Raw genomic sequence first — 1,153,433 nt, forward strand, 5'->3', positions numbered from 1 at the left:
TGCTACATTCTTATCTCCATGGTCTTGGTGGGAGTTATAGAATTCTGTAATTCTGAAAATAGAGTTTCTATTTTGACTGATGTAGAATTTGCAGGTCACAAATTAAGGAAGAAGATGAGTACTAATATTTGGAGTGAAGAAGATTGGGAACAAGTAGTCAGTGGTGTGGTTTAGCACTTAAAATCAAAATTAAAATATAATAATATCACTTGAAGGACTGTACATTTTATTTACATCAATTATAAAACTTTATGATTTCATATTTGAAGACAGAGTTACAATATAGGAAAGAGAATAGCTACATCTTTCTCGGATAGGAGGATTTTGACATGTTAGTTTCTTATCAGCACATTTTATGGCATTTTGTTTTAGATAAAGTGAAGTTGTATGAGATGCACTGTTTACATCAGCAACAAAAATAACTCATGTTCCAGCAAAGGGCTTCATTAGTGCAAATTCAATGACTATATACAAGCATATATGATAACTGTATTTTAAAGCAATCTAAGAAGGAATGTGTTAAACTTTTCTAATATTTTTATTCCACTTCGCAGAATATCTAGATGGTAATCCAGCAATAGACCAGTCTTACCACAGAATGCAAAATAAACATAACCTTCATTATGAGTAACAAAACAAAAAATTATCCACTTTGTAAATTTTAGTATGAGTACTACAATCAAGTACTTTTTAGATTTCCTTTTATTATTTAATCCATAAACTTAATTAGGATATATAAGAAATATTACATTTAAAATAGTTCTTTAAAATATATTTTCACTGGTAACAATTTTGTACATTTTTACAAAATAAAATCTATAAACATTCCTTCATATACACATTAGCAAACAGCAAGTAGTAATTATTCTTTTTATATATAAACATGTTTTAAAGATATTTACAAAAGAAGATAACCATTTTTCTATCCAAAGATAAAGATTTCCAATATCCCTCTTATTCAACAGATATTCTTCTCATTTTTTCAGCTAATTCTTTTCTTACTTCAATATGTTTTTCTAAATTTTGCACTTCATGTGGAAGATTGACGTCCCAAACAGACAAGCAAGATTGTATCTCTAGAAAATTAAAAAACAAATCATGTTACAAAGATCTGCCATGAAACATTTTTATCTTTTGTTAATTTATATTTAGCTGTTGGACCAATGTGTATGTGTGTATATATATGTGTGGGGGTATGTGTGTGTGTGTGTGTGTGTGTGTGTGTGTGTGGTCAGCCGTTCCTGACTCTTTGTGGCCCCATGAACTATAGCCCTCCAGGCTCCTCTGTCCATGGAATTTTCCAGGCAAGAATACTGGAGCAAGTTGCCATGCCCTACTCAAGGGCATCTTGCCGACCCAGAGATTGAACCTGGATCTCTTAATTCTCCTGCACTGGCATCTCGGTTCTTTACCACTAGTGCCACTTGGGACTACATACACACACAGACACACAGACACACACACACACACACACACACACACACTATACACATATTCATATAAAAGTAACATTATTACCATTTATAAGAAATTATATTTGGAAAGTGTTTAAGATGCATTATAGAACTAACTACTAAATTTTAACAATGGACCTTTAGTAACATAAAGCTTCATTTTCTGAAAGAAAAAAGCCTTTTCAAACACTTTTCAAAATCAGACTATTATTTGGATAATACGGAGTAGGTAAGATCTAAGGGAAAATACCCATGTTGGGTTTGAGCTAGTTCTCATTTAATAGTGGTTGCTAGCTCTACTTCACCTGAAAAATATATTACACTGCTAAATCACTAAAACTTAATTTTGAAGATTTATATCTAAATTATTTGAACTATAACAAAGCTATCAATTAAAAATGCCTAAAGTTGTATGCATATGTAATATTTACCTTAAATGTATAAAAACATAATATGTTATAATCATTCATGTCATTTCAGTCTGCTTGGAATATAGTATCCTATTAAACATTACCTTTTTGGTGTTGTGTACCTTCAGCACTTTTCCGGTTATACCCCAAAACCAGCATGACATTTTTAAGGCTTCCTTTATTAAAAAATAAGAGTTCTGTTAAAACAATATAATAAGTTGGACTTTAAAGAGTACAATAGTTCATATTTTAAGACATAAAAACCTTGGAAATTAACTTACAATTCCATTACTTAAGAGATCCCTCAACTGAGTTTGAACAAAAAATACTCTGCAAGGTGATGAACAAAAAATACTCTGCAAGGTGACCAGTATGTTTTTAAAGTTAGAAAATTTGATCTACCTTCTTGTTATGATTCTTATTGTGAGAATCTGAGAAAACAGCTTAAACTCGCTGCAAAATGGGCTCAATAGTTATATATTACTCCTCCAACAAAAGCTATATATGAAAGAGATAGTGTAAGTTCCTTTTACAGGAATGTATTAAAGAGAGACAAATGGAGTTTATGGTCTAGTGATGAGATTAGTTACTAAACAGTAACTAAGTTACGCAGAATGAAACAGCACACACAAAACTTTGAGGTAGGATGAAGCATGGTATTTAAGAGAGGCTGAACTTTCTTCTAGAGCAGAAAGAGCAAAGAAGAATACGGCAAAAGACAAGGGCAAGAGAGCTGAGTTGAAGCTAGATCAAACCATATATTGTACATTATGTTAAAATTATTTTAAAAATCAATTAAACCCATTGAAATTGCCCTATAATGTCAGTAATGAACAACCATTTGGATACCAAGTACATACAAATTAAAGGCTACAACAACCTTGGTGAGTAAGACTAGAGAGACAACCCCCCATCCGCCTACTACTTTGCTTGCATGGACAAGTGTCCTGGCAGTCGTCAATCATGAGGAGCCCGTAATTCTAACTTTCGTGCAACTCTGACACCTATTCATGGGAAATTTGTGAGACTGAAGAGAAACACTGGTCTCTCCTTAATACATTACTGTAAAAGGAGTTTACTGTTGTCTTCATCCTGTTTCGACATTTTTATTATTCATTTGCTAGTTACATCCGTTGATGTTGTTTAGTAGCTAGATCATGTCCAACTCTTTTGTGACCCCATGGATTGTAGCCCACCAGGCTCCTCTGTCCATGGGATCTCCCAAACAACAACTGGAGCAGGTTGCCATGGTCTCCTCCAGGGAATCTTCCTGACCCAGAGATCAAATTCACGTCTCCTGCATTACAGGTGGATTTTTTTTTTTTTTTTTTACTGTGGAGCCACCAGGGAAGCCCCAAAGTTACATAAACTCTAGTTTTATAGAACTTAATCCCATTTTTGTGATCAACTCTGTATAAATACTAAGTCTATTCCCTAAAGCAAATAACTAGTCAAAATAAGAGTTAAGTGTGAGCATCATGTGCTATCATGATTTCTTCATAGTTGAGTAGAAAAGTAGGAACAACAGAAAACATAAAGTAAATAAAACATAATGATTTTCCAATATTTGCATATAGATTATGAAGTATATATTGCTATAAGAATATACACTGGTAGCAATATATACTGTACAAAAATATAAATTTATTTACAGAAAGAAAAACTAAATGGTATTCCTTAACAAGGGTAGAAAGTTTAAACTAAGATCAAAATAGTCATCTGCTTAAATTTCTTTGTCAAAAAGTTAAAAATGCTTAACATATATTTTTTGCCTTGATTATAAAGAAAAGAGAGAAAGTAAGACCTAAATTTAGTGTTCACTTGCAATACCTGCTTCTCTTATGGGACTAAAAACATCTACTCACTTCATGCTTTTAAGGCCCCTACTCAAAATTTCTGAGACACTTCATACAATGTTTGGAAGTGAAGAAAAAACATATTCTTACAGTCTTAAGAGAATATGATAAAAGATTTAAAGGAAGTAAACTTGCCTAACTGTGCAGTCATCATGACTCTAACAGAATCACAAAAGTTGTGAATTATACGTATAATTCGACGAGTTGAAAGATCAAGGAGTAAGATATGGCCTCCTCCAGTTCCTATCCAGAGAGCAGTGTTCTTCTGGAGGCAGAGAGTCTTCACTCTCCCAGAATAAGACATTTTGTGTTTCAATTCCTTGCTTACTCGGACCAGTTCCTCCCTAAACCATAATGAAAGCATGTGTTAATCCTTTTTGTTCAAAAATAAAGAGATAAAATAAATGTGACTATACATACAGATATACACACACATAAATATATATATACAACATTTTGGATTATGAATACATGACAAGATTCATTACATATCATTAAAATTATATGAAACTAATTTTGCTAAATATAGAATGTCAAAGAGCCACATTTTGCTACTTAAAGCATAAATTATCAAAGATAACACAACAATTGCCTCTTAAATTCAAGAAACTCTGAAATAAGATGAATATAATTTTTATATATAACAAACCTATGCAATCCAGCAAAAAATGAATAGTATCTGCTCAATATAAAGAAAAAAGTATTAGTTTCAAAATTTTTTATGAAGTTTAAAAGTTATAAAAGAAAATAAAAACTATAGTCATCTACATGTAAAAGATATGAATCCAAATCACTGAATTTTTCCCTGAGCTAATGAATAATTCATGACAAAAATGAGGTATCCAGAAGCAAAAAAAATTCTTACAATTTTAGAACTCCAGGAAAGGACCTCTTACTAGGCAGAACTGTCAAGTCTTCCAAACAGAAATCTCCTCACCATCCAGAGATAAACTAAAGTGTTAGTAAATTTTGAAATCTCAGTTTATGGATATGGTATATAATAAAAATGTTCTCCAGAAGATAAAAAAAATTCTATACAGTAAAACCAAAATAAAAGTATATAGTAGCTAGCAAATAAGACTGGTGATGGCCCTGGATGCCAGCAGCAGCACACAGTTATACGGGTGATGTGAAGTCTCCTACACACTTGATCCTGGTCAGTCTAGCACATTTTTCACCCATATTTTATATTGTTTTGTGACTTTTTCTTTGTAATACCTTGAGGAAACCATATCTGTTATGATTCTATTTTTTTTACAAAGATGAAATTTGCTGGATACCAACAGATGGTGCCAAAAATTATTAATAATTTTGTTTCTGAATTTTGTTAACATTTATCTATTTAGAAGTATAAAGGAAGAAAAATAAGCCATAATTTCTCCCTCTGTGAAATCTGAAGTGCAAGGACAGTTCTTACAGGCATGAAATAAAGAATCAATGACACTGTACCTACATTCAACAACACAGTGCACACTTAAAAATTTGTTAAGCAGATAGGTCCCATAGTACTCTTTCCACAATAAAATAAATTTAAAAAATATTAATTTACTTTAAAAAGTGCACACAGTCTATTAGTTCGCAGAGTTTTTCAGTCTTCTTATCCCACACTTCCACAAATGGGCTATTTTTCTTAGCAACATAAAGGGCCGTGTCTACCACCACTGCTATGATGTTGGAATCACAGAAAGATGCATAAGAAAATCTAGAGGGAAAGAAAATAATGTCATTTAATTTTTTTATTATTTTAAAATGTAATACAACTTCATATTAGCTCTTAATGCATATAAAGGATTAACACTATTTTGAAAAAGAAACAATTATTTCATATTATCCCCTAACCATTCTGAACAGAATACTTTGATACTTCACCTACTTCTGGTTACTTCATATTTCTTCCTCGATAATAAAATTAAAATTTGTTTCCTATTTTATTAATTTCAGTTTTATCTGGTTATCTATTGAATATTATATTATCTGAATATGTAAAGTATCTTGATTTCTAAGAAAATCATAGTAATATCTATAACTTTATAATACTGCAAAAAAATCCATATTGTCAAGAATGACTGGGATATTAAGGGTCACCCATTTACACTTAAAATCGTAAGACCTTTAAATCCACCTTAGTGGCAGTCTTCAAATATTAAAATCTATCTGCCTCAACACAAGCCAGTCAAGGTATGGGGAAAAAAATCCACAGGGGAAAAAAATCCACACCGTCATCCAAATATTAGAAAGCAAATTGTCATTTTTCTTTCCCCTTTGAAAATAAAGGAAAATGGCAGATATTTTTAAACATCTACCTTCCAACCTAGTATTTTTGGCATTTCATAAACAGATTGGCAACCAAAGGCCCCATCTGCATGGCAAACTCCAAGTTGTACTTCAAGGCTTAATTTAAATGTCAGCTCCTCTCAAATTCTTCCCTGACTTACTGAAACAGACCAGTCATTCCTTTTTCCAAAACTGATGCCTTAAATATAAAATAATAATCTATAGTAATACTCAGTTCAGTTCAGTTCAGTTCAGTCGCTCGGTGGTGTACAACTCTTTGTGACCCCATGAATCACAGCACACCAGGCCTCCCTGTCCATCACCAACTCCCAGAGTTCACTCAGACTCATGACCATTGAGTCAGTGATGCCATCCAGCCATCTCATCCTCTGTCATCTCCTTCTCTTCCTGCCCTCAATCCCTCCCAGCATCAAATATTATTAAATATAAAATCATATTCATTAGTATGTCCTGACACTACCCTGTTTCCTTACCATGGTATCTGCTTAATGGGAGAGAGATATTAGACAATGGGTGACAACTTCTGAGAAGTGCCTGTGATATTTCCAAGTGTATGTGAAACTGGGTCCTAATCTCTTTTTGAAAATGAATATCTTTGAGAGCCTGATATTTATGGCCATTCTATCTAGTAAATCACCTATATTCCAAATCTTTAAGGGAATTTTAGGGGGCTAATTCATACCATGACCTCATAACATTCTATGTAAAATACAAGAATGTGAGGAGGGGAGGGGGCTTTTCTTCTTATATCTTCAGGCCTGTTTAAATTGGTTAAAAGTGGAAATTACAGAATAAGAATGTGCGTGTCTGCTAAACTGCTTCACTCATGTCCGACTCTTTGCAACCTTATAAACTATAGCCCACCTGGCTCCTCTGTCCATGGGATTCTCCAGGCAAGAATACTGGAGTGGGTTGCCATTTCCTTCTCCAGGGGATTTTCCCAACCCAGCAATCAAACCCGTGTCTCTTACATCTCCTACAGTGGGAGGCAGGTCCTTTGCCACTAGCACCACCTGGGAAGCCCGAGTGAGAATATGTTTAACCAAATATTTACCACATGCTAGGCCGGGAGGAGCTACCCCGCGTCTGAGGTCAGGGGTGGCGGCCGGGAGGAGCCACCCCATACCCGAGGCCAGGGGAGGCGGCCAGGAGGAACAACCCCATGTCCGAGGCCAGGGGTGGCAGCTGGGAGGAGCAACCCCACATCCAAGGAGCGGTGGCTGCGTGGGCGCAGGAAGGCCTAGAGGAGTTATCCCACGTTGAAGGTCAGGAAGGGCAGCGGTGAGGAGATACCCATCGTCCAAGGTAAGAGAAACCCAGGTAAGATGGTAGGTGTTGCAAGAGGGCATCAGAGGGCAGACACACTGAAACCATACTCACAGAAAACTAGTCAATCTAATCACACTAGGGCCACAGCCTTGTCTAACTCAATGAAACTAAGTCATGCCTGTGGGGCAACCCATGACAGGTGGGTCATGGTGGAGAGGTCTGACAGAATGTGGTCCACTGGAGAAGGGAATGGCAAACCACTTCAGCATTCTTGCCTTGAGAATATGAACAGTATGAAAAGGCAACATGATAGGATATTGAAAGAGGAACTCCCCAGGTCAGTAGGTACCCAACAGGCTACTGGAAATCAGTGGAGAAATAACTCCAGAAAGAATGAAGGGATGGAGCCAAAGCAAAAACAATACCCAGCTGTGGATGTGACTGGTGATAGAAGCAAGGTCCGATGCTGTAAAGAGCAATATTGCATAGGACCCTGGAATGTCAGGTCCATGAATCAAGGCAAATTGAAGAAGCTCTATACAGTCAACAAAAACAAGACCAGGAGCTGACTGTGGCTCAGATCATGAACTCCTTATTACCAAATTCAGACTCAAATTGAAGAAAGCAGGGAAAACCACTAGACCATTCAGGTATGACCTAAATCAAATCCCTTATGATTATACAGTAGAAGTGAGAAATAGATTTAAGGGCCTAGATCTGACTGATAGAGTGCCTGATGAACTATGGAATGAGGTTTGTAACATTGTACAGGAGACAGGGATCAAGACCCTCCCCATGGAAAAGAAATGCAAAAAAGCAAAATGGCTGTCTGGGAAGGCCTTACAAATAGCTGTGAAAAGAAGAGAGGCAAAAAGCAAAGGAGCAAAGGAAAGATATAAACATCTGAATGCAGAGTTCCAAAGAATAGCAAGAAGAGATAAGAAAGCCTTCTTCAGCGAACAATATAAAGAAATAGAGGAAAGAACAGAATGGGAAAGACTAGAGATTTCTTCAAGAAAATTAGAGATACCAAGGGAACATTTCATGCAAAGATGGGCTCAATAATGGACAGAAATGGTCTGGACCTAACAGAAGCAGAAGATATTAAGAAGAGCTGGCAAGAATACACTGAAAAACTGTGTAAAAAAGATCTTCATGACCCAGATAATCACAATGGTGTGATCACTCATCTAGAGCCAGACATCCAGGAATGTGAAGTCAAGTGGGCCTTAGAAAGCATCACTATGAACAAAACTAGTGGAGGTGATGGAATTCCTATTGAGCTACTTCTAATCCTGAAAGATTATGCTGTGAAGTGCTGCACTTGATATGCCAGCAAATTTGGAAAACTCAGCAGTGGCCACAAGACTGGAAAAGGTCAGTTTTCATTCCAATCCCAAAGAAAAGCAATACCAAAGAATGCTCAAACTACTGCACAACTGCACTCATCTCACATGCTACTAAAGTAATGCTCAAAATTCTCCAAGTCAGTCTTCAGCAATATGTGAACTGTGAACTTCCTGATGTTCAAGCAGGTTTTAGAAAAGGCAGAGGAACCAGAGATCAAATTACCAACATCCTCTGGATCATCGAAAAAGCAAGACAGTTCCAGAAAAACATCTATTTCTGCTTTATTGACTATGTCAAAGCCTTTGACTGTGTGGATCACATTAACTGCGGAAAATTCTGAAAGAGATGGGAATACCAGACCACCTGACCTGCCTCTTGAGAAATCTCTATGTAGGTCAGGAAGCAACAGTTTGAACAGGACATGGAACAACAGACTGGTTTCAAACAGGAAAAGGACTGCGTCAAGGCTGTATATTGTCACCCTGCCTATTTAACTTCTATGCAGAGTACATCATGAGAAACGCTGGACTGGAAGAAACACAAACTGGAATCAAGATTGCCGGGAGAAATATCAATAACCTCAGATATGCAGATGACACTACCCTTATGGCAGAAAGTGAAGAGGAACTAAAAAGCCTCTTGATGAAAGTGAAAGAGGAGAGTGAAAAAGTTGGCTTAAAGCTCAACATTCAGAAAACAAAGATCATGGCATCCGGTCCCATCACTTCATGGGAAATGGATGGGGAAACAGTGGAAACAGTGTCAGACTTTATTTTTCTGGGCTTAAAAATCACTGCAGATGGTGACTGCAGCCGTGAAATTAAAACACACTTACTCCTGGAATAAGGAATAAGATAGTATATTCAAAAGCAGAGATATTACTTTGCCGACTAAGGTCCATCTAGTCAAGGCTATGGTTTTTCCTGTGGTCATGTATGGATGTGAGAGTTGGACTGTGAAGAAGGCTGAGTGCCGAAGAATTGATGCTTTTGAACTGTGGTGTTGGAGAAGACTCTTGAGAGTCCCTTGGACTGCAAAGAGATCCAACCAGTCCATTCTGAAGGAGATCAGTCCTGGGTGTTCTTTGGAAGGAATGATGTTAAAGCTGAAACTCCAGTACTTTGGCCACCTCATGAGAAGAGTTGACTCACTGGAAAAGACTCTGATGCTGGGAGGGATTGCGGGCAGGAGGAGTAGGGGACGACCGAGGATGAGATGGCTGGATGGCATCACGGACTTGATGGACTCGAGTCTGAGTGAACTCCGGGAGATGGTGATGGACAGGGAGGCCTGGCGTGCTGTGATTCATGGGGTCGCAAAGAGTCGGACACGACTGAGCGACTGAACTGAACTGAACTGACTCCTTGGAAGAAAAGTTATGACCAACCTAGATAGCATATTCAAAAGCAGAGACATTACTTTGCTGACCAAGGTCCTTCTAGTCAAAGCTATGGTTTTTCCAGTGGTCATGTATGGATGTGAGAGTTGGACTGTGAAGAAACCTGAGCACTGAAGACTTGATGCTTTTGAACTGTGGTGTTGGAGAAGACTTGAGAGTCCCTTGGACTGCAAGGAGATCCAACCAGTCTATTGTGAAGGAGATCAGCCCTGGGATTTCTTTGGAAGGAATGATGCTAAAGCTGAAACTCCAGTACTTTGGCCACCTCATGACTCATTGGAAAAGACAATGATGCTAGGAGGATTGGGGCAGGAGGAGAAGGGGACGACCGAGGATGAGATGGCTGGATGGCATCACTGACTCTACAGTCGTGAGCCTGAGTGAACTCCGGGAGTTGGTGATGGACAGGAAGGCCTGGTGTGTTGCGATTCATGGGGTTGAAAGAGTCGGACACGACTGAGCGACTAAACTGAACTGAACTGAACTGAACTGAGGAAATAAACTACCGCACAATTGCACTCATCTCAAATGCTAGTAAAGTAATGCTCAAAATTGTCCAAGCCAGGCTTAAGCAGTACATGAACCGTGAACTTCCAGATGTTCAAGCTGGTTTTAGAAAAGGCAGAGAAACCAGAGATCAAATTGCCAGCATCCGAGAGAGTTCCTGAAAGGCATCTATTTCTGCTTTATTGACTATGCCAAAGCCTTTGACTGTGTGGATCACAATAAACTGCAGAAAATTCTTAAAGAGATGGGAATGCCAAGACCACCTGACCTGCCTGTTGAGAAATCTCTATGCAGGTCAGGAAGCAACAGTTAGACCTGGACATGGAACAACAGTCTGGTTTCAAATAGGAAAAGGAGTACGTCAAGGCTGTATATCGTCACCCTGCTTATTTAACTTATATGCAGAGTACACCATGAGAAACGCTGGCCTGGAAGAAGCACAAGCTGGAATCAAGATTGCTGGGAGAAATATAAATAACCTCAGATATGCAGATGATACCTCCCTTATGGCAGAAAGTGAAGAGAAAGTAAAAAGCCTCTTGATGACAGTCAAAGAGGAGAGTGAAAAAGTAGGCTTAAAGCTCAACATTCAGAAAACGAAGATCATGGCATCTGGTCCCATCATTTCTTTGGAAATAGATGGGGAAACAGTGGAAACAGTGTCAGACTTTATTTTTGGGGGCTCCAAAATCACTGCAGCCATGAAATTAAAAGACGTTTACTCCTTGGATGGAAAGTTATGATCAACCTAGATAGCATGTTGAAGAGCAGAACTTTGCCAACAAAGGTCTGTCTAGTCAAGGCTATGGTTTTTCCTGTGGTCATGTATGGATGTGAGAGTTGGACTGTGAAGAAAGCTCAGTGCTGAAGAAATGATGCTTTTGAACTATGGTGTTGGAGAAGACTCTTGAGAGTCCCTTGGACTGCAAGGAGATCCAACCAGTCCATTCTAAAGGAGATCAGTCCTGGGTGTTCTTTGGAAGGAATGATGTTAAAGCTGAAACTCCAGTACTTTGGCCACCTCATGTGAAGAGTTGACTCATTGGAAAAGACTCTGATGCTGGGAGGGATTGGGGGCAGGAGGAGAAGGGGACGATAGAGGATGAGATGGCTGGATGGCATGAGTTTGAGTGCACTCCGGGAATTGGTGATGGAGAGGGAGGCCTGGTGTGCTACAATTCATGGGGTCACAAAGAGTCAGACATGACTGAGTGACTGAACTAACTGAACTGAGGAAACAAATCTCTGGGAAAAATAAAGAATAGAAAATCCTCATGCAGGAGAACTTACCATATATAGCAGTGTATCTGAACTCTGACCACACTTTAGAATCACTTGGGAGACAAACATGGAGGACCCACCCCAGTCTTAATTCATCTGCTTTAATTGCTTTGAGGCAGGTTCCGGACATCAGATTATTTTTAGCTACCTAGTGGCTTCTAATGTGCAGCCAATTAAGAAGCAGTATGTCTAGTGGTATTGAGAAAGTTATTTTTAAAAGTACATTTATAAACTTTTGTGACAGCTATTCTGAGGGGAAATAACAAATACAATGGAAGAAAAACAAATCTAAGGCACCTAAACACCACAGGTGGGATCATAGACAGCCACCCAGAAGTGACTCTTAGACTATAGACAAGAGGCATAGTAGTCATTCAGAAAAACAAAGAACCATATGTAAAGGCTGGAGTGAAAGGGAGCATGCTATCTTCAAAACTGAGACAAATTTATTTTGGCTAAGGCACAGAGGGTAAGGAGGTTGCAAAATATGAGTCTACAGAGATAAGCAAGGACTAAATCATGAAAGTCTGGTAAGTCATCTCAAGGAACTTGGACTTCAGGCAGAGGACATTGGAATACCCTGATCACTTTTAAGCAGGAAAGTAGCATCAGCTTGATTTGCATTTTAGAACAATCCTTCTGCCTGAATGTTCGGAATGAATTGAAGGGAAGACACTCAGAGGTTTGAGAACTCTCTGCTATTGTTAAAATGGCCAGGCCTTTGATGGTAGATGGCAGCTTGGCCCATGGTAGCAGCAATCAAGCAGTAAGAAGTATAAGCATTTGAGAGTCAAGAAGAGTGTAAAGTGGATAAAGAGTTAGAAACAGAAGAATGAAGGATTTTTCCCAAGTTTCAGTCTTGGGCAATTAGACAGATGTTGAAAAACTAGGATATGCCCTGAGATAAAGATTTCTCACTTAAAGCTAATAATAATCATGATAATTATCTAACATTTATTGAGAGCTTACCAAGTACTGGATCTCACATCAAGTTCCTTATATTACTTTTTATTCTTTAGTTTTTCAAGTATCTCTTTGAGACAGGGTACATTACCATCCTCAGGTTAGAGGACCAAAGATTTGAGAAGAGTTTGCCAAGTTCACATAACCAATACATGACAAAGCCAAATAACAATCTATGCTCTTATCCAAACCCTACACTGCTTCTCACTGAGGAATATGATGAATAAGAACCAACTGTAATGCTTTGGTTAAAACACAATTTAAAAAACTGAAACAACAAATTGGAACAAGGTTTATATTTTATTTTATTCTGCTTAAAATTGGTATCACTAACTTTTCTTTTGAGGAAATGTCTGCATAATTATCAACTCTAGAGAGGACTTAATTCCTAAGGTTCGTTTCCTACAATCAATAGTTAAAATTATCCACAGGGCAAGTGTGCCAGATAAGTGGAGGAGAAGACCCTGAGTCGACCTCTTCTCACCGGAACACCATCACAACAATTTGAAAAACAATCATAGATTAAAAAAAGACTAGAACCTACCAGAAAAGATCTTCTACAACCAAAAATACAAAGAAGAAATCAAATTGAGAGAGGTAGAAGGGATTGGGTCATGATATAGTCCAATCCAATACCCCCAAGTAGGAGCTTCACAAACAGGAGAATAGTTACAACTGCAGATGCACTCCCAAAGGAGTGAGAAGTTCAAACCCCAATTCAAGCTCTCCAACTCAGAAGTCCTGCACCAGGAAGATGAGCCCCCAGAGCATCCGGTATTGAATGGCAGTGTGGCTTACTTTCGGGAGTCCCAGAGGGCTGGGGAAAACAGAATTCACACTTAAAGGGCACACACCACATAGTCTGGAATAGAAGGCAGAAGCTGGGGTAGGAGGCAACTGCAGCTCGCCCAGGGGACACAGACACCAGCAGGCCAACAGAAGCTTCAAGAAACCAGAGGCCACACAGCCAGATATTTCAGGAACCAGTCCCACCCACCAACAACATGCTCTGGGACTCCATAGCCCTGAAACAAGAATCCAGGACTTGGTTCTGCCAGTAAGCCACACTAGCTCCATGACTTAGTTTTATCCATTGGCGGGCAGGCAACAGCCCCTAGGTCTTCTGGACCTTGACTCCACCCACAAATAACCCAGCAAAAGTCCAGGGCTCCCAAAAGTTCCACAGTCAGATGCCTGGTAACCCAGTACCACAAACCAGAGGTCATCTCAGCCTCCATACAAGGCAAGATTGAGCAACAAAATGGACCAGAGGCCAACCAAGTTTAGCAGACTGCTCACATGGTCCGTCAGCTGCAACAGAAAGACCTTTGCAGCCCTCATGGGGGAACCTGTAGAGAATACAGCATTGGTGATGAGAGGGGAATACACTGCTGGGAACAAAAGATGTCTCCTGCAAAAGGCCAGTTCTTCAAAGTCAGGAAACATAACCAACCTACCAGATAAGTTAATATAAAAAAGCAATTTAGGCAAAATTAAGTGACAGAGGAACATGTTTCGAATGAAGAAACAAGATAAAACTCTAGAAGAAGAGCTAAGTAATGCTGAGTTAGGCAATCAACCTGAGAAAGAGTTCAGAGTAGTGATCATAAAAATGATCAAAGAACTCAAGAGATTTGATGCACAGAGCAAGACATTAGAAGTTTTAACAAAGATTTATAAAATACAAACAACAACCAAACAGAGATAAAGAATATAAGTGAAATTTAAAATGTACTAGAAGAAATCAATAGTAGATTAAATGATACAGATGAATGAATCAATAACCTGGAAGAAACAGTAGTGGAAATCAATGATGCTTAACAGAAAAAAATAATAATAATGAAAGAAATGAGGACAATTTAAGAGACTTCTGGGACAACATCAAGCCCAATAATATTCACTATAAAGTGAATAAGGGTCCAAGAAGAAGAGAGACAGAAAGAAAGGAGTTGGGAGCATAATATAAGTTATAACAGATGAAAAATTCCCTAACCTGGGAAAGGAAATATATATATATATAAATTCAGAAAGCAGAGTCCCATAGAGGATTAACTCAAAAACAAACATACCAAGACACACTATTTATTTATTTAATTAAAATAAAAGATAAAGATATAGAGATAATATTATAATAAAAGAGAAAAACAACAAATAACATACAAAGGAATTCCCATAAGGTTATCAGCTTATTTTTCAGCAGAAACTCTGCAGGCCAGAAGGAAGTGGTATGATATATTTAAAATGATGAAAGGGAAAAACTTAAAAACCAAGAATACTCTATCCAGCAAGGCTCTCATTCAGAGTTGATGGAGAAATCAAAAACTTCGCAGACAAGCAAAAGCTAAAAAAGTTCAGCACTACCAAACCAGCCTCACAAGAAATGTTAAAGTAACTCTCTAAATGATAAAGGAAGGGCCACAAGAAAATTGAAAATTATAAATTGAAAAACTTCATCAGTAAGGGCAAACTGGTACTAAAGATAGGAAAGCATCCACACACAGAACTAGTAGTAAGGGTAAACGACAAAAGTTGTAAATTTATGCATATCCACAATAAGCATTTAAGAGACATGCAAAGCAATTACATGTAAAATGTGGTATCAAAAAACCATAATTGTGAGAGGAGGAGAGTACAAATGCAAGGGTGATAAAATGTGTTTGAAATTAAGAGATCAGCAACTTAAAACAGTTAAAGACTCTGCCTGCTATGCAGGAGACCTGGGCTTGATCCCTGGGTCGGGAACATCCCTTGGAGAAGGGAATGGCTCCCTACTCCAGTATTCTTGTCTAGAAAATTCAATGGTCAGAGGAGCCTAGCAGGCTACACCATGGGTTGAAAAGAGTCAAGACACAACTGAGAGATTCTCACTTGTATTTTCTTCCATGTATATTTCCACATGTATAACTCACAGTAGTGACAAGCCAAAAGTCTGTAATAGATACAAACAAACAAAAAAAAGGACTTTAAAACAGCACTAAAGATATTATCGAAATACAAGAGAAAAGAACAAAAAAATAAAGGAACAAAAGGCACCTACAAAGACAAACTCAACACATTTAACAAAATGGCAAAAAGAACATACATATGAATAACTATTTAAAATGTAAATTGGACTAAGTGCTTTAATCAAAGACAGAGTGGTAAAATGCATACAGAAACAAGATTTGTATGTTTGCAGCCTACAAAGACCCAATTCAGATATAAAACTGACTGAAAGTTCAGGACAGAAAAAGGTATTCCATGCAAATGGAAATTAAAAAAAGCTGGGCAGCGATACTTATAACAGAAAAATAGATTTCAAAACAAAAACTTTTACAGGAAATAGAGAAGGACATAACATAATGATCAAGGGATCATTCAAAAAAGATATAACAATTATTAATATATTCACTCAACATAGAAAAACCTAAATACATAAACCAAATGTTAACAGAAATAAAGCGAGAAATCAATAGTAATACAGTAATAGTTGAGGACCTTAACACACTACTTACATCAATGGACAGATCATCCATACAGAAAATCAATAAGGAAATACTGGCCTTAAATAACAAATGATACCAGATGAATTTTACATATATATAAACTGAAGCCCATTCTATGCAAAAGCATTTGAATGCACATTCTTTTCAAGTAAACATGTAACATACTCTTGGATAAGTCACATGCTAGGCCAAAAAATAAGCCTCAGTAAATTTAGAAAATTCAGTTTTCAGTTCAGTCGCTCAGTCGTGTCCGACTCTATGCAAACCCATGAACTTCAGCACGCCAGGCCTCCCTGTCCATCACCACCTCCTGGAGCCTACCCAAACTCATGTCCATTGAGTTGGTGATGCCATCGAACCATCTCATCCTCTGTCATCCCCTTCTCCTCCTGCCCTCAATCTTTCCCAGCATCAGGGTCTTTTCAAATGAGTCAGCTCTTAGCATGAGGAGTATTGGAGTTTCAGCTGCAACATCAGTTCTTCCAATGAACACCCAGGACTGATCTCCTTTAGAATGGATGGGTTGGATCTCCTTACAGACCAAGGGACTCTCAAGAGTCTTCTCCAACACCACAGTTCAAAAGCATCAATACTTTGGTGCTCAGCTTTCTTTATAGTCCAACTTTCACACCCATACATGACTACTGAAAAACCCATAGCCTTGACTAGATGGAACTTTGTTGGCAAAGTAATGTCGCTGCTTTTTAATATGCTGGCTAGGTTGGTCATAGCTTTCCTTCCAAGGAGTAAGCGTCTTTTAATTTCATGGCTTCAATCACCATCTGCAGTGATTTTGGAGCCCCAAAAATAAAGTCTGACACTGTTTCCACTGTTTCCCCATCTATTTCCCAAGAAGTGATGGGACCAGATGCCATGATCTTCGTTTTCTGAATGTTGAGCTTTAAGCCAACTTTTTCACTCTCCTCTTTCACTGTCATCCAGAGACTTTTTAGTTCCTCTTCACTTTCTGCCATAAGGGTGGTGTCATCTGCATATCTGAGGTTACTGATATTTCTCCCAGCAATCTTGATTCCGGCTTGTGCTTCTTCCAGCCCAGTGTTTCTCATGATGTACTCTGCATATAAATTAAATAAGATACTACCCATAGAAAATCCTAAAGACACTGCCAGAAAACTAGTAGAGTTCATTAATGAATTCAATAAAGTTGCAGGATACAGAAATCTGTTGTATTTCCGTACACTAACAACAAACAATCAGAAAGAGGAATTAAGGAAACAATTGCATTAGCAACTGAATCAAAAAGAATAAAATAACAAGGAATAAACCTACCTGACCTGCTTCTTGAGAAAACTACATGCAGGTCAGGAAGCAACAGTTAGAACTGGACATGGAACAACAGAATTGTTCTAAATAGGAAAAGGAGTATGTCAAGGCTGTATATTGTCACTCTCTTATTTAACTTATATGCAGAGTACATCATGAGAAACGCTGGGCTGGAAGAAGCACAAGCTGGAATCAAAATTGCTGGGAGAAATATCAATAACCTCAGATATGCGGATGACACCACTCTTATGGCAGAGAGTGAAGAAGAACTAAAGAGCCTCTGGATGACAGTGAAAGAGGAGAGTGAAAAAGTTGGCTTAAAGCTCAACATTCAGAAACGAAGATCATGGCATCTGGTCCCATCACTTCATGTGAAATGGAAGGGTAAAAATGGAAACAGTGATAGATTTCACTTAGGCTCCAAAATCACTGCAGATGGTGACTGCAGCCATGAAATTAAAACATGCTTACTCCTTGGAAGGAAAGTTATGACCAACCTAGATAGCATATTCAAAAGCAGAGACATTACTTTGCCAACAAAGGTCCGTCTAGTCAAGGCTATGGTTTTTCCAGTAGTCATATTAGTCATATATGGATGTGAATGTTGGACTGTGAAGAAAGCTGAGCACTGAAGTATTGATGCTTTTGAACTGTGGTGTTGGAGAAGACTCTTGAGAGTCCCCTGGACTGCAAGGAGATCCAACCAGTCCATCCTAAAGGAGATCAGTCCTGGGTGTTCATTGGAAGGACTGATGGTGAAGCTGAAACTCCAATACTTCACCACCTCATGCAAAGAGTTGACTCTTTGGAAAAGACTTGGATGGTGGGAGGGATTGGGGGCAGGGGAAGGGGACTACATTGGGTCGCAAAGAGTTGGACACAACTGAGCAACTGAACTGAGCAGACAAAAGACTTGTACTCAGAAAACCGTAAGACTGATGAAAGAAACAAGATGACAGAAACCGATGGAAAGATATACCATGTTCATGGACTGGAAGAATTAATAATGTCAAAATGACACATGAAAAGGCACTTACCATCAGTATCATCAGAGAAGCTCAAATTAAAACCACAGTGAAATATTACCTAACACCTGTCAGAATGGCTATCATCAAAAAGACCACAAATAACAAGCATTGGCAAGAGTGTGGAGAAAAGGGAAACCTCATACACTGGTTGTGAAAATGGTGCAGCCACTATGAAAATAAAGTATGAAGATTCATCAGAAAACTAAAAATTGAACTACCATATGACCCAAAAATTCCACTCCTGGGTATTTATCAAAAATATATATATACATATTTGAAATGATACAAGCACTCTAAAATAAGCAAGATATGAAAGCAACCTAAGTGTCCACCATCAGATAAATGAAGAAAGAAGACATGGTATGTATAAATATATAAGAGAATAATACCTACCAATAAAATGATTGAAATTTTGCCATTTGCAACAACATGGATGAACTTAGAGGTTATTATGCTAAGTGAAATAAGTCAAAGAAAGACAAATACTATTTGATCTCACTTATATGTAGAATCTAAAGAATAAAACAAACTGCTCACAGATATAGAGAACAAACTAGTGTTTACCAGTGCAGAGAGGAAAGAGGGGAGGGCCAAGATAATGTTAGGAGATTAAGAAGTACAAATTACTATGTATAAAATAAGCTACAAGGATATACTGTATAACACAGGGAATGTAGCCAATATTTTATAATAACTATAAATGGAATACAATCTTTGAAAATTTCAAATCCCTATGTAGTATAGCTGAAATTTATATAATAGTGTAAATCAATAATACCTCAATAACAAAAGAAAGAACAAAGAAAATTATCCAAAATATATGTGTAAAATTCATATCTTTAGTAAAATAATGAATTGTCTTTCAAATTCCATGTTTAATTTGATATGGAGATAATGAAAATGATAAATATTTAAATTGATAAACACTACAAAATTACCATGGATTTCATGTTTTATCCCAAATGTTATTAGACTGGGTGATTTTTGTAAACATTCCTGTGCTTTCTAAGTTTCATAATGAATATTTACATTTACAACAGAAGAATAATGTATGCATTTTGAAAGATTTTTGTTGGAAATTACAGACAGTATTATTGACATGATTACAAAGAATAAACATTAATAAAATGTTAAGTTAGCTGCACAGAAAGGAATAACTCACCGCTGATTTGTCCTGGTCTCAATGAGTTTCTGAATGGTGAAATCATCAGAAAATGAGAAAACTTTTGTACCACATCCTCCCCACATAATGTTTTTTTCAGTTAAGTTCACAGATTCACTCAAGCACATCAGTGGAGTGCTGACATTTCCTATGTTGAGTATCTTCAAAGGAGAGGCTCCTTTACACTTTGCCAAAAAGAGAAAACACATTCAGTAAATTGAGTATCTACAGAGTGAAACAGTGTAAAATTTCAGCTTCCTAAAAACTGCTTTCCCTCTTAAATGGTTAGAGGTATAAAAATAAAAATTCAGGATACATTTTTCAAATGGCTTATAAAAACAGGATTTAATTCAAATAGTATTCGGTTATCTTTATAACCAATCTCTTCACTTCTCCATGTAAAATTTGTACAGCAGTAACCTAAAAATTCTACTACAATTATTTCTTTGTCTTTCATGAGATAATAAGCTTTTTTGCTAACAAAGAGTATGAATGGGTAGGATGTGAAATGACTAGATGGAACCACAGATGAATGAAGTGTGAAACTGTTCTTTCTGTTCTTAAGAACAGAAAGTCAAATAATTTCTTCAAGATTAAAGAATAGGTTGATAGTAAGCTAGACTTAAAACTTGTTTCCCTTGTCTTTTCTACAATATATTTATAAGAATTTATCTACTTCACTTATATAAAAATGGAATTTTTCCATCACTAACACTATATTATAAATCAGATCTCAATTATCAATTTTTCCTTGGTTCATTCATATACACAGTTAATCAGCAAGTACTTATAGAGAATCTATTGTGTACAAGACTTTCTGAAGCAATGAAAAGATAAAAAGCAGAATACATGATCCTTAGTGTCAGGGAGTTTATAATCAGAAGGAGGGTGTTGATGAACAAACATAAAACAATTTAAAATTTGATGCAGAATGTGTTTAATATTTACCTTAACAGTTTTATCTTCAAAAATCGCTAAGTTGCCATCAGCAGTTCCCACTAAAAGGAAATTTTTTTGCTTGCTGAAAGAAAAAATGTCAAAATTGTTATAAAAAGAATGATTATATTGACCAAGATGGCTTCACATTCCCCCTAGCTTAACTGAACTTTAGACAGGTTTTTTTCCTGGTTATTGGCCCTCACCTCCCTTTCCTTACAGCATTCACTTGAGAAAACGTAAATTGTAACTTCTTTCGCAGTCCATCTAAAATGCAGATCTTCTCCTAGACCCTTGCAAGTTTTATAACTGAAGAATGACTTTCTCAAGGATTTGGGAGCCTTCTCTGAAATGTCATCAGGAAGGATGACATGCCTTCTCTTAGTCTTTGTAAGGCAGTAGGAGCTCAATTTCAATAAGCAATGATCAGCAAACACAGATGGCCTAATCACATTGACCCTCTTCCTCCCCTGAAGTCCTCCAGCACTTTTACACCAGCTAATTAAAGGGTTTAAAAACTCTCCCATCTTTTATTTCAGCAGAGCTGAGTTCAATTCCTCTCCCCTGTTGCAATTATTTTAAATATAAAGTCTTCCTTGCCTATTTGACTTCCTCTGATGAAACTTTTGACAGTATCCAAACAATAATTTTTGGATCATTGCCAATGGAGTTTATAATTCAGCCACCCAAACTTGGACTTCACATTTTTCTAATACTTATTTATTTTCTGGTACTGACTGAAGGATATGACATATAATCTAAATGACTCATGGAAATCATACTGCCCCAAATATTACAGCAACTAATCTATCACTCATATCTGAAATTCTGCCATTTCAGTAACTGATAATGTTTAAGCCATTTTTACCTATAAACAACTTATGAATTCATTTACTGAAGTGTTTTGTTTTTTTTTTTCCAATCTGGTAATTAAGTGCTATGCTTAAGAGGCATATAACAGATTATTGATATACATGCATTCAGAGAAGAATAAGAATTCTTTTTGGTAGAAGCCCTATGAAAGTAAATTGCTGTCATGAGTTGTAAAGCGTTAGAGCCATAGTTGAGCTAAAATGGAGTAAGGCTGGAGGCCTGAAAAAATGACTGACCTATTTTTTAACTACCTCAGCCTGATCTGTATACAGGAAAACACAAATATCTTTGAGGCCTCCTATAATTCCCTTTAATACATGCAACCAATGGGAAAATGTTAAAACTTTGTGAGCTGTGCTGATACTGTAATAATTTTGCATATAATTAAGTCAACTAAAAGATAGGTAATGCTCCTTCAAGGTCAAATTCACTGTCTTACCTTTGCTTGGAAAAGGAATTGCAATACAAGCAAGTAACAGAATCAGTCATCTTTTCAAGGGTATGCCTCTTTCTCCCATCTTCAGTATTAATGACGAGGAGCATGCCAGACTGTGTTCCAGACACAATCCAACTTTCCTTTTCAACAGGAAGATACACCAAGGCAAGGCACAGAATTCTACTATCAGTAACTTCCTATTAAGAAAAGAAAACACACTCTAAAGGACTTTGTTCTACCTTAAATGGCTAGAATTTGTACAGAATTATGTAATCCACATATTTAACTTGTTATTTTCTTGCTTTTAATTTTAAAAACAGTGACGATTTTATTTAACTTGCAACAATAAATGAGTTAACTGGCAAAGAAAAGAAAAATGTCTGTCTAGAATGTACCTGAAGCTAAAATTTAGAAACTGAAAATCATTTTCAGTATCATTTCTCACTCAAAATAACACAAGAACACTGTCCAACCTTCAGAATAATATTTAGGCACAACACATGTCAAAGCAACTATCAAAATATTAAATTTTTTAAGTCTAGAAATTTACCTTATATTTCCCAATACAATTAGTGACCCATCTTGTAGAAGCCAAGCCCAGATCTCCTCTATCAGCCACCCTCAGCTGAGCTCAAAGTTGCACCCTTCATTACCTTCAGCCCACAGGGAGCTGGCTTGTTCAGAAGTGGCTGGGAGATTACCCCACTCCTACCATTGGGCAAATTGTGCTAATGACTGACTGATAGTGGGATTAACATACCAGATCACTTGCCTGGTAAAAGAATTAATCTGTGCTGTTACTACATTCCAGTTTCTTGTGGGTAATGATTGAAAATTGGAGGGCTACATACAGTACATGGAGTCGAAAGACTGAGCATGAATGCACATACACAAAGCTTGAAGCTAGACTTTCTCAGAAACTACATTTTTGCTGAGCTTCTTCCCCTGACCTATGCAGCTTCCCATATCTTCTTTAAAGTTTTTCTCTCCTTGTGTGCTCTGCTTAGTCGTTCAGTCATGTCTGGCTGTTTGCAACCCCATGGACTGTAGTCTGCCAGGCTCCTTTGTACATGGGGATTCTCCAGGCAAGAATACTGCAGTGGGTTGCCATGCCCTCCTCCAGGGGATCTTCCTAACCCAGGGATCAAGTGCAGATCCCCTGCATTGCAGGCGGATTCTTTGCCAGCTGAGCTACCAGGGAACCCTCTCTTTCCTTAAATCACTTATATAAAATCCTGTTTCAGGCTCTGTTTCTAGGGATCCTGACCTAAGACATACATTGTGGTTTTAAAACAAACACATACCACTTAAATCTTGTGAATGTACTTGTTCTAACAGGAAGCTAATTTAATAACAAGTCTATATTAGCCCTTATTTAATTTCTTCCTAAGTAACTTTTTTTTTTTTTTAAGAACCAGTTGAGTTGCTGCAGTTCCACTTGAAAGTCATGGGTAGTGTCGAGAATCTCTCAGACCTCTTTCTTGGCTAGGCCCCAGACAATCACTTTCCACCCAGCAGTCGGACACAGATAGCTCTGTCACTGTGTCCCAAACCAAACACCGTGCCTTCAAGCCCTCCCTTGGCCCTGGCCCCAGCCAGACACTTCATACCTATGCACTGAATGCTCCCAGGTAACTTTTTAATTGGCACAAGCTTTAAAATAGTTCACAAAGTGAGTTTTCTAGAATATCACTAATTTAAAGAGTATTTGGATTTACCTCAGAAGTGTATCTTTCTGTATTTAAGTCAAGAAACGAGAGCTGTCCTTTGTCAGTGTGCCCACAGCCCAGCCAAATCCTCACATTCTTGCTGTTATGATTCGTAGCAACCATGCATTCAACAGTAAAGCTTTTAGGTATTGATATACGTCTCATCAGACAGATTAACTCAGCTGAATTCAAAATGTCAAAGACCTGAGAAGTTTAAAAAACAACACACATCAAGTTAACACATGTCTGCTTGAAAGATTATGATGGTAGTTTAATCGTTAAGTCGTGTCAGAGTCTTTGAGAACTTATGGACTGTAGCCCACTACGCTCCTCTCTCTGTGGGATTTCCCAGGCAACAATATGGAATGGGTTGCCATCTCCTTCTCCAGGGGATCTTCCTGACCCAGGAACCAAACCTGCATTTCCAGCTTGGCAGGTGGATTCTTTATCACCAAGACACCTGGGAAACACCTAGAAAGATCATATCATTATGCATAATGTTACAGTTAAATGTTACAGTTTCATCAAGAAAAATCTAAATTTGATATTTAAACTGTGATCCACCCAGAGCAACAAGATTAACACACTAGAGATAAAATTACATCAAAAAAAATAACTTATTTTTAAACTGTGCATGGTATACACACTTTTTTATGTACGGTGTGTTTTGTAACTTTGAATTCTTTGATAAGAAATCCCCAAAGTGCCAAATTAACAGAAAGTTAGCAGAACCAGGAGCTATTCTTCATTCAGTTTTATACTGCAGAAACACATCACGTTGGAGATAAATATTCAAGCCAACAAGAGACAAGAGCTTCTACCAGTTGAAGGGAAATGAAATTTTGATCTTTGGGAACAAGCTTCCCTGTAGCTCAACTGGTAATGAATCCATTTGCATTGCAAGAGACCACAGTTCAGCTCCTCTGTTGGGAAGATCCTCTGGAGAAGGGATAGGCTACCCACTCCAGTACTCTTGCCTGTAGAATCCCATGGACAGAGGAATCTGGTGGGCTACAGTCTATGGTGTTACAAAGAGTTAGACACAACTGAGCGACTAAGCACAGCATGGCAACAAACTCACAAATCACCTGAAGATTCTGTTTTTGTTTTTCCTTCAAGCACTAAAGAACTAGAGAGATGGCATAAAGCCAGTGTAAGGAAACAATCAGGAGTCAGGAAAACGGAATTAGAGTCTCGCGTCACAGCCACTTGCCTGCCATGAAGGAGACTCCAAGAAAGCTCCTTTTCACCCACTGCCTCATCTGACAAAGGTGTGAGTTTACCTATCTTGCTTAGCACACATGGTATTTTAAATAGGTATGAGAAAATTTTTGAATACTGTCATATGCTAAAAGAAAAAAAACCCTATAAAATACAAGTGAAGTATAAGTAAAAATTAAAACAATAATTAAGCTTTGGAGAATATCACCAAGATATTTTTTTTTAAGTCTGTGTGATTAATTCTGGTAGCAACCAAAATTAAAAAGTAAGACAAGTAGTCAACGTGATTATAGGTTGTTTGATAAAGGTAGTGTACATGTCCTCAGCTATTTCTCAGTAAGAAACTGAACAAAAATTTTTCAGTTAATTATTATACAAAATTAAGAGTCCAAAACATAAAAATACCTCTTATTTTGATATATTAAATGTTTTATTTAAAACACAGTAAGAGGGACTTCTCTGGCAGGCCAGTGGTTAAGACTTCCACTATAGGGGGTGAGGGTTTGATATGGTCAGGAAACTAATATCCTGCATGCCATGCAGTGTGACCAAGAAATAAAAACACAATAAAATTTTAAAAACTGCAAGAGTTATATTTCCAACAATATGATAGAAAAGGTTATTTGGACAATCCTTCCAGCAAACTACAATTTAAAATGCTGAACAAATTATTTTTTTAACCTCTTAAAAACATTAGGGATCTGACAATACCATACAGAATTATCAGGCCAAAATATTAATGAAAGGCAGAATCCAGAGAGGTCAGATGAGCCCCAAAGCCTGATTTTCCCTTAAGGCACTGGTCTACTGAAGTAAAACTGATTTGTGGTTTTGAATGCCTTGTGGGGCTGGTGGGAAAGAGTTAAATCTAGAGATGCCCAAAGTGGAGAATGTAGTACCGAGATAAAACTAGGATCCCAAAGGGCCACACATTCAGAATAAATGAAAACTAGAAATAAAGCCATGCCCCATTCCCACTGGTCTATAAGGAAAGTAGCCTTGGGACTTTACAGACACAGAGTGAAAGAGCAAAAGAACCCTGAGAAACCGTTATTCATAAGCTTGCTCTCAAGATTTACAGATAAGATTCCCATCACCTAGGTGATTCAAAAACATCTCAAGCCAGGAACTGAGTTTTAAGCAATTTATAGCAAAAACAAACAAACAAACAGAAAAAAACCAATAAAAGATGTGCAAGACCTGTATGCAGAATTGCAAAACTTCATTGAAAGATACTTAAAACCTAAACAGAGAGATAACCCACATTCAAGAATACAGTGACTTAATACATTATAAGGCTATTGCCTATAGATTTATTGCAAGTCTAATCCAAAGCACAATAGAATTTTTCAAAAAAGTTAAGAAAGTGATTTAAAAACTTATATGGAAAAACTAGACCAAAGAACAGCTAAGTCATTATTAAAGGATAACAATTATGGGGGGGAAAAGACTATTAAAGCTTCAGGAATTAAGACAGGACTGTATTGGAGGAAAAACAGATAAATTGACCAATGGAAGAGAGTATGCATGTGTGTATCTTTGAGAGTAAATCAAAGAGTGCAAACAGAAAAAACAAAGATCAATGAAAGACAAAGGAAGAAACAAGTTCATAGATGAAACTGGAAAATGGGTTATCCAAATGGAAAAAAGAAAATTGGATCTAGATAAAAATACAATTCCTGATAAATTAAGAACTTTATAAAAAACAAAACTTTTAAACTTTATGAAGAAAACATATGTAAATATTTTTGTGGCTCTGGGAGAGATAAGGACCTTTTAAAACAAGATTCTAAAATTAATAGCTATAAAAGTAAGTACTGTTAAGTTTATCTCTATTAAAATTAAGAAATTCTGTTAAGCAAAAGCCACTCAATAGGAAATAAAAATGGGAACCATGAATTGGGAAAATAAATTTGCAACATACGTAACCAACTAAGTTTTAGCATACAGTATAGAAAAGAAAGAAGCTGTTTATAAATTTCATTTTTATGCAAATAACCTAATATAAAAATGGGAAAAACAATAAACAAGCATTTTCCAGAAGAGAAAACATATATATTACCAATGAATATATAAAGAAATGCTCATCCTTATTAGTAATTAGGAAAATGTAAACCAATGTACAAAACTGAATCCATTTCGAAAAAATTTAAAAATCAGATAGTTACAACATTTAAGGAGAATATATTTTAAAAAAACAGCTACAATAATATACAGGTGATGGAACCGTTAAGCTGGTACAACTTCTTCAGAAAATGATTTAGACATTCCCATATTCCATGATTCTGCAATGCAACTCCTAGATATATAACATAAAGCAATTCTTGTGCAATTTGCACTAGGAGATGTACAACCATTCTCATAACAGTACTGATAATAGCAAAACACTAGAAACGTTGATATGGTCATGGGTAAATACATTGTTGTGCATTCAAACAATGGAATGGAGTAGCTGGGAAAGAAATCAACAGCTATGTTCAACAACATGATGAAGATCACAAAACAATGTTGGGAGAAAAACTGAAAAATCTCAGAACAGATGTGACTGATTTCATTTTAAATAAATTATGAATACAGGAATATTAAACTGGGTAGTGAAACTTTAAAGAGGAAATAATAATGATTATCATGAAAGTTAGGAGAGTGGCTGCACTGATAGGGAAAGAAAGTGATGCAATCAGAAATCAACATATGTGCATTTCTGGGATGTTCGTCCTTTGTTTTGTGCCAAGGTGGTGAGAAGATGTAACAGTTTTGCTTTATAACTGTTTTAAACTGTGAGTGCATTTATATGTTTAAGTATATATATATATTTTTATTATTTTATAAACAGATAAATATTTTATGTTCTATACAAAATATTAATAAATTTTAATGATATGAATACCTGGGCAGAAGTGGGTCTTTCTTGAGGATTTTCTTTCAAACATTTTTTAATTAACTTCTCAACCATAGGCCATGGGGCACAACCATATTCTTTAACTGGATCTAAAACATTAAAAAACCAATTACACTAAAACACTGAACAAATCAGAAAGATTATTTTATTTCTTCTCAATGTGTATGAGAGATCCAGACACTGCAAAGGAAACACTGATTTCTATAATCCCACATTTATTATGAACTGCTTATCACTCTTAAAGCCAATCTTGTTAATTATCTTCCCTAGAAACATCAAAAAAGAGTCCTTGATTTTTATAGTATAAAAAGTGACACAAATACCAATTGAATAAAAATAGATTTTCATTTCATACATTCATTTCAAATAGATTTTGAAAACACTTTTGTTCATATATTAGACTTTTTTGCACATAGTTTTATTTTAATATTCAAAGTAGACAAGCATTCAGTCCTCATATCCCCAGTCAGTTTGTGAACATTTGTTTTTAAGTATGCCATTTTTCTGGTCGGGGTAGAATAGAGACCTGAAAACTTTTCCTGGATACCTAATTGATAAAACGAGGGAGATGACTCAGATTGTGCATGAAGTATTTAGTCAAATAATTATTGATTTCCTTCTGCTGGGAATCTTTAAAGGTCCTCAAAAGGAGATAGTTATCTTCCCTGTAGCTGGAACATAGTGTACACTCAAAACTTTTTTTAAGTGAAAAGCAGAAAATATGAGAAACAACTAAATATATTTAAAAGAATATTTCAGAATGCAAACTGAAGTAACAGTTAAGGAATGAAAGAATAAAGTCCTAGAATTTCTTTAAAGCATGAGTGAAAGTGAAAAGTGAAAGTGAAGTCACTCAGTCATGTCCAACTCTTTGTGACCCCATGGACTCCAGCCCACAAGGCTCCTCCATCCAAGGAATGTTCTAGGCAAGAGTACTGGAGTGGGTTGCCATTTCCTTCTCCAGGGGATCTTCCCAACCTGGGGATCGAACTGTGCCTCATGCATTGAGGGCAGACGCTTTACCGTCTGAGCCACCAGGGAATCCCTTAAAGCATGAGGCAACCATTCAAAATAGATCTGATCTCATGAAACACTCATTTACTAATTCTTGCTAATATTTACTACTAAAAATTATTATAGTCAATAATTTGTTTTCATTCCTGCCTAGAAATTACTTCACTCAAGAAGATGAAAATACTCCAAGCTAATGGACACTTAGTAACTCTTTATGAGAAAAAAGTCACTAACCTGGACTTATGATAATATTTCCTTTCCTGAGTATTCTTCTAAATACAATACCTAATATATCAATATTTAGAATACTAAAAAGAAACCCTATATCTTCTATGTTTTATGCATCAAAGAATTTAAGACTATTCATGCAGTAAACAAAAAAATTATCAGTTGTAAAATGAATTAATATATAAATAAGATTAAATAACTTAGAAATGAAGCTGCTACATTAAAATATAATAATCTTTATTGTAGATAAAACTTACCGGGTAATTTCCCTTGTATTGCCAATTCATCAAACTCATTTGGAAACTTCAAACCCTCTGCTATTCTACCTCCAGTTGTCAAAATGTCATAAAGTAGCAAACCAAATGAATAAACATCAGCTTGTTGGTTATAAATAACATTTCCTCTAGCAACTTCAGGTGCACGAAAACCTGAAAGAAAACAGACATATTAATAAATGTGCTGAAACCCAGGGCTTATACACCCAAAGAAGTATATATTTAGGCCTGTATGCTAATGAATAGAAGATGAGTCTAAACAGGCCATATCATCTCTAAATGGAGATATCTTAAGTCAGTTAAGAGCCATGTACCAAGACATTTCACCCATGGTCAATTTTGAAGAATAATAAGGACAAACATGCAATAAAAAATTATTTAGTAATGTTTCACAATTAAATAAAGCCTAAAAGGGGGAAAAACTATATCCTTCTTAATAATAACTATTCTCAGGGTAGTATTTCAAACAGACGAGGAGGCAGGAGGCAGATTTGCAGATTTTACTCCAAGTCACTTTAACCTGGCTAAAATGTTAATGGACTTATTATTTCAAGAACGTCTGACTCTACTCCTTTAACTCAGTTGAAAACTAAAAAGAAAACCACAACTAAAATGAATAAAAGCCCTCTATCTCAAGTGAAGGTTCATGCCTGAAATTCTTTTATAAGGAAATAAAATCTTTCATCTCATAATAAAGATAAATCATTTTAATCACTTGAGAAAAAAAGAGTAATTTCAACATTACCTATAACAATAAAAACATTAACAATCTAAAGAAATCCAACTATAAAGAAAATAAGTTAAATACTATACACTATGCTATAACTTAATTTTTAAGATGTTATAATGTAAATGAAAAAAATGTATAATTCTGAATAGACAAAATTATCACTTGAATTAATTTTCTTAGCTGTGATAATGGTATGGCTATTATGCAAGCAAACATCCTTATACAATACTAAGAAAATAAATGCAAATACATTTCGGGATGACACGGCATGACATCTTCAACTCAATCTAAAAGACTCATATTCAAACAGAACAGAAAGAGAACAACAAGGTGGCAAAAAGTTAATAATTAAATTATGTGAAGGGTATATAGGTATATATTATACTATTCTTTCAACTTTTTCATAGGCTGAAACATTTTCAAAATAAACAGTTAATGGGAATATGCAAAATTAAAATGACAAAGAAATACATGCAAATGTAATAACAATTATTTCCAAGTATAAAAACTATGAGTAGCTTTTATTTTCCTTTATAATTTCAAATTTTCCACAATGAACATATATGATTGCTATGGTAAATATATAGCCAGGAAAATATAATGAAGTATGAATTCATATCCTTCAAGGAGTAAATGACTGAACTGAGAAACTTTTTAACAGCACTTCTCAGTGAAAGACAAAGCTCGTCAACCCTTCAACAAGCTAGGAGTCAAAAGGATGGAGACAACAAGTTTGAGCATGATAACCTCTACTGAACTAACTGTAAATATTCTCTCATGAACATTTTGCTGCATTTATTCCTCTTCTCTCTTTCTCTGTTACCATTTCCACACATTTGTATCTGTGTGTGTGTGTCTTCTTCCTTCTCTGTCACTCCCTTTCACTCTTTCTCATTCTCTCCTTGTCTTTGTGCATGTACATAAAATATTTGACATTATATTAAGTTGAAGATAAAATATTTCAAACCTAAATATAATATGTATCCTTAAGATAAGGATACATGGGGATCTTTAGGCAAGAATACTGGAGTAGGTGGCCATTTCTTTCTCCAGTGGACCATGCTTTGTCAGAACTCTTTTCTATGACCTGTCCATTTTGGGTGGCCCTGCATGGCATGGCTCATGGCTTCACTGAGTTATACAAGCCACTTTGTCATGACAAGGCTGTGACCCGTGAAGGGGATCTTAAGAATTCTTTGGACTACAAAGAGATCAAATCAGTCAATCCTAAAGGAATCAACCCTGAATATTCATTGGAAGGACTGTTGCTGAAGTTGAAGCTCCAACACTTTGGCCACCTGATGCAAAGAGCTGATTCACTGGGAAAGACCCTTATGCTGGGAGAGATTGAAGGGAATAGGAGAAGGGCGTGGCAGAGGATGAGATGGTAAGATAGCATAACCGACTCATTGGACATGAATTAGAGCAAACTCCAGGAGACAGTGGAGGACATAGGAGCTTGGCATGCTACAATTCACAGGATCACAAAGAGTCAGACACGATTTAACAACTGAACAACAGGATAAGGACATTTTCTAACTTAGCTATAATATAATTCTCACACCTAAGTGAAAGAATTATACAAGTAGTTAAGATAGTTCTAAAATAGATCCCTAATAAACTGTACCTATGACATAATATATATATTTCACAACAGTTCCTAATTTGTATCACTATAGCATTTTACACACACCTTCCTGAATAGGCAGATGAGAACTTTCCATTTTACAAAGAACATAATCATCACGAAAGTGTTAGATGTTTTCCTAAAGACACACAGAAAATAAATGGTAAAGTTAAGAGTACTTAAAAACTGTGGTTGGATCTCACAGCAGGCTGGAGGCCAGCCCTACTCACCAGCATGCTTTAACACCAGCTGCAGTTCTACCACAACTGGAGGGTGTATACAGCCCACATAGAGGATACTCTTTGAGCACCTGCCTCTGGGTGCCATGTGGGACTGCACTTCTGATTCACAGAGTATATCTCCTTAATAAACCTACTCCTTCAAGAACAGGAGAGATCACAGACTTACTCAATACATACAAACAAACACAGAAAATGAGGCAAATGAGAAGACAGAGGAAGCTGTTTCAATTGAAACAACAAAACAAAACTTCAGAAAAATAAACACAGTGATAAGCAATTCACTTGATGAAGCATTCAAAGTAACGGTCATAAAGATGCTCAATGAACTTGAGAGAATAATGAAGGAACACAGTGAGAAACTGAACAAGGAAAAAACATAAAAATTATAAAACAGAGTTTATAACTGAACTGAAAAATCACTAAAGGGGCTCAATAATAGATTAGATGAGGTAGAAGAATAAGTCAGTGATCATTCTAAGATTATGGAAGACAGAGCAATGGAACCCATCCAGATAAAGAAATAACATAAAAATACTGTTTTACATGGACATACATTAAAGTATGTTTGTGACATCATTACCCAGAATAACATCTGCATTATAGAGTTTTCAGAGGGAGAGGAGAGAAAATGGCAGAAAAATTATTTCAAGGAATAGTGGTAACAGTCTATAACAAATATAAACAAAGACATTTCTTTGCCAACAAGTCAAAGCTATGGTCTTTCCAGCAGTCATGTACAGATATGAGAGTTGGATCATAAACTAGGTGGAGTGCTGAAGAATGGATGCTTTTGAATTGTGGTGCTGGAGAAAACTCTACACATGGACATCACCAGACGGTTAATATCGAAATCAGATTAATTCTATTCTTTGCAGCCAAAGACGGAGAAGCTCTATATATTCAGCAAAAACAAGACCTGGAGCTGACTGTGTCTCAGGTCATCAGCTCCTTATTGCAAAATCCAGACTTAAATTGAAGAAATTAGGGAAAAACACAAGGCCATTCAGGTAGAATATAAATCAAATCCCTTATGATTATATAGGAGAGGTGATGAATAGATTCAAGGGACTAGATCTGATAAACCAGTGCCTGAAAAACTATGGATGGAGATTCAGACAATTGTACACAAGGTATTGACTAAAACCATAGCCTCAAAAGATAGATGAAAGAAGGCAGCGTGGTTGTCTGAGGAGGCCTTACATGCAGCTGAGAAAAGAAGAGAAGTGAAAGGCAAAGGAGAAAGATAAACTCGTCTTAATGCAGAGTGCCAGAAAATATCAAGGAGAGATAGGAAAGACTTCTCAAGTAAACAATGCAAAGAAATAGAGGAAAACAACAGAATGGGAAAGATTAGAGATCTAGTCAAGAAAATTAGACACCAAGGGAACACATTTCATGCAAAGATGGGCACAATAACAGAGAGAAACAGCAAAGACCTAACAGAAGCAGAGGAAATTAACAGGTGGCAAGAACACACAGAAGAACTGTTGGAAAAAAAATATCTTAATGACCCAGATAACCACAATGGTGTGGTCCCTCACCAGAGCCGTACATCTTGGAGTGTGAATCAAATGGGCCTTAGGAAGCATTACTGTGAACACAGCAAGTAGAGGTGATGGAATTCCAGCTGAGCTATTTCAAATCCTGAAAGATGATGCTTTGAAAGTGCTGCACTCAATATGCCAGCAAATTTGGAAAACTCAGCAGTGGCCACAGGACTGGAGAAGGTCAGTTTTTATAAAAATCACAAAGAATGGCAATGCGAAAGAATGTTCTAACTACTGAAAGGTTGTGGCTGTGAGCCGTGTGCTACACTGGGATTCATAACCTCCAGAACAAAGGATTTCAAACCAGAGCCAGAGATGAGGCTTGACTACTCAGAGCTTTTTGTGTAGCAAAGTTTTATTGAAGCATAACAGAGACAGGGAAAGTATCTGACATAGACATCAGAAGGGGACAGAAAGACTGCCCCATTGCTAGTTTTTAGCAAGACAATTTGCGTTTGTTAATAAGCTTCTAATCAGAGGAGAGAAATGCCTCAAGGCTGAGGGAGTTTCACCAGGCTCTTCTCCCACAATATTCACTTTTGAGATAGTGCATATAGTGACACAAGGTATGTCATCCCCAGCCATAAAACAATTAACATGAATACTGGTTTGCTGAGCCATTATGTGCTCAAGGTTTGAGGAAAAAAAAAAAGTCTGCCACCTGTAGTTTATTCTTCTTGCCACTTGGGGACCTCCGGCCTTCCTACCTGTTACCCTCTCACTACTGCACAATTGCGCTTATTTCATATGCTGCTGCTGCTGCTAAGTCGCTTCAGTCGTGTCCAACTCTGTGCGACCCCACAGACAGCAGCCCACTAGGTTCCTCTGTCCCTGGGATTCTCCAGGCAAGAATACTGGAGTGGGCTGCCATTTCCTTCTCCAATGCATGAAAGAGAAAAGTGAAAGTGAAGTTGCTCAGTCGTGCCTGACTCTTAGCGACCCCATGGACTGCAGCCTACCAAGCTCCTTCCTCCATCCATGGGATTTTCCAGGCAAGAGTACTGGAGTGGGTGGCCATTGCCTTCTCTGATTATAGCAAGCCCAAAATCCTTCAAGGTATGCTTCAACAATACAGGAACTGAGAATTTCCAGATGTACCAGCTGGATTTAGAAGAGGTAAAGGAGCCTTGTTGTTAATTTATTCAACATCTGTTGCATCATAAGAAAAAGCAATGGGAATTAAAAAAAAAATCTAATTCTGATTCACTGACTACACCAAAAACTTGGACTACGTGGATCACAACAAACTGAAAAATTCTGAAAGAGGTGGAAAAATCAGACCACCTTACCTGCCTGCTAAGAAACCTGTATGCAGCCCCAGAAGCAACAGTTAGAACTGAACATGGAACAACAGACTGGTTCAAAATTGGGAAAGGAGTACGGCAAGGCTATATATTGTCACCATACTTATTTAAACTATATGCACAGAACATCATATGAAATGCCGAGCTTGATGAAGCACAAGCTGGAATCAAGATTGCCAGCAGAAATGTCAACAACCTCAGATATGCAAATGATACTACACTAATGGAAGAAAGCAAAGAGAAACTAAAGAGCCTCTTCATGAGTGTGAAAGAGGAGAGTGAAAAAGCTGGCTTGAAACTGAACATTCAAAAAACTAAAATTGTGGCATCTGGTCCCATTACTTCATGGCAAATGGAAGGGGAAAAAATGGAAACGGTGACAGATTTCACTTGGGCTCCAAAATCACTGCAGATGGTGACCACAGCCATGAAATTATTATACACTTGCTCCTTGGAAGGAAAGCTATGACAAACCTAGATAGTGTATTAAAAGCAGAGACATCAGTTTGCCAACAAAAGTTCATATAGGCAAAGATATGGTTTTTCCAGTAGTCATGTATGGATGTGAGAGTTGGACCATAAAGAAGGCTGAGCACCAAAGAATTGATGCTTTTGAAATGTGGTGCTGGAGAAGACTCTTGAGAGTCCCTTGGACTGCAAGGAGATCCAACCAGTCCATCCTAAAGGAGATAAGTCCTGAATATTCATTGGAAGGACTGATGCTGAAGCTGAAACTCCAACATTTTGGCTACCTGATGCGAAGAACCAACTCATTGGAAAAGACCTTGATGCTGGGAAAGATTGAAGGTGAGAAGAGAAGGGGACAACAGAGGATGAGATGGTTGGATGACATCACTGACTTGATGGACATGAGTTTGAGCAAGCTCCAGAAGATAGTGAAGGACCAGGAAGCCTGGCGAACTACAGCTCATGGGGTCACAAAGAGTCAAATATGACTTAGCGACTGAACAACAATGAAGACTCTTGAGAGTCCCTTGGATAACAAGGATATAAAACCAGTCAATCCTAAAGGAAATCAACCCTGAATATTCATTGGAAGCACTGATGCTTAAGCTCCCATACTTTGGCCACCTGATGTGAAGAGCTGACTCACTGGGAAAGACCTTGATGCTGGGAAAGACTGAAGACAAAAGAAGAGGGAAACAGAAGCTGAGATGGTTGGATAGCATCACTGATCAATGTTCATGAACTTGGGCAAACTCCAGGAGACAGTAAGGGACACAGAGGCCTGCCATGCTGCAGTCCATGGGTTTGCAAACGGTCAGATACGACTTAGCAACTGAATAGCAACAACAAATGGTTGAAAATGTCCCTAATCTGAGGAAGATTTCCCTAATCCAGTCCCCAAACCTCTAAGATAAACAAAAAGAGACACACACCAAGACACATTATCATTAAATGGTAAAAGTTAAGGATACAAGTAGCGAGCAAAGCAACATATTACATACAAGCGAAATCCTATAAGACTATCAGCAGACTCTTTGACAGAAACTTTACATGCCAGAATAGAGTGACACAGCATGTTCACAAAGTGCTCAAAGGGGGGAAAAACAAAACAAAACAACAAAAAAAACAAAAAAAAAAACAACCTTCTAACTAAGAATACTCTACCCAACAAAGTTATCATTGAGAACTGTAGGAAAGATTGGGAATTTCCCGGAGTTCACCACTTTTTCACTCTCCTCTTTCACTTTCATCAAGAGACTTTTGAGTTCCTTTCTGTTTCTGCCATAAGGGTGGTATTATCTAAATAGCTGAAGTGATTGATATTTCTCTCAGCAATCTTGATTCCAGCTTGAGATTCATCCACCCCAGCATTTCGCATGATGTACTCTGCATATAAGTTAAATGAGCAAGGTGACAGTATACAGCCTTGATGTACTCCTTTCCCAATCTGGAACCAGTCCACTGTTACATGTTGTTTCTTGACCTGCAAACAGATTTTTCAGGAGGCAGGAAAGGTGGTCTGGTATTTCCATCTCTTGAAGAATTTTCCACAGTTTGTTGTGATCCACACAGTCAAAGACTTTAGCATAGTCAATGAAGCAGAAGTAGATGCTTTTCTGGAATTCTCTTGCTTTTTCTATGATCCAACGGCTATTGGCAATTTGATTTCTGGTTCCTCTGCCCTTTCTGAATCTGGCTTGAAATTCTGAAGCCTAGCTAGAAGAATTTTGAGCATTACTTTGCTAGTGTGTAAGATGAGTGCAATAGTGTGACAGTCTGAGCCTTCTTTGACATTGCCTTTATTTGGGATTGGAATGAAAACTGACGTTTTCCAGTCCTGTGGGCACCGCTGAGTTTTCCAAATTTGCTGACATATTGAGTGCAGCAATTTCCAAGCATCATCTTTTAGGATTTGTAATAGCTCAGCTGGAATTCTATCACCTCCACTAGCTTTGTTCGTAGTGATGCTTCCTTTTTTTTTCTTTTGTGATGCTTCCTAAGGCCCATTTGACTTCACACTCCAGGATGTCTGCCTCTAGGTGTGTGATCACACCATCGTGATTATTTGGTTATTAAGATCTTTTCTGTATAGTTCTTCTGTGTAGTCTTGCTACCTCTTCTTAATCTCTTTCACTTCTGTTAGGTCCATACCATTCCTGTCCTTTATTGCAACCATCTTTGCAAGAAATGTTCCCTTGGTAGCTCTAATTTTCCTGAAGAGATCTCTAGTCATTCCCATTCTATTGTTTCCATATCATGGCTACTTTATATAATGCTGCAATGATCATTAAACCATGTAAGTCTTTTTGAATTAGTGTTTCTATTTTCTTCAGGTAAATGCCCAGAAGTAAAATGGAAGGATCATACAAAATTTCCATCTTCAATTTTTTGAGTAACTTTCACCCATATAGTTTTTGGAGGCAAAACTAAATCATCCACTTATTTATTATTCATTCAAAAGATTTATTGTGTATCTGTTACATCAAGGTACTATTAAAAATACACAAGGTATTTATTGTATATCTGTTACATCAAGGTACTATTAAAAAACTTAAAACCTTTGACATTTTCCCACTTGACTGTTAGAAACATTAGGATTTAGAATTGTAAGTTCTTAGAGTAGGGAGAGATTTGAGGGGTCACTTTGTTTAAATTTTAATCCATGGCACATAGCTTTTTACATTATTTTTTTTAATCCCTTTAGATAGCAATCCACAGATCTTACGGCTGCAAAACAGGTTACAATTTTTCTCAAAATTAGTCAGAGACAACAAGAAAGATAATTGTGAGGATACAGAAAGGAATATTTACTTCAATAAGGAAATGGTTTCAACCTTCTTATCTTCTCCCTTTCAAAATATAAGTATCTTCACTGACATAATCCCCAGTAGGAGAATGTAGCCTATTTATATAGCCAGGAATTACTTCAATTATTTTTTTTAAAAAAAAGCACTCTTAAGTGCTTCTTGAAATTCAACCAATGAATTTCTAATGATTTTATTTCAACCAATGAACTTTTAATGATCTTATTTCTTGACCATGCTAACAGTTTCTTCTAAAGTTATCTGTGGAAAACAGATGCCTTTAGGAAAAATCTCCCTCAAATAATAAACACTAAATGATGATAGGACTTTAATCCTTCAGATGGACTGGTCTAGATCAAACATATTGTAATAGATAGCAATAAAATGACATTTAATCGAAAAGGTATATGGAATAACGTGAAATATACTATCCACAACTATATCTTTAAATACAAAAATGCATAAAGCATTACTATAATTCGCTTCTCTGAAAATGATAAAGCTATTTGAAAATCATTAATTTCAAGAACTCTGAGTAAATAACACTTTAAATCAGACTGTCCTATAAATTACATACTTAAAACATTGATTACCTAAGCAGAATGAGACAGCACTGAAACTGAATGGAGGACTTAGACCCAAATATGCAGGAAAGACGTGACAAAGGTGACACTCAGAGTAGTGGAGAAAAAGACATAGTTAATTAAATGATAATAGCATAGGTTGTTTGATAAAGAAAAAAGGAGTAGCTACATTATTCAAAACAGCTAATAAACTCTTGATGAACCAAAAGTTTTAATATGAAATGCAAATCTACATTTATGTGGCTGATTCATGTCAACGTATGGCACAAACCACCACAATATTGTAAAGTAATTAGCCTACAATTAAAATAAATATATTTTTTAAGTACTAAAAAATATTCCAATAAAATGGATAAATACTGGAATTTAAAAGGCCTCCCTAATTACTCATCAGAGATGGGTGGTGTAAGCCAACAGGTTGAGAACTGGGGAATACATTGTCTTTGGAGAATTTCAAATAAGCAGCTACCTGCACAGGATAGTTACTACTGACACTGCCTTTGATATATCCCTGACTAAACATGTCAGATGAAGAAGGCAATGGCACCCCACTCCAGTACTCTTGCCTGGCAAATTCCATGGATGGAGGAGCCTGGTAGGCTACAGTCCATGGGGTTGCTAAGAGTTGGACACAACTGAGCAACTTCCCTTTCACTTTTCACTTTCATGCACTGGAGAAGGAAATGGCAACCCACTCCAGTGTTCTTGCCTGGAGAATCCCAAGGACGGGGCAGCCTGGTGGGCTGCCGTCTATGGGGTCGCACAGAGTCGGACACGACTGAAGCTACTTAGCAGCAGCAGCAGCAAACATGTCAGAAAAATTAAAGATTATTTTGTCTAAAAGAATCAAACTCAGAAATAGCATAATACCATAAACAAGTAAAAGACAAACCCTAAACTTAAAAAAATCTGCAATAGATGAGAGACAAAGAATCAACATTAACTGAAATTGGCTTCACAAATAAGTAAGGAAAGTAGATAAATGAGTAAAGACAGAAAAATATACAAAACATGAAAGGAAAAATACATGTCCTATATATAAATAGACATTTGAAAAATAAAAACATTAAACTATCACTTTTTGACTATTAACTTCATGAAGACTAAAAATAATAACAAACCCAGAATGGAAAATAGGTGTTCAAATTCAAGTATTGATGGAATTTGAATTGATAAACCTTTCCAGAAGGCAAGTAGCATTTCAACATTCAAAATATGCCTACCCAGAAGGAAATGGCAACCCACTCTAGTGTTCTTGCCTGGAGAATCCCAGGGACAGGGGACCCTGGTGGGCTGCCGTCTATGGGGTTGCACAGAGTCGGACATGACTGAAGCGACTTAGCAGCAGCAGCAATATGATCCTTAGAAATCTGCTGTTTAAAAATCAGCTTCATAAATGGAAATTTTTTAATTTACAAGTCTTTTAATTAAAGCTTTTTAATATTTCAAAAGGTTTGAAAAATAAATAAACATCAAGGTAAGATATAGTTAAGAGAATCACTAAAATATTATGTAAATGTTAAAACTGATATTTAACAAAGAAAGATTTCCCTGAAATGCTAAGTAGAAAAAGAAAATGAAGTAGAATTTACAATATAATATGTATATAAATCTCTTGCTGCTGCTGCTAAGTCGGTTCAGTCATGTCTGACTCTGTGTGACCCCATAGACGGCAGCCCACTAGGCTCCTCTGTCCCCGGGATTCTCCAGGCAAGAATACTGGAGTGGGTTGCCATTTCCTTCTCCAATGCATGAAAGTGAAAAGTGAAAGTGAAGTCACCCAGTCATGCCCGACTCTTAGCAACCCCATGGACTACAGCCTACCAGGCTCCTCCATCCATGGGATTTTCCAGACAAGAGTACTGGAATGGGGTGCCATTGCCTTCTCCGATATAAACCTCTTAAGCACATCTAAATCTAGATATATCTCTGTGTTACCAAAGTGTTATTATTCCACTAATTTATGAGAAATACATCTCTTGACCTGCTCAGTATCATTCGCTGCTTTCATGCCAGGAACTTACGTTTCGAAAATCAAATCTTAAAAGACTTGCTTGAACTACTCATCATGGAGTCTTTCACCTCAAAAACCAAAATGGGGAGCGGAGGGGGATGGATGGCATTAAAACCTAAGCTACCAATATAACATTTGATTATCAATCTAAACCATAATATCCTCTAAGCTACTCTATATGTATCCTTATCACTGATGACTTCCCTGGAAAAGCAACCGCAATTTCTTCAAAATTTTTTGCCTTGTATTTAACTATGCTGGTGACCATAGTAGGAACAGGAAAAATAACATTTCAAGCCATTTAATGTATTCATCACGAAATTTAATTTGGGGTGAAAATGAATGCTTTTAACATTGCTTGTCATTAGGCTAGAAATAGAAACATTTACTGCCTGTTTACAAAAGGACAATGTTGTCATCTGATCTAATACTGTGAATGATCTATAATGGGTATAGATTGTACTACTGTACCACATGGACAGCCTGTTTAGCATCAGTGACCCTCAAAAACTAGAAATTTTAAGCACTTACTAAATTCCTAAATACACATTGTTGTGTTAGGCTGTTCAAATAAGTCATTTATTTAAATATGTGTCACTTCTACTTCTAGGTAAAATGGAACTAGGGACTAGACTTATTATCCTGCATAAAACAATGAAATAACTAGACAACAAAGACGAAATTCTGAATACTGGGAAAAGTGATCCCTGAGAGAGAGCAAGCAAACAAGGTGGGTTCTCTGAATACCTTTCAGAGGACTGGATAAAGGGAAGGCAAACAGAGCTGGGCCCCCTGGTTAAGAAGACAAAGCAGAAGCTGGGAAAGCAAGGACAGATAAGGAATGTGCCAAGTGCAGTGCTAAACCCTTTATTTTACAACAATCCATAAACAGATACTATTATTAGGTACGGCTGGCAATGGCACCCCACTCCAGTACTCTTCCCTGGAAAATCCCATGGAGGGAGGAACCTGGTAGGCTGCAGTCCATGGGGTCTCTAAGAGTCGGACACGACTGAGCGACTTCACTTTCACTTTTCACTTTCATGCACTGGAGAAGGAAATGGCAACCCACTCCAGTGTTCTTGCCTGGAGAATCCCAGGGACAGGGGAAGCCTGGTGGGCTGCTCTGTGCTCTATGGGGTTGCACAGAGTTGGACACGACTGAAGTGATTTAGCAGCAGCAGCAGCAGCAGCAGCAGCAGCAGCAGCAGCAGCAGCAGCAGCAGCAGCAGCTGTTTAACCAAGGAAAGGAATTAGGTGATTTCTCCAGCCTCAGCTAATAAGTGGTAGAGCAAGGATTTAAACTAAGACACTCTGACTTCATAGCCCAAGTTTAATAGAATCTATTTAAAATAATTCACATTTGCTTCATTTTTGTTTGAACATAAGTCTAAATCCTATACTCACTCTCTTTAACATTTTGTTTATATCACAGGCTCACATTCTCAAAATTTAGAGTAAATTCTTATCATCTTATAAAAATTTTTTTTACAAATAACATTTTCCCTAATGTGAAAGGTACCAAAATTTGACCTGCCTATCTTATAATTGCTTAATATAGGCAATGACACTGTTTATATGATGCAAAGATGGGAATCACTTGGAGATCATTTAAATAGCCTTGATGTCTGGGCTCCATGGTGACTCCATGGTAAAGAATTCACCTGCAATGCAGGAGACCCAGGTTCAATCCCTGGCTCAGGAAAGAGAAGGAAATGGCAACCCATTCTAGTATTCTTGCCTGGGAAATCTCATGGAGAGAGGAGCCTGGTGGGCTACAGTCCATGGGGTCACAAAAAGAGCTGGACACCACTTTGCAACTAAACAACAAATGTCTGGGCTCCACCCAAACTAGTTAAATCAGAATCCTGGGACCCACACTTTGAAAGTCTTCCAGAAGCTTCAAACATGTGCCCACACTGAGGGCTCTTGCTCCACAACTGTAAATGACACAACCCCAGGGGATGCATTCTTAAGCCTACATGCAATCTAGTTACAGCCAGAATTAAAAACACAACCAAATAATCCTCCATCTATCACTTAGAACACAGGGAATTTCTTGCACAAATCATTTTCTACATTAGTACATTTTGCCTGAAATGTCTCTTTCTGCTTTTCTATCAATATTTATTTATTATTTTCTTAAATCTCAAACTTCTCCCTCAAGATGTAATTTCAGAATCACCTCCTCTATGAAGGCAGTCCTAAAGACCTATGGCTCAGTTAAGGACTTGCTCCTCTGCACTACCACTGTGCATTGAAGTATATCTCCTGTTGAAACTGACACAATGTTTTATAATTATTGTTTATAGCCCTATTTTTCCTGGCAAAATGTGTGCTTCTGGAGGAAAAAAATCACATTTATTCAGGCACATTCTCCAAGTTCACCACTAAAGCAACTGCTAACTCACTTGGAGCAACTGCAATATGCCGGTGCTTCTCTATGTTACTTACATGGATTGTTTCATTCTATCCTTACAATAACTCTGTTGAAATAGGCATTATTTTTCTCATCACAATTTACAGAAATGAAAACTGAGTCCCAAAAAATGAATCTTGATGAACACCACACAGCTTTTTAAGTGAGTGAGTGGGTGAAGTCGCTCAGTCCTGTCTGACTCTTTGCGACCCCATGCACTGTAGCCTACCAGGCTCCTCCCTCCATGGGATTCTCCAGGCAAGAGTACTGGAGTGAGTTGCCAAAATACTTAATCTGATGTTAAGGAGTAACACCAGATTGGTATTTGGTGTTTATAACATTCAATATATTATTGCCAAATGTATGAATAAATGAATTAAAAAATAAGAATATTTTCCCTAGAGAATTATTATAACAATTACAATGTTAAAATAATTGGGAAAATATGATTCATCTAGAAACTATATTTTTCAGATAAGGCTGCATTTTTACAAATGGAATGAATTAAGATCCATAAATCAAAGATATGAGAAATTTATAAATTAGGTCTGATTATATATGACTACATGTAAACATATACTTTCTTTTTACTTGCAGAAAAGTCTGAGTAGAGCATGTTTCATAATTCCTATCAGAGGATAGGTATAACCAGAGAATAACACTTTTGTTTACCCAAAGACTGTTGTATTTAGTGGATGTTGACTGAGTGAAAGCCGTCGGTAGGTATCCATCTCAGTCAATAGCACATCTGTCATAAGGTCCGGAATTAACTGTTAATACCAATTGGATATAATATAAACATATCCAATTGACTGAGTTAAAATTGAATTTCTTTAAATTATTTGTAGTTGAAAGTTTCCATCCCATAGTTACCTTTCAAAATGTAGACAGACATGGTGCTGTGGTTCCTGCCAGGAACTGAATTGTTAACACCTTTGCCCACAAGCTGTGATGGTCGCTGGCCGGGGCTGTGCTCTTAGGAGGCACAGGTTTGTATCCTGTGTAACCCTAAACAAATTTTAATAGCCCCTAAGCTTTAGTTTCCTTATCTCTAGACTAGGAATAGTAATACGACTTATGTCAGAGTGTCATAAGGATTAAACAAGACAATCAAGCCATGAAAAGGGTTAAGTGTGAGACAAGCACCACTGTTAATGCCTTGAAAGGTTTGCTCTCATCACCTTCCCTGAGACAAGAGTAATGAACCCACACTCATCACCTTCCCTGAGACAAGAGTAATGAACCCACACTCACAGCCCACATGGGATGAACAGACCACAGTAAGAGTTAGTTCAAAAATATACAAGAGTTTAACAAACACATGGTCTTCTGTTTTTCTAAAATTTCTAAGTTAAACCTTATATTGTGTCTCACAAAGTTTCAAGTACAACATTAACAAAGAAGATTCATCAAAAAGGAAAAGAGAAGCAGAGAACTAAAATCCTTTGAGTGGTAATGATCTTCCACTCGAACATAACTGCTCTAGGGAAGGAATTACCATGGTGCTAGCAGTGGTAGCAATGCTACCAAATTGCAATATTTCAATTTAGTAATTTAAATAACAATTCAGTACAGTTCAGTTCAGTCATGTCCAACTCTTTGCAATCCCATGAATCACAACACGCCAGGCCTCTCTGTCCATCACCAACTCCCAGAGTTCACTCAAACTCACGTCCATTGAGCCAGTGGTGGCATCCAGCCATCTTATCCTCTGTTGTCCCCTTCTCCTCCTGCCCCCAATCCCTTCCAGCATCAGAGTTTTTGCCAGTGAGGCAACTCTTCGCATGAGGTGGCCAAAGGACTGGAGTTTCAGCTTTAGCATCAGTCCTTCCTAAGAAAACCCAGGACCGATCTCCTTCAGAATGGACTGGTTGGATCTCCTTGCAGTCCAAGGGACTCTCAAGAGTCTTCTCCAACACCACAGTTCGAAAGCATCAATTCTTCGGCACTCAGCCTTCTTCACAGTCCAAATTTCACATCCATACATGACCACTGTAAAAATAATAGCTTTGACTAGAGGGAACTTTGTTGGAAAAGTAATGTCTCTGCTTTCAAATATGCTGTCTAGGTTGGTCATAACTTTCCTTCCAAGGAGTAAGTATGTTTTAATTTCATGGCTGTAGTCACCATCTGCAGTGATTCTGGAGCCCCAAAAAATAAAGTCTGACACTGTTTCCACTGTTTCCCCATCTATTTCCCATGAAGTGATGGGACCGGATGCCATGATATTCGTTTTCTGAATGTTGAGCTTTAAGTCAACTTTTTCGCTCTCCTCTTTCACTTTCATCAAAAGGCTTTTTTAGTTCCTCTTCACTTTCTGCCATAAGGGTGGTGTCATCTGCATATCTGAGGTTATTGATATTTCTCCCAGCAATCTTGATTCCAGCTTGTGTTTCTTTCAGTCCAGCGTTTCTCATGATGTACTCTGCATATAAAAGCTAAATAAGCAGGGTGACAATATACAGCCTTGACATACTCCTTTTTCTATTTGGAACCAGTGTGTTGTTCCATGTCCATTGCTAACTGTTGCTTCCTGACCTGCATATAGGTTTCTCAAGAAGCAGGTCAGGTGGTCTGGTATTCCCATCTCTTTCAGAATTTTCCACAGTTTATTGTGATCCACACAGTCAAAGGCTTTAGCATAGTCAATAAAGCAGAAATAGTTGTTTTTCTGGAACTCTCTCGCTTTTTCCATGATCCAGTGGATGTTGGCAATTTGATATCTGGTTCCTCTGCCTTTTCTAAAACCAGCTTGAACATCTGGAAGTTCACGGTTCACGTATTGCTGAAGCCTGGCTTGGAGAAATTTGAGCATGACTTTGCTAGTGTGTGAGATGAGTGCAATTGTGCGATAGTTTGAGCATTCTTTGGCATTGCCTTTCTTTGGGATTGGAATGAAAACTGACCTTTTCCAGTCCTGTGGCCACTGCTGAGTTTTCCAAATTTGCTGGCATATTGAGTGCAGCACTTTCACAGCATCATCTTTCAGGATTTGAAACAGTTCAACTGAAATTCCATCACCTCCACTAGCTTTGTTCATATGCTGCTTTCTAAGGCCCACTTGACTTCAGATTCTAGGATGTCTGGCTCTAGGTGAGTGATCACACCATCGTGATTATCTTTGTTGTGAAGATCTTTTTTGTATAGTTCCTCTGTGTATTCTTGCCACCTCTTTTTAATATCTTCTGCTTCTGTTAGGTCCATACCATTTCTGTCCATTATCGAACCCATCTTTGCATGAAATTTTCCCTTGGTATCTCTAATTTTCTTGAAGAGATCTCTAGTCTTTCCCATTCTGTTGTTTTCCTCAATCTTTGCATTGATCATTGAGGAAGGCTTTCTTATCTCTTCTTGCTATTATTTGGAACTCTGCATTCAGATGCTATATCTTTCCTTTTCTCCTTTGCTTTTCGCTTCTCTTCTTTTCATAGCTATTTGTAAGGCCTCCCCAGACAGCTGTTTTCCTTTTTTGCATTTCTTTTTCTTGGGGGTGGTCTTGATTCCTGTCTCCTGTACAATGTCACAATCCTCTGCCCATAGTTCATCAGGTGCTCTATCTATCAGATCTAGTGCCTTAAATCTATTTCTCATTTCCATTGTATAATCATGAAGGATTTGATTTAGGTCATACCTGTATTGTCTAGTGGTTTTCCCCACTTTCTTCAATTTGAGTCTGAATTTGACAATAAGGAGTTCGTGATCTGAGCCACAGTCAGCTCCTGGTCTCATTTTGGCTGACTGTATAGAGCTTCCCATCTTTGGCTGCAAAAAATATAATCAATCTGATTTCGGTGTTGACCATCTGGGATTCCATGTGTAGAGTCTTCTCTTGTGTTGGTGGAAGAGGGTGTTTGCTATGACCAGTGCATTCTCTTGACAAAACTCTATAAGCCTTTGCCCTGCTTCATTCCGTATCCCAAGGCTAAATTTGCCTGTTACTCCAGGTGTTTCTTGACTTCCTACTTTTGCATTCCAGTCCCGTATAATGAAGACATCTTTTTTGGGTGTTAGTTCTAAAAGGTTTTGTAGGTCTTCATAGAACCATTCAACTTTAGCTTCTTCAGCATTACTGGTTGGGGCATAGACTTGGATTACTGTGATACTGAATGGTTTGCCTTGGAAACAAACAGAAATCATTCTATTGTTTTTGAGATTGCATCCATGTACTGCATTTTGGACTCTTTTGTTGACCATGATGGCTACTCCATTTCTTCTAAAGGACTGTTACTTAAAATATTAAATTTGAGTTTAGGGCTGATGTGATTAAAAGAAAATGCTTCGTATGCAGACTGGGGGAAAAGAGGGCAGAACAGAAAGAATCAGGTTCTGGGTTTTCCTGTCATGATCTTTCTCCTTTACTTGTGTTACTGCACATTGATAGAACAGATTAAAAGGGATCAGGAACAAGTATCTGACTTGTAGCAACCCCATGGACTGTAGCCCACCAGGCTCCTCCATCCATGGGATTTTCCAGGCAAGAGTACCGGAGTGGGGTGCTATTGTTTTTTCTGTTGCATATTAAAGTTGCTTACACCATTGTTGCTTAGTCACTAAGTTGTGTCTGACTGTTTGTGACTCCACGGACTATAGCCCACCAGGCTCCTCTGTCCATAGGATTTCCCAGACAAGAATACTGGAGTGGGTTGCTATTTCCTTCTCCAGGGGATCTCCCTGACGCAGGCATCAAACCCACATCTGCAACTGGATTCTTTACCACTGAGCCACCTGAGAGGCAAAAAAAGACAAATAGCTGTCCTTCCCCACCAACCACAGCCTCTCCACCTTTTCTGCATTACATAGAATATTTTACCATACAAAGAGCTTGCTTTGATTACAAAAAGGCAAGTCTCAGTAAAGATTTGAAAATATTCAATGGTTGGATACTTTCATTTCAAGTAAGAGGTTTTATAAAGGGTTAGCACGTGAAAGAAGCAAGACAAAGCACACCAGCAGCTGTTTCCACATTAAGTGTAAAAGGAAAATATAAATAAGATATTATATCAGGAAAACTTCTTATATTATAGGATGAAATACTTTAAATTTCTCAAGAAAACAATTTTAATTTCTCCAAGGCAGACACTGGGTAACAGCATAAGTCACACCGTACTGCAGTTTATTAATAGCAACAGCATTATGTCTAAAATTAACATACATACCTTAAAGATGGCTTATTGCTAAAAACTGCTAGCCATCATCTGAACCTTTAGCAAGTCATAATACTTTTGCAATACTAACATCAAGGGTCACTGATCACAGACCACCATAACAAGTATAATAATAATGAAAAACTTTGAAATACTGTAAGAATTACCCACATATGACACAGAAACCCAAAGTTAGCAAATGCTATTGAAAACTGGCTCTGATAGCCTGGCTTGATGCATGGTTGCCACAAAAATGCAATTTGTTTAAAAAAAAAAATTTGCAAAGCACAATGAAATAAGGTATAGATTTAAAGATATAGATTTAAAGCCTAAATAGCTCTGGATTCAATTGTCATTTAGATTGAGCTTTGTCTTGGCTACTTACTGCATGACTTTGTGCAAGTTATACAATCTCACTGAGCCTCAGCTTCCTCATTTTACAGATGAGAAGATAAAAGCTAACTTTCAGCCCTGGCATGAGGATAGGATAACCATGTGTCTAATGTACCTGGACCTGAGCCTGGGATATAGCAGGTGCTGGAGAGATGGCAATTATCTTATTTAACAATCCAGAGACACTTGCAGCCAGAAAATATACCTTAAAATATTTATGAGAATGCACACTCTACTTCCAACAGATAGTTATGTAAAATGAAAGAGAGGATGTGTATATAAAAATAATAAAACCAGACACTGGAAGCTGGGACCATTTGCTTATCTAAGGACATAAATTGAGGAAAGGAGAGAGGGTAGGAAACAATTTTGACTACTCAGATAAAGTATTTTCTTCTGTCTTACGAATATGTTTTAATTGAGCTGCAATCGCCAAGATGATGTCAAGCCACTTGCAATTTTATTTACAAACAACCCATGCCTGACTCTTTGTGACCCTTGGACAGTAAGTAGCCTGCACCAAGCTCCTCCGTCCATGGGATTTTCAAGGCAAGAGTACTGGAGTGAGTTGCCATTTCCTTCTCCAGGGAATCTTCCCAACCCAGGGATCGAACCCAGATCTCTCGCATTGTAGACAGATGCTTTACTGGCTGAGCCACCAGGGAAGTCCTTGTAAGATTTCTCTAAGGATAGAGTTGGCCCCACTAAACAGATGTCAACCCTTCAATTTTCTATTCCCACTCAAACTAAAATCTGCAAGATAGGATGTCTATACAGATCACTTGTCCTGTGACAGTTTCATAATAATGAATCTGAGACAAGAAGAGGAATGAGAGCTAAGAAAGGGAGAGAGGATTTCATGTGGAAAGAACATGTCTAAGATCATGAAAACACAAGAACACAGGAAACTGGATTTTCATTGGTATAAAGTCAGTTAACAATTAAAGTAACAGGAGTATTACAGTAGGTTTGGTAAAAAAGGGTTAGAGATGACCCTTAAAAGCAGCATTAACTGATGATCTTATGACCAAGTGTTTTAAAATTTTCTTACAAACTTCCCAAGTATCAAATTTTAATCAAAGTTCTTCTGACTTTCAGCTAACTTTGAGATGCTTTAGAGGGCCCCTGAGGCATATCAGGGAAATATTAACCATATTATTCAGTATGATAAATTACATAGAAAGCATTATCATATATCTACCTAAAAATATACTGTATGAATGAATGCTATTTATACAGACATTCTAACAATTATATGAAGTTTCAAAATTTGGATATGTCCTCAGTTCAGTACAGTTCACTTGCTCAGTACTGTCCAATTCTTTGTGACCCCATGGACTGCATAGGCCAGGCTTCCCTGTCCATCACCAACTCCCAGAACTTGCTCAAACTCATGTCCATCAAGTCAGTGATGCCATCCAACCATCTCATCCTCTGTCACTCCCTTCTCCTCCTGCCTTCAATCCTTCCCAGCATCAGGGTCTTTTCCAGTGAGCCAGTTCTTCGCATCAGGTAGCCAAATTATTGAAGCTTCAGCTTTAGCATCAGCCCTTCCAATGAATATTCAGGACTTATTTCCTTTAGGATTGACTGGTTGGATCTCCTTGCTGTCCAAAGGACTCTCAAGAGTCTTCTCCAACACCATAGTTCAAAAGCATCAATTCTTCAGGGCTCAGCTTTCTTTATGGTCCAACTCTCACCCATACATGACTACTGGAAAAACCATAGCTTTGACTAGGCAGACCTCTGTTGGCACAGTAAAGTCTCTGCTTTTTTTTTTTTCTAATTGGAATGCATTTTATTTTATTTTTAATATACATCCTTTTTTTATTTTTTATTTTTTTGATTAGCTCAACATTAATTCTATTTTATTTTATTTTTTTTTAATTATTTTTTTTTAGTTTTTTATTTTTTTAATTTTAAAATCTTTAATTCTTACGTGCGTTCCCAAACATGAACCCCCCCTCCCACCTCCCTCCCCATAACATCTCTGTGGGTCATCCCCATGCACCAGCCCCAAGCATGCTGTAGGTTGGTCATAGCTTTTCTTCCAAGGAGCAAGTGTCTTTTAATTTCACAGCTACAGTCACCATCTGCAGTGATTTTGGAGCCTAAGAAAAGAAAGTCTGTCATTGTTTCCATTGTTTCCCCATCTGTTTGCCATGACATGATAGGGCCAGTTCCCATGATCTTAGTTTTTTGAATGTTCAGTTTCAAGCCAGCTTTTTCACTCTCCTCTTTCATCAAGAGCCTCTTTAGTTCCTTTTTCTTTCTGCCATAAGGGTGGTGTCATCTGTACAACTGAGGTTAGTGATATTTCTCCCAGAAATCTTGATTGAAGCTTGTGCTTCATCCAGCCCAGCATTTCACATGATGTACTCTGCATATAAGCTATATAACCAGGGTGACAAAATACAGCCTTGACATACTCCTTTCCCAATTTGGAACCAGTCCGTTGTTCCATGTCCACTTCTAGCTGTTGCTTCTTGACCTGCATAGAGATTTTTCAGGAGGCAGGTAAAGTGGTCTAGTATTCCCATTTCTTTAAGAATTTTGCGCAGTTTGTTGTGATCCACACAGTCAAAGGTTTTGGCACAGTCAATAAAGTAGAAGTAGACATTTTTCTGGAATTCTTTTGCTTTTCCTATGATCCAACAGATGTTGCCAATTTGATCTCTAGTTCCTCTGTCTTTTCTAAATCCAGCTTGAACATATGGAAGTTCTCAGTTCAAGTACTGTTGAAGCCTCACTTGGAGAATTTTGAGCATTACTTTGCTAGTGTGTGAGATGAGAGGATCTGTGCAGTAGTTTGAACATTCTTTGGCATTGCCCTTCTTCAGGATTGGAATAAAAACTGATCTTTTCCAATCCTATGGCTATGTCCAAATATAATGCTATAGTTCTATTTGTTATGTTAAAATGTTATATGTCATAACAGTAACCAAACTTCTTTATCAATTATACTGTAATAAAATATTTAAATATTATTTTAAGTCTTTTGTCATTTACAGACAGTTATACTCTGATGCTCTTACAAAAGTGCTTCATTTTCAAAAGGATTCACAGGAAGGCTACAGAGGGTGTAACAACAGTTCCATACCAAGAGGATGGCTATGCAAAGACTCCAGCCCATATTCACACCAAACAAGAAGCCACCCTGCCCCTGAGGCCCCTAGATCAGGCATCCAGAGATCTTTACTCCCTAACAGACAGGGTTGACATCCCTACTCAGCCCTGCAGCATCTACAGAAGATAAACATCACTCATCCACTTCCCATTATATAACAGGAGTAAAATCTCTGAGGGAGTGATTGAGACAGGGAGGTGGCAAGGTACACTCTTTAAAAGAACAATATAGCCCAAGAACGTGACATAAACTGATTAAAACCAACTAGGTCCAAGATGGCAGATGAGTTGACTTTCGCTAGACCTTGAGCCTCAGTATACACTTACTGTAACACACGAGCAAGCTAAATGACACACTCACAGGCAATATGACAGTTCCAAGGCAGACCATAAAGGTCAAAAACTGGGCTGTAGTCCAATGCCTAGAAACCTCCTTCTCTTTCCCAAAATAGCTGGAATACTACTCCTACTCATCAGCCAATGAAATTACTCACCCCGTAAAAACTTACCACCTTCATGGATCACAGCCTTGCTGTGGCAAAATGGCTTGAGTAACTCAATGAAGCTATGAGCCGTGACCTGCAGGACCACCCAAGATGGACAAGTCATAGTGAAAAGTTCTGACAAAATGTGGCACACTAGAGAAAGGAATGGCAAATCACTCCAGTATCTTGCCTCAAGAACCCCATGAATAATATGAAAAGGCAAAAAGAAATGACACCAGAAGATGAACCCTCCAGGTGGGTAGGTGTCCACTATGCTACTGGGGAGTATGAAGAGGCTGGGCTAAAGCAGATACGACTCTCAGTTGTGGATGTGTCTGATGTAAGTAAAGTCCAATGCTATAAAGAACAATATTGTATAGGAACCTGGATGTTAGGTCCATAAACTAAGGTAAATAGGACATGATTAAGCAGGAGATGGACAGAGTGAACATCAGCATCTTTAGAAATTACTGAACTAAAATGGACAGAAATGGGCGAATTTAAATCAGATGTCCATGATATCTACTACTGCGGGTAAGACCCTCTTACAAGAAACGGAGTACTCCTCATGGTCAACAAAAGAGTCCAAAATGTGGTACATGGGTGCTGCCTCAAAAATGACAGAATGATCTCGGTTCATTCCCAAGACAAACCACTCAACATCACAGTAACCCAAGCCTATGCCCAAACCACTAATGCCGAAGAAGTTAAAGCTAAACGGTTCTATGAAGACCTATGAGACCAACTAGAACTAACACCATCAAAGATGTCCTTTTTTCTCATATGGAATTGGAATGCAAAGGTAGGAAGCTAAGATTTACCTGGAGTAATGGCCAAGTTTGTCTTTGGAGTACAAAATGAAGCAGTGCAAAGGTTAACATAGTTTTGTCAAGAGAATACACTGGCCCCAGTAAACATCCTCTTTCAACAACACAAGAGATGACTCTACACATGGACATCACCATAGGGTCAATATCGAAATCAGACTGATTTTATTCTTTGAAGCCAAATTGAAGAAGCTCTACACAGTCAGCAAAAACAAGATCTAAAGCTGACTGTGGCTCAGATCATCAGCTCCTTACTGCAAAATTCAGGCTTAGATTGAAGAATGTAGGGAAAACCCCTAGGCCATTCAGGTATGAAATCCCTTACGATTATACAGTGGAGATGATAAATAGATTCAAGGGATTCAAGGGATCAGATCTGGTAGACAGAGTATCTGAAGAACTATGGACAGGGATTCATAACATTGTATAGGAAGCAGTGAACAAAACCATCCTAAAGGAAAAGAAATGCAAGCAGGCAAAGCAGTTGTCTGAGAAGGCTTTACAAACACCTTAATGCCGGGAGCCAGCGTGAGGAACTCCACCCATGGCAAAGGTCATGAGGAAGGAGGCTTTGGCATACGCAAAGGCGTGATTAAGCCTCAGGAAACCCCCTGTTCCCGAGCATCTATCCCCAAAACCAGAGTCTACCTACTTTACTGTTTCATGCTCTCACCTATACCTCTGGCTTTACGGGGGGCTGATCCTGAAAGATGATGCTGTGAAAGTGCTGCACTCAATATGCCAGCAAATTTGGAAAACTCAGCAGTAGCCACAGGACTGGAAAAGGTCCGTTTTCATTCCAATTCCAAAGAAAGGCAATGGCAAAGAATGCTCAAACTACTGCACAATTGCACTCATCTCACATGCTAGTAAAGTCATGCTCAAAATTCTCCAAGCCAGGCTTCAGCAATACGTGAACCGTGAACTCCCTGATGTTCAAGCTGGTTTTAGAAAATGCAGAGGAACCAGAGATCAAATTGCCAACATCCGCTGGATCATCAAAAAAGCAAGACAGTTCCAGAAAAACAACTATTTCTGCTTTATTGACTATGCCAAAGCCTTTGTGTGGATCACAATAAACTGTGGAAAATTCTGAAAGAGATGGGAATACCAGACCACCTGACCTGCCTCTTGAGAAATCTGTATGCAGGTTAGGAAGCAACAGTTAGAACTGGACATGGAACAACAGACTGGTTCCAAATAGGAAAAGGAGTATGTCAAGGCTGTATATTGTCACCCTGCTTATTTAAATTCTATGCAGAGTACATCATGAGAAATGCTGGACTGGAAGAAACACAAGCTGGAATAAAGATTTCCAGGAGAAATATCAATCACCTCAGATATGCAGATGACACCACCCTTATGGCAGAAAGTGAAGAGGAGCTAAAAAGCCTCTTGATGAAAGTGAAAGAATAGAGTGAAAAAGTTGGCTTAAAGCTCAATATTCAGAAAATGAAAATCATGGCATCTGGTCCCATCACTTCATGGGAAATAGATGGGGAAACAGTGGAAACAGTGTCAGACTTTATTTTTTGGGGCTCCAAAATCACTGCAGATGGTGACTACAGCCATGAAATTAAAACATGCTTACTCCTTGGAAGAAAAGTTATGACCAACCTAGATAGCATATTCAAAAGCAGAGACATTACTTTGCCGACTTAGGTCCGTCTAGTCAAGGCTATGGTTTTTCCTGTGGTCATGTATGGATGTGAGATTTGGACTGTGAAGAAGGCTGAGTGCCAAAGAATTGATGCTTTTGAACTGTGGTGTTGGAGAAGACTCTTGAGAGTCCCTTGGACTGCAAGGAGATCCAACCAGTCCATTCTGAAGGAGATCAACCCTGGGATTTCTTTGGAAGGAATGATGCTAAAGCTGAAGCTCCAGTACTTTGGCCACCTCATGCGAAGAGTTGACTCATTGGAAAAGACTCTGATTCTGGGAGAGATTGAGGGCAGGAGGAGAAGGGGACAACCGAGGATGAGATGGCTGGATGGCATCACTGACTCGATGGACGTGAGTCTGAGTGAACTCCGCGAGATGGTGATGGACAGGGAGGCCTGGCGTGCTGGGATTCATGGGGTCGCAAAGAGTCAGACACGACTGAGCAACTGAACTGAACTGAACTGACCCCCATTACCTCTCTCAGAGAAGGAGTTAGCTTACAGCTCCAAGTGAATAAAAATTCCTGGGCGTGATAAGAGTGTTTCAACTTAGGAACTCGTCTGAACATTATCTAGCCTGCCTGTAGGGGTTCGTCTGGCCACATGTGATTGTTTGCAGCCTCCCAACTGTGAGAGGCACGAGATGTTTTAGACTTACTAAGGGCAGATTCTTTTGGGAAGTTAGAAAATTATTGGTATAGTGGGTTGTTTAGGAATTATATTGATGGAGTGTTTTTCATTTGTTGTGCCAATAATTGCTGCTAATTCCCTGCCCTGGGTATGACAAGGGTGTCTCAGGTCAAACCTCTCTGCTGGCAAACTAGCTTGTGTGACAGGATTATCCATACTCCTGCCACTAGGCCCATGATTGTTTACTACCTCTCAACCTTAAACAGCACAGAGAGTTTGGAGTATCTTGAAAGTCTTAATTAGCATAGGGCTTTTCTCATTGTTGAGTCAATAATTGCCGCCAGGCCTCCATATCCTTAGGCACCTGGGAATATATTAATCAATGTATTTGGAATATAGAAAAGGAAATATAGTAGTTTTTGATGTTAGCAATACTAGACTTTGAGTTAATGAATTTTCTCTTTTTGTTATAGATCACTGTACTTTGTTATAAATAACTGTGTCCTTGCTATGCAAAAATGTAACTTTATCACTATCTTAAGACTAAATAGATCTTAAGGGAAACATTGGTGAAGGGTTTTCATTTTTTGGGCTGATGTTTGCTGCTAAATCTCCATATTCCTTGCCCTTATAATGAATATAATTAGCATATAGGAGAAATAAGTATTAACCTTTAAGCATATAGGAGAAATAAGTATTAACCTTTAAGATTAATCATGTTAACCTTGGGTTAAATAAATTCCTTTCTTGATTGTAACTCACTACACCCTCACCCTATAGGAATGCAACTTTATTTGGAGGGTGGTGCCTGGTTTAAGAAAAAATATCCTTGGGAAAAATAAGTTTTTTGGTTATCAGAAAGAAAGGATCATAAAATGTCAGCAGGCCTCATGGCCAGAAGATGATGTAAAACCCCTAAGACCTTTTTCTATACATTTATGTGAAGCACCTGATTTTGATAAAGGTCAGGACTGCTGACACCCACATGACTCTGTATTCATCCCTATGTATAACAAAAGGTATGTAAGCAAACCTAAAAAATAAAGAAATTGGATCAGTTTCTGGAAAGACTGATTCCCCCATGTCGTTCTTTCTTGCTCCCCGTTTTTCTGGCTGAATTCCCATCTGGTACGTGGGTACTCACAAAGCCTGCTAATTTTGTCTGGGCTTCTAAGATCAGACCGGGGAGGCCTCAGTGCCTCCTCTCCTTCGGGAGAATGGAAAGATGCCTGTGGCCTACGTAGGTGGTGATTGGTATTCCACATAAACCAAGTTATTCAGCCTCTTTTTCTCCACTAATTTTCATACTACACTATCCGTTTCTAATCTCTTCTCTATATATGTAATTAAATAAGTTTTTTCCTAGGACGCCAATCCCGTCCCCACCTTTGAATTACCCTGGACCCACTGGGGCTGGACCCCGAGACCTTAAAGGAAAAAAAAAAAGAGGAGTGAAAAGAAAGGAGAAATGGAAAGATATACCCATCTGAATGCAGAGTTCAAGAGAATAGCAAGGAGAGATAACAAAGCCTTCTTAAATGAACAATGCAAAAGAAAAATAGAAGAAAACAATAAAATGGGAAATACTAGAAATTTCTTCAAGAAAATTGGAGATATCAAGGTGATATTTCATGCAAGGATGAACACGATAAAGGATAGAAACAGTAAGGACCTAACAGAAGCAGAATAGATTAAGAAGAGGTGGTAAGAATACACAGAAGAACTATACAAAGAGGTCTTAATAACCAGTGATAATTGGATGCAGATAACCAGGATGGTGTGGTCAGTCACCTAGAGCCAGATATCCTAGAGTATAAATTCAGGTGGGCCTTAAACAGCTTAACTCCAAAGCTAGTGGAGGTGATGGAATTCCATGTGAGCTATTTAAAATCCTAAAAAGATGATGCTGTTAAATACATGCACTCAATACATCAGCAAGTTTGGAAAACTCAGCAGTAGCCAAATGACTGGAAAAGGTCAGTTTTCATTCTTACCCCAAAGAAGGGCAACGCCAAAGATGTTCAAACTACCGTACAAGGTTTGCTTGTACAGTAAGGTTTTCTTGTACTGCAAGGTTTGTTCAAAATCCATCAAGCCAGGCTTCAGCTGGACATGAGCCAACAACTTCCAGATGTACAAACTAGATTTAGAAAAAGCACAGGAACCAGAGATCAAATTGCCAACATATGCTGGATCATTAGAGAAAGCAAGGGAATTCCAGAAAAACTTCTGCTTCATTGACTACACTAAAGCTTTTGACTATGTGGATACAACAAACTGTAGAAAAATTCTTAAAAAGATGGGAATACTAGATCACCTTACCTGTTTCCTGAGAAACCTGTATGCAGGTCAAGAAGCAACAGCTGGAACCAGACATGGAACAATGGACTAGTTCAAAACTCGTAAAGAAGTCAAGGCTGTTTACTGTCACTATGCTTATTTAACTTCTATGAAGAGTACATCATGCGAAATACCTGGCTGGATGAATCACAAGCTGGAATCAAGATTGCTGGGAGAAATATCAATAACCTCAGATATTCAGATGATATCACTCTAATGTCAGAAAGCAAGAGGAACTCAAGAGCCTCCTGATGAGCATGAAAGAAGAGCATAAGAAAGTTGGCTTGAAACTCAATATTCAAAAAACTAAGATCACAGCATCTAGTGCCGTCACTGCATGGCAAATAGATGGGAAAACAATGGAAACAGTGACAGATTTTATTTTCTTGGCCTCCAAAATCACTGCACACCTTGACTGCAGCCATGAAATTAAAAGACACTTGCTCCTTGGAAGGAAAGCTGACAAACCTAGATAGCAATTTTAAAAGCAGAAATATCACTTTGCTGACAAAGGTCTATATATTCAAAGCTATGGTTTTTCCAACAGTCATGTACAGATGTGGGAATTGGACCATAACCAAGGCTGTTGTTATTTAGTTGCTCATCGTGTCCGACTCTTTGCAACCACATGGACTACAGCCTGCCAGGCTTCTCTATCCATGGGGTTTTCCAGGCAAGAAACTGGAGTGGGTTGCCATTTCCTTCTCCAGGGGTTCTTAATGACCCAAGAATGGAACCCATGTCTCCTTCATTGGCAGGTGATTTCTTTTACCAATGAGTCATCAGGGAATGAAGGCTGAGCCCCAAAGAACTGATGCTTTCAAACTGTGGTGCTAGAGAAGACTGTTGAAACTCTCTTGGACAGCAAGATTTTTTTTCCAGGTGGCGAGAGTGGTAAAGAACCTCCTGCTAAAGGAGGAGACACAAGAGATGCAGGTTTAATCCCTGGGTCCAGAAGATTCCCTGGAGAAGGGCCTGGCAACTCACTCCAGTATGCTTGCTTAGAGAATCCCAAGGACAGAGGAGCCTGGTGGTCTTCAGTCCCTAGGGTCACAAAGAGTTGGCCAGCAAGGAAATGAAACCAGTCAATCCTAAAGAAAATCAATCCTGAGTACTCACTGGAAAGACTGATACTGAAGCTGAGGCTCCAGTACGTTGGCCACCTGATGCAAAGAGCTGACTCACTAGAAAAGACCCTGATGCTGGTACAGATTGAGGACAGGAGAAGCAGGCAAGAGAGGATGATATGGTAGGATAGCATCATTGACTCAATGAATATGAGTTTCAGCAAAGTCTGGAACACAGTGAAGGATAGGGAAGCCTGGCACGCCGAGGTCCACGTGGTCGAAAAGAGTCCAACACGACTTAGTGACTGAATAGCAACAACAACATAAAAACTGACAATCCCATACCCTGGTGCCTCTCTTGCCTTCCAAGATGATCCACACTCTGTCTGTGGAGTGCGTTTCTCTCTGAATAAACCTTCTTTCACTTTAAAGAAAAAAAATGCTACATTAAAATATAAGGTAAGAAAATGATGCTTGTGATTTCTGGAGACCATAATATGACAGTACATATATAATATGATATAATATGCAGAATGGATATGTCTCATTTTACATAATAACCTTGACTCATATTTTTTTACAGGGTCAAAAAGAGACACTATGAAATTTTTAAGTATTTGTGTTAACAATCAATAAACTATGAAGAAAGAAAAATGAAGTTCAGTAGTTAAAGGTTTAAACTCATGTACCGATCAGAACTCTCCTACACTGTTGGTGAAAATGTAAATGGTACAACCACTAGGTAGAAGAGTGTGGAGGTTCATTAAAAGTACTAAAAATAGAGCTAACATATGATTCAGCAATTCCATTCCTACGCTTATATCTGGAGAAAATCATAATTTGAAGAGATACATGTACCCCAATGTTCACTACAATGCTATTTACAATAGCCAAGACATGGTATCAACCTAAATGTCCACTGATAGACAAATGGATAAAGAAGATGTAACACATATATACAATGAAATATTACTCAGCAATAAAAAATAGAATGAAATATAGCCATTTGCAGCAACACCAGATGTACCTAGAGATTACCATACTAAGTCAAAGACAAATGTCATATCACTTATATGTGGAATCTAATTTTTTTTTTGAAATAACACAAATGAACTTATTTATTAAAAAGAAGACAACAGAACTTATTTACACATATCAAAAACAAACTCATGATTACCAAAGGGAAAATGTGGCAGGGAGGGTTAAAGCAGGAGCTTGCAATGAACATACACACACTACTATATGTAAACTAGATAACCAACAAGGACCTACTGTTTAGCACAGGGAATTCTACTCCAGTAAAATTAAAATTTTTTAAATTAAAAAAAATTTTAATTAAAAAATGTACATACGTATATGTACATATATATATATATGTTAAAAAAAAAGAGTAAGAAAGTATGCTTGTATCAAGAAGAGTGCAACAAAGAACTCCAGCAGCACCAAAGTCCTTATCTGAAACTCTTGGCACTACAATTATTTAGGGATTTATACTTTTTAATATTTACAAAAGTTAGTAATAATGCATATAACAAATTACACTAACCTTCAGTGGGATCAGAGCCAGCACCCTATCCTCAAACATGTTTATATTTCTGCCATGAAACATACACATTCACAGTGAGTATGAGAAATAAAGACCATAAAGAGAGTCAATTCCTTTAGGCCAGATTTCACCATGAAATCAGTTATTTAAAAAAAAATCTTTGGATTTTCAAAGTTATTTGGATTTCCTAGTTATAAAAAAAGAAAAAAGGTTTGTGATCCTAAATCTAGTTTGCCTCATTTTATGTAAGTGTCAACAGTAGCCAGATTAAAACTTTGTGGTTCCCTTACCACCTCTTTAGTAATTCAATGTTTTTAAGAAATCCAACTTTTACAAACATAAATTGACATCAAACATACTCTATGTTTTATAATTTGACTTTTTCCCTATAAAATTACATGAGTTGATTTTTTTACCCTACTGGATACAATGATCAAAATCACAAATATACTGGTCACAACTATAAATGAACATCTGTTCACAGTGTGATAGGCTACAGTGTTCTCTTGAGTCTCCTGAACTCACAGCTAAGGGCAGTGGTTACCCATACTGAAGAGAACATTATCAAGCACACCTTGTTACCTACCTGGAGTGCCCTCTGAAGTTTTTATCCCCATTCTACAGCAGTACTGAGCAATCCCATAGTCCGCAATCTTGGCGATGATGGCAGCATTGGGATACAAGGTGAAAAGCAACACATTGTGGGGCTTCAAGTCACGGTATATAATCATGGCCGAATGGAGGTATCTGCCATAAAATGCACAGGAAATTCTATTAAAATGTGCTTATATCATAATATATTTTGGCATTATTTTTTTAAATGTACATATTCACTAGGAAAAGCATCAAAATTCTGTGCTAAGTTTTACCTTCAAAGTTAAAAGATACTGTAGAAGGAAATCAAAATATGTAAGCACAGTTTTACAAAGTTTATGCATTTAAAACAAACTAAAAAATATGTTAAATTCTGATAAGTGATTTAAACTTTAAGGCACAACCACTTTAAGCAGAACATGTATTTTTTTGAGACTTCTTTTCTGTATACTTTAATAATCATTAAAAGGAATTCTGAATTCCCTCAATATCATGCAAATATTTTAACTGGTTTAAAATGAAAATACATTAAATAAGAATTGATAGTATTTTTTATAACTCTCATTTATTTAACAATTTTAGAAGTTCTTCATAGCCTTTAAAATTATCTCTCCTTTTATATTAATTTTTTTCTGAATAAAACAATTCCTAATTTTTTGGAAAATGTTTTCTACTTTTTCAATAGTTAACAAATTAAAATAAAAGACTTTTTCAGCTATTTGTACTGTATCATTTGAAGGTGCAATCTACTTTAAACCCAGATCTACTATGAATTATCAAAGAACAACTTGAATTGAGAGCTGGAGTGAGTAAACCACTGTCTTAGGAAAGGTGATGTGGGGAATTTTAAAGTCTTTCCTTTTAGAAATTGATCCATTCAACCATTGGCAACCAGAGTTTGACATTCACTGTAGGTGAAGAATAAAAACTGGTTAACATAAAAAAACAAAACTAAGTTTTCCTCTTAACCAGGTCTTGTCCATTTTAGAAACATGGCCAAAGAGCTATCCCTAGTTCTAAAGTAATGCTATTACCTTTCCTTACCCATCTAAAAAATTCAGATTTTCCCCCAGCTCTTTTCACCCTACCCGTTGACATCAAATTTGTCATAGTTCTGCACATGACCTCACAACTATATTATGTCCTACCTTGAAGTTACAATTTTTCACAGAACTACAAGGCTGTATATTGTCACCTTGCTTATTTAACTTCTATACAGAGTACATTATGTGAAATGCCAGGCTAGATGAAGCACAAGCTGGAATCAAGATTGCTGGGAGAAATATCAATAACCTCAGATACATAGATGACACCACCCTTATGGCAGAAAGTGCAAAAGACCTAAAGAGCCTCTTGATGAAAGTGAAAGAGTAGAGTGAAAAAGTTGGCTTAAAACTCAACATTCAGAAAACTAAGATCATGGCATCTGGTCCCATCACTTCATGGCAAATAGATGGGGGGAAAATGACAGACTATTTTCTTGGGCTCTAGAATCACTGCAGATGGTGACTGAAGCCATGAAATTAAAAGACACTTGCTCCTTGGAAGGAAAGCTATGACTAATCTAGACTGCATATACAAAGCAGAGACATTACTTTACCAACAAAGGTCTGTCTAGTCAAAGCTATGGTTTTTCCAGTAGTCATGTATGGATATGAGAGTTGAACTATTTAAGAAACCTGAGCAGTGAAGAATTGATGCTTTTGAACTGTGGTGTTGGAGAAGACTCTTGAGAGTCCCTTGGACTGCAAGGAGATCCAACCAGTCCATCCTAAAGGAAATCAGTACTGAATTGGAAGGACTGATGCTAAAGCTGAAACTCTAATACTTTGGCCAACTGATGCAAAGACTAACTTACTGGAAAAGACCCTGATGCTGGGAAAGATTGAAGGCAGGAGGAGAAGGGGACAACAAAGGATGAGATGGTTGGATGGCATCATCAAACTCAACGGACATGAGTTTGAGCAAGCTCCGGGAGTTGGTGATGGACAAGGAAGCCTGGCATGCTGCAGTACATGGGGTTGCAAAGAGTAGGACACGACTGAACTGAACTGAAAATATATTTTTTCACAGAACTTAAGAGAGGTAAATTTAAATCCTTTGTTTGTGGCTTTTGGTATAGGCTCACCGGAGGAGCCTGGTGGGCTGCAGTCCATGGGGTCGTGAAGAGTCAGACACAACTGAGTGACTTCCCTTTCACTTTTCACTTTCATGCACTGGAGAAGGAAATGGCAACCCACTCCACTGTTCTTGCCTGGAGAATCCCAGGGACGGTGGAGCCTGGTGGGCTGCCGTGTATGGGGTCGCACAGAGTTGGACATGACTGAAGTGACTTAGCGGCAGCAGCAGCACCTTATATTAATAAATATTTGCTCCATTACTGAGTACTAATCACTGCTAGAGGGATTAGGAGCAGAGAGGCAGAAATATCCTGAACTTTCCATTGATTGATGACCTAGAATGTATGTATCATTTAACTTCATCAATAAAAGATTCCTTCTCTTCCAGGATGTAGTTACAACATTTGACATTAGGCCTATTCCTTTCAGTAGACATATTTTTGGCTGAAAGTAAGAGAGATATACTAATGAAGCTGACCTTAACAATAAGTAATAGGCTTAAAAGAAAAATTTACTGAGGGCTTACTGAAAGGCCATTAGCTACTCTTATCCTGTTGAAGAGAAAAGCTGGGAGATTAAGTAGAAAAAAGTTAAAGCCAAGTCATACAGTATTGAATAGCATCCAAATCCTTCCTATTGCATGCCTCTTTCAGAATATTTAAAGACTACAGACTCTCTCAAAACAGTTTTCAAAGGTTAAAAAAATTAAACTCAATTTTAAATAATGTCAGCGGGAAGGAAAGATTATCTGGATTAGTTAAAATGTTCAATTACAGAATTTAATCTTAAAAGTACAGTTTTAATAGCTTTAAATAGCAGAATAGCTTTAAAAACATAACAAGTACAGATGTTGCCATAGTAAGAATAATTCAGCCATAATTTATATATTATATGACAATAATCATTTTCAAATATTTTATTAAAACAAACTGGCTAAACTCAATTTAGTTATTTTTAAATTGTGATTGTTATCAGTGTTGCAAAGAAACTTCTTTGAAACTTACAGTAAACCTTATCTCACCCTAAAGAGAATTATTCTAAGAACAGAATATCTTCATTCATTTAACAAATATATATTGGCACCTATAAGGGACAGTCCCTGGGGATATAAAGTCATCCTCGTCTCCTTGATCTTTAGGGCCACAAACAAGAGGGAGACAAGGGTATTCTAACAAGATTGCAAAAATGTGATACTTCCCTAGCATTTGGTATGACTTCTCTGGTAGTTCCAAAGCAGACTCTCCCACTAGACTATAAGTTTTCAATCTTGATAAGAGCAATATAATCTCTATCTTTCTTTTCCCTCTTCAGCAGCCAGTGTAAAGTTCTGTGTGGAGCAGAGTCAAGAAACATGTTTTAGCCAGGTCCACTCTTCACGGTGTAGTCAGTCATCACGGTGAAGACAGTATGTGAGCAAATTCTAAAGGAATATGAGTTTTCTAGGTGGACGATTTTTTTTGACAAGACAGGAATGACAAATGCAAGAATAGACACGGACGCCAATGAGAAGTCAAGTTCTTCAGCATGGTTGGAATGTGGGCAATGGAATGAAAGGAGTCTGGAGAGGCAGGCAAGAGGCATACATAAAGAGTTCTGAGGCTATGACAGGAATTTAGATGTTTTCTCCAGATAACTTGAAATGCTAAGGAGTTCCAAGAATACTTAAATTTTTATTTTGGAATGATATGATATCAGAAATATTCTGATAATTACCTATAAATATCAGACCAAGACAGCAGTAGTGGCATAAAAATAAATTAATCAAGGTTAAAAATAACCTACTGGACAAAGGAGTACTTACTTTTGGGGGGGAGGGAGTAGTCTAGATGTGATTACAAAGACCTTTGTTGACAAATGGGATACAAAATAAAAAACAGATTCATGGTGAAACAAGAGAAAATAAATTCAATTTTGAAAATATTTAAACACAAACTTATAGGAAATATAGGTTACTATATCTTCAAAGGTTTAGTTCAATTCAGTTCAGTTGGTCAGTTATGTCCCACTCTTTGCGAGCCCATGGACAGTCCCAGTGTATCACCAACTCCCAGAGTTTACTCATGTAAACTCATGTCCATTGAGTCGGTGATGCCATCCAACCATCTCATCCTCTGTCATCCCCTTCTCCTCTCTCCTTTAATCTTTCCCAGCAGCGGGGTCTTTTCAAATGAGTCAGCTCTTCACATAAGGTGGCCAAAGAATTGGAGTTTCAGCTTCAACATCAGTCCTTCCAATGAATATTCAGGACCAATTTCCTTTAGGATGGACTGGTTGGATCTTCTTGCAGTCCAAGGGACTCTCAAGAGTCTTCTCCAACACCACAGTTCAAAAGCATCAATTCTTCAGCGCTCAGCTTTCTTTATAGTTCAACTCTCAAATTCATACATGACTACTGGAAAAACCATAGCCTTAACTAAACAGACTTTTGTTGGAAAAGCAATGTCTCTGCTTTTTAATATGCTGTCTAGGTTTGTCATAAGGCAAAAAGATAGGACACTGAAAGATGAACTCCCCAGGTCAGTAAATGCCCAATATGCTACTGGAGATTAGTGGAAAAACAACACTGGATGGAATGAAGAGATGGAGCCAAAGCAAAAACACCACCCAGTTGTGGATGTGACTGGTGCTGGAAGTAAAGTCTGATGCAGTAAAGAGCAATATTTCATAGGAACCTGGAATGTTAGGTCCATGAATCAAGGCAAATTGGAAGTGGTCAAACAGGAGATGGCATGAGTGACCATCAACATTTTAGGAATCAGCAAACTAAAATGGACTGGAATGGGTGAATTTAACTCAGATGACCATTATATCTGCTACTGTGGGCAAGAATCCTTTAGAAGAAATGAGTCCAAAATGCAGTACTTGGATGAAATCTCAAAAATGACAGAATGATCTCCATTTCCAAGGCAAACCATTCAATATCATGGTAATCCAAGTCTATGCCCTGACCAGTAAGGCTAAAGAAGCTGAAGTTGAATGGTTCTATGAAGACCTACAAGACCTTCTAGAACTAACACCCAAAAAAGATGTCCCTTTCATTATAGGGGACTGGAATGCAAAAGTAGAAGTCAAGAAATACCTGGGGTAACAGGCAAATTTGACCTTGGAGTACAGAATGAAGCAGGGCAAAGCCTAGTAGAGTTTTGCCAAGAGAATGCACTGGTCATAGCAAACACCCTCTTCCAATGACACAAGAGAAGACTCTACACATTATCACCAGATGGTCCACATTGAAATCAGATTGATTATATTTGCAGCCAAAGATGGAGAAGCTCTATACAGTCAGCAAAAACAAGACCAGAAGCTGACTGTGGTTCAAATCATGAACTCCTTATTGCCAAATTTAGACTTAAATTGAAGAAAGTAGGGAAAACCACTAGACCATTCAGGTATGACCTAAATCAAATCCCTAACGATTATACAGTGGAAGTGAGAAATAGATTTATGGGACTAGATCGCACAGACAGAGTGCCTGATGAACTACTGATGGAGGTTCGTGACATTGTACAGGAGGCAGTGGATCAAGACCGTCCCCAAGAAGAAGAAATGCAAAAAAGCAAAATGGCCGTCTGAGGAGACCTTACAAATAACTGTGAAAAGAAGAGAAGCAAAAAGCAAAGGAGAAAAGGAAAGATAAATCCATTTGAATGCAGAGTTCCAAAGAATAGAAAGGAGAGATAAGAAAGCCTTCCTCAGTGATTAGTGCAAAGAAATAGAGGAAAACAATAGAATGGGAAAGACTAAAGATCTCTTCAAGAAAATTAGAGATACCAAGGGAATATTTCATGCAAAGACAGGCTCAATAAAGGACAGAAATGGTATGGACCTAACAGAAGCAGAAGATATTAAGAAGAGGTGGCAAGAATACACAGAAGAACTGTACCAAAAAGATCTTCATGACCCAGATAATCATGATGGCATGATCACTCATCTAGAACCAGACATCCTGGAATGTGAAGTCAAGTGGGCCTTAGGAAGCATCACTATGAACAAAGCTAGTGAAGGTTATGGAATTCCAGTTGAGCTATTTCAAATCCTAAAAGATGATGCTGTGAAAGTGCTGCACTCAGTATCTTCAAAGGTAGTTGAGGATTATAATAAAAAGCTCAAAGCAGCAGACAATTTAGAGATACAAGTTAATAGCTGAATGTAGAATATATAAAAGATATGCACAAGAGAGAATATATAACATGAAGAAAGTTCTTGGATGTCACTCTAAACAGCTCCATCATTTAAGGGGCTGCAAAATTATGTGACTTTATTGCCTCTTTCTATCTCTGTAGTTATGACTCTATGCTAAAATATATTTGGGAAGACAAACTCTAATGCTGAGTTTTTTAAATACACTTAGTGCTAGTAGAAGATTGCTAGCTATTAAAATCTATTAGCCTTTTATGGTACAGAACCCAGAAGGTACCTTGGCATTATGCTGAAAACAAATCAGGCAAATGATAGGAAAATATGCTGAGATCATTTACTTTATCAGAAACTGCTGGACTCGTTATTTTAAGTAAGGTCTCTAAGAACCAGAGATCAAACTGCCAACATCCGCTGGCTCATCGAAAAAGCAAGAGTTTCAGAAAATCGTCTACTTTTGCTTTATTGACTACGCCAAAGCCTTTGACTGTGTGGATCACAACAAACTAGAAAATTCTTCAAGAGATGGGAATGCCAGACAACCTAACTTGCCTCCTGAGAAATCTGTATGCAGGTCAAGAAGCAACATTTAGAACTGGACATGGGACAACAGACTGGTTCCAAATAGGAAAAGAAGTACGTCAAGCCTGTATATTGTCACCATGCTTATTTAACTTCTATGCAGAGTACATCATGAGAAATGAATCATGCTGGATGAAGCACAAGCTGGAATCATAATGATGGAAGAAATATCAACAACCTCAGATATGCAGATGATACCACACTTATGGCAGAAAGCGAAGAACTAAACAGCCTCTTGATGAAAGTGAAAGAGTAGAGTGAAAAAGTTGGCTTAAAACTCAACATTCAGAAAACTAAAATCATAGCATCCAGCCCCATCGCTTCATGGCAAATAGAAGGGGAAACAATGGAAAAGGTGAGCAACTTTATTTCTTTTGGGCTCCAAAATCACTGCAGACGGTGACTGCAGCCATGAAATTAAAAGATGCTTGCTCCTTGGAAGAAAAGCTATGACCAACCTAATCAGCATATAAAAAGCAGAGACATTAGTTTGCTAACAAAGGTCCATCTAGTCAAAGCTATGGTTTTTCCAGTAGTCATGTATGGTTGTGAGAGTTGGACTATTTAACCAAGCTGAGCAGTGAAGAATTGATACTTTTGAACTGTGGTATTGCAGAAGACCTTAAGAGTTCCTTGGACTGCAAGAGATCCAACTAGTCAATAAAAGAAATTGGTCCTGAATATTTATTGGAAGGACTGCTGCTGAAGCTGAAACTCCAATACTTTAGCCACCTGATGCAAAGAACCAACTTATTGGAAAAGATCTTGATGCTGGGAAAGATTGAAGGCAGGAGGAGAAGGGGACAACACAGGATGAGATGGTTGGATGGCATCAACAATGTGATGGGATGAGTTTGAGGGCTCAGGGAGTTGGTGATGGAAAGGGAAGCCTGGTGTGCTGCAGTCCATGAGGTCGCAAAGAGTCAGACAAGACTGAGCGACTGAACTGAGCTGAAGAACCAGAAAGTTATATAAAAGATGAGATCTTTCAAACAGTGATGAATTTTTTTAAAAAATCAATTATTCATTTCACAAATAAGTACTTTGGGAATCATGTAGATGATTTAGGAAAAAAACAGGACCTGGAGTAAGTTAAATTAAGGAAAATGACCAATACAAATTTTGAAATAGATAAGACATGGTTGCACTTTTCCTAGATTAATTTAGTACAAGGTTCTCCCTGTTGTTCAAAAGTAGATACAGTAACCCAGATCAAAATGTGCTTTTATGTTTGGAGGGCTTCCCTAGTGGCTCAAAGGGTAAAGAAACTGCCTGCAATGCGGGAGACCAGGGTTTAATCCTCAGGTTGGGAAAATCTCCTGGAGAAGGAAATGGCAAACCACTTCAGAATTTCTGCCTGGAGAATCCAAAGGACAGAGTAGCCTGTCGAGTCACAGTCCATGGGGTTGCAAGGAGTCAGACACAACTGAGCTACAAACACATTTTTGGTAGCTCTAACAGTAAAGAATTTTCCTGCAGTGTGGGAGACCCAGGTTTGACCACTGGGTTGGGAAGATAAAGGGATGGCTAGTCACTCCAGTATTCTTGCTTGGAGAACTCCATGGACAGAGGAGTCCGGCAGGCTACAGTCCATGGGGTCACAAAGAGTAGGACACAACTGAGTGACTTTCACTTATCTTATAATAATCTGTTTTTCAACAGCTTATGGACTTTTTCAGGAAAGGAAATCTACTTATTTTATTCTCCTATTATATTCCTTATACAGTATTAATAGTTAAATCCCATATATCAGCAGTTTAATTTATTTGTGAGAAATGTTTGTTTTCCTTACCATCCATTCCATTTAAGTTTTCTGGATACTGCTCAAAAGGAACAGACACTATTTAAGAAGTGAAGGAAGAGAAGGAAATTTGCATCCACTTTGAGGCTACTACACTCCAGGCAGTCTTCCTTCCTTCCTCTTTCCTCCCTCTCTCCTCAATGCCAACACGTATATTGAGGATATGGTATTCTTGGAGCTACAGTGCAAATGTGAACAAACTGAAAAGTCCTTATGTCATGACACGTAGATTGTGGTGGCAAACATAGACAATAAACAAACTTTTTAAAGGAAAATATAAAGAATACTAGGCAGTGATGATTGCTACAGGTGCCCGAGAGACATGAGGTAGTCAGGGACTTCCATTCTGAGGAATCTGAGTGAAATAAGTGAGTCAAGAGGCTTTCCGCAGGTTAGACATTTCCGGCTGAGAGAAGAGACGGTACAGAGCCCCTGGTATATTCCAGAAACCTCAGGAAGGGTGTGGCTAAGCACGGTGACCAGACATTGTGGTGGGAGAGGTTTGATAACAGAAGAAAGATGTGATCCAGCTTCCATATTAGAACAATCACTCTGGCAGCCATGAGGAGGATGACTCCAGGCTGACTGGAGTTGGGAAGGCGTGGAAAAGGGGGGGATCAAGACTTTAATTTGGGATGTCTTCAATTATTACAGACATACTCAGGACACTATACATTAAGTATTAGACACAGTGTAGAGACTGCAAAAAAACAGAGAATTAGAGAAATAAAATCAAAGGAAAGTAAGTACATTAAGCAGTGATTTATTCCAGTCTCTATCTCCAAAGGCCATGGCCTTTTCTCTCTGCTATGCTGCCTCTCCAAGGCTCTGTCTGGGTACCATCCAGCTGCAGGGCTGGTGTACCTCGGAGATACACTGTGGTCTTTCAGGACAACCTGACTTAAATAACTCCTTTCAGAAATCCGACCTCATCTCTCCTCATCAGAATTATCCATGATAACTGAAACTTTCCTTGATACTTTGAAGCCTCACCCACATGTTTTTAGGGGAGGGAGGTCAGTGCATGGTTAAGATCATGGGTTCTGGAGCAAGACTTCTGGGTTCAGACTGTACTTCTGTTAGCTATGAGGTGCGTGTGCTTTTCTTACTCTTATTTTATGAAACTACAAAATCTGAACAGGGAAATGGTAGTTTTACACTCAAATAGTTTGTGAAATATTACCAGGACACATTGTTACAGGGAAGCGCCGTCCTCAAAGTCTGAGAGCAAAGTTTGGGCTCATATTCATTATGCACTGAATAGAAAACAGCATGACCTAATCAATTACCTCAAGCCATCGGCCACATGTAGCACAATTCTGTGCTGCAGTGTTCTGGTAAGACTGGTTTTGTCTTGCTGAAGCAGGCGGTCCAGGGAACCCTTGGAGGCTAATTCCATCACCAACATTCGAGGACGAATCCCAGCTGCCAGCAAAGATATTAAGCTGGGATGGTGGAGGTGGCAGAGCACCACCAGCTCCTACAAAGTCAAAAATCATTTAAGAGTAAATAGACCATCAGTTCTTACGCAAATGCCTCCTTCCATAAGTCCATCAGCACTTGGAGAACAGTTTTCCCTGAGTGACTGGATTACAGCAAACTTTCCATTTCTTCTTTGAGCTTATTTATATTTTCCATGTGTTCAGAATTAAACCAGTGGTTTTGCAACTACACTGTGAATTAAACATTTAAGTTCTCCTTTTCTGTTTGCTTTGCTTTATCAGAACATTTAATGCTGGGACAATACATACACAGTGGCAACATTAATAGTTCATGTCAGTCTTACCTACTGAATCTTCCTTAGCCACAGATTCCTGAGCAGCCACTACTGATCAACTGCACTTGGTGTCTGAGGAACAGCCTGCCTATTGTCTCTGGTTTGATGACTAGAAAGGTTTATGGAGAAGAGTATCTAAGTCTACAGAAATATGTGACATTGCCCCCCACCTAAAAACTCTCTACTGACTTCCTGTTACTTTTAGATTGAGATCCCATGCACTTACACAGCCTTCATGACCTGACCTGATCGCTCAAACCTCATCTCCTTTCTCTCTCCTCCTTGTTCACCATCTTCCCGTAACACCTGTGTTATTAAATCCCCAAAAGCCCAATCCCAGCATACACCCGGCTTCTTCCTTCCAGCCACAGGGTATTTGCCCTTGATGATCCCTCTGCCTAGAAATCTCTTCAACCTTCACATAGCTAAAGTTTTCTTGCCATTCAGACCTTAGCTTAAAACTCTTACTTCTTCAGAGTGATTGGCCCTGGTAATCCCCAGGTGCAACAATCTCTCTCTAATCCAAGAAGTTAGCTGGAACAGAGAGGTCTTTATCCTGATTCTAGGTCATATCACGTGAGACTTTATAATCTCTTTCATGATATGGTTGTTTTTGAATTCTATACACATATTATTCTGTATATTTCACTCTACTCTGAAACTATATTTACTTGAAATTTATAGCTTCTGTGGTATTAAATTAATTCATCTTTTAAACTATGATTTCATCAGCAGCCCTGCTTCTTAATAACTGGCTTCAAAGATGGGGAGTATCAGTACCAACTGCATTTATCAGGAAACTGAAGTATGAAGAATTCTGCAAGCTGAAGAATAAAGGCTCAGTGCCCTAAGAGGAGATTTTTAAGAACACAGGCTTCAAACTGCAATCATACTTTCAGAGTAGATAAAAATCTTTTTTTTTCCATGTCTGATTAGCTCAGTTGACTAAAATTGATGAGAACAAGTCAATTTAGCTCTGTTTTCTTTCATAGGCACAGACAGAAGCCTAATCCAAATTTCCTATTCTAGAGAAACAGCTCACTGATTGCAGACAGCAAGGAGCAAAAGACTGTAACAGATCAGCCCTGATTCATAACCACAGGTAGAATGACCCTCAAAACGTAGCACTGAACACTGAAGCGTTTTTCTTTTTTTTTTTAAGAAACACATTACATATACCCTTTCTATTTCTATTATTTCCTTGGTTCATCTAGCTGCCTATACACTAATCAGTCCAAAATGCTTTTCTAGTGTTCTGATTTCCAACAAGGTTTCCTGAGCACATTACATAAAATTTGAAACATGTTGAAGACTAATGATCAAGACTGAAAAGTCAATTTATATAACAAACTGCCTACAGACAGAAAAGAGATTGTGCCCAGATTTGGTTCACTGACTTACAAAATAATATATACAAAATGTTTATTAGTTTATTCCTAGAGCTACTGTGTAACCTTTGGTACTAATAATTAAAATTACTCCAGGACATTTTACACAGACATGAAATTTTTTCATTATTCAGAGTAACTAATTTTGCAACTGTACTTTTTGTTTACATTAGTTATTTAGATTCAGACATGGGCACAATTTTTTTTAATAAATCAAGAAAAATAAGAATGAATAGACTGAAAAATACAGTTGAGTTCTGGTGTAAGAATGCAGAATCCACACTGGATTTTATCTGTCTTCACTGTGTCTCTCTCACTCATCCCTACTGCTAGGAAAGACTCAGAAAAAAAGCAATAAATCCCCACCAGTATTCAAAACAAGAAAGGGCAATGGAGTGACTACTCTTGGTTATGCATTCAAACAACTTTCATTCTTCCTAAGAGTATCCTGGACTTTTGCTGTGGTACCCAACCCTCACGTAAACAGCTGATGAACTTTAAGGGGAACTGATTCCAATCAGTTTAAGGGGAACTGATTCCAATCAGTCCATGGGGTCGCAAAGAGTCAGACATGACTAGTGACTGAACTGAACTGACTGCAAGCCCAGCTTCAGGGAAAAAGGGGAATATTTTTAAAAATACCCTGCTCATTACCACAGAGATTGGTTCAACAACATAGGCCTATGCCAGTCAGCAACAGCACTGCCATGAATATCGGTACTTGCTGAAAAAAGAACATGTGACTTAACTGAGTCCAGGAGAAGTTTTCAAATGGACTACTGTTATATGGATTTTGGTTCCTTTGAATTGCAAAAATGCAAAAGAGGTGCCCTCTTTTCTTTTGGACTTGTGAAGCCTGGAACAAGAATTCTCAGAATACTGTCTTTTGTTTGTTTTTCAACAAGAGAAACAAAATAAACCTATTTCACTCCATAAGGAAAGGACAAAAGTGGGATTTTATAACGAAACTCAACTTTGAAAACAGGGTCAATACAAGCATGTGCCAAACAAGGGTTCCAGAAGATTAACGATGTATTATTTAATGTAATAATATTGTTGCATTTCTTACTTGTCTTAACAGCCTAAGTGATGTATGTTTATTAAAAATCTTCACAGCCACTTCTTCTCCTTGGTAGGCTGCTCGATAAACAGATCCAAAACTGCCATCACCTTTCAAAAAGAAAGTACAAAGCACTTGGGTTAATCTGTGCAAGCAGAAAAACTCAACAAATTGTATCTTTTGTAATTATATTTGTTTTGAAGAGAAATCTGACCCACAAGTTTCAGTACATCAAGCCTTCTTTAATGCTTGCTCTTCCTTCTTCTACTCTAGGAACCAAGTTACAACTAAAGATTTTGTCTCTAGCCTTTCTGTCTTCCTTTTACAAACTTCCTACTCAATTACCTTATGTATTCCCTAACTTCATCTATCTCTGAATGCAGAGAATTTTCACATTTAAATCTATAGTCACAGCTACCACGTGAACTCTACCCTATATTTACAGCTCTGTGTTGGAGATAAGCACTGGCGTGCTCTTCTGAATCTCAACTGCATTCCATCAAAAGTCCCATTCATCATCTTTTCTCCAAAATAGTTTTCATCCTGTCTTTCATATATCTGACAAAAACAAAATAAAACTCTTTTTGTGGTCATTCTGGAGTCAAAAACAAAAAAATTATCTCATGCCTCATAAGATAACGTGCCTCATGACAGCCCCACAGCTGACCAGCTCTACTGTGCTGCCTCTCTAATGCCCAAGCCTCCCTTTCCATTTCCACTACAATTGCACCCTCTTGGTACCTTCATGCTTTCTGCCTACACGTGTGGGCCTCATGACTTCATTACCCCTAACTCATTCTCTCTCTCCTGAAAAATTAGCTCTGTAATTGCATTTTGATTATGTCATTCTCTTGCTCAAAAACAAATCATTCTACATTATCTACCAAATTAAATTCAAAATCAAGTTCATATTCATATTGCAGCCCCAAGTTCCCTTTGTGGTTCTCCTCCTGGCTCCACTTCTTTCTATTCTCACTGTCTAGACTCTGGGCCAGTAATTCTCCTCCTAGATTTGGCTTCACAGTGCATCTAAATAGCTTTTTGAACATAGGATAGTCTGAATCTATCCTCAAAGATTCTTACCTGAGCTTTTTGAACATAGGATAGTCTGAATCTATCCTCAAAGATTCTTACCTAATCAATCCTAGGAGGCACAGTTCATCAGGATTTTTTTTCTTTTAACTCTGCTGGTAACAGCATAAACCACCAGGGTTGAGAACAACCGATCTAGCAAGCTGGAATAGTTAACATTTCTTAAACATGCTTTCTATCTTCAGATCTCCATCTCCTTGTTATGCCGTAATTTACAGAGCTCTTGTTTCTCCCTTAGCTCAACCAGTACCTCTCTGACTGTAAAATGTTTTTAGAACAATGTATCTGGTTTGTTTAGGTCAGTGGTTCTCAATTAGGGTGATGATGCGCCTGACCTCTAACCACCACCCTTGACAGTGTTTGCAGATATTTTTGGTTGTCACATCTGGGATGGGGTGAGATATTATTACTGACCTCCAGTGGGTAGAGACCAGGATACTGCTAAATACCATGCAATGCGGAGGACACTCCCTCCAACAAAGAACTATCTAGTTCCGAATAGCAAAAGTGCAGAGGTTAAGAAGCTCTGATCTAGATTGCTTTTTGTAAATAAACATAGAACCTATGAATTTATTGGAAATGGGGTCAGAGTATAAGGAGTACCCATAAGCATTCTCCTATCTGTGTGAAGTGTGTGTGAAGTGAAAGGTCACTCAGTCATGTCCGACTCTTTGCGACCCCATGGACTGTAGCCCACCAGGCTCCTCTGTCCACGGAATTCTCCAGACAAGAATACCGGAGTGGGGAGCCATTCCTTTCTCCAAGGGATCCTCCCAACCCAGGGATCGAACTCAAGTCTCCTGCATTACAGGCAGATTCTTTACTGTCTGAGCCACCTATCTGCTAAATAAAAGCATATAAAACATAGGTGCTTTAGAAGGTAGTCAAAAGGTACAAACTTCCAGTTATAAGTTAAATAAGTACTAGGGATGTAATGTACAGTATGATTACTCTAGTTAACAGTGCTATAAAATACACATGGAAGTTGTTAAGAGAGTAAATCCTAAGAGTTCTCATCAGAACAAATTTTTTTTATTTTTATTTTTTTATATATTAATATATGCAAAGATAGATGCTAATAAAGTTATTGTGGTAATCATTTCACCATATATGTAAGTGAGGTTATTACACTGTACACCTTAAACTTATACAGTGCTATATGTCAATTACACCTCAATAAAACTGGGAAAAAACACAGGTGTTTCAAAAAATGAACTTTTTGAACACTTCTACATAACATTGCTCAAAATGTGTCCATTAACCCAACACACATCTTTTAGTGCAATAAGAGGTATATTTGGAAGAACGGTATGTGATGGCTTGAAAACTCTTTCAGAGAAAGAAAATAGTATGCCTGGTACTTGCCTGTATCTTTCAAATCACAAGTCAAGTTTGGTGTTGGTTAAGACCTAAGATTCAGTGTTGCTAATTCAGCATTTTGCATTAACCTTGTAGTAATAATATATTCACTTCTAGAGTTCTAAGGTATTTAAAATCATCCTAAATTTCCCAATCAATGTAAAAAATAAAGGTACAAGGAGTTTATTTACTCCTACATGTCATATCCTGAATTTTAGACTTGGTTTATTAATAATATTAATATTCTGGCATATATTTTAATCATCCTCTCTGTGAAAGTTTAATTAAAATTAAATGTAAATATTCATAACAGCAACAAATACTCCACAAAGTAAAGTCAGAATTGTCTTTAAATACTTTACATTAAATAAATTCAATACTCTTCTCAGGTCCCAAGGACTCTTGGGAATGTTTAGAACTTGAGTATATTACCAATCTAATACTTTTGAATTTTTAAACCCAAATTGGTTTTTGTGACTCTTTTAATGAAAATTTATGCTTGTTATATACAGTAACATAACTGCCACTATCACTACATAGAGGTGTTTCTCCTTTATTTATTCTTTTTGCAACTGGAAAATGGCTGAATTACTCCTCTGAAAATTTCCTAACTGCCTTCCCTATCACTGACAATCGAACAATTAAAACAAATGCAAGGATATGTTTCATAAATACCTGTGCTTCCACAGAGATGGAAACCTAGCATACAAATGTGTGCAAGCAAAGCAAATTCCAGATTTGTAACACGTTACTTTAAAATATATTATCCCAAAGGAAAAAATTACAAAAATATATGAAGATACTAAAAACTATGACAATGTAATTATATGTGAATATTTGCTAGATTATAAATAAAAACCATACCCTAATTTTTATTCTCAAACCAACAAAAACAGTTACCTAAGAGAAACTCTGGAGCTTGTTCAAATTCCAATTCATCATTATTCAACATAATATTTCTAGGTAGATCAGCCAAAATCAAATCAGGAGCAATCTGAGATATTGGAATTGTGAGTCTTGGTTGATCTGGATTTACTAGGAGGTCTCCTGAGAAGTACATAAAACATTTTTTTAAAAGATAAACCTTTAAGATTGTACATAAATTTGTCCTTTTGATTTACAGAAATAATCACATATTGTCTATGCGTTCCAATCACTCTTAGGTTCACTTTCCAATCTTATTTTTCTCTAGAAAATTTGAGAATGTTTTAAAAGTTGAGTTACTCTCTATTTGGAAGTTTAAAAACTCATTCCTAGGTTCACTCACTAGAAAGTAGAACTCAGAACTGCCTAGGCTATTGATATATGACTAGGAAATTATATATTCTTTACTTTCACAACATTCATGGAACACAGCATATGGCTGACATTACTAAGTTACATCCATGTATCATCTATTCTAATCTTCATAACAATTGTATGGCATAGTTTTGGTTAATAATCTCACTTCACAGATGACATATCATTGCCCAGTAGCCAGTATTCAAACTCTCACACCAACATTTTTTCTTAATCTAAAGTATAAGATCTTACTGGCAATAAATATATTTTTCTGAACTGTTAACTATAATTGAATATAGTATCCTCTAACTTATCCCTTGTAAATAAGAGCAATCAATTTTTACATTTATTTCAAAACTCACTTCGCAAATATTGAAAGAATCACTTAAAAGCATTTGTAAGTTGTGTCAACACATACATACCTTCTTCTGCTTTCTTCATCAAGTTGTCAAGCAATATTTTTTGATGCTCTTCACCATCATTAAAACTATATAATGCCCATTTCTTCAGCAGAGTTTCTCCTTCACCGCAAATATCAATCTCCAGTAATCCAGGAAACCACTCTTCCATGAGAGAATCAATGTGGTCCACAACTTGGCCCAAAAGAATACAGCCTATGTAATCCAAAGAAAACTTGATTAACATCCTAGCTGAACCTTATCCTGTCACAAACTGAAAAGAACTATAGAAACTTTTTAAAAGTTTAGATTTCTTTAGTGGTACAATTCCGTTTTGAATTAATTTCCTTACCTTTTCTACAAGAGGGAACTGTAATTTTTAAGAAACTCTCTGGGTGATGATCTAAAACTTCAGATCCTACCAAGCAGTAAGCTTCAGGAGACCAATTCAAGTAAATGCCTTGTCGCCAGTACATTCTATTTGGGCGAAGTGCTCGTTCTGAAAGAAATTTAAAAGAACCCAAATATAGCTGTTAATTATTTGTTGTTCCATAAACTGTAGGGGAAAAAAGAAATCACTGCACATATTACAAGTGACAGTAACAGAGATGTATTTGTTTTGAAGGAAAGTACTGGAATTGTTAATGATATGTTATCTGTTAAATATAATATTAAATATTTTGTCCTCAATTTTGAAATGAAACAAACAAATGCCCAGTAGATTACCTAAGACAGATTTCAGGTTGATGGTGTCAAGCAGTTTAACATATGTAATAGATGAAAAAGAGAATCATAAACAGGTTCCCATAATTTTTAAAAAGAGGTTGGTGGTAATGCTAAAATCAACACTTTGATGTGATGTAACTATCTGTATGTTGATTAACTGCAAGCAAGATAAGGTTTATTTCAGAATACAGTACCATCTCCATAAAGCTGCTTTTAAGCACAAAACAGAAAAATTATATTTTCCCCCTTGGAGCACTAATATCTCTCTTTCTTCCAGGAGGAAGATCTAGCATTGTCATTTATAATTATAGCAAGATAAAGTCTTTATTCTTTTTTGTAAACCTCTCAGGGACCATGCAGCAGAATAGAGCTATTGTAGTCCCCACAGAGAATGGTTAGGACCTGTTACTCTATTAAACAAAACTCCCTGACTGAGGGGGTGGTCATTTCTAGTTTTTAATTTCTCCACGCGTGCATGACTATTTGTGTGTACGTGCAGGGAGATAGGTGTTTTTACGCCAGTGACTCTGTAATTTCATCTTTTAAAACTGCTGCTTCTAGTCTGCTTTGGCTTGCAAAGCAAGATATTCATACACATTGTGAATGTGCCTAAAGTAAGTACACGTGGACTTTGAGGAATTTTATTCTTAACAAATTTCATGAATTTATCTATGTATATTTTTATATTGGCCATGCTGAGGTCTTTTGAGCTTATTTCCTGATTTTCAGCTGCATTACAAGCCAGTAAACTCTAGGAAAATGACATATTAATTTTAATATGCTTTCTAACTATCTTCTCCAAATATTAATTCTTCATTAAATACATACCTCTTCCTGAAAGCATGTAAGGTGAAATTTCAAGCAACCGATTGATTAATCTTGACCAAAAGCCCATTGGAAAATAAGGCATTTCATACAGTCGAATGATAATTTCAGAGTTCTCACAATGGGGAAGCTCTATTACAGGCCTGTGGTCAGACAAACTAAAGATAAAAGCACACTATCATTATATAGCTTCAGAAAATGCCCAACCATGCTGACCAGAGTGCTTTACTACTTGAAATCAATGAACTGATGATGATAAATATTCTAAGCAACTTTATTTTTTAGTAATGTTATTTTGCTACATACTCTTCCTACTTCAAAATTTAATGGTTAATCAATTCAAATCATGCTCAGATAAAGTGATGTATGAAAATTTTTCAGTAATCCTATTTACATTATAAATAAATTATTATAGTTATGTATAATAAGTAAAGGGATTACATAAAACTTTAAAATATGTATGTCCTAGAATCAAGTGTATATCTGTGTTTAGAATTAGTTACCATCCATCAATCATTGCAATTTGTACTTTTCAATGTCATTTACTTTATAACATTTCCCAGGTTTTATAAGGCAGTAAGAAAAATTTCTACAACACAGTGCTAGAATTTAGGACTCCTTGTGTTGGCCATATCCTCTGAAAATTCACAGTCATAAATTATTTAAAGACTCTGTTGAAAAATCACCATTTCTCCAGAATCTGCCTAATAACTCCTTCAATATCATATGAGGAACATACATACACACACAGCAACACAAACACACACACTCTAATCTCCACTATTAACCTTTCTTAAATAAACTGAGCATTGTCAAATCAAATAATAATTATATATATAAAATCATTTACATCTTTAAACTGTCAAATGTAGTCTTCACCAAAAGAAAATGCTATACTCCAGTACAAAGTTTACACAAGAAGGAAAAAATTAGTACATTCATCATAGACCAAAGTTACTTTCACAACTAAAAGAATATATGGTAAATTTCCATAGAGTAATTAAATTTTTAAGTTTTAGCTTACCTGCTTGGAACCAGTAAATATTCTTCTCCAATTGGCAAGGCAATCTGGAATTTTTCTAGGAGTTTAAAGTACTGTGCCATGTAGTTCTTTGGAAATCTCTTTTTCTTTGAAAGAAATTTTTCCACATCTCTGCGTGAAATAATTCCCTTAGGATGTTTTGGAAAGCCTTCCACTTTTACTGTCAAAATCTGAAAGGTTTAAACGTATACATAATCATAGAATTCATCTGCTGGAAAGTTCTGAATTTAAAGAATTTCCTTTGCTCAGTAAAAATGATCGAAACAATTCTAATGTTGTCAAGTACAACACAGAACCTAATTTCTCTACCTAGCAGCCACATAAACCTAGCATCTTTCACACACACACACTTACACACAGAAATTATTAAAATAAGTGAGTGAATCCAGATCAGAAACGATGGAGATCCTCTGATACCAATGAACCACAAGCCTTCCCCAGTTCAATTAATACATCAGTCCATTACCCCACATGCTTATTACAGTCTCATCAATAATATATTCCGGAGGAAATTATCTTCCAGACTGTTATCACCACAGATTTGCAACAGAAATGTTGCTACATTTATACAATCGGAGGTGGGTTTCCATTAGTGGAAAGAGAGGCAGCTTAGTAAGTTAAGTGATTTTCAAACAAGTAATCACTGAATTTCAGTGGACTCCATGCAGTCTGAGTCATAGGTCAGGGATAAGGCTTGAGAATCTGTTTTTTTAACAAGAAACTCTGAAGATTCTAAAGTGGAGACCATAATTTGAGCATTGATCATCATCACAGCAATTAAAAACATGAGTTGAGAATTCAGGTTCAAATCAAAACTCTACTGCCAGTTGTATGATCTTGAATTTAATTTCTTTACCCACAGTTTCCTTCTTTGTAAAATGAGAAATAAAATTAACTGTCTCTTAGACTGCCATGAGAACAAAATAAGATAACATACATAAAACACATAATATACATATCATTATTTTTAGCAAAGGAAGCCCTCACATTTTACCAATCCTATTTACATATTCATATTTATTTTACTTGGATAAACTAATTTTAAAAAGAGATTTGTGCTTAATTTTATTTAGTAGATCTATAATATTTAAGGGATTCTTAAATAGAAACAAGGGGAAGGAAATGGCAACCCACTCCAGTACTCTTGCCAGGAAATTCCCATGGATGGAGGAGCCTGGTAGGCGGCAGTCCATGGGGTCGCTGACGGTCGGACACAACTGAGTGACTTCACTTTCACTTTTCACTTTCATGCATTGGAGAAGGAAATGGCAACCCACTCCAGTGTTCTTGCCTGGAGAATTCCAGGGATGGGGGAGCCTGGTGGGCTGCCGTCTATGGGGTTGCACAGAATCGGACATGACTGAAGCACTTAGCAGCAGCAGCAGCAGCAGCTGCAGTTTGGCCTCAGGCTAAACTACAGGGCGGGAACACAGCCCCACCCTTCAGTAGAAAATTGTTTTAAAGATTTACTGAGCTTGGCATTGCCCAACAAAAGAAGACCCAGTTTTCCCCACAGCCAGTCCCTCCCATCAGGAAGGCTGCACAAGCTTCTTAATCCTCATCCATCAGGGGGCAGACAGAATGAAAACCACAATCACAGGAAACTAACCAAAGTAATCACCTGGGCCACAACCTTGCCCAATTCAATGAAACAATGAGCCATGCCATGTAGGGAGACCCAAGACAGAAGGGTCATGGTGGAGAGTTCTGACAAAATATTCACTGGAAAAGAGAATGGCGAACCACTTCACCATTCTTGCCTTGAGAATCCCATTAACAGCATGAAAAGGTAAAAAGATATGACACTGACTGTGAATATTCCAGGTAGGTAGGTGTCCAATATGCTACTGGAAAAGAGCAGAGAAAGTTCCAGAAGGAATGAAGAGTCTGAGCCAAATCAGAAACAACGCTCCATTATGAATCAGTCTGGTGGTAAAAGTAAAGCCCGATGCTATAAAGAACAATATCTCACAGGAACCTGGAATGTTAGGTCCATGAATCAATGTAAATTGGATGTGGTCAAACAAGAGATGGCAAGAGTGAACATCAACATCTTAAGAATCAGTGAACTGAAATGGACTGGAATGGGTGAATTTAATTCAGATGGTCATTATATCTACTACTGTGGGCAAGAATCCTTTAGAAGAAATGGAGTAACCCTCATAGTAACAAAAGAGTCCAAAATGCAGTACTTCGGTACAATCTCAAAAACAGAATGATCTTTGTTTGTTTCCAAGTCAACTTATTCAATATCACAGTAATTCAAGTCTATGCCCTAACCACTAATGCAAAAGAAGCTTAAATTGAATGGTTCTGTGAAGACATTTCAAGACCTTCTAGAACTAACACCAAAAGAAGATATCCTTTTCATTATTGGAGACTGGAATGCAAAAGTAGGAAGTCAAGAAACACCTGGAGTAACAGGCAAATTTGGTCTTGGAGTACAAAATGAAGCAGGGCAAAAGCTAACAGAGTTTTGCCAAGAGAACTCACTGATCAGAGCAAACACTCTCTTCCAACAACATAAGAGATGACTCTACACATGGACAACACCAGATGGTCAATAATGAAATCAGATTGATTATATTCTTTGCAGCTGAAGATGGAGAAGTGCCATACAGTCAGCAAAAACAAGACCTGGAGCTAACTGTAGCTCAGATCATGAACTCCTAATGGCAAAATTCAGACTTAAATTGAAGAAAGTAGGAGAAACCATTAAGCCATTCAGGTATGACCTAAATCAAATCCCTTATGATTATACAATGGAAGTGACAGGCAGATTCAAGGGATTAGATCTGATAGAGTGCCTGAAGAACTATGGACTGAGGTTTGTAACATTGTAGAAGGCAGTGATGAAAACCATCCCCAAGAAAAAGAAATGCAAAATGGCAAAATGGTTATCTGTGGAGGAATTACAAATAGCTTAGAAAAGAAAAGAAGCAAAAGGAGAAAAGGAAAGATATACCTATCTCTTCAAGAAAATTAGAGATACCAAAGGAACATTTCATGTAAAGATGGGCTCAATAAAGGACAGAAATGGTCTGGACCTAACAGAAGCAGAAGATATTAAGAAGAGGTGGCAAGAATACAAGGAAGAACTGTACAAAAAAGATCTTCACGACCCAGATAATCATGATGATGTGATCACTAATCTAGAGCCAGACATCTTGGAATGTGAAGTCAAGTGGGCCTTAGAAAGCATCACTACAAACAAAGCTAGTGGGGGTGATGGAATTCCATTTGAGCTGTTTCAAATCCTGAAAGATGATGCTGTGAAAGTGCTGCACTCAATATGCCAGCAAGTTTGGAAAACTCAGCAGTGGCCACAGGACTGGAAAAGGTCAGTTTTCATTCCAATCCCAAAGAAAGGCAATGCAAAAGAATGCTCGAACTACCACCCAATTACATTCATCTCACATGCTAGTAAAGTCATGCTCAAAACTCTTCAAGCCAGACTTCAGCAATCCGTGAACCGTGAACTCCCTGATGTTCAAGCTGGTTTTAGAAAATGCAGAGGAACCAGAGATCAAATTGCCAACAACTGCTGGATCATGGAAAAGGCAAGAGAGTTCCAGAAAAACATCTATTTCTGCTTTATTGACTATGCCAAAGCCTTTGACTGTGTGGATCACAATCAACTGTGGAAAATTCTGAAAGAGATGGGAATACCAGACCACCTAACCTGCCTCTTGAGAAACCTGTATGCAGCTCGGGAAGCAACAGTTCGATCTGAACATGGAACAACAGACTGGTTCCAAATAGGAAAAGGAGTACATCAAGGCTGTATATTGTCACCCTGCTTATTTAACTTCTATGCACAGTACATCATGAGAAACCCTGGACTAGAAGAAACACAAGCTGAATCAAGATTGCTGGGAGAAATATCAATCACCTCAGATATGCAGATGACACCACCCTTACGGCAGAAAGTGAAGAGGAACTAAAAAGCCTCTTGATGAAAATGAAAGAGGAGAGTGAAAAAGTTGGCTTAAAGCTCAACATTCAGAAAACGAAGATCATGGCATCTGGTCCCATCACTTCATGGGAAATAGATGGGGAAACAGTAGAAACAGTGTCAGACTTTATTTTTTGGGGCTCCAAAATCACTGCAGATGGTGACTGCAGCCATGAAATTAAAACACACTTACTCCTTGGAAGAAAAGTTATGACCAACCTAGATAGTATATTCAAAAGCAGAGACATTACTTTGCCGACTTAGGTCCATCTAGTCAAGGCTATGGTTTTTCCTGTGGTCATGTATGGATGTGAGAGTTGGACTGTGAAGAAGGCTGAGTGCCGAAGAATTGATGCTTTTGAACTGTGGGCTTGGAGAAGACTCTTGAGGGTCCCTTGGACTGCAAGGAGATCCAACCAGTCCATTCTGAAGGAGATCAGCCCTGGGATTCCTTTGGAAGGAATGATGCTAAAGCTGAAGCTCCAGTACTTTGGCCACCTCATGCGAAGAGTTGACTCATTGGAAAAGACTCTGATGCTGGGAGAGATTGGGGGTAGGAGGAGAAGGGGATGACCCAGGATGAGATGGCTGGATGGCATCACAAACTCGATGGACATGGGTCTGGGTGAACTCCGGGAGATGGTGATGGACAGGGAGGCCTGGCGTGCTATGACTCATGGGTCGCAAAGAGTCGGACACGACTGAGCGATTGAACTGAACTGAACTGAATACCTATTTGAATTCAGAGTTTCAAAAGATAGCAAGAAGAGATGAGAAAGTCTTCCTAAGTGATCAATGCAAAGGAATAGAAAAAAACAATAGAATGGGAACAACTAGATCTCTTCAAGAAAAATAGAGATACCAAGGGAACATTTCATACAAAGATGGGCACAATAAAGGACAGAAATGGTATGGACCAAACAGAAGCAGAAGTTAAGAAAAAAGTCAATAGAATCCACAGAAGAACTAAACAAAAAAGATCTTAATGACCCAGATAACCACAATGGTGTGATCACTCATCTAGAGCCAGACATCCTGGAGTGCAAAGTTAAGTGGGCCTTAGGAAGGACCAACATAAAGAAAGCTAGTGCAGGTGACAGAATTCCAGCTGAGCTATTTCAAATCCTAAAAGATGATGCTGTGAAAGTGCTGCACTCAGTATGCCAGCCAATTTGGAAAAATCAGCAATGGCCACAGGATTAGAAAAATTGTTTTCATTGCAATCCCAAAGAAAGGCAATGCCAAAGAATGGTCTAACTACCGCACAATTATATTCATTTCACACACGAGCAAAGCAATGCTTAAAATTGTTCAAGCTAGGCTTCAATAGCATGTATACCGAAATCTTCCAGATGTTCAAGCTGAATTTAGAAAAGGCAGAGGAACCAGAGATCAAATGGCCAACATCCCTTGGATTATAGAAAAAGCAAGAAAATTCCAGAAGAACATCTACTTTTGTTTCACTGACTATGCTAAAGTCTTTTAGACAAAGGACAAGGCTGTGTGGATCACAACAAACTGTGAAAAATTCTTCAAGAGATGGGCATACTGGACCACCTTACCTGCCTCCTGAGAAACCTGTATGCAGGTAAGAAGCAACAATTAGAATGGGGCATGGAACAACCCACTGGTTCCAAATTAGGAAAGGAGTACATCAAGGCTGTATATTGTCACCCTGCTTATTTAACTTATATGCAGAGTACATCATGCAAAATGCCAGGTTGGATAAAGCACAAGCTGGTATCAAGATTGCCAGGAGAAATATCCATATCCTCAGAAATGCAGATAACAGCACCATTATGGCAGAAAGTGAAGAAGAATAAGAGCCTCTTGATGAAGTTGAAAGGAGAGAGTGAAAAAGGTGGCTTAAAACTCAACATTCAAAAAACTAAGATCATGTCACCCATTCCCATTACATCATGGCAAACAGATGGGGAAACAATGGAAACAGTGACAGACTTTATATTCTTGGACTCCAAAATCACTGCAGATGGTGACTGCAGCCATAAAATTAAAAGAGAGTTGCTCCTTTGAAGAAAGCTAAGATAAACCTAGATGGCATATTAAAAAGCAGACATCACTTTGCCAACAGAGGTTCTAGACGTCTAGTCAAAGCTATGGTTTTTCCAGTAGTCATGTATGGATGTGAGAGTTGAAATATTTAAGAAAGCTGTGTGCCGAAGAACTGATGCTTTTGAACTGTGGTATTGGAGAAGACTCTTGAGAGTCCCTTGGACTGCAAAGAGATCAAACCAGTCAATCCTACAGGAAATCAATCCTGAATGTTCATTGGAAGGATTAATGCTGAAGGTGAAGCTCAAATAGTTTGGCCACCTGATACAAAGAGAAACTCATTAGAAAAGACCCTGATGCTGGGAAGGATTGAAGGAGGAAGGAGAAGGGGACAACAGAGGACAAAATGGTTGGTGGCATCACTGACTCAAAGGACACGAGTTTGAGCAAGCTCCAGATGCTGAAAGACAGGGAAGCCTGACATGCTGCAGTCCATGGGGTCAGAAAGAGTTGGGCATGACTGAATAACTGAACAACAACAGAGTCACTAAGACCTTGTCTGACAACTCACTCTCCATCCCCAACCACACTTGAAGCTTTCTTTGTAGCAATCTGTACCACCAAACACATTAAGTATTCTTGCTTTGGTTGTTTCCTCCCATTTGAACATCAACTCCATGAATGTAGAAACCTTGTTTTCCCTACTGCTATATAGCCCCAGTACCAGAACAATATCTGGAACATCATTAGGTTCATAATAAATATTGCTGAATGTGTGAATTTTGGGAAAATAAAGTTTTGAGCATTTTATCATTGTGTTAGGCTCTCAGGCACTAGAGTCAAACCACTTAGTTTAAAATCCCAACTCTAATTCTCCCTGAATATGAATAATATTACATTTATCAGTATGTAATTTGATAAATTATTTAACCTCTCTATCAAGTTCTTCATCTTCAAGATGGGCACTCAAATAGTACCGTTTAAAGGAGCCATTCCAAGAATTAAATGAGATAATCTTTGAAAAGCATATAAGTAACCTCTCATATGTCTGCCATTATTACATACTTACTCTATTTTACTTAAGACAAACTGATTTTAAAATAGAAGTTTGTGCTTGATTTTTTTAGATCTATAGTGCACTACCACTATTTGGAAAAGATCCTGGTGCTGGGAAAGATTGAAAGCAAAAGGAGAAGTGGGTGGCAGAGGATGAGATGGTTAGACAGCATCACCAACTCAATGGATATGAATTTGAGCAAACTCTGTGAGACAGTGGAGGACAGAGAAGCCTGGTATGCTTCTCTGTCCATGTGATCTCAAAGGAGTCTAACACAACTTAGCTACAGAACAATAATCACTACTTATAGCAGATAGTTTCCAAAGATGGACACATTAATTTTTTTCTCTCCCTAAGTATGTAGGTTGCTTAATCTGTCAAGATATAAAATCCATACATTTTCCCTTAAATCTGACCAAGACCTGTGGTTGCTCTGGTTACCAGAACATGGCAGAGCTAACATTTTACCAGTTCTGTGCCTGGCCTTTAAGAGGTCTACATATGTATGCGGGGTCACATGGAGGAGAACCAACAAACCAAAACTGTGAATATAGCCTTCCTGGAATCTCCAGACCATCTTAATGAGGAAGTCAAGTGAATGACCCCTGCCAGTGCCATGTGGAGCAGACCCACTTGGCTGAAACCAATAAAGCCACAGAATAGTGAGAAACGATGAACTGTTGATGTTTTTCTCCAATGAACTGTTTACGTTTTTCTCCAAATTTACTTATGTACTCTAAGTTTGTGGGTATCCTGTTACATACCAAAAACTTAAACCTTTTCGTAAGTTTATCACCTTTAAAATACCTCCTATTATTCCTTTAGCTTGGCTATTTCTAAGGCTATCTTAGGCTCATATGCAAGCAAAGAGACTCTTCCAAATTCTTCATACATTTTATCAAGACTAAATCACCATGCAAGTTTTATAATAGGCAACACAATTGATCCAGTGAGTCCCTTTCATATTTCTTTTATCATATAGTTAGTTGAGTTTTGCAAACTTCTTTGTGTGTTGATGGAAACTTATTTAATAAGTTTAGTGACCTAAAAGCTCAGAACACAGAGAGGGTGGATGGGCTCATTAGAGCTTCTGCACCTTAAATTATTTCTGCCCTTGCCTTGATGACCCATGGAGGTGAATACTTCTGTTTATTTTTACTGACTTAGTGTCAGGCAAGTCATTCTCATTTTCACTTGATTACTTATAGCCTTCATTTTCTTTAAACCTTAGTAAAATAACATATTTCAGTATATCAGAATAAATAAAAATGATTTACATTAATAAGAAATTTAAATCACCGTTTACATTACTAAGAAATTTAAATCATTTTACTGACCCTTTAGATCCATCTTTCAAAATAACTTGAGCTGTTCAAATTCCTAACAATTTTCAATTAAATTAACATGCTTATAGTATAACTAACAGTATAAGTATGCTAATGAGAAGAATTTTCATGGAGTTTCCACTTAATTACTCCATAGCATCTTCAGGGATTTTATTTAGTCATGGTGGAAATTTGATTTTGTTAAGAGATAGTGATTTTGATGCAAACCAGTTCATTATTCTATTGAATATGATGTATCCACCCTAATATCCACATGTGTGCAACTTTAAATATTCCCAATTCATAAGGAAACACATGCACTTTTTGGTGCAACTTTAGCCTTTTCTTGACTGTACAGAGTTTAGTTATTTTCTGATAGAATGTGCCACCTAGGGTAACAACTCTTCAGGGTATAATTAAAACTCCCTTTCCTACACAGAATGCATATACCTACACTATATTTCTTTTTATTTATTCCATTCCTGGCACATTTTTCAAAAATGCATGAATACATCTTCATAGTTTTGATGATTTTTCTTTTTTTCTGAAATAAGTATTTAATTACCAAATGGGTTAAATATAAAATTTCACTAAAATTTATTGCTGATTTTTACCAAACTACAATGGCAATGTAGAAGATAATATTGTTATTATTGTTATTTTACAAGGGAAGAAACAACGGCTGAAAACATTAAGAAATGTCAAAGTTGATAAGTATTTAGGACAGATTTGAACACAGGTTGTACTGACTCTAGAGTTTATGCTTAACCACTATAATTTTCTGGCTCCATTCTCATTGAGTAGATGAGTAATATCACATTTTCCATGGCTTATTGCATTAGGGTGAAAGTCTAATTTAAAAATATCTACCAGAATAGTAGTAACTGTCCAATTACAATTAATTGCCAACTGTAATGTTTCAGTATGTTCTCAGGTTCCACGGTATAGGGTTTAGCAGTAAATGAGTTCCCTCTTTAAAATAACTTTTTTTTCCTTAGATGAAATTTAGGGGGGCAGTCCTAAGATGGTAAAGGAATAGGACAGGGAGACCACTTTCTCCCCCACAAATTCATCAAAAGAACATTTGAATGCTGAGCAAAACCCACAAAACAACTTCTGAATGCTGGCAGAGGACATCAGGCACCCAGAAAGGCAGCCCACTGTCTCCAAAAGGAGGTAGGAAAAAATATAAAAGATAAAAAGAGAGACAAAAGAGATAGGGATGGAGATCCATCCCAGGAAGGGAGTCTTAAAAAAGAGAGAAGTTTCCAAACACCAGGAAACACTCTCACCGGTTAATCTGTGGCGAGCCTTGGAACCTCAGAAGGCAACATAACCAGGAGGAAAAATAAATAAATAATTAAAACCCACAGATTACATGCCTAAAGGCAACTCACAGTGGAGAAGCAGTGCAGACACTTGCATCAGCCACTAGCAAGCTAGCAAGAGGGGACTGGACAGGGAAGACTGGGCCTTAATGCCCCAAGGGCAATCTGAGGGAACTAACTAGAGATAGCAAACCAGACTGTGGGATAGCTGTCCCGCGAAAAGCCCTAACCTAAGACGACCAATTCATGGGGTCGCAAAGGGTCGGACACGACTGAGTGATTGAACTGAACTGAACTGAACTGAACTGAACTGAAGACACCACCAGGACAGCTCACAGAACAAAGGACTGAGCAGAGCTAGCTGGCTGCAGACCGGCCCATCCCCCACTGGAGACAGGCACGTGAGGACAGCCAGAGCAGGAAGGGAGCAATCGCAGCCCCAGAGAGGCATCATCTACCAAACTGCAAGCAGGCTTCGTTGCTAACCAAGTTTCCTTGGGATTCTGGATGGTCGACATCCGCCAGGAGGGTCGCAGCCAGAGATCAGCTCCCCAGAAGAGACACAGCACAGCTGAGAAGGCACGCCAGTTGTACACCCAGAAAACCAAGTGGCAGGGACAGGGGAGGTGATAAGTCACAGTGACCACACTCATCAAGCACCTGGTCACCTGAGCTGCTCGGACTGGGGAAAGGCACAAAACGCAGGCCCACTCAAGTCTACACCTTTGTGGCGTACCCGAGAACCTGAACCTGAGTGTCTTAGACCTGGGAAGTGCACTCAACCCAGGGCCCGCCTCAGACAGTTCCCGGCAGAGCAACCTAGAGCCTGAGCAGTGTAGACTGGGAAAATACACGCACCGTGAGCCGGGGCAAACCCATTGTGGCCGAGACACTGGGAGCACTCCCTACAGATGCCACTGATATTTGTTTGCAGTGTTCTTTCCTCCGCACAGCAGGATCGAAAAGGCAAGCCTAAAAAGGTGACCACCACTGCCCCCTTGTGTCAGGGTAGAAATTAGACACTGAAGAGGCCAGCAAACAGGAGAAGCTAAAATAAACAGAGGGAACCACTTTGGAAGTGACAGGTGCAATAGATTAAAACCCTGCAGTTAGCACCAAGTACATAAGAAGGGGCCTATAGATCTTGAGAAGTGTAAGCTGGATCAAGGAACTATCCAAAAATGAACTGACCCCGCACTATCCACAACAACACCAGAGACAGTTCTAGATATATTTTTACTATTATCATTTTTTAACTTAAAAAAATTTTTTTTAATTTTTAAGTCCTCTATTACTCCTTTAATTTTCATTTTTATAACCTACTATTAATATGCAAAAAAAGACCCAATTTTTAAAGCAAACTTCATATATATATATATTTTATAATTTTTGCAACTTTGTTTTTTCCTTTAACATTGTATTTTTGAGAATCTAACCTCTACTCTAGATTTTTAATCTTTGTTTTTTGGTATTTGTTATCAATTTTGTGCCTTTAAGAATCCAATCTTCAGTACCCATTTTTACTTGGGAGTGAGATTACTGGCTGGATTGCTCTCTTCCCCTTTGGACTCTCCTTTTTCTCCATCAGGTAGCCTCTATCTCCTCCCTCCCCCTTCTCTTCTCTACCCAACTCTGTGAATCTCTTTGTGTGTTCTGGGTTGTGGAGAACACCTAGGGAACTGATTACCGGCTGGATCTGTCTCTCTCCTTTTGATTCCCCCCTTTTATCCTCCTGGCCACCTTTGTCTCCTTCCTCCCCCTACTCTTCTCTGTGTAACTCCATGAACATCTCTGAGGGATCCAGACTGTGGAGAGAACATAGGGAAGTGATTACTGGCTAGCTTGTTCTTGCCCCTTTTGATTCCCCCTCTGCTTCTCCTGGTCACCTCTATCTCCCTTCTCCCTCTTCTCTTCCCCATGTAACTCTGTGTACCTCTCCAGGTGTCCCTCACTGTGGAAAAACTTTTCATCATTAACCTAGATGTTTTATCATCAGTGCTGTATAGATGGAGAAGTCTTGGGGCTACTGTAAGTTTGAGACTGAAAATCAGAGGCAGGAGGCTAAAGTCCAAATCCTGAGAACACCAGAGAACTCCTGACTCCAGGGAACATTCATCTATAGGAGCTCATCAAAGGCCTCCATGCCTACACTGAAACCAAGCACCACTCAAGGGCCAACAAGTTTCAGAGCAAGACATACCATGCAAATTCTCCAACAACACAGGAACATAGCCCTGAGCTTCAATATACAGGCTACCCAATGTCACACAAAATCCACTAACATCTCAAAACTCATTACTGGACACTTCAGTGCACTCCAGAGAGAAGAAATCCAGCTCCACCCACCAGAACACAGACACAAGATTTCCTAACCAGGAAAATTTGACAAGCCACAGGTCCAACCCCACCCACAGCTAGGAGCCTCCAAAATAAAGAGGAACCACAAACTGCCAGAATACGGAAAGGCTATTCCAAACACAGCAATATAAACAAGACGAAAAGGCAAAGAAATACTCAGCAAGTAAAGGAACAGGATAAATGCCCACCAAACCAAAGAGGAAGAGATAGGGAAGCTACGTGATAAAGAATTCCAAATAATGATATTGAAAATGATCCAAAATTTTGAAAACAAAATGGAGTTACAGGTAAATAGCCTGGAGACAAGGATCAAGAAGATGCAAGAAATGTTTAACAAGGACCAAGAAGAAATAAAAGAGGCAACATATAATGAATAATGCAATAAATGAGATCAAAAACACTCTGGAGGGAACCAACAGTAGAATAACAGAGGCAGAAGATAGGATTAGTGAGGGAGAAGATAGAATGGTAGAAATAAATGAAACAGAGAGGAAAAAAGAATTAAAAGAAATGAGGACAACCTCAGAGACCTCTGGGACAATGTTAAATGCCCTAACATTTGAATCATAGGAGTTCCAGAAGAAGAAGACAAAAAGAAAGGCCATGAGAAAATACTTGAGGAGAAATAGTTGAAAACTTCCCTAAAATGAGGAAGGAAATAGTCCCCCAAGTCCAAGAAACCCAGAGAGTCCCAAATAGGATAAACCCAAGGTGAAACACCCCAAGACACATATTAATCAAATTAACAAAGATCAAACACAAAGAACAAATAAAAAGCAACAAATAACACAGAAGGGGATTCCCATAAGGATAACAGCTGATCTTTCAACAGAAACTCTTCAGGCCAGAAGGAAATGGCAGGGCATACTTAAAGTGATGAAAGAAAATAAACTACAACCCAGATTACTGTACCCAACAAGGATCTCATTCAAATATGAAGGAGAAATCAAAAGCTTTACAGACAAGCAAAAGCTGAGAGAATTCAGCACCCCCAAACCAGCTCTCCAACAAATGCTAAAGGATCCTCTCTAGACAGGAAACACAAAAAGGGTGTATAAACTCAAACCCAAAACAACAAAGTAAATGGCAACAGGATCATACTTATCGATAATTACCTTAAATGTAAATGGGTAGAATGCCCCAACCAAAAGACAAAGACTGGCTGAATGGATACAAAAACAAAACCCCTATATATGCTGCCTACAAGAGACACACCTTGAAACAAGAGGCACATACTTACTGAAAGTGAAGGACTAGAAAAAAGATACTCCACTCAAATAGAGACCAAAAGAAAGCAGTAGTAGCAATACTCATATCAGATAAAAAGACTTTAAAACAAAGGCAGTGAAAAGAGACAAAGAAGGACACTACATAATGATCAAAGGATCAATCCAAGAAGATTTACATAAATATATATGTATTCAACATAGGAGCACCACAATAAGTAAGACAAATGCTAACAAGTATGAAAGGGGAAATTAATAATACCACAATAATAGTGGGAGACTTTAACACCCCCACTCACACCTATGGATAGATCAACTAAACAGAAAATTAACAAGGAAACACAAACTTTAAATGATACAAGAGACAAGTTAGACCTAATTGATATCTATAGGGCATTTCACCCCCAAAACAATGAATTTCACCTTTTTCTCAAGTGCACATGGAACCTTCTCCAGAATAGGGCCATAAATCTAGCCTTGGTAAATTCAAAAATATTGAAATCATTCCAAGCATCTTTTCTGACCATAATGAAGAGTAAGATTAGATGTCAATTACAGGAGGAAAACTTAAAAAATTCCAACATATGGAGGCTCAACAACATGCTGCTGAATAACCAACAAATCACAGAAGAAATCAAAATATGCATAGGAAAGAATGAAAATGAAAACACAACAACCCAAAACCTATGGGACATTTTAAAAGCAGTGCTAAGGGGAAGGTTCACAGCAATACAGGCTTACCTCAAGAAACAAGAGAAAAGTCAAATAAATAACCTAACTCTACACGTAAAGCAACTAGAGAAGGAAGAAATAACCCCAGGGTTAGTAGAAGGAAAGAAATCTTAAAAATTAGGGCAGAAATAAATGCAAAAGAAACAAAAGAGACCATAGCAAAAATCAACAAAGCCAAAAGCTGGTTCCTTGAGAGGATAACTAAAATTGACAAAGCATTAGCCAGATTCATCAAGAAACAAAAGGAGAAAAATCAACAAAATTAGAAGTGAAAATGGAGAGATCACAACAGACAATACAGAAATACAAAGGATCATAAGAGACTGCTATCAGCAACTATATGCCAATAAAATGGACAACTTGGAAGAAATTGACAACTCTTAGAAAGGTACAACTTTCCAAAACTGAACTGGGAAGAAATGGAAAATCTTAACAGACCCATCACAAGCACGGAAACGGAAACTGTAATCAGAAATCTTCCAGCAAACAAAAGCCCAGGACCAGACGGCTTCACAGCTGAATTCTCAACATGAGAAAAGCTATATATAACAAACCCACAGCAAACATCCTCAATGATGAAAACTTGAAAGCATTTCCCCTAAAGTCAGGAACAAGACAAGGCTGCCCAATCTCACCACTACTATTCAATAGTTTTGGAAGTTTTGGCCACAGCAATCAGAGTAGAAAAAGAAAAGGAATCCAGATTGGAAAAAAAGAAGTAAAACTCTTACTATTTGCAGATGACATGATCCTATACATAGAAACCCTAAAGACTCCACCAGAAAATTACTAGAGCTAATTAATGAATATAGTAAAGTTGCAGGATATAAAATCAACACACAGAAATCCCTTGCATTCCTATACACTAACAATGAGAAAACAGAAGGAGAAATTAAGGAAACAATTCCATTCACCATTGCAAGGAAAAGAATAAAATACTTAGGAATATATCTACCTAAAGAAAAAAAAGACCTATAATAGAAAACTATAAAACACTGGTGAAAGAAATCAAAGAGGACACAAATAGATGGAGAAATATACCGTGTTCATGAATCAGAAGAATCAATACAGTGAAGATGAGTATACTCAAAGCAATCTATAGATTCAATGCAATCCCAATCAAGCTACCAACTGTATTTTTCATAGAACTGCTGCCGCTGCTGCTAACTTGCTTTCAGTTGTGTCTGACTCTGTGCGACCCCATAGATGGCAGCCCACCAGGCTCCCTCGTCCCTGGGATTCTCCAGGCAAAAACACTGGACTAGAACAAATAATTTCACCATTTGTATGGAAATACAAAAAACCTTGAATAGCCAAAGCAATCTTGAGAAAGAAGAATGGAACTGGAACAATCAGCTTGCCTGACTTCAGGCTCTACTACAAAGCCACAGTCGTCAAGACAGTGTCATACTGGCACAAAAACAGAAACATAGATCAATGGAACAAAATAGAAAGCCCAGAGATAAATCCACGCATATATGGACACCTTATCTTTGACAAAGGAGGCAAGAATATACAATGGAGAAAAGACAATCTTTTTAACAACTTGTAAAAAAATGAAACGAACACTTTCTAACATCATACACAAAAATAACTCAAAATGGATTAAGGATCTAAACATAAAGCCAGAAACTATAAAACTCCTAGAGAAAAACATAGGCAAACACCCTGCGACATAAATCACAGCAGGATCCTCTATGACCTACCTCCCAGAATACTGGAAATAAAAGCAAAAATAAACAAATGGGGCCTAATTAAACTTAAAAGCTTTTGCACAACGAAGGAAACTATAAGCAAGGTGAAAAGACAGCCTTCGGAATGGGAGAAAATAATAGCAAAAGAAGCAACTGACAAACAATTAATCTCAAAAATATACAAGCAACTCCTGCAGCTCAATTCCAGAAAAATAAACGACTCAATCAAAAAATGGGCCAAAGAACTAAACAGACATTTCTCCAAAGAAGACATACAGATGGCTAACAAACACATGAAAAGATGCTCAACATCACCTATTATCAGAGAAATGGAAATCAAAACCACAATGAGGTACCATTTCAGACCAGTCAGAATGGCTGCTATCTAAAAGTCTACAAGCAATAAATGCTGGAGAGGGTGTGGAGAAAAGGGAACCCTCTTACACTGTTGGTGGGAATGCAAATTAGTACAGCCACTATGGATAACAGTGTGGAGATTCCTTAAAAAACTGGAAATAGAACTGCCATATGACCCGGCAACCCCACTTCTGGGCATACACACCCAAAGAAACCAGAATTGAAAGAGACACGTGTACCCCAATGTTCATCGCAGCATTGTTTATAATAGCCAGGACATGGAAGCAACCTAGATGTCCATCAGCAGATGAATGGATAAGAAAGCTGTGGTACATATACACAATGGAATATTACTCAGCCATTAAAAAGAATACATTTGAATCAGTTCTAATGAGGTGGGTGAAGCTGGAGCCTATTATACAGAGTGAAGTCAGCCAGAAAGAAAAACACCAATACAGTGTACTAACACATATATATGGAATTTAGAAAGATGGTAATGATACCCCTGTATGCGAGACAGCAAAAGAAACACAGATGTATAGAACAGTCTTTCGGACTCTGTGGGAGAGGGTGAGGGTGGGATGGTTTGGGAGAATGGCATTGAAACATGTATATTATCATATGTGAAACAGATCGCCAGTCCAGGTTTGATGCATGATACAGGGTGGGTGCTCAGGGCTGGTGCACTGGGATGACCCAGAAGGATGGGATGGGGAGGGAGGTGGGAGGGAGGTTGAGGATTGGGAACCACGTGTACACCCGTGGCAGATTCATGTCAATGTATGACAAACCAATACAATATTGTAAAGTAATTAGCCTCCAAAAATAAATAAATAAATTTTTTTAAGACATTTAGGAACTATCATTCAGATTATCTGAAGGGATTTAATTAACATTATGGTTAATTAGAAAAGATATTTCTAATGTAAAAAGATACATTTTAGTAACTATAAATTTTAAGAAAAATAGCTGCCAGTGAGTACACGTGCTGGTGATTCCCTCCCCAAGCTCATTTCAATTCATGATTCATCCAGACACAGTCGTCCTCCCCAAGGTGATTTTGTACTTCCTAAAATATTTGGAAATGTCTGGGCACATTTTGCTTCTCATACTGGGAAAGTACTACTGGCATCTAGAGGGTAGAGGCCAAAGATGCTTCTATCATCCTACAGTGTACAACAAAGAATTACCTACCCCGTAATGTCCATAGGGTTGACATTGAGGAACCCTGAGCTAGTGTGTTGTTTGAGTGGTTTTCTGCAGCAAATCTACAGAGAGGATTATGGTAGCTAATTAATATAAACTCATTGGTACCTGATTATTAGTGATAGAAGAAATCATTTTCCATATGAAATATAGACAGCCATAACTACTTTTCAAAATGCTAAGCACTTATAGTTTTATATTATATTGAAAAGTCACAATTTCCCTCCTTGTTGTCTACACAGAGGTTTCACAGCCTTATCAGGTCCAATTATGTCTGCCAAGCTCCTCTGTTCATGGAATTCTCCAGGCAAGAACACTAGAGTGGGTAGCCATTCCCTTCTCCAGGCCGATCTTCCTCATCCAGGGATCAAACCTGAGTCTCCTGCATTGCAGGCAGATTCTTTACCATCTGAGCTACCAGGGAATCCCAGAGTTTTATATTCCACCGAAGAGTCAAAATTTCCCAACATGTTGTCTAGACAGAGGTTTCACAAGCTCATCTATACAATTTTCTTATACTTATTTACCCCACAGATTTTCACAAAGCTTTCATTCAATTGATTATATCAGTAAACAAGCCAAAAAACTGTGAATATAGAAAATGGAAGAACAATTTGTGTAGACAACTGCATAAAGAAAAACTTTTTGGATCTAGAAAGGTACTATGGAATAGAGCGACACAAACCTCTGTCTATGAATTGAAAACAAAGACATTAAATTCTAAGATATCTTCTCCCCCTCCACAAAGTTCTTCTTTATACACTCTTCTACACAAACTGTTCTACCATTTTCTGTATTCACAGCAGTTTCTACCTTCAGTCAGTTCAGTCACTCAGTTGTGCCCAACTCTTTGCAACCCCATGAACTGCAGGATACCAGGCCTCTCTGTCCATCACCAACTCCTAGAGTTTACTCAAACTCATGCCCATTGAGTTAGTGAAATGCCATCCAACCATCTCATCCTCTGTTGTCCCCTTCTCCTCCTGCCTTCAATCTTCCCCAGCATCAGGGTCTTTATCAATGAGTTAGTTCTTCACATCAGGTGGCCAAAGTATTGGAGTTTCTACCTTAACTAAACACAAACTCTATAAAGCTCAGTACTCTAGGTGTCACCTGAAGTTCATTACCCCCATGCCTCAGAAGTATAATATACCAACCTGTGCCATGACTTTACAAAGCCACTTGGGTTCTACAAAATATAAGTCACTTAACTGCAGTGCTGGGTCTTGAAAATGAAGAAGGACCCCTGTAGGAAAAATCAAAAGTGAAACATGGGATTTAGAATATGAAAATATCAAGGGGCTTCAGAGAGAATCTAGCCCAGTCTCCTCATTTTACAGATTAGAAAACTTCAGCATTGTTGGGATCAGAGCTGAGACCAGAACCAGGGCATCCTAGCTTTCATCTCAGTCAACCATTGATTCTCCAAGTGCCAAGTTAAACCATCACAATAATAATTCTCCTGCGAGTGTACAAATAACTTCCACATACACTAAATTCACTTGATACTATGAAGGATATAGCTTGAACTTAGAGTTTCAGAGCTCCTGAATACTACAGTCAAGCTCTAGAATCCACATGTTTTAACTCTGGCTGAGAGACTTTTTCCACTAGTCGTTAGATAATTTCTAAATTTTTCTCTTATGACATAATATATGATTCAACATCAGTACACATGATGATCTTTCCAAAAGAAAAAAAATCAGCTACCTATTAAAGAATTTTGTCAATATTCTTTTAAATGTAAATCCTATACAAGGGTCAGACACATTTTCACCAACTCTACTGCAGAACTTTGAAAAAATATGTAATAAACAAACCTGATTCATTTAGAAAGTGAACTGCATGAGGAAGCTCATTTTCATCTAACTGCAGCTGATGTTCTCTCACAAGTTGTAATAATCGTTTCCGGTCAATTACAGGAAATTCAATTGGCACATTTTTACGCTCTGATAAAATGATTTTCTCAAGTTCTACATAGCAGTCTGGAATCAGCTGCCCAACAACAGGCTGATCTCGGATCTATGAAATTACAGATGACAAGCTGTAAAAATCCATTTTATGCATCTGTGCGTCAGGTGGTTGGTAAATTCTGCGCTAATCATTCAGAAAATGATTATTTTTAATAAAATCAAGATGCAATGTAAAACTAATTAAATCATGAGAAATAAATAAGATTACCTTAAAATAAGAAAAAAAAAGTGAACACGGAAGCCAATTTGTAAAGAACTATCAAATAACATTGTATGGAAATAATTATCAAGGTATTCAGAAAATCCATGGCGAAATCCAGGACAAATCATTAACCTTAAATAAAGGACCTACTATTTTTTAAGACATTAAATCTACAGGTAACAGATATGCTAACATAAAAGTCAGGATTGTAAGAGCTTTTGGACTTTATTTTTTAGATGAAACTATCCACATCCCAAAGTAAAACTACATTTTGTTCTTGCTATTTGCAAAATGTAATATTAGTGGGATGTACATTTCAACAGTGAAGTCTGGAGACAGACATGAAATTTCCTCATTAAGCTATGCTTTTTCATGGAGACTTGAACTTGGAAAAATAAAAAATCATCTAAACCCAATGATTCTATACGAGAGGATGATTTGGGGTCTCTTACACTTAGAATCTAATTAAAATCAAAATTTTAATAGTATGATCTTATATGAAAGTTTCTGTAATAAAAATATTTCCAAACATTTTTTCTTCTTAAAAATCTAATTTTAAATAGAAATACAACTTTAATAATAGTAAATGCCTTTGCAAACCACCAGGTGGCAAACTCTCCTCATTTCTCAACCCATGAATATATTCTTGACAATAAAGAATAAAATTTCTACTTGAACTCTTCAACTTATTACAAATAGAAATTGGGTTTATTATACCTGCACACACACACACACAAACTTTATACTTGTTCTTTTTCTACTCTTAACTTGATCCTTCAGGAGCCTAATTTATAGCAGCCGTAACCACTACTTACATATTTACTTCCAAACAATCAAGATTGTTTTGAGGTACCCCTTGAACCAGAAAATTAAATATAATTTCACTAACCTCCACTTTTCATATTCCCTCTCTTCATCATTTATAAATTAAGATAAAACAGAACTTCAGATTGAAGTCTGCGTTTAACCCAAGAAGGGAAACCTACATATAAAAGTAAACAAGTTCACACAGTAGTCAAGTAACAAAGGGATGGACTTTACAGAGCTAGATTACAGGGTGAGCAAAGGATCCCACTCTGCTAAGGGGCTGGACAAGCCTGAGAGGGACATTGTTGGCACTGATTTCTATTTTGTCCTACTTCCTTTAACCTTTATCATCGGGTCACCGACAGTCAAAAACAGAAAGCTTTTATTCTAAACTCTGCATGGACACATGTTAATAAGAGTGAGACACACAAAGATTAGAAAAGATCAAGATAAAAGGAAAAGATGAAAAACAAATGAAAGACCAAACAAAAAAGATTTCTAATAGATTAAAAGCTGCTGACTGAATACAGGTTGAGGCACCTCAGGAAGGAAAGAATATTCAAGTTCTGGCAGGCTTATTGTTCTGGGGTCATCTGAATCACTATTCTGCAAAGCAGCCAATTGAATTTTCAAACCAATATAACAGAATGATGTATGCATTTGCAATATATACCTTCCTTCAAATAATAATGCCATTTCTCAAAGCATTTGTTTTTAACCTCCTCATCCGGTATTGCCTTCAGAGTTCACGTACAAGCGCAGAAAACAGACTGGTCTTATCACCAGTAAACTGGTCTAACTTGCTGTTAGCCTAAAGTAGTACCAGTCCAGCTTGATGAATCAACTACTCTTTTCATAGACTTCCTCAACTAAATCCAGATTTTCTCAAAACAAACTCATACTTTAAGAATTCTTTTTTAAAATATGATAAATGGTCTGATATCAATGATAAGAGAGAAGCTATTAAAATATTATAAGTAACAGCAAAGTTCTGTAAGTACAGATATAGTCTCAAAAGGAAATTCCCTGGGTAAAGAGGATATTTAATTGAATATATTAATTTGGTGCATTTGTTTCTTAAAAGTCATATCACTCTTTAATCATATGTCTCACAAAAGAGTAGCAAAAACTAGAGATAAATGATACTTTATTCTTCTAACATAAAATTTCCATTGACCCACATTTGTAAAAGCTTTTATTGATTGTGATAAATGTGTGGAAAGATATAAATGTGCAAATTCTCTCTCTGAGCACCACAAAGACTGGCACACTTATAAATGGCTCATTAAGTTTTAGACAGAGCATAATCTGTGGAAATGGAACAGAACTAAGCTAACTGGATAATGTGTTATAACCAAGGTGACCGTGTAATTTATCATCCAAACTGGAATGCTTCTGAGAATGTAGTGAGACACAATTAATAATTACACTGGGACTGTCCAGGCAAAACAAGACCCTTGTTAGAAGCCACAGCTTTGATCGTTAGTACTAATGAGCTAAACCAATAGAGACTAACGGTGAAATCCACTATTGTGTTTGTCATATGGAACTATTCAAAGTGTTTTTCAGTACAGTTTACCCCTTGCTATCTGTAGAGCCCAGGTAAAATTTCTTTCTCTTTTGTATTAAAAACAAGCATTTGTTAACCAATTTATTTGTGTTTTATGAACTCTATGAACTATATTTGTCTTACCAGAAAGAAAAACTTGGTAAAGCAAAAACGTAACTCTTGACATAAAGTTTGTATGAACTAGAATATTGCTTACACATTGTTAAAAACCAAATTAGTGACCGTGGTGACCAGATGGAAGAGCCTTCTCTCAATATTGAAGGAAAAAAAATATTTGAAAGGGGGAATCACAGTGACAAAGACATGAAGGAACAACAAAGACCAAGACGAGCATAAAACAGAAACTCACAAAGGAGCAGATGGAGAAAAAACAGTCAAAGAAAAATACAAGAAAGATCACTCCAAGACCCCAACATCCATCTTTATCCTTTTGACTGAATCACTACTATAGGATGTTGGGAGAGAAAGGGCATCAAAAACATGTCCCCAGATTCTCTCGGGAACATTCTCTCAGCCTCTCAGATATCCTTTTAGTTTCTCTCAGGATCCTCAATTATTTCTAATTCCCAATTCTGTGAGCTCAAAATTAAGTCCAACATAAATAATTTTAAAATTAAAAGTACTTGAATAATGCTAACAGCTAAGAAAACCCCATACTTTTAAGATAGTTATTCTTTTCTCAAGACTGCTGACATTTCTTAGCAGTTGCAGAATGTAAGAGTTAATAAGTTATATTTATCTACCACCTAGGGTAGGCAATGAACCATGTTACCTTGAAATTAAGGCTCTCATTGATGATGGTTTTCCGAAGTTTTGCCAAAGCATCAGATTCCTCAGTGGCATTCACAAAGTGGTAATCTCGTATTGCAGGAAATCCTCGTTTGTTCAAGAGTTCCTTGGTAATTTTACTGATACAGGCTTTGCGCTGCTTCTCATCAGTAACATCTAAATGTGTACCAACAAGAATCACAGGAGAAGAAGAAGCACGGGCCTATGGGGGAAGATACAAAACACTCTTGTGTTTGTTTTAAAAATCAAGACTGCTTATATTTCCACTGATATTCACTTTCTATGAAATTCACTAGAATCGAAATGAGAATTCAAAAGACTTCAAGAAGAAAATGACAACTGTCTTCCCTTCCTTAAACCTAAGGGAACAAATTAAACTTAAGAAATTTTTAAAAGTCATTTTTATGCTCCTTCTTAATCTAGTTATTGTCACTTTTCAGGTGGTCCATGTGACAGTAATAACACATTTCTTTCCTCTCTGCCCAAAATGGGTTATTCTTTAAGTGTGCTTTGGGCTTCTAGATAAAATAATATTTAATAACACCCAAATAATATCAGAGTAACACAATTTGTTTCATATTTTCTCTTCCTTATCTGTGAATTAAAGCTCATTAATTCATATTATAGTAATTCAGTGTGGCTTCTACAAAGAAAAAACAAGTCACTAAAGTAATAAAGCATTTGGACAGTAATTTGAAGTAGGGGATTTATTTGGCAAAAACAGAACTATGTTCAGCGAGTGGAACTGAACATTATCTTTCATACAAAGTTAAAAGCACATTGTATTTCCGTCCTGACCACTTACCCAGTCCCCATCTCTTTGAGAGAGAAAAACTTCATCTAAATTATTTCATCTGATTGATGACTGTCATTTATAACTTTATTGCTACTTCTGTCTTGGGTATTCCTTTGGAAAAGGTGTATGGATTCATTACATATTCTAATGTATTATCTATAGATTATAAGATAAAGTCAAGCGTGTATCCACTGATACTTTTTAAGTTGATCTGTCTTTATACTTAGAAATGTCTCTTAATAGTAGGCTTCCCTGGTGGCTCAGATTTGCCTCACAGAAGAGCCTACTAGAGCATTATTCAATGACCATTCACTTTTACTTTAGTATCAATTATAAAAAGGCACAGATTTTTAAAACCATATATACATGAAGGAATATCTAACAGCAAGAGACAAAATGGAAAAGTTGCAAAATTTCAAATATATAATATTCATCTGGGACCATTTAAAACTGTAAGTCCCACAGGGCTTTATACTAAATTGCCTCTGAGGAGACAGTTGGTAATGCATAGATTGCTTCTTTTTCTTACTACAGTTTATTTTAAATTAAGGAAATTCATATTATACATAAGTAATAATACCAGGGAGCTCCCTGATAGCCTCGTGGTTAGGATTTGGGGCTTTCACTGCCATGGTCCAAGTACAATCCCTGGTCAGAGAACTGAGATCTTGCAAGCCACACAGTGCAGCCAATAAATAAATAAAATAAAATAAGAAAGAATATAAAAAATAGCCTAACATATATTCTCATTTTTAATAGATTAAAAAAGCTTCAAGTTTCTATGCCTTTCATTAACATAGAACATACTATTTTCATGTCACAACTTAATTACTCCTAAAAATTTCCTAACTCAAAGTTTAAGTGCTTCTAACTTTATTGCAAAAAAAGTATTTGAAAAGTCTGCTTGATGGTACTATTTGCCCCAAATAAATCACCTTATATACAATAAGAAAACTCATGAAATATTTTCTATTCTCAAATTATTAGATCATATCACCTTTATATTGAAAAGCCAAGGCTTCATGGCATCAACTTCTGCTTGTCCTTTGCTGAGGTCATAGACCGCAAGATACAAGGCTCGTTGGGTCATAAAGTGGGGATGAGTGCTGTAGAATTCCTCACGACCTAAATAAAGATTGGAGGACTTTTCAATCTTCCAGAGAATAGACAAGAATTCTCTTCTTCAAAAATAAAGTTAGGTGGCACTACCCACTATATACCATACAAAAAAAAAAAGAGAGAGAGAGAAACAATCAAAAGATAATAGCTACAAGATTACACTGGGTTTTTACTAGGAATTGACAACTTCTTGCTAATGTGTCAGCTATGTAGCTTCAGCTGACACGTGCTGGTTCCTAACATTTCCTTCCATTGCTTCTTCATTCTAGGGGCAAGGGAAGAATTAGGAGAAATAAATGACTTTGGAATAATTCCATATGATCCATCAGGTCTCTGTAGTATTGGAACAGAAAATCCAGTTTTTAAATCCCTGTTTTTAAAAAGATATCTGAATAAAAAATTTTAGCAAAATAAATACCTGCAAAATCCCATACATTCAGAATGAGGTCTTTCTTCCCTTTGCCTCTTATTTGGATGGGCCAGTCTTTCACATCAATGCCAACTGTGGCACCTTGCATCCCAAGATCTGATTTCTTGATTTTCATTAATTGCTGCAATAAGGTGGTCTTGCCACTCCCAGTATTTCCCACAATCATAAGTTTCATTCGGTTATAGGGCACAGCCTTTTTCAACCGCTGCTGAAGAAACCTGGTATTTGAAAAACAAAAATAAAATAATAAACTGCTTAACAGTGTACTTAGGCTATAGGTGAATTCTTATGCACTGAATTATTTTAAATATCAAAATGTCATAATGTACAGTATGCAAAAGAGCACATAACTCATACTAACTTAATAATGCATGTGTCTTTCAATGCATTGTTAATACATCTACTTTGCTAGTGATGTTGGTTGGTCTAGCTGATAATGATCAGAAGCCTCATCAAATATAATGACACGAGAAAGAATCAAAGTATCAAAATATTTGTAATACTCATTAAAATTTTATATAAAACACATACAAAATTTCTTTAAATATCACAAATAAAACTCTAAAAATTATAAAGCATAAAATTTTACAAAGCCCATAGGATAAACAATCAAGGTAGATCTATGTTTAGTTTTTTAAAGAACCTCCATAATGTTCTCCACAGTGGTTATACCAATTTGCATTCCCACTAACAGTGTAAGAGGGTTCCCTTTTATCCACACCCTCTCCAGCATTTATTGCTTATAGATTTTTTGATGATGGCCATTTTGGCTGATGCGAGGTGATACGTCATTGTAGTTTTGATTTGCATTCTCTAAGAATTAGTGATACTGACCATCTTTTCATATGCCTTGTGGCCATCTGTATGTCTTCTTTGCAGAGATGTCTATTTAGGTCTTTTACCCGTTTTTTATTGGATTGTTTGATTTTTTTGATATTGAGCTTCATAGGCTGCTTGTATATTTTAAAGGTTAATCCTTTATCTGTTGCTTCATTTGCAAATATTTCCTCCCATCCTGAGAGTTGTCTTCTCATCTTGTTTATGGTTTCCTTTGCTGTGCAAAAGTTTTTATGCTTAATTAGGTGCCAATTATTTGTTTTTATTGTCATTATTTTACGGGATAAGTCAAAAAAAGATCTTGCTGTGATTTATGTCAAAGAGTATTTTTCCTATGTTTTCCTCTAAGCGTTTTACAGTTTCCAGTCTTTAATCCATTTTGAGTTTATTTTTTTATATGATATGAGGTAGAATTCTAATTTCATTCTTTTACATGTAACTGTCCAGATTCCCCAGCACCACTTACTGAAGAGGCTGTCTTTTCTCTTGCCTCCTTTGTTATAGATTAGGTGACCATAAATATGCGGGTTTATCTCAGGGCTTTCCATCCTGTACTGCTGGTCTATATTTCTATTTTTTGTGCCAGTACTATACTATAGTGTTTTGATTAATATAGCTTTGTAGTATAGTTTGAAGACAGGGAACCTGATTCCTGCTACCCCATTTATCTTTTACAAGATGACTTTAGCTTTTCAAGGTCTTTTGTGTTTCCATACAAACTATAAAATTTTTGTTCTAATTCTGTGAGGAATGCCATTGGTGGCCATTTGATAGGGATTGCACTGAATCTGTAGATTGCTTTGTGTAGTACATTAATTTTCTATCAATTCTATCAATCCTTTCTCTATCAATTCTTCCAATAGAAGAACATGGTATATTTTTCCATCAGTTTGCATCCTCTTTGATTTCTTTCATCAGTGTTTTTTTAGTTTTCTGAGTATAGTTCTTTTGCTTCCTTAGGTAGATTTATTCCTAGGTAATTCTTTTGTTGTGATGGTAAATGTGATTACTTTCTAAATTTCTCTTTTTACTCTTTTGTTGCTAGTGTATAGGAATGCAAGAGATTTCTGTGCATTAATTTTGTATCCTGAAACTTTACCAAGTTCATTGATAACGTCCCAGCAGTTTTCTGGTAGAATCTTTTGGATTCTCTGTATATAGTAACATGTCATCTGCAAACAGTTTTAGTTCTTCCTTTTCAATTTATATTCCTTTTATTTTTTTTCTTCTCTAATTGCCATGGTGAGGGCTTACCAAACTATGTTGAATAAGTGGTGAGACTGGACACCCTTGTCTTGTTCCTGATGTTAGGGGAAATGCTTTCAATTTTTTATCACTGAGAATGATGCTTGCTGTGAGTCTGTTATACACGGCCTTTATTATGTTGAGTAAGTTCCCTCTATGCCCATTTTCTGGAGAAGAAAATGGCAACCTACTCCAGTATTCTTGCCTAGAGAATCCCAGGGACAGAGGAGCCTGGTGGGCTGCCGTCTATGGGGTCACACAGAGTCGGATGCAACTGAAGTGACTTAGCAGCAGCACGATCATTTCTGGAGAGTTTTGATCATAAACAGGTGCTGAAATTTGTCAAAAGATTTTTCTGCATCTATTGAGATGATCATATGATTTTTATTCTTTAGTTTATTAATATGGTATACCACATCGATTTATTTGCATATATTAAAGAATCTTTGCATCCCTGTGATAAACGCCAGTTGATCATGGTATATGATCCTTTTAATTTGTTGCTGGATCCTGTTTGCTAGTATTTTGTTGAGGATTTTTGTGTCCCTGTTCATCAGCGATATTGGTCTATGATTTTCTTTCCTTTTTTTTTTTTTTGGTAGGTCTCCCCTGGTGGCTCCATCTGTAAAGAATCTGCCTGCAATACAAGAGACCCAGGTTTGATCCCTGACTCAAGGGAGATTCCCTGGAGAAGGAATCTTTTTTTGCGGTATCTTTGTCTACTTTAAATATCAGGGTGATGGTGGTCTTGAAGAACAAATTTGGGAATGCTTCTCCTTTTGCAATATTTTGGAAAAGTTTTAAAAGGATAAGAGTTAGCTCTTCATTAAGTGTTTGACAGGATTTGCCTGGGAAGTCATCTGGTGCTGGACTTTTGTGTGTTGGAAGATTTTTAATGACAGTTTAATTTCATTACTTATGATTGGTCTTTTATATTTTCTAATTCTTCCTGGTTCAGCCTCAGACCAATCCCACTGCTGGGCATATACCCTGAGAAAATTATAACTCAAAAAGACACATGTACCCCAGTGTTCCTTGCAGCAGTATTTACAATAGCCAGGAGACAGAAGCAGCCGAGATGTCCATCAATATATGACAGGTAAAGATGTGGTATATATATAATGGAATGTTACTCAGTCATAAAAAGGAATGAGATTGAGTCAGCTGAACTGATGTGGATGAACCTAGAGCTTGTCATAAAAAGTGAAGTAAGTCAGAAAGAGGAAAACAAATATCATATACTAACGCATATATACAGAATCTAGAAAAATAGTACTGATGGACCTATTCGCAGGGCAAGAACAGAGACACAGACATAGAGAACAGACTTGTGGAAACAGGTAGGAAGGAGAGGGAGGATGAATTGAGAGCAGTATTGACATATATATGCTACCATTTTTACAACAGTGAGAAGCTCCTGTATAGCACAGGGAGCTCAGAGCACAGCTCCGTGATGACCTAGATAGGTGGAATGGCAGGGGGAGGCTCCAGAGGGAGGGGATGTATGTATACATAGAGCTGCTTCACAATGTTTTACAGTAGCAACTGACTCAACATTGTAAAGCAATTATATTCCAGCAAAAAATATCAAAAACATCAAGGTAAAGTATACAAGCATACTGTTATATTCATCCTTGATAGTGAGGTTCTATTTGGTACATGTATTCATATATGGTATACATAATGTATATATTCATATATATTGTACATGCATACATATAATGTACACAGAAAGGAAGAGCATATTGGTTAAACTACATTGATACACATAAATGATTTTACTATCAGCAGATAATATGTTGTTATTCCTAACAATTTTAATGCAAAAGTAATTGAAACTTACTAGAAGTGCTACAAGTGGCTAACAATACCACCTTTAAATTAACAAAACATGTAAATGTTCTCAAAAATAAAATGGATACAGAAAAATACATTTAATTATGTTAAAATGTTGCCGCAGTTCAAAATTAGAAAAGTAAACTAAATCATAAGTGAATCTTAGGGAATATTAACTGATTCATTCTCACAATTAATAGGACTCTGAGGAACATTCTTGATAATCTTCATCACCAATAAACAAGAAAATCAAAGTTTCAAATATCTATTTATTAAGACTTCACCATTCTTCGTCATTCTTCAAAGAAGCAAGTGAGAACTACAATTTCTAAATTATTCCAGGTCTATGTTCTCTCTAAAAATGTTTAAAAGGTTTAAAAATATTTAAGTTACGTAGTAGCTTGATAGCATAATACTCTGAAAACTTCTTACAACTAAACATTTAGTAAGAATTGAACAAATTTTATATGAGCATCTTTTCCAGTTTCAGGAAGGAAAATCATGGGAAATAATTATGTAGGATGAGGAGTAGTGTTTTTTAGCATAGCTGCTGACAAACACTTTGATCATAAAATAGAAAGTTAAATGTAAACTAAGAAAATTTAAGGAAGAGAATTAGGTAACTAGATAACTAGGTAATTAGGAACTACAAGTCCACCGATAATGCAACAATTATTAATTGTATGCCAGACTCTGTGTTTGGTGCCACAAATAAAACAGAGAGTAAACACAGCGGATATTAGTCAAGCATACATTGAGAGGTGATAACTGAGTTGAAACCTGTAAGATAAATACAGATAGGAGCAGTTTGTGGAAATAAAAACATGATTTTATGAGTAGGTAACAAGACTAACATACTCAAATGGTAACAAAGAATAGAATAAAGTTCATTATTAACAAAGTTCATAAAGTATAAAATCAGAAACAAGCATACTTGAAAGTTTTGATGGTTTCAAAAATGATCAGATTGAGTAGGTTATCAGCTTCATAGGCAAAACAGAAGTAATTTTATATCCTTTAAGTAACTATAATGCTTTATGATATAATAGACATATGATAAATCCTTCCTACATGAAACCCAGATCGAGAAGCCATTATATTCTGCTCTATTTCTTCAGATTGATAATTGGTAATAAGAGAACAAAGATTAATAATTTCCTTTTAATAAGAAGAAGTAATTTTCTCAACCTTAACTTGGCCAGGAGGAGATAAAAAGCTCTGCAGTGGCACCAAATAAACCCATTCACTAAGTAAAAGGCAAATGACATAGAGTACATTATGCTAGATGGTCCTATACATTCTTTTTTATGAACTGTAAGTATATATCCACCAAAGTAACCAGAAAAGGACATCTGAAATAAATTCAGTTAAAAAAATAAAAATAAAATTATCTAACCTTATGATGTCTTTGGCTTTACATCCTACATGTTTAAAATCAAAATTAAGATGCAGTTCATCCAAAGGAAGATCCCATATTTTGCTTAATTTCCCCATTTCATTGGGAAAGGATCTCAGGTCCAAGTTGTAACTAACATCAAGAGATGTCAGATTTTCAAGACAGCCAATCTCAGGAGGAATCTTAATGAAATAAAAAAGAGCAAACGCTGTTGGTGGGAAGTAAGAAAAGTGTGCTACCAAAAAACAAGATGCTACTAGAAAACAAGAGAGGCTCAGAGAATCTATGAGCAAACTATACAGCCTTCCAACAGAGTTCTGAAACTTTTCAAAGGTTTGTCATAGTTTCCATCAAAAATGTTTGAAAACATAAATATAAAGGACTTACCCAAAACAATCTATGGCATTTGTTTATAATCTTTTAAAACCCATTCTCCCTTGGAAGCATATTTCATCACTTCACAACATTGAAATGAAGAATTTTTTTATATGTATCCAAATCCAATCATCGGTGGCTTCAGGCTATTCCCTCTCACTATGTTCTTCAGCAAAACCAAAGATCTAATCATCACAAATTTACATATAACTTAATATTCTCAAAATACAACTAAATGTTTAAACCTTAGGTGGCATAATAATTGCAATATTCCAAATTTTTGAGTAATACTCATTATTTTTATAATAGCTAACAGTAATCTGATGCAAAAAGAGCTAGGTACCATAACTATGCAGTTATTCTGGAACCTCATAGTTTCAGACACTTTACTCTCTTTGGCTTTTATAGACAATAGGCTTGAAGCTGGCAAAAAATATGTTTTCTGGGATGAATGGACAGTCAATTTCAGATTTATAATAAAGACTGGTCCATTTGGGTGAGGGGGTGGGGGAGTATGATGGAAGAATACAGAAATTTAAGAATGTGGAAAACAATGTCAGCTGAAGAACAAAGGCTATACATGGCCTGGTGAAACTTGAGAAATGCAGCATGTCTGAGAGTCTGTCAACAGATCAGAGATTTCATGGTAAATTGACACAATTAAAGCATTACATGTATTTGCAATTAAACATATATAAATATATATTCAAAATAAAAGAAAGTAAAAAAGGCAATCTTTAAGGAAATTAAGCATGTTAGTATACCCATTTTCCTCAGGGTAGGATTAGATCTTACTCAAAAAGTAAGCAGTATCAAATAACAGATTTCGAAATGATCATCTATGATAACAGACATTACAAAAGCACATTTTTTTAATTGGCAATAATTTTAAACAAATATGATCTCTTTACCTCTTTCAGTTTATTATGAGAAAGATGTAGTTTCTCTATTCTAGACCATGCACATGCTTTTTCACTCAAGTCCAAGATACTGATCTGATTATGACTAAACAAGAGTTCCCTTAAGTTCAAAGATCTCCAGTGCACAGGACCTGGTAGATATCGAATATCATTGTTGCTCATATCTAAGGACCGCAGGCTGAAACAATACAATGTCGAGAATAAAAATCAAATGAGTATTTCCTAAATACATGAAATGACATCACAAACAACTTTCAGCAGAGTGAGAATAAGATATAATTTTAAAACTAATATTATTTAAGTCAGTCCTAATGAGGCAGATGAAACTAGAGCCTATTATACAGAGAGAAGCAAGTCAGAAAAAGAAACAACACTGTTTATTAACGCATATATATGGAATTTAGAAAGACGGTAACAACAATCTTAAATACAAGGCAGCAAAAGAGACACAAATGTAAAGAACAAGCTTTTAACTCTCTGGGAGAAGGCAAGGGTGGTATGATTTGAGAGAACAGCACTGAAACATATGCATTACCATATGTAAAAAGATGACCAGTGCAAGTTGGAAGGCACTCAAAGCCGGTGCTCTGGGACAATCCAGAGGGATGGGGTGGGGAGGGAAGTGGGAGGGGGGTTCAGGACTGGGGGACACATGGGCACCCATGGCTGATTCATTTCGACGTATAGCTAAAACTATCACAATATTGTAAGTAATCATGCTTCAGTTAAAAGAAATTAATGAAAAGAAAATTTAAAAAAAACTTATATATGAGTACACAGGTGTGGTTTTTTTGTATATGTAAAGGTATATGTGGTAGGAAAAAAAAGGCATGTCTTAATACAAACATTTAAATAAGGCCCAATAAAAACTAAATTGAGGTCTAATTTCCCTACTTCAGAAATATAAAAATGTCAATCAGAATGAAAGATTGTATTTTACAAACATTTATGATGCATGAGAAATCATAATCAACAAATGCAAAAACAGTCATTAAAATTCCTGCCTTCTATACAAGATTCACAAATATGTAGCTTCCATTTCTCTCTCCAATCTCATTAAAATCTGGAGGGCTTTTTCAGAGGTCAGGTCCTCAAGTTTATTACCAGCTTGTCTCAGTGTGAAATATATTATAACACTGAGCATGATATCTTGTAAACAGAAGGCCCTCAATGAAAATTTGTTGCTTTCATGCAGGAACAGCTACCCAAAAAGAAAACGAAGCACTCAGTCATGTCCGACTTTTTGCGACCCCATGGACTGTAGCCTACCAGGCTCCTCCATCCATGGGATTTTCCAGGCAAGGGTACCAGAATGGGGTCCCATTTCCTTCTCCAGGGGATATTCCCAAGCCAGGAATTGAACACCCAGGTCTCCTGCATTGCAGGCAGACGCTTTACCGTCTGAGCCACCAGGGAAAAAAGTTTGTAAGAAAAAGCAGGAAAACACATGTCACATATAAGTTGACATGTGTAAAAAGACTAAAGATAGAAACTGTGGTATATTTGACTATGTAAAAGGTTGCCTGGACTTTTACTACTGTTACTGATTCTTTTCACCCAACATATTTAAAGCATGGTAAATTAATTCTAAGATCTGCTAGACCAAGATTCAGATCTATAAAGCAACATTTTTGCTCTACTTTGTAAATGATATTAGATTATGCTCTAGTTACTTTATAAAAAATTTGAAAGTGAAAAAATTAATTTGACTATATGAAAGCCAAGACACATATGTGTGATCAACAATGCGACTGAGACAAAATTGACAACTGTCAAGTTGTTAAAAGGCAATGCCTCTTGGCTTTAAGACTAAGCTTAGAGCCTAAAGGTGGCCAAGTACATGCTCATTTGTGAAACAAGAGAATATATTTAAAGAAATATATATAAACACTGGAAATATACACCTGAAGATAGTGTTTGAAGAATAGTGTAATTCAGTTCAGTTCAGTCGCTCAGTCATGTCCGACTCTTTGCGACCCCATGAATTGCAGCACGCCAGGCCTCCCTGTCCATCACCAACTCCCAGAGTTCACTCAAACTCATGTCCATCGAGTTGGTGATGCCATCCAGCCATCTCATCCTCTGTCGTCAGCTTCTCCTCCTGCCCCCAATCCCTCCCAGCATCAGAGTCTTTTCCAATGAGTCAACTCTTCACATGAGGTGGCCAAAGTATTGGAGTTTCAGCTTCAACATCAGTTTTTCCAAAAAACATCCAGGACTGGTCTCCTTTAGAATGAACTGGTTGGATCTTCTTGCAGTCCAAGGAAATCTCAAGAGTCTTCTCCAACACCACAGTTCAAAAGCATCAATTCTTCGGCACTCAGCCTTCTTCACAGTCTGACTCTCACATCCATACATGACTACTGGAAAAACAATAGCCTTGACTAGACGGATATTAGTCAGCAAAGTAATGTCTCTGCTTTTGAATATGCTATCTAGGTTGGTCATAACTTCTCTTCCAAGGAGTAAGTGTCTTTTAATTTCATGGCTGCAGTCACAATCTGCAGTGATTTTGGAGCCCCCAAAAATAAAGTCTGACACTGTTTCCACTGTTTCCCATCTATTTCCCATGAATTGATGGGACCAGATGCCATGATCTTCGTTTTCTGAATGTTGAGCTTTAAGCCAACTTTTTCACTCTCCTCTTTCAGTTTCATCAAGAGGCTTTTTAGTTCCTCTTCATCCTCTGCCATAAGGGTGGTGTCATCTGCATATCTGAGGTGACTGATATTTCTCCCGGCAATCTTGATTCCAGATTGTGCCTCTTTCAACCCAGCATTTCTCATGAAGTACTCTGCATAGAAGTTAAATAAACAGGGTGACAATATACAGCCTTGATGTACTCCTTTTCCTATTTGGAACCAGTATGTTGTTCCATGTCCATTTCTAACTGTTGCTTCCTGACCTGCATATAGGTTTCTCAAGAGACATGTCAGGTGGTCTGGTATTCCCATCTCTTTCAGAATTTTCCACAGTTTATTGTGATGCACACAGTCAAAGGCTTTGGCATAGTCAATAAAGCAGAAATAGATGTTTTTCTGGAACTCTCTTGCTTTTTCCATGATCCCGCGGATGTTGGCAATTTGATCTCTGGTTTCTCTGTCTTTTCTAAAACCAGCTTGAACATCAGGAAGTTCACGGTTCACGTACTGCTGAGGCCTGGCTTGGAGAATTTTGAGCATTACTTTACTAGCGTGTGGGATGAGTGCAATTGTGCGGTAGTTTGAGCATTCTTTGGCATTGCCTTTCTTTAGGATTGGTTGAAGACTGACCTTTTCCAGTCCTGTGGCCACTGCTGAGTCTTCCAAATTTGCTGGCATATTGCATGCAGCACTTTCACACCATCATCTTTCGGGATTTGAAACAGCTCAACTGGAATTCCATCACCTCTACTAGCTTTGTTCGTAGTGATGCTTTCTAAGGCCCACTTGACTTCACATTCCAGGATGTCTGGCTCTAGGTGAGTGAGCACACCATCATGATTATCTTGGTCATGAAGATCTTTTTTGTACAATTCTTCTGTGTATTCTTGCTATCTCTTCTGAATACCTTCTGCTTCTGCTAGGTCCATACCATTTCTGTCCTTTTTCGAGCCCATCTTTGCATGAAATGTTCCCTTGGTATCTCTAATTTTCTTGAAGAGATCTCTAGTCTTTCCCATTCTGTTCTTTTCCTCTATTTCTTTGCATTGATCACTGAGGAAGGCTTTCTTATGTCTTCTTGCTATTCTTTGGAACTCTGCATTCAGATGCTTATATCTTTCCTTTTCTCCTTTGCTTTTCACTTCTCTTCTTTTCACAGCTATTTGTAAGGCCTCCCCAGACAGCCATTTTGCTTTTTTGCATTTCTTTTCCATGGAGATGGTTGATCCCTGTCTCCTGTACAATGTCACGAATCTCTGTCCATAGTACATCAGGCACTCTATCGATCAGATCTATTCCCTTAAATCTATTTCTCACTTCCACTGTATAATCATAAGGGATTTGATTTAGGTCATACCTGAATGGTCTAGTGGTTTTCCCCACTTTTTTCAATTTTAGTCTAAATTTGGCAATAAGGAGTTCATGATCTGAGCCACAGTCAGCTCCCAGGCTTGTTTTTGCTGACTGTATAGAGCTTCTCCATCTTTGGCTGCAAAGAATATAATCAATCTGATTTTGGCGTTGACCATCTGGTGATATCGACGTGTAGAGTCTTCTCTTGTGTTGGTGGAAGAGGGTGTTTGCTATGACCAGTGTTCTCTTGGCAAAACTCTAGTAGCCTTTGCCCTGCTTCATTCCGTATACCAAGGCCAAATTTGCCTGTTACCCCAGGTGTTTCTTGACTTCCTACTTTTGCATTCCAGTCCCCTATAATGAAAAGGACATCTTTTGGGGGGTTAATTCTAAAAGGTTTTGTAGGTCTTCATAGAACTGTTCAACTTCAGCTTCTTCAGCATTACTGGTTGGGGCATAGACTTGGATTACTGTGATACTGAATGGTTTGCCTTGGAAATGAACAGAGGACTGTATAAATTTCTGGCTCTCTAGGAAGAAACCTTCCTTATGACATTAATCTCCTAATAAATTTTTATAAATAAGTGGTCTCCAAACACATTTTCAGCAAAGCAATATGTTTAAAATATTTGACCATCTATATTCTATAGGTACTTGTATGTCAGAATTAAGAGTCTGAAATCAAACTACCAGTGTGATGGTTTGAACTATGACTTTGGGCAAGTTATTTCCTCTCTTTAATGAAAGAGTGTTCTCATTATAAAGTAGAGATGATAATAGTAACTACTGATATTCATAGGATTATTAGGAAGATTAAAGATATGACACACTGTTAAGCAGTTAGAACAGTGTTCCACACATTTTAATGCTAGTTTTAAATTGACTACTATATATCTGTCTCACACTTTCCATTGCTAAATTACAACTAAGGATTATTTGCCTGTATATGTAAATATATATGCACATGTACCTTTATAGATTTTGCTTATAATATATAACATTAGTAGAATAGTTGTTTATGATGACACCTTTGAAAGCCATTTAATATCTGAATTTTCAGTTAACATGAAACTTTATTTTAATGAAATTAACTAAAAATATTCCCAAATACCTGAAACTACAGAAATTTTCACCAAAAATGTCATTCAAACATAATTGAAATATAATATCAAAGTTAACAGTGTCTTAGCAACATAATCCCCAAAGCAAGTGAAATTTTAAAAGTTAAAGTGACAGCCAGTACAATCTCATTTGATTATAATAATGTGACCATTAATTACTCTTAAACTGTTTCTATGCAACAACACATTAAATTAAAAGTTTAAAAGTCCAAACAACAACTTAGGTATTTTGCCTAATAAAAATCAAACATTCATAGATTTTTAAACATTAAGCTTAGTAGGTTTAGAAATCAATTACATCTATATGTCTAAATTAAAACCAAGTATCTGAAAGTTCTGTTTCAGCTTATGTGGTTTGTAAAATTAAAATAATAAACTTACTGTGGGAGATGTAAAATTGCTTCTGGGACACATGTGAATCTGTTTTGAGATAATTTTAGGCTTGTGATAGAAGAAGGCAAAAAAGGCATAGCAGCTAAGAGAAAATAAAGGTGAGTTAATGGACATTTTAATCACTTTAACTAGATTTCTACCAGATTCACACTAAGACAGCTATCAGTGATCTGACATGTAATTTAATTTCTATTCTTACTCTGATAATAAAAAGTTCTACTTTTAAAATTAGTTAATACTACCACAAAATATTAAAATAATACACCATAATTATAAGAATCTTCTAACTTGAAAGCTCTACAAGTGTCTAAATATAAACTCTTCTAACGTCTGCACAAAGGAAAAATCATTAGAATATTCATTTCAAAGTATGTGTGATATTATGTGACATATACTATGCGTGCGTGCAGCGTGCTAAGTAGCTTCCGTCGTGTCCTACTCTTTCAATCCTATGGACTGTAGTTGGCTAGGCTCCTGTGTCCATGGGATTCCTCAGGCAAAAATGATGGAGTGGGTTGCCATGCCCTTCTCCAGGGAATCTTCCCAACCCAGATATCGAACCCATGTCTCTTATGTCTCCTGCATTGGCAGGTGGGTTCTTTACCACTAGCACCACCTAGGAAGCCCTATATATATTATATGTTAATTCAAACTACTGGAGTAAGTTTAAAAAACCATTTTGGAATATTTTACTAATCTGCAGCATGATATAAAAATTCTCTTTAACACCGTCTTGTAAAGAATATTCTATGGAATAATTATGAAAATGAAATTGAAAGTGAGAGTTGCTCAGTTGTGCCTAACTCTTTGCGACCCCATGAAATGTAGCCTGCCAGGCTCCTCTGTCCATGGCATTTTCCAGGCAAGAATACTGGAATGAGTTGCCATTCCTTTCTTCAGCATATCTTCCTGACCCAGGAATCGAACCCAGGTCTCCTGCATCGCAGGCATATTCTTTACCATCTGAGCCACCAGCAAAGTCCATTGAATAATTATGGATGTTACTTAATAAAAGCATTCTTTGATCATATGATCTTCAGAGAATGGGGAAACATTAGGCCAAATAAAGTGAAATATCTCAAAGCTGTCAACAACCAGGTCTCCTGCCTTACAGGCAGACTCTTAGTCTGAGCCACCAGGGAAGTCACACCAAAGCTGTCAACATTTTAACATATTTTATGAATTTCCAAAAGGGAAATACAGTATTAAAACAAGGTACCTCCAAGGAATAAAATTCTATGGAACATAATTTTGGAAACTAAATTAATCATACTGCCTGTTTTGTTATCTGTAAAAGTGCACCTAACTCAGATGAAGCCTGAGATTGTTTAGCGATCTGAAAATCTGTGGTTCTGTGAAAGTGGTTTGAGAAATTATTTCTTAGCATTTTCAAGGTTAATAATATGGGTTATCCTTTATCAAGAAAATCTTCAAGGGTCAAAATGTTCCAGGACATTACTAGAAGCTGTCTTCCTAACAAGCAGAAAGTTACATGCTATATCTTACCTATTTCCCAAAAGTATTTGTAGCAAAATAAATTAGTATAATAGATGTAATTCTCCATTTAGGAATTAAGAGTCTTTGGGTTCAGAGATTCTTGAGCTTTCTCATTCTATATGAGAAAGACTCATAAAATCAACGAACTGAAACTTCATTTCACAGAGGAATTTTTAATGGTTAGAGTTCCACTGAGGTTATCACATCCATAGGGTGTTTTTCCAAATATAAGGCCATTTCTACAACTATTAAATTTGTGTCCTGCAAAGAAAGCAGATTCCTGAAACAACTAATTAATTAATTCTATGTTCCTGAACATTTCACACAAAAATCTCAGTACTTCAACTTCCTCAATTAGTCAAGCAGAGATCATACTTGCTCCACCCTATAGGATTTTTGTGAGATTCAGCTGAGATGACATATTGACCATATGCTAGCCTCAGGGTCCCTCAGATGCTCTTTTTTCTAGATCTAATTAAATGCAGCAAACACAGACACTTCCCTATCTCCACAGTGTAGATCGGATCCCCTTGAGGTACCCTCGTAGCATCTTGAAACTTATCATCATAGCACTTAGTGCAATATAAAATTACATTCATTTATTCCATCATTACTTACTGTCTGTCTTCTGAACTTAACTACATGTTCCTTAAGGACAGAGTCTGAATTGCTTTGCTCATTAGTGAGTGAATAATTCTATACCCAGTTTCAGGCTCATGGTAAGAACATGGTCAATATTCAAGAGGGTGAAAGGAAGGGAAAGAGAAGGAAAGTAATTTTACATAAATTAATATGGATTTCATTGTTAGTAGTTTCTCGAAAATGTATAAAAATAAAATATTTTAAAGTAAGTAGTCAAACTATATTCTGCTATTTAATAAAATTAAAAATTATTTTACCAAGTAAGGTATAGAATAGGCATTTGGGTGGCAAAGTATGTATGGCCTCCATTAAGGAAGCTAAAATAGGGGGAATGTTCCCATTTATTACCATAAAAGTATTTTGTTCCTCAATGTTAGAATTTGCAGACAGGCTAAAGTGAACATAAATCTCTGCTGTCTCACATGCTAAGAGAACATAGAGTATTCCAGGATTTTTAACAAAAGTGAAAATCATATAGTCCGTGATTATAATATTTTGAACAGAGCAAAAGCTCAATGAATACATATTAAACTAACTAATTTGAAAACTTCTAAATGATTAATTTGATTCCTAAAAAATAATAATAGCACATATACTCCAGAAAACTGATGAACAAATTTCAGTAGGAAACCCAGTATTTCTGCTTCAACCATCTCAGCCAGCCATACTGAAATTTTAGTATAATCACAGAACCATAGATTAATGACTACTTGTACTCCAAGATACTGCAGTCTTGGGTTTCCCTGGTGGCTCAGGGGGAAAGAATCTGCTTGCAGTGCAGGAGACTGGGTTCGATCCCTAGGTTGGGAAGATCCCCCTCAGTTGAAGAGGGAATGTCAACCCACTCCAGTATTTTTGCCTAGAGAATCCCTTGGACAGAGGAGCCCAGCAGGCTACAGTCCATGGGGTCACAAAGAGTTGGACACAACTGAGTGACTAGCACTTTTCATAAGATATTGACATTTGAGTCTATGACAATAACAGCATGTTAAATACCATAATATAATTTTTAATATTTTAGAATTAAAAAACTAGACCAATTTTTAGAGCAGCTTTAGGTTTACAGAAAAAATGAGAGGAAAATACAAAGTTCTCCCATATTCACCTTTTCCCCTCACCACCACCAGCCCAAATGCATACATCTTTTCCCCATTATGAACACCTAGAACAGAATGTGCTGTGTGCTTAGCTGCTCAGTCGTGTCCAACTCTTTGCAACCCCATGGACTGTAGCCCACCAGAATCCTCTGCCCATGGGGATTTTCCAGGCAGGAATACTACAGTGGGTTGCCATGCCCTCCTCCAGGAAATCTTCCCAACCCAGGGATTGAGCCCAGGTCTCCCACATTGCAGGCAGATTCTTTACCATCTGAGCCACCAGGGAAGCCCTAGAGTAGAATAGTTTGGTATATTTGTTATAACTGATGGGTCAATATTATTAAGTAAAGTCCACAGTTTACAACAGAGTTTAGTCTTCATTTACAATAGAGTTTACTCTTTGACAGGACTTCCCTGGTAGCTGAGCTGGTAAAGAATCCACCTGCAATGTAGGACACTCCGGTTCAATTCCTGAGTAGGGAAGACTCCCCTGAAGAAGGGATAGCCCATCCACTCAAGTATTCTTGGGTTACCCTGGTGGCTCCTCCACAAAGCAGGAGACCTGGGTTCAATCCCTTGGTTAGGAGGAGCCCCTGGAGAAGGGAACAGCTACCCACTCCAGTATTCTTGCCTGGAGAAGTCTATGGACAGCCAACACTTTCTCCCTCACTCCAAGATCCTGAAAATTTCTGGTTGTTAGCTTTGCCTTTCCCAAAATATCATACAGCTAAAATTATACAGTGTGTAATCTTTTCAGATTGGCTTCTTTAACTTAGCAATATGTATTTAAGTTCCCTCCACATTTCACGGCTTGACAGCTCATTTCTTTTTATCAGCAACCCACAAAATTTATATTTAAAACTCTAGCATAATATTTAACTGAAACACCACCTTTTAATCCCCACCTAAAATGTTCATACAGGTCTCATATGATTACTTTTATTTGTTTCATTTGACCCATATAACACGCAAAATGACTGGAAAAAGAAGTCTCATAAAAAGTACTTACCAAGAAAATTCATTTTGGCACTTAAAATCTCCAATTTAGGACAAGTCTCAAGGAAGTCCTCTGATAAAGATGAAATGTGGTTTTTACTAAGGTTTAAAATCTTCAGTTCCTTCAGGCTCAAAGGAGAACATATTTCTGATATTTTATTTCTAGTTATAAGAGACAAAGTGAGGATTAAATTGCATAAACTCACAGGCTTTGAAGAAAAACAGTCAACCATCTTCAAAAATAGCATCAAAGCACATTTATTAACTTTTAAATTAATTGTAAAAATTTAAGTCAACTGATAGAAGCTATATTATGAATTGCCTCATTTTTTTATCACTTTACCATGTAAAACTCATTACTATGGAAACAATGTCACTGTGTATCAACCTTATGAAACTTTAATGTGAGGCAACCCTTTTGTCTTCAATGAAGACATGCTTACCCTTCTAAAATGAGCTGTTCCAATTTCTCTATCACATCACCAATGTTCTCAGGAAGAGAAGATATCTGATTATATGACAAGTTAAACTGTTTCAAGGTCGGGCACTTCACAGCAGGGTCCAAAACTACTGAGGGTCCAATGTCATTTCGAGAGACATCAAGGCTAGCAATACAATTCATTTTCAACAAGTAAGTGGGAAACGATGTAAATTTATTACTATGCAGATCCAAATGTGTTAAACATTTCAGAGTCTGAAAAGACAAAATGTTTAAATAAACCATCTGAAAAACTTAAATCTAGCTAATGTTTCTGTCTTCCACATCTCTGGTAACTACAACCATTAGGACTTTTTCAAAAAATTGAAAATACAATCGACAAGATGATTTCAGGATACTCACTAGTCCTATCTGCTCTGCTATAAAATGGGTAAAGACAGGAAAAATATTAATAGGTGGACAGTCAAAAGCAGGCTCACAAAATAAAATTCAGCTTTTGTGGTAAATTATTCTTGCAATGAGTAAATGGAAGAATAATAGGCTCCAACAAATACTTGAACAAATGACTTTATGAATAAGCAGTACAACATAATCCTGGAAATATATTTTTCTCTAGCTTTTACATATTGCTTAACATTTTAATATAAGTAAGATATAAACATAAAGTAGTCATGTATATAATACATGTGTTATTTCATAAACCCTTCTTTCAAATGAAATATTTTGTTTTAAAAGTCTATTTTCTATTTTTAAGATATTATATATTTATTATATTACTAATAATTATATATTTGTTATATTTCTAATGTTTATACTCTATCATTTATTTATACCATTATATATTAATTATATACTTAGGCATCCTAAATATATTATAAATTATATATAAATCTTATAAATTTGTACAATAGACAAATATGTTTAACAAACTATGCATAATATATGAATTTTAAATAATAAGGAAGCTATATGTTATATATAATATATATTATATACCATATTTACAGTATATATGATATATATTACATGCTATATATATAATTATAAGTATATACTATCTTATAATTATAAAATAATAATATATAATATAAAACATGTTATTTTATATATATGATTATATATTTTATAATTTATACAATACATATTATAATCATAAATTAGCATATAATATATAATGTATGAAATGTTATATAAATATAAACATTATTTGAATAATATATAAATGATGTTTATAATTATATATTTATATCATATATATTATATTTATGTGGTACAAATATTATATGTTTATGTATATTATGGACTTCTTAAGTGGCACTAATGGTAAAGAACCTGCTCCCAAGGAAGCAGACATAACAGACATGGGTTCAATCCCTGCGTTAGGAAGATTCCCGGGAGGAGGGCAGGGCACCCCTCTCCAGTAATCTCACTTGGAGAATCCCAAGGACAGAAGAGGTCATAGTATTATATATAAGTATGTAATTATACACTTCAGTTCAGTTCAGTTCAGTCGCTCAGTCGTGTCAACTCTTTGCGACTCCATGAATTGCAGCACGCCAGGCCTCCCTGTCCATCACCAACTCCCGGAGTTCACTCAGACTCACGTCCATCGAGTCTGTGATGCCATCCAGCCATCTCATCCTCTGTCGTCCCCTTCTCCTCCTGCCGCCAATCCCTCCCAGCATCAGAGTCTTTTCCAATGAGTCAACTCTTCGCATGAGGTGGCCAAAGTACTGGAGCTTCAGCTTTAGCATTATTCCTTCCAAAGAAATCCCAGGGCTGATCTCCTTCAGAATGGATTGGTTGGATCTCCTTGCAGTCCAAGGGACTCTCAAGAGTCTTCTCCAACACCACAGTTCAAAAGCATCAATCCCCCGGCGCTCAGCCTTCCTCACAGTCCAACTCTCACATCCATACATGACCACAGGAAAAACCATAGCCTTGACTAGACAGACCTTAGTCAGCAAAGTAATGTCTCTGCTTTATGCTATCTAGGTTGGTCATAACTTTTCTTCCAAGGAGTAAGCGTCTTTTAATTTCATGGCTGCAGTCACCATCTGCAGTGATTTTGGAGCCCCAAAAATAAAGTCTGACCCTGTTTCCACTGTTTCTCCATCTATTTCCCATGAAGTGATGCGACCAGATGCCATGATCTTCGTTTTCTGAATGTTGAGCTTTAATAAGTATATAATTTATATACATAAATACATAAATTTTTATTATAAAAATACATTTTAATATAAATAAGAGTTAACCATAGAGTAATCATGTAGTAATACATGTTTTATTTTATAACCTCCTCTTTCAAATTAATTTTCCAGTTTGCTGTGATTCACACAGTCAAAGGTTTTAGTGTAGCCACTGAAGCAGAAGTAGATGTTTTCCTGGAATTCTCTTGCTTTTTCTATGATCCAGAGGATATTGGCAATTTGATCTCTGGCTCCTCTGCCTTTTCTAAATCAGGTTTGTACATCTGTAAGTTCCTGGTTCATATACTGTTGAAGCCTAGCTTGGAGAATTTTGAGTATAACCTTGCTAGCATGTGCAATGAGTATAATTATGTGGTAGTTTGAACATTCTTTGGCATTGTCCTGCTTTGGGATTGGAATGAAAACACCTTTTCCAGTCCTGTGGGCACTGCTGAATTTTCCAAATGTGAGGGCATATTGAGTGCAGCACTTTAACAGCATCATCTTTTAGGATTTGAAATAGTTCAGCTGGAATTCTATCACCTCCACTAGCTTTGTTTGTACTGATTCTTCCTAAGGCCCATTTGACTTCACACTCCAGGATGTTTGGCTCTAGGTGAATGATCACACTATCATGCTTGTCCAGGTCATTAAGATCTTTTTTGTATAGACCTTCTGTGTATTCCTGCCACCTCTTCTTAATATCTTCTGCTTCTGTTAGGTCCATACCATTCTGTCCTTTATTGAGCCCATCTTTGCATGATTGTTCCCTTGGTATCTCTAATTTTCTTGAAGAGATCTTTAGTCTTTCCCATTCTGTTGTTTTCCTCTATTTTTTTGCATTGTTCATTGAGGAAGGCTTTCTTATCTCTCCCTGCTATTCTTTGGAACTCTGCATTCAGATGGGTATATCTTTTGTTTTCTCCTTTGCCTTTTCCTTCTCTTCTTTTCTCAGTTATTTGTAAGGCCTCCTCAGACAACCCTTTTGCCTTTTTGCATTTCTTCTTGGGGATGGCTTTGACCACTGCCCCCTGTACAATGTTATGAACCTCCATCCATAGTTCTTCAGGCACTCTGTCTATCAGATCTAATCCCTTGAATCTGTCTGTCACTTCCACTGTATAATCGTAAGGAATTTGATTTAGGTCATACATGAATGGTCTAGTGGTTTTCCCTACTTTCTTCAATTTAAGTTTGAATTCTGCAATATGGAGTTCATGATCTGAGTTACAGTCAGCTCCAGGTCTTGTTTTGCTGACTACAGAATCTTTGAATGTCCTAATGTATAATATAAATATTATTTATAATATATAAATGGCATTTATAATTATTTATACTATATATTTATGTATAAATATATAATGCCATGTTCTCTTCATATTTTCTTTGTTTTAGCTGGGCTAAACTCTAGTTTTCCTTTACTGACTCTTTAGTAAATATTTACTGACAGTCAGCCAAGTGACAGTCATTAGTTTCTTCACAAATTACTTCAGTAATCATCTATACAGCCTCTACTGTACTTACTAGGCACTGAGGGAAGGCATGAACAGGTTGAAACAGTTTCTGTTCTGAAGGAGTTTATAACTTAGTGAGGACAATATACCTTAGATTCAAATTTATAGTGTGAGCATTGGAGAAAAAAGAGTGGGTGCCACAGAAATCCAACCTAGCCTGGAGACTAGATCTAAAATGAGCCCCTATAACTTGGAAGATTTAGTCAGGTAAAAGGAAGATAGAGAGGGGCCATATTTTAGACATCATGGTGGGGGTAGGGATCACCTTTCTTTCTTCTCTCCCTTCAGATGCACAAACTTTAAGGGAAATATATCACTTAAATATATTTAAAAATCATACAATTCTGCTTTTAAAGTATCAAAATTATGGTAAATTTTATAAGTTAGAAAAAGGGGAAATGTACTTGCAACAAAATTAGTTTTTTAAAAACATATAATTCTTTATCAAACTTTGCAGTTCAACCCAAGATTTCACTTAATAATTCAAAAGGCAATGTTATGATCATTTTAATTTATAAGCATATCTTTGAATTCTAATCTATAGTACATAAAAATGATGAACAAAGTAAGCAGTCAGAGGACTACCCTATTGGCAGATTACTTTAAAATTTAATTGCTATAAAATAGGAATTTTGAGCGTAAAAATCAATTTTTAAGGTACATATAATATTAAGACTTGATTAATGCCTTGTGGATAGTTTAGCTGAGCCTCTTTGTTTTGCAGACAAGAAAATGAGGGCCTAGAGCAGTGGGAGTGATATGTTCTTATTGTCATACAGTTGGTAGCTGAACAAAGTCAGGACCATCAAACCACATCTAATTTAATTTAAACAGTTTAAGTTGTCTTACTAGAATAAAATAATTGAAGGCATAAACAACATGCAGCCTTGCCAGACTTTAATACATACCATGACTCATTAGGACAGAACCTAGAATTCCTTTTTAATCAGATTTCCGTTCCCACTGTCTACCCGCAAAGATGCATCTGAAAGACCACATGAACTAAGATACTTGTGCGACAACCAGAACAATGGAGGAGTTACTGTCCAATGACACGAAAGTAGAACCTTCTTTCTAAAGACTTAAGCGTACAACTTAGACACAAATGTAGATGATCTTGAAATATCCTGAGAATTATAAGGATAAATTAAATTTACTTCACATAGTTGTTGTGGAAAACTTGTGAGTGCATTCTGGTGAAGCTCCAGCTTTTCAAGATGCTCCAGATGACCACTTATACAGGAGTTCTGGCTCAGGGCATCAACATCTCTTAGTTCATTTGCTGAAAGGTCTAACGATGTGATATATTCTCTCTCAGAAGGCAGGGAAGACATGCTCTCTGAATGCTTCATATGGGACTGGAATTTTGATGCTCCTTTTGTCAAAAACAAACAATGGAGATATAAGTAAGTAATTTAACTTTGCTCAGTAAATGCTTATTGATCATCTACCAGCGTCAGGTTCTCTTCAAGGCACTGGAATAGAGAACCAAACTATGAAACTTTTATTCCAGTGTCAGACATGAAAGTAAATAATAAATATTAAATCAGGTAGTTTAAGTAGTATAAAAAACACCAGACCCAGAGAAGAACATTAAGAGTGGCACTGGTGGAGGGTTTTATTTACATTTTAGGAAAACAGCAGGAAGGATAAAAAGTGTCTGGTATAACATTATAAAAGCTTAAACTTTAAATTTATAGATGTGTTCCTTGGTGGCTCAGACGGTGAAGCATCTGCCTACAGTGCGGGAGACCCAGGTTCAATCCCTGGGTTGGGAAGATCTTCTGGAGAAGGCAACCCACTCTAGTATTCTTGCTGGAAAATCCCATAGACAGTGGAGCCTAGTAGGCTACAGTCCATGGGGTCGCAAAGAGTGGGACACGACTGAGCGACTTCACTTCACTTTCACTTTCATTTTTCTACAGAATGATTTCCGTGGAATCACTAGGTAAATAAAACTTGAGGTTATGTATGATGAAACACGTACCAAGAAAATCTGAATAATCAGAGGAAATTTACAATGTGGTATATTCTGCTCAAAATATCTATTTACTTATGATTACTTTCAACTACTTACTGAGTGAATCATCTGATGAAAATATTTTTCTTTTTCTCTTTATTAAATCTTCATGATCAAAAATGGGTCCCTATTAAACAAATAAACATTTATAATAAAATTACCATCACTGTTTAGAGCAAAGAGAACATTTTCCTGGCTGATTTCTTTAGGAGTCACTATAAGATCACTGGGCTTCTCTTGTGGCTCAGTTGGTAAAGAATCCTCCTGCAGTGCAGGAGACCCTGGTTCAATCCCTGGGTCCAGAAGATCCCTTGGAGAAAGGAATGGCAACCCACTCTAATATTCTTGCGTGGGAAATCTCATGGACAGTGGAGCCAGGCGGGTTACAGTCCATAAGGGTTCAAGTCTCAAACACAATTTAGTGACTAAGCCACTACCACCGTAAGATTATTATTAATAGCTAAAGTACTCATGGAACCAAGCCACACCATAATATACAGACCTAGTCTGTGCTCCACAGACATGATGCTCTACAAAGGAAAAAGAATATAACTATTTCAAAGTGTACAGAGCACATATATGCCCCAGACATGCTCAAAAGTCTATAAACGTAAATTCAAAATAGTATATGCACACATGTATGCACAGACACACACACACACACGTGTGTGTGTGTGTGTGTGTGTGTGTGTATACATACATATATATAGTGGCTCAGCTGGTAAAGAATCTGCCTGCAATATGAGAGAGACATGGGTTCAATACCTGGGTTGGGAAGATCCCCTGGAAAAGAGAAAGGATACCCACTCCAGTATTCTGGCCTGGAGAATTCCATGGACTGTATAGTCCATGGGGTCACAAAGAGTCGGACAGGACTGAGCAACTTTCACTGTCATATACGTACAGAGAGAGCACTTTCACACATTAGGGAGTTTCTGTATCTAGCTCTGACACACAACTTCAGTTATTAAAAGAATGTCAAACAAAATATACAATATTTAAGTACAGGTTTTACAATATAACTTACCAATGAACTGGAATGTCTTTGCAAATTTGGTGAGCAACGCTGCAAGGCAGGATCTTGGTAAAATTCTCCTACGCTAATTGAATTTGATTTCTTTTTCACAAGAAATGAGCCTTCACTTCCTATTTTAAAACAATAACACAAAGGCAAGTAAAAAATGCTGACCTAATCATAAGATGCTAGCATCATAGTTCAATCACAAAACATTTTTAAGCACATTTTCATCAATGGAATTTACCCAACTCCTTTTGTAACATCTTTAAAGTAGAAAAGATAAACTATGCTGGCTTTTCATTTTCAAATTCAACATTTTTTTTCATCCACAGCTATTTATTGAATGGCTGTCACAAGACTAGAAGCTGAGTAAGTGCAGGATAAAGATAAACAGGAAAAGTAACCCAGGCCTTAAGTGAGCTCACAGTATGGCAGGAAAAAGCCAAGAAAAAAAAAAAAGTAGTATAGTTACAAGTGCTAAAATTAATACCTGGAAGCAGAGAAAGTTTATACATAAATCTGATCAGTGTTATTCTTTTCTGTTTCTCTGAATTTTTCTTAAAAATTTTTCAAATCTTGTTTTAAATATTGGAGTCACACTTTAACACTCAGCAAGTTTAAGTACATTTTTATTTAATTACATATTGTGTAGTTTAATTCATGAAATGACATTAAAATAAATACAATGAGTTTAGCTGGCAGTATTGTTTTGAGAGAGAGGTGAGAATTGCTTTAAAATTATAGACTTTCAAGAAAATAAGGATCAAGGCTAAGTTATATTTTAAGGATAAATAATGTAGAGCTACTTTTGAGAACCATGCTATTTTAAATTCTACCACTCTTTATCTTTAAAGCATAAAAACTGTGTCAAAACAAATTGTAAAATTTACCTAACCAAAAATCAAGTCATTTTTGCAGTTGCATTTCTGATATTATCCTTTATTTAAAAACACTTAAAGAAAATTCTTCTTTCAGCCCTGATGATATAACAAACACTGAACTTAACCTCCCCACAACAAATAACTAGAAAATTGGCAATTTTTAAAAAAATAATTGGTTTCAGACATGGGCTTCCCAGTAGCTCAGTGGTAAAGAATCTGCCTGCCAAAGCAGGAGATGTGGGTTTGATCCCTGGGTTGGGAAGATCCCCTGAAGAAGGGAATGGCAACGTACTTCAGTATTATTGCCAGGGAAATCCCATGGACAAAGGAGCCTGGTGGGCTACAGTCCACGGGGTCACAAAAGAACAAGACACAACTTAGCTACTAAACAACAGGCTAACTTAGAAGTGCTCTAGGATCAGTTGGATGCCTAAGGTTCCTTGACCAAACTTCCTTCAGGCTTCCCAGGTGGTGCCTGCCAATGCAGGAGATGTAAAAGACACGGGTTCAAACGCCTGGAGTAGGAAATGGCAACCCATTCCAGTATTCTTGTCTGGAAAATTCCACGGACAGAGGAGCCTGGTGGGCTACAGTCCATGGGGTCACAGAGTCGGATACAACTGAGTGACTTACCACACACATACACACACATACACACACACACACACACATACACACACACATACACACACACAGATATTGGGCTGCAGCCAGCTGCAGCCAGCGTAGGACTGTGTAATCCCTGAAAGAATGAAAACAAATTATGTGAACCTTTTAGGCACCCTAGCTTCCTGCCTGTAGGCAATTTAAGGGCTATGGGCAGTGAAAAGGAATTTAAACAAAGCCCAGTAGCTTTCTTGAGATGAGGAAATGGAGATCAGTGTTCATGGAGATTAACTTAGATGGGAGTTCTAGGGCAGACTCATGGACAGAAAGGAAAACAAATGAAGCAAAAACCTGATTCTTTGAAAAAGATCAGTAAAATTGATAACTTTTAAGTGAGACTGAAAAAGGGAAGAAAAGAAAGACAGAAACTATCAATGTCAAGAATTAAAGATCAGATATCACTAATGATCATATAAGCATTAACAGGATAAAAAGAGAATTATTATAAATATCATTAAACAAACTGGTAACATATAAAGAGGACAGATTTCTTGAAAGTTTCAAAGTATAAAAACTGACAAAAGAAATAATAGAAAATCAAAATAACTGTAAATTGATTACATTTATAATTAAAAATATTCCCCCTCTGCAACAAAAATATATTCTTAACATACAAGGCTTTACTAATGAATTCTACTAAACATTTAAGAATAAGACCTCTCCTGCAAAAAACCTTTCAGAAAACAGTGGAGTCAGGAGCAATTTTCAATTCATTTCAAGAAGTTAGCATTACTCTCATAGTTACAAGGAAACAAAAATACAGACCAATATCCTTCACAGATGCAATATCCTTAATGAAATTTTAGAAAATCAAATAATATTTTAAAAGAATAATACACCATAACCAAGTGAGATGTATCCCAGAAAAACATGTTTGGTTTAACATGAGAAAATCATGGTAATAAACTAAATAACAGAATACAGGGAGAAAATATGTCCATTGCAACAGATGCAGAAAAGCATTTTCTAGCACCCATTATGATAAAAAGTCTCAGCAAATTATTACTAGAAATGAGCTTCCTGAACTTGATGAAGAGTATCTATTAAAAAAAAAAAAACGATAACATCATACTTAATGATGAGACACTGAATGCCTTCCCTCTAAGTTTGGAAACCAGGGAACAATGCCTACTCTTAGCACTTCTATTCAACATAATACTAAAGATTTTAGCCAGTGCAACAGGACATGGAAACATTTTAAAAGACAGATTAGAATGGAAGAAATAAATCTTTTTTAGCAAATGCCATTATTGTGAACATAGAAAAAAATCTATGCAGTCAACAAAAAGCTACTAGAACTCATGAATTTTGCAAGCCCATATAATACATTAATGTACGAAGAAATCAACCACATTTCTGTAAACCAGCAGTGAATGAATTATTGGAAATGAATTTAAAAACAATACTATTTACAATAGCATCAAAAAACATGTAATACAAAACACTGGAGGTAGAAATTTAAATATAAATAAACAGAAATAAATACTACATTTATATCTCAGAAGACTCATTAAAACATCAGTTCTCTCATTTATTTATAGATTTAATCTAAAGCAATTTTTATTGATGTTAATTCTGTATAATATTATTTATACATTAATTTTATATTAAATGTAGATTTAATTCTAATAAAAATCCCAGCATAAAATTAATTGATTCAAAATATAATATATGGAAATGCAAAAAAGAACTAGTATAATAAGAACAATTTTTAAAAAGAATACCACCAGAGAACTTATACTACCAGATTTCAAGACCTGCTATTAAGCTAAAGTAGTCAAGAGAGTATGGCTTTGGATAATGATCTAAATCAATTACACAGAATAAAGAATACATAAATAGAACAACATCTATATGGTCAATTAAATTAGACAAACATGCCATTAACTCAACAAGGAAATAAAGTATATACAACAAATTATGTTAAAACAACTGAATATCTATGTGGAAAAAATTAAATGTCAATTCTTCACTAACACTTTATACCAAAATTAACTTAAAATGGATTATAGACCTAAAGGTAAAAGCTAAGATTTTCATACTTCTATAAGAAAACACAGGAGAAAATATTCACAAATTTGAGATAGGACAAGATATCTTAAATGATATAAAAATAACACAAATCAAAAAAGAAAAAAAGTGAAACACTGCAGTTTTTAAAATTTAACAATTCTGCTCTTTGAAAAATATCAACAAAATAAAAAAGACAAGCTATAACTGATAGAAAATATTTATAGTTCATATATCTGTCAAAGGACTTCTGTTAAGAATATCTAAAGAACTCTTATAATAGCACAATAAGACAATAACACAACTAAAAATTAACAATGATCTGAACAGACACTTTGCAAAAAATATACATGAATGGTCAATAAGAACATGAAAAAAATCTTAATATCAGTAGTTTCCAGGGAAATGAAAATTAAGCCCAAATGTGCTAGGACTACACCCTCAGTAAAATGGCTAAAGTTAAAGTGACATACAATACTAAATGATACAGTAAATGATGAACATTTAGAGAAGCTAGAATTTTTGTATACTGTAATTTTGTATATTTGATGGGAGTATAATATGGCATAACCACTTCAGAAAACAGCCAGAGATAAATAGATATCCTATTTATATGAAAGTTGAGAAAATACTAATTTAGTATACTGTGACAGAAAGCAGACCAGCAGTAGGGGGCAGCTTTTTTGTGAAGAGGCATGTAAAGGGACTCTTTTGGATGACAGAAATGTTGCAGAACCTAACAGTGGTAATGATTACATGGGTATATAAATGAAAATATACACTTAAAATGTGTATATTTTACTGTATGCTAATTACATCTCAATAAAGTTAGTTTCTAAAAATACTTGAACTTGAGACATTAAATTTTTGCAATAATCCTTAGTTATCACCTTCTCAGATACGTTTATTCTATCACCCAAAGTTTTCAATCATACTAATTATACTATTTTAAAAAATCACCTCACCCCATTTTTACCAAACTGCATTATGTTAAATGTCAGCATTAATCACTGCCATTAATATCTTACCATGTCAATTTTTTATCTCGAGTTATTAAAATATTATTTTAATTCTAATAAACATAAAAATATTAATAATATACTTCCTATTTGCAAGCACTCTCTCAGACACTTCACATACATTTTTTCCAAATTCCTATAAATAATCCTGGAAGGTTAGCAATACTACCTTTAATAAGGCTAACAGGTTTACACAAACCACAAAAGGTTCTAGGCAGTGATGGAATATGAAATCCAATTCAAGTCTGAGTCAGTGTTTTCACTGCAATAGCCACCATTCACTGATTTGGGGGAGTACAATAACACTTAAAAGTGCAGAGATATATTTTCTTCATTGCCTCAACTAATGGTTAAGAAACATAGCATTAAGTAGTGAATATAGTTTTCCTCAAGTTTTTCTAAATGAAGTAAATCAGGTTTTTGTCTCAATTTCTATGGTTCCATGCCAGAGTGTGTGTGTGTATATATATATTAGAGCATAAAGGGAACAATTGTTTTGAAATAATCACCTTCACTATCCAGGTCATCACTTTGACCAAACACACTGTCAACATAAGACTCGGGAATGAAGGTCCATTCATCAAATTTATCAACAATTTCTTCAGAAAAATTCCCACTGCTGCCTGAGCCAGCTCCTTCCTCCACAGAACTTTTCATCTGATATCTGAGCACCATCCTTGCCAGGGTGGATCCTATATCTAAAAATAAAGATATATCAACAACTTCTTAGAAATCAGTAATTACACAAATATAAACATATCAAAGTTCCTTATATAGTTTCATGCTGTTACGAGAAATTTTTATTCTTACTTTCAAGTCACTTGACAATCATAACTTCTATAAAGTAGCAGGTAATAAACTTAAATTTTGTTAAAGTCATAAAAATTTACACAAAGCTTTCATGTAGGTGACAAAACTGAGCCATTATAAAACTAACTTGACTCATGAAGGGGCCTGGACGTTGAAGCCTCACAGGCCTGTGTTCAAGTTACTTGCAAGTTGTACAGGCTGCCTGAGTATCAGTGTCCTAATTGGGAAGTACACACAGCACAGGATTACAGAAAAAGTTAAAGAAAATGATGCACATAAAGTTTTTAGAATAACATTGAGGACACAGAAGATAATAAATGATATGCTTATTTTTATAAACTTTGAAAGTGATTCATTCTACTAAGAAATCTGATAAGATTTCAAAATTAACTTGCTGTTTTACTAAATTTTATATTAAGTGATATAATGAATAAACAAGTTGACACAGTTCTCATTGTCCTAAATATATCCTGGAAATTTTCTTCAAATATTACTCTTACAGCTCACATTACAACATGTGTACATAATTCAGCCAAGTACTACCTGGAAAATACTTTAAAGCTTTGAATTAAAAATGTTTTTTACTCAGACCAGCTGTCAAAAAATTTAAGGCTATACCCTGCAATACTAGGAAAGACTTGTCAGTACTTGAAAAATTTCATACAGAACCAAAAGAATACAGTGAATATAAATCTCCCTTCATATCTTCAAAGGGTCCTCAATTCCCTTCCATTAGAAAACAAAGATTAAAGTTAAGCAGGTTGTTGGCATGAGACTGGCTGAAGTGACAAAACATGGAATCTAATCATCTCGCATTAGTTCCCCAGAGAATCCATTTCTGGATTTTTTTTCTGGACATACTATTCTCATATTCAAAATTTATGGTTACAATATCCCAACTGTGTTTTCACCAATACTATTAATAATAATTAAAAAAAACTCTATTCTCTGCTTTTGTTCCCCTTAAGAATACATTCTATCTCGGGACATTTGGATTTGCAAGGTGCTTTTCTCTCAGTGATTGCAAAGCATTACACTGTATGAATATATCAATTTATTATTAATTTGAATAGTTTCTTTGGGAAATATTTAGATTTTTTCCATAATTTTTGTCATTATGAACAATATTTAATGTGTATCCTTGAACATAATTTTTTGTGCACATTAAGAATGCTGTATCAGGGATTTTTATCACTACATTATTTGATTTTTAAAAAGTACATTTGTTGTTGTCCAGTCACTCAGTCATGTCCCTCTCTTTGCAACTCCATGGACTGCAGCAGGCCAGGCTTCCCTGTCCTTCACCATCTCACGGACCTTGCTCAAATTCCTGTCCATTGAGTCAGTGATGCCATTCAACCATCTCGTCCTCTGTCGTCCCCTTCTCCTGCCCAGTCTTTCACAGCAACGGGGGCTTTTCTAATGAGTCACCTTTTCACTCCAGGTGGGCAAAGTATTGGATCTTCATAATCAGTCCTTCCAGTGAATATTCAAGACTGATTTCCTTTAGGATTGACTGGTTTGATCTCCTTGCACTCAAGAGTGTTTTCCAACAACACAGTTTAAGAGCATCAATTCTTTGATACTCAGCCTTCTTTATGGTCCAAATCTCACATCCATACATGACTACTGGAAAAACCACAGCTTTGACTAACAGACTTCTGTTGGAAAGTAATGTCTCTGCCTCTTATTTAATATTCTGCCTAGCTTTATCACAGCTTTTCTTCCAAGGAGCAAGTGTCTTTTAATTTCGTGGTTGCAATCACCATATGCAGTGATCTTGGAGCCCAAGAAAATAAAGTCTGTCACTGTTTCCACTGTTTTGCCATTTTTTGCCATGAAGTGATGGAACTGGATGCCATGATCTTTGTATTCTGAATGCTGAGTCCTAAGCCAGCTTTTTCACTCTCCTTTTTCACCTTCATCAAGAGGCTCTTTAGTTTCTCTTTGCTTTCTGCCATAAAGGTAGTGTCATCTCTGTATCTAAGGGTATGGATATTTCTTCTGGCAATCTTGATTCCAGCATGTGCTTCAACAAGCCTGGAATTTCACATGGTGTACTCTGCATATAAGTTAAATAAGCAGGGTGACAATATACAGCCTTGACATACTCCTTTTCCAACTTGGAACCAGTCCATTGTTCCATTTCCAATTCTAACCATTGCTTCTTCACCTGAATACAGATTTCCAGTAGGCAGGTAAGGTGGTCTGGTATTCCCTTGTCTTGAAGAATTTTCCACAGTTTGTTGTCATCCACACAGTCAAAGGCGTTCATGTATTCAATGATGCAGAAGTAGATGATTTTCTGCAATTCTCTTGCATTTTTATGATCCAATGGATGCTGGCAGTTTGATCTCTGGTGCCTCTGCCTTTTCTAAATCCATCTTGAACATCTGGAAGTTCTCCGTTCATGTACTTTTGAAGTCTAGCTTGGAGAATTTCACCTGCTACACTGCTAGCAGGTGAAATGAGTGCAATTGCGCGGTAGTTGGAACATTCTTTAGCATTGTCCTTCTTTGGGATTGGAAAGAAAACTGACCTTTTTCAGTCCTGTGGCCACTGCTGAGTTTTCCAAACTTGATGGCATATTGAGTGAAGCACTTTCACAACATCATCTTTTAGGATTTGAAATAGTTCAGCGGGAATTCCATCACCTCCACTAGTTTTGTTCATAGTGATACTTCTTAAGGCCCACTTAACTTCACACTCCAAGATGTCTGGCTCTAGGTGAGTGATCACACCAATGTGGTTATCTGGGTCATTGAGTTTTGTTTTTTTTTTTCTAGTTTTCCTGTGTATTCTTGCCACCTCTTCTTAATATCTTCTGCTTCTGTAGGTCAATACCATTTCCATCCTTTTTCGAGCCCATCTTTGCATGACATGTTCCCTTGGTATCTCTAATTTTCTTGAAGAGATCTCTAGTCTTTCCCATTCTGTTGTTTTCCTCTATTTCTTCGCACTGATCATGGAGGAAGGCTTTCCTATTTTTTTTTTTGTTAGTCTTTGGAACTCTGCATTCACATGGATATATCTTTCCTTGTCTCCCTTGCCTTTCACTTCTCTTCTTTTCACAGCTATTTGTAAGGTCTCCTCAGATAATCATTGTTGTATTTCTTTTTCTTGAGGATAGTTTTGATCACTACCTCCTGTAAAATGTTACAAATCTGTGCATATTTCTTCAGGCACTCCGTTTATCAGATCTTATCCTTTGAATCTGTTTGTCACTTCCACTGTATAACTGTAAGGTATTTGATCTAGGTCATATCTGAATAACCTAGTGGTTTCCCCACTTTCTTCAATTTAGGTTCAAGTTTGGCAATAAGGAGTTCAAGATCTGACCCACAGTCAGTTCCCAGTCTTGTTTTTCCTGATTATATAGAGCTTCTCCACCTTTGGCTGCAAAGAGTATTATCAATCGGATTTCAGTATTGACCATCTGGTGATGTCCATGTGTAAAATCATCTCTTGCGTTGTTGAAAGAGGAGTCTGCTATGACCCATATGTTCTCTTGGAAAGCTTCTGTTAGCCTTTGCCCTGCTTCATTTTGTACTACAACGCTAAACTCGCCTGTTACTACAGGTATCTCTTGATTTCCTACTTTTGCATCCCATTCCCCTATGATGAAAAGGACATCTTTTTTTGGTTTTAGCTCTAGAAGGTCTTGTAGGTTTTCATAGAACCATTCAACTTTAGCTTCTTCTGCATTGGTGTTTGGGGCATAGACTTGGATTACTATGATACTGAATGGTTTGCTGTGATTACTGTGATTACTGTGCTACTGAATGGTTTGGACAGCAAGGAGATCCAACCAGCCCATCCTAAAGGAAATCACTCCTGAATATTCATTGGAAGGACTGATGCTGAAGCTGAAGCTCCAATACTTTGGCCACCTGATGTGTAAAACTGACTCGCTGGAAAGGACCCTGATTTGGGGAAAGATTGAAGGTGGGAGGAAAAGGGGACGAGAGAGGATGAGATGGTTGATGGCATCGTTGACACAATGGACATAAGTGTGAGTAAACTCCGGGAGTTGGTGATGGACAGGGAGGCCTGGCATGCTACAGTCCATGGGGTAGCAAAGAGTCAGGCACTACTGAGCAACTGGACTGAAACTGAATGATTTGCCTTGGAAATGAACAGAGATCATTCTGTCATTTTTGAAACTGCACCCAAGTACTGCATTTTGGACTTTCATTGACTTTGAGGGCTACTCTAGGGATTCTTGCCCACAGTAGTAGGTATAATGGTTATCTGAATTAAATTCACCCATTCCGGTCCATTTTAGTTCACTGATTCCTAAAATGTCAATTAAAAAAAATTACATGTACTTTATTAAAGTACCTGGATGTACATTTAAAATATTAATATTGTTCAGTCACTAGGTCATGTCACTTTTTGTGACCCCTTGAATTGCAGCATGCCACACTTCCCTGTCCTTCACTGTGTCCTAAGTCTGTGATGTCACCCCCTCCATCCATGGAATTCTCCAGGCAAGAATACTGGAGTAGGTAACCATTTTCCTCTCCAGGGACTAAATTCAGGACTCTAACTTGGGTCTTCTGTATTGCAGGTGGATTTTTTACCATCTGAGCCACCAGGGAAGCCCCATAACACTAACAGATATTGCCAAAGTTTCCTTACAAAAGGACAATTTGAATTTATATCAATAATGTGTGACATGCCTGTTTCCACTTATGCTTATCAACATAATTTATAACCAAATTTTTCTATTTGAAATGCACTAGTATAGATACTAATGATAACTCACAACTTACTACATACAAGACCTATATTAACTAGAAAACACATCCTTAAGTAAAATGCAAAATATACTAACTTGAAAACACAAAATACATATGTATATTTCTACACATATATTTTAATTCATATGCAAGTCCATGGAAAAAAAATAATCTACATTGATTACCTATAGGTAAAACAGTAAGTTACTGTTATTTTCTTCCTTATGTTATTTAAGTTTTTCTATTTTTAAAGGCACATAGATTATTTTATAATAAAAACTAAAATACTTAACAAAGAAAGGTAACCTCACAGAAAGATCTCAGTTATGATTTATCTTTATAAAATAGGGATTTGCTGGGTCATAAGGAACTTAAATATAATGTCAATTTCAAGCATTTCATGATCAAAAAAAAAAGAAAAAGCTAAGCCTTCACAATATTTTTGCCTTAAGTTGTACCAAATGGAATGAAAACTAAAGGATTAGTGATTTTTAAAAATACTACTAAAATTAATCCTTCTATAAAAGTTTCTTGGAAATCCTTACTTGTCTCTTTTCTTAAATAAGATGTCTTATCTGGAAATAAAGGACCAAGCCAGGAAGGGTCAATTTTTCCCATACAAAATCCTCCAAGACAGATGCTACTATTGGCCAGATCCAGGGCAAGCCTCCTCAAGAGTAAGCTGATTATTTGGCTGTTGCCTTTCCCAATGCTGATTGTCAGAGCTTTCCGAACATCCTGCTCACGAGATCCACTATTCAGTAGCAATTCTACCAGTTTGGGACTGCTTGCTTTCTCACATACCTATCAAAGAAAAAGAGAAGGTAAGCATATATATATTTTTAAAAATCATTTTTCCTTTATAATACTGGTAATCAAACTTGGTGTGACTTTCCCCTACATCTTTAAATTTTCAGTTCAGTTGCTCAGTTGTGTCTGACTCTTAGCAACCCCACTGACGTCAGGCTTCCCTGTACGTCACCAACTCCTAGAGCTTGCTCAGACTCATGTACATTGAGCTGGTGTTGCCATCCAACCATCTCATCCTGTCAACCCCTTCTCCACTGTCTACAATTTTTCACAGCATCAGGGTCTTTTCCAATGAATCAGTTCTTCTCTCAGGTAGCCAGAGTATTGGAGCTTCAGCATCACTCCTTCCAGTGAATATTCAGGACTGATTTCCTTTAGGATTGACTAGTTTGATCTTCATGCTGTCCAAGGGTCTCTCAAGAATCTTCTCCAACATTACAGATCAAAAGCAGCAATTCTTCAGCACTCAGCTTTCTTTATGGTACAACTCTCACATCCATACATGACTACTGGAAAGACCATAGCTTTGACTATATGGACCTTTGTCGGCAAAGTAATGTCTCTGCTTTTTAATATGCTGTCTATGTTGGTCACAGCTTTTCTTCCAAGGAGCAAGCATCTTTTAATTTCATGGCTGTAATCACCATACGCGGTGATCTTGGAGCCCAAGAAAAGAAAGTCTGTCACTGTTTCCATTGTTTCCCCATCTGTTTGCCATGAAGTGGTGAGATTGGATACCATGATCTAGTTTTTTGAAAGTTGACTTTTACATTGGCTTTTTCACTCTCCTTTTTCACTTTCATCAAGAGGCTCTATCGTTCTTCAATTTCTGGTCTTTAAATTTAGAATCAAACAAAATAAGGCAAAACTCATTCTTGAAGTAGAATTAGGAAAATAAAGTAGGATTAGCACCATAACTATCAGAGCAGCATAAATTAAATCTGCCATGTGAGAGCCCGTCACCATGAAGAAGACAACATGTTATGAAGTAAAACTCATAGGCTTGAAGTCAAAATACCTGAGGCTCCATCAATTTACACATTTCTCACACTTTCTGGACTTGTTTGCTTATTGGATGATATCTGGGAAACTGATACCTTAACATAGCAAATGCTACTTCATTTACTTGGCAAATGCCTTCCCTTCATTTGTGATATAGAATAACTAAGTGTGCATATAAATATTAAATTCACCAATGTCACATGCAAAGGACAGTCATCATTCACTGGATTTCCAGGACAAGAATTTGAATTTCTACAAAGATATATGTTGTCTCTCAGTTTTCTACCTTACCCTGAAAGTTATGTTTTCAAAGCACGTCCTCAAAGTGGGTTAACATGGTAACTGCTACAAAAACTAGAGTGACCACAGTAAGCAGAGAAAAGCCTTAGCAACCTGCAGCATAGCACACTGGCCCAACCCCAGCTAAAGCTTCTGAAAGGCAATGGAATCTAACGTTATTAACTACAAGAATGAAATCATAAGTAATAAAATTATGATGTCAGATACTGTGCTACCTTCTATAAACACATGATCTCCGATTATTTTTTAAAAGCCCTATGCCTCTTCTTTTCCAATTTGGATTCCTTTTATTTCTTTTTCTGTTCTGATTGCTGTGGCCAAAACTTCCAGAACTATGTTGAATAGTAGTGGTGAAAGTGGACACCCTTGTCTTGTTCCTGACTTTAGGGGAAATGCTTTCAATTTTTCACCATTGAGGATAATGTTTGCTGTGGGTTTGTCATATATAGCTTTTATTATGTTGAGGTATGTTCCTTCTATTCCTGCTTTCTGGAGAGTTTTTATCATAAATGGATGTTGAATTTTGTCAAAGGCCTTCTCTGCATCTATTGAGATAATCATATGGTTTTTATTTTTCAATTTGTTAATGTGGTGAATTACATTGATTGATTTGCGGATATTGAAGAATCCTTGCATCCCTGGGATAAAGCCCACTTGGTCATGGTGTATGATTTTTTTAATGTGTTGTTGGATTCTGATTGCTAGAATTTTGTTGAGGATTTTTGCATCTATGTTCATCAGTGATATTGGCCTGTAGTTTTCTTTTTTTGTGACATCTTTGTCAGGTTTTGGTATTTGACAATGACGACCCTGTATGCAAGACAGGAAAAAAGACACAGATGTGTATAACGGACTTTTGGACTCAGAGGGAGAGGGAGAGGGTGGGATGATTTGGGAGAATGGGAATTCTAACATGTAAACTATCATGTAAGAATTGAATCGCCAGTCCATGTCTGACATAGGGTGCAGCATGCTTGGGGCTGGTGCATGGGGATGACCCAGAGAGTTGTTGTGGGGAGGGAGGTGGGAGGGGGGGTCATGTTTGGGAACGCATGTAAGAATTAAAGATTTTAAAATTTTAAAAAATAAATAAATAAATAAATAAAGTGTAAAAAAAAAAGTTGGACAATAAAGAAACAAAAATAATGAAAAAAAAATAAATAAATAAAAGCCCTATGCCATAAAAAGTATTACTCCCATTTTATAGATGAATATTTAGGAAAAATATGTGGTTTGTCCAAAATCTTAGAGCTGCTTAATAATACACATGGATTTGAAATCACATCTGCAGATTCCAAAGCTTGTGGTCCTTTCACAACCTAATATTAATGATTTAAAAAAGAAATATATATCTATTTAGGTTTTCTGCCTATTTTTTAACTGAGTGATTTGTTTTGATGATATTAAGCTTCATGAGCTGTTTTTGTAAATTTTAGAAAAATGTGCAGAAGACCGAAATAGACATTTCTCCAGTGGAAACATACAGACAGTCAAGAGATACATGAAAAGATGTTCAGTATGTTAAACTAAATAGAAATGCAAAGCAAAGCTACAATGAGGTATCACCTCACAACAGTCAGAATGGCTATCATCAACAAATCCACAGAAGATGACTTCCTTGGTGGTTAAGGGGTTCAGTGGTTAGGAATTCACCTGCCAAGGTAGGGGATGTGGGTTTGAACCCTGGTCCAGAAGATTCCACAAGGCTTACAACTAAGCTCATGCACCCCAACTACTAAAGCTTATATGCCCTAGAGCTCATGCTCTGCAACAAAAGAAGCCACCACTACAATAAGTCCACACACCACAACTAGAGAGTAGCCACCACGTGTTGTAACTAGGGAAAGCCTATGTGCAGCAACAAAGGCAGCCTAAATATATATATATATACATATATATATATGTATATATATATGTATGTATGTATGTATGTATGTATGTATGTATTTTAATCCACAAACAATAAGGGAACCCTCTTACATTGTTAGTGGGAATGTAAATTGGTGTAGGCACTGTGGAAAACAATATAGAGGTTCCCTGAAAAACTAAAAATAGAGCTACCATATGATCCTGCAATCCCACTCTTAGGCATAAACCCAGAGAAAAACATGGTCCAAAAGGATATATGCACCCCAAAGTTCATTGAAGCACTGTTTACAGTAGTCAAAACATGGAGGCAACAAAAATGTCAATCAACAGAGAAGTGGATAAAGAAGCCATGCTACATATATGTGTTGGAATATTGCTCAGCCATTAAAAAGAACAAAATAATGCCATTTGCAGTAACATGAATGGAGAAAGAGAAATATTGTATAATATCAGTATATGCAGAATCCCCCCAAAATAATACAAATGAACTTATTTACAAAACAGAAACAGACTCATAGACTTAGAGAATAAATTTACAGTTACCTGGGAAGGAGGGATAATTAGGGAGTTTTGTATTGACTGTATATATTGCTATAGTACTTAAATAACCAAAAAGAATCTACCATATTAAAAAAAACATGGAGAAGGGACGTGAGAATGATACAGACAAGATGAGATTAGACATGTATTGATAATTCTTGAAGATAACTGATGGATTCGTAGGGATTTATTACACTACTCCTTCCACTTTGGTGTATGTTAAAAATTTTCTATAATAAAGAAAGTTTGAAAAATTAAAATTAGTTTAAAAAGAAGTGTTTTTTTTTTTTTTTTTTAAGGAAGGAGCAGAGATTAATCTGAGGTGATGGTTCCTGTGGGCCAAAACCTGTCTCTTCCCACCCCTCTAACCACCAGAGAAGCCAGAGGTGGGACCTAGAGCCTGGCACCATCCAATGTGGTCTACTGTGTGCCTAGTCACTCAGTTGTGTCTGACTCTTTGCGACCCCATAGACTGTGGCCCGCCAGGCTTCCCTGTCCATGGGAATTCTCCAGCAAGAATACTGGAGTGGATTGCCATGCCCTTCTCCAGGGGATCTTCCCAAACCAGGGATCGAACCCAGGTCTCCCACACTGCAGGCAGATTCTTTACAGTCTCAGCCACCAAGGAAGCCCAATGTGGTCTATTAAGCAACTTGAAATAAGCATCAAATGAGCTGTAAGAGTAAAATACTCCCTGGATTTTGAAGATCTGGTATTTTAAAATGTAAAATATCTCATTAATAATCCTTATACTGATCACACATTGAATATTTTTGATACATCACAAACTCATCTAATAATATTTTGAAAATATTGATTAAATGAAATATATCATTAAAAGTCTAAATAAATAAAAGGAAAGATCTTAATATTCAGGGTACCAGGTCAGGGGCAAAAGTTGGTTGAGGGAAATTCCTGAATTCTTCAGAATTAATGTGTGTCCAAACATATTTGGGGGCTCCATAATCACTGTAGATGGTGACTGCAGCCATGAAATTAAAAAATGCTTGTTCCTTGGAAGAAAAGCTATGTCCAACCTAGACAGTATATTAAAAAACAGAGACATTACTTTTACCAACAAAGGTCCATCTAGTCAAAGCTGTGGTTTTTCCAGCAGTCATGTATGGGTATGAGAGTTGGACTATAAAGAAAGCTGAGTGCCGAAGAATTGATGTTTTTGAACTGTGGTGTTGGAGAAGACTCTTGAAAGTCCCTTGAACTGCAAGGAGATTCAACGGGGTCAATCCTAAAGGAAATCAGTCCTGAATACTCATTGGAAGGACTGATGCTGAAGCTGAAACTCTAATACTTTGGCCACCTGATACAAAGAACTGACTCATTTGAAAAGACCCTGATGCTGGGAAAGATTGAAGGTGGGAAGAGAAGGGGATGACAGAGGATGAGATACTTGGATGGCATAACCAACTCAATGTGCATGAGTTTGAGCAAGCTCTGGGAGTTAGTGATGAACAGGGAAGCCTTGAGTGCTGCAGTCCATGGGGTCACCAACAGTCAGACACGACTGAGTGACTGAACTGAACTGAACATGTGTCCAAGAAGTTTGAGGGGACAGTGCTCTGGTTTGATGGAATCAGCTAAATGCCCACCAGCCTTCAGGAATACCCCTATCTTCAATCTGTTCTCCCAAGAACTGCTATAGTACTTTTCTAGTCTAGATATAATCAAGTCATTGTACTATGTTAAAATCTTCTAAAACCTTTTGCTCCAGGACACTCCCTCAAATACAACATGCAGTTTTTCAAACCTCATTTATGCTATTTCTATTGCCTCCAATGTCTAATTTTGTTCTTCATCCAGGAAAAAAAATATTTATTCTTGAAGGAATAGCTTTAAAGTCTCTTGCACTAAGTCCTTGCTATAACCTCCCAGGCTACATACCCTTTCTCCTCAGGAGTCCATCCCATTTTGTTTAACACAGCACTTAGCACACTGAACCAGACATGTTTATCTGTTTGATAACTAGCATGAAAGGCATGGATGCTACTGCAATTCAATTTGTACCTCTGTAACCTAGCACAATGCCTACAGAACATATTTAACTTAGCAAACTACTAAAATCCACAGGAGTCTGGCAGGCTACAGTCCATGGGGTCGCAGAGTCAGACACAACTTAGTGACTGAAAAACAACAAAAAATCCACTAAGGGCCCACAGGAAATTTGAAAGGAAGGAAGGAAGGGAGGGAAGGAGAGGCCAAAAAAACTCAATCACAAATGCCTTCTCTTGGAGTCCAGAAAAGTTTTATCTCTAAATTATGATATTTACTGCCTACCTTCTATTAGGGTGATTTATATTTTACTCCCTTATCTTCCAAGTGACACTTTGAAACTATCTTGAAGCAGGACACCCCTTTTATATTCTTTACTAATTATCTAGCAGTGCGCTTTCCAAAGAGAAGATGCTCAACAGATTTTAATAGCAGAATTTTCCTTGGGGGACCCAAACTATCCAAGATGATTTCTGATATATGGTGACATGGAAAGTAAAAGTGAAAGTTGCTCAGTCGTGTCCGATTCTTTGCGACCCCATGGACTATACAGTCCATGGAATTCTGGAGTGGGTAGGTAGCCTTTCCCTTCTCCAGGGGATCTTCCTAACCTAGGGATTGAACCCAGGTCGCCTATGGTGACATGAAGAGAGAAATATTTGTCTTTTATACCAGATAAAAGAATAAACTAAAATTAGGAAAATAATTCATGAGAGGGAAAAAAAACTGCTCAGATACCTTGGTGCTCAAACAGTAAAAGAATCTGCCTGCAATGTCAGCGACGAAAGTTTGAGCCCTAGATCGGGAAGATCCCCTGGAGAAGGAAATGGAAACCCACTCCAATATTCTTGTCTGGAGAATTCCATGTAACCCTGGAGGGCTACAGTCCATGGGGTCTCAAAGAGTTGGACATGACTAAGAGATCAACACTTTCATACACAGTTCTGTATTTTAATAATGGGGATAATTCAACTATATATAATCAAAGTGCAACTTACTATCTTTTCCCATCTTCTCTCTCATACTCTAATTTATAAATAATGCAGCTCACAATCAAAGCCAATTACTTTAAGCTAGCATTCAAGAATGAATGTACAACCCTCTCCCCTACCACCACCACTATCATGAATCTGTTATGTAAACAAGAGACTAAAGCAGGCACAAGAGAGGCAGATTTTCCACTACTTACCTGGAAAGTTAAAGTTAGTCCTCAGGCAAGTTACTTAATCTTTCTGTGCCTCAATTCCTCACATGCCTAATAAGATAAACCCCACTCCAGTACTCTTGCCATGGACGGAGGAGCCTGGTGGGCTGCAGTCCATGGGGTCGCTAAGAGTCGGACACGACTGAGCGACTTCACTTTCACTTTTCACTTTCATGCACTGGAGAAGGAGATGGCAACCCACTCCAGTGTTCTTGCCTGGAGAATCCCAGGGATGCGGGAGCCTGGTGGGCTGCCGTCTGTGGGGTCGCATAGAGTTGGACACAACTGAAGCAACTTAGCAGCAGCAGCAGCAAGAGTACTCCTAAGGTTGTTGTCAGGATTTTACTAAGTAAAGGACTCTGAGCAGGGCCCAGGTGGCAATGAATACCACAGAAGAGCTTGCTATTATTTTTATTCAGAATCCATGATACTTGCTCTTCCCACCATGACCTGATAAGTCTTATTTTCATGTCTCTATTCATGCATTTTCATACCCAATATTAATCCTCCCAGAGCCTAATAAGATTAACTCCACCCTTAATAATGCAACACTGGTACCTGGCTAAGTCTTGACTATGCTACTTTGTACAAAATAAGGTGTGTTCAAACAGTCTACTCACAAAAATCAATGTTTACTATTTGTTAGATATAAATAATCTCTGACAACCAGGATAAATTCTTTACATCTAAAGATCTGATTTTAAGAAGAAAAGATATAAATAAGCACATTAAATTCAAAAGAAATTGGGAAGAAGAAAATAAAAAGCCTTTTGTACAGAAAGATTTGAATAAATAGAGAGAAAAGTAGAAAGCAGTCCCTGAGCAGAATGTAGAGTAACTGTACTTAAGGGCTTTTAGGTGTGTTGTTTCTCTACGAAAGACCTGGAGGAAGCTCCCTGAAAGGATACTGGCATATCCAAGTAACATTAACACAATGATCCGAAGATCACACAAAAGAAATACAATAAAAACATTAAATTATTGAAGGAAATGATTCAGTTACTTTTAATAACAGAGAAGCAACTATTTTCAATGTTGCCTGCTTAGATGAAACTTGACTAAATTTAAATAATCTGATTATGTATTTGGTTTTAATGAATAACTTAACTGTGCATGAAAATGAGTTACACATTCAATTTCTTTTTATGTAGATGGCTAAGTAGTACTACCTTAATCTTACGGTTGACAAATTGATTTGAACACATAGGTGAGTGGAAAATTAAATAAAGTGAGGCTTTAGAAGCAAATTATTGAAAAACACAGCACTCTGTTGGTTATTTAAGGATGCATGTTGAGTTTAGTTCTGTTCAGTCACTTGGTCGTGTCCGACTCTTGGCAACCCTGTAGACTGCAGCACACCAGGCTTTCCTGTCTATTACCAACTCCCAGAGCTTACTCATACTTGTGTCCATTGAGTCAGTGATGCCATCCAACCATCTCATCCTCTGTTGTCCCCTTCCTCTCCCACCTTCAATCTTTCCCAGCATCAGGGTCTTTTCCAATGAGTCAGCTCTTCACATCAGGTGGCCAAAGTATTGGAGTTTCAGCTTCAGTATCAGTCCTTCGAGTGAATATTCAAGACTGATATCCTTCAGAATGGACTGGTTGAATCTCCTTGAAGTCTAAGGGACTCTCAAGAGTCTTCTCCAACACCACAGTTCAAATGCATCAATTCTTTGGTGATCAGCTTTCTTTATAGTCCAACCTTCATATCTATACATGACTACTGGAAAAACCATGCCTTTGACTAGACAGACCTTTGTTGGCAAAGTAATGTCTCTGCTTTTTAATATGCTGCCTAGGTTGATCATAGCTTTCTTCCAAGGAGCAAGCATCTTTTAATTTCATGGCTGCAGTCACCATCTGCAGTGATTTTGGAGCCCAAAAATCTAAAGTCTCTCACTGTTTTCATTGTTTCCCCATCTGTTCGCCATGAAGTGATGGGCCAGATGCCATGATCTTAGTTTTCTGAATGTTGAGTTTTAAGCCAACTTTTTCACTCTCCTCTCACTTTCATCAAAAGGCTCTTTAGTTCTTTGCTTTCTGCCATAAGGGTGGTGTCATCTGCATATCTGAGTTTATTGATATTTCTCCCAGCAATCTTGATTCCAGCTGTGCTTCATCCAGTCAATAAGGCATATTAAATCACTACATAATTGCTTTGTTTGGAAATATTATTATTTAGAAAATATACATAGGGTTACCTGAATACTACTGCAAACTAAAATTTATACAGTGAAGACAAACTGGAAATGATATGTAATGTACTCTGATACTTAATTGAATTTCTACTGTATGTACAACAGTGAGTTAGATATTCTGAATGATACACAGATGAACATTGTATATCTCTACCTTCACACAACTCAGAAACTATAAAGAAGTGTACAAATATTGTCATGGGTTTACACAGCAAGTAAATCTTTATTTTGTATGGAGGTCAGGAAGTGTGGGAAGAGCTTTATTGAGGACAAATAATTTGGTTTATATTTTGAAGGCAGAGCAGAAGAATTAGATAGATGTGTTTGCGCAGTGCGTGAGGGAAGGGAGAGAAGGAAGGCACGACCACAGTGCACTCTACTGCAGGATGGCCCACAGCAGGGCTGTCAATGTGAACAGGCCCCAGAGTGTGCAGTGCACAGGCTGTGAGGCCACCTGTGGTAGCCCTGAAGGCAGAACTTTCTAGAGAGAGAAGTTGAAAACAGAAAGAAAATACTTAAAAGATGAATCGAAACAAAATATAACTGTGTGGTGAGTTCCTGGACAGTGATTCACACAGAGATGCACAGTAGGAGACACATTTAAAGTTATTTATCATTTTAACAAAGTAGGTAAACATGTAAAGGGAATGATTAGATGATAATGCCTAAAGAAATACCCTATTTCTGAAACTCTATGAATCTAAACCCTACTACAAATTACAAGCAATTGGGCCATAAACTGATAAATTCTGTAATGAAGAATCATACGATGTAGGTAAGAGCTATACAATAGCAGGGTCATAGAAAAAAAGACAAAAATGAGTCTTTGAATATTTACCTGACAAATCAAAGAAGTTGCTTCTTTTGCTCGATTGGCATCTGCTCCCAACAGAAGCAGGCATTCAACCATGATGCTATTATTCTGATCACATGCTTTCTCCAGCATCACACTTTTTAACTCATTATCAACGGCCAATTTTGCAAAGCACTTGCAACAAAGGTTTAGAAACTATAAAGAATGGAAATGAGGATTAGAGTCAGCAAAATGTGTAACAATTAGAATACAGGTAAAAAACATTGTACCTGTTGATCCTTTTGCTCCATGATACTGGAAGACAATTGATGGAATATTACTGAATCAAAGGAGTAATCCACCAGTAGCTTGGAAAAAGACACTGACAATTCCAGTATTGTCAAGACTGTCTGAAATCCCTGAAAGTGTGACAAAGTTAATAATAACAAGGTAATTATGGACAAAAAAGAATAAACAAATGATATAAAAGAGAGACTGTATACAGTACTTAAAACTTGAGGTGTTCACTTAGGTAAGTAGATACATTTATTGGGCTTGTACTTTAAAGCTGTAAACTTTGAAACAATGTAATAAATACACCTTGCTCTCTCATTACTAAGAAATAAGAAGACGTACACAGAGAATAAGATGTTAAACTCTCATCTAGCCAAACAGGAAAAAAACCTAAAACACCTAATTTACCAAAATTTGGCTTTTAAAGATTCCTTGCCTAAAGCCATACCTACAGGTTGGAAGTTAGATATTAATCAGGATTAGACAGCAGAGTCAGCAGTGCCACAAACCCAAATAAATCAGTGACTTGAGTTCTTTAATACAAGACGGCAGATCAAGTTCTATAAATAGACTAGCACTTCCCCCAACAATTGTTTTGTGCTATCTTCTGAAATTTTAATCTCAGACAAATGTGAGCTCCTAGACTGTGTTCATCTTGAGAACATTTTATAAAAGCTCTAAAGACACTCTGAGGTTTACATCCTTTCAGCAAATCATTTATAAGGAACTGATCGGACACATCATTACTTTTTAGAACCACTCAAAAAGTTGTCTAGGCTCTATTTATGTGATGTTAAAGAAAGAATGAACTTTAGACTTGCCTATTATATACCTTGGGTACATTCACCAAAGATCAGTTTTACTTGTAAAACGTTCATCTTTCTAAAATATATTAATGAGATCATCTAAATGTTAAAAATTATTATTTTGAGCTCTTCAGACGCTAAGTTTCTATAAATGCTTACTAACATTTGACAAGAGAAGCAGTTTGAGGGGCATGTGGTCCACCCACCTCTAGAGCAGAAGTCCCTGCAGACAAATGAATGCAGCAGCAAAGCAGATAATACAAACAGAGAAGGCAGATAATTCAAACTCAACAGCTTAGAAGCACTGAACTGGTCAAATAAAGTATGCTGGCAGGCAAAATTTAGCCCACTGGTCAACAGTTTACAATCACTACATAAAAATCCTAAAATTTATGCCTAGATGAATAAATACTGAGTGAGAGCTTCATGCCTGCACAAAATAATTTACCTCAGATTACTTATAATCAATTCTGTCTTGGCTTTAGTCAACCTAGGTTCAGGCACATTACAGAAAGCAGATATATAAAACCCATTGTTGGTTCTAATCTAAGAAATGCCATACGTTCAGCACTTTATAATTTAAAATCTTGTATGCATTTTCCCATTTACTAATAATATTCGTGCAAAGATCAGAGCTTAGACATTTTCACTCCTGGCCAATGCTGCCATTTTTGAAAATATTTGCTGAGTATGGTTTATGAAAGTTGTAAACTTCATTACCAAAAACACTACAACCAAGGTAGAAATTCTTAGGAAAAAAAAAAAAACTTCTTTTATTAACATTAAAATAAAAGTACTCTGAAACAATTTACTTCATCTTCCCTGAATTAATCCTAAACCAATATCTTGGATTCCTCATAGACAGCTAATATAGATTGCATTTTAAATTTTGCTTAATGAAGACCGTTTAAAATATTACTTCACTGCAAGAACAAAATTAAGGGGAAAAATTACTAAGTAAGCAGCTCAAAACAAAATGACAAACTTCATAATAATTGTAACTTTTATTTATCTAAAATCTAAGCAAATAAAAGTCCCTTGGACAGGAAGGGGATCAAACCAGTCAATACTAAAGGAAATCCATCCTGAATATTCACTGGAAGGACTGACGCTGAAGCTGAAGCTCCAATACTTTGACCACCTGATGCAAAGAGCTGACTCATTGGAAAAGACCCTGATGTTGGGAAAGATTGAGGGCAGGAGGAGAAGGGGATGACAGAGGATGAGCTGGTTGGATGGCATCACTGACTCAATGGATATGAGTTTGGGCAAACTCCAAGAGACAGCAAGGGACTGGGAAGCCTGGTGTGCTTCAGTCCAAGTCCATGGGGTCACAAAGAGTTGGACATGACTGAGCAACTGAACAACAACAAAGATAATAAAGCTCACCTAGCTGAAACTTCTTTAGCACATGCTCTGCTTTTTCACAGAAAAGACAAACGTACTAATTTGAGAGATTTAGTAATGAAACATAATGATATTTTGAAATTCAACCCAATTCTCTTCATCTACTATAATAAAAATACTATGAAATGATAAATGGCTTTCAATTAACTAGAAAATACTCATTAATGCTAAGTAGGAGTTACATCAGCTGCTCTGAAAAAGAAATCTGTACAAGATCTCGATTCCCTTCAAGATAATGCACATACTTTTATCTGTACTTCACCAATATCCTTAAATCGTTGTAGGGTGGAAATCAGAATTTTTGCCAGCAGATGCCCAGTTCCCACGCATAAATTCTTCTTTGTAATCAAACATCCTATAAGACTTAAACCCAGACACTGAATTTCTAGAAAAATAAAAGAAAAAACAAATGTACTGTTTTAAATCTCAAAGAAGAAAGAATTTAAACATGTTCAACTAATAGCTAAAGGCCTATAAAAATCTAAATCCTGACTTCAGTTGTACCAACCTTGGTCATCTGGATACATCTGCAGTGTATGAAGCACCGAATCAATAGCACCTTCCAGGGATAATACCTCTAATGCATCAGGAAAATGTATTATAGATGATATTACTTTTAATCCACACTTCTGAATCCCAGGATTTCCAATGAACTAAAAGTCAAAAGGATAATTAAGAAAATTTGCTGTGTTAAAAAATGAATTCCAATACTTACCTTAGTTAAAGTCAGCTTATAGGCTGATGAAACATAAACTAAGGAGTCCAAATAAAATTACCATTCTTGATTCTGCCTTGTAGCACTAATTACTTTTATTTATTATTAAGAATAAGGGTTAACATTTTTTGCACTTAATAAGTACCTCTTCTTCACCAGGCACTGTACTAAACAATTTCACATGGTTTTCTTTTCAGAGCATCCTTATTAAATATATACTAATATTATTCCTATTAAAAGATGAGTTCATTGAATGTAGACTGTATACTGCTGAGAAGATACCAAGTCAAAGACATTTGCCCTCACAACCTAAACTCTTAACCATAAAAATGCAATGCTGTCCCTCATCATAAAAAATACTAACTGAGAATTTACTCTTTATATGTTTACATGCTATACTTCATTTATTCCCCATCAAGTTTCATACAATAGGTTCACCAACTTTAATGATGCAGGAAAAAGAGCTCAAATCACATAGCTAAAAATTGTCAGGATTAGAACTTCCCTGGTGGCTCAAACAGTAAAGAATCTGCCTGCAATGCAGGAAACCTAGGTTCGATCCCTGGGTCAGGAAGATTCCCTGGAGGAGGGCATGGCAAGCCACTCCAGTATTATTGCCTGGAGAATCCCCATGGACAGAGGAGCTGGATGGGCTACAGTCCATAAGGTCACAAAGAGGCGGACATGACTGAGCAACAAAGCACAGCGCAGTCAGGACTAGTACTTTAATATAAATGTTTCAAGAATCTTAATCTCTTCCAACCTTTTAAATTCAATTCTTCCAGAATTTGATATTATTTGACAGTTATTCTAATAGAAGCCACTACTTTTCCAAGGCCATCCTTCTCATTGACTAAGAAGAAAACAATCAATAACACACTTTCCAATCATGTGACAATCACAATCACACCTCCTGTCTTTCAATGTCTGTGACATTTACCTGACTCTTACACTCTGCTTTTCCATGGTGCTCTTCATGATGTTCTAGGTGGTCACTCACCTAGAGCCAGACATCCTAGAGTGTGAAGTCATGGGGGCCTTAGGAAGCATTACTACAAGCAAAGTTAGTGGAAGTGATGGAATTCCAGCTGAGAGATTCAAAATCCTAAAAGATGATGCTTTAAAGTGCTAAACTCAATATGTCAGCAAATTTGGAAAACTCATCAGTGGCTATGGGACTGGAAAAGTTCAGTTTTCATACCAATCCCAAAGAAGGGCAACGCCAAAGAATGTTTAAACTACTGTACAATTGCACTCATTTCATATGCTAGCAAGGTTATACTCAAAATCCTTCAAGCTAGGTTTAGGCAGTATGTGAACCAAGAATTTCCAGATGTATAAGCTGGGCTTCAAAGAGACAGAGGAACCAGAGATCAAATTGCCAACATGTGCTGGATCCTAGTAAAAGCAAGAGAATTCCAGAAAAACACCTACTTCATCTTCACTGACTATGCTAAAGCCTTTGACTGCGTGGATCACCAAAAATTGTGGAAAATTCTTAAAGAGATGGAAATACCAGACCACCTTACCTGTCTCCTGAGAAATCTATACATGGGTCAAGCAGTAAACAGCTGGAACTGGACATGGGACAACTGACTTGTTCAAAATTGGGAAAAGAGTAAGACAAGGCTGTATATTGTCACTCTGTTTATTTAACTTCTATGCAGAGTACATTATGTAAAATGTCAGGCTGGATGAATCCCAAGCTGGAATCAAGATTGTCAGCAGAAATATCAACAGCCTCAGATATGCAGATGATACTACTCTAATGGCAGAAACTGAAGAGGAACTCAAGAGCCTCTTGATGAGGGTAAAATAGGAGAGTGAAAAAGGTGGCTTGAAACTCAACATTCAAAAAATTAAGATCATGGCATCTAGTCCCATTCAGTTCAGTTCAGTCACTCAGTCGTGTCCGACTCTTTGCAACCCCGTGAATCGCAGCATTCCAGGCCTCCCTGTTCATCACCAACTCCCAGAGTTTGCTCAAACTCATGTCCATTGTGTCAGTGATGCTATCCAGCCATCTCATCCTCTGCTGTCCCCTTCTCCTCCCGCCCACAATCCCTCCCAGCATCAGGGTCTTTTCCAGTGAGTCAACTCTCATGATGTGGCCAAAGTATTGGAGTTTCAGCTTTAGCATCAGTCCTTCCAATGAATACCCAAGAATGATCTCCTTTAGGATGAATTGGTTGGACCCCCTTGCAGTCCAAGGGACTTTCAAGAGTCTTCTCCAACACCACAGTTCAAAAGCATCGATTCTTCAGCACTCAGCTTTCTTCACAGTCTGACTCTCATGGGAAATAGAGGGGAAATGGTGTCACACTTTATTTTGGGGGGTACAAAATCACTGCAGATAGTGATTGCAGCCATGAAATTAAAAGGTGCTTACTCCTTGAAAGGAAAGTTATGACCAACATAGATAGCATATTCAAAAGCAGAGACATTACTTTGCCAACAAAGGTCTGTCTAGTCAAGGCTATGGTTTTTCCAGTGGTCATGTATGGATGTGAGAGTTGGACTGTGAAGAAAGCTGAGCGCCGAAGAATTGATGCTTTTGAACTGTGGTGTTGGAGAAGACTCTTGAGAGTCCCTTGGACTGAAAGGAGGTCCAACCAGTCCATCCTAAAGGAGATGAGTCCTGGGTGTTCACTGAAACGACTGATGCTACTCCCATTACTTCATGGCAAATAGAAAAGGAAAAAGTGGAAACAGAGATAGATTTTATTTTCTTGGATCCAAAATCACTGTGGACCGTGACTGCAGCCATAAAATTAAGAGATACTTGCTCCTTGGAAGGAAACCTATGATAAACCTCTTCAGTTTATTAAAAAGCAGAGACATCACATCACTGACAAAGGTCCATATAGTCAAAGCTATAGTTTTGCCAGTAGTCTGGTATGGATGTGAGACTTGGAACATAAAGAAGGCTGAGTGCTGTAGAATTGATGCTTTCTAACTGTGGTGCTGGAGAAAACTCTTGAGAGTCCCTTGGACAGCAAGGAGACCAAACCAGTCAATTCCCAAAGGCAATCAACCCTGAATATTCATTAGAAGGACAGATGCTGAAGCTGAAGCTCCAATCCTTTGGCCACCTGATGTAAATAACTGACTCACTGGAAAAGACCCTGATACTGGGAAAGATAGACAGCAGGAAGAGAAGGGGGGTGACAGGATGTGATGGTTGTATAGCATCACTGACTCAATGGACATGAGTTTGAGCAAACTTCGGGAGATAGCAAAGGACAGAGAACTCTTCTGTCCACTGGGTCAAAAAGAGTCAGAAGCCACTTAGCCACTAAATAACATCTTCACTATAGAGCTGAAATAGCTTCCAGTCAGACCTCAAATTCTGATGTCGCCTCTTCAACAAAAACCTACTGCCTTCCAACGTTTTACTTCCCCCTATTGTCACTATTGAACAGATTTTCATTCATTTCCCAATCTAGTCCCTCAATACCTCTCATGTGTTTTGTATTTGCATCTTTCTTTATATAGGTTATGGACAGAAGCATCATTTTCTCATCTTGTATTGTCCTCCTCCAACACTGAACTGCTCAGCTCAGATATCATTTCATCTATCATTTCAACAAGACACTCATATCTTTGTCTCCCTTAGCAGTTTTCCCCACCATTATTTCCATCTTACCAATTCCTTGAGTAGTAAAAGGATATCAGCTTGGAGCCAATTAAATTTGGCTTTAAACTGTCTCATCACTTAAAGAGTTCCATGAATCTCTGGGCCATTAAAAATGAATGAAATAACATTTACTGAGAAGTGGTATTTAGTCAGAAGTATTATTCAAGAACATAAAGAAATTCAAAGTGGTACAAAGTGAAGCTGGAGGGAAGGCTCAGTGTTTGCCCAGGTTTCCTCACCTCGAAAATGATTCTAATAATGCAGTGTTGTTATGAGGGTGAAATGAGATAAATCACCATCCATGCAGTAAACACTGAGTGACGGCATAGTTCAGGCCTTGGAAGGAACGAACAGTCTTCTCAGAAGTGAAAGACTTCTCACTGGGAGAGAATATCCCTAAATTGATCTTTCATTCTATCAAGCTACCACTCCTCTCTCATTTCTAAACGTATTAATAGAAAAGTCTAAACCCACTTCCTCTACATTCTTCCCACCTCTTAATAATCAGGCTTCTGTTCTAACCACTCCAAATTAAAACCATTCAAAGAAAAAAGTTCTTTAACAACTGAATTGCTGCTCTTTCCTCCCTTGATTTCCATGACACAGTAATCTCCCTATTCATTCTCAAACTTTAAAACTATTTATTTATCTATCTCATTCACAATCACTTCTTTCAACTCCAAACTTTGTCCAAAGAACTTTACTTAAAACTCTTTGTTCATGGATGGAATTAATATACCATCATGGCTTCAGGTCACCATAACAACAATAGCAACAACCACAAAGATAACCAAAAACTAAGGAGCATTTGCTATGTGCCAGACATTCTTTTCAGCACTTCATATGTATTAACTCATTTAATCTTTACACTCACCCTATGATGCAGACACACAATTATTATCCCTGTGTTACTGGTGAAAAAAAAATTGAGACACAGAAAACTTTGAGTAGATAACTCAAAGCATAAACTTAAACTCTCTTAAGTTCTAAGTCCATATTTCTCTTTGTTTGACACTAGTATCTTGAACTTAGATGTTCAAAGTTAAAAGTTTATTATTTTCTCAAAGAGAAAAAAGAAAACTCAGACTGCCATTTTGAACTTTCTGTTTTAATTAACAGTACCACCATTTCAAGCCAGGCTTTAGCAATACATGAACCGTGAACTTCCTGATGTTCAAGCAGGTTTTAGAAAAGGCAGAGGAACCAGAGATCAAATTGCCAGCATCCACTGGATCATGGAAAAAGCAAGAGAGTTCCAGAAAAACATCTATTTCTGCTTTATTGATTATGCCAAAGCCTTTGACTGTGTGGATCACAATCAACTGTGGAAAATTCTGAAAGAGATGGGAATACCAGACCACTTGACCTGCCTCTTGAGAAATCTGTACGCAGGTCAGGAAGCAACAGTTTGAACTGGACATGGAACAACAGACTGGTTCCAAATAGGAAAAGGAGTACATCAAGGCTGTATGTTGTCACCCTGCTTATTTAACGTCTATGCAGAGTACATCATGAGAAATGCTGGACTGGAAGAAACACAAGCTGGAATCAAGATTGCTGGGAGAAATATCAATAACCTCAGATATGCAGATGACACCACTCTTATGGCAGAAAGCAAAGAGGAACTCAAAAGCCTCTTGATGAAAGTGAAAGAGGAGAGTGAAAAAGTTGGCTTAAAGCTCAACATTCAGAAAACGAAGATCATGGCATCTGGTCTCATCACTTCATGGCAAATAGATGGGGAAACAGTGGAAACAGTGTCAGACTATTTTTGGGGGCTCCAAAATCACTGTGAATGGTGACTGCAGCCATGAAATTAAAAAAGACGCTTACTCCTTGGAAGAAAAGCTATGATCAACCTAGATAGTATATTCAAAAGCAGAGACATTACTTTGCCAAATTCAAAAGCAGAGACATTACTTTGCCAACTAAGGTCTGTCTAGTCAAGGCTATGGTTTTTCCTGTGGTCATGTATGGATGTGAGAGTTGGACTGTGAAGAAGGCTGAGCACCGAAGAATTGATGCTTTTGAACTGTGGTGTTGGAGAAGACTCTTGAGAGTCCCTTGGACTGCAAGGAGATCCAACCAGTCCATTCTGAAGGAGATCAGCCCTGGGATTTCTTTCGAAGGAATGATGCTAAAGCTGAAACTCCAGTACTTTGGCCACCTCATAAGAAGAGTTGACTCATTGGAAAAGACTCTGATGCTGGGAGGGATTGGGGGCAGGAGGAGAAGGGGACAACCGAGGATGAGATGGCTGGATGGCATCACAGACTCGATGGACATGAGTCTGAGTGAACTCCAGGAGATGGCGATGGACAGGGAGGCCTGGCGTGCTGTGATTCATGGGGTCACAAAGAGTCAGACACGACTGAGCGACTAAACTGAACTGAACTGAACTGAGGGAGGCCAGCTTGAGGCGTACACACATGTGCCGTAGCACAGGTCCCTGTGTTCAGAAGGGCCCCAGACCTGGTTTAATACTCTGCAGCCACCACCTTGAAATTCTTAATAATTTTAAACACAAGGTGCTGCATTTTCATCTTGTACTGGGTTATGTAGCTGACCCTGCCCTTAACCTTAAAATGCACCCATAGGCTTATTTTTATGCTAAAATTAAGTCAAATTGGTACCTGATGGCTCAGATAGTAAAGAATCAGCCTGCAGTGTGAGAGACCCAGGTTCCACCCCAGGGTTGGGAAGATCCCCTGGAGAAAAAAGGAAATGGCAGCCTACTACAGAATTCTTGCCTAGGAAATCCCACGGACAGAGAAGCCTGGTGGGCTACACAGTCCATGACGTTGCAAAGAGTCAGACACAACTGAGCAACTAACACTTTCACTTTCACTTATATTTATAAAGTACCTGTTCTTGTGCTTAATACCATCACCTCTAACAAGTTTCTACTCAACTATTGGTTCTGCTACCTTGAGCTTCCCTAATCTCTATTTCACTTGCAGTTTGATGATGCAACAGGAAATCCATGATTTGTCTATGTAGAAAGGGAATGCAGAGTATCACAGTATCATATGTGATGGAGATCAAATAAACTTTTTGATGATTTTAAATAGTGATATCTGATTTTGACAGTTTCATAAATTTGAAGAGTAAATATCATTATGTATATATGTATATATGATATTTACAAGCCTATAAGGGACTTTCACTTACTTAATGTTCTATCTTGAAAATAGTTATTCATTACACTGTTATTCAAATGGGGATTGAAATTAATTTACTAGCAAGTGTTGTCTACATGAAATTTTTGAAAGTACCAATGTTGGACATCTACAAATATTAATTAGAAACATCCTGTTTACTATGCTTCACAATTTTCCAAGTTTTTTCAAAGACTACAAAAACAATCAAAATATTTTCTCGAGTGAGTCAGCTAGCCAACTCAAGGGGAAAATGCCCACACCAGTCTCTTTCCAAACTGCCAGCCAAGTCAAACTGCAACTCAGAAAAACTTTCCAGAAAAAAAATTAATGTATGGCTAAAAAGAAGATACCATAGTCCAGGACTAACACTGAGATATATCCTAATAAAGTAGATTCCAAGAAAATGAATCCTTTGGGCATCCAGTTAAAAATACTAAACCATTTAAAAATGAGAAAAGAATTAAATTGGTCTCAGACTGTTCCACTAAAACATTCTGTACTACAGAACAGTGAAACACTTAAAAGGTTTTCAAAGAAAAGAAAACAAAACCCCAATACTTTGCAACCAACCAAACTTTTTTCAAGAGTCCAAATATACAGTCAACAACAAAACGTTCAGGAAATGAATTCTTTTAAAAAAGAAACAGACAACTAAAAAATAAATGGAAGAACTGTAGCAACTTGCAGTGAACACTGAATCCACATGACTGTAGGAAGAAGATGAAAACAACTTATTAAGTATGGTTATAGAATTGAATATAAATATTTTAAAACTTGTCAATGTAGAATTAATTCATTTAACAAAAGTTGGTTAGAAAATAGGTAAAAATAGGAAGACGGTGTGAGTACTTCAATCTTCTCATCTTTTATAGCCACAAGTCAAAAGATAGTTTTAAATCTAATAGTAATAATATTAACTAACATTTGCTGACTGTATACCACGTGCCAGGCATTGTATAGAGTACACAGCATGAATTATATAATAAAATTCTTCACAATAACCCTAAGTGAAAAGCCATTTATTACCTCCATATTATAGATAATGTAACAGAGGCTTTAAAAAACTTGTTCAGAATACATTAGTCTGTAGATGGTGAAGCCAGATTCAAATACAGATATCCTGATTCCAGGGGCCACACACATTAGAATACATTATACACTTAAAGATATAAAACTAAAGACCATATAATCTGCTTTAACTGAGTGATAAGGGGAAGAGAGAAGACATAGAGAAGTGAAAATATACTAGTTTCACCAAAAGTATGCATAATGTGCTAATATATGTGAAGGAAAAAAATGAATACCTGGGCAATATATTTGTCATATTCATGAAAAACTGTACATAATTCCTTGGCAACACATTAGGAATCTCACCAAGTTGTTTTTAATTCCTACAAAGAACTACACAGTTTCAAAATATTATAATTTATTTTCTTAGGATCTATTGATAAGGATTGCATTGTCAGGACAGACTAAATTAACCTATAGTAACAACCTCAAAATTACATCAACTGGAAAAAGAAAAGGTTCAATTTGTATTCATGTCTCATATGTGTTACAGATCAGGAGGGGGCCTCTGCTCAGCACAACCACTCTGGGAGCTGTGCTACCTGGGCAACGACCATCTCAAATATCACAGATCACAGTGCCTGACAGTGTTCTATAAGATGCCTCACCAGCAGTTAATGCTTGGTCCAGAAATCACAAATGAAACCTCTACTTACAACTCTTTGGCCAAAACCATTACATGATTCAATCCAACTACAAAAGCACCAATAAATACAATCCCAGAATCACCAGAAGGGGGCAGACAACACTAATGATTACCATGTAAGCATTTAGTTTGCTGCCACATTCTTCTTACTACAAATAATGCCACAATAAATATTCTTGTTAAAAAACTTTGACCACATGTATACATGCATCTATATTATAAATTCTTAGAGTGGAATAGCTGGTCAGAAAACATGTCCATTTTAATGCAGATGAGTATTATTAAATTTCCTTCAACAAGGTTTTTGTTTTATTTTGTTTTTAATTTACATTTCTTTAATAATGATTGTGGGCTTCCTTGGCAGCTCAGACAGTAAAGAATCTGCCTGCAATGTGGGAGACCCAGGTTTGAGCTCTGGGTCGGTAAGATTCCCTGGAGAAGGGAACGGTTACCCACTCCAGTATTCTTCCCTGATTGAGAATCTATGCCAGATTCATTTTTACTTTTAAATCTCATTCACGTGAGATTTGATTCTTTAAATGAGTAATGTAAATACGCAGCTTCCTTTGCTTTCTCCAGATGGCCAGAGAATTAGCTGCTTCAATACAAGTTACTGAGCAATCTTCCACAAGCAATTTTCCCTTGTGGTGGTTGGGAAATCATACACGAATTAAACATGTGCATTTGAGTCTATCTCCTAAATCACCATTATGTGATACTGACCTATCACTAGTGCCAATGTCACACCAGTATAATCATTAAAGTTTTATAATACATTTGATAATCTATTAATACTAGTTAGCCCATATTAATTATCTTCTTTTTCCAAGTTATCTTGATTATTCATGTAATTATCTAATTAATTTTCTCAAAATTTTACATTAGCTTACCTAGTTCCAGAAAATATCACTGTTATTTTTATAAGGATTCATAAATGCAGATAAATTTTCACCTTTTAAAAATTATCAAAACAGAAGGTATATATTTTCCTATGTTTAACTGTTCCTTTGTACTCCCAGTTGAGTTTCGGAGTCTTCTTTGGGGTAGTTCTATAAATTTTTATTTACCTTAGAAGTGAAAGTGACATCACTCAGTCATGTCCAACTCTTTGCAACTCGGTGGACTGTAGCCCACCAGGCTCCTCTGTCCATGGGATTTTCCAGGCCAAGAGTATTGGAGTGGGTTGCCATTTCCTTCTCCAAGGGATCTTCCCAACCCAGGGATCAAACCTGGGTCTCCTGCATTGCAAGCAGACGCTTTACCCTCTGAGCCACCAGGGAGGCCCAAAGTGAAAGTGAAAGTCATTCAGTTGTGTCCAACTCTTTGTGACCCCAATGACTGCATAGTCCATGGAACTCTCCAGGCAAGACTACTGGAGTGGGTAGCCTTTCCCTTCTGCAGGGGATCTTCCCAACCCAGGGGTCGAACCCAGGTCTCCTGCATTGCAGGCAGATTCTTTTCCAGCTGAGCCACAAGGGAAGCTCAATATTTCTTTGAGCCCCCTTTTTGGGGGAGGGGGCAAGAATAGTGGAGTGGGTTGCCATTCCTTTCTTCAGGAGATCTTCCTAACCAAGGGATTGAACCCAGGTCTCCCACATAGGCAGATGCTTTACCGTCTGAGCCACCAGGGAAGTGCTATGTAATTTCTCTTTGTTTTTGTTATTGCTGTTGCTTTCACAAATCAGCTCTTGCTTTCACTATATATTAATCACAATTGAAATATGTATCTTCAGTATTTAAACTGAGTACATTTTGCTTTAAGGTTTTTGAGAAGCTCTTTGATTTGTGTGCATTTAATGAGAAGACTGGCTGACTTCTTAAGTTTCCTGACTGAAGACAGCAGCAGTACCACTGCACACAAAGCACAGATGTGACCAAAATGCTGAGAGCTCTATTTTCCACTGGGTTCTCCAGAGACAATACTGGGTAAATAGATGTCTCTGGAACAGATTACTGAAAGTTTTCATGTGTAGAAAAAGCTAAAAGGATCAAGCATAAATGTAATGTTAATATTTCAGACAGATTTAACTTCAGTCTGAATGTTACTGGATTTATGTACACCTCCAGACACTGATTCACTTTAAAAAATACTTTTAATAATTTTTGCATTGTAAATCTTAGTTGAATCAAAAATTCTACCTTATTTGGAAGTTTGCTATCCAAGAAAAGGCTTATTTTTAATGGCAATTCATTTTACTTCCTCAACAGTATTTGGATCCAAAATCTCTGATGCCTTGTAACATTTATTCAGAGTGACACAAGCAATTATGGGATTTTAGAACTAAAGAAAAAAAAAATACATTCATCTTTTAGAGCATTTTTTTTCTCAACCATGGAAAAGAATTAGGGGAATGACACAGGGGAGATTTTTTAAAATAAAACAGTACCACTTCTGCTTCCCATGACCTTAATTCCTTGCCCACAAATGGCAGTCAGTTTTTAGTGAGATGCTGCGTCATTACCCAGGTGTGGCATGGAAAAGAAAGGGGTAGGGAGCTTCTCGGGTTTCCCTGGTGACTCACAGCAGTAAAGAATCCACCTGCAATCCAGGAGACCCTGGTTTGATCCCTGGCTTAAGAAGATCTCCTGGAGAAGGAAGTGGCAACCCACTCCAGTATTTTTGCCTGGAGAATCCCAAGGAGAGAGTAGTCTAGTGGGCTATAATACACAGGGTCACAAAGAGTTGGACACAACTCAGTGACTAAACAACAACAGGGAGGTTCTCAACCACTTCTCCTGGGATTATATAGCAAAAGAAAGGAAGACCTAGGAGCACGGTGATTTATTGGCATCACAGTACTGACGGCAGTAAGTACAATACTTCTCCCTTGACTGGCAACTCCTTCCACTCTATCATACCTGTATTCAATGATGTTAGGAAAGATGACATAACCAGAATCAAAGTTACCAAAAGGCTTTTCTGGCACCACTTGCTTTTCACCAACACACATCACGAATAAAACTAACTATTCTTTCCTCTAGTACTGAGCTTCTCTGTCAGCTCAGTTGGTGGAGTCTGCCTGCAATGCAGGAGACCGGGTTCAGTCCCTGGGTTGGGAAGATCCCCTGGAGAAGGAAATGGCAACCCACTCGTGTATTCCTACCTGGCAAATCCCATAGACAGAGGAGCCTGGTAGGCTACAGTCCATGGGGTCCCCAGAGTCAGACATAACTTACCATATCTAAAGAACTGTCCATAAAACTAGCGCAGCTCATAAGTGCTAACACCGAACAACTCAGTGTTGCTTTATGTTTCATGCATGGCTGTTACGTCCCCAGCCAGATTACGAGCTCCATTACAGAAGGACACAAAGCATATTCATTTCTGTCTTTCCAGCGCCTAACGTAGTTCCTTCCACATTCTTATTTTCACCAAGTATTTCTAGAATTAAATTCAACCCAAAGCTATATTCAAGAATCATATTAAAGTCTGAGTACAAATGACTCAAATATATCAGATAATTACATTATAAAGTTCAGTTTAAAATGAATGAAGGTCTCTCTGCAGGCTCTTCTATTTAATTCATGACATTTTTCAAAGTATACTATATCAGAAGGAATTATGTCCATTAATTACTTTGACTACCTTTTCCTTTCATAAAAACATTAACCTAATCTTTACATCTTTACCTTTATATCTTTTATAAAGAACCAATTCATCTTATGTTAAACTTCCAAACCATCTTAATTCCATCAATACCTTTTGCATTGTACAACATAAACATAATTCTCCTCTTCTCTTTTTTCAGACTCAGTATGATTATTAATTTATTAATTATACTACATCACTGCAAATGTACATAGTTATGTGCATGCTCAGTTGCTAAGTCATGCCCAACTCTTTGCAACCTCACAGACTGTAGCCCACCAGGCTCCTCTGTCCACGGGATTTTCATAGCAAGAACACTCAAGTGGGTTACCATTTCCTTCTCCAGGGAATCTTCCCAACCCAGGGATCAAACGCATGTCTCCTCCATCTCCTGCATCACAGGCAGATTTTTTACTGCTGAGCCAGCAGGGAAACCCAGTGTTTGTAAATGCCTAATACTAGGAAGAAACAATGAATACTGAGCTATTTCATAGGTTATCTCTAAAGAGTATAATACAAAAAAGCACAGGGAATGAAAAAAAAAAAAAACTTCAATGTTCCTCCCTGTGTGTCTTCATGGACTAAATCTTTCAGCGTGGGACCAGAAAAGAAAGACCAGGAGGACAGAAAAAGGAAACAGCAGCCATGGCTCCTGACATCACTCATGAGGTTAAGGTAAACATCCAGAGTTCTCTCTCTGACTGAATTGACTCAAACGGATTTATCAAAAGAGCCTGTCAAAATCTGTAATTGTGCACTTCTCTTAGCTGGAATGGTACATCTCTTCACCCTCTTACATCCTTACTCTCATCTTACGTTTCTAAACAGATAACTTCTTACTATCATAGTAAACAGAACATGGGAAACAAGCTAATAATAGCCCCCATACATCCCCAAATTTCATATTCTAGTTAAGAGTATAAAGGCAGAATCTTATAATATACATACCCTATTCAAAGCTCCCAGGACCAATTTGTGAATATCATTCCTGAAACACTGCTTTTCAATCATATTTAGCTTGTGCTGATATTCAGTATCTTCCCTGTATTCTTCTGGGATGCCTAAATGTAAAATAAATACAAATCATTTTCTCATAACAGATTTAGGCTGAATAGAATGTCATTTATTAGGAATGATTATAATTAACCCAACAATACATATGTTGTACCTTTTTCTAACCCATGGTTCTTTATCAAAGAAATAACTCTAAAGTTTAAGAAATTTTTTAAAATTGTTCATCACTGAATATAAAATAAATACACTGCATGTGGATGTTTACTGAATTTAAAGTAGCAAGAAGTTACTATGGTGGAGCAATTTTCTGGAACCAACAATCTGTTTTTTGTGTATTAACAAATAGTCTGTACTCATTACAAGAAGCTAGATTTTTATGCAATGGTGGAGGATTTTTAAAAAGTTCAAAGTTATTTGGACTCTAACATAAAAACATCAGATATGAAAGGTAGACATAAAAGAGTAGCAGGAAGAACAGTGGAAAATTCAGCATTATGATGGTAAAGAACATGTAGTTTTATCAAAAGTCCTCTAAGGCTGTATAAAAGTATTAAGTAACTTAAAGAAAACGTACTTTATTAAGCTATATTGTAGCTGAACTATCCCAAAATGGTTGAAAAACAGGAAGTCAAAAAATATTGAACATATACAGAACATATAATAGAACATGAAAGTAAAATAATTGTGAATAATGTTTCTAAAGTCTATGACTATAGAAATAATTATTAATAAACAATACCTCATAATCTTTCATTTCAGTAATTTGTATTAATAAAAGTTATAAGTTGGCTGCATGTAAGTTTTCATTTACTTAACAAAAATTTGAATGCCAACAATACATGCAAAGGATTTTGTTGCATGCTAAGAATACCACAATGAATTTGACAGGCATGATTTTCACCTTCCTGGAACATTCAGTGCTCATTTTAAAATTTATTCAAATAGGTCCTGACATTCACTACAGCTGTATGACCTTGGACAAGCCACTTAAACCCTTAGTGTCTCATTTTCAGTGACCAAGACCACATTAATTTCTAAAGCTGCCTATTATATCACAAGGAGATGTAACCATTAAAAGCAGTCCTGTTGAAATGTAAAAGCTTCATGCCAAATGTAAGGAGTCTTACTAACTGTCTTTCTTACATTAAGACCAAATGAACGCTCCCAAAATTTCATCTCTGGTCTGCCATATCACTTGAGGTTCTACTATCCAGAATCGATATCATTTCCTTACCAGATAATAGTCCTTTAAACTGCTTGAACTGAAAACTTTTTGAAGAGGGGATCTGTAGCCTAATCATCTCCAGATTACCAAGAGTTCCAAGCACAGCTCTTTAGGTATAACAGCTGTTCAACAGCCACTTGTTGCACAAATGTGTCTTTAGAAAGCACCCATTCTGATTCAGGCTGGTGCTGGTGCTAAGTTGCTTCAGTCGTGTCCGACTCTCTATGAACCCCAAGGACTGTAGTCTGCCAGGTTCCACTATCCATGGGACTCTCAAGGCAAGAATACTGGAGTGTGTTGCCATGCCCTTCTCCAGGAGATCTTCCCGACCCAGAGATCGAACCCACGTCTCTTAAGTCTCCTGCATCGGCAGGAGGGTTCTTTACACTAGCACCATCTGGAAAGCCCCTAACTCAGGCTGCCTCTGGTGAAAACCTTCCATTATATAAGCTGTGACCTTAAAATCTTTGTATCTTATGTCTCAGTTTCGTCATTGGTAAAATGGTGAGGCGGTGGGGGGGGCGGGTGGAGAAGGGGTAGAATCTGACTGATGGGTGGCTATGAGAATTTTAAAATTTTATATGAAGTACTTTGAATAATGCCTTACACATTTGTTATTAACTAAATATAAATGAATCAGTTTTAATAGTTTCATAACCTCTTGAAGTATCTCCTCTGCAAAGTAAACAAATTCAGTTTCTCCTACTGTCTGGCTTTATATTCATAATCACTCTCCTCCATACACTTCCCGATATGCATATGTCCTTTCCTAAAGAATTTTGCACTGTTTCCTCTAGAACTGACACAAGACAAGAAGGAACAAGTCAAATGATATTTATTAAAATAAGTAGGTCTTTAGTATTATTCTTTTAAAGCACAGGCTCAATCACTTCAATAAGTTATGTTATAAAAAAGGAGGAAGTGAACAGTACCAGATTGAAAGCAATTTAAGTGACATAATACTAGATGCAATATGTGCTCCTGAATTAGATACTAAATTACACAAATTTGCTATATGCACATCTGCTACAATTAATAGTTTTAATATGGTTTAGTTCATAATTATATACATGTACATCTAAACATCTTATAAGTACTTACTTCAACTTAACATGTCAAAACCATAATCATATTCAACCTTAAAACTACTGGGGTACTGATATTATAGTTACTCCCTGACATACTGAATCATATGCTACAGATGGTATATGCTCAGTTGTTTCAGTCGTGTCCGACTCTCTGTGACCCTATGGACTACAGCCCGCCAGGCTCCTCTGTCCATGAGATTCTCCAGGCAAGAAGATTAAGGTGGATTGCCACGTCCTCCTCCAGGGGATATTCCCAACCCCTAACTACAGGATGGTATAGGATGGCATAATTACAGCATGATAGAATATGGTTATTTGTGTGGTGTGCTATGGTAATACAGTATGTTACCACAGAGTGAAGTAGATGATTAAGCCTTTACCTAATAGAGAAATATATTTATATACTGATATGCTTGTAAGGTCAATAAAGCATAAATAGACCTTATAAGCATAGTTTATTGACTATGCCAAAGCCTTTGTCTATGTGGATCACAATAAACTGTGGAAAATTCTGAAAGAGATGGGAATACCAGACCACCTGACCTGCCTCTTGAGAAACCTATATGCAGGTCAGGAAGCAACAGTTAGAACTGGACATGGAACAATAGACTGGTTCCAAATAGGAAAAGGAGTACATCAAGGCTGTATATTGTCACCCTGCTTATTTAACTTCTATGCAGAGTACATCATGAGAAACACTGGACTGGAAGAAACACAAGCTGGAATTAAGATTGCCGGGAGAAATATCAGTCACCTCAGATATGCAGATGACACCACCCTTATGGCAGAAAGTGAAGAGCAACTAAAGAGCCTCTTGATGAAAGTGAAAGAAGAGAGTGAAAAAGTTGGCTTAAAGCTCAACATTCAGAAAACGAAGATCATAGCATCTGGTCCCATCACTTCACTGCAAATAGATGGGGAAACAGTGGAAACGGTGTCAGACTTTATTTTGGGGGGCTCCAAAATCACTGCAGATTGTGACTGCAGCCATGAAATTAAAAGACACTTACTCCTTGAAAGGAAAGTTATGACCAACCTAGATAGCATATTCAAAAGCAGAGACATTACTTTGCCAACAAAGGTCCATCTAGTCAAGGCTATGGTTTTTCAGTGGTCATGTATGGATGTGAGAGTTGGACTGTGAAAAAAGCTGAGCGCCGAAGAATTGATGCTTTTGAACTGTGGTGTTGGAGAAGACTCTTGAGTCCCTTGGACTGCAAGGAGATCCAACCAGTCCATTCTAAAGGAGATCAGTCCTGGGTGTTCATCAGAAGGACTGATGCTGAAGCTGATTTGGCCACCTCATGCAAAGGGTTGACTCGTTGGAAAAGACCCTGATGCTTGGAGGGACTGGGGGCGGGAGAAGGGGACTACAGAGGCTGAGATGGCTGGATGGCATCACCGACTCAATGGACATGAGTTTGAGTGAACTCTGGGAGTTGGTGATGGACAGGGAGGCCTGGCGTGCTGTGATTCATGGGGTCACAAAGAGTCAGACACGACTGAGTGACTGAACTGGAACTGGATGCTTATAAGGTATGTTTATTAATATATATTTTCATATATAAGTATCACCATGTATTTATAATATCATTTTCCAGGACACCTGTTTAATATACCTAAAAACATTATAAAACTATGATTTATCATTTAAATACATCACTTCATACATATCAATGACACTTTAGGATCACCTCAGAACAATAAAAGAAATTCTATATTCAAAACTTACTTCTTAACTAAAATAGTATTATTTAATTAACATACAATTCTGAATGTCTTTTGGTTATCTTTAAAACTCAAAACCACTCTCAGAAGAAAAAGGTTGACATCTTTAAAGATAATCAAAAGGATTTTGTTTGCTTTTTACAATCTATAACATTTTTTAAAAACTCTCAATAATATCCAAGCAAAATTATGTCTGTTAAATTATATCTCAAAAGTTGTTTGACGATTTGAATGGGACATGATTCAATTCAAAATTTACTGAATTTTTGTCCAAGTTTCCAGGGGATTTAAAAAAAAAAGAAAAACATGGCTAAAGAAAGCCCTTTCCTTGAAAAATTCTATACTCTTATACTCAGAAAAATAAATACCAATATGACTACAGAAAATGGTAGGTTTAGGAAGATTTCATTTAAAAGGATGAAAAAAATGAACTTCAAAAGTACTGGAACTCTCACAGAGCAAAATAATAATAACATCCCTGATATTCAGTAGTCAGAAAATTTTATCAAAGGTGCTCCTAATCACCTCCTACACGCATCCTCTCCTGCTTTCTTGGCTGGGCTTCCACTGTGTCTCATCTGGCCATCCAGCCTCCAGCCTAGTCTCCTTGCAGGAGGCTCTCCCCTGCCCATCATGCTCCACACCATACTACTGCTGTTATAAATGGCAGCTTTAGTTATGACACTGCAACTTTCAAACACCTTTAATAAAATTTTAGATTTGACTTGCATTAAAAAAAGCACAAACTGCTGTCTTCTGTTCAAGGCCCTCCCTCTCAGCCTCTGCCCATCCTGCCACATTCACCCCCAGGCACTGCTCTCCTCAACACCATGCTCCATTCATCCCAGACCATGTGTTCTTTCTCTTTCTGCTTGAAATGTCCCTCCTGGCCTTTTTACCAGCTCAGCCTTACTCACCTGTCAACTGCAAACATTTTCCCTCTAGTTTTATTTTTGGGCTAGTGCAAAGATTTAAATTTGGTTGGCAGAAACCAGTCCTTTAATTTTTGCCTAGAAAGTTGATATTTCATGAAAAGTCAAAAAATTCATTTACAATGACAGCTCTTCCCGCCATCAATTATGTAACTTACCTGGAACTATAAAATGTAACATAGCTCGAAGTGCTTCCAGCTGCACTGATAATGACGTCTCATGACTTTTCATGACTGTTATTATTTTGGGGACCACTGCTGCCATTGTATCCAGGGAAGTGCTACTGGAGATATAATATTGAAATGCTTATCGAAAGTCCAACCTGGTTCCAATACAAAGACCAATTTGAAACAAGTACCAGAAAACAGAACTATTTTATCAGAAAAGGCTATGTGAACTCAGTAATATGAGCAAACACAATTTAAATTCTTATTCGGTTAAACTTTGACTTCAAGAAGTTAAATTCACAGTAAATTGGGAAGTCTTTTACTTAGTTTCCCGAACTAACAACCTCCTTTTGATCTGTACAGGGTCATTGGCAACAACTCCTGAAAAGAAGGTATTATTGGCATTTTCTAGGTAGAGAATTTAGGCTGGTAGAGGTTAAACATCAAAGTCCTTTCACTGGAACACAACAGAGCCAGGGCTGGCATGCAAACTCTGACCGCCAAGTCCAGAGAGCTGTTTACAGCATAACTACCTGCCCTTTCCTGATTAACACCACTGGACTTCCTGTGTGGTAGTCTTAATTAGTTTTATCCGCACTAAAGTCTTGGTTTCTCAAAGGCATTTTAGCTATTATTTAACATACACAAATGTATGTTAATCTACACATAAATGTAGATGTCAGTAGGTCCTACCAAATTTAATAGAGGCAGCCCTTGCTTTTACATAGTACCATACTGACTAAAACTTCTGCATATCAGATCTGGGTCCTCACTTTGCATGGGTCTATGGTTACTGACATACAGTCCCTCTTTACCATCTTAAAGTCCCAGTTTAAACACATCCCCTCTTTGCAGCCTCTCTCCTTTGGTCACCCTAGCTTGATTCACCATACCCTATGATTTTACACATCCCTGTCATTGAATTATCACACTGTATTGTAATCATCTGCTTAAAAATGAGATTTTTAGGGGCAGACACGTTGTCATAGTTAACTCTGAATCCCCAGTCCTGGAAATTTATGCATTTTACATATGAGGAAACAGCCAGGAAGATTAATTGCCCAGAATATACAACATCTTAAACTGTCCATTATTCCACTGTATTTTTCCCTCCTTATAAAGGTTTACACACTGACAGGACAATAAACAATCACAGTTTAACATAAACTTTTCATTTAAATGTCAAGAATAGCATTTAAAAAGAGAGATATTGTTTAAAGTTATGATATATAAACATAAATAGATAAGCTGGGCTTATTAAATTATATTAAATTATTATACTTATATTACATTAAAAACAATGTATTTTTACATTAAAAAACAATGTAATGCTGTTCATTCTAAGTCTGTAAACATGTTACATACAGTTTATCATGCTACATGCATTTCACTTAGTCATATTTGAAAGTGAAAGTGTTAGTCATTCAGTCATTTCTGACTCTCTGAGACCCCAGGCTCTTCTGTCCATGGAACTCTCCAGGCAAGAATACTGGAGTAGGTAGCCATTCCCTTCTCCAGAGGATCTTCCCAATCCAGGAATCAAACCTGGGTCTCCTGCCTAGGAGGCAGAATTTTTACCATCTGAGCCAACAGGGAAGCCCTATTAATATTTAATACCTGTTAGCAAAAACAGTTACATTTTATTGGGGGCTTAAAATTTTCCTAAGTCTTTTGTTCAAACTTATTTAATCTTTATATTATAAGCTAAAAACTTATGAATTTGTTATTATTATTCCTCATCACCAATGAGGATTCTGAAGTTGAGAGATCAAATAGTTGACTCAAACTAGTGGGAAAACCAGGACTCAAAATCAGTTTTTACTGCAACATCTGTGCCATTTGACACAGGACAGTTTTCTAATGCTCTTTTTTTGTTTGAAATTTATTTAGATTATGTCAAAGTTACCTCACATTCTTTGACCTAATAAAGTACAAAAATGTGCTGAGCACATCCTTCAGGAGGAGATAACCCTCTGTATTAATTCAGTTTTAGTCTTTTAAACAAATTTTAGATAAATTCCACTCCCCTTCCCTCCCCACCCCACCACTACTTGCCATTCTACCCCAAACCTGCATTATCCATCCTCAGATAAATGATATGGTCTCTCTGTGCCACAAACTAGACATGTAATTTTAACATCTCTGTGCTTGAACTAAAAGTGTTAAATGCTTCCCCAGGTAAGGAATGAGAGCAGGAAGAAAAGACAAAGCTAATTCTAATGAATGAATATTGATAAATATTAGTTGTGAGAAAGCAACAATTAGAAGCCATATCCTAATTTTATATTTTATATCTTCCACATAACAAAATTTTAAAAATTGTTTAAGGTTATATGCTATATAAGCACCATTTTTCAAAACACAGTCAATACCAATCATAAAGCACAAAAGCAAATTTTCAACATATTTCTATATATAAATAAAATAAGTCTATGCATTACTGACATGAGATTATGTTGCAAAATGTCTCCATCTTCAAATGCCCTGTTTTTCTTTATATTCTTACAATTATGCTCAAAATATTGATATTCTACCTGGTCCAATATTATATATTCTACATAAATTCATAAATATTTATTACCTTTCTTCGAAAAGATGATTTAGCATTTTACAGCCACTTTCAGCCACTTCAGGAGAATGCATATGCTTCTGCATCAACTCCAATACATTCAGATATATTCCTTTTGACAACAGGATCTTTCTAAAATTAACTACAAGATTTTTTAAACATTACTTGAATAAATGAAAGGACATTGTCATAATCTTGCAATAAGACACATACTATTAAAGATAATCAAAGTTCATCAGAATGTATATACAACTATATATTAATTTATATTTCAGTGACAACTTAAATATCATTAATTTTTTTCTTTAAAATATATACTATTTCCAATTTTTTCATATTTATTTACCACTTGAGGTTTTAGTGTGAAAGTTTCATTCACAGAGAAAACTAGGGGAATGTGATTACCATTCATGTGAAAAGAATATTTTTGAAGAAACACATTTTTACATAATGCCCTCCAACATAAGAATGAAAAATAAATTTCATTCTAATTATAAAACAACTTCACAAAAAAACTCAATTGATGTAGAGCAGAGGCTCACTGGTGACCTGGGAATAAGTTATAGATGAGTGAAGATCCTATCAGCTCTTGAGGGAGGGAGGAAGTAAGGCTGAAACCAGGCTGGGTTGCCCTCAGCCTTCTCCACTTACTCCAGTGGACCATGCAAACATCATTTCTATCTGTGCTATGATACACAAAGTTATAAAAAGCACTAATAAAAAACATGTAAAACATAACTACATATTTTCACAAAATAATAACAAAGCTTAAGAAACACATAGATTGCTTTATAATTGATCTCACATTATGTGTGGAAAATGGTTATGAAATAATTTTCCTCTTCATAATAAACTTTCTTAAGTAAATGCAAATCTGGTGTCTTGAAAGTTTCCATAATATCTTAAAGTTTCCATATAAATACCATTTATCTTGAAGACTCTATATAAATATCAATTCCAACACTATAAACTATATTTCAACACTAAAGGTGGCAGGAATGAAACTGAGAAAGCTTTAAATAGTATTTTTTTAAAAATTAGTTTGCATCTGAAATTGAGAATAAAAGAAAAGACCAGACAAAACTCATAAGTAGAAGTAATATATGTATTCTAAATTACTGACAAAATCTGAAACTCATACTTTTTCAAAATCTAAAAAATCATCAAAATATGGTAAGAAGTTGGTTATTCAAGTGTTGGTGAGGAAGTGGATAAAAGGTAATGAAAAATGGTACAGTTGCTATGGATAACTGTATAGAGATTCCTCAAAAAACTATGAACAGAACTACCACATGATCCAGGTATCCCACTTCTGGATACTTATATTTTAAAAAACATGAAAATACCACTAATTTGAAAAGATATATGTACCCCTATGTTCTTCATAGCATTATTTATAATATCCAAATCAGAAGCAACCTAAGTACCTATTAGCCAATGAATGCACAAAGAAGGTACGACATGCATATATGGTATAATACTACTCAGTCATGAAAAAAGATGAAACCTTGTCATTTGCACCAACATGGATGGACCCTGATGGTATTATGCTAAATGAAATCAGTCAGCTGATGAAAGATAAAGACTGTATGATTTCACTCACATGTAGAATATAAAAAACAAAATAAATGAACAAACCAATCAAAAACAGAGTAGCAGTTACCAGAGGGGAAATGCGTAGAGGGGGGTGAAGTGTGTAAAGGGGATGAACAGTATGGTGATAAATGGAAACTAAATTTTTGTTAGTGAGCACACTGCAGTGTATACATAAGTAGAAATAAAATGTTGTACACATAAAACTTGATATAAACAAATGCTAGTCCAATAAAAAAATTTTACTGATTTTTAATTAATCAATTAAAAAAAGAGTAATTTGATTATTTTGCTCAGTCAAATCAAAAGCTTTAATAGCTCCTCCTAAAATGGCTAAATTCTAACTAAAGAAATAATTTACATCATAGAAGTTATTCTAGATCAGCAGTTCCCACACTTCGGAGTTCACAAGAATTCTCTCAGTGATTTGTTAAAACAGATCGCTGAGTTTCAACTACACAGTTTATGATTCACTGGGTGGGGCCCTAGATCTTACATTTTTAAAAAGTTCCCAAAGGATGTTGCTGGTCCAGAGACCACACTTTAACAATCACTGTCTTGGACATTAACTCAATTTGAGATTTGACAATTAAGAACAGAAATTTCATTATACAGTACACCTTGGAGAAAAAATTACAGCATGGAGTCACTTTAGAGTTTACAGAACATTTTACACATCTCATTTACCAGCTCTCTACACCATACTCATGACCTCTTCTACACCATTTTAGCAATAAATTATCTGTTATAAAAGACCAATAACAAAAACAACTTCCTTCAGGCCTTCACTTCAATAGTCACCTTGTTTCCTCACTGCCTAGTCACAATTTTGTCACCTCTGAACACTAACATGTATACACTTTCTTTGCTTCATCTTCTTTTTTGGCTTCACATTCTTTGTGATACAGTCAAGGTTCACATATCATATATATCAATTAGCCTTTTTACTTATCTTTCCCACTAGAGTATAAGGTTCATGAACCTGGGATTTCTATTTATCTGATGTACCTCGGATGTCTAAGGCTCAATAAATACTATTTTATTAACTAATTAATTAAAGAATAAAATGTCACACAAGATGTTTGAACCTTGACCTGGGAACCACCATGACAAAACCCAGTATTGTCGGCCACCAAAAAAATTATTTTCCTATAAAACTATACTCAGCCCTTCCTATGCAATGTTCCCAAGTGTCTTTCAATGGAGACTGGTGAATAAGCTGCTTAAGTTCTTACTATTCTCATAAGGCAGAACTCCAAGGACCATTCAAAGGGATCTGAGGAAAGTTAACACGGCAGGGAACCAAGAACAAAGAAGTATGAAATCAGAAAGACCAGATAACTGAGTCTGAACAAAGAAATCAAGGTTAATTTCAAATGTAACCAATCCTGAGGCATCATAGTAAGAAACAGCCCAGGGAGTGATCAAGATTACACAGAAGATTCTCTTCAGGGAAGACCCTGAACTCACTTCCTCCCATGAGCACACCAAAATTATAACCCCTTACAGTGCAATGATCTATGAAAATGATCTGAAAAAGATATTCCACAAGTAAAGCTATAAAGAAGGAACTACATGAGATGACAGGAAGGATGGGGAATGTGATATAGTAAACACCCACACTACCAGATAAGCAACCAATAAACAAGAGGATAATCACAGAGGTTATTTACAAAAGTTTTCCCTATGAATCAAGGGGTCCAAGCACCTCATTAATCTCTCAAACCTGGAGGTACTGGGCTTGAGCCTCTAGAACATCTAGCTTTAAAATCCAGCAGGGTTTGCACAATGAAAGAGCAAGAGGGCTATAGGAACCAGAGATTTCACTCTTAAAGAGCCCATGAAAAGTCTCATACACTTGGAAACCCAGCATACAATAAGTTTAGAAGAGTCTGGATCAGACCCACTTGCTGATCTTGGAGAGTCTCTCAGGGAGACAGAAGGCAACTGGGACCCCCTTGGGAGACTCTGTCTCCAGCAGATGCTGCTGACAGCCATTTGAGGTAGCATATTTTACCGCAAGGACACTGGTACTGGCAAGTGCCATTTCGGAGTTCCACATTTATCCAATTAGCACTAAGAATCAGCTGTGCTCACCGGCAGGTCGGCACCAGAACTGAATATCCCCAGGGCCCATAGTCAGCTGCCCTGGGACTCCCAGGCTCACAGCCAGCCACCCAGGGACCTTACACTACCAACAAGCATGTTAACTCCAGCTCCAAAACCCTGTGTCTGCAGTTAACTGCCCCAAACCTCCCAGACCTTAAGTCAGCCATGCCAAGACACAGCTCCACTTACCTGTGGGATGGAACCAGTTCCAGAAAGCCCTAGACTGTGCAGTCAGCCATACTATGCCCAGTCTTGAGCACCAATGATTAGCAGCCTCTACACAAGGAGGTCTAAGCAGCTAACCCACCAGAAATGGGCCCCACCTACATCAGCACCACAACATTCAGTGGCCCACTCAGACCCTGCAGAGGGCACCACTAGATCATACAGCTCTGTTAACCAGAAAGGAGTGTACTATAAGGACATTTCTCCAAGATTAGGAAACATAATCAATCTGACTAAATACACAAACAAAAACACAGAATTATGCAAAATGAGGCAACACAGGAATATGCTCCAAATGAAGGAACAAGATAAAATCTCAGAAGAATAATTAAACCAAGTGGAGATAAGCAATCTACCAGACATCAGCTCAAGGTAACGATCATAAAGATCCTCAACAAACTCAGGAGAAGAATGATGAATATAGTGAGTTTATCAAAAAGCTAGAAAACATAAAGAAGAATCAAACAGAGTTGAAACAGGATACAAAAACTGAAATGAAAACTATATACAAAGAATCAACAGTAGATTAAATGATATAGAGGAATAAATCAGTGAACTAGAAAACACTGTAATGAAAATCACACAAGCTGAACAAACAGAAGAAAAGACATTTTAAAATGTGAGAACTCTCAGACAACATCCAGCATACTAACATTTTCATACAGAGATCCAAAAAGGAAAAGAGAGAGAGAGAATGGCAGACAAATTATTTGAAGTGATAATAGCTGAAAAATCCCCTAAACTTGGAAAGGAATAGATATCCAGGTCCAAGAAGTACAAAGTCTCAAACAAGATCAATAGAGAGAGGTCCGTAAAAACACACATTGTAATTAAAATGACAAAACTTTAAGATTAAGAGAATATTAAAGCAAAAAAGAAGCAATAATTATATACAAAGGTACTCCCATAAGTCTGTCAGCTGACTTTTCCAGATAAATTTTGCAGAATACCAGGGAATAGTGGGATCCATTCAAAACGCTGAAAGGAAAAAATAGTCTATCCAGTAAGGTTATCATTTGTTTGAAGGAGGGATAAGAGTTTTACAGACAAGCAAAACCTAAAAAGAGTTCTGCACCACTAAACTAGCTATTAAAAAAATGTTGGAGAGACTTCTCTAAGTGGAAAAAAAGAAGACCACAACTAGAAAAAAAAATCTATGAAAGGGAAATATCATTGGTAAAAGCAAATGAGAGTAGCAGATGACCCACTTAACTAGTAGGAATAGTAAAATTATCTATGTCTACAGTAAGTATACATAGAGATAAACAAAACAAAAAGATGCAAAATATGATGTAAAAAACATTAAATGAGGAGACAGTAGCAAAAATGTAGGGATATTTAAATGCTTTCAAAATAAGGAGATCATCTTCTCAAGAAAGTAATATTGCATAAAAGAAAAATAGTTTAATGCCTTATATGTGCATGTGTCCACATGTATATCTATATACTTATATATGTAGATAGATATCTATCTATTATACCTTCATAACAGTCAAATGCATCCATATTTTATCAATAAAATGATAAAGTAAATGAGAAATAGAAAGTTAAAAGTTGAGATCAACTTAAAATAATTTTATACACGCATATACACATCTCACAGTAATCACAAACTAAAAATCTATAATAGACAAATGATGAAAAAAGAAAGTAATATAAACATAACACTAAAAACAGTCATCAAATCACAAGAGAAGGAAGTAAAAGAAGAGAACAGCAAAAAGAACTACAAAACAAGCATCCAAAACAATGAACAAACAGCAATAAGCACACACTAGACACAAGCTACCCACTCCAGTACTCTTGGGCTTCCCTGGTGGCCTGGATGGTAAAGAATGCACCTGCACAGGAGACCTGGATTTGATCACTAGGTTGGGATGATTCCCTGGAGGAAGGCATAACAACCTACCCCAGTATTCTTGCCTGGAGAAGCCTCATGGACAGAAGAGCCTGGTGGGCTACAGTCCATAGGGTTGCAAAGAGTTGGACATAACTGAGTGACTAAGCACACAGCATAAATAATTACTTCAAATATAAAGGGACTAAATGTTTCAATCAAAAGAAATATAATAGTTGAATGAATAATAAAACAAGATCCATGTATATGCTACCTACAGGAGACTCAATTCACAGACAGGCTGAAAGTGAGGGGATGGAAACAGGTAATCCATGCAATTAGAAAAGAAAAGAAAACTAGAGTAGCAATAATCATATCAGACTAAGTAGAATTTAAATAAAGGCTATAAGAAATGACAAGGAAGGACATTACACAGTAATAAAGGGATCAATCAACAAGAAAATATAAAAACTGTAAATAAATATGTACCCAACATAGTAATAACTAAATGCATAAAGCAAATATTAACAAACATAGAGAAGCTGACAGCAACACAGCAATAGTAGAGAACTTTAACACTTAACTTACATCAATGGGCTGATCATTCACACAGAAAATCAGTAAGAAAACACTGTCCTTAAACAATGAATCAGATGGACTTAATAGATATGTGTTAGCACATTCTACCCAAAAGTAGCAGAATAAATATTGCTTTCAAGTGCACATAGAACATTTTCCAAGATAAATCATGTGCTAGGCCACAAAACTAGTCTCAATAAATTTAGAAAGACTGAAATGATTATCAAGCATCTTTTCCTATGTTCCCTGGTGGCTCAGACTGTAAAGAATCTGCGTGCAATGCAGGAGACCCCAGTTTCATCTCTGGGTCAGGAAGATACCCTGGAAAAGAGAATGGCAACCCACTCCAGTACTCTTGCCTGGAGAATTCCATGGAAGAGGAGCCTGCCAAGCTATAGTCCACAGGATTGCAAAGAGTTGGACCTGACTGAGAGACTAGCACTTTCACACTTTTCCTCCCATGACACTATGGGACTAGACATCAACTATGAGAAAAAATTGCAAATAGCACAAATACATGCAAGCTAAACAACCAATAGGTCTTGAAACAATCAAATTGCAAATGAAAAAATAAATAAAGTAAAAATAAACTAAACAGAGACTAAAATATCAATAGAAAATATTAATGAAACTTAGAGCTGGTCTTCTGAAAAGATAAACTAAATTAGTTTAGTTTGATAAACGGGGCTTCCCAGGTGACGCTAGTGGTAAAGAATATGCCTGTCAATGCGGAAGATGCAAGAGATGAAGGTTTGATCCCTGCATTGGGAAGATCCCCTGGAGAAGGAAATGGTAACCCACTCCAGTATTCTTGCCTGGAAAATCCCAGGGATGGAAGAGCCTGGCGGGCTACAGTCCAGGGGGTCACAAAGAGTCGGACGTGACCAAGCAACTAAGCACACATACACAAACAAAACAGAAACAAACAAACACACACACACACACACAAAAAAAAAAATTATATGGGATGCTGCAGAAACAAACAAAAATTCTATGGGACGCAGCAGAAGTAGTTCTTAGAAAGAATTATATAGCAATACAAGCATGTCTAGGAAACAAGAAACATCTCAAACAACAAACCTAACCTTATACACAAAGGAATGAGAAAAACAAGAACAAACTAAACCCAAAATTAGTACAGGGAAATAAATCATAAAGATCAGAGAAGAAATAAACTAAAAAGAGACTACAAATCAATTGAAAATATTAATGAAACTTAGAGCTGGTCCTCTGAAAAGATAAATTAAATTGGTAAACCAATAACCAGACACGTCCAATAAAAAAGAAAGAGACAGAGAGGACCTGGGCCCAAATCAAAGCAGGACCTAATTAATTTTAAAGGTTTTTGAACAGCAAAGGAAAGTATGCACAACATGAAAACACAACCTTCAAAAAGGGAGAAAATAACTGCAAATGAATCAACTGACACAGGATAATGTCCAAAATATGCAAGGAGCTCATGTAGCTCAATATCAGAAAAAACAAACAACCCGATTAAAAAATGGGCTGAAGACCTAAAGAGATCTTTCTTAAAGACATACAGAGAGCCAACAAACACAGGAAAAGATGCTCGACATCACTTATTATTAGAAAATCAAAACTACAATGAGGTATCACCTCACACCAGGAAGAACAGCTATCATCAAAAAGTCCACAAACAATAAATTCTGCAGAGGATATGGAGAAAAGGGAACCCTCTTACACTGTTGCTGAAAATATAAACTGATACAGCCACTATGGAAAACAGACTAGAGATTCCTTAAGAAACTAGGACTGGAGAAGGCAAGGGCACCCCACTCCAGTACTCTTGCCTGGAAAATCCCATGGGCAAAGGAGCCTGGTAGGCTGCAGTCCATGGGGTCGCTAAGAGTCAGACACAACTGAGCGACTTTACTTTCACTTTTCACTTTCCTGCATTGGAGAAGGAAATGGCAACCCAATCCAGTGTTCTTGCCTGGAGAGTCCCAGGGACAGAGGAGCCTGGTGGACTGCCATCTGTGGGGTAGCACAGAGTCAGACACGACTGAAGTGACTTAGCAGCAGCAGCAGCAAGAAACTAGGATTGAAACTACTATATGACACAGCAATCCCACTTCTGGGCACATACCCTGTGAAAATCCATTAATTCAAAGACACATGTACCCCAAGGCTCACAGCCGCACTACTTATAATAGCCAGGATATGGAAGCAGCCTAGATGAATGGATAAAGAAGAGGTGGTACATGTATACAATGGAATATTACTCAGCCATAAAAAGGAATGATTTTGACTCAGTTGTATTGAGGTGGATGAACCTAGAGCCTGTTTCACATAGTGAAGTAAGTCAGAAAGGGTAAAACAAATATATATTATCACATATATATGGAAACTATAAAAACATTACTGATGAACCTATCTGCAGAGCAGGAATAGAGAAGGAACTATAGAGAACAAATTCGTGGACATGGAGAGGAAGGTGAGGGAACAAACTGAAAAAGTAACATTGACATATATACACTGCTGCTGCTGCTGCTGCTGCTAAGTTGCTTCAGTTGTGTCTGACTCTGTGCGACCCCATAGACGGCAGCCCACCAGGCTCCTCTGTCCCTGGGATCCTGCAGGCAAGAACACTGGAGGGGGTTGCCATTTCCCTCTCCAATGCGTTACTATGTGCAAAACAGATACCTAGTGGGAAGCTGCTATAAACACAGGGAGCTGAGCTTGGTGCTCTGTGACAACCTAGAGGGTGGGATGGTGGGGGTGAGAGGAGGCTCAGGGAGGGGCTATATGTATACATACCACAAATAGCCAAAATCTTGAAAAAGAACAAAACTGAAAGTATCATGAACCCTGATTTCAAACTATACTACAAAACTATAGGAATCAATACAATACGATACTGGCAAAAAAAAAAAAAAAAAAAAAAACAGACACATACAGTGTCTGAGAACAGTCTAGAGAGCCCAGAAATGAAAACTTAGATGTTCATTTAATCTCCAACAAAGTATGCAAAAAATATACAATGGGGAAGACAGTTTATTTCATAAATGGTGTTAGGAACACTGCACAAATACATACAGAAGAATCAAACTAGACTTTTCACATGATATACAAAAATAAACTCAAAACATATAAAACAATTAAATGAAAACCTGAAATCATAAAACTCCAAAAAGAAAAGAAGCAGTATGCTCTTTGACAATGATCTTAGCAATATTTGTTTTTCAATCTGTCTCCTCAAGCAAGGGATGAAAAGTAAAAATGAATAAATGGGACTACATAAAATTAAAAACCTTTTTCCCAATAAAGGAAACCATCAACAAAATGAAATGACCACCTATTGAATGGAAGAAGATATGTGTAAATGATATATCTAATAAGGGGTTCATATTCAAAATATACAAAGAATTCATAAAATTCAAGATCAGAAAAACAACATAGTTAAATTGTGGGCAGAGGACCCTATAAACATTTTTCACAGAAGAATTGGGGATGGCCAACACACACATGAAAAGATGTTCAACATTACTAATCATCAAGGAAATACAAATCTAAACCATAAAAATTTATCACCTCACAACTGTCAGAATGGCTGTCATCAAAAAAAAGCACAAATAAACATTGGCAAGGATGTGCAGAAAAAGGAATCCTCGTGAACGGTTGGCAGAAATCCAAATTGGTGCAAGCATTATGGAAAATAGTACGGACACAGTTCAAAAAATTAAAAACAGAACTACCATATGATCCAGCTATTCCACTCCTGGATATTTACCAAAGAAAACAAAAACACTAATTCCAAAAGATATATGGTCATACTGAGTGGCATAAGCCAGACAAAGAAAGACAAACATGATATTATTTATGTGAGGAATCTAAAAAAGTGATAGTAATGAACTTATTTTCAAAACAGAAACAGACTCACAGACATAGAAAACAAACTTATGGTTACCAAAGGGTGGGGAAGGGATAAATTAGGAGTTTGGGTCTAAAATATACATACTATTATATATAAAATAGATAACCAACAATGACCTGCTGTATGGCACAGGGAACTATACTCAATATTTTATAATAACCTATAATAGAAGAGACTTTAAAAAAGAAAACATATATGTAATGTAAATATATATGAATATATATGTAAATATAATTGAATCACTTTGCTGTATACCTGAAACTAACACATTATACGTCAAATATATTTCAATAAAAATTGGTTTAAAAAAAAGGTATATAGACCTATATGTTCATTGTAGCATTATTCACAGTAGCCAAAATACAGAAGCAACCTAAATGCTCATTGATAGATGCATAAGCAACCTAAATGCTCGTTGATAGATGCATAAATAAAGCAGATGTGAATATTACTGAGCCATGAGAAAAATAAAATCTTGCCACTTGCTGCTGCATGACAGACCTAGGGAATTATGCTAAGTGAAATAATTCAGACAGAGAAAAACACTATATAATTTTACTTCTATGGGGAACCTAAAAAGCAAAAGAACTGAACAAACAAAACAGAAACAGGCTTACAGTACAGTGAACAAACTGGTGGTTGCCAGAGCAGAGGACAGTGGGGGTAAGTGAAATAGGGGAAGGGACTCAAGAGGTACAGACTCCCCATTGCAACATAAAGAAGTCATAGGGATGAAAGTGCAGCATGGAAATATAATCTATAATAATGTACTATTTTTGTATGATGATAGATGATAACTAGACTTATCATGATGATCATTTTGTAATGTACAGAAGTATCAAAGCACTGTATTGTGTACCTAGAAATAATAGGCTGCTGCAGGTCAATTATATTTCAAGAACAGACTAATAGACAAAGAGATCATATTTGTGGTTACCAAAAGAAGGGGGGACTGAATGAAGGTGGTAAGAAGGTACAAACTCCCGTCTATATGACAGATACTAGGGCTGCAAAGTACAATATACAACAGTAAAATATGTTATACTGTTATATGTTATATATGAAAACTGTTAAGAGAGTAAATCCTAATCCTCATCACAAGTAAAACATTTTTTTTCTTTTTCTTTTATTTTGCATCTATATGAGATGACGGATCTTCACTAAACTTACTGGACTAATCATTTCCTGAGGTAAGTAACTCAAATCATTATTCTGTACACCTTAAACTTATACAATGTTTTACATCAATTATATTTCAATGAAAATTGAAGAAAAAAAGAACAAAAAAATTTTTTAAGTAAAAGCTGTACGTCTTCTAACTAAAATACCACTGTCTGCATGGAGCACATGGAGCAGGACAAGCTTTCATCCAGGGACATATCAGTGGTACCAGCTAATCAGAGCATGTAACATCTACCTGGTCACTATAGGCTCCTTATGAACTGAACTACCAGAATTTTAAAAAAAGGGATTAAGCTCACAGCTGACGCGATTGATCCATTTACCAAGAGGAGAGAGGTTTCTATTACACAGTGGCTACAAGGAAGCCTGTCAGATCCAAAGTAATCTTGAGGAGCCTCTTGATGCCTGCATCCACAACAGTAGAAGTGAACTGAAAACTACAGCAACCATCACAGTACTATATATAAAATAGACAACCAACAAGAACCTTCTGTACAGCACAGGGAACTATACTCAATAATTTGTATAATATGTTGTATTTCTATCTCACCTATAATGGAAAATTATTTCAATTCCTAAAAGATGATGCTATGAAAGTGCTGCACTCAATATGCCAGCAAATCTGGAAAACTCAGCAGTGGCCACAGGACTGGAAAACGTCAGATTTCATTCCAATCCCTAAGAAAGGCAATTCCAAAGAATGCTCAAACTACCACACAATTACACTCATCTCACACGCTAGCAAAGTAATGCTCAAAATTCTCCAAGCCAGGCTTCAGCAATACGTGACCTGTGAACTTCCAAACATTCAAGTTCGTTTTAGAAAAGGCAGAAGAACCAGAGATCAAATTGCCAACATCCATTGGATCATCAAAAAAGCAAGAGAGTTCCAGAAAAACATCTATTTATGCTTTATTGACTATGCCAAAGCCTTTGACTGTGGGGATCACCACAATCTGTGAAATATTCTTAAAGAGATGGGAATACCAGACCACCTGACCTGCCTCTTGAGAAACCTGTATGCAGGTCAGGAAGCAACAGTTAGAACTGGACATGGAACAACAGACTGGTTCCAAATAGGAAAAGGAGTACATCACGGCATATATTGTCACCCTGCTAAGTTAACTTATATGCAGAATACATCATGAGAAACGCTGGGCTGGATGAAGCACAAGCTGGAATCAAGATTGCCAGGAGAAATATCAATAACTTCAGATATGCAAATGACACCACCCTTATGGCAGAAAGCAAAGAAGAACTAAGCCTCCTGATGAAAGTAAAAGAGGAGAGTGAAAAAGTTGGCTTAAAACTCAACATTCAGAAAACTAAGATCATGGCATCTAGTCCCATCATTTTTAATGGCAAATCGATTGGGAAACAGTGGAAACAGTGAGAGACTTTATTTTTTTGAGCTCCAAACTCACTGCAGATGGTGACTGCAGCCATGAAATTAAAAGATGCTTACTCCCTGGAAGAAAAGATATGACCAACCTAGACAGCATATTAAAAAGCAGAGATATTACTTTGCCAATAAATGTCCATCTAGTCAAGGTTATGGTTTTTCCAGTAATCATGTATGGATTTGAGAGTTGGACTATAAAGAAAGGTGAGGGCTGAAGAATTGATGTTTTTGAACTGTGGTGTTGGAGAAGACTCTTGAGAGTCCCTTGGACTGCAAGGAGATCAAACCAGAGCATCCTTAAGGAAATCAGTCATGAATATTCATTGGAAGGACTGATGCTGAAGCTGAAGCTCCAATACTTTGGCCACCTGATGTGAAGAACTGACTCATTTGAAAACACCATGATGCTGGGAAAGATTGAAGTTGGGAGGAGAAGGGGACAACAGAGGATGAGATGGTTGGATGGCATCACTGACTCAATGGACGTTAGTTTGAATAAACTCCTCGAGCTGGTAATGGACAGAGAAGCCTGGCATGCTGTATTCCATGGGGTTGCAAACAGTCAGACACGACTGAGCGATTGAACTGAACTGAACTGATGCATGTATTATGTATAAAAGGCTTCCCACGTGTCAGTAGTGGTAAGGAACCTGCCTGCCAATGCCGAATTCATAAGAGACATGGATTCAATCCCCAGGTCGGGAAGATTCCCTGGATGAGGATATGGCAACCCATTCCAGTATTTTTGCCTAGAGAATCCCATGGATAGAGGAGTCTGGCAGGCTACAGTCCATAAGGTCACACAGAGTCAGACATGACTGATGCGACTTAGCACACAGCATATGTATGTCTAAGTGTGCTATATACCTGAAACTAACACAACGTTGCAAATCAACTATACTTCAATAAAAACGAAAACAAAGAAAAAAAAAAGTACAGCAACCAGAAAAGGCAGTATGATTGAGGACTTCGACCTTTCATGGATGAAGGTTTGGGTCACTCCAGAACCAGGAGCCACGGAAGTTCCAACCGAGGGCAAGGGGAATACGCAATGAGGAGGTCAAGACAGAAACTATAGATGCTAACTTTATATATATACACACACCAGCTAGCACCTGGTGGCCAACTACAGAAATGAGTACTGTAGTAGCTTTGGCTAGTCTCTCCATGATTGCTACATGTATGTGTCTATTTGTGCAAAATAGTCCTTCTCTTAAAAAAAAAAAAAAAAACGCAGAGGTTTAACTCTCACAAAATCATGGTCGTATTGTTGAAATATCAAATATTTCGATGGAGTTAAGAACTATAGCACCAGCACAATGTGTTTTGTACATGGTAAAGGTTTGTCTACTCTCTGCTGCTGCTGCTAAGTTGCTTCAGTCGTGTCTGACTCTGTGCTGCCCCATAGACGGCAGCCCACCAGGCTCCACCATCCCTGGGATTCTCCAGGCAAGAACACTGGAGTGGGTTGCCATTTCCTTCTCTAATGCATGAAAGTGAAAAGTGAAAGTGAAGTCACTCAGTCCTGTCCAACTCTTTGCGACCCCATGGACTGCAGCCCACCAGGCTCCTCCGTCCATGGGATTTTCCAGGCAAGAGTACTGGAGTGAGGCGTCATTGCCTTCTCCGGCTGTCTCCACGCTAAGGTGCCTCAACAAAAGCAGCAAAGTCCAGTGTTCATTTTCAAGAGTGAGACCCCTCACCCCACCCCACCGCAACCCAGGCCTCTACCCAGCAGAGGAAGCCAGACTCAAGAAGAGCAGCTCCCCTTTCTGCCACTTCCACTGACTCATTATCCTTTGAGAGCAACCCTGATCAATCTCTCAGGGCTTGGCCAGCCCAAGCCTTTTATGATGGCCTTTTCAGTGCCATCAGAGGTGAAGTGAAAAGAATGAAAACAAAGAAGTGATTTTCCTCTTGACCTGACTTAAATAACCACGTACGGAAACATGCATGAGGAGGCTTTTTTCACTCTACTCGGGTTCTCTACTAAAAGCTGATGCTAACACTGGTCTTTTTTTTTCGAGCTTTCAGTGTTCTGTATTTTTCTCCCTGTGAGCATATCCTTCAAGAGCTGCCAAGTCCTAATGCTTTTATGATTAGTTTTCTCCCAAGATTTTCTGGCCGTATTTCCTATTTGTTAGGGCTGAGCCCTAATAACAGCAGCCTGAGCCTTAATTCTAAACCTCAAGAGTTCTTCCAAAGGTATAACAGCTATTTTTCTCTCCTAAATAATGGAAAGCTGTAAGATTTACATGTAAAGGACTATTTTTTTTTATTTTTATAATGGACAAATTTAGAATATTTTATAATGGTGACTCTCTCTCCATCCACCGCATTCCTAAGAAAAAAACACAGGAACAGTGTACAAAGAAAACTGGGCTAGAAAAGTGACCATTTGGCTACTGTTACAAATATTCAAAACAATACCACTGGACACAAGCTAAAAGTCCATCCGTAAGAAACTGGGACATAAAGGAGGACATAGGTATTAGAAAACTACACAACCATCAAAATGGTAATGTGGGAATTTACATTTGGCAACATAAAAAAAGAAATGCAAAATTTGGTTATAAAAGATTATAATAAGATTCCATTTCTCCACAAAACAAAAAAATGTATATGTCATGTGTAAGTACATACACAGAAATGCAGAAGAAAAACATCAAAATGTTATTTTCTTCTTTCTCTTTCTACCTGCTTGTCAATATACCTATAGATCAGATATATATTTACATATTTGAAGTTTTTACAATTATCGGTTTTATAATTTTAAAAATACCGCAAAACGTGTTTCATTATACTAAAAAATATGGTTTACCTCTTACCATTTTGTTCTAACAGAGTTGACAAAGCATTTGCAGATGCCTGGAAGACTTCTTTTGATGAAGAGTGCATCAGCATGGACAGCATCACTTCCCTGTGAGCTGGGAACCTTTCACAAATTCAACCACAACATTAATAGTAATCTCTTTAATAATTAACTTAAATATTCACTTACTGTTATCTAATCTAACAACCAATAAGGGCAGATAAACAGTATTTTATGCCACCTCTACTCACAGGAGAGCAGTGTTCTATTTACATTATATTCAAATACGTTATTAATAAGGTAGTATTTCTGTTTCTTCAAAGTAGTTAAGCAGTAGAAGGAAAAAATAGAAGACTCGGTAGATATATAAATAGGTGCTAAGAGTAAAAAGATTAAGAGAGAAAAAGGAGATGATGTAAGCAAGAAAGGAAAAATTAAGAATCATAAAGAAGTAGAGTGAAATTTTTTAATTTAGAGCATAAATATGTTTTAATGATGTATTTATTTTAACAATCTCCTGTGAGTTTTAAGGGATTAGTATCTATGAATTGAAATTTTTATAAATTGCAGCATGAACCAACCTTATCCTAACTTCTTTAAAAGATTGCTCAAAGCAGATTAGAAGGCTGGTTTAACACGTATTTTTCAAAATTTACAGTTTCCTTTCAAACTAGAGACATTTAAATAAATAGAATCTGTCATTAACTGCCTTCTAATTGGCAGTAGATCACTATGGAAATGAGGGCTTCCCTGATAGCTCAGTTGGTATAGAATCTGCCTGCAATGCAGGAAACCCTGGTTCGATTCCTGGGTCGGGAAGACCCTTGGAGAAAGGATAGGCTACGCACTCCGGTATTCTTGAGTTTCCCTTATGGCTCAGCTGGTGAAGAATCCGCCTGCAATGCAGGAGACCTGGGTTCGATCCCTGGGTTGGGAAGATTCCCTGGAGAAGGGAAAGGCTACCCACTCCAGTATTCTGGCCTTGAGAATTCCACAGACTGTATAGTCCAGGGGGTCACAAAGAGTCGGACACAACTGAGAGACTTTCAGTTCACATCACTATGGAAACAGGCTGCCAGAATTTGAGGTGCAGAATAATACTATTTAAATTTCCAAGGTAAGTCATTCAAAATTTAAAATTGAGAGGCTATGCAGAGCCAACAGTACAAACATAAGCAGTTGCTCATGGACATGAAACAAATCAGACATACAGAACTCCTGGTTACAATGTGCATCTTTGTCTGGTCTTATAATGTTTAAATGGAGCTCCCATAGAAGCATCCTCGAGAGCTGACAGTTATACAAATAACCCTCTCAAGAGAAGACAGGTTAACATTACCACATAAAGTAGGGAGTCACTAAAGGAGGCTTCTAATCATATCTAATTACTGATATTGACAACCTCCTGGCTAGTAACCACAATAGAAAAGGTCACAGATGGCTCTGCAATTTCTGTCAGTTGAGAATAATTTGTACTTTTAAATTAATAGCCAGAAAACTTAACGGTTCTTGATGATTCATAACTTACTAAATGACTCTTGATTCTAAATTTCTCCATAATAACTCTCACACAAAGAGAGTTTTACTAACTATTGAAGACAACGGGCATCAGAATATTATATACCCACAAGTATTTTATGGCAACACTTAATACAAATACCTATATCAAAAATATTTCAAGCAATAAAAATTTCAGTGAATTGATTAAAACTATGACTAAAATTTTCTATCATATAAAATCAAAACTACTGACTGGCCATCTTCATCTCCAATCTTCTCATGTAAACTGTTTTGATACATAAGGAGATTATTCAGGGCCCAACAGGCAGCCTCCTGGATTCAGGAAGGAAAAAAAGAAACCAGTCAAAAAATAAACTATTGAACAAAAAATTTTGAAGAACTATAAAATTTATGACAGAGTCTAACCTGCACATGCTTGTTCTTTCTATGCCAAGTTAATGCTTTGTAACAGGCTTCCAGCCAAAACAATTTATCTTCTTCATCATCATCATTCTCCTGATTCTCATTCTTTTCCTCTAAGTCTTGATTTAAGAAAATGGTCTCAGCTTTGGAAAAATGAAAACATATAACTTACATATACTTTCAAGTGATCAACTGTTAAGACCATTATTTTCAAACATTATCAACAGAGCACTGGTTAATTAAAAGACCTCTTTAATGTATTACACACTTTATCATATTTATATTCCATGTAGATAAATCAGATGAGGGAGAGGGTACCAAACAAAACTAATAGGCTAGAGAAAGATTAATTAAGAAAATGAACTGCTAATAATAAAGCTAAATCAAGGATGTATTCACTGATATCTGAACTGGGATATTTATCACAACTTTAATTCCCTTGAAAGTATCCTCTATGAGAAAATGTGTTACAGTAGGAAAAGAAAAAGCATTTAAGGGCTCCTTCTCTATATATAACTTTCTTGTTATAATCTTAACATTCAAGATCAAATGCACCTGAAAGAATTTCCTTGTTAGTAAAGTCACTTACTGAGGAGTGCTAAACAGCTGAGTGCTGCGATTTGTAATACTGCATTCTCTGAATACTGCTGCACAGCTTTCACCACAAACACATGCACCTCATTTAACACCAGGATATTAAAAAAATTACCTAAAAGTTAAGTGACATATTAGCAGAATTCTCATCCATGGAACTTATATTACCTTTAATTATGTAACAGTATTTAAATCAACATCTTTGAGTAGTGACAACTATTCTTAATTACATTAAAACATATTTACTGTAATTAAAATCACTTAATGACTACATAAAGAACTAAAAACATTTCATGCACTCATTCAACTCTTGCTTAGACAACAGAAATGACTGGGCCAAAAAACCCTGTATGTTTGAGTTATATAACTTGTGTTGTTTGATTCCGTCTCATGTCATGTTGCTGTTGTTTATTTGCAAAGTCTTGTCTGACTCTTTTGTGACCCCACGGACAGTAGCCCACCAGGCTCCTGTCCACGGGATTTCCCACATGATAATACTGGAGCAGGTTGCCATTTCCTTCTCCAGGGGACCTTTCTAACCCAGGGATAGAACCCATGTCTCCTGCATTGGCAGGTGACTTCTTTACCATGGAGCCACCAGGGAAGTCCCCCTCTTGTCATCATCATACAAAAAACCACGAGGCGGAGACTTCCCTGGTGGTCCAGTGGTTGAGAATCTGCTTTGCAGTGTGGGAAAGGGTTTGATTCCAGGTTAGGGAACTAAGGTCGCATATGCCACAGAGCAACTGAACCGGAGCACCGCAACTTCTGAGCCCATGTGCCCAACTAGAGTCTATGCACCACACTGAAAAACGCCTCATGATTCAGTGAAGATCCTGCGGGCCTCAACTAAGACCCAACACAGTCAAATAAATAAATATTTTTATACATGGCACTACAATATTCAGTGTACAAAACAGCTTAATTTTCCTGTCTTCTAAAAGATAAGGAAAAAACCTCCTTGTCATTAAATGCTTTTACTATAACTCACTAACAATTACCACATTCCCTTGTAGGAATAAGAATTAAACTTCTAGTTAGCTATATGTGTAATTAGATAATCCCTAAGATACACAGCCAAAATTGGAAAAGATCCTATACCATTAAAAGCCTAAAGCCCATACTAAATATTAATCAAAGTTTCAAAATCAAAAAGCAGATTAACTAGTGTAACTCTTCTGTATCAGCATCTTTCTATGTTCATACCTCTTCCACATTCATCCATTAAGCTGACATAATCCCCAGTCCTTAGTCTCTATAGTTTTGGAAAGTCATTTCAAAAAAGATTATTTTCTCCTTTTACTTTTACTTATCTAAACTTCAGCTGTCTTACCCTCTTTTCCCTACTATTATTTCTAAGTCACTGCCAACAGCTGCTCTACCACTGACCAACTTTGTGACTCTAAGCAAATACCAGTGGCCTTATCTTATTCTTATACAATTTAGGTGAAAATACATTATGTTACAAAAGCTGCCATAAAAAGATAAAAATACAGCTCAACATTTTCAATACATATAACTGACCACCAAAACATTATTAGCCAGAACTATGAATCACTTTTTTTAAAAGACAGAATATACTATGGAAAAAACAGAAAAGGGCAAATCAGGTATTCCACAAAAAAGAAAGCATGAAGAGCAAAGAAATATTTGAAAAGATATTCACCTTCCTTTACAATTTTCATGGCAATACAGATGGTAGTAGCATAAAATAAGAAATAAACCAATGTCCATGGATAGGAGAATGGATAAATAAACAGTGGTATACCTACATAATAGAATACTACATACAACAATGCCACGCTTCCCAGGTGGGTCAATGGTAAAGAATCTGCCTGCCAATTCAGGAGATGCAGGTTTCATCCCTGGGTCAGGAAGATCCCCTGGAGGAGGAAATGGCAACCCACTCCAGTATACTTCCCCATGGACAATCCCATGGACAGAGGAGCCTGACGGGCTATAGTTCATGGGGTCACAAACAGTCAGACACAACTGAGACTGAGCACACACACTGCATGCACATATAGCTATGTGCAAAATATTCATGAGTCTCATAAACACAATTTTTAAAAACTTGCAGAGGACAACATTCAGCCTGATACCATTTTTATTAAGCAATAACAAGCAAACATTAACAATTTTATTTACAGAGATATATAAACACAGTAAAATTTAATTTAGATCATAAGGTTTATGCTCTGGAGAGTGCTCACCTCTGTAGAGAAACTGGTAGAAGGGCAGAGTCCCGAGTAGCTTTACCAGCACTGCTGCTGTTGCTAAGTCGCTTCAGTCATGTCCGACTCTGTGCGATCCCAGAGACAGCAGCCCACCAGGCACCCCCGTCCCTGGGATTCTCCAGGCAAGAACACTGGAGTGGGTTGCCATTTCCTTCTCCAATGCATGAAAGTGAAGACTGAATGTGAAGTCGCTCAGTCGTGTCCAACTCCTAGCGACCCCATGGACTGCAGCCCACCAGACTCCTCCATCTATGGGATTTGCCAGTCAAGAGTACTGGAGTGGGTTGCCATGGCCTTCACTAGTAACATACTAATACTTAAATTTGATGAGGAGTTTTTTTGCATTGCACTTCATATTTTCTATATGTTATATTTATTCTTTTGTATGTAATAAATATTTACGTAATACTACTTCAAATATAGCATTAACAATAAGATGAGGCTTCTAATATTGCACACATTTATTTTGCTACTCCTTTTAAAATTCCACCTAAGCATGGCATGACAGTTTGCTCCTTTACAATATTTCCATCCAGGGTATGTTCATCGGCTACCTATCCACCAACATGCAACATATGTATGTTATATACACTTACATCATATAGACTGTGATAAAAAATTAACCAAGAGTTGTAACTTACCTAATGTAAGCCTATGGAGCAAGCAGCAACTCACTTCTTGAATTTTTTCACTGATAGGGAATGCTTTCATGGCTTCTACCACAATATTATAACACCTGACATTGCCACTCATGAGGACTTCAACATTACTACCTAAATTTAAAAAAATCATAATTATCAATATGGCAATAATTTTCCCCATTGAAATATGCATACAAACACATCTCATAGACATTTTAAATACATGGCAGTATAATGGCTACAATACCAAATTTAAATGTCATTTTCTGTCAAACAGCTATAAAAATACTGTTGTTCATTGTTAATATAACAGAATTTAGAACTCATCTCTAGGACTAAGGGAAAGTTGGTTTCTTCCTGTATCTTGGCTTAAAAACGTAAACAAATAGGCAAATCTGAAAAATGCTTTTATGGAAGTCAAAATATGTAAAGTCCTGGCCACTAGTTTTCAAATAAATGAATTTGGGGCCTGTTTCCTAATGAGGCAGTATTTCATTGGATAATAGATTTTAATTGTTCTTTTTTCTCAAACCAGTAGAAAGAAAAGCAACATTATATCACATAACAGAAGAGCTAGAATCAGCCATGATCTATTCCTATTAATTCTAGAAGGGCAGCAGAATAGCCAGTGTAAAAGCCACAAAACCAAACTTCCTGAAGGCTCTGCCACAGACAGGGAAAAGAATGGATGAAGGGGAGAGAAGAGACAAAATATTAAAATATATGACTAAGAGATAAACATAAATGAACCACAAGGAAGGAAAGAATTTACTGGAAAAGGCAATTAATCAATAGAGAGAGTATGTGAAACCACGTGGAGAAAATTAATTTATATGTCTCAATGAAACATTTACTATTCTTAAAACAGACAGAAAAAGGTATGCAAAACAATTTTATTTCTTTTTTGGCACAATCAAACCAACTTTTTTTCCTAAAATTACATTTTTAATGTTCAAATTGTATTTTAAAAAATGCTAAATATGAAAAAAGATGTTGTAATTAAAGAAAATGGCCTCTTAAAACAATTACCTGCTTTTACTCAGAACCACAGATATGATTTGCTCTAGATTCAAAGGTAGTCTAAAACGCTTGCTTATGTATTTTTAGTTGCCACTTTCTTTGACCTTTTCATTATGAATCAGCCCATTTACAGTGAGGATATGTCAATGTGGGTGGAAAAAAATGAATTTCAAAAGAGCCAGTACAAAACAAATAAATATATAGTCAAGGAAAGGCAAAATGAAAACTATATTCAGTTTGTTGGCAGGAGATGGCTCAGAGAAGTTTAAATTCCATTTTCTGGGGGCGGTCCAAACATGGCAGAGGAATAGGATGGGGAGACCACTTTCTCCCCCACAAATTCATTGAAAGATCATTTGAACACTGAGCAAATTCCACAAAACAACTTCTGAACGCTGGTGGAGGACACCAGACACCTGGAAAGGCAGCCCATTCTCTTCAAAAGGAAGTAGGACAAAATATAAAAGATAAAAAGAGAAACAAAAGACTTAGGGACTGCGACCCATCCCAGTGACGGAGTCGTGAAGGAGGCGAATTTCCCAAAAACCAGGAAACCCTCTAACCGGCAGGTCTGTGAGGAGTTTTGGACTCTCAGAGGCAACATAACCATGAGGAAAAAAAAAACAAAAAACTTTCCAAAACTGAACCAGGAAGAACTAGAAAATCTTAACAGACCCATCACAAGCACGGAAATTGAAACTGTACAGAAATCTTCCAGCAAACAGAAGCCCAGGACCAGACGGCTTCACAGATGAATTCTACCAAAAATTTACAGAAGAGCTAACACCTATTCTACTCAAACTCTTCCAGAAAGTTGCAGAGGAAGGTAAACTTCCTAACTCATTCTATGAGGCCACCATCACCCTAATACCAAATCCAGACAAAGATGCCACAAAAAAAAGAAAACTATAGGCCAATATCACTGATGAACATAGATGCAAAAATCCTTAAGAAAATTCTAGCAAACAGAATCCAACATACTAAAAAGATTATATATCATGACCAAGTGGGCTTTATCCCAGGGATGCAAGGATTCTTTAATATATGCAAATCAATCGATGTGATACACCACATTAACAAACTGGAAGATAAAACCATATGATTATCTCAATAGATGCAGAGAAAGCCTTTGACAAAATTCAACATCCATTTATGATAAAAACCCTCAGAAAGCAGGCATAGAAGGAACATACATCAACATAATAAAAGCTATATATGATAAACCCACAGCAAATATTATCCTCAGTGGTTAAAAATTGAAAGCATTTCCCCTAAAGCCAGGAACAAGACAAGGGTGTCCACTCTCACCACTACTATTCAACATAGTTTTGGAAGTTTTAGCCACAGCAATCAGAGAAATAGAAGGAATCCAGATTGGAAAAGAAGTAAAACTCTCACTGTTTGCAGATGACATGATCCTATACATAGAAAACCCTAGAGACTCCACCAGAAAATTACTAGAGCTAATCAATGAATATAGTAAAGTTGCAGGATATAAAATTAACACACAGAAATCCCTTGCATTCTTATACACTAACAATGAGAAAACAGAAAGAGAAATTAAGGAAACAATTCCATTCACCATTGCAATGAAAAGAATAAAATTCTTAGGAATAAATCTACCTAAAGAAACAAAAGACCTATATATAGAAAACTATAAAACACTGATGAAAGAAATCAAAGATGGCACAAATAGATGGAGAAATATACCATGTGCATGAATCGGAAGAATCAATATAGTGAAAATGAGTATACTACCCAAAGCAATCTATAGATTCAATGCAATTCCTATCAAGCTACCAATGGTATTTTTCAGAGAACTACAACAAATAATTCCACAATTTGTGTGGAAATACAAAAAACCTTGAAAAGCCAAAGCAATCTTGAGAAAGAAGAATGGAACTGGAGGAATCAACCTACTTGACTTCAGACTATACTACAAAGCTACAGTCATCAAGACAGTATGGTACTGGCACAAAGACAGACATAGATCAACGGAACAAAACAGAAAGCCCAGAGATAAATCCACACACCTATGGACACCTTATCTTTGACAAAGGAGGCAAGAATATACAATGGAGCAAAGACAATCTCTTTAATAAGTGGTGCTGGGAAACCTGGTCAACCACTTATAAAAGAATGAAACTAGAACACTTTCTAACATCATACACAAAAATAAACTCAAAATGGACGAAAGGTCTAAATGTAAGACCAGAAACTATAAAACTCCTAGAGGAAAACATAGGCAAAACACTCTCTGACATAAACCACCACAGGATCCTCTATGACCCACCTCCCAGAATATTGGAAATAAAAGCAAAAAATAAACAAATGGGACCTAATTAAACTTAAAAGCTTTTGCACAACGAAGGAAACTATAAGCAAGGTGAAAAGACAGCCTTCAGAATGGGAGAAAATAATAGCAAGCAAAGCAACTGACAAGAATTAATCTCAAAAATACACAAGCAGCTCCTGCAGCTCAATTCCAAAAAAATTAATGACCCAGTCAAAAAATGGGCCAAAGAACTAAACAGACATTTCTCCAAAGAAGACATACAGATGGCTAACAAACACATGAAAAGATGATCAACATCACTCATTATCAGAGAAATGCAAATCAAAACCACAATGAGGTACCATTTCACACTGGTCATAATGGTTACTATCAAAAAGTCTACAAACAATAAATGCTGGAGAGGGTGTGGAGAAAAGGAAACCCTCTTACACTGTTGGTGGGAATACAAACTAGTACAGCCACTATGGAGAACAGCGTGGAGATTCCTTAAAAAGCTGGAAATAGAACTATATGACCCAGCAATCCCACTGCTGGGCATACACACTGAGGAACCAAAATTTAAAGAGACACGTGTACCCCAATGTTCATCGCAGCACTGTTTACAATAGCCAGGACATGGAAGCAACCTAGATGTTCATCAGCAGACGAATAGATAAGCAAGTTGTGGTACATATACACAATGGAATATTACTCAGCTGTTAAAACGAATGCATTTGAATCAGTTATAATGAGGTGGATGAAACTGGAGCCTATTATACAGAGTGAAGTAAGTCAGAAAGAAAAACACCAATACAGTATATTAATGCATATATATGGAATTTAGAAAGATAGTAATGATGACCCTATATGCAAGACAGCAAAAGAGACACTGGTGTAAAGAGCAGTCTTTTGGACTCTGTGGAAGAGGGAGAGGATGGGATGATTTGAGAGAATAGCAATGAAACATGTATATTATCATATGTGAACTAGATCGCCAGTCCAGATTCAATGCACAAGACAGGGTGCTCAGGGTTGGTGCACTGAGATGACCCTGAGAGATGGGGTATAGAGGAGGGTGGGAGAGGGATTCAAGATGGGGAACACATGTACTCCTATGGCTGACTCATGTCAATGTATGGCAAAAAACCACTACAATATTGTAAATTAATTAGCCTCTAATTAAAATAAATTAATTTAAAAATAAATAAATTCCATTTTCCATTATTGTTCAGCCCCATCTACTTTTAACAGTTTAACTTTCCATGAATAAGATTTTATAACTATTATTAAGAAAGGGCATTCTTTCACAAAAGTTTTTACTGAAGTCTCATATCTGTAAGATTCCATGTCTGAAATCATACATTTATTACATGTAATATATTTACTACATATATATGAGATACAAAGTATGTAGTAATACTGTCAAAGCTTTAACCACACTGATTATATTACATTATCAGGTACTATTCTACATTTTTAACATTATTTAACTGATTTAATCCTCACAACTTTACACATGTGAAGATGAAATTATTACCAGATAAATGCATGTGTAAATCCTGTACAAGCCCCAATAGGTAATAAACGAAATAAAAAATGCTCATGTACTTACAAAACAGAAGGAATTGAAATCTGAAGTAATAGAAGCATTCACTGGTGGCATACAGAGCAAATTAAATTTTTTGTATTTTTTATTATAAAAGTGGCTAGATTTCAAAGCATCACCAAAATGCTAACCAAGAATCACAAAATAAAGTTCAAACTCCTTCCCGTGACTTTTCAGGCCTTTTAGCATCTGATTATGTCTCCAGCCTCATCCACTAATTCTTATCAAGCCCTTATCTCACCTCCATTAATCAGCATACAAGCAGATGCTCAGGGCTCTACATGTGCATTTCATACACACATGAATCCACACACTTATAAATATATTTACTGAGCTACTTTTATCCTCTTGATATTCCTATGCTTTCTTGCTCTAGGATCTTTACGCTTTAAGATGTCCACCCTTGGGTTACTGCCTGCACCCTACTTCATCTCACACTTTTCTGCACACAAAGCTGTCCTCATCATTCAAGACTCTGCTGAGAGATCTTGCCTCACTCCCTGTTTGTTCTCATAACCCCAGGTACTTCTGCCAACATTTGCCTTATAATACTCTGTAATCTCTTCTGTGCTTGTCTGTATCTTGTGCAGTACTATGGGAATAGAAAGGCAAGAAATATTTATATTTTGCTACTATTTCCCCAGCACAAAGCCCAGAGCCAGCAGCGGTACTAAATCAATAAACAAAAGTTAATCAGATGAATAAACAAATGAATGGCTTTATCACCTACAGGTTTCCAATAAAAACATTTTTGAAACACACTCAGAAAGAACATATACTGTAATTTTCAGGTTCAAGAAAGAAACCGTGCATGCAGGCTACTTACAAGGAATTGCTAAGGAATGTAAACAGTGCAATACATGAAGCACAATTTCCTCTTCATCTTCAAAGTTTTTTAACGCACTGAGCAATATCATATAATCTTTATTCTCAACAAATTCAGTCAGTTGCTCCTCTGAAACTAAAAAATGAAAGACAAAATACTGACAGAGCTAAAACATGATTTGAAAGTTTAGTTACTCAAAAATATAATATTCATGATAATTCATGATGACAGTATATACAACAGATATAAATTAAAGACTATACTTTAGCAAATATCCCTTCCTAGTAATTTTAAAATAGGAAAACGAGCGATTGAGGTAAAATAATTTTGTTTTGACCCATATCAGTTACTATTAGTTACTCCATGTTTTGAAATGTAGTGACTAGTTCTCAGAAAACCAAAATTATTTACAATTTCGTTTGAAAGACTCTAGAGAAAACTAATCTATGACTAATAAAGATGGCCTATTGAAGTGAACATATCACAGTACTTAAAAAGGAGTGGTTAGTGGTACACTGTTGAAGGGCAGCTAAGCTAAATGCATCAGTTTAAGAGGGATGAACTTCAGCAAATGACAAGTAATGAGACTTTGAAATACTCTATCTTAATGGTCTTGATTTCATCAGAGAACAACAAATGTCCTCATTAATTTTCATAACTAGTCTTTGGATCAAGCAGTGAGTTTCATTTAGAGTCATTTTATTGGGTGGGAACCTCAAAAACATGTATAAAAATCTGGTTTATCTAGCCTGAGAATAACACTGACATAAATGTTAGAAAATGCAGCACTCTTCATGATCAACATTAGTTTCTGTTGTTCAACTTTATACCAATAATCCATGTAATATAATGTGAAATTGACTGGGTTCTTTTAATAAATGTGGAGTGTCACCAAATCTTCTCATTTTATGGAACAGTTTCCAGAGCACAGTTTTAAATTTTGAAAATTAACTTTACAGGTGTCATTAAGTCCTGGGGAACCTGATACTCTTCAAAACTTCAGAAGTGTTTCTACTCTACATTTACAATCACAATATTGTTAGCGTTAATCTTTCTATCACAGTAAGATCTTCTTTTCAACATTCCTTGGTGCCTCTTCACAGGTCTTGGATCCCACAACGCTGGAGAGAATTATGTTAACCCTTCTTTCATGAATAATGATGTGCCCTTAAACTCCAGCACAGAAGATTACAAACTCTCAAGACAATAACTCCTCAAATTCTATTCTGCCCAATTCTTATCAAAAGCTTAGTTGCCAGACGTAACATTTAGAGAAGATAGCCTGAGAGACATGCACCTCCTCCATTTCTCTCCTCCACCAAGCCCCTTCATCAGAGAGCTGAGGCCCAGCCCAAGCTGTGCTCTTTGATAGACTTTCACTGAAATGACACTGTGTTCCTTACAGAATGTGTGCATTTTATCACCTCATCCAGGGAGACTCAAGGAGGATTTTGTCCAAGTCTCCCATGATTGCTTCTTCTGATTAATGAGTTTACTTTTATTTCAAGTAACTTTGTAATCAATGATGTTTCTGCCTCTTTCCTTTGCCTGATACAAAGCAAAGAACCAAATTTCTGATCCATCTCTCTGCAAAGATGAGAAGAGGATCTGAAGTAAGCAATAAATTTAACCTACCATCATATTTTCCCTTCACCCACTTCCTCATTCATTTTTCCCCTCTAATGTATTATGAATATCTATAAACTATTTGAAGTCTTTTTGGAATAAGGCAGGAAATTAAACAGTATAAGGTGATCTATTCCATTCCTGGAGCTGCCAGAAACTGGAATAGGTAAACTGGTATGGACACAGGGCCCACTGAGCTTCTTCTTATTCTAAACCCCAACCATTGGCTCTCACAATGACACAAAAGGTGCTCTCAAAAAACTCAGTCAACTGAACTATAATGGAGATAACTAGCTGTGTGCCCTCAGGCAGGTTACTCATTTCACTTCTCTGATCCATTTCCTCATCAAGCCAGTGGAAGAACCAAAGGTTCCAACTAACTATAAAATTACATGATTATCTCTGTCATCAATCTCAGTGTTATGTGATAAAATACATATTAGTCTTATTCCTAAGGGAAATTTTGTAAACTTTCTGTTCTTTAGCCAGAGCCTTGAACAATTTCTAAAATCTCTGGTGATGACTCAACATCATAAACCCAAATTTAACCTGTGCTTGACTTCAGTTTTACTTTTTTCTTTTTTAACTCCTACACATCTAGTTTACAAAGTGAACCTATGCCTTGTTAAGCAATGGAAGAAAGTTTACTACAATTGCATAACTTATAATCCATGAATGAAATTTATTCTGTAAAAAACAAGCAATATTTCTGAATTAACTCCATTACCTATCTTTCACTAACACCTCAAATTTTAATAAATAGTACAGTTTTAAATATCTTATCATGATAATTAATCCTACTTTTCCTACTATAAACCCTTATAAACCCTTTTTTCTTATATAAATATCAAAATAAAGAGTTGGACATTTTTAAATACCTCTCTCAAACAGCACATGTAAAACTTTACATCCAAGTTTCTGGACTTCATCACTGGCTGCAAATGTGCGCATGGCATCGAAGATTAACAAGAAAATATCATTTTCTTCATCCAATATCAGCAAAGTGATTTTACCTGTTTTGAAGAGAATAATAAGCTCCAAGTAAACAGCTGCTTTAACATTTAATGTCTTAATTTTTACATGAGGGCTATGATGGTTTGTGAACTTCTCCTTTTGATGAACCACTTAATTGCCCCAGCTGTTAGCCCTATCAAGATCTATGGTCTTTCTAAATGAGATAAATCCGCAGTACACTCACCTATAACTTTATGATTCCCAATCAATGACCATTACCAAGACCTCTTGCCCCAAACTCCTGAAATATTTCTGCCTCTTAAACAACATTGTCTGAATGCTTCATGGCCACCCCAAACCTCACCTACTCCAATTGCATCTCTTCATCAATGATACCACCTTGGATCCAATAGTTACCAGGGAAATTTAGGTCATCTTCCTTCTTTCATTCTCCCTCTTTCTTCTCATTCTGCCCAATCAAAGAATCAACTCATACTAAGTCCTTCAAGTCTAACCTCTAAATATTTCAAAAATTCCTTTTGAACTAGGCCCCTTCATTTCTATTTTGTTCTGGACCCCACCTCTCATCTAGAATGCAAACACAATTGCTTAACTGCTCTGCTTGGTGCAAACTCCTACCTAACTAGTTGAACCCCTGCACTATATTTCTAAAACACAAATGTGATCTATAATTCCCTTTTAAGTCTTCTAAGACAGTCTCATACTCCTCAGTCTGACAAACGAGACTCTTCACAGATTACATGTATCTCATCAGCCTCACGTCCCTCCCTGCGCTACTGACTCCAAACATGCTAAGCTCTCTGCTCATCACAAACACATTTCTTTTGATATAAATTTTTGCATTTGCACTAGCTAAGTGGAATGCTGTTGCCCTTTTCTACACCAAATATAATGCTACCTTAATGCAAGGCATAACATAAACAGCACCTATTCAGTCAATAAAAACTGTAGGTAGTCATAGCACACACATGTACAGCACATAACACATCAGACATAGGTTGAAACATTGACAGTTTGCTCTAACATCACCACAGCCCCACGAGCCATGTGTAATCTTCATGTCAGAGATGAGAAAACAGCCACAGAATTGACCCAGTAACTCTGCCCAAAGTGAACAAACAAGAGTCAGAGCTGGATTAAAATTTAGACAGGTCATGGACATGCCCTTAAATCCCACAAATAAGCCAAGCTTCTCTCTGTGTTCCTATGGTGGGTGGTTTTCTTCCTATCTCTGTTATGGTACTTTTCTTATTAAACTGAAATTATCTCTTTAAATGCTTTTTATCTCTTTGTTGGGCTGTTCAATTCTGTAGCCACTAATTGCATGAGGCTACTTAAACTCAAATTTAAATTAAGTAAAATTAAATAAAATTAAAATTTAGCTCCTCACATTTCCCATGTTCAACCACCACATATGGCTACGAGCCGTGATTTTAAACATGCACAGTATTTCCTTCATCGCAAAAAGTTATATTAGACCATGCTGCTGGACTGAGAACTTCTTCATTGCAGGAACTCTACCTCAGCTGTCTGAGAGTTCTCTAGTAGCCAGCGTAGCAGTAAGTGCCCAATAACTATCACATCAGTTAACAAATAAGCCAAACAAAAAGTGATTCATAAATTAGCCTTTAATAAAGTATCTGAAATGAACTCTAAAACACGGTAGAAACTTCCCTAAAAACTCAAAATTCTCAATGTTATATGGAAGAAATTAACTAGTCTTTTGCAAAACACACATCAAATTTCTTAACTGTCTGCATGCTGCTAATCTTAACATATTCATATTGCGAGATTTTTCAAATTCATAAACCACCTGTCCACCGCCAAATGGAGAATAAATCTTCACACACTCCCAAAAAAGACTCTCAAGGATGAGTTTAAAATAAATCATGATTAAGACCAGTTCGGAGTAGGAAATGACAAACCACTCCACTATTCTTGCCTGGAGAATCCCATGGACATAGGTGCCTGGTGCGCTACAGTCCGTGGGGTCGCAAGAGTCGGACACGACTTAACAACTAAACCGCCAAGACTAGTCAGCACATTCTGTTACATATTTTAATAAAAGGCTCTGTCTAGTGAAGTGGTGAGGACCTTCAGGCCTTTCCAATCCCTCTTCTTTCATTCTCTAATCTTCACCCTCTGTCTTCCTTTCTCTTTCTCCTAATGGGCCTTCATCACTTGGCAGGGATTATGAAAGCGTTTAAAATCTTACCACCCACACCTCCAGCTCCTCTCATGCTCTCCTCCTAGACCTCTGCAATGCTGCACATGCTGTTCTCTTGACCTAAAGGACCCTTCACACGTTGAAGGAAAGCCTCCCTATCCTTTCTGGTCAGCTTCCCTGTAAGCAGTCTTTCTTCTTAGAATCTTACATCATAGCAAGTGTCCAGCACAGCAATGATCACAATGATTGTACCACAGCAACACTTTTTGTTTCCAGGTCCATTATCCTTCAAGCAGAGTTTTACTCAGGGAAAGAACCTAACACGTGAAATAAGAACCTGCTTCTACTGCTTTTTGCTGAGGCAATCTCTCTGGTTTCAGGGTTCACTCAAGGGATGTTTTGAGGATTATGCTTTTAAAAGCATATGAAGTATTTTACATGTTAAACCTAGCATTTAGCAAGCACAAAAGAAGAAAAGCTATATATTTTTATTATGACATATTACTATTGTCATACTCTAGAACATATTTTATAGAAAATACATTAGAGATACAATGGAGAACAAATACTCATGACAGGACATGTATGGCCAACAAATTAATGGGAACATGAGATGTGGGATCAGATCAGAGGAGCAAAGCTGAGCACAGAAATTAAATTTGGCAATAATATACAAGGTGATGTTTAAGGCCAATATGTTGGGTAGTATTTTTGAGAGAAAAAGTTTAGAGAAAAGGAAAATGGATACACAGAATTTTGGAAATCATCAATATTGAGGTTATAATATTATATTTTTTAAATTCAAATATATTCAGTAAATGGTTTAAATTATTTTTTAACTTGTGTTAACATTAAAAATATGTGCATATATATTACCTGAATTTAGGAGAAGATCTAAGGCCTTCAATCCAACTGTTGTCAGGTTGACACTGGCATTATGAACCGTTAGCATTTTAAGAATCAATCTGTAAGTAAAAACAAAAATCAAGATCATCCTAGATGTTTACTCTTTTAGATATTGTCTTTTACTCATCTACATTTTTATTTATCTCATTGCACTTCATTCCCTATATTGAAGCTAATATGTTTTTTCCCTATAAATCTGAGCCAGGCTTACAATGATTAACAGGGAATTATTATGAGTCTCAACAGAAAAGTTATAACTTTTTCCTCAAAATATTTAAGTTCAATTATTACCTATTTCACTCAATTCTATATTCAAAATAATACAGAACTAAATGTACTAAGGGATTAGTTATTTTATATGTGATACAAACTTGTGAATTTTATGTGACACATATTTATGTATTAAATTATAGAGATGTAATTAAAATGTTAGCTTGTATACAAAAATTAAAAACCATTTGAATATTTAAATTATTGACTTTTTACTATTTTTAAAAGAGAAATTGACATTACAGAAAGTGAACCTAGTCTATCAGTAATATTCAGTTAGTTCAAATACATTTGATTTGAGCCCCTGAGTTATTAATTTTAAAATCTATAGTCTGTAGTCTATTCCTACTCAGGGCTGATTAATTGTAAAATATACAATCTATAGTTTATTCCTACCCAGTGCTGCTTGGCTTTCTATTGTTAGAAAATAGAGCTTCCATGGCTTCACTTAGATTCAAGAAACTCAAGACATGGTCTCCAGCGATGCAGTAAGAAATTGAGAGACTCCTTCAACTCTGTTAATTCTCCTCCTACCTATGCTGCCCCTACCTCTTCTTGAATCATTCCCATTATTCCTGACTTCCTTACCACACAAGAGATTTCTCCATAGTACTGTAAGCCTTTAGGGGGGAAAAAATCCTTGAATATAAGGAGATATGTTTTACAATAACTATTGGCTGGAAATGATCTAATATACTCCACTATAGAGAAGAGTATGTCTATATTGTTCACACTACTTCTGGCCTAAAGGAGGGGTGTAATAAATACAGGATGAACAGAAGATGAATAAATGATGAGTGAGCAAATAAATGAATGAAAAGAAACTTCCTGCAGAAACATTCACGTAAGTTAACTGGAACATTCAGTTTGTACTAAAATATGACTAAGTAAGTTTTCTAAGTCTCCCTAAAGTTACAGATTACAAAGCTTTGGGGATTTTGGAAATTCTCATCCAAACCAAGGGACACACAACTATAACTATTAATTGCAGGCATATTTTGCCTAATTCTTTGTTAAATGCTGTATTCTTTTTTACTGACATAGAATTTCAGGGATTAGTTTGGAGATGAGAATATCTATTATTTGTAAATAGTCTCTTTGCAAAGCACACTCTTTAATGCTAGAAACTGAAAAACAGCAACTCATATTCATCAAAGATGGAAAAATACACAAGCATAGGTATATTCGCCTATGAACAAACAGCTTTTATTTGTCTAAATTTGCAGCCATGATTAAAACTAATACAGATGTAAAACTTAGTTTTGCATTAATTATGTTCTCCACAGCAATATATCTTTGGAAATCATAGTATTCACTTTTCTCAGGTAAAGAAAAGTCACATTAAGTATAAAGAACACCTAAACTTGATGACAGAAGATATTTTATTAAATGTCAAGAAACAAAAATGTTATCCAACAGTTATCCAAAGTTTTCCAAAAAGGATTTTCTTGTAAACACAGGAAAAATTTTCCTAACTAATTATGGCTAAAGAAGTAGTTTCATTTAAGAAGTCATTGTGTTGAAAACTGCAATAACATAGCTAGTAAATAGCTATCAAGATTTGGCTGCAAATGTGCTGAAAAATAATTTCTTCTTTTTCCTTCATTTTGAAAGCTGCAGTTTAAGCTCATTAAATATATACATATGAATATACATAAATGTGCTTTTTAAAGACAGTAAAGCATATATTTCTAAATTACTATTTAGAGAAAATGTTAGCTTCCATATGTTTGTTTTGAAGAAGTAGTGGTTTGTGTCCTATGCATGTGCTAAGTTGCTTCAGTCATGTCCTGCTAGGTGCAACCCTATGGACTGTAGCCACCAGGCTCCTCTGTCCATGGGACTCTCCAGGCAAGAATACTGGAGTGGGTTGCTGGGTCCTCCTCCAGGGGATCATCCCAGCCCAAGGACTGAACCCAGGTCTCTTCAGTCTCCTGTATTGATGGTAGGGTTCTGTCCTAGGAGGCCAGTGTTTTGTGTCAATTCTACCATTAAAAAGTAAAAAAAAGAAAGAAATCTTTTATTCACTTGAATTCATAAGCATTCATCAACAACCTACAATTTAATCAATTGTATGACTATTATTATATTATTAAAATAATAACAACACCTAACATTTTACCTCAAATGTTAGCTTTCTAAGCTGTCTATAAATGTAAATCATTGATTCAAGGAAAACTAGATGTATTTTAAAGGATTTTTATCAGTTTGGCTTGAAGTGCAAATACAACGTATCAAGAAAAGGGCTGTCATACAGATATTTAGTACAGTATATTTTTACATACTTACTGGTGAACCCCAAGGACTTCCCAATCATGTCCAATATCATGGGGTCCCATTAAGCTTTGCATTGTATTTGGACAGATTTCTATTAATTTGCATAAAAGTGACCAACCCACCTAAAAATAAGAAAGGCAAATATTCACATTTTAAAACAAACACTCATATATGGAACATATTTAGTCAAAAATCTCTTCATTATTAATAGACTAGGTGACTATTATTTTAAAATAGTTATTTTAAAACAAAATTATACTAAAAAGGAGTATAACAAAATTATACTCGAAAAGCAAGTCATATAATTGGAAAACATATTTCTCCAAAAATCTGCTGAAAAGGCATACAAAAGTAACATTTCTGAATGATGAAGGAAACAGACTGCCTATTGTCTAAATAAAAAGCAATAAAATAAAACTTTAAAAATAGTTTTAAAGGACATACCAAGACTATGACGTACAAGAAAGGCTAGTCTCTGGGCTTTGTACTTTTTAAGGCACACCCACCTAACAGAATTTATTTTAAATATTTGGGACTTTAATTAAAAGAAGAAATGAAGTAGTTTGGAATGAAAGATTAGGAAAAGCCAGAAATTTTGACAGCCAAGTGTAAATTATCAGGAAAGACTGCTCCCCAGATAATAAAGCTAGGACAAATGGCAAGAGAAGTAGCACTGTCTGATGACAGTGTAACATCTTTCACAGGTGAAAGAGAAAGGCACTATGAGATGGAGAGTAGGTAGAACTTTTCAATGGACTCCTCTAGACTTCTTCAGTGTACCTAAATATGTGTTGATGAGGTCAAGACATCACAAATGTCCTTTAAGTCTTTCATATTTCCAAATGAATTATGATTTTACTGATGCCTTTTAAATATACCTTCATTCAGTTCATTTATACAAGTGATGCCAGATTGAATAAGCTGCTCTTTACTTTTAAAAAATACATTTTTAAATATTAATGATATTTTAATTCCAAACTGGAGATTAACTCACTCTTTCTGCCATATATTTCTCTCCAAATGTAACAACTCTTCAATTCTTTCTACTATGTTACAAAACTACACTCGATATGGTCAGAAAAAGAAGATGCATAGATATTTAGTTCTACTGATTAATGGAGAAGTGCCTAACCATGATGTGTGATAAATACCAAAATTTAATATGAATTTTGAAAGCTGGATTCACTATCAGCTAGAGTTGCTCAGGGAAGAATATAATACAGAAAAAGTGTGACGAGTCAAAAGAACTATAAATTTGGTCACTTAAAACAGTGAAATGGAAACTTTACGCATGTAAGAATTAAAGATTTAAAAAAATAAAAAATAAAAAAATAAAACTGATAAGCTATGAGGAAGAGAAATAAGATGCTAAATATTGAGGAGGCTGCCAGAGAGGGGCCCATTGCTAAATGTGACTGAATGTGTGAGTTGGAGCTGAGTGGCAGAGTTGAATGACCAGGGGAGAAATTTCTATGCATCTGAAGAGGAATAATGGCACACATTTCCTAATTGTTTACAGGAATAAACAAGGGGTATTTAATATGATAAAAGTGTTTATACAAGAGTTCTTTACAAATACTATTTCCAGATCTTTTCTGGACTAAGCATGAATTGCTTTACTCTGTCATTACTTCCTCTTACACAATTTCAAATTCCTTGAAAAGGAAGCAATTTTTGACAGCTATTTTTACCTAAATTTGAGTAGACATCCTCCTCCACATAAGCCGAACAGATATTGACAATCCAGATGCCATAGAAACTGGCTATTTCTGTGCTTTCATAAAATATATCAAGATTTTTTTTCATCTAAGTATTTCAAAAGTAACATTTGGAACAGTTTCTGGTGGGAAATAAATCATAAATCACACAGGATGCTATACTCATCTCTGCACCTGCATGGCTGACTCAAGGAGAAAACCTGTTTTGCTTTGGTTGGTGAAATAGCAGCATCAGTAAAATTGCTTTGCAAAAAGACTGAAGCAACTGAGCTTCTATGATTAAACAGAATCGCTAGCTGCAAAGTAGAGGTATTAATGTATTCAATTAAAAGCTTATCTTTCAAAAAAAGAAACCTCCCATCTTGGACAGTCGTAATACAATTATAATTATTCTGTAAACTCAAGTTATCTAATTAACGCACAATGGGAAACATCTAGGGTTTAAAGAAAATTTTAGTCACTTGCATATATTTCACTCAAATCAAAGATGGAAACTGTGTGAATAAAGTAATGTAAAACTGAAGAACACAGAGAAATGTTCAGATGACTTGCAGGAAAAGAGATTTATAAGACAAATAGCCTAACTACCAATTGTCTAAAGACTATGATTTATTAAGGAGAACTAATAAAGTACGAAAAGACATTGAAAATAAAAATTCAGAGTCAGGAATGTCATGTTAAATTCTGAAAACAAACCTTGATGTTCATTTTTGAAGGGTAATTTAATTCCCTAAATTCATCAAGTGCTTTTACTTCAGTACTTTCAGCTGATTCAATGTATAAAGCTTTAAAGTATATCTATATTAATTTTACCAGTAATATGCATAAATTTGAAGAAGACAATATTTTCTTTTAAGTAGAGTATTAAAACATCCCTTTGATAAGATCAATGATAATTTAAATCAATAACATCAGTAGGCAAAGCATGGCCACAATATTTGTGCCAAACCACTATACTCTTTAGTTATATAAAAAGTTTGTGAATTCAGCACCTATTATATTATGAAAAAAAGATTTTGAAGGTGTGTGAAACTTGAGTTCTGATTCTGTTACTAGCTCTGTGGTCCTAAATGAGCTACTTACTCTGAGAAAAAAATATTCAGTGAGATTTCTGAAAGGGAAGCAGATTTCATCAAGAATCAAATGATAACTACACAAACATAATGCCTTTTGCAGGTTAATATACTGCGCTGCAACAAGTAATTCTATTCCATTAAATCACCAAATCAAAAGACAATTCCTTATTTTCTTCCATACTTTGTCTTTGGTACCTACTGGGCAAGGATATTGAATGACATTCATAACTACCCAAAACAAACATGTCTGGGATCTGGCAGTTTCTAAAATGAGGAAAAATTAGGAGGTGGGTATGTTGGAGACTCCCTTGGATTCTCAAGTCTAGCACTAGCTCCTCTGCAGACCAAGCCTACCCAGGGCCCAGTGTTCAAAGTTGTGCCTGGCAGAGGAGACTCTGCCAAGAACAGAATCCAAGGAATGGGGTCTGACAGACAATGCAATTTTGAACACCAAAGCAGAGGCGAGTAAGAAGGATGATGTGGGTGGAGAGCAGCAAGCACAAAAGGCCAGTGAGGGAGACTGAATGTTTCATAGGCAAAATTTCAGACACTGGGTGTTAAAAGAACAGTGTCTTTATCATGCCTCTGTTTTTTTCTTGATCTTATTTGCTAACAGCCTGAAAATCAATAGTCAGATGGGATATACTTCAATTGAAGAAAAATTAAAGTAACCATTTATCTCACATATATATATCTTCATATAAAAGAAGCTAGGCATATAGTTCATCAAAGCTAGACATAGCTGGACACAGAGATAAGCATAAGATAATTGATACAGACAGAGATTCAGATAATTCTTACATCTGTCTAGCCTCTCAAGTAGATATTAAGAAACATTGCACCTCGATAGAGTTCAAGGTTCAATTCTCTTTCCGTTTAGAATCTAACATGCAAATGAGAAAACTAGCACTACCCAAATCTCAAAATCTACAAAGAAGTTCCCCAAATCTCAAAATCTACAAAGGAAGTTAACCTTAAGCAGTAATTTTGTTTTGACGGTGTATCAGACTTAATTTTCGTCTTAAGGCTCCTTTTCAAATATATCTGATATATTTAACAAATTTCAGGGTTTCCTATGACACAGGTTCTAAAAGGTTCACTTTTACATTCATTTTATATAAAAATAGTTGAGAAGTACAGATTTAAACTTACAAGGGACTCCTAAAACATTACTCTCTTAAGATAATACAAGGTGTACTACAACTGAAGGTTAGAAATCTGTCTTCAAGTTTAAAAAAGAAAACCTTAAACCTATGAGAGTTTGCCAGTAACTTCAATTCATTAATTTAATTATTAATTCTATTACTGTTCATTATTCCTCTTTCCCAAACTATTCACAATGGTGTCATCTCTAGAACATGCTGTACATTGGGAAGAATCTTAGAATAATTTCTTTTAAACACTTAGGAACAAATCTAGCCAATGAAAGAAACCAAACCTCAACCCATTATTATTTCCCTCCCCTCACCATCCATATTCTGTCAGTTAATTATATAAAGTTACATCTTAATGATAATTAAGGAGCACAGAGTAGGCCCTCTTACACCGTTAACATTTGATAATGATTTAACAATGCTTCCTATCTTAAAACCACAGACTGGTTTGTCAGGACAAATCTCAGAAATAACCCTGAACTCTGGGTACAAAGTATCAGTAGAAAAACACCTATTTCCGAAGAAGGGGAAATGGGCGAAATGAAAGCAACTCTTTTACCTGCTGCACACTTGCGACTCTCATATACGAGTCCAAGACGATCAACAGAGGCACGTGGACATTTTTGTCTTGAAATAACTTGGAGGCTGGAAAAGAAGGGGGTTAAGGAAAAGGAGCAAAGTCACGATTCATGGCACCCCTTTTAAGTCTGAAGAGGAGGGAGAAAGCAGAAGAAGTGAGCGCAAGACCTTCCTAGAATTTTAGAATTGTCAGCTCTTGTTTGCCCCAAGAAGTAGAGAGCTTTCGACTTCTCAAGAGTGCAGGTCTGTGTGGCCACAAAGTTGGGAGGAGAAAGTTTGTTTAAAAGGCCTGGGAAAGCGGGAGGCGGGGGAGCGGGGCGGGTGGGGGGGAGCGGCGGGCGGTGCGGGCGGTAAGGAACAGTTTCCAGACAAAAGATTACCGTGATCGGCGTATGTAAACACCAGCATATCCTCCAGGATTTGAACCAGCGTCTCTATCTGTTTTCCTTCCTGGACATTGTTCAGCCTAACTATCAACTTCTTCAGAGATTCCTCGTCCTCCTCCTCGCACCCCTGGCAGCTGCCACTGGCCATGACCGACCCTGCTCCAAACCGGCCGCCCCTCCCGCACTAAGGCAGGCCGCTCCGGGAAGGAAGGAGACGAGCCCAGCTCACCGGCCGTAGCCAGCACTCACAGCCAGCCGCATCAGCACCCACGCCCGCCTGTTTATGCGAAGGCGGCGGCTCCCGCCCTCTCTCGGAGCCCTCCTCCTCAGCGTCCTCCTCCCCCACGCAAGGCCAAAACCCCGAGCAGGAGCCTGCAGGAGAGAAGGCCGAGGTGTGGCCCAGCGCAGAACCTTGCCGGGTGGGCAGGACTCAGCGAGAGCGGCCCGCCCGAGTGAGGCCGCGCCCGTGGCCCCCGCGCGGCCGAGTCGAGACCCTGGGTGGGCGCAGCCTCCCGGGACCGGATCCCGCCTGCCCCGGTGGTGGGGCCGGGAGTCGCGCGGAAGAAACCGACTCAGCGGACTCTGCCGAACGCCCAGGCCCCTGGCACTTCAGAGGCCCGGGAGGCGTGCGGTCCTCACCCCGGGCCACCCCCTGACCCGCCAGCTTGGTCTCCTGCAGCCCGCGGAACCTCTGGGAACTAGGAAGAAGAAAGAAGCCGCCGCAGATCTCCAGATCCAAGAATATAAATCGGGGCCTTGGGAAAAGAGAACGCCGCCCAGTTGGCCCCTTTTAGGAAAACGTTCTCTTTGGAGTTCCCCCTATTGGGAGATGAGGAATTCCCACCCCCCGGCCCCCAAGGATGGACATAGTTAAGCAACCAAAATGTGCTTTTCTATGGTTGCTGCGACTTGTTTGTAGGAAAGGAGATAAAGACATTTTTCCTGTTAACTGAGTCTCTGTTGACCAAAAGGCCACGAAAATTAGCTTTTGAAAATTTGAGTTTGCACTAGGTAAGATTCTGAAAATTGGGGCACACCAAAAAGTAATGGATTCTCATTGCAATTGAAACTAAAGAGAAACAAACACATGGTAAATGATATGAACAGGTGACCTAAACATTGTTCTGTTGATATTCAAAATTACTAAAGTGTTTGAAAAATATATATATAGTAATGTGTTTTTCAAGAAGAGAAACCTGAGCAAGAAAAAAGAAGGACAAGGCTGGGCAGAGATGACCTATTGCCTTCAGATCTGTCCTGGAATAGGGGTGAGGTCATTCACAAAGAAGATTGAACTAGAAGTTAGTACTTCACAATTTAAATCCTTTTATTTCACTTCCGGTATCCAGTTCTGACGACAATTTTGAAATGGGTAAGACAGCTGCTTACCCTTCTTTTACTGTTGAGGAAATGGAGATTTAGAGGAGTCTAATTTAAGGAAAGCATTGTTGGTGTCACAGGGTTGGGAAGTTGAGTCAGGACTTAAATGCAAGTAGATGTCTTAACCTCAAACTGAAGGTTCTTTATACTCTACCACTTTAATCAAGTCATGGCAGTGTTTACCTTAGGGCTTCCCTCATAGCTCAGTTGGTAAAGAATCTACCAGCAGTGCAGGAGACTCCGGTTTGATTCCTGGGTCCCCTGGAGAAGGGATAGGCTACCCACTCCAGTATAGTTAACAGAATGAAAAGGCAAACTTCAAGCACAAATTCATAATAGAAGTAGTGTTCAGTGGAAAATCAAATGGTTCTGGAACAGTTCACTAGCTTCCTGGGAAGAAAAAAATAAAACAGACATTGCTAATTGCATCAAATTACCAAAACAAATTCCAGCTAGATTAAAAAGTTAATGAAAGTAACTAAAAATAAAATGTAAATTAACAGTTATTTTATCTTGGTATGCTGCTAAGTCGCTTCAGTCATGTCCAACTCTGTGCGATCTCATAGACAGCAGCCCACCAGGCTCCCCCCTGTCCCCAGGATTCTCCAGGCAAGAACACTGGAGTGGGTTGCCATTTCCTTCTCCAATGCCTGAAAGTGAAAAGTGAAAGTGAAGTCGCTCAGTCGTGTGTGACTCTTCTCGACCCCATGGACTGCAGCCTACCAGGCTCCTCTGTCCATGGGATTTTCCAGGCAAGAGTACTGGAGTGGGGTGCCATTGCCTTCTCCCAATCTTGGTATAAGGAAACATAAAAACTAAGAAAGAAACTACAGATTGATATATGTGACTCCATAAAAATTCAAATTTTCTGCAATCAAAGAAAACATAAAACTAAAAAAGCAAATGTCAAACTGAACAAAAAATATAATACATATGACAAAAACAATTAGGCTAAATCTTTTAAAAGTTGTTACAAATCAGTGAGGGGAAATCACACTCTACAGGTACCCCAGAAGAAAAATGGATTAAATTTTTGAGCCAGAAATTCACTGTGAATGGGTAATAAGTATAAGAAAAGTATATTCATAATTATACAAAAATTGTAATACACAGTTATAAAATGTAATTTTCTGTGTATATGAGTGTACAGTAATAAAAATGAGAGAGAGAACTGGGAATACATTCCAAAAATATTTCTAAAACCTTTATGAAGAAATTATTAAACTATATTGAAAGGCATTATTAACAAGGTATAAATAAGTGAATAGGCCACATCAATTAATGAGAAGTTTAACTACCAAAAAGATGCCAATTACCCCACAGAGTAATAAAAAACCAGACTAATGAAAATCTAAGCAAGATAGCATTTTTTTTTTTTCCAACGAAACAGACAGGCCTAGAACAGAAGAGACACTTTTGAAAAAGGACAAAGCAGAATTGCCCAATTAGACATTGAATCAGGGAGTCTTAACAGCCTTTATCAGTTTGCCAATGTGGAAAAAGTGCCTGGCAATGTCTTCCTGTGAATTAGAAAAATGTGCACCTCCTCCTAGGCAGACACAGTTCTGTATCAGGGTGCACAAAGGCAGGATTTGGACTTCAGACTCCACTCATCCTGTCACCCTGGTGTCCTAATGCAAGGTATATGAAGGTATACAAAGGTATATGAAGCAATGTGTTGACTGTTATTATGCTGTAAGAGCTAATCTGTGCAAAAACCCAATGAAAGAGTATCTGGAACCCAGAAACATACCCTTACATATATGGAAATTATATGAGAGATGTTGCAGTGTGTAACAGTGGAAAGAGAATAGATTATTTATTTGATAAATGAATCTGAGACTATTGGTTGTAGGAAGAAATATTAAAACCTTTACTTCAGACATCATATTAAAAAATAAATTCCATTGAGCAATTTTCTATGAAAAAATTAAATATTTTGAAAGTTTTGAGGGAGAAATGAAATTTTATGACATTAAGATACTGAAAGGTAAGACATACTCATAACAGTTCATAAAGGAAAAGATTAACAGGGAGCCGAGTACAGGGCTCTGTGACAATCTAGAGAGGTAGGATGAGGGGTGGGGGGTGGAAGGGGCACTCAGGAAGGAGCGCACATATGTATACTTATGGCTGATTCATGTTGTTGAATGGCAGAAACAATACAACATTGTAAAGCAATTATCCTCCAAATTAAAGTAGAAAATAAATAAAGGAAAAGACTGTTAAATTCAAATATATTAAAATTTTAACATGTATACAAAGACCCAACCAACCAAGTTAAAAGATGACCCCAAGCTGAAGTTTTTTGCAACACACATAACCAAGAAAATTTAATAAGAATATGTAAAAAACTATCATAAATTGTTAAGAAAAAGATAGTCTAGTTTATATATGTGTAAAAGACATAAAAGGCATTTACAGAAGATAAAATGCCATTTAAATCTATCAAAGATGCTCAGTTCAGTTCAGTTCAGTTGCTCGGTCGTGTCCGACTCTTTGCGACCCTATGAATCACAGCACGCCAGGCCTCCCTGTCCATCACCAACTCCCAGAGTTCACTCAGATTCACGTCCATCAAGTCAGTGATGCCATCCAGCCATCTCAGCCTCTGTCGTCCCCTTCTCCTCCTGCCCCCAATCCCTCCCAGCATCAGAGTCTTTTCCAATGAGTCAACTCTTCGCATGAGGTGGTCAAAGTACTAGAGTTTCAGCTTTAGCATCAGTCCTTCCAAAGAAATCTCAGGGCTGATCTCCTTCAGAATGGACTGGTTGGATCTCCTTGCAGTCCAAGGGACTCTCAAGATTCTTCTCCAACACCACAGTTCAAAAGCATCAATTCTTTGGCACTCAGCTTTCTTCACAGTCCAACTCTCACATCCATATATGACCACTGGAAAAACCATAGCCTTGAGTAGATGGACCTTAGTCGGCAAAGTAATGTCTCTGCTTTTGAATATGCTATCTAGGTTGGTCATAACTTTCCTTCCAAGGAGTAAGCATGTTTTAATTTCATGGCTGTACTCACCATCTGCAGTGATTTTTAAGCCCCCAAAATAAAGTCTGACACTGTTTCCACTGTTTCCTCATCTATTTCCCATGAAGTGATGGGACCAGATGCCATGATCTTCGTTTTCTGAATGTTGAGCTTTAAGCCAACTTTTTCACTCTCCACTTTCACTTTCATCAAGAGGCTTTTTAGTTCCTCTTCACTTTCTGCCATAAGGGTGGTGTCATCTGCATATCTGAGGTGATTGATATTTCTCCCGGCAATCCTGATTCCAGCTTGTGTTTCTTCCAGTCCAGCGTTTCTCATGATGTACTCTGCATAGAAGTTAAATAAGCAGGGTGACAATATACAGCTTTGATGTACTCCTTTTCCTGTTTGAAACCAGTCTGTTGTTCCGTGTCCAGTTCGAACTGTTGCTTCCTGACCTACATACAGATTTCTCAAGAGGCAGGTCAGGGGGTCTGGTATTCCCATCTCTTTAAGAACTTTCCACAGTTTATTGTGATCCACACAGGCAAAGGCTTTGACATAGTCAATAAAGCAGGAATAGATGTTTTTCTGGAACTCTCTTGCTTTTCCCATGATCCAGCGGATGCTGGCAATTTGATCTCTGGTTCCTCTGCCTTTTCTAAAACCAGCTTGAAAATCAGGAAGTTCACGGTTCACGTATTGCTGAAGCCTGGCTTGGAGAATTTTGAGCATTACTTTACTAGCATGTGAGATGAGTGCAATTATGTGGCAATTTGAGCATTCTTTTGCATTGCCTTTCTTTGGGATTGGAATGAAAACTGACCTTTTTGAGTCCTGTGGCCACTGCTGAGTTTTCCAAATATGCTGGCATATTGAGTGCAGCACTTTCACATCATCATCTTTCAGGATTTGAAATTGCTCAACTGGAATGCCATCACCTCTGCTAACTTTGTTCATAGTGATGCTATCTAAGGCCCACTTGACTTCACATTCCAGGATGTCCTGCTCTAGATGAGTGATCACACCATCGTGATTATCCGGATTGTGAAGATAGGATACTGAACAAGGAACTCCCCAGGTCAGTAGGTGCCCAATATGCTGCTGGACATCAGTGGAGAAATAACTCTAGAAAGAATGAAGAGAGGGAGCCAACGCAAAAACAATACCCAGCTGTGGATGTGACTGGTGATAGAAGCAAGGTCCGATGCTGTAAAGAGCAGTATTGCATAGGAACCTGGAATGGCAGGTCCATGAATCAAGGCAAATTGGAAGTGGTCAAATAAGAGATGGCAAGAGTGAATGTCGACATTCTAGGAATCAGCGAACTAAAATGGACTGGAATGGGTGAATTTAACTCAGATGACCATTATATCTACTACTGTGGGCAGGAATCCCTCAGAAGAAATGGAGTAGCCATCATGGTCAACAAAAGAGTCTGAAATGCAGTGCTTGGATGCATTCTCAGAAATGATAGAATGATCTCTGTTTGTCTCCAAGGCAAACCATTCAATATCACAGTAATCCAAGTCTATGCCCCAACCAGTAACGCTGAAGAAGCTGAAGTTGAACAGTTCTATGAAGATCTACAAGACCTTTTAGAACTAACACCTAAAAAAGATGTCCTTTTCATTCTATGGAACTGGAATGCAAAAGTAGGAAGTCAAGAAACACCTGGAATAACAGGCAAGTTTGGCCTTGGAATATGGAATGAAACAGGGCAAAGACTAATAGAGTTTTGCCAAGAAAATGCTCTGGTCATAGCAAACACCCTCTTCCAACAACACAAGAGAAGACTCTACACATGGACATTACCAGATGGTCAACGCTGAAATCAGATTGATTATATTATTTGCAGCCAAAGATGGAGAAGCTCTATACAGTGAGCAAAAACAAGACCAGGAGCTGACTGTAGCTCAGATCATGAACTCCTTATTACCAAATTCAGACTCAAATTGAAGAAAGTAGGGAAAACCGCTAGACCATTCAGGTATGACCTAAATCAAATCCCTTATGATTATACAGTGGAAGTGAGAAGTAGATTTAAGGGAATAGATCTGATAGATAGAGTGCCTGATGAACTATGGACAGAGGTTTGTGACATTGTACAGGAGACAGGGATCAAGACCATCCCCAAGGAAAAGAAATGCAAAAAAGCAAAATGGCTGTCTGGGGAGGCCTTACAAATAGCTGTGAAAAGAAGAGAAGTGAAAAGCAAAGGAGAAAAGGAAAGATATAAGCATCTGAATGCAGAGTTCCAAAGAATAGCAGGAAGAGATAAGAAAGCCTTCTTCAGCAATCAATGCAAAGAAATAGAGGAAAACAACAGAATGGGAAAGACTAGAGATCTCTTCAAGAAAATTAGAGATACCAAGGGAACATTTCATGCAAAGATGGGCTCGATAAAGGACAGAAATGGTATGGACCTAACAGAAGCAGAAGATGTTAAGAAGAGGTGGCAAGAATAAACAGAAGAACTGTACAAAGATGCTCAGCCCCACTTAAAACAGAATCACAAATCAAAGTCATAATGAGATATGATTTCACACCCCTCACATTAACCAAATATGTAAAATTTCATAATGCCAATGATTTCCTAGAATATAGAGCAACTGTAAGAACTATAGGGGCTTCCCAGATGGCTCAGTGGGTAAAGAATTCTCCTTCAGTGCAGGAGATGCAAGAGACTTGGGTTCAATCCCTGGGTTGGGAGACCCCCCTGGAGGAAGGGCATGGCAGTCCATTCCAGTATTCTTGCCTGGAGAATCCATGGACAGAGGAGCCTGGCAGGCTACAGTCCATGGGATGGCAAAGAGTCAGACACAACTGAAATGACTTATCATGGATATAAGAAATATAGAATACTTATATAATACCTGTGAGACTGTGAATCAAAAAAAAAATCACTTTGGAAATCTATATGGAAGTATCTATAGAGTTGACAATGTAAGCATTATGACCCAGCAGTTTCTTTCTAAGGATATTCCTTGGAGACACTCTCACATATGCATAGGAAATTTGTATTAAAATGTTCAATTTGGCATTTTTTGCTTATAATGAAAATGAAAACCACTTGAATTTCCATCAACACTTATATTTCATATATTTATGTATTAGACTTACATAAATCTGTGAAAATTACTGAACAAGAGCTTCATGAATGCATGCATGCTAAGTCTCTTCAGTTGTATCCAATTCTTTGTGACACTATGGACTGTAAGCCCTCCAGGCTCCTCCATCCATGGGATTCTCCAGGCAAGAATACTGGACTGGGTAGCCATGCCCTTCTCCAGGAGATCTTCCTGACCCAGGGATCAAACCTGCATCTCTTTTTTTCCCTGCATTGGCAGGTGAGTTTTTCATCACTAGTGCCACCTGGGAAGCTCGAATCAACATAACTGGGCTTTTAAAAAGTTGCAGCAGTACTCTTGCCTGGAAAATCCCATATATGGAGGAGCCTGGTAGGCTGCAGTCCATGTGGTCGCGAAGAGTCGGACACAACTGAGCAGCTTCACTTTCACTTTTCACTTTCATGCATTGGAAAAGGAAATAGCAACCCACTCCAGTGTTCTCCCCTGGAGAATCCCAGGGATGGGGGAGCCTGGCGGGCTGCCATCTATGCCGTCTCACAGAGTCGGACACGACTGAGGCAACTTAGCAGCAGCAGCAGGACACATAACCTACTGGGATATCAATACTCTAATACTAAACACGCTAAGTTGCATAGTAAAGTATAAAAATTATGCATGGGACTGATAAATTCTAGCCAGTGGTTACCTCTGGGGAGAGGAAAGAGTAGAAATGCATCCAGGAAGAATACATTGAAGGCTAGAATTGTATCTGTAACTTTTTTTCTTAAGCTTACTTTTGGATACATGAATGTTCATTATATTGTTATCTATGCTCTGTATTCTTATTTCATAATAAAAAAATTAAATGTATTTCAATTTCACTGGTGTTCAAAGTAATAAAGTTAAAAATAGATTAATTCCTTTTATTCACCAAATTGGCAAAGAAATCCTTGAAATTTGTTTGGTAGTTTGTATATGAGGAAATAATAAATTAGTCATAATATATAAAAGTAAAACATAAAACAGCAGGATTTTGATCCAAATTTTGCAAAAATAACCAAAAAAGTACATGTCTAATGAACTACTGAAAGTAGATAAGATAAACACATGAGTAACAAAAATTCTTATGAGGTCATAGAAGTAAAAGCTGCTTTTATGTGGAATATATTTTTCTGTATTTTTCCAATTTTTCACAGCAAATAGTGTATTATAATAAAAAATGGCTTCCCAGGTGGCACAGTGATAAATAATCTGCCTACTAATGCAGGTGACACAGGAGATACAGTTTTGATCCCTGGGTGAGGAAGCTCCCTTGGAGTAGAAAATGCCAACCCACTCCAGTATTCTTGCCAGTAAAATCCCATGAACAGAGGAGCCTGGTGTGCTACAGTCCAAGGAATCACAAAGAGTTGGACATGACTGAACGACTGAACACACATCCACATTTATATGATACGAACTTTATAAGTACAAAACTTATTTGGAGAATATAACTTACCACACCAATAAATATAAAATATTTTATATGGCACAAGCAAAATAGGAAAATTCAAATTGAATTCTAGGAGGTTCACTGAATATATGCAATAATTAAGACTACATAGCCTACAAACGATAATCCAGTAATATAAGCTTGTTTTCAGAAATATTTCACTGATGGCTATAAATTCCTTGAGAGCCTCTTGAGCCTTATTCTATACCCACACGCCAAAATGGTTCCTGGCACAGAGTAGCCATTCCATGAATATCTGTCACTTGGATGAATAAGTGAGTGCAAACCGAAGACCAGAGGAGTAAAACAATCTTTCCAAGTCATCACTAAAAGGCAAAACTGAACTGTGTGACAGGGAGTTCTCAAACTCTCAGCCCAAACTTTTCCCATCATTTTGTTGTTCTTATGTGAGTTTCATTAAACTAGATTAAGGCTGTTTCTAATCTGAAACTGCACTTCCCTTTTACCATCTATGCCTTATATATACAGAAAGCAAGTGTTTTTTCTGGTTTCTGAACTAGAGATAAAAATTTCAACTGTGCTTGTGATGTAATATTCTCCCCTTATCAGTTGAAATAATCTCTCATCATAATCAAATGCAAGTTGCTCTGAGATTAGAACAACAGAGTATCCACAGTCTTCAAGCTTGGTTTGCTCAGGAAATTAGTCTCCAAATTTGTATGCTAATATTATATTTTAGTTTAGAATTTTTAGAAGGGCATATGTATATAAGAGTATTATGCAAAAAAAAAGCAATATCATAGAAAACCAATTCAACATTTATCCCACCCAAAATAGATCATTGCTTTTGTGTTAAATGGACATATTATAGGTAATCAAAAATATTCCTTGAATTGAAAAGACTAAATTATTATTCACAATACCTCTGTTGATAAAATAATATTAAGAACAAGGAAATTAAATGATGCATTTTTTATTACATTTCTTCATTAGAAAAAAGTAACTTGAAATTTCTTTTTAGGAGAAACATTAGTTTTACAACTCAATAATTAAATGGTATCTTAAAAACATAGTTTCATATCCCTTCAAAGGGTAGTTATAAAATAAAGATATACACTTACGTGCCAAATGAGAGGGTATATATCAATGATGTCTTTCACCACTAGTACTAGAGTTTCTAGAAAATTTAGATGACTATCATAGGTAAATGATTTTACTTAAATCTGTTATAAGCATACATCTTTCTAGACTATTTAAAATTTTAATTGCTTAATTAGGTTCGAGTGCTTTTTTGAGATTAATAAGAAGATAAATTTGAACTATAAAAATAAACATATTCTAGGATATTTGGTTATTAAGTCAATAGCTATTGTGTATCTACTGTGTTTGAACTCTGCTTTGTATGTTAGGGACCCAGAAGATAAAGTCTCTACCTAAAGTAGTTCACAGTCTAGTGAGACAGATATTCAAACAATTATGAAACAAAACAGCACAGTGAAAGTGGAAGAAGCCCAGGAGGTACAGGAAGTGGGTAAGAAGGAGGAAAGGGAAGAATGGAGGCAAATGTGTAAACGAGGAAGTGTTTACTGGTGAGTAAGAGCAGGAAGGACTGAGAAGTATGCTCTGGTTTGGGGCACTGAGAGAAGCTACTGATCAGGGTTCTGAGCAGGACAAGCCCTGAGGCCTGAGTGCTCTGCAGATGGAAATGAGTGCTTTACAAGCATAGTTAGTCTTCAGGTATTTTTCAGATCTTAATGAGGTGTCATTTTTCACATTTCTGGCATTCTGAATCTACTTCTTGTTCCTTACTATCTCTCCATTAGCGTCAGTTTTCTGCAGCGAACAGTTGGAAAATGTTGTTTGTTTTATTGCAAACCAGACAAAGCCAAGAGAGAAAAATCTTAATATAATCCTTGTTGTTATTGGCAGCCAAATCATGGGAATTATAGGAGTGAGTTACCAACCTCCACAAGAACTTGGGGGGAAAAAATGAAGCATAAAATCAACAAAAGCAGATGAGGCCAAAAATAATATATTAAAATCACTTCAAAGAGACACAACTGCACCCATGCTGGCAACACTATGTTTAACTAGTTAAATATATTAACATGTCTAAAGAATAAATATATTTATGTGAAGGGGATTGGTAGACAGCCATGAAAAGACAGAAAAAGAACGAAATAGGCAAACTTGAGTGATGCAAACCCAAGGGAGATTCCTATTAAGGTGAACTTTAGTAGAGTGGACCAAAAGCAGACGGCACTGTTGGAGAACATGTCTTAGCCATTGGATTTTGGACCTTCTGATGAAGCCACCCTATTATGAATGAATGAATTTAACATTTATTTGTTGAACCTCTGCCAAGCACTGGGGATATGAAAGTAAACATAAAGTTTACAGTCTAGGGATGTTATAGTGCTGAATGTTAAGTGCTATACTGAGGAATACGTAGGCTACTATGAGAATACATTGAAAAGGGAACTTTGGGGGATAGGGAAATAATGAGAGAAGCCTTTCTTCTATTTTGGAAAGCACCGGCCTGGACGTAACAGAGAGCAAGACAAACATTCTAGAAATTAAACAATATTCAGTATAAACAGAGCCAGGAGTACAAAACAGAGTTCATGCACGTTGGATTCCTCAGGAAGCAGATTCTGAGACTGAGATTAGTGTGAGGAAGGGCTATTAGAGAGCACTCTTTACTAGGAAGTATGGAAGGTTAGGAAGGAAACAGGACTGAGCGGAGAGAAAAGTTGGGCTGTGATGCAGTGTCAACAGAGGGCTCAGCCAAAGCCACAAGGGTTTTGGAGCTGAGATGGCCCTCAGAGAGTTCCAAGTTGAGATAATGGGACCAGGTCTTCATTTCTCCATGTGGACCAGTCATTGAATGAAAGTATTTTGGGGAATGGAGAGTGGTATGACTTTGCGTGAGAGAATTCTCTTTAGCTAAGGCAGTTCTGAAAAGGGATGACAGCTGAGGGCTATCTGCCAACAATAGTCCCAGGAGCTAGCAGAATAAAGCTATAGTCCTCAAGGCAGATATGGTAGCTGACTTAGAGTACAATTACATGACAGGTGGGAGATAAAGCAGGAAAGGTGAGCCAAGGTCACATCATGAAGGGCATTGTAAGTCATGTTAGGGACTTTGGATTTTACATAAGGAAAACAAGGTGGCCAGTGCGGAGTTTTGCTTAAAATAGTGACATATGAAGATTTGTGCTTTCACCATGGCAGGAGTATTGTTCAGGGTAGGAAAAGAAATTGAAAGGACAAAATTGGAGGAAAATAAGATTGCGTTCGGAAACTCTTGAAAGAATCCAGAAGAGAGATGGCAGTGACTTGATTGAGGAGGCTATGGCAGTAAGGATGGAGAACAGCAATGGATTTGAAATAAAGTTCAATCACAGAATAAAATGAACTAGCTTACTGATTTGATTGAAGGTGCAAAGGAAGAAGTACAAAACTCACCAATTAAATGATATGTCAAAAAGATAGCCAACAGGAATTTGCTATACGGCTCAGGAAACTCAAACAGGGGCTCTGTATTAATCTAGAGGGGTGAGATGGGGACAGAGATGGGAGGGAGGTTCAAAAGGGAGGGGCTGTTTGTATACCTGTGGCTGATTCATGTTGAGTTTTGACAGAAAACAACAAAATTCTGTAAAGCAATTATCCTTCAATAAAATATAAACAAATTTAAAAAATAGTGTTAGAGAAGTTATAAATTCCCTAAATAAGACATGGAGCTAGGGTTCAAATATATAACTGTGCAAAATGCTGGACTCAATGAAGCACAAGCTGGAATCAAAACTGAGGGTACAAATATTAATAACATCAGATATGCAGATGACACCACCCTTATGGCACAACTTGAAGAAGAAGCAAAGAGCATCTTGATGAAGGTGGAAGAAGACAGTGAAAAAGCTGGCTTAAAACTCAAACCACTCAAAAAACAGGACATGACATTCAGTCCCATTAGTTCAGTTCAGTTCAGTAATTCAGTCTTGTCCAACTCTTTGCGACCCCATGGACTGCAGCACACCAGGCTTCCCTGTCCATCACCAACTCCCAGAGCTTGCCCAAACTCATGCGCATTGAGTCCGTGATGCCATCCAATCATCTCATCCTCTGTCGTCCCCTTCTCCTCCCACCTTCAATCTTTCCCAGCTCCAGGGTCTTTTCTAACAAGTCAGTTCTTCACATCTGGTGGCCAAAGGATTGGAGCTTCAGCTTTAGATGTCTTTCCAATTAATATTCAGGATTGACTTCCTTTACGATTGACTAATTTGATCTCCTTGCAATCCAAGGGACTTTCAAGAGTCTTCTCCAATGCCACAGTTCAAGAGCATCAGTTCTTTGTCACTCAGCTTTCTTTATGGTCCAACTCTCACATCCATACGTGATTACTGGAAAAACCATAGCTTTGACTATATGGATCTTCAACAACAAACTGATGTCTCTGCTTTTTAATATACTATCTAGGTTTTTCATAGCTTTTCTGCAATGATTTTGGAGTCCAAGAAAATAAAGTCTGTCACTGTTTCCATTGTTCCCATCACTTCATGGCAATAGATGGGGAAAAAATGGAAACAATGAGTCTTTATTTTCTTGGGTTCCAAAACCACAGTGGATGGGGACTGCAGTCATGAAATTAAAAGATGCTTGCTCCTTGGAAGAAAAGCTATGGCAAAACTAGACAGCATATGTAAAGCAGAGACATCACTTTGCCAACAAAGTTTCATCTAGCCAAACCTATAGTTTTTCCAGTAGTCATATACAGATGTGAGAGTTGGACTATAAAGAAAGCTGAACATTGAAGAAGTGATGCTTTTGAACTGTGGTGTTGGAGAAGACTCTTTTGAGTTCCTTGGACTGCAAAGAGGTCAGACCAGTCAATCCTAAAGGAAATCAGTCCTGAATATTCATTGGAAGGACTGATGCTGAAGCTGAAGCTTCAATCCTTTGGCCATCTGATGGGAAGAGCTGACTCATTAGAAAAGACCATGCTGGGAAAGACTGAGGGCAAAAGGGTAAGGGAACAACAGAGGATGAGGTGATTGGATGGCATCACTGACTCACTGGACATGAGTTTGGTCAAACTCTGGGAGATAGCGGAGGACAGGGAATCCTGGCATGCTGCAGTCCATGAGGTTCTAAAGAGTCAAACATGACTGAGTGACTGAACAATAGCAACAGCTGGAAGCAATTCTCACCAGGAAGGACTGGGCTGTATACAATCATCACTCCGTATGGTCAGAAAGGGAGAAACCCCCAGTGAAACGGCAGATCTGGGGCCCAGATCATCATTGCTGTCATTGTTAGCATTTGCTTTGGCTGAAAGCATATCAGCTAAGAGTCTCTGTGACTTTGACTTCTGATTTAGAGTCCACAAAAGGAGAAGATTTATTTTAAAAACTGAGAGCTAAATTTGGGTTCCTACACAGTTAATTTACACATCATAAAATATAACATATTTTATTGGCCACACCAGACTAGGGATCAACAGAGTCAAGCGTCAGTTCTCTGGAGCTGTCATCCCCTGATTTGGACCGATGTCAGTTCCTTCATGGTCTTCCAAATATGCCTGGAGCCCCCAGGATGTATATCACATGTGTTCTCCCAAAGTATTCTTTTGACTACCAAGTAGAAACTAACTTAATCTTTTTCTTTTCTTCTTTGGTTAAATTATAAGCTCTATGATACTCCATGAGTTTTTTTCACTCCTGTGCCTACAGAGTTTAGTCTTTTTTTTTTTTTTCCACAAGGGAAATGGTTTTCTTCATGGAATAGCATTTTATGTTATTTTAATTTTTAGCATTTTATTTTAAATTTAGTGGTGTGCACATGTCAATTCCAAACTCCCAATCTAACCCTTTAATGGCTGAGTAATATTCCATTGTATACGTGTACCACATCTCTATCAATTCATTGGTCTAAATATACAATTCATGTATATTTAGGTTGTTTCCATGTCTTGGTTATTGTAAACAGTGCTGCAGTGAACACTAGCATTCATGTCCTTTCAGACCAGGTTTTTCTCTGGATAAATGCTCAAGAGTGGGACTGCAGGAATTTATGATAGCTCTATACTTAATTTTTAAAGAAACATTCATGGGATTTCCTAGGTGCCTCAGGTAAAGAATTTGCCTGCGATGGGCTATGCTCCCTGGGTCAGGAAGATTCCTGGAGAAGAAAACGGTAACCCACTTCAGTATTCTAACTTGGGAAATCCCATGGACAGAGGAGCTTGGAGGGCTACAGTCTATAGGGTTGCGAAGAGATGGGCATGACTGAGCAACTGAGCACAGAAGGAACCTCAATACTGTTCTCCACAGTGGGTGTACCAAGTTACACTGCCACCAATGGAGTGGGGGGGGGGGTCGGGGGAGGGTTCTCTTCTCCCCACAGCCTCTCCAGCATTTATCGTTTGCAGATTTTTCTGTGATGACCTTTCTGACAAGTGTGATGTGAGGTTGTTTTGATTTACAGTGTCACTTGGCCAATTCTATGTCTTCTTTAGAGAAATGTCTCATTAGATCTTCTGCCTATTTTTTGACTGGGTTGTTGTTTTTTTGATATTGAGCTGCATGGGCTGTTTATAAATTTTGGTGACTAATTCTTTGTCCATTCCATTGTTTGCAAATATTTCCTCCCAATCTGTGGGTTGTCTTTTCCTTTATTTTTATTATATTTGTATATTTGTTGAATAAGTAATTATTTTTTAATTGAAGGATAATTGCTTTACAGAATTGTGTTGGTTTCTGCCAAAGATAAACATGAATCAGCCATAGGTATACATATGTCCCATCCCATACATACCTCCCACCCGAATCCCTCCCTATCCCACCTCTTAGAATGTTACAGAGCCTGTGGGTTGTCTTTTCATTTGTTTATAGTTTCCTTTGCTGTGAAAAAGCTTTTAAGTTTTAATTAGGTCTCATTTGATTATTTTTTGTTTTTATTTCCATTGCTCTGGGAAACAGATCAAAAAAGATTTTGCTGTGATTTATGTCAAAGGGTTTTCTGTCTATGTTTTCCAAAGCTGTCTTGAGAAGGAGAGCTGAAGGAATCAGGCTCCCTGACTTCAGACTATAATTATGAAGTTACAGTCATCAAGAGAGCATGGTACTAGTGCAAAAATGAAACATAAATCAGTGCAACAGGATAGAAAGCCCAGAAATAAACCCATTTATGGTCAATTAATCCACAATAAAGGAGGCAAGCCTTTTGCAGGCTTGGACTAGGAGCAGGACCAGAAAACTGGAGCCCATTCAACCATTTCCTAGATCACATATAAAACTCTGTGAAAGTCACTCCGTTGTATCTGACTCTTTGCGATCCCATAGAGTAAACAGTCCATGGAATTTTCCAGACCAGAATTCTGGAGTGGATAGCTGTTCCAGCGGATCTTCCCAAGACAAGGATCAAACCCAGGTCTCCCACATTGCTGGTGGATTCTTTACCAACTGAGCTACCAGGGAAGCCCTATAAATCTCTGATTCTGTGCAAAAAAACTGCAAAGAAGGATCCAGACCCTAAATGACAGAGACTTAATGCTCTGCCATCCAGTGGAACAGCCACTTATAGTTAGAATTCAGCTATGTTAAAAAAAATAAAATAAAGATAGTGAAAATATTTACATAATTGAGTGTGCCATCTGAGATTTGATCCTGCTGTTACAACTTCTAAAATTTTAAATGTAAAAATTCTTTAATGCTCTGCAATGAACTCATTCATTTAGCAAATACTTACTGAAGGATTCCCAAGTAAGTGCCAGGCATTTGGGATAAAATGATGAAGAGGAGTTATATACCAAGTCTTTCCGCCTAGCAGCAGGATAATCTAATAAGTGAAATTAGATACAGTATGCTAAGAATAATGATAAAGTAAGAGAAACGGAAAAGATATAGGATACCACCTAACTCAGAGATTCACACAAGAGAATGTTCCCCCAGGAACAGCCCTGAGAGAAAGAATACACTGAATACTAGAGAAAGTGAGATAAACATGGTGTTTAAGGTGCAGAGTGGTGAGAACAAATGAGCCCATAAAGGCCACCCAAGGTCCAAATCACTGAAGGCCTTGAAAACAGAATTAAAGGATTTGGGCATTTAATTGGTTACTCCAGCTTTTCATATCTACAAATTTTTATCAAGTTTCTAAAGAAGTTTTCTTAAGAAGCCTTTCCATATATACTGGTTACAGCTATTTATTCAGCAGGAATAGACTCTCCAACGTGTAAATTTTCTGGTTAGTATTTCCGTTTGTGGAAGGGCTGTGCCGTGCAGCATGCAGTAAGAGAAATCTTGAGTCACAAATGTTTTTAACCAGAAAAGGGCCATTTCCAATCTGGCTATTACCTGAAGATGGGCCCTTGTTACACAGGACTCATTTATCTCTGTTTCACTTCCTTTGTTGCAATATCAAACAGCCCCATGATTGCAGCAGCTCAGGTCCACTTCTGTTTAAAATAAGGAAGTGGAAATATGCTTCTACTTTCATTTTAGGTTTATATCATCACTTTTTAATATTTCACTTCTGAAAATGAGGCTACCTTCCAAAACTGACCACATTAACTGATTTACCAGGTTAGGCAGAAGTCTCACAACCCACCCAGAACTACACAGGGTCAGGAAATACGGAAATAGGCACTGGTAGGTGATTTGCTCAAAAGTAGGTACACTGAGCCTTCCTAAAGTGAAAATTTTATATGATCATATTTTAAAAAATATTTCAACTATGTCATTAGCATTTGGAAAATTTAAAACAGTTTAAACATTAACTTTGTAGTTACTGGTTCAAATGCAAGAGGCATTAGCTTAATGATAACTAAAAATTTCCATTTTCCAAAGGCTGGAAAGATTCCAATGGATACCCTACCTGTTCAGGGCAGTTGAATGAACAAATCATTGTTATTTAGCTGAATTTATATGCACAGTTTATAATGGAAATGTAGGTTACAATTTATGAAAGTTACAAACATTTGAGACAAACAATGGATCCAAAAACATCTCAAACCATTTTTTATACTCCTGAATAGTATGAAGCAAATTGAACAAAAGTCACCTACTCAATAATCTCATAGCCAACCAGAGACTGGGAGAGCAACAAGCAGAAAGGCTAGAGGCCCCCAAATGGAGGAAATAGGCTGCATTTCAGACGTTTTTCATCTCTCTCTCTCTTAAGTGGCAGGAGGAAACAAACTACACGTGTCAGATTTTTGTCCCTTCTCTATACAAAATTTAAAGGAGGTTTCCTTTAAAATTCTGTGTTGCTGTGATGACAGCTGGTTCCACCTGAACTTAACTTTTCTCAAAACTTGAGCTAACCAATGCGTTTTTCTTATGGAAATGTTTTTCTTAAGCTACGTTAATGAACTATGTATTTACCCTAGACTCTAAGTCAGTTCCACCTAAGACTCAGAACCAAAAATGGATCAACAAACTAGCATGTTTACTAATACAAATATTCTCTTAAGCTATATTAATGAGGCTACGTATTTGCTTGGAAATCCGCCTTTCTTCAAGATTCATGTCAATCATTTTCTAGCCTGGGATGACTCACCTTGTACCAATGTTATCTCAAAATGCCTGCTGTAGGTGAGGAGCCTGGTGCCACTCTTTGAGTTTTGAGACATTTGGTTTCTCTAATTAGCAGCCTGCTAAGAGGTATATAACTTCCTGCTAAAGACTAGCAGGGGGGCAGTCTTTCTGTCCCCTTCTGATGTCTATGTCAGAAGCTTTCTCTATATCTTTTATACTTTAAATACAACTTTATTACACAAAAGCTCTGAGCAATCAAGCCCCGGATCGAATTCCTCTCCTCCAGAAGCCAAGAATGCTGGTATCATTCATGGCTCAGCAACAACCTTTCAAGACTAAAATTACTTTATAAAGTGATATGCTTTTGAGTTCACTTAGCTTGACAATTTATCTACTACTTTGTTATATTGAACTCAGTTTGTGTGAATTCTACTTGGGACCCATGATATGGGATGCTACAGAGTTTATGTAAATGCCATATTTTCCCTGCTCTGTAATGTACAATAGTGCTGTCCACCAGGTTCTCATGGCATAGGCTGATACTACACAGTGGTATCTGAACCCTAACCATGTAGTCTGGTCTTCTGTGAGTAAAATAGACAGCTTTTGTCAAGGGGCCTGCATGGCCATAGATGTTTTATCAGTTTTAGTCCCTAGTCCTTGAAAGCCAGTAAATTTGCAGTTTGGTTGGAGTCACTGACATAATTTACCAACTCTTTGATTTCAATTGTGTCTGTGAGGTGGGAGCCATCATACGCTCTGGTCATCTTCCAGGGTAACAGACGAGACCAAACATTTAATGATTCAGCATTGCTGTGTGACACCAGAGAAGCAGAACTTTAATCCACAGTTACTCAGGATTTTATTGTGATTCTTTTAATGTGAGACATATTTAAAGCCAGAGTTTGAGCAAACTGTTTTTTTGTGACCTCTTACATTAAATAAGCAAAGGGGAAAAAAATCTTTCATTCCAACAAGCTTGTAAGCTTTAGAACCTTTAGGCAAAATAACTGGAAGTTAGGGGTTATAGAAAAGTAAGCAAGGGAATTCTCTGGTGGTTGCACTTCTACGTGTTCAGGTTCGATCTCTGATTGGGAAACTATCATCCCTCAAGTCCTGAGGTGGAGCCAAAACAAATGAAAACAGCAAGCATAACATCAGGAACTCTACTCAGTATTATTGGTAACCTATATGGGAAAAGGATGAATTGTACATATATATGTATATTCACTTTGCTATGCACCCGAAACTAACACAACATCATACATCAGCTACGTGCTCTGTGTTGTATTTAGTCGCTCAGTGGTGTCTGACTCTTTTCAAGCCCATGGACTGTAACATGCCAGGCTCCTCTGTCCATGGGGGTTCTCCAGGCAAGAATACTGCCATGGGTTGCCATGGCCTCCTCCAGGGGGTCTTCTCCTCCCAGGAATTGAACCCAGGTCTCCTGCACTGCAGATGATTCTTTACAATCTGAGCCACCTATACACCAATAAAAACTAAATAAAAATCGATAAATTATTTTAAAGTAATCAATTAAATTGCTAGACTTATAGTAGAGATTAATGCTATAAGAAAATAAATTATAGTGTTGGAATATTATATTCATTTGAGTTTTATTGGAAAGGAGCATTCTTTCTAAAGTTAAAATATGAAGCTTCTGATTAAACCAAGCTCAACCAATATCCAGAAATAAGATTGTAACAAGGGAGATCAATATAATCTACTAGTCACAAAGTGTCTCTACCACAGCTGTCTAGAAGGTATACGTTATTTTAGGCTGAATACATCATAACAAAGTATACTTGTATGAATAAGCACCTAGTAGCTTTCTTTTTATTGGCATATATTCCTACTATAAAGTTTACCCTAAAATGAATATGCAGATCATTCAAATTTTAGTGGAACTAATCCTATAGAAATATTTTACTATCATTGTTGACAATTTTTACTCTTGAAACTAGGGAGGATTTTAGAAACATAACTTTAAAAATGAACATAAATTAATGAATAGAAAGATGTACTTTTAATGTGGTTTAGAATTAATGGGGAAAGCTTAGAGACATTCCAATTCACATAAATAAGTTTATTAATGAAATACATATTTACAGTACATTTCTCTTATTCTAGGTATTGTGATAGGTGCTAAAGACTAAAAAGAAAAAAAAGCTTTTGGAAATTTTGGGTAGAGCATAAAATAAACCAAAACAACAAAAAAGTAACTATTTGAAAGAGATTCCTTATTTGCAAGTAATATATACATGAGTTTATAAAATCTAAGTGAGTGATTGCAATCTTGTAAAATCAGTTTACTACAAGGACAAAGCACAAGGTTTATGTTTAAAAAGTTCTTCTGTACATTCTTGTCACCTCTTCTTAATATCTTCTGCTTATGTTGGGTCCACATCATTTCTGTCTTTTATTGTGCAAATCTTGGTGTGAAATGTTCCCTTGGTATCTCTAATTTTCTTGAAGAGATCTCTAGTCTTTTCCATTCTATTATTTTCCTCTGTTTCTTTGATTGCTCACTGAGGAAGGCTTTCTTATCTCTCCTTGTTTATCTTTGGAACTCTGCATTCAGATGGGTATATCTTTCCTTTTCTCCTTTGCCTTTGGCTCCTCTTCTTCCCTTAACTATTTATTAGGCCTCTTAGGACAACCATTTTGCCTTTTGGCATTTCTTTTTCTTGGGGATAGTTTTGATCACCACCTCCTATACAATGTTACAAACCTCGGTCCATAGTTCTTCTGGCACTTTATCAGATCTGATCCATTGAATCTACTCATCACTTATACTATATAATCATAAGGGATTTGATTTGAGTCATACCTGAATGGTCTAGTGGTTTTCCCTCTTTCTGCAATTTAAGTCTGAATTTGGCAATAAGGAGTTCATGATCCGAGCCACAGTCAACTCCAAGTCTGGTGTTTGCTGACTGTATAGAGCTTCTCTATCTTCAGCTTGCAGAGAATATAATAAATCTGATTTCGATGTTGACCATCTGGTGATGTTCATGTGTAGAGTCATCTCTTGTGTTGTTGAAAAAGGGTGTTTGCTATATGACCAGTGTATTCTCTTGGCAAAACTCTGTTAACCTTTGCCATGTTTCATTTTTGCACTCCAAGGCCAAATTTGCCTGTTACTCCAGGTATCTCTTGACTTCCTACTTTTGCATTCCAGTCCACTATGATGAAAAAGACATCTTTTTTTGCTGTTAGTTCTAGAAGGTCTTATAGATCTTAATAGAACTTTTCAGTTTCAACTTCTTTGAAATTATTTGTTGGGGCATATACTTGGATTACTGTGATATTGAATGGTTTGCCTTGAAAACAAACATATATCATTCTGTCATTTTTGAGATTGCACACAAGTACTGCATTTCAGACTGTATAAAAGATAGAAATCGTAAGGACCTAACAGAAGCAGAAGATATTAAGAAGAGGTGGAGAGAATACACAGAAGAACTATACAAAAAAGATCTTAATGACCCAGGTCACCACGATGGTGTGATCACTCACGTAGAGCCAGACATCTTGGAGTGCAAAGTCAAGCGGGCCTTAGGAAACATCACTAAGAACAAAGCTAGTGGAGGTGATGGAATTCCAGCTGCACTGTTTTAAATCCTAAAATATGATGCTGTTAAAATGCTGCACGCAATATGCCTGAAAATTTGGAAAACTCAGCAGTGGTCACAGGACTGGAAAGGGTCAGTTTTTATTCCAGTCTCAAAAAAGTGAAGTGAAGAAGTGAAGTTGCTCAGTCGTGTCCGACTCTGCGACCCCATGGACTGTAGCCTACCAGGTTCCTCCATCCATGGGATTTTCCAGGCAAGAGTACTGGAATGGCTTGCCATATCCTTCTCCAGGGGATCTTCCTGACCCAGAGATCAAACCCTGGTCTCCTGCATTGTAGGCAAACACTTTACCATCTGAGCCATTGGAAAATAAGGGGAGTGTCAAAGAATGTACCAACTACCACACAATTGCGCTCATTTCACATGCTTGCAAAGTAATGCTCAAAATTCTCCAAGCCATCTTTCCACCGTATGTGAACCAAGAACTCCCAGATGTTCAAGCTGGATTTAGAAAAGGCAGAGGAACCAGAGATCAAATTGCCAACAGCCGCTGGATCATAGAAAAAGCAAGAGAATTCCAGACAACCATTTATGTATTCTTCATTGACTACGCTAAAGTCTCTGACTGTGTAGATCACAACAAACTGTGGAAAATCCTTCAAAGCATGGGAATAGCAGACCACTTTATCTGCCTCCTGCAAACCTGTATGCAGTTCAAGAAGTAACTGTATACAGGTTACAAAACAACAGTAACAGAACAACAAGCTGTTTCCAAATCAGGAAAGGAGTACGCCAAAGCTGTATATTATCACCCTGCTTATTTAACTTATACACAGAGTACATCATGAGAAATGCAAAGTTTAATCAAGCACTAGCTGAAATCACGATTGCTGGCAGTAACACCAATAACCTCAGACATGCAGATGACACCACCCTAATTGCAGAAAGCAAAGAGGAACTAAGGAGCCTCTTGATGAAGGTGAAAGAGCAGAGTGAAAAAGTTGGCTTAAAACTCAACATTCAAAAAACTGAAATCATAGCATCCGATCCCATCACTTCATGGCAAATAGATGGGGAAGCAATGGAATCAGTGACAGACTTTATTTTCTTGGATTTCCAAATCACTGCAGACGGTGACTGCAGCCATGAAATTAAAAGACACTTGTTCCTTGGAAGAAAAGCTATGACAAACCTAGACAGTGTATAAAAAAGCAGAGACATCACTTTGCCAACAAAGGTTCATCTAGTCAAAGATATGTTTTTTTCAGTAGTCAGGTATGGATGTGAGAGTTGGACCATAAAGAAGGCTGAGACCAAAGAACTGATGCTTTTGAACTGTGGTCTTTGAGAAGACTCCTGAGAGTCCCTTGGACAGCAAGGAGATCTAACCAGTCCATCCTAAACGAAATCAATCCTGAATATTCATTGGAAGGACTGATGCTGAAGCTGAAGCTCCAATACTTTGGCCACCTGATGAAAAGAGCTGACTCATTAGAAAAGACACTGATACCAGGGAAGATTGAAGGCAGGAGGCAAAGGGGCAACAGAGGATGAGATGGCTGGATGCCATCACTCACTCAATGGACATGAGTTTGATGAAGCTCTGGGAGATGGTGAATGACAGGCAGTTCTGTCATGCTGCAGTCCATGGGGTCGCAAAGAGTCAAACACAACTCAGCAACAGAAAAAAACACAATGTTGACAAAGTAGTTTGCAACATAACAACAGTAGAGTTCTTAAATTCAACTGGGAAAAAGGATTTACATAGTTTCATTAACAGAAACAATAACCACTCCCTCCCCAAAAACCTTAAGCATTTTCCTAATAAGAAATGTGTTCAGTGTCTATTAAACACATAAATACACAGAAGAAACATCCTTAAACTTTTTAAAATACCTAATGACTTGGAATAAGTGGATATTCCATGTTTCTGGATGAAATAATTGTTAAAAAGATCTACAAAGCTTTTAATTCATTAAATTAAATTAATTTGCAAATTAATTTTAAATATAACATAATCCCAATTAAAATGTCACTGGTTTTATTAGTGCAATTACATTTATTTTAAAAATACATCTACAAAGGCACATGAGAAAAACTGATAAAATTTTGAAAAAAGAAAATTTAGAGAGAAAATTTGTTCTATTAAAGTATTTTACAAGGCAAAAACAATAGAAGAGTAGATAATTGTTGCAAATATTGTTAAACAACAGTGCAGAATTGATAAATCTAACACAGAATTTAGTGTATACAGGAACTTAGTACTGATCAGAGAAACCTTATGAATTAACAGGGAAGAAATAAGTTTTTAAATAGTTTTGTAGAAACTCAAGATATTCAATGGAAGTAACAAGTTTATTTCTCACATTAGAATAAACATCAGAATAAATTCTAGACAGATTATGAGACTAAATATAAAAATTAAAAATGTAAAATTATTTTCTGAGTATAAATTTTTTTAAACTCTACTATAAAGGATAATGTTATATTCAATTGACTTTTTAAATGTTTAAATACTGTACATACAAATACACTAAACTTTTTCTTGGAAAAGGACAAACAGAGGGAATATATTTGCAAAATATATGGTGGCTAAAAACTTAATATTCTTTCTTCTTTCCTATTTTTTTTTCTTCCCTTCAACAAACATGTATTAAAATTCTGATTAGTCCTCTGTAGGAATTGAAGATGCAAAGGCAGAGAGCATAAATTCAGTCCCTGTGGCTGCTGCTACCCAAAAGTTACTGTGTATGGAAAGAACCTTAGAAAAATGTTCCTCTGATTATTGCAAATTGAGAAATGATCTCAGCCCCATGAATTCTCCTCAGTTGATGCCCGTGGACAAGAAACATGTACAGCTCTGTTTGGTAACTCTCCAGTTCTCCTGCCAAATCAGCAAAAATGTCAAGTACTTGTAAGCAGGCAAGGCAGAAGAGATTAGGGGGCTCTTAAACCTCAGCTGAGGCTTTAGGGAAGATAGCTGGGAGATGTGGAAATTAAATTGTAGGAAAATGTGCAAAATTTACATAGAGAGACACAACAGTGTAAGTGCAAAATTGAGATTCTCATTTTGTAAAGAGCTCTTCTAACCAATAAAGAAAAAAAATGACATCATAATATAAAATTAGGCAAAATACATTGTAATTCATAAAATATTACTCAAAGACCATGAAAAATTTCTTGTTCTCCCAAATAATCAAGGATATGCAAGTTGAACCAGCAACTGAGATGTCAATTTTTCTATAAATTTGAGTTAAAAGCCCTGAAAGAACTTATACCCTTTATTCAAGTAATTTCACTTCTAAAATTCTTATATCAAATAAAACAAAAATGATAGAAACACAAAGACGCGTAAGATTATTCATTGTTAAACTTTGTGTATGCTATTAAAATCAACTGATAAAAAGATAAACAAAATGTAGTGTATGCAATCCAGTCAAGTCCGACTCTGCAGAGTCATTTCAGACTCTTTGAACTGTAGCCCACCAGGCTCCGCCGTCCATGAAATTTTCCAGGCAAGAATACTGGAGAAGGTTGCCACTCTAGACTCCAGAGGACCTTCAGGATTCAGGGATCAAACCTGCATCTCTTGCATCTCCTGAATTTCCTGCATTGGCAAGCAGATTCCTTACCACTAGCGTCACCTGGGAAGCCCTGCGTATCCAATAGAGTAAAGTTCTAACACATGCTATACCATGGATGATCCTTGAAAACATGCAAAATGAAAGAAGCTAGTCACAAAAGACCAAGTAAAGTAGTGATGGTTGCTTAGAGTTAGGGGCTGGGGAAGAAATGGGATGGGTGGACATGGGAGTGGTAACTCAAAAGCATACAGTTTCTTTCAAGATAATTAAAATGTTCTAAAATTGATGGTGGCGATAGTTACACATATTTGTAAATATATTAAAAATCATTGAATGGTATGCTTTATATAGATGAATTGTATGGTATGTGAGTTATTTCTCAATAAAGTGTTTTTTTAAATGGTATGCATGATAACAAATAAGAAAAAAAGAAAGAAAATCCTAATATCCAAAATATTTTAAAATAGTTAATATTTCTACCTAAATCTATCCATCTAATGTTAACATTGGTCATGCAGCTTTTTCTGAATGTTGGTAATTTAGGGTGATTTTTATCTCTTTTTTTCTCACGAAAACTCTTCTGTAGATGAGAGTGAAAGTGAAAGTCATTCAGTCCTGTCTGACTCTTTGCAACCCACGGACTGTAGCCTGCCAGGCTCCTCTGTCCATCTCCAGGCAAGAATACTGAAGTTGGTAGTGGTTCCTTCTCCAGTAGGCATCTGATTATTTTTTACAATTAAAGGAAATGACACATTAAAAAAGAGAGAGATTAAAATGAACTTGTAAAATTTAATAAAATGCTCATAACAAAACTTCTGAAAGAAAAATATAGGACCTAGAAGTTGGGAAAACTAGAAGTAGTTCATTGGATATCTAGTTCATTGGTTCTCTTTTTTTTTAAATTGTGGGTAATATTTTACACAGTTAACTTTATGCCCTACACTTCCTGTGTGAGCCACAAGCTATTTTAAACTTCATTTCTCTCATGTTAGTCATTCAGAAGAAAAAGCAAGCTGTTTGTAAATGATATACAGCTCTAAAAATTCTATGTTCTTGAAATTTCAACATTTTAAGAGAATGATTCAGTAATAAGATTTCTAAGTTGATGATTCACTTAGAAATGAAAAAAAGTAAATGACTACTAACAAAACATTTAAAACTATAACGTACTTTCCTCTTGAAGTATAGAGTTTAAACCACTTAAAAGCAATCTTTTCTAAAACTATCTTCACCATTTCAAAATGGAAAGAACATATTGTGGTTATGCAAGGAAATATCTATAATTTTAGACATTTTTTGTAGGGGTGAATTAATATAATGTCTATCATTTGCTTTGAAATATTTCAGCAATAATATTTCAGAAAGGGGAAAGTGATGGATTAAATAAATGTGGCAAAACTTTGAGAATTCTTAATTTTGACATTTTTATATATTTAAGCTTATTTTGTGTTTTGAAAGTTTTCATAGCAAAATATTTTTGAATGGAAGGGAATTTATAAAGTTCTTTAAAAGAATATAAGTAGAATTTTAAAAAACAGATCAACAAAATATACTGCATATAGTAGAAATTTATAAATCTTAGTTAATATAAATATGCTAAAAACTCATAAATTCATTTTCTGATTCCAAACACCATTTTTTCCAAATGGAAAAAAAGTTTAATTCTCAGTTGAAATTAGAAGAGGTATGAGACTTTATATTGTTTGTCCTAAGAGGTAGAATTCTGACCAATGGATATAAACTAAAGGAGGAAAAATATTCCAGAGATGGACTAGATGGCCTTGAGAAGTTGTAATATACTGCCCCTGAAAATGCAACTAGGCATTCCTTCTCTCAGAAAGTCAACTAAAGAAAGACTTGAACCATCAGATATGGGGTTGGATTAAAAGTTCTTTAACTTTGTTATTCAACCAGAGAGTCAGCGAGGCATAATAATAAGCGGGTTACAAGGTTTATAATTATCAGGCCAATCATGCTAAACCTCTGGGCACCTACGGCAGAGTATCCATCTCTCAGGGTTGTTGTGAGGATTGAATGATAAAATGTATGTAAAGCGTTAGAACCCTGCCTGGTCTATGGACTATAAAATATTTTGCTTTTCTAACTCAAAAATATTAAACTTTATGACGATGATGATTAACATCATAAGCTTTGGAGTCAAATATCTGGTTTGTAACTACAGTTCCAACACTTACTATAATCTCCCTATCTCTCTTATTTAAACCTCAATTATTTTACTTTTCTTGCTTTACTATTTTCCTTTCTTTAGATCTTTCCATGCTAATCTCTAAATAACATGTTAAAATTCAATACTAACTATTGATTTTCCAGTTTATTGTGATACACACAGTCAAAGGTTTTGGCATAGTCAATAAAGCAGAAATAGATGTTTTCTTGGAAATCTCTTGCTTTTTCTGTGATCCACCAGATTTTGGCAATTTGATCTCTGGTTCCTCTGTCTTTTCTAAAACCAGTTTAAACATCTGGGATTTCACAGTTCACATATTGCTGAAGCCTGACTTGGAGAATTTTGAGCATTACTTTACTAACATGTGAGATGAGTGCAACTGTGTGGTAGTTTGAGAATTCTTTGCGTTGACTTTCTTTGGGATTGGAATGGAATTTTTCAATCATGTGGCCACTGCTGGGTTTTCCAAATGTGCTGAAATATTGAGTGCAGCACTTTCATAGCATCATCTTTTAGGATTTGAAATAGCTCAACTGGAATTCCATCACCTCCACTAGCGTTGTTCATAGTGATGCTTCCTAAGGCCACTTGACTTCACATTCCAGGATGTCTGGCTCTAGGTGAGTGATCACACAATCTTGACTAACTGGGTCATGAAGATTTTTTGTACAGTTCCTCTGTGTATTCTTGCCACCTCTTCTTAATATCTTCTGCTTCTGTTAGGTCCATACCATTTCTGTCCTTTAAAGAGCCCACCTTTGCATGAAATATTCCCTTGGTATCTCTAATTTTCTTGAAGAGATCTCTAGTCTTTCCCATTCTGTTGTTTTCCTCTATTTCTTTGCACTAATTGCTGAGGAAGGCTTTCTTATCTCTCCTTGCTATTCTTTGAAATTCTGCATTCAAATGGATGTACCTTTCCTTTTCTCCTTTGCTTTTCACTTCTCTTCTTTTCACAGCTATTTGTAAGGCCTCCTCACACAGCCATTTTGCTTTTTTGCATTTCTTTTTCTTGGGTATGGTCTTGATCCCTGTCTTCTGTACAATATCACAAACCTCTGTCCATAGTTCATCAGGCACTCTGTCTATCAGATCTAGTCCCTTAAATCTATTTCTCACTTCCACTGTATAATCATAAGGGATTTGATTTAGGTCATACCTGAATGGTCTAGTGGTTTTCCCTACTTTCTTCAATTTAAGTCTGAATTTGGCAATATCTGATCTGAGCCACAGTCAGCTCCCAGTCTTGTTTTTGCTGACTGTATAGAGCTTCCCCATCTTTGGCTGCAAAGAATATAATCAATCTGATTTCAGTGTCGACCATTTGGTGATGTCGATGTGTAGAGTTTTCTCCTGTGTTGTTGGAAGAGGGTGTTTGCTATGACCACTGCATTCTCTTGGCAAAACTGTGTTAGCCTTTGCCGTGCTTCATTTTGTACGTCAAGACCAAATTTGCCTGTTACTCCAGGTGTTTCTTGACTTCCTACTATTGCATTCCAGTCCCCTATAAAGAAAAGGACACCTTTTTGGGGTATTAGTTTTAAAAGGTCTTGTAGGTCTTCAATAGAACTGTTTAACTTCAGCTTCTTCAGCATTACTGGTTGGAGCATAGACTTGGATTTCTGTGATATTGAATGGTTTGCCTTGGAAATGAACAGAGGTCATTCTGTCATTTTTGAGAATGCATCCAAATACTGCATTTCAGACTCTTTTGTTGACTATGATGGCTATTCCATTTCTTTTAAGGGATTCCTGCCCTCAGTAGTAGATATAATGGTCGCTGAGTTAAATTCACCCATTTCAGTCCATCTTAATTCGCTGATTCCTAGAATGTCAACGTTCACTCTTGCCATCTCCCGTTTGACCACTTCCAATTTGTCTTGATTCATGGACCTAACATTCCAGGTTCCTGTGCGATATGGCTCTTTACAGCATCGGACCTTGCTTATATCACCAGTCACATCCACAACTGGGTGTTGTTTTTGCTTTGACTTCGTCTGTTCATTCTTTCTGGAGTTATTTCTCCACTGATCTCCAGTAGCATATTGGGCACCTACCAACCTGGGGAGTTCCTCTTTCAGTGTCCTATCTCGTTGCCTTTTTATACTGTTCATGGCATTCTCAAGGCAAGAATACTGAAGTGGTTTTCCATTCCCTTCTCCAGTGGACCACGTTCTGTCAGACCTCTCCACCATGACCCACCCGTCTTGAGTGGCCCCACACGGCATGGCTTAGTTTCACAGAGTTAGACAAGGCTGTGGTCCATGTGATCAGATTGGCTAGTTGTCTGTAATTCTGGTTTCAGTCTGTCTGCCCTCTGATGCCCTCTCTCAGTGCCTATCATCTTACTTCGGTTTTTCTTACCTTGGACGTGGGGTATCGCCTCACAGTCGAGACACCTGACCTTGGATATAGGTTATCTCCTCTTGCCCATGGCTCCTGACCTTGGACATGGAGTTGCTCCTCTCGGGTGCTGCTCCTGACCTTGGACGTGTGGTAGCTCATCTCGGCTGCTGCTTCTGACTTTCAACGTGGGGTATCTCCTCTCCGCCACTCCCAAGAGATGGGAAGACCAAACCACCTGACCTGCCTCTTGAGAAACCTGTATACAGGTCAGGAAGCAACAGTTAGAACTGGACATGGAACAACAGACTGGTTCCAAATAAGAAAAGGAGTACTTCAAGGCTGTATATTGTCACCCTGCTTATTTAACTTATATGCAGAGTACATCATAAGAAACACTGGACTGGAAGAAGCAAGCTGAAGAGAAACAAGCTGGAATCAAGATTGCCAGGAGAAATATCAACAACTTCAGATATGCAGATGACACCACACTTATGACAGAAAGTGAAGAAGAACTAAAGAAGAACTAAGGAGCCTGTTGATGAAAGTGAAAGAGGAGAGTAAAAAAGTTGGCTTAAAGCTCAACATTCAGAAAAACTAAGATCATGGGATCCCATCCTTTCACTTCATGGCAAATAGATGGGGAAAGAGTGGAAACAGTGACTGACTTTATTTTGGGGGGCTCCAAAATCACTGCAGATGGTGATTATAGCCATGAAATTAAAAGACACTCCTTGGAAGAAAAGTTATGGCCAACCTAGACAGCATATTCAAAAGCAGAGACATTACTTTGCCAACAAAGTTCTGTCTAGCCAAGGCTATGTTTTTCCAGTGGTCATGTATGGATGTGAGAGTTCGACTGTGAAGAAAGCTGAGTGCTAAAGAATTGATGCTTTTGAACTGTGGTGTTGGAGAAGACTCTTGAGAGTCCCTTGGACTGCAAGGAGATCCAACCAGTCCATCCTTAAGGAGATCAGTCCTGGGTGTTCGTTGGAAAGACTGATGTTGAAGCTGAAACTTCAATACTTTGGCCACCTGATGCAAAGAGCTGACTCATTTGAAAAGACCCTGATGCTGGGAAAGATTGATGGCAGGAGGAGAAGGGGATCACAGAGGATGAGATGGTTGGATGGCATCACCGACTCAGTGGACATGAATTTGGGTAAACTCCAGGAGTTGGTGATGGACAGGGAGGCCTGGCATGCTGCAGTTCATGGTGTTGCAAAGAGTCGGACACAACTGAGCGACTGAACTAAATTATTGAATATATCCATGACACAGTATTGATACACAACAAATGATGTTCATCTTACTACAACAATGGTGACATTCCTCCACTCAAAAATTGTATAATCCCAAGAAAAAGTAGATGATACTAATTATTTAATATTTGATTTCCTATATTTGTTAAAACTATTATATACTGTGCTTGAAATTTACTTTAAGAAAACAAAACTTACTGTAGAGAGAATTTACTTAAAGACACATTGGTCATTAGCAAAGCTGAGGAACCCTTTGAATCTGCTTCCTCGAACTCCACCAGATTTCATCCACTCACTGACTATTACAGTGTTATTACAGATAACTTATTACAGATTACTTATTCTCTCCAGAGTATCCACATCCTATTGCCAGGAGAAGCTTCCAAAAGTAAAATCTCTGTGGTGTTTATGACTTATTTCAACATCTTTGGGATAAAGGTTAAGAAACATAAAATATGAACATTTAACATATTTAAATATGCTACTACAATTTCATCAGTATCTAAGGGGAAAAAACTGTATTTATCATTCTGATTACTGACTGCCATTCAACAACAGTTTAAGATTTACTAATTTGTTGTTAAAGAGATATTTTTAAGTAAAATCTCTATAGTTCTCTCCATACCCCTGTAACTGAAGCAGAGTCAAAAACTGAGGGCACTTTGATTTAAAATAAGAAGCATTCAATTGGGTATCAGCACCTAGCTTAGTGTTCTTCCTATGGTTAGTGCAAAAAAAAAAAATGCAAAATATAACTGAAAAATGTCCAAAATATATGGCCTTTGCAATTTAGCAATATTAAAGATTTGTGTGTGTTAGTGCACAAGCAGTTGTGTCTGACTCTTTGTGACCCTATGGACTGTAGCCCACCAGGCTCTCATGTTCATGGAATTTTCCAGGCAAGAATACTAGAGCATGTTGCCATTTCCATCTCCAGGTTATCTTCCTGACCCAGAGATTGATCCCATGTCTCTTGTATCTCCTGTATTGGCAGTCAGGTTCTTTACCAGTTGAGCCACCAGGGAAGCCCATATTAAAGACTTATTTTGGAAAAGTATGCATATAAAGCTCACTGTATCAAGTAGTTTTTTTTTTTTTTAACTCTGATAGAATTTATATATGTATATGCTGCTAAGTCACTTCAGTCATGTCCGACTCTGTGCGACCCCATAGACGGCAGCCCACCAGGCTCCCCCGTCCCTGGGATTCTCCAGGCAAGAACCCTGGAGTGGGTTGCCATTTCCTTCTCCAATGCATGAAAGTGAAAAGTGAAAGTGAAGTCGCTCAGTCGTGTCCAACTCTTCGCGACCCTGTGGACTGCAGCCTTCCAGGCTCCTCTGTCCATAGGATTTTCTAGGCAAGAGTACTGGAGTGGGGTGCCATTGCCTTCTCCAATATATGTATGTATGTATGTGTGTATATATATATATAAAGATCTCAAACATCTTACCCATTATAATATCAATGCATATTAACTCAGCATTAAAGTAAAAGAGAATTATGACTTCCATATTTGAACTATATTATCCAGCATGTTCTGTCTTTCTAGATTTTGTTCTAGATTTTGTTCTTAGAGCAAACTATTTCAATTTTAGATGAACATTTTCTCTAGAAGTTTTTCTGACTGTAATAATCCTGGGTTAAAGAGACGAAAATTTCTGGGCAATTTTCTTAAAGTGAAATAGAAAACCTACATTGAGAGACTAAATTAAATTTTTTACTGGGCACACTTTTAACTAATAGATTAAAATCTTTTGTTTTAACTGCAATCTATCAATTACATATTGAAGTTTTAAGATTTAAATTCTCTCAGACACTCTGCAGTATGTCAGCCTTTAGGTTACTAGTGAATGTCAGGAACCACTTAGAATTTGAATCCCACAACGGAAAGAGGCCAAATCCAAAAGTAATACCCAGTTAGGCCTTGGTGATGCCAAGAGCTGACCTCCTCTCACAACTAGGCCTTGCTAGTCTATGCAGCCTAAAATTGCATAGAACATTAACATCAGGCAAGGCTGCTCTGTCACTGTGACAGATAAAGACAAAAACTAGGACACAATGCAATCATGTTTGAAAATACAGAAAACCATGAACTTTGCCTACTCACAAAAATGACCAAATATTCCCTGTCCCAGCTGCTATAGACTGTTTGAATTCATATATTGAAACCAAATCCCCATTGAATTAGAAGGTGTGGCCATTGGAAGGTGATTAGGTTATGAGGGTGGAGCCCGCATGAATGAGATTAGTATCCTTACAAAAGAGACCCCAGAGATACCTCCCTTGCTCTCACTGTCTGAGAACCAGGAAACAGGCTTTCATTAGATACTGAATCTTGAATTTCCAAGCCTCCAGATCTCTAAGGAATAAATTTCTGTTGTTTAAGCCACTTAGAATAATGGTCTTCTACTAGAGTATCTTGAACAGACTAAGACACTGGCTAACAGGAATGATTTTTGATTCTTTATCAATTATATCTTTAGCTTGTGCTGTGCTACACTTAGTCACTCAGTATTGTCTGACTCTTTGCTACCCCGTGGTCTGTAGCCCGTCAAGCTCCTTTCTGCCCATGGGGATTCTCCAGGCAAGAATACTGGAATGAGTAGCCTATTCCTTCTCCAGCACATCTTCTTGACCCAGGAATCGAACTGGGGTCTCATGCACTGCAAGCAGATTTCCTTACCAGTTGAGCTACCAGGGAAGCCCGTTTTTAGCTAAGATCTAGCCTTTTCTTCTAGGGCTTCCCTGGTGGCTCAGGGGTGAAGAATTTGCCTGCAATGCAGGAGACTCAGGTTCGATCCCTGGGTCAGGAAGATCCCCTGGAGGTGGGCAGGGCAACCCACTCCAGTATTCTTCACTGGAGAATGCCACAGATGGAGGAGCCTGGCAGACTTCATTTCACAGGTCACAAAGTTGGACAGGACTGAAGTGACTGAGCATGCAAACTTTTCTCCCAGCTGAGATCTATTTCATACCATTTATGGGGTGCTCAAGGCAAGAATCCGGAAGTGGTTTGCCATTCGCTTCTCCAGTGGACCACATTTTGTCAGAACTCTCCACCACGACCCATCTGTCTTTGATGGCCCTACTCAGCATGGCTCATAGTTTCATTGAATTAGATAAGGCTGTGGTCCATGTGATTAGATTGGTTAGTTTTCTGTGATTGTGGTTTTCAGTCTGTCTGCCCTCTGATGGAGGATAAGAGGCTTATGGAAGATTCCTGATGGGAGAGACTGACTAATGGGGAAACTGGGTCTTGTTCTGATGAGCAGGACCATGGTCAATAAATCTTTAGTCTAATTTTCTGTTGAAGGTGGGCTGTGTTCCCTCCCTATTTTTTGACCTGAGGCCAAACTATGGTGGAGGTAATGAAGATAATGGCGACCTCCTTCAAAAGGTCCCATGCAGGCACTGCTACCCTCAGTACCCCCAATCCTGCAGCAGACTACCGTCGACCCATGCCTCCACCTGAGATTCCTGGGCACTCATGGGCAAGTCTGAGTCAGTCTCTTCTGGGGTCACTGCTCCTTTCTCCTGGGCCCTGGTGCACACCAGGTTCTGTTTGCTCCCTCTAAGTGTCTGTTTCCCCCCTCTAAGTGTCTGTTTCCCCAGTCTTGTGTAAGTTCTGGTGGCTCTATGGTAGAGTTAATGGTGACTTCCTCCAAGAAGGCTTATGCCATACTCAGGACTGCTGCACCTAGAGCCCCTGCCCCTGCAGCAGTCTGCTGCTGAACCATACCTTCTCAGGAGACACTCAGACACATTTCTGTCTCAGTCTCTGTGGGGTCTCTGGGTCTTGGTGTGTACAAGTTATGTTTAAGCCCTCTGAGCATCTCTGGTGGGTATAGGGTTTGATGCTAAACATGATTTCACCCCTTCTACCATCTTTATGGGGCTTCTCCTTTGCCCTTGGAGGTGGGGTAATTCAAAGTCACTCCAGTGCCACACAGCCGCTGCTCTAGTGTTGTGCAGCCACTACTCCATTAAATATTACAGTAATCAATATCACAGTAATCCAAGTCCATGCCCTGACCAGTAATGCTAAAGAAGCTGAAGTTAAAAGGTTCTATAAAGACCTACAAGACCTTCTAGAAATCATGCACAAAAAAATATGTCTTTTTCATTATGGGGACTGGAATGCAAAAGTAGGAAGTCAAGAAATACCTGGAGTAACAAGCAAATTTGGCCTTGGAAAACAGAATGAAGCAGTGCAAAGGCTAATACAGTTTTGCCAAGAGAACACACTGGTCATAGCAAACACCCTCTTCCAACAGCACAAGAGAAGACTCTACACATGGACATTACCAGATGGTCAAAACTGAAATCAGATTGATTATATTCTTTGCAGCCAAAGATGGAGAAGCTCTATACAGTCACCAAACACAAAACCAGAAGCTGACTGTGGCTCAGATCATGAACTCCTTATTGCCAAATTCAGACTTAAATTTGTTAGGTAGTTAGAATAGGGAAAGGGAGTCAAAAATGGCAGTGGCTAAAAGACAAGGAAAGGAAAAGGCCGCGAAAATAGAACAAAGGAAGGTCAAAGAAAGGTCCGAGGACCGGAGTGAGGACTTCAGGTAGAACAGCACTCCTGGCTGAGCCCAGTTTGCATAGGGCAGGCCCACAGGGAAGAAAACATATAAAAGGAGGAGCCAAGCGCTCTCTCCCTTTCTCTCTCTTGCGTGTGTACTCTCTTTCTCTCTCTCTCCCCTCCCCCACCCTGCTCCCCACCTCCACTCTCTTCTCTTTTTTGAGGATGGTTCTCCCGCTATCTTCTAAATAAAACAGAGCTGTAACATTGATTTGTCCAAGAGCTATGACACGGTTTGTTCAAGACTCAAGAGCTGTGATGCGCCAAGGGCTTTAATGTCAGTCACCCCAAATCATTGTTGTGACGAGACAAGAATTGAGAAACTTACATTCGCCTGACAAACTGATCAAAGTAGGGAAAACCACTAGACCATTCAGGTGTGAACTAAATCAAATCCCTTTCAATTACACAGTAGAAGTGACGAATAGATTCAAGAGATTAGATCTGATAGAGTGCCTGAAGAACTATGGACAGAGGTTTGTGACACTGTACAGGAGGCAGTGATCAAGACCATACCCAAGAAAAAGAAATGCAAAAAGGAAAAATGGTTATCTGAGGAGGGCTTACAAATAGCTGTAAAAGAAGAGAAGTGAAAGGCAAAGGAGAAAAGGAAAGATATACCCATTTGAATGCAGAGTTCCAAAGAATAGCAAGGAGAGATAAGAAAGCCTTCCTCGGTAATCAGTGCAAAGAAATAGACGAAAACAATAGAATGAGAAAGACTAGAGATCTCTTCAAGAAAATTAGAGACACCAAGGGAACATTTCATGCAAAGATGGGCACAATAAAGAACAGGAATGGTATGGACCTAACAGAAACAGAAGATATTAAGAAGAGGTGGCAAGAAAACACAGAAGAACTGTACAAAAGACAGCTTCATGACCCAGATAACCACTATGGTGTGATCACTCACCTAGAGCCAGACACCCTGGAATATGAAGTCAAGTGGCCTTAGGAAGCATCACTATGAACAAAGTTAGTGGAGGTGATGGAATTCTAGTTGAGCTATTTCACATCCTAAAAGATGATGCTGTGAAAGTGCTGCACTCAATATGTCAGCAAATTTGGAAAACTCAGCAGTGGCCACAGGACTGGAAAAGGTCATTTTTCATTCCAAGCCCAAAGAAAGGCAATGCTAAAGAATGCTCAAACGACTGCACAATTGCACTCATCTCACATGCTAGTAAAGTAACGCTCAAAATTCTCCAAGCAAGGCTTCAACAGTATGTGAACCATGAACTTCCAGATGTTCAAGCTGCATTTAGAAAAGGCAGAGGAGCCAGGGATCAAAATGCCAATATCTACTGGATCATCAAAAAAGCAAGAGAGTTTCAGAAAAATATCTACTTCTGCTTTATTTACAATGCCAAAGCCCTTGACTTGTGGATCACCACGAACTGTAGAAAATTCTGAAAGAGATGGGAATACCAGACCACCTAACCTGCCTCCTGAGAAATCTGTATGCTGGTCAAGAAGCAACAGTTAGAACTGGATATGGAATAGCAGACTGGTTCCAAATCAGGAAAGGAGTATGCCAAGCCTGTATATTGTCATGCTGTTTATTTAACTTATGTGCAGAGTACATCATGAGAAATGCTGGACTGGATGAATGAAGCACAGCTGGAATGAAGATTGCCAGGAGAAATATCAATAACTTCAGATATGCAGATGACACCACACTTATGACAGAAAGCAAAGAACTAAAGAGCCTTTAGATGAAAATGAAAGAGCAGAGTGAAAAAGTTGGCTTAAAACTCAACATTCAGAAAACTAAGATCATGGTATCTGGTCCGATCACTTCATGGCAAACAGATGGGGAAACAGTAGAAACGGTGACAGATTTTATTTCCTTGGGCTCCAAGATCACTGCAGATGGTGTCTTCAGCCATGAAATTAAAAGACTCCTTGGAAGAAAAGTTATGACCAACCCAGACAGAGTATTAGAAAGCAGAGACGTTACTTTGCCAACAAAGTTCTGTCTAGTCAAAGCTATGGTTTTTCCTGCAGTCATGTATGGATGTGAGAGTTGGACTATGAAGAAAGGTGAGCACCAAAGATTTGATGCTTTTGAACTGTGGTATTGGAGAAGATTCTTGAGAGTCCCTTGGGCTGCAAAGAGATACAACCAGTCAATCCTAAAGGAAACCAGTCCTGAATATTCATTGGAAGGGATGCTGCTGAAGCTGAAACTCCAATACTTTGGCCACCTAATGTGAAGAACTGACTCATTTGAAAAGACCCTGATGCTGGGAAAGATTAAAGGCTGGAGGAGAAGGGGACAACAGAGGATGAGATGGTTGGATGACATCACTAACTCAAAGGACAGGAGTTTGAGTAAACTCCAGGAATTGGTGATGGACAGGGAAGCTGGCATGCTGAAGTCCATGGGGTCACAAACAGTCAGACAGGACTGAGTGACGGAATTTTTACCAATGCTTTCCTCTTCATGTTCTCCTTTCTCTCAGCATATAAACTTTTGAAATAACACTTATTAAGTACTTTCCACATATTAGCTTCCCTTATATCTTCACACATGTCCTCTGAGGTAAGCCTCCAGAGGCACTGTGAGATTAAGTAATACCTAGCTGATGAGCAGCCTAGAACTCCAATCACCCCAGTCTGGATGAATAGCATGTGATCTTAACCACTATAGTAACTTTCATCTTATAAACACAGTGCATAAGCTGGACACCATTTCTCCTTTTTGGTTCCACCTCTCTCACTCTTTGTCACAGTTGAGCTTTGGTGTCCTTGTTCCCTGCCTTCTCTTACTCCCATAAGCAACATCATCAGAGTGCTATCTCCCATGCCCCACATTTTATCAAAACCACCAACAACCTCAGAATGGCTTGACAAGAGGACAGCCTTTGGAATCATACGGACCTGAATTTAAATCCGAGTAAGTTATTTAATACCTCTAGTTTTCATTTTTACTTCATGCAGTCCTTGAGAGATCAAAAAAGATAATACATGCAAAACACCTGGTGCATTATTAGCAATAAAAATAATAATATATTAGTGTTTCTGACCAATCAGTAGCATTTGATGTTGTTAACTACTCTTTCTACTTTGAAAAAATCTATGCTTTTGGCTTCTTCGAGTCCATCCTCTCTTGGCATTTTCCCAATTTTCTAGAAGATCCTTGGTCTATTTCAAAAGATTAATTTTATTTGCTTAAGTCACAAAAATATTGGGATGCTGTAGAGACTTGTTCTTTGCATTCTTCCCTTCTTGCTTGAAATCTTGCTAGGTTCTCAATCTTTGTATGTAGAGGGAGAGGGATGGAAGAGAACCAAAAGGACTTTTCAGAATTACTAGAGGAGCTTTTAAACTACACACCTTCCATCCTTGACCTAAGGGAGGTTCTGATATATTCCCTCAGGGGCATAATACACTGTGTTTTAGTTTTTTGTGTGATGATTAGTCTTCCTGGGTTTATGAATTTTTAGTATTTCTTTGTTTTGTGGCATACATAAAAGCACATCTAAAAATGTTAAGTGACAATGTAGAGGCAACTTGTCTCCTCTTTTCCTTGCGTTCATTTCTTGGAATAGTCATAGATTAGGTACTATCACTAATAGTTCTAACCTCTCAGGGGGTGATGGAGATTTTCATTCCACACTTAACTGCCCTTGAGGATGTTCTGGGGAAGAAGTTACCGTCATTCTCTTACTCTTTTGCTAGCTCCTTCCCAAGAGAAGAGGAGAGAGTTACTTGAATGAGAAAACTGGTGAGACTGGTATACACTAGCTGATGTTTGTTTACTGGTCAAGTTAATGCATTAAAAGTTATTGCCCATAAGCCATCTTATTTCTTGGAGCTAATCTTTTTTCTCTGTTCTTGAGCCTTGCATACCTTGTAAGAAGTGTGTGTGTGTGTGTGTGTGTGCGTGTGTGTGTACCCATGCAAGACTACAAGTGCTCTTTCCCGCTTTGAGGTTGTTAATGCCACTTGCAATACGCTACATGAGAAGCTTGTAATTATCCCAATTCTCTTCCTGTGTCTAGAAGGTTTGTTGTTGTTGTTTAGTCACTCAGTTGTACCCTCTCTTCTATCCTGTGAACTGTAGCCCACCAGGCTCCTTTGTCCTTGGGATTTTTCCAGTAAGAATACTGGAAGTGAAAGTTGTTCCGTTGTGTCCATCTCTTTGTGATCCCACAGAGTATACAGTCCATTGAATTCTCCAGGCCAGAATACTGGAGTGGGTAGCTGTTTCCTTCTTCAGAGGATCTTCCCAACCCAGGGATTGAACCCAGGTCTCCCAAATTGCACGTGGATTCTTTACCAGCTGAGCCACCAGGGAAGCCCAAGAATACTGGATTGGGTTGCCATTTCCTCCTCCAGGGAATCCCCCTGACCCAGGGATCAAACCAGCATCTCCTGCGTCTCCTGCATTGCAGGTGAATTCTTCACCACTGAGCTACTTGGACAGCCTAGGAGGTTAAGTAAGTTCACACCATGATGGGAGGTAGGGGACCCAGCAGCATTCACCCACGTGGGGACAGTGTCATGAGAAAACTGTTTGTTTTTTCCCAGGTATTTCTCCAGTCACTTTGCTCTTTATTCATTACGCCCACTCTGTCAGGACACTAGAGAAGAGAACAGGTGAGCAGTGGTCAGTAGAGCAAAAATAAAATTAATGCATCATATTCATTATTGCATGCATTTCTTTTCACGAAGGGAATGTGACTTCCTTCTTATGAGCTGTTTTTTAGGTAACTGAAGACTATAGAATCCCATAACTCTGAGCTAAGACCACTAATTGAGAAGAGTTTCTACATTTGACCACAAAAGCTGCATGACGCACTGCATTTCAAATGTGGCCCACAACTCATAAGTGTGTAAGAAAAAGTTTACCAAATTATTACCAGGATTTTTTGTTGTTACTGTTAATGAAAAAGAAAATTTTAGAAATTATTGGGGTTTTCTTGGAGGGTGAGAGCAAAAGAGAGAAAAATAATTTCAGTGTGGTTCACAGTCTTAATATGACATAACTTGTAAGTAGCAAAGTAGAGATTTGAATTGAGACCCTCTGAATCCATGACATGTGCTTCTGGCTGCATGATACATCTCAATTTTACTGATTTCCAACAACTTACTAAATTTACTCAGCTGATTGTCTTCTTAAGCATGAACATGGTAATTAAATTCATAGTTCTTGAGGGTCAAACCCCGGCAAGTTACTTTACTTCTCTGAGTCTCACTGTAGAGATAACACATGGAGAAGGGTGTTATTATTCCAATACAAGAATTTACCTGTAACAGGGTCTTTTCTAATGAGTCAGTTCTTCACATCAGGTGGCCAAAGTATTGGAGTTTCAGCTTCAGCATCAGTCCTTCCAATGAATATTCAGGACTCATTACCTCTAGGATTGACTGGTTGGATCTCCTTGCAGTCCAAAGGACTCTCAAGAGTCTTCTCAAACACCACAATTCAAAAGCATCAATTCTTTGACATTCAGCTTTCTTTATAGTCCAACTCTCACATCCATACATGACTGCAGGAAAAAACCATAGCTTTGACTAGACAGATCTTTGTTGGCAAAGTAATGTCTCTGCCTTTTAATATGCTGTCTCATTAGGCCTTGAAAATACCAGTGTAAAGTGCTCTTTGGTCAAAAGAATCCATAAAACACCAGTTACTTTTAGGAAGGAAGCAAATTGTGAAACAAGGAGCTTATCTTATTTTGTTACTTTAATATGCTTCTTGTCTCAAAGACATTGAAAAGAAGTTATGAGTCAAGAACCTTTAAAGATGACTTAACAAATCTGGAAAAGTGAGAGAAGTCTACATAATTAGAGTAATACAGGAAGTAAAGTGGCTTCTGAATGAGAAAATGTCTATGATGGTTTCTTCTGAAAAGATAAAATAAAGTGAAATCAAAGCTCATAATATGATCATGGGTTTACACAGGGCACATGTAGATTCCCTCACCAATCACTGACTTTTAGAAGAGAGAGGACAGACTTGACTATAAGGACTTGAACATCAGGACTATGTAGGAACTCAGAAGTTATTCTAATCTAACCCCCTTATTGAAAATCAGAAAATTGAGATCTTGAGAGTGCAGTGACACCCTGCTGGCAATAACAGAGTTGGAACTAGGTTTTTTTCTGTCTCCAACCATCTCTCAACTCCATTCAGAATCCTCTTACTGCACCCTGACTGGTAAATGATGCCTACAAAGGAATTCCTTTCAGGCCAGTTCAACCCATTCTTGCTTTGCAGTCCTGAAGTAGAAAACAGATAAAGTAATTTATTCTAAGATGAAAAGAACACAGTCTGTATGCTCTACCTTCTCCATGGATTTATTTTCAACATATATATATATATATATATATATATATATATATATATATATATATATACACATATATATAAAAGTAAAGTTTATTTACAAGTTATTTAAGTTTCAGGTGTGTGTATATATGTAAAAGTCAAAATGTATATATATATAATTTTTCAGATTCTTACAGGTTATTACAAAATATTGAATATGTTTCCTGTGCTATACAGCAGGTCCTTCTTGGTCATCTATCTTATCTGTAGTAGTGTGTGTATGGAACCGGACTTTCCTGGTAGCTCAGCTGGTAAAAAATTAACCTGCAATGCAGGAGACCCAGTTTGACTCCTGGGTCAGAAGGATTCGCTGGAGAAGGGATAGGCTACCCACTCCAGTATTCTTGGGCTTCCCTGTTGGCTCAGATGGTAAAGAATTCACCTGCAATGTGGGAGAGCTGGGTTAGATAGATCCCCTGGAGAAGGGAATGGCTACCCACTGCAGAATTTTGACCTGCAAAATTCCATGGACAGAGGAGCCTGGTAGTCTACAGTCCATGGGGTCACAAATCTCAGTATCCTAATTTATAATTCCCATAGCACTTTCCCCTTTGGTAAACCATCAATTTGTTTTCTATGTCTCAGGGTCTATTTCTGTTTAATAAATACGTTCATTTGTATCATTTTTTTTAGATTCCACATACAAGCAATATTATATGATATTTGGCTTTCTTTGTTTGGCTTAATTCACTTAGTATAATAATCTCTAGGCCCATCTATATTGTTTCAAACGTCATTATTTTATTCCTTTTATGGTTAAGTAATCAGACTCGATGGACATGAGTCTGAGTGAACTTCGGAAGATGGGGATGGACAGGGAGGCCTAGCATGCTGCGATTCATGGGGTCACAAAGAGTCAGACACGACTGAGCGACTGAACTGAACTGAACTGAATATTATATAGACTTCCCTGGTGGCTCAGACGGTAAAGCGTCTGTCTACAATGCGGGAGACCTGGGTTCAGTCCCTGGGTTGGGAAGATCCTTTGGAGAAGGAAATGGCAATCCACTCCAGTACTATTGCTTGGAAAATCCCATGGACAGAGGAGTCTGGTAGGCTACAGTCCAGGGGGTCACAAAGAGTCAAACACGACTGAGCGACTTCACATTCACATTCAATATTATATATATATATATATATTTTATATATTATATATATATATTTATTTATACACACATACCACATCTTCTTCCTCCATTCTTCTATTGATGAACATTTAGGTTGCTTCCATGTCTTGGCTATTGCAAATAGTGCTGCAGTGAATACAGGGGTACATGTGTCTTTCTGAATTATATTTTTGTCTGGATATATGACCAGGAGTGGGATTGCAGAATCACATGGCAACTCTATTTTTAGTTTTTTGAGGAACCTCATACTGTTTTCCATAATGGCTGCATCAACTTACATTCCCACCAACAGTGTTGGGGGTGTTCCTTTTTCTCCACACCCTCTCGAGCATTTTTTCTTTGTGTATTAAAAAAAAAAATTATGGCCATTCTGACATCAGTGTATGGTGGCACTTCATTATACATTTGATTTGCATTTCTCTAATAATAATTAACAAGGTTGAGCATCTTTTCATGTGCCTATTGGTCATCTGTATGTCTTCTTTGGAGAAACATCTATTTTGGTCTTCTGTCCTTTTTTTTTTTTTTTTGGATTTTTTGTTTTGTTTTGTTTTGTTTTAGAGTTGTTTGAGCTGTTTATATATTTTTGAAACTTATCCTGTTAAAAATTATTCAGTCACATCATTTGCAAATATTTTCTGTCAGTGCAGAAGTTGTCTCTTTATTTCATTTATGGTTTCCTTTGCTATCCAAACACTTAAAATTTTGATTAGGTCCCATTTGTTTATTTTTGCTTTTATTTCTATCACCTTAGTAGACTGACCTGAGAAAACATTTGTATGATTTATGTCAGAGAACATTTTTGCCTGTGTTCTCTTCTAGGAGTTTTACATCATCACTCTTTGATATAGGGTTTATCAAGAGTCAGGGCCACTCTCCTGGACTATCTAAAATTATGTAACCTAGATACCAACCAAGCTCTGCTATAAACAAGACAGCAGGCTCAAAACAGAGTCAGATGAGAAAGCCCATGTCACCAAACTGAGACTGAACATAGTCACAGTTTTGGTTCTCCCAGAAACAGAATCTTAAGCTAATCAATCAGGAATCACCTGGTCAGTATTGGGTAAGTAATCTGCCAAATGCCAGTGCCTATCAAAAGAGTAACCTTTGGATAACCAGTCTTGCCCAGTAAAGCTTCCTTATTCCTGTACCAAATCTCTTGGCTTGTATAACTCATCAGATTCCTTTCAGTCTGCTAGACTGGATGCTGCCTGATTAATGAATTACTGAATCTTCAAAATATATTCAGTTGAATTTTGTTTTTTCACTTTTGGTAGTAACAGTGGAATCCAAAGTTTCAGAGGCACTAAGAAATGTAGTTGTTAGTACCCACTGAATACTTTGGGTTCTGTCTTTCTTGCTGTTTCCAACAGCCATGGATAAGTTTCTCTCAGATTCTAATCTAGGCTCTCACTATTTTTGACTTTCCAGTCCCAGGTTAACAGATCAGTCTAGACTGACAGAAGGCTCTATCAGAACACCAGTCCTTAGAATTTTGTTAGTCTACAATTGCTGTCCAGGGATTAGCAGGTTAGCTTGACCTGGCAGATCAGTCCACCTGGATCTAGCCCTTGGCCAGTCCATAGTACCATTTCTTTGGTTATTGCCGATGTCCACACTCCTGCTTCCTCAGTTACTATTATTACTTTTAATGTGAACATGAGGTAAATGAATAATAGATCCACTGCTGATGGGAGTCTCAGAAGCCAAAGTTGCAAAATTGGTGGGTATAAATCAGGCATTTAGAAGCTATCAGAGCATTTACCACTTAAACCTAAGACTCTGATGCTAGGATAAATTGGTACCCTGGAAAACACCACGAAACTCTCAACCCAGGGACACATTCCTCTTAGGTATTAATTTAATTCTGACAGACCCAAGGCTTATCTAGAGAAATAGGATACTCAAGTCCCAAATAATTGAGTCCTTCATTTCTAGAACACCTACTTATTTTTAAGAACTATGATCCTGGAAACTGTAGATATCTATAATAACAGCAAAATCTTACTAATGAGTATACTGGAAAGCAGTGGTTCCCAAATCAAATAAACAGAATGGGATATCTATTTTAATTGGCTGCAGAAGCCTCCCAAAATTTTGAGATTCCAAAATAGCTTCATTGCAGTTTTCATTGCAAAAGGCTATTAAAAAATTAAAGGCACACGAGGTACCCTCCCCAAAGGCTATAAAATTAACATGACTCCTACTGCTTCGCTCTGTGTTATCTGAGTCTACTAATCTTCTGTCTGAATTGCCTTTCTATTCTATCGTTGTTGTTTAGTCACTCAGTCATGTCCGACTCTTTGCAACCCAATGGGCTGCAGCATGCCAGACTTTCCTGTCCTTCACCATTTCCCACAGCTTGCTCAAATTCATGTCCATTGAGTCAGTGATGCCACCCAACCATCTCGTCCTCTGTCTCCTCCTGCCTCCAATCTTTCCCAGCATGGGGATTTTCTAATGAGTCAGCTCCTCACATCTGACAGCAAAGTACTGGAGTTTCAGCTTCAGCATTAGTCCTTCCAATGAATTCTCAGGATTGATTTCCATTAGAATTGACTGGTTTGACCTCCTTTCAGTCCAAGAGACTTTCAAGCGTCTTCTCTAATACCACAGTTCAAAAGCATCAATTTTTAGGCGCTCAGCTTCCTTTATGGTCCAACTCTCACATCCATACATGACTACTGGAAAAACCATAACTTTGACTATACAGACCTTTGTTGACAAAGTAATGTCTCTGCTTTTTAATATGCCATCTAGGTTTGTCTTAGCTTTTCTTCCAAGAAGCAAACATCGTTTAATTTCATGACTACAGTCACACCATCTGCAGTGATTTTGGAGCCCAAGAAAATTGTCACTGTTTCCATTGTTTCCCCAACTATTTGACATGAAGTGATGGGACTTAATGCCATGATCTTAGCTTTCTGAATGTTGAGTTTTAAGCCAGCTTTTTCACTCTCCTCTTTCACCTTCATCAAGAGGCTCTTTAGTTTCTCTTCACTTTCTGCCATAAGGGTGATGTCATCGGCATATGTGAAGTTATTGATATTTCTCCCAGCTATCTTGATTCAGTATCCGGTTGTTCTTCATCCAGCCTAGCATTTCTCATGATGTACTCTGAATATAAGTTAAATAAGAAGGGTGACAATATACAGTCTTGATGTAGTCCTCTCCCAGTTTTGAACCAGTCCATTGTTCCATGTCCAGTTCTAACTGTTGTTTCTTGACCTGCATACAGGTTACAGGAGGCAGGTAGGTGGTGTGGTATTCCCATCTCTTTAAGAACTTTCTACTCTATAGAAAATGTTAAATAATTGTGTTTTAAAATAAGACTATCTCTTGAGTATCCGCCTTCAAATATCTTTTACTTTTGGGATAAAGACCAAGCTAAGGGCCACAGTTAAAGAATTTCCTAAACCCAGAAAGGATTCCCAAAAGTTTTCTAAAGAATGTAATCTACCTCAGGGCCTATGACTCCAGACTGGCAAATCTTAACTTCCTTCTACACATGCTGGTAAGACCTGGTAAAGCCCCACAATAGGTGCAGAAAGCAGAATGACATAACCCCAAGAGTGATATTGAGATCAATGTCCAACAGGGCCACATTAAGAAAAAGAAAAAATCATGAAATAGCAGTCAATATTTTATAAGCTATTCCTAGAGTTCCCTGCCCACTTTGATTGGCCTATTATTCAAACCTGCAAACAAAAGAAAGATGAATCTGTACCAGACTTTAAAGATAATCTGAAAGATTTTTTCCTACAACATGAAGGAAGGACAGGTATGCAGGGACATGCCTCAAGAAAAAATAGCCTATGTCCCAAATTTTGCTGAGTCTCTGAGAGTCTCCTTATTCTCAGCAAAACCATTGGAACCTTGGAAACAAAAGCTGTCATTGCTTTGCCTTTTCCTAGAATGAATCTTTGCTTTTAAATTTCCCTTCACATGTTTACCCTCTAAGAATGTTACTCTTTGAAATGCTCCCAGGGTGTACAGAATAGAAAGGAATAAAACAAGACTATCACCACTTTAAAAGTAGTTTACAATTCATGCCCCCAAGAGGGGAAAAAATAGATTACTGCAAAGAAAGGATGAGTAATACTCAGTCATTGAGACTAACTGTATATTTAAAGGGGTAAGGATATGCAGCAAAATGACCTCAACCTCTGAGCCTATTGTGAAAAAGAATCTTGGGAGCATCCATTCCATCAAACAGAATTTAAGGAAATTAACTATTACAGATAATTTATTTACTTATTTTTTAAAATATTTATTTATTTGGCTGCACTGGACCTTAGTTTGGCACATGGGATCTTTGACCTTCATTGCATCATGTGAGATCTTAGTTGAAGCATGTGGGATCTACTTCCCTGAACCGGCATGGAACCCAGGCTCTCTGTATTGGGAATGCAGTCTCAGCTACTGGACAGCCAGGGAAGTTTCAAGTTTCTTTATTTAAATCATCATATACCTAAGCATTATTAGTAAAATTTCTAGCAGATACTCTTTTGTTCTAATACCCTTAAACAGTCATCTTGTAGGGGAGCATAATTTGCCACCCCAAAATGTTTCTTTGGTACATGAATCATTTTAAATTGAAACAATCAAGGGCTAAAAAGGCTCAAGAGAAACGTGGACTTTCCTCTTTCATGTCTAAAAGAATGTATAGGTAGAAGACCTTGTCCAGGAAGGGAGCTATTACTATGAATAACTATAGTATGAACCGAGTGCTTAGACAGGAAGGAACCAAGAAAAGTGTTTGTTGAAATTTCATGCTGTGTCTCATTGTCTCTGCACAACTAAGCAAACGTCTGTTTACCAAACTAGTTTTTTCATAGTCATGTAAATTGCCTTCTTCTCCTTGAGTTCCAAATCAATTCCCCCAATATCCTTTTTTTTTTCCTTTATCTGAGAATTGTTGTTAACTAAGGGTTTTGGTCCTTTTGGTGAGTTACTCAGTTTTTTCTGGAACTGTCCGATGTGTACATGTTATTAAAAGTTAGTTTTATTTTCTACTTAAATCGTCTACTATTAACATGTCTCCACATCAATTTAATTCTTAGGTCAGCCAGAAGAACCTAGAAGGGTAGAAGAAAAACATTTCTTCCTCCCTGGCAATCTCTATACTCACTTTTATTCATCTAAGCAAACACATTAGCGATAATCTCAACAGATGATCTCATTTGTCCTCTCATATTGAAATCTTCCCAAAGTCAAGAAGATTTCTTATTTTTAAATATTCTACTGGTTTTATCAAGAAGTTTGTGAATTTTCTTAAACTTTACACATAAACATTCTTACTTGCTTTATTTGGAGTTTATAAGTAAATTCTTATGTTAAAAATAGTTCATCAAAGAAGATCAAGATGGTAGAGAAGGAAGATGTTGGGCTCATCTCCCCTCACAAACACATCAGAACTACAACTGCATAGATCAGGTCTCACTGAAATCAATCTGGGGACTAGTAGAAGAGCTTTTCTATAACCAAGGCTGTAAAGAAAGATCCACACAGAGTCTGGTAGGAAGGAGAAAGAGGCCTGCATCTACTCAAGACCTGCATCCTTAATAGAGTAGACAGAAAAAGAGGGGGAAATCACCAGCTTGGGGATCTTCCCTGGAGATCAAGGAATTCAAGTTACTTATTAGGCACCCCAGATCTGAGGTCTAACACTGGAATAATGAACACAACTGGCTAATTTAAAAACCGGTGCCAGCTACAGGAGGATTTTAGAAACCAAGACTCTGCTTTTAAGAAGCACACACACAGACTTGCCTACTCCTAGTCACAATGTGTAGGCAGAAGATTGAAAACTGCCTGAGGCTCTGGCCAGCTTGCCAGGATTAAAATCCGTGTGCCCCCAGACCCATCAGCCCATGTGGAAATCCTGCTCTAGATCCTCTTGCTTCAGTACTATTCCCAGCTAAGACAGTGGCTGCCATTGCCAATGAGAATGTGCACATGGAGGGAATAGAACCAGTTCTGACCTAAGTCCTGCTTCTGACCAAGGTAGAGGAAATCATTGCCAGCATGGAAGTTGAGGCACACACTCGGGGGGGGGGGGAGGGGGACAAGACTAACTCCAGGGAAGAGACTGCCAACACAAGTGGCCATCAATGTGCACCCTAAAAAGGAAGCAAGACTAGCTCCAGGACAGAGACTGCCATCACCAGAGCACCTGCCCTTGCACACACTCAGAAGGGAACAAGCCTAAGTGTAGGGTGAAGAATGCTTAGTACATGAAGAATGCATAATGACGCTCCCACATAAGGAACCACTTTCAAGAACAGAATACTAACCATTTCACCCAATTTTACAAAGACAAATTTAAACAAATATGATTCAAATTAAAGAAAAAGAAAAAAAACCTCTTGAAAGACCTAACGATAGAGAAAAATAATTTACCTGATAAAAAATTTCAAATAAAAAACATAAAAAGCCAACTAGGGAAAAGAATAGATGAACACAGTGATAATTTTAACAAAGAATCAGAAAGTATAAAAAAAGAACGAGTCAGAGCTGAAGTGAATAACTGAATTTTTAAAAAATGACACTAGAGAAAATTAAAAGCAGTCTAGATAATACAAAAGAACACATAAATGATCTGGAAGATAGAACAATGGAAATAACGTATTTAAAACAGCAAAAAGAAAAAAGTAATTTTTTAAAGCTGAGAATAGCTTAAGGCATCTCAGAGACAATATCAAGCATTTAACATTTACATTATAAGAATCTCAGAAGGAGAAGAGAGAGAGAAAGGGGTAGAAAATGTATATGATGAAATTATGGCTGAAAACTTCCTGAACCTGGAGAAGGATAGATATCCAGTTATAGGAAGCACAGGGACTCCCAAACAAGATGAATCCAATGAGTTCCAGACCATAGCTTGATTAAAATAGTGAAAGTTAAATATAACAGGAAAATTGTAAAGACACTGAGAGAAAAACAGAGTCACATGCAAAATAACCTCTATAAAGTTATCAGTTAATTTTTTAGCAGCAACTTTGCAGACCAGAAGGGAGTAGTATGATAACCTGACACAAACAGCCAACTCATTGGAAAAGACCCTGATGCCAGGGAGGACTGAAAGCAGAAGGAAAAGAGGGTGACAGAGGACGAGATGGTTGGATGGCATCACCGAGCAGTGGACATGAACTTGGAAAAACTCTGGGAGATGGTGAGGGACAGGGAGTCTGGCATCCTGCAGTTCATGGGGTCATGAAGAATTGGACATGACTTGGCGACTGAACAACAACAATAATATCTCCCATGAGAACAACAATAATATCTCTCAAAGAGATATAAAAATTCTTCAAACAAATATTAACAAGAAGAATCCCAAAATATATTAAAAGGATCATATACCATGATTCAGTGCAGTTCAGTTCAGTCGCTCAGTTGTGTCAGACTCTCTGCGACCCCATGAATTGCAGCACGCCAGGCCTCCCTGTCCATCACCAACTCCCGGAGTTCACTCAGACTCAAGCCCATCGAGTCAGTGATGCCATCCAGTCATCTCATCCTCTGTTGTCCCCTTCTCCTCCTGCCCCCAGTCCCTCCCAGCATCACAGTCTTTTCCAATGAGTCAACTCTTCTCATGAGGTGGCTAAAGTACTGGAGTTTCAGCTTTAGCATCAGTCCTTCCAAAGAACACCTAGAGCTGATCTCCTTTCAAATGGACTGGTTGGATCTCCTTGCAGTCTAGGGTAATCTCAAGAGTCTTCTCCAACACCACAGTTCAAAAGCATCAATTCTTCAGTGCTCAGCTTTCTTCACAGTCCAACTCACATCCATACATGACTACTGGAAAAACCATAGCCTTGACTAGACGGACCTTTGTTGGCAAAGTAATGTCTCTGCTTTTCAATATGCTACCTAGGTTGGTCATAACTTTCCTTCCAAGGCGTAAGCATCTTTTAATTTCATGGCTGCAATCACAATCTGCAGTGATTCTGGAGCCCAAAAAGATAAAGTCTGACACTGTTTCCACTGTTTCCCCATCTATTTGCCATGACGTGATGGGACCAGATGCCATGATCTTTGTTTTCTGAATGCTGAGCTTTAAGCCAACTTTTTCACTCTCCTCTTTCACTTTCATCAAGAGGCTCTTTAGTTCCTCTTCACTTTCTGCCATAAGGGTGGTGTCATCTGCATATCTGAGGTTATTGATATTTCTCCCAGCAATCTTGATTCCAGCTTGTGCTTCTTCCAGCCCAGCGTTTCTCATGATGTACCCTGCGTATAAGTTAAATAAGCAGGGTGACAATATACAGTCTTGATGTACTCCTTTTCCTATTTGGAACCAGTCTGTTGTTCCATGTCTTAAGTGAGGTTTATTCCAAGGATGCTAGGATGGTTCATGACTTACATACCAATGTTATACCACACTAAAAAATGAGGGATAAAAATTACATCATCACCACAGTAAAGTTAGAAAAAGTGTTTGACCCAATTTGACCCTCATTCATGGTGAATCAACAAAGCTCATATGGAAGAAACATATCTCAACATAATAAAGGCCATTTGTGACAAACCCACATCTGATATTACAGTCAGTGGTGAAAACTGAAAACTTTCCCTCTGAAATGAGAAGCAAGACGAGGATGCCTGCTCTCACCATTTCTATTTAACACAGTATTGGAAGTCCTATCCACAGCAATCAGACCAAAAAAAAAAAAAAGAAAGAAAGAAAGAAAGAAAAGTCATCCAGTAATCCAGATTGGAAGCAAAGAAATAAAACTCACTATTAACAGATGGCATAATACTATTGGCTTGGCCAAAAAGTTTGTTTGTTTTCTGTAAGATGGCTCTAGTAGTGCTTAGATCTCTTTAATTTCATTCAAAACAGTTTTGTTAGATTATTTTGTGACAGCTGCCATATCAGCATGCAGTTTTAAAAAAGCTTATCAAAATTGTTGAATTTTTGTGTAGCCAATTTAATAATTAAGATGGAAGGGGGAAAGCAACATTTTTAGCATTTTGTAATTTTTTATTTCAAGAAAGGTAAAAATGCAACTGAGAAACAAGAAAAGATTTGTTCTGTGTATGGAAAGGGTGTTGTAACTGATTAAATGAGTCAAAAAAGTGGTTTGAAAATGGGCCAAAGAACTAAACAGACATTTCTCCAAAGAAGACATACAGATCACTAACAAACACATGAAAAGATGTTCAACATCACTCATTATCAGAGAAATGCAAATTAAAACCATAATGAGGTACCATCTCACGTGGTCAGAATGGCTGCTATCAAAAAGTCTACAAACAATAAATGCTGGAGAGGGTGTGGAGAAAAGGGAACCCTCTTACACTGTTGGTAGAGAAGGCAATGGCACCCCACGCCAGTACTCTTGCCTGGAAAATCCCATGGACGGATGAGCCTGGTGGGCTGCAGTCCATGGGGTCCGCAAAGAGTCAGACATGACTGAACCACTGCACTTTCACTTTTCACTTTCATGCATTGGAGAAGGAAATGGCAACCCACTCTAGTGTTCTTGCCTGGAGAATCCCAGGGATGGCAGAGCCTGGTGGGCTCTCATCTATGGGGTCGCACAGAGTCAGACACGACTGAAGTGACTTAGCAGCAGCAGCAGCAGCTTACACTGTTGGTGGGAAAGCAAACTAGTACAGCCACTATGGAGAACAGTGTGGAGATTCCTTAAAAACTGGAAATAGAACTTCCATATGACTCAGAAGTACCACTGCTGAGCATATAGTCCAAGGAAACCAGAACTGAAAGAGATACTTGTACCCCCGTGTTCATCACAACACTGTTTACAATAGCTAGGAAATGGAAGCAACCTAGATGTCCATTGGCAAATGAATGGATAAGCAAGTTGTGGTACATATACACAATGGAATATTACTCAGCTATTAAAAAGAATACATTTGAATCAGTTCTAATGAGGTGGATGAAACTGGAGCCTATTATACAGAGTGAATTAAGTCAGAAAAACAGCAATACAGTATACTAACATACATATAGAATTTATTTTTTTTGGTTTTGTTTTTTATTTTTTTAATATAAATTTATTTTAATTGGAGATTAATTACTTTACAATATTGTATTGGTTTTGCCATACATCAACATGAATCTGCCATAGGTATACACGTGTTCCCCATCCTGAACCCCCCTCCCACCTCCCTCCCTGACAATCCCTTTGGGTCTTCTCAGTGCACCAGCCTCAAGCATCCAGTATCATGCATCGAACCTGGACTGGTGATTCATTTCTTATATGATATTATACATGTTTCAATGCCATTCTCCCAAATCATCCCACCCTCTTCCTCTCCCTCAGAGTCCAAAAGACTGTTCTATACATCTGTGTCTCTTTTGCTGTCTCGCATACAGGGTTATCATTACCATCTTTCTAAATTCCATATATATGTGTTAATATATTGTATTGGTGTTTTTCTTTCTGGCTTACTTCATTCTGTATAATCAGCTCCAGTTTCATCCACCTCATTAGAACTGATTCAAATGTATTCTTTTTAATGGCTGAGTAATACTCCATTGTGTATATGTACCACAGCTTTCTTATCCATTCATCTGCTGATGGACATCTAGGTTGCTTCCATGTCCTGGCTATTATAAACAGTGCTGCGATGAACATTGGGGTACACGTGTCTCTTTTACTTCTGGTTTCCTTGGTGTGTATGCCCAGCAGTGGGATTGCTGAGTCATAAGGCAGTTCTATTTCCAATTTTTTAAGGAATCTCCACACTGTTCTCCATAGTGACTATAATAGTTTGCATTCCCACCAACAGTGTAAGAGGGTTCCTTTTTCTCCACACCCTCTCCAGCAATTATTGCTTGTAGACTTTTGGATCGCAGCCCTTCTGACTGGTCTGAAATGGTACCTCATTGTGGTTTTGATTTGCATTTCTCTGATAATGAGTGATGTTGAGCATCTTTTCATGTGTTTGTTAGCCATCTGTATGTCTTCTTTGGAGAAATGTCTGTTTAGTTCTTTGGCCCATTTTTTGATTGGGTCATTTATTTTTCTAGAGTTGAGCTGCAGGAGTTGCTTAGAAAGATGGTAACAATGACCCTATATGGAAGACAGAAAAAGAGACACAGATGTAAAGAACAAACTTTTGGACTCAGTGGGAGAAGGTGAGGGTGGGATGATTTAAGAGAATAGCATTGAAACATGTATATTACCATATGTGAAATAGATTGCCAGTCCAGGTTCGATGCATGAGACAGGGCACTCAGGGTTAGTGCACTGAGATGACCCTGAGGGATGGGATGGGGAGGGAGGTGGGAGGGAGGTTCAGGATAGGGGACACATGTATACCTGTGGCTTATTCATGTCAATGTATGGCAAATACATGCAATACATGTATGGCAAATTCATGTCAATACATGCAAATGTATTGCAATGTATGCAATATTGTAAAGTAATTAGCCTTCAATTAAAATAAATTAATTTTTTTAAAAAAGCGGTTTGAGAAGTTTTACACTGGAGATTTCTCACTGGCCAATGCTCTGTGGTCAGGTAGACCAGTTGAAGTTGATAGAAATCAAATCAAGGCATTAATAAAGAACAATCAACATTATGCCAAGTGGGAAATAGGTGACATACTCAAAATAATCAAATCAAGCATACAATGTCATCTGCACCAGCTTGGTTATCTTAATCACTTTGATGTTTGGGTTTCATGGACATGAAAAAACCTTCTTGACCATATTTCTGCATGTGATTCTCTACTTGAGTATAACAAAATTTCTAGTTTTAAAGACACAGATGTATAGAATGGACTGTTGGACTCTGAGGGAGAGGGAGAGGGTGGGATGATTTGGGAGAATGGCATTGAAACATGTATACTATCATGTAAGAAATGAATAGCCAGTCTATGTTCAATACAGGATACAGGATGCTTGGGGCTGGTGCATGGGGATGATCCAGAGAGATGATATGGGGTGGGAGGTGGGAGGGGGGTTCAGGATTGGGAACTCATGTACACCTGTGGCAGATTCATGTCAATGTATGGCAAAACCAATACAGTATTGTAAAGTAAAATAAAGTGAAAATAAAAATTAAATAAATAAAAATAAAACCAATTATGACAGTGATGAAAAGTGAACACTGCACAATAATGTGGAATGGAAGATACCATGGGGCAAGTGAAATGAACCACAACCAACCACACCAAAGTCTGGTCTTTATTCAAAGAAGGATTGGAAGGGAGTCCTCTATTATGAGCTCCTTCTGGAAAACAGAATGATCTTTTATGCTTCAGCTGGAATTCTATCATCTCCACTAGCTTTATTTGTAGCCACGCTTCCTAGGGCCCACTTGACTTCCCACTCTAGGATGTCTGGTTTTCTGTGAGTGATAACTCCATCATGGTTACACAGGGGCGTTAAGACCTTTTTTCTACAGTTCTTCTGTGTAGTCTTGCCACCTCTTAATATCTTCTGCTTCTGTTAGATCCATACCGTTTCTGTCCTTTATCGAGCCCATCTTTGCATGAAATGTTCCCTTGGTACCTCTAATTTTCCTGAAGAGATCTCTAGTCTTTCCCATTCTATTGTTTTCCTCTATTCCCTTGCATTGTTCACTTAGGAAAGCTTTCTTATCTCTCCCTGCTATTCTTTGGAACTCTGCATTCAGATGGATATATTTTTCTTTTTTCCCTTTGCCTTTGGCTTCTCTTCTTTTCTCAGGTATTTGTAAGGTCTCCTCAGACAATAATTTTTGCATTTCTTTTCCTTGGGGCTGGTTTTGATCACTGCCTCCTGAACAATGTTACAAAACTCTGTCCATAGTTCTTCAGGCACTCTATCAGATCTAATCCCTTGAATATATTTCTAAATTCTACTGTATAGTCACAAGGGATTTGATTTTGGTCATACCTAAATGGCCTAGTGCTTTTCCCTACTTTTTTCAACTTAAGTTTGAATTTGGCAATAAGGAGTTCATGACCTAAGCCACAGTCAGCTCCCAGTCTTGTGTTTGCTGATAGTATAGAGCTTCACCATCTTCAGCTATAATGAATATAATCAATCTGATTTTGGTATTGACCATCTGGTGATGTCCATGTGTAGAACCATATGTAGAGTCGTCTTCTGTGTTGTTGGAAGGGGTGTTTAGTATGACCAGTGCATTCTCTTGGCAAAACTCTGTTAGTCTTTGCTCTGCTTCATTTTGCATTCCAAGGCCAAACTTGCTTGCTACTCCAGGTATCACTTGACTTCTTACTTCTGCATTACAGTCTGCTATGATGAATTTTTTGGTGTTCTGGAAGATTTGTAGGTCTTCATAGAACCTTTCAACTTCCGCTTCTTTGGCATTAGTGGTAGGGGCAGAGACTTGGATTACTGTGATATTGAATGGTTTGCCTTGGAAACAAACAGAAATCATTCTGTCATTTTTGAGATTGCACCCAAGCACTGCATTTTGTATTCTTTTGTTGACTAGGAGTGCTATTCCATTTCTTCTAAGGGATTCTTGCCCACAGTTGTAGATATAAAGGTCATTTGAATTAAATTCATCCATTCCTGTCCATTTTACCTCACAAATTCCTAAAATGTCGATGTTCACTCTGGCCATCTGTTTGACCACTTCCAATTTACCTGGATTCATGGACCTAACATTCCAGGTTCCTATGCAATATTGTTCTTTACAACATTAGCATTTACTTTCACCATCAGACACATTCACAACTAGGCATTTTCTCCATTTTTACTCAGCCTCTTCATTCCTTCTGGAGCTATTTCTCTGTTCTTCTACACTAGCATATTAAACACCTACTGACCTGGGGGGTTCATCTTTCAGTGTCATATTTTTTTGACTTTTCATTCTGGAATGACATGGAATATAATTTATAAACATATTTAATCACTATGTTGTACATCTGAAACTAATATAATGTTATAAATCAACTATAATTCAATTTAAAAAAAGGAAAAATATAGTCCACGAAATAACTATCCTATAATGTTTTTGGTAGTGTCAAAAACTTTCAACTTAAGAGGGAAAAAGTCATGTACTGTTACTGTCTTCAGCAGAAACAAAATGTGGTTAAGTTTGCAATAGGATTTCCAGTAAAATGAATACATGATATGCTAAGCACTCATGAAGTGCTCAATAAATATTTGTTGATAAATGACTGATGTTTTGCCTTACAGGCAGAAACTGCCACTTGTTACTAAGAATGTGAGTACTTTAAAATGAAGTAAGAGCCAAATGCCACGATTTGAAATAGCACTATCAAATATGTAGTTGATCCATTAACTCTTGCTTATGATGAATCAACTGAATAGGACAAAGAGCCTGTATTTTGAAAGCTTTTGAATAGGGGTTCATATTTTGTCACGTTTGAGATTTAGATAAAGCAACAGAACTCATGTTTCCCTTCATTTTGCATAAGAATACCATTTTAATAGGTTTTGATTTGCATAAATGGCTTTCCCCAGAGGACAACTGCCCAACCATCAACAAATGAATCTCACCACTGGAAGCACATGACAGAACAAAAGAGCATAGTTTGAATTATGGCACAATTGGGCAGAAATCACAGTACCAACAGTTATAGTTGCATGTGATCAAGGGCAAATAACATGTTTGAACCTTTATTCTCCTTACCTGAAAAATGGGAAAAATAGCATTTATCTTTCAGGATTGTTATAAGGATAGTGGTAATAAATGCATAATAAAATATGCATTACATTTTAAAATAACTATTATCAAAGTTACAAAGAATATTCCAACTTGAGAAAATGCTTTAAAATAAGACAAAATTATGGAATAATCATTGATCTAAAAATAATAACATTCAAGACTACAGTTCTAGATATAGAACATAATACAGAACCTAAAGTAGTATTTCCTACTCAATATTTTTATTTCTTACTTTTCTATTTGTAAGAAAAAAGTCAAGCTTATGGAAAAGTTGAAAAGTAGCATACTGAATCCTGCATATCCTTTACTTAGTTTCAACTGTTGCAGGGCAAGAAATTTTCCTCTACTCTTCTAGGTTCTTCTGACTGGTCTAAGAGTTAAATTGACTTGAGACAGATTAACAGGAAAATATCTAACAAAAATTTAATAACATGCATATAGAGATGGCATCACTGACTCAATGAACATAAGTTTGAGCAAACTCTGGGAGATGGTGAGGGACAGGGATGACTGGTGTTCTGCAGTCCATGGGGTCACAAAGAGTTGGATACTACTGAGTGACTGAACAACAACAATAATACAGGGGATGGACACAGGAAAACTGAAGAACTTGCTAAAATGGCTGAAAACCTCACTTTAAATACCATCTTCAGCTCAACACAAAAGAGGATATTGGGAGTAGAGGTTTGGATCTTAAAGGGGAGAAAGACAATTTATAGGAAGATAGAAAAGCAAATGATTGGTAAACAAATATTTGCTGAGTCATCTAGAGAAAATGGAACTCAGAGTGCATGCACTATGATCTCTAGTCCCTGTGAAGTTTCCCACCCACCATATTTAGCCCATGCTTTTGAACAGTGGTGTTGGAGAAGACTCTTGAGAGTCCCTTGGACTGCAAGGAGATCCAACCAGTCAATTCTGAAGGAGATCAGCCCTGGGATTTCCTTGGAAGGAATGATGCTAAAGCTGAAACTCCAGTGCTTTGGCCACCTCATGTGAAGAGTTGACTCATTGGAAAAGACTTTGATGCTGGGAAGGATTGGGGGCAGGAGGAGAAGGGGACGACCGAGGATGAGATGGCTGGATGGCATCACTGACTTGATGGGCGTGAGTCTGAGTGAACTCCGGGAGTTGGTGATGGACAGGGAGGGCTGGCGTGCTGCGATTCATGGTGTTGCAAAGAGTTGGACATGACTAAGCGACTGAACTGAACTGAATTGCATATATCTCTGGTGATATTTCTGTTCTGGGAACAGGACCTTATCTAAATTCTTTAGACAACTAAGGGAGAAGGAAAAAGAGAGACTTTTTTTTTTTTTTTTAAATCCTCTCCTTTAGCTCTGAGAGCTGTTCTGAAGAAGTAAGGGAGGAATCAGGATAAACAGGAATTTTTGCAACAAAGATCGAGTAGTCAGAATATCAAAAGACTACTGTTAATTAAGGAAAACCAAACATCTCAAGTTGAAAAATTTAGCACTTTTCAATATATGGGAAGGTGCAAGAGTCTGGGCTCCCTGGAAACATTCCTTTGATATGAACCTCAGCTATCTGTGGCCAGTATCTTGTGTTTTCCCATTCTGAGTCTCCTCAGGGTGCATCTTTGGAGGTGGCTGCTGTGCCTGACTACTTGATGGTGGGCGTCCTATTTGCATCCCGTTTCCTCAGGACTCACCATGTTGGGGAGGGGTGGCTGTAATGTGATGGTTTGATGGCTACAACAACCTTTGTTTACTGATATGGCAAGCAACATTTTTTCATTGATGCTCACCACTGACTTTTGTCTAGTTTCTGTTCTGCAGCTTCTCCAGACAATAACTCCACTGTGCCGGTTAAGTTTGTTACACAATAACCATCAACCCCAGAGAACTGTCTAAGAGAAAGGCACTTTCGCAATATTGCTTTTCCCCCTCATCCTTATTGTTGACTGAAACCACTCACCCTGGTCAGGTACCATAGTAATCATTTGCACGAGTTGTTTTACCACAGGAGGTCCTAGTAAGGAACATGGAACTACAAGTCACCACCAGCTAGAAGAATTCAGAAAAGATCAAAAGGAGACACCATTTGTCCTTCCAACCTCCCAGAATCCTCCTCCCTGGTATCCATTTTGGCTGAGTAATATATGCCCCAACAGGAAGGACCCAGAGTCAGACTGATTAGCCAAAGCCAACCCCAAAACTAATCCCATCACCATTAAACCCAAGGCTGATTTCCTTTAGGATTGACTGGTTTGGACTCTTTGCAGTCCAAGGGACTCTCAAGGGACTTCTCCAACACCACAGTTCAAAATCATCAGTTCTATGGCACTCAGCCTTCATTATGGTCCAACTCTCACATCCATACATGACTACTGGAAAAATCATAGCTTTAACTAAAAAGACCTTTATTAGCAAAGTAATGTCTCTGCTTTTTAATATGCTGTCTAGGTTTGCAAAGAGTCAGACACTACTGAATGACTAAGCACACACTAGGTTTATCATAGTTTTTCTTCCAAGGAGCAAGCATCTTTTAATTTCATGGCCACAGTCACCATCCACAGTGATTTTGGAGCCCAAGAAAATAAGTCTTTCATTGTTTCCCTATCTATATGCCACAGTTATACATTGGAAGTGACATAGAATGCTTACTATATGCCTAAATATTGTTCTAAGATTTTTATAAAGTTTATCACACTTAATCCTTTCAACAGTTGTATGAGATCTTATGACTCCTGTTTCACAGATCAGAAAACTAGGCACAGAAACAAAAATTGAGAACAGCTGAGGTTCATACTCTAGTATTGTGGGTCCAGAGGCCACAGTCTTAAACATTACAAATATTGCCTATAAAACCTTACTTAATTTGGGGAGACCCAGTCATACTTTTTGATCTAGGCACAAATAAATTTACCTCCTCCTTTGAGTTCATCCACTTAAACAACCTGATATGTGGATCTCATTATCTTTTTGTTTTCCTCCAGCCTGCCATCTAAACTATCAGTATTTCTCCTAAGGAATCTTGTATTTCTTTGAGCTCTGTCAGTAAGCCTTCATTCACTTTTGCTTCAAATTCTACTGTTTATATAATGACAACTTGTCCCTCATATGACCAACCTAGACAGCATATTAAAAAGCAGAGACATTGCTTTGCCAGCAAAGGTCCATCTAGTCAAGGCAATGGTTTTTCCAGTAGTCCTGTATTGATATGAGAGTTGGACTATAAAGAAAGCTGAGATCAAAGAATTGATGCTTTGAATTGTGGTGTTGGAGAAGACTCTTGAGAGTCCCTTGGACTTCAAGGAGATCCAACCAGTCCATCCTAAAAGAAATCAGTCCTGAATATTCATTGGAAGTACTGATGCTGAAGCTGAAGCTCCAATACTTTGGCCACCGGATGCGAAGAACTGACTCACTGGAAAAGACCCTGAAGCTGGAAAAGATTGAAGACGGCAGGAAAAGGGGATGACAGAGGATGAGATGGTTGGATGGCATAACTAACTCAATGGACATGAGTTTGAGTAAGCTCCAGGAGCTGGTTATGGACAGGGAAGCCTGGCATGCTGCAGTCCGTGGGGTCAGAAAGAGTCAGATATGACTGAGCAACTGAACGCTTTCATATCTGACTTATCTTTGACATTGTGTCCATGAAATATACATATGCATATTTATTTACATAAAATTATTTAAATTATCTAAAGGAATATGATAAAAATAAAATTTTCACAGTTATTAAGCAACATGGCTTTTTTTTAATGTAGATATTTCAACTAATTGTTCCTTTTATTTCACACTTTTCTTACAAGGGCTTTAATAATGTATCTAAAACCTCATCATAAAATTCTTTTTTAATCTTTGTGGAAATCTTAAGTAAACAAGTATATTTGCTGTGCAGTCAGTTGAAAATATAACAATCACATACATAGATATGTGCCATTTCTCAAATCAAAGAAATTCTTTCAGCCACTTTATTGTACAAACATACTTTAAAAGAAAATTCTATATACTTTATTACAAAACTGAATCTGGTCTTTGTCCAAGTCCTTTAGAAAACCACCATGTCCTGGCAATTGTCCATATTCTGATATTTCCTCATGCACCCATGTTGCAGTTTCCTTAGTTAAGAAGAGACATATTAGGAAGACTAATTTTGGAGTCAAACTTCTACTTCTACTTTTAAGGTTATTTGTAAGGAAACTTACACAAATTCTAATCATTCAAATAATTATATTTCATAGTTGGTGCATTGTACAAATGCAAATAAAGCTATCCACTGTGTAATAAATCAAAACTCTTTTATGGCAGCTGTTTTCTGAAGTACCTTTTCAGTTCAGTTCAGTTCAGTCACTCAGTCGTGTCCAACTCTTTGCGACCCCATGAATCGCAGCATGCCAGGCCTCCCTGTCCATCATCAATTCCCGGAGTTCACTCAAACTCATGTCCATCGAGTTGGTGATGCCACCCAGCCATCCCATCCTCTGTAGTCCCCTTATCCTCCTGCCCCCAATCCCTCCCAGCATCAGAGTCAACACAAGAGAAGACTCTACACGTGGACATCACCAGATGATCAACACCGAAATCATATTAATTATATTCTTTACAGCCAAAGATAGAGAAGCTCTATACAGTTAGCAAAAACAAGCCTGGGAGCTGACTGTGGCTCAGATCATGAACTCTTTATTGCCAAATTCAGACTTAAATTGAAGAAAGTAGGGAAATGGAAAGTAGACCATTCAGGTATGAACTAAATCAAATCCCTTATGATTCTATAGTGGAAGTGAGAAATAGATTTAAGGGAATAGATGTGATAGACAGAGTGCCTGATGAACTATGGACAGAGTTTCGTGACATTGTACAGGACACAGGGATCAAGACCATCCCCAAGAAAAAGAAATGCAAAAAAGCAAAATGGCTGTCTGAGGAGGCCTTAGAAATAGCTGTGAAAAGAAGAGAAGTGAAAAGCAAAGGAGAAAAGGAAAGGTATAAGCACCTGAATGCAGAGTCCCAAAAAATAGCAGGGAGAGATAAGAAAGCCTTCCTCAGTGATCAATGCAAAGAAATAGAGGAAAAGAATAAAATGGGAAAGACTAGAGATCTCTTCAAGAAAATTAGAGATACCAAGGGAACATTTCATGCAAAGATGGGCTCAATAAAGGACAGAAATTGTATGAACCTAACAGAAGCAGAAGATATTAAGAAGAGGTGGCAAGAATACACAGAAGAACTGTACAAAAGAGAGCTTCATGACCCAGATAATCACGATGGTGTGATCACTCATCTAGAGCCAGACATACTGGAATGTGAAGTCAAGTGGGCCTTAGAAAGCATCACTACAAACAAAGCTAGTGGAGGTGATGGTATTCCAGTTGAGCTATTTCAAATCCTGAAAGATGATGCTGTGAAAGTGCTGCACTCAATATGCCAGCAAATTTGGAAAACTCAGCAGTGGCCACAGGACTGGAAAAGGTCAGTTTTCATTCCAATTCCAAAGAAATGAGAAGCCAAAGAATGCTCAAACTACCGCACAATTGCACTCATCTCATGCGCGAGTAAAGTAATGCTCAAAATTCTCCAAGCCAGGCTTCAGCAATACGTGAACCGTGAACGTCCTGATGTTCAAGCTGGTTTTAGAAAAGGCAGAGAACCAGAGATCAAATTGCCAACATCCACTGGATCATGGGAAAAGCCAGAGAGTTCCAGAAAAACATCTATTTCTGCTTTCTTGACTATGCCAAAGCCTTTGACTGTGTGGATCACAATACACTGTGGAAAATTCTGAAAGAGATGGGCATACCAGACCAACTGACCTGCCTCTTGAGAAACCTGTATGCAGGTCAGGAAGCAACAGTTAGAACTGGATATGGAAAAACAGACTGGTTCCAAATGGGAAAAGGAGTATGTCAAGGCTATATATTGTCACCCTGCTTATTTAACTTACACGCAGAGTACATCATGAGAAACTGGGCTGGGTTGGAAGCACCTTTTAGTTAGCACCTTAATAAAGGTGTAAGAGGGTAAATTAATGTAAACTAACAACAAAATTGGGGGAAAGTGCTCAGAATGAATTACATAGTCCAGTTTTACCTAAAACCTATAAGAGAACCATGCTTTTCAAATAAAAATTGTATATCTTTTTCATTAACAGTTGAATTTTTCCACAAGAAATATTGCACAAGAAAAAATAATGAAGGAATTAAATTATGATGTATAAAGTAACAAGTTTCACAAGCTTTTAGAATTCCCTTCCTGGGTACTAGAATTAGATTTTTATTTCTCTTTCAATTTCTGATTTCACAAACTTAATTTATATAAAGGTATTTATTGTACCACAGTAAAAGAGCTCCCAACCTAAGTAACTTAAAACAATAAATATCTATAATCTTCACAGTTTTGGTGGGTGAGGAAATTTGGGAACAGATTAGCTGGGCAGTCTTGCCTGGGCTCTCTCACGAGGTTGCAATCAGAGATGACAAGGGCCAGTCATCTGAAGGCTTGACTGGACTAGAGGTTACACTTTCAGTCATAGGGCTCCCAAGCTGTTGAAGGCTTTTGGAGCTGCAGGAGCTGTTGACTCCTGAAGGAGTCCTTGGTTTTTCACCATGTGAGCCTCTCCACAGGCTGCCTGAGTTTCTCCATGAAACAGCAGGTGACTGGTTTCCTCCACAAATTATATGAGAGAGAACAAAGTGATACCCCTTTTATAACCTAGACTCAGAAGCCACACACTGTCACTTCCACCACTTTCTAGTTGTTAGAAGTGAGTCAGAGTCCAGCTCACATTCAGAATGAGGGAAGTTGGGCTCCATCTTTTGAAGTGAGGCCTATCAAAATACAATGTGGACATGTTTTTAAAAGACAAAAAGTGTTTTCTACTTTATCCTTTACTTACTATAAAGAAAGTTTAACAAAAACCTAAAATTATAGTAATAGAGACTTTATCTAATTCTCAAATATTTCCTCAAATTTTTTTCAACAAACTTACTAAACAGCCCTATATATCCTAATAATTTTTTCTCACGATTCTATTGCTGTTAAGCATATAAGCTTGTTCCTACTTTCACCATCAGTACAATGGTGGTTAAACCTGAATACTTTGATGTACTAGACTGTGAGGTTCGTATCAGGCTTTGAGATTTGAAACTTTCTGTTGTTCATCTACCCCTGAAGCCTTAGATTTTGCATTGTGTATGTATTTTGGCTGACATTCAAAAGTTTGGTAAATAAATAAATGAAGCATCTATATTCCTTAATTGTTAGTTTAGGATTCTTGGATCTAGCATTTCCTATCATATTCATAAAGTAAAATCAGAGAATTTATAAAACTATTACATTTGGGCCCTGAAAAGTTATGGCAAAAATATGTCATGACTTACTTTCATAGGAAAATGAAAAGTCATAGGGAGATAAAAGTATTGAGAAAAAACTGGTATATCCATCTGTTCCTCCCCCTACCCCACGTGTGTGTGCACATATGGCCTGAGAAGAAATGGAAGGCAAGTTTTCCAAAGAATAAAGCCCAATTTTTAAAATTCTAAAACCCAAAAAAACCCTGAAAAATAGGAGGAGTCATCAGCATAGTCATCACCTGAAAGTGGGCCAAAAGTTTACAAAGGGAAACAAAGGAAAAAAAGAGTTGTTTTGGAGAGTGGAAGTGTAAGTGATCATAACAGGAAAATGGTGGCTCAGATGGTAAAAAAATCTGCCTGCAATGCAGGAGGGCTGGGTTCCATCCCTGGGTTGGGAAAAACCCCTGGAGAAGGGAATGGCTCCCCACTTCAGAATTCTTGGAGAATTCCATGGACAGAGGAGCCTGGTGGGCTACAATCTATGGGGTCACAAAGAGTCTGACAAGACTGACCCACTACCACTTTTCACTTTGGCAGGAGATGACAGTGCCACACAGAGGTCCTCTTAAAATTAGTAGTCATGAATTTAAAGTGATAATAATCAGAATGATTATGTGTTTTTTTCCAGCCACTTTCAGCAGCTTGGGTACAGGCAATGGACAGAAAGGGATTGCAGTTGACCTATAGTTGGAGTTTTGTCCTAACTGGAGGGAAAGCAAGACAAGAGATAGGTTATGGTACACCATGAAATCTAAAACGGGTAACAAGATGCAAGGACAAGGCAGAAATGATGAACAGTAGAAAGATGGTAGAATCAATGGATTGGAGGTCCATTGGAATTTAGGAATTTGGGGTACATATTTTAGCTGGAAAGACAGGGAAAATGGGATGTCTGAGATTACAATGTCTAAGCCAAGACCTTGGAAGTGGGTAATTAGCATGATGTGAAGGACAGGATCACCAGAGAAGTAAAAGAATTAAGAAACCAGGACATGTATACCTCAACAGAAAGATTCTGAGAAAACAACTGAAACTTAGAATGCATCCAAAGTATCCATCCAATATCAGCAAAAATTGAAGAGTTTTTGAATGTAAAAACTGTAGAATATAATATCCACAGGCTATAAATGAAAACACTCTAGAGTGGAATACAGATAAAATCTATAACCCCCAAACAAAACAAAGTGGTGCCTAAGAAATGCTAGCTCCTATATATAAAAGTGAAGAAAGCTGGAAAATATTAAAACAGGACCTGTTATATTCAGACACTTAGAGACTTTTCCTTCAACTGGAAAAATTTTAATGATATAAAAATACATTAAATGACACAATATTATATTTTCTCTTTTCTTTTACTCTAATCACACCACACTATCAGTGTTATAGCAAGTTCATGTCTCTCTACTTTGCATACAGGTAAATTACATAAATAGAAATCTCATAGGCAATTCTTATAAGTATATGAATAATAATTACAGTTATAATAAAATGTAATCATAATTTTTGACAATGCAAAATAATAAAATGACTAAAAGATAATCAAAGAAGAGAACTGGAAGGAAGGGCTAGGTGGAGTATTAATTTCTTCATCTTTCATGTCAGAAAGTGGTAGATATTGCACATATCAATGTAAATAAAGCATTCAAGTGTGTTATTTCAAGCAGAACTAATATTGACACTATATATAACAATTTGGAAAGTGAGACTGAAATAAATTTCTCATACCTCCTAACAGAGAGATAAATGATTACAATATATGGGTATAAATGCAACCACAAAAGAACAAAAACAAAATTTTGATTGCAATTGCCTAAGGAAGATGAAGCAGCTTAGTATTTGGGAAGAGGAATTACTCATTTTCATTTTCTGCCTTTTAAATTCTTTGACATGAAAAAAAAATATTATTTCTGTCTTTCAAAAACATGAGCTCTAAAGATAAATGAATAGTGAGGCAAGGTTTGGGGTGGGGAGTAAGTGACATACTATTTCAAATCACTTTTTTTGTGTATCATCTTAAGATATAAATAATTACATATTTACTTAGAAATATAAGGATTTAAATTACTTTATCCCATAAAGACAGAAATGAATAAATATCACCTTTTTTTTTAATTTAAAAATTACCTATAGATCTCGCTTTTTCTTTTTTTTTACATCATTGTTGTTAGTGTTACAGTTCTAAAAGAAATAGGTAGGGGTAGGGAGGAAGAGAGGAGAGAGAGAAAAGGAAATTCAAGTAGAAGATTGAAAGAAGCAGATCTGAGGGTTAATCATACAAAATAGAGACAAGATAAGACATACACAGTATCCATTACCATAAATAACAAAACTTGTGTTTGTAAATAGTTTTATAGCTCTAGTGGCCAGAAGAGAGATTGCTGTTGGGCCCAAAGAGCACTTGTACAAGATTGGGAAACATAAAGGATCTACACAGTACATCAGAAGAAGTATAAAGAATTAAACAAAATGAATAGACATGAGAATAGGTTCCACAGAAAGGAATAAACCAAAATTACCTGATAGAGTTCAAGGTAATGACCACAAAGATGCTCAATGATTTCAGTGGAATAATTGAAGAACAGAGAGAAGTTTGACCAAGAGTTAGGAAATGTAATGGAGTTAAACAGAGATAAAGGACATAATAACCAAAATGAAAATAATGCACTACATGCTACAGTCCATGGGCTGGCAAAAAGTCAGACAGGACTGAGTGACTGAACTGAACTGTGCACTGTTGTTCATTGAAAGGTAAATTGGTAAAGCACTATGGAGTGCAGAATAAGATTTTTCAAAAAATTAAAAATAGAAAATTTTTTTATAATATAAAATTAAAAATTTTTAAATACAAAATTAAAAAAAAAGTATGGCAGAAAGTGAAGAGGAACTAAAAAGCCTCTTGATGAAAGTGAAAGTGGAGAATGAAAAAGTTGGCTTAAAGCTCAACATTCAGAAAATGAAGATCATGGCATCCGGTCCCATCACTCCATTGGCAATAGATGTGGAAACAGTGGAAACAGTGTCAGACTTTATTTTTGGGGGCTCCAAAATCACTGCAGATGGTGATTGCAGCCATGAAATTAAAAGACGCTTACTCCTTGGAAGAAAAGTTATGACCATCCTAGATAGCATATTCAAAAGCAGAGACATTACTTTGCCAACAAAGGTCCGTCTAGTCAAGGCTATGGTTTTTCCTGTGGTCATGTATGGATGTGAGAGTTGGACTATGAAGAAGGCTGAGCACCAAAGAACTGATGCTTTTGAACTGTGGTGTTGGAGAAGACTCTTGAGAGTCCCTTGGACTGCAAGGAGATCCAACCAGTCCATTCTGAAGGAGATCAGCCCTGGGATTTCTTTGGAAGGAATGATGCTAAAGCTGAAACTCCAGTACTTTGGCCACCTCATGCGAAGAGTTGACTCATTGGAAAAGACTCTGATGCTGGGAGGGATTTGGGGCAGGAGGAGAAGGGGCTGACAGAGGATGAGATGGCTGGACAGCATCACTGACTCAACGGGCTTGAGTCTGCATAAATCCCAGGAGTTGGTGATGGACAGGGAGGCCTGGCGTGCTGCGATTCATGGGGTCGCCAAGAGTCAGACACGACTGAGCGACTGAACTGAACTGATACCTTCCAGAAATTCCACTTGTGGACTTTTTTTCATTTAAAGAAACAAAAGTATCAATTGAATAAGATATATGCATTTCTATGTTCATAACAGCATTATTTAAAAAGCCAAAATATGGAGGTAACCTAAGGCTCTATTAATAGATGAACAGATAAAAAGATGTGGTATATATATATATATATATATATATATATATATATGTATGTATGTATGTATATGGGCTTCCCAGGTGGCTCAGTGGTAAAGAATTTGCCTGCAATGCAGGAGACACTGGTTCAATCCCTGGGTGGAGAAGAACCCCTGGAGAAGGAAATGACCACCCATTCCAGTCTTCTTGCCTGGGAAATCCCATGGACAGAGAAGCCTGGCATGCTATAGTCCATGGGATCACAAAACAGTTGGACATGACTGAACAACTAAATGATATATATATATATGCCTATATATATATCTGCATATATGTTTGTGTGCATGTATATATATATATATGTATATATGTACAATATTAGTCATAAAAGAAAAAGTGAAATCTTGACATTTGGGGTAGCATAAATGGACATAGTGAAATAAATCAGACAGAGATAGACAAATATCGTATGATTTCATTTGTGTGTGGAGCGTAAAAAACAAAACAAACATAAAAAGGAAACAGACTCATAGATGGTGAGAATAAACTGGTGGTTGTCAGAGGAAAAGAGGCTGAAGGCTGAGTAAACAGGTGAAGAATTATACCTCCCATTACAAATAATTAAGCCACAAGAATGTAATATACAGCATAAAGAATATATGCAATACTATTATAACTTTGTATTTTGTAACATATAAAAGATCACACTATGTTGTAAACCTGAAACTAATATAATATTGCAAGTCAATTATATTCAATAAAAATAAATACACAAATAGTGGAAACCTCAGAAAGTTGAAGGATTGAGGATCTTATTTTATTTTACACTTATTTAAGTATATTATGTGAGTTTTTTGAAACCTCAATGGAACAATAGACAGAATAAAGACTAAAAAACAAAAAATAGAGTGTTTTTTCCCATAATAAACTACTGATGGGTAGAGACAATATTTTATTTATTTAATCTGCCATAGTACCTATTCTGTGATTTGGACAATTGTAGACTAGTTTTTGAACTCATTTGGACAATTGTAGACTAACCATCAATGCTTTGTAATTCCTCTGAGAAAATTCTTATGCAAAATTTTGCTGAAAAGTGCATTAAAATACTTGAAATTGACTTAGAAGGCTATGTGTATTTGTATATTTTTCATTTAAAAAACATACCTACTTCACTTAATTTCAGATAACTATAAATTTAATATCACTGGTCCAGGTTCTGAAAGCAAAAAGAATTTCTGAGAGAGGTAAGTAGGAGGCAAGAAATGAGAATGAAGATAGTTCTAACACCAGTGATTGTAACAGGAAAGGGACAAGGAAAAGTCAGAAGACAAAGCCAACTATTGATTCATTCTCTTGAACCCACGGGACCTCAGGTAAGCCACCTAATGTCTATAAGCCTTATTCCTTTGGTTGTTTGAATTTTCCATAAAATGGGGAAAAGTGGGAGCCATGCTCTGCTTGCCTCATTAGATGATAATTGAGAGTGAACTCTGTTGGGGTACGTGAAAGCTGTACAGACATCACACAATGGGATACACCATCATCCTCATTACCACTGTGACACTAGATAAGAGCACACTGTGTTCTGTGTACCCTTGTGCTTATCTAGCTCTAATTCTGTGTAATTAAATAATCACTTTCCTTCAGTTTTTTCTAACTCCAGAGAACATAATACAACATATTCCAAAACAAATCTCACCTGCCCTCAGTCAGGCCATACACAGACACACCAAGAACTGCCTCAGTAGGGACATTCAATATTTGGGATCTTGGCCTTCAATCTTTGAGTCAGGAATTGAACTGGCTAAAGTGTAAAGACTTTAAGTAACTTGTAATTGTCTTTTTCCTTGACTTTGCATGTGTGAGTGCTCAGTTATTTCAGTCATGTCTGACTCTTTGCAACTCTATGGACTGTAGCTCATCAGGCTCCTTTGTCCATGGGATTCTCCAGGCAAGAATACTGGAGTGGGATTCCAACCCAGGATCAAACCCACATCTCCTGCATTCCGGGCATATTCTTTACCCAATGAGCCACCTGAAAAGCCCCTGACTATGCACAATTGTCCTATTTAAACTAATGTGATACTTGGAGGATATTATTTATAAATGTGATATTCACAATCAAATCAGTACATACCCTGTTTTGGAATTTAGTAAGCTCATCAGAGAGGGTCAGAGTTAAATTCCTAATGTTTAGTAAAAAATGCAAAGAAAATTCACAACAGAATAGCCTTCCTATGTGGAATTCATAAAACAGAACACTATTAGTGTGCTATCTTAATATGAAAGAAACGTAAGTGTGAAAGATCACTTACCAAGCATAATATGATGAGAAAAATGCTGAACTTAAGCTACTGAACATCTCTTAAGTCTCTATTTTCTTACTTATGCAATGAAATTAGTACCACCTGCCTTATCAAATTGCTGTAAAAATTAAATTAGGAAAGGCTGATTAAATAAGAATAAAGCATATCATGGCTTCCCAGGTGGCACAGTGGTAAAGAATCCACCTGCCAGTGCAGAAGGTGCAAGAGATGCAGGTTCAATCCCTGGGTCAGGAAGTTTCCCAGAAGTAGGAAATGGCAATCCGCTCCAGTATTCTTGCCTGGAAAATTCCACGGACAGAGAAGCCTGGTGGGCTGTCCGTGAGACTGCAACGAGTTGGACATGACTGAGCACACATACAAAGCACATCATACTCATAGTTTCCTTTTTTATACATGTTCGCTGAAATCTGGGTTAAAGCAAATCCTGCTTCAAAGGACTGTGAGTGTGTTTCCCTCTCTTGAAGCTCATTTCTGGTGAGCTTCTGCTCATTCAACTGTGTAATATACACCCCCATATTCTTGCTTTAAATAGAGGTCTCTGTAATTTGCAGCATTTCTTTTTTACCTATAGATTCTCTAATTCAGATCTTAGACTCTGGCTCTTTCGCATGAAAAGTATCTTCTGTGTGCTCGCTGCTTATGTATACTTTATCACCCTCTACATATCATCTGTATAGGCAGAAACAATAAGATTGCACAGTGACTTTATTATCGAGGATCCTCATTCTACTCCTTCTATCTTAAACCTCCGACCAATGCATAGTGCATTTCCAACCAATAATACAAAGAGAAGAGATATTATTTATCCAGAAAGAGAAACGTTATAATTTCAGGTTGCTGATTCAGTTTTTTAAAATTTACTTTTGTTATTCACCTGGCTTGTGCATAAAGCAAAAACTGAAAAGCAAACAGAGGAGACAGTGATCAGTATGTAAACATAACATATGCCAAAGTAGAACTGTTGCTGCAGCTATCCAAAGTTATCTGGGTTATCACTGACAAGTATTAGTAGCTTCCCGCAGAACAGAAGAAATTGGCAGCCACCTGTTCCTTTTTGCCTGGTGGAGTAAAACAGACTTTATCTTCTACTGACTCTGCTAAACTGTGCATTACAGGTGATCCAAAGCCACTCTGCCAACTATTCAAAAAAATGACTTCACTCAGCAGGAAGACTCTACCTTGCTATAAGAAAGGAAAAGAGACCAGAGAAAATGTTGAATCTAAAAACCATCGTCGTATAGATCAGAATGCAGGTCAAATACTTTGCCAAAGTCATTAAAAGTTAGTCAGTTGTAAATATAGAGTGAGTAAAAACCTTTCTGTTTAAATTAAATATTCTTTCAGGAAGGCAGCATAACATACCATGGTTTTATACAAATACATATATATATATATAACATACACATATATAATATACATTAATATATATTATATACAGTATTATATATAATATACATTAATATATATAATATGTATTTTAAAAGCACAGTACCAGTACTGAAGGCTTCCCAGGTAGCACTAGTAGTGAAGAACTGCCTGCCAGTGCAGGAGAGGTAAGAGACACTGGTTCGATCCTTGGGTCTGGAAGATCCTCTGGAGGATGGAATAGCAACTTACTCCAGTATTCTTGCCTGGAGAATCCCGTGGACAGAAGAGCCTGGCAGGCTACCATCCATCCGTAGGGTCGCAAAGAGTCGGACACGACTAAAGTAACTTAGCACCCACACATGTACCAGTACTGAGGGAGAATGTCTTGGCTTGTGTTATAATTCTTCAGTTATATACAAACTACCAAGTTAACCTGTAGGGACTTCAGTTTTCTTGAAATTGTCTTACGGGGTCATTGTGACGAGTACATGAGACAATCCACATAATATGTAATTGTACAGCATACAAATTAAACACATGATGGCAACTATTATCATTATTATTCAAAATCTAAACCTGTTAGGGCCCAAAATAGCTTAGTATCTTCGAAAGAAGGGATCATCTTACATTCAATAGAATATAAAGTAACATAAACTTCAAAATTTTAAAGTTATGTCTACATCACCAATAATTCAGTCCCTTTAAAATTCTCTTTTCTTTATATTTGGAATGACTATCCTAAGCTTTCAGTAAATTCACCTGGCTCAGAACATAACCACGTATAATGTGGATTAAGAAGTAAAGGTTTTTATTTTTGTCTAAAACTCATTTGAGCTCTTAAACCAGATTCTAGCTATTTTATATAATAAAAGATAAAGAAACAGAATTTTTAAAATGTATAAAGTATAAGGAACTCTGCCTAATTTGAGCCTTGAGCCATAGTTTAAACATTATTTTAAGGAAAAGCCTCTTTACCCATTTATCTATTGATAGGCTTTACCTTGCTTCCATATCCTAGCTATTTTAAATAATACTGCAGTCATATAAAGGTGCATATACCTTTTTGAATTAATGTTTTTTTCTTTGGGTAAATAGCCAGGAATGGAATTGTTGGATTAGTTAGTTCTATTTTTAATTTTTAAAAAAATCTCCATACTGTTTTCCATAGTTGTTTTGTCGCTAAGTCATGTCCAACTCTTTTACGACCCCATGGACTGTAGCCCACCAGGCTCCTCTGTCCATGGGATTTCCCAGGCAAGAACACTGGAGTGGGTTCCCATTTCCTTCTCCAGGGGATCTTTCCAACCCAGGGGCTGAATCCACATCTGCATTGCCAGTGGATTCTTTACCACTGAGCCACCTGGAGAGTCCCTTTTGCATAGTGGCTGCATCAATTTACACTCCCACCAATGGTGCACAAGCATTCTATCTCACCATTCTTGCAAATACTTGTTATTGGTTTTCTTTTTGATGCCAGCCATTCTGACGCATGATAAGTGCTACCTCATTGTGGTTTTGACTTGCATTTCCCTGACGATTAGTGATATTGAACATCTTTTCATGTGCCTGTTGGTCATCTGTATGCCTTCTTTGGAAAAGTGTTTATTTGAGTTCTCTGCCTAATTTTTAATTTTGTTGCTTGTTTTTCGATGTTGAATTATATAAGTTCTCTGCATATTTTGGCTATTAACCTCTCTTTTTTTCTTTTTCTCTTTCTTTCTTTCTTTCTTTTTTTTTTTTTTTTAGCAGCACTCCGCAGCTTCTGGAATCTTAGTTCCCCAACCAGAGATTGAATTTGACCCTGGCTGTGAAAGCACCAAATCCTAACCACTGGACCTCCAGGGAATTCCCTGGCCATTAATATCTTATCAGGCATATCATTTGCAAGTATCTTCTTGCAAATGAAAAGTAGGCAGTCTTTTCATTCTGCTGACAGTTTTCATCACTGTGCAAAAGCTTTTTAGTTTAATGTAATTCAATTTGCTTATTTTTAGTTTTGTTTCCCATGCCTAAGGAGACATATCCAAAAAATATTACTAAGAACAATGCCGAATTATGTATTTCCAAGAAAAGGGACAAGATGAAAGAGTAGTGGTATGGGGGCTCACCTCCCATCATGAACATATCAGAACTACAACTGTATATACATTCTTGCTGAAATCAACCTGGGGACTAGCAGAATGCCTCTTCAACAACCAAGAGTATAGTGAAAGATCCACACAGAGTCTGGCAGGAAAGGATGAGAAGCGGTCTGGTAGGGATCTGTGTCTGTTAGGGAACACAAAAGAGGAGGGGCAATATCACAGGCTCAGCGATCCTCCTTGGGGAGTGATGGCTCATTTCTCATAGCAGACACCCCAGCCCTGGGGGTTGGACACCAGGAAGACAAACTATCTCAGCTTTCTTGAAAACCAGTGGGGCTTACTGGAGGACTGTAAGGGAACCAAGACTATGCGTTAAAGTGTGCAGGCACAGATTTGCTTAATTCCAGTCACCGCACAGAGGTAGCAAACTGAAAACTTACCTGAGGTTCTGTCTGCCTTGCCAGAACTGACCTTGTATAAAAGTTGTTGCTATGTCCACCTGCAAATATGGGATGATAAGTGAGAATTAAAGACCCAGGAAGGCATAGATTTTTATGAATTTGGTAAAGAAGGTTGTTCTGAATTTAACTCACCAAATAATAAGTCCGTTAGGAAGTTGAGAGATATAGACCAATGAAGAAAAAAAAAATAACAGATTGATATGATTTGGCACAAACACAGAAGTACCAATAACAAACCTCATTTAATGTAGTTTTTGGTAAAGCTTTGGGTACTCGGCCAAGTTGGAGAAAGAGCTTTTAAGAATCATCAAAAAACATGTATGAATGTCAAAGAAATACATGAGTCAGAAAGGGACAGATATTATTGTCCCCTTGTATGTGGAATACCTACTGTGTGCATGTGTGCGCGCTAAGTCATGTCAGTCATGTCCGACTCTGTGCGACCCTATGGACTGCAGCTTGCCATGTTCCTCTGTGCATAGGATTCTCCAGGCAAGAATACTGGGGTGGGTTGCCATGCCCTCCTCCAGGGGATCTTCCCTACCCAGGAGTAGTCAAATATGTAAACAGAAGGTCTGGTAGTTACCAGGAGTAGGAGAGAAGGTCAAGTAGGCTTGTCTAATACGTACACAGCTTTAGTTTGAAAAAATGAAGAAGACATGGAAATGGTTGTTGATGATGGTTACACAACATTGCGAATGTACTTAATACCACTGAACTGTACACTTCAAAATGATTAAAATGGCAAATTTTAGTTATATGTATTTTACCACAATTGAAAAAAAGAATCATCGGGAGAAATTTGGAGGAAACTGACTAGGATAATGCAATGGAAATGACCATGGGAAACTAAACGTGCGTATCTACTTGCTGCTGCTGCTGCTGCTGCCAAGTCGCCTCAGTCGTGTCCGACTCTGTGCGACCCCATAGACGGCAGCCCACCAGGCTCCCCCGTCCCTGGGATTCTCCAGGCGAGAACACTGGAGTGGGTTGCCATTTCCTTCTCCAATGCATGAAAGTGAAAAGTGAAAGTGAAATCGCTCTGTCGTGTCCGACTCTTCGCGACCCCATGGACTGCAGCCTACCAGGCTCCTCCGTCCAAGGGATTTTCCAGGCAAGAGTACTGGAGTGGGGTGCCATTGCCTTCTCCTGCATATCTACTTACTGATAACAAATTTCCCTATCGTAAAATTTGTTTTTACCTTAGAATGTGAAGAAAATCTCAGCAAAAGAGTGCCCCCTTGTGGACCTCTGTGAGGTGGCAAAACGGGTAATGAATAAATTCTCTAAAATCACCCAGTTCTCAATCATGCATTCCAGTTACTGCACGTAAGATTTATGCTTGCATTCCTTGATTTCAGAGAACTCAAACATCTCTCAAAAGTTAATTTAGAGTTATAAACTAAAAGAGTCATGCTGATATGTTTTGGAGAGATTCTTTTCTCTTAATTTCTTAATTAACAGTCAAAAGAATATTCATTTCTTGAAAGTTTTAAAGGTTCAAACTTAGTGGCTCTAATGCTAATTGTAACCTAGGATATTTAAATTCATATTGGATTTCTGGAAGAAGTTTCTCTAATGGTAAAAATATATATATTTTTTGTAGTGGATTTTTTGTAGGAAGAGGGGGCTTAAGATTAACTTGAGGGTGGGTAGAAGATTGGAGAAAGGTTCAAGAGGGAGGGGACATATGTATACCTATGGCTGCTACATGTTAATATAGGGCAGAAACCAACACAGTATTGTAAAGCAATTATCCTTCAATTAAAAATAAATAAATTTTGTAAAAAGATTAGCTTTATTTCATTCATCGCTATATTTTGTTCATTCATCTCAGTAGAAATGATACCTTTTTTGCTACTGTCATCCAATTTTGCTGTTAGCAAATAGAAAATTGAAGAAAATTATTATCTCTTTGATCACCACAAAGTGGTATGATGCCCTTCCATGACAGATATTTTTATTTATTTTTTTTAATTTCTTTCTTTATCCTGAACATCCCCTCCCACCACCCTCCCCATATCATAAAAATGATATTTTTATTTAACACTTTTAAGTTGTTTTTTTTGATGATTACATAATTATTTCTCTTGTTCTTTATTTTTTTAAACTCATTTGGTGGCCAAGGAACATGTTAAATAAAATTTTCAAGATCATTGGAAGAAAGAGTGGCAAAGCAAATTTAATATTCTGATGTATGGATTTCCTACACTAATCTTGGAGCTGCTGCTCTAAAAATATATGTTTTTAAGTAGAAACAATCTTGTGGGGATAGGATTTTTCAAGGTAATTTTATTTTATGGGGTAAAATAACTTATAGACTTTGATAAAAGTTTCTTTTACAGACCTAAGTTCCTAATGATGAATCTATCAATTTTGAAGAAGACAATAGAAAGATGAATTGCCCCTGCTGGCATCATTCAGTTGACTTTGGAAACGTTAGAGTCATCCAGAAATCTCCTTGGAAATATTTTTTTAGTGAAAATTTCAAATTAAATGTCTTTCTACACTTTGATTTCTGTTTACTTAGGATCTGAAACCTGAACCAGTCTGGTATTAATGCAATAACTATGAGTTACTCAAGCAATCTGTGGTTATCCATTTTGGAATGATTTGAAGACATTTGCAATGGCAACCCACTCCAGTATTCTTGCCTGGAGAATCCCAGGGATGGGGGAGTCTGGTGGGCTGTTGTCTACGGGGTCGCACAGGGTCGGACACGGCTGAAGTGACTTAGCTTAGCAGTTATAAGCTCATGATGTTAATTATAGTGTGCCATTAGCAGGCTATTACCATTTTCAATTGTAGCTATGTGAGGATCTTTAAAAACTTCTTATTTTAGAATAATTTTAAATTTATAGAATAATTGCAAAGACAGAGAATTTCGATATACCCTTCACCCAGTGTCCCTTCATGTGAACATCTTACATTACCATGTTACACTTGTCAAAATTTAAAAACTAATATTGGTACATTGGCTTTATTAATAGCTGAGGAAAGAAGTGAAAAGCAAGGGAGAAAGGGTAAGATATCAAGTGAAATCGAAGTTCCAGATAATAGCAAGGAGTGATAAGAAGGCCTTCTTCAATGAAGAACACAAAAATAATTAAAGAAAACAATAGAATAGGAAAGACTAGAGATCTCTTCAAGAAAACTCGAGATATTAAGGAAATATTTCATGGAAGGATGGGCATGAAAAAGCACAGAAATGGTAAGGACGTAACAGAGATTAGAGATTAAGAGGCAGAAGAGATTAAGAAGAGGTGGCAAGAATACACAGAAAAACTACACAAAAAAGATCTTAATGTCCAAGATAACCACGATGGTGTGGTCACTCACCGAGAGACAGATATCCTGGAGTGTGAAGTCAAGTTGGCCCTAGGAAGCTTTACTACAAAGCTAGTGGAGGTAATGGAATTCTAGATAAGCTATTTAAAATCCTAAAAGAAGATGCTCCTGAAGTGTTACACTCAATATGTCAGCAAATTTAGAAAACTCAGCAGTGGTCACAGGACTGAAAAGGTCAATTTTTATTCCAATCCCAAAGAAGGCCAGTGCCAAAGAATGTTCAAACTATGAGATAATTGAGTTCATTTTGCATGCTAGTAAGGTTATGCTCAATATCCTGCAAGCTAAGCTTCAGCAGTACATGAACTGAGAAATTCCAGATGTACAAGCTGAATTTAGAAAGGGCAGAAGAATCAGAGATCAAATTGCCAACATCCATTGGATCATAGAGAAAGCAAGGTAATTTCAGAAAAACATTTACTTCTGCTTCATTGACTACATGAACACCTTTGACTGTGTGGATCACAACAAACTGGAAAATTCTCAAAAAGATGGAAATACTAGACCACCTTACCTGTCTCCTGAGAAACTTGGATGCAGGTCAAGAAACAACAGTTAGAACCTTACATGAAACAAGTAACTGTTTCAAAATTGGGAAAAGAGTACAACAAGGTTGTATACTGTCACCCTGCTTATTTAACTTATATGCAGAGTACATCATGCAAAATGCTGGGCTGGATGAAGCACAACCTGAAATCAAGATTGCAGGGAGAAATATCAATAACTTATGTAGATATGTAGATGACACGACCCTTATGGCACAAAGTGAAGAGGAATTAAAGAGCCTCTTGATGAAGGTGAAAGAAGAGAGTGAAAAAGCTGGCTTAAAACTCAACATTAAAAAAAACTAAAATCATGGCATCCAGTCCCATCACTTCATGGCAAATAGATGGGGAAACAATGGAAACAGTGACAGACTATTTTCTTTGGTTCCTAAATCACTGTAAATGGTGACTGCAGCCATGAAATTGAAAGACGCTTGCTCCTTGGAAGAAAGGATATGACAAACACTTTGCTAACAAAGGTCCATATAGACAAAGCTATGGGTTTTCCAGTAGTCATGTATGAATGTGAGAGCTGGACCATAAAGAAAGCTGAACCCCGAAAAACTGATGCTTTCTGACTGTGGTGTTGGTGAAGATTCTTGAGAGTTTCTTGGACTGCGAGGAGATCAAACCAGTCAATCCCAAAGGAAATCAACCCTGAATATTCATTGAAAGGATTGATGCTGAAGCTGACGTTCTAATACTTTGTCTACCACATGTGAAGAGCAGACTCATTGGAAAAGACCCTGATGTTGAGAAAGATTGAAGGCAAAAGGAGAAGGGATAGCAGAGGTTGAGATGGTTGCATAGCATCACTTACTCAATGGACATGAATTTGGGCAAACTCTGGGAGATAGTGAAGGACAGTGAAGTCTGGTTTGCTGCAGTTCATGGGGTCACAAAGAGTCAGACACGACTGGATTTAAAAAAAAAAACAATTATTACATTACTGATAACTAAACTCCAAAACTTATTTCATTTATCCACTAATGTTTTTCTCTATCCCAGATTCTCATCCGGGATATCACATTGCATGTAATAATCAGACCCCCTTAGTCTTCTCTCATCTATGACAGCTTCTCAGCCTTTGCCTGTTTTTCATGACCATGACCATTTTGAAAAATGTGTACTTTGTAGATTGTCTTTAAATTTGATTTTGTCTGATGCTGTTCTCATGATTATAGCTAGGGTTTTTATGTGTGTAGAACACTGAAAATGTGGCAGCGTCCTTCTCATAACATCAAGTCAGAGATGCTTGATATCAACATGACTTATAAGATACCCTTGATCACTAGGTTAAGGTGCATGTGTGCTAAGTTGCTTCAGTCACATCCAACTATTTGCAGTTCTATGGACTGTAGTCCACCAGGCTTCTTTGTCAATGGAATTCTCCAGGAAAGAATACTGAAGTGAGTTGCTATGCTGTCCTCCAGGGGATCTTCCCAAGCCAGGGATCAAACCTGCATCTTCTGTGGCTCCTGCTTTGCAGGCAGATTCTGTACCACTGAGCCACCCTGGAAGCCCTAGGTTAAGGTAGTGCTTGTCAAATTTTTCCATTATAACGTTGCTGGATTTTCAATTTTTTTCTTTTTGCTATTCTTTGGGAGGGATCACTATGTCCAACCCACGCTGAAGGTGAAAGTAATTAAGCTCTACCTCCTCAAGGTGGGGGAGTATTTGCATATGCTATTTGGAATTTTCTTTGAGGAAGATTTGTCTCTTCTCTTTTATTTGTTTATTCAATTATTTCTTTATATCAATATGGATTCATGTATATTTTATTCTTTGGGTTATTATCCAGTACTATTTATTTTCTTGCCCACATTTTCCAGCTTTGGCCATTGAGATCTCTTTCAGACATGTTCCTGTGGCCTTTTGATATGCCCCCATTCTTTTGTTTTCTTAAGCACTTCCTTACTTTCCAATATTATAGACGCTCCAAGTTCATCTAGTATTTACTAATATTTCTATTGCCCCAGAGCTAGACTCAGCTCTTTCCAAGGAGTTACAATGCCTTTTATGGCAAACGGTGTTTAAAAACCAAGATCAGGGCACTCAGTGTGCTCATTGTTAAGTCATACCTTCTAGACCCTCTCAGCAAATATAACTAAGAAAGTATGTATGTATATTAACCTATGTATAAACATATGTATATAATTATTTCTGTATCTTTCCATTCATAGACAGATGATAGATGAATGGATACATAGATATAGAAATTCATATTAAGTCTCTGACATTAACCCAATACCACAGGGTTTATTCCTACCTTTTGTGAGACTTGTTTAAAAATATTGAATCTTACTTCCTCTTACTAATCTAATCTTTTTTGGTAATATGTCTTATATTACTAAATAATGTTTGCCTTATAGGCTGCTGCCAGTGCACTTTGGTGACTAATGATATTGCAATATCATTTTCTATAAGTAAAAAATTTTGACCCATACAGCAGACCCTGCTGTTATCTACCTAATCCACTCTTCTTTATTCCTCAAACTTTAAGGTTAGCAGTGTGTCCAGTTTAAAATTTTTCCTCCTCAGACTTTCTTTAAACTAGGGTCACCTTCATGCAATCTAGATTTATCAGATGCACAAGGAAGCCTACTGGGTACAGCTTATGCAAAGACTATTGTTTTCCCAATGAAACACATATTTTGTTCTTCATTCTGTTCTCATCCTACCATCTTAGACACATGATATATGGAGGTGGAGCAGCTATCTTATGAACAAATAGATAATAGCCATATACTAAATGTGCAGAGCAGGAAGAAAGAAGGATCCTTGTTTAATGAGTTCTCTAAGCAACTACATCTAAAGACTACCTACCTCCAGACTTCTTGTTACATGGGGGAAGCTATGCAACTCATATTAAACTAAACTACTATAGCCTGTTATATGAAGTTGAACAGTCTTAACTGATACAACCCATTTGAAGTAATGGAGGAATAACTTTTTTTTTTCTGTCTAACATGGGTGATATGTTATTGCAATATGTGCCATGGAATACTTCCCATGGTTTGTTGTATCACATTTATGTATTGAAAAACACAGTCCAGTTTTAAGGGTTGCTATGCAAAAAATTTAATGGTATTAGGCCAGCAAGTTTCAGGATAAGGCAAAGGTTCCTCCATATATACCATGTAAGGGAAAAAAACTGTGAAAAAAAGGAAATTGTGTAGGACCCTGAGGTCATAAATTAGCTTCATAAGAGACTGATTTACAGGATGTGTGTCAATATCTTAAGAATACAATCCAAAGATTTTTGGTATGGCAGGAGAGGAATATGGTGAAGGAAGAAGGGGAAGCAGGAAAGTGTCAGAGTTCATAGGAGAATGTGCAATTTGAAAATAATCATATTTGAGTTATAATGACTTTGATCAATATATTTAATTTTCTTTGAAAATTAATAATGATAATACTATTTATAGACATGTTTTATGTTCTTGGCAATATATTTTGCCTCATAAAAGTATTATAACATAAACTTGTTACATTAATACTTCACAGTTAGCTACTCTTAGTATCTTTGCATAAAAGATTAGGAAACAAGTGTAGAAGCGTAAACTCACATATCTAACAAGCTCTGACATTTAAGACCAAATACGTCTGGTTCTAGGACCTATGTCCCTACTCATTCACTGAACCGTTTTCTGGTTTTTGTTATTGTTGTTTTTCAGTTATCAGTCGTGTCAGACCCTTTGTAACCTCATGGACTTCAGCATACCAGGCTTCCTTGTCTTTCACTATCCCTCAGAGTTTGCTCAAATTCATGTCCATTGAGTTTATGGTGTTTCCTTGCTAAATAACATTAAAGGAAATTATAGGTCTTTTACTTTATAAAATAGGGCTTTATAAAAAGGGTTTTTAAAAGTTGAGTAATGCTGTTTTACTCATAGTGAAAAATGGAAAGACGTTTTTCCTAGAAGTACTGATAGGAGTAAATCTCTTTGCCAAATTGACATAAGTGATGTATTCCTAGATGAATATAACACTTTAAACTGGCAGTTGAGTCACATGAATCTATGACCTTAGGTCATTACAGTGTCACTAAGAAATCTCTTCTCATTTAAAACATAAATAATGAGGTATATTTGTTTCATGTAAATTATTTGTGAAAGGAATATGCATAGTTCATATGCTCATAATTCAATTTTGTATGAGATATTTTGAATCATGCTAGAAATGACAGGCAATTTTAATGTCATTCTGATTTAGGAAATGCTAGTTATTTGGGAGCTTAACTGAAATGCATAAATTATAACATGGATTTGAGAAGGAATTTTTATCATTTTTTTCTATACATAGTAAATGTATGTGATTGAATTCTTAAAAATTATTGTTTAAGAAATTAGGAATTAGAAATTTTTACTGAAATAAGAAGAAATACATTTTCCAACTTTTAAAGTATAGATTTTTAGCAGGCACACTGCTTTTTTTTGTAACACTACCTATAACAGATTTTCACACTACTTAGATTAGCTTGGGAACCACTGGATATTTCCTGATGAACATAAAAACATTTGTGAAGAGCTTATGGCATTCTTTTTTTAAAATTTTTTATTGAAGGATAATTGCTTTACAGAATTTTGCTGTTTTCTGTCAAACCTCAACATGAATCAGCCATAGGCATACATACATCCCTTCCCTTTTGAAACTCCTTCCCATTTTCCTCCACATCCCACCCCTCTAGTTTGATACAGAGCCCCTGTTTGAGTTTCCTGAGCCATACAATAAATTCCTGTTGCCTATCATCTATTTTATGTATAGTAATGTAAGTTTCCATGTTACTCTTTCCAAACATCTCATCCCCTTCTCCCCTCTCCCCATGTCCATAGGTCTATTCTCTATGTCTGTTTCTCCATTGCTGCCCTGTAAATAAATTCTTCAGGACCATTTTTCTAGACTCCATATATATGCATTAGACTATGATATCTATCTATCTATCTCTTTCTGACTCACTTCACTTTGTATAATAGGTTCTAGGTTCATCCACCTCATTAGAACTGACTCAAAGGCATTCCTTTTTATGGATGAGTAATACTCCACTCTAGATATATACCACAACTTCTTTATTGATTCAATTGTCAGTGGACATCTAGGTTGTTTCCATGCCCTAGCTATTGCAAATAGTGCTGCAGTGAACAATGGGATATATGTATCTCTTTCAGTTTTGGTTTGCTCAGGGTATATACCTAGGAGTGGGATTGCTGGGTCATGTGGTGGTTTTATTCCTAGCTTTTTAAGGAATCTCCATACCATCTTCCATAGTGGCTATATCAATTCTAATTCCCACCAACAGTGCAAGAGCATTCCCCACTCTCCAACACCCTCTCCAGCATTTATTGTTTGTGGAACTTTTGATGAGGGCCATTCTAACTGGTGTGAGGTGATATCTTATCGTAGTTTTGATTTCCATTTCTCTAATAATGAGCTGATAAGAACAATAAGAATTGATGCATTTGAACTGCGATGTTGGAGTAGACTCTTGAGAGCCACTTGGACTGCAAGGAGATCCACCCAGTCCATCCTAAAGGAAATCAGTCGTGAATACTCATTGGAAGGACTGGTACTGAAGCTGAAACTCCAATACTTTGACCACCTGATGCAAAGAGCTGACTCGTTGGAAAAGACCCTGATGCTGGGAAAGATTGAAAGCAGGAGGAGAAGGGAATGACAGAGGATGAGATGGTTGGATGGCATCACCAACTCAATGGACATGACTCTGAGCAAACTCCAGGAGTTGGTGATGCACAGGGAGGTCTGGCGTGCTGCAGTCCATGGGGTCGCGGAGAGTTGGACAAGACTGAGTGGCTGAACTGAACTGAACTGTGTAATGAGTGATGTTGAGCATCTGTTCATGTCTTTGTTGGCCATCTGTATGTCGTTTTGGAGAAATGTCTGTTTTCTTTTTTTCTTTCTCTCACTTTTTGATTGGGTTGTTGGTTTTTCTGGTATTGAGTTGTATGAGCTTCTTGTATACTTTGGAAATTAATCCTTTGTCAGTTGTTTCATTTGCTATTATTTTTCCCCCATTCTGAGGGTTGTCTTTGCACCTTCCTTAGTGTTTCCTTGGCTATTCAAAAGCTTTTAAGTTCAATCAGGTCCCACTTGTTTACTTTTGTTTTTATTTCCTTTACTCTAGTTGGGTCATAGAGGATCTTGCCTTGATTTATGTCATTAAGTGCTCTGCCTATGTTTTCCTCTAAGAGTTTTACAATCTCTGGTCTTACATTTAGGTCTTTAATCCATTTTGAGTTTATCTTTGGGTATGGCGTTAAGAGGTGTTCTAATTTCACTCTTTTACATGTAGCTGTCCAGTTTTCCCAGCATCATTTATTGAAGAGGCTGTTTTTGCCCCATAGTATATCCTTGCCTCCTTTGTCAAAAATAAGATATCCATAGGTTCATGGGTTTATTTCTGGGCTTCCTATCTTGGTCCATTGGTCTTTATTTCTGTTTTTGTGCCAGTACCATACAGTCTTGGTGACTGTAGCTTTGTAGTATAATCTGAAGTCAGGAAGGTTGATTTCTCTAGCTCCATTCTTCTCAAGACTGCTTTGGCTATTCAGAGGCTTTTGTGTTTCCATGTGAACTGTGAATTCTTTTTGTGGAGGAGCTAGAAGGCTTTAAGCAAGTACTGAGAATGTATTTGCTCCACTCATGACGAAGGTTGAAAGCTGGAATGAGCATACCAATGGGTTATGAGCATTCACCGAGTGCCTGAGGCTGGGAACGGATAATGAAGGGTTATATGCCTGGCCTTGAGGCATTCAAAGTCTTCTTTCTGACCACCTGTTTCTGGGAGCAAGGACTGTTGTTTCATGATAAGACTCCCTTTAGAGTTTCGCCAAAGCTATGTTATGGCTTGGGCGGTGGGAACTATATTTTATGCTTGAATGCTTTGATGTTTTATTGAGAAAGGCTACGTGCAAGTCTGCTTTATGCTTTGCTCCCTGAGACCATATATCTGCAAAATCTGGATAATAAAATCCACTAGAGGCTGTCCCTGAATGTCCTTTTCAGAGTGTGGCCCACTTTTGTTCTAGTTCTGTAAAAAAAAATGCCATTGGTAATTTGATAGGGATCGCATTGAATCTGTTGTTTGTGGTTGGTAGTATAGTCATTTTTACAATATTGATTCTTCCTAACCAAGCACATGAAATATCTCTCCATCTGTTTATGTCATTTTTATTTCTTTCATTAGTGTCTTATAGTTTTCTGTGTACAGTTTTTTGTCTCCTTAGGTAAGTTTATTCCTAGATATTTGATTCTTTTTGTTGCAATGGTGTATGAGATTGACTCCTTAATTTCTCTTTCTGATTTTTCATTGTTAGTATACAGAAATGCAAGTGATTTCTGTGTATTGATTTTGTATCCTGCAACTTTGCTAAATTCACTGATTAGCAGTAATTTTCTGATACTATCTTTAGAGTTTTTTATGTACAGTAATTAAAAGATGTTTACACCTTGGAAGAAAAGTTATGACCAACCTAGATAGCATATTCAAAAGCAGAGACATTACTGTGCCGACTAAGGTCCGTCTAGTCAAGGCTATGGCTTTTCCTGTGGTCATGTATGGATGTGAGAGTTGGACTGTGAAGAAGGCTGAGCGCTGAAGAACTGATGCTTTTGAACTGTGGTGTTGGAGAAGACTCTTGAGAGTCCCCTGGACTGCAAGGAGATCCAACCAGTCCATTCTGAAGGAGATCAGCCCTGGGATTTCTTTGGAAAGACTGATGCTAAAGCTGAAACTCCAGTACTTTGGCCACCTCATGCGAAGAGCTGACTCATTGGAAAGACTCTGATGCTTGGAGGGATTAGGGGCAGGAGGAGAAGAGGGCAACAGAGGCTGAGATGGCTGGATGGCATCATAGACTCCATGGATGTGAGTCTGAGTGAACTCTGGGAGATGGTGATGGACAGGGAGGCCTGGCGTGCTGCGACTCATGGGGTCACAAAGAGTCGGACACGACTGAGTGACTGAACTGAACTGAACTGATGTACAGTATCATCATCTGAAAACAGTGAGAACTTTACTTCTTTTCTGATCTGGATTCCTTTTATTTCTTTTACCTCTCTGATTGACATAGGTAGGACTTCCAGAACTATGTTGAATAATAGTGGTGACAGTGGATGCCCTTGTCATGTTCCTGATCTTAGGGAGAATGCTTCCAGTTTTTCACCATTGAGAATAATCTTTGCTGTAGGCTTATAATATGTGGCCTTTACTATGTTAAGGTAGATTCCTCAACAATTATGATCCTGATTGGAAACTTTACACTTCTGCCAGCCATGTATAAGGATTTCCATAGCTCCACATCATCATAAGTTGATGAACTTATTATTTCTTAGTTTTTACAAATCAAATAGGCATTTTTCATGCCTTTTTTTTTACAAATAAAATTTCTTATAGTTTTACAAATCAAATATCACACTTTGCCTATAGTTACAGCTTCTTGATTACCAATGAAGCTGATTATATTCTTTTTCTGCAAGGAGTTTTTAAAATATTTTACTCATTTTGGGGGGTTGTTTATCTTTTTAGTATTGGTTTGCAAGTTCTTTGTGTATTCTATAAACTAATACTTTAAATTTGTTTTAAATATCTTCTATTTTGATTTGTTTTTTGCTTTTTTATGAATGTCTTAGTTTTAATGTAATTGCATTTATGAGACTTTTCCTTGATAAGTTAATTGTTTCTTGCTTGAGAATCTTTGTTTTGCAATGTTAAAGATTCTCATAGATTGTCTTATAAAAGTATTATAAAATTTTCTAATTCACCTATAATTTATTTGTGTGTTTGTGGTTGCAATTTTCCAAAATGGCCTCCAACATTCCCTTCCTGCATTACTCTTACCCTTGTGTATTATCCCCTTACAATGAATACAGCTAACCTGTGTAGTAAATAGTATATGTGGAAATAATGGTTTTTGATCTCTGAGTCTAGATAGTAAAAGGCATTGCAGTTTTTGTTTTGCTCTCTCTTGTATCCCTAGCTATGGGAGAAAACAGCTGCCATGTTGTGAGGGTGCTCAAGCAGCTCTATGGAGTATTCCATGTAGATAGGGGCTGAACCCACTTAGCTAAGAGTCAGTAAGAAGCAGGTTAACAACAACCATATAAGTCATCTTTGAAGTCGATTATCCTGTCTCAGTCTTGCCTTCAAAAGACTGAAGCATCTACTCCAAGACAGAACAATCAAATAAGCTGCACTTGTACTTCTGATTTGCAGAAATTATATGAAATGCATATGTACTGTTAGCCCTAAGTTTGGGGCCAATGTATAGCACAGTATAGAAAATTAACATATTAGATACATAAGATAGCATTTAGATTTCATTATTTTTCACTTACATGGTCAGTTTTTCCAGCATAATTTATTTTAAAAGTTCTTTTAACTACAGCTATCTGCAAGAGTAGCTCTCCCATAAATGAAATTTATACTTAAATGTGGATCTGACTCTGGATTTTACTGGTCAATTTGTTTATTCTTGAGTTAATTCTTCATTAGTTACTAAGCTATATAATTATTCATATTTTGATAGTGACTACAATCACCATTCACCAACACACATTAACTTCTTGTATATATTTTAAAATTTTTAATTGCAGGACAATTGCTTTACAATGTTGTGTTGGTTTCTGCCATACAACAACATGAACCAGCAATAAATATACATATGTCCTCTCCCTCATACCCTAACTTTTTTTATATTTAATAAAGTATGTTTCCAATATTCTACAAGAAAGTCTTACCTATTTTCGACTCTTTGATCTTTTATGTGTATAATGAGATTCATTATATCATTCCTATAAGAAAACCTACTGAGTATTTTAGCGCAGGTGGTTGCAACCAGTGCACTTAGCACAGCCGAGAGGAGCTACCCCATGTCTGAGGTCAGGGGCAGAAGTCGGGATGACCCCATGCCTGAGAGGCGGCGGCCAAGAGGAGTTACCCCACGTCTGAGGACAGCGGCAGTGGCCGAGAGTGCCAGGTTGCAATGGTGCAGGAACAGCCGGGAGAAGCTACCCCATGTCTGAGGTCAGAGGCAGCACCGAGAGGAGCTACCTTGTGTTCGAGGTCAGGACAGCAGCTGGAAGGAGCCACCCCACGTCCATGGAGCGGTGGCTGTGCGGGCACAGGAGGGCTTAGAGGAGCTATCCCTCGCTCAAGGTCAGGAGGGGTGGTGGTGAGGAGATATCCTTCGTCCAAAGTAAGGAGGAGTGGCTGCACTTTGCTGGAGCAGCCATGAAGAGATACCCCATGCCCAAGGTAAGAGAAACCCAAGTAAGACGGTAGGTGTTGCAAGAGGGCATCAGAGGGCAGACACACTGAAACCATACTCACAGAAAACTAGTCATTCTAATCACACTAGGACCACAGCCTTGTCTAACTCAATGAAACTAACTCATGTCCGCTGGGCAACCCAAGACGGGCGGGTCATGGTGGAGAGGTCTGACAGAATGTGGTCCGCTGGAGAAGGGAATGGCAAACCACTTCAGTATTCTTGCTTTGAGAACCCCATGAACAGTATGAAAAGGGAAAATGACAGGATACTGAAAGAGGAACTCCCCAGGTCAGTAGGTACCCAATATGCTACTCTAGGTCAGTGGGAAAATAATTCCAGAAAGAATGAGGGGATGGAGCCAAAGCAGAACAATACCCAGCTGTGGATGTGACTGGTGATAGAAGCAAGGTCCGATGCTGAAAAGAGCAGTATTGCATAGGAACCTGGAATGTCAGGTGCATGAATCATGGCAAATTGGAAGTGGTCAAACAAGAGATGGCAAGAGTGAACGTCAACATTCTAGGAATCAGTGAACTAAAATGGATTGGAATGGGTGAATTTAACTCAGATGACCATTATATCTACTACTGCGGGCAGGAATCACTCAGAAGAAATGAAGTAGCCATCATGGTCAACAAAAAAGTCCGAAATGCAGTACTTGGATGCAGTCTCAAAAACTACAGAATGATCTCTGTTCATTTCCAAGGCAAACCATTCAATATCACAGTTATCCAAGTCTATGCCCCAACCAGTAACACTGAAGAAGCTGAAGTTGAATGGTTCTATGAAGACCTACAAGACCTTTTAGAACTAACACCTAAAAAAGATGTCCTTTTCATTCTAGGGGACTGGAATGCAAAAGTAGGAAGTCAAGAAACACCTGGAATAACAGGCAGGTTTGGCCTTGGAATATGGAAAGCAGCAGGGCAAAAACTAATAGAATTTTGCCAAGAAAATTCACTGGTCATAGCAAACACCCTCTTCCAACAACACAAGAGAAGATTCTACACATGGACATCACCAGATGGTCAACACCGAAATCAGATTGATTATATTCTTTGCAGCCAAAGATGGAGAAGCTCTATACAGTGAGCAAAAACAAGACCAGGAGCTGACTGTGGCTCAGATCATGAACTCCTGATTGCCAAATTCAGACTCAAATTGAAGAAAGTAGGGAAAACTGCTAGACCATTCAGGTATGACCTAAATCAAATCCCTTATGATTATACAGTGGAAGTGAGAAATAGATTTAAGGGCCTAGAACTGATAGATAGAGTGCCTGATGAACTATGGAATGAGGTTCATGACATTGTACAGGGGACAGGGATCAAGACCATCCCCATGGAAAAGAAATGCAAAAAAGCAAAATGGCTGTCTGGGGAGGCCTTACAAATAGCTGTGAAAAGAAGAGAAGTGAAAAGCAAAGGAGAAAAGGAAAGATATAAGCATCTGAATGCAGAGTTCCAAAAGCCTTCCTCAGCGATCAATACAAAGAAATAGAGGAAAACAACAGAATGGGAAAAACTAGAGATCTCTTCAAGAAAATTAGAGATACCAAGGGAACATGTCATGCAAAGATGGGCTCAAAAAAGGACAGAAATGGTATGGACCTAACTAAAGCAGAAGATATTAAGAGAGGTGGCAAGAATACACAGAACTGTACAAGAAAGATCTTCACGACCATGATAATCACGATGGTGTGATCACTCACCTAGAGCCAGACATCCTGGAATGTGAAATCAAGCAGGCCTTAGAAAGCACCACTACAAACAAAGCTAGTGGAGGTGATGGAATTCCAGTTGAACTATTTCAAATCCTAAAAGATGATGCTGTGAAAGGGCTACACTCAATATGCCAACAAATTTGGAAAACTCAGCAGTGGCCACAGGACTGGAAAAGGTCAGTTTTCATTCCAATCCCTAAGAAAGGCAATGCCAAAGAATGCTCAAACTACTGCACAATTGTACTCATCTCACACGCTAGTAAAGTAATGCTCAAAATTCTCCAAGCCAGGCTTCAGCAATACGTGAACCATGAACTACAAGGTGTTCAAGCTGGTTTTAGAAAGGCAGAGGAACCAGAGATCAAAGTGCCAACATCCGCTGGATCATGGAAAAAGCCAGAGAATTCCAGAAAAACATCTACTTCTGCTTTATTGACAGTGCCAAAGCCTTTGACTATGTGGATTACAATAGACTGTGGAAAATTCTGAAAGAGATGGGAATACCAGAACACCTGACCTGCCTCTTGAGAAACCTATATGCAGGTCAGGAAGCAACAGTTAGAACTGGACATGGAACAACAGACTGGTTCCAAGTAGGAAAAGGAGTACATCAAGGCTGTATATTGTCACCCTGCTTATTTAACTTCTATGCAGAGTACATCATGAGAAACGCTGGGCTGGAAGAAGCACAAGCTGGAATCAAGATTGCCGGGAGAAATATCAAAAACCTCAGATATGCAGATGACACCACCCTTATGGCAGAAAGTGAAGAGGAACTAAAAAGCCTCTTGATGAAAGTGAAAGAGAAGAGTGAAAAATTTGGTTTAAAGCTTAACATTCAGAAAACAAAGATCATGGCATCTGGTCCCATCACTTCATGGGAAATAGATGGGGAAACAGTAGAAACAGTGTCAGACTTCATTTTTTTTGGCTCCAAAATCACTGCAGATGGTGACTGCAGCCATGAAATTAAAAGACGTTTACTCCTTGGAAGAAAAGTTATGACCAACCTAGATAGCATATTGCAAAGCAGAGACATTGCTTTGCCAACTAAGGTCCGTCTTAGTCAAGGCTATATTTTTTTCCAGTGGTCATATATGGATGTGAGAGATGGACTGTGAAGAAAGCTGAGCACTGAAGAATTGATGCTTTTAAACTGTGGTGGTGGAGAAGACTCTTGAGAGGCCCTTGGACTGCAAGAAGATCCAACCAGTCCATTCTGAAGGAGATCACCCCTGAGATTTCTTTGGAAGGAATGATGCTAAAGCTGAAATTTCAGTACTTTGGCCACCGCATGTGAAGAGTTGACTCATTGGAAAAGACTCTGATGTTGGGAGGGGTTGGAGGCAGGAAGAGAAGGGGATGACAGAGGATAAGATGGCTGGATGGCATCACTGACCTCGATGGACTTGAGTCTGCGTGAACTCCGGGAGTTGGTGATAGACAGGGAGGCCTGGCATGCTGTGATTCATGGGGTCACAGAGTCGAAATCACTGAGCGACTGAACTGACTGAACTGATTGAGTGTTTTAGTATTTTAGCATTTCAAATATTTTAGTCTGTGTGTATCCATTTGGAGTTATCTTTTAGCAAGTATAATGTTCTTCACAAACAGCATATAATTTTTTATTTGATTTATATCTAGGCATTTCAATTTTATAAACCAACATGGAGTATTATAAAATGGAACATTAAAGATGATACCATTTAAAATAGCATAAAAAGCAACAAATTGCTCATACCTTATGCCAGAAACTGGCATAGCATGCAGTCCATAATATTTTAAAGAAGATTTATGAATGGATAAATGGTAAATAACTGAATGGACAACCATCTACCATTTATTTTTGAAGTGACAAGTGTGTCTACCTCTAGCTTATCTATTTCAAATACCATTTTACTTAGGTACTCAGTATTATTAGGGGATTTTCACCCACAATAAGAAACTCTGATGCTTCTGGTTCTCACCTCAGTATGGCACCAATTCAGTGATACAGGATCTAAAGGAATGACTTCATATGAGCATAAGACAGCATATTACATCAATTTGTCTTTTCTTTTTCCACTATTCCCTTTTCTTCTTTATAACTTTTGACTTGTATTATTGACCTCTTCTGCTCAGTATATTCAGCTCAACTTTTGTACTTTATTTAGGCCTTTACAGATCTTTTCATTTGTCAGGACAACAGTTATATATTTTTCTATACTTCACTTTGTTAAAGTAAATAAGTTAGTTTTTGTTGTTTTCTTTTGTTTACTATAAAAACTATTCTCTTATTCAATGGAACAGTTTTCAAATTGTATCTTCATTATTATCCTTATTAGTTCTACTATATGTGAGATTTCTAAAATTTTCCAAATTTTCAACCCTGGACATCTTTCAGTGGTATTTTTTAAGTCTCTTAGCTATTCAGAAATTTAATAACTCTTTTTTGTTATTTTTTTCAAAATCTGAGTAAAAAATTGCATATTGGACTTGGGCCAACAATATGTGTTTCTCTGTGTGGATAAGCAAAATTTCATAAGAACTAAGATTATTCGAGCAGATGTTCATGATGTAACTGCCAGAAAAAGCACTGGGAGTCACAAAGACAAATTCAAATTCAGTGCTTGGAAATTTCCCAACCTTGCCCAAGCATCTTTTGAAGTAGTTACTTAATTGCTTATAGGTACTTTTAAAGGCCTTCCATAATTTCATTTAAAAATCACTTCTGAAATTTGGACTGCCACTCTTGGAAAAATGTCTTAGATGGCTTTAGATTGAAGTTAGGGAGAAGATGTGGGTCTTTATCTTGTCTTTTAGTGGCTCATTCATCTATAAATATATGTGGCTCTCCATGATTAAGTCACAGCTTATTTCTTGCCACTTCCTATTTTCAAATGCTCTTCTAATTATATGGAAATTGTAGCATCTCATAAAGCATGTTATGCTATTTCTGTGACTTTGCTCACTTTGTTGTCTTTCCTTAGAATGCTCTCCTCTGACCCCCACTGCCATTACCCACCAGACAAATACATGCTGTGTTTTCAGATTCAGTCCAACATCACCTGTTTTAAGAAACATCCTCTGACTTCCATTCATCTCTTACAGCAAATTAACCACTTTATCTTTTGTGCTCTCTCTCTCTCCACTTTAGGCCTTTCTATCATGGTACCTATATTATTGTTTTGGCTTATTTGAACTTGTAGCTGTCCCTGCTGCTGCTTCTGCTAAGTCACTTCAGTCGTGCCTGACTCTGTGTGACCCTGTAGATGGCAGCCCACCAGGCTTCCCCGTCCCTGGGATTCTCCAGGCAAGAACACTGGAGTGGGTTGCCACGGGTAAATATAAATTATTTGGAGGTGAACATTTTGTTGTCCACTTTTGAATTACGGTGGCTCTGGCAATAAAGTATCCGCCTGCAATGCAGGAGATCCGGGTTCAGTCCCTGGATTGGGAAGATCCCCTAAAGAAACAAATGGCAACCCACTCCAATATTCTTGCCTAGAGAATCCCACGGACAGAGGAGCCTGGCTGACTACAACCCATGGGGTCACAAAGAGTCAGTCAGAAAGAACTGAGCAACTATGCATGCAGTAGTATCTGATTTGGAGTATGAATTAAATAAATTCACCTTAAAGAAACGAATGAATGAATGTCTGTATTTCCATCAGCGATTTAATACTTAACTAGTAAAGATTTTAAATTTTATTCTCCCACATTTAAAAATTCTGATTTGTATTCAATAAAATCACAGGCATTCATTAGATATTACTTTGTCCTTTTCATTTGTCCCTAGCACATAGTAGATAAATAATCTCCACAAATGTTAAAAGAACATATTGTAATGTGTTATAGCATAGAAAAAGCTTATATAAAACATCACAGTGCAAGGACTTTATTCCAATGTTTGACGGAATGCTGGACTAAAACTTAAAGAATCTTGAAAAGAAGGGATGCCTAAATAGTGATACCATTATAGTGTATATTTAAATGCTTAGAACTGTAGCATATTCCTTTAATAAGTTACTTCATTTACTGTGTACAACTAATCTGTAAGATTTATGACTGTTTTCCTCATAGCAGATAAGGAAACTGAGTCTCAGAGATTAATTAAATTCCTCAAGATCACACAAACTGACTTTGATTCTGGTATTTCTAAACTGAAAGCCCATGAATTTTGTTTTCTTTTTTTTTTTCTCCTTTTCTTTTTTATTGTGGTAAGAACACAACATGAGATCATCCTTCAATACATTTTTAAGTGTACAATGCAGTATTATTACTAAAGATACAATGTTATACAGCAAAACTTTGGAACTAAATTACCTTGAGTAACTGGAACTTTATGCCAGTTGATTAGCAACTCTCCATTGCCACCTAGCCTCTCACAACACTATCACACTCTCTACTTCTATGCATCCATTTTATTTATTTTTAATTGAAGTATAGCTGCTGTACAGGTGTACAATATAGTGATTCACTATTTGTAAAAGTTATACTTCATTTTGGGCTTCCCAGGTAGCTCAGATGGTAAATAATCTGCCCACAGTGCAGCAGACCTAGGTTTGATCCCTGGGTCAGAAAGATCTCCTGGAGAAGGGAATGGCAATCCATTCCCATTCTTGCCTGGAGAATTCCATGGACAGAGGAGCCCAACTGGTTACAGTCCATGGGTCACAAAGAGTCAGACACGACTGAGTGACTAACACACACGTACTCCATTTATAGTTATAATATTTGCTACATTCTCCATGTTGTACAATATATCTTTGTAGGTTATTTTATGCCTAATAGTCTGTATCTCTTAATCTTCCACCTCTATAGCCTCTCCCCATTTCCTCACCCCACTGGTAATGTCTAGTTTCCTCTCTGTATCTATGAGTAAGTTTATTTTTGTTATGTTCACTGATTTGTTGTATTTTTCAGATTTTGCATATAAGTGATATCATGCAGTATTTGTCTTTCTCTGACTTATTTCACTTAGCATAATGCCTTCCATGGTCATCCATGTTGCTACAAATGGCAAAATTTTATTATTTCTTACGACTGAGTCGTACTCCATTCTGGAATGAAATATATATATTGCATCTTCCTTATCCATTCATCTGTTGATGGATACTGAGGTTGCTTCCATATCTGGCAATTGTAATAATGTTGCTTTGAACAGAGGGACACATATATGTTTTGGTGAATTAGTGGTTTGGTTTTTTCTCTGACACGTATCTAAGAATGTAATTTCTGGGTCATATGATAGTACAATTTTAGGTTTTTGAGAAAACTCTGTATGGTTTTCCACAGTGACTGTACCAACTTGCATTAATCCAGCAACAGTGTACAAATGCTCCTTTTCCTCCATATACTCACCAATAATTTGTTGTTTGAGTTCTTTTAGTTGATAGCCATTCTGACAGGTGTGAGTTGATATTTCATTGTGGTTTTGACTTGCATTTCCCTGATGATTAGTGATATTGACCATCTTTTCATGTGCTTGTTGGCCATCTGCACTTCATCTTTGGGAAAAAACTATACTCAGTTTCACGCCCATTTTTAAGTTAAGTTGTTTGTTTTCTTGATGTTCAGTTGTATGAGCTGTTTATATATGTTGCATGTTAACCCTTACCAGCCCTATCATTTGCAAATATCTTCTCTTTTTGTTGTCCTTTTGTTTTGTCCATGGTTTCCTTTGAGGTTAAAAATCTTTTAATTTTAGTTATGTCCCATGTCTTTTATTTGCTTTTATTTCTTTTACTTAGAAGAGAGATCCAAAAAATTTTGCTGTGATTTATGTCAGCTTTCTGCCTATATTTTCCTCTATAAGTTATATAGTATCCAGGTCTTTAATCCATCTTGAAATTGTATATAGTGTTAGAGAATGTTCTAATTATTAGAGGTCATCAATGAATTCAATAAATTTTCAGGATACAAGATTAATATACAGAAATCTGTTGCATTTATATACACTAAAAATGAAGTATCAGGAAGAGAAATTAAGGAAACAACCCCACTTATCATTGCATCAAAAAGGACAAAATACCTGGAATAAAATCTACCTAAGGAAGGAAAAGATATGTACTCAGAAAACTATAAAACAGTGATGAAAGAAATTTAAGATGACACAAACAGATGGAAAGATACCTTGAGTTCTTGGACTGAAAGAATTAATATTGTTAAAATAAATGTACTACTCAGGCCAATCTACATATTCAATGCAATCTCTATCAAAATACCAACTGCATTTTTTACAGAACTAAAACAAACAATTTTAAAATTTGTATACAAACAAAAAAGATCCCCAATAGTTAAAATAATCATGAGATAGAACAGAGCTTGAAGAACCATTCTCCTTGACTTTAGATGATACAACAAAGCTACAGTAATTAAAAAAAAAAAAAAACTGGTATGATACTGACACAAAAACAGACACATAGGTCAATGGAACAGTATAGAGAGCCCAGAAATAAACCCATACAATCAGTCAATCAATGCAGAACAAAGGAAGCAAGAATATACAATGAGGAAAAGACAGTCTCTTCAAAAAGTGATTCTGGGAAAACAGGACAACTACATGTAAAGGAAAAAAGTATTTTTCTACTTTAGAGTCATCATATAAGTTAAATCATGCAGTATTTGTCTTTCTGAAAGTCTGTGTTTTAATTTATTAGTTACTGCATGTAACATGTTAACATTTATGAACAATGACTATATTTGTTATTAAAGTGTAACTGATTTATAATATTGTGTTAGTTTCCGGTGTAGAGAAAAGTGATTTCAATATCTATTTTTATGTATTTTGTATATTTTTCTGAATCTTTTCCTTTACAGGAAAAAATATCACAAGATATTGAATCATGCAGTATTTGTCCTTCTGAGAGCCTAATTTTATATTTAACTAAAATTAAATATATGCCTCTGTTAATCCAAAGCTCCTAACTGATTCCTCCTCTCCCCTTTCCCCATTGGTAACTATAGGCTTCTTTCCTATGGCTATGAGTCTCTTTCTATTTTGTAAATATTTAAGTATAAAGAGGGCTGAACAACAAAGAATTGTGGTATTGGAGAAGACTCTCGAGAGTCCGTTGGACTGCATGGAAATAAAATCAGTTAATCCTAAAGGAAATCAACCCTGCATATTCATTGGAAGGACTGATGTTGAAGGTGAAGCTCCAATACTTTGGCCGCCTGATGTGAAGAGCTGACCCATTGGAAAAGGTCCTGATGTTGGGGAAAATTGAGGGCAAGAGAAGAAGGGAAGCAACAGAGGTGGAGATGGTTGGATGGCATTACTGACACAATGAACATGAGTTTGAGCAGATTCAAGGAGATAGTGATGAACAGAGAAGCCTGGCATGCTGCAGTTCACAGGGACACAAAGAGTCAGACACAACTTAGTGACTGAACAACGAAAAAAGTTCATTTTTTTTTCACATTTTAAGTTCCATAGGTAAGTGATATCATATGATATTTGTCTTTCTCTGACTTACTTTACTTCATATGATAATTTCTAGGACCATCCATGTTGCTGCAAATGACATTATTTTATTCTTTTTTATGGCTGAGTAGGATTCCATTTTACGTATTAATGTAATACCACATCTTCTCTATCCATTCATCTGTTAATGGACATTTAGGGTACTGCCATGTCTTGGCTATTGTAAATAATGTTGCTATGAACGTTAAAGTAAATATATCTTTTCAAATTACAATTTTTTCTGGATATATGCACAGGTGTAGGATTCCTAGATCATAAGGTGATTCTATGTTTAGTCTTCTGAGGAACATACACACTGTTTTGCATAGTGGCTGCACCAACTTACATTTCCACCAACAGTGTAGGAAAGTTCCCTTTTCTCCACACCCTCTCTAGCATTTGTAGACTTCTAAATGATGGTCATTCTGACTGGTGTGAGGTGGTACCTCATTGTAATTTTGCTTTGCATTTCTCTAATATTTACTGACATTGAGCATCTTTTCATGTGCCTGCTAGCCAATTGTATGTGTTTTTGAAGAAATGTCTATTAAAGTCTTCTGCCTATTTTTTATATTGGGCTGTTTTGTTTCTTGTTTGGTTGCTGAGTTGTATTAGTTTGTATATTTTGGAGGTTAAGTCCTTGTCTGTCCCATCATTTGAAAATATCTTCTTCCATTTCGTTTGTTGTTGTTGGTTTTTTTTTTTTTATGGTTTTCTTTCCTGTGCAAAAGTTTGTAAATTTTATTGGGTCCCCTTTGTTTATTTTTGTTTTTATTTCTATTGCCTTCAGAGACTGACCTAAGAAAACACTTGTACAATTTATGTCAGAGAATTCTTCACCTATGCTCTCTTCTGGGAGTTTTATGGTGTCATGTCTTATGTATAAGACTTTAAGTCATTTTGAGTTTATTTTTGTGCATGGTGTGAGGATGTGTTCTACCTTCACTGATTCACATGCAAATGTCCAGCTTTTCTAGCTCCATTTGCTGAAGAGACTGTCTTTTTCCCATTTTATATTCTTGCTTCCTTTGTCAAAGATTAGTTGACCGTAGGTATACGGGTTTATTTCTGGGCTGTCTGTTCTATTCCACTGATTCATATATCTGCTTTTGTGCCAATACCACACTGTTTTGATTTCTATAGCTTTGTAGTCTTGTCTGAGGTCTAGGAGAGTTATAACTCCTGTTTTGTTTTGCGTTCTCTCAGGATTGCTTTGACAATTATGCATCTTTTATCATTCTATATAAATTTTAGGATAATTTGTTGCATTTCTGTGAAAAATGTCTTGGGAATTTTGATAGGGATGACATTGAATCTATAGATTGCTTTGGGTAGCATTGCCACTTTAACAATATTAATTCTTCCAACCCAAGAGCATAGGATATCTTTCCATTTCTTTGAAACCTCTTTAATTTCCTTTATTAATGGTTTATAGTTTTCAGTACAAAAATATTTCATCTCCTTGGTCAGGTCTATTCCCAAGAATTTTTTTGGTGCTATTTTAAAAGATATTGCTTTTTTATATTTACTTTCTCATATTTCATTGTTAGCATAAAGAAATGCAACAAATTTTTGAATGTTAATCTTCTTTCTCATTATTTGCTGAATTTATTCATTAGCTCTAGTTAGTTTCATTTGGAGTCCTTAGGGTTTTCTATATATAGTATTGTGCCATCTTAATATAATGGCAACTTTACCTTTTTCCCTGCCAAATCAAATTCTCTTTCTTTCTTTTCTTTTTTTTTTTTTTTTTTTTGGTCTGATTGCTCTGACTACGACTTCCACTACTATGTTGAGTAGAAGTGATGAGAGTGGGCATCCCTCTCTTGTTCAGATTTTAGCAAGAAGGCTTTTAGCTTTTTACCACAATTACATAGGCTCTGGATTTGTCACAAATGGCTTTTATTATGTTGAGAAATGCCCCCTTTAATCCTACTTTGACAAAACTTTTTATCATGAGTGAATGTTAAATTTTGTCAGTGCCTTTTCTGTGCCTATTGAGATGATCATGTGACTTTTGACTGTTCTTTCATTAAAGTGGTGTATTACACTGATTGATCTGCAAATGTTGAACCATCTTTGTGAACTTGGGATGAATCCCACTTGGTCATGGTATATAGGCTTTTATATGTATGTTGTCTTTGGTTTGCTATTAATAATATTTTGTTGAGAATTTTTGCATCTATGTTTATCAGAGATTTTGGCTTGTTATTTTCTTTCTTCGTGATGTCTTTGTCTAGTTTTGGTATCAGGGTGACTGTGGCTACATAGAATATCTTTGGAAGTGTTCTTTTCCATCTTTTGGAAGAGTGTGAGATGAATCAGTATAAGTTTTTTGTGTGTTTGGTAGAGTTAATCTGTGAAGTCATCTGACCCTGGACTTTGTTTGCAGGGAGAGTTTTAAATTACAAATTTTATTCTACTTCTAGTGATTGGTCTGTTCAAATCATCTATTTCTTCTTGATTTAGCTTTGGTGGGCTGAGGTTGCTCACAGTATTCTCTTATGATTTTTTGCATGTCTGCAGTATCAATTGAGATTTTCCCATTTTTATTTCTTATTTTGTTTATATGGATTCTCTCTCTTTTCTCCTTGATGAGCCTGATCAGATGCTTGTCAATTTAGCCTTTCCAAAAAAAACTTTATTGATATTTTATATTTGTTTTAATCTGTATTTTATTTCCTCCCTAATCTTTATTATTTCCTTCCTTTTGTTGACTTTAAGTTTTGTTTGTTCTTATTCTAATTCTTTTAGATAGTACACTAAATTGTTGGCTTGAAATTTTTCTTGTTTTTTGAGAAACGGCTTTATGGTTATGAATTTCCCTCTAAGAACTGCTTTTGCTGCAACTCACTGATTTTTTTTAAAACTGTTTCTTCATTGTTGTTTATACCAAGGTACTTTAAATTTCCTTTTTGATTTCTTCATTGAGTCATTGATTTTAGTAGCATGGTTTTTAGTCTCCATGTAGTCATGTTTTCCTCATTTCTTTCCCTGTGGTTCATTTCCAGTTTCATGCCATTGAAGTCAGAAAAGATACTTGAAATAGTTTCTACCCTCTTAAATTTGTTGAAGTTTGTTTTGTGTCCTAGTGTGTGGTCTATCCTAGAAAAATGCTCCCTATGACCTTGAAAAGAATCTGTATTCTGAATTTTTTTGGCTGTAATGTCCTGAAAATATCAATTAAATCAAACTGTTCTATTGTTTCATTTAGGATCTCTGCTGCTTTACTGATTTTCTGTCTGGAGGATCTGTCCATTGATGTAAGTGAGGGGTTAATGTCTCTTACTATTATATTCTCATCAATTTCTACCTTTATGTCTGTTAGTATTTGTTTTATGTATCTAAGTGCTCCTGTATTGGGTGCATATATGTTAATGAGTGTAATATTCTCTTCTTGTATTGATCCTTATGTCATTATACCAGGGTTTCCCTGGTGGTTCAGACAGTAAAGGATCCACCTGCAATGCAGGAGACCTGGATTTGATCCCTAGGTTGGGAAGATACCTTAGAGGAGGGCATGGAAACCCACTCCAGTATTCTTCCCTGATAAATCCCCATGGACAGAAGAACCTGGTGGGCTACAGTCTATGGGGTCACGAAGAATCAGGCATGACTGAGCGGCTAAGCACACCACACAATGTCCTTCTACATCTTCCTTTATGGCCTTTATTTTAAAGTCTATTTTATCTCATATGAGAATTGCTACCATCATGTTCCTGTCATTTCTGTTTGTATGAAACATCTCCTGACTTGTAATCTGTGTGTCCCTCATTGTAAAGTGGGTCTCTGGTAAGCAGCATGTTGTAGGCTGTTGTTTTATTATCCAATCTGCCATTATATGTCTTTTGACCAGAGTATTAAGTCCATTGATATTTAAGGTAATTTTTCACAAGTATGCATTTATTGCCATTTTAAACATTTTTTCCAGTTGCTTTTGTATTTCTTCTTTCTTCCTTTCTTTTTCTGCTTCTTTTCTTTTTTGTGGCTTATGGTTTTCTTTTAAGTTATGCTTCAGTTCTCTTCTTTTTGGTTTTTCTGAATCTGTTGCATGTATTTTATTTGTGGTCACCCTGATTTTTAACCATGTTAATCCATTACTCTATCTACTTTCTTTAAACCGAGAGTCAAATAAACTCAAACACATTAAAAAAAAAATTCTACTTTTTCTTCCTCCCTTCCCCAACATTTTATGATTTTGATGTCCTATTTTACATCTTTATATTTATTATTTGGCAATTTATTGTAGTTATAATTGCCTTCACAAATTTGGATTTTTTTTCCCTTATTCTGTGTACTGGCTTATTTAAGTGATCTACAATCCATTCATACGTTTGCTTTTCCTATTGTGACTTTCTTTTCCCTGTATATTCTTGCTTCTTTTCTATGTAAACAAAACCTGTCAACATTTCTTTTATGATAGATTTAGTATTTCTATATTCTTTCAGTTTTTTCCTACCTGAAAATTTCTTTATTTCTCCTTCTATTCTAAATGATAATCTTTCTGGGTAGAGTATCCTAGCTGGCAATTTTTTTTTTTTTTCCTTTCAGGATTTTGAATATACATTGCAAAATTTCTTTAGAGAAATCAGCTGATTGTCTTATGGGAGTTCCTTTATAACTAAGTCTGTTTTTCTCTTATTTCCTATACAACCTTCTCTTCATTTTTAACATTTGCCATTTTAATTATAATGTCTTGGTATAAGTTAGTTTGCATTCTTCTTGTTTGGGACCTACTGTGCTTCCTGTATCTAAATATAGATTTCCTTCTTTAGGTTTGGGCAGTTTTCAGGCATAATTTTTTCAAATACATATTTCATCCCTTTCTGTCTCTCTTCTCCTTATGGAACCCCTATTATGTGTAGATTGGCATTAGTATATTATTTTATCCCACTGTTGTTAAGTCACCATCTCATCCAACTCTTTGTGACCCTGTGAATTGCAGCACACCAGACTTCCCTATCCTTCACTATCTCCTTCATTTTTTTTTCCCTTTGGTCTTTCTGCTGCTGTTCTGATCAAATAACTTCCATTATCCTATCTTCTAGATCACTTATTCACTCTTCTGCATTATTTAGTTTGTCACTTGCCACTTTTAGCTCAGTTTTTATCTCAACAATTGAGTTGTCTGATTTTGATTGGCTCTTCTTTATAGTCTCTAGTTCCTTGTTACAATGAATGATCTACCTTTCTTAATTTCCCATCATTTTTATCATCCCCTTTTTGAACTGGGGGCCTAATAGACTGGAGAAGTTTTTTCCATTATTTGTCTTTGAGGAGACTTCTCTTGTTCTTTCAACTTGGAGTGATTCCTCTGCTTCTTTATTTTACTTCTTTTTCTCTGGTTCTATGAATTTATGAGAAACAGTTATCCACTATGACCTTGAAGAGCTGGTTTTATGTGGGAGCATCCCTGTGTAGCCTGTATGAGTTCAACAGCTTTGGTGTGAGGGTTGCTTTTAGTATGAATACCCTCCACATCTTTCCTGGATGTGCTGGACATTATCCCCATTATTGGAGTTGTGATTGGTGTTGTGGTGGCCAGAGCCTGTCTTGGATATTGGTCAGCACCTCTTCTTTGCTCTGTTACTGTTAGCTTTCTTAGGAGCAGAGTCTGATCCCCAGTTGTTGCAGTAGAAACCCCTAGATCCAGTTATAAGCTGCAATGTGAAGTAGGTTGGACCAGACTGTTGTCTCAAGGAAAGAAGCCACCAAATATTCTTCTGTAAGAACGGTCCACTGGGAAGTGCACACTGGGATGTCACCTGCCACCTGTTGTGTGAGCTCACAAAATACACTGCCCTTGGTACTATCTTTGGCCCCATCTTATGGGAATGCTGGTAATTTTCTCAGATGTCCCTCAGGTACTGTGCTCACAATGCTGCTAGCAAAAATCTACTGAAGTCCAAGACTTGAACCTGCCATAGTTGTACCCCATACCCACTGTGTGGCTTCCAAGAATCAACCCAGAATCCAGCCCTGCCTCCACATGTGCCCACCTACAAAGCCCACCTCTGCTGATGCTGGACCCTCCCCCATGAGAATGCCAGTAATCCTCCTAGATGTCTGGATGTTCTGTAGGTGCTGCACTTACAAATCCATCAGGGGGGTAAACCTGCCATTACCGCTCCACTGGCAGGAATTGGCTCAGAATTTAGCTCCACCTCCACGTGTTGGCAACCTGCCTGCTCTTATTTGCTCCCAGAGCTTGTAGAAGCAGATTCAGCTCACTGCAAGCATGCTGAGAATGAGAACCCAGGCTCCATTCTGCACACACTCTGAGTTGTGGCCCAGAGCACATCGCATGTCCTTTGGGCTGTCTATGCACAGCCAAACTGAGTGCTCTCCTTGAGTCTGCTGAAGCTGCACACAAAAGTAGGTGTGCATCTGGAGCTGGGAGTGCAGCAAGGTAGCCAAGACCTTCTGTGCTGGTCTCTCTCTATTTTGCTGCTGCAAGTTGGCTGCTGCACTTTCCTTTGGACCACTGAAGCGCCTTATCTGTCCTGGTTGATATCCCAGCTAGTAAAGGGCGTTCCCAGGGTGACGGAACTTTTATTTTTTCACTACTCCCTCTCAGGATTGCAAGTTTCATCCAAATTGCTTTTATTGTTGTTGTTTGGTCCTACCCGGTTATGTGGTGATCTTTCTTGCAGCTTTGGTTGTAATGAGACCTGCCAGTGTTCAATAGGCATTTTGTGAAAATCTTCCCATGTGTAGATGTATTTTTAGTGTTTTTGTAGAAAGAGGTGAGTGCCATGTTTTTATGTTTCACCATCTTGATCTCCACTGAGTTGCTATATTTAAAAAAAAGACTTAGGAGAGCAACATAGTTTTTCACCACTAATCTCCTTAAAATGTTTGGACTATTGAGAAGCACTGACTTCATGTTAACAGATGCACACTTTCCAAAATGTAATACTTCCCTTAAAATTCAAAGTTTATCACTGGCAACAAATACTGTCAGTTGTTTCCCCTGAAGTAGCAAACCTGCTTTGTGCATTTTCAAAATAAATTTTTTTTGCCCCATACTCAAGTCTGAATAGATATAGTTTGTCAGCATTCTTTTAATGATGTTCTGTTCAAATTTTATTAAAAGCCTGTTTAACTTGCAACTCACTTGCACAAATGCTTTCCTTCAAGGCAACTATTATACTTCACAAACAGCAGAAGAGCTTTATGTGTGCTTCTCATTTCATCACAGAGAATTGTTCATTAACAAGACATGTTCTCAAAGGTTGAGATTTAATAACACTAATTTCTACTGCTTCATCAGGGATACAAAACTTTTATTGATGGCAGAGTTGTGGTTGTAGAGAATACTATGACTTTTAGTAAAGTTTGGTGCCACTATCTTGGTTCATGTTAAGGTGACGGCAGTGTTACTTATCACTACTTTTGCACCACCAGTGCATATGTCAACAAGTGAAAAAGGCAAATAACATCTTATTTATCATGAAAGTAAGTTTGACTTCATGGATTTGTGAAAAGATCTCAGTATTTTCCTGATGTTCCTTGGACCACACATTGAGAACTATGCAACAAGACAACTGTCACAGCTTCCTATTAGCCCTTCTTTATCTTTTCTCCCCCTAACATTTTAAATTAGATCATGTTACCCTTCTGTACAAAATTACATAAACCTCTCATTTCATGAAGAGTAATGTGGTGTGCTCCAGTTTTTTCAATTTCGTTTCTTACTACTTTCTCAGTAACTCACCTTCTCAAAAGTAGTGGCCTCCTTATTCTTGGACATTTACTTAAGCTCCTTCTCAGTAGGTCTTTACATTCTCTATTCTTTCTGCACAGAGCGTTTTTTTCTTAGAGACTTCCATGAATCATTTTCTCCTTTCATTCAGGTCTTTATTTCAATATCGCCTGATGGAAAGGATCTCCTTTGAACACAGTTTCAACTATACCTCTGTCATTCTTTAGACCCTTGGCTTGCTTTGCTTTCCTTTTTGCCACTTATATCTTACTGTCTAACTTCCTCCATGATAGAATGTCAGTTCCATAAAATCAGAAATTTGATTCTGTTCACTGTTTAATAAAAATCACATTCCAATAGGCTCATCAAAGTGAATTCACAGGAATATGTTTGCCTTATGGAAGCATAATATAGTGTTTCTTAAATGCAAGTTCATAAGTAGGCTGCACCAAATTAACTCAGGATATTTTTTAAATAATCTAGGCTCTTTCCCCCAAATTCTGATTCACCCAGTAGAAAATAAAAAGAGTCAATGTATATTACAAAATTCCCCAGGTATTTATGAAGAACTGTCAGTTTGGGAAACCCTTTTCCTAATTCAACATGCTGCTTTCCGATGTAAAGTGTTAGTAGATGTTGGATTTATATGAAAGTCAGTTGGGCAACTTGCTAAATCATCATTCAGATTTCTAAGGATCATATTATAAACATGATGATAAATCATGTAACTTTATAAAAAGCCTCATAAAGTAAAATAAAATTTCTATATTTTCTTAGTTACATTATCAATAAACCAAAATAAATAGCATGTCTATAAGTTAGCAATAGTCAATCTGAAAATTGAACTAAGGAAGCAATTCCATTTTAAATGGTCTCAAAAAGAATAAAATGATTAGAAATAAATTTAAGAAATGTAGGACTTGTACATATTCAAGAATGGAAAGCATAAATAAATGGGAGGACATCCCAAGTTCATGGTTCAGAAGACTTAATATTGCTAAGATGAAAGTAGTTTTCAAACTAAAGTACAGATTCAATCCAATTCCTCTCAAAAATCCTGTCTGGCTTTTTTGCAGAAATTGACAAGCTGATCCCAAAAATCATATAGAAATTTAAAGAACTCAGAAGAGACAAAATAATATTGAAAAGTAAGATCCATGCTTGAAAGAATAGTCTTTTCAATAAATGATACCAGGACAGTTGTGTATCTATATACAAAAAAAAAAAAAAAAACCACAAGAATAATTCAAAGTAAAACATAGGCCTAGATTCATGAGCTAAAAGTATAAAACCCTTAGAAGAAAATATAAAAGCAAATTTTCATGACCTTGGGTTATGCAGAGTTTTCTGAAATGTGACAGAATTTATCTATAAATAAACAATTATTAAAATGCAATAATAAGACAACCCAGGGACTTACCTGGTTGTCCAGTGGTTAAGACTCCTTGCTCCCAATGTAGGGGTCATTTTGACTCCTGGTCAGGGAACTAGATGGAGACCGAGACACTCTATACAGTCAGCAAAAACAAGACCTGGAGCTGAATGTAGCTCAGATCATGAAGTCCTCATTGGAAAAATTCAGATTTAATTAAAGAAAGGAGGGAGAATCACTAGGCCATTCAGGTGTAACTTAAATCAAATCCCTTATGATTATACAGTGAAAGTGATAAATAGATTCAAGAGATTAGATCTGATATGCAGAGTGCCTGAAGAACTATGGATGGAGGTTCATAACATTGCACAGGAAGCAGTGATCAAAACCACCCCAATGGAGGAAAAAATGCAAAAAGGCAAAATGTTGTCTGAGAGTCCTTAGAAATAGCTTAGAAAAGAAGAGAAGTGAAAGGCAAAGGAGAAAAGGAAAGATATAAGCATCTGAATGCAGAGTTCCAAAGGATAGCAAGGAGAGATAAGAAAGCCTTCTTAAGTGAACAATGTGAAGAAATAGAGGAAAACAATAGAATAGGAAAGACTAGATATCTCTTCAATAAAATTAGAGATACCAAGGAACATTTCATGCAAAGATGGGTGCATTTAAGAACAGAAATGTATGGACATAACAAAAGCAGAAGATATTAAGAAGAGGTGGCAAGATATACAGAACAGAAGAACTATACAAAAAAGATCTTAATGACCCAGATAACCACGATGGTGTAATCACTCACCGAGAGCCAGACATCCTGGAGTTCAAAGTCAAGTGGGCCTTAGGAAGAATCACTACGAACATAACTAGTTGAGGTGATAGAATTCAAGCTGAGCTATTTCGAATCCTAAAAGATGATGCTGTGAAAGTGCTGCACTCAAAATGCCAGCAAATTTGGAAAACTCAGCAGTGGCCCCAGGACTGGAACATGTCAGTTTTCATTCCAATTCCAAAGAAGGGCAATGCCAAAGAATGTTCAAACTAGCATACAATTGCACTCATTTCACATGCTATCAAAGTAATGCTCAAAATTCTTTAAGCTAGGCTTCAACAGTGCATGAACCAAGAAGTTCCAAATGTTCAAGCTGGATTTAGAAAAAACAGATGAACCAGAGATCAAGTTGCCAATATCTGGTGGATCATAAAATAAGCAGAAGAATTCTAGAATTCTAGACGAGTTCAAAACTGGGAAAGGAGTATGTTAAGGCTGTATATTGTCACCCTGCTTATTTAACTTATATGCAGAGTACATCATGAGAAATGCCAGGCTTGATGAAACACAAGCTGGAATCAAGATTGCTAGGAGAAATATCAATATATGCAGATGACACCATCCTTATGACAGAAAGCAGAGAGAAACTAAAGAGCTTCTTGATGAAGTTGAAAGAGGAGAGTGAGAAAGTTAGCTTAAAACTCAACATTCAAAAAATGAAGATCATGGCTACCAGTCCCTCACTTCATGTTAAATAGATGGGGAAACAATGGAAACAGTGACAGACTTTATTTTCTTGGGCTTGAAAGTCACTGAAGATGGTGACAGCATCCATGAAATTAGAAGTTTCTTGCTCCTTGGAAGAAAAGATATGACAAACATAGACAGTGTATTAAAAACTAGAGACATTTACTTTACCAACAAAGGTCAAAGCTGTGGTTTTTCCAGTAGTCATATATAGATGTGAGACTTGGAATATGAAGAAGGCTGAGCAATGAAGAATTGATGCTTTTGAACTGTGGTGTTGGAGAAGACTCTTGAGAGTCCCTTGGACTGTAAGGAGATCAAACCAGTCAATCCTGAAGGAAATCAATCCTGAATATTCATTGGAAGGACTGATGCTGATGATGAGGCTCCAATACTTTGGCCACCCAATTCAAATAGTAGACTCATTAGAAAAGACCCTGATGCTGGGAAAGATTGAAGGCTGGAGGAGAATGGGATGACAGAGGGTGAGATGGTTGGATGGCATCACCGACTCAATGGACATGAGTTTGAGTAAGCTCCTGGAGATGGTGAAGGACCAGAAAGCCTGGAGTGCTGCAGTCCATGGGGTCACAAAGATCAGACATGACTAATCAACAACTGATCACCTGAACAGCAACAAATTGAAACAACCAGTATACAGATGAACCTTGAAAACATTATACAAAGTGTAAGAAGCCAGTCTGAATATACATTATATGATAGCATTAGTACAAAATGTCCAGAAGAGATCTATAAAAACAGAAAGTAAATCAATGATTATCCCTGATGAGAGATGGAGCTTGTAGGAAATACAGTGAATGCTAATGAGTCTGTAGTTATATAGTTTCTTAGGTTTGTTATATCAGCCATAATAAGACAAATCTCACAGCTCAAACATATGATTTTCAAATCCTAAGTATGTCAATGTGTATTCTTGCCACCCAGGTTACCTTCCAGGATGAACAACGGCAGAAAGTGTCCAAGAAAACTGATGGAGTGAGTCTCCTGTTAGCTCCTGTGCTTCCTTTCATAACCTCCTTGATTAACTTGTGAAAAACTACATTCTTTTAAAGCTATAGTCCTTATTAGCTACAGGAGTTTTTAGCAAGATTTAAAAAACTATTTTCTTACAGTATACCACCAGAGACTAACGGAAGTAGGTAGGTACATTTGGCTTCCCTGGTGGCTCAGAAGTTAAAGCGTCTGCTGCAATGCAGGAGACCCGGGTTCTATTCCTGGGTTGGGAAGATCCCCCTGGAGAAGGAAATGGCAACCCACTCCAGTATTCTTGCCTGGAGAATCCCATGGACGGAGGGGCCTGGACCTTTCCTTTCACGAATGCACTCAAATACTATTTAAATCTCAAATGCCCTTTCATTTCAACATCAAAATATCTAATTCACTGTTTATATATTATTTTCACAATAAAAAAATTGTCCAACATAAACAGTACTAAAATATATTTTGCTTTTTTATTGTAGTGAAATACACATAGCATAAGTTTGTCATTTTAACCAATTTTAAGTGTACCACACGGTGGGCAGTAAGTGTATTCACATCATTGTGAAACTATCGTGTGTGTGTGTGTGCGTGTGTCTGTGTGTCTGTGTCTGTGTGTGTCTCTGTGTGTGTGTGAGCACGTGCACTCAGTCACTCAGTGGTGTCTGACTCTGCAACTCCATGGACTCTAGCCTTCCAGGCTCCTCTGTCTATGGAATTTCCCAGGCAAGAATACTGGAGAGAGTTGCCATTTCCTACTCTGGGGAATCTTCCTGATGCAGGGATTGAATCCTCATTTCTTACATCTCCTGCATTAGCAGGGAGATTCTTTACAACTGTGCCACCTGGGAACACCCCCAACACCAAAATAGCAAGTAACTTTTATATAAATAACTCAATAGAAAATAAAATATATAATCAAACCTTCAAAGTACTATTTTGGAGTTGTTTATATTAAAAAAAATTTTTTTTAATTTAAAAATTGGAGGATAATTGCTTCACAATACTGCATTGGTTTCTGCTATACATCAATGTATAAAATATTTTTCATTATTAAAGTAAAACCACAATTCTAATAAAGAATGCTATAATAAATCTTCAGATAAACAAGCAATTTTATTGATAAATTCATGATATTATTATTTATGGAATTATATTTAAAATACATTTACATTTGAATCTTCTTTTTCAACCCAAAGATTTTCATCTAGATTTCATATTAAAAATAAAGTCATTGATGCATCATGAGACAGATTGCATATTAAATATATTAAATGTCAAGCTTTTTATTCTAGTTTCACTTGAAAAATAAACTTCCATAAGGCATGGACAGATGTTGATAAGATAATAGCAGCTGTGGTGAGAATACATTTAAGGAAAAATGACAGTGTTTAATTGTTAAGATTATGAATAGCTCTTTCAAAGTATTAAACAGAACCTGTTATAAGATATTTTAAAATAATCAATAACTCCTGCACTGTGTTTTTCATTTTGGTACCAGCTGCTACCATTTCTTCTCTCTTGACAAGACATCAAACTCTAAGGCCATGCCTCCCTTGCTGTATCAGACAGGATCAAAGCATAGCTGCCTACTTAACTAAGAGAGTTGTCCAATTAAGCTGAAATTTCCAGTTTTTCCTCTTTTTTCGTATTCTTCCTTCTTTATTCTTGGATCTTTTATCCATCCCTTCTTCATTCTTAGAGACTTGCTATCATGCATTTTTTCTTCTTTGCCTTTATCTTCAAAATTCATAGGTTCTTTTCCCTGTTCAGTTCAGTTCGGTTCAGTAGCCCAGTCGTGTCTGACTGTTTGCGACTCCATGAATCTCAGCACACCAGGCCTCCCTGTCCATCACCAACTCCTGGAGTTTACTCAAACTCATGTCCATTGAGTCAATGATGCCATCCAACCATCTCATCCTCTGTCATCCCCTTCTCCTCCCGCCCTCAATCTTTCCCAGTATCAGAGTCTTTTCAAATGAGTCAGTTCTTTGCATCAGGTGGCCAAAGTATTGGAGTTTCAGTTTCAACATCAGACCTTCCAATGAACACCCAGGACTGATTTCCTTTAGGATGGACTGGTTTGATCTCCTTGCAGTCCAAGGGACTCTGAAGAGTCTTCTCCAACACCACAGTTCAAAAGCATCAATTCTTCTGCACTCAGCTTTCTTTATAGTCCAACTCTCATATCCATACATGACTACTGGTTCTTTCCCCTATAAAGAACTCCTATGGGTTATTTCTAGATTTCCCACACTTTCTAAAGAAAAAAATAAAAATCCTTTTTCTTATCCCTCTTATTCCCACTTACCTAGTATTTAAGATCTCCACTGCACTTTATAACCAAATTTCTTTATAAAGAAATTGACATCTCCTCTCTGATTTCTCACCATCATTCCCTCTTTAATCTACTGGAAACTTGCTTCTACTGAAAGTGCCCATTCTGGGGCCCCTAAGGCCATTGGATACATTTTTGTCTTCCTACTTGACCTCTCTCTGTATTTAACAGTTTCATATATCTTTACTCTTGAAATTCTTTTGCGTTGGCCTGTGTAACACTAACTCTCACAGTCAGTCAGTTCAGTCACTCAGTCATGTCCAACTCTGTGTGACCCCATGGACTGCAGCATGCCAGTGTCCATCACCAACTCCCATAGCTTGCTCAAACTCATGTCCATCAAGTGGGTGATGCCATCAAACCACCTCATCTTCTGTCGTCCCCTTCTCCTCCTGCCTTCAATCTTTCCCAGCATCAAGGTCTTTTTCCAGTGAGTCAGTTCTTTGCATCAGATGGCCAAAGTATTGGAGCTTCAGCTTCAGCACCAGTTCTTCCAATGAATATTCAGGACATATTTCCTTTTAGATGGACTGGTTGGATCTCCTTGCAGTCCAAGGGACTTCCAAGAGTCTTCTCCAATACCACAGTTCAAAAGCATCAATCCTTCAGCATTCAGCTTACTTTATGGTCCAGTCTCACATCCATATATGACTACTGGAAAAACCATAGCTTTGATTAGTTGAGCCTTTGTTGGCAAAGTAATATCTCTGCTTTTTAATATGCTTTCTAGGTTTGTCATAACTTTTCTTCCAAGAAGCTAACATCTTTTGATTTTATGGCTGTAGTCACCATCTGCAGTAATTTTGGAGCCCAAGAAAATAAAGTCTGTCACTAGCTCTCACAGTTCTCCATATCTCTCACTCTGTCACACTTTCTCTTGGGGACTTTTCCTTCTCTGTCTTCTTAAGTATTGATATTTTCCACATATCTAACATGTAAACATCTATGATAAGACAGCACATATCAAACTCAATTACAACATTCAGTTCTCAAAACGGAGGAGTAGGTGGATGTGGAGTACACCTCTTTCCACAGATACATCAGGAATACACCTGCAGACACAGAAGTGCATGTAGAACACCAGCTGAGAATGGTCAGGAGTACCTGACCAGTGGAAAATAATATATAGAACCATGCAGAAGTTGAGATCAAGCCCTGAACACTTGGAGTGGGAGCACTGACTCCAAGACCCTAGACTACCAGAGAGCTAACCCTAGGGAGTATCAAATAGTGAGAACTCACACAAAGGAAACCACTTGAGTACAAGACCCTGCATCACCCAACCACCAGTAGCACCCTGTGCAGAACACGTCATTTAAACACAAACAAAACAAAGATACAAACCCAGTCATCAGCAGACAGGATTACCACCTCACTCAGCCTTGCCCATTAGAGGAAAAACAAAAAAGTCAGCAGAAATCTCACCCTATATGAAGCTTACACAAACCACTGGACCAACCTTAGAAGGGCAGAAACCAAAAGGAAGAAAGAATTCAACCTTGAAGCCTGGGAAAAGGAGACCTCAAACACAATAATTAAAAAAATAATAATGAAAAGGTAGAAAAATACTACACAAATGAAGGAACAAGCTAGAAACACAGAAGTCCAAACAAATGAAGAGGAAATAGGTAAACTACCTGAAAAAGGATTCAGAATGATGATAGTAAAGATGATCAAAAACCTTGAAATCAAAATGGAGAAAATGCAAGAATCAGTTAACAAAGACCTAGAAGAATTAAAGAATAAACATACAAACAAAACAATTACTGAAATTAAAAATATTCTGGAAGGACTCAACAGCAGAATATCTGAAGCAGAAGAATGAATCAGTGAGCTAGAAGATAAAATGATGCAAATAACTTCTGAAGAGCAGAATAAAGTAAAAAGAATGAAAAGAACTGAGGATAGTCTCAGAGACCTCTTGGACAATATCAAATGCACCAAAATTCGAATTATAGTGGTCCTGTAAGCAGAAGAGAAAAAGAAAGGGCATGAGAAAATTTTTGAAGAGATTACAGTTTAAAATTTCCACAACATGGAAAAGAAAATAGTCAATTAAGTCCAAGAGGAACAAAGAATCCCATACAGGATAAACCCAAGGAGACACACCAAGACACATACTAATCAAACTCACAAAGAATAAACACGAAAAAAGAATATTAAAAGCAGCAAGGGAAAAGCAACAAGTAACAAACAAGGGAAATCCCATATGTTTAACAGCTGATCTTTCAGCAGAAACTCTGTAGGCCAGAAGGAAATGGCAGGATATATTTAAAGTACTGAAAGGGGAAAATCTACATCCAAGATTACTGTACCCAGAAAGGATCTCATTCAAAATTGATGGAGAAATAAAAAGCTTTTCAGAAAAGCAACAGTTAAGAGAATTCAGTACCACCAAGTCAGCTTTACAACAAATGTTAAACGACTTATATAGTCAAGAAATACAAGAGAAGGAAACAGATCTACAAAATTAACCCCAAACAATTGAGAAAATGGCAATAGGAACATATATATCAATAATTACTTCAAATGTAAATGGATTCAATGCTCCAACCAAAAGACACAGATTGGCTGAATGGATACAAAAACAAGACCTATATATATGCTGTCTACAAGAAACCCACTTCAGACCTCAAGACACATATAGACTGAAAGTGAGAGGATGGAAAAATATATTCCATGCAAATGGGGAGCAAAAGAAAGCTGCAGTAGCAATCCTCATATCAGACAAAATAGACCTTAAATTTAAAAAAATTACAAGAGATAAGGAAGGGTACTATGTAATGATCAAGGGATCAGTCCAAGAGGAAGAAATAACAATTGTAAATATCTATGTCCCCAACATAGGAGCACATCAATACATAAGACAAACACTAACAGACATAGAAGGAAAAATTGACAGTAACACAATAATAGTAGAAGAGTTTAACATCCCACTCACACCAAAGGACAAATCATCAAAACAGAAAATTAATAAGAAAACATAGCTTTAAATGATACGTTAGATGAGATGGATCTCATTGATATCTTCAGGACATTCCATCCAAAGCAGAATACACCTTCTTCTCAAAGGTACATGGAACATACCATATCTTGGGTCACAAATCAAACCTCAGTAAATTTAAGAAAATTGATATTGTAGCAATCACCTTCTCCAACCCCAATGCTATGAGACTAGATGTCAATTACAAGGAAAAAAGTGTAAGAAACACAAACACATGGAGATTAAACAATACATTTCAAAATAACCAACAGGTTACTGAAGAAATCAAAAGAGAAATCAAAAAATTTCTAGAAACAAATGACAATGAAAACACGATAACTCAAAACCTATGGGATGCAGCAAGAGCAGTTCTAAGAGGGAAGTTTATAGCAATACAGTCCTACCCCAAGAAACAAGAAAAACATCGAATAGACTACCAAACTTTACACCTAAAACAACTGGAAAAAGAAGAAGAACAACAACAACACCAAAAAAAAAGTCCACAGTTAGTAGAAGGAAATATATCATAAAGACCTGAGCAGAAATAAATGAAAAAGAAATGAAAGAAACAATAGTAAAGATTAATAAAACTAAAAGCTGGTTCTTTGAGAAGAAAACAAAACTGACAAACCTTTAGCCAGATTCATCATGAAAAAAAGAAAGAAGAATTAAATCAACAAAATTAGAAATGAAAAAGGAGAAGTTACACAGACAGTGCAGAAATACAAAGGATTATAAGAGACTGTTATGAACAATGGTATGGTGATAAAATTGATAACCTGGAAGAAATGGACAGATTCTTAGAAAAGTTCAATCTTCCAAGACTGAACCAAGTAGAAATTATGAACAACCCAATTACAAGCACTGAAATGGAAGCTGTGATAAAAAAAAATCTCCCCAAAATCAAAAGCTCAGGACCAGATGGCTTCACAAGAGAAATCTATCAAACATTTAGAGAAGAGCTAATGCCTATCATTCTAAAACTGTCTCAAAAAATTGCAGAGGAACGAACATTCCAACTCATTCTACAAGGCCACTATCACCCTGACACCAAAACCAAAGATAACACAAAAAAGAGAAAATCACAGGCCAATATAACTAAGGAACATAGATGCAAAAATCCTCAACAAAATTTTAGCAAACAGAATTCATCAACACATCAGAAAACTCATGCACCATGATAAAGTTAGGTTTATGCCAAGGATACAAGGATTCTTCAATATATGCAAATCAATCAACGTGGTACACCATATTAACAAATTGAAAGATAAAAACCATATGATAATCTTAATAGATGCAGAAAAAAAAGCCTTTGACAAAATTCAGGACCCATTTATGAGTAAAACTCTTCAGAAAATGAGCATAGACGGAACCTACCTCAACATAGTAAAGACCATATATTATAAGTCTATAGCAAACATTATTCTCAGTGGTGAAAAACTGAAAGCATTTCCTCTAAGGTCAGGAACATGACAAGGGTATCTACTTTCACCACTGTTATTCAACATAGTTCTGGAAGTCCTAGCTATGGCAAACGGCAGGGGGTGGGTGGGTGGGGAGAAATAAAAGGAATCCAGATCAGAAAAGAAGAAATAAAGCTCTCACTGTTTTCAGATGACGATACGGTACATAGAAAATCCTAAAGATAGTATCAGAAAATTACTAGAGCTAATCAGTGAATTTAGCAAAGTTGCAGGATACAAAATTAATACACAGAAATCATTTGTATTTCTGTATACTAACAATGAAAAATCAGAAAGAGAAATTAAGGAATCAATCCCATACACCATTGCAACAAAAAGAATCAAATATCTAGGAATAAACTTACCTAAGGAGACAAAAGAACTGTACACAGAAAACTGTAAGACACTAATGAAAGAAATAAAAGATGACATAAACAGATGGAGAGATATTACATGTTTCTGGGTAGGAAGAATCAATATTGTGAAAATGACTAGCTACAAACACAATCTACAGATTCAATGTGATCCCTATCAAATTACCAATGGCATTTTTTACAGAACTAGAACAAAAGAATTCAGAATTCATAGGGAAACACAAAAGCCTCTGAATAGCCAAAGCAGTCTTGAGAAAGAAGAATGGAGCTGGAGGAATCAACCTTCCTGACTTCAAATTATACTACAAAGCTACAGTCACCAAGACTGTATGGTACTGGCATAAAAACAGAAATAAAGACCAACGGACCAAGATAGGAAGCCCAGAAATAAACCCATGAACCTATGGGTACCTTATTTTTTACAAAGGAGGCAAGAATATACAATGGGGCAAAGACAGCCTCTTCAATAAATGGTGCTGGGAAAACTGGACAGCTACATGTAAAAGAATGAAATTAGAACACTTCCTAATTCCATATCCAAAGATGATCTCAAAATGGATCAAAGACCTAAATGTAAGACTAGAAACTATAAAACTCTTAGAGGAAAACATAGGCAGAGCACTTAATGACATAAATCAAAGCAAGATCCTCTATGACCCACCTCCTAGAGTAAAGGAAATAAAAACAAAAGTAAACAAGTGGGACTTGATTAATCTTAAAAGCTTTTGAACAGCCAAGGAAACACTAAGGAAGGTGCAAAGACAACCCTCAGAATGGGAGAAAAGTAATAGCAAATGAAACAACTGACAAAGGATTAATTTCCTAAGTATATAAGCAGCTCATACAACTCAATACCAGAAAAACCAAAACCCAATCAAAAAGTGGGAGAAAGATCTAAACAGACATTTCTCCAAAACAACATACAGATGGCCAACAAACACATGAACAGATGCTCAACATCACTCATTATTCAGTTCAGTTCAGTTCAGTTTAGTCGCTCAGTTGTGTCCGACTCTTTGTGACCCCATGAATCACAGCACGCCAGGCCTCCCTGTCCATCACCATCTCCCAGAGTTCACTCACACTCACGTCCATCGAGTCAGTGATGCCATCCAGCCATCTCATCCTCTATCATCCCCTTCTCCTCCTGCCCCCAATCCCTCCCAGCATCAGAGTCTTTTCCAATGAGTCAACTTTTCACATGAGGTGGCCAAAGTACTGGAGTTTCAGCTTCAAAATCATTCCCTCCAAAGAAATCCCAGGGCTGATCTCCTTCAGAATGGACTGGTTGGATCTCCTTGCAGTCCAAGGGACTCTCAAAAGTCTTCTCCAACACCACAGTTCAAAAGCATAAATTCTTCGGCACTCAGCTTTCTTCACAGTCCAACTCTCACATCCATACATGACCACTGGAAAAAAACATAGCCTTGACTAGACAGACCTTTGTTGGCAAAGTAATGTCTCTGCTTTTCAAAATGCTATCTAGGTTGGTCATAACTTTCCTTCCAAGGAGTAAGCATCTTTTAATTTCATGGCTGCAGTCACCATCTGCAGTGATTTTGGAGCCCCCCAAAATAAAGTCTGACCCTGTTTCCACTGTTTCCCCATCTATTTCCCATGAAGTGATGGGACCGGATGCCATGATCTTCGTTTTCTGAATGTTGAGCTTTCAGCCAACTTTTCCACTCTCCTCTTTCACTTTTTAATTCCTCTTCACTTTCTGCCATAAGGGTGGTGTCATCTACACATCACTCATTATTAGAGAAATGCAAATCAATACTACAATCAAAACCTCACACCAGTCAGAATGGCCATTATCAAAACTTCTACAAACAATAAATGCTGGAGAGGGTGTGGAGAAAAGGGAGCTCTCTTTCACTTTTGGTGAGAATTTGAATTGATACAGCCACTATGGAAGATGGTATGGAGATTCCTTAAAAAACAAGGAATAAAACCACCATCAGTTCATTTCAGATCAGTCGCTCAGTCGTGTCTGACTCTTTGCGACCCCATGAATTGCAGCACACCAGGCCTCCCTGTCCATCACCAACTCCCGGAGTTCACTCAGACTCACATCCATCAAGTCAGTGATGTCATCCAGCCATCTCATCCTCTGTTGTCCCCTTCTCCTCCTGCCCCCAATCCCTCCCAGCATCAGAGTCTTTTCCAATGAGTCAACTCTTCGCATGAGGTGGCCAAAGTACTGGAGTTTCAGCTTTAGCATCATTCCTTCCAAAGAAATCCCAGAGCTGATCTCCTTATGACCCAGTAATTCCACTCCTAGGCATATACCCTGAGAAAAGCAAAATTGTAAAAGACATATGTAACCCATTGTTCATTGCAGCACTATTTACAATAGCTAGAACATGGAAGCAACCTAGATGTCCATCAGCAATTGAATAGATAAAGAAGTTGTGGTACATATCCACAATGGAATATTACTTAGCCTTTAAAAGCAACACCTTTGAGTCCGTTCTAATGAGGTGGATGAACCTAGAACCAATTATACAGAGTGAAGCAAGTCAGAAAGAGAAAGAAAAATATCATAATCTTATGCATATATATGGAGTCTAGAAAAGTGGCACTGAAGAATTTACTTACAGGGCAGCAGTGGAGAAGTGGACATGGAGAGCAGACAAGGGAGAGGGAAGAAGAGGGTGAGATATATGAAAAGAGTAACATGGAAACTTATATTACCGTATGTAGAAAAGATGTCCAGTGGTAATTTGCTGTATGGCTAAGGAAACTCCTACAGGGGCTCTATGTCAACCTAGAGGGGTAGGATAGGGAAGGAGATGAAAGGGAAGTTCAGGAGGGAGGAGACATATGTGTACCTATGGCTGATTCATGTTGAGGTTTGACAGAGAACAGCAAAATTCTGTAAAGCAATTATCTTTCAATAAAACATAAATAAATTTTTTAAATTCAGTTCTTTTTTTCCCCTCAATTTTTCCTTCTTTTGATGTTTTCTCTCTCAGTGAAGGGTGCCACCATTCACCCCGTTATTCACGTCCAAGCATCACTCTTGGCTTCTTCTCCTTCCTCTTCCCCCATGGTCCCAGTTACCAGGTCCCACCAATTTCTCTGCTACCCAGTTCATAACCATTCTCTCTAAGTATTCTGTGCTTTACTCTCAGAACTGGCTTCTGATCAGTTGCTTTATCATTCAGTTTGATTCTCCATGATGTTTCACAGTTTGTTTCATGAAACAATGCTGTTTCACATTTACAGTATTTAAATCTGATCATATGAGCCTGGTGAGCTGTAGTCCATGGGGTCGCTAAGAGTCAGACATGACTGAGCGACTTCACTTTCACTTTTCACTTTCATGCATTGGAGAAGGAAATGGCAACCCACTCTAGTGTTCTTGCCTGGAGAATCCCCGGGACGGGGGAGCCTGATGGGCTGCGGTCTCTGGGGTTGCACAGAGTCGGAGACGACTGAAGCGACTTAGCATATCATTCCTTTGCTTAAATATCCATCAGTGTTTCTACATGAGAAAATAAAGTTTAAATTTGCCTACAGTTTCTAACCACTACCTGCTTCCTCCCACTTTTCACTATATCCTCCCACTCCCATTGTTCCAAATAATCAACCTTCACTTCAGCCAAAGGGAATTTATTAGATTTTTTCCTATGTATAATGTAGTTTTCCTTTTCTTAAAATACTTTTCTCACTTTTCCCTTGGTCTTCCCAAGTGGCGCTGTGGTAAAGAATCTGCCTGCCAATGCAGGAGACGCAAGAGGTGTGAATTCAATCCCTGAGTCAGGAAGATCCCCTAGAGATGGGAATGGCTACCCACTTCAGTATTCTTGCCTGGAAAATTCCATGGACAGAGGAGCCTGGAGGGCTACAGTCCACGAGGGCACAGAGTCAGATATGACTGAGTGCACAAACACACACACACACACACACATACACACACACGCACTTTTCTCTTGTCCATTAAAGATCATCTAGAGTATCACTATGTCCATGAGGTCCTCACCCACCGCCTCAGGCACAACTTCAATTTAGTTCAGTTTAGTTTCTCAGTCATGTCTGACTCTTTGCAACCCATGGACTGCAGCATGCCAGGCCTCCCTGTCCATCATCAACACCTAGAGTTTACTCAAACTCATGTCCATTGAGTCACTGATGCCATCCAACCATCTCATCCTCTGTCATCCCCTTCTCCTCCTGCCTTCAATCCTTTCCAGCATCAGTGTCTTTTTAAATGAGTCAGTTCTTTGCATCAGGTGGCCAAAGTTTTGGAGTTTCAGCTTCAGCATCAGTCCTTCCAAAAAATATTCAAGATTGATTTTCTTAAGAATGGACTGGTGGATCTCCTTGCAGTTCCAGGGACTCTCAAGAGTCTTCTCCAACAGCACAGTTCAAAAGCATCAATTCTTTGGCACTCAGCTTTCTTTATAGCCCAACTCTCAAATCCATACGTGACTGCTGGAAAAATCATAGCTTTGACTAGACAGACCTTTGTTGGTAAAGTAATGTCTCTGCTTTTTAATATGCAATCTAGGTTAGTCATAACTTTTCTTCCAAGGAGCAAGCGTCTTTTAATTTGATGGCTGCAGCCACCATCTGCAGTGATTTTGGAAGCCAAAAAAAATAGTCTGTCACTGCTTCCACTGTTTCCCCATCTGTTTGCCATGAAGTGATGGGACCGGATGCCATGATCTTCACTTTCTGAATGTTGAGTTTTAAGTCAACTTTTTCACTCTCCTCTTTCACTTTCATCAAGAGGCTCTTCAGTTCTTCTTCACTTTCTGCCATAAGGGTGGTGTCATCTGCATATCTGAGGTTATTGATATTTCTCCTGGCAATCTTGATTCCAGCTTGTGCTTCATCCAGCACAGCATTTCTCATGATGTACTCTGCACATAAGTTAAATAAGCAGAGTGACAATATACAGCCTTGACATACTCATTTCCCAGTTTAAAACCAGTCTGTTGTTCCATGTCCAGTTCTAACTGTTACTTCCTGACCTGCATGCATATTTCTTAAAAGGCAGGTCAGGTGGTCTGGTATTCACATCTCTTGAAGAATTTTCCAGAGTTTGTTGTGATCTACATAGTCAAAGGCTTTGGCATAGTCAATAAAGCAGAAGTAGATGTTTTTCTGTCCTTTTGCTTTTTTGATGCTGCAAATTTGATTTCTGGTTCCTCTGCCTTTGCTAAATCCAGCTTGAACATGTAGGAGTTCACGGTTCATGTACTGTTGAAGCCTAGCTTGGTGAATTTTGAGCATAACCTCAGGCTGACTGTAATACTACTGCCCCGACCCCCACCAGCCTTGCTCACCTAAAGCTGCCTCTACAACTCTTTCTAACTTGGCTCATATTAGGAAAAATTGTAATCCTAGATTTCCTTTCATTTCCTCTACTAAACTGTTGTCTCTTGAGGGAAAGAATTTGCTTCACTTGCCTCTATAGTCCTAGAGCTAAGTAAAGTCTTTGGCTATCAGTTCAGTTCAGTTCAGTCACTCAGTCATGTCTGACTCTTTGCGACCCCATGAATCGCATATAGTAGTGAGCAATACAGTTTTGTTGGATTAATAAATATCAGAATAAATGTAATCGACTAAACTTGTTTTGACTTAAGTGTATGACCAACCATACTGTAATACAAGAACCCAGAATTATTGTCCTGCTAGTCAAAATGCTTTTAATTGAATCTACAAATAAATGGGTTTCAGTTTGGTTGATTCTTATACAAGCAGGCTTAGTATACTAAAGAAGTCATTTAATTAAATTTTATAGTTTATTTGTCTTTGTTTTGAGACTGTCACATATGTATACTCTAGAGGATAAAATATTTAGCTTGACTTAACTTTCAGTTGGTAGACATTTGTGTGGATGTGAATGTAAAAAATCTCTGACCACAGAATATTCTGATCCAAATAATGAAACAAAGGGACAGGAGACTTCCCAAAACATTGTTTACACTGTTAAGATGACAGGGAGGTCCTGTCAGCAACTCTCAGGCAAGATGCAAAAGCTATGCTTTGTTTATCTGTTTGCTTATTTTTTCCTTGCCTGAAAATGCTAAGGTGAAGGTGAAGACACTCAGTCGAGTCCGACTCTTTGCGACCCCATGGACTGTAGTCTACCAGGATCCTCTGTCCATGGGATTTTCCAGGCAAGAATACTAGAGTGAGTTGCCATTTCCTTCTCCAGGAGATCTTCCTGATCCAAGGATTGGACCCAGGGATTGAACCCATGTCTCCCGCATTGTAGGCAGACACTTTACCATCTGACAATGCTAAGTACACAGTAAAACTGAGTAATAATTTTACATGGCACTTTACATTTTAAAGTAATTTCAAGTTAATTTTCTCCTGTGAAACATGTGTGGGTATGTCTATTTTATTCAATCCTCCTGAATTCTCAGTGGTTCTAACAAGAAACAGAACTGTGTTTCTGCTTTTTACTGTATCTAAAAATCAAAATCCTATATTGTCTGAATATTTTAAAAAATGTTTTAATTGTGTTTCAGTTTTGTTTTCAATTTTCAAAATGATCTGTCTTGGGTTTTATAATACATCCAAATGAATTTTAAGTTAATGTTTTTAAAAATATATAGGTACCATTCAGGGAAATATATAGCTGTAATGCTTCAGATTAGAAAATTAGATCTGAAGCATTCCAATGACTTCTATGGATGATCTTCAGCTCTAAACTGCTTCTATGAAGTATTTTTCCTAGTTGCTAAATGTCAAGTCACACTCTATTTTGAAGTTACTCCTTATCCTTACACCATCACAATGCTCTCAATCTTTTCTTTAATGGAAAAAAAGCAGTAATTGTTATTTCTAGGCTTTAGAAATAACTGTCTATTCTATCCTATTTAGATTGAATCTAAATCTTTGAAACCTACTGCACTTATTCTTACATGCTATCTACTTTCAATGTCTTCATATTTAATTCCCAGAAGGTATACCAAGAATTCAAACAGAATTTATGGTTTGAATTGTCTATATGGCTTAAATGGCTTCAGTTGGTCACATATGGAGACTGTGTGATGAGCATAAATCGTTAGATAGTTAGAAACTAGCTTTTTACTCATCCTGTGGGTCAGGTACTGTTACGTGTGTGTATGTGTGCTCATTCGTGTCCGACTCTCTGAGACCCCATGGACTCCTCTGGACTCCCACTAGGCTCCTCTGTCCATGGAAATTTTCCAGGCAAGAGTACTAGAGTGGGTTGCCGTTTCCTTCTCCACAGGTACTGTTATAAGCCTTGGTAAATAGTACTACCATCAATACATTACAATCATGCAGAATGACTAATTGTGTTTTACATGAAGTATCTTGCTTACTATCATTCTGTTCAGAGTGACACCTTAAATTTTATATATTTTCCTACCTTAGTATTCCTTTTGCCCTAATTCTTTAATACATTATTTTTAAATTATTGATCTGTATGTAGGTTTGTATAACACCTCGAATCATTATGGAATGAGGTATGATGTGAATAACCAAACACAACTCCATGTAGAAACATATTTTCAGCATAGACACAATAAAGAAGTCACTCCTCCAAGTGAATAGGACATGAACTTTCTTTTGCCACAGCAGATTGGAGAATGCAAAGCACTCAAGTCAGAAATCAGAAAACTCAGCACAAGGAAACAGAGGTAGAAACCATTCCCAGATAATCAGTAACACATATTTTGCAGAGAAATTTTTTGAAAATGATACTCATATTTTTAAATAAGGGATGATAGTTAAAGTGAACCTTGAGGAAACAGTCAAAACCAGAATGTGGGAAATTCTACAGAACAAATGACCCATTTTTTCCATAAATAAAGAAATGGAGAGATAAAAGAGAGAAAGAAAAGGGAGGAAGGAAAGAAAAAAAAAAGAACTGCTATAGATTGAGAGTTGTATGACTTTGTTATAATCCTGACTACAATAAACTGATTGTAAAAAGACATTTATTAGACAGTTAAGGAAAAGTAAACACATACTAGGCATTAGACAATGTAAAGGAAATATTGTCAATTTTAGAAATGTGATAATGGGATTGTAGTTACATTTTTAAAGACCTTATATATTAAAGATACATGCAAATATATTTATAGATGAAATAATGTCAGATATTTGCTTTCAATAGTCTAAATTTATTCATTTTAATCTGCAATTTAAAAATTTATAAGTTTAAAAGTAAGAAAAATAAAGCATACCTGATTCATAGTAAATCTCTAATAGGGCTTCAGTTCAGTTCAGTCACTCAGTCGTGTCTGACTCTTTGTGACCCCATGAATCACAGCAGGCCAGGCCTCCCTGTCCATCACCAACTCCCAGAGTTCACTCAAACTCACGTCCATCAAGTCAGTGATGCCATCCAGCCATCTCATCCTCTGTCATCCCCTTCTCCTCCTGCCCCCAACCCCTCCCAGCATCAGAGTCTTTTCCAATGCATCAAATAAATACAAATTATTGGGATAGCCAAAATATACAAACTTTTTGGCCATTCCAAAATATTCTTGTCCCAGTCCAGGTTTTCTCAAAAGTAGCAACTGAGATAAAGCATATTTAAGAGTATAGTCTGCCCTCCATATCCACAGTTTTTGCATCTGCAGATTTAACCAACTGTGGATCAAAAATATTTTTTAGAATTCCGGGAAGTTCCAGAAAAGCAAAATTTGAACTTGCCATGCACTGGCAACTATTTACATAGCATTTACATTGTATTAAGCATTAAAAGTAATCTAGAAATGGTTTAAAGTATAGGTGAGGATATAAGTAGATTATATGTAAATAGTACATCATTTTATATAAAGGACTTCTTATTCATGGATCTTGTTATCCTCAAGAGTCCTTGAACCAATCCACAATGGATAACAAGGGACAACTGTAGTGTTTGGGGAATGTGATTCCAGGGAACCGCATTGAGAGTCAGAAAGAGTGAAAACGGAGAAGAGAAAGGCAACAGAGGAATGTACACTGAGCTGGCTATCACGTGGATGACAAGGAGCTTAATCTTGTGCAAGCCAAATGCATCTCAGAACCATTCACTGGGTAAAGTAAAGAGAAAATATTTATCAGTCAGTTTCCCTGGTGGCTCAGTAGGTTAAGAATCTGCCTGTAATGCGAGAGACACAGGTTCAATCCTTGGGTCAGGAAGATGCCCTGGAGAAGGAAATGGCAACCCACTCCTGCATTCTTGCCTGGAGGATTTCATGGAGAGAGGAGCCTGGTGGGCTACGGTCATTGGGATCACAAAGTTGGACACAACGGAGTGACAAACACTTTCACTTTCCCTTTTCCATTGATGAAGGCTAAGCCACAGGGTGTTAACACCTCTAGATTTATTAGTTACTCAAGCATGAATATTGAGAGAATTCTGTGATATCTAATGACTTGTCCAATAGAAGCCTTCCAACAGAAGGAAAGAACTGCTCAGTGTTGGCCTGAGGCAATGTGCTTTCAGGTTACACTTGAAAGAATCTGGCTGAAGCCTTCAGGAGACCTGAAGTCTTGTGAAGTCTAGAACTAGTCTTCACAACTAAGATCAGATTAAAAATATTAGAAGAGGCACACAAGAGTTGTTACAACAGTCTATTCTCTGTGCTCACAATTCCAGTTTCCTCCTATGAAGTCCAGTCAGTTACAGGATTCCTTTCAATATGGTGGCCAGCTGGCATCTCTGCCGAGACTGAACGTAAGAAAGTAGGTGAAACAAGCTGCCATCCCCAGTGTTGCACCTGACTTCAAGGCCATAACAGACATTATTTATCTCCCCTCCTCCATTACCCAATTTAGAATTTTCTCAGCTTAGATATGCAACAGGGTTGATTTATGTTGTTTTCCTTCTGGAGTGAGCCTGACTTCTACCAAGAAAGAGTCTGTGCCCTTGATATCCTTGTGCTTGGCAGTCTGGTTGCTACAATCTTCTATCCACAATTATCACTGGGCATGGTAGCACCAAGAGACATTCAGTGGGCACCTCCCAGACACTCTGAAGGCCCCTATTATGTATCTCCCTGGCTTCATTTTGTAGCCAGAACCCTAGCTTCTCATGGTAAAAATAAAATTAATTAACACTACTAACACAAAATGCCTTTCTTTGCCTTTTGTTATATTTCAGTACTACAAGTTTTCAAACATAACAATGTAAAAGTTACCAATAATACACTCAGAATATAACATTGAATATGGTAACAGAACATTTATCAAAGTAAAATAGAATATAATTAGCAGCAGCATGTGACATGTTATACTTTGGTAAACCTGACCTCAAACCATCACCTTAAAATACAAAAAAACAAAACAGGTGGCTGAACAGGTCTCAAAATACAAGGTTATGCTGAATAAAAATTTTTGCCCATGAACCATTTTAGAAAACACTAATTTATGTGATTGTTTTTCATTCTATTTTAAATAATTTATATTTTTTAATTCAATACAAAGTTGAAGGAAATACGTGGGATTAATGATTTTTACCAAGTGTGGACAGAAATGTAAGAAGTCTTATTTAACAGAAAAGTGAAGTCTTATCTATCACGTCAGTTATACCTATTCTGGGTACATTTACTTATTCAATAATAATATAAATGCCTCCATTTATTTTGTATATGTGTTGCAAACAGCTCTTATATGAATTCACCTTAATCCCTACAATAATCTTGCAAGGTGGGAAAATGAAGGATTATAGGACACATTTACACAAAATCAGTTACTAAACACCTAAGCCAGAATTCCAGTGCTGTTACCTTCAAATCATTATCTGGAATAGCAAAAGAAATCATTCATTTTATAGATGTAAATATTGTTGGAAATCTATTTAGATCTGAATCTATTGAATTGTCATTCTTTGATTCCAAGTCAAAAGCAGAGATGTTATGAAGAACAGAGAGAGAATTCACAAACTGTTGCCTTCAAACAGCTGGCTTTTGAATTATTCCATCATTGCAGAAGCAGAAATCCACTTTGTGAGCTGCAAGTCAAGGTGCCCTGACTTATTATAGTCAAGCAGTCATTTGACTTGTCACATTTTCTCTCCTGGGATTTTGATAAGTGAGTGAAGTGACACAACATGAAAAACTAGATGAAGCATATTTACTCCAGGGACCACATTCTTACAACACAACCAAGCAATTCTGGCAGCTTAGTCTTTGGAATCTGTCATTTTGTGTGTGTGGGTAGTTCTTTAGTCTTTCTGTAGGTTTTATAATATCATGATATCTTTCAAATTAAATTTTTTCCTTACATTAGGCAGTCAGTTTCTATAGCTAGCCATCAGAGAACCCTAAATTGTATACAACTACAACCAAAAGTGATCATCTCTTTCTCTAAAAATCTATTGAATTGACAGTTCACACCACACAATTCAGCATCAGTTCAGTTCAGCTCAGTCGCTCAGTCGTGTCCGACTCTTTGCGACCCCATGAATCGCAGCAGGCCAGACCTCCCTGTCCAACCCTTTCAGGAAAAATGTTTAGATTTTTAGAAAATAGTTAGCACTTCTGGTTGAATACTGTAAAGGCTAATATTTCCTCCTAACTTTTAGTCATATAAATGCATGCCTTTTAACAATTGCAAAAGGTGATTTCACCTCAGATTGGTCTCATTTACCTTGAGGCAAATTAAACAAACATTACCTCTTTATGCCTACTGCTCTCCTTCCTTCCCATAATTTTCTATGAAATTCTTTTAAAAACATGTTATTATGATAAAATATACACATGGAAAACTAAATTAAATATGTCCTTGAAACTTTTATATAAAGAATATCTTCTGCAGCTAGTAAATAGTCTGTGAAGTCATTCAATTTTGAAGGACATTCACAAACTCTACCCCCTACAAAACTAGATAACAAATTATTTGAGGAGTTAATCCAGGCAGTGTGTAAACAAACACAAAAAATGGGAAGCAGGAATATAAGAAACAGGTAAGCTAAGTCTTATCCAGAAGTTAAGAAAAAATTTGAAAAAAAAAAGAATATCATAAGTCAAGATGCTTGGAAGATTTCCCTTGGAGTAGGAAAATTTAACAATACAAGGTTGCATGTATTTCTGTAGGCATTCAAACATATTACTTGATTCAACACAAAATATAATTTATATAGTAATATTGTACTACTGTAGATTGGGTTTTGGAAAAAATCTACAAAAGATTAGAGACATAATTTTCGTGACTGTCAAAAACCTTACCTATCAATAGAATAACAAAAAATACACTATAAAAACCAGAAGGTAAATGGGGGAAAGAAAAAAGAAAATTGATAGATAAGGTAAGTACTCTAAATGTCCTTATGCTTCTGAGTAGGTAATTTAAACATACTGTATAATGCTCTTGGTAAATCTAAAAATGGCAACAAGAAACCTATTGGCCTTGAAACTAATGAAGTATAAGCTTAAGGAATGCTCACTTGCAAGGATTTTCTGAAATGCATTGAGGGAGCCCTAGAAATTTTGCAGTTTTGTATATGTATGTTCAGTCACTGAATTGTGTCAACTCTTTGCAACCCCATGGACTGCAGCAAGCCAGTCTTCCCTGTCTTTCGCAGTCTCCTGGAGTTTGCTCAAATTCATGTCCATTGACTTGGTGATGCCATCCAACCATCTTGTCCTCTGTCGACCCCTTCTCCTTCTGCCCTCTCAATCTCTCCTGGCATCAGGGTATTTTCCAGTGAGCCGGGCCTTCATTTCAGGTGGGCAAAGTATGGAGCTTCAGCTTCAGCATCAACCCTTCCAACAAATGTTCAGGGTTGATTGACTTGCTATTCAAGGGCTTCTCAGGAGTCTTCTCCAACATAGCGGTTTAAAAACATCAACTCTTCGATGCTCAGCCTTTTTGTGGTCCAACTATCACATCTGGATATAACTACTGGAAAAACCATAGCTTTAACTACACAGATTTTTGTCAACAAAGTGATGTCTCAGCTTTTTAACACGCTGTGTATGTTTGTCATAGCTTTTCTTGCAAGGAGCAAGTGTCTTTGAATTTCATGACTGCAGCCACCATCCCAAGTGATTTTGGAGTCCAAGAAAATAAAGTCTGCCACTGTTTCCATTTTTTCCCTATCTATTTGCTATGAAGGGATGGGACTCGATACCATGATCTTAGTTTTTTGAATGCTGAGTTTAAGCCAGCGTTTTCACTGTACTCTTTCACCTTCATCAAGAGGGTCTTTAGTTCCTCTCTGCTTTCTGCCATTAGGGTGGTGTCATCTGCATATCTGAGGTTATTGATGTTTTTCCTGGCAATCTTGATTCCAGCTTGAGCTTCATCTAGCCTGGCATTTTGCATGATGTATTCTGAATATAAGTTAAATAAACAGGGTGACAATAGAGAGGCTTGATGTATTCCTTTCCCAATTTTGAACCAGTCCATTGTTCCATGTCCACTTCTAACTGTTGCTTCTTGACCTTGCATACAGATTTCTCAGGAGGCAGATAAGGTAGTCTGCTATCCAAATCTTCTAAAGAATTTCTACAGTTAAGATCCAAACAGTCAAAGGCTTTAAAGTAGTCAATGAAGCAGACATATACGGCTTTCTCAGAATTCTCTTGCTTTTCCTACGATCCAACAGATGTTGGTAATTTGACCTCTGGTTCCTCTGCCTTTTCTAAATCCAGATTGTACATCTGGGAGTTCTTGGTTCATGTACTGTTGAAGCCTAGCTTAAAGGATTTTGAGTATGACCTTACTAGCATGTGAAATGAGTGCAATTGTATGGTAGTTTGAACGTCTTTGGCATTGCCTTTCTTTGAGATTAGAATGAAAGCTGACATTTTCCAGTCCTGTGGCCACTGCTGAGTTTTCCAAATTGGCATATTGAGTGCAGCACTTTTGCAGCATCATCTTTTAGGATTTGAAATAGCTCAGCTGGAATTCCATCACTTTCATTAGCTTTGTTTCTAGTAATTCCTCTTAAGGCCCACCTGACTTCACACTCTGCCAGGGTCCAGCCCCGGTGGATCCAGGGTGATTCGAAGGTGGGGACGGAGTCGGCGTCTTTGGAAACATACATATTTAATCACAGATATAGAGAGATTAGAAATGGATAGTGTAGTAGGAAGATCAGTGGAGAAAAGGAGGCTGAATAACTCGGATTACGTGGAATAGCATCATGCTGCAGATGGGAATTCAGCCAGAAAAACGGGAGCAAGAAAGAAGCGACATGGGGGGAATCAGTCTTTCCGGAAACTGATCCGATTTCTTTATTTTGGGGTTTGCTTATATACTACACATAGGGATGAATACAGAGTCACGTGGGGGTCAGCAGTCCTGACCTTCATCAAAATCAGGTGCTTCACATAAATGTATATAAAAAAGGTACATCATCTTCTGGCCATGAGTGAGACCTGCTGACATTTTACGATCCTTTCTTTCTGATAACCAAAAAACTTATTTCTTCCAAGGGTGTTTTTTCTTAAACCAGGCACCATCCTCCAAATAAAGCTGCATTCCTATAGGGTGAGGGTGTAGTGAGTTACTATCAAGAAAGGAATTTATTTAACCCAAGGTTAACATGATTAGTCTTAAAGGTTAATACTTATTTCTCCTATATGCTTAAAGGTTAATACTTATTTCTTCCTATATGCTAGTTATAATCATTATAAGGGTAGGGAACATGGAGATTTAGCAGCAAACATCAGCCCAACAAATGAAAATCCTTTCACCAATGTTCCCCTTAAGATCTATTTAGTCTTAAGATATGATAAAGTTACATTCTTACATAGCAAGGACACAGTGATTTATAACAAAGTACAGTGATCTATTACAAAAGAGAAAATCCATTAACTCAACAAGCTAGTATTGCTAACATCAAAAACTACCATATTTCCTTTGCTATATTCCAAATACATTGATTAATATATTCCCAGGTACCTAAGGATATAGAGGCCTGGCGGCGATCATTGACTCAACAAGAAGAAAAAGTCCCATGCTAATTAAGACTCTCAAAATACTCCAAAACTCTCTGTGCTGTTTATGGTTGAGAGGCAGTAAACAATCATGTGCCTAGTGGCAGCAGTAAGGATAATCCTGTCACACAAGCTAGTCTGTCAGCAGAGAGGTTTGACCTGAGACATCCTTGTCCCACCCAGAGCAGGGAATTAGCAGCAATTATTGACACAACAAATGAAGAAACCTTTCACCAATATAATTCCTAACCAACTATACTAACAATTTCTAACTCCCCAAAAGAATTTGCCTTTAGTAAGTCTAAAACATCTCGTGCCTCTCAGGTTGGGAGGCTGTAAGCAATCACATGTGGCCGGACAAACCTATACAGGTGGGCTAGATAACCTTCAGAGGAGTCCGTAAGCTGAAACACTCTTGTCACGCCCAAGAGTTTTTATTGTCTTGGAGCTGCACGTTTACTCCTTCTCCGAGAGAAACGGTTCTGGGGGAGAGCCCCCCGTAAATCAGAGGTGTAGGTGAGAGCATAAAACAGACTCTGGCTTTGGGGTTGATGCTCGGGAACAGGGTGTTTCCTGAGGTTTGATCACGCCTTTGCGTATGCCAAGCCTCCTTCCTCATGACCTTTGCCATGGGCGGAATTCCTCACGCTGGCCCCCGGCAACACTCCAGGATGTCTGGCTCTAGATGACTAACTACACCACCATGGTTATCCAGGTCATTAAAACCTTTTTTATATAGTTCTTCTGTGTATTCTTGCTACCTCTTCTTAATCTCTTTTGCTTCTGTTAGGTCTTTGCCATTTCTTTCCTTTATTGTGCTCATCTTTGCATGAAATATTCCCTTGGTATCTCTAATTTTCTTGAAGAGATCTCTAATCTATCCCGTTCCATTGTTTTCCTCTATTTCTTCGCATTGTTCACTTAAGAAGGCTTTCTTATTTCTCCTTGCTATTCTTTGGAACTCTGCATTCAGATGGTTATATCTTTCCTTTATTCTTTGCCTTCCATTTCTCTTCTTTTCTCAGCTATTTGTAAGTCCTCCTCAGATAACCATTTTGCCTTTTTGTATTTGTTTTCCTTGGGGATGGTTTTGAACACCACCTTCTTACAATGTAACAAACCTCTGTCCCTATTTCTTCTGACACTATCAGATCTAATCCCTTGAATCTATTTGTCACTTCCACTGTATAATCATAAGGGATTTGATTTAGGTTGTACCTGAATGGCCTAGTTCTTTTTCCTACTTATTTCCATTTAAGTCTGAATGGAAGTACTTTGGTAATAAGGAATTCATGATCTGAGCCACAGTTAGCTATCTTGTTTTTGCTGACTGACTGTATAGAGCTTCTCCATCCTTGGCTGCATAAATATAATCAATATGATTTTAGTATTGACCATTTGGTAACATCCATGTGCAGAGTAATCTCTTGTGTTGTTGGAAGAGGGTGTTTGCTGTGACCAGGGCATTCTCTTGGCAAAACTCTGTTAGCCTTTGTTGCTTCATTTTGTATTCTAAGACCAAACTTGCCTGTTGCTCCAGGAATCTCTTGACTACCAGCTTTTGCATTCTAATCCCTTATGATGAAAAGAACATCTTTTTTCATATTAGTTCTAGAAGGTCTTGTAGGTCCTCATAGAACTGTTCAACTTCAGCTTTTTTGGCATTAGTGGTTGGGGCATAAACCTGGATTAATGTGATATTGAATGGTTTGCCTTGGAAATGAACCGAAATCTTCCTGTCATTTTTGAGATTGCACCCAAGTACTTCATTTCGGACTCTTCTGTTGATATGAGGGCTACTCCATTTCTTCTAAGGGATTCTTGCCCTCAGTAGTAGATATAATGGTCATAAATTCATCCATTCCAGTCCATTCTAGTTTGCTGATTCCTAAAATGTCAACGGTCACTCATGCCATCTCCTGTTTGACCGCTTTCAATTTGCCTTGTTTCATGGACCTACCATTCCAGGTACCTATGAATTATTGTTCTTTACAGCATCAGACTTTACTTTCACCACCAGACACATCCACAACTGGGATTGTTTCCACTTTGTCTCAGTCTCTTCGTTCCTTCTGGAGCTATTTCCCTGCTCTTCTCCAGTAGCATATTGGTCTCCTACTGATCTTGGCATTCATCTTTCAGTGTCATATCTTTTTGCCTTTCATACTGTTCATCAGTTCCTCAAGCAAGAATGCTGAAGTGGTTTGCCGTTCCCTTCTCCAGTAGATCATGTTATGTCAGGACTCTTTACCATGACCCTTTTGTCTTGGGTGGCCCTACATGGCTTGGCTCATAGTATCATTTGTATATGTAATTTTGTATGAACACCTTCTTAAAGATATATCTTCCTGAATGTATGCATTTTAGGCCCCACATAATCTTGATCCACTTCTGGGCCACAAATAATGCTGGGAGAGATATGCACCCAGAGGATACTGAAAGTTAAAATTTCTTTAGCTGCAAAGGAAATTCAACCCTGATGGCAACTACCCAAATAACTAAAAGTAGAAATCATTGACACTCTTTCCGTCTACAACATGGCCTTGGTATAACTAGGAGTGGTGGGGGAGAAACCGCCACTGGTACGGTTTTGTTTATTTATTTACCTGTAGATATATTTCTAAATAGTAATTTATTAATCAACATGCACTTTCCTCCTTCACATGTACAAAAACTGTATTGTAGCCACAATGTATATATGTATATTTTATCAACAATTGTAGTAACAATCTTTATTTTCCCCTTACACACAGATTTACCTTGGGTTTGGTGCTATCTTTCAAGTTAATAAATTCCATTTGTGAAAGCAGCAGTGCCTAAGATGGTAAGAAATAAAAATACCTGGCATTAATTTTTGTTCTTAGGAAAAACAGCTGAAGAAAATATCAGAGAGTGGGTTTTCTTACCAAATACATAGTGTTATTGACAGAACGCTTAAATACAGTATTTTATTCTTACAAAGAGTTTTCTCATGAATGAATTTTGTTCTTTCCCTAGATAGTTTAAAATAGAAATTCATAATTTTCATCATAAAATCTTTGTAACATTACAACAAAGGTATTTTTCTCTTGTAAATAGTTTGTAATATCGTTTGAGACAGAGACATTAAGAACTTGTGCTAGAGTAAGAAAAACCTGATTTATGGAGATATTTCAAAGTCTAATGAACTACTTTGCCAAGATAAAGTGTTGCTTTTTTTCAGATAATTAGGCTGTTCTTTAACTGCCATGAAGGAAGGCAGACACTAACTCCATGGTAACATGCAGATCAGCATTTTCCTTTTTGATACCTGGGAAACTTCATTTCTCTGAACATCTGCTAAGACATTTCTTTTCCTCAGTAACAGATGAGACAACTTGTAGCAAAGAAAATGTTTAAACATTTTTAAACCTGAAAACATCATTTGGTCATTCAGCTACTTAAACAAAATGAAGGGGAGCAAAAGAAAAAGATATATGTAGATTTCTTTCCAGCCTTGAGATAAGGGAAATTTGCCTGGAGGATCCTCACTGCTTTCTTTTTCTTATCTCCGTGACAGCTTTGTGAAGAATGGCAGAGTATAAAACTAGAATCTAATTTAATTATGCAGTGTAATAATTTGTCTTTTGATTTATTTTTCATGTTTCTTACTTCCAGTTGAATGGTTAATAATGTCTATAACATGTCTATTATTATATGATATGAATGTAAAAACTGATACAAAAGACCTGCAAATGACAAATCTGTTTATCTGGGAATTTGGGGATAATTAATCCTGTGTGTTTAATCTTTCATAATGTGTGTTTAATATTTTGTTTTAACTTTTGCTAAGAAAGCCTATATGGACGTTTCTGATAGCAACTGACCTCTGTAAAGTATTGTGAAAAGTTAGGTTGTTTAAAACATAGAGATATTAAGGAATTAAAGATTTACATATGAAATTGTTAAGCATTGAATAATGAATGATATATTTGAAAAAGATTATTGGTAAAATAAAGATGGGAAACTAAAGAATCTCTGAAGTCTACTCAAGTCTGTATTTCTTTGAGCAACATGAAGAAAGTTAGAGGCAAAAATAAACCACTGAATTTTCAAAAATTCTTAAGTACTCTTGGAAAAAAACTTAACTGTGATGGTGTAGTCAGCTACTGCTGGCATGAGAGAGAATTGGTGAAAATAATGGTCTGTTTGCAGGAGTGAGAAAAAAACATATGCCTTAGAGAAGTTGTGGAACAGAGGAAAAAATGTAAGAATGTGTAGGCAAAAATACCTACATGTGAACTGTCATGAGAGGAATTATTTGAGAAGACATTTAAAAGCCCCAGAGAAGATGGTGACAGCAGAATTAACAATAAAAATTTAAGTTGCATGAGTTATTTTGGAGTAGAGAAAATGAATATTTGTAATTACTATACAATAACAAAGTACTATCAGGAGTAGAATATCATGCAAGAATATTAAGGATTACATAAATGATCTGGCATCTTATTCTACAATTCAAAAAATCAGAGGGAGAGAGGAAAACATTAACAAAGAAGAGCAGAAAATTATTGAAAATTTATCAGTAGTGAATATTCATTCCACAAAATCCTATATATCTTGTCCTTATTATTTCTCCAAAATCATCTTATTCCCTATCACTTTCCCCCACCATACCCTGTATTCTGGCTGTATGATCTTTATTTTATGTGAAAATGACAAACTCTACTTAACCTCAGATCCCCTGGTCATGCTATCTCTTTTGCTATAAATGGTCTTCCTTCTGTTCTTCTTGACCAGTTCTTTCTCATCCTTTAGTCTTAGTTTGGCCCTTTATGATCCCTAGTAAAGATCCTTATTAAATAAAGATCAAAGCAGCTTATGACCACTGATTGCTACTATCTCCCATGTCAGCTATCCTTGCATTTGTTTTCTGCAAAGTGCATTTCAAAAAATTACTAATATTTTATTTTTAACACTAGAAATTCTTTACAAAAATAGAAATTAAGCTCAATGAAGGAAAGGATTGTGTCTTTTTACTGTTGTAAGCCTAAGACCTAAGATGGTACTTGGCATACAGTAGGCACAAAATAAAGTATGATTGAATGAATGCCTTGCTTAATAAATTAATAAGCAACACATGTAAGTAATATAATTGGATAAATAATTGAAAATTGTAATTAATTGCAATTATAAATAATATAATGGGATAGGTAAATAAACATCTGTTCTAAGGTTACCTTTGGCAAACATACTGTGTTTTCCCAAACTGTTTGGAAATCCTATCTTAGCATAGACCACACAAGCCCATGGTATAGGTGTCAGCAGTCTGGCCTTTTTGGTTACTATAGTTAGAGGCCTCCACCAAGACTAGTAGAGTAGCAGATTTTCCAAACATCAAAGGAAGAGTCAGATGCTAAGCAGTCAAAAGACTTTAAAGAAATGTTAACAAGAGTCAAGGGTCCTCATACTGGGATTGACTGAGTGAGTGAAAGTCACTCAGTCATGTCTGACTCTTTGTAACTCTCTGTAACTCTTTGTAACTCTTTGTAACTGCAGCCTGCCAGGCTCCTCTGTCCATGGTATTCTCAGGCAAGAATACTTGAGTGGGTTGCCATTTACTTCTCCAGGGGGTTATCCCATCCCAGGAATCAAACCCAGGTATCCTGCATTATAGGAAGATTCTTTACTGTCTGAGCCACCAGGAAAGCCCCATGCTGGAATTGATTGTGTACAAATGCTGAGAAAGAGCTTTATTAAAGAAAAACAAAAGAGTTTGTTCAACAGTTATTCAGTTCAGTTCAGTTGCTTAGTGGTGTCCAAGTCTTTGCAACCCCATGGACTGCAGCATGCCAGTCTTCCCTGTCCATCACCAACTCCTGGAGCTTGCTCAAACTCATGTCCATTGAGTCAGTGATGTCATCCAATCATCTCATCCTCTGTCATCCCATTCTCCTCCTGCTTTCAATCTTTCCCAGCATCAGGGTCTCTTCCAATGAGTCAGTTCTTTGCATCAGGAGACCAAAGTATCAGAGCTTCAGCTTCAGCATCAGTCCTTCCAATAGTTATTACTGAACTCCTACTGAGTACCTATTAAGAATCAATTGAGTGCAACCTTACTACTAAGTCCACAGAAGACAAAGAATAAGAAGCAATTCTTGTTTTCACAAAATTCAGAATCTAGTAGAAGAAACACATATATACATATAGGATGGTTCCCCACAATTTTAAGAATTATGTTCTTGAAAATTCTGTGACTAGATAATTTATAAACTAGAAATCTAAGAATTTAAGAGGCAGTGGGAACATGGCGGGGGGGGGAATGTCTTATTAAATATGAGGTTTGATACCCTTAAAAACAATTTTTCAGTGCAAAAGAGGTCATCCAAGAATTCCTTATGATATTAAAATTTGAAATTCAATTTAGCAACATTCTTCTTTAAAGTTTTATTAATAAGTTGAGTATGCAAATGTACTTTCCAGTTTAGCTTAGCAGTTTCTGAATAAGATTTGATCTGTCCCATTTAATATTTTAAAATATTTTTAACTACACTTATAAAGCAAAATATTCAATTCCCTCCTTAAGTCCTTTATGACTTAAAATCTTCTGAAGTACAAAATTAATTCTTACAAAGATATTAAGCTTCTGCATAGTTTGTTCTTAAGTTCTTTTAAATGTTTCAATGCATGCATTTAATAAAGACTTAGTTTAAAACCAAAAGTTTAAATCAATCAGTCAATTACTAATTTTAAGTTGAATTAAATGTTCGACACATGATGCTCTAAAAGTTCAACTCCTCTTTTTTCATTAGAAGCACATTCCCAATACCCTCAGATTCTGTAACATAAAGATGTTAATATGATGCTTTTGATTCTTTTTAACTTTTCTATGCTTAGTTCTAAACATTTTAATAGTTGAGAGAGGCTTACTTGATAAGGAAATAATTAAACTATCCCAGTTGAATGTCTGCACAACTTCTGCTTGGTTTCACAATCAGAGCTTTTGACTTTGATGCTGACTGGATTGCTGTTAGAGACTGGTGGGACAGGTTTAGCATTACCTGTATCAATATGATTTATAGTAAATCATATCATTGGGTTCCATTTACAGATATCTGATTCTTTTGTCTACCGATCGAAGTGTCATAGCCCTACCTGGGTTATTTATATCACATGATTGGGCTTCATACTTTGTAAGCACTTAAAATCTGTACATGTATTTTCTGGTGACCTGTGATCTGGAAGGAGTTCTACATTTAAAAATAGTCTTCTTAATTTTCAGGACGCACGACCCTAATCAATAATGATAAGCAATTCAATTTAATATTTTAATGGTTTAGTGTGACTATTCAGGTACAATTTCTTAGATTTTGAATTACACTGCCTATAACAATAAGAAAATTTTAAGATTGGCAGTTTTAAAAAACTTGTTTCTTTTAATTTTTTCATGTTGGGGAACACATGGCTGGAGAGAAAATAACTGATATGGCAGCTTTGTGATGACATCTGACATCCAAGCCTTTTTCATCTTTCTCTTAATATATCCATTTTTAGATACAAAATATTTAACATGCTTAAATAATAATAATAAAGTTGGCATATAAAATAGAAAAATATTTTTAACAAGATATACATTTTTAAATATGTTTTTAAAAATAGATGTATTAAGATGTACAATAACTGCACATATTTAAAGTGTAGAATTTGGTAAGTCTGACATATGTATACACCTGAAAAACCATCCCCACCGCCAAGGTAATGAACATAACCCTCCACTGCCACTGTGTCTACCAGCCCCTGCGAAATCTCTTCTGACAGTTCTCCTGCTCCCAATGCCATTCTCAGACAATCAATATTCACTTTCTTTTACTATAGATTAGTGTGTATTTATATGACTTTATATATATGAAATTTTACAGTGTATATTATTTTGTCTGGTGTGTTTCACTCAGCACAACTACTTTGAGATTCATCTATGCTGTTACATGTATCAATAGTTAATTACTTTTTATTTCTGATTGCTTTTCCATGTATAGATATACCACAACTTGTCTAATCATGTGATGGAGATTTGAATTTTTATTTACTGTTTACTACAAATAAAGCTTCTATAAACACTAACAAAATGTATATACATACGCTTTCATTTTTCATCTCTATTTAGGAATGGAATGACTGGATCATATACTGGATGTAATTTTAACCTTTTAAAGAAAATACCTCAGTATTTTCAATAGTTGTATCATTATACAGTTCCACCTGCAGATGAATGTTCCAATCATTCCACATCTTTTCTGCACTTAAATCTGTAGGTTTATTTTTAGCCTTCCTATTAGGTATGTAGCAGTACTTTATCAAGGTTTAAATTTACATTTCCCTAATGAACAGTGGTTCAGTGGCTTCCCTCGATTCCTGGGTCGGGAAGATCCCCTGGAGAAGGAAATGGCAATCCACTCCAGCACTCTCGCGTGGAAAATCCCATGGACGGAGGAGCCTGATAGGCTACAGTCCATGAGGTCGCAAAGAGCTGGACAGGACTGAGCGACTTCACTCACTCAATGAACAGTGAGTGTTAAGTGTCACTTCATATGCATATTTGCTCCCCATACATATAGTCTTTGGTGAATGCTTTTCCAGTTATTTTGTCCATCTTTTAACTGAGTTGTTTATTATTTAATTTCAAGTCTTTTATCTGAGTCTTTTATCAGATTGCTACTGTTGTTCAGTCACTCAGTCGTGTCTGATTCTTTATAACGCCATGGGCTACAGTGCAGCAGGCTTCCCTTTCCTTCTCTATCTCCCAGAGTTTGCTCAAACTCATGTCCATTGAGTCGGTGATCCATCCAGCCGTTTCATTCTCTGTCACCTCCTTCTTCTCCTGCCCTCAATCTTCCCAGCATCAGGGTCTTTTTCAAATGAGTCAGATCTTCACATCAGGTGGCCAAAGGATTTTCAACTTCAGCATTAGTCTTTCCAATGAATATTCAGGACTGACTTCCTTTAGGACTGACTGGTTGGTCTCCTGGCTGTCCAAGGGACTTCAAGAGTCTTCTGCAGCACCACAATTCAAAAGTATCAATTCTTCAATGTTCAGCTTTCTTTATGGTCCAACTGTCACATCTGTACATGACTACTGAAAACACCATAGCTTTGACTATACAGACGTTTGTCTGCAAAGTGATGTCTCTACCTTTTAATATGCTGCCTATGTTTGTCATAGCTTTTCTTCCAAGGAGCAGGCGTCTTTTAATTTCAAGGCTGCAGTCACCATCTGCAGGGTTTCTGGAGATACAAAATTGCAAATATTTCCTATCAGTCTGTAACTTATCTTCTTATATATTTAAAAGTCAGTTTTAAAAATTATTTTAATTGGAGACTAATTACTTTACAATATTGTAGTGGTTTTTGCCATACATTACATGAATCATAAAAGGACATCCAAAACTAGTAAATTCAACACAGTTACAAGATACAAAATAAACATACAAAAAATCAATTATTCTTCTATATACTAGTTATAAAAATATGGACACCAAAATTATAAATACATATATAAAAGAGATAGCTAGTTGAAAGTTGCTAATAACACAGGGAGCTCAACCTCTGTGACAACTCAGAGGGGTGGTGTGGGAAAAGAGTGGGAGGGAGATTCAAAAGAAGACATATGTATGTATACTTATTGCTGCTGATTCACAAATCTGTTGTAGGCAGAAACCCACACAACACTGTAAAGCAATTATCCTCCAATTAAAAAATAAATACAGTTTAAAAAGAAAGGAAGAAAACATTCCTTTTATTTACTTTTCAGTTTACTATGTATGAGTATTCTGGTATAAGGTTACTTTGGTAGACATATAGTTATACATGTCTCAATTATCTGTAAAATAACTTTACAAATTTTTAAAATTAAAAATATATGCATTGTTTAAATTTTTTTAAAAAAAGTAAATTTGACATGCAGAATGTTCTGATTTTGATGAAAACTAAGTTATCAATTTGTTCTTTTATATACTGCATTTTTGATAATGTATTTAAGAACTCTTTGCCTAGCTTAAGGCAGCAAAAACTTTCCCCTCTGTTTTCTTCTAGAAGATTTTTATTAGTTTTAGATTCTTATATTTGCATTTACCTAACATTTACCTTGGGATATATCCCAGGTGTTGCTAGTGATAAAGAATTTGCCCGCCAGAGACATAAGAGATGCGGGTTCAGTCCCTGGGTTGGGAAGATCCCCTGGAGGAGGGCATGGCAACCCTCTCCAGTATGCCTGGAGAAACCCATGGACAGAGGAGCCTAGCAGTCTACAGTCCATGGGGTCACACAGACTCGGACACAACTGAAGTGACTTAGCACACATGTGTTGAAAGCCGGTTTTGCATACATATGTGGATCTATTTCTGGTATCTGTCCTATTACGCTATTTGTCTGTCTTTACATCAATGCCACACTACCTTGATTACTATAACTGTATATTAGAGCTTGAAATCATGGAGTTTTTAAATTTTGACTGACCAACTAAAGCATGTTTGTTAGTCCGCCAACTTTCTTTTTCATTTTCAAGTTGCTTTGGATATTTTATCTCCTTTTTCTTTTCATATAAAATTTTAAATCAGTCTGTAAATTTCTTCATGAAAAGCCTATTGGAATTTTAAATGGGATTGTGTTTAACCTATGGATCATTTTGGGGGAGAGTTAATATCTTAATGAGTCTTTCAACCCATGAAGCTGGCATATATCCGTCTCCATTTGTTTAGGTCTTTAATTCATTCTAGCAGTGTTTTATAGCTTTTTCACTGTATAACTTTTCCACATCTTTTGTAATATTCATCCTGAATTATCTTACATTTTTATGTCACTACAAATAGTATTTTTATTTCAATTTTTGATTGTTTCTACTATTTAGAAATACAATTATTCTTTTGTTTATGATAATATATCTCACAACCTTGCTAATCTGACTTATTGGTTCTAAGTAGCTCTTTTGTAGTTATCTTTGGATTTTCTAGAGACCAATATGTCATTTGTAAATAAAGACGGTTTGACTATATATATATTTTTACAGTCTGGGTGAAATTTGTTGTATTATAGTAAGTCCTTTACATATGAACCTTCAAGTTGCGCACATTCAAAAAGGCAAGGATGTGTTCTCATGTTGTCACGTAGTTAGTTCACGTGTCTAGCATGCATTGTCACATATGTGCATCCTCTACAAATGGTGATGCTTTTGTGTACTTTACTTACAGTACTGTATACAGTACAGCGGTACAATATCTTTATTTCAAGCTCAGGATGTCAGACGTCAGGAAGAAACATAAAAGCAGCAGTGATATAGCTGAGAAGCGCCTGGAATTGATGGTCCAGAGAAAGAACAAAGAGAGACAAGAGGAAGAAGTAACTGAAGGACCAAAGAGATTCACAATGCAGGAAATGGCAAGGGAATTTTCTTTATTTGAGGAGGCATTGTTAGTTTCTGAGGTACAGGCCGTGAGCGTAGAAGGGTACATGAAGGTTGGAGCAGCCATTCAGAAGGAACCAGAACATTTGTCATCAGGTGTGAGTGAAATTGCAGCTTGCTCTCCATCTCCTACTGCTGAAGATGCTTCAGCTCTCCCATCTCCCACCTTCTTTCCCTCTTCCAGTCAGTAGCTCTTCTTGCCTGCTCACTTCATGCCAGCTTCTGTATGCCAGATGTTGTACTACTGTATTTTTTAATATACTGTATTCTAAGATTAATATTCATTGGAAGGTCTGGTGCAGAAATTGAAGCTCCAATGATTTGGTCACCTGATGCAAAGAACTGACTCATTGGAAAAGACCCTGATACTGGGAAAAATTGAAGGCAAGAGGAGAAGGGGGCAACAGAAGATGAGATGGTTCCATGGCATCACTGACTCCATGGATATGAGTTTGAGTAAACTCCAGGAGTTGCTGGCATGCTGCAGTCCATGGGGTCACAAAGAATTGGACATGACTGAGTGACTAAACTGAACTAAAGAAGACAATTTTAAAAAGAAAAAAAATTAAAAGACGTAAGTTTTTATTTATTTATTGGCTATTTATTGGCTTTGTTGCTGCATTCGGACGTTCTAATTTCAGAGAGTGAGGGCTACTATCCACTGGGGTGTGCAGTCTTCTCAGTGTGGTGGCTTCTCTTGTTCTGGGGCACAAGCTCTAGGCACCCGGGCTGCAGTAGTTGCTGCACACAAGTTTCGTTGCTTTGTGGTATGTAGCATCTTCCTGGACTAGGGATTGAACCTATGTCCCCTGCATTAGCAGGCAGATTCTTAACCACTGGACCACCAGGGAAGTTCACAAGTTTTTAGAAATAAGACACACAAAGCAATTTTTCTTCATACTAAGCAATAACAGATATCTGAAACAGTTTTTAATGTCAACAAGGGCTTTAAAATTATGAGTATATATAGTTGGCTGCTTTTTCCCCTTATTATTCACACTGTGAGTTTCTCATCCATTGGGATGATAATTTAAAGCTGTCTTCACTTAGCTTGTAGGTCTATGAAAAATAGCTATGAATACCTCAGGGTTCCTGCATGAAAATTTCACGGCAATTTCACAAAACAAAGATCATATGGAAGAAATTGACTTTGCTTTTCTTGTCAGTGCACTATTGCATTCTTATTATCTTACCAAATCACTCCCTGGTGAATATCTGTCATCATTAGCCAGTGGCAGTAACATATTTACTGAATATTTCTATACTCAACCAAACATTTCTTACAACAATTCAATGATTTAGAGAAAATAATGAAATTATCTTAGCTCCTCAGATGACAATTTTTCTTTTGTACTGCAAACTAAGGAATGCTTTTTCATACTTGGAAGGCTTATTTTTCTTTTTGATATTGGGAAGAACTGCTAAAGTTGTTCCCTCTCTTTCTTGTTCTCCACAGAGTTAAGAGTACTTTTTCAAGATGATGATTGATAAGTATATTCACTTAGTTTTCAGCTTGAAAATTGTCAAAATTTTCTTTTAAAAAATTTTCAAAGTGTGGATTCCTGTTCTGTGTTTTGGAACTTATGCTGTTTTTCTTCTATTTGACATTTAAATAATATGCAAAACCGCATAGTGATAAGCAGGGTGATCCTGTCTGGTTAGTAGGTAGGTAAGATGTCTATTAATTAAGAAGTAGAACACAGAGATTGCGCTTTGCCACTTGTAACCTAGGGTTCCCCAAATTAATGATGAAACATACTATGATCACTCACAGGTCAGAAAAATGTAAAAACTGTGTAGATTGTAAAACCCAAGTAAATGGAGTTATTTACTCTGTAGTTTAATCAGTTGACATTTCATCAACAATTTTGGTACCAATTAGGAATAAGAATTCCAAACTGTGAACTGAACTGTGGTGTTGGAGAAGACTCTTGAGAGTCTTGGACTGCAAGGCGATCAAACCAGTCGTTCCTAAAGGAAATCAGTCCTGAATATTCACTGGAAGGACTGATGACGAAGCTGAAGCTCCAATATTTTGGCCACCTGATGCAAAGAATTGACTCATTGGAAAAGACCCTAATGCTGGGAAAGATTGAAGGAGGGAGAAGAGGACGAAGAGGATTAAATGGTTGGATGGCATCACCAACTCAAAGGACATGAGTTTGAGCAAGCTCCAGGAGATGGTGATGGACAGAGAAGACTGGTGTGCTGCAGTCCACCCAGCTCCAAAGCGTTGGACACGACTGAGCGTCTGAACTGACTGAGGAATAAGAATCATTTTATTGTAACAACTTTTTTGTTTTATGTTATGGCTTCAAACTGGAGAAAATAAATACTCTTTTGTTTTTTAAAATTTTAATTTCAGTCCATTGATCTCTCCCCTCTTAACCTCTTCCGAAAGTTTTGACTCTTTCAATAACTTGGTACATAGTAATTTATACAATCAGCTATTTTTGCATATGGGTCTGCAGTGTTTTCCTTTTGGAAATAAAGGCAATTAATAATGATGCAAAATAAAGTGCTTTTCATAAAGTTAAATGCCCAAGAAATAGTGCATTTATTTCTATTAACATCTATAGGCTATGTTATGTATTTCTTAAGAAAAAAATATACTTTTTTGGCCAGTTAAAATCTGACACTGCTTGAGTTATATTTAGGATTGGGATCAGGTGGCATCTTATACTTTGTATTATCTCAACTTGTTGTTATTTCACCACATTATGCACGGATATGGAAGGTGATGACTTATAGACCTGAGCCAAACAAATTCCATGTGCATTGATTTCCCACATTAATTCATTCAATAAGTATTTATTGAGTCCCTATATGTGCCAACAACATGTTAGACTCAGGTGATAGAGCGGTGAACAGAACAAATACAGGCGCTGCTCTCATTTGCTAAGGACACTTTTCTTTGACTTTGGGCTTTTGTGCTTGTATGCTGAGTCATTTCAGTCATGTCCAACTCTTTGCAACCCTCTGAACTATAGCCCTCTGGCCTCTGCTGTCCATGGGATTCTCCAGGCAAGAATAATGGAGTGGATAGCCATTTCCTTCCCCAGGGGATTTTCCCAGCCCAAGGATTGAACTTGCATTTCTTATGTCTCCTGCACTGGTAGGCGGGTTCTTTACCACTAACACCACCCAGGAAGCTGTAATTAAAGCACAGTCACCCTATTACCATGCTTACAACTTCAGATAGAATCACTGTTGCAAATGAGTTTAGAAGGTTGTTTACAAACTGCAAACAAACATATTCAATTTTTAAAAACAAAATGATTAGTGAGGAGCTCATCATGTTACAAGAAACATTTGAAAAGTGTTTTCCATTACTAGTCAAACCACTGATACTGGCTGAAGACCCAGTGTCAGATCAAATTAATAATTTCTCAGTAGCAACTTCTTACTAGTTTCATTAGTGATTCCATTTTGAAACAAATACTTCCCACTGCTCTCATTTCAGATGTCTGCATCCTGTTAATTAAAGGACTTCTTGCAACTTCAAGTCTTTAAAAAAAAAATCTGTTTTTTAACTAGTTATTTGCAGCTACTTGTTTGTTTGAATAAAGACTATTTTGATACTCTTCTATCAAAGTTGAGCTTCACTAGAATTTTGTTTCTAGCACCAATTTGGTACACTATGCTTTGTATTATTGGGTGTATGCTCAGTCACTCAGACATGTCTGACTCTTGGTGATCCGATGGACTGTATTCTGTTAGGCTCCCCTGTCCATGGGATTTTCTAGGCAAGAATACTGGGGTGAGTTGCCATTTCCTTCTTGAGGGGATCTTTTCAATCTAGCAAGCGAACCTGTGTCTCCAGTGTCCCCTGCATTGGCAGCAAATTCTTTGGCATTGAGCCACCTGGGAAGCTCACTTTGTGTTATGAAGTGTATGTAAACTGGTGGCTCAGATGGTAAAGAATCTGCCTGCAGTGCAGGAGACCTGGGTTTGATTCCTGGGTTGGGAAGATCCCCTGGAGGAAGGCAAGGCAACCTGCTTCAGTATTCTTGCCTGGAGAATTCCGTGGATTTGAGGAGTCTGGTGGGCTACAGTCCATAGGGTCACAGAGTCAGACACAACTGAGCAAATAACATTTTCACTTTCAAACACAGCCATGTTGGTCTTTTACTACTTGGGATATACTGCATTTGAGAATAGGAACTAGGTACCGTACTTTTCTGTATACATTAGAAAATTAAAACCTGGAAATGTTAGAACTTCTTACCACTTTGGAATAAGCCAGCAGAGGGCAAAACTAACACAATAAGAATCACATAGTGGAGAATAGGATAGAATCTGGATCTCTGATACTGTTATTCAAAGAGTAATCATACTATTTCTAATGCTGCCACCTCTGGACATTCAGACTTATGTAATAACACACTACTGTAGTGTATAAGCAATTTGAGTATGGATTTCCTGTTACTCAGATTCAAGCCATCTAACTACTGATATACTATTATCCTCCTTTTACAGAAGAGAAATCTGAAGCTTAGAGAAAATAGGTAGGTGGTCACACAATCAAGTAAGCAGCAGATTGAAGATATGAACACAGGTGATCCTGCTTGCAACATCTAGGTTCACTCCACCCCCCACTCCCTATTATCCACTTCAGGGAAAGATTTCTTTGTTATTTTTAAAAATGTTTGTTAGCAATTATACTATTGCTTGTGTAATTAACAAGTGATTAATAAAAACTAAATAATTAATGAATTAATTAATAAAAGTTCTTGGGCCAACAACAGTGGCCAGAATTGAGTGCTGTTAGTATAGACACTTGCTAATTCCTCAATTAAGAACTACAAAGGTCAATACTGTATTTTTGTTACTAATGCCATGTTCCTCTTTCCTGATGCATACACACACACACACACACACACACACACACACACACACATATGGTGTTTGTTTTTTTTTGCTTGCCTTTTCTCTTAGAGGAAGACGTGTTCCTCCTCTTCCCAATGGTTAGGTTAGCCTCTCCTTTAGCCATCTTGATCTTTCCATCCCTGCCTTCTTTGAGACTGTTCTATCACTCAGCAGGATCTTGAATTATCAATTTATTCTTTTCATGTCAGTGTGTGTGTAGTCAGTCATGTCTGATTCTTTGGGACCCCCGTGGACTGTAGCCCTCTAGGTTCCGCTGTTCATGGAATTTTCTAGGCAAGAGTACTGGAGTGGGTTGCCATTTCCTACTCCAAGGGATCTTCCTTACCCAGCGATGGAACCTACATGTCCTGTGGCTCCTGCATTGGCAGGCAGATTCTTTATTACAAGTACCACCTACTTCCGTATATGAATAAATTCAAATCATGCCTAACCCCTCTACCCTTTCTCTTGGTCCTGATATCTCTTTATTCTCGCCTTCATCATGTTTACCAAGAGACTTCTAGAAAATGCAGCCAAGTTTGTTATTTCCACTAATTTCCTGTTAATTGAAATTTCTCTCCTAAAAGTCTCTGAGGAGTAAGAGGTGTTATAACCCTCCCCACCCAAAAGAGGAGGAAGTGATAATATGTTGTGTTATAAGTTCTATTCCTGTTTGGGCGTGTTTATTGGTGAGTGAAGTCAACATGTATTAAAATATCATCCATGCTTCATGCTTTCTTGTATTTCCTGTTTCAGATCTCCATGTAGTAAGCTAATCTAGATTGGGCATTTTTTGTTGGGCATGCTGACAATCCTTTCTTTTTACCTTCCATTCCTGCCTCCCTATTCCATCTCTTCTTTCTTAGAACGTCAAAGAATGCAAGATTTTGGGGGATGTGCATCAATTATACCTCAAAATTAGCCTTGGGACCCACTTCTTTGTACCTATTAACAGTATATTTATTTTGATGCTACCATTGTCTATCAGATGTACAGGAAGGACAAATGATCAATAGGGCAGGATTCTGACATTACTACTGGGTTTCTGAACGTATTACCAGCAAAACACTATCAAAACAATATTCTGATTCTCAGCAGTCACCATTGACTTTTTTCTCTCTTTCTCCCTACCCCTGCAGCTTTATTGTAGTATGACTGACAAATAAAAAATGTATATTGTTAGTGTACACAGTGTAATGTTTTGATATATACATACACTGTGAAACGATTACGATAATCAAATCACATATTACCTTTTTCTGTGGTTAGAACATTTAAGATATATTCAACTAGCAAGTTTCAAGCATGTGTGCAGTAAGTTGCTTCAGTAGTGTCCGACTGTTTGTGATCCTAGGGACTATAGCTCGCCAAGCTCCTCTTTCAATGGGATTCACCAGGCAATAATACTGGAGTAGGTTGTCATGCCCTCCTCCAGGGGATCTTGCCAACCCAGGGGTTGAACCCATGTCTCTTAAGTTTCCCTCATTTGCAGGTGAGTTATCACTAGTGCCGCCAAGGAAGCCCAAATTTCCATTATACAATATATTAACTGTAGTCATCATGGTGTGTATTAGGTCTTCATCATTGACTTTCTCATAATTAACTTCAATGATTTCATAAGAGCTTTTATTCTTTTTGATCTCTGTGCAATACATTTGATACTATTAGCCAGCCCTTCCTTCTTGAAACACTTTATTTGGCTTTTATGCATGTTACTTTACTAGTTGCTTCCCAGATGGCTCAGCAGTAAAGAATCTGCCTGCCAGTATAGGAGCCACAGGAGATGTGGGTTGGATCCTTTGGTTGGGAAGATCCCTTGGTAAAGAAGATGGTACCCCACTCCACTGTTCTTGCCTAGAAAAATCCCATGGACAGAGGAGCCAGACAGGCTATAGTCCATGGGGTCCCAAGAATCAGGCACAACTGAACAACTGAGTACTTTACTAGTTACTTTCACAACTCAAGTCTGTTGTTTTTATTGCCCAGGATTTGTCTGTCTTCTGGCAAAAAAGACCCCAGATTTATTATGGGAGTATCATCCCCCCTCCAATCTAAGCCCATATGACTTAGTTCCATTAATAGCTCAAGCTGTGGGCACTAACGACCCTTCAGATATGAGTAGAATAGGAGATAGATCTTGGAGCCTGCTGTAGCCACTTAGTTACCACATGAAATTTGAGAGCGGAGCCTACACAGAAGGAAGAAAAATGGTAAGATGGAGTTATTGGTAACATCTTGGCTTTTGAGTCCCATATTTAGTTATATTTGAAATCAGTCTATTATAAACTTTTCAGAGACAAGAGACTACAAATCCTCCCTCTCCATACTTTTGGTTTAAACCAGTTTGATGTGTGTTTTTCTTTGTGATATGAACAATATCAAAACTGTGTGTACTTCTGTACATAAAAATGCATACATATAAATGCATAGAGAATGTTCTGGAAAGATACATTTCAAACTGATACTGGGGAAAGGGGACTATTATGGTAGGAGAGATGAATGGAAAGGGATCTGTAGCAGGACAGCTAAAACCATTCTCTGACTTATTTCCCTTTTCTATCTGGTCCTTAGCATTTCTTGAGGTTGTAAAGAAAGTGTACCTAAAACTTGGGTTTTCAAATTCACCTTGCAACCAATAATGATGCTTATAATTATTATTTGCTCTGCTAATTATGTATATTTTAAAATTCCTTTTTCATTTCTAGTAAATGAGTCATTGCTGTACCATCATCTGCTCCGCAAATAAGAAAACAAGCACAAGCTAATTTAATTGCTTGTCAAAAGTGTATAGCAAAACACTGATAGTGATGGGACTGATGTCTTTCGATTCTTGGCCAATGGGCTTTCCATTTCATCATAATCTGCAATTGTGGCAGGCTTCAGGAAACTATATTTTACATATGCTGTGGTACTAAAATGAACTTGGCACTCTTCAAAGGCTGGGAAGAACTCTGCTTAACTTTCGGGTCCCTTTTTTCATGTCATATTTCTTTTAGGGTGTAACCTGTTTTTAGGTATTTAGGTGACCTGATGATATGGAATGGAACCACTTTAAGTAGTTTAGTGTTCTGTAACACAAAATTTGAATTTCCAGCAAGGGATGGTCAGGAGACAAGGTGTCCCTGCTAGGAGTAAGTGAAAGTTCGTTTCATCTCAACAAGAGGGAACTGGCAACAGTATCAGTCGATTCTCGCCTGGTAGAAAAGCCCAGCTCTTCAAAAACGATGAAATGGCTCGCCACCAGATGGCGCAGTTTTATACCAGTAGGCCTGGGAAAGGGCGTGCTCTTACGGGAATATTTTACAGTAGCATGAGTAGTATTAAAGAGTTCATTGCTCTAGAGCTAAAAGCCCTCTCTGTTTAACTGGTCCCTGGAAATTATGAGAGAACCTTACTTAAAAGTCACACAATAAGTTTAAACAGTTAAGCCCTCTGAGTCCATTAAATCATTTTTCTTAGTTGCGGGAAAGGAAAGTGTTGTATTATGGAGATAATCATGACTGATAATCCAAAGAAAAGCAACTTTGACAAATTCTAATGTAACTTTTTATTGAAACAAGACAACAAAATTCTTTTCTTTAAAAGGAAGAAGTTCTAGCCTGCAAGGAAAAATAGACCTCAAACTAAGAAGTCTTTTACTCAAATAAGGAAAATAAAGCTGGTGGCTCAGCAGTAAAGATGGTAAAAGAAGCTGCTTACAATGTAGGAGACCCAGGTTTGATCCCTTGGTTGGGAGGATCCCCTGGAGAAGGGAATGTGTACCCACTCTAGTATTCTTGCCTGGAGAATTCCATGGAGAGAGGAACCTAGAAGGCTACAGTCCATGGGGTCACAAAAGAGTCAGACACAACTCAGCAACTAATGCTAACACTGAAGTGATAAAGAATAGAATTATATGATGATTTCCCTCCTGCCCTGAGCCTGAAGAATGAAAGCAAATCAGAGGGACATAGTTTCTCTTCTAAAGTGAAGCTGTATAGAATGATTTACTAATGACAAGCCAAAGTGGGGGGGAGGAAACCCCACAAACTAATAACTCGCAATTAACAGTTAAAAAAAAAAAACTGATGACAAGTAATGTCATCTTTGCATTGTTTCAAGCAAATCAGGCAGGCTCAACAGTAAAGAATCCACCTGCAGTGCAGGAGACAGAGGAGACCAGAGTTGGATTCCCAAAGGAGGAAATTGCAACCCACTCCAGTAGTCTTGCCTGGAGAATACCATGTACAAAGGAGTCTAGCAGGCTACATTGCATAGGGTTGCAAACAGTCAGACACAACCAAAGGAGCTGAGCACAACACATCACACAAGCAAATGAGACAGTTACAATTGCCCCCTGAACATGGAGGACAACAGCGTAGCTTTCTCCAGGGAGAAGACATCCTTCCTTGCAGTATGTTGATGGAGATTGCCTATTAAACCTCAAATCAGATGAAATCTTGGGTTTACTTTGTACCAGTGGGAGTTATTAATACTTGGGGACACGAGTGGAACGTATAAACGTGAGTTTTCTTTCACACATCAGGGATCCATGGAACAAGCTTTGTGATTCACCTGGGGAGATAGGTTAACTCTATCCTCCAAGAAATAAGACGTATCGTTCCTTTAAAAGAACCATAAATTGAGGAGGGACTGGCGATAAGAAACTGAATTGCTCCGGAACAGATTCATTTATATCACAATATTATAAAAGGAAGGAGAGGTACTTGCTCCATGCCATAACAGGATATTTTTTCCTAGGCCCTTCCAGCCTTGGCCATCCTCAGGCTTTTCGAAAGTGGTTCTCTCTCTGCCTTTCCAAAACGTGCAATCGTCGTAAGCCATTTCTCCGGGTCTGGAAGTCTAGTACCGGGCTGGCAAAGACTGGCTTGCTCCTCAGCTGCAACCCCCAAACTAAGGGACTTGGAGCAGTTAAGAAACCGAGAACCACGTTAGAAGGACCCTAGGTCAGAGGTCGCGCTCGACCGGGAGGTGGGGTTTAGGGGTCCGGGGTGGGCTGAGGCTGGCACCGCCCGAGGAGGGGCGGGGCGTCTCGGGCCGGCCCCGCCGGCTGGGGCTGCACGTGACTTGCGGCCCCACCTCCCGTTCGCTCCGCAGCGCCAGCTCGGCAGGCGCGGGGCGTGAGTCTCGAGTGAGACCCGCCGGGCTCCAACTCCGCAGAGCCGGGGCCGGCGGGCAGCAACTTTCTCCCCGGAGTGGCCGCGGCGGCGGCTGCTACCGTGGCAGGCGCAGCGGGAGCCGGGAGGAAGAAGGCGGCGGTTCCTTGTGCTCGCTCGGGCTGTCCAGCCCTCCGAGACCGCCAGCCCGCGGAGCCTCGTTCCCCCGGGCAGCCCCGGGCCCCTGCCTTATGTCCCGCAAGGCGAGCGAGAATGTGGAGTACACGCTGCGGAGCCTGAGCAGCCTCATGGGCGAGCGCCGCAGGAAGCAGCAGGAGCCGGACGCGGCGAGCACGGCCGGGGAGCGCAGCCTTCTGGCGGCCGCGGAGTCGAGCGCCAGCCTGCAGGGCGCGGGCGCGGGCGGCGGCGGCGTCGGGGACCTGGAGCGCGCGGCGCGGCGGCAGTTCCAGCAGGACGAGACCCCCGCCTTCGTGTACGTGGTGGCAGTCTTCTCCGCGCTGGGCGGCTTCCTGTTCGGCTATGACACCGGGGTGGTGTCGGGGGCCATGCTGCTGCTCAAGCGGCAGCTCAGCCTGGACGCGATGTGGCAGGAGCTGCTCGTGTCCAGCACGGTGGGGGCGGCCGCCGTCTCGGCGCTGGCCGGCGGGGCCCTCAACGGCGTCTTCGGCCGCCGCGCCGCCATCCTGCTGGCCAGTGCCCTCTTCACCGCCGGCTCCGCGGTGCTGGCCGCGGCGAACAACAAGGAGACGCTGCTCGCCGGCCGCCTGGTTGTGGGGCTCGGCATCGGTGAGTTCCGGCTTCGCGAAGAGCGCCTGCGGGGCCCCTGGCGACTCCGCCCTTGACCCTGCTCGCTGCGTTCTTTTCCCCCTTCAGGGTCCCCGTCGAGTGTGGCCGGCTCCCGAGGACACTTCGCATCTCTTGCTCCTGTTCTGAGAGCCCATCTGTTTGTTAGTCCGGCCTCGCAGTCTCCCTCCAGGGTGGGGGTGGGGGTGGGGGATCGCTGTGCTCGCCCCCGAGCCCACGTGGACTCTGTCGCCTACGGACAAGTGAATCCGCGTGATACTTGCCTCTCTAAGCCCTTCCCGGAACCTGGCTCCTCACCAGCGGTTTCCTTGATTCAGCCTTACCTGATGTCTATCTGAGAGCTTAGGAGGGAGGATCTCTTTACTCTCCAATATTGTCTCACTTTTTCCTCCACTGTAGACCCTTGCCTCTTCTAGGATTCCGAACTTCGAACCCAATCAGTCTTAAAAGATACAGTAAGAGAATTTTTAAAGTTCCTCAAGTCATCTGGACTCTACTCTTTGCTGCTCCTCACTTTCCTTCTCGAGTCATTTATCTTTAGGGTAGAGTGCTATTTTATTCTCTTCTTTTGAGTTTACTTTTTGTATTGCCTTTTGCTTTCCTTTCCGCCCCCCCCCCCCAATAAATTCTTGACTTTTCTGTTTTTCTGACCTTTTCCTTTAAATCTGTATTCACCCATTCTCCTTTTTGTTTTGTCTCTCCTGCTTTCCCTTGGGTCTTGTTCACCTCCTAAATTCACTTTGAAACTATTCGCCCTGTGGATAAATGCCCAGCAAGGTGGATTTTTGCAGTTTACTGCCAAAATGAAGGGATGAAGGTTCCCTTGGGATTGGTTTTTTACCCTGGTTGCTGAGCAGGGCAGGTGCAGTTGGTAAGTTCTTGGCAGACGGAAGCTGTTTGGAATGTGCGCAGTATTATTAGAAAGCACTTTTGAGACAAAGTGGGGGTTGAGACTTAAATCTCACTAGTAATTTTTGTAAGGCATGCCGCTGATGCTTTTTTATTATTTCATTTCATGATTCAGTTTCTTGTTTCCTTTAGGGTGCTGTTGAAGTATTTCTTCCCTGTGGCTGGGGATTGATGAAAGAGCCCTTTAAACTAGGGCTCCTGATGATCTGTCCATTCACCACTTGTTTGACGTTTATGCTTTTCACCTTTTCTCTGTAGACTCTATGGGGGAGAGAGCCCTATTTATACAACTCCACATGTAGGAACCATAACCTGAAACCCAGCTCACTGTACTTTATATCCAGAATTGGTTATTACTGATTTCCCTTTTGTTTGTTAATTGCACTGTTAATTAGTGAAGCAGGGCAAGGCTCTCAGTTTAATGTTAAGTTGGCTTATTAAAGTCTAAAATGACCAAAAAGTACAGCTGAAATGAAACCTCTCTGTAAGAAGTACCTAGTGCCTTCAGGATTCTCCTGTCAGCATTCTTTGCATGGGACAACAGATTACCTTTTTTGTTTCTTCTGACATTGAAATAATGTAATTTTAGGTAGCAAGATTTGTTCAGTAAGAATGAGTCTTTTTTGTGATTTTGGAAATCAGTACTGTTTGGCAGAGATCTCTCAGTGAAGTTTCCTAGTGTTTAGCTATGGCAAGTATTGGATATTTGGGTATTATGTTTAGTCTTTTATCTGATAGGAAAATCAAACCCCTGTTGTGTGTTTAAGGGCCCTTTCCAGATGAGCAGAACACTGAGGAACATTTATGCTTCAGTAAGAGTGGCTGGGCATGGTTAGAGCAAGGTAGAACTAGCTAAGCTCTGTAAGAAAGGCTCACAGGGAGGGTTGTTAATTAAAAGAGGGTACAGTTACCCCAAGAGAGGAAAGCCTAAGCTCTTCCAGATGGAAATGGTATGTTGATAAGTAGTATTTTGACAGTAGAGATAAGGAAAGGACTTTCTAGGCCAAACTTGGGAATGAGCAAAGAAAGGAAAGCATAGGCCATACTTGAGGAACAAGGTGGATGCAGCAGAGAGGATGAAGCAAGAGGTAAGGTTGGAAAGGTTGGTGTGCAAGAGCAGCATCTGTGTCTCTGGCACCAGGGTTGCTTGCCCGATACTGCAGCTAGTTGATTTAGTCCTGGTATGGCCTGTCTTACTCATGGGGGAGCACCACTTAGACTGGAAGCCCTGATATAAAGTTGCATAAAAAGCTCTCCTCACTTACAAAATGAAGAATGTTTTAAGGTTTTAAACAGATTTTCAAAGAGGCCGCATTACACATCATCACCTTTCAAATTAGGATCTATGCGATGCATGTAATTGTAAAATTCTTAAAACTCAAAAGATTACTAACCATTCAAAAAAGAAATTACAAATACTGTTAGCTACAAGGAAATGAGTCCTTTTAGGATGAGCGTTTTTTTAGGGATACAAAATTAGTTTTGCTTGTTTACTACATGAATCTGAATTTATATCATACTTTTTTAAGTAGTTAGATTTTGTGTGTGGTCAGGAGGTTTTTGTTTTTGTTTTTTATTATCCCTTTGATATTTAGTAAATATCGAAGAATAACTTTGTGTCTTCTGGTATACTTATCTGGCAAATTTGTAATGGAAATTTGTTTCTTCCACAAATTTACCTGTGGTAAATATAAAGCCCATAAGGACAGGGTTTTTTTGTTCATTTTGTTCACCAATGTACAGTACTCTCAGCCTGTAGGAGGCACTTGTACTTGATGAGTAAATAAGTGCATGGTAAGCAGAAGCATTAAAAAGTTACATTGCTGATAGGGTATCAAAGTATTAAAGGATTGTTATTTTTCTAGAGTATTGTGAAATGCTTGAAAGACTACATAAGGGTTTTAGTTTGCTCAGTTCAGTTCAGCCGCTCGGTCGTTTTCTACTCTTTGCAACTCCATGAACTGCAGCACATCAGGCTTCTCTGTCCATCACCAACTCCTGGAGCTTACTTAAACTCATGTCCATCGAGTCAGTGATGCCATCAAACCATCTCATCCTCTGTCACCCCCTTCTCCTCCCACCTTCAGTCTTTCCCAGCATCAGGGTCTTTTCCAATGAGTCGGTTCTTCACATCAGGTGGCCAAAGCATTGGAGCTTCGGCATCAGTCCTTCCAATGAATATTCAGGACTGATTTCCTTTATGACTGACTGGTTGGATCTCCTTGCAGTCCAAGGGGCTCTCAAGAATCTTCTCCAACACCACAGTTCAAAAACATCAATTCTTTGCTCCTCAGCTTTCTTTATGGTCAACTCTCACATCCATACATGACTATTGGAAAAACCATAGCTTTGACTGGACGGACCTTTGTTGGCAGAGCAGTGTCTCTGCTTTTTAATATGCTGTCTAGGTTGGTCATAGCTTTTCTTCCAAGGAGCAGGCATCTTTTAATTTCATGGCTGCAGTCACCATCGTCAGTGATTTTGGAGCCCAAGAAAATAAAGTCTGTCATTGTTTCTCCATCTATTTGCCATGGAGTGATGGCATATAGATGGAGAGCATCACTATGAACCAAGCTAGTGGAGGTGATGGAATTTAGTTTGAAAGAGTTTAATGAAATAATTTACTTGTTTAATAAATGCTAATTAAGTTTCATTATTGATTCTTTAACTTTTGGAGTAGGCAGTAGTTAGATAAAAATCCCACCCTGGAGGTATTCATTCTCTAATGGAACACAAAGGCCATCAACAAGCATTTAAAGTACAGTAGAGGTTTCTGTAACTCCCATAGGAAACACAGAAGATTAAGCAATTGCATTTCTGGGGAGGAAGAGAATAGAACAAATAATTAAGGCGGTTTTATAGAAACAGATTTAAATTGGGGTTTGGAGGGTGAATAAGAGTTCAACAGATTTACAGAGATCCATGAAAGAAGCTATTATTTTTTAGTGCTTTAGTATGGGGTAGGTACCCTGCTGTTTTTACATATGTTATCTCATTTCATCCTTTTAGCTCTAGAAACAGGTCTCCTTTTGCTGGATGCCTACCTCATAGATGGGCTCCCCTGGTGGCTCAGAGGGTAAAGTGTCTGCCTCCAATGCGGGAGACCCGGGTTCAATCCCTAGGTCAGGAAGATTCCCCTGGAGAAGGAAATGGCAACCCACTCCAGTATCCTTGCCTGGAAAATCCCATGGACAGAGAAGCCTGGTAGGCTACAGTCCATGGGGTCGCAAAGAGTCAGACACGACTGAGCGACTTCACTTTCACTTACCTCATAGATAGTGTGGGTTCTGGACCACTGAGATAAAGTGAATATTGCCATAACATAAGTCACAAGCTTCCAGTGCATATGAAGTGATTTTATACTATACTGTAGTCTATTGTATACAAATAGTGTTATTTCTAAAAAAACTATGTATCTTAATTAAAAAAAAAAAAAACCACCAGAAATAATGTGAGTCTTCAGCTAGTAGTCTTTGCTGTTGGAGAGTCTTGCCTCCACATTGGAGGCTATTGACTGATCAAGGTGGTGGTTGCTGTAGGCTGGAGACTGGCAATTTCTTGAAATAAGACAACAATGAAGTTTGCTGCATCAGTTGACTTCCTTTCACAAGCGATTTTTCTATAACATTTGATGCTGTTAGATAGCATTTTACCCATAGTTATAACTTCTACCAAAGTTGAAATCAGTCCCTCTCAAACACTGCCACTGCCTTGTCAACTAACTTTATGTAATATTCTAAATCCATTGCTGCCATTTCAACAGTGCTGCCATATTCTCCAGCAGATTCATTTCATCTTGAGAAACCACTTTCTTTGTTCACCCATAAGAAGCAACTCTTTATCTGTGAAAGTTTTACATGAGATTGTAGCAATTCAGTCACATTTTCAGGCTCCTCTTCTAACTCTGGTTCTCTTGCTGTTTCTAACACAGCTGGCAATTACTTCCTCCACTCAAGTTCCATCCCCTCAAAGTCATCATGGGGGGTTAGAATCAACTTCTTCCAAACTCTTATTAACGTTGCTGTTTTGATTTCTTCCTATGAATCAGTAATGTTCTTAGTGCAATCTGGAATGGTGGATCGTTTTCAGAAGGTTTTCCATTGACTTGCCCAGATCCATCAGAGAAATCAGTATGTATAGCAGCTATAAGCTTACACAGGTATTTCTTAAATAATAATACTTGAAAGTTGAAATTACTCCTTGGTCCACGGGCTGTAGAATGGATGTTATGTTACATCAATCTTGTACATCTTCAGAACTCTTGGGTAACCAGGTGCATTGTCAGTGAGCAGTAATATTTTGCAGGGACTCTTTTCTGAGCAGTAGGTCTCGATAGAAGGCTTGAAATATTCAGGAAACCGTGTTGTAAACAGATGTGCTATCATCCAGGCTTTGTTCCATTTGTAGAGCATAGGCAGGGTAGATTTAGCCTAATTCTTAAGGGCCCTGGGAGTTTTAGAATGGTAGATGAGCATCGGCTTTGACTCAAAGTCACCAGCTGCATTAGCCCCTGACAAGAGGGCCAGCCTGTCCTTTGAAACCCTGAAGCCAGGCATTGACTTCTCTTATAGAAGTCCTAGAAGGAATCTTCTTTTAATATAAGGCAGTTTTGTGTATGCTGAAAATCTGTTGTTTAGTGTGGCCACCTTCATTACTTATCCTAACTGTATCTTCTGGGTTACTTGCTGCAGTTTCTCTATCAGTTCTTGCTGCTTCACCTTGTGCTTTTATATTATGGAGAGGGCTTCTTTCCTTAAGCTTAATGAATCAACCTCTGCTAGCTTCACACTTCTGCATCTTTCTTACTTCTCTTAACCTTCATGTAATTGAAGAGAGGCCCTTCTTGGTCTTCCCTAGTGGCTCAGATGGTAAAGAATCTGCCTTCAAAGTGGGAGCCCTGGGTCGATTCCTGCTTCTTGAAGACCCCCTGGACCCACTCCAGTATTCTTGCCTGGAGGATTCCATGGACAGAGGAGCCTAGCGGGCTACAGCCCACGGGGTCACAAAGAGCTGGACATGACTGAGCGACTGAGCACACACACAGGCCCTTCTCTGGATTAGGTTTTGGCTTATGGAAATATTTTAGCTGGTTTGATCATCTGTCAGACCACTACAGCTTTCTCTGAATTAGCAATAGGACTGTTTTGCTTTCTTATCGTTCTTGTATTTACCAGAGTTCAGTTCAGTTCAGTTCAGCTGTTCAGTTGTGTCCGGCTCTTTGTGACCCCATGGACTGCAGTACACCAGGCTTCCCTGTCCATCACCAACTCCCGGAGTTTTCTCAAACTCATGTCCATCAAGTCAGTGATGCCATCCAACCGTCTCATCGTCTGTCATCCCCTTCTCCTCCCACCTCTAATCTTTCCCAACATCAGGGTCTTTTCCAGTGAGTCAGTTCTTCACATTAGGTGGCCAAAGTATTGGAGCTTCAGCTTCAACATCAGTTCCTCCAAAGAATATTCAGGACTGATTTCCTTTATGACTGACTGGTTGGATCTCCTTGCAGTCCAAGGGACTCTTAAGAGTCTTCCCCACCACCACAATTCAAAAACATCAATTCTTCGGCACTCAGCTTTCTTTATGGTCCAACTCTCACATCCATACATGACTACTGGAAAAACCATAGTTTTGACTAGATGGACCTTTGTCGGCAGAGTAATGTCTCTGCTTTTTGATATGCTGTCTAGGTTGGTTATAGCTTTTCTTCCAAGGAGCAAGCGTCTTTTAAAATTTCATGGCTGCAGTCACCATCTTCAGTGATTTTGGAGCCCAAGAAAATAAAGTCTGTCACTGTTTCCATTATTTCTCCATCTATTTGCCATGGAGTGATGGGACCAGATGCCATGATCTTAGTTTTTGGAATGTTGAGTTTTAAACCAGCTCTTTCACTCACCTCTTTCACTTTCATCAAGAGGCTCTTTAGTTCCTTTTCACTTTCAGGGTGGTGTCATCTGTGTATCTGAGGTTATTGATATTTCTCCTGGCAGTCTTAATTCCAGCTTGTGCTTCATTCAGCCCGGCATTTCGCATGATGTACTCTGCATAGAAGTTAAATAAGCAGGGTGACAATATACAGCCTTGACACACTCCTTTCCCAATTTGGAACCAGTCTGTTTTTCCATGTCCAGTTCTAACTGTTGCTTCTTGACCTGCATGCAGATTTCTCAGGAGGCAGGTCAGGTGGTCTGGTATTTCCATCTCTAAGAATTTTCCACAGTTTATTGTGATCTACACAGTCAAAGTCTTTGGCGTAATCAATAATTCAGAAGTAGATTTTTTCTGGAATTCTGTTTGCTTTTTTTATGATCCAGTGGATGTTGGCAATGTGATCTCTGTTTCCTCTGCCTTTTCTAAATCCAGCTTGAACATCTGGAAGTGCATGGTTCATGTACTGTTGAAGCCTGGCTTGGAGAATTTTATTCACTGGAGTAGTACTTGTAATATCCTTCTACTTTGCCTTTGCAGTTTGGCTAACGGGTGCAAGAGGCCTAGCTTGTGGCCTGTCTTGGCTTGAGTCATGCCTTCCTCACTGAGCTTAATCATTTCTAGCTTTCATTTAAAGTAAGGGACCTGTGATTCTTCTTTTCACTCTGACACTTAGAAACTGTTAAATGCAGGGATGTTAATTGGACTAATTTTAATATTGTGTGTCTTTGGGAAACAAGGAGGTCTGAGAGATGGGGAGAGAGGCTGGGGAGCCAATGGTTCCTGGAAAAATCAGAACAGACACAAAGTTCCCATCTTCTGTTGGTATGGTTTGTGGTGCCACAAAACAATTGCATTATAACATCAAAGATCGCTGATTGTAGTTCATCATAACAATTATAATCATAATCATAATGAAAGAATTGGAAATATTGTGAAAATTACAAGAATGTGACCCAGAGACTTGAAGTGAGCAAGTACTGCTGGAAAAATGGTGCCAATAGACTTGTGCCATCAAGGGTTGCCACAGACCTTCATTTTGTAAAACATTTAGTGTCTTTAAAGTCCAGTAAACCAAGGTATGCAATAAAAAAGGTATAGCAGTTAAATGATGACACTAATGCAAAATCAGAATTAAAAAAACAGAACCTTGGAGTCTTTTGCTCTTTTCAATTAACCCGCGTTTAAGTTAGAGTTAACAGTGAGTGTAGAGGCACCAAAAAGTCAAAGCAGCATATGAAGCAAAAAGTGACTGAAGGGTGGTGATGGGTCAGTCATGAAACTAGAATGATTTTTGTGGGAGGATTAGGCTGAATAGGGTTTAGTTGGTCTTGACTATGCAGGGACCGTCTTTGGGGATTTTCAGTTGTAAATAATACCAGATTAATATCCATTGAATCTTTTTTTTTAAATTTTAAATCATTCTGCTTTTAAACTTTTACTTTCTCCTTCAAACTTCTGTCAAACTCCCCAAATGCAGGAGGCTGCAAATAAAAAAAAGTTTATTTAAGGTCGTCAGAACTGTGATTCGGTATATACAGAATCCGGTAACCCTGAAAGAGTGTTCCAAGGAAGAGAAAGAGTTAAGTAAAGGCAAAAGATCATGAGGTTGCTAAAAGTTGCTTGGTAAGATTTGTGATTGTCTCCATTCAAGGTGGAAAATATTGATCCTTAAGGAATCAGAGTAGAATTAGAGTGCCTGCATGATCAGTGGCTAATTTGTGCCTTCTGTCCATGGGATTTCTCAGGCAGGAATACTGGAGTGGGTTGCCATTTCCTTCTCCAGGGCATCTTCCCAATCCAGGGATTGAACCCACATTACCTGCATTGACAGGTGGGTTCTTTACTACTGAGGCATCAGGGAAGCCCTTAGAATTAGAGTAGGAGTCCATTAAGTATCTTGAGTTCCTGGCTGGTGTTCTGTGTGACTTTACCAGATCAAAGGTCAGATTCCATCCAGGCTGAGAAATGCATTTTCTTAATGGCTGCCAGCTCTATATAAGAGAACTCTCTTAACAGTACTGACTCAATTTGATTCTCCTTTGACACCTCTTGCTTCTTTGAATTTTGTAGTATTAAAAATGCTTTGCTGAGATAGTTACTACTGGGTGGCTAAAACATGTAGTCATGAATTACTGAAATAGGAAGAGTCATAGGGCCCTTCAACAGAAATCTTTGAAAATCATAAAAGATACCAAGCTGTAGAGTATAATTGTTCAATCTATAATTGAAATGTATAAATATATTGAGAATCAATGATTCATGTAAAAGAAGCATAAGAAATCAGAGGTTTCTGATTTATTTTATTGGTTCATTTTCCTTGACAAGTTACAGCAAAATTAGCTTATTGCATACCCATTCTGAAAATGGCGTTATTTACATTTTGGTTTCACCAGATGTTCTTTTGGTTCCTCTGGTCTCATCCTTGACTTAAGTCCTGGGACCAGGCTTTTGTCAATGTTCCTGCTCTACTACTTCTGACACCAGACTTTTTAAACTTGTAGACTCAAATTTCAAATAGGACACAAATTTGCAAACTCAAGAGTTTATTTTATTTCTCCACTGTGATCTTATTTTTATATCCTTTATACAGTTATTTGTTTCTCTCCTTAGGTTAGGAAGATCCCCTGGAGTAGGGAAAGGCTACCCACTCCAGTATTCTGGCCTGGAGAATTCCATGGACTGTATAGCCCGTAGGGTCGCCAAGAGCTGGGCATGACTGAGTGACTTTCACTTATACAGTTATATTTTTTATGAGTTTATTTAGCAAAGTTGTACCTATGATCAAAGTTTTCAGGTGTGGATAGGTACAAAAGGATTGAAAGAATGTGTTTGTGCATTTTGCTTCATTTGATTGTTGTCTGTGATCTTATATCTCTCATGTATAGCACGCAGACAAGGTTGCTGTGAAGGAGCAGAGTATAAGAACATTGTACTGTTACCATTGTTAGCATGTCCATAGCCAAAAAGCACAGAATGCAATTTTGCCCTTTTCCCATTGGCATTGGCATTTACTGCGAATTATAAGTGATGATTTAGCAGCTGTGTGGGGCATATCAAAGTGTCTCAATTCAGACATTTACTGGTGTTCAAAACCTTTACTGAGAATGGACATGTTAATCTATGCAGCACTGGGTTTGCTGAATTAATCTTAAATTTACACCAGTTTCTTCTCTGTCACCCTCTGTTCCAGTACTCCTTCTACTGGACCACAGTTTGTAGCTGCTTTGCAGCTTTTAATTAGTATGTTATGGCCTATGGAGTAATACTTTTCAAAAATATCAGTCTTTTTCAAAGAGTACTTTGAACTTTTGTCCTTTAATGCAAAGCAAATTTAAAATCTTGTTTGGTTAAAAAGTCATGCAATGCTGAGACTAATATCCATGAAAAAATTATTTAAGATAAATAAAGTTAGAATCAGACAGATTTTTAGATAATCAGCTAGTGCTATTTTTTTTTTTTTTGATAACCAACTGTGTTCCCTTCCCCAACTCCCACAATTTGTTTCAGTTTTATCTTCTTTTAAAGCAGAATTTCTGTGTTGGATTTATTCTTTCTACTGGTATGCAACTGACAGGTCAAGTAAAGCTTCATTTGACCTCCGTTTCCTTGTTTCATAAACATTAACAGTTTATGTGCAATGCCCCACCCCTCTTTAACTCCACACTTTTATATCTGCTGGAGTTGACATTGTAGAGTTACAGTGAGAATTATGACCTAATTATGTTTGCCTAGTAGTATTGCATGGCCCTCCTTGCGTGAGCTGCCAGTGAGATGACGGGAGTGTTACTGTGAGTTCTGTGATGTTGTTCATATGACTTCTGTCTTAAACATTTTTCTTTTTCATCCATCCATACTTCCCTCTTCCGTATTTTAAGCTCAAAGTAAGAACATAGTCTGATTCACACTACTGTCTTTGGGTTTAACACCTCTGGTGATGTTGAACCTGCTGGTAGATCTCAAATAGCAAGCAGTCTTCGCCATCTTTACTCAAAAGCACATAATACTGTTTTTCTTTTTTCTTCCTGATTGAACTTGATTCCTTTATGCATCTTTTCCTGTCTTCACCTCTTTTCATTTCCTTGCTTTTCTTTTTGTTTGACTTCATAGTGAAGAAGAAGCCACACTTTTATAGAGGAAACTTTCATTGAAGGAAAATCTGTATTCAGCAGAAAACCCCAAAACATTTTCCACATATGAAATTTAACTTCCCTGGATATATAGAGAAACAAAATAGCTAAGTGTTACAGGTAAGTCTAAACTCAAGTTGGGACTACATCATGATTCACACTTAGGTCTTTTATTAAATATTGGTGCCATTGTTTAGAATGGTGTGTTCTGGAATATGTGTCTAAGTCCACAGAGCAGAAGGCTCGTTTCACAACAGGCCGAGCAGTGTGCTGGAGTCCCCAGCACCACAGTGCACACTGGCATCATGGTGGCACCAGCATCCTTCTCTACTGATGTTAGTATCTCCCTAGTTACTTCAAGGCAGAACATGACTTGGAAATTGATCTAGCTGCCAATACCCTGAAAGTGATACCTTAAATTTCATTTAATGCTTACTCTGTGCCAGATATTCTTCTAAATATTTTACTTATATTCATATAATTTTTATAATAACTCAGTGAGATAATACTATTACCAGCACACTTCACTGTGCTTTACAGATCATTGTGCTTTTTACAAAATGAAGTTTTGTGGCAGTCCCACGTTGAGTTCATCAGTGCCATTTCACCAACAGCATTTGCTCACTTTGTGTCCCTGTGTCACATTTTGGTGATTTGTTGCAATATTTCAAGCTTTTTCATTTTTATTATATTTGTTATGATGACTTGCGATCAGTGATCTTTTGTTACCATTGGAATAGATTAGAACTTGGTGGAGGCTCAGATAATGATTAATGTTTTTCAGCAATAAAGTTTTTTTTTTTTAAATATATGTATATTATTGAAGTATAGTTGACTTACAATGTTTCAGGTGCACAGCAAGGTGATTCAGTTATACAAATACAAAAATCCATATTTTATTTTTGAAATTATTTTCCATCATCTGTTACAACAAGATATTGACTATAGTTCCCTATGCTACACAGTAAACCTTTGTTGCTTATTGCATATCTATTTTAAAATCAGAAATCTACCATTCTGTTCATACTATGTCAAACAGGTAGAATCAAAATGTCATACTTTTTAGGCAAAAAATCCTAAGTTTTCCAAAATATATGTATTATACATATTTATATACAAAAGCTTTTCTGCTACAGTTGATAAGGCTTGAGAAGGAACATCCAAAAAAAAAAAAAAAGGAGAAATTGGGGAACATAAACTAAATGAAATGGGAGCACTGAGTATGAAATAGAAAAAAGTGAAACAAACTAGATAAAAGCAAAAATCATCATAGAGTCCAGTTGTTTTTAAACATGACTGCTCATTAGTAACATCTGGAGCTCTGGAGAAGAAAATTAATACCTGAGCATTTGTAGTTTTCAAAAACTTTCAAGATAATCTTGGTATGCATCTGGATTTTAAAAAGTCATTGCAGGTTTTTCTGTTAGGTCCTAGTTCTGGTGATAGAGAGTTCTATTATTTTTCTGTTGCCCAACCATCATGCAGTGGTATTGAGTGAGTAATAGTTACATAATCACAGTAGTAAAAGATGTTCATCAGTTTTCAATAGCCAGACAAAAAATAAAAGATAATTACAATTGCAGGCCATAATGAGAACATGATTAACTTTACAGTATAAAATAAAAACATACAATTTGGTGGTGGGGGGCTGGTGGGTCACGGAGAGTGATGTGGTGCATGGAAGTGCATACATGCACATGTTTTCAGCAACCCAGCCAGAGTATGCCTTTTGGTTGGTGCATTTAATCCATTTACATTTAGGGTAATTATCAATATGTATGATCCTATTATCGTTTTCTTAATTGTTTTGGGTTTGTTTTCAGTAGGTCTTTTCCTTCTCTTGTGTTTGCTGCCTAGAGAAGTTCCTTTAGCATTTGTTGTAAAGCTGGTTTGGTGGTGCTGAATTCTCTTTAACTTTTGCTTGTCTGTAAAGCTTTTGATTTCTCCATCAAATCTGAATAAAAAAAGTCTTGCTGAGTAGATTATTCTTGGTTGTAGGCCCTTTGTTTTCATCACTTTGAATATATCATGCCATTCCCTTCTGGCTTGTAGAGTTTCTGTTGAGAAATCAGCTGATAGCCTGATGGGAGTTCCCTTGTATGCTGTTTGTCATTTTTCCCTTGTTGCTTTTAATATTTTATCTCTGTGTTTAATTTTTGTCAGTATGATTATAGTGTGTCTCAGTGTGTTCCTCCTTGGGTTCATCCTGCCTGGGACACTCTGTGCTTCCTGGACTTGGTTGACTATTTCCTTTCCCATGTTAGGAAAGTTTTCAGCTATTATCTTTTCAAATATTTTCTCAGGTCCTTTCTCTCTCTCTTCTTCTGGACCCCTAAAATGAGAATGTTGGTGTGCTTAGTGTTGTTCCTAGGGATTTCTTAGGCTATCTTCATTTCTTTTCTTTTCTTTTTTTTTTTTTTTCTATATTCTGTTCTGTGGCAGTGATTTCCACCATTCTGGAGAACAGAATGACCTGTTCTCCAGGTCATTTATCCGTTCTTCTGCCTCAGTTATTCTGCTTTTGATTCCTTCTAGCGTATTACTCATTTCTGCTGTTTGTTCTTTAGTTCTTTTCCAGGTCTTTGGTAAACATTTCTTACATCTTATCAGTCTTTGCCTCCATTCTTTTCCCGAGATCCTAGATCATCTTCACTATCATTATTCTGTATTCTTTTTTCTGGAAGATTGCCTCTGTCCACTTCATTTAGTTGTTTTGTCCCTTCATCTGGGACAAAACTTTATGCTCTTTCATCGTAGTTAAGTTTCATATTATGATTTTTGTTTTAGGTGCTGTGACTGCTGTTTCTAGTTTCTTCTGTCTGCCTTCTGATGGATGAGGCTGAGGCTTGTGTAACCTTCCTGATGGGAGGGACTGGCATGAGAAAAACTGGGTCTTGCACTGGTGGGCAGGGCTTTGCTCAGTTCAGTTCAGTCGCTCAGTCGTGTCTGACTCTTTGTGACCCCATGACGGTAGCACACCAGGGCTTCCTATCCATCAACAACAACCAGAGTTTACTCAAACTCATGTCTATTGAGTCAGTGATGCCATCCAGGCATCTCATCCTTTGTTGTCCCCTTCTCCTCCCGCCTTCAATCTTTCCCAGCATCAGGGGCTTTTCAAATGAGTCAGTTTTTCACATCAGGTGGTGAAAAAGCTTCAACATCAGTCCTTCCAATGAATATTCAGGACTGATTTCCTTTATGACTGACTGGTTGGATCTCCTTGCAGTCCAAGGTACTCTCAAGAGTCTTCTCCAACACCACAGTTCAAAAGCATCAATTGTTCAGCACTCAGCTTTCTTCATAGTCCAACTCTCATATCCATACATGACTACTGGAAAAACCATAGCTTTGACTAGATGGACCTTTGTCGACAGAGTAATGTCTCTGCTTTTCAATATGCTGTCTATATTGGTCATAGCTTTTCTTCCAAGGAACAAGAGTCTTTTAAACTTTCATGGCTGCACTCACCATCTGCAGTGGTTTTGGAGCACAGAAAAGTAAAGTCTGTCACTGTTTCCACTGTTGCCCCATCTATTTGCCATGAACCGATGGAACCAGAGGCCATGATCTTAGTTTTCTGATGGTTGAGCTTTAAACCAACTTTTCACTCTCCTCTTTCAGTTTCATCAAGAGGCTCATTAGTTCTTTGTTCTTTGGGTGATGTCATCTGCATATCTGAGGCTATTGATATTTCTCCTGGCAGTCTTGATTCCAGCTTGTGCTTTATCCAGCCCAGCATTTCTCATGATGTACTCTGCATATAAGTTAAATAAGCAGGGTGACACTATACAGCCTTGATAAACTCCTTTCCCGATTTGGAATCAGTGTGTTGTTCCATGTCCAGTTCTAACTGTTGCTTCCTGACCTGCTTAGAGATTTCTCAAGAGGCAGGTCAGGTGGTCTGGTATTCCCATTTCTTTCAGAATTTTCACAGTTTGTTGTGATCCACACAGTCAAAGGCTTTGGCATAGTCAGTAAAGCAGAAATAGATGTTTTCCTGGAACTCTCTTGCTTTTCTGATGATCCAACAGATGTTGGCAATGTGATCTCTGGTTCTTCTGCCTTTTCTAAATCCAGCTTGAACATCTGCAAGTTCATGGTTCACATACTGTTGAAGCCTAGCCTGCAGAATTTTGAGCATGACTTTACTAGCGTGTGAGATGAGTGCAATTGTGTGGTAGTTTGAGCATTCTTTGGCATTGCCTTTCTTTGGGATTGGAATGAAAACTGACGTTTTCCAGTCCTGTGGCCACTGCTGAGTTTTCCAAATTTGCTGGCTTATTGAGTGCAGCACTTTCACAGCATCATCTTTTAGGATTTGAAATAGCTCAACTAGACTTCCATCACCTCCACTAGCTTTATTCATAGTGATGCTTCCTAAGGCCCACTTGACTTGGCATTACAGGATGTCTGGCTCTAGGTGAATGATCACACCATTGAGATTATCTGGGTTGTGATGATCTCTTTTGTATAGTTCTTCTGTGTATTCTTGCTACCTGTTCTTAATATCTTCTGTTTCTGTTAGGTCCATACCATTTCTGTCCCTTATTGTGCCCGTCTTTGCATGAAATGGTCCCTTGGTATCTTTAATTTTCTTGAAGAGATCTCTAGTCTTTCCCATTCTGTTGTTTTCCTCTACTTCTTTGCACTAATCACTGAGGAAGGCTTTTGTATCTCTCCTTTCGGTTCTTTGGAACTCTGTATTCAGATTGGGTATGTCTTTCCTTTTCTTCTTTGCTTTCACTTCTCTTTTTTCACAGCTATTTGTAAGGCCTTCTCAGACAGCAGTTTTGTTTTTTTTCATTTCTTTTTCTTGGGAATGGTCTTGATCCCTGTCTCCTGTACAATGTCATGAACATCTGTCCATAGTTCATCAGACATGCTGTCTATCAGATCTAGTCCCTTAGATCTATTTCTCACTTCCACTGTATAATCATAAGGGATTTGCTTTAGGTCATACCTGAATGGTCTAGTGGTTTTCCCTACTATCTTCAATTTAAGTCAGAATTTGGCAATAAAGAGTTCATGATCCGAGACACAGTCAACTCCCAGTCTTCTTTTTGCTGACTGTATAGAGCTTCTCCATCTTTGGCTGCAAAGAATATAATCAGTCTGATTTTGATATTGACCGTCTAGTGGTGTCCATGTGTAGAGTCTTCTCTTGTATTGTTGGAAGAAAGTGTTTGCTATGACCAGTGTGTTCTCTTGGCAAAAGTCTATTAGCTTTTGCCCTGCTTCATTCTGTACACCAAGGCCAAATTTGCCTGTTACTCCAGATATTTCTTGACTTCCTACTTTTGCATTCCAGTCTCTTTTAAGGAAAATGGAATTTTTTTTTCGGTGTTAGCTCTAGAAGGTCTTGTAGGGCTTCATAGAACCGTTCAACTTCAGCTTCTTCAGCATTACTGGTCGGGGCATAGACTTGGATTACTGTGATACTGAATGGTTTGCCTTGGAAATGAACAGAGATTATTCCGTTGTTTTTGAGATTGCATCCAAGTACTGCATTTCAGACTCTTGTTGACTATGATGAGTACTCTATTTCTTCTAAGGGATTCTTGCCCACAGTAGTAGATATAATGGTCATCTGAGTTAAATTCACCCATTCTAGTCTATTTTAGTTCACTGATTCCTAAAATGTGGATGTTCACTCTTGCCATCTCCTGTTTGACCACTTCCTATTTGCCTTGATTCGTGGACCTAACATTCCAGGTTTCTATGCAGTGTTACTCTTTAAAGCGTTGGACTTTTCTCTGTCACCAGTCACATCCACAACTGGGTGGTGTTTTTGCTTTGGCTCCATTTCTTCATTCTTTCTGGAGTCATTTCTCCACTGATGTGCAGTAGCATACTGGGGACCTTCTGACCTGGGGAGTTTATCTTTCAGTATCCTATCTTTTTGCCTTTTCATACTGTTCATGGGCTTCTCAAGGCAAGAATACTGAAGTGGTTTGCCATTCGCTTCTCTAGTGGACCATGTTTTGTCAGAACTCTCCACCATTACTTGTCCATCTTGGGTGGCCCTACATGGCATGGCTCATAGTTTCATTGAGTTAGACAAGGCTGCAGTCCATGTGAGCAGATTGGTTAGTTTTCTGTGATTTTGGTTTTCAGTCTGTCTGCCCTCTGATGGAGAGGGTTAAGAGGCTTATGTAAGCTTCCTGATGGGAGAGACTGGCTGAAGGGGAAACTAGGTCTTGTTCTGATGGGTGGGTCATGTTCATTAAATCTTTAATCCAGTTTTCTTTTGGTGGGTGGGGCTGTGTTACTTCCCTGTTATTTACCTGGGGCCAAACTATGGTAGAAGTAATGAAGATAATGGTGACCTCCTTCAAAAGGTCCCAAGCAGGCACTGCTACACTCAATGTCCCCAACCCTGCAGTAGGCCACTGTTGACCCATGCCTCTGCCGGAGACTCTTGGGCACTCATGGGCAATTCTATGTCAGTCTCTTGTGGGTCACCCCTTTTCTCCTGGGCCCTCTGGAAGACACATTGCCTGGACTCACACTCTGGCTGCAAACTTAACTGCTGCTGCTAAGTCGCTTCAGTCGTGTCCGACTCTGTGTGACCCCAGAGACGGCAGCCCACTAGGCTCCCCCGTCCCTGGGATTCTTCAGACAGGAACACTGGAGTGGGTTGCCATTTCCTTCTCCAAAGCATGAAAGTGAAAGTGAAGTCGCTCAGTCGTGTCCGACCCTCAGCGACCCCATGGACTGCAGCCTTCCAGGCTGCTCCGTCCATGGGATTTTCCAGGCAAGAGTACTGGAGTGGGGTGCCATCACCCATAAGATGTGTAACCTTGGGCATTTACTACTGTGATCCTCAGTTTTCATGTGTCTAAAATGAGTGTTATGATAGTCCTTAGAAAACAGGGCTGCTGTAGTAATTAAATGAGCTAATCCATGTAAAATATCTGTCAATTAATGGTAGTTCTTGGTATCAGCTGTACCATCCTGATCATGACCTTAACATCTTTTATAATCAATGGGAATTAAAGAATCCTTGTATTTCTTTATCACAACCAGTAACAGATGGGTAAAAATTCCATAATATAAATTGAATAGTGAAACTTAAAAGACAGAGTGAATAGTTTAAAAGTGTGGCTGTTCTCTTTCTTTCCTGCAATGCACAAGACCTGGGTTCCATCCCTGGGTTAGGAAGATCCCCTGGAGAAGAGAATGGCTACCCACTTCTGTATTTTTGCCTGGAGAATTTTAATGGACAAGAGGCAGGCTACAGACCATGCGGTTGCAAAGAGTTGAACATGAATGAGTGACTAACACACAACATTCCACCTTTCAAGTGTTCAGGTATATTATGTGAAATTTATATTCCAACAAAACAGATGAAGTTTTGAACTGGATATTGAAGAAATGTTACAGTCATTTCTAGAGAGAGAAGGGTGGAATGATAAATGTAAAGTATTGAGGAAGGTAGGCAGTTTGTCTTGGCTAGGTGGAGAAGTTGAACAACAAAGTAAAAATGTGAACCTGTTTGTTAGAGGTAGTAGTAAAGAAACAGTTGGAGCTGTGATGTTAGATCTGTCTTTGTAATGTAATATTTCATATGTCTACTTACAGATAAAATAGTTGGGGAAAAATATATATGCCTTTTAAGAGATAAAGAATGAAGAGTGATCTGAAAAATAATAGTTTTGGAATAAAAAGAATTTTAATAATGGAGGCTTTCATACAAAATTTCATTATCATGTTTTTGGGCCAAATCTAGTTTATGACTCCATGTCAGGAACTCATTCTTTACAACATAACAAGAAAATTGGAAACTGAAATCCTGTGTGTATTTCAAGGATTATACATTAACCGTTTAATATTTGCTTAGTGGCTCAGAAGGTAAAGCGTCTGCCTGCAATGTGGGAAACCCAGGTTCAATCCCCAGGTTGGGAAGATCCCCTGGAGAAGGAAATGGCAAGCCACTCCAGTACTCTTGCCTGGAAAATTCCATGGACAGAGGAGCCTGGTAAGTGACAGTCCATGAGATTGTAGAGTTGCACACGAGTGAGCAACTTCACTAGCAACTGCTTATACTTTTGAAAGAAAAATACAATGACTGAAAACAAGTTGTAAACACATCTAACAATAGATTTAGATTCTTGAAATATAGTCATTATTAGAAATTAACTTCAGCATAAAATTTGAACCAATTACTGCTCTGTCTACCTAATTCTAATATTTACTATACAATTATAAAGAAAATAGCTTATAGAACTCCTGCCTCCATTATTTTTTGGTGGACAAGTTTAGTCAATGTACTGTGGCCCTCTGTGATTCTGTAGGTGAGTATAGTCAGTGTACCATGGCCCTTTGTGATTTTGTAGTTGGGATAGCATGTGTATCTGGGCTGTCTTAAAGGCCATGCAAGGCCCCTCTGCCCACCTGGCTGTAAAGTTGTTGAGGCTGGAAAACATTAAAAAAAAGACACATAAAACCCCAAACTGTTTAAGTTCTTGGTCATGTCTCTTGAAAGCTTTTTGGTAACTCTTATGAAGTCTTTCATTATATTTATTCCAATGTCAGGGAAATATTTAGAATTTTTAGGATTTTTACTTTCCTTCCTTTGCTTGTTTATTGTTTTTAAATGATTTTCAAAGGTAAGAGTCATCCAGTACTACCAATAGCAGAATTCTAACAGTTTATCATTTTTTTTCTTGAATATTCTCTTTATCTGTGAAAATAATAATCTTCATTACCTGGGATATAATGCTTACTTAGTGGTAGTTTAATAGAAATATTGTAAAATGTCAAAATATTGTAGATCCTAAAGCAAAGGCCATTCTTTATGCCCAAGTGTATGTGTATTTCATGTGCATTCACTCATTAACTACTAATATTAGTACTTTCCTTAGTTTAAGAGTGAATTAACGGAAATGCCTAGAGTTTAGGTAAATTGGTACTCTTAGTGACAGTGCTGAGATCAAAATTCATTTACAGTATTTTTCTTCATATCATTTGATTTTCTCAGTTAGTTTTAATAATTCTTTCCCCTATTATCTTATCTGATTTAATATGAAACTCTTACAAATAGTTGGATCTACTGCTGAAGTTTTTATTCAGTTCATCTTTTCTGCTTTTAGTAATATACTATTATACCACATAAAGCATATTATATATTATATATTTTATACATATATATATATACTTATACATACTAACTTAGGAAATATCATTATAATTACACAGCTTTCACAATCAAAAACTGCATTTATCACATGGTGGAGAGGTAGGGCACACACAGTCCTTGATTAGAAACCTGGATTTGAATCTCAGCACTGTCACTAAGAGTATCAGTTTACCTAAACTCTAGGCATTTCCCTTAAATAGAAACATTAACAAATTAGAGAATAAAAATCATTTGATCATCTCAGTAGAATGCAGAAAAAGCTTTTCAACATTCATTTATGATTAAAAAAATATAACTCTCCACACACTAGGTATAGAGGGAACATACTTCAAAATAATAAAGGCCGTATATTACAATCCTGATGTAGCATCATGCTCAGCAGTGAAAAGCTGAAAGCATTTCTTCCAAGATCAGGAATGAGACAAGGATGCCTACTCTCACCACTTGCATTCTATACAGTATTGGAACTCGTAACCACAGCAGTCAGACAAGAAAGAAATAAAAGAAATCCAAATTGAGAAAGAAAGAAAGCTATCACTGCAGATGATATGTTACCACACAAAGAAAATCCTAAAGATGACCTCCCCCACAAAAAAAGTAAAAACTATTAATGGCTTGTCAGTGAATTCAGTAAAGTTGCAGGATACAAGATTAATATACAAAAATCTGTTGCTTTTCTGTACACTAATAGTGAACTATCAGAAAGAGAAATTAAGAGAACAGTTTCACTTACCATCACTTTAAAAAGAAGAAAATACCTAGGAAATCTAAGGAGGTAAAAGCCCTGAACTCAGAAAACTATAAGACACTGATGAAAGAAATTGAAGATGACACAAACAGATGGAAAGTATAACGTGTTCAGAAGAATTAATATTGTTCAAATGACCATGCTGTCCAAGGTGATCTATAGATTCGTTGTAATCTCTATCAAAATACCAATGGCATTTTTCATAGAACTAGAAAAATAATTTTAAAATGTGTATATAAACGCAAAAGACCCTGAATAGCTGATGCAATTTTGAGAAGAAAACAGAGCTGGAGGTATTGTGCTTCCTGACTTCAGACTATACTACAAAGCTGCAGTCATCAAAGCAGTCTGGTTCTGGCACAGAAACAGGCACAGAGATCAATGGAACAGGATAAAGAGCCAAGAAATAAAGCTGTACACTTGTGCTCATTTAATCTATAACAAAGGAGGCAAAAAAAGTCTCTTGGGAAAAGACAATCTCTTCAATAAGTGGTGCTGAGAAAAATGGGCAGCTACATGTAAAAGAATGAAATTAGAACATTTTTTCACACAGTGTTCAAAAATAAACTCAAAATGTATTAAAGGCCTAAATGTAAGGCCAGAAACCATAAGTCTAGAATAAAAGTTAGACTACTCTTTGACATAAATTGTACTAGTATTTTTTTGGATCTGTCTCTAAAGACAAAGGAAATAAAGAAAAAATAAACATATGGGACCTAATTAAACTTAAAATCTTTTGAACAGCAAAGGAAACCATCAACAAAGTAAAAAAAAAAAAAAAACCTATGGAATGGGAGAAATTATTTGCAGTTGATATGACTGATACAAAGTTAATGTTTCAAAATATATAAATAGCTCCTACAACTCAATATTGAAAAAAAAAAATAGGCTAAAGACCTGAATAGACCTTTTCCAAAGAAGACAAAGATGAACAACAGGAAGATGGAAAGATCCTCAGCACTGCTAATCATCGAAGAAATGCAAATCAAAACCACAATGAGATATCACCCACATCTGTCAGAATAGCTATTGTTGAAAATACCACAAATTACAAAAATTGATGAGGACGTAGAAAAAAGGGAACCCTTATATACTGCTGGTATGAATATAAATCCATGCAGTCACTATGGAAAACAGTATGGAGATTCATTTGAAAACTAAATATAGAACTTTCCTATGATCCAGCAGTTTCACCATGGTTACCCATGGGGGTAGAGAGGGAGGAGGGGCAAAATGGGATTAAGAGAGGTTCAAATTACTATGTGTATAAAATAAACTACAAGGTTATATTGTACATTACAGGGAATGTAGCCAGTATTTCATAATAACTTTAAATGGAGTATAACGTATAATAACTTTGAATCACTAAGTTGTACACCTGAAAATAATAAATCTCAACTAAACCTCAATAAAAATATACTGTTAAATGTCATCAAAATTAAAAAAAATAGAAATTGAGTGATTTCTTTATAATTTTTAAAATCTTCAATCACAGATTTTAAAAGCAAAGACAGATCGGAGGAATATTGTGGTGTATTTATTTACCTAAAGCTAAATATATTTATGCTGAAAGCATATGAAGTAGATTGGTCACAGCAGGAGAGAATGCAATTAGTGAATAAACTCTTGGGAAAGTGTTAAACCTTGTTAAAAGTCAGAAGTGAAAATTAAGGTAACTTTGTACTAAGTAAATTAGCAAATTAGAGAAAACTCAGGGTTATACTTTAGGAAGAGGTTTTTTTTATTTGGGATATATTATATCCCAAATATATTGGGATACCAGCAGTTCAGGATGGCAGAGTAGAAGGACATGAGCTCATCTCCTCCTGCGAGAGCACCAAAATTGCAACTAGCTGTTGGACAACCATTGACAGGAGGACACTGGAACCCACCAAAAAGAGATACCCCATGTCCAAAGACAAGAAGCTTGCAGTGAGATGGTCGGAGGGGTGCAAGCACTATAAAATCAAATCCAGTACCCACTGAGTAGGTGACCCACAAACTGGAGAACAAAAATACCAAAGAAATTCTCCCACTGTTGTGAAGGTTTTGAGACCCACGTCAGGCTTCACAGCCTGTGTATCCAACAAAGGGACTAGGAAGTCCCAGGGAATCTGACTTTGAAGACCAGCAGGACTTCCACAGGACTGGGGGAAATAGACACCACTCTTGGAGGGCACAAACAAAATCTTGCATGCACCAGGACCCGGGGGAAAGGAGCAGCGACCAGACCTACCTGCTGCTGGTGCAGGGTCTCCTCTGTATATGTCACTCAGCAGTGGCTTGCCACAGGGATGGGGGCACTGGCAGCAGCAGTCTTGCCACTTAGTTCAGGTCAGTGACTCAGTCGTGTCCGACTCTTTGCGACCCCATGAATCACAAGACGCCAGGCCTCCCTGTCCATCACCATCTCCCGGAGTTCCCTCAGACTCACGTCCATCGAGTCCGTGATGCCATCCAGCCATCTCATCCTTGGTCATCCCCTTTTCCTCCTGCCCCCAATCCCTCCCAGCATCAGAGTCTTTTCCAATGAGTCAACTCTTCACATGAGGTGGCCAAAGTACTGGAGCTTCAGCTTTAGCATCATTCCTTCCAAAGAAATCCCAGGGTTGATCTCCTTCAGAATGGACTGGTTGGATCTCCTTGCAGTCCAGGGGACTCTCAAGAGTCTTCTCCAAAACCACAGTTCAAAAGCATCAATTCTTCGGCGCTCAGCCTTCTTCACAGTCCAACTCTCATATCCATGCATGACCACAGGGAAAACCATAGCCTTGACTAGACGGACCTTAGTCGGCAAAGTAATGTCTCTGCTTTTGAATATACTATCTAGGTTGGTCATAACTTTTCTTCCAAGGATTAAGCGTCTTTTAATTTCATGGCTGCAGTCACCATCTGCAGTGATTTTGGAGCCCCCAAAAATGAAGTCTGACACTGTTTCCACTGTTTCCCCATCTATTTCCCATGAAGTGATGGGACCAGATGCCATGATCTTCGTTTTCTGAATGTTGAGCTTTAAGCCAACTTTTTCGCTCTCCTCCTTTACTTTCATCAAGAGGCTTTTTAGCTCCTCTTCACTTTCTGCCATAAGGGTGGTGTCATCTGCATATCTGAGGTTATTGATACTTCTCCCGGCAATCTTGATTCCAGCTTGTGTTTCTTCCAGCCCAGCATTTCTCATGATGTACTCTGCAGGTAAGTTAAATAAGCAGGGTGACACTATACAGCCTTGACGTACTCCTTTTCCTATTTGGAACCAGTCTGTTGTTCCATGTCCAGTTCTAACTGTTGCTTCCTGACCTGCATACAGATTTCTCAAGAGGTAGGTTAGGTGGTCTGGTATTCCCATCTCTTTCAGAATTTTCCATAGTTTATTGTGATCCACACAGTCAAAGGCTTTGGCGTAGTCAACAAAGCAGAAATAGATGTTTTTCTGGAATTCTCTTGCTTTTTCCATGATCCAGCAGATGTTGGCAGTTTGACCTCTGATTCCTCTGCCTTTTCTAAAACCAGCTTGAACATCAGGGAGTTCATGGTTCACGTATTGCTGAAGCCTGGCTTGGAGAATTTTGAGCATTACTTTACTAGCGTGTGAGATGAGTGCAATTGTGCAGTAGTTTGAGCATTCTTTGGCATTGCCTTTCTTTGGGATTGGAATGAAAACTGACGTTTTCCAGTCCTGTGGCCACTGCTGAGTTTTCTGAATGTGCTGGCATATTGAGTGCAGCACGTTCATAGCATTATCTTTCAGGATTTGAAATAGCTCAACTGGAATCACCTCCCCTAGCTTTGTTCATAGTGATGCTTCCTAAGGCCCACTTGACTTCACATTCCAAGATGTCTGGCTCTAGATTAGTGATCACATCATCATGATTATCTGGGCCGTGAAGATCTTTTTTGTACAGTTCTTCCATGTATTCTTGCCACCTCTTCTTAATATCTTCTGCTTCTGTTAGGTCCATACCATTTCTGTCCTTTTTCAAGCCCATCTTTGCATGACATGTTCCCTTGGTATCACTAATTTTCTTAAAGAGATCTCTAGTCTTTCCTATTCTGTTCTTTTGCTCTATTTCTTTGCATTGATCACTGAAGAAGGCTTTCTTATCTCTTCTTGCTATCCTTCGGAACTCTGCATTCAGACGCTTATATCTTTCCTTTTCTCCTTTGCCTTTTGCTTCTCTCATTTTCACAGCCATTTGTAAGGCCTCCCCAGACAGCCATTTTGCTTTTTTGCATTTATTTTCCATGGGGATGGTCTTGATCCCTGGCTCCTGTACAATGTCACAAACCTCATTCCATAGTTCATCAGGCACTCTATCTATCAGATCTAGGCCTTTAAATCTATTTCTCACTTCCACTATATAATCATAAGGGATTTGATTTAGGTCATACCTGAATGGTCTAGTGGTTTTCCCTACTTTCTTCAATTTGAGTCTGAATTTGGTAATAAGGAGTTCATAATCTGAGCCACAGTCAGCTCCTGGTCTTGTTTTTGTTGACTATATAGAGCTTCTCCATCTTTGGCTGCAAAGAATATAATCAATCTGATTTTGGTGTTGACCATCTGGTGATGTCCATGTGTAGAGTCTTCTCGTGTTGTTGGAAGAGGGTGTTTGCTATGACCAGTGCATTTTCTTGGCAAAACTCTATTAGTTTTTGCCTGCTTCATTCCATATTCCAAGGCCAAACTTGCCTGTTACTCCAGGTGTTTCCTGACTTCCTACTTTTTCATTCCAGTCCGCTATAATGAAAAGGACATCTTTTTTGGGTGTTAGTTCGAAAAGGTCTTTTAGATCTTCATAAAACCATTCAACTTCAGTTTCTTCAGCATTACTGGTTGGGGCATAGACTTGGATTACTGTGATATTGCATGGTTTGCCTTGGAGACGAACAGAGATCATTCTGTCGTTTTTGAGATTGCATCCAAGTACTGCATTTCAGACTCTTTTGTTGACCATCATGGCTACTCCATTTCTTCTAGGGGATTCCTGCCCACAGTAGTAGATAATAATGGTCATCTGAGTTAAATTCACCCATCCAGTCCATTTTAGTTTGCTGATTCCTAGAATGTCAATGTTCACCGTTGCCATCTCCTGTTTGACCACTTCCAATTTGCCTTGATTCATGGATCAGACATTCCAGGTTCCTATGCAATATTGTTCTTTACAGCATCGGATCTTGCTTCTATCACCAGTCACATCCACAACTGGGTATTGTTTTTGCTTTGGCTCCATCCCTTCATTCTTTCTGGAGTTATTTCTCCACTGATCTCAAGTAGCATATTGGGCACCTACTGATCTAGGGAGTTCCTCTTTTGGTATCCTATCATTTTGCCTTTTCATACTGTTCATGGGGTTCTCAAGGCAAGAGTACTGAAGTGGCTTGCCATTCCTTTCTCCAGTGGACCACATTCTGTCAGACCTCTCCACCATGACCCGCCCTTCTTGGGTTGCCCTGCAGGCATGGCTTGGTTTCATTGAGTTAGACAAGGCTGTGGTCCTAGTGTGATTAGATTGAATAGTTTTCTGTGAGTATGGTTTCAGTGTGTCTGCCCTCTGATGCCCCCTTGGAACACCTACCATCTTACTTGGTTTCTCTTACCTTGGGCGTGGGGTATCTCTTTACGGCTGCTCCAACAAAGCACAGCTGCTGCTCCTTACCTTGGACGAGGGGTATCTCCTTACCACAGCTGTTCTTGACCTTCAATGTGGGTAGCTCCTCTAGGCCCTCCTGTGCCTGCGCAGCCACTGCTCCTCAGGTTGCTCCTCCCGGCCGCCGGCCCTGGCCTCGAGTTTGGGTGGCTCCTCCCAGCTGCCCCTCTGGCCTCGGGCTCGGGGTGGCTCCTCAGGGTCACTGCCCCTGGCCTCTGACGCTGGATAGCTCCTCCCGGCCGCAGCGCTGACCTCGGACGTGGTGTGTTTCCTCCCGGCTGCCACTGACCTTGGACGCGGGGTAGCTCCTCTTAGCCGCCGCCCCTGACCTTGGACTCAGGGTGGCTCCTCCTGGCCGTTCCTGTGCCGTCGCAGCCTGCCACTCTGGGCCGCTGTCCCTGACTTCGAACATGGGGTAGCTCTCGGCTGCACTTAATGCGCCAGCCCGCCACTGCCACCTGCCCTTAGTGCGCAGGCCTGCTGCCGCCGCCTGGGCTTAAATGCCACTAACTCTACCACTGAGCCCATAGACCGCAGGACTGTGTCACCTCAGGCTAAACAACTAACAGGGAGGGAGCACAACCCTGCCCATCAGCAAGCTTACACAAGCCTTAGCCTCCTCCATCAGAGGGCAAACAGAAGAAGCAAGAAGAACCACAATCCCACAGTAGCTAGCACAAAAACCACATTACAGAAAGTTAATCAGGATGAAAAAGCAGTTATGTCCCACATGAAGGAACAAGATAAATCCCTAGAAATACAACTAAATGAAGTGGAGAGAGGCAACTTCCAGAAAAAGAATACAGAATAATGATAGTGAAGATAAACTATGGTCTTGGGAAAACAATGGAGAAGATGCAAAATGTTTACCAAAGACCTAAATGAACTGAAGAACAAATAAACAGAGTTGAACAATACACCAGAAGGAATCAATGGCAGCATAACTGAGGAGAAAAATGGGTAAATGGCCTGGAGGATAGAATGGTGGAAACCACTGCTGCAGAACAAAATATAGAAAAAGGAATGAAAAAAGAAATGAAGAATGTGTAAGAGACCTCTGGACAATATTAAACACACCAACATTTGCCTCATAGGGGTCCCAGAAGGAGGAGAGAGAAAATATTTGAAAAGATAATAGCTGAAAACCTGCCTAACATGGGGAAAGGAAATAATCAACCAAGTTCAGGAAGCACAGAGAGTCCCAGGCAGTATAAACCCAAGGAGGAACACACCGAGACAGATGCACAGTAATAAAACTGACAAAAATTAAAGACAGAGATAAAATATTAAAAGCAACAAGGGGAAAATGACAAATAGCATACAAGGGATAAGATTATCAGCTGATTTCTCAACAGAAACTCTACAAGCCAGAAGGGAATGGTATGATATATTCAAAGTGATAAAAGAGAAGACTCTACAACCAAGAATTCTCTACTCAGCAAGATCCTCTTTCGGATTTGATGGAGAAATCAAAAGCTTTACAGACAAGCAAAACTTAAGAAGATTTATCACCACCAAACCGGCTTTATAGCAAATGCTAAAGGAGCTTCTCAAGGTAGGAAACACAAGAGAAGGCAAAGATCTGCACAGAATAAACACAATTAGGAAAACAGTAATAGGATCATACATATTGATAATTAAATGTAAATGGATTAAATGCACCAACCAAAAAAACAGACTGGCTGGGCAGATGAAAACATGTGCAAGTATGCACTTCCGCTTTCCACATTCCTCTGCTTAACCCCCTAAATAGTATATAATTATTTTATATTGTTAGATTAATCATATTCCCATTGTGGCTTGCAATTATGATGTTTTTTTGTCTGGCTATTGATTGTGAATACTGATAAACATCTACTGTTGTGATTTTTGCTTAATACAATATGGTATCATGATTGGTCAACAGAGAATAATAGAGTTCTATATCACTAAAACTGCTATTTAATATAAAAACCAGTATCACTTTTTAAAATTCAGATGCATATTATGATTATCTCAGAATTTTTTGCAAAATGCAAATGCCCAGGTATTGCTTTTTCTTCTGCAAAACTTGGATATGTTTCTAATGAACAGCCGTGTTTAAAAACAACTGGACTATATGAGATGATCTTTTACTTCTATCTAGTTTGTTTCACTTTTTCTATTTCATATTCAGTGCTCCTATTTCATTTAGTTTGTTTTCCAATTACTCTGTCTCTCTCTTTTTTTTTTTTTTTTGACGTTATTTCATTTCTCAAGCCTTTACCAAGCATAGTGGAAAAGCTTTTGTATACATATATATAAATAGTGTGTATGATATATATATTTTAGAAAACATGAATTTTTACCCAGCTAAAAATTTTATGACATTTTGATTCCACTTATTTGACTTAGTATGAATAGAATGGTAGATTTCTAATTTATGTTCACTCAGAATTTTGATACACTTCCATGTGTTTTGGCATCTAGTATTACTGGCAATAGTCTAGAAAATTTATTATCTTAGTGATTAAATAAAATTATGAGGCTTGAAACTTTAAATCCAATTCTGAGAATATAAAGAAATATTATGTTGTAAAAAAGAAATAGGAAATTAACATGATATGTATTATTAACTAAAAGTACAGATTTTGTTCAAATCTCACAGAATTTTATGCTGGTGTCCATTATTTGTTTTCTTACCTTATTCAAGACTCCACGTTGTATTTAATTGCATTGAGGACCTCCAACTGCATGTCACAAATTCTGATAAATTCTCTTGTCATTTTTATTCTAAATCTTTTCTGATTTTCTGTATTCTAGCTTCTTATGTATACTCCTCATTTAAAAGTGGACATTTAATTTCCAAATACATGGGATGTTTTAAAGTATCTTTGATATTAATTTTCTCATTTAAATGCTTTCTTATCTGCAGTCACCCTCTGTTTTTTCAGTCTTCTGTTCAGGCTTTCAATGGCTAAGTCAAAGATCTCTCTTGGTAAGTGTCACACTGCACTTGAAAATATGTGGGTTATTTTCAAGTATCTTTTGATATTGATCTCAAACATAATTCCACAGTAATTAGAGAATAGGCTGTGTATGATTTCAATACCTTTAGACCATGACATTTCTGCACCTGGTCTTATGTCTCTGGATATGTTTCAGTATCTCCTAGTTTATAGTCTGTGGGAATTTGAATACAATTTGTATCCTGTTGTGTGAAAGTTGTATAAATCTTAATTATGTCAATTTGGTTCATAATGCTTTTCAGGTGTACTATATTATTCTCCTCTGTACATTCATTCTATTAATTTCTGAGAGTTTGATATTGAAACTCCAACTAAAAATCTTAATTTATCTACTTAAACAATTGTAATAGATGGTTTAACTATATGTAACTTTTTTCTATATTTTCTAAGTCACCTGTAAATGTTTTATCATAGATTCATCATTTTAAACTTAAAGAAAAATAAAATATACTGGAATAATTTTCTTTAGAGAATATTCTAGATAATAGCCAGGCATATTTAACATGTTTCTGCATTAGCCCTTTGTTCATGAGTTCAACAAACCTAGTTTGAATTATTCATATATTAGATATCAAAGTGAATACTTGGAATGTGGAAGCTAATACAGTAAGGTCTATGTTCTTGGAGTTCACTTTGATCGGAAATTCTTTGATCTAGAAATTTTGCTTGAAGGATTTTAAAATTGATATAAAGAAAATAAAAACTCATTTTGCAAAAATATATTGATAGATATTATGTACTTTTTTAGAAATCTTGGAAGAAACCTCGAAGTGCCTAGCAATTGAGAATTGATTATATGGAGGAACATTATATTGCTGTTACAGTGAATACATGGACCTGAAAAGTGAAGTCACTCAGTCGTGTCTGACTCTTTGCGACCCCATGGACTGTAGCCTACCAGGCTCCTCTGCCCGTGGGATTTTCCAGGCAATAGTACTGGAGTGGATTGCCATTTCCTTCTCCAGGGGATCTTCCCAACCCACGGACTGAACCCAGGTTTCCCGCATTGTAGGCAGATACTTTACCATCTGAGCCACCAGGGAAGTCCCTCCACGTATAATAAATCCAAAGAATAGAACCTAGGTGTATGGATACACTGATTATAGTTATCTAAAAAGTTATGGCTGGACATAGAATTTGGAAGAAGACATAAAATTGTACATATATTTACACATCACAAAATGGACTTTATATTTCATTTTTTAACTATTTACTTTATATTCATCATTATAACATTACCTGGATTTCTGATTTTTGTTTTAAAATACACAGAGATGAACCAGCAGTAGAATTGTTTCACAAATGAAATTTTCCCTCATATTTTGTGGAATGACCTTTTTAAGAAGTGATGACCAAAAAAAAAAAAAAAATGATGACCAAAATGTTATAAAGACTTTAATCATATTAGAGTTACATGGTTGTATTTTTTTCTCCCAAAGTTTAAGTCATTGAATGTGTAACAACCCTTCATGATGTATCATGAACATTTTTTTTATCTTTCTTTTTTTAAATGAATCCCAGGCAAGAATCTTGCTTGCTTAATCATGGAGAAAGATAGAAATAATCAGACTGATGGTGTCCATCCGCAAATTCCCTTATCTCCTTCGTGTTTCCTCAGATGTTGCTTCCTGCACTGCCTAGAAGTGTGTCTTCCACTATATGTGCTCCTGGACAAGGCCAGCCCCTCTACTTGTGTCTGAGAGCTCATCCCTTCTCTCCTATTTAAAGCTGTAGTTTCACCCATTTCCCCCATTCTTTTATAAATTTCTTTCTTCTGGATCATTCCCATAAGCACATGCTGTGATTTTTGCTATATGGAAAAATTAAAAAAAATTTTGACTTCACTTTATCTTTCAGTTATTACCCCAATTATCTTTTTCTTCTTCTTCTTTTTTTTTAAATTAACAACACAGTTGGCAATAGCATTCCTTCTCATCAGTTTCTCTCTTTCCATTTTTTGTGAGCCTCCCCTTCCAGATGGATTTTGCATTTACCATTCCACCGCATTGCTCTTGTCAAGATTTTATGTCCTCTGTGTTTCTTCATCAAGGGACAGTTTTCAGATCTCATCCTGTTTGACCTGTCAAAGGCATTTGATACAGGAAGTCATGACTTTGTGAAGCCCTTTCCCTGGCTTCTCTCACACCACGCTGTGCTAGGTTCCCCTTAGTCTCTTCTTTCTCAATGGCTTTTGCAGGTTTTTCTCTTCTCTAACACCTCTCTAGCTTTGGCAGGCCCCAGGGATCACTCCTTGGAGCTCTCCTCCTCTGTGTTTTGAATTCATACTCTTGATGATTTCAGCCCTTCTCACTCTGTTGCCTTCTGTGTGCTGACAACTCCCAGATCTAGACCTCTCTCCAGGCCTCCAGGCTTCTGTCCATGGCTTCTCACCCAGCTTCCTGCTTTGCCCGCCATCTTCCACATACCAGGTAAGGGCATCCTTCCTGGTGTTTGGGGCAAAATATTTGAAGTTGTCTTTGACTTTTTCTTATGCTACATATTCAACCTGCCAAGAAATCCTCTGAATCTGTATTCCTATAGATTATGTAATGGTAATTAGCTTCTATTATATCTAGACTATTTTTCATCACTTCCACTGTTACTAACATTTCTGCTAACACTTCACTTTGTCTTCTTCTTGATACTTTTGCTGCCTTTTCTCCACATGACAGCCAGAATGATTCTTACATAAATTAGATTATGCCAGTTCACTACTACTCATAGTAGTGCCCTCATTAGCTTCGCACCACCTCAGAGTAGAAGCCAGTTGCTTGCACTGCTGTAGAAGTTTTGCCCTTCCCCTCTTCTCTTGTGATCTTACTTCCTCCCACTTCTCCCTACTCCTGCTCCTGACTTCTAGGGACAAACAAGTCATCATCATTGCAGGCTTTTGCAATGGCTGTTTCCTCTACTAAGAAACCACCCCCCAGATATCCACTTCAGTGTCGGTGATGGTTTAGTCTGTAAGTCGTATCCGACTCTTGTGACCCCGTGGACTCTAACCTGCCAGGCTCCTTTGTCCATGGGATTCTTCAGGCAAGAATACTGGAGTGGGTTGCCATTTGCTTCGCTAAAAGATCTTCCTGACCCAGGAATCAAACCCAGGTCTAACAGCAGACATTCAGTGAATACTTAATGAGTAGATAAAAACTAGAACTGTGTAGCCCTGGTGAGTAATATTTTAGCTGAGATTGGATTATCTATGCATCAGGGATATTGTAGGAAGAGTTTGCAGTGGGTGGATGTAATGTTCTCTAGGGTTGCTGCTGACTCCAGTGTCTGTTTTCAAACTTTTTAAAGTAGTTGGGGAAAAAACAGATTAAGTTCAACTAGGGATTTAAAAATTTCACATTGTTCTCAGTTCCTGGGATAAAACAGGATCTCTTCCTCAGTCTTGCAAGTCCAAGAAAATAGAAGTTGATATGTGTGTGAGAAATGACATACTCTCAGGGATCTCTGGGATGAATTGGGCTTCCCAGATGGCGATAGTGGTAAAGAACCCCCCTGCCAATGCAGAGACTTGGGTTTAGTCCCTCAGTCAGGAAGATCCCCTGAAGGAGGAAATGGCAACCCACTCCAGTATTCTTGCCTGGAGAATCCCATGGGCAGAGGAGCCTGGAAGGCTACAGTCCATAGGGTTGCAAAGGGTCAGACCTGACTGAAGCCACTTAGCACCAGATGAATTTACAGTAACTGCTTTGACATACTGGCTTCCCCCTGTGCTGCAGGAAATGAGAGTTAGATCCCTGGGTTAGGAAGATCCCCTGGAGAAGGTAATGGCAACCCGCTTAAGTATTCTTGCCTGGAGAATCCCATGGTGGGCTACAGTGCATAGTCACAAGGAGTGGAACATGACTGAAGCAACTTAGCACGCACACTTTGGCATACAGTGATGGAATCAATAAGTGTGCACACTTACTACAGGATGCATGTCCTTTTCAGATGCTATTAATGCTCTATTGGCTCTGCTCTTCCCTTGCAGGGAAATTTGTGTGAAGAAGGATTATGATTCAAATAGCTGCATCTTTGTAGTTGAACCTGAAGTAAAATAAGATGGGAGAGGGTATTGGAGAGTAATATTTCATTAAGACTATAAAAGAGACTTGTTTTATATCCCTGACCTTCAGTCATCTTTGTGATGAGGTTATACTTTTTAACCTTGTAAACCACTTAAACCCTTAATAACTGTGAAAACATCCTTGCATCCCAGACATACTTTCTTATGTCTTTCTCTATACCTCTTCTGTTAACATATGTGATATTCATACCTCATTGACCTCGATGGTCATGGTAGCATAATAGCAGAGATAAAATCTACCTGGAGCAAGCAAGTCAGGTTCACAATTTATTTCAGAGAGTTTCCATGTTGGCCAGTTGATAAAGTACTTTCTCTTAAAAGCTTAACATAGTTGCTAGCACTCAGTAAATTATCAATAAAATTTAACTGATAATCTTGTTGCTGTAATTGTGTTTTTGCATAGCTATTTTTTTCTACCATGTTGTAAATTTGAAAAGTGCAGAGACCATGTCTTTTGCTCACCTCCAAGCCATTTTTAAATCCCTGTGGTCTAGCTGAGTGCTGGCACCTGGGCATGATTGATTGATCTGAATTTTTCCTGCCATTCTTTTTCTGTTGCAGAGAGACATCAATAACTATTGGATCAGTGAGCAGAACTAGATTATGCTGATTAAGTTTTCCTGGCATGTTACTAATGAAAACCTTTTGTAGAACTATAGTTTTCATATTAGTATAAGTACAAGTAGGCCACTTACCTAGTTTCACATCCATAATTTGTAGCGAAATGGGGAGAGAAAATTTGAAATTTTATTTGAATCAAACTTTAGGACTGGATGAAAAGAAATGGAATTTACTGCATTAATATATGAAATGTTGTTACTCTTTGTTGTGAATAGTTGGCTTTTATTAAAGTGTAGGCTATTATGGTATACAAAAACAAAGCAAAAGATTCTAATAATGTGGGGCTTTTTTTTAGATCCAGTTTTCTTCTTATCCTGTGAAAAAAACAGGAATAAATAAATGACACTTTAGTAACAGATGAATGAATTTATTGTCAATGTCTAACTCACTGTGCAAAGTATGATACATAGAGTAGAATTTATAGATCTTATTTTATATAACAAAATATCTACATGTGTACATCTTTATCAAGAATCTCCTACTAAAGATTCTGTGGCAGTAACTTCATTTTCTTTTTCATAAGACAATATATCAATAAAGTAGCCACAAATATAAAAGACATTATTGACTGTGAATGAGCAGATATTGAGATCTAAGAAGTAATAACTCGTTTTGAAAAAATGAGTTTCTTAACTTGATTAAAAAAATATGAAAACATGAATGTTGGAAAAGATGCACATGATTTTGTGATACTCACTCAATCATTTACTTAATCTTCATCTGTGCAAGAGATTTTGTTTCAGAGCATTTTCAAAATTCAGTTCAGTTCAGTTCAGTTCAGTCAGTCAGTTGTGTCTGACTCTTTGTGACCCCATGGACTGCAGCACGCCAGGCTTCTCTGTCCATCACCAATTCCTGGAGCTTGCTCAAACTCATGTTCATCGAGTCAGTGATACCATCCAACCATCTCATCCTCTGTCATCCCCTTCTCCTGCCTTCAGTCTTTCCCAGCATCAAGATCTTTTGCATTGAGTCAGTTCTTCACATCAGGTAGCCAAAGTATTGGAGTTTCAGTTTAAGCCTCAGCATCAGTCCTTTCAATGAATATTCAAGACTGATTTCCTTTCAGATTGACTGGTTGGATCTCCTTGCAGTCCAAGGGACTCTTAAGAGTCTTCAACAGCACAGTTCAAAAGCATATTTTGAAAATTATATATATATATATTTTAAATTATATATATATTAAAATTTAACACCATTTTCAAATATAATTTATATTAAGATTCAGAATTCTAGTTATTGATATACATTAAAGATTTGCATATAGATAGCCACTGCTGTGGTTAATAGTTTATCTTTTATTTGGTCTAGGTGAACAACTACTGGACTTAATCCAACTTGAATTAAAAGAATTTGTAGATGTGAAATCAAAGCCACTGACAGTAAATTTTTTTTTGTTTTTATTTCCAAGCAGTCATGAAGATGAGGTATCGAGAGATAAGACATAGAGAGAGGCACATAGTGCCTTACTGGTTCAAAAGAGAATGAGTTCTAGGAATTATAGATCAATAGACATGACATTTGGAGAAGGCAGTGGCACCTCACTCCAGTACTCTTGCCTGGAAAATCCCATGGGTGGAGGAGCCTGGTAGGCTGCAGTCCATGGGATCTTTAAGAGTCGAATACGACTGAGCTACTTCACTTTCACTTTTCACTTTCATGCATTGGAGAAGGAAATGGCAACCCACTCCAGTGTTCTTGCCTGGAGAATCCCAGGGATGGGGGAGCCTGGTGGGCTGCTGTCTATGGGGTCACAAAGAGTCGGACACGACTGAAGCGACTTAGCAGCAGCAGACATGGCATTAACTTCTAGAAAAATTATAAAACAGTGAAGATTAGGAAGCATTTAGAAAATAGTCTGATGTATGTAATATGTATTGTTAAGCTAACGTTTTTTTTCTTTGAAAGCATTGCTGGGTTGGTAAATGAGGGAAATTCTGCAGGCAAAGAATTTGACATATTCCTTTCATTTAACAAATTTGTAGAACATTTACTTTGTACTGGGTGGTGAACAAAATAAACTTTATTAAACTTGTGGATGATAATGATAGCAAGTAATCTCTGAAATTTAGTAGTTATAAAAGATGAGGCTTAGTTAGATACTCTGTTAGGGTTGAAGAGTAGGCTCAGATTGAGGTCACTAACAGGGCACCACCCAAAGCTCTGTCCTTCATGCTTCATGCGGATCAAATCTAAGAAGCCCAGAGCAAGCTAAATCAATGTCGTGGTGGTTTAGTTGCTAAGTTGTATGTGACTCTTGAGACCCCATGGCCTATAGCCTGCCATGCTCCTTTGTCCGTGAGATATCCCAGGCAAGAATATTGGAGTTGTTTGCCATTTCCTTCTCCAGGGGATCTTCCCGATCCAGGGATTAAACCCACATCTCCTGCATTGCAAGTAGGTTCTTTAACAATAACAGAGTTAATATTCAAAATATTTTTGAGACAATGGATGCTCTGAAAAATTAAGAAAAATCAAAAATTACAGGTAATATATTTCTAATATCTTTATACTGCCTTATACATTTCAAATGGCAGTCCTTTTGACTGACACTTAGACATGGTCATCAGTGAGACAGACTCCTCCAGTGTATGTCCAGTAGGGAATCTATAGGAGTCCATACAAGTAGGCAGCCAGTTTTTGGGACAGAGAAACCTCTTTAAAAGGTGAAGGAGAAATCTACATTGTATTCATAGCCTGACTGGAGGACCTTTGTATTCCAACCTGATTATACAATTCTAAGGACTTATTTGATGACTACAGTGGAGGAATGTGTGTGCCTAGTTGCTCAGTCATGTCCACCTCTTTGTGACCCTATAGACTTAGCCTGCCAGGCTTCTCTGTTCATAGGGATTCTCCAGACAAGAATACTGGAGTGGGTTGCCGTGCCCTCCTCCAGGGGATCTTCCCAACCCAGTGATCAAACCCAGATCTCTTGCATTGCAGGCGGATTCCTTACAGTCTGAGCCACCAGAAGTGGTTTTGGTCAGATCTCCAAGGGAACTTGTTCTCTGAAATGGAATAAATCAGCTAAGTTTGCAAACTGCCTACAAAAGGAAACACTGTCCTCTTTTTGTAGCTTCCTATTGAGTTCAGTTCAGTCACTCAGTCCTGTCCGACTCTTTGCAACTCCATGGACTGTAGCCAGCCAGATTCCTCTGTCCATGGGATTCTCCAGGCAAGAATACTGGAGTGTGTTGCCATTTCCTTCCCAGGAGATCTTCTCAACCCAGGGACTGAACCCAGGTCTCCTGCATGGCAGGCAGATTCTTTACCTTTTGAGCCACCAAGGAACCCCTTTATTAGGGTTGATTTAGGCTAAAGGAAAAGAAGAGGGCGGTAGAGGATGAGATTTTTGGAGGATATCACTGACTTAAGGACATGAACTTGAACAAACTCTGGGAGGTAGTGGAAGACAGAGAAACCTGGCATGCTTCAGTCCATGGGATATTAAAAAGTCAGACACAACTAGCTACTGAATAACAACAACAGTTAGTGCTTAGTACAATAAATGTGGTTTGACTCACTAACAAGACCTGAGTCATTTAATTTGATCACTTTTGACTCTTGTCTTTTGACTTACCGAATTCCCTTTTCTTAAATATAGTTTGAGTCTGTTTTTATGAAACCAGGAACATTATTTCCTATTGTTCTTTTTATAAAGAGAGTTGGTAAAATATGAAGATGACAACTCTGAAAGCCATATGTATGCCCTCTGTGGGACTCTGTTATTCTCTCTTGATTCTAAATGATTCATTCTGCCACTTGATGATTCCTGTCAAGAAAATCATTTATTTAGTGTTTTGGAGGTGATTGGCTTGTAGATAATCTTATGATTTTAAGTAATTTTTTGGTAAATTTTCCAGTTTCTGAAAACTGTAAATTATTTCAACACTCGCTGGAGTTATAATTGAGTTACTTAGAATAGATATTCAAAGATTAATAGACTATCAAAATTAGTAGGTATGGGCTCCATTCTACACATTCATCTTCAGTTTTGTTGTTAAAAAGTATTTCACAAAAGAAATTCTAATCTTGTAAAAATGAAAGCCAATTGTTTTCTTACATGCCTTTCCTGGAGCTTAGGTCCCCACTGCTCCCTATCTCCTCATTTTCTTTCCTCCCCCATGAACATTATACTTTGGTGATTTAACTCTTTGATGAAAAGTTTGGTGTTTCCTAGTCTTAGGTAGAATGTGAATAAAAGCATCTTAATAGATGTCATGCGAGTGTATGTTCCTTGATTCTTTGTCTGGTCACAACACAGATTTGGAGTGACGGACATTAAAGCCTCCTTGGCATGTCACAGCTCTCAGGTCTTGGATAGACCGTGTTATAGCTCTCAGGTCTCAAATGGACCATGTTATAGCTCTTAGACAAATCAGTGTTACAGCTCTATTTTATTTAGAAGATAGCAGGAAAATCCATCTCCGATGTGTGAGGGCACGTCGATCTAAAGACACACGGAGAAGAGCGCCCCAGCACGTGGGGGAGAGAGAGAGAGAGCTGGCTTTGGCTCCTCTATTTATATGTTTATCTCCCCGTGGGCCTGTCCTATGTAAATTGGGCCAGCCAGGAGGAGTGTTGTTTGTTTTACCTGAGGTCCTCACTCCAGTCCTCCGACCTTCTTTTGTTTCATTTTCGAGGGCTTTTCCCTTCCTTGTCTTGTAGCCACCACCATTTTGGACTCCTTTTCCCTGTTCTACCTACCTGACATTAAGAATTGCTTTGTTTATTGATCTGTAATATGCCACATACATAGTATACTTGTAATATTTCAAGACAAGGCCCCTGGCTCTTCACCCTGATTAATATCCTGCAAATCCCATCCATATAGAACTTACAGATCTGTGATAGCTGTTCAGGTAATATTTGCCTATCATTAAAAGGCAGCCACTGTTGATTCCTGGGTTCAAAAGTATTTTGAAGAATCTATGATTTTACTCTATAAACAGTTTAATGGCTAGTCAGATACAGTTTCGTGTAACTTGTAATTCCTTGTAATGTGTGTTTGAGATCAGTTTGAAAGATAGCAGTTTTAAAATAAAGTGGTATAGTAAGCAAAATCAGTGTTTAAATGTCCTCTTTTCCACTTTAGATATTGGTAAAATATTCAGGTTCTACCAAGAAGTTTTTTTTTTTTTTTTTGTAAGAACTGCCTATACTATAGTACTTATTATCTTTAACTCTTCCTCTTTTGAGCTTCATGTCCTAAAAGAAATTTTATGCCACTGATTCCTTTTACTTAATTCCTAATACTTAATTACTTTTACTTTAAACATATTTTCAGGCCATTAAAAAAATGAGGATCTCTTTTTCTCCTTCTCATCCTTCCTTCATAGCAAAATTTAGTAAAGTACAGTGGAAAGAAAACGTGGAAGATTAGGAAGTGATTGTAATACTCTTTCTGTCTGTAGTTTTTAATTTTGTTTTAAAAGATTTTATTCTGATAAAAGCAGTTAAGATATCTACTCTTAAATCTTTAAGTGTATAGTAAAAGTATCGATAACTATGGTACAATGTTGTCCAGCCAAACTATAGAACTTATTCATTGTGCTTAACTGAAACTTTATGCCCACTGGTTAGCAGCTCCTCATTTCCCCTCCCCATAACCCCTGGAAAACACTATTTTGCTCTGTACCTCTATGTGTTTGACTGTTTTAGCTATCTGATTTTAAGTGGAATCACGTAGTTTTCCAGTTCATTCAGCCTGAGCTGTTTCCTCTTCCTGAAATTTATTCTTTCCCCCCTAGGCATTGTTCAAATTATTCTAATGTATTAACTCATTTACTGTTTACCCACACAATAATGTTATTTCTCATTTTATACAAATAGGCCCTCAGACATGTGAGAATGAATAACTTTATGAAGTACATGCATTTAGTGAGTTGTGGAGGTGATATTTGAACCCAGTGGTTTTGACCCAAAATTTGGTATCTTAACCACTGCACCATGCTTCTTTAAGCCAATGATAAGAATACCTGTCTACAGAGTTGGCATGAGAAGTAAATGGGACAAACTGTACAAAGGTCGTAGGACAGTGCCTGGCATATAGTTAAATATATAGTAAGTATTAGCTATTAGCATTACATTTTGATTTTAATAAGTCTAGCATATATCTTTCTCAGTGGCATAGTACAAATAATATTTCTAGATTGTAATGTAAGTTGTTCCATGAACTTATATATTTTGTCAACCCCTTCTGAGTCCTAGGTTTCTTAGCTTTAGTTATACTGTACCTATAGTGTATGTACTTTAGCTATAGTGTGCACTTCATAGTGGTTTTGTATTAAATTAGGTAGCATTATATAAGAGTAACTTGGTACATATAAATGCCTAGTAGTGTTGGCTAACTTTGCTATGTGAATTCCTTAAAGACAAGATCAGTGTTTTATTATTTTTGCATTCAACTAAGCGTATATCACAGCTCCTGGTGCATAATAGGTATTTTGTAAATGCTTGTAGAATAAATGAATGAATTCTTTGAAAGGAGAAAGAACAGAAGGAAGGATATATGTATGGACATTTTTCTCCTGGAGGTAATTTTCTTCTAGAGAAAAAAGATCATTTGAAGGCCACTTGGATTTGAAAGCTTAGTTTCTTATTTTAAAATTAAAGGTTAAACTCTTCTGATATTTAATTCTGAAGTACTAGGCAGCCATACCTGGCCACTTAAGGACTGAAGAATGGAAGAGAAAGTGGAGAGGCAAAGAAAGAATAAGAAACTTAGTAAGTACTATAGCTTCTTATAGCAAAATTCAGGCTTAAACTAAAGAAAGCAGGGAAAACCACTAGGCCAGCCAGATACGACCTAAACCAAATCCCCTATGAATACGCAGTGGAGGTAAAGAATAGATTCAAGGGATAATAAATCTGGTAAACACTGTGCCTAAAGAGTTATGGGCAGTGGTCCATAATACTGGACAGGAAGCAGCGAAGAAGACCATCCCACCGGAAAAGGAGAGCAGGAAGGCAGAGTGGCCATCTGAGGGCGACTCACAGATAGCTGAAGAAAGAAGAGAAGCAAAGCGCAAGGCAGAGAGGGAAAGGCATGTCCAACTAAATGCAGAGTTCCGCAGAATAGCAAGCAGGGACAAGAAGGCCTTCTTCCGTGAACAGTGCATAAAACTAGAAGAAAACAACAGAAGGGGAAAGACTAGGAATCTCTTCCGGAAAATTGGAAATAATCAAGGGATTATTTTGCACAAAGATGGGCACAGTAAAGATAGAAATGGTAGAGACCTAGTAGATGCTGAAGAGATCAAGAAAAAATACATCGAAGAACTGTACAGAAAAGATCTTAATAAACTGGATAACTAAAATGGTGTGGTCAGCCACCCAGAGCCAGACATTCTGGAGTGTGAAGTCAAGTGGGCCTTCAGAAGCACTCCTGTTAATAAAGCTAGTGGATGCGATGGAATTCCTGTAGAGCTATTCAGAACCCTATAGGATGATGCTGTCGAGGTGTTGCATTCAATATGTCAGCAAATCCGGAAGGCCCAGCAGTGGCCACAGGACTAGAAAATGTCAATCCTCATCCCAATTCCCAAGAAGGGTAGTACTAGTGAATGTCCTAACCACTGGACGATTGCACTTCTCTCCCATGCTAGTAAGGTCATGCTTAAAATCTTGCATGCTAGGCTTTAGCATTATGTGAACCAAGAACTTCCAGACGTGCAAGCTGGGTGTAGAAAAGGCAGTAGAACCAGAGATCAAATTACCAGCATTTGCTGGATCATAGGGGAAGCAAGGGAATTCCAGGAAAAATATCTACTTCTATTTCATCAACTATGCTGAAGCCTTTGACCATGTGGATCATAACAAACTGTGGAGAGCTCTTAAAGAGACGGGATTAAGGATCTTACCTGTCTCATGAGAAACTTGGATGTGAGTCAAGAAGCAAAAGTTAGAACCCTGTATGGAACAACTGATTGGTTCAGGATGGAGAAAGAAGTATGACAGGGCTGTCTGCTGTCACTGTTTGTTTAACCTCTACTCTGAGCACATCATGAGAAATACTGGGCTTGGTTGAGTTACAAGCTGGAATCAAGATAGGCAGGAGAAGCATCGACAGCCTCAGGTATGTGGATGATACCACGCTAATGGCAGAAAGTGAAGAGGAACTAAGGAGCCTCTTGATGAGGGTGAAGGAGGTGAGTGAAAGTGAAATATTAAAAAAGACTAAGATTATGGCATCTGGCCCCATTACTTCATGGCAAATAGAAGATGGAGGAAAGGTGGAAGTAGAGACAGATTTCATCTTGGGCTCTAAAGTCTTTGTGGATGGTGACTGCAGCCATGAAATCAGAAGATGATTGCTTCTTGGCAGGAAAGCCATGACAAACCTAGACAGTGTGTTGAAAAGCAGAGACGTTACTCTGCTGACAAAGGTCCGTATATGGTGTTCCCAGTGGCCATGTATAGTTGTGAGAGCTGGACCATAAAGAAAACAGAGCATCAAAGAATTTACGCCTTCCAACTGTGGTGCTGGAGAAGACTCCTGCGAGTCCCTTAGACAGCAAGAAGATCAAACTAGTCAGTCTTAAGGGAGATCAACCCTGAATACTCATTGGAAGGACTGATGCTGAAACTGAAGCTCCAGTATTTTGGTCATCTGATGTGAACAGTGTTCTCACTGGAAAAGGCCCTGATGCTGGGAAAGATTGAGGGCAGAAGGAGGAGAGGGCATCAGAGGATGAGATGTTTTGATGGCATCACTGGGCAAACTTTGGGAGATGATGAAGGATAGGGGAGCCTGGCGTGCTGCAGTCCATGGGATCGCAAACAGTTGGACATGACTGGGTGACTGAACAAAGTACTATAGGCATGTTACACTCTAAAACCCTAGATAACACTCTTTAGTGGTAGCTTCAGAGACTTAGTACCAGTGATCAGGGGCTTTTGGAAATAAAATTAGATGATTAGCCTTTATTTTCAAAGAAATTACTTGCACTTTGCTTGTGTGTCTTTGATAGATCCTTTTTGAATGGAACTGTAGCCCAAGGTTGTTGACATTGTTGATGGTGTGTGTGTGTGTGTGTATGTGTGTGTGTGTGTGTATGTGTGTGGTTGTGTCACCAGTTGAGCAAACAACCTGGTATCTGATGAAATTAAACTGAGGATGTATTCTCTGCATCCACCATCAGAGCTAAGGCAGCAGTTTGGAGGGAAGATAATGCATTTTTAGGGTGGTTGTGATGTTCTGTCTCAAGGCCTCACAATATTTCTTGGGATGAGGTAGTGAAACTTATTTCCTGAGACTGACTTTAGTAACTACATAAGAGAAGCCTAGCTTGACAGGCCAGTCCCTGAACTTGGAGATTTCTCCAGAAACATGGTGCGATGTTAGGTCTACGGAACAAACGAGGATCTGTCCGTGGCTTTAGAGGCACACCTAATCACACTGGCCATCAGTTATGTCTTGGCAGTTATGTGTTCCTGGATCTCTGCTTGTGGACAAGAGGCAGCAGTGCCTCCATTGCTTTTTTCCTCTTAGCTTCTGACTGTTTGCTTTTGAGACTGAATTGTCTGGAATACCTTCTGCTGTTGGAGTAAGGAAAAGTGAGTGGTATTTTACACCAGTGGGAAAAATGAAGTATTTCTTACCCATAGGAATGACACATGAGACTAGACAGGTAACTTATTTGTGAGCCTCTCTTATTTCTCAGTTCAGGTTGTTTCTGTCACACTATTGACGAGCACAGGCTAAGAAAATACATAGCATCAAAGGAGACCACACTTTCTTTTATCATGGAAATGTTTACTTTTATTTATTTTTATGAATAGATCAAATCAGAAGTCTTCAAATTAAGCTGTTTTTCAGAAAGATGTTAGCAGTTAGGAACAGGGAGATTAAGGAAAATATCACCCTTCCTAGGTCACTTGCCATCCCACTCCGGTGTTCTTGCCTGGAGAATCCCAGGGCCAGGGGAGCCTGGTGGGCTGCCATCTATGGAGTCGCACAGAGTCGGACACGACTGAAGCGACTTAGCAGCAGCAGCAGCAGGCCACTTGCATTTTGACTGCCAGTGTATCTGCTATTGGTGCCTGGATTAGCATCTTCCAGGTGCCATTACTTCAGAAGTTTTCCAGTTTTTTGCCCTTGCTTGGAAGGCAGCGAAGGAAGTACGGAGTGGTGGAGTGGAGGGAACTTGGCGCATGGAATTGGAAATCTTGTGCTATGGTTTTGCTTTTGTCTTTTGTTCAGATATGGGATTTTAACTACTCTGAGCTTGCTTTCTCCTTTGTAAAGTAAGAGTTTCATCAGGTTCTGGGTAGTTTCTTTTAACATAGGCACTTCATTGATGAGATGAGGGGAAAGGAAAAGGAGTACTGAGATGATCTGCCACCTATTCAGGCCCCTTTCTCAGTGTGAAATGGACACACAAACAGAGTGGTCAGGCCTTAGCAAGAGAGAGAGCTCAATCCTACTCTCATAAACTTAAAAGCTGCCACATAGATTAATTCATTATGAAAATGAGGCTTTAAGTACAATCTGTCCTATGATACCTTTTTTTTTTTTTTTTGCATTCATCCTAAATCATTTTAATTTTTAACAAACTGCTGTTTCCCTTCACTGAGAATTGGTACTCAGTTCTGGATAGCTCTTCAGTTGAATGACCTCATTTATCTTGAGTTTTGTTATTTGAGTGAGCATTGTGAGAAACTTGCTTTGCTGGCTATTTGTGTATTTCTTATTAAGGCATCTTGTTGAAGCTGAAGAGTATGCTCTTTGAAAGTGTGTTTTCATGATAAACTGTTGCATTGGAAAGTGGCTCTGTGTTTTCATAGACCATAGAAATCTAAGTCAACAGACATGGTTTCAAAGTAGTTATTGGTGGATAGAATGCACAGGTAAGTACTTGAGAGCCCAGTGCTTGTAGTTTGAAGTGTTTTTTTAAGGATTAAAGATGGAGAAGAAAGCATGACCCAGGTCTGGAGTTTCCCATTTGATTATTTTTTACAGTATCAGTATAAACTGAAGTTTTGCCATTATCTTGCCAGATGTGAACTTCTTCCTTAATTAGATACATTTAAATATATCAGTTAAAAGCACTTGGTCTAATGTTCACTATTCTTTATACTTGTTACTGATATTGTTGGAATGCTTTTTCCTGCCTCCCAAATCCATATTTATATATACTTTAAAGGAAAACAGCTGCATTTTAAAATATGATGAGTGATATCTGGTGCTGGTTAAAATGGAACAGTAAATCCTCTACATCCTGTCACTCCACTGATTATAGCTAAAAAGTCTGGAAATGATGCAAAACACAGTTGAGGACTGAAAAGTAAATGATAGCGGGCAAATGGAGGGGCGGAGGGTGGCAGTCAAAATCTGAAGCCTAACTGGTATGGCAGTGAACTAACTGTTTGTTTTTTCCCTCCTTAATCTTGTGGCTTTAATCTGTGGGAGGGCTTTTTTTCCTCTTTTTCCTCTCCTGATCCTGCCTTCGGGCCAGCCACAGTCACAAAGCTGTGTTGCTGCTCTGGTAGTGGCCATAGGGCAGGCACCAGATGCTGAGATAGAGCCCACGTTCTGCCTGGAGGAATCGGGAAAGCGGTCTTTGGACTCCAGAGAGTCTGTGAGGAAACTGCTGTTATGTTTCTTTCTAGTTTCTCTTGCTACTTTGCTCAAGGGCTGTTCTAAATATATGAAATGTTATGTTAATATAAAAGGTTAAATTTCTGAGAGAAATCTTGAACTTCTAGACTACAGATTGTGAAGAAGGGACCCTGGGAGCTAGAGAGTGTTAGGTAAATTTTGGAGAAGACAGAGCTGAAAAGGGGAGCTCATACTTTGTGTGTAAATCAATACAAGTCCCAGGTTCACCTCAAAACTTCATATGCATGGATCAGTTATGCCTAAAGGGGCACGACAAAGGTTGCTGAACTTTGGTGTAAACTACCATTCAAGTCCTAGACTATTCACTAAATAATCCCAATAGCATCAGCTGTTGAAAACTGATTTCTCATTGAACCATTTCCTACAGAAAGCAGGGCAGAATTTGTATTGACGTCTCAAACAAAACAAACAAACAAAGTAATCGGCATTTTGCAAAAGGATTTTATCAGTATCCAGACTCAAAACATACTATTCAGTATATCTGGAATATAATCCAAAATTACTCTCAAAGAACTTGGGAGCTCTGACCAATTCTCAAAGGAAAAATTAATAGACGCTGATTGCAAGATGATCCAGAAAATGGGTTCAATCAGGCAAAGAATTTAAAACAGCATTTATAACCATAATCCAAGAGATAAACATGAATACTCTTAAATGGAAGGATAGACATTCTCAGCAAAAACAAATGAAAACCCTAAAAAGAACCAAATGAGTATTTTATAACTGAAAGTTAACAATATCTGAAATTTTAAAAGGCAAAAAAAAAAAAATCTTTGCATAGATGTTTTAGCAGAAGGGAGAAAATAGATCAGTAGAAAGTATTCAAACAATAGAAATTATCCAAAAAAGAAAAAAAAATTGTTTAATTAACTAAATCCTAAGAGAAATATGGGACAATATTAGAGGTTCTAAAATTTATGACATCAAAATCCCAAAAGGAGAGGAGAAAAAGTTGGGCTCAGTAAAAAAAGGAAGAGGTAATAGCTGAAAGCTTCTCAGATTTGATGAAAGGTATAAACTTCTAGCTCTTCATGGATCATTACCTTGTCGTGGCAAAAGAGCTTGCATAACTCAGTGAAGCAGGGCCACCCAAGACAGACAGGTCATAGTGAAAAGTTCTGACAAAATGTGGTCTGATGGAAGAGAGAATGCCAAACTGCTCCAGAAGTCTGGCTGTGATAACCCCATGAACTGTATAAAAAGCAAAAAGATATGACACCAAAGATGAGGGCCCCCCCCGCCCCAGGTCAGAAAGTGTCCAATATATTACTGGGGAAGAGCAGAAGACAGTTACTAGTAGCTCCAGAAAGAATGAGGTGGCTGAGCCAAAGCTGAAACAATGTTCAGTTGTGGATGTGTCTGCTGATGAAAGTAAAATCTGATGCTGTGAAGAACAGTATTGCATAGGAACCTGGAATGTTAGGTCCATGAATCAAGGTAAATTGGAAGTGGTCAAGCAGGAGATGGCAAGAGTAAACATTGACATCTTAGGAATCGGTGAACTAAAATGGACAGGAATGGGAAAATTCAATTCAGACGACCATTATATCTACTACTGTGGGCAAGAATCCCTTAGAAGAAATGGAGTCCCCTTCATAATCAACAAATGAGTCTGAAATGCAGTACTTGGGTGCAATCTCAAAAACAACAGAATGATCTTTGTTCATTTCCAAGGCAAACCATTTAGTATCACAGTAATCCAAGTCTATGCCCTAAACTTAATGCCTAAGAAACTGAAGTTGAATGGTTCTATGAAGACCTACAAGACCTTCTAGAACTAACACCAAAAAAAGATGTCCTATTCATCACAGGGGGTTGGGATGCAAAAGTAGGAAGTCAAGAGATACCTGGAGTAACAGGCAGGTTTGGCCTTGGAGTACAAAATGAAGCAGGGCAAAGAGCACAGAATTCTGCCAAGAAAATGCACTGGTCATAGCATACACCCTTTTCCAACAACACAAGGGACGACTTTACACATGGATATTGACCATTTCACCAAATGGTCAATACTGAAATCAGATTGAAGTACTCATTTATGGATGACCATAACATGTTTGAATCTCAGATCTATTAAGGGGATAAATCAGACTCAAAGACTACATATTGGATAACATTTATATGACATTGTAGAGAAGGTAAAATTATAGGGATGTCAAACCCTAAGTCACTAGGTGTGGGGCTGCTGTTCAACTGCAAATAGCACAAAGGAAAGCTTTACAATGGTGGAAATCCTCATCTTAATTGTGGTGGTAGTTACATTACTATGTATTTATCAAAATTCAAAGAACTGTATACTAAATGGGGCAAATGCTATATAAATTTAAAAGCAGTTTTTATTCCCTTTTATACAAATGAAGGAATTGAAACTTGGAGGTGTTAAAGAAAGTTTTAAACTAATAATAAGTGGTAGAGAGAGCCCTTATTTCTTTTCTCCTAACTGTGGGTTTTTTCAGTCTTGGCAGTATGATTTAGTAGACTGGATAATTCTTTGTTGTAGGGAGCTATCTTGAGCATTGTTTGATATTTATCACTATCTGTGACTTATACCTATATGTAACTAGAAGGTGGTCTGTATTATAGTGAAAGTGAAGTGAAGTTGCTCAGTCATGTCTGACTCTTTGTGACCCCATGGACTGTAGCCCACCAGGCTCCTCCCTCCATGGGATTCTCCAAGCAAGAGTACTGGAGTGGGTTGCCATTTCCTTCTCCAGGGGATCTTCCCAACCCAGGGATCAAGCCTGGGTCTCCCACATTCCAGGCAGACGCTTTAACCTGTGAGCCATCAGGGAAAACACTAGTCTGTATTATAGTTGATGATATTTAAATATTCATTTTCCATTTATTTCCAGTCTGGAGGGAAATCTACCAAGTCAAGTACTCTTTCACTTGAATACTTGATTGAAAAGATTGACATTTAAGGAGAGATACAGAATGGCTGTTCAAATAGGACTTCATTGGATGGTTTAACTTTACTGGGGTGACTAATGTCCAGGTAATGGCTCTCAATTTTCAAGTCTATAAGTTTGATTTTTCTTCTGGTTCTTATTGGGAGTTTGAAAGCATCAATTCTTCATCGCTTGGCCTTCTGTATGGTTCAACCCTCATGTCTCTACATAACCACTGGAAAAACCATGGCTTGAAAGTGACATCTTTGCTTTTTAATGTGCTGTCTAGGTTTGTTATAGCTTTCCTTCCAAGGAGCAAGTGTCCTGATTTCATGGCTGCCATCACTGTCTGCAGAGGTTTCAGAGCCCAAGAAAAGAAAGTATGTTACTGCTTCCGCCCTTCCTCCTGCTATTTGCCATGAAGTGATGGCACCAGATGCCATGGTCTTAGTGTTTTGGATGTTGAGTTTTAAGCCAACTTTTTCACTCTCCTCTTTCTTCCTCATCAAGAGGCTTTTTAGTTCCTCCTCACTTTCTGCCATTAGAGCGGGGTCATCTGCATATCTGAGGTTGATATTTCTCCTGCCGTCGTGATTCCAACTTGTGACTGATCCAGATTGGCATTTTGCATGATGTACTCTGAATATAAGTTATATAAGCAAGGTGACAGTATACAGCCTGGATGTACCTTTCTCAATTTGGAACCAGTATGTTTTTCCATGTCCAGTTCTAACTGTTGCTTCTTGACCTGCATACAGGTTTTTTAGGAGACAGGTAAGGTGGTCTGGTATTATAGTTGGTGATATTTAAATATTCATTTTCCATTTACTTCCAGTCTGGAGGGAGATCTACCAAGTTAAGTACTCTTCCACTGCTTTTTTTTTTTTTTTTCCAGAGAATTCTTTAACCTTTCAATGCCAGAAACACATGGACAAGTCTTCCACTTTGGCATCTTTTTCTCATCCTGCATTTCATGCAGACCAATTGGCATTCTGTTAACATTGTTGTTCAAACTAATAATAATATGACTGATTAGTTTACATCAGATTCCATTCATGCCTTTCTGAGGGCACGTTATTGCCTTGATTTATAATAGCTTTGGTGTTAGAAAACCTTCAATAAATAATGTGTTTATAAACCTTGTCTTAGAGAAGGAAGCCATAATAATCATAGCTCTTGCATAATGATTACAAATGGCTCTCTTAAACTGATTACACTTAAGTAATAATGAGCTTTATAAAATTAGTGGTGCATAATAATGATTTAACGTGAAACTGTTGATGAAATTCAAAATTTAAAAAGTTATAGCAAGAACGTGTGAGTGATGCCTTCTTTGAAAAAGAAAAGTTTAAATGGAAAATGATTAGGAGATTTGAAACATGAGCTGTTTGCTAAATAGTTAAGAAACTATTGAAAGAAACTACTTTCTGTGGAAGATAGGTACCAGTCTTTCCTCTTCTCACTACAGTTCATATATAATTCATATATTCTACATTTCCATTATAGCAAGATAGCATCTCTAGACACTGTTTTTTAAAAAAAATTGAAGTATTGTTGATATACAGTGTTGTGTGTTAGATGTATAGCCAAATGATTGTTATTCATGTATATGTATGTATGTGTGTATATTTTATATATGTATATATATTCTTTTTCAGATTCTTTTCCCTTGTAGATTATTACAAATATTGAGTATAGTTCTCTGTGCTGTATAGTAGTTCCTTGTTGATTATTTATTTCATATATAGTAGTATGTATATGTTAATCTCTAAATCCTAATTTATTCCTCCTCACCCCTTTTCACCTTTGGTAACCATAAGTTTGTGTTCTCTGTGGCTCTATTTCTGTTTTGTAAAGAAGCTCAATTGTATCATTTTTTAAAAAGATTCCACATATAAGTGCTATCATATGATATCTGTCTTTACCTGTCTGGCTTACTTCACTTAGTATGATAATCTCTAGATTAATCTATGTTACTACAAATGGCATTATTTCATTGTTTTTATTGCCAAACAATATTCCATTGTTTATATATACACCATATCTTCTTTATCCATTCATCTGTAGATGGCAATTTAGACTGCCTCCATGGCTTGGCTGTTGAAAATAGTGGTACAGTGAACACTGGGGTGAATGTATCTTTTCAAATTGTAATTTTTTCCAGATGTATGCCCAGGAGTGGGATCCACAGATCATATGGTAACTGTATTTTTAGTTTTTTAAGGAGCCTCCATTCTGTTCTCTAAGTGGCTATAACAAGTTACATTTCTACCAATAGTGTAGAAGGGCTCCTTTTTCTCCATACCCTCTCCAGCATTCACTGTAGACTGTTTGGTGATGGCCATTCTGATCATATGAGATGATCTTGTAGTTTTGGCCTTTCTCTAATAATCAGAAATGTTGAGCATTTTTTGTGTGTGTGCTTGTTGGCCATCTGTATGTCATGTTTGAATAAATTTCTATTTAGATCTTCCCATTTTTTGTTTTAGTTTTTAAATATATTGAGCTGTATGAGCTATTTATATTTTAGAAATTAATTCATTGTTGATAGCATTTTTTGCAAATATTTTCTCCAAGTTCCTGGGTTGTCTTTTTAAAATTTTTTTATTTTATGGTTTCTTTTGCTGTGCAAAAGCTTTTGAATTTAATTTGGTCCCATTTATTTATTTTTCTTTTTATCTTCATTACTCTGGGAGGTGATGCCCAAAAGCTAGTGCTGCTGTTTAGGTCAGAGAATGTTCTTTAATCCATATTGAGTTTATTTTTGTATATGGTGTTAGAGAATATTCTTTCTTTTTTTTTTTTATGTCTTTCTCCTGTTTCCCAGCATCACTTATTGAAAAGACTATCTTTTTTTCCGTTATTTATTATTGCCTCTTTTGTCATAGTTTAATTGGCCATAGGTTTGTGGGTTTATTTCTGGGCTTTCTATCCTGTCCCATTGATCTGTATTTCTATTTTATGCCAGGGCCATGATATTTTGATTTCTGTAGCTTTGTAGTGTAGCCTGAAGTCAGGAAGCATGATTCCTCCAGCTTTATTTTTCTTCCTCGAGATTGCTTTTGCTATTTGGAGTCTTCTGTGTTTCCATGCAAATTTTAAAATTACTTGTTCTAGTTCTGTGAAAAATGCTGTTGATAATTTAATAGCGATGGGCATTTACTCTGTAGATTACCTTGGGTAGTAGAGTCACTTTAATAGTATCGATTCTTGAAGCCCAAGACCACGATCTATCTTTGCATCTGTTTGTGTCATCTTCAATTCCCGTGATCAGTATCTTAGAGTTTTTGGAGTATAGGTCTTTTGCCTCCCTCTGCTCAGTTCAGTTAAGTCACTCACTTGTGTCTGATGCTGCGACCCCATGAACCGCAGCACACCAGGCCTCCCTATCCATCACCAACTCCCAGAGTTTACCCAAACTCATGTCCATTGAGTCGGTAATGCCATCCAACCATCTTATCCTCTGCCATCTCCTCCTCCTGCCCTCAATCTTTCCCAGCATCAGGGTCTTTTCAAATGAGTCAGTACTTCGCATCAGGTGGCCAAAGTATTGGAGGTTCAGCTTCAACATCAGTCCTTCCAATGAACACCCAGGACTGATCTCCTTTAGGATGGACTGGTTGGATCTCCTTGCAGTCCAAGGGGCTCTCTTCTCCAATACCACAGTTCAAAAACATCAATTCTTCGGTGCTCAGCTTTCTTTATAGTCCAACTCTCACATCCATACATGACCACTGGAAAAACCATAGCCTTTACTAGACGGACCTTTGTTGACAAAGTAATGTCTCTGCTTTTTAATATGCTGTCTAGGTTGGTCATAACTTTCCTTCCAAGGAGTAAGCATCTTTTAATTTCATAGCTGCAATCACCATCTGCAGTGATTCTGGAGCCCCCCAAAATAAAAGTCAGCCACTGTTTCTACTGTTTCTCCATCTATTTGCCATGAAGTGACAGGACCAGATGCCATAATCTTAGTTTTCTGAATATTGAGCTTTAAGCCAACTTTTTCACTTTCCTCTTTCACTTTCATCAAGAGGCTCTTTAGTTCTCCTTTGCCTCCTTAGGTAGGTTTTATTGGTAGGGATTAAAAAAATTTTTTTTGATACAGTGGTCATTGGGATTGTTTCCTTAATTTTTCTTTCTGATCTTTTCTTATTAATGTATAGAAAAATTTCTGCATACTAATTTTGTATCCTGCGACTTTACTGAATTCCCTGATGAGCTCACTTTCTGGTAGCATCTTTAGGATTTTTTATGTATAGTATGTCACCTGCACACAGAATTTTCCATCTTCTTTTCCAATTTTGATTTCTTTTTTCTCTGACTTGTTTCTTCATCTTGCTTGATATATATATATATATATATATATGTGCAAAATCTCTATCGTTGACAAAATTAATAGTTCATCTTATTGTAGGTTTATAAAAGAGAATTAACTTTATTACTAAATACCATAAAAGTTATTCAGAAACATAAAATGAATAATATGTAATTTCTTTCATTAATTTGTATACACTTTTCTGAATGTAATATTTCTGTTAGTGGATACCATAAAGACGTTGAGATCATAGATAAATCTATTTTTCTCTGTTTCCTCTTTATTCCATTCAGCAGATGCTGTGCTGTGCTCAGTCCTTCAGTCTTTTCTGACTCTTTGCGACCCCATGGACAGTAGCCTGCCAGGCTCCTCTGTCCATGGGAATTCTCCAGGCAACAATACTGGAGTTGGGTGCTATTTCCTACTCCAGGGGATCTTCCCAACCCTATGATCAAATGCGTCTCTTGCATCTCCTGTATTGGCAAGTGGATTCTTTACCATTGTGCCACCTGGGAAGCCAGTGGTCACGTGTGGATGAAGTGTAAATGGCAGAGGTGTAAACTGAACATTGTCTATTAGTGAAATACGTATACTTTGCTCTCTCCATATACGACTATGTGATTTGCTTTAATAGCTAAGTTAAATTAATTTCCATAGAAATATTAAAATTAAGTCTTAAGGATTGTTAAGTCTCATGATTCTAGAAGAAAAGAAGCTTTTCTAAAATTCAACTTAAGGAGTTAGCTTTTCATAATTATGCAGTTGTGATATAATCGTTCATTAAGATGTAATAATTTTCTTTACATTAAGTTACCTCTGTTTTACTTCAAGCCTAGAACTTTGATGAAAGTGCCTGGCAAATCCAGTAATCTTCCCCTCCTATGAATTTAAGAGTGCTTCTTATTGTTAGTATTCATTTCACATATACTGTTATACATTATTATTAATTGTATGTTTTGTGTCTCAAGCTATATTACAGGTCCCTTTATTTAGGCATCTTATAGTATGTATTTGATATTTTCTGAATAAGTGATTGTTATTGCTCACTAATATCTTAGTTTTGTTTTGAAAACATGTTGGGTCATCTTCTCACAGCGAATGTTCGTTAGGTAGAATTTGAAGGAGCTGAAAGCCTTTGCTGTTCTGTCATTCCCTAAAAGAGTGCACATTATTTCCTTGACTAGATCTCATATAATATTCACTTTTCCATTACAGTAGTTATATTGTAGTTAAGCGAGATTGGAAGAAATGTCAATGGGTTTGTTTTATGTTTGACTTTGGAGCCATTACCTGAATATTATACTCAGTACAGCTTGTTTTTCCAGTCACTGCTTTAAATTTGATGAGATACAGGCCTAAAAGTTTCTGGCCAGGCCTCTGGAGGCTTATTCAAAGGACTCAAAATTATTTAATAATCTTAAATGTCTGCATTTAGCTGCATCCATTAGATGACTCCTTTTAATTTGTGTGTTTGTGTAGACATGTATGTGCTACCTTAAATTGTTTTCCATGTGTAAAGTTCTTAAAACTTTTTGAAAAGTGGGTCAAATATAAATATTTTTAGAGAGACTGTTGGGTGAGCATGAATATTCAGATCAGATGGTTTTGCCATTTACTGGCTGTGTGACCTTGGGTGTTTTGTTTACTTCACTCAGGCTTCTGATTCTTTAGTTAGTTATGTTGTAGGGCCAACAATGCTTATTCCAGAGTACAGTTGCGAGAATTAAAATGAAAGTATGTATATAAAACCAGGCTCATAGTAGATGTTCAAGAAATCATTATTAATCATCTCCTGATTTATGTCACTTTCACTATGGTTAAACTTCGTAATATACTATCACAATTAAATATTGGCTGTTCAGGTCACTTGAGATTGCAATGGAGAAGTTAGAAGGTGTCTATGCCATATAGAATTTTTATGGAATCCTAGTAGATAGTTAGCAGTATTTTTTAAATAATCAGGTTTTGAGTGGTAGCAGAGAGATCTAACTGTGTTAATAAAATAGCCAGAAGAATCTATAATTATTGTATAACCTCAGCACTTTATTTTCATGATGATAATCCTGTTTATGTAGCCTACTAGGGGCTGGAGATTCTTTCATTTTTTCTTTCTGGTCTCACTTAAATATTAGCTCTCCACTTACTCATTTTTTTTAGAGCCAGACTTTACACTTTTTAAGATTGAGCGTTATGACATCATGTTATCATCAGTGATGGTATACACTGAAAATAAACTGCTGAGGTTATACAATAATTATAGATTCTTCTGGTTATTTTATCAACATGGTTAGATCTCTCAGCTACTACTCAAAACCTGATTATTTAAAAAATGCTGTTAGATATCTACTAGGATTTTATAAAAATTGTATATGGCATAGACATCTTCTAACTTCTCCATTGCAACCTGAAGTTACCTAAACAGCCAAATTATTTTAAAAGGATAGGAATTATACTATAAATAAAATGGGTTTCCCTTATGGCTCGGTTGGTAAAGAATCTGCCTGCAATGCAGGAGACCTGGGTTCGATTCCTGGGTCAGGAATTTCCCCTGGAGAAGGGAAAGGTTACCTACTCCAGTATTCTGGCCTGGAGTCACAAAGACTCAGACATGACTGAGCGACTTTCACTCATAAATAAAATAATACTACATTGCACATAAAAAAGAGGGGATAGTTTTGTCATTTAGTTATAAAGCTATCAGTATTTAAGTTTTTAGGGGAAAAGTATTTTTCTTTGAAATAATTTTTACATTCAAGTTTCATGAATTTTGATTTACTAAATTAACCATCAAAGTACAGATTTTTGAAGGCTTTCTAATATGACAGTGAGTCATCATGATTTCTCCTATTGCTTCTCACTACTAACACTTTAGTATTTTACAGTAGCATCAAATAGCATCTTGATAGAATATTAATAGTCTCTATTAAATATTTTCTTGTATTTGTTGTGATGGAAATAATATACTGAGATACTCTTATGAGATATAACAAATTTGTAATGGATTCCATTTTGGTAATTTTAATAAGCAGAAAGCTGTAGGACACTTAATTGGATTGAGATTCTCTTGATCATGAAAAGAAATTCTTTGTGCTATGGGAGTCCATTAGCTTTTTTAGAACCATTGTCCTATTTATTCTTTCCTTCCTTCTTTCATCAATAAATAATTACTTCACCCTAGATATTTTCATTTAAGTTGAAATGGAAGAAAATAACATTTATTATTTGTTTTTGAAAATTGTTAAAAATTTAAGAGCACTCAATTGTAAGAAATAGGCTCGAAACTAAAGTATATTTATAACTGATACTGAAGATTTTTTTTTGAACGAAGACTACAAGAGTAAAATAACCCAGTGTTTGACATGTGTTGCATAAATACTCAATGCTTGGTTTTATCAAAAGGAATAAAAAATAATTCATGACATTAGAGTCATTATTATTATGAGGTAATTTGAATAAAACAAGATGAAGTTAAGTCAAGAACATTTTTGGAGTTGCACACCTTATTTAATCTATCCTCTTTGACTTTCTGATTGGAATCATTTCTCCAGTTATAAATAGCCCAGGTTTAGTAGTCCAAATGAATGTGTGTGGCTATTGTCATTTCCTGGCTTTGGCATTTCTACAATTAGTGTGGAAGTTGCTGGCAAGCTCCTGCGTGAGTGTTTTGATGTACTGACTTAGAAGTGGAAGAATAAAACCCTTTTCACAGCTGCTGTGTGATTCTGAACAGAGACACAGAAGCTGTTTTTTTTTTTTTTTCTCCCAGTTTTATACTAATTTAAGTATGTAGACATCATGCTTCAAATGAATTGTTGGCTGGGATAACTCCTTTTTCTATTGTTTATCTAAGGGAGAGCAAATTTGGGTTTCAAGTAAATATTGGGACAGGTTGTTTGTGAAAGTTCCAGAGAGTAGTCCTGGAACTGAATTTTCTCTCTGTCTTTTGGCTTTAAAATTAAGATGTTACAAATTGTGGAACAATCTGTAATCTACAAAATTAACTGAGATTTTTTTTTTTCTCAGTGATTGAAATATATAGGTTTATCTCATTCATTGGGATAAACTAAAAAGTTATTTAGAGAGATTGATGAAAGGAGGTCTATATAAAAATTGTGTAAATAGATACTGGAAAATGGTAATTTTATCTACATTTTAATAGCTGGCTATTGACTTTTTCAGTAAATATCATTTTTAAAATGAGGAACAGTGAGTTGTTACTCTTGCATCAATCACCAAGCTCTCATAAAGACAGATAAAGCAAGATATGTATATAATTCAAGTTTTCAAAAGGAACACTTTTCTCTAAATTTAGTGTCTAATTAGTGTACTGTTACACACAGATTTTAGAAAACTTTTCTTACTCAAAATGAATTTGAATGTTTATCTTAAACTCTTAAAATTTTTTTTCCTAAGCTTACTACTTTTTGAAAACATGAAACCCAAAGAAGACATACAGATGGCTAACAAACACATGAAAAGATGCTCAATATCACTCATTATCAGTTCAGTTCAGTTGCTCAGTCATGTCCGACTCTTTGCAACCCCATTATCAGAGAAATGCAAATCAAAACCACAATGAGGTACCATTTCATGCCGGTCAGAATGGCTGCTATCCAAAAGTCTACAAACAATAAATGCTGGAGAGGGTGTGGAGAAAAGGGAGCCCTCTTACACTGTTGGTGGGAATGCAAACTAATACAGCCACTATGAAGAACAGTGTGGAGATTCCTTAAAAAACTGGAAATAGAACTGCCTTAAGACCCAGCAGTCCCACTGCTGGGCATATACACAGAAGAAACCAGAACTGAAAGAGATGTGTGCCCCAGTGTTCATTGCAGCACTGTTTATAATAGCCAGGACATGGAAGCAACCTAGATGTCCATCAGTGGATGAATGGATAAGAAAGCTGTGGTACATATACACAATGGAGTATTACTCAGCCATTAAAAAGAATACATTTGAATCAGTTCTAATGAGGTGGATGAAACTGGAGCCTATTATACAGAGTGAAGTAAGCCAGAAAGGAAAATACCAATGCAGTATACTAACGCATATATATGGAATTAAAAAGATGGTAACAATACCTATATGTGAGACAGAAAGAGACACGGATATAAAGAACAGCGTTTTGGACTCTGGGAGAAGGTGAGGGTGGAATGATTTGAGAGAATAGCATTGAAACATGTATATTATCATATGTGAAACAGATTGCCAGTCCAGGTTCAGTACTGCAAAATTGTACTCATCTCACACACTAGTAAAGTAATGATTAAAATTCTCTAAGCTAGGCTTCAGCAATATGTGAACCATGAACTTCCAGATGTTCAAGCTGGATTTAGAAAAGGCAGAGGAACCAGAGGTCAAATTTCCAACATCTGCTGGATCATGGAAAAAGCAATAGATTTCCAGAAAAATATCTATTTCTACTTTATTGATTATGGCAAAGCTTTTGCTTGTATGGATCACAATAAACTGTGGCAATTCTTCAAGAGATGGGAATACCAGACCACCTGACCTGCCTCTTGAGAAAGCTGTATGCAAGTCAGGAAGCAACAATTAGAACTGGACATGGAACAACAGACTGGTTCCAAATAGGAAAAAGAGTATGTCAAGGCTGTATATTGTCACCCTGCTTATTTAACTTCTATGCAGAGTACATCATGAGAAATGCTTGGCTGGAAGAATCACAAGCTGGAATCAAGATTGCCGGGAGAAGTATCAATAACCTCAGATATGCAGATGACACCACCCTTATGGCAGAAATTGAAGAGGAACTCAAAAGCCTCTTGATGAAAGTGAAAGAGGAGAGTGAAAAAGTTGGCTTAAAGCTCAACATTCAGAAAACGAAGATCATGGCATCTGGTCCATCACTTCATGGGAAATAGATGGGGAAACAGTGGAAACAGTGTCTGACTTAATTTTTGGGGGGCTCCAAAATCAATACAGATGGTGATTACAGCCATGAAATTAAAAGATGCTTACTCTTTGGAAGGAAATTATGACCAACCTAGATAGCATACTCAAAAGCAGAGATATTACTTAGGCAACAAAGGTGCATCTAGTCAAGGCTATGGTTTTTCCAGTAGTCATGTATGGATGCGAGAGTTGGACTGTGAAGAAAGCTGAGTGCAGAAGAATTGATGCTTTTGAACTGTGGTGTTGGAGAAGACTCTTGAGAGTCCCTTGGACTGCAAGGAGATCCAACCAGTCCATTCTGCAGGAAATCAGCCGTGGGATTTCTTTGGAAGGAATGATGCTAAGGCTGAAGCTCCAGTACTTTGGCCACCTCATGCGATGAGTTGACCATTGGAAGAGACCTTGATACTGGGAGGGATTGGGGGCAGGAGGAGAAGGGGCCGACAGAGGATGAGATGGCTGGATGGCATCACTGACTCGAGGGACGTCAGTCTGAGTGAACTCCGGGAGTTGTGATGTACAGGGATGCCTGGCCTGCTGTGATTCATGGGGTCGCAAAGAGTCGGACAAAACTGCGTGGCTGAACTGAACAGAATATATAGTATACTTTATATAGTAAAGTAGTACAGTATCTTTATTTCAAGCCCAGGATTTCTGTAGTGAAGTGAAGTGAAGTGAAGTGAAGGTGCTCAGTCGTGTCCGACTCTTTGCGACCCCGTGGACTGTAGCCTACTAGGGTCCTCCATCCATGGGATTTTCCAGGCAATTGTACTGCAGTGGGTTGCCACTGGTATGCCTAAGTTGTGCCAGCTGTTTTTATACTGTACTTGTAAAGCTACTGTACTGTAAAATTAAAAATGTTTCCTTTAGTTTGTTTTTATGTATTATTTGTGTGAAAAGTACTATAAACCTATTGTAATAAAGTCCTATATTATACAGTTGATTGTGTTAGTTGGGTACCTAGGCTAACTTTGTTGGACTTATGAACGTGTTCTTGGAACAGAAGTCATTCATATATAGGGGACTTATATATCAGGGCTTCCCCTGTAGCTCAGTCAGTAAAGAATCTCCCTGCAATACAGGAGACCTGGGTTTGATTCCTGGGTCAGGAAGATCCCTTGGAGAAGGAAATGGCATCCCATTCCAGTATTCTTGCCTGGAGAATCCCATGGACGGATGAGCCTGGTAGGTTCCCAATCCATTGGGTTTCAGGAATCAGACACGACTTAGCGACTAAACCACCACCACCACTATATATCAAGCGTTGGTGTATGAGTGTGTCTCATTCTGAGTGTTCTGTTCTGTTGGTCTATATGTACTATGTGGTTCACATAGCATTATAGTAGATCTTAACACATTAGAGGACACGTCTTTTATTTTTTCTCTAGTATAGTGACAATTCTTGGTTTCTTGATTGCCATTAAATTGTCAACTTGGAAATTTCTGTTTTATTTTTAGCTTGTCAAGGTAAAAGATGACCCACAAGCTTGTTGGAATTTTGATTTGGAATGTTTTGAATCCATGTGTCGACTTGGAAAGAATTACCATCTTTAAAATTCTAACCCATGAACATGATTTATCCATTAATATTGAGATATTCTTTAATGTAAAAATAAAGTTGTATAATTTTCTCCTTAAAAGTCTTTTTTCCTCCGTGACTTTACAATTGTGTGAAACTACTTGGAATTATGATCTTTTTCCAGGTTAGCAGTATGGTATGATAGTCTCTAGAGGTAGGCAGGGTGGCAATTAGGATTTTTTCTTTTTTTTTCCATCTGCTCATTTGTGGTACAGCACTTCCACTGGTCTTTTAGGTTTAAGCGTGTCAATATCTGTGAAGTGTGTGAGGTTTTATTCTACTGGTAAGCTGAAAGTTAACCTGTCATAGTTCTATGAATTCTGATAGGAGTCATGAGTTCCCTGGGTTAGAAATGAATGACAGTTTTTATGCACTGCAATACCCAGAGAATCAGCAAATTTATGCTCTGAGCCCCAATTCCTGCATGGTGATGTGAGGAGAACACATAATCCGTAATCTGTGGAACATAGAAACCACATAGTGGATTGTGATGCAGGAGAGTATCCCTGAACTTAAAGAATTCAAACTTTGTAGTGGGCAGTAATCATGCCTGCCTTCTGCTTTGGTGGGAAATACTATATATATCTTTAATACTGTATTCAGAACTACTTTTGCTCTGAACAGAGATACTCTCTCCTGTATTATAACACTGTGTTCTGTACTAAACATCCTTGAAAAGATAGTATGAAACAAACCAGTCAGTGCCCGTTTGTAAAACATGCAAAACCCAAGAGATTCACAGTGATAATCTCCCAACACAATTTGTTTCTTGAAAGTTGTTGTTCAGTTGCTTAGTCACATTCAACTCTTTGTGACTGCATGGACTGCAGCTCACCAGACTTCCCTGTTCTTCACTATCTCTCGGAGTTTGCTCAAACTTTTGTCCATTGAGTCGGTGATGCCCTCCAACCATCTCATCCTTTGTCATCCCCTTCTCCTCCTGCCTTCTGTCTTTCCCCTCATCAGAAGAGTCTTTTCCAATGAGTTGGCTCTTCCCATCAGGTAGTAAAGGATTGGAGCTTCAGCATTGATCCTTCCAGTGAATATTCAGGGTTAATTTCCTTTAGGATTGAATGGTTTGATCTCCTTGCTGTCCAAGGGACTCTCAAGAGCCTTCTCCAGTACTACAGTTCAAAAGCATCAACTCTTCATCGCTCAGCCTTCTTTATGGTTCAGCTCTCACATCCATACATGATTACTGGAAAGATTATAGCTTTGACTATATGGACCTTTGTTGACAATGTGATGTCTCTGCTTTTTAATACTCTGTCTAGGTTTGCCATAGCCTTCCTTTCAAGGGGCAAGTGTCTTTTAATTTCATGGCTGCAGTCACCTTCTGTAGTGATAGTGAAGCCCAACAAAATAAAATCTGTCACTGTTTCTCCATTTTTTCCCTTCTATTTGCCATGAAGTGATGGGACCGGTTGCCATGATCTTCATTTCTTGAATGTTGAGTTTTAAGCCAGCTTTTTCACTCTCCTCTTTTATCTTTATCAACAGGCTCTTGAGTTCGTCTTTGTTTTCTGCTGTTGGGGTGGTGTCACCTGCATATCTGAGGTTATTGCTATTTCCCTCAGCAATCTTAGTCCCAGCTTGAGATTCATCCAGACCAGCGTTTCGCATGATGTGCTCTGCATATAAGTTAAATAAACAGGATGACATTATACAACCTTGACGTACTCCTTTCCCAGTTTTGAACATGTTTGTTGTTCTATGTTCAGTTCCAACTGTTGCTTCTTGAGCTGCATACAAGTTTCTTAGGAGGCGAGTAAGCCGATTGAGTATTCTGATCTCTTTAATAATTTCCCACAGTTTGTTGTGGTCCACACAGTCAAAGGATTTCGTGTAGTCAGTGAAGCAGAAGTAGATGTTTTCCTGGAATCCCATTTTTCTTCCATGATCCAAATCCATGACTGTAGATTTGTCAGTTCTTTATATATTTCTATCATCTTTTGTTGTCTGTGTTTTGAAACCATAAAAGAGTATATACAATTTAACAGGTGAAGCCTTTATCATTAGCAAGTGAGTGACCTGTTTGATCTTTAGTAATACTTTTTGCTTTAATGGTTTTTTTTCGTCTGGATGAATATGGCTACTTCAGCTTTGTTTTGTTTTGTTTAGACTTTTCCTTGTTTATCTTTTGCTTTCAATCTTAATCCTTTTAACTTGTGTTTTTTAGCATAAAAATGAAGTATAAATTTTAAATTCAGACAGATTGTTTTAAATCCAGGCTAATTGCTTTTCTTACCTGGTGCATTTGATAATTTTATACATATTATACTTAATGATATAATTGTACTTATATCTATGTTTGATTGCCCTGTATTTGTATTTTTTACTCATGCAACTTTTTCTCAACTAGTTTGGAGGTCATATTTTATTTGCATATATTTCTTAGTACTTGCCATTGAAATCCATATTTAATATAATAAAGTCTGAAGTTACACAATGTCTATCTTCCTCTTGCATAATATAAACAACTTAACCAGGTGGTGCTATTAGTAAACAACCTGCCTCCAATGCAGAAGACACAGGAGACCTGGGTTCGATCCCTGGGTTGGGAAGAGGGCATGGCAACCCACTCCAGTATTCTTGTCTGGAGAATCCCATGGACAGAGGAACTTGGCGGGCTACAGTCCACCAAGAGTCATGAAGAGTTGGCCTAGCGTGCAACAGCACATTAACTCCCTTTAACCTCCTCCCAACTTTAATTCTGTTTTTTCATGTATTTTGATTTTCTTCCTGAGATTGAATCTATACACCACAAAATAGTTAATGGGTTTTTGTTTGTTTGTTTGTTTACTTCTTTAGATGTTATGTGTATTTACCACTTTCTATGCTCTTCATTCATGATTTTTCTTGAATCATCTATTTGAGATCACTTTCTGTCTGAATACTGTTATATTATAATTCACAGGAAATATATATTTGGTTATTCAGGTGACCAAAATATATTTCTCATATATATTTGGTCTTCATCCACAGTTCTTGGATCACAACTTGAAAACCGTTGGAATTTCCTAAGTATTGAGAGTAATAAGTGTGTCATTTTTTATGTTAAGGAGGTGACTTTTGGAAAGCACTTAAGGATGGGGCTGGTTGTCAGTGGACCCAATCTTGTGATTAGAAAGTTGGAACTTTCAGTTCTACCTACACCCTGACGTTTGAGGAGGGGATAATTTAGTCACCAATCAGCCATGCCTATGAAATGAATCCTCCATTAAAACCCCAAAAGGGTAAGGTTCAGAGAGCTTCCAGGCTAGGGAACATGTGGAGGTTCTGGGAGAGTGGCTCCTGGAGAGGCATGGAAGCTTTGCATCCTTACCCCATTCCTTGACCTCTGTATCTCCTTGATCTGGCTCCTCCTATGTTATAACCTTTTATAATAAACTGGTGATCTAATAAGTAAAATTTTTCTTTGAGTTTTGTGTGCTGCTCTAGCAGATGAATCAAACCCAAGGAGAAAATCGTAGGAATCTCTGATTTATAGCTAGTCAGTCAGAGATACAGTTGGCATTCTGAGTTGAAGGGAGTCACTGGAAATTCCAGTTTGTAGCCAGTTGATCAGAAACACAGCCTGGACTTACAACTGGCATTTGAAGCTGGGGGTGTGTGACTGAGTCCTCAGCCTGTAGAAGCTGATGCTTGCTGTCTCTGAGCAGGTGGTTTTAGAATTGAGTTCGTTTCTGAGACACCCTACTGATGTTCAAGAATTGCTTTTTGTTGTGGGGAGCCCCCTCACTGAATTGGGTCCCCAAAGAAATACATTTCTAGAATTTTCTTATTTTGGAATTTTGCTTTTATTTTTTTAAAAGTTAACATAATTAACTTTTATTCTCAGTCAACACGTATAGTATGTCAAACTGTTTCTCACAGTCTGTCATGGATCCAGGCTGATGGAGGCTACACCGTAAATGGTACTATCTGAGATGCATGGGCTTCCTAGTAGGTGTTGTAGGCGGAGAATGCTGGAGGGTCTGTACAGGGAATTAAATGAATGCATATTCCTTCAGCTCACAGCTTTCCAGTCTGTCATGCACAGGGCAGGGGAATCTTCCCTCATTCTTGGTTGAAGAGAAGTAGATACGAGTAATCACTATGAGACTCTCCTTAGGTAGTTTTTTTGTTGTTACTATAAAGTCATTATCACTTTTTTCTTCTTCTAGTTTTCTTGAGCTATAATTGACACACATCTCTGTATAAGTTTAAGGTGTACAGTGTAATGATTTGACATACATCATGAAATGATTACCACGATAAGTTTAATGAACATCTTGTATAGATACAGAATTAAAGAAATAGAAAAAATGATTTCCTTGTAATGAAAAATCTTAGGATTTATTTTCTTAACAAATTTCATTTATAACTGTTAATTATATTTATTATGATGAATGCTCCATGCCTGGTACTTATAACTGGAAGTTTGAACCTTTTGACTACCTTCATCCAAGCCCCTCTCCCCTTTGTTTTTGAAAGTTAATTTTTGTCTGTTGGGGTAGAAACATAGATTAATTGTTGTATTCTCTCAGCACACTGAAAATACCATCTTACTGTCTTTTCATTTCCATTGTTGCTGGCAAGAAGTCAGCTGTCATTTAGCAAAGAAGTTCTGATGTTAATTAGAAGATTGGAGATGGCCAAATACTGTCATATTTTTTCTTTCAAATTTGCATTTCCAAAGAAACTAGTTATACATGAGAATTTCCCTTCTCATGTGTCTGATCCCCTCCCATAAGTATGAAGAAAAACACAGGCTTGAAGTTGAGACATAAATGAAGAAAAGAAACTTCAGGACTTGGGGGATCTTTTCCAACTTTTCCAAGGCAAATGTTAATAAAAGGAAGTTTTTAATTCTTTTGCATTTAAAGTTACTTATATAAAAGTTTTCATCAAATTGTAATTAGTCATTTGAAACTGGATTTAAATGATATTTAACTATATGTCTCTTTTTTGGTCATCTACTCAGTCATCCTTCTACATCTGTCCCCCGTATCTGTCTATCATATGTCTTTCTACCTAGTCTGCCTTCTCTTGAAGGGGGTTGACTTTAAATAAATATTAGCCCATTGAAATATGGTATTGGCATACTTATAGATAAGGGATTTTGCAAAATGCAGTTCAAAAAGGCTAAGAATGAGCTAGGTATTTTTACTATTAAATTATTAAAGTAAAATGTGAGTAGCAGCAGGGGTAAAAGTCATCTTACCTTATCTTTTGATCTTTTGTCAAGGAATTGGAAATCACCACTCCTTTTCTGGCTGTGTCAGTGTCACACAGCTGCTGGAACAGAAATAAGACAATTTCAGAGTTAATGCCACGTAACTTGTATCAAACTGTGTTTGACTACTGAGTCAGAGCTGCCATTAGTTGTACAAGTAGAGTGAAAAGATGTTTATAAGCCATGGAAAGTAATACGGGGTTAATTTAAATGAACCTCCTTCTAGAGCTAGCTCCTTTCATAGTCTTCTAGCTTGTCATTTGGAGAAGGAAATGGCAACCCACTCCAGTGTTCTTGCCTGGAGAATCCCAGGAACGAGGGAGCCTGGTGGGCTGCCATCTAGGGGGTCGCACAGAGTCGGATATGACAGAAGCGACTTAGCAGCAGCGGCAGGAGCTTGTCATTATTTGTCATATCACTTGGAGTCTAACAGTGTTACTCTGGTGTCTTGCTTATCGCCTTTTATAAATGTTAAGGATTCATCTACTGTCTTTAGACCCTACAAGAAAAAAAAGCGTTGCAAAACATTGATATATGTTTCACTGTGACTGGCTCCTACAATTTGAAAGAACCAGGCAAATGATACTAAAGTTATGTGTATATTCCTGATATACTAAAGAACAAAACATGAAGTTGGTTATATTTATTAAAATAATCTTGACTCTGTGCCAGACAGAACGGAAGGATCTTCCCTCTCCTTCACTCCATTTTCGTTTATCGTTCGTGAGGTTTAGCTTCCTTGTAAAATGATGCAGAACTTGAGCTCCTAAAAGCAGACTCTTTGTTTAATGTTAGTGTGACTCTAATTCTTACCATTGCTCTTTAACAAACTTCCATTTTCTATTTCTTGGACAATAACTGCAAAAAATGTACATGCAGTAGATAATTCCCTATTTTATAGTACTGAAATAACAGGGAGTGAAAGCAGTGTTGACTATGTTACCCATCAAAATTTAGAAATTTATAATAGAAACTCCCATGATTACCATGGATTATCATTGAAGAGTCTGGGGAAGTAAGTGTATGTCATTGGAGAGCTTAAAAAAAAATGTGCTCCTTTCCTCTGCACTTTTATTTGGTTAAGATTTTACCACTTACATTAATTTTTGAGTATAAACAGCATAGGGATATATATGATCTAGATAGATAATATTAGAAGAGGTTGGGAAAGATAATATCTCTTGGTGGGTGGCTTATGTGATTTTTACTACTTTAAAAAACTCAAAAGTCAGGGTCATTCAGGCTACTTTTTAGAGACACAGGAAATCATTAATAGAGATCTTGGGTAATAAAGATGGACATTATGTTGCTCTATGAATCTATGCCTGATCGAACATTTTTTTTTAAAGCAGAAATTTTAGTTTAATAATTATTCAAGCTTAATGTTCTAACCAGATAAAATGTTTAGCAATTGTTACCATGTGTTGGCACAGGGAAAGAGCAGTTAATGCTTTGAAGTGGTTATCAGACAAACTCCGTAATTCTTTCTATGTAGCTGAATAAATGTGTTGCTTAGAACTGGTGACAGAGATGAGCCATAGAAAGAATGGTTAAGTGAGCACTCAGTGGCATACTTATTCAGGTATATTTCTGTAGTCCAAACTAAGTGAGGGTCAGATCTCCTGAGCTGCCATTGTTGTTGTTGTTCAGTTGCTAAGTTATGTCCGTCTCTTTATGACCCCATGGACTGCAGCATGCCAGGCTTCCCTGTCCTTCACTGTCTGCCAGGGTTTGCTCAAATTTATGTCCATTGAGTTGGTGATGCTATCTAACCATCTCATCCTCTGCCTCTCTCTTGTCATTTTGCCTTCAATCTTCCCAGCATGAGTCTTTCCCAATGAGTTGGCTCTTCGCATCAGGTGGCCAAAGGATTGGAGCTTCATTTTCAGTCCTTCCAAGAAAATTCAAGGTTTATTTCCTTTAGAATTGACTAGTTTGATCTCCTTGCAGTCCCAGGGACTCTCAAGGGACTTCTCTAGTACCACAGTTCAAAAGCATCAGTTCTTTGGTGCTCAGCCTTCTCTATGGTCCAACTCTCACATCCGTTCATTAGCTTTGACTATATGGACCTTTGTTGAAAAAGTTTTATCTCTGCTTTTTAATATGCTGTTTAGGTTTGTCATAGCTTTCCTTCCAGGGAGCAAGAATCTTTGAATTTCATGGTTTCAGTCACCATCAGCAGTGATTTGGAAACTCAAGAAAATAAAATATGTCACTGCTTCCACGTTTCCCCCTGCTATTTGCCATGAAGTGTTGGGACCAGATCTTAGTTTTCTGAATGTTGAGTTTTAAGCCAGCTCTTTCACTCTCCTCTTTCACCCTCATTGACGCTGTTATAGTTCCTCTTCATTTTCTGCCATTAGAGTGATATCATCTTCATTTCTGAGGTTGTTGATATTTCTCCCCGCAGTCTTGATTCCAGCCCATGATTCATTCAGCCCATTCATTAATTCATTTTGCATAATGTACTCTGCATATAAGTTAAATAAACAGAGTGACAATATACAGCCTTGTCTTACTCCTTTCCCAATTTTGAACCAGTCAGTTGTTCCATATAAGGTTCCAGTTGTCATTCCTTGACCTGCATACAAGTGTCTCAGGAGACAGGTAAAGTGGTCTGGTATTTGCACCTCTAAAGGTTTTGCTGTTGTTAATTTCAGAGTTAGTTTAGAAATTTTTTCAAAATTAGTAAATTGGTGATTTATTTTCTGAAATATTTCTTGTTCGACAATGTCTTTCACATGCTTACTCCTGGACGACTAGCCAGAATATACTTGGATCACAACATTTTCTCCTTAAATTTTTCAGTTGTTTCTACATGGTATTTTATATTTTATTATTTTGTCTGTAAGCTTTTTTTTTTTCTCTTTCTGCTTCTCCATAAGAAAGGACTTCCCTGGTGGCTCAACGGTAAAAGAATTCACATGCACTGCGGGAGACACAGGTTCAACCTTTGGGTTGGGAAGATAGCCTAGTGAAAGAAATGTCAACCTACTCCATTATTCTTGCCTGGGAAATCCCATGGGTGGAGGAATCTGGCGGGCTACAGTCTGTGGGGTCATGAAAGAGTCAGGCGTGACTTAGTGACTATACACCAACAATAGATCCGTAAGAAAAGTCGTCAATTTTTGTAAATCTTGCAAATCAGAACATAGGTGGGTGTTATTACCTATCCCTGGGCCAATTTAGTTTTTTTATAATTGTTTCTTTTTCAGAAATATCTTTTGTCATTTTAATTTCCTTTTAAATGGAGTTATATAATTGACTATAACTCAGGCACAGTTAATATCGAGTACAACATAATTATTTTATGTTTATAGATACCGCAACATGATCACCACAGTAAGTTTAATTAACATCCATTACCATACATCGACACAAAATTATTTTCCCTTGTTCTGAGAACTTTTAATATTTAGTATGTAAGCAACTTTCAATTATGTGATAAAATATTAAGTCTAGTAACCATGCTGTACATTATATTCCCATGACTTATTTATTTTCTATAAGTTCTGAAAGTTTGTACCTTTTGATTACCTTTACCCATTTCTCCCACTCCCAACAATTGACCCTGGCGATCACTAATCTATTCTCTGTATCTATGAGCTTGTGTGTTTTTTTTTTTAAATTCCACATATAAGTGAGATTATATGGTATTTGTTTTAATCTGTTTTAGTATAATGCCATCAAAGTCCATTCATCTTGTCCATTTCATTCTTTTTGTAGTTGAATAATATTTCCTTGTATAAACATACCACATTTTCTTTTTTCAACTGTCCTTGAATACTTAATGTTGTTTCTGTTTTTTGCCTACTGTAATTAATCCTGCAGTGAACATGTGAAAGTGAAAGTCGCTCAGTTGTGTCTGACTCTTTGCAACCCCATGGACCGTAGCCCACCAGGCTCCTTTCTTGGTGGAATTCTCCAGGACAGAATACTGGAGTGGGTAGCCATTCCCTTCTCCAGAGGGTCTTCTCAACCCAGGGATCGAACCCATTGCAGGCAGATTCTTTACCTTCTGAGTCGCTAGTGAACATGGGGATGCATATATCTTTTCCAGTTAGTGTTTTTGGATAAATACCTGAAAGTGGGATTGCCAGACTATACCATAGTTTTATTTCAATATTTTGAAGAACATTCATACTGTATTCCATAGTAGCTGCGCCAATTTACATTCTTACCAACAGTGCACAAGGGTTCCCTTTTGTCTATGTACTCATCTCTAGTTGTTTTCTCTTGTCTTTTTTATATTAATAATTTTACCATGCTAACTAGTTTGAGATGATAGCTCACTGTAGTTTTGATTTGCATTTCCCTGATTCCTTTTCATATTCTTGTTGGCCTTTTGTATGTCTTATTTGGAAAATATTGCTACTCATGTCCTCTGCCCAGTTTTTAATTGGATTGTTTGGTTTTTTGCTATTGAGCTGTGTGAGTTCTTTATATATTTTGAATATTAACCCGTCATATATATGATTTGCAAATTCCTTCTCCCATTCAATAGGTTGCCTTTTCATTTTTGTGGATGGTTTCCTTTGCTATGTAAAGCATTTTAGTTTGAAGAAGCTCCATTTATTAATTTTTGCTCTTGTTAATAATCTTTGCTTTTGGTGTCAAAAAAAGCATTGCCAAGACCAATGGCAAGGTGCATACCACCTATGATTTCTAGTAGGTTTTTGGTTTCAGGTCTTTCATTCAGGTGTCCAATCTGTTTTAAGTTTTGTGTGTTGTAAGATAGTGGTCTAGTTTGATTTTTTTGCATGTTCCTGTCCAGTTTTCTGAGCACTATTTATTGAGTGAATTTGTCTTTCCCCTATTGTATATTCTTGACTCCATTCTCATAAATTAATTGATCATACATGAGTAGGTTTATTTCTGCATTCTGTTCTAGTCAGTTGGTTTCCATGTGTTTCTTTTTTATGCCAATACCCTCTTTGATTATTGTAGCTCTGTAATAGAGTTTGAAATCAGGGAGCATGATACTTTCAGCTTTGTTCTCATTTCTTAAGATTGCTTTTGGTATTTGGAGTCTTTAGTGTTTTTATAGAAATTTAAAGAGTTATTTGTTTTAATTCTGTGAAAAATGGAGGAGCCAGGCAGGCTACAGTCCATGGCGTCACCAAGAGTCAGACAGGACTGAGTGACTAACACATACACAAACCTAATCTAAAAGAAATATTTGAAAGGTCATCTTTAAATATAAAACGAGATTCTGTAGGAAAGGGAAAATCACAGTTGGAAAGGAAAATATATAAAAGGATTGAAGATCACTTCAAAAAGCCAGTACATAGTTTGTATAGTACAAAAAACAAGCTAAAAATTTTATCAAAGTTATTATAAATAAAATTAACAGCAAAAGGATAAACATGAAGCTGTAAATAGGACATTGAAATCATAAAATGTGGGAGAGAGGAGTAAAAAATGTAAATTTTTTAGAATGTGTTTGAACTGTATGACTATAAGGCTAAAGCAAGTAGATATAGTTTGGGTTAACAATTGAAAATCGTGGTAACCACAAATCAGAAACAGAATAGTTATACAGAAAACAGAAAGAAACTCAACCATAATACAAAAGAAGACCTTCCAACCACAAAAGGAAAACCATAAAGAAGAAATGAATAAATAACTACAAAATCAACTGAAAACAAGGTTTAAGATGACAATAAATACATACCTATCAATAATTACTTTCAATGTTAATGTACTAAATGTTCTTATGAAATGTCATAGATAAGACAGGTTGAATGAGAAAACAAGAATCTATAATGCAAGATACAAGAGACACAAGGGATAATAACACAAAGTGATGGAAAGTGAGGGGATGGAAAAACATTTTATGCAAATAGAAATGATAAGAAAATGAGGGTGGCAGTACTCACATCACAGAAAATAGTCTTTCAAACCAAGTCTATAACAGAAGACAAGGGAATTATATAATGATAAAAGGATCAGTATTGAAAGAGGATATGATACTTGTTAAGATATATGCACCTAAATATATAAAACAAATGCTGAGACATGTTAAGATAGGAATTGACTATTATTATAGATTAATAGTAGGAAACTTTTTTACACCTCCCTCTCATTGATGGAAAGATCTTGCAGACAGAAAATCAGAAAGGCAACAGCCATCCTAGATGACACAGTGGACCATTTGAACTTAATTGATATCTATAGGACATCTGAATAAAACAATACATTTTTCTTTCAAGCTCACATGGGAAACTTTCTAGGTTAGACTATATACTAGGTCACAAAAGAAGTCTCAACATATTTAAGAGGGTAGAACTTATTTCAAGTATCTTTCTAACCACAATATTATGAAACTAGAAATCAACCACAGAAAGAAAAATGAGAAATAAAGCTATCATATGGAAACTAAACAATCTGCTACTAAAAAAAACACACAAAAGCCCAGTAGGTCAATGATGAAATCAAAGTGAAAATCAGAAAATGCCTTGAGAGAAAAGGCAATAAAAGCATAACCTTACAAAAATTTGTGGGATGTAGCAAAAGTTAATCTAAGAGGGAAGTGTATAGCAATACAGGCCTTCCTTCAGAAAAGAGAAAATTCTCAAATAAACCTACCATCTAAAAAAATAGAGTAAGAACAAAATCCCCAAAGTCAGTAGAAGGAAGGAAGAATAAAGAGAGGAAATAAGTAAAATAGAGATTAAGATAAATAGAAAAAGATCAATAAAACTGAGATCTGATTTTGAAAGGATAAACAAAATAGATAAATTTTTGGCCAGGCTCACCAAGAAGAAAAGAGAGAGCACAAAAATAAGCAAAATAAGAAATGAAAGAGGAGAGATAACAACCAATACTTCAGAAATATAAAATATAAGAAGAAAATATTATGACCAGTTATATCAACAAAATGGAAAACTTAGATGAAATGGGCAAGTTTGTGGAAACATCCAGCATGCCATAATTAAGTCAACAAGGAACAGATAATCTGAATAGGCCAATCACTAGAAGTGAAATAGAGTCTGTAACAAAATCTCCCTGCCAACAAAATTCCAGGACTGGACAGCTTCAGTGGAAAACCCTATAAAAGATATAAGGAACTTATTTGTATCCTATTCAAACTATTCAAAAAGATTGAAGAGGAGAGAACACTCTCAAATTCACCTGGGGAAGCCATTAACCTGATACATTACAAAAAAGAAAAGCCTGATATCTTTGATGAATATATATGCAAAAATCCTGAACAAAATATCAGAAAACCAAATCTAACAATTTTGCAAAGCCTTAGTCAAGTTGGGTTCATTCCTGTGCCAAAAGGATGGTTCAGTAGGTGAAAATAAATCCATGTGATACAGCAACATGGATTGATTATATAATCATCTCAATGGACACATAAAGAACATTTGATGAAATTCAATATCCATTCCTGATAACTTTCACCAAAGTAGGTATAAAAAAGCTATTTATGATAATCCCATAGGCAACATTAATACTTAGTGGTGAAAAGCTGAAAGCCTCCTGATAAATTTAGGAAAAGACAAAGATGCACACTTTCCACTTCTATTTATAGTAGAATCGAAAGTCCTAGCCACAGCAATCAGGCGAAAAAAAAAAAAAAAGGAATATAAGATATTCAGTTTGGATGGGAAGAGGTGACTATTTCTAGATGATATGATGCTCTGCATATAGAGAACCATAAAGACTCCATACAAAAATTGTTTGAAGTAACAAATTAATTCAGCCAGGCAGCAGGATATGATTCATATATAGAATTCTGTGTATTCCTTTATACTAGCAATACAATATCAGAATGAGTGAGTAAATTAATCCTGTTTAAAATCCCAACAGAAAATACCTAGGAATATGCTTAACCAAGGAGCTGAAGATCTATATATGCTGAAAATTATAAAACATTGTTAAAGGAAATTGAAAATGATTCAAAGAAATAAAAAGATATTTTTGATTGGAAGAATTAATGTTGTTAAAATGGCCATGCTGTCCAAAGCAATCAACAGTTTTAATGTGATCCCTCTGAAAATATACATAGCATTTTTCTCAGAACTAAACAAATAATCCTAAAGTTTACATGTAACCACAAATATCCAAAGCAGTCCTCAGGAAAAACACAAAGCAGGAGGCATAACCAAAGCTACAGTAATCAAAACAGCATGGTATTGGTACAAAAACAGACATATAGATCAATGAAACAGAATACAGATCACAGAAATAAACCCACACACATATGGTCAATCTACAACAAAGAAGGCAAGAATACAATGGAGAAAAGATAGTGTCTTTAGCAAGTGGTATTGGGAAAGCTGGACAGCTTAAAACCAAACATTAAAAACAGATCGTGGCATCTGGCCCCACTACTTCATGCAAACAGAGAGGAGAAAAGTAGAAGTAGTGCCAGATTTCCTTCTTGGGCTCTGAAATCCCTGCAGATGGTGACTACAGCCATGAAATCAGAAGATGTTTGCTCCTTGGTGGGAAAGCTATGAGAAACTAGGCAGTGTGTTGAAAAGCAGAGACATTACTCTGCCGACAGAGTTCTGTGTAGTTAAGGCTGTGGTGTTCCCAGTGGTCACCTGTGGTTGTGAGAGCTGAACCATAAAGAAGGTGGAGCACCTAAGAATTGATGCCTTCGAACTGTGGTGCTGGAGAAGACTCCTGAGAGTCTGTTGGACAGGACGGAGATCAAACCAGTCAATCTTCAGGGAAATCAATCCTGAATACTCACTGGAAGGAGTGATGCTGAAGCTGAAACTGTAGTATTTTGGTCATCTGATTCGAACAGCTGACTCATTGGAATAGTCCCTAATGCTGGGAAAGATTGAAGGCAGAAGGAGAAGAGGGTGTCAGAGAATGAGATGGCTGTAGGGCATATCACCAATGCAATGGATGTGAACTTCAGCAAGCTTTGGAAGATGGTAAGGGACACAGAAGCCTGGTGTGCTGCAGTCCATGGGGTTGCAAAGAGTTGGACATGGCTGGCCAACTGAACAACAATTTCATTATGTTGTTATTTTTTTCTCCATGAGGTTTTGTGTTGTTCTTTCATTTAAAACATATTTGTCTGTTTTTTTTATTATGTGCATATTTGTATTTTTATTAATTTATTTTAACTGGAGGATAATTGATGTCAAATATTGTGTTGGTTCTTGCCATTCATCAACATAAATGCACCATATGTTTGTTCCTTCCCTCTTGAACCTCCCTTCCACTTCCCATGCCACCCATCCCTTAGGTTGTCACAAAGCACTGGTTTGAGCCCCCTGTGTCATACAGGAAATTCCCCCGGCTATCTATTCTTCATGTGGTAATGTATGTTTTCATACTACTTCCTCAATTCATCCCACCTTCGCCTACCACCCCTGCACCTCCTGTTCTCTATGTCTGTTTCTCACTGCTGCCCTGCAAATAGGTTTACCAGTATCATGTTTCTAGATTCCATATATATGCATTAATATATGATATTTATTTTTCTCTTTCTGATTTCACTCTGTATATGCATGCATACTAAGTCACTTTAATCATGTCTGACTCTTTGCAACCCCATGAACCATAGCCCACCAGGCTCCTCTCTCCTTGAGATTCTCCAGGCAAGAATACTGCTGTGGGTTGCCATGCCCTCCTCCAGGGGATCTTCCTGCACCAGGGATCAAAGTGGCATCTCTTATGTCTTCTGCATTGGCAGGCAGGTTTTTTACCAATAGAACCACCTGGGAAACCCTCACTCTGTATAACAGGTTCTGAGTTCATTCACCTCATTAGAACGGACTCAAACGCATTCCTTTTCATTGCTGAGTAGTATTCCATTGTATATATGTACTACAACTTCTTTGTCTATTTATCTGTTGAAGGACATCTAGGTTGCTTCCATGTAGTAGCTATTGTAAATAGTGCTGCAGTGAATATTGGAGTACATGTGTCTTTTTCAATTATGATTTCCTCAGGGTGCATGCCCAGTAGTGGAACTGTTGGGGCATATGGTTGTTTTATTCCTGTTTTTTTAAGGAGTCTCCATACTGTTCTCCTTAGTGGCTATATCGCTTTACATTCCCACCAACAGGGCAAGAGGGTTTCTTTTCTTTCTTTCTTTCTTTTTTTTGATTCAATCTCTGTGTTGTTTTCTGTGTATTAAATGAAACAACCACCTCTCTCAGTCTTGAACACTGTCCTTGTATAGGAGATGAACCTTACTAATCAACTCTGCCCTAGCTCTTGATTGGTTTTCAAACCATTGTGATTGTCCAGGCAGCATGTTTTATTTTAAGTAGTGCCTGTTAATTGAGGGATGTGAAGACCAGTTAATGTCCCAAAGGGGAAAAATAGTAATCAGCATCTAGATTCAGGTTGGTTGGGAGGCAAATGCTCAGGCAATGAATTTTAAAGAATGCAAATCTGTAGTCACATGGGTCTGCCGGTTTAAGCCCTGAGGACTCTCTGAGATAGGAGTCTGACCTGGGTAGCAGTCACAAAAATCAGGGCTTCTGACAAGTGTACTAGCTCCTTTCTGGGAGATACTGATGAGCTTAGTGAGGCAGAGGTGGGATGCAAAACTTCTGTTCCCCATTCTAGTAATCCTGAGCACACCTCCATAGCCTCTAGTTGTGTGCTAAGGCTGAAGCCTGCCCCTATGGCTGAACCTCCACAGCTAGCAAGGAGTCTTCTTTCACAGAAAGACTTGGAGTGTGTTTCAATCTGCTGTCTCGGTTGTGCTGTGGAAGTGGTAACCCGCTAAGCACTGACTTTTTTGATGTTTCAGTCCTGTTGGACCTAGGAATATAAGCTCCCTGGCCACTAGAGCCAGGCGATCAAGGGATATCTCAGGCAACAGCCATAGAAACTAGGGCACCAGTCATAAAAACAGGGCAGATTCTGGTGCTCTGGAGTGCTGTAGAGGGAGAATGTGAAGTTAATAACCTTCCTCCAAGGTCTCAGGATAGGTTTATCGTCAGACCTTAGATGTGTGTTTTTATTAGAATCCTGCCTCTCATGTTGCTGCTATGATGGCACAGTAATAGGCCTCTTTCACAGACAGATTGAATTCCTGAGTCTATTGCCTTTTCCTGTGCCAGGGTGGTAGCTGTCTAAGGATTCTTTCTCTGTTGATCACAGTCCTGTGGGACCTGTGAGCCAAACTACACTGGCCACTAGAGCCAGGTGTCAATAAATGTGTTTGTTCCATGGCTGAAGCCACAAATATCAAGGTATTGGACAAGGGCATGAGCTCCTTTCTGTAAGATAACAGTTCGCTAGAGTGAGAGAGAGGGAGATTGAAAAGATTGCATCCACCTGCCTTTAATCACTGATAGCTCCTCTATAGGCCTTCCAAGTGCACCAAGCCAGAAGCCAGCCCCTCAGGCCAAAGCTCCTGGACAGGCAGATAGGCTGATTTCTAAGAAAGACTAGGATTTATTTTAGCCTGCTTTCTCTGCAGGGATCTGGGAGTGGCAGTCTGCCAAGAGCTGTCTTTCCAATTGTTCTCATAGCAAGGGCACTAAAGGACCAAGCCTACTGGCCTCCAGAGTCAGGGACTTCAGGAAATCAAACACATCCCTTGGGTGGTAGCTCCAAAAATCAAATCATGGGTAAAAACCAGACTCCAGGTATGTGTAGAAGATACCTGGAAGGTATGTGTAGAAGTATCACTGGAAGATATTGGAGCTCTGATGCATGGCAGAGGGGGAGTACAAAGATGGCGAGAAAAGGTAAAAAGAAATTAAAAAAAAGAAAAGAAAAATAGTTGAAGAAAAAGAGATGGTACTCACTGGCTTTTGCAAGGCAGATGGGAGTGTGCAAAATGGCACCCATTTGTTGGAGCATAAAGATGACACTAGTGGGAAAGCGAAAATAAAAAAGGGTTGTGGTTGGGAGATGGTGCCAGGTTTAGCAAGGCAGAGAGAGAGCAGGACAATGGCACCCACCAGCCTGCCTACCCACAGAATATCCCAGAAGGCTCCTGCCCCTCAGACCAATATTTTATGTAAAAGTAGAGAGCGAGTCTGTTTCATATAAAGTTTGGTCACTTTTCAAAGTGCTGTTTCTCCTCTGGGCCCTGGGGCAGATGAGTTTGTGCACTGCCCTTTAAGAGCCATTCCTCAGTTCATTCCAGCCCCATTGGTCTACATGGATATGAGTCCTATAGGTCTTCAAAGCTAGATGTTCTGGGGGCTCATCTCTCAGGTACCCATCTTAAATGTTGAGGTGCCTGATGTTTGCTTCTCATTTACCTGATACGAAGGGGTTGCTTTGCCAGTTTTTAGTCTTTTTCCAGAGGAAATTATTCCACATATGGCTGTAGATTTGGTGTGTCTTTGGGAAAAAATGAGTTCAGAATCTTCTTAGGTCACCATCTTGAACTGGAACTTCTGCTTTCCATTCTTGTAGAACACCTCAAATTGAGGTTTCACACTAGTTCAAATTTCATACATCTTCATCTTTGTTATATACTGTCTCCAATATGGTGTTTGCTGCTGTAATTATTTATATATCCTGCTATTAAATTTTTGGTATTCTTGTGATCCTTCTGTACCCTACTCATTTCCCTGTTTAATTCTGTTCTGTTGTATTTTAATTTAAACCAATTCCCTCCTCCTGGCTTTCTGTTCCTGATTTTTAGGTAAGGTCTAACCGTATATTGAAGAACAACCTAAACAGTTTTTGGAGGGTGTTCATTTGTTGTTACGCTATTTTAATATTTTCTTTAATAGTTCCTTCTATTTTATTTCTCAGACCTTTTTATTGATTGCATGACTATTTCCATAGCAACTTCTAGCCCTGAGCTTATCTTATTCTATATATATTTCTTAAGTATTTTATCTATACCTATTAAAATCTATATTCAGGTGATTCACAGACTTTTAGCTCATGTTTAGGTCCATATTGTTGTCCTTAGAACATTTACCTCTAGATGTCACATAGAGCTAAGGCAAAGCACTACTTTTGCTTCTGTCTGCTGAATTTACTGCCTTGAGGAAAATACATTGATTTCTTATTAACCTTTGGTGCATTCCATTGTTCAGGTGTAAAAGCATACTGCTTCTGCTTTTGTAGCATTTGACACAGCTGTCTTTCTCTTATAACCTTGAAACTCTATTGTTAAAGTATCTTGCTGCTGCTGCTGCTGCTAAGTCGCTTCAGTCATGTCTGACTCCATGCGACCCCATAGACGGCAGCCCACCAGACTCCCCCGTCCTTGGGATTCTCCAGGCAAGAACACTGGAGTGGGTTGCCATTTCCTTCTCCAATGCATAAAAGTGAAAGTGAAGTTGCTCAGTCGTGTCTGACTCTTAGCGACCCCATGGACTGCAGCCTACCAGGCTTCTCCGTCCATGGGACTTTCCAGGCAAGAGTACTGGAGTGGGGTTCCATTGGTTACACATCTAATAATTTCTATATTTGCTGTCTCTCCCCATAAAGAATTTTTTTCCTTCTCTGTTCTTTTCCTACCTTGCTACATCTCTGTTTTCCAGCAGCCCTTCTTTTTTCTCCTTATCTGAATGCTGAAATGTTACACTGTTACTTAAAATGATTTTTTGCTATAAGGGTACTAAACTAGTATCAAGATTATTATATATGGCTACATAACAATGTATTTTGTTTGACTGTTTTCTTTGGCAAAAAGAATTTTTTGTACCTTAGTTGTGTAAGCAGCTTTATACATTATGTCTTATGCTCAATCAGCTTTTATATTTATGGTACCTGCCTAATTTATTTAAGAAGTTTGAGACCCCTTCATGGACAATAATAATATTTGCAATATAATGAGTTAAAGCTACTTTTAAAGACTTATGGAAAAAATACTGCAAGTTATAGCCAAATTTTAATAATGGTTATCTATGGGTGGTATGATTAGAGAGGATTTTTAATTACCTTACTTCTTATATGTAGTTTTCAAATTTTCCCTAATGAATAGCGTCTATTAACACAAGGTTAAAAGGATATGGTTTTGTGTATTCATGCCATAGTACTAAGGAACGACCATAAGCCCAGGTCTGTGCTTAACACATAGACAATGACAACATGAGATATGAACATTTCATTAAAGGGCTGGTAGTCCTGCTTTGAGAAGTAATGTGATACAGGTTCTACTGAACTGTTACCAGTTAAGAAGAACATGAGCAGATCAATAGAATGTTCTGAAGTAGTGTAAAGGAAGAGGCCATTTAGTCTGTGAGAGACTTAACTGAGTTGAAATGATGGTGATATGTTTGTAATGCTTTCTTAGGAGCTTTTTAATGCTGTAGAACATAAACTCTGCTGGTTATCCTTATAGATAGAATCTTTCTCATTACCCGGCTCTTCCATTTTAAGCACAATGTGTTGTATATATTTTCATCACTTTGGGGCTTATTGCATTTTGAAGCTGCCCAGCAGAGGTGTTTTGTTTTTTTTTTTAACTTAATAGGAATTTTTTATCTCACTGCTCTGGAGGTCAGAAGCCCAAAATCAAGGTATCACGTGTCTTATTATTCAGGAAAGAAACAAAAACTAAAACTAAATTCTAACGTGCTAATAACCTGGTACATGTAGATACTCGATATTTAGAAGAATACAGACATGCCAGTCCTGGGCAGGACAGCAAAACTGAGACAGTTACAGTGAAAGATACCATTTGTTTGGACAAATTTTTGCTATTAAAATTTCTTTACAGGTCATAGAGCAATAATTTACAAAATGGAATTAGGACGTCATGATCATTCTTGTTCAAGCATTATTATTAGGCGTTAGCTTCACGTGCTTCTAGGCAGCTAATTAGTTGCTGCTTGGCTTATTGTGTGGAGAGGCTGTTGTGATTCTTGGGTATTTACCCATTGCAACAGGATTTTCTGATTCTATTTGGTTATGAGATTATTTATACTTCTGACTCAAGGCTTTAAAAGGACTTCCAGCAGTGTGTGAAAGCCAACTTTTGAGCTCAAGAGCATTTTGTGCCATTTATGGTGAATCAGCTTGGCAGTATTAGAATGTGTGAACTGGGTTGTACTGCAGTGGCTAAGGTGCAGTTTTCTGGTGAGACTCCTCAAGCTAAACATGATAATATGTGGACTTTTTTATTTTGTAAGGGATAAAACTTTCAAAAATATTTGAAAATGTTCATCGCAGCACTGTTTATAATAGTCGGGACATGGAAGCAACCTAGATGTCCATCAGCAGAGGAATGGACAAGAAAGCTGTGGTATATATACACAATGGAGTGTTACTCAGCCATTAAAAAGAATACATTTGAATCAGTTCTAATGAGGTGGATGAAACTGGAGCCTATTTTACAGAGTGAAGTAAGCCAGAAAGACAAACACCAATGCAGTATACTAATGCGTATATGTGGAATTTAGAAACATGGTAATGATAACCCTGTATGTGAGACAGCAAAAGAGATACAGATGTATAGAACAGTCTTTTGGACTCTGTGGGAGAGGGAGAGGGTGGGATGATTTGGGAGAATGGCATTGAAACATGTATAATATCATATAAGAAATGAATCGCCAGTCTAGGTTCGATGCAGGATGCTTGGGGCTGGTGCACTGGGATGACCCAGAGGGATGGTGTAGGGGGGCGAGGAGGTGGGAGGGGGCTTCGGGATTAGGAACACGTGTACACTCGTGCAGACTCATGTTGATGTGTGGCAAAACCAATACAATATTGTAAAGTAAAAAAAAATAATGATAATAAAAAGAAAAAAATTCAAAAATAATACCAACACAGGTTTTTGTGGTTGTATTTACTCTAGTAAGCTATTAATAACACTTTGTACTACTATACTCTATATGTTAGTTTTAACTCATGACTTTCTGTGCTCAGTCACTTCAGTTGTCTCCGACTCTTTGCAAATCTAAGGACCATAAATCACCAGGCTCCTCTGTCCATGGGATTCTCCAGGCAAGAATACTGGAGTGGGTTGCCATTTCCTCCTCCAGGGGATCCTCCTGACCCAGGGATCAAACCAGGGTTTCTTATGTCTTCGGCACCGGCAGGCTGGTTCTTTACCACTAGTGGCACCTGGGAAGTCTGTTTAATGTGTATAATAAATAATTTGTCTTTTCTTTATGAGATATTTATTTTGAAATAGGGAAGAAATCAGAAGCTCTTTCTAGAATACTTCTAAACTTTTAATATTATTAATTACATCTGTTTATGAAGCACTTTGGAGAAGGGAACAGCAGTCCACTCCAGTATTCTTGCCTGGAGAATCCCATGGACAAGTCGCAAAGAGCTGAACACAACTGAGCGACTAATGCATGCATGAAGCACTTAGACTGTCCTTCATAAGAACATAGTGGTAAAGAATCTTTCTGCCAATGCAGGAGATGCAAGAGACGTGAGTTTGCTCTCTCAGTTGGGAGGATCCCCTGGAGAAGAAAGTGGCAACCCACTCCAGTATTCTTGCCTGGGAAATTCTGTGGACAGAGGAACCTAATGGGCTACAGTTCTTGGGATCACAGAGTCAGACACGACTGAGCACATCTCCATGCGTGTTGTGTTATTAACAGCAAAGTGAATTTACAGGGCCCATGCTTAACATACATATATTGGAGAGTTGTGAGTATAGTGAACCTGAAGTCTACTACTCTTCCTGATTATTGGCTTTCTTTTATAGTTCTCCATCTTCATTAAGCAGTTTTGTAAAAGGAGACTTTAAACTTGTCTAGCTTGAAAGAGTCGAACACGACTGAGCGACTGAACTGAACTGAGCTTGAAATTATATAGTTATTCACATTCCGTTCTCATTTCTGTTACTTAACACGACACCTGCTGGCAGTAAGTCACATAGCAGGTAATAGGAGCAGAGAAGAGATCAGGCCCTCCTGCCCCTTGAAGTTCATGTGTGCCTGCTGAGGTCAGTTCAGTTCAGTTCAGTTCAGTCACTCATTCATGTCCGACTCTTTGCGACCCCATGGACCTCAGCACGCCAGGCGTCCCTGTCCATCACCAGCTCCTGGAGTTTACTCAGACTCATGTCCGTTGAGTCAGTGATGCCATCTAACCATCTCATCCTCTGTCGGCCCCTTCTCCTCCTGCCCTCAATCTTTCCTGGCATCAGGGTCTTTTCTAATGAGTCAGCTCTTCGCATCAGGTGGCCAAAGTATTGGAGTTTCAGCTTCAACATCAGTCCTTCCAATGAATATTCAGGACTGATTTCCTTTAGGATGGACTAGTTGGATCTCCTTGCAGTCCAAGGGACTCTAAAGACCACAGTTCAAAAGCATCAGTTCTTTGGCGCTCAGCTTTCTTTATAGTGCAACTCTCACATCCATACAGGACTACTGGAAAAACCATTGCCTTGACAAGACAGACCTTTGTTGGCAAAGTAATGCTAAAGTAGTAGGGCCAAAAATAAAATGTTCCTGACGTATTTCCAAAGGGTCATATTTGAAACAGAGACACAGCAGTCAGTTTTCCAGTGACACATTACAAAGACTAGGGGACCTGAGTCTGTGAGATCCACTTTGACATTAACTTGGCTATGCAACTTTCTGAATACCTCTTATTGTCTCTGAAGCTGGGGTTCTTTATCTTTCCTAAGGGAGTAGTGAATGATACCTGTCCCACCTACTTTTTAAAAGATGACCTTACATGGAATGCAAAATGGTAACATAAAAAGATTGTAGAAAGTAACATAATATTCAAGGGTAAGGTAATTGCTTGCTGGTCACTTTCTTTTTTTCTAAATATTGAAATTTTTCAGGACTCAGTTCTAGGTATTCTTCTTGTATTCCATTTTTGGGAAATCTCTTACATTCCCATGGTTTCAGTTAATATGTACCTTTCATACAGAACCATCTTTTGAGTTCCAAGTATTTGTGCAGCTCTCAAACTCTACTGGGCCCAGTCTCAGTTTGACATTGCATTTAAAGAAATACTGTCAATAAACTCAAAATGGATTAAAGATCTAAATGTAAGATCAGAAACTATAAAACTCCTAGAGGAGAACATAGGCAAAACACTCTCAGACATAAATCACAGCAGGATCCTCTATGATCCACCTCCCAGAATTCTGGAAATAAAAGCAAAAATAAACAAATGGGATCTAATTAAAATTAAAAGCTTCTGCACAACAAAGGAAAATATAAGCAAGGTGAAAAGACAGCCTTCTGAATGGGAGAAAATAATAGCAAATGAAGCAACTGACAAACAACTCATCTCAAAAATATACAAGCAACTTATGCAGCTCAATTCCAGAAAAATAAACGACCCAATCAAAAAATGGGCCAAAGAACTAAATAGACATTTCTCCAAAGAAGACATACGGATGGCTAACAAACACATGAAAAGATGCTCAACATCACTCATTATTAGAGAAATGCAAGTCAAAACCACAATGAGGTACCACTTCACACCAGGCAGAATGGCTGCGATCCAAAAATCTGCAAGCAATAAATGCTGGAGAGGGTGTGGAGAAAAGGGAACCCTCCTACACTGTTGGTGGGAATGCAAACTAGTACAGCCACTATGGAGAACAGTGTGGAGATTCCTTAAAAAATTGCAAATAGAACTACCGTATGACCCAGCAATCCCACTGCTGGGCATACACACCGAGGAAACCAGAATTGAAAGAGACACATGTACCCCAATGTTCATCGCAGCACTGTTTATAATAGCCAGGACATGGAAACAACCTAGATGTCCATCAGCAGATGAATGGATAAGAAAGCTGTGGTACATATACACAATGGAGTATTACTCAGCCGTTAAAAAGAATTCATTTGAATCAGTTCTGATGAGATGGATGAAACTGGAGCCGATTATACAGAGTGAAGTAAGCCAGAAAGAAAAACACCAATACAGTATACTAACACATATATATGGAATTTAGGAAGATGGCAATGACGACCCTGTATGCAAGACAGGGAAAGAGACACAAATGTGTATAACGGACTTTTGGACTCAGAGGGAGAGGGAGAGGGTGGGATGATTTGGGAGAATGACATTCTAACATGTATACTATCATGTGAATTGAATCGCCAGTCTATGTCTGACGCAGGATGCAGCATGCTTGGGGCTGGTACATGGGGATGACCCAGAAAGATGTTATGGGGAGGGAGATGGGAGGGAGGTTCATGTTTGGGAATGCATGTAAGAATTAAAGATTTTAAAATTAAAAAAAAAAAATAAATAAGGTAAAAAAAAAAAAAAAGAAATACTGTCCAGCAACTAAAAGTAATTAAATTGTAATACTACTTTTTACTCAAGTCTCCAAGAATATAATAGCATGGAGGGTATAATTCAATATTTCAAAAAATGTTTTATCCACCCTCATCTCTACCCCCAGTCAAACCTCAATTAGTCCCTGTGTTATGTGCTCCCAGTTTTCCATACTGACCCTGAGACTCACAGCTCCTTGCAGACTTTTTCTCATTTGATCTTCTCACAAACAATGTTTGGCCCATGTTTTCTTCTCTGTCCCTTTTTGCCTGCCATGATAACAGCCCAAGAATTAGGCTGGCAAAGACCAAATTCTCCCTTGAAGATGAGAGAGGAAGGAAAGGTTAGTTAGTTTGGCAGAGACTCTTATTTGAGTAGGCAAAAAGAGGAGGCTGGGAACATTTACATGTAAATAACCTGTATTTCCAGCACACTTATAGAATGTTTTACTTGTTCTTTACTTGTTTATTTCACAGAACCCCTCTGATTCAGCCTGTCTAAAACTTGACCTTATCGTCCATACAAATTTGCTTCTCCTCTAATACCCTTATCTTCATATTAAGTGTCCATCATGCTCTTAGTTGCTTATTTTGAACATCTGAACATCATTCTCAAATTCTTCCTCTCCTCATCCTTCACAGTTCCATTCACATTCCCTTCATCCTAGATACTGAATATATCCTTCTAGAATCTCCATTTTACCCAATCTCTACTTCTGCCACTAAACTCCTTGTTTCCCTGCAGTCTGTTTTCCATATTCCAACCAGAAAGGTCATTTTAAAACATGCATTCAGTTATGCCTTTTCCTCCGTTACACTGTTCAAAGGCTTTTGAGTACCAAGCCTTTAATATGGTCTCTGCTTCCTAGGTGGCTCATTGGTAAAGAAGCCACCTGTAATGCAGGAGATTCACGTTTGATTTCTGGGTTGGGAAGATCCCCTGGGGGAAGAGATGGCAAACTTCTCCAGTATTCTTGCCTGGAAACTCCCATTGACAGAGGAGCCAGGCGGACTACAGTCCATGGGGTTGTAAAAGACTTAGCAACTAAATAACAATACGGCCTCTAAGATCCTGTATACTCTGGCTGGTTTCTGCTTATGTCTCTAAAAGTAGTCCGCTTATTAACAGGATGCATCTCTTCCTGCCTCAAAGCCTTTGTCTAAGCTGGGTCTGGATGTCTAAAGTATCTTTCACCCTCCTCACCCTCTACCCCACTCACCAACCTCCTCATCCAAGATTTCTCTGACTTCTCAGGCAGGGCCCAATCCCTTTGCTATAGATTCTGGTTCTACTCAGGTTTGATCTCTGGATCTGGAAGAGCTTCTGGAGTAGAAAATGGCAACCTATTCCAATATTCTTGCCTGGAAAATTCCATGGACAGAGGAGCCCAGCTTGCTATAGTCCATGGTTACAAAGGGTTGGACATGACTAAGCACAGACACACACACTTGTTCCCCATGTTTTTCCTGTGATGAGACCCATTGCACTTGAAATCTATTTACTTGTTCTAACACATTTGCCCAGTAAGCCTTAGCATGAAGTCAGAAGGCATGTCTCTCTCCTGTAGCACTTCTTCCACTGTGCTAACCACAGTACGCAGCTCAGATCGAGTATTCATTGTACACTTGTTGATTAAAGGATACTTCTTCCATGATTTGGGCTTTGTCTGCCTCTCATCTCTGTACATATTGTGCTTTACACTCCGTTTATCCCTGAGAAAACCTCATGTGGTTCCATAATTTTTAGGCTCATGCTCTTCTCTCTCAAATGTTTCCTAAGTTAGATGAAAGCCAATTTAGAGTAGCCTGTGCTATTAAATTGATTAGCAGTCAGATGGAAACTTTCAGCAGTTTAGGTGATGATTTAATTATAATAGCTATTCTTACTTTGTCTGCTATTATATACTTATTATTTTGTGGAACTCATAAAATAGTATGATTCTTTTCACTGTAGCCATATATTAACAAATGCTCCAGAAGCAAATAACATTGGTTGAAACTACAGAGTATATAGTTCTGAGACTTAATGTTCTGACTTGTGTGCAAATTCAATAAATATTTACCAGTAGTTTTCAACAATACAGTGAATATATTCTAGAAGTAGATATATGTACTATTTAAGTCTTGTTGATTATTTATGCTACCTTTGAACAATGCAAATAAATATACAGCAAAACATATTTAAAATAGATAAGATTGGAGATGATTGTGGTGTCAGGAAGGAATTTAACTCACAAAATAAATAACCATGAAGTCCAAAACACTTGGTGAAGTGAGCCTCACTGACTTCCCACATAATACGGGAGATAAAAGATGGCTCTGTGATTTATAATGCCCCTAAGGAAACACAAATCACTTATTGAGAAGCATAACTGTTGGCAACTACTGAAACTAGAGAGAAATTCCTCCTGTTGTCAGAAGGTGGTAAATGGCACCTTTTCAGCCCTTGTACAGAAAGCATGTGTGTGTGCTCAGTCACTTAGGCATGTCCAGCTTTTTACCATTTCATGGGCTGTAGCCCGATAGTCGTCTTTGTCCCCAAAAGCACAGCAACAGGTTTCTTAGTGCTGTTACTTTCAACTGCAGCAGGCTATTTTTTGGCATTACAAAGATCAATTCATTAAAAACAACTCTACATGGGTCTATTATGCAACCCATTGATGTTATGGTGTCATCTGGTCATTGATTTATATTGTCTACAGTATAAAGAGATTAAATTATGTGAGATAATCCTGCTTAATTGCTTTCACTATGCTTTTGGTGAGTATTGATTAGATGTTAGATTTTGGTTAAATAACCAGACATATCTGGAAGTGCCCCTGGGAAGAGAACTAGCTATGGCCAGCAGGACCAAGATTTTATTTTAAGAAATAATTTGAGATTGTTTTAAAGTTGTATGCCATAGTACTGTAGTTTTTAAACACGTGGTGTTTTAAAACATCAGGGTCACCTGGAGGATTTTTAAAAGACAGGCTCATCTCCCACCTCTGTAGTTTTCTACTGAATAGGCTTAGGGTAGCTGAGGTGAATGTATCCTTTTTTTTTTTTTTTTTTTTAAAGAAAGCCGCACTAGTGATTCTAGTGCAGTTTGAGAATTGCTGCCATAGATTATACTGTATTAATTTTATATAGAAAAAACTTTAAAGCAAATATAACGAATACATGTTTTCCCCAAATCATCTATTTTATGGTTAAGATCATCTGTTTTTGAAGACTGTAAATTCCCAAATTATTATCCATTGCAGGCTCTTTCTGAAATGTACATCTAGCCAATTGAGTAAGGTGATCTAATGTATGGACATCTAATTAGGAAAGAAATTAAGAGTTTTGTTGTTTTTATAACTTTGAATAGTTAATGTGTATTTGGGGATAATTTTTTATTCTCACCATTGCCTGATTACATTTCCATATGGACTAACGATATTTCAATGATTATATTCTATCTAGAGAGCATTTTCCTATTTTTAGTCTTCATAAAGTTTTAAAGGATAGTTAAACATGCTTTCTAAAGTTATCTGAGATCTCTAGGACTACTTTCATTTGTGGACTTTCAAGTGATAATATGAAAAATGATATTTATAGATTGGTATTTAACATGTCTTTACTTATATTCAGTAGTTACTAGTTATAAACAAAATGTTTAAATATGTGGCAAGCCTTTGTTTAAAATAGAAAACTAAGCCCCCATACATGTGTGTCTACATGTCTCAGTCTGTCTTAACACCTATGACAGCAGAAATCGTGAGTGATGTCTGACGTTTACTTTTCCTTCTTTCTTTACAGGCATTGCTTCTATGACGGTGCCAGTGTACATTGCTGAGGTCTCACCCCCCAATTTAAGAGGCCGATTAGTCACCGTTAATACGCTCTTCATCACAGGAGGGCAGTTCTTTGCAAGTGTTGTTGATGGAGCCTTCAGTTATCTTCAGAAAGATGGATGGAGGTCTGTAATCATTCTTACATTTAATTTTCAAGTACATTATGACTTCAGGGGATAGCAGAAAAATTGAGAAATGATGGGGAAAAAAAACATAACTAGATATTTTGAATCATTACAGCTAACTCATATGTGATGGTATTCAGCAAAATTAAGTGGACCAGAAGGTGATATTTATTTTAATAATAGACAAGGAACCTATCATTAAGAATTGATATTTACAGGATTTTTTAGCATTTAGGTGACATTTTTCACACTGTGTATGGTATTTTGCAATGTTTGTTTAAAATGAATGTAACAATAAATATGCATGGAGTTTTTCAATTTTACCAGTGATTGACAACCTATTTATGAACTGCAGATATAACTAATGTCCTTTTTGGATTTAGGAAGCTACATTCTGATCTGAAAGAGAATTCAGTCTTTTTCTGTAAAACAATCTCATGTTAAAACTTAAGATATTATGGGCTTGATATTTGATATACTTCATGGTATTCAAAAAAACAGATTCATGTAACTCTTCCAGTGGTTTAATTTTTAATAAAATTTCACTATACTCTGTATAGGTGCTGGAGATAAAATATTCCACAAGAAAGAATCTGGTGCATATTTTCATCATGCTTAAAGTATTGAAATTAACTCTTAACAGCTGAAGAAAAATGGTTTACTGCTATGTGGATATAGGGAATTAAACTTATATATGTAAGCGGCACAATAAATCGGAGTCATTAAAGACTTAGACTGATGAAGTTTTATTAAAAGTTATGTGAAGAAACTCACAGAAGTCAGTGAGGGCCTATGTTTGTCAGAAACAAATAAAGAGAGGGCACATTTCTTTAAAGCATTAACTCTGTCTGCCGATGCTAAGAAGCCACTTTCTACCTCTGAAGGAATGAATGTCTGACAAAGTGAAAGATTACTGAAAATTGAAGAAGCAAGAAATTCGTCTTTCTTTTCTTCTCTGTAGAAGAACAGAAAGAGGGAGATGATAAGTTGTTACCAGCGTCAGTTCAATTCATTTCAATTGCTCAGTCCTGTCCGACTCTTTGCGACCCCATGAACTGCAGCAATCCAGGCTTCCCTGTCCTTCACCAATTCCCGGAGCTTGCTCAAACTTATGTCCATCGAATTGGTGATGCCATCCAATCATCTCATCCTCTGTCATCCCCTTCTCCTCCTGCCTTCAATCTTTCCCAGTATCTGGGTCTTTTCTAATCAGTTGACTCTTCGCATAAGGTGGCCAAAGTATTGGAGCTTCAGCTTCAGCATTAGTCCTTCTGGTGAATATTCAGGACTGATTTCCTTTAGGATTGACTGGTTTGGTCTCCTTGCAGTCCAAGGACTCTCAAGAATCTTCTCCAGCACCACATTCTGAAAGCATCAATTCTTCAGCGCTCAGCCTTCTTTATGGTCCAACTCTCACATCCATACAGGACTACTGGAAAAACCATAGCTGTGACTACCTGGACTTTTGTCGGTAAAGTGATGTATCTGCCTTTTAATACCTGTCTAGGCTTGTCACAACTTTCCTTCCAAGGAGCAAGTGTCTTTTAATTTCTAGCTTCCCGTCAATGTCTGCTGTGGTTTTGGAGCCCAAGAAAAGAAAATCTGCCACTGCTTATACTTTTTTCTCTTCCTGTTTGTCATGAAGTGATGGTACTGGATGCCATGATGTGAAATTTTTTCAATGTTGAGTTTCAAGCCAGCATTTTCACTCTCCTTGTTCACCTTCATCAAGAGGCTCTTGAGTTCCTCTTCACTTTCTCCTATTAGAGTGGTATCATCTACATATCTGAGGCTGTTGATATTTCTCCCAGCAATCTTGATTCTAGCTCATATTTCATCCAGCCAAATCCAGTGAAATCCAGTGCATTGCACATAATGTGCTCTGCATAAAACTTAAACAAGCAGGGTGACTATATAACCTTGTCATACTCCTTTTCCAATTTCAGACCAGTCTGTTGTTCCATGTCTGGTTCTGTTACTTCTTGATCCACATCCAGGTTTCTCAGGAGATAGATCAGGTGGTCTGGTACTTATGTCTCTTTAAGAATTTTCTAGTTTGTTGTGATGCATATGGTGAAAGGTTTTGGCTTACTCAATGAAGCAGAAGTAGATGTTTTTCTGGAACTCTCTTGCATTCTCCATCATCCAACTAATGTTGCCAATTTGATCTCTGGTTCCTCTTCCTCTTTGAAACCCAGCTTGTACATCTGGAAATTCTCCATTCACATACTGTTGAAGTCTAGCTTAAAGGATTTTGAACATAACCTTGCTAGCATGTGAAATGAGTGCAGTTTTTCAGTAGTTTGAACATCCTTTGGCATTGCCCTTCTTGGAATTGGAATGAAAATTGGCCTCTTTCAGTCCTGTGGCCATTGCTGAGTTTTCCCAAATTTGTTGGCCTGTTGAGTGCAGCACTTTAAGAGCATCATCTTTTAGGATTTGAAATAGCTCAACTGAAATTCTATCACCTCCATTAGCTTTGTTTTTAATAATTCTTCCTAACACCTCTTGAATTTATACTCCAAGATGTTTGGCTCTAGATGAGTGACCACACCATTGTGGTTATCCAGATCATTGAGAGCTTTTTTTGTATAGTTCTTCTGTGAATTCTTGGTTCTTCTTCTTAATCTCTTCTGCTTCTGTTAGGTCATTAGCATTTCTGTCCTTTTTCATGCCCATCCTATATAAAACGTTCATTTGATAGCTTCAGTTTTCTTGAAAAGACCTCTAGTCTTACCAATTGTTTTGTTTTCCTCTGTTTTTTTTTTTTCATTGTTCAATTAAAAAGGCCTTCTTATCTTTCTTTGCTCTTCTCTAGACCTCTACCTTCAGTTGGATATATCTTTCCCTTTCTCCCTTGCCTTTTGCTTATATTCGTTCCTCAACTTATATGTATAGCCTCCTTAGACATCCTCTTTGCCTTCTTGCAATTCTTTTTCTTTATTTGGGATGGCTTTTTTCACTGCCTCCTGTGCAATGTTTTGAACCTCTGTTCCTAGTTCTGCAAAATTTATCTCCCAGATCTAATCCCTTGAATCTATTTGTCACCTCTACTGTATAATCATAAGGAATTTGATTTAGGTCATACCTGAATGGCCTAGTGGTTTTCCCTATTTTCTTTAACTTGAGACTGAATTTTGCAGTAAGGAGCTGATGATTTGAAGCACAGTCAGCTCCAGGTCTTGTTTTGGCAGACTGAATAGAGCTTTTCCATCTTGGGCTTGCAAAGAACATAATCAATCTGATTTTGGTATTGACCATCCAAAATCAAAGTCCATGTGCAGAGTCCCATTTGGTATAGACTCTACACATGGACATACATGGTGATATCCATGTATAGAGTCATCTCTTGGTTTGTTGGAAAAGGCTGTTCATTGTGACCAACGTGTTCTCTTGACAAAGCTCTCTTGTCCTTTTCACTGCTTCATTTGTAGTCCATGGCAAAAGCTGCTTATTATTTTGGGTATCTCTTGACTTCGTACTTTTGTATTCCAATCCCCTGTGATGGAAAGGACATCTTTTTCTTAGTTCTAGAAGGTGTTGACTTGTGGATCACAATAAACTGTCAAAATCCTGAAAGAGATGGGAATACCAGACCACCTGACCTGCCTCTTGAGAAACCTATATGCAGGTCAGGAAGCAACAGCTAGAACTGGACATGGAACAACAGACTGGTTCCAAATAGGAAAAGGAGTACGTCAGGGCTGTATATTGTCACCCTGCTTATTTTACTTATATGCAGAGTACATCATGAGAAATGTTGGGCTGGAAGAAGCAGAAGCTGGAATCAAGATTGCCAGGAGAAATATCAATAACCTCAGATATGCAGATGACACCACCCTTATTGCAGAAAGTGAAGAGGAACTAAAAAGCCTCTTGATGAAAGTGAAAGAGAAGAGTTAAAAAGTTGGTTTAAAGCTCAACATTCAGGAAACGAAGATCATGGCATCTGGTCCCATCACTTCATGGGAAATAGATGGGGAAACAGTGGAAACCATATCTGACTTTATTTTGGGAGGGCTCCAAAATCACTGCAGATGGTGACTGCAGCCATGAAATTAAAAGACGCTTACTCCTTGGAAGGAAAGTTATGACCAATCTAGATAACATATTGAAAAGGAGAGACATTACTTTGCCAACAAAGGTCCATCTAGTCAAGGCTATGGTTTTTCCTGTGGTCATGTATGGATGGGAGAGTTGGTCTGTGAAGAAAGCTGAGCTCCAAAGAATTGATGCTTTTGAATTGTGGTGTTGGAGTAGACTCTTGAGAGTCCCTTGGACTGCAAGGAGATCCACCCAGTCCATTCTGAAGGAGATCAGCCCTGGGATTTCTTTGGAAGGAATGATGCTAAGGCTGAAACTCCAGTACTGTGGCCACCTCATGTGAAGAGCTGACTCATTGGAAAAGACTCTGATGCTGGGAGGGATTGGGGGCAGGAGGAAAAGGGGACAATAGAGGATGAGATGGCTGGATGGTATCACTAACTCGATGGACGTGAGTCTGAGTGAACTCCGGGAGTTGGTGATGGACAGGGAGATCTGGCGTGCTACAATTCATGGGGTTGCAAAGAGTCGGACATGACTGAGCGACTGAACTGAACTGAACTGAGAAGGGGTTTTAGATCATCATGCAACTTGTCAGCTTCAGCTTCATCAGTATCAGTGCTTGGGGTATAGACTTGAATTACTGTAATGTTGCATGGTTTGCCCTGGAAACGAACCTTGATTATTCTGTTGTTTTTGAGATTGCAGTCTTATGATGGCCAAGAGGCTTGTGTGACTCAGGAAAACTATGATCCATGCCATGCATGGATGCCAAAAACAGATGGATCATAGGGAAGAGTTCTGACAAAACATGGTCTGCTGAAGAAGGAATGGCAACTGGCTTAAGTATTTTTGCCTGAAGAACTCCATCGACAATATGAAAAGCCGAGCCCTCCAGGTCAGAATGTGTCCAATATGTAATTGGAGAAGGACCATTATTAATAGTAACAGCTCCATAAAAAATGAAGTGTTTGGGCCAACATGGAAATGATGCTCAGCTGTGGATGTTTCTGGTGGTGAAAGTAAAGTCTGATGCTGTAAAGAACAATATTCCATAGGAACCTGGAATGTTAAGTCTGTGGATCAAGGTAAATTGAACATGTCAAGCAGAAGATGGTAGAAGTGGATATCAACATCTTAGGAGTCAGTGAACTAAAATGGATGGGAATGAGCCAGTTTAATTCAGATGACCATTATATCTGCTACTGTAGGCAGGTATCCCTTAGAAGAAATGGAGTCGCCCTCATAGTCAACAAGTGTCTGAAATGCTGTACTTGGGTGCAGTCTTGAAAATGACAGAATGATCTCGGTTTGTTTCCAAGCAAACCATTCGACATGGTTATTAGATGACATAAATTAGAGCCTGTTTTTTTCACTTGATATCTACCCACCTTTTCCCTCATTCAGCTTCTGAGAATTTATTAGCTAAAATGTGATTACTGATCATTTTTACATAACAATCAAATTAAGATACACAGAAGTTGAAACTGACTGAGAAACTTCTAAGATGTTTTTGTTGAAAAGCTAAATCACGTTATCTTGCCTGATGGGTCAGTGCTTCTGTTCTCTTATTGTTTAGATGTAAATTGCTTTCTGCTGAACTGTTGGAAGATGAACTTGTCTAGAATTACCAGCAGAAGATCGACCAGTAGAAGACTGATAGTTTTCTAGCCAGTAGAATATTCGGCAGTAGAAGACTGATATTTTTCTAACACTGTAGTGTTATCATACATTCTATACTGGGAAGAATACCATTGGGTTCCATGAGGAAAGGGGAAATAGGTTTTTGAAAGTATCAATAAAGATTCAGTCTTTTAAAATAGATTTATTGAAATATAATTGGTAAACCATTCCATTCACCTGGAAAATCCCATGGACAGAAGAATCTGGCGGGCTGCAGTCCATGGATCTCAAAAGGTTGAACAGGACTTTGTGACTAAACAACAATAACAATGGGATAGATCACATATTAGGTAGCCATTCATTTGTTGATGGACATTTGATTGATTTCGACTTTTTGGCTATTAAAAATGATGCTGCTATGAATATCTGTGTACAGGTTGCAGGATGGAGATATATTTTCAATTTCTCAAGTGTATACCTAGGAGTAGACTTGCTAGGTCATATGGTAACTATGTTTACCTTTGGAGGAACTGGAAGACTATCCTCCACAGTGTCTACTCTATTTCACATTCCCATAATGCAGTGTGTGAGAGTTCCAGTTTTTCCATATCCTAATAAATGTTTATTATCTTTCTTTTTCCATGGTAGTCGTCTCAGTGTTTATGAAGTGGCATCTTGTGACTTTGATTTGCATTTCCCTGAAGACTGATAATTCTGTGAAAGATTTTATTTTTGTATCTGATATCATTTCAGTTCAGTTCAGTTCAGTTCATTTCATTTGCTCAGTTGTGACCGACTCTTTGCAACCCCATGAATTACAGCACACCAGGCCTCCCTGTCCATCACCATCTCCTGGAGTTCACACAGACTCACGTCCATTGAGTCCGTGATGCCATCCAGCCATCTCATCCTCAGTCGTCCCCTTCTCCTCCTGCCCCCAATCTCTCCCAGCATCAGAGTCTTTTCCAATGAGTCAACTCTTTGCATGAGGTGGCCAAAGTACTGGAGCTTCAGCTTTAGCATCATTCCTTCCAAAGAGATCCCAGGGTTGATCTTCAGAATGGACTGGTTGGATATCCCTGCAGTCCAAGGGACATTCAAGAGTCTTCTCCAACACCACAGTTCAAATGCATCAATTCTTCAGCGCTCAGCCTTCTTCACAGTCCAACTCTCACATCCATACATGACCACAGGAAAAACCATAGCCTTGACTAGACGGACCTTAGTCGGCAAAGTAATGTCTCTGCTTTTGAATATGCTATCTAGGTTGGTCATAACTTGTCTTCCAAGGAGTAAGTGTCTTTTAATTTCATGGCTGCAGTCGCCATCTGCAGTGATTTTGGAGCCCCCCAAAATAAAGTCTGACACTGTTTCTACTGTTTCCCCATCTATTTCCCATGAAGTGATGGGACCAGATGCCATCTTATAAAGATGACAGAGTTATTTTGGTAGTTAACACCCGTGGATAGGAAGTTTTATCACTCTTTGCCATTTTCTGTGCTAATACTTTTAAATTGTGCTTATTGAGCATGATGAGATTTAGTCACTACCCTCAAGCAAAGAAAGGTTTTCTGTTTTAATTGTTGAGTTAAAGTTTGGCACTCTATAAACATATAGAAAAGTGCCTCTTGAGAATCCTGTATGCAGGTCAGGAAGCAACAGCTAGAACTGGACATGGAACAACAGACTGGTTCCAAATAGGAAAAGGAGTACGTCAAGGCTGTATATTGTCACCCTGCTTATTTAACTTCTATGCAGAGTACATCATGAGAAACGCTGGACTGGAAGAAACACAAGCTGGAATCAAGATTGCTGGGAGAAATATCCATAACCTCAGATATGCAGAGGACACCACCCTTATGGCAGAAAGTGAAGAGGAGCTAAAAAGCCTCTTGATGAAAGTGAAAGAGGAGAGCGAAAAATTGGCTTAAAGCTCAACATTCAGGAAACGAAGATCATGGCATCTGGTCCCAATTCACTTTCTGCCACCACCAGAATTGGTCTAAAATACTTATCTGGACCTGCGACTGCTTCAAAGATTCCCCATTTGTTACAGAAAGAAATTAGGCTATTCATCACAGCTTGTAGTCTTTTTTGTTATCCAATCAATATCTGTTTTCCTAGATTTTTTAGGTTATTGTTATCACCTTCCCTCCTTCTTTATACAATATAGGTGTATGCCTATAAACTCTATACATCAGTCACATCTTGTTTTTCATGTTTGTTTTTTCCTTCTGCTCACTTTGCCTTGATTAGTCTTTCTACCCTTTCCTGCTTTACCAGTTCAATTCTTGTTCCTCCTTTAAATCTTTCTTTTTAATATCATGTGAATCTGTTTTTGTCCCTTTGTCCTTTCATAATGCTTTGTATGTGGCTTCACTTTTATACTGATTGTACTATTTTGAACCATTTGCTTATTCTGTTTATTTATTTCACTTTGAAGCTTTTTAATATCATTGACCTTGTACTCATTTTTTGGTCTAGAAAAGGGCCTGAAACATAATAATTGCTCAGTAAGTGTTTATTGAACTAAGGTAAAATTGACTGGGCTCCAGGGAATAGACTCTTAACCAAACTAAAGAGATATTGATTATAAAGCCAGGTGCCAATTCATTAATTTCCTTGGGGAATAGATACCCTTTGCAGATAGCTGGAAAGCAAGATTATTAATCATAAGCATTTCTTATTGAGCATAAAATAAGAGAAAGAAAAGTGGTTTCTGAGCCTCTGAGACTTTACCTCCCTCAAAATAATATGCCTGTCTGCATTCCAGAACATTCTTTGTTCTTCTCTATTGGACAGAACTGATTTTCAAATTAGTGTTCCTCTATTTACAAATACATAAATCATCATGTGATTTATATTAAAAATAATGGTATACCTAAAGAAGGGCTAAATTATTCTCCTTTATATTGGCTTTTACTTATTCTCCAATTTATTTATTTTTATATTACAGTTATCTTATTTCACCTCAGTAGACTATATAAAACTGTTTGCAAAGTATCCAGGTGTGCTGGGTATTTTGGTATGTTTCATCATTCATATGATGTTCTTTTATTTTCCTTTTCTTTTTTCAGCTGTAGAAGGAAAATTTGAGGTAATAAAGGCGATGAATAAAAGCACAAAGTATTAGTGCTGCTGCTGCTGCTACTGCTAGTCGCTTCAGCTGTGTCTGACTCTGTGTGACCCCATAGATGGCAGCCCACCAGGTTCCCCCGTCCCTGGGATTCTCCACGCAAGAACACTGGAGTGGGTTGCCATTTCCTTCTCCAGTGCATGAAAGTGAAAAGTGAAAGTGAAGTCGCTCAGTCGTGTCCGACTCTTAGTGACCCCATGGACTGCAGCCTACGAGGCTCCTCTGTCCATGGGACTAGTTACATCTATACAAGATTTTTTTTCTGGAGAATGACAAGGCTGATTCATGGACAACGTGAGACTTATGCTGAGCTTTGAAGAATTGGTAGGATTCACGGGGACTGAAGAAAAGGAAATGGAGAAGGAAATGGCAACCCACTCCAGTACTCTTGCCTGGAAAATCCTGTGGATGGAGGAGCCTGGTAGGCTACAGTCCATGGGGTCACAAAGAGTCGGACACAACTGAGTGACTTCACTTTATGGGGACTGAGGTGAAAATGGCAGAATGTGGGATGGATGAAGGCAGCATCAGGAGGCTTTAAATTGAAGTGATAATGTACACAGTAGATTGGTGCCAGATTGTAGAGGTCTGTGAATTCTGGGCTGGAGGTTTTGTGTTTGTGCGTGTGCTGTTGTGTCCGACTCTTTGTGACCCCATGGACTGCTGCCCACCAGGCTCTTCTGTCCATGGAATTTTCCAAGCAAGAATCCTGGAGGAAGTTGCCTCCTCTTACAAGCAAAGGGAAGCTAATACTTTTTAAGCAGATCATGGCATAAAGTGAGTCAATGACTAAGATAACTGTGATGTCCAGAATTTATGGAACTCTGGCTCTTGGATAGGTTTAGGGAACCTGTTGAATACTGCCAGAATATTGATGTGAGGTATTGACATGATACTCTTGGAGACATTGGTTAGTATGGAAATCATTCAGTCATTCAAAAAAATATTTGGTACCTACTATATACTTCTGTTGTACTTGGCACTAGAGATAGAAAGAGCAATAAGTAATGTAACTGTCCTAGTTAGGGGGTTTGGGATGGTCATGAACACAATACTATATTTAAAATGAACAACCAATAAGGACCTATTTTATAGCACACAGAATTCTGCTCAGTGTTATTTGGCAGCCTGGATAGGAGGAGGTTTTGGGAGAGAACGGATATGTGTGTATGTACGTCTGAGTCCCTTTGCTGTTCCCCTGAAACTATCACAACATTGTTGCTGCTCCTGTTGCTCCTGCTGCTGCTGCTGCTGCTAAGTCGCTTCAGTCGTGTCTGACTCTGTGCGACCCCGTAGATGGCAGCCCACCAGGCTCCCCCATCCCTGGGATTCTCTAAGCAAGGATACTGGAGTGGGTTGCCATTTCCTTCTCCAATGCATGAAAGTGAAAAGTGAAAGTGAAGTCGCTCAGTCGTGTCCGACTCTTAGTGACCCCATGGACTGCAGCCTACCAGGCTCCTCCATCCATGGGGTTTTCCAGGCAAGAGTACTGGAATGGGGTGCCATACCCAATACAAAATAAAAAGTTAAAAAAAAATACCCAAAACAAAACAGAAATGTACCTGCCCTTAATCAATCAAGCACCTCACATGCTAGTGAAGGAGAGACTTTAAATTGACATGATAAGTAAATCATAGTGTTATGGGAACTGTCAAGGGGAAAGAATACCTTAACAGTAGAATGATATGTGGGCTGAGTCTTTTATGAATAGAAGAGTTCCAGAGAGAATGAGGGAGAAGGAAACTCTGCATAAAATCTAATTTCTAAAGGCCCTGTAGTATGAAAGAGCCAATCATGTTTGGGCATTTCAGAATGGCTAGTGGGAGGCCCATGATTACTATTTGGGTATTTGAAAGTGAAGTGGGAAGGCTAGTTTTCCCACATTCCCACTTCTAAGTATGAATAGAACCTTGAATCCATTGTGCTCTATTTAACAGTAGCGTTGTTTGAGTTCACTTTGATTATTGAGAGTCTTAGAAAATAATTTTTTAAAAACCAGCATTACTTTAGATGAAATAAATTTATGAGGTTCTCTCCCTCATAATATTTTATAATTTAAAAACCATGTCCATAAGATAATTTTCAGAATCATATTTAAAAGAGGATGATATTGTTAAGCACATATATTTGGAGAGAGAACTCTTATAAATTACAACATTGGCCATTTTAAGATAGATGAATTTGGTTAACAGCCTGTTTACAAGAGAATATCTTAATATTAAAGATATTTGTAATTATATTATTGACAGAATTCAGACTGAAGATGTGTGACTGTTTATCATAAAGGTAGCAGAGTATAGACTTGAGACTTGCTTTAACAGTACATGGATTGCTTTATCTAAGCACTAACATCCTCATTTAGCAAATGCTTCAGCAATTGTTCAATGTTATTGTGAGAATCAAATGAGTTAATAGTGAAGAACATACTAACTCTTCAATGTTCATAAGTTTGTTTGCTGTTGTCTACCCCCAAAATCTTAGACTGAGTCTCTATCTTGCATAAAGCTAGCAGTAAAAACCACATTCAACTATCTGAAATTTCCAGGTAAAAAGTTAATATAGTTTGCTAATGAGACTAATTTGCATAACAAGGAAAGTTATGACCAATCTAGACAGCATATTAAAAAGCAGAGACATTACTTTGCCAACAAAGTTCCGACTAGTCAAGGCTATAGTTCTTCCAGTGGTCACGTATGGATGTGAGAGTTGGACTATAAAGAAAGGTGAGCACCGAAGAATTGATGCTTTTGAACTGTGGTGCTGGAGAAGACTCTTGAAAGTCCCTTGGACTGCAAGGAGATCCAACCAGTCCATCCTAAAGGAAATCAGTCCTGAATGTTCACTGGAAGGACTGATTTTGAAGCTGAAACTCCAATACTTTGGCCACCTGATGTGAAGAGCTGACTCATTTGAAAAGACCCTGATTCCCGGAAAGACTGAGGACAGGAGGAGAAGGGGACGACAGAGGATGAGATGGTTGGATGGCATCACCAACTCAATGGACATGGGTTTGGGTGGACTCTGGGACTTGGTGATGGACAGGGAGGACTGGTGTGCTGCTATTCATGGGGTCACATAGAATCGGACACAACTGAGCGACTGAACTGAACTGAACTGAACTTCCACTGAAGATAACCATTATAAGTCGGAGACAGAATTTAAAAAAAAAAAAAGAAAACTGTTTAAAGCACTGGAGAGTTCTGAAGTGACATTTGATCCTTGTAGGGAACAGTTCATGGTGAGGCATACACCTATGACCTTTTCTCTGAGTGAAAATGTTAGTCGCTCAGTCCTGTCTGACTGTTTGTGAGCCCATGGACTGTAGCCTACCAGGCTCCTCTGTCTATGGGATTCTCCCGGCAAGAATACTGGAGTGGGTTGCCATTTCTTTCTCCGTGGGATCTTCCCAGCCGAAGGATGCAACCCGGGTTTTCCTTATTGCAGGTAGATTCTTTACCGTTTGAGCTACCAACCCTCAATTCATGATACTGGGTAGTGAGAACTTAACTAAAAAGCAGTAGTTTTATTGTCCTGTCTAGCCTTCTAGTCAGTGGCTAGAGTTGGGGGTGGCCAGAGCACGTGAAATTTGAGGGGAAAATCCAGGAAAAAAATGACCCATATTGGAGGAAGCCTCCATATATGAATATTGAAGTTAAGTGAAGTGAAGTCACTCAGTCGTGTCCGACTCTTTGTAATCCCATGGACTGTAGCCTACCAGGCTCCTCTGTCTATGGAATTTTCTAGGCAAGAACACTGGTTGCCATTTCCTTCTCCAGGGCATCTTCCCAACCCAGGAATCGAACCCAGGTCTCCTGCATTGTAGGCAGATGCTTTTACCATCTGAGCCATCAGGGATTAATTAATTATCATATTCAAATTAATATAAATATTAATTTGCTACAAATACTTTATAGATACCTGAACTATGAATATTACAAGGGAGATTCCATGGAGCCTGCAGAAAACAATAGTTAAAAGATGGTGAAAGATGAGAGAGATTTTATTTCCTGCCCATAGGAGGAAGGACATATTTGGAATTTGAAACCTACCAGGTTAGAAGGGCCAACACCTTGAGTTTTCCATTGAAATCCTAGAAGCACCATACCTTAGGTGTAAAGCTTTGTTGTTTGCTTAAGGAATATCTCCTAAGAACAAGCCAAAACTGAAAGCAGATTTATACTGACCAAGTGTAAAACCAAGCCTCCACAGATACAAGGTACCTAATAAAAAAAAGTCAGTATTCTTCAGAAGAGAACAAGATCTGGAGTCTTCAGAGTTTATCCACAATTTTCAAAACACAATAAAATTGTTAGATGTGCAGATAAACAGAAAGTGTGACCCTTAATTGAAAAAAAAAAATGGTCAAGGTAGACAAAACCCAAGATTATGCTTATAAAACATTTTCAGATAATCTAAAATTAGGAAGGTCTGTTCACACTAGACCTCCTGCATTATAAGAAATGCTAAGGAAATTTTTCAGAGAAGGGAAATGACATTAGGTGAAACTCCCCTATAGGAGGGAGATAGAATAGTGGCTATCATAAGAGGCCAAAAACTTTGTTATTTTCATCTCTCAAATTCTTTGAAAGATATGATTGTTTATATGTATTGTACAACTTGTAATGTATGTAAATTATAAAGTATATGGTGACAACAGCAAAATAATTGGGCCCAGTAAACGGAATTATGCACATTTGTGAAGAGTTACAATATTATCTCTAGGTAGAATGATAAATTAAGATGCATGTTTCATCCTGAAAAGAACCACTGGAATAGATTACGAAGTTATAGCTAAGGAGTCATTATAAGCATTAAAATAAAATTATTTAAAATATTTGTATAATCTGAACAAAGTCAAGAAAAAAATACATAGCTGATGGGATAAATAGAAAGCAGATAGCAAAATGGTGAACTTAAAATCCAATTACAGCAACAGTTACATTAAATGTAAAAAATTATCATTTTGTATAAAAAGCATGACACAGGTTTATGTTGTTCAAAAGAGATACACTTTAAATAAAATGGCATAGACAGGTTAAAAGTGAAAGGAGGACAAAAGACAGACTGTGCAAACTGTAAGTATAAGAAAGCTCGTGTGGCTATAGTCATAAACACACAAAGTAGACTTTGAGATGTGGTATTACCAGAGATTATTTAGATTGCATAATGCTAAAAGAGTCAATTCATCAGAATTAAAAATGATAAAGAACGTATCGTACAACATTGTGAATGTACTCAATGCTACAGATCTATACACTTAAATATGATTAAAATGGGAAATTTTATTTTGTATATTTTATCACCATTTAAGGGCTTCCCTAGTGACTCAGTGGTAAAGAATCTGCCTGCCAATGCAGGAGACATGGGTTTGATCCCTGGATCTGGAAGATCTCCTGGAGAAGGAAATGGCAACCCACTCCAGTGTTCTTGCCTGGGAAATCCCATGGACAAAAGAGTCTAGTGGGCTATGGCCCGTGGGGTCACAGAAGAGTCGGACACAACTGACTGATGACAACAACAACAAACAAGATTTTAAAATCATAGAACTAAAGGAAGAAGTAGACAAACTCAGGCTCATATTTGGAGAATTTTTAACTCTTTTAGCAACTGATAGGGCAACTAGACAAAAATTAAGTTTATAAAAATACTAGAAAACACTCTTAACTGCCTAACCATAGTTGACATTTGTAGATGGCCGTACCTGACAGCTGCAATGTACACATTCTTTTTCAAATTTATATCAGACATTCTGTGAAATTGACCATATGTTGAATCATAAAATAAAAGTACAGTTCAGTTCAGTTGCTCAGTCATGTCTGACTCTTTGCAACCCCATGAGTCGCAGCACACCAGGCCTCCCTGTCCATCACCAACTCCAGAGTTCACTCAAACTCACATCCATTGAGTCGGTGATGCCATCCAGCCATCTCATCCTGGGTCGTCCCCTTCTCCTCCTGTCCCCAATCCCTCCCAGCATCAGAGTCTTTTCCAATGAGTCAACTCTTCGCATGAGGTGCCCAAAGTACTGGAGTTTCAGCTTTAGCAGCAGTCCTTCCAGTGAACACCCAGGACTGATCTCCTTTAGAATGGACTGATTGGATCCCCTTACAGTCCAAGGGACTCTCAAGAGTCTTCTCCAACACCACAGCTTAAAAGCATCAATTCTTCGGCCCTCAGCTTTCTTCACAGTCCAACTCTCACATCCATACATGACCACAGGAAAAACTATAGCCTTGACTAGACGGACCTTTGTTGGCAAAGTAATATCTCTGCGTTTGAATATGCTATCTAGTTTGGTCATAACTTTCCTTCCAAGGAGTAAGCGTCTTTTAATTTCATGGTTGCAGTCACCATCTGCAGTGATTTTGGAGCCCCCCAAAATAAAGTCTGACACTGTTTCCACTGTTTCCCCCTCTATTTCCCATGAAGTGATGGGACCAGATGCCATGATCTTAGTTTGTTTAAAGCTCAACATTCAGAAAATAAAAGTTAATAAATTTTAAACATGACTTTTAGAGTGTGTTCTCTAACTATTGCAGAATTAAATTAGACATCAATAAAATAACAAGAAAAGGTTCAACTATTTGTAAATTAAAGCAACATGTTCTAAATAACTCAGGAGACATCAGAAGGAAAATGAGAAAATAATTTTGAGTTCAAAGGAAATAAAATATATCAAAATTTGTTGAATACAGTTTCAACTCTGCTTCAGTTCAGTTCAGTTCAGTCGCTCAGTTGTGTGCGACTCTTTGCGACCCCATGAATCGCAGCACGCCAGGCCTCCCTGTCCATCACCATCTCCCGGAGTTCACTCAGACTCACGTCCATCGAGTCTGTGATGCCATACCGCCATCTCATCCTGGGTCGTGCCTTCTCCTCCTGCCCCTAATCTCTCCCAGCATCAGAGTCTTTTCCAATGAGTCAACTCTTCTCATGAGGCGTCCAAAGTACTGGAGCTTCAGCTTTAGCATCATTCCTTCCAAAGAAGTCCCAGGGTTGATCTCCTTCAGAATGGACTGGTTTGATCTCCTTGCAGTCCAAGGGATCTTTAAGAGTCTTCTCCAACACCACGGTTCAAAAGCATCAATTCTTTGGCACTCAGCTTTCTTCACAGTCCAACTCTCACATCCATACATGACCACAGGAAAAACCATAGCCTTGACTAGGCGGACCTTAGTCGGCAAAGTAATGTCTCTGCTTTTGAATATACTATCTAGGTTGGTCATAATTCTTCTTCCAAGGCATAAGTGTCTTTTAATTTCATGGCTGCAGTCACCATCTGCAGTGATTTTGGAGCCCCAAAAAATAATGTCTGACACTCTGCGTACAGCATAATATATATAGCTAGAGTTATTTTATTAGAGAAGTGGAGAAGTCAAATGATCTAAGTTTCATGTTAAGCTAGAAAAATATGAGCAGATTAAAACTGAATAAAACAGAAAGGATTAAATAATAAATAGTAGAAGTCAAGGTACAGAGCAGGTGAATAGAAAAAAATAAACTGTTGGTTCTTTGGAATTATTAATAAAATTGGTATACTGTTTATGACTGATTTAAAAAGATAAAGTACAAGTTACCATTTTCAGGAGTAAAAACACATCATTTCTATTGATAACAAAGATAGTTGATGGAACACTTTGAACAATTTTGTGCCAGTAAGGATGGGATGGGCGTATTGCTTGAAAATCACAACTCTACTAAAAACCAACACAAGGTAAAATGGAAAATCTGAGTATTACTATGTTTATTAAGTTGAATCATTACTAGTAACCTGAAAAGCTAACTCCAGGCCCATATGGTTTCACTGGTGAATTCTATAAAACATTTAAGAAAAAAATATTCCAAGCCTAACTAAAAGTTTTAAGAAAATAGAAGTAGAAGCAATACTCCTCAGCTGGGTTTTGAGGCCAGCATGACTAATATTGTGGACTTTTAAAATGAAATTAGTTTTGTCTCAGCTGTCCAGTTTTTTATTTTTAGTACATTCAACAGTGACACATATTGGATACTCAATAGTTATACATACATGTTAAATATTAAAGTATATTATAATAGGTGCCAATAAATTTTATGTTAAGAGATTACACATAGCGGCTGCCTATTGCTGTAACATTGAATTTCTGGATGGGCTGCACCTTTGGTTGTAATGAAGATTCCAGTTCATTTGGAAAAACAGTGGTTCAAATTCATAACTTGTTAGTTCTGGAAGTGGCTTAAGTTACTACAAGGAGAGTAAATTCTAGACACTGATTGAAAGTATACTTAAAATATTAGTAAAGTCAAACCCAATGATAAATAAAAGAATAATAAATCCTTTATATAAACTGACTGAGACAGGTTTCCCAGGAAAGTCAGGTTGTATACCATATGAAAAGTAATTTGTAGAAGTCTCCATGTTGAATTGTTTGAAGGAAGAAAACCTAAGTGGTCAATCTCAGTTTATGCAGTAAAACATTTGACAGAATAACATTTATTTATGATAAAACCTTTTCTGCAAACTAGAAAGGAAGAGACTTCTTGAATTCAATAAAGGACATCTGTGAAGAAATGTGCAGCCAACTTTATATTCAATAGGGAAAGCTTAAATGCTTTCCCTTGTGATATAGATCAAGATTAAGATGTCTACCATCACCAATTACATTCATTTGAATTCACTGAAATGGATAATTGATTTTAAAATTTTTACAGAAAAGTAGAGGACCTAAAATTGCCAAAACCATCTTGAAGAACAAGGTGGAGAATTCACTGATTTCAAGACTTAGTATAAAGTGAAAATAATCAGTGAGAGACTGGTAAGGATTGATAAATCAGTAGATTAAAAAGGATGAATGTATCTCAAAAACATGATTGAAAGAAGCTAGACACAAAAGTGTATGGTCTCTATGATTCCATATAAATTTCATTAACATTCAAAATTAACTGTTGCCATACTCTCCTCCAGGGGATCTTCCCAACCTAGGGATTGAACCCAGGTCTCCCACACTGCAGGCAGATTCTTTACTGACTGAACCACCAGGGAAGCCCCAAAATTAACTATGGGCACAGAAATTCGACCGGTGATGATCTAGGGCAATGGGGATTGACTGAAAGGCGGTAGGGTTTGAGGGAACCTACTTGGATGATGGAAATGTTGTGTTTCTTGACTAAGATGGTCAAGGAGACATGTATGGATATAGATACATTAACTCATAGAATGGTATACCTTGGATCATCTCATTATATTGTATGCAAATTTTACAAAAAAGATAATTTGAATATTTTAATTTTACCTATTTATATTTATTTATTTATTTTGGCTGTGCTGGGTCTTTGTTGTTTTGCAAGCTTTCCTTAGTTGTGGCAAGCTATGGATACTTTTGGTTGTGCTGAGTAGGCTTCTCCTTATAGTGACCTCTCTTGTTACAGAGCATAGGCTTGAGGTACAGTGGCTTCAGTAGTTGCTGCAAGTGGGCTTGGTAGTTGTAGCTTGTAGGCTCTTAGAGCACAGGCTCAGTGGTTGTGGATCGTGGGCTTAGTTGCTCTGTGATGTTTGGAATCTTCCTGGACCAGGGATCGAACCCATGTTCCTTGCTTTGCAGGCAGATTCTGATCCACTGAGCCACCAGGGAAGTCTCTAATTTGAATCTTATATTGGCTCCTTGCTTTATATTCCTTTTCTGCAATAGTCAGTGGTAATTTAAATGTTGTTTTTACCATGACACTTTTTCTAATATCCTCTGTTGAAATAATTTTTCTCCTTACTTTTACACTGTGACTAAATCTCAATCATAGCAATTATATAATACTATTTCATTCCATGATTACTAGGTATAAGTTCCTTGAAGCAAGGAAATGTCTCTTGATCATTTGTGTATCTCCATAATCTCAAGTGTAGAGCTTTGCATATGGAAGATATTCAGAGTTTGAAAAAAAGAGGGTGTATATATGTAGGTATGGCTGTGTGCGCATTATTTTCTGCACTCGTACTGTGAATTTTACACAAGTCTTGGTGCATTTTGCCATGTTGTTTAAAACTATCTAATATCTCTGCCGAATACCACATTCATTTATTTAAATAGCATCTAATCTTATTCTATCAAAGCTAGTGTATCTTGCTGATCCTACTGTGACTACAACACTAAATAACCTCAACCAAGCCACATGCCTTGAAAAATGCCAGGCTGGATGAAGGACAAGCTGGAATCAAGATTGCCAGGAGAAATGTCAATAACCTCAGATATGCAGATGATACCACTCATATGGCAGAAAGTGAAGAGGAACTGAAGAGCCTCTTGATGAAAGTGAAAGAGGAGAGTGAAAAAGCTGGCTTAAAACTCAACATTCAAAGAACTAAGATCATGGCATCTGGTCCCATCGCTTCATGCAAATAGTTGGGGAAACAATGGAAACAGTGACAGAAAATAAAAGACTGTATTTTCTTGGGCTCCAGAAACACTGCAGATGGTGACTGCAGTCATGAAATTTTCTTCCTTGGAAGAAAAGCTATGACTAACCTAGACAGCATATTGAAAAGCAGAAATATTACTTTGCTGATAAAGGTCCATCTAGGTAAAGCTATGGTTTTTCCAGTAGTCATGTATGGATGTGAGAGTTGGACTGTAAGGAAAGCTGAGCGCTGAAGAATTGATGCTTTTGAACTGTAGTGTTGGAGAAGACTCTTAAGAGTCCCTGGGACAGCAAAGAGATCAAACCAGTCAATCCTAAAGGAAATCAGCCCTGAATATTCATTGGAAAGACTGATGCTGAAGCTCTAGTACTTTGGCCACCTGATGAGAAGAACTGACTCATTGGAAAAGACCCAGATGCTGGGAAAGATTGAAGGCAGGAAGAGAAGGGAACGACAGACGATGAGATGGTTGGGTGGTATCACTGACTCAATAGACGTGAGTTTGAGAAAGCTCCAGGAGTTGGTGATGGACAGTATGGCCTGGCGTGGTGCAGTCCATGGGGTCTCAAAGAGTTGTACACGACTGAGCAACTGAACTGAATAGAAGCCACTTGCCTTGTATATTGACTTCAGATTTCATTCAGAGGTTTTTTTCCCTAAACTCTAGATAAAGTTAATATTTTCTTTGGCTTATGTCTATGTTTATACCTATGGCTGATGTTTTTTACATAGATTCATTTACTAGGTAACACAAAAATTGCTCGTTTGCTGCTCATGTATCTTTTTTTTTTTTTTTAGAGAGAATTCAACTTGACACATTAATGTTTTTAAAATTATTTACCCCCAGTTGCGTGTCTCTTGTTTGTTCTGTCTCCCATCAGATTTTCAAGTGTATTAGTCATTGATAATATGAATGATCATTGATGAATACAGAATATAGCCCTTAATGGCAGAAGAAAATTAACTTCTTAGCCTGAGGTCTTAATTAGGCAGTATTTTATTTCTTTAAAAAATTTTTTATTGAAATATAATTGATTTACAATGTTGTGTTAGTTTCAGGTAAACTTGAAAGTGAATCTTTTATACAAGTGCATGTATCTATTCTTTTTTAGATTCTTTTCCCATATAGATGGAGAAGGCAATGGCACCCCACTCCAGTACTCTTGCCTGGAAAATCCCATGGATGGAGGAGCCTGGTAGGCTGCAGTCCATGGGGTCGCTGAGGGTCGAACACGACTGAGTGACTTCACTTTCACTTTTCACTTTCCTGCATTGGAGAAGGAAATGGCAACCCACTCCAGTGTTCTTGCCTGGAGAATCTCCGGGACGGTGGAGCCTGGTGAGCTGCCGTCTGTGGGGTCACACAGAGTCGGACATGACTGAAGCAACTTGGCAGCAGCGGCAGCAGCCCATATAGACCATTATAGAATATTGAATAGAGATCCCTGTGCTAGGTCCTTATTAGTTATCTGTTTTATATATGGTAGTGTATATATGTCAATTTCAGTCTCCTAATTTATTCCTTCCCCCTTTACCTGCTGGAAGCCATAAATTTATTACCTGTGTCTGTAATTCTATTTTAGTTTTGTAGATAAGTTCATTTGTAGCCTTTTTAAGGCAGTATAATTCTTATTTTAAGTTCTTCTGAGTGATGAACAAAACTTTAAAAATATATTATGAAATAAGTTGTTATAACTGTAGCAGATAGTAAAATTCAGTACTGTGTTCTTGCATTTAAAACTTCTTCATTAAGTAGGAACATATATAAGTCATAACTTATGTTTGATGAGTATTGAATAAATATTTTATTATTAATATTTAAAGGTGGCTGTTTCTTTTGTAAATCCAAGAATAGAGATTTTGGAGTAAATGTATTACTCATGTATTATTACTTAAACAATATAAGAAATACATGAAAAAACTCAAAATCCATAGGACTCTTAAACATCAAAATTGAGTAGCTCTAGATATAGGGCTGAAGGACTGTGTTTTTGGATGTGGTTTGAAGGGATTGGCTTATGCCTTTTTAAGGGGAAATTCTTACCAGTATGTATAGAGTATAACAATCAATGTATTGGAAAGTTGCAGCTTGGGGAGATGTTTTTGGATTTACACAATACTGCACAGTAATTATGGAGAAGGCAATGGCACCCCACTCCAGTACTCTTGCCTGGAAAATCCCATGGACAGAGGAGCCTGGTGGGCTGCAGTCCACGGGGTCACTAAGAGTTGGACACGACTGAGCGAATTCACTTTCACTTTTCACTTTCATGCATTGGAGAAGGAAATGGCAACCCACTCCAGTGTTCTTGCCTGGAGAATCCCAGGGACAGGGGAGCCTGGTGGGCTGCCGTCTATGGGGTCGCACAGAGTCGGACACAACTAAAGCGACTTAGCGGCAGCAGCACTCTAATTAAGTTTGTTCATGATACTCAACTTCTTGAGTTTGGCATTAACTTACATTCAGATGTTTGAAGTTCAGCCTTAGCATTCTAAGTAAGCATAAAGTAACATAAATCTTCATAAAGTAACGTTTTCAAAGAATTTACTGATTCTAACTGCTGACTCGTTCTATGATATTCAGTGAAACGTCTCAGGAAAAAAAGATTTAAAGTTTAAATCATAATTATATGTGAAAGGATGCCAGTTTGAAATTGTAGAGTTTTAAAGAATAAAGCACAGCATCTTAGTATTTATGATACAGTATTCCTCTAATATATTTGTGTTCTTAGAAATGGGTTAACATAACATTCTTGTTTCTAAATGAATAGAAAATAGATACAAATACAAACTAGAAGATAAAGAATGGAAGTAAGACTGTTATAATAACAAATACATTTGTTTTTTTTTTCCAGTTTATTATAAGACAGTATTCTATATTATTAGAGGATATTGCTAAAAACCCTACCTGTACCCAAGACAGTTTCAGAGATTGTGTTTTGAAAAATATCAAGATTCTCTATAACTAGAAAAATGTAATGTGATAATTTGGCTTAAAACTGTAAATTTTTAACAACCTGAGGTCTAGAGACAGGTAAGGAAGTAATTACTGAGCTGCACCTTAATGCTCTCATGGCTCATTAGGAGGATAATTGGCTAAATGCCTGCAGTATCCAAAAAAATCTTTACTTTTCCACATGAAAATGTCTTCTGTTAGTATAATCCAGCACCTCAAGAGCCATAAAAATAATTTTATATGGTTTGTTTTAAATATAACACTTTGTAATACAATTCCCCTAGCTGTGATAGTCTTTCTGTTATAGCTTGACTTACAATTAAAACCATAAATCGTATGTATGGCTTTTACATTACAAGGCTCTGGTAACCCTTTTTCTTGACATTTGAGAATCTGAGGAAGAAAAAGAATAGAGGGGAGAAAAGAAGTAAAAAAGAATATGATGCAGGATAACGGTTACTCTCTCCAGCACAGTTCCTTTTGGGGAAGCCTCTGGGAGGCAGACATTGGAAAACAAAATGTAGGGAAAAGCAACTTTAGGTCTATTAATATCACATATGTCATATAAAGGGCCTTGCCAGGTGGTGCTAGTGGTAAAGAACTTGCCTGCCCATGCAGGCAATGTAAGAGATGCAGGTTCGATTCCTGGGTCGGGAAGATCCCCTGGAGGAGGAAATGGCAATCCACTCCAATATTCTTGCCTGGAAAATTCCATGATCGTAGGAGCTTTGCAGGCTACAGTCAATGGGGTCGCAAAGAGTCAGACACAACTGAAACGACTTAGCACAGCACAGCCCAGTTTGTCATATAAAACATTTTAAAAGGATCAACTATCAAGTCAAAATTTTGTTGCTCCAATCGTCTTTTAAATTATCTGTTGTCTTATTGTTTAAATTTTTCCTGTATGAAAAGTTTACCTGTATAGATTAAAGAAAAATGAAATCAAAATTCAGTTTGGCATGATAAACAGTAGAAGTTTACCCTTACAAATTATATTTTCTTTAATAGTCAGCTGTTCTCATAGAAACACTCTGGTGTTGAGAAGATAAAAAGATATTTGGTTTGCCACTGGTGGGTCAGTGTTGTTAAGTCCAGTTTGCAGATCCCTAGCCCAGTGGGTGCCTGGCCCCATGCTGTGCTATGTTTGGTGACACTGGGAGGACAGCACTCAGAGGCTCTCTTTTTGTTGCTGCAGGGCTTTACTGAGATGTGTTAACAACACTGAGAGATGTGTAAACAACAAACTTCTGAAGCGATCCTTCAAAGTATTTAAATATGAGACTAATACAAATGTATGTGCCCTTTTATGAATTTTATCAAATAATCATTAAACATTTATTGTAGCTTAACTTAAAAGAAACATTTATTATAGGAGCCTGGGTTTTAATCCTAATTCTACTGCATGCTAGTTCTATATCTTCTTTGTGCCTTGTTTCTGTGTCTTTAAAATGGTAATAATAATGGCACCTATGTCCTAGGGTTGTTTTGGGATAAATAAAGTATTTTAATTCCTTTGAGCAGTGCTTGGCACACAGTAACTGGTGCTAGTGCTATGTATTAGCTATTACTTTTGCTGTTACTGTGAAATGATCATATGTCCAAGCTGAGTTTATACCTTCAAGTAGATTTTCATGAATTTGGAACATAATTAATATCACTGTGGAACTACTAGAGATAAATAATATGTCCATCTGTTGACTGTGTTATCAGATAACCATTTTGTCATCAGTTCAGAGAAGGGCAGTTATGAACTGCAAAATACTGTGTCTTAAATGTCCATCTATTCAAGGACACTTATCTTTCGTTTCATAGGTGATAGCAATGTAATTCCTTTAAGACAAGATTGATTCTAAATGTTCAGTTCAATGAAGGACTTGTTTGATTCTGTGTGAGGAATAGGCCATCAAATAGCAGCAGCTTAGCAGGTCTACTCAGCCATAGTGTAGAAGGTTGACACCTAGGAATGAAGGATGTTTGGTTTACAGTTTCAGTTCCTGACACTGGGAAGGCTTAATCTGAAATGAAACCAGGCTTGTCTCCTTTATTTATTTACTTATTTTTCTTTTCTTTCTTTTTTTTTAAACTTTATTTTACTTTACAATACTGTATTGGTTTTGCCATACATCAACATGAATCCGCCACGGATGTACACGTGTTCCCAATCCTGAACCCCCCTCCCACCTCCCTCCCCATACCATCTCTCTGGGTCATCCCAGTGCACCAGCCCCAAGCATCCTGTATCCTGCATCGAACCTAGACTGGTGATTCATTGGTAGCTGGCCCAACCACACAATTTGGAAGTATTGCTTAGTATTTGAGGTTCCTGCCTTAATTGTCTGGTATGTAGGTCCTGGTACTCCTAGTTGTACCAGGGAATAACTCATTTGTTAACTTCAGTTTAGAAAGTTTTAAAAGGTATCTTTCTATGAGTAGTCTTGATACTAAAGAGGATGCGAAAGATTTTAGACTTCATGAAGGCTTGGCTCTTTTTCTTGCGTCAACCTCCTTTCCCATTATTTCAGCTTGATGTGCTGTCTGGCCTCTAGAAGGTAAATGGCATTTGCTTAAAATGTGGACCTTGAGTGCTTATTGTTCACTTTCGCCCTCTGGGTTTTTAAACACTTAGATCAGTGGTTTTTAGCCATGAAGGCACATTAGTACCACCTTGGGAACTTTTAAGAAAATAGAATTCCCTGGTCTTAAAGCCCAGACCAATTAGTCAGAATCCCTGGGGTGGTTGAGACCTGGCTGCTGGTATGTTTTAAAAGCCTCTTGGGTGATTCTAATGTGTAGCCAGGATTTAGAACTCTTGATTTGACTTATAATAAGGAGATATCCCATGTCGGGGGGCTACTTGTTTGTTTGGGAATTGCCTGCCTGCTTTATCAGTGTACTCTTGTCATTCATCTGGTTTCCTTGGATTTAGAGGACTCTTGGTGAGTCTATAGCTGTGCTTTAATTAGCCTAGATTGTATGCAGGTCAAGAAGCAACAGTTAGAACTGGGCATGGAACAATAGACTGGTTCCAAATTGGGAAAGAAATATGTCAAGGCTGTATATTGTCATCCTGCTTATTTAACTTATATACAGAGTACATCATGCGAAATGCTGGGCTGGATGAATCACAAGCTGGAATCAGAGTGCTGGGAGAGACATCAATAACCTCAGATATGCAGATGATGCCACTCTTATGGCAGAACGTGAAGAAGAACTAAAGACCCTCTTGATGAAAGTGAAAGAAGAAAGTGAAAAAGCTGGCTTAAAATTCATCATTCAAAAAATGAAGATCATGGCATCTGGTCCCATCTAGGAGACAAAGATGAGGAAATAGATGGAAATAGATGGGGAAACAATGGAAACAGTGACCGATTTTATTTTCTTGGGCTCTGAAATCACTGCAGATGGTGACTGCAGTTGTGAAATTAAAAGACGCTTGCTCCTTGGAAGAAAAGCTATGACCAACCTGGAAAGCATATTAAAAAGCAGAGACATTACTTTGCTAACAAAGCTTCAAAGTAGTCAACTATGGATGTGAGAGTTGGACCAGAAAGAAAGCTGAGTGCTGAAGAATTAATGCTTTTGAAATGTGGTGTTGGAGAAGACTCTTGAAAGTCCCTTGGACTGCTAGGAGATAAAACCAGTCAATGCTAAAGGAAATCAGTCCTGAATATTCATTGGAAAGACTGATGCTGAAGCTGAAGCTCTAATACTTTGGCCACCTGATATGAAGAACTGACTCTTTGGGAAAGACCCAGATGCTGGGAAAGATTGAAGGCAGGAGGAGAAGAGGGTGTCAGAGGATGAGATGGGTTTTATTTCATCACCAACTTGATGGACATGAGTTTGAGCAAGCTCTGGGTGTTGGTGATGGACAGGGGAGCCCACTGTGCTGCATTCCATGGGGTCACAAAGAGTCAGACTCGACTGAGCGACTGAACTGAACTGAAAATAAGCCTCTTTGTTTTACCTTTAAAAGAGAAATCTTAGGATGTAAATGTATAAAACATGTTTATCTTGACCAGTCTCTGAAAATAGGCTTTAATTTCCTTAAAATTTGGCAGTAGAATGTGAGTTTCTTTTTCTTATTCTGGTATTAAGTCATTGAATTGTAAATGTCAGATCTAGACTTTTTGCATTTAGAAATTTCGGAAGGCTGGAGGGCTGAAGTATTCTGTCTCCTACAGCTGGCTTAGAAAACAAACTAATATGTATGTTTGTGTTTTTCTTTTCCCTTTTCTCCTCTTCTTGTTTCTTTTAATTGAAAAAAAATTTATGTTCTGGGATTAAATAGTGCATAATGAAGTGTACCAGGGAAGCCTACAATAGTGCAAAGTATTACGTGAGCATCTTTGGGTCTAAAAATCATTCAGTTTCTTTATTCATTTCAGTGCTTCTTTGAAGTATTTAGTGTATCCCTTTAATCTTAATTCATCACTAAAGGGGGTTTGGAGAACAGAATAAAAGGTCGAGAAAGGTATAAAGAAATGAACATAAAGGATTTCACCTTTAGTACTTTTCTTATTTATTTACTAATTCAACATATTTGATTTCTACCTTTTCATTTGTTGTTCTGTTGCTAACTTGTGTCTGATTCTTTGTGACCCCATTAGCTGCAGCACACCAGGCTTCCCTGTCCTTCACTCTTTCCTTGAGTTTGCTTAAACTTATGTCCATTGAGTCAGTGATGCCATCTGACCATCTTATCCTTGTTGCCCTCTTCTTGTCTTGCCTTCAGTCTTTTCCAGCACCAGGGTCTTCCAGTCAGTAAGCTCTTGAAATCATCTTTTTAGTGCTTTTCTTTTAAATAACTAGGAGTGTAGGATAATCTTTTCTCTTAAATTTTTAAAGAGAGAACACAACTGAATAGAAATTTCATTCATTTACAGCATTAAAACATACATTTAAGTAACAGATTTGGTTATACAAATTAACATCATGAAGGAAAGAGGCCAGAAATATGCATTTGTGTGAGCTAATCTTTTTAGTTCTCATCAAATGAGTCTTCTTCAGAAGAAAAGGTTTGGTTCTGTCTTGAATTACAAAAATTTAGTTTCTTGGAAAGAATTACTCTGTAAGTAACTTTGCAGACCTAAATGACCCAGTAGGGTTTTGCATAAAATGCTATTATAGAAATGTGAAACAGTTATTTTCTGTTTAGTTTTTCTAGACAGTTTATATTATATAGCTGCTTTGTATCATTTCACAAAACATTTACTAAATGCCCACTGTGCAAGATACTTTATAAGGTCCTTTGCTGAAACATGGTTAAATATGCAATCAAGTGAGATAGGTAAATAATTTATTATAATATTAGGTATAATGACATAAATTGAGGTTAAAAATGTTTTGTAGACGAGCTGAGGAAGGAATGATTCGGTATTGGTGTAATTTTCAAGATTAATGGATTAAAGTATGAAACATGTCTAATAAGATCTTTTAATATTAAGTGATTTAATCAGTCATTCATAAACACTTTGTTTACTTTCTATATCTTAGTTAATTTTTCTGAGTGTATTTGTTGCTACAGTTTGTCATAAGAGATACTCTGAAGACTCATGTAGCAGTTGTATTTTGCTTTTCTACTCTTTTTGGAATTAAAATGAAATTGCCTGGAAAATAATAGACTTGTTCACAAGATATATGTATGGAGTCTTCAGGATTGCTGTACTTTTGATTTACTATAGCTTAACACCCGATGTGAAGAACTGACTCATTGGAAAAGACCCTGATGCTGGGAAAGACTGAAGGCAGGAGGAGAAGGGGATGACCGAGGCTGAGATGGTTGGATGACATCACCAACTTGATGGACATGAGTTTGAGCAAGCTCCAGGAGTTGGTGATGGACAGGGAAGCCTGGAGTGCTGCCGTCCATGGGGTTGCAAAGATTTAGATACGACTGAGCGATTGTACTGAACCGAAAAGTTAGAATAGCTTTGAAAAATGTATTGAATCAGGTGGATTCTCATTAATTTATGGATTATTATGTAATCAGGACCGGCCTTCTGAGCTCTGCCACCATATATCTACCATGGAAAATATTCTGGGAACCTGGATCAGTAGGAAACATCCAAGTGTCCTAGACTGATTTTTTTTTTTAGGTTGCTCAGCAGTGTCCAACTCTTCCTAGATTCATAGAAGCCATCAGTTTAAAGAGGCCTTGAAGTTTATGTAGTATAACTCAGTTTAAAAGGATTGAGGCCTGGAGATGTTAGGGGATTAATCCAGTGGTCAGAATAGTTTGAAGAGATCTTTGATATTGATATATTCATATTGCTATTTTTGTTATTTCTCTGGCAGATTTAAAGTGGTGTGCTTATTTGCTATTTAGAATTTTGCCAGTCATTAAGTATAGACACTTATGTTGATGTATGGCAAAAACCATCACAATATTGTAATTATCCTACAATTAAAATAAGAACAGATGTCTGAAGAAGAGGACAAATGAAACAACATAAGTAGCTTTTTCATAGTCCTAAACATTTTAATAGTCATTATTTGCATCTGACTATATTTTTTCTGCTATCAGCTGCTATATGCTTTCCTAACTCTCTGTCCTTCCCCATCTCCTTGTCTTTTTTAAAAAACAAAGTACAGTGCATTTGGCCTGAAAACATATGTTGCTTGATGGCAAAATGAAGTCATAACTGGTTATTTACAGAAAAGAAATAACTGTAAAGAAATCTGAACATATATTTTAATGAACAGTAAGTATATCTTTTAACCAGATGTTAGAGAATTTTGTCTTAACCCCATGTTTATATTGTAAATTGCAAAATTATAGTAGTATTAGATAGGAATAGTGATTATGCTATTTTTCATGTTGTGTTTGGTTCAGAATACATATCCTTAATGAATGTGACTTTTGTCCATTCCTTTTCATTGTAATTTGTGGGAGAGATAAAGAAGAAGAATCAGATTTTCTCATTTTTAAATTTCCTGCTACAGTATAAAAATGTCATTATTTCTGATGATACACACACACATATATATATATATATATATATGATGAAAAGAAAATCTTTCTAATTTTTACCATTATATGTTATTCCAGTGTGGTAAATGTAAACCTTTTATTCATACTCAGCATTTATAAGACCACATTTTACAGCAATATATTGATTTTTTTATTGCAGGTACATGCTGGGACTTGCAGCAATTCCAGCAGTTATACAGTTTTTTGGCTTTCTCTTTTTACCTGAAAGTCCTCGATGGCTTATTCAGAAAGGACAGACTCAAAAGGCCCGTAGAATTTTATCTCAGATGCGTGGTAACCAGACCATTGATGAGGAGTATGATAGTATCAAAAACAACATTGAAGAAGAGGAAAAAGAGGTTGGCTCAGGTATGTGGATTTTATATATATATATTAATTTTAAGACTATACAATAATTTTACTTATAAATCATATTCTTTTAATTTTATTTAATGTATCTAAATGATGAAGTGGTTCTATATGTATAACCAAGCCAAAATAAATATCTTTTAATTTCAAAAGCAAATAATTATGTTATAAAAGAATGAAGGAAATTCCCAGAATGCCACTGTCCTCACAAAATTTTTATTTTTGTGATTTCTTTTAAGTCAGAATACTTGATATAGGTGTCATTTTGTATGGGGGGACATTTTTTGAGTATATTTTACATGTAAATATATAATATATAAAGATAAACGTGCATTATTGATGTGTCTTAAAAGTGAGCATGAACTATTGTCAAAATAAAACACTTAAGTAAAATTTAACACCTCGTTTACATATGTTACATTAATTTCCATACTAATTTTTTCCATACTAATTAATTTCCACACTAAGACTAAGCATATACCTTCATATACTAGTTATGGGATAGTTTTGCATTTCCCTGTTTTCCTTAAAGTGTTTGTCTAATCACAATTTCACTATGTCAGAAACCAAAAAATAAAGCAAGTTTCTGGTTAATTTATATTGATGAATATAATTTCAGAGAAGAAATCATATAGGGATTTAAAAATTCTCAGACAGGATCTATAATCTTGACAGCTTGATTTGGGTCAGCAATTTGTTTTATGATGGGAAAAAACCAGATATTTTATAATGCTTGTTGGATTCACATTCCCCAAAACTGTTTCATTTTCTCTCAACTTTCCTCCTGCCTCTACAGTAAGGGGTTGTTCAATGGAGATGCTTAACTTATATTAGTAAAATGGTTGTTCATACATGAAAAAATACCAAACACAAACACACCCCTTTACTGATATATGTCTTACACAAGTCTTGGAAGGTCGTTCACTCACCTCTCTTACTATTCTTTGGATACTGAAGAAATAGTAGAATGAACGCTCTTCAGAAACTGGTCACTCTGTAGCCATACGCGTGTGCCTAGTTGCTCAGTTATGTCCGACTCTTTGCGACCCCGTGGACTGCAGCCTGTCAGGCTCCTCTGTTCGTGGATTTTCCAGGCAAGAATATTGGAGTGGGTCGCCATGCCCTCCTCCAGGGGATCATCCCAACGCAGGTATCGAACCCAGTTCTCCCACATTGCAGGTGGATTCTTTACCAACTGAGCCACCAGGGAAACCCAATGTGGCTTGACTTAGATATACACAGCACAACACTGATCTTATTACTTCCTTGCTCAGACCAAAGCCTTTAGCTAATTGTGAGCCCAATCTAGGTGAAGGTCATTTTTAACAAAAAGTTTCTCAGTATATAAACCACATGCCTGGCATTGTCAGCATTTCTAATACTCTGCGTGCACCTGTGCATGTGTCCTTAGTCACTTTAGTTGTGTCCAGCTCTTTGCAGCGCTATGGATTGCAGCCTGCCAGGCTCCTCTGTCCACGGTATTTTCCAGGCAAGAGTACTGGAGTGGATTGTCATGCTTTCCTCAAGGGGATCTTCCCAACCCAGAGATTGAACCCACGTCTCTAATGACTCCTGCATTGGCAGGCAGGTTCTTTACTCTAGTGCTGACCTGGGAAGCCCAAGTACTCTGCGCATTAGTGCATATATTAAAGAGAATTTTGCTTCAACAAAATAATTCATTTTTATGGGTTCAGGATTGTATTAGGTTTTAAAATATAATTTCAAATGTTAATTTAAGTTACAAATAACTTATTTTATGCTTCTGACTAAATTCCTTTCATCAGTTACTTGAATTAAATATGAGGTTGTTTTTGTAGTAATCAGTACACTTGAAACCCATGTGCTAATAATGTGTGAGTGGAAATATTTGTTGAGTATTAGGTTATATTAAATACTACTTAGAATATAAGTTTTTATTAATCTATGTGAGGAGTAGGAGAACAACTTAATTAAAAAAAAAACAAACATGTTCTTGTTTTGGAGTGGGTATACCACAGAGTCTACTACACAGCTTTGGATATGCAGCTTCGTTTTGACTACTTAAGAATTTGTCTGACTGGTCTAGCCATGCAGTTGTTGACACTGCACATTGCCTCTCGTGACTATTTGCAATGTATAATCAAATGGGTTTTTATAGATACTTGAGGTAAACAGGATTGCCATTATCTGCATCTGCTTTGGTGGTGGTTGTGGTAGTTTAGTTGCTAAGTCATATCCAACTCTTGTGACCCCATGGACTGTAGCCTGCCAGGCTCCTCTCTCCATGGGATTCTCCAGGCAAGAATACTGGAGTGGGTTGCCATTTCCTTCTCCAGAGATTGAACCCAGGTCTCCTGCATTGCAGGCAGATTCTTTACTAACTGAGCTACAAGGGAAGCCCCACTTTAATTTTTATCAGAAGTCTTTGGGAACTACTTACTGTGTTTAAACTATTTAAATATTAGCTATTTAATCATTTCCATTTAGCTATTAAAGTTAAATCGCTCGCTCAGTCGTGTCCAACTCTTTGCGACCCCATGGACTGTAGCCCACCAGACTCCTCCATCCGTGGGATTCTTCAGGCAAGAATACTGGAGTGGGTTGCCACTTCCTTCTCCAGGAGATCTTCCCAACCCAGGGATCAAACCCAGGTTTCCCGCATTGCAGGCAGACACTTTTAACCTCTATTTAATCATTTCCTCATTAAACATTGCTTTATATGCACATTTGGCACAAATTTTCTTTTTAAATTATATACATAAATGTATTTGTTATACATCACGTATTCATTGAAAACTTAAAGAAAAGGCAGCCATCATTTCAAAGACAAAGTGGCAGAAATCTTAATACTGTGTTATTCACTGAATCTCAACATGTCTTATGCTTGATTAAATATTATAAACTTTATAACTAATAGGATTAATAATTTATCCATTTATGATTTATATTATTTGAGTATTATCATCTTGCTAAATTTTAAAACTAATCCATTGTTCTTTTATAAAGGTAAAGAATTAATAGCATTATGGCATGAATGCACACAGTTTTGCCCATGTTACATGACACCAGTAACTTGGGGCTTCATTTTTGTTATTGAGGAATCTGACCACAATAAAACATATTTTGCACAGTATCCATTTTATTGCATCATTTTCATGTCCATGAGCAAAACTGTGTCAATTCAGTTGGAAAATAGAGAGCAGTGCTACAATTTGCCTTAACAACCAGGATGTCTTGCCCTCAGTCACTTTACATTTGAAGATAGGCTACATGAACTATTACACATGAAGAAACAGCTAACTTTGAAATAAAAATGTTCTGGCTCAGAGAAGATTCAGCCATTGTGTTGGAGGATTAGAGAGTGACGTATGTCAATCAGTCCATGGATTCTGTTGAGACGAATTTCAAACCATGACTTGGAGCCCAGAAACTCCGAGTGTTGGAAGACAGTTGTTTGGAGGGAAGAACCTTGACCTAGGCACCGTATATACCCTGATATTCCAGGAGGGTAGAAAGTAGTTGTTTAATAATACTGCTTTTTCTTTTAGGCAGAAATATTTTATCATCGGACATGGTGGCTTAGTTTCTTGCTACCTGTGAGCGTGCTAAATCTGATTCCAGATCAGTAAACCACGTCCTTTTCTGACTTCCCAGTGGATTTGTGACTTGTGACTGTTGTGCTGCTTAGTGAAGTGAAAGTTGCTCAGTTGTGTCTGACACTTTGTGACCCCGTGGAATTCTCCAGGCCAAAATACTGTAGTAGGTAGCCTTTCCCTTCTCTAGAGGATCTTCCCAACCCAGGGACTGAACTCAGGTCTCCCACATTGCAGGTGTACCTTCTCTGTTTATGTAAATTTTTTTTCCCTTGGTCACTTGAATTTAAATTTGACCTCTTTGAGGAAAATAGGGATAGTGACTGAATTATATATTAATTTTTTTGATGTAGGAAATGTCAGTGTATATGGGACTTAATTACTTCTGGGTTCAAAACACAATTTATGACTTTATGCAGTGAATATTGTGGCTTCTCTGAACAGGTCAGCAGCAGAGATGAGGCTCATAGGCCTTGCTTGGAATAGGATGGGGTTAAAATGGGATTTCATCTCTTCTCCACATGGCATGAAGGTCGACCTCAAATTAGGTCCTATTTACCTTAGGCAACAGATCCAAAAATATTGCTTTGATTTATGTCGAAGAGTATTCTCTGTTTTCTTTTGAAAGTTTTATGGTTTCCAGTTGTACATCTAGGTCTTTAATCCATTCTGAGTTTATTTTTAAATATGATGTGAGAAAATGTTCTAATTTTATTCTTTTATATGTAGTTATCTGTTTTTTCCAGCACCACTTACTATAGAGACTGTATTTTCCTCACTGTGTATTCTTGCCTCCTTGTCATAGATTGACCAACCATAAATGTATGAGTTTATTTCTGGGCTCTCTATTCTCTCTATTCTCTATTCATTGTTCTGCATGTCTATTTTGTGGTCAGTACCATGCTGTTTTGATGACTTTGTAGGAAGTCAGGAAGCATGATACCTCCAACTGTTATTTTTTTCAATATCGTTTTGGCTTTTCAGTGTCTTTTGTGTTTCCATAAAAATCTTAAAATTACTTGTTTATTTCTGTGAAGTGTACCACTGGTAGTTTGATAGGGATTGCACTGAATCTGTAGATGGTCTTGGGTAGTGTGGTCATTTTAACAATATTAATTCTTCCTATCCATCAACATGGTATATCTTTGCATCAGTTTGTATCATCTTCCATTTCTTTCACAGTGTTTTATAGTTTTCTGAGTACAGGTATTTTATCTCCTTAGTTAAATTTATTCCCTAGGTATTTTTTAATGTGATGGCAAGTGGGATTTAAAAAAAAATTCTCATTTTGGCACTTTATTGTTAATGTGTAGAAATGCAGCAGATTTCTATATTTTAAATTTGTATCCTGTAACTTTATTAGTTACAGTGCTTTTTCAGTGGCATCTTTAGGATTTTTAATGTATCGTGCCATATCATCTGCAGACAGTGACCATTTTACTTCTTTCTTTCAGATTTGGATTCCTTTTATTTTTCCTTCTGCTTGGCTGTGGCTGGGACATCTGAAAATAGTGATGAGAGAAGGCATTCTTACCTTCTTCCTGATCTTATAGAAAGTCCTTTCAATTTTCACTGTTGAGTATGACATTAGCTGTGGGTTTGTCATAAATGGTTTTATTATGTTGAAGTATGTCCCCTGTATACCCACTTTGTGGAGAGTTTTAAATCACAAATGGATGCTGAATTATGTCAAAAGGTTTTTCTGCGTCTGTTGAGATTATCATATGATTTTTATTCTTCACTTTGTTCATGTGGTATATCACATTAATTGATTTGTGGATATTTAGCCATGTCTGGAATAAATTCCACTTGATCATGGTGTGTGATTCTTCTAATGTATTGTTGTATTTGGTTTGCTGTTATTTTGTTGAGGATTTTTGCATGTGTGTTCATCAGTGATACTGGCCTGTAATTTTTTTTAAATATATATATTTCTGTTTGGTTTTGGTATCAGAGTTATTCTTGTCTTGTAGAATGAGTTTGGAAGCATTCATGCCTCTGTAATTTTTGGCAGTAGTTTGAGAATTACAGGTGCTAACTCTTTTATAAATGTTTGGTAGAATTCACCTGTGAAGCCATCTGGTCTAGATGTTTGTTGAGAGTTTTCGATTATTGATTCAGTTTCATTTCTGGTAATCAGTCTGTTTCTATTTTCTGTTTCATTCTGGTCAGTCTTGAGAGATTGTACATTTCTAGGAACTCATCCATTTCTTCTAGATTATTCATTTTATTAGAGTATAATCATTCATACTGTCCTTTGTATTTCTCTGTTGTTGATTGTAAGTATTCCTTTTTCATATCTGATATAATGTAATTGGGTCCTGTCTCCTTTTTTGTTACCAGTCTGACTTAAACTTATCAATTTTGTTTGTCTTTTTAAAGAACTGGCTCTTCATCTCATTGATCTCTTCTATTATTTTTTTAGTCTCTATTTTATTTATGTCTGTAATTCTGTGGTCTTTGATTTCTTTCCTTTGGCTAACTTTGAGTATTCTTTGTCTTTTGGTTCCTTAAGTATAAGGTTAAGTTGTTCATTTGAGATTTTTCTCATTTCCTGAGGTTGGTTTGTATCACTATGCATTTCCCTCATAGAACTGCTTTTGCTACATCCCATAAACTTTGAATCATTGTGTTTTGTTTTCACATGTCTGAAGGTGTGTGTGTGTGTGTGTGTGTGTGTGTGTGTGTATAATGTCTTCTTTGATTTCTTTCTCATGCCCTCACTTCCGTGTGTGTGTGTGTGTGTGTGTGTGTGTGTCTGTGCACACACGTGTTGTGTGTTTAGATCTGAAATTAGGCCATTCTGACATGACTGAGCGACTTCACTTTCACGCATTGGAGAAGGCAATGGCAGCCCACTCCAGTGTTCTTGCCTGGAGAATCCCAGGGATGGGGGAGCCTGGTGGGCTGCGTCTATGGGGTCGCGCAGAGTCGGATACCACTGAAGCAACTTAGCAGCAGCAGCGGCAGGAGCAGCAGATAGCATATATGGGCTTCCTTGGTAGCTCAGCTGGTAAAGAATCTGCCTGCAATTCAGGAGACCCCATTTCGATTCCTGGGTCGGGAAGATCCCCCAGGAGAAGGAATAGGCTACTCACTCCAGTATTCTTAGGCTTCCCTGGTGGCTCAGGCAGTAAAGAATATGCCTGCAATTCAGAAGACCTGGGTTTGATCCCTGAGTTGGGAGGATCACCTGGAGGGCATGGCAACCCTCTCCAGTATTCTTGCCTGGAGAATCTCCATGGACAGAAGAGCCTGGTGGGCTACAGTCCAAGGGGTCACAAAGAGTCAGACATGACTGAGCGGCTAAGCACAGCACAGCACAGATAGCATATATATGGGTTTGTTTTGTATCCATTCAGCCACTCTGTATCCTTTCATGGGAGCATGTAGTCTGTTTAAATTGAAAGTAATTATTGATAATTAGGTACCTACTGCCTTTTAAAAAAATGTTTTGGGGTAGTTTTGTAGTTAGTTTTTGCTCTTCTTTTGATTTATGCTCTTGCGGTTTGATCTTTAGTGTTATGCTTTGATTCCTTTTTCTTTTTTATACACATCTATTACAGGTTTCTGGTTTGTGGTTACCATGAGGTGTTGTTTTTTTTTTTTTTTAATGTAACTTTTACTCCTTGGAAGGAAAGGTATGACCAACCTAGACAGCATATTAAAAACCGGTGACACTATGTTGTCAACAAAGGTCCATCTAGTCAAGGCTATGGTTTTCTAGTAGTCGTGTATGGATGTCAGAGTTGGACTGTAAAGAAAGCTGAGCACTGAAGAATTGATGCTTTTGAACTGTGGTGCTGGAGAAAACTCTTGAGAGTCCCTTGGACTGCAAGGAGATCCAACCAGTCCATCCTAAAGGAGATCAGTCCTGGGTGTTCATTGGGAGGACTGATATTGAAGCTGAAACTCCAGTACTTTGGCCACCTGTTGCGAAGGGCTGACTATTTGGAAAAAACCCTGATGCTGGGAGGGATCAAGAGCAGGAGGAGAAGGGGATGACAGAGGGTGAGATGTTGGATGGCGTCACGGACTCAATGGACATGAGTTTGAGTAAACTCTGTGAGTTGGTGATGGACAGGGAGTCCTGGCATGCTGTGGTTAATGGAGTCACAGAGTCAGACATGACTGAGCTGAACTGAGTGTATGTGTATACATATATATATATATATATATATATATGATTATTTTAAGTTGCTAATCTCTTCATTTCAAATACAATTTAATAATCCTATGTTTTCTTCAACCTTCCCCAGGATTACTTTTCTTGACATCGTATTCAGCCACTCTGTATCCTTTCATGGGAGCATGTAGTCTGTTTAAATTGAAAGTAATTATTGATAATTAGGTACCTACTGCCTTTTAAAAAAATGTTTTGGGGTAGTTTTGTAGTTAGTTTTTGCTCTTCTTTTGATTTATGCTCTTGCGGTTTGATACTTTTGGGGGGCTTTGTCCTCTCCAGGTTAGTTACTTGGCTTGAGACATCCCAGTGCTTATAGCCTACTAGGCAAGGCCAGGTCCCTAGATTGTTAAACTAGAGGGGGGCTTATTAGTACCACTGTCCACATGGTAGAACAAGTTCCCCAAAATGGATAATACCAGTATCTGTGTTCCCAGGGTAAGCTCCAATTGCTTCTGGATTCTTCTGGAGATTCTTTAAGATTGGCCTGCATCTGACCCAGGATCCTTTAAAGCTACTGCTTCTGCCCTAGGTCCCTAAACATGTGACATTTTGATTGCACTCCAAGAGTGGAGTCTCTATCTTCCACAGCTCTCCTGAATGTGAACACTACTGACCTTCAAAACCAGATATTCTAGGGGCTGGTCTTCCCAGTGAAGGGCTCCCTGCATTTCTGATTTTCCTCTTATTGTGGCTCACCCACCTAGAGGCATGGGTCTTGACTATATCTTGGCTTCTCCTACCCATATCATTGTGCTTTCTTCTTTATATCTTTAGTTATATAATACTTTTTTCTGGTAGATTCTGGTCTTTCTCATCAATATTGCTCTGTAAATGGTTGTAATTTTTGTGTGCCCATGAGAGGAGGGGAGCTGAGGGTCTTTCTACTCCACCATTATGGCCAAGCTTTCTTCATTTTCATATTTTTTAAATTAAGATATAATAATTAACATATAACTTTGTATTAGTTTCAGGTGTACAACATAATGATTTCATATATGTTCATATTGTGAAGTGATTATCACACAGAGTAAAAAACATTTTTTTCTTAACTTTTTCAATTTTTTATCCTACACCAGAGAACAACAAACATATTCGTCAGGTGGTGTCATAGGGAGAGTTGAAGGCTGTTACTGACATGCTTCTCAGAAGAAGCCTGTTAGACAGGACTCAGGGAAAGTCTGACAAGCACTCTTTCTGGAACTCCCTTCTAGGCTCTGCACTACAGGATTAAAGCAGGATCATTGTGGGGAAAATGTGAACAAAGAAAGTTTTTTCTCCCTGGAGAAATATATGGATGTTGTTGCTTGAATCCTTACGAAAAGACCAGAGAAAGTCTTTTGGGATCATCAAGGCAACTTTGGTGCTCCAGCAGGTTGATAATGGGAGCCAAGCAAGGGGGAGACTGAGTACAGACCTGAGGTGGCAGGGGCAGCCTCCTGCAAATAGTTTCATCTGTTTATAGCACATGGGCAATCTGAGGAATTGAAAATGTAAACAGACTTTTTTTTTTTTTAACAAAGAACTTCTTCGTATGTCCTATCTTACATATATGTATATGTATACATATATGAAAGTAAAGTCGCTCAGTCATGTCTGACTCTTTGCGACCCCATGGACTGTAGCCTACCAGGCTTCTCCATCCATGGGATTTTCCAGGCAAGAGTACTGGAGTGGGTTGCCATTTCGTTCTCCAGAGGATCTTCCCAACCCAGGGATTGAATCCAGGTCTCCTGCATTGTAGGCAGATGTTTTGCCATCTGAGCCACCAGGGAATATATGTAAATCTTTTTACAGTTAATATTGCCTCAGTACAGTTTCTTTCAGTCACTCAGTCGTGTCCAACTCTTTGCGACCCCATTAACCACAGCACTCCAGGCCTCCCTGTCCATGACCAGCTTCCAGAGTTTACTCAAACTCATGTCCATTGAGTCGGTGATGCCATCCAACCATCTCATCCTCTGTTGTCCCCTTCTCCTCCTGCCTTCAATCTTTCCCAGCATCAGGATCTTTTCAAAAGAATCAGCTCTTCACATTAGGTGGCCCAAGTATTGGAGTTTCAGGTTCAACATCAGTCCTTCCAACAAATATTCAAGATTGATTTCCTTTAGGATGGACTGGTTGGATCTCCTTGCAGTCCAAGGGACTCTCAAGCATCTTCTCCAACACCACAGTTCAAAAGCATCAATTCTTCAGTGCTCAGCTTTCTTTATAGTCCAACTCCCACATCCAGACATGACTGCTGGAAAAACCATAGCCTTGACTAGATGGACCTTTGTTGGCAAAGTAATGTCTCTGCTTTTTAATATTCTGTCTAGGTTGGCCATAACTTCCTCCAAGGAGTAAGCATCTTTTAATTTCATGGCTACAGTCACCATCTGCAGTGATTTTGGATCCCCCAAAAGTAAAGTCTGCCACTGTGTCCACTTTTTCCCCATCTATTAACCATGAAGTGATGGGACCAAATGCCATGATCCTAATTTTCTGAATGTTGAGTTTTAAGCCAACTTTTTCACTCTGCTCTTTTACTTTCATCAAGAAGTTCTTTAGTTCTTCACTTTCTCCCATAAATGTGGTATCATCTGCATATCTGAGGTTATTGATATTGACTGACTGAGTGAGTGAAGTCGCTCAGTTGTGTCCGACTCTTTGCAGCCCCACGGATGTAGCAGCCTACCACGCTCCTCTGTCCATGGGATTTTCCAGGCAAGAGTACTGGAGTGGGTTGCCATTTCCTTCTCCAGAGGATCTTCCTGACCCAGGGGTTGAACCCAGGTCTTCCACATTGTAGGCAGACGTTTTACCATCTGAGCCATCAGGGAAGTTGGTTTATCTAAAACACAGATACTTCCAAAATTGATTTATTTCATGTAAGAATGTCACCGAGAAATTGCCCTACCCTTTGGGCATGAAAATCTTAATATTTAGGTGTATGTGAGAATAGCAGCCCAGAGGTACTAGTTAATGCTTTAAACTGAAATTAGATCCAGGCCTACTGGTTGCTAGTCACTGTTGTGGTACATTCAGGTTATCTATGCAGTGTATAATCTTTGCAGAAACACTTATGTCAAGAAGATTTGCATTGTTTAATTGTATCAACAAATCAGCTCAGTAATCTGCAAGAATGTTGACTCTGTGTTTTGCCTTCATTGGGTAGTTTAATCTCCAGCCTGGAAAGAAAGAATGTTGTAGGATGCAAAATTTATTCAAGATCCTCCTGTGAGTTCACTTTTTAAAGCCTGGTATGATTTACCTCTAGCTGTTAGGAGGTCATACCTATGCCATACAGGAAAGAATAGCTGCATCTCTCTCTTTTTTTCTTCCAGTAATTTTATAGTTGGGTCATCAAGATTCATATCCTTGTAAGTCAGTTTCCTTTTTTTTATGAATTGATATTGTCTGTGGCCATTTCAACAAATCATATTCTGCAGAGAGGTCAAAAAGGGTAGATATATATCATCTGCTTTAATAGAAATCCTTCCAAAAGTTCTATAGATATCTAATTCCAGCCTAATGACATTTCAGTGGAATTGCTCATTGCAGTTGACATCTATTGCCCTTAGCTCAACGTGTTATTTTTCCAAATATTTATGGTAGTTTTGCTTATATTTTCTTTGTGTGATAGTAGTGTTTCCTGACTGAAAATAATGCATATGTGCTATTTACTGGGTAAGTTTGAAATAGATATTAACAAATTGTTTCTCAGCAAGATGGACAACCAGTTTTCCATATGTAGGGAAAAAAAAATGTTTCTATATCTAATATTCTTGAAATTGTTGCACAATTACCCGGATTGTCAACTGTGAGGCTGTTATATATATCTCCTATGGTAAATGGTAGATTAAAATAAAAGGTTAAGTGAAAAGCTACTTTAATTCTCTATCTTTGTGTTAACAATCTGTAAGCTGAAGGATTGTTAAAAGAATATATTTCTATTCAGTTTTTCGTTAAACTTATTTTCTTAGGCATCATGACTTATTGAAAAGAACTGCTATTTAGTTCAACATGGCTTTAAATAAAAGTTGCTTTGACCCCAGAGAACTTTTAAAATCATAAGCAAAATTGGAATACTTCTTAGGTTTTACATTAAAATGTTATTGACTCTCCTCTTAAAAAGAGATAAGAAACAACATGGAGAAGATTTTCTACTCTGTAAATCACTGAAAAAGAAAGTACTTTTCAGATTACCTATAGACTTTCAAGCCATTTTTACTGGTTAATATTGAAAATTGAAGTTGTTTCAGAAAGTTGATAGTTGATGGTTGATCCTTCTGCTTTCTTGCTAGTTCAGTTCAGTTGCTCAGTCGTGTCTGACTCTGCTACCCCATGAATTGCAGCACACCAGGCCTCCCTGTCCATCACCAACTCCCGGAGTTCACTCAGACTCACATCCATCGAGTCAGTGATGCCATCCAGCCATCTCATCCTCTGTCGTCCCCTTCTCCTCCTGCCCCCAATCCCTCCCAGCATCAGAGTCTTTTCCAATGAGTCAACTCTTCGCATGAGGTGGCCAAAGTATTGGAGTTTTAGCTTTAGCATCAGTCCTTCCAAAGAACACCCAGGACTGATCTCCTTTAGGATGGGCTGGTTGGATCTCCTTGCAGTCCAAGGGACTCTCAAGAGTCTTCTCCAACACCACAGTTCAAAAGCATCAGTTCTTCGGCACTCAGCCTTCCTCACAGTCCAACTCTCACATCCATACATGACCACAGGAAAAACCATAGTCTTGACTAGACGGACTTTTGTTGGCAAAGTAATGTCTCTGCTTTTGAATATGCCATCCAGGTTGGTCATAACTTTCCTTCCAAGGAGTAAGCATCTGTTAATTTCATGGCTGCAATCACCATCAGCAATGATTTCGGAGCCCCCCAAAATAAAGTCTGACACTCTTTCCACTCTTTCCCCCTCTATTTCCCATGAAGTGATGGGACCAGATGCCATGGTCTTAGTTTTCTGAATCCATCTCATAGAAAAATCCATGCTTAAGACGTTTTGCTTGTGTCAAATTTTTCTTTTTTATTCCAACACATTATAAAGTTTTTCTGTATTTAATATAGATAGGAGGAGAAAACCAAGCAAAGTACATTTCAAAAGGAATGTAGTTCTTGAGTTGCTGCTTCAGGGAAGTTCATTTCCAACTTAACACTAAATCCATCATTCAGCACAGATGATAGTCTGCTTTGTAAATAAAACCATGGTCTGGAGATTTCTTTCCTTGAGAAAAGACAAACTGTTGTGCCCTTTAAAGGTTACCTAGTGCTTAGAGAAGGTTAGAGGAATATCCTGAAGAAAATGCAATTTTCTTCATCTGAAAAGGAAAGGTTTGTGAGCCATTCTTGAATGTTGTGACTTTTTAGTGATAACAGGACAGTTCCATTGATGGGCTGTTGAATCAATCACGATATTGATAACCATGTTGTGTACTATCTGAAGAAACTTGCCTATTTACAAATGTCGGAAGAGATCATCTCAAATGTTTCTCAAAGATCCAAGAAATTACTCTTAAATTTTTCTAACGTTTTAAATTCAGTTTGCAGATAAAGTGGTCACACAACGTTAATTTTCTCCTTCTTTTACCACTTTACATCAAGCCTTATAAACACTCATGAGGGTAATTTTTAAGCTGTTAAATTTAACTAATTTAAAATTTTTAATTTAACAAATTATTTAATTTTTAGTCTTAGTGAACACTTACCATATAGATATATACATTTCAGTTAACTTACTTATCTGCATTTAAATTATTTGAAATGTATTCAATAAGGAGATATGTGCTTGGCAGGATAGACTGAGGAGAAGATTACTACATTTATGAAGCTATGCCAATAATAAATTGCTGTAGAATTGTCTTCACACTTTGAGTATAGTGTTTTCCTCCCTGATTTTTTTCAAGATAGTTTCTTGAAAATGACTCCACTGCATGTCTTAGAAGAAAATAAATCTTCAAAATACCTTTTTTAAAAGGTAGAATCTAATAAATGCTCTTTCTAGGGGATGAGGGAGACCTAGAGACTTTTAAAACCAGGTTTGTATAAAAGGAAAGATGATTTTTAGTGCTATCCTATTCATTATTCATATTTAAACAATAATAGTGTGAAAATGACAGTAGCAATAACTGTTACTGAATGCCTGGTTCTGTAAATGTTTCATGCATGTGTGCGTGCGCACACACACCATTCTCTGATTTTGAAACAATCCTGCAGTTTAGACCTTATCATCCGTATTGTATTGAGAAAATGGACCGCTGTCACAGTCAAACAGCTGGGAAGTGAACGAGGCAGGATGTGAGCCTTACTTCACCACCTCTCAAGCCTCTCCTTATTCCACTTGGCTAACTGTTCATCTCATGCCACCTCTGCACTATGCAGTTTGGATGTTTATGCTGAAAAAAGAGATTAGGCCTTGTCCTTGCTCTTAAGAAGCTAAGTTTTATAACTTCCTTAAGTTTGTCTTCCTTTTCTAAAGGGAAAAAATAGAAAACAACCTCAAAAATATGAATAAGACAACTCTCGGAGTCAGTTGGCAAATGATTTACTTGAGTTGCTTTCACTTTGAGAGCATATTTGTCTTCAGTTCCCTCATTTCCACTCTTGATGTCATTGCCTGAGTGGGTTTCTGCTGCTCATCTCTGGGTATCAGGTAACAGCAGCTTCTGCTGGTCTTCTTGCTTCTGGCATTCACTTTCATTTACTTTCTTCATTCACCCTCTTCTTTCACTTTCTCAGAGGCCTCCAAGGGTTATCATCCCCACACATACACAACATCACATCCCTCTCCTCAGAAACAAATTGCAAGATATATTAATAAACTTTCTTTAAAACCTGGTTTTAGCTTATCTTTCCAGTTTATTTCACTAGAGCCAAGACTTTGTCATCCTTAAAAGGAAGATGCCACCTTGGAGGATGTCACCTTCATTGACTGAGTGGAGCCTCCTGACTCTCAGGGTAGGGAGCTGATGACTAGAGGTGGGGAGATGGTCTGGGTGGAGTTCCTGAGCTTCACTATTTGAACCAACCAGTGCTTCCTACCAAGAAGATGTAAATATTGCCTCACACTAAACAGTATATTTCATTTGAAAGCTAGTGACGTGGTGAAGATTTTCTGTGCTAAGAAGGCCTTAACCTAATCCATCATCATTTACTTTTGAAGAGTTGTTGAAATAGAAGTACTTAGGTAATTCTTTCTGCTTAGTCTAGTAGATGCTGATATTGTTTTTATTGGGTTGTACAAGTGTAGAAAGTCTACAAATTTTATAAAATCATGTTTCCTCTGAAAGAAATAAATTTTAAAAGGTAGTAAAGGGATATTTTAATGTGTTTAATATGATAGGCTTGGCACTGTTCTCATTGGTGGTAGAATGACTTTTATTTTGATGCCTTATTACGGGAGTCCTGAACTTTCTCTGTAAGGGCCGGATAGTAAATACTTGGCTTTGTGGCCACATCATTTCTGTCGGAACTACTCAACCTGCTATTGCAACACAAGTGCAACCAGAGACAAACTGTGAAGGAATGAGTGTGGCTTGTGCAATAAAACACAAAAGCTTATTATTTTGTACCTCTTTTATTTTATTATTTATAAAAATATGGAGCTGCCCAAATTTGGCCTATGAGTTATAGTTTACTGACCCCTTCTTAGTCAGTGATTAAAATTTTTTTATGATGATAAGAAAAGTGCTATTTTCATGCTTTGGTATTTGCTTTTAAAAGTATTTGTTGTATTATAATTTTATACACAGGGTATATTTATTTATAAAGAAACACAGGCTATTCAACTTCATTGACACTTTTTCTTGAATGGTAACATATTATCACCCCATTTTAGTAGTTGGAACTGAACAAAATGAAACTCTTTTCTCTTAAAATGAGTTCCCAAAGATAATTGTTCAAACTTTTTCTGATCTGTTTTTTTTAAGGTGACAGTTGATTAACCTTTATTTATTGACTATCAACTATAATAGAAGTGTTAGTTGCTCATTTGTGTATGACTCTTTGCAATCCCATGGACTATAGTCCACCAGGCTCTTCTGTCCATGAAATTCTCCAGGCAAGAATACTGGAGTGGGTTGTCGTTTCCTTCAGAAATATTAGAAGAGAGGTAGTTAAAAAGTCAAGAGTTTGGGGCTTCCCTGGTGACCCAGTGGTTAAGAATCTGCCTTGCACTGCAAGGGACACAGGTTTGATCCCGGGTCTGGGAACATCCCACATGCCTCAGAGCAACTAAGCCCACGCACCACAACTACTGAGCCCACACTTTAGAGGCCTTAAGCCACAACTACTGATGTTCTCACGTCTAAAGCCTGCACTCCGCAACAAGAGAGAAGACACCACAATGAGAAGGCTGGGAAGTGGAATGAAGAGTAGACCCTGTTTGCCACAACTAGAGAAACCTTGCATGCAGTAGTGAAGACCCACCACTACCAGAAGATACAAGAAAGAAAAGAAGAAGAACTGAGAGTTTTATAAGGCTAGAATAATTTGTTTACCCACAAGCATTGTTTGACTACTTATCGTGTGTCAGGCTGTGCTAGGTGCCAGTTTACGGGCTTTTATAATAATGATGGCTTATATTTCTTGAACACTTTGTATGTGCCAATCATTATAAGTCCATTATGTATCTAACCAGTATAATTGTCATAGCAACAGAGGTAAATGCCAGTAGGATCTGCATTTCACAGATGAAGAAACTGACTCAGTGGGGTTAAGTAATTTGCTGAAGATCACAGGAAAGCCAAGAATGTTCTAAGTAATTGTCTCTCTAAACAGCCATACTCTATAGCTTGTCATACTGAATAAAATAGACAAGGTCTCTATTGTGATGGACTTTATTTAGAACTAAAAGAAACAGTCACTTACAATATAAGTAAAGAAGAAACTGCCACCTATTGTCAATAATATTGAAATGTTCTGTAGAGGAAAGGGGGACTATTCCAAAGAGAGATCACAAAAATACTAATAGAGTTGGGGGCGATGACTGTGGGATTGCTGTGAACACAGTAATACACAGGAGAATCAGGTAAAATTCTTTTAAATCATATAAAGCTTTCAGTAATCTCATCTGTTGATGTTACACTTATGTAGCCCTTTGAAGAACACAAATGCATCGATTCAGAATGCAGTTTGCATGGTTTCAATTATACCAGTGAGGGTAGTCTATCATGTGATATATTTTTGTTTCTTTTAATCATCCTTTAAACAATGGATAATATTTAGTCAACAAATCAAAAGGCTTTAAGTAAGTAAGAAAGGATGGTTTCTTTATTACATTTCATTATTCAGAATCTATTGTGTCCCTTGAAAACTTGAGAGAGGGGAGTTTAGGACATACATTGATTTTCCAAAAGGAAGTACAGGTCCACAAATAGACAACAATTATCTCACAAAATCCAGTTTACTAAAATATATATGATGTTAAATTTCTGATAAATTTCTATAAAGAAGTGGTGACTCTTTCATACTTACTTTGCTAGTTGTTGTTATTTAGTCACTAAGTTTTGTCCAACTCTTGTGACCCCATGGGCTGTAGCCCGCCAGGCTCATCTGTCCGTGGGGATCTGTCCATGCTCTTTCCTTCTCGAGGGGCTCTTCCTAACCCAGAGATCAAACTGTGTCTCCTGCATTGGCAGGCAGATTCTTTACTGATGAGCCACCAGGGAAGCACACTTAACTTTGCTATTTCCTGTGTATTTTAAAGTTTGAAGATATGGTAAAATTAGAACAGGACCTATAGTAAGGGGCAAACTTGCATATCCATTGGCAGCAGAACTTTCATTACACTCATTCATGTGTTCATTTAACAAGAACTGGGCACCTGCCAAATACCATACTCTGTTCTGACTGCTAAGGTTATGGGAGTGACCACAGCACAGACTCCTCCTTCATGGGTCAACATTCTGGTGAAGGAATGCAGACAGTAAAGAAGTATGCAGTATACTATGGGGTAAATTCTGTGGAGGAGACAGTGTTAGCAGCTTGTGAGTTAGAAAGGGGAAGAGTGGCCTCTTTGACGAGGTGCCCTCTGAATAGTCCTGAAGAAGTGGGAGAGCCAGCCATACACTTGTCTCCAGGAAGAGTGGTCTGGGGGAGAGACCTACTGGTCATTGGTCATTAAGAACATCCCTGGGGAGGGATGGAATTTGGTAAGTTTAAGGAAGTCAGTGCTGATGGTGTGGAGTGGGAGAATAGTAGGAAATGAGATTTGAAGGTGGTTGAGGGACAGATCATAGAAATGGTCTTCAATCATTATTCACCATATTATTTATAGAACTTAGGGAAAGTGCCTGCAGCTTAGTAATTATTTGAATGACACATTTAATTTTAGTAGGATACCTTAATCAGGACACTTTTGGATTGTGTTTTGGAAACACAGCTCAAAGTAGCTTAAAATTATAAAGGAGGAGTAATATAACTTAATGTAGCTTAGGTTTAAACTTCCCTCTTGTGTGTGTACATTAATAATATATTGCCTGTATTCCCAGCTCTGCCTTCCCCATATGCTGGCAAAAATGGCTATTACAGATTTTAGTTTTGACCTTAAATGTTGCTACTTAGCAACACTAATGTTCTCCTCCCCAGTGCCTCCCACAAAAATTTCAGAGATGGCTCTTATTGCCCTGTCCTCTTCACGTGTCCACCCCTGAACTAGTCACTGTGATTAGGATTTGTGGTGACTCATTGGACATACTCATTCCAAACAACATGGAATGAGAACCAGGGAGGAGTGATTCTCCAAATAGGCATTGAAAGGTAAAAATATGTGCCTGTAAAAGAATAAGAAATAGAATGCTAAATTATTTGGAAACCGGAAATATGATTGCCATTAGTTTTATTCCAAGGACAAAAGGTAATGAGCAGCTCTGCCTGTCCAGTGAAATAGTAAGCTGCCTAGGAACACTAGCCAGACATCTCTCATTATTAAGATCTTGGTGTTAATGACTTGCTCTGAGAAGGGACTCCATTAGATAGAGGATCTAATGTTTCAATCTTAGCAGTGAGAATAGAGTTTGACGTTTGGTAGGTACCCAGTTTTGTTACATGAATGAGGATATAATTTTACAACAGAGCTAGAAACAACTTTTAGGAAGATGCAGTTTTAAACATCAGCATCACCTCTGTTACTGAGAAAAAAGAAAGCAAAGAATCTAAGCCACATGAGGACAGCTTTCTATCTTTCATTTTCTTCTAATAGCTTAGTGCTATAAATGAGGGTGCCAAGATTATTCAAGGGGGAAGGAACAGTCTTTTCAACAAATGGTACTGTTACAGTTGCATATCTACAGACAAAAGAGTGAAGTTGGACCGTTACTTTATACCATGTACAAAAATGAGCTAAAAAAGAGACAAAAAACCTTTCAGTTTAGTTCAGTTCAGTCTCTCAATCGTGTCCGACTCTGCGACCCCATGAGTCGCAGCACACCAGGCCTCCCTGTACATCACCATCTCCCGGAGTTCACTCAGACTCAAGTCCATTGAGTCCCTGATGCCATCCAGCCATCTCATCCTCAGTCATGCCCTTCTCCTCCTGCCCCCAATCCCTCCCAGCATCAGAGTCTTTTCCAATGAGTCAATTCTTCGCATGAGGTGGCCAAAGTACCGGAGTTTCAGCTTTAGCATCATTCCTTCCAAAGAAATCCCACGGCTGATTTCCTTCAGAATGGACTGGTTGGATCTCCTTGCAGTCCAAGGGACTCTCAAGAGTCTTCTCCAACACTACAGTTCAAAAGCATCAATTCTTCTGCACTCAGCTTTCTTCACAGTCCAACTCTCGCATCCATACATGACTACTGGAAAAACCATAGCCTTGACTAGATGGACCTTTTTTGCCAAAGTAATATCTCTGCTTTTGAGTATGCTATCTAGGTTGGTCATAACTTTTCTTCCAAGGAGTAAGCGTCTTTTAATTTCATGGCTGCAGTCACCATCTGCAGTGATTTGGGAGCCTCCCAAAATAAAGTCTGGCACTGTTTCTACTGTTTCCCCATCTATTTCGCATGAAGTGATGGGACCAGATGCCATGATCTTCGTTTTCTGAATGTTGAGCTTTAAGCCAACTTTTTCACTCTCCTCTTTCACTTTCATCAAGAGGCTTTACTTAAGAGCAAAATGTAAGATTTTTAGAAGAAAACATGGAGGAAAATCTAATCTTCAAGATACTGTGTGGAGCAATGATGTCTTAAATATGATACCACAAATACACGTGGCAAAAAAAAAATAGATGAATTAAGCATCACCAAAATTTAAAACATTTATGTGTCAGAGGACACTATTTAAAAAATAAAGAAACAGTCTACAGAATAGAGAAGACATTTGCAAATCATGTATCTGGTAAGGCTCTGGTATCTAGAATGCCTAATGAATTGTTATTCAGTTGCTAAGTCATGTCTGAGTTTTTGCAACCACATATACTGTAGCGTGCCAGGCCCCTCTGTCCTCCACTCTCTCCCAGAATTTGCTCAGATTCATGTCCATTGAGCCATTGATGCTATCTATATAATCCTCTGCCACCCCCTTCTTTTGCCTTCAATCTTTCCCAGCATCAAGGCTTTCTCCAGTGAGTCGAATCTTTGCATCAAGGGGCCAAAGTACTGGAGCTTCAGATTCAGCATCTGTACTGCCAATGAATATTCAAGGTTGATTTCCTTTAGAATTGACTGGTTTGATCTCCTTGCAGTCCAAGGGACTCTCAAGAGTCTTCTCCAGCAGCACAATTTGAAATCATCAGTTCTTCAGCGCCAGCCTTCTTTATGGACCAACTCTCACATCTGTGTGTGACTACTGGAAAAACTTTAACTGACTATATGCATCTTTGTAGACAAAGTGATACCTCTGTTTTTTAATAGGATGTCTAGGTTTGTCATAGCTTTTTTTTTTTTTTAAGAAGCAAGTGTCTTTTAATTTCATGGCTACAGTCGTGGTCTGCAGTGATTTTGGAGCCCAAGAGAATAAAATTTGTCACTGTTCCCACATTTTCCCTTTCTATTTAACATGAGGTGATGGAACTGAATGCCATGATCTTAGTTTTTTTAATGTTGAGTTTCAAGCTAGCTATTTCACTCTCCTCTTTCACCCTAATCAAGAGACTCGAGTTGCTTTTCAGTTTCTGCCATTAGAATGGTATCATCTGCATATCTGAGGCTGTAGATATTTTTCCTAGCAATCTTGATTCCAGCTTGTGATTGATCCAACCTGGCATTTCCCATGATGTACTCTGCATAGAAGTTAAATAAGGAGAGTGACACTATACAGCTTGTTGTACTCCTTTCCCAGTTTTCAACCAGTCAGTTGTTCCATGTCCAGTTCTAACTGTTGCTTCGTGACCCTCATATAGGTTTCTTAGGAGACAGATAAGGTGATCTGGTACTCCCATCTCTAAGAATTTCCCAGTTTGTTGTCATCCACACTGACAAAGGCTTTAGTGTAGTCAATGAAACAGATATTTTTTCTGAAACTCTCTTGCTTTTTCCATGATCCAGTGAATGTTGATAATTTGATCTCTGGTTTTTCTGCCTCTTTGAAACCCAGATCATACATCTGGAAGTTCTTGGTTTGCATACTGCTGAAGCCTAGCTTGAAGGATTTTGAGCATAACCTTGCTATTATGTAAAATGAACACAATTGTGCATAGTTTGAACATTCTTTGGCATTGCTTTTCTTTGAGATTGGAATGAAAGCTTACCTTTTACAATCCTATGGCTGCTGCTGAGTTTTCCAAATTCACTGACGTGTTGAGTTCAGTACTTTAACAGCATCATCTTTTAGGATTTGAAATAGCTCAGCTGGAATTCCATCACCTCCACTAGCTTTGTTTGTAATACTGCTTCCTAAGGCTCACTTTACTTCACACTCCAGGATGTCTGGCTTTAGGCGAATAACCACACCATCACAGTTATCTGGCTCATTAAGACCTTTTTTGTATAGTTCTTCTGTGTATTCTTACCACCTCTTCTTAATCTCTTGTGCTTCTCTTATGTCCTTACCTTTTCTGTACTTTATTGTACGCATCCTTACATAAAGTGTTCCCTTGATATCTCCAGTTTTCTTGAAGGGGTCTCTAGTCTTTCCCATTCTATGATTTCCTCTACTTCTTTGCATTGTTCATTTAAGAAGGCTTTCTTATCTCTTTTTGCTATTCTCTGGAACTCTGCATTCAGTTGGGTATATCTTTCCCTTTGTCCCTTGGCTTTCACTTCTTTCCTCAGCTATTTGTAAAGGCTCCTCAGACAACCACTTTGCCTTCTTGTATTTCTTTTTCTTGAGGATGGTTTTGTTCACCTCCTCCTGTACAATGTTATCAACCTCTGTCCATGGTTCTTCAGGCACTCTATCTACCATATCTACAACTCTACAATATAATCAAAAGGGATTTTATTTAGGTCATACCTGAATGGCCTAATGGTTTTCCCTACTTTCTTCAATTTAAGCCTGAATTTTGTAATAAGGAGCTGATAATCTGATGTACAGTCAGCTCCATGTCTTGTTTTTGCTGACTGTATAGAACTTTTCCATCTTTGACTGCAAGGAACACAATCAGTCTGATTTCAGTATTGACCATCTGGTGATGTCCATATGTAGAATCACCTCTTATGTTGTTGGAAAAGGATATTTACTATGGTCAGCATGTTATCTTGACAAAACTTAGCCCTTTGCTCTCCTTCTTTTTGAACTCTCAAGGCCAAACTTGCCCGTTTTCCCCAGTATCTCCAGTCCCCTGAGGTGAAAAGGACATCTTTTTTGCTGTTAATTCTAGAAGGTGTTGTAGGTCTTCATAGAACCAGTCAGTTTCAGCTTCGGTCATTGGGGCATAGAGTTGGATTACTGTGAAGTTGAATGGTTTGCCTTGGAAATGAACCATGATCATTCTGTCGTTTTTGAGACTGCAGCTAAGTACTGCATTTCCAATTCTTTTGTTGACTATGGGAGCTACTCCAATTCTTCTAAGGGATTTTTTGCCCACAGTAATAGATACAATGGTCATCCAAGTTAAATATGCCCATTTCTGTCCATTTTAGTTTACTGATTCTTAAGATGTCAATATTCAGTCAAAACCAGTGAGACATACCACTCTACACCACCAGGATAGCCATAATTTAACAGATAAAAAATAGCAGTGTTGATAGGATGTGGGGAAAATGGAACCCCATACACTGCTATGCTATGCTTAGTTGCTCAGTCATGTCCAACTCTTTGCAATCCCATGAACTGTAGCCTGCAAAACTCATCTGTCCATGGGGATTCTTCAGGCAAGAGTATTGGAGTGGGTTGCCATGCCCTACTCCAGGGCATCTTCCCAACTCAGGGATCAAACTCAGGTCTCCTGCATTGCAGGCAGATTCTTTACCATCCTTCCAAACTCCAGATATATACCCAAGAGAATTAAGAATATGTGTTCATACAAAAATTTGTACACAAAATGTTCATAGCAGCATAGTACAAAAAATGAAAGTAAGCCAAATGTCCATCAGCTGATGATTGGATAAATTAACTGTGGTATATCAATGCAGTTGACTATTTTTCAGTCTTGATAAAGTTATGTGATATGTGGTTCAACAGATCACATATGAACTGTGAAAAGTTTATATTTAGTGGAAACAAGGCATATAACATCTGCATGTTGTATGATACCATTTAGATAAGTGTCCAGAATAAGTGAATCAGTAGATTTGTTATTGACCAGGGCTTTAATGGAGAGTAATAACTATTGGGTATAGTATTTCTTTTATGGATGATGAAAATATTCTAGAATTAGTGCTGATTTTGCTGAATAGACTAAATCCACTAAATTGGATACTTTTTAATGGCAAAAATTATGGTTTGTGAACTATATCTTAGTAATTTTACAAAATATTCTAATTCACTTGGGTGGTCTAAGAGATAAAAAGATAAGCATATTGAGGTCTAAGAGACAAAATTTGACTAGGTCAATATAGCTTATGTTTTGTATAGGAAGGTGATCATTTAAGAATGTCTTTGTAAACTGGATGAGTGTAATTAACACTTTACCTCTGAGCCAGACATACATACTCATTCATTATTTGACACATGTTTATCAGTTTACTACTTGCAGGTTGTAGTAGTAAATGCAGTGTGTTATGGAAAGTTTTTAAAAACAAAAGCTCCTGGAAACAGGAGCTTTTATAATCTACTAGATAAAATTCAACATCTAAATAAGGATGCAGGAGTTATATAATATTTGAGTATAGATATCTTCTAGATATATATCAACATTTATGTCTCAATAGACTGTATTTTTTAATTTCTTCTGAAATTTTATGATTTTGTTTAAATATAAACCTGACCAATTGCTGTTTGTGTAAACATCTGCAAGATACTTATTCCTTTCTAAGTATTGAATCTCTTTGGCTTTAAAATCAGGTGACGTCTGCACTACACCATTTTTGTGAGGTGTAACTAGGACAGAGTATGTACAGTGCCTTCTGTTGCAGGGTTGCAGACAGAAGAGCTCATTGGAAGTGGATTCCTCATTCTGTGTTTTATACATTAGTGAATGAATGTGAAGATCTCTCAGTCGGGTCCTGCTCTTTGCAACCGTGTGGACTATATAGTCCATGGAATTCTCCAGGCCAGAATACTGGAATGGGCAGCCTTTTCCTTCTCCAGAAGATCTTCCCAAACCAGGGATTGAACCCAGGTCTCTAGCATTGCAGGCGGATTCTTTACCCACTGAGCCACAGGGAGCCCAGTACGTTAGTGAAGTAAACCCCAAAATAACATGCCCACAGTCAAATTATAATGTACTTATTTTCATCAGACAAAATATATATGTAAAATGTATGAGTGGCTTATCTAGTATAATGAATTCTTATGTAGTGGAATCAGCTTTGTTAAAAGGCAGACTTGAGTACCTTCAAGGTCTAGGTGTGATGTTTCTAACTTGGGTAGGTTACTTTACATCTCCAAACTTGAGTTTCTTAACTTTAAAATGGAGATAATGCTACCAATAAAGTAGCAAGATATAAAGATTTCAGACAACTTTTTGAAATTATTCATTGTGGAATGAGCAGCTTTATCTATTATAATCTTCTGGTCAGTCTCTTTAGCCCCATACTTCGCCACAGTTTCATGAATCTACAAGTTTTCTAACGTTGGTATTTGTCATACATTCAGTGTTTTATGTATGGAGAGCTGCTTTCTTTACAGTCTCTGGAAATCAATAGTGGCTCTACAGGTAGCAGTTATAAAGAGATAAATTTGTGGAAGACATAGCTACTCACCGGTTTTCTTAATTTTATAAGGGTTAAACATAAAAAATGAAGACATTTCCTTTAATCATATTTCCATATAGTATTTTCTTTTGTTCTGCATCCTGAACTTTTAAGCCTAGTTGGGCTGAGAGGGAGCAGACACCAACTCGGAGGCCCTGCTCATCTCATCTGATGTACATCTTAGACAGTACCAGAGGCTTCTGGAGTTGCCTCAGTATTTGTTTAGTGGTTCCTTTCAGAGGGTAAACTGCAGTTCACAAGGGCCTCTGGATTAGAACTGAGAATAAAATAAAATATACATATTTGTGCTATACTTCATTTCAGAGACTTTGGGAAAGTCTATTTAAAAGATAGATTAAAAGAAGCAAAGGAAGTCATAGACCATAGTAAAAACAAAAACTTCAGCTCCACACCTACATTGAAAAAAAAACAACACATAAAATTTGGCAACTTTTTATATTTGATTAGGAACATAAAAGTTAATTTTTCCCTAACTTTGTAAAATAGTGATATAGTTACTCTGAGTAAGATAGGAAAGTAATGCTTTTCATCAGACTATTTTGTACTGTAGAATTCTCTATACTTCTGTAGTAAAAAGGTTAAGAATATGGACTCTAGAAGTAGAACACCTGGGTGTTAATTGCAACTATGCAACATTAAGCAATTTAGTTGACCTCTTTGTGCTTCAGTTTCTTCTTTTGTATTGTGTAGACAGTTATAATTATTTTCAATATTGATTGTTTAATATATAAAGCTATAATGATAGTGCTTGATATATTAAAAATTCTGTAAAAGAATTATAATTATTGAAGTTAGCATACCAACAAAGTAACCAGAGATGTGCTAAAAAGTAATTATGTTTGTACACCTCTTGAATTTCTAAAAGTAGGTTTCATATAGGGAATGAAAGTCAGAATCGAATCCAGTAAATGCTGGTTTATTCTGTTGTCTTTATTGAAAAGCACCTGTCTTATTTCTGTCACCACTGGAGGGGAAAACTGATTGATTCGGTAATTTTTTTTTTTTTTTTGAGTGCCTACAGCATTCTAGGCATGGAGAAGAGGGTGATAAACAAGATTCTCTGCTCTTAACATTAACCTTTCCCTTTGCTACTCTGTTATTAATTTTAGAGCTCATTCAGCATTTGTAGAAAATAGTTCATTTCTGCTCATTTTTTTCTCTCATCATTTAGAACTTGGTGATTTGTTCTACCCTCTGATTAAATAAAACTTCATATTTTGAGAAAAGACAAGAAAAAATTAAACATACATTTTTTTCTCTGTCCATTTTTGCCTCCTCCCTGTCTGTTAGAGTACATTGTGCATCTGATATATGCCTTAACCAGACATCCCCAACAGTAAAAATACTTGTTGAAGCATAAAGGTCAGTATTTCTTCTTCTGGAGGCATCTGTGTAACTCCTCAGAAGATAGCATTCCTTTCTCAATCATATAAAAGGTCATGATGACCCACCACTCGCCTTGTACATGCCGAAATCTTTGGTGAACTTTATGTCCAATGCCAACATGTAATTCCCTTAAAGACAGTGGTTAATGCAGAACAGATTGGAGAGATACTGTGCTGGACCTAATGGAAGTTCTTAGTTTTAATACTTGCTTATGACCTACTATTGTTCCTAGCTATATTATTTATATTCTGCTTATTTTATAAGATTGTTGTTTCTTGTATTACTAAATGTATGACTCTCAGATAAAATTAGTGATGGTTGTGTATGCTGTCACTAAAGTTATGTCCGACTCTTTGTGACTCCATGGACTGTAGCCCTCCAGGCCCCTCTGTCCATGGAATTCTCCAGGCAAGAATAATGAAATGGGTTGCCATGCCCTCCTCTAGGGTATCTTTCTGATCTAGGGATCGAACCTGTGTCTCTTACATCTCCTTCATTGGTGGGCATGCTCTTTATCACCAGCGCCACCTGGGAAGCTCTTAATGATGTTTAGGTGATTTGAAACTATTGATCAAATAAATAGTTCTATAAAATCAATAAATGTAATTGTGTAACTCTTGTAAAGGGAAGAAGAAATGAAAGGAAACCATTCCCTGGACCATAACAGTAAAGCAGGTGCTCCAGAGGCTTTTGGTTACGGTTAACAGAGTCTATTCCACTAATAGCATGTTCAGTGGCCTATCAGTGTAACCCTTGATCTAGGGATGAGAATTCCTAGCCGTGAGACAATTTGGTCATAAAATGCCTCCCAAACCTTGGTGGAAGTTAAGATTGAAAAAAAAAAAAAATTAGGACAATAAGGGAAGGGATTGTTGACTACCAACTGGATTGTTGACTACTGTCCAGTTCTACAAGAATCAAGTCATTAATCACTACAGTCGCTGACCTACAATATAACCTGCAAGGAATTCCAGGCAAAGATCAGGATGAGGCAAATGTGATAGAACTGCTCCTTAGATGTTTTCAGGAGTGTTGTCATTCAGACAACGTCTGGTTTCAGAGGTGCACTGTCTCTGGCTGAAGTGTGACTTCCTGTGTCACTTTCAGACTATGATTTGTTGTTCTGAATGTTAGTGGACCAATATACTAACGAGTTTCAGAAGCCACCGTATCCATGGCAAAATTACCTATGCCTTGTTTGCTTACATTAGGAAGAACATTTGATTGAACCTGATTCTTGTGTCACCCATGCCTATAAAAGCAGCCAAACCATTAACTTAGATGTCTATTCCTAGTGACTAGCAACGGCCTTCTACAAAGATGTGTGCTTGGTTGTATCTTCTTCACCAAAATCACATGTACACCGCCCTCCCCCCTGCCTCTTCAAAATGATTCTCAGAGCTCTCTGAGAGACTGTCTTTCAGGTTATAATTCTCAGTTTGGCTCAAATAAAAATTTCTATTTCTTGATTAGATTGTTGATTAATTTTTTCATTGACGCATTTTTGAGAATAGTTTCTTAATGTCATCTGTATATGTATCTTTTGATTATACAAATTAAAAAAAACTTTTTTTTTCTGTAGACACCACTAAATATATATTTTTAATGTCTCCTTATGTCTGAAGGATCATAGACATATCTTTAGAGAACATTGTTTTCCTAACATCCTTGAACTTAGAAAGTGGAAAGCACATATTTAGAAGTGATATGTTCTGTCAAACGTTCCCTAGCACTTGATTTTAACAGCATTGTCATTCAGTCCTTGTTTCAGAAGTGCACTATCTCTGGCAGCTGAAGCGTGACTTTCTATGTCACTTTCTATTCAGGAATGGTAAAATTTGGTTTCATTCACATGTTCAAGAGATTATGATTTGTTGTTTTGAACTTTAGGGAACCAATGTACTAACCTGTGTTTCAAAAGCCACCTTATCCGTGGCAGAGATACCTTTGCCTTGTTTGTTTACATTTGGAAGGATATTTAGAAAAAGACAAAGGAAAGAAAAAGCTAGTGTCAAGTATGTCCTAAAGTAAGGCCAAACTGATGATATTAAAGCTAGATTTTTAGGTTCATTGTGGTTATGCATATGCAATAGAAAAACATAAGCATCACATCTTTCATTAACACGTGTTCAGTCATTTTATAGTAAGTGGTAATATCTCCCTTGATTATACTGGAAACAACCTTATTTCCACACTTGGAGTCAAAACACTAATCACTTAATTTAAAGAATGACTCTATTGCCAAAGATAAATTTTGAAGAAAGAGTGTCTGTTCCTAAATGGCAAAAGAACATCATTAATATTTTCTCTAGCTTTCAAAGACAGGAGACAGATGCTACTGATAAAATATTGTGAGCTCCTCATGGTTGTTTCCAATAAAACACAAATGGTTTCATGGCCCTGTAATTTGAACTGTCAATCTCATTTAGTATGTTTGTGTTAAAACATCTGATTCCTAAAAAAATTGAGACAAGAAGTGAATTTGCTATTATATTCAACATATTTGTGAAATATGGGACATATTAATGAAAAAGGTGATAAAGGGAAATTAGAGACCTGCAATATCAAAACGCATTGAGATATAATAGATCTTAACATGACTCTGTTTAGTAAACAGCACCAGGAATCCCAGGTCATTTCTCCTATCCTGCCTAGGACTAAGTGCCATCAGCAGGGCTAGCTTCCTGGATATGCTCCTTCCGCAGTTGCCTGGGGTCCTGCGCTCAGATGGGCGCCGTGCTTCGTTTAATGGTCTGCTTATTCATTCCTGCCTTGAAATTCTTAATATTTTTTGAACGAGGGACTCAGGTTTTCATTTTGCCTTTGACCTTACGAACAGCTGATCCTGGCCATTGACAAGTTACTTCCCTGAATTTCAGAAAAGGCAATAAAGATCCTCAGTGTGGAGTTCAGAGTCCCAACAAAGTTGACTAGAAACTGATAGCTCCACATTCACCCTGACCTCAGTGATTCTCAACCAGGGCAAGTTTGCCCCCTAGTGGAGTTTAGCAACGTCTGAAGACAGTGTCAGTTGTCTCAGCTGGGGAAGACGCTATTGGAGTCTACTCACAGTAGGATGTTTAGTCTTCCAAATGCATAGGACAGCCCCACAACAAAAAATTGGGGGGCCCCAAACTGAGGTTGAAAAAGCCTGTGTAATTCATTATTTGTATCCCTAACAGTTGGTACTGCCCCAGGGAGGTTACTCAGTGGTTGTTGTCCAGTCACTAAGTTAGATTCGACTCTGCAACCCCTTGGACTGCAATACACCAGGCTTAGCTGTCTTTCACCATCTCCCAGAGTTTGTTCAAACTCATGTCCTTGAGCCAGTGATGCCATCCAACCATCTCATCCTCTGATGCTCCCTTCTCCTTCTGCCCTCAGTCTTTCTCAGAATGAGGTTCTTCTCCGAGTCTGTCAGGTGGCCAAAGTATTGGAGCTTCAGCATCAGTCCTTCCAATAAATATTCAGGGTTGATTTCCTTTAGAATTGACTGGTTTGATCTCCTTGTAGTCCATGGGACTCTCAAGATTCTCCTCCAGCACTCTTGATCAAGTGAGAATAACCTGGATCTTAGGGCTTCCCTAGTGGCTCAGATGGTAAAGAATCCATCTGCAATACAGGAGACACAGGTTCAATCGCTGGTTTGGGAAGATCCTTTGGAGAAGGGAATGGTTACCCACTCCAGTATTCTTGCCTAGAGAATTCCTTGGACAGAAGAACCTGGCAGGCTATAGTCATCCATGGGGTTGCGAAGAGATGGACATGACTGAGTGACTAACACATAGAAGTAGGTTATTGTATTCCTTCCCATTACAAACTGAAGAGTGAATCTGGTGATTATTAAATGTAATCTAACATTTCCACAAGGTGTAGTACAGAGATACGATCTCCTAAGCCGCTTCTACTTCTCACACTTACCCAGTTAGCCGGCAGGCTCCTGACTGCTTCAGACCTGAATCACTACGCTGACAGTGAATGACTTTCGGGGATGCCTTTTATTTCTGCTGCCACCTGTTGGGCTGTCCGTTTACCAAGTCCTTGGGTTTGTTCCAAGCTGATTTATGCCATTGTGCCGATTGCTGTCATTATGCGGTGTAATCAACTCCTACATAAATTTCAGGAAAGAAAAATATTAAAAAAGAGAGATTTCAGTGAAAATCTAAGTTGACGCTTTCCAACTGTGGTGCTGGATAAGCCTCTTGAGAGTTCCTTTGACTACCGGAAAATCAAACTAGTCAATCCTAAAGGTAATCAACTCTGAATAATTCATTCATTATAACTACTGATGTTGAAGCTGACACTCCAATACTTTGGCCACTTAGTATGAAGAACTGGCTTGTTGGAAAAGCACCTGATGCTGGGAAAGACTTAAGGCAAAAGGCGAAGAGGGTGGCATAGGATGAGATGGTTAGATAGCATCACCAGAGTTGCTCTCTATGGATTGCAATGGACATGAATTGGAACAAACTCTGGGAGATAGTAGAGGACAGAGGAGCCTGGCATGCTGCAGTCCATGGGATCGCAAAAAATCAGTAAGACTTAACCACTGAACAACAAGATGGATATAAAAGATTTGGGAGAGAATCATTAAAATCAGATTCTATAACCAACTTAAGTTTCCACTGTTCTTTATGGAAACTGTAGACAACTACATCTGTGGTTTTGCAAGACTAGCTAACTGACACATGCTCAGAAAAAGGCCTGACCCACCTCACAAGATTGCAGAATGACATTTATATGTTTTGTGATGATATGAAGTTTTATTTAAGAATGTAATTTATGATGATTTTCCTAATAATCAGTGTATCAGACAGCATGGTTTCTACTGTATCTTCCGGTAGAAATAAAGAATATAGTTAGGCACTCTACTTTTGCCACTTACAGTCACAAACTTCCCAGGTGACTCAGTGGTAAAGAGCCTGCCTGCAAAGTGGGAGACGTGGGTTTGATCCCTGGGTCAGGAAGATCCCTGGAGAAGGAAATGGCAACCCGCTCCAGTATTCTTGCCTTGAGAAATTCCATGGACAGAGGAGCCTGGTGGGCTACATCCATGGGGTGTCAAAAAACTGGACATGACTTAGTGACTAAAAAGCAGCAGCAGCAGTAGACCCAAACAGCTCTCAGCTCAGTGAAGTCTACAAATTATTTTCCTTCTTGTTGTTCAGTCGCCCGGTCATGTCTGACTCTGCGACCCCATGGACTGCAGCATGCCAGGCCTTGCTGTCCCTCACCATCTCCCGGAATTTGCCCAAGTTCATGTTCATTGCATCAGTGATGCCATCCAGCCATCTCATCCTCTTATGCCCTCATCTCCTTCTGCCCTCAATCTTTCCCAGCCTCATTTCCTTACTTACCACCACCTTATATCTTAAGAAGATATTCCTTTAGTTGTTAATTCCATAAACACCAACGTAAGGTCTGTCTCTTGCCAAATTCAATATTGATGTGTTCAAGAGCTTCTTCCTCCCTTTTCTAGTTCATGTATTCTATCTCTTGAACTTTCTACATGCCTGGATAGAGTGGAGGAAATGTATCACATTCTTTTAGTATTGAATAAATATAAATAATATGAACAAAAGTGTAGTCAAATCAGTTAATTTCAAAATACTGTTTAAGTTGAGGTAAGACCATTTATTTGTCAGTCAATGTGATTTTTTCAGAATGCCTTTTAACTTGGTTTTATCTTGTTAGTACTCATGTCCCTAACTTGGAACAGAGTTCTGAGTTTCTAAATTCTAAACTTGTTGAAAGAAAATAGTGGACAACCTCTTAATAAGTCAATCCTTGACTCTAGTCAAGGCTATGGTTTTTCCTGTGGTCATGTATGGATGTGAGAGTTGGACTGTGAAGAAGGCTGAGTGCCGAAGAATTGATGCTTTTGAACTGTAGTTTTGGAGAAGACTTGAGAGTCCCTTGGACTGCAAGGAGATCCAACCAGTCCATTCTGAAGGAGCTCAGCCCTAGGATTTCTTTGGAAGGAATGATGCTAAAGCTGAGACTCCAGTACTTTGGCCACCTCATGCGAAGAGTTGACTCATTGGAAGAGTCTGATGCTGGGAGGGATTGGGGGCAGGAGGACAAGGGGACGACAGAGGATGAGCTGGCTGGATGGCATCACTGACTCGATGGATGTGAGTCTGAGTGAACTCTGGGAGTTGGTGATGGACAGGGAGGCCTGGTGTGCTGCGATTCATGGGGTCGCAAAGAGTCAGACATGACTGAGCGACTGAACTGAACCGAACTGAACTGGTACATTTTGTTATACTCCCTATGACACATTCTTGTTACCCAACATAACATTTTATCTACCATCAGTTGTCACAATTTTGCAGATACTGTTCAACAGTTCAGTCATAAACATCTTATTTGGCTAGTGAAACAAAGGACTTAACAGTTATGATCAAAGACATCACAAACTACTTTTTAAAAAAAGTAGTTTAAGAAGTAATATACAAATATTGCCTCCTTTTAAAAGTTTAGAATTTTAGATACAAAGCTAAATTCCTCTTTGCCCATCTAATGCATACTTGAAATATATCCTTCCAGACAAGGACACAACTCCATGCTGTCATCCCCACACCCATACAGATTTTTTTTTTTAATAGTTGTGCTATCATACTGTATGTATTGATTAGTTACTTGATTGCTTTCTTTAGTCAAACTCAATTTGGTCAGCTCTGATATAAATCTTGTTCATTCTTTTTGGGTGCTATATGATATCCCAGGTATGATTATACCTCATTTTATTTTTGTTTGTTACTGGACATTATATGTATGATAATGAACCTCCTTTATATATTTTCTTTAGCACATATATGTATATTTCCCAGAGGTAAATCCCAGAAAGTAGATCTAAACTACTGGACCATCTATATCAGAGCATATACAGTGTTGTCTTGATTTGATTCATTTGTTTCAGGGAAAGATTCTTTCTTAGCCTTATAGTATATAGGACTAAAGTAATAGAATCTAGCCTTTTAGAAATCTAACATATCTTGGGTATCACCATATGATGTAAGGAGTTAGTCAGTTATTTATCCCTACTCTTTTATATTGTTTTTACCCTGGAGCTTCCTTCTACTCCCCCTGCTTTTGATGCGTTAGTAAAATCCTTTTGGCTCTTCTGTCCTTTCTACTTTTACTAACACAAGTTTCAGTTGACAAAATACATCACTGTAAGGAATCATTTTAGCAGACGTTTGATTATCTTCAGTCTAAAATTTTAAAAAATAGTGAAATACTTTCTTGAAATGTTTTGAGTGACTGATCCTTTCAGAATCATACCTACATTGGTTGAATGCTTGGGATCTTCAGATATTGTTGAGTTACCTCAGAAGTGGAAAATGCTTATATTTAAAATCTAGTTTTTGCTTTAAAACACATTGTATGTTACAAATGTGCCATAAATAAGGCACACATGTATGAGAACCTGGGGCTGCTTGCCTCCTATCTTATTTGAATAATGTTTCTTTACCTGAATGATTATACCACTACTGTGTGTTTCGTGTCTTCTGCATGTGAGGTGTTATGTCTTTGTTTTTCCCTTTATTCTTACAGCAGGCCTAGAAACATAACATATTATTCTCATTTTATAGTTGTAAAAGTTGAGAAAGAAGTTAACATTCCCGAGTTTCCCTATTAAGAAGCAGTGAAGCTAAGAATTCAAAACAAAGCTTGTCTCATGAGAGCCATAGTCACTTTTCGCTGTCTATATAGGACTACTCCTTGTCCACCATCATTTAAAGTCATGAGAGTCTAGTTTTAGAGTTGTGCTTAATTTTAAAATACTAATGATTAAAAAAAAAAAAACCTTTCAGTTGCTTTCAAGGATGATTGTAGATAAAACAATCACAGTTAATTTTGTCTTTTATTTTTTTTTTCAAGTTAAAAAAAAAAAAGTTACCAAGGTTTAGAACATTTATATTGTTACTTTCGTTTATAGATTAGGCCCTATGTTTAAATTTTTCATATGTTGAAAATAAGGCAGGCATATGGAAAATTTGAAAAGGTCCTAAACCATTAAAAAATTAAATTATTGGCAATTCCATCAGCTCTATTTCTAACAGCAAAGAGAACAAATGACTGTTACTTGCTGCAGCATGTGCCTGTGTGCTTACACATTAATTGCGTCTCAGGCACAGGGTGGGATGGGTGTGGTTCAGTAGTTTCAAGAAATTCTCATACTTGTTCAAGTTTAGTGAAGAAGAAAGAAAGTAAATGAATAATTCTACACATGTGTTTGCTGATTAGAATATCTGACCCATTTTTGTTATAAGGAAGAACTAATTAACGACTCACTGCTGCAAGCTGGAAATATCAGCAGTAAATGTTCATCTACCGGCATTATAGATAGTCAAATGGGATTTCCTTTTCATTATTAGTGGTTAACTTAATAAAGAAATTAAGGATATCATCTTAGCATTCACGAGAATAAGAACTCACTATCCACATTTAAACACTGTCTGGCACAACTGCAGGCATGCATTTTATGTCTTGTGAAGCACTTTTATCCTAGAGAGACCTGAGTAAAGAGCTGGTTGTTTCCATTGACAGGAGGTAAGGAAGTTGAGTAAAATGTCCAAGCTGTGCTTGCTGCCTTCACATAGGATAGGGAGAACTCCTCTGTAGATTTAGTATTGTTGTTGTTCTAGTACTTTTCTCTTAGCTTAGAATATCACATAGATGTTTTACCAGAGTCTTAGAACTTACTCATTGTTTTGTTGTTATAGTTTCACGTTAGTATGATTTTCTTCTTACTTGTAAGCCTACACTTAGGATAAATGTTTATTATACTAAGTGCTTTACATGCTTTATTTTTTTGTCCCTCACAACCTTGCTTTGATATATATATTGACTGTTTTACAGTGGAAGAGAAATGGAATCATAGGAAAGAAAAATAAAATTAATCAAAATGTTACAGATGGATGACAGAGCCAAAAACGTTTGCCTGGCACTTAAAATAGTAGTCTTTGATAGTAACATAACAGTGTAGTTTAGAACAGTGGCTCTCAACTGTTGTACATCTGAATCACATGCAGATTGCCTAGCAATCTGAGTCAATAGGTCTGCCCTGAGTTTTCAGGTGATGCTAATATTGCCCTTTTGTGCTGTCACTTGAGAACCACTGCAGGTCTAAGTTCGAGAAGGCAATGGCACCCCGTTCCAGTACTCTTGCCTGGAAAATCCCATGGACAGGCTGCAGTCCATGAGGTCGCTAAGAGTCGGACATGACTGAGTGACTTCACTTTCGCTTTTCACTTTCATGCATCGGAGAAGGAAATGGCAACTCACTCCAGTGTTCTTGCCTGAAGAATCCCAGGGACAGGGGAGCCTGGTAGGCTGCTGTCTATGGGGTCGCACAGAGTCGGACACGACTGAAGTGACTTAGCAGCAGCAGCAGCAGCAGGTCTAAGTATTGCTCTTTGAGGCAGATAGGGTTTCACTTTCTGAATTATCCTTTTAGGTTACCATACACACCTTCTGGCTACATACCACACTGCCTTTGCAAGCTATCATTCAGAATTATGAGGTCCTCCCATATGCCCTCTACCACCTGTAAAGTGCAATCATATTGCTACATGAGGGATTTAGTATCCACCTCAAGTGGATTTAGTTTTTCCTTCACCTTATTCTGTGACCTGTAAAGTTGTCAGGTTGCTTCAATTTAGAGATCTCTTCATACCTTAGCTATAGGCTTTCTTTTTTTCTCTTTACTTCTTCAATGATTTTAAAAATCCCAAAAGGTGAACATTTTCCACCTTGATTTCCTTTTGCTAATTTGTTGAAAAATGCACATTTTTCCAGAAACAATGGTAAATGATTATGGATAAATTAGGGTGAGTCAATATTTACCAAGGGCTTCTCAAGTGATGCAGTTTTAAAGAATCTGCCTGCAATGCAGGAGATGCAGGAGACCACAGGTTTGATCCCTGGGTTGGGAAGATGCCCTGGAGTAGGAAATGGAAACTCACTCCAGTATTCTTACCTGGAAAATTCCAGGTATAGAGGAGCCTGGAAAATTTCAACCCATGGGGTCACAAAGAGTCAGACATGATTGATAATTAAGCACACACACACGCTATTAACTAAAGAATCATTTACTTAGAAAATTGAAATAAAATTCTTTTGTGGTTAAATCACACAATATAGTATTTACCTTCTTATTAATTTTTAAGTTACATTTTAGTAGTTTTAGGTACATTCATAGTACTGTGCTACTGTCACCATTGTTAATCTCCATAACTTTTCATGTAGTATGTCTGGGGGAAAAAAAGAGCAGTGACAGATTTTGCAAGGAAAGCTGTGACAAACCTAGACAAAATATTAAAAAGGAAAGACATCACTTTGGCAACAAAGGTCCGTATAGTCAAAGCTATGGTTTCTCCAGTAGTCAAGTACTGACGTGAGAGTTGGACCGTAAAGAAGGCTGAGCACCGGAGAATTGATGCTTTTGAATTGTGGTATTGAAGAAGACTTTTGAGAGTCCCTTGGACAGCAAGGAAGGAGATCAAATCAGTCAATCCTAAAGGAAATCAATCCTGAATATTCATTGGAAGGACTGATGCTGAAGCTGAAGCTCTAATACTTTGGCCATCTGATGCGAAGAGCCGACCCATTGAAAAAGACCCTGATGCTGGGAAAGCTTAAAGGTCAAAGGAGAAGAGCCTGGCAGAGGATGACATGGTTAGATAGCACTGCCAACTCAATGGACATGAATTTGAGCAAACTGAGAGAAAATAAAGGACAGGGAAGCCTGGTGTGCTGTAGCCCATGGGCTCAAAAAAAGTTGGACACAACTTAGGAGCTAAACAACAAATGTCTGAAATCCTGTACCCATTAACTTCTCATTCCTCCCTTCTCATTCCTTGTCTCTGAATTTGACTACCCTGAATTTGACTACTACTTCATTTAAGTGGAATCAGGCAGTATTTATTGTTTTTGTCTGGCTTATTTCACTTAGCATAATGTTCTTTAGGTTAATGCATGTGTGGCATGTGTTATGATTTACTTCCTTTTTAAGGTTGAATATTATTCCATTCTATATATTTGGTAACATAATTATGTATTATGTAACTAATAATATACTATTGTATATACATGTACACATATACATAGACACACACACCACATTTTGCTTATCCTTTCATCTGTTGATGGACACTTGGGTTGCTTCCACCTTTTGGCTATTATGGATAATGAATGTACAAATATCTGTTTGAGTCCCTACTTTCAGTTCTTTTGAGTGTATACTCAGAAATGGAATTCTGAGTCATGTGATAAGTCTGTACTTAATTTTTTGATGAATTGCTGGACTGTTTTCCACAGTAACTATCATTTTACATTGCAATGGATCATGCATGACTTTGAAATTTTTCATTTTCTCACTAAACTCTGGGGCCTTTCTATTTTTATGATAATAGCCATACTAATGGGTGTGAAGTAGAAAAAAAAACTGTCATTTGAATAAAAATGGAGGAGAAAAGAATAGATAAAACCTTGCTATTCATCTATAAAGTTGCCAGTTATAAATTTGAGTGGAGAGAATTTACATTTGAAATTGAAATTATTAATGCCAAACTCAGTCTCTTGTTTAATAAAATTAGCTATTTAATATTTTCTTTGAGAGAAGGTAATTTAGAATACTCAAACTACCGCACAATTGCACTCATCTCAAGCACTAGCAAAGTAATGCTCAAAATTCTCCAAGCCAGGCTTCAACAGTATGTGAACCATGAACTTCCAGATGTTCAAGCTGGATTTAGAAATGGCAGAGGAACCAGAGATCAAGTTGCCAACATCTGTGGATCATCGAAAAAGCAAGAGAGTTCCAGAAAAACATCTACTTCTGCTCTATTGACTATGCCAAAGCTTTTGACTGTGTGGATCGCCACAACAGACTCTGGAAAATTCTTAAAGAGATGGCCACCTTACCTGCCTCTTGAGAAATCTATATGCAGGTCAGGAAGAAACATTTAGAACTGGGCATGGAACAACAGATGGGTTCCAAATCAGGGAAGGAGTATGTCAAGTCTATATATTGTCATCCTGCTTATGTAACTTATATGCAGAATACATCATGAGAAAACGCTGGGCTGGATGAAGCACAAGCTGGAATCAAGATTGCTGGGAGAAGTATCAATAACCTCAGATATGCAGATGACACCACCCTTATGGCAGAAAGTGAATAAGAGCCTTTTGATGAAAGTGAAAGAGGAGAGTGAAAAAGTTGGCTAAAAACTCAGCATTCAGAAAACTAAGATCATGGCATCTGGTCCCATCACTTCATGGAAATAGATGGGGAAATAATGGAAACAGTGAGAGACTTTATTTTTTTGGGCTCCAAAATCACTGCAGATGGTGATTGCAGCCATGAAATTAAAGACACTTGCTCTTTGGAAGAAAAGTTATGACCAACCTAGACAGCATATTAAAAAGCAGACATTACTTTGCCAACAAAGGTACATTTAGTCAAAGCTATGGTTTCTCCAGTAGTCATGTACTGATGTGAGAGTTGTACCATAAAGAAGGCTGAGCACTAGAAGGTTGATGCTTTTGAACTGTGGTATTGAAAAGCAGAGACATTACTTTGCCAACAAATGTCCGTCTAGTCAGCACTACGGTTTTTCCAGTAGTCATGTATGGATGTGAGAGTTGGACTGTGAAGAAAGCTGGGTGCCAAAGATTTGATGCTTTTGAACTGTGGTGTTGGAGAAGACTCTTGAGAGTCCCTTGGACTGCAAGGAGATCCAACCAGTTCATTCTAAAGGAGATCAGCCCTGGGTGTCCTTTGGAAGGAATGATGCTAAAGCTGAAACTCTAATACTTTGGCCACCTCATGTGAAGAGTTGACTCATTGGAAAAGACTCTGATGCTGGGAGGGATTGCGGGCAGGAGGAAAAGGGGACAACAGAGGATGAGATGGCTGGATGCCATCACCGACTCGATGGACGTGAGTTTGAGTGAACTCCTGGAGTTGGTGATGGACAATGAGGCCTGGTGTGCTGTGATTCATGGGGTCGCAAAGAGTCAGACACAACTGAGTGACTGAACTGAACTGAACTGTGGTGTTGGAGAAGACTCTTGAGAGTCCCTTGGACTGCAAGGATATCCAACCAGTCCAACCCTAAAGGAAGTCAGTCCTGAATGTTCATTGGAAGGACTGATGCTGAAGCTGAAACTGCAATACTTTGGCCACCTGATGGAAGAACTGACTCTTTGGAAAAGACCCTGATGCTGGGAAAGATTGAATGTGGTACGAGAAGGGGACAACAGAAGATGAGATGATTGGATGGCATCACCAACTCAATGGAAATGAGTTTGAGTACTCTCTGGGAGCTGGCTTCGGACAGGGAGGCCTGGTGTGCTGCAGTCCTTGGGGTCACAAATAGTTGGACACAACTGAGTGACTGAACTGAACTGAACTGAATTTAGAAACACATTGTTTGATTACACATATTTCTGGAAGAATGGAAGTGCATCTATAAAGGATGTCCAAAATATCACATTTATGCCTTTTTGAATGGCCCAAATATCAGTTACTTTATCAGTAAATTCTGTAGCTTAAGAAGGGAAAGTATTGGGGAAATTTTGTTAAAAGTAACAGATCAGTTTTCAGCAAGAAAATCTTTGATTTAAAAATTTTACAGTGGTATATAGTTATAACAATACCTCTTTTCTATATCACAGTGATTCTATGCTATTTAACCATATAGAAACCTAAAGCATAAAACGAAGCCCACAGATAAAACTCATGCAGCCTAATTTCCAAATCTGATTCTCTACTTAAAACCTGATAATTTAATCTCTTTGTATGTCAATTTTCTTAATCCATATGATTTTAAAAGTTTATGCTTACTTTAAAAATATTGCAGCAATAGATACCCAAAGAGTTATAGAAATCAAATATCCTGAAGATTTATAAATGCATTGAAAGCCCACAGTTTTCAGCCGATGTTACCTCTTATCATCCTTCTCCACAGAATAAACTCTTTACTCTCTTAAAAGATGTTCACCTTCAAATGTAAATAAATATGTTTATACTTTTATTTGACTCATCTCTTGGGTAGTGTGGCCACTTTGACAGTGTCAGTTCTTCCAGTCCAAGGATATCTTTTCATTTTTTGTATCATCTTCAGTTTTATTCATAAATGTTTTAAAGTTTTCAGAGTATAGGTCTTTCACCTCCTTGGTTTAGTTGATTCCTAGGTGTATTATTCTTTTAGGTGCAATTTTGAATGTTTTTTTTTTGTTTGTTTGTTTGTTTTTTTTTGTTTTTTTTTTTTTTTTTACTTTTTGCTTGTTCATTATTAGTGTGGAATGACAACCGATTTCTGTATATTAATCTTGTATCCTGTTGCCTTGCTGAATTCATTTATTGGTTCTAATTTTTGAGTGGAGACTTCAGGGTTTTCTCTATATAAATGTCATCTACAAATATTAACATTCTTGTCTGTGTTCTTTCAATTTGATATCTTTTACATCTTTTTCTTGTCTGATTGCTGCGGCTAGGACTTCCAATACTGTGTTAAATAAAAGTGGAGAGAGCTGGTATTCTTGATTTGTTCCTAAATTTAGCAGGAAGACTTTCAGCTTTTCACCATTGAGTATTATATTGACTGTGCATTTATCATAAATTTCCTAAATTATGTTGAGATATGTTTTCTCTGTACTCATTTTGATGAGTTTTTTTTTTAAAATATATCATGAGACTATGTTGAAATTTGCCAGATGCTTTTCCTGTGTCTATTGAGGTGGTCATGTGATTTTCTATCCTTTGTTTTATTGATTTGCTGTGTATCACATTGATTGATTTGCACATGATGAACCATCCTTGTGACCCTGCAATAAATCCAACTTGATTATGGTATATGATCCTTTTCATATATTGTTGAATTCAGTTTGCTAATGTTTTGTTGAGGAATTTTGCATCTATATTCATTAAAGATATTGGCCTGTAATTTTGTTATCTTGTAGTGTCTTTGTCTGGTTTTGATATCAGGTTAATTGTGGCCTTGAAGAATGAATTTGGGAGTCTTTTATTTTCTTCAAGGTTTGGAATAGTTTGAGAAGGATAAGTATTAGTTTGGTAGACTTCCCCTGTGGAGCTGTCTAGTCTTGGATTTCGTTTACTGGGTGCTTTTATAGTTATTATTATTATGAATTTAATTTCACTTCTAGTGATCAGTCTGTTCAAATTATGTTTCTTCTTGACTCAGTCTTGGCAGGAGGTATGTTTCTAGAAATTTGTCCATTTCTTCTGTGTTGTTCAATTTGTGTATAACGATTCATAGTTCATAGTTTTCTTAATGATTGTTTGTATATGTGTGGTATTTGTTGTTATTGCCCCTTTTTTATTTCTTATTTTGTTTATTACATCCTCTCTTTTTATACTTTCCATGTTTGGCTACCAGGTTTATCAATTTTCATTATCTTTTAAAAAATCAGATCTCGGTTTTATTGATCTTATTTTTTTAATCTCTTTTTTATTTATTCATCTCTGATATTTATTATTTTCTTCTTTCTCCTGACTTTTAGTGTGTTTTTCTTCTTTATGATTCTTTTAGTTGGTAGAGTATATTGTTTATTTGCGATATTTCCTGTTCCTTGAGGAAGGCCTGTATCACTATGAACATTCCTATTAGAAATGTTTTTGCTGAATCCCATAGATTTTGGAAAGTTATGGTTTCATTTTCATTTATATCAGAGTATTTTCTGATTTCCCCTGTAATTTCATCATCAGTAACATACTGTTTAGTGTACCTGTGTTTTTTTCCTTTCCCTGTAGTTCTTTCTGTAATTGATTTATAGTTTCATACTGCTATGGTAGAAAAAAAAAAAGAATGGTATTATTTCTCTGCATAAATATGTTGAGGCTTGTTTTATGGCCTCAATGCAAGTACTTGATCTAATATAAGTATTGCTATCCCTGTTTTCTTGTTTCTACTTGCATGAAATGTCTTTTTCCATCCCCTTCACTTTCACTCTGTTTGTCTTTACCGTGAAGTGAGTCTCCTGTGGGCCGCATTTTGAAGGGGTTTTTTTTTTTTAAATCAAATCAGCTGCCTTATGTCCTTTGATCAGACCATTTAGTCCACTGACTATTTAAAGTGATTGTTGATAGGTATGCACTTTTTGCTGGGCTTTCCTGGTGGCTAAGATGGTAAAGAATCCTCCTGCATTGCAGGAGACCTGGGTTTGATCCCTGGGTTGAGAAGATCCCCTGGGGAAGGGAATGGCTACCCACTCCAGTATTCTCACCTGGAGAATGCCATGAACAGAGGAGCCTAGTGGACTGCGTACAGTCCATGGGGTCATAAAAAGTAGGACACGACTGAGTGACTGAGCAACTGAACAACAACAATAATCCTTATTATATACTGACTTTCTTATTGGAATTACCCCTTTCCTGTAGGTTCTTACCACTTTTCCATTTAGAGAAGACCCTTCAACATTTCTTTAATGGTTAAGTTTAGCTGAATGCTTTCAGGTTTTCATCATTGGATAGGTTCTTTATCTCCTTCTATTCTAAATGATAATCTTGCTGTGTAGAATATCCTAGGTTGCAGCTTTTTTCCTTTCATTACTTTGAATATATTATGCCATGCCCTTATGGTCTGAAAAGTATTTGCAGAGGAATCAGCTGACAACCTTTTGTGGATTCCATTATATATGACTGTTTGTTTTTTTTTCTTGCTGCTTTTAGAATTCTGTCTTTAACTTTTGATGTTTTAATTATGATATGTCTCTGTGTGTGTTTGTTTGGGTTCACCTTGTTTGGGACCCTGTGTGCTTCCTTTACATGGGTAATTTTCTTCTTTGGGTTTGGAAAATTTCCAGTCATAATTTCTTCAAATACATTTTTGATGCCCTTCTTTCTTCTCCTTCTGGCACTCCTACCATGAGACTGTTCACACATTTGCTGTTACCCCCCAGATCTCATATGTCTCACTTGTTTGCTTCCTTTGTCCTTCTGTCTGCTCTTCTGATTGGGTGATTTCCGTTATTCCATCTTCCAGATCAGTTGTGTGTTCCTCTGTGTCATTTAGTCTGCTGTTGTTTGCTTTTTAGAGCTTTCCTATTTCAGATATTGAATTATCTATTTTTGATTGGATCTTTTTATATTTTTTAGTCATTTGTTGAAATGATCTTTAAAACAATTCTGTTTCCTAATTTATTTAGCATTTTTTATTACCAATGTTTTTGAATTCTTCATGTGGTAAATTATTTCTGTTTCATAACTTATGTTCTTAGGAATTTTCTCTTACCTTTTGAGAGCAGTTTCTTTGTTAGTTTTTTTTTTGTTTTTTTAAACTTAAGTTTCTCTGTCTCTATGATTTTATTTGAAACAGTTACCTATTGAGGCCTTGAAGGGATGTTCATATGTGGGGGGATCCCTCTCAGACTGTATGTACTCACTCACTTTGGTGAGGGACTGCATTTGATGTGGGGACAGTCATGTCTTTCCTCAGGGTATGCTGGTAGCTTTCACCATGGTAGGTGGTGAGGCTGGAGATAGGGAAGCTAGATCTGCTCAGGCATGAGGCAGGACTTCCTATCTGCTCAATGGCCATCACAGCCCTGTCAGGGGTGAGACTTGTCCCTAAATTGCTGGAGCAGAAGCCCTGAATGTCAGACTCAAGCTGCTGTTTTCCCTTTAATTGTGTTTTTTTTCCTTCTCCCTACCCTGGGACTTTTGCCTTTAAGAGAGGGAGTACTGAAGCCAGTGGCACTTGTGTGGTTACAGAGGTCCGATTTCTGCCAGTGTAGAAGTCTGTGGTTTCATTCAGACGCGGCCCATGATTGTGTCTTTCCCCCTGTCGTGGCTGCCCCAGATCTAGTGCTAGGTTACCGCCTGGAGTGGGTGGAGTTGGAGCATTCACTAGGCTCAGATAGGGGAGCATAGTGGGATGGCAGCAATTTGGACAGATGCCCTGCCTGGGGCTAGTCAGCACTCCTCACAAGTGGATTGTAGCCTTCCCCAGCCTTTCTGTCTGTCCCAGCGGTTTTCCAGGCAGTCAAGGGAGTTTTGAAAGCATGTCCCTAACTTCACCACTCTGGGAGCTGAGGAATTATAGGCTTGGTGAATTTCTTAATGTAAAATCCCAATACATATTGAAGATTTCTTCTCTTTTGGGAAGATTCAGTTTTTTATATCAGGTGTTAAGGCATATCAGGGATTTGAAATGTTGTTTAACCCCTTCAAAATTCATCTTAGTGTGAGTCTTAGCTACCCCACTGTGCAGTGTACACAAGGCTTAGACTAACGATTCAATAACCCTTTTAAGTATTTGCTTACAGGACAACTCTGACTTTCAAGTTTGGTTCTTGCTGTCAGCTCCCATTCATTATTTGGTTAAATGTTTTTATTTAAATTTTTTATCACTTCCCTTCCTTGGTCCTAGAAGGTATCCATTACTTTCTTAGGAAGTTAGCATTGCACTGAAAATCATATGTGTTAAAATTCATCTAATATTCTAGTTGTTAAATAGAGTAGTTCATATACTAGTCTGCTTGAAGCAGAAATTAATTTATAAACTCCCTCTTTAGTAGGTATTGCTTTTTAGAAACTCAGTTTTATTCCTAATTATATAACTTCTAGTTTACAAAATTTTATATGATGAACTGTATGTAAGTTTCCATTTCTAGGTTAGTGGTTTTTACACATTTCTCTCTGTTGCACACCCATTTTGAGTCCACCATTCTTTACTGGAGAAGAGGATGAAGGTGGGGCACAGAGCACGGCACTGAGCCTGTGACTGAAGTGCCTATTTAGCAAGTGTCCCTTTCTCACCTACAAATCTCAGATATAAATTATTGACCCACAGTTTATGTAATGAATAATCATATTTTACACTGAAGATTGGAATCTCATATGTTATATTTTTTACTCTGCTAAATTCCAGTTCAGAGGAATGACTTTTTTCCTCTGTTAAATCTTTGTATGGGTTTATAGATGTTTAAGTGGTATATTACCACAGTTCTAGTTGATCTGATTTATATTGAGGCTTGCAGTTTCTGGGAAAAGAGTCCTTTTTTTTCAAGGTTCTGTTTTATTTTATCCTTGATGACTAGAGCCTTCAGAGTCTTAAGAATTAGACAAATATTGATATGAGAAATTGAAGAATGAATGAAAATTGATTCTAACTTGTATCAAGTCAGGGCCCATTCTTGAAGATCAATTTCCAAATGTTTGTAATATGAGATGTATAAGACAGAATATCTATAACCACAATATCCACCTTACAGAAAGCCATTTCATCTGATGTAGCAGTGATTTTTGTTTTGATAGCCTGAAATTGTTCATTATAAAGCAGTCTTCTGAGATGATTTTTAGGTACAGTTAATTGTGTTTCACCAAGAGAAGAGTCTAAAAGATTATCCTCTGGGAATTGTAATTCATTAGTAATGGTTCATTTTATGTTACTATTAGTAAATAATAGCATAGCATTTTAATAAAATCTTAATAGAATTGTCTGTTAGACTGATGGAAAAAGGTGTTATTAATAGTATTCAGAATTTAGAATTCTTTGAACTAGTATCAGTGATTCACCCATTAAAAAAAGCAGTAGAATTACAGGTGACTTTTGAACAACATGAATTTGAACTAAGCAGGTGGACTTATATGAGGATATTTTTCAATGGTAAATAGTATAGTACTGCATGATTCATGCATGGTTCATCGAATCCATGTATACAAAGGAACTGAGGATACGTTGAGTTTGCTATTAGTTTTATGCAGATTAACTCCAGTGTTGCTCAAGGATCAATTGAATTTATTTTTAAAATATAATGCCTCCTTTGGGCAATTTTCAGATAAAATACTCTGATTTATAAAATGGTAAAAGAGCAAATACTTAATGTTGTTTGTAAGTCACAAATAAGTCCATTTAGTCAGTGATGCCATCCAACCATTTCATCCTCTGTCTCCCCTTTCTTTTCTTGCCCTCAGTCTTTCCCAGCATCAGGGTCTTGTCCAGTGAATCAGCTGTGCACACCAGGTGGCTCAAGTATTGGAGCTTTAGCTTCAGTAATGGTCCTTCTGATGAATATTCAGGGTTGATTTCTTTTAGGATTGACTGGTTTGATCTCCTTGCAGTCCAAGGGACTCTCAAGAGTCTTCTCCAGCACCACAGTTCAAAAGCATCAGTTCCTCAGCGCTCAGTCTTCTTTATGGTCCAACACTCACATGCATACATGACTACTGGAAAAACCATAGCTTTGACTATACAGACCTTTGTTGGCAAAGTGATGTCTCTGCTTTTTATTTGGCATAGTGAAATAAATTTTCAACAAAAATGCTACTTCTGAAATCTAAGATGATTGATATCTTTAAAATGTTTTATTTGTTGACGAAGTACTCAAAATTATTTTTATTTCAGACTGAGTTCATTTTGATTATGTGCAAAATCTCAGCAAATCTAATTTTATTTATAGACTTTTACAGCCCAGTGATGCTAAATAAAGTAAAATTTGCAAGACTGTAATTTCACTGCCCTGAATGTCATTAAGTCCCAAGAATAAAGAGTGCTAACTTAGAAGTAAGAAGACCAGCATTTTTGTTCTGATTCCTTTGGCTATTAGTTTGTGAACTTGGGCAAGTCATTTAATGTCACTCAGTTTCATTATCCTCATCTTTTCTTGTCTTCTTTCCTCACAGAGTCTTTATGAGAGTGAAATGATAAAATATTAGGGGATGGTAAACATTATAGAAAAATGAGGTATTTATTGTGTAAGGCCATCTTCTGTGATGTTAATTTTTAGACAGGATTAGTGCATAGTCTAAAACAGTGAAAATATGTTTGTTATCTGACTTTTTATTCCAAAGAAATTTTCAAAATATTCATGAATTGTTTTTAATGACTTTTCCTATGGCTCCTTTTGAAAGAAAAGTTGCAGAGTCATCACATAATGGCTTGTCGTTTGTGTTCCTGCCCCAGCGTTGACTGCCAGTGTGCATTTTAGCAGTGCTGTACTTTCAGATGCTTTCAGTAGAAGGCCCAGCCTAAGTAAATGCGAAAGTTAGCAAATAGGGTTTAGGAAACTTTCTGCAAACAGTTGAACATGCCAGTGTTTATCCGTACAGTTTGTGAGCCTGAGAAAGTTCTGTTTCCTCAGCCTTGCTGACATTTATGTATGTTAACATGCTTTCTCCCGAACGGCCATACCCTCCTGTTGTTTTCCTTCTTGATAAGGACCTGGAGCTTTGGGACAGCAGGAAATGTTTTACAGCCTCTGTCTGGAGTTGGTCATCTGTTTAGTGTTTCTTGGTACTTAGTGTTCCACTGAGATCAAATAGAAGTGGAATGTTATGGATTAAATTTTTGCCTCCCCCAAATTTATGACATCCTAACCCCTAGTACCTTAGAAAGTGACTGTATTTTGGCAAAGGGCCTTTACGGAGATAAGTAAGATTAAATGAGGTCACATTAATGGGTCTTAATTCATTGTGGTGTCCTTATAAGAAGAGGAAGAGACACCAGAGGTACATGTGCAAGGGGGGAAAGACCACATAAGGACACAGTGAAAAGGCAGCGTCTACAGGCCAAGAAGAGAAGACTTCCAGGGAAACCAAACATGCTCAGGCCTTGTTCTTGGATTTCCAGCCTCCAGAGCTGTGAGGAAATACGTTTCTCTTTTTAAAATTACTCAATCTCTGCTATTTTGTTGTGGCTGACTTGGCAAACTAATACAGAGTCTTGCAGATCCTAGGTGCTGAAATTCCCCATGTATCTGTTGACCATGGGATTATAAAAAACACCCTGAAAAGAGTGCATAACCCACAAGTAAATTCAGTTTCAATTTGAATTTAGTAGAGGGTCACAAATTCTATAGCTTGTATGGTCATTCCCTTTAAGTTAGGATTGATGGCAAAGTTACTTTTAGCATGGAAAAGGCAAAGAGGATATTATTTTAGATAGTTAATTCATTTTAATGAAAGCTTACTTTTATATCTTTCATAATTTGATATACTTTTCTACTTTGGAATTATGGAGAAATTAATGCAAATGATGTAAAACCTTTTTAGAGACATGCATAAGGTAAATTCTTGTGTTTTATTTTGTTTTGTTTTAAGTCATTGCTTTCCCATATTAGTGCAAGGAAGTGAAGTGAAGTCGCTCAGTCATGTCTGACTTTGCAACCCCATGGACTGTAGCCTGCCAGGCTTCTCTGTCCATGGGATTTTCCAGGCAAGAATACCGGAATGGGTTGCCATGTCCTTGTAAATCACACCAATTGTTTTGATGTTAATATTCATGAAGCAGCCTAATTTATGTGTGAAGTTTTGGAACAACAGCCATACTTCATCCATTCAGCTCAGTTCAGTTCAGTAGCTCAGTCTTGTCCGACTCTTTGCAACCCCATGAACTGCAGCACGCCAGGCCTCCCTGTCCATCACCAACCCCCAGAGTCCACCCAAACTCATGTCCATCGATTCAGTGGTACCATTCAACCATCTCATCCTCTGTCATCTGCTTCTCCTCCTGCCCTCAATCCTTCCCAGCATCAGGGTCCTTTCAGATGAGTCAGCTCTTCCCATCAGGTGGCCAAAGTATAGGAGTTTCAGCTTCAACATCAGTCCCTCCAATGAACACCCAGGACTGATCTCCTTAAGGATGGACTGGTTGGATCTCCTTGCAGTCCAAGGGATCTCAAGAGTCTTCTCCAACACCACATAGTGATTTTTAATTGGCTTAATTTTGATTTTCAAATACTGAGCCCCATTCACATGCCTATTTACTGAATTGGCTGTTTTATAAATAAAATACTCCCTTTTCATGTATGGTACTGTATGATTTTAATGTGCTTGCCAGTGCATTATTTCATCTTATCCTCCCTGAAACCTATTGAGACTGGCATTACTCTCTTAATTTTCTGGGAAATGATTTTCAGAGAAGTTAAGACACTTTTTCAGAGCTACATACTGAATTAATGGATCTCATTTCACAACTTACCATTCACAGCTCTTTTATTTTTCCTTAGACCCAGGTAAACCAAGCCCTAAGGACTGAGAAATGATTTTGATGTCTATATGTGAGCATGTGTGTGAGGTATACACATGTGTTTTTCCTTAAGTTGTTTCTCCCTTTTCTCCTTGGTTATTTTGGGCCAGGTATTTTATTGTGGGAGTGGTGATATGTGTGCTTTTCCCCTTTTTCTTTTTCTTGTGTATTGTGTGTGCACATACAGTTGAATATACATACATATATATACACTGTATATGTGTATCAGTTTAACAGTATCAAAATACAGTGAAGGAGTAAAGCAATTAGTTCTTGTCATCTGTAAGTTTGCATAGCAGGATGGGGGCAACTTCTGGCTGAAGAAAGTATTTTAAGATATCTACAGCTGTTACTTCTTTTTTCAGTAGATACTAGAATCTATTCAAAATAGTTAAAGGGTAGGCCTCAAAGTCTGTTTCTCTCTAAAAACATCACTTGTAATCTTTAGTTTCCTAAGGTTATGCCATAATTAATGAAGGTTATATGTTAGTGTATGGATAACTATTAAGCTAGGTCATTGTTCCCCAGACCTAATACTGAATCCCTTCTTGACGTTTCCTAGCAACTAACTCATGTGGAGGATGCAGAAGGAAAGACATCAGGGACTTGCTCTGCATTTCTCAAACAGCAGCTGAGAAATGGTACCCAGATTATATTGTTTCTCTTCATGATTCCTACTAAAAGCATGCCTGTCACATTGATTAGCTTCTAAAATGGGTAGTCATAGAAGATGAGCATGAAAAATTAAGTAGTGATGATAAAACATCAGAGTCAAGTCACTGAAAAGTTTCATCAGTAGTAATATGTTTTAATAGTCATTGCTATTTATATAATCTTGAATTGATAGTTACTGGGATAAGGAGATAAAATCAATCTGTTTTATACTTGAAAATTAAAATCTTTATTGTTATAAGGATATTCCTCTTAGATGCCTAATTACTTGTTTATATTTATAAAATAAAATGTATTCATCAGTTTTTTTCCTTGAAAGAAAGAACAATGTGCTGTAAATATATGTATATATATGTAACTGTTATACAAACATCTGTGGATTTTAAACCTTTAAGGTGGCAATTTGAAAACTATTTTATGAGCTAAATGTTGTTGTATTACTCTTAAGCAAAGAAAAATAACACCTAGAAAATAGGCCCAGTTTCTCTTTTTGAGAAACTTATAGAAATTTGATATTGTCAGCTTTCACATATGTTTAGAATAGAAACTATGAATTTGAACTTTTATATATTTTATTATCTTTTAATCTTATTTAATTTTGGTGGTCTAACATATAATGTTAATAGTAAGACATCTCTATTAGAAAAGAATAGCTTTAAGATGAAAACAACCTGAATTAATGTGCCTTCCTTTTTTAACTGTCACTCTGCCATTTGCTGGGGCTTCCCTGCTGGCTCAGCAGTAAAGAATTCTGCAATGCAGGAGACATGGGTTTGATTCCTGGATTGGCAAGATACCCTGGAGAAAGAAACAGCAACCTACTCCAGTATTTTTGCCTGGGAAATCCCATGGACAGAGGAGCCTGATGGGCTACAGTCCATGGAGTTACAAAAGAGTTGGATGTGACTTAGCGACTAAACAACAACTGCCATTTGCTATAATTGACACTAACTAGAAAAGGAGATGAAAAGTGTGATGCTGAAGATGGGAAAAGACAGCAAGAGGAAAATGGAGGTAAAACTAAAGCATGAGTTAAAAAAAAAAATGACTGCAGCCAATGAGAGATGGTGAGGTGGAATTCACATCTTTTTCCCTACTGTCTGTAATAAAATAATATCCGATTATTCCCATGCCCAATATTGAGTATGCTAAAACCAGCTAGCCCCTACCAGGGAGAACTGGTGTTATCCACAACATATTCAGAGTGAAGACAGGTTAAATGTAGAAAGCATAGTCACCTGGGTTCTTAAATGTGAGCTAAGTGCCATTTTCCTCATTCTTAGATTAGAGCAAGTCCTGGCCAAACTCTACACTGTGAGTCTTGTTGATCCATAGAGAGATTTTGCTTGCTTTGCAGCTAACTTAGAAAGCTAAGTATTTTGCATCAGGTTCATTATATAGTCTTAACTTCAGAGATTTCTAACATAAAAACGTTTCATTTTTCTTTACTCACTGAGCCCAGCTGTATTTTTCTAAAACTGCCTTTTCTCATAGGTAAGAAGAATTCTCAAATTCTTTTCACCATTTTTATGTCTATTTGATTTAAAAGTTCAACTTCATATCTAAGTTAAAGCCTTGCCCTTTATCTCAGATGAGCTCTAAATATCACTGTTCTGTCAGATGATAGTTGTTCAGGCTACTCCACTGTACTGCCCTCCTCCCATTCCCCCTACTACTCCTCTTGCCATTAATCTGCAAATCTCCCTCCTTCTTCTCAAGTAGACACAGGAGGCAGATCAGCAAAGATACCTCATAAACATATGTCCAGCTAGGCCGTGAGATACTCTCTCCCCAATCATGCAAGTACTTCCTATCTTTATGGATGATTTTCTTGATCCTTTATCTGTTGCGTTGGGAGACAAAGACAACCCATCTCTTCTCATATGGGAGTCCTTTTTAGAATATGGATTACTTAATTGCCCTTGGTTTACCACAGCTTTCGACACTACTCACACATCAGTTCAGGGCAATTAAAATATATCCCACTTCAATTCAGTTCAGTTCAGTCGCTCAGTCGTGTCCGACTCTGCGACCCCATGAATTGCAGCACGCCAGGCCTCCCTGTCCATCACCAACTCCCGGAGTTCACTCAGACTCGTGTCCATCGAGTCAGTGATGTCATCCAGCCATCTCATCCTCTGTCGTCCCCTTCTTCTCCTGCCCCCAACCCCTCCCAGCATCAAAGTCTTTTCCAATGAGTCAACTCTTCGCATGAGGTGGCCAAAGTATTGGAGTTTCAGCTTTAGCATCATTCCTTCCAAAGAAATCCCAGGGCTGATCTCCTTCAGAATGGACTGGTTGGATCTCCTTGCAGTCCAAGGGACTCTCAAGAGTCTTCTCCAACACCACAGTTCAAAAACATCAATTCTTCAGCACTCAGCCTTCTTCACAGTCCAACTCTCCCATCCATACATGACTACTGGAAAAACCATAGCCTTGACTAGACGGACCTTAGTCGGCAAAGTAATGTCTCTGCTTTTGAATATACTATCTAGGTTGCTTATAACCTTTCTTCCAAGGAGTAAACGTCTTTTAATTTCATGGCTGCAATCACCATCTGCAGTGATTTTGGAGCCCCCAAAATTAAAGTCTGATACCATTTCCACTGTTTCCCCATCTATTTCCCATGAAGTGATGGGACCGGATGCCATGATCTTCGTTTTCTGAATGCTGAGCTTTAAGCCAAAGTTTTCACTCTCCTCTTTCACTTTCATCAAGAGGCTTTTTAGTTCCTCTTCACTTTCTGCCTTAAGGGTGGTGTCATCTGCATATCTGAGGTTATTGATATTTCTCCCGGCAATCTTGATTCCAGCTTGTGTTTCTTCCAGTCCAGCGTTTCTCATGATGTACTCTGCATAGAAGTTAAATAAGCAGGGTGACAATATACAGCCTTGACGTACTCCTTTTCCTATTTGGAACCAGTCTGTTGTTCCATGTCCAGTTCTAACTGTTGCTTCCTGGCCTGCATACAGATTTCTCAAGAGACAGGTCAGGTGGTCTGATATTCCCATCTCTTTCAGAATTTTCCACAGTTTATTGTGATCCACATAGTCAAATGCTTTGGCATAGTCAATAAAGCAGAAATAGATGTTTTTCTGGAACTCTCTTGCTTTTTCCATGATCCAACAGATGTTGGCAATTTGATCTCTGTTCCTCTGCCTTTTCTAAAACCAGCTTGAACATCAGGAATTTCACAGTTCACATATTACTGAAGCCTGGCTTGGAGAATTTTGAGCATTACTTTACTAGCATGTGAGATGAGTGCAATTGTGTGGTAGTTTGAGCATTCTTTGGCATTGCCTTTCTTAGGGATTGGAATGAAAACTGACCTTTTCCAGTGCTGTGGCCACTGCTGAGTTTTCCAAATTTGCTGGCATATTGAGTTCAGCACTTTCACAGCATCATCTTACAGGATTTGAAATAGCTCAACTGGAATGCCATCACCTCCACTATCTTTGTTCATAGTGATGCTTTCTAAGGCTCACTTGACTTCACATTCCAGGATGTCTGGCTCTAGATGAGTGATCACACCATCGTGATTATCTGGGTCATGAAGATCTTTTTTGTACAGTTCTTCTGTGTATTCTTGCCACCTCTTCTTAATATCTTCTGCTTCTGTTAGGTCCATACCATTTCTGTCCTTTATTCCACTTACCATGCTATAATTTTTTCATGTGTCTTGGCATAAGGTTGCCTAAGGGTTCTTTCTTTGGAAGTACTTCAGTTCAGTTCAGTCACTCAATCATGTCCAATTCTTTGTGACCCCATGCACTGCAACACTCCAGGTTTCCCTGTCCATCATCAACTCCTGGAGTTTGCTCAAACTCAGGTCCATCAAGTCAGTGATGCCATCCAACCATCTCATTCTCTGTTTTCCCATTCTCCTCCCACCTTCAATCTTTCTCAACATCAGGGTCTTTTCAAATGAATCAGGAGGCCAAAGTATTGGCGTTTCAGCTTCAACATCAGTCCTTCCAATGAATATTCAGGACTTATCTCGTTTAGGATTGACTGATTGGATCTCCTTGCAGTCCAAGGGAGTCTTCTCCAACACCATAGTTCAAAAGCATCAATTCTTTGGCATTCAGCTTTCCATATAGTCCAACTGTCACATCCATACATGACTACTGGAAAAACCATATCTTTCACTAGACAGATATTCGTTGGCAAAGTCTTGTCTCTGCTTTTTAATTTACTGTCTGTGTTGGTCATAGCTTTTCTTCCAAGGAATAAGTTATCTCTTAATTTCACCATCTGCAGTGATTTTGGAGCCCAGAAGAATAAAGTCTCTCACTGTTTCCATGGTTTCCCCATCTATTTGCCATGAAATGATGGGACCAGATGCCATGATCTTCGTTTTCTGAATGTTGAGTTTTAAGCTAACTTTTTCACTCTCTTCTTTCACCGTCATCAAGAGGCTCTTTACTTCCTCTTTGCTTTCTGCCATAAGGGTGGTGTCATCTGCATATCTGAGATTACTGATATTTCTCCCGGCAATCTTGATTCCAGCTTGGCTTCTTCCAGCCCAGCATTTCACATGATGTACTCTGCATATAAGTTAAATAAGCAGGATGACAATATACAACCTTGACATACTTTGATGCTTCATGTCCAGTTCTAATTGTTGCCTCTTTACTTGCATACAGATTTATCAGGAGGCAGGTCATGTGGTCTGGTATTCCCATCTGTTTAAGAAATTTCCACAGTTTTTTGTGATCCACAGTCAAAGGCTTTGGTGTACTCAATAAAGCAGAAGTAGATGTTTTTCTGAAACTCTCTTGCTTTTTCAATGATTCAATGGATATTGGCAATTTGATCTGTGGTTCCTCTGCCTTTTCTAAATCCATGTTGAACTTCTGGAAGTTCAGGGTTCACGTATTGTTGCATCCTGGCTTGGAGACTTTTGAGCATTACTTTACTAGCATGTGAGATGAGTGCAATTGTGCAGTACTTTGAGCATTCTTTGGCCTTGCCTTTCTTAGGGATTGGAATGAAAACTGGCCTTTTCCAGTCCTGTGGCCATTCTGAATTTTCCAAATTTGCAGGCATATTGAGTGCAGCACTTTCACAGCATCATCTTTTAGGATTTGAAATAGCTCAACTTAATTCCATCACCTCCACTAGCTTTGTTCATAGTGATTGAAGTGTATACATAGCAATATATTGAAATGTCTCAAGCACAGCTTCCTCAAGAGGGGAACAGAAAACCACAAGTGTCGCTTTTGTGAAGCAGAGACACCTAGTTGCAACCCCGAAACCAGAGTCGCAAGAATCCCTTTGCCTTCTTTGGCCCTGTTTGTCTAAGCTGCGTATCATCAGAGCAACCATTCCCCAGACTATTCTTCTCTGATAGGTGCTGAGATAATATTCCCAGAGGTGGTTAAGCCAGAAATGCAAATGTGGACATAATTCTACTTGTACTTTTGATAATGTCATTAGGTTTAGAACTCTTACTCAAGAGAAAATGTACTGCTAAAATACGTGGTGGCACTTAAAGTCTTAACTCCCTGTGTGAAATGTCATTTATTTGTTATTTGAATTTTGTTTATTAATTCATTGGACAATTATTGATTGCTCTGTGTGCTCAGCTCTTATCAGACCCTAGGGTACTGGGGGAAAGATAAGACAAGTCCTTGCTCTGTTAAAAGGTATTTACTTTCTAATGAGAAGGTAGGAAATAACTAAGAAAGTAAATAAATATGTGTAAGACAATTTCAGATAGTAAAGTGAGGTCATATTTGAGGTAATATTTGAGAAATATGATTCCAGAGGGCATGGCCATAGGTGTCACTAGAAGAGATTTTCCGTAGAACCCTGAAGTTCTGCATATTGGATAGTTTTTTCTTCTACTTTGGTTTCCTTTTTTAAAATCAGAGCTGTAGTACCATTATGGAGGGAGAATTCTCAGAGAATAAAATTGAAATCTTACAGCAAAAAAATAAAAAGAAAGGTGATTCAATAATAAACAGATTACTGGGAGTATGTTTATATTATTCAGGAGCTTAATTTATTTTATAGTAATTTCTTATCTGTAAAATTTCATGAGAACTGTAGTAATTTTCTTATTGTTAATCTGTACCCTGATTCTTGTCTGGATCATGGGGATTAATTTCTTTCCTGGGAGTTTTCTTAGCTAGAAAGTCAATAGTCTTTCCTACAATATATTCTTAAGCTTCAAGATTTTGTAGAAAATGTTGTGCATTTAATGATATTTTTAGCCCTCTCTGAATCAGGGAAGCTTGAATCTCTCAGGACTTAGTTTCAGTGTGATCTAGTTTGAATAAATGTCCCTGATAGTCCCCGTAAACAACTGGAGCAGGATATCCAAACTTGATTATTTATTGATTCAGAAAATATTTTTTGAATGACTGTTACATACCAGGTATACTCATGGACACTGAAGATTTAGCAATTAACAAAAGGAAGCTTTCTTAAAGTTTTCTTTCTAGTGGGGAGAGGTGACCAATGAACATGTAGACATATGTATGACAAATGTTGAGCAATGGTGATAACAAGTAATGAGCAGATAAAGCCTGGTAAAGTGCTCAGTCATGTCCAACTCTTTTGAGAGCTCATGGACTATACCCTAACAGCGTCCTCTGTCCATGGGATTTTCCAGGCAAGAATATTGGAGTGGGTTGCCACTCCTTTCTCCAGGGGATCTTCCTGACCCAGGGATTGAACCTGGGTCTCCTGCATTGCAGGCACACTCTTTACTGAGCCACCAGGGAAGCCTAGTAAAGGCTGGTAGATATTGGGGCAATGTGATTACACCTTTTTAATAGCTTGTTCCAGGAAGGTAGGAAAGGTCACATGTGTTCAAAAGACTAAAATAAGTGATCAGAGTGAGCCATTCAGATATCTGTGCCAGCATGGCTAAGGCAGAATGATCTGGAAATTTTTAGGAGGTAAGGTCAGAAAGAAGAGCAGATTATGTAGGGACTAAAGGGCCTTATGCTTTTTCCTCAATGAGAAGGGAACCTGCTGGAAGGTTATGAGCAGAGAATTAATGAAAATGACTTGGGTTTAGAAAGGTTCATCTGGCTTATATGCTCAAAATAGACAGTGGTGAGACAGTGGTTGAATCAGATGCCTTAAATTGGAGGCTGCTGGAATAACCTGGAATAAGCTGGAATCAAGATTGTGGGGAGAAATTAAAATAACTTCAGATATGCAGATGACACCACGCTTATGAAAGAAAGCAAAGAGAAACTAAAGAGCCTCTTTGAAGGTGAAAGAGGAGAGTGAAAAAGCTCAAAGTTAAGGCTCAGCATTCAAAAAAAAAAAGACCATGATATCTGGTCCCATCACGTCATGGCAAATATATGGGGAAAGAATGGAAACAGTGACAGACTTCATTTTGGGGGGCTCCAAAATCACTGCAGTTGGTGACTGCAGCCATGAAATTAAAAGACGCTTGCTCCTTGGAAGAAAAACTATGACCAAACTAGACAGCATATTAAAAAGCAGACATTGTGCTCGCTTGGGCAGCACATATACTAAAATTGGAACGATACAGAGAAATAGACATTTCTCCAAAGAAGACATACGGATGGCTAACAAACACATGAAAAGATGCTCAACATCGCTCATTATTAGAGAAATGCAAATTAAAACCACAATGAGGTACCACTTCACACCAGTCAGAATGGCTGCGATCCAAAAATCTGCAAGCAATAAATGCTGGAGAGGGTGTGGAGAAAAGGGAACCCTCCTACACTGTTGGTGGAAATGCAAACTAGTACAGCCACTATGGAGAACAGTGTGGAGATTCCTTAAAAAATTGCAAATAGAACTACCTTATGACCCAGCAATCCCACTGCTGGGCATACACACCAAAGAAACCAGAATGGAAAGAGACACATGTACCCCAATGTTCATCACAGCACTGTTTATAATAGCCAGGACATGGAAACAACCTAGATGTCCATCAGCAGATGAATGGATAAGAAAGCTGTGATACATATACACAATGGAGTATTACTCAGCCATTAAAAAGAATTCATTTGAATCAGTTCTGATGAGATGGATGAAACTGGAGCCGATTATACAGAGTGAAGTAAGCCAGAAAGAAAAACACCAATACAGTATACTAACACATATATGTGGAATTTAGAAAGATGGCAATGACGACCCTGTATGCAAGACAGGGAAAGAGACACAGATGTGTATAACGGACTTTTGGACTCAGAGGGAGAGGGAGAGGGTGGGATGATTTGGGAGAATGGCATTCTAACATGTATACTATCATGTAAGAATTGAATCGCCAGTCTATGTCTGACGCAGGATACAGCATGCTTGGGGCTGGTGCACAGGGATGACCCAGAGAGATGTTATGGGGAGGGAGGTGGGAGGGGGGGTCATGTTTGGGAATGCATGTAAAAATTAAAGATTTTAAAATTAAAAAAATAAAAAAATAAAAAAAAAAAAGCAGACATTACTTTGCCAACGAAGGTCAGTCTAGTCAAGGCTATGGTTTTTCCAGTAGTCATGGATGTGAGAGTTGGACCATAAAGAAGGCTGAGCACTGAAGAACTGATGCTTTGAACTGTCATGTTGGAGAACATTCTTGAGAGTCCCTTGGACTTCAGGAAGATCAAACCAGTCAATCCAGAAGGAAATAAGTCCTGAATATTCATTGGAAGGACTGATGCTAAAGCTGGATGGCCAATACTATGGCCTCCTGATGCGAAGAGCCGACTCATTAGAAAAGACTCTGCTGCTGGGAAAAATTGAAGGCAGGAGGAGAAGGGGATGACAGAGGATGACATGGTTGGACGGCATCAGTGTCTCAATGGACATAAGTTTGAGAAAGCTCTAGGAGATGGTGAAGGACAAGGAAGCCTGGCGTGCTGCAGTCCATGGGGTTGAAAAAAGTCGAACAGACTGAGTGACTGAACGACAACAAAATTACCTGGAAACAAGAGGCCTGGGTGATTGCTATGAGGGGTGAGAAGCGGTGGAGTGTAGAATTTACAGTATTTGCTGATGCACTAGAAATGGGTTATAAGAGAAACAGTAATTAAGATGACCTGAATTTTTTTGGCTTGAGTATTTTAGAAGATCTGGTACCCATTAATTAAGAGAGATGTGAAAGAAGCAAGTTATTATTATTATTCGGGAGAGGGGAATTAGGAATTTGTGTTGAACGCACTTAGTTTAATATGCCTTTAGACATCCAAAGAAGAAATTTAGCAGACAGCTAGATGAGCAAATTTTTGGTTAAGGATATTGGGCAAATTTGGGGATATAAATTTGTGAATCATTGGTGTATAGCTAGTATTGAGACCATGATCTTTATAATGTCTCAGTTATAGCACTTATTTCATTATTTTATCATTGTTTTTTTACATATCTGTCTGTCTTGGTTAATATCCTTGTCTATGGAGGATGCATGTTTTTGACATTCAAGTATTTTTTTCATGGAAGTCTGATGTAGTATGAAGCTGGAGGTTTCTGTAACTGGCAGCTTTAACCAAGACCAGAGTGTTAGAAGCCCTGAAGAAAATAAAATTAATGTAAATCTATCCCTGTAACATATTGGCAAGCACCATATATTTGCCTAAGGTTTATGCTCTTTGAAGTTGGTCAGACTGATGAGTGTAACCTAAATTGAGGCCCATAAACTGGTGCCTGTCTTTAATTCCCCACCCTCTTTTTTAATCTGTTATTGGTTACATATAGAAATTGAGAACAAGCATTTAGAAACTTTTATAGCAGTAGACTAATTTTATGTCTATTGAATCTAATAAAATTGCGTATATTTTGTGTGTCTTTTTAAAATTTCATTTTTCTAGTAATTGATTTTTTAATTTATTTAACAAAACGTCAATTTTAATTGAAAAAATTTTTTAATTTGGTCCATCACAGATTGAGAAGGTATATTCATTATGTAGAAGGCACTTCATTAACTGAAAACTCAGCTAAATCAGTAGTTCTCACTGGAAAAAAGGTAGATGGAATGTAACCAACAAGCATGGTCAGTATCTCTAGATAATACATGTACATTGAAGAATTCTTTATATTTCATGCAGTGACATTGATACAGGGAGGTATGATAACGGTAGCATGGAAAGTGGTAAAAGGACCACTCATCTGCAAGGAAACTAGAAGACTGAGGGATTTGTTTAATTTTTTGTTAGTCAAGTTGCTTATAATCTTAAGTCTGACATTTTGGTGAGTGGATTATAGAACCACCACTCGGTTTGTAAACATTTCCTTTTAGCACCCAAACTTTAGATATTTCTTCACATGTCAGTGTGTTGTTTTGTGGTTTCCTAATAGTAATCTTCTGGTCTACAATGCATCATGCATCAACCTTGTTTCTTAGCTGCTGGAACATTTTAACCCTTTTCATTCATCTTTTTGACATTTTAAAGGGAAGTTATCAAAAGACAAACTGAATTAATAATCATTTTTGTCAGATCTTTAATATCTTCCTTAATTAATATTCACCATTATTACTTCCCATTAATAATTTTATTTCATTTTTATTAATAAGCAATGTTAATATGCCTTGCAGAATGCAGTTAACGACTAACTTGGTAATTTCAGAAAAAAGAAATAAGCAAATGTGATTTCAGGTGAGGCAGCAGTAAGCGGCAGCTTATGGCAAGCAGAAGTGAGCAGTAGTTGGAAGCAAGATCTTATTTCCCAGACTTGGAGTCCTCAACACTGTACAACAGGGGCCCGCAGTTAGGGCCTGAGTCCCTAGTTCTTGCCTACCATTTCAAGAAAGAATTCAGGCAAGGAGGCAGAAGGTAAACAGAGTAAAAAAATCATTGCAAAAGAAAAGAACATGTGGAAAGACACACAGGCGAACTCAGAGAGAGAAACACATCTTTGGGAAGTTTAAATCCTTCATAATGGAACAGTCTTACAGATGTTTGTCTTCTTTTTGGCCAGTTGTATTGTTTTGACCTCATGGCCAATTTACACTCCCCTGGGTATGCACATACCCCTCAATTAATATGGACCCCACTGCAAAGGCCTCTGGAAGGGGAGAGCCGGACTTACTATGGTTTGGGATTTCTTATCTTTTTGACCCCATGAAGGCTTTCATAGAGTGTCCCTTGCCCCAAGTATGGGAAGTGTGTGACTCTTGATCTTTTAATAGGGTTTAGTCCCACTCTGTCTCTATCGTTAAAATGCTAGTTCAATTCAGTTCAGATGCTCAGTCATGTCCGACTCTTTGGGACCCCATGGACTGCAGCACGCCAGGCCTCCCTGTCCATCACCAACTCCCAGAGTTTACTGAAATGCATGTTAATTGAGTTGGTGATGTCATCCAACCATTTCATCCTCTGTCGTCCCCTTCTCTTCCTGCCTTCAATCTTTCTCAGCATCAGGGTCTTTTCAAATGAGTCAGCTCTTTGCATCAAGTGGCCAAAGTATTGCAGTTTTACCTTCAACATCAGTCCTTACAATGAATATTCAGGACCGATCTCCTTTAGGATAGACTGGTTGGATCTCCTTGCTGTCCAAGGGGGTCTCAAGAGTCTTCTCCAACACCACAGTTCAAAAGCATCAATTCTTCGGCACTCAGCTTTCTTTTTACTCCAGATTTCATATCCATATGTGACTACTGGAAAAACCATAGCCTTGACTAGACAGATCTTTGTTGGCAAAGTAATGTCTCTGCTTTTTAATAAGCTGTCTAGGTTGGTCATAGCTTTTCTCACAAGGAGTAAGCTTCTTTTAATTTCATGGCTGCAGTCACCATCTGCAGTGATTTTGGAGCCCCCCCAAAATAAAGTCTGACACTGTTTCCACTGTTTCTCCATCTATTTCCCATGAAGTGATGGGACCAGATGACATGATCTTAGTTTTCTGAACGTTGAGCTTTAAACCAACTATTTCACTCCTCTTTCACTTTCATCAAGAGGCTCTTTAGTTTTTCTTCCCTTTCTGCTGTAAGTGTGGTGTCATGTGCACATCTGAGGTTATTGATATTTCTCCCAGCAATCTTGATTCCAGCTTGTGCTTCATCCAGCCCAGCATTTCTCATGATGTACTCTGCATATAAGTTAAATAAGCAGGGTGACAATATACAGCCTTGACGTACTCTTTTTCCTATTTGGAACCAGTCTGTTGTTCCATGTCCAGTTCTAACTGTTGCTTCCTGACCTGCATACAGATTTCTTGAAGCAGGTCAGGTGGACTGGTATTCCCATCTCTTTCAGAATTTTCCACAGTTTATTGTGATCTACACAGTCAAAGGCTTTGACATAGTCAATAAAGCAGAAATATATGTTTTTCTGGAACTCTCTTGCTTTTTTGATGATCCAAAGGATGTTGACAATTTGATCTCTGGTTCCTGTGCCTTTTCTGAATCCAGCTTGAACATATGGAAATTCACGGTTCATGTATTCTTGAAGCCTGACTTGGAGAATTTTGAGCATTACGTTACTAGCATGTGAGAAAACAGTAGAAATGAGCACTATCCACAATACAGCAGAAGAGAATCAAGACTATATAAGAGTGGTTTCTTCTAGATTATAATTCTGGAGATTGTCTCCCCTGTTTCTCATTTTTGGCAATTTTCCATGTTATTGACTATAATTATATTATTATAATTATAAAATTATTTCCATACAGCCCTCTTCAAAACATATAAGTAACCTACCTTTTATGTAGGTAGGTAACTTACATCTATATAGGTAGGTAGGTAAGCTACTTACACATGTAACCTACTTATATGTAGGTAGACAACCTACCTTACCTGTCTCCTGAGAAACCTATATGCCTATCAAGAAGCAACAGAACCAGACATGGAACAACAAACTGGCTCAAACTTGGGAAAGGAGTACATCAAGGCTGTATATTGTCACCCTGCTTATTTAACTTATATGCAGAGTACATCATGTGAAATGCTGGGCTGGATGAAGCACAAGCTGGAATCAAGATTGCCAGGAGAAATATCAGTAACCTCAGATGTGCAGATGATATCACCCTTGTGTCAGAAAACAAAGAAGAACTAAAGAGTCTCTTGATGAGGGTGAAAAAGGAGTGTGAAAAAGCTGGCTTAAAGCTCAGCATTCAAAAAACAAAGATAACGGCATCTGGTCCCATTACTTCATGACAAATAGATGGGGAAAAAAATGGGAACAGTGACAGACTATATTTTGGGGTTCCAAAAATCACTGCAGATGGTGATTGCATCCATGAAATTAAAAGATGCTTGCTCCTTCGAAGAAAAGCTATGACACACCTAGACAGCGTATTAAAAAGCAGAGACATCACTTTGTCGACAAAGCTCCATATAGTCAAAGCTATGGTTTTTCCAGTAGTCATGTATGAATGTGAGGATTGGACCATAAAGAAGGCTGATGATTGAAGAATTGATGCTTTTGAACTGTGTTGCTGGAGAAGACTCTTGAGAGTTCCTTGGACATCAAGGAGATCCAACCAGTTCATCCTGAAGGAAATCAGTCCTGAATATTCATTGGAAGAAGTTCCAATACTTTGATCACTTGATGTGAAAAGCCAACTCACTCGAAAAGACCCTGACAGTGGGAAAGATTGAGGGCAGGAGAAGGGGGTGACAGAGGATGACATGTTTGGATGGCGTCATGGACTCAATGACATGAGTTTGATCAATCTCCCTGAGATAGTGAAGGACAGGGAAGCCTGGCATGCTGCAGTCCATGAGGTCTCAAATAGTCAGATGCAACTGAGTGACTGAACAACAACTACTGTAAGTTGAAGAAGCAATTTGATGGGTTTGGCATTCCTATTTTGATGTTCTTGTTTTGAATATCTTAAAAATTATGTTACTATTTGTTATTTCCCAAGTTATATTCTATAGATTACTTCTTCCATCTTCACAAAGTTATATGGCACCAAATCTCTGGCAGTTAATGAGCAGCTTGTGAAAAGCTATTTGTCTACGAGCTGTTTGTTTCACTACTTTCAAAGCCATAAAGATGTTAATCATTAATCCGTATAGAATACTCTCACTCTTTAGTCAACAAGGATATTGTACACTTGAAAAATAATCTGAAAACTATGGCTACTTTTTTATTTTTAATTTATTTTTGGAGGCTAATTACTTTACAACATTGTATTGGTTTTGTCATACATTGACATGAATCTGCCACGGGTGTACATGTGTTCCCCATCTGGAACCCCACTCCCACCTCCCTCTCCATCCCATCCCTCTGGGTCATCCTGGTGCACCAGCCCGAGCACCCTGTATCATGCATTGAACCTGGACTGGCGATCTGTTTCACATATGATAATATACATGTTTCAATGCCATTCTCCCAAACCATCCCACCCTCACCCTCTCCCGCAGAGTCCAAAAGAGTGTTCTATACATCTATGTCTCTATTGCTGTCTTGCATACAGGATTATCATTACCATCTTTCTAAATTCCATATATATGCATTAGTATACTGTATTGGTGTTTTTCTTTCTGGCTTACTTCACTCTCTATAATAGGCTTCATTTTCATCCACCTCGTTAGAACTGATTCAAAGGTATTCTTTTTAATGGCTGAGTAATATTCCACTGTGTATATGTACCATATATTCTTATCCATTCGTCTGCTGATGGACATCTAGGTTGTTTCCATGTCCTTGCTATTATAAACAGTGCTACAATGAACATTGGGGTACACGTGTCTCTTTCAATTCTGGTTTCCTTGGTGTGTATGCCCAGCAGTGGGATTGCTGAGTCATATGACAGTTCTATATCCAGTTTTTTAAGGAATCTCCAAACTGTTCTTCATAGTGGCTGTACTAGTTTACATTCCCACCAACAGTGTAAGAGGGTTCCCTTTTCTCCACACCCTCTCCAGCATTTATAGCTTATAAAATTTTTGATAGCAGCCATTCTGACTGGCGTGAAATGGTACCTCATTGTAGTTTTGATTTGCAGTTTTCTAAGAATGAGTGATGTTGAGCATCTTTTCATGTGTCTGTTAGCCATATGTATGTCTTCTTTGGAGAAATGTCTGTTTAGTTCTTTGGCCCATTTTTCGATGGGGTCATTTATTTTTTGGAATTGAGCTGCATAAGTTGCTTGTATATTTTTGAGATTAATTCTTTGTCAGTTGCTTCATTTGCTATTATTTTCTCCATTCTGAAGTCTGTCTTTTCACCTTGCTTATAGTTTCCTTCATTGTGCAAAATCTTTTAAGTTTAATTAGGTCCCATTTGTTTACTTTTGCTTTTATTTTCAATAGTCTGGGAGCTGGTTCATAGAAGATGCTGCTGTGATTTATGTCAGAGTGTTTTGCCTATGTTTTCCTCTAGGAGTTTTTATAGTTTCTGGCCTTACATTTAGATCTTTAATCCATTTTGAGTTTATTTTTGTGTATGGTGTTAGAAAGTGTTCTAGTTACTTTTTTTTTTTTTTTACAAGTCATTGACCAGTTTTCCCAGCACCACTGTTAAAAGATTATCTTTTCTCCATTGTATATTCTTGCCTCCTTTGTCAAAGATAAGGTGTCCATAGGTGTGGATTTATCTCTGGGCTTTCTATTTTGTCCCATTGATCTATATTTCTGTCTTTATACCATTACCATACTGTCTTGATGACTGTAGCTTTGTAGTATAGTCTGAAGTCAGGCAGATTGATTCCTCCAGTTCCATTCTTCTTTCTCAAGATTGCTTTGGATATTCGAGGTTTTTTGTATTTCCGTACAAGCTGTGAAATTATTTGTTCTAGTTCTGTGAAACATATTACATTGAATCTATAGATTGCTTTGGGTAGTATACTCATTTTCACTATATTGATTCTTCCAATCCATGAACACTGTATATTTCTCCATCTATTTGTGTCCTCTGTGATTTCTTTCACAAGTGTTTTATAGTTTTCTATATATAGGTCTTTTCTTTCTTTAGGTAGATATATTCCTAAGTATTTTATCCTTTTCACTGCAATGGTGAATGTAATTGTTTCCTTAATTTCTCTTTCTGTTTTTTCATTATTAATGTATAGGAATACAAGGGATTTCTGTGTGTTGATTTTATATCCTACAACTTTACTGTATTCATTAATTAGCTCTAGTAATTTTCTGGTGGAGTCTTTGGGGTTTTCTGTGTATAGGATCATGTCATCTGCAAACAGTGAGAGTTTTACTTCTTCTTTTCCAATTTGGATTCCTTTTATTTCTTTTTCTGCTCTGATTGCTATGTCCAAAACTTCCAAAACAATGTTGAATAGTGGTGAGAGTGGGCACCCTTGTCTTGTTCCTGACTTTAGGGGAAATGCTTTCAATTTTTCACCATTGAGGATAATGTTTGCTGTGGGTTTGTCATATATGGCTTTTATTATGTTGAGGTATGTTCCTTCTATTCCTGCTTCCTGGAGGTTTTCTTTTTAATCATGAATGGATGTTGAATTTTGTCAAAGGCTTTCTCTGTATCTATTGAGATAATCATATGGCTTTTATTTTTCAATTTGTTAATGTGATGTATTGCATAGATTGATTTGCAGATATTGAAGAATCCTTGCATCCCTGGAATAAAGCCCACTTGGTCATGATATATGATCTTTTTAATGTGTTGTTGGATTCTGTTTGCTAGAATTTTGGTAAGGAATTTTGCATCTATGTTCATCAGTGATATTGCCCTGTAGTTTTCTTTTTGTGGGGCATCTTTGTCAGGTTTTGGTATTAGGGTGATGGTGGCCTCATAGAATGAGTTAGGAAGTTTACCTTCCTCTGAAACTTTCTGGAAGAGTTTGAGTAGGATAGGTGTTAGCTTTTCTCAAAATTTTTGGTAGAATTCAGCTGTGAAGCCGTCTGGTCCTGGGCTTTTGTTTGCTGGAAGATTCCTGATTACATTTTAAATTTCCGTGCTTGTGATGGGTCTGTTAAGATTTTCCATTTCTTCCTGGTTCAGTTTTGGAAAGTTGAACTTTTCTAAGAATTTGTCTATTTCTTCCAAGTTTTCCATTTTATTGGCATATAGTTGCTGATAGTAGTCTCTTATGATCCTTTGTATTTCTGTGTTGTCTGTTGTGATCTCTCCATTTTCATTTTGTTGATTTGGTTTTTCTCCCTTTGTTTCTTGAATAGTCTGGCTAATGGTTGGTCAATTTTATTTAACTTCTCAACGAACCAGCTTTTGGCTTTGTTAATTTTTGCTATGATCTCTTTTGTTTTGTTTTTTTTTTGCATTTATTTCTTCCCTAATTTTTAAGATTTCTTTCCTTCTATTAACCCTGGGGTTCTTCATTTCTTCCTTTTCTAGTTGCTTTAGGTGTAGAGTTAGGTTATTTATTTGACTTTTTTCTTATTTCTTAAGGTAAGCCTGTATTGCTGTGAACCTTCCCCTTAGTACTGCTTTTACAGTGTTCCATAGGTTTGGGGTTGTTGTGCTTTCATTTTCATTCATTTCTATGGCTATTTTGATTTCTTTTTTGATTTCTTCTGTGATTTGTTGGTTATTCAGCAGCGTGCTGTTCAGCCTCCATATGTTGGCATTTTCTCTTGTAATTGACATGCAATCTTACTGTATTGTGGTCAGAAAAGATTCTTGGAATGATTACAATTTTTTTGAATTTACCAAGGCTAGATTTATGGCCCAGGATGTGATCTCTCCTGGAGAAGATTCCGTGTGCACTTGAGAAAAAGGTGAAATTCATTGTTTTGGGGTGAAATGTCCTATAGATATCAATTAGATCTAACTGGTCTATTGTATTATTTAAAGTTTCTATTTCCTTGTTAAATTTTCTGTTTATTTGATCATAGGTGTGGGTGGGGTATTAAAGTCTCCCACTATTATTGTGGTATTATTAATTTCCCCTTTCATACTTGTTAGCATTTGTCTTACATATTGTGGTGCTCCTATGTTGGGTGCATATATATTTATAATTGTTATATCTTCTTCTTGGATTGATCCTTTGATCATTATGTAGTGTCCTTCTTTGTCTCTTCACAGCCTTTGTTTTAAAGTCTACTTTATCTGATATGAGTATTGCCACTCCTGCTTTCTTTTGGTCTCTATTTGAGTGGAATATCTTTTTCCAGCCCTTCACTTTCAGTCTGTATGTGTTCCTTGTTTTGAGGAACATATATAAGGGTCTTGTTTTTGTATGCATTCAGCCAGTCTTTGTCTTTTGGTTGGGGCATTCAACCCATTTACATTTAAGGTAATTATTGATAAGTATGATCCCATTGCCATTTACTTTATTGTTTTGGGTTCAAGTTTATACACCCTTTCTGTGTTTCCTGTCTAGAGAAGATCCTTTAGGATTTGCTGGAGAGCTGGTTTATTGGTACTGAATTCTCTCAGCTTTTGCTTGTCTGTAAAGCTTTTGATTAGTCCTTCATATTTGAATGAGATCCTTGCTGGGTACAGTAATCTGGGCTGTAGGTTCTTTTCTTTCATCACTTTAAGTATGTCTTTTCATTCCCTTCTGGCCTGAAGAGTTTTTATTGAAAGATCAGCTGTAATCCTTATGGGAATCCCCTTGTGTGTTATTTGTTATTTTTCCCTTGCTGCTTTTAATATTTGTTCTTTGTGTTTGATCTTTGTTAATTTGATTAATATGTGTCTTGGGGTGTTTCACCTTGGGTTTATCCTGTTTGGGACTCTCTGGGTTTCTTGGACTCAAGTGACTATTTCCTTCCCCATTTTAGGGAAGTTTTCAACTATTATCTCCTCAAGTATTTTCTCATGACGTTTCTTTTCGTCTTCTTCTTCTGGGACTCCTATCATTCGAATGTTAGGGCATTTAACATTGTCTCAGAGGTCTCTTAGGTTGTCCTCATTTCTTTTAATTCTTTTTTCTTCTTTCCTCTCTGTTTCATTTATTTCTACCATTCTATCTTCTCCCTCACTAATCCTATCTTCTGCCTCCATTATTCTACTGTTGGTTCCTTCCAAAGTGTTTTTGATCTCATTAATTGCATTATTCATTATATATTGACTTTTTTATTTCTTCTAGGTCCTTGTTAAACATTTCTTACATCTTCTAGATCCTTGTCTCCAGGCTATTTATCTGTAACTCCATTTTTTTTTTTCCCAAGATTTTGGATCATTTTCACTATCACTATTCTTTCTCAGGTAGATTCCCTATCTCTTCCTCTTTTGTTTGGCTTGGTGGGCATTTATCCTGTTCCTTTACCTGCTGGGTATTTCTCTGCTTTTCATCTTGTTTATATTACTGTGTTTGGGATGGCCTTTCTGTATTCTGCAGTTGTGGCGCCTCTTTATTGTGGAGGTTCCTGGCTGTGGGTGGGTTTGAACATGTGACTTGTCAAAGTTTCCTGGTTAGGGAAGCTTGTGTTGGTGTTCTGGTGGGTGGAGCTGGATTTCTTCTCTCTGGAGTGCACTGAAGTGTCCAGTAATGAGTTTTGAGATGTCTATGGGTTTGGTGTGACTTTTTGCAACCTGCGTATTGAAGCTCAGGGCTATGTTCCTGTGTTGTTGGAGAATTTGCATGGTATGCCGTTCTCTGGAACTTGTTGGCCCTTGGGTGTTGCTTGGTTTCAGTGTAGATATGGAGGCCTTTGATGAACTCTTATCAATGAATGTTCTTTGGAGTCAGGAGTTCTCTGATGTTCTCAGGATCTGGCCTTAGCCTCCTGCCTCTGGTTTTCAGTCTTATTCTTACAGTAGCCTCAAGACTTCTCCATCTATACAGCACTGATGATAAAACATCTAGGTTAAAGATGAAAAGTTTCTCCACAGTGAGGGACACCCAAAGAGTTACACAGAGTTACATGGGGCAGAGAAGAGGGAGGAGGGAAATAGCAGTGACTAGGAGGAGAAGAGGGGGAATCAAAAGGGGAAAGAGCAAGCTAGCCAGTAATCACTTCCCTATGTGCTTTCCACAGTCTGGATCCCTCAGAGATGTTCATGGAGTTACACAGAAAAGAGAAGAGGGAGGAAGGAGACAGAGGTGGCCAGGAGGATAAAAGGGTGACTCAAAAGGAGAGAGACAGATCCAGCCAGCAATCAGTTCCCTAGGTGTTCTCCACAATCTGGAACACACAAAGAGATTCATAGAGTTGGGTAGAGAAGAGAAGGGGGAGGGAGGAGATATAGTCGACCTGGTAGAGAAAAAGGAGAGTCCAAAGGGGGAGAGAGCAATCCATCCAGTAATCTCACTCCCAAGTAAAAATGGGTACTGAAGATTGGGTTCTTAAAGGTACAAAATTGATAACAAATAGCAAAAAGCAAAGATTAAAAGACTAGAGTAGTGGTCAGATTCTCAAAAATACAGTAGTAAAGAAAAAAACAAAGTCACAAAAATTATTATATATATATATGAAGCTTGCTTTAAAAATTGGGTCTTTTTTACATGTTAATAGTAGGTTATAAAAATGAAAATTAAAGAAGTAATAGAGGACTTAAAAATTTTAAAAAATTAATTAAAAAAATGATAATAGTAAAAATATATCTAGGACTTTGTCTGGTGTTGTGGACAGTGTGGGGTCAGTTCATTTTTAGATAGTACCTTAATCTGGCTTACATTTCTCAAGATCTATAGGCCCCTTCTTATGTAGTCAGTGCCAACTGCGGGGTTTTAATCTATTGCACCTGTCACTTCCAAAGCGGTTACCTCTGTTTTAGCTTCTTCTGTTTGCTGGCCTCTTCAGTGACTAATTTCCGCCCTGACACAAGGGGGCGGTGGTGGTCACTTTTCAAAAGTAGAGACATTACTTTACCAACAAAGGTCTGTCTAGTCAAGGCTATGGTGTTTCCAGTAGTCATGTATGGATGTGAGAGTTGGACTGTGAAGAAAGCTGAGTGCTGAAGAATTGATGCTTTTGAACTTTGGTGTTGGAGAAGACTTGAGAGTCCCTTGGACTGCAAGGAGATCCAACCAGTCCATTCTAAAGGAGATCAGCCCTGGGTGTTCTTTGGAAAGAATGATGCTGAAGCTGAAACTCCAGTACTTTGGCCACCTCATGCGAAGAGTTGACTCATTGGAAAAGACTCTGATGCTGGGAGGGATTGGGGACAGGAGGAGAAGTGGACGACAGAGGATGAGATGGCTGGATGTCATCATCAACTCAATGGATGTGAGTTTGAGTGAACTCCGGGAGTTGGTGATGGACAGGGAGGCCTGGCGTGCTGCAATTCATGGGGTCGCAAAGAAACAGACACAGCTGAGCGACTGAACTGAACTGTTTAGTTGTGCTGTGGGGAGGGTGGAACACTGCAAACAAATATCAGTGGCATCTGTGGGGAGTGCTCCCAGTGTCTCGGCCACACTGGATTTGCCCTGGCTCATGGTGTGTGTGCTTTCCCTGTCTACACTGCTGAGGCTCTAGGTTGCTCTGCTGGGAACTGTCTGAGGCTGTCCCTGGGTTGAGTGCACTTCACAGGTGTAAGCCAGTCAGGTTCGGGTTCTCGGGTACTCCATAAAGGTGCAGACTTGAATGGGCCTGTGATTTGTGCCCTTCCCCAGTCCGAGCAGCTTAGGTGACCAGGTGCTTGGCGAGCAGGGTCGCTGTGACTTATTGCCTTCCCCATCCCTGCCGCTCGGTTTTCTGGATGTACAACCGGCATGCCAGGTGTGCTGTGTGTCTCTTCTGGGGAGCTGATCTCTGGCTGCCACCCTCCAAGTGGATGTCGACCGTCCAGAATCCCAGGGAGTCTTGGTTAGCAAGGAAGTCTGCTTGCAGTTTGGTATACGATGCCCCCTTCCGGCTCTGGCTGCCCCCGCCTGCTAGTCTCCAGCAGGGGATCGGCGGCCTGCAGCTGGTGAGCTCTGCTCAGTCCTTTGTTCTGTGAGTGGGCCTGGAGGTGTCTTAGGTTAGGGCTTTTGGGGGGATAGCTTTCCCACAGTCTGGGTTGCTATCTCTAGTTAGTTCCCTCAGATTGCCCTCAGGGCATTCAGGCCCAGTCCTTACCCTAAGCAATGCAGCCTGCACTTCCCTGTCCAGTCCCCACTTGCTAGTGGCAGATGCAAGCATCTGTGCTGCTTCTCAGCTGGGAGTTGCCTTTAGGTACATAATGTGTGGGTTTTAATTATTTATTTATTTTTCCTTTGGGTTATGTTGCCCTCTGAGGTTCCAAGGCTTGCCACAGACCCACCGGAGAGAGTGTTTCCTGGTATTTGGGAACTTCTCTCTTTTTTAAGACACCCTTCCCATGACACATCTCCGTCCCTACCTCTTTTGTCTCTCTTTTTATCTTTTATATTTTTTCCTCCCTCCTTTCGAAGACAATGGGCTGCCTTTCTGGGTACCTGATGTCCTATGCCAGCATCCAGAAGTTGTTGTGTGGAATTTGCTCAGCATTTAAATGTTCTTTCGATGAATTTTGTGGGGGAGAAAGTGATCTCCCTGTCCTATTCCTCCACCATCTTAGGACCTATCTATGACTACTTTTTATTAAACATTATTAAAGAAATAAATGGTTTTGATTTTAAAATAAACACTTTAAAAATAGTAAGTGGGATTATTTACTGGATGTTAATTATCTAGAATTTTTGCCTTAAACCTTTATAATCAGTGATAATAATGATTTTCTAATAATTTACTTTATGCATATATATTATATTATAGCATATTGATTAACATTTTCTGTACCAGAAATTTATATTTATATTGAATATAAACAAAAATTAAATTAAAAAAGCTATTACTGTATCCTTTTTCTTCATAGAACCCCTTGTTTATCAAATATTACATTTATTATTGCTTTATTATGCAACTTTGTGAAGTTTATTCAAGACAGCCTGTGACTCTATTTCTTAATCAAGAAGAATTTACCTGTTCTCTCATTTTGAGGGAGAACTGTATTTTAGTGATACTGCCATTTGTTGCTCAAAAGACTTCTGCTTTTATTAGAATTATTTTGAAAGCCAATTCTTGAGTCACAAAACAGTATGTTCCATTTACTGGCTCATCAAACATTTACTGTATTCTTACTTTATCAGTTCTCTTTAAGTTCCAGATATACTATGGTGACAAAATCACATGGTTACTGAGCTCAAAAGCTTATAATGGAGTAGGAGAGACAGCATTAATAAAAAATGCACACATTAAATGCTTTTAAAAGTAGTACTGAGAACTATTAATATAAAGAAAAGAAACATGCTCATAAAGATAATTTAGATAGAAGGGAGATGGGTATTTAAAGCAGGCAAAGATTATGGAATTACTTGGCATAGCTCGTTTATTTATTGGCACTTCTTTTCCATCTCAAATGCTTTTTACTCAACTAAACAAGCCATCTTATCAATAAGGCCTGCCTTTGGATGACTCCACTCAAAAGCAAAATCCTTTTGCAAAGGGTGAAACCTTGTGACCCTGAAGATATCCACAGTGTACCACTGGTGCTGAAGATGATTCTGAAAGATTTTCAGAAATACTTTGAGCTGTATTATCATCAGTGAAATGACTGTGGATCTTCCTTCTCAAGGTGACTTTGAAGGAAAAAATTTTGAAGTTCTAATATGTTTCTTCAAAAATCATGCACATTACTTCATAGTCATTTTTAATGTAATGCAAATAGAAAAAGGCTGTCCTTCTTTTTGAGAGCCTAGTCCACTGCTTTTTCTGTTAGGGAAAATGAAGATTGAGGGGAAAAATATCTCCATAATCATAAATGGAAAATAAATATCTGTAATAATAAATGTTCTGTTTGGCTCAGTTGCTTCTTCAATGTCTGAAAGAAATTAGAGAAACAGTTTGACATGTGGAAAGATTATGGGTTTCTTTTCTTTTTTTTTTTCGACTTTGAAGTCAGATAGGCATTGGCTTTTGCATTTACTAGGAGAAGGCGATGGCACCCCACTCCCGTCCTCTTGCCTGGAAAATCCGATGGACAGAGGAGCCTGGTAGGCTGCGGTCCACGGGTCACTGAGAGTCGGACATGACTGAACAACTTAACTTTCACTTTTCACTTTCATGCATTGGAGAAGGCATGGCACCCCACTCCAGTCCTCTTGCCTGGAAAATCCGATGGACGGAGGAGACGGGTAGCCTGCGGTCCACGGGTCGCTGAGAGTCGGACATGACTGAGCAACTTCACTTTCACTTTTCACTTTCATGCATTGGAGAAGGCGATGGCACCCCACTCCAGTCCTCTTGCCTGGAAAATCCGATGGACGGAGGAGACGGGTAGGCTGCGGTCCACGAGTCGCTGAGAGTCGGACATGACTGAGCAACTTCACTTTCACTTTTCACTTTCATGCATTGGAGAAGGCAATGGCATCCCACTCCAGTCCTCTTGCCTGGAGAATCCCAGGGACAGGGGAGCCTGGTGGGCTGCCATCTTTGGGGTCGACACACACAGAGCTGGACACGACTGAAGCGACTTAGCAGTAGCAGCAGCAGCTGTTTAATACTGAAAAAGTTGCTTTGTCTCTCTGAGCCTTCATTTTTGAATCTGCCCAATGAGGTAATATTACAACTATCTTAGGTAGCAGTGCAGATTTATTTGCATGGAGCTTGAATCAAGTAGAAATCGAATAAATATTAGCCCACACCCACCTTCATCTCTCATCCCTTCAGCCCCCTCTGACTGTAGATATCAAACCTAACAAAATCCAGTCATTACCTTAAAATACATATGTTGCTTTTGTGTTTTCCTTTCTGATTTTTTTTGATTTAATTTTTTAGCAAAACATATTAGTGTATTACATAGATACCAATGGTAGGATTAGGGATAGAGAAAGACAACAGACTTCAGTTTTTCTAGAAGTAGATTTTATTCTTCATCTAATGATAACCCCCAAAAGCTTCAACAGATGTTAAGTGTCTAGAAACATGGGAGTTTGGGCTTTGGTAGATGAAAATTATGTAATGAAATGTTCTTATCTCTAGTATTTGATAAGGTAAATCAGTTTAGTCCTCCATACTCAAATGGTGTATTTCTGACTTAAAACACTGCTGTAAGTTGGAAACACCGTAAATAACGTTTATGAAAGTTACTGATTGTAACTTGAATCATGGAACTAATAAATAATCACTAGAAAATAATCAATGGAGTTATACATGTGTTCATTTATAGTCAACTTCAGTTAGAATAGCTCTCTTCTGTTGTCAACTCTCAGGTCATTCATTCATCTTCTGTGGCTCTTATCGCATCCCACTGTGATCAGTGCCCCCTTAAGTGTAAGTTTTTTGAGGGCAAGGAACACAGTTAATTTGTCTTTGAGCCTAGCAGCTATTACAGTCCTGATGATGGTGATAAATTGCATTTGATGGTGACTAGAAAGAACTTACTTTGGTGTGGTCATAATGGATACCTGAAACTATATTTTCAAGGGCGTGGTTATTTCAATATCTGTTTTCTGTCCTGTTAGTAGACAGGAAGGTGAACTCCTGAGCAAGTGACACCTGTGACAATTGTGTCCCCTGTGTGATTCACGTTTCTGAATGGTGTCATTGTTCCAATGATGTGTGAGTTGTTATATTTGGACACTTAACCTAGAAGGGAGGATTCCTAGTCTGCTGTTAGTACATATAATTATTTAGAATGTTCAAATTTAAGAACACGGTTTGGTGTTTATTTATGACTCAGGATTTCTAAGAAATGTACATTGTTGAAAATTTGTATACTTTGCCTCTTTAGGGTTGCTATATCCGTTTGTGATGCTTGTTCATAGAAAATGAAATAACAGTTGTGCTTAAGCAGTTACATCTGTTCTGTGCATAGGTTGTTTGAAGTTTGGAAAGCTGCTGTGATCATATAAGTAAATCTTGAGACATTTGGCTTACTTGAATACTTAAACTTATTTTCACATTCCTCCTGGGAAATCTTACATTTGGCTACAATCTCCAAACTGTTTTATCTGCCAAGGATAAGCAGGGAATGGGAAGCTTCAATTAAAATTAATGGAATCTTAAATGGAGAAATTTAGAAAAAATTTCACTACCTTTTAGTGGCACAGATACAGTAAAAGTATAGGCACTCTCCAAGTAGTTACTTAAATAAAGCTTATAACATGGACTTATTTTAGTATGGGAATTCAAAATGCAGACAGGATGTGTGTAGTTAAAATTACTCTGTTGGTTTAATACTGTTGTGTTAAGTCATGTCCACCTCTTTTCAACCCCATGGACTGTAGCCCACCAGGCTTCTCTGTCCATGGAATTTTCCAGGCAGGAATACTGGAGTGGGTTGCTATTTCCTTCTCCAGGGTATCTTCCCAACCCAGGAATCAAACCCAGGTCTCCTGTATCACAGGCAGATTCTTCATCATCTGAGCCACCAGGGAAGGGAGTACAAAGCTGTTTTGGTCTGCTCCTTGGGGCATTATTTTCTTCCTATTCCATAGCAAATTAACAAAGTGTAAGCCAGGGCTTTCCCAGTGGCTCAGCCGTAAAGAATCCATCTGCAATGCAGGAGCTGCAGGAGATATGGGTTTGATCCCTGTGTCAGGAATATCCCCTGAAGTACGGTGTGGCAGCCCACTCCAGTATTCTCACCTAGAGAATCCCATGGACAGAGGAGCCTGGTGGGCTACAGTCTAGGGTCAGAAAAAGTCAGGCACGACTGAAGCAACTTAGTGCATACACACACACAAGCCAGGTGGAGGGAGTAATTGTATTTCTCCTCTACCTTAACTTTTAAACATTACTATTTAACAGAAAGTAAACAGTGTGTCTGGGGCTTCTCTGGTGGCTCATATGGTAAAGAATCTGCCTGCAAAGCAGGAGACCTGGGTTCGGTCTCTGGGTCGGGAAGATCCCCTGGAGAGGGAATGGCAACCCACTCCAGTATTCCTGTCTAGAGAATTGTATGGACAGAGGAGCCTGGCCAGCTACAATCCATGGGTCACAAACAGTCAGACATGACTGAACAACAAATACACACACATGCAGTGTGCCTAAGTGAAATTTACTCTCCAAATCTGTCTGTTAAATGTGTGCCTAAACTAGAGATAATTGTGAAAAGAACCACCATGGTGAGCGGCAACATAGCCCTTTTCAGGCATAGCAAAAGTATTTGGTCATGTGATATAGGAGAAAAATCTTGGAGAGAAAGGATGCATGCTTTTTGATGTTAGTATGAACTTTATAATTAAGAAATTTTTTTCAAACTTTTTATTTTGTATTGTGATATAGCTGATAAACAATGTTGTGGTAGTTTCAGGTAAACAGGAAAGGAACTCAGCCATACATATACACATATCCATTTTCCCCCAAAGCCCCCTCCCATCCAAGTTGCCACATAACACTGAGCAGAGTTCCACTTGCTATACAATAAGGCCTTGTTGGTTATCCATTTTAAATGTAGTAGTATGTGCATGACCTTCCCGAAGTAAGTTTGTTTTCTAAGTCTGTGAGTCTCTGAACTTTACAATTTTTTAATATCAGAATAACATTGAACTATAACAATGTTATAACACATAAAATACTTGATCACTATAACATTTGAACACAAAACATTTGATTCATTTGAGATTTAGGAAATGTCAGCAACGGAAATGAGTTTTGCCGCTAAGTTTTCTTTGAAAAATTATTTTAAAGTTCACAAAGAAAATTTCTAGTATAATTTATCAAAATTCATAATATGAAACTTCTCAGATGGTTTAAAGGAAATGATTTTCAGTGATAATTCATCCTTGTTCCATGCCATTTTTCTAAAATTGTACAAATTGCTTTATAAATATGGTACTTTAATAAGTTTGAACATATCTTGTAAAATAATTTTGTAGCATTAACATTTAGATTCTCATTGAAGAAGTGCTTCAAAAATAATGGAAGTTTATACAGGGACTAAAGAAAACTTAGGAAAAATAATGTGAAGCTTTTGAAAATGCAGCCTGGAACTGCAGAACTCAGGACAGACGGCTAGTGACTGTTTAGTTCTTACTTGGTCTAGGCAATGTGAGTACATCATCTTGGTTTGTGTCATCATCACTCTAGTCTATAGATGAGGACGCTGATTATAGCAGCATGGTTAGTGTTCAGGTCAGATATGGCCTGAGTCCTCTCCGTGTCATTCATAACTGTGTGGGAAGCCTTGGGCAATTTGTTAAGCTGGGGTTGTAGCAGAATATATTGATTAAGAGAAGGAGCTTTGGAATCAGATCCTCAACTACATTCTGGGTATACCAGTTAGGATTTCTGTGATTTGGGAAGCAGAAATGAAAACACTTAACTCATATATTTGTTGTTAGAATTAAATGATGTGTATAAAGAAGTTAACGTAGTTTGTGGAATATAGTAACTGTTGAGTAAATGATGCCAGTGACAAAGGATAGTGATCCTAGTGGGGGTGGGGTAGTAGAGCAGAGCTCATAGAAACTCAGGCATATCTATAATTCCAGAACACATGCTTTTTTCCCAGTGACTCTGATACTAGAAAGATCAGGCAGGATGGTATGAAAATGTGCCTTGAATCAAAAGCAGTTACAGTTTTTGAAGCAAAAGAATTCTCTCAACAGATATGCAAGGCATGAACTGTTTGGGGGTAGGCATTAGAGTTGAGGGCTCTACCCATGTAGAAACTTGTCTGCTGAGAGAGATAAACAGTACACTAGAAAACAAATATGCTGTGATATGGAGAACACTGCCAGCTGTGAGAGACAGATGCCTCTAATTGTTTAAGAGGTTTTATTTTGTGGAAAGGGGAATGCTGAAGAAGTGAATTGCTGGGAAATGAAGAGTACTGTTTTGGCTAGTATCATTTGAGGTTATGATTATATATTCAAATGCAGATATGGAGTAAAAAGTTGTATGTGTGAATCTGAAACAATGAAGTGAGGTTGGCGTGGCACTGTTAATTTGAGAGTTATGAGAGTGGAGGAGATCCATGGAGAATGCATGCCTGGAGAGAAAATAAGGGATCTAGGCCAAAGTGTGGATCTAGTGAAGGGGACTGAGTAGAGGCATCCAGGTGATGGAGGAATAAATTCAGAAGAAAGTGGTTTCTGGAAATTAGTGATGGAAGTGTTTCAGGAAGGAAGGAAAAACAACGTTTTCTGTGTTCATAGTTTTAGGTTTGATCACTGAATTTACAAAGTGGAGGTAATAGGAGACCTTTATAAGAACAATTTCAGTGGATTGGTGAGCATGAAAGCCTATTGATAATGGAGTTGAGAAGAGAACAGGAGGTAAGGAAGTGGAGATATGACTCTTGAGATTTGCTGTAAACTTGGACAGAAAAATTAGGTATGAAGTGAAGGATGATGTGAATTATCTGGAAGTTGAATTTTCAGTTTTGTTTCACTACGGATGTTACTATATCAAGATTATATTTCAGTGGAAAGGATCCAGTAGACAAGGAAAATTGATGTTTGGATAGAGGGAAGATAATTATTAAAGGAGCAGTATTCTCTGTGGGCTCAGAGAGATAGGATTCAGATCTAAAGTAGCAAGGTTAGCCTTTTACTGAGGAGACGGCCCAATATACATATGGGTAAAAATACAGGAAGATTGCCTTTGTGGTGGTGAGAAGATGAATTAGTTCTCCTTTAATTGTTCCTCTTTTGTCAGTAAAATAACAGTCAAGGTCATTAGCAAGTGCAATAATTATAATGGATGAATCATGTTCATTAACCAATATCTGCATAAACTGCATTCTTGGGTAGCAGGATCCTGGGAGACATGTTTCCCAACAGAAGGGATTTGGGCTTTATGGACTGTGTTCTCTGTCCTACTTTATCCATAAATGCTGTTTCTGTGTTTCTACCATGTGATTCTTACAGCTTTCAGTTGACCGGTGAGGTGTGAATGAAAGGTACTAATGAGCAATTTATTTTATACCTTAAGTTTTTCACTGTGTTTTTATGAGATGAGTTCCTAAGAAGTACGGCATCATAAGAGAAGTCTGTATACGTGGACATCACCAGATGGTCAACACCGAAATCAGATTAGTTATATTATTTGCAGCCAAAGATGGAGAAACTCTATACAGTCAGTGAAAACAAGACTGGGTGCTGACTGTGGCTGAGATCTTTATTGCCAAATTCAGACATAAATTGAAGAAAGTAAGGAAGACCACTGGACCATTCAGGCATGACCTTAATCAAATCCCTTACGATTCTACAGTGGAAGTGGCAAATAGATTCAAGGGATTAGATCTGATAGAGTGCCTGAAGAACTATGGACAGAGGCTCATAACATTGTACAAGAGACAGAGAGCAATACCATGCCCAAGAAAAAGAAATACAAAAAGTCAAAATAGTTGTCTGAGGAGGCCTTACAAATAGCTGAGAAAAGAAGAGAAGCTAAAGGCAAAGGAGAAAAGGAAAGATTTACCCATTTGAATCTAGAGTTCCAAAGAATAGCAAGGAGAGATAAGAACACCTTCCTCAGTGATTAGTGCAAGGAAATAGAGGAAAATAATAGAATGGGAAAGATTAGAGATCTCGTCAAGAAAATTAGAGATACCAAGGGAACATTTCATGCAAAGATTAGCACAATAAAGGACAGAAATAGTATGAATCTAACAGAAGCAGAAGATATTGAGAAGAGGTGGCATTAATGTGCAGAAGAACTATACAAAAATGACATTCATGACCCAGATAACCACAATGGTGTGATCACTCACATAGAGTCAGACATCCTGGAATGCAAAGTTAAGTGGGCCTTAGGAAGCATCACAACGAACAAAGCTAATGGAGGTGATGGAATTCCAGTTGAGCTCTTTCAAATCTTAAATGATGGTGCTGTGAAAGTTGTTGCACTCAATATGCCAGCAAATTTGGAAAACTCAGCAGTGGCCACAGGACTGAAAAAGGTCAGTTTTCATTCCAATCCCAAGGAAAGGCAATGCCAAAGAATGCTCAAACTACCACACAAATGCACTCATCTCACATGCTAGCAAGGTAATGCTCAAAATTCTCCAAGCCAGGCTTCAACAGTACATGAACTGTGAACTTCCAGATGTTCAAGCTGGATTTAGAAAAGGCAGAGGAACCAGAGATCAAATTGCTAACATCCTTTGGATCATGGAAAAAGCAAGAGAGTTCCATAGAAAACATCTATCTCTGCTTTATTGACTATGCCAAAGCCTTTGACTGTGTGGATCACAACAAACTGTGGAAAATTCTGAAAGCGATGGGAATACCAGACCACCTGATCTGCCTCCTGAGAAATCTGTATACAGGTCAAGAAGCAACAGTTATATCTGGACATGGAACAACAGACAGGTTCCAAATAGACTAAGGAGTACATCAAGGCTATATATTGTCACCCTGCTTATTTGACTTAAATGCAGAATACATCATGAGAAACGCTGGGCTGGAAGAAGCACAAGCTGGAATCAAGATTGCAGGGAGAAATATCAGTAATATCAGATATGCAGATGACACCACCCTACGACAGAAAGCGAAAAACTTAAGTATCTCTTGATAAAAATGGAAGCTGCTGCTGCTGCTGCTGCTAAGTCGCTTCAGTCGTGTATGACTCTGTGCGACCCTATAGACAGCAGCCCACCAGCCTCCCCTGTCCCTGGGATTCTCCAGGCAAGAACACTGGAGTGGGTTGCCATTTCCTTCTCTGGAAACATGGAGAACTTGGAATAAGGCATAGAGACAATTAGAATATCATTAATGCCCTTTAGAGAGAGTTGTTTCCCTAGAATAGTGGAGGATGGGTTTGGGGGAGTGGCAAGAATTGATAAATTATGTGTAGATATTCTTTCAGAAATGATAAGATTGTAGTTTGGCATAATTGGGATAGAGGAATTGAATGAACGAGAAGAAAGGGGAATAATGAATGTCCAAGATCTAAGAGTAGGAAGGAGATAGGACCATATGCATGGAGGCTCAGGGAGGAGAGGATTATTTTCACTGAGCTGGAAGGGGAAGAGAAACAGGTAATGATATTGAGGAACTTTATTTTGAAAGGGAGCTAAGTAAGTTACAGGAATTTCCATCACAGGGCTCCTGTATTGCTTGACTATTTGAGGTAATTTGCAAAGTGAGTTGAAAGTATGTGTGGATGGATATTCTATTTGAGTCATGAGTCGCTTAAGTACAAATATCATTTTAAAAGATATTTTTGCGGTTATGAAAATGCCATCTCCTAAATATGTCTTTAAAAAAAATCAGGAATAATTTAGTTTGCTTTGTCCCTTTACAACCATTCAATTCCCACACAGATGTATTGCTTTTTCCTTAAAAGATCAAATGGTTTTATAACAGTAAAGTGAAAGCTTTATACTAATAGGCTAAATAGAATATTTATGAGGAGTACTTTTTAGGAAAGTGCTAGAAAAATGACTTTTCACTGTTTTCCTAAAACATTTATAGTAACTTGATGAATAATGAATGGGAATAATTTATAATAGCTACAGACCTCACTCAAATGCAACATTTGTTTATACTCCTACACAACAATTACATCATGGCTATGTTTCACATAAAAAGTCATGTATTTTTAACATTAATGTTGGCTAAAATAGTTTCATTTAACAGTCTTAGAATCTTTTTGTTTTAAGGGACCTCAGAGGACAGGATGTTCTAGAACATCCCTGAAAAGCATTCAACCACACATTGCTTCACTTCTATTTAAATTTTGTATTCAAAGGATCATGAGCCATATTAGGATGTAGTCTAAATAAGCCGTGAACAAGTTGAGTAGCAAGATTAGAAACATTTCCACGATGCTGACAATGAAATAATGCTATGCTTTTTATATATGCATAACTGAGAAATATATAGAAACTAGTTTTATTTTGTAATTGAATTTTGTGGTACAGTGAGCAGGTTGCATTTTTAAAACACTAAGTTTCAGCATTCAGAAGAAGAAAGATCAAAGCATTCTAAGTAGAAAATCAAATTTCAGTCAGTATTTTAAATAGACACATCCTGACTCCCTTTACAGACTGCTATTGACCATATGTTAACTACAGACATGCCTCAAAATAAAATGGCCATATGTAGACTTTCAAATACTGACCTCATCCCTCGAGGGCCATATTTATTTAGAAGAGCATCCTAAACCATATCAAGTAAAATTATGGTGTGTCATGTTAAAAGATTAGTAGAATCTATCTAATGAAAAGTAGTCACAAGTTAAAAATACCAAGGAAATAAGGATAGAGACCCACAGACATCTAAAAGCAAGGGCACATGAAAAAATGTCTTTTGAATTCTCTTTGCCCAATCATTATACACAGTAGCTTAACTATAAAAGCAGAATTAAAAGCTGTCTTATGCTACGGTCATCAAAATGGATTTAGTGAAAATGCTGAAGGGTTGATCAGCAGAAATGTTCGCCATATGTATCTGTTCTCAGGTTAGCGGGCACTGGATGCAGATTGTTTTCTGCTAGCTATGCTAATTAGACACACACACACACATATATATATATATATTTTTTTTTTTGTCTTATTCTTACCATACCATTTCGAGAGTAGGATATGTGGAACTCACTTCTCCCATTTCCTGCTGCCAGTTGTTCTCTGTTGAAATGCTGGTGTAGTTTTTCAGAACTTGTAGTCTTATGGGCACATGCCCATGAATTAAACAAAAGCATGGAAGAAGGAACAGAACTGTAGCAATTTGAAAAAAAGTTATTTCTATCTTTAATGAAATCTCATTTTCCCCATCTAAGTTTAAGAGTGAAGAAGTGGTCAAAAAGGGGGATCAGGAACTAAATTTCTGCAAAGATTCTGTAGTGGTGATCATTGTAACTACAAAATCTCTCTCTCTATGCATGCGTGTGTGTGTATGTGTGTGTAAATAAATAATACACACACGTATATGTACATATACACATATATTTATTTATATACAAATGTACATATGTGTGTATGTGTATGTATGAGGAAAAAAGGAAGAATTTAACTATTTCAGCACCCTCGTGGTGTGCAGGACAGCCCTATTTCCCATAGGTGCTGTATTGTCTAGCATACCTCTCATGTCCAAGATTTGATTTAAACAAAACTCCTGGTGATCATCCCTTCAGCATTTTCATTAAACCCATTTTGATAACCATAGCACAGGGTAGCTTTTCATGTTGCTTTTATGCATTATACTGTTGTGTATAACAACTGGGCGAAGAAAATTTTAAAGACATTTTTCCAGATGCCTAAGCAGCCCTTAGTACTCAGGGATTTGCTATGTGCCTAAATTTAATAAACTAAATTTTATTTGAGAGCTTTAGTTTTCGTTTGCTTTCCTTTGAATGTAGTACTATTTTATTGGATTTCATTGAGTGGTGAGCTGTATTTCGGCTAGAATATATCATAGATTTATCTTAAAATTATGATCTTGAATGAAATCACCCTTATAGACCATGAATTCTGAAAACTGCATGCTGCTAAAAAGGTCACTGAGATTTCTCAACCTAATACATGAAAAAACCTAAACCATGCCTTTACAAAGCTGAGCCCCTTCATTTAGATAGATGGATGAATGGATGGGTGGATAGATAGGTAGGGATATATATCACTATATTTATAAATAGAAGTTTGTGAAAATTTATTTTTTATTTTTGTTTTTGTTTTTGTTCATTTAGATTACTTCATTCTAACCCAGATTTATAAGTGGTTTTTAAAAGTATTTTGAACTCACTCAGATTTATTCATCTTTCTCACCTTTTGTAGTTATCTCAATTTGTTCTTTCAGCTTTGCTTAAAGTAGCAAGATGAGTCATTAGCACGGAAGCAATAAACAGATATGCAATTAAAAGAGCAATTCCTCACACACATCCAGTAGCTTTTTAAAAGTAAAACTAATATACCAGTTTGTTAATGTGCATAAACTTCCTTTTCAATATTCATTTGCCGTAAGTATTGATTGCATGAGCAGGGGATGTTTAGTCGATTGCTCTAGGTCACAAAATATTTTGTGGAAAAGAAAGTTAATGTGATTATTGTGGTACTGTATTGTTCTTAGCATATCTTTCTGGAATAAATGAAGCTGTATTTATGCCAGTTAGCTGGTTTTCTTGTTTAAGTTGTGTTAGACCTGGGAAATACAATTTGTTCATTTGTATAGAACAGTTTATTGGTGATTGTTTTCTTCTAAAATTTTGTAAACTGAGATGACTAAATATATCCTCTGCCCTTTTCTCTCACTTTCTTCTTCTGAGACCCCTGTAAAGTGAATATTAGTATGCTTGATGCTACTGCTGAGGTCTGTTAAACCGTCTTCATTTTCTGCTTTTCATTTTTTTCTTTTATCTTTTTTTCTGTTTAGCTTCAGTAGATTTCCACAGCTCTGTCTTCTAGCTCACTGATCTGTTCCTCTGTATCATCTAATCCACTGTTAATTCCTTCTATTTTTTTTTTTTTTAGTTATTGTAGTCTCCATCAGTTTTTAGTTCTTAGTATTTTCTAAATCTGTTAAAAACTTCTAACCTCTTACTGTGTTCATCTATTTTTCTCCTAAGTTCTTGGAACATCTTTCTCATCATAACTGTAAACTCTTTGTTGTGTAGAATATCTTATTTTCACTTGGTTTTTCTTTTGGGGTTTTATTTTGTTTATTTGTTTGGAACATAATTCGCTGTCACTTCATCTTGTCTAATTTCCTATTTTTATTTCTATGTATTTAGTAAGTTGATTATGTTTCACAGCCTTGGAGAAGTACCCTTTTTTTAGGAGACATCCTATGTGTCCCAGCAGCCTACCCTACTCTGATTGCTAGAACTACATACTCTGTGGTGCCCCTCTTGTGGGCTATGTGGGTTGTTCTGACAAGCTTACTAATGTAGGTATTCTGTTAAGTACTTATGGCTTCTGGCTTGGTTAGTTGCCATGCCCAGCTTTGTGTGGAAACTGGCCCAAGGGGTCTCAAAATTGTTGTTGGCATGCTGGTGGGTGGGGTAGGGCTTGAGTTCCCTGCACTAGTGCCAGCCTGCTGGTTTGTGGGTTGGGTACTGACACAGCTTGTGGGCCTCTGGTGGTCCTGAGGCTCTTGTTCATCCCCTGGTGGGTGGGATCAGAGCACAGAGGATTCTACAGCTGGTGCATACCCATTGGTTGGTGAGACCTTGGCTTGGGACTTGTGCTGGGTTGGACAAAGCTCATCCTGGGGTCTCTGGTGCTAGGACCCTGGAGGGGTGGTCCCAGAATTTATGGGACTGCTGGTGGGTGGATCCTAGGTCTCTAGTATCCTGGGGCTAGTGCCTGCCCACTGGTGGGTAAAGCCGGTCCTATGTTTGGTACAGGCCCACGGGCTGAACTGCATCCTGGGATCTCTGACCATAGGACCCTGTGGTTCCCGGGCCTAGTGTGTTGCCTGATGTGTAAGGCTGTGTCCTGGGCCCTCTGGTGGACAAGGCCATGTCTCAGGAAATCTGTGGGCTCAAGGGGTCTTAAGGTAGCAGGCCTGTTGGTGGTTGGGGCTATGTCCTTGTCTGGGTAGATGCTTGGCCTGATACATCCCAGTTCAGGTAATAACAGACTGGTAGGCAGCACCTGGTCCTGGATCTAATAAGCTGAAGGAGGATTCCTTTTGTCTGCAATAGCATCCTTGTATTAGAACAAGATCCAGAAAAAGGCTGCTACCAGGGTCTGTGTCCCCAGAGTGAGCTCCAGTAGCCTCCTGCCTCTCTGGAATGCTCTCCAGGATTAGCAAATGGGTCTGGCTCAGGCTTCTATCAAATTATTGTTTCTGCCCTGGGTACCCAGAGCATGTGAGATTTTGTATGTGCCCTTCAAGATTGGAGTCTCAATTTCCCACAGCCCTCTGGCTTGCCCCAAATTAAACCCTGCTGGCCTTCGAAGTCAAATGTTTTAAGGGTTCTTCTTCTGAGTGTAGGACCCCCTAGCTGCAGAGCCCAGTGAGGACCTCAGACCCCATCACTCCTTGGGGAGAACCTCTGTAATTGTAGTGATACTCCCATTTGTGGGACATTCACCTCGGGGTATGGATCTTAACTACACCATGTCTCTGCCCCTCTTACCATCTTACTGTGGTTTCTTCTTCATATCTTTAATTGTAAACATCTTTTCTTTTTTTTTTTTTCTTCTGTTTTTCCAGACTTTCTCATCAGTAATTGCTCTGTATGTTGTAATTTCGGTGTCCCCAGGGGAGGAGGGATTTCAGGGTTTACTTACTTTGTGATCTTGGCTACACCTCAGAACATCTTTATTTCTTACTCTATATTTAATAACTATCACATATTTTTTAACACAGGAAGGAAACAATTATTTTTCAACACAGGAAGGAAACAATTATTTTTCTTTATCATTTTTCTTTTATAAGAGGTAACTGAAAGTAGGAAAAGAGAGCTGTGGCAGGAAAACTGCTTTGGAATTAGAAAATAAGTACATTTACAACCTTATAGATATGGCTCTTTTTTGTTTCTTGTTCCTGGATATTTTTGGAATAAATATTTGATTTTCTGAGAATCATACTGATAGAAAACACTGTCTCTTTCCTTTAAAATGTTGTATTTTGAGGTACCACATATGTTTGCAGCAGTCATGCTTCCAGAATCTGGTAGAACAATCATGATTTTAGATATTCTGCCCCACTGTCAGATCATGGGCCCTTTAATTTGGCCTGATTTTTATTTTTTTTGCTCTCTTTATTCATGGTAATTCTCACATATAAGGCTAAATATAGCAAGAAAGAACAGTATGAAATGTATGAATCATGTTTTAGATTTTCATCTTTATTCTCAATAGTTCTTATTTGTTGAATGCTTGAATCTAAAAAAGATGTTAATAGAAATCTTTAAATATATAGAGAATTCAAATATCCATATGAACACATACTTTTTTAATCAAGCAAGTAATTCATGTTTAGAACCATAGTTCATCTACCTTAAAATGTTTAACTAATAGTAATGTAGAAATACGTAGATTCTAGAAAGGCTACCTGTGATTTAAAATGAAACCAGAGAAATAGGATCATTCCAATTTATCTGTTTTGAATAGATAAATTCAGTAGTTTGGCAGTATATATAATTGAGAAAAATGTCATTTATTACAGGAACGATGATATAATTTCTATTGACTTATCACCTTGTGTTTATTAGTAATCTGTGTAGATGTGTATTGTTAATTATAGAAGATATAGAAATTATAAGTATAGAATTCACCTATTTTTTATGTTAATGAAACTCTTTGAATTATTTTATGGAAGCTTAAAAATGAAATCTCTTTGTTTGCCCTATGCAATTTACTGACAATATTTTATTAAAACTTTCTAATTGTATTCAACTATGGATAAATTCTATAGAGCTGATGGATGAAATCATCATTATTTGAGTTTGGGTGCAATATATTCCCCATGTATTATCACCTTTAATTATCAGAGCACTGTTGTGAAGTAGATGTTATCTCATATGAGGAATGTGAGACTCAGAAAGGGTAAAGAACCTGTCCAAGGCCACACAGTTTCTATAGAGCTGAGCTGGATTTGAATCTGGGTTTCCCTATGTTTGGAGACTCTTACTCTTGATACTGTTTGAGAATTGCTTGTTTAGGTAATATGTTTTTTGATCGCCTTTGTTTATATAGATACCTCTGATGAAGGAAATACTTTTAGAACTTAAAAAAAAAGTTCTTGGTAGTAACTTTGAAAAACAGTATTTTAGTAACATTAAGTCCTATCATAGAAAACAGCGTTTACTTTAGCAACTCAGAATAATGGTGACTAGATTATTCAGTCTGTGTATACAGGCCATAATGTGCCATGATCAGCTCACGAGCATCTATCTAAAGACGATTAGCATAACACAGCATATTGGCAAATTGATTCTTTAGAAGAATTTCAGGATGTATTGGCATAATTGCCAGACTGTGAAGCAATGATTGAACCACATGTGATTGAATTTATCAATAGCAGCAATCCATTCTTCCAAATAGAATATATGCCAAGCACCACCTTGTAATCACAAACATCATCTGCTGCATATTGAAGGAAAAAACAGCATGGCTGTACTGAGGATCTTAGTTGTTGTTGTTCAGTAGCTTAGTTGTGTCCAACTCTTTGCAACCCAATGGACTGCAGCACACCAGGCTTCCCTGTCCTTCACCATCTCCTGGAGCTTGTTCAGACTCATGTCCATTGAATCAGTGATGCCATCCAACCATCTCATCCTCTGTCGTCCCCTTCTCCTCCTGCCTTCAATCTTTCCCAGCATCAGGGTCTTTTCTAATTAGTCAGCTCTTTACATCAGGTGGCCAAAGTATTGGAGCTTCAGCTTCAGAATCAGTTCTTCCAGTGAATATCCAGGACTGATTTCCCTTAGGATTGAATGGTTTTATCTCCTTGCAGCCCAAGGAACTCTCAAGAGTCTTCTCCAGCACCACAGTTCAAAAGCATCAGTTCTTTGGTGATCAGCCTTCTTTGTGGTCCAACTCTCACATCCATACATGACCACTGGAAATACCAGAGCTTTGACTAGACGGACCTTTGTTGGCAAAGTAATGTCTCTGCTTTTTAATATGCTATCTAGATTGGTCATAGCTTTTCTTCCAAGGAGCGAGCGTCTTTTAATTTCATGGCTGCAGTCACTATCTTCTATGATTTTTGGAACCCAAGAAAATTAAGTCCATCACTGTTCCCATTCTTTCCCTGTCTGTTTGCCATGAAGTGATGGGAACAGATGCCATATCTTTGTTTTTTTGAATGTTCATTTTTAAGCCAGCGTTTCACTCTCTTCTTCCGCTTTCAGCAAGAGGGTCTTTAGTTCTTCTTTGCTTTTGCCATAAGGGTGGTGTTATCTGCATATCTGAGATTATTGATATTTCTCCTAGCAATTTTGATTCCAGCTTGTGCAGCCCACTCCAGTATTCTTGCCTGGAGAATCCCATGCACAGAATAGCCTGGTTGGCTGCAGTTCATGGGGTCACCAAGAGCTGGACATGACTGAAGTGACTTAGCGTGCATGCATGCCTGAACCCATTTGAGGAGTGCAATCTGCTTTACCCAGTCTACCAATTCAAATGTTAATCCTATCTAGACACACCTTCATAGGCATATCCAGAAATAATATTTAATCAAATATATGGGTACCCTGTAACCCAGTGAAGGTGACATGTAAATTAACCATAACATAGTGTATGCCATGAAGCTAACTATCTCTATCTTCATAATTATAACTTATACTACTATGTCCAATTAACTAAGGAGGAGATAAAGGCTTAGCAAAATTGAATAACATGTGAAAGACCTCACCAGTGGCTGAGCAGTGGAGCTGGAATTTCCATGGCGACCTGTGCAAGTACTGTCCACTGCCATGCGGTCTCACCAAGGACACAGATAAGCGCCAAGCAGGAAAGTAGAGAGCTGGGTAGGCAAAGAGGGCACAGAAGCAAAAGCAAGAATTTTCCTGATATTTTGTGGAAACAAGTCAGGTGTGTATTCATTAATTTTCATTAGAATTTGGCAGCTCACTGGATTTGGAAAGTAGGAAGAGGGAGTGATAGCCAAATGACACTTAAAAAAAAAATCCTGTATTAATATGAAATTAGGTAACATAGGGTCTAGGGAGAGAAATGATGACTTCTCTTTACATGTCCTTGAGCTTGCACACCCTTTCTGGGTTCTCCCCTATTCCTCAGATTCATAATACTTTACATGTACCTCTGTTAGAGCCCTTAAACTGATGTGCAGTAGCTTGTTTCATTTCTGTGCATGAGCCCCTCCCCACCCCAATATTATGGAGTCTTCCAAGGCAGAGCCTCTTTCTGTTTCTGTACCTAGCAAAGAGTAGACTCACGGTTGGTGCTTCAGGTGTGATAAGTGGACGAGGGAATATTTGGTCTGAGAGGCTGCAGAGAATAACAGAATTCCAAGGAGATGGAGTGTTTGAAATAGATGTTATGGAAATCTAATTGAAAGTCAACTCAAGATGAATGGAGATCCTCTGGCCAGCATGGAGGGCCTGACTGATAGAAATGCTTAATTTGGCGTGAAACCAAGATGGCCTGTTTTCCTAATTATTTGTAAATGATGCTCAACTCCCTAGATATAGGAATGGAGAAAAGAACAGATTGAAATGAACGATTTGAAATAGGTAACTTGGGAATTAAGGCTGGGGATAATGGCAGTTCAGTTCAGTCACTCAGTCGTGTCCAACTCTTTGCAACCCCATGAACTGCAGCATGCCAGGCCTCCCTGTCCATCACCAACTCCCAGAGCCTACCCAAACTCATTTCCATTGAGTCAGTGATGCCATCCAACCATCTCATCCTCTGTCGTCCCCTTTTCCTCCTGCCCTCAATCTTTCCCAGCATCAGGGTCTTTTCAAATCAGTCAGCTTCGCATCAGGTGTCCAAAGTATTGGAATTTCAGCTTCAACATCAGTCCTTCCAATGCACGCCCAGGACTGATCTCCTTTAGGATGGACTGGTTGGATCTCCTTGCAGTCCAGGGGACTCTCAAGAGTCTTCTCCAACACCACAGTTCAAAAGCATCAATTCTCTGGTGCTCCGCTTTCTTCACAGTCCAATTCTCACATCCATACCTGACTGCTGGAAAAACCATAGCCTTGACTAAATGGACCTTTGTTGGCAAAGTAATGTCTCTGCTTTTAAATATGCTATCTAGGTTGGTCATAACTTTCCTTCCAAGGAGGAAGTGTCTTTTAATTTCATGGCTGCAGGCAAGTAAGGCCATTAAAAACATGAAAGGCAAAGAGACTGAGGGATTGAAGTCTCATAAACACAGAGTATATATATTCCTGTATTGAAAGTGCTTTAGTTTTGTCTTTTATTACTCATCATGTTCATGTTTGTTGGTTTTTATGCTAAGAACAATCAGCTCATTTAAATATACATATAAAATTTCTTGACATTTATGGCATGAACAGAAGTTAGATCAATTCTTAGCTCTACATACCATACTTATTAGTTTGTGACCTTTGGATAGTTGCCTAAACTCTATGTGCTTCTTTCCTCATTAATATTACATGTTCTTTCTTATTGGTAAGACTCTTATGATGATTAAAAATGAGTTATAAGGCATGAAGAGCTATAGAAATACTAGGAGATTCACTGAGATTTGAGCAGGTACCTAATTCTCTTGGTGTTATGGACTGAATGTTTGTGTCTCCCCAAAATTTATATGTTGAAGCTCTAAATGCCTGATGGGATGGTATTTGAAGATGGGACCTTTGGGAGGTAGTTAGTTTAGATGAGGTCATGAGAGTAGGACCTTCTCTCATGAAGAAAGCAGACACTTCTGTCTCTCTTTCTCTCCCCACCCCACCCTCCGCCTTCTTCCATCCCTCCCTCCTTTCCTCCCTTCCTTTTTTTCTCTGTACATGTACTGGTGAAAGGCCATGGGAGCGTACAGTGTGAAGGTGGCCCTCTGCAAGCCAGGAAAGGAGCTGTTTCCAGGAGCTGAGTCTGCCAGCACCTTCACTTTCGGGTTCCTGGCCTTGGGAACTATGAAAAATAAATGTCTGTTGTTTAAGCCACACAGTCTATGGTATTTTGTTCTAGCAGCTCAAGCTGATAGAGATACTTCAGTTCAGTCAGTTCAGTCGCTCCTCTGTGTCCGACTCTTTGCGACCCCATGAATCGCAGCACGCCAGGCCTCCCTGTCCATCACCAACTCCCGGAGTTCACTCAGACTCACACCCATTGAGTCAGTGATGCCATCCAGCCATCTTATCCTCTGTCGTCCTTTCTCCTCCTGCCCCCAATCCCTCCCAGCATCAGAGTCTTTTCCAATGAGTCAACTCTTCGCATGAGGTGGCCAAAGTACTGGAGTTTCAGCTTTAGCATCATTCCTTCTAAAGAAATCCCAGGGCTGATCTCCTTCAGAATGGACTGGTTGGATCTCCTTGCAGTCCAAGGGACTCTCAAGAGTCTTCTCCAACACCACAGTTCAAAAGCATCAATTCTTCAGCACTCAGCCTTCTTCACAGTCCAACTCTCACATCCATACATGACTACTGGAAAAACCATAGCCTTGACTGGACAGACCCTTGTTGGCAAAGTAATGTCTCTTCTTGGGAATATGCTATCTAGGTTGGTCATAACTTTTCTTCCAAGGAGTAAGCATCTTTTAATTTCATGGCTGCAGTCACCATCTGCAGTGATTTTGGAGCCCCCCAAAAATAAAGTCTGCCACTGTTTCCACTGTTTTCCCATCTATTTCCCATGAAGTGATGGGACCAGATGCCATGATCTTAGTTTTCTAAATGTTGAGCTTTAAGCCAACTTTTTCACTCTCCTCTTTCACTTTCATCAAGAGGCTTTTTAGTTCCTCTTCACTTTCTGCCATAAGGGTGGTGTCATCTGCATATCTGAGGTTATTGATACTTCTCCCGGCAATCTTGATTCCAGCTTGTGCTTCTTCCAGCCCAGCATTTCTCATGATATCTGTAGATATCTGTATTGATTTTAGTTATTTCATTTATGATGTTGGTGATTTGTGTCTTCTCTCTTTTTTTCCGTGGTCTTTTCCTATGACTGTTGTAACAAATTACCACAAACTTGGTAACGTAAAACAATAGAAATTTATTCTCACAGTCCGGTTCAAAAATAAGTTTTACTAGGTTGAAATCAAAGTGTCTGCAGGGCTACACACCTACTAGAGACTCCAGAGGGAAATCTGTTTCTTGCTTTAAAACAAAAAAATATTAACCAACATTCCTTGGCTTATGGCTACATCAATTCAACATATGCACTTATGGTCACATTGCCTTCTCCTATTCTGTCTGAATCTCTTTTTGCCTCCCTCTTATTGGGTTACATGTGATAGCTTTTAGGCCCAACTAGAATAATCCAGGATAATCTTCCCATATGAAAAATCCTTACTCACAACCACAAACACTATTCTTTGACATCTGAGGTAACATTAACAATCTCTAGGGATTAGGAGATATTTATATCTTTTGAGGGGCCATTATTTAGCCTTCTACAATCTGGCTCAAAGTTTATCAATTTTATTGATATTTTCAACAAGCCAGATTTTGGTTTCATTTGATTGATTTTTTTTCGCAGTTGTCTCCTTATCTATTTCATGGATTTCCACTCTGATCTTTATTATTATTTTATCTTGTGCTTTTGGGGGGTTTCTTTTGTCCCTCTTCTGATCTTGTAAGGTGGAAACCAAGGTCACTGCTATAAATTTCTCTCTATTCTATTAGCTCCATTCTACAAATTTTTGTATGATGCATTTTCATATTATTTTAGTTCAGAATACTTTCTAATTTCCCATTATTTCTTTGATCCACGGAAATTTGTTATTCAGGTTCTGATCCGGGGAGAGTTTTCCAATTATCTTTCCATTTATTGATTTGTATGTTAATTTTATTATAATCAGAGAACAGTCTCTGTATGACTTGAATCCTTTTAAATTAATTGAGGCCAGTTTTAGAGCTCAGAATATAATCTATCTCAATAAATGTTCTAAGACATTTAACATGCATTTACTGTTGAAAAGAACATTTGGTCCATAGGATGTTGTCTGAATGTTAGGTCAAGTTTGTTTGTTGTGTTGTTGATGTCTTCTGTATCTTTGCTGATTATCTTTGCTTAGCCTACTTTTACTATTACTCAGAAAGAGGTAATGAAATATCTAAGTATAACTTTGGGTTTTTCTGTTTCCCCTGTGGTTGTGTTTTATGCATCATACAATTTGAAGCTTTTATTAGGAGCAAAGACATTTAGGGTTGTTATGTCCTCTTGCTAAATTAAACTCTTTATCATCACAAGTTGTACTTTCCAACCGTTTTGCATGCCTGGTACTTTTTTGTGGTATGCCAGAACTATTAAATTTTATCTTACTGCTGAACTTGGTTCTGGGATGCTACTCACTTACTTGGAAGCATTTGAGTCTTTAACTGTTTTAGATGGTGTCCAAGCAGTGTTTAATCTTGGACTAAATATATATATTACTGAGGTAAAACTCTTCTGAATATTCTTCCTTATGGTAGTCCTGTGTAAATTCCTGGAGTTCATTACTTTAGTTCTTTCCTGCGACTCTTTCCCCTGCCTGGGGTAGTTTCTTCACAAAACGTGTACTGATCTGTCCTCAACTGAAAAATCTAGAGTGCTCATGTCTCCCATGTCCTCTCTGTGACATTCTGTTCTCTCCAGCACTCTGCCCCATGAACTCTAGTCACCTGGGTCCTGAGCTGCATTGTTTCAACTTAAGGTGGCCATCTGTTTGCCTGCTTTCCCCTCCCCATACTGCAACCTTCTGTATTACTGCCTGAATACTTTATTCCAGGTTTTAGCTGGGGCATTTGTAGGGTTCATCTCATTTACTTCCTGAATCTCAGGAGTCGTATTCTTTGTCTCCTTATCATGTGAAATATTGTTTCATGCATTGTTGCATGGCTTTTTAATTGTTGTATATTGGAGGTAAATCTGATAACTGTTACTTCATCTCATCTGAAAGTGGAAGTCAGGACCTGGAATTTTATACAAAGTGTGGTCTAGTGCATTTTTTAATCATACCTGGAGAAACTTCTGTGGGCTCAGCTTCTTCACAGTCAGCTTGACCACAGGAATGGCTGTACTTGTCAGACTGTCCTTTACAGCCCTTCCACCAGAGCCCCTGCCACAATTGGATGATCATTGTGAAAGTTATTGATACTTAGTATGAGGTGTTCAGAATGATGGAAAAGATAAACCCTTTTGGAGTTTTTGCCTGTATTGTTTTATTATGTATTATATTTTGTATTCTGCATTTCCATTTTGCTTTAGTTATCTAGAGGTTTTAGTTTTTATTGTGTGGGAATTTCTGTTTTTCAAAGACAAATGTTTTGTTAACAATAAACTGTGAAATGTTTGTGTACATAAAATGTTTTTAATTACAAAAGTCAAAAGAAATTTTATAAGTAGAGCATGACATTTTAAATTTTCACATTCGACCTATTAATATATTTGAATATTTCTTGCCTCATAGCTTGCATAAAATGAAGATTAATGGTTTGCATTCATGAAGTTAGTTTTACTGCCTAATAAGGCTTGGTTTATTATTTTAAATTCTTTCAGTCTGTTTGTGCATAATCAGATGTACAGCTGCTATGACCAAAATTTATCTTTAAAAAATATTTCAGTATAATAGAGGAACTACCATTGTTTATTATTAATCAGGAATTCCAAACCAAAAGAAAGTCTAAAACCCAGAGGTGACCATATTTTTTTATCTATAACATTGTTTTTCATTTTTATTGTAGTATAGTTGATTTAAAGTATGGTGTTAGTTTCAGCTCTTCAGCAAAGTGAATCGAGTATACATATACATATATCTACTCTTTATTAGATTCTTTTCCCATATAGGTCATTACAGAGTTTTGAGAACCTATGTACAGAAGGTCCTTATTAGTTATCTGTCTTATATATAGTAGTGTACATATGTTAATCCCAATCTCCCAATTTATCCCTCCCCCTGTCTCCCCCTGGTAACCATAAGTGTGTTTTCTACATCTGTGACTCTGTTTTGTAAATAAGTTCATTTTGTAACTTTTTTTTTAGGTTCTACATGTAAACAAAGTCATATGATTTTTTTATTTCTCTGTCTGACTTAATCCATTGTGACACTCTCTAGGTCCATGTGTGTTGCTACAGATGACATTATTTCATTCTGCTTCATGGCTTAGTAATATTCCATAGTACATATATATACCAGATCTTTTTATGCGTTCCTCTGTTGATGAACGTTTAGGTTGCTTCCATGTCCTGGCTACTGGAAATAGTGCTGTAATAAACAGTGGACGCATGTATCTTTTCACATTATGATTTTCTCCAGATGACAGGATCACATGGTAGCTCTACCTCTAGTTTTTAAGGATGCTTCATACTTTTCTCCATATGTACCGATCTACATTCCCACCAACAGTGTAGGAGGGTTCACTTTTCTCCACATCCTCTCCAGCATTGATTGTTTATAGATTTTTTTTGATGGTGGCCATTCTGACCTGTGTGAGGTTGATACCTCATGTAGTTTTTATTTGCATTTCTCTAATAATTAATGATCTTTTCGTGTGTCCTTTGGCCGTCTGTATGTCCTCTTTGGAGAAATATGATCTTTCATCCATTTCTTGATTGGATTGTTTGTTGTTTTTAATTTTTTATATTGAGCTGCATGAGCTATTTGTGTATTAGAGATATTACTCCCTTGTCAGCTGCTTTGTTGGCAAATATTTTCTCCCATTATGTGGTTGTCTATTCATTTTATTTACAGTTTCTTTGCTGTGCAAAAGGTTTAAGTTTAATTATGCCTCATTTGTTTATCTTTTTATTTTCAAAATAAAATAAAGGAGATATATCAAAAAAGATCTTGATGCAATTTATGTTACAAAGTGTTTTGCCTATGTTTTACTCTAAGATTTCTATAGTATCTAGCCTTCACTTAAGTTTTTAATCAGTTTTGAGTTTATTTTTGTGTGTGGTGCTAGAAAGTGTTCTAACTTTATTATTTTACATGTAGCTGTCTAGTTCTCTTAGCACCAATTAATGAGGAAAATGTCTTTCTTTCAGTTCAGTTCAGTTCAGTCACTCAGCCATGTCCGACTCTTTGAGACCCCATTCACTACAGCCTGCCAGTCTTCCCTGTCCATCACCAACTCCCAGAGATTGCTCAAACTCATGTCCATCAAATTGATGATGCCGTCCAACCATCTCATTTTCTGTCGTCCCCTTCTCCCCTGCCTTCAATCTTTCCCAATATCAGGGTCTTCTCCAGTGAGTCAGTTCTTCGCATCAGGTAGCCAAAGTATTGGAGTTTCAGCTTCAGCATCAGTCCTTCCAATGAATATTCAGGACTGATTTCCTTTACGACTGACTGGTTTGATCATTTAGTCCAAAAAGTCTCTACTTTTTAATAAGCTGTCTAGGTTGGTCCTAGCTTTTCTTCCAAGGAGAAAATGTCTTTTTTTTTTTTTTTTCATGGCTGCAGTCACCATCTGCAGTGATTTTGGAGCCCAAGAAAATAAAGCCTGTCACTGTTTGCATTGTTTCCCATCTATTTGCCGTGAAGTAATGGAACCAGATGGAATGGGAAAGACTAGAGATCACTTTAAGAAAATTAGAGATATCAAGGGAACTTTTCATGCAAAGATGGGCATAAAAAAGGAAAGAAAATATATGGACCTAACAAAAGCAGAAGATATTAAGAAGAGGTGGCAAAAATACACAGAAGAACTATACAAAAAAGATCTTCATGACCCAGATATTCATGATGGTATAATCACTCACCTAGAACCAGACATCATGGATGGGAATTCAAGTGGGCCTTAGGAAGCATCACTATGAACAAAGCTAGTGGAGGTGATGGAATTCCAGTTGAGCTCTTTCAAATCCTGAAAGATGATGCTGTGAAAGTGCTGCACTCATTATGCCAGCAAATTTGGAAAACTCAGCAGTGGCCACAGGACTGGAAAAGGTGTTTTCATTCCAATTCCAAAGAAAGGCAATGCCAAAGAATGCTCAAACCACACAATTGCACTCATCTCACACGCTAGTAAAGTAATGCTCAAAATTCTCCAATATGTGAACCGTGAACTTTCAGATGTTCAAGCTGGTTTTAGAAAAGGCAGAGGAGCCAGAGATCAAATTGCCAACATCTGTTGGATCATGGAGAAATCAAGAGAGTTCCAGAAAAACATCTATCTCTGCTCTGTTGACTATGCCAAAGCCTTTGACTGTGTGGATCACAATAAAATCTGGAAAATTCTTAAAAGAGATGGGAATACCAGACCACCTGACCTTTTTCTTGAGAAATCTCTATGCAGGTCAGGAAGCAACAGTTAGTATTGGACATGGAACAACAGACTGGTTCCAAATCAGGAAAGGAGTACATCAAGGCTGTATATTGTCTCTCTGCTTATTAACTTATATGCAGAGTACATCATGAGAAATGCTGGCCTGGATGAAGCCCAAGCTGGAATCAAGATTGTGGGGAGAAAGATCAATAACCTCAGATGTGCAGATGACACCACCCTTATGGCAGAAAGTGAAGAAGAACTAAAGAGCCTCTTGATGAAAGTGAAAGAGGAGAGTGAAAACGGCTGAAAGCTCAACATTCAGAAAACTAAGATCATGGCATCCAGTCTGATCACATCATGGCAAATAGATAGGGAAACAGTGGAAACAGTGTCAGCCTTTATTTTTTTGAGCTCCAAAATCACTGCAGATGTTGATTATAGCCATGAAATTAAAAGACATTTGCTCCTTGGAAGAAAAGTTATGACCAACCTAGACAGCTTATTCAAAAGCAGAGACATTACTTTGCCAACAAAGGACTGTCTAGTCAAAGCTATTGCTTTTCCAGTAGTCATATATGGATGTGAGAGTTGGACTATAAAGAAAGCTGAGCGCCGAAGAATTAATGTTTTTGAACTGTGGTGTTGGAGAAGACTCTTGAGAGTCCCTTGGACTGCAAGAAGATCCAGCTAGTTTATCCTAAAGGAGTTCAGTCCTGGTTGTTGATTGGAAGGACTGAGGTTGAAGCTGAAACTGCAATACTGTGGCCACCTGATGTGAGGAGCTGGCTCAATTGAAAAGACGATGATGGAGGCCTGGTGTGCTGTAGTCCATTGGGTCGCAAAGAGTTGGACATGAATAAGCGACTGAAATGAAATAATGAATGAATGAATGATGGAACTGGATACCATGATCTTTGTTTTTTGAATGTTGACTTTTAAGCCAGCATTTCACTGTCCTCTTTCACTTTCATCGAGAGGCTCTTCAAGTCCTCTTCACCTTCTGCCATAAGGTTGGTGTCATCTGCATATCTGAGGTTATTGATATTTTTCCCAGCAATCTTCATTCCAACTTGTGTTTCATCCAGCCCAGCATTTGCAATGATGTTCTCTGCATATAAGTTAGATAACCAGGGTGACAATATACAACCTTGATGTACTCCTTTCCTAATTTAGAGCCAGTCTGTTTTTCCATGTCTGGTTCTTGCCTCCTTTATCATAGATTAGATGACCATAGGTGCTTGTGTTTATCTCCATACTTTCTCTTATGTTCCATTGATCTATATCTCTGATTTTGTGCCAGTACCATGCTGTTTTGTTTCCTGTAGCTTTCGAATATAGTGTAAAGTCACAGAACCTGATTACTCCAGCTCTGTTTTTCAAAACCCAGATTAAGAAAAAAACTAGGAAATAAATATGGGATGTTGTGTGATAATTTATCTCTTGTTATTTTGGCTAATAAAACTTTAATCCTAATTTGTCATCATTTTCTCTTTATTTTTCTACCCTCCCATATCAGTATTGCTTAAACTATCAAGTCATGAAACAGGTTAATAGAGAAAATAAATACATCTATCCAAAGATTATGATAGATTTCTTACAGAAGACTAGTTTCTCATCTATGGAGTTTCCTAAAAGCTGAAAAATGGGTTTGGGTGTTTTTTGTTTTGCTCTGTTTCGTCACATCATAGTTGTTGTCTTTAAATTTTTTCGTGGTATATAAAGTAAATTATAATCTTTTCCCCTTCATGAATCACATTCTTGTCGTGGTGAAAGGGCTTGCATAACTCAATGAAGCTTTGAGCCATGCTGTACAAGGCCACCCAAGACAGATGTATCATAGTGAAGAGCTTTGACAAAACATGGTCCACTGGAGGAGGCAACCCACTGTTATTCTTGCCACAAGAAACCCCATATGACACTGGAAGATGAGCCCTCCAGATGGGAAGGTGTCCATTATGCTACTAGGGAAGGATGGAAGGCAATCACTAAATACTCCTGAAAGAATTAAGTAATGGGCCAAATTGTAAACAGTGTTCAACTGTGGATATGTCTGGTGGTGAAAGTAAAGTCTGATTCTGTAAAGACATAGGAGCCTGGGTGCTACAGTCCAAACTTAGTCACTGAATAATCTTTTATATGAATTTTTTGATTTATGGAAATAGGTAGATATTTAATTGATGGTGTGCACAGTCCTTATTTTGTAGCTCATTCATAGATTTCTAAGTTTGCAGATGAGTCTGCTTTTCAGAGAAGTGACCCAGATATATTTCTATATTTTCATAAAAGCTACCTATTTGAAACAACCTTCTTAAAACTTTACTTAAATATAAAACAACTTGACATTTATAATACTCTTAGCTTACCTTCTAAATGGGTGTATCCAGTCTTAACCATCTAGAGACAAAATTGTTGGAAGTCAATCAAGTCTTCATGTGATTATAATTGTTCCTGTGTAGAGATGAATATCTTTACCCAGCAATCTTCAATACTAATGCCCTGTCTTGACATCCTATATGAACTTGTATTGCTGAGACAATAGCACATTCTATTCCATTTTTGTGAACTGGAATATTAGATTTCCAGAAGTTCCAAAATAGCAAAATTTTCTCATTTCTCAGGTAGATTTCTACCTGACTTGGTTTCAGTATCAGCATCAGTTCAGTCACTCAGTCATGTCTGATTCGTTGCAACCCCATGAACCGCAGCACGCCAGGCCTCCCTGTCCATCACAAATTGCTGGAGTCTACCCAACTCATGTCCACTGAGTCAGTGATGCCATCCAACCATTTCATCCTCTCTTGTCCCCTTCTCCTGCCCTCAGTCTTTCCCAGCATCAGGGTCTTTTCAAATGACTCAGCTCTTCGCATCAGGTGGCCAAAGTATTGAAGTTTCAGCTTCAACATTAGTCCTTCCAATGACATGGTTTAGGGTTTACTTAAAAAAAAAAAAAAAGCCTCCAAGAAAAATTCCTCTAATGAAGCAATTAACATCCTAGTGATCGCAGGCTATTTCTTATACAGCAGGAATACCAAAGATCCTTTTAGTCAACTCTGGCACCATAATGACACTATACAGCATGCCTCTGTGAAGTTGTAACAAGCACTTCTGGGAATAAAAAGGGCACTTTGGGTAGTTATGTCCAAATGATAGGCCTTAATTGGTTAGTTACCTTACTTAAGGCCTGAGGGTTCAGATCTAGAGCTTTTCAGAATTGATCTAGATTCTGATATAGAGACACCCATTTTGAAAGCCCATTGATATTTTTAAATTATCATTTAATACCACTAGGAAACTATTAAAAAATCTCATACATATACCTATATAAAATAGATTTTAAATTTTATATCTTTATTATCTTTTGGGTATTTTTATTAATAATACTCATTTCAGTCATAACTGAGTCTGATGTCACAGTCGGATTCCTTAACTTTAAATACATTGGAATTAATTTTGTTACTTTATTCAAATGCTGCTGCTACTGCTGCTAAGTCGCTTCAGTCGTGTCTGACTCTGTGCGACCCCATAGACGGCAGCCCACCAGGCTCCACTGTCCCTGGGATTCTCCAGGCAAGAACACTGGAGTGGGTTGCCATTGCCTTCTCCAATGCATGGAAGTGCAAAGTGCATGGAAGTGCAAAGTGAAAGTGAAGTCTCTTAGTCGTGTCCAACCCTCAGCAACCCCATGGACTGCATGCAGCCTTCCAGGCTCCTCCGTCCATGGGATTTTCCAGGCAAGAGTACTGGAGTGGTGTGCAATTGCCTTCTCCCTTTAGTCAAATAAATTGTAATAAATTCTGTTCCTTGTTTAATTGTTTTTTAATGAATGCCATTCTTTTAGTTGATTAAAGCAATTTTTCCAGTAACTTTGTAAGTTGTCCCACATTGAGCGGATTTTAAATAGTAATTAATTGCCTGCAAGCAGAAGAACAGAGTGTTTGTTACAGCTCTTGGAAATTTAAGGAAAAAGAATTTCTAACCATTACAGTTATGTAGATCTTCCCCCTAGTATCCATAAAATGTTTTAACTTGAATTCTCTCTAGTTGATTTTATAGTTTCAACTCAAATATTTACTGTTTTCAAAAATATATTATGCCCCTATTTCTATAAAAGTACACATGTTCTATTTTTAAATGCCAAGTTGTGTTGATTCCATAGAGATTTGGGGAAATTTATCCTAATGGGAATAATTACTGTGGGAGCTAAAAATAATAGATGTGTCCTTCTTTTTCCTTCTTTTTTTTAAAAAGCTGGACCTGTGATCTGCAGAATGCTGTGTTATCCCCCAACTCGCCGAGCGTTAATTGTGGGTTGTGGTCTACAAATGTTCCAACAGCTCTCAGGCATTAACACCATCATGTATGTATTTCTTTCTAACTTTTTACTGAAAAGATTGTGAGGAATTATTTTATATGGAAAAAAAATAGTAGGACTCATGGAGATTTGTTTTTATTAAATGTGTAGAAGTCTCCTTTTGGGAGATACTTAACCGTACAGTATTTTTAAAAAACTGTATAGTTTAAAAGTCTTACCAAATTTTAACTAGAAGGAAGTGACTTATTTTGTTCATTGTAATTATTGGCTTTATTTGATTTCTTACAATTTCTTTTTTATGCCATCAATTAGTTTCTTTTATTCTGAGCTACTAAATATATCATTTTTCATAAGCTATTTCATGATTCACATTAAAAAGTAAACCGAAGGATAAACCTGGCATTTATTAGAGATCAGTGGACACACAGCTAGTTCATTTCCTTTTAGGACAGTCAGTTACAATACAATGTGATAAGAACATTAATAGAAGTATGTCTTTTACAACTAGAGTACAGTGGACCAGGGATGGAATGGGAGCAAAGAAGTAGGAAATATATAAAAGTTCTGCATTTTCTAGTTTTCACAGTAATTCTCAAAGTTGTATGTGTGTTGTGGGTGAAGCAGAGTGAATAGTGGGGGTTTGACTGTATTTCATTCATTCAATGTTAAACCCATTTTTGATGGTTGATTTTGTACTAGATACATAGCAGTGAATACGGGAGACACAGTCCTTGGCCTTATAGAGTATACAGGTTGGTGCAGGAAACAACACATTAAATAAATTCACAGTTCAATACAGCATTTCAAATTGTCATAAGAGCTATGTAAGATTGTTCCAAGAGAAGACTTTTAAGATCCTAGGTAACAGAATATGGGTTAGAGAAAAGCCATGATTTTTGCTGAGAATCTGGTTATTGGTGAAAAGCTCTGTTTTCAGAAGCTTTCCGTTATACATAAAATTATTCATTATTCATTAGAAAAACACAAATTATGTAAAATGTATTTTACCTAGTAAACCATTTGTTTTGGGGACTTTTGATTTTTTTTAATTACTTGGGTTATAATGAATTATTCAGTGGTAATTTCAGAAGAGTGAATTAGTTAAAATAGTAACTAGGGCCCAAGGACCGATTAGATTAAGTTGGAATTTACTAAGAAACTCCAACTTGAATATATCCATACCCTTTGTGAATTTGACTTTAATGATAATCCTTGTTAGCTTTCTGAACTACATTTTAATATTGGTTCTCTCCTCCCCTCTAACATTTACTTTCATTTTTTCCTTAACATTTTCATATCTATTAAGCTTATCTGTCAGTATAGCATCTAACATTTTTGTTTCTGGACGTGGCATACCATGACTTTTCTGAGGCACATCCATTGTCCTTAGTGTAGTAATGGTATGGAATTGTAACAAGGCTAGCACCAATCTTTCAAACAACACAATTCAGTAATAATCCTATGTACAAATCTAGTTCATCAACCTAATTTAACATATGTCCTATTTCTCAAAATCTTTTGTTTGTTCTACCCTTTTCTAGGCATTTAAACTTGACAAGTTTAAAGCATAGAAAGTGAATTTTTGTTGTGCTTTTTTGTATTCCTATAAAACAAGGATCACAGACAGGGCCAATCTAATTGGTGGGTGAGGTGAAGCCAGTGTGTTCCTAGTTGAAATGATTGTTATATAGTCCACTTGTGATATCTAATGTAAAATGTACTGATTCAAGTTTTCAGATTTTAATAAAGTGTTTATTTCTCTAAATTCTCAGTCTTTTCACAGTGAGATCAAGTGAAATGACTATAAGGATCTTGATATTCCTTAAGATGTATGATAGTCATTAATGTACTTTGCTTATCACAAACTAATAGGTAGTGTCTTCAATACAGCTGTTGCTTGTAGTTGAATATTAATCCTGGAAAGTAGGAATAATAAAATAAGGTAAATGATGGTTAATTTTATACTGTGTCTACATGATGCAGAATAGGCAACTCCCTGCAGACTTTACTATAACCTTAGTATCGGAGGTTAGAAGACTAGACTCTTAAATGATGTTACCTATGCTAAGTAACTGTTGGTTTTTCATAGTATATAACTTCAGACATTCATATTTTAAGCCCATAAAACTGTAAATCAGTTTCTTTAAAGTAGACCATGCTTTATTATTATTTGGATGGAAAATGACTAATTTAGGATCCTCATATAATGTGTTTTTTCCTACTTTATCTAGTCTGTATTCATGTGTGTGCATGTATATGTTTTTCTTTTTCCATTTTTTCCCCCATTATCCTTCAGGTAGAGTAAATACTATCATAATTTTTGTTTCTTATAGTTTAAAATAATCTTTAAATGCAGCTTAATAGTTTTTTATTGCCTTTACTAGAAAATATCTATTACATTTTTTCATTTAAAAATGTTATTTAATTAATAATTCTGTTTTTAATGAATATTTTTGATGTATATTACTCTTTATTCTTTTTGCTTCTTCTCTTTCAAGTGGAAAATGGAGTAGTCAGTGCTCCTTTATATTTCCAACCCAAACTTAATAATCTGTAGAAGTTGATATTTTTTTATAAAATCCATTTTCTACCCCAAGTTTTAATCCTGACTTTTACCAAGAACAGTTCATAAAAGATCATATGAAAACATATTGAAACATAAAATCATCCTTACAATTGTATTATATAATCTTACCATGTTTAGTTTTCTCTGGTCTCCCTCATAGGGTCTTTATTTCTATATCCATGAATTAATGTTCTATTTCAGTTAAAGAAATAGGTTTATTTCTTAGAATATTTATTCTCTGCTATGAAAAAAAAAAAATATATATATATATATATATAGTGTGAGTGTATCCAGGTATCTTATATTTGTATAAGTCCTGTTTATATCCTAACCCATACCTTATCGTCCTCCTGTCATATCAAGCATAGGACTTCTAAGGTCTTAACACTGTTACATACCTCATACGCTACATTTAACTTTTAGAAGAGGCAATTTTCTATTTTGACTCTAATCAATAATTTCAAACATGCTGCTGAATAGGTTATTCTCTATTCACAAGAGAGAACAGAGCAAATAGAGTTCTGTTTTCCTGGTATATTCCTGCTATATTATTGTACTACCTCACAGAGCAATAAAATATTTTCACATGTCAAAATAAATGGAAGAGTAGTGATCTGTGAAGAATATGATGATTAATGTGAAAACAACTCACTTAAGTAATTCTCATGTGATTTGTTCTAAACTCTGGTTATAATGTCAATAATTTTCCAATTTCTAGCTAAAAGTTCTTAATTTATTAATAAAAGGGTCATTCCCACATTATTATTACCACAACCAAAATGTGTATGGGTGAATAATTAGGTGGTAGGGAGGGAGAGAGAGGAAAAAAAGAAAAAGAGATAAAGTAAAAGAAAGGAAACACTTGGCTACATTTGGGTTTGTTAGCATTTTGCTTCTTTTGAGGAGCTTAAGCTATATTTTGATATGTCTTGATAATCATAAAATTAGTCCATCTTGGACAGGTGGAAGGTAGCAGAGTTTTACCTGGGAAAACCAAGTATTTAAATGGATCATTTTAAGGTTACACAGAAAATCTGCAGTAAAGAGGAGAAGTAAATCCAGAATTTTAAGCTTTTATGTCAGCTTCAGGTAAAAGGGATTATGGGTGTATAAACTTCTTTTGGACACTCTAAATAATCTGCTATTTTTAAGCTGCTCTTCTTTTAGATTAATTCTCCCAGATTCATCTCTTCTTTCTCTTTTCTACTAACTTAAAGGAGGGGTGGGAAATAGGCAATTACATAGGATGGGCAGATCATTCCCACTTGCATAACTGCTTTACGTTAATCCCTGGTGGATCACTACTTCTTTGTGTTTACTAGAGATAATAGAAGGCTTTGGAAAAAATGGCCTTGCAATACTAATCTTAATAGCTATCATTTACTAAGCATTAATATTGGGTTGGTGCAAAACTAATTGTGGTTTTGCATTGTTGAACCTTGTTATTTTATATTGAAATACATTTGTAAATAAATGTGGTTATATTATACATCATTTTCATGTGCATTTCTCACATCTTTTTTTTTTTTTGCTAATGCCTTATTACTTGCCATTTATTTTATATTTATTTTAGACTAGGGAAATGATGTTAGGCAAAAAAGCATATTTGGGCAATTTTCTTATTTGAGTTCAAAATGGGCCATAAAGCAGGGGAGATAACACACAACATCAGCAACACATTTGGCCCAGGGACTGCTTACAACTTTACAGTGCAGTGGTGGTTAACAAACAGCTAACAAATTCACAGTACAGAGGATCATTGAAGCTGATCCTCTTACAACTGCACGAGAAGTTGCTGAAGAACTCAACATCAACCATTCTATGGTCATTTGGCATTTGAAGCAAATTGGAAAGGTGAAAAAGCTCCAAAAGTCAGTGGCTCATGAGCTGACCGCATATCAAAAGCATCATCATTAAAGTGTCGTCTTCTCTTATTCTTCACAATAACAATGAACCATTTCTCAATTGGATTGTGATGAGAGATGAAAAGTGAGTTTTATACGACAACTAGCAACAACCAGCTCAGTGGTTGGACTGAGAAGAAGCTCCAAAGCACTTCCCAAAGCCAAACTTGCAGAAAAAAAGGTCATGGTCACTGTCCGATGGTCTGCTACAAGTCTGATCCACTACAGCTTTCTGAATCCTAACGAAATCATTACATCTGAGAAAGTATGCTGAGCAAATTGATGAGATGCCCCCAAAACTGCAACATCTGGAGCCAGTATTGGTCAACAGAATGGGCCCAGTTCTTCTCCATGACAACACCTGACTGCATATCATACAACCAATGCTTCAAAAGTTGAGTGAATTGGGCCACAAAGTTTTGCCTCATCTGCCATATTCTCCTGACCTCTTGCCAACTGACTATAACTTCTTCAAGCATTTTGACAATTTTTGCAGGGAAAAAACTTCCACATCCAGCAGTAGGCAGAAAATGCTTTCCAAGAGTTTGTCAAATCCCAAAGCACGAGTTTTTATGCTACAGGAGTAGACAGATTTATTTCTCATTTGCAAAAATGTGTTGATTGTGATGGTTAATATTTTGTTCAATGAAAATGTTTTTGAGTCTAGTTATAATGATTTAAAGTTCACTGTCCAAAACCAGAATTACGTTTACACCAACCTAATACCTGGTACTACTCTGCTGCTGCTGCTGCTGCTGCTAAGTCACTTCAGTTGTGTCCAACTCTGCGACCCCATAGACGGCAGCCCACCAGGCTCCCCCGTCCCTGGGATTCTCCAGGCAAGAATACTGGAGTGGGTTGCCATTTCCTTCTCCAATGCATGAAGGTGAAAAGAGAAAGTGAAGTTGTTCAGTTGTGTCTGACTCCTAGCTCTAGCATGTAAAATAAATATTATCAGAAAAGGAAAAATAGGCCAACACTTTTAGCCTCTTCAGTAATATAATTATTTATTAATGTCATGGTAAAAACAAACATGTTTACTGTTTTTTATATATAACACTATAAAAATTTTCATAGATGTGACCTCTCTTGTTCTTTATAAATATCCTGTTGAGTCAGCACGGTAGTTCTTCTGTTTATTCTCAAAGTAAGGAAGCAAAGGCTTAATGAGTTAAAGTGACTTGGCCTCTGTAACATAAGTTTTAGAGCTGAGGGTGTTCAATTGCTAAGTTGTGTCTGACTCTTTCTGACCCCATGGACTGCAACAAGCCAGACCACCCTATTCCTCACTATCTCTCAGAGTATGCCAAAGTTCCCTTGAATTGGTGATGCTATCCACCCATCTAATCCTCTGCAACCCTCTTCTTTTGCCTTCAGTCATTCCCAGCATCAGGGTCTTTTCCAGTGAGTCAGCTGTTCACATCAGGTGGCCAAAGTACTGGAGCGTCAGCATCACTCCTACCAGTGAATATTCAGAGTTGATTTTCTTTAGAATTGACTGGTTTGATCTCCTTGCTGACCAAGGGACTCTCAAGATTCTTCTCCAGCACCACCATTCGAAAATATCAATTCTTTGGTGCTCAGCTTTCTTTATGATCCAAGTCTCAAATCCCTACATGACTACTGGAAAAACCATGGATTTTAACAATACAGACCTCTGTGATGTCTCTGCTTTTTAATTTGCTGTCTAGGTTTGTCATGGCCTTCCTTCCAGGGAACAAGTGTCTTCTAATTTCATGGCTGCAGTCACCATCTGCAGTGATTTTGGGGACCAAGAAAAGAAAATCATCACTGCTTCCACTTTTTCCCCTTGATGTGAAGTGATGGGATAGCATGCCATGATCTTTGCTTTTTGAGTGTTGAGTTTTAAGCCAGCTTTTTCACTCTTCCCTTTCACCCTCATCAAAGGGCTATTCAGTTCCTCTTCACTTTTTGCTGTTAGGGTGGTATCATCTGCATATCTGACATTGTTGATATTTCTACTGGCAGTCTTGATTCCAGCTTGTAACTCATCCAGCCCAGCATTTTGCATGATGAACTCTGCATATAAGTTAAATAAACAGGATGACAGTATACAACCTCATCGTACTCCTTTCCCAATTTTGGACCAGTCAGTTGTTCCATGTAAGGTCTTAACTGTTGCTTCTTTACCCACATACATCTTTCTTAGGAGACAGATAAAATAGTCTGATATTACCATCTCTAAGAATTTTCCACAGTTGATTGTGATCTACATAGTCAAAGACTTTAGCATAGTCAATGAAGCAGAAGTAGATGTTTTCCTGAAATTCCCTTGCTTTCCCTGTGATCAAGTGAATGCCAGCAATTTGATCTCTGGTTTCTCTGTCTTTTCTAAACCCAGCTTGTACATCTGAAAGTTCTCAATTCAAGAAGCTGAATTGAGCTTCTACTGAATAGGCTTCTACTGCTGAAGCCTAGCTTGAAGGGTGTTGAACATAACCTTACTAGCATGGGGAATGAGCACAATTGTGTGGTAGTTTGAACATTCTTAAACACTGCCCTTCTTTGGGATTGGAGTGAAAACTGACTGAGGCTAGAACCTGATTCTCTGACTCTGGCTCATCTGGGCTACCCTTTAGTGGTAGAACACCTTAAGTGCCTAGGGCTCTCACTTTAAAACTTGTTTGGAAGTGATATGTAAACAAACCAAAGTTAGTGAAATTCAGTATCACCCAAGGATAGAAGTCCAAAATGACTATGAGCTAATAAAGTTGCATCCATCTCAAGAGTTATAAAATGCATCAGACTAAACTGCTAGTACCCAGTTGAGACCTTTTCTCTATATGCTGATCTAGAGTTCCTGGACAGGCCAGCCTAATGGTATTATAATTCTTAATCATATTTAATAATTTAATTTTATAAGTGCAATAGTTTTGAATTTGTTCCATTATCATATTTTATCCCCAACAAAGTCTCCTAGTGTGAAAAATTACCATGCAATCAGGAAACATAGTACAAAAAGCAAGCCAGATGGTGGTAAATATAGAGAAAAATGAAGTTGACAGGAAATAAGAAAAGAATAAGGATTTGCTCTCTCATGTTGTAAGTCTGAACCAAATGTGATGTTTTACTCTCTCTGAAGTTCTCAGCAGGTAGTATGAATGGAACAGAATGCTAACTGATTAATATGAACCTTCTCTTCTCTTTGCCTCCTTAGTAGGGCTCAGAATATAATCCAAAAGCCTTTGAAAGGTAATATGCATATCTCATTGGAATGTTTCAAGATGAGTATATTATAGTCATTTGTGATCATTGGAATCAGGATAATTAGTTGCAAGATCTATCTCTACCATGGAAATTTGGGCATGCCTGTTAATTCTCTTCATTCTGATTACCAATAAAGTGAAGTGCCATGCTGTGCTAAATCTCTTCAGTCTTGTGCGATTCTTTGCCACCCTATAGACCATAGCCCACCAGGCGCCTCTGTCCATGGGATTCTCCCAGCAAGAATAGTGAAGTCTCCTGCATTGGCAGGCAGGTTCTTTCCTAGTTCCACCTAGGAAGTCCATAAAGTGAAGTAGATGGGCTTTAATGTACATTTGAATGAGGAAAAATGGAGTTTCAAGTGAAAGTGGAAGGTCAAAAGTTGTGTTTGAAATACTTTAAACCTTTCTTGGATGAAAAGTTGTCAGGAGATTGATTTTAGTCTCAAAAGAAAAATGTAAGCAATAAAATGTGAGCTTCATAAGAAATTTTATGAGAATGTATTTTCTTGAATATGATAATCTTTTGTTTCCTTTGTGTAATTCAAATAATTTTGTCCTATAACAAGAATCTTAAAACTACATCTGCTCAAGTATTCATTTATTTATTTTTCAACCAGCATTTACTGTATTGTTAATAGAGTTTCAGATACTTGGAAACTAAAATTCTTATCTTTAAGAAGTCTATATTCTTCCTAAGCAGATAGACCAAGTAATTATAATGCATTATTATAAAAGCATAAATTAATATGCTACTTGACCAATGAAAAATTAGTGACTTAATTCTATCTGGAAAATGAGGGCACATATAAACAGTTTTTGTTATTTAAATGTTTTTCCTTATCTGGAGTCATTTTAGGGGCAAAAACATGGTACTTCAAATATTAACACCACCTACTGTGTTAGGTATGAATTTAAATTGAAACTCACTACTCGGATGTAAACTCTACAAGCTTCTTAACTTCTCAGAGTCCCAGTGACCTGAAAATCAGGAATAATACCTCCTGTGGTTCTTGTGGTGTTTAAATGAGATATCCTATATGACTCAGGCCCGAGGGAGGGACTGAGACCATGTTAATTTCCCTTCTGCTCCCTGTGTATAGCAGCTTAGAAATGCCAGATCATTTGTGAAAAGCAGAGGCATTGCATAGTTAACTTGTCCTCTTTGGCCCCAACCCATCCATCAGTCCAGCATTTGAAGCATCTTCTGTAAAGACAAAACTATTATACCCTTATTTTTTTGATACTTGTTTCTAATTTTCAAAATACAGGAAAAGTGAAAATAGTATTTTTTTTCTAACTAACAAATGTGACTGCAGTGTTATCTGCTTCAGTGTTAGATACATTCTTTTTTGCTGTTATGTTTAGTCAGGGAGAAAAGACCTCAGTGATGTTTTTAAAGTTGACTTTTATTGGAGTATAGTTGCTTTACAATGTTGTGTTAGTTTCCACCATACAGCAAAACAAATCAGCTATATGTATACATATATCCTCTCGTTTTTGGATTCCCGTCCGATTCAGGTCACCACAGAGCCCTGAGTAGAGTTTCCAGTGCTATACAGTAGATTTAGTTTTCTTCTTTATACATAGTAGTGTATATATGTCAATCCCAATTCATCCAACCTCCCCCTTACATCTTTGGTAGCCATAAGTTTGTTCTCTACATCTGTTATTCTATTTCTGCTTTGCAAATAAGTTCATTTCAACCATTTTTCTAGATTCCACATATAAATGAACCAGAAAAGACCTCAGTGACCTTTAAACAATAAGAACAAACAGTGCCTCCCTAGGAAGTGTAGGAGCTGTGACCAAGTACCCTGAGTGGCATGACTTGTGGTTTATGTCAAAAGACAGTCAAATCCTTTCTGCATGTTTTCTGAGTCAGGTATGAAGTTAAACTTTTGTGATAATTAATGGAAATTTATCCCCCCCACCAGTTTGTAAAATACCCTAAGATTTGGGTTCCCTAGGACATCTTTGGTGATATGATGATATGGTTTCCTTGACTGACTTTTCTGTCTGTCATATGTCTTGGTGAAAGGTAAGCAGAAGAAATGGAGATGCTGTCGATGCATTGAAATAATAGCACAAAATCCAGGGGTGTGCTCTAAGAAATAGGCCTTCTCTGTCCCTAAAGTAGAACCTTGCTTCCCAAATCATATGTGATTTTGAGAGTAACCAGTCCAGTTAGTTCCAGGTGCGTGTGTGCTAAGTCACTTCAGCTGTATCCGACTCTGTCAGATCCTGTGGACTGCAGCCTGGCAGTCTCCTCTGTCCATGGATTCTCCAGGCAAGAATACTGGAGTGGGTTGCTCCTCTGTCCAGGGATCCTCCCAAACCAGGGAGCAAACCTGTGCCTTTTACATCTGCCTGCATTGTCAGGCAGGTTCTCTACCACTAGCACCAACTACAAAACTGTAGAAATGTTCATTCTTTAAACAAATAAGGGGAAGGCACTCCTCCAGGGAATAGACATACAGAACATAATGTAGCCCATCCCCAGGGAACCTTGGTCTTTTCCTCTCATCTTTAAAAAGATGTAGTGCCACCTGTCTTGAAAGGTTGTTTTGAGGATGAAATGAGGTAAGGAAATGTCTGCCTCACAGAAGGTCTTCAGATGTTGGGGAGTTGGGTTCTCCTCTTCCCATCCTCGCATTTGTTATCCTCTCAATAATTCAGCTGTCTGGGCTGTCCTCACTTGGTCAGCATTCTTCTTAAGAGCTTTCCCTTATTGGCACAATACAGCATTTCATCTTCAGTCTCCTTCATGATTTTTTCTACTCAGTTTACACTTTAATGCTAATGCTCCCCGGGCCTTGGCTTACAACCCTGCTGGGAGGTTTCGTTCCCTTCCATAGTTTTACTGACCATCTACCTGTTAGAGATGGCCTAGCATACATTTCCAGATCAGAACTGCTCTGAGATGTGTAGTCATATCCAACTGCTGGGCATTTTTATTTGGATATCCTATTCTCACCAACCTCTACATGCACAAGACTGACTCCCTATTGTTTCTCACCAATTCTGCCCTTCTTCCTGTTATGAAGGATTTGACCAGTGGAAACCCAGGACTGTGGTTGGGGAACCAAGACATCCAAACTCAACTAGTTGCAATTCCCTTCACTTTTACTCCCTTATTATCTGTTACTGAGCGTCCCAGGTGGCTCAGTGGTAAAGAATCTGCCTGCCAAAGGAGGAGCCACAGGAGATGCGGCTTTGATATTTGGGTCAGGAAGATCCTCTGGAGGAGGAAATGGCAACCCACTCCAGTGTTTCCACCTAGAGAACCCCATGGACAAAAGAGCCTGGAGGGCTACAGTCCATGGAATTGCAAAGAGTCAGATACAGCTCAGTGAGCACAAACACACAACATCTCTTATATTCTTCCTATTATCTTCATTTTCATTATCTGTCCAAGGTTAGGCCATGCTTTAGTTACAGTTCATTGTATTTGCAAGTAACAGAATTTACTCAAACCTAACTTTACAAAAAAAAAAAAAAGAGTGGTTTGCAATAAGGGTGCAGGGTTGAAGTCTAGAAATGAAGCTGAACCTGCCAAGGGGCTTGTGAAAAAAATTAATCAATAGTCAATCTAAAAAAGAAGTAGAAAATTTTATTTGAGCCAACCTGAAAATAACCTAAAGATAGTCTCTCAGAATGCTGAGAACTGTTTTGAAGAGGCAAAGGGGGAGGGCAGTGTACATATGATTTTGGTGAAGAGGGTATGTGTGGCCAAGCACACATCTCTTGTAGAAGGTTGTTGTTAGTCACTAGGAATAGACATCTAAGGTAATGGTTTTAGTGTTTTCATAGGTATGGGAAGACAAAAGAATCAGGTTCATAGAAATTTCTCCTGAAAATATCTGTCTGTCTGAGGAGCAGTGCTGTCAATTTTGCTTCATCTTGATCTTTACCTGGAATTCCTTTCAGGCTGTTTTGTTGATCGGCAACTGCAGAGATTAATGACTGGATTCTTATAGAACTGGATGGTTGGCAGCATTCTTTATTTTACAGTCCCTTCCCTTTCTATCTTATTTTTTGTGTGTGTCATCTTAGTTTTAACCAAAGTATTTGGTCAAAATTGGAGACATTTTATGACCAGCTTGTTTCATAGCATTAGGAATGCTTATGCCCGGATCAGGCAGGGATTCCCTTGATAGGCTATTCAATGTGCTATTACTAGATTAGGCTCTGTTAACAGTAGCCAGAAGCCTCTGGACCACCATAACACCTAATCTGTTATGATCCAGGGAATGCTTCCCTCTCATTGCTTCTTCCCATACCTACAGTTACACTATTACAGTCATTGATCTTATAGAACTATTTATTTGATCAGTGGTTTCAAATCACCTAATCATGAATAATTTTATCTGGGACTCCATCATACATTTGGTAATAAAGGAAACAACAACCTTATAAAATAGAAAGAGTATAAGTAATATAGCTGGTAGGTTATAAGTAGGTAGTTAAGCTAAGAATATCTATTAGGTTTTTTGACTCAGTATATTTCCAGGTTGTTTGATCAGTCTATTTTGCATCAATTGCTATCTTTAAGGGAAATGATAAATAAGCACTGGACATACATAAAGTTCACCAAAGATGTCTACAACTACAAGGCAAATAGTGGGTCATTAAGACCACTTACAGGGTTGAGAAAGCAATATTATCTTCTAAGGAGCTACACTGCTGATGCCAGAAGGAGAAAAATTGATGTATATGGTTCAGTAGGTATTTTTCCTGTTGGGGAGATCTGGTTAAGGCATAATGTAGTTGCACACTAGAAGGAACAATGGAGGCCAAAATGGGCAGAGGAAAATATTACATTTTAATTTTTTTTATGTCTTGCCTTAAAATATGAATTTTTATTTCATCAGAGCTAAGAGCAGAAACTGGAGAGTCATGTGCTCAGCCTCTGTGATCATGTGACATTGTGGTCTTGTTTTTTCTGGCTCTATGCTTTCTCTTCCTTCTTTCTCTTTGAGATCTTTCTGTGGTTTTTCTCATCTGTGATCACACTCTGCCCCCACATAAACTTGGACGTACTTCTAAATTCAAGCATCTACAAAAGATTAACTGGAATTGTACCAATTCCTAATTTATTCTAACAGCCTTTGTTTTAAAGTCTGTTTTGTCTGATATGAGTATTGTTGACTTCCCTGGTGGCTCAGAGGGTAAAGCGTGTACCTGCAATGCAGGAGACTCGGGTTCGATCCCCGAGTCGGGAAGATCCCCTGGAGAAGGAAATGGGGACCCACTCCAGTACTCTTGCCTGGAAAATCCCATGGATGGAGAAACCTGCTGTAGGCTACGGTCCATGGGGTTGCAAAGAGTTGAACACGACTCCACCTTCACTTTCACTCCATCTTTCTCATGATTTACATTTTTGTGAAGTGTGTGCTCCTGTCCTCTTGCTTTCAGTCTGTAAATATCCATAGGTCTGTGGTGGGTCTCTTGTAGACAACATATATATATATATATAAGTCTTGTCTTGTACCCATCCAGCCAGTCTACATGTTTTGGTTGGTGCATTTAATCCATTTACATTTAAGGTAACTATTGATATGTATGATCCTATTACCATTTTGTTAATTGTTTGGGGGTTATTTTTTGTAGATCTTTTCCTTCTCTTGTGTTTCCTGCCCATGCAAGTTCCTTTAGCATTTGTTGTAAAGCTGGTTTAGTAATGCTAAATTCTCTTAACTTTTGCATATGTGGAAAGCTTTTGATCTCTCCATTAAAACCTGAATGAGAGTTTTGCTGGGTAGAGTATTCTTGGTTGTAGTTTCTTGCCTTTCATCACTTGGAATATATCATGACATTCCCTTCTGGCTTATAGAGTTTCTGTTGAGAAATCAGCAGATAATCTTTCAGGATTTCCCTTGTATGCTATTTTTCTTTTTTCCCTTGTTACTCTTAATATTTTATGATTGTCTTTAAGTTTTGTTAGTTTGATTACTATGTGTCTTGATATGTTCCTCCTTGGGTTTATCCTGCTTGGGAATCTCTATGCTTCCTGGACTTTGCTAACTTTTTCCTTTTCCATGTTGGGGAAGTTTTCAGCTTTTGTCTCTTCAAATATTTTCTCAGGTCCTTTCTCTCTTCTCCTTCTGGCACCCCTTTAATGAGAATGTCATTGTGTTTGTTGTTGTCCCAGAGGTCTCTTAGGCTGTCTTCATTTCTTTTTGTTCTTTTTTCTGTATTCTGTTCTGCAACAATGATTTCTACCATTCTGTCTTTCAGATCGCTCGTCTATTCTTCTGTCTCAGTTATTCTGTTATTGAATCCTTCTAGTGTATTGTTCATCTGCTTGTTCGTTCTTTAGTTCTTCTAGATCTTTTGTGAGCATTTCTTTCATCTTCTGCATTCTTTTTCCAAGATCCTGGATCATCTTCACTACCATTATTCTGAATTCTTTTTCTTGAAGGCTGCCTATCTCTTCTTCATTTAGTTGTTTTTCTGGGGATTTGCCTTGTTCATTCATCTGAGACATAAATCTATTTCCTTTCATTTTCATCATTTTTCTGTGATTGTTTTATTAGTTCTGGAGGCTGCTTGGATTGTAATTCTAGTTTCTTCTGTCTGCCCTTTGGTGGATGAGGATAAGAGGCTTGTGCAAGCTTCCTGATGGGAAGGACTGGCTGTGGGGAAAACTGGGTCTTGCTCTGTTGGGCAGGGCTGTGCTCAGTAAAACTTTAATCCAGTTGTCTGCTGATGGGTTTGGCTGTTCTCCCTCCTGTTTAATTGTTTGCCCTGAGATGACTCAGTCCTGAAGTCTGTAGGCTCTATGCCAGGGCTAATGGCAAACTCCAAGAGGACTTAAGCCAAGATGCATCTCCCAAGACTGCTGCTGCCAATGCCCTTTCCCTACAGTGGGCCACTGCCAACCCATGCCTCTGCAGGAGACCCTCAGAGAATGGCTACCCATGAGAATGGGTAGGTCTGGCTTGTTCTCCTGTGGGGTCACTGTTCCTTTCCCCTGGGTTTTGGTATGCACACGGTTTTGTTTGTGCCCTCCAATAGTGGAATCTCTGTTTCCCCCAGTCCTGTGGAAGTCTTGTAATCAAGCCCTACTAACCTTCAACGTCAAATTCCCTGGAGATTCCCAGTCTCTTTGCCAGATCCCCAGGCTACAGAGCCTGATGTGGAGTCTAGAACCTTCACAACAGTGGGAGAACTTCTTTGATATTATTATTCTTCAGTTTGTGGGTCCCCTCCCCAGTGGGTATAGGATTTGACTTTATCATTATTGTGTCCCTTCTACCATCTCGTTGCAGGTTCTCCTTTGTCCTTGGATGAGGGGTATCTTTTTAATGGTGGGTTCCAGTGTTCTGTTGGTGGTTGTAGTTGCAAATTTTGGTGCTCTCACAGGGGAAGATAAGCACAGGTCCTTCTATTCCACTGTCTTGAACCAATCCCCTGAAAAATTTTAATCCTTTAATCACATAGGTGGCTCCCAAATTCTTAATTCCTAAAAGAGAAAATCAAAGTGAACCTCCCTTTGTGAGGGAGGGTGTGAGGCCAAGATGACTGGGCTACACCAGGAGATGCGCAGAGAATTTTTCAGCCTTAAGTTTCACCTCCAACAGTTTATCCTTCTTATCTCTGTCTGTGAACTTTCTGAAACAAAGTCAAGTCTTATCCATCTTGACTTAAAATTATTTAATGACAACCACAGCATTCAGCAGATCTGAAAGTCTAGAACCATTTGTGGCATTACTTTTGTCCATCTCTTTCCTGTCCTATTTTGGACCAATTCTCCCATGCTCTGCCTCCTGCTCTGTGCAACATTCTCTGCTTCTGATGAGTAACCAAAGCCTCAGGGCCTTTATGTCTTTTTATACAGTTCATGAGGTTCATGGCAAATATACTGGGTTAGTTTGCCATTCCCTTCTCCAGTGGATCACATTTTGTCAGAAATCTTCACTATGACCTATCCATCTTGGGTGGCCCTACACAGCATGGTTCATAACTTCATTGAGTTACTCAGCTCCTTTACCACAACAAGGCAGTGATCCATGAAGGGGATCAGAAGGGATGAGGCGTCAGAGGATGAGATGGCTGGATGGCATCACCGATGCAATAGACATGAACTTGGGCAAACTCTGGGAGATGGTGAGGGATGGGGGACCTGGCAGGCTGCAGTCCATGGGGTCCTAAAAGGTTGGACACAACAGGGCAATTGAACAACAGCAGGGCCTATGCATATCATTCTCCCACTTTGACTAGATATCTGTCATAATAGTATTGTGCTTTGTTTATGCTTCATTTAACATTTCTGCTTTATAAAACTTCAGACTTATTTTTTTCCCTAGAAAGATTATACAAATAATAAGATTACCACCCCCACCCCCCACCCCCCGCCAAAGTACTACCCAGAGTGAGCCAGCTATATTTTCGTTTCTACTGACTTTTATTTTCTGTTCATCACCAGGGTCATAGTATGGTGTTATACTGGGCTTGGCTTTGTCTGTGTGAGTGTCTTCCTTAACTAGTTTGCAGTTATGACCTCAGGAAAACAAAAGCCATGGCATTCAAGATTTGAAAATAGGATTTTTCAAAACCATTGCCAAGTGCATTCTTTTCTTTAGAGTTAGTAACAAACTACAATGACATTTTTAATAATTTTTAATATTAGTTATATACTCTAAGTTTATTTGGGTTTCAACATTGAAGGTCCTATGACAAAAATTCTAAAGACAGATCTCTTGGTTCCTCCTTTCTCAGGCAACTAGAGAGCTAAGGTAGTGACTTCTGCCCACGTTTGTGATAGTACTTCCTGTGACTGATGGAACTGCAGAATTTCAAATGCTATTAAGCTGCTAGATGCAGAGACAAATAGTCTAATGACATGTTATTCTTGGCAGGAAGAAAAATGAACAGTGTTCCCTGCTGGAACATCTTCATTTATTTTGATAAGATTATTTTTATTGGACAGATTTAAATATACAAAACTAAATATAAGGTGCTCCTATTTCCATTTCAATAAAAACACATAGTACCAGAAAATAGAAAATGTATAAAGTATATGATTTTAACTTTAGTTTACTGCATTGAATTAACAGTCTTCTCCTCAATTCTTCTGATTATCTTCAGCTTCCTTAATGTTCTCCCCTCAGTCTCTTATCATAATTTTGTTTGAGAAATTTAATCTGTATTTTAGCTTTTTCGCAAGGACTAAGTTTAGCCCTGAGACATATTTTCTTTGAAAAATGCAAAATTTTTGCCGTTGTTAAATTTTCTTGATTTCAAAGGATTGCATTGCCTCTTGGAGCCTTTGTACTGCCTCTGGTCTCCCATAATCCCTGCTATTTTCCTTGGCTGGGCACAGTCAAGATGGTTGAGGTTGTGTCACCTGCCCTAAGGAATTCACATTCAATTAAAATTCTGCTTAGAACTTTCACCATATATGTCCTGTATGATATACAGATTACAGATAATCGGATATCTCTGATTTTAGGAATAGAGATATAGTCAAGTCATTACAGCAAAGCTGTGGACATTTTTAAGATGTTCAGTTTCGTATTTTACTTTTAAGACTTTTATTTCACTTAAAATTTTTTTTTTGAGGCTAAGTGGATAAGACTACCATTTGTCAACACTTTGAAAGTGAAAGTCACACAGTCATGTCCAACTCTGTGATCGCATGGACTGTAGCCTGCCAGGCTCCTCTGTCCATGGAATTCTCCAGGCAAAAGTACTGGAGTAGGTTGCCATGTCCTTACAGTCACTTTTATCAACTGAGAGAGAGGGTGCGCTGTAACTGACTTTGGAATCAAACAGATCTGTCTAATAATGTTAGAATTAAATGAGGTGGCATATTAAATGTACTCTAACATAGCCACTCACTATGTATTACATTATTATTTTATTTGGCATCAGACAGACTTGGAGTCAAATTTTACTATGTTTCCTAATCAGTTATGCTACTTTGAATGACTTACATAGCCACTTTAAGTCTCAGCTTTCTTACTTGCAAATGAGATATAATCTACCTCCCAGAGTGGTTGTGTTTTCTCTCATCCTAACCCATCTCAGTGATTGGTGCTCCCACCTATCTGGTAGCTCAGGCCCCAAACCCAGGAGTCATTGTTGATATGATTTTCTTTTCCTTTTACTCCCCAATCCAGTTCTCCAGTAAGTCTTAGCCCCAAAACCATGATTTTCAAGCTGTGCAGAGGGCATAAGAAACTCCTTATGAGGGAGCTGAGGGATATTTAAATATGTGACGGAAACACAACATGCTCAGACTACCCCTATTAAGTAGTTTAACCTTAATAAACAGAACCATTAGGTATTTCTTTTGGCTTGGTTTAGGTGGTTTAGTCTCCAAGTCATGTCCAACTCTTGCGATCCCATGGACTATAGCCTGTCAGGGTCCTCTGTCCATGGGATTCTCCAGGCAAGAATACTGGAGTGGGTTGCCATTTCCTTCTCCAGGGGATCTTCCCGACCCAGGAATCGATCCCAGGTCTCCTGCACTGCAGGCAGATGATTTACCAACTGAGCTATGAGGGAAGCCACCTCTTTTGGCTTAGAGGTGCTGAAAAAAGTTACTCATATACAACGGCTCCTTGAAGCCAAGAAGTTAGGGACATTTAGCTCTGTGGTGTAGTGCATATCCTTTTCCTGTCTTCATCTCCATTACTACCAGCCACACTAGCCTCTATCATCTGGTTTGTTGTAATCATCAGTCTCCTCACTGGTCTTCCTGTTTCCAAGTTTACCTTTCATAAACCATTCTTTTTCCCTTTTTTTTTTTTTCTCAAACTCTCTTAAGTTTGTCCCACCGTAGAAACTTTGCAGTTGCTTTTCTTTCTGCCTAGGAAGATCTTCCTCTAGATCTTCACTGTGGCTGATTCCTTGTGACTTGGGTCTAAATTTAAATGTCAACACCTCAGATAGGCCTTGACCTTGTTCCATTTCCTCCCTTCACTGTTACATCTCTCCATTTATTTTCTTCATGGTATTTATTACTTTGTAAGTTATCCTGTTTGGTTGAATGCATGCTAAGTGACTTCAGTTGTGTCCGACTCTTTGTGACCCTATGGACTGTAGCCCACCAGGCTCTCCTGTCCATGAGATTCTCCAGGCAAGAATACTGGAGTAGGTTGCCATACCCTCCTTCAGGGGATCATCCCGACCCATGGATCTAACCTATGTCTCTTAGGTCGCCTGCATTGGCAGGTGAGTTCTTTACCACAGGCACCACCTGGGAAGCTGATTCTCTTTGTTTACTTGTTTATTAATAAACATGAGGGCTCTCATGATAGTAGAGCCCTCATCTGTATTGCTCACCTTTAAATTTTGCTCAGCATGCAGTAGACATTCAGAGAATATTCGTGGCATTGGAAATGTGGACAAATGCTTGCTCTGTTTCCTTTCTTCAGAACTCAGTGATGTCGTTGATGATCATATGCCCTTTGCTGTTTCTTTATAGTAAAGTCGTGCTGAAATTATGAAAGATGGGAAACTAAGTGTCTTGGGGAGGGGGATGTCAGATATTAGATTATTTATTTATTCTGCTTTAATAGCACTCTACCTTTATTTGAAGTGCCTGATTTTTGCAAATCCTTAGTAAATTAATTAAACAGTTAATTAAACAACTGCAAAATAATTCCTTTTTCTATTTTTCTCATTACCCAAATATCCCTGAATTGGCAAATCTCAGTTAGAGAAGTACTGGAGTAATATATTGTAAAATCAAAATCACTCTTGTATATTTCTTATTCCATTGGAACACTGAACCATAAACAGCATGAAGGAAAGGTATCCATTTAGCCTTTGAGTTTATCCCAAAGGAATGAAATGGATTGCCAGATTGTATTGCACAGTGTCAGTTTGCATTTCAGTGAGATGAATATTTGCAATGATCATTAAAGAATAACTTCATGAGTAACAAAATGAAGATTCCATGATTGACCTCAATAAAGCTGTAATACAGAATTATATATAATAAATTAAATTTATAATAATATTTTTATCATTATTGCAAAATGTAAACTAGTAAATTAGGATAAGTACATACAGTTATAGGTATTTATATTCTGGCTATTTTTTTTTCTTTACAGAGTGTACCTTGAACTTGTTTTTCAATCACTAAGTCGTGTCCAGCACTTTGAGACACCATGGACTGTAGCCTACCAAGCTTTTCTGTCCATAAAATTCTCTAGGCAAGAATACTAGAGTAGGTTGCCATTTCCTCCTCCAGGGGATCTTCCTGACCCAGGGATCGAGCCCATTTCTCCTCCACTGAGAGAAGTGATTCTTTACCACTGAGCCACTAGGGAAACTTATGAATATTTTCTAAGGATTTAAAGTTCAGTTGGAAATTCCTGGTGGTAATAATCTGACTCTGTTTAACTGGTACACAAAATCTCCTGTGCCTTCTCATATCTGAAGTACTACAGCAAGTCAGTACTGTTTAAGCTAAGTCACTTCAGTCGTGTCCGATTCTGTGCGACCCCATAGACGGCAGCCCACCAGGCTCCCCCGTCCCTGGGATTCTCCAGGCAAGAACACTGGAGTGGGTTGCCATTTCCTTCTCCAGTACTGTTTAGGATAGCTTATAATTTACAGCTCAAGATTCCAAGTATATTTTCCTTCAGCCCTGGAGTTCCTATAGTACCAGTTCCAGATGGAAGTAGAATGAGAGAACACAGATGTTCAGGAGGCCCAGGTATAGGTGTGAGTATAGGTAGGTGGCAGAATACGTCAGCAGGAGAATGGGTGTGCAGGAAAGGGAGTGGCAATAGCAAAGGCGTTGGCAAGATCAGCTTGTTGTAATGATAACTCCGGTTACTGTAGGGTGTTTGTCTTGCCCCGGTAGGGGAGGAAGGAAGTAGATGATGCTTATAGTTGTTCTGACAGTGTTAAAAGTGAAAGGGGCACAAGATCATTCCTATGTATCAGTTGTTTTAGTGAATTTTATGTTTGTACATAAATGGTTATCTTTAATATGGTTATGTTAGTTGGTAATTCAAATGACTTCTAATAAACCAAAAAAGCAGAAATGACTATGGCTTCCCAGCATGAATTGTATAGTCATATAGTGTTTGCTTCCACATGTTCATTAGAAAGCCAGTTCATGAATTAATTTTGTTATTAAAATTATACTAGTAACTTAGGTTGCATGCATATGATGCATTTTTCATCAACTAGGTGAAAAATATTGGTTAGCTGGTTATTTTGATAGTAAAATATGAATCAGATGATGATCTATTAAAGTACATTAAAACAAGTTTTCCTGTTTTGCTGATTTTAAAGGTTTTTCAGTAAACAGTATTGTTGGGTTATTTATGTAGTAGATTAAAAAAGTCACAGACTTGTTTTACCATTATTGATATTTTACATTTTCAGTTTAATTTTTATTATAGTATTAAATATATAAGACAAAGTCATGTGAAATTTACCATGAAAAGTGATTTTCCCTGCCCCTCATCCTCTACCTCAAGTTCTACTCTTCAAGGACAATTACTTTCACTTCTTTTAAATATTTCTTTCCATATTAACACCCTATATATTTCTAAGAAAATAATATTTATATAATTTTTGTTGATTTCATTATTTGAAATTCTGTATTGATTTTGTATTACATAAGATACTTCTTCCAACCATCACCATTCACATTCACACAATTCCTCCCACCCTTATAATTATATCTCAAGTTTTGGGGTTAATTAATGTTCACTGTTTTCATCCTTGTGACTACAAAAAAATTGTTTCCAACTGAGCAACTCAGTGCGCCGTGATTGTGTGTACTTCTCTTGTGCTGTACATCTTCTGTTTGCTACTCAGGTGACACCTCTGTCCTTCTCCACCTTACTCTGCGTGAAGCCTGGCGGGATGAACTGATTGATACATGCGCACCAACATTTTTTCCTCCCCTATTGTAAATAATTGCCTCCTCCTTTAATTTGGGCTTCTCTTGTGGCTCAGCTGATAAAGAATTAGCCTGCAATGCAAGGCAATGGCACCCCACTCCAGTACTCTTGCCTGGAAAATCCCATGGATGGAGGAGCCTGGTAGGCTGCAGTCCATGGGGTTGCTAAGAGTCGGACACGACTGAGCCACTTCCCTTTCACTTTTCACTTTCATGCATTGGAGAAGGAAATGGCAACCCACTCCAGTGTTCTTGCCTGGAGAATCCCGGGGACGGGGGAGTCTTGGGGGCTTCCGTCTATGGGGTCACACAGAGTCGGACACGACTGAAGCGACTTAGCAGCAGTAGCAGCAGCAGCAGCAGGAGACTTGGGTTCCATCCTTGGGTTGGGAAGATGCCCTGGAGAAGGGAAAGGCTACCCACCCAGTACTCTGGCCTAGAGAATTCCATGGACTGCATAGTCCCTAGGGTCACAAAGAGTCAGATAGGACTGAGTAACTTTCATTTTCAATTCCTTTAATTTGCTCAGTGTTCCTTGTAACTCTCATTAATCCTTTCTGCATACTCCTCAGTAACCTAATGACAAACATCAGGAAATCCATTTTTGTATTTCTGCTTCCCCACCTCTTGCCTTCCTTGCTCACCCTCCTCCTGGAGCCTCCATTATTCTGCTCGCTCCCTCCCCTCATCAGGATGCTGTCCAGGTGCAGCTGTAGAAATTCTCTTTACTTCTCTTCTGGTTGGCTTCCCTGCTTCCTGGATCCCATTTCCCCTGTTTAGGCTTATGCCTTCCTTTTGGTGGTTCTTATTCTGCAGTAGTTGCCTGTGGAGAGCTCGGTGGAAGATTAAAAAAGAGAGAGAAACCATGAAAATCTTTATTCTGCCCCCAGACTTAATTATTGTTCTTCCTCAGGATCTTCAAGTGGTAGACTTTCATTTTCAGACCATGCCTTCCAGCTGTACTTCATTGTGCTTGCTTTCCTCCAGTTTGACAGTTTGGTTGCTCACTGTCTCTAGACACTAAACCTCTTTTTCCTTCTGAGTGCAGGTAGGGTGAGAGTTCTGGCAGGGAGACCAGGGGGAAAAACTGATAGTTATAATTGTTATAACTGATGTTATAAAGATTCTCAATTAGTCCTCTTGTTTTCAATCTGAAATATCTGGCACCTCCAATCCTTGGACTTTTCCCAACTTCTGTTATGTAACACATCCCTTGCTCCCCCTACCCTCATATGTTCAGATATTTTAAGCAAGTCACCACATATATAATCTCTTATCAGTCTGATGTTCTTTATCATCACATAGTTTTTAAAAACTTAATTTATTTTATAGTAATTTTAGTACAGAAGGTGAGAAAATAAAGGTGCTGAGTTTTACTGGACAAAAGTATTTTAAAATACTAAGGCCAATTATAATCAAGTTCATAATTGAAATGCTTCTGTGAAGTAAGATACATGTTATTTTAAAATATTACTTCTCTCATAGATTAGGTGACCAAGTTACAGAGATTTATCTCTGAACTTTATATCCTGTCCATTGATCTATATTTCTACTTTTGTGCCAATACCATACTATTTTGATTACTGTAGCTTTGAAGTATAGTCTGAAGTCAAAGAGTCTGATTCCACCATCTGTTTTTCTTTCTCAGGATTGCTTTGCCTATTTGAGGTCTTTTATGTTTCTAAACAAATTTTTAAAATTTTCATTCTAGTTCTGTGAAAAATGCCATTGGTAATTTGATAGGAATTGTATTGGATGATATGGTCATTTTGACAGTCTTGATTCTTCCAATCCAAGAACATGCTGTATCTTTTCATCTGTTTGTCAGCTTCTATTTCATTCATCAACATTTTATAGTTTTTGGAGTACAGATCTTTTGCCTCCATAGGTAGGTTTATTCCTGCATTTTTAAAATTATTTTTTATGCAATGGTAAATGAGATTGTTCCCTAAATTTCTCTTTCTGATCTTTCATTGTTAGTGTACAGAAATGCAACAAATTTCTGTGTATTAATTTTGTATCCTGCAACTTTACCAGACTTATTAATGAGCTCTGATAGTTTTCTGGTGGCACCTTTCGGATTTTCTGTATATAGTATTATGTCACTTACAAACAGTGAGATTTTTACTTCTTCTTTTTCAATATATATCCCTTTTATTTCCTTTTTGTCTCTGATTGTCACTGCTAGGGCTTCCAAAATTATGTTGAATAAAAGTGGCAATAGTAGACCATCCTTGTCCTGTTCCTGATCTCAATTAATATGTGCCAAAAGAGGCAGAAATACACATTGGAGAAAAGACAGTCTCTTCAAGAAGTGGTGCTAGAAAAACTGGACAGCTACATGTGAAAGAATGAAATTAGAATATTCTCTAGCACCATACAAAAAAATAAACTCAGAATGGATTAAAGAACTAAATATAAGACCAGAGACTATAAAACTCCTGGAAGAAAATGTAGGCAGGACACTCTTTCATATAAACTGCAGCATTATCTTTCTGGATCCATCTCCTGAAGTAATGGAAATTAAATAAATAAACAAATCAGACCTAATTAAACAAAACAAAGGAAACAATGAAAATACGCAAAATGGGAGAAAATATTTGCAAGCAGTGCAAGAAACAAGGGATTAATCTCCAAAATATGCCAACAGCTTAAATGGTCAAGTGAAAAAACAAACAGTCCAGTCAAAAAAAAAAAAAAAAAAGAAAGGGAGGAAGATCTAAATAGATGTTTCTCCAAAGAAGATATATAGATGGCTAAAGGACACTTAAAAATATGATCAGCATTGGTAATTAGCAAAGAAATGCAAATCAAAACTACAATAAGGTATGTATGTCCTCACACTGGTCAGGATAGCTACCATCAAAATATTTACAGACTTAGTGTGGAAAAAAGAGAGCCCTCCTACATTGTTGATGGGGATGTAAATTGATACAGCCACTATGGGAAACAGTAGGGAAGTTCCTTAAAAGACTAAAAATAGAGCTACCATATACTATAATCATACTCCTTGGCATTTATCTGGAGAAAACCATAATCCAAAAACATGTGCACCTAAGTGTTCACTGTGTAACTATTTACAGTAACCAAGACATGGAAGTAACCTACTAATAAATGTCCATTTATAAAGTAAATTGATAAAGAAGATGTGAGATATATATATATATATATATATATATGCACAGTGGAATACTACTCTGCTATAAAAAAGAATGAAATAATGACATTTGCAGCATCATGGATGGAGCTAGAGATTATCATACTAAGTGGAGTGACTTAGAGAAATAATTTATATCATACAGTATGGAATTTAAAAAAAAGAGGACTTCCACATAGGTCCAGTGGTTAAGAATCTGCCTTCCAATGAAGGGAATATAGGTTTGATCCATGGTCAGAGATATAAAGTCCCACATACTATGGAGCAACTAAGGCTGTATGCTACAACCAGAGAGGCCCATGTATCACAATTACTGAGTCCACATACTCTGTAGCCCATGCTCCACAACAGGAGAAGCCTGCATGGCACACCAGAGTTAGCATAGCCAAAATAAAAGTAAAAATTAAAATTAAAACATTAAAAAGATACAAAGAAACTTATTTCCAAAACAGAAAGATACTCACCAAGGTAAAGCAGATTTATGATTACCAAAGCAGGAAGGAGAATAGGAGAAGGAATAATTAGGAGGTTAGGATTAAAATATAGACACTCCTATTTATAACATCAGAGAAGGCAATGGCAACCCACTCCAGTACTCTTGCCTGGAAAATCCCATGGATGGATAGACCTACTGTATAGCACAGGAAACGACACTTAAAATTTTGTAATAACTTGGAAGAGAATATGAAGAAAATGTATATATGGCTTCCCAAATGGCTCAGTGGTAAAGAATCTGCCTGCCAAGGCAGGAAACACAGGTTTGATCCCTAAGTCAGGAAGATCCACAGGAGGAAGAAATGGCAATCCACTCCAGTTTTCTTGCCTGGGAAATCCCATGGACAAAGGAGCCTGGCAGATTATAGTTCATGGGGTTGAAAAAGAGTCAGACACAATTTAGTGACTAAACAACAACAGGAACAAATATAAGTATGCAGGTATAAGTATGTATGTACTTATATACAGATGTAAGTTTGTATGTATAACTGAATCACGGTGCTGTATGTCTGAAACTAAGGTAGTATTATAAATCAACTATACTTCAGTTTAAAAAGGAAAGTTATGTAAAACAAAGAAGTAGTGACTACTTCACTGTAAAAATTAGTTCTGTATGTAATCTTCAAAATTGTTAAGATTTAAAACTTTTAATTCTCATTTTCTGTTTAGTATAAAATGCAGCATTTTTGCTCTATTTTATGTATTGCTGATTTATTAGGAATAATCTTGGTCCCACCACCATTCACACAGAGAGTGCAGTCACAGCCTTAATGATGAGTTGGCAGACTCTAACATTAAATCAGTAAACTTACGTATTAGAAAGAGTAGACATTGTAAATCAGCTATACTTCAATATAAAAGAAAGAAATAGCATAGATTTATGTTATAGGCCTTTTCAGTCTGAGTAAGATTTTTCACTAGAATTAGTAAGCAAAAACTGAGCAAAAGCATATAAAAAATTAGTGCTCTTTGAAATTCATTTTCTGATCTATGAAATATCTGTTATTGTTTGATCTTTGAAATAAATGTTATTGTGATACCATATTTTTTTACCTTTTAGAAATAATATTTCTATAGGTAAGTATTGAAATGATATAGAAAAAAATTCTTAAATATATACTAGGCTCTTGCTACTGGAAAATTAATTCATTTTTCACCAATTTATGCATTTGATACTAAGGTTACAATTATGCATGTTTTAAATTTATACTTTAATGTTTTTGTGTCCAATTAACTTGTTTAAGTAACTTATTTATTTATTTCAGTGACTTCAAGGGCATATATTTTGTATCCCACACTTCCATGAGAACTCAATAAATGTTGAAACAGTCATGTTTTGTCAGCAAGGAAATGGCTACCCATTTCACTATTCTGGAGAATTCCACAGACAGAGGAGCCTGGCAGGCTACAGTCCATAGGGTCACAAAGAGTTGGACATGACTGAGCGAGTAACGCGCGCGCGCGCACACACACACACACACAAAGCTTAGAACGTACTGAAGCTGAATAAATTAATCCAAGCATATCCTTTAGCTTTCCTGAATATTTCTTAAAATAGAAGTTTCTGAATATGAAACAAAATTTAGCCAACTTTCTATAGAATTGCACAGGGATTTTGAAAAGCAGCTTTGAGGTTAACAAGAGAAAATACAATATTCTTTTCTTGTTTGATGTTTTATTCTTTCAGAAAAGACACATTCTAATTAGATGTGGCCACATGTAATGAATATGCTTTTTTGAAATATAAAATATTGATTAACTTTAATAGACCCTGGGATCTTGAACTAGCTTGTTATATTTTTAAGGTTTTATGTTTTAAATGACATTTGTGAGAGGAAAAGACAAAGATATGCTTTGATTAGTATTAGTTTATGGTCTTTCTAGGAAGCATTGTAATTCATATGACTCACCAATTTTTAGTTGGTTTACTGTGTACATTTATCATTATTCTATACCTAGTAGAAAATATTAAACTCTCCAAGTGTTTTGGTATCAAGTATCAAAGGTAAAAGTAAACTTGTGAAGTTCAAGATTGTTAAAAATTGTATAAAATGCACAAAGTATAATGAAGTGTTTTCATAAAGAGAAGGAGAGAGAAACCTTATTACTGGATTCAGAAGGACCAGGGCATTTGATTTTGGTACATGAACTATAGACTTTTGGCTGACAAGAACCTTTTTTTTTTTAATTTTTATTTTTATGTATTTATTTTTAGTATAAATGTATTTTTTTAATGCTTAGTGCACAATCTACTATTGTTTCATTTGTAAGTGAACAAACTGAATGTGTTGGTTCTAAGGTACTATTAATTATGTATTGACACCTTGATAGATTGCTCTATCCATTCTGCAGCTTTTCTCAATGAAATGGCATCAGGAAGAGATTGTTCTCTATCAGTTAAACTTATAAAAATTCTTCACATTTAAAGTTAGAACTATATTCAGTTTATAAAATTATAAACGTTCATTATCTATTGAAATGATTATATGACTGTTAAAATACCAGAGAAAGATATGTCAAAATACTAAAAAGCAGTTTACAAAACAATGTTACATGTCTCACCCATTTATTACAGAATACTGCCTATGCAATTCATCTCTCTGCACCTACTCATAAATATCAGAACCATATAAATATGAAAGTTTTGAAATTCCTCATAAGAAAAGTATAATGTTTCTTGAGAGCATTCATTATAACATATGTATTTGAAACTTCCCAGGCCTCTAAACCTGATTTACATATTCTTGATATTCTTGAAAACTGGGATATTCTTGAAAACTGCCTAAGGGATATTGTTTCCTCAGAATGATTATCAGTCACTATTTAATAAATTATTCCTTGTCTTTGAGTATAAGAATTACTTAAACCAAAAGGATTGCTACTCTTCACACATTTTAATGATTGAGGATGAGTGTATTGTGTTTTGAGGGACATTTTCTTTCTCACTGCTTTAATGTTCTGAACTTTATTTGAATTTTTTTCAATAAGTTCCAAACAACCTTTATTTCAGTATTATAAATATTTATCCAACCAAATGAAGACGTGCATCAGATCCATGCACAGAGGAAGCAATAGGCTTCGTATTTTGGAATCTGTCCCTTTCTGGAAGTGTTATATAGGATATTGTTAACAACTAGGTGAGAAAAAGAGATTAGTATGGTTAGCTTAGATAAATTAGGAAAATTATTTTTTAGTAAATTATACTGTTGTGAAAGGTTGGTAAATATTGATAAGTGACTTGAACGTGCTATCATTTGATTTGATTTTAAATAGTTTGGACATCTTTAATATTCTATTTGGTTTATCATGCATCCTCCCACATAAAACTAAAGCATCTTATGAAGGAAAAGAATATGCATTTTGTTTTATTAAATTATTGAATCCTCTATGATAAGGATATAATTAAAATTCAGCCTTTCTAAAGTAATGGTTGTTTTAGTTTTATTCTCATTCATTAACATTTCATAGGCAACCCTAGAATTACCCAGATGTTGGAGTCATTAGATAACAATTTAAAAACGTTTTTATAGCTGTGGTCAAAGAGATATAAAATGAGATGTCTGCAGTGAAAGAAAAGATAGGAGATCTCAGGGAACTATGAAGAATAACCAAATGCAAATTTTACAGCTGAAAAATAAAGAATCAGAAGTAAAAAGCTTACTTTGTGTGCGTGTGCTCAGTCACTCTGTTGTGTCTTACTCTTCACAACCCTGGACTACATGTAGCCTGCCAGGCTTCTCTGTCCATGGAATTTTCCAGGCAAGAGTACTAGAGTGGGTTACCTTCCTTCTCTAGAGGATCTCCCCAACCCAGGGATCGAACTTGTATCTTCTTCATTGGCAGGTGAATTCTTTACCACTGCTCTACCTGGGAAGCTGAGTTTATTAGATGACCTTAATGTCAGAATGAAGACAATAAAAATCTGAAGAGTGAAAGAAAACATTTTTTTTGGTAGCCTCAGATTATATGAAGCAATTCCAGAAAATAAATGGGGTCCTGGAAGGAGAAGAGTGAGGTGATGGTGCAGAAAAAAGAAATTAAAAAATACTGGGGACTTACTTCCCTAGTGGCCCAGAGGTTAAAAATCTGCCTGCCAGTGCAGGGGACATGGGTTCAGTCTTTGGTCTGTGAAGATTCCACATGCCTTAGAGCAACTAAGCCACAGCTACTGAGCCCATGCTCTAGAGCCCACAAGCCTCAGTACTGTGCTACATAACAAGAGAAACCACCACAATAAGAAGCCCGTGCGCCACAGTGAAGAGTAGCCCCTGCTCACCAAAACTGGAGAAAATCCCCATACAACAATGGAGCCCCAGTGAAGCCAAAAATTAAGTAAACAAATAAAAGTTTAAAAAATAATATTTGCAGAAATCCTCTGGAATTTGGTAGGAGATATAAATTTACATATTTATGGACTCAGCAATCTGTTTTTCATTTAAGAGTACTGAGTATTCCTAGTTTTAAGAGTATTCTATATATTGTGGATATTTTGATAGCCTCAGATTATGTGAGGCAATTTCAGGAGTAAATGGGATCTTAGAAGGAGAAGAGTGAGATAATCGAGCAGAAAAAAAAAAAAAAAACCAAAACTGAAAAATACTGGGGTCTCTCTTACAGGATATGTTCTCAGATGCTCAGTCATGTCCAGCTCTTTGCAAACCCCATGGACTATAGTCTGCTAGGCTCTTCTGTCCGTGGGATTCTCCCAGCAAGAATATTGGAGTGGGGTGCCATTTTCTCCTTCAGAGGATCTTCCTGGCCCAGGGATTGAACCAGCATCTCTTATGTCTCCTGCTTTGGCACATGAGCTCTTTACCACTAGCGCCACCTGGAAAGCCCTTGTGTGGTATATGACTTGCAAATTTTTCTTCCATTATGTGGGCTACAGTATTACTCTATTGATATTGTCTTTCAGTGCATATAAATATTTTCTTCTAAGAGTTTTATTATAATTTTAGGACTTACATTTAGGTATTTGACTATATTAAGTTAATTTTTTAATGTGTTATGTGGTAAGGATCCAATTCCCAGCACCATTTGTTAAAAAGACTCTTAAGATTCCATGTGAATTTTCTATGTCTATTTATGAAAAAAAAATCACTGAGACTTTTGTAGGAACTGCATTGAATCTGTAGGTCACTTTGGATAGTATTGACATCTTAACAGTATTGTCTTCCAATCCAAGAACATGGGGTGTAGTTCCATGTAGTTGTCTTTCTTAATTTCTTTTAGAGAAAATTGTACTTTTCATTGTACAAGTCATTCATATCCTTGTGTAAGTTAATTTCCAAGTATTTTATTATTTTTGATGCTATTATCCATGAAATTATTTTCTTAATTTCCTTTTTAAACTGCTCATTGTCATTGTATAGAATTGCAACTGATTATTGTGTGTTGGCTTTATATCCTACGACTTTGCTAAATTTGTTTATCACTTCTGGCAGAATTTTTTAGGAAAGTTTGGGGGGCTTGGCATAAAAAATGATATCTGCAAACAGAGATAATTTTATTTCTCCTTTTCCAATTTGGATATCTTTTATTTATTTTTCTTGCCTAATTGCTCTGGCTAGAACTTCAGGAACTATGCTGAAACAGAATGGAAAGTGAGTATCCTTGTATTGTTCCTGATCTTGTAGGAAAAGCTTTCAATCTTTCACCATTGAGTATGATGTTTACTATGGATTTTTCTTCTATTGCTTTTATCATGTTGAGATAGTTTTCTTCTTTTCATGGTTTGTTAAGTGTCTTCATTGCAAAAGGGTGTTGAATTTTGTCTCGTGCTTTTTGTGCATCAATTAAGACATGATTATGTATTTATATTGTTGATATAATATATTGCATTAATTAATCTTCATATATTGAACCATCCTTACATTCCCATAATAAATCCCACTTGTTTATGCTATATAAGCCTCTTATATACTGCTAAATTCAGTTTGCTAGTTTGTTAATAAAGAATGTTGGTCTTTAATTTTATAGTGTCTGCCTGGTTTTGGTATCTCGGTAATACTGGCCTCACTGAATAAGTTAGAGTATATGTCTGTTAGGTCTAGTTGTGTTAAGTTCTATTTTTCCTTACTTATCTCCTATCTGGCTGTTCAATTATTAAAATGAAGCTTAAAGCTATGACCAACCTAGATAGCATATTGAAAAGCAGAGACATTACTTTGACAACAAAGGTCCGTCTAGTCAAGGCTATGGTTTTTCCAGTGGTCATGTATGGATGTGAGAGTTGGGACTGCGAAGAAGGCTGAGCGCCAAAGAATTGATGCTTTTGAGCTGTGGTGTTGGAGAAGACTCTTGAGAGTCCCTTGGACTGCAAGGAGATCCAACCAGTCCATTCTGAAGGAAATCAGCCCTGGGATTTCTTTGGAAGGAATGATGCTAAAGCTGCAACTCCAGTACTCTGGCCACCTCATGTGAAGGGTTGACTCATTGGAAAAGACTCTGATGCTGGGAGGGATTGGGGGCAAGAGGAGAAGGGGATGACAGAGGATGAGATGGCTGGATGGCGTCACTGACTCGATGGATGTGAGTCTGAGTGAACTTTGGGAGTTGGTGATGGACAGGGAGGCCTGGCGTGCTGCAATTCATGGGGTCGCAAAGAGTCGGACACGACTGAGCGACTGAACTGAACTGAACTGATTGAAGTCTTCTGATTGGAGTGTAGCATAGTTTCTGAAGGTTCTTCTTGAGGAAGATGAAAATCAGTGATCATGTTGATAGTTGAGGTACTGCAGTGCTTGCGTTCATGCAATACTTAATTAGCTTGATTAAAAGCTCCATAGCACAAGAGAAGTGATGCCAGCAATTTGGGTAAACCAAAAAATAATCACAAATCACTTCTTTTAAGTGGAAAGGTGAAAGTTCTTAATAAGAAAAGAAAAGAATCATTTGCTGAGGTTGCTAAAGATTTATGGTAAGAATGTATCTTCTATCAATGAAATCATGAGGAGAGAAAAGTAAATTTATGCTAGTTTTGCTTTCACACCTTGTTGGTTTTGGTTGCTAAGTAGTGTGTGACTATTTGTGACCCCATGGATTGCAGCATGCCAGGCCTCCCTGTCCTTCACTGGCTCCCAGAGTTTGCTCAAATTCATGTCCACTGAGTCAACAATGCTATCTAAACTGCAGAAATTATGGCTGCTATGTGTTGTGATTTAAGATGAAATGGTATTAAATTTTTACAGTGAGATATTCTAACAGAAAGAAAGAGACCACATTCACATAACTTCTATTATAGTATATATTATAATTGTGAAAGTGTTGGTCATTCAGTAATGTCCAACTCTTTGCCACCCCATGTACTGTGGCCCACCAGGCTCCTCTCTCCATGGAATTCTCCAGGCAGGAATACTGGAGTGGGTAGCATTCCCTTCTCCAGGGGATCTTCCTGACCCAGGGATTGAACCAGGATCTCTTATACTGCAGGCAGATTCTTTATGGTCTGAGCATCAGGCTATTTTATTATTAGTTACTGTTGCTAATTTCTTACTGTGACAACTTGAAAATTAAACTTTACCATAGGTATGTTTGTATAGGAAAAAAACAGTGTATGTAGCAACTGGTACCATCTGTGGTTTTAGGCACCTAGTGAGTATCTTGGAGCATATCCTCCATTAGATAAGGGGGAACTGTTTGAACAGTATTGGGAGTATAGGAGTCTGAGCACAGTGTTTGTGTGGGTGCTAGTAGGGACAGTAACTGGCGCTAAGTCCTGCAACAGTGAATAATTAATAGATAGGAACTGAGAAAACTGTTTATGAAAAAAATCACCGACTTACAGACAAATACAGAAATAAATACCAACTGAAAGTAATGTGGCAAAACTAGTATTATTAGATATCTGTGTAACTTTTTAGTAAAAATCAGAATAATTTATCTAACAGTAAATAAGTCGTGAAAAATTTTAAAATTTATGAGCCATAACTTGTAGGCTTTTGACTGTTTCATTACCCTCAATTCAAAAATACTTCTCTTCTTTAATTTTCTTAAAATATGCATATAATAGGTATTAATATACTGTCGTTCTATTTGCTCAGCTGGTATAAGTAAATGCAGTCATCGACGTGTTTCTATGGCTACTTGTTCTTCAAAGATTGACATCCAATAGTAAAAGATAAATGACAGAAGTTGATAGCTTGAATTAAAATGCATTTATTCAGCTCACCTTTTTTCTGACTTGTTTAGATTGATACTGCAAATGCAAATCATGTATCTGTATATATGGAAAAGCTGACATTTTCATTCATGGGGTATATTATGTATCATATTTCCTAATATGTATAGTGATATTAATAAATGTTAAAGAGTGGTTTTAAAGGAACAGTTCTTGGCAGATTATCTGCAGTGTATTAACATAGATGAACAAAGAAACTTGTTCTTCATAATTAGTATTTCTGTGGAGTCAGGAAAAGATGAAGGCCTTCAACTTGATAAGTGGCTAATTCAACTTCCTGCATAACTTACTGAAATCAGAATGAAAACCTGCATATGTCTTATGCTTGAATATTTGGTAAAGGTCTTCATTTTAACAAGTTTAAGCATTGTGTTTTAAAGAATGTTTTAGGTTTTCAGATAGTCAAAAACTGTAGGATGTTTTATGAAACATCAATTATTATTTGCTTAAGAGTTTCCATTATTAATGTGTTTAGAAGAGAAAGTCATTTTAACATAATACTCTTTCATTCTATTTTGTTTTTGTTATTTACCTTTTATACATTATATTCAATATACATAATTTTGGAGGTTTAAGTATAAAAATACTTCACAAAACATAGAATCATTATAGCATTAGTGGGGAAATGAAAATAATGACATGTTTTGGTTTTAATTATTTTCCCAGTTTGTATGCTTTACATATACTTATATCTTTACAAAAAAGATGTGGATATGATAATTTTGCCTCATAGAGAGGTAAAATTTGCTTTGAGGGAGACAGCAGATATTGAGGTGCTAAGAGATTTGTATTTTTTACTTTGTGGTTTTTCTATTTTTGCTTCTTTTTTAATGGTAAAATATAACAAAATTTGCCATCTTTACCATTTTTAAATATACAATTCACTGACATTAATTACATTCACAAGTTGTACAACCCCTTCACCGCTATCTACTACCAGAAGTTTTCATAACCCCAAACAGAAAATATATACTTGTTAAGCAGTAATTCCCCATTCCTGTTTTCCCTCAGCCTTTGATAATGTCTAATTTATTTATTCATTTACTTCTAAAAAATGGTATAAATATAAAGAATAAGAATATGATATGTTGTAAATAATGTCTATCAGGCGCCTCCGTCCATGGGATTTTCCAGGCAAGAGTGCTGGAGTGGATTGCCATTTCCTTCTCCAGCGGACCTTCCTGACCCAGGAATCGAACCCTGGTCTCCCACATTGCAGGCAGATGCTTTACTGTGGGAGCCATCAGGGAGGCCCAATTTATTTATTCATTTATTTCTAAAAAATGCTATAAATATATTTATAAAGAATATGATATGTTGTAAATAATGTTTATTGTAATGCATAGGTTGTCACTTTAACTTATTGAAAAGTTGATTTTAATAATACTTTATCTGTTACTTGAATTAGTCTATTGGTGCCTCAGTCAGTTGAGTCACTCAGTCGTGTCCGACTCTTTGTGACCCCATGAATTGCAGTACACCAGGCCTCCCTGTCCATCACCAACTCCCAGAGTTCACTCATACTTACGTCCATTGAGTCAGTGACGCCATCCAGCCATCTCATCCTCTGTCGTCCCCTTCTCCTCCTGCCCCCAATCCCTCCCAGCATCAGAGTCTTTTCCAACAAGTCAACTCTTCACCTGAGGTGGCCAAAGTACTGGAGTTTCAGCTTTAGCACCATTCCTTCCAAAGAACACCCGGGGCTGATCTCCTTTAGAATAGACTGGTTGGATCTCCTTGCAGTCCAAGGGGCTCTGAAGAGTCTTCTCCAACACCACAGTTCAAAAGCATCAATTCTTCGGCGCTCAGCCTTCTTCACATGCATTCTAATTATGATGCAGTAATTTAAAGTAATTTTCCTTTCCCTTAGCTGGAATATTTAAGACCATACAAGGATTATTATCATATCCAATATGCTCAGCCTGGGTTTCTTCAATGCAGGGTTTCTTCTTCTTAAATGCTGCCTCATGGCCTAATCAGAATTATGAAATGCCAAATTAAAATAGAATGCAAAAATATAATACTATGCCCTTCACTGATCCCTTTGTGGAATGTTTGTTGATCATCAACCATGGACTCCTAAGCTGATGTGTATCTTCAAGTAGAGGTGCTAGAAGCTCCCATGACTTTTCTATGCAGGGATAGCTGGGATACATTCCTGTCTGCTTAAACACACTGAAGGCTCCTGAAATGGGGGATATGTGAGGGCAGGGCAGGAGAGAGCTCTTTCCTTTGCCAGTGGCTTCTTTCAAATAAAAGAAACCTCCTAGTTCAGAAAGACTCTCCAACATGTTATTAATAACTGAAAGTCATAATTTTCCAGGAACAGAAAAGAAAGAGGGAAATTCACGTACCTGAAAACAAGCTAATCTTCCAAAGCAAAACACCAGAGACTGTACATACAACATACAAGTCAATTCTTTGACTTGAAAATTACTGCTTTTGCAGTTCTTACATAGGCAATCCTGTTATCACTGTAATCACTGCCCTATGTACAATGAAGCCAAGCAAAAGGAAAATATGGAATTTAGAGCAGAGAAAAGTTTAATGTAAGATCATGCAAGGTATCCGGTTACGTATACCCCCTAAACCCTGAACTCCCCAATGGTTTTCTGGGAAAAAATTTTATAGGCAAAATTTGGGATGAGAGCTGCAGTGTTTCTGACTTCCTTTGATTGTGATGATTTAATAGGACCTAGTTCTAGGAATCTTGTGCTGGCTTGTAGTTACCATCCTTCACCTGGGTGGGGCCCTTTGTTTCTGCAGAAGAAGTCAAAGGTTAAATATTTTCCAGCAGGGGGGGATCTAGAACCCTGCCCTGAGGCTGTAGTAGTGTTTCTTGCCCACCCCTGCTTGTTTTCTTGCATTACCTCCCACCTTCCTTAATTAGCAGCTGTTTGAATCTTGCACTTTGGAATTCAGGGAAGGTCAAGGAGTCTGAGCATATTCTCAGTTCAGTTCAGTAGCTCATCCTGTCCAACCCCATGGACTGCAGCACACCAGGCCTCCCTGTCCATCACCAACTACTCAAACTCATGTCCATTGAGTCAGTGATGCCATCCAACCATCTCATTCTCCCCACCTTCAATTTTTCCTAGCATCAAGGTCTTTCAAATGAGTCAGCTCTTCACATCAGGTAGCCAAAGTGTTGGAGTTTCAGCTTCAGCATCAGTCCTTCCAATGAATATTAAGGACTGACCTCCTTTAGGATGGACTGGTTGGATCTCCTTGCTGTCCAAGGGACTCTCAAGAGTCTTCTCCAACACCACAGTTCAGAAGCATCAGTTCTTTGGCACTCACCTTTCTTTATAGTCCAACTCTCACATCCATATGTTACTACTGGGCAAACCAAAACTTTGACTAGATGGACCTTTGTCAGCAAAGTAATGTATCTGCTTTTTTAATAAGCTGTCTAGGTTTGTCATAGCTTTTCTTCCAAAGAGCAAGCATCTTTTAATTTCATGGCTGCACTCACCATCTGTGGTGATTTTGGAGCCCAAGAAAGTAAAGTCTCTCACTGTTTCCATTGTTTCTCCATCAATTTGCCATGAAGTGATGGGACCAGATGCCATGATCTTAGTTTTCTGAATGTTGAGTTTAAACCACCTTTTTCACTCTCCTCTTTCATTTTCATCGAGAGGCTCTTCAGTTCTTGTTTGCTTTCTGCCATAAGTGTGGTGTCATCTGCATATAGCTATTGTAAACAGTGCTGCAAAAAACATCAGGATACATGTGTCTTTTTCAATTATGATTTTCTCAGAACATGAGCCCAGTAGTGGGATTGCTGGGTCATATGGTGACCATGTTTCTTAATCCTAAGGGCTTTGCATAATAGGTGCTTAATGAATATTTAATTAATATTTTTATGCACATTTGTCATTGTCAATTAAGGGATATTTTGTGCTTAAGCTACTTTTTTCATCTTCAAAATAATTGAAATGGGAAACTGAGAGTAGGGTAGAAAGAGAGTTAAGATAAGCTGAATGATAGAGAAGAAGGGAAAGGAAAAGGCTGCTTTGCTTTCTAGCCCTATGGGCATTTCTGTTGTCAGAATCTTTGCCCATGCTGTGTCTTCTGAATAAATAGCCTTCCTTTACCTTTTTTTTTCCTGAGCTCACTCTTATTAACTATTCAATCATCCCTTCATCAGGAAAGGCTTTTGACAACTTGGTTTAGGTCATATTCTCAAAGGTCCATATGCTTCTCTGGAGTCATTACTGCATTCTAGCTTTAGATTTTTTTGTACAAATTTGATTGATATGTGTATCCTACACTAAGCTGGAACCTCTGGGAAAAGAGGGAACATGTTTAGTTTTTGCTACCAGCATAGTGGATGACCTGTAGTAGGTGTTTGATAATTATTCATTGATGAGTATGTGAAATGTGACATACTTTACTTATGTAATTAAGAGAGAGGATTCTTGAAATCTCATGATATCATCGAGGATGGAGAATGAATAAAGCTGTGTTTTCTCTGTCTTGTATGTTAGGGAAGAAGATGGAATTACTAGTACCTATGTACACCCCCTAAAAAGAACTGTCTCTATTTTCCACCTTGATTATTTAAATCATACTCCTTCCCCAGAACATGTTTACAGAATTAGGAGACAAGAGATACTACTTTCATTAATAATAATACTGCTGCTATTGCTGCTGCTAAGTCGCGTCAGTTGTGTCCGACTCTGTGCAACCCCATAGACGGCAGCCCACCAGGCTCCCCTGTCCCTGGGATTCTCCAGGCAAGAATATGGAGTGGGTTGCCATTTCCTTCTCCAGTGCATGAAAGTGAAAAGTGAAAGTGAAGTCTTTCAGTCGTGTCCGACTCTTTGCGACCCCATGGACTGTAGCCTACCAGGCTCCTCCGTCCATGGGATTTCCCAGGCAAGAGTACTGGAGTGGGGTGCCATTGCCTTCTCCAAATAATGATACTATATTCATTAATTATGTAAACACATGAACTTAAAATTCTTGCAGAAGTCAAGTTAATGCTGTGCTCTTGATAGATGGTTTTAATATATAATGAATGTAACAATGGTGTGAGCCAAAGCTGACCGAGCTGCCTGATGAGGTCTGTGTTCCAAGGGAAGATTTGTGGAAAACATGATTAATTTTAAAAGTGTTTTTCTCCTCACATGAAAAAGAAAATAACCTTTGTGGTTATTACCATTTAGTATTAGAATGTCAATGTGTGATATTGGGATACAAATAGTATATACGATTAAACTAGCTGCCAAGATTTCCATTTTTTGAATTAAGATTTTAGCAGTAGCAGGAAGAAATTAGTTTTGACACTTTCACTTTCCTTAGCAGCAACGGAGATCTGTGTTTTTTGTGGTTTTTTTGGTTAATTTTTGTAAAGGGAAACACTGCTGGCCTGAATTTCTCAGAAAATTTCCTCCTGACAACTGAGAGCATAAGAAAACTTGTGTATATTCTGACAGCTGAGTATGTTCAGTTATGTTCCCTATTATGTACTGCCCTACCTTAGATGTATCTGTGCCATGTGCTCTGTGTGTGAAGTCACTCAGTCATGTTTGACTCTTTGCGGCCCTTTGGAATGTAACCCACCAGGCTCTCTGTCCATGGGGATTCTCCAGCCAAGAATACTGGAGTGGGTTGCCATGCCCTCCTCCTGGGGATCTTCCAACCCTAGGATCGAACTCAAGTCTGCCAAACTGCAGGCAGATTCTTTACTGTCTGAACCACCAGGGAAGCCCATCTGTGCCGTAATGGAACTTAAAAATCATACATAATTTATACTTCTTACATTAATTCTCAGTGATAGTAGATCTTGTCCTTTGTGGATGGTTAGACTGTTGGAAATAGGCAGTAATAAAAGGCATTTAGAAGATATTGTATGTCTTTTGAATTAAGATATGTGATTGAGCCTTCTTGATTTTTTTTTTTTGAGTTTTCTATAGAAAATGTTCTGTGAATCATAGTTGTCATGATGGAGTCAATCTTTGAGCTCTTTATGTCACGTATACTCTTAAGCTTCAAAATTCCTTCGTGATGACTGATTAATGTTTGGACACTTTGCGTTCTGCAGTTATTTTTAAGTGTGCAGTGTCCTTGGTTGTCAGGTTGTCATTTTGATGAACCAACTCGATCTTGATATTTTTAACCCTAGAATTTTGTGCTTTCTTTATACATATTACTCAAAAGCTCTGTTTCATCACTGGCTATTTTTAAGTTCCCTGTGAAAAATGACAATAAATGCTAAATCTTTTACTCACTGAAAATTGATGGGCTAGTTTTTTTCCAAACTTCTTCTGTGTTCAACTTTTCTTTCAGAAGGGATCCATATACTTTTAACTGCTCAGCCATAATTTGTCTTTCTGACTGAATCAGATATATGACCTTGTCCTGTGAGTATTTTACTTCCTCCCGGGAGTGTTTGTACAATTGCCTTATGCATCACTGTTGTCTGCCGGTTACAACATTGCTCTTGACTTTTCTTTGAAAGTGAAAGAAAACGAAAGTGAAGTCGCTCAGTCGTGTCCAACTCTTTGCGACCCCGTGGGCTGTAGCCCACCAGGCTCCTCCATCCATGGGATTCTCCCAGCAAGAATACTGGAGTGAGTTGCCATTTCCTTCTCCAGGGGATCTTCCCGACCCAGGGATCGAACCCAGGTCTCCCACATTGTGGGCAGATGCTTTAACCTCTGAGCCACCAGGGGGTCAGACTTTTCTTTGGTCATTGTTGATTCATTTGTCAATATGATTATCTTTACTGAAAGTTTTATATTATATCTTACTGGCTTTTATGCCAATATAAAACATAACCAAGGCCCTGTCGTACTTTCTTTTGTTTTTTAATAATTATTCATTGTATTTGGCTGAGCTGGCTCTTCCTTGATGCTTACAGATTTTCTCTTGCAGCAAGTGAGGGATACTGTTTATTGCGGTGCACATGCTTCTCTTTGTATTGATTCTCTTGTTTCTGAGCACAGGCTCTTCATGTGCAGGCTTTAGTAGTTGTTGCATACGGGCTCAGTAGTTGTGGCTCATGGGTTCTAGAGTGCAGGCTCAGTAGTTATGGTGCACGGACTCAGGCGCCTCGCAGCATCTGGAATCCACCCTGACCAAACACTGAACCTGTGTCCCCTGCACTGGCAGGTGGATTCTTAAACACTAGGCCACCACGGTAGTTTGCTGACCTAGTTTATTAGTTTTTGTAGGTTATCATTGCCATTCTTTTTTTATTATTATTATTTCCTCCCCATCTTTCCTTCTCCATAGGAATTCAATGTACATATTTAATACTCGGTGAATTTATATATAGATTGCTAGAAATCTTGTTCTCCTAATTTCCCCCCTTATTGTTAGGTTGCTATATGCAGTTTTAATACTTCAAACTCTATATTTTATCCTAACCAAAAAACTTGTGTTTTCTATTTCTTTTTCTTTTCTTTTTTTTAGTGTTTCAGAATAGATCTATTTCATTCAGATATTCAAGTCATTGGCTTATAGTTGTTCTTAATATTCTTCATCTATTTTGTGCTTAATCTGTATAACAGTTCATGATAGTAGTTAGCCATATTTCATTGTATGGTTAATTTATATTTTCTCTCTAGTCTTTTTGATCTCACTCTAGTGAGATATGTTTCATGTAAAAAATATTATCATTTTAAATGAATAAGTATATGAGTCTTGACAAATGTATACCATCATAATGAATAGTTATGTTCTCCCAAAAGCTATCTCATGATACTTTGGAGTCCATTTGTCCCCCTGACCCTAACCATTGACAGTTACTCCATTGATTTTACAACTGTAGGCTTGCCTTTTCTAAGGTTTCATATAAATAGAATCATACAATATGTAGTCTTTTGTGTCTGGTTCATTCAGTTAGTCTAAGACTTTGAGACTGACTTATGTTGTATATACTGGTCATTTTTTCCTTATTATTACTAGATAATATTCCATCATAGGCTAGCTTTTAAGATTATTCTTTTGTTAATGAATATCTGAATTGATTCTCGTTTCTGCCATTACAAATAAGATTGTTAGTGTATATATACAAATCATTGAGTAGACATGTATTTTTACTTTTCTTGGGTAAATAGTTAGAAATGCAACTGTTGGGCCATACATGTAATTTTAACATTTTAAGAAATTGCCAAATTGTTTTCCAAAGTGACTGCAAAATTTTACATTTCCATGAGAGTTCTAGTTCTTCCATAGTGAAAGTGAAGTCGCTCAGTCGTGTCCGACTCTTTGCGACCCTGTGGACTGTAGCCTATCAGGCTCCTCTGTCCATGGGATTTTCCAGGCAAGAGTGCTGGAGTGGATCGCCATTTCCTTCTCCAGGGGATCTTCCCAACCCAGGAATTGAACCCAGGTCTCCTGCATTGCAGGCAGATGCTTTCCTGCCAATATTTGGTATAGTCAGTCTTGATAATTTTAGCCACACTAGTGGTGGTGAGAAGCCCTGGTGGCTCAGACGGTAAAGTGTCTGTCTGCAATGCAGGAGACCCGGGTTCAATCCCTGGGTTGGGAAGATCCTCTGGAGACGGAAATGGCAGCCCACTCCAGTATTCTTGCCTGGAAAATCCCATGGACCGCAGAGCCTGGTAGGCTACCATCCACAGGGTCGCAAAGAGTCGGACACCACTGAGTGACTTCACTCATTCACTCAGTGGAAGTGAACTGAAATCTCACTGTGGTTTTCATTTGCATTATCATAATGGCTAAATGTTAGGTACTCCTTTTTTTGTTTATTTGCTATCCATATATCTTTTTTCAACTTTATACAAGTATAATTGGGAAAGTTGTAATATATTTCAAGTATCTGACTTTAGGATTTGATATATGTATGCATTGTGAAAGAGCTTTTCCCCCATCAAGTAACACATTGATCTCATCACATATTTATTCTTTTCTAAGAACACTTAAGTTCTGCTCTTTTAGTAAGTTTCATTTATACAATACAATATTATCAACTGTAGTAACCATATCCTCAGGCCCTCTGTATCTTAAATCTGAATATTTGTGTGCTTTTACCAACCTCTATTTCTCACACCTCCAACTCCTGATAACCACAACTTACTCTCTATTTCTATGACTGATTTTTTTTTTAATTTTACATATAAACTATACTGTGTAGTATTTGTCTTTCTCTAACTAATTTCACTTAGCATAATGCCTTCCAAGTTTCAGGTGGCAAGGTTTTCTGCTTAATATTACATTGTGTGTATATATCATATTTTCTTTATCTTTATATCCATAACTAGATATTCAAATTGTTTTCATGTATTGGCTATTCCAAACAATTCTTCAGTGAACTTGGGAGTACAGATATCTCTTTGAGATAGAGATTTGTTTCCTTCGTTTATATGTCCAGAAATAGAATCACTTTATCACATGGTAGTTCTGTTTTTTATTCTTGAGACATGGCCTCAATACCCAGATGGGAATACTGTTTTCCATAGTGTCTGTACAAGTTTACCTTCCTAAAACTGTACAGGGACTCTTATCTTTTTCCACATCCTCCCTGAATTTGTTGTTATATTTTTGATAATAACCATCCTAACAGGTGTGAAGTAACATCTCATTGTGATTTTGATCTCCATTTCCTTGAGAATTATTGATGTTGAGCATTTTTCATGTCCTGGTTGGTCAATTGTAAGTCTTCTTAGAAAAACTGTCTATTCAGTTCCTTTGTCCATTTTTTAATTGGCTTGCTATTTGCTACAGCATTTTATCTTGCATATTTAGGAAATTACAAGTAGGATGTGTGGTTTACAAAGATTTCTTCCTGTTCCATAGGTTGCCATTTCATTTTGTTGATTCTTTCTTTTGCTGTGAAGAAACTTTTTAGTTTATTGTAGTTCCACTTGTCTGTTTTAGCTTTTGTTGCCTTGGTTTTAGTTTCAAATCCAAAAAATCACTGCCAAGATCAAAGTCAGGAAGCTTCTTCCCTATGTTTTCTTCTAGGAGTTCAGCATTTAACAATATTATAGTCAAATTTTTTATCCATTTTGAGTTGATTTTTGTGTATATTATGAGATAGAGATCTAATTTTATCACTTTGTGTGGATATCTAGTTTCCCCAATGTTATTTCTCTTTTCCTCATTGCATAATTTTGGGGCCTTTGTTAAAAAATAATTGACCACATATTCATTGATTTATTTCTGGACTCTGTTCTATTCCATTGACCTAGGTATTTGTTTTTAATGCCAATGCCCTGTTATTTTGGTTATTGCAACTTTGTAATATGGTTTGAAATTTGATAGTCTGATGCCTCCAGCTTTTGTTTTTGGTTTTCAAGGCTGATTCGACTATTGAGGTCTTTTGTTGTTCCATATAAACATTTTAGAATTTTTTGTGTTCTACTTCAGTGAAAAATATCATTGGAATTTTGATAGGCATTGCATTCAGTCCATAGGTTGTTTTTGGTATATGGACATTTTAGCAATATTAGTTATTCCAGTCCATGAGAACGGAACATCTTTCCATTTATTTGTGTCTTATCTTAATTAATCCATTATAGTAATAGGTGTACAGACTTTTCACCTTTTTGGCTGAATTTATTGCTAAGCGTTTTCTTTCTTTTTGCTTCTATTTTAAATGTAATTGTTTTCTTAAATTTTCTCTCCAATAGTTCAGTGCTAGTAAATAGAAACTCAAATGATTCTTGTGTATCAATTTTATATCCCACAACTTTACTAAATTTCTTCATTAGTTCTAGCATTTTTTAACTAGAACCTTAGTTATTTTTTAAATATGTCATCTGAAAATGGAAACAGTTTTATTTCTTTCCAATTTGGATGCCTTAAAAAATTTTTTTTTTACTTGTTTGATATTCGGTTTATGATCTGCAGTGCTGTTTTCAATAAAGGTGGCTAGAATGGGCATTCTTGTCTTGCTTCTGATCTTAGAGGACAACCTTTCAGGTTTTCACTCTTTAGTGTGATGTTAGCTGTGGGTTTGTCATACATACCATTATTCTGTTGTGGTACAGTCTGTAAATATTTCAAGAATTTTTATTGTGAAAAAATTTTGAGATTTTCTGTTACTTTTATCTTTCATTTTATGAATGTGGTGTTTCAGATTTATTTGGGTGTGTTTCTGAAATAAATCCTCCTGATTAGTTTCAAATGATTCTTATAATGTGCTCTTCAACTAGATTTGCTAATATTTTGTTAAGCATTTCTGCATCACACTCATCTAGGATATTGACCTGTAACTTTCTTTACTTGTAATGCTTTTATTTTTGGTGTCAGAGTAACGCTGGCAATAAAATTAGTCTCCTTTTTATTTTTTGGAAGAGTATTTGAAAGATTGGCATTAATTCTTTAAAAGTGTTTGGTACAATCTGCCATTCAAGTCATCTGCCCTGGACTTTTCTTTGTTGAGAGGTTCTTGATTACTGATTTAATCTCCTTACTAGTAATTGGTCTGCTAGTATTTTCTGTTTCTTCATCGTCCAGTAGGTGTTGTTTCTGGGGTTTGTCCATTCTCCCAAGTTATCTAATTTCTTGGTCTGTAATTGTTTATAGTAGTTGTTACGTGTAATTGATTATAGTAGTCCATTATAACCCTTAGCATGCCTGTGTTATCATTGTAGCGTCTCCTCTTTTATTTCTGATTTTATCTCTCTTTTTTTTTCTTGGTGAATCTAACTAAAAATTTGTCAATTAGCTTATCTTTTCAAAGGACAGGCTCTTAGTTTTATTGACCTTTTCTACTTTTTTTGTTTGTTTGTTTCTCTTCCATTTTTTTGTTTCTGTCTCTATTTTGATCTTTATTTTCTGCCTTCTTTCTGACAGTAGTGTTCATTTGTTGGTTGTTTAGAAACATGTTGTTTAATCTCTATATATTTGTGAATCTTTAGTTTTCCTCTTATAATTGATTTCAAGTTTCATACAGTTCTGGTCAGAAAAAGATGGTTGATATGCTTTCAGTTCAGTTCAGTTCAGTCTCTCAATCATGTCCAACTCTTTGTGACGCCATGGACTGCCAGGCTTCCCTATCCATCACCATTTCCCGGAGCTTACTCAAATTCATGTTCGTTGAGTTGGTGATGCCATCCAACCGTCTTGTGCTCTATTGTCCCCTTCTCCTCCTGCCTTCAGTCTTTCCCTGGGTCAGGGTCTTCTCAAATGAGTCAGTTATTTGTATCACATGGCCAAAGTATTGGAGTTTCAGCTTCAGCAGCAATCCTTCCAATGAATAGTCAGTACTGATTTCCTTTAGGAATGACTGGTTGGATCTTCTTGATATGCTTTCACTCTTCCTAAATTATTGACTGGTTTTCTGGCCTAATATATAATCTATCCTGTGAAATGTGCACTTGAGAAGAATGTATATTCTGCAGCTGTTGGATGGAACATTCCATATACATCTGTTCAGTCAGTGTGATATACATGTAGTGTATATCTGTTGCAGGAAGGGGACCCCTTCCAGGGCCCAAAACTGGGCTTTTATCTAACACTTCGAAATGAATTATCTGAGGAGGCACATGTGCTGACAGAGCAAGAGATTTTATTGCAAAAGGGCACCCAGGTGGAGAGCAGTAGGGTGAGGGAACCCAGGAGAACACCTCTGTCACATGGCTTGCAGTCTCCAGTTTTATGGTGATGGGATTAGTTTCCGGGTTGTCTTTTGCCAATCATTCTTACTCAGAGTCCTTTCTGGTGGTGCAAGCCTTGTTCAGCCAAGATGGATGCCAGAGAGGATTCTGGGAGGTGGTTGGTCATGTAGTGTCTCCTTTTGGCCTTTCCTGAACTCTTCCAGTTGGTGGAGGCTTATTAGTTCTGAGTTTCTTAGCAGGACCTCCTGTCATAAAACTATTCATAAAAATGGTTACTATGGTGCCTGGCCAGGGTGGGTGGTTTCAATCAGTGTGCTTCCCCTAACATATCCAGTGTTTATATATTGCTTTTCTGCCTGGATTATCTATCCATTTTTGAAAATGAGGTCCCCTATTCCAAGGTAAGAGAAACCCAAGTAAGACGATAGGTGTTGCAAGAGGGTAGACACACTGACACCATAATCACAGAAAACTAGTCAATCTAATCACACTAGGACCACAGCCTTGTCTAACTCAGTGAAACTAAGCCATGCCCTGTGGGGCCACCCAAGATGGGCGGGCATGGTGGAGAGGTCTGATAGAATGTGGTCCACTGGAGAAGGGAACGGCAAACCACTTCAGTATTCTTGCCTTGAGAACCCCATGAACAGTATGAAAAGGCAAAATGATAGGATACTGAAAGAGGAACTCCCCAGGTCAGTAGGTGCCCAATAAGCTACTGGAGATCAGTGGAGAAATAACTCCAGAAAGAATGAAGGGGTGGAGCCAAAGCAAAAACAATACCCAGTTGTGGATGTGACTGGTAATAGAAGCAAGGTCCTATGCTATAAAGAGCAATATTGCATAAGAACCTGGAATGTCAGGTCCATGAATCAAGGCAAATTGGAAGTGGTCAAACAAAAGATGGCAAGAGTGAATGTCGACCTTCTAGGAATCAGCGAACTAAAGTGGACTGGAATGGGTGAATTTAACTCAGATGACCATTATATCTACTACTGCGGGCAGGAATCCCTTAGAAGAAATGGAGTAGCCATCATGATTAACAAAAGAGTCCGAAATGCAGTACTTGGATGCAATCTCAAAAACGACAGAATGATCTGTTTGTTTCCAAGGCAAACCATTCAATATCACAGTAATCCAAGTCTATGCCCCAACCAGTAATGCTGAAGAAGCTGAAGTTGAATGGTTCTGTGAAGACCTACAAGACCTTTTAGAACTAACACCCAAAAAAGATATCCTTTTCATTATAGGGGACTGGAATGTAAAACTAGGAAGTCAAGAAACACCTGGAGTAACAGGCAAATTTGGCCTTGGAATACAGAATGAAGCAGGGCAAGTGCTAATAGAGTTTTGTTAAGAGAACACACTGGTCAGAGCAAACACCCTCTTCCAACAACACAAAAGAAGACTCTACACATAGGCATCACCAGATGGTCAACACCGAAATCAGATTGATTACATTCTTTGCAGCCAAAGATGGAGAAGAACTTCCTTTAACATTTCCTGTAAGACTGGTCTAGTGCAGTGAACTCTTTTATCTTTTGTTTGTATGAAAATTCTTTATTTCTCTTTTATTTCTGAAGGACATCTTCACTGGGTAGGGTATTCTTGGTTAGAAGTTTTTTGGGGTTTGGTTTTTTTTTTTTTTTTTTTTTTTGCATTTTGATCATATCATTCCGTTCCTTTCTGTCCTGCAAAGTGTCTGCTGAAAAGTTCACTGAAACTCTTGTGGGATTTCCCTTGTATGTAACAAATTGCTTTTCTCTTGCTGCTTTTGAGATTTGCTCGTTGTCTTTAACTTTTGAGAAATTAATTATAGTGTGTCTATTTCCGAATATGTAATTCATATTACTTAGAATTCTCTGGGCTTCCTGGAGCTTTGTGTCTGTTTCTTTTCCAAGTTCAGGGACATTTTCAACAAACTTATTTATTTTACTTCTTTGCATAATATTTCTGCTTCTTTCTCTCTCCTTTCTCTTCTGGGATCTCTATCATGTATGTATTGGTATACATTATGATCTATAAATCTCTTAAACTCTCTTCACTCCTTTTTATTCATTTTTTCTTTTTCCTCCTCTCAATAAAATCCACTGCCCAGGCCTCAAGTTCTCTTATTCTTTTTTTGCTTGCCTTAGTTTGTTGTTGAAACCCTGTACTGACTTTTTCAGTTTAGGTATTGTGTGCTTACAAAGTGGGGTTCCCTCATAGCTCACTGGATAAAGAATCTACCTACAAGCAGGAGACCTGGTTTTGATCCCTGGGTTGGGAAGATCCCCTGGAGAAGAAAATGGCAACCCACTCCAATATCCCTGCCTGGAGAATTCCACGCACAGAGGAGGCTGGTGGGCCATAGTCCCTGGGGTCACAGGAGTCGGACATGACTTAGCGACTAGACTACTGCTACTGCTACTATTGTATCCTTAGGCTCTTTGATTTCTGTTTGGTATTTATATTTTCTGTCACTTGGTTTAAATTCTTACTTTGTTTATACATTGCTCCTCTGACCTCACTTAGGAACTTTATTACTATTATTTTGAATTCTCTATTCAACAATTCAAGGATTCCCAACTCCCAGTCCATGTACAAGCCTTTGCTTGCTAGGAACTGTGCTGCATAGCAGGTGGTGAGCAATGGGCAAGCAAGTGAAGCTTCATCTGTATTTATAGCTGCTCTTCATCACTCATATTATCACCTGAGCTCCACCTCCTATCAGATTAGTGGCCGCGCTAGATTTTTATAGGAGCGCAAAACCTACTGTGAACTATACATGTGAAGGATTGAGATTGCATGTCCAAGCCACTGTCATTGTTCTTAGTGTCTCCCAGTAGTAGAGGGTGTGCCAAGACCCATCAGTGGCCCAGAGTGAACCTAGATGCAGGATCCTTGGGGAGCAGCTTGTAAAATATATAATCAAACCTCTTCCAGGGAAAGTCTTCTCACTTCAGTTCAGTTCAGTCTGCTCAGTCGTGTCCGACTCTTTGCAACCCCATGAATCACAGCAGGACAGGCCTCCCTGTCCATCACCAACTCCCAGAGTTCACTCAAACACATGTACATCGAGTCGGTGATGCCATCCAGCCATCTCACCCTCTATCGTCCTCTTCTCCTCCTGCCCCCAATCCCTCCCAGCATCAGAGTCTTTTCCAATGAGTCAACTCTTCACATGAGGTAGCCAAAGTATTGGAGTTTCAGGTTCAACATCAGTCCTTCCAATGAACACCCAGGACTGATCTCCTTTAGAATGGACTGGTTGGATCTCCTTGCAGTCCAAGGGACTCTCAAGAGTCTTCTCCAACACCACAGTTCAAAAGCATCAATTCTTAGGCACTCGACTTTCTTTATATTCCATCTCTTGCATCCATACATGACTACTGGAAAAACAGCCTTGACAAGACGGACCTTTGTTGCCAAAGTAATAACTCTGCTTTTCAATATGCTATCTAGGGTGGTCATAACTTTACTTCCAAGGAGTAAGCGTTTTTTAATTTCATGGCTGCAGTCACCATCTGCAGTGATTTTGGAGCCCCAAAAAATAAAAAGTCTGACACTGTTTCCACTGTTTCCCCATCTATTTCCCATGAAGTGAAGGGGCCCGATGCCATGATCTTCATTTTCTGAATGTTGAGCTTTAAGCCAACTTTTTCACTCTCCTCTTTCACTTTCATCAAGACGCTTTTTCTCCTCTTCACTTACTGCCATAAGGGTGGTGTCATCTGCATATCTGAGGTTATTCATATTTCTCCCAGCAATCTTGATTCCAGCTTGTGCTTCTTCCAGCCCAGCGTTTCTCATGATGTACTCTGCATATAAGTTAAATAAGCAGGGTGACAATATACAGCCTTGACGTACTCCTTTTCCTATTTGGAACCAGTCTGTTGTTCCATGTCCAGTTCTAACTGTTGCTTCCTTACCTGTATACAGGTTTCTCAAGAGGCAGGTCAGGTGATCTGGTATTCCCATCTCTTTCAGAATTTCTGACAGTTTGTTGTGATCCACACAGTCAAAGGCTTTGACATAGTCAATAAAGCAGAAATAGATGCTTTTCTGGAACTCTGTTGCTTTTTCGATGATCCAGTGGATGTTGACAATTTGATCTCTGGTTCCTCTGCCTTTTCTAAAACCAGCTTGAACATCTGGAAGTTCACTGTTCATGTATTGCTGAAGCCTGGCTTGGAGAATTTTGAGCACTACTTTACTAGCATGTGAGATGAGTGCAATTGGGTGGTAGTTTGAGCATTCTTTGGCATTGCTTTTCTTTGGAATTGGAATGAAAACTGACCTTTTCCAGTCCTGTGGCCACTGCTGAGTTTTCCAAATTTGCTGGCATATTGAGTGCAGCCCTTTCATAGGGTCATCTTTTAGGATCTGAAACAACTCAACTGGAATTCCATCACCTAGCTTTGTTCGTAGTGATGCTTTCTAAGGCCCACTTGACTTTACATTCCATGATGTCTGGCTCTAGGTGAGTGATATTTCTGTCTTTTTTCGAGCCCATCTTTGCATGAAAGTCTTCTCAGTTGGGCTTTTTTGGCTGTTCCCTCTTTGCTGAGCTCCAAGGGGATAGCCACAGCGGTGTTCATGCACCCAGTAACAACTGATTTTTTGTTTGCTATAGTCCTGTGGGACTTGTGATTGCACACCCCATGAACTTTCAGAGCTTTTTCATTTGGGGGTCAGTCCCTTTGGTGATAACTGTAAAAGTTGGGGCACTGGATGTGTAGTCACTTACCAGGGAGAAGCTGGGATTTCAGGGTTCCATCTTGATTATGGTGTGATGCCAAGGGTGGGTTGTATCTCAGTGTTTCCTATCAATTTTCATATGGGTATTTTCTGTCATCTGATGTGTAGGGGTCACTCAATTAGTTTCTGGATTTCTCTCAGAGGGAGTAGCTCCATTTTTTAGCTGTACATTTGATGATTTCATGGGAGGAGGAGAATTCCGAAGCCTCTTGTCTCACTATCTTGGTCTAGTTCCTGGACCACGATATTCTTTCCCCAGGATGTTGGTTCTGCCATCTATAAATCTTTTTAGTTGAAACATTTAGTCAAATTGCATACCCTTATTTTACTGAGTTGTTTGTCTTGTTATAATTGTGTTCTAAGAGTTTTATATATTCTTTATCAGCTGTATGGCCATTTCTCTGGGTGGTATTTGCAGTAAAGAGCCTTGAGAAAAAGATGATATCTCTCATCAGAGAAACACCAAACTTACTCCCACTTGCTTTAAAAATGGCACATTTCCCCAAGGTCTGTGATTATGGCCTGTAATTTAAGCCATATATGTTGTGTTTGCTACCAAGGGACTTCCCAGGCAAGGAAGAACCATTGCAAGTAATATGGTACTCATGTGGCTGCTCTTCCGTGTGTGATGAAATCCTTTGCCTTTGATCTAGTAGTCTGTGTCTTCTAGTATCTGTGAAACGAGCAAGTTTACTTTTAGCTTATAAATACGGTAAAATAGACCCTTTACTGTTTCCGACAGGATGTAGTTCAGTTACTTGTAAATCACATGGTCCTTTCAAGTCTTGCTTTTAAGCGTTGTTGGGAAAGTTCCAGAACTAATTTCTGTGCACACTACTGATTAAATGCCATGGTAAAGACTCTGTTCAATGCCCTGTATGAGTATTGGGCTAGTATCCATTCTGGCTGGTGTGTACAAAAAGTCTGCCTGACCCATGTGAGCTCTGCAGGACTTTTCTCCCACCTGTTCATTTGGTAGTTCTTTGCATGTTGTTTCTCCACATACATGCACCGAGCATTACTTACCAGAGGCTTTGGAGAGCTGATGGCAGACCTCTGGAGTACTCTTTTTCTCTGTGCAGCCCTCCTCTCCACTACTGAGTTCCTGTGTGCTACAAGCTGGAAGCTACCTGTGGCATTTGTAAAGTTCACCTCATCTTCCCTTCTCTGTGTTTTCTGTCCTGTGCTAACTACTTTCCAAAGTCTCAAAACTGTAGTTTCTTATATTTCACTTCATTTTCTGATTGCTTTGTGTAGTATGGTAAATTCAGGACCGGTTATTCCACCATTGTTGTAAGAAGACATTCCATTTCTTAATTTCTCAATTTCTCGAATAGAATGCATAGCTTCAATGTTTCTGCTCTTTTACTTTATGTGAAAAGCTAATTTCATCCTAGTGCTTTAGATGCGTCTCACACAGCCTTTGACATGGTGAACTTTCTCATTCATTTAGCTCTTATGGGTTGTATAATTTGTCACGTTACTTGCACATCATTTAACTATGAGTTGATTTAACTATTTGGTTTCTTGACTTTTTATATTAGCTTCCTTTTATTATTTAAAGTTTAGTTGAGATTTATATAGAAATCAAGATGCATGCATTGATTTAATTTTGGCATTTGCTGAGAGATCCATTTGGTCTCATTGGAACATCAGGGGAATCCATTTTGAAGTGACCAGAATCTCTGCATCACCATTACTTTTTCTGGGAAGCCACTGTATCCTTTAGAAAATAAAAAGGCAGAAGAATTAGGTTACAATTGATAGTAACTTTGATCCTGGTTTATATAGAGTCAACACTTGGGTTGCCCTATTTATAAAAATGGAACAAACCTAATTAGAAGTTGTTGAAAGAGTGACAGTATATAAAACATTCATATATTCTTAAAAAAAAATAAGCATTTAGCTTGTTGGTTAATGTTTATATCTATATTTTGAGATCAGGCTTGTTAATGATGTAATTCATGTGAACTCTGCATTTGCTTCTTTTTTCTACATAATCTATGCATTTCTAAGAAAGTTGTATTAAAATGTCCAGTGAAACATTATACCTCTTCCATCTTAGTTGTTACATTTCAATTGGATATATATATGTATTTGTATTATGTTTTATTAATATACATTTATGAGTTTTATGTCTTATTAATACACTATATTTATGACCAAAGTATGTTTCTTTTCTTCTTAAATTGTTTGCTCTAATATTTAATTTGCTATTTCATCTTTCATTTGGTTAATATTTGCCTTATATATTTCTTTCCTTCTTTAATTTGGTTAATATTTATCTTATGTATTTCTTTCCTTCTTCTTCATCAACGCTTCTTTGTCTTTTGTGGACAGTTTATTACTAGATTTTTTATAAATCTGATCTGAGTCTTTTGATCACTGAATTTGGGAAACTTGGTCTTGTCTTTTTATTGTATGGAGATTTTATTTCTTTCATCTAATTTTGTGTTTTTATTGTGTTTTCTTTTTCCTCCTTTTCTACCTTCTATTATGTTGACAGCTCACACAATTTTTTTGTTTGAAAGTTAAAAATTATATATATTTTTTGTTATCTCTCATTATTATTATTCATCATACTTTTTTTCCCTCCTAGTGTGTAAAATTTGTATCTCTTACTCCTTGCCATTGATTCCCTTATCTCTTTGCTTTGTCTGAAATTCATCTTTCTTCTTGTTATAACACATCCTCTAAGATACTTCTCAGAAGATCTGTAACTATGTGATACATATTATGAGGTTAGTACCTCTTCCTAGACTATGTATCTGTGATCACATCTCAGACCACTCTTGTGTTTTCCCCTACTCATTCAGCAGCTATTTAGTGGTTATTTGTTTTGTAACATGTATTATCCTAGGAATGATACTGGGAAGGAAACAAAGCTATTAAAAATATCTGCCCTGTGGAATTTATACAAGGTACAGAAGAGAAGGATAGAGAATACTAGGGGCCTGGTCAGCAGTCAGTCTCTGGTTAAAGCTCTGTACTTCAGCAGAGCTCCAGAGCTGTCTTGATGTTAACCTGCTGTTTCTGGGTGATACTAAGCTGGTGGTGCCCCTTCCTTGTCACATCGACATGACTGGGCATGTGATACTTTCACCAGGGAATTCCAGTAAGTGAAAAAGGGCCCGTTAGTGAGCTGTTCCCAGTCCAAGTCTATGGCTTTTGACTCATCATCTTTAGATTATATCTTTCCCTACCTGGGATGGGAAGATCTCCTGCGGGAAGGCATGGCAACCCACTCCAGTATTCTTGCCTGAAGAATCCCTATAGATAGAGGAGCCTGGTGGGTCCATGAGGTCACAAACAGTCAGACATGATTGAGTGACTGAGCCCAGACAGCACCATGTTAAAACAACTTCTTCCTGTTTCCTAGGGTTTCCTGTTTGTAGTTGTTTTTATTGTTATAGTTGGTGTTTTATTTTCTGAGTAAGGTTCTGGAAACCACAAAGACTCAGTATTACCTGTGATAGCTCTGGGATTTGGCTGGGAAAGAAATTCATCAGCCCGATCGCTTATGGTGAACAATGTTGGATTTGTGATCTCCGAAGACGAAAATGACGCTTTGGCGGCAGGGACCAGGCTTGATCACTTTTGTGTGGCAGAAGTTTTATTATAGTGAAAAAGGACAGAAAAAGCTTCTGACATAGACAACAGAAGTGGGGGTGGAGAGTGCCAAGTCTTATCAAAGCCTTATATGCTTTTTCCAGACCCACTTCCACAATATACATCTTAAATTAACAAGATTAGAACTAACAATAGAAAGACCTTACTAGACCCACTCCCACAACATTAAATTAGTCAGAAGGTTCTTGTTAAGAAGGAGAAACATGTCTTCAAGCAGGATACATTGTTGTTATATAATCATTAATACAGAGCTTAAGAAAAAATATACCCTTGAGCAAGATGAGGTGTTTTGTTGTGTAATCATTAGCTCTGGACTTAAAGAAACTTAGTCTTAAAGATTGTTGTCATAAAAAAATCAGAGTTTTTTTTTTTTTTTTAATGGGACTAAAGCAAAGGAATGTAGAAAAAAAGTTTGTCCTTTTCTTGTCCTTGAGGGCCCTAGACCCCTTTCTCCTCTTCTGGGGCCCTGGACACCTTATCAAACTATCTAAGAATTAACTCTCTCAAGCCTATGGTAGTTCATCTTGTCCAGAATTGATAGTCCTGGTAGAATTTATTATCACTTTTTATTATTATTACTATTTCAAATCCAAAAAGATGATGCTGTTAAAGGGCTACACTCAATATGCCAGCCAATTTGGATCCTCAGCAGTGGCCAAAGGACTGGAAAAGGTCAGTTTTCATTCCAATCTCAAAGAAAGGTAATGTCAAAGAGTGTTCAAACTACATACTCTTGCATTCATTTCACATGTTAGCAAAGTAATGCTCAAAATTGTCCAAGCTGGTCTTCAACAGTACGTGAACTGAGAAATTCCAGATACAGACGCTGGATTTTAAAAAGGTAAAGGAGCCAGAGGTCAAATTGCCGACATCTGTTGGATCACAGAAAAAGCAAGAGAATTCCAGAAACACATCTGTTTCTTCATTGATTACACTAAGGCCTTTGACTGTGTGGATCACAACAAACTGTGGAAAATTCTTAATGAGATGGGAATACCAGACCACCTTACCTGCCTCCTGAAAATCCTGTATGCAGGAAGCGCTCTTAAAGAGCAGCAATATTGCCAATCTTCCATTATCCTGCCTGGCAGTGTGTCTTGCATACCTTTGATTCTACACCATTCCCTACTCCTGTCTATGTAGTCTTGATTTTTTGATACATCCCCCACTGTCCTTGACTCTTTTAAGTTTCCAGGAAAAGGACTTTGATATTGGATTTTGTCTTAGTTTACAGCTCAGTAATTTCCTTGGTACTCAGAAGCTTCTCAGACCCTATCTCAAGAAAGGGTGCCAACACTGCAGAAGGCAGTGGAAATGAAATTTATCTAGTAGTAACAGGGAAAAAAAAGGGAGGGAGGAGACTGTGAATTTGGGGTGCTGTTCTTACATTGAAACATAATGTAAATTGGAGGCTGAAAAAAATGCCAAGAAAGAGTAAGGGCTATATTAAATGCCCTATTTAATAAATCTTCTTGTTCTTTTTTCCTTTTATTCCCTAATTTCTATTAAACCAAATTATCACAAGGGAGGCAACAGATGTTGAGGTAACAAGATCTTAAAACAACAACAAAACAAGTTATATATCTAAAGAGGTGTTTATATTAAATGACCAAGCAGCAAAATAGATATCTTTAAAATAGTGTCAGTAAATGAAAGAATCAGAACAACAGTGATGTTATTAAGACAGGTCAGTAAAAATAAAAAGCAGACTAAAAAATCCAAATTCTATTGTTGTTTTAAGCTAAATTTAATCATATTTTGCCAAGGCCAAAGTTTGAACATATTCAGCCTGCCATGTGCTCTGAATATCTAGTAAGAACACGATAGAGAATATTGTTCCCTTAAATACATGAAAGATCAATGAAATACAGATTTGTTGGACATGTTGTTTTTCTTCCTTTAGCCAAACCTGCTAATCAAACCACTCATACACAACCATGCTCATACACACAGCCCCACCAGGTTGTAGTAATATTTTTTAGGTCAGGAAGTCTTAGAGAATGACAATTTGTTAAACAAAAAATTTGAGCCCTGCAGCTGCTAGACATGTTCTTTGGGTTCCCAAGGTTATTGATATCCTCCACTGTGACAGATGAAGTACAAAAGAACAAAAGAGAGTATCCATCTTACAGGAGGCAAGCTGTTAGTATTAGTATTCCAAATGTATTTTTGTATTAATGTCAGTCAGTGATTATATCTGAAAGGATTGTCTCAGACTTACAAAAATGGCACTTATAGCACATTGGTGTCTTATATCCTTTTAAAAAAATCACTTGACATTTCTTCAAGAATTAACTATACTATATGCTCGGTTAGAGCATAAATACATACTTTCTATTCAAATCAAAGAAATGGTTAAAGTTTTAAAATATTGATGCAACTGCTGCTTAGTCGCTCAGTCGTGTCCAACTCTGTGTGACCCCATGAACTATAGGCCACCAGGCTCCTCTGCCCATGGGATTCGCCAGGCAAGAATACTTGAGGGGATTGCCATTTCCTTCTCCAGGGGATCTTCCCAACCCAAGGACTGAACCCGAGTCTCCTGCATTGCAGGCAGATTCTTTACACTGAGCCACCAGGGAAGACCCTCAATATTGATATATTTATTTAAATATAACAATTATTAAAATTGAATTACCCATGTAATAAATATCAGTTTCCAGAATTGCTAACATGTTGGGACATTAATTATTCAAGAAGGAAATGTATTTTTATGTGACACAGTAGACAGTACCACACAGGGAGGCAGGTCTAGTTTTTCTTTTTCTAAGAGTTCTTGAGAAAGCCATTTAACTTTCGTGGATCTAAGGACCATTCTTAAAAGAAGGGAAATTGTAGTCCCCTAATCACCCCAGACAGAATAGTAGGCCAGAGCTCTTCCCCTACTCTCTCATTTTGTGTATGTATGGTAAAATACCAGAGTTCCTTTTAATTTGCCTTTTATTTCAAACATCCATGGGCTTCCCTCATAGCTTAGTTGGTAGAGAATCTACTTGCAATGCAGGAGACACAGGTTTGATTCTTCGGTCGGCAAAATCTGCTGGAGAACAGATAGGCTACCCACTCCAGTGATTTGTTTTTTACTGTAACTTGGAGTTGTGGCAATGAATGATGGAGAGAGCTAAACATTTATGGATTCCCTATGTGTCTAGGGAGACATTCTCTATGTTAATTAATATCCAAAAAAAAAACTGAAAGAAATGAGAACTGGTCTTCATTGATTACCCACACCATACAAATTACCTACATTTTCTTATTTAAATTTAAATGAAATTTGATAAGGATTTTAGTAGCACCATTTGAACAACTTGAATTCAGGAAGAAAAAAAGATGAAATAAATTTACTCATAGTCAACATTATTATTTTTTTTTAATTTTTGTAGCTTTGGACATCAGGCTTGTATATATGTAGTGAGTATTCAGCAATATTATATCAATAAATTGAAAGTTAAACATTCTTCTGGAATATTCATGGTAGGCAAAACAAAGAGCACCAAATGGAAAAAAATTGTTTGGCAATTTTTTTTTACCACATTATTGACAGATACAAGCTGTTTGTGTTTTGTTATTGGGTAAATTTGTCAGTCCTATTGTAAATGCCATTCCTCTCATTCTGTAAAGCTAATTTCAGAAAGAAAAGCATATTTAAAGTAGAATTTAGAAATAAGAAGAAATGACTTATAAAGATTGAGAAATGTTATATATATAGACCTCACAGCAATGTTTGATAGAAAAATCTTATTATAATCCTTTTATTTTTATTTGAAAATTGAGTAGTCAAAATATTAATTTTCTTCCTGTTATTAATCTCTATCCCAGAGGTTTCCAAATATGGAAAATGTATGTATGTCAGTAAATGTAATCATTACTTGTCTCTACCCTCATGAATTACTCCCTTTTCAATATAATAATTTTAAGAAAACCCCTTAATACTTATTAATTTTCATGTCTTATATTAATATAATCCATCTCTGACTTGTCTGTATTCTTCACTAATAAATAACTGTTCGGGCCCTGTTATCAGCTACATACCTGTTCTGAATTGCCCTATACAATTTCATTCCATCTTCTTCATACATACAAAGTCTGTTTTTCTGGTCCTCCCTGATAGCAAACCCTGTTTGCTTTTTGCCTTACCCCTGCAGTCAAGGCCTCTCAGCAGCTGTGCTCCAAGGAGAAATACTTACCTAGATATTAGGATGAAAGTGAAGTCAAAGAAGGGCTTCCCAGGTGGCGCTAGTGGTAAAGAGCCCGTCTGCCAGAAAGAAAGGATGTGGGTTCATTCCCTGTGTGGCGAAGATCCCCTGGAGAAGGAAATGGCAACCCCCTCCAGTACTCTTGCCTGGAGAATCCCATGGACAGGGCAGTCTGGCGAGCTGCAGTCCTTGGAGTTGCAAAAAGTCGAACACGACTGAAGTGACTTAACACGCACGTACAAAGTCAAGGCAGCACCTCCTCACTCCCTTAAAACTCACCCCTAGCACCACCATCCCGATATGTTTACATCCCCAGCATCTGCCCCTTAACCTTCGTCCCATTCTCCTCAGCCACACCCTGGTTTTCTTTCCCTTCCCTGCCTCTTTTCTTCTTTCTCCATTTCTCTGTTTTCCTCCATTAACACAGTCTGTTGTGTCAAATCTAGGTTTCTCTTCCTCCTTGAGTTTTGAGGAAAGGAATGCAGCCACATGGTTCTCCCTTTACCTATAATCCCAAAGCAAGGACGTAAGTCTTTGTGGTTGTCTGTGGGAGATGAGGGCAGAGGGGGGATTTACTTTTAGGGCATCCAGCAATGGGTAGGAATAACAAGAGAACATTTCAGGTTTCACCATTAGAATCTATATCACCTTCACCTTCATGCAACTTTATTCTGTTTTCCTTAATGTTGTTGGAATAAACTGAGAAAAGAAATTTAAGAAAAAAGATGCCCCTCAGTCTCCTTGTGATTCATAAATTTTGAAGTTCCTCGTTGCTTCTTTTGTGGTTCTCCTGTAGCTCTCACTATGGTTCCAAAACACCAGAACTTTTGAATGTGTGGTTGTAGAGGTAGAATGATATGGGAAAGTGAATGGGTAGATTAGGAGTATAGAGTCTAAGGTTGCATTTTCTCTCTATTACTTAGGGAAGGAGAGAGAGCACTTGAGTTTAAAGTAGAGTTAGAATCAGTGTATAAATAAACAAGTAAGCAAATACATGTAAAAGAGAAAGTACTCCCAGAATAAGAATCTAGTGGACCTTTAGAATTTTCTGTTTCATAAGCAGAGAGTTTTCTACACAAGTATAGTAAGATTATATTTCCAAGATAACGTGTAGGAGATAGGTAATTTTAGCACTCAAAACTAGATCATGAAACACACCATCCCACTAAAATATCACTCTATATTAAGGATTGGTCCTATATTCTGTCAGTATTATATATCAGGTACATAATGGATTTAATAAGGTTTTGTGAGAGCCCAGGGCCTCTAACTTCCTTTTATGAGAAAAGTCATCCTGAGGGCCACACAAATAGATTTTTGAAATCTTGTAAGCTAGGGATTGGCTTGTAAACTCATTGAACAGATGACTTGATCTTGATGAATTTTTATGAATATGTAGATATTTTAATGACTAAATACATACCCCTACTTGTTACAGCCAATAAAATAGAATGACTTTCCTATTTATATGGTTCATACATTATTTTAATTACAAAGAACATTATAAAGGGTTACTAAAATGAGATAACAACAACTAAATTAAGCATCAGTATGATAGCATATAAATATTGTAAGACTTACTTGTATTTGTTTACTTTGACTTGTGTGTTATTAATAATTTACTTAGTTTCTGCTTATAAATAGTTCAATATATACAATAGAAGAAATCAAACAGACAAAAAGCAAACCACTTGATTTTTTATATATAAAAAGAACCAAGTAAATATACATTTTCTGTTCCTAACGGACACTGCAAAACGAATTTTATCTTACCTACTTTGTCTTCCCTCATAATGATTTTATCTACTTTCATGCTTCAAGGAAAGAGGGAAAAGAAACATTAATGCAATCATCTCCACTTTATCAACTTTTAATTCAAAATAGTCACAGAAGACATATGAGGCCCCTGTGTTTAAGTAGCTCTCACTTTAATGTGACTTTTAGTAATTGATTTAATATTTATTTGGCCTGAATAATGCAACTGACATCCTCTCTTCTACCACTTCATCCTCATCCTCTTGGTTGCCCAGCAACATAGAACAGAGCAGAGACCAAGTAGAACAAAAACAGGTTTAACAGCCATAGAAATTGATAAAATTAACTGTTTCTTCCAGATTAGATAAAACACTGAGGAAAGTTATCTAACGATTTGCATATCTAATATGTATGAATATGCATGTATGCACATATAAACTTAATCCTCATAAATAGTTGGAGTTAACAGTTACCTCTGTAGAAATTTAGTTAACAAGCTTGCTTTTGTTGTTTAAACAGAGTTCCAGGTAATAATTTACCCACAGCCTCAATTTCTCTCCTTAAGATAAGAAAGGAGAATTTGAGTTATTGCTGTCCGAGACTGAGAGCTAGGGGTATAAAAGCCGATAGGAAGCTGTGCCTTCTGAAATGGTCTCCATTGAAAGCAAACCACAGTTCTTTATATGCAAGAATTAGAGCTTATCTAACTAACACGAATTTTATCACAAACAGGTTGGTCTGTAGCAGGAAAGTTGAGGTGTTTTTTGGATTTTGGATATTTTTCAGGTTATGAAAATCTTTTAAATCAGCTGTTTTATTTTACTTGAGAAGTAAAATTATAAATATGTTAAAGTCAAGTCAAATATAACTTACCTAACAACAATTATTATTCATCACAGCCAGAGACATTTTGATAAAAAAATTCAGTGAAGATCTCATCTATGAGAGATAATGAAATGGGTTACCCATGGAGGTACAGAAATTTTAGGGGGAGTATTTTAGTATAATAAAAGACTTGTGCCGTATCAGCATTTGTTTGAATTTGGAACAGGACTTCCTCTTTAGATTAGGTCTGTAATTCTGCAGTATACTTTAGAATGTTAATATTTATAGACATTAGCTGTCTTAAAGATACCATTCTAAACTAAAATCAGCAATGTTTGTAACACTTAAACTGAGAAAAATTCACTTATGTGTTTACTGTACTTTAATTCAAAATGCCTTATTTATCTAGAGATAGTATTGTAAGTAAGAAAGGGGTAGAACTGCCACAAATTGAAGCAACTCTTCCATAAGCTTAATTAAAATCATGATGATACATTCAGCCTGGAATTTAGTTTTATTTTCAGCTAGTCATCTGCAGCCATGATTTCCACAGAGGGAGGTTGCCAGTCTCACAGCGCACTGTGCAGCTTGGATGAACAGTATTACAGGCTGCTTATGAGCATATTACATCTGGGATCTGTGGAGAAGAGCCAGAGCAGCAAGACAGCAATACTGAATGCAGGGCATTTATTTTCTAGGTAGATTTCCTAGCCACCAAATGCTCACCACTTTTCTTCAGTACAGTGTTCAGAATATTGTAAAAAAATAAAATATATTTCCAATTCAGTTGTTGTTCCTGATAAGACCAACAAGTTATTCTGATTTTAAAATTGTCATTTTAAAATTGTTCATGTGAACTTAAGCCCTTTTCTATAGAAATATTTGTGTTCTTCAAGTTAACTTAATTACTTTTTAGCTGAAGTGGTAAACTAGTTTTAGCTCCAGCAACTGAAGCAGCCATTCTATTGCTGACACTTGGTTAGTTTGCCTATACCCAAGTCTGTGTCAGAAAGTGCATGCCTTTTATATGTATGAACATGTGTACATACATTTAAAGGACAACTTCACAACAAAAAGGCAGTATGGAGGGTTCTTTAGGTCGGGGCATGGCAGGTTTACATCTTGAGATGTAGATATTCATCTAAAAATGTGTATTAACGAAGTATGAGGGATTAAGAAGTCTGGATACAAAAATAAATAGAGCATTGCCCTGAACCCCAGTGGTTTGTAGTCTGGTTTACTTGGCTGCAGTAGAGCAGGTCTTATTAAAAAGGCTGGAGCTTGAAATGAGGTCATTCCTTCTATCAGAAGAGGGCAAATGGTAGGACTTTGAATTCCTCTGCAATACCTATAATGTCCAGTCTGGCAAACAAGAATAAGGCTCCACAGCATGTGGTGGGCAGAAGTTGAAGGAGAGATTTTCCAACTTAAAGTCTAGAGGTATCCCAAAAGAAAGATAGCATGGGACTTTCCTGATGGTCCAGTGGTTAAGAATCTACCTGCCAGTGCAGGAGACACAGGTTCCATCCCTGATTCAGGAAGACTCAACATGCCATGGGGCAACTAACCCCTGTGCTCTAGAACCCACAAGTTGCAACTGCTGAGCCCATGCACCACAGCTGCTGAAGCCCGCATTTCCTAGAGCCTGTGCTCACGATAAGAGAAACCACTGCAATAAGAAGCCCTTGCACCACAACTAAAGAGCAGCCCCCACTTGCTGCAACTAGAGAAAGCCCTTGCAGCAACAAAGACCCGGCACAGCCAAATAAATAAATAACTTAAAAAAAAAAGTGTTCAGGAAAGAGTTAACATAGCAGGTCTAAGACTACTATCCTTAGGAACACTGGATTTTATGGTTGGCCTCTGGCTGATGTTTGGGAACATGAAAGATAAACAGTTTCCTATAGTGATTTAAAACTTTCTCAAAATGGCAAGAATGGCTCACTGTGTATATATCTAAAACATTTTTATAAACAGTGTGTATTATACTGAATATCTGTTTTGCTTCAGACAGGCTTGAAACAGCTTCAGACATGCTACAAAAACATTTTTAAGTAAATAACTGTTTCTATCATTCATTTTTAAAGAACCAAGGAAATACAGAAAATATAAAAACACAAATAGCTGCAATTCAGGGAGTAAATGAAGAACTGACACAGCTGTTAAATCCAGAGCTATATGTACTCCATCAGTGAGAGGACTCTCTTACTGGATCTTCTAGGATCCTCTAACCTATAAGACTACCCCCATTATATACCATGGGCACTGATTTCTTTAATGAACTTCCTGGGGTAGACATTTCACAGGTGCTGTGACAACTCCTTACTGAAGAAATTAAGCATGTCATGTGTAACTAAACTGGTAGACTCTTGGAAACTTGCACCTGTTTCCTAAAGACTTCACTGTAATAGGCTTTTTCCCTTGTTGATTTTTACTTTGAATCTTTTGCTATAATACATCATGATCATCATCAAGACTAAAAATGGTTGTAAGGACCCTCAACAAAGGCAGAATCTGAATTTCAAACTAATATGTAGCAGCAGGAGATCTGATGGACAGCAGTATTTTATTTATTGTTTGTAAATCCAAATATGAAACTCCAAAAGATACTGGTCCAGTTTGAAATGCTTTTCTTCACTTCTTCTGACAATATAAGAGGCATTTGGTCTAACCTGTTTTTCCCACCTCCATAGTTTTGAGTGATGGAATACTTAAGTTGGAATTTATTGATTCTCATAACTGAACAATTCTGAGATAGAACTTGTTTTAGTTTGATAGTCAAATTTCAATGATGCCTCCGTTTCTGGGTTCTGCTGTGTCCCTTCTCCAACGAGGTCTTCCCTTATTGTCACAAGGTGATTGTTGTAGACCCAAGATTCATCCCTCCATCAGTGAAAAGCCAAAATTGAATATTAGAGCTCATGAGTTTGGTTTTTCATATGCCCACATGAACCACATTGTGAATACCCTTCCCCTGCCCCTAGGAAAAGGTATGAGCCTACCATTCCCCAAAAAACATCAAGACTAAGAATGGTATTTTCCAAAAGTATAGCAAAGAAATAGTAGAAGGCTAAAATCATACCCAGTTTTTACTATCCTCACTAACCCCACCACTTAAGAATCACTGATACCTCAATAGATGCAAAAAATTTTTTGAAAAAAGTCAACATTGATGATAAAGAAAAAAAAAAAAACCTGCAAGAAGAAGATGTATAAGGGATGTACTCCAAAATAACACAGGCCATATATGACAAGCCCACAGCTAACATAATATTCAGTGGTGAGAGGATGAAAGCTTTCCTCTAAGATCAAGGGCAAGACAAATATGCCCACTTTCACTCTTATTTGACATTACTGGAAATCTTAGCCAGCACAATCAGGCAAGAAAAAGAAATAAAAGCTATTCAAGTTGAAAAGGAAAAAGGAAAACTGTTTCTGTCTGCAGATGATATAACATTACATGTATTGTAAAAAACTCAAAAAGTCCAACAGAAGTGCTAGAACTAATGATATAACATTACATGTATTGTAAAAAACTCAAAAAGTCCAACAGAAGTGCTAGAACTAATAGATAAATCAATAAAATTGCAGAACACAGAGTAAACATACAAAAATCAGTTATATTTTCAAAAAGAATTAAATAGAAATAAATTTAATCAGGGCGGTGAAAGAAATACTGAAATCCCTGAGTATACTGATAACTCTCTAAGATACAGGTGAAAGATGCTGAAAAAGACATAAATAGAAAGAGCCTGTGTTCATGAATTGGAAGAATTAATATTATTAGAATATTCATACTACTCATAGGCCTTTAAGGACTCAATTTATTCCCTATCAAGATTCCAGTGGCAATTTTTTACAGAATTAGATAACCATAAAATTTGTATGGAACAACAAATGACCCTGAATAGTCAAAGCAAACTTGAGAAAAAAGAACAAAGCTGAAGGCATCACACTTCCTGATCTCGAATTATATTGCAAGCTATAGTAATCAGAACAGTGTGGTACTGGCAGAAAAACAAAATGCATAGAACAATGGAGCAGTATAGAGATTCTAGGAACAAACCCATACAAATACAATCAACTAATTCTTGACAAGGGAACCAAGAATACTTACTGAAGAAGAGATAATCTCTTCAATACACACTTCTGGAAAAACTTGGTATTTATATACCAAATAATGAAAGGATGCCTAACTCACACCACTCAGATTAGCTCAAAGTATGTTAAAAACTTACATGTAAGACCTGAAACCATAAAAATCCTAGATGAAAACATGAGAAAAAGTCTCTTGGCATTGGTGTTGGCAATAATTTTATGTATGTGACCTAAAAGCACAAGCAACAAAAGCAAACTAAATAAGAGTGATTACATAAAATTGAAAGCCTTCTGCAAAATAAAAGAAATGACTCTCAAAATGAAAAGGCAATCTGTGGAACAGGAGAAGAAAATATTTGCAAATTCTGCATCTGATAAGGCATGAATATCCAAAATGTATAAGGAACTCATACAACTCAACAGCAAAAATATAATAATAATCTGATTAAAAAGTAGAGGAGTTGGATAGACATTTTCCAAAGAAGATATGCAAATGGCCTACAGTTACATGAAAAGACGCTCAATATCACTTGTCATCAAGGGAATCCAAATCAAAACCACCATGAGATATCACATTACATTGTTAGGATGGCTATTACTAAAAACACAAGAGGTGACAGTTATTGGCAAGGATGTGGGAAAAAAGGAACCCTTGTACAATGTTGATGGGAATGTAAGTTTGTACAGCCACTGAGGAAAACAGTATGGCATTACCTCAAGAAATTAAAAATAGAGCCAGCATATAATCTAGTGATTTCACTTTGAACTATATTTCCAAGGGAAAAGAAATATCACCAAGAGATACACTCTCATATTCATTCCATCATTATTTGCAATAGCCAAGACATGGAACAACCTACGTGTTAGTGAACAAATGAGATGGTTCAAGAAAATTACATATATATGTGTGTATGTGTGTATATATACATGTATTTACACACACATATACGGTAGGATATTGTTCAGCCTTAAAATAGAAATCCTGTCATTTGCAACAGTGTGGCTGAACCTTGAAGGCATTACGCTAAGTGAAATAAATCAGATAGAGAAAGACAAATAGTACATGACCTCACATATATATGGAATCTAAAAGAAAATCTCAGAAACAGAGAGCAGATTGATGGTTACCAGAGGTGAAAGATGTGGGAATGGTGAAAGTGGTTAAAGATGGCAAACTTCCAGTTTTACGTATGTTCTGGGGATGTAATGTACAACAAGGTGACCATAGTTAACCATACTGAAAGTTGCTAAGAGAATAGGTCTTGAAATTTCTCACCACACACACACAGAATTGTAACCATTTAAGGTGATGGATATGTTAAATAACCTTATTTATCTATTCATATATTAAATTTTAAAAATCACTGATATGCATGATACATTTTACTGGTATGTATGTCTTCAGTATTTTTGTGACTTTTGGAAAAAAATTGCCCAAAATAGCTAATGTATCTAATAGCGTATTTTGATTAAAGAACTGATCACATAGATTAGTGCCTGCTTCTGAAACACTTTTTGTATTCCAGTTAAGTCCTATACCTAAATTAATGGGATGAATGCCAGATTTAGATTCAGAATATTATTCAGACTTTCTGTAATTGAGCCTAGGCCTATCACATCAATTTAGATTTGTAGCCTTATTTTTCCATCTATATTGGCTAATTGGATTCAAATTAAGTTAATTACTGGATTCCTATGGCCTTTTAATTTTGTCTCTTCCCCTTATTACTTGTCTCCTAAGCACAGTAATTTAACTTTCCATCGCCTTGAAGAAAGGAAATGAGCTTTTTATGAATAAATGTTCCCTGGAATGTGGTCAGTGCAGCTCAATAAGGGAAAAGATGCAGAATAAAATATTGAATTCTTAAAGGAATTCATTGTCCAATTGCTTATTTCTTTTAAGTTTGAACATGAAATTGCTGTGCCAGTCATCTCATTCACAGGAGATAACTAAAATTATATCAATTATGTAATTGTAAAATTATAGAAACCCCACTATATCCTATTCTTTCTATTAGCCTATAAAAGACTAGGTCTTGAAATTTCTCTTATAAATTAGCCTATAAGGTAAATGAAGATGATTCTATGGGATACATAAATTACAAGGCAAAGCAAGAAAATGCTAACCTCTGCCTTTGAAATGCTAAGACTTCTTTAGTCACATCTTCTAAGGTTCATTTTGATAAAAAAAAAATTTCCTCTTATTTGTGATTTTAATTTAAGTACATCTAGCAGATCTTAAAAACAACATGAGATCTTCTGTGGCGTGTAGCAGGGATGTGAAAGTAAAAGAAAGTGAAGTCGCTCAGTTGTGTCCAACTGTTTGCGACCCCATGGAAGGTAACCTACCAGCTCCACAGTCCATGGGATTTTCCAGGCAAGAATACTGGAGTGGGCTGTCATTTCCTTTTCCAGGGAATCTTCCCAACTTCAGGGATCAAAACCTGGTCTCCTACATTGCAGACAGATGCTTTACCGTCTGAGCTACTAGGGCAGCCCAAGCAGGAATGCACCACTGTTTAATTCATTACAAGCAGGATGAACAGAGTATTGAAATAATATTGCCCATCTGAAGGAGAAAAGAACACATTTCAAGTTTTAAAATAGTTCTCTCTCATGTGTATGCACACTTTTCCTGCCATCTTTCACTTTATATACAAAGATGAAGAATGAGTTAACTCACCTATCCAGCAAAGTTATATCATTTATAAATTTAACTTATCCATGATGGAAGAGTTAAATAAGCAGGGTGACAATATACAGCCTTGACACACTCCTTTTCCTATTTGGAGCCAGTCTGTTGTTCTATGTCCGGTTCTAACTGTTGCTTCCTGACCTGCATACAGATTTCTCAAGAGGCAGGTCAGGTGGTCTGGTATTCCCATCTCTCTCAGAATTTTCCACAGTTTATTGTGATCCACACAGGCAAAGGCTTTGGCATAGTCAATAAAGCAGAAATAGATGTTTTTTCTGGAACTCTCTTGCTTTTTCCATGATCCAGCGGATGTTGGCAATTTGATCTCTGGTTTCTCTGCCTTTTCTAAAGCCAGCTTGAACATCAGGAAGTTCAAAGTTCACGTATTGCTGAAGCCTGGCTTGGAGAATTTTGAGCATTACTTTACTAGCATGTGAGATGAGTGCAATTGTGTGGTAGTTTGAGCATTCTTTTGTATTGCCTTTCTTAGGGATTGGAATGAAAACTGACCTTTTCCAGCTCTACTGGAATTCCATCAGCTCCACTAGCTTTGTTCGTAGTGATGCTTTCTAAGGCCCACTTGATTTCACATTCCAGGATGTCTGGCTCTAGATGAGTGATCATACCATCGTGATTATCCAGGTCATGAAGATGTTTCTGTACAGTTCTGTGTATTCTTGCCACCTCTTCTTAATATCTTCTGCTTCTGTTAGGTCCATACCATTTCTGTCCTTTATCGAGCCTATCTTTGCATGAAATGTTCGCTTGGTATCTCTAATTTTCTTGAAGAGATCTCTAGAATCAAGATTGCCAGGAGAAATATCAATAACCTTAGATATGCAGATGACACCACCCTTATGGCAGAAAGTGAGGAGGAACTAAAAAGCCTCTTGATGAAAGTGAAAGAGGAGAGTGAAAAAGTTGGCTTAAAGCTCAACATTCAGAAAACGAAGATCATGGCATCCGGTCCCATCACTTCATGGGAAATAGACGGGGAAACAGTGGAAACAGTGTCAGACTTTATTTTGGGGGGCTCCAAAATCACTGCAGGTGGTGACTGCAGCCATGAAATTAAAAGACGCTTACTCCTTGGAAGAAAAGTTATGACCAACCTAGACAGCGTATTCAAAAGCAGAGACATTACTTTGCCGACTAAGGTCCGGCTAGTCAAAGCTATGGTTTTTCCAGTAGTCATGTATGGATGTGAGATTTGGACTGTGAGGAAGGCTGAGTGTGGAAGAATTGATGCTTTTAAACTGTGATGTTGGGGAAGACTCTTGAGAGTCCCTTGGACTACAAGGAGATCCAACCAGTCCATTCTGAAGGAGATCAGCCCTGGGATTTCTTTGGAAGGAATGATGCTAAAGCTGAAACTCCAGTACTTTGACCACCTCATGTGAAGAGTTGACTCATTGGAACAGACTCTGATGCTAGGAAAGATTGAGGCAGGAGGAGAAGAGGGCAACAGAGGATGAGATGGTTGGGATGGTATCACCAACTCAATGGACATGAGTTTGGGTAAACTCTGAGAGTTGGTGGTGGACAGGGAGGCCTGCTGTGCTGTGGTACATGGGGTCACAAAGAGTTGGACATGACTGAGTGACTGAACTGAATTGAATTAATCTGTGGAATTTAATCTGCATGAGAGTACTGAATCACTATGATGTATACCTGAAACTAACACAGTATTACACATCAACTCTGCTGCTGCTGCTGCTAAGTCGCTTTAGTCATGTCCGACTCTGGGCGACCCCATAGATGGCAGCCCACCAGGCTCCCCCATCTCTGGGATTCTCCAGGCAAGAACACTGGAGTGGGTTGCCATTTCCTTCTCCAATGCATGAAAGTGAGAAGTGAAAGTGAAGTCACTCAGTCGTGTCCGACTCATAGCAACCTCATGGACTGTAGCCTACCAGGCTCCTCTGTCCATGGGATTTTCCAGGCAAGAGTACTGGAGTGGGGTGCCCTTGCCTTCTCCACACATCAGCTCTACTTCTGTTCTATTAAAATAAAAATAATAAAGTATTTGAGATAGTCTCTTTGTTTTAAATTTTTGTAGTCCATGATGTCATAAAGAGTCATATACAACTTAGGGACTGAACAACAACAACATTATACAAATACAACTGTCACCATCCTCTTTTTTTAATGGGTGGAAAGATTGGGTCCCAGAAAGACTACCCAAAAGGCATACTGTGTCTCTTATTCCAGAGGGCTCTTTATTCACAGGGATATTGATACAGAAATAGCAATATCAGTTGCTTGCTCTAATGAAAATAAGCATTGAACCAAGGGCTGGAAATTGTTGTCTCTTCTTCAGTTTTTTTTTTTTTTCTTTTACTACCCCATCTATTTCATTAAGATAACTGAAGACATACATTACATATCCACTTCACCATATAGCAAGCTGAAATTCTAGTAAAAAACACAAGAAACAAAAACTTAAGTATTTTTCCTGCATATAACTGGATTATAACAGTTATAAAAACTGTAAATGTTTTTAACTCACTATTGGCAAGATAATGTGTTTCTCAATAAAAGTATATGTAACTTTATAAGCTTTTGATTATATGAAAATCTAGTAAATATGAAGTGCAAGCTGTTTCCCTGGGATATACTGAGTAATAACTGGAGTCTTTTTCCAGTTTCCTAAGGAAACCTTTGAACATACTTAAATCTTCCATTTAGTCAAGGCTATGGTTTTTCCTGTGGTCATGTATAGATGTGAGAGTTGGACTGTGAAGAAGGCTGAGCGCCGAAGAATTGATGCTTTTGAACTGTGGTGTTGGAGAAGACTCTTGAGAGCCCCTTGGACTGCAAGGAGATCCAACCAGTCCATTCTGAAGGAGATCAGCCCTGGGATTTCTTTGGAAGGAATGATGCTAAAGCTGAAACTCCAGTACTTTGGCCACCTCATGTGAAGAGTTGACTCATTGGAAAAGACTCTGATGCTGGGAGGGATTGGGGGCAGGAGGAGAAGGGGACGACAGAGGATGAGATGGCTGGATGGCATCACTGGCTCGATAGACGTGAGTCTGAGTGAACTCTGGGAGTTGGTGATGGACAGGGAGGCCTGGTGTGCTGCAATTCATGGGGTCACAAAGAGTCGGACATGACTGAGTTACTGAATTGAACTAAACTAGGTTTGTAGTATCTTTTCTTCCCAGGAGTAAGCGTCTTTTAATTTCATGGCTGCAGTCACCATCTGCAGTGATTTTGGAGCTCATGAAAATAAAGTCTGTCACTGTTTCCATTGTTTCCCTGTCTATTTGCCATGAAGTGATGGGACCAGATGCCAAGATCTTTGTTTTATGAGTGTTGAGTTTTAAGCCCACTTTTCACTCTCTTCTTTCACTTTCATTGAGAGGTTTTTTAGTTCCTCTTCGCATTCTGCTAGAAAGTGTGGTGTCATCTACGTATCTAAGATTATTGATATTTCTCCCAGAAGACTTGATCCAGCTTGTGCTTCCTCCAGCCTGGCATTTTGCACGATGTACTCTGCGTAATGAAAGTGACAGTCACTCAGTCGTGTCTGACTCTTTGCAACCCCATACACTATATAGTCCATGGAATTTTCCAGGCAAAAATCTGTACTGGGGAGTTGTTCCCTTCTCCAGGGGATCTTCCCAACCCAAGGATTGAACTCAGGTCTCCCACATGCCGGCGGAGCCTTTACCAACTGAGCTAGAAGTAAATTCATCGGGGTGACAATATACAGTCCTGACATACTCCTTTCCGGATTTGGAGCCATTGCTCCATGTCCATTCCATTGTCCACATGTTCCATATCCAGTTCTAAAAGTTGCTTCTTGACCTGCACACAGGTTTCTCAGGAAGCAGGTAAAGTGGGCCAGTGTTCCCATCTCTTTAAGAATTTTCTACAGTTTGTTGTGATTGTTTTCCCTACTGTCTTCAATTTAAGTATGAGTTTTACAATAAGGAGTGTCACCATTTTTTCAATACTTATGTTATTCCCTATCATATTAACCTCTGTATGTGTCAGTTGTAAAAATTAACTTGCGTTTTTCCAAAAAGAATGGGTTGACTATGTTTTCAGTTATTAGCATTCTGAAGATATTATTTTGTGGGCTTAAACTAAATTGCAACAAATATGTTTCTTTTAAATTTAGCTAAATAATATGAAGACTTTAAAGCCAGGCCCAGCACTCATCCCATAAATAAAATCTTTCACCATACCCCCAAAATCACATATTATTTATTATTCAAAAGGTTAGTTTTTCTAATTAGAATATGACTTCCTACTTTTAAATTGACCCTAAATTTTATTTATTAGCGAAGAACTCTATTTTCAAATAAATAATTTATTTTTATAAAATAGATATAGATAAAATATATTACTAGTAAAAAAAAATCTACTTAAAATGCCATAAAGCATTTTCTTAGAAAATTGGCAAGCCTAACTTAAATGACTTATATGGTTTTGCTTTCTTATCCTATTTAACTCTCATTGGTTTCTCTTATTTAATATCATGGATTGTCTTTCTCAGTAGAGAATATGCAAAGTGTACATTAATGTGTTTTTAATTTTGATGATATGGAAATTGAATTCAATTAATTAAATTTAGAGTAACTTAAGTCAGATTGTAATATCAAAACTAGAATCTAGTAAAAAAATTTAATTATATGTTTTAATTATAAAGTTTGGCACAGTATAATGTCAGAATTTGCATTCTTTTTCTTTGTAAACTTGATGATGCCCTACACCTTTCAATTCAGTTCTGTCCCTCAGTCATGTCTGACTCTTTGTAACTCCATGCAGTTCAGCAGGCTTCCCTGTCCATCACCAACTCCCAGAACTTGGTTAAACTCATGTGCACCAAGTCGGAGATGCCATCCAACCACCTCATCCTATGTCGACCCTGTCTCCTCCTGCTCTGTCTTTCCCAGCATCAGAGTCTTTTCCAGTGAGTCAGTTCTTTGCATCAGGTGGCCAAAGTATTGGAGTTTCATCATCAACATCAGTCCTTCCAGTGAATGTTCGGGACTGATTTCCTTTGGGATTGACTGGTTTAATTTCCTTGCAGTCCAAGGGACTCTCAAGAGTCTTCTCCAGCATCACAGTTCAAAAGCATCAGTTCGACAGTGCTCAGCTTTCTTCATGGTCCAACTCTCACATTCATACATCCATATATGACCACTGGAAAAACCATTGATTTGACTAGATGAACCTTCCTCAGAAAAGTAATGTCTCTAATCTTTATTATGCTGTCTAAGCTGGTCATAACTTTTCTTCCCAGGAGCAAGTATCTTTTAATTTCATGGCTGCACTCACCATGTGCAGTGATTTTGGAGCCCCCCAAAATAGTCTGTCCCTGTTTTCATTGTTTCCCCATCTATTTGCTATGAATTGATGGGACCAGAGGCCATGATCTTCATTTTCTGAATGTTGAGCTTTAAGCCAATTTTTTTACTCTATTTCCTTTCATCAAGAGGCTCTTTAGTTCTTCACTTTCTACCATAAGGGTGGTGTCATCTGTGTATCTGACACTATTGATATTTCTCCCAGAAATCTGGATTCCAACTTGTGCTTCCTCCAGCCCAGCATTTCACATGATGTACTCTGCATATATGTTAAATAAGCAGGGTGAAAATATACAGCCTTGACATACTCCTTTCCCAATTTCAACAAGTCTGTTGCTCCATGTTGGGTTCTGTTTCTTTTGACCTGCAGACAGATTTCTTAGGAAGCGGATAAGGTGGGCTGGTATTCCCATCTCTTGACAAATTTTCCACAGTTTGTAGTGATCCACACAGTCAAAGGCTTTGGCATAGTCAATATAGCAAAAGTAGATGTTTTTCTGGAAGTCTCCTGCTTTTTCGATGATCCAACAGATGTTGATAGTTGGATCTGCCATTCCTCTGCCTGTCTAAATCCACTTTGAACATATGGAAGTTCACAGTTCACATACTGTTGAAGCCTGGCTTGGAGAATTTTGAGCATATCTTTCCTAGAGTGTGAGACAGGTGCAATTGTGCAGTATTTTGAACATTCTTTGGCATTGCCATTCTTTGGGATTGGATTGAAACTGACCTTTTGCAGTCCTGTGGCCACTGCCAAGTTTTCCAAATTTGCTGGCATATTGAATGCAGCACTTTCACAGCATCATGTTTTAGGATTTGAAATAGTTCAGCCGGAATTCCATCACCTCCACTAGCTTTGTTCGTGATGATGCTTCCTAAGGTCTACATGACTTCACATTCCAAGATTTCTGGCTCTAGGTGAGTGATCACACCATCATGGTTATCAGGGTTATTAAGATCTGTTTTGTATAGTTTTTCTGTGTATTCTTGCCACCTCTTCTTAATATCTTCTGCTTCTGTTAGGTCCATACCATTTCTGTCCTTTATTGTGCCCATGTTTGCATGAAAAGATGCATGCCCATATTTGCATCTTTCCCATGGTATCTCTCATTTTCTTGAAGAGATATCTAGTCTTTTCCATTCTATTGTTTTCCTCTATTTCTTTGCATTGGTCAATGAGGAAAGCTTCTTATCTGTCTGTGCTATTCTTTGGATCTCTATGTACAGATGGGTATATCTTTCCTTCTCTACTTTGTCTTTAGCTTCTCTTACTTTCACAGCTGTTTGTAAGTCCTCCTCAGACAGCCATTTTGCCTTTATGCATTTGTTTTTATTGAGGATGGTCTTGATCACTGCTTCCTGTACAATTTCAGAAACTTCCATCCATAGTTCTTTAGGCACTCTATCAGATCTAATCCCTTGAATCTATTTGTCACTTCTACTGTATAATCATAAGGGATTTGATTTAGGTAATAACTTAATTGCCTAGTATTTTTTACTACTTTCTTCAGTTTATGAAATTAGTAATAAGTATTTCATGATCTGAGTAACAGTCAGCTCCCAGTCTTGTTTCTGCTAACTGTATAGAGCTTCTCCATCTTTAGCTACAAAGAATATAATCAATCTGATTTCAGTATTGACCATCTGGTGATGTTCATGTGTAGAGTCTTCTCTTCTGTTGATGGAAAAGGATGTTTGCTATGACCAGTGTGTTCTCTTGGCAAAACTCTGTTAGCCTTTGCCCTACTTCATTTTGTACTCCAAGGCCAAATTTACCTGTTACTCCAGGTATTTCTTGACTTCCTACTTTTGCATTCCAGTCCCCTATGATGAAAAGGACATCTTTTTGGTTGTTAGTTCTAGAAGGTTTTGTTGGTCTTCATGTAACTGTTCAACTTCAGCTTCTTCAGCATTACTGGTCAGGGCATAAACTTGGGTAACTGTGATATTGAATGGTTTGCCTTGGAAACAAACAGAGACCATTCTGTCATTTTTGAGATTGCACCCAACTACCGCATTTGGACTCTTTTGTTGACTATTAGGGTTATTCCATTTCTTATAAGGGATTCTTGCCCACAGTAGTTGATACAATGCTCTTCTGAACTAAATTCACCCATTCCAGTACATTTTAGTTCACTGACTCCTAAAATGTCAATGTTCACTCTTGCCATCTCCTGTTTGACTACTTCCAATTTGCCTTGATTCATGGACCTAACATTCCAGGTTCCTATACAATATTATTCTTTGCAGCATCAAACTTTACTTCCATCACCAGTCACATCCACAACTGGATTTCCACACTTCCATAACCAGTCACTTCTGCAACCAGTCACTTCCACAACCAGTCACATCTACAACTTTAGTTTATATAAAAGGCAGAAAATCTAGCACAACTTTGGCTGATCTGCCCTCTCTGCTTTGAATCTTACATTTGTACTCATTTTAGGGACAAATTTTTATCCCATCTGTTACAAAAAGCTTTTCTATCACCGGTTTGGAACAAATGTGATACTTCTTGTTTGTTTTTAAAGAAAATCTAAATTTGTTGGCCAGGCTACCATTGATTTTCTTTAATCACTGTCTTCTATGATTGAGATGAAAGCCAGATTCATGAGCATCTGTTGAAAGAAATAGGTTTATTATTTAATGCACTCAGTTTATCAGTAAAGAAGAAGAAAACAATGAAAATTAACATGAGAATAGCAATATTCTTTTTAAGTGTGCTCCTCTTGACTAAAGTTTAAGCCTCAAGACAGTTCCACAGACCAAGACACAACGATAGAATCATAAGCAATCTAGAGCTCATCTAGTGAAATCTGTTATAGTATAGCACCAATAGTAGGTCCTGTGGCAGGGCCAAACAGTATCATGAATCTCCTTAGGGAGATGTAAAGACAGGCACTAGGCAGCATATCTGTCCTTGTGACCTAGTCAGTGAAAAGGTAAGAAATTGTGCCCCTACCAGCCTGTTCCTTCCAAACTATTCTTGGACTTCCCTTGTGGCTCAGCTGGTAAAGAATCCACCTGCAATGTGGGAGACCTGGGTTTGATCCCTGGGTTGGGAAGATCCCCTGAAGAAGGGAAAGGTTACCCACTTAAGTATTCTGGCCTAGAGAATTCCAGGGACTGACTAGTCCGTGGGGTCACAAAGAATCATACACGACTGATTGCCTTTCCCTGACTCACCAACCTGTTGCTGTATTTAAAATGGATAATGAACAAGGACCTACTGTGTAGCACTGGGAACTCTTCTCAATATTATGTGGCAGCCTGGATGGGAGAGGAATTTGGGCTAGAATGGATACTTGTATATATATGGCAGAGTTCCTTTACTGTCCACCTTAAACTATCATAACATTGTTAATCAGCTATACTCCAATATAAAAATTTAAAAGTTAAACAAAAAGGAATAGGGTCAGAATATAGGGAGAATGAACAAAGTAGGAAAAAAGACATGCAGATTAATGAAATAGATGGAAGGAGAAACAGCCTTGATAATTACAGAAATATAATGGCTTTCTCTCAGCTCAGGCTCCTTTTATTGCTTACAATATAAACAGTATACTGTGTGGAGCAGAAGTGGAAATGTAAAGTACAAGAAGTGCATGCTTTTTGGTGGTTTACAAACTTCTGAAAACAGAAGTTAGCTTGCCTCTTCTCCACAGGAGATAATTAACTGAGGCTTGATTAAACCTACTGACAAAACCATATCCACTATTGAGATAAACATATTTCCCAAGATAAGGATTATTTATGCCTATGATATCTTTACAAACCTATTTTTTAAAAAAGCAGAACTATAGGCACCTAATTATGATGATCAGACCACTTATAAAAATAGTGGTTTCACAGTGAGGGAGACAGACTGTCTCAGCTGAGTGTCTAGGAAAGGCTGTAGATAAATGTTGAGCCCATATAGATTTAAGCAGTAGTGTGATTTAGGGGAATGAGTCCTTATCTGAGCCCATCCCTGCCACAGACCAGGCAAGTTCCTAACCTCTCTAAGCTTCCAGGTTTCTAATATGCATAATTGCAAACTTTAAGGGATGTTGGCAGTAAAATAGGCCTGCAGGAAATGATACCCATTATTTTCAAATTCCTTTCTTAGTCTTCACTATAAAACTCATGATGAACATACTTTCATTGCTCCTGTAATTCATTAATGAAGAAGCAGTAGGGTTGTATAAATATATCAGAGACTTTCTTAAATAAGTTATAAACCTTCTGTCTTCTGGGCCTTAACTGTTAACGATATTACTCACGAGCCAAGCTCTGTTAATGGACAGGAATATGTAGTCATGAGCAAAATAGAGTGCCTTACTTAAGATTATTGAGAGTTTAGTGGAGGAGTCACAAAAATAAAGAAGCAGTTATCTTACAATGCAGAGATGGTGTGTTAATAGCAATCACAGCACATAGGTGGGAGCTCAGTGCTCAATAGAAAGGGTGAAAGGGATTGGGGATGGTTGGCAATGGTTTCCCAGAGGAGAAACTTCTTATGTGCTGTGCTGTGCTTAGTCATTCACGCATGTCCGAGTCATTGTGACCCTGTGGACTGTAGCCCACCACTCTCCTCTGGTCGTGGGGATTCTCTAGGCAAGAATACTGGAGTGGGTTGCCATACCTTCCTCCAGGGGGTCTTCCCAACCCAGGGAGCAAACCCAGGTCTCCTGCATTGAAGGTGGATTCTTTACCATCTGAGCCACAAGGGAAGCCCAAGAATACTGCAGTGGGTAGACTATCCCTTCTCCACGGGAACTTCCCAACCCAGGAATCAAACAAGAGTTTTCTTCATTACAGGTGGATTCTTTACCAGATGAGCTACCCAGGAAGCCCCAAAGCTTCTCATTTGTTTCTGTTAGTTGCTCAGTCATGTCTGGACATGACTGCAGTATGCCAGGCTTCCCTGTCTTTCACCATCTCCCAGAGCTTGCTTAAACTCATGTCCATTGGATCGGTGGTGCCATCCAACTGTCTCATCCTCTGTCGTCCCCTTATCCTCCTGCCTTCAGTCTTTTCCAGCATCAGTGTCTTTTCTAATGAGTCGGCTCTTCCCATCAGGTGGCCAAAGTATTGGAGCTTCAGCTTCAACATCAGTCCATCTAATGAATATTCAGATTAATTTCTGCAAGGATTGACTGGTTCGATCTCCTTGCTGTCTGAGACTCTCAAGAGTCTTCTCTAATACCACAGTCCAAAAGTATCAGTCTTTGGCACTCAGCCTTCTTTATGGTCCAACTCTCACATCCATACATGGCTACTGGAAAAACCATAGCTTTGACTAAAGGAACCTTTATTGGCAAAATAATATCTCTGTTTTTTAATACGCTGTCTAGTTTTGTCATAGTTTTTCTTCCACGGAGCAGGCATCTTTTAATTTCATGGCTGCAGTCACCATCTGAAGTGATTTTGGAGGCCAAGAAAATAGTCTGTCACTGTTTCCATTGTTTCCCCATCTATTTGCCATGAAGTGATGGGACTAGAGGCCATGATCTTCATTCTTTGAATGTTGAGCTTTCAGCCAACTTTTTCACTCTCCTCTTCCACCTTCATCAAGAGGCTCCTTAGTTTTTCTTCTCTTTCTACCATAAGGGTGATATCATGTGCATATCTGAAGTTATTGATATTTCTTCGGGCAATCTTGATTCAAGCTTGTTCTTTATCAAGCCCAGCATTTCTCATGATGTACTCTGCACATAAATTAAATAAGCAAAGTGACAATATACAGCCTTGACGTACTCCTTTCCCACTTTGTAACCAGTTCTTTGTCCATGTCTGGTTCTGACTGTTGCTTCTTGACTTGTATACAGATTTCTCAGAAGGCAGGTAAGGTGGACTGGAATTCCTATCTCTTTAAGAATTTTCTACAGTTTGTTGTGATCCACACAGTAAAAGGCTTTAGCATAGTCACTGAAGCAGAAGTAGCTGTTATTCTGGAATTCTCTTGCTTTTTCTATGATCCAAGAGATGTTGCCAATTTGATCTCTTGTTCCTCTGCCTTCATTAAATCAATTTGAACATCTGGAAGTTCTCAGTTCACACTGTTGAAGCCTGGGTTGAGAATTTTTAGCATTATTTTGCTCGCGTGTGAGATAAGTGCAGTTGTGTAGTAGTTTGAACATCCTTTGACATTCTCTTCTTTGGGATTGGATTGAAAACTGACATTTTCCAGTCCTGTGACCCCTGCTGAGTTTTCCAAATTTGCTGGCAAGTTGAGTGCAGCACTTTCAAAACATCATCTTTTAGGATTTGGAATAGCTCAACTGGAATTCCATCACCTCCACTAGCTTTGTTTGTAGCGATGCTTCCTAAGGCCCACTTGACTTCTCACTCCAAGATGTCTGGCTCTAGGTGAGTGATCACACCATTGTGGTTATCTGGGTCATTATGATCTTTTTTGTATAGTTTTTCTGTGTATTCTTGTTACCTCTTCTTAATATCTGCTTCTGTTAGGTCCATACCATTTCTGTCCATAATTGTGCCCATCTTTGCATGAAATATTCCCTTGGTTTCTCTAATTTTCTTGAAGAAATGTCTATTTTCTCCCATTCTCTTGTTTTCCTTTATTTCTTTGCATTCACTTAGGAAGGCTCTCCTTAAGATATCTCTCCTTGCTATATTTGGAACTTTGCATTCAGGTGGGTATATTTTTGCTTTTCTCCTTTGCCTTTCCCCTTTTCTTCTTTTCTCAGCTATTTGTAAGGCTTACACAGATAACCGTTTTGCCTTTTTGCATTTCTTCTTGTTGCAGATGGTTTTGATCACCACCTCATGTAGAGTGTAATGAACCTTGGTCCATAGTTCTTCAGGCACTCAGTCTATCAGATCTAATCCTTTGGTTCTATTTGTCACTTCCAGTATATAAACGTAAGGGATTTGATTTAAGTCATAACTTAATGGCCTAGTAGTTTTCCCTACTTTCTTCAGTTTATGATGAAAGCATAAGGATTTGGCAATAAGTAGTTCATGATCTGAGTCACAGTCAGCTCCTGGTCTTGTTTTTGCTGACTGTATACAGCTTCTCCATCTTCGACTGCAAAGAATACAATCAGTCTGATTTCGGTATTGACCAAAACTAGCCATGTGTAGAGTCACCTCTTCTATTGTTGGAGGAGTCATCCCTTGTTTTGTTGAAGATTGTTTTATGCATCTTCAAAATTAGATCTGAAAAAGTACTTTTGAACTTTTGAGGATCTTAGTAATTTAGTTGACTAATATTTTTCCGTTCCCATTTGTTTTCAAAAATATGCATGTAAGAAAATATATCATTAACATTAAAAAATTTTTAAAAAATTAATTTAGATTATTCATAATCCCATTTTTCAGAGATGACATTTCACTTTTTATGTTTTATCTATATGCTTTAACTTATAGAGTTAACATCATGCCATATATATGCATTTGTAAGTTTTTTACTTAGTAGTAGAAGTGTTACTATTTTCCATTTTATTACTTATCATTTTAATGTTTTTAATAGTTTTATAGAATTATTTTATGTGTCTAGTCTATAGTTTGTTTAACCAGTCTCATAATGTAGAGTATCAATGTTACAGTTTTCTGGCGCTGCTGTAGAAACACCATAGATTTACTGACAGGAGAATACCACAAATGTATTATCTTAAATCCTCTATGTCAGAAATCTGACAGAGGTCTCACTGGGCTGAGATCAAGATGTCAACAACACTGCATTCCATTCTGGAGTGCATTCCATTCTGGAGTCTGTATGGAAGAATTCATTTACTTGTCAGTTCAGCTTCAGAAGGCAATCCTTCATTCATGCACCCTTCCATCTAACACCCAGAAATCCATCTTCAAAGCCAACAGTGGAGAGTTGGGTCCTCACATGGCATCACTTGACCTCCTTTTTAGTCACAACTCTCTCTGACTCTTTTCTGCCTCCCTGTTTCACTTTCAAATGCTTGTAATTATGTTGGACACAACTGAATAATCTACTAGCATTTCCTGGTCTCAAGGTCAACTGATTAGTAACCTTAATTACATCTGCAACCTTAATAGTCCTTTACCATGTAGGTAACATTTTCACAGACTCTGGTCATTAGGAGGTAGACATCTTTGAAAGGCCATTGCTCTGCCAGCCACAATGTGGTTTTAATTTTTTTTTAGTTTTGTAAATAAAGTATTATGTTTTATTGTTGTTTAGTTGCTAAGTTAGAATCTTTGTTGTTGTTTAGTAACCAAGTCACGTCTGACTCTTTTGCAATCCCATGGACTATAGCCTGCCAGGTTCCTCTGTCCATAGGATTTTCCAGGCAAGAAGACTGGAGTGGGTTGTCGTTTCCTTCTCCCAGAGATCTTCTCCACCCAGGGATCGAACCCATGCCTCCTACCTTGGCAGGCAGATTCTTTAATGGCTGAGCCACCTGGAAATAATAGTGATGCTTTAATGAACTTCATGAATTTTCAATTACATCTCTTTTTAAAAAGTAAACAGACGGCCAACATTTTCCTGTAAATTGAATCAGACTCTACTTACTTGTTCTTTACATGTGACTCAATATTTTATATACTATTAATTGCTTGATTTAGTACTAAAAAAAATGATACAGACATATATTGCTTAATACTGGTTTCTGGGGTTATTTTATAGAGCATAGAGTTTCTATTCACATGTAACAATTTTAATTAACTTAATAATGAAGTATAAAATATTCAGTATTATAAAGTAAAATAAAGTAAAAATAAAAATTTTAAAAAAATAGCTAAAATTAAAAAATAAATAAATAAATAATAAAATATTATTGGCCAGAGACAAGTTGGAAGTGAAAGCAAATAAAGATATGAATAATTATTTATTTTTAGTTGAAATAATTATATGGGATAATAAAAACAACAAATAAGGGTTTAGAACTTAAAGTAATATGTTTTCACCACTAAAGCATAAACTCTGCCTCTACTCACTCCAAGTGTATAATAGTATATGAGTACCCTACATACATTCACACTAATAATTATAGAATCACTTGTTAGAAAGGAAGCATATAATTCCATTAATGCATGTTAAAATATATCATTTAATATAAAAATGTATAAAAATTATCAGTACTTTAAATCTTGAAAGAAATATATAGCAATCTGAGAAAATATGATAATAATTTAGAAATACATAATGAAAAATTTAGCAAGAAAATGATACTGATGGTAAATTTAGGGATTTGAATGGGTGATAAATAAGCAGTCACATGTGTATGATCTGCAAAATTATAGGCGTAATAAACTTTAAAATGAATAAGATGATATGGCAACATAAACCAACTCTAGTTTGCTTATATCAATTTTAAAAATGAGAGCAATCCCTTCATCTAATTTGAAATATTTCTAAAATCACAGTATGACAGGTAACATTTTAAGTTATATTGTTCAGTTCAGTTCAGTTCAGTTCTGTCACTCAGTCATGTCCGACTCTTTGCGACCCCATGAATCGCAGCACGCCAGGCCTCCCTGTCCGTCACCAACTCCCAGAGTTCACTCAGACTCGCATCCATCGAGTCAGTGATGCCGTCCAGCCATCTCATCCTCTGCCGTCCCCTTCTCCTCCTGCCCCCAATCCCTCCCAGCATCAGTCTTTTCCAATGAGTCAACTCTGGAGTTTCAGCTTTAGCATCATTCCTTCCAAAGAAATCCCAGGGCTGATCTCCTTCAGAATGGACTGGTTGGATCTCCTTTGCAGTCCAAGGGACTCTCAAGAGCCTTCTCCAACACGACAGTTCAAAAGCATCAATTCTTCAGCACTCAGCCTCCTTCACAGTCCAACTCTCACATCCATACATGACCACTGGAAAAACCATAGCCTTGGCTAGACGGACCTTAGTCGGCAAAGTAATGTCTCTGCTTTTGAATATACTATCTAGGTTGGTCATAACTTTTCTTCCAAGGAGTAAGCGTCTTTTAATTTCATGGCTGTAGTCACCACCTGCAGTGATTTTGGAGCCCCCCAAAAATAAAGTCTGACACTGTTTCCACTGTTTCCCCATCTATTTCCCAAGAAGTGATGGGACCGGATGCCATGATCTTCGTTTTCTGAATGTTGAGCTTTAAGCCAACTTTTTCACTCTCCTCTTTCACTTTCATCAAGAGGCTTTTTAGTTCTATATAGGGAAAATTTTCATTTGTGCTTTTGAAAAGTAAACACTTTGAACTATTCAGAGAGAAATAGTTCAGTGTTTATGGTTATTTGAAATCCTGGAATAATTTTAGTTGTTTTTATTGAGATATAAGCAGGTCATAACTGAATGAATCAGATTAGAGCTATATGAGTCAGCATATAAAGCTAAGTCCCACCACTAGTATTATAAAACTTTGATTACTTTTTAAGTATTCCATATAGAAGAAAATACTGTCTATATTCAAACGGTCCTCTACATTGACTTCTTTGCCTGTTATGTCACTGTGGATATCACATTAAAAAAGTGATCATGAAAAGTTAGTTCAGCACCCTCTTGCAATTCTGTTTTGTGTGATAAAGGAAAAGTGAAAGTGAAGTTGCTCAGTTGTGTCTGACTCTTTGCGACCCCATGGACTGTAGCCTACCAAGTTCCTCCATCCATGGGAGTTTCCAGGCAAGAATACTGGAGTGGGTTGCCATTTCCTTCTCCAGGAGATCTTCCCAACCCAGGGATTGAACCTAGGTTTCTGCATTGTAGGCAAATGATTTACCGTCTGAGCCACCAGGGAAGTCTGTGTGATAAAGAGGAAATATTCTTTGAATATGGTAAATTTTACTAACTTACTGTCAATAATTGTAAGGCTGTCACAAAGTTGTATGTTTTAAGTGAAAAACCTGTTATATAATGCTTCAATACATTAGCATTTTCCCCATAAACTAGATAAGCCACAGAACTTGGAGATTTGAGGCAGCCAACTACTTTTCCAGCACCACATGAATTCTCCAGGAGTTGCCCAATTCAGTTCAAATCAATCCATTATTTGATGTCTGCCAGATCATTTCTATAGAATTTCTGAACAATCCATTTTGTAAACAAAGCCGAGAGTGCACCTGTGATGTTGGGTACAGAGTAAGGGCAAAATCATTTGCTGGAATGTGCTGAAATTATACGGAAGAGAGCTCATTGCTCTGTTCACACCATGGCTCTCTGGCTATTGCCCTATTTTAATCTATAAGGAGAAGGAGAAACAGAGAGGGGCCTCTTAAAGTGACAAGAATAAGCACGTATTTCTTGGCTCCAGGTTCATGCAGTTCATACTGTCACTTTTGTCCTTCCTTGCCAGGAAGAAAAAACTTCTAGAGATTAGAAAAAAAAAAAAGATGGGGGCTGTCCCAATATGGTGGAGGAATAGGATGGGGAGATCACTTTCTCCCCGACAAATTCATCAAAAGAACAATTGAACGCTGAGGAAATTCTCCAAAACAACTTCTGAACACTGGCGGAGGACACCAGGCACCAAGAAAGGCAGCCCATTCTCTTTGAAAGGAGTGCTGTATGAATGGAGAAGTCTTGAGGCTACTGTAGAATAAGACTGAAACCTGAGGCAGGAGTCTTAAATCCAAAACTTGAGAACCAGAAAACTGACTCCAGGGAATATTAATCAACAAAAGCTCATCCAAAAGCCTCCATACCTACACTGAAACAAGCTCCACCCAAGAGCCAACAAGTTTCAGAAAAGACATACCAAGCTATTTCTCCAACAACAGAGGAAAATAACCCTGAGGATTAAAGTATAGGCAGCCAAAAGTCACACCAAGCCCTTAGACACCTCAAAACTCACTACTGGACACTTCATTGCACTCCAGAGAGAAGAGATCTAGCTTCACCCACCAGAATACTGTCGCAAACTTCCCTAGCCAGGAAACCTTGACAAATCACTCGTCCAACCCCACCCACAGGGAAGAACTTCCACAATAAAGAGGAACCCAAAACTTTCAAAATACAGAAAGGCCACCCAAAACACAGCAACCTAAACAAAATGAAAAGGTAGAGAAATATTCAGCAGGTAAAGGAACAATATAAATGCCCACCAAACCAAACAAAAGAGGAGGAGATAGAGAGTCTACCTGAAAAAGAATTCTGAATAATGATAGTAAAAAATGATCCAAAATCTTGAAAACAAAATAGAGTTACAGATAAATAGCCCTGGAGACAACGATGGAGAAGATGCAAGAAATGTTTAACAAGGACCTGCTGCTGCTGTCACTTCAGTCGTGTCCGACTCTGTACGATCCCATAGACGGCAGTCCACCAGGCTCCTCCGTCTCTGGGATTATCCAGGCAAGAACACTGGAGTAGGGTTCCATTTCCATCTCCAGTGCATAAAAGTGAAAAGTGAAAGTGAAGTCGCTCAGTCATGTCCAACTCTTCCTGACCCCATGGACTGCAGCCTACCAGGCTCCTCTGTCCATGGGATTTTCCAGGCAAGAGTACTGGAGTGGGTTGCCATTACTTTCTCTGTAACAAGGACCTAGAAGAAATAAAAAAGTCAAACAGTAATGAATAATGCAATAACTGAGATCAAAAACACTCTGGAGGAAATCAACAGTAGAATACCTGAGGTAGAAGATAGGATAAGTGAGGTGGTAGATAGAATGGTGTAAATAAATGAAGCCGAGAAGAAAAAAGAAAAAATAATTAAAAGAAATGAGGATAACCTCAGAGACCTCTGGGACAATGTTAAACACCCCAACATTCGAATCATAGGAGTCCCAGAAGAAGAAGACAAAAATAAAGACCATGAGAAAATACTTGAGATAATAGTTGAAAACTTCCCTAAAATGGGGGAAGGAAATAACCACCCAAGTCCAAGAAGTCCAGAGAGTCCCAAACAGGATAAACCCAAGGCAAAACACCCCCAAGACACATATTAATCAAATTAACAAAGATCTAACACAAAGAACAAATATTAAAAGCAGCAAGGGAAAAACAACAAATAACACACAAGGGGATTCCCATAGGGATAACAGCTGATCTTTAAATAGAAACTCTTTAGGCCAGGAGGGAATGGCAAGACATACCTAAAGTGATGAAAGAGAAAAACCTACAATCCAGATTACTGTACCCAGCAAGGATCTCATTCAAATATGAAGGAGAAATCAAAAGCTTTACAGACAAGCAAAAGCTGAGAGAACTCAGCACCACCAAATGAAACTCCAACAAATGCTTAAGGATCTTCTCGAGACAGGAAACACAGAAAAGGTGTATAAACTCAAACCCCAAACAACAGAGCAAATGGCAACGGGATCATACTTATCAATAATTACCTTAAATGTAAATGGATTGAATGCCTCAACCAAAAGATTGGCTTAATGGATACAAAAACAAGATGCCTATATATGCTGTCTATAACAGACCCACCTCAAAACAAGGGACACATACAGACTGAAAGTGATGGGCTGGAAAAAGATATTTCACACAAATGGAGACCAAAAGAAAGCAGGAGTAGCAATACTCATATCAGATAAAATAGACTTTGAAATAAAGGCCATGAAAAGAGACAAAGAAGAACACTACATAATGAACAAAGGGTCAATCCAAGAAGAAGATATAACAATTATGTATGTACCCAACATAGGAGTACCACAGTATGTAAGGCAAATGCTAACAAGTATGAAAGGGGAAATTAACAATAACATAACAATAGTGGGAGACTGTTAATACCCCACTCACACCTATGGATAGATCAACTAAACAGAAAATTAGCAAGGAAACACAATCTTTAAATCATACAATGGACCAGTTAGACTTAGGTGATATCTATGGAACATGTCACCACAAAACAATGAATTTCATCTTTTCCTCAAGTGCACATGGAACCTTCTCCAAGATAGATCACATCCTGGGCCATAAATCTACCTTGAGAAATTAAAAAAAAAATTGAAATCATTCCAAGCATCTTTTCTGATTACAATGTGGTAAGATTAGTTGTCAACTACAGGAAAAAAAAAAAAAAAACCTATTATAAATTCCAACATATGGAAGCTGAACAACACGCTTCCAAATAACCAACAAATCACAGAAGAAATGAAAAAAAAATCAAAATATACATAAAAATGAATGAAAATGAAAACACAACAACCCAAAACCTATGGGACTCAGTAAAAACAGTGCTAAGGGGAAGGTTCATAGCAATACAAGCTTACCTCAAGAAACAAGAGAAAAGTCAAATAAATAACCTAACTCTACACCTAAAGCAACTAGCAAAGGAAGAAATAAAGAATCCCAGGGTTAATAGAAGGAAAGTTTGTTTTCCAATTTCTCTCTCTCTTCTATGTTCTTTCTCAAGTTTTTATCAATTGTAGTAGAGAAGCTTTTGAATACATATATATAAATAGTATGTATAACATATATATCTTAGAAAACTTTTGAATTTTTGCCTAAGTAAAAAATAGAGAACTCTTTACATTAAAAAAAATTTTTTAATAGTATTGGTGAAGAGAGATAAAAAAAAGATGTTTGTTTGTAGTCTTAAAAAAAAAATTAGGGCAGAAATAAATGAAAAAGAAACAAAGGAGACCATAGAAAAATCAACAAAATAGAAAGGTGGTTCTTTGAGAAGATGAATAAAATAGACAAACAATTAGCCAGACTCATCAAGAAAAAAAGGGAGAAGAATCAAATCAACAAAATTAGAAATGAAAATGGAGAAATCACAACAGACAACACAGAAATACAAAGTATCATGAGACTGCTACTGCTGCTGCTACTGCTGCTGCTAAGTCACTTCAGTAGTGCCCAACTCTGTGCAACCACATAGATGGCAGCCCACCAGTCTCCACCACCTCTGGGATTCTCCAGGCAAGAACACTGGAGTGGGTTGCCATTTCCTTCTCTAATGAATGAAAGTGAAAAGTGAAAGTGAAATCATTCAGTTGTGTCCAACTCTTCGAGATCCATGGACTGCAGCCTACCAGGCTCCTCCATTCATGGGATTTTCCAGGCAAGAGTACTGGAGTGGGTTGCCATTGCCTTCTCCAAACTATCAGCAACTATATACCGATAAAATGGACAATTTGGAAGAAATGAACAAATTCTTAGAAAAGTATAACTTTCCAGAAGTGAACCAGGAAGAAATAGAAAACCTTAACAGACCCAGCACAAGCGTGGAAATCGAAACTGTAATCAGAAAGCTTCCAGCAAACAAAAGCCCAGAACCAGACGGCTTCACAGCTGAATTCTACCTAAAATTTAGAGTAGAGTTAACACCTATCCTACTCAAATGCTTCCAGAAAGTTGCAGAGGAAGTAAACTTCCTAACTCATTCTGTGAGGCCACCATCACCCTAATACCAAAACCAGATGAAGATGCCATGAAAAAAGAAAACTACAGGCCAATATCACTGATGAACATAGATGCAAAAATCCTTAACAATATTCTATCAAACAGAATCCAACAACATATTAAAAAGATCATACATCATGACCAAGTGGGCTTTATCCAAGGGATGCAAAGATTCTTTAATATCTGCAAATCAATCAATGTGATACACCACATTAACAAATTGCAAGATAAAAACCATGTGATTATCTCAATAGATACAGAGAAAGCCTTTGACAAAATTCAACATCCATTTATGATAAAAAAAAAAAAAATCCTCCAGAAAGCAGGCATAGAAAGAACATACCTCAACATAATAAAAAGCAATATATGATAAACCCACAGCAAACATTATCCTTAATGGTGAAAAATTGAAAGCATTTCCCCTAAAGTCAGGAACAAGACAAGCTTGCCCACTCTCACCACTACTATTCAACATAGTTTTGGAAATTTTAGCTACAGCAACCAGAGAAGAAAAAAGAAATAAAAGAATCCAAATTGGAAAAGAAGAAGTAAAACTCTCACTGTCTGAAGATGACATGATCGTCTATATAGAAAACCCTAAAGACCCCACCAGATAATAACTAGAGCTAATCAATGAATATAGTAAAAATGCAGGATATAAAGTTAACATGCAGAAATCCTTTGCATTCCTATACACTAACAATGAGAAAACATTCTCACTGAAAGAGAAATTAAGGAAACAATTCCATTCACCATTGCAACAAAAAAGAATAAAATACTTAGGAATAAATCTACCTAAAGAAACAAAAGACCTATATATAGAAAACTATAAAACACTGATGAAAGAAATCAAAGGTGACACAAACAGATGGAGAAATATACCACATTCATGGATTGGAAGAATCAATATAGTGAAAATGAGAATGCCATGGCTCTCATTGAGGAGCCCTACATGGACATAGACAGACAGGGACTTCACTGAGGAGTGATCTTGGGCCAGGCCTCGGGAGGCTGCTCAGCCAGTGAGGGTGAGCGGGATATGTGTGCCTTACACTCTGCCTGCTCCCACCCTTTCCCTGCCTCCTTGCTGCCCCACCTGCCTTGGTCTTCAGGTACCAGCTGGGTGGGGGGAGCATCTAGAAGCTCTTGGCCCCTGGGTTCTGAGGCCCCAGATACTTGGAATGCCTCAGTTCCCTCAAGATCACCATGATGAGGATAGGGGCGCTGTGCCCACCCTTCGTTCAGAACCCTGGGGCCCTGGCCCAGCTAGAGCCAAGGGGACTTTTAAAAACAGCTCTGAGCTCTCACCTAGTCTCCCGCCATCTCTCCTGGCATGGGGAGGGAGATGTGGGCCCCCTCCCCCAATCTGTAAGCCGAGCTTGCCCTGGCCTTTGGACCCAGGCAGAGGCTTCTGAGCCCCTGGGCAGGGGTGGGGGATACCACAGAATGCTTCTTTCCCCCAGGCCTCCCCATCTGTCACTCCCTTCCTCCCTCCCTTGTTTTCATTTAGCTCCTCTGAAAGCCCCCCACCTCCACTTCTGGGGGAAACCCCGTTCATTCTAGGGGTTTCCCCCAGAAGTGGGAGGGGGGGCTTTCTCCTTCAATCCCCTGGGGGCACAGGATGAAAATGAGTCTACTACCCAAAGCAATCAAATCTATAGATTCAGTGAAATCCCTATCAAGCTACCAATGGTATTTTTCAGAGAACTAGAACAAATAATTTCACAATTTGTATGGAAATACAAAAAAAAACCTCAGATAGCCAAAGCAATCTTGAGAAAGAAGAATGAAACTGGAGGAATCAATCTGCCTAACTTCAAAATATGCTACAAAGCTACAGTCATCAAGACAGTATGGTACTGTCACAAAGACAGACATAGAGATCAATGGAACAAAATAGAAAGCCCAGAGGTAAATCCATGCACCTGCAAAGATACCTTATCTTTGACAAAGTGAAAAGTGCAGTTGCTCAGTCATGTCCAACTCTTTGCAACCCTGTGGACTGTAGCCCACCAGGCGGCTCCATCCATAGGATTCTCCAGGCAAGAATACTGGAGTAGGTTGCCATTTCCTTCTCCGGGGATCTTCCTGACCGGGGGATCAAACCCAGGTCTCCCACCTTGCAGGCAGATGCTTTAACCTCTGAGCCACCAGGGAAGCCACAATCTCTTTAACAAGTGGTGCTGGGAAAACTGGTCATCCGCTTGTAAAAGAATGAAATTAGAACACTTTCTAACACCATACATGAAAATAAACTCAAAATGGATTAAAGATCTAAATGTAAGAAACTATAAAACTCATAGAGGAAAACATAGGCAAAACACTCTCTGACATAAATCACAGCAGCATGCTCTATGACCCACCTCCCAGAGTAATGGAAATAAAAGCAAAAATAAACAAATGGGACCTAATTAAACTTAAAAGCTTTTGCACAACAAAGGAAACTATAAGCAAGGTGAAAAGACAGCCTTCAGAATGGGAGAAAATAATAGCAAATGAAGCAACTGACAAAGAATTAATCTCAAAAATATACAAGCAGCTCCTGCAACTCAATTCCAGAAAAATTAATGACTCAATGAAAAAATGAGCCAAAGAACTAAACAGACATTTCTCCAAAGAAAACATATAGATGGCTAATAAACACATGAAAAGATGCTCAACATCACTCATTATCAGAGAAATGCAAATCAAAGCCACAATGAGGTACCATCTCACACTAGTCAGAATGACTGCTATCAAAAAGTCTACAAACAATAAATGCTGGAGAGGGTGCGGAGAAATGGGAACCCTCTTATACTGTTGGTGGGAATGCAAACTGGTACAGCCACTGTGGAGAACAGTTTGGAGCTTCCTTGAAAAAATGGAAATTTGTCATCAGACCCAGAAATCCCACTGCTGGGCATACGCAACAAGGGAAACAGAACTGAAAGAGACACGTGTACCCCAGTGTTCATTGCAGCACTGTTTACAATAGCCAGGACATGGAAGCAACCTAGATGTCCATCAGCAGATGAATGGGTAAGAAAGCTGTGGTACATATACACAATGGAATATTACTCAGCTATTTAAAAGAATGCATTTGAATCAGTTCTAATGAGGTGGATGAGACTGGAGCCTATTATACAGAGTGAGGTAAATAAAAAAAAAAAAACCAATACAGTATATTAACACATTTATATGGAATTTAGAAAGATGGTAACAATGACCCTATATGTGAGACAGCAAAAGAGACACAGGTGTAAAGAACAGACTTTTGGACTCTGTGAGATAAGGCGAGGGTGGGATGATTTGAGAGAATAGCATTGAAACATGCATACTATCATATATGAAATAGATCGCCAGTCCAGGTTTGATGCATGAGACAGGGTGCTCAGGGCTGGTGCACTGGGATGACCCTGAGAGATGGGATGGGGAAGGAGGTGGGAAGGGGGTTCAGGATGGGGAACACATGTACACCCGTGGCTGATTCATGTGACTGTATGGCAAAAACCCCTACAATATTGTAAAGTAATTAGCCTCCCATTAAAACAAATAAATTAATTTTTTTAAACAGATTTAATTCAAATACAGTATATAAAATATAATAAATATAGTTAAATATAAATATCACCATAAAATATTATCTTCACAACAGAATAATAGGTTACTCTCTCATGGACCTGGAATAAGTAAGTAATAAGCTACTGTTCCTGGAGAAGGGAATGGCTGCCCACTTCAGTATTCTTGCCTGGAGAATTCCATGAACAGAGGAGCCTGATGGATATAGTCCATGGGGTTCCAAAAAGTCAGACAGGACTGAAAGACTTTCACTTTCCCTAAGCTACTGTTAAGTTATTAGAATAGAAGCAGTTAGAAGAAGGATGTCTACCCTCTGGTATTTGGGGGGAAAAAGCCTTCCCTTTCAATATTTAATAGTTTTTCTGTCACCATCACCCTAATACAGGATGTGAGGAACTCTACTTCTTTTTCTCCTATGTTTGTAAAGATGCTCTTTTTGATATTTCTTTTCCCCTGTAAATCTGCTCTTTAAGTTTATTTTGATTGATTCTAGAGCTCCCAGTGGAGAGGCGATTTTAGCTGGCTTTGAGCCTCTAGGACAAGCTAGTACTCCAAATACCTCTTAAGGGGCAGCATATTGCTGGGACATCTCTTGTAACAAGCTGGCTGCCCATCCATTGGCCCATCTCCGATGGTTTCTAACTAAGTATAATTTTATGATTTTTATGTTTTATGAAGTTCACCATTAGTGACATTTTATTTGACAGTACAAGAGACTTTAGCTATAGAAAATAAAGTAGTTTTTATGCAGAAAAAAAATATAAAGTGGTAAATGTGCATGAGGGTTTATGTTTTGGCCTGTGCATAGAGTGGTAAACTGAGTAAGAATTTCCATAACAGTTTCTTTGGGATCTTGAGTATATGTGAGAATGGAGAGCTTTAATGTTGAGTTAATTACACCCTAAAAATATTTATCATCTACTCTTACTGAGTTTGTATTATCATAAAGTGTTTGTGATGCTTGAATGATATAATATGAGGAAACCATATCTGGCTACTATTTGGCATATGGGAAGTACTCAATAGATGTTATTTCTCCTTTTCTACTTTTATCAGGTGATACATTCTGCCATGAGCTCAAACTCTAAAATTGAGCTTTATAGACTCAAAAATTGCTGATAAACATTAGCCATTATTCTTACTGTTTTACTCATCTGTGCTTCTTATGAAGCAGCTTAGGTTTTCATCATTAAAAAAAAAAAAATGAAAAGGGCTTTTGTAGAACCAGTTCTACATGTTTAAAGGAAAATAGAGAATTAAGACAATCCAGTCAATTCAGACACACAGATATCTAACTCAAAGTATTTTCCTGGTTTCTCAGAATTAGTAAGATGATTCAATGCTTTTCTGTAGTATTTTAAAGTTAATATAAATGTCTTTCAGGATGTATTCCCTCAATAAATGTACGCTGACTCACTGGTAATTGCTTTTCCTCTTTAGGTCAAGCTTCATATGTACGCATAGGTCTAATTTTTTCTGTCATTTTTGAAAGGTCCTGCACTTCACTAATAATTAAACAAGAATGTTCTGGTACTGGCTACATGCACTTGAAATGAACTAAGTGCAGTTTTAGGTCTTTCTTTGAACATCAAAGGGCACAGTGTTGTCAACTTGCCTGTATCAAGTCAGCCTAATTTACTGTTTAATTATACATTGGTGTGGGAGCCCTCTCTTTGCAGTGTTTTCTGCCCAGGGCTGTTAGAGCTCAACTTGTTTCTCTGCTGTTAAAAAATTGATCAGTTTCCTTTCTATCAATATTTGGAAATGGAAAAATAAAATTTATTCATATTAATTCAGAAGCCTTTATTCATTTCAATCCTTCCTTATTCCAGAAGAAGCTTAAGAGAACTTAATTAGACATATAGAGAGACAATAGGTACAATAAACTTTAAAGGTAGTGATTTAGCAAAGAGGACAAAGTAGGACAAGATAAGATGATTTCTGTACAAGAAACTTACTGTAGAGTAGTGTCTATACAAACTAGTTCAGAAAGCCTGTCTTTTTCAAAGTGCCCTTGGAACCTCTTAAGTTGGAATCTCTGAAGAATCAATTCTAGGCAGAGGTGAGAGGGTGGGGATGAGCAAAGAGGATGAACAAATTAGAATCTTGTTTTTGTTACAGTCTCCAGATTGAATTTTATTCATGCTGAAGCTTGAGAATTATGTTGCTGTAAATGTTTTAGCCACCAATACAATATATACATGTTTCATAGTGTTCCTATGGTAGAAACAAATCAATTATCACAGAGAAACATAAAAACTCCTACTTACTAAAATCAGAGAAAATTTTCTCTTTGAGTGTCTTGTGGTAGCTATAGTATCCATTAATATTTATCTTTTCATGGAAAGTTTAATGATCTAATCTTATAGGTATTGGTTTTTATTTCTTGAACAGTTAAGTCACAGCATGCAATGCCTTCATCCATAGTATAGCAGGAACTAGGGAATAAAGATAATTATCTCTACACTTTTTAGATGTTAAATGATGGAATTCTCGGGCACCTAGTTCACAGAATTGCATTCTGCTTCCCCTGGCTGCTGCTGTTCTACAAGCCCACTCTTCCTCAGGAGATGAGCTCAGCACTTTGGAGAGTTTAAGAACAAGCATATTAGGGGATTTCAAGTACATGCAGTTGGTGTGTTGTTCCTACTCTTTGAGAATTGAGCAATCGTGTTGACCTTTATAGCATCCTGTCACTCCCATATGCCTCTCCCTCACTCAGCTCAACTCTTTGAGCCCCAGTGGATGCAGCTCCTTCATTTATCACAGATTCCCTGAATCAAAGAGATAAATGTAGATCACATTTGGATCCTTGCCATCTCCTATGATATCAAAATCAAGAATTTCTTTCATGGCTCTAACATCCATCTATGCCACTGCAGTGTTTCTAGTCAGCGAACCCAGTAGGTATTTGCCATTCTAATTATGATTTATATTCTCTCAAGTCCTTTCTAGTTCTATCTGTGCATGACTCTTGCTTGAGCTGGTTTCAAATGCTCTCCCAGACTAAGTCTTGTAGTAACTGTCATCCTAAATTCCTTGACCTTTTGTATTTTTTCAATCTTGGAACATGAGAAGTGGTAATTAGAATCACTAATGAACAGTTTGGACTGTTGGGTAGAGTTAATCACTGCGCTTATATTCAAATAGCACTATAATCATACTGTTGCTGTAAAACATGGCCCATTGGATATAATTTTTATATGTATGGCAGTTTCCAAGCCCTCCACAAACAATCCCAGATATTACATGTCTTTATATCTCCCACTGTCTCTAGCACATAGTAGGTCTTGAATAAATATATTTTAATTTCATGTAATTGAGACATTCAGCCATTATATAATTTTCCACTAAAACATCTATTAATATTACCATGTAAAGATTTGTTAAATTAAATAGAAAACATACCATTTTATCACAGTGTCTATTTTGTGGTGTTTTAGAAACAAAACAAAACAAAAAAGGTATCATCTCATCTAATAATAAATTGAACAAAGACAAAGTAAGTTGTAAGTGACTTTAGCTGAAGAAAAACGCATATATTAGTTCCTCACGATTATTATACATTTGTTTTGCTAAAAGTAAAGTTGGGTTTCCTTTTCTCCTTGGTCTTTCGCTTCTCTCCTTTTCTCAGCTATTTGTAAGTCCTCCTCAGGCAACAGTTTTGCCTTTTTGCATTCATTTTCCTTGGGGATGATTTTGATCACCACCTAGTATACAGTTTTACAAAACTCCATCCATAGTTCTTCAGGAACTCTATCATTTCTAATTACTTGAATCTATTTGTCAAGAAAATTCAAGATATCAAGGGAACCCTTCATGCAAAGATGAGCACAATTAAGGAAAGAAACAGTATGGACCTAATAGAAGCAGAAGACATTAAGAAGAGGTGACAAGAATACACAGAACTATATAAAAAAAGATCTTAGTGAGCCAGGTAAACACAATGGTGTGTTCACTCACCAGGAGCCAGACATCCTGGACTGCAAAGTCAAGTGGGCCTTAGGAAGCATCACTACAAACAAAGCTAGTGGAAGTGATGGAATTCCAGCTGAACTATTTCAAATGCTCAGAAATGACACTGTGAAAATGCTGCACTCAATATGCCAGCACATTTGGAAAACTCAGCAGTGGCCACAGGACTGGAAAAGGTCCGTTTCATTCCAGTCCCAAAGAAAGGCAATGCCAAAGAATGTTCAAACTACCACTCAATTGTATTCATCTCACACACTATCAAAGCAGTGCTGAAAATTCTCCAAGTCAGCCTTCAACATTGTGAACCAAGAACTTCCAGATGTTCAAGCTGAACTTTGAAAAGGCAGAGGAACCAGAGATCAAATTGGCAACATCCATTGGATCATAGAAAAAGTAAGAGAATTCCATAAATACATCTACTTATGCTTCATTGGCTGCACTAAAGCCTTTGACTGTGTGTATCACAACAAACTATGAAAAGTACTTTAAGACATTAGAGTCCCAGCCCACCTTAACCTGCCTCCTGAGAAATCTGTATACATTGAGAAAGTAACAGTTACAACCGGACATGGAAAACAAGACTGGTTCCAAATTGAGAAAGGAGTACATCAAGGCTCTATATTGTCACCCTCCTTATTTAGCTTATATGCAGAGTACATCATGCGAAAAGCCGGCTGGATAAAGCACAAACTGGAATCAAGATTGGCAGGAGAAATATCAATAACCTCAAGTGTGCAGATGACACCACCCTTATGGCAGAAAGCAAAGAGGAACTAAAGAGCCTCTTGATGAAGGTGAAAGAAGAGAGTAAAAAAGCTGGCTTAAAACTCAACATTCAAAAAAGATCTGGCATCTGGTCCCATCACTTCCTGGCAGTGATTTGGAGTCCAAGAATATAAAGTCTGTCATTCTTGGACTCCAAATCACTGGAGATGATGACTGCAGCCATGAAATTAAAAGATGCTTGCTCCTTGGAAGAAAAGCTATGACCAACCTAGACAGCATGTTAAAAAGCAGAGACATCACTTTACCCACAAAGGTCCATGTAGTCAAGGTTATGGTTCCTCTAGTAGTTATGTATGAAAGTGAAATTTGGACAAAGCCACAGTCATCAAGACAGTATGGTACTGGCACAAAGACAGACATATAGATCAATGGAACAAAATAGAAAGCCCAGAGATAAATCCACACACATATGGACACCTTATCTTTGACAAAGGAGGCAAGAATATACAATGGAGTAAAGACAATCTCTTTAACAAGTGGTGCTGGGAAAACTGGTCAACCACTTGTAAAAGAATGAAACTAGATCACTTCCTAACACCGCATACAAAAATAAACTCAAAATGGATTAAAGATCTAAATGTAAGATCAGAAACTATAAAACTCCTAGAGGAGAACATAGGCAAAACACTCTCCGACATAAATCACAGCAGGATCCTCTATGATCCACCTCCCAGAATTCTGGAAATAAAAGCAAAAATAAACAAATGGGATCTAATTAAAATTAAAAGCTTCTGCACAACAAAGGAAAATATAAGCAAGGTGAAAAGACAGCTTTCTGAATGGGAGAAAATAATAGCAAATGAAGCAACTGACAAACAACTAATCTCAAAAATATACAAGCAACTCCTGCAGCTCAATTCCAGAAAAATAAACGACCCAATCAAAAAATGGGCCAAAGAACTAAATAGACATTTCTCCAAAGAAGACATATGGATGGCTAACAAACACATGAAAAGATGCTCAACATCACTCATTATTAGAGAAATGCAAATCAAAACCACAATGAGGTACCACTTCACACCAGTCAGAATGGCTGCAATCCAAAAATCTGCAAGCAATAAATGCTGGAGAGGGTGTGGAGAAAAGGGAACCCTCCTACACTGTTGGTGGGAATGCAAACTAGTACAGCCACTATGGAGAACAGTGTGGAGATTCCTTAAAAAATTGCAAATAGAACTACCTTATGACCCAGCAATCCCACTTCTAGGCATACACACCGAGGAAACCAGAATTGAAAGAGACACATGTACCCCAATGTTCATCGCAGCACTATTTATAATAGCCAGGACATGGAAACAACCTAGATGTCCATCAGCAGATGAATGGATAAGAAAGCTGTGGTACATATACACAATGGAGTATTACTCAGCCGTTAAAAAGAATTCATTTGAATCAGTTCTGATGAGATGGATGAAACTGGAGCTGATTATACAGAGTGAAGTAAGCCAGAAAGAAAAACACCAATACAGTATACTAACACATATATATGGAATTTAGGAAGATGGCAATGACGACCCTGTATGCAAGACAGGGAAAGAGACACAGATGTGTATAATGGACTTTTGGACTCAGAGGGAGAGGGAGAGGGTGGGATGATTTGGGAGAATGACATTCCAACATGTATACTATCATGTGAATTGAATCGCCAGTCTATGTCTGACGCAGGATGCAGCATGCTTGGGGCTGGTGCATGGGGATGACCCAGAGAGATGTTATGGGGAGGGAGGTGGGAGGGGGGTTCATGTTTGGGAATGCATGTAAGAATTAAAGATTTTAAAATTAAAAATAAATTTAAAAAAAAAAAAGGGCAAAAAAAAAGCTGAGCACCAGAAAATCAATACTTTTGAACTGTGGTGATGGAGAAGACTCTTGAGAGTCCCGTGGACTGCAAGAAGATCAAATGAGTCACTCCTAAAGGAAATCAATCTTGAATATTCATTGGAAAGACTGATGCTGAAGCTGAAGCTCTGATACTTTGGCCACCTGATGTGAAAAGCCCACTCACTGGAAAAGACCCTGATGCTGGGAACGATTGAAGGCAGGAGGAGAAGGGGAGGACAGAGAATGAGATGGTTAGATGGCATCACTAACTCAATAGACATGAGTTTGAGCAACCTCTGGAAGCTGGTAAAGGATAGGGAAGCCTGGTGTGCTGCAATCCATGGGGTCATAAAGAGTCAGACACGACTTACCAACTGAACCATATAACAACAAAGAAAAAATTGATTATAATAATGGTTTGGGGAGTAAGTTTTCAAAGCAGTGTCATCATCACCTAGAAACTTCTTAGAAATTCAAATTCTTGGTCTTAGACTTACTGCATCAAAAATTCAGAGTAGGACCCAGCAATTTGTGTTTTAATGGGTCTTCCAGGTCATTCTGCAGTACACCAATAAATAAGAATTAATCATTTAGGAAATCTACCCTACTTAAGACTGTACAGTTATAAGAAAGGGGGAAAAATGGGTGATGATAGATAACTTAAAAGAGATAGAGTATATGATTTAAAGTCTCCCCAAGAGTGAATAATTTTGTGAGTGGAGGAATTCAAGTAAGCGAGTTGTGACCAGGTGGTGCACGTCAGCAACTAAGATAACTGAAGGATTTTAGAAGTGAATCAGGAGAGACTAGGTATTTTATGGGTGGACCATGTTGATGCTGAAGATGGGGGAGATCTATACAGTCAGCAAAAATAAGACCTGGAGCTGAATTTGGCTCAGATCATCAGCCCCTATTGCAGAATTCATGTTTCAGTTGAAAAAAGTAGGGAAAATCACTAGGCCACTAGGTGAGACTGAAATCAAATCCCTTATGATTATACAGTGGAGGTGACTAATAGCTTCAAGGGATTAGATCTGGTAGACAGAGTGCCTGAAGAACTAGAGACAGAGGTTTGTAACATTGTGTAGGAGGCCATGATCTAAACCATCCCCAAGAAAAAGAAATGCAAGAATGCAAAATGGTTATCTGAGGAGGCTTTACAAATAGCTGAGGAAAGAAGAGAAGCAAAAGGCAAGGTTGAAAGGGAGAGCGATCACAAACTGAATGCAGAGTGTCAGAGAATGGCAAGGAGAGAAAAGAAGCCCTTCTTAAATGAACAATGCAAAGTAGAAGAAAACAATAGAATGGGAAAGACTAGAAATCTCTTCAAGAAAATTGGAAATATCAAAGGAACATTTCATGCAAGGATGGGCACAATAAAGGACAGAAACAGTATGGACCTAACAGAAGAAGAAATGAAGAAGAGGTGGCAAGAATACACAGAAGAACTATACAAACGATGTCTTAATGACCAGGATAACCACAATGGTGTGGTCACTCACCTAGAGCCAGACATCCTGGAGTGTGAAGTCAAGTGGCCTTCATAGGCCTTAGGAGACATTACTGCAAACAAACCTATTGCAGGTAATGGAATTCCAGCTGAGCTATTTCAAATTCTACAAGGTGACTCTGTTAAAGTGCTGCACTCAATATGTCAGCAAATTCGGAAAACTCAGCAGTGGCCACAGGACTGGAAGAAATCAGTTTTCTTTCCAATCCCAAAGAAGGGCAGTGCCACAGAATGTTCATACTGCCATACAGTTGCCCTCATTTCACATGCTAGTGAGATTATGCTCAAAAATCCTTCAAGCTAGGCTTCAGCAGTACAAGAACTCTGGATATACAGGCTGGATTTAAAAGTGGCAGAAGACTAGAGATCAAATTGGCTATGTTTCTTGGATCATAGAGAAAGCAATGCGGTTCCAGAAAAACACCTGCTTCATTGACTATGACTGTCAAGACTAAGCCTTTGACTGTGTAGATCGCAACACTGGAAAATTCTTAAAAGAGATGGGAATTCCAAACTACCTTACCTGTCTTCTGAGATAAGATGTATGCCAGTCAAGAAGTGACAGAGAGCAACAGACATGAAACAACAGATTGGGACACAAGGAGTGCATCGAAGGTGTATATTGTCACTCTGTTTATTTAACTTATATGCAGAATATATCACGCAGAATGCCAGGATGGATGAATCACAAGCTGGAATCAAGTTAGTTGGGAGAAATAGCAACAATCTCAGATATGTAGATTATACCACTTTAATGGGAGAAACTGAAGAGAAGCTGAAGAGCCTCTTGATGAAGATGAAAGAGGAGAATGAAAAAGCTGGCTTAAAACTTAACTGTCATAAAACTAAGATTGTGGCAATTGGCCCCATTCCTTCATGGCAAATAGAAGGTGAAAAATTGGTAGCAAGGGCAGATTTTATTTTCTTGGTCTCTAAAATCACTGCAGATAGTGACTGCAGCCATGAAATTAAAAGACACTTGCTCCTTGGAAGGAAAGCTATGACAAACCTAGACAGTGTATTAAAAAGCCAAGACATCACTTTTCTGACAATGGTCTGTGAAGTCAAAGCTATGGTTTTTCCAGTAGTTATGTCAGATGTGAGAGCTGGACCATAGAGCAGGCTAAGTGCCAAGGAATTGGGGCTTTTAAATTGTGGTGTTGGAGAAGACTCATGACAGTCCCTTAGACAGCAAGGATATCAAACCAGTCAATCCTAAAAGAAATCAATCCTGAATATTCATTGGAAAGTCTGATACTGAAGCTGAGGCTTCTGTACTTTGGCCAGGAGATGCAAAGAGCCAACTCATTGGAAAAGACCCTGATGCTGGGAATGACTGAAGTCAAAAAGAGAAGGAGGCAGCAGAGGATGAGATGGTTGAATAGCATCACCATCTGAAAGGACATGAATTTGATGCATATGAGCAAGCTCTGAGAGATAATGAAGGACAGAGAATTTGGGTGTGCTGTAGTCTTTGGGGTCACTAAAGTTGGACACGACTTAGTGACCAAAGGGCAACAACATGTTGACACTATTCTTACCAAGAATCGAGACACAGATGTAAGAGTAGAGAAGAAATTGTGAGGAAAACACTGAAACTGCCATTGAAAGAGAAGTGAGCAGAAAGTAGACCAAGAATTTAAAAAGGAGAGTTAAGGATGCTTTAGTTCATTTATTCCCCTTGCCATCCTCTGCCCATCCTCAGGTCTGAGGGAAAGACAGCCTGGATTCTAGATCCAAGGTAATAGAAGGTGGTACTCTTGTGACTGAAACGCCAATACTTTGGCCACCTCATGCACAGAGTTGACTCATTGGAAAAGACCCTGAGGTTGGGAGGGATTGGGGGCAGGAGAAGAAGGGGACAACAGAGGAGGAGATGGCTGGATGGCATCACCGACTCGATGCACAGGAGTTTGAGTGAACTCTGGGAGTTAGTGATGGACAGGGAGGCCTGGCATGCTGCGCTTCATGGGGTCTCAAAGAGTCAGACACGACTGAGCGACTGAACTGAACTGAACTGAACTCTTATGACTAGATTAGTTAACAAGGCACAGGGAAAGAGTGTGAGGGGGCTGGGATGACAGGAAGATTGAGGCAAATTATTAATCTACAGTTTAATATGAAAGTAAATGAGCAAGTATATAGGTGACCTAGAAGTCTCGGATTCCTGCTTGTTACAAAATAAGTAAGGCTGTGAGATACGGTGAGGAAAGGTGGAAGCCCTCTTAACTAACATGATGAAGATTGGCTCTTGTTTAAGTTCAGTTCAGTTCAGTTCAGTTCAGTCACTCAGCCGTGTCCAACTCTTTGCAACCCCATGAATTGCACCACGCCAGGCCTCCCTGTCCATCACCAACTCCCAGAGTTCACTCAGACTCACGTCCATCGAGTCAGTGATGCCATCCAGCCATCTCATCCTCTGTTGTCCCCTTCTCCTCCTGCCCTCAATCCCTCCCAGCATCAGAAGCTTTTCCAAGGAGTCAACTCTTTGCATGAGGTGGCCAAAGTACTGGAGTTTCAGCTTTAGCATCATTCCTTCCAGTGAACACCCAGAACTGATCTCCTTTAGGATGGACTGGTTGGATCTCCTTGCAGTCCATGGGACTCTCAAGAGTCTTCTCCAACACCACAGTTCAAAAGCATCAATTATTTCGTGCTCAGCTTTCTTCATAGTCCAACTCTCACATCCATACATGACTACTGGAAAAACCATAGTCTTAACTAGACAGATCTTTGTTGGCAAAGTAATGTCTCTGCTTTTGAATATGGCTCTTGTTTAGTTAACTGAAAAAGACAGTTATGAGGAAATATGTATATATATCTTCAACATTTTTTAGTTGTACATTAATTCATCACATCTACTGCTTGTACTTCCACATTGTTTTTCTTGCATAAACCACTCAATATTGTCATCTATGAATTCTAGACTTAGTTTCTCAAATAGAACAAGAACTGAAAGACACTGGAGAAGAGCCCTAAGGACAGAATCTTTTTAGAATTTTACATTGTATCCCCCATTTTTTAATGGTAGTGTTGCCTACATTTTTTTTAAAGTACTTTGCCTTTATTAACTTTTTAAAATTATAAATTTTAATATAATGCATCTTCTATTTTATTGATTTAGGTATTATTTGATTAAATTGCATAAGAACAATGGTAGGCATAAACAGGTTGGAACAAGCACATCTGATTTGATTCAACAGTTTAATTGTATGGGCTTCCCTGGTAGCTCAGATGGTAAAGAATCCACCTGCAATGCAGGAGACCTGGGCTTGATCCCTGGGTCACGAAGATTCCCCTGGAGAAAAAAATGGCAACCCACTCCAGTATTCTTGCCTGCAGAATCCCATGAACACACCATGGGGTCATCTAGAGTTGAACACAACTGAGCAACTAACACTTATTTACAATTCAACAAATGGGAAATATGAGCCTGCGTGAAGTCCTGAATGTTCAGTCTCGTGTGGGCATATATTTTGCAGAGAGAATTTATAGGTTAATCTGGCAAATTGAGAACATACTTCTTGCTGTTAAATTAACTATACTAGCAATAGTGAAAGTGACAGGTTGTGGCTTTAAGAAGCTGAAAAAAAATAACTTTTTCAGAAATCCCTAGGAAAGGCTTTGTTTAATAAAATCATAATATGCATGTTTTTTTCAGCATATGAGATGCTCATGTTTATACTTTTATTGCTAGTTAAAAGTCATTATTAGGCTGGATTGCCAGTACCAAAGCCTACATGTTTTCTAGAGCTATTTTGTTTTTTCAAATTTAAAATTCAAGATTGAAAGCTACCTCTCACATAATCTGTAAGACAACGATATACATATAATCTGGCTGTTACTGTTCTTTGACATCTAAGAGATTTGTGAAACTCATTTGGGTTCTCTGTGAGAACACACTGCTTTCAGTCCTTTCATTTTCACTCTGGGGAAGAGATGGTGTGTGTGAGAAAACCAAAGGTTAACCAGGAAATCTTTGAAGAAGATGATAATGTGTCAGGTAGATATTATAAAATGATTTTGAAAAGAGAAGGCATCCTTTCTTTGAATCTAAAAAGGAAATAAAGCCTTTATCAGCTCATATTCTCTTATAAAGAAAGCTGTTATGCTTTGTGCAAATTTAAACTACTACATAAAGGCTCAGAGTAAGTTATCAGTTCAGCTCTGTTGCTCAGTCGGGTCTGACTGTTTGTGACCCCATGGACTGTACCATGCCAGGCTTCCCTGTCCAACAACTCCCAGAGCCTACTCAAACTCATATCCATCACATCGGTGGTGCATTCTAACCATCTCATCCTCTGCTGTCCCCTTATCCTCCTGCCTTCAATCTTTCCCAGCATCAGGGTCTTTTCCAATGAGTCGCTTCTTTGCATCAGGTGGCCAAAGTATTGGTGTTTCAGCTTCAGCATCAGTCCTTCCAATGAATATTCAGGACTGATTTCCTTTAGTCCTGAATGACAGGTTTGGTCTCCTTGCAGTCCAAGGGACTCTCAAGAGTCTTCTCCAACACCACAATTCAAAAGCATTAATTCTTCAGCACTCAGCTTTCTTTATAGTCCAACTCTCACATCCATACTTTGTGGTAGCCTATTACATAAATGGTTGGCTGATAGCATCATTTATAAAAGCATTGGAATTCACATGTTTTAAAATGTAAATTAAATGTGTCACTTCATCAATACATGATGACTTTTGAAAACTAGGTTTGTGAATTATTCTGACCTAGGTATGTCATCTCCTGGCCTTGAAAGAGTCCTGTAAAAAGAAATATAGCTATTGTATGAATTCTTCTGAAACTGATTATCCTTTAAGTAAATATTCTTACCTTCATTCCTCACCTTCTCATTCTAACTGTTGGCCTTTTCCTTATTTTACTGTTGATTAGTTTCTTTATGTAATAGAGTGAAAGTGAAAGTGAAGTCACTCAGTCGTGTCTGACTCTTTGCGACCCCATAGATTGTAGCCTACCAGGCTCCTCTGTTCATGGGATTTTCCAGGCAATAGTACTGGAGTGGATTGCCATTTCTTTCTCCAGGGTATCTTCCCAACCCAGGGATCAAATCTGGGTCTCCCGGATTGTAGATAGACGCTTTACCTTCTGAGCCACCAGGAAAGTCCACTCCAAACATGTACATGTCATAAACAACCTGTGAATATTTCTCATTAATCAGCAAAGGGAAATTAAGGTTGTAGATCAAACTAAATCTGTTAATCAGTTTCTCTTAAAATAAGAAGATTACCCTATTTATCTGGGTTGACCTAGTGTAATTACAGAGGTCTTTATATGCAGGGAAAGCAGAAAGGAGTCTCAGAGTAAAGGGAACTGAAAGGCACTGCATGAACCCACCTTTGTGGGCTTTGAATCATGAGGAAGTGGAGTCCTCAAGCCACAGCGTATGGAAGATGTTAAAAGCAAAAACCAACCAGCAAAGAAGTCTATTTCCCCTGGAGATTCTAGAAAGAAATACCCAGCTGACACCTTTATTCCTGACACCCAATAAAATCGGTGTCAGATTTCTGACCTATAAACCTGTTAGGCAATAAATTTATATTGATTTAAGCCAGTGTGATTGTAGTAATTTTTTATGGCAACAATAAAATCAAATACATCTACTAGTGTTTGAGAAAGAAAAATGAGGATGAAAACGCAAGACAGTCAATCCAAAGAAAGATTTAGTGTGGGTTAAAGTTGCAAGGCTTGCTGACAGGAAGATAAAAGACCATCATGGAATTTCAGCCTTTGCTCTCAGTGTTTCACATTAATATAGAAAATCTACAGGGTGAAGTGAAGTGAAGTGAAGTTGCTCGGTCATGTCTGACTCTTTGCGACCCCATGGGCTGTAGCCTGCCAGGCTCCCCTGTTCATGGGATTTTCCAGGCAATAGTGCTGGACTGGATTGCCATTTCCTTCTCCAGTGGATCTTCCCGACCCAGGGATCCTACCCGGGTCTCCCGCATTGTAGACAGACACTTTACCGTCTGAGCCACCACTATATCTAATGAAAGAACCTGAAAAATACTTCAAACAATTTACGCTTGTTCAGGTCTGCATCTAGTCTGTACACTTTACTGTAGTTAGAGTGATCTTTTCAGAAAACAAACTTAATTGTTTGTTTCCCTTCACAGTTCTCCATTCCCTACAGAATAAAATCCAAACAAGGAGCGTGGCTCTCAAGGCCCCTCTATAACAAAAGGTTCTACTGAAGCTTTCTGTCATACTTCTCTTTCCTTTGAACCTTATTATGTTCAGCCACAGTAACATACTTTTGGTGTATGAATCCAGCATAGTATTTTGTACATTTTTCCTTCCTACATGTCATTTCCTTTACCACCAATGTCCTTCTAGATCATTGTATGTGCTGCCAAACCCCTTGTGAATTCTTCAAAACTTAACTCAAACATTAAATTTTCTGGAAAATCAAGGAACTTTATAAAGGGAAATTATTTGGTCTGTCCTTTAATGCCACATTGTGATTTACATACCTTGCAATATCAAAATTATTTCTTTCCATGTCATTCTTTTATGGGAGCTTCTTTAGGGCAGCAACTGGATGTAATAATACATCTGTGGGAATTCAGTAACTCATATATATATATAGTATGTCTTCAATATGTAAATGCTAACTGAACAGTGTTATCTGATCTGGCCAGCACACCACAGAGATGTCTTTTTTTTAAATGTGTTTATTTTTATTTGAAGGATAATTGCTTTACAGTATTGTGATGGTTTCTACCAAACATCAGCCATACAGAGATGTCTTTAAAAATGATAGTTTCTGATTCCCAGGCCAGGTTTTACTTATATTCTGCCTCTATAAATTTAAGTAACATAAAAAATAATTTTACACACCTAGGACACATTTTGCATTTTAAATAAAATTCTGATACTCACTAACTTACTTTGTTTGATACTACTTCTATTTCTTGCCATTAATTTAATGCATACAATTTCATGATTTTATTATGTCAAAAATGAAAACAATGAAATACAGTTGTCCCTCTCTCAGTTATCCACAGGAGATTGGTTCAAGGACCCCCACAGATACTCAAATCAGAGGATCGTCATGTCCCTCACATCCCACAAGCATACATATTAATGATTACCTTAAATGTACATGGATTAAATGCACCAAACAAAAGACATAGGTTGGCTGAATGAATACAAAATCAAGACCCATATATATACCATCCATAAGAGAACCACTTCAGATCTAGGGACATATAAAGACTGAAAGTTAGGGGAGGGTAAAAAAGTATTCCATGCAAATGGAAGCCAAAAGAAAGCTGAAATGGTACTACTCATATCAGACAAAATAGACTTTAAAATACAGACTATTCTAAGAGATAAGAAATGATAATGCATAATGACCAAAGGATGGATCTTAAAAGGACATAAAACAATTGTAAATATGTTGTTTCTTCTTGATGTTCAGTCATTAAGCCATGTCCCATTCTTGGCGATCCCATGGATTGCAGCTTGCCAGGCTCCTCTGTCCTCCACTACCTCCCAGAGTTTGCTCAAATACATGTCCATTGAGTTGGTGATACTGTCTAACCATCTCATCCTCTGCCACCTGCTTCTCCTTTTAGCCTTCAATCATTCCTAGCATCAGGATCTTTTCCAAGAGTCAGCTCTTTGCATCAGGTGACCAAAGGATTGGAGCTTCAGCTTTAGCAACAGTCCTTCTGAATAATATTCAGGATTGATTGGTTTGATCTCCTTGCAGTCCATGGGACTCCCAAGAGTCTTTACTATCACCACTATTTGAAAGCATCAGTTCTTCAGTGCTCAACCTTCTTTATAGTCCAATTTTCACATCCATACATGACTACTGGAAAAACCATACCTTTGACTATATGAACCTTTGTTGGTAAAGTGATGTCTGCTTTTTAGTACTCTGCCTAGGTTTGTCATAGCTTTCCTTCCAAGGAGCAAAGTGTCTTTTGATTTCTTGGTTCATTCACCATCTATAGTGATTTTTGGAGCCCAGGAAAAGAAAGTCTGTTAGTGCTTCCAATTTTTCCCTTCTGTTTAGGGACCAGATGTCATAGTCTTCATTTTTTGAATGTTGAGTTTCAAAATAGCTTTTTGACTCACCTCTTTCACTTTCATCAAGTGGCTCTTTAGTTCCTCTTTACTTTCTGCCATTAGAGTGATATTATGTGCATGTCTCAGGTTGTTGCTGTTTTTCCCAGCTATCTTGATTCCAGCTTGTGATTCATCCAGCTTAAAGTCCATAGGGTTGCAAAGAGTCAGACACAACTGAGCGACTAAGCACAGCACAGCACATGAAAACATTGACTACCATCCAGAAACTTTAGACTGAAATATGGAAATATTTCAGTTTATTGAATATATTCTTAGATTTGGATTTGGGGAAGCAACAGTTAGAACTGGACATGGAACAACAGACCGGTTCCAAATAGGAGAAGGAGTACATCAAGGCTGTATACTGTCACCCTGTTTATTTAACTTATATGCAGGGTACATCATGAGAAACGCTGGACTGGAAGAAACACAAGCTGGAATCAAGATTGCTAGGAGAAATATCAATAACCTCAGACATGCAGATGACACTACCCTTATGACAGAAAGTGAAGAGGAACTAAAAAGCCTCTTGATGAAAGTGAAAGAGGAGAGCGAAACAGTTGGTTTAAAGCTCAACATTCAGAAAACAAAGATCATGGCACCCAGTCCCATCACTCCATGGGAAATAGATGGATAAACAGTGGAAACAGTGTCAGACTTTATTTTTGGGGGCTCCAAAATCACTGCAGATGGTGACTGCAGCCATGAAATTAAAAGATGCTTAATCCTTGGAAGAAAAGTTTTGACCAACCTAGATAATATATTCAAAAGCAGAGGCATTACTTTGCCGACTAAGGTCGTCTAGTCAAGGCTATGGTTTTTCCAGTAGTCATGTATGGATGTGAGAGTTGGACTGTGAAGAAGGCTGAGCACTGAAGAATTGATGCTTTTGAACTGTGGTGTTGGAGAAGACTCTTGAGAGTCCCTTGGACTGCAAGGAGATCCAACCAGTCCATTCTGAAGGAGATCAGCCCTGGGATTTCTTTGGAAGGAATGATGCTAAAGCTGAAACTGCAGTACTTTGGCCACCTCATGTGAAGAGTTGACTCATTGGAAAGGACTCTGATGCTGGGAGGGATTGGGGGCAGGAGGAGAAGGGGACGACAGAGGATGAGATGGCTGGATGGCATCACGGACTCGATGGACGCAAGTTTGAGTGAACTCCGGTAGTTGGTGATGGACAGGGAGGCCTGGCATGCTGCAGTTCATGGGGTGGCAAAGAGTTGGACACCACTGAGCGACTGAACTGAACTGAACTGAACTTGTTTTGGAATGGCTTGAAAGATAGTAAAATGTGTGTTTCAAAATGTATCTTCAGAATTTGAATTCTGTCACATTACATAGATTATTTGCCAGGAATATTTTTGCTTCTTTTGTTTTCAGGGCCAATTCAAAGTAGTCTGATACAGCTACTGATATTTTCACCAAAAAAGAAATGTCCTGTGAGAAACCTATCATCTTAAACATACCAGATATATCTCCCGTTGTGCATCAACAAGTTGGCATTATGATTTTTAGAGCCAGTCTCCAGTGTATGGGCATCCTTGGTGGCTCAGATGGTAAAGCGTCTGCCTGCAGTGCAGGAGACCCGGGTTCAGTCCCTGGGTCAGGAAGATCCCCTGGAGAAGGAAATGGTAACCCACTCCACTCCTCTTGCCTGGAAAATTCCATGAACAGAGCAGCCTGTTAAGCTACAGTCCATGGGATTGCAAAGAGTCAGACACCACTGAGCAACTTCACTTTCTTTCTCTTTCTTCAGTGTATTTATTTAAAACAAAATGAGTCTATAGGACCTAATCATGCAGATGTGCTAGAGACTTACCAAAGAGCATCCCTTTTTAGGAATCACAAAGGCATTATTTTTGTATATATCATGTAAGTTTCTCATCTCCTTCCTATACTGATCAGCCCACTTGCTCAATCATGTCTCACTCTTTGCAAACCCATGGACTGTAGCCTGCTGGGCTCCTCTGTCCATGGGATTTCCTAGGCAAGAATACTGGAGTGGGTTCCCATTTCCTACTTTAGGGGCTCTTCCCAACCCAGGGATCAAGCCTGCATGTCTCCTGTCTCCTGCCTTGCAAGCAGATTCTTTACCACTTACTGGATGCCAGATAACTTGATATATTCTTTCTTTTTGTGTCTTTCAAGAAATTCTTGTACTAGATTTTTACTTTCTTTAAGATTAAGATATGTAGCAGTTCTCTTTGTTTTTTTAAGTACATACATTTACAGTGTACAGTGACTTCTGATTGATTCCATGTATTTTGAGCTTCTCCTTGATAGTTTTAGTGAAACTACAGCTGTTGCTGTCCCTAGGTGTGGAGTGCATGTAACCTTTAAAGGTTTTAGCTCTCTATTGACTTGCTTGAGTATCTCTTCTTAATGATACAGAGCTATAAATTTCATCTGGACATAGTCACTGTATTGTGATCCTTTAAATGGTTTGCATGATTTCCATGTTAACTTGACATTATTTTTCAGTTCTTCCAGGTATGATTTAGTCAGATAGATACTTATCTATATGAATAACTGTGTTTCTCTGAATGACTAACAGCAACAACTGTTTTATTCTTGCCTCACAGGTACTACAGTGCAACCATTCTGCAGATGTCTGGTGTCGAAGATGATAGACTTGCAATATGGCTGGCTTCCATTACAGCCTTCACAAATTTCATTTTCACACTTGTGGGTGTCTGGCTTGTTGAGAAAGTGGGCCGCAGGAAACTTACATTTGGTAGTTTAGCAGGTAGGTGTTGAAGAATTCAGTTATAAACTTCTCTAATGATGACAAATTAATCTTTTAAAATATAATACCATTACCACTTCTAATATAATTTTTGTAGCCATATAATAGAGTTTTTCTATTCATATAATAGTTTTAATAGAGGTCAGAAGGAATAGTTTGAACTGGACATGGAACAACAGACTGGTTCCAAATCGGGAAAGGAGTATGTCAAGGCTGTATATGGTCATCCTGCTTATTTAACTTGTATGCAGAGTACATCATGCAAAATGCCAGGCTGGATAAAGCACAAGCTGGAATCAAGATTGCCAGGAGAAATATCAATAACCCCAGATATGCAGACAACATAACACTTACTGCAGAAAGCAAAGAATAACTAAAGAGCCTCTTGGTCGAGAGTGAAAGAGGAGAGTGAAAAAGTTGGCTTAAAACTTAACATTCAGAAAACTAAGATCATGGCCTCTGGTCCCATCACTTCATGGCAAATAGATGGAGAAACAATGGAAACAGTGACAGACTTTATTTTAGGGGGCTCCAAAATCACTGCAGATGTTAACAGCAGCCATGATATTAAAACATGCTTGCTCCTTGGAAGAAAAGTTACAACCAACATAACAGCATGTTAAAAAGCAGAGACATTACTTTGCCAACAAAGGTCCATCTAGTCAAAGCTAGATGTGTGGTAGTAGTCACGTGTGGATGTGACAGTTAGACTATAAAGAAAGCTGAGCACCAAAGAATTGATGCTTTTGAACTGTGATGTTAGAGAAGACTCTTGAGAGTCCCTTGGATAGCAAGGAGATCCAGTCCATCCTAAAGGAAATCAGTCCTGAATATTCATTGGAAGGACTGATGCTGAAGCTGAAATTCCAATACTTTGGCTATCTGATGCAAAGAAATAACTCATTTGAAAAGAGCCTGATAGTGGGAAAGATTGAGGGTGGGAGAAGGGAATGACAGAGGATAAGATGGTTGGATGACATCACTGACTCAATGGACGTAAGTTTGAGTAGGGTGCAGGAGTTGGTGAAAGACAACAAAGCCTGGCATGCTGCAGTCCATGGAGTCACAAAGAGTCGGACACAACTGAGCGACTGAACTGAACTGAATAGAGTTTTTCTGAAAAAAATGTTTTAATAGAAACTTATTATAATATGTAACTAGAAATTAGAATTGTAGTAACAATTAGAGCCTACTGTGGGTAGCATTTTGCTGTTATTTTAAGTTTTACTCAAAGGTACAAAATGAAAAGCAAAGTTCTAACATACATTTTATTTTTAAGTATGATGCTGTGAAAAGGCTGCACTCAATATGCCACCAAATTTGGAAAACTCAGCAGTGGCCACAGGACTGGAAAAGGTCAGTTTTCATTCCAGTCCCAAAGAAAGGCAATGCCAAAGAATGCTCAAACTACCGCACAATTGCACTCATCTCACATGTTACTAAAGTAATGCTCAAAATTCTCCAAGCCAGGCTTCAGCAATACGTGAACTGTAAACTTCCAGATGTTCAAGCTGGTTTTAAAAAAGGCAGAGAAACCAAAGGTCAAATTGCCAACATCTGCTGGATCATGGAAAAAGCAAGAGAGTTCCAGAAAAACATCTATTTCTGCTTTATTGACTATGCCAAAGCCTTTGACTGTGTGGATCACAACAAACTGTGGAAAATTCTGAAAGAGATGGGAATACCACACCACCTGACATGCCTCTTGAGAAATCTGTATGCAGGTCAAGAAGCAACAGTTAGAACTGGACATGGACAACAGACTGGTTCCAAATTGGAAAAGGAGTACGTCAAGGCTGTATAGTGTCACCCTGCTTATTTAACTTCTATGCAGAGTACATCATGAGAAACGCTGCACTGGAAGAAATACAAGCTGGAATCAAGATTGCCGGGAGAAATATCAATAACCTCAGATATGTAGATGACACCACCCTTATGACAGAAAGTGAAGAGGAACTAAAAAGCCTCCTGATGAAAGTGAAAGAGCAGAGTGTTAAAAGGTTGGCTTAAAGCTCAACATTCAGAAAATGAAGATCATGGCATCCGGTCCCATCACTTCATGGGAAATAGATGGGGAAACGGTGTCAGACTTTATTTTTGGGGGCTCCAAAATCACTGCAGATGGTGATTGCAGCCATGAAATTAACAGACGCTTATTCCTTGGAAGGAAAGTTATGACCAACCTAGATAGCATATTGAAAAGAAGAGATATTACTTTGCCAACTAAGGTCTGTCTAGTCAAGGCTATGGTTTTTCCTGTGGTCATGTATGGATGTGAGAGTTGGACTGTGAAGAAGGCTGAGCGCTGAAGAATTGATGCTTTTGAACTGTGGTGTTGGAGAAGACTCTTGAGAGTCCCTTGGACTGCAAGGAGATCCAACCAGTCCATTCTGAAGGAGATCAGCCCTGGGATTTCTTTGGAAGGAATGATGCTAAAGCTGAAACTGCAGTACTTTGGCCACCTCATGTGAAGAGTTGACTCATTGGAGAAGACTCTGATGCTGGGAGGGATTGGGGGCAGGAGGAGAAGGGGACGACCGAGGATGAGATGGCTGGATGGCATCACTGACTCGATGGACGTGAGTCTGAGTGAACTCCGGGAATTGGTGATGGACAGGGAGGCCTGCCGTACTGTGATTCATGGGGTTGCAAGGAGTTGGACACAACTGAGCAACTGAACTGAACTGAACTGAATATGGAAATAAATTTGGAGCATTTTTTTTCAAAGTTCTTCAACAGTGGAACATTGGAACCATATAATTTCTTCACAAAGTTGGGACAGTCTCTTTCTGTGTTTGAACAAGGCCTAAATCCTAGAGTAAATTCTGATTGATTTGGTATGTTTTCTGTGATAACTTAATAAGAAAAACCCTTCTCACTTTAAAGTATCTTTTGTCTTTAAATTTGCCCGTTTTATTTATTATTTCTATAATGCAGGGGCTTTTTCATTAGATATGGCTTTTTCAAAATGATAACCTTCTCTGACACTTTCTTCACGTTTGTATCAAAGAATTTTCTAATCTTTTTCAAATATACAAGCAGATTTCTACTTATCAATTAGCTATCTTCTAATTATTTCTATGTAAGTTTATTTAGAGTAAGAATATATTTTTCTATTAAAATATAAATTTTCTAGGCCAGCATTAATTAAATTTTATTTTAACTAAATATAACTAAAGCATTCATCCAATAGAACTGCTTCAAGTCACTTGTCCCAAATTTTGATGAGAAAATGCATTTAGGGTTTCATACTCAATTATCAAGAATACATACTCCCTCTTACCCTTAACTCCAGAAAGAAGAGTAGAATGCATCCACCTTCTGTTTTTGCCTTGAGTGAAAGCTTTGAGCTGAATAATGTAAGTTGAACTACAGTATCAGAACTGAGGGGAAGGCAGGGGGAAGATTGATTAAAAGGCAAAGGTAATTGCAACAGCCAATGTATACAGGGAAACAGGAGGGTAAGTGAGGAAAAGTGAGGGACAAGAGAAGGTTAAAAGCCATACATTTACAACCTATTCAAGGAACCAGAATTGTCCAGGCCTGGAGAAAAAGACTACAGAGACACCAAATAGATGAGGACATAGCTTTTTTAACTTAATATTAGAAAAATATAATAATCAGACCTATGCAACAACAAATGAGCTGCCTCATTAGGATAGTAAGCTCTCAACAAAAGGATAGACGGCCATCAGGCAGTGATGTGCTAAAGACAGATTCCTGCAGTGGGTTGAAAATTGGTTCTGCTTACTCCTGAGGTTCAGATAAACTCTAAGAAGTGGTAATAGCTGCTTTAAAAATGTTTTAGTGGGCACACTTTCTGTTTGACAGGACCTTAGTATACTGCTTCCTCAAGAGATCTATTTTTTAAATAGAATTTTGGGTCTAAAATTTGGGATTTGGCTTTTGAGATTTTGAGAAAAATGCTGATTTTGAGATGGGGAAAATAGTTTTTCTAGCTCCCTCTGTCCCTTTATTTGTTGTATTACAGGACTTTGAGTCATTATAGATACAAAGCCAGACTGGGTTTGAATTTTGTGACATTGAACAGGTTCTATTTTCTCATCTATGAACAGGGATTAATTATAGTCCTTCATAGGTTTATAGTATAGACTGAACACATTAACACATGTATAGCATTTCAAACAGTACCTGACCCAGACAATAAAATGTTCAAAGAATTTTGCTATCACAGTATTGTTACTGCCAAAGAGTGATTATTTGTTGTTTTAACCATAATCCAGGAGCATTCCTGAACTCCTCTTCTGGATGTCATGTTTCACCCCTCCATGTAAGTCCTCTTCCCCAGGGATTTCCAGAATCTATCGCTGGCTATTAAGAAAAGTGAAGTGAAATGAAAGTTGCTCAGTCATGTCCAACTCTGTGATTCCAGGGACTATACAGTCCATGGAATTCTCCAGGACAGAATATTGGAGTGGGTAGCTTTTCCCTTCTCCAGGGGATCTTCCCAACCGAGGAATCAAACCGTGGTCTCCTGCATTGCAGGCAGATTCTTTACCAACTGAGCCATCAGGGAACTTGGAAAAAAGAAAAAAAAAGATCTGGGGAAAAAGATTAAGAGTTTCCAGGCACTGCCTTTATGAGCAACCAGGAGGCAGTTTTCTTTCCTGCCGAATGAAGAGATTGTCTTTAAATTTGTAGTATTACAAGAAAGATCAGTTCTCTTAGCGAGCTTTGAAAATATTAAAAGTCAGGACACCGCAGAATGTGCTTCCTTTAAATTATTCATAGGTTATATATTTTGGATTTCTTTGTATAAAGAGTTTCTTTGGGTCTAGCTAAATGCAGTTTATTTGTAGTACTTGTTAAAGATTGAGCACCTAAAATATTTTTAAGAATTTGTTTATTTAGGTTTTTTTTTTTTTTAATGTAGCACAGGGAACTCTACTCAGTGCTCTGTGGCTACCTAAACGGGAAGGAAATCCAAAACAGAGGGGACATACGTATTCATATGGCTGATTCACTTTGTTATACAGCAGAAACTAATGTTACAGTATTGTAAAGCAACTATTGTTGTTGTTGTTTAGTCACTAGGTCGTGTCCAACTCTTTGTGACCCTATGGATTGTAGCCCACTGGGTCCCTCTGTGCATGGGATTTCCCAGTCAAAAATACTGGAATCGTTTGCCATTTTCTTCTCCAGGGGATCTTGCCATCCCAGAGATATAACCCATGTCTGCTGCATCAGCAGGCAGGTTCTTTTCATCTGAGCCACCAGGGAAGCTGCAAAGCAACTATACTCCAATCAAAATTTATAAGTAAATAAAGAAATAATAACATTTTTAAAGAAATTATTTTGACTTTTTCACCATTTTTCATCTAATAAAATAAATCATAATATATTTAATATTCTACCAATGCTAGTATTAGAACACTCGTCTATTTAAAATTTCTTAAATTAGCTTGGAATTTTTAAATTTTTGGTTCACTTTTATTCCATATTTTGTGTTTTATTGATTTTTTTTATATTGGGTGAAATTTAGTAAAAAAAATCAAAATAACTTTTTGAATAGGTGCTTGTTCTTTAAAAATTACTGTAAACAAACTGTATTTAGCTAGACCAGGACGAAGAAACTCTTTATACAAAGAAATATAAAATATATAGTCTATGAATAATTTTAAATATAGGACATTTTGTGGTATTCTGACTTAATATGTTCAAAGCTTGCTAAGAGAACTGGTCTTTCTTGTATTACCAACTTAATGACAGCCTCTTGATCCTTTTAATAGAGGAAGGCTTATATCTATGTAATTTTATTACTTATAAATCAGAAAGCAAGAAACACTGTGTTATTTTCTGCCAGATATTTTGGTAGTGGAATATTCCCTAAAATATCACTCACAGGTTATCTTCATCAGAATTACCAAGGATACTTTAAACTGTGAATTTTGGGGGGCCCAACCCCCAATCTACTAAATTGGAATCTCTGAAAATGAAGTCTGGAACATGTGTAGGTGATACTTAAGCACAAAAAGTGTGTTCTGTTTGAGTCGTGGGTAAGGAAAATTTTTTTAAAAATATTTACTAATAATACAGGCCCTTGTATCAGATAGTTAAGGTAACTTACTTCATCGGGTATTTTTGAGGATTCTATTTATCCAGCATACTACCTCCTGTGGAGAACATTTTTATTAGGAAAATGATATCAGAATTCCAAAATGCAACAGTATAGATGGCTAAGGAGGGACTCCTTTCTTATAATATAAAGAATGTGCCCAAACCTCCCATTACACTGGAGCAGATCCTTTCATACAAGGCCTTTCTTCATTGAACTCAATGAATGATTGAATCCATTAACAATCATAGAACTATTGAAAACTATAACAACTTTAAATGCCATTGAGTCACTGATAAAGCAGCTGTGATTTGTTAAGGGAGAGGAAATAGGTAGTTCAGGTAGTTTAAAGCCTTAAAGAGACTTGTGCATATGATAGGATGGGTGACCATTTTAAAATTTACTCTATAAATTAAGTCATTTAAGACACCATTCCCTTCCCTTAAGGAATTTATCATCTCATAAGATAAGAGTTTTTACTCTGTTGCCGGCTACCACAATCACCTATGAAATCATATTATCTGATCCCCATTTTATAGAGACTGATTCAGAGGTTGAGGTACATTCAAAACAGTTCCGCTTTGAATAGGAAGCCAGGATTGAGAAACAAGACAATAATAAAAGTATGATACCGACTTTTTAAATATTTCCATCCATACTAGTTCAAAACAGATTTGTGTTTAGGAAATGTAAACCTTCAACTAGGAATTTTGTGTATCCAAATGGCCTTTTCCCCAAATTTTGCAAGTTGGTTGGACTTTTTTGAGATGGATCCAAGAGATATAATATCTATACTGCAGAACTCTCATCTGGAATATTTCTCTCATACTAATCCATGACCTCAACTGAATAGTCTTAACTTGTTATTTTCTTAGAAAATAGCCAGCATTGCAAAAATCTGTAGTACTGTGAGATCTGCTCTATGCCAGGCACTAGAATTGAATATATGTTAATATGTGTTAGGTATACTATCTTAGAGTATACAGTTTATCACAGGGACCAATTATTTTAAGTAGTGCTATGAAAAAAGAGTGCCATGTTTCCTTTGCATCCTAAAATATCAACTTTTCGTGATTGAAGCAAATCTTACCTGTCCCATGACAATATTCTGTGGAGGTAATTTTGGAAAACTTAGGACCCAGCTTCTTTGACAGACAGGTTAACAGTAAAACTCTTGGTTTATTTTGCTTTATTTGAGGAGAGAGGGATGACTTTTATTTACATGCCCAGTAAATATTTTCTTTTTCTGAGAGATAGAATTGTTTTTTGTTTCCCAATTCAGGAATTGGTAGTTTTTTGAGAACATAATACCTCAAACTAGCTCTAGTTCTAGTTTGAATTTTAAGCCAACAAGGGGAAAATGAACTGAGATTATATATTCATGACTCTTCAGCCTGGTGTGGTAAAATAGGCTCCTGATCTTTTCTTCAAGCCATCTCTCTCCTTTTCAGCTTTCTTCTAGATTTTGAAAGTACGCTGCTGCTGCTGTATTTAATAATTATAGTACAATAATTAACATTTTTAGCTTTATAAAAATCTTTCACATGTATTGTGATATTTAAAATTCACTGCAATTCTGCAAGATGAATATTGTAACTAAGCCTCATTTTACAGCAGACAAAATTGAATGTTGGAAAGGTTATGTGCATTGTCCAAGATCATGAAGTCAAGAAACAGCAGGGTGAGAACTTAACCACAGTATCTAACTTGACATATCACCTCTATATTAAACACGAACACTTCAACAATTATGTAATCCAGTTCCACTTTAACAGTGCTTCCCAAAGTTGTTCTTTTATCCATTTGAAAAATACATTTCATCATTCCTAAATAATTTCCTCATTTATCTAATAGAAACTTTACTGCTACATAAATGACCACCCTGAGTTCCATATTTTAAACATATTGCCTCACTCTAGTAAATTAAACAAACAAATGCATCCATATTTTCTTCTTTCTTCCCATGACCTTTTTTTTTATTCTCACAATGGCTGGAACAATAGTCAGAAATTTGAAAACTTTCTTGTTTCCTGTCAGCATTTCTATAAAGGACTCAAAAATGAGCTTTTTAAGTGATATATGTGTGTGTGTGTGGTTTTACATGATTTTATATATATATATATATATATATATATATATATATATATATATACTGTTATATCTTTTAAAGTGATTTTGTATAAAATCACATTCTGTACCCTAAAATCAAAGACAAATATTCCACTTCCAAATGCCAACAGGAAAAAGAATTGAATGTATGTGTTATATCATTTCTGGGATTTTTAAGTATTTACAAAATGTTACTCCTTTTTATGAGAAATTCTCTTTCACCTGTTTTTGAAATATTTAGTTTGTTACTTTTTAGTTTATTATTTGGATCGTACTTTGCCGACGTTACTTTGCCAACAAAAATCCGTCTAGTCAAAGATATGATTTTTCCAGTTGTTATGTATGGATGTGAGAGTTGGACCATAAAGTAAGCTAAGCACCAAAGAACTGATGCTTTTAACTGTGGTGTTGGAGAAGACTCTTGAGAGAGATCCAAGGAGATCCAACCAATCAATCCTAAAGGGAATCAGCACTGAATATTCATTGGAAGTACTGATGCTGAAGCTCCAATACTTTGGCCACCTGATTCAAAGAACTGACTCACTGGAAAAGACTCCGATGCTGAGAAAGATTGAAGGCAAGAGGAGAAGGGGACGGCAGAGGAATAGATGGTTGAATGGCATCACTGAGACGATGACATGAGTTTGAGCAAGCTCAGGGAATTGGTAATAGGCAGGGAGGCCTGGGTTGTTGCAGTCCATAGGGTCACAAAGAGTCGGACAAGACAGAGTGACTGAACTACAACTACCATTTGGATTCTAGATGATCGAATAACATTAGAACAATTTTCTTGGTAATGAAAGGAGCACTTGATATAAATCCGTTGCCTTTTGTACTTCCTGACATGTTAGGCACTCAATAATGTTAGTTATATTAATTCTTTTTGAGACTGTCAGCAATCCAAAATGGTGTTTGTTTAGAAAGTTATTACTAGTGCTTGGCTAACAAATGTATTTGATTTGAATTTCATTCTTGTCATTTCTCACAGTGAACATGCTAGTGAGTTTTTATGACAATACTTATGTATGAGGATTTTTTTTTTAATCCAATGAAGATATATCAAGGTATTATTTTTTCAGAGAGATGTCTTGCTACACCCAGCCTGCTTTGAAAGAATGTTGTCAGCTCTTCTCTGATGTAGAACTTTTTTTTTTTTTTTTTTTTAGGTACCACTGTAGCCCTCATTATTCTTGCTTTGGGATTTCTGCTGTCAGCCCAGGTTTCTCCACCCATCACTTTTAAGCCAATATCTCCTTTAGATCAGAACACTACTTGCACAAGATACAGGTGAGATTTTATAATGGTCCCCTTCCTTAACCTAATTTGGTAACTTCTTTGTTTACTTATAACTTTCCTAAAATATGAGAGATGAGTAGGAGCATCCTAGGCATCCAGACTTAATGGTGAAAACACATGCTTCAGGAAAAGTGAGTTATTAGACACAATTTTGGTGATATTTCTCTGGAAATTGGAAGCATATATTGGTACAGAATCTAAGCAGGAATACTGAGAAGCTATTTTATATCATATATGACTCAGTGACATCTACATTCTAAGTGAAATGAACTTTCATCAGTAATTAAGCTTTTCCATGATGTACATATCTGATACACTTATTATCTGGATATTCTATCAGTTTCCATGATGTACATGTCTGATACAGTTTATTATCATTTGGATATTCTATCAGTTTATCTTTACCATGTTCCACAAGTATCCCTTCATTCATTTAAGCACAAAAGAATTTTTCCTCTCACTAGTAGGGTTCTTGAAGAGCAATAGAAAGTGGGAAAATGTGCTGGAAGAGTGTTTTAATCATCAGCTTCAGGTTTAATAACTTGTTAAGTTAAGCAGTATACACCCTATGTGATAGATTAATAGATAGAGAAATGGATGAATGGATACATCCGGTGACAGATGGACTGAAGAATGCACAATTGAATTAATTAAAAATTGAATGAGTGAACAGGTCAATTAATAAAATTATCAGTAGAGTTCCACATTCCTTCATGGTTGTGATTCCCTCTTAGGGCTTCTCAGGTGCCTCAATAAGAATATGCCAACACAATGCAGGAGACGTGGGTTCAATCCCTGGGTCAGGAAGATCCCCTGAAGAAGGAAATAGCAACCATATCCAGTATTCTTGTCTGGGATATCCCATGGGTAGGGGAGCCTAGCGGGCTGTAGGCCATGGGGTCACAAAGGAGTCAGACATGACTTAGTGACTAAACAACAACAAACAACAAAGAGTTTCAAAGTTTTTTGCTTCATTTTAGTGGCTGGAAAGGTTAGCAACCCCTTTAAAATGTATGGATCGAATAGCTTTAAAAATAAATAATGATATTCCTTCAGCCTCAACTAAACAGATGTAAGTCTCAAATCAAAGGGTAAATCATTTATTAAGTTGGGTACTCCTATATGAAATTAAAACATTACATTGGTACACTAAATTCCACTTGGGATCTCTTGGAGCTTCTCATTTAACAGAATTTATGGTGCCTTCTTATTACAACAGTGAGGAAGACATATGTAATTATGTCTTTCTGGTTGCAAATTGTGATATCTACTTGCCTTTGGAAATGAATGTTGTATATGTTTATCACTTTACTATTTTTTGACAGTCTTTATGTTCTAAGGAAGATGTAAAGGTGCCTTAAAAGAAGTTAACCTTAACATAGACTATTTCTGTATATAGAGACTTTTACTTTCTTTGGATATCTGACCTCAACTGCTAGAAAGATGGTAGACCATTACTAGAGTTCTGCATGCTCTACTTTTGTTTTTCTTGAAAGATATTTTTTTAATTACAGTGTTTTTAGCTCAGTAACCTCTAACAAATTATTTAAAAAAACTATTGTTTGAGAAACAAAATACCTTTTAGATTTGATGTCTGATTTAGATGCAGCTATTTAGACTGAGAAGAAGATTGATACACTGTCAGGTCAACTAATGGCAGAGATTCAGCCAGAGAATATGAATGAAAAACTTTTATGAAGTTCTGATACAGAAAAGAAATAACTAAGTTTTTAATGATTTACATAATTAAATAGCTTTCCTGATATCAACTTTTAAAATTTCAATGAAGATATTTATTGCTGCTGTACTATAGTTCATTGCATGGCAATTTGTCATCATCAATCTATCAATCCTACTAATCCATCTAAATTATTATCATCTATGTATCAATATAGGTAGGTGATACTAAAATTTTTTTTTCACCTACCAATTTAAGATAAAATTGTAGTGAAGTGAGAGAAGTGTACAACTTAATATTGTTCATATCACAAACGGATAACGTTTTTAAAAACCAAAGAACCAAATTTTCTATGTCTTCTAGGAGTCACTGAATATGCAAAGCAATTATTTCTTATGTAGTTTCCTTTAGAGAAACATAGGTTTTGTGAGCAGTTGATAGTATTTATAGTATGTATGTATGTATAGTCTGAATGATTTTATAAAATATATCTGCAGTCCCCTTAATGATTTTGTTGTTAAAAGTATCTATACACATATCCCATTTCTTTACAATAAATATGAAAAATACAGTATACAACATACATGAAAGTTATTAAGAGAGGAAATGCTGGGTTCTCATCACAAAAATGATTTGTTTCTTTAATTTTATATATATAAGAGATGATGGATGTTCATTAAACATTGTGGTATCATTTCATGATGTATATAAGTCAAATAATTTAAACCTTAAACTATGCAAATCTTTATGCCAATTGCCTCTCAATAAGACTGGAAAAAAAATTAAAAAGAAGATAAAAATGAAACAGTCATGTTGCATGACTTTAGGATCAGTAATTTTCATGCAGTAAATAAATATAGATGGTATACTTACTTCTTGGAATGATCTGTACAGGAAAACTGAGCAAAGAAAACAGATTTAAAAGGAGAGATGGTTTAATCTTAAGAACACTGTGTTATTGGTGGGAATGTAACTTTTTCTTCATTTTGGAAATTGATATACTTTTGCCTAGTATAGACCCCTTTTGCCTAGACTGCTCGACTCAGCACTTTCACTTGAAGAAATCTATTGTGATGGGTATGTAATTCCCTCTGACTCGACTCTATTAGGCTAGAGAAGATTTATGGAAGTGAATGGTTCAAGAATAATGGTTGTTCTTTATTTTAATTCAAAAAGTGTTTGTGTGGCATCACTAGGTAGATTAGAACCACAAACATTGTAGATTGGGATGCACTAATGACTTTGGACCCAAGACATTGACTACCTTAAATAATTTCTAATAAGAACTTATGCTTTTTAGAATTTTTAATTGATGATATTCTTTCCAAGTCGTGGTTAGATTTACTGAACCAAATGTATTGAACAACATCTTTCAGATCTCAGTTCAGTTCAGTTCAGTTCAGTCACTCAGTTGTGTCCGACTCTTTGTGACCCCATGAATCGCAGCACGCCAGGCCTCCCTGTCCATCACCATCTCCCGGAGTTCATTCAGACTCACGTCCATCAAGTCCGTGATGCCATCCAACCATCTCATCCTCAGTCGTCCCCTTCTCCTCCTGCCCCCAATCCCTCCCAGCATCAGAGTCTTTTCCAGTGAGTCAACTCTTCGCATGAGGTGGCCAAAGTCCTGGAGCTTCAGCTTCAGCATCATTCCTTCCAAAGAAATCCCAGGGTTGATCTCCTTCAGAATGGGCTGGTTGGATCTCCTTGCAGTCCAAGGGACTCTCAAGAGTCTTCTCCAACACCACAGTTCAAAAGCATCAATTCTTTGGCGCTCAGCCTTCTTCACAGTCCAACTCTCACATCCACACATGACCACAGGAAAAACCATAGCCTTGACTAGACGACCTTAGTCGGCAAAGTAATGTCTTTGCTTTTGAATATACTATCTAGATTGGTCATAACTTTTCTTCCAATGAGTAAGCGTCTTTTAATTTCATGGCTGCAATCACCATCTGCAGTGATTTTGGAGCCCAAAAAAATAAAGTCTGACACTGTTTCTACTGTTTCCCCATCTATTTCCCATGAAGTGATGGGACCAGATGTCATGATCTTCGCTTTCTGAATGTTGAGCTTTAAGCCAACTTTTTCACTCTCCTCTTTCAGTTTCATCAAGAGGCTTCAGATCTACTTTCTGCAATTAAAATTGTGTACAGTCACAAAGTGCCAGCTAAGGCTTAGGAGAAATAACTCCAGTTGCGGGTATCATCTTAATCACTTATCTATATAAGAATACGGAGAAGGCAATGGCACCCCACTCCAGTACTCTTGTCTGGAAAATCCCATGGACGAAGGAGCCTGGTGGGCTGCAGTCCATGGGGTCCCTACGAGCCGACATGACTGAGCGACTTCCCTTTCACTTTTCACTTTCATGCATTGGAGAAGGAGGTGGCAACCCACTCCAGTGTTCTTGCCTGGAGAATCCCAGGGACGGGGGAGCCTGGTGGGCTGCCGTCTATGGGGTTGCACAGAGTCGGACACGACTGAAGCAGCTTAGCAGCAGCATATAAAAATACACATGCATACACCAAATATGACTTTTAGTTCCATGCTCTCAAATTACTAATAATCATATTTTCTTATAAGAGCTATCTAAGTTTGAGAATTTAAACCTTTCCTGCATAACTTCCCTGAAATCTTTGACTTTTTATTATTTATAAGTATGATCTCAGTAGGGGCTTCCCCAGTGGCTCAGAGATAAAGAACCTGGCTGCTAATGCAGGAGACCTGGTTTTGATCCCAGGATCGGGAAGATCCCCTGGAGGAGGGCATGGCAACCCTCCAGTATTCTTGCCTGGGGAATCCCATGGACAGAGGAACCTGGCAGGCTACAGTCCATCCGGTCACAAAGAGTTAGACATGACTGAAGCAACTGAGCACAGCACACAGCACGTGATCTCACAATATTCAAATCACTATCAAAAAACCCTCGCAGTTAACAGATATTTCTTAAAGTATACAACTGTAGAATTGCAGATACTCTCACCCTAGGGCTTTCATTCACATTGTCACTCATTCATGCATGCATGCATGCATGCATGCATTTAAAAAATATTTTGGAGCACATACTCATAGGATTATATAAGGATGAGTTAATATATAGAAAGCACCTAAAGCAGTTCTCAGCACATAATAAGCACCCAATAAATATAGCCATTGTTATCATTAATAAAACCTATTATAAAATATGAGATTATGATGATGAGTGGAAGTCTTTCCCATCTTTTGAAGAAGAAGAGTTTTAATCAGGGTAGTGACTTGACCAAATTTTCTATTCTTAACTTTCTCTCTGGGGCACAAAGGGCACATATTGATATGAGGAGACTAATTGTTAAAACTGCCTATGAGAGAAATTAATAGTTGCCTGGACTATGGTGGTGATGCTCAAGATAAACAGGTAAACAGATTCTAGATAAATCTAAAAGAAAAATCAACAGGAATCAAAAATAGGAAATTGATTAACTATCAGCAACCAGATAGAATAGATCATAGAAGTCAGTTACGGTAATTAAAGGAGAAATTTAAAAGAAGGGCTGTGCTTCTAATTTACGGCTCATTTTCCTATCAATATTTTTCAACTGAGAATCTTACCTAGAACCATCTATTGTTGTTGTTTAGTTGCCCAGCCATGAGCAACTCTTTGCAACTTCATGGAGTGCAGCACACCAGGCTTCCTTGTCCTTTGTCATCTCCCAGAGCATGCTCAAACTCATATCCATTGAGTCAGTGATGCCATCTAACCATCTCATCCTCTGTCCTCCCCTTCTCCTCTTGCCTTCAATCTTTCCTAGCATCGGGGTCTTTTTTTAATGAGTCGGCTCTTATCAGGTAGCCAAAGTATTGGAGCTTCAGCTTCAGCATCAGTCCTTCCAATGAATATTCAGGATCGATTTCCTTTAGGATTGACTGGTTTGATCTCCTTGCAATCCAAGGGACTCACAAGAGTCTTCTCCAACACAATGGCTCAAAAGCATCAATTATTTGGCACTCAGCCTTCTTTATAGTCCAGCTCTCACATCTATACATGACTACTGGAAAAACCATACCTTTGATTAGATGGACCTTTGTCAGCAAATTAGGGGCTTCCCTAGTGACTCAGACTGTAAAACGTCTGTCTGCAATGCAGAAGACCCAGGTTCAATCCCTGGGTTGGGAAGATCCCCTGGAGAAGGAAATGGCAGCCCACTCCAGTATTCTTGCCTGGAAAATCCCATGGACCATGGAGCCTGGTAGGCTACGTCCATGGGGTCGCAAAGAGTCGGACATGACTGAGCGACTTCACTTTCACTTTGTCAGCAAACTAATGTCTCTGTTTTTTAATATGCTGTCTAGGTTGTTCATAGCTTTTATTCCAAGGAGCAAGTGTCTTTTAATTTCATGGCCGCGGTCACCATCTGCAGTGATTTGGGAGCCCCCCAAAATAAAAGTCTCTCACTGTTTCCATTGTTTCCCCATCTATTTGCAATGAAGTGATGGGATGGGATTCCATGATCTTTGTCTTTTGAATGTTGAGTTTTAAGACAGCTTTTTCACTCTCCTCTTTCACCTTCATCAAGAGGCTCTTGGCCATAAGGTGGTGTCATCAGCATATCTGAGATTTTTCATATTTTTTCTAGCAATCTAGATTCCAGCTTGTGCTTCATCCAGCCCAGCATTTCACAGGATATACTCTGCATATAAATTAAATAAGCAGGGTGGCAATATATCGCCTTGACGTACTCCTTTCCCCATTTTGAACCAGTCCATTGTTTCATGTTCAGTTCTATCTGAGAAGGTACATTCCTCACACCCACAGATCTGCCTCACCAGGACAGTGGAGAGTAAGTGCTTCAAGTACATCTTCCATTAAGAACCACTTCAGTTTCTTTTCTTTTAGCTGCTTAACTGCCAGCTTTCTTTCATTCCTTTTTTTTCCTTCTTGAACATTATTAAACGAAGAGTACAAAAATAATGTGGATCTTTTTCTGTAGAGTAACATTTTCGTGTTTCTCTCTCTCAATGAAGTTTCCAGACATCCACATTGACATAGCATTCCTTCATCTATAGACCTCCCTATGTTTGTGACACTAGTTTTCATGAACTGTGTTATGCCTGCTGCTGCTGCTGCTGCTAAGTCGCTTCAGTTGTGTCCGACTCTGTGCGACCCCGTAGATGGCAGCCCACCAGGCTCCCCCGTCCCTGGGATTCTCCAGGCAAGAACACTGGAGTGGGTTGCCATTTCCTTCTCCAATGAATGAAAGTGAAAAGTGAAAGTGAAGGTGCTCAGTTGTGTCCGACTCTTAGTGACCCCATGGACTGCAGCCTACCAGGCTCCTCCGCCCATGGGATTTTCCATGGGATTCATTTCATTTTTTTTCACCATTAGCCAACCTTGAGTGATTGAGCACTTGTCATTGACATTAGCACTGAGACTGTTAGATTCAATCATAAAACTTTCATATGACCTTAGAAATGTATGGAAACCCTATTAGCCCCTATTTTTTTCAGCATTTAGCATATTCGTGAGTGATAATGTGTTTGTTTCCGGTAATTTTTAGCAACTTGACAATGAATATAGTGTTCTACTGTGAATGAGACTTATTGTTTGTTGACTTTTATTTTCTAAAACCTACAGATGTCCTTTAAAATTTTCAAATTTTAATTTTTTGGTCTGATGTTACAGCTTAATAGGCCTTGACGTTAATATTAAATAAAACTACAGTAGAAAATATGCTATATCTGTTGAATAATATCCACAGACTTATTTCAGGTAAAGATAATTGTAATTAAGTTGGTAGAAAAGAAAAATGAGATTTGAAACAAAAAGCCAATATAACCTTATCATATATCTGTATCTCCAAACAATTGCATATGTCTTATGCTAGCACTTAAATACCCAATATGGAATTTGACATCTGGATATAAGGATGATCGAATAGATTCTTGAAGGAAGTTAACCACTTATGGGACATAATCATTGAGTTCTTCATGACCTTTTTACCTTGAAGCCTGTATTTTCAGTCAGGGACCTGCAAAGCCACCACAATGGCAATATCCCCTACTTAAATCTTATTTGTTTTCCACAATCATGAAGTGCTTCTTGGGAAGCCTTAAAGACAAAAAACAAGGCTTTTTAATTTTAAGATTGCAAAAACTGGGAGAAGAGCATTCCAGGAAGAGGGAACATATGTGTACAGGCCCTAAGCAAGGAATATGGCTTCTTCAAGGAACTTACCCATGAGCAAGAGAACAGTACAAAAATAAACTGGATGGCAGGTCAGTGACAGACCATACTGGGACCCTCAAAAGCCATGAGAATTTTAGACATCATTTTAGAATACTGAGAAGCCTTTAAAGATTGAGAACAATGACTTAATCAGACTTGTGTTTCTAAAAGATCACTCTTGCTGCTTAGGAAAATTGACCAGGGAAGGAAAAAGTGTGATGAGTGGAGATCAGATGAAAGAAATTGGAAGCTTAGGCAAGAAATAATGCAACCTTGACAGTGGTAGTGGAGACTCAAGAGATTTGGGGGCTGTGGGCCCCAAACAGTGTAACAGTGTAACAGGCTGGATAATCAGATGGATGACATATAAAACAAAGACTCTGCACATGGTTAAGATAGTAATCAGGGAACAGGAGTGGGGAGCTATAAAATCTCCCTATAGCTCACTTCTTAGAACACAGTTTCAAGAATGCAAATTAGAAGAGGCTTTCCCTTGCTTTCTGGTTAAGTTCAGCAGTCCTGTAAAAAGAACAGTATTTATTGTCACTTATACTTTTATTTAAAATGTCATTTTTCCTCCCTCTTGAACTCAAAAGACTTTTGAGAAAAACTCTTGCAAAAATGGTCTGAAGTAAAGGGGGAAGAAGTAAAGGGAAAGAAGTAAAGGGGAAAACATGTGTCTCTGAAACTTACAAGGATTTTTATTCTTATTCAAGAACTCTGATCATTACAATGAATAAATAAAATCAACCTGAAATTCTGTTCACATTTCAAGTCAGTCCACTCTAGAATATTATCCCAATTTTGTCCTATATTTCAAAAGAGAATACATTATGCAGTAGTGTGACAATAATAGACCGTAGTCATAACCTCTGGTATATTTCCTTATAATAAAGACCAAGAAAACTACAGATAAAATAAGTACTAGATAAGATTTATAAAAAACTTAACTGTTCTCTAAATAAATAAACTCAAGATCACCTTCTTGTAAACCATGATACTGAACAAATGATGAAAAATGTTTCAGTTCAGTTCAGTCGCTCAGTCGTGTCTGACTCTTTGCGACCCCATGAATCGCAGCACGCCAGGCCTCCCTGTCCATCACCATCTCCCGGAGTTCACTCAGTCTCACGTCCATCGAGTCCGTGATGCCATCCAGCCATCTCATCCTTGGCTGTCCCCTTCTCCTCCTGCCCCCAATCCCTCCCAGTATCAGAGTCTTTTCCAATGAGTCAACACTTCGCATGAGGTGGCCAAAGTCCTGGAGCTTCAGCTTCAGCATCATTCCTTCCAAAGAAATCCCAGGGTTGATCTCCTTCAGAATGGACTGGTTGGATCTCCTTGCAGTCCAAGGGACTCTCAAGAGTCTTCTCCAACACCACAGTTCAAAAGCATCAATTCTTCAGCGCTCAGCCTTCTTCACAGTCCAACTCACATCCATACATGACCGCAGGAAAAACCATAGCCTTGACTAGACGACCTTAGTCGGCAAAGTAATGTCTCTGCTTTTGAGTATACTATCTAGGTTGATCATAACTTTTCTTCCAAGGCGTAAGCGTCTTTTAATTTCATGGCTGCAGTCACCATCTGCAGTGATTTTAGGTATTAACGTTTAAATATTAAATGTTATATTTAATAGTTATTGAATGGAGGTATTTTTCCATCATGTTGTGAAAGCATGTTACATAGCTCCTAATGTTTTCCCTGTCTGAGGCTGAAAAATGCCTATTGCTCTGGACCAACCTTTTAATTTAATTTAATATTTTTAAACCAAATATAGCAACCTGATTAAAAGAATCTCATCAGTGAGTGTAACTTTGGAAACTATTATTGTAGGTGACTGGGTGGCTAGGTGAGTGAATGGGTGAATAGTTGGTTTCAAAAGAAGGTAGATGATACTGACTAAAGGAAGATTTTTAGTACAATTTTTATTATAGAATTTAGATATATGTGCTATAAATTTTGGCAACATTTGTTGCTATTAGAGCGTTGATAGTTTAGGGAATTTTCTTCCAAATGCATCACCTTTACTTGTGCAGTATAATCAGTAGTACCTCTTGCAGCTATGCTAGCAGACACAGCAGCATAGACATGAAGATCTCTGGGCAAACAGCAAGTGTTTGTTCAGGTAATGTGTCCATGAAGTTTTTAGATTGTTACATGGTTGTAGTACCAAGAGAAGTTTTTCCTACTATAAGTAACTCAATTACAAAATAAGATAGTATGACACATGCCTCTAGGACTATTAACATCTGTGGTATATGGTGAATAGGGCTACCCACTCCAGTATTCTTGCCTGGAAAATTCCATGGTAGAAGCCAGGTGGGCTACAGTCCAGGGGGTCACAAAGAGTCGGACCTGGAGGTGGGAGGTGCATTGCAAAGAGCAGCTAACACTATATGGTGAATAAATTAGAAGTCTAGAAAAAATGATATCATGTGTTGGAAATAATCTGGTTTTAGAAGGAGAGAAGCAGAAATTTATTCTTGTATAATTCTATATAGTTTAGCAAATCAAAGAATACAACACTTTAGGACAATATGTGTATACATTTGTAATAAGCTTATTCATTTAAGAAACATTTTTGAGATCAGTAGGTCAGGGAATATTAAGATTAAAGGGAAAAAAAAGAAACCTTTCTCCACATGGAGCTTACAGCTAGGAGGGAGAAAGATACCAATAAATAATTGCAAAGCAGTATGATAAAAGTTGATATATGTATCAGCATGCCTGGTTGTGACATCACCTCTCCCAGGGCTGTCACACAAGGCTTCACATATGAGAGCTCTTAACCATACATTATTCTGGATCCCTTCTTAGAGTCATGCTTTTAACTGCATAAAAGAAATTATATAGCAGTTCAAAGAAAATCAATAATATTGAAATATGGGTGCCAAATTATTTTCTAAATAAACTTATTATATAGTAATCCATGTCCTCCTTTATTAATATATTAAATAACAGATCTAATGCAGAGCTAATGCCGTTGTTTCAAAACCATGGAGAATGTAAATGGTATTTTGAAATTTCTGCAACTACTATAGTAGGATATAAAAATGTATGTGATTTCTATTGTTCTCAGTGGTTTACTGCCCAATTTCATAATTGAAGGAAATGCTAAATTTCAGTTAAAGGTTAATGAATTACAGATATAGTTGTTGTTTTTTTTTCCTCCTCTGCATTTAAAACCTCTGTGTTAAGAACCCCTCATGTAGGAGTGAGCTTGATTTAATTTTTCAAGGATGAGTAGAAGTGAGTAGGAGTGTCTCAGACCAATAAAAGTGGAAAAGCCTCCAAAGGCATGAGAGCAACCTGTGCAAAGACATAGATGTGAAATAGATTTGCTTTTCAGGAATTTTTATAAAGTTTGATACCACTGGGGAAAGGAGTACCAGTCACAAGATGAGGCAGAGGTAAAGGCAGGGCCTTATATACTAGGTGAAGAGAGGTGGTAGAGAGAAACCATTCATCAGCACCAGATAGGGGAGTAACATCATCAAATGCAAATTTATGAAGAGTTTTCTGCACAGATTTTAAAGCACAGTAAATATGAACAAGTTCCATTCGAAAAACACATTCACAAGCCTAATTTGGACGTGTAAGTCCTACAAAAATTGCCTAGGTACCAAACTAACACAATCAGCTATATAGTACTGTAGTATAATATATTTATAGACTTTTCACACTAATGATACATAAAAACAAACACACAAAAAAGCATGTTTAATCTTACAGAAAGTACATTGAAAAGTAGAGTAGTGCAGTTCAGTACAATAGCTGGCATGCAGGAACTGACATCAAGTGAAGAGGTAAGAAGAGTTACTGACTGCAGGAGGGAAAGGATGTGGGAGATGGTAGAGCTGAAGGATCATCAGCAATAGCAGAAGGAGAGAAAGCTGCAGTTTCACTCATGCCTGATGTTCATGGGAATGGATGTTTGTGTCTTTGAAATTTCCCAACTTGAAGGTTTGTACATAGGGGACTTGCTGAATGTATTGGAAGGAGGAGACTCTGGCAGCCCCAGGGAGAGATAACAGAGTCTGAAGTTACTGCATGATGGTTATCTTAAAGACAAAACTATCTGTGGAGATAGGATTAGGAGTATACTGGTTTAATATTAAAGAGAAAGGATTACAAAAAGGTGTTTGGACAGTTCAGCTTTATAGATATCAGTGTAGCTTAAGTGACCCCAGGTGATATACCAAGGGAGATAGATGGAGCATAATTCCAACAATAACTATTATTATTTTAAAATTATAATAGTTTCCATTAATTCTTTACTATATATAGACATCTCTGCACATTCTTTTTGAATATTATCCCATGTTATCATCAAACTTCCCTAAGAAAAAGATACTAGTTATCTAATTTTACAGATAAGAAAATAAGGCTCAGAGAGTTTATATAACCAGCCTTGAGTGATGTAACTGGTAGACTGCAGAGCCCCTTTGTTCCCTACATACTCTCTCTGCTTAGTCCACTCATGGCCTTGTGGCATTTTTCTCCATGTGCATCTGAATTGCATAGTTAACAGTGAATATGTTTGTGAAAACCTATTACTCCTTGGCAGTTAGCATTGATCATTATGTGAATTCTATGGTAATTTCATTGTAGAATAAAATCTTTCGAAATGATGTACATTATGACCAATTTGCAGGTAGATAATAAAGTACCCTTCACAGAGGTTAAAAATGCACTGCTCATTTTTATCATTATCAGTAAATCATAAAGATATTGCCAGTAGCCCAGATGAGAGTTAGAATTTAATTTTTTAAGTTTCTTTTTCTTTCTTTTGTTTGATTTTGAGTTTTATATGGTAAGGCTATGCTGATGAGTCTTATTATATCAGGAATAAAAATTATTTCATGACAGAACCTATTAACATTTCTAGTTCAATTTGAAAGCAAAGGAAACCTTTATCTAAATTGATTAGTATTTATATAAATGTTAAACTTTGTGGAACCTAAATATTTAGTTCTTTCTGAGTTTTTGTTTTTATCATTGTGAGATTGATTTGTGACTGTGTTGGTTAGGTATCTTCACAGAAGTTTAGTTAAATAATATACTTATGAAATTTAAGGTAGTAGTTTATCTCTCAAAACAGCAAATCCTTTAAGTCTTGGCCTGTGTAATCAAATTCAGCAAGAATGTATATTATTCTTATTCACATATATATAAACAATTGTGTATTGTATTTTTATAAAACCCACAATTAAATGAACATATAAATTCTTGGCAGTTAGCATGTACTATTTACACAGATACAATCCTTTACCTTCATTTTCATCTTTCATATCACATAAGTGTGTGTGTGCATGTGTGATGGCTCGCTATAAATTATAAAAATAAACAAGAAATCTAAACAGGTTAAATTAATATTGCTGCTTTTTGTGTTGCAAATGTGTGTACCCAAGTGGTCTTCCATTCTTATGCAAACAGAGAGTGCCATTTTCAGTTCAGCTACAGAAGAATTTCAAGAGGGGTTAAGAGTGTTGTACTTTTTAAAATATCTATTCTACTACTATCTATAAGCCACCTTATTTTACTTAATACCTAGATTGTTGAAAAATATATCCTTGCAGTAGAAGAACTCAGAATTTTAAAGAGCCATTTATGTAACTCCTTATTATAGAAGATAATAAATAATAACTCCTTATTATAGAAGGCTTCCCAAAGCTGGACAGTAAGGAACTGGTTGGAATTAGATGGGATAAAGGGAAGAAGACAGCATCCAGGACAGAGAGAATAATATGTGTCCAGAAACAAGAGGAAGATTACTATAGTCTACCAACTACAAGTATAGTTATCTTCTAGTTTCAAATACTCAGTTGCACAGAATTCATATTTTCCACTTCGATAAACTATGGGCCTCATACAACTAGTTTTTTGGAGATGCTCTGAGGAATGATAGTATTAGTTTCTGGTGTGAGGGTTCTAGCAGTAAGAGAAACGGCTTAACCCATGGAAGGGGGTTGCTTCCTGAGGGTTCTTTAAAGTGTTTATTTTAGGCTTAGCAGAGCTGCATCAGTTCTCCGACTCAGATGGTATACAACTCTCTTCTGTCCCTTTCCCTTTCTTTTCCAAGCAGAGGGACTCACTTGCCAGTCAAAATCAGCATCATCAGTGAATGTCAGTTCCCAGGGCCTGGCCCAATCACTCCCATCCCCTGCTGTTGTTAGACAGGTAGGCATGTGGAGAGCTTTACCAGGAGTCACCTGAGTTTGTAGAAAAGAACAGCCAAGACCCTGCCCATGGTAATCTCTGTTGTGGAGGCTGAGGAGCATAGAGACTCCCCAGCCCCCACCAGGCTCGACAGTGCCTGCTCCAGGTGTCTGTCAGAGACTAATTCAGAATTCAAAGAACTGGGGCTTTCCAGCCATCTGTGGCAGAGGGCATTCCCTAGGGAAGACTCTATGATGGTAGTTCTGTCACAGATACCTCTCATGCCTTCAGCTATTGAAGTTCAGAGAAATTTTCAGAAATGGGGTGCTGCCTATAATTCCTCTCAGAATTTAAATTATAAGAAGTCATACATAGAGGTAAAAAGGATTTTGGACTCTCTCATTTAAAAAAAATATGTGATGATATTAAGAATACTATTATCAGACTTGTATGCTACAGAGATCACCCTGGGCAGTAAGGTGATGTACAAGACCAAACTTTGGAGTCTAAATTGAGACCTAAAATGAAGGGAAAGACTCTTGTCAGGTATTGGTGACTGAAATGACTTGTGATGTTATTTACAAATTAATGTTGCTTAACTGCCCAGCTTTTGTGGCTTGCCTTCCCAAATGGAAATTTGTAACTTGAAAGGAGGAATTATATTTTATGGTTTCTTTTTTATTCCCCATTATTTTTGCTTTGCTCTTTTTTTTTTTAATTTCCTCTCTACTCTTCCCTATATATCTAGCAACCATCATGTCTTATACAATGTATTTGTTTAGTGATTTAACAAAACGCGGAAACTGATGTGTGCATGACTGTAGTGTTGATTTACATTTTTCCTATGTAACTTTTCCTATGCAGTAATTACATAAACTGATTTGAAATTCAGTAAGAAATTTCTCTGTCAATGTTATGCCTAACTTAGCTAATTCAAGGTTTTCAAAAAAATCCCTTGTAGTGCTCTGTAAACTGCTCTTCAGACTTGGTGAGTTCAGTCAATTCAGTTCGGTTCAGTCACATACGACTCTTTGTGACCCTATGGATTGCAATACTCCAGGCCTCCCTGTCCATCGCTAACTCCTGGAGTTTATTCAAACTCATTTCCATTGAGTCGGTGATACCATCCAGGCATCTCATTCTCTGTTGTTGCCTTCTCCTTCCTTCAATCTTTCCCAGCATCTGGGTCTTTTCCAAGGAGTCAGTTCTTCCCATCAGGTGGCCAAAGCATGGGAGTTTCAGCTTCAGCATCAGCCGTTCCAATGAATACTCAGGACTGATTTCCTTTAGAATGGACCGGTTGGATCTTCTTGCAGTCCAAACGACACTCAAGAGTCTTCTCCAACACCACAGTTCAAAAGCATCTATTCTTCAGCACTCAGCTTTCTTTATAGTCCAACTCTCATGTCCATACATGACTACTGGAAAAACCATGGCTGTGACTAGATGGACTTTTGTTGGCAAAGTAATGTCTTTGCTTTTTAATATGCTGTCTAGGTTGGCCATAACTTTTCTTCCAAGGAGTAACCGTCTTTTAATTTCAAGGCTGCAGTCACCATCTGCAGTGATTTTGGAGCCCCCAAAATAAAGTTTATCACTGTTTCCACTGTCTCCCCATCTATTTGCCATGAAGTGATGGGACCAGATGCTATGATCTTAGTTTTCTGAATGTTGAGTTTTAAGCCAACTTTTTCACTCTCCTCTTTCACTTTGATCAAGAGGCTCTTTAGTTCTTCTTAATTTTCTGTTGTAAGTGTGGTGTCATCTGCATATATGAGGTTATTGATATTTCTCCTGGCAATCTTGATTCCAGCTTGTGCTTCCTCCAGCCCAGCGTTTCTCATGATGTACTCTGCATATAAGTTAAACAAGCAAGGTGACAATATACAGCCTTGACGTACTTCTTTCCCTATTTGGAACCAGTTTGTTGTTCCATATCCAGTTCTAACTGTTGCTTCCTGACCTGCATACAGATTTCTCAAGAGGCAGGTCAGGTGAGAAATTCTCATTTCTTTAAGAATTTTCCACAGTTTGTTGTGATCTGCACAGTCAAAGGCTTTGGCATAGTCAATAAAGCAGAAATAGATGTTTTTCTGGAACTCCCTTGCTTTCTCAGTGACCCAGTGGGTGTTGGCAATTTGATCTCTGGTTCCTCTGCATTTTCTAAAACCAGCTTGAACATCTCAAAGTTCATGGTTCACGTACTGTTGAAGCCTGGCTTGGAGAATACTGAGCATTACTTTACTAGCGTGTGATATGAGTGCAATTGTATGGTAGTTGGAGCATTCTTTGGCATTGCCTTTCTTTGGGATTGGAATGAAAACTGACCTTTTCATCAGGATGTATTAATTATTCTTTTTGTTAATTAAAAAGAATTGATTTCTACTTTTCCATCAAACTATCTTATAAACAACCTTATATGTTGCCTAATTACAGGGACCTTTCCATAGTGCTTTGTGGAGGGACACATGTGCACCCCTGACCTTTTCCAGGCTTGTGGCTGCTGCTGAGTTTTCCAAATTTGCTGGCATATTCAGTGCAGCACTTTTACAGCATCATCTTTTAAGATTTGCAATAGCTCTCCTGGAATTCTATCACCTCTACTAGCTTTGTTTGTAGTGATGCTTCCTAAGGCCCACTTGACTTTGCATTCCAGGATGTCTGGCTCTAGGTTGGTGATCACACAGTCATGATTATCTGATTCATGAAGATCTTTTTTGTATAGTTCTTCTGTGTATTCTTGCCACCTTTTCTTAATATCTTCTGCTTCTATTAGGTCACACAGTTTCTGTCCTTTATTGTGCCCATCTTTGCATGCAATGTTCCCTTCGAATCTCTAATTTTCTTGAAGAGCTCTCTAGACTCTCCCATTCTGTTGTTTTCCTCTATTTCTTTTCCCTGATCTCTGAGGAAGGCTTTCGTATCTCTCCTTGCTATTCATTGGAACTCTGCATTCAAATGGGCAACACAGATATTCAAATATAACACAGATAATCAAATGGATAACACAGGTAATGCTTCATTTCCATTTGATTAGATACTTCCACTGAGATTTTAGCACTTGTTTGTTTAGTCAGGACAAAATCAGTTTGAACTTAGTTATTAAGGAAAATGGAAAGATAAGAATCTAACCATTTTAAATTAAAGAAACTAAAGTGAATTTATATATATCAACTATCATATCTGAATGAATTGTATATATGAATAACAAAACAGGAGAAAAATGCCCTTCTGAGAGAATATTTTTTAAAGTAATTAGAACTTTGAAATCTAACCAGGAAAGAGAAAAGTGTCATGGCCATATAATTCTGGAAGCAATTTAGGATCTGCAAGATCTTTGAAGACTAAAGTAGTAAAAAATAGAGGCAATAAATTGAATATATACTGGAAAAAGGTAAGAAATTTACCTGTAAGTGAGACTCAAATAAATGAATCTTTGAAACTTCATGAGAGACACGCATGGTAATTATTCTGTCAGAGAGAAATTGGAGCAACAAAAATTTTAGTACTAAAAAAAGAAGCTTAATTGCTCTATTACCCTAAAAGGAAGAGTCACAAAAGAACAATTAGCCATCTCCATCAGAGAAGTGCTGAGGTAAAATATATGTGCTCATGAACGATTCAAAAAATGGGATCACAAAGCAAAATAGCCAGCATAAGCTGGAGCCCTCAAAGTCATTGAACCCTAGTCTCACAGACAAGAGGCCAGCCATGGAGGCTCATTCTGGGGTGAAGGTTATTAACTGGGTGAAGCACTAACTCTTTGAGACTTTTAGGTAACCTCTCATGTTATTTTCAAGTTACTTTCAAGTTATTTAAATAGCTTGAGGGAGCCAGCAGGCTTGGTAAATACCCCTCACCGCTGGACATTGACTGAACCACCAAGCAGATTCAGAATCACAAATTTGCAATCATAGGTTCACAGAGATACTACTAGGGATTTTTTGTTCTCCACTTTTTATTGTTCCATCTGGTCTCTATTACTAAGATTTACCAAGTGCTACCAGCTATTAAGGGGGGTAAAAAGCACAAGATATAGGCCCTTGTCAGGAATTGGCAGTATCTTGAAATGACCGGGAGGAGCAACCCCATGCCCAAGGAGTGGTGGCTGCCTGGGCGCAGGAGGGTCTAGAGGAGCCATCCCACACTGAAGGTCAGGAAGGGCAGCAGGAGGAGATACCCCTTATCCAAGGTAAGGAGCAGCGGCTGTGCATTGTTGGAGCAGCCGTGAAGAGATACCCCATGCCCAAGATAAGAGAAATCCAAGTAAGATGGTAGGTGTTGCAAGAGGGCATCACAGGGCAGACACACTGAAACCATACTCACAGAAATCTAGTCAATCTAATCACACTAGGACCATAACCTTGTCTAACTCAATGAAACTAAGCCATGCCCACGGGGCAACCCAAGACGGGTGGGCATGGTGGAGAGGTCTGACAGAATGTGGTCCACTGGAGAAGGGAATGGCAAACCACTTCAGTATTCTTGCCTTGAGAACCCCATGAACAGTATGAAAAGGCAAAATGATAGGATACTGAAAGAACAACTCCCCAGGTCAGTAGGTGCCCAATATGCTACTGGAGGTCAGTGAAGAAATAAATCCAGAAAGAATGAAGGGATGGAGCCAAAGCAAAAACAATACCCAGCTGTGGATGTGACTGGTGATAGAAGCAAGGTCTGATGCTATAAAGAGCAATATTGCATAGGAACCTGGAATGTCAGGTCCATGAATCAACGCAAATTGGAAGTGGTCAAACAGGAGATGGCAAGAGTGAACGTCGACATTCTAGGAATCAGCAAACTAAAATGCACTGGAATGGGTGAATTTAACTCAGGTGACCATTATATCTACTACTGTGGGCAGGAATCCCTCAGAAGAAATGGAGTAGCCATCATGGTCAACAAAAGAGTCTGAAATGCAGTGCTTGGATGCAATCTCAAAAATGACAGAATGATCTCTGTTCATTTCCAAGGTAAACCATTCAGTATCACAGTAATCTAAGTCTATGCCCCAACCAGTAACACTGAAGAAGCTGAAGTTGAATGGTTCTATGAAGACCTACAAGACCTTTTAGAACTAACACCCAAAAACGATGTCCTTTTCATTATAGGCTACTGGAATGCAAAAGCAGGAAGTCAAGAAACACCTGGAGTAACAGGCAAATTTGGCCTTGGAATACAGAATGAAGCAGGGCAAAGACTAATAGAGTTTTGCCAAGATAATACACTGGTCATAGCAAACACCCTCTTCCAACAACACAAGAGAAGACTCTACATATGGACATCACCAGATCAACACCAAAATCAGATTGATTATATTCTCTGCAGCCAAAGATGGAGAAGCTCTATACAGTCAACAAAAACAAGACGAGGAGCTGACTGTGGCTCAGATCATGAGCTCCTTACTACCAAATTCAGACTCAAATTGAAGAAAGCGGGGAAAACCACTAGACCAGTCAGGAATGATCTAAATCAAATCCCTTATGATTATACAGTGGAAGTGAGAAATAGATTTAAGGGCCTAGATCTGATAGATAGAGTGCCTGATGAACTATGGAATGAGGTTCATGACATTGTACAGGAGACAGGGATCAAGACCCTCCCCATGGAAAAGAAATGCAAAAAAGCAAAAGTCTGGGGAAGCCTTACAAATAGCTGTGGAAAGAAGAGAAGTGAAAAGCAAAGGAGGAAAGGAAAGATATAAGCATCTGAATGCAGAGTTCCAAAGAATAGCAAGAAGAGATAAGAAAGCCTTCTTCAGAGATCAATGCAGAGAAATAGAGGAAAACAACAGAATGGGAAAGATTAGAGATCTCTTTAAGAAAATTAGAGATATCAAGGGAACATTTCATGCAAAGATGGGCGTGATAAAGGACAGAAATGATATGGACCTAACAGAAGCAGAAGATATTAAGAAGTGCTGGCAAGAATACACAGAAGAACTGTACAAAAAGATATTCATGACCCAGATAATCACGATGGTGTGATCACTCATCTAGAGCCAGACATCTTGGAATGTGAAATCAAGTGCTTAGAAAGCATCACTACGAACAAAGCTAGTGGAGGTGATGGAATTCCAGTTGAGCTGTTTCAAATCCTGAAAGATGATGCTGTGAAAGTGCTGCACTCAATATGCCAGCAAAGTTGGAAAACTCAGCAGTGGCCACAGGACTGGAAAAGGTCATTTTTCATTCCAGTTCCAAAGAAAGGCAATGCCAAAGAATGCTCAAAGTACCGCACAATTGCGCTCATCTAACATGCTAGTAAAGTAATGCTCAAAATTCTCCAAGCTAGGCTTCAGCAATACGTGAACCATGAAATTCCTGATGTTTAAGCTGGTTTTAGAAAAGGCAGAGGAACCAAAGATCAAATGGCCAACATCCGCTGGATCATGGAAAAAGCAAGAGAGTTCCAGAAAAACATCTATTTCTGCTTTATTGACTATGCCAAAGCATTTGACTGTGTGGATCACAATAAACTATGGAAAATTCTGAAAGAGATGGGAATACCAGAACACCTAACCTGCCTCTTGAGAAATCTGTATGCAGGTCAGGAAGCAACAGGTAGAACTGGACATGGAACAACAGACTGGTTCCAAATAGGGAAAGGAGTATGTCAAGGCTGTATATTGTCACCCTGCTTATAAAACTTATATGCAGAGCACATCATGAGAAATGCTGGACTGCAAGAAGCACAAGCTGGAATCAAGATTGCCGGGAGAAATATCAATAACCTCAGATATGCAGATGACACCACCCTTATGTCAGAAAGTGAAGAGGAACTGAAAAGCCTCTTGATGAAAGTGAAAGAGGAGAGTAAAAAAGTTGGCTTAAAGCTCAACATTCAGAAAACGAAGATCATGGCATCCGGTCCCATCACTCCATGGCAAATAGATGGATAAACAGTGGAAACAGTGTTAGATTTTATTTTTTGTGGCTCCAAAATCACTGCAGATGGTGATTGCAGCCATGAAATTAAAAGATGCTTATTCCTTGGTAGAAAAGTTATGACCAACCTAGATAGCATATTCAAAAGCAGAGACATTACTTTGCCGACTAAGGTCCATCTAGTCAAGGCTATAGTTTTTCCTGTGGTCATGTATGGATGTGATAGTTGGACTGTGAAGAAGGCTGAGTGCCAAAGAATTGATGCTTTTGAACTGTGGTGTTGGAGAAGACTCTTGAGAGTCCCTTGGACTGCAAGGAGATCCAACCAGTCCATTCTGAAGGAGATCAGCCCTGGGATTTCTTTGGAAGGAATGATGCTAAAGCTGAAACTCCAGTACTTTGGCCACCTCATGCGAAGAGTTGACTCACTGGAAAAGACTCTGATGCTGAGAGGGATTAGGGGCAGGAGGAGAAGGGGACGACCGAGGGTGAGATGACTGGATGGCATCACGGACTTGATGGACGCGAGTCTGAGTGAAATCTGGGATTTGGTGATGGACAGGGAGGCCTGTCCTGCTGTAATTCATGGGGTCGCAAAGAGTCAGACACGACCCAGCAACTGAACTGAATTGAACTGAAATGACTTTTATTTTATTTACATTTTGAATCCATTTTATAGTTTCATATCTTCAGAGAGACTTGGATAGAAACTGATATTTCAGAATATGTATGAAACTTAGCAAAAATAAGTTAAACATTTGAATAAATTTCTATCTGTTAAGAATTGTGTTTGGCTGTGGATAACAGAAGAGCCCAAAATAAGTGTCTTAAACAAGAAGGAGTTTTTCTCTTGCTCAAGTAATATAAATTCAAAAGTAAGGAGTTTGTCATCCGGGATCCAGGCACCTATCTTTTTGCTGTACTCCTGGAAGTATTCTTCACAAATTTGTGAGCAAGGTCCACTGCAGTGATGTCTGTGACACAGACCAGAAGATGGAAATGTAGAAGCAGCAGTGCTTCCTGGATGAATCAGCTTGCTTTGAATTGAAGCCTTCCTGGAATCCCATAGAGTACTTCTCACAGATCAGAATCAGTCCCATGAAACTATCATAGCTAGTTTCAGTAAAGACTGGGAAATTCCATTCAGTGGTTTGGGAGGGAGGGGTAGGGGGCACAGTGTTCTAGAAAAAAATCAGAATTCTCTTACAAAGGAGAAAACAAACAAGGAATCTAGGGGTAGAACACTAGCAATCTTTGACACAACAGAACTAGAGTTAACTTTATGGGACATGTATAAGTGGTGTTGCTTGACAGCAGGCAAGATGAATTAACTGATTACATAGGCTGTACCTACTTACTTTTTTTTAGTTAGTTCTCTTTATACTGACTAGAAGGGTAAGGTCAGCTTTTCAGGTAGCAAGAAATATGGCCATCTTAGATAATGTACCTCCAGCTTTGCAAGGGAGAAAGAATTAGTACAGTTTCTTCATTGATTATCATTCTTTTGGCCTTGTGAACCAGTAAAATACCTTCTCCTTGTTATGTTTATTCAAAATAAGTGATTTGAATAAATGAGTGGTTTGCTCATTTATTAAAAGGAATATCATGGCAGCTATCATTTATCATATAGTCACTATGCCAACTGCTGTGCCAAGAGGCTTACATGGATTCTCTTTTATCCTTCAGCAAAACTGGGATAGATGCTGTTGGCAGCCTCAAAAGTATATGATGTGAGAGTTATGAGTCAAGATTTATTTGGGGCAAAATGAGGACTATAGGCCAGGAGACAGCATTTCAGATAGCTCTGAGCAACTGCTCCAGAGAAGTAGGTATACATGTGATTTGATGAAGGTGGAGCACGTGTACATCATGCACATATGTTTTTGCAGGAGGTTTCTGCCAGTCATGAGGAGCAGTCGTCACCATGAAGGATTTTTGTGCCTTTCTAAATATGAGACGGTACAAGAATTGGGCTCATAAAATTGACTCCTGAAAATGTCTAACTATCTGAAGACCTATTCTGCCAGTTTTTCCTCTGAGCACAGAGTGCCCTATTTCTGCTCTCAACCCTGAGCTCCTTTCAGGGGACTGTTGAAAGTCAGCAGCTGTAGCAGCACATGACTTCATCTTTGTAGAGGTAGATGACAGGTGCCAGTAGCATGGGAAGTGCCAATTTATAGTTGACATTATTATTTCCCCCATTATACCAGTGACACTGGGATTTAAATAAGTTAAGTGAAGAAGTTTTTGGTTTAGCAGACAATAAAACTAGCTTTAACTAAGAACTCAGCTCTTAATCACTGCACTCTTCATTCTGAAGTTCACTAGTTAAACAGCGGGATGGTCCTACTACCCAGAGTGTTACACACTCTTTGGAAAGTGGACAATAATTCCTGATGATCAAAAGCCAGTAAATCTAAAAATACCTATGTTGGTGTATTTTCACTCATATAGTGTAATTAAGATACTTACTGTAAAAAACCAGTTTTGTGAGTGGTAGTCTATTTGGGACTTACAGAAGATTTATTTTTATCTTGTTCATCTATTTTCATTTGCATGTATTTGCTCAACTCAGAGAATTCTTTTTCTGCTATTTTGAAGGATCATCATAGAACATCTTTGATGTAAAAGCAAGTGCTTAAGATAAAGTAAAATCATTCTTAAGTGTTTTAAATGATTCACCACCTTTGATTTCCTTACAGCAGAGTGGTCTTAACCACATAGTTTTTAGTGTGAGTATCTGATGTAAGTTTAATTGTAGTTTTTACTTTGTTTTGTTGGTTTGGGGTACATGTTATTTTTTAGACCTCTGTTACACAGATAAATGAATGAAAAGAAAAAAAAGTGAAGAGATGAGATGCACTCAAAAAGAAATGCCAAATTGAGCAAATTGGACTATGCCTATACACTTAGATGAGAGGGGAAAAAAAAGGACCATGAGAGCTATTCTCTTTTTATTTTCCTTCTTTAGTTATAGAAATATAAGATATGTATGAATCTGGATATTTTCCTTAGAGAAGAAGAATCACTGTGTGTTGATATTAGTACTTTGACTCACCCCTGACATCACTTTACTGGTTCCTATTGGCTTCATCCACTTTGAATTCTTTGTATTTTGTAAAATGCTGTCAGTGAGGCATGGTCTAGTTTGAAGAGCACATGATCACAGATGAGTTGCAGGCATCAAAGGACATAATGATGCCCAGGGAGATGACTTCCAGGCCACCTTATTTCATCTTCATCAAGCAGTGCAGCTTCCAAATCAAGCATTATTGGGGGGCTCCAGGGCTGATTGTTTCTCTCACTCTCCAAGTAAAACTCACTTTGTCCCTAACTTTCAAACATATCTATTTCCTATGAAAATCAAGAAGTCTTCCAAACCACCAGGAAAGAGCTAATGATAGTTCAGTTGCTCAGCCGTGTCCGACTCTGCGACCCCATGGAATGCAGCACGCCAGGCTTCCCTGTCTATCACCAGCTCCCGGAGCTTACTCAAACTCATGTCCATCGAGTCGGTGATGCCATCCAACCGTCTCATTCTCTGTCGTCCCTTTCTCCCGCCTTCAATCTTTCTCAGCATCAGGGTCTTTTCCAAGGAGTCAGTTCTTCATATCAGGGGGCCAAAGTATAAGCAAAGCCATATAAGCCAAAATGTATTTGACCTCTTAGTTTTATTTTTTCTGTGTGAGGCACTTCCAGTGTGATAAGCTTAGTGCCAGATGTTGTAGCATTTGATGAAAAATGTAACACAGAGTTGGTCACCAAGTTTTTTTCTTGCTGCATAAGGAAACATTTGGGTAATATGTAAAATAGAATTGTCAATTATCAAAGCAAATGAACAGACAAAAATGAGTCCCCCAAACAGAAGAAGTTTTAAGAAGTGTTTGCCCAGATGGATACAAAAAAATGATCATTTTCAAACAACATATTTTTTTGGTGTGTTAACCTAAGGAAAATATGCAGCTTCCCTGGTAGCTCAGTGGTAAAGAATCTGCCGGCAATCCAGGAGATGTGGGTTTGATCCCTGGACTGGGAACATCCCCTGGAGAAGGAAACGACAACCAAGTCCAGTTTTCTTGCCTGGGAAATCCCATGGACAGAGAAGCCTGGAGTCACAAGAGCTGGGGTCATGAGAGTTGGACATGACTTAGAGACTAGACCACCATCACCAAAGAAATATATGAAAATCAGTAAAACTGTTCATTCATAAAGAATTCAGGTACTATGTACTCAAATTTCAAATTTTATACTGCAAACAATAAAAGTTAATTAGCTCAGAAAAAGAATTGATTCCCATTTCCAAATCTTTAATCTAGAAATTATTTATAACCATTTTTAGGTGTGTTGATTTAATTTTTCTTTTTGTTTTTAAAAATTATGAATTTATCTAAGTATATATTAAAACCCAACATATTCTTTTCAATTCAGTTATTCTGAGGAGAAATAAATTTTTTATTTCTAAAACATATTTTGTGGAGATAGACTTACAACAATTCAAGGAAGAATTAACTAATTTAGAAAATAAGTAAAAATTTCCCTGTTATTTTCTTACCTTCATTTTGTCCTGTAAAATGAGGAAAGAATGTAATTTCCCAAGTCCATGAAAGACTCAGACCCAGAATTGACTTTACACTTCACTTGCCTCTCTCAGTACACTTGACAAGTATTGAAAGCTGGGTGTATGACTGAGAGTCCAGATGTGTTTACAAGTGCTTGGTCTTCACATAGAGTGAATGCAAAATACTTCAGTAACAGATACCTTGCTTTTTTGATTACTTAGTAATGTATATTTTATATGTTAAACAGATGAATGTTATCTCTTCTAAACAGGATATGCTGTACTGCTTTTCAGCTTTTATTTTCTAATTCTGAAAATCTTCAGAATGGGATGTGTGTGGCTGTGGTTTCTATATCTTGAAATACACTTATGAGCTGCTCACTAATAAGAATTTTACTGTTAAATTTAAAAATAGTACAACACTAATCAAACAAATTGTCCTTCAGTGAACTACTTAGTTAAACTCTGATTCCATAGTTATCACCATGATCCAAACTGTGACATTAACAAGGGACTCTACCTACCCTCAACCTTAGAACATTGGAAGCTTCTCAATAAGTAGAAGAGCTAGTGTTAGGAACACTATGCAGAAATCAGCAACTTATATCTGGTGGTGTGATTAGTTAAATGCATACTGTATACACACATGCTAAGTCCCCTCAGTCATGTCCAACTGTTTTTGACCCTATGGACTGTAACCCGCCAGGCTCCTCTGTCCATGGGTGCACCAGGCAAGAATACTGGAATGTTTTGACATGTTCTCCTCCAGAGGATCTTCTTGATACAGGATTGAACCCATGTCTCTTGTGTCTCCTACACTGGCAGGCGGGTTCTTTACCACTAGCACCAGGGGCGTGTATACAGCTTTTAGGAACGTGTTTATACAAATACAACCACAATAACATAAAATAAGACTTATGTAAAAAAGTCTTCAAATGGTGATGATGAAACTCAAACAAAATTTGTTCTTACATTTTTATTTATTATTATTTTGGTAAAACTTTGTGACCTACATATAAAATATCTGTCAATGAGATAGTGATCAATTTGTAAGTCTTCAATAAAAATGTGTCAGTAATCATGTAAAGGTCCGTCTAGTCTAGGCTATGGTTTTTCCAGTAGTCGTGTGTGGATGTGAGAGTTGGACTGTGAAGAAGGCTGAGTGCCAAAGAATTGATGCTTTTGAACTGTGGTGTTGGAGAAGACTCTTGAGAGTCCCTTGGACTGCAAGGAGATCCAACCAGTCCATTCTGAAGGAGATCAGCCCTGGGATTTCTTTGGAAGGAGTGATGCTAAAGCTGAAACTCCGGTACTTTGGCCACCTCATGCGAAGAGTTGACTCATTGGAAAGGACTCTGATGCTGGGAGGGATTGGGGGCAGGAGGAGAAGGGGACGATAGAGGATGAGATGGCTGGATGGCATCACAGACTCGATGGACGTGAGTCTGAGTGAACTCCGGGAGATGGTGATGGACAGGGAGTCCTGGTGTGCTGCGATTCATGGGGTTGCAAAGAGTCAAACACGACTGAGCGACTGAACTGAACTGAACTGAGCTGAATCATGTTACTGTAGCTAGTAACCAGAATGATACATAAATAAGTTAAGTTGGTATGTAAGTCAGACTAGGAAAGGCATTACTACTATAACAAGAACACACACAAAACAAAACAAAACAAAAACAAAAACACCAGCGAGTATAAGTGCTTTAAAGCAACAAAGACTCTGCTTATGTCTTAGAAACCTAGACAGGAAATTCCAACATCTTGATGCCATCTTTTACCTCAAGGCTTCAAGATTCATCACAGAGGTGAATAGTGACCTATCACTATTATATCCACTCACATTGTATGACCACAGCTATTCACTTGGCTGCTCCTAACTTCAACAGGGTATAGAATTATAATCCTCCATAAACCTTGAAACGGAGGGCAACTAGACATTAGTGATCATTACCTTCCTACTGACTCAATGGACATGGATTTGAGCAAATTCCGGAAGACAGTGGAGGGCAAAGGAGCCTAACATGCTGCAGTCTGTGGGGTCACAAAGAGTCAGACACAACTTGCAAAGAACCAAGAACAATTTATTAGCTGTTTTTTTATTGGCCCAGGTTTTCTTTCTGCAAAAGGACATACAGAATTTTCATTCTATTGCATCATAGCATTGTTGTCTTGAAAACATATTCTTTTTTAGTGATACCCATTAAAAATGATGAAATTCTTCAGTTACGCTTTGGAAAAATTGAAAGCTGTATCTGTACCAATACAGTTAGTTGAAGATCAAATGTGAAAACATGAAACATATTTGACATGCATGAAATGCTTTGTCACTTCTTTTTTTTTAATATAAATTTATTTATTTTAATTTGAGGCTACTTAATTTACAATATTGTATTGGTTTTGCCATACATCAACCTGAATCCACCATGGGTGTACACGTGTTCCCCATCCTGAACCCCCCTCCCCCATCCCTCCCCGTACCATCCCTCTGAGTCATCCCAGTGCCCCAGCCCCAAGCATCCTGTATCCTGCATAGAACCTAGACTGGCGATTCATTTCATATATGATATTATACATGTTTCAATGCCATTCTCCCAAATCACCGCACCCTCTCCCTCTCCCACAGAGTCCAAAAGACTGTTTGAATCATCTGTGTCTCTTTTGCTGTCTTACATACAGGGTTATCATTACCATCTTTCTAAATTCCATATATATGCATTAGTATACTGTATTGGTGTTTTTCTTTCTGGCTTACTTCACTCTGTATAATAGGCTCCAGTTTCATCCACCTCATTAGAACTGATGAGAACTTTTTAATGACTGAGTAATACTCCATTGGGTATATGTACCACAGCTTTCTTATCCATTCATCTGCTGATGGACATCTAGGTTGCTTCCATGTCCTGGCTATTATAAACAGTGCTACGATGAACACTGGGGTACACGTGTCTCTCAATTCTGGTTTCCTCAGTGTGTATGCCCAGCAGTGGGATTGCTGGGTCATAAGGCAGTTCTATTTGCAGTTTTTTAAGGAATCTCCACACTGTTCTCCATAGTGGCTGTACCAGTTTGCATTCCCACCAACAGTGTAAGAGGGTTCCCTTTTCTGCACACCCTCTCCAGCATTTATTGCTTTTAGACTTTTGGATAGCACCCATTCTGACTGGTGTGAAATGGTATCTCATTGTGGTTTTGATTTGCATTTCTCTGATAATGAGTGATGTTGAGCATCTTTTCATGTGTTTGTTAGACATCTGTATGTCTTCTTTAGAAAAATGTCTGTTTAGTTCTTTGGCCCATGTTTTGATTGGGTCGTTTATTTTTCTGGAATTGAGCTACAGGAGTTGCTTGTATATTTTTGAGATTAGTTGTTTGTCAGTTGCTTCATTTGCTATTATTTTCTCCCATTCTGAAGCCTGCCTTTTCACCTTGCTTATAGTTTCTTTTGTTGTGCAGAAGCTTAATTAGGTCCATTTGTTTATTTTTAGTTTTATTTCCAATGTTCTGGGAGTTGGGTCATAGAGGATCCCACTTTGATTTATGTTGGAGAGTGTTTTGCCTATGTTCTCCTCTAGGGGTTTTATAGTTTCTGCTCTTACGTTTAGATCTTTAATCCATTTTGAGTTTATTTTTGTATATGGTGATAGAAAGTGTTCTAGTTCCATCCGTTTACACGTGGTTGACCAGTTTTCCCAGCACCACTTGTTAAAGAGATTGTCTTTTCTCCATTGTATATTCTTGCCTCCTTTGTCAAAGATAAGGTGTCCATAGGTGCGTGGATTTACCTGTGGGCTTTCTATTTTTCTATTTCCATTGATCTATATTTCTGTCTTAGTGCCAGTACCATACTGTCTTGACGACTGTGGCTTTGTAGTAGAGCCTGAAATCAGGCAGGTTGATTTCTCCAGTTCCATTCTTCTTTCTCAAGATTGCTTTGGCTATTCAAGGTTTTTTTTGTATTTCCATAAAAATTGTGAAATTATTTGTTCTAGCTCTGTGAAAAATACCATTGGTAGCTTGATAGGAATTCATTGAATCTATAGATTGCTTTGGGTAGTATACCCACTTTCACTGTATTGATTCTTCCAATCAGTGAACATAATATATTTCTCCATCAATAGTGTCCTCTTTGATTTCTTTCACCAGTGTTTTATTGTTTTCTATATATAGGTCTTTAATTTCTTTAGATAGATATATTCCTAAGTATTTTATTCCTTTTCTTGCAATGGTGAATGGAATTGTTTCCTTAATTTCTCTTTCTATTTTCTCATTATTAGTGTATAGGAATGCAAGGGATTTCTGTGTGTTGATTTTATATCCTGAAACTTTACTGTATTCATTGATTAGCTCTAGTAATTTTCTGATGGAGTCTTTAGGGTTTTCTATGTATAGGATCATGTCATCTGTAAACAGTGAGAGTTTTACTTCTTCTTTTCCACTTTGGATTCCTTTCATTTCTTTTTCTGCTCTGATTGCTGCAGCCAAAAGTCCCAAAACTATATTGAATAGCAGTTGTCAAAGTGGGCACCCTTGTCTTGTTCCTGACTTTAGGGGAAATGCTTTCAATTTTTCAGCATTGAGGGTAATGTTTGCTGTGGGTTTGTCATATATAGCTTTTATTATGTTGAGGTATGTTCCTTCTATTCCTGCTTTCTGGAGAGGTTTTATCATAAATAGATGTTGAATTTTGTCAAAGGCTTTCTCTGCATCTATTGAGATCATCATATGACTTTTATTTTTCAGTTTGTTAATGTGGTCTATTGATTTATGGATATTGAAGAATCCTGGCATCCCTGGGATAAAGCCCACTTGGTGATGGTGTATGATCTTTTTAATGTGTTGTTGGATTCTGGTTGCTAGAATTTTGTTAAGAATCTTGTTAAGGATTTTTGCATCTAGGACTTCCCTGGTGGCTCAGACAGTAAAGTGTCTGTCTACAATGCAGGAGACCTGGGTTCAATCCCTGGGTTGGGAAGATTCCCTGGAGAAGGCAATGACAACCCACTCCAGTACTCTTGCCTGGAAAATCCCATGGACAGAGGAGCTTATTGCAGGCTACTGTCCATGGGGTCGCAAAGAGGCGGGCATGACTGAGCGACTTCACTTTCACTTTGCATCTATGTTCATCAGTGTTATTGGCCTGTAGTTTTCTTTTTTTGTGGCATCTTCAACTGGTTTTGGTATTAGGGTGATGGTGGCCTCATAGAATGAGTTTGGAAGTTTACCTTCCTCTGCAATTTTCTGGAAGAGTTTGAGTAGGGTAGGTGTTAGCTCTTCTCTAAATTTTTGGTAGAATTCAGCTGTGAAGCTGTCTGGACTTGGGCCTTTGTTTGCTGGAAGACTTCTGATTACACTTTCAATTTCTGTGCTTGTGATGGGTCTGTTAAGATTTTCTATTTCTTCTTGGTTCAGTTTTGGAAAGTTGAACTTTCCTAAGAATTTGTCTATTTCTTCCACATTGTCCATTTTATTGGCATATAATTGCTGATTAGTAGTCTCTTATGATCCTTTGTGTTTTGGTGTTGTCTGTTGTGATCTCTCCAATTTCATTTCTAATTTTATTGATTTGATTTTTCTCCCTTTGTTTCTTGATGAGTCTGGCTAATGGTTTGTCAATTTTATTTATCCTTTCAAGGAACCAGCTTTTGGCTTTGTTGATTTTTGCTATGGTCTCTTTTGTTTCTTTTCCATTTATTTCTGCCCTAATTTTTAAGATTTCTTTCCTTCTACTAACCCTGGGGTTCTCCATTTCTTCTTTTTCTGTTGCTTTAGGTGTAGACTTAGGTTATTTATTTGACTTTTTTCTTATTTCTTGAGGTATGCCTGTATTGCTATGAACCATCCCCTTAGCACTGCTTTTATAGTGTCCCAGAGTTTTGGGGTTGTTGTGTTTTCATTTTCATTTGTTTCTATGCATATTTTGATTTCTTTTTTGATTTCTTCTGTGATTTGTTGTTTATTCAGAAGCATGTTTTCAGCCTCCATGTGTTGGAATTTTTAATAGTTTTTCTCCTGTAATTGAGATCTAATCTTACTGCATTGTGGTCAGAAAAGATGCTTGGAATGAGTTCAGTTTTTTTGAATTTACCAACGCTAGATTTATGGCCCAGGATGTGATCTATCCTGGAGAAAGTTCCATGTGTGCTTGAGAAAAAGGTGAAATTCATTGTTTTGGGGTGAAATGTCCTATAGATATCAATTAGGTCTAACTGGTCTATTGTATCATTTAAAGTTTGTGTTTCCTTGTTGCTTTCTATTTAGTTGATCTATTCATAGGTGTGATTGGGATATTATTAATTTCCCATTTCATACTTGTTAGCATTTGTCTTACATATTGTGGTACTCCTATGTTGGGTGCATATATATTTATAATTGTTATATCTTCTTGGATTGATCCTTTGATCATTATGTAGTGTCCTTCTTCATCTCTTTTCACAGCCTTTGTTTAAAAGTCTATTTTATCTGATATGAGTATTGCTACTCCTGCTTTCTTTTGGTCGCTATTTGCATGGAATATCTTTTTCCATCCCTTCACTTTCAGTCTATATGTGTCCCTTGTTTTGAGGTGGGTCTCTTGTAGACCACATATATAGGGGTCTTGTTTTTGTATCCATTCAGCCAGTCTTTGTCTTTTGGTTGGGGCCTTCAACCCATTCACATTTAAGATAATTATTGATAAGTATGATCCTGTTGCCATTTACTTTATTATTTTTGGTTCAAGTTTATACACCCTTTTTGTGTTTCCTGTCTAGAGAAGATCCTTTAGCATGTGTTGGAGAGCTAGTTTGGTGGTGCTGAATTCTCTTAGCTTTTGCTTGTCTGTAAAACTTTTGATTTCTCCTTCATACTTGAATGAGATCTTTGCTGGGTACAGTAATCTGGACTGTAGGTTATTTTCTTTCATCACTTTAAGTATGTCTTGCCATTCCCTCCTGGCCTGAAGAGTTTCTATGGAAAGATCAGCTGTTGTCCTTATGGGAATCCCCTTGTGTGTTATTTGTTGTTTTTCCCTTGCTGCTTTTAATATTTGTTCTTTGTGTTAGATCTTTGTTAATTTGATTAATATGTGTCTTGGGGTGTTTTGCCTTGAGTTTATCCTGTTTGGGACTCTCTGGGTTTCTTGGACTTGGGTGATTATTTCCTTCCCCATTTTAGGGAAGTTTTCAACTATTACCTCCTCAAGTGTTTTCTCATGGTCTTTCTTTTTGTTTTCTTCTTCTGGGACTCCTATAATTCGAATGTTGGGGGCATTTAACATTGTCCTAGAGGTCTCTGTGATTGTCCTCATTTCTTTTAATTCGTTTTTCTTTTTCCCTCTCTGTTTCATTTATTTCTGCCATTCTATCTTCTACTTCACTAATCCTATCTTCTGCCTCCATTATTCTACTATTTATTGCCTCCAGAGTGTTTTTGATCTCATTTATTTCATTATTCATTATATATTAACTCTTTTTCATTTCTTCTAGGTCCTTGTTAAACCTTTCTTGCATCTTCTCAATCCTTGTCTCCAGGCTATTTATCTGTAATTCCATTTTAATTTCAAGATTTTAGATCATTTTCACTATCATTATTCAGAATTCTTTATCAGGTAGATTCCCTATGTCTTCCTCTTTTCTTTGGTTTGGTGGGCATTTATCCTGTTCCTTTACCTGCTGGGTATTCCTCTGTCTCTTCATCCTCTTTATATTACTGTTTTTGAGGTAGCCTTTCTGTATTCTGGCAGTCTGTGGAGTTCTTTATTGTGGAGTTTCCTCACTTGGGTGGGGTTGTATGGGTGGCTTATCAAGGTTTCCTGGTTAGGGAAGCTTGTGCTGGTGTTCTGGTGGGTAAAGCTGGATTTCTTCTCTCTGGAGTGCTATGACGTGTCCAGTAATGAGTTTTGTGATGTCAGTGGGTTTGGAGTGACTTTGGGCAGCCTGTATATTGAAGCTAAGGGATGTGTTCCTGTCTTGCTGGAGAAATTGCGTGGTATGTCTTGCTCTGGAACTTGTTGGCCCTTGGGTGGTGCTTGGTTTCAGTGTAGGTATGGAGGTGTTTGATGAGCTCCTGTCAATTAATGTTGCCTGCAGTCAGGAGTTCTCTAGTGTTCTCAGGATTTGGACTTAAGCCTCCTGATTCTGGTTTTCAGTCTTATTTTTACAGTAGCCTCAAGACTTCTCCATCTATACGGCACCGATGATAAAACATCTAGGTTAAAGAAGAAAAGTTTCTCCACAGTGAGGGACACCCAGAGAGGTTCACAGAGTTACATGGAGAAGAGAAGAGGGAGGAGGGAGTTTGAGGTGACCTGAATGAGATGAGGTGGAATCAAAGGAGGACAGAGCAAGCTAGCCAGTAATCACTTCCTTATGTGTGCTCCACAGACTGGACCACTCAGAGATGTTCATGGAGTTATACAGAGAAGAGAAGAGGGAGGAAGGAGACAGAGGTGGACAGGAGGATAAAGGGGGGAATCAAAAGGAGAGAGACAGATCCAGCCAGTAATCAGTTCCCTAAGTGTTCTCCACCATCTGGAACAGACAAAGAGATTCAGAGTTGTGTAGAGAAGAGAAGGGGGGAGGGAGGAGATAGAGGCGACCTGGTGGAGAAAAAAGAGAGTCCAAAGGGGGAGAGAGCAGTCAAGCCAGTAATCTCGCTCCCAAGTAAAAATGGGTACTGAAGATTGGGTTCTTAAAGGTACAAAATTGATAGCAAATACCAAAAAGCAAAGATTACAAATCTAGAGTAGAGGTTGGATTTTCAAAAATGCAATATTAAAGAAAAGAAAGGGGAAAAAAGTGACAAAAGTTATAAAAAATATATATGTTTGCTTTAAAAAATAGTCTCTTTTTTTTGCAAAGTAATAGTAGGTTATAAAATGAAAATTAAAGGAGTAATAGAGGACTTAAAAATTTAAAAAAAAATTAAAAAGAAAGATAGTAAAAATATATCTAGGACTTTCTCTGGTGGTGTTGTGGGCAGTGTGGGGTCAGTTCATTTTTGAATAGTTCCTTGGTCCGGCTTATATTTCTCAAGATCTATAGGCCCTTCCTATGTAGTTGGTACTAACTACAGGGTTTTAATCTGTTGCACCTGTCACTTCCGAGGTGGTTCACTCTGTTTTAGCTTCTTCTGTTTGCTAGTCTGTTCAGTGTTTAATTTCCTCCCTGTCACAAGGGGGCGTTGGTGGACACATTTTTAGGCTCACTTGTCCTGTCGCACTGTGGGGAGGTAGGGACGCTGCAAACAAATAACACTGGCATGTGTTCGCAGTGTCTCAGCCACACTGGGCCTGCCCCTGCTCACGGCGCATGTGCCCTCCCTGCCCACACTGCTCAGGCTCTAGGTTGCTCCACCAGGAACCGTCCAAGGCCGGCCCTGGGTTTCATGCACCTCCCAGGTCTAAGCCACTCAGGTTCAGGCACTCGGGTAGTCCTCAGAGGTGCAGACTCGGTTGGGCCTGCATTTTGTGCCCTTCCCAGGTCTGAGCAGCTCAAGTGATGAGGTGTTTGGTGAGCTTGGTCACTGCGACCTATCTCCTCCCCCTTCCCTGCCGCTCGGTTTTCTGGGTGTACAACCGACGCACCTTCTCAGGCAGATGCTGATCATCCAGAACCCCAAGAAGTCTTGGTTAGCAAAGAAGCCTGCTTGCAGTTTGGTAGATAATGCCTCTCTAGGGCTGTGATTGCCCCCTTCCGGCTCTGGCTGCCTGTCACTGGAGGGGGATGGTCTTCTGCCAGCTAGCTCTGTTCAGTCCTTTGTTCTGTGAGAGGGCTTGAGGGTGTCTTAGGTTAGGGCTTTTCATGTAGCTCTAGTCAGTCCTTTGTTCTGTGAGCAGGCCTGGTGGTGTCTTAGGTTAGGGTTTTTTGTGTGGTAGCTATCCCAGTCTGGTTTGCTAGCCCAAGTTAGTTCCCTCAGATTGCTGTCAGGGCATTCAGGCGGTCCTTACTCTAAGCAATGCAGCCCGCACCTCCCTGCCCAGCCCCCACTTGGTAGCAGTGGGTGCAGGCATCTGCGCTCTTTCTCCACTGGGAGAGTTACCGTTGGACACATAATCTGTGGGTTTTAATTATTTATTTATTTTTCCTCCCAGTTATGTTGCCCTCTGTGGTTCCAAGGCTCACCACAAGCTCGGCAGTGAGAGTGTTTCCTTTCCTGGTGTTTGGAAACTTCTCTTTTAGACTCCCTTCCCGGGACGGAGCTCCGTCCCTAACTCTTTTATCTCTCTTTTTGTCTTTTATATTTTTTCCTACCTCCTTTCGAAGACAATGGGCTGCTTTTCTGGGTGCCTGATGTCCTCTACTGGCATTTAGAAGTTGTTTTGTGGAATTTACTCAGCGTTTAAATGTTCTTTTGATGAATTTGTGGGGGAGGAAGTGGTCTCCCTGTCCTATTCCTCCGCCATCGTAGGACCACCTCCCACTTCTTTTTTAATATTCAAAATAGTCACCTACTGTAGGACCCAACAAATCTACTCCAAGGCATAAACTCAAAAGAATTTTTAAAATTTTCACCCAAAATATTGTACACAAGTGTTCTTAAGAGCATTATTCATAACAGACAAAACGTAGAAATAACCCAATTGTTCCATACAGTAATAAATGAATAAATAAAATATTAATATGATGTATACACGTAAAGGAATATCACACACTTATAGAAAAGAATGAAGTACTAAAACTTGAATGAACTTTGAAAAAATCAAATGAAAGAAGGCAAAAAGAGAAAACCACATATTATATGATTTCATTTATCTACAGAAACCTGTTGAGACATGCAGTAGATTAGTACTTGCCAAGAGATTCTGAGAGGTGAAATTGGGAGATATGGGGTTTATTTGGAGGTTTTGGAAATTTTCTATAATTGGATAGTGGTGATGGTTGTGCAACTCTGAATATATTAAAAATTACTTATAACCTCTGAAATGATTAAAATACTAAATTTTATAGTATGTGATTTTATTGAGATATAATTAGCTCAATAAAAATTTTAATTAAAAGTTTGTGCTGTAATGATCACCACTTTCCCAAATTTTGTTGACCTCTTTGCCTTCATTTTCCTGGGAATATAGCCACTGCTTCATATGCTGTCTACACAAGAAAACAGAAGATTCCAAATTATTTGTGCTCAATAAATATTTATTTTATCTATCAGAATGTCAGTATCTTCAATATGCTAATTAATTTTCCACAAGCATAACTTTAAATTTCAACAAGCCAAAGGCTAAGGAGAATAAAAATTGTGCTTGGAGTCAGAAAACCTGCTATAAAGACATGAGCAAGTCTTGTTTATCTGAGCTTTGGTTTTCTCATCTCTAAAACAGGAATTCTAATGCATGCCGCACCAACTTGTTGAAAAAACCAGATGGCACAGTGTATATGAAAGTGCTTTGTAAATTTTACATGGCTATAGAAGCTGTAGTTACTCTTTTCTTTCCAATTTTAATTTTAGCATATTTACTTTAAAACTTTTAGGCTATTTCCCTTTAAATAAACTTAAAATCTGGGCATTTGGAGTGAATACGTTTAGGTCTGAATTCCAGCTCTGCCACATTTTAGCTATGTGACCTAGATAGTTCTATCTCTCTAACTCAAGTTTCTCATCTAGAAAAAGGAAAATAAAGCCTCTTTCATAAAGCCACTGTAGGATTAAATAAGCAAATGTAATTGTCTAGTATAGCTCTCTGCATGTGGTAAGCTCTCTGAAGTGTCACAGAAGAAAAAACAAAACAAAACAAAACATTCACCTGCCACAGTTCTCTTCAAATCTACAAATGCTAATCGACTTTGTTGCTTGGCAAATCTAAAATACCAATCTCTTAATGTTTCTTCTAATATATTTCTGTCCATTCAAAAATGAATAATGTATAATGTCAACAGAGAATTTTAATGAAATGTTTTTTCCCTTTTAAGGTGGCATGTTGCACACTAATTAGATTGTACTTGGATGCCTATACATTACCAAATTATTTTGTAAACCTAATTTTACTCTCAATTTTTACACTGAAAAGGTTTATATTTAAATGTGTGTTCATATATGTACATGCATATTTACTTACATAAGTACACATATGTACATATATAAGTTCAGTTCAATCTCTCAGTCATGTCCAACTCTTTGCGACCCCACAGACTGCAGCATGCCAGGTTTCCCTGTCCATCATCAACTCCCAGAGCTTACTCAAACTATGCCCATAGATCAGTAATGCCATCTAAGCATCTCATCCTCTGTCATCCCCAGATCCTCCTGCCTTCAATCTTTACCTGCATCAAGGTATGTCCAATGAGTCAGTGCTTTGCATCAGGTGGCCAAAGTATATTGGAGCTTCAGCTTCAGCATCAGTGCTTCCAATGAATATTCAGGGCTAATTTCCTTTAGAATTGAGTGGTTTGATCTCCTTGCTGTCCAAGGGGCTCTCAGGAGTCTTCTCCAGCACCGCAGTTCAAAGCATCAGTTCTTCGGCACTCAGCTTTCTTTATGGTCCAACTCTCATGACCATACATGACTACGGGAAAAACCATACCTTTACCTAGACGAATCTTTGTTGGCAAAGTAATGTCTCTTCTTTTTTAATATGCTGTCTAGTTTGGTTATCACTTTTCTTCCAAAGAGCAAGCATCTTTTAATTTCATGGCTTCAGTCACCATCTGCAGTGATTCTGGAGCCCAAGAAAATAAAGTTTGTCACTGTTTCCATTGTTTTCCCATCCATTTGCCATGAAGTGGTGGGACAGGATGCCATGATCTTTGTTTTTTGTATGTTGAGTTTTAAGTTGGCTTTTTCACTCTCCTCTTTCACTTTCATTAAGAGGGTCTTTACTTTCTCTTCCCTTTCTGCCATTACAGTGGTATCATCTGCATATCTGTGGTTGTTGATATTTTTCCTGGCAATCTTGATTCCAGCTTGTGAGTCATCCAGTCTGGCATTTCTCATGATGTACTCTGAATATGAGTTAAATAAGCAGGGTGATAAAATATAGCCTTGATGTACACCTTTCCGAGTTTTGAACCAGTCCTTTGTTCCTGGTCCACTTCTAACTGTTGCTTCTTGACCTGCATACAGATTTGTCAGGAGGCAGGTAAAGTGGTCTGGTATTCCCATCTCTTTAAGAATTTTCCACAATTTGTTGCAGTCCACAAAAGGTTTTAGCATAGTCAATGAAGTAGAAATAGATGTTTTCTTGCAATTCTCTTGCTTTTTCTATGATCCAACAGATGTTGGGAATTTGATCCCTGGTTCCTATGCCTTTTCTAAATACAGCATGAACATCTGGAAGGTCTAAGTTCATGTACTGTTGAATCTTAGCTTGGAGAATTTTGAGCATTACTTTGCAAGTGTCTGAGATGAGTGCAGTTGTGCAGTAGTTTGAACGTTCTTTGGCATTGCCTTTCTTTGGGATTGGATTGAAAACTACCTTTTCCAGTCCTCTAGCCACTGCTGAATTTTCCAAATTTGCTGGCATATTGAGTGCAGCACTTTAACAGCATAATCTAATTGGATTTGAAATAGCTCAGCCGGAATTCCATCACTTCCTCTAGCTTTGTTCATAGTGATGCTTCCTAAGGACCACTTGATGTCACACTCCAAGATGTCTGGCTTTAAGTGAGTGACACACCATTGTGGTTGTCTGGCTCTTTAAGATATTTTTTATAGTTCTTTGTATTCTTGCCCCCTCTTTTTAATATCTCCTCCTTCTTTATGTCCATGTTTCTATCCTTTATTGTGTCCATCTTTGCGTGAAATATTCCTTTTGTATCTCTAATTTTCTTGAAGAGATGTCTAGTCTTTCCCATTTTGCTATTTTCATCTATTTATTTTGATTGATCACTTAGGAAGGCTATCATACCTCTCCTTGCTATTCTTTGGAACTCTGCATTCAGATGGGTATACCTTTCCTTTTCTTTTCCTTTCACGTCTCTTTTTTTCTTTGCTATTTGTAAGGCCTTCTCAGGCAATCATTTTGCCTTTTTGCATTTATTTTTTTGGGGGATGGTTTTGAAACCACCTCCTGTACAGTGTTACAAACCTGTCCATAGTTCTTCATTCACTCTGACAAAACATGTTCCACAGGAGAAAGGAATGGCAAACTACTTCAGTATTCCAAGCTTGCAAACCCTATGAACAGTATGAAAAGGCGAAAAGATAAGACACTGAAAGAGGAACTCCCCAGGTCAGTAGATTCGTGATGTGCTACTGGAGAAGCATGGAGAAATAGTTTCAGAAAGAATAAAGAGGCTGAGCCAAAACAAAAACAGTGCCCAGCTGTGGATGTGCCTGGTGATGAGAGTAAAGGCTCATGCTATAAAGAACAATATTACATAGGAACCAGGAATGTTAGGGCCATGTTCAGTTCAGTTCAGTTCAGTTCAGTTCAGTTCAGTCGCTCATTCATGTCCGACTCTTTGCGACCCCATGAATCACAGCATGCCAGGCCTCCCTGTCCATCACCAACTCCTGGAGTTCACTCAAACTCACGACCATCGAGTCCGTGATGCCATCCAGCCTTCTCATCCTCTGTCGTCCCCGTCTCCTCCTGCCTCCAATCCCTCCCAGCATCAGAGTCTTCTCCAATGAGTCAACTCTTCGCATGAGGTGGCCAAAGTACTGGAGCTTCAGCTTTAGCATCATTCCTTCCAAAGAAATCCCAGGGTTGATCTCCTTCAGAATGGACTGGTTGGATCTCCTTGCAGTCCAAGGGACTCTCAAGAGTCTTCTCCAACACCACAGTTCAAAAGCATCAATTCTTCAGCACTCAGCCTTCTTCACAGTCCAACTCTCCCATCCATACATGACCACAGGAAAAACCATAGCCTTGACTAGGAGAACCTTAGTCAGCAAAGTAATGTCTCTGCTTTTGAATATACTATCTAGATTGGTCATACCTTTTCTTCCAAGGAATAAGCGTCTTTTAATTTCATGGCTGCACTCACCATCTACAGTGATTTTGGAGCCCAAAAAAATAAAGTCTGACACTGTTTCTACTGTTTCCCCATCTATTTCCCATGAAGTTATGGGACCGGATGCCATGATCTTCGTTTTCTGAATGTTGAGCTTTAAGCCAACTTTTTTGCTCTCCTCTTTCACTTTCATCAAGAGACCTTGGCATAGTCATTAAAGCAGAAATAGATGTTTTTCTGGAACTCTCTTGCTTTTTCCATGATCCTGTGGATGTTGGCAATTTGATCTCTGGTTCCTCTGCCTTTTCTAAAACCAGGTTGAACATCAGGGAGTTCATGGTTCACGTACTGCTGAAGCCTGGCTTGGAGAATTTTGAGCATTACTTTACTAGCATGTGAGATGAGTGCAATTGAGTGGTAGTTTGAGCATTCTTTTGCATTGCCTTTCTTTGGAACTGGAATGAAAAATGACTTTTTCCAGTCCTGTGGCCACTGCTGACATTTCCAAGTTTGCTGGCATATTGAGTGCAGCACTTTCACAGCATCATCTTTCAGGATTTGAAACAGCTCAACTGGAATTCCATCACCTCCACTAGCTTTGTTCGTAGTGATGCTTTCTAAGGCCCACTTGACTTCACATTCCAAGATGTCTGGCTCTAGATTAGTGATCACATCATCATGATTATCTGGGTCATGAAGATCTTTTTTGTACAGTTCTTCTGTGTATTCTTGCCACCTCTTAATATCTTCTGCTTCTGTTAGGTCCATATCATTTCTGTCCTTTATCAAGCCCATCTTTGCATGAAATGTTCCCTTGGAATCTGTAGTTTTCTTGAAGAGATCTCTAGTCTTTCCCATTCTGTTGTTTTCCTCTATTTCTCTGCATTGATCGCTGAAGAAGGCTTTCTTATCTCTTCTTGCTATTCTTTGGAACTCTGCATTCAGATGCTTATATCTTTCCTCTTCTCCTTTGCTTTTCACCTCTCTTCTTTTCATAGCTATTTGTAAGGCCTCCCCAGACAGCCATTTTGCTTTTTTGCATTTATTTTACATGGGGATGGTCTTGATCCTTGTCTCCTGTACAATGTCATGAACCTCATTCCATAGTTCATCAGGCACTCTATCTATCAGATCTAGGCCCTTAAATCTGTTTCTCACTTCCACTGTATAATCATAAGGGACTTGATTTAGGTCATACCTGAATGATCTAGCGGTTTTCCCTACTTTCTTCAATTTGAGTCTGAATTTGGTAATAAGGAGCTCATGATCTGAGCCACAGTCAGCTCCTGGTCTTGTTTTTGTTGACTGTATACAGCTTCTCCACCTTTGGCTGCAAAGAATATAATCAATCTGATTTCAGTGTTGACCATCTGGTGATGTCCATGTGTAGAGTCTTCTCTTGTGTTGTTGGAAGAGGGTGTTTGCTACGACCAGTGAATTATCTTGGCAAAACTCTATTAGTCTTTGCCCTGCTTCATTCTGCACCCCAAGGCCAAATTTTCCTGTTACTCCAGATGTTTCTTGACTTCCTACTTTTGCATTCCAGTCCCCTATAATGAAAAGGACATCGTTTTTGGGTGTTAGTTCTAAAAGGTCTTGTAGGTCTTCATAAAACCATTCAACTTCAGTTTCTTCAATGTTACTAGTTGGGACATAGACTTGGATAACTATGATATTGAATGGTTTGCCTTGGAGACGAAGAGAGATCATTCTGTCGTTTTTGCGATTGCATCCAAGTACTGCATTTCAGACTCTTTTGTTGACCATGATGGCTACTCCATTTCTTCTGAGGGATTCCTGCCCACAGTAGTAGATATAATGGTCACCTGAGTTAAATTCACCCATTCCAGTGCATTTTAGTTTGCTGATTCCTAGAATGTCGACGTTCACTCTTGCCATCTCCTGTTTGACCACTTCAAATTTGCCTTGATTCATGGACCTGACATTCCAGGTTCCTATGCAATATTGATTTTACAGCATCGGATCTTGCTTCTATCACCAGTCACATCCACAACGGGGTATTGTTTTTGCTTTGGCTCCATCCCTTCATTCTTTCTGGAGCTATTTCTCCACTGATCTCCAGTAGCATATTGGGCACCTAATGACCTGGGAAGTTCCTCTCTGGGTATCCTATCATTTTGCCTTTTCATACTGTTCATGGGGTTCTCAAGGCAAGAATACTGAAGTGGCTTGCCATTCTCTTCTCCAGTGGACCACATTATGTCAGACCTCTCCAGCATGACCCGCCCGTCTTGGGTTGCCCCGTGGGCATGGCTTGGTTTCGTTGAGTTAGACAAGGCTGTGGTCCTAGTGTGATTAGATTGACTGGTTTTCTGTGAGTATGGTTTCAGTGTGTCTGCCCTCTGATGCCCTCTTGCAACACCTACCATCTTACTTGGGTTTCTCTTACCTTGGGCGTGCGGTATCTCTTCACGGTTGCTCCAGCAAAGCACAGCCACTGCTCCTTACCTTGGACGAGGGGTATCTCCTTACCGCTGCCGTTCCTGACCTTCAGCAATTAAGGTAAAGTTTCAGTTATCAAATAGGTGATGGCAAGAATGGATATCAACATTTTAGGAATCGGTGAGCTAAAATGGACTAGAAGGGGCGAATTTAATTCAGATGACCATTATATCTACTACTGTGGGCAAGAATCCCTTGGAAGGAATGGAATATCCCTCATAGTCAATGAAAGGGTCGTGGAGTCTCTGTGTATCACTGATAATAATGGTTGTGTACCACTGATGTTTCCCATCAAACTTTATACAGAGTAATGAAAGAAGATTGCCAAGAACAGAACCAGTGAGATAGAAAAGATGCATCAGTGTGAGAGGTGGAAGAAACAAACAGCATAGTGTCAAGGAATGAGAAAATTTTAGGAAAGAGGGAAGTTATTTAGGAAATTTTACCATAGCGTGATAAGTTTAGAAAGAAAAGCACGCAAAGTTAACAATGAGAAGATTATCAGTGATTTCAGAGCAGAAGGAAAGTTGTGACCAACCTAGATAGCATATTAAAAAGCAGAGACATTACTTTGCTGACTAAGGTCCGTCTAGTCAAAGCTATGGTTTTTCCAGTGGTCATGCATGGATGTGAGAGTTGGACTGTGAAGAGAGCTGAGCGCTGGAGAATTGATGCTTTTGAACTGTGGTGTTGGAGAAGACTCTTGAGAGTCCCCTGGACTGCAAAGAGATCCAACCAGTCCATTCTAAAGATCAGTCCTGGGTGTTCTTTGGAAGGAATGATGCTAAAGCTGAAACTCCAGTACTTTGGTCACCTCATGCAAAGAGTTAACTCATTGGAAAAGACTCTGATGCTGGGAGGGATTGGGGGCAGGAGGAGAAGGGAACGACAGAGGATGAGATGGCTGGATGGCATCACAGACTCGATGGACGTGAGTCTGAGTGAACTCTGGGAGTGAGTGATGGACAGGGAGGCCTGGTGTGCTGCAGTTCATGAAGGTCAAAGAGTCGGACACAACTGAGCGACTGAACTGAACTGAACTGAACAGAGCTGAGGAATGACTTGCTCTATAAAATAAGCGCCAGTAGTCCCTATCCTTTTAAATAAATTTCCAACCATTTAAAGTCCCCCGGAATTTCTTATTAAAAAAAAAAAATTATCACAAGTTCCCTACTTTCACAGTCAAAATTGAGAGAAGGAGTTCCCTGACATCCACACTTAGGCTGAGGAAGAAGGCAGATGTCCTGGAGTTCGCTTCACAATACTCATGTAGAAATCTGGTCCTGTAGAGGGCTACAAACAAGGCAAGCTGTTGGGTTCCAAGTTGCCTACCTGCAGGCAGTGGGCCAGTTAAGGAAGAGAAGGGCATAGTAAAGAGTAGAGAAAGTTTAGAAGAGCTGTTTGGGAAAGAGTGATATAATTACCCAAAATGAAGTATTAAATTCATGCATGAGGAGTGAATGAGTAAGCAGTTACCCACAGAGAATGAAAGTTGACCTGTGGCAACAAATTATCCTAGCATTTGCATTTACCACAACTGATTGTTTTTTTTAATGTAAGCCATGCCAAGACAGGCATTTTAAGACCACTATTCTAAATGTTCTATTTCATTGGATTTAATGAGATATTCAGATCAGTAGCTCAGTCGTGTCTGACTCTTTGTGACCCGATGGACTGTAGCACCCCAGGCCTCCCTGTCCATCACCAACTCTTGGAGTTTACCCAAGCTCATGTCCATTGAGTCAGTGATGCCATCCAATCATCTCATCCTCTGTCATCCCCTTCTCCTCCTGCACTCAATCTTTCCCAGCATCAGGGTCTTTTCAGATGAGTCAGGTCTTCATATCAGGTGGCCAAAGTATTGGAGTTTCAGCTTCAACATCAGTCATTCTAATGAACATCCAGGACTGATCTCCTTTAGGATGGACTGGTTGGATCTCCTAACAGTCCAAGAGACTCTCAAGAGTCTTCTCCAACACCACAGTTCAAAAGCATCAATTCTTCAGTGCTCAGCTTTCTTTACAGTCCAACTATCACATCCATACATGACTACTGGAAATACATAGCCTTGACTAGATGGACCTTTGTTGACAAAGATGTCTCTACTTTTTAATATGCTATCTAGATTGGTTATAACTTTCCTTCCAAAGAGTAAGCGTCTTTTAATTTCATGGCTGCAGTCACCATCTGCAGTGAGTTTCGAGCCCCCTAAAATAAAGTCAGCCACTGTTTCCACTGTTTCCCCATCTATTTCCCATGAAGTGATGGGACCAGATGCCATGATCTTCATTTTCTGAATGCTGAGCTTTGAGCCAACCTTTTTACTCTCCTTTTTCAAATTCATCAAGAGGCTCTTTAGTTCTTCTTCACTTTCTGCCATAAGGGTGGTGTCATCTGCATATCTGAGGTTATTGATATTTCCCCCAGCAATCTTGATTCCAACTTGTGCTTCATCCAGCCCTGTGTTTCTCATGATGTACTCTGCATATAAGTTAAATAAGCAGGGTGACTATATACAGCCTTAACATACTCCTTTTCCTATTTGGAACCAGTCTGTAGATCCATGTCCAGTTTTAACTGTTGCTTCCTGACCTGCATACAGATTTTTCAAGAGGTCAAGTGGTCTGGGATTCCCATCTCTTTCAGAATTTTCCACAGTTTATTGTGATCCACACAGTCAAAGGCTTTGGCATAGTCAATAAAGCAGAAATTGATGTTTTTCTGGAACTCTCTTGCTTTTTTGATGATCCAGCAGATGTTGGCAATTGGATCCCTGGTTCCTCTGCCTTTTCTAAAACCAGCTTGAACATCTGGAAGTTAATGGTTCACGAATTGCTAAAGCCTGGATTGGAGAATTTTGAGCATTACTTTGCTAGCATGTGAGATGAGTGCAATTGTTCAGTAGTTTGAGCATTCTTTGCCATTGCCTTTCTTTGGGATTGGAATGAAAACTGACCTTTTCCAGTCCTGTGGCCACTGCTGAGTTTTCCAACTTTGCTGGCATATTGAGTGCAGCACTTTCACAGCATCATCTTTCAGGATTTGAAATAGCTCACCTGGGATTCCATCACCTCCACTAGCTTTGTTTGTGGTGATGCTTCCTAAGGCCCACTTGACTTCACATTCCAGGATGTCTGGCTGTAGGTGAGTGATCACACCATCATGATTATCTGGGTCATGAATATCTTTTTGTCCAGTTCTTTTGTATATTCTTGCCACCTCTTCTTAATATCTTCTGCGTCTGTTAGGTCCAGACCATCTGTCCTTTATTGAGCCCATCTTTGCATGAAATCTTCCCTGGTATGTCTAATTTTCTTAAAGAAATCTCTAGTCTTTCCCATTCTATTATTTTCCTCTATTTCTTTGCACTGATCACTAAGGAAGGCTTTCTTATCTCCCCTTGCTATTCTTTGGAACTCTGCTTTCAAATGGATATATCTTCCCTTTTCTCCTTTGCTTTTCACTTCTCCTGTTTTCATAGCTATTTGTAAGGCCTCCTCAGACAGCCATTTTGCTTTTTTGCATTTATTTTTCTTGGGGATGTCTTGCTCCCTGCCGGGGTCCAGCCCCGGTGGATCCAGGGAATTCGAAGGTGGGGACGGCATCAGCGTCCTTGGAAAAATACATATTTAATTACAGATATATAGAGAGATTAGAAACGGATATTGTAGTAGGAAAATTAGTGAAGAATAAGAGGCCGAATAACTTGGTTTACGTGGAATAGCATCCATGCTCCAGACGGGAATTCAGCCAGAAAAACAAGGAGCAAGAAAGAATGACATGGGGGTATCAGTCTTTCCGGAAACTGATCCAATTTCTTTATTTTGGGTTTGCTTTATATACCTTTTGTTACACTTAGGGATGAATACAAAGTCACGCGGGGTTCAGCAGTCCTGAACTTTATCAAAATCAGGTGCTTCACATAAAAAGGTCTTAGGGATTTTACATCATCTTCTGGCCATGAGTGAGACCTGCTGACATTTTATGATCCTTTCTTTCTGATAACCAAAAAACTTATTTCTTCCAAGGGTGTTTTTTCTTAAACCAGGCACCACCCTCCAAATAAAGTTACATTCCTATAGGGTGAGGGTGTAGTGAGTTACAATCAAGAAAGGAATTTATTTAACCCAAGGTTAACATGATTAATCTTAAAGGTTAATACTTATTTCTCCCATATGCTTAAAGGTTAATACTTATTTCTCCTATATGTTAGTTATATTCATTATAAGGGCAGGGAATATGGAGATTTAGCAGCAAACATCAGCCCAACAAATGAAAATCCTTTCACCAATGCTCCCCTTAAGATCTATTTAGTCTTAAGATAGTGATAAAGTTACATTTTTACATAGCAAGGACACAGTGATTTATAACAAAGTACAGTGATCTATTACAAAAGAGAAAATCCATTAACTCAAAAAGTCTAGTATTGCTAACCTTAAAAACTACTATATTTCCTTTTCTATATTCCAAATACATTGATTAATATATTCCCAGGTGCCTAAGGATATGGAGGCCTGGCAGCAATCATTGACTCAACAATGAGAAAAGCCCTATGCTAATTAAGACTCTCAAAATACTCCAAAACTCTCTGTGCTGTTTATGGTTGAGAGGTAGTAAACAATCATGTGCCTAGTGGCAGCAGTATGGATAATCCTGTCACACAAGCTAGTCTGTCAGCAGAGAGGTTTGACCTGAGACATCCTTGTCCCACCCAGGGCAGGGAATTAGCAGCAATTATTGACACAACAAATGAAAAACCCTTCACCAATATAATTCCTAACCAACCCACTATACTAATAATTTCCAACTCCCCAAAAGAATTTGCCTTTAGTAAGTCTAAGACATCTCGTGCCTCTCAGATTGGGAGGCTGTAAACAATCACATGTTGCCGGAGGAACCTATACAGGCAGGCTAGATAACCTTCAGAGGAGTCGTAAGCTGAAACACTCTTGTCATGCCCAGGAATTTTTATTGCCTTGGAGCTGCACGTTTACATTTACTCCTTCTCCGAGAGAAACGGTTATGGGGGAGAGCCCCCCGTAAAGTCAGAGGTGTAGGTGAGAGCATAAAACAGACTCTGGTTTTGGGGTAGATGCTCGGGAACAGGGGGTTTCCTGAGGCTTGATCACGCCTTTGCGTATGCCAAGCCTCCTTCCTCATGACCTTTGCCATGGGCGGAGTTCCTCATGCTGGCCCCCGACAGCTCCCTGTCTCCTGTACAATGTCACAAACCTCTGTCCATAGTTCATCAGGCACTCTGTCTATCAGATATAGTCCCTTAAATCTATTTCTCACTTCCACTAGATAATCATAAGGGATTTAATTTAGGTCATATCTGAATGGTCTAGTGGTTTTCCCCACTTTCTTCAATTTAAGTCTGAATTGGCAATAAGGAGTTCATGATCTGAATCACAGTCAACTCGTAGTCTTAAAAACAAATGAACTGTTTTCTCTAGAGCCAAGTTCATACTTGACTTCACAGACTAGAAACTTAAAATGTTCTAAATTAACCTGAATCAATCATTAAAAGATTGTCTCAGGCGAGAGAAGGTACATTTGGTTAAGAGCCTGAGTGCCTGTGAAATATATAAACGACTGGTTAAATGAAAATAGGACATCATTTCTCTTGCTTAGACACTAAGCTGCCTTTTATTCTGCCTTTTTTTTTTTTACTTTAATTGGAAGCATTCAAAATTTTTAGAACCAGTTTTTTTTCCTGAATATGTGCATACTTATTTTTCTCCCTTCAAAAAAAAAAAGGTCAGATTAACAAGTTAAACCCTTCCTGGAAACTGACAAGAAAAGAACTTTTTGGTTCTAATTGTAGTTATTGTCTGGATTATATATTTTCCAATCTCCTAGTAGAGTTTCTAGTACACTGTGCTAGTTTCCCCAGCAGTTTCATCCTGTAGTAAAACACTGTCTATTGTATAATATACCCAACTGAAAGTGTCCACAGTCAAAAACAATAGCATGCATTCTTAACACAATTATCTACTACTATTTCTCTTTAAATATCATTTACGACGTCCTTTTACTATGAAATTTTGCAGGCTATTATGTAAAAGAGAACTCTCTTTTTGTATGGCTCTCTTCTTGGGGCTTCAAGGCAATTGGCCCTTGCAGCTTCTATTTCTGCAAGTGAGTTATCAGAATTGCTAACCAGTTCCATTTGGGTTGTGGATTAAATGTTTGCAAATGGCAGCTTTAGCCTCTGGCAATTTAAAAGCAGGGCTTAGCTTGAAGTACCATTTGACAATTGGTTTTACTTTCTTTTAATTTCTTTACCAAAATATCTCAGATATTCACTCCTAATTACCCACCCCCCAAATTTTTCATTAATGAGAAGAAAGAGATTAATGAACCTACACTGTGCCTTGTTTTAGAGAGCTATCATCATTTGATTCTTTCTATAAACATGCATTGGGTATCTAGGCTACAATGAGATTGTGCAGTTGCAGAGTTGGTAAGCATGGCTTTTTCCCTTGGATCCTTGCAAACCAGTCAATAAAGAACATTGTGCGTTCTATAGTAGAGGTGTGCACAGAGGAAAAATGAAGGTCATCACCATCATCTGTAATACATATTGACTTGGAGGAGATTTAAAAGAGAGGAATCTCCATTTTATGTAATTTAGCAATTCCTTTTAAAAAACAGTTTCTTAAAGTAGGGCACACTTACAATCTTTGCCCTTGAAATAAATATGTAAGAGTAAATATTTGTGAGATGTTATAGCATCCTAATATGTTTTACACTGTTAAAGTTTGTGTGAATTTAGAATGAGAGTATATACATTTCTGTATTTTCCTTTCATGTAGAGTCTTGCGAGCAGGTGGGTTCTTAGAGATCATGTGCTCTTGGGATGGAAAACTTGAAGTCCAGAATTTAGGACTCACTCCAGGTCATACTGTGAAAGGGGACAAATAGGACCTAAGATATAAGTCTATTTTTTATAAAATATATATATATATATTTAATCTATGCTTGGAATATTTTTATGAGCACTGATTTTATAACAATATATTTAAATTCTAAGCTTTTATATTTAGGAAATTTCATGTAAATTTATGAGGTCATATTCAAGAAAGCATTAAAGAGCAAATCTTGAAAAAAAATAGCCACTTCTAGAAATTGTCCCTTTTTTTCAATCCTATTTGTTAAGCTCACAGTTATGATATATGCTTTCTGTAAAAGGTCAATTAGCAGATTCCCCACGATATTTAAAGTTCTGTGTTATCTTCCAAATGTCAAGTCCAACTTAGAAATGTTACATTTGGGAGAATTTTGCCATAAGATAGTCCATATGATGAAAAATATATATTTCAGGTCAAGGATAAGAGAATGATAGGAAATCATACTCTCTCTCCAGGAGTCTGAGAGACTCTACAGTCCAGATCAGTCAGCCACCTCAGTTCCCAAACAGTGGCCCACTCCCTGAGATGGTGATGAAATTGAACACTGATTGATGAAATTGATTGACCTCTATGAACTGATGTGAAGCAGTACAGAAAGATAGTTTTCATGCTTTTTTAATATAGGAAAGCCTCATATAAACTATGGGGTAAGTTCTAGGAGAGGACTGAATGCATAAAGAGAAGAAAATAACCAATGGGATAAAGCGTTGGTCCCAGTAAAGGCCATGGGGACTAAGATTTAAAGTTCTAGTAGAATTCTGACCTTCAAACAATTCTTTTTCAGAGCCTGGAGGAAAAGAAGTGAGGATAGCTGTGGCTATAGATATCTTTGTTCAGTCTGAATTTAAAGTTTAAAAGTTCATTCCTAATCCCTTCAGTTTTTACTGGGAAGCAAGAAAGACATAAATCTAAAAGATTTGTAAAAGGATTAGGATTGGAAGAAAGTTGTGGGCATTTGGGATATCAGTTATGGGATTAAGAGCAAGTAGTCCATGCAGCAGTGAAGATCGAGCTTCAGCTGAATGCTGTACATGTATAGCGTTACTAGTATTCCTGATTATGTTAATTCTCCACCAGTGCAGAGCAATTTAGATACAGAAAGTAAGAACAAAGATGGTTAGAAAGAACCAGACATAAAAGTTTATAGGCAAGAGAACCTAAATTCAAAAACCTTCAGGGTCTGGTGGTTAACGTGATTTAACGTGAAAGTCTGACAGAGAAGGACTCAAAGCTGTGAAGTCATTGAAGCGTCAGGAAGAAAGCAGTGTGGGGAATCTCTGGAACAAAGAACAGTTATTCTAGGAATAAGAAAGGAGTCTTGAAGGAAAGGGATAAAAAATCTATATGTATGGTTTAAATCAGGGACCAGCAAACTTCTTGTAAAGAGTAAGATAGCAAATATCTGTGGCTTTGCAGGCCATATAGATTCTGTTATACTTCTCAGCTCTGCCCTTTAAGTTGTAGGCATTCATAGATAAGTAAACAAATGGGCATTGCTATGTTTCAATAAAACTTTATTTTAAAAATGGGCTGAGTTATATTTGTCTCAAAGGCCATAGTTTGCTGACTCCTGTTCTAGATAATGACCATTTCCAGGATGTGGGCGAAGTTAAGTGGTTAGAAACCAATGGGTTACGATGTTATAAGATTAGTATATTGGTTATAAACCATCTAAAACTAACAGACACTGAGCGAACACTTCACCCAAGAACAGAATAACACATTCTTCATAAGTGTACAAGAAGCATTGTCCAAGCTAGGTCATATGCTAGGCTGCAAAATGAGCCTAGGTAAATTTTTAAAGGATTAAAATCATACAGAATATGTTCTCTGATCACAATTGGGTGAAATTAGAAATCACAGATAACTAACAAAGAAATCTAGGAAATTAACAAGCATGTGAAAATTAAATAACACACTCCTCAATTGCTAGTGGATCAAAGAAGAAATTACAAGGAAAATTACTAAATAATTTGAGATGGGTGAAAATGAAGACATACCCCACCAAATATGGGATGCAGCTAAAGCAGCGCTTAGGGAGAAATTTATAGCTATAAATGCCTACATTTGAAAGGAGAAAGATATCAAAATAAAAAATCAAATGCTCTAGCTTAAGAGAAAGAAGGGACAATAATCAGGTCTGAGATGCCCTGAGGAGATAGAATGGGATGAAAGCCCAGATAAGAGACGTTAACCTTAGCTGAGAAGAAGAGCTTCTCTTTTTAACTGGAGTGTGTGTGCATGCCTTCTAAGTCACTTCAGTTGTGTCTGACTGTTTGGACAGACAAACCTACGGACTATAAACCATCAGGCTCCTCTGTCCAAGAGATTCTCCAGACAGGAATACTGGAGTGGGTTGCCATGCTTTCCTCCAGGGCATCTTCTGACCCAGCAATCAAACCTGAGTCTCTTGCTTCTCCTGCATTGGTAGACAAATTCTTTACAGGTAGGAAAGTATTAATAGAATGGTTTATATGTTTGCTATAAGATTATAAATTTCCCATTTTTAACCACTTTCATCTGTTTTCTCTGTAAAACTTGAGTTCCTTTGCAGAGTAAAGAGAAATGAAGCATTGGAGATCTGAGGAATAGTTTTTGTGCCAAATGGTTGAAATAGTCCTCCAATGGAGTTGACTAGGGAAAACTATTAAGAATTTTAGGCTGTTGAGGATCCTTTTGAGGCTGGTAGTAGTATGTTATAGAGGAACTACTGATCTTCCCTGCTGTGTAATTCCTTCAGTTGCATTGGGTATGCAGGTAAAGGCACAGAAAAGGCAAGTGTTGACATTCATATAATAGCTAAATGGGTGAGATAAGAAGATAAATAGGCAGGGAAATTTAGGATATTGAAATGATGAGTCATGGGCAATAAGCTAGTTAAGGACAGAACTAAAGAAAAAAGAAGCTTGCTTCCAGTTCAAGATGGTGGAATAGAAAGATGTACATTTATCTCCTCCTGCAAAAGTACCAAAATCACAACTAGCTGTTGAATATCCATTGATAGGAGGACTCTGGAACCCACCAAAAAAAGATACCTCATATCCAAAGACAAAGAAGCCACAAGAACATGGTAGGAGGGGCACAATCATGATAAAATCAAATCTCATATCTGCAGTGTGGGTAACCCACAAACTGGAGAATAATAATACCAAAGAAGTTCCCCCACTCTTAGGAAGGTTCTGAACCCCACATCAGGGTTCCCAGCCTGGGGATCCAACAATGGGACTAGGAGTCCCCAGCAAATCTGACCTTGAAGACCAGTGGGATTTGACTATAGGACTTCCACAGGAGGGGGAAGCAGACTCCTGTCTTGGAGGGTACAAACAAAATCTTGTGTGTGCCAAGACCCAGAGAAAAGGAGCAGTGATCCCACAGGAGACTGAACCAAAACTACCTGCAAGTGTTGGAGGGTCTCCTGTGGAGGTATGGGTTGGCAAGGCCTCACCACAGGCACAGGGCCACTGGCAGCAACAGGCCAGGAAGGTCTCCTTTGGTGTAAACCCTCTTGGAGTTTGCTGTTAACCGTACCATAGAGCCCATGGACCCTGGAACTGGGTCCCCTCAAGCCAAACAAGTCCCAGAAGGGAATGCAAACCCAGCCATCAATGTATTATTGGATTAAAGTTTTACTGAGTAATGCCCTGCTTCCTAGAGCAAGACCTAATTTTTCCCTTTGCCAGTCCATCCCATCAGGAAGCTTACACAAGCCTCTTAGCCTCCTCCACCAGAGGACAGACAGAAGAAGCAAGAAGAACCACAGTCCCACAGCAGCTGGAACAAAAAAGATATTACAGAAAGTAAAACAGGATGAAAAAGCAGAAAGTTATGTCCCAGATTAAGGGAAAAGATAAAACCCTAGAAAAACAGCTAAATGAAATAGAGATAGGCAACCTTCTAGATAAAGAATTCAGAATAATGATAGTGAAGGTGATCTGGGATCTTGCAAAACAATGGAGAAGATGCAAGAAATGTTTACTAAAGACCTACAGGAACTAAAGAACAAACAAAGAGAAGTGAATAATACCAGAGATGGAATCAATAGCAGAGTAACTGAAGCAAAAGTATGACCTGGAGGTCAGAATGGTGGAAATCACTGCCACAGAACAGAATATAGATAAAGGACACATAGTAATCAAACTGACAAAAATTAAAGACAATAGGTAACTGGTTTGGGGCCTTTTATGGGAAATAAGTATTTTTCAAAAAATTTAAATAGTCATTTCTCTACAAATGGGTGAATTGACATTTCCCAAATAATTATCATTTAAAGCCACTGAAACCATCAGGGGTTTTAATTCTTCTTCATATGGGCAGAATAAATGAACAAAATACTAGTAGGAATGATCTTCCCTTCCAAATTAGCCTAGTCTAGTTCTTAAAGCCAGAAGCTCAGAGTACTTCTCATGATTTCTGTTTTATTCTGTTTATCATAGGTATAGACAATTTTAGGTTCACAGTACTGTATCACATTTCTAAAGTATGTTGATCTTTCAGTAGGCTTTGAAAGACCTCTTTTTTTTTTTTTTTTGCTTTTAGTATACGGCTGAAAGAGTGTCAGACTTTATTTTGGGGGGCTCCAAATCACTGCAGATGGTGACTGCAGCAATGAAATTAAAAGACGCTTACTCCTTGGAAGGAAAGTTATGACCAACCTAGATAGCATATTGAAAAGCAGAGATATTACTTTGCCAACAAAGGTCCGTCTAGTCAAAGCCATGGTTTTTCCAATGGTCGGGTATGGATGTGAGACTTGGACTGTGAAGAAAGCTGAGCGCCAAAGAATTGATGCTTTTGAACTGTGGTGTTGGAGAAGACTCTTGAGAGTCCCTTGGACTGCAAGGAGATCCAACCAGTCCATCCTAAAGGAGATCAGTCCTGGGTGTTCATTGGAACGACTGATGCTGAAGCTGAAACTCCAATACTTTCGCCACCTCATGCGAAGAGTTGACTCATTGGAAAAGACCTTGATGCTGGGAGGGATTGGGGGCAGGAGAAGAAGGGGGAGACAGAGGATGAGATGACTGGATGGCATCACTGACTCAATGGATGTGAGTTTGAGTGAACTCTGGGAGTTGGTGATGGGGAGGCCTGGCATGCTGTGATGCATGGGTTTGCAAAGAGTCGGACACAACTGTGTGACTGAACTGAACTGAGCTGAAAATCTCATTAAAAATAGACTATTTGTAAAGATTTACAGACAGAATGGCAGTGTCTAAATTTTAAACAATGCCAGTCTTTTCCATTTAGCTAAATGCATCAAAGAAGTATTTTGATTTTGATGATTCATATCTTTTTCAGATAGCTTGCATTAGTTCTTACCCTGTTTCTCTCCCACACCCCGCTGTGTAATTACTTGTACAAAGTAGATATTTAATAAGTCTGTACTGACTTATCTGTAATTATGTAATAAGCTGTTCCCTGAAATACTCTTCTTTCTACTTCTTTCCCTGGTAAATTTCTCTTATGATCCAGCTCAAATATCATCTCTGAAATCATCCCCCATTCTTACAGGCAAATAATCAGGTCTCTGCCCTTATTTCTGTTTTCTATCATATCATCATTATTAGCAGGTATAGCTATTTCTTATCCTTGCCTTTTATCTACCAAGGAGCAGAGCAGGGACTTTAATTTATTCATCTTAGGGTCTCCGTACCTTGTATGTGCCTACGGTGTATAACGTGTTCCAGGTTTGTCTGGCAAACAGTATGATAGTGAGGAAACTCATTCTATAAGCACACTGTTGGCTTATGTTGGAAAATCCTGCCCTCTAAAGGATTTTGCCTCTTTAAAATTTTCCTGAAGTTAGGATATTGCTGTTAGGTGAGCAATGATTAGTTGGTAATGGCTCTGTAATCCAACAGTGGATGGGAAAATTTAGCCTTTTCACCTATACCAACCTTTATTCTTTTCTCTTTTTCAGAAAAATTTATGCAGTTTTTAAAGGTTACAACTTCTTTTAATTAAGCATACAACATAGTTGATTTTCAATATATATTTATTAAAAGTACAAGTATCTCCCAGGATGTTAACTCTGACCATTCTTACAGTGGTGGCATTTTTAACTTTTTGCTCTAGATGTAATTTTTTTTTCATCCTTTGAATTTTCTATTTCATGGTTTATATTAGGAAAAAATTCCATTTTTTAAAAGATATGGTACATGATGGGAACATTTAAGAGAAGTAAAGGCTTTGGTACAGTTTGGAACCAGGTAGCTGGTTCAAAATGGACCAGTCCATGCTCTGGTAACAAATCTCAGTGGCTTAGGAAAACAAAAGTATATTTGCTGCTGGCAGACTGGAGTTCTTCTACATACAATATTGCACATCCAGTCCACCTCCATTTCACAGTCGTTTCCAAAGTTGCTGCATCCAGAATAGGGAGAGATGGAAGAAATCAGCCAGTTCTCACCTGCCTTATCACAAGTTATTTACCAGAGCCGAAGCGAGTCACATGGCCCCAAGCTTAATGCAGAGTAGCGTGGAAAATGCAGGAGAGCACATAGAATACAGTGTGTGCTGAGCATCAGTTGTCTCTGTTAACATGACTACAACTCGTTTCATTTTACAGTTACTGTAACGAATGTATGTTGGATCCAGACTGCGGTTTCTGTTATCAGATGAATAAATCAACCGTCATTGACTCTTCCTGTGTTCCAGTTAATAAAGCATCCACAAATGAGGCAGCCTGGGGCAGGTATGTTGCTCATTATGTACCATAAGAATATACAATAAAATTTCAGCTTGAGACTTATTTTTAAACTTACAGAATGACTGTACTTATACACTCTACTTCTTTTAAATTGGTCTTCTTTAAAAGAACCTTTGTTCTTTATAACTACAGTACTTTGCAATATATTCTGATGAGAGTGGGTAGAAATATTGCAACTGTGTGCTTCACAAACTTAGCATATAAACTCAAGCCTACACTTCAGGAGATCCAAATTCCAGACCCAACTCTGTTCTAATAAGCTACAGGAGTCTGGACCTTGAGACAAGTATTGCTAAGTATTGCCACGGGAGTTTCTCCCACTGGGTATTTTTTAATTATACCAATAATTTCCAAACTCCCAAACTTAAGTGAAAGACAGAAAATTGTGAAGTCACAATGAATTACTATCATATTGTACGTTTCTGGAAGTCAGAGAAATTAAACAAAATAAGAATAAAGTTGGTAATTATGGGCATGTATGCGAAACTGTGAATCTTTCTCTTTTTGACAGATCCCATTGATTTAGAGTAGGCACATAAATGAAACATTTGTGTAGAACAAATATCCCATATTTATGAGGTAACATTCATATTCATGGATACAGAAACATGTAAATATTATTTGACATGGCTTTTGTGTTTTAAATTCTCAAAAAAAGATTACCAAAAAAAGATTTTCAAAAAAAGATTACCATGCTCTCATGCTGTCTGCCTGCTAATACTGGGGAAGGCAATGAAATCTGTAATAAAGTGCTTGTATCTCCTAGGAGCCAGAAAATATAATATGTCATTATTAATAATTATGCTGTTGTCATTAGTTATTTTATTATGGAATTGTTCCAAAGTAGTAGTAGTAAATTATATGATATTGAGTGATAATCCAGATCACATTTTAAATATACTGATTAAAAAGAAACTTGAAAGAGCTTCTTTTAAAAACACCTAGTATATGCTTTTCATTAGTCAAGCTTTATTAGGAAGTTAATTGATTAATTATTTCTGAATGTAATACTTTACAGTTTTAATCCTTTTGATTTTTTTCAATAGAAGAAGCCTGAAAGTTTCTAGTCAAGAATTATGAACAATGTGAAATCTGTGTATGTAGTTTCCTGTACTTCATAGAATTAATTTAAAAATTTATGGAGACACTAAAATTATATTTATCTTTTTCACAAGGTTTATAGGTCGGTGGTCTCAAAATAAGAGTTTTATTCTTTTTGCAACTAACAAGCTTTACAACTTTTTAACAGAAATGTGTATTGCTTCTTTTATTTACACCTATTTTAGATTTTATTTATATTTTTGTACCATTATTCCTGGACTACACCCACTACTAGAGAAAAGTAAAAGTAGATAATACCCAAGTAGGAAAAATACAAAGAACTAAACATATATACAAGAAACTTTTATGCTTGTGGAATATTATTAATAGAATAATAACCTAAAAATCTTTACGGGCCACCTCGGAAAGAAAACAGATTTTCTCACTCTTCTCTGTGCTGAGCAGCAATCTTCCTCTTAGCTTGGTCACCATACTGGGTTGCCTCAATCTATCCTACAAAGAAAACAAAAAATGCAGGATGTGTTTACAATGAAAAATTCCTACAACAGATTCTCCAATTGTAGATAAAATAGCATTCATTATATTTTTGTTTATTTTGTTGATAGGTTTTATGCAATTACCTAGAATGGGATATTCAGGGGGAAATTTACCTTTACCTTGGATTCCTATTTGAGCTATGGTATTTATAGATGTTTTAGGGTCAAGTATTGAGGCACTTCAATGACATAATCACAGATCTCTGTTGTTCAGTTGCCAAGTCATGTCTGATGCTCGCGACCCCATGGACTGCAGCACGCCAGGCTTCCCTGTCCTTCACTATCTTTCAGAGTTTGCTCAGACTCATGTCCATTGTGTCGATGGTGCCATCAAACCATCTCATCCTCTGCTGCCCCCTTCTCCTGTTGTCTTTAATCTTTCCCAGCATCGGGGTTTTTCCAGTGAGTCAGCTCTTCACATCAGGTGGCCAAAGTATTGGAATTCTTAGTTCTTCACGTACTTCAAGACTTCACATACTTCAAGACTAGCTTGAAGGATTTTGAGCATTACCTTGCTAGCACGTGAAATGAGCACAACTTCACAGTAATTTGAACATTCTTTGGCATTGCCCTTCTTGGGGGATGGAATGAAAACTGGCCTTTTCCAGTCCTATGGCCACTGCTGAGTTTTCCAAATTTGCTGGCAACCTGAGTGCAGCACTTTAATGGCATCATCTTTCATGATTTGAAATAGCTCAGTTGGAATCCCATCACCTCCACTAGCTTTGTTCGTAGTAATCCTTATAAGGCCCACTTGACTTCACACTCCAGGTTGTCTGGCTAAGTGAATAAGCAAACCATCATGGTTATCCGAGTCATTAAGACCTTTTTTGAATAGTTCTTTTGTGTATTCTTGCCACCTCTTCTTAATCCTTTCTGCTTCTGTTAGATCCTTGCCTTTTCTGTCCTTTATTGTACCCATACTTGCAAGAAATATTCCCTTGTTATCTTCAATTTTCTTGAAGAGATCTCTTTTCTTTCCCATTCTGTTGTTTTCCTCTATTTCTTTGCATTGTTCACATAAGAAATCTTCTTGCATATTTTTTTCTTGGGGATGGTTTTGATCACTGCCTTCTGTACAATGTTACAAACCTCCATCCATAGTTTTTCTGGTTTTTTTCATAGTTTTTCTGGTAGGCATTCTGTCTATCAGATCTAATCCCTGGAATCTATTCATCATCTCCACTGTATAATCATAAGGGATTTGATTTAGGTCATACCTGAATTGCCTAATGGTTTTCCCTACTTTCTTCAGTTTAAGCCTGAATTTTGCAATAAGGAGCTGATCATCTGAGCCACAGTCAGCTCCAGGTCTTGTTTTTGCTGTCTATATAGAGCTTCTCCATCTTCAGCTGCAAAGAATCTCTAGTTGTAACTATTTCCTGAAAAACACCAGATAGAAGGGTAATACCATTCGTGATGAAGAGTATGCTGATTTTTGTCTCAACATAATGAAAAGCATTTGTCCATATAATTAACTACAATTAATTTGAAATAAAACTTTGTCAATCAGTATGCTTTTCTATGTAAACGTATGTGCTCAGTTGCTTCAGTCTTGTCCAAGTCTTTGCCACCCTGTGAACTGTATGTAGCCTGACAGGTTCCTCTTTGCATGAGATTCTCTAAGCAAGAATACTGGCATGAGTTGCCAGGCCCTCCTCTAGGGGTCTTCCCAACTCAAGGATTGAACCCACATCTCCTGCATCTCCTCATTGCAGATGGATTCTTTACCACTGAGCCACCGAGAAAGCCTTTTATATTTTAATCAAAAAGTTTTTTGTTTATCCTTGTTCTCCAAAAAATATATACAAATGACAAAGCTCATGAAAAACTGTTCAGCAGCACTAATTATTAGGGAAATGCAAGTCAAAACTACAATGAAGTATTATCTCAGATGCCTTAGGATAAAAAACAAATAACAAAGAAAATAAAACAATAACTGTTGTGGAAGATGTGGAAAAATTGGAAACTATATGCACTGTAGATAGGAATATAAAATGGTGCAACCACTATGGAAAACAGTGTGGCAGTTTTTACATAATTTCAAGATAAAATTGTATGTCATCTAATAATTCCACTTTGGGTATACATCCAAAAGCATTGAAAATAAGATCTTGAAGTTTTATTTGAATACCGTATTTACAGCAGCATTGTTCACAATAGCCAGAAGTTGGAAGCGACTCAAATGCTACTTGACGGACAGATGGATAAGCAAACTGTATATACATACAATTATACATATTTAAAGAAAATAAATTCTGGCTACTACAACATGAATGAGCCTTGAATACAAGATGATGAGTGAAATGAGCAAATACCAAATGAATCCATTAACATGAGGGACCTAGAGTACTCAGCTTTATAGAGGAAGAATGAAGAATAGTAGTTGCCACAAGCAGAGGGAAGAAGGAAATAGGGAGTTGTTGTTTAATGGTTATGGGGTTTCAGTTTTGGAAAATGGAATGAGTTTTGGAGATTGCTTACTCCATATAAGGTGAATATACTTACTGCTGAACTATACAATTTAAAATGATTAAAAATTTAAATGGTTAATTAAGATATTAAATTTTGTATATTGTGTATTTTACAATTAAAAATTTTTAAAAAGGAAAACCCATGTTAAAATCATTTAACATACTTCTAGAAAATTCAGTACACTGAACTAATAGAAAATCTTTCCTCTTGCCCATCATCATCTGCATCTCCCACACGCACCCCACACAGAGGCAAATATAGGTTTAACTCACAGCTGAACTTGAGAGAAATGCCCAAATGCTACCAGTGAGAGTGAGGGCAGCAAAAGCCCATGTGGAAACCCAACAGCATACAAGAATATCAGAACGGAAGGCAGTCTAAAAGGTGAGAGGCTAGTGATTTAGGTACTAAGAAGACAAAACTCCAAGTCTTGCCTCTAGAACTATGATGGGCCACCTAGGCTCCGAAACAGAGACAAGAAAATCTGTTGGACTGTGCTGGGCAAAACTCTCTGTGACCCACTTGGGACCTTGAGTTGAAACAGTGTCACACATGAGAAAGCAAAACCAGAAGCCTTTACTATAGGGAAATGTGGCTTCTAATTTCATACTGCCCTTGTGAAGGGGAACCATCAGTTGAGAAACATGAATAGTAAAAAATCAAAATGTGGATCCCAAATTGGAGACATCCATAAAGCTAACTTAGCAAACATGCAGTTGTCAGAACCCAGGACATATGAGACTTCCACCGAAAGCAAATATGAGATAGCCGTAAAAAATTTTAAACTATATCAGTTTATGAAAAAGCTACCATGTGTGACAGACAGAAGAATAAACACAGAAAGAACCTTACATTACCAAAAGAAATTTTAAAGACTTTAAAATAATATGTTTAAAAGAAAAAAAAAGGATATAGTATAATTCTTTCAATTATACTGAAAGTTGCACACTTATAATTTGCACAGTGTATATGTATTTGTGTATGTATCTGTCTATAGAAGAAGGGAATGGCAACCCACTCCAGTACTCTTGCCTGGAAAATCCCATGGACGGAGGAGTCTGGTAGGCTGCAGTCCATGAGGTTGCTCAGAGTCGGAGACAACTGAATGACTTCAGTTTTACTTTTCACTTTCATGCATTGGAGAGGAAATGGCAACCCACTCCAGTATTCTTGCCTGGAGAATCCCATGGACAGAGGAGCCTGACAGGCTACAGTCCATGGGATTGCAAGAGTCGGACACAACTTAGTGACTAAACCACCTAAACCACAACCAACAGATAAGTACATTAGAGTACTTTCTACTTATTTGTCTATGTCTATTCATCCATCTCTTTTTCTCCTGGCTTTCTATACACAAAATTATAAATAATCTATTCTGGAACTTCAAACATCCTGACTCTTTAAAAGTATTGCTAATTAGGGATACTTTCTTAATGTGCTGATTCAATGTTTGTTTCCTATAATATAACATTTTCGCTCTGTAATTAAATACATCAAAATAGCTACATAGATCCTTATTTGGCAGTTCATTGTTCTAACTTGTGCTGATTCCTGGTTTATTGTATTCATTCAGCAGATATTTTTCTCAAAGCTGCACTCTGATGCAACACCCAGCCTGTTTTCCCAGCCACCCACCTCTCTTCCATATAGAATTCTAGTCAGTCAAAACCCTCTGCTATCACCCTAATATCCATTATGATTTCCCATCTCTGCCTTTCCTCATTCTGTGCGTTCTGCCTAGGATTTATCCTCCTCTCTCTTTTGAATCTCTGCCTCTGACTTCTATGGATTATTTTTTGCCCAGATCAGATATCACCTTTTTCCCTTGAAGTCTCTTTGATTAGCCCCTGAGAACAATGCTTATTATATCCCCTGTTTTCCTCTAGCACTTAACTGTCTAACATATGATAATTATATTGTATTATATGATAGTGATTTGAGTTTGGATGTATCTTTTCTCTTAGATTATAAATTACAGTGTTCATATCCTGCACTATTTTAAATCCCTCAGTGCCTTACCAGACAATTCAGTCAATAATTATTTTATAAAAAATGGAAAAGGCTGCCATCACCAGAAATTATATAAGGGTTTGAAAATACCAAAGTTCCAAATGAGAGGATACAGCTTTCCCATCATTTTATTTTAGTGATATCGTCTACATTATTTATTTCCAAGAAAGGAAACCTCTAAAGGAAAAATGGGAGTTACATGGTTTTAATAAACAATGTTAAATGTTTACCTGGTACTCATGAAAGCACTCAGAAAGTTGTAAAAAATAAAAATCATGTACTCCTGATATGCATATTATGCATTACTTGTAGTCATACTACATGAAAAAATACCTTTTTTTGAACTGGAGGGTAATTGCTTGACAGTGTTGTGTTTCTGCCATGCAGCAGCACGAATCAGCTGTACATAATCAGCCATACATATATCCCCTCCATCTTCTGCCTTCCTCCCACCTGCACAACTCACTCTCTAAGTCATCACAGAGCACCAGACTGAACTCTCTGCATTATCTAGCAACTTCCCATAAGCTATTTTACACATGGTAAAGTATGTATTTGATAATTATTGGAAAAAATATTTAGCACATTTCCTTGAAACATTCATTGGTATACTAGGGAAGCAATATTTCTGTGCTGACAGTATATAATATACAAGTAGACCAAATAGCAAAAGGAAGTTTCCCCTTTATCACATTTTGTGTTTTAATCTGTAAAGACATTTATCAGTTTTGCCTTCAGAAACAGGAATTTATTTTATCATTAACAAAATAAGTTGTTGTTTAGTCGCTAAGTCATGTCCAACTCTTTGTGACCCCATGGACACACCAGGCTCTCCTATCCTCCACTATCTCCTGGAGTTCACCCAAATTCATGTCCATTAAGTCAGTGATGTTATCTGACCAACTTCTGCCTCCTTCTCATTTTGCCTCCAGTCTTTCCTAGCCTCAGGGTCTCTTCCAATGAGTTGGCTTTTCGCATCAATTGGCCAAAGTTTTGGAACTTCACCTTCAGCATCAGTCCTTCCATTGAATATTCAGGGTTGATTTCTTTTGTATTGACTGGTTTGATCTCCTTGCTGTCCAAGGGACTCTCAAAGAGTTCTCCAGCACCACAGTTCAAAGGCATCAATTCTTTTTCACTCAGCCGTCTTTATGGTCCAGCTCTCACAATCATACATGACTAATAGAAAAATCATAGCTTTGGCTATTCTTACCTTTGCGAGCAAAGTGATATCTCTGCTTTTTAATATGGTGTCTAGGTGTATCATAGTTTTCCTTCCAAGGAACAAGTATCTTTTAATTTCATGGCTGCAGGCACTGTCTGCAGTGATTTTTGAAACCCAAAAAGAGAAAATCTGTCACTGCTTCTGCTTTTTTCCCTTCTTTTTGCCATAAAGTGATGGGACTGGATACCCTGATCTTAGTTTTTTAATGTTGAGTTTCAAGCCATTCTTTTCACTCTTCTCTTTTACCCTAATCAAGAGGCTCTTCAGTTCCTCTTCACTTTCTGCCATTAGAGTGATATCACCTGCATTTCTGACATTGTTGATATTTCTAGATTCCAGCTTGTGATTCATCCAACCTGGCATTTCACATGATGTCCTCTGCAAAGAAGTTAAACAAGTAGGGTGACAATATGCAGCTTTGATGTACTCCTTTCCCAATTTGGAACCAGTCTGTTGTTCCATGTCCAGTACTAACTGTTGCTTCTTGACCCAATACAGGTTTCTCAGGAAACAAGTAAGGTGGTCTGGTACTCCCATCTCTTAAAGAGTTTTCCACAATTTGTTGTGATCCACACAGTCAAAGACTTCTGTGTAGTCAATGAAGCAGGAGTAGATGTTTTCCTGGAATTCCCTTTATCTGTCTGATCCAACAGATGTTGGCAATTTGATCTCTCTCTCTGTCTTTTCTAAACTCAACTATACATCTGGAAGTTCTTGGTTCACATACTGCTAAAGCCTAGCTTGAAGGATTTTGAGCTTTACCAAACTGGCATCTGAAATGAGTGCAATTGTGTGGTAGTTTCAACATTTTTTGGCATTGCCTTTTTTTCAGATTGGAATGAAAACTGACTTTTCTAATCCTATGGCCATGGCTGAGTTTTCCAAATATGCTGGCATTTTGAGTGCAGCACTTTTAACAGCTACATATTTTAGGATTTTAAATAGCTCAGCTGGAATACCACCGCTTCCAATACCTTTGTTCACAGCAATGCTTCCCAAGGCCCACTTGACTTCACACTTCAGAATGTCCAGTCTAGGTAAGGGACAACATCATCGTGGTTATCTGGGTCATTAAAATCTTTTTGAATAGTCTTCTGTATATTCTTGCCACTTTTTCATTCTTCTGCTTCTGTTAGATCCTTACTCTTTTTGTCCTTTATAAGAAAAAACAATAGAATGGGAAGGACTAGAGATCTCTTTAAGAAAATCAGAGATATCAGGGGAATATTTCCTGCAAGGATGGGCTCAATAAAGGATAGAATCAAGCTATATCAGTATCTTATGTACAAGATTGATATTTATATTAGTTATTCATATTTAAAATGATTTAAAATACTCACACTGTGCTCCTAAACTAATAGCAATATAGTTCAATATTAATCTTTCCTAGTATGTATTTTGTATCAAGAGAAGTAACAAAGAATCTAATATAGAATTCTTTACTCAATTTTTGTTTTTATCATTTTTAATTTTTTTATTGATTTATGATCTTTGGGGTGTAGAGCAAAGTGATTTTATATATATATATATACACACATACATATAGTATTTTTCAGATTCTATTCCATTTTAAGTTATTGCAAGATATGTAATATGTTCCCTGTGCTGTACAGTAGGTCTTGTTGTTTATCTATTTTACATATAGTAGTCTGTATCTGTTAATCTCAGATTCCATAGTTATCCCTCCAACTCCTTTCCCCTTTGGTAGCCATAGTTTGTTTTCTACATATGCATATCTCTTTCTGTGTTTTGTTTTGTTTTGTTTTGTTTTTTGAGGAGGTTCCAAGGCATGGAAAGGCTTTAATAAACATGACAAAGGGACTGGGTGAGGGGGAGGAAAACTCTAGATCAAGCCTTTTTCCCATTTCAGCTGCAGAGGAGGGAGGGGGCTCGACCCTGTTCCCAGATGCAGAGGCAGCTGGAGGACAATCCCTGGAAGTCTCCTGTACCCAGCAGAGGGGCTGAGGGGAGAGGGAGAAAGAAGTCCTTGCTGGTGCTGCCAGGAACCCCGGAGACCTGAAGCAGCAAGCTGACCTCTGAGGTCAGGAGAGGCCCGGAATCAGGCAGGAACAGCGGAAGTCAGAAGGGTAGATGGACTGAACAGGTAGGGAAACTCTTGGGTCCCCATACAGCATTGTCACAGAGGGGCCCCAGGGTCCGCTGGCTCCAGGGACTGAGACCCACAGGGAGGCACCCCCAGCCTGAGACACTCACAAAGTGGCCCTGACGTTTCCCCTTACTCTGTTCAGCTATGGTCCGAAGAGGGTCTAGAGGGAGAGGGGAGGACGGGGCCTGCCTGGGTGGGCAGAGGAGGGCGCCTAGGACGGGCATGGGGGGAAGGGACGGCGGGAGGGCCTCTAGCTGCTGTTCTGCTGCTCCTGCTGGCGAATAAGGTTGGTGATAGGACTAGTGATACCGCCTATCAAGGTCCAGTACTCGTCAAAGCTGATGCGTTCGTCGTGGTTGGCATCCAGGTCCTGGATGAGCTTGTCAGCAGCCTTCCGGTTCCCTGTGTCCGTTAGCATATGGTTGAGCTCTTTCTGAAGCATCTTCCGGAAGCTGCTCTCGCTGATCTTGTTCTTGACCAGGCTGTGCTTGGAGACGTATTTGTAGAAGTTTTCCACCAGGACGACCACCGCCTTCTCTAGCTCCGTGTAGGAGTCCACCATCTCACTGCCTCACGCCTCACAGGGCCTTCTCGGTCCTCTTCCTCTCCTGCAGGGCTCTGGGGCCTGAGCTCTGGCACTGCCAAGCAGCTCCCTGAGCTCAGCCCAGCCAGGACTTCTCGCCGCTGCACTCCCAGATTCTGTCCCACTCCCTGCCGGCCCTGCCCGGCGGAGACTTTCTGTTTTTTATTTAAAGTTTTTATTCTATACCAAAGTATAGCTGATTAACAAACAATTTGATATGTTCAGGTGAACAGCAAAGGGACTCAGCCATATATGTACATGTATCCATTGTCCCCCAGACTCTCCTATCGAACTCTACCACATTGAGCAGAGTTCCATATGCCATACAGTAGGTCATTTTGGTTATCTATTTTAAATATAATAGTGTGAACATGTCCATCCCAAACTCCCTTACTATCTCTTCTCTCCATCATTCTCGCAGCAACTATAAGTTCATTCTCTAAGTCTGTGAGTCTGTTTCTGTTTTGTAAATAAGTTCATTTGTATCACTTTTTAAGATTTCACATAAAAGTGATATTGTATGATATTTGTCTTTGTCTGACCTAGTTCACTTAGTATGGTGGTCTCTGTGGCCGCTCATATTGCTGCAAATGGAATTATTTCATTCTTTTTTCATGGCTGAGTAGCATTCCATTGTGTATATACACTATATCTTCTTTATCCATTCATCTGTTAGTGGCCATTTAGGTTGCTTCCAGTATTGGCTATTGTGACTCGTGCTGCTATGAACGTTGAGTTGCACTTATCTTCTTGAATTTGCATTTTCTGCAGGTATATGCCTAGGAGTGGGAGTATTGTATTATATGGTAACTCTATTTTTAGTTTTTTAAACAACCTCCATACTGTTCTCCATTATGTTTGTACCAATTTGGATTCCCACCAACAGGAAGGTTACGTTTTCTCTACACCCTCACCAACATTTATTATTTGTAGATTTTTAATTATGGCTATTCTAACTAATGTGAGGTGATACGTCATTGTGGTTTGGTTTGCATTTCTCAAATAATTAGAAATGTTGAGCATATTTTCATTTGCCTGTTACCCATCTGTATGTCTTCTTTGCAGAAATGTCTGTTTAAGTCTTCTGGTCATTTTTTGTTTGGGTTGCTTGTTTTTGTGTTATGGAGCTATGTGTGCTATTTGTATATTTTTTAAATTGATCCTTCATCAGTTGCTCCATTTGCAAATATTTTCTCCCACTACATAGATTATCTCTTTGTTTTATTTGTGGTTTCCTTTACTGTGCAAAAGCTCTTAGGTTTAATTAGATCCCATTTTTTAATTTTTCTTTATTGTTTTTCCTTTACTCTAGGAGACAGAGCCAAAGAAAATATTCCTGCAATTTATGTCAAACAGTGTCCTTCCTCTGTTTTCCTCTAGGAGTTTAAAAGTATCTGGTCTTACATTTAGGTCTTTAATCTATTTTGAGTTTATTTTGGTGTACAGTATTAGAGAATGTTCTAATTTCATTCTTTAAATGTAGCTGTCCATTTTTCCCAGCACCACTTATTGAAGAGACTTTCTTTTCTCCAATGTGTATTCTTGCCTCATTTGTTAGACATTAATTGACCTTAAGTGCATGGATTTATATCTGTGCTTTCTATACTGTTCCATTGATCTTTGTGTCTGTTTTTGTGCCAGTGCCATGCTATTTTGAGGACTGTAGCTTTGTAGTATAGTCTGAAGTCAGAGAGCTTGATTCATCCAGCCCCATTCTTCTTTCTTAAGATTGCTTTAACTTTGATATCTTTTGTGTTTCCATACAAATTAAAAAATTTTTTTCTCCTTTTCTGTGAAAAATGCCATTGATAATTTAATTTGGATTGCAGTGGATCTCTAGATTGCCTTGAGCAATATGGCCATTTTAACAATATTTATTCATCCAATCCAAGAATAGAAATATGCCTACTCAGTCGCTCCAGTCATGTCTGACTCTTTACAACCCTGTGGACTGCAGCCCACACAGGATTCTTCAGGCAAGAATACTGGAGTGGCTTGCCATGCTATCCTCCAGGGGATCTTCCCAACCCAGGGATTGAATGCAAATCTCCTGTATCTCCTGCATTGACAGGAGGATTCTTTACCCACTGGGCCACCTGGGAAGCCCCAGAAATATGTATAGAAATATACATATAGAAATACATAGTATATAGAAATGTGCCATATTGTATATTAATTTTGTACCCTAAAACTTTATCTAATTCATTGATGAGCTCTGGTAGTTTTCTGCTGCCACGTTTAGAATTTTCTGTGTATAATATGTATAATATCATGTATAATCTATCTATAATTTCATGTCATCTGCAGATAGTGACAGTTTTACGTTTCAATTTGAATTCCTTTTATTTACTCTTTTCTTCTCTGATTGCTGTGCCTAAGAGTTCTAAAACTATGTGAGAGTTGACATCTCTGTCTTGTTCCTGTCCTTAGAGTGAATGCTCTCACCTCTTCACCACTGACTGTGATGTTAACTGTGGGTTTATCATACATGGCCTTTTTTATGTTGAGATATATTCCCTATATTTTATGCCCAATTCCTAGAGATTTTTTGCCATCAAGGGATGTTGAATTTTATGAAAATCTTTTTCTGCATATAGTAAAATGATCATATGGTTTGTGGTATATCACATTGACTGATTTGTGGATATTGCAAAGTACTTTAATCCTTGGGATAAATCCCACTTGATCATGGTATATGATCCTCTTAATATGTTGCTACCTTAGGGCTTCCCTGGTAGCTCAGCTGGTAAAGAATCTGCTTGCAATGCAGGAGACCTAAGTTCAATTCCTGGGTCAGGGAGATCTACTAGAGAAGGGATAGGTTACCCACTCCAGTATTCTTGAGCTTCCCTTGTGGCTCAGCTGGTAAAGAATCCTCCTGCAAGGAGGGGGGCCTGGGTTCCATTCCTGGGTTGGGAAGATCCCCTGGAGAAGGGAATGGCTACCCGCACCAGCATTCTGGCCTGAAGAATTCCATGTACTATATATTCCATGGGGTTGCAAAGAGTCAGATACAACTGAGTGCCTTTCACTTTCATGTTATGTTTGTTAGCATTTTGTTGAGGATTTTTACATCTAAGTTCATATGTGATATTGGTCTATAATTTGTGTGTGTGTGTGATATCTTTGTCTGGTTTTGTTATCAGAATGATGACAGCCTCACAGTTTTCCTCTTTAAGCTACATTTTTAAAATGCTTTTGCTTGAATAATAGTCATTATGCTAGATTAATCCCTTTAAGATCTGTAGCTGTATACTATATGTTCTAAGTTTTATCTATCCATAAATAATTTTAGAGATTATATGCCTCTTGGTTTTTCTCATGTCTGGAAGCTAAGACTCTCCTGGTTTTGGTGACTATATTACAGATTCTGATGCTATTTATGTTGCAAAGTGTGCAAATCAGAAAAGAACAAACATTTGTGAATAACTTATCTCCCTCCTCGATGTTAGTCTGTCCAATTTCTTGGTTGACATTTAATTATAATAAACACAATTTAACAGTTTTATATAAGAAAGTAGTAATGTTCATAATGTTTTGACTATTCTTCATTTGAGGCCAAAACTTTCCATTTCTAGCCAGTTCCTTTACCTTCTTCATTTTTAGAAATTATTCTTCAGTTTGTTTCATTTGAAAAGTAGTCAGTGAGTTTTTTTCTCACTGAAGAAAACTGTAGGACTTTTTATATGAGGATAAGTGTAGAGACATGAATTGCATGAGCTTTGATCACAGTTTCAGAGAGCCTTATATAGATTTGACTTTTGTAGATGTATTTTCATAGATATATAAACAATATTGGTAATGACACTGATGCTGGGAAAGATTAAAGGCAGGAAGAGAAGGGGACAACAAAGGATGATTGGTTGGATGGCATCACTGACTCAACGGACAAGAGTTTGAACAAACTCCAGGAGATGGTGAAGGACAGGGAAGCCTGGCATGCTGCAGTCCAGGGGGTCACAAAAAGTCAGACACAACTGATCGACTAAAAAGAATGATTTTAGGCAAATGATTTTATGTAATACTTAGATAGGGCATGATATTATGTCATATATAGAGATGTAATTCTCCTTAAAATATATTAAGAAGAAAATCAGTTAGCATTATTTTTTAATATTTATCTATTTATTTGGCTGTAGCAGCTTTAGTCATGTCACAGAACCTTCGCTCTTCATTGCAGCATGCAAAATCTTTAGTTGCGGCATGCAAACACTTAGTTGTGACAGGGATCTAGTTCCCTGATCAGGGATCAAACCCAGGCCCCTGCGTTGGGAGCACAGACTCTGGACCACGAGGGAAGTTCCAGTTGACGTAATTTACCATGCCATGATTTTAACACTTGGAAGGAAACATTATCTAACTGGAAATTAATATCATTGTCTTTTTTATTTCATTTTCACTTTAACTATCTTCTGTTCATGACAAGTGTGTTTGAATGTATTATTGTTCAAAATATATGCTGTACTGTCTCGGGAAGGATTAGATGTCCATGGCGCATTCAGTCTTATCCACATGACTTGCTCTGGCCAAGGAAATGGAAGTGGAACCAATCTGTGTCACTTCTAAACTAAAATTTTAAGAGATAGGATTGGCCATATCTTTTCCCTCTGCAGTAAAGTTGGCAGTGTCCCAGAATAGAAGGTGTTCCATTAGCTTTGGTCCCAGAGTAGAGAAAAGGTGGAGTAGAATCACAACTGACCTCAGATGGACCAGTAGCATGAGCAGCAAATTAGCCTAGTTTATGGCACTTGATTTTGGGGTTCTTTTGTTATCTCCATATAACCTACTCACTTCTGACTGATAAAGCAAGATGGACTGTACGCCCCTGTGCAAGTGGCATGAAATTTACTTCCATTATAAAAGGAAGCTCATTTTGTATAACAATTAAATAATAGTACACGGGAAAGTTGGCTTAAAACACAACATTTGAGAAACTAAGATCATGGCATCCGGTCCCATCACTTCATGGCAAATAGATGGGGAAACAATGGAAACAGTGACAGACTTTATTTTCTTGGGCTCCAGAATCACTGCAGATGGTGACTGAAGCAATGAAATTAAGACTCTTGCTCCTTGGAAGAAAAGCTAGACAACATAGACAGCATATTAAAAAGCAAAGACATTTCTTTGCCAACAAAAGGTCCATCTAGTCAAAGCAATGAGTGTGAGAATTGGACTATAAAGAAAGCTGAGTGCCAAAGAATTGATGCTTTTGAACTGTGGTGTTGGAGAAGACTCTTGAGAGTGCTTTAGACGTCAAGGAGATCAAGCCAGTCAACCTTAAAGGAAATCAGTCCTGAATATTCATTGGAAGGAATGATGCTGAAGTTGAAACTCCAATACTTTGGCCACCTGATGGGAAGAAATGACTCTGTAGAAAAGACCCTGATGCTTGGAAAGATTGAAGGCAGGAGGAGAAGGGGATGACAGAGGATAAGATGGTTGGATGGCATCACCAATTCAATGGACAAGAGTTTGAGCAGGCTCTGGGAGCTGGTGATGAACAGGGAAGCCTGGCGTGCTACAGTCCATGGGATCACAAAGAATTGGACATGATTGAGCAATAGAACTGAATAGAAAAAAGAAAAATGTGGTGGTTAACAAATGACTTAACTTTGAGGAATATTGCCATATGTGGTAGGAACTGCTAGGTTTACAAATATAGGCTAATGTGAAGGGCTTTCACTTTAGAAGGCAAAATTCTGATAGAAAAAGGAGGGAAATGTTTTTAAATAAACAGGTAGAAGGTAAGGCAAGGCATTTGGAAATTTATTAGTATAAGGGATATATGGAAGAATGGTATCTGTGCTTTAAAATGTTGCTATATATTTTAATAAAGACATTTAAAGGGAAGACTATATACATTACTATGATATAGTAATGATTACTTTGTATTACTATGATATAGAAAGAATAATAGCATTAGAAATCTGAATACTCTCAGGACGTTTCTTGCTAGACAGCAGGTGTGAACTGAAATCCAGATATTGAAATTAGAGAGCTGCTGCCTCTATACACATCATTTAGTATTCAAGTCCTTCCTACTTTCATGATTTCAGTGCTAGCTTCAGAAAAATGAAAGCAAAAACAAAATTGGTTTTCTATTAAATATTTTCTGTGTTTGCAACTTCTACCGTTGTGCAGTAACAACTGCATGTTTTATCCCTTGGATTTTGCGCAGACATTCATGAATTAGTACCAATCAGAATTCTGTTTCAAAATAAGCCCACCATGGCAACCTGGAAACTGAGAGGAAAATGCTGTGTCCCTATGGTTTCTGGGAAGAATTACTTATAACCCTGTCCATTGTATCATCACTTGTCATTTCTTACGATAAGTGCTGCCCTATTTTATTTAATAATTTAGTTCTAAAATAAATAGTCCCAAAGTATTAACCAACTTTATTTTCCTTTCAAAGGTAAAATGTGTCCTAGAACCCTCTAAGAAATAATTTTTTCCTTTTTGTTGTTATTTATTTGTTTGATATATGAGTTATGTGGGAGAGATTGGAAAGTTATGCATGTAAAAACTCATATATGTTAGCGTTTTTATGTCTAATTATTGGTAGGTTGGATTTTCATAACAATTTAAATTCTATTCATGTTCGTATGGCATTTGTAGCTGGAAATACAAAGTAATTTATTTTTTCTGAAGGTTGAAACTCCAATAACACTGGAATTTGATATTGTGCTATATGATTTTAAAAATGTACTTCAAAAGACACAGACATTACCTCAAGATTTATAATCTAGAACAACAACATTTATGTAAGCAGATTTCAAAGATACTGTAAATAAATGAATGTTTCTTTACAAAGATATGAAAAAAAAAATTTTTTATCATGTACACTCCTTAGGATCAAAACCATTTGGGAGAGCAAGTGTGTGAAAATATGTTTTAGAATACACACATATGGAATGAGTTTAATTAAAAAAATAATAACTCTGGCTTTCAGGAATTCAAATAATGGAAGGCTTGATGTTTATGGCAAACTATGAGGTAGATACAAAATACTAACTGTAAAATTTATAAAATTCTGTGTTCCTACCTTAAAATGTTTTAAAATAATTTTGAATTCCCGCATCATGGTGACTTACTTGAATTTTCTGTGACTCTTGTTGTTCAGACACTAAGTCACGTCTGACTTTTCACAGCTCCATGGACTGCAGCACGCCAGGCTTCCCTGTCCTTCACTGTCTACTTGAGTTTGCTCAAACTCATGTCCATTGACTTGGTGATGCCATCTAACCATCCCATCCTCTGTTAACCGCTTCTCCACCTACCTTCAATATTTCCCAGCATCATGGTCTTTTCTAGTGTGTAGGCTCTTCGCTCAAGTGGCCAGAGTATTGGAGTTTCAGCTTCAGCTTCAGTCCTTCCAATGAATATGCAGAGTTGATTTACTTTAGGATTGACTGCTGTTTTTTTCTTCCAAGGAGCATTTTTTAATTTCATGGCTGCAGTCAACATCCGCAGTGATTTTGGAGCTCAAGAAAAGAAAATCTGCCACTGTTTCCATTTTTTCCCCATCTGTTTGCCATGAAGTGATGGGACTGGATGCCATGATCTAATTAAGATGTTTTTCTATGACATAGTTGAGGAAAATGTCTCTGAGCTATAAACCCAGTAATAATTAATTTGTTTTATGAGTTTTAAGCCTCACGAAAATATGCCATATACTATTCTTTATTATTCTCTTTCCCGATTTTATTGAGGTATGATTGACAAATGAAAGTTTTTTATATTTGGGTTGTATTTTACAATATAATTTTCTTAACATATATAACATAATGATGTATACATTGTGAAATGCCTACCAGCATCAAGTTAATTTTGACATCCAGCACTTCACATAATTACCATTTATATTTTTGTATGTGGTGAGAACATTTAAGATTTACTCTCTAAGCAAATTTCAAATATAAAATTCAGTATTATTACTGAATCACCATGGTATACATTAGATCCTCAGAACTTACTACTTGTTTAATTGAAAGTTTATGCCTTTTGACCAACATCTGCCTATTTCTTCCATCCTCCAGACTCTGACAACAACTAGTCTACTCTGTTTCTATGACCTTGACTTTTTTAGATTCTACATATAAGTGAGATCATACCGTATTTGTCTTTCTGTGTCTGATTTGTTACTTAGCATAAAACCCTCCCTATTCAGCCATATAGTCACAAGTAACAGGACAATTCTCTTTTATACTTGAATAATATTCCAGTGTGTTGTGTGTTTGTGTGTACATATACATATATGATCATGTTTTCTTTGTCTGTACATCCATGGTGGGACAGTTAGTTGTTTCCATATCTTGGCTCTTGTGATAAACACTACGATGAATGCTCTTTTGATGAACAATCTTATTAAAGAATATTTCATTGAAAACTTAAAAATATATATGATGTGTGGAAATCCATTTATTAAAACACTTGAACTATCCAAACTTTTGAAGCATCAGGGACAAAAAACTATAGTTCAGATAACTATACTGAAAACTGGTGAGTACTTGAAAAGTCATCTCATTTGTTTTAGCACTGAGCTCTTAGGAAGTAGTTGAATATGCAGAACTATTGTTTGTTGTTGTTCAGTCACCAAACCATGTCTGACTCTGAGATTCCATGAACTGCACCATGCCAGGCTTCCCAGTCCCTCAGCGTCTCCTGGAGTATGCTCTGACCCATGTCCATTGAGTGGGTGATGCCATCCAGCCATCCCATCCTTTATACCCTCTTCTCCTTATCCCTTCAGTCTTTCCCAGCATCAGAGTCTTTTCCAATGAGTCAGTTCTTTGCATCAGGTGGCCAAACTATAGGAACTTCAGCTTCAGCATCAATCTTTTCAATGAATATTAAGGACTGATTTCCTGTAGATTTGACTGGTTTGATCTCCTTGCAGTCCAAAGGAGTCTTAAGAGTTTTTTCCAGCACCACAGTTCAAAAGCATCAATTCTTCAGTGCTCAGATTTCTTTATGGTTCAACGCTCACATTCATACATGATTACTGGAAAAATCGTAGCTTTGAATATACAGACCTTTGTCATCTCTGCCTTTTAGTATGCTATGTTTGCCATTAAAAGACCAATCATCTTTTAATTTCATGAGTGAACTCACCATCTGCAGTGAGTTTGGAGCCCAAGAAAATAAACTATTCGCTGTTTCTAAATTTCCCCATCTATTTGTGATGAAGTGATGAGACCAGATACAATAACTTTGGTTTTATAATGTTAAGTTTTAACCAAGCTTTTTCACTCTCCTCTCAATTTCACCAAAAGGTTCTTTAGTTTCTCTTTGCTTTCTGCCATAAAGGTGGTGTCATCTGCATATCTGAGGTTTTCATATTGATATTTCTCCTGGCAGTCTTGATTCCAGCTTGTGCTTCATCTAGCCCAACATTTTGCATGATGTACTCTACATATAAGTTAAATGAGCAGGGTGACAATATACAGCCTTGACATACTCCTTTCCCAATTTGGAACCAGTCCATTATAACATGTCCAGTTCTAACTGTTGTTTCTTGACCTGCATACACATTTCTCAGGAGGTGTGTAAGGTGCCTCCTGGTATTCCCATCACTTTAAGAATTTTCCACAGTTGGCTGTGATCCACAGAGTCAAAGGCTTTGGTGAAGTCAATAAAGCAGAAGTAGATGTTTTTCTGCATTTCTCTTGCTTTTTCTATGATCCAGCACCACGTTGGCAATCTGATCTCTGGTTCCTCTGCCTTTTCTAAATCCAGATTGAACATCTAGAAGTTCACAGTTCATGTACTGTTGAAGTCTTGCTTGGAAAATTTTATTAGTGTATTTTCAGTTCAGTTCAGTACAGTTGCTGAGTCATGTCTGACTCTTTGTGACCCCATGGACTGCAGCATGCCAGGCCTTCCTGTCCATCACGAACTCCCAGAGTTTACTCAGACTTAAGTCCATTGAGTCGGTTATGCCATCCAACCATCTCATCCTCTGTCGTCCCCTTCTTCTGCCTTTAATCTTTCCCAGCATCAGGATCTTTTCAAATGAGTCACTTGTTCGCATCAAGTGGTCAAAGTATTGGAGTTTCAGCTTCAGCATCATTCCTCCCAGTGAATATTCAGGACTGATTTGCTTTATAATGGACTCTTTCAGTCCAAAGGACTCTCAAGAGTCTTCTCCAACACCACAGTTCAAAAGCGTCAATTCTTCAGCACTCAGCTTTCTTTATAGTCCAACTCTCACATCCATACATAACTACTGGAAAAACCATAGCTTTGACTAGATGTACATTTGTTGGCAAAATAATGTCTCTGCTTTTTAATATGCTCTCTGGATTGGTCATAACTTTTCTTCCAAGGACCAAGCATCTTTTAATTTCATGGCTGCAGTCACCATTTGCAGTGATTTTGGAGCCCAAAATAAAGTCTCTCACTGTTTCCATTGTTTCCCCATCTATTTGCCATGATCTTAATTTTCTGAATGTTGAGTTTTAAGCTAACTTTTTCACTTCCCGCTTTCAGTTTCATCAAGAGGCTCTTTAGTTCTTCTTCACTTTCCACCATAAGGATGATGTTATCTGCATATCTGAGGTTATTGATATTTCTCCCCACAATCTTGATTCCAGCTTGCGCTTCATCCAGCCCAGTGTTTCTCATGATGTACTGTGCATATAAGTTAAATAAGCAAGGTGACAATATACAGCCTTGACATATGCTTTCCCTATTTGGAACCAGTCTGTTGTTCCATGTCCAGTTCTAACTGTTGCTTCCTGACCTGCATACAGATTTCCTAGGAGGCAGGTCAGGAGGTCTGGTATTCCCATCTCTCAGAATTTTCCGGTTTGTTGTGATTGCTGTAGATTGAACATTCTTTGGGATTAGAATGAAACTAACCTTTTCCAGTCCTGTGTCCACTGCTGAGTTTTCCCAATGTGCTGCCATATCGACTGCAGCTGTTTAACAGCATCATATTTTAGGATTTAAAATAGCTCATCTGGAATTCCATCACCTCTACTAGCTTTTTAATAGTAATGCTTCTTAAGTCCCACTTTACTTCTCATTCCAGGATGTCTGGCTCTAGGTGATTAATTACTCCATCATGGTTATCTGGTTCATTAGACCTTTTTGTATAGTTCTTCTGTGTATTCTTGCCACCTCTTCTTAATATCTTCTGTTTCTGTTAGGTCCATATCATTTCTGTCCTTTATTGTGCCCATCTTTGTGTGAGATGTTCTCTTGGTATCTCTCATTTTCTTAAAGAGATGTCTAGTCATTCCCCATTCTATTGTTTTCTTTATTTTTTTTTTTTTTTGCACAGATTACTTTGGAGGACTTTCTTATCTCTCCTTGCTATTCTTTAGAAATCTGCATTCTGATGGATATATCTTTCCTATCTTTCTTTGCCTTTTGCTTCTCTTCTTTTCTCAGCTATTTGTAAGGCCTCCTCAGACAACCATTTTCTTTTTCTTGGTTTTGATCACCACCTACTGTACAATGTCATGAACCTCCATCCATAGTTCTTCAGGCACTCTTGTCTATCAAATCTAATCCCTATTTGTCACTTCCACTCTATAATTGTTAGGGTTTGTTTTAGGTCATACCTGAATGGTATTCATTGGAGAAGGAAATGGCAACCCACTCCAGTGTTCTTGCCTGGAAAATCCCATGGACAGAGGAGCCTGGCAAGCTGCAGTCCATGAGGTCGCTAAGAGTCGGACACGACTGAGCAACTTCACTTCACTTCACTGAATGGTCTAGTGGTTTTCCTTACTTTGTTAATTTAAGTCTGAACTTGGCAATAAAGAGTTCATGGTCTGAGCCACAGTCAGCTCCTAGCCTTGTTTGGCTAAGTGTATAGAACTCCATCTTTGGCTGCAAAGAATATAATCAATCTGATATGGGTATTAGCCATCTGGTGATGTCCATGTGTAGAATCATCTCTTGTGTTGTTGGAAGAAGTTGCTTGCTATGACCCGTGTGTTCTCTTGGCAAAACTCTGTTAGCCTTTGCCCTGCTTCATTTTGTACTCCAAGGCCAAACTTGCCTGTTACTCCAGGTATCTTTTGACTTCCTACTTTTGTATTCCAATCCCCTATGATGAAAAACACATCTTTCTTTGGTGTTAGTTCTAGAAGGTCTGCAGGTCTTCATAGAACCTTTCAGGTTCAGCTTCTTCAACATTAGTGTTTGGGGCACAGAGTTGGACTACTGTGGTATCAAATGGTTTCCTTGGAAATGAACATAGATCATTCTGTCATTTTTGAGATTACACCCAAGTACTGAATTTTGAACTCTTCCATTGACTATGAAGGCTACTCTATTTTTTCTAAAGGATTCTTGCCCACAGTAGTAGATATCATGATTATCTGAATTAAATTCACTGATTCTGATCCATTTTAGTTCACTGATCCTTACAATTTCAATGTTCACTCTTGCCATCTCCTGTTTGACCACTTCCAATTTACCTGATTCAGTTACCTAACATTCCAGGTTTGCATGCTATGTTGTTCTTCACAGCGTCGGACTTTACTTCCATCACCGGTCATACCCACAACTGGGCGTTGTTTTCACTTTGGCTCCATCTCTTCATTCTTTCTGGAGTCATTTCTCTGCTCTTCTCCAGTAGCATATTGGTCACCTACCGACCTGGCAAGTTCATCTTTCAGTGTCATATCTTTTTGCCTTTCATACTGTTCATGGGTTTCTCAAGCCAAGAATACTGAAGTGGTTTGCCATTGCCTTCTCCAATGGACCATGTTTTGTCAGAACTCTGCACCATGACCCGTCCATCTTGGTTGGCCCTACATGGCATGGCTCATAGTTGCATTGAGTTAGACAAGGCTGAGATCCATGTGATCAGTTTGGTTAATTTTCTAGGGTGATTGTGGTTTTCATTATTTCTGTCCTCTAAGGATAAGGATAAGAGGCTTGTGGAAGCTTCCCAATGGGAGGAACTGGCTTTAAGAGAATCTGGGTCTTGTTCTGATGGACAGGGCCATGCTCAGTATAATTTTCTGTTGATGGGTGTGTCTGTGTTCACTCCCTGTTGTTTGGCCTAAGGCCAAGCAATGGTAGGGGTATGGTAATGGCAACCTCCTTCAAAAGGGCTTATGCCATCTCTGTTGTATTCAGTGCCCCTACCCTGTGGCAGGCCACTGTCAACCCAGGCCTCCACTGACGATTCTTGGACAAAGGCAAGTCTTTCTCAGTCTCATGTGGGTTCACTGCTTCTTTCTCCTGGGTTCTGGTACCCACAGGTTTGTTTGTACCCTCCAAGAGTCTGTTTCCCCAGTCCTGTGGAAGTTCTATAATCAAATCCCACTGGCCTCCAAAGTCAAATTCCCTGGGGGGTTCTCAGTCCCTTTCCCAGATCCCCAGGTTAGGAAATCTGGTGTGGGTCCTAGAACTTTCATAACAGTGTGAGAATTTCTTCATTATAATTATTCTCTAGTTTGTTGGTCATCTACCTGGTTCACTGTATGGTGGGGCTACTAGCAACCTCCTCCAAGAGAACTTATGCCACACTCCCTGCCTCCCAGGTCTACTGCAGCCAGAACCCCTGTCCCCACAGAAAGCCACTGCTGACCCGTCTGTCTGCAAGAGACACTAAAACACTCAAAGGCAGATTTGGCACAGTGTCTGTGTGGTACCTGGTGGCTAAGATGGTAAAGAATCTGCCTAGGTTCCACCCCTAGGTTGGGAAGATCCCCTGGAGAAGGAAATGGCTACTCACTCCAGTATTCTTGCCTGAAAAATTCCATGGACAGAGATGTCTGATATCTTGGAAACAGTGAACATTTGGCAAATAATTCTTGATAATAGTGTTATAATTTTGCTCCTTTAAATAAAAATTAAGAAGTAAATAGTCTATGTCTTTTACAGTTAAACCAAGAAAATATTTAGTGCTGCTGCTTATTTAAGCTTGAGAATTTCTATGTGTTTATTTCTGGAACTCAGGGAACAGTCTGTGTCTGTTACCAAGACAGTCTGTTAAGGCAGCTCAGGAAACAGTCTGTCTGTTACAGAGCTTACCCAAGAATCTAGAATGTGTGGAGAAAACAAACAAAAGTTTATCAACATCTGTAGATAGATAGATAGATGTTAATGTAAGAAGCTCAAGAATGAGTAACTCAAAGAGATAGCTTAGAATTCAGGCTTGTGTAGCATTTTCAACAAAGGACAATAAATTTTAGAAAGTCACAACACAAAAGCAAATATTTTGAGTCTCTAGAGGTGGCAAACTATAGGAAGGCAAATACATGGGAAGCGAAGGGGAGATCAAGGCTTGTTGGTAAAGTTTGTTACATAGGTTCCTCTAGTGCCAACTCCAGGCTGATAAGGGTCTACTGTTGTCCACATGATTAATGTTTGTCCTTCTTGGTAGAGAGAGAAGGAGGGATGTACTTCTAAATTTTTGTCCCGTTTTTAGGAAAATAAGGGAAAGGAAGAACGCTTTTCCTGGAGAAGGAAAATGGCAACCCACTTCAGTATTTTTGCCTGGGAAATCCCATGGCCAGAGAAGCCTGAAAGGCTCCCTGACTGCAGTCCATGAAGTCGCAAGTGTCCAACATGACTTAGTGACTAAACCACCACCACAGCTTTTGCTGTTTCTTAATTCTAATGACATATTTTGGTTTCCTTGATTTGGTATAATAAAGGGAGATCACACACCTTAGGGATACCATTTGGGTCAGAGGAGCAGCCGAGGGAAGCTCGTTGGCAAAATAGGAATGCAGGAAGTAAATTAGAAAGCATGAGGAGAAGATAAAGAGCTAGAAAATATTATTCTAAAAATATCCAAATTGTAAAGGCAAAGTAGATAAGAATCTGGAGAAATAGAATGAAGATAAAACAGTGCAAACATAGACAAGTTCCAGGAAGGCAGCTCAGGAAAAACAGTGAACACAGTCAGCCTTTCCTGTGGTTAAGTTTATTCTCATCTGCAAATCTCTCTTATCTGGGCAAGGAACTGCCTTTGAAGTAAGCAGAATTGCTCTCGGTGTTGGAAAAGTCTGATAAAATTAACAGCTTTGAATTTTTCTTACAGATTTAATGTTTTGCAGCTGTGTATCAGGGCTTCCCTGGTGGCTCAGTCTGTAAAGAGTCCGCCTGCAATGAAAGAGACCCCGGTTCGATTCCTGAGTCAGGAAGATTACCTTGATGAGGGCATGGCAACCTACTCCAGTATTCTTGCCTGGAGAAACTCCATGGACAGAGGAGCCTGGCGGGCTACAGTCCATAGGGTCACAAAGAGTCGGACACGACTGAGCCACTAAGCACTGCACCGCACAGCACAGTAGTATATATTAATACACTGTGTGTGTTGTGTGTGTTAGTCGTTCAGTCATGTCCAATTCTTTGAAACCCTGTGGATTGTAGCCCACCAGGCTCCTGTGTCCATGGGATTTTCGAGGCAAGAATACTAGAGTGGGTTGCTGTTTCCTTCTCCAGGGGATCTTCCCAACCCAGGTATTGAACCTAGGTTCTCTTGCATTGCAGGCAGATTCTTTACTGTCTGAGCCACCAGGGAAGTCATTAATACATTAGGTATAGATATTTCTTAAGTATATATATAACATATAAAAAACTAGAGATAAAATCCTATGTATAAAATCAGATATTATTATCTACTTTGTACAAATAACTTTATGGATGTAGATGAAGAGTAGTATACCTTTGTTTCATTAAACTGCTTTGTAATCATCAGTTTCTTTTCTCAACTGGTTTCTATCAATTTTTCATGTCTTGTAGTGCAACCATTTCATTTCAGGCAAGGAATTGTTTTCTGCTTTAGATGAGGAGGTGATAGAATATAAATCATTAAGAGCCTAAATTTGTAGAATATGTAATCCACAGCTGGGAGCTGTCAGAGCCCTTCTAAAATTGAAATAGGAGTGGAGCTTATCACACTGTGAATTTACTTGTGATTTGTAACAGCAATGTTACCTTGACTGATGATCTTCTTCATCCCACCCCACATATACACACCACTCCTAAAATGAGTGACATAAAACTGATTGTGAATTAATCTGAATCTTTGGAAATACACTTTCTAGCCCTTGTGAACTGGAGTACTCCTGAGTGAGATGTTCAAAGAAGTTAGTATTTTCCCAGTACCATTCATTCTTCTTTATCTCTCAGCTGAAAGAATTGAATGAGATATCCTGTGTGTGCTGTTTTATAAAGAAAAGTCACTCACTATCTACATATTCTTTTCCTCTCATTCAAGAAGTTTGTGACCTTTGGCATTCTAAAATTGTGAATGACCCGAACTACAGTGGAATAATAATATACTTGCCCAAGAGAAATGATCAGGCACAGCTCATGTATTTGATATAAAACAAGTTCAGAGCATCTGATCCTCTATATTTTTTTATAAAATTCTTTCAAACTTTTAAAAGTAATAATATTCAGAGTTCTGAATTCAATAAAGCATTGCTTGTCACCAACTTATCCCTAAGAGTTAAGGGGAATAAAAATGAATGGATAGAGGTTCTGGCAGCATAGCCCATAGAGACATAGGAAAGGACAGGTTTGTTTGTATGTGTTTGTTTGCTTTTTAACCTAGTGGTTTTTAAATTGATATTAATTTTCCTTTATATTCTAAAATATAGCATGTTCAGCTTAGTATTATAACTGTTATTACTTATCCATTAATTTTTCTAGACAACCCAGACTACCATCTCATACTTAACCCATCATTTAAAAAAGGAAAATCTTTGTTCTTTGGAAATATGCTTTTGTTCTGTAGAACATTGGGAATTTCAGAAGCATACAATAAAAAACATAGACCCATCCTGGAAACAAACACTCAGTTCACTAAAATTTCAAGAGGAATAGGCAAACTCTGGTGAAACTATTTAAGGCTTTTTCATTAGAATACCTGTGCTTCGAGATTTAAATGATATAGTTAGAATTTTGTTGACACTGGATCTACAGTATAGCTAACTGAATAATACTTGAACATCTAATTGAATTTCTTGAACAAGCATATTGCTCTGAACAAAAAAGAAAATATTCTGTAAGCCTCTGGATTTGTAATACCAATTGATTTGAAATGTAAACACTGAAAGATTATTTTACATCTCCAGTTTTTTTGGCTACATTTATTTTATATGTGGCTGTCTTACAGAGTGATATAATTTATCAACTAAAATAGCAGTTAATTATTTTTTCCAGACTGGAAATATAGAAAGTTATTTCATTATAGCTAGCATATAGTAAGATACTTTCCCCCGATTATTTCAAAGCACCCTATTCTCAGCCACTTAAGTACTACTGCTCCCCAGTATTTAATCTATAACCTACAATTATTTTTTTATGTTGCATTATGGTTATTTATATACCTGTTTTCCTCTGACTGTCATCAAACTGGAAATTTATCAAGGGCAGAGTTGAGATAATATTGTTCTATCCGCGAGACATTTTGCCTGGCACATAAAAATCTCTCAGTATGTATGACTCTTGTTGAAAGTATAGTAATGAAATGAGAGTGCTCCAGCCACCAGTCCTCTAGGTGTTTTGACAAAGAATCTGCCAGTTTCATTCTTCTGGATGACGTGTCATATGGACAAGGCCAGACTTTTTTAAGAAACTTAGAGTAGAAATGTCAGTAGTTAGCAATAAAAGTCATGATATTATCATATCCATTACAGCTCACAGGATTCTAAGCCTTATTCTATTTCCTCTTTTTCTATTTCTGACTCATAGTTGAGTACATGGGATTTTGGATATTTTTTTCAAAGATCTAAAATCAGTTACTCTCTGGTATAACAGAAAGAAAGAACAATATGGAGTCAGAAGACTTGATCTTTGTCTGTACTCAGTAACTAACCATAGTATGCCCTTGGGTCATTTTACTATCTTTCATCAATTTGCTTATTGTTAAAAGGAAAGGAAGGATTTTACTCGCCATGCAGAATCATTGAAAAGTCAAATGAAAATATGTGTAACAAAAATATATACACTTGATTAAAAAGACCTGATTATAAATCTCATTTCCACAATCTATAGATAACCTCTATAATCGGAGCTAACTTCCTGATTTAACTGTGTAAACTGGAATCGCATACCTATTTGGCAAATGTAAAATTAAAATTTTCTTTCTTAAGCATGAAAATATTCTGAGGTAAAAAGAGTTCTTTTCCCTGTAAATGCATTTTTAAGTTTATGAGAACTTTTGTCAATTCATTTTCACTAAATCTTACACAATTATACTCATGCTTAGTATTATCAAAAATTTTTATTAAATTTCTTTGGTGAGTATGTTATTTGATGACATAATAATATCAGTTCAAGCCTTCTTGTATTTTTCTCAAAGTAATAGATGTTCCACTTTACTTTCTATTTGTATAAAGTTTAAGCTGGTAAAAAAAATGTACACTGAAGAAATTATAAATAATTCATTAAATGTTATTTATTGATAAGTGTATTCCTCATAAACTGCCAACTGCCATCTCTACGTGTAGCTTATTTTCTTGAGTGGTAAAGTAATGACATTCAAACTCCAGTAGTACAATCTATCCCAGAATGACTGGTTAATTTTTTGAAGTCTTGTCCCTACTCTTCATATTTTACATTAATTTAGCCCCTACTTGTCATAAAGAAATAAACAATATTGTGCAGACAAAATTTAAGAGAATATTCACGAGCAGTTTTCCTCCTCTTGAAAGAAGTGATTATGTCCTTACAGCATTTGGCAATATAATATTGGTGAAGTAATAGGCAATCACTCATACTGGATTGTCCAAAATTGAAATTTTAAAATATGGAGTTACCTAAGATTTGTCAGGGTAGGTATAAGAGAATTTCCAAGATTGACATTCTTCAGTATAAAATGGAAACCCCAGTTCAAAAATGTATCCAATGTAAGAGCTCTATTTAATTAAAATTGCAAATTAAATCTTTTAAATTATTATTTTTAATTTTAAATCAAATGGAAGTTGTGGTGGAATTCAGAGATGGTGGTAGTACCAGCAATGTTTTTAAATCTCCCTGAACTCTTTCATTCCTACTATCTGAATAAAAGCAAACAATTGCAAGGAATGACCTTATTTGAATCTTGATTCAAACAAACTGAAAAAAAAAATCTTTTAACAATTCAACCAGAGAAATCTGAACAGTGATTGGCTATTTAATCATATTAAGAAGTTGTTAATTTTTTAGATGCAATAATTATATTGCTTTTATATTTTTAAAAATCCTTGCAGAGATACATATTGAAATAGTTACAGTTGAAATACAGATACTGCAGATTTGGTTCCAGATCATTGCAGTAGAGCAAATATCACAATAAAGAAAGTGACACAATTTTTTGTTTCTCAGTGCATAGATACATTATGTTTGCACTATACTGCAGTCTATTAAATATTCAGTCACATTATGTCTAGAAAACAATGTAAATATCTTAATTTTAAAAGCACTTTATTGCTGGAAAATGCTAACCATCATTTGATAAGACAGAATTGCTACAATCCTTCAATTTCTAAAAAATTCAGTATCTGTGAAGCACAATAAAATGAGGTGTGCCAGTAATATTATCTGGAATTTGCCTATAAATAATCTGAGAGAGACGAGAACTAATGGGTGTGTGGTTTTGGGGGATTTAGGAGGAGAGGCTGCACCACACTGCTTTTGGGATCTTAGTTCCCCACATACGGATTGAACCTTGGTGTTTGGCAATAAGCCTATGGAGTCCTAACCACTGAACCTCCAGTGTAATTTCCCAATGGGTGTTTAGATGAAACAAAATTGTCTTTGCATTTATAGTTGTTGAAGGTCTTTATTATGGATATATCAAATTAATAATACTCATCTTTTGAGTACATACGAGTATATTTGTAGTAAAAGAAAAAGTTAATGTTATATCAAAATAACTTGATTTTAGTTTAGATCAATGACTAAAATTAAAATACAAAATGATAGTTAAGCAAATAGAAGTGATGAAGTAGAATATGAAAATATATGTAGTTAAGGCAACAGAAATAATTAAAAAAGCAGAGAAAAATGACAAAAGTCAGATGGGAGAAATACAAGACAAACAGATGGTAGATTTAAACGAATTATATTAATACTTTAACTACTTTAACTGTAAATGATCTAGAAACTCCAAATGAAAATGAGAAACTGTCCAAGTAGATTTGGCTAGCAAACACATGAAAAGATGCTCAACAACACTCATTATCAGAGAAATGCAAATCAAAACCACAATGAGGTACCATCTCATGCCTGTCAGAATGGCTGCCATCAAAAAGTCTACAAACAATAAATACTGGGGAGAGTGTGGAGAAAAGGGAACCCTCTTGCACTGCTAGTGGGAATGCAAACTAGTACAACCGCTATAGAGAACCGTGTGGAGATTCCTTAAGAAACTGGAAACAGAACCACCATATGACCCAGCAATCCCTGCTGGGCATCACCGACAAAACTAGAATCGAAAGAGACACATGTACCCCAGTGTTCACTGCAGCATTATTTACAATAGCTAGGACATGGAAGCAACCTAGATGTCCATCAGCAGATGAATGGATAAGAAAGTTGTGGTACATACACAATGAAGTTTTACTCAGTTATTAAAAAAAACCACACACACATGAGTCAGTTCTAATGAGGTAGATGAAACTGGAGCCTATTGCACAGAATGAAGTCAGAAAGAAAAGCACCAGTACAGTATATTCGTACATATATATGGAAATTAGGAAGATAGTAATGACGAACCTATATGCAAGACAGCAAAAGAGACACAGATGTAAATGATATCATTGGACTTTGTGGGAGAAGGCAAGGGTGGGGTGATTTGAGAAAATAGCATTGAAACATGTATATTACCATATGTGAAATAGATGACCAGTCCAAGTTCGATGCATGAAACAGGGTACTGAAAGCCGATGCACTGGGACAACCCAGAGGGATGGGATGGGGAGGGAGAGAGGAGGGGTTTCAGGATGAGGAGACACATGTACACCCATGGCTGATTCATCTCAATGTATGTCAAAAACCACCACAATATTGTAAAGTAACTAGCCTCCAATTACAATAAATCATTTTTTTTAAAGCAGTATTTATTTTCTGTCTAGGGGAGAAAAAGCAATTTAAATATAGAGACATTTATGAGTTTAGAAGAGAAGGGATGGGAATATCATTGGAGACAAAGAGAGACACTTCATAATAATAAAAGGGCCAATTCATCAAGAAGACGTAAAAATCGTCAATGTATATTTCACTAATAGCAGAGTTCAAAACTGCGTAAAACAAAAACTAGATCCACAATTATAATTGGAGTTTTTCACCACTCTCTCAGTAGTTTATAATACAGACAAAAATAGTAAAGATATGGAAGACTTGAACAGTATGTCAGCCAATGGGACCTAGTCAACTTTATATTTATAGAACATTTCACCCAACAATAGCAGAATACATACTCTTTCCAATGGAACATTACTAAGGCCTGTAGTATTCTGAGTTATAAAACAAGTTTCAACAAGTGTTAAGTAAGTAATTAAGTTCATATAAAGTGCATTCTCAGACCACAATAAAATCTACTTCAAAATCAAATTAAAAAAAAAGGTTTTCACAAAAATTTCCTACATATAGGAAATTAAACAACACACTGCCAGAGTAGCCCATGGTGTAAAGAAGTCATAGGGTAAATTAGAAAATATTTTCAACCCACTAAAAATGAAAAGACATCAAAAATCTTGGGATGCAGCTTAACACAATGCTTGGGGCAAAAGTGTGGTTTGCAGTAATTATATTAGAAATTTAAAAAGGTCTAAGATCAATGATCTGAAAATTTCCAATTATGAAACTAGAAAATGAAGAGCAAATAAAACCCATAGTAAGTAGAAGAAAAGAAAGGATACATAGAAATCAATAAAACAGAAAACAGGAACAATAGATAACATAAATATAATCAAAAGCTATTTTTAAAGAGAGCAATACATTTGATTAAGTTATACCTCAACTCATCAAGGAGTAAAAAAAAAGAGTGAACATATAACTCATAACTATTAGAATTAAAAGAGAAGACTTAGATACTTAGATGAAGTGGACAAAATCTTACAAGACACAAATTACCAAAACTAACACACACACAAATTGAAAACTTAAATCACCTTATATCTATTTTATTGATTTATCCTCTGAAATCAATCAATATAATTCATCTTACAATAGAATAAATGTAAAAGTACTTATAATAATCTCAGCATATACAGAAAAAGTTTTTGACAAAATTCAATACCCATTTGTGATTAAAAATATTCTCAAAGGACAGTATTAGAAGAAAGCTTCCTAAAACTGATAAAAGATATTTGTGGGAAAACCATACCACTAAATCATACTTTATGGTAAAAACAGTATTTTTCCTCTAACATTGAGAACAAGGTAAGAATATCTATTCCTACTACTTCTATGCAAAATTTTATTGGAAATCTTAGCTGGTATAATAAGGAAAGAAAAAGCATGCAAGCTGGAAAAGGTGTGTTCTATTTTCAGATTATACTATTTTTACACAAGAGCTATTAAAACAAATAAATGAAGTTCAGTTCAGTTCAGTTCAGTCGCCAAGTCATGTACCTTGGAGTGGGAAATGGCAAACCTTTCCAGTATTCTTGCCTGGAAAATTCCATGGGTTTGCAAAGAGTCAAACATGACTGAGCCACTGAGCGAACACATACATCAGCATCATACAATGTGAGATGGTTCCTTTGTCTCTCCCTTTCAGTCTACATAACTCAACAAAGGATCACAAAACACCAAGGTGCTGGAGAGACTTGTGCATCTGAATATGGGTAGATTGGAACACATAGAGGAGGCAGAACCAGGGAAACAGTGCTGCCCCAATCCTGGTCCTTGGCTGCAAAGGAGACATCCATGACCCCGGCTCTCCCCGAAACTTTTCCCTCCCATAGTGGTAGTGCCCATAAACCAGGTGACCCCAGACATGACAGAAGAGCCCTCCATCACCATGCTTCAGGGGTGACAACAATACCATTAAGGGCAGTAGCACCCAAGATAACAAGAACCCTGGAGGAACTAGCAACAAAGACAAGGGCCCCAAGGACACCTCTGGCAGAAGCAGTAGAGGGTGGAAAGTGCTAGTTGTCCAGTGCATCCAGAAGCAGCCCAGATAAGGGATACCAAACACTTGTGTTATAGTGCCACCTACTGGAAAACAAAGACCTCTAATTATCAGTCTCTTCGACTGTTAAAACCAAAACTTTACAGTTCCATTTACCATTTATCAAAAAGAATAAAATACCTAGGAATAAGCCTGCCTAAGGAGACAAATGACCTGTGCTCTGAAAACCATCAGTTCAGTTCAGTCGCTCAGTCGTGTCCAACTCTTCGCGACCCCATGAATCACAGCACACCAGGCTCCCTGTCCATCACCATCTCCCGGAGTTCACTCAGACTCACGTCCATCGAGTCCGTGATGCCATCCAGCCATCTCATCTTCAGTCGTCCCCTTCTCCTCCTGCCCCCAATCCCTCCCAGCATCAGAATCTTTTCCAATGAGTCAATGCTTTGCATGAGATGGCCAAAGTACTGGAGCTTCAGCTTTAGCATCATTCCTTCCAAAGAAATCCAGGGTTGATCTCCTTCAGAATGGACTGGTTGGATCTTTTGCAGTCCAAGGGACTCTCAAGAGTCTTCTCCAACACCACAGTTCAAAAGCATCAATTCTTCGGCGCTCAGCCTTCTTCACAACTGACTCTCACATCCATACATGACCACAGGAAAATCCATAGCCTTGACTAGAAGGACCTTAGTCGGCAAAGTAGTGTCTCTGCTTTTGAATATACTATCTAGGTTGGTCATAACTTTTCTTCCAAGGAGTAAGCGTCTTTTAATTTCATGGCTGAAGTCACCATCTGCAGTGATTTTGGAGCCCCCAAAAATAAAGTCTGACAGTTTCTACTGTTTCCCCATCTATTTCCCATGAAGTGATGGGACCGGATGCCATGATCTTCGTTTTCTGAATGGTGAGCTTTAAGCCAACTTTTTCACTCTCCTCTTGCACTTTCATCAAGAGGCTTTTCAGTTCCTCTTCACTTTCTGCCATAAAGGTGGTGTCATCTGCATATCTGAGGTTATTGATATTTCTCCCGGCAATCTTGATTCCAGCTTGTGTTTCTTCCAGTCCAGCATTTCTCATGATGTACTCTGCATAGAAGTTAAATAAGTAGAGTGACAATATACAGCCTTGACGCACTCCTTTTCCTATTTGGAACCAGTCTGTTGATCCATGTCCAGTTCTAACTGTTGCTTCTGGACCTGCATACAGAGGCAGGTCAGGTGGTCTGGTATTCCCATCTCTTTCAGAATTTTCCACAGTTTATTGTGAACCACACAGTCAAAGGCTTTGGCATAGTCAATAAAGCAAAAATAGATGTTTTTCTGGAACTCTCTTGCTTTTTCGATGATCCAGCAGATGTTGGCAATTTGATCTCTGGTTTCTCTGCCTTTTCTAAAACCAGGTTGAACATCAGGGAATTCACGGTTCACATGTTGCTGAAGCCTAGCTTGAAGAATTTTCAGCACTACTTTACTAGCATCTGAGATGAGTGCAATTGTGTGGTAGTTTGAGCATTCTTTTGCTTTACCTTTCTTAGGGATTGGAATGAAAACTGACCTTTTCCAGTCCTGTGGCCACTGCTGAGTATTCCAACTTTGCTGGCATATTGAGTGCAGCACTTTGACAGCATCATCTTTCAGGATTTGAAATAGCTCAACTGGAATTGCATCACCTCCACTAGCTTTGGTCATAGTGATGCTTTCTAAGGCCCGTTTGACTTCACATTCCAAGATGTCTGGCTCTAGATTAGTGATCACATCATCATGATTATCTGGGTTGTGAAGATCTTTTTTGTACAGTTCTTCTGTGTATTCTTGCCACCTCTTCTTAATATCTTCTGCTTCTGTTAGGTCCATACCATTTATGTCCTTTATCAAGCCCATCTTTGCATGAAATTTTCCCTTGGTATCTCTAATTTTCTTGAAGAGTTCTCTAGTCTTTCCCATTTTGTTCTTTTCCTCTATTTCTTTGCATTGATCGCTGAAGAAGGCTTTCTTATCTCTTCTTGCTATTCTTTGGAACTCTGCATTCAGATGCTTATATCTTTCCTTTTCTCCTTTGCTTTTCACCTCTCTTCTTTTCACAGCTATCTGTAAGGCCTCCCCAGGCAGCCATTTTGCTTTTTTGCCTTTCTTTTCCATGGGGATGGTCTTGATCCCTGTCTCCTGTACAATGTCATGAACCTCATCCCATAGTTCATCAGGCACTCTATCTATTAGATCTAGTCCCTTAAATCTATTTCTCACTTCCACTGTATAATCATAAGGGATTTGATTTAAGTCATACCTGAATGGTCTAGTGGTTTTCCCTACTTTTTTCAATTTAAGCCTGAATTTGTCAATAAGGAGTTCATGATCTGAGCCACAGTCAGCTCCTGGTCTTGTTTTTGTTGACTGTATAGAGCTTCTCCATCTTTGGCTGCAAAGAATATAATCAGTCTGATTTTGGTGTTGACCATGTGGTGATGCCCATGTGTAGAGTCTTCTCTTGTGTTGTTGGAAGAGGTAGATGCTGATAAAAGAAACTGAAAAAGACACAAACAGATGGAAAGATATATCATGTTTGTGGATTGGAATAATCAATATTGTCAAAATGAGTCTACATACGGCAATCTACAGATTCAATGCAATCCCTATCAAATGAATTTTAGAATTTGTATAAAGACACAAAAGACCCCAAATAGCCAAAGCAATCTTGAGAAGAAACATGGAGCTGGAAAAATTAGGCTCCCTGACTTCACACTATATGACAAAGTTACAGTCATCACAACAGTACAGTACTGAACCAAAAAATATAAATATAGATCAATAGAACAGGATAGAAAACCTGGGAATAAACCCATGCACCTATCATCAGTTCAGTTCAGTTCAGTCATTCAGTCGTGTCTGACTCTTTGTGACCCCATGAATCGCAGCAAGCCAGGCCTCCCTGTCCATCACCAACTGCCGGAGTTCATTCAGACTCACATCCATTGAGGCAGTGATGCCATCCAGCCATCTCATCCTCTGATGTCCCCTTTTCCTCCTGCCCCCAATCCCTCCCAGCATCAGAGTTTTTTCCATTGAGTCACCTCTTCGCATGAGGTGCCCAAAGTCCTGGAGCTTCAGCTTTAGCATCATTCCCTCCAAAGAACACCCAGGGCTAACCTCCTTCAGAATGGACTGGTTGGATCTTCTTGCAGTCCAAGGGAATCTCAGGAGTATTCTCAAACACCACAGTTCAAAAGCATCAATTCTTTGGCGCTCAGCTTTCTTCACAGTCCAACTCTCACATCCATACATGACTGCTAGAAAAACCATAGCCTTGACTAGACGGACCTTAGTCGGCAAAGTAATGTCGCTGCTTTTGAATATGCCATCTAGGTTGGTCATAACTTTTCTTCCAAGGAATAAGCGTCTTTTAATTTCATGGCTGCAGTCACCATCTGCAGTGATTTTGGAGCCCCCCCAAAAGTAAAGTCTGACACTGTTTCCACTGTTTATCCATCTATTTCCCATGAAGTGATGGGACCAGATGCCATGATCTTCGTTTTCTGAATGTTGAGCTTTAAGCCAACTTTTTCACTCTCCTCTTTCACTTTCATCAAGAGGCTTTTGAGTTCCTCTTCACTTTCTCCTATAAGGGTGGTGTCATCTGCATGTCTGAGGTTATTGATATGTCTCCCAGCAATCTTGATTCCAGCTTGTGCTTCACCCAGCCTAGCATTTCTCATGATGTACTCTGCATATAAGTTAAATAAGTAGGGTGACAATATACAGCCTTGACATACTCCTTTTCCTATTTGGAACCAGTCTGTTGATCCATGTCCAGTTCTAACTGTTGCTTCCAGACCAGCATATAGGTTTCTCAAGAGGCAGGTCAGGTGGTCTGGTATTCCCATCTCTTTCAGAATTTTCCACAGTTTATTGTGATCCACACAGTCAAAGGCTTTGGCATAGTTAATAGAGCAGAAATAGATGTTTTTCTGGAACTCTCTTGCTTTTTCCATGATCCAGTAGATGTTGGCAATTTGATCTCTGGTTCCTCTGCCTTACTAAAACCAGCTTGAGTATCTGGAAGTTCATGGTTCACGTATTGCTGAAGCCTGGCTTGGAGAATTTTGAGCATTACTTTACTAGCATGTGAGATGAGTTCAATTGTGCGGTAGTTTGAGCGTTCTTTGGCATTGCCTTTCTTTGGGACTGGAATGAAAACTGACCTTTTCCAATCCTGTGGCCACTGCTGAGTTTTCCAAATTTGCTGGCATATTGAGTGCAGCACTTTCACAGCATCATCTTTCAGGATTTGAAATAGCTCAACTGGAATTGCATCACCTCCACTAGCTTTGGTCATAGTGATGCTTTCTAAGGCCTACTTGACTTCGTATTCCAGGATGTCTGGCTTTAGGTAAGTGATCATACCATCGTGATTATCTGGGTTGTGAAGATCTTTTTTGTACAGTTCTTCTGTGTATTCTTGCCACCTCTTCTTAATATCTTCTGCTTCTGTTATGTCCATACCATTTCCGTCCTTTATTGAGCCCGTCTTTTCATGAAATATTCCCTTGGTATCTCTAATTTTCTTGAAGAGATCTCTAGTCTTCCCATTCTGTTGTTTTCCTCTATTTCTTTGCACTGATCTGTGAGGAAGGCTTTCTTATCTCTTCTTGCTATTCTTTGGAACTCTGCATTCAGATGCTTATATCTTTCCTTTTCTCCTTTGCTTTTCACCTCTCTTCCTTTCACAGCTATTTGTAATGCCTCTCCAAACAGTCATTTTGCTTTTTTGCATTTCTTTTCCATGGGGATGGTCTTGATCCCTGTCTCCTGTACAATGTCACAAACCTCTGTCCAAAGTTCATCAGGCACTCTATCTATCAGATCTAGTCCCTTATATCTATTTCTCACTTCCACTGTATAATCATAAGGGATTTGATTTAGGTCATGCCTGAATGATCTAGTGGTTTTCCCTACTATTTTCAATTTAAGCCTGAATTTGTCAATAAGGAGCTCATGATCTGAGCCACAGTCAGCTCCTGGTCTTGTCTTTGCTGCCTGTATAGAGCTTCTCCATCTTTGGCTGAAAAGAATATAATCAATCTGATTTCGGTGTTGACCATCTAGTGATGTCCATGTATAGAGTCCTCTCCTGTGTTGTTGGGAGAGGGTGTTTGCAATCGATGGCAAAGGAGGCAAGACTACACAAGATTGGAAAGACATTCTCTTCAACAAATAGTTCTGGAAAAACTGCACAGCTACATGCAAAAAAAAATGAATTTATGTTATTCTTTAGCATCATACACAAAAATAAGCTCAAAATTTGTTCAAGACCTAAATCTGAGACTGTAAAACTCCTAGAGGAAAACAGGCAGAACACTTTCTGACATAAACCACAGCAATAGCTTTTTCAACCCATCTCCCAGAATAATGAAAATTAAAAAAAAAAAAATTAACAAACGGGGCCTACTTAAACTCAAAAGCATTTGCATAGCAAAGGAAACAACAAACAAAACAAAGATAACCCACAGATTGGGGGAAATATTTGCTCAAATGATGTGACCAACAAGGGACTAGTCTTCAAATTCACAAACAGCTCATGATGCTTAACAGCATTAGAACAACCCAGTCAATAAATGGGCAAAAGACCTAAATAGATATTTCTCCAAAGAAGAAATATAGATGGCCATTAGGCACATGAAACGATGTTCAACATTGCTCAATATTAGAGAAATACAAGTCAGAACTACAATGATATATCACATCACACCTATTAGAATGACTATCATCAAAAAATCCACACACAAGAAATGCTGGAGAGGGTGTGGAAAGAAGGGAACCCTCCTACACTATTGGTGGCAGTGTAAATTGGTATAGTCATTATGGAGAACAGTATGGAGGTTCCTTAAAAAACTAAAAATAGAGCTACCATATGACCCTGCAATCCCACTCCTGGGCATATATCCAGAGAAAACCATGATTTGAAAGGATATATGCACCCCATTGTTCACTACAGCACTGTTTACTATAGCTAAGACATGAAAGCAACCTCAGTGTCCATTGACAGAGGTGTGGATTTAAAATATGTAGTATATATACAATGGACTATTACTCACCCATTAAAAAGAATGAAATAATGCCATTTGTAGCAACATGGATGGACCTAGAGATTGTTAGACTGAGTGATATAAGTCAGACAGAGAAGGAGAAATTTCATAAGACATCCCTTGCATGTGGAATTGAAAAAGAAATTATGCAAATGAACTTACAAAACAGAGACTCAAAGACTTAGAAAATGAACTTACGGGTTCCAGGGGGAAGAATGAGGAGAAAGGACAGTTGGGGAGTTTGGGATGGACATGTTTACAGTGCTATATCTAAAGTGAATAACCAAAAAGGACCTACTGTAAAGTGCATGGAACTCTGCTCAATGTTATTGTGGCAGCCTGGATAGGAGAAGAGTTTGGAGAAGAATGGATACGTGTATATGTATGGCTGAGTCCCTTCACTGTTCACCTGAAATTATCATGATATTTTTAATAAGCTATACCCCAATAGAAAATAAAAAATTTAAATTTAAAAAGTCAAGTTCAGTTCAGTCACTCAGTTGTGTCTGACTCTTTGCAACCCCATGGACCACAGCACGCAAGGCTTCTCTGTCCATCACCAACTCCTGGAGTTTACTCAAACTCATGTCCGTTGAGTCAGCGATGCCATCCAACCATCTTATCCTCTGTTGTTCCCTTCCCCTCCGGCCCAAAGCTTTGCCTAGAAAGAAAGTCATTTGCTATTCAAATATACCAACAAAAGAATAATTCATCTAGCACCATGAAAAACCACAATAACACAATATCTCTCACACACAAAAATAATAATAATAATAAACTTCTGAAACCAAACTTAAAGTCTGGTAAGGTTGGTATCTTAACAAAGAATTCAAAATAGCTATCATGAAGAAACTCAACAAGTTAAAAGAAAACTCACAAAGGCAATTCAATGAGTTCAGGAATAAAATTATAAAAAGGGATACTTTGCTAGAGATCAAAACTATAATAAAGCACCAAATAGAAATTGTGGAGCTGAAAATCTCACTAACTGAGGTGAAAAATTCTTACAAAGCATTGGAAATAGTACTGACCATATTGAAGAGAGAATTAACAACCTCAAAGATAAAAATCTAGAAGTGATTTAAATAAAAGAGAGAGAACTGATTTTTTCCACACCATTAGAAAAGACAACATAAGGATAATGAGTATCCCAGAAGAAGAAAAAGAAGGTAATAGAGTTTATTTGAAAAAGTAATAGCTGGAACTTCCCAAACCCAGGGATAGAGCTATATATTCAAATCAACAAAGCTAGCGTAACACCTAATTATCTAAATACAAAAAGATGTTCTCCAAAATACATTGTCAATCATAAGGAAAGAATTTTAAAGGCAGCTATGGCAAAAATGGGCACCAGTTAGTCTGATGTCCCAGTAGAGTATCAGTGCATTTCTCAGAAGAAACTCTATAGGCCAGGAGAGAATGAAATGAAGAATGAAAACTGAAAATATTGAAAGATTAAAAAACCTGTCAGTCAAGAATATTCCAGTGACATTATCATTCAGATATAAAAGAGAAATAAAGGCTTCCCCAAGACAGACAAAAGCTGAGGGAGCTCATCACCACTAGCCCTTCCTTACAAGAAATGTTGAAGTGAACTTTTCTACCTGAAATGAAATTGCAAAGATACATAAAACTTGAGTAAGGTGATAAATAGAGTCAGAAAATTACATTTCTATATAAGAATAGGTTATTAAACAATTATAGTATAAATGTTAAAAGGAAAGGAAGCTTTAAAAATGACCTCAATTTGGCAACAAACTTGCAAATTACCCCACACATAAAAGGGGGTAATTTGTGACAATAAAAGGTGAAGAAAAGGATGATACCTGAAGATAAAATGCTATCTTGAGGGAACAAAAGACGATTTATATAAACCTCCTGGTAACCACAAAGCAAAACGTAGAACATACATAAAAACATTAAAAAATTTAAAAACATAAAAAATTATGGAGAACCACCAAAGTAAAGTAGCAAACAAAAACTCAAGAAAAAATAATCAATGGAGATATTGAGCAACCAGTAAACAAAAGATAAAATGGCAGTTCTATGTCTGTATCTATTGGTAATCACCCTAAATGTAAACAGACTGAATTCACCAATCACAATATGGATTAAAAGCAATATCCAACTATACACTTCCCCTAGGAGACTCAGTTCAACTCTAAGGACAAACATAGACTAGAAATGAAGTGCTACTTTGAGCAGCTAAAAGAAAGCAGGTGTAACCATACTAATATCAGAAAGGAAAGACTTTATGCTAAAGGATGGATATTAAGTCATGATATTTATTAACATATATGCACTTAACATAGGAGCATCAAAATACATAAAACAATTATTAACACATCTAGGGTAAAAGCTGGCAGCAGTACAATAATCATAGGGACATTTAACACCGCATTACATCACTGGAAGGTATTCCCTATTGGCTCAGATGGTAAAGAGTCTGCCTACAATGCAGGTGACCTGAGTTCTATCCCTGGGTTGGGAAGACCCCATGGAGAAGGAAATGGCAACCCACTCCAGTATTCTTGCCTGGAAAATCTCATGGACAGAGGAACCTGGCAGGCTACAGTCCATGAAGTCACAGAGTCAGACATGACTGAGCAACTTCACTCTCACTTTCTTTTCACTTACATCAGTGGATAGATAATCCAGAGAGAAAGTCAGCAAAGAATATCAGCCTTAAATGAGGCATTATTAGGTCAGGTGGACTTAATACATGTATACAGTACATTCCACCCAAGAGCAGCAGAATATTCATTCACAAGTACACATGGAATGGTCTCCAGAATAGATCACATGTTAGACCACAAAACAAGTCTCAGTAAATTTAAGAAGTTTGAAATCAAATTAAACGTCTTTTTGACCACCACAGTAAAAATCTAGAAATAAGCAATAAGATTTCTGAAGATTTCTCAAAACAAATGAAAATATGATATACCAAAACCTGTGGGAATCAGCAAAAGTAGTACTTTTATAGCAATATAGGCCTACCACAAGCGATGAGAGAAATGTCAAATACACAATCTTAGCTTACACCTAATAGAACTAGAAAAAGAAGAAATGAAGCCCAAAATCAGTAGAAAAGAAAGAAATAATAAAAAAAAAATCAAAGTGCAAATAGATGAAGACTGAAAAACCAAAATATCACTAAAACTAAGAGTTTCAAAATGATAAAATTGACATGCATTAGCTATACTCACAAAGAAAGAAGCCTCAAATAAAATTATAAACGAAAGAAGCTACAATGGATTCCACAAGGGAAAAAAAAAGGTTATAAGACACTACTATGAACATATTAAACAATCTGGAAGAAATGGATTCATTCTTAGAATCATACAACTTTCCAAGATAGAACTATGGAGAAAGAGAAAATCTGAAGAGAAAAATCATTAGTAAGAAGATTGAAACAGTAATCAAAAAGCTTCTCGAACTGCCTTGGTGGTGCACTGGCCAAGACTCCATCCTCCCAGTGCAGAGGGCTAGATCTCTGGTCAGGGGTCTAAGGGGCTTACCTTGTGGCTCAGCTGGTAAAGAATCCACTGGCAATGCAGGAGATCTGGTTTGATCCCTGAGTTGGAAAGATCCCCTGGAGAAGGAAAAGACTACCCACTCCAATATTCTGGCTTGGAGAATTCCATGGACTGTATAGTTGGATATTGTCTGTTAATTCCATGGAGTCACAAAGAGTGGGAAGTGAGTGAGTGACTTTCACTTTCAATTCAGGGGCCTAAGATTCCCCATGCTGTGGCAACAAAGAGCCAACATTCTGCAACTAAGACCCAGCACATCCTACATAAATAATATTTTTTAGAATAATTATGAAAAACATTAAGTTTTTAAAACTCCAAAAACATAAAAGTCCAGGTCCAGAAGCATGCACTGATGAATTCTACCAAACAAATTCAAGAAATTTTTAATACCTGTCCTTCTCAAACTCTTCCAAAAAATTGAAGGGGAAGCAATGCTTCCTAAATCATTCTATAAGGTGTATATTACCCTAATACCAAAACAAGACTAGAAAACCCCATAAAAAAGAAATTAGAAGCTAACATATCTTGAGCATAGAAGCAAAAACACTCAACAAAATATTGGTAATGAAATAAACATACATTAAGAGGATCATACGTGATGATTAAGTGGGATTTATTTCATAGATGCAAGGATGGTTTGACATCTACCAATTAATCAATGTGATCGACCATATTAACAAACTGAAGGATAAAAATTATATGATGCGATTATCTCAAAAAATGCAGAAAAAATTAAATGTTTCAATTTTCATTTATAATAAAAACTTCCAATAAAATGGGTATCAAAGGAATATACCTCAAAATAATAAAGGCCATACATGACAGACCCACAGCTAACATATTCAGTGATGAAGAACTAGAACCTGTACCTCTCAGATCAGGAACAAGAATACCCAGTCTTTCACTTTTATTCAATAATGTTGGAAGTTCTAGCCAAAGCATTTGGGAATGTCAAGGGGGGGAAAAATACATGGCATCCAAATTAGGAAGGAATAAGTAAAATTGTCACTAGATGATTTCAAATGTAAAAAATCCTAGAAAACCATAAAAAATTAGAAATAATAAATGAAGTAAAGTTTCAGAGTAGAAAATTAATGTACAAAAATGTTTACTGTATCTCTATACATTAACAATAAACTAGCAGAAAGGAAAATAAGGAAATAATCTCATTTTCATTCACAGCAAAAGAAATAAAATAAAATACCTAGGAATAAATTTAACCAAATAGATGAAACACCTATATACTGAAAGCTGTAGCCCATTGTTGAAAGAAATTGCAGACACAAAGAAATGGAAAGATACTTCATGCTTATGGATTGGAAAAATTAACATTGTTAAAATGTCCATATTACTTAATGCAAGCTACATATTCAAAGCAATGCCTATCAAAACCACAATGACTTTTCACAAATACTGTAAATAAAAATGCAAAATTTACAACCACAAAAGACCCTGAATAGCCAAAGCAATCCTGAGAACAAACCTGGAGGTATCAATGCTCCCTGATTTTACTACATAGCTGTTGGGGGCTTCCCTGGTGGCTCAGATGGTAAAGCATCTGCATGCAATGTGGAAGACCCGGGTTCGATCCCTGGGTTGGGAAGATCCCCTGGAGAAGGAAATGGAAACCCATTCCAGTACTCTTGCCTGGAAAATTCCATGGACGGAGGAGCTTGGTAGGCTACAGTCCATGGGGTTGCAAAGAATCAGACACGACTGAGGAAACTTCACTTTCACATAGCTGTAGTTTTCAGAACAGCATGATAATGTCGGAAAAACAGACATACAGATCAATGGAAGAAAAGTCGGAACCCAGAAATAAACCCACAAATAGACAGACAACTAATTTACAAATTAGTTTTTTTTGGGCTGTCTGAGGAGACCTTACAAATAGCTGTGAAAAGAAGGGAAGTGAAAAGCAAAGGAGAAAAGGAAAGATATACTGATTTGAATGCAGAGTTCCAAAGAATAGCAAGGAGAGATTAAAAAAAAAAATGCTTCTTCAGCGATCAATGCAAAGAAATAGAGGAAAAAAACAGAATGGGAAAGACTAGAGATCTCTTCAAGAAAATTAGAGATACCAAGGGAACATTTCATGCAAAGATGGGCTCAATAAAGGACAGAAATGGTAGAGACCTAAGAGAATCAGAAGATATTAAGAGGAGGTGGCAAGAATACACAAAACAACTGCACAAAAAAGATCTTCACAACCCAGATAATCACGATGGTGTGATCACTCACCTAGAGCCAGACATCCTGGAATGTGAAGTCAAGTGGGCCCATCACTACAAACAAAGCTAGTGGTGGTGATGGAATTCCAATAGAGCTATTTCAAATCCTGAAAGATGATGCTGTGGAAGTGCTGCACTCAATATGCCAGCAAAGTTGGAAAACTCAGCAGTGGCCACAGGACTAGAAAAGGGACTAGAAAAGGTCAGTTTTCATTCCAGTCCCAAAGAAAGGCAATGCCAAAGAATGCTCAACTACTGCACAATTGCACTCATCTCACATGCTAGTAAAGTAATGCTCAAAATTCTCCAAGCCAGACTTCAGCAATACGTGAACTGTGAACTACACGTGTTCAAGCTAGTTTTAGAAAAGGCAGAGGAACCAGAGATCAAATTGCCAACATCTGCTGGATTATCAAAAAAGAAAGAGAGTTCCAGAAAAGGATCTATTTCTGCTTCGTTGACTATGCCAAAGTCTTTGACTGTGTGGATCACAATAAACTGTGGAAAATTCTGAAAGAGATGGGAATACCAGACCGCCTGACCTGCCTCTTGAGAAACCTGTATGCAGGTCAGGAAGCAACAGTTAGAACTGGACATGGAACAACAGACTGGTCCAAATAGGAAAAGGAGTACGTCAAGGCTGTATATTGTCACCCTGCTTATTTAACTTATATGCACAGTACATCATGAGAAACACCGGGCTGGATGAAGCACAAGCTGGAATCAAGATTGCCGGGAGAAATATCAATAACCTCAGATATGCAGATGACACCAACTTTATGGCAGAAAGTGAAGAAGAACTAAAGAGCCTCTTGATGAAGTGAAAGAGGAGAGTGAAAAAGTTGGCTTAAAGCTCAGCATTCAGAAAACTAAGATCATAGTCCAGTCCCATCACTTCATGGCAAATAGATAAGGAAACAATGGAAACGATGTTTGACCTTATTTTTCTGGGGTCCAAAATCACTGCAGATGGTGATTGCAGCCATGTAATTAAAAGACGCTTACTCCTTGGAAGGAAAGTTATGACTAACCTAGACAGCATATTAAAAAGCAGAGACATTACTTTGCCAACAAAGGTTCGTCTAATCAAGGCTATGGTTTTTCCAGTAGTCATGTATGGATGTGAGAGTTGGACTATAAAGAAAGCTGAGTGACAAAGAACTGATGCTTTTGAACTGTGGTGTTGGAGAAGACTCTTGAGAGTCCCTTGGACTGCAGGGAGTTCCAACCAGTCCATCCTAAAGGAGATCAGTCCTTGATGTACATTGGTAGGACTGATGTTGAAGCTGAAACTCCAATACTTTGGCCACCTAATGTGAAGAGCTGACTCATTGGAAAAGACTCTTGATGCTGGGAAAGATTGAGGGCAGGAGGAGGAGGGGACACCAGAGGATGAGATGGTTGGATGGTGTCACCGACTCAATGGATATGGGTTTGAGCACACTCTGGGAGTTGGTGAGGGACAGGGAGGGCTGGAGTGCTGCGGTTCATGGGGTCACAAAGAGTCGGACACACCTGAGGGACTGAACTGAACTGAACTGAATTTACAAAAATAATGACCCAAAACATACACTGGAGAAAGAGGAGTCTCTTTAATAAATGATGTCGGGGAAGCTGGACAGTCACAAATAATAATGAAAGTAGATCCATACACCAATGGATAAAACCAGATCAAATGGATTGAATACATGCATGCTAAGTCGCTTCAGTCGTGTCTAATTCTTTGTGACCCTGTGGACTGTAGCCCACCAGGCTCCTCTGTCCATCGGATTCTCCAGGCAAGAATACTGGAGTGGGGTGTGATACTCTCCTCCACGGGATCTTCCCGACCCAGGGATTGAACCCATGTCTCCTATAGCTCCTGCATTGCAGGTGGATTTTTTATCACTGAGCCACCGGGGAATAGATTGAATATTTGAATGTATGACCTGAAACCATAAAACTCCTAGAAGAAAACATAAGTAGTACACTTTAACATTGATCTTAATAGTTTCTTTTTGGATACTGGCAAGAGAAAAAATTGAAAAAAGTGAAAATAGATTAATGGGACTTCTGTCAAACTAAAAAGCTTCTGTACAGCAAAGGATACCATCTCCAAAATTAGTGGAATGGAAGATAATTATCAGCCCTTTAGTAGTGAGCATGCTGTAGTGTATACAGAATTCAAATTATAATGTTCACATAAATATCAGATAAAGTTGTAAGCCAATTTTACCTCAATTAAGAAACAAAAAAAAAAAAAAAGGAAAAAGATCCCATGTCTTCCTTACCCAGTTTCTCTAGGTAATAACATTTTGCATACCTATACTACAATATCACAGCTTGGCTATTGACATTATTGCAATCCACAAATCTCATTCAAGTTTCCCCAGTTTTATTTGTATATCTGTGCCTTTTATGTCACAGTTGTACACCTGTGTATCCACTAGCACAGACAAGATACAGTTCCATCACAAGGATCCCTGACATTGCTGTTGTAATCACAACCACTTTCCTCCACCCTCCCCCACTCAAATCTCTCCATCCCTTCCCTTACCTGCTGACAAACATGTTTTCCATTTCAATAATCTCATAATTTAAGAATGTGACCTTCTTTACAACCTTTTTTAAAGGTTTCATACTTAAACGTCTTAAATAACCTTTAAGTATGTAACCTTCAGAGACAAGCTTTTTTAATCAGCATAATTCTCTGGAGATTTGTATTGATATATCAATAGTTTGTTCCTTTTCATTGCTGGCGAGTATTTCATAATACTGGCTATTCTAGTTTTTAACCATTTACCAATTGAAGGACATCTAAGCTATTTCCAGTTTTAAATTCTGAAAAGTTATTTTGAAATATTTTAATTTCATTGTCACATGACAAAACTTAAAACAACTAAATTGTTTTCTGTATGTAATTTAAACACTTAAGATAATTTTCAAATATTACAATGTTAACCATTTGTATACTGTCTAAAGTAACATTAAGATCTTTTTCCTGAGTTGAACTATAAGGAAATTTACTTGAATTTTATAATATGCAAATAAATGATAAATGCAGTGATCATCCTGTGTTACTTCTAATTGGAGCCTAGGAGAAATATATCTAGTAGTATTCAGGGAAAAGGGATTTTGCTCTAGAAAAAGGTAATTCATCAGGCATCTAGGGTCAGTTAGATATTTCCCTTAAGATTAACTTATAATTTGTTGGGCAATGGAATACTTCTGACATATCCTTCATTTCATTTTCAAAATGATTGAGAGCTTTTGGCCTGATATTTCAACCTCAGAGGTTTCAGGAAAGATCAGGGAAATCAACTCTAAAATACAAATTTCTCAACAATGTTAAGTTTGTTTTTGTTTTTGAAATTACATTCTTGGGAGCTCTTGTAAAATTGATTTGCATATTCAAATACAAATGGTCTTGTGAAATAATCTGTTCTGTTTTAGCTAAGATCTTGTTATTCTAAGCTTTCTCAGACAGCAGTCAGTATCAGAAAAAAGGCTGTAAAAATTTCAGGGAACTTGCTATAGCTAAGAAAGTGTTTAATGAATAACTAGCCATTGTCTCTTGCTGGTTTATTTAATTACCCATCAGTCCCCAACCTTTTTGACACCAGTGACTGGTTTCATGGAAGACAATTTTTTCACAGACAGAGGGGTGGAGTGGATAATGTGAGCAATGAGGGAGATGATGCAGGCCATAATGAAATTGATGGGGAGCAGCAGATGAAGCTTCACTCACTTGCCTGCCACTTACCTCCTGCTGTGCAGCCCAGTCCCTATGAGGGGTTCGAAGTGAAGTGGCTCAGCAGTGTCCGACTCTTTGCGATCCCATGGGTTGTAGCCTACCAGGCTTCTCCATCGATGGGATTCTCCAGGCAAGAATACTGGAGTGGGTTGCCATTTCCTTCTCCAGGGGAATCTTCCCAACCCAGGGATCAAACCCGGGTCTCCCACATTGGAGGCAGATGCTTTAACCTGTGAGCCACCAGGGAAGCCCCACAATTACCCATGAAACTAGATGAATTCTCCCCACAGCTTTCTGCTCTCTGCCTGTGTTTCTAAAACGTCCATTCAGCTATCTTTTCTTTCTCCATTCAGCAAACAAGAGTGAAGAAAAGGCCAGATAACTCCCCTTTCTCTGTCATTTGTTGAAGATCTTGACTGAACCGCCTACTCAGGTCCAGTTTCCAACGTACCTGAATTACTGAGGAAGTGTCACCCCCAACTCCTTTCACATCCCTTTGCCTTTTAATGAACAGGTTATTTATACAGAATAGATTTGTATTCATTATAGTTGATTTATAAAATTATATGAATTTTAGGTGTGCAACATAGTGATTCACAGTTTTAAAAATTGTACTCCATTTATCGTTATTATAAAATATTGGCTGTATTCCCTATGCTGTACAGTATATCATTGTAGTTCATTTATTTTATATACAGTTGTTTGCACCTCTTAATTCCCTACTTCATTTTGCCTCTCCCCCTTCTCTCTTCCTACTTGTAACGACTAGTTTGTTCTCTATTTGTCAGTATGTTTCTTTTTTGTTGTATTCACTGCCTTGTATTATTTTTCAGATTTCACACATAAATCATATCATACAGTATTTGACTTTCTCTACCTGACTTATATGTAAGCATAATGCCATCTATCCATCTATGTTGTAGCAAACAGCAAATTTTCATTGTTTTTTATGGCTGGCTAGTGTCCGGCTGTGCATATATACACCACATCTTCTTTATCCATTTTTCTATTGATGGACATTTAGATTGCTTCCATATGTTGGCTATTGTAAATAATGCTGCTAATAACATTCGGGTTCAGGTATCTTTTCAAGTTAGTGTTTTTGTTTTCTTCAGATAAGTACCCAGGAGTAGAATTGTTGGATCACATGGTAGTTATATTTTTAGGTTTTGATGAACTTCTACAGTGCCAAGTTACATTCACACCAGCAGTGTAGAAGGGTTCTCTTTTCTCCACATCATTCTCAACATTTGTTGTTTGTGGTCTTTTTGATGATAGCATTCTGACAAGTATGCAGTGATATCTCACTGTGTTTTTTATTTGTGTTTCCCTGATTTTTAGTTTTATATATATATATCCCCTCCCTCTAGAGCCTACCCTCCAACCCCCGCCAACCCACCCTCTAGACCATCACAGAGCACCAGGCTGGGCTCCCTGTCTTATATAGCAGCTTCCTGCTAGCTACCTATTTTACACATAATAATGTATATTTGTCAATGCTACTTTCTCAATTTGTCCCAACCTCTCTTTCTCCCACTGTGTCCTCAAATGCAAAAGCTTTTAAGTTTAATTAGGTCTCATTTGGACTTCTCTCGTTGCTCAGTGGTAAAGAATCTGCCTTCCAGTGAGGGATATGCAGGCTCAATCCCTAGGTCAGGAAGATCCCCTGAAGAAGGAAGTGGCAATCCACTCCAGTCTTCTTGCCTGGGAAGGCCCATGGATAGAGCAGCCTGGAGGGCTAAAATCCATGGGGTCACAAAAGAGCGGACATGACTGCAACTAAACAAAAATGACAATGTCTCATTTGTCTATTTTTGCTTTTGTTTCCTTTGCCTTAAGAGACAAATAAAAAAAATACTACTGTGATTTATGTCAAAGTGTTTTGCCTTTGTTTTCTTCTACAAGTTTTATGGTTTCTGGTCTTACATTTATTTAGGTTTTTAACTCATTTTGAGTTTGCTTTTGTATGTGGTTTGAGGAAGTGTTCTAATCTCATTCTTTTGTGTGTAGCTTTCCTGTTTTCCCAGCATCACTTATTGAAGAGACTGTCTTTTGTCCATTGTATTTTCTTGCCTCTTTGTCATAGATTAACTGGTCATAAAAGTGGGATTTTTTCTGGGCTCTCTGTTATGTTTCATTGATCTGTGTGTCTGTTTTTCTGCCAGTATCATACTATTTAGATTACTATATCTCTGTAGTATAGTCAGGGAGGGTGATGCCTCTAGTCCTACTCTTTTTTTCTCAAGGTGTTTTTGCTATTCAGAGTGTTTTTGTGTTTCCATACAAATGGATTACTACAAACAACTGTATGCCAATAAAATGGATAATCTATAAGAAACAAATTCCTAGAAATGTACAATCTTCCAGGACTGAACCAAACAGAAACAGAAAATATGGATAGACTCATTACAGTACTAAAATTGAACCAGTAATAAAAAACTCCAAACTTTGCTTCACAGGTGAGTTCTACCAAATATTTAGAGAATTAACACCTATCCTCAAACTATTAGGAAAAAATAGCAGAGGAAGGAATACTTCTTAATGCATTCTAAAGGGCCAGAACCTCTCTGCTACCAAAACCAGAGAAAGATATCACACACAAAAATTATAGGTCAATATCACTGATGAACTTAGATATAGAAGTCTTCAATAAAATATTGGCAAACTGAATCCAACAATACAGTGAAAATACCATACACCATGATCAAGTGAGATTTATCTCATGGATGCAAGGATGGTTCAGTATCCACAAATCAGTCAATGTGATAAATCACATTAACAGTTTAAAGCCTAAAAGCCATGTGATCATGCCAATGGATCCAAAAAAAGCTTTTGACAAAATTCAACAACCCTCTCTGAACCAATGGACATGAGTTAGAGCAAACTCCGAGAGATGGTGAAGGATAGGGAAGCCTGGCATGCTGCAGACCACGGTATCATAGAGTCAGACACAACATAGCAACTGAACAATAATAATAACATCCATTTATGATAAAAACTCTTCAGAAGGTGGATATATAGGAAGCATGTGTGCATGCTCAGTCACTTAGTCATGTCCAACTCTTTGCAACCCTGTGAACTGTAGCCTGCCAGTTTCCTTTGTCCACGGGATTGTCCTGGCAAGTATACTGATATAGGTTGCCATTCCTCCTCCAGGGAATGTTCCCGACTCAGGAATCAAACCAGTGCTCCTGCATTAAAGGCAGATTCTTTACCACTATGCCACCAGGAAAGCCACAGAGGGAACATAATTCAGTATAATAAAGGCCATATATGATAAGCCTATGGCTAACATGACACTCAGTGGTGAAAAGTTAAAACATTTCCTCTAAACAAGACAAGCATGCCCAGTCTTGCCACTTTTATTCATTGTGTGTGTGTGTGCTCAGTCACTCAGTTGTGTCTGGCTCTTTGTGACCCCAAGGACTATATAGCCTGCCAGATTTCTGTCCATGGAATTTCCCAAGCAAGAATACCCGAGTGGCTTGCCATTTCCTTCTCCAGGGGATCTTCCCTACCCAGGGATTGAACCCAGTCTCCTGCATTGGCAGGCAGATTCTTTACCACTGAGCCACCTGGGAGGCCCTTTATACAACATAATATTAGCCATTTTAGGTAATCAGACAAGAACAATAAAAGGAATCCAGGTTGCAAAAGGCGAAGTAAAACTGTCGCTGTTTGCAGGTGACATGATTATACTATATACCGAAAATTCTAAAGATGATACCAAAAAACTACTGGAGCTCATCAGTGGATTTGGTAAAGTTTCAAGATACAAAAGCAATATACAGAAATTTGTTGCATTGCTTTATAGTAATAATGAGTTATCAGAAAGGGAATTTGAGGGAATACCATTTACCATTGCATCAAAAAGAATAAACTATCTAGGAATAGACTTACCTAAGGAGGTAAAAGACCTGTACTCAGAAAGCTACAAGTACACTGATGAAAGAAATTGAAGACAACAGAAATGGGGGGATTAGAAGGATTAATATTGTTTAAAATGACCATTACTACCAGAGGCAATATCAGAGTCACTACAATCCCTATCAAAATACCAGAAGCATTTTTCAAAGAATAGATCTTTGAGTGAGAGCTGTCAGCAGTATTTACAACTTCCCCAAAGCTTTTTTTTTTTTAATACATGTTTCAATAGATCAATTTTAAGTATGGTTTTTACATGCCAATAGCCTATGGAAGTAAGGATTGTGAAAAGGAAAAAAAAAATTGAGGCACTAAGAACCTGAAAGAAAGAGTATAATGTGGGTGGCTGCTGCTGCCTGGAAAAACTCATCATTTATCCTGTGGCCCTCTTCACAATAGATGCAGAATCCTTCTTCCCTCCCTTTCAACTACTCTTGTTTCCAACTACTGGCCTCTCTTCCCTGGATTACTTCAGAAACCTTTTAAACTCATCTCCCTGCTTTAGCCCTGGCCCTTCCTCTATTGTGTTCTCCACAAAACTCCCGCAGTAACCGTTTACAACTGGAAGCCAGATCACACTGCTGTTCTATTCAGGAGTCTCATGGCTTCCCATGAGTAAAAACCCATGAATAGAAACCACCCCTACAAAGTCCTATACACGCTGCTCATGTGAAACACACTTCTCTGACCTCGCCTTCCAATACTGTCTTCCTTGCTCACTTTGCTGCAGCTTCTGTTCTTGCAGATACTGAGCAGGCTTCCATCTTGGGCTTTCACACTTGCCTGGAAAGTTCTCTCTTCAGATACCTACTGGGAGTGCTGCCGTCCATCTCTGCTCAATCATCGCTTTACATTGGAGTCCTTACCTGAGATCCCTAATTAAAAAAAAAAAGAAAACTATCCCTGCTGGACTCATTGTACTTTTAGCTCTCTTTTGTTTTTCTTTTTAGTAATAATGATACTATGTTTATATTTATTAATATAAACATATTTATATGTTTATCTGTTTTTTCCTGTGTAAGCTCCATGAAAGCAGAGATCTTTTCTGTTTAGCGCTGTGACACCACAGACTAGAAAAATACCTTGAACCTAGGAATCATGTGGTAAATATTGTTGCATAAAGTAACCAATCTGTGTCCCCTATGTGGTAAACTGCAGTTAGCAAAAGTGGTAGAACAACCTAAGAGCAGAGGAACCAGGGAATACTAAAGGAATCATAAGTATATAACATGAGAATAGAAAGTGAATTGGTTTTGACAGGTAATAATAATTATTAACTTAGCAGTTTTGAGAATGAATGTTAAATTCTGTCCTCATGATTGTGAAGTTGTCAGTTTTATTTGAAAACTGTATTGCTCTACATAGTGTTGCTCTTGTGTTGCTCTGCATAGCTTGACATATATTTAATCAGATGTTTACAAGATGAAAACTATTATATTTTTCCAGTGAAATGAACCTTTTATTATTGTGAATCATTTATGCTTGATGACTAATTTTGCCTTAAAATCCGTTGTCTTTTATTGTGTGGTTTCACCAGTTTTCTTTTCATTAATTTTGTTTGTCACATCTTTTCATTATTATTTCAGCTATCTGCATCCATGTACTTAGGCATGTCTTCTGAATAGCATGTGTAGTAATTTCCCCCTCCATTCTAACCAGTGCCTGTTCATCAAATTACATCTTGTTTACATTTATCCACATGCAAAACAGTTTTCTGTTAATAATTTCTTTCTCTTTTCTTGAAAAATAGTTGATATACATTTTTATGTTAGTTTCAGGTGTGCTACATGACCTGACATTTGCATACATTATGAAATGATCACCATAGTCACGTGCACCATACAAATTTATTAATAGTATTTGCCATATTCCTTATGCTGTATATTACATCCTTATGGCTTATTTATTTTTTAACTGGAGATTTGTACCTCTTAATTCCCTTAGCCTGTTTTCTCCAACAATTCCTACCTGCCTTTCTTCCGACAACCACCTATTTGTTTTCTATATCTATGAGTCTATTTTTGTTCTGTTTTCTTTATTTTAGATCTCACATATACGTGAGTTCACATAGTATTTGTCTTTGTCTGACTTATTTCAGTTAGCATAGTACCTACCCTCCAAGTCCATCCGTGTTGCTGCAGAAAGCAAGATTTCAACTTTTTATGGATGAGTAACATTCCAGTGTGTGTGTGTGTGTGTGTGTGTGTGTGTTTAACATGTTTTATCCATTCATCTATCCATGGGCATTCATCTATCCAAGGTTGTTTCCATATCTAGGCTGTTGTACATAATGTTACAGTGGGCATAATGTTACATCTATCTTTTTGAATTAATGGTTTTTTTTTTCCCCTTTGGGTAAATACCCAGAAGTGAAATTGATGGATAATATGGTAGGTCTATTCTATTATGAATTTTTTGAGGAACTTCCATACAGTTTTCCACAGTGGCAGCAACAGCACTTTGTATTCCCAACAGTGCACAGGTTTCCTATTTCTTTACATCCTTGCCAATACTTGTTATTTATGGTCTTTTTAATAATAGTCTTTCTGACAGGTGTGAAGTGATATCTCATTGCAGCTTTGATTTGCATTTCCTTGATGGTTAGTGATGCCAAACATCTTTTGTGTACCTGCTGCCCATCTCTATGTCTTCTTTGGAAAAGTATCTGTGAGGATAATCTGGTCATATTTAGTTGTGTGGGTTTTTTATGTTGAGTTGTAAAAATTCTTTATATGTTTTTGGTATTAATCCATTATTGGGAATATCATTTGCATAAATCTCCTCCCTTTCTGTATATGACTTTTTCATTTGGTTGATAGTTTTCTTCACTGTGCAAAAGCCTTTTAGTAGGATATAATCCCATTTATGTATTTTTGCTTTTGTTTCCATGCCTTGAGGAGACAGGTCCAAAAAAATTATTCCTAAGACTGTGGTCAAAGAACCCACTGCTTATGTTTTCTTCTAGTTTAATGGTTTCAGTTCCTAATTTCAATTACTTTATCTACTTTTAGTTTATTTTTGTACATTGTCTGATAAAGTAATTTAGTTTGATTCTTTTGCATGTAGATGTCCAGTTTTCTCAACACTGTTTATTGAACAGTGTCTTTTCCCCTTGTATATAATCTTATATTCTTTGCCGTTGATTGATTGGCCATATACATGTGGGTTTATTTCTGTGCTCTCAGTTCTGTTCTTTTGACATATATGTTTATCCCTGTGCTAGTATCACAGTGTATTGATTATTATAGCTATTTAGTATAATTAGAAATCAGGGATCATGATACCTCTAAACTTTCTCAAGATTTATTTGGATATTGAGTCTTTGAATGTCCATAGAAACTTTGTAATTATTTGTTCTAGGTCTGTGAGGAAAATGTACTTGGTATTTTAGTCAGCACTGCATTGAATCTGTAGATTTACTGAAGTAGTATGGACATTTTAACAATTTTATTCTTCTAGTTCATAAGCATGATTTATATATAGCCATTTGTGTCTTTTAATTTCTTTCATTAATATAATATAGTTTTCAAAGTATAAGTATTTAGTATTGTATCCTGTAACATTACTAAATTTACTTATTAGTTCTAATAGTTTTTGATAGTGTCTTTTAAATTTTCAGTGTAATGTATCATGTCACTAGCAAACAATGACAGTTTTATTTCTCCCTTTCTGATTTGGATTCCTTTTATTTATTTTTTTTTTTTATTCTTTTCTGATTGCTGTGGCTAGGAATCCCAATACTGTGATGAATAATAGTGGCCAGAATGGACATGCTTATCATCACTTTGATCTTAGAGGAAATGCTTTCAGCTTTTCACTGTTGAATATGAAGTTGCCTGTAGGTTTGCCATATATATCCTTTATTATATTTTGAGGTATGTTGCCTCTATACCACCTTTGTTAAGAGTTTGTATTATAAATAAATTTTGAATTTTTCCAAAAACCTTTTTTGCATCTATTGAAATGATCATATTTTTTTTTCTTTTGCTAAGGTGGGGTTTCATATTGATGTATTTGCAGATATTGAACCATCCTTGCTTCCCTAGGATTAATCCCGCTTAATCATGGTGCATAATCCTTTCAATATATTGTTGAATTAGGCTTCCTAATATTTTATTGAGGATTTTAACATCTATTTTCATCACTGATGTTGGCTTATAGTTTTATTTTTTTGTAGTGCCTTGGTCTGGTATTATCAAAAGATGATGCTGGTCTTGTATAATGAGTTCAGAACTGTTCCATCCTCTTCATTTTTTTGGAATAGTTTAAGAAGGATGGATGTTAGCTCTCTAAGTTTTTGTAGAATTCACCTCTGAAGTCATGTGGCTTGGACTTTTGTTCGTTGTGAGTAGTTTTTATTACTGATTCAATTTCCTTGCTACTAATTAGTCTGTCCATATTTTTATTTCTTCCTAATCACTTCATACCATTTCTGTCCTTTATCAAGCTCATCTTTGCATGAAATGTTCCCTTGGTATCTCTAATTTTCTTGAAAAGATCTCTAGTCTTTCCCATTCTGTTGTTTTCCTCTATTTGCATTGATCGCTGGGGAAGGCTTTCTTATCTCTTGCTATTCTTTCGAACTCTGCATTCAGATGTTTCTATCTTTCCTTTTCTCCTTTGCTCTTCACTTCTCTTCTTTTCACAGCTATTTTTAAGGCCTCCCCAGACAGCCATTTTGCTTTTTTGCATTTCTTTTCCATGGAAATGGTCTTGATCCCTGTCTCCTGTACAATGTCATGAACCTCCTCGTCCATAGTTCATCAGGCATTCTATCTATCAAATCTGGTCCCTTAAATCTATTTCTCACTTCCACTATATAATCATAAGGGACTTGATTTATGTCATACCTGAATGGTCTAGTGGTTTTCCCTACTTTCTTCAATTTAAGTCTGAATTTGGCAATAAGGAGTCAAGGCTATGGTTTTTCCTGTGGTCATGTATGGGTGCGAGAGTTGGACTGTGAAGAAAGCTGAGCACTGAAGACTTGATGCTTTTGAACTGTGGTATTGGAGAAGACTCTTGAGAGTCCCTTGGATTGCAAGGAGATCCAACCAGTCCATCCTAAAGGAGATCAACCCTCGGTGTTCTTTGGAAGGAATGGTGCTAAAGCTGAAACTCCAGTACTTTGGCCACTTCATGCCAAGAGTTGACTCATTGGAAAAGACTCTGATGCTGGGAGGGATTGGGGGCAGGAGGAGAAGGGGACGACAGAGGATGAGATGGCTGGATGGCATCACCGACTCGATGGACATGGAGGCCTGGTGTGCTGCGATTCATGGGGTCGCAAAGAGTCGGACACGACTGAGTGACTGAACTGAACTGAACTGAACTGAATCACTTCATGGGAAATAGATGGGGAAACAGTAGAAACAGTGTCAGACTTTATTTTGGGGGCTCCAAAATCACTGCATATGGTGATTGCAGCCATGAAATTAAAAGACACTTACTCCTTGGAAGAAAAGTTATGAGCAACCTAGATAGCATATTCAAAAGCAGAGACATTACATTGCCTACAAAGGTCCATCTAGTCAAGGCTATGGTTTTTCTATGGCTGTGAAGAAGGCTTAGCACCGAAGAATTGATGCTATTGAACTGTGGTGTTGGAGAAGACTCTTGAGAGTCCCTTGGACTGCAAGGAGATCCAACCAGTCCATTCTAAAGGAGATCGGCCCTGGGTGTTCTTTGGAAGAAATGATGCTAAAGCTGAAACTCCAGTACTTTGGCCACCTCATGCGAAGAGTTGACTCATTGGAAAAGACTCTGATGTTGGGATGGATTAGGGGCAGGAGGAGAAGGGGACGACAGAGGATGAGATGGCTGGATGGCATCACTGACTCAATGGACGTGAGTTTGAGTGAATTCCGGGAGATGGTGATGGACAGGGAGGCCTGGTGTGCTGCAATTCATGGGGTCTCAAATAGTCGGACACGACTGAGCGACTGAACTGAACCAAAGTCAGTCTTGAGGGATTATAGATTTCTAGACATTTAGCCATTTCCTCTGGATTGTCCTTTACACTGGCATATAATTGTTCTTAGTAATGATCCTTTGTAATTCTATTCTGTTGGTTATAACTTCTCCTCTTTCATTCATGATTTTATTGATTTGAGCCCTTTTTTTTTCTTGATGTATCTAGCTGAAGTTTTATCAATCTTGTTTATCTTTCCCAAAGACCAGCTCTTATTTTCATTGGTCTCTTCTATTACGTTTTTTAATCTCTGTTTTATTTCTGCTCTGATCTTCTTATTTCTTTCTTTCCATTAATATTAATATTGGATTTTTTTTTGTTTTTCTTTTTCTTCTAGTCCTGTTGGTGAAAGATTAGATCATTTATTTGTGATTTTTCTAATTTCCTGTGATAGACTTTTATCACTATAAACTTAGAACTGCTTTTACTGCATATTATATATTTCAGTGTGTTTTTATCCACTTTTACTTGTTTCTAACTTTTTTTTTCCTTTGATTTTGTCAGTGACCCATTGGTTGTTTAGTATTGTTTACAGTCCATATTTGTGTGTTTTGTAGGGTTTTTTTTTTCTTTTAGTTGATTCATAATCTAATACATTTGTGGTCAGAAAACATAATTAATGTAATTTTACTATTCTTAAATTTTGACTGTTTTCTATCCTGGGGAAAGTTCCTGATGCATTTATTTTTAAATGTGTGTTTTGCCTGTTTTTCATGGAATGTTTTCTGTATGTCTACTAAACCATCTGATCTAATGTGCTGGTTTTTGCCAGTGTTTCTTTATTGATTTTCTGTCTGTATTGTCTTTCCATTGATTTATGTGGTATGTTAGTTCCCCCAATAGCATTGTCTTACTTCAATTTTTTTCCCTTTATGTTTGTTTCTATTCAATTTATGCCTGTAAGTGTTCCAGCATTGAGGGAATATATATTTGCAATTGTTGTATCTTCTTGATTAATCCTTTTGTCATCATGCAGTGTTCTTCTTTGTCTCATGTTACAGTCTTTGTTTTAAAGTCTATTTTGTCTGATAGAAGTGTTGATACTTCAGCTTTCTTTTGATTTACATTTCATGCAGTATCTTTTTCCATCGTTTCAATTTCAGTCTGCGTGTACCTTTAGATCTGAAGTCAGTCTCTTGTAAGCAGCATATATGCAGATTTTGTTTTCGTATCTGTTCAACCAGTCTATACATTTGCATTAGAGCATATTGTCAATTTAAAGTTAATTATTGATTGGTATGTACTTATTGCCTTTTTGTTCATTTTTTTCTGGTTATTTTGTAGTTTGGAGTTTTTTGTTTGTTTTGGGGGGCTCCTTTTGCTTGTTCTCTCTTCCTTTGTAATTTGACTAGCTTTGTGTTATGGTTGAACTCCATTCTTTTTTATGTGTTTATCTGTTATAAGTTTTTGGTTTGTTACTGTGAAGTTCATATTTAACTATATATGTATATATATGTAATATACATATATAAATATATGATTATTTTAAATAATCATATAATCTCTTAAATATAATCTCTAAAATTCAAACACATTCTAACCACCTTACATTTTAATACCCCCAATGTTTAATGTTTTTGACATCATATTTTACATCTTTTTGTTTTGTGTATCTCTTTAACTTTTATTATGATTATAGATGATATTGATACTTTTGCCTTTTAACATTCCTTCTAGCTTAATGAGGTTTTATTTTGCTACCTTTAGTGTATATTTTCTTTTACCAATGAGATTTTCCCTCTTATGATTTTTATATTTGTAGTTACAGCCTTCTTCTTTTCCACTTAGAGAAGTCTCTTCAACATTTCTTGTAAAGCTGGTTTAGTGGTACTGGATTCTTTTAACTTTTGCTAGTCTGCAAAACTCTTTATCTCTTCTTCAAATCAAGTGATCATCTAGCCAGATAAAGTATTGTTTTGGGAGGTTTTTTCCTTTAATTTCTTTGAATATAACATGCCACTCTCTTCTAGTTTCTGCTGTAAAGTCAGATAGTAGTCTTTTTAGAGTTTCTTTCTATATAGTTGCTTTTTCTCTTGCTGTTTTCTTAATATTCTCTCTTTATCTTTAATTTTTGCCTTTTTATTTATTGTGTCTTTGTATAGACCTCTTTGGATTAAGCTTGTTTGGAACTATCTTTGCTTCCAGGACCTAGATGTCTGTTTCCTTGCCAGGTTAGGGAAAATTTAAGTTCTTCTTTCTTCAAATAATTTCTCTACTTCTTTCTCCCACTGTTCTCCTGTGGGATCCTTATAATATGAATTTAGGTGTAACACTTATTGTCTCTGAGTCTCTTTAACTTACCTTCATTTTTTGATTTTTTTTTTTCTGTTTGGCTTAGATGATTTCCACTAATCTGTCTTCCCTAAATCATATATCTTTTTCTCTGTAATGTCTAATCTACAACGATTCTTTCTAGTGCACTTTTTAATTTCAGCTATTGTATTTTTTAGCTATTTGGTTCTTCATACCTTGTAACTCTGTTGAAATTCTCACTGTGGTCATCCATTCTTCTCCTTAGTTCACTGAGCATCTTTATGATGATTTCCTTGAATACTTTATCAGATAGATCACTTATCTCCATTTTGTGTAGTTCATTGTCTAAGTTTATTTCCTGTTTCTTCATTTGCAATATATTTCTTGGTCTGCTCATTTTGCCCAGTTCTCTGTGTTTATTCCTTTGTTAGGCAGGTCGTCACATTGCCCAGTCTTGAAGAACTGACCTTATATAGAAGATCGCCTATGTGTCTGGGCAACACAGTCCCCCCTGTTCACTAGAACTATATGCTCTAGGGGTATCTTTTAAATGGGATGTATATGCTCTTCTGATGTGGGGAGACTGACTGCTATGGGCGTGTGGTAGGGTGGACTGGTTCCAAGCCCAGGTAGCTCATGTGGTGACTGCAGGTCTGCTGTTGTATGGAGCCAAGTCCCTGCTAGTCTTTCTGCACTAGCACCTCAGCATTGGTGCTTACACTAGGGCAGGTTCTCAGCACTGCTAGGCTATAGCAAAGATTCCAAAATAGCACTTGCCAGAGCCAGTGTTCAGTTCAGTTCTGTCACTCAGTCATGTCCAACTCCTTGCAACCCCATGGACTGCAGCACACCAGGCCTCTATGTCCATCACCAACTCCCCGAGTTTACTCAGACTCATGTCCATTGAGTCAGTGATGCCATCCAATCATCACATCCTCTCTCATCCCCTTCTTCTCCTGCCTTCAATCTTTCCCAGCATCAGAGTCTTTACAAATGAGTCAGCTCTTCACATCAGGTGGCCAAAGTATTGGAGCCAGTGTTATCACAGTATAATTAGCTCTCCAAACTTGCTGTTGCCAGTTACTCCTTCCCACAGGAAGTCCCAATTGCCTCCTACCTCTCCAGGTAGCTCTCCAAGATCAGCAAGTGAGCCTGACACAAACCCCTCTGTGCTGGGAAGTCAGAGCATGTAAGATTTTGCATATGCCCATAGTAATGGAGTCTTGAAGTCTTGAAGTCCTTCAAGCTCTTCTGAATGTAAGCCCCACTGGCTTTTAGAGCCAGACCTTCTGGGAGTTCATCTTCCTGGGGCAGAATCCCCAGGCTGGGGAGCCCAATGTGGGACTCAGACCTATCACTCTCTGAGGAGGATCTCTATGATTGTGCTGTTCCTCCCACTTGTGGGTCACCAACCTGGTAGTCCTGATTATAGTCCTTCTTTGGCTCTACTACCTGTCTCATTGTGGTTCCTTATTTGTGTTTTTAGTTATGCAAAATTTTCCCTGGTAGTCTTCAGGTTGTTCTTATAGATAATTCCTCTATAAGTAGTTATAATTTTGGTGTGTCCATGAAAGGAGATCCAACCAATCCATCCTAAAGGAAGTCAGTACTGAATATTCATTGGAAGGACTGATGCTGAAGCTGAAACTCCAAGACTTTGGCCACCTGATGTGAAGAACTGACTCAGTGGAAAAGACCCTGATGCTGGGAATTATTGAAGGCGGGAGGAGATGGGGACAACAAAGAATGAGATGATTGGATGGCATCACCGACTCAATGGACATGAGTTTAGTAAGCTCTGGAAGTTGGTGATGGACAGGGAAGCCTGGTGTGCTGCAGTCCACGGAGTTGCAAAGAATCAGACACGACTGAGCAACTGATCTGAACTGATGGAAGGAGATTATTTCAGTGTCTTCCTCCTCTACTATTTTGGCCATCCCCTCATAATTTCTTGTACCATGTTTTTCCTTCTGTTTTTTTCTAAACTTAGATTCATAAATATATGACTATATATAAGAAGAAATATGTGTGTGCTTAGTTGCTCAGTCATGTCCGACTCTTTGTGACCCTGTGGACTGTAGCCCACCAGGCTCCTCTGTCCATGGGGATTCTCCAGGCAAGAATACGGGCGTGGGTTGCCATGCCCTCCTCCAGGGGATCTTCCTGACCCAGGAATTGAACTGGGGTTTTCTGCATTGCAGGAGAATTTTTTACTAGCTGAGCTACCAGGAAAGTCCAAGAAGAAATATATATTTATATTTATTTATATATTAAGAAGAAATATATACATATATAAATAAATATAAATGTAGATGTATATGTGTCTTCTTTCGACTGTATCCTTCAGAAGCCTTTTTTACAAGAGTATTGATATACAGCTCTCCCAAGAGTTGTCTGAAATTTTGCTTATTTTTGCATCACTGTTTATTGATAATAATCTGTTCACAAAAATCTAGATTTACAGGTTTTTCTCATAATACTTTGAAAATGTCATTTCATAGTCTTCTGAATAGCCAGATGCCAGGCTAGTTATCATTTATTTTAAAGTATTTTTTGCTTTCTTTGGATGCTTTAATCCCTGTTGTTTGTCTTTACTATTCTCTAGTTCCCATAATGTACATTGACGTGAATTTAATTTTACTTATCCTGCTAGTGGTCATTATTCTTCATAAATATGAAGTCTTGTTTCTCATCAATCACCAAAAATTCTCAGTATCCTGTATCTCAAAATATTGTCCCTCTTCCCGAATTCTCTCCTCTGTCCTTCTGGAATTTCAGTGAGAATCATGTAGGCCATCACATTCTGCCTTCTCTGTCTTTATGTCATGTCTTTTTTAGCGCCATGTTCTGGGAACATGTCAGATCATTCTCCAGTCTTTAATTTTCTTCACTGGGGTCTAATCTGATGGTTAGCACATCTGTTGAAGGGTTTCTTTCCTATAACTATTTAAGTCATATTTGATTCTTTTTCAAATCTGATTATTTTATAGTCTTTTATTCATATCTTAGCTATCTTCTTTAAATCATTTAACTATTATTATTATTTTATTTATTAATTTTTTGCTTCTAGGTTTTGTTGCTATTCCTTTTCTTTGAATGTCCTTCTACTATTGTCACAAGATCTAGCTCCTACTTGCCATTCAGATCTCGCTTCTCTGCAAGATCAGGGACATTAAAAACTTCAAGACCGTGACAAAAGAGCATTAAACCAGCTCTTCTAAGCATGGGCCTCTGCAGTAGCACATGTCACACGTTCATGAAGCTGGCCCCATTTTCCCTGACTAGTCAATTGAATGCCTGTTTCCACTTAGTTTTTCTCTATATTTTTCACTCTGGTACTTCTTTCTTCATGACAGTTACCATTATCTGAAGTTATTTATTTGCTAGCCCATCTCCAGCAGCTAGAATATAAAATCTATGCAAAAAGAAACTTCTCTATTGTTCACTGCTGTAGCACCTGAAGTGGTGCATGGCTCAGTAAATTTTTTTTTTTTATGAGTGAATAACTTAGTTCATTATTTTTAGGGTTACAAAAGCAATTTACTTTAAGGTCAAAGATATTCCAGAATGACTTACCCTATCCCTAAAATCCCAGAAAATCTCAAATATCATATGTATGCATTTAATAGATATAAAAGTAAACCACAATCAGAATTTTAAAGGATTAGCTTCAGTTCAGTTCAGTTCAGTCGCTCAGTCATGTCCAACACTCTGCAACCCCATGAATCGCAGCACGCCAGGCCTCCCTGTCCATCACCAACTCCCGAAGTTCACCCAGACTCGCATCCATCGAGTCAGTGATGCCATCCAGTCCTCTCATCCTCGGTCGTCCCCTTCTTCTCCTGCCCCTAATCCCTCCCAGCATCAAAGTCTTTTCCAATGAGTCAGCGCTTCACATGAGGTGGCCAAAGTACTGGAGTTTCAGCTTTAGCATCATTCCTTCCAAAGTAATCCCAGGGTTGAAGCAAGAAAAATATCCTTCCCATTCAGATGCTCGAACATGGTTTCTGGGACCAAAAGCCCTTAAATGACTTATATTTTTGTTTATATAATACAAAATGATGTTTGATTACATTGTTTATTATAGGAAAAAAAGATTAATATTGTCAAGGCTGCCAAGAACATATGAAGGCAGATTTTACCTTTTTTTTTTTTAAGCAACAATTTGATTTTATTCTTTTCAGAGTTCCATTAAAGTTCAAAAGTATCATATGGACTAACTAGGTTTTATTATCTGGAAAATCTCAGTGATATTGAAATTTATTATTAGTATATTATCTTGCTGCTAGATTTTACTGTAACCTTGATTCAAGAACAGTTAATCCATATGGTCAGATAACTGAGTACCAAGGGTCATAAGAGGAAATGAATTTGAATTTATTAACTTCTATAATTTCCCTATACTTATATGATTTTACAACTTATCAGAATGCACTTTAAAATATTTTTATGAATGTGTAAATTATTCTAGACTAAAGATCACTCTAAAAAATTTCTAGTTGGTTGTTTCATTAATGTACATTTTAACTAAGTTTTTGTTAATGCACAATAATTAAGAAATAGGTTAATGATCTCCCCAATAACAGCAGCAAAACCATGGACTAAAAATGTGACAGTCAATTGCCAGAGCTCTTTCTTACTGCATTTTCTTTTAATTTGGATGGTAAAGCCTACAGTGTTTTTTTAAATGGTGCTGTAGCTATTTAGAGTTTTACAATGGTATGACAGGTAAAGTATACATCATTTTAATGAAGTGCTGGATATTATACCTGATAGGCATAATATTGCCTCAGGTCTAAGAAATGAATGACCATGTTCTGATCATGATCTTAGGTTTTTATCTACACGACCTAGTCCCTACCACTGAGTTTACTTTTCATTTTTAATGATTACTTTAAACTAATCATGGTCTCTTCAAATAAGTCTTTAACAATAAAGGATTTTCCATCTGTTCATTACTTAGCTCTTTATATTTCCTAAATGTGTATTTTGTTGTAATGATCTATCATGGGCTTTCTGGTTAGTTATATTCAATGAATAGTGATAGAATCTTATAGTTGTAAGTGCTCTTAAAAATGATTGAGTCCAAGGATAGTAATGTGCCCTTCTCCAGCCATTTCTTCACCATGTCTTACCCTGGCACACATTACTATTTGGTTATAGTCTGCTTTCCTAATGAGGTCCAAGCAGCCTGGGAATCTTCCTCAACACAATATTGACTGTCCTCCAACTAATAATTCCTAGATCTTAGTTCTTTCATTTTATAGATAAGGAAACTGAATTTCAGTCATTTTAAATAATTTGTTGACTGACAAAGCCAACTAATTAATGGTCCAGCTAGAACAAGAAAGTAAGGCAGCTGACTCCCAATTAAATCCTGTTTCTCTCAGCACTGGTACCTTCAGTGAATATTCCTACTCTAGCACCCCACTCCAGTATTTTTGCCTGGAAAATCCCATGAACAGAGGAGCCTTGTAGGCTGCAGTCCATAGGGTCGCGAAGAGTCAGACACGACTGAGGGACTTCACTTTTACTTTTCACTTTCATGCATTGAAGAAGGAAATAGCAACCCACTCCAGTGTTCTTGCCTGGAGAATCCCAGGGACGGGGGAGCCTGGTGGGCTGCCGTCTATGGGGTCACACAGAGTTGGACACGACTGAAGCGACTTAGCAACAGCAGCAACAGTAATTTTATTCAACTACCGGGCTTGGGGGGGAAAAAAAAAACCAGAAATGTAATAATATGTGTACCCACTTTCAACATAGAAGACACCCAGGAAAACTGAGTAACTCCTTAAAATGGTCCAACCCCTCACTTTAATAACATCTTCAGCTTCAGCTAAAGACAAAAGAAGATATTGAGGAGGGAGGGGAGTCAATTATGGGGTCAACTATCTGACTTTTGAAATAATCTCATAGTGGAATACTACCAATTTTAAATCTTATCTTTGTGCCAAAGGAAATTAGGCTATGCCAAAAGGTCAGCCTCTCAAGTAGATTGTCATCATCTCTAAGGGAATTTTTCTGTTTATGACTCTGCTACCCATAGAGCCTCCTTTGGGAATGGGCCTGCCTAATCTTACTGAGAATAAGTTGCTTTTCTGTTTATATTATTTTCAGACAAGACTTTGCCCACAAATTTTTCTTAGTTTACAATTCTCATTCAGAACATGTCAGTATTACCTTTCTGTACAAATGCCAAGGATTTAAAGTTGTATAGCTGGTGTGGGAAGCGCAGAGGCAGTTTTAGAATTTCCCTGATTTCTCTGTGTACTAACATTGGAATACTTCCAACTAAATATCATGATAAGTACTGTGTATAAGTTTTCTTCACAACGATCTGTTTTTTGTGGAATTGAAGAAAAACTGGCATCTATCTTGATTATATATTTTGTATATAACAGCTTCTTTAGTACAGATCAGGAACAAATTCTTACTTTAACAATTCAGACAGGTTAGAAATTATGCTGTTATAAATTTGATTCTCTCTGGACCAGTGAACTGAAAGGTCTACCAATTTTCTTTCTGGATAATGTGAACTCGTGGCTCAACAAATGCTCCTCAATAGTCAGACTTTAGTTGTGTGAAGATATTATATTCCTCTTTGTCTCTGTGCATTTTTTTTATGATAGGCGTTTAAATGTACTTAGTTACTGCATGTCACTGACATCCATCTCCACCTTTCGAATTGCTATTAGTTGTACAGACCAATTTATATCCTTGATTTGTTCAGTGTTTTTGACCTATGAACTCCCTGTATCTCAAGATTTTTTTTTTGAGCTATCATACTTGTTTCCTTTATTTGCCTTGCTCAGCCAATGGCAGTGAAAATGAAACTTATTTTCACTCTAATCTTGGAAATTACTCTGCATAGGTCCCTGAAAACGTATACATTGGGGGTGCTAATGTTCAAAATTGAGATAAGTCTCCAGATGGTTGTACATTCCCTGAGATGGGAATGGGGGGTAAGGGTGATGAGATTGCATGTAGTTTAAAGACATTTTCATAACCTCAATTTATTTTGAGGGCCATTTATAGAGTATTTGAACTTCATTTAGTATAAAGGGGTGTGAGGGATTTTTATGTTTATACAAAGGTACCATGGGAAATGTTCTAAAAGCTTAGGAAAACCTTGAGTAGAGGTGATGTGTCCTATAAGTCTCTCTGCTACCTTAGCGCTAGCCTGGGGTATTCCTTGGAAGTATATGCAGGTACCTTGTAAAGAGGCTGAACTCAGAAGGCAAGGCCAGAGGACCTACATAGGAGTGAAGCACTGGCTCTACAGCATGAAAAAATTAACGGGCTCTTATACATAATAGTATATTGTAAATTTTTGATGAATTAAAAGTTACATGGGAATATAGATTTTAATTTACTGTAAAGGTTTCTTTTGCCTTTCAATTTCTTATTCAGATTAATTGATCTTCATTTCATATTCAAAAGCCCCTTGGAAATATAGATTTTAATTTACTGTAAAAGTTTCTTCTTTTGCCTTTCAATTTCTTATTAAGATTAATTGATCTTCATTTTATATTCAAAAGCCTCTATATTAGTAATCTATTTCTATATTATAAAACCCCCAAATTTAGCAGCTTCACACAATAAACATTTATGGTGCCATATAGTTTATATGCGTCAGAATCCAGAAATAGCTTGAGAGATTCTAGCTCAGTGATGTTCATAGACTGCTGTCATTTGAAGTCCTAACTAGAGCTGAAGAATTCACTTCTAAGGTGATTCACTCATATGCCTGGCAAGTTAATGCTGGTTGTTGTCAGTGATGCCTGAGTTTCTCTTCCTGTGTAGCTCCCCTTTAGGCTGCTTGAGTGTTCCCATGACATGGCATCTGGCTTCCCCAGAACAAGTGATCCAAAAGACAGACAGGCAGGAGTCAGATATTTCATGAACTGACTTCAGAAGTCATACTCTATTATTCCACAATATTGTGAGTGAAAGTCGCTCAGTTGTGTCCAACTCTGCAACCCCATGGACTATAGCCTGCCAGCCTCCTCTATCCACGGAATTCTCCAGGCAAGAATACTGGAGTGGGTAGCCTATCCCTTCTAGAGGGAATCTTCCCAACCCAGGAATCGAACCAGGGTCTCCTGCATTGCAGGTGGATTCTTTACCATCTGAGCTACCAGGGAAGCCCATTAGTTATACATGTTAACCCTATTGAGAGGAAACTACACTGGGGCATGAGTACCAGGAAGTGGAATCACTGGGGGACATCTTGCAGCCTGCTTCCTACAACTCCAAATAAAAATCATGTGTGAAGTAGATTTTAATCAAAAAACAATAGCTTTTATATTTTTAAGGACCGAGTGTGTACTTTTGAGTATGTGTCTATGTAGATATAGGCTACATAGACACATACTCAAAAGTGTAGATATAGGCTACATAGACACATACTCAAAAGTATACACCATGGACAGAGGAGCCTGGTGGGCTGCAGTCCATGGGGTCGCGAAGAGTCGGACATGACTGAGTGACTTCACTTTCACTTTTCACTTTTATGCATTGGAGAAGGAAATGGCAACCCACTCCAGTATTCTTGCCTGGAGAATCCCAGGGATGGTGGAGCCTGGTGGGCTGCCATCTATGGGGTCGCACAGAGTCAGACAGGACTGAAGTGACTTAGCAGCAGCAGCAGCAGCCTGTATCTACCATAATTAGCATATAACATGTATCCATTAACTTTTCTATTTTAGAGCACACTTGTATTGGGAATATGATTAAATTGTCTTTTTAATGTTTATCATTCTCACAGAATAAAAGCTACCAACATGAGACAACAAAAATTAGGCAATTGTCCTCATCATCTATGTAAAACAAATTGAAGTATTTAGCTGTAAGAGGAGCTGGGTTATTGGACTAGTTCCTCATTTGTGTCTAATCACCACTTATATATTTTTTACATATTACTGTTGTTTATGAAAACAGAAAATCATTTTCTGAACCATAACATAATGAGAAACCATAATATAAATGAGAAAATATTGAGCTGAAATGGGAAAATAACATTATAATTATAGCTCAGGAAATGCAAGTCAGAAATCCAAAATAAGTTCAGTGTATGCTGAAAATGTCATTTTTTAATGTACTTAAAGATAATTATATTGCAAACATAATACAATTTTACCATTGTTTCCCAGTTGAAAGGCCTAGGTATGCTTGCATGCTTACTTTAAATTCCTTGAAGAGGTATATGTTGTTTTCTTAGCATCAGAACTTATGCAAATATTAAAAATGAATAGTTTTCACTATTCATTAGTTAGTTATATTTATCCTAAGCAATGTATAAAATAAAATTTTTAGGTAATTTTTTAAGTTTTAAGTTTTAAAGAATGATCAAAAAGCAATCTACTGCACTGTCAAGAGTAAAACAAACCATCTTTCTAAATGGAAATTTGTCAATACTTATGTAGAGATTTAATAATGTTCTCAACCTATGAATAACAACCCCACTTCTAGAAATGTGTAGTAAGTAAATAATTGGAGAGGAAGTCAAGATTCACAGAAGCATTATTATTATTTAAAATATTGTAATAATATCCAGTAAACAAATGATAAAATAAAAGATGCTACACATTAATTATGTTATTTAGTATACAGATTACATGTTGTAACCAAATGATCTATCTAAATAAAGTTTATTTCAGTCAATTTCAATGTTCCAGAGGTACTAAATATTGTAACTCTGCACCACAGCATGGTCAAGGGACATAGGTCTCTACTCTCTTTCTCTGTTAATTTGAAGAATAATACCTTCTACATAGTTTCAGCCAGCTCACCATTACCATCCCTTTGTGCCAGCCCATGGGAAAGGGGAAAAAGGAACAGACAGCAAGCAGCTGTCTTTTAAGAAAATGACCTGGAAGTCGTATACCTTATTTCTGCTCACATTCCAATGGTTAAAACTTAATAACTTGGTCACATTCAGATAAAGTTAGAATGTTAAGGTCTATACCCTGCACTGTGAGAGTGAATGAAATATGAGAGCTGCCATGCATAACATTGAAAACATTGTTTTAAGTGAAAGAAGCCAGTTATAAAAGGTCACATTACTATATGATTCCGTGAAGTGCCTGTAATGGGCAAATCTCTAGAGACAGAAAGTAGATTTATGGTTGTCACTGGCTAGAAGGAGGCAGGATTGAGGAGACTGCTAACGAGAGTGGGGTGATAAAAATTCTTTGTGGGGTATTCCAAACTTAGATAGCGATGATAGTGGCACAACTCTAAATATACTTTAAACACACACACACTGAATTATATACTTGAAAATGATGAATTTTATGGCATGTGAATTATATTTTAATAAGGCTGTTGTAAAAGAAAAAACTGTTCCCATGCAGAAAAATACAAGGCAACTTTCCTTTCTCAACCCTTAAGTGGATAAAAGAGAAACCACTCCACTCCAAGAACCAGAAGTCAGCCCTTCATGTGCCTTCAGCCTGAATTCATGCTCCCTATGTCTGTAAAACCTCCAGCTAAGGTCTTAATCTAAAGTGGGTCCTGGTTTTACAGCAGACCTCTTGGGTCTACCAGAAGCAAATGTGAATTCTCTTTGGAAATATCAACCTCAATCAAAACTTCAAATCATTCACATAGGTAAAATTCCAAGGAAAACAAACTGTTCACAGACTGAATCATAAAACATCTAAGGATACTAGCCACCTGAATAGGAATCAAAGAAACACAGGGCAGCAGCAATTACCTGCAGAGGTTTCAGGTATTAGGTTTTTTTTTTTTCATATATATATATATATATGTATATATATATATATACACATATATATAATCACAATCAATATGTTTTAAAAATAAAAGAGAATTTAAAATATGAACAAGGAATAAATAGATTTTTAAAATAATCATAACATTCTAGAAAAGAAATATGATACATTAAGTTAAAATTTTGGTTATAGATTTATTAACAGATTTGACTTAGTCTAATTGATGAACTGGAAGACATATTAAAATGTATCATTAACAAAGTCTAAAGAAACAAAAAGATGAAAAAATATGAGAAAGAGATCAGAATATAAAATGTATTAGGATAAGAAGTCTGATAAATTTCAAAGTGGAGTTCTAGAAGGAGAAAACAGAGGGAATGGGGAAGAGACAGTATTTGAAAATATAAGTGAGAATATTCCAGAATATTTGAATCTACAGATTTAAGAAAGTATCCCCAGCAGTATAAGATGCTATCCGCAATAAAATGTCTTAGTGTGAAACTGCTAAACAACAGAGGGGGAAAAATATCTTAAAAACATCTAATGAAGGTAGAAAAAGAAATCATTTTTCAAGGTAAAAACAATTAGATTAACAGCTTATTTTTCAACAAAATCCAGAAGAGAATTGAATTATATTGTCCATATGCTGAGAGAAAATAGACATTAACTTATAATTCTTTGTTCATTGAAAATATCTTTCAAGAGTCATAGTAAAGGGCTGTCAGTTTCTCAGAAATTCTTTGAATCTCAAAACGTGACAGAAAAGGTACTTTATTCAAGCAGTTGCCACAGAGAGAATAGCCAATGGAAGTTTCTCTCTGAAAATGAAGGTGAAGATTTTATAAGGAAAGATAAAAGCAGCCATGTGCCAGCTACAAGGATGGTAGGTGTTGGTCAGGCAGGTGTCTTACAGAAAGGAGATGTCTTCCTTGCAATTTGACCATCACAGGCCATTATGTCCTCTTCTAGGAATTGTTGGCTCAAAAGAGGGAGTTAGAGGGAGAGGGTTAGTTTCTCAGTACCAGAGAACAAGGAGGTGGTGTAAATCAGAGCAGAAAATGTTGACAGTTCCCCAAAGCCCATCCCCTTAATACAAGGAGGACAGAGGCTAGCATCTGCCAGCCTTAATGGGCCTGTTGAGACAAAGTTATTAGAATGGGGGTCAATTTAAGGGTTAAAGTTTCCTTTTGCTTCTGTTCTGAGATAATGTTCTGGGATCATTTGTTTCGAAAGGATGTTGCTGCTTAGCTAAATGACCCTAGAAATTATACATTTAATGAGAAGAGCAGATGAATGAACAGCATTTGGAGGAATGTTCAAAGCTGAATTTCTGACAGAAATGTCTGAGATGCCCAGGCCCATTTACCCAAGGCAGAGTCCATCCCAGAAGTCAGAACAAAGTTGCCTATATAAAGAACACTTTGTGTGGCTTCATATTAAAAAGGTTCTGAGGGATGTACAAATATACATCATCTCCAAAGACTGTACCAGAACCCCACTCTGGAGACTAAGATGGAGGCAAAGATGACTTGGCAATTCCATAAGAATGTTAGAATCAGCTTATTTATTACAAGAAGCCAGCTAAGATTTTAATTGGGTTTTGTGTTGACTCTTACAGATCAATTTGGGGGAAACTGCTATCTTTAGTAATGGACAGTGTATATCTCTGCATTTATTTAGTCTTTAATTTTTCTGCAGTGTTTTGTAGTTGTTAGTATATACACCTTGCACATTTCTGTCAAATTTATTTCTAAATATTTCATATTTTGGATGCTGTCATTAATGGAATTGCTCTTAATTTCCAATAGTTTGTTTTTGTATGTAGAAATATAATAGAATTTTGTATGTTAATCTTAAAAAGATAACCTTGCTAAATACACATATTCTAGTAAATTTTTTTTTGTTAATTCTATTGGACCTTCTATATATATAGCCAGGTTCTTTGCAAACTCTAAAACTTTCAATAGAAAATATAGTTACATATCTTTATGACACAGGAAACATGAAGGATTTTTTAAACCAGTTCTAGAAAATACAGACCATAATGGAGATTATAGATGTATTTCTGAACTTTGATTCATGAAAGAATACCTTAAAGAAAGTGAAAAAAGAAGCCCCACAGTGATAGAAAATATGTACAATATATATTCTTGGCAAAGTCTTAGTATTTAGAATTGTGCTACCTAACAGGGTAGCCACAAGCCACTGTGGCTTTGGCACTTGAAATTTGTCTCGTCTTAACTGAGATGTGCTGTAAATGTAAAATGAAAACCAAATTTCAAAGACAATTAAAAAAAAAAGTATAATATCTCCTTAAAATTTTTATATTGAATACACATTGAAGTGAAAATATTTTCAGTTCAGTTCAGTCGTTCAGTCTTGTGCAACTCTGCAACCTCATGGACTGCAGCACACCGGGCTTCCCTGTCCATCATCATCAACTCCCAGAGCTTGCTCAAACTCATGTCCATGGAGTCGGTGATGCTATCCAACAATGTAATCCTCTGATAAGATGCAGCCATGAAATTAAAAGACGCTTACTCCTTGGAAGGAAAGTTGTGACCAACCTAGATAGCATATTCAAAAGCAGAGACATTACTTTGCCAATAAAGGTCCGTCTAGTCAAGGCTATGGTTTTTCCAGTGGTCATGTATGGATGTGAGAGTTGGACTGTGAAGAAGTCTGAGTGCTGAAGAATTGATGCTTTTGAACTGTGGTGTTGGAGAAGACTCTTGAGAGTCCCTTGCAAGAAGATCCAATCAGTCCATCCTAAAGGAGATCAGCCCTGGATGTTCTTTGGCAGGAATGATGCTAAAGCTGAAACTCTAGTACTTTGGCCACCTCATGAGAAGAGTTGGCTCATTGGAAAAGACTCTGATGCTGGGAGGGATTGGGGGCAGGAGGAAAAGGGGATGACAGAGGATGAGATGGCTGGATGGCATCACCAACTCGATGGATGTGAGTTTGAGTGAACTCCGGGAGTTGGTGATGGACAGGGAGGCCTGGTGTGCTGCGATTCATGGGGTCGCAAAGAGTTGGACATGACTGAGCGACTGAACTGAACTGAAAATGAAAATATTTTAGATATATTCAGTTAAGTAAAATATATTCTAAAATTTATTTCATGTGTTTCCTTTTGCTTTTTAAATGTGGCTACTAGAAAATTTTTGATTATATATGTGGCTCACATTATATTTCCATTGGGTAGCCCTAATCTACAATTTACCTAGATGTTTCTGTGAACTAATTGGAAAAATAAAAATAAGAAAAATAGGGAAGAACAGACACTTTAAAAAGTAGATACTTGAATGACCAATAATAGTATGGAAAAAGTGCTCTAGATTTTAAATAAATGCAAATTAAAACTATAATGGATAACCACTTTCATCTACCATAGAAGCAGATGATTTTAAAAAAAAACTGGTTAGGTTCAGTGCACAGCTATCCCTTGTCTGCAGCGGGGGAGAATCTAAATTTGGTGCAACTCCTTAGAAGTTATCCATGAAGTTGACTGTGCATGTATCTATCATCCAACAATTTTGCTTCCTCTAGTAGAGAAATTCTTAGACACATGCATCAGGGAACATGTTAAAAATGTGTTCATAGCAGCATTATATGCAGTTTTTAAAACTGGGGGGAAAATAGTTGAATGGATAAATCAGTATATTCATACAAATATATACTATTGACCATTGAAAATGAACTACAAGCTAAAGGCATCAACATGGATGCCTCTCAAAAGCTTAATATTAAAGAATGGCTGCTACTGCTAAGTCGCTTCAGTTGTGTCCAACTCCGTGTGACCCCATAGACAGCAGCCCACCAGGCTCCCCCATCCCTGGGATTCTCTAGGCAAGAATACTTGAGTGCGTTTCCATTTCCTTCTCCAATGCATGAAAGTGAAAAGTCAAAGTGAAGTTGCTCAGTCGTGTCCGACTCTTTGCAACCCCATGGACTGCATCCTACCAGGCTCCTCCGTCCATGGGATGTTCCAGGCAAGAGTACTGGAGTGGGGTGCCATTGCCTTCTCCAATTAAAGAATGGAGCAAGTCATAAAAGAAAGATGTGGTATCCCATTATATAAAATTCAAAATCAGGTACAACCAAGCTATTTATTTTTTAAGAATGCATGTATAGATAGTTATTATACAGAGAGACAGCATGATTATCACAGAATTAATGATAGTCACTATCTGTGGGCCAAGGGAGGGGATACAATCAGAAAGTAGTCAAGAGACATCTAAAATCTACTACTGAAGTAGTTCTTAACCTAGTTGATGAGTATATCAGTGATTATCTTATTATTGTTTTTTAAAGTATACATAAATATTTTATAAGTTCTTTGTATGTATGATAACAGGCTATAAAACAGTTATAGCACTGAAACTAACTTTATTTGTCCACACACACACACACACACACAAACTAGATTTTTTAATATGTATGGGAAAAGAAGGGCTTCCCAGGTGGTGCTAGTGGTAAAGAATCTGCCTGCCAATGTAGGAGACCTAAGAGATGTGAGTTCAATCCCTGGGCCTGGAAGACCCCCTGGAGAAGGAAATGGCATCCACTCCAGTATTCTTGCCTGGAGAATCCCGTGGACAGAGGAACCTTGGAGGGCTATAGTCCATGGGGTCACATGGGGTCATACACAATCACATGTGGTCATGCACAATGGGAAAAGAACTCTAAGGAAGTAAAGCAAAATATTTATTTAATGATGAAGATGAATGTAGATGAGTAATTCAAGGAAAAATTTGAATATTTAGTTTGTAGGGCAGCTTTGATTGTTGAGCTGCTTTCTAATAGATGTCAGCATTCTGCTAATTGTGCTTATCTCAGAGGGAGAGGGAGAGGGTGGGATGATTTGGGAGAATGGCATTCTGACATGTATACTATCATGTAAGAATTGAATCGCCAGTCTATATCTGACGCAGGATACAGCATGCTTGGGGCTGGTGCATGGGGATGACCCAGAGAGATGTTATGGGGAGGGAGGTGGGAGTGGGGTTCATGTTTGGGAACACATGTAAGAATTAAAGATTTTAAAATTTAAAAAATAAAAAACTAAAAATATATATATATATAAAAGGGGGAAAAATAAAATAAATAAATAAATAAAAACATAAGTAGCATTATATCACTACAGACATAAACAGGCAAGCTTGAGTATTTTTAGGAAAGTTCTAGATGCTTCCTAATTCTTTTGCACATATAGAAATTTATGACTAGTTCATTTGAATGTACATAAATCTCCAAAAAGTATAATACTTTTTATGAAGCTGGATGGCATCACTGACTCGAACGCGAGTCTGAGTGAACTCCGGGAGTTGGTGATGGACAGGGAGGCTTGGCGTGCTGTGATTCATGGGGTCACAAAGAGTCGGACACAACTGAGCAACTGAACTGAACTGAACTGAAGAATGTATAATAGAATATTATTTTGATTACTATGTAATTGTTCTTATGATATATACTCATATTTTGGTCAAATTTCTATGATGAATGAACCCTATTACCTGTAACAGTATCACATATTACCTTACCAGGAAAACTTGTACATTTAGTAAATAATAGTACTCACTTGGTGGACTCATGGCTAGCAAATGTAAGTTTTGCATCAATAAACTGGATGAATTTGTCTTTTTAATTTTTAGATGAAGGAAATATGAGCTAAGTGTCTCAGCTATTTCCATTCACTCTGCAGCATGATTCATTTATTTATTCACAGGCCACCTTCTCTTGTCTCTTTTGCTATTTTTTCATTTTCATCCTAAAATTTATGATAATGATCTCAAAGACAATGCTTGCATTACTGTACAGAAATACCAATAAGTTCATTCATGATTACATGAAGGGGAAGCTTGTTTCAATAATGACTAAAGAGAAAACTAAGGAAGTATAACAATTTACTAACAGATTAACAAAGAGATTGTGACTGGGATAAATAAATACAATGAGCTGAAGGAAAAAATAATGCCTTAGGAATCCAGATGATGTTACTTCCTTCCCCTTGTATACCTGTGGCAGATTCATGTTGATGTATGGCAAAACCAATACAATATTGTAAAGTAATTAACCTCCAATTAAAATAAATAAATTTACATTAAAAAAAGAAAGCCTATCATATCTACAAGGAAATATTGCAATGTATAGCATTTTCTAGAAGAAAAAAAAAATTCTTTTTTGTTTTTGGACCCCAGCCTGCCAAATACATGCATTTTATTATAGCAAGACTGATTACTGTTATTTTTATAAAAATAATAATTTTATTGCCTGATTTTAAAGGAAGGTAGCAAGCCCCAGGTTAAATAGCTTGCTAAATACCATTGGTAGAAGCCAGTAAGTAGTTAAGCTAGAATTCAAGCTTAGGTCTGTCCTGTTCCACAGTTTGTCCTGTCAGCCTCTATACAAAACTGGCCATATGCCCAAATCCATCTTCATTTCCTCTGTAGCTTTTAACCAGATCAAGTCATTCCTGATAAATAGATCAGAAATTTATCTTAACATCCAGGTTAATAGTACTGTTTTAGTACAAGACCCTAATTTTAACTTTTTTAGAAGAAAAAATTTACAGAATAATTGTGACTGATTTGACTCCTATAAAAAATCCTGCTATTAGAAGTACTAAGGCAAGAACAAAGCCAGATTGGACCAAAAAGAAGCCCAGAGTAGCCTATTTACTTCAATCTCAAATTTAAGTAGCACTCACTTTCCAAAGAGAATAATCTTTTACCTTTTATAGGAGAGATAGGATTTAGATACTATCTTTAACCTCTTCAGCCACCTCCCACACTCCACATAGGGTATGTGAGGATAGTACAAAATGATTCACTCAACAAAGCTGAGCCTATATTCTGTCTGAAGTTTCTCCAACTCCTAAAACTTTGTGACATTTGGTTTTCTATGTTATTATCAAGCAGCCACACTAATCTTACCATCCCTGAGGATACAACTCTGAATTTTGTGTTCTCTCTGTATATGCCAATGTATGCTCAGAATGTATTTCAGATGCTTTGAGACCTCCTGTGTTTTAAAGGATAGAACCTTGAGACCTATTATCAACCACAAGGGTCCTTTTGGAAAAACTGCTACCCAATGTAAACTCAAGCTTTTCTCAATAGGAGACTACCTTTTACTTTTTAATAAAAGCATAACAAGCCTTCCTTTTTTAAGTATGTGCTTCTCACCCTAAAATTTGTCTTTATCTAATAGACAAGAGTTTGAGTAAACTCCGGGAGTTGGTGATGTACAGGGAGGCCTGGCGTGCTGCAGTCCACGGGGTCACAAAGAGTCGGACACAACTGAGCGACTGAACTGAGCTAAGACTTTGGCCTTATTTCTAGGCATACTTCCATGACCATGGTTATCCTAACTCCACAGAGTACAAGTTTACCTAGGATCCAAGCTAGAACCCAGACATTTAGTAATTCCCAGGTCACATGTTCATGCGACACTCATAATCTCAGTCTGTCCATTGCTTCTTCATTTGCCAGAATAGTCCCTGTCACAGGGCACTAGGGATGACCTCCTAAACAACTCTGCAAATACAGGCAAATGTGCCAAGTCCCCTCCTTCAAGATATGTCAGAGTCCTACCCAAACCCACTCTCCACTTTTGTCCATTGCTACCAATTGCTTTACTCTTTGTAAAGAAAAATACCACATATTTCCACAAATATCTCTTCTGTGGTAGGGGATAGCGGGGTAGGTAGGGAGCAATGTAAAATCTCCCATCTCACTTCACCTGCCAATTTTTTTTTTTTTTGGTTCTGTTTCTAATGATTTCAGTTGGCACCTAGCTTGTAGTAAATGTTTGTTGAATGAGGGAATGATTTAAAATTTAATTGTATCTATTCTAATGCTAGAACCCACGAGCATTTATTTGTTGAAATGCTAAATTAGTCACATGAGTAATTACTTGGAGTTAAAATATATGTGGCTTTAAATATATGAAAATTCATACAAAGATTAAAAGGTATATTACATTGCTAATTCATTCTATCCTTAACATAAAGTTGCTTTGGATATAAAGTGATTTCAAAATTATAAGACAGTGTTTTATTGTTAAATTGTCAAATGGTGAAAGTAATTTATTCATTTGAAAATATTTTGTGAACCCTAACTGTGTGCATGCCTCTAGAGTGGGCCTGGAGGCACAAGGGTGAGGGTAGTGAGTGAAGTGGAGGAGGTGCCAGGTCAGGCTGTACAGGGGCCTCCCCCTGGTGTGAAGCCACATCTATTTTTAGGAAGATGAATGTGATGGTGAGTATGACAATTTTCCTTGCTCCAGTGCCAAGAACAGATCAGAAGGAAGAATTTGGTGGATTTCAGTGGATCTCTTTAGCTTAATATTCACCCATATGGTAGAAAAACCATCTTTTACTAAGAGGAATTAAGATACATCTTTTCTGTTTTGTAGCTCTGTCTCATTGCTAATAAAAAGATGTTTCAGAAGTTTCTGTACAAATCAAGACGTGAGCAAACAGAAAATTGTGGTTATAATGCTTAATTTGTGAAGCTATTACATTTTCACTTTAGCAGTAATATGAGGTAAAGTAATATGAAACTGCCTTACAGTTTATAATTTTATGATAATGATTTCTATCTCATTGTTTATAAAATTTTTATGTCAATGGCACTATTTCCTTTTAAGTAATTGCTGAGATATTACATATGTATTTTCATCATACTCCAAGCAACTTCTAGGAGTGCTTTTAATTCCTTATAACTGCATCAGACAAAGTCATCAGGTAATTTCATGTTTTAGAATATGTATTATTATTTAAAGATTGCTACACTGCCATCTTGGGGCTTCTCAGGTGGCTCTAGTGGTAAAGAACACGCCTGCCATTGCCAGAGACATAAGAGATATGGGTTCGATCCCTGGGTTGGGAAGATCCCCTGGAGAAGGAAATGGCAACCCACTCCAGTATTCTTGCCTAGAGAATCTCATGGACAGAGGGTCCTGGTGGGCTACAGTCCATAGAGTGGCAGAGTCAGACACAGCTAAAGCAAGAGCGCCGCACGGCACAGTGCCATCTTATTATACTAAAACAACTGTTCTCCTTGTCATACATTTGTACTGTTAATATCACTGTCCTCAGATAAGTCAGTTACTGAGTTTTTTATGTGATATTTTAGTGTCCAGTTCATATAAGCGTTCTTTTTGTTCTAATTATTGTTTTATGGTTTGGACAAAAATGGATACTGAATCAAAAAAGAATGCCCAAGACACAGAGGCCCACATCAACCATGATGCTGTTTATTTTAATTCCTAATGCTCTTTAGGAAGCATTTTGTTCTACTCACTTTAAAAAGAGATTTAAATGATTGGCTTTACTACCAGCATTAAGGAAGAACACTGACATAGGGAGGATTTCAAGCACCTTTTTCTCAATTCATTTTCCATTTAAATTCCATAAAAAGTCAGTACCCCAAGAGAGAGAGGTTTTCATATATACGTTAACTGGTGGGATGATTATGTTGAAGGTGAAAGAAACAGAGAACACTGAATTTTAAGTGTAATTTCACTTATACAGCAGAGGAAATCTTGGAAAAAATCACTTAAAAGACTTAGATGCAAAGTGGGAAGAATGATGCTATTGCTTTGGATTATTACGAGAACTAAATGAGTTAATGAGATCCAACCAGTCCATCCTAAAGGAGATCAGTCCTGAGTGTTCATTGAAAGGACTGATGTTGAAGCTGAAACTCCGATACTTTGGCCACCTGATGCGAAGAGCTGACTCATTGGAAAAGATCCTGATGCTGGGAAAGATTGAGAGCAGAAGGAAAAGGGGATGACAGAGGATGAGATGGTTGGATGGCATCACCAATTCAATGGACATGGGTTTGGGTGGACTCCAGGAGTTGGTGATGGACAGGGAGGCCTGGCATGGTGTGGTTCATGGGGTTGCAAAGAGTTGGACATGACTGAGCCGCTGAACGGAGAAGGCAGTGGCACCCCACTCCAGTACTCTTGCCTGGAAAATCCCATGGACGGAGGAGCCTGGTAGGCTGCAGTCCGTGGGGTCGCAAAGAGTCGGATTGGAGAATCCTGGGGATGGGGAAGCCTGGTGGGCTGCCATCTATGGGGTCTCACAGAGTTGGACAAAACTGAAGCAACTTAGCAGCAGCAGCAGCAGAGCCACTGAACTGAATTGAACTGAATGTATATTAAGGTGTTTTGTATAACTGTGAAACTTTATACAAATATTAGCTAATTTCATTAAATGATGATTTAGGTTATTCAGAGATATTTCTGTTGGGAGCACAATTTTCATAATGAAGCGACAGAACTCGCACTTGATGGAAGGCAGCTGTAGAATGGATTGAAAAGAACTCAGGAACAAATTATACCATTGTTTGTATTAAGATAGCCTACAGCAGTAAATCAGCTACATTCATTCCCATGCACCTGCAAATAAACACGAGAGAGGGATCCTGGGAGGCACTCTTGCAGTGGAAAGAAAATTAGATCAGTCTTGGTGTGGTTTGAAATTCTTAAGTTTAAAATGACACAGATGGGTTTTGCAATGCCTATGGTATGGAACCGTACTACCACAGGCAATAACTTTTAAAATTAAATAGAGATAACCTTCTTAGAATTAAAATATTTTTAATGATAAATATGTCTTCTCTAATGTTTACAATATAGTGGAGAAATTGGTGTCAGATGACCAACGACCAGTTTAATGGAAACTGATTAGACTATTTTACTTTTTGTTTAACAAATATTTATTGAGCATTGCTTATGTGTAAAATGTTCTGCTAAGTACTAGCCTGTGAAGCCCAGGGAAGAAAGAAGGAAGATAGAAGTACTGTGTGCTCACTGGAGAATTGTCCACAAGTAAAACAGGCTATAAAAGAAGTCAGGTAGGTTGGAGTAGGAAATAGCAATCTACTGCAGTATTCCTGCCCGGAAAATTCCATGGCCAGAGGAGCCTGGTGGGCTACAGTCCACAGAGTTGCAAAGAGTTGGACACAACTGAGCACATACACACAGGGAACTAAGATCTTATGTACCTTGGGGCAACTAAGCCCACACACCACAGCTGCTGAACACACACACCACAATTCGGCACAGTGAAGGACACCACATGACACAAAGGAAAAATCCTGCATGCTGCAGCTGAAACCTGACACAGGAAAATAAATGAATGAATAGATATTTTTTTTAAAAAGTCAGGTAGGAGAAAGAATCTTTCAGTGTGGAAAAACCTCAAGTCTCTGGATTGAGAGGGATGGTATAACTCCCCATCATGGAATCCTTGTCACAGCATAGTCACATGAAGGCCACTCCTAACCCTTTAAATAATTGTATTACCAATTTTACTTGATTTAGTATTATTTTTTTTAATTTGTTTTTCATTATTATAAGACTATTAAATTATTAAGTAGTAACTAGCAGAATAACTCTGGAGAAGACAATGGCACCCCACTCCAGTACTCTTGCCTGGAAAATCCCATGGACGGAGGAGCCTGGTGGGCTGCAGTCCATGGGGTCGCAAAGAGTCGGACACAACTGAGTGACTTCACTTTCACTTTTCACTTTCATGCATTGGAGAAGGAAATGGCAACCCACTCCAGTGTTCTTGCCTGGAGAATCCCAGGGACGGGGGACCCTGGTGGGCTGCCATCTGTGGGGTTGCACAGAGTCGGACATGACTGAAGCGACTTAGCAGCAGCAGCAGCAGCACCAGAATAACTCTACTGAATACATTAAGCCTTTTCATTCATTCATTTTACAAATGTCTACATTGTACCACATACCAGACATCATTTAAGATAGCACAACAAGTGGCTATCAGCTTATATCCCAATGGTTGGAGCCGTGTGCCTGCAGCAAACCCCATTTAGTGTCATCCCTCTCGTTTCTTGTCTTCCCCAGTGGCTCAGTGGTAAAGAACCTGCCTGCCAATGTAGGAGACATGGCGTCAATCCCTCGATCAGGAAGATCCCTTGGAGAAGGAAATGGCAACTTACTGCAGTATTCTTGCCTGGGAGATGCCATGAACAGAGGAGCCTGGCAGGCTGCAATCCATGGGGTCACCAAAGAGTCAGAAATGACTTAGCCGTGAAACAACAACCTCATTACTCACTGTCCTGGAGCCCATAACGTGCAAATGAGCTTTTCCTCTGTGTTTGCTACTACTGTTTCCATTGCACTGTTCTCCTGACTCCATTCCATTTGGTTCAGTCTCTCCTTTCCACCCAGTGCTTCAGAATTCCTCATAGGACTGCCTCATAATGGCAAAAAATAAAAGAAAGAAGAAAGGGAAGGAAAGGGAGAAAGCCTGAAATCAAATTTTAAAAATAATAACATTGATTTTCTTGACAAAGTGTTAGTCGCTCAGTCATGTCCAACTCTTTTCAACCCCATGGACTGTAGCTCACCAGGCTCCTCTGTCCAGGGAATTCTCCAGACAAGGATACTGGAGTGGGTTGCCATTCCCTTGTCCAGGGGGTCGTCCCAACCCAGAGATCGAACCCAGGTCTCCCACACTGTTCAGTTCAGTTCAGTTCAGTTCAGTCGCTCAGTCGTGTCCGATCCTTTGTGACCCCATGAATCGCAGCAAGCCAGGCCTCCCTGTCCATCACCAATTCCCGGAGTTCACTCAGACTCACATCCATCGAGTCGGTGATGCCATCCAGCCATCTCATCCTCTGTTGTCCCGTTTTCCTCCTGCCCCTAATCCCTCCCAGCATCAGAGTCTTTTCCAATGAGTCAGCTCTTTGCATGAGGTGGCCAAAGTACTGGAGTTTCAGCTTTAGCATCATTCCTTCCAAAGAACACCCAGGGCTGATATCCTTTAGGATGGAATGGTTGGATCTCCTTGCAGTCCAAGGGACTCTCAAGAGTCTTCTCCAACACCACACTGTAGGCAGATTCTTTACATCTGAGCCACCAGGGAAGCAGGAAATTCTTAATATGATTCCTAAAGGAATTCTAGAAAATATTTAGTACAGAATAATTGGAATAAGTATAATATTTCCCACAGTGACTACATGGGGAATATTTATCTTTTTATACTGTATTTCAAATTTGAAAAAACCTTTTTGCAGTAATGATCTGTGTGTCCATTCTGATACACTCTGTGTAACTCTTTTGTGGACCTGTAAAATTTGAATTAGAATCACAGTCAGTACTCTATCATAGGATTTAGCCTTTATCTTGTTAGAACTTCTCATGTTGAGAAGAACAGAGACACACTTTGTTTCCTCAGTTACTGGAAGCTTTATGGTAAAGGTGCATAGAAAAGTAAATGGGGAAATGAGAGAAAGACTCAACTTCTGTGCAGCCCTGCTTCATGGAGGTCTAGAAACTAATCAGTCATCAGACTGGTAGCCGTCTGCTCTTGGTCTCTGTCCTCTGCACTTCCCCCATCACTATCAACTACATCAGTCTTCTTGTGATCTCTGTTTATTCTTCTCTCTCTGAGTCTTTCCACCTCTGTATTGCTCTATCCTCTTCAGATATTTCATATTCTGCTTTCCTGAGAGAGGAAGAATATAGATTGTTTCTCAACATTCTCTGATATAAAGCACCCACCCTATACCAAAGCTGTTGACATATTGGTGTCAAACATAGTTATATCCAGGCAGGCAGTTTATGGGACACAGTATGACTATTTGCATATGGGAGACCTCTCCCCCACTCCCGCAGCTGTGGGTAGAAACGGGCCTTGTGAGATTCCTGAGAAGGGAAACAGTGTTAGCGATGACTATGGTATATAAATGTGCCAACCAAAGCTTTTGAAGCATTTTGCACAATATGAAGGAACAGCATGATGGAGAATATATGTAATTCAAAGGCAACATTCCCTTCCTTTCAGTGCCAGTTGAAGCAGGAGAATGGCTAATAACTTTAATTTCTGCCTTTAGTATGGGAGAAATTTTAGAGTGAAAAAAAAAAACCTGGAAAAAGAATCCCAAGATTAGTTGCCCTCAGTTCAGTTCAGTTCAGTTGCTCAGTTGTGTCTGACTATTTGTGACCCCATGAATTGCAGCAGGCCAGGCCTCCCTATCCATCACCAACTGTCAGAGTCCACCCAAACCCATGTCCATTGAGTCAGTGATGCCATCCAATCATCTCATCCTATGTCGTCCCCTTCTCCTCCTGCCCTCAACTTTCTCAGCATCAGGGTCTTTCTTTTCCAATGAGTCAGCTCTTCGCAACAGGTGGCCAAAGTATTGGAGTTTCAGCTTCAACATCAATCCTTCCAATGAACACCCAAGACTGATTTCCTTTAGGGTGGACTGGTTGGATCTCCTTGCAGTCCAAGGGACTCTCAAGAGTCTTCCCCAACACAACAGTTCAAAAGCATCAATTCTTCGGTGCTCAGCTTTCTTTATAGTCCAATTCTCACATCCGTACACAACAATTGAAAAAACCATAGCCTTGACTAGATGGACCTTTATTGGCAAAGTAATGTCTCTGATTTTCAATATGCTGTCTAAGTTGGTCATAACTTTCCTTCCAAGGAGTAAGCGTTTTTTAAATTTCATGGCTGCAATCACCATCTGCAGTGATTTTGGAGCCCCCAAAAATAAAGTCAGCCACTGTTTCCACTGTTTCCCCATCTATTTGCCATGAAGTGATGGGACTGGATGCCATGATCTTAGTTTTCTGAATATTGAGCTTTAAGCCAACATTTTTACTCTCACTTTCATCAAGAGGCTCTTTAGTTCTTCTTCACTTTCTGTCATAAGGGTGGTGTCATCTGCATATCTGAGGTTATTGATATTTCTCCCAACAATCATGATTCCAGCTTGTGCTTCCTCCTGCCCAGCATTTCTCATGATGTACTCTGCACATAAGTTAAATAAGCAGGGTGACAATATACAGCAGCCTTGACGTACTCCTTTTCCTATTTGGAACCAGTCTGTTGTTCCATGTTCAGTTCTAACTGTTGCTTCCTGACCTGCATATAGGTTTCTCAAGAGACAGGTCAGGTGGTCTGGTATCCCCTTCTCCTTCAGAATTTTCCACAGTTTATTGTGATCCACACAGTCAAAGACTTTGGCATAGTCAATAAAGCAGAAATAGATGCTTTTCTGGAATTCTCTTGCTTTTTTGATGATCCAGCAGATGTTGGCAATTTGACCTCTGGTTCCTCTGCCTTTTCTAAATCCAGCTTGAACATCTGGAAGTTCACAGTTCACGTGTTGCTGAAGCCTGGCTTGGAGAATTTTGAGCATTACTTTACTAGCATGTGAGATGAGTGCAATTGTGTGGTAGTTTGAGCATTCTTTGGCATTGCCTTTCTTTGGAATTGGAATGACAACTGACCTTTTCCAGTCCTGTGGCCACTGCTGAGTTTTCCAAATTTGCTGACATTTTGAATGTGGCACTTTCACAGCATAATCTTTTAGGACTTGAAACAGTTCAATTGGAATTCCATTACCTCCACTAGCTTTGTTCATAGTAATGCTTTCTAAGGCCCACTTGACTTCACATTCCAGGATGTCTGCTGAGTGTGAATGATCACACCATCATGATTATCTGGGTCATGAAGATATTTTTTGTACAGTTCTTCTGTGTATTCTTGTCATCTCTTCTTAATATCTTCTACTTCTGTTAGGTTCATACCATTTCTGTCCTTTATTGTGCCCATCTTTGCATGAAATGTTCCCTTGGTATCTCTAATTTTCTTGAAGAGATCTCTAGTCTTTTCCATTCTATTGTTTCCCCCTATTTCTTTGCATTGATTGCTGAGGAAGGTTTTATTATCTCGTTGCTCTTCTTTGGAACTCTGCATTAAAATAAGTATATCTTTTCTTTTCTCCTTTGCATTTTGCTTCTCTTCTTTTCACAACTATTCTCTTGGCAGAACTGTATTAGCCTTTTCCCTGCTTCATTCTGTACTCCAAGGCCAAATTTGCCTGTTACTCCAGGTGTTTCTTGACTTCCTACTTTTGCATTCCAGTCCCCTATAATGAAAAGGATACCTTTTGTGGGTGTTAGTTCTAGAAGGTCTTGTAGGTCTTCAGAGAACCATTCAACTTCAGCTTCTTCAGCATTACTCGTCAGGGCATAGACTTGGATTCCCGTGATATTGAATGGTTTGCCTTGGAAACAAACGAGATCATTCTTTCGTTTTTGAGATTGCATCCAAGTACTACATTTCAGATTCTTTTGTCTATGATGGCTACTCCATTTCTTCTAAGGGATTCCTGCCCACAGTAGCAGATATTATGGTCATCTGGGTTAAATTCACCCATTCCAGTCCATCTTAGGTCGCTGATTCCTAGAATGTCGATGTTCACTCTTGCCATCTCCTGTTTGACCACTTCCAATTTGCCTTGATTCATAGACTTGACATTCCAGGTTCCTATGCAATATTGCTCTTTACAGCTTTGGACCTTGCTTCTATCCCCAGTCCCATACACAGGAAGGTGTTTTTTGTTTTTTTGTTTTTTTGTTTGTTTTTTGCTTTGGCTCCATCCCCTCATTCTTTTTGGAGTTATTTCTGCACTGATCTCCAGTAGCATATTGGGCACCTACCGACCTGGGGAGTTCATCTTTCAGTGTTCTATCTTTTTGCCTTTTCATACTGTTCATGGGGTTCTCAAGGCAAGAATACTGAAATGGTTTGCCATTCACTTTTCCAGTTTACCACATTCTGTCAAACCTCTCCACCATGACCTGTCTGCCTTGAGTGACTTAGTTTCATTTAGACAAGGCTAAATGTGATCAGATTGGCTAGTTGTCTGTGATTATGGTTTTAGTCTGTCTGCCCTCTGATGCCCTCTCTCAACTCCTACCATCTTAACTTGGGTTTCTCTTACCTTGGACGTGGGGTATCTCTTCACAGCTGCTCCAGCAAAGCACAGCCACTGCTCCCCAGGTAATCTTTACAAAGTAGACCACAACAAGGCTGGATGTAGGTGTGATGATGCAGTAAGAAAAAGAATGATGAAGTATTTTCTTATTAAGTAATACAGTGAAAAAATTTTCTTAAATGAAATGGGGTTGAACCTTGAAGCTGATGATAACTCTTTCCAAGGCAGAGTTCAGGGCTCGTCTGACTTGGTGATTCCTTACAGTCACTGTGGAACTTCAGAGACACATCTAGGAGGAACCAGAGAGGCAACCAGGGGCCATGTCCTCTTATTTATGTCCATAATTGTACTATCCATTGTACTGTTTGCCAATTTGATACCAAAATGAAAGTAACTGAAGTTAAATCTAAGACATTTTGACCAGTCTTCAAACTCAGACCATCCTCTATATCTTGCCCCAGCTTATTTTATACCTATTATTTTAATCGCTCCTTTATTCTATTCAGCTGTGGTACCCTAACTGACTTAACTATCCTCCATTATAGTATATCTTCATTATTTCTAATTATTTAACTATTTTATGCCTGTGATAAATAAAAGTACAGTGATAGTATATCTTCCAGCATACAATATTTTTCCATTTAGATGGTTTCCTAAGGATACATTTTAGGAATGAGACTTTGGGTCAGGAATAATTGGGTATGAATATTCTTATGTAAAACTGCTAGATTCATTCCAAAAGGAAGTTGAAGTGAAGTGAAGTGAAGTCTCTCAATTGTGTCCAACTCTTTGTGACCCCATGGACAGTAGCCTACCAGGCTCCTCTGTCCATGGGATTTTCCAGGCCAGAACACTGGAGTGGGTTGCCATTGCCTTCTCCAGGAGATCTTCCTGACCCAGGGATTGAACCCAAGTCTCCTGCATTGTAGGCAGATGCTTTACCATCTGAGCCACCAGGTAAACCAAAAGGAAGTTACACTAACTTAAACTCTTACCAGAATTAAAGACTATACCAATATCACTGTATCTTCATCAGCTTTAAGTATTGCTATTATTTTCATTTGCTTGCCCCCTCATATTCTGTCCATCTTTTCCCCATATTAGGACATGTAAGCTAGCCAACATACTGGTATATGGCTTAGATTCTGTGTTGTTGTTGTTGTTAAGTCACACAGTCATGTCCAACTCCCTGCAACCCCATGGGCTGCAGCATACCAGGTCTCCCTGCCCCTCAGCATCTCCCAGAGTTTGCCCAAGTTCATCTTCATTCCATTGGTGATGCTGTCCAGCCATCTCATCTCATCCTCTGACACCCTCTTCTCCTTCTGTCCTCAATCTTTCCTAGCATTAGGGACTTTTCCAGTGAGTTGTCTGTTTGCATCAGATGACCTAAATACTGGAGCTCCAACTTTAACTTCAGTCCTTCCAGTGAATATTCAAGGTTGATCTCCCTTAAATTGCCTGCTTTGATCTTCTAGCAGTCCAAGGGAATTTCAGGAGTCTTCTCCAGCACCACAGTTCAAAGGCATCAATTGTTTGATGTTCTTCATTCTTTATGGTCCAGCTCTCACAACTGTACAGTGATTTATATATAAATAAAACTTTATTGATTCATTTTTAGAAATGGCTTTAGCTCCAGATTTCTAGTGGTTTTGAAATTTACCCATGTCCATGGTTAATCATCTCAATAATTCTAAAGGTTTTATGTTTAAAAGAAAACAACAGTAATTAACACAAGATAATAGATTATTTTTTTTTCAACTTGCTTTATGTAGGAAAAATGTGAAACATGAAAATAGGGGGAAAAGGCTTGACTATAGAGAATAATCCAAGACCAAGATGTTCACCATGGTCTTCATACTACATGCTTGGGAGCTATACTTTTCTAAAATTGATGAACTCCACGTATTTTACAGTTTAAACGCTGTGTTGCCAGACTTGGCTAAAGTTTGTTTCATGTTAGTCTATTATGTAGGAATTATACTAGTAAACAGAAGTTACACTGTCTGAGGAGTAATGATTCAAGTTTGTTAAAGTAATTTTTTCTGATTGGATACCCCAAAATCAAAATTTCTCATGGCTAAGGGTACTTGTAAATTTATATCATCCTAGTCCTCTGATTGATTGACACTGTGTTTCTTTATTTCTTCTCAGACAAAAGTGAAAATGCCCTTTCCTGGAGAGGTACTCTGTCCTTTTCTAGGCACCTCTCTACCACCACCATTAGACTATAAACATGTGTAATCAGATCATAAATTCCTATAAAGAACTCTGAGATTTAACCCTTAGCAGTATCCGTTTGGTTTTGAGGTGATAGCTTAATGATCTTGTTTAAAGAAATCACAGTTCTGCATCAGGAATTGGAGATGAAATCTTGCTTCCCTAACACTTCTCAGTAATGAATTGACAAGTGAAGCCTGTGTGGTAAGCCAGTAGAAGAATGGTAGCTGTGTCACAAAATTGTAATAAACTATTCCTTCCTTTCTCCAAAACTCCATCTATTTTTAAAATTTATTTCTTTTTTAATTGAAAGATCATTGCTTTACAGAATTTTGTTGTTTTCTGTCAAACTTCAACATGAATCAGCCATAGGTATACAAATATCCCCTCCCTTTTGAACCTCCCTCCCATTTCCTTCTCCATCCCACTCCTTTAGGTTGATACAGAGCCCCTGTTTGAGTTTCCTGAGCCATACAGCAAATCCAAAACCCCAAGTCTTTCATAAACTCTTCTGGGAAGGTGGCAAAATTCTGTAGGTTTCTCAGTGATTAAGATTGGAAAGATAAAATTTGAAGTTTTGTGCTGTAAAAACAAGTCATATTTTCTTCCATTCCCCCATACATGAACATGAAGCACATAAATAATTTCATCATACTGAATAAAGGAACAATACAAAAAGCATGTACTGTGTAGGAATCAAGGAATAAGATGTGTATGGTTAATTGTGGCAAGAGCAAATTGCACCACTTAGTTCCTTTGATTATTTCTTTGGTTTAAAACTGTTCAGAGATGTGATGGAGAAATAACACCAAAAAATAGGCAGAAAGAGCTCTATGTATGAACTGATTTTGGAGTAGGTGTTGAGTAGGCAAGGGAGAATTGTTCTACCTTCAAAGAAAGCTGTTAATTTCTCGATGCATTATTAAGGGAAGCACTGTGGACTTCACTGCTGGAACAGGGAACTAATCTTTTATGTTTTTATCTACATATCAAGTCTTAGTCTAGTCTGCTAGCAAAGAGTAGTTCTCTCACTCCACCAAAATGAGACCTATTTTGCTTGCTTGCATATGATTCTTTGTTCACTGCAGCACTCTCTTCTCAGCTACTATTATTGCAATTATTTTCTGTTTTTGCTTTAGGATGTGGTGAGAAGGTGCCTCATCAGAGAGCATGACTCTTTCTAATCCCAACCCACACACTTATGTCAAAGTACTTTTGTTCTTTCCCCAGAGCATTGTGTTCTTCCATCAGCAGTCACTAAGCCAGGAAAGCATGAGGGTATTTTGCAATAACACTTGGAATATACACTTTTATTTTTTAGTTGGAATTTCTAGTGTTTATATTTTGAAGGTCACATGTGATGTCACATTCTTAGTCATTAGCTGTCTACGTATTGCTGGGTAAGTAACGGCCAGGTCCATGCCTGCAGCGCTTTCCTAAAATCAGCATGAGAATGAAGAGGAGTTAGCCTTTTATGTGTATAAATGTGTGTGTCCAGATGGTTGAAAGCTACATCACAGCATGGTCAGCAAGCAATCATACAAGGAACTTTGATAATAATAAGTTGTAAATAGTGAGTAGAATTTTTCAGTGAATTTTAGTGATCTGATTATTTGTAAGCATTTCTGTCCTCAGCAATCTTTTTCCCTTTCCTTCTCCTCTTTCCCTTTCTCCTATCATTCCCCTCCCCCTCCCACTTTCTATCCTATTCTCTCATTTTAAGATCTTCATAAGCCATAATATTATTTGACTGGTGGGAAGTTAAAGTGGAGGATCACTGATCAGGGGATTGCTAATGCTGTTTACTACTCATCATTAAACAAATGTTAAGGCTTCATCATTCAATGACCATTGTTCTCTATACAGAGTTCTAGTATAGACTAGTGGTTGAGATTTTTTAAAGGGAGGGGAATACAAAAATGACTATTCTTTGGCAAACAGATATTCTTTGCTTTCTTTGTCAATGAATTTGAGCAATCAATCTTTGTAACAAGTCTATTGTTAAGGAATCTTACTTTACAGATGGGCTTCCCAGATGATGCTAGTTGTAAAGAACCCGCCTGCCAATGCAGGAGACATAAGACTCAGGTTAGATCCCTGGGTTGGGAAGATCCCCTGGAGGAGGGCATGTCAACCCTCTCCAGGAGTTTTTCCCTAGAGAATCCCATGGACAGAAGAGCCTGGTGGGCTATAGCCCATAGAGTTGCAGAGTCAGACACGACTGAGTGACTTACCACACACATATACATTTTACAGATTATAAAACCAAGGTAACTTTCCCAAAGTTAAACAGTGGGTAAGTGGCAGAACTGAGATACTGAACTGTGCAGCCTGATGCTAGACCCTGTGTCCTTAACTTTTGTGCTGTGCTGCCTGGGATGAGAGCTCAGGATGGTAGAATTCAGATAGCATAATACAAAGCACTATGTGATAACAATATAGATGAAAATGAAAGGGCATTGAGAGGAGGAAGACTATTTCAGACAGGTGAATGGGTGGCATCTGTACTAGCCTTGAGGGCTAGGTAGATTCTGATAGTAGAGATTAGGAGTGAGAATTTGCCTTTAAAAGGTTAGAAGAAATGGCATGAGTACAAGATGCTGAGTCTGGAAGGTAGGTTCAGAAAATAAGTCTAGTTTAGCTGGAGAAAAGGACTGTGTACACAAACAGAGTAAACAAAGGGAAGGGAGTCACCAGCTTCCCTGAGGTCATACTCCCCTCTTCTAATCATTCATCCCTCAAGGTTTGGTAGTGGCGGTGGTGGTTTAGTTGCTAGGTCATGTCTGACTCTTGCTACCCAAGGGACTGTAGCCTACCAGGATCCTCTGTCCATGGGACTTCCCAGGCAAGAATACTGGAGTAGAGAGCCATTTCCTTCTTCAGGGAATCTTCCTGATCCAGCAATCAAACCCTAGTCTGCATCATAGGCAGATTGTTTACCACTGAGCCACCAAGGAAGCCCTCACAGGATAAGGTAGGCTACAGCCAAATTTTGCAGGCCCCATTTCATGGGCATTTGGAATAAGGAGGATGATGTGTTTCAAGCTGTGAGGTGGCATGAACAATACTCTAAAGAGCTCAGCTTGGTGGATTAGTATTTTGAAGAAGGTAATGTGAGATGAGGGAAAAATAATTGAGACTGTATTTGTTTTCTATTGCTGAAAAACAGTCTTACCACAATATTAGGTTAACAGCTTAAAGCAACCCACATGTATGATATCAGTTTCTGTGGATCAGGAGTCTAGGCATAGCTTAGCTAGGTCTTCTGCTTAGGGTCTCACAAGGTTACAATCAATATTGGCTGGGTCTATAGTTTCATCTGCGGCTCAGTTAGGAAAAGATTAGCTCTTTTTAGCAGAATTCTGTATCTTTTGTACTAGTGACTCTTGTTTCTTGCCAGCTGTTAACCAAAGGCTACCCTCAGCTCCTAAAGATTTCTCTCAGCTCCTTCCATTAGCATTTCAATACTGGCATTCTGTAACATGGCAGCTTGCTTTTTCAAAGCCAACAAGGAAATGAGAGACTTCAGCTAAATTAGCACTATAATCTTAATCACATGTGTCCTGTCACTTTTACCACATTCTGTTGGTTTTTAGCCAACAAATCAAAGGTCACCCCACACTTAAGGGGAGAGGATGACCTACAAGCATGAACATCAGGAAACACACAGGTAGAGACTTATAGAGAAGGCAATGGCAACCCACTCTAGGACTCTTGCCTGGAAAATCCCACGGACGCAGGAGCCTGGTAGGCTGCAGTCCATGGGGTCACAAAGAGTCGGACACGACTGAGAGACTTCACTTTCACTTTTCGCTTTCATGCATTGGACAAGGAAATGGCAACCCACTCCAGTGTTCTTGCCTGGAGAATCCCAGGGATGGGGGAGCCTGGTGGGCTGCTATCTGTGGGGTCTCACAGAGTCGGACATGACTGAAGCTACTTAGCAGCAGCAGAGACTCATAAAGGCCTTATACTAAGGTCTGCCACAGCCAGATACAGTTGGTGAAACAAACACTCCAAAGTCTGAATTAAGTTGGTATGAATGAAAATAGAAAGGAAGAGTCAAATTCAAAAAATTATGTCTAGGAAAGATAATTATGATTTCTTGCAAAATTCATTGCATCTATTAACTCACACATGCCTCAAAATATCTCTGACATAGCTACCAGAAAAATCCTTATTTCACAGGTGAGGACATAGACTTTTAGAAGTTAAGTGCCAAGATCACATACATATGAGCTTCAAATCTGAGTGTCCTAATATAGATTTTGAAAGTAGGATGTCAGTCCCAGAGTTCATTCTCTTAGCCACCCTTTCTTTACTTGTGCTTCTCTGGTGGCTCAGCTAGTAAAAAATCTGCCTGCAATGAGGGAGACCTGGGTTTGATCCCTCAGTTGAGGAGATACCCTGGAGAAAGGAAAGGCTACCATCACTCCAGTATTCTGGCCTAGAAAAGTCCATGGACTTTATAGTCCATTGGGTGACAAAGAGTCAGACACAACTGAGCAACTGTCACTTTTAAAAGTGTAGAGAATTTAAAGAGAGATGGATAAGAAAGACTGATGATTTTAACTAATTTCAACTCTTTTTCAACTCAGAAAAATGTCATGAGAGGCACTATTAAAATAATATGTATTATATATTTACTACATGCCAGGTAGTGCGGTTGGCACTCAGTTTGCATCATCACATTTAATGTTGCCAACAGCCTATGATAATAGTCTTTTCTCCTGTTTTACAGATCAGAAAACATGACTGTGCCTGTACTCACTAAACTCTTGTTTCCACGAATACAAAGGGTTATTATTTTGTTTATATCTCTAATATCTGACACATAAAAAAGTGTCACTATATAAGTTTTTGAATGAATAGCATAGCTTATAAGTGGTAGAGTTATGATATGAACTCAGAATAGCTTCACTCTACCTCCTGTAGAAGCTAATGCATTCCACTGTAGTCTTGGCAGGAAATCTAGATATGGATGTTCAGCACATATGTCAATTCAATTAATGGAGCTTGAAGAAAAGGTCAAGGCTATGTTTCCTGTAAGCGAGCATTTATGTGGATATCAAAATCCCTAAAATTAGATGAAATGATTAAGGGAGAGGGTATAAGCCCCAAACCAGAACCTGCGAGAACATCTGTATTTAGAGGCTAAGGGGAGGAAGAGGCATTCTAAAAGGCAATGAAGACAAATACATCAGAGTTGAGATGGATATATTCATATAAAAGTAAAGGGGAAAGAGAAGGCAGGAGGGTTTTCAGCAATATCAACTACCACAGGGTAATCAAAATGCCTCAGAATTAAGGCAAGATAATTATAGTTGAGGATTAGGAGGCCATCAGTTTGGGGTAAACAATTCAGAGAAAAGAGGGCATGAGTAAGAATCAGGGGAGTGTCTGCAGATGAGGACCTCACTACTGTAGACTACTTTGTAATTTCAGATGAACCAGTAGTAGTAATATGAAAGGGATGAAAGATTTTAATAGGAGTAAGTACTTGTTGTGTGTTGTAAATAGAAGGATAGGCTCAAGTAGGAGGAAACTAAAGATGGCATAAAGAGAACTGACTACTGATGGAACATAGCATAGAGGAAACAGAAACAAATGTAGAACCACTACTAGGAAGGGCTGTCCTTGGAACAGGCAAGAGACATGTAACCATTCAAAGCAGGAGAAGAATCTGAAATAAAAGGAAAGGTCCAACAGAGAAAAACTGAGGGAATTCAAGTTGAAAGTCTTCAATTTTTATGAAAATAGAGGCAAGTTCTTCATACCTGGGAAAGTTGGGAAAGATTTCAGGACTAGAGGATAGTAAGAAATATTTTAATTAATCGAGGCAGCAGTTGACTAAAACTTTATTCAATGTTTACTGTAAAATAAGCAGAAAATTCAACAGAGAAGACAGTAAAGAATAATAATAATCATTATTAGGAACCCAACTGAGGAGAAATAGCATGAGCTTTTAATAGATGTCAGCAGCATGGTTTCATAATTTTACCCAGCTTCTGAAAAGTGGTTATTAAAGGAAGTTAATGGTCCTGCACAGAGTTGGGAACTGAAACTATGAGAATGACATGCAAGCAAGGAGGAATGGAAGCTGGATTCTAGACATCAGTAAAGACAATATTGGCATGGTCTGAGTTGAACAATGATGTGACTGAATATTGAGAGGAATTGAGAATCTAAAGATGTGATTTGGGTACTAGAAATAAATAACATGCTTATCATCAAAAGGAGTGAGGTACATTTGAGACCCTGAAGTAAAATAGTTAAACTAATTACAATGGCCTTTCCGCAGTTTCAAAGGTTAAGTAAGGAATTATGAAGCAAAGATATCAGATGGGCCAGAAATAAATGTAAATGAATATAGCAGAGGATGAGAGGGGTGGAGAAGATAACTGACCAGGCATCAAGACAGTTAGGGTGTTATGATGGAGGTCATAAACACAACAATAAGGACAGAGCTTAGATGTCAAGGTTCAAAAATAGAGGTTGATAGAGATAGAACAATAGCATAAGAAATAACAGTAGAAGAATGTTTTTTCATGTTGATCAGGTCTTCAGATGCAAAGTCAGCAGAGAGTGACTGCTCAAGAAGCAAGTACTTGTAGCAGGAAGGTAAAGGGTTATTTTAAATAAGATATAAGCATTGTTCCCTGCCCATACTACCTTATCACCCCGTTATAGGCGATCCTTCTAATCCTTAAAATTACCTGTAAGGCATTTTCCCCCATTTTACAAATGAAATATTCTGGTTCTGGAATTTGAATTTTTGCCTTTACTTCAAAATCTAAAGCTTTACAACATACTGACTTTCAGTGGTTTTTAAAATGTTACTGCAGCCTTAGAAGACTAACTAGAAATTATGTCTGATATTTGAAATGGATATGAAACACAATGGTCTTTTTTAAGGTATAATTTACATATATAACATTATATTAGTTTCAAGAATACAATATAATGATTCTACATTAAAGTATACTGGGAAATGATCACCACAATAAGTCTAGATAACATCCATCTCTACCCATATTCATAATTTTTTTCTTAAGAACTTTTAAGATCTACTCTATGCAATATAGTGTTATTAACTATGACTACCATGCCATACTTTGGCCACCTGATACAAAGAACCAAATAGTTGGAAAAAGACCTTGATGCTGGGAAAGATTGAGGGCAAGAGGAGAAGGGGGCAACAGAGGATGAGATGGTTGGATGGCATGGCTGACTGAATAGACATGAGTTTGAGGAAACTCAGGGAGATACTGAAGGATGGGGAAGCCTGGCATGCTGCCATCCGTGGAGTTACAGAGTCAGACATGACTTAATGACTGAACAACAACTACAACCATGCCACACACTACATCCTCATGACTTTTTATTTTATAACTAGAAATTTGTGTCTTTTGGCCCATTTCACACCACACTATTCCCCACTCCTGACAACCACCAATCTGTTTTCTGTATCCATGAGCTCCTTATTTTTTTTAAGATTACATATACAAATGAGATCATATGGTATTTGTCTTCTTCTGGTTTATTTCACTGAGTGTAATGTTCTCAAGGCCCATCCATGTTGTCTTGAATGGAATGGAAAGACTGAATATCACTTCATGGCAGATAGATTGGAAAACAATGGAAACAATAACAGACTTTATTTTCTTGGGCTCCAAAATCACTGCAGATGGTGACTGCAGCCATGAAATTAAAAGATGCTCCTTTCTTGGAAGAAAAGCTATGACCAACCTAGACCAGCCATGAAATTAAAAGATGCTCCTTTCTTGGAAGAAAAGCTATGACCAACCTAGACCAATTAAAAAGCAGAGACATTACTTTGCTGACAAAGGTCCATCTAGTCAAAGCTATGATTTTTCCAGTAGTCATGTATGGATGTGTGAGTTGGACCATAGAGAAAGCTGAGGACCAAAGAATTGATGCTTCCGAACTGTGTGTTGGAGAAGACTCTTGAGAGTCCCCTGGACAGCAAGGAGATCAAACTAGTCAATCCTAAAGGAAATCAACACTGAATATTCATTGGAAGGACTGATGCTGAGGCTGAAACTCCAATAGTTTGACCACCTGATGAGAACTGATTCATTAAAAAGACCCTGATGCTGGGAAAGATTGAAAGCAGGAGATTAAGGGGAAAACAGAGTAAGAGATGGATGGATGGCATCACCAGCTTGATGGACATGAGTTTGAACAAGCTCTTGGAGTTGGTGATGGACAGCAAAGCCTGGCATACTGCAGCCCATGGGAATGCAAAGAGTTGGACACAACTGAGCAACTGAACTGACTATATATATGTATATACTATATGTATGTGTGTGTGTGTCTATGTGCGTGTCTGTGCACACACACACACACCCCACATTTTTCTTTATCCATTCATCTATTGACAAACGCTTAGGTTGTTTCCACAATCTTGGATGTTGAAAATAATGCTGAGGTGAACAGGATGGAGCAGATATTTTTTTCAAGTTGGTGTTTTTGTTTATTCTGGAAAAATACCCAGAAGCAGAATTGCTGAATTGTATGGTAGTTTCATTTTTAAGTTTTTGAAGAATCTTGATACTGTTACCATACTGCTGCACCAATTTATATACACACCAACAATGCACAAGGGTTCTCTCTTGCCAACACTTTTTATTTCTTGTCTTATTGATGATAGCTATTCTGCCAAATATGAGGCAGTATCTCATTGTGGTTTTGATTCACATATCTCAGATAAATAGTGATGCTGTGCATCTTTTCATGTACTTGTTGCCCATGTGTACCATCTGTACTGAAATCAGATTGATTATATTATTTGCAGCCAAAGATGGAGAAGTTCTATACAGTCAGCAAAAACAAGACCAGGAGCTGATTGTCGCTCAGATCATGAACACCTTATTGCAAAAGTTAGACTTAAATGGAAGAAAGTAGGGAAAACCACTGGAATATTCAGATATGACCTAAATCAAATCCCTTAGGATTATACAGTGGGAGTGACAAATAGATTCAAGGAATTATATCTGATAGAATGCCTGAAGAACTATGGATGGAGGTTCATATCACTGTATAGGAGGTGATAATCAAAATTATCCCCAAGAAGAAGAAATGCAAAAAGGCAAAATGGTTGTCTGAGGAGGCCTTACAAATAGCTGAGAAAAGAAGAGAAGTAACAGGAAAAGGAAAAAGGAAAGATTTACCCATCTAAATACAGAGTTCCAAAGAATAGCAAGGAGAGATAAGAAAGCCTTCCTCAGTGATCAATCAAAGAAATAGAGGAAAACAGTAGAATGGGAAAGACTAGAGATCTCTTCAAGAAAATTAGAGATACCAAGGGAACATTTCATGCAAGATGGGCACATAAAGGACAGAAACAGTAGATATAATAGAAGCAGAAGATATTAAGAAGAGGTGACAAGAATGCACAGAAGAACTATACAAAAATGATTTTATTGACCCAGATAAACATGGTGGTGTGATCACATGGACATCCTGGAATGTGAAGTCAAGTGGGCCTTAGGAGGGATCACTATGAACAAAGCTAGTAGATGTGATGGAATTCCAGCTGAGCTATTTCAAATCCTGAAAGATGATGCTGTGAAAGTGCTACATTCAGTATGCCAGCAAATTTGAAAAACTCAGCAGTGGCCACAGGACTGGAAAAGGTCAGTTTTTATTCTAATCCCAAAGAAAGGCAATGCCAAAGAATGTTCAAACTACTGCACAATTGTGTTCAACTCAAACGCTAGTAAAGTAATGCTCAAAATTCTCCAAGCCAGGCTTCAGCAACACGTGAACTGTGAACCTGCAGATGTTCAAGATGAATTTAGGAAAGGCAGAAGAACCAGAGATCAGATTGCCAACATCTGTTGAATCATAGGAAAAGCAAGAGAATTCCAGAAAAAAAAACATCGACTTCACTAAAGTCTTTGTGTGAATCACAACAAACTGTGGAAAATTGGTAAAGAGATGGGAATACTAGACCACCTTACTTGCCTCCTGAGAAATCTGTATGCAAGTCAAGAAGCAACAGTTGAACCAGACATGGAACAATGGGCTGGTTCCAAATTGGGAAAGGAGTATGTCAAGGCTGTATAGTGTCACCTTGCTTATTTAACTTCTATGCAGAGTACATCATGTGAAATGCTGGACTGGATGAAGCACAAGCTGGAATCAATATTGCAGGGAGAAATGTCAATAATCTCAGATATGCAGATGATACCACCCTTATGGCTGAAAGTGAAGAGGAACTAAAGAGCCTCTTGATGAAGGTAAAAGAGGAGAGTGAAAAAGCTGGCTTAAAACTCAAATATTCAAAAAAAAAAAAAAGATCATGGTATCCAGTCCCATCACTTCATGTCAAATAATAGATGGAGAAACAATGAAACAGTGACAGGATTTATTTTCTTGGGTTCCGCAATCACTGCAGATTGTGACTGCAGCCATGAAATTAAAAGGCACGTGCTCCTTGGAAGAAAAGTTATGACCAACCTAGACAATATATTAAAAAGCAGAGACATTATTTGCTGACAAAGGTCCATCTATTCAAAACTATGATTTTTCTAGTAGTCATATATGGATGTGTGAGTTGGACGATAAAGAAAGCTGAGGACCAAAGAATTGATGCTTTTGAACTGTGATGTTGGAGATCCAACCAGTCCATCCTAAAAGTAACCAGTCCTAAATATTCACTGGAAGGACTGATACTGAAGCTGAAACTCCAATACTTTGGCCACCTGATGCAAAGAACTGACTCATTAAAAAGACCCTGATACTGGGAAAGACTGAAGGCAGGAGGAGATGGGGAAGACAGGATGAGATGGATAGATGGCATCACCAAATTGGACATGAGTTTGAACAAGCTCTGGGAGTTGGTGATGGACAGGGAAGCCTGGCATGCTGCAGGCCATGGGGTTGCAAAAAGTTGGACACACCTGAGCGGCTCAACTAACAAACTGACTGACCATCTGTCTTCTTTTGAAAAATGTCTCTTCTGATCCTCTGCTCATTTTTCATTCAGATTATTTTTTTGTTACTGAGTTGTATGTACAATGTATTGTTCTTGAACTATATTCAGCTCTAAAAGGTTTCATGTGAGCTTACATATATAATCCTCCTTTTTAATTTTTTTTTTAGAGACATCTTGGTTTCTTTTCCTTAAAGAAATTAGAGAACTACGGAATGCATTCTAGATAATACATTGAATTTCTGCAACTATAACCTAAAACCCTAAGTTAATATTTATCTTGCCTCACTTTTCAGGTGTGAAAATGAAACCAAATTCAAAACAGAAGAAGTATTTTGGGCTTACAATTTCTGCCCTACTCCATACTCCTGGACTGCACTTCTGGGCCTCATTTTATATCTTATTTTCTTCGCACCTGGTAAACAAAGACTCTGTTGTTGTTATTGTTATTTTAACTAAATTGTCTCTATTTAGAGGAGACAAGCTACTCTTTTAAATACCTTACACGCTACTTTACTGAAATTCTTCATTTTGTACTTCTCAGGAATGGGACCAATGCCTTGGACTGTAAATTCTGAAATATATCCCCTTTGGGCAAGAAGCACAGGAAATGCATGTTCATCTGGAATAAATTGGATTTTCAATGTTCTGGTGTCACTGACATTTTTACACACAGCAGAGTATCTTACATACTATGGTAAGAGAATATAGTTTCATTTTTATTTTATACTCTTGTTTTTAGATTTGCTATCATTCATGATTGAAAAACTAAATGGCTATATTTTTGCTATTATAAATATCTCTGTAAGGCTGTCTTATTCCCCAGAACCTTAGAAATGTTTCTGGGAAAAGATAAGAGGAACTGTCCTTAGCTTTCAGCCACCCACTTACACTTCAAACCCAGACATCTCCCAGCTATCCCTCAGTTGGAAGTCTTCACAACAAGCCCTTTAGTTTAATGGGAAAAAAAAGCATAAACAACAGAGAATTATAGAAAGATCCTGGAGTCTAGGGGTAATGCTTGAAAATGTCTCTTGGATGTCTTGGATGGATTGTATCCAAGAGTAGAATCAAAGTAGGGTCAAAGTAGCTCCCCCAAATGTTGTGTGCTGTGCCTTCCACTCCATCATATCTGCTGTTCAGACCGAAGTATGTCAGGATCCACTGAGACCAGCACTTACCACTGCTGAAACTATAAATGTAGCAGAGGTGTTCATGTAAAATGTAGAGAGGCCATAACTTGAAGAAAACAATCTTGAGAAGTGACTGAGTTAGGAAAACACTTTGGGAAGCTACTTCAGCTTTATCTTTACTAAAATGAAAAGGCATCTTTTTAGCAAGAGAATTTCCTTATTGTCTGTATGAGTTTATAGGTTGTGATTTGATTCTAAATGATGAAATAGGGGTTTTCATGCTAATCTCCTGAGCCTCTATGATTATATACTGAATGTCTATTGCTTAGAACCCCACCTCCCACCCCCCGTTCACCCGTCCCCCCTTCATGGATCACATATCCTGGGGAAGGGGCTTGCATGACTCAATGAAGGTATGAGCCATAATGTACAGGGCCACCCAAGTTGGATGGTTCATGGTGAAGAGTTCTTAGAAAATGTGGTCTACTAGAGGAGGAGATGGCAAACCACTCCAGTAACCTTCCCTGGAGTACCCCATGTACAGTAAGAAAAGGCAAAAAGATATGACATCAGAAGATGAGCCCACCAGGTCAGAAGGTGTCCAGTATTCTACTGGGGAAGAGCAGAGGACAATTACAAATAGCTCCAGAAAGAATGAAGAGGATGGGCCAAAGTGGAAACACTCAGTTGCAAATGTGTCTAGAGTGAAAGTAAAGTTTGACACTGTAAAGAACAATATTGCATAGGAACTTGGAATGTTAGATCCATGAATCAAGGTGAACTGGACATGGTCCAGAAGGAGATGGCAAGATTGAACATCAAAATCTTAGGAATCAGGGAACTAAAAGGGAAGAGAATGGGTGAATTTAACTCAGATGAGTATTATATCTGTTACTGTGGGCAAGAATCCTGTAGAAGAAATGGAGTAGCCCTCATAGTCAACAAAAGAGTCTGAAATGCAGTACTTGGGTTCAGGCTTAAAAAACAACTGAATGATCTTGGTTTCTTTCCAAGGCAAACCACTGAACCTCTGAGTAATCCAATCCAAGTCTGTGTCCCAACCACTGATGCCAAAGAAGCTGACGTTGATGCTAGTGGTAAAGAACCTGCCTGCCAATGCAAGAGACATAAGAGACTTGGGTTTGATCCCTGGGTCACAAAGATCCCCTGGAGGAGGAAGTGGCCACCCACTCCAGTATTCTTGCCTGGAAAATCCCATGGACAGTGGAGCCTGGCAGGCTATAGTCCATGCGGTTGTAAAGGGTTAGATATGACTGAAGCAACATAGCACGCACACATGCTTGCCCCAACCACTGAGGCCGAAGAAGCTGATGTTGATGGGTTCTATTAAGACCTACAAGACCTTCTAGAACTAACACCAAAAAAAATATGTCCTTTTCATCTTAGGGGATTGTAATTTAAAAGTAGGAAATCAAGAGATACCTGGAATAACAGGCAAATTTTGCCTTGGAGTACAAAGTGAAGTAGGACAAAGGCTAATTTGTTAAGAGAACACACTGATTACATATAGTGAACACCCTTTTCCAACAGAACAAGAGACAACTCTACAAATGGACATCACCAGATGGTCAGTAACTAAATCAAATTGATTATGGTCTTTGCAGCCAAAGATGGAGAAGCTCTATACAGTCAGCAAAAACAAGGCTGGGAGCTGACTGTGGCTCAGATCATGAACTCCTTGTTGCCAAATTCATACTCATGAAGAAAGTAGGGAAAACCAATAGGCCATTCTGGTTTGACCTAAATCAAATCCCTTATGATTTATACACTGGAAGTGATGAATATTTTTAGCGGATTAGATCTGGTAGAAGAACTATGGACAGAGGTCCGTAACCTTGTATAGGAGGTGTTGACCAAAACCATCTGAAAGGTAAAGGAATGCAAGAAGGCAAAGTGGCTGTCTAAGGAGGCTTTACAAATAGATAAGTAAAGAGAAGTGAAAGGCAAAGGAGAAAAGGAAAGATATATTCAACTGAATGCAGAGTTCCAGAGAATAGCAAGGAGAGATAAGAAGGCCTTAAATGAACATTGCAAGGAGATAGAGCAAAACAATAGAATGGGAAAGACTAGAGATTCTCATCAAGAAAATTGGAGATATCAAGGGAACATTTCATGAAAGAATGGGCACGATAAAGGACAGGAACATTAAGGACTTAAAAGAAGCAGAAGATATTAAGAAGAGGTGGCAGAAGTACAAAGAACTATACAAAAAAGTCTTAATGACCAGGATAAACTCTATGACTGGTCACTCACCTAGAGTGAGACAAACTGGAGTGTGAGGCAAGAGGGCTTAGGGAACATTACTAGGAACAAAGCTAGTGGAGGTGATGGAATTCCAGCTGAGCAATTTAAAATCATAAAGATGATGCTGTTAAAGTGCTGCACTCAGTATGTCAGCAAATTTGGAAAACTTAACAGTAGCCACAGGACCAGAAAATGTCAGTTTTCACTCCAGTCCCAAAGAAGGGTAGTGCAAAAGAATGTTCAAATTACCATACAATTGTGCTCCTTTTACATGCTAACAAGGTAATGCTCAAAATCCATTGAGCTAAGCGTCAGCAAATCATTGAGAACTTCCAGATGTACAAGCTGGGTTTCAAAGAGGCAGAGGAACCAGAGATCAAATTGCCAGCATTTGTTGGATCATGGAAAAAGCAAAGAAGTTCCAGAAAAACATCTACTTCTGCTTCATTGACTACGCTAAAGTCTTTGACTATGTGGATGACAACAAACTGCAGAAAATCCCTAGAGATGGGAATACCAGACCACCTTGCCTGTCTCTGAGAAGAGGTCAAGAAGTAACAATTAGAATTGGACATAGAACAACAAACTGGTTCAAATCTTTTGAAAAGAGTATTACAAGGCTGAATACTGTCACCCTGCTTATTTAACTTCTGTTCAGAGTACACCATGCAAAATGCACATGAATGAACATTGGGCTGGATGAAGCACAAGTTGGGGTCAAGATTGCTGGGAAAAATATTAACAACCTCAGATACGCAGATGATACTACCCTTATGGCAGAAAGCAAAGAGGAACTAAAGAGCCTCTTGATGAAGGTGAAAGAGGAGAGTGAAAAGACTGACTTGAAACTCAACATTCAAAAATCTAAGATCATAGCATCCAGTCCCATCACTTCATGGCAAATAGAAGGGGGAAAAGTGGAAGCAGTGACGGATTTTATTTTCTTGGGCTCCAAAATCACTGGGGATGGTGACTGCAGTCATGAAATTCAGATGCTTGACCCTGGAAGGAAAGCTATGATGAACCTAGACAGCTTATTAAAGAGACCTCACTTTGCCAACAAAGGTCCATATAGTCAAAGCCATGATTTTTCCAGTAATCATGTATGGATATGAGAGTTGGACCATAAGGAAGACTGAGTGATGAAAAATTGATGCTTTCGAATTGTGATGGTGGAGAAGAGTCTTGAGAGTCCCTTGGATTTCAAGAGATCAAACCAGTCAATGCTAAAGGAAATCAACCCTGAATATTCATTGGAAGGACTGATGCTAAAGCTGAAGCTCCAGTACGTTGGCCACCTGATGCAAAGAGCCAACTCATTGAAGAAGATGCTGATGTGGGGAAAGATTGAAGGCAAATGAGGAAAGGCGCAGCAGAGCATGAGATTATTAGATAGCATCACTGACTCAGTGGACATGAATTCACGCAAACTGTGGGGGATGTTGGAGAACCGAGGAGCCTGATGTGTTACAGTCCCTGAGGTCCCTAGTCGGACAGGAGTTAGCAACTGGACAACAAGTGCTTAGACCACTCTCAGATCCTCTCCCCCATTCCTCACTGCACCTCACCTCATCCCATATTCTGGCTACTTATAATTTCTTTTTGTAAGAACAAACTTATTTGTCTGTTCCTCTATCTACCCTCTCACTGCTGGACCTTGACTTTAGGCCAGGATTATACTTTATTCACCAATATATTCCCCATGCCTTCCAGGGAATCCTATTAAGCACTCAGAAGTGTTTGTCAAATGAATAAATACATAGTTGAACTTTTAAATGAATGATGAATATGTGGAAACATCATATGACTCTTCCTCCTCTCTTATGAACATTATGATTTGCTCTTTAGTTTTATTTAAAACTATTTCTCTGATGCTTTTGTTTTTCTAATCTTTATGAAACTCCTCTCTCTCCCAAACACAATTTAAAACATTTAGAAATATTTATTTTCTTGGAAAGGAAAGGCACTGGGCATTTTAAACTGGATGTATATTTAGTATGTTCAGCTTTATCCCATTTGGCAATTAGAATGTTTTACATAAATTTGTAAGCTTATCTTCCTAACAGCATATATATAAACACAATAAATATTTACCCATATTTTCTGATCCTGGAGAATACTGAAATATTTAAATATGGACTTATTTCTTGAGAAAGCATTTTTAATAGAAAGTCATAGACAAAATAATAAAAGTCTACATGGTAAGACTTTTGATAGCAAAGCTCCTCTTCTTGAATCAGTTCTGTTAGGAAAACATGAGGCCACAGAAGTAAAATTTAAATAGGGCATAGCCAGGCTTCTTTCAAAAATATCTCAGTAGAAGAAGCTTTTTGTTTCTCATTAAGCCAGACTTCTTTCTTGTCAGCACACTCTCCATTAGGTTTTCACTAGGGGAACAATATCTCAGCTCAGGTTAGAGTTTTTCTGTTTATTGCTCTATATTTTAACCTAGAGGTTACTGATTGATGTAAGCTATATGTTTATACTCCTGACAACAAATAGGCACCATAATGATGTATTTCTCTGGAAATATTCATGTCTTACTTTTTTATTGTTTCATAAGACCTCAAGTCTTGATTCCTTACTAAACTATACTGCCTAGAAGGGCCTGGGCCCCATTCAGTATTATTAGTAAAAATTATCATTAAAATGTCACCAGTATATCACTTTATTTATAGCACATGTGACTAAATAGATCCCTTGTTGAGCATTATTAAAGTGTCTGTTTTGAATCTTTAATTCTTCATTTTGTATAATTCAATTAAATATCTATTTTAATCTGAAGCTTAATATAAGGACTCTAATAAGATTTATTTCCTTTAGAATAAAATTGCACTGTTAACAATCCTAACAGATTTGCTACAGACATCTTTTTCATTTTCATCCTAAAGGGACATTATTAAGAAAATGAGTTACATAATTGACTTGCCCGTTACACAAGGCAGGTAACAGCCTCCCAGGCCTGCCTGCACTTCTGTTGGCTTAACCACAGGTCGCACCAGTGAAGCCTGTATACATAGTTGTAGCATTTGCTGTCTTTAGATTATTCAGATTTTTATAGCTGTATCTTGCTTTTTAATAGAATTTTCTTTATGTTCTTTAGCTTTGGGAATCTTGTTCACACACACACAAGAAATTGTATGGCTTTCAAGAATGTTAGTAATCCATCTAATTGCTTTTAACTGTAAGAGTTTACTATGAAAAGATTTGATTTGTTACTTCCAATCATGCCACTGTACTTAATTTGTGAAAGATGATGAATATTTTCTAAATATTATACTTTATAAAGGCAGACTATATTTACTCCATTAGATATTTTAGAGGTTAGCATCCCAGTTTAGTCTAAAATGTTTTATCATCTGCACCTATTGTTTTCTTACCTCCACAATTTTGCTTATCTGTATTCAGAATACAAGACTTCACCTGTCATTTTTTTTCCTCAAAATTCCACATCCTCTAAGAGCCAGCTTGTCATAGCACCCCTTAGATGAAAACATTCTTGATTTATTAGCCATGCTAGTCACTATTCTTCCCTAGTCATTTAGTGTAACTTGATAATGTCTATCACTTTTTTGGGCAACTAACATCCAAAATTCTTTCTAGTCTTTGCAGTTTATAGCAAGGAAGGATTTATTTTCCCTGTCAGATCAGGAAACTAAAATCAAGACAATTCAAGAAACTATTCAAGGATTCAGCCTGTGTAACTTTTTGACTTTCAGACCCACAGTGTCTACAGAGCCTTCCTCTCACTGTAGCACTCTGATATGCATGCCAGGTGACCTATTATTTTTTTTTTTAATCAAGTATGATGTAAAAATATATAACTTGTAGTATAATATAGACCAAACTGAAATGAAGTAAAGGAGCCTTGTATTTGTAAATGGAATTTTATTTTTATTAAAGAAAAAATTTTATTTATATGGGTCCAGCTCCTTAAGAATTATATAGCTTCTGATGATTTAAGCCAATAAATTATGTCTTGATTTATATATAAATCAATCATTTTATATATATGTTTTAATATCTCATAGTTTACCTCTGCTTCCCTTTTATTTTCTCATGGCTGTTCATTCAACAGAGCAGATTCTTTGGGGTAGCCAGTTCAGCAGCATTTTCCTCTATAGTTTTACTTGAGTCTTCCCAAGAAGTGTTTCTATAGATAGTACTGAAATGGTTACTTCTAGGCCTGTCTTAAAGAAAATAGTTTTAATAATGTCTTTCCACATTCTGTAGTGACAACAAACTAAAATATTTTTCAGTTCTTTAACTGCTGTACTTTTCGGCTTCAAGCTTGACTTTCAAATATATAGTCATGGTGTCTGGTTTAGGCCTTTATTTCAAATCTCCTACCCAATGTATTCCATCTGGCCGTCAACAAGAGAATATTCATTCTCTAAACTCTTCAATGAATCAGCACTGTGCTAGGAACCCAGAGACAAGCCATAGACTCTAGGCTTGAGGAGACCACTTTTGCTGGTCTCCTCCTCAAGCATACCATTACCACCTCTCCTATACCTGGTCCTACTGGGCTGTAAAACTTACAGAATTACAATTTAAACCATAAATTTAAATAGGAACTGATAAATCATCTTATTTTACTTAATGAGGAAACTGAGGTCCAAGGAGGAGGTTAAATGACTATCTAGAATTCACATGTTGTTTTTGTTGCTAAGTTGCTCAGTCGTGTCTGACTCTTTGTGACCTCACGGACTGCAGCATGCCAGGCTTCCCTGCCCTTCACCACCTCCCAGAACATGCTCAAACTCATGTCCATTGTGTAGGTGATGCCATCCAATCATCTCATCTTCTGTCATCCCCTTCTCCTCCTGCCTTTTATCTTTCCCAACATCAGGGTCTTTTCCAATGAGTCATCTCTTTGCATCAGGTGGTCAAACCATTGGAGTTACAGCTTCAGCATTAGTCCTTCCAATAAATATTCAGGGTTGATTGCCTTTAGGATTGACTGATTTGATCTCAAGAGTCTTATCCAACACCACAGTTCAAAAGCATCAATTCTTTGGCACTCAGCCTTCTATATGGTCCAACTCTCACATCCATACATGACTACTGGAAAAACCATAGCTTTGACTAGATGAACCTTTGTCAACAGATTAGTGTCTCTGCTTTTTAATATGCTGTCTAGGTTGGTCATAGTTTCTCTTCCAAGAAGCAAGCATCTTTTAATTTCATGGATTCAGTCACCACCTGCAGTGATTTTGGAGCCCATGAAAGTAAAGTCTGTCACTGTTTCCATTGTTTCCCCATCTATTTGCCATGAAGTGATGGGACCGGATGCCATGATCTTAGTTTCTTGAATGTTAAGTTTGAAGCTAGCTTTTTCACTCTCCTCTTTCACCTTAATCAAGAAGGTGTTAGTTCTAGAAGGTCTTGTAGATCTACACAGAACCATTCAACTTCAGCTCCTTCAGCATTTGTGCTTGGGGCATAGACTTGGATTAATGTGATATTGAATGGTTTGTCTTGGAAAGGAACTGAGATCATTCTATTGTGTTTGAGATTGCATCCAAGTACTGCAGATGACACCACCCTTATGGCAGAAAGTGAAGAGGAACTGAAAAGCCTCTTGATGAAAGTGAAAGAGGAGAGCGAAAAAGTTGGCTTAAAGCTCAACATTCAGAAAACAAAGATCATGGCATCCGGTCCCATCACTTCATGGGAAATAGATGGGGAAACAGTAGAAACAGTGTCAGACTTTATTTTGGGGGGCTCCAAAATCACTGCAGATGGTGACTGCAGCCATGAAATTAAAAGACGCTTACTCCTTGGAAGAAAAGTTATGACCAACCTAGATAGTATATTCAGAAGCAGAGACATTACTTTGCCGACTAAGGTCCATCTAGTCAAGGCTATGGTTTTTCCTGTGGTCATGTATGGATGTGAGAGTTGGACTGTGAAGAAGGCTGAGTGCCGAAGAATTGATGCTTTTGAACTGTGGTATTGGAGAAGACTCTTGAGAGTCCCTTGGACTACAAGGAGATCCAACCAGTCCATTCTGAAGGAGATCAACCCTGGGATTTCTTTTGAAGGAATGATGCTAAAAGCTGAAGCTCCAGTAGTTTGGCCACCTCATGCAGAGTTGACTCATTGGAAAAGACTCTGATGCTGGGAGGGATTGGGGGCAGGAGGAGAAGGGGACAACCGAGGATGAGATGGCTGGATGGCATCACGGACTCGATGGACGTGAGTCTGAGTGAACTCCGGGAGATGGTGATGGACAGGGAGGCCTGGTATGCTGGGATTCATGGGGTTGCAAAGAGTCGGACACGACTGGGTGACTGAACTGAACTGAACTGCATTTCAGACTCTCTTGTTGACCGTGATGGCTACTCCATTTCTTCTAAGGGATTCTTGCCCATAGTAGTAGATATAATAATCATCTGAATTAAATCCACTCATTCCTGTCCATTTTAGTTCACTGATTCCTATAATGTCAGTGTTTACTCTTGCCATCTCCTGTTTGACCACTTCCAATTTGCCTTTATTCATGGACCTAACATTCCAAGTTCCTATGCAACATTGCTCTTTACAGCATCAGAATTTACTTTCACCACCTGATACATCTACAACTGTGTATTGTTTCCCCTTTCACTCAGCCTCTTTATTTCTTCTGGAGCCATTTCTCAACTTTCTCCAGTAGCATACTGGACAGCTACTGAGTTCATCTTTCATTGTCATACCTTTCGTCTTTTCATACTGTTCATGGGGTTCTTTAAGGCAAGAATACTGAAGTGGTTTGTGATTCCCTTTTCCAGTGGACCACATTTTGTCAGAACTCTCCACCATGACCCATTCATCTTGGGTGGCCCTATACAGCATGATACATAGTTTCATTAAGTTAGAATGTAACCCACCAGGTTCCTCTGTCCATCGAGTTTTCCTGGCAAGAATACTGGAGCAATGTGCCATTTCCTCCTCCAGACCTGACCCAGGGTCTGAACCCACGTCTTGCTTCTCCTCCATTGGCAGGAGGATTCTTTACCACTGAGAAGCCCCAAGTGCTATGGACACACATACAAAAATGGACTGTAGGAGCCTCAGAGAAGGAATGGGACACTAGTTAGGAGACTCTTACAGTACTGCAGGTAAAGAGGAAGGCTTTTAAATCAGAGATGTCTAGAAATGGTAAAAAGTGGTCATCTTTGGATTGTATGTGAAGGTAGATCTAACAGGATTTTCTAAGAGTGGACATTGGGTGGGAGAGTAAGAGAAAACTCTGTTGACTCCTAAACTTTGAGCTTTGATTCAAGAAATCAGCAGTGTCATCACTGAATGTGGTTCTGGAAACACTACACTCAAGATAAATGAGAAGAAAATTTCTTCCTGAAAGTGCCTCCAGTCTAGTGGCTAACACAAATATATTCACATAATTATAATGCTACTTTGTTGTTATATACCACTTTGCCTCAGAAAAGTGTTGTCAAAGCACAATTCTAACTAGGGAAGTGAGGACAGATTTCAAAGCAGAAGTTATTCTGAGCCTGGGCTATCATTCTTCTTGAGTTTGGTATTATATAACTTGAATTTAGAAAGATAAACTGTATTATATTCACATAATTAAAACAATTAGAGTAAACCAAATAAACCAAGCTGTAAGCAAATTTTTGGTTCCATTTCAAACCACAGTCATGCATTATTAGCCAGAAACAGAAGTTAAAATCAAGTCCCCTTTCCAATGTAAGCCTTTACATATATAGTATTTTCCATTGCAGGAGCCTTTTTCCTTTATGCTGGATTCGCTTCGATGGGTCTCCTTTTCATCTACGGCTGTCTTCCTGAGACAAAAGGGAAAAAATTAGAGGAAATTGAATCACTCTTTGACAACAGGCTATGTACATGTGGTGCTTCAGATTCTGATGAAGGGAGATATATTGAATATATTCGGGTAAAGGGAAGTAACTACCATCTTTCTGACAACGATGCTTCTGATGTGGAATAATTATCAGCTGCTTATATATTTAGTCATTTAAACAAACTTGGGAGAGAAGAACAGCAATTGGTGACCTCACTGCCCGGCTTTTAATCTGGTTCTTTCCACAGTCTAGTTTTGAATGACTTCATATCCTAGAATATTTGATTCCAAGGAAGATACCATCACAATGACATTTTTTTCACATACAGAGATGTAAAAAATTTACAGAGATTTTAAACTAATAATTATTGAACCAATGTGTGTAATTCCTTCCTGAGATAGTTTAAAATGAATATTGTACCCAGTGACTTCAGTGATATCCTTTTTTCCTAAGACTATATGTAATTATTAGTGGCAATTGAGTCAGTGCTAATCCAGCAAAATCATATATGTATGATATACTTATGACAAAGGATGCTAAAATATGGTCCAAAGGTATTTTCTGTCAAAGCACAGTCTGTTGGCCCTAATTTTTCCTAAGGATGAGGCACTTATCTGTGATCAGCTATTAGAAAAAAATTCCATTTAAGCTTTCATCAACAAATTCAAAAGTGTCTCCTACAAGGGCACAGCTGTCCTATATCCTTTGTATTCTACATTTTCGTTTCTCTCTCCAATTCAAATCTTGAAAATTCTTCAGCAGCTGACTCTGTACAGAATCTTTTGAACATTATAAAAAGCAGGTCTTTTTAGGTTTATTTTCCTACATATTTTTTGCATCAGTTAAGAAGTATACATTTGCACAGATTAGCTAGCAAGTTTTGATAAGTATATTTTATTGCTAGAAAGAAAGAAAAGATTTTTATGGACCTTAAAGATTTTTAACCCTGAGTTAGTCACTTAAGTGTGCAGCTGTAAACACAAAATAGCACTAGATCTTCAACTGTATTTCAGGGTCAGTTTTTGTTCAAGCGAAAATCCCCTGTATTCACAACTTCACTCATCAACTCTGGATTCCTACTATTTGTGCCTTCATTTGTGTTACATAAATAGCTTCTAGCAGACTATTTTTCCCCTCTTTTAATCAAATAATTTCTGAAACAAGGAAGGAAGGAAGAAAATCAGCAACAGAAATAACCCTGCTGTTATTTATGTTTGTTTAATTAAGTAATGAGACTTCTATTTTTATTAGCTTTTTATTAACTTTTCCTAAGGGAATTGTCACATTTTATTACATAATGGTACTTGTCTTTTTTTTTTCCTTTTTGAATCTAAGAGTATAAACTGGTTTTTATGTTGCACACTTTCTCATTTTCTCTGACATTCTCTTAAAAATAGATACATAGATTTGTCTGTGGGTGTATCCTTTTTCTCATGCTTGACTTGGATTTTTTTCCTTCTCGTCTAAAACCTGGGATTTTCCATTGGAACAGATTAATGGTTCTCATATGTGTCTTTAAGAAATATTGAGTTACTATATTTCTGCAGTATTTTTTCAAAGTATTCATTAGTTTCTATGCTCATTCATCAGTGAATTCCAATTTTTGCTCATATATTAAGAACTACATAGTATGTACAAAATCACTCACAAAATTACTTAGTTCCAGTGAAAATATGAATGCGTCTTCTGAGGTCAGTTAAAAGTGCAAACATTTGATGCATTTTAACGTGTCTCTAAACATCTAATAACGTATTCTTTGGAGTGAAAGAATGACTCTAAATTCAGTGTATTTCTGCCAGCCTCCAAGATGGTTTGGTCTCTCTCAAAGTCTGGCTTTAAGAATGTCATAAGAACATTATGACAATTATGACAACTGAGAATGTAGCCAAAGAGGTTCATTCTCTAAAGTTAAAAATCCTTCCACCAAAAAAGAGTTTTCTCCCTTTGATCGTTTCATGTAATTAAACAAATATATATTTTTGAGAGCTTTTTTCCTTGACTTAGGTGCTCTGACAATTGATTTCTAAAGGGATATTAATTTTGCTTTTCCCCAGAAAAGCAGATGTGCTTTAACAGAGAAAGTTATTATTCTATTGATATTTCTTACCCCATTAGAAATTTCTTGTTTGTATAATATTTCACACAGGTAAAATGAAATGGGAAATGAACTATTGTATGATAAAATCAGAATATAATGTGAAGAAAAAGTATTTAAACCCATAAAGTGATCTGTTTAGAAGTTTGTTTTCCTGATTTATCTAAATAATTCCCACAATTATTCTGTTTATTGTATACATGGCCTTAACTATATGCTTATACTCAGCTGAGCTGAATGCACAGTAACTTTATTAAAGAAGCAACTGAGCTCATTATTTCCTATAGCAGAACATGGCCTGTTCTCTCTGACATAAGTAAATAGTGTTTTCAGCATTATATCCATAAATGCACATAATAGGGAAAAATAGCCACAGTTCTTGTCTTCTATTCTCAATTCCTTCTATAAAGGACTACTAGTTATTTATATAGTGATAAAGATAATATTCCATATCTTTGAAGTACAAGACAGAGAGGCACGGTATAGGAATTATTTATAATTTTTTAATGACAACTACTTGAAAAGGAACCTTATAAAATTAGGGTATTATTTTTAGATTCAGTGAACATTTATAGTATATTAAAAACTAAGTATTTGAATTTTGCAGGTTTTTTAATAATATGCACCTTCTAAGTTATCAGCATCTTTGGCTACCACTGTCAACTTGAAAACATTCCATTTGAAATATCATCAAATATATATTTATAGGAAAATTTATATATGGTATGATTTGTTCTATCATATTAAAACACATTAAGCATCACACTGTTAGCTGAAATGTTTCCTTCTAAACATGCTACAAATTTAGTAGAAGTTTATTGTGATTTAGGAAAATATAGGGAAGATGATCATAACCTCTATTGAGGCCTAGCTGGATGGCTGGTAAGATATGCACTAGACTTAAGAGAGTATAACATTTCATTTGCATCTGAACATATAGGGCCAAATGTTAAAATCAGATAGATTTTAAAGATTAGGTATTAATATTTTTCTTAAATATAAAATTCCTAATAATTTTGATTGTTGCACCTTAGTCAATAATTACCCAAAACATGATTTTAATGTATATATAAAAGATCTAAACTAAAATTAGATTTAAAAGGTATTATTTCCATTTGAAATTTTATCACCAGTAATACGCAGTAGTTAGTTCCCAGATGGAAAATGCTGAGAGTAGTGTTATCAAGTACTTTTCATATTTTCATTTTACCACTGAACCATTTTAGTGTGTAAGAGTCTAAATATTATTTCTTAAGTTATTCACTCTAAAGTGGGAAATTGTTAAATTAGAGAATTTAGAAACTGTTTACTATAATTTCAAAATCAGTTATCCAGAGGAAGAATTAACAGGGAAAAATATAAGTTGACAATTTATCCTTTTGCCTTTATATCAGAAGTAGAATTGAAATGCATTCTAATACTCCATAGATCTTGGGGGAAGGGTATTCTATAAAATATTCTTCATGGCATCTAAGAAAATCTCACTAGCCTCATTAACTTAATGACACTAATATATTTTATAAATGCTATAAAACAATAAGAAGGGTGGGAGGATTCTTTTGACTTTCATCAATAATTAAGAACAATAAAATTAATAAGGTGTTTTATTATAATTAATTTATTTTACTATTCTCCTAGTTATGAAATCACAAATTACACTAAGCACCTAACAACATCTATATAGTTGTTTTATCAGTTTTAAGTTGCCACATTCAGATCTTTTCAGTAACTACAAATAAAAGAACGATATACTATGCCAGAAGCAGAGAATTCATAATATGTACATTATACCAAAATGTATTGAGTTTTGGATAAATTTTACAACTTATGTGTAGCTTCTGCCTATTGAGAGACTCAGAATTGTTCTCTGGATTAATTTTAGCATCCTGTTTTCTGTCACTTTCTGTTTTCTTAGCCTTATGTACAATAATGTTAACCTAGTTTGATGAAGTGATCCAGTTTATAGCAGCATATCAATTTCAGTATCTTCAGTCCTTCCGGGTGAGCAATATTGCTGCTATTTTCTAGAAACAGAAATCATTTTAAAATGCCAACAGCTAACTGCTCCCAACTCTCTTAAAGATCATCTCTTAGAGAAGGAGATTTTTGTGTGCCAGTAATCATCAGAGAGAGATTTTGTAAGTGTTAATGATGTTCAGAAATACATGAAAGAATTTTATCTTATAATTTTCTTGTGAGTGTAAAACAATACAATTCTCATAAGTCTTCACTTTATATGTATAAAACAGAGTCTGTTACACTTGAGTGATTTGGTCTGTGGAATGTTAAATATCTATTTTCATTTAGCAGCAATATTCAGCTTTTGATTTTAGACAGTTAAGCCCATGCATTTGATTTTATCATATCAATATAATGAGAAAAAAAAAACATAGCTTACAAGTACTAAAAATTAGAAACCACAAATATTTTGCAAAATTTTAGCAAATTTATCATTATTCCATCTCATTTGAAGGTTAAAAAATGAGACTCAGCTCTCGCCAAAGTAGAAATGTATGTTCTACATGTCCAAATTGGTTTCTAACAGCTTTTGGACTATATTTCACTTGATGTTATAGTATCTTTTATTTGTACTAACTGTTCAAATTTCTATTTAAAAGCTCTGATATACATCTAGATTAAATCGAAACACAGTTTTGTGCTTTTAAAATATGTTTTCAAAATGTATATTTTAATTTCCAAGAGTGCATGTCATATCGTGTTTAATTCATGTCTTAACAAATCCAATATAAATATTTATTCCTACATGTGACATGAGATATCTCTTAAAAATTTGAATATGTATCATTTCCTTCAAAGTCATTCTAGCTATAGTTGTATCAAAGTATTGTATATTTTATGGAGATTTAATGATGTATATGTAAATGTTTTTTAAGTTATTTTATTGAAGTTCAATCTTTACATAAAATTAAATCTTTTTTTTAAAGTGTCAGTGCCAGAACTGTAAATGAAAATAATCAAATAAAAGTTAAGACAATTCACTACTCATTTATCTTCCTTGTAGGTTTATGTTTTAACCAATTATCTTCTTTGGATTTTAGAATCTAGGTTACATAGTAAAAGCATCTAAAAAGATCACCTATATCTGTATATTTATGCAATGCTATTCATTTTAATGATATTTTAACTTTAAAAATATTTTAATACCTAAAAATTATTGCAAGGAATTATTCTGAATAGTAAATATAAAGCTCTGAAATGAAGTACTCAGAAATCTTTGAAGAAATTTCTTACTGTTGTCAGAACCAGACGTTGACATGAACCATTGTGTCAGATTGACAAAAATTATTTGAGGTTGTTGCTTTACAAGTGAAAAAATACCTACTGGATGACCAGTTGACAGTTCTTTTTGGAATTATGTATGCCATTCTCCATTACCATTCTCCCCCTCTGTAGCTTTTATTGGTAAGCATTATATTATTGTTTGATCTGTGTAGACATTAGACTTACCTCTCCATAGTTTGGGTGTGCCATCTTGAGTCCAACTGTAGAACAGGTTTGAGGAGATCCTCTGGAGACCGGTGATCCACTGTCACTCAGTGGCTTACAGTGGAGTTGCGTCTTAAGCAAGGATTCTAATGTCAACAGGTAAGACAAAACTCCTACAGTTAAAATGACCCTTGAAAAGCCCCTATGTTATGTATAAAGTGTCCACACATCTTAACACCTGAACAGTGCATTTCATATCTGTATCAGTGATCAGCAAAGTCTTCATTTAATTGTCCAGTCTTACTGGAATGCTGTCAGCCTTTTATGGGTACTAAAACAAGTTCAGAACATTTTGGTGACTTATCCAAGATCACTCACTAGGAAGTATGTACAAAATTTTTCTGTGCAGTGATTACTCTACAGTCTTTCTCTCTTGGTCCTCATTTGGAATGTCTTCTTGTCAGATCAAGGCAGAAAGACTGAAAAATAGACAGTGTGTTTTTCCTGTATTAGAACTGAAAGGATGTGAAGGAAAAGAATCAGATACCTCATTTTAACCTGGACTATAGACACAAATCTTGAAAACTTTTGATCTGGGAATTCTTTTCCAAATATGAAGCAGTATACAAATGGTCCCCAAGTTAAAGAGGTTCCAGTTAATTTTTCAACTATAAGAAGATGTGAAAATGATTCATATTTAGTAAAAATTGTACTTTGAATTTTTAACTTTGATATTTTCCTGGGCTAGCCAGATCTGGTACGATAGTCTCTCCTGTGATGCTAGACAGGACAGCAGCCAGAGCTCCCAATCAGCCATGAAATCACCAGCCTAGAAAACTGATTCACTTATAACCATCACATAACCACAAAGCCATTCTGTTTTCACTTTCAAAATAGTATTCAATAAATTACATGAGATAATACTTTATTATAATATAGGCTTTGTGTTAAATGATTGTGCCCAGCTATAGGCTAATGAGCCTAATTCTGAACACATTTCAGGTAGGCTGGGCTAAGCTATAATTTCACTAGGTTAGTATTAAGTACATTTTCAACTTAGAATTGGTTTTTCAGGGTGTAACCCCATCAGAAGTTGAGGAGTATCTATATAATACATTGTTTAAGAGATCAGGCAGATGCAAATTGCCTAAATTTGGATCCCAGCTTTTCCACTTACTGCCTGGTAACCTAAATTACTGAGTTACTCTATGTTTCACTTTCGTATATATATAAATGAAGATGTTACCAACTCCCTCTTATATGTGTCAGGGAGGGGTCACATCAGTTAATCATATAAAGCACCTAGAGGAGTGGGACATTCCTTAGGGATTGGCTGTTCTTAGTATCATCATCTATATGCTATCCCTAATTCTGCTAAGACCATGATATTCATATAAATTCCCTTCCTTGGGAACAACTATTAGGGGCAGGAGCACATGGGCTTCTTTGACATGTATCATGCAGGCTGTGTGAGTGCAGTAACTAGAATTCTGCTGACCAGAATGGTTTAAGCTGACTTTGCTGACTAGCCTGATACCCCTCTTCCTTTCTTTATCTCTTCCGTGAGCTTCCACGTGAATGGCACAGTGGATGAGAATTACAGCCTCCTCATATTCTCCAGATTAACAGGACGTAACATGCAATTGCTATTTATGTGATCTCCCAGCCATGAAAAAAATTTAAATCTCTCAGTTAATTATCATTTAAATTCCTTTCAGCTTTTAAAATATAATTTTGAAATCTTCTCCAGCTGACAATAGACACTAACCCTTCACCAATAGGCTATATTGCAATTAAGCTCATATTATTACTGATGCTATTAATTTAATATGGAACATTGAAAGTATTTTTACCTCTAATATTTTATGTGCTTTCCCACTAAAGTTACAAAAATTAATTCCAGATGGTCACCATGCAGAGGAAGTAATTTTTTTACATGAAATAAAATACCGGCATTTAAATGTTAAACCCAAAAGATAGATTTTATAGAGCAGCATCTCTCAAAGTGTTGTCCCTGGGCTAGTAGTGCTGGCATCACCAGTGAATTTATTAAAAATGCAAATCTGTGGGCCTCACCCAACCTACTGAATCAGAATCTCTAGAGATGTAGCCCAGGAAACGTCTTAAAAATATAATTGACATACATAACACTGTGTAAGTTTAAGGTATACAAGGTATTGATTTGATACATTTATACATTGCAATAGAACTACCACCATAGCCTTATCTAGTACATCTATTATATCATATAACTATCATTTCTTTTTTTGTTGTGACACAAGATCCAGTCTCTTAGCAACTTTGAATTTATAATAAAACATTGTTGTCTGGAAAGCTCACCAGGACTTATTTGTTTGTACCAGATTTGTACCCTTAACTATCTCCCCAGTTCCTCCAACCCCCAGCCTGCTAACTACTATTCTACTCTCTATTTTTACAAGTTCAGCTCTTTTAGACAAGGAAACTATATTTTAACAAACTCTCCAGGCAATTCTTAAGAATGTGATGCGGAAACCATTGAATTAGAATTTTGAAATTGTCACTTTAAAAAGGAGTCAATAGTATGTTCTTTCAAATAGTAAGCTCATCTACTGAAAATTGAACTGATTGAGTGGATTTATCTTCAAGTTACTTAGGAATTCATAAAGCTAAGTCACTTCCACCTCAGGGATGTTGCACACAGTATTACCTTTGCCTGGTCACCCTATTTGTGCGGCTGTTTCTTTTTTGTTATTCAAATATCAGCTCAATGAAGTCATCTCCATGGCCTACCTTGATTATGCAACTTAATTACTCCCTTCCTCCCCCAATATATTACCAGATAACCTTGTTTTATTTTCTTTCTAGTACTGTCACTACTTGAAAATTTTTTTTTCATTTCTTTTTTTCTTTTTTTTTTTGATCTGGTTCTCTTTTATTTTTATTTTTACTTTATTTTACTTTACAATACTGTATTGGTTTTGCCATACATTGACATGAATCCACCACGGGTGTACATGCATTCCCAAACATGAACCCCCCCTCCCACCTCCCTCCCCATAACATCTCTCTGGGTCATCCCTGTGCACCAGCCCCAAGCATCCTGTATCCTGCATCGGACATAGACTGGTGATTCGTTTCTTGCATGATAGTATACATGTTTCAATGCCATTCTCCCAAATCATCCCACCCTCTCCCTCTCCCTCTGAGTCCAAAAGTCCACTCTACATATCTGTGTCTCTTTTGCTGTCTCGCATACAGGGTCATCATTACCATCTTTCTAAATTCCAAATATATGTGTTAGTATACTGTATTGGTGTTTTTCTTTCTGGCTTACTTCACTCTAGTTTCATCCATCTCATTAGAACTGATTCAAATGTATTCTTTTTAATGGCTGAGTAATACTCCATTGTGTATATGTACCACAGCTTTCTTATCCATTCATCTGCTGATGGACATTTCTTGTCTGTTTCTCCCACTAGAATATATACAACATGAGAGCAGAGAATTTGTATTATTTACCACTGACTCTCCAGCACCTCATATAATGCCAACCATATAGTATGTGCTCAATAAACATTTGAAGAATAAATGGATGCATGCATCACAGGTGCTTCTTTGGTCCATGAAGCAAGACAGGAAATTTTTATAGGCTAAAAAAATGATTTAAATGACACCATGACACCAGACCAATATCAAAAAACATGCTTTGAAGACAAACTTTTATATACGAAAATTATTTTAACTAAACAGCAAATTCCATGTGGTATATGATTATATATGTATTCACATAAACACACTTGGATGATAAATTTTTTTATAATTCCTATTACAAAAGGATAAATCTAATAATAAAAGTTATTAAATATTAGGATAGTAAGCTTAGAGTGGAATTTGCATGATTTATAATAAATTAATCTACTTACACATTTTGTTCATAGATAACAACTCACTATAGGCCAGGTACTTTATAAATACATCATTTTATTCTATCTTCAAAGAAGTCCTATACAAAAAGGACTGTTATTACCACTACTTTGTAGATGAGGAAATAGTTGAGTTACAGGAAGTATAGTGACATATTCAGTAGCTTAACTTGTAGAGTCTGAACTTAAACCCAGGTCAATTTCTGTCACTATTGTTGTGTTTTGTTTTTTACAATGAGCTTTATCATGGAAAAATTGAAATTTTTTGTACTATTTTCTTCCTACAGGGTCACTAGTTATGGGTTTATAAACTAAAACTTAACCAAAGGGTAAAGCATAACAGGATAATTTAGAGTCAGATGTGAAAGGATTCCCCAGTGGTGCAGTGGTAAAGAATCCACCTGCAACGCAGGGAAAGGCTACCCACTCCAGTATTCTTGCCTGGATAATTCCATGGACAAAGGAGCCTGGCAGGCAAGTCCATGGGGTCGCAAAGAGTTAGAAACGACTGAGCAACTTTCACTTTCACTTAAGTAAAAAATGATCAGTAATTTCTGAAAACATGCCTGAATTTACATTTATGAATTAACCCTGAGAATCTTAGTAAGTTTCCTTGCTCTAAAGTCTTCTCTGTCTGAAATGAAATAGCTACTCCAACCTTTTAATTAGTGGTTTAGCTCATTATATCTTGCTCTGTCCCTTTACTTCTAATGTATATGTTTTATATTTAAAGTAAGTTTCTTGAAGGCAATGCATAGTTGGATATTGTTTTATGATCTGTTGTGACAATCCATTTTTTAATTGGTGTATTTAGACCATTGACATTTAAAGTGATATACTATCTATCACATTTGTTACTATTTTCTATTTGTTGCCTTTGTTCTGTATTCCTATGTTTTCCACTTTTTCTGCCCTTTGTGATTTTAATTGAACATATTACATATATGATTCCATTCCTTTTTATATAAGCATATCAATTATAACTTTTTTCTCATTCTTTAAAGTGATTTACCTAGAGTTTCCAACATGTATATGCAACTAATACAAGTCCACTTCAAATAACACTATACTCCTTCACAAGTAATACAAGTACCATATAGTAACAAAATATTCCTAATTTCTCATTTCTGTTCCTTCTATCTCTTTCATTCATTTCATTGCTACATAAGCTATTCATTGGATACAATGTTTCTGTTACTATTTTGAGTAAACTGTTTTGAGTAAATTATGGATAAGAAAAATAGAAGTTTTTAATTTACCTTCACTTGTTCCTTTTGTGTTGTTGTTGTCCTCGTACAGACCCACGATTCTGACATACATAATATTCTTTCTCTCTGAAGAACTTCTTTTAACATTTCCTGCAAGTTAGGTCATATAGCAACAAATTTCCTCAATTTTCATCTGAGAAAGTCTTTCTTTTTCACTTTTGAAGGATAATTTTACAAGACCAAGAATTCAAGGTTGGTATTTTTTCTTTTTTCTCTCAATACTTTAAACATTACCACTCCACTCTCTTCCTGCTTACCTGGTTTCTAAGGTATCAGATATAATTCTAATATTTGCTCCTCTGTAAATAAGGTGTTTTCTGGCTTTCTTTGAGATTTTTTCTTTATTTTTGATTTTCTTCAGTTTGAATATACCTGCCTAAGTGTAGGATTTTCTGGCATTTATCTGAGCTTCCTATCCAATGTAAATTTAAGAAAGTTTCAATCATTATTGCTTCAATTATTTCTTCTGTTTCTTTCTTCTACTTCTGATATTTCCATTACATGCATATTACACCTTTTGGAATTGTTCCACCATTCTTGGAATTCCCACGTAGCTCAGTGATAAAAAATCCATCAATGCAACAGATGCACAATTCTTGGATATTCTGTTCATTTTTTAAGCACCTTTCCCTCTTTGATTTAGTTTTGAAAGTTTCCATTGACATAATCTGAAGTTCAAGGATTTTTTTTTCTGAGCAATGTCCAGTCCATTAGTGAACCCATCAAAGTCAGTCTTCATTTCTATTAAACTGTTTTTGGTCTTTAATGTTTCTTTTAGATTCTTTCTTAGAACTCTCTGCTCTCTGCTTAACATTACTCCTCTGCTCGTACATGTTGTCTGCTTTTTCCATTAGAGCCTTTAGCATATTAATTATAGTCAAAACAAATTCTCACTTTGATAATTTCAACATCCTTGGCATATCTTAATCTAATTCAGATGCTTGTTCTGTCTTTTCAAACTGTGCTTTTTGCCTTGTAATAATGCCTTTTAATTTTTTTGTTGAAAGCTGGGCATGATGAACTAGACAAAAGGAACTCCAGTAAATAAGCCTGTAGTGATACAGTAATAGGGTGTGGGTAGAAAGAAAGTGTTCTATAGTCCTATGATCAGGTCTTACTATTTAGTGAACCTGTACCCCTGGGCTATGAATTCTTCTTCACAATTCTCAGTTTTTTTTCTTTCCTTAGGTGAAACAAAATGTCTATAGGGAACTGCTGCTGCTGCTGCTAAGTCGCTTCAGTCATGTCCAATTCTGTGCGATTCCATAGATGGCAGCCCACCAGGCTCCACCATCCCTGGGATTCTCCAGGCAAGAATACTGGAGTGGGTTGCCATTTCCTTCTCCAATGCATGAAAGTGAAAAGTGAAAGTGAAGTCGCTCAGTCGTGTCTGACTCTTCGCGACCCCATGGACTGCAGCCCACCAGGCTCTTCCGTCCCTGGGATTCTCCAGGCAAGAACACTGGAGTGGGTTGCCATTTCCTTCTCCAATGCATGAAAGTGACAAGTGAAAGTGAAGACGCTCAGTCATATCTGACTGTTAGCAACCCCATGGACTACAGCCTACCAGGCTCCTCCATCCATGGGATGTTCCAGGCAAGAGTACTGGAGTGGGTTGCCATTACCTTCTCCCTATAGGGAACTAGTGAGGGGTGTTTCCCTCCTTCCAGATCAGTTAGACTCCAATAAAGTCCTAGCAGATAGTAATTTTCTATTGCCCTTGTTAAGAACAGAATGCCCTGGCCTATTTCAAAATGATTCCTTTTTCTTCCTCTTGTCAGAAGCCTGAGAGAATGTTTCCCAATCTCCACTGCCAGAACTTGGTAGAACTCTTAGAAATAAAGCTCAAAAAGTTGTATGGGAGCCTCAGTATGACTGTGACCTCCTGTAATTTTTAATTCTTGAACTTTTCCACACTGAGCTTCCATAAATTACAATTTAGTTTTGTCACCCTGGCACCTGTTTCCATAAAGGTTTCTGTCTTGACTTTCTGCTTAGAAAGTTGTGGTTCTCTGTGTCCTCCTGTCTCCAGTTTTCTTGTTGTTCAGTTGCCCAGTCATGTCCAACTCTTTGTGACCCCATGGACTGCAGCATACCAGGCCTCCCTGTCCCTCACCTGTCTCCAGCTCAGGGGGCAGCAATTTGTCCTGTGGCTTCCTGATGGCTTGGTGGGTAAAGAACCCACCTACAATGCAGGAGACACAGGAGACACAAGTTTGATCCCTCAGTCAGGAAGATCCCCTGAGGTAGGAAATGGCAACCCACTCCAATATTCTTACCTGAAAAATTCCATGGACAGAGGAGGCTGGTGGGCTAAAGTCCATGGGGTCATAAAGAGCTGGACATAACTGAGTGCTTGTGCTGCTGCTGCTGCTGCTGCTAAGTCACTTCAGTTGTGTCCAACTCTGGGAAACCCCATAGATGGCAGCCCATCAGGCTCCCCCATCCCTGGGATTCTCCAGGAAAGAACACTGGAGTGGGTTGCCATTTCCTTCTCCAATGCATGCACGCATGCTAAGTTGCTTCAGTCATGTCCGACTCTGTGTGACCCTATGGACAGCAGCCCACCAGGCTCCTCCTTCCACAGGATTCTCTAGGCAAGAATATTGGAGTGGGTTGCCATTTCTTTCTCCAGGAGATCTTCCTACCCAGGGATTGAACCCAGGTCTCCCGCATTGTAGGCAGACGCTTTACCGTGTGAGCCACCAGGGAAGTCCTTACATGCCAGACTATAAGCCTAATAAGCATTCTCAGCTCTATAATATACAATTAGGAAAACTCCAGCTGACTTAGACACAATACCTTTTTATATACTGTAAGAGACATTGTTTTATACGAGGAGGAACCACTGAACAAGTGACCAGAAGATACTGAAGCCTCCTCAGGGGTGGTCACAGGCAGGTAAGTCCCTGAACTTCTCGACAACTATAATTTTAGAAACCAAAAATAAATATATTAACTCTATTTTTGAGATTTAATCAGAAATCTCAGCTAACCTGAAGGTGTCAACAGAGAAGACCTCAAATTACTAGATGATGGAACTCATTTATGAATGCACTTGATAAACATAGGATAGATATAACTTCCAGTTACATGACCTCTTTATCTGTATCCAAAAAAAAAAAAAAAAGTTTAACTGTGGGAAGAAACCCAAGAAAGTAGCCTATTATGAAAAAGCATCTAGCTAGACACAAGAAAGGAAACATTCACAGTCACTGTACTATATACCATCTCTCCATACCCCAAGAGCTACGAAATGAATTGTGACAAAATTCCTCTATCCTCAGATACTGATTCTCCTCAGTAAAATGAAGATATAACATTATAATCATATTCCCCAATAAGATGGTGATTAATATGTTCCCAGGATTATAGTAGGTCTTGTGTAAGCTATTCTTATAAAGGAGAGGATGCGACCCATGAGAATCTTAAAGTCCAGTTGGAATGACAGAAGAGGAGACATGTAAATCCAATGAAAATTCTAAAGGCATAAGAAAAATAATTTTCCAGGGAGAACTATAGAAATTAATTCTAATTAAATTAAGAAAACTTGAAGAGCTTTCTATAAATTAAAGATGTTTAAAAATGTAAAGGAGCATGCTAACAACTATTAAAGGGGAAATTGGTGGTAACACAATGATAGTGGGGGACTTTAATACCCCACTCACACCAATGGACAGATCATCCAGAAAGAAAATTAACAAGGAAATGAGCTTTATTTGATACACTGGACTAGTTAGACCTAATTGATATCTACAGGACATTTCACCCAAAAATGATGGATTTCACCTTTTTTTCAAGTGCATATGGAACATTCTCTAGGATAGATCACATCCTGAGCCACAAATCAAGCCTTTGTAAATTGTAAAAAATCTAAATCATTTCAAGCAACTTTTCTAATCACAATGGAGTAAGATTAGATATCAACTACAGGAAAAAAAATTATAAAAAACACAAACATATGGAGGCTAAACCACATGCATGCCTCTGAATGGCCAACAGATCACCAAAGAAATCAAAAAGAAAATCAAAATATGCATAGAAATGAATGATAATGAAAACATGACAATCCAAGACCTATGGGATTGAGTAAAAGTAGTGCTAAGAGGGAAGTTCATAGCAATATAAGCCTACCTCAAGAAACAAGAAAAACATCAAAACCTAACCTTACACCTAAAGCAAATAGGAAAACAAGAACAAAAAAAAACCAAAAAGTTAGTAGAAGGAAATGAATCATAAAAATCAAAGCAGAAATAAGTGAAAACAAATGAAGGGGATGATAGCAAAGATCCATAAAACTAAAAGCTGATTCTTTGAGAAGGTAAATAAAACAGAAAAACTCTTAGCCTAACTCACCAAGAAAAAAAGGGAGAAGATTCAAGTCAATAAAATTAGAAATGAAAATGGAGAAATTATAACAGACAACACAGAAATACAAACAATCATAAGAGACTACTATGAGCAACAATCTGCCAATAAAGTGGACAACTTGGAAGAAATGGACAAGTTCCTAGAAAAGTATAACCTTCCAAAACTGAACCAAGAAGAAACAGAAATTTTGAACAGACCAATCAGAAGCATGGAAATCAAAACTGTAATCAAACTCTTCCAACAAACTCTTCATCCCAGGAGATGGCTTCACAGGTGAATTCTACCAAACGTTTAGAGAAGAGCTAATACCTATCCTACTTAACTCTTTCAGAAAACTGCAGAGGAAATAAAACTTCCAAACTCATTCTATGAGGCCACCATCATTCCAATACCAAAACCAGACCAAAAAAAATAGAAACTACAGGCCAATATCATTGATGAACATAGATGCAAAAATTCTAAACAAAATTCTAGCAGAAAGAATCCAACAACATATTAAAAAGATCAAACATCATGATCAAGTGGGCTTTATTCCAGAGATGAAAGGATACATCAATATTCACAAATCAGTCAATGTGATCAAACCTGGGTCTACTGCATTGCAGGCAGATTCTTTACCAACTGAGCTACTAGGGAAGCCAGCTTAATCAACATGATACACCATGTTAACAAACTGAAAGACAAAAACCATACGATTATTTCAATAGATGCAGAGAAAGCCTTTGACAAAATTCAACTCCAATTTATGGTAAAAACTCTCCAGAAAGTAGGTATAGAAGGAATATACTTCAACATAATAAAAGCCATATATGACAAACCCAAAGCAAACATTATCCTCAATGAAGAAAAATTAAAAGCATTTCCTCTAAAATTAGGAAGTGCTAATTTTGAAGGTTCCCACTCTCACCACTACTATTGAGCATAGTTTTGGAAGTCATAGCCACAGCAATAAGAGTAGAAAAAAAATCCAGATTGGAAAAGAAGTAAAACTCACTGATTGCAGATGTCTGATCCTCTACCTAGAAAACCCTAAAGATGCCACCAGAAAATTACTAATCAATGAATGTAGTAAAGTCACAGGATATAAAATTGACAAATAGAAATCCTTTGCATTCCAATATGCTAACAATGAAAAATCAGAAAGACAAATTAAGGAAACAATCCCATTCACTATTGCAATGAAAAAAATTAAAGGAATAAATTTACCTAGAGAAACAAAAGACCTGTATACAGAAAACTATAAAACACCAATGAAAGAAATCAAAGATGACACAGATAGATGGAGAAAATGGAGAAATATACCATGTTCTTGGATTGGAAGAATCAATATAGTGAAAATGAGCATACTACCAAAGCAATCTATATATTCAATGCAATTCCTATCAAACTACCAATGGTATTTTTCACAAAAGGAGAACAAATAATTTCACAATTTGTATGGAAACACAAAAGACCCTTAATAGCCAAAGAATCTTGAGAAAGAAGAATAGAACTGGAGGAATCAATCTTCCCTACTTCAGACTATACCACAAGAATATAGTCATCAAGACAGTATGATACTGGCACAAGGAAATATAGATCAATGGAACAAAATAGAAAGCCCAGAGATAAATCCACACACCTATGGATACCATAACTTTTACAAAGGAGTCAAAAATATACTATGGAGAAAAGACAGTCTCTTAAACAAGTGGTGCTGGAAAATTGGTCAGCTACATGCCAAAGAATGAAACTAGAACATTTTATAACACCATACACAAAAATAAACTCAAAGTGGAATGAAGACCTAATTGTAAGACCAGAAGATACAAAACTCTTAGAGGAAGACATAGGCAGAACACTCTCCAACATAAAGCACGGCAAGATCCTCTATGACCCACATCCCAGAGTAGTGGAAATAAAAACAAAAATAGATAAATGGGACTTAATTAAACATATAGGCTTTTGCACAACAAAGGAAACTATAAACAAGGTGAAAAGACAGCCCTCAGAATGGAAGAAAATAAAACAACCAATGGAGAATTAATCTCCAAAATATACAAACAGCTCATGCACCTCAATACCAGAAAAATGAGCAAACCAAGTGGGCAAAAGATCTAAACAGACATTTCTCCAAAGAAGACATACAGATGGCTAACAAACACATGAAAAGATGTTCAGCATCACTCATTATTAGAGAAATGCAAATCAAAACCACAATGAGGTATCAGCTCACACCAGCCAGAATGGCCACCAACAAGTCTACAAAGAATAAATGCTGGAGCGTGTGTGGAGAAAATGGAACCCTCTTACACTGTTGGTAGGAATGCAAACTTGTACAGTCACTATGGAAAAAAGTGAGGAAATTCCTTAAAAACTGGTAATAGAACTGCCATACGACCCAGAAATACCGCTGCTGAGCATATAATCCAAGGAAACCAGAACTGAAAGAAATACAGGAACCAATGCTCATTGTAGCACTATTTACTATAATTAGAACATGGAAATATCCTATACATACATAAGCATATGAATGAATAAGGAAGTTTTGGTACATATACACATATACTCAGCTATAGAAAGGAATGCAACATGGAACCTATTATACAGAGTGAGTTAAGTCAGAAAGAGAAAGACAAATATTATATATCAATGCATATATATGGAATTTAGAAAGATAGTACAGGCTATCCTACATGCAGGGCAGCAACAAAGACACAGACTGAGGAACAGACTTTTGGACTCAGTGGGAGAAGGTGAGGGTGGGATGGTCTGAGAGAATAGCATTGAAACATACACATTATCATACGTGAAATAGATGACTGGAGTAAGTTCGATGCTTGAAGCAGGGCATCCAAAGACAATGCTCTGGGACAACCTAGAGGGACAGGGTAGGGAGGGAGGTGGGAGAGAGGTTCAGGATGCAAGAGACATGTATCAGTTCAGTTCAGTTCATTTCAGTCACTCAGTCGTGTCCAACTCTTTGCGACCCCATGAATCTCAGCACGCCAGGCCTCCCTGTCCATCACCAACTCCTGGAGTTCACTCAGACTCACGTCCATCGAGTCAGTGATGCTATCCAGCCATCTCATCCTCTGTCATCCCCTTCTGGGCAATTCATGTTGATGTAAGGCAAAAAACATCAAAATATTGTAATTATCCTCCAATTAAAAATTCATTTTTAAAAAAAATGTAAAGGGGCTCTTTTGTTCATGAAAAAACTACTCATGTTACATTAAGATTTTAGTTCATTCAGACAGCATAAGTCAGATTTTTTTTAACACGGCTTTAATTTTATTATAAAAAAATCAGTGAATAGTGAATTTTAACTGTTATCACTTAGCTTGAAGGAAGCAAAAAAAGAAAAAAAATTTTTTGATAACAGAAAATACAACCTTTTAAAAAACCAAGAAATTTGGCGGGGGGTGGGGGGGACAGTCATAAGATGGCAGAGGAATAGGACAGGGAGACCACTTTCTCCTCCACAAATCCATTGAAAGATCATATGAAGGCTGAGCAAATTCCACAAAACATCTGAATGCTGGTGGAGGACACTAGGCACCCAGAAAGGCAGCCCATTGTCTTCAAAAGGAGGTAGGACAAAATATAAAAGATAAAAAGAGAGACAGAAGAGTTAGGGATGGAGACATGTCCTGGGGAGGGAATAGTGAAGTAGAAGTTTCCAAACACCAGGAAACCCTCTCACCAGTGGGTCTGTGGGGAGTTTTGGAATCTCAGAGGGCAACATAACTTGGAGGGGGGGGGGAAAATAAAAAGGAAACACAGTTATGGTGCCTAACCATAACTCCCAGCAGAGAAGTAGCCCAGACGCTTGCGTCTGTGACCAGCAAGCAGGGGCTGAACAGGGAGGTGCAGGCTGCATTGCTTAGGGTAAGGAATGGGCCTGAATGCCCTGACTATAGTCTGAGGGAGCTAATGTGAGATTGCAACCCAAACTGTGGGATAGCCAGAGAGAGAGGAAAAAAAAGAGAGAAAGAAGAGAACTTTCCCACAAATAGCTCTAATCTAAGGCACTGCTGGGCCACTCACAGAACAAAGGACTGAGAGTATACTAGAGGAGAGCTAGCCAGCTGCAGACTGGCCCATTCTCCTGCAGAGGCAGAGAGGCAGGCAGGGGAGAGCCAGAGCCAGAAGGTGAGGGGCAATCTCAGCCCCAGAGATGGCATCCTCTGCCAAAGAGCGCACAGGCTCCTAGTGGCTAACCAAGTCTGCCTGGGATCCTGGACGGTTGAAATCTGCCAGGAGGACTGCAGCCAGAGATCAGCTCCCAAGAGGAGACACACAGCGCATCTGAGATGGCACTCCCACTGCACACCAGGAAATGGAACAGCTAGGACCGGGGAGGTGATAAGATGCACGGCCCACCTGGAGAGAGTGTGCTTGCCAAGCACCTGGTCACCTGAGCTGCTCGGACCTGGGAAGGGCACAAAACTCAGGCCCGACCGAGTCTGTGTCTTTGTGGAGTACCCAAGAACCTGAACCTGAGCAGCTTAGACCTGGGAAGTGCACACAACCCAGGGCCTGCTTTAGACAGCTCCCCTGAAGAGCAACCTGGAACCTGAGCAGTGTAGACTGGGAGCACACACACGCCTTGAGCGGGGGCAAACCCAGTGTGGCCTAGACACTGCAAGCACTCCTCACAGATGCCAGTGATATGGGTTTGCAGTGTTCCTCCTTCCCCACAGCACAACCATACAAGTGAGCCTAAATAAGTGACCACCTTTGCCCACTTGTATCAGGACGGAAATTAGACACTGAAGAGACTTGCAAATATAGGAAACCAGTATAAACAAAGAAGAGGGAACTGCTTTGGAAGTGACACGTGCAACAGATTACAACCCTATAGTTAGCACCGACTACACTGGAAGGGGCCTGTAGACATTGAGAAGTATAAGCTGGAACAAGGAAGTATCTGAAACTGAAATGACCCCACACTGCCCTCCACAGCTCCAGAGAAATTGCGAGATATATTTTACTATTATCATTTTTAAATATTTTTGATTATTTTATTTCTAAGTTCTTTATTACTCATTTAATTTTCATTTTTATAACCTACTATTACTTGAACAAAAAAGATGCTATGTTTAAAGCAAATTTCGTATATATTTTAATAATTTTTGTGATTTTGTTTTTTTAACATATTTTTGAGAGTCTAACCTCTACTCTAGATTTTTAATCTTTCCTTTTTCGTATTTGTTATCAATTTTTTACCTTTCAGAACCCAATCTTCAGTACCCATTTTTACTTAAGAGTGTGATTACTGGCTTTATTACCCTCTCCCCCTTTTGACTCTCCTTTTCCTCCCCCAGGTCACCTCTATCTCCTACCTCCTGCTTCTCTTCTCTACCCAACTCTGAATCTCCTTGGGTGTTCTGGGCTGTGGAGAACACGTAGAGAACTGATTACTGGCTAGATCTGTCTCTCTCCTTTTGATACCCCTTTTCTCCTGCTGGTCACCTCTATTCTCCCTCTTCCCTCTTCTCTTCTCCATATATCTGTGTGAATCTCTCTGGATGTTCCAGACTGGTGAGAACACATAGGGAATTGATTACTGGCTAGATTGCTCTCTCCCCTTTTGATTCCCTCTTCTCTCCTCCATGTACCTCTGCGAACCTCTCTGGGTATCCCTCACAGTGGAGAATCTTTTCTCCATTAACCTAGATGTTTTATCATTGGTGCGGTATGGATGGAGAAGTCTTGAGGCTACTGTAAGAACAAGACTGAAAACCAGAGGCTGCTGCTGCTACTGCTAAGTCACTTCAGTCATGTCCAACTCTGTGCGACCCCATAGACGGCAGCCCACCAGGCTCCCCTGTCCGTGGGATTCTCCAGGCAAGAACACTGGAGTGGGTTGCCATTTCCTTCTCCAATGCATGAAAGTGAAAAGTGAATGTGAAGTTGCTCAGTCATGTCCAACTCTTAGTGACCCCATGGGCTGCAGCCCACCAGGCTCCTCCACCCATGGGATTTTCCAGTGAAGAGTACTGGAGTGGGGTGCCATTGCCTTCTCCGAAAACCAGAGGCAGGAGGCTTAAATCCAAAACTTGAGAACTTCAGAAAAGTCCTGACTATGAGAATATTAATAGACAAGAACTCATCCAAAAGCCTCCATACCTACACTGAAACCAAGCTCCACCCAAGAGCCAACAAGTTTCAGAGCAAGACATACCAACCTAATTCCCCAAAAACAGAGGAACATAACCCTAAGCATTAAAATACAGGTGGCAAAAAGTCACATCAAACCCACAGACACCTCAAAACTCACTTCTGGACACTTCATTGCACTCCAGAGAGGAGAGACCCACCTCTACTCACCAGAACACCAACACAAGCTTCCCTAACCAGGAAACCTTGACACGCCACCCGTACAACCCCACCAACAGGGAGGAACCTCCGTAATAAAGGGGAACCACAAACTTTCAGCATACAGAAAGGACACCCCAAACACAGCAACCTAAACAAGATGAAAAGACAGAGAAATATTCATCAGGTAAAGGAACATGATAAATGCCACCAAACCAAACAAAAGAGGAGGAGATAGAGAGTCTACCTGAAAGAAATAATGATAGTAAAAATGATCCAAAATCTTGATAACAAAATGGAGTTACAGATAAATAGTCTGGAGACAAGGATTGAGAAGATACAATAAATGTTTAACAAAGACCTAAAAGCAATAAAGAGGCAATCAATAATAAATAATGCAACAACTGAGATCAAAGCACTCTGGAGGGAACAAACAGTAGAATAACTGAGGCAGAAGATAGGATAAGTGAGATGGAAGATAGAATGGTAGAGATAAATGAAGCAGAGAGGAAAAAAGAATTAAAAGAAATGAGGACAACCTCAGAGACCTCTGGGACAATGTCAAACGCCCCAACATTCCAATCACAAGAGTCTCAGAAGAAGACAAAAAGAAAGTCCATGAGTAAACACTTGAGGAGATAATAGTTGAAAACTTCCCTAAATGGGGAAGGAAATAGCCACCCAAGCCCAAGAAACCCAAAGATTCCAGAACAGGATAAACCCAAGGCAAAACACCCCAAGACATATTAATCAAATTAATGAATATGAAAGATAAAGAACAAATATTAAAAGCAGCAAGGGAAAAACAACAAACAACACACAAGGGGATGACCCTAAGGATAACAGCTGATCTTAAAATAGAAACTCTTCAGGCCAGAAGGGAATGGCAGGACATACTTAAAGTGATGAAAGAGAAAAAGCTACAACCCAGATTACTGTACTGGGCAAGGATCTCATTCAAATATAAAGGAGAAATCAAAAGCTTTACAGACAAGTAAAAGCTGAGAGAATTCAGCACCACCAAACCAGCTCTTCATCAAATGCTAAAGGATCTTCTCTAGACAGGAAACACAGAAAAGGTGTATAAACTCGAACCCAAAATGACAAAGTAAATGGCAATGGGATCATCCTTATCAATAATTACCTTAAATGTAAATGGGATGAATGCCCCAACCAAAAGACAAAGACTAGACGAATGGATACAAAAACAATAGGCCTATATATGCTGTCTACAAGAGACACACCTCAAAACAAGGGACACATACAGACTGAAAGTGAAGGGCTAGAAAAAAGATGTTTCATGCAAATGAGACCAAAGAAGGCAGGAGTAGCATTACTCATATCAGGTAAAATAGACTTTGAAATAAAAGCTGTGAAAAGAGACAAAGAAGGACACCACATAATGATCAAATGATCAATCCAAGAAGAAGATATAATATTATAAATATATATGTACCCAACATATATAATATATATAATATTCCAAAGAATAGCAAGGAGAGATAAGAAAGCCTTCTTCAGCTGTCAGTGCAAAGAAATAGAGGAAAACAACAGAATGGGAAAGACTAGAGATCTCTTCAAGAAAATTAGAGATATCAAGGGAATATTTCATGCAAAAATGGCCTTAATAAAGGACAGAAATGGTCTGGACCTAACAGAAGCAGAAGATATTAAGAAGAAGTGGCAAGAATACACAGAAGAACTGTACAAAAAATGTCTTCACGACCAAGATAATCACAATGGTGTGATCACTTACCTAGAGTCAGACATCCTGGAATGTGAAGTTAAGGGGGCCTTAGAAAGCACCACTACGAACAAAGATAGTCAAAATGTGTAATTCCGGTTGAGCTATTTCAAATCCTAAAAGATGATACTGTGAAAGTGCTGCACTCAATGTGTCAGCAAAGTTGGAAAACTCAGCAGTGGCCACAGGACTGGAAACGTTCAATTTTCATCCAATCCCAAAGAGAGGCAGTGCCAAACAATGCTCAAACTACCACACAATTGCACTCATCTCACACGCTAATAAAGTAATGCTCAAAATTCTCCAAGCCAGGCTTCAGCAATACATGAACTGTGAACTTCCTGATGTTCAAGTTGGTTTTAGAAAAGGCAGAGGAACCAGAGATCAAATTGCCAACATCCACTGGATCATGGAAAAAGCAAGAGAGTTCCAGAAAAACATCTATTTCTGCTTTATTGACTATGCCAAAGCCTTTGACTGTGTGGATCACAACAAACTGTGGAAAATTCTGAAAGAGATGGGAATACCAGGCCACCTGACCTGCCTCTTGAGAAATCTGTATACAGGTCAGGAAGCAACAGTTAGAACTGGACATGGAACAACAGACTGGTTCCAAATAGGCAAAGGAGGACGTCAAGACTGTATATTGTCACCCTGCTTATTTAACTTATATGTAGAGTACATCATGAAAAATGCTGTGAGGGAAGAAGCACAAGCTGGAATCAAGATTGCCGGGAGAAATACCAATTACCTTAGATATGCAGATGACACGACCCTTATAGCAGAAAGTGAAGAGGAACTAAAAAGCCTCTTGATGAAAGTGAAAGAGGAGAGTGAAAAAGTTGGCTTAAAGCTCAACATTCAGAAAATGAAGATCATGGCATCTGGTCTCATCAGTTCATGGGAAATAGATGGGGAAACAGTGGAAACAGTGGCAGCCTTTATTTTTGGGGGGCTCCAAAATCACTGCAGATGGTGACTGCAGCCATGAAATTAAAAGACTTACTCCTTGGAAGGAAAGTTATGACCAACCTAGATGGTATATTAAAAAGCAGAGACATTACTTTGCCAACAAAGGTCCATGTAGTCAAGCCTATGGTTTTTCCAGTGGTCATGGATGGATGTGAAAGTTGGTCTGTGAAGAAAACTAAGCACCAAAGAATTGATGCTTTTGAACTGTGGTGTTGGAGAAGACTCTTGAGAGTCCCTTGGACTACAAGGAGATCCAACCAGTCCATTCTAAAGGTAATCAGTCCTGGGTATTCTTTGGAAGGACTGATGCTAAAGCTGAAACTCCAATACTTTGGCCACCTCATGTGAAGGGTTGACTCACTGGGAAAGACTCTGATGCTGGGAGGGAAATGGGGCAGGAGGAGAAGGGGATGACAAATGATGAGATGGCTGGATTGCTTCACTGACTCGAAGGACATGAGTTTTGGTAAACTCTGGGAGCTGGTGATGGACAGGGAGGCCTGGCATTCTGCGATTCATGGGGTCTCAAAGAGTCAGACACAACTGAGTGACTGAACTGAACTGAACTGATGCATTCAACATAGGAGCATGACAATATGTAAGGCAAATACTAACAAGTATGAAAGGGGAAATTAGCAGTAACACAATAATAGTGAGAGACTTTAATACCCCATTCATACCTATAGCTAGATCAAAACAGAAAATTAGCAAGGAAACACGCACCTTATATGATACAGTGGACCAGTTAGACCTAATTGATATCTATAGGACATTCCACCCCAAAACAATGAATTTCACCTTTTTTCAAGTGCACACAGAATCGTCTCCAGAATAGATCACATCCTGGGCCATAAAACTAGCCTTGGTAAAATCAAAAAAATTGAAATCATTCCAAGCATCTTTTCAGATCACAATGTGTTAAGATTAGATGTCAACTACAAGAAGAAAACTATTAAAAATACAAACATATGGAGGCTAAACAACACACTTCTGAATAACCAACAAGTCACAGCAGAAATCAAAAAATACATTCAAAAATGCATAGAAATGAATCAAAATGAAAACACATCAACGCAAAACCCATGGGATTCAGTAAAAGCAGTGCTAAGGAGAAGGTTCATAGCAATACAAGCCTACCTCAAGAAACAAGAGAAAAATCAAACAAATAACCTAACTCTACACCTAATGCAACTAGAAAAAGAAGAAATGAAGAAGCCCAGGGTTAGTAAAAGGAAAGAAATCATAAAAATTAGGGCAGAAATAAATGAAAAAGAAACAAAGGAGACAATAGCAAAAATCAACAAAGTGAAAAGCTGGTTCTTTGTAAACATAAATAAAACAGACAAACTATTAGCCAGACTCAACAAGAAAAAAAAAAAAGGAGAAGAATCAAATCAACATAATTAGAAATGAAAATTGAGAAATCACAACAGACAACACAGAAATACAAAGGATCATAAGAGACTACTATCAGCAAATATATGACAATAAAATGGACAGATTGGAAGAAATGGACAAATTCTTAGAAAAGTACAACTTTCCAAAACTGAGCCAGGAAGAAATAGAAAATCTTAGACTCATCACAAGCATGGAAATAAAAACTGTAATCATAAATCTTCCAGCAAACAAAAGCCCAGGACCAGAGAGCTGCACAGATGAATTCTACCAAAAATTTAGAGAAGAGCTAACACCTATCCTACTCAAACTCTTCCAGAAAGTTCCAGAGGAAAGTAAACTTCCTAACTCATTCTATGAGGCTGCCATCACCCTAAAAGAAAAACCAGACAAAGCTGCCACAAAAAAAGAAAACTACAGGCCAATATCACTGATGAACATAGATGCAAAAATCCTTCACAAAATTCTAACAAACAGAATCCAACAGCATATTAAAAAGATAATACACCATGACCAAGTGGGCTTTATCTCAGAGATGCAAGGATTCTTCAATTTTCACAAATCAATCAATGCAACACACCACATTAACAAATTGAAAGATAAAAACCATATGATTATCTCAATAGATGCAGAGAAAGCCTTTGACAAAATTCAAGATCCATTTATGATAAAAACCCTCCAGAAAGCAGGCATAGAAGGAACATACCTCAACATAATAAAAGCCATATATGACAAACCCACAGCAAACATTATCCTCAATGGTGAAAAATTGAAAGCATTTCCCCTTAAATCAGGAACAAGACAAGTGTGCCCACTCTCACCACAACTATTCAACATAGTTTTGGAAGTTTTAGCCAAAGCAATCAGAGAAAAAAGGAAATAGAAGGAATCCAGATTGGAAAAGAAGTAAAACTGGCACTGTTTGCAGATGACATGATCTGCTACATAGAAAACCCTAAAGACTCTACCAGGTAATTACTAGAGCTAATCAATGAATATAGTAAAGTTGCACAATATAAAATAAACACACAGAAATCCCTTGCATTCCTATACACTAACAATGAGAAAACAGAAAGAGAAATTAAGGAAATGATTCCATTCACCATTGCAATGAAAAGAATAAAATACTTAGGAATAAATTTATCTAGAGAAACAAAATACCTATATATAGAAAACTATAAAACACTGATGAAAGAAATCAAAGAGGACACAAATAGATGGAGAAATATACCATGTTCATGGATTGGAAGAATCAATATAGTGAAAATGAGTATATTACCCAAAGCAATCTATAGATTCAATGCAATCCCTATCAAGCTACCAATGGTATTTTTCAGAGTACTAGAACAAGTCATTTCACAATTTGTATGGAAATACAGAAAAGCCTCAAATAGCCAAAGCAACCTTGAGAAAGAAGAAAGGAATTGGAGGAATCAACCTGCCTGACTTCAGACTATACTACAAAGCTATAATCATTAAGACAGTATGGCACAAAGACAGAAATATAGATCAATGGAACAAAATAGAAAGCCCAGAGATAAATCCACACACCTATGGACACCTTATCTTTGACAAAGGAGGCAAGAATATACAATGGAGAAAAGACAAACTCTTTTACAAGTGGTGCTGGGAAAACTGGTCAACCACTTGTAAAAGAATGAAACTAGAACACTTTCTAACATCATACACAAAAATAAACTCAAAATGCATTAAAGATCTAAACGTAAGACCAAAACCAATAAAACTCCTAGAGGAAAACATAGGCAAAACACTCTGACATAAATCACAGCAAGATCCCCTATGACCCACCTCCCAAAGTAATGGAAATAAAAGCAAAAATAAACAAATGGGACCTAATTAAACTTAAAAGCTTTTGCACAACAAAGGAAGCAAGGTGAAAAGACAGCCTTCAGAATGGAGAAAATAATAGCAAACAAAGCAACTGACAAAGAATTAATCTCAAAAATATACAAGAAGCTCATGCAGCTCAATTCCAGAAAAATAAAAGACCCAATCAAAAAATGGGACAAAGAACTAAACAGACATTTCTCCAAAGAAGACTTATAGATGGCTAACAAACACACGAAAAGATGCTCAGCATCACTCATTATCAGAGAAATGCAAATCAAAGCCACAATGAAGTACCATCTCACCCCAGTCAGAATGCCTGCGATCCAAAAGTCTACAAGCATAAATATTGGAGAGAATGCAGAGAAAACGGACCCCTCTTACACTGTGGGAATGCAAACTAGCACAACCACTATGGAGAACAGTGTGGAGGTTCCTTGAAAAACTGGAAATAGAGCTGCCATACGACCCAGCAATCCCACTGCTGGGCATAAACACAGAGGAAACCAAAATTGAAAGAGACACGTGTACCCCAATGTTCATCACAGCACTGTTTACAATAGCCAGGACATGGAAACAACCTAGTTGTCCATCAGCAGACGGATGGATAAGAAAGCTGTGGTACATATACACAATGGAATATTACTCAGCCATTAAAAAGAATGCATTTTAATCAGCTCTAATGAGGTGGAGGAAACTGGAGCCTGTTATACAGTGAAGTAAGTCAGAAAGAAAAACATCAATGCAGTATACTAATGCATATATATGGAATTTAGGAAGATGGTAACGATGACTCTATATGCGAGACAGCAAGAGACACAGGTGTACAGAACAGAATTTTGGACTGTGGGAGAAGGCATGGGTGTGATGATTTGAGAGAATAGCATTGAAACATATATATTATCATATGTGAGACAGATTGCCAGCCTAGGTTAAATGCATGAGACAGGGTGCTCAGGGCTGGTGCACTGGGATGATTCTGAGGGATAGGCTGGGGAGAGAAGTGGGAGGGGTGTTCAGGATGGGGAACACATGCACACCCATGGCTGATTCATGTCAATGTATGGCAAAAACCATTACAATACTGTAAAGTAACTATCCTCCAATTAAAATAAATCAATTAAAAAAATAAGAAAATTGTATTTTCTTAGCAGATATAGCTATTTCCACTCCAAATCTCACATTTTTTTCTTTTTTACTATAGCATATCTACAGGAAAACAAGAGCCTCACTGATTCTATCTGGCAGTTTTTATTGCTGACCACAAGTTATCTTTGCAAGTGAACCCATTATGCAAACTTAAGAAAATCTTAATATTCTCACTTTTGCTTGACCAAGTACCCCTCTTCAAAATAAAAATAAAGCTAACAGCCCAAAAAAGCCATTAAAAATTACACATTGTTTTAGTGAAAGATGAATACCTATCTCCTATTAATTTGATACATTTTGAAAAGCTATAGTTCACCTATATTGTCATTCCAAATCCAATTTCACCATAGGAAATCTACCATAGGAAATCACTATAGGAAATAAAATTGGCAGAAAAATTATTTGAAGCAATTTTGGCTGAAAACGCTCCTTATCTGTGAAAGTAAAAAGATATCTAGGTCCAGGAAGCAAACAAACTTTCAAACAAGATGAAACAAATGAAATCCATACCTAAAAGCATAATTTAAATGTTGAAAGTTAAAGCTAAAGGAAAAATCTAAGCACAGCAAGAGAAGAAGAAGAAAAAAAAAAACAGTTGTGTACAAGGGAACCACCATAAGACTATTAGCTGAGTATTTTTCAGCTGGAACTTCATAGGACAAAAGACAGAAGGGAAAAACTTCAACCAAGAATGCTCTATACAACTAGGTTATCACACAGGTTGAATGAAAGACAGAGTTCCCCAGACAAGCAAAACCTAAAGGAGTTCATTACCACAAAACCAGACTTACAAGAAATGTTAAAGGGACTTCTGTAAGCTGCAACAAAAGGCTATAACTAGTAATAAGAAATTATATGGATAAAAAAACTGTAAATAGTAAATGCAAATATACTAAATGTAGTGAATTAATACATCAAAAATTATTCCAAATGTTGCAGTGAAATTCAATAAAACCTCAGTTCAGTTCAGTCACTTACTCGTGTCTGACTCTTCATGGCCACATGGACTGCAGCACACCAGGCTTCCCTGTCCATCACCAACACCCAGAGCTTGCTCAAATCATGTCCATCAAGTCCATGATGCCATCCAACCATCTCATCTTCTGCTGTCCCCTTCTCCTCCTGCCGTCAGTCTGTCCCAGCATTAGAGTTGTTCCCAATGTGTCAGCTTGCATCAGGTGTCCAAAGTATTGGAGTTTCAGCTTCATCATCATTCCTTCCAATGAATATTCAGAACTGATTTACCTTAGGATTGACTGGTTTGATCTTGCAGTCCAGGGGACTCTCAAGAGTCTTCTCCAACACCATCATTTAAAAGCATCAAGTCTTTGGTGCTCAGCTTTCTTTATGATCCAACTCTCACATCCATACGTGACTACTGGAAAAAACCTTAGCTTTGGCTATATGGACCTTTGTCAGCAAAATACTGTCTCTGCTTTTTAATATGCTGTCTAGGCTTATCATAGCTTTTCTTGCAAGAAGTAAGCATCTTTTAATTTCATGGCTGCAGTCACCATCTGCAGTGAGTTTGGAGCCCAAGAAAATAGTCTTTTACTGTTTCCACTGTTTCCTCATCTATTTGCCATGAAGTGACGGTACTGGATGCCATGATCTTAGTTTTCTGAATGTTAAGTTTTAAGCCAGCTTTTCACTATCTCTTTCACTTTCATCCTGAGGCTCTTTAGTTCCTCTTCACCTTCTGCCATAAAGGTGGTGTCATCTGCATATCTTAGGTTATTGATATTTCTCCTGGAAATCTTGATTCCAGCTTGTGAGTCATCCAGCCTGGCATTTTGCATGATGTACTCAGCATATAAGTTAAATAAAAAAGGTGATGATATACAGCCTTGACATACTCCATTCCCAATTGAGAACCAGTCTCTTGTTCCATGTCTGGTTCTAACTATTGCTTCTTGACCTGCATACAGATTTCTCAGGAGGCAGGTAAGGTCATTTGGTATTCCCATCTCTTTCAGAATTTTCCACAGTTTGTTGTGATCCACATAGTCAAAGGTTTTAGCAAAGTCAATGAAGCAGAAATAGATGTTTTCCTGGAATTCTCTTGCTTTTTCTATGAACCAGCAGATATTGGCAACTTGATCTCTGTTTCCTCTACCGTTTTTAATTCCAGCTTAAACTTCTGGAAGTTCTCACTTCATGGACCATTGAAGCCTCACTTGGAGAATTTTGAGTATTACTTTGATAGTGTGTGAGATGAGTACAATTGTGCAGTAGTTTCAACATTCTTTGGCATTGCCTTTCTTTGGGACTTGAATGAAAGCTGACCTTTTCCAGTATATGGCCACTGCTGTTTTCCAAACTTGCCAGCATATTGAGTGCAACAATTTCACAGCATCATCTTTTAGGATTTGAAAGAGTTCAGCTGGAATTCCATCATCTCCACTAGCTTTCCCTTAGGCCCACTTGATTTCACATTCCAGGATGCCTGGCTCTAGGTGAGTGATCACACCATCATGGTAATTTGGGTCATTAGACCTTTTTGCATAGTTCTTCTGTGTATGTTTGCACTTGTTTTCAATATCTTCTGCTTCTGTTAGGTCCATATCATTTCTGCCCTTTATTGTGCCCATCTTTGCATGAAATATTCCCTTGATATGTCTGATTTTCTTGAAGAGATCTCTAGTCTTTCCCATTCTATTGTTTTCCTATATTTATTTGCCTTGATCATTTAGGAAGGTTTTCTTATCTCTCCTTGCTATTCTTTGGAACTCTGCATTCAGATGGGTATATCTTTCCTTTTCTACTTTGCCTTTAGCTTCAATTCTTTCCTCTCCTATTTAAAAGGCCTCTTCAGACAAACATTTTGCCTTTTTGCATTTCTTCTTCTTGGGGATGGTTTTGACCACTGCCTCCTATATAATGTTACAAAACTCTGTCCATGGTTCTTCAGGCACTCTATAAGATCTAATCCCTTGATTCTATTTATAACTTCCACTGTATAATTGTAAGGGATTTGATTTAGGTCAAACCTGAATGGTCTAATGGTTTTCCCTACTTTTTCAATTTATGTCTGAATTCAGCAATAAGGAGTTCACAAGCTGAGCCACAGTCAGATCCTGGTCTTGTTTTTATTGACTGTCTAGAGCTTCTCCATCTTCAGCAGCAAAGAATATAATCAATCTGATTTTGGTATTGGCCGTCTGGTGATGTCCTTCTCTAGAGTCTTCTCTTGTGTTGTCGGAAGAGGGTGTTTGCTATGACCCATACGTTCTTTTGGCAAAGCTCTGTTAGACTTTACCCTGCTTCATTTTGTACTCAAGGCCAAACTTGCCTGTTACTCTAGGTATCTCTTGACTTCAAACTTTTGCATACCAGTCCCCTATGATGAGAAGGATATCTTTTGTGTGTGTGTGTTAGATCTAGAAGGTCTTGTAGGTATTGAACAAATAAATCAGTACTCAGAGGTCTTATGAAATAATTTAGGAAATATCATTTAATTTTTTGTGGGCATCACTTTCTGTGAAGTCAGATGAATTAATTTCAAGTAAAGGCAGCTCAGGAAAATAATAATGTTTGGATCTGATCTTACCTAAAATGAAGTAGTTCCCTATTATCAATTATTAAAGATAGATTAGAATTGACTAATATCAAACATATGAAGTTTCAGTATAATTAGGTTATGATAAGAAAGGAATATTCTTTTTTTGGACTTCTTTTCTGGTCTACATTCTTACCTTGTCTCAATTTTTAAACAATTGCTTTCTCTCTAACTCATAAATAACATATCATTAAAAGTCCTTAATACAACAGATGAGTCGAAAATATTGTTCACACTGAACATGTCAGTGAAACCAGAAGTATTACTGAGAACCAAATGACCAATAGCAACTCAAAGAATTAGCTGTTATAGTGACACCTAACAACAAAAAAATAGTTTTTTAATGTGAGCACAATTGCACCTTAATAGAAAAACTAGCATTTACTGACAAATTAATAAGACTTAAAATGTCTAAAACTGTGAAACATAATTTCAGAAACAATTTCTGCAACTTTCTCCATTCTCTTTTTTAAATTAATTTTTTATTGGCTATAGTTGATTTATAATGTTGTGTTAGTTTCTGTTGTATAGCAAAGTGAAGCAGTGATACATAAACATATATTTACTCTTTTTAAGACTCTTTCTCCATATAGGTCATTATAGAGTCAGAGAAGGCAATGGCACCCCACTCTAATACTCTTGCCTGGAAAATCCCATGGACAGAGGAGCCTGGTGGGCTGCAGTCCATGGGGTCGCTAAGAGTCAGGCATAACTGAGTGACTTCACTTTCATTTTTATGCATTGGAGAAGGAAATGGCAGCCCACTCCAGTGTTCTTGCCTGGAGAATCCCAGGGATGGGGGAGCCTGGTGGGCTGCCATTTATGGGGTCGCACAGAGTCGGACACGACTGAAGTGACTTAGCAGCAGCAGCAGCACTACAGAGTAGTTTGAGATCCCTGTGCTATACTGTAAGCCCTTATTACTCATCAGTTTTATATATAGCAGTGTGTATACGTCAATCCCAATCTGCCAATTTATCCCTCTTCCTCCTTTCCACCTTGATAATGATGTTTGTTTTTCTACATTTGTGACTCTGTTTCTGTTTTGTAAATAAATTCATTTGTACCATTTTTTTTTTTTTAGATTCCACATATAAATGATACCCTATGTCTTTCTCTGTCTGACTTACTTCACTCTGTATGACAATCTCTAGGTCCATCCATGTTTCTGCAGGTGGCATTATTTTTAGGAATGATGGAACCTGGAACAGAATGATGTCCTTGGGCATAAGGCAGGATGTGATGACTGTTGGATGAGGTTGAGGGAGGAAGAAGGACTCCATATGAAACTATACCCAACATAGAAGTTAATCTTGGAAGTATATAAATTGGGTTGTGTACTGACTTTATTTTTTGGGCTCCAAAATCACTGCAGATGGTGACTGGAGCCATGAAATTAAAAAATGCTCAATCCTTGGAAAGAAAGTTATGACCAACCTAGACAGCATATTAAAAAGCAGAGACATTATTTTGTCAACAAAGGCCCATCTAGTCAAGGCTATGGTTTTTCCAGTGGTCATGTATGGATGTGAGAGCTGGACTGTGAAGAAAACTGAGCACTGAAGAATTGATGCTTTTGAACTGTGGTGTTGGAAAAGACTCTTGAGAGTCCCTTGGACTGCAAGGAGATCCAACCAGTCCATCCTAAAGGAGATCAGCCCTGGGATTTCTTTGGAAGGAATGATGCTAAAGCTGAAACTCTAGTGTTGCAAGAACACTACTTCGGCCACCTCACGTGAGGAGTTGACTCATTGGAAAAGACTCTGATGCTGGGAGGGATTGGGGGCAGGAGGAGAAGGGGACGACAGAGGATGAGACGGCTGGATGGCATCACTGACTCGATGGACGTGACTCTGAGTGAACTCCGGGAGATGGTGATGGACAGGGAGGCCTGACATGCTGCAGTTCACGGGGTCACAAAGAGTCGGACACGACTGAGTGACTGAACTGAACTGAACTGAGGGTTCACCCTAATAGTCAAGAGCTAAACACACAAATTTCACCATAATAATACTTTTGCTACCCTTGGCTGCTTTAAGGAAAATCTTTAGTATTCTTAAAAGCCCTATTGCTGAATAGAAACAATTTGCAATACATGCTTTTTAAACTCCTTAGAGATATTCATCTGTTTGTGATACCACCTTAAATTTTGCTTAAGTATTTGCAAGGAGTTGTAGTGTAACACCCTTGATATCATCTTTATTATCTATTTTTCTGAGAGTGTCCTGGAATGATTTTTGTTCAAAAGCCTTTTCATAATTTCAGCATCATTTGCCATCTGAATAAACTGAGATGAAAAACAGCTTTATTTTTTATTTCAGTAAGTCCTGGATCCATTATATATAAAGACATTTCTTTCACTTAATATTCTCATCACATTTTACTACCAGTCGATAGAAGAAGCCAGGTGGCATCTTTAACACTCTCCTTTGAAATCTCAGTTAATTTTCTACTTCTACTTTGTTCTATTTTCCACATTACTTCAGTTTATAGTGTTGCTTAATTTTCTGCCACCACATAATTAATGTACCTGTCCTTCCAACTTTCAGTAACACTATCCTCAATTTCTTTTCAACTCACCAATAAACCACCAAAAGTTTCTTCAAGGGCCATTCAGTTCAGTTCAGTTCAGTCACTCAGTTGTGTCCGACTCTTTATGACCCCATGAATTGCAGCATGCCAGGCCTCCCTGTCCATCACCAACTCCTGGAGTTCACTCAGAGTCACGTCCATTGAGTCAGTGATGCCATCCAGCCATCTCATCCTCTGTCGTCCCCTTCTCCTACTGCCCCCAATCCCTCCCAGCATCGAAGGCTTTTCCAATGAGTCAGCTCTTCGCATGAGGTGGCCAAAGTACTGGAGTTTCAGCTTTAGCATCATTCCATTAGACTTTAATAATATTGTCAAAATTCTTCCAGCTTCAGCCTGCCTCTCAATCCCAGAGACACTTTTTCAGTTTCTGTTATGGCACTACCTCACTTCCAGGTACTAAAGTGTGTTTCAGTGATCAATTACTAGAAAACAAACCCCACAAATGTACTGGCCAAAAACATTCATTTTGTTCATGAAGCTGCAGTCTAGGCAAAATCTTGGTATAAGAAATTAAAGAAAACCTAATTAAGTGGACAGATATATTAATTGATTATAAAACTCACTATTATGAAGACATCAGTTCCCCCAAATTACTATAGAGATTCAGCACAATGCATATCAAAATTGAACTAAATTTTTTCTCATAGAAATTGACAAGCTGAGGCCAAAATTCAAATGGAAATATACACAAAGCCAAAACTATTGTTTAAAAACAGGTAGTAACACTACATGAATTTTTCAAAACTTGCTATCACACTGCATTAATCAAGACAGTGTGTGATTTCTATAAAAAGATATGAATATATAGATCAATGGGATGTAATAAACAATTCAAACCCACACTTCATGATCAACTAATTTTTGACCGAGGCACAAAGTTAATTCAACAAGGGAAATCTGTCTTTTAAAAAAGGCTACTGGATCAATTGAATATCTATCTACATAAAAACAACAACAACAAACTCTTACAACATTTTTGTTGTTGTTCAGTTGCTCAGTCATGTCTGACTCTTTGCGACCCCATGGACTGTAGCATGCCAGGCTTCCCTGTCCACCATTGCCCGGAGTTTGCTCAAACTCATGTCCATTGAGTCAGTGATGCCATCCAACCATCTCATCCTCTGTCACCTCCTTCACCCCCTGCCTTCAATCTTTCCTAGAATCAGGGTCTTTTCCAATGAGTTGCATCAGGTGGCCAAAGTATTGGAGCTCCAGTTTCAACATCAGTCCTGCCAATGATGGTAAAGAATCTGCCTGCAATGCTGGATGCCTGGGTCAAAAAGATCCCCTGGAGAAGGGAATGGCAACCCACTCCAGTATTCTTACCTGGAGAATTCCATGGAGAGAGAAGCCTGGCAGGCTACAGTTTGTGGGGTGGCAAAGAGTTGGACACAACAGAGACTTTATACCAAAAAGTTTAGCTGGAAATGAATTATAAATTTAAATGTAAGAACTTAAAATATAAAAGTTCTAGAAAGAAACAGAAAATTTTAGTGACCATGATTTTTCAAAAAGGGTAAATTAGATTTTATTAAAATTTAAAACTTTTGCTCTCCAAAAGACACCATCAAGAAAATAAAAGACACTACAGTCTGGGGAAAATAGAGTCAGTTTTTCTAAAACAATTATTTTGAGAAGGTTGCCACATGATATATTAAGGAACATTTTGAGAATGACACACATTTCTTTTTTTTTTTTATTCCAGTTTTATTGAGATGTGAAGTCGTTCCGCCGTGTCCAACTCTGCGACCCCATGGATGGTAGCCTACCAGGCTCCGCGGTCCATGGGATTTTCCGGCCAAGAATACTGGAGTGGGCTGCCATTTCCTTCTCCAGGGGATCTTCCCAACCCAGGGATCCAACTTGGGTCTCCTGCATTGCAGACAGACGCTTTATGGTCTGAGCCACTAGAGCACTGCATATGATATGACTTACAGGTTTCATGAAACAATTATCACAATAAGTTTAGTGAACATCCATCATCTTATATAGATACAAAATTATAGAAAGAAAAAATTTTCCTTGTGATGAAACTCTTAGAATTTACTCTCTTAACTTTCATATGTAACATACAGCAGTGATAACTATGTTTATCATGTTGTATATTAGATCCCTAGTAGTTTTCAATCTTATAATAGCAAGTTTGTACCATTAAACTATCTTCATCCAAGTCCTCCTCACCCGACCCCAGCCTCTGATAACTATTAAGCTCATCTCTTTTCTATGAACTTGTTTTTGACACTACATTAGTTCTTATTATACAACATAATGATTTAATATTTCCATATATTTCAAAATGATCATCATAATAAATCAAATTACATTAGGTCACCATATAAAGAGACTACATACTTACTATCTTCTCCATCTTTACATTTTATACATATGACTCATATTTTGCACCTGGAAATTTGTACCTCTTGATCTCCAACACCTGTTTCCCTCCTCTTTGCACCCACTTCCCCTCTGACAGTCACAAGTTCTTTGCTGTTTTGTTACATTTGTTCATTTTTTAGATACCACACATAAGTGAAATAATACAGTATTTGTCTTTCTCTGTCTATTTTCCTTTAGGATAATACTGTCTAGGTCCCTTTATGCTGTTGCAAAGGGTGAGATTACATTATTTTTTATGGCTGATAATATTCCATAGTACATACTATGTCTGCTATGTTGATCTATCTATTGATGCATATCAAGTTTGCTTGTATATCCTGACTATTGTAAGTAATATCATAAAGAAAAAAGGCCTATATACATCTTTTATAATTATTATTCTCATTTTCTTCAGCTAAATACTCAGGAGTGGAGTGGCTAGATTACATGGTAGTTCTATTTTTAATTTTTTGAGGAATCCTCATACTATTTTCCAAAGTGGCTGCACAATTTATATTCCCTTTAACAATCCACTAGTGTTCCCTTTCTGACACATGTTTGCCAACCCTTGCTATTTATCTTTGTTAATAAGCATTAAGACATAATTGAGGAGATATTTCATTGTGGTTTTGATTTGCATTTCCAGGATGATTAGTGATATCAAGCATCTTTTAAAAAAATTATTTTGTTGAAGTGTATGTGTTAATTTCTACTGTACATCAAAGAGATTGAGTTATACATACATATATATGTATATATATTCTTTGTTGTATTCTTTTATATTACAGTTTATCATAGAGTACTGATTCTATTTCCCTGTGCTATATAGTAGGACCTTGTTTTTGATCCATTATCTATATAATAGTTTACATCTGCTAATGCCAAATTCCCAGTCCACCCATTCTGTACCCCACTATCCACTTAGCAACCACAAATCTGTTCTCTATGTCTGCAAATCTGTTTCTGCTCATCAGGAAGTTAATTTGTGTCATAATTTAGATGCATGTAGCATCTAAGTGATATTATCTGCTAGTTGTCTTCCTCTTTTGACTTACTTCACTTAGTATGATTATCTCTAGGTCCATTCATGTCACAGCAAATGACATTATTTCATTCTTTATATTGCTGAGTAATACCCCTTTATATATATGTATATACATATATATAATGTCTTCTCTATCCATTCATCTGTCTATGGATATTTAGATGGTTTTACTATTTTGGCTATTGTAAATAGTGTTGCAATGAACATTGGGGGTGCATGCATATTTTTAAACTATAATTTTCTTGCGATATATGCCCAGGAGTGGGATTGCTGGGTCATATGGGAACTCTATTTTTACTTTTTTGAAGACTCTCCATATTGTTTTCTATAGTAGCTGCACCAATTTACATTCCCTCCAGTGTAGGAGGGTTCCCTTTTCTCCACATCCTCTCCAATACTTGCATTTGTGAACTTTTTAATGATGGCCATTCTGGTTGTCAAGTATCTTTTAATGTGCATGTTGGCCATCTGTATGTCTTCCTTGAAAAAAAATTTCTAACAGATCCTTTGTCCATTTTTAAATTATTTTTTTCATATAACTGGTAGGCAAATGTCAGTTTAAATTTTATTTTCTTATTGAGGTATAAATGATTTACACTATTATATTAGTTTCAAGTGTACAACATTGCTTATACTACACTCATAGATATTATAATGTATTGGCTATATTCCATGTTCTATACAATATAACCTCCCTTGTAGCTATTTTATACATGATAGTTCGTACCTCTTAATCCCCTATCTCTTATTGCCTCTCCCTTCTTCCCTCTCCTAATTTGTTCTCTATATCTAAGAGTCTGTTTCTTTTTTGTTATATTCACTAGTTTTACTTTTTATATTTTACATATAAAATATGTACAGTAATTGTCTTTTTTCTGACTTGTTTCACTAAACATAATACCCTCCAGGCCCATCCATGTTGCAAATGGCAAATTTTCATTCTTTCTTATAGCTGAATAGTATTCCATTGTATTCAGTTCAGTTCAGTTCAGTCACTCAGTCATGTCCGACTCTTTGCGACCCCATGAATCGCAGCACCCCAGGCCTCCCTGTCCATCACCATCTCCCAGAGTTCACTCAGACTCACGTCCATCGAGTAGGTGATGCCATCCAGCCATCTCATCCTCTGTCATCCCCTTCTCCTCCTGCCCCCAATCCCTCCCAGCATCAGAGTCTTTTCTAATGAGTCAACTTTTCACATGAGGTGGCCAAAGTACTGGAGCTTCAGCTTAAGCATCATTCCTTCTAAAGAAATCCCAGGACTGATCTCCTTTAGAATAGACTGGTTGGATCTCCTTGCAGTCCAAGGGACTCTCAAGAGTCTTCGCCAACACTATAGTTCAAAAGCATCAATTAGGATACATATATATATATATATATATATATGTCTATATACACACACACACACATACAGGATGTCACACACACACACACACACACACACACACACACAGGTGTATGTTTAGTTGCTAAGTTGCGTCTGACTTTGCAACCCCATGAACTGCAGCACTCCAAACTTCCCTGTCCTTCACTACCTCCTGGAGTTTGCTCAGATTGATGTCTATTGAGTCAGTGATGCTATCTACTCATCTCATCTTCTGCCACCCCCTTCTTCTTTTGCCTTCAGTCTTTCCCACCATCAGAGTCTTTTCTAATGAGTTGGCTTTTCAAAACATGTGGCCAAAGTATTGGAACTTCAGCTTCAGCATCAGTCCTTCCAATGAATACTCAGGACTGATTTCCTTTAGGATTGACTGGTTTGATTTCCTAGCTATCCAAGGGACTCTCAAGAGTCTTCTCCAGCACCATAGTTCAAAAGCATCAGTTCTTCAGCACTCAGACTTCTTTGTGGTCAAATCTCACATCCATACACGACTACTGGAAAAACCATAGCTTTGAGTACATGGGCCTCTGTTGGCAAAGTGATGCTTTTTAACACACTGTCTAGATTTGCCATAGCTTTCCTTCCAAGAAGCGAGTGTCTTTTAATTTTGTAGCTGCAATCACAGTCTGCACTGCTTGGAGCCCAAGAAAATAAAATGTGTCACTGCTTTCACTTTTTCTACTTCTATTTGCCATGAAAGTGATGGGACCAGATGCCATGATCTTAAGTTTTTGAATGCTGAGATATATATGTATCTCACATCCTCTGTATCCATTCATCTGTTGATGGATACTTAAGTTGCTTCCCTATCTTTGCTGCTATAAATAATGATTCTATGAACATTGTGGTGCATGTACCTTTTCAGATTAGTGTTTTCATTTTCTTCACATATATACCCAGGAATGATCATATAGATCATAGGGTAGTTCTGTTTTTAGTTTTTGAGAAACCTCCCTACTATTTTTCCATAGTGACTGCACCAAATTTACTGTCCCATCTATAGTATATAAAGGTTCCCTTTTTTCTGTGTTCTCTCCAAAATTTGTTATTTATAGACTCTATGATGATAGCCTTTCTGACAGATGTGAGGTGATACTTCATTGTGGCTTTGCTTTGCATTTCTCAAATGATTAGCAATGTTGAGCATGTTTTCACTTGCCTACTGAGTATCTGTATGTCTTCTTTGCAAAAATGTTTGTTTAGGTCTTCTTCCCATTTTTTTGATATGGTTGTTTTTTTGATATTGAATTGTATAAACTATTTTTACCTTTTGGATATTAATGACTTGTCATCACATCATCTGCAAATATTACTCCCCATTCCATAGACTGTCTTTTTGCTTTGTTGATGGTTCCCTTTGCTGTTTAAAAACTTTTATGTTTGATTAGGTCTCATTTATTTATGTTTGCTTTTATTTCTTTTGCCATGGAAGACTGATCTAAGAAAATATTGTTACAATTTATGTCAGAGAATATTTTCCCTGTGTTCTCTTCTAGGATTTTTATGGTGTTATGTCTCAACTTTAGCTCTTTAAACCACATTGAGCTTATTTATACATAGTGGTGTGAGGGAGTTTTCTAATTTCATTGATTGACATGTAGCTTTCCAACTTTACGAGCACCACTTGCTAAAGAAACTGTTTTTTCCCGTCTTATATTCTTGCCTAGTTGATCTAGATTAATTGACTATAGGTATATGGATTTATTTCTTATGCTGTCTATTCTGCTCCATTGATCCATACATCTGTTTTCATGCCAATACCATGCTACCATGATTATGGTAGCTTTGTAGTGTTGTCTGAAGACTGTGAGGGTTATGCCTCCACTTTTGTTCTTTTTCTCAAGATTGCTTTGGCAAATCTGGGTCTTTTGTGATTCCATATAAATTTTGTTTATTCTAGTTCTTTGAAAAATGTCATGGGTACTTTCACAGGGAGAACATCAAAAGTGTAGATTGTTTGGGTAATATGGCCATTTTAACCGTACTAATTCTTCCAATTCAAAAAAATAGGATATCTTTCCATTTATTTGAATCATCTTCAGATTTTTTTTTTTTTAATCAGTGTTATATAGTGTTCAGTGTAGAGGTCTTTCACCTCCTTGGTTAAGTTACTCCCAGGTTTGTGTGTGTGTGTGTGTGTGTGTGTGTGTGTGTGTGTGGGATTTTAAATTGAATTATTTTTTACTTTTTTTTGGATATTTCATTGTTAGTGAAAAGAAAAGGAAGAGATTTATTTTTGTTAATATCTTGAATTAATCTATAACTTTTTATGTGGAGACTTTAAGTTTCTCTATATAGAGAATACAGAGAAGGTAATAGCAACCCACTCCAGTACTCTTGCCTGGAAAATCCCATGGACGGAGGAGCCTGCAGTCCATGAAGTCGCTAAGAGTCGGACACGATTGAGCTACTTCACTTTCACTTTTCACTTTTGCATTGGAGCAGGAAATGGCAACCCATTCCAGTGTTCTTGCCTGGAGAATCCCAGGGACAGAGGAGCCTGGTGGGCTGCCATATATGGGGTCACACAGAGTCGGACACGACTGAAGAGACTTAGCAGCAGCAGCAGTATCATATAGAGAATAATGCCAGCTGCAAATAGTGACAGACTTACCTCTTCCCTTCCAATTTGGATATGTTTATTTCTCTTTCTTGTTTCAATGCTGTGAACTGGACTTCCAATACTATGTTGAATAGAAATGGTAGGAGTGGGCATTCTAATCTTATTCCTGAATTTAGCAGTAAGGCTATCATCTTTCCACCATTGAGTATAAATTGACTGTGGTTTTCTGTAAATAGCTTTTCTTATGTTGAACTACGTCACCTCCATACTTTTTTAGTGAGAGTTTTTATCAAAAATGAATGTTGAATTTTATCAAATGTGTTTTCTGAGTCCATTGAGATGACCGTGTTTTTGTTAATGTGGTGTATATCACATTGATTGATTTGTTTATGTGGAACCATTATTGTGACCCTGGAATGAATTCAACTTGGTGATGATATATGATCTTTTCCAAGTATTGCTAGGTCTGGCTTGCTAATATTTTGTTGAGGACTTTTGCATCTATATTCATCAAAGATATTGGGATATAATTTTTGGTAGGGTCTTTTCTGGTTTTGTTATCAGGTGATGGTGGCTTCATAAAATGAATTTGAGACTGTTTTCTCCTCTTCATTTTTTTGGGGGGGAACTGTTTGAGCAAAACAGGTATAAATTATTAGCATGCTTGGTATAACTGCCTAGCTTCATTCACTTCTGTTAGCTTCATTAATCTTTTCAAATTTTAGTCTGTATTTTGTTTATTTCTGCTCTGACATTTATGATTTCTTTCCCTCTACTAATTTTAGGTTTCCTCTGTTCTTTTTTCTAGTCCCTCTGGGTATATATATGGTTGCTGCTGCTGCTAAGTCACTTCAGCCGTGTCTGACTCTGTGCGACGCCATATATGGCAGCCCACCAGGCTCCCCCGTCCCTGGGATTCTCCAGGCAAGAACACTGGAGTGGGTTGCCATTTCCTTCTCCAATGCATGAAAGTGAAAAGTGAAAGTGAAGTCGCTCAGTCATGTCTGACTCTTAGCGACCCCATGGACTGCAGCCTACCAGGCTCCTGCACCCATGGGATTTCCCAGGCAGGAGTGCTGGAGTGGGGTGCCATTGCCTTCTCTGGTATATACTGTTAGGTATTCTATTTGAGATTTTTCTGTTTCTTGAGGAAGGCTTGTATCACTGTTTATAAACTTCTCTCTTAGAACCACTTTGCTGGTGTCCCATAGATTTTGGACCACTGTATTTTCATTTTCATATGTCTCCAATATTCTTTCATTTCTTCTTTCATTTCTTCAGTGATCCATTGGTATAGTATAGCATTCATGTGTTTATGTTTTTGCAGAACTTTTCTTGTAGTTGACTTCTAGTCTTATAGTTTTTGTGGGTAGAAATGTTGCTTGATATTGTCTCAATTTTCCTAAATTTAGTGAGACTTGTTCTGTGGCCTATCATGTAATATATCCTGGAGAATTCTCAATGTCAGTAAGAAAAGAATGTGTAATCTGCTGATTTTGGATGGAATGTTCTATGTATCAGTTCAGTTGCTCAATCGTGTCTGACTTTTTGCCACCCCATGAATCACAGCACGCCAGGCCTCCCTGTCCATCACCCACTCCTGGAGTTCACTCAGACTCATGTCCATCGAGTCAGTGATGCCATCCAGCCATCTCATCCTCTGTTGTCCCCTTCTCCTCCTGCCCCCAATCCCTCCCAGCATCAGAGTCTTTTCTAATGAGTTAACTCTTTTCATGAGGTGGCCAAAGTACTGGAGCTTCAGCTTTAGCATCATTCCTTCCAAAGAAATCCCAGGGTTGATCTCCTTCTAAATGGACTGGTTGGATATCCTTGTAGTCCAAGGGACTCTCAAGAGTCTTCTCCAACATCACAGTTCAAAAACATCAATTCTTCAGTGCTCAGCCTTCTTCACAGTCCAACTCTCACATCCATACATGACTACTGGAAAAACCATAGCCTTGACTAGACGGACTTCAGTCGGCAAAGTAATGTCTCTGCTTTTGAATATGCTATTTAGGTTGGTCATAACTTTTCTTCCAAGGAGTAAGCATCTTTTAATTTCATGGCTGCAATCACCATCTGCAGTGATTTTGGAGCCCCCCAAAACTAAAGTCTGACACTGTTTCCACTGTTTCCCCATCTATTTCCCATGAAGTGATGGGACCGGACGCCATGATCTTCGTTTTCTGAATGTTGAGCTTTAAGCCAACTTTTTCACTCTCCTCTTTCACTTTCATCAAGAGGCTTTTTAGCTCCTCTTCACTTTCTGCCATAAAAGTGGTGTCATCTGCATATCTGAGGTTATTGATATTTCTCCTGGCAATCTTGATTCCAGCTTGTGTTTCTCCCAGTCCAGCGTTTCTCATGATGTACTCTGCATATAAGTTAAATAAGCAGGGTGACAATATACAGCCTTGCTTACTCTTTTTCCTATTTGGAACCAGTCTGTTTTTCCATGTCCAGTACTAACTGTTGCTTCCTGACCTGCATACAGATTTCTCAAGAGGCAGGTCAGGTAGTCTGGTATTCCCATCTCTTGAAGAATTTTCCACAGTTTGTTGTGATCCACACAGTCAAATGCTTTGGCATAGTCAATAAAGCAGAAGTAGATGTTTTTCTGGAACTCTCTTGCTTTTTCCATGATCCAGTGGATGTTGGCAATTTGATCTCTGGTTCCTCTGCCTCTTCTAAAACCAGCTTGAACACCAGGGAGTTCACGGTTCATGTATTGCTGAAGCCTGGCTTGGAGAATTTTGAGCATTACTTTACTAGCATGTGAGATGAATGCAATTGTGCAGTATTTTGAGCATTCTTTGGCATTGCCTTTGTTTGGGATTGGAATGAAAACTGACTTTTTCCAGTCCTGTGGCCACTGCTGAGTTTTCCAAATTTGCTGGCATATTGACTGCAACACTTTCACAGCATCATCTCTCAGGATTTGAAATAGCTCAACTAGAATGCCATCACCTCCACTAGCTTTGTTCATAGTGATGCTTTCTAAGGCCCACTTGACTTCACATTCCAGGATGTCTGGCTCTAGATTAGTGATCACACCATCGTGATTATCCGGGTCATGAAGATCTTTTTTGTACAGTTCTTCTGTGTATTCTTGCCACTTCTTCTTAATATCTTCTGCTTCTGTTAGGTCCATGCCATTTATGTCCTTTATGGAGCCCATCTTTGCATGAAATGTTCCCTTGGTATCTCTAATTTTCTTGAAGAGATCTCTAGTCTTTCCCATTTTGTTCTTTTCCTCTATTTCCTTGCACTGATAGCTGAAGAAGGCTTTCTTATCTCTTCTTGCTATTCTTTGGAACTCTGCATTCAGATGCTTATATCTTTCCTTTTCTCCTTTGCTTTTCACTTCTCTTCTTTTCACAGCTTTTTGTAAGGCCTCCCTAGACAGCCATTTTGCTTTTTTGCATTTCTTTTCCATGGGGATGGTCTTGATCCCTGTCCCCTGTCTCCGGTACAATGTCACAAACCTCATTCCATAGTTCATCAGGCACTCTATCTATCAGATCTAGGCCCTTAAATCTATTTCTCACTTCCACTGTATAATCATAAGGGATTTTATTGAGGTCATACCTGAATGGTCTAGTGGTTTTCCTTGCTTTCTTCAGTTTAAGTCTGAATTTGGTAATAAGGAGTTCATGATCTGAGCCACAGTCAGCTCCTGGTCTTGTTTTTGTTGACTGTATAGAGCTTCTCCATCTTTGGCTGCAAAGAATATAATCAATCTGATTTCAGTGCTGACCATCTGGTGATGTCCACGTGTAGAGTCTTCTCTTGTGTTGTTGGAAGAGGGTGTTTGCTATGACCAGCGCATTTTCTTGGCAAAACTCTATTAGTCTTTGCCCTGCTTCATTCCACATTCCAAGGCCAAGTTTGCCTGTTACTCCAGGTGTTTCTTGACTTCCTACTTTTGCATTCCAGTCCGCTATTATGAAAAGGACATCTTTTTTGGGTGTTAGTTCTAAAAGGTCTTGTAGGTCTTCATAGAACCATTCAACTTCAGCTTCTTCAGCATTACTGGTTGGGACATAGACTTGGATTACTGTGATACTGAATGGTTTGCCTTGGAAACGAACAGAGATCATTCTGTTGTTTTTGAGATTGCATCCAAGTACTGCATTTCGGACTCTTTTGTTGACCATGATGGCTACTCCATTTCTTCTGAGGGATTCCTGCCCATAGTAGTAGATATAATGGTCATCTGAGTTAAATTCACCCATTCCAGTCCACTTTAGTTCGCTGATTCCTAGAATGTCGACATTCACTCTTGCCATCTTTTGTTTGACCACTTCCAATTTGCCTTGATTCATGGACCTGACATTCCAGGTTCCTATGCAATATTGCTCTTGACAGCATCGGACCTTGCTTCTATCACTAGTCACATCCACAGCTGGGTATTGTTTTTGTTTTGGCTCCATCCCTTCATTTTTTCTGCAGTTATTTCTCCACTGATCTCCAGCAGTGTGTTGGGCACCTACTGACCTGGGGAGTTCCTCTTTCAGTATCCTATGATTTTTCCTTTTCATACTGTTCATGGGGTTCTCAAAGCAAGAATACTGAAGTGGTTTGCCATTCCCTTCTCCAGCGGACCACATTCTGTCAGACCTCTCCACCATGACCTGCCCATCTTGGCTTGCCCCACGGTCATGGCTTAGTTTCATTGAGTTAGACAAGGCTGTGGTCCTAGTGTGATTAGATTGACTAGTTTTCTGTGAGTATGGTTTCAGTGTGTCTGCCCTCTGATGCCCTCTTGCAACACCTACCATCTTACTTGGGTTTCTCTTACCTTGGGCATTGGGTATCTCTTCACGGCTGCTCCAGCAAAGCACAGCCGCTGCTCCTTACCTTGGATGAGGGGTATCTCTTCACCATCACCCTTCCTGACCTTCAACGTGGGATAGCTCCTCTAGGCCCTCCTGTGCCTGTGCAGCCACCACTCCTTGGACATGGTGTGGCTCCTCCCGGCCACTGCCCCTGGCCTCAGGCGTGGGGTTGCTCCTCCTGGCCACCACCCCTGACCTCGGATGTGGTAGCTCTTCCCGGCCGTTCCTGAGCTGTCGCAGCCTGGCACTGTCGGCCACTGCCCCTGTCCTCAGACGTGGGGTAACTCCTCTTGGCCGCTGGTCTTAATGTGCCATTTAAGGCCAGTGTTTCCTTGTTGATTGTCTGATGATCTGTCCATTGATGTCAGTGAGGCTTAAAGCCCCCTATTATTACAAGAAACACCTGGAATAACAAACAAATTTGGCCTTGGAGTAGAGAATGTGGCTGGGCAAAAGCTAATAGTTTTGCCAAGAGAATGCACTGGTCATAGCAAACACCCTCTTCCAACAACACAAGAGATGACTCCACACATGGATATCACCAGATGCCCAACACCAAAATCAGATTGATTATATTCTTAGCAGCCAAAGATGGAAAAGCTCTATACAGTCAGCAAAACAAGACCGAGAGCAGACTGTGACTCAGTTCATGAATTCCTTATTGCCAAATTCAGACTTAAACTGAAGAAAGTGGGGAAAACCACTAGACCATTCAGGTATGACCTAAATCAAATTCCTTATGACTGTACAGTGGAAGTGAGAAATATATTTAAGGGACTAGATCTGATAGAGTGCCTGATGAACTATGGATGGAGGTTCATGACATTGTACAGGAGACAAGGTAAAGACCATCCCCAGGGAAAAGAAATGCAAAAAAGCAAAATGGCTGTCTGAGGAGGCCTTACAAATAGCTGTGAAAAGAGGAGAAGCGAAAAGCAAAGGAAAAAAGGAAAGATATACCCATTTGAATGCAGAGTTCCAAAGATTAGCAAGGAGAGATAAGAAAGCCTTCCTCAGTGACCAATGTAAAGAACAAGAGGAAAACAATAAAATGGAAAGACTAGAGATCTCTTCAAGAAAATTAGAGATACCAAAGAAACATTTCATGCAAAGAAGGGCATAATAAAGGACAGAAATGGTATGGAACTAACAGAAGCAGAAGATATTAAGACGAGGTGGCAAGAATACACAGAAGAACTGTACAAAAAAGATCTTTAAGATGCAAATAAGCACAACGGTGTGATCACTCACCCACAATCAGACATTCTGGAATTTGAAGTCAAGTGGGCCTTAGGAAGCATGACTATGAACAAGTGGAGCTGATGAAATTCCAGTAGAGCTATTTCAAATCCTAAAAGATGATGCTGTGAAAGTGCAGCACTCAATGTCATCAAAGTTGGAAAACTAAGCAGTGGCCACAGGACTGGAAAAGGTCAGTTTTCATTCCAATCCCAAAGAAAGGCAATGCCAAAGAATGCTCAAACTACCATACAACTTCACTCATATCACATGTTAGTAAAGTAATGCTCAAAATTCTCCAAGCCATGCCTCAGCAACAAGTGAACTGTGAACTTCCAGATGTTCAAGCTGGTTTTAGAAAAAGCAGAGGAACCAGAGATCAAATTGCCAACATCCGCTGGATCATCAAAAAAGCAAGCGATTTCCAGAGAAACGTTTATTTCTGCTTTATTGACTATTCCAAAGCCTTTGACTGTGTGGATCACAATAAACCGTGGAAAATTCTTCAAGAGATGGGAATACCAGACCACCTGACCTGCCTCTTGAGAAACCTACATGCAGGTCAGGAAGCAACAGTTAGAACTGGACATAGAACAACAGACTGGTTCCAAATAGGAAATGGAGTGCGTCAAGGCTGTATACTGTCACCCTGCTTATTTAACTTCTATGCAGAGTACACCATGAGAAATGCTGGGCTGGAAGAAGCACAAGCATGATTGCTGGGAGAAATATCAATAACCTCAGATATGCAGATGACACCACCCTTATGGCAGAAAGTGAAGAAGAACTAAAGAGTCTCTTGATGAAAGTGAAAAAGGAGAGTGAAAAAGTTGTCTTAAAACTCAACTTTCAGAAAACTAAGATCATAGTATCTGGTCCCTCACTTCATGGCAAATAAATGGGGAAACAGTGGCTGACTTTATTTTGGGGGGGCTCCAAAATCAGTGCAGTTGGTGCCTGAAGCCCTGATATTAAAAGACACTTACTCCTTGGAAGGAAAGCTATGACCCACCTAGACAACATATTAAAAAGCAGAGACATTACTTTGCCAACAAGGGTCCGTCTATTCAAGGCTTTGGTTTTTCCAGTAGTCATGTATGGATGTGAGAGTTGGACTATAAAGAAAGCTGAGCACCGAAGAATTGATGCTTTTGAACTGTAGTGTTGGAGAAGAGTCTTGAGAGTCCCTTGGACTGCAAGGAGATCCAACCAGTCCATCTTAAAGGAGACCAATCCTGGGTGTTCATTCGAAGGACTGATGTTGAAGCTGAAACTCCAATACTTTGGCCACCTGATGCGAAAAGCTGACTCATTGGAAAAGACCCTGATTTTATGAAAGATTGAGGGCAAGAGGAGAATGGGACGAGAGAGGATGAGATGGTTGGATGGCATCACTGACTCAATGGACATGAGTTTAGGTGAATTACTGAAGTTGGTGATGGACAGGGAGGCCTGGCATGCTGCAGTTCATGGGGTCACAAAAAGTCGGACACGACTGAGAGACTGAACTGAAGTGTTTGTCTTATGTATTGAAGTGGTCCTATGTTGGGTACATATATATTTGCTATAGTTATATCTTCTTATTGGATTGATTCCTTTATCATTATGCAATATCCTTCTTTGTTGCTTCCTATAGTCTTTGTTTCAAAGTCTTTTTTATCTGATATAAGTTTTGATACACCAGCTTTGAGTTCTATTTACATGAAATATCTTTTTCCATTCTTTCAATTTCAGTCTGTGTGTAGCTTTATATATAAAGTCAGTCTCTTATAAGCAGATATATATGAGTCTTATTTTTGTATCCATTCAGTCAGTCTGTATCTTTGGATTAGAGCATACTGTCCATGTAAATTTATAATAATTATTGATATGTATGTACATATGGCCATCTTATTAATTGTTTGGGGTTGTTTTTGTAGTTCTTTTTTGTTCTTTTGCCACTTCTTTAATGATTAGATTATTATGTTAGTGTTATAACTGGATTCCTTTCTTCTTTGTGTGTGTTTATATATTAGAGATTTTTTTGTGATGTCACATATAATTATATTGATTATCTCTCAAGTCCAAATGGATTTTAACAAACTTGTATTCTATCTGTCCACAAAGTTTATTGTCTTTAACATCAAATTTAACATATTTTTTATGTATGTGTGTTAGTCACTCAGTCTTGTCTGACTCTTTGCAACCCCACAGACTGTAGCCCACCAGGCTTCTCTGTCCATGAAATTCTCTAGGCAAGAATATTGGAGTGGATTGCCATTTGCTTCTCCAGAGGAACTTCCTAAGCCAGGGATTGAACCCTGGTCTCCTGCCTCACAGGCAGGTTCTTTACCATTTGAGCTACAGGGAAGTCTTTTTTATGTATACCTTAACTAAATATTGTGGATATATATTTGATTGACCGCTTTCATCTTTTAACCTTCTTACTAACTTATATGGGCTTCCCCAGTGGCTCAATGGTAAAGAATCCACCTGTAATGCTGGAGCCACAGGAGACGTGGGTTTGTTCCTTGGGTTAGGAAGATGATACACTGGAGGAGGGCATGGGAACCCACTTCAAGTATTCTTGCCTGGAGAATCCCATGGACAGAGAAGCCTGGTGAGCTATAGTCCATAGAGTTGGACACGACTGAAGCAACATAGCACACATGCACACACTAGCTAATATGTGGTTGATTTACACCTTTTATACCTATTACCTTTACCAATGAGATTTTGTTCTTTTGTAATTTTCCTGTTTCTAGTTAGGGCATTTTCCTTTTCATATATATATATATATATATATATATATATATATATATATATATAAAATTGAATTATAATTTTAAAATTATATTATTATAATTAAAATCTTATATATTATATATATAATTTCTTAGTGTATATATATATATGACTTACAATGTTTCAGGTTCACAGCAGGTGATTCAGTTATACATATACACATATATTATTTTTCAGATTATTTTCCATTATAGGTTATTACAAAATATTGACTTTAGTTCCGTGTGTTAAATGGTAAATCTTTGATGCTTGTTGTCTATTTTTTCATTAGAAATCTAGCATTTATACTAAATCAAAGAAGTGAAATTAAAATTTCATATATTTTTTAGTTTTGCAAAAATTCATAAGCTTTCTAAAATATATATAGTATGCATATTTATATATATGTATACAAAAGCTTTTCCAAATGCTTGATAAAGTCTTCAGAAAGAACATAAAAAAAAGAAGAGATGGAGAAATTGGAAAACATAACTGAATGAAATGAAAGAATTGAATATGAAATAGAAAAAGTGAAACAAACTAGATAAAAGATCATCATAGAGTCCAGTTGTTTTAAAACATGACTGCTCACTAGAAACCTATCAGGAGCTCTGAGGGGAAAAAAGCAATACTTGAGCATTTTTACTTTTTAAAAGCTTCAAAGATAATTCTGATATGCATCTGGATTTTAGAAAATGATTACAGGGTTTTCTCTTAAATCCTAGTTTTGGTGATACAGAGTTGTATTATTTTTCTGTTGACCAATCATTATACAATGGTATTAAGTGAGTAACAGCTACATAATCAAGGGCTTCCCTGGTGGCTCAGAGGGTAAAGCGTCTACCTGCAAAGCAGGAGACCAAGGTTCGATCCCTAGGTCGGGAAGATCCTCTGGAGAAGGAAATGGCAACCCACTCCAGTATTCTTGCCTGGAGAATCCCATGGACAGAGGAGCCTGGTGGGCTACAGTCCATGGGTTTGCAAAGAGTCACACACGACTGAGTGACTTCACTTTCTTTCTTTCACTAGCTACACAATCACAAGAGTAAAAGATGTTCATCAGTTTTCACAATCAATATCCAGAGAAAAAGCAAAAGATAATTACAGTTGAAGCCATACTGGGAACATGATTAATAATACAAAATAATTACATATAATTTAGGGGGTCAAGTACCCACTCCAGTGTTCTAGCCTGGAGAATCCCAGGGTTGGCAGAGCCTGGTGGGCGGCTGTCTTGTCTATGGGGTCTCACAGAGTCAGACATGACTGAAGCGCCTTAGCAGCAGCAGCAGCAGGGGGTCAAATAGAGTGATGTGGTAAGTGGAAGTGCATACATGCACATGTTCTCATCCACCCAGCCAGTCTAGGTATTTTCGTTGGTGCAGTTAATCCTTTTACATTTAAGGTAATTATTGATATGTATGATCCGGTTACCATTTTCGTAATTGTTTTGGGTTTATTTTCTATAGGTCTTTTTTTATCTTGTGTTTCCTGCCTAGAGAAGTTCCTTTAACATTCATTGGTGGTGCTGCATTGTCTTAGCTTAGCTGGTCTGGCAAGTTTTTTATTTCTCCATCAAATCTGAATCAACATACTTAGATAGGTTTTAAATGTTGATATTTATATATCTATTTATATGCTGCTGCTACTGTGTCGCTTCAGTCGTGTCTGACTCTGTACGACCCCATAGACGGCAGCCCACTAGGCTCCTCTGTCCCTGGGATTCTCCAGGCAAGAATACTGGAGTGGGTTGCCATTTTCTTCTCCAAGATATCCACAAATGTAACAACTTAAAATATAATACAGTGAATTGAGGCAACTGCTGAGTTTTTGATAGATGTGTGTTCATTTTGTGTATACATATGTGACTCAGTTTAAATGGGTAGTTTTATACATTCACCTAGTGTTTCTTGTGGATGCAATTGAACATCAGTCAGTGAGAAAGTCTCACGATGCTCCCCTGGATCTGGGTCTTGGGTCCACCTGCCAATAGGCCAGCACAATCTTCAGGACCTCTTGGGCCATGGCCTGCCTACCAGCAAATTGACACCAGCTTCAAGACACATCAGACCACTCAAAATCCATACCAGGATTCAGGCCCACTTACAAGTGGACTAACACCAGCTTTAGGATTCCCTGGACTTTGAAGTAAGCCATGTCAGGAACCAGTCCTGCCTACTAGCAGATTGATACTAGATTCAGGAACCCCAGGCTCACAGGCACCTACCCTCAAAGCATAGTTATCTAGCTACCACCCATCTACCAGTAGGCCAATGCTTGCCCTGGAACCACCTTAGGCTCCAGAGCCAGCCATCTCATGACCTGGCCCCACTCACCAGTGGCAAGCAGACTCTGCACAAGGTAGATTCTGGCCACCATATGGACTGGGAGCCAGCCACAAGGGCTAGATGGTTGATAGTAGTCAGCCCACAACAATAGGACACATATAGCCCACATAGGGGACACCCCTAGAACATATAGCTCTGGATACCAGATGGGAGTGCACTCCTGGGAAGCATAGGGTATCTCCTACAAAATGTCACTTCTCCAAGATTGGCAAATGTAACCAATCTACCAAATACATTGGGGGGGGGGGGGGAAGCAAATAAGGTGACAGAGGAATAAGTCCCCTGCCTCCCCCACCAAAAGTAACAAGATAAAATTACAGAGGAGAAACAAGTATAGTGGAGATAAGCAATCTACCTAATAAACAGCTCAAAATAATGACTGTAAAGATGTACAAAAACTCAGGAGAATATTGGAATAGTTGGAAGTCTTCAACAAAGAGAAAATGCAGAGAAGAACCAGAGATGAAGAAAATAATAACTGCAATTTTAAAATACACTAGAAGGAATCAATATTGGATTAAATGATACAAAGAAACAGATCAGTGAGCTGGAAGACAGAATAATGGAAATGACTGAAGCTGACCTGAAAAAAGAATGAATAAAAAGAAATGAGGATAGTTTACTATCATTCACATTATAGGGAAAGGGTCCCAGAAGGAGAAGACACAAAGTAGAGGCAGAGAATATATTTGAAGATATAAAAGATGGAAATGTCTCTAAGAAGGAAGAGGAAGCAAACATCCAGATTAAGGAAGAACTGTGTCCTAAAAAAGATCAACCAAAAGAGTAACAGACCAAGACACATTATAGTTAAAATGTCAAAAATTAAAGAGGGAGTGGGACTTCCCTGGTGGTCCAATGGTTGAGAGTCTGCTTTGCAGTTCAGAGGATATGGGTTTGAACCCTGATTGGGGAGCTAGGATCCCATATGCCACAGGGCAACTAAACCCACCCACATGCCACAACTAGCACCACAATGAAAGACACCACATGTGACTTGACTCATTCAAATAAATATTACAAAAAAGAGGGAGTACTAAAAAGCAGCAAGGGAAAAGCAATAAGTTGCATGAAAGGAAATTCCCATAAAGTTATCTGCTGACTTTTAAGCAGAGGTTGTGCAGGTGAGAAGGGAGTGGCACTATATACATAATGACACAAAAGGCAGAAAGCTACAACACACACCCATCAAGGCTTTCATTCAGATTTCATTCAAACTCATTGTCCACCAAAATAAGTTTTATAGACAAGTAAAAGCTAAAAGAGTTCAGCACCATCAAACCAGTTTTACAACAAATGTTAAAGGGACTTCTCTAAGTGAAAAAGAAAATGCCATAGCTTCTGGTTCAAGATGGCAGAGTAGGATGTGCACTCATCTCCTCCTGCGAGAGCACTAAAATCTCAACTAGCTGTTGAACAACCATTAACAGGAGGACACTAGAACCCACAAAACAAAAAACAAAAAACAAAAACAAAAACAAAAACAAACAAACAAACAAACAAAAAAACCCCCCTATGTCCAAAGACAAAGAAGAAGCCACAGTGAGATGGTAGGGGCTGCAATCATGATAAAATAAAATTGCATACCCACCAGGTGGGCAACCCACAAACTGTAGAAAAATAATACCAAAGAAGTTCTCCAACTGCTGTGAAGGTTCTGAACCCCAAGTCAGGCTTCCTAGCCTGGGGATCCAACAAAGAGACTGAGAATCCCCAGGGAATCTGACCATGGAGTCCAGTGGATTTTATTATAGCACTTTCAACTGAGTAGGGGAAATATAGACTCCAGTCTTAGAGGGAACACACAAAATCTTTGCACACAAACACCCAGGAGAAAGAAGTAGTAACTCCACAGGTGACTGAACCAAAACTACTTGCTAGTGTTGGAGGGTCTCTTGTGGAGGTGTGGGTTGGCAGGGGTTGTTCACCAGGGATAAGGCCCTGGCAGCACATCTGGGAAGGTACCTGTTGGCCCTCTTGGAGGTTGCCATTAACCCTACCAGATAGACTGTAGACCCTAGGGCTGGGATGCCTCAGGCCAAACAACTACCAGGGAGGGAGCCCAACCCCTCCCAACAGCAGAGAATTGGATTAAAGCTTTACTGAGCAAGGCCCTGCCCACCAGAACAAGAACCAGTTTTTCCCACTGCCAGTCCCTCCCATCAGGAAGCTTACACAAGCCTCTTATCCTTATTCACCAGAGAGCAGACAGAAGCAGCAAGAAGATCAACAGTCCCACAGCAGCTAAAACAAAAACCACATTACAGAAAGTTAATTAGAATGAAAAAGTAGAATGTTATGTCTCAGATGAAGGTAAACAATAAAACCTCAGAAAAATAACTAAATGAAGTGGAGATAGGCAACCTTCCAGAAAAAAAGAATTCAGAATAATGATAGTGAAGATAATCTAGGATCTCAGAAAAGCACTGGAGAAGATATAAGAAATACTTACTAAAGACTTAGAAGACAAAAAGAACAAACAAAGATGAATAATACACTGTGCTGAGCTGTGCTTAGTTGCTCAGTCATGTCGGACTCCTTGTGACCCCATGGACTGTAGCCATGCAGGCTCTTCTGTTACTGGGATCTCCAGGCAAAATACTTGAGTGGGTTGCCATGTCTTCCTCCAGGAGATTTTATCTTCCCAACCCAGGAATTGAACCCAGGTCTACCCACATTGCAGGCAGATTCTTCACCATCTGAGTCACCAGGGAAGCCCAAGAATATTGGAATGTGTAGCTGATCCCTTCTCCAGGGGATCTTCCCAACCCAGGAATTGAACCAGGGTCTCCTGCATTGGAGGTAGATTCTTTACCAGCTGAGGTACAAGGGAAGCCTGAATAGAAGGAATCAATAGCAGAATAACTGAGGCAGAAGAACAGATAAATGATCTGGGGGACAGAATCACTGAAATCACTGCTTCAGAACAGAATATAGAAAAAAGAATGAAAAGAAATGAAGACAGCCTATGAGACCTCTGCTGCTGCTGTTGCTGCTGCTGCTGCTGCTAAGTTGCTTCAGTCATGTCTGACTCTGTGCGACCCCATAGACGGCAGCCCACCAGGCTCCCCTATCCTTGGGATTCTCTGGGACAACATTAAATGCACCAATATTTGCATTCCCAGAACAAGAAGAGAGAAACGATCTGAGAAACTATTTGAAGAGACAATAGCTGAAAACTTCCTTAACATGGGAAAGATAATAGTCAACAAAGTCTAGGAAGAACAACTTTACAATGAATGCTGTCAAACTGACAAAGCTAAAAGACAAAAATATTGAACGTGATAAGGGAAAAATGACAAGGGAACTCTCATCAGGGTAATAGCTGATTTCTCAACAGAAACTCTACAAGCCAGAAGAGAATGGCTTTACAAATGGCTATATCAAAAGTGATATATTTGAAGTGATGAAATGGAAGAGCCTACTACCAAGAATACACTACCCAGCAAGACTCATTCAAAAAAGTCAAGCAGTACATGTCAAAGCTGTCATTGTTCAGTCATTCAGTTACATCCAACTCTTTACGACCGCAAGGACTGCAGCATGCCAGGCTCTTCTGTCTTTCACCATCTTCCAGAGCTTGCTCCAACTCATGTCCATTGAGTTGGTGATGCCATCCAACCATCTCATCCTCTTTAGTCGCCTTCTCCTCCTGCCTTCAATCTTTCCCAGCATCAGGGTCTTTTCTAATGAGTCAGTTCTTTGCATCAGGTGCCAAAGTACTAGAGCTTCAGCATCAGTCCTTCCAGTGAATACTCAGGATTGATTTCTTTTAGGACTGACTGGTTTGATCTCCATGCAGTTCAAGGGACTCTGAAGAGTCTTCTCCAACACCACAGTTCAAAAGCATCAATTCTTTGGCACTCAGTCTTCTTTATGGTTCAACTTTCACATCCATATATGACTACTGGAAAAACCACAGCTTTGACTATATGGACCTTTGTTGGCAAAGTGATGTCTCTGCTTTTTAATATGCTGTCTAGGATGGTCATAGCTTTTCTTCTAAGGAGCAAGCGTGTTTTAATTTCATGGCTTCAGTCACTGCAATGATTTTGAAAATGAAAAGCCCAAGAAAATGAAGTCTCTCACTGTTTCCATTTTGTCCCATCTATCTGGCATGAAGTGATGGGAATGGATGCTATGAACTTAGTTTTTTGAACGTTAAATTTTGAGCCAGATTTTTCACTCTCCTCTTTCACCTTCAAGAAGCTCTAGTTCTTCTTCACTTTCTACCATAAGGGTGGTGTGTATCTGAGGTAATTGTTATCTCTCCCGGCAATCTTGATTCCAGCTGTGCTTCAGATAGCCCCCCAGGCATTTCACATGATGTATTCTGCATATAAGTTAAATTTATATTAAAGAGAATTTTAATACTACTAATAATTTTAAACAAATGAGAAAACGTGGTATCTCCTTAGCAACAAGCATAAGGGAATATACATCATAGACCATCAGAGACAGCACTGGAAAAAAAAAAAAAAAGTCCTTCACTGGGACAATTTCAAGTGCTGAAAAGTTAATAAAAAGAGGGCCTAAAAGAATAGAAGCAGTAGGGAAACTGAGCATATATGTTAAAGACCACACAGTGAAAAAATTAGAAACTTTCTCCACCAAGAGAAAGCACTACTCTATATATTCAAAAAGCTTACATAAAAATTGCCATAGCCTGTAAGTTTGGGTCCTTCATGCTAGTGTTGGCTAGTTTGCTGTTGTTTTGTCACTATGATGTGTCAAACTCTTTTGTGACCCAATGGACTAAAAACCATCAGGTTCTCTGTCCATGGGATTTTCCAGGCAAGAATATTGGAGTGGGGTTGCCATTTCCTTCTCCAGTGGATCTTCCCAACAAGGGATTCAACCCATGCCTTTCAGGCAAATTTTTTACCACTGAGCCCTGGTATCAAATACTGCTCTGTAGGGCTAGAAACACAATTCTAGAGAGACTGTTATTTTCCTATCAGGATTTGGATATTTTCACACTGTCTTTTGGCATTCATTATTGCTTTTTAAAATAAAAGTATTGTCTTCCTTCTAGGAAGCCAGTCTTTTTCTCTCCAATTGCTTTCAAGATCTTCTGTGTCTTTGAGACTTCACCATTTCACTATGCTGAGTCTAGGCATGGGTTTCATATTATTTATACTACTTGGAAATTGTTGGCCTTCTTAAATTTGTGGATTAGTATCATTGATAAATTCTGAAAAATTCTCAGTCATTATCTCTTCAAATTGTGCCTCTATTCCATTTCTCTCCTCTACTACTGATACTTCAGTTAAACATATGTTGGAGTGTCTCATTATATCCTTGTTATTGTTTAACTTTCTTTCACATTTTCTATTTTTCTCTTCTGCATTTGGATAACATGAATATGTCATTTCACTAATTCTCTCTTCACTTGTCTATATGCTGCTAGTCCCATTTATTGAGTTTTCAGCAGGTGGCAGAAATTAAAAACTACTACAAGAGAACTGTAAAACCAGAAAGCTAGCAACGTTAACATTTGAGTGACACCAACAAAGACAATTCATTTAGTCACTTGTTACGGTCCCTTTATAAAACTTGTCAGTATGGATTACCTCCTCTTCCCTGGTGGCTCAGACAGTAAAGAATCCTCCGGCAAAGCAGGGGATCTGGGTTTGATCCCTGGGTTGGTAAGATCCCCTGCAGAAGGGAACAGCTACTCACTCCAGTATTCTGGCATGGAGAATTCTATGAACAGAGGAGCCTGGCATGCTACAGTCAGTCCATGGGGTTGCAAAAGTTGCATATGACTGAGTGACTTTCACTTTTCTTTTTCATGGATTACCTCAGAGGCAAAGCATAAGCCAAGAATTTAAGTGCATGTAGTATGTTTGGGGTGTGATCTCAAAAAACAGTGTTATGGAATTGAAGATGTGAGAAAGGAAAGGAAGCATGCTAATAAAGGGCTTACTATTAACATCAAGTAATTACAATTGAAGCAACTGAAGCTTAATACTTCTGGAAGAACAGTGTTTCTACAACTTCAGAATGTATAAACATCACCTATTTTTTTCATTAAATTATTTCACCAAGAGAAAATCTAAACTAGTATTGTCTTTTACGAAGTATGTTAAAATGTATTGGTCTTTTTTATTACATAAATCTGTACTTACTTTTGGAGAAGGCAATGGCACCCCACTCCAGTACTCTTGCCTGGAAAATCCCATGGACGGAGGAGCCTGTTAGGCTGCAGTCCATGGGCTCGCTAAGAGTCGGACACAACTGAGCGACTTCACTTTCACTTTTCACTTTCATGCATTGGACAAGGAAATGGCAACCCACTCCAGTATTCCTGCCTAGAGAATCCCAGGGATGGGGGAGCCTGGTGGGCTGCTGTCTAAGGGATCACACAGAGTCAGACACGACTGAAACGACTTAGCAGCAGCAGCAGTACTTACTTTCCTTTCCAAATATATTTATCTCCCTACAGAGTTAGTAATTGCAATGTTAGGTAACAGACCATAGAACTTCAGGGGTTCCAAGAGCACCCTCATATTTGATAGTTTGCTGGTAAGACTCAGAACTCACTGAAAGCTGTTATAGTCACAGTTACAGTTTATTATAGGGAAAGGAGATATTAAAACCAGCCCAGGTAAAAAGCACATAGGACAGAGTCTAAGAAAGTAATACTGAGCTAGAAGGCAATGGCAACCCACTCCAGTACTCTTGCCTGGAAAATCCCATGGACGGAGGAGCCTGGTAGGCTGTAGTTCATGGGGTCACGAAGAGTCAGACACTTACTGAGTGACTTCACTTTCACCTTTCACTTTCATGCACTGGAGAAGGAAATGGCAACCCACTCCAGTGTTCTTGCCTGAAGAATCCCAGGGATGGTGGAGCCTGGTGGGCTGCCATCTGTGGGGTCGCACAGAGTCGGACACAACTGAAGCGACTTAGCAACAGTAGCAGTCTTCTACAAGTCATGGGGAGTATTAATTTCCTGGTAGCAATATCTGCCAATACAAAGTACTGCCAAATGCAGATGGTCACATGAGCCTTGGTGTTGAGAGTCTTTCTTTGGCTCCATCACAGTGGCATGATTGATTGCCCACATGGCTGACTTCAGTGTGCTCTTAAATCACACTATCTGTCTTGGCTCAAGGTCCCCAGGCAAACAGAGTTACTTCTATCAGGCATAACACTTCATGAGCTTAGAGATTACCTTACAAACCCAAAGGTAAAAAATCCAGATCTCTTATGAGGCAAGTTTAAATCCTTTACTATACTGCATCTTACTTCCCTTTTACTGTGTGTAGTCATTACCCTATATTCTTATTCACTTCACTAAGCTTAACTGCCACATTATGATATTGATAAAAATATAACTAAGCATGGACTTTTGTAATGAATATGCTTTTAATAACTGGTAGACTTTCAACTGTATTGGAAAAAATCAATTTGTTTGATATCTGAAGCCAATCTGATTCAAAGCTCAATCTTACTCTAATATCACCACTATAGTCTTCTTTTCCATATATAGGTCTTCTTTACTACAATATATCATAATTTGCAAAATAATGCTCAGGATAATCAATCCACTATGGAATACCTTTTATTGAGTATCAGGATAATCAATATCCAGCCTTTTGAAAACTATCAGTGTACATCAGATAATTATATTCCCCTTGCATGAGAGGATTATTATCCTTAAAATTACTTAGGAGTTCATTGTGTTCTCTGAGGCCAGAAAGAGAACTCCCTAAAACTAGCTAAAACCCTGAAGACTGCTACTCTTTAAATATTAGTGTTTCTAAATTATGTTTCAGATCACCTCTGCAAAACAAACTGTGGAGTGATATGTATAGGTATACATGTAAAAATGCATTATCTAATCACTTTAACAGAAATCCCTATTTTATTTTTGCTAGTTAGATATCAGAATGCCCCTTGGTCACTTTGTAACATACAGATGTCCATTTTCTAATGTGACTAGTGTCCACATTTAAAACCTTGACAACAAAAATAAGTGTTATGCTGGAAACAAAGCCGATACTTTACAAATGAGAGATTCTAATATAGTATTTATGGAAATCTTATGTAATATTAAAATTAGTAAACATAAATAACTTTCCAATGTTGAATAATTCTTTTACAAAAGCGTTGAAACATTTTTTTCTACTCTTGAAGAGAAAAAACATTCCTTTGAATTAATATAAGCACCAACAAAAAATTTTTCTCCAAATTAGAAAAATATTTTATCTAAAAATTAATGCCAGAATTTTTAACAACAGTATAATATTTAAGATAAGTAGCTAAGGAAATCTTATAATTAGGCTATAATACATATTGAATATTATTTAGTATTATTTTCTGTCTTAAATTCTTGGAAGAGAATATTTTTACAAAACATACAACTGTAACTAAATTTTAAAATAAATGTAACAAAGAATTGTCAACTAAAAAATACAGTCACAACCTGAAAGTAGACACTTATTTGGTGGGAATGTTTAGGACTCTAAGCCTTGGAGACAGCATCTCAGTAGCTCTGAGAAAAGTGCTCCAAGAGGGCAAGAGGGGAAGTCAGGCTATATACAAGTGCAACAGAGGGAGCAGACAGTTTGAATATCAAAGATCAGTATCAAGGTAAGGAATTTGGCATTCTATGTATGGGAAGATGCAAGTCTCTGGAATCACTGAATTCATTCCTGTCATATGCACCTCAGCTACCTGGGGCCAATCTTGTTTCTTTGTTCATTTTGCTTCTTGCATTCCCCCAGCTCCTCAGCAATCACCATGGGGAGTGGCAGCATCCACTGGATCCCAGTTTTGGGAGCCTTCATTCACATTTGGAGGTCAGAAAATGCTGATGACTGTGACATCTCTTGTTTATTAACATGGCAGGAGATATTTTCATTTCACAGAAGTAATAAACATTTTTAATCCATAAACAGCAGCATTTCATAATATGATAATCAGCATAAGAATAATAGTAAATTTACATATATATTATTTTCTAAAAAATTTTAAGACATACTAAAGGTATTGAAAATACCTATGGGAAATTAAAGCATAAATTAGTAATACTAAAAAATAAATACATCTTCTGAATACTTTCATCTAGTTGCTTAGCTACAAAAATATTCTCATTCTTTATTATGTTAGTGAGATTCTAAACATTAAAACAAATGCAACATCTCAGGTTAAGGTTTTAGAATATTAGTTGTTTCTAAGGATTTCCTGCCCTCCAGTGGTATCTGCCTTAACATTTTCATTGTACCTTTCAACATTACAAAAAGAAGACTCCTCATTTCTACATTTACATTTTGAAATTATATCACATTGTATGGCAGCATCTAATTTTTCCTCCATTTTAAGATCACTCTCTGTTTGCACCCATGCATCGCACCTTGCAACCTGTAGAATGCAGTTATTACTGGTTTTGCTTTCCAATATGTGTGCTGAATTACACTGAGACTCTGGGGACTGATGTATATTATTATTCACTGAGAACTGGTTAAAATTCTCATTTTTTTTATGAAATTTGGCACTGTTATTAATAACCTTATCACAAGGATATTTTTCCATGTTTTCTAAATAAAAATTATTAGTTGTTTCTTTGGTTTTGATGGATCTCGTATTTGAATCTTCAGTTTGATCTTCATCTTCTGATGGCTAAAAGAAATTAGTAATTTTGCTGTAAATAATGCTTACATTAAAATAATTATTCAATCACTTCAAAGGAGACATTCTTAAAATTTACATTATAGAAACTTTAAAAAAAAGAAAAGACTTTAATAGGTGGCAAATCAACCTAGATTTTTTTTTAAAATCAAGGTTATAGATTTTAAAATAGCATGACATAATATTAAGAATCCTTATATTAAAGGGCTTCCCTAGTAGCTCAGCTGGTAAAAAATCTGACTGCAATGTAGGAGACCTGGGTTCGATTCTTGGGTTGGGAAGATCCCCTGGAGAAGGGATAGGCTACCACTCTAGTATTCTTGGGCTTCCCTGGAGTCTCAGCTGGTAAAGAATCTACCTGCAACGTGGGAGACCTGGGTTCAATCAGGTGGGAAAATCAGGTTGCAGAATTAAGACCTGGGTTCAATCAATGTGGGCAAAGGGATAGACTACCCACTCTAGTATTCTTGGGCTTCTGTGGTAGCTCAGCTGGTAAAGAATCCACCTGCAATGTGGGAGACCTGGGTTCAATCCCTGGCTTGGGAAGATTCCCTGGAGAAGGTAACACTACCCACTCCAGTATACTGGCCTGGAGTCCATGGGGTTGCAAACAGTTGGACACAACTGAACAACTTTCACTTTTTTACTTATATTAAGGATGGAAAAGCACTAAAATGAGAAGACTTTTTTCTCTTATTAGTCCTCATAATCATAGGTGACATCCTACCTTTTCACAGAGATGAAATGATATAGAACATATACTCTTCAACTACTTTAAGAGTAGAGTAGAACTTTGAATTAAAAAGCTAACACATACAATTTAGTATTCACTCCTTGACTGTTTAAGTCAAAAAATATCTATATTGTATCTTTCATGGACTCAGTCTCAAGAAGACTTATTAAGAATAGCATCAGCTAACAGAAAAATACACAAAAGAAAAGTTAAATAGTACTAAATATAACAATCACTAGATAAAAAGTCAAATGTTAAGAATTTTTAATAGGCCTAGATTCAATTTAGTAACTTTAATTTTTCAACTTCAACAAAAATCTGTCCTAATTACTAAACAAAATACTCTTTTTAATAAAAAATCCTATATAAAATATTATTTTAGCTAAAAATAAAAAGCAAAGTTAACATTAAAAAACCTAAAATGAAATATAAGCCTTAGCTGATTGATACTAAAATAGGAAAAGTAAGCCCAATAAATAGTATTAAAACTGACAGGGCACAAATTAGAGAAAATAAAGATCAATGCACTTATTCAAGAAATAAATATTGAGTTAGCATCTGCAATGTGAGTGGAGCAGACATGATTGCTGCCCTCTGCATCACACACCTCAACAGAAGAATGTTGGATCCCATCAAAAAAAGATACCCCACATCTAGGGGCAAAGGAGAACCCACAGCAAAATGGTAAGAGGGGCAAAATCACATTTAGAATCACACCCCCTACCCACCAGAGATGTCAGAGGGCTCAAACAAACTTTGTGCACACCAGGACCCAGAGACACCACAGAGACTGAGCCAAAACTGTGTTTGAGTGTCTCCTGCAGGGTCAGCAGTAGACTGTTGGAGATGCAGGGGCTCTGGGTGCAGCAGACCTGGGTATGGCATAAGCCCTCTTGGGGAGGTCACCATTAACCCCACCATAGATCCATCAGAACTTACAGGGGATTGGGAAACACAGTCTTGGAGGGCACAAACAAAAGCTTGTGCACACCAGGACCCAGGAGAAAGGAGCAGTGACTCCACAAGAGACTGACCCAGATTTGGTCATGAGTGTCCAGGAGCCTCCAGTGAAGGCAGGAGTCAGTGGTGGCCTAGCTGCAGGGTTGGAGGCACTGAGTGCAGCGGTTTCTGCATGGGACCTTTTGAAGGAGGTCTCCATTATCCACCATAGTTTGGCCTCAGGTCAAGCAACAGGGAGGGAACACAGCCTTTTCTTTTTCAACAGAAAATTGGATTAAAGATTTACTGAGCATAGCCCACCCTTCAGAACAAGATACAGTTTCCCTCTCAGTCTCTCTCTCCCATCAGGAAGCCTCCATAAGTCTCTTATCCTTCTCCATCAGAGGCAGTGCAGTGCAGTTGAGTCACTCAGATGTGTCCGACTCTTTGTGACCCCATGAATCGCAGCATGCCAGGCCTCCCTGTTCATCACCAACTCCCAGAGTTCATTCAGACTCAGGTCCATTGAGGTGGTGATGCCATCCAGCCATCTCATCCTCTGTCATCCACTTCTCCTCCTGCCCCCAATCCCTCCCAGCATCAGACTCTTTTCCAATGAGTCAACTCTTCACATGAGGTAGCCAAACTACTGGAGTTTCAGCTTTAGCATCATTCCTTCCAAAGAAATCCCAAGGATGATCTCCTTCAGAATGGACTGGTTGGATATCCTTGCAGTCCAAGGGACTCGCAAGAGTCTTCTCCAACACCACAGTTCAAAAGCATCAATTCTTTGGCGCTCAGCTTTCTTCACAGTCCAACTCTCACATCCATACACGATCACTGGAAAAACCATAGCCTTGACTAGACGGACCTTTGTTGGCAAAGTAATGTCTCTGCTCTTGAATATGCTATTTAGGTTGGTCATAACTTTTCTTCCAAGGAGTAAGCATCTTTTAATTTCATGGCTGCAGTCACCATCTGCAGTGATTTTGGAGCCCCCCAAATAAAGTCTGACACTGTTTCCACTGTTTCCCCATCTATTTCCCATGAAGTGATGGGACCGGATGCCATGATCTTCGTTTTCTGAATGTTGAGCTTTAAGCCAACTTTTTCACTCTCCTCTTTCACTTTCATCAAGAGGCTCTTTAGCTCTTCTTTGCTTTCTGCCATAAGGATGGTATCATCTGCATATCTGAGGTTATTGATATTTCTCCCGGCAATCATGATTCTAGCTTGTGTTTCTTCCAGTTCTGCATTTCTCATGTACTCTGCATAGAAGTTAAATAAACAGGGTGACAATATACAGCCTTGACGCACTCCTTTTCCTATTTGGAACCAGTCTGTTGTTCCATGTCCCATTCTAACTGTTGCTTCCTGACCTGCATATAGGTTTCTCAAGACGCAGGTCAGGTGGTCTGGTATTCCCATCTCTTTCAGAGTTTTCCACAGTTTGTTGTGATCCACAAAGTCAAAGGCTTTGGCATAGTCAATAAAACAGAAGTAGATGTTTTTCTGGAATTCTCTTGCATTTTGGATGATCCAGCGGATGTTGGCAATTTGATCTCTGGTTCCTCTGCCTTTTCTAAAACCAGCTTGAACATCTGGAAGTTCACAGTTCACATATTGCTGAAGCCTAGCTCGGAGAATTTTGAGCATTACTTTACTAGTATGTGAGATGAGTGCAATTGTGTGGTAGTTTGAGCATTCTTTGGCATTGCCTTTCTTTGGGATTGGAATGAAAACTGACCTTTTCCAGTCCTGTGGCCATTGCTGAGTTTTCCAAATTTGCTGGCATATTGAGTGCAGACTGAAAACAACAATCACAGAAAACTAATCAATCTGATCACATGGACTGCAGCCTTGTTTAGCTCAGTGAAACTATGAGCCATGCTGTGTAGGGTCACCCAAGACAGACAGGGCATTGTGGAGAGTTCTGACACAACATGGTCCACTGGAGAACTGAATTCCAAACCACTTCAGTATTCTTGCCTTGACCCCATGAATAGTATGAAAAGGCCAAAAGATAGGAAACTCCCCCAGTCGATAGGTGCTGAGTATGCTACTGGAGATCAGTGGACAAATAACTCTAGAAAGAATGAAGAGACAAAGCCAAAACAAAAACAACACCAGTTGTGGATGTGACTGGTGATGGAAGTAAGTCCGATGTTATAAAGAGCAATATTGCATAGGAACCTGGAGTGTTAGGTCAATGAATCAAGGCAAATTAGGAGTGGTCAAACAAGAAATTGCAAGAGTGAACATTGAGATTTTAGTAATCAGCGAACTAAAATGGACTGGAATGGGTGAATTTAACTCAGATGACCATTATATCTACTACTGTGGGCAAGAATCTTTTAGAAGAAATCGAGTAGCCATCACAGTCAACAAAAGAGTCCGAAATGCAGTACTTGGATGAAGTCTCAAAAACGACAGAATGATCTCTCTTCGTTTTCAAGGCAAATCATTCAAAATCACATTAATCCAAGTCTGTGCCCTTGAAATTAAAACACGCTTACTCCTTGGAAGGAAAGTTATGACCAAATTAGATGGCGTATTAAAAAGCAGAGATATTCCTTTGCCAACAAGGTCTGTCTAGTCAAGGCTATGGTTTTTCCAGTGGTCATGTATGGATGTGAGAGCTGGACTGTGAAGAAAGCTGAGCACCGAAGAATTGATGCTTTTGAACTGTGGTGTTGGAGAAGCCTCTTGAAAGTCCCTTGGACTGCAAGGAGATCCAACCAGTCCATTCTAAAGGAGACCAATCCTGGGTGTTCATTGGAAGAACTGATGCTGAGGCTGAAACTCCAGTACTTTGGCCACCTCATGTGAAGAGTTGACTCATTGGAAAAGACACTGATGCTGGGAGGGATTGGGGGCAGCAGAAGGGGACGACAGAGGATGAGATGGCTGGATGACATCACTGACTCGATGCACATGAGTTTGGGTGAACTCCAGGAGTTGATGGACAGGGAGGCCTGGAGTGCTGTGATTCATGGGGTCACAAAGACTCGGACACAACTGAGCGACTGAATTGAACTGAACTGAACTGATGCCTAACAAGTAATGCTGAAGAAGTTGAAGTTGAACAGTTCTATGAAGACCTACAAGACCTTCCAGAACTGACACCCCAAAAGATGTCCTTTTCATTATATGGGACTGGATTGCAAAAGTATGAAGGCCAGAGATACCTGGAGTAAGAGGCACATTTGTCCTGGAAGTACAAAACGAAGCAGGGAAAAGAGAATGAACTGGTCATAGCAAACACCCTCTTCCAACAACACAAAAGATGACTCTACACACGGACATCACTAGGTGGTCATTACTGAAATCAGAGTGATTATATACTTGGCAGTCAAAGATGGAGAAGCTCTATACAGTCAGCAAAAACAAGACAGGGAGCTGACTATGGCTCAGATAATGAACTACTTATTGCAAAATTAAGATTTAAATTGAAGAAAATAGGGAAAAGCACTAGACCATTCAGGTATGACCTAAATAAAATCCCTAAAATTATACAGTGGAAGTGACAAATAGATTCAAGGGATTAGATTTGATAGACTGCCTGAAGAACTATGGACGAAGGTTTGTGACATTGTACAGGAGGCAGTGATCAAGACCATCCCCATGAGAAAGAAATGCAAAAAAGCAAATGGTTGTCTGAGGAGCTAAGAAAAGAAGAGATGGGAAAGGCAAAGGAGAAAAGGAAAGATATACCCATTTGAAAGCAGAGTTGCAAAGAACAGCAAGGAGAAATAAGAAAGGCTTCTTCATTGATCAATGCAAAGAAATAGAGGAAAACAAGAGAATGGGAAAGATTAGAGATCTCTTCAAGAAAATTAGAGATACCTAGGGAACATTTCATGCAAAGATGGGCACAAAAAAGGACAGAAATGGTATGGACCTAAGAGAAGCAGAAGATATTAAGAAGATGTAGCAAGAATGCACAGAAGAACTATACAAAAAAGATCTTCATGACCCAGATAACCACCATGGTGTTCTTTTGGCAAAACTCTGTTAGCCTTTGACCTGCTTCATTTTGTACTCGAAGGCCAAACTTGTCTGTACCTCCAAGTAGCTCTTTACTTCCTACTTTTCTATTCTAGTCCCCTATGATTAAAAGGACATTTTGCGTGTGTGTGTGTGTGTGTGTGTTCTAGAAGAATAGCAAGGAGAGATAAGAAAGCCTTCCTAAGTCCTCAGTGTAAAGACATAGAGGAAAATAATAGAATGGGAATAATTAGAGATCTCTTCAAGAAAATTAGAGATACTAAGGGAACATTTCCTGCAAAGATGGGCACAATAAAGGACAGAAATGGTATGGACCTAACATAAACAGAAGCTGTTAAGAAAAGGTGGCAAGAATACACAGAAGAACTATACAAAAATGATCTGAATGACGCAGCTAACCATGACGGTTTGATCACTCACCTAGAGCTCCACATCCTGGAATGTGAAGTCAAAGGCCAGAGGAAGCATCACTATGAACAAAGCTAGTGGAGGTGATGGAATTCTGGTGGAGCTATTTCAAATCCTAAAAAATGATGCTGTGAAAGTGCTGCACTCAATATGTCAGCAAATTTGGAAAACTCAGCAGTGCCCATAGGACTGGAAAAAGTCAGTTTTCATTCCAATCCCAAGGAAAGACAATGCCAAAGAATGCTTAAACTACCACAGAACTGTACTCATATCACATGCTAGCAAAGTAATGCTCAAAATTCTCCAAGCCAGGCTTCAGCAATACGTGAACTGTGAACTTCCTGATGTTCAAGCTGGTTTTAGAAAAGGCCAAGGAACCAGAGTCAATTGCCAACATCTGTTGGATCATCAAAAAAGCAAGAGAGTTCCAGAAAAACATCTACTTCTGTTTTATTGACTATGCCAAAGCCTTTGACTTTGTGGATCACAACAAACTGTGGAAAATTCTGAAAGAGATGGGAATACCAGACCACCTGACCTGCCTCCTGAGAAATCTGTGTGCAGGTCAAGAGGCAACAGTTAGAACTGGACATGGAACAACAGACTGGCTCCAAATCAGGAAAGTAGTATGTCAAGGCTATACACTGTCACACTGCTTATTTAACTTATATGCAGAATACATCATATGAAATGCTGGGCTGGGTGAAGCACAAGCTGGAATCAAGAAATATCAATAACTGGGAGAAATATCAATAACCTCAGATCTGCAGATGACACCACCCTTATGGCAGAAAGCAAAGAAGAGCTAAAGAGCCTCTTGACGAAAGTGAAAGAGGTAAGCAGAAAAAGTTGGCTTAAAACTCAACATTCAGAGAACTAAGATCATGCATCCAGTCCCATCACTTCATGGCAAATAGATGTGGAAACAATGAAAACACTGAGAGACTTTTCTTGGGCTCCATAATCACTGCAGATGGTGACTGCCACCATGAAATTAAAAGATGCTTGCTCCTTTGAAGAAAAGCTATGACCAACCTAGACAGAATATTAAAAAGCAGAGACATTATTTTGCCAGCAAAAGTCTGTCTAGTCAAAGCTAAGGTTTTTCCATTAGTCATGTATGGATGTGAGACTTGGACTATAAAGAAAGCTGAGCACTGAAGAACTGATGTTTTTGAACTGTGGTGTTATTGGAGAAGACTCCTGAGGGTCCCCTGGACTGAAAGGAGATCTAACCAATCCATCGTAAAGGAAAGCAGTCTTTAATCCCATTGGAAGGATTGATGCTGAAGCTGAAACTCCAATCCTTTGGCCACCTGATGCGAAGAACTGACTTACTGGAAAAGACCCTGATGCTGGGAAAGAATGAAGGCAGGAGGAGAATGGGATGACAGAGGATGAAATGGTTGGTTGGCATCACCAACTTGATGGACATGAGTTTGAGTAAGCTCTGGGAGTTGGTGATAGGGAAACGGGTATGCTTCAGTCCATGGGGTTACAAAGAGTTGGACACTACTGAGCAACTGAACTAACTGACAGCACACACTCTTATATGTGGAAAGGATGTTCATTACATAATTACAAGTTGAAAAAACATTATGAAGAGCAAGTATGAAGTATTATAAGAACATATCTAAGGGGTCTTATTTAGATTGAAAAGTCAAGGAGAGGCTTCAAAAGCACTGACATGTTTAAGCTGATGCCTAACAGAATATATTAATATAAATGTCCTGAAGCAGAAAAGAGACCAGTCAGCTAAGGAAGTCGCATGTCAATGTGTGGTGAGAGAGGAACACTAGAAGTTGGAAATGTAGGCAGAAGCTATATCACACAGGGCCTGAGGCCACCATAAGTAGTTTAGATTCTAAAGCAAAAGAGGAAACCACTGAATAATCAAACACAGGAATAACATCATTCAGTTTAAGCTTTCAAAAGATCATAATGATTGCTAACTGGAAAAAAAGTAGGGCAAGAGTAGAAGTAGATCTCTTGAGCAACAACCATAATAATTTAAGAACAAGATGATGAAACCTTAGACTAGTGTACTGACACTTGGTAGGTGAGAGAAGTAGATAAATATGCAATTTATTTTGCAGGTAGAATTGATTGGATAAAGTGATGAAATGAATATGGTTATGAAGGCAGGTGAGACTGAGATGCCAAACTAAAGTCTCTGGCAACAACTGCGTGGGTAGAAAACTACCCACTCAGTTCAGTTCAGTCGCTCAGGCGTGTCCCACTACTGATCTACTACTATGAGAACTATCAGGAAAACTGATATAAGGAGATTAGGGGGTGTTCAGCTTTTTGTGAAATATCTAAGAAGATATCCAATAAGAAATTGGATACTTAATTAAGGATCTCAGCTGAATTCATAAAATTGAGAATTACCATCAACCAGGCAATAGTATAAAAAGTCACTGGAATATATAACATCATCTAGAATTTGGAGTGTAAGTTAAGAGAAGAGAAGGGTCCTGAAGCAAACCCTAAATTACAATTCATATACAGGGAAAGGTGGAAGAGAAGTGGGCAAAGGCATAAAGAGGCATACAGAGAGGTATGAAGGAAACTAAGATAGTGTGCATCACAAAAGCAGAGAAGAAAATGTTTCAAGAAAAGGAAATAGTTATTTCTATTAATATGGCTAGAAATTCTTGTAAAATAAAAACTGAAAACTGCCCGATGAATTTGGCACCATTAGAGGTCACTAGTGTCCTTCCTTGGCAAGAGCAGTTTGGATAGCAAGCTAGAGACAAAAGGTAGATGAAAAGAAGGAAAAATTAATGGAGAACTGCATTTAAACATGTGATTTGTGAGAAATCCACTCAGAATATGATGCAACTCCAATTATTCAGATTATAGTTCCCACTCAGCACTAAACATGTCACTCCCATTATTCAGATTATATTTTATAGTTTTCTTTATATAAGCCTTGAGACTTTCTCTTTGTATGTATTATTGGTTGTTTAAGATTTTCAATTATTGTGAATGGGTTCTTCTAAAAACTCTTTTAAAAGAAACACACATTTACTATATATATATGTATATACACACACACACATCTTAATATGACTGTATTTTGTAAATAACAATGAACATGTTATAAACACGAATGTATGATGCTTCATAAAGGTAAATGAATGATGCCCACATATTAATTTACATTCTTAATATTTTCACATTTACATTTATTTTCACTATTATCTCAACTTTTTTTCACAATGAAAAGGTAAACTATAAGAAATACAAATTATTCTAAATTAGTACAGCATATGTTAACAAGCAAAAAAAGAACATAACTTACCATCTCTGAACTAGAACTGAAACAACTACTATCTGTTGGCCTTGGAGAATAACTGGAAGACTGACTACTCTGTGAAGAATCAAGATCTGAAAAAAAGATTTAATTTTCCAAGTTTAATCTATGGCCATACCACCCTGAACGCGCCTGATCTCGTCTAATTTTCCAAGTTTATTAAGGTACCATATATTTGCTAATTTCTGAAGACTAGTATGTATTAATATATACACAGGCAGAAAATAGCTGTTGGTAAATAAGTTCAGTTAACATACTACAGAACATTTTAAAAGTTAAAATTTTGGATATGTGGCAGCTTGCATTTGACAGGGTATGTTGAATTTATTCTCCATGTATCTGCCTTCCAATGCAAGACATGTGGGTTCTATCATTGAGTCAGGAAGATCCTCTAGAGAAGGAAATGACAACCCATTCCAGTATTCTTGTTTGGGACATCCTATGGATAAAGGAACCTGGCGGGCTATAGTCCATGGGGTCGCAAGAGAGTTGGACATGACTTAGTGACTAAAACAACAACAATAACAACAAAATGTGTATTTACAAGTAAAACAAGGGGAGGAAACATAAGGGAAGAAACGAGAACAGAGAAACTGAACTTTTTTTTTTCCAATATAATGAACCTTTATGAACAAACAAAATGTCAGTCCACAGGAAGAAGGATAAGCCAAGGTACCAGACATTTGCTAATTTAGTAAATGAAATTTCACCATACAACTAAAATTATATTTAACCTATGATTTCATAACTGTAGAATTTTAAAGCTATTTGTGAATTCAAAATTAATATAAAAATATATCTTTTGACATTTGATGACTGTAACACTTTATTTTTTAAAAAACTGTATTTCAAAAATTAAAGCACCTGGTATGTTATCCATTATCTGCTTAATATGTTCTCTTATGATTCCAAGAAAAGTTTAAAAATGGGCCTTATAAGTAGGTCCTGACTCCCTAGAACACATAAATACAATACTATATATAGATGAGCAGTAGGTTCAACCATTCCTCTTCTTGCTTGTAAAAGTGATTTTGCTATTTAAAAAAAGCAAAAGGTAATGGAATATGGTGCAACAACATAAATAAATCACATGCCCTCCTATATACAGCAGACCATGACTACTATTCATACCTCAGATTGGATTTGGCGCCTTCTGTAACAGAACCTGTCAGTCAGCTGAGGTAGAGAGAACTTAGGTAAATTCAGTTACCCTCAGTTCATCATTCTAGAAGGAATGTATATCCTCACAAAGTTCTTCTTAACAGTGGAAAGCAGAGAGCAGAACAGTAGGATTTTACTAACAACATGAACTAAGGCTATTCCCCCACAATAAGGTCCATTCAATTCATAAGTACAGTAAACCTACAGTTATTAGTAGAGAAGATAAATGTCTATTAAATGAATGTAGACTAAAATGTAAATTCAAGACTTGAGTTATTAAGGCACTGTAATAGTTTTTAGGAATACATGGCCATAATGCTCAAAGGACTCAGCATTTTGAGATGAAGAAAAACACAGTTTTTAAAAATAGTCACTTTTTGATTGGGTCGTTCATTTTTCTGGAGTTGAGCTGCATAAATTGCTTGTATATTTTTGAGATTAGTTGTTTGTCAGTTGCTTCATTTGCTATTGTTTTCTCCCATTCAGAAGGAGGTCTTTTCACCTTACTTATAGTTTCCTTTGTTGTGCAGAAGCTTTTAATTTTAATTAGATCCCATTTGTTTATTTTTGCTTTTATTTCCAGTATTCTGGGAGGTAGATCATAGAGGATCCTGCTGTGATTTATGTCAGAGAGTGTTTTGCCTATGTTCTCCTCTAGGAGTTAATGAGGTACCATTTCACACCAGTCAGAATGGCTGCGATCCAAAAGTCTACAAGCAATAAATGCTGGAGAGGATGTGGAGAAAAGGGAACCCTCTTACACTGTTGGTGGGAATGCAAACTAGTACAGCCACTATGGAAAACAGTGCGGAGATTCCTTAAAAAATTGCAAATAGAACTGCCTTATGACCCAGCAATCCCACTGCTGGGCATACACACTGAGGAAACCAGAATTGAAAGAGACACATGTACCCCAATGTTCATTGCAGCACTGTTTATAATAGCCAGGACATGGAAACAACCTAGATGTCCATCAGCAGATGAATGGATAAGAGAGCTGTGGTACATATAAACAATGGAGTATTACTCAGCCATTAAAAGGAATAAATTTGAATCCGTTCTAATGAGGTGGATGAAACTGGAGCCGATATACAGAGTGAAGTAAGCCAGAAAGAAAAACACCAATACAGTATACTGACACATATATATGGAATTTAGAAAGATGGTAATGATGACCCTGTATGCAAGACAGCAAAAGAGACACAGATGTATAGAACAGACTTTTGGACTGTGAGGGAGAGGGAGAGGGTGGGATGATTTGGGAGAATGGCATTGAAACATATATACTATCATGTAAGAAATGAAGCACCAGTCTATGTTCGATACAAGATACAGGATGCTTGGGGCTGGTGCATAGGGATGATCCAGAGAGATGATATGGGGTGGGAGGTGGGAGGGGGATTTAGGATTGGGAGCTCATATACACCCGTGGTAGATTCATGTCAATGTATGGCAAAACCAATACAGTATTGTAAAGTAAAATAAAGTAAAAATAAAATTTAAAAAATAAAAATAAAAATAGTCACAAAGTTAGGTGCAACAATAAAAGTGATAGAAGATACAAAAGCAGTAGAGACCTAAGTGTGATGAGTTCTAGGGAAAGAGATTTGGTGAATAGTAATAAAGAAAGCACAAGATAAAGAATAGGTTTTATAAGATGAATAAGCAAGTTCCCAAAAGACAAAATGTAAAATATTATATGTGATGGGGGAAAAGAAAGTGTAGAAGTGCACTTCAATACTAAGGAAATTTTAGACTGTCTACCAAGGCATCTAATTGGGGATTATTTAAACAAGGGTAAAATGTATGAAAACATAGATCATTGGGAGATTAACTCAACAACCAAGTTGTGAGGCGATGAAGATCTGCAATAAAACAGTGAGATTTGGTTGAAGAGGCAAGTGGTCCAAATTTCAAGACAGTTTTCAAATACCCTCAATTTTTATTATAAACTTAAAAAAATTCTGGCAATCTGATAGAACATTAATTCCAAAATGTGAGAAAGATTACACATGCACATACACACACATATATTATATAGGCCAATCTCACCAACAGCATCAATGCAAAAATTGTATATGAGTTAAAATTTTAAAATATAAAATTAAAAAATAAGAAGAGCAAACTTAATCATAAAGCATCATGATTTGGTGGGATTTATTTTAGGAATGCTAGGATGGTCCATATCACAAAATCCTTTGGCAAAATTCACTGTCTTAAAAGCCCTACACAACAATTATATATCACCTCTCACCCATTAAAATGGCCACTTATTGTAAAAAATGAAAATAATAAGCGTTGGTACAGATTTCAAGAAATTGGAACCCTGGTGCATTATTGCTGGGAATGCACAAAGGTATAGCTGATATGGAAAACAGAAGACTCCATGCTTCCACTATAGAGGGCACAGGTTCAGTCCCTGGTTGGGGTATTAAGATCCCACTTGTTACGTGGTCTCTTTTCCCCCCAAGAAAACCCTTTTCCTTGGAGTTGATTTTAAAGTTATATATGAAAATAATCAAAACTAACCAGAAAAATCTTTAAAAAGTGCAAAGGGAGGTGTAACTTAGAAATTAAACATTGTTTTCGCTGTTTAATTGCTAAGTTGTGTCTGATTCTTTTGTAGCCTGCTAGGCTCCTCTGTCCTGGGATTTCCCAGCAAGAATACTGGAGGGGGTTGCCATTTCTTTCACAGTATAAAGTAATTATAATAAAAATAATGTGATATTAGCACATGTGAAATAGGAAGCTCAATGGAATGGTAAAGAAGTCCACAGAACAGACTGAAGTATATATGGAAAACTGACACAAGAAGGTAGTATTACAAATACCTAGGAGAAAGATGCATTTTTTAAAAACTTGAATCAGGATAAACTCCTAAATCAGGATAAATTATCAGCGCAAAAAAATACAATATCATACCAATACTAGAAGAAAATATAAGTGAATTCATTTGTAACCAGGGAGTGTGATGAGTCTTTCTAATTAAATCCAAAAGTATAAAAGATAAGATTGATAACATTACATAAAAAATGTTTAGCCTTTTGCAAGGCAGGAGATACCATAAGCAAAGTAAAAACAAACAAATCGAAAATTAATAATAAACTAGGTGAAAATATTTGTGACACATCACAAAGAGCTAAATCTCTTTAATATATGAAGACCTCTTAAATATCAAGAAAAACATGTAAAAACTCAATGCTCCTAGGACGCAAATGACGTTCACAGAAAAAAAGAAAATCACAAATAACCATTACACATTTTCAAAAGATGCTAAACTTCACTCAAGGACAGGAAGTACAAACTGAAACTTCCATCTCTCTATTTTTATAAGATTCACAAAAATTCTTAAGTTGGACTACAATCACTATTAGTGAGGCTGTGGAATAAAAATCACATTTATGATAGGATTGCAAAATGATGCAATGGGGAATTCAGCAATCTCTATCAAAAACAGATTTTGGCAATAACTATCAAAACAAAAAAAAGCCACAAAAACTCCACAATGTATCTCCTCTTTCATTCAGCAATCCCATTTCTAGAAATTGTCCTGAAAATGCACCTCTACAATTAAGAAATGTGTGCTCAAAGTTGTTCACTGAACATTGCAAAAATGAGATACCAGAATCAATTCAGATGCCCAGGAACAGGGCACTGTCTGAGTAAACCATAGATCATCCCCATAATGGATTACTAAATGGACATAAATAAAGGGTTAATAAATGCCTAATACTGATATAAGGAAACCTACAGAAAATTTATTAAATAAATCCATTTAATTTATGTATAAAACACACTGTATTAAGATATCCTACATTACATTTAGAGTGAGAAGGGCAGGGAAACAAGACACACATATATGCGCATTTATACACTTTTAGGCTTTATTTTGGGCTTTCCTGGTAGCTTGGCTGGTAAAGAATCCACCTGCAAAGTTGGAGACCCTGGTTCAATTCCTGGGTCGGAAGATCCCATTGAGAAGGGATAGGTTACCCACTCTAGTATTCCTGGGCTTCCCTGGTGGCTCAGACAGTAAAGAATCCTCCTGCAATGTTGGAGACCTGGGTTCAATCCCTGGGTTGGGAAGATCCCCTGGAGGAGGCATGACAACCCACTCCAGTATTCTTGCCTGGAGAATCCCCATGGACATAAGAGCCTGGCAGGCTACAGTCCATGGGATTGCAGACAGCTGGACGTGACTGAGTGACTAAGCACAGCAGAGTGCATATCATATGAACTGGCCAATTCTACTTCTAGAAATAAATCCTAGAAGAATTTTTTATATATGTGTGCCAGAAGTGTCAAGATTTGCTAAAGTAGCATTGTTTATCATAGCAAAATATTCCAAACAACTTAAATAATTGTTGCCAAAGATGTATAAATCGTGTTATGTTCATACAATAGAAGGCTGTACAGCAGAAAATAAATGATGAGATGTATTAAAGTCACAAGTGTCAGCGTGATTGAATCTCAAAACATACTTCTAGGTGAACACACACACACAAAAGTAAGTCACAGAAAAATATAGAGATTTTGCCTCAATTTGTCACAGAAAGCTCCAAACCAAGCAATCGGAAAACTACATGCTAAGTCACTTCAGTTATGTCCGACTCTGTACGACCCCATAGATGGCAGCCCACCAGGCTCCCCTGTCCCCGGGATTCTCCAGGCAAGAACATTGGAGTGGGTTGCCATTTCCTTCTCCAATGCATGAAAGTGAAAAGTGAAAGTGAAGTTGCTCGGTCGTGTCTGACTCTTAGCGACCCCATGGACCGCAGCCTACCAGGCTCCTCCATCCATGGGATTTTCCAGGCAAGAGTACTGGAGTAGGGTGCCATTGCCTTCTCCGAAAGTCTACATGTGCTATCATAAAAACAAAATTCAGGATAATAGTTGCCTCTAGAAGGCAGGATAGGAAATACAACGGAGAAAGTATACAAAAGTATTATGTATTACTTTTTAAATTTTTTTTTACTTTTTTTAAAATATAAATTTATTTATTTTAATTGGAGGCTCATTACATTATAATGTTGTATTGGTTTTGCCATACATCATCATGAATCCACCACAGGTGTACACATGTTCCCCATCCCAAACCCCCCTCCCACCTCCCTCCCTGTACCATCCCTCCGGGTCATCCCAGTGCACCAGCCCCAAGCATACTGTATCCTGCATCGAACCTGGACTGCCGATTCGTTTCATTTATGATATTATACATATTTCAATGCTATTCCCTCTCCCTTTCCCTTCCCTCTCCCACAAACAAGGGAATAAAAAGGTGTCTTTTTTAAAAAATCATTCACTAAGCAGTACATATATGTTATACATACTCATCTTGTATAACATTTTATAAAAGATGAAGTTAATTTTAAGGGGCCAATTATGTAATATATTCTAAGATACTTATAAAATACATTTGCTGGCAAAACTCTAAGAAAAAACCAAAACTTAAAGTTTAACTGATTTTTGGGGATTTCTCCTTGGTGGTCCGGTGACTGAGTCCAGACTCACAGTGCAGGGGGTCTGGGTTTGGTCAGGGAACTAGATACTACATGCCACACTAAAAGATCCTGTGTGCTACAACTAATTCTGGAACACCCAAATTAAAAAAAAAAAAGATTCAAAATTTAACTGATTTCTGCTAAAATGTTATTTTTAAAAGAATAAAATTCACTTATAGTTACACTGACAAGTTTTCCTAGTAGATGTTGTCCCATCTTTGAAAGAATACATTCCTCCTTCTTCTATCAGAATCTAGAAGAAAAACAAAATTTTAACAGCTCCCAAGTATATACCATAATATCTACTTATAGCTACCTTTTAACCACACCAACTCAACTTATAGCACTCATCTTTCATATTACTTTAATTGAACAAAGATGATCATAAAACTGCAAAGAAAAATCTACCTGTGATGAACAGTAATTGAAACAAAATTTAAATTGGTTTAGAAACAGAAAGCAACAGAACAGACATTTGCCAGGAAATAAATTACTGACAAAAAGGAGAGACTTTGGGTAATCTTAGTAAATGCAGTTGAAAAAAGACAAAGATATTAAAGCAATTTGGATATCTATTCCATTATTCTCTTTTTAATCTCTTAAGTTGGATATCAGTTCATTTAATTTCAGATTTTTTTAAAATAATAAAAGCTCTTAAAGGTATAAATTTTCTGTGGAATACACCACTGGTTTTGATTTTCATCAGTTTTTGTATTTGCATTTTCTTTTCCTTTTTCTTTGTTAAACCCCCAGTATTTCTTAATTTCCAACAAGGTAAGCGAGGTTAGGGCTTCCCTGATGGGAAAGGGAAGGGGAAGTCGCTCAGTCGTGTCCGACTCTTTGCGACCCGATGGACTGTAGCTTACCAGGCTTCTCAGTCCATGGGATTTTCCAGGCAAGAGTACTGGAGTGGGTTGCTATTTCCTTCTCCAGGGGATCTTCCTGACCCAGGGATCAAACCCGGGTCTCCCGCATTGTAGGCAGACGCTCTACCCACTGAGCCACCAGGGAAAAATTCACCTTCAAGGCAGGAGACAAGGGTTCTATCCTTGGGTCAGGAAGATCCTCTGGAGAAGAAAAAGGCAACCCATTCAGTATTCTTGCCTGGGAAATCCCATGGACAGAGGAGCCTGGAAGGCTACAGTCCATGCGGTCACTAAAGAGTTGGACATGACTTAGTAACTGAACAGCAACAACAAGGAGGGAAGCACCTTTCGTTGTTGCTGTTCATCTCTACTTAAATGAATTTTTATTAGAGAATCTGGCTATGAATCTTTTCAAACATGAGGATCTTATGGATTTTTATGGCTTACTATATGAATTATGTTTGTAAATATACCATAGACTTATAGAAAATAAACATTATCTGTTGGTAGGATATAGTTTTTTAGATAGATAGGTAGTATAAAAGAGAAACTGTCTAGCTGCTCACTGAACCTGTTTCTCTTAGGCATACAGCTAAACTTCGTTTCTTAGCCTTCCTTAGAGTTGATTAGAATGAGCTATTTAAGTTCTGGTTACGGGCAAAAGTGGTGCACACCACTACCAGTCTCGGCTATAAAATTTTTCTCCATAATCCTCCATTTTCTTTCCCCTCTGATATCAACATACAGTGCAAACATGGACGCTTACCAGTTAAAGACAGCAGACTCCCTACCAGCTCAGGGTCCTGAATAACTTTATAGAGCACAGCCTCTTCTCTAACCCCATTATTCAAACATTTTAAAAAGTCTTGTAAATTCAGTTCTTAACACATTCAAGCTTCAAATGTGCACCAGAAACCCACAAGCTGAAAAAGCTACAGAGACCCAAGAGTAGGCATATACTCCTATACAAACTTCAGCTCTTTTGATAGAGAATAACAGAAAAAGAAGATCAGACCAAATAGAAAAACAAAACAAAACACTTAAATATTCAAGGAATTTCCCCCATCCTCCAGTTCAACAAGTGTTCACAATGTCTGCCCAGAAGGACTTCATAATTGGTATGGATCAGTAAGTTTTTGTCTCCTCTTCTCTTTTCCAAATGGGCATTTTAGTGCATTTATACTGTCCTTGCCCTACTATAATTTCTGTCATATATATATATATATATCTTTTCCTGTCATTTTATTTTCAACCTTTATTATGATGTTCTATATGTTTCCTGAAAAATATGTAGATTTTTTTCTTCTCAATTTGATATTCCTTGAATCTTGGTAAGAAAAATCAGCTTTTTTATAAAATTTAATGTATTAATTACTAAGCAGGATTCATTCCTTACCTTTACTGTTTATGTAGAAATGTTATTTCACTTTTTTCCCACCTTGTTCTACTGTGACATGCCCTCTCTTTTACATTCTGACATTCTTCCATCTGTCTCCATTTCTCCAGTGATTATCTTCCCATTTTAAACAAACATATTTAAACTGTATTCCTCCACTATTTCAAAATTTCATAGGCTGCAGTTAAAGATGGCAATGTAGGAGGATCTTGAACTTCCTTCCTTCCATGGACACACTGAATCTAAGCTACATACAGAACAATTTCTTCCAGCCCCACCCCCTCATTCCCACCTCCCACCAAAGAAACAACTACTTCAGTTCAGTTGCTTAGTTGTATTCGACTCTTTGCAACCCCATGTACTGCAGCACGCCAGTCTTCCCTGTCCATCACCAACTCCCAGAGCTTACTCAGACTCATGTCCATCAAGCTGGTGATGCCATCCAACCATCTCATCTTCTGTTATTCCCTTCTCCTCCTGCCTTCAATCTTTCCCAGCATCAGGGTCTTTTCCAATGAGTCAGTTCTTCTCATCAGGTGGCCACAGTATTAAGAGTTTCTGCTTCAGCATCCATCATCCCAATGAATATTCAGGACTGATTTCCTTTAGGATCGACTGGTTTAATTTCCATATAGTCCAAGGGACTCTCAAGAGTCTTCTCCAACATGACAGTTCAAAAGCATAAATTCTTTGGCGCTCAGCTTTCTTCATAGTCCCAACTCTCACATCCATACATGACTACTGGAAAATCCGTAACTTTGAATATATGGACCTTTGTCGGCAAAGTGAGTGAATGAGTGAAAGTCGTTCAGTCGTGTCCAACTCTTTGCAGCCCCATGGACTATACAGTCCATGGAATTCTTCAGGCCAGATTACTGGAGTGGGTAGCCTTTCCCTTCTCCAGGTGATCTTTCTAATCCAGGGATTGAACCCAGGTATCCCACATTGCAGGCAGATTCTTTACTAGCTGAGCCACAAAAGAAGCCTAAGAATACTGGAGTGGGTAGCCTATCCCTTCTCCAGCATGTCTTCCCAACCCAGGAATCGAACCAGGGTCTTCTGCATTGCAGGCGGATTCTTACCAACGGAGCTATCAGGCATGCCCTGGCAAAGTGATGCCTCTAAATTTTTTCTTGGGCTCCAAAATCACTGCAGATGGTGACTGCAGCCATGAAATTAAAAGATGCTTCCTTCTTGGATGAATAGCTATGACCAATCTAGACAGCATATTTTCATCCAAGGAGCCAACATCTTTTAATTTCACAGCTGCAGTCATCATCTGCAGTGATTTTGGAGCCCAAGAAAATAAAATCTCACACTATTTCCATTGTTACTCCATCTTTTCACTATGAAGTGATGGGACTGTATTCAATGATCTTTGTGTTTTGAATGTTGTGTTTTAAGCCAACATTTTCATCTTTCTCTTTCACTTTCATCAAGAGGCTCTTTAGCTTTTCTTCGCTTTCTGCCATAAGAGTGGTATCATCTGCGTACCTGAGGTTATTGATATTCCTCCCAGAAATCTTGATTTCATGTGGTGCTTTATTCAGCCCAGCATTTCACATAATGTTCTCTGCATATAAGTTAAATAATCAGAGTGACAATATACAACCTGGATGTACTCCTTTCCCAATTTGGAAACAGTCCGTTGTTCCATGACCGGTTCTAACTGTTGCCTCTTGACCTGCATACAGGTTTCTCAGGAAGCAGGTCAGGTGGTTTGGTATTCCCATCTCTTGAAGAATTTTCCACAGTTTGTTGTGATCCACACAGTCAAAGTCTTTGGCATAGTCAATAAAGCAGAAGTAGATGATTTTCTGGAACTCTCTTGCTTTTTTGATGATCCAACAGATGTTGGCAATTTGATCTCTGGTTCCTCTGCCTTTTCTAAATCCAGCTTGAACATCTGGAAGTTCCCAGTTCACATACTGTTTAAACCTGGTTTGGAAAAATTTGAACATTACTTTGCTAGTGTGTGAGAAGAGTGCAGTTGTGTGGCAGTTTGAGCATTCTTTGACATTGCCTTTCTTTGGGATGGAATGAAAACTGACCTTTTCCAGTCCTATGGCCACTGCTGAGTTTTCCAAATTTGTTGGCCTCTTGAGTGCTGTACTTTCACAGCATCATCTTTTAGGACTTTAAATAGCTCCACTGGAATTCCATCACCTCCACTAGCTTTGTTCATAGTGATGCTTCCTAAGGCCCACTTGACTTCACGTTCCAGGATGTGGAGCTCTAGGTGAGTGATCAAACCGTCATGGTTATCTGGGTCATTCAGATCATTTTTGTATAGTTCTTCTGCGTATTCTTGCTACCTCTTAACAGCCTCTGTTTATGTTAGGTCCATACCATTTCTGTCCTTTATTGTGCCCATCTTTGCATGAAATGTTCCCTTGATATCTCTAATTTTCTTGAAGAGATCTCTAATTTTTTCCATTCTACAGTTTTCCTTTGTTTCTTTGCACTGATCACTTAGGAAGGTTTTCTTATCTCTTCTTGCTATTCTTCTAGAACTTACATAAAAAAAAATGTCCTTTTCATCATAGGGACTACTAGAATAAAAAAGTAGGAAGTCAAGAGCCACCTGGAGGTACAGGCTGGCGTAAAAGAAGCACATCAAAGGCTAACAGAGTTTTGCCAAACCAACATGCAGGTCATAGCAAACACCCTCTTTCAACAACACAAGAGATGACTCTACACATGGACATCACCAGATGGTGAAAACCGAAATCCAATTGATTATATTCTTTGCTGCTAAAGATGGAGAAGCTCTATACAGTCAGCAAAAACAAGACCAAGAGCTGATTGTGGCTCAGATCATGAACTCATTTATTGTAAAATTCAGACTTAAATGAAGAAAGTAGGGAAAACCACTATACCATTAATGTATGAACTTAATCAAATCCCTTATGATTATACATTGGAAGTGACAGATTCAAGAGATTATATCTGGTAGACTGAGTGCCTGAAGAACTATGGATGGAGGTTTGTGACTTTGTACAGGAGGCAGTGATCAAGTCCATCCCCAAGAAAAAGAAGTGCAAAAATGCACAATGGTTGTCTGAGCATGCCTTACAAATCACTGAGGAAGGAAGAGAAGCAAAAAGCAAAGGAGAAAAGTAAAGATATACCCATCTGAAAGAAACAACTAGCTAAGAGCCAAATTGAGGAAATGTAAACGTATTGGACTGGAAGAATCACAAGCTGGAATCAAGACTGCCAGGAGAAATATCAACAACATCAGATATGCAGATGACACCACCCTTATGGCAGAAAGTGAAGAGGATCTAAAAAGCCTCTTGATGAAAGTGAAAGAGAGTGAAAAAGTTGGCTTAAAGCTCAACATTCAGAAAATGAAGATCATGGCATCCGGTCCCATCACTTCATGGGAAATAGATGGGCAAACAGTGGAAACAGTGTCAGACTTTATTTTAGGGGGCTCCAAAATCACTGCAGATGGTGACTGCAGCCATGAAATTAAAAGACATTTACTCCTTGGAAGGAAAGTTATGATCAACCTATACTGCATATTGAAAAGCAGAGACATTACTTTGCCGACTAAGGTCCATCTAGTCAAGGCTATGGTTTTTCCAGTAGTCTTGTATGCATGTGAGAGTTGGACTGTGAAGAAGGCTGAGCGCCGAAGAATTGATGCTTTTGAACTGTGGTGCTGGAGAATACTCTTGAGAGTCCCTTGGACTGCAAGGAGATCCAACCAGTCCATTCTGAAGGAGATCAGCCCTGGGATTGCTTTGGAAGGAATGATGCTAAAGCTGACACTCCAGGACTTTGGCCACCTCATGCGAAGTGTTGACTCATTGGAAAAGACTCTGATGCTGGGAAGGATTGGGGGCAGGAGGAGAAGGGGATGACAGAGGATGAGATGGCTGGATGGCATCACTGACTCGATGGACGCGACTCTGAGTGAACTCCGGGAGTTGGTGATGGACAGGGAGGCCTGGTGTGCTGCAATTCATGGGGTCGCAAAGAGTCAGACACAACTGAGCGTCTGAACTGAACTGAACTGAAACGTATTGGCTAGATTAGAAAAAAAAAAAAAAACACCTCATATTGAGGCAGGTAGAACAGGCTGAGATCAATCTTAGATTACTCTGAGACACCATAAACCTCACCCCAGGTGTAGCAACTCACAATCAGGAAGGAACCTACAACTGAAAGTGTTTTCATTAAGAGCTAATGGTTTGAACCTTATATTTGATTCCTGGGAGATGAGCCTCCTAAATACCAAGCTTTGAAAGCCAGTAAAGTCTGTGTCCATGAGATCCAGTTCTCAAAGGGTTTACACAAGCTCCATGTGACTACTATCTAGGGCTTAGAATACAGGCAGCCCACTGACACACTCAATCTTTCTGTGAAAGAAGCCTATTAGTTTATCTTCATAGATGTGGCCTTAACAGAAGGCTTCTGATTAAACTCACATCTAAGGGAAGGCTGTAATTCTCTCCAGGGACCTCAGAGTCTAGGCATTATCTTCATGCTTCTTCTGCTTTGATCTAGGTCACCAGTATCTCCCAGAGATGAGATTATACACATAGCTGGTACCCTAGCTTTCGTGGTTTCCATCCTTTGTCTGCCTGGATCTGGTAGCCAGTGCATCTTATACTCAGAGGTCCTGTAGCACTGTAACAAATGGAGAAATAGTTCTCAGTCATTCCCCTCAGAACACAGCACAGAGGCAGCAGACTGAAACATACCCTCAAATCTTTCTGTGAAAGAGGCTTACTTGTTTATCTTAAATCTTCAGCCTCAGGCACAGGATTCTTATTTGATACACTTTTAGAGGCATACTGAAATACATTTCGAAGACTACAGAACTCAGAAGGTGCCATCTTTGCCCTTTCCTTCTGCCAGATTCTAAGCTGTGACAAAGAATGTTACCTGCATATCAGTAAACAAAGGATGTTGCAGCCATCAAGACATCAGCTAGTACAGCCTCCTCTGCCCCCTCCACCTCTGGGTGCACCCTGATGGGATTCAGGATGAGAGAAAACAGGATACTGGACTTAGTTAAGGTATATATCAAAGAAATTATTTTAAGAAGCCCAGCAGTTGCTTCTTCTCACACATAGAAAAGCACTATATTCATTAACTTGAGATGTCTGGTTTTTCTCTAATTCACAGTAATCCTTTGATGCTCAGACTGCTGCTCTTGTAAAAACACCTGTATATCTGGGCTCCTCCCTTACCTTGAAGGAACAGTTACTTGGAGCTATCTGAGAGACTGTCCCCTGGGCAAAAGATCCTAGTATACCTGCTCAAAAAAAATAAAACAAAAAAACACACAAAAAAACAAAATTCTCAACTTACAGGATGTGATTTTTTTTTTTTTTCAGTTGACACTGGTAGCACACATCTGGTACCTTGACTTTTGAGGCTGATGCCCAAAGGACACGTCCCTTGATATCCTGGCTCTGGTGGCCGGTATGGCTTGTGTTCACAGGTTTAACAGGTTGTTGGTTGTTGGTGCAGTCACTAAGTCGTGTCCAACTCTTGCAACCCCATGGACTGTAGCCTGCTAGCCTCCTCTGTCCATGAGATTTTCCAGGCAAGAATACTGTAGTAGGTTGCCATTTCCTTCTCCTGGGTTCAACAGGGTGTTGGAGAATTGTTTCTTTGTTCAACAGGGTGGTAGCAAGCAAAGAAAAACTCTCAACTGGTTATCACACCAGGTCTCAGTATAGAGGGGGCAGACAGAAATCCACATCTCAAAGTCTTCTCATGAAAGAAGTATCTTTACATACCTTATAAGCTATTGGCTGAGGGTCCAGCTTCAAATAAGACTAAACCTATATTTTGACTGGCAGGTTCTGGCACACCCACAACTAGGAGCCACTTATAGTAAACTAAGATGCTTGGACAATCACAAAGATTTGAGAGACAACCAAGACCTAGGGCAAGGTTGAAACATAGTGATCATCACTTACATGAAGCCACTCCTTCAAGACTATGAGAGGCAACTTTCCTATCTAACGCATGAAAACCAACAGAGTGTTAGGAAAATGAAGAAACAGAAGAGTATTTTCCAGATGAAAGAAATAAGATAAAACCTTAGAAAAAGACCTTAATGAAATGGAGGTAACTGATTTACCTTATACCTTACAAAATAACAGTCAAAATAATTGATCACTGAGGTCAGGAGATCAACATGTGAAAAAAGTGAAAATTTCAACAAAGAAACATAAAATAAAGGAAAATACCAAACAGAAATCAGAGCCTAAGATAACTGGACCTAAAAATACAATAGAAAGTTTCAACAGAAGACCAGATTAAGATGAAGAAATGATCAGAAGACTGAAAATAGGGAAAGGAACCTATCCAATCAGAGTAGCAAAGAAAGACAAAGGAATGAAAAAGAGTGAAAATACAAAAATACAGTAAAGGACTTATGAGACACTATCAAGTGGACCAATATTCACATTATAGGAGTCCAAAAAAGAACAGAAGAATTAAAAAGGCAGAAAAATGATTTGAAAAAAAAAAAATAGCCAGTAACTTCCCTAACATGGGAAAGGAAACAGCCTTCCAAATACAAAAAGACAATACAGTTCCAAGTAAGATGAATCCAGAGAGACTCATAAAGACATTAACTTATCAAAAGTTAAAAACAAGGCGAGAATCTTAAAAGCAGCAAGAGAAAAACAACTTGTTACGTACAAGGGTACCTAAGACCAGCAGCAGGTTTTTTCACCATTCTTTTCAGTCCAGTTCAGCGCCATGATCTTAGTTTTCTGAATGTTGAGTTTTAAGCCAACTTTTTCACTCTCCTCTTTCACTTTCATCAACAGGCTCTTTAGTTCTTCACTTTCTGCCATAGGGGTGGTGTCATCTACATATCTGAGGTTATTGGTATTTCCCCTGGCAATTTTCATTCCAGCTTGTGCTTCATCCGGCCTGGCATTTCACATGATGTACTCTGCATATAAGTTAAATAAGCAGGGTGACAATATACAGCCTTGATGTACTCCTTTCCAATTTGGAACCAGTCCGTTGTTCCGTGTCTGGCTCTAATTGTTGGTTCTTGACCTGCATACACGTTTCCCAGGAGACAGATAAAATGGTCTGATATTCCCATCCCTTTTAGAATTTTCTACAGTTGATTGTGAACTACAGTCAAAGGCTTTAGTGTACTCAATGAAGCAGAAGTAGATGTTGTCCTGGAATTCCCTTGCCTTCTCTGTGATCTAGAGAATGTTGGCAATTTGATCTCTGGTTCCTCTGCCTTTTCTAAATTCAGCTTGTACAACTGGAAGTTCTAAGTTCACCTACTGCTGAAGCCTAGCTTGAAGGATTTTGAGCATTACTTTTCTAGCATGTGACATGAATGCAACTGTATGGTAGTCTGAACATTCTTTTAGGTGGTAGGTTGGGTGGTTTTTTTTTGGAAATTTTTCTTGCTTCCTGATGAAGTCCTGTATTGCTGTAAATTTCCCTCTTAGAACTGACATTTTAATTATATGTCTTACTATGGGTCTGTTTGAATGCATCTTATTTGGAATACTATTTGCTTCCTGTCCCTGAACATCTATTTCCTTCTTTAATTTTGGGGACATCTATTTCCTTCTTTAGTTTTGGGGATTTTTCAACCATAGTATCTTCAAATACATTTTCATTAACCTTCTCTCTCTCCTTTCCTGGCAGCCCTATGATGTGAATGTTGACACCCTTAACGTTATACTAGAGATCTCATAGATTACATTCATTTTTCTTCATTTGTCTTTCTGTTGTTCTGATTTAGTGATTTCCATTATACTAAATTCCAGATCATTTATGCATTCTCCATCATTTAGTCTGCTATTCATTCCTTCTAGTCTGTTTTTTTTTTAAATCTCAGATACTGAATTATCTTTTTTTATTGCATTTTTTAATATTTTCTAGATCCTTGTTAAAATGACCCAATGTTTAGGTGAATTATTTTCCCTAATTCAGTTAACAGTTTTAATTGAAGGATAGTTGGTTTACAATGTTAATTTCTTTAGTGCAACCATGTAAATCAGCCACATATATATATATATATATATATATATATACCCACCACCACCACCTCCCCCCCACCCAGAGTTTTCCTCCCACTCCCTCATCCCACCCCTCTAGGTCATCACAGAGCACCAGGCTGGACTCCCTGTATTATATAGAGCACATGTTTCAGTCTAAATGTAATCATTTTTTCTCATCATTTTTTCTGTGATTTCTCAATTTGTAATGTTGTGTACTGAAAAGATGTCTGAAATATTAATAATTACTATCCTGTTACATTTATTAAGGCTGGTTTCATGTCTTAGTATATGGTCTATCCTAGAGAATGTCCCACACACTCTTGAATAGAACGTGTATTCCTTCATGAATGAATGATTCATACACCCTTTTAATGAGCAGGTATTATGACTTAAGTAACCAATGTTTATATAAGTTTCAGTATTCTTAAATATATAACTATATTCACCTGTAGCACATTTAAACCTGTAAAGAAATTTCATCTTGGAATAAATTTTATAGGACTTACAGAAAGAACATTAAATTCATCTATATTGGTTTGAAATAAGGCACATTATAGTTTCTAAAATGTTGTTAATTTTATTTCTAGATCCAAGCAATAATTTCCCAAAGTAAAAAAAAAAAAAGTAAAAAGGTTACCCTAAACAAAAATTTTTCAGAAAGAGCTAACCAAAATTAATTTCAAATACTAAGATATGACATGATAATACAACTCACTTAACTAGAAAGAAAATGTAAGATTGCACTTTACCTCACCAACTCCAAAGTCCCATGTTTGCTCAGAATGCAATTCTTTCAAAGGGATATTACCCCTAAGGGTTATAAATAAGACAGTATTAGAATGTGCTTTAATCCCTCTGAGATTACTGTTCTAAATTATGACTCCCAAAGTTGATTAAAGGTCAGAATTATAAGGGAAAGTGAAGTCACTCAGTTGTGTCCAACTCTTTGTGACCCCATGGACTATAGCCTGCTAGGCTGCTCTGTCCATGGGATTCTCCAGGCAAGAATACTGGAGTGGGTTGCCATTCCCTTCTCTAGATTATAAGGGAAGTTTTTAAAAATAAGGATTCACAAGCTCTATCTTAATGAGTCTATATGTAGGTCAAACTTGATATTTTTTATTTTAAAAACACCCTCCAGTGATAAGTATCTGCACAGGGTTGGGAGTCATATTCTAAATCATTTTCATAAAGTATATTTTAAAATTCAAGTTTTAACATTGTATTTTTCATTCATGAGACTAAATTTTTGGAAGTTTTTACAATGAAGAACCTAAGTTGATTTTATTAAATAAATGGTGAATCTCTTTTCTAATTAATTTAGTGCCAGTCCCATAAAAATGGCATCTAATATTCTTTGTATTAATAGATATTTTATATATTTCTTAAGAAAGTATTCTCAAAATAAAAATCTATTTTAATTCATGATTTTCAATTACCAAGACTGAAAATAAATAATAAATAAATCATAACTATTACCAAGAAAGTTAAGTTTATTCTGAACTAAGTTTTCTTTAATTATCTATAATATCTGTCCTATATATTGTTGATATGTTGTTTATGCTATTAACCTTTGACTTCTATTATTCCCTCATTCTGAGTCATATTAACCAAGCAAATTTCCCATGGAGAGCTGCCAAAATGTAGAAAATATGCTTCTCATGCCAGTCAGCATTCCTATATATGTCATCCTTTTATTTCTTATTATAAATTAATAAATTGACATTATGGAGGGTAAATAAACTTGCTGAACACATAAACCAGTATTTTTCAAATCAACTAACACTACAAGGAGTTAAATAACACAACTAACACTAGAAGGAGATCCAGCCAGTCCATCCTAAAGGAAATCAGTCCTGAATGTTCTTTGGAAGGACTGATGCTGAAGCTAAAACTCCAATTCTCTGGCCACCTGATGTGAAGAACTGACTCATTAGAAAAGACCCTGATGCTGGGAAAGATTGAAGGCAGGAGGAGAAGGGGATGACAGAAGATGAGATGGTTGGATGGCATCACTGACTTGATGGACAAGAGTTTGAGTAAGCGCCAGGAGTTGGTGATGGACAGGGAAGCCTGGCGTGCTGCAGTCAACAGGGTCACAAAGGGTCAGGACACGACTGAGTGACTGAACTGAACTGAACTGAACACTACGACTTAGATACGACTTGCACTGGTTAATATGAGGACCAAATTATCAACTAGGGTGATATTACCAAGGTTCTGACAACTGATTTTTTAAAAATATTTATTTATTTGGCTGCACCAGGTCTTTAGTTGCAGCAAGCAAACTCTTAGTTGTTGTATGTGGGATCTAGTTCCCTGAGGAGGAATTGAATCCGGACCCCCTGCATTGGGAGCATTGAATCTTAGCCACTGGACCACCAGGGAAGTCCCCAACAATTGATTTCTGAGTCCAGTCGGCCCACCCTAAGACAGCAATATGTCTACTTCACTTTGTATCCTTCAAAGTGCATTATTTTAGACCCCAACTGGCATTCTTCAGATTCTTCTAAAAACTTACATATGATTCACTGAATATTTCTGTATTTTCTCCTGGTATATCTTCTCTTGGTAATCACTTTCACATTTTCCTTTAAAAATAAAATTACGCATTGAAATAAAACTTTAGTATGACCCATATGAAGGGATGCCATTGGTCTACATACAATGTCATATAATGTCATCCTATTTTTAATTTAATATTCCTCCAAACACACACACATACACACACATATATTCATTAAAACTAAAGACAACAAAAATCCAACAGATAATTACATTTTTCATATATAATACCAACCTTTTTTATTAGAGCTGGCTGAATAAAAATCTTTCTCAAAAGATGTACTAAAATTATTTTTTTCATTATTCTTGTACTCTTTCTGGCAAATCTTGTTTGGCTGATACTTTTCTGAACAACTTGATATTTTAAAAGTAGATTTACTAAAACCCAACTCTGGATCTGTAAAAATACTTTTAATGTGGCTATCAGTGAAATGGTTTTTGTCAGAATCAACGACTGCACATGTATTATCATAATCATACTTGTCAAAGGTTTCCTTTATCTTCTGTTGGTCTACGTTTAATAAATTGATCATATTTTCACTAATAAAAGAGTCATAATTATCTGATAGAAGGCTGGAGGTTTGCTGGTTCATATCTTCATTTGAAAACTTTTTTCTATTTTCTTTCCAAATATGTTGTAATGAGTTATTTTCAGTAATGAAGTGTGACTGTCTTCTCTCATCCATGCTTCCACAATCTTCACCTACAACTACAGTAGGTGTCCTTGTAAGGAAGTTTCTATTTCCTGGACTTTAGGATAAATAAAAACATATTTAGCAAGAAAAGAGCAGGGCATTCTCATTCAGAAATACCTGAAGCTAAATTCTTACAGAACATATTGAGCAGCTATTAACACTTAAGCAGGCCATGTTTACATTTTTAAAATTTAAATAAATGATATTGCCTTGAGTGGAAATTCGTTTAATATGCTATCCTAGTATCTTAGTGAGTATAAAAATAATCTACACTTAATTTTGTACTTCAACATGAAATACTAGTATTTAGTTCAACTTACATTATATTAACAAAAGATGACTAATCCCATAATAATGTCTATGGAATAATCTAAACAAACTCTGAACATAAATGCTGCTTCATTTAAATAAAGAAAAATATATTGAAGACTATGCAAGGAAGAAAATTATCCTTAGTGTTAAAATGATAAAGTGATAAAATTGTTATAAGAACAAGATACTTCTCAATCTAACAAGGACCTCACCCTAACAAAATCTCTCTCAAGTTTCCAAGGAAGAGCAATATACATACAAATGTATACATAAGTATTGATAATAAATCCAAGAGAAAAGATGAATTAGAAAAAAAGGTCTAAGTACCTTGCAAATTCCCTTCTAATGCAGAAATCATAATTCTAAACTATGTCCAATTTCTATAAAAGAATCAAAATTATAATGGAAAGTAACTGGAAATTAAGATATTCTGAATTTTGTTGCCTTTGAGTAGCTACAAATTTACATAGGATTGTTTTTTTCCCAGAGATTGGAGATACCAATGAAAACTATTGAGTTCCCATTTTATTTTTAATTAATGCACTACTCTGTTCTAGGCAGTGAGTGTTTCATGTATTGCGGACAGAGAGATAAAATATTTCAGTATTAAGGTATTAAGGAGAGAGAGATGTTTGGTCCATAAATGCTTACAGGTCATGATCCTACATTATTTCTCAATATGGGTCCTACTGGTATTTGGTAGTGAACTTCCTGATGTTCAAGAAAAGGCAGAGGAACCAGAGATCAAATTGCCAACATCCACCAGATCATCGAAAAAGCAAGAGAGTTCCAGAAAAACATCTATTTCTGCTTTAGTGACTATGCCAAAGCCTGTGACTGTGTGGATCACAATAAACTGTGGAAAACTCTGAGAGAGATGGGAATACCAGACCACCTGACCTGCCTCTTGAGAAACCTATATGCAGGTCAGGAAGCAACAGTTAGAACTGGACATGGAACAACAGACTGGTTCCAAATAGGAAAAGGAGTATGTCAAGGCTGTATATTGTCACCCTGCGTATTTAACTTCTATGCAGAGTACATCATGAGAAACGCTAGACTGGAAGAAACACAAGCTGGAATCAAGATTGCCGGGAAAACTATCAATAACCTCAGGTATGCAGATGACACCACCCTTATGGCAGAAAGTGAAGAGGATCTAAAAAGCCTCTTGATGAAAGTGAAAGAGGAGAGTGAAAAAGTTGGCTTAAAGCTCAACATTCAGAAAACGAAGATCATGGCGTCCAGTCCCATCACTTCACGGGAAATAGATGGGGAAACAGTGGAAACAGTGTCAGACTTTATTGTTTTAGGCTCCAAAATCACTGCAGATGGTGATTGCAGCCATGAAATTAAAAGACACTTACTCCTTGGAAGGAAAGTTATGACCAACCTAGATAGCATATTGAAAAGCAGAGACCTTACTTTGCCGACTAAGGTCCGTCCAGTCAAGGCTACGGTTTTTCCTGTGGTCCTGTATGGATGTGAGAGTTGGACTGTGAAGAAGGCTGAGCGCCAAAGAATTGATGCTTTTGAACTGTGGTGTTGGAGAAGCCTCTTGAGAGTCCCTTGGACTGCAAGGAGATCCAACCAGTCCATTCTGAAGGAGATCAGCCCTGGGATTGCTCTGGAAGGAATGATGCTAAAGCTGAAACTCCAGTACTTTGACCACCTCATGTGAAGAGTTGACTCATTGGAAAAGACTCTAATGCTGGGAGGGATTGGGGGCAGGAGGAGAAGGGGATGACCGAGGATGAGATGGCTGGATGGCATCATGGACTCGATGGACATGAGTCTGAGTGAACTCCGAGAGTTGGTGATGGACAGGGAGGCCTGGCGTGCTGCGGTTCATGGGGTCGCAAAGAGTCGGGGGGACTGAGCAACTGGATTGAACTGAACTGAATGTTATTCTGTTATACCAAAAGACATAACCTATAGTATACAATAATATACACTATCAACACCAGAGAAAATTCTGTTACTCTAAATGAGAAAATAAATTTAAAACCACTGCATAAGTTAGAAAGCATACTACAAATGCAAATCATCGTTCTAAACATTTGCAAAATGTGCCAGAATTAAGAGAGACACGTGTACCCCAATCTTCATCGCAGCACTGTTTATAATAGCCAGGACATGGCAGCAACCTAGATGTCCATCAGTAGACGAATGGATAAAAAAGCTGTGGTACATATACACAATGGAATATTACTCAGCCATTAAAAATAACACAGTTGAATCAGTTCTAATGAGGTGGATAAAACTGGAACCTATGATACAGAGTGAAGTAAGTCAGAAAGAAAAACACCAAGACAGTATACTAACACCTATATATGAAATTTAGAAAGATGGTACCAATAACCCTATATGCGAGACAGCAAAAGAGACACAGATGTATAGAATAGTCTTTTGGATTCTGTGGGAGAAGGCAAAAGTGGGATGATCTGAGAGAATAGCATTGAAATATGTATATTATCATATGTGAAACAGATCGCCAGTCCATGTACTGTTTCTATGAAAATAATATCTTAAATCAACTAAATAAAAAATTAAATGCAAAAAAAATTTGCAAAAATGTGGGCAATAGAACAGTGTATAGTAAACAGTTGTTTTTCACAAGAAATAGACTAGAAGATGCAAAAAAAAAATTAGAAAGTGAAAAGCACTATCCTATACCCAATTATTACCATAGTACATAGAGAGAAGAAATTATTTTGATTGAGAAAAATCAGGCAGGTGGCATTTGAGTTGGGGACCAAATGTTGGGAAGAATTGTTACTTATACAAATGGAAGAGAGAAATGATGGTAAACATATAAAAGACATATTAAAACAAATCAATACAGTTTCTTTTAACAGTTTATTTTTCCTAGAAATAAATATAAAATTCATCAAAATTATATACCAAAATAGGGATAAAGTTATTATCTGAATAAACAGTATTCAACAGATAATTAATTTAAGCCTGCTGTTTCTAAGTTGCTTCAGTTGTGTCCAACTCTTTGTGACCTGATGGACCACAGCCATCCACCAGACTTTTCCGTTCCTGGAATTCTCCAGGCAAGAATACTGGAGTGGGTCGCCATGCCCTCTTCCAGGGGATCTTCCTGACTCAGGGATTGAAATCGCATCTCTTGTCTCCTGCATTGGCAGGGACTTCTTTACCACTAGTGCCACCGGGGAAGCCCAATGTATGCCTACTATGCAGTAAGGAGACAGTAGAGTTTACATTCTAGTGAAAATATATATTAAACAAATAAATAAGATAATTAACAATTATTAAGTACAACGAATGAAAAAAATTAAACAAAAAGATACTAACAGCTCCTTTAGACATGATACAGGATCACACGATGGAATAACATGTTGGAGGTCCTATTTCAGATAGTTTGATCAGGAAAGTCCCTAATAAGGAAATGATAAGTAAGCTAAAGGTACAGAATGGTTACAGATGTGAAGAAAGGAGTAAATACAACTCTGGGGGATGGACTAATAAGCACAAATGCAAAATCTACAGCCTGTTTGAGAAATGAAGAGAGGAGGAATAAGACCAGATTATAATCACTAAAAGAAAACTTATGACTTAAGGTTTAGGCACAAAAGGGCCAAAAATCATGCAGAGCTTTATTTCTGAAAAGAGTAATAAGAAATACTTTAAGATTCTAAGTACAAAAGCAAAATCAACTTACTTTCTGCCTTGGAAAATATCAGTCTGATTGCTGGGTAGATATGAATTTCGGGACTTTTGATTGCCCACATGAAGTAAAAGAGACCAGATTAACCTTCCCAACTGACACAATTAAAAAACTAGACAAAATACATGAGACAATGATTTTCAGACATTGGCCATCAGGTATAACAGGATAATGATTCCTGAGAGAGAGAGAGAAAGCAAATTAAATGAACCCTATAACTGCCCCTAGTTTACTGCCTTGAGACTGTCTGTATCCATGCCACGGAATACTTGAAGGAGAAACCTAGTCAGAGTCCTAAGAATCCCCTTCTTGAGGAAACAGAGCTGAGGGTTCAGGGAGACTACAGAAAACAGAATTCACAGGGCAGAGTACTATGAAGGAGGATGTTTCAAAATAAAACAGCAGACTCTGGAGATCTACAGAGAGTTATCAAATTTTTAACCAAGTACTCATCAGCAAATGCATATGAAGCAATTACTCAAGACTAGGAAAAGAAACCCAACATGAGAAGATGGAACAATTTCAGGAACTCAAGGATGGGAAAATTTTGTGTTTCCATCAACCAGAGTGGAAAATCTTGTAATCCAAAGAAAACTAGAGAAGACTCAGAAGAGTATTGCCTCAGCAGAGGGCAAAGTAGCCATAGACTGAATGAACAGGTACCTGGTGCTGCTTAACAAATTCTAAAGTAAGTTTCAAAAGAATCATGTTACTTCCGAGTAACTAAACTGTATCCCAGAACAAAGCTTAGGATGATCTATAGGAATATGAGATTTCCAGAAACCAAAAAGATGATTTACAAGGTGTAGAATCTAAACAAAATTATCAAGACTGCAAAGAAGCAGGAAGTTGCTATCTCTAATAAGGAGGAAAATCAGTTGTTAGACTAAGAAATGACACAAAATGATATACTTTAACTTTATACACAAGGACATTAAAAGATTTATTCTAACTATATTCCTTATTTCGAGAAGCTAGACAAAATATTAAGCATGTTGAATAGACATCTGGAAAATAAACAGAGCAGTTAAATCAAACTTCTAGAGACGAAAAATGCACTGAATAGATTTACCAGTATTGGATACCAGAAAAGATACAATTAGTAAATTTGAAATTCTAACAAAATCTATATAAAACGAAAGGAGAGGAAAAAATTTTAAAATAAATAGAGCATCAGTAAACTGTTATACAACTTCAGTTGGACAACTTTACATATTATTTAGGTTCCCAAAGAAGAGGGGAGAGGAACCAGAAAAAATATTTGAAAAATTAATGACTGAATTTTTTTCAAATTTGGTAAAAACAGTAAGAACACAAATCCAAAAAAAATCAACACATCCCAAACACAAGAAATAGAAAACAAACATTCTAATCCTAATGGAGAGAAATCTATAGTAGAAAATTTATAGTAGAGAATCCATAATAAAAAACACAAGCAAACTTAAAAACAGAGAAAAATACATATTATATACACAGATATTTAGATATTTAGCAAACTTCTAGTTGGAAACAATGCCACTCAAATGTCTTTGAAAAATGGCACTCATCCCTGACCAAATGTGAGGTCTTATATTCCAGGTGTTTAAAAACAACCTCCAACTCATCATTGACTGACCTCTGAACACGGCTTTTCAGCTGTAAATATTTATGTTAAAAGAAAGATATCAAATCACTAAGTTAAACTTACATCTTAAAAAATAGAAAAAGAGAAGATCACACTAATTCCAAAGTAAGTAGAAAAAAGAAATCATAAGCATCATTGGAAGCATGGAGTCTTGAACACTGGACCACAAAGGAAGTCCTCCTTTATATTTTAAACATGTAAGTTGTTTCATTTTCTTGAAGTGATATTCTTGCTTTTTAAAATCTATCTGTGAATAATTTTGGAAGCCTTCCATAAAAATTTTAAAAAATTATTAGCAGCTGATTTAGTGCATTTATGGAACATGGGCGATTTCAGTCTATCATCACATTGATTTTTCCATATAACCCTGAAGGAAAGATACTATCTCTAGCCTAAATGAGGTAGACAAAATGCCAAAAGATATAAATAAGTTAGCTACAGTCTCATGACTAATAAATAAGAGATCTACTTTTCAAAAATAAGTTTGACACTAAGGTATAATATCTGTGTTTTTAACAATTTATTTTAAAATCTATATTTGCAAACAAAACACATCTCAGCTAAACTGTCCCTAGTTGAGTAACTCAGATGAAGGGGAGTCATCACCTTGTCAGTTCTGTCTCCTTTGATTGTCACAATTTCTCTTAAATATTGACCAGGAATGTCCCTTTTAACATTTCTCTAATTTCTCCAGAGTTAGCTATAGAAGAACCCTGGACAAAATTGATCTTATGCTTCTTCTGCATCTGGTATTTGGAGATGATTTAGACTAAACTTCAGTCATTATCATTTAGACTAAAATTTAAAATACCCAGTTCTGGATAATTTCTTCTTCCATGAGAAGGTCTCCAGGCTCTTTCAGTTCTCTAGCCACTGTCAGTTCAATTCAGTTGCTCAGTTGTGTCCGACTCTTTGCGACCCCATGGACTGCAGCACGCCAGGCTTCCCTGTCCATCACCAAATCCCAGAGCTTATTCAAAATTATGTTCATCGAGTTGGTGATGCCATCCAACAATTTCATCCTCTGTGATCCCCTTCTCCTCCTGCCTTCAATCTTTACCAGCATCAGGGTCTTTTCAAATGACTCCATTCTTCACATCAGGTGGCCAAAGTATTGGTGTTTCAGCTTCAGCATCAGTCCTTCCAAAGAATATTAGGCACTGATTTCCTTTAGGATTGACTGGTTTGATCTCCTTGCAATCCAAGGGACTCTCAAGAGTCTTCTCCAAGACCACAGTTCAAAAGCATCAATTCTTTGACACAGATTTCTCTATAGTCCAACTCTCACATCCGTATATGATTACTGGAAAAACCATAGCTTTAACTAGACGGACCTCTGTTGGCAAAGTAATGCCTCTGCTTTTTAGGTCCATGAATCAAGGTAAACTGGAAGTGGTCAAACAGGAAATGGAAAGAGTGAACATTAACATTTTAGGAATCAGTGAACTAATTAGGATGGGAGTGGGTGAATTTAATTCAGATGACCAATATATCTACTACTGTGGGCAAGAAGAAATGGAGTAGCCCTCATAGTCAACAAAAGAGTCCAAAATGCAGTACTTAGGTGCAATCTCAAAAATGACAGAATGCTCTCTCTTCGTTTCCAAGGCAAACCATTCAATATTACAGTAATCCAAGTCTATGTCCCAACCAGTAATGATGAAGAAGCTGAAGCTGAACTGTTCTATGAAGACCTATAAGACCTTCTGGAACTTATACCCAAAAGATGTCCTTTTCATTATAGGGGACTGGAATGCAAAAGAAGGAAGGCAAGAGATACCTGGAACAATAGGCGAATTAGGCCTTGGAGTGCAAAATGAAGCAGGGCAAAGGCTAACAGAGTTTTGCCAAGAAAACACACTGTTTGCCAACAAAAAGCAAGCACCCTCTTCCAACAACATGAGATGACTCCACACATAGACATCCCCAGGTAGTCAACACCAAGATCATACTGATTATATTCTCTGCAGCCAAAGATGGAGAAACTCTAAACAGTCAGCAAAAACAAGACCGGGAGCAGACTGTGGCTCAGATCATGAACTCCTTATTGCAAAATTTACACTGAAATGGAAGAAAGTACGGAAAACCACTAGACCATTCAGATATTACCTAAATCAAATCCCTTATGATTATACAGTGGAAGTGGCAAATAGATTAAGGTAACAGATCTGATAGAGTGCCTGAAGAACTATGGATGGAAGTTCATGACAGTGTACAGTAGGCGGTGATCAAAACCAACCACAAGGAAAAGAAATGCAAAAAGGCAAAATGGTTGTCTGAGGAGGCCTTATAAATAGCTGACAAAAGCAGAGAAGCAAAAGGCCAAAGAAAAAAGGAAAGGTATATCCATGTGAATGCAGAGTTCCAAAGAATAGCAAAGAGAGATAAGAAAGCCTTCCTCAGTGATTAGTGCAAAGAAATAGAGGAAAACAATAGCATGGGAAAGATAAGAGATCTCTTCAAGAAAATTAGAGATACCTAGGGAACATTTCATGCAAAGATGGGCACAATAAAGAACAGAAATGGTATGGACCTAACAGAAGCAGAGGATATTAAGAAGAGGTGGCAAGAATACACAGAAGAACCATACAAAAAAGATCTTCATGACCCAGATAATCACGATGGCGTGATCACTCACCTACAATCAGACATTCTAGAATGCAAAGTCAAATGGGCCTTAGGAAGAAGCATCACTATGAACAAAGCAAGTGGAGGTGATGGAATTCCAGTTGATCTATTTCAAATCCTAAAAGGTGATGGTGTGAAAGTGCTGCACTCAATATGCCAGCAAATTTGGAAAACTCAGCAGTGGCCATAGGACTGGAAAAGGTCAGTTTTCATTCCAATCCCAAAGAAAGGCCTTGCCAAAGAATGCTCAAACTAGTCACTGTAACACAACAATATTAGAAGCTCTATTTACACATTTTTGAGGCTTCCCAGGTGGCACTGGAAAAAAAAAAAAGATCTGCTTCGCTGACTGCAGTAAAGCCTTTGACAGTGTGGATCACAACAAAATGTGGAAAATTAATAAAGTGATAGGGATACCAGACACCACCTTACCTGACTCCTGAGAACCTGTATGCAGGACAGAAAGCAACAATTAAAACTGCACATGGAAAAACGAACCGGTTCAAAATTGGGAAGGAGTATGTCAAGGCTGTATATTGTCATCCTGCTTATTTAACTTACATGCATAGTAGTACATCACATGAAATGCTGAGCTAGGGGACTCATAGGCTGGAATCAAGATTGCCTGGAGAAGTATCAACAATCTCAGATATGCATAATAAACCACTTTAATGGCAGATAATGAAGAGGAACTAAAGAGACTCTTGATGAAGGTGCAAGTAGAAAGTAGAAATGCTGGCTTAAAAGTCAACATTCAAACATGAAGATGATGGCATCCAGTCCTATCACTTCATGGCAAATAGATATGGAAAAAGTAGAAACTGTCAGATTTCATTTTCCTGGGCTCGAAAATCAACATGAATAGTGACTGTAGCCACGGAATTAAAAGATGCTTGCTCTTTGGAAAGAAACCTATGACAAATCTAGACAGTATATTAAAAACCAGAGACATCACTTTGCCAAGAAAAGTGAAAGTTATGGTTTTTCCAGTAGTCGTGTATGAATGTGAGAACTGGACCATAAAGAAAGCCGAGTGCCAAAGAATTGATGCTTTTGAACTCTGGTGCTAGAGACGACTCTTGAGAGTCCTTTGGTCTGTAAGGAGATTAAACCAGTCAGTCAGTTTTAAAGGAAATCAACCTTGAATATTTATTGGAAAGACTGTTGCTTAAGCTGTTGGCCACCTGATGCAAGGAGCCAACTCATTGGAAAAGACTCTGTTGTTGGGAAAGACGGAGGGCAAGAGGAAAATGGGACAGCAGAAAATGAGTGGATTTGATGGCATTACTGACTCAATGGATCTGAGTCTGAGCAAACTCTGGGAGACAGTGAAGGACAAGGAAGCCTGGGGTGCTGCAGTTCATGGGGTCACAAATAGTCGGACAGGACTTAGCAACTGAACAACAACAACCACAAGGTGGCGCTAGTGGTAAAGAATCTGCCTGCCAGTATAGGAGACATGAGAAATGTGGGTTCGGTCACTGAGTGGGAAGATCCCCTGGAGAGGAAATGGCACCCCATTCCAGAAGAATCCCATGAACCGAGGAGCCTGGCAGACTACAGTCCATGGGATCACAAAAGTCAGACGGGACTAAGTATCTGAGCAAACATCAGGGCAGATATCAGTGGAAAAGAAAGCAAACAAAAACAATAATAGAGAAAATTGATAAAACTAAAAATTTAGCAAATAAAATTAGCAAAAATTTAGGTATACTAATCAAGGAAAAAAGAAAAGACACATATCTGGAATTAAAGGGATATCAACACTTTTACAGAAATTAAAATGAACTGTGAACAACTATATAATAACAAATAATATAACTTAGATGAAATGGATGAAATCCTATAAAAACACACATTGTGACAAAGAAAAGGAAATTTTAAAATCTGAGTAAATCTGTAACACAAAAAAAATAAAGAATTCTTAGTTAAAAGTTTTCTAAGAAAAGCCTAGGTGCAGAAACATTTAAAGAAAAAATAACCAAATCCCAGTGGCTCAGTGGTAAATAATCTGCCTGTAATTCAGGAGATGCAGGAGACCTGGGTTGATCAATGGGTTGGGAAGATTCCCTGGGGGAGGACATGGCAACCCACTCCAGTATTCTTGCCTGGAGAATCCCATGGACAGAGGAGCTTGGCAGGCCATAGTCCATAGGTCACAGAGAGTCAGACACGACTGAAGTGACTTAGCATGCACACAACCAGCCTCCACAAATTCATCCATTAAATAGAGGAAGAAACATTTTCCAACTTGTACTATGAAGCCAGTATCATTACTCTGGTACCAAAGCCAGACAAAGACATTATAAGTAAAGAAAAATTCAGAGCAATATTCCTCATGAAATAGATGCAAGCAGAATTGACATATATATTATCATATATAAAACAGATAGCTAGTAGGCAGCTGCTGTACAGCACTGGGAGCTCAGCTCGGTGATCTGTGACAACCTAGAGGAGTGGGATGGTGGGAATGGGAAGGAGGCTACAGAGGGAGGAGATATATGTATGCATAGAGCTGATTCATACTATTGTACAGGCAAAACTAACACAACATTGCAAAACAAATATACTCCAATTAAAAAAAAAATTCTATGATAAACCATAATAGAAATGAATCTGAAAAAAAGATTATATATATATATATATATATATATAACTGAGTTACTGTGCTATACAGCAGAATTAACTATATTAAAATAAATCTCTCTACATATTTTTAAAAATCATCAATAAAATATTACCCCCCAAAATGAAGCACTTTATGAAATGGGTTACAGAACATGACTAAGTAGCCAATAAACTGTGGAAAATTCTAAAAGAGATGGGAATACCAGACCACCTGACCTGCCTCTTGAGAATTCTGTATGCAGGTCAGGAAGCAACAGTTAGAACTGGACATAGAACAATAGACTTGTTCCAAATAGGAAAAGGAGGACGTCAAGGCTGTATATTGTCACCCTGCTTATTAAACTTCTATGCAGAGTACATCATGAGAAACGCTGGGCTGAAAGAAGTAAAAGCTGGAATCAAGATTGCCGGGAGAAATATCAATCACCTCAGATATGCAGATGGCACCACCCTTATGGCAGAAAGTGAAGAGGAACTAAAAAGCCTCTTGATGAAAATGAAAGAAGAGAGAGAAAAAGTTGGCTTAAAGCTCAACATTCAGAAAACGAAGATCATGGCATCTGGTCCCAGCCCTTCATGGGAAATAGATGGGGAAACAGTGGAAACAGTGTCAGACTTTATTTTTGGGGGCTCCAAAATCACTGCAGATGGTGACTGCAGCCATGAAACTAAAAGACGCTTGCTCCTTGGAAGGAAAGTTATGACCAACCTAGAGAGCATATTGAAAAGCAGAGACATTACTTTGCCGACTAAGGTCCATCTAGTCAAGGCTATGGTTTTCCTGTTGTCATGTATGGATGTGAGAGTTGGACTGTGAAGAAAGGTGAGCACCGAAGAATTGATGCTTTTGAACTGTGGTGTTGGAGAAGACTCTTGCAGGGAATGATGCTGAAGCTGAAACTCCAGTACTTTGGCCACCTCAGGCGAAGAGTTGACTCATTGGAAAAGACTGTGATGCTGAGAGCAATTGGGGGCAGGAGGAGAAGGGGACGACAGAGGATGAGCTGGCTGGATGGTATCACTGACTCGATGGACGTGAGTCTGAGTGAACTCTGGGAGTTGGTAATGGACAGGGAGGCCTGGCGTGCTGCGATTCATGGGGTCGCAAACAGTTGGACACGACTGAGTGAGTGAACTGAACTGAACTGAACTGAAGTAGCCTTTATGCCAGGAGGCAAGGTGGTTTAACATTTGAAAGTAATGTAATGTACATATTAATAGAATAAAAACAAACTAGGTGATAAACCTCAAAGGACACAGAATGAGCATTTGACCAAATCAGTGACAAAAACCTTCAATAAACTAGGAATAGAAGTGCAGCCTGACAAAGGGCACCTACAAAAACTTAAAACTAACATCATACTTGGCCTTCCCAGCTAGTACAGTAGTAAAGAATCTTCCTGCCAAGTAGGAGACATGGGTTTGATCTCTGGACTTGGAAGATCCCCTGGAGAAGGATATGCAAACCCATTCCACTATTCTTACCTGAGGAAATGACATGGACAAAAGAGTAATTAAATATGATACTGTATTTGTTATTTAGTCACTAAGATGTGTTCAATTCTTTTGAGACCCCATGGACTGTAGCCCGCCAGGCTATCCAAAAATTGCAGGTAGATTCTTTACCAGCTGAGCCACAAAGGAAGCCCATCCAAAAATAAAATTAAGAAAATAACCACAGATGAAACAAGTGTAATCAAAATGTCATAAATTTTTAAGGCAAAAATTCTTAAGTTTTCTAAAATATATACATTATACATATTATAACATGTTGATTCCACTTGTTTGACTTAGTATGGATCAGTTCAGTTCAGTTCCTCAGTCATGTCCGACTGTTTGCGACCCCATGGACTGGAGCACACCAAGCTTTCCTGTCCTTCACCGATTTCCAGAGCTTACTCAAACTCATGGCTACTGAGTTGGTGATGCCATCCAACCATCTCATTGTCTGTCATCTCCTTCTCTTCCTGCCTTCAATTTTTCCCAGGTCTTTTCAAATGAGTCAGTTCTTCACATCAGGTGGCCAAAGTATTGGAGTTTCAGCTTCAGCATCAGTCCTTCCAATGAATATTCAGGACTGATTTCCTTTAGGATTGACTGTTGGATCTCCTTGCAGTCCAAGGGACTCTCAAGAGTCTTCTCCAACACCACACTTCAAAAGCATCAATTCTTCAGTGTTCAGCTTTCCTTACAGTCCAACTCTCACATCCATACATGACTGTAGGAAAAACCATAGTTTCAATAGATAGACATTTGTTGGCAAAATAATATCTCTGCTTTTTAATATGTGTCTAGGTTGGTCATAGCTTTTCTTCCAAGGAGTAAGTGTCTTTTAATTTCAAGGCTGCAGTCACTATCTGCAGTGATTTTGGAGCCCAAGAAAATAAAGTCTGTCACTGTTTGCATTGTTTCCCCATCCATTTGCCATGAAGTGACGGGACCAAATGCCATGATCTTTGTTTGCAGAATGTTGAGTTTTAAGCCAGTTTTTTCACTCTTCTCTTTCACTTTCATCAAGAGGCTCTTTAGTTCTTCTTCACTTTCTGCCATACAGGTGGTGTCACCTGCATATCTGTTATTGATATTTCTCCTGGCAATCTTGACTCCAGCTTGTGCTTCATTCAGTCTGACATTTCGCATGATGTACTGTGAATAGAAGTTAAATAAGCAGGGTGACAATATATATCCTTGACATACTCCTTTCCAGATTTGGAACCAGTCTGTTGTTCCATGTTCAGTTCTAACTGTTGCCTCTTGACTTGCATACAGATTTCTCAGGAGGCAGGTCAGGTGGTCTGGTATTCCCATCTCTTTAAGAGTTTTCCACAATTTGTTGTGATTCACATAGTCAATGGGTTTGGCATAGTCAATGAAGCAGAAGTAGATGTTTTTCAGGAACTCTCTTGCTTTTTCGATGATCCAACATATGTTGGCAATTTGATCTCTGGTTCCTCTGTCTTTCCTAAATCCAGCTTGAACATCTGGAAGTTCCCAGTTCACATACTGTTGAAGCCTGGCTTGGAGAATTTTGAGCATTACTTTGATAGTATGCAGGTCAGGAAGCAACAGTTAGAACTGGACATGGAACAACAGACTGGTTCCAAATAGGAAAAGGAGTGCATCAAGACTGTATAGTGTCACCCTGCTTATCTAACTTATACGCAGAGTACATCATGAGAAACGCTGGACTGGAAGAAACACAAGCTGGAATCAAGATTGCTGGGAGAAATAGCAATAACCTCAGATACGCAGATGACACCACCAATATGGCAGAAAGTGAAGAGGAATTAAAAAGCCTCTTGATGAAAGTGAAAGAGGAGAGTGAAAAAGTTGGCTTCAAGCTCAACAATCAGAAAATGAAGATCATGGCATCTGATCCCATCACTTCATGGGAAATAAATGGAGAACAGTGGAAACAGTGTCAGACTTTATTTTTGGGGGGCTAAAAAATCACTGCAGATGGTGATTGCAGCCATGAAATTAAAAGATGCTTATTCCTTGGAAGAAAAGTGATGACCAACCTAGATAGTATATTCAAAAGCAGAGATATTACTTTGCCAACAAATGTCCATCTAGTCAAGGCTATGGTTTTTCCAGTAGTCATGTATGGATGTGAGAGTTGGACTGTGAAGAAGGCTGAGCACCAAAGAATTGATGCTTTTGAACTGTGGTGTTGGAGAAGACTCTTGAGAGTCCCTTGGACTGCAAGGAAATCCAACCAGTCCATTCTGAAGGAGATCAGCCCTGGGATTGCTCTGGAAGGAATGATGCTAAAGCTGAAACTCCAGTACTTTGGTCCTTCATGCCAAGAGTTGACTTATTGGAAAAGAGTCTGATGCTGGGAGGGATTGGGGGCAGGAGGAGAAGGGGACGACAGAGGATGAGATGGCTGGATGGCATCACTGACTCGATGGACATGAGTCTGAGTGAACTCCGGGAGTTGGTGATGGACAGGGAGGCCTGGTGTGCTGTGATTCATGGGGTCGCAAAGAATCGGAGCGACTGAACTGAACTACTGAGCGACTGAACTGAACTGAATGTGCTATTAGTGTAATGAGTGCAATTGTGCTGTAGTTTGAGCATTCTTTGGCATTGCCTTTCTTCGGGATTGGAATGAAAACTGATCTTTTCCAGTCTCTTTTAAGATTTGTAAAGAAACAGCTCAGATTTTATTTTTTTCATAAACATGTCTCAATCAGGATCCTTTTCAATAAAACAAAACAATTTTAAGAAAATAATTTCAAGGATGTTGGCCTGTAATTTTCTTTCTTGGTGCTATCTTTGTCTGGTTTTGGTATCAGACTGATGGTGGCTTCACAGAATGTTTTTGGGAGTATTCCTTCTTCTTCAGTTTTTTGGAAGAGTTTGAAATGAATCGGTATAATTTTTTCTTTGTATGTTTGGTAAAATTCACCTGTGGAGCCATCTAGTCCTGGACTTATGTTTGTAGGGGCTTTTATTATTATTATTGTTATAGATTCTATTTTATTTCTAGCAATTGGCCAGTTAAAGTTATCTATTTCTTCTTTACTCAGTTTTGGCAAGCTGTATGTTTCTAGAAAACTGTCCATTTCTTTTAGGTTATCAAATTTGTTGGCAAATAATTATTCACAGCAATTTCTTAACTTTTTTTTTTTTTGTATTTCTGCAGTATCAATTATGGTTTATCCTTTCATTTCTTACTTTCCTTTTTTGGGGTCTTCTTTCTTCTCTTCCTTGTAAGCCTGGCCAAAGGTTTGTTAATTTTGTTTACCTTTTCAATGAAGTAACTCAGTTATATTGAGTTTTTCTACTGTTTTTAATCTCTATTTTATTTCCTCTGATCTTCATTATCTGCTTCCTTTGGCTGCCTTTAGGTTTTGTTTGTTCCTTGTCTAATTCTTTTTAGGTGGTGGGTTGTGTTGTTTAAGATTTTTCTTGTTTCTTAAGGAAGGCCTGTATTGCTATGAACTTTCCTCTAAGAACACCTTTTGCTGTATCCCATAAATTTTGTAAGGTTGTGTCTTGCCATTTGCCTCAAGGTATTTTTTAATTAATTAATCAATGTTTGGCTGTGCTGGGTCTTCATTGCTGGGCAGGCTTTTCCCTAGTTGTGGCGAGCCACAGGTACTCTTTATTGCAGTGCATGGGCTTCTCATTGTGGTGGCTTCTCTTGTTGTGGAGCGCAGGCTCTAGGGCATGCAGGCTTTAGTACTAAGTCCATATTGAAGCATATGGGCTCAATAGTTGCACTTCCTGGCCTCTAGAGCACCAGCTCAGTAGTTGTGGCACATGGACTTAGCTGCTCCATGACATGTGGGATCTTCCTGGACCAGGGATCAAACCTGTGTCTCCTGCAGTAACAAGCAGATTATTTAACACTGAGCCACCAGAGAACCCAACCTCAAGGTATTTTCTAAATTTCTTCTTTGATTTCACTACTGACCCATTGTTTTTTTAGTAAGAAGAAAATTACAGGCCAACATATTTGATCAACATAGATGTAGAAATTCTCAACAAAACATTTGGAAATCAAATCCAACAATACATAAAAAAGACCATACACCATTACCAGGTTGGAATCATCCCACAATTAGAAGAATGGTTCAACATACACAAATCAATGTGATATATGAACAAAAGAAAAGATAAAAACCACATGATACTGAAAAAAAATTGATAAAATTCAACATCAATTCATGACAGAAACCCTTATGAAAGGGTAGAGAGGGAATATATTTCAAGATAATACAAAATATTTATGTCAGACTCATAGTTATATAATACTCAATGGTGAAAAGCTAAAATCCTTTCTGCTAAAATCTGGAACCAAACAAGGATACCCACTCTCATCATTTCACTTCAGCATAGTATTGGGAGTCCCAGCCATAGCAATCAAAAAAGAAAAAAAAAAAGATATTTGAACTGGTAGGGAAGTAGCAAAATTGTCAATTTACCACTTAATGGTAAGATGACATGATATTATATATAGAAATCACTAAAGACTCCATACAAAAATTATTATAATGAATAAATTCAGCAAAGTAGCAGGATACAAGATTAATATACAAAAATTGGTTCCATTTCTTTACATTAGCAATAAAATAAGAGAAAGGGAACATGAAAAAAATCATTATCTTGAAAAACTGCATCAAAAAATGCTTGGGAATAAACCTCACTAAGGAAGTGAAAGACATATCTGAAAACTACAAAACATTAACAGTAGAAATTGAAGATAATTCAAAGAAATGGAAAGATATCCCATGTTCTTGGGTTGGAAGAATCCATACTATTACAATGGCCATACTATCCAAAGCAATCTACAGATTTAATGTGATCCTTATTAAATTACCCATGATATTTTTTCACAGAACAAGAATGAATAATCCTAAAACTTATATGGAACTATAGAAGACCCAGAATTGCCAAAGTATCCTGAGGAGAAGAACAGAGCAGGAGTCATAACTCTTCTAGACTTCAGATAATACTACACAGCTGTAGAAATCAAAGCAGCATGTGATTGGCACAAAAACAGACATGTAGATCAATACAACAGAGCAGATAGCCCAGAAATAAACCCATGCAACTACAGACAGTTAATCTTTGACAAAGGAGGCAAGAATACACAATGGAGGAAGGGTAGTTTCTTCAGCAAGTAGTACTGGGAAAGTTAGACAGCTACACAGAAATCAATGAAGTTAAGATTAACAGCACACCCTTCCAAATTACACAAAAATAAACTCAAAAGGACCTAAAGACTAAAATATAAGACTAGACACTGTAAAATGTCTAGTAGAGAACACAGGCAAAACATTCTTTGACATAAATTGTATCCAGTATTTTCTTAGGTCAGTCTCTCAAGGCAACAGAAATAAAAGCAAAGATAAACAAATGGGATCTAATCAAACTTTCAAGCTGTTGCACAGCAAAAGAAACAATAAGCAAAATGAAAAGACAACCTATAGACTGGGAGGAAGTATTTGCAAATGATACAACTGACAAGGGATTAATTTCCCAAATAGAGAAACAGCTCTTACAATTCAGTAACAAAGAAATAAATAACCTAATTGTAAAATGGGCAGAAGACCTAAATAGACAATTCTCCAAAGAAGACATATGTATGGCCAATAGGTGCATGAAAGGTTTCTCTAACTATTAGAGAAATGCAAATCAAAACTTCTGACCTCATACCAGTCAGAATGACCACCATTAAAACATCTACAAATAAATGCTGGAGAGGGTGTGGAGTAAAAGGAAAACTCCTTTGCTACTGGAAGGAATATAATTTGGTACAGCACTATGGAAAACAGTATGGAAGGGCTCCTTAAAAAGCTAGAAGTAGAACTACCATATGATCCAGCAATCTCATTTCTGGGCATATACCCAGATAAAACTATAATTCAAAAGATATATGCACCTCTATATTTGTAGCAGTACTATTTACAATAGCCAAGACATGGACATAACTTAAATGTCCACTGATAGAGGAATGGATAAAAAGATACATATTAAATATATGTGATGGAATATTACTCAGCCATAAAAAAGAATGTAATAATGCCATCTGCAGCAACATGGATGGACCTAGAGGTTGTCACACTAAGCAAAGTCAGTCAGAAAGAGGAAGACAAATACCATATGATATCATTTATATGTAGAATCTAAAATATGACACAAACATACCTATCCATGAAACAGACTCGTGGACATAGAGAACATACTTGTGGTTGCCAAGTGGGGTTTGGGGGAGAGGATGATTAGTTTTGGATTAGTAGATGCAAGCTATTATATATAGGATGGATAAAAAACAAGGTCCTACTGTATAGCACAGGAAACTATATTCAATAACCTGTGATAAACCATAGTGGAAAAGAATATGAAAAAGAAATATATATGTTTAACTGTGTCACTTTGATATACAGTAGAAATTAACAAGTATAAATCAACTATACCTCAAAAAATTTTTAAAAAATGAAAATAATTCCATTCATAATAGCATAAAAAGAATAAAATACTTTTTAACAATATAAACATGAGGCTTATCGAAAGCTATGGAAATAATTTCATTACATAGAAAACTACTGTAATTATTGAGAAAAAAATGAAAGGATGTTAAATAAGATGGAATATTATTCATCCCTAAAAATAAAAATTCTCCTATTTATGACAACATGAATGAACAGGGAGGATATTATGCTAAGTGAAATAACCAGACACAGAAAAATCTCACTTAAATGTAGAATCCCAAATTAAAAAATGCAGAGGGTACTATCATGGTTGCTAGGGGCTGAGGAAGTGGGGGAAATGGAAAGATATTCGCCCAAGTGTACAAATTTTCAGTCACAAGAGGAATAAGCTCTGGGGATCTAATGTACAACACGGTGATTATAGTCTTAATCCTACATTTACTCTTGAAATTTATTAACAGAACAGATCTTAAATGGTCTCACCATACATATAATAATGGTAACTATGTGAGGTGATCAATGTGTCAATTAGCTTGATTATGGTAATCATTTGAATATGTGTATGCCTATTAAATCATCAGAGCAGACAACTTAAATACCTACAATTTTTATTCATCAGATTATAAGGTCAGTAAAGCTGAGGAGAAAGAAAAGCTCACTTCAAGTACACTGGAAAGTTCCCTCATGCCCTCTAAGTTCACACCTCCCTAAAGTAACCACTATTCTGCTTGCTGTCTGAACATCATATAAATTAAATTATACAATGATTCTCTTTTTGTGTTGAGATTTATGCATATTCTTGTTTGCTATTACATATATTAGCAGCTCACATTTTTCATTTCTGTGTACTATTCCATTATATATTACATAATATTCTATTCTTAATGGGCATCCGGGTTAGTTCAAGTTTGGGGCTATTAAGAATAAAGGTCTTATGAATTACATATGACAAAAATTTGACAAGGAGAAACATTTCATGTTCATGGATTAGAAGAGCCACTATTGTTAAAATGTTAAAATTTTCCCAAAATTGGTCTAAAGATTCAAAACAATCCCTATAAAAATCAAATTAAACTTCTTTTTCCCCAGAAATGGACAGGCTGATCCTAAAATTCATAGGATCAGAAAAGGACTGATTTTCAAAGGACTGAAAATGCAAAGGACTAAGACAAGCTAAAACATTTTTGAAAAAGAAGAATAAATTGGAGGACCAATACAATTCCCAATTTCAAAACTAACAGTAAAGCTTTAGTAGTTGAGACAGTGTGACAACCATAAAAACAGACATGATTTTTCAACAGAACAGAACTGAGATTACAGGGGAAAATAATTTATACTTTTGTCAATTAATTTTCAACAAACGTCTCAAAGCACTCAATGGGGTAAAGATCTTTTCTTTCCATAAATGCAAATGATGAAATTAGTTCCTTATTTCATCACACCATATCCTAATGATCCTCACACCATACATAAAAAATTAACTCAAAGTGGAAAATGTTATATTGAAAACCACAAGACAGAAGTAAACATAACAGAAAATCTTCATAACCTTGCCTCAGGCAAAGATTTGTTAGCTTTGACACCATATGCATGATTCATAAATAAAAAATTAACCAATTGCATTTCATCAAAATTAAAACCTTTGTAAAAAAAAAAAGGTTAGTGTCAAGAAGACACCATTAAGAAAATGAAAAGGCTAAGCATTTCACCAAAGATACATAAATGATTAGTAAGCACATGAAAAGATGCCAACATCATTAAAACCCCAATAAGATACCATTACATGTTGACTAAAGTAGCATAAATTTTAAAAGACTAACCATACCAAGTGTTGTCAAGGATGTACTGCAAATGGAATTCTCATTCTTTGCTGACGGGAATGTAGAAATGACACAAATCACTTGGGAAACAGGTCTGCAGTTTCTTAAAATGTTAAACATACACTAGCCATTCCATATCTAGATATTTCGTGGTGGTTTAGTCGCTAAGTCGTGGCTGACCCTTGGGCAAGCCCATGGACTGTAGCCTGCCAGGCTCTTTGGTCCATGGGATTCCCCAGGAAAGAATATGGAGTTGGTTGTCATTTCCTTCTCCACAGAATCTTCCCAACCCAGGACTCAAACCCGGGTCTCCTGCATTGCAGGCAGATTCTTCACCAACTGAGCTATGAGGGAAGCCTTGTAGATATTTACCCAACAGAAATGAAAGCATATATTCAAACAAGATTTCAACATCAATGTTCACAGTAGCTTTATTTTGGAATAGCCAAAACTGGGAGGAAAAAAACCAACTGTCCATCAACAGATGAATAAATTTTGCTATATTCATACAATGGAAAACTACTCAGCAATAAAAAGAAATGGACTTACTGATACACACAATAAACAACAAAGATGAATCTCAAAGTAATTATGTTGAGTGGGAAAAAAAAAGGGAAAACATACAGTATGATGCCACTTACAGACTAATCGATAGTAACAGAAATCACATCAACAGTTGCCTTGGGGTGGGAGAAAGAGATGTGAAATGACCAGAAGAATGGATTTACAAAGTTGCCCAAGAAACTACAGGAGATGATGAATAAGTTCATTATTTTTAAAATATGCCAAAACTTACCAAAGTGCACATTTTAGGTAAGTTCAGCTTGTTATATGTTGATTATACATTAATACAGTTGTTTTTTAAAAATCTCAGAACAAAGAGAAAAAAGAGGTGTTTTGTGGGCAAGAAGCAGTGTTTGCTTAGACTGGGATGGAACCCTTAGAGATGAAAACATAAGTAAATAATATTAAGGTTTCTTAGAATGCAGAAATGACAATACTTTGTTGGTGAAATGTATACTGAGAGATGAAGAAAGGGAAGAAATCAAGGACAACTTTTATTTTGACTTAAGCAACTGAGTGAATAGTGGTGGTATCTATTAATATGAAGACTTGGATAGGATTACAGAGTCAAGGTTTCTCATCACAATTAACAAGAAATAATTCAAATTGGTTTGACAATTTCAATGGATTTAAAATAAAAAAGAACTAGGGCTTATATACAGACATCTAGAAAATAAAAATAGGGCACTGACCAACTACCAGATATGAAAAAGAAGTTAATACGATATGATACAGTAAAGGAAACTAGTAATTCATGGAAATTATAGAACAGGTACAAAACACCTTGGTCCCAAATATTTTTTAAAATAAATTAGTTAACATGCAAGCAACCTAGATGCCCATCAGCAGATGAATGGATAAGAAAGCTATGGTACATATACACAATGGAGTATTACTCAGCCATTAAAAAGAATACATTTGAATCAGTTCTAATGAGGTGGATGAAACTGGAGCCGATTATACAGAGTGAAGTAAGCCAGAAAGAAAAACACCAATACAATATACTAACACATATATATGAAATCTAAAAAGATTGTAACGACAACCCTGTATGAGAGACAACAAAAGAGACACAGATGTATAGAACAGTCTTTTGGACTCTGTGGGAGAGGGAGAGGGTGGGATGATTTGGGAGAATGGCATTGAAATATGTATAGTATCATATAAAAAATGAATTGCCAGTCTAGGTTCGATGCAGGATACAGGATACTTGGGGCTGGTGCACTGGGATGACCCAGAGAGATAGTATGGGGAGGGAGGTGAGAGGGGGGTTCAGGATTGGGAACACGTGTACACCCATGGTGGATTCATGTTGATGTATGGCAAAACCAACACAGTATTGTAAAGTAAAATAAAGTAAAGTTTAAAAAAATAAATAAAAAACAACAACAACAAAATACAATAAATTAAAGGTCAATTCGACAATAATTATTTAAAAGTGATTTAATGAAATACTATATTTTATTGATAGTGTTTTTTTTCTAGCAGTAATACTTAGGTCTGTTTACATCTCTAACTAAAAATAGTTATGTCTGTTAAAAGCAAATTAATAATTTAAGAAACAAATGCTACAGGTTCTTTATTACCTTCAAAATCTTTGCTTACCTGTTTAATCTTTCAAATAATGGTCCAGATTGTGCTGTTTCATATGATGGATTGAAAGTATCTTGATTTTCATTTAATTTAAAAACCAAGGAATGAGAATAATTAACATTACTGAGCTGAAAAAGAAAGGAAGAGCTGCCAAAACGGTAATGTACAGATACACGATTTAAATTATTTATCATAAAATGCCATTTAAGTGAATACACATATATTCAAAAAATGTATTATTTTAATCTAAAAGAAAATAATTGCAGAGTACATCATGAGAAACGCTGGACTGGAAGAAACACAAGCTGGAATCAAGACTGCTGGGAGAAATATCAATCACCTCAGATATGCAGATGACACCACCCTTATGGCAGAAAGTGAAGAGGAACTCAAAAGCCTCTTGATGAAAATGAAAGAGGAGAGTGAAAAAGTTGGCTTAAAGCTCAACATTTAGAAAACGAAGATAATGGCATCCAGTCCCATCACTTCATGGCAAATAGATGGGGAAACAGTGGAAACAGTGTCAGACTTTATTTTTCTGGGCTAAAAAATCACTGCAGATGGTGATTGCAGCCATGAAATTAAAAGACGCTTACTCCTTGGAAGAAAAGTTATGACCAACCTAGATAGCATATTCAAAAGCAGAGACTTTACTTTGCTAATTAAGGTCTGTCTAGACAAGGCTATGGTTTTTCCTGTGGTTATGTATGGATGTGAGAGTTGGACTGTGAAGAAGGCTGAGGGCCAAAGAATTGATGCTTTTGAACTGTGGTGTTGGAGAAGACTCTTGAGAGTCCCTTGGACTGCAAGGAGATCCAACCAGTCCATTCTGAAGGAGATCAGCCCTGGGAATGCTTTGGAAGGAATGATGCTAAAGCTGAAACTCCAGTACTTTGGCCACCTCACGCGTAGAGCTGACTCACTGGAAAAGACTCTGCTGCTGGGAGGGATTGGGGGCAGGAGGAGAAGGGGACGACAGAGGATGAGATGGCTGGATGGCATCATGGACTCGATGGACGTGAGTCTGAGTGAACTCCGGGAGTTGGTGACGGACAGGGAGGTCTGGTGTGCTGCGATTCATGGGGTCGCAAAGAATTGGACACGACTGAGCGACTGAACTGAACAGTGAAAGCATATCAGTATTTGACTGATTATTAAAATAATAAAGTTGATACTATGGTGAGCTAAATATTTTACACTGGTTAAAAAATACCCAGAACACCAGGATCTTGAGTAAATAAAAGTTAAATTTCTCTCATAGAAATCACATAATCTCTTCAAGAAAACAGCTGTACTTAACTCAGTTTTTCCACCTACTGAGTAAAATTTTAGACTGCTACTTTAATATTTCTGAATATCAATATCATTGAGTACAAAATGCAGAAAGGATTGGAAGACTATTGAGAAAAGCAATTGAAATAATCAATTTATTAATATCAAAAGATATTTTATTGGCTTAACATTAATCTATCTAGCAATAATAATTTACATCTGCAGTATATATTTATCTGTAAGCCATGAAACATAGAGATAAGTCTAAAGAAAATCAATGACAGAAATAGAAAAGAAGAGAGAGGGAGACAAAAAGAGATACTGAAAGGCTTCAAAAAAATATAAAGGTCTAAAGTAAGGGAAAGTTGAAAATAAAGTCTGATAATACATCTCAGTTGTCAGAGAGACAGTGACAGAAGCACAGAGACAAATTCATTCCTCAGAGTGAGTAACATACAAACAAATAAAAAGAGAAGGGAATATTATATACTGGCTCAAATATTAACTTCTCCAGGGCAGTGAGAAGTGAGTCCCAGACCAAATTTTTTTTTTTTCAATTAATTTTCCTTTGTATCTTATAATTTCATTTCAGTTATTCTCACTTTTCTTCAAATCCTTCCAAATAAACTATTAAATACTTCACTAAAACTTCACAATGTGACAAGATGCCTTGGACAGGTACAAAAGACTGTTGTTGTTATCTTCTGCTCTATTAAGTATTGCATTATTTACTCTTCTGCAGATAATCACTAATCTATAATCTATAAGTAGGAGATTATTTAAATAGATTACAGGGCATTTCATTCTCTAGCCGATAAATTATTTAAAAGAATAAGCATGAATTTTAAGCAGATCTAGGATGCAATTTTTAGTCTTGTAAATACAAACCGAAAGGATAATGGAATATTTTTCACTGCATCCTTCAAAAATTATTGGGTTCTTAAATTAATAAGGCTAACACATATCACTGAAATATAATATCAGTACTTTAATTTTTCTTTTCTGAAAAACAGAAAACATACTTTAATAAAACTGAATCATGATGTATATTATATAGCTATAAAATACCATAACTATAACTAATAAACTTATAATTGTAAATTAATTTATAAATACATAAATATGGCATAAACCACTGCATGCTAAAATTGGGAGGACTTCAAAATAAATATTCTTGCTAATAAGACACAGGATTTATATAACCATTTTCTCACTATCTTTATATATTACTACAATAATCCCTGATGGCTCAGCAGGTAAAGAATCTGCCAGGAATGCAGGAGACACAAGAAGCACAGGTTCAATCTCTGGTCAGGAAGATCCCCTAGAGGATGACATGGCAACCCACTCCAGTATTCTTGCCTGGAAAATACTATGGGCAGAGAAGCCTGGCAGGCTACAGTCCATGGGGTCACAAAAAGTCAGACACGACTGAGTGACTAAGCACAAGCACACACACAGTAATCTTTAATAATTTCATTTTAAAAATCTATGTAAATTTAATAAAAAATCACTTCTTGGCATTTTCTATGGAAGATATATTTCAGAATTTTAAATTTTGAATTTTTAGTATTCTTAACCTTAGTGCATAAAATAATTAAACATTTCTACATATTTGTGTAATTATAATTGAAATGCATATGACCAGCTGGCATCTGTCAAATCATGAAAATAATCAAGTCATCACAATTCATACTTAATAGCCTACTATGATATCACTGAGGTTATATATTGCTATTCACAGGACCCTTTCTATAACACATATACTGGGCCACCATGCCATCACCAACTATTCATTTACTGTGATTACAAACATCATACTATTATGTAACATGCTGAACGATTTTCAGTTTCACTATCAATTTCACTAAAAAATGATTTTTTCAAAGATTTTTAAACAACATTTCAGTTTTTGAATTCATAATTTCCAACAGTGCAGAAAATTAAGTTTTTGCCCTAAGAGGAACTGTATACGTAATTTATATCCTATTGTGACTATATCTACAGCAAGTTACAATAACATTTTAAAATCTATAAATAAGAAAAGAACATATCATAAAATATAATGGTATCAAAATCCTAAGAACTTTCTATTCAAAGACACTTATTCATCCTGCCTCTTTTTATATGCAACTTTCTGAAGACTAGGTACTATGCTGGGAATGAAATTTTGTTTTGTAGTATTTCCACTGGAAGATACTTCTGCTGAAAAAGATAGTAGAGTGAAAATGCAGTTTTCTGTTCTGTTGAACTGAGGTTAAAACATTCTATATGGGCCCATGACTTGTGATAACTATAGGAAAGACACAATCATTTGACTTGCCAAAATGTATAAACGAGAGATGAGAAAAGTGAAAAACAGAAGCAAAAAAGGTCATGAGCTGCAGAAGAAGTTCCGAGGAAAGAAAGGCAAGTCAATCAGCAATTGACAAGACTTATTAAGACCAGAGAGTTTATCAGCTAAGATTATACTGAAGAGCTCCTTTACACTGGACTTTATCATTCTTGGTCCTCTACACCCTCACGTCCCATTCTACTACATGACATCTCCTAAAAATGGAAAACCTCAGTTTCATTAATACACAGCACAGCTGATAAGATTTTCAAGAGATTTTAGTACCACTGTTTTTACCTTTCTGTAGTTTAACTCTAGCAATTTAAAGAAAAGGAAGGATAAATATTACTATAGCCTTAGATCTTAATATTTCAAACTTTAATCACAATCTGTTCTTTTTCTAAATCAATAGAATTTTATTTGCTAAAAGTAGCTCTAAGAGGGAAGTTTACAGTGATATAAGTTTACATCATGAAACATGGAAAATCTCAAATGAACAATCTAATCTTATACCTAAAGCAACTAGAGAGATAAGAATAAACAAAACTCAAAATTAGTAGAAGGAAAGAATTCACAAGTCTCAGAGAAGAAAATACATGAAGTAGAGACTAAAAAACAACAGAAAATAAAAAAATTAAAAGTTAGTTCTTTGAAAAGATAAACAAAATTGATAAACCTTTACTCAGAATCATCAAGGAAAAAAGGGAAAGGGTCCAAATCAATAAAGTGAAAGTGTTAGTCACTCAGCTGTGTTTGACTCTTTGTGACTTCATGGACTGTAGCTCATCAGACTACTCTGTCCATAGAATTCTCCAGGCAAGTATACTGTTGTGGGTAGCCACTCCCTTCTCCAGGGGATCTTCCTGATCCAGGAATCGAACCAGGGTCTGCAGGCAGATTTGTTACTGTTTGAGCCACCAGGGAAGCCCCAAATCAATAAAATTAGCAATGAAAAAGAAGTTACAACCAACACCACAGAAATACAAAGGATCACAAGAAACTGCTGGGTTCTCCTGGTGGCTCAGATGGTAAAGAATTTGCCTACAAAGCAGGAGATCCAGGTTTATAAATCCTTAAAAAGGTACAATCGCGAGAATGAACAAGGAAGAAATAGAAAATATGACAGACCAATTCTAAGTACTGAAATTGAACCTGTAACTTTAAAACTTTCAACAAACAAAAGTCCAGGACCAGAAGACTTAACACATGAATTTTACCAAACATTTGGAGAAAAGCTAACATCTATCCTTCTGAAACCATTTCAAAAACTGCAGAGAAAGGTACACTTCCAAACTCATGGTATGAAGCCACCATCACCCTAATACAAAAAACAGACAAAGGTACTCCCCAAAAGAAAATTACAGGCCAATATCACTGATGAAAAATCCTCAACAGAATATTAGCAAACTGAATCCAACAATTCATTAAAAGGATCACATACCAGTAGTCATGTATGGAATGTGAGAGCTGGACCATAAAGAAGGTTGAGTGTTGAAGAACTGATGCTTTGGAATTGTGGTCCTGGAGAAAACTCTTGAGAGTCCCTTGGACTGCAAGATCAAACCAGGAAATGAACCCTGACTATTCACTGGAAGGACAGATGCTGAAGCCAAAGCTTCGGCCACCTGATGCAAAGATCTGACTGAAAAGACCCGGATGCTGGGGAAGATTGAAGGCAGGAGGAGAAGGGGGCGATAGAGGATGAGATGGTTGAATGACATCACAGTCTCGGTGGACATGAGTTTGAGCAAACTCCGGGAAATAGTGAAGGACAAGGGAAGCGTGGCATATTGCAATTCACGGGATGCAGAGTCAAGTGCGACTTAGCGACTGAACAACAAATGCCATGATCAAGTGGTATTTATCCCAGGGATACAAAGATTTTTCAATATCCACAAATTAATCAGCATAATATATACCATACTCATAAACTGAAGAATAAAATTCATATGACCGTATCAATAAATGCAGAAAAAGTTTTTGATAAAATTCAAAATCCATTTATGATAAAAACTCTCCAGAAAGTGCAAATAGAGGGAACATATCTCAACATAATATAGACCATTTATGACAACCCACAGTAAACATCATACTCAACACATTTCCTCTAAGATCAGGTACAAGACAAGGATGTCTACACTTACCACTTTTACTCAGTGCAGTTTTGGAAGTCCTGGCCATAGCAGTCAAAAAGAAAGAGAAATTTTTTTTAAAAAAAATTCAAATTGGAAAAGAAGAGGTAAAACTGACACCATTTGCAGGTGACATGACACTATATTTGCTTCCCTGGTGGCTCAGCTGGTAAAAAAAGTTGCCCACAAGGTGGGAGACCTGTGTTTGATTGCTGGGTTGGGAAAATCCCCTGGAGAAGGGAACAGCTACCCATTCCAGTATTCTTCCAGGAGAATTCCACGGACTATATAGTCCATGGGGTCACAAAGAGTCGGAAATGACTGGGAGACTTTCATACACAGAAAACCCTGAAGATGCTACCAGAAAACTTCTAGAGCACATCAGTGAATGTGGTAAAGTTGTAGGATACAAAATTAACACACAGAAATCTATTGCATTTCCATACATTCCCAATGGAAGATCAGAAAGATAAATTAAGGGAACAATTTCACTTACAATCACATCACAAAGATGAAAATATCTAGAAAGAGACTTAAGGAGGCAAAAGACCTATATTCTGAAAATGGTAAGACACTGATGAAAGAAACTCAAGATGACACAAACAGGTGGAAAGATATACCATGTTCCTGAACTGGAAGAATTAATGTTAAAACAACTCACTAACCAAGGTAATTTACAGATTCACTTTGGAGTATAGTATGAAGGTTCCTTAAAAACTAAAAATAGAGCTATCATATGCTCCTGCAATCCCACTCCTGGGCATTTATCTGAAGAAAACCATAATTTGAAAAGATACATGCATCCCAATGTTCATCACAGCACTATTTACAACAGCTAAGACATGGAAGCAACCTAAATGTCCACAAACAGATGAATGGATAAAGAATATGTTGCATATATATATTTACTCAGTTATAAAAAAAGAACAAAATAATGCCACTTGCAGCAACATGGATAGACCTAGAAATAACCATACTAAGAAAAGTAACCCAGACAGAGGAAGACAAATATCACAGGATATCACTTATAAGTGGAATCTAAAAAAAAAAGATACAAATGAACTTATCTACAAAACAGAAATAGACCCACAGACATAGAAAACAAACTTACAGTTAACAAAGTTGAAAGTGGGGAGGGATAAATAAGGAAGTTGGGATTAACATATACACACTACTATATGCTTCCCAAGTGGCTCAGGGTAAAGAATCTAGCTGTTAATGCAGGAGCCACAGGAAACGTGGGTTCAATCCCTGGGTGGGAAAGATCCCCTGGAGGAGGAAATGGCAACCCACTCCAGTATTTTTGCCTGGACAGAGGCAAAAAATTCCATGGACAGAGGAGTCTGGTGGGCTACAGTCCATGTGGGTCACAAAGAATCAGACGGACTGAGTGACTGAGCACCCATGCACTACTATATACAAAGTGAATAACCAATAAGAACCTCCTGGAGAGCCCAGAGAACTGTACTCAATACTTTGTAATAACTGGAACTTCCTTGGTGGTCCAGGGGTTAAGAATCCACCTTGCAACGCAGGAGATATGGGTCTGATCCCTGGTCTGGGGACTAAGGTCGCACAAGCTGTAGAGCGACTAACCCTGCATGCTGCTACTACTGAGTGCGTGTGCTCCAGAGGCCATGTGAAGAACACACATGCCACAACTAGAGAGTCCATGGCCTCAACGAAAGATCCCACATGACTCAGTGAAGATCTTGTGTGCTGCAAGTAAGAGCTGATGCTTCCAAATAAATATATAAATGAATACTTTAAAATATATATTTGATAATAACCTATAAAGAAAAACATTAGAAGGAAATGGCAACCCACTCCAGTGTTCTTGCCTGGAGAATCCCAGGGACAGAAGCCTGGTGGGCTGCCGTCTATGGGGTCGCACAGAGTCAGACACGACTGAAGCGACTTAGCAGCAGCAGCAGAAACAGCATAAAGAAAAACATTAATAAAAAACTAATGCCATCACTTCATGACAAATAGATGGAAAAAAATAGGAAACAGTGACGGACTTCCTTTTCTTGAACTCTAAAATCACCGTAGACAGTGACTGCAGCCATGAAATTAAAAGATGCTTGGTTGGATGGCACTACTGACACAATGGACAAGAGTTTGAGCAAACTCTGGGAGATAGTGAATGACAGCAAAGCCTGGTGTGCTGTAGTCCAAGGGATCACAAAGAGTTGGGGAGGACTGAGCTACTGAACAACAATAATAAAGGAAAAAAATTTAAATATATATATAATTAAGCCACTATGCTGTATACCTGAAACACAACATTGTAAATCAACTATACTTCAATTAAAAAATAAGTAAACGAAATTTTTAAAAATTAAAATTTGCTAAAAGAATAATCATTTGCAATACTTTGAAAAATAATCCTAGGATCAACAAGACTATCGAAAATCACAATTTCATATGAAATCAAATAATCTGATCACTGTGTGAAGAGATGAATTACTCAATGCTTGCATGAACCAAAAACAGGAATCTCCAAATGAACTATCCTTTACAGCTTGTCAGTAACAAGCAGAAGCAAATATTACACACACATAGGCCTCATCTACCTTATCAGAACTCCAAAATGTTTCTCATAATCAATTGGTTAAAATATTCTTAAGGTGTATGTTCCTTATATTAAAAACTTTTAAAAGAATAATTATAAATACTAAGTTTTTCTAGTATTTGAAAAATTTATATCATTTGTTGGCATATCACAACTATAAAAATAATAAAATTTAATTTAAAAAACCTCACCTGAACTGGATCAAGTTCTTCCTTGGTGTCTAGTCTTTGATAGCATATACTAACAAAAATAAAATTTTAAGGTTAAAAATATAGATGGCATTAAATTGACCATCTTTATATATCTATTTAAAATTAATACTGTTATATACAAATACATGAAAACATATGAAACTCTAAGTAACTCTATTTATTCCAGATCATAATATTATTGAGTTTTCTAAAAATTATATTGTTATGAGAGATTTTATGATAAAGTCAAACTATGTGTACAAAAAACTTAGTATGGACATTTGGTCATTTGATAAATGTCTTAATAGTTTAACGATATTATGGCAGCTGAACAAACAAAAACTGGAGCTATTATAGAAGAATAAATCCTCTGTATATCTTCCAGGGAGTAAAAAGGTAAAACAATAATGACCATTTAAATAATATATAATGATATATGATGCTATAATATATATATTAATGTAATATACATCAGATAGATACATTAATATAACCTAGCTAAAACCTACTTGTTTTCTATATCATCAATGCAGAGTTTAGATGGTACACAGTTAGGTGACATTGGAAGTTCTATATCATGCTTTCTTAGGGGCATTTTTATGTCTTTATTCATATTCACGTGCATTGGTTTCCTCACAGTTTCTAGAATGAAAAAATAATATAATTTATAAAAAATTATAAGAAAAATAAAAATTTTTTAAAGCATCATTTGATATACTATGTTCATTAAAGAAATGCACATTTTAGAAATTTACTGAAACCACCTGTATTCTATGTACACTAGAAAACATTACAATAGTATCTCAGATATTTTGAATCATTCTTTTTACTTTATCATCTTATATACTCCTCTTGAAAACTTTTTTCTTCCTCTAATACTTCCAGACCGTATCCGATATTGTCTTACACATTCTCATAGCACTATATAGGTTCTCTATAAATACACTTACCATCCTTTGTTGTTTGTGATTAACTCTATTTCCCTCACTAGATTTTTTAAATTTATAGAAGCAGAATCTTTGTGTCTCTTTATAGAAAAAATCTCTTTTTTGTCTGTTCAGTACTTGTAACAACTTTTCTTTTCTGGGGAATGTTTTTTACACATGCATCAACTATACAGTTCTAGTGGAGACTTTCCACCATCTTATAAAACCCTGCCTTTCAGTAAAAATAACTGGTGAAGGGGTAGACATCTAACCCAAGGAGAATTAAGAACTGTTCCCTCTGGTTAGGAGTAACTGTTCCAGTGCTAAGACCTGGGGTAAGGCAATATTCCTTCAGTGGAATTTTCAGAAGTTCAGGACCAGTGAAACATCTCTCAGTATTTCTCTAATGGCAAAACTAGGAGAGATGAGCAATGTTAGTTTTTTAAGGTAATGTTTTAAGCCCCAGTGATGAAGGCAGTCTGAGAGAATGAAGCTAATATCTGAAGTGAGAAAAAATCTTGATTGAATTCAAAACCTCTGATTCAAGCAGTTTCTGAAGCCCAGCTGCACCACTGCCCTTCCTTTTAGTTAAGTACCTTGGTCCTTTCAAGGCTGCTGAAACTGGATCCCATAGACTGGGTGGATTATGAACAACAGAAATTTATTTCTCAGTCTGGAGGCTGGGATGTCCAAGATGAAGATGCTAGAAAATCTGGTGTCTGGTGAGGGCCTGCTTCCTGTTTCTCAGACAACCATCTTCTCCCTGTGCTCTCAGATGGTAGAAAGGGAGAAAGAGCTCTCTGGGGTTTCGTTGTTGTTGTTGTTCAGTCACTAAGTTGTGTTCAACTCTTTGCAACCCCATGGACTGCAGCATGCCAAGCTTCTCTGTCCTTCACTCTCTCAGACTTTGCTCAGATTCATGTCCAATGAGTTGGTGATGCTATCTAACCATCTCATCCTCTCCTGTCTTTTTCTCCTTTTGCCCTCAATCTTTCCCAGCATCAGTGTCTTTTCCAATGACTTGGTTCTTCACAAAGTATTGGAGCTTCAGCTTCAACATCAGTCCTTCCAAAGAATATCCAGGGTTGATTTCCATTAGGACTGACTTATTTGAATGTATCGATTCTCTGGTACTCTGTACTCTTAATATCCAGCTCTCATATCAGCACATGACTACTGAAAAAACCATAGCTTTGACTATATACATACCTTTGTCGGTAAAGTGACCCCTCTGCTTTTTAATATGCTGTCTAGACTCTCATAGCTTTCCTTCCAAGGAGCAATGCCGGGAGCCAGTGTGAGGAACTCCGCCCGTGGCAAAGGTCATGAGGAAGGAGGCTCAGCATACGCAAAGGCAGGATCGAGCCTCAGAAGACCCCCGTTCCCGAGCATCTACCCCCCAAAACCAGAGTCTGCCTGCTTTACTGTGTTATGCTTTCCACCTACTCTTCTGACATTAACAGGGGGCTGTCCCCCCACCACCTTTTTCTGGAAAAAGTTAATTTAGAGCTTTTAGATAATAAATCTCCTGGGCATAATACGAGTGTTTCAATCCAAAAACCCGTCTGATGGCTTTCTAGCCTGCCTGCCGGACTCTTACAGCTGCACATGTGATTGTTTGTGGCCTCCTGACCGCGAGAGTTACAGGAAGCTTAAAACATCCTAGGAATGCGGGGGCTTTCGAGGAGTCAAAATCATTAGAATAGGACTGATTAAGGGTTTCATTTGTTGAGCCAATACCTGCTGCCAAGTTTTCATATCTTTTATTTGTAGATATAGTTGGTATATAGAAAAAACAGGTAGTAGCCCTGGTATTAGCAACATTAGATCTTTGAGTTAAGTACTTTCTTTGTTATAACCCACTGCACCTTTGTTCTACAGGAATGTAACTTTATTTAGTACTTTGAGGGTGATGCAGATTAAAGAAAAAAACACTTCAAGGGAAAAAGAGTTTTCTGGTTGATAGACATTTATCTAGGAAGAGAGCCATAAAAATGTTAACAGGCCTCTTGGCCAGAAGATAATGTAAACCACCTGAGACCTTTTGTATACGGGAAGGTATGCAAAAAGAAAGCCTGGTCTCAATAAGGGTCAGGACTGCTGCCCCTGCATAACTCTGCACATTCTATTATTTCTTTATGTACAACTTGGGGTATATAAGCAGCTTTTGAAAATAAAGTTGTGGGTCTGGCACCGATGCTTGGCTCCTCCATGTCGTTCTTTCCTCCCTTTTCTGGCTGAATTCCCATCTGGAGCGTGGAGGCTCACTGTGTCTACTTGTTTGCCCTGGCTTCTGAGACCCACGCAAGAGGGAGCCCAAGGCGGGGCACCCTCCACTATTCAAGTGGGCACCGGTGGCCTATGTAGATGGTGCAAGGTCTTTATCTTAGAACTTTATTGGTTTTCCACGTAAACCAAGTTATTCAGCCCCTTTTCTCCACTAATTTTCCTACTGCACTATTCTTTCCTAATCTCTCTTTATATTTCTAAATAAATAAGTTTTTCCTCACTGACTCCATCCCCACTTCAAATTACACTGGATCCACCAGGGCTGGACCCCGGCAGAGCAAGTGTCTTTTAATTTCATGGCTGCAGTCACTGTCCACAGTGATTTTGGAGCCCAAGAAAAGAAAATCTGTCACTGTGTCTACTTTCTGCCCTCTATTCGCCATGAAGTGATGGAACTGGGTGCCATGATCTTCATTTTTTAAATGTTGAGGTTTAAGCGAGCTTTTACACTCTTCTCTTTCACCCTCATCAAGAGAATCTTTAGTTCCTCTTCACTTTCTACCATTAGAGTGGTATCATCTGCATATCTGAGGTTGTTGATATTTCTTTAATCAGGGTACAACTGTATTCATGAGAGTTCCACCCTCATGACCTAATTGCTTCCTAAAAGTCCCTCCTGAATCATTACATTACAAGTTGGAATTTCAATACATGAATTTGGACGGGAGGACACAAACATTCAGTTCATAACATTATTTGAATGTCTGTTAGTTGAGCCTTACTTATAAAGTCTTTTTTTTAAGGAGAGTAAAAATACCTCTATCCTCTACCCTTCTATACTCCCAACTGGGGCTCCTGTGACAAAAGATGGATTAACAAGAGGAAAGCATACAAACTTTATTTAATATAAGTCTTACATAGAAAACGTCATGAGAAAATGAAGACCCAAAGAACCCGAGTATTTTTACATAAGGTTTGATGAGGAATGGAAAAGTTATGGAAAATGTGATAAGACAAAAAAGGAGTATGAGCACAGTGTGTAGTAAATTGGGGAAAACAGCAGTCCTGTCCATTTAGATTGCTCTCAGTGTCCCTCTGCCTTGGAGATAAAGATGTTCCCTGGTTGAGGAACTAAGATCCTGCATGCTGCACATGGCCCAAGGGGAGAAAAAAAAAAAACACAAACAGTAAAAACCGTTTGACTCAAAATTAACATAAAGGGTAAGCTCTCTGTTCTCCATTTTGGTAATTTTTTGCATTTTACATCAAAACAAAGGCAACTAAAGCAAAAATAAACAACTGAGACTACATTCAACTAAAAAGCTACTGCGTAGCAGAAGAAAATCGTTAACACAATGAAAAGACAACCTAAGGAATGGGAGAAAGTATTTGCAAATCACGTATCTGATAAGGGGTTAACATCCACAATATAAAGAATTCACATAACTCATTAGCAAAAAAAAAAAAAAGCTAATTTAAATATGGGCAGAGGACTTGAATAGATATTTTTCCAAAAAAGACATACAAATGGCAAGGGGTACTCAATATTAGTAATCATCAGGAAAATGCAAAGCAAAACTACAATAAGACATCTTCTCAAACCTGTCAGAAGGAATTATCAAAAAGACAAGAGATAACAAGTGCTGACAAGAATGTGGAGAAAAGGAAACACTTGTGCACTATTGGTAGAAATGTGAATTGGTTCAGCCACTATGGAGAACAGAATGGAGGTTCCTCAAAAAATTAAAAGTAGACTAACACAAGGTTCAGCAATACCCCTTCTGGAACTGAATCGCCAGTCTATGTCTGATGCAAGATACAGCATGCTTGGGGCTGGTGCATGGGGATGACCCACAGAGATGTTACGGGGAGGGAGGTGGGAGGGGGGTTCATGTTTGGGAACGCATGTAAGAATTAAATATTTTAAAATTAAAAAATAAAAAACTATAAACAATAAAAAAAAAAAGAAACGAAAAAGGATCTTGAAGACAAATCTGGACTCTCCTATTCAATGAAGTATTATTCACAATAACCAAGATATGGAAACAACCGTCTGTCAACGGATGAACAGATGTGGTGTATACATAAAATAGTATTCAGCCCTGAGAAAGAAGAAAATCCTGCCAATTATGACAACATGGATGGACCCTGAAAATATTATGCTAAGTGAAATAAGCCAGACAGAAAAAGACAAATACGGCATGGTATCACTTACATGCGGAACCTTGGGAAAAAAAGGTCAAACTCATAGAAACACAGAGTAGAAAAGTGGTTTCCAGGGGCTGAGGATGAGAGAGAAGGGGAAATAGGCAGAGGCTGGCAAAAGGGCACAAACTTTGAGCTGTATGATGATTAAGATCTGAAGATCTAATATAAAATGTGAGTATAGTTGATAACAATATTATATAAGTGAAGAAAATAAAATCAGATTTACAACAAAAACTTCTATTCCTAAAGTCCACGAATTATGTATTTACCTTTACTACAGTAAAAGTTTTTTACTTGTGTAAACTGCTCTGTGGAGGGAGAAACAAAAAATGACAGAAAAAGGAAAAGAGGGGATACTAAGAATACTATAATCAATTTCCATCTATCATTTATGAACTCTTTTAAGCTCTCATTTTAGCACTTGTTTTAAAAATTAAGTATCAGACAAAGGTCCCTTGAGATAGAAAAAAAATAGTGTGATTAAACTTTTTTATTTACTTAAAGAATCAAAGTGCAAGCCAAAATGAACTTTATTTTGAAGTATTAAGACTACTACAATTAACATCCCAAGAATGCCTGAGAAATTATTTAAGTTGTGAATCAGGAAACTAATCATTGAGACAAAAATCTTTTCAGCTCTTCCTTTTTAAACAGATTCTCTAAAATAGTATAAGATAATAAATACATTTATTTCCTGCTCTTTAGCTGAACTTTGGTAACTAACTGCCAAGACAGAATAATGTAATAATTGAAACAGCTGCACTGCAATAAGTCTAACCATGCCTTATAAAATTAATTTTATATAACATTTATACAAACTAAAAATAAAAATAGATGGATTAAGGAATAAGAGATTTTAAGCAAAAATTAACAAATTTTCTTAAGCAGGCAAAAAAAACTTTTAAAACTTTTAAGTTTTTAAAGTTTCCTTTCCACATGCTTTGAGTTCTAAAATTACACTTATTAGAAAATTAAACCTTATAATCACATTGAATTTAAAAAAAGTATTAGAAAAATTTACTTACCAGATGTTTTCTTCTGGCAAGATATCTGATTTACCATATACAGGTTAAGGAGGTCTAAACTGACAGTAGAATTTTTGACAGGGGATAAAACTCCCAATAATTTCATTTTTGACTTTAGCCTTTTCTTTTCAAAATATTCCTAAAACAATTAGAAAGTTACTGCAGCAACTATATGTTGCAGGCAGAATAATAAATAATAAAAAGCAATAATGCAATCAAATAAATGACAATATTTTTATATTCCTGTGACACACTTTATATGTTTACAAATGAATTAAAGTCAACCATGAAACTAGCAGTTTGCCTAAAGAGTCTAAATTTCACAGCCTCCTATACTACTGGTGGTAGAAATGTGAGATAATTCTCATCTGATAGCTTCTATTTCCATTGAAATATGAGACAAGGTCATCTAATTAGTATGAAGGAAAAAAGAACAGGGTTGGGGAAGAGAGGCTTGAGGAGACAAAGGACGGTATGAAATTTTCAAAGAGTAAGAAAGTGACATGACTAGAGATTAATCCTTTAGCAAAGTGCTGTGAGTCTTTTCTTATAAATGTTCAAAGAATGATCCAAACACTTTTTTTTTTTAATAGTCTGGGGACAGACTACATTCATAGATTATTTAGTATCAAGTGCCTATGTTACACATAATTCTAGGCATAGGAGATAACAGAGTGATTAAAAGTGGTAAGATCCTCTTTTATGAATATATATTAATGGGGTGGGAGAGGAGAACAGAATCAATAAATTTATAAGAAAATACCAGACTTTGAAAAGAGTGATAAATAAAAGGGAATACTGAAGAAACAGTAACTGGAGGGTGGGGAGCTATTTAGATGTAGTGATCAGAGAAAGTCAATCTAACAGATACTTTAGCTGAGACCCAAATATTGACAAGCCAGACATAAAATATCTCAAGGGAGACTATTCCAGAGAAAGGGAAGAAGAGTGGCAGAAAGAAGGTCATTGTGGTTGAAATACAACGAACAACAGGGCGAGCAGTAAAACATAAGGTCAGAGAAGCAGGCAGGATGCAGACCCTTTAGGTCCTTTTCGGCTATAGTTGCATGCGTGCTGCTCAGTCATGTCTGACTCTTTGTGACCCCATGTGTGGCCCACCTGGCTCCTCTGTCCATGGAAGGACAAGGAAAAACTTCTCAGGTAAGAATAATGGAGTGAGTTGCCATTTCCTACTCCAGGGGATGTTCCATCCCAGGGATTGAATGCACATCTTCTGCATTGGCAGCCGGATTCTTTACCACTATACCACCTGGGATTGTCAAGCTATGGTTAAATCAGATTTATTCTAAAAGCAATGAAAAGCAATTGAGGTTTTTAAGGAAACGATAAATTCTGTTTTTCTTTTAAAAAAAATCATGCTAACAGTTGTGTGAAGAACAGAATACAAAAAAATAAAAGAAAGAGCAAAAAAATTTTTGATAAATTCAATGACATTAAAAGTGAGATATCTCCTTCAAAGATATCATTAAGAAACTAAACATAAAAGCTATTGAGTACACATATAACTGACAAATAATTCCTAGATATATAAAAACACAGAAAAAGAAAACAACCCAAATGAAAAATGAAAGAAATACTTGGAAATGTATCTCATGAAGCAGAAAATCTGAATGAAAAGATAGCCAGCCTCAGTAGTAATCAAGAAAAAAAAAAAGGTTAAATTTACAATAAAGCATCATTTCACTGAGGTAACAAATATCCTACTTTCATCACAGTTACTCCCTTAACTTTTCTTTAAATTTCACTACCTCTGAGGCTTCCCTGGTAGCTCAGTTGGTAAAGAATCCACCTGCAATGCAGGAGACCCCAGTTCAATTCCTGGGTCAGGAAGATCCGCTGGAGAAGCGATAGGCTTCCCACTCCAGTATTCTTGGGTTTCCCTGGTGTCTCAGCTGGTAAAGAATCCATCTGCAATGTGGGAGACCTGGGTTCAATCTCTAGGTTGGGAGGATCTCCTGGAGAAGGGAAAGGCTACCCACTCCAGCATTCTGGCCTGGAAAATTCCATGGACTATGTAGCCCATGGGCTTGCAAAGAGTCGGACACTACTGAGCAACTTTCACTTTCACCTCTGAACATGAAATCTCACTGCTTGTATTTTTCTGTGAGTTTCTTCATTTGCTCAACATTCTGGTTTTGAGATTTACCTACAATAATTACATGCAAATGATGCATTTTCACTGCTATACCTTGGGTATACCACAAGTTGCTTAACCATTCTACTGCTCCTGGACATTTATTCGGTGCTCCCTTTTCTCTCCCCTGTACCCTGTCCTTCTTCTTCCTCTCTTTCTTCTTCTCTCTATTTTGTTTGCTATTTAACAACAACAAAGATCCAAAGAAGCATGTACATATCTCAAGCTGCACATAGGGAAGTTTCCTTAGGATATGTATCACTTTTTTGCAAGATACACGCTCAACTTTATTATGTAATACAACCAATGCAATTATTTTTTAAAAACACTAAAAAAAGTAGGAGATAGGTTATAAGGTTACTATAGTACCCTGGGCAACAAATGATTTGGATAAGGGGGCTAATAGTATTAACTGTGAGAACTGATCAGACTTGGGATATATTGGAACTAGATGACAACAAGAATCAACAATGCTCCATAATTCTGTGCCTGAGAAAAATGGGTAGCTAATTAAGCTATCTATAAGAATGGAGAAACTAAAATGGTCCTCCAGTTTCACTCAGGTGAATTTATTAACCTTGGAAAAATGCTCCAAAATATCACTGTTCTTGTAACACTATGAGACACAATAAAAATATATTTTCTTTACCTTCTGCTTTCTCCTTTCCTGCTTGATCAGAACCCTGGTCCTGAAAAGGGAAGCAGGATTATTTTATAATGATTAAATAAATAGTCTCTAAAACAACTATCATTTTATCTGAACTGAAGACTTGGAATTAAAATCTAAAAGTACCAATAATTATTTTCTGAGAAGAAACTATAAAAATGTTCTCAAATTATTTATAAAATGTATACTGTTTCACAAAGTTTTCCTGGATAAAAAAACCCAAGAACTAATAAAACTGACTCTAGACCTATGGTGAATAATTAAACATAAAATAAATCAGTTATAAAAATCAAAATAAGCAGAGAAATCACTGCATGGAAAGAATGTATCACTGAAGCACTCTTATCTGATAGCAATATTCTAGGTCAACACTGCTATTTTCTTTGCCTTTCCTTGTAATTCAATATTCTACTAAAATTAACACAGAATAGAGAGAAGATAAAAATCTATATAGGATCTAACGAAATGTTAAGTTTATTATTAGAGCAACTTCAGTTACATTAGCTACGCGTATCTGAAACCTCAGAACTTCTTTAAAACACTGCTAGTCATTATGGATGTGCTTCAGACCACATAACCTTCATGCCAAAAACTGCACTGACTCCCAATGATAATACAGCATTTAAGAGGTATAAAATATTTGCTTTATTAATAATAGTGAAATGCTATAAAACATTTATTGATAATATAAGCACAATGTATCTTTTGGACATACATGAATTATGGTTTCAAATTCAATATTTATGAATTATAAATAAAATAACAAAATGTATTCTAGTTATATGATATTATGCAATAACATGAAAATAAAATTGCTAATAATGAGTACCATATACCTTGCATCAATGTAGATACTCCAGAATCTTTACATGTAAAAACTCATTTAATCTTCATAGCAACTCTATAATGTAAGTTCTATTTTTACTCTCACTTTACTGATGAAGAAACTAGACACAGAGAGGTTAATTAATTTGTTCAAGGTCACACTGCTAATAAGTGATAGAGCCAGGATTCAAATTCAAGAATTCTAGCTTTGAAATTTTAAATCAGTGCCTTCTAATTCTGTCTAAGCATGCTAACTGTGAATAAAGAAAGCAGTTCATTTTTCCAAATGATTTTCATAAACTACATGAAGGACAGTTCTGAATATCCCTAGACTCTGCTGCTTACTGAACTTATTATTTAACATATTTCCCAACAGATGTCTTAAATTGATCACTTTGAGGTCACTGAAAAGTAAATCCAATCTACTATGCTCCATGCTGCATCATAAGCATACTGCTGGCATTCAAACTTTAGGAAAAAAAGGAAATAAATTACATTTCATTAACTCATCAAATGCTAAGGCTAGAATGGACCTTTGAGATTAGTTTATTCTCCATCATTTCAAAACTTAAAAAACTATGGCACAGAAAATGAAGTGACTTTTCAAAGTTCAGAAATATAAGAAGATGCTGTAATAAAACTTAACAATCCAGATTATAAAGAGAATATATAAACATCAATTTTATAAGTAGTTCCACATTGTAAAGATCAATATAATTAGGGAAAAGTCAAAAACTAAATATAGTCTTATGTATAAAACAATTGAACTTATTCCGGGCTGATTTTCCATTATCCAAGACATTATCTTATGGCTTTTGCCAAATTCTATGTACTAGATAATCCCCATTTCTATTCGCCTAAGAAAAAAATAATTAGGAATTCAAGACCAATTGCTAGATCAGCCTACTATCACTAAACCACACCGAAAGTAAAAATGGATCTTGATGTATAAGTCAAAGGTAATTTCTTAAACTAAACATTTTAGACTATTATTAAGGCAACAATGTTACTCTAAGCAGTACTCTATGTCTAAATGTTTTACTGAATACAGTCATTTTCAACTACCTACATTAAAAAAGAATATCAGTTAGGATTCATAGTTACAAGAAAGGAAAGCATATTTGGTTAATTTAAATAGAAAATAAGTTAAAAGGAAGTTGGATAACCAGTAGATCTGCCAAAGGGCTGAGCAAGCATGTTTGGCAACTGGCAGGAACAAGGAAGACTAAGCAGCTGTGGTGTCACAGTCAAAATTACACCATGATTAGTCTCAAAAGGATACTACTGCTAGCACTTGTGAACACTGGACTCCACTGACTGTAGCATTTCTACTTCTAAACAATGAACAACCACCTCTTCTAGCATCTTCTAGCGTTACTAACCCTGAAAATTCAATCCTGTTGCAGCTCCTGCAGCTGCTTACTAGAATAGGCACCTTGCAGGCCTTATTTCTTTGGATTACTAACTTGATTCAAGGTAAAAGATAAGTGCATCAGTCCAAGCTTAGATCATATGCCAATTCACTAGTAGCAAAACAGGCTGAAAGAGGTATGTTGTTTTTTTTTTTCTTCTAGATTGTACAAAAGTAAGTAGGCTGTGCTGTGTGTGCATGCTAAGTCACTTCATTTGTGTCTGACTCTTTGCGACCCTATGGACCATAGCCTGTCAGACTACTCTGTTCTTCGGATTCCCCAGGCAAGAATACTGAGGTGGGCTGTGCCTATTATCAAAATTCATAAGGTAAGAAACACCTCAGAAGTAGACAAGCTCAGATACTGGGCTGTCAAAGAGTGTAAATATTCACTAAAGAGGAAAAAAAAGTGAAAGGGAGAGTGGCTCAGTTGTGTTCGACTCTTTGTGACCCCATGGACTATGCAGTCCATGGAATTCTTCAGGCCAGAATACTGGAGTGGGTGGAGCCGTCCTTCCCAACCCAGGGATTGAACTCAGGTCTTCCTCACTGCAGGTGGATTCTTTACCAGCTGAGCCACCAAGGAACACCAAGAATATTGGGGTAGGAGGCCTATCCCTTTTCCAGCGGATCTTCTCGATCCAGAAATTGAACCAGGGTCTCCTGCATTGCAGGCAGACTCTTTACCAGCTGAGCTACCAGCGAAGCCCCATTAAAGAGATGTACAGTTAAAATAATTAACAATCCAAAAGTGATTTTTTAATTTGGCTACATCAGGTACGTATTTGTATGTATGTACTTATATGTGTGCACGTTGGGAAGGCTCTCCTTCTCTTTATATATACATATTCCTAACAGTTGCTTCTAATGGTTTCACTTAGATTAACATTAAAATAAGACAACAAAGTTGTTTTTTCCTCCCAAGGATTAACCAAGACTGTGTCAGACAGAAAAAAAATTTTCATCTGCCCTTCTAGGTTATTCTGACTGGTCTAAGAATTAAGTTGACGTGAGACACATTAACAGGAGAAAGGCAAACAAAAGTTTAATAACATGTATGCATAAAAGTGGTGGTTTAGTCACTCATCGTGTCTGATGCTTTGCAACCCTGTGGACTGTAGCCTGCCAGGCTACTCTCTCCATGGGGATTTTCCAGGCAAGGATACTGAAGTGGGTTGCCATTTCCTTTTCCAGGGTAACTTCCTGACCTAGGGATCGAACCCTGGTCTCCTATACTGCAGGCAGTCTCCTGCATTGCAGGCAGATTCCTTACTGACTAAGCCACCAGGGACCCAGGGAAGCCCCTCCAAGTTAGTTAGTCATGTCTGACTCTTTGCAACCCCATGGACTATAACCAACCAGGCTCTGCTGTCCATGGAATTTTTCTGGTAAGAATACTGGAGTAGGTTGCCATTTCCTTCTCCAATCATGAAAGAGACCAAGGAAAACTGAGTAATTAATGAAATGGCTAAAGTCCTCACCTTAAATACCATCTTCACCTAAAGACAAAAAGGATATTGGGAATAGTGGTTTGGGACTTCACAGGGGAGAAAGGCAATTCATATGGAAATGGAAAGCAAATGTTTGGTACATAAATGTTTGATGGGCCATACAGACAATGGGACACAGGTTGGAATCTGATCTGCAGGCCCTGCCAGGTTTCCCACACCACACCCAATCCATATTTGCAGATACCTCTGATGACAGCTCTGTTCTGAGAACAGACCCCCTATCTGAAATATCTGCATATCTTATATCTGACAAGGAATCAATATCTAAAATATGTAAGGAGCTAGGAATTCATATTACTCCATAACAAAAATGCAAATTACCCAATTTAAAAATGGGCAAAGGACCTAAATAGACATTTTTCCAAAAAAAGACATACAAATGGCCAACAGGTACATGAAAACGTGCTCAACGTCACTATCAGGAAAATGCAGATTAAAACCACAATGATTTATCATCACATACCAGTTAGGATTACTTTTATCAGAAAGAAAAAAGATAAATGCTAGTAGTACTTCCCTGGTGGTCTGGTGGCTAAGACTCCTATTCCCAACGCAGAGACCCTGGGTTCAATCTCTGGTCAGGTAAATAGATCCCACATGCATCAACTAAGAGTTTGCATGCTGCAACTTAAGATGCTGCATGCTGCAGTGAAGATCAAAGATCCTGAATGCAACTAAGGCAGGGTACAGCCAAATAAATAAATATATAAATAAATGTCTTTTTAAAAAGAAAGAAATGCTGGGAAGAGGAAAAGAGGGAACCCCTGTATACTGTTGCTAGCAATGTAAATTGATGCTGCCACTATGGAAAACTGGAGAAGGTAACGGCAACCCACTCCAGTACTCTTGCCTGGAAAATCCCATGGACAGAGGAGCCTGGAGAATCCCAGGGTCGGGGGAGCCTGGTAGACTGCTGTCTATGGGGTCGCACAGTCGGACACGACTGAAACAACTTGCAGCAGCAGCAGCTATGGAAAACAGTATGGAATTTCCTCAAGAAATTAAAAACAGAGCTACCACATACATGATTCAGCAATCCCACTTCTGGGTATGTATTCAAGAGAAATCAATATCTCAAAGAGACAGTTCTAGTCACATGTTCATAGCAGCATTATTCCATAAATAAAAACAACCTAAGTGTTCATCAACCATAGTTAGAGATGAATAGATCAAGAAAATGCAGTACATTTCCATATACACAATGGAATGTCAATGAGCTTTTAAAATGAATGAAATCAGGGTCTTTCTTGGCAGTCCAGTGGTTAAGATTATGTGCTTCCAATGCAAATGGTGAACTAAGATCCCACATGTGGTATGATGTGGCCAAAAAAATTAAAAAGAAAAAAAAAGGTGTTTAACAAAATGAAATTATGTCATTTGCAATAATATGGATGAACTTGGAAGGCATTATCGTAAGCAAAATAATCCAGACAGAGAACAACAAATATCACATGGTAACAGTTATATGCGGAATCTGAAAAGAAAAAAAAAAAATCAAACTTAGATTCAGAGAATAGAAAAATGTTTCCTGAAGAGTGGGAAAATAGGGAGGGAAAGCTCTGTAAAAAAGGATACAAATTTTCAGTTCAGATGACTAAGGTCTGAGGATCTAATGTATACCATGGTAACTACAGAAGATAATGTTGTATTGCGTAATTGAAATTTGCTAGGAGAGGAGAACTTAAACGTTCTCATCAAAAAATAAATCTGTGAGGTGATGGATATAGTAATTAACTTGATGAGAGGAATATTTTCACAATATACACATATATCAAATCATCATGTAGTATGCTTTAAATGCCTTGTCTTTTTACTTGTCAATTATACCTCAATAAAACTCGAGAGAAATAAAGTAAGATAGCAATCTTACTGTGTTTTCCAATACCTCTAAATAATAGTGGAAATGGTGGATTTCATATCTGAGAAAGAAGAAAGATGTCCACATAATTAAAACGGCCTGCCATTTAAAAAATATGAATCCTCAGAAGTCATCTGCTTAGTTTTGCTGTTGTCCAGTCGGTAAACCATATCTGACTCTGCAACCCCATGGACGTCAGTGCACCAGGCTTCTCTGTTCTTCACTATCTCCTGGAGTTTGCACAAATGGGTGTCAGTTGAGCTGATGATGCCATTCAACCATTTCATTCTGTTGCCCTCTTCTCCTGCTGCCCTCAGTCTTTCCTAGCATCAGCATCATTTCCAATAAATTGGCTTTTCGCATCAGGTGGCCAAAGTATTGGAGCTTCAGCTTCAGCATCAATCCTTCCAGTGAATACTCAGGGTTGATTTCCTTTAGGATTGACTGGTTTGATCTCCTTGCAGTCCAAGGGACTCTCAAGAGTCTTCTCCAGTACCACATCGAAAGCATAGATTCTTCAGCACTCAACCTTCTTTATGGTCCAACTCTGACATCTGCATGACTTCTGGAAAAACCACAGCTTTGACTTATATGGACCTTTGCTGGTAAAGTGATAGCACTGCTTTTTAATATGCTATCTAGGATTGTCATAGTTTTCCTTCCAAGGAGCAAGTGTCTTCTAATTTCATGGTTGCAGTCACCATCCACAATGATTTTGGAGCCCAAAGGAATAAAAATATGTCATTGTTTCCACTTTTTTCATTTCTACTTGCCATGAAGTGATGGGACCAGATGCCATGATCTTAATTTTTTGAATGTTGAGTTTTAAGTGAGTTTTTACACTCTCCTCTTTCACCCTAACCAAGAGGCTCTTTAGTTCCTCTTTGCTTTCTGCCATTAGGGTGGTATCACTTGCATATCCAAGGTTGTGGATACTGCTCCAAGAAATCTTGATTCCAGCTTGAAATTCATCCAGCCCAGCATTTGGCATGATGTACTCTGTATAGAAGTTAAATAAGTAAGGTGACAATATACAGCCTTGACTTACTCCTTTCCAAATTTTGAACCAGTCCATTAATCCACATCTGATTCTAACTGTTGTTTCTTGACCTGCATACTAGTTTTATAGGAAACAGGTAAGGGAATACTGGTATTCCCATCTTTTTTAAGAATTTTCCATAGTTTGCTGTGATCCACACAAAGGCTTTTTCATAGTCAATGAAGCAAAAGTAGATGTCGTCCTGGAACTTCTTTGCTATTGCTATAATTCAACGAATGTTGGCAATTTGATCCCTGGCTCCTCTGTGTTTTCTAAACTCAGCTTGTACATCTGAAATTTCTCAGTTCACATACTGCCTAGTTTGACTACAGTGATATTAAATATGTAACTAACAGCCATGATTATATTTTAAAGTCTCGTCAAGTTTATGTAAATATTCTCCAATATACTTTACTACAAAGTACACTAAAACACAGCACTGATTCTTAGGAATACTTAGGAGCACGACTTCCATAGCCTGTCCATCATTCAGATTTCAACCTTGTTTTCCATCCCTTCACTTCATATATTCTAACACCCAACTAAATTAAAATATACATTTCTCTTTTTCATATATAGATACTTCTCTCACCATATTTTTATATTCAAAACTTTTAATACTTTATGGCTTCATTCAAATGACAGTTTTGTCATGAAATTTATATGTATTTTACATAAAATAACTTTTAAGAGTATTTCTAATATTGTCTTGAAATTTTAACTACCAGAGAACTGGGAGTGGTAAAGTGGAAATGAGGCTCATTCTTTTAACGATTATTATGCTATTCAGGAAAATGAATTTTTAAAAACACATACTGCAACTATATCTTTCAATAAAAGTTTTAATGAACAGTATTAGTTGCCATTATAGCACATAATAAAAAGAAAATCAGTAGGTCATAACATCTTCGTAGAACACTACAAGTTATCAATTCTAAGAAGCAGGAATATAGATATTTGTTACATTATTTTTGTTAAGAAAAAAACTAGAACAGGTGTAAAGAGGTTAATGGAGGGAAAGTGGGGAAAGAAGGGAATAAAAGTAAGGGAGCAAGTGAGGGAGGGGCAGAGACAGACAGAAAAAAAACTATGCTGAGTACAGAAATATATCAGGGCATTCTGCTTCTTGCTAGTCTTTCTAATAAGAAAACATTTAAAGCAAAATGTTAAAGAAATATTTTCTTTGAGGAAAAAAAAGACACAAAGGCAATAAAGTTGTCAAAGAAATAGAAAACACAATACTAATGTACATTTTACACAGAAATGCAGGAGATACTGAAACAATTGGTTTGGCCAAAATGTTCCTTCTTTGTTAACCCAACTGAACTTTTTGGCCAACCCAATACATTAGGAGTTTAAAATTATAGGTGTCATATGCCTTAATTATCAGTTAGTCTTGACTTATTCTTTTTTGTTTCTTTTGTTTTTTAATTTGCTTATTTTTTCAGTGCCATGCAAAAGAAACTGTTTCCTGTTTGTTAAAATCATATAATAATACCTTAAGTGTGATTAAAAGTGAAAAATATAAATACAATTAATAGAGCAATAACTAACAAATGAAAGACAATATTTTATGACTTATGTTACACTGAAATTAATATTAACTTAAAACATCAAAATCTAGCACTGTTAGCTAACAGACTTATTAAGATTCAGGGCAGCAACTAGCCTAGAAAAAGTACTTACATTGGCTTTCCTTAAAACTAAAGCCAGTCTACCTGATGTGTTAGGAATACTAATGATATATTTTAGAATACTATAATTTTAAATAAATTCTTCTCTTATAATACCAGAGAAAAGTTTTTAGATATGTACATACCACAGAAGGCAAAGTATTGTAAAATATTTGGCAAATCAATATGGCAGAAACATATCTATTAATAACAGTCAGAATACAGAGCTTCATTAAAATAAGTTCTTAGATACTTAATTCTTAAGAGTAGTTTCACACAGAAAACAATTCTTACAGTTACAGGCTATAATGATAAACATGAGCAGCCATCTCTGAATCACACAGTGGAAGAGCTTTTAGAATGTGAATGATACCCCAACATAGGTGTATATGTCAGGATGGTCACAATGAATTTTTAAAAACATTATTTTCAATAATTATAATTCACTAAAACATTCAACAGCTGACATTATTTCATTCCATTCAGGGAATATTTTGAGTAAAGATTTCCAACTGTTCTTGAACAAAATGTCATCAAAATTTAGAGGACATGCTTACAAAAATGTTCAATAACAATGCATGACAGACTGATTTATAAAGCAATTCTTTTTGGCTGTTCAGTCACTCACGTGTGTCTGACTTTGCAACCGCACGGACCGCAGCATGCCTGGCTTCCCAATCCCTCACCATCTCCTGGCTTGCTCAGACTCATGTCCATTGTGTCAGTGATGCCATCCAACCACACCATAAGGACTTAAATGCTTGTAAAATTCAATTAATGAAAGGCAGCAAAGACAGAAAGCTTATAATGACATGCGGAAGTATTTATTTGTATTCAACATTAGTATTGTCTCAAAGACTTTGTAATTCAGATACATTAACTGTGCATCTATAAAATTATTTGAAATTTTTATAACTTCAGTTTTTCTGAAGTTTATTTTATCAAAAATCAAGCCTCTTTGGATAAACTATGAAATATCTGTAAACTACAACCAATGCCATGTATATCTTGGTTATATAGGATACATAATTTAGTAAGAATCCTGTTTTACCCATAATGCCATGATCCACCAATCTGTGTCCATATTATCTTTGTAGAAATAATTTTATCTTTAATGTTCTGCAGTTCCATGTATCAAATTACTGTCTGAAACTATAATCTCCTTAAAATAACTAACTACTAAATCTGAATGTAAATCCTATGCTTTTTCAGTAGATCTGTGTCTTCAGATTTTTCTGTGGTCAATGATAAAGCCATGAGAGGTGATACATGCTGGCACACACCATGTATACAAGTTACAGATTCATAGCAACTTTAATGATAAACAAAATCTTAGAACTTAATTTATCATTAAGCATTAGTTTTTCTTTATTTGAGCTCCATGCTGCCAAAAAGTTCACAAAAGTTTTACCAAAAAATATGACAAAAGAAAGTAGTTGTTGACAGAAGCACTATAGCAACAACATTTCAACTACCCTTTGTATGTTCTCTGACAGGTCTGACGAGCCTCTATTCCTTGTAGATATTTCACTGACACCTAATCTAAAATCTTCTACGTTTCTTATTGGTTCCCAGGCATGGTGGATGTACAAATCTCTCCAACCTTAGTATCAATGGTACAACTAGCTATTAAAACAGCGGCCAGCTGGGATTGTTGTTTTATTAGTCACTAAGTTGTGTCCAACTCCTTTGCGACCCATGGACTGTAGCCCACCAGGTTCCTCTATTCATGGGAATTCCCGGGAAAGAATACTGAAGTGGGTCGCCATTTCCTTCTCCAGGGGAACTTCCTGAGCCGGGGATAAAACCCATGTCTCCTGCATTGGCAAGCAGATTCTTTGCCACTAAGCCACCTTGCCCTCCAGCACGCATAGCAGCACTAAATACTTCGCCTACTCCAACAAGTTAGGTGTTGTGAGCCACTCATATCCTAGCATACTTTATTTAACAGCATGTGCTGATAAATATCAACAAAGTCCTACTGTACAGCACAAGGAATTATATTCAATATCCCATAAAGAATATGAAAAATAGTATATGTATATATATGTATAACTGAATCACTTTGCTACATACCAGAAACTAATACAACATTGTAAAGCATCTATTCTTCATTTAAAAATAAAAATAAAGGACTTCCCTGGTGGTCCAGTGGGTAAGTATCCACCTGCCAATGCAGGGGACATGGGTTCGATCCCTGATCCTAGAATATTCCACATGCCATGGGGCAACTAAGCCTGTGTGCCACCACTATTGAGACTGCACTCTAGAGCCTGTGAGCTACAACTATTGAAGACTTCATGCCTAGAGCCCACGCTCCACAACAAGAGAAGCCACCGCAATGAGAAACCTATGCACCACAACTAGAGAACAGCTTCTGCTTTCTACAACTAGAGATTGAAAACTCAGCACAACCAAAAATAAATAAATAAATTTTAAAAATTTTACAAAAAGAATAAAAATAACCCCCTGACACACACCTCAAAACCCCTCCAAGGTAAAAGCTGAACTGGACATGCTACTAGGGCTACAAGCATAAACCATGACTGTCCCAAGCAACTGAGATGACCTTCACTGCATGGTGGTGGTGTAGTCACTAAGTCACGTCTGACTCTTATGACCCCATGGACTGTAGCCCACCAGGAACCTCTGTCCATGGGATTTTTCAGGCAAGAATACTGAAGTGGGTTGCCATTTCCTTCTCCAGAGGATCTTTCTGATCCAAGGATAAAACCCTGGTCTCTTGAATTGCAAGTGGATTCTTTACCAACTGAGATACCAGGGAAGCCCTGTTCACTGTATATTTAACTATTATCCCATTTAACAGATGAATAAAGAGATGTAGAGAGACAGAGGCTAATTTCCCGTAAAGAGAATTTACCATAAAGCTTAAGTTTCAGGGCACTTCACTTGAATATGCATGCCCCTTCCAAGTCCTATATATAATTTTGTAATCACAATTTTGAATTTTTTTTACATAAAGTGGGCTCCTTACAACCTAGATCTGCCCTTGTACAGAGGTTTAATAATCAGCCCAAATTCACATAGCCTGCAATAATACCCGAAAGGAGTTAGCACTAGTACCGATTTCATTTAGAGAATATATAGTCATATCAGAAAATGAAAAAATAGTATTAGTTGTTTTTAGTTCCCCAAGCAGAATTCTAACTGGTATATCTTGGGAGTCTTGCTGTATTCCAACCTACACACTACTAACACCACAAATCGTCATAAAATGCCACTTTTATTATATTACTTCTGAATTTGAATGAGTCTTCAATAACTAACAGATCAAATTTCAACTTTTCACTCTTTCACTTCACTATCAAGGAGACATCACACACATTTTTAAATATTTAAATGTATAATCTTATCTCAAATTACTTATGCAGTATTTATTTTCTTGTTGTCTTTTTCCATATGAAGTTTCACTTTTGTTTCTAATTTGCCAAATCCTATCTAAAACTATCCTATGTTTTACTATTATTCACAGTATCTATTTTTTAAACTACTTATTTTAGCCTCTGAACTTAAACATTTTCAAGCTTAATGGCATGTCATATTCCCCCCTCCCAATAAACTATTAACTATAGAGTCAAATCTATCATTGACTAAATTTCAATTATTTTGTACCTCCACCTGGCACAACACCTGATGCATAGTATTAAACAAACGTTTTGCACAAATGAACGTTTTAGGCCTACATTTAGAACTACAAACCTCTCCATCATCTAAATATAAATAAGACTTTATATGTGTCTTTCTTATAACACTGGTTACATTCTTTAATCTAAGTTATAAAAAGTTGATCTCATTCTGAATTGCATATTGTGGCCCAAACTGGTTACATCTTTATATTCTACCTCCTTCTCCTCTGTCCTACCACCTTCATTTCTGAGGTAGCTATGAATTTGGTAAAAGAAGTCACTGGTCAATAAACAAGGAAAATAAAAGAGAATATTTTCCAAATTTAAAGAATCAGTGCTTATACCTGACTTATCTCAAATTTACACATTAACCTGAGTAGAAAAATACAGGGTCTCAGCGGTGACTTATAAAAAATACAAAACAAAAGTCAAGAGTTCTAGGTCAAAAATTCCCAAATAAGTAAAAAAAAATTTTAATTGGTAACAGTGACAAATTACTAATATTTTTATTTTGTCTGGAGACGTCTGTAAAGGGCACTTTATAATAAAAAAATATATAATTTTAGGACAGTCTATTAAATTGAAAAATCTGACATTATCACTGATTACCAAGTTTCAGGGACAGTAGATTGCGACCTGTTATCAGAGATATATAAATTAGTTTCAACTTAGACAAAATATCTTTACCCTAAATGAGACTTTGCTCGAAATGAAATGTTATGACATTTTACAAAGATGTCCAAGCCATAACACTAAAGAAAACACAAGTAGTTTAAAAAGGAATATAAGGGAACCTTACTTCTTTCATAGCCCTTTCCCTAACAATAAAAAACATGTTATGTATAACTAACTGGTAGAGCCCTAAATTGAAAAGCAGCAAAAAGTCAAATGCCAAGTTTATTTTATGCCAAGGAAAACTGTAAAGACCTTTGCAATTGTAAAGATCCTCCTATTTAGATGATTCTGCAATTAAACTTAATATATATCAGGTTCCTATAACATACAAGAATACTCTGCTTCAATTGAATGCATGCAATCAAGTTGCTATGACCAAAACAAACTTGCTATAGCCTGCTTCATTCATTCCCTTGACAAAAATGTATAGGTCCCTTAAGTGTTTTCCTGTCTTTATACAGACCCCTTTACTATCTGTTAAATAATTCTTCCAAGTTCTTTAATACCTCCTCCCTCAACCCAACTCTTCTAGGAACTACTGCTAAAGATTAGGTCTCCAATTTGATTATTTATCTTACATCCTTTTCAACTTTTAAGAACCTGTATTTCATTGCTTTTTCATGGTGTTTGTTCTGTGCAGTACTGCTGTCCTTCAAGGCTTAATATAATTTCCTGCTTCTCAGTTCTCTAAATATCCACAGCCCTTTATTTATTTATCCACAGGCCACTCTTATAAGACTCATCTTTGAGAACCTGCCTGCCAAGGTAGGAGACATAAGAAATGCTGGTTTGATCCCTTGGCTGGCAAGATTCCCTGGAGGAGGAAACGGCAACCCACTTCAGTAGTCTTGCATGGAGAATCCCATGGAGAGAGGAGCCTGGTGGGCTACAGTTCACAGGGTCACAAAGAGTTAGACATGACTGAAGCAACTTAGCACGCACAGTGGTTAAGCACAGTGTTCTCAAGACCTAACTCTGCCACTGACTAGCTAGGTGATCTTGGGCAAGCCATTTAACATTGTGGTTTCCCCATCATTAAAATGAGGGTACATTTGCACATACCTCATAGGGTTCTTGTCAAGAAAAAAATGAGGTAATATACAAAAAGAACAGTGCTTGTTAGATATTAAGTGCTATTTATCTACTATTATAGTCATTTACCTAATTCTAATCTCACCATTCTACCACATATTCTCTTTGTGGGCCAAAATTATATCCTTTTATATCTGAATCCCCCTATACAGACTAACAGTGCTTTAAATAGGACATATTTGTTGAATACTTATGTTGAATATTATGACAAAGCAGTTGTTCTGACAGAACATGGTAAATGTTCTCCAGTTAATTCCCTTGTCTATATTCTAAGTTCCTAATAGTTCTCAAAATTTTCAACTGCAGAACAATTCTAACATCAGTGGAGAATAAGTAAGTACTCCAGGATGGTCTAGTAAAATAATTAAAACTTCTATTGTATAGTAGCACCAATCAGCTGTTAGTGATTACTAAGTCTTTTCTGGGACTCTGAGGCCCTTTAGGGTCTCAAGATCAGATACCATGATCAACTAATCTTGTCGACAGACAGTATTAATAGAAAGTGGAAATAATCATTGTTTCATTACCAATCTGGGTTTGACCCTAAGGAGCCCATTCACCCCTTCCACCCTCACCATGCATGAGAAAATTTATTTTAAAATTGCATATTTTATCTTAAAATTTCACAAGAGTTTTGCAATTTGCTTTATAATGTATCCAAGATGGTTTAAATTTTAAAATATTATTTTCTTCTCATCTCTGAGTAAAACTGATGCTCCAAAGAGATGTGTCTGTTTTTTCTGTGATTTCTTAAGTGCCCTGGTAACTAACAATTCTGGGTACAGTACTATCTCACTTTGAGAAACACAGTCTTTGACTACAGATTTCTTGTGGTATGCTCTAGTCAAATCCTCCCAATAGCAACTCCCCAAATACTACTCCCTGAATAATCAGAAATTTGAGATATATGACAGAGTAAGAATAGCACCAACATTTTCAGGCTTAAGATGTAATACATTTTTAAATGCTTCAGCATTTGTGAAATGACTTATTTAACAGTCACATTTTAAAGAATATTATAATCAAGTTGTATGAAATTATAATCATATATCAAGTAAATCTTGCAAAGCCTGTATGAGAATTTTCACTTTTCTCAAAGTGTAAGTTTGATGTTATAACTTACTTTCTAGGCAGAAATAATGAAGATAAATTTCTAAAATAAAATGCTAACATTCTTCAACAGGATAAATGCATCTGCTAAAATTATTGGGCACAGTAACAATATCTGGTGAATGCAAAAGATGTCCTTCCTCTTATAAAATTCATTAGAATTTAAATGTGTTATTTTACATCCATATACTATTCTCCTGGGTCTACTCGTAAAAAAAATATGTATTTAATGGCTCAGTTTCAATCGCAACAATTTTTTTTCATCAAGGAATTTGATCATAATTAAATTCTGGGGCTACATAATTTCCATCCTGTGGACTTCAAGGTCAACAGCAATGAACAGGTTATATAAAACTAAATTTCCAACCTATTATGTTTTACTCCTAAATACAAAATACATTGTAAATTCTCTGTAAATTAGTAAAATAAAAATTTATTCTACCTTCTTTGGAAACAAACTATACTGGATTTTTACGGTTGATGCATTAAAGGATTTAAGGGCAGCAACTTCCATCATAATACTTTTCAAGTTCATGCAAAGAGTACATATTGACCCAAAGAAACTCCTCCCAAGAAAGAAGGGCAGGACAGAAAGAAGGCAGAAAAGGGATCAGGTGCTGAGAGGCCTCATTAGAGCAGGACGCAGGACAGAGAGCAGGTACAGACCTCATGGAATGTGGCTCCACGTAGCCTTGGGAAACACAGTGGGGGAGAAAAAATGATTGTTTCTGGTTTAGGAATAGAGACTTCGCGCTATGCCGTCCCATGTTGCTGCTGCTAAGTCGCTTCAGTCGTGTCCGACTCCGTGGGACCCCATAGATGGCAGCCCAGTAGGCTCCGTCCTTGGGACTCTTCAGGCAAGAATACTGGAGTGGGTTGCCATTTCCTTCTCCAATCCACGAAAGTGAAGTCGCTCAGTTGGATAACGATTAAAAAACCCACTCCTGGCAAGTTCTTTCCAGTTAAGTCTGTGCACTGCCCTTCAGGGCCTAGGAAGAGGCGCCATTATGGGAGTGAATATCCAGGGACTCGAGGGCTACAATCTCAAGCGCCAGCGACAACTTACCGGGAACCCCCGACCCAATTCATCTCCTCAAAACTTCGGAGCAAAAAGTCACTGGGGTCCTGACTGCCGGTGCTCCGGCGTCTTCGTTTCGCGCTGAGCTACAAGTTCCTTGGCCTCAGATGGCTCCTTTCCGCCTCGGGGCAGTATGGCCCAGCCTCCCGACAGCCTCTGCGGCCTGGGGTAGGCGGCTTCCAGGCCTCCGGGCAGCCTCTGTTGTTTCTGCAGGGAACCTATCCTGACAGAGCTGGAAGCGAGCTGTGGGAAAGCAATTAGTCCACGTCAAGAAGGAAGAACACAACAGTTTTAACCTCTCAGACGGGGGAAACCTAAGTAAATGAAATACCGGACTTGTGGCCACATGGGTTAGTGTTTCAAACCACCTACACTGTAATTTTATTTAGTTCTGTTGCTGAAGAAAAAGAAAGCGGGGACAAAGTTACAGATCCATAATCCTAAAAATAGTTCCATTCCCACGTACCGATTCTCCAAGTCCTTTAAAATCTTTCATTTTTAGTTTTAATATTCAGTAAACATTTGTCTATTTTAGAAACATTGCACTATAGTAATTGAAAAGTCTGTGTATTTTGTAATTTTTTGAGAATGCCACATCAAAACTTGATTTAGCTATAAAAGCCCAAAGACTTTAAACTCTACTGGAAAAAACTCAAAACAAAATTAAGTTTTACTGTTCATTTCTGTGTTGTATTTGAATATCCTTACAAAAGTGTATCTTACAAACTGTTCGTTATATTTTGATTAGAAACTAGAAATCTCTTGTCCCAAACAAATGCACAAAGTACTTTCTTTCCCTCAAATGTCGTGATTGTTTTTCACATATTAACCTGGAGAATATCTCATAATTTCAAATATAATACATTTTCTGTTCAGTCGTTAAGAAATAGTACCTAAAATAGGATAATGTCCCAGAGCAGGCATCTTATATAATCATGGGCTAAGTTGCTTCAGTTATGTCCAACTCTGTGCAGCCCCATGAACCCTGCCAGGCTCACCTGTTCATGGGATTCTCCAGGCAAGAACACTGGAGTGGGTTGCCATTCCCTTCTCCATATATAATCATATAAGTACTGAGTTTTATAACAAAAATTCAGTGAAGTACATCTATCATTGGTTTGAATTAGACTAGATATTAAGTATTATTTGTAACAACTGAAATGTTGACCTAAGATTTCATTGTCAATGTTATGCCTCGCATGAAAAAGGCTAGCACAACTGATAGATAATGAGTCAAATACTGAGTTATTTTGGGCCAGAGGGCAACTAAGTAATCTCTTGGGTCAGGAAACAGTTCAAGAAAGAAATACAGCACTGCTAAAATATTATTTAGCATTTGTTGGAAAAATCCATCCAAAATTCTTAAATCTTATCATTATTATTAAAAATCATTTACTTTCTGGTGACTTACTATCTAAAAACATAAGCATGCATTATCTGCATGATATCTTTTTATTTATATACTAGTAAATGTATATCGGGCACCCCACTCCTGTACTCTTGCCTGGAAAATCCCATGGACAGAGGAGCCTGGAAGGCTGCAGTCCATAGGGTCAAGAAGAGTCGGACATAGCTGAGCGACTTCACTTTCACTTTTCACTTTCATGCACTGGAGAAGGAAATGGCAACCCACTCCAGTGTTCTTGCCTGGAGAATCCCAGGGACGGGGGAGCCTGGTGGGCTGACATCTCTGGGTTCGCACAGAGTCGGACACGACTGAAGCGACTTAGCAGCAGCAGCAAATGTATATTAGTTTATTATAAAAATTATTTCTGATGCTTTACAGTTTATAAATCATACACTTTTTCTAATATATGTATATATTCTGTATCATTTATAAAATGTATTTAATTCTGTTCTTCAATGAACATTGGTAATGTCCACTTTGACATGGACATTGAGAGTATCACATTTGAGAACAGACTAATTTAATAATTATTGCTTATTTTTAATTTTTACTTACTTTCAATATCTTTTTCTAAGATTATTCCTCCCCTGTTAAGAAAATTTTACTTTTCCACATAAAAACATGTAAACTCGACAAGCTGTGTTTGCTATAGTAACCACTGATATTTTTTCACCTCCCTTTTCTCTAGTTTCAAACACAAACTAAATTAACATTATTGTTGCTTAAATTGCATTATGAAAGAAGGACCTTGACATTCTTAGTTTCTTATTTAAATGCCATATGTTTCCAAATGGAATTACCTATCTGGTTTTCTACCATCTCTGCCTTTCCTGAAGGCTTGAGTCTAGTCTCAGGAGCTCAAATCAATACTAGCCTTTGGGAGCAGAGTGCAGTTATAGGGGGGTTGTGGAATTTAAGTGGTGATAGTTAGGTCTGTACTTTAGTGGTTTTACAAGTTAAACCTTATATTGATCTTTTCCCAGTTCTAGTAACTGAGCTTCAAATTTCCTTGTACCACATTTCTGGCAACCAAATTTCTATCTTGATTATTTTTTTTATACCCATTTCTTCATTCTAATAAGTCTTTCATTCTAGGCTTTAAAAGCTTTTCCTGTACCTGAGTTTCACTTTCAGTTGATAAACTGACCTGCCTATGTATTTAGGTCTCTAATTTTCTTAGCTTGTAGATTTCCCACTGCCTTGCTTCTTCCCTCATCTTGCCCTATGCCAGTGATGCAAGCCACTTCCCTTGACTGCCAACTGCTTTCTGATCCATGCGTCCCTCTGTGTATCATGTTTTGCCAACTGAACATCCTCCTATACCCCAAGTTCCGTTTATCCTGACCCTCCCCATGTCCTGTCACGGTCAGGAGATGTGACATAAAGAATTCAATTTTATAAATGTAAGGCAGCCTTATTGTGACACTGAAAGGCATGGGATTAGGAACAAAAATTTTTCCGAAAATAAAAATGGCACTATGATCTCTATGTACGGACTTAGAAAGTCTTAATGGAATGATAGATTATGCTCCTATTATGGCCAACTATCTGAGTCTTGCATGAATTTGCCACTTATGTATTAGTAAATCTGCTGAATTGAATGCAAACAAATGAAGAGAACTATGATGATTCTTGGAAGTCATATAAGTATTTGGAAAAGGAGGAATGCTTGTGGTTACTTATAAAAGTGACAATAGTTCTTTAGCCACAGTCACCTGAATAGTGACGATCATTCGACAATGAGACAGGTTTAATATTCTAGCACAGGGACTGACAAACTTCCTTAGAGGGCCAGGTAATGATTATTTTGAGCTCTATTTCATCTACCTAATTCTGTCTCTGAGCTCTATTTCATCTACCTAATTGCCTCTATTGCCACAGACAATAAGTAAATATATGGGTGTGGCTATGTTCCAGTAAATCTTCATTTATGGACACAAAAACTTCATATAATTTTAACATCACAAAATATTTTTCTTCTTTTGGTGTATTTCAGCCAGAGTTTTGGAGAAGGCAATGGCACCGCACTCCAGTACTCTTGCCTGGAAAATCCACAGACAGAGGAGCCTGGTAGGCTGCAGTCCGTCCAGTCACTAAGAGTCGGACACGCCTGAGCGACTTCACTTTCACTTTTCACTTTTCAGTTTCATGCATTGGAGAAGGAAATGGCAACCCACTCCAGTGTTCTTGCCTGGAGAATCCCAGGGACGGGGAAGCCTGGTGGGCTGCCGTCTATGGGGTCACACAGAGTCAGACACGACTGAAGCGACTTAGCAGCAGCAGCAGCAGCAGCCAGAGTTTACCTGTAAAAACTATTCCCAGGTGGCGCTAGTGGTAAAGAACACACGTTCAATCTCTGGGTTGGGAATATCCCCTGGAGGAGGGCATGGCAACCCACTCCAGTATTCTTGCTTGGAGAATCCCAAGGACAGAGGTGCCTGGCCGGCTGCAGTCCATAGAGTCACATGGAGTTGGACTCAACTGAAGCTACTAAGCACTCATTTTTAGCTCATAAGCTACATAAAAATTGGTGGGACAAATGTGGCCCACTGGTTGGGTTGTAATTTGCCTACTTCCATTCTCATTTAATGGACATCTTCCCAGGATTCCAGTTGACTAGTAATGTTTGTGTGTGTTGTGTGTGGGGCAGGGAGGTCATGAGGGGTGGAGAAGCAAAAATGTTTTTGCATTTTTGAGTATAACTCATCTTTGCCTAAAAAAACATGTCTGTTACATTTTTTAAAATATGCACAATTTTGCTTGTTTACAGTTTAGTCCTCCATTAGAGATGCTGAGAATATTTTTGAACACTTGATTTTTATCAAATAATCAAAATGGAGATGGGAAGTAGATTACCTCTAAACCTAAACAAAACAAACAAAACATAAGCTTACAAAAGACAAGGAACTCTTGCAAAATGAAGTAAAATGGTAGAGAAGCTATTTCTATCATCTAATTACCCTTTGACTCCCAAATGGTTAACTTTTGAATATGAAGGCACATACCTCCAAGTACCAACTCTCTAAAGGACACAGGGGTGGTAGAAGTGAAACACTGCTCTCATTTATTTAATAGTCACTTTGTAAATAATCACCAGTGTATCAGATCTCCATTGTTAAGAAGAGCAGTTATGGCGCTTGAAGATTTTTATTATAAGGACAAGTAAACTTTGGAATGAAGTCACAGCAAAGAATTATTTTCTATTATACTGAAGACTTATCTCCCATTTATTTACAAAACAATAGCCTCATACAACTTGTTTGATAGGTTCTGGGATTTCATGTGAAATCACAGACACTAAAAGGAAAAAAAAAATGGGCGAGGAGAGAGCGCTGAAAAACAGATCCGAATATTTGATACTTTGTTTTTTTCCAGTGCCCCTCCCATATGCTACTTTCTTCTCCCTTTCAGATTCATTCCATACCCTTTATCTGTTGATCCTCTCCTCCGTCATCTCCCCGGTTGCTTCTCCGTCGTTGGAAATCTCCCTTTTTAGCCCTTGGAAATCTCCCTTTCTTTTTGCTCTTCCTTTGTGGTATCTACTAAAACGTTAAAGTGATGTATTTTCTGAAACTTCTGTGGGTTTCTAAGTGACGCTGAGCATGCTCAGTCGCCTAGGCAGGTTTTGTCGCCAGCAGCTGCCCTGATTCGACCTCTCCAAAAATAGACATTTAACTCTCTGAACTGTTTAAGGATATAATTCGTTTTGCTCTCTCTTCATTTTCAAGGTTCAAAGGAAAGCAGCGAGGATTCCAAGGGTCCCTTCGTCCTTACAGCCAATGAGGGGGCTGAGAGGGAGGAGCTTGGGGCTGCTGCGTGCAGCTTGAGCTTCTGAGGGAATCATCCCCAGTAGACGCGGTGGAGCCTGAGCTCTGAAGCATCTGTCACAGAACAAAATTTTTAAAAATAAAAACAATAACAGAAGAGGAGAAACGCTGCAAACTATGGAACGCTGTAAAACTTTCTGAAACATTTGCTGGGAATTCCTGTGGAGCATGATATTTTAAAACCAATTCTTTTTGAAGCCGGTTTGGGTAACTGGGAAAATGATACATATGCTAAATGCAGCAGCTGATCGAGTGAAATGGACCAGATCAAGGGCTGCTAAAAGGGCTGCCTGTGTGGTAGCTGCAGCATATGCTCTGAAAACCCTCTATCCCCTCATTGGCAAGCATTTAAAGCAGTCTGGCCACAGGGAGAAAAAAGGCGCTTACTCGGCTGCGGAGAACAGAGAAATACTGCATTGCACCGAGGCCACTTGTAAAAAACCTTCACCTGGAGTGAATGCAGATTTTTTCAAACAGCTACTGGAACTTCGGAAAATTCTCTTTCCAAAACTTGTGACCACTGAAACAGGATGGCTCTGCCTTCACTCGGTAGCTCTAATTTCAAGAACCTTCCTGTCTATTTATGTAGCAGGTTTGGATGGAAAAATTGTGAAAAGCATTGTGGAAAAGAAGCCTCGGACTTTCATCATCAAGTTAATCAAGTGGCTTATGATTGCCATCCCTGCCACCTTTGTCAACAGTGCAATAAGGTACTTGGAGGGCAAATTGGCCTTGGCCTTCAGAACTCGTCTAGTAGACCATGCCTATGAGACCTATTTTGCAAATCAGACTTATTATAAGGTGATCAATATGGATGGGAGGCTGGCAAACCCTGACCAGTCTCTTACTGAGGATATTATGATGTTTGCTCAGTCGGTGGCTCACTTGTACTCCAATTTGACCAAACCTATTTTAGATGTAATCCTGACCTCCTATACACTTATCCAGACTGCTACATCCAGAGGAGCAAGCCCAATTGGGCCCACTGTTTTAGCAGGGCTTGTGGTATATGCCACTGCTAAAGTGTTAAAAGCCTGCTCTCCCAAATTTGGTAAATTGGTGGCTGAAGAAGCTCATAGAAAAGGCTATCTGCGGTACGTGCACTCCAGAATCATAGCCAATGTTGAAGAAATTGCCTTTTACAGAGGACATAAGGTAAGAAAGAAATTAAGATGATGGGTGAAATGTGAGATTGTTCAAACTGCCACTGCAGTGCTGGATACCATCTGTTGTATTGTTTTTGTGCTCAATTCTTTAGCATTTTGGATTCTTATGACATTTAAACCTGTATTAAAATATATGCTTTGCTACCCTTTTTAATCATAAACTGTTAAAGAATTATATGCTAAGTGAAAACTTTTCTAAAGTTTCATGAGAATGAACATGAAACATTTTCACCACTCTAAAAAACTCTACTTATCCAAACATGCTCAGAATTATCTCCAAAGGATTTTCTTAAAACTAAAATCCTAACTAAGTAGATGGTCCTAGAACACTGAAGAAAAATATATGTTTAGAAGCTAAGTAAACATGCTTCCACTGAGATGGAAAATTTAGGATGATATTGTTTATTTTTCAAGAGAAAAAAGTGCTTTCATATAAGAAGACAAGTGTAACAATTTTGCATGACTGGTCAATGATGGAGTTCCTTAGTTCTAAGAAGTATAGGAGAGTGACTTACAAATGGCATTTTCATTGCTTATCATATTTTGAGACAAATAAAAAAAGATAAGGAAATGAACTTTTGCCTAGTTTTGAGGGAAAAGTAAAGATTAGAGATGAAGAAGGAAAAAGGAGTTCCAGAATATTTTTATATATTAAAGATTTTCAACATTTAGCAGGTCCGTAGAACAGTTAACCTAATTACATAAACTTGCAGTGCATTTAAGAATATTAAATATGACAGGAATCTTTAAATCTTAATACAAATGACCTGGCAAATTAAACAGTAAATTATTCTAAAGTTAAAATGGCATTATGATTATGAAGCAGAATTAATTTTCAAAACCATCAATTATTTAAAAAAATTATATGGTAGTACTATTCTGAAGAAGAAAATTTAAAGCAGATTTAGGACTTATATTCCCACTTGAAAATTGGCCTCATACATTGTATAAATCATATTTATTTTGAATCGTTGAACTCAGTGATATAAATTATAACATGCTGTAGGCTTCTTGCATTTAGACATAACATAGTAAACTGAGTGCTCAAAAATGAAGTTAATTACACATATACATGTCATGTGTTTATTTTCACTCATTTTTGGTGTGATCAAGGGCAAGGTTCTAGCTGTTTATTCATATTTTATGGATTATCATTTACTGTTAACATCTTATATAGATAAGGTTGAAACCATAAGTATAAATCACTTGTCTATATTTATATTTAACATTATGTATACTAAATATCAGATATTTTAAAAATAATTTAGATGTGATTACAAGTGAAATAATGGCTAATTCTGACATAATATGTATTTATTGGTTGTTAGAATCAGACATAAGAGTATACTAGGAAAGAGAAAATATGAAATTATCTTTAAAGGAAGTCCTCAAACATACATTATTTATTTTTATAATTCATACTAGGTTAATTCTTATCTCTTTTTCTCTCCATAGGTAGAAATGAACCAACTCCAGAAAAGTTACAAAGCTTTAGCAAATCAGATGAACCTCATTTTATCCAAACGTTTATGGTACATCATGATAGAGCAGTTCTTGATGAAGTATGTTTGGAGCAGCAGTGGACTAATTATGGTGGCTGTACCTATTATCACGGCAACTGGCTTTGCAGATGGTGGTAATGACATTTACACTTAATATTAAGTATATGCTTCAGATTAATTCTTTTTAAAGTGTCACTGCTGGAGTTGTGTGAGTAAATTGTGTAGCCATCATTCTATAGTCCTTAATGGTTAGAAACAATGGGAAACTTTGAAACATCCAATAATAAGACCAACTGTTTAAAAGAAGTGACTTAAAAGATCTTTCCACCTCTACAGTATTCAGAAACCTCTGGTTTAGTGTTTTGGGGGGTTAATCTTGAGCAATTTCAGTTATACTGCCTAATAAAGAATGATTCTCTAATTTACATTTAAACTCAACACAAATTAATACCTTCAAAAAGAGTATAATAGTTCTCACCATGTATTATAAATTTCAGTTCTGCACATAACATGTGTTTAGTCTATAAATATTCTATAACTGGATCTGCCTTGATTGTAATTTGAAGAGTTGGTTGACTATCTTAAACAATCAATAATACTGTTTAAGGGAGTGCTTCATTCCATGGAATAGGGTTTCCTCTACTTGTAGGTAGTATATTAGATAACTTCCTATTTGGTGATATTGAGGGGATAAGGGTTGTAAAGTTGCACATGTCTAATTCTATCTTATCACTGTTTCAGTGTTGTTTTTTTTTTTCTTTTTTTCAACATTTTTCATCCTTTGGGACAACTAAGAAATGTAAGGACAAGGAGGACAATATTAAAATGTTATGTTTGAGATGACAGTTTGGGTCTTAATTGGCAGGACAGATGTTATGAATTAAAAATAAAGAATTTTCCTCTGTCTCTCCAAAGTAAAACGTTCACCTTCCTCTTTAAAAACCATTTGACCAAACTTGGTGTTAGTATTGAAGGAACTAGACAAAAACATTGGCTTTGTGGTGAGACAGAGCTTTGCTCAACCCTGCTTTTCCTCTTTTTGCCTGTGTCCTGTTAGTCAAGTTAATTAAACTGTCTAAACCTCAGTTTCCTCATCTGTGTCAGATGTATTCCTTTCTGTATCAGAAAGACTACTTCAGAATGCTGTTGTGAGGAATTAGGAGAATAACGTATCATGAACATCAGTGTTCTTAATACATGGTGATAATTATTGCCTAGAAAATAAATGGCAACACTAAGAAAAATGTAACAGAATTCACACTATTTATAGTTATTTTTGGTATAGAATTAAGTATTAATAGTTGTTTGTTTGAAGTCATCCAATAAAAACAAAAAAATTACCATATGCTTTAACATTTTAAAACAGTGCTTTAATGCTTTACCAATTCTTACAAAAACACTTGTCAAATTTGAGTCATTCTCAACTAAACTTATTCATTTTGGTAAAGTAGAATTTGTCAGTCCCTTGTGATAAGTGATATATATACCAAATGTACTCTACAGCTCAACTGTCTAATAGACAATGTACTTAGACCATGAGGAAAACTGAATTTTACCTGTTCATTTAATGCTTTCAAAATTTGTTTTAATCATTTTAAAAAATTTATATTGAAAAAGGCATTGTTAGTATTTTAGATTTAATCTTTTCATAATGAAATAAAATAAATTGCTTTTTCAAAAAAGTATTAGAGAGAAAAAGACACAAAACTGTATGGTCTTAAGATTAGTTCTACTAAGAAGTTTAACAAAATTGTCAAATATTTATAGTGAATATGTACAAGTTTATGGATATTTTGAAGGTTTGTGTATAATATATATTAGCAGCTACCCCAATAACAAAATTATGATGTTGTTCTGTTAGTCTTTGGAAGAACTGATCTTATTAGAAAACCTTGGAGTATTCAACATAGAGCAGAGAAAATGTAGCTATTAATGGTGACAAATTAACACCACAGAGACCAGTAAGAAGTAAACAGTGTATGCAAAAAATCTAACAGTCTCACTTCTGTAGATGATGTAATAAAATATTTAAAAATAAATACTATGAATCTAGAAAGTACCATAGTAAGTTAAAAAACAGCATTAAAATTTTAGATTGAAATTGTGATAATAGTCCCGTTGATACAAGTGAAACAAAATAATTCTTAAAACTTCTTTTCAAAAGAAAGCTTTATGAAAAGAAAAGCAATATAATAATAAAATGAATCATATGATGATATTTTTATGAAAGTATGCTTCAATATTGTAATTTCTAAGATTACTGTATATATCCTTATAATATTTGTGTGTATATATTTACTAAATATATTTGATTTATAATGATATAATACATGAAAGTATTGTTATCATTTTACTCAGACAAAATAATTAATTTTTTTAGATAATGACATTATTTTTGAGGCTTTGGGTCTTGGAATTAAATACCATCTATTCTAATCTAGTCTTCAATCTTAATTTATGCTTAGGCCCTGAGTTGTCTCTTACATTAGAGACAAATTAAGTGCATAATACTATATATTTTAATGCAAAATAGATCGGGAATATGGGTGAATAAGAGAACAATAGCAAAGAGAAAAAGGAGAAAAGGTAGAAAAGAGGAAAAAAGAGAAAAAGGAAGAAACAGGCTACTGTTCAAATCTTGATTGCTATTTTATTCATCCTTGAGAAAGTTATACAAACTGTATATGCCTAAATTTTCCTTTCTTAACTGTAAGAATAATAATATATTTTAAGAATTGTTAAGAAATTATATATAATATATTTAATGTGCCTTGAAACAGTCCATGGCAAATAGTAAGAATTTAGGTGGAAGCAATGATTAATGTTTATTATATTCTTACGCTATGGGCTCTGATGTCAGATTGCCTGGGTTCAAATCTGGCTTTTTCATTTATTAGGCTGTGACATAGGACAACTCGTTAAACCATTTTGTGCTTCAGTTTCCACATTCTAAAATGGGAGAAATTATAGCAGAGTTGTTATGAAGATTAAAGAAGATCACACGTGTAAAATTTAGAACAATGCCTGCATCATAGAAATTGTTCAATAGATGTTTGGTGGTCTGATTATTATTGTTAAAGGGGCAAGACATTTGAAAGTAATTAGAAAGTTGGGGGTAAAGATGAAGACAGGAGGAATAGCCTACATAATTTTGGTGGGAGGAGAAAAGAAAAATAATTGTGTAGTAGATTTATTATACTATATAGCTACAATGTTTAAAATCTTGTGCTAAGAACAAGATTACACTTATTAATATATTGAGGTTCACATTGCAAAATTGCATATGTTGTCATGTCATTTTCACATCAGAAGAGGAGTTTATAAGTGATCTAGTCAAGAGCCCGAAATCTGCCTAAGGTCACACAAATGGTTAGTGAAAGCACTAAGGATAGAAGACTATATATAATTCCTTGTGCAATGCTTTTTTCTCCTTCACTGTGCTGTCTTTATATTAACTATATTGGAACTTACTCTATAAAGGACTTACTTGAGACCAAGTAATCATGGGAGCAAATCATTGAAAAAGAGGGATTGATTATTAATTATATATAATCTGTTATTTTTATAGAAGACAGTACTCCTTTATTTGCTTCTCATTAAGAGAAAGACTGAAATTATGTGAAGGAAATAGTTACCTGGGGGCTATAATCTCAATTGTTTTAATGTTATTGACCACTTCTATTCATATCAAGAGCAATTCTGAAAAAGGCTAGGAAAAGCTACTTATAAGTCTCTCTTGCCAGACCTTATGACAGGTACCTAACAAGCAAGGAAGAGAGCAGCTAAGCCTCTGGTGCTGCCAGTATTGGTAATCTGATAGTGTAAGGTGCACATCAGAAGTAGCAACTGAGAGGTACTGCTCTTAGGAATAGAACTAAATTCTCCCCAACACCCTAGTAACATGGGTGTTGTTTTTATTCTCAAAAGTGTACCTGCAACAAGACTATATCTAGGCTCCTGCTACATTAGTATGTCTTATATTCTAATGTAAAATAATTGAAATAAAATGTTATATTGTAGGTCAATTTAGATATAATAGGTGGCAAGAATACAAAGAAGAGCTATACAAAAAAGATCTTCATGACCCAGATAACCACAGTGGTGTGATCACTCAGCTAGAGCCAGACATCCTTGAATGCGAAGTCAAGTGGGCCTTAGGAAGCATCACTATGAACAAAGCGAATGGAGGTGATGAAATTCCAGCTGAACTATTTAAATCCTGAAAGATGATGCTGTGAAAATGCTGCAATCAATGTGCCAGCACATTTGGAAAACTCAGCAGTGGCCGCAGGACTGGAAAAGGTCAGTTTTCATCCCAATCCCAAAGAAAGACAATGCCAAAGAATGCTCAAACTACCACATAATTGCACTCATCTGACATGCTAGCAAAGTAATGCTCAAAGTTCTCCGAGTGAGGCTTCAATAGTACGTGAACCGAGAACTTCCAGATGTTCAAGTTGGATTTAGAAAAGGCAGAGGAACCAGAGATCAAATTACCAACATCCATTGGATCATAGAAAAAGCAAGAGAGTTCCGGAAAAAGCATCTACTTCTGCTTTATTGACTATGCCAAAGCCTTTAACTCTGTGGATACAAACAAGCTATGAAAAATGCTTCAAGAGATGGGAACACCAGACCTCCTTACCTGCCTCTTGAGAAATCTGCATGCAGGTCAAGAAGCAACAGTTAGAACTGGAGGTAGAACAACAGACTGGTTCCAAATTGGAAAAGGATTACATCAAGGCTATGTATTGTCACCCTGCTTAACTTATACGCAGAGTATATCATGCGAAATGCCAGGCTGGATGAAGCATAAGCTGGAATCAAGATTGCCGGGAGAAATATCAATAGCCTCAGATATGCAGATGACACCACCCATATGGCAGAAAGTGAAAAGGAACTGAAGAGCCTCATTATGAAAGTGAACGAGGAGAGTGAAAAGGCTGGCTTAAAACTGAACATTCAAAACTAAGAACATAGTATCTGGTCCCATCACTTCATGGCAAACAGATAGGGAAACAATGGAAACTGTGACAGATTTTATTTTCTTGGGCTCCAAATTCACTGCAGATAGTGATTGCAGCCATGAAATTAAAAGACACTTGCTCCTTGGAAGAAAAGCTATGACCAACCTAGACAGCATGTTAAAAAGCAGAGACATTACTTTGCCAACAAAGGTCTGTTTAATCAAAGCTATGATTTTTCCAGTAGTCATGTATGGATGTGAGAGTCGGACCATAAAGAAAGCTGAGTGCCAAAGAACTGATGCCTTTGAACTGTGGTGTTGGAGAAGACTCTTGAGAGTCCCTTGCACAGAAAGGAGATCGAATCAGTCATTCTTAAAGGAAATCAGTTCTGAATATTCATTGGAAGGACTGATGCTGAAGGGCCTGTGTAAAGAACCACCTCATTGGAAAAGACCTTGAAACTGGGAAAGCTTGAAGATGGGAGGAGAAGGGGACGACAGAGGATGAGATGGTTGGATGGCATCACCAACTCGATACACAGGAGTTTGAGCAAGCTCCAAGAGTTGGTGATGGACAGGAAAGCCTGGCATGCTGCAGCCCATGAGCTCACAGAGTCGGACACAACTTAGTGACTGAACTGAACTGAACTGTCCTGTTGACCAATTATCATAACATCAATTATCAATATATATCAGACATACTTTTAGCTGTTAGTAGCTATGCATCTAAGTAGTTGCACTTGTAAAGTATAATACATATGTCAGCAGGACATAGTCATTAGTGTACCACTCAATGACTTGTCATAAAGTTAACACGTATACATAATCACCACTCAGAAGAAATAGAAGCTTACCTTCATCCCAGAAGTCCCTATACTCTTTCCCAGTCCTATCCTCATCCTAAGGCTCCCACCCCTATCCCTACTTACTCCTGCCCCTGCCATTCCTCATCAAAGGTAATTATTTTACTGACCATTTATTAGTAGTAGATCATTTATTTGCTGGTTTTGGAATCTTCCATAAGTAACCTTATATAGTGTGTATAAGCATTCTAGTTGTTCCATTCTTTATCAGTGTTTGATCTCAGTCTTTTTCACTCAGGTATTTTTCATTTTAGGCATATGGTAAGTTTATAGTTATACTTCATTGTGGTCTTTTCATTTCTTTGTTGACAAATGAGATTAAGCACTTTTTTTCATTTGTTGGCCATTTGGATAGCCATTCTTATGAAGTGCTGATAGTTTTTTTGATTAATTTTAGATTGCTTTTAAATATGTTTTTTCTCACTGATTTGTAAAAGCTTTTATGTATTCTGTAGTAAGTCTTTTGTCAGACACACGCACAAAATTTCCAATATTTTTCCCAGTTGATTCTTCCTTTTTCAGTCTCTTAACAGCTTGTCTAAGAAAAGTAATCATTTTAATATAATTCAATTTGTCAATTAATTCTTTGTGGTTAATGGCTTTATGTCCTGCTTAAGAAATATTTGTCTAACCCAAGGTCATAAGATATTGTCCAATTTTATCTCTTAGAAATTAATTGTTTTTCATTTCACATCAGTCTACTCAAAGTTGATATGTGGTATAAGGTTGGATAAGGCTGTAACTTTTTGCTGAGATTTTTTAAGATGTCAAAGGTAAAATATAAATAAAAAGAAAGAAACTCAAATATAAATCAAAGGGTAAAAGTACAAAAGAAGAGCCTACTTTTTCAACTTTTATAAAATTAACAGACAATTTTCTTAGGACAGTTTTAGGTTTATGGGAGAATTTATCAGAAAGTACAGTGTACCTACCAGAGTTTCCCCTCTTATTTACATCTTGTGTTAGTGTTGTACATTCATTGCAACTAATAATACATTATTTATACATTGTTAACTGAAGTCCATAGTTTACATTAGGGTTCACTCTTTGCATGTACAGTTCTATAGGATTTGAGAAATTATGGCATAACCTTCATTTTAAAATCCTTTTTCATCTTTTCAGTGAAATAGGAACTGATGTGACCATGTTTCAATATATACTTATTATTATCAGGCCTGAAAAGTACTAATAAGATGAGAATATAATGCTAACTATTAAATCCTTAAATGCAGACCTTTTGAAAAAATATTGAAAATATTTGGTGAGGAAAATGAAATGTATCTACCTAGCATACAAAATAGGTGAGGGCTTTAGGTTGTGAGTTTATATGTCTAACAGACACTAAGAAATCTGACCTTGTCATAGAAGTCACATAGTTCCCTACGATGTGTATGATAAAATACTCATGCACTGCTCTTAAACCACCTGCTAAAGAAAAATTAGTAGAATAAAAATGTCAAATGAAATCTTTCCGGAGCTGTTTTTAATTTTGTTACAAATTTGCAAGTTTAAAAGCTTGGAGAAAACCCAGTAGGTGTTAGTCTGCCAAAGTAGTATAGAAAGTACCATCCTGTACCAAACAGCAGTCTGTCTGTGCTAGTGTTCTCTTTTTAATATAGACTGTCAGTGAAAGCTGTTATTTAAACCCCTTTTAACCCAAATTGATGAAATCCCATAATTATTTTAGCCAGATTCTCTGAGTCAAAACTATTCTTAGCACTTTAACTGATATAGCAATCACTATTTTGGTAGCTTGCTGAGAGTCCTTTGTTAATTTTTTTGTGGCTGTCTAAATTTTGCCACACATTTAAATGTTCTTAAGTATATGAAGATTCTGTTCCCAGTTTATCCAATCATGTCTTTCTTTCCTTACTTACACTAGCTCTTATAGCCTTTCTTTGTACAACTAATTTCAAGGGAAACAGAAATAATTCTCTAAAGCAGTGCTCAATAGCCAAACCAGGAGGTTCCCATGAACTCATGGTTATTCTGATTCTCAAAATAAAATCAGTGCTTGACACCAACCAATACCGTAACTTGAACAAGTTATTTATTCAATTGGCATTGCTGAAATTTCTCTTCTCTGAGATATTGCTTATGCTGTGCTTGTGATCTTTTAAAATCGTATGCAGTCTTCAAGCCATCCCTCACAGTCTGTTTCTCCATGAAGCATTTTCTGTCTCTTGCATCAAGAAATTATCTTCGTCTCTTTCCAATGCATCACACTAACTCTCCTCATAGGTTGCCCTGCATTGTTATTTGGGAACTTGTCTTTTCTCCTACCAAACTGTAAGCTCCCTAAGGAAAGAGTTTGAAAAGCACATTTAATCCTTTCATGTCCTGTAGCACCTTGCCTAATTTCTTGTAAATCTTGCTGTTCAGTAAATATCTGCTGAATGAATTTACCTTCTATTATGCATGGATCCCTTTCAAACTCAGCTGAGCTGTCTATGAGCAAGTAAAGGTGAAAGTATCTGAAAATTATATCAGGGCACATGTTAAATATTTGCATTGTCAGGGAGAAAAAAAAGCCCTTTTTTGCTGAGATAAATCCAGGTGAAATAAATATCAAAGTGGCTATGATATATGGCTATATTATTCTAATTTCCTTCATTAATTTATAGCTTTCAATTTAGAACTTTGGTGATAGTCTGTAGAAAGACTGGATAGAGAATAAAATTGATGGCAAGATAAAAGTAATGACCTTGAGAGAATAATTTTGAAGAGCAAGACTAAACTGAATAGATATAAAATAGCAACACTTACAGAAAATAATAACGCCTAACATTTAAGACGGAGAAGGCGATGGCACCCCACTCCAGTACTCTTGCCTGGAAAATCCCATGGATGGAGGAGCCTGGTAGGCTGCAGTCCATGGGGTCACTAAGAGTCGAACACGACTGAGCAACTTCACTTTCACTTTTCACTTTCATGCATTGGAGAAAGAAATGGCAACCCACTCCAGTGTTCTTGCCTGGGGAATCCCAGGGACAGGGGAGCCTGGTGGGCTGCCGTCTATGGGGTCGCACAGAGTCGGACACGACTGAAGCGAGTTAGCAGCAGCAGCAGCAACATTTAAGAGCAATTATTATCAGCTATGGATTAGGCTAGCATGGAATAGTAGGTTCTAAACACTCTGGTGAGTACTAGGAAGAGTGAATAAAATACAGTTTGTCCCTTAAATAACTTATAGTCCACTGGGAAAGCCAGACAAGGATTTCCAGGGAAACCTGTATTAAATAGTTAACTCTTTAAGAAAGAGCTCGGCAAAAAGGAAAGTATATTAAAATCAGGAGAAATTATATATGCAAATACTACAGAGTAAACAGAATTTTACCTGATTGGGTGTTGCTGAACTGTAGGGTGAAAGTTGAAACAAGTAGACAAAGGTAGATTCTGATGGTCAGCTACTTTGCATTTCTTTTAAAAGAAATCACACTAGAAATATTTGCTTAGATTCCAGTTAGTGGCTTTTTTATTGACTGAATCAGTAGCATTTTATTACCTGGCTGTAATAGAGTAGGGAGTTGAATTTGGTAAGGGTTAAAAGAATGCTAAATGAAAATTGTCTTAATACCTATAGATTTAATTCTTCTAACTCTCCTTCTAGTAAAATAAGACAAAGGAAAATTTGAATAAAATCTGGTACAAATACTGTGTTTGTAACAATTCATTAATTTCTAGGGAATCCTGATACTAATGAAAAGTTCACATATGATTGAGTCACAGCTTGAATCAAAACTCAGTATAAAATAAAACATTTAGTTACTTTAAAAATTCAATAGTTTTTAATTTGCTTTTAGATCTAGAGGATGGTCAGAAACAAGCTATGGTTAGTGAACGGACAGAAGCCTTTACCACTGCCCGAAATTTATTGGCTTCTGGAGCTGATGCTATTGAAAGGATTATGTCTTCATACAAAGAGGTACTTGCATTTCTTGTCAGTTTGATTTAAATAAGATGTATGAAAATCAAGCAAAAATGTAAATTACTGCATATGTTTATTATTTTGGAAACACCTATTCTCTAGCAAAAACTGCTAAGAGCATAATCAAGATAAAGGACAAGTCCCAAGTGTATTATCTTTCAGTTTTTATACTCTCAATTGTCAACTCCTCTTTTTCTGTCTGTGGTATAACATATTTGTTTTTTAAATTTTACTAAAAAGCCTTTTGGTATGCATTCTGAAGTGAGAATGCCTAAATTGAAATTCCTGCTCCAGTGTTTGCAAATTACTTGAACTCAACCTGTTTGTGTCTATTTCTTCATCTGTAAAATAGGAATAATGAAGGTGATGACTTTGTAGAGTTATGATAGTAAGCACTTTTATAAATGTTAGCCAATAATACTACTTATATGCCTTACAAACTTTTCCTTTTCCTTCAAGTCGACCACATGTAAGAAACCCTTTTGTGAATCCACTTTCTTTCTGAAGCCTGGGTCTTCCTTCTGTGTGCTCATAGTACATCTGGTGCTTTACCACATTATAATTGTTTATTTCCTGCTTGAGACCCTGAGTGTAAAGCAGGAATTATCTTATTCATCTTTACATTCTTAATATCTATTTTAATGTTTGGAATATTGTATATGGTCAGTAAATGTTTCCTGAAAGAATGGTAGTACGATCTACAGATAGACCTACAGATATCACAGGGTTAAGATTAAAAGTCATTTGTTTCAATTCAGATATTAAATAATATTCGATGAATAGTCATTCTTGCTATTAATGACTCCTGCGGCTTTTGTATCAATATAGATTGCCAGAGCATAATTATAAATTTATCTGCCTATTAAATCATCCTTAAATAAATTATATAAGATAGTTGTAAAGTTTGTGACTTGCTGACAGAAATTTTCAGTCTCTTTCAACAACTATTTATTGAATTTTTTTAAAGAAAAGATAAAACCAGTTGTTTAGGGCCATAAAGCAAAACAGCTCAAAAATTTTTTTCAAATATTAATTTTGATAAACTGGAGGCATAGCTTTGAAGGTAGGTTTTTTGATCTAATAAATTTCTTATTAAAATTAAATGACAAATCAGAATTTTATACAACTCACATTCAAATACTTGACTAAGTCACAGAGAGAATATCAGTTTGTTTTTCTAGATTGTCTCCAACATAGGAAATGATTCCATTTTGTTTTATTTTGACTGTATGTGCATTGAGTCATAGAATTTTCACTTCTAAAGGATCTTATTATTGCTGTGAAAGCACATGAAAGCATCATGGTTTTCCACTATCTCTGAAGGGAACAAGATAGAGAAACCCCCTTTTCCTATATCTTGAAGTAATTTGTTGGCAATCACACTCCTAATTTTTTCTTTTAACACTCTTGGCCCATTCAACTCTGCATCCTGGTATACTAATTCAGTGCCCCCTGCCTTTTTCAGTTGACCTCCAAATATGTTTAGATTTGTTTTACACAAATATATTTTCCCAGATTTCTTTTGGATCCATATTTTGTTAATCCTTAGCCCTGCTTACTTCTACTTGGGAACTCAAAAAATTCTTCTAGGAAATGTTTTAGAAACTATCCTATATAACAAGTATAATATTAATACACAGAAATGAAATACTCATCTAATTATAGACCTCTCACATGGTAGAGACAAGTGGCAGAAGGCTTTTAACAATAATACCTGTTCATTCCCTGCTTTAGTTTTGTACTCACAAAAATCTTACACAAATATTGGTATTATATTAGTTCACAGTTTACTGTTTAAGAGACATTTATTAGTGACATGCCTTGTTTATTGATACCGATATCCTACTAAACAATTCTATAAGGGAATGTTTTTCATTGCGTCCTTTACACTGAGAAAGATGGTCTTAACGGGACATGAGTCACCTTGATAACGAAGTGTTCTTTTAATAGAAAAGTAGCTGAGATTCAACCTAAATTGGACAACTGGCAGAATAGGAGCAAGACACCATTTTATTGAGTCTTTTAACTAAAACAGAGATTTATCTCATAATCTCATCTAGAAAAAAAGTCATATTTAATATTTCTCTTTGGACCTATACATCATGTTTGGCTTGAACAGAAACTGAATCTTGGGATTTGGACTGAAAAGAATTTGAAGTTTTTCACTGAGCTGACTCAATGTTGATATTTTCTAGCAGGGGTAAATTTAGGAATTTTGTGCCTAATTTAGGAATTTTGATAACCACTTAGACTTAGAAACATTATTTCTTAACAAGAAAAAAATGCATTTTTAAAAAATCTTCTATTTTAAATTGAAAAAACATAAAAATAATTTCATTGAATGAATTTAAGCTTTACACAAAACTTCTAATTTCTGGAAACCAAGTGTTCATGTAAATGGAGCCAAATCAAAAAATCGATTGAAAGACTTTGGAAGATTTTTAAGTCTCACTAATATTCTGAAATCTTTACATGTCACTCTGAATCCTGACTTGAATAAATAATTTTGATGAGTTTTATAATTCCAATCAAGCTTAAACTGTCAACTTGCTGTGCTACTTCTTGGTAAGCTTTTTAGTGCTACTAGTTTTAGTTATCGGATATGCTTACCTATTTTTCACATAATAAAATAAGACCTTTAACATTAAATCAAGAATCCTATATGATTGCATATTTGTTTAAAAGTCTGTCTTGAGTATATTAACTATTTTATATCACTGCATTGGTTTTAGATAACTGAATTAGCAGGCTATACTGCTCGAGTATACAACATGTTTTGGGTTTTTGATGAAGTAAAAAGAGGCATTTATAAGAGAACTGCTGTCTTGCAAGAGTGTGAAAACCATAGCAAGGGTGGAACTAACATAGAATTACCCCTCAGTGAAACGTTGGAAGTCAAAGGTATTAAACTCAAATGTTTTTGTACATCTATATGTTAAGTTTTTATCAACAGAACCAAGGTATTTTAGAAGATAGCTAAGGAACCAACATTTAGTTATTTAAACAGTTATTCCTAAAGTTAGTGCTGTATTTTGAAGAGTAGTAACTAAAATTATCATAAAAAATACTATGCTACTTTTATTTAGGACAAAATGTCTAGAATAGTTCCTGGAAACTGTACATATGGCAGAATGATTTTTTTTTTTTGCTTTTAAAATTCAAATAATAGAATTAATGTTATATTATTCTCCTTTATTCTATCATTTAATTTGGTTATTATAGTTTTAAAGATTGTATTTTTCTATGTCTTTGTTTCTGTGGCATTGTTTTTTTTTTCTGTAGGAAAGTTTAATTTGTAGAAATAAGTAGTTATAAACAATGTAGCTGATACCAGACAGAATTTATCTTTGCTCTCATTTTGATGTTAGCATCGTATTATTGTAGAATGATATTTCTGAGAAAGATAGTCTAAATAGATACATCAAAATGTGCAAGTTTACATTAGGCTTTGTTTTAGATATAGATATCTTTATTTGCATTTATTCCTATGACATTACTGTGAATTATCTTTATAGTAAATTTATCTGTTATGTTGCATTATGCTTTAAGTTATTTAATTAGCAATAACACGTGATGCCTTTTGAAATGTAAACTGTTCCTTAACTTATAGGAAAAGTTATTGATGTGGAGCATGGAATTATTTGTGAAAATGTTCCCATAATTACACCAACGGGAGAAGTGGTGGCTTCCAGACTAAACTTCAAAGTAAGATGATATTCAAGAATCTTCTGATTTTTGCCAACACACTAATACAAAAGAACTCAGAATTCTTGTACCTTATATTAAATGCTTGGAGGAAGCATATGGAAAGGAAGGGAAATCAAGAAAGGTAGGCATAGTGATTTAATTACAGAAGCAGTTACTTCCTCAGAAAGCAGAAAGAGAGAAATTTAATTTCTACTGCTTTATTGCCTGGTTGAAAATCAAAATTACAGTACCCTGAGAGCCTAAACAAGGTAACTTTGGGGAGTAATAGGAAATTTCCTCAGAAATTAATATCCAGAAATGAATTCTAATTTTTTTCCTTATAGGAATTACTCAAGTAATATAAACCTATATTGTTACATATTTACTAAAATATGAAAGAGGAGGTTATCAGCAAGTTTACATTAAATTTATAAGTTTAACTTATATTTTCAATAACTACATCTTCTATTAGGAAAACATAGAAGATTCACAAATTTGAATTTAGTTCTTAATTCTATTGAGAATAATATTTATTGTTTAATACTCTGTCTTGACTATAAAAACTAAGGTGTAAAAATAGCTAATAAATCTGAGACCCTGATTTAAAGCATTATAAAATTCAAATATGCATTTTGGAATTCAAATGCAAAATAATTGACTGATAAGTAGAATGAAGTTATCTGTGCTTAGTTCAAACCATGACATGATTAGACCTAATAACAGAATTAGAAATATGACCATATATGTACATTTAATGATTTTAATGTGGACCTTAGTCTAGGTTTAATTATTTAAAGATGTATTTGCAAATTCATTAAGCTGCTGGAAGAGGATGAGAAGTACTAAACAAGGGGAAATTTTGTGTTAATAAATGTGAGAGAAATTGTGTTTTAACTACAATTTGGTTGGGCTCTGTTTTTCGATTTATAGACCTTTAGAGTAGCAATAAGGGGCCTCCCCATGGCTCAGTGGTAAAGAAACCTCCTGCATTGCAGGAGATGCAGGAGATGGGGGTTCAATCCCTGTGTTGAGAAGATCCCCTGGAGTAAGGCAGGGCAACCTACTGCAGTATTCTTGCCTGGAGAATCCCGTGGACAAGAGGAGTCTGCTGGGCTACAGTCCACACGGTTGCAAAGAGTCGGACACGACCTAAGCAACTGAGTCACAGAGCAGTGATGAGTGCTAATGATACAGCATAGTGTTAAATAGATTTAAAATAAAGCATTTGAAGAGTCCTACATTGCATATTTAACTATTTATCAATACTTTAGCAATTTATATTTTATGACTTTTGCATAGAGGTTTTCATCAGGTTAGGTTTCATAATATCAATTCTGGTTGCTCCTTTATTAAATAGAGGAAGAGTCTTGAATTCTGCCACCTACTAACTGCATTATTGTGGACATATCTCACTCTTTCTGTGAAAAAATACAGAACTCAGTATATTTTTATATAAAATGAAGTTTTAAATAATCTAGTGAAAGTGTCATGAATTTGGAGGTTGTGCAAAGGTATATATTAGTAGAGTATACTATTATGATAATTGTTTATTTCTAAGTCAGGCAGTTTTATTTAAAGTCTCAGGTTGCTAAAGGATAATAGAAAATTCTGTTCCCTCTACATGGATTAATAAATAAACAGGTTTCTAGAGGAAAATGTACTCTTTTTTATGTTTGCCTTTTGGAATTGAAAAACCATTTGGAGAAGAAAAGTTTGGTAAATGTAGGAATTCTTTTGCCTAATACTCACTGTTTACTAAACATCAGAAAACTTATGCTAAAAATAATATGAATGTAGAAAAGTCTTCTATTAGACTCAAAATGTGTTAAATTTCTGAGAATTCCCAGTAGAGAATGATTCTATTAAATATTTTGCTTACGTACCTTTCATCATGGCTGCTGCTGCTGCTGCTGTTAAGTCATTTCAGTTGTGTCCGACTCTGTGCGACCCCATAGACGGCAGCCCACCAGGCTCTCCAGTCCCTGGGATTCTCCAGGCAAGAACACTGGAGTGGGTTCCCATTTCCTTCTCCAATGCATGAAAGTGAAAAGTGAAAGTGAAGTTGCTCAGTCATGTCTGACTTCGCGACCCCATGGACTGCAGCCCACCAGGCTCCTCCATCCATGGGATTTTCCAGGCAAGAGCACTGGAGTGGGGTGCCACTGCCTTCTCCGTTTGTCATGGCACATACCTTTAAAAATCATTTAAAAAGTATATATGCTTCTACAAAGTTAAACTTTCTTAATCCTCTTTCTATTGAAAGAACAGTGCAAATTACAAAAATAATTGTTTCTGGGTTCTTTCCAGGATATTTTGTAAACTTTATTCTATCAAAATAGCGTTTCAGTTTGATTACAATTCAGTTCAGTTCAGTCGTGTCCGACTCTTTGTGACCCCATGAATCGCAGTATGCCAGGCCTTCTTGTCCATCACCAACTCCTGGAATTTATCCAAACTCATGTCCATCGAGTCTGTGATGCCATCCAGCCATCTCATCCTCTGTCGTCTCCTTCTCCTCCTGCCCCCAATCCCTCCCAGCATCAGGGTATTTTTCAGTGAGTCAACTGTTTGCATGAAGTGGCCAAAGTATTGGAGTTTCAGCTTCAGCATTAGTCCTTCCAATGAACACCCAGGACTGATCTCCTTTAGGATGGACTGGTTGGATCTCCTTGCAGTCCAAGGGACTCTCAAGAGTCTTCTCCAACACCACAGTTCAAAAGCATTAATTCTTCTGCACTCAGCTTTCTTCACAGTCCAACTCTCACATCCATATATGACCACTGGAAAAACCATAGTCTTGACTAGATGGACCTTTGTTGGCAAAGTAATGTCTCTGCTTTTGAACATGCTATCTAGGTTGGTCATAACTTTCCTTCCAAGGTTACAATAGGGAGAAAATATATCTGCAGTCAGATTTTATAGACTCAAGCTTGCTCCTGTCTTATGTCCTGTGTTGCTGCTGCTGCTGCTGCTAAGTCGCTTCAGTTGTGTCCGACTCTGTGCGACCCCCATAGATGGCAGCCCACCAGGCTCCCCCGTCCCTGGGATTCTCCAGGCAAGAACACTGGCGTGGGCTGCCATTTCCTTCTCCAATGCATGAAAGTGAAAAGTGAAAGTGAAAGTGAGGTTGTGTCCGACTCTTTGCAACCCCATGGACTGCAGCCTACCAGGCTCCTCCATCCATGGGATTTTCCAGGCAAGAGTACTGGAGTGGGTTGCCATTGGCTTAGCTATTTTTATTGCCTGGAATGCTCTTCTGCCAGATCTGACTGGTTGCTTGTTGTCATGGGCTAAACCAAAATGTTACCTCCTCAAAGAGGACTTCTGTGAAGCACCTAATCAAAAGAAGCCCCACCCCACCCCACCAGCTTCACAGTGCCACTATGTTTCCCTAATACATCATCCTTTTTTGCTATCACAATAGCATTTATAACTATTTAACTTTTTGTTGTGTTTATTGTAATCTTTGCCATTGAAATGCAAGCTACACAAGAATAGAGACTTTGTCTTGGGCAGCACTATATCCTCTGTGCCTAGAAGAGTGTCAAGCACATGTCAATAGCTGCTAGGGAAATGTCTAATTACTTAGAATATGAATTTGAACCATTTTTGCTTTACATGTACTTATTACATACATTCTTAGTTATTTTATCTAACCTTCATATCAACCCTTTTTCCTTCCCATCCTCCCTTTCTCTCCCCACTACCTTCTTTCAACAAAAAGATTTTAGCTTATGTTATACACAGCAAATAGTTAATGGATATATATGGAACTGGTTCCTTATACTGACATTATACCAGTAATATGACACTCTTTTATCTTTGAGTATTAAACATGATATATTCTATATCAGGGACACTTAGATATTTGTATCTATACTGTATGAAGCTACATCTACAGACATACTGTAAATTGCTGCCTCATATATTCATGCTATATTCATTTTTAATCTATTTTTTAAAAAAACATATATTTTATTGAAGTATAGTTGACTTTCAATGTTTCAGGTGCACACCAAAGTGATTCAGTTATACATAGACACATATTATTTTTGAAATTATTTTCTATTATTGGTTATTGCAAGATATTAACTATAGTTCCCTCTGAAAAGAAAGTGAACATTGCTCAGTCTCATCTGACTCTTTGTGACCCCATGCACTATACAGTCCATGGAATTCTCCAGGCCAGAATACTGGAGTGGGTAGCCTTTCCCTTCTCCAGGAGATCTTCCCAACCCAGGGATCGAACCCACGTCTCCTGCATTGCAGGCAGATTCTTTACCAGCTGAGCCCCAAGGGAAGCGTAAGAATACTAGAGTGGGTAGCCTATCCCCTCTCCAGCAGATCTTCCCAACCCAGGAATCCAACCCAGGTTTCCTGCATTGTAGTTGGATTCTTTACCAACTGAGCTATGAGGGTAGCCCATACTATAAAGCATAGTTCCCTTTGCTATATGGTAAACCTTTGTTGCTTATTGTATATGTATTTTTTAATTAGAAATCTTGTATTCTATCCATACTGTCAAAGAAGTGGAATCAAAATGTTATAAATTTTTTAGTTAGGCAAAAATTTGTAAGTTTTAAAATATATATATATTATACATATTATATATATACACACACACAAAAGGTTTTCTACTATGCTTAATAAATGCTTGAGAAAAAACATCAAGAAAAAAATAGACATGGAAAAGTGATAAACATAAACTAAATGAAATAGGAGCACTGAATATGAAATCAAAAAAATGAAACAAACTAGATAAAAGTAAAATATCATCATATAGTCCAGTTGGTTTTAAACATGACTGCTCATTAGAAACATATCTGGAGATCTGGATTTAAAAAGTAGTGTAATACCTGGGCATTTGTAATTTTCAAAAGATTTTAAGATAATTCTGATATGCATCTGGATTTTAAAAAGTGATTGCAGGTTTTTCTATTAAATCTTAACTTTGGAGATATAGAATTCCATTATTTTTCTGTTGACCAATCATGATACAATGGTATTAAGTGTGTAATGGTTACATAGTCACAGTAGTAAAAGATAATGATCAGTTTTCATGATAAATATCCACACAAAAAGTAAAAGATAAATACAGTTGCAAGTCATAATGGGAACATGAATAACTTAACAATATAAAAAAATTTTGTTCAAATGGGGGGGGGGGTCAAGCAGAGTGAGTGATAATTGGAAGTGCATACATACACATGTTTTCATCTGCCCAACCAGTCTATGTCTTTCGGTTGGTGCATTTAATCCATTTACAAAAGTAATTATTGATATATATGATCCTATTACCATTTTCTTAATTTTTTTTTTCTGTAGGTCTTTTCCTCCTTTTATTTCCTGCCTAGAGAAATTCCTTTAGCATTCATTTTAAAGCTGGTTTCGTGGTGCTGAATTCTCTTAAATTTGCTTGTCGGGAAAGCTTTTGATTTCTCCATCAAATCTGAATGAGAGTCTTGCTGGGTAGAGTATTCTGGTCTGTAGGCTCTTCCCTTTCATCACTTTAAATATATCATGCCATTCCCTTCTGGCTTGTAGGGTTTTCGTTGAGAAATCAGCTGATAATGTGATGGGAGTTCCGTTGTATGTTATTTGTCGTTTTTCTCTGCTGATTTGAATATTTTTTCATTGTCTTTAATACATTTTTGACAGCTTGATTACTGTATGTCTCGGTGTGTTCCTCATTGGATTTATTCTATGTGGGATTCTCTGTGCTTCCTGGACTTGGTTGGCTATTTCTTTTCCCATATATGGAAATTTTCAGCTATTATCTCTTCAAATATTTTCTCAGATCTTGTCTCTCTCTCTTCTTCTGGGACCCCTATAATGCAAATCTTGGTCTGTTTAATGTTGTCCCAGAGTCTCTTAGGCTGCCTTCATTTCTTTTCATTCTTTTATCTATATTCTGTTCTGCGGCAGTGATTTCTACAATTCTGTCCTCCAGGTTGTTTATCTGTTTTTCTGCCTATTATTCTGCAATTAATTCCTTCTAGTATATTATTCATCTGTTTGTTTATCCTTTAGTTCTTGTAGGTCTTTGGTAAATATTTCTTGCATCTTTGCCATTGTTTTTCTGAGATCTTGGATCATCTTCTCTATCATTATTCTGAATTCTTTTTCTGAAAGTGCCTATCCCAACTTAATTTAGTTGGTTTTCTGGGGCTTTTATCTTGTCCCTTCATCTGGGACATAACTTTCTGCTTTTTCATCTTGATTAACTTTCTGTAAGGTGGTTTTTGATTAGCTGCTGTGGGATTGCTGCTTCTTGCTTCTTCTGTCTGCCCTCTGATGGATGAGGCTAAGAGGCTTGTGTAAGCTTCCTGATGGGAGGAATTGGCAGTGGGAAAAACTGGGTCTTGCTCTGGTGGACAGGGCCTTGCTCAGTAAAGCTTTAATCTAATTATCTGCTGATAGGAAGGGTTGGTCCCCCTTCCGGATAGTTGTTTGGCTGTAAGTGATCTAGCCCTGAGGTCTGTGGTCTCTCTGATAGGGTTAAACGCCAAGAGGGCTTACACCAAGGGAGACCTTCCTTGCCTGCTGCCGCCAGTGCCCTCGTCCTTGTAGTGAGTCCCTGCTGACCCAGGCCTCCACAGGAGGCCCTGCAACTCTAGCAAGTAGTTTTGGTTCAGTCTCCTGTGGGGTCACTACTCCTTTTCTCTGGGTATTGGTGTGCACAAGACTTGGTTTATGTCCTCCATTACTGGAGTCTTTGTTTCCCTCAGTCATGTAGAAGTCCTATAATCAAATTCTACTGGCCTTCAAGGCCAGATTCCCTGGGGATTCCCAATCCCTTTGTCAGATTCCCCAGGCTAGGAAGCCTGATGTAGTATTCAGAACCTTCTTAACAGTTGGAGAACTTCCTTGGTATTATTGTTCTCCAGTTTCTGGGTCACCCCCCTGGCAGGTATGGGATTTGATTTTATCATGATTGAGCCCCCCCTCCTACTGTCTTGCTGTGGCTTCTTCTTTGTCTTTAGATGTGGGGTGTCTCTTTTTGGTGAGTTCCAGCATCCTCCTCTGGATGGTTGTTCAACAGCTAGTTGCAATTTTGGTGCTCTCATAGAAGGAAATGAGCACATGCCTTTCTACTTTGCCATTTTGAACCAGAAGCCTATAGTCATTTTTAAATCACTGGTTATAAAATATCATTTATTCTAAAAAGTAAATCAAATTTTTGAATGATGTTTCTTTTTCTTGATCTTCACAATACCTTTTAAATACCAGATTGATAACTTCTTGATTCTATTGGGTGGAATGGGAGCTCATGAAACTTAGCTGTTTAAATTTAAATGATAAATAAGATGAACGATTCTAAGAAAAGTGCCCAATCAACATGGATATGTTGTTTTTTTAATGTGTATGTATGTATGTGTGTGTGTATATATATATATATATATATATTTGTTATATATTCATCCATAGGCATTAGACTATATTATAGTCCTCATGCTTATTTCTGTCTTAATTTGGTAAACCTATTTTCTCTCTGTGTGAATAAAGAAAAATTAGGTTGATTTTATATCTCTCATTATGTTCTTTTATAATTTCTATAACATTTCAGACTGCTGAATTAAATAACCCAGCTAGCTCTTAGAAAAACTAGTTTGTAGCTAGTTAACTTCAACTTACAAATACAGCAAAGTTGTATTTTAATTAAAATAAGTTTCATCAAATATTAATATTAAATAAATTTAATCTATTCTAATTTAAATTAAATTTTTACAGTTTCTTATTCCCACATGATAATGTTCCTTCATATCTGTGGAGTGTGTGATGACAAAACCACAATGAAAATTTTGGGAAGTGAGTGCTCATTTCAAGGAGATCCATTATTTTTGGAACTGTACTTTTTGGGGGGGGGCATTGACATAAAGAGTTTCAGTTTTCTTTTTTTTTAATTTAAATTTATTTATTTTAATTGGATGCTAATTACTTTACAATATTGTACTGGTTCTGCCACAAATCAACATGAATCCACCACGGGCGTACACGTGCTCCCCATCCTGAACCCCCCTACCACCTCCCTCCCTGTACCATCCCTTCTGGTCATCCCAGTGCACCAGCCCCAAGGATCCTGGACTGGCAATTCGTTTCTTATATGAATTTATACATGTTTCCATGCCATTCCCCCAAATCATCCCACCCTCTCCCTCTCCCACAAAGTCCAAAAAGACTGTTTTATGATGCTTTTAGCTTCAGAGCCAAATTTGATATTCTCAATCCTGATATATTTATCTTTGATATCTTTTCCTAGGTTATCATGTGTTTAAAAGTTTTTAAAAATCACTTTTAAATGCTGACAGATGAAATAATTTTTAAATATTGTAATTCCTAATTTTATTTCTTATTGTAGGTAGAAGAAGGAATGCATCTTTTGATAACTGGTCCCAATGGTTGTGGGAAAAGTTCTCTCTTCAGAATTTTAAGTGGGCTCTGGCCTGTGTATGAAGGAGTCCTATATAAACCACCTCCACAACATATGTTCTATATTCCACAAAGGTGGGTAAAGTTTTTATATCACAAGGAAAATTTTTCTTTTGCTTTTGAATTATCTTGATTCCTTAAGCTCTTCTGCAAGTAATCTTTCAGGTATTTTTTTGAGAGAAACTATTAAGGAAATAAATATTATCCTAAAAACTTTTGTTACTGCCTTGACTATAATAGTTTCCTGGAAAATACCAATTCTTTTCATTTTCAATTCTCATTGTAATGAACACTCAAAAGACTATAGATGTTAACCTCAAGAAATGGTAGGCTAGTCCAAAGAATAATTATATTGCTTTAGATAAAATCTCTATTATCTCTTCTCACAAAAATGAATAGTACTTAAATAGTATGCTAGTCTTTTCATAAAGCTGAATATATTTATATGTTCTGAAATTGTTCACTTATGTTTTCAGAGCCTCTGTATAGTAATCTTTATCACAGGTCTATGTAATTAATTAATGAATTCATTTCATTTCAGTTCAGTTCAGTCACTCAGTCGTGTCCAACTCTTTGCAACCCCATGAATTGCAGCATGCCAGGCCTCCCTGTCCATCACCATGAATTAGAACTACCTTAATTAAAAATATTTTACTTTAAGAGTGAATGTAAAAGTAAGCATAGAAATATTTAAAAGTAAAATTGTTTCATCTGAAATTTTTAGCTATCTTCCTTCATAACAATGTACAGCTGTCTAAACAGAAACTTATACCTGAAAATTTAGAATATTCATTGTGGATGAGTTAAATTTAAAGAAGAAACAGATCTCATGTTCATCTAACCCAGTAATTTTTCCCACCTTAGGTTAGATTGACATCATAAAAGTACTTCTACTGTGCTAGAGGTCTATTCTGTGGGGCCTAATCAAGCACCTATGCTGGAATTATAGTACAAGAGCAAATAGAAAAGTTCCATTAAATGCGTGCTATCATATCTCTTTTGTTCCTTTTCCTTTGTCAGAAAGTGTTTGCACCATCCTGCCCACTGGACTAATTTTTAGATCTTATATTACAGCTATGCAGATGAGTTTTTGTGGGACTTTTTCCCTAAAGTAAAACCTATCATAGTAGTATTAAGCTATCTGAAGTGTAGAATGATGAACTGTATTAGCAATAAGAAAATATTGGATGTGAGCAGTGCTGTGAATACTTGTGTTTAACACAAGATAGATGACATCTGTGATACCAGAATTATTGAATCTTTCTGTCTGCTTTAGATTTCTTTTGGGAAACCTTCTGGATCTGAGAACTAAATAGTAGTGCCAAAATTTAAGTTTCAGGTATTAATACATTAAGTAGACTGATTTTGACTTTCTATTTACGTTATAAAGCATAAAATTGTGAGGAAAATATTCTGTTATAGCATAGAATCAACTCCTTTAATGCAAATAGAATTATATACATAAATTTTATATTCTGAGCTATTTTAGATTTCATTTATAATATAAAAACAGTTTTTGAATATAGCTGTAACCTGAGCAATAAAAGACATTTCCAAGACTTAAAAAGTGCCTAATTAGCAAAGCCATCCTTCAGAAATGAAGGAAAAAGACTTTCCCAGACAAACAAAAGAGGAGATACTTCATCTCCATTAGATCTGCCTTACAGGAAATGATAAAAAGAGTTTTTCAAATTGAAATGAAATGATGCTAATTAGTAGCATGAAAACACATAAAAATATACAATATTCAGTTCAGTTCAGTTCAGTCGCTCAGTCGTGTCCGACTCTTTGCAACCCTATGAACTGCAGCACGCCAGGCCTCCCTGTCCATCACCAACTCCTGGAGTTCACTCAGACTCACATCCATCGAGTCGGTGATACCATCCAGCCATCTCATCCTCTGTCGTCCCCTTCTCCTCCTGCCCCCAATCCCTCCCAGCAGCAGAGTCTTTTCCAGTGAGTCAACTCTACGCGTGAGGTGGCCTAAGTCCTGGAGTTTCAGCTTTAGCATCATTCCTTCCAAAGAACTCCCAGGACTGATCTCCTTCAGAATGGACTGATTGGATCTCCTTGCAGTCCAAGGGACTCTCAAGAGTCTTCTCCAACACCACAGTTAAAAAGCATCAATTCTTCTGCACTCAGCTTTCTTCACAGTCCAACTCTCACATCCATACATGACCACTGGAAAAACCATAGTCTTGACTAGATGGACCTTTGTTGGCAAAGTAATGTCTCTGCTTTTGAATATGCTATCTAAGTTGGTCATAACTTTCCTTCCAAGGAGTAAACGTCTTTTAATACAATATTAGTAAGTGTAAATATATACTTAAATTCATGATACTCTAATACTGTATTATGATGGTGTGTTAACTATCTCTTAGTATGAATGTTAAAGGATAAGAGTATTAAAATTACTATAGCTAGTATAATTTATTAATGAGCACACAATATAAGAAGAGGCAAATTGTGATGTTATAAACATAAAAGGGGGAGAGTAAAAGGGTAGAGGTTTTATATACAATTGAAGTAGTTAATATGAAACTTGTAAGGTGTTTTATATATGCCTCATAGGAACCACCAGAGTTTCCCCAACAGCTCAACAGGTAAAGAATCATTCTTCAGTGTAGGAGACACAGGGGACTGAGTTCAGTCCGTGGGTTGGAAAGATCCTCTGCAGGCAGAAATGGCAACCCACTCCAATATTCTTACCTGGAGAATCCCATGCACAGAGGAGCCTGGCAGGCTGCAATCCATGGGGTCACAGAGTCGGACATGAATGAGCATGCACAAATGCATAGGAACCAAAAGTAAAAACCTAAAGTAGATTTACAATAGATAAAGATAAGGGAATTAGAGCATACCACTATAGAAATCACCAATTCACAAGGAAAGGCTACATGAGAGGAAGAAAGGAACAAGGGACAAAGCAACCAGAACGCAATAACATGGCATTAGTAAGTCCTTATCTGTCAATGATTAGTTTAATTGTAAATATACTGACTTATACTGACATAAATGGCTAGAAGATATACTTTACACTGATTACAAGACAACCACTTCAGCTTTAAAGACACACATAGACTGAAAATGAAGGGATGGAAACAAAGTATTCCATCTAAATGGAAACCAATGAAGAACAAGGGTGGCTACACTTATACTAGAAAAATTAGATTTTAAGCCAAAAATGCTAAAAAGTGACAAAGAAGGTGTATATAATGACAGTGGGATCAATTCATCAAGAAGATAAAACAGTTGTAATATGTATGGACTCTATATCAGAACACCTTAATATATTAAACAAATGCCAACAGATCTGAAAGGAGATAGACAACAATACACTAAGAGTTGCGAACATCAGTACCCCACTTTTGACGGTGGGTAAGTTAGCATATTCAAAAGCAGAGACATTACTTTGCCGACTAAGGTCCATCTAATCAAGGCTATGGTTCTTCCTGTGGTCATGTATGGATGTGAGAGTTGGACTGAGAAGAAAGCTGGGCGCCGAAGAATTGATGCTTTTGAACTGTGGTGTTGGAGAAGACTCTTGAGAGTCCCTTGGACTGCAAGGAGATCCAACCAGTCCATTCTGAAGGAGATCAGCCCTGGGAGTTCTTTGGAAGGAATGATGCTAAAGCTGACACTCCAGGACTTTGGCCACCTCATGCTAAGAGTTGACTCATTGGAAAAGACTCTGATTCTGGGAGGGATTGGGGGCAGGAGGAGAAGGGGACGACCCAGGATGAGATGGTTGGATGGCAGCACTGACTTGATGGATGTGAGTCTGAGTGAACTCTGGGAGTTGGTGATGGATAGGGAGTCCTGGCATACTGCGATTCATGGGGTCGCAAAGAGTCGGACACGACTGAGCGCCTGAACTGAACTGAACTGAACTGAAGTCATGCAGACAGAAAATCAACAGGGAAATATTGGACTTGAAGCATATTTTAGACCAAATGAACTTAGCAGGCAAATATAGACATTGTATTCAACAGCAGTAGAATACACTTCTCAATCATGTACGAAACATTCTCTAGCATACTTTATGATATGATACAAAATAAATCTTAGCCAATTTAAGAAGATTGAAGTCATACCACATATTTTTCCCATCATAATGCTATGAAACAAAACCTATAAGAGGAGGAAGGCTGAAATTTTTTCAAGTATGTGGAAATTAAAACACTCCTGAGCAACCAGTGAGTCAAAGAAGGAATCAAAAAAAAAAAAAAAAGAAATTAAGAAATATATTGGAAAAAAACGAAAATGGAAACACAATATATGAAAATCTATGGAATGTGACAATAGCAGTTCTAAGAAGGATGCTTATAGAAATAAATGTCTAAATTAAGAAAAAAAGAGATCTCAAGTAAACCGAACATTTCAAGGATCTAGAAAAAGGGTAACAAAGTCCAAAGTTTGGAAGAGGAAGGAAATAACAAAAAAGGAAGAAATAAATGAAATAGAGACCAGAAAACAAAAGGAAAAGATCAAGTAAAAAATCAATAAGTAAATGAAATAGAGACCAGAAAACTAATAGAACAGGTCAATAGAAACTAAGACATGATTATTTGTAAAAATAATATTAGTGAATCTTTAGCTGGACAAACAAAGAGGCAAAAATAATAAAATCAGAAAGAAAAAATGAGAGTATTACCACAGAAATACATAGGATCATTAGACTACTACAATAATATGAACAATAATATGCCACAAACTAGAAACCTAGAAATGAAGTGAAAGTGAAAGTGAAGTCGCTCAGTTGTGTCCGACTCTTTGCGACCCGTGGACTGAAGCCCACTAAGCTCCTCTGTCCATGAGATTCTCCAGGCAAGAATATTGGAGTGGTTTGCCATTTCCTTCTCCAGGGGATCTTCCCAACCCAGGGATCGAACCCAGGTCAACATTGCAGGCAGACGCTTTAATCTATGCACCACCAGGGAAGCCCTTAAATACAAGAATAGTCTCTCAGAAAACCTCCTATAGAGACACAGAACTTCAGATCCAAGTACTAACATCAAAGATTTCAAGGGAGGAAAGGAAGCCATGTTGAAAGAAGAAGGGGGAGGAGGCAGGAGAGGGGGGACAAAAGGGGTCGCGTTACAGACGTCTCTGGCCACCTACAGATACCCAGGCGTTATGGGACTTTTCCCTGGGCCTCCAGAGAAGGGAGGACTAGAACTCGGCCCTACCAGAAATCAGGCTAGACCAGAACCAGAATTCGACTTCTCTGCCAAGAGGAGGTGATCAGTCTCCAATCCTCAGCTCAGGCTGAGGGCCCTTCGACCAGATTCCTGCATCCAGGACTGGGGGACTAGAAAAACAGGGAAGGATAGGAAGGGTTAAGGAGAGGAAAGAGAGGGGGAAGGGGAGGGAGGTCAGTAAAGTCTCTTGTTCCTTACCAGTCGGGGCACTCTGGCCAGTTGTCTGCGTCAGGAGGAGACCAGGGACAAAAGGGTCCCAGTTGCAGCTGCTGGGTCTAGTCCACTGGCAGGCAAGCTGGCCCCTGAGTACCCTGAGTGGTCAGGATGTCAGTCTCAGCAAAGAAGAGTCCCGCCAGAGTCGCCAGAGTCCTAGAAGAAATAGTTAAATGCTTACAAACATAAAATTTACCTAAACGGAATCATGAAGAAGTAAAAAATATATCAGTAACAAGTATGGAAATTGAATCAGTAATCTAAAACCTCCCCAAAACAAAAACCAGTTGGTTTCTAATGGTGGTTGTTGTTCAGTTGTTAAGTCTTGGCCGACTCTTTGCAACCCCATGGACCGTAGCATGCCAGGCCTCCCTGCCCTTCACTATCTTCCAGAGTTTTCTCAATCTCATGAGCAAACTCTCATGTCCATTCAGTCAATGGTTGCCATCCAACCATCTCATCCTCTGTCGCCCCCTTCTCCTCTTGCCCTCAATCATTCCCAGTGTGAGGGTCTCTTCCAGTGAGCCAGCTCTTGGCATCAGGTGGCCAAAGTATTGGAGCTTCAGCTTCAGCATCATTTCTTCCAGTAAATATTCAGGGTTGATTTCCTTTAGGATTGACTGGTTTGATCTCCTTGCAGTCCAAGGGACTCTCAAGAGTCTTCTCCAGCACCATAGACAGGAAACCTCAATACTTCTGTACTCATCATTCTTTATGTTCCAACTCTCACATTGGTACACAACTACTGGAAAAACCATGGTTTTGACTGTATGGATCTTTTTCAGCAAAGTGATGCCTCTGCTTTTTAATATGCTCTCTAGGTTTGTCATAACTTTTCTTCCAAGGAGCAAGCATCTTTTACTTTCATGGCTGTAGTCACCATCAGCAGTGATTTTGGAGCCCAATAAAATGAAATCTGCCACTGTTTCCATTTTCTCTCCATTTATTTGCCATGAAGTATGGGAATAGATGCCATATTCTTAGTTTTTTGAATGTTGAGTTTTAAGTCAGCTTTTTCACTCTCCTCTTTCATCTCTATCAAGAGACTCTGGTTCCTCTTCACTTTCTGCCATTAGGATGGTATCATCTGCATATCTGAGGTTGTTATTTCTCCCAGCAATCTAGATTCCAGCTTGTGATTCATCTACTGGCATTTTGCATGATGTATTCTGCATATAAGTTAAATAAACAGGGTGACTATGTACAGTCTTGACCTACTCCCCTCCAAATTTTGAACCAGTCCTTTGTTCCATGTCTGGTTCTAACTGTTGCTTCTTGGCCTATATGCAGGTTTCTCAGGAGACAAGTATGGTGGTCTGGTATTCCCATCTCTATGATTTTTCAACAGTTTGTTGTGATCCACACAGTGAAAGGCTTTAGCAAGGTCAGTTAGGTAGAAATATATGTTTTTCTGGAATTCTCTTCCTTTTGCTATGATACAATGGGCATTGGCAATTTGAGATCTGGTTTCTCTACCTTTCCTAAATCCAGCTTGTACATCTGGAAGTTCTTGGTTCAAATGCTATTAAAGTCTGGTTTGTAGGATTTTGAGCATTAACTTACCAGCATGTGAAATGAGTGCAATTGTATGGTAGTTTGAACATTCTCTGGCTTTGTCGTTTGGGATTGGAATGAAAACTGATTCTTTTCCAGTCCTGAAGCCACTGATGAGTTTTCCAAATTTGCTGGCATATTGAGTGCAGCACTTTCACAGCATCATCTTTTTGGATCTGAAATAGCTCCTTGGAATTCCATCACCTCAACTAGTTTTGTTCATAGTAATGTTTCCTAAGGCCCACTTGACTTCATACTCCAGGATGTCTGGCTCTAGGTGAGTGACCACACATCTTTATCTGGGTCATTAAGACCTTTTTTGTATAGTTCTGTGTATTCTTGCCACCTCTTCTCAATCTCTTCTGCTTCTGTTATGTCTTTGCTTTTTCTCTCCTTTATTGTATCCATATTTGCATGAAATGTTCCCTGGGTATCTCTAATTTTCTTGCAGAGCTCTCTTGTCTTTCCCATTTTATTTTTTCCCTCTATTTCTTTACATTGTTCATTTAAGAAGGCTGTTGTATGTTTTCTTGCTATTCTTTGGAACACTGCATTCAGTTGCATATATCTTTCCTTTTCTCTGTTGTGTTTCACTTCTCTTCTTTTCTCAGCTATTTGTAAGGCCTCCTCAGACAACCATTTTGCCTTCTTGCATTTCTTCTTCGGGATAGTTGTGGTCACTGCCTCCTGTACAATGTTATAAACATCATCCATAGTTCTTCAGGCACTCTATCAAATCTAATCCCTTGAATCTATTTGTCACTTCCACTGTGCAATCATAAGGGATTTGATTTAGATCATACCTGAGTGGCCTAGTGGTTTTCCCTACTTTCTTCAATTTAAGCCTGAATTTTGCAATAGGAGTTATGTTCTGAACCACTGTTAGCTCCCAGTCTTGTTTTTGCTGACTGTATACAGCTTCTCCATTTTTGACTGCAAGGAATATAATCAATCTGATTTTGATATTGAGTATCTGGTGATGTTCATGTGTAGAATCATCTCTTTTGTCATTGGAAGAGGATGTTTACTATGACCAGTGTGTTCTATTGGCAAAACTCTGTTAGCCTTGCCCTGCTTCATGTTGTACTCCAGGTATTTCTTGCCTTCCTACTTTTTCATTCTAATCCTCTATGTTGGTTTCACTGGTGAATTCTAACAAACATTTAAAGAGAAATTAATAATAATCTCCTCAAATTCTTCAAAAAATTGAAGAGAAGGGGATACTCCCAAACCCATTTTATGAAGCCAGCATTACCTTGTTACCAAACCCGGTTAAGGACATTGCAAGAAAAGAAAGCCACAGACCAATATCCATGATGAATACAGATGCAAAACTTCTCAGCAAAATATTAGAAAACTGAATTTAACAACTATTAAAAGGAACATACTCTGTTCAACTGGATTTATCCTTGGGATGCACAGGTAGTTTAACATTGCAAATAAATATGATACTAGAATCAAAGACAAATATCATATGTGGCAGAAAAAGCATTTGACAAAATATCCATTCTTTCATAATAAAAACTCTCAACAAACTGTGTATAGAAGGAACATACTTCAACACAAAAAAAGGCCACATATGGCAGACTCAGAGATTATATCACATTCAATGGTGAAAGATTGAAAGCTTTCCCTCTAAAATCAGGAACAAGACTAGGGTGCCTACTCTGACCATTCTCATTCAACAAAGTACTGGAAGCTTATAGTAATCAGGGAAGACAAAGAAAAAGCATTCACATCAGAAAGAAAAGGCAAAATTGTCTGTGTTTGCAAATAATATGATCTTATATATAGAAAGTCCTAAAGATTTCACCAGAAACATTTAGAACAAGTCAATGAATTCAGTAAAAATTGAAGGATACAAAATCAGCAGACAGAAATCAATTGTCCATGTCCCATGTAATGATGTTATCAAAATATCCATACTGCACTAGATCATCTATAGATTCAACACGATTCCTATGGAAATTCCAATGGCATTTTCCACAGAAATAGGAAAAATTATCCTAAGATTTTTGTGGATGTATTCAGTTCAGTTCAGTCGCTCAGTCGTATCCAACTCTTTGCGACCCCATGAATTGCAGCATGACAGGCCTCCCTGTCCATCACCATCTCCCAGAGTTCACTCAGACTCACATCCATCGAGTCTGTGATGCCATCCAGCCATCTCATCCTCTGTTGGAGTCAACACTTCGCATGAGGTGGCCAGAGTACTGGAGTTTCAGCTTTAGCATCATTCCTTCCAAAGAAATCCCAGGGATGATCTCCTTCAGAATGGACTGGTTTGATCTCCTTGTAGTCCAAGGGACTCTCAAGAGTCTTCTCCAACACCACAGTTCTAAAGCATCAATTCTTTGGCGCTCAGCTTTCTTCTCAGTCCAACTCTCACATCCATACATGACCACAGGAAAAACCATAGCCTTGACTAGATGGACCTTTGTTGGCAAAGTAATGTCTCTGCTTTTGAGTATGCTGTCTAGGTTGGTCATAACTTTTCTTCCGAGGAGTAAGCGTCTTTTAATTTCATGGCTGCAATCAGCATCTGCAGTAATTTTGGAGCCCCCCAAAATAAAGTCTGACACTGTTTCCACTGTTTCCCCATCTATGTCCCATGAAGTGATGGGACCAGTTGCCATGACCTTTGTTTTCTGAATGTTGAGCATAAAAGATCCCAAATAGCCAAAGCAATCATGAGAAAGGAAAAGATGGCTGGAAACTTAACACTGCCTGTTTTCAAATGCTGTTAGAAAGCTATAGTCATGAAAACAGTATGGTACTAGTATAAAAATAGACATAGACCAATGAAACAGAATGAAGGACCAGAGATAACTGCCTACATATGGTCAATTATTATTTGCCAAGAGAATAAAGACTATTCAAGGATAGTCTCTTCAATAAATGGTATTGACAAAATAACTATATGCAGAAAATGAAATTGTACTTCTTCTTCCTTACACCATTCACAAAAATGAACTTGAAATGGATTAAATACCTAAATGTAAGGCCAGAAATCATAAAACTCTTAGAAGAAAACATTGAAAAAACTCTTTGACATTGATCTGGCAATGATTTTTGAATATGACACCAAAAGTGCAAGCAATAAAAGCAAAAGTCAATAGGTAGAACTACATCAAATTAAAAATCTACACAGTGAAAGAAATCATCAACAAAATTAAAACCAAACTATGGAATAGGAGGAAATATTTGCAAATCATATCTGGTAAGCTGTCAATATCCACAATATATAACGAGCTCATCCAACACAAATGGGAAAAAAATGTAGTTTAAAAATGGACAGAGGTTTTGAATAGACATTTTCCCAAAGAAGATACACAGTTTATCCAACAGGTACATGAAAATGTACTCAATCTTACTAATCATCAGAGAAATGCAAGTGAAAACCACAATGAGATATAATCTCACACCTGTCAGAATGGCTCATCTCAAAAGATAAGAAATAACAAGTGTTGGCAGGGATGTGGAGAAAAGGAAACCTCTATCCACTCTTAGTGAGAATATAAGTTGATGAAGCCACTATGGAGAATAGCATGGAGATTCTTCAGAAAATTAAAAATAGAGCTACTATGTGATCTGCACTCCCATGTTCATTGAGGCGTTATTCACAATAGCCAAAACATGAAAACAATATAAGTGTCTATTAACAGATGAATGGAAGGATGTGGTATGTATTTATATACAATGGAATATACTTAGGCCATGAAAAAGAAAATCCTGCCATTTGTGACAATGTAATGGCATAAGTCTGACAGAGAAAGATAAATACTATATTGATATCATCTATATATGGAATCTAAAACAGCTAAACTTGTATAAACAGAGTAGAATGGTGGTTACCAGGGGCTGGAAAGTTTGAGGGATGGGGAGATATTGGTTCAAAGTACAGACTTACAGTTAGAAGTTGAATAAGTTCAGGAAATTTGACTCACATCATTGTGATTAGAGTTAATAGTAACAAATTATGAACTGGAAGTTGTTAAACAGTAGGCCTTTAATATTCTCACCACAAAAAGAAGTGGCAATTATGTGAGTAAAAGATGTGTCAGATAATGCTACAGTGATACTTATTTTGCTATCTGTAAGTGTATGAAATCAACAGGTTTGTAACTTGAACTTACATAAAGTTGTATGTCAATTTTGTCTCAATAAACATAGAAAAATGCCACTGAACTGTACAATTAAAAATGGTTCATATGGTAAATGTTATTTTATGTGTATTTTATTGCAGTTTTTAAAAGTGGGGAAAAAAAGAGAAAATAGTACTTAAATTCCAGTCTTTGCTCTCAGGATAACTAACTATGTTATACTGCAACAAACATAAATCATTAGGAGACTTTTTCTTAGTTATGAAATTTACTGTTCCCTAGGGAAAAAATCAACTACAACTTAGTTAAGAACAAATAAGAATGAAAGTCTATTTCTTAAGGTTAAATTTTTCAAATAATTAATGTTAAAATTAGCTTTATCTTGATTATAGAGTTTCTAGAAACTTGAGAATTTGTATTTATGTTTAGAATTCTATAGGACCAATATCTTGCAAAAGAACATTGAATTTATTTAAATGTATAGGTAAACTAAGAGGGCCTAAATGTAGTATTTACATCTAGTATTCTAAAAGCTACTGATTTTTCAAAAAAGTTTCAAAATAATCTAATGAATCTTTATGATTTAAAGGAGAAGGCAATGGCACCCCACTCCAGTACTCTTGCCTGGAAAATCCCATGGATGGAGGAGCCTGGTAGGCTGCAGTCCATGGAAAGCTGCTGCAACCTATTTAAAAATATTTGTCAATAGATAATCTTTTCTTGTTAGGATATTCTCATTAATGAATATTATCTAGTATCTTACTGCATAGACACTATATAATTTATAGCAATAGAATGTAGCTTAAGTGCTGCTGCTGCTGCTGCTGCTGCTGCTAAGTTGCTTCAGTCATGTCCGACTCTGTACGACCTCATAGACAGCAGCCCACCAGGCTCCCCCGTCCCTGGGATTCTCCAGGCAAGAACACTGGAGTGGGTTGCCATTTCCTTCTCCAATGCGTGAAAGTGAAGTCGCTCAGTCATGCCTGACTCTTAGCGACCCCATGGACTGCAGCCTACCAGGCTCCTCTGCCCATGGGATTTTCCAGGAGTCGGTTGCCATTGCCTTCTCCAAGCTTAAGTACTAATTTGGCAGGAAAAAAAAAAAAAACCCTGAATATTAAACATAAAATTAAGTCTTATGTACCTACTGAACAAATTTCATAAGTCATAAACAGACCTTTGTAATAATCCCCCCGTTTTCACTTTTTGTGATTTAGACTTCTTGGTAGAGGATCAGTCTCCTTATACAATGATCAAACATAAATTCGTTGTTATTTTCATGCATAAAAAGAATGGGTTTTGTTAAAGTGGATTTCTAATAATGCCATGTAATGGAAAAAAAGTAAACAGGGTAAAAATGTTCTGAATAAGTATATTGGGACTATTTATTTTTGTAATGAAATTTTCAGAGAATTTGAAGAGCTTCTGTGGGTCAGTTTACAAGTTGGAAGACCTGAATTCCTAAGAAACTGTGACATCAGCTCAATATTTTCCCAATTAATGTCTTCTGATACTTCAGCAATGTTAATAATGAGAGCCAGATAAAGGAAAATCAAGGCCTTTTTTCTACCAAAAAAAAAAAATTATACTAGATAAATTAGTTTCAAAGCAGTTTCCTCTTATCCCATAATCATCAATGATTGGATATGAAAACTGAGCATTTGATACATTTTGGCAAAGAATTTAATGTAGATTTAGCCACCTTAAATCTGTGGGATGGTGGATAATAAAATGCTTAGTTTTGCTCAGATAGTACTTAAACTATTTTGGCAATTTTAGGCTCTTTGAGGGGCTTTCTGGGTAGCTCAGCTGATAAAGAATCCGCCTGCAATGCAGGAGACCCTAATTTGACTCCTGGGTTCAAAATTCCCCTGAAGAAGCGATAGTCTACCCACTCCGGTATTATTGGGCTTCCTCGTGGCTCAGATGGTAAAATAATCTGCCTGCAATTCAGGAGACTTGGGTTTGATCCCTAGGTTGGGAAGATTACCTGGAGGAGGGCATGGCAACCCACTGTAGTATTCTTGCCTGGAGAATCCCCATGGACAGAGGAGCCTGGTGGGCTACAGTCCATGGGTTGCAAAGAGTTGGAAATGACTGAGCCGCTAAACACAGCACAGGCTGTTTGAGACTGAATTTTCTGAGCAGTGTGACTGTCCTCTTTAAATTGTTAATTGAAACTCATTGTTCCCCACTGTATTAGCCATCTGACCTCCAGGAAAATTCTTACACTTGCATACAGATCCTGAATTTTTTTTTGTTAATTCTTGAGGCACTTTCACTGTCTTCTCACCACTTAAAGGCTGATTATCATCTCTTTACCAGCTGAGTTATCAGAGAAATTATCAGGGCTTCTCTAGTGGCTCAGTTGGTAAAAAATCTGCCTGCAATGCAGAAGACCCAAGTTTGATCCCTGGGTCAGGAAGATCCCCTGGAGAAGGAAATGGCAACCCACTCCAGTACTCTTGCCTGGAGAATTCCATGGACAGAGGAGCAGGACAGGCTGCAGTCCATGGAATCCCAAAAAGTCAGACATGACTGTGCAAGTAACTTTCACTTTTATGATCTCTTGCTTTCACTAATCTACAATTTTATGGTTTATGAGTTACTTAGTAATTCCGTAGTATCTCTCTGTCTTCAGCCATTAAAGACTCTGAAGCCCAACCTTCATTTGTTTAGTTCACTTACTAACAAAATACTATTATATGCTAACACTTACCGAAATGGAAAATTGAAACATTTGATAGGGGTTAGGGAAACAGTGGGTGAAGGAGAGGAAGGGAAGGAGAGAAGAAGGAAAGTAGGAAGACAGATGGAGCATGGAAGGGAGTGCAGGAAGCAAGACAAAAAATAATAGATGTTTACTAATGAAAGGCAGGAAAGCCTTGGGTTCCTTTGTACTACTCCTCCCCCCCCGCCCCCGCCGCCCCGATTTCCCAGGGTATCAGTTGTATACATCACATATTTCTCCCCAGCAACAGTCTCCAGTTTGGCAACAACCCGCAATGTAATTCTGTTCCCAAAGCTCCCGCTGTCACTACCCTTTCTCGTTAGAAGTATCCAGGGAGAGAAATGTTGACCATGATCTTCATACTATTGTAAACTTTATGGGGAAATACACACTAAGGCCAACAGATTTAAAATAGATTCAGACTTCCCACAATTTTGCATGAAATTTGTACAAATTTCTGCCCATACTTCACTTTGGAGTCTAAAAAGTAACAGGCTAAGAAAATGAAAGGATTATAAAGATTGAATTAAACTTGACTAACCATTTTTTAAAAGAAAAGAGAAAAAGAAAAAATGAGGGTGGAATAGTAGGAGTATCGTACTTCATATCTTGGGAAAATTGTTGTGCTATATTCTTTGTCAATGCTATACACTTTTTTAAAAATCAGCGTTTATTAAAGCCCTGCTTTAGATGTTAGTGTTAACTAACTTTAGATGTTAGTAAGATGCTTTAGAGGTTAGTGAATAAAGAAAGACACAGTCATTTTCAACATATGCTTGTGCCTAATTTGGTTATAAGGTAAAACATGAACGTGAACGTGAAGTCACTCAGTCGTGTCCGACTCTTCGCGACCCCATGGACTGTAGCCTACCAGGCTCCTCTGTCCATGGGATTTTCCAGGCAAGAGTACTGGAGTGGATTGCCATTTCCTTCTCCAAGGGATCTTCCTGCAACTAATTCCTATCAAAGCCAGAATAAATGCCTCAAGAAAGGCAAGAAATGCTATAGCAATATTCAAAATGAGAAAAAAAATATTGTAGAACAGTGTGTATTTTGACCTGGGCCTTCAAAGTTAGAATTTTATCAATTGTCATAAATTGGATGTTTTGCAAATGTCTAAGTAGATCAGGAATGCCACAGATTCAAATAAGCATGAGTTTTTTTGTTTCTTTAGTTTTGGGATACTTTCTAAGCAGTGCTGTCCTATCCACTGTCCTAATACACCAATCTGAAGAAAGCAAATATTTATTAGACTCATCTCTATTAATATTATGTTATTGGTACATACTGAAAATAATAGCATCCATCCCCTAGGTTCTTAACCATTGCTAAGATGTTCTTTTCATTAAAGTTCTTTGAATTACTTTTTAGAATTTTCTAGGGCTTTGGGTCTGCCATTTCCTTAATTTCCACCTAAGAAGATCATCTCCTCTTTTTGAATAAATACATAGTGCTAACATTAGGTTAAATTTTAGTCTTTTAGTGCTTCCTGAAAACAGAAAAAGAAGTACCTTGTTTCTATACAACTCTCATTTCTTTTTGTCAGAGATATTCTGAAATTATAAATAACATTATACATCCACTCAGTATTTGTTTACTACTTCAATCACAATATAGTCTATTCAAATATCATGATACTTAATCCTTTAAATGTAAATGCAGCTTAATAAAGTAGTTATGAATCATAGTTTTAAATGAAATACATTAAAATCCTAAATTTGGTTGTTCACAGGAACAATAGCATGACTAATTAGATTAATTAGATTGTGCAGAGAATTAAATATAGATAATGTTGCATCTATCTTTTAAGTATGAACAGTGCCTATTAATCATACTCTCCATAAATCATACTAAATAGAATATTTTAAATGATTAAAGTTCAAAGCGGTTATAAACTTTAGTACTTAGAGTTGCACAGCAGTTTAAAGCCAGGATCAGAATTCACCAAATCTTTGGATACAAATCCTTTGTATTCACTGCCTCTTATTTAGGATTAGTAAAATAGTCATATTAAAAATATCTACCTCTAATTGAAAAAGAAAAAAGCTACTATTTCATCTTAAATATTTTCTCAGAGAAAATAAATATATTTTCTCTTAATAAAATAAAAAGTTTCTCTAGCACAGTCCCAAATTTATGGGGAATAGCAAACTATTATTCTTTTATAGTTTGCATTCACTTTAAAAAATTTCTATATTCTTCAACTGTTTTTCTTAGAAGGGATTGAGACATGAAATCCCATCTTTTAGAAGTGCCAACATTTAATTCATGTTTTCTTTGATGGCATTTCCACTCATCCCTTTAATGATATAGTTTTTGTATTTTTAAAATAAAGCAAGTTAATATTGATTTTGGATCATCTAATAATCTCCTTATTGGTGAATTTTAAGGCATCTTGAGCAAGGGCTGATCATCTCTAGGCTATTACTATTAACACAGTGTAATGCTATGTATTAGTCACTGTTCTACACATATTACGTTTCTAATTTTTGACAACCCATAAAGTTGTTGTTAGTATCCCTATTTTATAGATGAGAAAACTTGAAGAGGTTGCAGTCATTCCACTGATAAATTTTGGAGCCAGCATTTGAACTTAGGCATGTCTGACTCTAAAGTCACTTTGTCCTGCTTATTGCCAGGAGCAGGGGACATGTTTCTGAAAAATTACTACTCTCCTGCCTGCCCTTGAAAGTGAGTATTGCCAGTTAAGATTGTTTGCTCGGTATGCTGAAACTGTACTAATATCAACTACTGTTTGGAAGCAGAAGTCTTTATAATGCTTGGAATACAGGGCAATCCAAGTCAATTTTAGCATAAAGGTTAGCACAGATACTTGGCTATCATTTATATTAGTGTGAAAGAAGCTATGTTCTTTTATAAAAGTGAAATCCATTTAAACTGTGTTCATATCACTTTCAAAATAGACTATGTTCTCTATTCTTTCTTATTCTTCTAAAATACATTTCTTTATAAAATATAAATTAATCTCTCAAAAATATGCTGTTAGTTTTAAATCAGACTTCTTGCAAAAGTATAAAAGAAACAAATCTTAATTTTCATGATGCATTATGGTATAAAAATTATTATTTACCCTTCATGTTGTCAAAAGAGGAGATTATCTTATGCATCAGAGCAGACTGTGTTATGTTTTAGGAAGCTCAGCAGAATGGACAAAATGCTTAAATAATGCCAGTAATCTAATATAATAATAAATAAAACAAAGTTGACTTTTAAGAAGTTTGCATTCTTCTCAGTTTGGGAGTACTTTGATTATTACACTAACAGTATTCTTGTTACTGCTTGGAAATAAACACTATCCCTCCTGCACATGTCTCCTATAGTACCTAGAAGTATCTTTTCTTAGAAACATTAATTTCAGTTAAGTATATATTTTCAGTTGAATATTTCTTCTTTTTTACTGCATATTTATTTTAAGAATATTGTGAATGACATGCATTGAGTACTCAAACTTGGTTCTTGCTGTTCAAGAAAAAATTCTAATGATATGATTGGTCCCAAAATGTACATTGATATGAATTATTAATAGCTAGATTTTATGGCTTTCAGATTGCTAACTTATTACTATGGCAACAGAGCAGAACTTAGCTGTACCTTATTCTTAAACTTATCATACCTTAAATACAAGAGTATTGCTATAAAATTTCAATCAGTATTGTTCACAATTAAATTCTAGATGGCTATCCCTGGTGGTTGAGACGGTAAAGAATCTACCTCCAATGTAGGAGACCTGGGTTTGATCCCTGGGTCAGGAAGATTCCTTGGCGAAGGGAATGATAACCCACTCCAGTAAATCTTACCTGGAGAATTCCATGGACAGAGGAGCCTGGAGGGCTTCATTCCATGGGGTTGCAAAGAGTAGGACATTGACTGAGCAACTAACACACATGAAATATTTAACATTTTGGGTGATCATTCCAGAGACTTCAAGCTCAGAGCTACCATTTCTCAATCTTTCTTTTTCATTCTACTTTGTCTTCTTTAAAGAGAAAAATAGGGAATGGTATAAAGATGAGTATAAACCTTAATAAATGTCAATCAGTTCAGTTCAGTCATTCAGTCGTGTCCAACTCTTTGTGACCCCATGGACTTTGGCATGCCAGGTTTCCCTGTCCATCACCAACCCCCAGAGTTTGTGCAAACTCAAGTCCATTGAGTTGGTGATGCCTATCAACTATCTCATCCTGTGTCATCCCCTTGTCTTTCTGCCTTCAATCTTTCCCAGCATCAGGGTCTTTTCCAATGAGTCACTGTCCAAACAACTTCAGCTTCAGAATCAGTCCTTCCAATGACTATTCGGGACTGATTTCCTCAGTCCAAGGGACTCTCAAGAGTCTTCTCCAACACCACAGTTCAAAAGCATCACTTCTTCCTTCAGCCCTCAGCTTTCTTTATGGTCCAACTCTCACATCCATACATGACTACTGGAAAAACCATAGCTTTGACTAGATGGATCCTTGTTGGCAAAGTAATGTCTCTGCCTTTTAATATGCTGTCTAGATTGGTCATAGCTTTTCTTCCAAGGAGTAAATATCTTTTAATTTCATGGCTGCAGTCACCATCTGCAGTGATTTTGGAGCCCAAGAAAATAGTCTCTGTTTCCATTGTTTCCCTATCTATTTGCCATGAAATGATGGGATCAGATGCCATGATCATAGTTTTTTGAATGTTGAGTTTTAAGTTAGCTTTTTCACTCTCTTCTTTCACTTTCATCAAGAGGCTCTTTAGTTCCTCTTCGGCTTATGTCATAAGGGTGGTGTCATCTGCATATATGAAGTTATTGGTATTTCTCCTGGCAATCTTGATTCCAGTGTGTGCTTTACCCAGCCCAGCATTTTGCATGATGTACTCTGCATATAAGTTAAATAAGCAGGGTGACAATATATAGCCTTGATGTACTCCTTTCCCAATTTGGAGTCAATCTGTTGTTCCATGTCCAGTTCTAACTATTGCTTCTTGACCTGCATAGATTTCTCAGGAGGCAGGTAAAGTGGTCTGGTATTCCCATCTCTTGAAGAATTTCCCACAGTTTGTTGTGATCCACACAGTCAAAGGGTTTGACATAGTCAATAAAGCAGAAGTAGATGCTTGTCTGGAATTCTCTTGCTTTTTCTATGATCCAACTGATGTTGGCAATTTGATCTCTGATTCCTCTACCATTTTTAAATCCAACTTGAACATCTGGAAGTTCATGGTTCAGGTACTGTTGAAGCCTGGCTAGGAGAATTTTGAGCATTACTTTGCTAGTGTGTGAATAAATGTCAATACATTTCCCCAAAAGTCACGTATTGTCAAATATTTAATATAGGAAAGTAGAGAGTATAATACAAAATTTAAAAGTACCCTGAAACATTTGTAATATAAATATAAAAAGCCATAATCCCTGGATGTGGATTTGATCTCTAATAATTCTACTTTTAATTTACTATTATAATTAACAGTTTTAAATATAGATGCATTCCAAGTAATTTCATATAACAAAGGAAATTTTGATAATTGCTTAATTCATAATTATTTAAATTATATTGGTAATAGTACTCCTAGGTGGTGCTAGTGGTAAATAACCCACCTGCCAATGCAGGACACATAAGAGATGTGGGTTCAATTCCTTGGTTGGGAAGATCCCCTGGAAGAGGACATGGCAATCCACTCCAGTGTTCTTGCCTAGGGAATCCCATGGACAAAGCAGCCTAGCAGGCTATATAGTCCATGCGGTCTCATTAAGTGGAACACGACTGTAGCAACTTAGCACAGCACAGCACATGATACCTATGGATTTATTCCAAAATCTTTCCCACAAGAAGTAGAGTTAATTCTGGATTTTACTTAGGGAAAGTAAATTGAAACTAGATAGTGTTTCCTTTTTAATATCTACTAATTATATCTATTTCTTTTGTTGTTTGTATATTTGTTCTGTTGGGCCAGAGCATGCAAGCTAATAACTTTCTGATGTGGTAATAGACGTACCTGAAATATTTAGAAGTTAGTCTGAATAAGTCTATATATCTAGAAAAGGAAGTTTAGTAAAGAAGACTTTAAGTGCATATTAATTATGTATAATTGTCATAGAACTAGAGAAACTCGAGCTAGATTTAAAATGTTAAATTCCAAGCCTTTGAAAAGGAAAAAGGATCATACACAAACTAATCATATAGATAGTTGGATATACACTCAACATCATCCCAAATGTCCTTGATATGCCTTTCCAGAGAATTCAGTTGTAACTTTAACTTTATAACCATATTTTTAAATAGTTATATTTATATAATCTATTAGAGTATTCTTAGGTGCTGGGTACCTCAATAAAAGCATATAGAATGTTATTTTTTTATCGCTTCATATGAGTATAAAACAACAATTGAGAGAAAATGGAACTTTAATATTTGTCATGTCCTTAATGAATATATACTTTTATGAAATATTTTATATAATTTCATCAACATTTCTTTCATATAAACTTGCAAAATAGCAATTTTGATATTTTGTTAAATCATTTTAGTAAAAATAAATCAAATAACCAATTATTTTATTTAAATTTCATCCTGATTGAATTTTTAAAATTCAGTAGAAGAATATTTTTGTTTTGTTTTGTTTTTACTTTTTAAAAATTTTGAAAATGCATGTTCATCATATTGTTAGGCTTATAAATGCAATAAGAAATTAAACATTGCAAAAATAGAACTTAATTATAATTAGAAGTTCTTATGAGATAAATTTCCATATCTGTTTATCAAAGAGAACTGACAGATTTCTGAAGTCATAAAGAAATCATAAATAATATTAAATTAACCTTTTAAAGAAGTTAGAAAGTTTTACTTCTCCAAATGTATCCTACAAAGAAAATATTTGACAGCTTTATGAAACCTTTGTGTGTTTAGTCTCTCAATTGTGTCTGACTGTTTTGCAACCTCATAGACTGTTGACCACCAGGCCCCTTTGTCCATGGGATTTCCCAGGCAAGAATATGGGAGTGGGTTTCCTTCTCCATACACAACCTTTGAAGTTCCATCAATTGCTACAATGAGCTAAGTGGTTCTCTAGTTACTAAAAGAAATATTTCTAGGCAAACTTGAGATTCTTTCTTATATGTTTAGCAGGATATACTCTCTCAGAATATAGAAGATTAGATATTTATTATTTTTTAATGATGTTGAAAATTTAAAAAAAAATTACCTTTGGAATAACCATATAACTTTTAACTGGCTATATAGAAATTCTTTTGTATCTGTTTTCTTCTTCTTTTTTAAATTGAAGTATAGTTGATTTATGGTGTTATGTTAGTTTCTGATTCAGTTATATATATGTATATTTGACACATATATATTTGATTCAGTTACATTTATATAAAGTGATTCAGTTACATATATATTTTTATATTCTAAGTTGACATATAGTTAATTTACAGTGTTTTTTAATACTGCTGAACAACAAAGTATTTCAGATATGTGTGTGTATATATATATATTCTTTTCAATATTCTTTTCCATTATGGTTTATCACAGAATATTGAATATAGTTTCCTGCTCTATACAGTCTTGTTTGATCAGTCGCTAAGTCATGTGTGACTCTGTGACCCAATGAACTGCATCACTCTAAGCTTCACTGTCTTTTGCTATCTCTTGGAGTTTGCTTATATTCATGTCCATTGAGTCAGTGATGCAATCCAACCATCTCATTCTCTGTCATCCCCTTCTCCTTCTGTCTTCAAGTCTTTCCCAGCATCAGGGTCTTTTCCAATGAGTTGGCTCTTTGTATCAGGTGGCCACAGTATTGGAGCTTCAGCTTCAATGTCAATACTTCCAATGAATGTTCAGGGTTGATTTCCTTTAGGATTGACTGGTCTGACCTCCTTACATACCAAGTGAATCACAAGAGTCTTCTCCAGCACCACAATTCAAAAGCATCAATTCTTGATGCTCAGCCTTCTTTATGGTCCAACTCTCACATCTATACATAACTACTGGAAAAACCACAACTTTGACTAGATGGACTTTTGTTGGCAAAGTGATGTCTCTGCTTTTTAATATGCTGTCTATACTTGTCATGACTTCTTTTCCAAGAGCAAGCATCTTTTAATTGCATGGCTGCTGTCACAGTCTGCAGTAATTTTGGAGCCCAAGAAAATAAAATCTGTCACTGTTTCCACTTTTTCCCTATCTATTTGCCATGAAGTGATAGGACTGTATGCCATGATTTTCATTTTTTGAATACTGAGTTTTAAGCCAGTTTTTTCACACTCTTCTTTCCCTCTCAACAAGAGGCTCTTTAGTTCCTCTTCACTTCCAGCCATTAGAGTGGTGTCATCTGCATATTTGAGGTTGTTCTCCTGGCAATCTTGATTCCAGCTGTGAGTCATCCAGCCCAGCATTTCACATGATGTACTATGCATGTAAGTTAAATAAGCAGAGTGACAATATACAGGTTTGATGTACTATTGACTCAGTTCATTGTTCCAACGGTCCAGTTCTCACTGTTGCTTCTTGGCCTGCATACAGGTTTCTCAGGAGACCAGGTAAGTTGACTCGGTATTCCCATATCTTTAAGAATTTTCCACAGTTTGTTATGATTCACGCAGTCGGAGGTTGTTTATCCATTCTATATTTAAAAGCTTACATCTGCTAGCCCCAGCCTCGCACTCAATCCCTCCCCAGAACTCCTCTCTTGGCAACCATAAGTCTCTTCTCTGTATCCCTGAATCTGTTTCTGTTTCATAGAGGAGTTCATTTGTGTCATATTTTAGATCCAACATATAAATGACATCATATGGTATTTGTCTTTCTATTTCTGCTTTACTTCACTTAGTGTAATAATCTCTAGTTGCATCTATGAGCTGCAATAGGCATTATTTATTCTTTTTTATGGTTGAGTAGTACTCCATTGTATTGATATATATGTACCATATCTTCATTATCCATTCATTGGTAGATGGACATTTATGTTGTCTCCATGTCTTGGCTATTGTGAATAGTGCTACTATGAACGTTGGGTGTATGTTTCTTTTGTAATTGTAGTTTTGTCCAGATGTATGCCCAGGAATGGGATTGCTGGATCATATGGTAATTCTATTTTCAGTTTTCTGAGGAACCTCCATACTGTTTTCCACAGTGACTATACCAATTTACATTCCTACAATCAGTGTAAGAGAGTTCCCTTTTCTCCGTATCCTTTCCAGCATTTGTTATTTGTAGACTTTTTAATGACTAGTATAAGGTGGTGAAAAGTGAAAGTGAAGTAACTCAGTCATGTCTGACTCTTTCGCAACCCCATGGACTGTAGCCTACCAGGCTCCTCTGTCCATGGGATTTTCTAGGCAATAGTACTGGAGTGGATTGCCATTCCTTCTCCAGGGGATCTTCCCGACCCAGGGATTGAATCCAGGTCTCCCGCATTGTAGACAGACGCTTTATCATCTAAGCCACCAGGGAAGTCTGGTATAAGGTGGTACCTCATCATAATTTTGATTGTGTCCCTCTAGTAATTACTGATTTTGAGCATCTTTTCATGTGCCTATTGGCCATCTATATATCTTAATTGGAGAAATGTCTATTTAGGTCCTCTGGCCATTTTTGGATGGATTTTGTTTTGTTTTGTTTTTGAGTTGAATGAGCACTAGGCCATTCATGTATGACCTAAATCAAATCCCTTATGATTATACAGTGGAAGTGACAAACAGATTCGAGTGATTAGATCTGATAGACAGAGTGCCTGAAGAAGTATTGATGGAGGTTCATGACATTGTACAAAGGACAGTGATCAAGACCATCCCCAAGAAAAAAAGAAATACAAAAAGGCAAAATGGTTGTCAGAGGAGGCCTTACAAATAGCTATGAAAAGAAGATAAGCTAAAGGCAAAGGAGAAAAGGAAAGATACACCCATTTGAATTCAGAGTTCCAAAGAATATCAAGGAAAGATAAGAAAGTCTTCCTCAGTGATCATTGCAAAGAAATAGAGGAAAATAATAGAATGGGAGAGACTACAGGTCTCTTCAAGAAAATTACAGATACCAAGGGAACATTTCATGCAAAGATGGACACAACAAAGGACAGAAATGGCATGGACCTATTAAAAGCAGAAGATATTAAGAGGTGACAAGAATACATAGAAGAACTATACAAAAAAGATCTTCATGACCCAGATAACCATGATGGTGTGATCACTCAAGTAGAGCCAGACATCCTGGAATGTGAAGTCAAGTGGGCCTTAGGAAGCATCACTACAAACAAATCTGGTGAGGTGATGGAATTCCAGCTGAACTATTTCAAAGCCTAAAAGATGATGCTGTCAAAGTGCTGCACTCAATATGCCAGGAAATTTGGAAAACCCAGCAGTGGCCACAGGACTGGAAAATGTCAGTTTTCATTCCAATCCCAAAGAAAGGCAATGCCAATGAATGTTCAAACTACCACACAAATGTACTCATCTCACATGCTAGCAAAGTAATGCTCAAAATTCTCCAAGCCATGCTTTAACAGTACCTGAACTGTGAACTTCCAGATGTTCAAGCTGGACTTAGAAAAGGCAGAGGAACCAGAGATCAAATTTCCAACATCTGTTGGGTCATCAAAAAAGCAAGAGAGTCCCCAAAAAACAACTGCTTTATTGACTACACCAAAGACTTTGACTGTGTAGATCACAACAAAATGTGAAAGACTCTTCAAGAGATGGGAATACCAGACCACCTGACCTGCCTTCTAATAGAACAACAGACTGGCTCCAAACTGAAAAACGAGTACATCAAGGCTGTATATTGTCACCCTGCTTATTTAATTTATATGCAGAGTATATCATGTGAAATGCTGGGCTGGAGGAAGCACAAGCTGGAATAAAGATTGCCGGGAGAAATATCAATAACCTCAGATATGCAGATGACACTAGCTTTATGGCATAAAGTGAAGAAGAACTAAAATACCTCTTGATGAAAGTGGAAGAAGAGAGTGAAAAAGTTGGCTTACAACTCAACATTCAGAAAACTAAGATCATGGCATCTGGTCCCATCACTTCACAGCAAATAGATGGGGAAACAATGGAAGCAGCGAGAGACTTTATTTTTTTAGGCTCCAAAGTTACTACAGATGGTGACTGCAGCCATGAAATTAAAAGATACTTGCTCCTTGGAAGAAAAGCTATGACCAAACTAGACAGAATAGGCTTTTGTTGGCAAAGAAGCCTGTCTAGTCAAAGCTATGGCTTTTCCTGCAGTCATGTATGGATGTGAGTGTTGGACTATAAAGAAAGCTGCGTGCTGAAGAAATGGTGCTTTGAATTGTGGTGTTGGAGAAGACTCTTGAGAATCCCTTGAACTGCAAGGAGATCCAACCAGTCAATCCTAAAGAAAACCAGTCCTGAATAGTCATTAGAGGACTGATGCTGAAGCTGAAACTTCAATACTTTGGCCACCTGATGTGAAAAACTTACTCATTGGAAAAGACCATGATGCTGGGAAAGTTTGAAGGCAGGAAGAGAAGGGGACAATGGAAGATGAGATGGTTAGATGGCATCACTGACTCTATGGACATGAGTTTGAGTAAACTCCGGGTGTGGATGATGGACAGGGACGCCTGGTGTGCTGCAGGCCACAGGGTCGCAAAGTATTGGACATGACTGAGGGATGAACTGTTTTATTTTGTTTTTGAGTTGAATGAGCAGTTTGTATATTTTGGAAATTAAGCCCTTGTCAGTTGCATCACTTGGAAATATTTTCTCCCATTCTTTGGTTTGTTTTCTGCTTTGTTTATGGTTTCTTTTGCTGTGCAAAAGCTTATAAGTTTGACTAAGTGCAATTTGTTTATTTTTGTTTTTATTTCTATTACCTTGGGAAATTGACCTAAGAAAACATTAGCACAATTTATGTCAGAGGGTGTTTTACCTATGTTATCTTTTAGGAGTTTTATGGTGTAATGTCATGTTTAAGCCTTTAAGCCATTTTGAGAGTTTTTTTGTGTGTGTAGTGAGAAGTTATATCCTATCTTCATTGATTTACCTGTGGCTGTCCAATTTTCCCAACACTGCTTGCTAAAAAGACTGTGTTTTTTTCACTGTTTGTTCTTGCCTCCTTTGTTGAAGATCAATTGACCATAAGTGTGTGATGTATTCTTTTCCAGTAAAGGTTGTGACAAGATATTTAATATATTTCCCTGTGCTATCCTGCTTAATAGTTAAATAGTATATAACATTACTGTTTATAAGTTTTATATGCAATAGATTTTATGTTCTAATTTCAAACTCCTAATGCATCCCTCCTCTTCCTCTTCCATTTTTGGTAACCATCACTTTGTTTTCAAATGAACTCTCAACTTTCAATTGAACTTTTCTGTTACAAAATAGAAACAGACTCAGACACAGAAAACAAACTTAAGTTCTTTTTTGAAATATTTCCTTTTTAATGAACTTTTTTTTATCTCCATAATGGTTTCTTGAATGCCTACTATGTGTCTGTCATACTGTACTAATTTGCTTCATGTGAGAGTGTTAATCACCCAATCCTGTCCAACTATTTGTAGCATTGACCCAATATACTATAGCCTGCTAGGCTTCTCTGTCCATAGAATTCTCCAGACAAAAATACTGGAGTAGGTAGCCATTCCTTTCTCCAGGGGGTCTTCTTGACCTAAGGCTCAAACCCGGGTCTCTTGCATTGCAGGCAGATTTTTCAGTCTGTCCTCTGGCTATATTGCTTTATAAAAACCCACTCCTTCATTTTATCCTCATAACAAATTCACTAAGTAAGTTACTTTACAAATGAGATAAGTGTAGCTCAGGATCTGGGTCACATTGCTAGTAAATGGCCAGATCGAGATTCTAGTCCAGAACTATCTTTCCAAAACCCATTATTACGTCCATGTCTTTATATTGTCTTCCCTGAAATGTAGATATAAAATGGTATTTCATCAAATATTGCTGGTTAATCAGATCTTATAGTGGAATCCTGTAGAAAAACCTTTGAAATGAATGTTCAGATGTATTTTAATCATTGTAGTCTCAGTTATGTATTGTCATGGCTGTCCTGTGGACTGATTTTTTTTTGTTTTATACTGAGGATATCTGTGCCTCTGATTTACATTAAATTGGAACAGACATTGCTTTGTAAGTTAACAAAAGTACTGACTCTTAATATTTCCTTGTGTTTCTTCTTAGTCTCAGGGTACCAACTGAAAAATTGTTCCCTGGCCCTGAGAGCCACTGTATATCTTATGCTACTGTTGTTATTATGAGAAAATATCACATTATATAAATGCTTAAAATGATGGAAATAAGTAACATTGTATCCTAATTCTGTGTTCTAAAAAAATATGGTTAAACTAGAGAGGAAAGATAAAGCAGAGACCAGAAAGAGAAGACATAGGGAATACAAGAAGTGAAAATGTTAGTCATTCTGTTATGCCTAAATCTTTGTGACCCCATGGACTGTAGCCTGCCAGTCTCCTCTGTCCATGGAATTCTCCAGACCAGAATTCTGGAGTGGGTAAGACAAGGTAGAAGAAAAGTGACTAGAAATGATGCAGCCCTTGAGAAAAACAATTGACCAGTTCCTAAAAAAATTAAACAGAGTTAACATATGCACCACTCCAAGATGTATACCCACTGTTCATAATAGCCAAAGAGTGAAAACAACTGAAATACCCAGGTTAACCAAATGTGGTGTATCTATACAGTGGAATTTAATTCAGACATAGAAAAGAATGAAATACTGCAACCTACTACAACAAGGAATAACCTGAAGACTTTATGCTGAGAGAGAGAAGAGTACATATTGTGTGATTCCATACATATGAAATCTCCAGAATAAACAAATCCACAGAGACAGAAAGTAGGTTAGTGTTTGCCAGGGAGGAAGGAAGAACCAGGAGTATCTGCTGAGTTTCTTTTTGGGATAAAGGAAATGTTTTAGAATTAAATAGTGGTAATATTTACATGAGCTTGTAAATATACTAAAAATCATTGAATTTTACACTTTAACAGTACAAATTTTATAATGTGACTATATCTCAACTTAAAAGATATCACTAGAGATTGCTTATCAGAGAAGGCGATGGCGCCCCACTCCAGTACTCTTGCCTGGAAAATCCCATGGACGGAGGAGCCTGGTAGGCTGTAGTCCATGGGGTGGCTAGGAGTCGGGCACAACTGAGCGACTTCACTTTCACTTTTCACTTTCATGCATTGGAGAAGGAAATGGCAACCCACTCCAGTATTCTTGCCTGGAGAATCCCAGGGACAGAGGAGCCTGGTGGGCTGCCATCTATGGGGTCGCACAGAGTCGGACACAACTGAAGCAACTTAGCAGCAGCAGCAGAGATTCCTTATATTGCAAAGACTCCATTGAGAATCTTATTATATAAATGCATACATGTATAATTGAAACATAAATTATTTTTATTTTCAAATATTAGTTAAATCTGTTATAACCTTATGGTATCTATCCTTAAACTAAATCATTTTAATGGTATAGGAATATGGGTAGATAATTGATCTACAAAACACATTTTGTATTTCAAACCTTTAATTCTGTCTCTTTGTACACTAAAATCTTTGATTCTTTCCCTCTTTCTTTATACACATACATACCTTATTATTATTTTAAGTAAGGTGCAGTAAATAAATCTTCATGCATAACTTCTTTAGTGTATGCAGTTGACCCTTGAACAATACAAAAGTTAGAGGAGCTGACCCCCCGAGCATTTGAAAATCCATGTATAATTTATGATTAGTTAACTACAGATAATGAAGTACTGTAATATTTCCTATAAAAATTTATATATGTTTAAAAGCTGATATAATATTATCTGAACATACTTTTATTGGTTTTTGTACTGTCCCTCATAGACAGAGGGCAAGAAGAGACCAGGGAAAGGCAGACCAGTCTAGACTGGTGGGTGGCAGATTTAATAAGCAAGGGAAGTTACATCTGAGGCTTGTGACGGGCAGCCTCAAGATGAGTAGATCTCTAATTCCATCTATCAGAATCATAAAAATTTGTACAGACTTTAATGGAATTCAGTCATGTATACCATCCAGATGGTCTCAACACCACATTGCTCTCTCAGGCGGTCTCCTTTTAAAATTCTTGGTGGCTGTGGAAACTGTGGGTTGAACATAGGCCAGGGGAGAGGATCAGGAGCATCAGATTGCCTCAGTCCAACTTATTGGACAACTGACAGTGAAGTCCTCTTGATAATGTCCAACAACTTTCTACACTGAAATGTTGCCAGTCGATACAATATTATTCTTTATAATAACATTTTTCTCAGTCCAGCATCATACATTGCATTTTAGTTGCCATGTTGCTCTAGTTTCTTTAAACTGGAATGAATTCCTCAGCATTTTTTTTATGACATTGATATTTGTAATGAGTGCAAAACTATTGTTGGTTATTCATAAAGTCCCTCAGTTTGGGTTAATCAGATAGTTTCTTCATGATACTTTTGTTTGAAAAAATATGAATTCATGGTGATACTCATTAAACACTACAGTTTTTTTCTTTTTTTGCTTTTCCTCCCACATTTCATATTTATATCTTCCTTCTTCCATAATGAGAACCCTACCTTGTGACATTATTAAAATTTACTTACTTGGTCTTTCCTACAACATAGTTTCAGAATTTCTACACCTGCAGCAATAAGAAACATGAACAGTTAGTTTCAAAGTTGCTTTGTGGTTCTTTTGGTTTTCAACTGAAATTATGTAGCCAAATTTGAAAGTTACTTAGATCAGTCTCTCTTCCCCTTTCAATGTGGTTATGTTGTTCATTTGATATACTTACAGTTTATTTGTTTCTGTTTGTATTCAATTTTAGGATTTCTTCCTTCATCTTTATTAGTTATTTAAACCTAATATCATTTAACATGAGTCTAAGAGTTAAAATACATAGAGAGGATATTTAGAGTGGTCTCTCCCTTCCCTATCTATTCTGGTTTGTTCCTCCCATCTCCTATAGATAAGTGATTTCATTAGTTTCTGGTTTACTGTATTTCCTTTTGTAAATATCAGCAGATTTATGTTTTCTTATTTTGCTTTCATTTTACATGAAAGTAGTATATTGCACATTGGTGGGTCTATCAAATGGAGACAGTTTTGTCCCCTGGAGGATAATATTTGAAAACTTATTTTTTGTCTCTGCCACAGTGGATGCTACTAACATCTAGTCATCTAGTGGGTAGAGACCAAATGTGCTGTTAAAAGTCCTATAAGACACAAGATGTACCTCAGTAACAAAGAATTATCTGGTTTAACGTATCCATAATACCACTGTTGAGAAATTCTGCTATACATCTACTTTGTATTTTGCTTTTCAACTTAATATATCATAGAAATCACTCTATATCAATTCATAGAGATCTTCCACATCCAGTTTTATAGCTGCATGGTAAAGGTACTATTATTTATTTATTCAGTCTCTTTTGTATGTGAATTTAGGTTTTCTCAATATTTTGCAATTTCAAATAATGCTGTAATGGATAACTTTACATACTTTTTTGTTCTTGGTAGTACACTTTTGAAAGTATATTTTTAGAATAAAGTCCTAGAGGTGGATCAAACACCAGATGATATATTGGTTTGCCAAATCCTCCCCAAAGGGTTGTACCATTTTGCATTTTCATGATTGTAAGAAAGTACCTGTCTCTCCATAGACTTGCCAATTGAGTGAATTGTCAAGTTTTTGAACTTCTACTAATCTGTTAAGTAAGAAACTAAGTATATTGTTAATTTGCATTTCTCTTATTTTGAATATCTTTTAAAAGTTTTGTTTGTTCATAATGTCAAAGCCTCAAATTTTATAATTTTTAACCCAAATAGTTTTAGATGAAATACGGAAGCAACATTTATAAAATATAACAGAACACATGGAAACTTACAATACCATATGTAAAATAGATAGCCAATGGGAATTTGCTGTATGACCCAGGGAGCTCAAACAGGGGCTCGGTGACAATCTAGAAGGGTGGGATGGGGAGGGAGATGGGAGGGAAGTTAAGGAGGGAGGTGATATGGGTGTACCTATGGCTGATTCTTGTTGATGTTTGACAGAAAATAACAAAACTCTGTAAAGCAAATTATCCTTCAATTAAAAAATAAATAAAGTGGCAAATAATAATAATAATATATCTTATAGTACTATCCTACAGGTATGTCTTTATATGATAGAGACATAAATCTTTTTTGGATGGAATAATCAAAATGTGCTGGGAAACTGTTAACCAAGTTTTTCACTGATTGAATCAGTTCCCCTAAACAGAATCCTTGTCCTCTTGGAAAGGACTTGCCTTTTCAAAGTATTTTGAAGAATTAAATTCAGAGTATAAAACTTAAAAAAAAGTACAAGAGAATAAGTATGTATTTCTGTGCTGAAAATATCCAAGTATTTCCTGTAGAAACTTTTCTTGTGGCATGTCTCAATATGTTTTTTCACATGAATAAAACAGCATATTGTCCTGCCACATCTGAGAGAGAATACTTATCACCAGGTAATAAATATAATCCTAGATATAGAGTATTTAAAGACTCCCTCCTCTAGAGTTTTCAGGCTACTAGGATGTCACAATAAGTAAACTAAACTGATTTTGTCTCGGATTCTTGTGTTTTACAGGCCATACATGTCTCTTGGAAGTCTTCGAGATCAAGTAATTTATCCAGATTCAGTGGATGACATGCATGATAAAGGCTATACAGACCATGATCTAGATTGTATTCTACACAGTGTTCATCTCTATCATATAGTTCAAAGAGAAGGAGGTAAAGTCTATAATTCATGGCTTTTTTTCATGTATTTAACATAACTTTAAAAAAATTAAGTTGGGTTTAATTTTGATGTATGCTGTTGTTGGAACATAAGCACACAAGCAAAGATGGAGTTTTATAGCTTTTGTTGCTTTTCCATTGTTAACTTGCTCTTTTCTGTTTATGCTATATTTCGTGCAGCAAATTAAGCTTTTTCCTAAGTCCACAGCTAGCAGTTGAAGATTTTTCTCATATTTGGATGAACATGTGTTCCTGAAGCCATAGTCAGTCTAAATGTATGTAACGTTCATGACAGAAATATTCTCCTGTTAATCCCTCAGTTTACATTAACTATAATAATTTGAGAAGTAGGTGTTATAGAACTTTTTTATTTTCAGACCAACAGTCTTACCAATACATTTTTCTTTCTCTACAGCAACACATAGAGAATTAGATAAAACATAGAAACTTCTGTTTGGTAGTTTTTCAGCATAAAACATACTTTGAAAAGGTAAGAATAAGAGTTATACATATTAGCTCAAGAAAGAATTACTTTCAGAACACAGAAATAACTTGATAACATATAATTTGATAGCCTAGAAAAACTACTGAAATAGCAAGCTAGAATTCTAGGTTTAATTTTGCATATGTTTTATGTTTTATTTTTCTAGCCCACTTGCATGATCAAAAGAAGCAGGGTAGTATAATAATTAAGAATGTAGTCTTTGAAATCAGAATTCTGGAATCAAATCTTTAATAACTCTGTTCTCTGTACACTTGTATCTTCACCTGTAAAATAGAAATACCTATAAAGATGCTGTGAAGATTTAATAAGACTTTATTTAAAGTATTTAGAACAATGATACATAGTAAATTCACAATAATTAGTTGCTAAAGGTAATAGAGCTAGATGTAATATCGATACAAAGATATTTTGTCTTTGTGTGATGGTGCTTGATATTTTACATATTTCACATCTATTATTTCATTTGATACAATAAAAAAACAATGTAGGGAAAAGAGGTAATATTATATTATTGTATTTATATATGATATCTAGCAACTACCTATTAATTTGGGGTAAGTTATTTGGATAAGTTTGAAATCTAACAATCTGAAGAAAAATTTATAATAATTTTTGACATATTCTATTCTTTTAGAAGTTATCAAGAAATTCTAGAACTAGTTTTAAGAATTTTTCAACCTTAAAAATATGATAGTAATTGTTATAGTTTATTGAGTGCTCACTCTGCAGAATATAACGTGTTACGCAGTTTACAGTTATCTTATTTAATATTTGTAGCTGCCCAATGATGTGGATTTTACTAACCCTCCTTTTACAGATGAAAATCAGACGTTTCGCAGTTTCCCCAGGGGCCCTCAGCAAGTGGTAGAACAGGGATTCCAACACATATGAGACTTGGATGTCAATGTTCTGTATAAGATATGCCACTGTGCTATGCTGTCTCAACATCTTAGATACTAATAAGGCTTGTTATATCCTTAAACATAAAAAAATGCTAAGGAAATCCATTTTACTTGCCTAGTCCTTAAAACGTGAAACATGTTTTTAAGCAAAGCAAGAAAACAAATTTGCAAGGACATCACTTACTCTGGAAGAAGCCTGCTGAAGTTCTAGTAAGACTATTAATGATTTGAAGCAACACCAGTTCTAACACTTAAAGAAATTTGCTTAGAGAAATTCTTTACTTTAGTATAAGATAGATTTTAAAACTATGTTTTATTCCATTAAACAAATTACAAAATAGGTGTAGAATTGTTAACAAATAGATGTGAGCTAAAGCAGTTTGTACATTTTCAGGAAGCAAGAAAACTTCACTTCTTAGCTGACTTAGTCTCACTGTTTCAGCATCAGAAGAAGTATCATGACTCAGAGTTTTGATTTATATGTTCTGTGGTCAAGATAGATTGCCTGTTAAAGCTTTTGGGTTTATTGAAACAATGAACATAATTTATTTAAATACATAAAATTTAAGGATTTTTTGACCCAAATACTTTTTTCTTGTGCCTTCTTATTTCAAGGGGTAGCTATTTTTTTAAGCCCAGAATATTTCTCCACTGTGTAGCACTCTAAAACTATTTTTTCAAATCCTCACTTATGTTTCATAAATGTTATAAAAGTCATAGAGGAAATTTTATTTCAACAGTTTTCACTAGAAGCAAGAACTTTGGGTCATATGGCATTTAGAGATTTTTTTTCCCTAATATAAAATTATATTTCTAAATAGATGGAAAATTCCTGGAAGTTTGCCCAGGAATGAACACTGGTCCCTTTTGGGGAGTATCATTGGGAAATAGGGAAAGTCTTTTCAATCCAGTGCACAAGAAATAATGAAACTCTAGTTCTCATTTCCTTTCCCTTTGACCAAGTTTATTTAGAAATTTTAGTAAAGATGAAAATTCAGTTGAGAAATAATAGAGAAAGCAAAGGGCCTGGATTTTTTCCAAATGGGAACATTAAACCTGGACTACTTGGGATTTGGTAATGTCCTAAGTGTATATGTGTGTGTTTATGCATGTGTATATTTGTGTGTGTGTGAGTATGTGTGAGAGAGTTTTGATAGTCATTTTCCTCTTTTAAAATCAGGATTTGCTTAGTCCACTCTGTTTTATGACATTCTCACTTCAGAAAAATATCTGATATGGCTGCCTTCCTAAGAGACCCAATGATTTTGTTTCTAAGTGACTTTTTTTTTCTTATTACAAAATTAAGACAGGCCATAAAAATAATATAAAGATAGTAATTTTTCAAATATTACAAAAATATACATCTTAGAAAGTAAAAGCCTCATAATTCCATTCCCAGAGATGTATAGGTTTATTTACAGAAATGCAGCTATAATTTACAGGGCTTCCCAGGTGGTGCTAGTGGTAAAGAATCCACCTACCAATCCTGGAAACATAAGAGACACAAGTTTGATCCCTGGGTTAGGAAGATCCCCTGGAGTAGAAAATGGCAACCCACTACAGTGCTCTTGCCTGAAAAATTCCATGGACCGAGGAGCCTGATGGGCTACAGTCCATGGGGTCACAAAGAATCAGACACAACTGACAACTGAGTACAATTATAATTTATATACACTTATGTGTTCTTACTTCTAATAAAAATTGTTGCAAAAATTTTTTCTCTGTGACTTAATTTTATAACATTTGTGAAACATAAATAAGGTTTTGAAAATAAGTTCAGATTGCTACACAGTGGAGAAATGTTCTGGACTTAAAAAAATTTCCCCTTACTAGCTAAGAAGGCAAAAGAGAAAAGTATTCGGGTCAAAGGCAGCTTTAATTTTACATATTTAAATAAACCGTGTCCTTTTGTTCCACTGAACTCAGTTTTAGCAAGCAATTGAAAATCTGCATATAACTTATAGAAGGGCCTCATATCCCTGGTTCTTTCATGTCTGCTGTTCTGCAGTTGTGGGTTAAACCACCCACAAACTATATAGTACCACAGTATTTACTATTGAAAAAAAACATGTGTGTAAGTATTTCTCAGTTCAAATTTGTGGTGTGAATTGTAAAGAACCTTCCTGTCAGTCCAAGAGACATAAGAGACACAGGTTCAATCCCTGGGTTGGGAAGATCCCCTGGAGGAAGGCATGGCAATCCACTCCAGTATTCTTGCCTAGAGAATCCCCTGGGTAGAGGAGCCTGGTGGGCTACGGTCCATAGGGTTGCAAAGAGTTGGATACAACTGAAGTAACTTAGCATGCATGCACGCATATTTGCTTTACAATACTGTGTTTCTGCAAGGTGAATCATCTAAATGTATACATATATCCCCTGCTTTTTTAGATTTCCTTCCCATACAGATCCTCACAGAACATTGACTTCCCTGTGCTACACAGTAGGTTCTCATTTTATACATAGTAATGTGCATATGTCAATCCCAACCCCAATCTCCCAGTTCATCCTACCCTCCTTTCCCCCACTGATATCCATAAGGTTGTTCTCTACATCTGTGTCCCCATTTCTGCTTTGCAAATAAGTTCATCGGTACCATTTTTCTAGATTCCACATATAAGTGATATTACACGATATGTGTTTTTCTCTCTCCAACTTACTTCATTCTATATGACAGTCTCTAGGTCTCTTCACATCTCTGCAAATGGCACTGCTTTGTTCCTTTTTATGACTAATATCCCATTGTAAATATGTACCAGGTCTTTATCCATTCCTCTGTTGATGGATGTTTAGGTTCCTTCCATGTCTTGGCTATTGTAAATAGTGCTGCAATAAATACTGGGGTGCGTGTATCAATTTGAATTACGGTTTTCTGCAGATAAATGACTGGAATGAGATTTCCTGGTCATATGGTAGTTCTATTTTTAATTTTTTAAAAAACCTCCATATTGTTCTCCATAGTAGTTGTACCAATTTACTTTTCCACCAACGGTGTTGGAGGGCTTCCTTTTTCTCCACACCCTCACCAGCATTTATTGTTTATAAATGTTTTCATGATGGTCTTTCTGACAAGTAATTTTGATTTTCATTTCTCTAATAATTAGTGATGTTGAGCATCTTTTTAATGTGCTTTTTGGCCATCTGTAGGTCTTCTTTGATAAAATGTCTATTTAGGTCTTCCACCCATTTTTTCATTGGATTGTTTCTTTTATTATTGAGCTACATTAGCTATTTGTATATTTTGGAGATGAACCCCTTGTTGGTTGTTTTGTTTGCAAATATTTTCTCCTATTCTGAAGGTTGTCTTTTTGTTTTATTTATTGTTTCATTTACTGTGCAAAAGGTTATAAGCTTAATTAGATCTCATTTTGCTTATTTTTGTTTTTAGTTTCACTATTCTGGAAGATGGGTCCAAAAAGATCTTTCTATAATTTATGTTAGAGAGTGTTCTGCTTATGATTTTCTCTAAGAGTTGTAAGTACCCAGCCTTACATCTAGGTCTTTAATCTATTTTGAGTTTATTTTTTGTGTATGGTATTAGGAAGTGTTCTAATTTCATTCTTTTACAGATAGCTGCCCAGTTTTCCCAGCACCACTTATTGAAGAGACTATCTTTTTTCCATTGTATATTCTTGCCTCCTTTGTCATAAATTAGGTGAACATAGGTGTCTGGATTTATCTTTGGGCTTTATATCTTGTTACATTGATCCATATGTCTTTTTTTGCCCCAGTACCATACTGTCTTGATTGCTGTAGCTTTGGAGTATAGTCTGAAGTCAGAGAGCCTGATTCCTCCAGCTCTGTTTTTATTTTTCAAGATTGCTTTGGCTATTTGGGGTATTTTGTGTTTCCATACAAATTAAAAACTATTTTAATCTGATTCTGTGGAATAATGTCTTTGGTAATTTGATGGGGATTGCATTGAATCTGTGGATTGCTTTGGGTAGTATAATTATTTTTACAGTGTTGACTCTTCCAATCCAAGAACATGGTATATCTCTCCATCCATTTGTGTAATATTTGTTTTCTTTCATCAGTATCCTATAGTTTTCTGAATCAAGGTATTTTTCCTTCCCAGTTAGTTTTATCCCTAGATAGTTTCATCTCCATGATGCAATTGTAAATGGAATTGTTTTCTTAATTTCTCTTTCTGATCTTCTGTTAGTGTATTGGAATGAAAGAGATTCCTGTGTATTAATTTTGTCTGGTTTTGGTAACAGGGTGATAGTGGTCTCATAAAATTAGCTTGGGAGCATCCCTCCCTCTGCAATTTTTGGAAGAATTTGAGAAGGATGTCTTAGCTGGTCTCTAAAATAGAATTCACCTGTGATGCCATCTAGTCCTGGACTTTTGTTTCTTGGAAGATTTTAATCGTGGTTTCATTTCAATTGCATTACTCATGACTGGCCTTTTCATATTTTTGTTCAGTTAAAATTTTTTTAATATATTGATTTACTTATAGGGCTGCATGAGGTTTTAGCTATGGCCTGTAGGTTCTTTGCTGTGGCACATGGGTTTCTCTCTAGTTGTAGCGTGTGGCCTTAGTTCCTCTCTGGCTTGTGGGAATCATAGTTCTCCAAGGATCAATCCTGTATCCTCTGCTCTGGGAGACAGATTTTTAACCACTGGACCACCAGGGAAATCCCTATTCATATTTTCTATTTCCTCCTAGTTCAGTCTCAGAAAGTTATACCTTTCTAAGAATTTGTCCATTTCTTCCATGTTGTCCATTTTATTGGTATACATTGAGTTGGTCAAAAAGTTCACTCAAATTTTTTCAGAAGATGTTACAGAAAGAGCCAAACAAACATTTTGGTCAACTTAGTAATTGCTTGTAGTAGTCTCTTATGATCTTTTGTATTTCTGTGGTGTCAGCTGTAATGTCTCCTTTTCCATTTCTAATTTTATTGATTTGAGTCCTCTCCCTTTCTTTTCTTAAGGAGTCTGGCTAGTGGTTTTAATCAATTTTGCTTATCTTCTCAAAGAACCAAGTTTTAGTTTAATTGGTTTTTGCTCTTCTCTTTTATAATATTTCATTTATTTTTGCTCTGATGTTTATTATTTCTTTCCTTCTGCTAACTTTTGGTTTTGTTTGTTCTTATTTCTCTAGTTGCATTTGGTACAAGTTGTGTTGTTTATTTGATATTTTTCTTGAGATGGATTGTATTGTTATAAACTTCCCTCTTAGAACTGTGTTGCTTTCCATAGGCTTTGGGTCATCATGTTTTAGTTTTCAATCGTTTCTAGATATTTTTTATTTCCTTTTTTATTTCTCCAGTTATCCATAGGTTGTTTAGTAGCACATTGTTTAGCCTCCCCTTGTTTGTGTTTTTATAGTTCCCACCCCCCTCCCCATATTTGCTTTCTAATCACATAGCACTGTTTCAGAAAAGATACGTGATACAATATCAGTTTTCTTAACTTTACTGAAGCTTGATTTGGGACCCAAGATGTGATCTATCCTGGAGAATGTTCCATGTGTTCTTGAAAACAAAGTATATTCTGCTGTTTTCTGATGGAATGTCCTGCATATATCAATTAAGTCTATCTGGTCTAATGTTTCATTTAAGACTTGTGTTTTCTTGTTAATTTTTTGTCTGGATGATCCATCCATTGGTATTAATCATGTTCCTGTCAATTTCCCATTATATGGCTGTTAGCATTTGGTTTATGTATTGAGCTTCTCCTAGGTTGAGTGCATAAATATTTACAATTACTTTATCTTCTTCTTGGATTGATCCCTTGATTATTAGGTAGCATCTTTCCTTGTCTCATTAACAGTCTTTGTTTTAAAGTCTATTTTGTCTGATGCGAGTATTGCTACTCCAGCTTTTCTTTGCTTTCCATTTTTATGGAATATCTTTTTCCATCTCCTCACTTTCAGTCTGCATGTATCCTTAGGTCTGAAGTGGGTCTCTTGTAGACAGCAAATATATGGGTCTTGTTGTTTTATCCATTCAGCCAGTCTGTTTCTTCTGGTTGGAACATTATTCCATTTACATTTCAGATAATTATCAATATATATGTTCCTATTGCCATTTTCTTGATTGTTTGGGGTGTGGTTTTCTTTTTATGTCTTTTTCCTCTTACCCTTCCTTTTTTTTTCTCCTTTCTAGTGTTTTTTGCCTGTAGAAGTTCCTTTAGCAGTTGTAAAGCTGATTTGGAGGTGCTGAATGCTCTTAGCTTTTGCGTATCTGTAAAACTTTTGATGCTCTGTCAAATCTGAATGAGAGCCTCACTGGTTACAGTATTCTTGGTTGTAGGCTTTTCCTTTTCATCATTTTAAATATATCCTGCCACTCCCTTCTGACCTGCAGAGTTTCTGCTGAAAACTCAGTTGATAACCTTTTAGGGTTTCCTTGTATGTTATTTGTTGCTTTCCCCTTTTAATATTTTTTGTACTTAATTTTTGTTAGTTTAATAATATGTGTCTCAGTGTGTTCTGCTTGTGTTTATCCTTTATACAACTCTCTTTGCTTTCTAGGCTTGGGTGACTATCTTGTTTCCCATGTTAGAAAAGTTCTTTACTGTGATCTCTTGGAATATTTTCTCAGACCCTTTTTCTTCTTTTTCTGGGACCTCTATAATTCAAATGTTCATGCATTTATTGTTGTTCCAGATGTCTCTGAGTTTATTCACATTTCTTTTCATTTTATTATTATTATTATTCTGTTCTACAGCAGAGATTTCTACCACTCTATCTTCCAGGTCACTTATCCATTCTTCTGCCTCAGTTATTCTGTTATTGATTGTATTTGTCATTTTCAGTTCCTGTCTTGTTCATTTCCGTTTATTTGTGTCTTAGTTCTTCTAGGGCTTTGCTAAACTTTTCTTATATCTTTTCAATCCATGCCTCCAGTCTGTTTCTAAGATCTTGGATCATCTTTACTATCATACTCTGAATTCTCTTTCAGATAGATTGCTTATCTCTTCTTCATTTAATTGTTCTTGTAGGTTTTAATCTTGCTCCTTCATCTGCAACATATCTCTTTGTTACCTTTCTTTTTTTTTCCCCTCAAAGTTTTGTGTTTATGATCTGCTTTCCAGGCTGCAGGGTCACAGTTCCTCTTGCTTCTGGTATCTGTCCCCTGGTAGGTGAGGTTGATCCAGAGACTTGTCTTGTTATCCTCTTAATGAGGGTTAGACTATTGTTGTGGTAACCAGAGCCTGCCCTGGATATTGAGTGGGGCCTCCCCTTTGGTCTTTAGTTGTCATTGCCCTGTCATAGGTGGAGTCAGCTTCCTAGTTGTTGGAGTAGAAGCTCCCAGATTTGCTTCTTAGCTGTGTTTCTGATCTGTGGTGCAAAGTAGGCAGGGTTGGAGCACTCCTGCTGGGAGGGAAGCTACTGAGCATCCCTCCTTTGGAGCTACTCTTCTGTGGTGTACTCTGCCGTGTGACCTTTCACCCATTGTGCAGACCCTCGGACTATACTAATCTTAGCATTGCCATGCTAGCATTTGACCCTGGTGTCTCTTAGAGATTTCTTTCACCAAGCCATCAGAGTAGATCCACTGAAGTCCAGCCCCAAGATTGCAGTAATCATGGATCTGGACCATTTGTGGGTATTAGGTGCTCAGTCGTGCTCAGTTGCTCAGTCATGTCTGTCTCTTTGTGACCCCATGGACTGTAGTCCACCAGGTTCTGCTGTCCATGGAATTCTTATGCAATAATATGGGAGTAGGTTGCTATTTCCTACTCCAGGAATCTTCCTGAGCAAGGGACTGAACCCTCGTCTCTTGTATCTCCTGCATTGGTAGGAAGTTTCTTTACCAATGCACCATCTAGGAAGCTACCAGGTGTTATAGGGGTAGCTCAGACTTTAGCCTGTCACAAGCCACCAAGTGTACATGCATGTTAAGTCACTTCAGTTGTGCCTGACTCTTGCAACCCTGTGGACTATAGCCTGCTAGGTTCCTTTGTCCATGGGATTCTCCAGACAACACTACTGGAGTGGATTGCCCTGCTTCCAGGGGATCTTCTCAACCCAGGGATTGAACCCACATCTTTTTATGTCTCCTGTATTGGTGGGTGGGTTCTTTACCACTAGTGCTACACCTGCTAAAACTAGGTCTGTCTTGGCTGTGGGAGCACTTATCTGTTCAGATGTTTTGTAGGTGCTGAGTTTTTACCAAGCTGTTTGTGACGGTTTCAATTTGTGCACCTGCAAGGAAAAATTTCAGCTTTTCTTCTTAAATTGAGTGGCCCCTGGGACTTAGCTTTGGTTTTAGCTCCACCTCTGAATGTAAGTTGCACACAGGGATCTACTCCCAAGGCTGCCCTGGAGCACTTTGGTCTGCCCCAGTGAGGACAAGGCCCAGAGGTGGCACAGCTGCCAGCATCATGGGAGGCAACAGGTGCACGAAGGGGTTGGAAGTTGTAAGAGATCTGGCCCAGTCACAGGTTCACAGGGAACCTGATGGCCATGATGTGGGAGATCCAGCCCTGGTGGGAGCCTTTCCTACCACCTGGTGGTAGGCACATGAGGGTTAGCCCTGGGTGATCTTTCCAAGCAATCAGCAGAGGCTTTTCCTAGTTCCTAGCAGCAGGTGAGCTGGGGCCAGCCCTGGCAGGGACTTTTCCTAGAGTTTGGCCACAGGTAAGAAAAGGATTAGCCCCGGCAGGAGCCTTTTCTAGTGCCTAGTGGCAGGCATGAGACAGCTCACCCTGGTGGGGTATAAGTAGGGGCTGACAGGAGAGAGGCTGCAAAGACAGCTCCACCCCCTACATGTCACTCAACAATGGCTCCTTGCTTCTGTGGTAGTCCAGGTTTCCTCCGCAAGTATTTCCAGCTGTGGACTTTCTCATCTCCATCCCTTCAGGCTGTCCTGTCTGCTTGCATCCAGCAGCAGCCCTCTCCTCAGCTTTTCTCCCATTGCCTGTGTCCCAGCACCCAATGCCCATGCACACGGACAGACACGAGTCTCAGGCTTGGAGGGGCAGGGCTGTGGCACAGACCGTCTGTGTAGGGCTCACTGTGTCCTGCCTGCCGGATCGCCTGTTTCACTCCCCTCCGACAGGCCCAGATGATTTCCTTCTGTCCCAACCAATCTGCCCCTCCACAAGGGGGTTTCCCTGGATGCAGGAACTTCTCAGCTTCTTCAGATCCCCCACCTAGAAGCAGATCCTATCCCACTTCCTGTCCTTTTTTTCCCTTCTGTCATCTTACATGGTTCCGCATGGATCTTTCTTGTCCTTTCCAGTGTCCAAGGTCTTCTCCTAGTGTTCAGCCAGTGCTCTGTGAGAACTGTTCCATCTGTAGATGTATTCTTGATGCATCTGTGGGGAGAGATGAACTCCTTGTCCTCCTACTTCTCTGCCATCTTGCTTTTCCCTATACTAGTATGTATTGATCTAACTTTTTTTTTAATCTAACTATTTTTTTAGAAAACAGAAGACTTGCTTTTTGAATAAATAACCAACAGAAAGTATTTATGATGTTGTTAGAGATGGAATAGGTAAATTGTAAAACATGAAGATACATCTATATATAAATCCTAGCTCTAATATATAGCTGTATAAATTTTGATATATCAATTTCTTCATGAATTTCAGTTTATCCACTTATAAAATAACACTAATAATAGGAACCTCATAAGGTTATGAAATATACAATGAAAATTGTGAAAAGTACAACTCATATCAAGTGCCCAGCTGATGGAAGCCATTTAAATAAGCTCCTTTCATATCTTTTGTAGACTTTGTAATGTGTGTGTGTGCTCAGTCACTTCAGTTATATCCTACTCTTTGCAACCTTGTGGACTGTATCCTGCTAAGCTCTTCTGTCCATGGGATTCTCAGGCAAGAATACTGGAATAGGTTGCCATCCCCTCTTCCAGGGGATCTTCCAGACTCAGGGATCAAACCTTTATCTCTTGCACGGCAGGCAGACTCTTTACCCACTGAGCCATCTGAGAAGCCCAGACTTTGTAATAGACCTATGCAAATTTGTTGGTCTTTTCTCCTATCCCCCTGCAAAATAAGTCTAAGTATACCAACTCTTTGGAGACATTAAAAAATAAACAGCTTTTCAAAGTGTCAGTATTTAGAATTCTTAGAATATGTTGTGTCAGTATAAGTAATTATTACTGTTAAGAAATATCAAATCTAAGACCAAGTGCTTAAACATAAGTCACTCTGGTATATCCAGGCATATGTTTGGTGAAATATCAGGTTCTTTGTGTAATAGCTTAAACTTGCTAAGAATCACTCATCTAGGTAAAAAACGTAAAAGATGCTCTCTTTGGTTAAAAGATGCTTTATAAAATATGTATTTTTATATATTTTAAAGGATGGGATGCTATTATGGACTGGAAAGATGTCTTATCAGGAGGAGAAAAGCAAAGAATGGGCATGGCTCGCATGTTTTATCATAGGTAAGTGTATTATACTCAAGTTACAATTGATACTATTCTATTGTTGTAATCAAAAAATGTTCAGATAGGATCCCTTGTCCTCATTTGGTTTGAAAATAAATTTCTGAAAAGCTAGTGCTTAGAATTTATAGTATTTAAATTTCTTAGGTTGTTTTTTAATATGACAGAAATCTCCAAGTGTTTGTTTTATTTATTTTACGTTGAGTAATGTTAGATGACAAAATTAAATTTTTATGTGTCCTAAGTTTGAAAGTGGGATATTACTAATTTTAAAATGTGAAGAATAGATAACCACTATGATGCTGTTGTGAACACAGTAGGTAGACATTCAGTGGAAGTGAAAGTCGCTCAGTTGTGTCCAACTCCTTGCAACTCCATAGACTGTAGCCCTCCAGGCTCCTTGGTCCGTGGAATTCTCCAGGCCAGAATACTGGAGTAGGTAACTGTTTCCTTCTCCAGGGGATCTTCCCAACCCAGGGATCGGACCCAGATCTTCTGCATTGCAGGCAGATTCTTTACCATTTGAGCCACCAGGGAAGCCTAGATATTCAGTAATACTTCTCAATTAAATTATTAAATTAAAACTTAATTAAATTTCTAATCAGTCAGTGGCCTATAAAGCTTAATAGTGTTCTTGAGAGGAGGCATATCTAATGGAAAAAGGAACCAACCAGCATAAGTCTTAATGGACTCAGAAATAAAGAGATGCAGGAAATAATTTCTCTTGATAAAACTTTTCTATTTCTAACCAGCTTCATAGCCTTTTGGTTCAAAGTATCAAGCACAAGACAATGGAAATAAATATTGAAACTATTATGATTGTTCTTTTTTTTTATCCTATTCTTCTGTGAAAAATAAATTCCCATTTTAATGTTAGGCCTCTGGCAATGAGAACCTAAATTGTTACTTTCAATACTTATATATTGGGCAATAAAGTTATGTACATGGATGGCTGAGTGGACCATAAGCTGGGCACATGCAATACTCTTGAAGAAGTTGCAGTGGAAGCAATAAAACTTCTGTAGGGAACTTTTAAAAGCTGATAAAAAATGAAAAAAAAATCAACTAAGCCTCATTAAACACTTAGCAACAAGTTGGCTATCAATTCTTTAGAAATCTTTTATTATGGAAAAGCCATTAAAAGTTCATCAAAAAGAGAATATTGTAAGATGAACCCTATATTCCTATCACACTGATTCAACAAATCTAATTTTTACAGCACTTGATTTATATATTTTTTTATATAAAGCATTGTGAAACAAATCCAAAATCATGGAATTTTCCATGAAATATTTTGACATCAATCTCTGAAATATTAGGATATTTTCTTACATTAAATACCATAATCATCATTAGTACAATTGACAATAATCATTTAAAATTATTTCATACCTGGTTCATATCCAATTTCCCTGATAGTCTCAAAAATATCTTTTTATACTTGGTTTGTTCAAACCAAGATCCAAACAACTTTTATGTATTGAATTTTGTTGTTATATATCTCTTAATTATTTTTTAATTTAAAGAGTTGTTTCTTCTCCCTGCCTCTGTGCCCCTCCTATCTTTTATGCTATTGACTTGTTGAAGAAACTAGGTCAGTTGTCCTTTAAGAACGTTGTCCTTTCAAGATTGATCTGATTGTTTCCTCTTGAGATTCCTTTACCTCTTTCCTCAATCTACTATTTTTCTTATAAACTGGAAATTAGAGCTCAAAACTTGATTATATTTAGGTTCAGCCATTTTTGTTAAGAATATAACATGTAATATTTATCACTGAAAAAATAATGTATAGTTTAAACAACTTTATTAAATACAATTATGTGTTTATATTATAGAAGTAGAAAATTTAGATGAGCAAAAAGAAAAAATTCTGTTTTACTACTTGTAGCACATAAAATTTTAGTATAGTTTTTTCTCTATTTTAGTATACAAAAGTTGGTTGTTATTTTTAACTTTTTAATATGTAACTATTTTCATAAAGTATAGTACACTTTATATTCCTCTTTTTTTTTTTTTTTTTGGCCATACCATGTGGCTTGTGGAATCTTAGTTCCCTGACCAGGGATTGAATTCAGGCCCCAGCAGTGAAAGCACTGAGTCCTAACAACTGGACCACAAGGGAATTCCCTGTATCCCTCTTTTTATTTTGTATCCTATTATGTGTATTACTATATAATAGCTAGCCAAGGTTTGTTTATTATTATCATTATTATAACATTTATGTACCAAATACATAAATGCATTTCAGTATTCAATTCAAAAAATTCTGATAAATGTATATACAATATATAATCAATATCCCAATTAAGATAAAGAATGATTCTATCACACTAGAAAGTCCCTCATGCCCCTTTCCAGTCAAATCTTTCCATAGACAATTTCTGTTTCCATTTCTAATGAATAAATTAGTTCTCCAGTTCTACAACTTCATGTGTGTGTGTGTGTTTGTCGCTCAGTTATGTCCAACTCTTTGTGACCCCATGGACTGTAGCTCACTAGGCTCCTCTCTCCATGGAATTCTCCAGGCAAGAATACTGGAGTGGGTTGCCATTCCATCCTTCAGGGGGTCTTCCTAACCCAGGGATCAAACCCAGGTCTCCCACATTGTGGGCAGATTCTTTACTGTCTGAGCCACCAGGGAAGCCCCAAAATTAAATCATACAATATGTATTATTTTGTGTTATAGCTGGAGTTTATAAATGAGAAAAATGTTGTGTAATAATATAGTATTTTAATAGTATAAATGGTTAGTTCAAGGATAAGGCAAACTAAAAAGTATAAACCAAAGTTTGCAAACTCTGAATTTTTAGTGAAGTATATTTTACAATGACTTTTTTGAGATAATGTGGTGAGATTCAAGAGTAAACTTTGTAGTATGAAATTTATGACTAGCTGTTAACCACTATTACCTTGAATCTGTTTGTGCTTTGTCCATAAATATTCAGTAATATGATCCCCCGTACAATTGGTGAAATGTGACATGATGGTGGTTTTCTTGCTCAGTCATGTCTGACTCTTGCAATTCCATGGACTGTAACCTGCCAGGCTCCTCTGTCCATGGGATTCTCCAGGCAAGAATACTGGAGTGGGTTGCCATTTGCTTCTCCAGTTGAATCTTCCCAACCCAAGAATCAAACCCAGGTCTCCTGCGTTGCAGGCAGTTTCTTTACCAACTGAACTACTATTGAAACCTGAAATGTAAAATGATGGAATGTAATATGTGGCTGTAAATTTCTCATTATGTCAGTGTGTTAATAAGATAAAAAGCAAATGGCATTAATAAAAGATGCTAACCTAAAGAGATTTTTAAGTGCCTATAACTTAAATACTTGAGACTCATGTATCTAAAATACTTTGGGTATAAAATAATATTGAATAAAAAATACTAAAGCCAGTGAAGGACCTCCACTGTTGGTGGAAATGTAAATTGGTGCAGCTGCTGTGGAAAACAGTATGCAGGTCCCTTAGAAAACTAAAAATAAAATTACCATATGGCCCAGCAATCACACTGCTGGGCATATATCTGCACAAAACTGATATTCAAAAGACACGCACCCCAGTATTCATAGCAGCGCTGGTCACAATAGCCCAGACATGGAAACAACCTAAATGTCCATCTACAGGTGAAAGGATAAAGACTTCCCTGGTGGCTCAGATGGTAAAGTGTCTGCCTGCAATACGGGAGATCCAGGTTTGATCCCTGGGCTGGGAAGATCTCCTGGAGAAGGAAATGGCAACCCACTCCAGTATTCCTGCTTGGAGAATCCCAGGGACGGAGGAGCCTGATAGGCTACAGTCCATGGGGTCGCAAAGAGTCGAACACGACTGAGCGGCTTCACTTCTTCACTTCACATCTATACAATGGAATACTTCTCAGCCATAAAAAAAAAAAAAGAAATAATGCCATTTTCAGCAATACAGATGCAACTAGAGGTTATCATACTAAATGAAGTAAGTCAGAAAGAGAAAGCAAATACCATATGAGGTCATTCATATGTGGAATCTAAAAGATGACACAAATAAACCTATCTATGAAGGAGAAACGTATTCATTAACAGAGAGAACAGATTAGTGCTTGCTAGGAGAGAGAATTTGTGGGGACAGACTGAAGAGAAAGTAGGGGTTAGCAGATGTGAGCTTTTATATATATAATGGATAAACAAGAGGGTCCTGCTGTATGGCAAAAGGAACTATGTTCACTATCTTATGATAAGCCATAATGGAAAGAATATAAAAAAGAATATATGTATACTATTTTATTATAGTTGATTTACAATGTTATATTAATTACTCCTGTACAACAAAGTGATTCAGATACATATATGTATATATACATGTGTGTATATACACATATATATCTGAATATATATAGGAAATGGCAACCCACTCCAGTATTCTTGCCTGGGAAATCCCATGGACAGAGGACCCTTGTTACAGTCCATGGGGTCACAAACAGTCAGATATGACTAAGCAACTAAACACGCACACATATATGTATATATATATATGTATATCTGAATCACCTTGCTATATAGGAGTAATTAATGTAACATTGTAAATCAACTTAAAAAAATTTAAAAACCCAGTGAAGGAAAAGTATAATAATGAGAAATTGCCTCCTTTCTTTCTCAAAGGATTAATAAGAAGATTTGAATTATAATGAGAAAAACTTGAGCTAACAACTAAAGTGGAGAACTTTAGCAAGGAGAATTGTGTGTCAAAATCAGTCTTTTTGAGAGGATTTTAATTTTAATGTTTAAAAATGATTGGAAAAGTTCCATCTTATAGGAAATAGATTAGATCTTTCTTAAGCCTCCTCTCCTGATGATGTACCCAAAGAAAAATGTGAGAAACAGTGTTATCTAATGTTTTACTTAGTTATATCAGTTTCAGCTTACAGTCACTGCTTAATATATTTACATGTGTGTATGCATGCATGGGCGCGCCTGCACATACACACACACACACACACACACACACACACCACAAAACCAGCCCTACCAAGGAAACAAAATATCTTACATCTGCTAGGCTAGGAGTTGCTATGACAACAGAGTGTATGTTTTTTTCTAATTCTAAAATGGCATCTCGTCTGTTTACCTCAAAGCACTCTAAAAAATAAGACACAATGCAATAACTTATTACTAAAAATAGTTATACAAAAAAATAAAATTTTATTCCAGACCTCTCTGTTTTATACTTCCTTCTATCCTCTATCATTTTTACTTAAAAAAATCATCCACAAACAGAAATCAACTCTGAAACAAATAATTCTTAATACTTTAACCTGGACAATAACCAAAAGCTAACCAGTTAAACCACTTCTGTTGTCAAGGGGAAACTGCAGTGATCTTTATTTCTTTGTGTGGAGAGCTGATATTAAAATCAAATGTAGTGTTAAAGTTGGGTTTGGCTCCTATATCTATTATCCTTACATTTAGTTACTTTTGGCTATGCCGGGTCATTGGTGCTACATGAGGGCTTTCCCTAGTTGTGGTGAGCAGGAGCCACCCTTTGTTGCAGTGCATGGACTTCTCATTATGATGGCTGCTCTTGTTGCAGAGCACAGGTCTAGGCACATGGGCTTCTGGAGTGCAGGCACAGCAGTTGTGGCGTATGGGCTTGCTGCTCCATGGCATGTGGGAGCCTCCTGGACCGGGGATCAAACCAGTGTCCCTTGCATTGCAAGGTGGACTATTAACCACTGGACCACCAGGGAAGCCCTCTGTTATCCTTGACAGCCACCCCTCCCCCCCCGCCCCTGCAATAGGAAACAGGATCTTATTAATAAACAATCCATCAAATTACTAGGAAAGCAGTTTGAAGTGCCAAATATTTTTGCTGAATGAGAAATTACTACTGGTTTCAGTTTTTATCTTTTCTTTATCATTTTATTTTATTCTTTTACAGTGTATTTTTTCCTGAAGCATGGTTGATTTACAATGTTGTATTAATTACTCCTGTACAGCAAAATGATTCAGTTATACATAAATGTGTGTGTATATACATATATTCTGTTTTAGAAAATTAATCTCCATTTTATGGTTTGTCATATGATACTGAATATAGTTCTCTTACTATACAGTAGAATCTTCGTGTTTATCCTTTCCATGTATAACAGCTTACATCTGCTTAACCCAACCTCTCACGCCTTCCCTCCCCCATCCTTCCCCTTTGGCAACCATAAACAAGTTCTCTATGTCCATGAGTCTGTATTTCACAGATAGGTTCATGTTCATGTAAAATATAATAGCAAATGGTATTTGTCTTTCTCTGGCTGTCTTTACTTAGTATGATAATCTCTGGTTGCATCCATGTTGCTGAAAATAGCATTATTTCATTATTTTTTTATGCCTCAGTACTATTTCATTTTGTGGAACACACCAAATCTTATTTATCCATTCATCTGTCCCTATTCATTTAGGTTGCTTCCATGTCTTGGCTATTGTAAACAGTGCTGCTTTGATCATAAGAGTGCATGTGTCTTTTCAAATTATAGCTTTATCTAGGTATATGCCCAGGATTGGGATTGCTGGATCATGTGTGCTTCCCTGGTTGCTCAGACCGTAAAAATCTGCCTGCAGTATGGGAGACCTGAGTTTGATCCCTGGGTCAGGAAGATCCCCTGGAGAAGGGAATGGCAATCCATTCCAGTATTCTTGCCTGGAGAATTCCATGGACAAAAGAGCCTGGCAGGCTGCAGTCCATGAAATCGCAAAGAATCAGAAATGACTGAGCGACTAATACACACACACAGAAACTCTAATTTTAGCTTTTTGAGTAATCTTAATACTGTTTTCCATCATCACTGTACCAATTTACATTCCTACCAACAGTATAAGTAAGATGTTTGCGTTTTTCTTCACACCCTCTCCAGCATTTATTATTTGAAGACTTTTTCATGATAGCTGTTCTGACTGATGTGAGTTGGTACCTCATTGCAGTTTTGACTTGCATTTCTCTGATAATTAGAGATAATGAGCCTCTTTCTATGTACCTATTGACCATGGGTATGTCTTCTTTGGAGAATTATCTATTTATGTCTTCTGCCCATTTTTTGGTTGGGTTATTTTTTGTTGTTATTGAATCATAGGAGTTGTTTGTGTGTTTTAGAAATTAAGCCCTTGTCAGTCGTATCATTTATAAAGACTTTTCTCCCAGTCCATAGATGTCTTTTAATTTTGCTTATGTTTTCCTTTGCCATGCAAGAGCTTACAAGTTTGATTAGGTCTCATTTGTTTATTTTTGCTTTTATTTCTATTGTTTTGGGAGACTGACTTAAGAAAACATTGATTTATGTCAGAGAATGTTTTGTCTGTGTTCTCTACTAAAAGTTTTGTGGTGTCCTCTCTTGTATTTAACTCTTTAAGCCATTTGAGTCTTTTTTTGCATGTGGTGTGAGGCTGTGTTCGAATTTCATTGATTTACGTATGGCTGTCCAACTTTCCCAATACCACTTGCTGAAGAGTCTATATTTTCCCCATTGTGTATTCTTGCCACCTTTGTCAAAGATTATCCATAGATATGTGAGTTTATTTCTGGGCTCTATTCTGTTCCATTGACAGAAAGAAGACAGAGAAAGGAAAAAATGATAAAGAGTTAGAGGGTGAAAATGAAAGGAAGAGAGTAAACAGAAGTATGTGGTGGCAAAGTCAGGTGCCTCTGATGGTAGTAGATAGTCATTTCCAGAGAAAAAAACTGAGCTAGTGGAAAAAAGTTTGAGTGCAATCAGAAAAATGTATATAGATTTTTTTCCCAAAGAAAATAGTCGCAATGTTACCAGGTTAAATGCCTGGTCTAAATTTGTCGTATTAGCCATACTTACTTTTGCAGAGTCTTAGATCAACAGAATTCTATCGATAGTGATTAGGTATTTACATTATTGATAAAATTATCTCAATAAATGTTTGCAAACAGAATTGTGACATGATCGATAATTAGCTACTAAAATGTATTTTTCATGTAATTAGAACCTTGTCACCAAGAATGAACTGTCTTTTGCAGCAAGGTTTTCAGTGACCTGTCATCTTTCTTCTGCCTCATAGTTATGATTCACCAATCTGCAATAAAGCTTATTGTATTATGAGCAAATATCTAAAAAATCTATTTAAAATCTAAGAAGAATATGAAATTATATTCCAAAGAAGGGGGAATGACTTACTTTTTTTGCTTTATCATTTGTCATCTTAAACATGTCATTATTCTCTTTTCTCCTTTAAAGTTGTTAACATTGCAATTCATATTGCCAAATAAAGGTTTATAATTCAAAATGAAAATTATTAATTATTTGTGCTTATTTTTAAGACCAAAATATGCATTGCTAGATGAATGCACCAGTGCTGTCAGCATTGATGTTGAAGGAAAGATATTTCAGGCTGCAAAAGGAGCTGGAATTTCCTTACTTTCTATAACACACAGGCCTTCACTTTGGTAAGTGTTTCCAGTGCTCATTTATGATAAATGATTTTTCTTTTTGTTTCTTAAAGAATGACTTTGCTAAACTTTTTACCATAGAGCATAAGACATTTCAATTATTTTCCACCTGCATTTCAGTTAAGGTTAAATTATGCCTAAGAGAGTAAAATCACTCTTTTTTAAGCTAAAAGTTGAAGTTCCTGTACTTGATAACATATGACAGAAATTACTAACCTTTTCCATATGCTTTTCAAAATTGTATTTATTTATTTTATTTCTGGCTGCATGAGGTCTTTGTTGTTGCACACGGGCTTTCCTTAGTTGCGGCAGGAACTAGGCAGGGCCTACTCTCTAGCTGTGGTATGCGGACTTCTCATTACAGTGCCTTCTGTTGTTGCAGAGCATGGGCTCCAAAGCATGCAGACTTCAGTAGCTGCTGCTCCCAAACTCAGTAATTGTGTGCGTGGGCTGTAGAGTACAGCCTCAGTAGTTTTGGCACACAGGTTTAATTGTTCCACAGCCTGTGAATTCTCTCTGGATCAGCAATTGAACCAGTGTGCCCTGCATTAGCAGGTGGATTCTTAGCCACTAGACAACCAAACAAGTCCTTTCATATACTTTTGAGTAACTCTCTTTAGGTTTTAAGTTTCCAAAACTTTGACCTCCCAGTGGGTGTGGGACCTTACCAACATTAAATTGAAAACTATCTCAAGAGAAAAATTAGAGTGTATAAACAGAGCTTTTTTCCCCCTTTGTCTTAACAAAAAAATGAACAGACATTTTTTGTAAATAATATTTCATAAAACCTAATGGAATTTTCTCTTTTTTTAAAAAGATCACCATTTTTATCATCCCCTTATGTTTTTATTGATTTGTCATCATCATAATGCAGATTCAACACCTATTCTATTCCAAGCTTATTTTATTTAAGCCTAATAGCAACCTTATAGAGTATAGGTAGCCCAGTTTTTCCCATTATGCAGATGAATAAACTGAGGACTAGAAAATGAAGAACATAATTTTCTATGATCATATTCTCTATACCCTCCTCTATTGCACTACTTATTATAAGGAACTCAAAAGGTATCTCATGCATGAGTCATAAGAAAAACTTTAATTCTCACTACATTCTACTGCCTACATTTGCTTTTCTGTTTCATCAATCAAAATCTTTTCCTTTGGCATGTTAGTAGGTATATAGTGGACTCTGCGTGCTATGGCTTCCTATTTCCCAAGGGATAGGCAGGATTCCTCCTCTCTGACTGGAGCATTCTGTAGCATGTGGCTGATCACATTTGTGCCAAAGCTGTCATTATGTACATGACTTCAAACCTAGACTAAATAGCAAGCTTTAAGTTAATGCTTACCTTAATATTTACCTTATAGAGAATGTTTACTTTAAGACTGTGAATAAGTTGAGTGTTCAGTTTAGATCAGATTTTATTTGTTCAAAGTTCTTTGACTCTGAATTCTACTTTTGAGAGGATAATCTATTTCGTCTCAAATCTACTATTTGAGAGGATAATCACTTCATTCAGACATTCAGATTTTTTATATTTTTCTTTCTCAAAGTTTACCTGAAAATAGAGAATTTCATGAAGTGATCTTTTCTATAGAATTTTGTAGTTTGTCTCTCTGTTGTTAAAAATATTAATCAGCATCTGGAATGATAGGACCCTGATTTGCCAATCTCCCCAGAGACAGTCTGGATCTGGTCCAGGATGAGTTACAGTCCATGTCGATGAGTGATATCTATGACCTTCTCTTGGAGAGAACCAACAGGAATTGGTTTAATACAATTATGACATATGCCTGTGGAGCCAGACTTGTAGAACTCTTGAGTCCTTTCTAACACAGTCCTGGTGTTTCGCTAACCTCTGTCAATGAGTTTATTATGCATTCTTGTCGTTTAGTTCCTATCCAAGTAGCCTAAAGTGGCGTTGGAAGCCTGTTTAGCTGCTTTTTTTTTTTTTTTCATTTTGGAACAAAGAGGTTTTTGTTGTTGTTGTTTTTAAGACTTTCCTTTTTTAAAAAAGTTTTAGATTCATAGAAAAATTGAACATACAGAAATATGCCCATACTCTCTGTCCCTATACATGTATAGCCTCCTCCATGATTGACATCACCCTCCAGAGTGGTATAATTGTTACAATTGATGAACCTATACTGACACATTCTTGGCATCCAAAGTCCATAATTTTCCTTAGGATTCACTTACTGTTGTGCATTGTATAGGTTTGGACAGATTTATAAATACATGTGTCTACCATAATAGTCATACATGACTGAGCCTGCACACTTGCAGGCTCAATTCAGTTTATGGTCAGTTCAGTTCAGTTCAGTCACTCAGTCATGTTCGACTCTTCACAGCCCCATGGATGCAGCTGCATGCCAGATTTCCCTGTCCATCACCAACTGCCAGAACTTACTCAAACTCATGTCCATTAGGTCAGTGGTGCAATCCAACCATCTCATCCTCTGTCATCCCCTTTTCCTCCTTCCTTCATTCTTTCCTAGCATCAGTGTCTTTTCCAATGAGTCAGTTGTTTGCATCAGGTAGCCAAAGTACTGGGTTTCAGCTTCAGCATCAGTTCAGTTCAATTCAGTTTAATTGCTTAGTCGTGTCTGACTCTGCAACTCCATGGACTACAGCACACCAGGCCTCCCTGTCCATCACCAACTCCCAGAGTTTACTCAAACTCGTGTCCAGTAAGTTGGTGATGCCATCCAACCGTCTCATCCTCTGTCACCCCATTTTCCCACCTTCAATCTTTCCCAGCATCAGGGTCTTATCAAATGCATCAGTTCTTTGTATCAGGAGGCCAAAGTATTGGAGTTTCAGCTTCAACATCAGTCCTTCCAATGAATATTCATGACTGATTTCCTTTAGGATGGAGTGGTTGAATCTCCTTGCAGCTCAAGGGACTTGCAAGAGTCTTCTTCAACCCCACAGTTCAAAAGCATCAATTTTTCAGTGTTCACCTTTCTTTATAGCCCAACTCACATCCATATATGACTACTGGAAAAACCATAGCTTTGACTAGATGGACCTTTGTTGCCAAAGTAATGTCTCTGCTTTTTAATCCTCTGTCTAGGTTGGTCATAGCTTTTCTTCCACGAAGCAAGCATCTTTTTATTTCATAGCTGCAATCACCATCTGCAGTGATTTTGGAGCTGAAAAAAAAAAAAGTCTCTCACTGTTTTCTTTGTTTCCCCATCATTTGCCATGAATGGATGGCACCAGATGCCATGATGTCTGTTTTCTGAATATTGAGTTTTAAGCCAGTTTTTTCAGTCTCCTTGTTCACTTTCATCAAGAGGCTTTTTAGTTCTTTTTTGCTTTCTGCCATAAAGGGTGGTATCATCTGCATATCTGAGGTTATTGATAGTTCTCCTGGCAATCTTGATTCCAGCTTGTGCTTCCTCCAGCCCAGCATTTTGCTTGATCATTCTGCATATAAGTTAAATAAGCAGGGTGACAACATATAGCCTTGATGTACTCCTTTCCCGATTTGTAACCAGTCTGTTGTTTGATGTCCAGTTCTAACTGTTGCCTCTTGACCTGCATACAGATTTCTCAGGAGGCAGGTCAGGTGGTCTGGTATTCCCATCTCTTGAAGAATTTTCCACAATTTGTTGTGATCCACACAGTCAAAGACTTTGGCATAGTCAATAAAGAGAAGTAGATGTTTTTCTAGAATTCTCTTGTTTTTTCTATGATCCAGCTGATGTTGGCAATTTGATCTCTGGTTCCTCTGCCTTTTCTAAACCCAGCTTGAACATCTAGAAGTCACAGTTCATGTACTGTTGAAGCCTGGCTTGGAGAATTTTGAGCATTATTTTGCTAGCATGTGAGATGAATTCAATTGTGCGATAGTTTGAGCATTCTTTGGCATTGCCTTTCTTTGGGGCTGGGATGAAAACAGACCCTTTCCAGTCCTGTGGTAATTGCTGAGTTTTCCAAATTTGCTATCATATTGAATGCAGCATTTTCACAGCATCATCTTTTAGGATTTGAAATAGCTCATAGGGAACTGGAATGCAAAAGTAGGAAGTCAAGAGATACTTGAGGTAGCAGTCCAGTTTGGTCTTGGTGTACAAAATGAATCAGGGGAAAGGCTAACATACCAAGAGAATGCACTGGTGATAGCAAACACCATCTTCCAGCAATACAAGAGAAGAGTCTACACATGGACATCACCAGATGGTCAACACTGAAATCAGATTGATTATATTCTTTGCAGCCAAAGGTGGAGAAGCTCTATACAGTCAACAAAAACAAGACCAGGAGCTGACTGTCGCTCAGATCATGAACTCCTTATTGCCAAATTCAGACTTAAATTGAAGAAAGTAGGGAAAACCACCAGACTATAGATGTATGACCTAAATCAAATCCCTTATGATTATACAGTGGAAGTGAGAAGTAGATTTAAGGAACTAGATCTGATAGATAGGGTGCCTGATGAACTATGGATGGAGGTTCGTGACATTGTATAGGAGACAGGGATCAAGACCATCCCCAAGAAAAAGTGATGCAAAAAAGGCAAAATGGTTGTCAGAGGGACCTTATAAATAGCGGAGAAAAGAAGAGAAGCTAAAGGCAAAGGAGAAAAGGAAAGATATACCCATTTCACTGCAGAGTTCCAAAGAATAGAAAGGAGAAATAAGAAAGCCTTCTTCAGTGATCAGTGCAAAGAAAGAGAGGAAAACAATAGAATGGGAAAGACTAGAGGTCTCTTCAGGAAAATTAGAGATACCAAGGGAACATTTCATGCAAAGATGGGCTCAATAAAGGACAGAAATGGTACAGACCTAACAGAAACAGAAGATATTAAGAAGACATGGCAAGAATACACAGAAGAACAGTACAGAAAAAATCTTAATGACCCAGATAATCATGATGGTGTGACCACTCACCTAAATCCAGACATCCTGGAATGTGAAGTCAGGTGGGCCTTAGGAAGCATGACAAATAACAAAGCTAGTGGAGGTGATGGCATTCCAGTTGACTGTTTTAAGTTTTAAAAGATGATGCTGTGAAAGTGCTGTCCTCAAATTTGAAAAATACATCCTTATAGTATTATACAGAGTATTTTGATTGCTCTAAAGATCCTCTGTGCTCTGCCATTTTATCTCTCTTCTCAACCCATGGATCATGAGTTCCAATCCCACAACTTCATGACAAATAGAAAGGGAAAAAGTGGAAGCAAAACAGATTTTATTTTCTTGGGCTCCAAATCACTGCAGATGGTGACTGCAACCATGAAATTAAAAGACTTTTGTTCCTTGGAAGGAAAGCTAGACAGTGTGTTAAACCTAGACAGTGTATTAAAAAGTAGAGACATCATTTTGCTAACAAAGGTCCATCTAGTCAAAGCTCTGATTTTTCCAGTAGTCATGTATGCATGTGAGAGTTGGACTATAAAGAAGCCTGAGCACTGAAGAATTGATGCTTTGAATTGTGGTGCTGGAGAATATTCTTGAGATTCCCTTAGGTTGCAAAGTGATCAAACTAGTCAACCCTGAAGGAAATCAACCTTGAATATTCATTGGAAGGACTGAGGCTGAAACTGAAATTCTAATATTTTTGTTCACCTGATGAGAAGAATCAACTCATTAGAAAAGACCCTGATGCTGGGAAAAATTGAGGGCAGGAAGAGAAGGGGACCACAAAGGATGAGATGGTTGGATAGCATCACTGGCTCAATGGTCATGGGTTTGAGCAAACTCTGGAGATAGTGAAGGACAGTGAAGCCTAGTGCCCTGCAGTCCATGGGGTTGCAAAGTGTTGGACACAACTTAGAGACTGAACAACAACAATGTCAACTCCAGAAACCACTCATCTGTAATGTGTCCACAGTTTTTCCTTTCCCAGAATATCATGTACCTGGAACCATATAGTATGTAGCCTTTTCAGATTGGTTTCTTTAACTTAGTGATAATCATTTGTTTCCCCCATGTCTTTTCACAGCTTGATACCTCATTTCTTTTTAGTGTGAAATAATATTTCATTGTTTCAATGTACAGTTTGTTTATCCATTCACCTACTGAAGATAGGCTTGGTTGCCTCCAAGTGTTAGCCATTATGAATAAAGATGTTATAAACATTCATATGCAGGTTTTTGTGTTGACATGCGTTTTCTCAAGTCCTTTAAGTAAATATCAAGAAGTGAAGTTACTGGATTGTACTGGTAAGAGTATGTTTATTTTTGTTAGAAACTACAAAACTGTATTTCAAAACAGCTATACCATTTTTCATTTCCACTAGCAATGAGAGCCCCTGGAGAAGGAAATGGCAACCCACTCCAGTATTCTTGCCTGGAGAATCCCATGGACAAAGGCGCCTAGCAGGCTACAGTCCATGGGTTTGCAAGAGTGGGACACAACTTAGCAACTAAACCACCAAAGAACAATGAAAGAGAGTTCCTGTTGGTCCACAGCTTTGTCAGCTTTTGAAGATGTCAGTGTTCTGGATTTTGGCTATTTGAAACAGGTGTGTAGTAGACAAATTTTTAAATAAATAATAAAATCTAATTTCATACTTTCGAACCAAAAAACAAATGAACAAACATGCTTTTAATTGTAGCTACTTATAGTGTATTTCCCTGTAAACTAACAATCATGTTAGTTCTGATTTATGAACTAGTTTAGTCATTTTAGGTTATAGAAATCTATCACTTCTGATTATCCTTTCTTCCTACATGAAATTCTTATTTTCCCTGAAAAGATTTCAGAAGAGGAAAAATATGTATTATATTTTCCTCCATACAACAAATGGGTAATTGTTGACTGTAAAGAGTAAACTCAATACTGTATCTGAAGACATCAAAAATTATAGAAGCTTATTAAATTATTTGATTCCTGAATAGAAGTACAATTTTATAATTACCACTATCCAATGCTTTATCTTATTTGTACAGAAAGTCTGCAGATTATTTCTAATAAGCCTCAGTTAAAATAGTTTTCTTTTAAATTCCTCTGACTAAAATAAACCGTGAAATAGTATTTTAGCACATAATATAGAACATAGGTCATGAAATACCAATATAGTTTCTTCCCCTGTGTAGAAACCAAATAATGTTGTAGGACTGGAATGATGAGCCAAACCTTCAATATACACTGAAAGTGGAAGTTGCTCAAGATCTGAACTACTGCATTCTGAAACTGCTCCTGGTTGAAGATTCATGGTTAGGAAAGTCCAAGAGAAGTTGACAATGAAGTAAACAAAGTGATAGTTTTTTTCCTATTAATTCTCTTTCCTGTATCACTATCCTTCTTTTGTTTTTTCATTACTTTTGTTTTAGCTCTCATATTTTAATAGCAATGTTGTCATTAAAAAAAAATTTCCCTTGATGTAAGAACACAGTGTTTTAATTTTTGCAAGGTCCCACCTGTTGGGAGGTCAAATTTTTGGAAAAGTTGAAACCCTAAAGATAGTTACTCAAAAGTATATGGGAAAGATTTATATCTGTCATATGATATCAAACATATGAACATCAGCCTTCAGCTTGAGTGATATTTACCCTTTTAGACATAGTTTAATTTAATTAGTTTAATTTCCCCATCTTAATGGTAAAACCATCCAATCAAAATGTAATGAAACCCAAATTTCTATCAATCGATAAATAGACAAAATGTATAATACCATAAATGGAATATTATTCAGCCATAAAAATGAAGTACTAATAATACAACTTTTAGATCATTTGTTGGGTGGAAGAAGTCAGTAACAAAAAGCTGTTTTGTATGAGTCTGTATGTATGAAATATCCAGAATAGACAAATCTGCAGAGAGGAGCTTGGTAGTAGGCAGGGACTGAGCAGCAGAGGAAATGGAGATGGACTGCTAATGGGTATGAGGTTTCTTTTGGGAATGAAGGAATATTCTGGAATTGGATAGTGCTGATGTTTGCATGAGGGTGTGACTATACCAAAAATCACTGAATTTTACATTCTAAAAGAATTAATTTATAATATATAAATGATATTTCAATTTTAGAAAGGAGGGTAAAGTGACCTGATAGAGCCACACTGAGGATAGTAACCAATAACAATGAGAACTTAAAAGAAAACAAGAAGTAAGAAAACCTGTAAGGTAAAGGCATAAAAACTGAAGACACATAAGAACATGTGCCACTTCAGCATAGTGTCAAGATGCAGTGGCTCAGCTGTGTGAGGCCAGATCTGCCAGGACTACCTTCTTTAAACATACACCCTACAATTCCCAAAGAGTGGTAACCTTAACTTTCACTTAGGAAAAGGTTGTTTACCTCCTGTCTCATCAGTAAAAATCATCTCTATACCTCTCTGAAATTCCTAGTTATGAACTTGAAACATGAGAAAAAGAGAGCAAATTATATGAAAGCATGAAACTGGCTTTAGAGGACTTCTATAAGTTCATTTTTAAAAAAACATTTTAAACTTTGATTTTTGAGATATTTTTCTTATGTTGACTAATTCATTCCCAAAGGATAGTGTATTTCCTTTATTCTTCTTAGTTATTTTCTTAATAACCTTTAAAATTTTTAATTTCTTGCCTCTGCTTCCTGTTCTTATTCCCATTCTAGTTCAGTTCAGTTCAGTTGCTCAGTCATGTCCGACTCTTTGTGACCACACGGACTGCAGCACATCAGGCTTCCCTGTCCATCACCAAGTCCCAGAGTTTACTCAGACTCATGTCCATCAAGTTGGTGATGCCATCCAATCATCTCATCCTCTGTCGTTCCCTCCTTCTCCCACTTCAATCTTTCCCAGCATCAGGGTCTTTTCCGATGAGTCCATTCTTCTCATCAGGTGGCCAAAAGATTGGAGTTTCAGCTTCAGTTTCAGTCCTTCCAATGAATATTCAGGACTGATTTCCTTTAGGATGGACTGGTTTGATCTCCCTGCAGTCCAAGGGACTCTCAACAGTCTTCTCCAACACCACAGTTCAAAAGCATCAATTCTTTAGCACTCAGCTTTCTTTGTAGTCCAATTCTCTTTGTAGTCCAACTCTCATATCCATACATGACTACTGGAAAAACCATAGCTTTGACTAGATGGACCTTTGTTAGCAAAGCAATGTCTCTGCTTTTTAATACACTGTCTAGGTTGGTGATAACTTTTCTTCCAAGGGGCAAGGATCTTTTAATATGGCTGCAGTCACCATCTGCAGTGATCTTAGAGCCCCCCAAAATAAAGTCTCACTGTTTCCACTGTTTCCTCATCTATTTGCCATGAAGTGATGGGACTGGATGCCATGATCTTAGTTTTCTGAATGTTGAGTTTTTAAGCCAACTTTTTCACTCTCCTCTTCCACTTTCATCAAAAGGCTCTTTAGTTCTTCTTCACTTTCTAAGTATGCTTATATTTATTCAGGAGCTATACTAGGTTATGAATATAAATAAATGTAATAGAATGTCTTCCTTTGCAATACACATATATTCAGAATAAAAAATAAATTTAATACAAACAATAGAATTTTCTAGAGACTAATGATTTTGGAAGTGAAACAATCACAATATTTTACCTCTTGAACAATTCTTGAAAATTAAATGTAAAATAGACACCTTACTTAACATTTGCCTTTGAATATCAATTAGAATGATAAGTCTGTAAGTAAAATGGCTTTTTGTAATTATTGCTAATAATATGATTTCATTTTGATTATGCAGGAAATACCACACTCATTTATTACAGTTTGATGGTGAAGGAGGTTGGCGCTTTGAACAACTGGATAGTGCTATTCGTTTAACACTAAGTGAAGAAAAACAAAAGCTAGAATCTCAGCTAGCCGGAATTCCCAAAATGCAGCAGAGACTCAATGAACTATGTAAAATTTTGGGAGAAGACTCAGTGCTGAAAACAATAAAAAATGAAGATGAAACATCCTAATTTATTCTGATATGTTTTAAATGTTAATTTTTAGTTAAAGGCTCAGAGTTCATGCATTGTGTTGAGCTAAGGACAGAGGGAGAAAAGGTAGCAAGAAATGTTTTATACGATTTTAGCATCAAGGAAATGTATGAGCTGACTTTTCAGAAGAAAATAAACAAATACATTATGTAAGATTAGTCATTATGGCTTATACTAATTCCTAATGAAAGACTAATTCACATGTAAAGCAGGATTTTCTAGGTGAATTAGCAAATTTGCTATGTGTATGTGATGTGTCTGAAAGTCTTGACAAACATGAGACCTGTCTTGAGGATAGACAACTTAAGAACAATGTTTGCGTTGAAACCATGTGCATAAAAATAGAAGTTTGAGTGACATTTTTGTCCATTCATGGTTGTTAGATTTAACAGCTAGAATCTATGTTCCTTTATTGATAGTGGTCATCTAAACCTGTGTACGCAATAGTTTGATAGGTAATTTCAACGTGAAAAAATTCTTTTAGTGACAGTGGTTGAAAGAAAGAAGCATGGCTATGTTTCTTTTATATGTAAAAAATATCCTATTTTTTATTTTAAATTTTGAGCATCTCAATATAGGCACATAACAAGTTCGTTTTAATAAGAATCTTACTTATTTGTTAGTAAACTTTTTCATTCTAAAAAGAGAATCGCCAATTTAGAAAAGGAGTATCCAAACAATGTTTGTCTCAGCCTGTTACTTTACTTGAAAGGATTATTTATTGCAAATTCTGTCCAGAAATACTTAGCTTGTTTTCATGCTCAAAGGAGTCCACCACATTTAAAAAATAGCAGTGCTATAAGAATAGAGAGATTTTCAAAATCAGAGTAATAATATACATTGAAATAGTATTTTATAATTTGCAATTTATACTAATATAATTTACAATCCTCATTTACATGACTTCATTTTAATCCTTATGGAAAACTTTTGAGGCAGATATTATTTTTCCTAGTTTGCTTTTGAGAAAATTGACACTCATATTTGCTTTAATCATGTAAATTTATTTAAGGGCAAATCCCAGGCTCAAATAAAGTTTTCCTATTTCCCTGGTTCAGTGCTATTTTCACTATCATCTTTGAAATTCAACTGGTCAGTAATAGCAATAAAAGATGAGATGTTGTAAAAAGAATAAATTTAGTAATGCTAGTATTGTCATTATTTGATGATTGTCTATAAGATATGGAAATTAAGTATAAAATGGAAAGGTGATTGGTCTGTGGCTGAAAATGGGGCAGGAATGTTAGAAAAATCTTTCAACAATATGCACTCTTACTCAATATTAATGTACCCCTATACCCAGCAATCAAAAGGGGAACTGTTATGTCAGCTTAATATTTATTGAACATAATTGAGAAATAATCTGTATGGAATAGTCTTATGAGATCAATCTTACATATTCGATTGCCCTGGAGTTAGTATGAAAGCCAGGACTACCATTTTAATCTCCTACTGCCTGTGTGGCCATTGATAGGCCAGAAAAAGTGGAAATACTCTGTTATTAGTGGTTTAAGACTTTATTTGCTTACTTAGACACAGCCATAATAGATGCTAAGTCAGTGACTCTCAGACTTTTTCAATTGGTAGAAGACCTGGATGTCATTCATGATGCTTGTAATAGAACACCGTAACATTTCACACTTTCAATTCTTTGATGCTGACATTTTTAATTATCAATAAATGTAACCACTTTACTTGAAATAATGTAATATAAAAATCAAAACCAGTACATCAAAGTTTTTCTGTTAGTATCATTAACTGCTCATTTATTCATTTGTCAGTTACTACTACTTACTTATTAGAAAGGTGAGGCAGGCATCAAAGGTTTTATAAAAAATTCATGGAACCAAAACTTGAAAAATATTATTCATTTATCTAAATTATGTATTAGTAGTTATCCAGTTTATACCACTGTAGGGAAAAGTCGGGTGGTTATCTGAAGTTAATTTTTAAAGGTAGAAGAAGAAAATTAAAAGTTGTCATTTTAAACATGTGCATAATTTTTATGCCTTAATTTTCTTAATTTGAAAATAAAGCATTTAGGAAAAAATATATTGTTTTTGAAAGTATGAAAAAAATGCCAAAGCAAATATTAGATTTTAATTAGCCCTTATTTAATATATCCTACCAACTGGCTGAAGTAAAGAACTCATAATTTATAATGTACCGGATTCAAGGATTTTTAAAATTCTGTATTAAAAGCTGTACACATTGTGGTTTAAATGTTAAGAGTTCTAAAGAAACATATTTTGCATGCACATTTTGTGTCCATTTATTTTCTGAATTTTCTTCCAAGACCAATATCCCCTAACTTGGAGGGGAAAAACTGTAATTTGAATTTGTATTTATGTTTCATTTAAGTGTTTACAAAATGGTCCAAAGAGTATACCATGTTTTACTATTCTTATAGTTAAATTTTGAGAAAAATGTAAGATTGATAAATAAAGTAGCCATCTTTGAATACAGCATCCTTGAATATAGCCATCTTTGAATTGTAGGTGAGGAATGGAAAAAGAAGGATATTTCAATTTTCAAATGAATCTATTTGCCCAAATTATTTTGACATCTGTTTTATTTTGTTTTGGTCCAAAAAAAATATGAATTTATAGATATTGGTTTTTAAATGTGTTGTTTTTGGTTAACTTATAAACTTGGAAAGTAAGTTGCATTCTATGAAAACGTTGCATTATATTTCTACAGCATGTAATATTATGCCAAGCATGAGTCTAAAATAGTGTGTGTTCTTGTAAACAAGATCATGTGTGAAAATCTCTCTCCATTAATCTCAAGGAGAATGATATATCTTGAAATTCAACTGGAGTTTACATTTGTTTCTGATAGGAATGATTTTCCCCTGATAATAGTTTAGTTTTTGTGTCAAATTTTGTTCTTCCAGTAAAGGTATAAATGACCATGTTAATTTTGTTTTGAGACTTTGACTCCAAGTATAATTTCATGTTTGGCAATAGTCTTAGCCTATTTTAATAGCTTTTAATCTGTTTGGAATAGTTTTTTGACCCAATAAGCCTAGAAAAGTTTGTTACATATTGGAACCCCTATCCAGAGAATGTTACATATTTCTGAGATATGCATAAAGTGGTAATCAGTTTTATTAAAAGAGATGTCTTTGATATAACTACTTTATGGCAAAATTATATTCATTTAGAAGTATAAAATACTTTCACATAGCTCAGAGTGTTTACCAGTCTGATGATGGTATGATTGAGAGGTAGGATTTAGATATAATTAAGAGTTATACTTGCAGCGTTTGCCACATGAGAGCTTTCAGATGGATGTAGAGAATATTTTCATTAAAAGCAAATTCCTTCTTCAGAATTGCTGATGCCTTTCCTGATTACCAAGTACAAAAGCCTTTTCAGTTTTTGTTGTGAAATTTTCAAAACCAATTATCTACACTTATAAGCAAGCATTGTATATTAGGGGTTGTACTAATGAAAGCAAATGAGAAAAATTCCTTAATGGTAAAAATCACCATTTGGTTACTTAAAGATACAATATGGCTATGGTGTGAATACACTGTAATATAGTCTCCATCTGATATGCAGTTATTTGAGCTCAACATTACTTGTGAGTTCTAAATTATCATAGAAAATCTTGACTAATCAATGGAATTACAGATTATTCCAGTAATAGAAAACATCCTATTTCTGTTGAGTGTTTTCATACACTTCAGTTACAAGTTATATGATGTACCATGCACAATAGTCACCAAATAGTTGTTTAAATATTTATTTTCCTTATTAATTCAACACATATTTATTTATTAAGTACCAACCTATGCCAGATGCTGTGCTAGGCTCTAGGAATAAATAAAATATGGTCCTTGTCCCAAGAAGCTTGCAGTCCACTGAAAATTAGGAAAATGAGTATCATCATTCAGAGAAAAATTCAATAGATACTATTTATTATTTATCGGGTAGACACAAGGGCTTCCCAGATGGCTCAGTGGTGAAGAATCTGTCTGCCAGTGCACAAGATGCAGGAGATGAAGTTTCGACCCTTGGGTCAGGAAGATCCCGTGGAGAAGGAAATAGCAACCCACTCCAGTTTTCTTGCCTGGGATAATCCCATGGACAGAAGAGCCTGGAGGGCTACAATCTATGGGGTCGCAGAGAGTCAGACACGACTGGGAACAAAGGCACTACATGTAGGCACAAAACAGTGTATATTTTGACTCATTAAATCTTTACAAAACTCTAATTTAATAAAAGAAGAAAGTGAGAACAGAAGTTAAGCAATTCATCCAACCAGATGCAGCTGTTAAACTGTAGAGCTGAAATTTGAGCCTAGCAATATTTGATTACCAAGCCTTTGCAACTCCCCATTACCTTCCCTTTAATTAGTTTAGGTCACTTTTCATTATTACAGTTTTTAACTCCGAAGTTGTAGTATATTTTTTAACTGGCTAAGGGTTTCTGGTTAAGCAAAAAGAAGCATTTGTTTTCCTCTAAAAAGGAAATTTGTCACACAAATTATATATTTCCTTGTTTTTATTGTAAATGATAGATATATGGTCCTATGGAAGAAGGAGGACAAAAGGCAAGTTTTCAAATATTTTGAGGAAGAAATTCCAAACTGGTGAACATTTGTTAATTCAGTAAACAATGACACATTCAAGGTCAGTTACCATGCTAGGGATTCAGAAGTGAAGGAGGCAAACCTCATCTCAGCCCTCATGAAACCTTTTAGTACAATAACACTAAACAACTTATCCTTCTTAGATGTGTTTCCATCTAAATAGAATGTTTGTTTTGCAGAGTTTCTTAGTTCTTGTATTTCTTGCCTAAGTCCACTCTCTTGCAAAATTTAAGCAATAAGCATTTTTTTTTGGCAGCAGGAGTCCCTTGATTGTACACATAAGGGCTTCCTCATACTAAATTACAAGGTGCAATAAAACCAGTCTGTAGGACTATATCAGCTTTCACCAGTAGATGCTCCCATACATTTAACTTGTCTTGAAATCTGAGAAATAGCTTCTCAAGTTCAGATCATGTAAAGTGAGCTAGTTTTGCACAATGAAAAGCATCTCTCCTGTGTTAACACAAAACGCAGGTAACTATAGCAAAAAAGTTCTAAAAAGCAAAAAACAAAATAAAAACAACCAAAAAATTTCCAGTAATTATAAAAGTAAATAGACAAGGACTCCAGAATTAAACACATCTAAAATTATATATGCTTTATCTCAGTACTCATGTCCTAATGCAGGTGATATAGTGATTAAGTATTTACTTTATGTATTTTTATGTAATTTAGTATCTGTAAAATAGAAAGTGCATCAAGAAACAGTGAAATATTAAACACTCAATAATATTCACTTGGCTCTATCATTTAATTGTAGTTTAATCTGTATAAAAGAGGAGACAATCATATATCCAAAATATTATTTAATTTTACATATTAAGTATATTAAACTTAACAATTAAAATAGATTGGGTCTAGAGATTATGCAAATATATAAAGCTGGAAAAGTGTCCAAGAGCTCACACAGGGATGGGGCAAATGAGGTCACATAATCATATGGCATCTTATTGGGGAACTAATGGGACCTTTTGCAACACACAGATATTGATAAAACAAGAAGAATAAAGACTGATGAAACAATAATCAACATCCCCTTGTTTAGGATAGCTTATTGACCAATATGGGAAAAATTTCCAAGATATATACAAGTGGGATTTAGATGAATGAGGTTAATGTAGATCCAAGCATATATGTATATTTTCCTGCCATGTAATATACACACACACATGCACACATACACACACCCTTTAGAAGTTTAATACAAAATCAGCATAACAAGTTTGAAAACTGAAGAATTATTTTATTGTGATGAAAACGTTTACTGTCTTAGCCATTTTCAAATGTACTTCTCAGTAGTGTTGACTACATTCACATTGCTGGATTTTTATTCATATTATGACATTTTATATCCTTGAAACAATAGCTCCCCTTTCTTCCTCCCCTTGACTAACCCCTGGTAACTATTATTCTACTTTCATGAATTTTCCAATGTTAAATATATCATTTAAGTAGAATAACACAGAATTTGTCTTTTTTAAACAGCTTATTTCATTTAGTATGACATCCTCAAGTTTCATCCATATTGTGGCACATGAAAGGATTTCCTTCCTTTTGAAGACTCAATAATGTTCCATTGTCTGTATATACCACACTTCATTCATGTTTTCATCTAATGAAGGAGTAGATTGCTTACCTCTCTTGGTTATTGTGCATAGTACTTCTATGAACTTGGGTGTGAAATATCTCAAGATCCTGCTTTCAAGTCTTTTGGATATATAGCCAGGAGTGAGATTGTTGTTTCATATGGTAATTCTGTTTTTAGTTTTTGAGAAACCTCCATCATATATTCCATCGTGGCTGTACCCACTTACATTCCTGCCAATAATACACTGGGGTTCCCTTTTCTCCACTCCCTAATCAACACTTGCTATCACTTGTTCTTGGTAACAGTTATTCTAACAGATGTAAAGTTGGGTGTCATTTGTGATTTTTATTTGCATCTCTCTGATTATTAGTGATGCTGAGCATTTTTCCACATGCTTCTTGGTCATTTGTATATCTTCTTTGGAGAAATGTCTATTCAAATGCTTTGCCTGAAGAGTTTTTAAATTAGAACTTGTTTCAAGATGTTGAAGACCACAGTCTGTTTCTTCTACTTCCAAAAGCTGTCTCCCCTACCTTTCCTCCATTGTTCTGCACCTAATTCCCTTGGCTGAACATAGCAGGTCTTACCTTTTATTTCTTCTCTTATTCATTTTCTTTTCTCAAACCCAAAATGTCTTTATTTCACCATCTTCGTCTACCAAAACTCTAACTTTAAGGATGCTTTAAATCCTGTCCAGTTATACATAATTATTTCTTTTTTTAATACTTACAGAGCTCTTTATTTAAAATCCTGCCATAATATTTATCACATGCTAACTTTTATTATTTATGTGTGTGCCTTTCTTCTTTATTCATTCAATCATTTGTTCATTTGTCACATAATCTAAAATAACTCCCCAACCAGTTCCTCTCTATTACATCAGTCAGTTTTATTTATATAACTTATTTCTCCATTTATTTGTTAGTTGTTTTGCTCTGTCTACTACATTTGCCCTCTTTACACTGTAAACTCTGTGGACCAGGAATCTTTGCTTGTATTATTTATTGCAATATTCATAGCACCACAACTCAGTGAACAGGAGTTTGAACAAACTCCAGGAGACAGAGAAAGACAGGGAAACCTGGTGCACTGCAGTCCTTGGGGTCACAAATACTTGGACACAACTGAGTGACTGAACAACAACATAGTACCTATAACAATACTTGGCAGGTGGAAGACGTTTAAAAAGTATTTGTTCAGTAGGTTCATAAATGGATGAGTAAGCAAATGAATAAAAAATGGTGCAAAAGAACAAGTATATGAATGAAAGAATGAAAATGAATTAATGAGAATGAGTGAAATCACTGAGAAAGGTATGAAAAAAAAGGCACTCTCTCCTTCATACTCTTGTAAATTAAACCCATACTATTAGGTAGAAATATAATGTGTATTCTTTTTTTTCTCTGTTGAAAACAATTGAGCATCTTGAGACTTCACAATATTTACTTCACCCACCTTCCTTCCTTTTCTCTAGAATAAGTTAATAAGTAATAAACTGGCCTCAATCTTCCCAACATGATGCTGAATATAAAAGTTCTACATGTAGAATAAATTTATATTTAAAAAGTTCTACAAACATGTCTTCTAATTCACCGATTCAGTAAAAATTAGATATCACATTAACTGTCTAATTGGATCACCTAGCTCCATGTTTCCTTTCTTTCCGAGCTACCAGAAATGTATGTCCTTCCTCTTTCTACTTCTCTGGGTAGGTCCCAATACCCTTCAAACAGGTAGAGGAGACCCAGAAATTTGTAGCTCCTATAGCCTCATTATTATCAATCCCAATGACCATGAGGTCTTTCCTCAAAAGAGACATGAATAGACTTTTGCTTTCTTCAAGGTTTAAATAAAATTCAGTGGCAACTGAACATTTTAAAGACTCCTAATGGTAAGAACAAAAGGGTGAATTTATAGCAGAAAGCAGTTCAATTCCAATCCCTAACAAGTCTATTAGAATGTAGCACTTCTTGCCTCACAACAATCCTAAGGCATAGACTGTCTTGGACAATGATGAGCAAACAGAGCAAGACCTTGTGGGGCCCAGTTCAGTTCAGTCAGTCGTGTCCGACTCTTTGTGACCCCATGGACTGCAGGACACCAGGCCTCCCTATCCATCACCAACTCCCAGAGCTTGTTCAAACTCATGTCCAATGAGTTGGTGATACCATTCAATCATCTCATCCTCTGCCATCCCCTTTTCCTCCCACCTTCAATATTTCCAGCATCAGGGTCTTTTCCAATGAGTCAGTTCTTTGCACGAGGTGCCCAAAGTATTGGAGTTTCAGCTTCAGCATCAGTCTTTCCAATGAATATACAGGACTGATTTCCTTTAGGATGGACTGGTTGGATCTCCCTGCAGTCCAAGGGACTTGCAAGAGTCTTCTCCAACACCACAGTTCAAAAGCATCAATTCTTCAGTGTTCACCTTTCTTTATACCCAACTCTTACATCCATACGTGACTACTGGAAAAACCATAGCTTTGACTAGACAGACCTTTGTTGGCAAAGTCATGTCTCTGCTTTTTAATATGCTGTCTAGGTTGGTCATAACTTTTCTTCCAAGTAGCAAGTGACTTGAATTACATGCTGCAGTCATCATCTGCAGTGATTTTGGAGCCCAAGAAAACAAAGTCTCTCACTGTTTCCATTGTTTCCCCATCTATTTGTCATGAAGTGATGGGACCAAATGCCATGATCTCTTTTTCTGAATGTTGAGTTTTAAGCCAACTTTCTCCACTCTCTTCTTTCACTTTCATCAAGAGGCTTTTTACTCTTCTTTGCTTTCTGCAATAAGGGTGGTATCATCTGTATATCTGAGGTTATTGATATTTCTCCTGGCAATCTTGATTCCAGCTTGTACTTCATCCAGCCCAGTGTTTCACATGATGTACTCTGCATATAGGTAAATAATCAGGGTGACAATATATAGCCTTGCCATAACCCATCCTGATTTGTAACCAGTCTGTTGTTCCATGTCCAGTTCTAACTGTTGCTTCCTGACCTGCATACTGATTTCTCAGCAGGTCAGGTGGTCTGGTATTCTCATCTCTTGCAGAATTTCCCAAAGTTTGTTGTGATCCACATAGTCAAAGGCTTTGGCATAGTCAGTAAAGCAGAAAAAGATGTTTTTCTGGAACTCTCTTGCTTTTTTGATGATCCAACGGACGTTGGCAATTTGATCTCGGGCTCCTCTGCCTTTTTAAAATCCAGATTGAACATCTGGAAGTTCCCAGTTCACACACTGTTGAAGCCTGGCTTGGAGAATTTTGAGCATTGCTTTGCTAGCATGTGAGATGAGTGCAGTTGTGCGGTAGTTTGGGCATTCTTTGGCATTGGGATGAAAACTGACCATTTCCAGTATTGTGGCCATTGCTGAGTGTTTAAATTTGCTGGCATATTGAGTGCAGCTCTTTCATTGCATCATCCTTTAGCATTTGAAATAGCTCAACTGGAATTCCTTCACCTCCACTAACTTTGTTCATAGTGATACTTCCTAAAGCCTACTTGACTTTGGATTCCAGGATGTATGGCTCTAGGTGAGTGATCAAACCATCATGATTATCTGGGTTGTGAAAAACTTTTTAATATAGTTCTTCTGTGTATTCTTGCCACCTCTTCTTAGTATCTTCTGCTTCTGTTAGGTCCCTACTATTTCTGTCCTTTATTGTGCCCATTTTTGCTTGAAATGTTCCCTTGGTATCTCTAATTTTTTTTTGAAGCAATCTCTAGTCTTTCCCATTCTATTGTTTTCCTTTATTTCTTTGCATTGATCACTGAGGAAGTCTTTCTTATCACTCCTTGCTATTCTTTTGAACTCTGCTTTCAAATGGGTATATCTTTCCTTTTCTCCTTTGCCTTTAGCTTCTCTTCTTTTCTCTGCTATTTGTAAGGCCTCCTCAGATAGCCATTTTGCCTTTTTGCATTGCTTTTCCTTGGGGATGCCTTGATCCCTGCATCCTATACAATGTCTCAAACCTCCATCCATAGTTCATCAGGCACTCTATCTATCAGATCTAATTCCTTGAATTTATTTCTCACTTCCACTGTATGCTCATGAGAGATTTAAGTCATACCTGAATGGTCTAGTGGGTTTCCATACTTTCTTCTATTTCAGTCTGAATTTGGCAATAAGGAGTTCATGATCTGAGCCACAGTCAGCTCCTGGTCTTGATTTTGCTGACTGTATAGAGCTTCTCCATCTTTGGCTGCAAAGAATATAATCAATCTGATTTTGGTGTTGACCATCTGGTGATGTCCATGTGTAGAGTCTCTTGCGTTGTTGGAAGAGAGTGTTTGCTATGACCAGTGCGTTCTCCTGGAAAAACTTTATTAGCCTTTGCCCTGCTTCATTCTGTACTCCAAGACCAAATTTGCCTGTTACTCCAGGTATTTCTTGACTTCCTACTTTTGTCTTCCAGTCCCCTATAATGAAAAGAACATCTTTTGTGGGTGTTAGTTCTAGGAGATCTTATAGGTCTTCATAGAACTGTTCAACTTCTTCAGCATTACTGGTTGGGGCATAGACTTGGGTTACTGTGATTTTGAGTGGTTTACCTTGGAAACGAACAAAGATCATTCTGTCATTTTTGAGATTGCATCCTAGTACTGCACTTTGGATTCTTTTGCTGACTGTGAGGGCTATTTGATTTCCTCTAAGGGATTCTTGCCCACAGTAGTAGATATAATGGTAATCTGAGTTAAATTCACTCATTCCAGTCCATTTTAGTTTACTGATTCCTAAAATGTTGATGTTCACACTTGCCATCTCCTGTTTGACCACTTCCAATTTGCCTTGATTCATGGACCTAACATTCTAGTTTCCTATGAAATATTGCTCTTGACAGCATCAAATTTCACTTCCATCACCAGTCACATCCACAACTGGGTGCTGCTTTTGCTTTGGCTCCATCTCTTCATTCTTTCTGGAGTTATTTCTCCAGTAGCATATTGGGCACCTACCGACCTGGGCAGTTCATCTTTCAGTGTCCTCTCTTTTTACCTTTTCGTACTATTCATGGGCTTCTCAAGGCAATAATACTGAAGTGGTTTGCCTTTCGCTTCTCCAATGGACCAAGTTTTGTGGTGCCCTCCCAGATATAAATTCTTTCTGTGTCCCCCGTTCTTGTCTATGGGATATAAACTTTGTTCATCCTCCTTGACCTTCCCCCAAGTCTCAAAGGGCAGATTCAAACAGTTGCTTACCAGAAACCTGAGGGAACTCAAAAACGAAAGAGGAGCAGTCAAGAAACATCAGTGCAGCTGTGGGACAGGATCCTGGTTCCTCCTCAAGGAATATACATAACAGAATACTTTTGAATTCTGTAGGAGCAAAGGACCCCCCCGCCCAGGTGGAAGACGATAATTTTAGGCTTAGCACAAGAGTCCTGGAACACTGTTGTCTTATTTCAGTTCAGTTCAGTCACTCAGTCTTGTCCGAATCTTTGCAACCCTATGTACGGCAGCACGCCAGGCTTTCCTGCCCATCACCAGCTCCCGGACCTTGCTCAAACTCATGTCCATCAAGCCAGTGATGCCATCCAGTTATCTCACCCTCTGTCTTCCCCTTCTCCTCCTGCCTTCAATCTTTTCCAATATCAGGGTCTTTTCCAATGAGTCGATTCTTTGTATACAGTGGCCAAAGTATTGGAGCTTCAGCTTCAGCATCGGTCCTTCCAATGAATATTCAGGACTAATTTCCTTTAGGATTGACTGGTTTGATCGCAGTCCAAGGAGTTCTCAAGAGTCTTCTCCAACACCATAGTTTAACAGCATCAATTCTCTGATGCTCAGCTTTCATTATGATTCAACTCTCACATCCATACATGACTACTGGAAAATCCATAGCTTTGACTAGACAGAACTTTGTCAGCAAAGTGATGTCTCTACTTTTTAATATATTGTCTAGGTTGGTCATTTTCTTGAAGAGATCTCTAGTCTTTCCCATTCTGTTCTTTTCCTCTATTTCTTTGCACTGATCGCTGAAGAAGGCTTTCTTATCTCTTCTTGCTATTCTCTGGAACTCTGCATTCAGATGCTTATATCTTTCCTTTTCTCCTTTGCTTTACCTCTCTTCTTTTCACAGCTATTTGTAAGGCCTCTACAGACAGCCATTTTGCTTTTTTGCATTTCTTTTCCATGGGATAGTCTTGATCCCTGTCTCCTGTACAATGTCATGAACCTCATTCCATAGTTCATCAGGCGCTCTATCTATTAGATCTAGGCTCTTAAATCTATTTTTCACTTCCACTGTATAATCATAAGGGATTTGATTTAGGTCATACCTGAATGATCTAGCAGTTTTCCCTACTTTCTTCAATTTGAGTCTGAATTTGGTGATGAAGAGTTCATGATCTGAGCCACAGTCAGCCCCTGTGAAGAAGAGGTGGCAAGAATACACAGAAGAACTGTACAAAAAAGATCTTCACTACCCAGATAATCACGATGGTGTGATCACTAATCTAGAGCCAGAAATCCTGGAATGAGAAGTCAAGTGGGCCTTAGGAAGCATCACTATGAACAAAGCGAGTGGAGGTGATGAAATTCCAGTTGAGCTGTTTCAAATCCTGAAAGGCGATGCTGTGAAAGTGCTGCACTCAATATGCCAGCAAATTTGGCAAACTCAGCAGTGGCCACAGGACTGGAAAAGGTCAGTTTTCATTCCAATCCCAAAGAAAGGCAATGCCAAAGAATGCTCAAACTATCGCACAATTGCACTCATCTCACACACTAGTAAAGTAATGCTCAAAATTCTCCAAGCCAGGCTTCAGCAATACATGAACCATGAACTTCCTGACATTCAAGCTGGTTTTAGAAAAGGCAGAGGAACCAGAAATCAAATTGCCAACATCCGCTGGATCATAGAAAAAGCAAGAGAGCTCCAGAAAAATATCTTTTTCTGTTTTATTGACTATGCCAAAGTCTTTGACTGTGTGGATCACAATCAACTGTGGAAAATTCTGAAAGAGATGGGAATACCAGAGCACCTGACCTGCCTCTTGAGAAATCTGTATGCAGGTCAGGAAGCAACAGTTAGAACTGGACATGGAACAACAGACTGGTTCCAAATAGGAAAAGGAATACTCCTCAAGGCTGTATATTGTCACCCTGCTTATTTAATTTCTATGCAGAGTACATCATGAGAAACGCTGGACTGGAAGAAACACAAGCTGGAATCAAGATTGCCAGGAGAAATATCAATAACCTCAGATATGCAGATGACACCACCCTTATGGCAGAAAGTGAAGAGGAACTCAAAAGCCTCTTAATGAAAGTGAAAGAGGAGAGTGAAAAAGTTGGCTGAAAGCTCAACATTAAGAAAACGAAGATCATGGCATCTGGTCCCATCAGTTCATGGGAATAGATGGGGAAACAGTGGAAACAGAGTCAGACTTTATTTTGGGGGGCTCCAAAATCACTGCAGATGGTGACTGCAGCCATGAAATTAAAAGACGTTTACTCCTTGGAAGAAAAGTTATGACCAACCTAGATAGCATATTCAAAAGGAGGGACATTACTTTGCCGACTAAGGTCCGTCTAGTCAAGGCTATGGTTTTTCCTGTGGTCATGTATGGATGTGAGAGTTGGACTGTGAAGAAGGCTGAGCACCGAAGAATTGATGCTTTTGAACTGTGGTGTTGGAGAAGACTCTTGAGAGTCCCTTGGACTGCAAGGAGATCCAACCAGTCCATTCTGAAGGAGATCAACCCTGAGATTGCTTTGGAAGCAATGATGCTAAAGCTGAAACTTTAGTACTCTGGCCACCTCATGCGAAGAGTTGACTCATCGGAACAGACTCTGATGCTGGGAGGTATTGGGGGCAGGAGGAGAAGGGGACGACAGAGGATGAGATGGCTGGATGGCATCACTGACTCGATGGACATGAGTCTGAGTGAACTCCAGGAATTGGTGATGGACAGGGAGGCCTGGTGTGCTGCCATTCATGGGGTCACAGAGTCGGAAACGACTGGGCGACTGAACTGAACTGAGCTGTACTAGGTTGGTCATAGCTTTTCTTCCTTATTGTCTCACCACCAACCAGTCAGAAGAAAGTCTGCACACACAGAAGATAGCAATGTCTCTGACCCACTTCCCAGATGATTCTTCCTTTAAAAACTTTCATAGTCAAGCAGAATATTTGGAGTTGGTTTCGGAAACAAGTTTACCTTCTTCTAAGATAGCTGCCCCCCTGAATAAAGCTACTTTTCCTTTCCAAGCAGCATTCATCTCTTGAGTATTGGCTTCCAAGTGGTGAGCAGCTGACCTGAGTTCAGCAACATAAGGAAAACAGACTTTGGAGAAAGACTATTGTTCAGTCCTGACTCTACCACCTTGCTGGTGAACATGTTAGTTAATCTCTCCATCCCTATGGTCTCATTTTAAAGTGGAGATAATAATAGTACTTATCTCATAGTGTGTTGTGAAGATAAAATGTATTCATACTTATAAAATTTTTAGGAGGGAATTTGGCATATGTTTATAGTTACTACCATATATGTATATATTGGTATGAGTTATTTAAATAAAAATATAATTAACATTCCTCAGGAAGTGGTTCATTTTGATTGCATCATAGAAAAGAGTGTTAATTTAGGAGCGAATGCATGTCCTTTTGGATTAAGAGACTCACCAAGTGTGGCTTGTTAGGACACAACTATCTTAGTGTCTGATGTATTATTATACATCAATAGTTATTTAATATGTTTGTGGAATAAATGACTGAGCAACTGAATGAATAAATTAACTATTAGCAAAAGAAAGAGAAAGGGAGATAGGTACATGACAAAAATAAAAATGCTTTATTTTGCAATTTTGCCTAGTGTACAAATGCTAGTTGACATATCACTGAAGTTGTATAGACTTTGCATTGGTCTTTGCAACAGGTCCCCTTGGTTACTAAAGCCTAAAATTATATATAAACTGATGTGTCCAAAAATCTAAAACACTAATCTTCCTCTCAATTTAGTTTTTCCATTCCCAAGTCTATCAGGGTCCAAACATAATTTTTAGCAGGTACACTTCATTTATTTTTTCTATACAATCCCCTAAGGGGACTTAGAGAAAAAGGAAAAGATAAGAAGGAAAAATGGTAATTTGTGATTGTGATTGCAATGACAATGGAAAGTGTATTTAGGAGTAGTGATTCTGAAGACCTGTGACTTTTATCACACCATCTTCCTTCAGTTACTGTCTCAACTGAATTTTCAGATTCCCAGGTGTTGCCAAAATCTCTGTGCACTGATGTTGAGCAGAAATACAGTGTTATGGAGGAGAAAGAAAGAATGGCACTATTTCTTTGCCAGGCAAAGGGTGAACACAGTGGGCTAGCACCTCATGAACTGTGTCCCTGCCTCCCCGAGGAATAGGAAGCGGTTATGTAGTCAGGAAGGGATTTGTGATAAAGAACAAGGCGGTAACAGTCTCTGTCTTCTTTCTTCTGCAAAGTTTCACAAGAGTGGGGATGCCGACAAGATTAGGGTTTGTTCAGGGTCTTAGGTGGTCTCCTAATCTTGATTTTCTCTGGTCCCTTTAATCTTGTCTCAGGTGGTTTTGTGGCTGCTCATCCTTTGATTAGTGACTGTTCAAATATGCTCTTTGGAACTCGGGAAAGGTCATGGAGGCTGAAGACTTACCTACAAGAAATGGTTGACAGACAGGCCTCCATGCCCAGAAGCCCTTCATGGTCCTGCTCATCATCACAAGAAACTCTTGAATAGGTGCCCATTGAGCTCCCCTTTCATTATGATGAGGATGGAAGGTTGAAATTTACCCCAACTCTTTATTGATCTATTTGACTTATCATATTACCCCAAAACTGTATTGACCACATCTGTCTGACAAAACTCCAAATATGTGAGATCCTAATCACTAGTTTTTTCTTGCCTGGACAAGAGTAGCTGAGTCTTGATTGAACAAGTCACTTTTCATGGTAAAATGTTCACTATAAATTCATGATGATCAACTTAAAACATTTTATTCAGTACCTTTCTGCAATTCTATTGTATTTCTTTAGTTCATTCACTCTCTCACTCTCCACAACTCTGTCTCTGTTTTCTGAACAAATACAACATTACCTCCTCCTTGTTTCCTCCATCTTTCCTGATGGCTCACACAGTAAAAGCATCTGCCTAAAATGCGGGAGACCTGGGTTCAATCCCTGGGTCTGGAAGATCCCCTGGAGAAGGAAATAGCAACCCACTCCAATACTCTTGCCTGAAAAATCCCATGGATGGAGAAGCCTGGTGGGCTACAATCCATTGGGTCGCAAAGAGTCAGACACTGCTGAGTGACTTCACTTTCTTTCTTGCTTTCTTTCTTTTCTCCTTTCCTCACAGCTCAGTCATTCTACCCCTTATCCCTTCTCACAAATAGAGGAATGCCTCATTTGTTTCCTAAATCAGTTGCTCCAAGGAACACTCCTTGTTATTTCTTCATTCCTAATAGGCCATATCTAATTCATTACCAAATTCTGTTCATTTTGCCTGATAAATAATAGCTCTCAAATAAGTCTTCTTTCCATATTCAATTAACAAGGTTCAAGGAGAAGTCATTTCTCCCGCTTGGACTACTGCCATTCCTTCCTAACCAGACTCATAGAATCCATTCGTGCATGCTGCATGCCAAGTCACTTCAGTCATCTGACTCTTTACAAACTTATGGACTATAGCCCACCAGGCTCTTCTGTCCATGGAATTCTCCAGGCAAGAATACTGGAGTGGGTAGCCATTCCCTTCTCCAGGGGATCATCCCAACCCAGGGATAGAACCCAGGTGTCCTGCATTGCTGGCACATTCTTTACCATCTGAGTCACCAGGGAAGTCCCAGCATCTATTCAATAACTCCTAATAATACAATCTATTCTTTTAAAAGGTTTTTAAATGTTTTTCATTGTAATGTTGTATCACTGTATACTGAAAACTGCACAAAGTGTGAATATACAGTGAAATACATTATCACAAATCCAGTACCTCTTTAACCACCAGCTAATAAATAGGACATTGACAACACCAAAGCCCACCTAATGCTCCCTTACTTTTCCCTTCTTTCTCACTCATAGTAAAACTACTATCCTAACATCTAACACTATCCTAACATCTATCATTTTACATTAGTCTTGCTTGCTTTTAACTTTATGTAAAAAGAATGATATGTGTCTTTCTGGGTCTGGCTTATTTTATTTATTTAACATTATGTGCTTGAAGTTCATCCATGTAGTAGTGTTCAGTCATAGTCTATTCATTCTCTTTTTATTTAGAAACTCATTGTATACTTAAGTGACAAATTATTTCCACTCTTGATGAACATTTGGTCTGTTTCTACATTAGGGCCATTAAGAACAGTAAACTACTGTTTATGTCTCATGCTACACATGTACAAAATTTCTCTTGGGCCCATTCATTCTAGTCACAATAAAGTGACTAAATGCCACTCTAATTCTATTGTTCTTCTCTCAATGACTTTCAATAACTTTTAATTTGGCCTACAAAACCCTGCATAATCTGGATTCTCGCCTTCCAGAGCCTCTTCTTGAATCATGCCTTCTTTGCTCCACGTTCTTTTTTATTTTCTGAAATGGGAAGCATACCTTCCTGTCACAGGGTCTTTTACAGACCCTTCTTCTTGACCGCAGAGCTACTCTTTCGCCTTCTCCTCTAGCTTAGCCAGCTTTTGTTGTGATCTCAATTTTGTCCTCAGCCCTACAGGGAAGCTTTCTCTAATACCCATCTCCAATTAATTTTCATAGCATCACAATTTTCTTTTTTTTGGCCTCACTGCATGGAATGTGGAATCTTAGTTCCACAACCAGAATTCAAACTTCTGCCCTCTGAAGTAGAAGCATGAAGTCTTAACCACGGGACTGCCAGGGAGGTCCTGAAACTGACTTTCTTATCATTTTCACACAATTGTAATTTAGTCTTCTTTGATTAACATCTATATTCCCCTCCCTAACACTAGATCATCAGTTTCAAGGGAACAAGGGCTGTGGAATTTGCTTCTGTTTGTTTGGGCTCTCGATTTTATCATAGCCTTCTGCTTGGACCATAATAACAGCTCAATGAATCACTCAATGAATCAAATTAAAATTGAGACCAAGTATCACAGAACCAGAGTTAGAGTCAACTAAATCCGTTTCTGAGAGTCTTATCAAAACAAGGATAACGATAACATAGAACTCTCCTCCTCATTTTTCTAATTTCAAGAATCTGTCACCAAGCTCATTATATCAGTTAAAATCAGGATTGGTTTTTTTCATATACATAATTTTTTATTGTGGTATAATTGACATATATTAGTTTCAAGTGTACAACATAATGATTGATCTTTGTATACACAGTGAAATAATAACCACAATGTGTAGCTAACATCTATTACCATACAATATTGTAAGATTGTTTTCTTGTGATGAGAAATTTTGAGATTTACTTTTAGCAACTTTCAAATATGCAACACAATGCTGTTGATGATAGTCACAGTGCTGTACATAATATCCCCATGATTTATTATTTTGTAACAGGATGTTTGTACTTCTTGACTCACTTTACCCATTTCACTCAACAACACCCCCATCCCCCAACAACTTCCCCTTGGGAAACCAACAATCTGTTCTATATATGAGTGTTGCTTTGTTTTGCTTGTTCATTTATCTTAATTTTTAGACTTCACATATAAGTAAAATCATATGGTATTTGTGCATCTTTGTCCATTTCATATAACATAACACCCTCAAGTTTCATCCATGTTATTGAAAATAAGATTATTCTTTTTTGTGGCTAAGCAGTATTCCATGTTATCTATAATCAAATATTCTTTATCTATATATTCACTGATGGACAGTTAGGTTGTTTCCATATCCTAACTATTGCATATAAAACTGCAATGAACTTAAGAGTGCATATATCCTTTGGAATTAGTGTTTTTGTTTTCTTCAGATATATAGCCAGAAGTGAAATTGCTGGATCATGTGGTAGTTTTATTTTTAGTTTTTTTACGATGTTTTCCATAATGGCTGCATCCCAAAAGGGCACAAAATTCCCTTTTCTCTACTTCCTTGCTATTACTTTCTATTTCTTATCTATTTGATAATGACAGTTATGACAGGTGTGAGGTGATATTTAATTGTGGCTTTGATTTACATTTCCTTAATTATTAGTGATATTAAGCATCTTTCCATGAGCCTTACAGTCATCTGTATAATTTCTTTAGAAATATGTCTATTCCTCCGCCCCCTTTAAATTGGATTCTTTGTTTATTCATTGTTGAATAGTATGAATTTTTTATATGCTTTGGATATTATCCTCTTCTCAGATACATAATTGCAAATTTTTTCTCCCTTTCTGCTTTTTTGTTTTGTTGATGGTTTTATTTCCTCCACAGAAACTTTAGCTTTATATAATCTCACTTGCTTACTTTTATTTTTGTTGCCTTTACATTTGGAGTCAGATTCCCCCCAGAAAACATTGCCAAGATTGATGTCAAAGAGCATACCACCTATGTATTCCTCTAAGACTTTTACGGTTTCAGGTTTTATATTCAAGTCCTTAATCAACTTTGAGTGATCTTTTGTGTATCATGTAAGACATGTATTCATGCATGCTCAGTCACTCAGTCATGTCTGACTCTATGCTACCCCATGGACTGTTGCATGCCAGGCTCCTCTGTCCATGGTATTTTCCAGGCAAGAGTATTGGAGTGGGTTGCATTTTCCTACACCAAGGTGTCTTTCCAACCCTGGGACTGAACCCACATTTCTTGCATTTCCTGCAATGGCAGGTGGATTCTTTACCACTATGGCATGGTAAGACAGTAGTCTAATTTTATTCTTCATATGTAACTGTCCAGTTTTACCAACACCATTTAGTAAAAAGACTATCCTTTACCCACTATACAATCTGCACACTTTCGTCATAAATTAATTGACCGTATATGCATGGGTTTCTTTCTGTGAATATTCATTGATCTATAAATCTGTTTTTATGTCAATGCCATATTGTTTGATGACTATAGGTTTGTAATGTCATGAAATCAAGAAGTATAACGCCTCCATCTTTGTTCTTGCTCAATACTGCCTTGGCGATTCAGATTCTTTTGCAGTTTCATAAAAATTTTCGGAGTGTTTTCTTTGATATTTCTGTGATAAAAGACATTGGAAAAAAAAAGACATTGGAATTTTGATAGGGTTTGCATTAAATATGCAGATTTCTTTGAAAACTTTGGTCCATTCAATGATATCAGTTCTTCTAATCCATAAGCACAGAATAGCTTTCAAATTATTTTTGTCCTCTTCGATTTCTTTCATCAATGTCTTATAAGTTTTAGTGTACAAGTCTTTTATTTATTGGCTAAAATTTTGGGGTAAATTTTTATGAATTATAATTATTTGTTTATTTATGACTTCACTGGGTCTTTGTTGCTTTGTTCTGGCTTTCTCCAGTTGCTGAGAACTGGAGCTGCTCTTCACTGAGGTGCACTGGCTTCTCATTGTGGTGGCTTCTCTTGCTGTGGAGCACAGGCTCTATGTACATGGGTTTCAGTAGCTGCTGCATGCAGGCTAGGTAGTTGTGGCTCGTGGGCTTTACAGTGCAGGTTCAGTAGTGGTACACAGGCTTTCTTTTTTATTTATTTATTTAATTTTTTTACATTTTCTTTCTTTTTTTTTTTTTTTACTTTACAATACTGTATTGGTTTTGCCATACATTGACATGAATCCGCCACAGATGTACATGAGTTCCCAATCCTGAACCCCCCTCCCACATCTCTCCCCATATCATCTCTCTGGGTCATCCCAGTGCACCAGCCCCAAGCACCCTGTATCCTCTATCGAACCTAGACTAGTGATTCATTTCTTACATGATAGTATACATGTTTCAATGCCATTCTCCCAAATCATCCCACCCTCTCCCTCTCCCATCAAGTCCAAAAGTCTGTTCTATACATCTGTGTCTCTTGCTGTCTTGCATACAGGGTTATCATTACCATCTTTCTAAATTCCATATATATGTGTTAGTATACTGTATTGGTGGGTTTTTTGCCTTCACTCTGTATAATCAGCTCCAGTTTCATCCACGTCATTAGAACAGATTCAAATGTATTCTTTTTAATGGCTGAGTAATATCCATTGTGTATATGTATCACAGCTTTCTTATCCATTCATCTGCTGATGGACATCTAGGTTGCTTCCATGTCCTGGCTATTATAAACAGTGCTGCGATGAACATTGGGTTACACGTGTCTCTTTCAATTCTGGTTTCCTCGGTGCATATGCCAAGCAGTGGGATTGCTGGGTCATCAGTTCAGTTCAGTTCAGTCGCTCAGCCATGTCCGACTCTTTGCGACCGACCCCATGAATCACAGCACGCCAGGCCTCCTTGTCCATCACCAACTCCTGGAGTTCACTCAGACTCATGTCCATCGAGTCCGTGATGCCATCCAGCCATCTCATCCTCTGTCGTCCCCTTCTCCTCCTGCCCCCAATCCCTCGCAGCATCAGAGTCTTTTCCAATGAGCCAACTCTTTGCATGAGGTGGCCAAAGTACTGGATTTTCAGCTTTAGCATCATTCCTTCCAAAGAAATCCCAGGGCTGATCTCCTTCAGATTGGACTGGTTGAATCTCCTTGCAGTCCAAGGGACTCTCAAGATCTTCTCTAACACCACAGTTCAAAAGCATCAATTCTTCAATTTTTCGACACTGCCTTCTTCACAGTCCAACTCTCACATCCATACATGACCACAGGAAAAACCATAGCCTTGATTAGACGCACCTTAGTCAGCAAAGTAGTGTCTCTGCTTTTGAATATACTGTCTAGGTTGGTCATAACTTTTCTTCCAAGGAGTAAACGTCTTTTAATTTCATGGCTGCAATCACCATCTGCAGTGATTTTGGAGCCCAAAAAAATAAAGTCTGACTCTGTTTCCACTGTTTCTCCATCTAGTTCCCATGAAGTGATGGGACAAGATGCCATGATCTTCGTTTTTTGAATGTTGAGCTTTAAGCCAACTTTTTCACTCTCCTCTTTCACTTTCATCAAGAGGCTTTTGAGTTCCTCTTCACTTTCTGCCATAGGGTGGTGTCATCTGCATATCTGAGGTTATTGATATTTCTCCCAGCAATCATGATTCCAGCTTGTGTTTCTTCCAGTCCAGCGTTTCTCATGATGTACTCTGCATTGAAATTAAATAAGCAGGGTGACAATATACAACCTTGACATACTCCTTTTCCTATTTGGATCCAGTCTGTTGTTCCATGTCCAGTTCTAACTGTTGCTGGATCATAAGGCAGTTCAATTTCTAGTTTTTTAAGGAATCACCACATTGTTCTCCATAGTGGCTGTACTAGTTTGCATTCCCACCAACAGTGTAAGAGGGTTCCCTTTTCTCCACACCCTCTCCAGCATTTATTGCTTGTAGACTTTTGGATCACAGCCATTCTGACTAGTGTGAAATGGTATCTCATTGTGGTTTTGATTTGCATTTCTCTTATAATGAGTGATGTTGAGCATCTTTTCATGTGTTTGTTAGCCATTGTATGTCTTCTTTGGAGAAATGTCTGTTTAGTTCTTTGGCCCATTTTTTGATTGAGTCGTTTATTTTTCTGGAATTGAGCTGCATAAGTTGCTTGTATATTTTTGAGATTAGTTGTTTGTCAGTTGCTTCATTTGCTATTATTTTCTCCCATTCAGAATGCTGTCTTTTCACCTTGCTTATAGTTTCCTTTGTTGTGGAGAAGCTTTTAATTTTAACTAGATCCCATTTGTTTATTTTTGCTTTTATTTCCAGTATTCTGGGAGGTGGATCATAGCAGATCCTGCTGTGATTTTATGTCGGAGAATGTTTTGCCTATGTTCTCCTCTAGGAGTTTTATAGTTTCTGGTCTTAAATTTAGATCTTTAATCCATTTTGAGTTTATTTTTGTGTATGGTGTTAGAAAGTGTTCTAGTTTCATTCTTTTACAAGTGGTTGACCACTGTTCTCAGCACCACTTGTTAAAGAGATTGTCTTTTCTCCATTGTATATTCTTGCCTCCTTTGTCGAAGATAAGGTGTCCATAGGTATGTGGATTTATCTCTGGGCTTTCTATTTTGTTCCATTGATCTATGTGTCTGTCTTTGTGCCAGTACCATACTGTCTTGATGACTGTGGCTTTGTAGTAGAGCCTGAAGTCAGGCAGGTTGATTCCTCTAGTTCCATTCTTCTTTCTCAAGATTGCTTTGGCTATTCGAGGTTTTTTGTATTTCCATGCAAATTGTGAAATTATTGTTCTAGCTCTGTGAAAAATACCGCTTGTAGCTTGATCGGGATTGCACTGAATCTATAGATTGCCTTGGGTAGTGTACTCATTTTCACTATATTGATTCTTCCGATCCATTAACATGGTATATTTCTCCATCTATTAGTGTCCTCTTTGATTTCTTTCACCAGTGTTTTATAGCTTTCTATATATAGGTCTTTAGTTTCTTTAGGTAGGTAGATTCCTAAGTATTTTATTCTTTTCGTTGTAATGGTGAATGGAATTGTTTCCTTAATTTCTTTTTCTACTTTCTCATTATTACTGTATAGGAATGCAAGGGATTTCTGCATGTTGATTTTATATCCTGCAACTTTACTATAATCATTGATTAGCTCTAGTAATTTTCTGGTGGAGTCTTTAGGGTTTTCTATGTATAGGATCATGTCATCTGCAAACGGTGAGAGTTTTACTTCTTCTTTTCCAATTTGGATTCCTTTTATTTCTTTTTCTGCTCTGATTGCTGTGGCCAAAACTTCCAGAACTATGTTGAATAGTAGTGGTGAAAGTGGGCACCCTTGTCTTGTTCCTGATTTAAGGGGAAATGCTTTCAATTTTTCACCATTGAGGATAATGTTTGCTGTGGGTTTGTCATAGATATCTTTTATTATGTTGAGGTATGTTCCTTCTATTCCTGCTTTCTGGAGAGTTTTTATCATAAATGGATGTTGAATTTTGTCAAAGGCCTTCTCTGCATCTATTGAGATAATCATATGGCTTTTATTTTTCAATTTGTTAATGTGATGAATTAAATGGATTGGTTTGTGGATGTTGAGGAATCCTTGCATCCCTGGGATAAAGCCCACTTGGTCATGGTGTTTGATCTTTTTAATGTGTTGTTGGATTCTGATTGCTAGAATTTTGTTAAGGATTTTTGCATCTATGTTCATCAGTGATATTGGCCTGTAGTTTTCTTTTTTTGTGGCATCTTTGTCAGGTTTTGGTATTAGGGTGATGGTGGCCTCATAGAATGAGTTTGGAAGTTTACCTTCCTCGGCAATTTTCTGGAACAATTTGAATAGGATAGGTGTTAGCTCTTCTCTAAATTTTTGGTAGAATTCAGCTGTGAACCTGTCTGGACCTGGGCCTTTGTTTGTTGGAAGATTTCTGATTACAGTTTCAATTTCCGTGCTTGTGATGGGTCTGTTACGATTTTCTATTTCTTCCTGGTTCAGTTTTGAAAAGTTGTACTTTTCTAAGAATTTATCTATTTCTTCCACGTTGTCCATTTTATTGGCATATAATTGCTGATAGTAGTCTCTTATGATCCTTTGTATTTCTGTGTTGTCTGTTGTGATCTCTCCATTTTCATTTCTAATTTTATTGATTTGATTTTTTTCCCTTTGTTTCTTGATGAGTCTGTCTAGTGGTTTGTCAGTTTTATTTATCCTTTCAAAGAACCAGCTTTTGGCTTTGTTGATTTTTGCTATGGTCTCTTTTGTTTCTTTGGCATTTATTTCTGCCCTAATTTTTAAGATTTCTTTCCTTCTACTAACCCTGGGGTTCTCCATTTCTTCCTTTTCTAGTTGCTTTAGGGGTAGAGTTAGGTTATTTATTTGACTTTTCTCTTGTTTCTTGAGGTATGCCTGTATTGCTATGAACTGTCCCCTTAGCACTGCTTTTATAGTGTCCCAGAGTTTTGGGGTTGTTGTGTTTTCATTTTTATTCATTTTTCTATGCATATTTTGATTTCTTTTTTGATTTCTTCTGTGATTTGTTGGTTATTCAGAAGAGTGTTGTTCAGCCTCCATATGTTGGAGACTTTAATAGTTTTTCTCCTTTAATTGAGATCTAATCTTAATGCATTATTGTCGGAAAAGATGCTTGGAATGATTTCAATTTTTTTGAATTCATCAAGGCTAGATTTATGGCCCAAGATGTGATCTATCCTGGAGAAGGTTACATGAGCACTTGAGAAGAAGGTGAAATTCATTGTTTTGGGGTGAAATGTCCTATAGATATCAATTAGGTCTAACTGATCTATTGTATCATTTAAACTTTGCATTTCTTTGTTAATTTTCTGTTTAGTTGGTCTATCCATAGGTGTGAGTGGAGTATTAACATCTCCCACTATTATTGTGTTATTGTTAATTTCCCCTTTCATACTTGTTAGCATTTGTCTTACATATTGTGGTGCTCCTATGTTGGGTGCATATATATTTATAATTGTTATATCTTCTTCTTGGGCTGATCCTTTGATCACTATGTAGTGTCCTTGTCTCTTTTTACAGCCTTTGTTTTAAAGTCTATTTTATCTGATATGAGTATTACTACTCCTGCTTTATTTTGGTCTCTATTTGCGTGGAATATCTTTTTCCAGCCCTTCACTTTCAGTCTGTTTGTGTCCCTTGTTTTGAGGTGGGTCTCTTGTAGACCACATATACAGGGGTTTTGTTTTTGTATCCTTTCAGCCAGTCTTTGTCTTTCGGTTGGGGCATCAACCCATTTATGTTTAAGGTAATTATTGGTAAGTATGATCCCGTTGCCATTTACTTTTTTTGTTTTGGGTTCGGGTTTATACACCCTTTTTGTGTTTCCTGTCTAGAGAATATCTTTCAGCGTTTGTTGGAGAGCTGGTTTGGTGGTGCTGAATTCTCTCAGCTTTTGCTTGTCTGTAAAGCTTTTGATTTCTCCTTCATATTTGAATGCGATCCTTGCTGGGTACAGTAATCTGGGCTGTAGATTATTTTCTTTCATCACTTTAAGTATGTCTTGCCATTCCCTCCTGGCCTGAAGCGTTTCTATTGAAAGATCAGCTGTTATCCTTATGGGAATCCCCTTGTGTGTTATTTGTTGTTTTTCCCTTGCTGCTTTTAATATTTGTTCTTTGTGTTTGATCTTTGTTAATTTAATTAATATATGTCTTGGGGTGTTTTGCCTTGGGTTTATCCTGTTTGGGACTCTCTGGGTTTCTTGGACTTGGGTGATTATTTCCTTCCCCATTTTAGGGAAGTTTTCAACTATTATCTCCTCAAGTATTTTCTCATGGTCTTTCTTTTGTCTTCTTCTGGGACTCCTATAATTTGAATGTTTGAGCATTTCATATTGTCTTGGAGGTCTCTGAGATTGTCCTCATTTCTTTTAATTCGTTTTTCTCCCCTCTCTGATTCATTTATTTCTACCATTCTATTTTCTATTTCACTAATCCTATCTTCTGCCTCCGTTATTCTACTATTTATTGCCTCCAGAGTGTTTCCGATCTCATTTGTTGCATTATTCATTATATATTGACTCTTTTTTATTTCTTCTAGGTCCTTGTTAAACTTTTCTTGCATCCTCTCAATCTTTGTCTCCAGGCTACTTATCTGTGTTTCCATTTTGTTTTCAAGATTTTGGATCATTTTCACTATCAATATTCAGAATTATTTATCAGGTAGATTCCCTATCTCTTCCTCTTTTGTTTCGTTTGTTGGGCATTTATCCTATTCCTTTACCTGCTGGGTATTCCTCTGTCTCTTCATCTTGGGTATATTGCTGTGTTTGGGGTGGCCTTTCTGTATTCTGGCAGTTTGTGGAGTTCTCTTTATTATGGAGTTTCCTCACTATGGGGTTTTATCAGTGGCTTGTCAAGGTTTCTTGGTTAGGGAAGCTTGTGTCGGAGTTCTGGTGGGTGGAGCTAGATTTCTTCTCTCTGGAGGGCAATGAAGTGTCCAGTAATGAGTTATGAGATGCCAATGGTTTTGGAGTAACTTGACCTGCCTGTATATTGAAGCTCAGGGGTGTGTTCCTGTGTTGCTGGAGATTTTGCGTGATATGACTTGCTCTGGAACTTGTTGGCCCTCGGGTGGTGCTTGGTTTCATGTAGGTATGGAGGTGTTTGATGAGCTCCTATTGATTAATGTTGCCTGGATTCAGGAGTTCTCTGATGTTCTCAGGATTTGGACTGAAGCCTCCTGCTTCTGGTTTTCAATTTTATTTTTACAGTTGCCTCAAGACTTCTCTATCTATGCAACACCAATGATAAAATATCTAGGTTAAAGATGAAAAGTTTCTCCACATTGAGGGACACCCAGAGAGATTCACAGAGTTACATGGAGAAGAGAAGAGGGAGGGGGAAATTGGAGGTGACTGGAATGAGATGAGGTGGGATCAAAAGAGGAGAGAGCAAGCTAGCCAGTAATCACTTCCTTATGTGTGCTCCACAGTCTGGACTGCTCAGAGATGTTCACGGAATTATACAGAGAAGAGGAGAGGGAGGAAAGAGACAGAGGTGGCCAGGAGGATAAAAGAGGGAAATGAAAAGGAGAGAGACAGATCCAGGCAGTAACCAGTTTCCTAAGTGTTCTCCACTGTCTGGAACACACAGAGATTCACAGAGTTAGGTAGAGAAGAAAAGGGGGAGGGAGGAGATAGAGGCGACCTGGTGGAGAAAAAGGAGAGTTCAAAGGAGGAGAGAGCGGTCAAGCCGGTAATCTCGCTCTCAAGTAAAAGTGGGTACTGAAGAATGGGTTTTTAAAGGTACAAAATTGATAACAAATACCAAAAAGCAAAGATTAAAAATCTACAGAAGAGGTTGGATTTTCAAAAGTACAATATTAAAGAAAAGAAGAAGAAGAAGAAGAAACAAAGTCACAAGAATTATTAAAAAACAGCAACAACAACCACAAAAAATATATATGACGTTTGCTTTAAAAATAGGGTCTTTTTTTTTTGAAAAGTAATAGTAGGTTATAAATATAAAAATTAAAGGAGAAATAGAGGATTTAAAAATTAAAAAATGTTAAAGAAGAAAGAAAGAAACAAACAAAAAGAATGATCGTAAAAATAGTAAAGATATATCTGGGACTTCCTCTGGTGTTGTTGTGGGCAGTGTGGGGTCAGTTCATTTTTGGATAGTTCCTTGGTCCGGCTTATATTTCTCAAGATCTATAGGCCCCTTCCTATGTAGTTGGTACTAACGACAGGGTTTAAATCTATTGCACCTGTCACTTCCAAGGTGGTTCCCTCTGTTTTAGCTTCTTCTGTTTGCTGGTCTCTTCAGTGTCTGGTTTCTGACGTGACACAAGGGGGGCGGTGGTAGACACTTTTTTTTTTTTAGGCTCACTTGTTCAGTCGTGCTGTGGGGAGGGAGGGATGCTGCAAACAAATAACACTGGCATGTGCTCGCAGTGTCTCAGCCCTGCTGGGCCTGCCCCTGCTCACGGCGCACATCACTCAGGCTCTATGTTGCTCTGCCGGGAACCATCTGAGGCCAGCCCTGGGCTTCATGCACCTCCCCAGTCTAAGCTGCTCAGGCTCAGGCACTCAGGTAGTCCTCAGAGGTGCAGACTCGGTTGGGCCTGCGTTTTGTGCCCTTCCCAGGTCCGAGTATCTCAGGTGTTTGGCGAGCGTGGTTGCTGTGACTTACTGCCTTTCCTGTCCCTGCTGCTCTGTTTTCTGGGAGTACAACTGGCACCCCTTCTCCGGTGGATGGTGACTGCCCAGAACCCCAAGAAGTCTTAGTTAGCAAAGAAGCTTGCTTGCAATTTGGTAGTTACTGTCTCTCTGGGGCTGCAATTGCCCCCTTCCAGCCCTTCTTGTTCTGTCTGCCTGTCTGCCTATCACTGGAGGGGGATGGTCTGCAGCCAGCTAATTCTGTTCCGTCCTTTGTTCTGTGCGCAGTCCTGGCGGTGTCTTATGTTAGAGCTTTTCGTGTGGTAGCCATCCCACAGTCTGGTTTGCTAGCCCAAGTTAGTTCGCTCTGGTTATGCTCGAGGCATTCCGACCCGATTCTTAAAAAGCACTGCTGCCCGAGCCTCCCTGCCCAGCCCCCGCTTGCTAGTGGTGGATGCAGGCGTCTGTGCTGCTTCTCCGCTGGGGGAGTTACTGTTGGGCTCATAATCTGTTGGTTTTAATCATTTATTTAGTTTTCCTCCTTGTTATGTTGCCCTCTGTGCTTCCAAGGCTTGCCACAGATGTAGCAGCGAGAGTGTTTCCTGGTGTTGGGAAATTTCTTTCTTTTTAAGACTCCCTTCCCAGGGTGGAGCTCCCTCCCTACCTCTTTTGTCTCTTTTTTCATCTTTTATATTTTTTCCTACCTGTTTTTGAAGAGAATGATCTGCTTTTCTGGGTGCCTGATGTCCTCTGCCAGCATTCAGACGTTGTTTAGTGGAATTTATTCAGTGCTGAAATGTTCTTTTGAATTTGTGAGGGAGAAAGTGGTCTCCCTGTCCTATTCCTCCACCATCTTAGGACCGCCCCTGGTACACAGGCTTTCTGCCCCGAGACATGTGAGATCTTCTCAGATCAGGGATCAAACCCATATCCCCTGCCTTGGCAGGCAGATCCTTATCCACTGAGTCACCAGAAACATCTGTATGCAATTATAAATGGGATTGTTGTCTTTAGAGGAGCCTGGTGGGCTATAGTCCACAGGGTCGCAAAGAGTTGGACATGACTGAGCAACTATGCAGCAGTATTCATTCTATGTCTTTTGATGGAAGAATTCATTACATTTGCATTTAAAACAATTATTGGTAGATATGTACTTAACACCATTTTATAACTGGTTAAAATGTTATTTAAATATTGCCAATTGCACATGATATTTTATTGGCAAATTTATGTCTTTTCTTAAAATATAACTTAAACATGAAAAAATATTTTTATACTTCCCTCTTGATGAGATGATAATCTTGGAGCCTCCAACTATTTGGTCCTCTCCAGTACACTTCTAAGGTAGAGACAGAATTCTCACTGCCAACAGCTTTCCTGTGGTAAAATTGCGCAGGGCTTAGATCGTCCTCAAATTATCATAACAATATATTTTTAGTGAGAGAATAATGAAAAAATAATAAACAGAAATATAAATTATCATCTCAGAAATAAGGCTGTACTGTATGTGTGAAAAGTAAATGAATAAATAGGAAGTGTATCTTCCAGGTTTGATATTTTACATGAATTTTTCATTTCTTTATTGTTTATATTTTTAGTTGATATTTTTAATCATATAGGATATTTGTTGAAAGTAATTTTTTAATTATAGCATCATAGCTTCTATCAGCTTCTAGATAAATATAAATATTTTTTCATATTTTGCATATGTTTTAGAATGAGTGGATGTTCAAAGTTAAGAAATTACTTTAATTCTTGGGTTACTTAGATACCTAAGTAGAGATTAATTTTAATTATTAAATGTTAATGTAAAAATTAAAACATAACTAAGATAAATCCTATTTAGAGATTATATTTTTTAATTTAAACATACACACACACACACACACACACACACACACATACACACACACACCAGATCTTCTTTAAACATTTCATGGACATTTAAGTTGCTTCCATGTCCTGGCTATTGTAAATAGTGTTGTAATAAACATTGGGCTGCATGTATTTTTTTTTAAATTATGGTAGTTCTATTTTTAGTTTTTTAAGGAACTCCACACTGTTCTCCCTAGTGGCTGTACCAATTTACATTCTCACAAAATGTAGGAGGGTTCCCTTTTCTCCACACCCTTGCCAGCATTTACTCTTTGTAGATTTTTTTTCATTATGGCCATTCTGATCAGTGTGAGGTAATAACTCACTGTAATTTTGATTTGCATTTCTCTAATAATTTGTGATGTTGAACACCTTTTCACAAGCTTTTTGACCATCTGTTATGTCTTTGCTGAAGAAATGTCTACTCAGACCTTCCAGTTTTTTATTCAGTTATTTATTTTTTGATATTGAGTAACATATATTTTGGAGATTATTCTTGTCAGTTGCTTCATTTGCAATTTTTCTCATTCTGAGGGTTGTCTTTCTGTGTTATTTATGATTTCCTTTGCTGTGCAATAGAGATTACCCATAATTGAATACATGGATTTATTTTGAACTTTTACTTATTTGAGTTAAACAATCTACAAAATGGCTTTGTTGTTAAAGGGTTTTTTGCCTTTGCATGTGACATTTGTCTTTAATTTTTCCAGAAAATGGTTTAAAAGGAAGTTTTCAAGGAAAATAAAATTTATTTTTAAACTTCATATATGGTAGAGGTAATAATTTGAAAAATGTAAAGATTACCTGGATAACAAGTAATCCATCATCTTTAATATTATTTGTTGTATTAGATATTTTCTAATACCTCTTTAACATTTATACTTATTTGATTCTTTTTTTTATTTTTAGCCTCTGATCCTAATGAGATCAGGGTGAGTGAAATTGTATCTTAATATATATCCCTCTGGAGGAGGGGATGGCAGCCCACTCCAGTATTGTTGCCTGAAGAATCCCCATGGAGAGACGAACCTGGCAGGCTACAGTCCATGGGGTTGCAAAGAGGTGGACATGACTTTGCAACTAAGCACATATATCCCTCTAGTGGCTAGAAGTTAAAAGGAGTGCAATATTAAGAAAGAAGAAGAATCACAATTGTTCCAAAGAAAGAATATGCCTTTAGAGAAGGAAAAGGACTAAGAAGAACAGAAAGTAAGTGAATCAGTGAGTGAGGGAAAAATTAGATAAGAAGTTATGTAGATAGAATAGGTAGATGAGAGGATCTAAGGATTCAGTCTTTTCCAAGCAGACATTGCACCAGGAACTTATCAGGTATTTTCTCACTTAATGTTCACAAAAGCTCCACAAAGAGGATACAGACAAAAAATTGAATCTTAGAGGGTAAAATAACATAATCAAATCATACTGTTAGAATAAACATTAACTTTATTAAGTGATTAAGTAGATGGAAGTTTTCCTTTATTTCTTATGAGGTGGCAGTTTCCTGTTGATTCAACAACTGGATAAGCAGGAGTATGATAAATGGATGTGACAGGGCCACCACCCTAACACACACCTATCTACCTACTTATAGTTCTTGTAGAACTGGAAGTAAGGGGTGGAGGTGATTGATGACATCTAGGTTCTTTACTCCAAACATGAAGCTTAAATAGGTGGAGGAAAAAAGAAAAAAAAACAAACCCCACAATCCAGCAACACCATGACGATCTGGGCTAAAGAAATAGTTTGTATATACCAGATCTATAAAATGCAGTATTCACATGCAAGAATTCTTCATGATCTTTGATTAAGAGAGATAAGAGTCTCATCTATCACATATGCCTGCTGTTTCTTATTTTTCTTTAGCTATTTTCATGACCTGTAATACTGTATCTATAGCCAAAGGCTAGGGATGGGCTGTTTAGGAAAACAGTGCACAGGTTCCAGGCAATATCTAGACACTGTGAAGAGTTTCAAAGCTTAGGCAGTGAAATAAGACAGGTGCTAGGGAGTGCTTATAAAAATCTAGAGCTTATTGCTTTCTAATTTTTTTCTTTTTTTTTTTTTTTAGTTTTTAAAGAAGCTCCTAATACACATAAATAAAAAAATCCTGTAAGGTAGCTCTTGCTAGGACATCTTTGCTAGTCTAACTGAATATCAAACTTAGGATTTTGAATAGGTTGATATTTTTTCTTTAAAATGCCATTAAGTATGATAAAAAATTTATGGAGTTCTTTCCTTAGACTATGTCCTCAATGGATTATTTATTGATCTTTTAAGGTCAATCAATTGTTCTGCTTCTTGGTACTATTTGTATACTTCTTTTATCTTTTTATAAGATTTTAATTCCTTTTGAAGAAATTGTTCTATTCATTATGATACTTTGATTTTTAAAAGTAAAATAGTACTGAAAAGTCAAAAAAGTAAAAAAGTGTATAGGGAATAAACTCATAATCTCTATCTTCTCCCTTCAATCCTGTCCCAAAATATAACCCACATGATCAAATTGGAGGGTAATCTCCAAAATGGCAACCCACTCCAGTGTTCTTGCCTGGAGAATCCCAGGGATGGGAGAGCCTGGTGGGCTGCCATCTACGGGGTTGCACAGAGTTGGACACGACTGAAGTGACTTAGCAGCAGCAATCTCCAAAACTTTCTTTCTTTTCATACAAATATATACAGAATTTATTTCCGTTTTTGCTTACTCCACATAGAATTCTGTAACTCAAAAAAAACAAAACCAAAAACAAAACATCTTACTTATCATAGCTATCTGCCCATAAATCACTTACTTCTAACTTCTTCTTAGTAAGAGCATATTATTCCATACTATGGATGCTTTGTTGCTGTTATTGTTCAGTCACTAAATCATGTCCAACTCTGTGATCCTATGGGCTGCAACATGCCAGGCTTCTGGGTCCTTCACTGTCTCCCAGAGTTCACTCAAATTCATGTCCTCTGAGGTGGTGATGCTATCTAACCTTCTCATCCTCTGCCACCCCCTTCTCCTTTTGCCTTCAATATTTCCCAGATTCAGGGTCTTTTCCAATGAGTCAGATCTTTTCATCAGGTGGCCAAAGTATTGGAGCTTCAGCTTCAGCATCAATCCTTCCAATGTATATTCCAGGGCTGGTTTCCTTTAGGATTGACTGGTTTGATCTCCTTACAGTCCAGTGGGTGCTCAAGAGTCCTCCAGCACCACAATTCAAAAGCATCAATTCTTTGGCTCTCAGCCTTCTTTATGGTCCAACTCTCATATTCATACATGGCTACTAAAAAAACTATACCTTTGACTATGTGTACCTTTGTTGGCAAAGTGATGTCTCCGCTCTAATACACTATCTAGGTTTGTCATCGCTTTCCTTCCAAGGAGCAAATGTCTTTTAATTTCACGGTTGCAGTTGCTGTCCACAGTGATTATGGAGACCAAGAAAAGAAAATCTGTCACTGCTTCCACTTTTCCTCCTCTATTTGCCATGAAGTGATGGGACTGGATACCATGATCTTAGTTTTCGTAATAGTGAGT

General features: G+C 37.5%; 4 protein-coding genes and 1 pseudogene across 6 annotated transcripts; 2 read left to right on the forward strand and 3 right to left on the reverse strand.

Annotated features, from left to right (window-relative positions):
• Window positions 1-205: 205 nt before the first annotated feature.
• LRRK2 (leucine rich repeat kinase 2) lies at window positions 206-214,538 on the reverse strand. Of its 3 annotated transcripts, none has more exons than XR_011255928.1 (51): window positions 213,726-214,538; window positions 213,326-213,411; window positions 208,831-208,940; window positions 206,242-206,330; window positions 203,102-203,236; window positions 200,598-200,732; window positions 194,871-195,002; window positions 191,988-192,107; window positions 191,402-191,541; window positions 191,229-191,308; window positions 189,492-189,598; window positions 173,854-173,983; window positions 171,264-171,388; window positions 166,067-166,179; window positions 152,811-152,955; window positions 152,548-152,687; window positions 150,086-150,214; window positions 149,841-150,011; window positions 139,615-139,873; window positions 134,027-134,215; window positions 128,951-129,069; window positions 127,981-128,050; window positions 127,061-127,278; window positions 122,205-122,455; window positions 121,775-121,923; window positions 117,518-117,611; window positions 112,012-112,198; window positions 110,726-110,907; window positions 105,400-105,629; window positions 104,860-104,987; window positions 103,050-103,268; window positions 99,546-99,747; window positions 98,883-98,971; window positions 80,457-80,644; window positions 79,436-79,590; window positions 78,234-78,380; window positions 77,906-78,097; window positions 77,103-77,249; window positions 73,761-73,861; window positions 70,816-71,006; window positions 60,879-61,039; window positions 29,317-29,487; window positions 27,806-27,906; window positions 23,707-24,168; window positions 21,992-22,185; window positions 20,692-20,764; window positions 19,744-19,928; window positions 5,270-5,422; window positions 3,856-4,064; window positions 1,969-2,040; window positions 206-1,076 (listed from the first exon to the last, which is right to left on the reverse strand). XR_011255928.1 is itself a non-coding variant. In XM_069584612.1 (51 exons), exons 1-51 carry the CDS (start codon window positions 213,877-213,879, stop codon window positions 955-957), a joined length of 7,584 nt encoding a protein of 2,527 aa, XP_069440713.1. In that variant the 5' UTR covers window positions 213,880-214,538; the 3' UTR covers window positions 206-954. The 3 variants fall into 3 exon arrangements, 2 of the variants coding, with proteins under 2 accessions (XP_069440713.1, XP_069440714.1); XM_069584612.1 differs by having other exon boundaries at window positions 23,707-23,901; XM_069584613.1 differs by having other exon boundaries at window positions 23,707-23,901; window positions 171,264-171,385; window positions 213,726-214,492.
• Window positions 214,539-365,891: 151,353 nt separating this feature from the next.
• Window positions 365,892-881,326, forward strand: SLC2A13 (solute carrier family 2 member 13). The gene is made up of 10 exons (XM_069584615.1): window positions 365,892-368,256; window positions 456,906-457,065; window positions 486,345-486,553; window positions 589,311-589,419; window positions 700,153-700,316; window positions 709,668-709,788; window positions 766,109-766,234; window positions 868,030-868,151; window positions 868,278-868,430; window positions 878,862-881,326. Exons 1-10 carry the CDS (start codon window positions 367,701-367,703, stop codon window positions 879,086-879,088), a joined length of 1,947 nt encoding a protein of 648 aa, XP_069440716.1. The 5' UTR covers window positions 365,892-367,700; the 3' UTR covers window positions 879,089-881,326.
• LOC138438223 (protein S100-A16 pseudogene) lies at window positions 775,433-776,282 on the reverse strand (annotated as a pseudogene).
• A 59,538-nt stretch (window positions 881,327-940,864) lies between the features above and the next one.
• On the reverse strand, window positions 940,865-1,032,967 carry REDIC1 (regulator of DNA class I crossover intermediates 1). The gene is given in 14 exon segments (XM_069584616.1): window positions 940,865-941,776; window positions 951,181-951,266; window positions 958,044-958,107; window positions 968,881-968,941; window positions 970,653-970,722; window positions 970,932-971,446; window positions 994,213-994,328; window positions 997,577-997,765; window positions 1,002,706-1,002,754; window positions 1,003,215-1,003,347; window positions 1,009,094-1,009,232; window positions 1,011,898-1,011,937; window positions 1,027,823-1,028,077; window positions 1,032,667-1,032,967. Coding segments are annotated over 13 exon segments (1,941 nt in total). The 5' UTR covers window positions 1,027,846-1,028,077; window positions 1,032,667-1,032,967; the 3' UTR covers window positions 940,865-941,320.
• On the forward strand, window positions 1,032,855-1,121,721 carry ABCD2 (ATP binding cassette subfamily D member 2). The gene is made up of 10 exons (XM_069584614.1): window positions 1,032,855-1,034,224; window positions 1,035,691-1,035,871; window positions 1,045,370-1,045,491; window positions 1,048,227-1,048,395; window positions 1,049,105-1,049,199; window positions 1,057,541-1,057,686; window positions 1,089,017-1,089,162; window positions 1,100,861-1,100,945; window positions 1,109,250-1,109,375; window positions 1,119,013-1,121,721. The coding sequence occupies exons 1-10, from the start codon at window positions 1,033,289-1,033,291 to the stop codon at window positions 1,119,230-1,119,232; spliced, it is 2,226 nt and encodes a 741-aa protein (XP_069440715.1). The 5' UTR covers window positions 1,032,855-1,033,288; the 3' UTR covers window positions 1,119,233-1,121,721.
• The last annotated feature ends 31,712 nt before the right edge of the window (window positions 1,121,722-1,153,433 follow it).

Source organism: Ovis canadensis, chromosome 3 (assembly GCF_042477335.2).
Source record: "Ovis canadensis isolate MfBH-ARS-UI-01 breed Bighorn chromosome 3, ARS-UI_OviCan_v2, whole genome shotgun sequence".
NCBI classification, from domain to species: domain Eukaryota; kingdom Metazoa; phylum Chordata; class Mammalia; order Artiodactyla; family Bovidae; genus Ovis; species Ovis canadensis.

Bases quoted from the DNA above. Each gene is read 5' to 3' on its own strand.
- ABCD2 (XM_069584614.1), top strand. From the start codon at position 1,033,289: ATGATACATATGCTAAATGCAGCAGCTGATCGAGTGAAATGGACCAGA. The intron at 1,035,872-1,045,369 runs GTAATGACATTT...ATTTGCTTTTAG, and splicing joins AACTGGCTTTGCAGATGGTG to ATCTAGAGGATGGTCAGAAA. The intron at 1,057,687-1,089,016 runs GTGGGTAAAGTT...TGTGTTTTACAG, and splicing joins ATGTTCTATATTCCACAAAG to GCCATACATGTCTCTTGGAA.
- LRRK2 (XM_069584612.1), bottom strand. From the start codon at position 213,879: ATGGCCAGTGGCAGCTGCCAGGGGTGCGAGGAGGAGGACGAGGAATCT. The intron at 152,688-152,810 runs GTTGGTACAACT...TTATTTTTCTAG, and splicing joins GATGTATCCAGATGACCAAG to AAATTCAGTGTCTGGGTTTA. The intron at 4,065-5,269 runs GTAAATTAATAT...ATTATGGTTTAG, and splicing joins GACTGTGTGCACTTTTTAAA to GGAGGAACTGGTCCGAGTAA.
- SLC2A13 (XM_069584615.1), top strand. From the start codon at position 367,701: ATGTCCCGCAAGGCGAGCGAGAATGTGGAGTACACGCTGCGGAGCCTG. The intron at 700,317-709,667 runs GTAGGTGTTGAA...TTTTTTTTTTAG, and splicing joins TACATTTGGTAGTTTAGCAG to GTACCACTGTAGCCCTCATT. The intron at 709,789-766,108 runs GTGAGATTTTAT...TTCATTTTACAG, and splicing joins ACTACTTGCACAAGATACAG to TTACTGTAACGAATGTATGT.